The sequence below is a fragment of the Ictidomys tridecemlineatus genome, chromosome 10 (assembly GCF_052094955.1).
Source record: "Ictidomys tridecemlineatus isolate mIctTri1 chromosome 10, mIctTri1.hap1, whole genome shotgun sequence".
In the NCBI taxonomy this organism is placed as follows: Eukaryota; Metazoa; Chordata; class Mammalia; order Rodentia; family Sciuridae; genus Ictidomys; species Ictidomys tridecemlineatus.
The window spans coordinates 89692121-90845553 of NC_135486.1; the positions used below are offsets into that span (position 1 = coordinate 89692121).

The 1153433-nt window shown below is 37.7% G+C and overlaps 2 protein-coding genes, 1 long non-coding RNA gene, 2 other non-coding genes and 2 pseudogenes across 31 annotated transcripts in view; 5 read left to right on the forward strand and 2 right to left on the reverse strand.

The window, feature by feature from the left end:
• Cul2 (cullin 2) overlaps positions 1 to 13297 on the forward strand; it is a 94678-nt gene extending 81381 nt beyond the window's left edge. For all 4 annotated transcript variants that reach the window (XM_078023398.1, XM_005330838.3, XM_005330837.3 and 1 more), the window contains exons 17-21: positions 4823 to 4889; positions 8418 to 8620; positions 9277 to 9378; positions 11083 to 11199; positions 12716 to 13297. In XM_078023398.1, coding sequence (XP_077879524.1) covers positions 4823 to 4889; positions 8418 to 8620; positions 9277 to 9378; positions 11083 to 11199; positions 12716 to 12847 — 621 coding nt within the window. In that variant the 3' untranslated portion in view covers positions 12848 to 13297. The remainder of the gene's footprint in view (positions 1 to 4822; positions 4890 to 8417; positions 8621 to 9276; positions 9379 to 11082; positions 11200 to 12715) is intronic.
• Positions 13298 to 47672: 34375 nt separating this feature from the next.
• LOC144367382 (uncharacterized) lies at positions 47673 to 49862 on the reverse strand. The gene is made up of 2 exons (XR_013426709.1): positions 48860 to 49862; positions 47673 to 48299 (listed from the first exon to the last, which is right to left on the reverse strand). It is a non-coding gene; the product is annotated as an uncharacterized LOC144367382 (long non-coding RNA).
• A 1127-nt stretch (positions 49863 to 50989) lies between these two features.
• LOC101970757 (MAD2L1-binding protein pseudogene) lies at positions 50990 to 52048 on the forward strand (annotated as a pseudogene).
• Positions 52049 to 94321: 42273 nt separating this feature from the next.
• On the forward strand, positions 94322 to 139135 carry LOC144367610 (mitochondrial calcium uniporter regulator 1-like; annotated as a pseudogene).
• Positions 139136 to 176377: 37242 nt separating this feature from the next.
• Positions 176378 to 176448, reverse strand: Trnae-cuc (transfer RNA glutamic acid (anticodon CUC)). The gene has a single exon. It is a non-coding gene; the product is annotated as a tRNA-Glu (tRNA).
• An 18092-nt stretch (positions 176449 to 194540) lies between these two features.
• Pard3 (par-3 family cell polarity regulator) lies at positions 194541 to 864376 on the forward strand. Of its 24 annotated transcripts, none has more exons than XM_078023399.1 (25): positions 194542 to 194958; positions 307873 to 307974; positions 453377 to 453557; positions 498795 to 498973; positions 521139 to 521270; positions 572405 to 572496; positions 574141 to 574224; positions 586202 to 586327; positions 587446 to 587828; positions 592253 to 592392; positions 594631 to 594759; positions 597107 to 597145; positions 608145 to 608333; positions 609069 to 609239; positions 617863 to 618022; positions 624486 to 624675; positions 629623 to 629774; positions 630816 to 630860; positions 635448 to 635675; positions 649966 to 650197; positions 680317 to 680427; positions 694420 to 694662; positions 845707 to 845827; positions 855414 to 855541; positions 862373 to 864376. In XM_078023399.1, exons 1-25 carry the CDS (start codon positions 194839 to 194841, stop codon positions 862764 to 862766), a joined length of 4071 nt encoding a protein of 1356 aa, XP_077879525.1. In that variant the 5' UTR covers positions 194542 to 194838; the 3' UTR covers positions 862767 to 864376. The 24 variants fall into 24 exon arrangements, with proteins under 24 accessions (XP_077879542.1, XP_077879525.1, XP_077879526.1 ...); XM_078023400.1 differs by having other exon boundaries at positions 629623 to 629771; XM_078023408.1 differs by having other exon boundaries at positions 194543 to 194958; positions 629623 to 629684.
• Positions 864377 to 1078974: 214598 nt separating this feature from the next.
• On the forward strand, positions 1078975 to 1079081 carry LOC120887762 (U6 spliceosomal RNA). Its single transcript, XR_005731088.2, has one exon. It is a non-coding gene; the product is annotated as a U6 spliceosomal RNA (small nuclear RNA).
• Positions 1079082 to 1153433: the final 74352 nt, after the last annotated feature.

Genomic DNA, 1153433 nt, shown 5'->3' on the forward strand with positions numbered 1-1153433 from the left:
ACCCACCATATGAATCATATGAAGTGTGGAATTTTTTGCTTGTGGTATCATGTCAGCCTCAAAAAGTTTCAGATTTTGGATCATTTGAAATTTGAGATTTTCAGATTAAGAGTACTTAAACTGCAGAATATCCACAGACTTTGGCTGCCATCATTTTAGAACATTTTCAATACCTAAAAATTGACCCTAAAGAAATCTTCTATTTATTAGTGGTTCCTGTTCATTTTTCCCTTATCTTCTCCTTCCACTCTAGGCAGTTTACTTCCTGTCACTGGATTTGCCTATTTGAATATCTCATGTATGTGGGATTATATCAGATGTAGCCTTTTGTAAGACCATAAGCAATTTAGTAAGACCCTGTCTCAAAATAAAGGAATGTAGCTGAGTGGTAAAGCACCCCTAGGTAAAATCCCCAGTACCAAAAAAAAAAAAAAAAAAAGAGAAAGAAAAAGGCAAGTATTTTATTTTTGTCTTTTTTTTTTTTTTAAATACAGTGTAGACTCTAGAATCGTACTTCCTGATTTCAGATATTTGTTATAAAATTAAATATACTCTAACTTTGGGAAAGTAACTTTTTAATCTTTTGTTAAACCTCAGAATATTGATAGGAGAATGAAATGAGATGATCCGTTAAAGCACTTAGTGTGGTATTTAGTAAATACTCAGTGGCAGCTAATAGTAGAAATAATAGTTACAGCAATTTTATTTGTAGCAGTGGTGGTGATAGTAGAGGAGAGTAGTATTACTGGCTGTAGAGTTGAGGATACCACACACAGGTAGACTTTTAGTAGTCAAGTTTGGGACATTTTACAAGAAATAACATGAAGAAGAGCATCTATCTTTGGATGATCAGAACATTATGTTAGGTTATTAAGTGTTTTGAAGTTGCAAACTAGGTCCCTGGGGTAGCTAGATAAAGCATTTTAATCTATTTGTGACTAGGCAGGAGAAAGAACATTGACACTGTCTCTTTTGACAGTCTTAAAACTTACTTTTCTTTTGGGGGGCCGGGATTGTGGCTCAGCAATAGAGGGCTCGCCTCGTACGTGCGAGACCCTGGGTTTAATCCTCAGCACCACATAAAAATAAATAAGTGAAATAAAAGTATTGTGTCCAACTACAACTAAAAAATAAATAAAATTTACCTCTTTTTAAATTGAAATTTTACTAAAAAGTCATTTGGAATGAATCAGTCTCTTTCTCCATCATTAAAACTTACCTCTTTTTGAAACCCTTCTTCTCCAGTTGAAGTTAAGGGAGAGAGTGGGGGCCACCAAAAATAGTTCTCTTTTAACTTTATGCCCTTTTTCCTTCTCTCTTTAATTATTTTCCAAGAAGGGTTTTTAACCCCTTGAACTTTATTAATTTACAACCATTATCAAGTTTTAGTTTCTTCATTTACAAATAGGAAGTGAGTTTTTCTGACTAAAATTAGGATTTCAAGACTACTTAGTTCCTCTAAGTACCAGTAGAGGGAGTTTATCCATATATTTGGAGTTTTTAAATTTTTTTATTTTTTATTTTTTGCAGTCCTGGAGATTGAACCCAGGGAATTGAGTATGCTAGGCAAGTGTTCTACTACTAAGCTAAGCCTCCAGTTCTTATCCATATATATATAAATATTTTTTTTCTTCCCCTAATGAATCCAAGTTTTTAACTACATAAAATTGAAATCATGTGTGTACTTAAAAGTATACATTTTCACATGTAAATTAATTTATTTTGACTTAGAAATGATTCGTATTTTTTAATCTTAAATATAGCCATTTACCAAAAATCACTTCTCTTTTACACATAATTAAAATCTATTAATTAGCTGTCTTTTGGAGATGAATGTTTATTATCAAATGTCAACTTTTAAGATCTTTTTAGTTTTAATTAATAAATCCTGAAATGATATTTGAAAAATGCTGTCCTTTAGCTTGTTTACTTTTTAAATTGTTTTTCTTTTAGTTGTAGATGGACATAATATCTTTATTTTTATTTATTTATTTTTATGTGGTACTGAGGATTGAACCCAGTGCCTCACATGTGTTAGGTGAGCACTCTGCCACTGAGTTACAGCCCTAGCCCCTAGCTTGTTTACTTTATTTATTTATTTTGGTCCTGGGGATTGAACCCAAAGGTGTTTTACACTGAGCTATATCCACAGCTCTTTTTATTTTTTGAGACAAGTTCTGACTAAGTTGCTTAGGGGCTTACTATGTTGCTGAGGCTTTGAACTTTTGATCCTACTGTCTCAGCCTACTGAGTTGTTGGGATTACAGGTGTGGGCCACCATGCCTGGCTTACTTGTTTACTTTAAAGTGAGAAATTTAGTTATCATATATGTCTTACTAATAAACTTTGATAATACAATTACTTAACAATGTAATTAAGCAAGGTCTTGCAACTTTTGTCTTTGTAGTACCAGGTGAAATAATAATTACATTTATAGCTTAGTCTTTTTTATTCTTGACTAGTTATATGTGTGAGAGTCTTTAATCAGATTTTAATCTTAAGGATGAAGGAATATTTCCTTTTGGCATATATCATCAATATAACCTATTGAGTAGTACTAGTTGCTGGGAGTATAAAAAAGTAAAACATAGTTTCAGAGCTTGCAATATACATTATCTTGAAGCTAGTGCAGCACTTAAATGGTTTGTAAATAACATTTCAAAGGTTGAGTTTCTTATTTCTAAAGATGTTTTGGTTTGCTTTTTGTCCATAAATTGTGTTTTATGGATAAATTATGAGTCGTATATTGTAATTGAATTTTATTGTCACTCTGAAAGGTTATTAATTAGTCAAGCATATTTTCTTCTGGAATCCTCTTCTGACATACTTTGATTAGCTGTCTGAATTAGAATCAGGAGGAAGACAAAATTCTTAAGTATCCCAGGTGCCAGCCATTTCCTATTTATCATGTAAAAGGTTTGGTGGAGGAGGATGCTTTGCCACTGGAGAGAAAGCATGTTCAACAAATTTCAGCTTCCTAGAGCTAGGCAAACTTGGAATAAACTGCAAAAAGAATTTATTGATTCTTTTTTTTTTTTTTTGAATTTTTTAATGTTTTATTTTTTAGTTTTCGGCGGACACAACACCTTGTTTGTATGTGGTGCTGAAGATTGAATCCAGGCCGCAAGCATGCCAGGCGAGCGTGCTACCGCTTGAGCCACATCTCCAGCCCCAATTTATTGATTTCTTTTGGTTAGAGCTTTAAACTTTCATAGTAAGGATGGATCATAGTATAGCTAATAGTCAAAGTGTTGCAATTGCTTTTTTAAAATCTATTTTCAAAATATATTTGATATGTAGCTAAAAGTTTTAGATGTTACATATGGCACTTAATGCTAACCATATATGTACAGTTCTCAACTTTGACTTTTTGGCTACAGTTGTGTATTTTTTTAGCTTTATAAAGAAATAAACTTTTTATCTTTTCATATTTCAGTATTATTTTCCTACTATAAATTATGTACTAGCTCTTTTTCGTTTTTCTTTTCTATTTTTGGTACTGGAGATTGGAACTCTGGGCCTCTTGCACACTAAGCACATGCCCTACCACTGAGCCATACTCCCATCCCCTGTAAAAGATATGAACTCTGTATTTTTGGACTCATGTCCAGTAATTACACATTCAATCCAGGAAAGAAGGTTTTAAGGTTTACTTACATTGAGGCTTTGGCTGTGGCTCAGTGGTAGCACACTTGCCTAGCATGTGTGTGGCACTGGGTTTAATTCTCAGCACCACATATAAATAAATAAAATAAAGGCCTATCAACAACCAAAAAAATATTTAAAAAAAAAAGATTTACCTACATTGACAGAATTTAAAATTTACTCATTCACAATAATATCAACAAAAGAATATCCAAAGAAGAGTTCCCTAAAACTTTCTTTGGATTAGTGTTTAAGTGTAGAAGTTAAATCATATGTAATACTTCATAGCCACACATCTCTTAATTGGTCTGCCACATCAGTAAGAGTATTTTTTGGCAAATATGATATAATAAAATTATGACATTTTTATGCTGAAATGTATGTGATGGTGCATTTGGTCAGTAATTAGAATTTATGAAGTCTAAGTAAATATTGTTCGAAAATAACGAATCATTGACTATGTCATTTCTGAATTTAAACCAGAAGTAAAATTTGCAAATGATGTGGTTTAATAGAAAAACCTTAATAAGGTTGTCCATTAAAAGAGCTTGGATAGATTGGTATCATTTTACTGATAGTAATAACAATTTACTGTACTGCAGAAATGATTCAAGAAGAAAAATAACCTACAGTGAGTGTGGCTGTTTACCTTTGTGCAGGCAATTGGCGAAGTTATTCTGCCCCACCCACCTACTTTTTTTTTTGTTGTTGTTAAAGGAAGGAGAGTCTTGCTATGTTGCCTACAGTGGCCTCAAACCCTGGGCTCAAGTAGTCCTTCGGCCTCAGTCTCTGGAGTAGCTGGGACTACAGACATGCATGATTGTGCTTGGCTACTATGATTTTAATATTGATGCTTTGATGAAGTACTTACGTATGTATAGGAATGTCACAGTATAAGATGCTGCTACCCCAGGCACAAAGTGTTAACATAAAATTATTTTGCAAAGATCAGTGGTTTTATTAAACCTGTTGTAATGTTATACCTCAAAAACAAAACAAAAACTCTGAGATAATGTTTGTATGAGCACAGATATGTTTTCTCATCTGTAAAATAACAAGGTATATCAGATGGGCTATAATGTCTTCTAACGTGAACTTTTAAAACTTTTTTATGTGGGATAACTAAGTAGGACAAGCTATAGTAGCTGAAAATAATTTGATTTTCTTTTCTTTACAGTTTGAATTATTTTATAGCCAGCATTTCAGTGGAAGGAAACTCACATGGTTACATTATCTCTGTACAGGTAAACTGCATTTAATTATAATTAGTTTTTCATAACAATGCTGTTTATAATGTTGCTGCTTTTAAAGGAAGTTTTTAAATTTCATAACAATTTATTACATTTCTATAGCCAACCACTTTTTATAGGCATTGGGAAATTTATTTAGAAACATAGACTTGATGGGTCATACAGATACTCCTAAGAAATCTATTTTGTTAGTATACCAGGATCCTTAGAAATTTCAGTAACTATTCTAGCACCATAAGGAGATCTGGTTATTTACTTGTTAAACTGTAGTGGACTGCAGTAAAAAAATGCTTTTTTGAATGTCTCAATTAATTTTCAATAGATTCCAGTTTAAGAAAACTTTATTCACTATTTAATAATTTTCTTTGCTTCTTTTTGGAACAATAAGGGCTGGCTTATTTATGGTAGGGTTAATATCTGTATGACTGAGCATTTTGTGCAGTTGTGCTAAGTTGCCTAAAGATTTAGCCAAAGCAAACATTCAGAATTTCTTTTTGACAAACTATGCTTTGAAACATGCAACGACTCAACTTTCCCTCTATATGAAAATGGGGAATGTGTTAATCTCTTAAGAAATGGTGCAAGGAAATCTGATCATCTGCCATAATCTTCATTAGAAAACTTTTCTCCTCTTGCCTAAGAGAGATTGCATCTAAGTTACCATGTAACTTACTATTTGTTTGACTAATTTATACCTTGGAATATGATGACTCATTATGTTAGTAACACATATTGCATTATCTACACAATTTTATTGAACAAATTGAACATTCTAAGTTTTTAGTACACTTAAATAAAAAGCTGTTTCTCGATGTTTCTTCATAAGTGGTCACGTGATAGTTGACTATTTTACATATTTTGAATTTTTTTTATTCTCATTTAGTAAACATAATTCATTCTAAAGAAAAATTTTACTTTTACTGTTCTAGATTTTGTTTTCTAAGAAAACTAATATATTTCAATGTAACTGAATTTAGTTTGCTTTTATGTCCCCTGAATATTTGTCTTGTAGAATTGAAGCTCTCTGGTCATTTTGTTTTTATTTTGAATTTATTCATCTAACAAAAGGTATCAAACACCATCCATATTTAGTGCTTTTTCTGGAGTTCCCATATATGACAATAAGGGTCCAAGACTTCTTTAAAATATTGATTTAGATCCTGGACTCATCACTAAGTGTTCTTTTTTGTTAAGAACCTCTTTCACTTAACAAAACACACAGTATAATCAAACTTTTCCTTTTTAACCTATTTCTGTATCCTCCGGTTATTGAAAACCCAAGAAACAGCTTAATTCTTTGTATTATAAATTATAAATTATTTCATTATAAATTATTATAATATCTGTGTATTATAAATTAATTCTTTGTATTTATAAATGATTGGAAATGGGATATAAAATAGTATTTGGAGAAATTTACAGTCAGAAGACCTGAAGTTAAGTGGTTTCTCACCACTTAGTAGCTATGTAACCTACAGCATGTTACTTAACTTCTCCAAACCTATTTCCTCATCTTTATATTTGTAATTCATTTATCAACTCAAAATGTATTCTGTGGTCCAGGTACTTCTAAATGCCAGGTAGACAGATCCTCAGTTCTCAAAACACTTATGTCTAGTAGGAAGGCAGATAAATAGTCATAGTGCAAAGTTTTGAATGTTTTTAATAGAGAGGCAAGGCCCAGGGTATTCCAGTATTATATAGAATGGTGGTGACAAATGGGTACTAAGGAAGTAAAGCTTCTGGGTAAATGATCTAAGTGATTTTCAAGAACTAATCAGACTTAGCCAGGACAAGCAGAGAAGAATGTAGACAGTGTAATACCAACAGAAATAAGAATTTCAAGCAGCAAACAATCTGGGATATCAGATATGACAGAGATACTGAGTGAGAACATGCTGGAAATTGCATTGGATTTATGACTAGGACTTCAGATAGCATCATGATAAGAGAACAACTTGATGAAGAGCTACAAATACTTGTTGGAGAGATATATACAGACAGTGTAAAGAAAATCATTACATAGTCTGGATATAACTATTTTTTATTTATGGCAGGGCAAGGAGTTGCAGGAATTCCAGTTCTGGTGAAAGATAAGTTGAGAAATGATGAACCTTTCTAGTTAGTACAAAGTATCTAACTTTTCTAGTTAGTACAATTTATGAACTGTAAATTGTTATGTACATTGGTAGTTACTATTATTTGTCAAAATGAGGTCTGGCAAAATTGCCAAATTGAAAATCACACCACTAGTTGGGCACTGTGTTGCACATCTGTAATCCTAATAACACAGAGTATGAGGCAGAAGGATCACAAGTTCAAGACCAACCTCAGCAAGTTAGCAAGGCCCTAAGCAACTTAAAAATTAAAGGCCCTAAGCAACTTTCAAAATTAAAAAAAAAAAAAGAAGGAAGGTATATACCATATTGTTGCACATACCTTAAAAGGTAGTGACTCTATTCCAGTTAGGTGTGGTAGCATACTGCTGCAATACCAACAACTTGGAAGGCTGAGACAAGAATTTCAAATTTGAGACAGAGTCTTGCTCAGGTACTTAGGACCTTGCTAAATTAAAATTGCTGAAACTGGCCTCAAACTTGTGATCCTCCTTCTTCAGCCTCCTGAGTAACTGGGATTACAGGCATGTACCACTGTGCCTGGCTGTAGTACACTCTTAATGATAATTTTTAATATATGCCATTTGTAGGAAGTAGATTTCTAACATGTTAAGCTTCCTTTCATAAAAATTCAGAGTAGGGATTTCTCTGAGTGTTCCTGTTCAAATAATTCTGAAACGTATTTCTGAGTGTCACTTCTTTTTGAAATAGGTCTAGGTGTAAAGGATAATACTGATAGTGAAAGTTAAAACAGGCATCTGTGAAGTAACAGTAAGTTGGTGAATGAAGAGCTTTAAAGTCAAAGCTCATTCTGGTTTATTTTATAATTTATAATATCGAACAAATAAAAGAAAGCACAAAGTCTTGATCAGAGTTACTAATTATCCCTGAGCAGGGTATGCAGCCTCTGGAGTAATTTCATGTAAAATATAGCTTAACTTAAAATGAAGAGCTTTAAAGTCAAAGTTCATGCTGGTTTATTTTATAATTCATTACTTTGTGTGTAGTCACTAAACCATGACTTTATGCTTTAGGAAGTTCTTTTGCATGTTATCTTTCCATATTTTTTTACATGTTACAAAGCACATACATGTTTTGATACTCTTTTTTACAAGATTTTCCATGTGCTAATATGCTGCTGCCTCATTGTTAAAACCCATGGGTAAAGTAATGATATCTTAATTGTGATTTATATTACATACACAAAACTAGTAATACCTCCATTCCCTGCAAACAAAGCAAAATGACTGCATTGTTAGCTGGAGTGGCTTTAAAATAATTTAAGAAGTCCTTGGTTCTCTGTTGCAGGGGGAAAATATCTGAAATAAACAATTATTACTCAGATAATTCTGAAATGTTTCTTTGAATGATTAGTTTACTGTCTCAATTTTTGTCTTGATTATAGGTGAAGTTAAAATGAACTATTTGGGCAAACCATATGTAGCCATGGTTACAACATACCAAATGGCAGTTCTTCTTGCCTTTAACAACAGTGAAACTGTCAGCTATAAAGAGCTTCAAGACAGTACTCAGATGAATGAAAAGGAACTGACAAAAACAATCAAATCATTACTTGATGTGAAAATGATTAACCATGATTCAGAAAAGGTATGTGGTAATGTTCCCCAAAACTTTAAAAACTGCAAAGATCCCATAAAAAAGTGTGAATATTGATACTGCTTAAAGTAAGACTATAATTGTCATTCCTCTTTGTTCTCTGAAATGCACTTGAACTAGCTACATTCCTGCAAGCCCAATATAGTTGTTAACTTAGGAGTCAAGGGAATGCTATGTAAGCTGGTGCCTAGGTCTGTTTTCTGATTTGATTTATTTGTCCTGTACTATAATGTTCTATACTGTAATGTTACTGAAAAATTGTAAAAGAATTGCCATCTATGGGATTCTGATTGAATCCTGTAGTCTAAAATTTTTAAACTGTAGACTGTTATAACTCCTTCTGGTTCTCCTTCCCCCTTATGTGTTCAGTTAATTTAATTTCATGGTTTTGAATCGGAAATGACAGCCTATTGATATATATGTTATATATAGCCTTAACTAGTATGATTCTGTCCCAGGTGCGCTAGTGTATCTTAATGTCAAGACTCAGTTAAAGTTAGAATAGAATTGCTTTTTGCTTATTTAACAATTATTTTTCTCTTAATAAATTCAATAATAAATTGAGTTTAGTTCTTCATGCTTGATCATTATTAATTTCAAGTTACTTGCAGTAAACTTATTTTTTATAAATATATCTTTAAATGTAGGAAGACATCGATGCAGAATCTTCATTTTCATTAAATATGAACTTCAGCAGTAAAAGAACAAAATTTAAAATTACTACATCAATGCAGAAAGATACACCACAGGTAAGTGATTTTTAATGGCATATTGTTTTTTAATGATAAAGCATTGTGTTTTTCTTGTGTGTGTGTGTGTGTTTTTTTTTTTTTTTCCTTTTGATACCAGGGATTGGACTCAGGAGTATTTAATCATTGAGCCACATCCCCAGCCCTTTTTTGTTGTTGTTGTTTGCTTGTTTTGAGACAGGGTCTCACTGAGTTCCTTAGTGCCTTCTACGTTGCTGAGGCTGGCTTTGAACTCTCAAATCACTGGGATTATAGGTTGGTGCCACCACACCCAGTTCTAACCTTGGATTTAACAAGTTCAGTTGACCCTGAGATCAAACAAAACTTTGTATCTCAAAACCAATAATAGGATACATCTTTTCTGGTTTATTCTTTGTTCTTTGCATTTATGAATGTACAATCTAACAGAACTCTGTTGGCATTTTTCATTTTTAAAAAGTAGTAATGGTTATCTCGGGGGGCTGAGGCAGAAGGATTGTGAGCTCAAAGCTACCTTTGGCAATTTAGCGAGGTCCTGAGCAACTTATCAAGACCCCTGTCTCTAAATAAAATATTAAAAGGGCTGGAATGTTGCTCAGTGGTGAAGCATCCTCGGTACAAAAAAAAAAAAAAGGTAGTACTAATGGGAAGCTCCAGGGATTAACCACTTATTAACCACTGAGCCACATCCTCAGCCTTTTTTTAAAATTTTGAGATAAGGTCTCACTAAGTTGCTTAGGGCCTAAGTTTCTGAGGTTGGAGGAACTCATTTCTTTCAAAGATATGTTGTCAAGTAGAAAATGTTGCTCAAACTTTGATGCACAATGGGAACTACCTGAGGATCTTGTTAAAATGCAAATTGTGATTGAGTAGGTCTAGAGTGGTGTCCAGATTCCTGGGTGAACCATTGTGAGTAGCTCATGATTGTTTTTTTAAAACTCAGCATTGACTGTTGCTTTCGTCTGGCATAAACTGTTCATATCACTTATTCTCTTGATTGCCTCTTATTTTCAAGCTTTGGACTCAGAATAGGATATAAAGGTCTATAAGATAACAGTCCCTTTGCAGAGAATTCCCATGGTGGAGACACATGATAATTAACGGCCATGAACTTTGAACCTTAAAGTGTTCATGATCCTGTTTTCTTGAAGTCTAATGAATGATTGCCTATGATTCATGGATTGTATTTTATCTTTGCAAGGCTATGATGAGGAGTCTATTGCCGTGTTATGGCCAGCTGCCATGTCTTGCTGCTTCTGTTTCTGTGAACTCCACAGAGATAGCTTCTCTCTGGCCTATCCTTCATGACTGTCCTTGAGCCAAACAGAACCCTACGTAACTCTTTCCCTTGAAACTTGATCCATGTGCACTTGGAGATAATTATTGCATTTGCTACAACTCCATCTGCATTGTGATACAGAGTCTGTAATCGTTGCTAGGACAACATTCTTGAAAAATTATTATTCTTTGTCAGTTAAGTCCTACTTTATTACTTATTGACATTACCATTATAGTTTATAATAATGTAATTTTTTAAATAACCTTCGAATGTGATATATAACCCAGAATAAATGTTTTAGCATTGGTTATGTGATATTGGGCACAGGATATCTGTAATTTGTTACTCATTATTGATTGAAAATTCTTTTAACTTTCTGATAAATTGAATTAAAAACAAGTTCAATGATAGTGGCTCATTTGCTAATTTTTCCTTCTTTGAAACAGGAAATGGAGCAGACTAGAAGTGCTGTGGATGAGGACCGGAAAATGTATCTTCAAGCTGCTATAGTTCGTATCATGAAAGCACGAAAAGTGCTTCGGCACAATGCGCTTATTCAAGAGGTAAGACGGGAAAAGTCCTCAAGACTTCTTAGGTAGAGGATATTGTCAATGTACAGATTAACTCTGCTTCTTCTTAAACATGATACAGACATAACACAATCTCCAAATAGCATAGATTATCAAAGAGATATTGCACTATTTAATGAGAATAGTACTTTCTTAAAATTTTGGTGTTAAATTTGGATTTGCTTTGGCTTGAATTTGGAGATTGAAATTCAAACTCGAAGATCCAGACTTGACAGTTTATTGAGACTTCTTTACAGTTATTAAAGGAAGTTGAATACATCAAATTATCATTCATTTCATGTAAACAACAGTGTTTTACCATGTGATAGAGTGCTGAGCTGGACAATGGGGATGTAGTGCCAAGCAGCTAAGATGTGACAGCACTTATGGAATTCATAATGGAGTAGAAATACATTATTAACAAACAATAAGCAAGTAAATGGAAAACTATATTAATATGCACTGAAAGGAAGACATACAGAACTAGAAGAATTATACAGAGGTCCTGATATATATATATATTATTGTCTCTATTATTGTCTCTATATAAATGGTACACCAGGTACCACTTATATAGAGACATGAAATTCCATTTGCTGGAATTATCATGGTGGCTCACACCTGTAATTCCAGCAACTCAGGAGCTGTGGCAGGAGGATCATAAGTTCAAGACCAGCCTCAGCAATTTAGCAAGACTCTAAATAACTTAGTGAGACCCTGTCTCAAAACAAAAGTAGTTTTGAGCACCCCTTGGTTCAATCCCCAGTACCAAAAAAGTCCTGATATAGGGGATGTTGGAGAAAACTTTCTAGATAAAGTGATGTTTTGAGCAGAAAACAGAAAATGGAGTTAAATGGAAGTGTGAGGATGTGTATGAGTGTTTAGATAGATTACTTAGTTTATGGTTTCATTTAATTATGCATAAACATTATTAAATTTTGTTTTGTTCTATACCATAATTCTTTCACAATGTAAACATTACAGTTTTTTTCCTTACTTTGAATAAAAATTCTTTTCAACTGGCATGTCAAAACTGGCAGATCTGATTACTCTTTCCCTGTACACTGCCTTGCTTTGCTTAAAAAATTTAATATTGAGCATGTGTGTGGTGGTAGATGCCTGTAATCCTAGCTATTCCAGAGACTGAGGCAACAGGATTGCAAGTTCAGGGCTAGCCTCGTCTCAAAATTTAAAAAAAAAATTAAAAGGGCTGGGTATATAGCTCAGTGGTAGAGCACTCCTGGTTTTAATCTATAGTACCACAAAAAAATAAATAGAATTTAATATTGTTCATGCAACTTACTTATTTCCCCTATGAAGTCTATTTTGAATGATTTTATTCAGTTTAATTAATATAAGCTGAATATAATATTGGTTAATATAACCCAAGTTAAGTCTGTTTGTTAAAATCTCAGTAAACTTGAGAAAGCTTACTTCTAATTGTTTAAAAATATTTATTGATAGCTGGTTCATTCGTGGTAGTTTGACTTCCATGTCTCTCTTAACACAGGTGATTAGCCAGTCAAGAGCTAGGTTTAATCCAAGTATCAGCATGATTAAGAAATGTATTGAAGTTCTGATAGACAAACAATACATTGAACGCAGCCAAGCGTCCGCAGATGAATACAGTTACGTCGCGTGATGTTGCTCTCCTCCAGTGTGGGTGTGAGAAGATCATTGCCATCACCATTCGGTGTGTTCCTGTGGGAAAAAGCAGGCCTGTGCCTCCATAATTTGGTCATTTGGCAGCCCCTGTTTTTCTGCTGTTTACAACATCACCAGTGCCACGTCATGAGCGTCAAAAGAAAATGCCTAGAGATATTTCAAGCTCATGTCATTATGACATTTCTTAAAACTTTTAAAAGAATGAGTGAAGTATTGCTGAAATGTGGAAATTTGGTTGGGTACCATGCTTTCTCTCCCCTTCACGTTTGCAGTTGATGTGTTTTTTTTTTTTAATGTATCTTAAAGGACATAAAATAAAAACTTAAATATTGTAATATGACAGATAACATAATAATTGTATCTACATTAAAATGACAAACATGATATTGCTGCTTGTCAAATAAAAAAAATAAAGAAATAGAATGCCTTTTTTTATGTGGTTGGAGTATCAAGATGGCCACAAAATAATATGTATCTATATAAAAATATTGATGAGTGATGCAAGCATCTAAAGCAGCTTTGTGTTTTTATCTCAATGGTTTAATTTACTTTCATTAACTCCTCCATGAAAAATGTCTAAAATTATTGCATTCAGCATTAAAAAAATGCTTTATTTTTATGGATTTAGACCTGCATTGGATATGAACATTTTGAATATGGAAGACATAATTCCATCAGCAGCTTCTAGTGATATGCTTATACCACGGACACATGTATGAGTAGTATGTAGTGACATCAACCTGGTATAAACGGAGCCTTTCATTCACATTTGTCATACTACTGTTTTTATAACACACTAATTATAATATAGAATAATATCTCAGTTTTGCCTTCCCTGAGTTGTAGGAGACCCTCTGATAATAATCTATTCCTTCCATTTCCCTCTACCTGGTATACTATATCCACTCCTGTAAATCACACTTTGCCTTGCAGTGCATAACCTAAATAACCTTTCTTAAAAAACAAATCTATTTGGTACATTATGCCAGGTACATCAGGTACCACTTATATATATATATGAGACATGAAATTCTATTTTGTTTATTATAAATTAGTGGGAATATTAAAATACTTTGGTATATTGTCATATTTAAATTCTATCTGCCCCTGGCCCCCACAACATATAATTTTGTAAAGCTGGACTATTTTAAAGAATATCCCATACAAATCATTTTCACTTTTAATACTTCAGTTTGTATGGCTAACAGATAAGGCAGGTCTTTTAAAAAATAACCACAGTTATATTATTACAAATAAACAGGAATTATTTAGAGTCACCTCACATGTGGTTTGATCATATTTAAATTTCTCTTGTTGAAAAATGACTTTTACAATTGGTTTATTTGATTACACTTTTTCTGACTTGTGTTAAGTGTTTTAAAAATCATCTGGTCATGGTGGCACAGTCCTGTAATCCCAGTGGCTCAGGAGGCTGAGACAGGTGAATCTTGAGTTCAAAGCCAACCTCCACAAAAACAAGGTACTAAGCAACTCAGTGAGACCCTGTCTCTAAATAAAATATAACATAGGGCTTGGGGTATGGCTCAGTGGTTAAGTGGCCCTGAGTTTAATCCCCCTAAAAAAATCAACTGAAAATTACTTATCAAGTGTATTTCTCTTACCTTTCTTCCTAGAGAGGAAATAGTGGCAAACTCTATAATATTGCACATTTACTGTCAAAACCCAAAATGCTTGTTTTGAGAACTTGTAAGTTTTCCAATTGGTTCCTTTTTCTCTTAGACACTTATAAAGGTTAAATTAAGACTTACCCTGGTATCTAATTGTCAAGAAAATATATCATATTTAAAAAATGGACAAAATAGTTGTACTAAGGTCTACATAAAAGACAAAGTTTTCTTCATATTTTCTCCCCTTTTTACTTAAAAAGAAACCTATTACACACATACATGAAGAAGAGGACAAATACATTCAACCAAGTCACTATCCAGAAAGGGAGCAATATTTAGAATTTATTTTTGCACACACTTTCCCTAAGGAGAATGTAGACAGAGTTGCAGTCTCATCACATTAACTCAAGCAACTGAAATATCACTGTAGCTCGGGGTGCAAACCTGGGAGGCCCTGCTGTACAACGCTGAGTGCTTGTGGGAGAAACTGGTAAGCTATGAAAAAAAAAGAGGAGGTAGGAAGAGGGTTTTCTTATGCTTTTTAAAAAATTGTTCTAGTTAGTTATACATGACAATAGAATGCATTTTGAGACTTCATACATAAGTGGACTATAACTTCTCATTCTTCTGGTTGTACATGATGTGGAATCACACCAGTCATGTAATCATATGTGTACATAGGGTAATAATGTTTAATTTATTCTGCTATCCTTCCTACCTCTTTGCCCCCTCTTCTCACTTTACTCTCCTCTCCTAATCCAAAGTGCCTCTGTTTTTCTCTAGTCCCCTGTTGAGAGCCACAGCTGAAGGGGCCCCAGCAAACTTCCAGCTGCCAGCTGATGATTGGCTCACAGCGGCCCCAGCAAACTTCTAGATGCCAACTGATTGGCTCCTCTGCGGTGAAGCTCATTGGGCTGTTTCCCCGCCCTTTCAGACCACGGAGCTGCTCATTGGGGGACTTTTTTTGGCTCTGCCCATGAGACCCAGCCAATCAGCCTCAAGAGCAGGAGGGGTGGGGGAGGTGGAGAGGCTTGTGGGAAGCCGGTGGTGGCAGTTGGGCTCTGAAGGTTTTCCTGAAGAGCTGTGTGGTGCGGTGTGTGTGTTCAAAAAATAAAGTTCGTTTCTTTTGACAAGTGGCACCTGAATTATGCCCAGCCAGACTGCGGCATTCCCCTCCCCCCTTATTATGAATTAGCATCTGCATATCAGAGAAAACATTCAGCCTTTGGCTTATTTCACTTAGCATGAAGTTCTCCAGCTCCATCCATTTACTGACAAATGCCATAATTTGATTCTTCTTTCAGGCTGAGTAATATTCCATTATGTGTATATACCATATTTTCTTCATCCATTCATTTGTTGAAGGGCATGTAGGTTGATTCCAAAGTTTAGCTATTGTGAATTGAACTGCTATAAACATTGACGTGGCTATATCTCTGTAGTATGCTGATTTTAAGTCCTTTGGGTATAAACCAAGGAGTAGGATAGCTGGATCCAATGGTGGGTCCTTTCAAAGTTTTCTGAGGAATCTCCATACTGCTTTCCATAGTGGTTGCACCTATTTGCAGCCCCACCAGCAATGTATGAGTATACATTTTCCGCCACATCCTCGCCAACATTTATTTTGCTTCTTTTCTCTATAATTGTCATTCTGACTGGAGTGAGATGGAATCTCAGTGTAATTTTGATTTGCATTTCTCTAATTGCTAGAGATATTGAACATTTTTTCGTATATTTGTTCATCAATTGTATTTCTTCTTCTATGAACTGTCTCTTCAGTTCCTTAGCCCACTTATTGATTGGGTTATTTGGTTTTTGTGTGTGTGTGTGTGTGTGTTGAGTTTTTTGAGTTCTTTATATATTCTGGAGATGAATGCTGTATTGAAGGTGTATATGGTAAAGATTTTTTCCTATTCTATAGGCTCTCTCTTCAAGTTCTTGATTGTTTCCTTTGTTGTGAAGAAGCTTTTTAATTTGATACCATCCCATTTACTGATTTTACTTCCTGTGCTTTAGGAGTCTTGGTAAGGAAGTTAGTTCCTAAGCTGACATGGTAAGGATTTGGGCCTACCTTTTCTTCTGTTAGGCACAGAGTCTCTCTGTTCTAGTGCTTAAGTCTTTGATCCACTTTGAGTTGAGTTTTGTGCTGGGTGAGAGGGGTTTAATTTCATCTTGTTACATATGTAATTCCAGTTTTCCCAGCACCATTTGTTGAAGAGGCTATCTTTTCTCCAATGAATGTTTTTGGCACCTTTGTCTAGTTTGAGAAATGTATTTATGTGGGTTTGTCTCTGTGTCTTCTATGTACCATTGGTTTTCATGCCTCTTTTGGTGCCCCTACCATGCTGTTTTGTTACTAGTGTTCTGTAGTATAGTTTATGGTCCATTATTGTGATGCCTCCTGCCACACTGTTCTTGCTATGGATCGCTTTGGCTATTCTGGGTCTCTCATTTTTCCAAATGAATTTCACGATTGCTTTTTCTGGTTCTATGAAGAATGTCATTGGGATTTTAATAGGAATTGCATTAAATCTATATAATACTTTTGGTAGTAGGGCCATTTTGACAATGTTAATTCTGCCTATCCAAGAGCATGGGAGATCGTTCCATCTTCTAAATTCTCTGTTTCTTTCTTTTCACCTCTTTTGTTAGATTGATTCCCAAGTATTTTATTTTATTTGAGTCTATTGTGAATGAGGTAGTTTTCCTAATTTCTCTTTCAGTAGATTGATTACTGGTGTATAGGAACGGGTTTGACTTATGGATGTTAATTTTTATCCTGCTACTTTGCTGAATTCATTTATTCTAGAATTTTTCTGGTGGAAATTTTTTTTTTTTTTTTTGTACTGGGGATTGAACCCAGGGGCACTCAACCACTGAGCCATATCCCCAGCCATTTTTTGTATTTTATTTAGAGACAGGGTATCACTGAGTTACTTAGTAGCTCCTCCTGCCTCAGCCTTCCAAGCCTCTAGGATTTCAGGTGTACACCACCGTGTCCAACTCTGGTGGAATTTTTTGAATCTTCTAAATATAGAATCATATTGTCGGCAAATAGTGATAGTTTAGTTCTTCTTTTCCTATTCATATTCCTTTAATTTCTTTCGTCTAATTGCTCTGGCTAATTCTAGGATTATGTTGAATAGATGTGGTGATATGGGCATGCCTGTCTTGTTCCAGTTTTTAGAGGGAATGCTTTTAATTTTTCTCTGTTTAGAATGATGTTGGCCTTGGGTTTAACATAGATAGCCTTTACAATGTTTAAGTATGTTTCTACTTTCTTTAGTTTTTCTAGTGTTTTGAAAATGAAGGGGTGCTGTATTTTGTCAAATGCTTTTTCTGCATGTTTATAGATGATCATATGATTCTTGTCTTTAAGTCTGTTGATGTGATGAATTACATTTATTGATTTCTGTATGTTGAACCAACCTTGCATCCTGGGATGAACTCCGCTTGATCAAGGTACACTATCTTTTAAAAATGTTTTAGTATGCAGTTTGCCAGAATATTATTGAAAATTTTTGCACATCTGTTTATCAGGGATATTGGTCTGAAATTTTCTTGATACATGTCTGTCTGGTTTTGGTATCTGGGTGATATTAGCCTCTTAGAATGAGTTTGGAAGGGTTCCCTCCTTTTCTATTTTATGGAATAATTTGAGGAGTATTAATGTTAATTCCTCTTTGAAGGTCTTGTAGAACTTGGCTGAGAATCTGTCTGGTCCTGGGCTTTTTTTAGTTGGTAGGCTTTTCATGGCATCTTCTATTTCTTTGCTTGAAATTGATCTGTTTAAATTGTGTGTGTCCTCCTGGTTCATTTTGGGTAGGTGATATGTCTCTAGAAATTTGTCCATGTCTAAAAGATTTTCTATTTTATTGAAGTAAAATTTTTGCTGTAGTCCATCTGGGCAAAATAACCGAGAGGTGACAAGCAACTTGAAGGTTGAAGTGGGAACTACTTTATTTCGAGTGAACTCAGCGGGAACTGAGTGAGAACTCAAAGTAGTGGGCACCCAAGGTAGCAGGAGCTGCTTCTCTGTGGGACAGCAGAGGTACATATACCCAACTAATTACACACAGCTTAACTTAATTAACACCATCTAGATACAGCAGTCAGTCATTAAGGAATCCTCATCATCTTTTTTTTTTTTTTAAGATAGAGAGAGGAGAGAGAGAATTTTTTAATTTTAATTTTTTAGTTTTTTTTTGGCGGACACAACATCTTTGTTTGTATGTGGTACTGAGGATCGAACCCGGGCCGCAAGCATGCCAGGCGAGCGTGCTACCGCTTGAGCCACATCCCCAGCCCAATCATCATCTTAATGGCTTACTGGCTTTGCTTCATAATCCACTCCTCCCGGCAACGTGCCAGGCGCCATCTTGACTTGATTTGCATCCCCAACAAATTTTCAAAACAGTTTCTAATTGTCTTCTGTATTTCAGTAGTGTCTGTTGTGATATTTCCTTTTTCATCATGAATTTTAATAACTTGAGTTTTCTCTTTTTCTTCATTAGTGTGGCTTAAGTGTTTATCAATTTTACTTATTTTTTTCCAAGAACCAACTTTTTGTTTGTCGATATTTTTGAATTGTTTTTTTTTGTTTTTATTTTTGTTTTCATTTCATTGATTTCAGCTCTGATTTTATTATTTCCTGTCTTCTGCTTTTGGTGTTGATTTTTCTTTTTCTAGGGCTTTGAAATGTAATGTTAGGTCATTTATTCTTTGACTTTGTATTCTTTTTTTTTTTTTTTTGACTTTGTATTCTTTTAATGAATAAGCTTAATGCAGTGAACTTTACTCTTAGGAGTGCCTTCATAGTGTCCCAGAGGTTTTGATATGTTGTTTTGGTGTTCTCATTTACCCTTAAGTATTTTTTTTATTTCATCCCTGATTTCTTATTCAATAGCAGATTATTTAGTCTTCAGGTATTAGAGTAGCTTCTATTTTTTAATTTTATTACTGATTTTTAATTTCATATTACAATGATCTGATAGAATGCAAGGTAGTATCTCTTTTTTTTTGTATTTGCTAAGAGTTGTTTTTATATAAAAATAACATGAACAAAACACTCCAGTTTTTAAAAAGATTATTACTACTGATAATGTGTAAATTAGTAATGCATTTTATAGCCAGACACATACAACCCTTATTGCCATTCTATCATTTCCCTTTGAAGCCAAATATTTTAATTACTACTGTAGGTACAGATTGTATGGTTTAGTATGAAGTGTTATAAAAATTTGGCTTAATATAAACAACAGGGGATTTGGCCTGGGGATTGTTTTATAATCTATATATGATACAATGCTCTTACACTTTTTTAAAAAATATATTTTTAGTTGTAGATGGACACAATGCCTTCATTTTATTTATTTATTTGATGTGGTGCTAAGGATTGAACCTAGTGCCTCATGTGTGCTAGGCAAGTGCTTTACTACTGAGCCACAATCCCAGCTCTGCTCTTATACTTCTGTTCATTTTCTTAACCTTTATTGAGTCAAAACTATGACAAGAGCTTCAACATGTTATTTTGTTTAATCTTCAGATAATCCTGTTAGATAAGCAGTGTTTCTTTCTTATAATAGGAAGCAAAATAAGGAAATTTACCATAAACTACAGCAGAATCTGAAGTTAAAAACCATCCAAAGCTGTGGACCTTAGATAACTGTCTCTTTCTACATTAGAATAGCCTGTAAGATAAATTGAAATAACTACTTTCATACATAAAGAAATTTTCCCAGACTTTTAAGAAAAAAATTCTAGTTAAATAACATGATAAGTAATTCATATTTTAGTTTCTTTTTTATGCAGGGATTTCTTTATTTAATATAAGTTTTAAATAAGAAAAATACCTTTGAATAATGGAATAATAAAACAAGGCATAGGAAGAACATAAAAGGGAATAATGAAATAAAAGTAGAACACAAATATCTTACCATCTACTATACATATTTTATTAAAAAAATAAGTTAATTTGCAAATCGCTTATGCCCTGTTTTACTCTTCTGCACTTAGTATAATAAGAAAACAATTATACATCAGAGTATTTATTAATTAAATAAAACAATAGCCTTTTAGGAAAGTAATGAACAAGTTGTAAATTCATTATTAATAAGAAAACTACAGAAAATGTCACGTATTAATCTAAATATTTACAGTGGTGACTTCAAATGGTGATAAGTATTTAGAGAATGAAAGAGCCATTTATTTGAACATTATAGTAGTGTTTCAAGGGACATGTTGACACACATACAGAATCATATTTTAGTTTCTTTAAATATTTAAGGGGATATAAATATCAATGGTTAAGGGACATATCTTGGCTCACAGCTGATTCATGGCAAAAATACTTGTGAGTTTAGTATTTAACATTTGTAGGGACAGCTTTAAAACATTTCACAATATCTACATCCTTAAGGTTAATATCAAACTGTTAACGATTGATAAAATTTTTGAGCTATTTGACAAAGGATAGTTTATTCAGCTCTAAATTTTTTGTTCCAAGGAAAATTCTTGTTTGAGCAAAGTCAAAGTAAAGATTGTGAACCCTAAAATTATTAACGCTAAAGGCTATTGCACATGAGTTGTAACTAAATGAATGAAAATTAATATGGAGAGACTTTTTAATAAGGTTAAAGATTGCTATGCTTATGAAGTGTGTCAGAGGCCAAAGGTATAAGATAGGATTTATTAAAACCATGCTTCACTAATAGGGACAAAGATTTCCATACTCAAGGGATGTAATTATCTAGGAAACTCTTTAAGAATTTTTTACCCTGACCTTACATCTCATTCACATTCAAGAAATTCCTGTTCCTTTCATTGTCTAGCAAACATTTACAAGGGCCAACATATTATGTTGAGTATAATGGCTACAGAGAACCAAAAAGATACGATCTATGCCCACATGGAGCTTCTAGTCTTGTATTTTTTCATAAATCTATCATTATAGATGTAAGGGCTTACGAAGGAAAATACTGGGTATTATGAGGAGTACTTCTGGGAGGATGTAAGATAAAGGTGGAGGATTTATTCTGCATAGAGGTAGCAAAGATCCTGAGGTAAGAAGCAGCAGCTAGCACTCATGAATCTGAAAACCAGTATGCTGAGTTAAGGGGATTTTAATCAGGGAAGTAATTCCATTATATGTGCATTTAAAAAATGATGATATGTTGCTGGGGTTGTGGCTCAGTGGTAGCGTGCTCGCCTAGCATGCATGAGACACTGGGTTCGATCCTCAGTACCACATAAAAATAAAGTTAAGTCCATCAATAACTAAAAAAATATTTTTAAAAAAATGATAATATTTTCATAGCCTGTGTAGTAAATGTGAGAATATTAATTTCGTTATATTTTACAGTTTCTATATAGTTTTTGCTTTGATGTTTGTGACTGTCTCATGATATTTGCAATTTTAGTGGAAAATGAATAATCTGGACTAGTATGAAGAATGAATAGTGTGGAATTAGTTAGACCTCATCAGGAATATAAAGCAAGCAGTAATAGTAATGGTGGTGATTATTTCCAAAGGAATAAGTAGGTAAAATTGACATGATATGAATGGGGAAAGGTAATTCATGGCTGACATCTAGGGCTGGGGCTATAGCTCATTGGTAGAGCACTTCCCTAGCATGTGTGAGGCCCTGGGTTCCACCCCTAGTATTGCAATTTTTTTTTTTTTAACAAGGTTATGGGAGGGGACACCTACACTTTCAGCTTTCACAACTAACACCATTTTACAACTTACATGAATGGTGGACCAGGATGGAGAAGGAAGATTATAGGCTTGGTTGTAAGCACTTTGGACACTTTTGATATACCCAAGTGAAACAGACAGTTGGTTATGAAGTTCTGAAACTACTGCATAGATCTTCTGCTTCTGAGCCTTGGAAACTTATTGAAAGAAGCTTTTTGACCCATTCTTATTTCTCTGATGCTTTAACCTATAGGAATTAACAATGTCCTGGTTCAGTGTGACCAAAAAATAACAAACATTTATTTCTTTTCTTTTTTTTATTATTAGTTGTTCAAAACATTACAAAGCTCTTGACATATACAAACATTTATTATCACATGAGTACATTTTAAATGAGAAACGCAGAAATGAAAAGAAATGAGAATTTTTATTGAGTCCTTAATGTACATTCTAGGATTTGTCTCCCTGTATTTCAGTGAATGGCCTCATCATCTCACTTTGAGGAGGACACATGTACAGAAGCAGGGACATTGAGCCAAAAGCACATCTGACACCTGATTGTTACTTACATTCACAAATATTTACCAACTACGGATTATACATTGTCCTTAAGGATTTTACATTCCCTTACTGGAAAGTTTAAAGATATTTATCAGCAAAAGCAGGGAATCTTTGGAAACCAACTTGGAAAGAATTAGAACGAGAAAAGGAAGGTTTTTAATTTTTTACTAATTTCTTTTTCTCCATTGACAATAGCTAACTATTTATAGTTACAAGCAATTGAAAAATCAGCCTGTGTTGAAGTTTGCCACCTTTAGGAGGAAATAAATTTAATCAGTTGCTATTTTTATATTGGATGGCAAAATTGATATTTTCCTGGGAAGAACTTTGGTGTTGCAGGAAAAAAATGAAAACTTTGACTTTTATAGCCAGCCCTGTTTAGCTATTAACTAACTCAAGGGACTACTACTAACAAGCACTCAATCCTTCTATGCTCAGACTCTGGATTCTTTAAATGAGTGGTAATAACTAATTCATTTTGAATCCTGTGAGACCTTCAATGAAGACTGACAGGCTGACTCATAAAAGGCAAGGATATGACTAACTGAAGAATTTCTTGGAAATCACAGAACACAGTATTAGAGTGCTGTGGTTTCTGAAAATACAGCTATATGTGAACAAAAATATACTCTAATACTCTGTTTTATTAGAGTTCTCCAGAGAAATGAATTCAATAGGAGATAAGTACAACATGAGATTTATCCTAAGGAAGTGGCTCATGAAATATAAGGTTTAGAAGTCTGCAGTCTGGAGACCTAGGAAAGCCAATAGTCTGAATTCCAGTCTGAGTATTAAGGCCCAAGAACTAGGAGTCCTGGTGGTCAAACTTTCATTCAGTTTGAACTCTCAAAAGATTGAACTATGCCCACCCTCATTGGGCAGGACATTCTACTCAATTCACTATTGAAATGCAGCTAATCTCTTTCAGAGCATTCTCATAGACACATCAAAGAAATCTTTACCCAGATATCTGGGCAACTTGTGGTCCAGTCAAGTTGATATATAAAATTAAACATCACACCTATATTTGGTCATATACTCATCATAATTTGCTTTTAGTTCCTGTGCTGGGTTGATTGGTGCTCCCCCGCCCACCAAAATAAATCATATCCACTCAGAACCTCTATATGTGATCTTATTTGGAAATAGGGTCTTTGCAGGTATAATAAAGTTTAGAGGAGCCCATAATAAATTAAGGTGGGCCCTAATACAATGACTAAGCACTTCATAAGATGGACATACAAAGAAAACCATCTATCTGAAGACAAAGAGTTTGGAATGATGTAACCATAAGCCAGATAACTCCGATTTCTGGCAATTATCAGAAGTTAGCAAGAGGCAATAAAGGATCTTCTCCTGGAGTCTTCAGAGGTCATGTGGCCCTGTGTCCTCTAGAACTATGAGAATAAATTTCTGTTATCTTAAGCCTCTGTGATTGTTATTGGCAGTCTTGGAAAACTAGTTGAGTTCCCCTTATAAGTGTTTAAAATGGTTTTGCTTAAATTTTTTGAGGTTCTTGATATTTCAGATATTTTATAATTTTAATTAGGAGATCACACTTTGGTATAAAAGTCAACATAAAATTTTCTAAATTTCCCGTAAAAATCTTAGAAAAGATAGTTCCCAAAGAATTAACATTTGGGAATATTTGAAGTATATACACATAACAAAAAGCCACAAGTACAGTTGGTTGTCATATTAGGAGGTAGAAGATTGTCCTTAAACCTCCCATTCAATCTAATGTGAGCCTGTGAATGCTACTGTTCTTTGGGTACAGTCTTCACAGCAGCTGCTGCTACATTTTTCTATAAATGCACACCATTGCTCCCACACCTAAGAAAATGAGGAAGACTTGGAGCAAAACAATCACCTATATTCAACTATTCAGACATCTGCTGTTGGTGAGTATATAATATGTCTGTGAGTCCATGCTAAAGAAATTCACAAAGAGGAAAAACCGTCCTGGATCCTGACATGAATCTACTGTGCTCATGAATTCTAATTGTTTGCTGCTTAAAAAAACAAAACAAAACAAAACAAAACAAAACATGCTTCCTTGCTTGGTTCTTCCTCTCTTCATTGGTCTCTTAATACAAGTTTTCTCTTACAGTCCTTAGATTTTCTTTTTTTCTATGCACATAGACCCTTTAGTGATCTTATCCAGTGCAATACCTTAAATACTGTCTGCATACCATATTAAGCATCCCTCTCCCACCCTAGAGGTATATGCCAGTTGCCATCACAACTTCCACACCTGAATGGCTACTGGACACCTCCTAGTTTAGCATATCCAAAACTGAACTCTTGAACTTTGTTATGGTCTAAATATTTGTGTCCCTTTATGAATTTCATATATTGAAATCTAATTCCTAATACAATGTTATTAAGAGGTGGGGCCTTTAGGAGTTGATTTAGGAAATGAAGGTGGGGCCCTCATAAATGGGATAGGCATCCTTGTGTAGAGGTCTAAGGGAGTTTGTTTGCCCCTTGTATCATGTGACAGTGAGAAGGCAATATCTAAGAAGTAGAATAAAGAAGTCCTCACCAGACACAGAACTTGCGTGATCTTGGACCTTCCAGCTTCTAGAAATGTAAGAAATAAAATTTTGATGTTTATAAATTGCCTAGTCTATGGTATTTTGTTGTAGTAGCCTGAATGGGCTCAGACAATCTTCCTCTGGCAAGCCCATATAGATTCTACTGTCAGCCTTACCCGTCTCAGTGAATAGCAACTCCCTTCCATTTTCCCAATCCAACAAACTTGGACTTTTCCTTTACTCATCTCTTTCTCTTATAGCCCCACATATAATTCATCGGGAAATCTTGCCAGCTCCACTTTCAGGACATATTCAGAACCTCACCGGAGACAATGACAATTGTCCAGCAGAAGAGCAACTGTCTAAAGGAGTAGGTGGCCAGATGAATGGATCAGGATGATTATAGGCCAGGAACACTCAGCCACATGGACACTCAAGTTGCCATCAGGAAAGAAGTCAGCAGAAATCAGAGTTCTACCTACTGAGTCTGGGAAATGAAAGCTAGGCCCAAGATAGGAGAAACCAAACTACCTGGCAAGTTTCCATGACAGAGATCTAAGTATGAGAAAAAGGCCAATCCCCAGTTAATCCAACGAGAGCCCAAAGGTCTCAGAAGTAGGAGGAAGTTCACTCATCAGAATGGACACCAGACCAGCCTGACTTAACAGTCCTGGAAAATATGCCTCTTCCATAGTAGGGTTGGTCTGGAGACTGGAGTGGAGCTACACCTCCAAGGGAGGTCAGGAAGTTCCAGTTTGGGGAGACTAAGAGATAAAATTGTAGAAGTCAAGCTGGCTTGATAATATTCTAACAGGAATTGCCATGGAATCCTGCTTCTGAAACACTGGGATCCCAAACAAGAGGGAGGGAAGACAGGAATGGACATCATGAAGATGCAGGTGTGATAGTTCCTGGGCTTCATGTCTTGTGGCTCCCAAAGGAATCAAGAGATGGATTGGGTCTTCAAGGTCAAACATTTCACACACTGAAAAAGTCACTTCCCAGAAGATTGACTGCTGGTCTCCACACAGACTCCTAATATCACTAGTTCAGGCTGCCTCTTCAGTCTTTCCTCCTTTGGGTCCCCGCACATGCATTCCATTCTCAGGGCCATGTGCACGGTCACACCCTCTCACAGCCAGTACATCCAGATCTTGTGCATCCCGAGCCCCATGAAACAACAAAAACCCATGGTATTCCTATTCCTCTCCCTCCTACTTACCTTTCCCATTCCACTGGCCAAGTCCACCAGGCTGGGCTTTAAGCAAGAGCCTATTCCCTTGGTTTTTGTTCAGCTATCATCTTCCCCCTAAGATTGGGACCTTGCCCATACCTTAAGTGGTCAGGTGGTGAAGGAGCACAGGTATTGTATCTTTTCCCTGTTACATCCTGCCCTCTACCCTCCCTACCACCAGTTGTTATGAACCTGAGGAAAGGCCTTGGAAACCTTCCTAGCATCCCTGCAGTTGTGCCCTGTCTGCTGGACTGGAGTGTCTGTCATGAGCCATCCATGGGCTGCATGTACATCAAAGCCTAGTGGATAGAAACATCTGGTATCTGAGGATGACTAGGGAACATTTTCTCTGGTGAATTTCCCAGAGACATCCTGAATTTCTATCCCACTCTGCCATGAACCACACAGCACCTGAGATGGGTGTAACCTGCCAAGATGCCAATCAACCTGCCGACTGTAAGACATCAAGAAGCAAGACTCCATCCTTGAAGCCTTTGATGTACCCCCTTAAATAAGCCACCAGAGCCATCTTTCCTTTGTCTAGTTCCAGCTCTTGTGTGGACTGGATGTATCAGGGGCTCTGCTTTTATAAATATATTTTTAAATCTTTGTACTTTGTTCTTCACTAATTATTTTAGACTTAGTTTTTAGGTGGCTTACACCTTCCTCAGCAGGAAGAACTACTCCCCAATGAGACCCTGGCCATCACCCCCATTGTGACTGGAGTACCCGCTTCCAACAATTTCCTGAATGGTGCTGAGTTTCCTACATCCTTTGACGTTGGGCTTTGAGCTGCCAGGAAGTCCTTGCTAAAGTCAGACTAGTTACATTGATTGTTGTCCATTCCCTGGTACCACTTCTCCAAAGGTTTCTTCCCTAGCCTCACTCCCCCTATGTCTCATGCCCAAGACTACTGGTTCTAGTTTGGCTTTTTGGAGCAGCAGAGAATATGTCATTCCCCCCACTTTGTAGTAGTTCTTCACGACTTCTTTGCTGCTAACTCAGCATTCCTTATTTATATTGATTTCTAAATACTTTTCTGAAATGGTGCCTGTACTTTTGCTCCCTAAACTCCTGCTGGGCAGTGCCATTTGTTAAAACCAGATCAATTGTTTAAGTGCTCCCTGATCCAGAGGCTCATGAAGTGCCTTTAATGAGTAGGATCAGAAGAAGATGTGGGCTGGGGTAGAGTATACAGGTAGAGCTCAGTGATAGAGTACTTTTCTTAGCACTGCGGGGTATGGTGAGGTGGGAAGTCGCTTTTGAATCTAATCCCTATTTCATTTTGGAATGAAACAAAATATTCTGCTTTGTCTTGTTGGCACCCGCCTGTAATCCTATTGACTCAGGAGGCCGAGGAAGAAGGATCTCAAGTTTGAGGGCAACATTGTGAGACCCTGTCTCAAAATAAAAACATAAAAAGGGTTGGGAATGTAGCTCAGTGATAGAGCACCTTTGGGTTCAGTCCCTGGTACCACAAAGTGGGGGAAAATGAAAGAAAAAAGAAAATAAATAAATTTTTCTTTCACTTGTAGCAGAAATAGTCAAAGAAATACCTTAGTTCTCTGGGTTAGAGTACAAATGTTGTATAGTGGTTCCCCTGTGAGTCAAAAGAATCCCCAGAATTCCCAAAGAAGTTTGTTATGTGAGTCAACAAATGCTACTCCCAAGGTTGAGGGCTGAGGGCACTAGCCTAACATTGCTCAGGTAACTGGAAACCCGTTCTCCAGAATGGAAGGAGGGGTACAGGCCTTGATTCCACTAAGAATCGAAGGGTCTAGAAAAGTCTCAGACCAAAATATCTTCCAAATATTACCCTTTATCTCCGTGTCTAAAATTCCCCTATCTAAACTTCCTTGAGTTTAAAGTTTCAAAGTTCCTGATTCTCTGATTCTCTGATGCTTCTGTTTTTTTTTTTTTTTTTTTTTTAACCAGATGAAGCAGCAAGTCACCTTTCTGTTGTCATGAAGGAGACGGGTCCCAAGCCGTGAACTCTGGTGGGAAGGAAATAGTTTGAAGGGCTCTGCAAGTGGGACGGTCAGGTCAGCCTAGGAAACTGAGAAGAATCCCTGAGTATGTACAAAAGGCAGGGCCACTGGGAGGAAGCCAAATTTGGAACACAAAATGTTTTCCATTTTGCTGGGTTGGGTATCTATGTCTCCCTCTGGTGGTGGTAAATGCGGGCATTATTGATTTAGTAACCTTCAAATACTGGTGTGTGTTTTCACTCTTGGGACATGAAGTTTTCTCCCAACAACTATAGTGAAATATTTTATTATGTTGTCATGGCAACTGGTGCTCCCACAGGCTGCAGGAGCTGAAGCTGGAGAGTCTGGCTTTGGTGGAGGGCGGGGGCTGCGCTTTTGTTCTCAGCCCAATGGTGCAATGCAGACATTTTGAAGATGCTAAATTCTAATCCACAGCTTGTCTGACTTGATCCTGAGAAAATGACTTCATATCTTTTAATATGCACAAATGATAACATCATTGTGAAAAACGAGATGAGATAACCTATTTGAAGTTCCTAGCAGTATGCTGGATGTGCTATTTTTAAGTAGCATTTGCCTTTCCATAGATTCAGGCTAGATAGGCACCAATAAAAAATACTGCTGTAAATATTTCTCTCTCTTCAGCCAAAGAATAATTCTTTCCATGGAAGTTATCCAGGTTGCTTGTCCCTAAATTATACTAATGGGACCCTGAGAAGCTTTCCCTTCTAATTCCTTTTCAAAAGCCAGCCCCCTTTCCTGAGTGCAGCAGAAGTTGAGGCCAGGAGGCAGGTGAAACTTGGAAGCCCCCTTGCTGTGGCAAGGGAAATGACATTGTTCCTGCCCAGGACCATATTCCCATGGGAAGAATAGGAATGAGACCAGTGGTAGGGAGCCCAGGGCAGGGATCAGAAGTTCCTGTCTGGAGGGAGCCGTGCTGGAGATTAGAGCACTTAATGGTTTCCAACGTAGGGGACTGCAAGGACAGAGAGGTAGTGTTCACTGGCATGGGTCTACAAAGGGCCAGCTCTTGCAACTGAGGACAGTTGTTTCCTTTCAGCATGCCAGTTGACATATCACCCACCACAAAAGCAGCCATCTTAGATTTTGTTAGATGACGAAAGTTTTCTTTAGTTCATTCTGAACCCAGAAGGTGCACAGAGTCATGACTGAGCAGAAACTAACAGCCCAATTGAAGGGAAATGATTCAAGGAAGATCAAGAATTAAGAGTCACTCAACAATTGAAGCCAAAAAGTAACAAACATAATAAACTGAAGAGACTCTATTCCAGCATAAAAATACTTCATGGAAATAAGAAACATGATTTTTCATGTTTCAGATTTCAATTGATGAATTGAATGTGATGACTGTAATCTGAATGAGTAGCCCAGACAGTTCAGTGAAAGAAAAATCTCAAAATGAAATCACAAACATGAAAATATTGAAGTAACTAACAAAATACTTGAAGGTTAAATCCAGATGAATTTACATGTGAATAATAAAGTTTCTAGAAAGGAATATAGCAGCCTCTAGAAGCTGGGAAAGGCAAGGAAACTGATTCTTTTCTAGAGCCCCCAAAAGGAACAAAGCCCTGCTGACCTATTCTGGACTTCTGGCCTATATAACTGTAAAATGGAACATTTTATATTGTTATAAGCCAATAATTTTGTGACAATTTGTTACAATGACGATAGGAAAGTATGCAACATACATTGATGATCATTGCCCGAATCAACTATGATTGCAAAATGGTGCTTTTCTAACCCTCTCATTCCTTCTACATTTTAATTGATACTTGGTTAGTCAGCTTTCCACTGCTACATCAAAATAAGTCAGCTAATCAACTTCTAAGGAGAAAAGGTTTGCTTTTGGCTCACGGTGTTGGAGGTTTTAATTCGTGATCAATTAGCGCCATTGATCTGAGTCTGGTGCATGGTAACCCATCATGGCAGGAGTGCATGGCGTAGGAAAATAGCTTACATCATGGTCAGGGAGTGAAAAGAACAAGAAAGGGGCCAGGGTCCCATAATCCCCTTCAAGGGCACATTCCCAGTGATCTCAAGAACTCTCATTAAGCCCCATTCCCAAAGGTTCCTTAGCACCTTCTAATAGTGCCACTCTGAAGACAGCTTTTATCACATGGACTTTTGAGGGACACTTATTGAAACAATAACAGCATTCTACCACATGGATTAAAGTCTGTTGTTTTATTTTGATGTTCCAATTGTCCAAGATTTGTCCACTGGGAAGGCCTTCAAGCTGGCTCCTGTGTCCTTTTGGCATGCCCCAAATCAGCAAGATGACCCAGGATCACATCTATTTGGCTTCCTTCAGCTCTGGAATTAGCCATTTCTCCAAGCAGCCCTGGTTCCTTCAGTGAGGGCAGTGTTTAGAAATCAAGGACTGGGGACTTTGGTGTCATTGCCTCTTGGCCCAGATGAGATCTTACTGTAAGTAGCTGTCATTCTTAAACCTTACTACGTTCATAAATAAATCAAGAGTCAGTAGAGTTGTTACTTGGTTAAGTCACATACACAAAACCAAAATCAAAACTCAAGCCTGTTTAAGTCTGAAGTTTTTTTCCGCACTATCTAGTCTCCTTCAGAATGCAGAGTTAAGATAGTAAGTTTTACAATGAGACTGGTTTAATAGTTTGGGACCCTATAATTTTGCCAGCCTGGGTGAAACTAATTCTGCCCATGCTTGCTCTCAGCATCTTTGGGTGCTGCCTTCACTGTTGGGGCTGTGTGGAAGTGATTAACTCACAGAGCACACATATTCTAGCATCAGCCAGAGCCAATAACTGCCATCAGGGGCTTGTTCCTTGCCTGAATGGCGAAAGCAGGGTGGAAATTCAACCTATGACCTAATGTTTAGTATTTTTGCTCTATTTATTTGTTATAGCATTAAGCTTTCACTAATGCCAGTGATTGATTAAATCTTTAGATTTAAGTAAAGAAATAAGATCTGACTTCTACATGAGTCTGTAGTCCAGTAATACTAGACTTGCTAGTATCAAGTACTCAGTTTTCAATGAGGATGAAACTGACCTTAAGAATATTATTTGATGTCATCTGTATTTTCAGGGATCCAAGTGCTGTGGTTTGGATCTTAGATGTGCCTCCAAAGGCCATGTGTTGAAGGCTTAATCCCCTGCCTGTGATATAATTAGGAGGTGGTAGAACCTTTAGGAGGTGGAGCCCAGTGAAAAGAAAGGCATGCCCTTGAAGAGGATACTGGGATCCTGGCCCCTTCCTGTCTCTCTCTTTATTCACCTATAGTGACCAGGTCTGCATCACATACTCTCAACAAGACCAAGTGACCATGAACTGAAACCTCTGAAACCTTTCCTCCTTTAAAGCTTGATTTTCCTCAGGTATTTAGCCATAGCAACAGAGCTAACTGACACACCAAGAGTTTAAATATAGCTCTTCTTGCTCTTTTTCTTCTCTTAACTGTGAGTAGGCAGAGAAGGAAGAAAAACATATCTCAGGTCAGGTTCCTAGAGAGGCAGGCACTTAGAACTAGTTGGTGTCCCACCAAATAGTTTCTGTCATGATGGTAAGATATTGGTGGGAGGCAGCCTGAAGCAAAATTTGGGGCTAATATCAAGTTGATGTATCTCCTGGCTGGTCCAGGTAACTCTGTACTCAGCCCCTGTCACCTTTGTTTAGAAGGGAAGCTGATACTTAAAGAATGGTGTGTTAGTCAGCTTTTTTTGTTGCTGTGACCAAAATTTTCAACAAGAATAACTTAGAGGAGAGAAAATTTATTTTGTCTTATGGTTTCAGAGGTTTGAGAAGACCATTACTCTAGGCCTGAGTTGGGGGTAGAGCATCATTACGTAAGGGCACGGTGGAGGGGCACTGCCCACCTCATGGTGGCCAAGAAGCAGAGAAGGAAAGAGAAAGGGGCTTCAGGGGTGATGCACCTTCTAGGGCATACCCTTATTGACCCATCTCCTCCAGCCACACCCCACCTGCCTACAGTTACCATCCAGTTAGTCCATTCAAACTAGGATGGACAGCTCCCACAGTCCAATCATTTTACCTCTGAATATTCCTGCATTAAAATAAGAATTTTGGGGGTGGACACCTCTTATCCAAACCATAACAAGGGGGGATGATGAGGATCTCCAGCTGGCAATTTTTTTCTGCTAGTTAGTGAACCAGGGTTCCTGAGAGATGGGAGCTGCTAGATTATTCCTGGAAAAGGCATTTTGTGAATAGACGGCTCTGTGTGGGCAGAGCCATCATCCATGGCGGCAGACTTCCCCCTCTCTCCTGGCTGTCTCAGTCCAAGCACAGTGATCTGTGACCCTTACCACAGGAAGGACCTGTTGTCACTTATCTGTAAGTCCCAACATGTCCTAGATTACGTCCCAAGAGTTAGGGACATTTTTTTTCCCTCCACTCCATCTTTTAATGATCCAATCTTCATTACTGGTTTTATTCCTGTGGGCACTTCTAGAAGGATAAAGTAGGGAAATGACCCTCATTGGTTCCTTTAGTTACCTCTTAACAGCTTTGCTCAAAATGTGAAGTAAATAGAACTATATGTTACATAGGATTTGTGGACTTTTCTTTGCTTTTCATCCCTCTCCCACCTCTTGGTGGTGTGGAGAATTTCACTGTATTTTTCCCAAATATGAATCAGTCTAAAACTTATAGACAATCTAAATACAGTACAAAAACTCTTTTTTTCTGAATGATTTGAGAGTATGTTCCTGACCCGATGCACACACATCCCCTTACTCTTAAATACGTTACATGTTTTCCACAAATGAGGATTTTTTTTCCTGAAAAACTACAATAAGACACTTGAAATCAGCATATTATTTTATAATACTACTATCCAATCCTCAAACTCTATTTAAGAATGACCAGGCTTGGGGCTGGGTTGTGGCTCAGTGGTAGAGCACTTGCCTAGCACCTGTGAGGCATAGAGTTCAATCCTCAGCACCACAGAAAAATAAATAAATTAATTAAAGATATTGTGTCCAAATATATATATATATATTGTTTTAAAAAAATGATCAGAGTGAGGAAGTAGCTCAGTGGTAGATCACATGTTTAGCATTTTACTTTTCTGTGCTTGGGATTGAACCTAGGGTCTTATTTATTTATGCTAGTCATGCCCTTTACCAATGAGCTACATCCCCAGGCCAAAACAAATATTTTATCATTAAAACCCCTTGGGTCTTATTTATTTACCTATTATTTATTTATTTTGTACTGAGGATTGAAGCCAAAGGATTAACCACTGAGCTCCATTTCCAGTCCTTTTTATTGAAAAATAAAAACTTGAAACAGAGTCTTGCCAAGTCTGGCCTCAAATTTGCAATCCTCCTACCTCAGCTGGAATTGCAATTTTCCCAAATAGTTGGGATTACAGTTGTGTGCCACTGCTCCCAGCTTATTTATTTTGAAAATAAACTTTTAATTTGAGGTCAATTTTATATTTGCAGAAGATTTGCAAAGATGATAAGTACAGAGTCTCTGTTTTTTCTAATGTTATCTTGTATTACCTTGGTGCATTATTAAAACCAAGAAGACAAGGTTAATTCTTCACTTTATTTGGATTTTGTCAGTTTTTCCATCAATGTTCTTTTTCTTTCTTTGGTACTAGAGATTTAACTCAGGGGCACTCAACCACTGAGCCACATCCCCAGTCTTATTTTGTATATTATTTAGAGACAGGGTCTCACTGAGTTGCGTAGTGCCTCACCATTGCTGAGGCTGGCCTTGAACTTGTGATCCTTCTGCCTCAGCCTCCTGAGCAGCTGGGATTACAGGCGTGCGCCATGGTGCCAGGCTCCATCAGTGTTATTTTTCTGCTCCAGGATATTATCTAGGAAATCATAATACAGTTAGTTGTCATTCTCCATATCCTCTCTGGTCTATGATAGTTTTATAGTTTTTCTTTGCCTTTCATGGTCGTGACAGTTTTTGAGGAGCCAAGTATTTTGTAGAATGGTCTATGTATTAGTCTTCTGTTAGTGTGACAAAATACCTGAGATAAATAATTTTTAACGGGGAAAATTTATTTTGGCTCACAGATTCAGAGGTTTCTGCTCAAGGTCACTTGGCCCCATTGCTTTGGGTCTGAGGTGGCATAGTACATCATGACAGGAATGCAAGGAGGAGGCCTGCTCACCTCATGGCCACTGGAAAGCAAAAAACAAACAAATAAATTAAAAAAAAAACGAGGAAGAGATGAGGAAGGACTGGGATTCCAATATCACCTTCAAGGACACGTCTCCAGTGATCTAACTTCCTTCCACTAGGCCCCACCTTCTAAAAGTTCTACCCCTTACCAACAGCATCAGACTGGGGAATCAGCCTTCAACTTATGGGCCTTTGAGGAGCACTCAAGATCCAAACTCTAAAATCATTTCTTATTCTGAGGTTAGAAGAAGTCACCTATGTTTTCGTTTAAAAATTAATTTTTTTTTGATATTCAAGTTCTTTAATCCACTGAGGTTTCCTTATTATGGTAGGGATACATGTTCATTATTTTCCAATATGAACCAATCTTTTTTGTCTTCGACAGTTTTGCTTTTCATGAAGCATTTATCATGCCACTGCAGTCATATATTAATGTTCCTCATATGCAGAGTTCTGTTTCTCAGCCCTCTATTTATACCACTGGTCTATATGTCAATAACATAATTGTCTTAATTACTATAGGTTTATCTTAAGCCTCAATATCTGGTACAGCAAGTTTCCTCTCCTTTACTCATATTCTTCAGAAGTATCTTGAATAAAATAAACTAATAGCAACAACAACAACAACAAAAAAAAACCCACATAGAGTGTCTTGGATATTCTTCACTCTTCCTTATACATTTGTCATTTTTTGTTAATATTTATTTTTTAGGTGTAGATGGACACAAAACAATGCCTTTATTTTTATGAGGTGCTGAGGATTGAACCGGGTCCTGCCTGTGCTAGGCGAGTGCTCTACCGTTGAGCCACAATTCCAGTCCCCATTTGTCATGTTTTATAAAAGCAAATGAACACATAAACTCTGTTGTGGATTTTGATTACAGTTGTATTAAATCTATAGACCATTATGTGAACTATTGATACTCTTAGGTTAAGCTTTTCTGCCTATACACATAAGATGTCATTCTCTTTATTTAGGTCTTCTTCAATGATTTTCAAAGAAGTTATATATTTTTCTATGTATATGGATCATATATGTAGACCATTTTTTTTCTCTCTTCTCTAGAGAAGTATGCATAAGATTTGAAATATCTATTCAGGGTACATGACACCTGACTTCAGTCTTGGTTTCTCAGGAGGCTGAGGCAGGAGGATGGCTGGAGTCCAGGAGTCTGAGGCAAGCCTAAACAACATAGCTCACTATGTTGTCTCAAAAAAAAAAAAAAAGAAAAGAAAAAGAAAAAGAAAGAAAGAAAGAAAGAAAAGAAAAGAAAAGAATGATCTAAGGGCTGGGTGTGTAGCTTAGTGGTAGAGCACTGGTCTAGCATGTGCAAAGTTCTGGGTTCCATCCCTAGCACCACAAAAGAAAAATTAGAATAGTTTATTCTTCAAAAGGTAGACCTGCCTGTAGAATTACCTGAGTTTGACATTTTGTTTGTGGAGTAAAAGCCCATTTCTTTTCTTTTCTTTTCTTTTTTTAATTTTTTTTAGATGTTGATAGATCTTTGTTTTATTCATTTATTTATATGTAGTGCTGAGAATCAAACCCAGTGCCTTGCACATGCTAGACAAGCATTCTACCACTGAGCCACAACCCAGTCCCATAAAAGCCCATTTCTGACATTCATCATACTGTTTATCAAGCCACTAATTCCATAAATGAAAACCTTTGTATGACTCACTTTGCTAGGAGAAGCCCCGTCCTTTGATTAACATGTGGAGGGTAAAGGGTTTGGAGTAGCTGATTCTGCTGTTTAAATTTGGGTTGGAGGCTAATGACCATTCTTAAAGAGTGAGTTCCTGGTTTAAGAAATGAACTTCTTGCCAGGCACGGCGGCACAGGCCAATAGTCCTAGCAATTTGTGAGGCTGAGGCGGGAGACGTGCTTGAGCCCAGGAGTCCCAGTTTACCTGGCATACAGAGTGAGAACCAGTCTCAAAAACAAAAAACAAAAGGCTAATTTCTCTTAAAGTACATCTTAAATGAACACACCCCACATTATCCTTGCCAAAGTGTTTTAAAGAAAATGACAGTATTTTAAATGAATTAATCTTTGTGTGTACTTTAAAAATCTATTTTGCGATCCCAGGCTGACTTTTTGACACTGAGTTAATGACTAATTGCTTGCCTTCTAACTTGCTGAAACATGCACACCTGGAAAGAAAAGCTCTCAGTGAAGCAGAGGTTAGCTCCATGAGAAAGAGGAAGAAAAACAGGAGCCCATAGCAAGCCTGAGCAGGTTTCTTAGGTTTAGTTCTTAAGATTCTGTCCTTGAAGAACAGATTGAACTCTTGCTCCCAAAGATAAGATCAGCATTTTGGAGGAAATGTCAAAAACTTAAGAAATCAAAATAAAGCCCTTCTTAACTACTTCACTCAGGTAGACTCATTGAATATCTCTTTAGTGCAAGACATCTGATAGACACCAAGCATGCAAAGAATAATTCTTGCCCTCAAGTAATCACAGTCTAATAGGATTTAATAGAGGTTAAATATGCACAGGGCATTATGAAAGATGAAGATGGGTGTTCTTTTCCTGGGAGAAAATGATACTCCAAAAAAATAAACCAAGCCTAGGATGACCTGCAGAGTATAATTATGACTTTGTTTTTCAGTAAAGAATAAATGATGAATTCTATTCCGAGGTCTGAGTCAAACTATCTAGTCTTCCAATTCTCTTGCTGAAGCCAAAAAAAAAAAGTTAGGTAACTTAAAAAAAAAATCTTCCTAAAAGCATCAGAGAGATAAAAAAGATAGTAAAGAGCTACAAAAGTAAGATCTGGAATCCAGAGAATTAAGTCTGCCACTTGAGAGTGCTTTTTCCTCGGGGATATTTGCTAATCCAAAAGAGATGGCTGAGCAGCTCTCTCAGGGTAAGGAGCAAAAATACTGGACTCTAGAACTGGCTAAGTGAGGGCCTCATATAAATCCCTCTGATAAGGACTGGTATTCTCAGGGGATACCTCTGAGGAATCAAAGAAAACATGAGGCTACCATGACATTAACTGCAGCCTGTTTTCTACTCATCTAGATTATCCAGAAAATCTCAGTGGATGCCAGGTTGAGGAAATATTGGATTGTTAGCATGCTTAAGACCCTAGCAGACACATAAGAAAACCATCTCAAAGTATTAGCAATACTTGAGGGATTTTGGTTGAACAATTTCCAAAACTAATAAAGCCAGTTTTCAGAAAACCAAGACAATTCCAAACAGGATAAGTGAAAAAGAAATCTACACCAAACACTAGAAAAGTCTTCACAACTTCTACAAATAATTGCAAAATTGAAATGATTAATACAAAATCAAATATAAACTTCTATATGAGGGAGTAAGGCCAAATACATGATAACTTATTTTATTGGTGCTGGAAAAAGATTCTAGAAACAGATTCATGGATACTCCAGATAGTGTAATTACTAGAAACAAACTGTAAAATATCCCTGTCTTTTATGTGCATGGAGATAAAAGATAAAATTTTTAGCAAGATAACTATTAAAAGTGACATTTCACATTTGAAATAGTTGTCTGAGTCTAAATACAAGAAAGAAACCCCACAGTAATTTAAACAGGAGAAAATTTAATATAAACAATTTCTTATGATGACAAAGAAAACTAGAGCAATAGGGATCAGCTAATAAGAAGAAAACAGAGTGCTAAATATGATAGGATTAACATATATAATGAACAGTCACTAACTCCAGGGCTGAGAGAGAACACGAGGAATAATCTTATCCTATCCACAGGACTGAGATTCTAACCGTGTTGAAGGTTGTGGTCAGCTGTGGCTTACTAGATGGCAAAGATGTACTGATAGAACTTGATGGAAATCTGCCCATTAGGGTACTGGGAAAAACTGTTCACAGGGAAGGGTGCCACTAGAGATGCTCTACTACAACACAGCCAGGGAGGCAGTGCAGGATGCATTATTAAAGTTGGGTTCTGAGGAAGATATACCTACTTACAGAAGTCTGGTGCTGGAAAAGCCATATACTCTTCGAGAGCTGCCTAGAGCATATACTGTAACCAAAAAACAAAATCCTTTTTCTGCAATGTCTTTCTAGCACTTTCTACTGAGATAGCTTCAGGCCAGCTAGTGTGGTAAAGAAAATCTTAAAAGGGAAAAGGTACCTTTTTTTTTAAATTTTTTAATTTGTTCATTTTAAATACACATTAAAAGATACATTTTGTAAAGCAGACTAAGAGTGAATAAATAAATTGATGACATCTTAGAATTTTAAAATATTAAATAACTAAAATTAAGAACTCAGTGGATGAGTTCAGTAGTAGACCAAACTGAAGAGAGAATTAGGAACTGAAACATAGATCAGAAAGATAGAATATATAGAGGAAAGGATAAGAGACATTTCTGATAGAGTTAGAAGGATCTAGAGCTGAATGGTTCCATATGGTTAGCTACTGGCTAGAAGTGGCTATTTAAATTTATATTACTTACAATTAAATTAAATTTAAAATTCAGTTCTTTGATCATACTAGTTACATTTTAAATGCTCATTAGCTTCAGCACAGATACAAAACATTTCTGTCATTGTGCATGTTCTGCTAATGCTGGTCTAAATATTTGCTTATTTGAGGTCCCATAAATAATGAAGAAAATTATGTAGAAGCAATACTTGAGGGTTTTGATTGAACAATTTCCAAAAATAACAAAGCCAGTTTTCAGAAAACTAAAAGAATTCCAAACAGGATAAGTGAAAAAGAAATCTACACCAAGAACTAGAAAAATCTTCAGAAAAAAACCAGAGGACAAGTATGCCTGCTGTCACCCATTTTATTCAGCATTGCTTAGCATCTTGGAAATCAGAGGCATAATAACTGGAAAGGAAAGGTGAAGTGTTATTGTTTAAATACAATATTATTATGTAATTAGGAAAAATTTTAAATGTACAGATAATTAGAATTAATAAGTTAATTATTAATTATTAAGAATTAATAATGTTAGAATTAATAAATTGCTGAATACAAAGTCAACATGCAAAAATGTACCCATTATTGACTTTTTTTTTTTTTATTGTTGGTCGTTCAAAACATTACACAGTTCTTAATACATCATCTTTCACAGTTTGATTCAAGTGGGTTATGAACTCCCAACTTTACCCCGTATACAAATTGCTATATCACATCAGTTACCCTTCCATTGATTGACATATTGCTTTTCTAGTGTCTGATGTATTCTGCTGTCAGTCCTATTCTCTACTATCCCCCCTCCCCTCCCCTCCCCCATTATTGACTTTTGAAAATTAATTTGAAAAGGATACCACTTATAATGACATAAAAATACAAACTATTAAAAATAAATCTTACAAAAGATAAGTAAAATCTCTATTTTTGCAAGAAACTAAAAATAAAAAAAATTGGAGAGATATTTCATACTTATGAATTGGAAGACTTGATATTATGAAGATATCAGGTGTTCCTGCCAATTTTGTTTTTGTCTCTTGGTGCTGAGAATCAACCAAGGGCCTCACATGTGCCAAGCACACATTCCACCAATTTGCCTCAATTGGACTATATATTTAGTTGGATTCCATCTTGATAGATTCTTTTTGTTCATTTTGTTTTGTTTTGTTTTACAATACAATTGTAAAGTCTATATGAAAATATAGAAAGTCAACAATAATTAAGACTCTCCTTTGAACAAAAGCAAGGTAGGAAAGCTTGCTCTTCTAAGTATCAAGACTTATAAAAGATCATGGAACATTAAGTCAGTGCTGTATTGGTATTACAATGGTAGAATAAAATAGAGAGCCCAGAAACAAATCCTTGAGCATATAGACATTGATTCTTGCAAGAGTATCACTGCAAAGCAATTGGGAAAAGTGAACTTTTAGAATATAATGTAGGACTGGGATGGTAGTTCAGTGGTAGAGTGCTTGTCTAGCATTCATGAGGTCCTGGGTTGGATTCCCACTTAACTTTTAAAAAAAGTATGGATAGATAACCTATGTTAGAATAAAGAATCTTCTGTATTGGGTGTTTAACTCACTGGCTGAATAATTTCCTGACATGTGTGAAGCCCTGGGTTTAAGTCCCAGTACCACACACACACACACACACACAAAGAGCTTTTATTCATGAAAAGACTGTAGAAGCAGAATAAATAAAACTAGCCAAAGGCTAGGAAAAGATATTTGCAGCATGCATCACTGACAAATATCTATAATATGGAAATAGTTGCCATGAATCAAGAGAAGGACAATAAGAGAAGGACAAATAGTACAATAAAAAATTGGCAAGAGATTGAAATTTACAAAAGCAGTAATCCAGATGGTCAAAAAACAAACGACATGATGCTCAACCTCATTACTAATTAGAGAAATGAAAATTAAAAACACAATGAAATACCACTACCCACTCAGCAGAAAAACTAAAATTTTTAAATTGGATGAAAACAAGATTTAAAGCAAATGACAATTTTATGTACCACTGGTGGAAGTAAATTGGAACAAACCCTCTGATAAGCAGGTGGCACTGTCTTCTAAAGTTGGAAATACCCATACCCTGCAACCCAGTAATTTTACTCTGAGATATATAACATTCCAAGTATGCTCATATCAGTGCAAAGAGAGGTATAAGAATATACATGGCAGCAATTTTGAAATAGCAAAATTAACAACCCAAGAGTCCAAGAGTAGAAAGAACTCTTTCCACTTGCCCATCAACGACAGAGGTAAAAAAAATGGTGGTACACTCATGTAAGAAGTATGAGGGACACTGTATTCTTTGAAAGTAATGAAGATAATCTACAATTTTATGTGGCTGCAGGTACGAATAGGCTCAAGTAACAACCAAAGGAACAAGGAGCCTAACGTGAGTTGGAGAAAAACAAATCCACCAAAGAGAGAAGCCCTGGGAGGCAGACACCCTCAATTTTCAGCTCCTAAAACTTCAGTCTTACCTGTTTCTACATCTCCCATTCTTCCTCCTCTTTCTGGCAATAAGTGTGTATGTGGAGGTGTGTTCATCCTCAGGATCCCTTCTTGTTTCTATGCCCTCAGCTTGCCGTCTTGATGAGAGCCCCTTTTCTCCCAGTGTTCTTTATCTTAGCAGTTAGTTGCTTTGCTACGTGTTCCTGCTGGCATGGAAGTAGGTACCTGTTCTGTCTGAACAGAGTAGGTAGGTACCTGTTCTGTCTGAACTACCCCTCATGGTCATGGCCAGGTTCCCAAGGTCACATGGAGGGGGATTGGTGATTACAGTCATCTGATTGGTTAATGGTCTCACCTCTGCCTTGATGGTCAATGTGAGCACCAACAAACTGGTATTATGATTTGCATATGAGGTGCCCCCCCAAAAGCTCCTGTTAATGCAGGAATATTTAGAGATGAAATGATTGAATTGCAGGAGCTGTAACCTAATCAGTCCATTCTAGTTTGGATGAACTAACTAGGTAGTGACTATAGGCTGGTGGGACATGGATGGAGGATGTGGGTCACTGGGGGCATGACTCCAGAGTTGTTCTTCCTGTGGCCCCTCCTCTCTCTCTGCTTGCTGAACCTGCCATTAGTTGAGTAGCTTTCTGCCGCTGGACCTTTCCCCATGATGTGCTGCTTCTCCTTGGGCCCAGAGAAAAATGGAGTCAGCTGGTTATGGATGGAGACCTTTGAAACCATGAGACACAAATAGGGTTTTCCTCCCTAAGTTGTTCTTGCTGAGTTTTTTTGATGAAAAGCTGACTAGAATAGAAATTGACCAAGAAGTGGGGTCATTACTTTAACTAACTTGACCAGGTGGCTCAGAAGTCTTTGGAAATGGTTTGTAGGAGGGATTTTTTTTTTTTTAGGTTAGAGATGTAGAATTTTGTAAGTGGAGCCTTAATGGGAGATTCTGGTAGGAGCTCAGAAAACCAGAATGCCAATAAGTATGTAAAATCCTGAGAATTCAGAGGGAAATGAGGGCTCCATTAAGAATTGGATTAGAGACCATTTTTGGCAAAGGACTTGGCTACATTTTACCTGTGTCCTGAGATTTTTATGTGAGGCTGAATTTAAAAGTGGTGAAACATTTAATCTGGCAGAGGAAAGTTCAAGGCAGTTTAGTATTCAGTCAGCGGCATGGGTATTGCTCGTGACGTTTAGCCAGGTTTACTGTGGGAATTGGAAGCAGAAAACAGAATTAAAGGATTTTATTTTATGTTATTTATTTATTTATTTGCACTGGGGATTGAACCTGGGGTGCTTAACCTCTGAGCCATGTCCCTAGCCCTTTTTATATTTTATTTAGAGATAGGGTTTTGCTGAGTTGCTTAGGGCCTTGCTAAGTTGCTGAGGCTAGCTTTGAACTCACAATCCTCCTACTTCAGCCTCTGGCACTGCTGAGATGACAGGCATGTGCCACCATGCCTGGCTTAAGTTAAAGGAATTTAAAGACTTTCTGTTTGGCCAGAAAAGTGCATGTAAAGCTGAGACTAAGGAAGGTGTATTTATTGAAGAGACTATACCCTCTAAAGAGGTGCTAAGTACTTTGCACAGAGATGTGGGGAAAGACGCCTCAAGAGCATCGCTGGAATGTGCAAAACCATACCCACTGAAAGCTTAATGGTGTAGAAGAGAAAACATCTATGAGAAAAGTTCATGGGGCACTCTTCTTGGACAGGGGGCTAGGACATTATTTCACCATGCTGAGCCACATGGACAGAGGCCACTGCAACCCCAATTCCAGGGGGCCCTGGTGTTGTGTGAGCTGGCAGTAGACCTTGCTGTGTCATCCACATGGTTCTGGTTCTTCAAGACTGCAGGATGTGCACAAAAATCAACTCAAAGTGAATCAAAGACTTAAGCATTAGAACAGAGACCCTACACCTAATTAGAAGAAAAGTAGGCCAAAATCTTCACCATGTCAGCTTAGGAACTGACTTCCTTAACAAGACTCTTAAAGCGAAAAAAGTAAAATCAAGAATCAGTAAGTGGGGGCTGGGATATAGCTCAGTTGGTAGACTGCTAGCCTAGCATGCACAAGAATCAAACTAAAAATCTTCTTCATAGCAAAGGAAACAATAACATAAAGAGAAAGCCTTCAGAATGGGAGAAAATGTTTACCACACACACCTCACATACAGCACTAATCTCCAGGATATGCAAAGAACTCAAAAAACTTAACACCAAAAAAACAAAAAAAACAAAACAAAACAAAACAAAAACCCAATAACCTAATCAACAAATGGGCAAAGGAATTGAACAGACACTTCCTAGAAGAAGAAATACAACTGATCAACAAATATATGAAAAAAATGTTCAACATCTCTAGCAATTTGAGAAATGCAAATCAAAACTACACTGATTTCATCTCAATGCATTCAGAATGATGAGGATGTGAGGGGGAAGTATACTCATACCTTGCTGGTGGGACTACAAATTGGTCTATGGAAAGCAGTATGGAGATTCCTCAGAAAACTTGCAATGGAACTACCATTTGACCCAGTCACCCCACTCCTAGCTAGGTTTATACCCAAAGGATTTAAAATCAGCATACTTACAACCACATCAGTGTTTATAGCAGTTCAATTCACAATAGCTAAACTATGGAATCAACCTAGATGCCCTTCAACAGATGAATGGATAAAGAAACTGTGGTATATATACATAATGGAATATCACTCAGCCTTAAAGAAGAATGAAATTATGGCATTTGCTGGTAAATGGATAGAACTGAAGAATAATTATATATATAAAATAAGCCAATCCCAAAGAATCAAAGGCTCCATGTTTTCTCTGATATGCAGATGCTAATTCACAATAAGGTGAGGGGAAAATAGAGATAATTTGGTCTAGACAGAGGTGAGTAAAGGGAAGGGAGGAGGCATGGGAGTATGAATGGTAGTAGAATGAATCAGACATTAGTACTGTTAGGTGCAGGACAGGCTGAACTAAGTTGTCTGCAGGGCAGGCTGCACAAATATTAGCTGCAAGATAACCCATGTACCCCAACCCCCCTCTGTCTGGTCCTTTATCACCTGTGTGCATCAAGTCTGAACACTCGACACCCCCCCACCCCGCTCAAGGCTTAACACTTAACCCCTCTTGTGCCAACAAGGCAGCTTGCAGACCCCAGAGACCCCATTAGATTTGAGAGGGGCCTGCTGGGCCCCTCTCTCTTGCTCTTGCTCTCTCTGTCTCTCTCTCTCTTGCTCTTGATCTCTCTTTCTTCTCTCTCTCTCTCTCTCTCTCTCTCTCTCTCTCTCTCTCTCTCTCCTCTTTTGCACTGCTGCAATAAAGATCTCTTGGTTGCTCTGAGTGTTGTGGTCACTTTCCTTTCAAGTACCCTGTGTGCATACATGATTACATGACCTGTGTAACTCTATATCATGTACAACCAAAAGAATGAGAAGTTATACTCCGTTTGTATGTGATGCATCAAAATGCATTCTAGTGTCATGTATCACTAATTTGAACAAATAAATATATATGTAAATTAATTTTTTCCAGTCAATAAACATGGGATACCTTCCATTTATTTGTGTCTTCCTCAATTTCTTTCAACAGTGTTTTATAGTTTTCAGTGTACAGGTCTTCTACCTCCTCGGTTAAATTAATTCCTAAGTATTTTTTATAGACATTGTGAATGTCACTGTTCATTTTTTTCCAGATAGTTTGTTGTTAGTATATAGAAATGCTGATTTTTGTATGATGATTTTGTATCTTGCTGTTTTACAAAATTTATTAGTTCCAACAGTTTTGGCAGATTATTCAAGGTTTTTCTACATATATGGCAATTTCCTTGGCAAACAGAAAAATTTGACTTTCTCTTTTGCAACTTAGATGTCTTTTTTTTCTTCCTCTTCATGTATTGTTGGATTTAATTTGCTAGTATTTTGTTGAGGACTTTAAATCTATATTCAACAGAGACATTAGCCTATGTTTTGATATTAGAGTAATTATGGCCTCTTAAGATGGGGTAGAAATTTCTTCTTGAATTTTTGGAGGAACTTGAGAAGGATTGTTATTAGAATTTTAAATGGTAGAATTTAGAAGTGAACCCATCAGGTTTTAGACTTCATTGATAGGAGTTTTATTTATTTTTTATTACTGATTCAATCTCTTTATTCATTATTGATCTGTTTAGATTTTTCTTTTTTTTTGATGAATTGTAACATTCATTGTGATATTCATTGTTACATATTTGTACACTCATATAATGTCACAGTATAATCTGGTCAATTTCATTCCCCAGTATCTTCTCTTTCTCTCCTCTTCTCCCTCTCTTTGATCCTCTTCCTGTATTATACTGGTTTCCCTTCTATTTTCTTTTCTTGTTCTTGTTCTTATTCTTTTTTTTTTTTTGGTAGCAGATATTGAACCCAGGAGAATTTAGCCACTGAGCCACATCTCAGCCTTTATTGTCTTTTATTTTGAGCTAGAGTCTCCCTAAGTTGGCTTAACACCTCACTAAAGTGTTGAGGCTAATCTCAAATTTGCAATCATCTTGCTTCAACCTCCTGAGTCACTGGATTACAGGCATGTGCCACCACATCCAGCTCTGTTATTTGTATTCTTCTTCTTCTTTTTTTTGGACACAATACCTTTTTTATTTTTTATGTGGTGCTGAGGATCGAACCTAGTGCCCCACGCATGCTAGGTGAGCACTCTACCTCTGAGCCCAACACCAGCCCTGTTATTTGTGTTCTTGATGGCTGCTCATAAGCCTTTCAATTATGAAAAGCTCAAGGAAGTCATCCAAGAATGAAAATCCTTCAACATTTTTAGATCACCTGACCAAGACTTTATTACAATATTCTAATCTGGACCCTGAGACTCCAGATGGGAGACAATTACTAATGACAACTACTAATAAGAGATTCAAGTACAGCATTTATAAATAATTTTTCTGACTTGGGAATATTTGCCTGGCATGTGTGAGGCTCTGTGTTCTATCCCCAGTACCACATAAAAAGTTTAAAAAAAATTCTTTTTCAGTTAAAAATTTCAGTAGGGGGTTGGGTTGTGGCTCAGTGGTAAAGCTCTTGCCTTCAACATGTGAGGCACTGGTTTGATTCTCAGCACCACATAAAAAAATAAATAAACAAAATAAAGTGAGAATATCACTCTTGATATTTTTAAAAAATTCAATAGACCTTTTTAATAAACAGGATGGGTGCAATCATACTTCTACAGGCAATAATAATAACATGGCTCAACATAAATCTCACACTGTTATGGTTTGGATGTGAGGTGTCCTCCAAAAGCTCACCTGTGATGCAATGCAAGAAGTTTTAGAGAACTGATTGGTTTATGAGAGCCTTAATCCTTTGAGTTAATCCCCTGATGGAATTAACTGACTGGTATGTGGAGGGGGTCAGTGGAGTTTTGCCTTTAGGGTATATATACTTGGCATTTGGTGAGGACCTTTTTATTTTACATAAGCTGCTTCCCTCTGCCACACTCTTCTGCCATGATTTTCAGCCTCACCTCGAACCCTGAAGAATGGAGCCAGTTGTCTGTGGACTGAGACAGGGAGGGGTTCACCTGTGGCTTTGAAGCTTACACATTTTTTTTCTTTTATCCAATCTTCTTTTCCCTACAAGTCTCCCTGATTGGTTTCCCCTAACATTCTCCTTCCAAGTCTCCTCCCTAATCTTGTCTTTTCTGATCTCTTCCTAATCTCATTTTCTCTGAATCACCTCTATAAAAGCCCCTGTTCCTGCAGAGGAGAATCACAGCCTTTGGGATAGGAGAACCTGGTGTTTCTCTGTTGCTACCAAAGCAATAAACCTTCATTTTCCTTTTTCTCAAAACTGAGTCGATGTTATTGGATTGGTATCAGAGATCAGGACCAAGCTTTCATTGGCGCCATCGCTCAGATGGGACTCCCCTGCCTTTAAGCAGGACCCCCATCCCACCATAGATCACCACCTGAGCAGAGACCAACCCGCGCCCATCTTCTTGTTCGCCTCCTTTGCACCATCAGCCTACGAATCGGTGAGTCTCCCTCTCCAGACCAAATGCCTCCTCTGAAAGGCAAGTGACTCACCCCAGATGGAAATTCAACCAAGAGATTTTATTGGGGGGCTGCCCAAAGGGGAAGAAAAGGAGAGGAAAGGAGCAGCAGCAGCATGAGCCTGCAAGCTTAAGAAGGGTTGCTTTGGTGATGTGGCGGGTGCTGATTGGCAGGGTGACTCAGGAACAGGCAAGCAGACACTGTCCTGCAGGGATTGGTTGAGAAAACTTGACTTTGGCACCCTTGGGAGGGGAGGGGGAGGGGTAAGGGATTTTGTGATCTTCTCAAGAGAAGAAACTTAACTTTGGCGGGGAGAAACCCAACGGGGGAAATAAAACCAAAGGGCAAGGTCTCCCACACACCCAACATTCCTCCCTTTTTGTTTTTGTGTTGGAAGCAGGGTGAGGAGATCCTCTGGCTACTTCCTGTGTGAAGGGAGGGAGGAATGGTCAGGGTGTGGGGACAAGAGAAGCATAGCTGTAAAGGCCAGGGCACTGAAGATGCAAATTTCCTTGGGGCTGAAGTTGATGAAAGTTCCTTGAAGCACTAGGTCAAGGATAGTCTCCATCCAATCCTTGTCCTTGCCAATAGGGGTGGGGAGTCAGCCAGCTGTCCTGTCGGAGGGCCTCCATGAACTCCACGAATCAGGTGTGCCACATCATGAGCCTAAAACACCAAAGATACCCAAAGGCAAGGAGAAGAAGAGGGACGAGGGGACACCTGTTAGACCAGGACGCAAGAAAAGACCACTGACTCCAATTAAAGTCAAATTAAAGCAAGCTTATTATTTCCACTGGCCCGGCTGCCTCTCCCACCCAAAACCCCGGGAACAAAACAGCAGCCGCAGCTTTCCTGCAGCCCAGCTTTATAGCCCAGAAAGTTACACAAAGCGGGGTTACAGATAACAGAACTCTGACGAGCATCACACTAATGGTAGTTTACATTTTTGCTGGCCCCGACATCAGAATTTATGAAGGTCATTAGAGCCTCAGAGAGGGCCGGTATCTGGTCAGGGAAGGCCAAGATTTGTGAGGCGTCACTAAAGTTTCAGAGAGGGCTGCTATCTGGTCAGAGAGCCAGGCATGGGTGAGTTCAAAGCACAGGCAGGCATTCCAAGCAGGTTCAGGATTTGCAGTAATTTATAGTAAAGCCGAAATTAGCTTTTCATGGCTTTGTGGGGAGATGACTCCCAATTTTAAGAAAAGATCAGGTTGGGTCTATCAAACCTCATTAGCTTCTGGCTGGAGGTCCAGTGAGAGGGACTGGCTGAGAAAAGACCAGCAGTCAGGAGGAGGCACACCACAGCAAATGGGCCTAGGAACCCTGAGTGACAGGCTGGTGAAGTTCCCACGTCGTGTTTCCGTTTTGTAACTCCACATCCACGATGGTGCAGTTCCATTAGCAGTTGGTGAAGCCTTCATGTAAGGGACAGGTGTCCTCCGAGGTAATAAGTAGCTGGAAATCCCTGAGGAGAAGCTGGTTAAAGGTCTGATTAGATATTTTGCCTATTTCTTTCGGCAGGAGTTTTATGATTCATGGTAGAAAGGCATAAAACAAGAAAATCCCAATTATCGGGACAATCTGGGATGTCTGACAAAGCAGATGAGTGGATGTGAGGGAAGTGGATGCCAGGAGGGTGGCAAAGAGAAGGGTGGAACTAGAGTGAAGCATGTTGTTGTGAGGGTTTCTCAGGTTGAGGAAGGTCCTCCTTGGAAGGGGGAAGGTGCCCTCAGGTGAGAGATGTGGAGCTTTAAAGGATTCTCAGGAGTGGTGGAGCAGACGTATTTGTGGGAGGAGGACGGTGGACCGTCAGTGTGGGCTCCCTCAGTCGGAGGCAGGGCCAGTTTCAGCCTGGAAATGTGAACCATGCAGTCAGACTCCTGTAGGTGGGCAGCAGTGGAAGTGCACATGATAACCATTAGGGGGCCCTTCCATTTAGGTGTCAGGACAGGCATGTCACCAGAAGGAGGAGAGACATACACTCAGTTGCCAGGGGTTAGGGGAGAGACGTGTGACCTGGAGGGATCAGGTAATAGAGTTTCCTGATGTTTCCAAATCTGTTTGGATAAATCTAAGAAGGGGATGACTGAGAGGTTCTAGAAGAAAGCAGGGTGAAGGGGTCACCTCAAGTGGTAGGGGTGGGCGTTCATAAATCACCTCAAAAGGGGACATTTGAATTGAACTTTTGGGGAGCACCCAAAGGCGACACAAGGCAACTGGGAGACGTTAATCAGGCGTCCATCCACCATAATAGTGACCCTGGGCTCCTGAAGGTGATGGTGGTCATCGGGGAGGGCATCCCAAGGACCACAAGCCAAAGCAATCCTTCTTAAGCTGAAGCTTGCAGGCTAATGCTGCTGCTGCTCTCTTCCTCTCCTTTTCTTCCCCTTTGGGCAGCCCCCCAATAAAATCTCTTGGTTGAATTTCCATCTGGGGTGAGTCACTCAGCTTTCAGGGTCAGCACATCTAAACCATCACACCATCTCAGCTCTGGCTACCAAACATACTCTGCATAGAGGTAGGGTTTATTACATCATTATGCTAATACATACGGATTCTTTGGGTTTACAGACATCTTTGGGGCATTGCTGGGTTGTATGTGTGTGGAAGAATCTGTAATTGGCAGAAGGACTACCCCTTAAGCTGGGCATTATTGCTAACAGTCTTATTCTACATTTCCTGGTTACTTGACAGTATTTTACATGGCAATCTATCATTTTGGGGCTCAGGCACCTCCTGGGTTTAGGACTCCTTCTCAAGCCACATTTTCCTGGTTTGATAGGTATTTCTAATTTTGAATATTCTTTGATAGCTTCTCATGCCTACTAAGTACAATCCCTTCCCTCATTTATTCTCTCAATTTCTGCTTTCTTCCATTTCTTTGATAAAAATTTCTGATTACTGCCAGACACAGTGGCACGTCCCTATGAACCCAGCTACTCTGGAGGATGGTAAACTCAAGGCCAGCCTTTGGCAACTTAGCATGACCTTGTTTTTTTTTTTTTTTAATTATTTTTTTAGCTATAGTTGGACACAATACCTTTATTTTATTTTATTTATTTTGATGTGGTGCTGACGATGGAGCACGTGCTAAGCGGGCGCTCTACGGCTGAGCCACAACCCCAGCCCCATGACCTTGTTTTAAAATAAAATTTTTAAAAAGGGCCGAGAATGTAGCTCAGTGCATGAGGACCTGGGTTTAATCTCCAGTACCAAAAAAAAAGCAAAGCAAAGCAAAAACAAAGAAACGGGAAAAAAACATTATTGGTTACCAATATTTCTAACTACTCGCTGGGAAACCAGAAACAACATTAATGCATGAGTAAGAAATATTTTTGATTCTCAGTGCAGGGAGAAGAAGGAGTAGGTCGTGATGGCGATGCCGGAGCTGGAAGTGCTGTCCCCTGCTGCAGTCCCTGATTTGGAGTGGTATGAGAAGTCAGAAGAAAGGAATGCCACTCAGATAGATCTACTTGAGACGCCCTCTGCCCAGGAATCTTCCTACCCTTCTGAGCTCTTCTGCTCAAGCGACTGTGTGGTACCAGTGGTGTTTCCTGGGCCTGTAAGCCAGGAAGGCTGCTGTCGGTTTACTTGTGAACTTTTAAAGCATGTCCTATACCAACGCCAGCAACTCCCTCTGCCCTATGCGCAGCTTAAGCAATTCTACCCCAAACCTTCTCCCCAGGCAGAGAATGCAGCCAGGAAGACACCTCGAGTCACCACTGAGGCAAGCAGCAGGAAAGGCCAGCACACACTGGCAGAACTGGACAGTGTCCTCAGCCATTTAGAGGACCTCTTTGCCCGGACACTGGTACCACGAGTGCTGATCCTCCTCGGGGGCAATGCCCTAAACCCCAAGGAGTTCTATGAGCTTGACCTGTCCGGGCTGGTCCCCTGCAGCACCGACCAGACCCTGAGCACAGCAGCCTGTTTGCGCAATCTGTTCCGAGCCATTTTCATGGCCGATGCCTTTAGTGAGCTTCAGGCTCCTCCGCTCATGGGCACCATTGTCATGGCACAGGGGCACCGTGACTGCGGAGAAGATTGGTTTCGACCCAAGCTCAACTACCGAGTGCCCAGCCGGGGTCACAAACTCACTGTGACCCTGTCCTGTGGCAGGTCTTCTTTCCCAGCCATGGATTCAGAGGATTACATTTGGTTCCAGGCACCAGTGACACTTAAGGGCTTCCACGATTGAACCGACGAGGGATTTTTCTTGACTGTAAAAACACAGTAGCCTTGTCACGCACCTCTTGCTTGGAGCTGGGATTGCTTCCTGGTAGAAAAGAAGGCTCTGTCCTCCCAGCTATTTGCCTCCCCTCTGACTTCCTGGTGGGCTGATGGTATGTGGCGGTGACTGTAATAATCATTATTGAGGAACAATTCCGAATTAAAGGTTGATTTTTCCCAGAGGATGCTGGGTCAGGTGTTTCTATTTAGGATTGGAAAGCAAAGATAGATTCTCAGACAGACTTTTCTATGGAGGTATCTCTTTTCTGCTTTTTTCAAGTTTCTATCAGAGTAATAAAGTGGGTGTGACTCATGAATTTAAATATAATGTGAATAGAATCATTAAATTTTCCTGAAACTTTTGACTTAGAAAAAAGAAATATTTTCAAACCCTAAAAATAACCCCTTCCAACTTTATCTCATTCCTACCATAAATGTGGGCTGAGGGCTGGTAGTGTAGCTCAATGGTAGAGCACTTGTCTGGTGTGTGAAAGGACCTGGCTCCATCCTAAATGCTGTAGGAAAAACAAGCAAAAAAACAAGTAAGCAAACAAATGGTCTAAAGAACCCCCAAAGCAGGAGAGGAAAATAAACACTCATGCTATTTTTTTTCCAATGTTAAAATTCCACATGCTGCTATAAGAACAAAGAAGGATGAATTGATTTGTAAAGAATAACTGAGTCAATGTTATCGAATTTTATTCCTGCAACTTTGTGAGATAGTAAGGACAAATATTATTGTCCCATTTTACAAAAGAGAAAAGTGAAGGGCAGAAAGACTACAAGACTATCTTAATAGGGAACTAGAACCTTTGCTTTGAGAATGCAAATCCAAAGGTCTTGATTCTCTACCCCACAGCCTTCAAAGTTTATTGCTGAGTCACTATTTCAAAAGTAAGATGAGCATTTGGAGATGACTAAGCAGTAGATCATTTAAATTAGCCTTTTTTTTTCATAATAAAGGTGACAAGTGTCAAGCCATCAATAGACATTCACTCACGTGTTTGCCTTTGGGACAAAGTCTTATAATTATGGGACAGCTCATAACTATAGTGTGAGTTGTTTTCAATATGGAGACAACTGGTCTAAAGGGAGACCCAACTGTGACCTCATTTGTACCCATGTCTAGTTAATGTCTGAGAATTTTTTATTATTATTAGATAAACTCGAATCAAAACAGCTGCTTTGATATTTAGAATCAATATTTTCCCTGCTTTTCCAGAAGACAGGATGAATATTTAAGTGACTAAAGTATCCACAACAATAGATTCATGCATAATGATTCCTGCTGTAGAGCTCTGTGACCAAGATTTTGACCCCTCATATTTGAAAGCATGCTAAATACTCTTACAGCTCAGTCACCGAACACAGAAGAACTCCAAACCAATCTTTTGCATAATTCAATTCTACACTGGTGACAAAAGCATAATTGGTAGATGTGGTTAGCCCAGAACTAGAGCAGTTTCTTTTGACATTGGTAGTAGTACAGCTTGTGCTCAGCTCACTGAACTAATTCTAGCACGTCAAAACGGGAAGGCTGGGCTGGGGATGTGGCTCAAGTGGTAGCGCGCTCACCTGGCATTCGTGCGGCCCGTGTTCGATCCTCAGCACAACATACAAACAAAGATGTTGTGTCCGCCGAAAACTGAAAAATAAATACTAAAAAAATTCTCTCTCTCTCTCTCCCTCCCTCCCTCCCTCTTTAAAAAAATGTTAAAAAAAGGAAAGGCTTCTAATTAGAGTAAACTAACAGCATGAGAAAAGGAAGCTTTGTGGCACCTGTGACATCATCAGACATCATTTAAATGCTTTGGTAATAAAATAAGCAACTTCAACTAGGTGGTCATCAGTTAGTTCCAGCCCTAAAAATTGTTGAGATTCCATAAAATGTAAACTGAATAATGCTGTCTAGATATTGAGGAAAAGAAATAGTAGTGACTCAGAGTGAAAAGCTCCCTAAATTAACATTCCTTCATTCATTGTCCAATCCATTGAATATTTATAAATTACCTAATCTAGAAACCAGTAAGTATTTAAAATAGCTTCATCCCAACTCTACTTGTCTTGAAATATTGCATCAATGCATGATTTTCTCCAGGCAGTTTGAGCTAATATTGCTTTCATACTCTGCCCCCATTTATTCTTCCTCCCTCTGTATTTAATCTAAGGGTTCATATTAAAATGCTGTCTTGCCAAGGAATAAGTCCAGAACTTGAGAGATTCACATTAAGGAAAATAATATGAAATTCCAAATAAAAATATTAGGGCCCGGCATAAAGCCAGGAAAGAAAATTGAAGTTTCATTACATTTATGGTAAATTACCTGTCTCCAACATCTGAAAGAGCTTAAATACATACAGTCCATTAGCTGTACAAAACCAATGTTACTATGAGATAAACACACACACACACACACACACACACACACACACACACACACACACAGAATCCAGAACATAGAGCAAGAGATTATTTGTTCCACTGAGATTAGCCCCTTGTCTGCTTCCCTTTTCTCTCCTTTTTGCCTTCTCACCTGCTTGAATTCGGAACCCCCCAAAGACCACCAGAGGCCAAGATCAATGTGAGCAGCAAAGAGGTGTTTATTGTGAGCTAGCTCAGTCCTCCGAGCACACACACACAGCAACTGGTGACACTGAGAAGCCCTGAGCCCAGGGTTTGCAGCAGTTTTAGACACTCTTTGGGGAAGGCAGGGACCCCACATACATCCTAGCATCTCTTAGAAAATCATCACACATGGCGGGAAAATCATAAAACAACTCTAAAACATGATTAGCACATTCACTGGCGGGTACAAGTTGGGTAGGGGTGATTGGTTAGTACCAGAGGGGGATTTATTTGAACTGATTGGTTTAAGTCAAGAGAGGAGGACTTGCTGAACTACATGGTTTCCCAACATGTTATCAACCACTATAAACTACTGGGAGGGTCATCTGGCATCCCTGGTATTTTCCCTGTCTCATGCTGATCAGTGGTTGCTAGGGGGTTGCTATGGGTCCTCACTTAGCCTGACTGAATCAGGGACACCTGACACAGCACATCTCTCCTGTTATTTGTAGATGAACCACTCAGCAGGGTGGGTATGTGCCTAGGAGTGCTCTGTGGGTCTTTCCAAGGACAAGGGTCACGCCCCCTTCCTAGAACAGGCTTTGCTCTGAGGTAGAGGCTGGTTTTTCACACCTTTTTTTGTTGGTTGGTTTTGGGGATTGAAACTAGGGGCGCTTGACCACTGAGCTATACCCCCAGCCCTTTTACATTTTATTTTGAGATAGGGCCTCCCTAAGTGGCCCAGGCTGGCCTTGAATTTGCAGTCCTCCCGCCTCAGCTCCTGAGTTGCTGGGATTACAGGCATGCACACCATGCCCAGCTCCTTTCAGCCTTTTCTATTCCTCATCTGCTTTGCCCAGAGGGACCTTGATGTAGTGGGAGTTGGAAGGAAAGTGAGGAACCTGGAGACTGGCAAATGAGAAATGAAAGACGGAGATCAGGTCGAGATACACAGGAGAGGTTGTCAGAGGTGACAAACAAAGGCCATCTCTCATAGAGAGAGGCAACACAGGCTTGAGGTTGGAGACTTATGAGGGAGGCTCAGGAATTAAAGCCAGGTGGGTCCTCAGGCAGGTAGTGAAGGGTGGGGTTGGTATGAGGGAGTAATGAGCCTTTCTCAGAAAAGCCCTTGGAAGGGAAAGCAAAATTTTTCTTAAAATGGTGGCTGTCACTTAAGATGGTCATCCAGATGCTAAGCAAAGACTTTATAGTAGTGGTAGAATTTGGGGGCTTCTTTTCCAGTTTTAATGGTATTAAAAATAGGTAAAACATTAGGAAACTATAGTAATGTGCAAATACTAGGCACCCAATAAATCAATGAAAAACTAATTCAATTTATGTAAACCCAGAATCAAAATGCTTAAAGATACATTCAGACTCCAGAAACAGTTGAAACAAACAGTATGACATTTAATAAGAATTAAATGGGACAACTTGGATTTTTTTTCCAAAAAAATTAAATAATTACGTACAACAAAGGCAGTAGTTATGAAAAATAATGAATTTAGCTGGGTGTGGTGGTGCACACCTGTAATCTCATCAACAAATGCTATATAGAAAAAAATTTACAAAAGTGACATGCTGGTGGAGGCTGGGGATGTGGCTCAAGCGGTAGCACGCTCGTCTGGCATGCTTGTGGCCCAGGTTCAATCCTCAGCACCACATACAAACAAAGATGTTGTGTCCGCCAAAATTAAAAAATAAATATTACTTGCAGAAATGTGGGGCTTTAAAAAAAAAGGTGAAATGCTGTAATGGAAGAATGTATTTACACACATAGGTAGCTATAAAAGTCAAGAAAAATACAATAGTTTCTGAAATAAAGGGGGATAAGATTGTAGGATAAATAAGAACATATAAATGCTATAAACTGAAAATCCATGTTCCTCCCCCCATCCCCAGCCTACCCCACCCCATGAATTTATACACTGAAATCTAATCCACAGTGTGATGTCATTTTGGGGTGGGGCTTTGACAGGTGATTAGGTCCTAAAGGTGGATCCAGCCCCCACAAATGGAATTTGTGCATTTTTAAAAGAGATTCTAGCTGGGTGTGGTGGTGCACACCTATAATCCCAGAGATTTGGGAGGCTGAGTGAGGAAGATCATAAATTCAAGGCCAGCCTCAGCAATTTATCAAGGCCCTAAGCAACTTAGTGAGCCCCTGTCTCAAAATAAAAATAAAAAGGGCAGGGGATGTAACTCAGTGGTAGAGCACTTGTCAAGCATGTTTGAAGACCTGGGATCATCCCCAAGAACCACACCAAAAAAAGTAGATAAATAAAGAGATGCTGGAGAGCTCCTTTACCCCTTCTGCCATGTAGGGGACACATTAACATTCCTTCATTCATTGTAGCTATGAAAGTCGAGAAAGATGGACAGCCTTGTATGAACCAGGAAGTGTGTCCTCGCCAGGCACACAATCTAATGGTGGCTTGATCTTGGACACATCAGATTCCAGAACTTTGAGAAATTATATGTGTTGTTTATAAGCCACCAGCCTGAATGGCTTAATATAATGAGTCTGGCGTTATTATAACTTATTTAAGCAATAAAGAAAAAGGATAAATATACTTGCATTGCTTTTAGCTGTTTGGAGAATGGAGTGGTTCTTCTCTGAAAAGGAATTGCAGGTAATGAGTTCCAAAGTAGTCAGATGGCCAAGATTTTATAAACAAGGGTAGATTACTTCAAGTTTGTCCCATAGCTATCAGATGCATAAAGAATTTTCAGAAATATACATTTTTAAGAATTGACAGTAGTTTGGATAAAAATGTGGTAAGAGAGACGGAGAAATGGAAGACTTGAGAGATATATGATGGCTTTGACATTAGAATTGAAGGGCAAAGAAATTACCAAGGATAAATCCTAGTTTGCAGACTTTAGAATGTATTAGCTATCTATTACTATCCAACAAATTACCCCAAAACCTAGTGGGATAAATATTTATGCTGAGAGTTGGGGATGTGTCTCAAGCTGTAGCATGCTCGCCTGGCATGCGTGCGGCCCGGGTTCAATCCTCAGCACCACATACAAACAAAGATGTTGGGTCTGCCAAAAACTAAGAAAAAATAAAAATTAAAAAAAATGTATTTATGCTGAGCATGGAGGCACTTGCTTCTTATCTCAGCTGCTCAGAACTATCAGGCAAGAAAATGGAAAGTTGAAGCCGGACCTAGAAATTTATCTAGATCTCTCAAAATTTACAAAAAGGTCTAGGAATGTAGCTCAGTGGAAGAGTGCTTGCCTATCTAGCATGTATAAGGCCCTATAGTCAATCTCTAGAACTATAAAAATAAATGAATAAATAAATATTTACTTGTTTATTTATTATCCGGGGTACTCTACCACTGAGCTATATTTCCAGTCCTTTTCAAATTTATATTTTTATTTTTGTGGCACTAGGGATTGAACCCAGATCCTTGCAAATTCTAGACAAGTACTCTACTGAAAAACCAGCCTCTACCTCACAGCAAAGCCTGTCCAAGGAAGGGACATCACCTTTGTCCTTGGAAAAACCCACAGAGTACTCCTAAGCACATTCCCACCCTGCTAAGTTGTTTATCTACAAATAACAGGAGAGATCTACTGCACCAGGTGTCCCTGACTCAGTCAGGCTAGGTGAGAACCCATAGCAACCCCCTAGCAGCCACCAATCAGCATGAGACAGGGAAATACCTGGGATGCCAGATGACCCTCCCAGTAGTTTATGGTGGTTGATAATGTGTTGGGAAACCATGTAGTTAAGCACAAACACCCCTTTTGGCTTAAACCAATCAGTTCAAATGAATCCCCCTCTTGTACTAACCAATCACCCCTACCCAACTTTTTCCCGCCAGTGAATGTGCTAATCATGTTTTAGAGTTGTTTTGATTTTCCCGTGGTGTGTGATGATTTGCTAAGACATGCTATGATGTATGGGAAGTCCCTGCCTTCCCCAAAGAATGTATAAAACTGCTGCAAATCGGGGCCTCTCAGCGTCACCAGTTGCTGTCTGCTCGTGGAGGACCGAGCTAGCTCGCAATAAACACCTCTTTGCTGCTTACATCTATCTTGGGTCTCTGGTAGTCTTTTGGGGGTCCCGAATTCAAGCAGAACATATGGGGGCTCATCCGGGATCCCCCTAATAAGCCTACCCAGACACCCAGATCAAGAGGTAATGAAAACTCGGCTGGTAAGTGAAGGCATTGCCAACGTTTAAGTTTCTGTACTCTGGTTGCATGCAGGTTCTGGTTCTGTGTTGTGTGGTTGGCAAAAGGTCCAGGTGGACGCACCGAAGGGCAGCCGAAGGAGTTTGTGGGAGATGTCCCCAGCCCCTTTCTGGGTTCTGAGTGGATTGCCTGTAATAAGTATTTTGTGAAGTATTTGGTAAAGTATTTTGTAGCTGATGGATCCGAGGTCCACCTGAGCCTTTAGTTTCTGGGTAGCAATCCTCGATGGGCTGCGATTTCTGTGGCAGTGCTGCGAATTTTGTGTTATGTGTGTTTGTTTCTGTTGTTCTGTCTGTCTCTACCCCAACATGCTGGCAAGAGAACTAATCTCCCAATCTGGGGTCCTCAGACCCAATCTGAGGGGGATGCTCCCCCAATCCATTTGTCTGAAGGGAAGGCCCAGTTGGCTTGGGGCCAGCACCCACTTTCGTTTTTTTGACAATCTGAAAAGGGAATCTGTGTTTTTGTGTATCTTTTTGTGTCTTTTTGTCTCTGTTAAGTGTGGTGGCATTGTTTTACTTTGGACAGATGCAGAGTCCCAAGTTCCAATCTGCCTTAGATGTGTGGAGGTAACTTTAGCTAAATTTTAGCCTAAGAATGTCCCTAGCATGCCTCTCCTGTAAGGGACCAAATGTCAATAGAACTGCCAGCTTTTCTGTTCTCACCTTTTACACCCCTTTTAGCCGTGTTTTAAAGAACTTTGATAAACTTTACTCCCCTTTGTTAAATGGGATTAGGGAAGCAACATTTTCTTTTCTTCCCGTAGTTGCCTTGAGTGCACCCACTGCAGAGGGAAATGCCTGCTGGGGGTCTAAGAACTTTGATATCTCGATTTTACTTTTTCTCAAAACTCTGTCCTCATTATTAAATTGGCATTAATTGGCTTCGGGGATGGGAACCAAATTTTCAATTACAAATTTTGACACCCCAGGAAGGAGCCTGCCCTCTGCTTTCTTGGGGAGCCTAGCACTCTGAACAACTGCATGCCGAGGATGTAAGATGAACTTTTGGGGAGCTGACTACTGAAAAGTTAGGAGATTTGGAGAGTGCCTGGTGCCTGGGGTCAGACAAAACCAGAGGAACTAATCCTGCAAGTAAAAGGAGGGGCTGAGGGACTCCCAGCAGCTGCCGAAGCCATTTTGCTTTGGGGAACTCGCTCTTTCTTACCTGCACTTTAAGGATTACTCCACCTCTGTCTACTTAAAAAAAAGGCACAATGAATGCAGTAATGTGTTGATATTATAGATTGATTCTTGGGGATGATCTTGGCTGAATGTGTATCTAAAAGATGATTTTTTAAATTGTAACAATCTGGTATCTGAATGGGTTTCTGAAGCATTGCACAATCTTGCAGTTAAAGGTTGGGTTTAGGTAATTGTTTAGTTCATGATTTCAGATAATTCATGCCAGAGAACTTAAATATTTAGGATGGAAAATTAAAGAACTCTACTTCCAAGTTGGCCAGTAACTCCCAATCATTTATTATTTTTTCATCAATTTTTGAACTGGGTAGCCTGGGAAGATTTCACTAGGTGTACCAGTGCATTAATTTGGGCAAGGATAGTAGATTATGATATGATATCTGTTCCCCTCAGTGTGTAGGATTTAGGAAAGGAAAGTGTTGGATTGGGTCGTTGGTCTGGCTTATTGAAATGACATTGAATAGCAACAGTCTTGGGAATTTTTAAAGCTTAATTTTGGATATACATGATAGTGTGTGGTTCTCTTTGGGAATTTTTTTTCAGGTGATTTAATGTAACTCAATACTACTTTAGGAACTTCAGAACAAAGAAAATGACTTAATGATTCTGAAGAAATTTCTTCTGACGGTAGCTTTTATATTATCAAGTAAGATCCTATTTTCAGTTTTGTGTAAGCAAGTTTTTCTAGTGTAGGAAGATGTAAAGATATGAAATTTTGTGAATTGTATCTTAAACTTGTATCATAATTTTCAACATCCAAACCTGAAAATTGTGACTTATGGTTAAAATGCCTTAGGCATGAGGCTTCTCCTCAGAATTCCAGTTTTTCTTGCTCCTTCTAGACCTCAGCCAGGACTTAAGTTGAAATGCAATAGAAGAAGCCTGTGAGCTCAGTAGGAGACTGATCTGAGGCCAAAAAAATAATAATAATAAATAAATAAAGGTGTCTTTTACCTGAACTCAAACTAGATTAAACCAAAAAGTAAATTGTATGGTATTTACTAATTACTGTCCAGTCATTTTTTCTAGGACTCTTGCTTTTTCTTAGATTCTGTATTTTTTTGAACTCATAGTTTTGATCCTACAGACCTAAGTTAATGTTTTTCTGATTTTTGATCAACTGTGGAGTTTTTTGAACATTGCAATGAAGATTTCACCTGAGAAAAGCTACAAGGCCTTTACAATTGTGTTATGTGTGCACCCTTGTGTTATGTGTTGTATGTCTGTATGTGCATATGTCCATATATCATACAATAATATGACAATTGGCAGATATATGAGGAGCCTCATGAAATTAAAAAAAATTGATCCAAATATCTTTGACTTGTGTGATTTAAATGGTTCAATTTAAATTGGGTAAATGGATGAAAGTAAAGATGTCTTTAAAATTAAGCTTATAAGTTTTCTGGGTGTTCAAAAAAAAACCCTAATAAAAAGTTGATGTCTATGAAATAATCTGCCTAAATTCAGAAATTTACAAGGATTATTTCAAAATGTGAACAGAAAAGGAGGTTAACAGATGGAAAAGAGAAATTAGAAGGTTCTAGGTATGGATTTAATAGAGGGAAAATGTGTTTCTGGTTAAGAGAGTCTATGTGATTAAGTAAATAAGAAGGTTTTAGTAAGTGATAAAGAAGGTCTGTGTAAGTTGGTTATATGTGTAAGTTTTTTGAGCAAGTAATCTTAAAGAAATTAAACAGCTGGTTACACAAGAACTGTTGTTTTAGAGAATTGTGCTATGTTATTTCTTTAAAAGCTAAACTTGGCTAATATAAAAACATCAATGTAATTGTGGTGCTATTAATGTGTTCATATCTTCCAGGTATGAAAGTCTGTAAGGTAGAAGCTTTAAAAGAGCATTATATCAAACTGTATGGTAATTTTAGGCTTAAAAGAAAAACATGTTGGAGATTTATTTATATCATTTGTGTTCTATAACTGGACTTGTTATAAATAAGATATGTAAAGTTCTATGTTACTTTTTACACTGAGATACAATTTAAATGTATTTTTAAGTTAATGAGAACCTAATCTGTGTAAAGGTTGATATTGTAAAACACAAAAGTACTTTTCTACTTTTCTACAAGAGGTTAAAAGCTTTCAGCCTTTCTTTAATTCATGTTTTAGATGTGATATTATATTGTGTTAGTTAACATTCATGTGAACTTGAGCAACAATTTATGTAGGCTTTGTAAAATGATGTTTAAGAAGCAAAGATCAGCTTCAGAACTACAGTACTTAAGATTTATGAAGAGCCCTGCCTTACCTGAGATAAGGCTCTGTGTCCCATCTCACAACATGTAAAAACGACTATGAAAGAAGTAGGCCAGATTTCAGTACATTTAAAGTTGTGTCCAAAAGTTGGCTTTTGTCAAGATTACTAGGATCTCAAACAAGGGATTATAATGTATAACTCTGCCAAAATTCAAGGTAGCTATTACATGAACTAAATATGTTTTTACTCTTGTTAATATTATTTTGTCGTTTTCTTATAAATGGTCTAAAGATTGCCTGTTAATGTTTTGCAGAGGTACTGATTTAAGAACACACAACTTGGGTTGATTAAGATAATGAGTTATCACCTACAGGATAGAGAGATAGACATTATGCCCAGTACTCTTAATATAAGGCTGTTGAAATTTATTTGCTGGATGTTTAAGATTAAGTTTTAAAATTAAAGTTAAATTAAAAGGGCCAAGAAAACCAATATTTGGCTCTTGCCCTCTGAGTCAGTCTGAATTCAGGGAACAGGGGACATCTCTAAAGAGCTTTGCAACTCTGGGCCACATAACCTCCCGATCAGGGAGATTAATGAGACCACTGAGAACAGAAAGCCAATCAGTGCATTTGCTATGAAGAGGAGGGTCATCAGAGAAGGGAGACATCCCTGATGCTTTTAAGGGAAGCCACATGGTCAAGCAAGGCCTGGACCCATCCTAACGCAAATGGCACTAGCTGAACTGAGAAGCTGCTGTAAAGTTCCCCCAAGACTCCCTGGGAAACTCAGCTGACTGTTAACAATAGATAGAAACAAAAGTCAGTTTGACTACTTCATCTTAAACACTTAGCAAAGACAGTTAAAACGAAAACACAGCTATTCCTGGGCTGCTGCAGTCTGGCTGGGCACAAAATAACCGAGCCGCCACGAGGCACTTGTAGGTTCAAACAGGAACTAATTTATTGCCCAAACTCTCACCCACACTCCATGCGCACTTCCCAGGAACTCCCTCACCCTCCACCAGGCTCCGTGAGAACTCAACGGGAACTCAACAGGAACTCCGAGAGAACTCAAAAGTAGCGGGCGCCCGAGGCAGCAGGAGCCACCCTATTGCCGGACAGCAAGGGTCTATATACAACTGAATACACAGACTGTTTCAATCCAGCATTATCCAGTCACAGCAATTATATACAGCTTACCTTAATTATCATCATCTTAATGGCTCCCTGGCGTCACCCCTCAACCACTCCTTCTGGCAAAATGCTAGGGGCCACCCGACTTGGCTGTGGCTCTCAACATCTCCCCCCTTCTGTTTAATTAAACAACAAGCATGTGGCTTAGGGACCGTGCCTGTCTTAGGTTGTCTGATACTACATATGGTCCTTACATGTCATCAGATGAACTGACCTCAAGGTGTCAGCCTCCTGTCTTAGGTTGGTACCATTGCAATTGGATCTTACCCATCATTGACTACCGGCCCAGCAGACAGCCATACTTGTGGATAGGCCTTTGTACCAGTGGGGGGTGAGGTTCTTTGCCTCACCTCTGTTGGCCCCCAAATTTTAGCTGAATGATCATCACAAGCAGAAGGAAGGAGGATACAAAATGCCACAACAAGCCAATTGATGGCTCCTTTTGGAAAAATTGTACCACCAATGACACCATCAGCAAAAATACCCGGCACTACCACAAGTCGCTGCACCAACAGATAGTTCACAATGCATACAAGTGATACATAGTCCAGGCAAGTTCTGCAAGCAGTTCAAAGCAGAGGAATCCATCAATATGTCCATTTCCTCCCAAAGCAAATCAACTTCTTGATTGAGCATCACTTGTTGAGTTACATTATTCATTGATGCATCAGTTTATACAGTTTGTTGTGATAGCTATTGCAGAAGCTGTAGTTTGGTTTTATCTTTGTCTTCACCGGCACTGGGATGAGGATAGGAATTCTGGCAATGATGTCTAAAAAAAAAATTATGTAGTATTCCAGCAGGCACTAAGAAAACAATTTTCTGAACAATTTACACAATCCTGAACAGAATTATTAAATATAATGAAAAGGAAAGGTGAACGTAAACAAACAGATCTGTTAACCTCCTTTTTTTGTTCACTTTTTAAAACAATACCCAATTTAAATTAAACCATTTAAATCTTGTGAATAATAAAAAAATATTTGGATACATTTTTTCATGAGCTTTCCTCATATATGATATATGGACATACACACATACAGACATACAACACAAAACACAAGTGTGCACACATAATACATTCAACACATAACATAATAGTAAAGCATTGATGCTTCTTTTAGTAATCTTAGTGCTTCTTCCCCATTGGTGAGTAGCTATAAACTACATTGAGACATCTCTTGTTGCCTTTGCTCCTTTCCTTCAATTTTTCTTCCAGTTGCTCTCCTCCTCCTCATCCTTCTCATAACCCAATACACCATATGCAGAGTAGAAGCTCTAGATTTTGATGTCATGGAGATATAAAGTACCATTTTACAAGCAATTTGAAAGTTCTCCACTTGGTCTATAGATCCTTGGACCCCCAAAGGTGAAAACTTTTGGACTTCTTATGTAGAATGTATTAGCTGGGCGTGGTGGCACACACCTGTAATTCCAGAAGCTCGGAAGGCTGAGGCAGAAGTGTTATAGTTCAAAGTCAGTGTCAGCAACTTAGTAAGGCACTAAGCAACTTAGTAAGACCCTGTCTGAAAATAAAAAAAAGAAAAGGGCTGGGAATGTAGCTCAGTGGTAAAGCACACCTGGGTTCAATTCTGAGGGTCTCAAAAAAAAAGAAAAGTTTAGAATGAATTTTAGAATGTATTTATTCCTAGGAATGAGACTCCCAAGCCTGCCCTTCCCTTTTGTATTTTGAAGAAGATTCTTGGAACTTCTATTTTTCTCCTAGTTGATTCTTTCTTCCTTTGATTGGAAGATAGAATCCGGGCTTGTATTAGTTACTATAACTAAATACCTGAGACAATTAACTTGTAAAGATAAAAGGTTTGATGTATAACTGACGTGATTCTGCAATCTGCATTTGGGGTAAAATTGGGAGTTCATAACCCACTTCAATCTAATGTATGAAATATGATATGTCAAGAGCTTTGTAATGTTGTGAACAACCAATAAAAAAAAAAGATAAAAGGTTTGTTTTGACTTATGATCCTGAGGTTCCAGTCTGTGACTGAGTGTGCCCATTTCTTTGACCAGGCAGCACATTATGTCAAGAGCATGTGGCAGAGAAAAACCTCTCACCTCATGAGCCAGGAAGGAAGTCCAGAGAAGAAGAAGAGGAGACAGTGACCCGTCATTTTCCTTCTAGGGCACATCCTCAATGACTTAAGGACCTCTTGGAAGGTCCTACCTCCTTGAGGTCCATAGCACCAACCAATAGTGCCACCCAGGGGACCAAGATTTAACAGACAGACCCTTGGGGGATATTTAATGTCTGAGTACAGTACAAAGTATACCTTGGTCTTTGTAGACCTACACATAGGGGGGCACCCAGAACATCCACAGGACACCTCCCCCCCACCGTTCTCTCCCTCTCCCCCATCATCCACCTCAACTTTGAAAGAGAAGTGCTCAACTGGAACAAATTGCTTTAGGGCTACAGCCTGGCCTGTGGTCACTGCAGGGTCCTTCATGGTGTGGAAATCGACAGAAATGGCTGAGGGAAGGTAAGAAAAGAAGGAATGATTCCCATTTTGGTGAGGGACTGGCAGGGTTTTTGTTGTTGTTGTTGTTTGTGTTTTTAAGATTTCAGAGTGTTTCAAGAAGCCCTCTGGATTCTCTGACCCCTTGGGTTAGGGTCTGACTTCAGGCACTTCCCCATAAAAGTACCTCGTTCCCTGGTCCTGAGCTGGTCAGGATCCACCAACATCTGGGAACCTCCACTTCTTAGGGGAGGTCTTCACAGTCCTGAGGCCTGCAACCTGCAGCAGGGATGCTCAGATCAGGCCCAGGACTGGGCCCAAGATCATGGCCTTACCACTTACTGTACTCCCAGTCCTTCAGGATCTTCTCGCAGATTTGATGCTATTGACCCAACTAAATCCCCTGTGCCACCTGATTCTCTTGTTTTTTTTTTTTTCCTTCCAATTTGTGCTCATTTCAATTCAACAAGCCTTCCTTGAACTTCCAAGGAAGTTGTGGTCTCTGCCTTCAAGGAGCCTTTAACTTTCTAGTAAAAATAAGACACTTGTACCAAAAGAAAAATGTAAAATGTGGTGGTTCAGCAAATAGAGGAGCAAAGTGCCCCCGGAGCCTAGAAGAGGAGAGTAGTTCCAAACAAGAAAAGGGAGGAAGCAGTCACAGGCCTGGGAAGGCTTAGGGAGGGGGTGGCATTGAGATGGGCTTGGTGGGTGGAAAGTGTTTCAGGAAGCTGAGATGGGTGGAGAAGTTCGGGGACAAAGAGACAGCTTGCTTGGGGAACTGTCTGCATTCCAGTATGGCTCAAGTACAAGCTTGGAAAGAGAGAGTCTCAGTAACATTATGAAGGAAGTTTTCAATGCTGCCATTGAGAGTCTTCATGCTAGATTTAGAAACTAAAACCTTTGTGGACAAAGGGGAGCCAGGGAAGAATTTTGAGTCCAGAAATGCCCAAGCCTCCATCTGGGAGCCATTCTTATCCCCACCAAATTTACCTGTCAGTCACCGAATCTACTAGTCAGTTACCAAATTCACATACACAACCTTTTTAGAATCCACTCTGTCGAATGTCTCCGTCCTGACGGACACCCCCAGTCTTTCTTCACACCACCATCTTCTCTCACCTAGATTTAGGAATCACAGTTTTCTAGACCGCCTCCCCTCCACCATATCCACTCCTAATTTATTTTTCTCTCGCTGCCAGACTTGGTCTTTGTCAAAGTATAACTCCAATGGTGTTGATTTCCTGCTTGGAATCTTTCAAGAGCTTCAGGCCACCCTGGGGATAAAGCCAAAATTCCTTTCATATTACACACCTGCTTCCTGCTACCATACTCAACTATCTTTGATTTTGCAATCCCTTTTGTGGGAATGCCTCTTCTGCCCATCACCTGGCTTAACCCTGCAGGTTGGCCAAGGTCCAGTTCAGGGCACTCTTCCAGGGGACCTTCTCAGACCCCCTCCTCCTGCTTGGTCAGCTCCCCCAGGCTTCCTGCTGTTGGCGGTGTTGAAATGGCCTGCCTATTGATTTTCTCCCTGCTCTTGGCTTTATTTTAGCATGTGTGTTTCCACAAAACAGGTACTTTCCACAAAACAGGGTTCAGCAAAAAGGGTCTTCAAAAGGATAAATATATATGCACTTTCTCTCCAGATTAGTTGACTTCTCCTGGCCCGTATTGCTCCTACCTCCCCAGAACAAATTATTTGCTTCGATTTCTTCTCTTCTTCATATTATCTTTCTGCCCCTAATTCTGCCCAAAGACAAGATTGCGGTGTACTAGAAAGTATACTAGAAAGGACCCACATAAAATATTTCACAAAGCCTGAAGGAAAACCCATGAAACTGTTAACTCTTTGGAAGAACAGGCCAATTTGGAAGACGATATTTTGATTTTTTTTCCCCACATTTTTAGTATTTGCCATATTTACTATATTTTATAAGGGGGAATTATTTATTTATTTATGTTGTGGTGCTGAGAAACACACCCAGGGCCTTGTGAATGCTAGGCAAATGCTGTACCACAGAGCTACTCCCCCAGCAGCTCATTTATTTATTTATTTCTAAGAAAAAAGCATTAGACAAAGATGTAAAGAGCTTGGCTTAAGTCAGAGTAACAAAATAGTTGTGCATGGTAAACTCAGCTCTGTCCCAAAGTAGGAAATCAGAAAAAAAGTGTTTATAAAATCTCTGTGGAAGGACATATAAGAAATAAAGAACATTAATTGCTTGCGTGAAAGTGAGCTAGGAGGCTCAGGCGTGACGAGACCACATTCTCACTATATTCCTGCATACATTTTGAATTTTGAACCGTGCGAGTGTATTATCTATACAAAAAATAAAGTTTGGTTGGACACAGTGCTGCACACTGTGTCCTATAATCCCACTGACTTGGGAGGCTGAGGGAGGAGGATCACAAGTTCAAGGCCAGCCTAGGCAATTTAGCAAGACCTTGTCTCAAAATTATAAAACTAGAAAAATAAAGTGTGTGTGTGTGTGGGGGGTGTAGCTTAATGATAGAACACCCCTGGTTCAATCCTCAGTACCTAAATAAATAAAGTGTAAATAAAAAGAGGGCTGGGGCTGTGGCTCAGTGATAGTGCACTTGCCTGGAATGTGTGAGGCACTGGGTTCGTTTCTCGGCACCGCATATAAATAAATAAATAAATGTTTATTGACAACTAAAAAATTATTAAAAAAAAAAAAGCTGAGCTTGAATTCTTATCCACAAGATAACTTTAGAAATGCTGTTTTGCCATCTGTAAAAAGGAGAAATCAGCTGTTCATAGAGTTGTGGCAAAGAGCTGGTGGCATATAAATGCAGCTGATAAAACTCGGAGGTACCACACAGAGGTAGGGACTTGTCCCCTGGCCTCCTAATCCCCCCTGCCCTCCCTCCTTCTCACCCCTTCCTGTCCTCCAAATGAAGCTGTCAAGGCCAAACTGCACTTCTGCCAACATCTCCCCCACTGGAATCGCCTAAGTTGGCCCTGTGCCTGTTGGAACACAGCTAACAGTGTGTAGGAAAAGCCACACTTCGGAGGTCTGGGCATTTCAAAGAAGCCAAACAGTTCTTTCTGTTTTCTCAGGCTCTCGGTTTGCCAGCTAGTTCCACACATTAAAAATATTTGGGGTCAGCACTACGGTTTTCAACCATAGTGGATTCATTTTGTTTCATGATGACTTCCTTATAATAGCTCTGGGAAAAACTGCTTCGGGCCTTGTCCCAAACCATATTCTGGCACTGCAGCTGCATTCAATACGGTGTCTTTGGGTAGTAATTATGAAAAACGTCGAAATATCCTCAACTTACTAGGGTTTGGTCTGGAGATGAGGAACTGTTGGGGTTGAGTCTCTAATGGCTGTCATCACCATGACCTTCAAACTGTGTGAGGCAGGAAGAGAAGGTTAATTTACCATGTTTCTTCCTGTTCTGATAACCCTGCTTTTCTCTGCAGACCTGTGTTTTTTTTTTTAAGGCCTTTATGTGCATATTTTTTGAGTGTTGACAAAAAGGATGAAGTTGAAGTAGGTACAGGCACTTCTTTTGCTGCCTGGGAGAGAGTTACCCAATTTGGCAAAAAAAAAAAAAAAAAAAAAAAAAAATACAGGACACCAAGTTAGATGAAAATTCCAGGCACAGTAGAATACATACCTGTGGCTCAGGAAGCTGAGGCAGGAGTATCGCAAGTTCAGAGACAGCATCAGCAACTTATCGAGGCCCTATGCAACTTAGCAAGACCCTGTCTCAAAATAAAAATTGAAAAGAGCTGGGGATGTGGCTCAGTGCTTAAGTGCCCCTGGGTTCAATCCCTGGGACCAAAAACAAATTAAAATTTAAAAAGGGCTGGAGATGTAGCCTCATGATAAAGCACTCCTGGGTTCAATCTCTAGTACCCTCTACCCAGCAAAAAAAAAAAAAAAAAAAAAAAAAAAAAAAATCCAATTAATTCATCACTTTTAAGTTTAAGTATGTCCCATGCAGTATTTGTGCATACTTATATTGTAAATTTTTCATTGTTTATCTGAAATTCAGATTTAACTGCATGAGGACACCCAGGAGTATTGATCTGGCTGCCCAACCAGTGAGGGAATCTAATACAGGCCTCTTTAGCTCTACAGAGCAGACAAGAGGCCCATTTCTCTTGCTGTTTGGCCTGATGTTACTTCTTTCAACCAACCTTCCACGTCTGGACCACAAGATCTGAAACCTGAAGGGGCAAGGTTTCAGCCCACTTGCTTGGTTACACATTTACTCCAGATCACTGTACCTTCGAGTAGCTGGCCTCCCGCTTCCAAAACAGCATCTGCATTCCTGGTTCCTGCCCTCCATCCACATTCACCTGTAAGTTCCTAAGGACCACCCCACTGAGCTCTCTGGGGCTGCCTTCCTCCCTCTCCAGCAAAGACCCACGGATTCCTCTTGAGTTTCTTCTGCATCCACTCAAAGGAATAATTCAGCCTGAGTACAGCCCATAGAAACCCTATTATCTGAAACCGGGAATGATTTTGAGAACAAGAGTAACAGTGCAACCATCCTGAATTTATTCCACCCTCTCTGGTGAGCTCAATCTGTTTGGGGGAGGTGGAGGTTGGGGTGGACTTCCTACAGTCTCAGTCTAGCTCGGTTGGTAAATCCCCAATAGAATCTGGGCCAGTGTCCTCAGAAAGAGTTGTGTCTCCTGAGAAAACAGAATTCAGACTCACTTCCAAGTCACTTCATAGTGCCTGGTGTCCTTCTAGCCTGTGGTGTGCCCACTCGCTCAATGCTTTTCTGTCCTGGGAACTTCCTTTCAATCACAGGCTGTGTGAGTAGGGAGATCTTATCAGCAGGTGGCCACCAACATGGTGTGCAAAGATGACCCCTATGACTCAGTGATGTTTAGTATTCACATATTTGGTTTAGGCCAAAGGGTATAAAATGCCCAAATCTGTGTTCATTTGCTAGGACTGCCATAACTAAGTACCTTGAACAGAGTGGCTTTAAAACAACAGAAATTTATTTATTTATTTATTTATTTTTTTGTGGTTCTAGAGACTAAGAGTTGAAAATCAAGATGTTGGTTCCTTCTGAAACCTGAAGAGGAAAATTCCTTCCTTCTTTCTTCCTAGCTTCTGGTGGTTTGCTGGTCATCTTTGGCATTCCTTGGCTTGCATGGACACATCACGCTTATCCTCCATCTTCACAGGACACATATTGCCTGTGGGCCAAATATTCTCTGTGGCTATGCATTTTAACAAAAAAAGATAAAAATCAGAAAAGTTCACACAGAAATCTAGATTCCTTAGGCTGTTGTAATGATGACCACCTTTGTAATTGTGACATCTGCTAGGAAGCAAGTGATGGTCTTACCACACAGAGAGCAGGTTGTTTTCCAAGAATAAGTACAGAAAAATGGTGAGGGAACCAGGTCTGAGTAGGGAGGTGAGAACTGGGAGCACTATACCCTCTGTGGAACCAGGGTTAGGGCAGGGCCAGGAGAAGTGAAAGGCAGAGTCCTGCAAAGTGTGCCTCTAACACCAGCAAAGCTAGCGGTGACGTTTTCCACTAGCAGGGGAGGGGTGAGGTTTGTTTGACAAGTACCTTTTGCTTTTTGGAATTGGGGGCAGAGCTGGATGTCTGAAACCCATCCTGACATAGCCTTGCCACTATGCAGCAATCCTAATGTTCAAATCAACTGTCCTCATGTCCCTGGTTCTCTGCAGAAGCACCAACACAAACTCTCAAAGATTTCCTACTTGTCTGATAATTTCCTCAATCACCAGAAAAGGATTTTCCAGGGATACTTTGGAGGTGTTTAAAATCCATACGAGTTTTGGCTAAGGAAGCGTTTGTTGTGGTTCCTGGCTGTGCATATTTCCATCTGGCTTCATATGGTTCCTAGGACTGTCCTCACCACACAAGCTAATTAGAGTTGTAATTTTCAGTAATATTTCTTACATGTGTAATTTTTGTGCTACTTAAAGCTTTTGCCGAGAAAAGTCCCACAAATTGTCATCTTTGTTTACTTTTCAGTTTATAAATCAGAGTGTGCAGTCATTTGTTCACACCCTTGCTCCAAGGCAACACCACTTCCACTGCTTAGTTTACCCGAAGCTTCCATTTTCCTGGGTAAGAACTGTGTCTTTTTTTTTTTTTTTTTCTTTCTTCTTCCATCTGTAAAAAGCATTTGGCTTTTTAGGGCTATTTCCTACAAAGCTATTAACCCTTTAAAAAACTCTTTAATTAGGACTGGGAATGTGGCTCAGTGGTGGAACACTAACCTACCATGAATAAAGTCCTGGGTTCAATCCTTAGCACCAGAAAACAAATGAGGAAAGAAAGAAAGATAGAAAGGAAGGAAGGAAGGAAGGAAGAAATGAATGAAGGAAGGAGAAAGAAAGAAAAAAGGATTTAAAATATAATATATAATATACTACTGAGCTATATCCCAAGCTAATACACACTCAATTTGTAAGCTTTCAATCTCTCTGTAAGAGTTGGTGCGTATGGGAGGACCCAGAATGGTGAGAGTAGGATGAGTTTCAACTGCTGGGTGGTCATTGAGGCCAGGTTACTGGGAGTCCCCTTGTTGGCAAGGGGCTTTACCTAATGACTGTATGCGGTAGACCTCATAATCATCCATGTGCTACCAATAGGATTGCCCGTCTCTGAATCTAAAGAACTTGCCCAATGTCACTAAGCTACCAAATGACACAGTAAGAGTGTGAACTCTGGTTTCTCTCATAGCAGGGCTCAATTCTTAACAACTTTACTCTCCTTCCATCTGTCAAGGTGATTTTCTGCCCACTACCTGGGAAATCCTGGAAGGAAACACACCCTTTTGTGGGAAGGAGGAAAGGCAGTAGTGGTGAGGTAAGACATATTTTTGGCCAGGTCATAGCTCAGTGGTAGAGCATGTGCTTAGCATGTGCAAGGCCCTGGGTTCAATCTCCAAAACCACACACAAAAAAGACAGAGAGACATATACACACATACTTTTCATTTTATTTGCTCATGTGTTATTTGACTCTGATACATTGCTAATTTATTACTTGGTAATTTTAAAGAAACAATACAATATTAAAATTAATTAACGAATAAATAAATATTTGAAATGGAAAGATCGACAAACTGCCTTATTGTATGTTGTTGACTTTTATAGCTGCCATTGTAAGTCAGTGGATGTTGAAAGTTTGTGAAGTTACTTTACCTGCATCATTTTTGAACAAAATTCATTTCTAGACTTTGCCTCAGCTTATATTATAGCTTACTTTATGACACATCTTATTTATGTCACTGTGTGTGTGTGTGTGTGTGTGTGTGTGTATGTGTGTGCATGTGTTGTGTACGTGTGCGCATGATGTTGTAGCAAGCCCCTTCGGGACACTGAAACTCACTTCTCATTGCACCTTGTGCCATCCACTCTTAGTGGTATCCTGAGCAAATTGAGTAAAGATTCTGATTCTGGTAGGTTTTGCTCGATCAGTTGGAACGTATGGAAATAAGAGCAAGAAATATTTTGTTTTTGTTTTTTAATTTGAAAAACTCAGTAAATGAACAACGTCAAAAGACAAAATTGTAACAATTTAGCTTAACAATCTTAATTGGCTTTATTTTTTTTTAGAATCAGCAGCAAATAAATTAGTAAAACAATTTTTTTTCTTATGTGATAGCAGAAGAAAGCTATATAGAGAAGAAAGGACTGAAGGAAGCAGAAAAAAAAAGGCATATTGGTCATTTCAAAGTCACTTTCCTTGTAAGTCTGGGACAGGGAGACTGAACGATAGAAAAATAACTAACTCTTTAACACTGGGTTACTCTAGTTTATCTGTTCTGTAAACAGATTAGGCAAAGGAAACTTCATTATCATGCTGATTGAAGTTGGCCTCTTTGAGGGGGGTTAAGGGAGTAGTTCAGAGATGGAGTAGTTGCTTAGCCCGTAGGAGACCCTGAGTTAGATGCCCAGCACTGAGAGAAAAGGGAAAAAAAAAGAATTAGGGGTTTTATACCATCTTAATATTTTAATAAGGGAAAATAAGGTAGAGAAAGCTCTGCGTATAGGAAGACAATCAATTTCTAGGAAAGATAAATGGAACTTAGAATGGATGGGATATTTGGTAGTTTCCAGACAATGTCTGTAGGTGTAGTGAGGACTTCTCATTGTCTCCAAGGATGAGAGTTAATTTTCCCTGGTTGTTCCTTGGGAGGGGATTTATGATAATTGAATCATTTGGGAGGATCCCCTTTTAAGTAGAAAAGGAATTTCAGGGAAACTCAAACAATTTCTGCTCAAGATGATATTTTATGCCACATAGTAGTGTATTTGAACCCCATCAGGAATCATATCAAGTTCACAAAATCCTGTTGAAACTTTGCATGTATAGTTAATACATATCAGAAGTATAGCTAAAATGGCTCCGTGTTGCTTCTGAAAATAGGGCTTAGGAAAAGCATGAGACTACTGTCTTTCATTACAAATCCATAATTCTTTATTATCAGCATTCTTCGTGAGACAACAGAACCCACTCCAGCTTTTTTCTTATGAAGAGTTTATTAAAGAATAAACTCCAAGAATACTGGGGAGATCTGAAGAGAAAAACTTTCTATAGTGGTTCCCCAAAGTACTGCAGAAATGACCCCCACGGGAGTGATGGTCTCTACCTTGACTAGGGGCCACCATGTCAGATGCCCACTACTCCAGCTGTCAACAGCAGGACAGGGCTTCCCACCACCCCTGCAAAATGCAAACCTCACACCTCACCTCTTTCCCCACTCAGTGTCAAATCATGGTGTACAAAGGTCTCTGTGATGGACAGAACCCACCTGTATGTTATTGACACATGCTGGGGATGATGATGATTTCAATTACCTTACTGGTTGGGGCTACAGGTGTAGCTCTGTGGTCAAAAGCATGCTTAGCATTCATGAGACCCTGGGTTCTACCACCAGCACCAAATAAATAAATAAATAAAATGCTGTGTTGGAAAGATGGGTTTATCTTACATGGAACGAAAGAATTTTGTTTTTTAAAACCGTGCACACATATTGATAAAAATAATTTTTTAAAAAAAGACCATTATGATCTTCAAATAGAACCAATTTCCAGCACTTTTGTTTTATAGGATGAGTTGGCATTTTCAGGTGGGTGGATAGAAAGTTATTTGATGATTTGGTCTTTTCTCATACCTTCATTTGAGGAAACTTTCTGGCTACAGTTAAATAGGAAGTAAATAAGGAGCTATGTCTTTAATTAGGACAGACGGGCATTGAGAGAGCCAAGGCCTTCTTGCCAGGGTCTTGTTACAGGCTCACACTCTGACCTTCCCCCTTCCCTGATCCCCTTAAGATCCAGATCCGTATTAATGTTTGAAACTTGATTATCTTAAAAGCAGGCTCCTGAAATCCTATCATGTCTTTGGTCAGACAGCAGATGGAGGATCCCCCCAGAGAGATATGTCTGTGAAAAAGGAAGAAGTTGTATATGCTAAGTGGAATATTTATAGCAGTTGGCGACTTAAGGAATCCTGGGCTGGGAGTGTAGCCTGGGGTAGAATGCTTGCCTAGCCTGTTGGAGGCCCTACGTTTGGTCCCCAGCCCACAACAAACAAAAACAAAAACAACCAATCTAATTCTAAAACTCTGTGTTTGGTATGAGGACCTCCGTGATGGCCATAACAGAAGATCTGGGTGTGAGTGGACATTCGACTCTTCCCCTAAACTCTATGCACTTCCTCACATTGAGCGCTACTATGTCCAGGTTGTGGCTTCAGGCTTTGCCCTGGGGAATTGGACAAGCACTGCTCTGAGGGTTCAAAAAATGGGAAGAGAGCGCTGGGGACACAGCTCAGTGGCAGAACATGTGCTTAGAGTGCCTAAAGTCCGGTTCAATCCCAGCAACTCAAAACAAAACAAAACACAATCATGAAGAATTGTAGCCAGGGATGGTGGTGCACTCTTGTAATCCCAGAGGCTCAGGAGGCTGAGACAGGAGGATCAAGGGTTCAAAGCCAGCCTCAGCAAAGGTGAGACGCTAAGCAAATCAGTAAGGCCCTGTCTCTAAATAAAATACAGAATAGGGCTGGGATGTGGCTCAGTGGTCGAGTGCCCCTGAGTTCAATCTCCAGTATACCTCCCCCCACAAAAAAAGAAGAAGAATTGTAACCATGGGTAGCTTTAGATGGATAAAGGAAAAGCCATAAGAAGATTCCCCTCCTTGAGTGGACAACAGACTAGAAAAAATCATGATCAGACTTCATGACTAGAGGTAGAATCTTGTCCTTTTCCCCTTTCTTCCTATCCCACCCCAACCTTGCCCACGACCCTAAAGCAAAATTCTTTCTGGGGTCTTGTTCCAGGCTCACTTTGTGAGTGGCAACAGTGGCTATCTTAGAGATACAGAGCTATGAAAAAAAAATTCAAACTTGATTTTCAAGTCCTCCTGGATACCCAGCCTTGTTTAGCTACTTCCCAAGTGGTTAAACCAATGATTCCCAAGTTCTGGTTTTAGGATACCTTCAGGTCTCTTTAATTATTCCAAGGAAGATTACGAAATCCTAAAAATAAAATCATCTTAATTTTCTGCACTTTAAAATAAGAACACACCTTGTACTCTGGAAAAAATCACACACTGTGAGAGGAGAAAGATTATGAAATGCAGTTCAATTCCAACAGATTGGCCACAGCAATCAAAATTCCACTTTATATTTGGGTAATGCTTTGTGGTTTCGAGAGCACTTTCTGATTATTGGGTTAGTGATGAAATATGTAAATTAATACAAAAGATGCCTGTTCTAGCCTCAACATTGCACTAGAGGTAGAAATATTCTCTTGGTATACAGCTCTCATAGGTAGAAGCTCCCATGTAACAGTTCAGCTTCTCAATAGCTGTATTGGTGAAGAGACTCAGGCCCGGGTCTCAGTTGCTTGTTTGTACAAGGGGACTGGTTGGTGAGGATTTCGGGTCACTGTCACAGAGACAGAAGGGGAGGCACCTTTGGGCTGACTTTTCCTCAGAGACAGGGCTAGTGGGGTAGTGGAAGCCCAAGGTTGCAGCACTCCAGCCTTTTCCCTGGCTGTCAACATCAATTTGGATGAACAGCATTCTTGGTTTTACAATGGGAAAAGGAAGTCATCCAATCCCATTGAATTCACGTCTTTGGCAAGCACTCTGTGACTGCCAAACTACTTTCTCCATGGTTGTTTGTTCAAGTGTGTCTCCCCTTTACAATGTTCCTAGGGTGCTAGGGAGGTCTGGGGGGTGAGGATCTTCTTGGGTACCCCAAGGAGGGACTTGAACCAGCATAGAGGGATGACACCCCAGAGCTTGCTGAGCTGGGAGAGCCAAGGCTACAATGCTCAGACAGGAACAAGGAGTGTGGACTCCTCGAAGACCTGCTTTTCTTAAAATGCCGCTCTGAGTCTTCCCTTCGATGTGTGCAGGGCCCTCTATATTCCTTGAACTCACAAGTATGATGACATCTGCCATTTTTGCAGATCAAGATACAGCCCCAGGCTCTCAGTTGGGAAGGCAAAGGGACCTGTTCTTCCACCTGCTGTTCCCAGGCTGCTCCCCTCCTGGACAGCAGCAGTTACCTTTCTAAGGTTGGCAGGGATTTCCTGGAAGAAAACAAGGCACTTGTGGACTTTGGATGCTCAATTTACCTTTTCTAGCTTCTTCTATTGCATGGCCTTCCCAGCAACCTAAACAAGTTGCTAATACAAAGTTCTTACTGTACTTTAAAGTTTATAGCCAGTCCTTCAGACCACCCTGGGAGGCAATAGGGGTTGGCAAACAGTTCATTTCCTTGGTTATTCCTCTAGAAGTTTTGGTTTTCTGTTTTGAAGATGAAGAAATGTGAGGTCAAGTAAGTAATGGAGTGAGATCCAGATCTGTTTTTATCTCAAAGCTCACGATCCTAACTAATCTATGTTCCTAACTAATTTATGATTAGAACAGGGTTTTGTTCAGAGCTTCGAGGGTTTGCTCCCATGGAGGTTTCTGAATCCATAAGAGGTGATATTTATTCACTTCTTTATTTTTTGCAATGTTAGTGCTGGGGATAAAATCCAGGGTCTCGCATAGGTTAGTCAAATGCTCTATCACTGAGCTGCATCCCAACCCACAAACTTGTTTTAAGAAAAATAAACACAAGACACAAAGGAGAAAAACAAAAACAAAAATAAGCCCACATCTGGTGGGAACAAAATGTGGAGCGGTTCAGGAAGGATTTCTTCTTGAGCAAGCAAAGTTCTTTCCCACTTCTTGCCTCTGGCTTCACCCTGCTTAGCACCCACCCACCTGGTTGACTCCCATCTGCAGGGCAGAATTGGGATTTCTACTGGTGTTTTTGATATTGCAGTGAACAGGATGGCTCAGAGGAGATAAATGACTGACTGAGTGAATAACCAATGGTGGAGAAGCTGCTCAAATGACCAATAAGACCAGCTAGAAAAAGTTAGCAAAGAGTAAAATTAATGAGGTTTTGGGTATGTGTCTCCCGAAATCTAGTTCAAAAGGTATATTGAGAATCTAATGAGCAAATTAAAGTTTGAAACATAAAAGGTAAACTATAAAATTGTATCAATAATTCACATAACTCATGTTTGATATTCATATGTAGTATGTATAATGATTACTTTTGGATGTGGGAGTAGAACTCAGGTTCACATGCATGCTAGATATGAGCTCTACTACTGAGCTAAGCGAAATAAGCCAGTCCCCCCAAAATAAAGATATGAGCTGGGTGTAGGAGTAGAAGTCAGGTTAGTTAGTTGGGTGTGGGAGTAGAACTCAGGTTCTCATGCATGCTAGATATGAGCTCTACTACTCATGCTAAGCGAAATAAGTCAATCCCGCCAAATAAAGGCTGAATGTTTTCTCTAATATGCGAATGCTAATTCACAATAAGGGGGGCAGTGCACTAGAGAATAGAGTTACTCTAGATTAGGTAGAGGGAAGTGAAGGAAGGGGAGGGGAGGAGATGTGGGGATTTGAAGGATAGTAGAATGAAACAGACATTATTATTGTATGTATATATGTGACTGCATGACCAATGGGATTTTACAACATGTACACTCAGAAAAATGAGAAATTATTTCCCATCTATGTATGATATACTAAAGCGCATAAATGCATTCTACTGTCATGTATAATTAATTAAAACAAATAAAAGTTTTTAGAAAAGTAAAATTCTTAGTCTTGAGAATAGAAAAACATATCTCAGAAAAATCTTTATTATTTCTTCTTTTAATCAGCCACATCTGATTGTATGCTTTTAATTTGTTCAATACTTTTGCTGTGTGAAGTTAGATTGAATTTAAAAAATTGTCATCCTCTAGGGTATGATATGCATTACAGAAAATTACTGTCGTCATTCTGCATTTACAGAGACAATTACAAAAGGGAAAATTTGAGATCTTGATTCTACTTCATTTTCTGCAATTATAAAAAGCAAATGTCTATTTTCATTTGGGAAATGGAATATATTTTATTAAAAATTAGATTAAAAGATATGGATAGTTGTCACTGTTCATACGTAGCTTCAAACAGTGAAAATTCTTTTTTTTTTTTTTTGTTTTTTTGGTGGTATGGACCTCACACATGCTAAGAACATGCTGTAACACTGAGTTCAGAGAATGTTCTTAATGTGATATTTTACTCTTACTCATTTATTAACTTTCATTAACAGGCTTGGGTAGAAGGGAAGGGAAGTTTCTGAAAATTACTTCTTTTTTAAAAAAATTTTTGTTGTTGTTGCTAGGGATTTAATACAGGGACATTTTACCACTGAGCTACATCCCCAGACCTTTTCATTTTTTATTTTGAGACAGGGTCTTACTAAGTTGCTTAGGGCCTCACTAAACTGCTGAGGCAGCCTTAATCCTCCTGTCTCAGTCTCCCCAGTGGCTCAGATTACAGGCATGTGCCACTATGTCTAGCCAGAAATTACTTCTTTAAGAATCCTTCCTGGGTATGGTGGCATACACTTGTAATCCCAGTGGCTCTGGAAGCTGAGACAGGAGGATAAGGAGTTCAAAGCCAGCCTCAACTATTTAGCAAGGTGCTAAGCAACTCAGTGAGACCCTATCTCTGAATAAAATTTACACGAAAGACTGGGGATGTGGCTCAGTGGTAAAGAAAAACAAACAAACAAACAAAAAAGAATCCTATATTACGCATTTCATATATATATATAAGTATATACATATATATATATATATACTGAGAGAGAGATAAATATAGGTATAGATATAGATAATTATAGTGGTTATATATATATAATAATGCACATGTATGCATTATGAAATATATGTAAAAAAGGTTTATTTTGGCTGGGTGTGGTGGTACACATTTGTAATTCCAACTCCACAGGAGGAGTGAGATAGGAGAATTGCAAATTTGAGGGCAGTCTGTCTCAAAAAAAAAAAAAAAGATGTAGTTCAATGGTAAAAATACTTCTATGTTCAATCTCCAGTATCACAAACAAACAAACAAAAAAAAACCCTCTAGATCCAATTTTTCTGCTTAAGCCCTCATGGTTTGCTATATGAATGTGATATTGGCTCATATAGAATATATCACTTTAAAATGATTCATATAGCTAAGTGTCTTTAGCAGGCTTGCCTCCTTTTGTTATTGAAGAGTATAGACAATTCTACATTAGTACTTTCTGACACTACTGTTAGTCTAACTGAGGGCAACCACCATTCTTCCAATTGCTCAGGCCAAAAGTTTTGGAATTTAGTAATGTTCTATAGGAAGTGCTTTTGGCTCAGCCTTTGGAATATATCCAGAAGTGCCACCCTGGGGTGAGTGAGGCACTGGGTTTGTGCATTGGTCTATTCCCTCAATCTGCCTTGGTCCTTTTTTCAATCTCACTTCCTTTCAGAATATGAGTCAGATCAGGTCCCTGTCCCCATTCAGAGCCCTTCTCACTCTAAGCGGAAGCCAAGGTGCCGAGGAAGTGTTGCCATGCCCACACTCAGCCTCCCACCACTCCCTCTGTGTGTTCTATTATCACTCTGCTCTGCCAATATAACCTTCTTTGTCCTCAAACATTCTGGGCATGCTTCTCTCTCAGGATCTTTCTCCAGCCATTCCCTTAGCCTAAAATGTTCCTCTTCAGGATATTTGTTGTGTTAATTCATTTCAACTCCTTTGGGTCTTTGCTCAAATCTCACTTCTCAGTAAGACCTATTCTGAACTCTCCTATTAAAGGCAGCAAATCACCCTGTGCACAAACCCTCTCCCTCCAACAGTGCCAGGCTCCCTTAGCTCAGAAGCCTTCTCTCTCTCTCTCTCTCTCTCTCTCTCTCTCTCTCTCTCTCTCTCTCTCTCTCTCTCTCTTTTGGTGCTGGGAAGAAACCCTAGCCATGGACCTGCAGCTGCTCACTTTCAGGAGGGCAGAAAACCCTTTGCCCAAGAAGCCAAAGGTTGAGTGAACTACAAGTGCTGGGCCAGAGAGGCTGAGTGTGAAACAGGTATCATTTGTTATCAGATCTGAGATCTCACCTGACATACAGGTGATGCTGTGGGCTGAATATCCTCAGAAGTGTCGGATCCTGTGTTGACCAATAACTTTATAAATGACACCTTGCTGCCTGATGGAACCAATTCTCTCCATTTTTACAGGTTGTTCTTATCCACTGAGAGATGGATCCCATGAGACGCTATGGCCTGCAGGCCTTGGCTAGGGCCCGAAGTCTCAGAGATTTACTTGCATAATTTACATTTGGGGATTTAAAAAGCTAGTCCTTTCCCAGAGGTAATGTTTCCGAGCCCTTGTCTGGAGATGTGCAGATTCTGTTAAAAAGTGTACCCAATGCAAAATAGGCCATGTGTTGTGACATGTTTAGAATGCAACTAGGGAAGGAAAACTGAATCACAGCTGTGAAAATGTGGTCACAGAGGAGAAGGCATCAGGGTAAGAGTTTGCCAGGTGACTCGAGCAATGTGTTGGAACAGTTAGCCCAGCAGGCTGACTCAAGTCCTCCCGCAGGCTTGGCAGGGGAGGCTGCTGTTTCACAGGCTATCTACTTGATAAGAGTATTCTTTAAGCATATCAGATTTCCTTTGTTCTGTTTTTATATTCACTAAGTAACTTTCTCATCTTCATTTGCATTTCCAAGTGAAGTTTTCCCACTGGAAAGAAACTGTGATAACTGGTTAAAACAAGCACGGTCATTGGGCATGACTTCCATGGAAATGAATGCATTAGCACTTGGCCATGCCCATCTTCAGTCTTGAGCTTGGACTTAGAAAGTTGCTATAGTTTGGATCTGAAAAGCCCCCTAAAGATTCGTGGGTTGAAAGCTTGGCCTTCAATGCAGCAATATTCAGGGGTGGGGCTTTGGTGCCTTAGAGAAGCACGCTGAGGCAAGCATATGAAGCAGGGTTTATTTTAAAAAGGGGTAACTTAGACTTCTCCCGGGAGGGAGAAGGGGGCCATAGCGGTATCCTGGTATCCTAAGAAGTGAGGTGTGAATCCTTTTTATATGTCCTAGGCTTCCTTTGTTCTCCTGTCTTTCCCCCATATCTTTCTCCTTTCTGTATATGTTTTTTTATTGGTTGTTCAAAACATTACAAAGCTCTTGACATATCATATTTCATACATTAGTTTCAAGTGGGTTATAAACTCCCATTTTTACCCCAAATACAGATTGCAGAATCACATTGGTTACACATCCACATTTTTGCATGATGCCATATTAGTGACTGCTGTATTCTGCTACCTTTCCTATCCTCTATTATTCCCCCTCCCCTCCCCTCCCATCTTCTCTCTCTACCCCATCTATTACAATTCATTTCTCTCCTTGTTTTTTTCCCCATTCCCCTCACGACCTCTTACATGTAATTTTGTATAACAATGAGGGTCTCCTTCCATTTCCATGCAATTTCCCTTTTCTCTTCCTTTCCCTCCCACCTCATGTCTCTGTTTAATGTTAGTCTCTTCCTCCTGCTATTTCTCCCTGCTCTGTTCTTAGTTGCTCTCTGTATATCAAAGAAGACATTTGGCATTTGTTTTTTAGGGATTGGCTAGCTTCACTTAGCATAATCTGCTCTAATGCCATCCATTTCCCTGCAAATTCCATGATTTTGTCATTTTTTATTGCTGCGTAATACTCCATGGTGTATAAATGCCACAGTTTTTTTATCCATTCATCTATTGAAGGGCATCTGGGTTGGTTCCACAGTCTAGCTATCGTGAATTGTGCTGCTATGAACATCGATGTGGCAGTATCCCTGTAGTATGCTCTTTTAAGGTCTTCAGGGAATAGTCTGAGAAGGGCAATAGCTGGGTCAAATGGTGGTTCCATTCCCAGCTTTCCCAGGAATCTCCATACTGCTCTCTAAATTGGCCGCACCAATTTGCAGTCTCACCAGCAATATACAAGAGTACCCTTTTCCCCACATCCTCGCCAGCACTTGTTGTTGTTTGACTTCGTAATGGCTGCCAATCTTACTGGAGTGAGGTGGTATCTTAGGGTGGTTTGATTTGCATTTCTCTGACTGCTAGAGATGGTGAGCATTTTTTCATGTACTTGTTGATTGATTGTATGTCCTCCTCTGAGAAGTGTCTGTTCAGATCCTTGGCCCATTTGTTGATTGGGTTATTTGTTATCTTGTTGTTTAATATTTTGAGTTATTTGTATACTCTGGATATTAGACTCTATCTGAAGTGTGAGGAGTAAAGATTTTTCCCAGGATGTAGGCTCCCTATTTACCTCTCTTATTGTTTCTCTTGCTGAGAAAAAACTTCTTAGTTTGAGTAAGTCCCATTTGTTGATTCTAGTTATTAACTCTTGGGCTATGGGTGTCCTTTCTGTATATGTGACTAGGCCCAGGAATGCTCCGTGGGACAGCCAAAATGTGGGAAACAGGTGGGCTGAAGGGGGAAAGGCAGGACGGTGCAGATTAATTCACAACCTTATAGCTCCCTGTAGGGAGGGACAATTCCTGGGGCAGCTCACCTGAGCAACAGTTTGGAGCACTGCAGGTTCTTGATGAGGGTGATGAAGGAAGGGTTCTGAAAGAATTAACGTTCCAATCCCTCAGGGGACAGTCTCCAACTTCCTGGGATTCACTCAAGATTGGCCTAACTCGATTTACCCATCTATAGGGTCTGCCTGCCTAATTCTGTCTTCAATTGGGTCATCAGGGCTCTGACCTCTTCAGTGAATTAATTCATTGATGGATTCAAAGCTGAGTGAGCTTTTTGGTAAGTGGTGAAAACTGGAGAAGGTGGGACCTAGGTGGGTTCTTGTGAAGTGTGCTCTTGGGGGCCCTATTTCTTGTTCTCAATGCTCCCACCACCCCATCCCTGTTTCCTGGGTGCCATGAGCTTTTTTTCTGCCATGCCTTTCTACCCTGAATTCTGGCTCACCTCATGCACCTGGCTAAGGAGCAGATGCCCATGGACTGAAACCTCCGAAACTGTGAGCCAAAATAAATTCTTCCTCAAGTTGTATTTCCCAGGTATTTTGTCACACTGATGGAAAACTGTCTAATCTGTGGGCTTCGTCATGTGGTGGAGTCAACCCAGGCTTGGAGTGAGTGAAATCTTAGTCTCATTCTCAGTTCCCCTATTCACTAATATATGATCTTAACCTTTTTACTTCGCCTCTGAGCCTCACTTCTTTCCCGTGTAAGACAGAGATAACACAACTTTGCAGAGCTGGGATGAAAATCAAGAAAAATCTAGGCAAAACACTCAAGATAAAGTAATGTGGTAGACATCTGATAAATGGTGCCATCCATGGTGATACCAGAGTTCTTTCAGCGAGCCGCAGGAGCAAAGCCACACCTGGAGTGAGCCCAGCTATAGGCAACAACCTGGCCAGTCAAGTTTGTTTTGGTTTGGAACATCAGAAAAAGCTCTGAAGACAGAAATCTTTAGGAACCTAGGTCTGGTTCCACCACTAGTTGGTTTAGTGACTAAAGCAAGTGACATAATTTTCTTGGCCTCAAGAGCTCTCATCTGTTACATGATAGAGAATTGGGCCAGATTGAATTTTAGTGTTTACTTAGACGGTACCACATTTCATGAAAGATTTGAGAGAGCTGATTGAACCAGATGATTTCGAAACATTTTATGCTTTAAGATTACATGGCAGAAGTGTTCAAATGTGCACACTTCATATATCTATGCAAGACACCTGGCACAGATTTGGGAAAGAGGAGCAAGACTTAGAAGAACCAGGCAGCTCCCCATTCGCTGCTTCTGGAGATGGAATGGCCGCAGGTGGGCTAGCCTACTTTTTACTTCTCCTCAGGCACAGTCTAGACCACTGGTTTCAGTTTTCTTTGAAGAAAGCTTTCTTGGTATTAGAATCACCGAGGGTGAGAATTGAGATGCTAGTCCTTGCCCCTTCCATTCTGATTCTGTCATCATGGGCTGGGGGCCAGGAATAGGCCTTGGGAGTCAGCCTGAGCCATTCTGAGGTAGATCTATGACCACCTGGCCCCGGATATTTGTTTCCTCCCATGGTTCTTTCTGCTGATCCTGTCCTGATTCTGGTGCATAAGAGGGCAAGGAAAAAGAGGCCCTGCTCACTGAGGAGGAATGAAACTCTGCTCGCTGCAGAGGGCTGGATGGCGTCCGAATCAATGCCAACAAATGTTTCATGATTTTGTCAACTGGAATCCTGGGAGAGAGAGAGAGAGGTCAGCATCACAAACCACCATGAACAGAATACAGAAGTAATAGCAGAGGAAGAAGTATCAAGTCAAAGGCACTAAAATGATGGCTACTTTCACAATATGACCTATCTTCTCCTGGAACCCTGTTGGCCTGGATGCGGACTGACAACATCGGCACCCGTGTGCCAACCTTTGGTGGTGGCTTCAGAGCAAGTGCCCTTGGTGGGAGAGGGAAAAGCCTCTTCAAGGCTGTGTGGTGAGCCTGTGATCAGGGCAGGTGTGTGCCTGGCTGCCTGTGCCTCTGAAGTCACCCAAATAAGGGGCATCTTTTCAAGTTCTGCTGGGGTGTTTTAAAATGCTTTATCCTGAAGGAAAGATAGGCCTTTCAGGGAAAATATTTCCTTGTATTTGGTGAAATTTTTATAACTGAAGTTTTGTATCAGAAGCAAGATATGAATAGTATGGGATCATAAGGGAAAGACTAAATTTAGTTTTCCTCATTCATAGATCACATAGGGAAGAGACTGCAGTGATAAAGGCTCAGAACGATTTGGATCTTCTGGTTAAAAAAGAGTAGGCAACAAGGACATTTCTGAATAAAGAGCAGTCATATCAGTATGTAGTATATCACTATGTAGTATATCAGTCATATCAGTATGTAGTATATCACTATGTAGTATATCAGTCATATCAGTATGTAGTATATCACTATGTAGTATATCAGTCATATCAGTATGTAGTATATCAGTCATATCAGCATGTAGCCCTGATATCAAAGTACTACTGGGAGACACTAACATATGCTGATCCTGTGACAAGGATGGAGGGGCTTGAAAGACAGGTGGAAGAAGCAAATAGCAATTTGGAACATGAATACCTGAAAAATAAAAGCCATTTCTTCCCTGAGTCAATGATGATTAAGACAATGAATTTCAGAAACTAACTTACTTGAGCTGTTTCAGGTCTTTCTGTATGAACTTGGACAATTACCTAAACTGCTCTCAGCTTCTGCACCCATAATGTAAAGACAATAATATGATATATTTTGCTGGGTTGTTTTGAGGATTAAGTCAGTTAATAGATGTAGAGCATTCAGAAGGGTCCCTGGCAGATAAAACTCCATGAAAGTTAACCATCATTCAAAAGGAGTGGAAGGAAAGTTATACTTAGGATGAAGATGTTAGTTGCCAAGTTCTGTCTTAAACAAGTTTCAGTATTTTAAGTGAAACTTTTAGGCTGTGGGTGTAGTTCAGTGATATAGCACTTAGCTAGCAAGCATGAGGTCCAGGGTTTAATCACCAGCAAGACACACACACACATACACACACACACACACACACACACACACACACACACACACACACATGAGTTAATGAGCTAGAAAAAAAAATCAGAAATTGTAAATTATCAATATCATTCTTCCCTCTTTTTATTTACCCCCATGTAAACATGTTGTGTTTTTTTCTTCACCAAAAAAATTCCTCCTTGGCACATGAATTGTTATGATTTGGATACAGTGTGTCCCCAGAAAAGCTCATGTGATGTGTTAGGTAATGCAGGAATGTTTGGAGGTGAAGTGATTAGATTATGAGAGCTGTAACCTCATCAGTGGATTAATCCATTTGAATTAATAATTTGAATGGACTACTGTGTGGTAACCTTAGGCAAGTGGGGCATGGCTGGAGGAGGTAGGTCACTGGGGATGTGCCCCTGTAGATTATGTCTTGTTCCTGGTTCCTTTCTCTCCCCCACGCTGCCCCTTCTCTTCTTCCTGGCTGAGAATAAGCTGACATAAGCTGAGAAACTTTCCTTCACCATCCTCTTCCATCATCAGGCCCAGAGCAATGGAATTAACCAACCATGCACTGAACCTCTGAAGCCATGAGCCCAAAATAAACTTTTCCTTCTTTAAGTTGTTCTTGTCAGATATTTTAGTCACAGTAATGAGACATCACACAAGCTCATTCAGTGACTGCATCGTTTCTCTCCTTCACTTGTAGCACAACTCTGAAAATGTTGACATAGACTCCATTTCCAACGAACCTCATACCATTCTCTCCAGAGCCTTCTCCAGTCAGGCTTTACCCCCGATGAGATTACCATTTTCAAGTTGCCCAGTGACCTTTAGGAGCAGTATATACACACAATAGTTTGGATTTTGAGTGTCCCCCAAAGGTTCTGTGGTGCTATCGGGACATAGTGAAACCTGTAAGAGGTGCGCCTAGTGGAAGGAGGTTAGGTTATTGGGGGTGTGCCTTTAAAGAGGGTCCTGGGACACTGAACCTTTCCGGTCTCTCTTTGCTTCCTGGCTTCCATGAGGGCGAACATCTTCCTCTGTTACATACTCCTACCATGATGTTCTTCCTTGCTGCAGGCCCAGAGGCAACAAGGGCCACATGGCCATGGACTGAAACCTCTGAAACTATGAGCCAAAACAAAACCATCTGTCTATTAAGTTGACTCTCTCAGGTATTTTGCCACCGTGATGATAGTTTGAGACTCACTTCTCAATCCTCTTTCTTGACCCATCTAAACCCCTTGGCACAATCAATCAGCCCCTCTTCCTTACACAATTATCAGAAATTGGCTTCTGGGTCAGGCATGGTGGTGGCACATGCCTGTAATCCCAGCGGCTCAGGAGGCTAAGGCAGGAGAACTGCGAGTTCAAAGCCAGCCTCAGCAATGGTAAGGCGCTAAGCAACTCAGTGAGACCCTGACTCTAAACAAAATACAAAATAGGGCTGGGGATGTGGCTCAGTGGTTGAATGCCTCTGAGTTCAATCCCTGGTAATGCTCTCCCCACCCCCTAAAAAAAGCAATTGGCTTCTGGGAGGCTGCACACCCCTAGTTGTTTTTCTACATCCCTGGTTGCTCCTTTCAAGTCCACTGGGTTGTTCCTCCTCACTCCAAAACTGCCTGTGGTCTGCTTCAGGGCTGGCCATTGGTCCTCTTCTCTTCACTAGGTGATCTCATCTAGTCTCCTTGCTACCAATGAGCTGATGTCTCTCAGTTTTACATTTCCAGGCACGAAAAGCAAAACTGTTGCTTTCGTTCCAAATTTTCTGGTCAACTGTCTTGTTGAACAAGTATCTTCAACCTCATGTGTCCGGCATGGAACTCCTGCTCTTTCTCCCTAAACTCACTTCTCACATAACTTCTCATTGAGTTGCTGTTATAGACTGAATGATGTGTTCCTTCAACACACAGAGATGCATATGTTGAAGTCCTAACCTCCCCCAAGTGACCTTATTTAGAGATAAGGCCTTTAAAGAGATGATTAAGTTAAAAAAGAAGTCATCATAGTGGAGACTTGATCTGATAAAAGTGGTACTGGTATCCTTTATAAAGTAGGAAGAGACCTCAGAGCTCTCTCTTATCACATGAGGATACAAGAGGATCATTCTCTGCACATCAGAAAGAGAAAGCTCACCAGAAATAGACCCTGCTGGCTGGCACCTTGATGTTGGACTTCCCAGCATCCAGAACAGTGCAAAATAAACTTTTGTTGTTTAAATCATGGAGTCAATGGTCTTTTGTTATGGCAGTTCAAGCTAATACAGTCCACCCAACATCTAGCATCATCTTTGACTCCGTTTTCTTTCACATCTTACATTCAATCTCAGCAAATCCTGTTGACTCTGTCTTCAAAATACACCCAGATTTTATCTATTACTTATCACCAACATGATTCAAGCTGCTGTGATCTTTCTTAGCTTGTTGAAATAACCTTCAGGCTGCTCTCCCTGCTTTGGATTATACCACTCCCAACACCAGTTTATTCTCAAAACAGCAGCCAGAGCAGTGTTTTTTCATGCTAAAACAGATTGTGTGTCATTTCTGTGCTAGAACAATTTGAACTGGCTTCCCATTTTGCTCAGAGAAAAGTCATCGTCCTTATGAAATGCACTTCAGGGTCCTGTACACCCTGTCTATGCTGCCCTGTCCCCACATTACCACCTGTCGTCACCACCTTGACGGCTCTGTCTTCCCGTGTTCTATTCTTATCACGTTGGCCTTCCCATAGTTCCTTGTATAGATTTGCACATGCCCGTGTTCCTCCCAGTTTCAGGTCTTGGCTCAAATGTCATGCTCTCAGCGATGCCTTCGTGACTACCCTATTTGGAATTGCAACCTCCCCACTCACCACCACACATAACCTCTTTCCCTGCTTTGTTTTCTTCCACAGCTCTGTTATCATTGAACATTGTGCAATTGTGTATAGTTTTCTTGAATGTTTGTTAACTATCTTCTGTCACTGGAATATGAAAACAGGCTGGGGGTGTAGCTCAGTGGTAGAGTGCTTGCCTAGAAAGTGGGAGACTCTGGGTTGCACCTCCAGCACTGAAAAAAAAAAAAGAAAGAAAGAAAAAAGAAAAGAAAGCAAGCATAGGTTCTGTACAGTATTCCCAGGCTGAAAAAAGCATCTGCCACAGAGTGGTGCCCTATAAGTATTTGTTGAATGAATGACTCTTTCTTTACATTTTTGAGAAAACATGATCTTTTTTACTAAAGTGTTCTTTGATATTGGTTGGCATAACTCTCTTTAAGTGAATACTTTTGCTCTTAAAAGAATAATCTCTCTTTTAAGAAGCCCCACAGCTCACTAAATCCAGACAGCTTAAATCATAGGGTCACCCTGAACTGCATAGTCCTCATTGTAGGAAAAAAAAATCTATCAAGAAAAAAACATTTTGAATTCTGCATTTATAAACCTCAAGGAAAAAGTAACATTATAATAGTATTTTTAAAAAGTAAAGGTTGGCATAGTAAAGGATGCTTTTAAAGACAAATTAGGCTGGGCGTGGTGGTGCACACCTGTAATCCCAGCAGCTTAGGAGGCTGAGGCAGGAAGATGGTGATTTCAAAGCCAGCCTCAGCAAAGGCGAGGCACCAAGCAATTCAGTGAGACCCTGTCTCTAAATAAAATACAAAATAGGGCTGGGGATGTGGCTCAGTGGTTGAGTACTCCTGAGTTCAATTCTCAGTATCCAAAAAATAAAAAAGACAAATTAATTGAGATACTTGAGTCCTTTTGGAAAACAAAAACTCAACCTTTACCTTCCACTTGGTGACTGAAAAGGCTTCCAAAGGAGCCTGAGAAGTATCTATTCTTCTGCTGTTGGAATAGCCCTTGAAGAAACAATGTATGGGGGCTGGGGTTGTGGCTCACAGGTAGAGTGCTTGTCTAGCATGTGCTAGGCCCTCAGCACCACATAAAAATAAATAAATAAAATAAAGGTATTGTGTCCAACTATAACTAAAAAATAAATATTTAAAAAATTATCCAAAAAAAGAAAGAAAGAAAGAACATATGGGTTTCTAACAGTCTCAGTAGTCTCCCATGGATTCACCTGTAGAAAAAGGAAAATTATAGCTGCAGGTATGATGTCTTCCCAGTGCCCCTCTTGGGTGTGCGGCGAGCACTTTCCCTGGATACCTGCAGCAAGCAATGTCCTTTCAGGGCTTCTTCCTCTGTTCAGGAACTTCACCCTGAGCCCCAGGAGGATGCCTGACAGCTCACAGGCTGCAGCCAAAAATTGTTATTAGAACACTGTGTCCTAACGTCTCCTGCAGAGACTTCTGACATTTTTGCTTTAGAATCCCCTCTCCAGGAAAAGCCTTCTACAAAACAAATCTAAAATGATCTAAGGTCATAAAAAGTATTCTTAAAAAAAAAAAAAAAGTATTCTAACAAAGAGGGGGGTGACTACCCAACTGTCCACAAGAGGCACCTTGACCAGGCAAGCTGAACTGAGTCTGCCCTGAACCTGCTTGCTTCCACATAGGAATTATTCCTGGTTTCTTCATCCTGTGAGGCCAAAAAATAAGTGCCGGTTGTGACAAATCTACACTACCCCCATACCCCTATTTGGTGGAGAACTCGTTATGGAGAGCCTGGTCACTGAACTTGGCTCCTGCCAGCCCTTGACTACAAGGTCTGATTCTGAGTGATTTCAGTTTACCCTTCAGAAGTGCTTCTCTTGATAACTATACCTTGCCTTAGAACTTTCTGAGACAGGTTGGTAAATAGCTAATTATTTAAACTTTAAATAGCAGGAAAGGATTAAGAAAAACGTATAATCAATGCTTATATGGCACCTTCAAATACAATCCCTTATATGCTAAAAGCCAGTGTTGCTCTCTGTCCTTTGCCACTGAACTCTGGGGGTCAGAAATGATTTGTAAATGTCTTTTAGTATGTACCTAATCTTGTTGCATACAACCTGGTTAAAATATCAAACAGCTCAGAAGGCCTCTGTGAAACAAAACAGGACCTTGTTCCATCTCTCTCTACCTCTCTCTGCCTCTCCTTTCCCTCGAAGGGTACGTTCAACTTTACATAGTCATAGTTAACATTCATGTTTCTCAGTGCTCTATCTATAGATTCATTCCAAACTTTCAAAACAATCTTGTGTAAATGTCAGAGCCTGTTAAGATCTTTTGGTTCTAACTCTCTAGGGCTGTGTCCATGTGAGATCACAAAACTCTGGCATGGCCCATCCAGTTATCTTCCAATCATCCCCTTTGGGGTGGCAGGAGTCTATGCAGGCAGTGGCAGATCCCATCATGTCAAGACTCTTCACTCTGCACGTACCTATATATCTGGAGACTGGGCTTGCGAGGCACCACACAAGAGTTGAGCAATTACCTGGGAGGTAATTACTGTCTGAATCTTGCTCAATGCCTTGCTTTAAAAATCAGTTCACCCATGTTCAGGCCTCCAGAAGGCCCGTTAGAGACTTCAGGCTTTAGGACAAGAGAGTTGGCAGAGATGGAAACGTAGGATTCAGTTTAGTAGTTAGTGCCTATTGACATCACCCTGTACAAACTGCACAAAAATAAAAACTGTAGATAGAAAAAGTACTTGAAAAAAGTTACAGAAATCCTTTACAGCAAATTATTATTGTGATTACTGAGGACCCACATTCAGGTCATAGCACAGTACACACCAATAAGGTAAGGATTATATAGCTTTTAGTTTTAGACTGGACTCAAATGCACCAAGGTTTGATTCTTGGCTTTGTGCCTTATGAGCAATTGATTCTTTTCAACTTAACCTCTATGCATCTGTTTCCTAAGACATAAAGGATACCTATTTTATAGATCTTGTGGGATAATGAACCTAACATGCCCAGCATGCTCTGTCAAATGGTACAGATCAAATAGATGGCTGTCCCTTCTTGGCTCCTTCCCTCTTTTCTGACCCTATTCCTAAAGGATTTTCATGCTCTGCACTCTAGCTGATCCTATTTCCGGCAAGGCTGGTCTAACAGCTGCAGACTGACCTTGTCTTCAAGTGTGTTTTTTTTTTTTTTCCAACTACAGTTTCTGGAAAAAAAATTCCAGCTGTCTCCCCAATCCTGTTTCTGCTGGCTGGATTTTTATTTATTTATTTATTTATTTATTTTTTTATTTATTTTTGGTGGTGGTGTTGGAGATTGAACTCAGGGTCTTGTGCTGGCATACTATCTATCTATCTATTTATTTATTTACAGTGCTAGGGATTGAACCCAGTGGTCCTTAACCATTGACATCCCCAGTCCTTTTTGTTTTTTATTTTGAGACAGGATCTTGCTAAGTTGTTTAGGGCCTAGCTGAGTTGCTGAGGCTGATCTTGAACTTGCAGTCCTCCTGCCTCAGCCTTCCAAGTCGCTCAGATTATAGGCATGTGCTACTGTGCCCAACTGCTGGCTAGAATTTTTAAGTTTTGAAATATTGTACCTTTTCAAGGTAGAATAAAAGTAATATTTTCCTTTTTTTATTTCTTTATGTGCATTACTACAAGCCTTTAGAGATATGGTCAGTCTTCATCATTGTAAGTCTAGAGAGTTGGGGAGAGACTAAAATGATAAAAATTCTAGTGTTTTGTGATTATTGAATGAATTAAGATCCCCAAATCTGTGAGTCCTTGTGTCCTGGTTTCACACAATGAGGCACAATACGCATATGTACCTCATTATACTGTTAGTGTTATTTTCCTTGGCCAAATTTTGAAAAGGTACCATAGTGAGAAAACCTTCATACAATCCCTCCAGTTTCCATTGAGTGTGCATAGAAATGTTATGAGAGGCAATGTGCTATTTTATCCATTAAAATTTTGTGTGTGCACATTTCCATTTAAAGCCTACTGACAATAATTATAAAAGAAATAAAAGAACATGATTGATAGGCATAAACATTGATGGAAAGTACACTGGGATATACCATTATCACCAAGCAACCCGTGCATCAGAATTAATGAGCAATGCAATTGAATTCCATGGCTACATTTTATAAAATCACTGAAATACTCCTTGGAAACTTTCAAGGCATCGTCAATCTTCTTCAGGCTTGTCTTAGTTACAAAAATGAAATAAAAGATAACAGCCAGTTGCTCCAAGTTTGAACATTCAAGCACTGGATTATCCTGACCTTCTGGGTAAGTTTTCTTTTATGGCAACAGCTATAAGCCTCTTTTCTCCCTCTCAATGAACTTTTTATTTAGATGAAATTTAGATTTCATCTAAATAACAAAATTATTATGGTGACAAACAGAAAGTTCCATATAATTCATACCCAATTTCCTCTAATATTCCATCTTATTTCAGGATGGGATACTTGTCAGAAATGATGAACCAATATTGACATATTATTATCAACTAAAGTCCATACTCAGATTTCCTCTTATTTGTTTGTTTGTGGTGAGAGGAATTGAACCCAGGGCTTCATGCATGCTAAGCATGTTCTCAGCCACTGAGCTACACCTCCAGCTCCTGAGTCTTTTATTTTTGAACTAGAGTCCTTTTTCTATCCCAGAATCCCATCAGGATACCACCACATATCGCCTCATGTCTCTTTAGACTCCTCTCGGCTGTGACAGTTGTTCAGACTTTCCTTTTTTTTTTTTTTAATGATCTGAAAGGTTTCTACAGCCAGGTGTCTGTAGAATGCCCTTCTACTGTGATTTGTGTGTTTTTCTCATGATTAAGCTAGGGTTATGGATTTTCGGAGGAAGGTCAGTGCTGTTCTCATCACATCACATCAAGTGTACAAACTATCCACAGGCATTATCACTGCTGATGTTGACTTTGACCCTTTGGCTTTGGAAGGTGTTTATCAGGTAAAGGTACTTTCCCCACTTCCTCTTCATCCTCCTTTTAAAATGTTTATCAGAAGAAAACATCTCTTCTCACTAAACTCTTTCAGAGCACTGGCTTTCTATCAATGAGTGTTTATTATGTTGAAGTTGTCTTATGAATTAAGAACATTGTCTCTGAAAATAATGCTTCCTAAATCCTGATATCATGTCTACTAGCATCTCCTGAATGGTTTGAGGGGAGAGAGTGGTCATATATTGGTTAGAAATGCAGTGAGAAAAAAATTTCTCAACAGAAATATTCAGCATGCTTAGGAGCCATTTTTATGGATATTTAAAATTATATTTATTATTTTAATTTTCTTCCTATGCTCCAAATTAATTTTCCTGTTTTTTTTTTTTTTGGTACCCAGGATTGAACTCAGGGGCACTCAACCACTGAGCCATATCCAGAAACCTATTTAATATTTTATTTAGAAACAGGGTCTCACTGAGTTGCCTGGCACCTCGCTTTTGCTGAGGCTGGCTTTAACTCGCAATCCTCCTGCCTCAGCCTCCAGAGCCACTGGGATTACAAGCGTGTGCTACTGCATCCAGCAGTTTTCCCATTTTTAAAAGAAACAATTCTCTGAAGTAATCAAAATAAGTCACTTAAATAGCCATCTGTATTCTTCTATATTCAGATATATATATATGATAAGTCTTCAGTAGCTAGAGATAAATTTAATATAGAAGAATATATATATTTGTATTTGTATATGGTGTTTGGAAGATGTCTATACACTTTACCTTTATAAGAACATCATAAATGTAAAACAGAATACATATATATCTATATCTATATCTATATCTATATCTATATCTATATCTATATCTATATCTATATCTATATATTGCAGTGTACCTTCTAGGCAAATGCTCTATTACTGAGCCATCCCCATATTTTGTTTTTTATTTATTGAATACTAGATTATCTGGTGTGGATCAGCATTTTTAGACTTTGCAGGTCAACAGATTAGTAAGAGTGGGGCGATATCAGATGGAAGAAATCAATGGCCAATGGACAGGTTGTTGGGAAGTGTCCCAGGACTGCAACCTGCATCCACCACTTTTAATTGTGGTATCAGCTGAAAGTGGTTTATGACAGGATATTGGATGGATGAAGGAAAGGTTTGAGGATGGAAGAAGCAGACTCTATGCTAAGATTCCAGCCCCTAAGGCCACAATCAAGCAGTGGGTGCCAGGGGTGCATCAGCATGCCATCTGCTGAACTGGCAGAACTGCTGGTGCAGAAGCACCCTGACTCAACCACAGTGCACCCCCACAAGTTGGAACCCTCACGCCCCGCCTTTCCTCCTACTGAACTCATTTCTAAATCCAAGTCTTGCATGTTCATCTAATTAGCAGAATCTAACTCTCATGCAGAACCTTAGCTACTTGGGAGCTTGTGAAATGTCCTTTCCTATTCTAGCTTCAGAAAGGGAGGCACATTAGAATAGGGCTGAAATATAAAGAAAATGAGCAAACCGCCACTGTCTGGCATGCCACACAGACTCAACAATATTGCTCCTCCAATGGATAGGGCAACAAGAAAACAATACTTCCTAGGACCAGAGAGAGGAGAGAAATGAGGTTCTAGACTCAAGCCCAGATGATACCTCTTGATAAATTAACTGGTTGGAGCTGGTAGATGAATTGAGTTGTCATCAAGGTCTGAGTCCCAATCACAAAGGGAAAGGCACTTAATGAGGACTGTCTGTGACACCATGCAGTGGGTATCTAAACCAAATGAAGGGTGGACAATAAATTTTCATTTTCATGTTCCTGATAATTAATTTATAATGGCTTCCCTGGAACACTAAATGAAAAAACTTTCTAGGTTCACTGGAGGAGAAAGATTTATTAGTAATATCCACCATAGGCACAAGTCAGGCTGACTTGAATATTTATCACCTTTTTCATGATAGCCTCCGGACACCAGTAACAGGAATAGAGTTTTCCTCAAGTTCCTTGTCTGTGTTGAAGAATAAAGAGAATGGGGTGGTCCAATGAACTGGGAGATAGAGGTACTTAGAGATGACTCAGAGTCGAGAGAGAAAGAGGGCAACACGAGGTCACTCCTGAAGGGAGAAAAGTGGTGGTGTTTGGGAGATGCCTGTACACTTTACCTTTACAAGAACACCATAAATGTAACACAGAAAGCCAACAAGTCAAGGCACTTTCTTTTTGGCAATGGGACAACTGAACTATTTATTTATTTAAACACACACAAAAAGGGGGGAGTGGTAATTGACTTAAATAATGGAAATATCCAGTCTGACTTGATTCATAGTCTCAAATGACTTGAGCAAACGATGAATCTCTGTTGGCTTCATTTGTAAACTCCAGATGGCAGCAAGATGGCTGCCAGCAGCGCTAGTGCTACATGCTCCTGAGCAGTTTTAGACTCTGATTCAATGAGCACAGAATTACACATACACCAGTGTTACTTTTCAGTCCAATTAAGTCTCAAAATATGAGTTACATATTTCTTTAAACATTTGCCAGAATGACTAAAACTAAAGTGGCCTGTATGTGATTCTGTAGAAGTTGGTTCTAAATCATTGATTGTTAAGGACATTTTATAACTGAATTTTCAAATTGTTGTAGAATTCTTCTAAATGTTCTCCAAAGTTGCTCAAACACTCCACAATCAACCTTATTTTTACTTTAGATTCTTTTTTCCTCACTTTTCTTTATTTCTTTTGTCTTCCAATCCTTTATCAAATGATCTCAATTTAAAAGATAAATATAAAATGCCACTTTTGAAATCTCATGATTGCTGGGCATAGTGGTGCATGCCTGTAATCCCAGAGGCTCTGGAGGCTGAGGCAGGAGGATTGAGAGTTCAAAGTCAGACTCACCAATTTAGTGAGGCCCTCCCTAAAGCAATTTAGCAAGACCTCATCTTTAAATAAAATATAAAAAAGGGCTGGGAATGTGGCTCAGTTGTTAGGTGCCTCTGGGTTCCCTCCCAAGTACACACACAAAAAATCATTATTTCAAAATATACAGCATCTTTTAAAAATAGGGGCTAGGATAAAAATAATAAAACTTTAGAAGTATATAAAGAAAAACATGGAGCCTCATTTTAATACTCCTTACCAGAAGAGAGAGAGAGAGAGAGAGAGAGAGGGAGAGTATATGTGTGTGTGTGTGTGTGTGTGTGTGTGTGTGTGTGTGTGTGTGTGTGTGTAAATCTTGTCTGTGATGGACAAAGTTTTATATTCCTTAACTTGGATATTCAGAATTTACATTTTTTCACTCAAAGAAACATGTCCTCAATCTGCTATATTAACCCAGTGACAGACAACTTTTTAAAAATTAGGTTTACATTCATCTTTTTCTCCTCATATAAATATACACAAACATATAAATATATCTAATCTAAATTTTAAATTATTTTATTTAAATCTTTTTAATGAAAAGATAAATTATTCAATTGGAGCCTTATTATTACAACTACTGTTACCAGTTATGCCAATACTCTTCATGCATATGGCTGCCATCACTCATGTCCCTAAATAAACATATGTCAGCTGAGCTACTGAAAAGGTCTTATCATATTTCTTCATGACATTGTTATTGCTACCTACCTCTTAATAAAGTGTTTATTACTTAAACACTTTAAATGATTTAAATTAGATGAAAAATTATCTCTAGAATTACATTTTAAAGAAGACTCTGGTGTGTGGCTGACGATGTAATAAGTCTTACTAAATGCATTGTCTGGGACAAGCCCCAAAGCATCTGAGAGGCCATTAGGAATAATTATCCCGAGTGGTATCACTCATAGCCTGGAGTCATCTTGTCTGTTTTCTGTAAAAAATGCTGAGCACATTTTCAAAGTCCTGAAAATGGAAAACAGCACAGAGCTCAAGTTTTCAAAAGAGGCTCTCTAGATCACAGTGCTACTGAGCCCAGGTCTTCACCATGCTGCCCGCATCCCTCTATGGGCAGTTCACAGGCAGCCCTGCTTCTGGAGCACAGGACATCAGCACTCCATGAGCAGCCCCTGAGGCTGGGAATGTAACTCAGTGGTAGAGCGCTTTCCTGGCACATGTCAAGCCTTGAGTTGCATCCCGAGCCCTGGAAAGAAAGAAAAAGAGCAGAACATTTTGAAAATTTAAAGACTAATTACTTTGTCATAGAAATGGATCTGTTATTTAAATATTGGTTTCCATTCAACATATTTTGTTAAGAGAAGGATCCTCTTTTCACCACAATGTTTAATTTGCAGCCAATCCCCCTAGGTGAAGTGAACTGTCATCTTTGGCCTGGGTAACTCTTTTACTTCACTGCCTGCTGGGTGAAACCGTGGGGGAACTTAGCTCTTTTTCTTGACAACTAACTATCTAGAGTCAGCCGGTCAGTTCTCATGAAGAACAAAGTGACAAACAGATGTCAGAAGCCTCGGGAATGGAATCATCTCTCTTCTCTCTCTGTTCATTTTTAATATTTGGTGTGAAAGAAAAACAAAATAGGACATGGGTATATAAACAAGAGGGAGGATCTGGAAAAATGGGAAGAAATGCAGATTTTTAATCTGAAAGTTTCAATAATCTAGGTCTCAACCTCTCTCTCTCCCTCTGTCACTCTTTCTCAACAGATATTCCAACAGTCAGGGTCCCACTTTCTCCTTGAAATCTTATAAGAAGCCAAGATTCTTGTGGGATATACTTTTCCTAATGAGCTAAGTTAGTTTTTATTGCTGTTGTTTGCTTTCAACCATAAAGATTTACCAGCTGTTATTTGGATCTTAAATGTAATGCAAAGACCCATATGCTAAAAGTCTGGTCACCAGCTCGAGATGGAACTCTCAGGAGGTGGGACCTGGTGGGAAAAAGTTAAGTCACTCGGGGCATACCTTCAAGGGAATATTGGGACCCAAACCTCTTTTTTTTTTCCCTCTTACTTTGTTTCCCAGTCACCATGAGGTCAGCAGCTTTTTACCACCACATATTCCTCACCATGATGTTCTGCTTCACAACAGGCTCCAAAGCAAGAGAGTCAACCAGCCATGGTTTGAATGAAACCTCTGAAACGGTGAGCCAAAGTAAATCTTTTCTTCTTTTAAGTTGATTTCTCAGTTGATTTCTGACCCACCAACAGAACGCTGACTAACACGCTAGTTTTTTTTCCTGTTGGCAGTAGATAATGCATATATTTCAGCTGAATTCAGGATTTCTATATTAGTGTCTTACCACTTTTACAAATGGGGAAATTTAGTCAAAAGGATGTGCCTCTCATTGCTATACTGGTGAGGTGATTAGAGCTGAGCTTTAGATGCAGGAAACGTGCCTGCTTGGAGAGAAATTAGAGGCCTCCTAGAGACCTGTGGAGGCTTTTACATTACCCAGGCTTAAGATGACAGCAGGGAACCAGGGGGATAGGGAATGTGCTTTTGATGAGACACATTGAAAATGGGAATTGTGCCAGGCACAGTGGCACATGCCTGTAATCCCAGTGGCTTATGAGGCAGAGCAGGAGGATCATGAGTTCAAAGCCAGCCTCAGCAGAAGCAAGGTCCTAAGCCACTCAGTGAAGCTCTGTCTCTAAATAAAATACAAATTAGGGCTGGAGATGTGGCTCAGTGGTTGAATGCCCCTGAGTTCAATCCTGGGTACCCACCCCACTCTCCAAAAAAAAAAAAAAAGAAAATGGGAAATGGGAATTGGCAGCTGAGAGGGCAGGGGATGAGGGGGAAGTACAAGTCAAATGTGAGGTTAAGGCCTCGGTGACCAGTGCACCTGCCACAGCACTATGCCCCAGTACCGCGGCACTTTAATCAGATTCCATCTCCTTGGCCAGGATATCACATCCGTTAGTGACAGGGCTGGGATTAGAGCAGGCTCTCACAGATAAGTCAAGCCCTCATCCTGGGCTTAAGTGCATCCTTGACAACTTCCCTCAGCATTCCAAATGCCCTGTATTATCTTCCATCTTTAAAAGACTCTCCTTCCAGCTTCAGCCCTCCCCTTCACAAACAAATGGAGGCTACTGCCACCATTTCCCCCTTCTGTATAGGATTTCCACACCAGCCACGTCACAGCCACTGTCCCAAATTGGATGGACTCTTCTCCACTCTCCTCTTAAATGTCCTTCTCTTAAATGTCCATCGGCAGAGGTGTTCCCTCCTTGTTCACCCCTCCTTCCCTTCAGCCTCCCTCCCTCTGTTTCCATGGAGACAGCCTTCTACCTCTTGGCTGCTCCTCCTGGTCTGTGTGTTGGCAGCTTCCTCCAAGGCTGACTTCTCTTCTCCTAGCTCCCTCATTCCCAGGTCTACTTCATCATTTTCAGATGCTATTGGCATAATGTCAAGAGTCAAATATATGCTCCCAGGTCCCTTCTTGAACTCGAGGCTCACACAACTGCCTCCTGGACTTGCATGTCTCCTGCACATTCCGTCGTAACAGGTCCCACATTCTGCTCCTTATCTCTCCTCCCCAACCTGCCCTCTGTGTCATCCTATTGTTCTCATGGTGTCATGGTAGGAGTTGTTCTGAACATTTTCCTCTCCCTCTTTTCCAGTTCATTAACCAGTCCTACTGGTCCCACTTCCCAAATCCATGTCACACCCGTCTGCTTGCTGTACTACAGTTCCCCAGCCACAGCCAAAATTTGAGTCCAAGAAATCATCTCTCGCCTGCAGTATCCCATTAGCATGCTAACTGGGCTGCCATTTGGCCTCTCCCCTCCACTCCACCCCATCTACTCTATAAGTGGTTTTCAAAACTATTCAAGAGTAAATCTAATCATGAAAATCTCCTCAAAACAACAGATTCCCCTCGTGTAAAATGCAATCCCAAACCCTTTACCAATTACCAAGGCCCTAATGTCTTGTCTTCCTACATATGCAGTGTCCTCTTGAGCCACTCTCTGTCTGTTAATCATACTAGAGCCACTGCAGTCTCCTCCTGGTTCCTCAACTTACCATGCCCTCCCCACCTCAGGGTCTTTGCACATCCCGTTCCCCCATGCCTAGGACTCTCTTTCCCCACATTCTTTGCCTGGCCAGCTGTTTCACATCCTTCAGGTCTCAGTTTAAATGTCAGAAATTTGTCCCTACCCACTCTCATCCAATCCCCAGACAGGCTTTACTTTATTGAGATAGCCTTTATCACGTGTTGTAATCATATTCATTTATGTGATTGTTTAATATCTGTTTTCCTCATCACTCTGTAGGCTTTGCTTATTTATTCATTTGGAAAAAAAATTATTTCCTATTAGAAGTTAATTAATTAACAAATGGAGCCAATGTGATCAGAGAGGTGGTTGGGAACAGAGGCCACAGAAGGCCCTGGAGATGAGGATAGAGCCTGTTTACCTTGGACACCGATGGCTGGTGGTCCCCTCTCTGGGAGCCATTAAGAGGGCTTAATTGTTAGTCATCATTGTCATCACCACCATCTACCTCAGGTCCCTTCATGGTAAAATGAAGATAGTAGATCTACTTCATTCCTTGGTTGCATATTCCTAAGACACATGAGCCATAACACTGCTTTTGATATATCTTCAAATGAGGTGTCCCTGGTACTAAAACTGTAGCAGGATTCAATGGCAGGACAAGTAGAGGGGCAAAGCTGGCCTTGAATATTCCTGAACATTGGAATTACCCTTGCTGCTCTAGGTTACTCAGAACTTAGACAACCACCACATGGGCCAAGTCAGGAAAATGGTAACATTTGCTCTTTGCTTTCTTTATGCACATGCAACCAAAAAATAGCCACAGTTAGTTGAATTCAAATCTGCTTCATGCCACACACATGGCCACAAATAGGCCAGCAGAATTGCTCCATTATTCAGCTTATTCCTGATCAAGAATTATGAAAAGTGGGGTTGCCACAACTTTGTGCCTACAATGCATGTATTCAAAAGAGGGCATGTTGCAAATCTATTAAACTTGGAAAGTTTGCTCAAAGAATGTGTTCAGGCCAGGCGAGGTGGCGCAGGCCTGTAATCCCAGCTGCTCGATGCAGTAGTGGGGAAGTCCTTTGTGTCTCAAAGAGAGAAAGCAACATTTGTGACCATAGCCATAATTATGCATTATTTTCTATAGACAAGCAGTCTGAGTCTCAGAAGGAGACACCATTGTTTTATTTATTTTATTTTCCTTTTTTCAGTGCTGGGGATGGAACCCAGGACCTGGAGCATGCTAGACCAAGACTTTATCACTGAGCCACACCCCGGGCCCCTCCCTGAGAGAGGACACTGAAGAGCAAAATAGTTCAGCCTTAGCCCTCATCCCCCTCCCACACCACAGCACAGGGGTAAGCAGGGTGTGCTGGTCAAGAACTGGTTACAAACTCTCTGGGGAAAAACCGTTTTTGTATATGTGGTTTATTATAAACCTTACTGAAAAGAAGGGTATGTAGCACACAATTTACTATTAATAGTGAAATATACAAATTTTTTCAATATTTACCATTTTTACTATAAATTCCAAATCACTAATTCTTGCAGAAGCCTTTCATTGATTTCTGTCAAACCACTGTGTTGATAGGTTACAACTGATAAATAGGTGTGGGACCATCAAAAGTGCTACTTTTCCTTTAAAAGCCAGATGAAAGTGAAACAATGGAGACACATGCCAGAACTTCAGTCATTCATTCAACGACTTGAGCAACCTATTTGCTGAAATGGATAATGGCTTTTGAAAACTGGAAAAAAAAATTTTTGATATTGACATTGCTTTTTATTCCTATCACTTTCTTTTCTTTTTTTTTAAGAGAGAGAGAGAGAGAGAGAGAGAGAGAGAGAGAGAGAGAGAGAGAGAGAGAGAGAGAGAGAATTTTCTTTTAATATTTATTTTTCAGTTTTCGGTGTTCACAACATCTTTATTTTATTTTTATGTGGTGCTGAGGATCGAACCCAGAGCCCCACGCATGCCAGGCGAGCACGTTAATGCTTGAGCACATTAATGCTTGAGCACATCCCCAGCCCTCCTATCACTTTCTTAAACATCGACAATAAATCAAATAAAACTCTGATTTGCAGTATTGGCCAATTTTCATGGTATAAATGCTGCCACCACTATGATGATTTCAACCTATAAAGTGTACTCACATACTATTACATATATTTCCATAATATGGATATAAGAAAATATAACAACATCAAAGCATAGAAAATAGAATAATTAGGAAGTGATGAGTTTTTTTTTATTGGTTATTCAAAACATTACAAAGATTGCAGAATCACATTGGTTACACATCCACATTTTTACATAATGCCATAATAGTAACCATTGTATTCTGCTACCTTTCCTATCCTCTACTATCCCCCCTCCCTTCCCCTCCCATCTTCTCTCTCTACCCCATCTACTGTAATTCATGTCTCTCCTTATTTTTTCCCATTACCCTCACAACCTCTTATATGTAATTTTGTATAACAATGAGGGTCTCCTTCCATTTCCATGCAATTTCCCTTTTCTCTCCCTTTCCCTTCCACCTCATGACTCTGTTTAATGTTAATCTTTTCTTCCTGCTCTTCCTCCCTGCTCTGTTCTTAGTTGCTCTCATTATATCAAAGAAGACATTTGGCATTTGTTTTTTAGGGATTGGCTAGCTTCAGGAAGTGATGAGTTTTGATTATTACCTTTGTTTTAAATATAATTCATATAATTAAAAATTTTAAATTTGTGGTAAAATACATATAACATAAAATATAACACAAGTAATTTTTAAGTTTACAGTTCAGTGGGGTTAAGTACATTCCCATTGTTGTGCAAGTAATCTCCAGAACTTTTCAGCTTGCAAAACTAAAACTCTACAGCCATTAACAACTTCTGGTTTTCCTTTCTTTCATCCCCTTGCTATTCCCATTTTACTTCTGTTTCTGTAGTTGACTACTGGAAGTGGTTTTCTTTGATTCCTAGTTTGTTGAGTGTTGTTATTATGAAATGATGTTGGATTTTTTCCCCAAGTGTTTTTTAGGCATCAATGGAATTTATCATAAGTTCTTTTCCCTTCATTTGGCTTATAAGTGCATGAGCGTATGTAAAAATATGTATATGGATTTTCATATGTTGAACCATACTTGCATTCCAGGAAAATATCCCACCTGGCTATTTTGTACAATTCTTTAAATGTGCTGTTGAATTCGGTTTGCTGGAGTTTTGTTAAGGATTTTTGTATAAATAGTCATCAGGCGTATTGGCAGTAGTATTTTCGTAATGTCTTTGGCTTTCATAACAAGAGTTTTGGTTGCCTCATCAAATGAGTTTGGAAGTCATCTCTCCTCTTTTATTTATTTTTTGGATTTAACTAAAATTTTCCTAAATCAACTTTTCACATGATCTGTGTGCTTTTCAATCAATTGACAAATTCCTTCAAACTTAACAATGGTCTTTCCTGAACCAGTATGAATGGACTTCAGCACAACTCTGGAAGTGATCATGCCTGAATTATTTGTCTGTTTTGACCAGGAGCCTGAATGGAAAAAGGAAAAGCATCTACTTTTTTTCAGGGAGAACTCTCTGATATTGGCTGGGAAGAAATATTTTTCCTAATGAGCCCAACAAAGACATACATAGGAATGTTTATTGCAATTATCCTTATAAATGCCCCCTGACTTATAATGATATTTGACTTATGACTTTTTGACCCTAGGATGGTGCAAAAGAGATACTCATTCAGTAGAAACCATACTTCAAGTTTTAAAATTTGATCTTTTTCCTTGTTAGCAATATGCAGTACAGTTCTCTCTCATGGTGCTGGACAGCAGCAATGATCTGCAGCTCCCAGGCAAGGGTAAACAACTGATACATGGACAGTGTTGCCAAGCTATGGTGGTCAGTAGGTTATGTATATTGGAAGCATTTTTGACTAAGGATATGTTCATCTTATCATGGGCTTATCAGGGTGTAACTCCATTATAAGTGAAAGGACATCAGTACATTCATAATAGTTTAATATGAAAGCAACACAAATCTCCATGTGGAAAATAGATTTTGATCTATTTACATAATGAAATAATAACTCAGCCATGAAAATGGATGAACTTCAGCTGCATGCAGCAACATGGATGATTCTCATACACATAATGATTGAGTGAAAAAAGTGAAATATACACCAAAAGTAACATACCACTTAATTCCATTTACATGAAGTTCAAGTATAAATAAAAGCAATCTGTGGTGCTGGAGTCAATAGTGGTTACCTTTGGGGAGCTGTTGTTTGGGCTGGGGCATGAGAGAATCTTCTGGTGTAATGTAAAAGTTACATTTCTCCACTTGGCTGGTGGTTACATGAATGTGTACAGAGGCAAAACTCATTTGTTGTACATTTAAGTTTTGTGAACTGAAAATATGTGCTTCACTGAAAGCACATTATACTTCAACGAAAAAGCTAACAAAGAAGATAATGCTAAGTGAAGTTAGCCAATCCCAAAAAACAAATGCCGAATGTTTTCTCTGATATAAGGAAGCTGATTCACAGTGGGGTAGGGAGGGGGAGCATAGGAGGAATAGATGAATTCTAGATAGGGCAGAGGGATAGGAAGTGAAGGGAAGGGGCATGGGGCTAGAAATGATGGTGGAATGTGATGGACATCATTATCCAAAGTACATGTATGAAGACATGAATTGGTGTGAATATACTTTGTATACTACCAGAGATACGAAAAATTGTGCTCTATATATGTAATAAGGATTGTAATGCATTCTGCTGTCATATATAAATAAAAAATAACTAAACTGATAAAAAATAAATGGTTCTTTAAGAACTATATATTCTTAATAAAAAAGCTAACAAAATGCCTTTATATTCTTTTTAAATCATACTTATGAATTTCAAAAACTACAGGCATGTTTCAAGGAGCTAAAAACCAGAATATTAAACAAAAAACCTTCTATACATCCAACTTCTCTTCTTTTTTCCAGTGTTCAAAATTTTGTATGTTTTTTCCATTCATGCTTTTTTTTTAAAGATACAAGCTATTTTTTAATGAATTTAACCTTTATTTTATTTATTTGTTTTTATGTGGTGCTGAGGATCGAACCCTGTGCCTCACCCATGCTAGGCAAGTGTTTACCACTGAGCTACAAGCCCAGCCCTCCATTCATTCTTGATGTCATGAAATCTGAAACAAACTTAATTCCATCTCATTGGATCTTCGGAAAAAGGGCCAAAGTCCAGCTCCTCACTATCTCCTTTGGTGTGTCATGGTCATCTCTTCCTGGGATTTTTCTGTTATGGACTGAATTGTATCCTTCCAAAATTCAACTGTTATGCCCCTAATCCATAGTGATTGTTTGGAAATGGGGGTCTGTAAGGAGGCCTTTAAAGGTTATAAGGATGGAGCCACAATCCAGTAGGACTGTTGTCCTTATAGAAAGAGGAAGAGACACAAAGAGTGAGAACACACAGAGGAAAGGCCACATGAGGACACAGAAAGAAGGTGGCCCTCTACATGCCAAGGAGAATGGCCTTGGGGAGACAAAACTTGCTAAGACCTTGATATTGGACTTTCAGTCTTCAGAACTCAAAGGAAATACATTTCTGTTGTTTAAGTTACCAGTCTTGGTATCTTATTGTGGCACCTGAGCAGACTTATATACCTCCTGACAGCTCTTCCCATTTTTGCCCTTTCTCCCAATAGTCTATTCACAGCACAGAAGCTGAGCAAGCCCATTAAAACCTAATTAGGAAACGTCTCTCTTCTGCTTAAAACACGATTGGCTTCTCATTCAGCGCAGCAATAGCCCACACCCTAGTGTTGGCTACAAGACCCAAGTCATTTGGCTCCTGATCTTTCTCTGAACTTTTCTCTTATAATCTTCCCTTCCTTGCGTCTCCAACTACCAGCATCTTTGCTGTTTCTCAAACATTCCAAGCATGTTCCTGTCTTTGGACCCCTGGGATTGTCTTTTTTGATGGAACACTTCCTCCAAGTATCACTGTGGCTAGTTCTACATCCCACCTTCTCCTCAGTGTCTCATATCAGCCAGACAACATGCAAGCAACATGCTTCAACAGTCTTTTTTTAAAAAGTTTTTTAAAAATTTTTTTGTGCTGTGATTGAACCCTGTCCCTTATACATATACTGACCATTGATCCACATCTCTAGTCTCCAATATTCCTTTGACCAAAATTAATTTCTTTTCATGATTCTTTTTTTTTTCTAAATTTTTAGATGGACACAATATCTTTATTTTATTTATTTATGTGGTGCTGAGGATCAAAACCAGTGCCCTACACGTGGAAGGCAAGTGTTTTACCACTGAGCCATAACTCCAGCCCCCTTCATGATTCTTTTTTTAATCAGTGCATATTAATTGTACAGAATAGAAGGTTTCGTTGTGTCACATTCATACATGAATATTACATATTTGGATCATTTCTACTCTTCATTACTCATCTGTCACCTCCTTTTCCCTTTGCCCCTGATCTCCTCCTCTCTCTTCACTAGTAATTTCCCTTTTACATTCATGTCATTTTTTTTTTTCACCCTGCTAGATTCTAGAGACGAGAGAAAGCATGCAATCTTTGTCTGAGTCTGGCTTGATAATTTCTGGTTCTATCCATTTATCTACAAATAACATGATTTCATTCCTTTTAGTTTTTTTTTTTTTTTGGGGGGGGGTACTGTGGATTAAACCAGGATGCCACTGAGTTACATCTCTAGACGTTTCTCTCTCTCTTTTTTTCCCCTATTTTTATTTTGAGACAGGGTCTCTCTACATTGCTGACTCTGGTCTCAAACATATGATCCTCTTGCCTCAATCTTCTGGTCACTGGGATTATAAGCACGCACTACCATGTCCCTGGCTCATTCTTCTTTATGGGTGTCTCTTCATGATTCTTATCGCCTTAAGATATTCCTCAACTTTGTTTCTTTATTATTACTTGAATTATTTCCTTTCTTTCTTTCTTTCTTTCTTTCTTTTTTTCTCTGGGGGTGGGGGTGAGGTTGCTGGGGATTAAACCCAGAGCCTTGCACATGCTAGGTAAGTGCTTCACCACTGAGTTCCATCCCTAGCCCTATTATCTGAATTTTTATTGAATGGATAGTGAATGAATGAAATCTCTTCATATTCTACCTGTAAGTATCTTGCCATAGTTTGATTCATGGTTTGATTCCAAAGGACATACAAGTGTAAGAAGTCTGTTTGTGAAAGTATTAGTAGTAAAGTTCTGGACTCTTCTCAGAAGCTTAGGCTCCCTGAGGTTCCATGGGGCTTTATAAGTCTGTAGGGCTTTTAGGACCTGGGAAGTAGCAAAGGATAGTAGATGGTGACAACTGGGCCCTTGCTATTGCCTTGCTAATGTTTAAATCAGACAAACACAAGCCAAATGACTACTGTACTCCTATCCTTCAATAGGGATTAAATATATGCGAATTGCTTATCATTAACAAAAAGTTGGTGCTGTGCATTGGGGTGCCAGCTGCCATTGGCTGTGATTAAAATGGAGTGTTATGGCATTATAATTCTGTTAAATGTAAAACCATCTTGCAGTGAGTGGGAACAAATGAAGAATGAATCTCATTAAATTCAAGTACTTACTCTGACTGTTCCATCAAACTCCCTCAAATGCCACTTACAGTGCATCTGGGGGACTCGGGTGGCAACGCACCTCCTTCTATGTGTCACGGAAAGGCAGCTGTGCAGAGTGAACAAAGCCTCTACTCCATCACGTTCTGGGGGCTGATGGACAATGCTGAGGATGCCCAGATGACACAGCTGTACTGCTGTGCAGTGGGCATTTAGTGACATCTAAGGGGACAAAGAAGCCTCTTAAATACATTAGTATCTTGATAAGATGGATGATGCGATGATTGGGGAGTGGATCTGACTTCTCAGCAAAACGGAATGAGGAGGAAGCGTGTGTGGGGTCCTTTCTGGAGCAGCTGGGGAGTTCTCTCAGGAGGCTACAAACACTGGAGAACAACTGAGAACACAAAAGGACAGCAGCTGAAATGGGAACCTCTTGGGGGTCACCGTCCCACATAGCCACAACCTGGCAGGCCCAGAAAGGCAGGGCTCCCTGAGTAGAGCTGCCAGGTGACAGCTGCAGCCTCAGCCCCAGAAGACCCCCTACAGAGCTGTTTTTTCCCAGGTCCGGAAGCTGGAGTGTGGCCGGCAGCCCCGATTCAGCTGTTTGGGTAGAGCTGAGCATTTGGCATCACATCTGGTGTCAGTGATTTGGTTACTGTTTTACATATTTCATGTCACGTTGGGTATTAAGGGATGAAGCCAGTCGCCCACAGAAGCAGGGAGTGTGGGGGAGGGAGCACACTTCTGAGCTGGTCATGGGGTCACAAGGTTAATATGCTTCTACGGCGCCTGTAAAAACTCTTGCTAATTGAGGCAAGGTTCAAGTCCAGGAATGTAGGAAAGCTTCCTTCCTCCAAGAGTTGCTGTACTATTGTGGACATTTCATTTCACCTACTCCTTCTGAGGGTGCCTTTCCAGGGAGGCCACCATATACCAGACAGTTTTCCCCAGAAGTGGCTCTCTGTTAGAACCTCAAGGTTTTCATATCAGTCACCCATAATTAAGCTCCATAATTAGCTCCATGGAAAGATAAAATCCCTGAACTTGAGTCAGAGAATTTTGATCAATGCTGGAGAACATACACTTAGATGAAAGTCAATAAATATAGGATATGGTGGGTTTTTTTCTTTCTTTTTTTTTTTTTTTTGTAGTTGTAGATGGACAGCATGGCTTTATTTTATTTATTTATTTTTATGTGGTGCTGAAGATGGAACCCAGTGCCTCACACATGCAAGGCAAGCACTCTGCCCCTGAGCTATATAGCCCCAGCCCTAAGATATGGTGGTGTCATTTCCAGACTACGAATGGGCAAGGGAGCTGTCAGACAAGGACTATCAGGTCTCTAAGCAGTGGGTCTTACGCAGAGAGTGTGGGATTTGGAGTCAGACCTGGGTCTGAGCCTACACAGGCTCTGCCTCTTAAAAGCTGTGTGATTATGAACAAGCTAAGTGTCCTTGCCTGTCCATGGGGACAGCAAAGGCCCTCGGGTGGTTGTGGTGAGGTCAGAGTTTTGTTTTTTTTTTTTAAAGCTAGGGGAAGGTGCTCTGAGAGATGCACAATACAAATGCAGACATCCATCTTGTCCTGCAGGAAGGACCTCAAGACTCTCCCTGGCAAAGGCCCATGTTGACGTGTCCCTGTTCTCAACCCCACTGCTCCCCAACACAGATGTTTCTCTCCCATCTCATCTCTTTCCTGCTTCCACACCCTGCCTCATGTTCCTCCATCACCCTTTTCTGACCACCTTCCAGATCCTTCTCTGCTTATGCTTTTACCAAATACTGTTCTACCGGAAGCAGCCTCGCTGATCTCCCTCTCAGAATCATTGTACACACAAGTTCATATTCAGGAGTGGCATGCACCCTTGTCTACCTGCCCCTGAGTGGATCCCAAAGTCCCCAAGGGTAGAAGCCATGCTGTATTTGTTGTACCTTGGTATTCAAATGGGAGGCTCAACAAATATCTGATCACAAGACTGAAATACCATTGTAATTATGTAATCGATGTACAATGTTTTTCTGTCATTCTTATCCAAGGTGGTATTAAATTTACTTCCTTTGTTAAAAGTGGTGGGAGGGTCATTGCCTTGCGAAAAATGGCTGGCTGGGTGCAGGCTGTCTTCAGGGGTGGGGGGTGGGGATGGGGATGTAACAGCTCCTTCCCATGGCTCTGCCAGCCCTGGTCAGAGCTGTTTGGATCTGGGCGTTTGCAGAGCTGATCAAAGGTTGGGAGGGAGGACAGCAAAAGCCAGAGAGCTCTTTTGTTTTCCAGAAACAAGAGACTTATTGTGACTTTTCTTCTAATTCTAAAATATTTATTAAGCGTCCACAATGAGCCAATTACTATTTATAGGATATCTAATAAGATAGTGCTTGATCTCAAGTCTGTTTAAGTATGATAATCACAGTTTTTTAGAGAGTAAAAAAATTTTTTCTCCTAAGTTATTCAGACTGAGCCCCAGCTCTGCTGCAGAGTCCAGCTGAGCACAACTCAAAGGGTGCCTTTGGCAAAGCAAGACCCAACAATACTGGTCATCACCATCTCTGATCTGGCTGTCAGACAGCCTCCTGTCTTGGGGTTAGTGACAACTAGGTCCTGAACAAACCCTTTTCCTCTAAGACCCCTTGGTGGGTTAGATTCTAAATGGTGCAGGGTTTAACCACTAGGATGAATCATACTCCCCAAAAAGGGCAAAAAAATAGTCAAATATCAAGAATCTCATATAGTTTGCCTAATAGATGCAGATTAAAAGAACTAGATATACTTATTTTACTCAAGGGAGCTTAGAAGTAATTGAGAGTCCAGAATCAGGAGTTAGATGAGCCTGAGTTCCAATTCTCATGCTGCCACTCCTTGTCTATCAAACAAAAGTTGTGTGAGGATTAACATTCATGACAGAGAAAGACAGTTGCAATGACTGATGGGGGACATTTATTCTTTATAGGTCTTGGTGGTGTGCTGGAGCAGAGATTATGCTGTGTGTCTTCCTTAGTTTGGAAAACATGCTGAATGTTTTCAAAATGTGCCCTGCACTGTCCTTAGTACTGTCTTGTACCACAGGATGACTTTTTGACTAATAATGGACTGCATATGTGACAGTGGTCCTGTGGGATTATCATGGAGCTGAAAAATTCCTTCCATCTAGCCGCATTGAAGCCATAATAATGTCACAGTGAAGCACATTCTCACATTTGTGGCAATGGTGGTGTAAACAAATCTCCTGTCCTGCCCATCCTGGAGAAGTATATAGCACATTCAATTATATATAGACATAATATTTTATAATGACAATAAGTGACTGTTATTGCCTTATGTATCCACTATACTATACTTGATCATTATTTTAAAGTGTGCTTTCTTGGCTTAATAAAAATAAAACTTTACTGTAAAACAGCATGTTGTGTGACATGGACTTCATGTAACCTGGTATGCACTGTGTTTCTCCACTGCAGCAAGAGGCCACACCAAGACCATCTAGGTTTGTGCAAGGATGCTGTAGAATGTTCACACAGCAAAGTATTTGCCTAATGATATATTCTCAATCTTTAAATAATGCATGATTGTCACTGACATTTATCAGTGTGTGTATAGATGAGGAAATGGAAACACAGAGGAGCAAGGTAACTTGTCCAAGACACATAGATGGAAAGGGATGGTGCTGGGATTTGAATTGTGTACATCTGGGCTTGGGATTGAGTTCAGTGGTAGAGTGCTTACCTAGCACGTACAAGGCCCTGGGTTCAATCCCCAAGGGGAAAAACGTTGAGGATGTTTGCTTCCACAATCCATACACATATCTTCCCTGCACCTTGCTTCTCTTTGACACCAAGAATCTACTGGGATAAGAACTGGACTTTAAAGGACTGTTACGAGAGATAAAGAAACCTTTGGACTAACCCTACCTTTAAGACCCTTTAGGATTAAATTTAAACATTCAGAATATGAAAGATCCCCAACATTAACTCAGAGCTCACCATACAAACATAACACCTTGCCAGAGCTATTTGCAAATCACTAAGAGAGAATTCCATATTAACATACGATGGTGGAACTAAGGTAAAGAGAAAGACTCTCTTTTCTAGAATAGTCAAAGAGTTTCTTGGTAATCTAGTCCCAGGTTTTCAGGTCAGGGCTCAGTTGATTAGGTCTTTGACATATTTCTGAGCAAATGGTGTGTGGGCTTATGTCAGGCAACCACGTGGAATGAGTCAGAAGCACTTGAAACAATCCAAGCTGTTACTGAAATCAAGAAATTCAACATTCAGAAACACCAACACTGTGCCATCAGAGGCAATCTTTAGACATATCTGACATGGAACTAATAAACTCAGATGCTCATTACTTAAAAGTCATTCTGTCCTTGTTTTCTTTCTTATATTACAGTATCCAAACTCAGAATATGTCAATCTGCTCTGTAAGTAGATTTTGACTCATAGTTGTAGGGTACGAAGAAAACAAGGCCAAGCTTAAAAAATCTCAGATTGGGCTGGGGCTGCAGCTCAGTGGCAGAGCGCTTGCCTAGCATGTGCAAGGCACTGGGCTCCATCCTTAGCACCACATAAAAATAAACAAATAAAATAAAGGCATGCTATCCATCTACAACTACAAAAAAAAAATCCACTAACTCATAGAGTAATAATAAAACATTATTTTAAAAAACTCTGAGATTTAAGTGAAAATCAAAAAATCCTACTTGTCTTCATTTGTGTACAATTTGTCAAAATGCATTTCACTGCCATGTGTAACTAATTAGAACAAATTTAAAAAGAAATAGAAGAGAGACCAGTAGAATAGAAGAATAGGACCAAGGGGAGGGAGGAAAGTGAAAGGGGAGGTATTGGGGAATAAAATTGATCAAATTATACTGTGCATATATGAATATTATAACAAATCCCACTGTTATGTATAATTATAATGTGCCAATAAAAAAGAAAAAGAATCCTGCAACACCTACCCCTGCTGCCAAAAAAAAAAAAAAAAAAAAGAATCTGGAACTATTGCCTGGTAGGTAAATTTGCTGAGTAAAAGGTCTTTGTTGTCTGTGCAGGAATCCTGGTATTCATTTGTGACAGGGGATAACTTGTTTTATTATCCTCTGAGTTTCAATTTTCTTTAAAGGCTATTTCTTCCAAATTCTTCTCTCCTTGTAAGATGGTCAGATGTTGATATAGAAATGAATTCACCACCCAAGGACCCACTTTTCCAGGAGCAAGACAAATAGAGCACCCCCAAAATTCTGAGGTCTTTTTCATGGTTTTGACAACTAATTTAGATGTAAATCATGTGAAGTTCAGCTTTTGCTTCTATTATCATTCACCTTTTACTGCACAGTTTTCCGTGCTGTATGTTTAATGTTCCCTAAGGACCAGTTATATCCTGTTTCCATGAATAATTAGTTTTTGGAATGGAAAAAGAATGTGTAGAGACAGCTCATATTCTTTTGTATTCTTCAGAAAGCATTAATTATGATAGTTAATAACAATATATTGTACACTTGAAAATTGCTGAGAGTAGATTTTGAATGTCTCACCACATTGAAAAAAAATGGTAATGATGTAAGGCAATGGATGTTAATTAGCTTGATTTAATCATTCTACAATATATATGGCTACTAAAACATCATGTTATGTACCATAAATATATACAATTCCTATTTTTCAATTTATAAAAAACAATGTAGCTAGGTGTGGTGGTGCATGCCAATAATCTCAGCAACTGGGGAGAATGAGGCTGGAGAATTGCAGGTTTGAGGCCAGCCTCAGCAGTTCGGTGAGACCTGTCTCAGAATAAAAGAAAATAAAAGGACTGGGAATGTAGCACAGTAGAGCATCCATGAGATCAATTCCCAGTGCCAAGAAAGAGAGGAGGAAGAAGAGGAGGAGGAGGAGGAAGAGGAGGTTGGAGGAGGAGGAGGAGGAAGAGGAGGAGAAGAAGAAGAAAAAAGAAAAAGTAAAAGAATGTAATGGAAAAAGCACTGATTATGTGAAATTTGCCTCTGGAACAGGAAGTTGTTTGCATCTCATAGGTTCATGGAAAGCTGGGCAGAAAAAAAAAATCTCTTAAGTAATAAGGAAGATTTTTCCCATATGTTTTCATCAAGAAAAGTAAAACAAGTTTTCATCCTGGCATTAAGACATCATTAGGGGCTGGAGTTGTGGCTCAGTGGTAGAGCACTTGCCTAGCATGTGTGAGGCCCTGGGTTTGAGTCTCAGCACCATATATAAATAAATGAATAAAATAAAGGTTCATCAACATCTAAAAAATTTTTTAAAAAAGACATCATTAGTAGGTGACTTTTCTGAAAATGTTGGTACTCTTTGTACATAGTACATTAATTTATGAAGAGATGCTCAGGGGAAATGTTGCCATTTGACCTACTTGATCATTTATTCAATATGGTAAACAAAATTGATTTTTTAAGAAGCCAGGTAATTTTTCCCTGTGCATTTCTTTATCATGCTAGAATAATTTGGACATATGGAGGCTAATTTGAAAATACATTAAAGTAGAAACTATGAGATGATCACCTTTAATGAACAAGGAAAATGTATTCTCTTTTTCACTCTTCCAAATTATTCTTGGAGCCAACCCTTCACAGAGGACAGGTGGTCAGCCATCAGAGATGAGGCTCTACTAATGAGAAGCCGAGCTTCCGGATCTCCAGGCTACGGTTAATGAAGACAGCACCTGAACACTGTCCCCGTGAATTCCATCTGAGGAGTTAGTTAAATGTCAGCCAAACAGCTTCAGTCGGTAGGTGGGATACAGTTTGGGAACTGAGGGATCAGAACAGTGTTCTCATCTGTTCCTTTTACTAGAAGGCGGTAAGTGTGATGTCCCTCTGCTAGGGCCCATATCCAGACATCGTGTCGATCTAGCACTTTGTAGCACAGGGCAGCGCTTCCAGAGTCCTTTCTGGCTAGAACAGGCCTGGAGTGTGGGCCTGGGGATCTAGTGGTGAGCGGACAGCAGAGAGGTCAGGCAGCTGGCAGGGATAGAAAGGGCAGGAGGGCCTCCCTCTGTGGGCTCTGGATGCCTTATTCAGCTAGGTGTGGCTGTTCTTGACATGCTATCTCTACTCATTCTCATTCTCTAAACATTCCACTCTCCCAGAATGTCTTCTTCACATTGCAATATTTCACATTATTTTTGAGTGATCATTTGTTTGTTTTGGTGCTAGGGATTGAAGTCAGTGCCTATGTGTGTTAAGCACACACTAAACCACTGAGCTATGGCCCCAGATCCCTGTGCTGTTGGCATGAAATCAGCAAACACTGATTTCTGTTCAAGGTGGTGTGGTAGACCCTCTCTTCTGCTCAACTATCTACATTTCCAGAGATGATATTTAGAGAGCAAGTGTTGGACACTTGATAGATGCTCAGTGAACACTGATTAATTGACTGATTGCTTGATTGGTTGTAGTCTCCCTGCTCTTTTTTTAAGTTACTACAGTCGACCTAAGAATAAATAAATCCATCTAAAGAGGGGATGGTGTGTAATGTGAATTTGAGGAATGGACTATGCTGAGACGGCTTTGAGGTCTAGAAAACCACTTTCTCCAAGAGGTCTAGTTTCCAGAGACTGACAGTTGCATTATTGAATCGAGAGGGGCATCGAATAGCTCCAAACCTCGGGATTAAAAAGTCATGGGGGGAGAGAAAGTTCATTTGTAGCAGTTCCCAGGCCACTCTGCAATTTTCCATGGCTTGGGGCCACAGGCAACCAAACAAAAACAAGTGTTATGAGCCTGCTGGCTTCTGGCTGCATTAACTATTCAAGAAGATGGCCAGTTTCCCTTGACCTTATGAGCCTCATAGTTTCCTATTATAAAGACACTAGAAAATATATTCATTTGAACAACAAAGAGAAAATATAACTTCATTGATATTTCTGAAATTACAATTTTAAGTTTAATGTTGAACATTGAGGACATGAATTTCATTATAGGTCACAGACATTTTTAGCTATTGTCCCTGTATTTGAAGCTGATTTGGCAAATGTATGTTTTTGATTTTTTGTATTTATTGTGCCTGGCCAAAAAAAAAAAAACCTGTATAATGAACTGTTCTTTATTATAAATTTTTATTATAAAACGAAAGACAATTTGGTTAGACTAATTGTTAAATTAAGATTGTCCCAAATCAACCTCACTTGAACAATTTTAAAGATTATTGACATTGTCATTTTTAGGTGTGTTTAACCTTGATACACTTGATATAGAAACTGTATGATAACAACACTCTAAGTCTGATTAGTAAAAATATGCAATGTAAAGCCCTACTCATTATCCACAAAAGCAAAAATTATAGACTACATGCACGTGCATACACATACAAATTTCCTTTTAGCTGAAATCCTATAATTCATGGTATATGATTATAAAATAAGAACAAGTAAGTAAATGGTTTAGACTCTGATGAGATTTTTAGCAGTAAAATACATTTGAATGGACTATAGCATATTTAAATCAAGTTTAAAATGCTCCTGCCCTGATAGGTTATAAATGTATATTTATAATCCATTTTAAAATTCAGATGCATAGGACTTTACCTCTAATAGCTAAGTCCTTCTTCAGCTATAAAAAAAAAAATATGGTTCTTTTGCTAGAGATTTCAAAATCCATGTCTCATATACCTGAAAAAAAAATAAATGTTTAATTGGCTGGTTTTCTTCCATGATAATAACACGATCTATGTTTCCTAACCTCTCATTTTTATCCTTGGCAGGAATGTAACTGTACTGTGACCAAAAAGACATCTGTTAGCAATTTGCAGTCTCTGAGTGGCCCACAGTTTTATAGAAGCTTCATCTGAAACTCTGATTCATTTTTTAAAAAGTTAGTTGGATGGAGGCAGCTGTCTCCCGGCTGGGGATCTGTGCAGGAGTGGTTTCTTCTCCTGGCCTGGGTTAGGGTTCTGTCCTCTTCCTCACGCATCTGTGGTAATGAGCTCAGGGTTTCTGGGATGCTGGAGAGTGGGTGGTGGTAGGTGGTAGAGCTGTTCATGTTGGGCCAAAGATTTGGCGATGAGAATTTGGTCTCTGCTTTGTCATCCTATTTTTTTTTTTAACAAAAAACTATTTTCTTATACTCCATATTCTGACTTGACACAAGAATGTTTCCAAAGTCATGAAATTGGAAAACACACATATGTGCGCACACAAGTGCACGCACTCATGCAAGTGTAAATATGGGCCCTTAAGTATGCACATGTGCACACTAAAATTAAATGGAAAGCCCAAGCCTTAGATCCACAGACAAGGGGACTTCAAATTCAAGTTCAGGTACACTATGACTTTAGGGAAATGAACTCTCTCATTTCCTTACTTATGAACTGAATATAATAAAGCCTGCCCTTGATAGAGATAACATGATATGTGTAATGTTCCTGGAACAGAGGAGAGTATTATTTTATAAAGCCAGGGTACTTCCCACCCTTTCCCATCATGCTGTTATTTATCAGATTTATTTTAGGTCCTGCTGTTTGCACAAACCCATTCGGGGGACAGATTTGGGAATTAGGCCTGAGATTACTAGCTATTTCTTTTTCATGTTGCCTGGGGGAAAAGAAAGCAAAAACAAAAATGATAAGCCTGTTTTAATTTTATTACTTTCCCAGTTTTCTCTATTCGAAATATCTTCACAGTGTTTATAGGAGAACTAGACAGTCAGGTCTAGACTGGTTACTGACTGGGTGAACTTGAGAGCTGATTAATATTTTTGAACTTGAGTTTGTTCATATATAAACCATAGAGACTGACATCAGACTTACAGGATCATTTAAACATATTAAATAATATAGGTAACAAAAGCAGTTGCTACTTTTTACCCTCATTTTGCTTAATATTTCCAATAGCAATCAATAATGCCTTAGTGGATGTCCTCTGGAGGAAAAGAGATGGCTCAGCAGCAGAGCGCTCATCTAGCATATGCAAGGCTGTGGGCTCAATCCTTAGCACCACCTAAAAATAAGTAAATAAAATAAAGGTATTGTGCTCAACTACAACTAAAAAATAAATATTAAAAAAATACAATTTTGCTGAACACAGTGGCACATGCCTTTAATCTCAGCAACTCTGTAGCTGGAGGCAAGAGAATCACAAATTCAGGCTCAGCCTCAACAATTAGCAAGAACTCTCACAAACTTAGTAAAACTCTGTCTCAAAATAAAAAGGAGTAGGGGGGCTGGGGATGTGGCTTAGTAGTAGAGCACATGCCTGGCGTGTATGAAGCCCTAGATTTGATCCTCAGCACCACAAAAACTAACTAACTAAATAAACAACAGCAGATTAAAAAAAAAAAAAGTGTTAAAAAAGGAGTGGGGCTGGGTGCGATGGCGCACACCTGTAAACCCCAGCGGCTCAGGAGGCCAAGACAGAAGGATCTCGAGCTCAAAGCCAGCTTCAGAAAAAGGGAAGTATTAAGCAACTCTGTGAAACCCTGTCTCTAAATAAAATACAAAATAGGGCTGGGAATATGGTTCAGTGCTTGAGTGATCCTGAGTTCAATCCCCAGTACCCCTGTTCCCATAAAAGGAGTAGGGATAAAATTCAGTGTAAAATGCCCCCTGGGTTCAATTCCAAAACAAAACAAATCTATTCTTTGGGTGGATAGGTGAATTTAAATTCAGATCCGTATCCCTCATCCAGAATCAGCTGTATTCTCAAAAAATACAAACACAGTTCAATGAGCAGATCATTGCATTAATTAACAAAGGCCATATCTTTCTTTTAGGTTATGGAAATTTGTTGACTATGGTTTTACCATCCTCTCTTCTAGTTCATAGCTTCATGTTTCTAAATGGTGTATTTATCCTATTGTTAAATCTAATCAAGTTTGGACATTTTCTGTTGCCTTCTGGTTCTGATAGCTGAGTATTTAACTATAAAACACACTCCTCTTTCTTCTTCCCATTGTGTTAACTAGCTTTTCATTACTCCAACAAATACCTAAGCAATCAACTTATAAAGAGGCAAGATTTATTTTGGCTTACAGTTTGGGAAGTTTGGGCCCATGATTCCTGGCACTGTTACTTTTAAGCCTTTGGTGAAGCAGCTCACCACGCAGAATCCACTGGGGGAGCAAACCCACTCACTTTATGGCTAGGAAACAAAAGAGCAAGAAGAATTGTTTAGGGTCCCTCTATGCTTGTCCAGGGCACACCTCCAATAACCTAAAGATCTCCTATTAGGACCCACCTATAAGGTTCTAAGCTTTTAACACAGAGGCCTTTGGGAGACAATCTACATCCAAACTATAGCACCCATGTAGTTTTAGCTTAAGAGAGAGTTATATTAATAGGGTTAGCATCATTAGGACTTAAAAATATGGTTTGATGCTGAGTCATGTAATGTGCTATAACTAGGCTTATAGATTTTCCATTTTTTTCCCCTGGAAAGAAAAATCACTTTTCTTTTTGTCTCTTTTCTGCTATGTTTTAAAAAATAAACTTAATTTTAATTTGATCCACAAGCTTTGCTATGGTTTGGATGTGGCTCACGCCTGAAAGCTTCACATGTTGGAAGCTTGCTCCTCCCCAGTGTGGGTCGTGGGGAGGTGGTGTAACTTTGAAAGTGAGGCCTAGCAGGAGGTAATTAGGTCATGAGAGCTCCACCTTCACGAATGGATTAAAGTTGTCTCCCTGGAGTGGGTCAGATCTGGATTAATCCCAGGAGCAGATTAGCTCCCCTGAGTGGGTTGTTAGAAAAAGAATGAACCTGGTCCCTCCACAGTCTTTTGCCTCCTGGTTCACACATGTGCACCTTCTGCCTAAAGCCAATTTTCTTCCTGCTTCTCCACTATTTGGAGATGGAACCAAATTACACTCACCAGAGACTGAACAGATGGCACTTGGACTTTCAGCTTCCAAAACCATACACCAAATAAACTTCTTTTCTGGCCCGATATGATAGTGCGTGCCAAAATCCCAGCTACTCAGTGGCCGAGGCGGGAGGATCACAACTTTGAGACTAGCTTGGGAAACCTAGCTGCTTCTAAATAAATAAATGAATAAACAAATAAACAAATAAAAGAGCTGGGGCTGTAGCTCTGTAGAAGAGTGCTTGCTGGGTTCAACTCCTACAACCATATGCCAAACAAAACCCTCTTTTCTACAAAAGTATCCAGTCAGGCATTTTGTTATAGAAATATAAAAAGGCCCATGACATTTCCTTTTTAAAATATTTTTTAGTTGTAGTTGACACAATATCTTTATTTTATTTATTTATTTTTTTATGTGGTGCTGAGGATCGAACCCAGGGCCTCACACGTGCTAGGCGAGTGCTCTACTGCTGAGCCACAACCCCAGCCCTGGCCCATGACATTTCATCTAAGATGTTATAAACATTTCAGTATTATTTTCCACATGGTCAGGTAAATCGTTAATCTGTTTATTCCATTCCTTCCACGCTTTTCATCCCAACCACAGTAGGAAATCTCCCTCCCAGAACCTTTCAACCTCCTATTTCAGACTGTACTGGCCTGGACAAAGCTGACCTCACAGAAATTAAATTGACTTCTTACAGCCTTCTTATGTTGGATCCTATTCCCTGGGTCACATGTCATTTTTCTTTTTCATTTATTCTATTGATCTGGGAAGAAAATCCTTAATTCTTAAGAAATACTGCACATAGTAGGTAAATTTAAATCCTTAAAAAACTCACATGGGGGCTGGGGATGTGGCTCAAGCGGTAGCGTGCTCGCCTGGCATGCGTGCAGCCTGGGTTTGATCCTCAGCACCACATACAAACAAAGATGTTGTGTCTGCCGAGAACTAAAAAATAAATAAATAAATATTAAAAAAAATTCTCTCTCTTTCTTTCTTTCTCTCTCTCTCTCTCTCTCTCTCTCTCTCTCTCTCTCTCTCTCTCTCTCTCTCTCCCCATCACTCTCTCTTAAAAAAAAATAACTCACATGGGAGATTTAGATGTTCTCATGCTCCTTGCCGATCCATCCATTTATACTAAAGAGTGAGGGACTCAAAAGTAATTTAGAAGCTCTTTGTATGGTGGTGAAGCTTGTCAACTGATGATCAGGTGGTTTCTTCATTGGAGACACTCCCCAATTCAGCACCTAGAGTTTGTTCAGTTTATCAGGAGAAGAATACTTCAGCCCCTTGCCACCCCGGAATATGTTGCTGGTATTCTGAAAGCAGATTAAGAAATAAAGGAGTCAACTTAAAAGAATTTCACTTAACATTCCTGTGTTCAAATCCAAGGTCCACCTTTGCTTTTTCTCTAATTATCTTCTCCAACAAATAGAGTTCCATTTCCTTGACACTTAGGGAGATGAGGATAGTGAGTGGGTGAGAATCACATAAGTTTGAATCTGATTCCTCCTCCCATCTTATGGTCTTCAGGTCTTGAGCTTTTCAGAGGTCCCATGAGAAGAACTGGTACTCTCTTCAGTGTCCTCCTGCAAACCAAACTGTTAACCAGACATAACTTCTTTCTCAGCCATATTAGCAATCAGTCCTGCATCAGCTTTTGCCTAGCTCTCAAATAGGTGTTCAAATCTTTTATCCACTCATGTCTCCTCCAAAACCTTGTGACTTCATGTATATTTTTAAAATATATTTTTTAGTTGTTGATAGACCTTTATTTTATTTATTTTTATGTGGTGCTGAGAATCGAACCCAGTGCCTCACATATGCCAGGCAAGTGCGCTACTGCTGAGCCCCAGCCCCAGCCCCTTCATATATATTTTTTTATTCTAAAGGAAAATGTAAGGATCTGCCATATATAACCAAAAGTGTTTGACCTGTCAGAAGTTCTGCTAGCACTGGCAACAGGAGGGAAGGGGCAGTGATGGTTCTGCTTTGGCTCTCTAGGGAAATGAATGATTTATTCTCCCAATGATGCAGAACAAAATTTTGTTACTGAAACCCCCTTTTATTGTGGAGATCTTCCCTAATTTGATCAGCTGCATTCACAACCTGGGGCAAAGGTGATATTACAAACATATCAGCATTATTTTCCAATAGGGCCATGGGGGCTCTACCCTCATGTGTGGATTAATGCTATCTTGCTAAAATGGAAGGACAAGACAGGAAGGCAGAAAAAAAGTCTTTAGACTCACAGAGGTTCTTCACCTAAGGGTCTGTGGCATGCTTGGGAAGTGCTGTGGTCCATATTTCTCTACTACAAATTCATTTAATGATCAATGTGGTAGCATTAAGTGAGCTGATTAGTGACCTTATAAAAGGACATGAGGCAAGTAGCCCCTTTTGTCACTTTTGTCACATAAGAACACAGCATTCTTCCCCTCTGGAGGAAGCTATGTTTGAAGTGCCACCTTGAACGCAGCCTTAATTACAACCAAAATACAGAGTTTGAACTTGCCAACCTCCATAACTGTTGATCAGTAAATATATACTGTTTATAAATAGCCCAGTCTAAGGCACTTTGTTATAGCAGCAAGAATGGACTAAGAAGGTCTATGGATAGAAATTAAGGAGGCCATAAAGTTGGATGGAAAAAATCTCCTATTTTTATTTTCAATAGCTTCCAACTAAAATTTAACTTTTGCTTCAATTATGAATACGGACAGCAAACCACAGTGGTAATGGCAATATCTGTGACCTTATTACCAAAAGAAATCCCAAGTGTTTTCATAGCAAGTGGCAGTTGTTGTAGATATACCTAATTGCCATTTACACTCATTGGAAATTATGGTAGTCATTAAGCCTATGGTTAGATCTTATTATTTATAACAACTCAAATATTTTCATAAATGTATTTCCACATATTGGGCTTATTTTGTAACACTATACTTTTATTTTAAGCTGCCCAACCTTAACTTCTGGTCTCAAGTGATCCTCCCACTTCAGCCGCCCAAGTAGTTGGGACTACAGAGGAGTGCTACACACCAGGCTTGTAATCCAATGCTTTTTGTTTTTACACTTGAAAACACTGAGAAAGGAGTCCATAGGCTTCACTAGACTTCCAAAATGCGTAGGAACCCTGCTTCCAAGCTTCAAAGGCTTAGCATTTGCAGCTGCAGGAGCCTGGATCCTGAAGCAACTAAGAGCACAGAGATGAGTTAAAGGTATAAGAGGAATGAGGGTGTCGGTCAGAAACTATTTGATTATAGAAATAAGACATTAGTTGGTGTGGTGGTGCACTCCAATGGCAATATGATTAACAATGTTGGTTAAAACTACGCAAGCTTTTTTAAAAAATTGATTTTATTTTTTAAATACATGATAGTGGAATGAATTACAATTCTTATTACACATATAGAGCACAATTTTTCATATCTCTGTTATTATATAAAGTATGTTCACACCAAGACTGGGATTGTGGCTCAGTGGCAGAGTGCTTGCCTAGCATGTGTGAGGCACTGGGTTTGATTCTCACCACCACATATAAATAAATAAAGGTCTATCAACACCTAATAAAATATTTAAATAAAGAAGCAAATTCTTAAAAAAATAGTATGTTCACACCAATTCATGTTTTCATACATGTACTTTGGAATATGATGTCCACCACATTCCACCATCATTTCTAACCCCATGCCCCCTCCCATCCCGTCCCACCCCTCAGCCCTATCTAGAGTTCATCTATCCCTCCCATGCTCCCCCTCCCAACACCACTATGAATCAGCCTCCTTATATCAGAGAAAACATTTGGCATTTGGTTTTGGGGGATTGGCTAACTTCACTTAGCATTATCTTCTCCAACTCCATTCATTTACCTGCAAATGCCATGATTTTATTCTCTTTTATTGCTGAGTAATATTTCATTGTGTAATGTGTACCACATTTTAAAAATTCATTCATCTACTGAAGGGCATCTAGGTTGGTTCCACAGTTTAGCTATTGTGAATTGTGCTGCTCTAAACACTGATGTGGCTGTGTCCCTATAATATGCTGTTTTTAAGTCCTTTGAGTATAGTCCGAGAAGAGGAACAGCTGCGTCAAATGGTAGTTCCATTCCCAGATTTCCAAGGAATCTCCATACTGCTTTCCATATTGACTGCACCAATTTGCAGTCCCACTAGCAATGTGAGTGTGCCTTTTTCCCCACATCCTCGCCAACACTTATTGTTAAAACTACACAAGCTTAAAAAAACAAAACAACAACAATAACAGGCTTAATACATCCAAAATATAGATAGGGGGACCAACAAAAATAGAGATTTTTTTTTCCTCCTGAAGGATTTGCTTTATTTTGACTCTTTAAAAAAAATTTTCAGCAAATGAAATGAACAAGAATACCAGATTGACATTAGAAGACCTAGGTTCTGTCTCTAAAAACTGGACCAAGGGCTGGGGATATAGCTCAGTTGGCAGAGTGCTTGCCTCACATGCACAAGGCCCTGGGTTCAATCCCTAGCACCATTAAACAAATAAATAAATACTGGGCCAAGACAAGGATGCCCTCTTTCACCACTTCTATTTAACATAAGCCCTTGTCTGGGACACCCAAAATAATGTTGAATAAGGGTAATAGTGAACATTTCTTCAGTATTTCATTAATAAATACAGTGATGTCTAGTAATTTCAGAAAACTATTCTTGATCATATTAAAATATGTAAACAATGTAAAAGAAAAAAAACTAATCAGATAAATACATTAATATCATGAGTTGTCACTGAAGGGTAATGATCAAGGAAGTGTAACTCAACATCATGTACAACCGGAAGAAAGAATAATTATATTCCATTTATGTATGATGTACCAAAATGCTTTCTACTGTCATGTAGAACTAATTAGAACAAATAAAGATAAATAAATAAATAAAAAGAAAGCTTTACCTAACAACAACAACAACAGCAAAACCATAGTCTTTGAAATTCTAGCCAGAGCAATTAGACCAAAGAAAGAAATTAAACGTATACAAATAGGAAAAGAAGAATTCAAACTATCCTTATTTGCCAATGACATGATTCTATATTTAGAAGACCTCCCCCAAAAAAACTCCACCAGAAAACTTGTAGAACTCATAAATAAATTCAGCAAAGTAGCAGGATATAAAATTAACACCCATAAACCAATTGGGTTCCTATGCATCAGTGATGAATCAACTGAAAAAGAAATTAGAAAAACTATCCAATTCCCAATAGCCTCAAAAAAAAATTGGGGAGTCAACCTAACAAAAGAGGCAAAAGACCTCTACAATGAAAATTATAGAACACTAAAGAAAGACTTTAGAATTTGGAAAGATCTCCCATGGTCTTGGATAGGCAGAATTAATATTGTCAAAATGGCCCCATTAATAAAAGTTCTACATAGATTTAATGTAACTCATATTAAAATTCCAGTGATGTTCTTCATTGAAATAGAAAAAGCAGTCATAAAATTCAATTGGAAAAATAGGAGGCCCAGAATAGCCAAAGTAATACTCAGTGAGAAAAGTGAAGCAGGAAGCATCACAATACCAGACCTTTAGTTATACTACAGAACCATAGTAACAAAAAACGGCATGGTAGTGACACAAAAAACAGAAATGAAGACCAATGATATAGAATAGAAGACACAGAGACAAGCCCACATAAATACAGTTATCTCATACTAGACAAAGTTGTCATAAACACACACTGGAGAAAAAAATAGCCTCTTCAACAATGGTTCTGGGAAAACTGGAAATCTATATGTAATAAAATGAAATTAGACCCCTATCTCTCACCCTGTACAAAACTCAACTTTAAGTGGATCAAGGACCTAGGCATTAGATCAGAGACCTTGCGCCTACTAGAAGAAAAAGTAGGCCCAAATCTCCATCATATCAGTTTAGGAACTGAATTCCTTAACAAGACTCCTACAGCACAAGAAGTAAAATCAAGAATCAATAAATGGGATGGTATCAGACTAAAAAGTTTCCTCACAGCAAAGGAAACAATAATGTGAAGAGAGAGCCTATAGAATGGGAGGAAAATCTTTGCATTAATCTCTAGGATATATGAAAAACTCAAAAAAAAATAACACCAAATAAAACCAAATAACCCAATCATAAATGGGCAAAGGAACTGAACAGACACTTCATAGAAGAAGAAATATGAATGGTCAACAAATATATGAAAAAATATTCAACATTTGTAGCAATTAGAGAAATGAAAATTAAAACTACACTGAAATTCCATCTCACTCCAGTCAGAATAGCAATTATCAAGAATATATGTAACAATAAATGTTGGTGAGGATGTGCGGGGAAAAGGTATACTCATCCTTTGCTGATGGGACTGCATATTGGTGCAACCACTCTGGAAAGCAGTGTAGAGATTCCTCAGAAACCTTGGAATGGAACCACTATTTGACCCAGTTATCCCACTCCTTAGCACATACCCAAAGGACTTGAAATCAGCACATTATAGTGATACAGCTACATCAATGTTTATAGCAGCTCAATTTACAATAGCTAACCTATGGAATCAACCTAAATGCCCTTCAACGGATTAATGGATAAAAACGGTGATATATATACACAATGTAATATTACTCAGCCTTAAAGAAGAATGAAATTATGGCATTTGCAGCTAAATTGATGGAACTGGAGACTATCATGCTAAGTCAAATAAGCCAATCCCCCAAAACAAAGGCCAAATGTTCTCTCTGAAATGTGGAATGCTAAAACACAATAAGGTAGGGGAGGGGGTAGAACAGAAGTTCCTTGGTTTAGACAAAGGGAAATGAAGGGAAGGGAGGGGGATGGAATAGGAAAGACAGTAGAATGAATCAGACATAAGTTTCCAGTTTTCATATATGAATACATGAACAGTATATTCTACATCATGTAAAACCATAAGAAGTTATATTCTATATGTGTCTAATATGTCAAAATACATTTTACTGTCATGTGTAACTAAAAAGAACAAATTAAAAAAAAAAGATCTAGGTTCTGGTTCTAAGTTAGATGATCTTGTGGAATTGATCCACATAAGTGAACAGTTGGAATGGTGATTTCAAGATGCCTTCTATTTTTCTGGACTGTAAGGTTTTATTTGTTACTTTATTTATTTATTTGTTTACTGATATGTTTGTGGTGCTGGGAATTGAAGTTGGGGCCTTATTCACTCTAAGCATGTGCTTTAGCACTGGGCTGCACTCCCACCCTCTAGGACTTGTAAGATGCTAAAACAATTTCCCTGCTTGGGTTTCAGGATGTGAGAAATAGACAGAAAACCTTTAAATAAACTATGAGAGCCCTGTGAACCTTGAAGTTCCTTGATTCTTTCTGTGTATTGGTGCTGAAAACAATGGGAAAAACATCTTTTCAGAGGGAATAATTCTTGTTTTGCTGTTGCCTTGCAGCCTGTATGTTGACTATTTGACCAATAGAGAGCTATTGATTGATTGACAAGGAAAAATCTTCTGAGAAGGTATTTATCCTATTCATGCTTATTTATACTTGATTCTGTAGGAGACATCTCTGAAAGAGGTAAAAAAAAGTTCAGTGAATATCAGGCTTACATTTCCCATGATAATGGACTAAAACATCTATGTAAGAAGTTGTGGGGCTGGGGTTGTGGCTCAGTGGTAGAGTGCTCGCCTACCATCGATCCTCAGAACCACATAAAAATAAATAAAGATATTATGTCCAACTACAACTAAAAAATATTTAAAAAAAGAAGTTTGGACTATTACCTGTATTACAAATGTTTCTGCAAAGATGCCTCCTCCCTTTCTCATTCTCCCTTCCTCCCTCCTTCCTCCCTTCCTTCCTTTCCCTTTCCTATCTTTATGCATCAGTTTATGATGGTTTTGGATGCAAGTAAGAGAAATCCTCAATCTAACCATCTAAAACAATTAGGGAGTCTGCTCCCCACCTACCAAGAGGAGGATAGCCTTGGGTTTGTCTATTCAGTAGCTCTGCATGACCATCAGGGGCCCTGTACTTTCCATTTTCTTCTCTTTCAGCCTCATGGCAAATGAATTTTTCCTCATCTATACAAGATAGTGTTTGTTGTAGGTCCAAACTTCACATCCAGATATGGCAACACTGGTAGGGAAAAAAAAGGAAAAAAAATATTCCTTCACTTTTTATGAACAAGAAAATGTTTCTTAGAGTTCACTTTCCTTCCCCATGGACAGACTTGGCCATCGGGATACCCCTAGATAAATCACTGCCCAGGGGAATGAAACATCAGTATTGGCTTCAAAAAATGAGATTTACTCATGGGTCCTAGAGGAAATGTGTAGACACTGTGGCAAAATCAGTGCCCTCCTGGTTCAGAAGAATGAGAAGTAGGTAGCCATGCAGAGACTAACACTTCTGCAGTTGGCTTTGGTGGCCTTACTGTCTACTTTATACTATCAGTGGACTTTACCTGTTCCACTTCCACACAAAGACCCTGGATCCTATGGTACAGCGGATTGAACCCAGGGGCACTCAAACACTGAGCTACATCCCCAGCCCATTTTATTTTTTATTTTGAGAAAGGGTCTCACTAAGCTGCTGGGGGCTGTCCTTGAACTTACCTGTCCCTTGAACTGTGACCTGCCTTAGCTTATTTAGTTCCTGGGATTACAGTGTTTGTCACTGTACTTGGCCCCCAGTCCCTTTTATTCCACATCTCAGTCCCTTTAATTTCACCAGTCTCCCAGGAGCCTGCTGAGGCTTCTGATTCTATCTTAGATCTGCCTTTGAGGGCTCCCTCACCCCCACAGGCTGTATCATCTGACATGCCTTGACCTCCGCAACTGACTTTGTCATGGTTTGGAACCTCTGCTTCTGCCCGACTTCAGAGGGCAGGCTCTCATGCCCATCAGAGTAGGGAGCCTCAACACCAGCGTTTGTTAAGATGAAGAATCATTCACAAATCAGGCCGAGGATGCCACCTCTTCATAAACATTTCTATGGAGATAAGTTTTATCCCTCAGAAAACCCTTGTGTTTGTGAATCGGACCTGCAATATTCCAATGGCATGAAATCCATTTTAGTCATATTTGTTCTTATGACTTAAGTTCTGATAAACAATCAATGTATTGATGAGATGTGGACGAGTAGAGCATATACCTCAAGGTCCAACCTTAAGGTATCTTTGGATTTTGTTACAAAAGTGATTTGAGCCTTGACTATATAGAACTCAGAAACAAAGCAAGTCTCCTGTTATTTTAAAAATGAAATATGCCTCCAGCATAGCCCTAGATATTTCTATCATAACTCTAGTTTATGCCTAGCTCAGATTTTGAAAAATTGGACTTCTAGGATCATCTCCTGTTTCTTTAAATTTTGTATGCCTCTCTCCTTCTGTCCAAGTAGCAGTAACTGCTGTGACCTGCCAAGCCCAGGCAAGGGAAGCCATGCAGGTCTGAGCATGCCCTCTGTGAGCCATCTGAAGTGATTGAGATCACACCCTCTCTCCTTTAATCCTGGTGAAGCTGGCTTCTAGGGAGAGGTCAGAGTCAGCTGTATAACAAAACCTCCCAATTCCTTGCTTCCTACTTTGTTTCTATCTATAAAGCAATTTTTTTTCCTCTGAAATTTCCCCAGGAAATTATGCCCTTCCAATTACCCCTTCCTGCTTTTAATGCAAGTTACCCTTTGCCTCTGAGCTATATTATAACAGGCCACAGACCTGGTGAGAGGGAAGATGAGCAAGATAATTTGTAATCAACCAGTGAAAAATCCAGATATCCTCTGGTGGTGAGCATCCAAACACTTTCCATACTTGTCCCTGGAAGACAGAACTCTGAGACTATCTGGAGGAGCTGACCAGGTGCCTGAGAATTCAGTGGTCAGGTACTCAGAGGTCAGGAATGACAGCACTTTCATGAAGCTAAGACTCAGCCTGAGAACAAAAGTAGCCTGAAACAGAACTGCTTGAGGAAGTTTCTCCAAAGCAGTGATTGTCTGCTGTACCTTCTGGGTTCCATTTATCACCCATGGGACACCTTATACAGAGGTGTAGGGCAGTGAGAGGGCTGTGGGGTACACAGTAATTCCTAGCACTGAGACGAAGGATCACAAGAGCTTGCTCAATCAGGTATAGCTGAAAGGGGGAGAAATCCTTGAAATACTGGATGGGCAAGTATGATCTGGGAACCTGGTAGTCACGATTCAGATGAGGTGCTTCTAAGAATATGCTGATATTACAAATAGCACAACTAACTAGTGGCAGAAAGGCCAGAGACTGAATGGATCTGAGTCCCAGTGTTGACAGGCTAGATTGCCTGTTAAAGTTGGAGAAGTCACTTATGCTTGTGTAATTCAAGAGACATCAAATGCTTACTAACCCCTTAAATGTCCTCCCTTTTATTAGGTCATAATACCCCAAACATCTGAATCATTTAATAGAGTTGAAAGCCAAACTAAGCCAGGAACAGTGGCCTACGCCTGTAATACCAGCCGCTCTGGAGGCTGAGGCAAGATGATCCCGAGTTCAAAGCCGGCCTTAGCAAAAGCGAGCGCTAAGCAATTCAGTGAGATCCTGTCTCTAATAAAATACAAAAATAGAGTTGGGGATGTGGTTTAGTGGTTGAGTGCCCCTGAGTTCAATCCCTGGTAATCCTCCCCCGCCCCCCCCCCCAAAAAAAAACTAAGGGAACTCTCAATTAAAATACAAATATGTTACCTTGGAATGGTTTCACAGGATGTTTGTTATAGTGTGGATCTGTGCCCTTGAAGGAAATTGTCAGTCTCCAGCCCACCTCCTCTTTCTCTTTTTGCTCCCTAGTTCATGATGAAGTGAATGGTTTTATTCCAGCTGTGGTGTGCTTCTTTAACACAGGTCCCCAAACAATGGGGCCAATCAATCTTGGTCTGAAACCTCCCAAACTGTAAGCCAAAATAAACCCCAAGTGATTATCTCAGGCATGATGGTATAGTAACAGAAAGCCAAAATCACCTATGATAGAAAATTGGGAATTTAGTTTGTCCAAGTAGGCTGTCAGAGAAGAGAACCGATGAATGAGGACTAGAAATCACCCAGTTTTGTGAGAAGATGCCAGAACTATCTTGAGTTATCTGATACCTGAGAAGAAGAGGCAATAGGAGGATTGAGGGACTTTGTGATGCCTGGTGAAGAATCAATCTATAAGGGAATGCACTCCCTGAGCAGTTTCATTAAGGGCTTGGTGGTAGGTCACTCACTTGGTAGAGAAATGTGACCATCAATTATATCTGGACCCAGTGCCCAGGGTTCACTTAAGGTAACTGGCCCAGAATCAAAATTTTATATGAGGCTGCATTTTATAAACAGTGACAACAAAAGCATCCCCAAATAGTTCACATTTAATTTTTTGAGTTTTTTAAAAATGATTTTTGCATTAATAAATGAGATTGATTTGTAATTTTCATTGTTAAAGTATACCATCTCAGGTTTGGAAATCAATATTATAGTTCAGAAAATAATTCCAGGCTAGCCCTCTTTTCTAAGCTTTGGAACAATTTAAGCAGAATTGCATACTACCTGCTTTTTAAAGATTTCTTAGAATTTCCCTGTGAAATCAGATGGACATATCTCAGGGGACTCAGACAACTTTTCCTCTTTTTATGTATGAAAATCAGTCTGTTTTGTTTTTCTTTCTTTTCTGGAGGTAAAGTTTGATGTTATATTTTCTAAGAAAATTATCTGTTTCATCCAAGTTCTCAAATTTACTTTAATGAAGTTAAGCAAAACATTTATTATGATTTTTGTGTGTGTGTGGTGTTGGGGATTGAATCCAGGCCCTTAAGCATGTGAGGAAGTACTCTACCAACTGAACTATACCCCCAGCCCATGATTATTTTAATCTAATATAACTTTGTGGTTATTTTATTCTGTTTTTTTTTTAAATTTTATATATTTGCATTTTCTACTTTTTTTACTTTATCATTAGGTTAGCTAATTCTTTTCTATTTCCTTGTTTTGTACTCAAATATCCAGCTTACTTACTTCCTTATTTTTTTCTAACTCAATAAGCTAGAAATTTCTGTTTTTGTTTTCATTAACTTAGTCTTTCTACTCTCCTTCAGTTTGTTTTCTTGTTCCTTTTTTACGCTAGATGCTTGCTTGATTTTTTCTTATTTAAATATTGAAACCTATGAACTTTTCACTGAGTATTATTTTAGTACTGTCTCATAGATTATGATATGCAGATGTTTACTGTTTTTGTTATTGTCACTTTTAGAAATGCTATAATTTAGGTTTTTTTTTTTTTTTTTTTTTTTTTTTGGTACCAGGGTTTGAACCCAGGGGCAATTAACCACTGAAGCACATCCCCAGCCTTTTGTAATACTTTATCTAGAGACAGGGTCTCATTGAATTGCTCAGTGCCTCACTAAACTGCTGAGGCTGAATTTTGAATTCACAATCCTCCTGCATCAACCTCCCAAGGTGGGGTTACAGGCATGTGCCACCATGCCCAGCTAATATTATTTTTCGATCTAGGGGTTAAGGGACTTCTAAAAAATTAAAATTCAAGGACCAGAGATGTAGCTTAGTGGTAAATTACTTGTCTAGCATGCCCAAGGCTCTATGTTTGATCCCCAGCACTGAAAAAAAAAAAAAAAAGAAAAGAAAAAGTTTTAAAAAATCACTTAATATAATTTTTTAAACTTTCAGGTGGAAGAGAATTTTTATTTGATTTTAAAAGTTAATTTATCATCTTATTGCAGAGGGATCAGAGAATGTTGCCTATGCTATATCTACTATTTTGCAATTTACCGAGGTTTTCTTTGTGATTTAAAGTATGATTGTGTTAATAAGGTTTTCATCCCTGTGACCAAAATACCTGATAAGAATAGCTTAGAGGAGGGCTGGGGATGTGGCTCAAGCAGTAGCGCGCTCACCTGGCATGCGAGCGGCCCGGGTTCGACCCTCAGAACCACATACCAACAAAGATGTTGTGTCCGCCAAAAAAAAATAAATAAATATTAAAAAATTTTCTCTCTCTCTCTCTCTCTCTCTCTCTCTCTCTCTCTCTCTCTCTCTCTTTAAAAAAAAAAAAAAAGAATAGCTTAGAGGAAAAAAAATTATTTCGAACCACAGTTTCAGAGTTTTTAGTCCACAGTGGGACAACTACATAGTCCAAGGCCCAAGATAAGGCAGAACATCATGGCAGTAGGGCATGGTAGAGGCTCATGGCTCTGTTGTACATGGCTGCCAGATATAATAAAGAAACCATTGACCAGGCATGGTGGCACACACTGATAATCCCAGATGCTGGGGAGACCAAGGAAGGAGAATCACAAGTTTGAGATGAGCCAGGGCAACTTAGTGAGATCCTGTCTCAAAATAAAATTTAAGAAAGAGCTGAGGGTCGGGTGCATTGGTACATTCCTGTAATCCCAGTGGCTCAGGACGCTGAGACAAGAGGATCATGAGTTCAAAGCCAGCCTCAGCAAAAGTGAGGTGCTAAGCAACTCAGTGAGACCTTGTCTCTAAATTAAATACAAAAATAGGGCTGGGGATGTGGCTCAGTGGTTGAGTGCCCCTGAGTTTAATCCCCGGTATGGGGGGAAATAAAAGGGCAGGGGGCAGCTGGGGAGGCAGTTTAGAGGTAGAGCATACTTGCCTAGCATGTACAAGGTTCTTAGTTTGATCTCCAGTAGAGGGAGGTGTGTGTGTGTGTGTGTGTGTGTGTGTGTGTGTGTGTGGAGAGAGAGAGAGAGAGAGAGAGAGAGAGAGAGAGAGAGAGAGAGAGAGAGAGAGACTATTTTCCTATCTTCAATGCAGGTTTCATAGACTGAATCAAAATGCTGAGGGAGGAGAGAAAGCTTTTAACTGAATGATCTGTTGCAGGTTTATTTTGTTTTCCATTCTTCTGTAGATTGTAACATAAAAAATTATTTACATATAAAACATCCATTTTAAGAACTTGGGGGCTGGGGTTGTGGCTCAGTGGTAGAGCACTCTCCTAGCACATGTGAGGCACTGGGTTCGATCTTTACCATCATATAAAAATAAATTTTAAAAATAAAGGAATTGTGTCCATATACAACTGAAAAAAATTTAAAAAGGAACTTGGTCTAATGAATTTCATTAATTATATACAAACTTAAAATCTTAATCACAATTAAAATATAGAATGATTCATTCTAAAAATGTTTCCTCCTGTCCATTTGTAGTTGTTCCTTTCTGCTCACCTCTGGGCATCAGCAACTACTGCTGTCACATTGGATTCAGTGTTGAAAATTTTGTCTTTCAACCCTTTAAAGAGGTTCATCCATTTTCCCCTAATCTCCATAGTTTCTAATGAGAAGTCAGCAGTTAATTTCCTCCTTGGTGCTTTCAAAATACTCTTTAAAATATTTTTTTTTTTCAGCCAGGTGTGGTGTTGCACACCTATAATCCCAGGATCTTGTGAGGCTGAGGCAAGTGGATCAAAAGCTCAAAGCCAGGCTCAGTAACTTAGCAAGGCCCTTAGCAACTTAGTGAGACCATGTCTTAAAATATTAAGTAAAAATTATTGGGAATATGGCTCAGCAGAAAAGAAACCCTGGGTTTGATATCCAGTCCAAATAAGTAAATAAATAGTTTTTTCAACAATGTGCATCGGATATATCTTTTTGTGTTAGTGTTTGCTTATCATTTTGTATCTGCAAAGTTCTATCTTCAACCAAAGTTTGGAAAAATTTGGCCTTTATTTTAACTTTTCTTCTACTCATCATCTTCTTCTTTTTCTGAATTCCATAAATTGCATAAATGTTGGCTTATTTGAAATCCTGTAATAAGTTCTGAAGTTTCTGCTCAAAGCTTAATTTTTTTTTGTATTATCCATCATTGAAAATTTGTATTGATTTAACTTGCATTTAATTTAATCTTCCTCTGTTGTGTTCATTTGTGGTCTATCATGTGAAATTTTTATTTCAGAAATTGTATTTTTATTCCAAAATTCCCATTTAGTTTGTTAAAAAAATTTTTCTATGTTTTTGATAAGATTCCCTGTTTGTCTGCTGAAGTTTTTATTGTTGAAAACTGGTTTCTTGTTTTGAAATTGACAATAATTGTACTATCCAGTTTGAAATCCTGCCTGTGAGTTCTAACTTAGGTTCCTAATATCCTTAACTGATTTTATTTTTTCTTGAGAATGAGTTCCATTGTCTTGATTCTTCATCTGACAGGGAAGTTTGGATTGGTCACCAACATTAGCATGTTAAATTGTAGAGATTCTGGATTCTGTTATTTTTCTCCTATGAGGCTCCCCCGACCTTTGAAAGCAGGAAAGAACAATATGAAAACTTTTTCATGAATGGTAGCTTTGGTTTCAGATTAGATTTTATATATTTTTTTAGATGAGCTGCTTTAAACCTTTCTCATATACCTGTGCCCAGGGGTCTGTCAGAGATATGAGTAGACTGAATAGCCATTTCTGCATTTCTCCTTTCTGGAAACTTCCCACTCTCCTCAGCTTTCATGATATCCTGGCTTCACTTTTTTCTTCCTCACTGGTTTTATTTTATTTTATTTTTATTCCCCAGGCTAGAAAACTTGTGGGTTTTTCCACACATGCCATTACTAATGCTCTTCATGCTACATGGACTGCACATAACCCCAGGCAAAAAGCCACAGAAATGGGAATCTATCTGTACCTCTCACTAGGTCTGTCAACTTCTGTTTCTTCTCTTGTATATCCAGGTAGTTGCTTTTTGGATTATGTTCAGGTTTTATAGATGTCTTTTGTAGGAGGGCTTATCTCTTTGCATCCAAGTCCATCATACTGAGAAGCAAAATCTAGATTGAAGTTTTGATATCAAAATGGACAAGATTCGACTTTTCTTTTGATACTGGGGTGCTTTACCACTGAGCTATATCACCAGTCCTTTTTAGATATTTTGAGAACAAAAAATAAAATTGCTAAGGGGTCTTATTAAATTGCTAAGAGTCTCACTAAGTTGCTAAGGCAGGCCTTGAACTTGCAATCCTAATGTCTCAGCCTCCTGGGTCTCTGAAATTATAGGCATTCACCACCACACCTGGCAAGATTAGACATTTGTGTGTGTGTGTGGTGCTGGGTATTGAACCCAGGGGTGCTTAATCACTGAGTCACATCCCCAGGCTCACTTTGAACCTGTGATCCTCCCGCCTCTGCCTCCCAAGCTGCTGGGATGACAAGAGTGTGCCTGACTCTAGATTTTCTTTTGTTGAATTTTGGCTTGGTTCTGAGTGAATATGTTGTATTTGTCTGCAAGTACCACTTTCTTGGGGAATCGCCTCTCTCCCATTTCTTTTGGATCTGGTTAGTCACAGTGTCTGACCACAGGGATGGGCAGGGACTCTGATTAATAGATCCTGAGAGTGGAAACGCCTTTTGTGCTGCCTATCTTCTGTCTGCTTCTATAGATATGCTCTTGCCCTGTATTGCTTTGTGCCTTGGGAGGGCTCCCTTGTCTTGCAGCTTCCTACTGAGCTGAATCAATGGGAGTTCTTCCAGGAGATAAGTGAGAGTGCAGGCAAGGCTACTTGGGCTCACTGTGGCCCTCTACCAAATGTCACCACTCTCCTATCAGAAAGCTGTCTTCATACATTCCAGTCTGGTAGTCCCCCCTTATCCATAGAGGATGTGTTCCAAGACCCAGTGGATGCCTGAAACCAGAGATAGCACTGAAGTACTAACCCAGTATCTGTGGGAGATTGGCTCCCAGACACCAGGAAATACAGAAACTTCATGCTCAAGATGCCTGAATTTGTAGAATATCAAAACCCTATAGGTTTAATCATCCCTCAGTATTCATGAGAGATTTTTTTTGTTTGTTTGTTTGCTTGTTTTTGGTAAAGGGAATTAAACACAGGGCTGCTTTACCACTGAGCCACAATTCTAGGCATTTTAATGTTTTATTTTGAGACAGGGTCTTGCTAAATTGCTTAGGGCCTCCTAAGTTGCCGAAGCTGCTTTTGAACTTGCAATCCTCCAGTCTCAGCCTCTGGAGCCTCTGAGATTATAGGCGTATGCCATCATGCTCAGCAAGAGATTGGATTTTAGAACCTCCTGTGGCTACCAAAACTTGTGGATACTTAAGTGCCCTATACAAAATGGCATCGTATTTGCATATAATCCATGCACATCCTTCCATATACTTTAAATTATCTCTAGATTATGTATAATGCCTGGTACAGTGTAAATGCTATGTAATAGCTCTTCTACTGTAGTCTTTAGGGAATACTGACAAGAAAGTCTGCACAGGCTGCTACCCTGAGTCCGACTGCTCCTATCCCTTCCCTACTTGTTAGGAGTAAGCCTGTCTGCTGGTTTCCTGCAGCTGGGGCACAAAAGGAGAGATCTCATCTCTTCTTGGGAAAAGGAATCTCTTCTTTGATACTCATGCCATAGAGTGCTTTCTCAAAGAAAATGGGTTTACTTCTCAACAGGAAAAAAAATCATGGTGTCTGCATTGGGCAGGATCATGGAAGCCAATATGGATATTTTCTGAAAAGACATGGTCACCAAATTGTGACAGATCACTCCTCAGCAAATAATGTCTAAGACTGCTAATGTGAAGAAGGATATTGTTATGGTTTAGCTCTGAGGTGTCCCCCAAAAGCCCATGTGTGAGACAATGCAAGAAATCTTAGAGGTAAAATGATTGGGTTATGAGAGTTTTACCCATTATAAACAGTGCATTAATCCCCTGGTAGGGATTAACTGGGTGGTAACTGTAGATAGGTTAGGGTATGGCTAAAGGAAGTGGGTCATTGGGGCTTTGGGGTTTTATATTTTGTCTGTGGTGAAGAGAGGTCTCTGCTTCCTGATGCCATGTCCTGGTCCACTTTCCTCCACCAAACGCTTCTGCCATGACATTCTGCCTTACCTCAGACCCCAAAGAAAGGAGTTTGCTGTCTAAAAGGACTAAGACCTCTGAAACTACAAGCCCCAAAATAAACTTTTTCTCCTCTAATTTTTCTTGTCAGGTCTTTTGGCCACAGAAGCAAATAAGCTGATAAGTCAGATATCATCGTTTTGGAGAAGAGTGAACTTCAAACCCTCTCAGCAGAAAATGAGAAAATAAACTTGAATTACACCATTAAATCAACAAGTAATGGATGGAATGATCAAATTCTGAACAAAAACCAAATTGGCCTTCTATCTAGAAAGGAGCAGAATGAAAGAATTGCATTCATTGAACAAAAAGAAGCCGATGAAATTAAGGACAAAAATAGTGGAATTACAAATCTCACCCAGACAGATAGGAAGATAGAAAGTGAGGCTGCTAGTTTCAAAACCAAGCTATAAATGCACAAATGATACTATTAAATATTTAACAGTCTGTATTTACCTGCCTTGTAGTAACTCTGGGACTGTATTTCCCGTGGATCTGATAAAGTATCTATTAAAATATTTCAACTGACATGGTAATGGTAAAAAGTACACAAAAAGATGCTCAATATCATTAATCACCAGAAATGCAAATTAAAGCACAATGAAAACTATATACCCACTATAATGGCTAAAATTAAAAAGACAAACAGAATCAAAAGTTGACAAGTGCTGGGCATGGGGGCGGCATAACTGTAATCTTCAGCTGGGGAGGCTGAGACAGGAGGATCACCAGTCCAAAGATGGCCTCATCAAAAGCGAGGTGCTAAGAAACTCAGTGAGACACTGTCTTTAAATAAAACACAAAAGTAGGGCTGGGGATGTGGCTCGTGGCCAAGTGCATCTGAGTTCAATCCCTAGTACCTTACCCTCCCCAAAAAAGTTAACAAGTGTGGGGAGTGTCTCCTTGAAATGCTGATGGGGACACAAAATATGATATGAGCAATTTGGAGAATAGTTCATCAGTTTCTGATAAAGAATGACCTAGTAATTCCACTCCTAGTAATTCACCCAAGAATAATAACATGTCCACAGAGACTTTCACACTGGCGACTTTATTTGTAATAACTCCAAAAGGGAAACAACTGAAATTTACTCCTGTGAATGGGTACGTACGCATACAATGAAATACTACTCAGTAATACCATGTGAAAAACCAGTGCACAAACAGCATGGATCTATCCTAAAAATGTGGTAATAGTAATGAGACAGGAAAGGGTATACACTGTACAATTACAGTTATGAGAAATTCTAGAAGAGGCAAAACTAATCTGTCACTGCTGCCTATGTATGTGGGGGAGTGAGATTTTTAGCAAAAAAGATTATGAGGAAACTTTCTGAAGTAATAGAAATATTCTACATGTGTTGATTGTGGTAGTGGATACACAGATGCATTAGCTTGTCAAAACGCATCTGTCTGGGGCTAGGGCTGGGGCTGGGGCTCAGTGGTAGAATACTTGCCTTGCACGCATGAGGCACTGGGTTCGATCCTCAGCACCACATACAAATAAACAAAATAAAGGCATTGTGTCCAACTACAACTAAAATAAATAAATATATAAATCTATCTGTACACTTTAAAAGGGTTAATTTTGTTGAAAGCTGATTTAGGAAAAGACAACCAGGTCTGGTTTTCCTTCTGCTATAGGGTTAATTATAGGAACATCTACCCCTAAAGCAATAGGGATTGTGGGGGTTTATAATGGGCTGTGACTGATTTCATTGGGGGAAATAGGAAGATTGTCTTGCCTGCAGATGGAAGCCGTGTTCTAAAGTACCATATAACTTACTAATTTAAAGATTTATTTTTGTTTAAATGTTGTTTCCCCCTTAGGCTCATGGGGATACATCAAAGGGATTACCACAGAGAACTGGCCTGATAAAATCTACTTTCTAAAGGCAGATTACAAAAAAAAAAAAAAAAAAAAAAGGAAAAGAAATCTGCCCAGGCTCTTGTGAGGAAAATGGACTAGAGTGACATTTATCTAAACATTTAAACAGAAGCATTTATTTCTATTTAAATGTTTATCCCTTTCCCTCTTTACTCATGTTAAAATATAAGCTATGCGAGAGCAAGGTTTTTCATCTGCTTTTGTTCATAGTACACAGTAGGTATCAATAAAATATTATAGATGACCATCTGTTATCATCTGTGTCTTATTCCTCATTTGGTTCCAAGCTCATAGGGAAAGATGGGGTTCTTATTTGCTTTCTAAAATACCCACAGCCACCTCCTCTTACAGACAATAATGATAACAATAGCATAACAATAAACCATGAATCAGCCAACATTTATGGGGTATTTACTAGGTGTCAGGTTTACACCGTGTATAAAAATGCATTTAAATCATATCTTCCAAGTCTCATAAAAACTGAACCAAATGAGCACTACTACTGTTTCTACTTTGGAAATGGTGAAACCAAACCAACGCATAGAGAGTATAAGTGACTTGCCCATGATTACACAGTTATTAGGTGGCAGAACTGGATTTTGAATCTAAGTAACTGGATCACAATATGATGGCCTTACTCATTATTGCTTCCAATTTTTAAAAATTGTTTTTATTGACACATAATAATTATACATATTCATGGAATACAATTGGAAGATTCTACACATGTGTAAGTTATGTCATGAACAAATGAGGGTAATTAACAATATTCATTGCTTTATACGTTTGTCATTTCTTGGTGGTAAGAGCCTTCAAAAAGCTTTCTTTTAGTTATTTTGGAATATATAATACATTTCATGCCAGAAACTGATGAACTATTCTCCAAATTGTTAACTAGTCACCTTGCTGTGCAATTAGAACTCTTTTGATTTCCTGGTAACTTCGTACCTTTTGACCACCGTCTCCCTGTTCTTTCCTCTCCCTTTCCTCTTCAGGTCTGTCTGGCTCCAGTTCATTTTCTTCACAAGAGCTCAGGTGAAATCTTTTTTTTTTTTTTTTTTCAATCTACCTTTAAAGGGTAGTTTTGAGGCTGGGGATGTAGCTCAGTGTAGAGCACTTACCTAGCATGCACAAGGCCCTGGCTTCAATCTCCGGTACTGGGGTGGAGGGGGAGCAGCTAAAGGGTAGAGGTAGATTTTATCAGGCCGGTTCTCTTCAATAATTCCTTCAATGTATCCCCATAACCAGGAGTGAAAAAACAAAATTCCAGACCCTTGATACTGCCCACAAGGTCCTCCCCAGTCTCATCAGAACCATTTTCCTTCTCACATACTATTCTGGGATCATCCTGAATTTATTTATTTATTTTTATTTGTTTGCTTGTTCATTTGTTTTGATACAGAGTCATACTGTGTTGCCCAGACTGGTCTCCAAATTAAAGGCTCAAATGATCCTCCTGCCTCATCCTCCAAAGCAGCTGGAACCATAGGCATACTGACTAGCAAGGTTCTATTTTGAGTATTTGAAATGTTTTTCTGCCTCTGGGTCTTTGCCCATATTGTTTCTTTGCACCCCCATCAAGTGGGTTCCTCAGTCTCTGCAAAAATACCGTAGTTTTAGACCAGCTTCCCTGACCCCTTCTTTTCCCAAATCCACACAGCTTGCCCTGATACTCTCTCACTGTAACCTGGGCTTTCTAGTCATAGCACTTATCACAATTTGAAATAATCTTCCTATTTCTGCTTGTAACTAGAATGACCTGCTACACCAGCTTGGGGTGAAAATGAGTGGAGAACACTTTATTCTTCAAGTTAGAACTGGCTCTAGTGTTCATCTGCCAGATTTCCAGGATGCTCTTGTCTTAGGTTTTCTCCTTCTATCAAACTGCCCAAACACTTCAGGCATTTATTTATCTCCAAGAAGCCAGTATTGATTCCAAATTTTTGATAAGAGTCAGAGCCTCTGATCAGAATCAAGTATTGATTCTATTTTTAAACAGTTATTTCTTCCCATGTGGTTAAAACTAGCCCTTTATACCGTGATAGGTCTTTGTCCACTGTCCCAGATCACCTTGGTTAGTCCAGAACTCACCATTTGGAGCTTCCAGTTCTATTAGGCAAAATGAGGACCTAAACAATGGTGGTTTCCAAAGAGGACTCACCACGCCAAGATGGTAGGTCACGGTGACTTGGCTCTAGGTTGGTCTGAGACACTCCCAGGCCCACTTCCTATACCTACCCCAGGTCATGACCCTCAGGAGCTCTCCACTGACTCACCATCCTGCATTTTTGTTGTTGTTGTTGTTGCATTTGATAATGGGGTTCTGCTGAGATCCATTAGGATTCCCTTATACCAGTTTTGTGGTCCTTTTCTCTCTGACTTCAAAGTGCTGACAAATCCGGGGTGTGACACACAGGTCAGAGTTCCCCCATCAAATCGGGCTGAAGGTACTCTCTGGGAACTTTCCTGAAAACAAATCCTTGCTTGGCTTCCCTACTCCTTTAGCTGACTCTCCTTGAACTAGATTAACAAGCCACTTGCTGATGAATGCTTGCTCTTCTTAGGGTTGGCTTCTGAGGTAGGCCTGAGACACCTTCATTCATTATGGTTTCCCCTTCAAGAACCTCGGCACTGTATCAGCAGATTCCTTAAAGCCATTTCAATTTTAAAGACTAAAGATCTCCTTCCATTTCTTCCCAGAAATGTCGCTGGCTCCTACCCAATTAGCCTATCTCTTCTCCCTACCTCTGATTATCAAGAGAAAATTAGGAAGAGAATCCAATTGTGAGCCACATTATACAAATGCCTCTTTATTTCCTTGCCCTAAAATAACACCCCACTCACCTTCCCATTACCAAAAGGGCCACCCAAATAATTCTTCCCAGCAAAAGACAATGAGGGTGGGGCTGGGGTAGTAGCTCAGTGGTAGAGCGCTTGCCTTGCATGTGTGAGGCACTGGGTTCGATCCTTAGCACTACCTAAAAATAAATAAAATAAAGATTATGTAAAAAAAAAAAAGATTATGTTCATCTACAACTAAAAAAAATTTAAAACAACAACAACAGTGGGGGTGTGGGGGGCTGGTGATATGGCTCAGTGGTAGAGTGCTTGCCTAGCATGTACCAAGGCCTGGGTTTTGATCCCCAGCATTGTAAAAGATAATAATGATAATTTAATGATTGAAGGCAATTTGTTCCCAAATAATTGAGGATTTTTCTGGATAGAAGCTGTGAGAAAGCTTAGAAGCTCCTTTTGAATTTAAAAAAGGGGAAAAAAAGAATTCCATCTATGAAAAATTTACCAACTGCATCGCTATCTGCCTGCTTTAAACCTTCAGCTTCTCTGCTTTTTCCTGTAAACCCAGGACTTCTCACCACTCCTGGCAGATGGTGGGTATTCAATAAGTATCTATTGAATACACGAATGAGTCATCAATTCCTGTTCGAAACTGTTGATCAGTAAACCAGGGCAAGAATTCAAGAACCAAAGGATTACCATAGAATAATCCTAATATCTAACAATCCTATTAGAAGCCAATTGTTGGTGGATGTGTGCATGTTTATATCCATGTAATTGCATAGGGATTTTCTTTCTTTTAATTGAAAAAAGAGCACCTTCTTTTTATTTTAGAAAAAAAAATTTAAGGAAGGCCTAAGACATTCAAAACGGCATAAAAAGAAATATAACACCAGGAAAATCTCCATAAAGTTTAAGAAATAAAAACAAAAGCAGTGGACGCCACCTGTTTGTTCCTTTCCCCTTTCCTTCCCACCAGAGGTAACCATTGTCCTGAATGTAAAGAAACCCCTGCAGTCCAAGAGGGAAGCCCACACCTGCAGGATCCTGCCTCACCCTTTCCCTCCCCTCACAGGTGATTAACAAAGGTGGACGCCCTAGTCACCAGCACCGATTTCTTCTTCCCAGGAATTTGGAATTGAAAGCCTGATAATTGCTTGTAATCCCAGTGGGTGGGTAGACTGAAGCAGGAGGATTACCAGGTAGTCAAGGCCAACCTGGGCAATTTAGGGAGATCCTATCTCAAATTATAAAATAAAAAGGGCCAGGGAGGTAGAACACCTGGATTCACTCCCCAGGAAGGTAGCAGGAGGGGGAATAAGAAAGAAAAACAAAAATCACTAACTTGAGCTAATTCGCTGTGATGAATGGACAGGTCATGCCAATTTTAGGGCTTAGACATATTGGAGTTTGGACATTATGAGCCCAATGCAAGGAAGTTGTATAGAGATTGAAGGGACAAATAGAGCAGATGTAAAGAGAAAGGCAAATCAAAGGGGAGGGGTAGAGAGAGGGAGGAAGAGAAGAAGAGGTAGGAAGATTTTTTGGGGGGGGGTGGGGTGGCAGATTAAACCCAGGGGAGCTTAGCCACTGAGCCACACCCCCAGTCCTTTAGGACCTCACTAAATTGCTGAGGCTGGCTTTAAATTTGTGGTCCTTCTGTCTCAGCCTCAGCTGGGATTACAGGCATGGGCTGCCGTTCCTAACTGGGAGAGAAGCTTTTTATGTTTTTAATTTATTATTTTAAAAATTCTTTCATTTGTTCTTTTTAGATATACATGACATTGGAGTGAGTTTTGACATATTATACATACAGGGAGTATAACATTCTAATTAGGGTCCCATTCTTGTGGTTGTACATGATGAGGAGTTTCACTGTTTTTGTGTTCATATATGAACATAGGAAAGTTATATCTGATTCATAAACAGTTTCCTGCTCTAGTCCTCTAAGGCTTGCCTATTTCTCTCTCTTTGCCTTTTTTTCCCTCTCTCTCTCTCTTTGTACTAGAGATTAAACCCAGGGCCAATTTACCACAGAACTACATTCTCAGTCCTATTTATTTTTATTTTTTTATTATTATTTTTTTAATTTTGAGACAGGATGTCCCTGGGTTGCTGTGGGTCTTGCTGAATTGTTGGGGTTGGTGTTGAAGTTGGTGTCCTCATGCCTCAGCCACTCGAGTCACTGGGATAACAGTTGAGTGCCACTTTGGCTACTATTTTTGATTTGTGAGAATTCTTTGTAACCTTTGCATGGTCTCGACTTGAACCAGTTTAAATGGGTTCTATTAATTTTAACTAATTATCCTTAAGGTTAAATCTCCACCTTCCACAAAAACAAAACAAAACAAAACAAAAAAAAACTTTATTCACAAAGTAAAAGTGGGTAAAGTTCCTAGAATCATAGAATTTGACTCATTCAGTCATTCAAAAGATGTTTATTGAGCACCTACTATATACTAGGCTTTGCTCAAGTCTTTGGATCAAGTTTCCAACGAGGATGACTCATTTGGCTTAGTTTTCTGGGGCTTTCCCAGCTTTAGCACTGAAAGTCCCACATCCAGGTAAACCAGGACCCTTGGTCATCCTACTTCTAATCAAAATAGAACTCTACTACAAAGTCCTTTATTGATTCTCTAGCTATTGATATTGCACAAGCATTTGGCCAAGCTGTAACTGCTAGAGAGTTCTTTATGCTGAGTTTAATTCTGTCTTCATATAGTTTCTACTAGCATATCCTGTTTCTAGCTGTTCTACATTTTTGCAGTATTTAAAATTTGTTTCTAGCCAGGTGCAGTGGCACAGGCCTGAAATCCTAGCTACTCTGGAGGCCAAGGATTACAAGTACAAGGCCAGTCTGGGCAACTTAGTGAGATCCTGTCTCAAAATTAAAAAGGGCTAGGAATGTAGCTCATTGGTAGAGAAGTCTTGTGTTCAATCCCCCAATACTGAAAATAAGTAAGTAAATAATGAATTTAAAATTTGTTTCTGATTGTGTTCTATGATTTAGGCCAGAATTGACCTAGCATCGGCCCCCCTCCCCCCAGAGCAGATACAAATTGGGCTATTTCCAGGCTCCAACAACACCCAGGAGTTGTACCTATAATAATTTCTTACCAAACAAAACAACAAAACAAAAAACAAACACACAAAAAAAGTTTCTTGCTTGGGAGGAACTTTTGAGAGCCTCTTTCTCTGGCCAAGTGATCCCAAAGAGGCCATTGATACAAACTCCAATAAATATAATGCAATGTTGATGCTAAATTCTATTAGAGAAATAGGATCGAGGGGCTGGGGTTGTGGCTCAGCGGTAGAGCGCTCACCTAGCACGTGCAGGGTACTGGGTTCTATCCTCAGCACTACATAAAAATAAAATAAAGGTATTGTGTCCAACTAAAACTAAAACAAAATATTTAAAAAGAAAGATTGAAAGAAATAGGATTGAAAGAATGATCACAGGCAGCTGTGGGAATCAGGATTTACCTTAGTCTAAAGTCCTTCCAGTAAACTGCTAGGGCCAGGCACAGTGGTTTGCTCCTATAATTCCAGGAATTCTGGAGGCTGAGTCAGGAGGATCATGAATTTGAAGGTCAGCCTCAGTAATTTAGCAAGGCCCTAAGCAACTCAGTGAGACCCTGTCTCTAAATAAAAGGCTGCAGATGTGGCTCAGTGGTTACTCATGGATTCTAGGAAGGAAGGAAGGAAGGATCGGAGAAGAGCAACTGCTAAATTGCCATCCTGGAAACAAACCTGCAGACCACACATATTGACATATTCATCATCATGCCAGATGCTCTCATGAGATTTCTAAGGGGGACCTCCACACAAATCCCAAGGAAGTGAGGCACAACCTGCTCCCCACCCCGTCTTCCCCATCTTAATCCATAGCACTTCCATCATCAGTGGAATTCAGCAGTGGCTGCACATTGGAAACACCTGGAAAGCTTCACTAATTCTGCCACCTCTGGATTCCTAATTCACAGCTGTGTGGTGAGGGTGTCAGAGAGCTGGGTCTCTCCCAGGTGGTTCCACTGTGCTATTAAGGCTGCACTGATGTTCCCAGCAGCATGGATACTCTGCCAAGAATTCCTGGACTCCCTTTTCTCTCACACCCCACCTCCAATCCAGTGTAAGTCCCATTGGCTTTACCTTCCAAATCAACACTTGTCCTACCAGCTCTCCCTCCCTCCAGCAACACCCCCCAACTTCAGTGTCCTGCTCTCCCACCCTGGCCTATTTCAACACCCCCTAACTGTATCCACTTCAGCCCAGCCACCAGAGAGATCTCACTGAAGCACAGGCTAGGCACTGCTGTCTGATCAAAACTCTCCTGCTTATCTTCTCAAGAAAAAAAATACAATAAAGTTTTTAATCAAGCTTTAGGGCCTAGGGACAGATTTCTGGTTACCTTTTTGAATTCATCCTTTGCCACCCATCCCCCATCACTTCTTGGCCTTAAAAACCTTGCTAAATTCCAGAACACCTTCAGGGTTTTTGCATTTAGAGACCTCTGCTTGGATTGCCCTTCCTACCCCACCGCCCACCCCCAGTAGTTGATTGATTTGCAACATTATGCAGATCTCTACTTAAATACCACCACCAAGGAATGGGGAATATAACAAGGCCCCGAATTTAATTCCTAGCACCGCAAATAAATACACGCATAATGGGTATATTCCTTGACCACCCCACCTAAAATAGTATTTTAGGGTGGAGGTGTAGTAAAGTTCATGCTTAGCGTGTAGAGAGCCTTGGTTCAATCCTCAACACCAAAACAAACAAACAAACTTCTTCATGTTGGTGTGCTGACAAGTACTTGTAGTCCCAGCTACCCAGGAGCCTGAGGCTGGAGGATCACTTGAGCCTGGGAATTTGGGATCAGGAGCAACATAGGGAGATTCCCCATCTCCAAAAATAGAAAACCACCAATCATCATTCTTGTTCTCCTAACCCTAATTCTGCTCTATGTTTTTCTTTTCGGTATTTATCATCAATCACCTGTCTTATATATTTATACATATACACACACACATAGTATCTGTTTGTTTAGTTCCCCCTCATTAAAATGTAAACTCTATGAGAACATGAACATTATCTGTTTTATCTATTTTATTCTATGCTATATCTGTAGTGCCCAGGAAAATAGAAGATGCTCAATAAATATCTGTGGAACAAAGAAAACAGGTAAATTTTAATAGGAGAGGAAAGGCCTGGGGTTGATGAGATAGAATAGATAGAGCAAGTCCCTGGAGGGCCTCTTAGATCTGCCACTTACTGCCTGAGTGACCCTGAACAAGCTGTTGAACTTCTCCCAACCTCAGTGTCCTGCTCCAGGAGGGAGAACAATAGTATCTGTGGGCTATGAAAAGTTGTTGGGACGATTCAATGGAGTCCTGTCTAAACAGCTTAGCAGAGTTCCTGGGAGTGGGAGAAAGCACTCAGTAAATAGTACTTATGATGATGAGGTATAGTGATCCATGGGCAGGGGAAGGAGCCGATGTCCAGAACCCCATATGCTCTGGGAAAGACAGTCGTGCCAGAGGGCAAGGGGTGTCCTGAGCACAGTGTAGACCAGGGAGGCAGGGGGTCCCCGCTGGACTCAGGCTGTGGTGGATGATGGGTGTTGACCTAGGTCAAATTTTTCTCTGAAAATCAGTTTTTTGTACCTCCCCACCTCATAGTGATTCTTTGAGGATCAAAAGAAATATTGCATATAAAGAAGTTCTCTTTAAACCATGAAGGGCTGCATAAAGCCTTCTATTATGATTTCCCAATGTTGCCCACGGCTGGCTATATAAATACATGTCTGTCTGTCCTTATTCTCCAGAAGCTGCTGTCCTCAGGGGCTGGGCAAGTAGGAACGTTGCTGACTATCTGCATCTGCCTCTGCTCAAAAGACCTGGTTTCTCCCAAGTTTATTTTGTATTATTTTAGTCTGTTTTATTTTATTTATTTGCAGTGCAGGGGATGGTAAGCCAGAGCTTATGCTTGCTAGGGAAGCGCTCTCCCAGTGAGCTATATCTCTAGCCCCTTAGCCTATTTTATATGAGCTCATAGCAGGAAAAAAAAAAAAGAATACACTTTTTAATATTCTTTTAAAATATTATCATTCCTTTAGAAAATATTTACTTTTGAAGAATGTCTAGTTTTTTTTTTTCCCAATAGAAACATTATCCTGATCTTTACTCTTGTGTAATTTATCCTGTCTGTATTAGTCTGGCTCATTTTTGCTCCTGTAATCCTCTCTCTTTCCTAACCGCTAGAGCATGATCATGAAAGAAGTTTTAGGAATATGTTTCCTTGAAGCATCATTATGCATGCATTCATTCAATCATGTATTAGCCTGACAACTCTCTACACAGTACCCACTATGTGGAAAGTGCCGTTGTAAAGGGGATAAATCAAATGGATTTAAAAACAAGAACTATGGAGGAAAATAAAGCAGGGGACAGGGGTGAGGAAATTAAGTATAGGTAGTCTCAACATTAACTAAGAATGGCCTGGCAAGGCTAACTGAGAAGGTGACATTTTTTAAAAGACTTGAGGGAGTTACAGGATAGTTCTTGTATTTTACAGAGGAATGCTTCAGGAAGTGGAAATCGCATGTGCAAAGGCCTTAGGAATGAGCTGGATGAGAAACAAGAAAGGGAGCAGAATGAGGAGTTGAAGTGTCATGGGAGAATATGTGCAGGGCCTTGGGGTCACGGTCAAGACCGACTTTTTCTCTGAGTAAGAAGAGCCACATAATCAGATATGCACTGTAATGGGGTCATACTGGAAGCTCTATTGGCAATAGTCTAAAGGGGAGTAGTTCTTCAGCCAGGAGGTGCTAGAACCTGGCATATGTTCTTACAAATTTTTAGAACACCTTGGTCTGAAGGAAACACAGGGAAGTCAGTCAGGGGGCTAGAACAACAATCTAGGTGAGAAATGCAGGTGGCTTGGATCAGGGAGGTGGCAGCAGTAGTGATGAGAAGTGGATTCTGGATTGTGATTGTCAATTAATTATGCTGAAGATGTGATTGCATTAGTATGACATCAACTGGGTTTAAATAAATCCTTTCATACTGAAGGACTGGGAGGTTAGTATTCCCTGTGGATCTTCTTCTCCCTTGGTGTCTCAACCCAAATTCCACTTGACTAGTTTATCTAAATTCCTTTCTCTATGCTTATTTTCATTGGTTGTCCTACCCAGCTTCTCTGAGATACCTTTCCTTTGTCAAAAACCTGGGCAGGGATCCTGCTTCTCCAATGGATTCTCTTTCCACAGTTTGGGTTCTGTTCAGTCTAAGGCTCTCCCACCTTCTGGACTTCATTTGCATTATAAGTGCATAGGCTTTGACTTGAAAATGAAATGAAAATACTTTTCTTTTTTTCTCCAAAAGTTCATCTTGTTAAAGCTAGTCAAGTTTGCAAATGGCATTTAAAAAAAAAGTCACGGACCTAAGTAGGTAACCTAAATCATGCCATCTGCTACATTAAGTGGGATTTAATGTTAGCATCCGAGATGTTGTCTCCCCAGGACTGCAGCCCGAGGACACCACCTGGCATTTTGTTCTCAGTAGCTCTAAAGATCCTTGGGGATTGGTCTGTTCTATCCCCATAGGAATAGCATTTGCTGCTTTCTTTTGTAATTCTTAATAAGAGGAGTGCTTTTTTTTTCTCCTAACAACAAATGCATACTCTTATCTTGCCTCTCTGTTTATGAGATGGTATATATTATATATTGTCGTGTTTCGTCTTTTATAAACACTTTAAAAAAATAATAAAGAGGCCAACAGATTGTACAAATGTGGCTATAAAACTACCCCTTTCTTATCCTGAGGGTGGATAACAATAATTGATTAAATGTCACTGACTGTTGTCCACTTCCTGATTTTCATTTTCTGGTTTTTAAAAATATTTTTCTTTCATTGTAGGTGGACACAGTGACTTTTTTTGTTGTTATTGTTTATTTACTTTTTGTTTATTTACTTTTATGTGGTACTGAGGATCAGACCCAGTGCCCCACACATGCTAGGTCAGCACTCTACCACTGAGCCACAACCCCAGCTCCATTTTCTGATTTTATGATTTTCACCCCAGCCTGTTCCTTGGGTAGAACCCAGGGATTGTAAAAATCTAATTAAACAACATTCACTTTCTGACCCAAACCAAACTGAGTCTACTTTTCCTTTTGCCCAGAAAATATAAAGCAATACAGTCTCATTGCCATGGAGTCGGTATGATTTTAAAAGTTTGAAGCCAGAGGAAAAAAACTCAACACATTTTTATCCTTTTCAGTCTTGTCTCACACTCTTTATAAACTTCTATTGGGTTTTTGTTTTGTTTTGTTCTATTTTGTTTTTGTGTGTGTGGTTCGCAAAAATTATAATGGTAGTAACAAAAATAGAAGAGGTGACCACCCACAATGCCCTTCTGGTTGACCTTGAGTGTGGGTGAGGTGGGGAGGAGGAGGGAATACAGTGCCCCCTCTGCTCTACTCTATCACCAACTTTTGACCTTGACCAAATCACAGGAACTCTCTGAGCCTCAGTTTCTTCTTCCACAATATCTATTGTTTCTCTCTCACACACTTTAAGAGCCAGTGTCCCCAGCAGACCGAGCAAGGACTGGAATCCCTCTCTGAGTGCCAGGGACTTTCCTCATGGCAGTGCCTCTACATATACTGCGCCCTGCTACAGTATCTTCCCATTCTGCTTCTGGTCACCAAACTCCTTTTCATAATTTAGGAAATATTACCTCCTTGAGAAACTCTGTGCAAACTACAAAATGAAATAGTGTCAGAATTAATGAACGTTATTTTTTTATTCTTTCTCTAATCTTAATTGCTAATATAATTATTGTAATCCTTGGAACTTTTTCTAGATAAAAATCTCCTAGTTTTCATATTTCTCAATTTGTATCTTGACAATCATTAATTATCTTATTAATTTCACTGAAATTAGGAACAATGGTGAAGGAGAGCATTTAGGACAAGACATACATATATCATTCTCCCCACTCCATGTCAGGGATGGAATCCAGAGCATCATGCGTGGTAGGCAAGTGTTCTACCTCTGAGCTACATACCCAGGCCCCCATATGCTTGTATTTCAAAATTCCTTTTAAGTGTTTAACTTGAAGGGAGGATCAAACACAGTTAGATAACTATCTTAAATTGTAATAAACTTTGTTTTTTGTTTTTTTGGCACCAGGAATTGAACTCAAGGGCACTCAACCACTGAGCCACATCCTCAGCCCTATTTTGTACTTTATTTAGAGACAGGGTCTCACTGAATTGCTTATCACCTTGTCATTGCTAGGGCTGGCTTTGAGCTCACGATCCTCCTGCCTTAGCCTCCCAAGCAGCTGGGATTACAAGAGTTCGCATCCACGCCTGGCTAAATTTTTTTTCTAATTATTATTATTTTTAACATCATGCTATCCTATGGGAGACTCGAAATTCTCCTGTGGAGTACTTCTTTCAGCAAAAAATCTAAATGAGAGCTGGGTATGGTGGCACACACCTGTAATCCCAGCAGTTCAGGAGGCTGAGGCAGGAGGATCTCAAATTCAAAGCCAGCCCCAGCAAAAGCAAGGTGCTTAGCAACTCAGTAAGACCCTGTCTCTTAAAAAAAAAAAAAAAAAAAAAAAAAAAAATATATATATATATATATATATATATATATATACACACAAAAAAAAAATAGGACTGTGGATGTGGTTCAGTGGTTGAGTGGTCCTGAGTTCAATTCCTAGTATCTCCCCTGCCCCCCCCAAAAAAAGACTGAATGATACTGAATTAATGCTCCCTTCTCAATACCCTACCTGTTCTCTGTTCCACATTTCTTCAATACTCAAGATCATGCAGCATTTAGTTATTAAGAATGTCCACCACATCAGTGAATTCTTGGCAGTACAGAAATTAGTCTTGAAAATGAAGGCTTCTACTGGGCTTTATGTAACTGTGGATTTAACTCATGAGTTTTTGTTGTTGTTGTATTTTCACTAACCCGTTTTGGATTGGCTTCCAGAATGACAGATGCTTGTCCTCTACCTTTTACCAAGTGCCACTTAGACAAGGTGAGATTTTCACAGTGTGACACTTAACATAGATTCCTATTGTGTGGCTTTTTGGTGGGCAGCTGTCACTGTTTTATTGATAGTTCCTGACAGAGATTGGATTTATTTCCAGATGTAGAGAGAAGATATGCCAGGATACACCATTCATTATATTTACAAGTACAGTTTTTCAAAGAAACTATTTATTTATATGACAATATGTGAGCCATCTTCTTAGTAATGCTTAACCTACCCTGTTAAAGTAAATGTTGATAGAAAAGGAAACACCAATGAACCATTTACTACAGTACCTTATAGCTCACATTTGTTGAGCTCTTTCTTCCACCTACAGACTATCCCAGGTTATTTTTATGGTTTGAATCCATCTGTTCTGACCTGTACTCTGCTGCTATTCAGAATACGGATGTTAATTACCTTTTTAACATTTCCCTGCTCCTTGCTTACAGCCTCAAATGCCCCCAAGCAGCTCTTAGATTCACAGCATTCATACTTTTTCTCTAGTTTTCCATGACACTCAAGCACCTACTGTCTCAACAGTCTTTGTAAGAGGGACACTGATCTGCCCAGTTAGGACAGAAATGATGCTTCATCTGTCGACACTTAATTCCCAACTAAGACAGACCTGCTCCTTCTGAGTTGAATTCAACAATCTGGATTCTCACCATCTCTTTAGCAGGATGGGTTTAAACATGTCAGCAGAGAGGTTCCTTCCCACCCCAAGCCCTGTCCTGTTCTTCCTTTGGAAACCACACTTTATCTCCATGATATTCAAGGCTAGATACTTTCTTCTCACTAGAAATCTATCAGTGAAGCTTTTATCAGTACAGTGCTTCATTGTCATTTATTTTCATTTATGTGTCCTTTTACCTTTTTTCTCAGATTGTGAATTCCCCCAAGGGATTCCTAAAATTGACTCTGCAATTGTTAATGATTTGTCAGCTGATTTTTTCCCCCTTGTTTCTTGTTTAAGGCTTCATCAAGCTTCTATTGTAACACATGAAGTAGCATTTCCAAAGTGTCTTTAAGCCCCATTTAAAATGAAAACATCGTTTTCCATGGTTGTTGAGGATGACTGAGTTCTACTCTCTGAAACAATTCATTTTAACAGAAGTGAAGTACTTGCTATTCGATAAAGTCATAGAACTTCTTGCTAACTATAAATTCCTCATATTACAAAAAGCTGCAGAAGGAAGAGTATCTCACGGATGAAAAGAATGGACTTTTGTTCAACTGAGGAAATTATTGGATTTTAGGATTTTACTCACTCCTGGTAGCTAAAAATTGAGTTACAAAGAAAATAAGTCAGAAAACTGAAAAAAGAATACAGCATACAGTGCCAAGAGAGAATAGATTTTCATCAAATGTTTGCTCAGTAAGTAAGAGGAAAAATAGAACCCTGAAAACTTAAAAACAGGGTTATGATGGGCAGGATTCCAGAACTTCTAGGATCAAATTCAATTAAAAAACATCAGACCCCTCCATTTTGAGTCTGAGTATGATTTTTGTCAAGGGGAAGAAAAGTATTTCTTTGATTGAGTGTTCTGGAGGGTAAAACAAAACAAAACAAAACAAAAAAACCAAAAAAAAAAAACTTCAAGAGATGAATGAGATAAGGAAGAAGAAAAGAGAACAGATTACAGCCTATTAAAATAAAGTGTTTGAGGTGCAAGTTCCCTCACTTTTCTTTGCATCGTTTTTCTCTCATATTCCTTTTTCTTCTTCCTTCTATTTAAACTTAGAGTTCCAAAGGGAAGTTTAAGAGCAATTTGGAAAAATGTTAAGTAAGACCACACCAGGTGGCAAATAGCAATTTAATTCTCCTTGCCAACAGAGAGCTAAAGACTCAGAATGCTTTTTATTAAAAGAGCCGGGTGGAGAGGAAGAGCGGAGGAAAAGGGCCATTAAGTCTGTTTTGTGATCAAGGCAACACAGCAATTGTTGGGCTCTTATAAGAAATTCTTTTAATGCAAGCATTAATTCTCCAATTCATCTCACCGCCTGCTAGAAAATTGGTTGTGCAGGCATTGAAGACATTTTCTCAGGAGCAAATATTTGCACAGGAGTACTGTGTTGACATTGTGTGGCTTTGGATTTCAGTGAGCAGGCCGAAGCCTCTTGGGACATGTAAGTGCAGAAGGCAAAGCCTGCCACACCCGTGAGAAGGAAGCCAGTTCCAGAGGCAGCTCCAAACCAAGTTAAGTGTGGTTCTTTTAGCTCTGACAGTGCAAGGGGTGGTGGTGGGGCGCAGGGCTGGGGATGTAGCTCAGTGGCAGAGTGCTTGCCCAGCTTGTCTAAGGCCCTGAGTTCCATCCCCAGCACTGAAAAAAAAAAAAAAAAAAAGGAGAAAAATGTGATTAAGGATCTGTGCTTTTCATGCATTAATATCCTCTTTGGGCTTTATCCAAAGGGAAAAATTGGATCTGGGTGGAACCCCCAAAACTCTTTAGATTGCATTAAAATTGAGAGGATGGAGCTGTTGATGCTCTTATTATTTAAGCTCCTAAATCCATTAGCATCCTTTGCCCCTTCTTGCACAAAACTCAGGTTTTGTCTTCATCTTTGCTTGTATGAATTCTTAGTCCCTTATGAGGACTCTTAAGTCCAAACCTGATTCTACTAATCTGAATCATTGTAGGGAATGTTTCTTTTTTTCTTTTCTTTCTTTTTGCAAAGGTCAGTGGAGGTGTGAATTGAAGAATCAGGTAGAAAGTTTTTTTCCCCAAAGGAAAGAATGTAAAGATGCAATGTACGTATGTTGTACGACTTGGACAGCGGGCATTCTGGTGCTCTCTAAGCAGACCCTCTGGCGTGGAACAGGCAATTTATTTATTTAAATTGAAATTTACACAAGTTTGCACAGTTTATTGTTTATTTTTATGTGGTGCTGAGGATCAAACATAGTGCCTTACATGTCCGAGGCAAGCGCTCTGCCACCGAGCTACAACCCTAGCCCAGAAAAGGCAATTTAGGGAGATCCACCCTTGCAGTGGTCTTCCCAGACTGGCCCTCAGACAAATCTGGAAATACTAGAGACTGGCCTTTACCTTCCCACCTGCTTTATTGAAAAATGGAGCTGCATTTTTCTGGATACTAAAGACACCACAGAGGTCTTGGAATGATTTGTCTATTCTCACAGATGCCCATCTCCCTGTGTGTTTTTGTGGGAAGTCAGTCTTGTCAAAATTTAGGCTCTCAGACTGTATTTCTGAAGACTTCATGCTATTTGGATTTTTTAGGTTAGAAGCTGGGACTGAATGGGATCAAATCCTGTGCCAGTGACTCAGTTCATCCAAAATAATATAATAGAATTTACGTCTTATGTCATCATCATTGTTAGGGATTCATGAATTAATGCATATAAAGCACTTAGCACAATGCTTGCCTCACTCTAAGGATTAAATACATTTGATATTAATATTCTTCATTGGTGTTGGAAGTTCAAAACCTCTTTCTCTGGATTTTCTTACTTTGTTGAAGAAAGGCCACAGTTAAAAAGTATTCTGCACACTTCCCCCAGAGGTTTGTTTTAAGGCCTTAGTTAGGTTCATTACAGTTGTAAACCAGTGAGTTGGCCCAGCAGTGTAGAATCATGTTATAGAATGATCTGCCAAGACTCCAAAGTAGCTGGTCCCCTAACACAAATTCTGATAGAGAACTACAGAAAGTTTGTGATCATTCGGTTTACCAGAGTTAGATTTGCCTGGGAAATTGTTTTATATCTCTGGGAATTTGTACTTTGGAAAAGTACTCTTTTCTACTTCCTCAGAATGCTAGATCTTGGCTCTGTGACTATCCATAAGGAGAAGAAAAACAAAAACATCTAGCTTTTATCATTTCATTTAGTCATCAAATATTTGTTGAGAACTCACTTTAGCATTCACTATGAACTGGGCATAAAACAATAAACAAGATTACTAATTTTGAGACCCTAAGTTAGGGGAGAAATTGTACAAATATCAGTGATGTTCTAGAAAGACGGTATAATGTGTACAGTTGGGTGTGGTAGTATGCACCTGTAATCCCAACTATTTAGGAGGCTGAGACAAAAGGATTGAAAGTTCCAGGCTATCTGGACAACTTAGTGGGATCCTGTCCCAAAATAAAAAATAAAAATGTCTAGGAATGTAGCTCAGTGGTAAAATATCCCTGGGTTTAATCCCCAGTACCAGGATTGATGGTGGGGTGGGGAACATGTACAAAGAATTAATAGTCAACAAAGATTCTGGATTACTGAGCCAATTGTTGAGAAGTTTGGGGTGACCAGAGCATGATATCTTCCATCTCTCTGCTGGGTAGTGCCAGCCCCCAAACCAGGTCTCTAAGAGCTGAATAGAAGGTTGATTTCTCACAGCACTGGTATTCAACTTAGAAAGAGATTATTAATTTCCAAGTGAAACCACCAAAGGTCCGTCCCCAAAGCTTATGAAATCACTCACAAACTGCATAGCTGGGGTATTGGTGAGCCAGAGGAAGGTTTCTGCAGGAGAGGTGGTTTATTTAAAGGCAGTGCAGAACACAGAAGCAAGGAGCCCTGCGGCAGAGAGGTGCAAGGTGAGTCTGGAGGTTCAAGTTTGGGGATTATAAAGTGCCTTTCATGTCTTTCCAAGGTGTTGTGTTTTTGCATTTTCCTGCAGGCAAGAGTGACTGGTAGACTGTCTTTACACCTCTGCAGTGTGGAAGAATGCTAGTTGGGATGCTGCTATAATGTTTTCAGGGACCCTGTTAAGGTCTGAAGGAAGACAACAATGGAAGAGATGGAAAAGAGGACAAGAAGTGGCAGGATATAGCAAGAAGTGGCAGGATATGGTGATAGTGATAAAAACAAGAAAAGAAGGACAATTTTGCAGAGAATGGTACTGGAGGGACATCTATTTTAAGTTGCTCCCTTGGTTGTGGGAATCTTGGTGAGAAAGCAACAATAAATAAAACAACAGTGGTAAGAGTATGCTGCCCACTTTATTTCACTCAATCCTTCCTACAACCCTGTAAGGGAGTATAATTAGCCCCACTTAAAGCGGGGTGGGGCGGGGCGGGGGGGGGATGAGGCGCAGAAAGATGAAGTAGCTGTTCAAATTGACACAACCCCACAAAGGCAAGCTAGATCTGGGCCCACTTGTCCACCTCACTCTTCACCACTGTGGATCTTTGCTACCTTCCCCCAATACTGAGGTGTGATCCCAGCTTGGAAATCTGAACCACCCAGGGCTTTGGAGGGCAGGTTGGGTAGATCCATCAGGAGCTATTTGCATAAGGACTGAGAAACCCCAGGGAAATAAGTCATTAGAGGGAAGACAAAAGAAAAGGTCCTCAGACAGGAGGAGAGGTGAGCTTATAACGTCTAGCCCATGTCCTTTCCCAGAGTCTTGTGCTGGATCCCTGAATAGAACAGATGTTGAAAGTGAAAGGCCCGATTTACCTGTGTCTGCTTAAGACACCACATGGCAGGCAGATGGAGGAAAGAACATACTGGTGGCCTCAGGAGGACCTGAAGGCCAGAGAAGCAAGCTGAGCAGCTTTGCCCCAGGTTGGAGAAGGAGGGTCATGTACGTCCACTGTTGGAGTGTCAGTGGGAGTCATCTGAGATAGTTTCAGGGACCAGAAAAAGGAAATGATGGCTCCCTTGTAGCAGGCAAGAGGACTCTCTTCTCCAACAGTCCTGTGACATCCCTGGAGGGTTCTGTGAACCATTGGGCGTCACTGACAAGAGGCTAAAGATTTTTGTAACAATATAGTGGGCAGATCATAGACATAATACTATTTTCCCTTTCAGTGAGTATCCTAGGCTACACAATAAATAATAGCAATAATAGCTAGCATCTCTTGAAAGTTGACTCTGTTCTGAGTGTAGTATTTAATATCCACATACATTTTATTTATTATTTGTTTGTTTGTTTAATTTGGCACTCCTGGGGATCATATCCAGGGCCGCATGCATGCTGGGCAAGTGCTCTAGCAATGAGCTGCACCCCTAACCCACATTATCTTATTTAAATCCAAAATATTACCAAGAGACAAATGCTATTACTGTCCCTTCTTGCATATGAGAGAGTGGGACACGAAAAGATAACTTCCGTCTAGAGATAAAAATATATAAGCCAGGTGTGGTGGCTCACGCCTGTAATCCCAGCAGCTCAGGAGGCTGAGGCAGGGTGATGGAGAATTCAAAGCCAAGCCTCAGCTGGTGAGGCACTAAGCAACTCAGTGAGGCCCTGTCTCTAAATAAAATACAAAATAGATCTGGGGATGTGACTCAGTGGTCGAGTGCCTCTGAGTTCAATCCCCAGTATCCCCCACCTCCAATATATATATATATGAACCAATGATCCTTATAGTTAACTGTGTTCATCACCTTTTCTTATAAGTCAGAAAGCTCAGGTTAAAGATAACTCACTGAATCCTGAGGCTACTTTGAAGATGGTCAACATATTCTTTTCTTCTTTACTAAGTCCTAATTTTGAAGTTTGTTTTCTCAGCTGACTGGATTTGTCTCGAGCACCCTGGAGGTGTGAAGTGACATCACCATCTGATCAGCATCTAAAAACATTTTGGCTAATTAAAAAAAAAGTAGGCATTTTGAAAGTGCCCTCTTCATTATATCTGACCATCTGAGCATGCTGCGTGAAAGCCCTGGGTAGACAGCCTGTTCTGCAATTTGTTTTTAAAACAAGCTTTTCAGTCTTGCAGGCTGAGAGGATTCTGTTTAAAGGGTGTACACTGTGAATCACAGTTTCAAAGGAAGACGACAAATACAAATCTCAGCCAAGCAATTTGTAAAGCTGGATTGCTGACAGAAATCCAGGAAACAGCAGAAAAACAACCAAACACAAAAACATAGTCAAGTGGCTGGATGTAACCTGAAGTAACACGGAATGAGTCCCAGGATGAGGCAAATGATATCAAGGGCAGAGATTCAAAGAGGCAGACTTAAGATGAGAAACCCAGGGCTGGGGTTGTGGCTCAGCAGTAGAGCGCTCCACTTGTGCGCATGCGACCCTGGGTTCGATCTTCGGCACCCCACATAAAAATAAATACATAAAATAAAGATGTTGTGTATCCAACTACAACTAAAAAATAAATATTAAAAAAAAAGATGAAGCACCCAGGTGATCTGAGCCTTGATCTGAGCCTTGAGGACCCTCCAGGAGGGCTCAAGGTGGTGGGATTTCCTGCATTTCAGCAAACTGTCCTCATCAGCTCCCAGTGTGTTCCGTTTGTTGCAGAAATGGGAACTGAATGCATCTCCAATTCAATTCAGATGCTTTGTGATTTTCACCACATCAGTACAAATACCAGTGCATGGTCACTTTCATGTATTTCATGCTCTTTTCTCATTTATAATAATAATAGCAACTGGCCCCTTCTGAGTTTCTACCTTCAAAATGCATCCAGAATCCCTTCACTGAGTGTAAATTCCCCTGGGTAAGGATTTTTTTTTTTTTTTCCTCAAATCTATTCTGTTCACTGATGTTATTGATAGTACCTAAAACAGTGCTGAACACATATAGATGCTCATTAAATGTCTGGCGAGTGGATGAAGTATGGACAATCACGTGCTGGCACTTTGCCAGGAAATTTTCTCCGTGTTTTGTTGATCCATTTACTCTTCATCACGATCCTGTGAGGTAGGCACTTATTATTGTTCCTGTTTTACAGATGAGCAAACCGAGTCCCAGCAAAGTTAATTAGCTTGCCCAAGGTCACATGGTTGTGAGTAGAAGTCTGGCTTCAGAATCCACTTCTCAATACTCAAGTTCTTCATAATTAGACTTCAGACTTCACAAGTTCACTTTTTGATCACTCTACTTTTAATTTCCCATAATACTCTTTCAGCAGGTAAACTATTTCATATTGAAGCAAAAGAAAACCATTACTTTCTCTTTTTAAAACACATTATTTAATAACCCTATTGTTTTGTGCCAAAGGACCTTGAATTAGTTTTGATGTGGACAAAATTTAAGATTAAAGGAGGGTTGTAGAGGGGGCATAGGGGCAGGAAAAATGGCGGAATGAGATGGACATCATTACCCTAGGTGCATGTATGACTTCACATATGGTGAGATGCTACATCATGTACATCCAGAGAAATGAAAAGTTTGCTGCAATGAATCAAAATGCATTCTGTTGTCATATATACCTAATTTTAATTAATTAGCTAATTAATTAAAAAATTTAAAAAAGTTAAAACTAGAGAATGGATATATTGCCTTCAGGAGTTCATTAAATTTACATTTTCTTTTACAAGGCCATATAAGCAATTATGATATTTTTCATTGATAACATGTTTATGCTCAAGTTTTCATCATTATATAATACAAAGTATCAATTTTTAAGTAATAGCTTTTATGAAGCAAAATCTCCTAGGCCAAAAAATTATAAATATAAGTCTTAACCCTTAATTTTATGTAGGCTTAATGATTCTTCAGGGCTATTTTATCTCTTTAGAACAATTAGATATTTGTAAATAATGCTGTGTTTCCAGGAATACAGGCTTAACAGTACAGACATGGATAAGAACATATTGTTTTGGTGCAAATTGCAACCTATGCTGTGCTGTTGTTTATTTCAAGATACTGCTGATAAATTGAATGCATTGAAGTTTGCTTCTAAGGCCAAGGAAGATCAGAGACATCTTGTTTTGCCGCTGCTTTCTGTTGAATTGGGTTATGAATGTTTTTCAGTTAAATGTGAGCACAGGATTACTTTACATATTGAGGCCTCCTGTGTGCTATCTCCTCCATCATCATCTCCTAACCCTAATGCCTACCCCAGTTAATTAAAATCAAACTTCTGCTGTCACCAGTCTCCAAAATTAGCTATTCCTTTTGTAGAGGATGGCAGCAGGAGGCAGTAAAACTTTGCTGAGAATATGACCATCTTTATATATTCAGGGTCTTCTGCCTACAGACCAGTGGCACTTGGAAGTGAGGGAAGACATAGCATTAAAGCAAATATAGATAGCAGTAATTTTTGTAAGTTACACTAATTTCTCACACATACAAAACAAACAAACAAAAACTTATAAAGTCAGGCACAGTGGAGCATGCCTATAATTTCAGTTTTGGGAGGCTGAGGCAGAAGGATGCCAAGTTCAAATTCAGACTGGGCAACTTAGCAAAACCCTGTCTTGAAATAAAAATATAAAATAAAATAAAAAGTGCTGGGGATATATGTCAGTGGTAAAGCCCTGGATCAAATACCCAGTACCAAAAAAGAAAAAAGAAAAGAAAAAAACCTGATAATTTTAGAGTCATAGAGTTCCCTTGTGTAATTCAGAGATTGTGTATTTGTTAAACCATTTCTGAATTATATTAGTAAAAAACAGTTACAATTGCATTGTTAAGCTCTTTTTTAAATGTTTTTTCTTTTGAAAAATGTTTTCCATGATTAGCATGGAAAATGCAGCATTATAATTTGCCTTATTCTCTATTGTTTAGAAACAATCCTCAAGGAATTAGACGAAGCCTCTTTTCTTTTAGATGATCTCTCCATTTGACTAGGCTTCTCACACAATGAAAATGTGAAATCTGAATCTGATTTGAATATGTGGAAAAACACACCATGAGGGCTGCAGTTGTAGCTCAGTGGTAGAGCAATTGCCTTGCGTGCATGGGGCACTGGATTCGATCCTCAGCACCACATAAAAACAAATAAATAAAAATAGAGACATGTCCATCTAAACTAAAAAAATATTTTAAAAAAATACACCATGAAATTGTCATCTCCCCAAACCCAGTGTTACCCTACATACTCATACTAATTTAGAAGGATCTCTCCCAGGAGAAATCAGTTCATCTTCTGCTCAACTTTTTCAACAATAATCACAATGTCTGGTTGCATATTTATATCTAACTTTAGGGGGAATTTCTTCAGCAGTTTCTATGTGCAACTGTAGAAAGTTCTCTTTTTGTAAATGTTGCAAATACAGATATCTTTCTTTTTGCTTGTCATAGTGCTAGGGATGGGACTCAGGGTTTTGCATATGCTAGGCAAGCACTGTACCTCTGAAGTATACTCCTAAAAATATGCCTATAGCCCAAGATATTTTAGGGGAAGGAGATATTTTTATATATTCTTACCAACATCCATAAGTTTTAGTTACATTAAATTTTCTTGTTGAACTATTACAGTTTAATCTTTAATTTATTATTATTATTATTATTATTATTATTATTATTATTATTATTATTATTTTCGTACCAGAATAGAACTCAGGAGCACTTGAACACTGAGCCCTGTTTTGTATTTTATTTAGAGACAGGGTCTCACTCTATTGCTTAGTGCCTCACTTTTGCTGAGGCTGGCTTTGAACTCACCATCCTCCTGTCTCAGCCTCCAGAGGTACTGGGATTACAGGTGTGCACCACCATGCCTGCTTCAGCTTCTCCTTTTTGAGGGGCTCATTTTTGATCATTAAAAATTAAATATCTCCATGGGCTAGGGTGGTGGCTTAGCTGTAGAGCACTCGCCTAGTGCTATGAGGCGCTGGGTTCCATCCTCAGCACCACATAAGAATAAATAAACAAAATAAAGGTATCATGTCCATAAAACAAACAAACAAATAAATAAATAAATAAATACCTCAAAATATATATAACCTTAATTATATATATTTGTACTGGGCATTGAACTCAAGGACACTGACACTGAACTATATCCCCAGCCCTTTTTTTCACTTAATTCCTGAGGCTAGCCTTGAACTTGTAACTTTCCTGCCTCAGCCTCCCAAGTCACTGAGATTATAGGTGTTTGCCACAGCACCCAGCAGTAGTATATATTTTTAACACCATAATTCACAAGTTTTAAGCTGACTGAAATAATTTAGTAAAGTTCTTAAAAGGGATTCATGGTAATATGATCACAGTACTTCTCATTTATTTTCAAAAACTCCTGGGAAAATGAATCTATATGGTTATGTTGAATAGATATTATATTTTACAAACTTAAAATATGAAGTATTGACACCATTAAGATTACTCAAAAGAAAACATGATGATAAAAGTTAAGGAAGGCCTTCCATTCTGTACAAATGGTTACTTCTATGTAGATGAAAACAAATTTAATTTATTGTGTATATTATTTGTTTTTATTTAATTTAAGGTGTTTTTGCCTTAGTAGTTTTCAGGTGTGGACACTGTCTGCCATCATATGTAGAATCAGAGGGAATGTCTTTGACTCTTCCACATCTCACTAAAAGAAAACACTGTTTGTACGTTATCAATACTTCTGATAAATGTGTCCATTTTTTAAAAAAATCAACAACAAATTCTCCAACTCTCTAGACTACAACTTGGTGACCTAGAATTTGTTTCAATTAAATTCTGACACTGTCTACCTGGAGCAGTCAACAGAACCCACAGGTGAAGGATTCAGTTCCATAAGATTGCCCCCATTTCAAACTTCAAGTTCAGGATGTCAGATACTTCTGATCCACTTGATGCAAATCAGATATAATCACGCTGTCTCTTCATGTTTGATAATTTGCTAAAATGGCTCACAGAACTCAGGGAAACATTCTACCCACCATTACTAGTTTATTATAAAGGATGTTATGAAGAACCCAAAAGAATAGCCATATGAATAGGTACATAGAGCGAGGTCCAGAGGGTTATAAGTGTAGAAGCTTCCATCCCTGAGAAGTTAGGCTGTGCCACCCCTTTGGCACCTGGGTGGATTTACCAAACTGGAAGCTCTCTGAATTCTATTATTTAGTATTTTTATGGTGGCTCCATTACATAGGCGTGCTTGATTAAATCATTGGCCATTGGTGATTGAACTCAATCTCCAGCTCCTCTCCCCTCTCTGGAGGGGAGCTGAGTGTCATAATCCTCTAATCATAGTGTTAGGTTGCTCCAGCAACCAGCTCCATCTTGAAGTTATGAGGGGACCTCAGCCACCATTTAATCTCATTAACATACAAAAAGATAATCATCACTCTGGAGATTCCAAAGGTCTTAGAAGCCCTTGTATCAAGCACTGGGGACTAAGACCAAATATTACAACAAAGGATGTTTCTGTCAATCCTTCACCAGGGAAATTACAAGGATTTTAGGGGCTCTGTGTTAAGAATCAGGAATATTGGGTCTGACGCTTAGCTCAGTGGTAAAGTGCTTGCCTCATATGTTGAGGCGCTGGGTTCAATCCTCAGCACCATATAAAAATAAATAAAGGTACTGAGTGTTCATCTACAACTAAAAAAAAATTTAAAAAACAAGAAATCAGGAGTAGAAACTCATTGTATATTTCTTATTATGTCACATCACACTCTTAAAAAAATTTAGTTGTAAATGGACACAATACCTTTATTATTTATTTATTTATTTTTATGTGGTGCTGAGGATTAAACCCAGTGCCTCACATGTGCCAGGCAAGTGCTCTACCACCGAGCCACAACCCAGCCCCCACACTTTTTTTAACCCAATAAATCTTTTTTAAAATTTTTAAAAAATATTTTATTATTTAGTTGTAGTTGGACAGAATACCTTTATTTTATTTTATTTATTTATTATTTATGTATGACAACAAAATGCATTACAGTTATTACATATATAGAACACAATTTTTCTTATCTTTGATTTTATACATAGTATATTCACGCCAATTCATGTCTTCATACCTGTATTTTGGATAATAATGAACATCACATTCCACCATTACCCCATCCTCCCTACCTTCCCCCTTTATTTTATTTTTGTGTGGAGCTGAGGATCGAATCCAGGGCCTCACACATACTAGATCAGCGTTTTACCGCTGAGCCACAACTCCAGCCCAAACCCAATAAATCTTAAGCCTTCCTTATTACAATTCCCAAGTACTTTTCTTCTATGTTCCCCCACATATCTGCCCTATAATCTTATGTTACTAGACTTTTATGGACTCTTTCCTGGCATATGGAACAACCTCTGAAGTGCTGTTCATCCTTCCACTGTTGTCTTCTTTCTGATTTCTTAAAATCTCAACTTGACTCATTATGTGACTGCTGAAAAGCTTTCACTAACTCCATGCCACCACGAGAGGAAGTCCAAGCTACTTCACGTGGCATAGGAGTTGGAGTATGGTTGCTGCGATTTCAGTCTCACCTCTCACAACACCTATAGAGATAGATACTTAGAGGCATGTACTTCATTTGTGTTGTGCACCTTATCTCACCTGGCCATAATCTGTTTGATAGATTTCTAATAGTATTCTCTCAGCCAGGAATGCATTATTAGTTCAAGAGAAAGTGGGGCCATTTTGCCCACGTTTGCTCCTGAGCTAACTCGAACTGTGCGGAGACCATGTACCGAAGTGGGAAGTGTTAGCAAAGAAAGACAAATGAAGAGAGAGGAGACACCTTCTTTCCAGCATTTAAGGAAAACATAAATCTTCTATTTACTTATTTTTTGGTACTGGCCATTGAACCCAAGGTGTTTTATTACTGAGCTACATCCTCAGTCCTTTTTATTTTTTTATTTTTATTTTTAATATTTATTTATTTTTTTAGTTGTAGTTGGACACAATAACTTTTTATTTATTCATTTTTATGTGGGTGCTGAAGATAAAACCCAGGGCCTTGCATGTGCTAGGCAAGCGCTCTACTGCTGAGCCACAACCCCAGTCCCTGTTTTGTATTTTGATACAGGGTCTCACTAAGTTGTGGAGGCTGGCTTCAAACTTGTGATCTCCCTGTCTCCCACACTGCTAGGATTACAAGAATGTGTCACTATACCAAGCTAAGGAAGAGATAACTTTAATTTTACAGTGTTCTTTTCTAGAGAAAAGAGAAAATAGGAACTCTCTCTGATTAATTTGTTGATATCAAAACTAGAAAGAAAAAATATGAAACAGGAAAATTGCTCATATTACTCTAACTGGATGCAAGACTCCCAAATGAAAAATGAGCAAGTTGATTTTTCCCTAAGGGTGGTTTAATACTAGAAAGTTTATTAATGTATTCACCACATTAACAGATTAAAGGATAAAAAACATAAGGTCATCTGCATAGATGCAGAAAATACATTTTTAAAATTCAAAATACATTCATGATAAAAAATACTTGGTAAACCAGGAGTAGCAAGGAACTTGCTTCTAGAAAAAATTCCTAATTTTGAAAGGTTTAAAACATTTTCTCCAAGATCAGGGTCAAAACAAACAAGTCCATCATCACTCCTTCTATTCCATATTTGCCTGATGTTGCTAGTGAGAGAGGAAAAGAAATAATAGCCACATGGATTAGAAAGGAAGAAATAAACATATTACTTATTGATGTTATGATTGTGCACATGTAAAATTCAAAAGAATCTATAAAAATTATGAAAATCAATCAGAGATTGGCAAGGTTGCTGCATACAAAATCAATACACAAATACCAATTTCACTTTTATGCATCAGCAGAAGTAGTTAGAAAAAGTAATTTTGAAAAAGATACCATTTGTAGTAGCAGCAAAAATGCAGACTAACCAGGGGAAAATCTTCCATAATGAGCAAGCTTGTTATGAAAACATTTTAAAACATTGTAGATTGACAAAAAGAAAGGACTAGATAAATGGAGAGATGCATAATGTTCATGGATGAAAAGACTCAATATAATTGTTTCTAGTCTGATCAATTTGTTTTTAATTGAAGTCCAAAAAAAGTATCTCCTACCCTTTCCTGTCTGGAAATAAACAAATTTATCCTAAAATGTATGAAGAAGAGCAAAATGTGCAGACTGTTTTAACATTACTGAAGATTATTGTTATATCAAAACGTAGTCCAAAGGTATTGAAATAAAGACAGCTAGCTGGTATAGGCACAATTGGTATTAGGCCCATCAATGGGAGAGAACAGAAAACCCAACAGCAGATCAATGAAAAGATGAAACATGTATTCATGGCTTAGCAGTCAGTGAAAAAGTAATGGAAAATTTGATAAATGCTATTTAACAAATTTCCCACCCATAAGGAGAAAAAAATGAATTGGACTGCTCCTTCACATTTTTAAAATCTATTCTAAATGGGGCTGTGGCTGTGGCTGTGGCTGTGTCTCAGTGGTAGAGCACTTGTCTCGCACATGTGAGGCACTGGTTTGATACTCAACACCACATAAAAATAAATAAATAAAATAAAGATATTGTGTCTATTTACAACTAAAAATATTTTTATTTTTTATTTTTAAAGTGAGAGAGGGAGAGAGAGAGAGAGAATTTTTTAATATTTATTTTTTAGTTTTTCAGTAGACACAACATCTTTATTTTTATGTGGTGCTGAGGATCCAACCCAGTGGCCCCTTGCATGCCAGGCAAGCATGCTACCACTTGAGCCACATCCCCAGCCCAAAATATTTTTTAAAAAATCTGTTCTAAATGAATTAAAGGCTTAAATTAAAGAGGGAAACAATGAAAAAAAAATAGAAGACAACTAGGAGAATGTAGTTATGACCTTGGGGTAGGTACAGACTTTTTAAACAAGAAATAGAAAGCACTAAATTTAAAAAATAATGATAATAAATTCAACTACATTGAAAATAAAAAAAATCTGCTAGTTAGAAGATGACTTAAAAGAGAAAAAAACAGTGCTGGGGATGTGGTTCAGCAGTTGAGTGCTTGCCTAGCACATGTGAGACCCTGGGTTTCATCCTCAGCACCACATAAAAATAAATAAAATAAGGGTATCGTGTGCAACTACAGCCCAAAAAATAAAGTATTAAAAAAAGAGAGAAAAATACTAACAAACAAATACCATAAACTGTGAGAAGACATTTGCAATATATATATCATTAATGATTGATTAATTTACAAAATACTTTTATTAATGAAACAAATCAATTAGAAAGCAACACAATAGAAAAATGAGAAAAAGCCTGATACTTCACAGAAAAGGAAAAACAAGTGGCCTATGAATACATAAAAAGGTGTACAATCTCATTCAGTAATCTAAGCAATAAACTTTAAAGCCACTCATGAGATATTATCCCACACTAACCAAAAACTTTAAAGTCTAATAAGATTGTTGGAGAGAATGTAGAGAAATGGAAGTTTTCAGTTTAAAAGATAATTTGTCAGTGACTAATGGAGTGATGTATGGTCAAGAATCTCAATTCCTAAGAAATGTATTCTAGAGTAATTCTAGCACTTGTCCCCCCAGAGACATGAACAAGAGGTTTATTACAGCTTTGTTCATAACAGGAACAGATAGATGGCAAGATAGTCCTACAGTGATCATGCATATAACCCATCAGGAAAATGAACAGAAAAACGCATCTACATACTTGAATCTCAATAGTACAATGTTTGGTGAAGAGTTTAATCATGGCATGGGAAAAATGGAGGAAATGTGATTGGGAAAAGGGGATAGGGAGGGAAGGAAGGAGGCACAGGAGCAGGAAAGATGGTGGAATGAGATGAACATCATTACCCTAAGTACATGTATGATTGCACATATGGTGCAATGCTACATTGTGTACAACCAGAGAAATGAAAAGTTGTGCTACAATTGCATACAATGAATCAAAATGCATTCTGCTGTCATATATACCTAATTAGAATAAATAAAGAGTCAAATCATGTGCTATATACTATACAGTTTAATTTCTATGAAATAAAAGAAGCAAAACTATGTTGCTTGGGTTATGCTCTTACCTGGTAAAATAAAAGAAAAAGAAGGGCTGGCTGTAGAGGTGCATGCCTGTAATCCCAGTGACTTGGGAGACTGAAACAGGAGAATTACAAGTTTGAGGTCAGCCTCAGCAAAGTAAAATCCTGCCTCAAAATAAAAATAATAAGGCCTGACTGGGAATGTAACTCAGTGGTAGAGTGCCCCAGGTTCAATCCTCAGTATCAAAATTTAAAAAAAAAAAAAAAAAGACTATTGTCATGAAATTCAGGAAAGAGGAGGAGTGGAAGCCCTTGAAAGAAAAGGCTTACTTAGAGATACAGTGTTTCTTAGTTTACTTAGTATTTTAAAGAAACAGTGTATCTAAGCCACTAGAAGTATCTGTTTCTTAGAGAGGAGTTACACAAATGGCTATAATTATGATTATTTTTTTGTTTGTTGCTTTTTTTTTTTTTTTTTTTTTTTAAGGCAAGTTCTCCCTATGTTGCCTGGGCTGGCCCTGATCCTGGGCTCAAGCAATCCGCATTGCAGCCTCCCAAGGTCCCATAGAATATAAGCATGAGCCACTATGCCCAGCTTTCACTGTTATGATTCTTTAAATTTATATATATATATATATATATATATCACATAAAAGAAAGAAGCAGATCTTTCTTTCATCCAGTGCTGAGAATGAACCAGGGCCTTATACATACTAGGTAAGTTTTCTACCACTGGTTTGGAGAGGGAGACAGACAAGCAGAGTCAATGAGATAGTCACTTTTCACATGCTCAGCTGCATTCTTGCTATGTAGCATCCTGGTATCTTTATATTAAATTTCATTTTTATGTTTACTAATGTTATAAACTGAACTGGATCCCCCACAAAGTTCATATGTTGAAATCCTAAACCTCAATAGCCCAGAATATGACTATTTGGAGATGGTGTCTTTAAAACGTAATTAAGGTGTGGGTCCTGGTGTAATACGACCAGTGCCCTTATAAAGAAAGGTGACTAGTAGGAAAGACCATGTGGAGACACAGGGAGAAGGCCACTTATCAGCCAAAGTTAGAGGCCTCACAAGGAATCTTGGACTTTCATCCTCGGAACTATGAGACAACAAAGTTCTGTTGTTTAATCCATCTAGACTGTGGTGTTTTCTTATGGCAACTCTAGCAAATGCATGCAAACAGTTCAGGTTGTTTTCTGTTACTTGTAGAGTTCTATTTATCCACCTCCTATGGACTTTAATCTACACTGTTTGCACTGGAACAGCTCCTGTTGTCCCCCGCATGGCATGCCCCCCCTTCCCAGCTTCCTCGGGACATCCTCTGTTCACCTTGCCTGGTTCTGCCTGCAGAGGCAACCTTTTAATCCCTCCAAGGAGGCTTTCTGAAACCTCTCAGACTGAGTTGGATATTCCATCCCTTACCTGGGACTTCAGAGTTATCCTGTCCTCTTTCTAGTACTACAAGGACTACTGTGGAGTAAAACTAGTCTCTCTGTTTTTGCATCATTTTATTTATTAAAGAATGAGCTCTTTGAGGGCAAGCAGTTTTACCTTTGTCTTTACTTTTTCAGTAGGTCAATGCCTGGTATACAGTAGATACACAATGGTTGCTTGTGGGTGCATACAATAGAACAGTTCTCTGTCTTTTCCAGAGTAGACAGTTTGAGCCAGGCATGGTGGTGCACACTCGTAATCCCAGTGGCTTGGGAGGCTGAGACAGGAGACTCACCAGCTGAAAGCCAGCCTTAGCAATGGTGAGGCACTAAGAAACTCAGTGAGACCCTGTATCTAAATAAAATACAAAATAGGGCTGGGGATGTGGCTCAATGGTTGGGTGCCCCTGAGTTCAATCCCCAAGAGGACAAAAGAAGATAGTTTTGGGGAAAAAAAAAACAATAAGGATTATCCCAAAAAAAAAAAAAAAGTTAACCCCTGTGCTCTCCATTGTATTTATATTTATTTGATTTTGTAGTTAAATAGTCTTCAAATCTTGGAGAAGGAAGGAAGATAGAAAAATAATACAAAAATTACTCTGCATTTGTAGTGAGTCCTCCCTTAAAATGAAAAGTAATTATTACCAACACTTCTTTCTTCCTATCCCAAAAGAAATACAGATTTCAAATGTGAGAGCTGATCATCTCTAAAGGATTTAACCTGACACAGATTCTTAACAACTTACTGTTATAGGACTCTTCTATTGAACAAACATGATATTGAATGTCTACTTGGTGCTGGGCATGGGAGATGGTGAACAAAACATTTCCAGTGGGCCCCTTATTCTTGTTAAGAGGAGACAATGAACAAGAATATGTCAAATATTAATATGTATGTACAAAGCATATAATTCACACAGGTTATCACAGAGTAGTGAGGGCTCCTTTAGACTGAATGATCAGGGGAGTCATGACTGAGTTGTGACATCTGAGCTGAGACCTGCTGATGGTAAACAGACACATGAAAATCATTAGTAAGAACATTCCAGGGCTGGGGATGTGTGGCTCAAGCGGTAGCACGCTCGCCTGGCATGCGCAGGGTGCTGGGTTCGATCCTCAGCACCACATAAAAATAAAATAAAGATATTGTGTCCACCGAAAACTAAAAAATAAATATTAAAAAATTCTCTCTCTCTCTCTCTTAAAAAAAAAAAAAGAACATTCCAGATGGATGGAATAGAAAGTGCAGGGGCCCAAGGAAGGCCAGGGGAAGAGAAAAGAGGCCATTGTGGCAGGGAGTGAAGGTTGGGGAGAAGAGCATTCGGGGTCAATGTGGAAGGCAGGACCAGAGCATACGGGGTCTCATAGGATCCAAGCAAGTTTTTATTCTAAGTGTTGTGGGCAGTCATCTAAGGGTCTTAAACAGAGGAGCAACACAATCTACTGAAGACAAAAATGGTGCTCGCAAAGAATGGGGAGAACTGAGCAGATATAGGGTAAGTTTTACAAATGGAGTGTATAATCCAAGGGTGAGGGGACTGAAGGACTCGGAGAAATTGGGTAGACAGTGGTTCCATTTACTGACATTCAGAAGCCTCTGAGAGGAATGAATCTGGAGTGAAAGTTAGGGTAACATATCAGGGTTCTGTTAGGTGTGTGAGATTTCAAATACCTTTCCTGCATCCAGGAGACTGGGTCTTGTGAGCAAGTAGAAATGGGAATCTGAGATTCAGAGGAAAGATAGAGGCTGTGCCACTATGCCCTTCAGCCTATCACCTATCCGGCTCTCTCACAGTGATGGAGACATGTATGGTGTTTAAGGCCAGGTAGCTGGTTGGAGTGATCTAGGCAACCAGGAAAGATAAAGCAGAAAATGGGGCCGATCCTTGTGATACTCTCCAAAATGTACTGATTTTAGATTACAGACACTCAGCCAAGGTGATGAGTTGCCAGAGAGATTTAAAAAAAAAAAAAAAAAAAAGCAATGGAGAAATGGAAGGAGATGTAGGAATAAGGGAAGGTATTTTGTTCTTGTTTTTGGTTCAAGATATAAGATTCTGGAACTTGTTTGTATGCTAACAGAGAGGAAGCTACTGACAAAAATTTGGCAGTCAACTTTGTGGAGTAAAGACCAGGAGATAAGAAAGATAGAATTTGATTTATTGTCAACAAATCATTATTAAAATTTTGAATTTGAAAAAATCAAGGTCATTTTATAAAATAAATACAATGATAGAGATACTGACAATGATGAAACAGCCACATTTTATTAACTACTTTGTATAATTTAGGTATTCATATATTCATCACTGAGATAACATGCAGGTACAAATTTCTTTTTATAAATGAAGAAGTTGAGGTTTTGAGAGTGCAATTTTGAGTTTAATTATCAAAACTCAAAGATTTTTAACTGTCAGAATTGCTAAGTGACAGTTGGTAGAATCCAAATCCAGACTGGCCAATGATAAATTGTTTCATTTGCCCAGTGATGATCAGACTCGGGGTTTGACAAGCCCTTATTCCAATGCCTCTCCACCCTGGGCTCTTACCAGAGAATACTTTGGCTTAATTATATATTGATGGTTGATAAGATATTTGGGACCTGTCATACTATCCTATTTAGAAGTTGCTTTACTTATTTCCTGTTTGGAATTATTTAATTTTTTTATTCCATGACTGAAATAGTTACTATTGCTAATGTAAGTGCTATTTTTATATATCAGCCATTGCCTGAAAACAAAAAGTCCTTTGAGAATAAATCTAATCTGTTCAGGACAAGTTCTAGCAAGCTGTGTTTAAGGTTATTTATATTTTCTCAAGACTCTCTTTTTGGAGTTCACAAAAAACTGGGTGTGTTTGTATTATGATCTGCTTGGGAACATGGATTTTTTTAAATTTATTTTTTTACTATTTTATATTTGCTTTATAATTCTCTAAGACCGGTGTGCAGAAAAGATGCTCAATAATAGTACTGCTGCATGGGTAATGAAAAGGGTTTGAGGAAAGCAAAGATTCTTTTTTTAAAAAAAAATATGTTACATATATTTTTAAATTAATTTTTTAAAATTTATATATGACAGCAGAATGCATTACAATTCTTATTACACATATAGAGCACAATTTTTCATATCTTTGGTTTTATACAAAGTATATTCATACCAATTCATGTGTTCATGCATGTACTTTGGATAATAATATCCACCACATTCCACCATCATTTCTAACCCCATGCCCCCAACCCTCCCATCCCTATGTCCTATCTAGAGTTCATCTATTCCTCTCATACTCCCTGTCCCAACCCTACTACGAATTAGCCTCCTTATATCAGAGAAAACATTTGGCATTTGTTTTTATGGATTGGCTGACTTCACTTAGCTTTATCTCCTCCAACTCCATCCATTTACCACGCCATGATTTTACTCTCTTTTATTGCTGAGTAATATTCCATCATGTTTATATGCCACATTTTTCATTCATTAATCTATTGAAGGGCATCTAGGTGGTTCCACAGTTTAGTAATTGTGAATTGTGCTGCTATAAACATTGATGTGGCTGTGTCTCTGTAGTATGTTGTTTTTAAGTCCTTTGAGTATAGAGTGAGGAGAGGGATAGCTGGGTCAAATGGTGGTTCCATTCCCAATTTTCCAAGAAATCTCCATACTGCTTTCCATATTGGCTGCACCAATTTCCAGTCCCACCAGCAATGTATGAGTGTACCTTTTTCATACAGCAGTGTATGAGTGTACCTTTTTCCCCACATCTTCACCAATATTTATTGTTGTTTATATGCATAATAGCTGCCATTCTGACAAGAGTGAGATGAAATCTTAGAGTAGTTTTGATTTGCATTTCTCTAATTACTAGAGATGATGAACATTTTTTCATATATTTGTTGATTGATTGTATATCCTCTTCTGAGAAGTGTCTGTTGGCCCATTTATTGATTGGGTTATTTGGTTTTTTTTTTTTTTTTTGTGCTTAGGTTTTTGAGCTCTTTATATACCCTAGAGATTAGTGCTCTATCTGCTATATGTAAAGTGTAAAGATTTTCTCCCAAGGCTCTCTATTCACCTCACAGATTGTTTCTTTTGCTGAGAAGAGACTTTTGAATTTAAATCCATCCCATTTATTGATTCTTGATTTTAATTCTTGTACTATAGGAGTCTTATTAAGGAAGCTGGGGCCTAATCCCACATGATGGAGATTAAAGCCTACTTTTTCTTCTATTAGTTGCAGGGTCTCTGGTTTTATTCCTAGGCCCTTGATCCATTCTGAGTTGAGTTTTGTGCATGGTGAGAGATAGGGGTTTAGTTTCATTGTTTTGCATATGGATTTCCAGTTTTCCCAGCACCATTTGTGGAAGAGGCTATCCTTTCTCCAATGCATGTTTTTGGCACCTTTGTCTAATATAAGATAATTGTAGCCTTTATGATGTTGAAGTATGTTCCTGTTATCCTTAATTTTTCTAGTATTTTAAACATAAAGGGGTGCTGTATTTTGTCAAATGCTTTTTCTACATCTATTGAGATGATCATATGATTCTTATCTTTAAATCTATTGATGTGATGAATTGCATTTATCGATTTCTATATGTTGAACCAACCTTGCATCCCTGGAATGAATCCCACTTGATCATGGTGAAAGCAAAGATTCTGTGGAGCTTCTTCTGATCTGGGTAATGAAGAATTCCAAGGAGTGAGAACATAATTGGCCTGCACACTTGGTTGAAAAAGGCTTTCTTCCTTCTTCTTTTTTTTTTTTTTTTTTTTTTTTTTGGAGGGGTGTGTGTGTTCCAGGGATTGAATTCAGAGGCACCTTACCACTGATCCACATCCCCAGCCCTATTTTGTATTTTATTTAGAGACAGGGTCTCACTGAGTTGTTTAACACCTCACTTTTGCTGAGGCTGGCTTTAAACTCATGATCCTCCTGCCTCAGCCTTGCTCAACTTAAAAAATATGCTTTTCTTTCTTTCTTTCTTTCTTTTTTTTTTTTTTTTTTTGGTGGTACTGGGGATTGAACCCAGGGCCTTGTGCATGAGAGGCAAACACTTTACCAACTGAGTTATATCCTCAGCCCATGTGGTTTTCTCTTTTTTACCTGTATGCCATATAAGAGACCCTCATGGCCTGAAAATAAAAAGTGATTTTACTGGAATTGACCTCCAATAGGAAATAAAATTTTGTGTTAATTAATTATTTTAAATATTTGGACTTTATCTGGAAAAATGAAACTAAAAAATATAAAAAAACTTAAAAATTTTTAATTTATGTTTAAGAAGAATTAGGTTATATTACACTATAAATACGGACAAAGTCTTAGAATAAGCCAAAAATACACAAATTATTTATTTGGGAAGGTAGTGAACTTTACTGACAAAACTATACCATATAGTTTTTGTTTTATGATTGATTTTGCTTTATGGTTGACTTGACAGTGTAATCATAAAAGGAATTGTGTTTTTGAAGTATCCCCTAACTTGAACAGTTTTCCCAGGGGCTTTCTTAATCTTTTGATGTTCAAATCATTGAAGCACCCATCTCATATATCTCACTTTTATGTTTTCTCATCTTCTTTATTTTAAAGTATGTATTATGTATGTATTAATGTATGTATGTATTGCTGGGGATCAAACTCAGGGCCTTGTGCATGCAAATCCAGTACCCCTACCCAATTCTGTTCTAGTTTAAATAGTCTAATGCTGACAGGTTTTGCCTGTCCAATGTCTCTGCAACAAGATCAGATCCCCAACATTGGCCCCATGAAAACCAATCTATTTTGTGAGATACCAATTGAATTTTGTGCATATTTGCAGTAGATTTTGTAACCCCTGACAATGAGATTGTTAATGAATTATTAGCACATCAATGAGCTGCACAGGATAGAGAATGAACACAATGCAGGAAATTATGCTATAATGATCATGAATGGTACTTCATCAGTGGCCTTTAAATTATTTATATATATATATAACTTTCCCAAGCAATATAATTTTGAACTTGATAGTAATTTTTGTTTACCCTAACTGGAAATAATGGAGTAGAGATAGAGGAGGAAAGATTAATTTAAAAAAATTTTTTTAGTTGTAGATGGACACACTATCTTCATTTATTTCATTTATTTATTTTCATGTGATGCTAAGGATCAAACCCAGTACCTCACATGTGAGAGGTAAGTGCTCTACCACTGAGTCACAACCCCCGAAATTAAAATGATTAAAAAAAAACTTTTTTTGGAGGTGTAGATGGACAAAATACCTTTATGTTATTTCTTTATTTTTATGTGGTGCTGAGGATCAAACCCAATATCTCATGCATGCTAGGCAAGCGCCCTGTCATTGAGACCCAGCCCCAGCCCTAGAATAATTTTGAAAGAAAGTATTTCTTCTTGCTTCCTTTCCCATTTCACCCCATTTAGGTCTCTTGATGTTTCATATTTCTCTTGAATACTACCCTCCCTTCTCTTCCAGCACTAACCCCCATTATTGTCTTTTCCACACCATCCTCTTTCTCAACCCCAAGCATTGAAATGGGAAGAAAGGAAATTGAAAGGGCCTAAAGAAGAAAAGGGCTTTTCCAAGATGTATTGGTTCCATTAAATAATAATGAGAAGGATTTAGGACCCGAGGAAAGGTAAGAGGATTACATCTTTAGTCTCCATCCCATAATTAAGTTCAGAGTACACCTCAAGGATGAAGGCGTAGCTGTGTGGGGCAGCTCTTGTAATCATAGCCCTTAAGAGAATGCTGTCATGCTACCTCCAATCTCCCTTTCCACCACTGCTCCCCCACTGAATCATGTCTTCTGGCTTTTTGTTGTTGTTGTTGTTTTAATAGTTGTTGATAGACCTTTAATTTATTTATTTATATGTGGTGCTGAGAATTGAACCCAGTGCCTCACCCATGCTAGGCAAGCGCTGTGCCACTGAGCCACAATTCCAGCCTCTTCTGTCTTTAAATCCCATATTTTCCATTCTGAAAAACAGTGCAGTGCCACAAAGATATTTAGTTGTTAGGAAATATTCTCCTAGACCACTCCTAATGAACACACAGCTCCCTAGCCCAGGCCTGTAGCCACCATCTTCATTGCTACTATTAAGCCCAAAAACTAGGTTAGAAGAATGTTCTGTTCTAGGAGCAGTCTTAAAATACAACAGAATTCCTTTACCTCCATAGGTTATGTGTTATCTAGGTGAATTATCACAATTTGTATTTATTATATAAATCTGTTTGTACTGATAAGAAAAGACGTCCAATACACATTAAGTTTTAAAAAAAGAATTTTAAAGCTACATACCCATAATATAGCATTTTGTTTGAAACTCCTATTTACAAATGTAGTTTTTTTTTTTTAATGTAGGTATATTTTTGGTCAGAAATTCTTTCAAATGCACTAACTATGATTAAAAGTTTAAAGTTGGCCTGGGGTTGTAGTGCAGTGGTAGAACACTTGCTTAGCACATGTGAGGCACTGAATTTGATCCTCAGCACCACATAAAAATAAATAAATAAAAATAAAGGTATTATGTCCATCTACAACTAAAAAAGATTTTTTAAAAAGTTTAAAGTTACATGGCTCTTATAATGCACATCTCTCTCTCTCTCTCTCTTTTTTTTTTTCCTTTTTCTTTCAGTACTGGGTATCAAACTTAGGTTGGGCTTCATGCATGCTAGGCAAGCACTCTACCATTAAGCCATTTCCCCAACCCCAGAATTCACATATCTTAATACATGGAGTTGGCCATCAAAACTTAAGTTTCAACTGTAACAAGATATGAGAGATATCAGATACCAAATGGAGGGTAACACAAGCAATGGTAGAGTGATCCTCACAGTAAATACTAAAAACTGGCCCTGGACCTTGTAATCTTCTTACTCTGTCTCATACTGGAGACAGAGGGCTTTTTGAGGAAGTTTACACAAAGAGTTATGCTGACGAGAAGGAGGGGCCAAGAAGTCATGAGTCTGAGACAGGGTGAGCATTGACACATACTTACAGAGCTTTGCTAGAAGGTCCATGGACTGGTACCTGGTTCACACCTGAGAGAGCTAAAAAGACTCTGGAAGGGCAATGTGGAGGGTTGCATTTGAGAGCTATGCCCTCATTGATGACCACATTCATGGATAAGGAGTGCATGACTGTTTCTCATAGATCCTGGGCCAAGAGGTAGGGACAGCCAGTCTTTAGTCACTGCAAGCCCCTTTTAAGTCCAAAAGGATTCCTAGGGAGTACCTGGGGCCTTCTTCGGTGAGAGTCTTAGGAGTGGATCCTTGGAGACCCAAGGCCTGAAGTGAGCTGTCTCTGGGTGAAAAAGAGGCATAAGCCAGGACTTGGGGTCTAGCAGGGACCCTCCAAGATGCCTCAGAAACATTTTGGAGAGGATGTGTTGACTGTAAGCATTTGTTATTCTAGAAGTTGACAGTCAGTAGCCAAGTAAGGATGCCACCCTCTCTGCCCTCACTTCTCTTCTCCATTCCCCTTGACTTTGCCAAATGAGCAAGTGGGAAAGAGGATTAAAGAGACAAACAGTGCAGTACTACAAGGATATTTAGTTGTTGGGGAATATTCTCCTAGACCACTCCTAATGAACACACAGCTCTCTAGCCCAGGCCTATAGCCACCATCAAGGAAGGAAAACATCTTTGCTTTGAACGAAACTGGATTGATGAAATAAAATCTTGGGCCTAATTTCTGTTTTGACGCGGTATTTTGTGAATGCAGGACAGTCTCCAGAGCAAAAATATCAAGAGGACTGTCATGTTTTTCAGCTAGCAGCAGAGGAAAATTCCTCCACTGAATATAGTGTAAAGGGGTGGAGGGAAACAAAAATAAAGTTTCTAGTACATCTTTTGTTATGCTTTGTGGAAAGACTCAATTTATATACAAAGTACAATATGCAGAAAGAGGAGGCACCAAACAGTGGATCTCTCTAAAGGGAGGGGACATGGGTGTTGTTCACTTTTTCTCTTATCTGTTTCCATTATGTTTGAATTATGTAAACAGAACATGGCTACTTTTGTAATCAGAAAAACCAGGCTGATAAATGTGCCCATCTAAAATACTGGGGAAAAAAGCCATAATCTTTGATGGTTCAAAAGTAGAAGTAAAATCTTATAAAGAGAGCAAGCTGAAAAACAAATTAGCAATTATCATAGCTAATATTTGTAGAGTGCATTACGCTGCATAAAACATTTTCATGTTAATTATCTCATTTGATTGTTACAGCAATCTGAGAGTGATGCATTTGAACTGTTCACACTGTGCAGATGTAGAAATAGAACATCATAATTGTTGGTTACTTAACTTGGCTAACAACTCTTCCAGCAGAGAGAAGGCTCAAATTCAGGTCTTCTGGCTTTAAATCTCATTCATTTCCATTTCACAACACAAAGTACTGTACTGCAAGGGTATTTAGCTGTCAAAAACTACACATGGTACTCTAGTGAACAAGACATAAGAAAGCCATATGAACAGTCTACATTAAAAGTACTCTTCTGGCCCCGTGCAGTGATGCATGCCTGTAATCCCAGCAGCTCTGGAGGTTGAGACAGGAGAATTGTGAGTCAAAAGTCAGCTTCAGCAAAAGTGAGGTGTTAAGCAACTCAGTGAGACCCTGTCTCTAAATAAAGTACAAAATAGGGCTGGGGATGTGGCTCAGTGGTTGAGTGCCCCTGAGTTCAACCCCTGGTATCCCCCCAAAAATTACCCTTCTGAACTGTACTCCACCTTACTCTCCAAACCTAGGAATATTTATGTGTTTAACACCTTTGTCTCACCTTCAAACTAATATATTTTTAAAATTATTTGTTTTTATTGGTGCATGATAGTTGTATATACTGATGGGATTTGTTGTTACATATTTGTAAAACTGACGTTTGGTTTCTACTGAATGCATATCACTTTCACACCAAAGATCCCTTCATTTTTCCAATGTTATAATCATGAGCTGTAGTTACCTTTGAATTCTTTTTCTTATATTACTCCATAGCTGGTCATTTTAAAGCCTTTTTGATTCTTAGAGAAATTCACAGATCTGTCCATAATCCATTTCCATTGCACCCTCTTTACTCACCTTAGTTTAGGCATATAATTTCCTAAGTGGCTGGCTGCCAATCATCCATTTAAAAAATTACCCTTATCTGGAAGCTTTCTCCGACCACCTCTGACCTCAGAGTTTTCTAGCCTTTGTGTTCCCAAGGCAAATATAATGGCTTTTGACATCAATCTCTTACCCTTTTCCCTTCCCTTCTTCTTATTAAAAAGAAAATAGTTTGGAGGGAAGAGACTATATCTTATCTTTTTATCACTATAGTGTAACATAGTGCTTAGCAAAATACTAATTGTCCAATAAAAGTTGAATGAATGGATGGATGTTTCCCCCCCACCCCCAAAGATTCAAAGATCTACAAGCAATTCTTCAAAGCATGTGAAATCTGGTTGTACAGAAGTGGAAAAGAGGTGCTTGGAGATGGCTGAGGTACCAGGATATAGGGTTATGATCCAGGTATCTGAAGAGAGTGCAGAGAAAGGAGGAGGACCATGATTGGCAAGGGGCAGCCAACAAACAAACCCCTGCTGGTTTCAGTGCTGCAGCCTACACATCTCCACTCACTGCTGACACTGGGCAGCTTTAGGCCCATTGGAAATCTTCTGAGTGACTTGGGAGATTGCATGGCCATTCGGATCTTTGGCTATGGCAAGGGAGTTAGTGAGCCTGTCCTGGACTCTCCCTAGGGCTTGGGGAGCAGGATATCCCAGGCAGATCCTAGAGGGGCAAGAGGCAGCATTGCAGTAGAAATGCTGTGGCAGTAGCCAGGGCAGGGAGGGGCAGGAGCATGAATCTGAGGCCCAGGTGGTACAGTTCCTCAGAGGGGTGGATGGGTAGGAAGCAGCTCTCCACTCAGGCTAGAGCCCTGATATTTCAAGCTCCAGATGCAGGGTATGACCCCTTCCATCTCTGCTAGTTCCCATTTGCCAGGATGGTGAGGAGGGAGGCAGACACTAGACATTTCACCATCCCAGTTTTGTGGCTTTCATACTTGTTCAGCATAAGATGTTTTGGATTTACCATGGTGTGAAAGTGATATGCATTCAGTGGAAACCGAACGTCCAATTTTGAATTTGGATCTTTCCCCAAGCTAGTAATATGTGGTGCAATCCTCTCTCAGATGTTGGACATCAGCAGCAGCAAGCCCTGGCTCCCAATCAATCATGCAATCACAAGGGGAAACAAATGATACCCTGCAGTATGTTTTACAGTATTTAGCAAATTACAGGAGAAAATCAATCCTTTATTAGAATGTGGGGTTTTTCTCCTCCTCTTCCTCCTCTTCCTCTTCTTCCTCCTCCTTCTTCTTCCAGTGTTGGAGCTTGAACCTAGATCTTCTCACTTGCTAGGCAAATACTCTACTGCTGAGCTATATCCCCAGTCCTAAAACAGGCTTTGTGTTAGATGATTTGCTGGAGGATAATGTATGTTGTCTGAGCAAGTTTAAGGTAGGCAAGACTAAGCTAGGATTTTAAGTAGGGTAGGTTATTAAAATGCAATTCTAACTCGTGATATTTTCAACTTAGGAGAGGTTTATTGGGACATAACCCCACTGTAAGTCAAGGAACATTTGTACTTCAAAGACTTTTCACTGACTACTTAATAAAAAGGGAATTTTTTTGCCTGAAAATGTCTACCATCATCAGGTTCCATAAAATACATTTCACTCTTTATCTCCACAACTGACTTCCAAGGATGCTCCACTTCTACAAGGCCTGTCTGGTTGTTACTGCTTTGCAAAAAGACTAGGTTATTGTGTTCCTGTTGCCAGCTCTCGCTGGGTGAAATGAATTTTGCCCAAATTCCCTCAGAATCCCCCTTGGATATAGGGAAGAAAGACAGCTGTTCTTGGTTCCACATGGGAGGGACACAGGATGCAAGCAGAGCTGAGCATATGCACACAGGTGTGGACTGTCAGAGTCATTGGTAAATCCTAAGCCAGGAGGTTGGCACTCCCCATCTCCCACAGCCACTTCTCAGGTTTTAGTCAATGTTCACTTTGAGGCCTTTGAGACACTTTATTCAGTGTCAAGTGTTCTCTAGACATTCATTTTAACCTGATTTCAATTACATAAAACTAGAGGAGCCATGTAATTTATTTTGGGTTTGCTTTCCAGTACTCCGGGCCCCACATTACACTAAGAATGACCCCAAGTTCAACCTTCCATTACATAATTTATTCAACACATGGATTAAAAACTTTTAAAATACTGTTTTTTAGGGGTGAGTGTTGAGTTAAAAATATCTTGGGTCCCATTAGGAGCATGTCTGTTAAGTAGTGTTTCTCATTCTTTAGGGTGTGTTAGAATCACCAGGAAGACTTCTGAGGGCTGGGTCTGAGCTGCAGAGTTTCTGATCTGGTAGATGTGGAGTGCCCTGAAAAATTTGCATTTTCAACAAGTTCCTGGCTGATGTCAGTGCTGCTGGTGCAGGGGGCCACTACTATAAACCAACACTCATTATAAGAACCTGGTTCAAGACACTACAACATAAGCTAAGTAAAGGAAGGGATTGCTTATTCATTTTGTTCATGGCTTTATCCTGAGGGCTTAGAACACACCTGGCACATAATAGATACTCAATAAATATTTGTTGAAGAAATGATAGAATTGCATGAACAAATACAACAGTGGGAGAAGTATCTCTGCAATGTTGATGACAGTTTCACAGAGGAAGTAATGTCAGAGAATTAACAGATATTTGTAATTAGGGAAGAGTATTCTAACCAGAGAACACAGCTTGAGTCCTGGCATGGAGGCCTGAGAGCAGGATGATATGTTTGATACAAAAATATCTTCCCTCTGGCTAGGCATGTGGCTCAAGTGGTAGCCTGCTCGCCTGGCCTGGCACACATGGCCCTGGGTTCGATCCTCAGCACCATATAAAAGCAAAATAAAGATGTTGGTGTCCACCAAAAACTAAAAAATAAATATTAAAAAATTCTCTCTCTCTCTCTTTAAAAAAATAAAAAGTATCTTCCCTCATGGTCCACTTTCTAGTTACTCCACTGTTGTTTGGGAGTCGAACCACATGCTGGGTGAGTGCTCTCCTGCTGAGGTACACCTCCAAATCTTTTCATTTTATTTTGAGACAGAGTCTTGCTCAGTTGTTCAGGTTGGCCTCAAACTTATAATCCTCCTGACTTGGCCTCCTGAGTGGCTGAGATTACAGGTGTGCACCACTGTACCTGGTTTGGTCACTTCACTTCTGACCACTTTAGTCCATGGTGACTTTCTCTCCTCCCCTTTTTTGACAACAAAGTCAGTGTGTTTTCTGAATTTGCCTGGTGATAATAAGAATCATGCTGGATGCCGGTTTAAAATTCAGATTTCAAACAAACAAACAAAAATGCAAAACCAACAAACACCCTCAAATTTTAGGTCCCAAATTTTAGGTCAGAAGCACAAAGGGAATCTGTATTGGTAATAAGCATCCTAGGTGACTTTAATCATCAGTCCATATTGTTTAAAGAGAAATCTTAGAATTTCAATGTACTTAAAAATTTAGTTCAAGTACTTTGTTGTACATACGGATTCTTTTTCTACTGTTATATAACACATGACCACGAGTTTAGTGGCTTAAAACAATACCCACTTAATAGTTCAGTTTCTGTGGGTTAGGAGCCTGAGCACTGCTTAGCTGTGTCCTATGCTTAGGGTATCACAGGCTGCCTTCAAAGTATTTGTAGGGCTGTGCTATTATCTGGAGGCTCAATTAGGGAAGAAGTTCTTGCCAAGCTGATTTGTTGTGGGCAGAATTCATTTCCCAAGGGCCGTATGGCACAGGGTCCTGGTTTTTCACTTGCAATCAGAGAAAGCTGCCCTCAGGTCCCATAGGCACCCACAGTTCCCTGTCACATGCCTCTCTCCATAGACAGTTTTCAACTTTGCACTTTGATTCTTCAAGGCCAGTTGCAGAGTCTCTCTCTAGTTTATTGGGGCAGAGTCTTGTGGAATGAAATACAAAAGAGTGACATCCTGTCACACATATGCTATGTTCTATTGATGAGGAGCCAGCACAGGTTCTGCCTGCACACGAGGTGAGGGGGTAACACAAGACTGAAATTCACTGGGAATTGCTTTGCGATATATCAACTACAATAGATCAAGAAATGGGAGCTCTGAGCCATTAGCCTGTAAAGTTCCCAGGAGAATGAGAGGCAAATGTGCAAGGACAAGACATACTTTTTATTTCCAAGAATAGAAAGAAATATTTCTTTTCTACACTGCTTATCACCTTTTAACCATCATGCATTTCTCTAAAGCAGGAGCCAGAGAACTTCTGCTGTAAATAGTCAGATTGTAAATATTTTAGATTTTGTGGTCTATATAGCAACTGCATATCTGCTGATAAAGCACAAAAGCAGCTGCAGACAATTTGCAGTGAATGAGCATGCCTGTGTTCCAATAAATCTTTATTTATGGACACCGAAGTGTGAATTTCATGTAACTTCTACATCACAAAATATTATTCTGGCTGCATTTTTTTCATAAGAATTCAAAAATGTTGAGAAAAATTTCAAAGTTCACAGGCCATATAAAAACAAGTGGTAGGAACCCAGTGTGGTGGCAAACACCTGCAACCCCAACCATTTGGGAGACTGAGATAGGAGGATCTCAAGTTTGAAGCTATCCTTGGCAACTTATTAAGACCTCACCTCAGAATTAAAAAAAAAAAATCTAAAAAAGAGCTGTGGATGTAGCTCAGTGGTAGAATGTGCCTGGGTTCAATCCCCAGAACCAAACCAAACTAAAACAAAAACAATAAAATAAACCAAGCAGTAGACATGATTTGACCTGTAGTCCATATTTGGCTAGTCCAACCTCTGCATGAAATGGACAATTGCTGGGGCTGGGGATGTGGCTCAAGCAGTAGCACACTCGCCTGGCATGAGTGTGGCGCTGGGTTCGATCCTCAGACCACATAAAATAAAGATGTTGTGTCCACCGAAAACTGAAGAATAAATATTTAAAAAATTCTGCCTCTCTCTCTCTCTTTAAAAAAAGAGAAATAAATGGACAATTGCTATGCACGCGCACACAGACACACACACACCACACACAGTTGGCATTCAAAACTATTCAACAAGGAAAAATAACTTCAGAAATTTCTACCTCAAAGGCTACTACTCCAAGTGACAAATATTTTATAGGTTATTAATGATCAAAATTTATTTAACAAATACGTACTGATCACCTATTATGGACTAAGCACTATCATGGACACTGAAGTAATAGTGATAAATGAAATAAAAGTCTCTGCTGCCAGGAGGTTTACATTCTTTGGGGATAGAGGCAACTATTGATCAATAAGTATATAGTATATCAATAGTTGCCGCAGTCTGGTTGGGCACAAATCACGAGCTGCCACAAAGCACTTGTATGTTCAAACAGGAAACTTTATTGCCCGAACTCTACCAGCACTCCACACACACGGGAACTCTCCCAGCTCTCCCCCGGGCTCTGCGCCCACTCTCTTCGAACCCCAGAGAACTCAATGGGAACTCCAAAGTAGCGGGCGCCCGAGCCGCCCTATTGCCGAACAGCAAAGGTCTAATACACAACTGAATACACCATCTCAATGGCTCGCTGGTGTCATCTTTCAACCATTCCCTCTGGCAAAATGCCAGGTGTCATTCCCACTCGGCTGTGGCCCTCAACAAATAGTGATAAGTGTCATGGAGAATAATAAAGCAAAGGGCATAGTGAGGAACAGGGAGAAATTATTATTATTCTATGTTGGGTGGTTAGGAAATGCAAAAGTGACATTTGGCAGGGCCTGAAAGAAGTGAGGGGAAAAGCCAAGCAGAGAAAGAAAGAAGAGCATTCTAGGATAAAGAGCAGCAAGTGCAAAAGCCCTGAGGTGAAATTCCATGCAGCCTATTTAAGGATCAGCAGAAAGACTAGGGCTGCTGAGACCGAGTGAATAAGAGAGAAGAGTAGAAGAGTTTTGGAAGTGAAGGGTGGATCACATGGGTCCTTGTAAATCATTACGACTTGGTTTTTCTTTCTCTGAATGGGACGAGGAGCATCTCGGGACTCTTGAGCAGAGAAATGACATGGTCTGGACCACAAAATAACCCATGGGAGAGGAGGTCTGGGCCAGGAAAGGGAGACGTGTTGTTATTGTTTTGTGGTTACATGACTTCTTGCTTCTATGGGTTCTGTATCCAGGACTGGAGCCCCACTCCATCATGCTCCACCCGAGTAAACCTCCACAGCCCAAACAATTCATTGCCTCTGCTTAGGCACTGAAATTCCAAAGTACCAGAGAGAGATTTTGAGCTTGAACTCCTAGCTTAACAGATTAACTTGACGGAGGAAGGAAGGATGTGTCAGTCATTTAAAATCAGGTATGGGGGATCAGCAGGGTTGGATGTGCACTGGTTCAGCGTATCAGAATTATTACACAGAATGTCAGCGGCCTGGACTTTATTAGAAAGCAGACTCACAGCCATGTGCTTCCTCTGACACCAGCAGACCTGGCTCTCGAGAACTCTAGCTATAGGCAAAAGGACATTCCTGTATCAGGTGGGCTGGAGGTAGGGTAGGGCATGTTGTATTGGGGAGGTCTTGCAGGCTGGTAACTCCTGTGGCTCCAAGGCTTGGACTTTGTTTAATTCTACCACTCTGACTCTAATTAAAGCCTTCCCTTTGCTCATCCTGATTTTTCAGGGTTTAAAATTTTCCTCCATTTAATCTCAACAGGGTCAAACACAAAAGTATGTTTTTGTGATTATCAACCTCAATACCTTTTTTTCTTTTTCTCATTACTGAATGAAACTGTTTGGCTACATTCGTTAAATGGTCTTTCAAAGATTATTCATATCTCTCTCCTTATCAGAGACCTTTAGAGCTGAGATTCATCTAAGCATTAGTATGAAGCTTTATGTGAATTCATTTCATCCTTTTTCTTTTAATCATGCAATAAGAGTCCCTGGGTGAGAAGTTAATTTCTTTATGCATTTAGAAATACTTAAAATTATTTCCTTCACCTGTTCCCATTTCCACCTCATTTTCACCCTTTTTGTTTTCTTTCTTTCTTTCTAGACTTTCAGTTATTTATATTCCTGGGAGAACCATGCCCACTTTTGAGAGAAGGAAAAATGCCTTTCTCCCCAGCAGAGCATGTTGGTTCAAACTCTGAAATTCCTTAAATCACAGCAATCTCACTGTCTACATACACCTCTGTTTCCCCTGAAATATAAAAGGCCAGTGCTCTAGGCCTTGTCAGAGAACTTGACTCTGAACTTTGTGCTCAAAGATTAGCCTGAAAGAACTAACATTTACTTTAGTTTTTTTGATAGTGGGGATTGAAACCAGTGATGCTTTAATCACTGATCTACATCTCCAGCCCTTTTAATTTATTTTAAAGTTTTGAGATAAGGTCTCCCTGCTGAGAACCTTGCTTAGTTGCTAAGGCTGGCCTCAGACTTGGTCTTCCTGCCTCAGTCTCTGGAGTTGCTGAGTGCTACTGCATCTGATAAGAACTGAAATCAGAAGCACTGACTATAAGGGGAAAAGGAGATGGGCTGAGGGAGTCTGGCAGGGAATTTGTGGTCCTAGATGATTTACTTCTGTTTTTATTTTATTTTTTATTTTTGTAGATGAACAGAATACCTTTATTTTATTTGTTTATTTTTATGTGGTGCTGAGGATCAAACCCAGTGCCTCACACATGCTAGGCAAGTGCTCTACCACCAAGCTCAAGCCTTAGTTCTGTGGGTTTTTTTTTTAAGAGAGAGAGAGAGAGAGAGAGAGAGAGAGAGAGAGAGAGAGAGAGAGAGAGAGAGAGAGAGAGAGAATTTTTTTGATATTTATTTTTTAGTTTTTTGGTGGACACAACATCTTTATTTTCATGTGGTGCTGAGGATCGAACCCAGCACCCGGCACATGCCAGGCGAACGCGCTACCGCTTGAGCCACATCCCCAGCCCCTTACTTCTGTTTTTAATCAAGCCATTCCCTGTACTTTTCAGTCTATTGACTGCTTTCAGCAGGTTGGGGATTATTAAGGGTCCTCCTCTCTTTTATTCTCTTCCTTTCTTGTTTGTTTCCTTTTCCTTTGTTGATCATTACTCTCAACATGCAATTCACATGAGCTCATGCCTGATTTGTGTTTAATGTTTCTCAACAACAGGGAAGCTGCACTGAGCCTAAATGCAGTTCTTTCGTCCCTCAATCTTTGCATTTTATGCCAGACACAGCTGTAGTAGTGTACCATGCACGTCTGTGTCAAGAAGCCATCTTTCTTTGCACCCTCTGCATTCATTCACTCATGCACTCACTCTTTCATCCATTCACCAAATGCTTAATGAGTCCAATGTTGTGATAACTTCTGCTGAAGGGCTGTGACTAACACAGTCTCTGTCTTCAAAGAGCTCAATCCACTTGTGAGTCAGTTCCTTGACAGTGTGTATAGCTTCAAGTCATCAGCAATCCCATTCTTCAGAGCTACTCGGTCCAATATGTTAGCCAGATGCCACATGTAGCTATTGAGCTTTGGAAATGGGTCTGGTTCAAATTGAGATGTGCTGTGATATCAACCACACAGGATCGTGAGGACTTATGTGAAAAAAAAAATGAATATAAAAGACCCATTAATATTTTTTAAAAATTGATTACATACTGAGATAATAATTTGTGGTATCTATTGAGTTAAATCAACTATATTATTGAAATTAATTTCACCTGTGGCTATGAGAATATTAAATCATAAATGTGGTTCACATTATATTTCTCTTGGACAATGTTAGATTTCCTCCTCTTCCTTTCCTCTTTACCAGAAGAAATAAATACTTTCTCTGGGTATCACCAGGATCTCTAATATGTAACACTGTACTCTCAGTTGCTGCCTGTTCACTTCTGAAATCTTTTCCAGATTGGGGACCTCTTCAGGGAGGGACTTAGCCAACCCAATGTGTGGTACAGGATTTGACATAAAATAAGTGGACGTAAGTATTTATTAAATGAGTTACCCACTTCTCCTATTAGACTATGTGTGAGGCTAGGCATATGAGATCGTTAACATGATCTTAAATCTAAGAGTAGGCATTGATAGGTGTGTGAAATGCCCCAGAGATAAATATAATCTTCAATGTATGACTGAATTTCAAATATTTGTCTGCATGTATTCTTTGTATTTAGTATTAACTTTCTAAGGGTGAAATTCTGGTAATGCAATCCTGTCCCTAACACACATTGAGTGTGTATTTATTTGAAGGTGCCCATGAGTATGGCTGGATATAGTTTAAATTATAGTCTATGTGATCATACCTGTCCATTTGCAGACAGACCCAAAGCCCAGCTAAACCCTAATTAATTCTCAGAACTCTCTGAGGTCTTGAAAACCAACTGAACCAATCAATTGTAAAACAGAAGTATAAGGAAGAGAAGAGTAATAATTTTTTTTCTTTCCAGAAATATGCAGAATTTAGGAAAGTAAACACATTATAAAATATTTACATAACATTTGATCCTTGACTTTGATAATTTTGTTTCTCATTGGGACTGGGCTTGCTTTTATGCTTACCTCAGGCCAGGGGCAATTCGGTCAAGCTGAACATTTCATAGACATAAAGGTGGCCTGGCCCTAATCCAACTTTATGGGCAGATATTAGTTGAGGGATGTATTGGTAAAAGTGGATTCATTATTTGTCATGAAGTTTTATGAAACTGACTCAAGACACAAAAGGGTCTGGCATCTTAAATTACAGAACAGCAGTTTTTCATCAATTATTAATATCAAGGGGGATGCTTTCATTAGCTTAACTAGGTAGATTTAAATAAAGCCATAAGGCTTTATCTGGTTTACTGAATACCTGCTATTATTATCAATCTTAGGGATCATATGTTTGGAAAACTGTCCAAATCCTTATTAATGAATAGTGAGAGGAACTGATGTAAATAAAATGATATACTTTCACCTCATTTATTCAGGCATGCCTCCCTTCCCAGAAGTGTCATAGACACTTTGCTGCCACTTACTATTTAATGTCTTGAAATACAGTTATTGGAGTAATTATCTTATTTTGACATCTAGTCTGTCTTTTTTGGGGGGGAGGGGTGTCAATTTTGGGGGATTGAACTCAGGGGCACATCCCCAGCCCTGTTTTGTATTTTATTTAGAGACAGGGTCTCACTAAGTTGTTTAGCACCTCATGGTTGGTGAGGTTGGCTTTGAACTCATGATTCTCCTGCCTCAGGCTCTCAAGAGGCTGGGATTATAGACATGTGCCACTGCACCGGTGTAAGCTGTCTTTTTGGACTCATCTTTATGTAATATTTTCAATGTTTTCCATATGGAAGTACTTCACTAACTATAGGTGAAACTGAATTAGTGTGAATAAGTACAGAGCTGAGAGTCATGAGCTCTGGTCTTTATCTGTCCAGGAATTTCTCCAAGCCTTGGGTTTCTCATTCCCCTGTCTATCCCTAGTTTCCCCTGTCTATCCCTAGTTTCCCCTGTCTATCCCTAGTCCCATCATCATCTGCTATTCTGTCCTGGACTTTGTTACCCTTTAACTACTTTATGATAACTAGACTCTGTTATACTATACCCTCCCATGTGATAGACTGTATTTTAATGTTATCTAATCCTTATAATTTATTTTTTTATTTTTTATTTTTTAAAGAGAGAGAGAGAGAGAGAGAGAGAGAGGGGGGGGGACAGAGAGAGAGAATTTTAACATTTATTTATTTTTTCTTAGTTCTCGGCGGACACAACATCTTTGTTGGTATGTGGTGCTGCTGAGGATCGAACCCGGGCCGCACGCATGCTAGGCGAGCGCGCTACCTAATCCTTATAATTTATGAGATGGAGCTCATCAGGTTCACTTAATTGGTAAAACTGAGACTGGAATGAGAATGAACACCATGTCTAAGGCACAAGTAAATGGATGGAGTAAGAGCTGAATTTAGCTATGTGCTGATGTACTATGGCTATTACTGAAACTTGACTTTTCTATTAGAATTTTTTTTTGAGAAGGCCCACTGTATATCCCCTCCCATGCATGAAAACAGAAACAGCCCCCATAATTGTTGTTGCTGACCCAATTATTAATTTAAAACGATCTCAGCAGGAATCACTGTCATAGTTGTTACAAACTTGAGTAGAAATAAGGAGTAGGGAGGATAGGAAGGGCAGCAGAATAAAGTAGACAATATGATTGATGTATGTACATTCCATGTATGTATTATATATCAAAATGCATTCTACTGTCATGTATGACTAAAAAAATAAATAAAAATTAAAAAAACATAACATAACATACACACACACACACACACACACACATACACACACACAAAAAGAAATATTGAATGTTGCAGTCAAATAAGAGAATGATGAATATTTCCCAGGACAGTGTGGAAGAGAAACCTGGATTGTCTTGGACTGCCTCAAGCTTTCTCAGTGGCCTCGGGAAAAGTGATTTCTTGGTTAGTATCCTGGAGGAAGATGGGGATGATGGTTTACAGCACCTATTCATTGCACTGATTTGCTAGGATACTTGATAAGAGTGAGATGAGAGAGGAAGTACAATATTTTATATGACAGTGTGTGCTCTATCTAGGGCAGTGTGGGATAGTGGAAAATGCAGGAATTCTGGAAAGCAGACTAACCTCTTTGTCTTGTTTCCTTACTTTAAAGTGGGAGGTGGAGTGGGAGGAATGAATGATCACCAGCTGTAAGTGATGAAGTTCTCGAGCTCATGGGGAGATTTGTTGTGATCACACATCCCAGAAACAACTAGCACAAATGAATTTATTTAAAAAAAATTACAAACTTGAGTCGACAATAAATCTTTACTGATAATTGTCAATTGTCATTTTTTTTAAAAAAAACATGGACACCATACCTTCATTTTATTTGTTTTTGAAATGTGGTGCTGAGGGAAGCACACTGCCACTGAGCTACGACCCCAGCCCCTCAATTGTCATTCTTAAACACAGTGACATATGGTTATTTAGGAATCAACAGCTCATAATTAAGACAGCAATGAACTTCTTTTCTTAACTTGGTCTATGTTCTTTTCTCATATTCTGCAAGTAACCAACTCTATACGGAGTTGCGGGTTTAAGTGCTTGCGTTAAGCGCCTGCACATCGTGGGGATTCCCTTGCACAACGATCCCCCAGCACATTTGAAGCATATATATATATTTTTTCAGATTTGCGTTAGGGTTGCCTATGTCGCAGACTTTAAAAAAATTTATATGAATTGCTGATGGAAAAGTTCTACATATTTAAACGATGTTTCACTCAGGGGTCAACAGGAAACTTCAAGGTAAATGATGGCCTCAGGAGAAAGGCCGGGATCGTCGAAGCCTCACCAACCTCTCCCCAGAAGAAACGATTAATTTCTGCTTTTAACGCAGAACAACCGCTGCCTGGCCTTGCAGCCAAGTAAGCAAGCCAGTGCAAAAACCCTGCCAAGCTGCGGGCTGGGAAGAGACACGCAGGCCGGTGGAGAGAGATCTCAGCGGAACGTCCCTACCCAGCCCCATCCCTATCCTCCCGGGGGCGACTTGGTGGCTGCTGAGCTTTAAAGCCCACACCTTTAAAGGTGTTGGCTCATTTGGTCTGCTACGCCGAGTACAAACTGCTTTTTCCAGATGCGATTGTACTCGAAACCCCCCAGTCCGAGGACGGGGATTAAAAGTGACAAAGAAAGGCTGGGGGCGGGAGCTCAGTAGAGACCTCAGGGACTTTGAGAGGGCATCCCCAAGGCGGAGCTCAGTGGGACAAGCACAGCCCCTCAGCGTGCTGGGCAGAGTGAGGGGGGCTGGGGAGACCGCAGTGCCAGAACTCAGGGGTCGGGGTGGAGGAAGGAGGCGCCCCAGCCTCGCACCTCTGCGGCGGCGCCCCGGAAAAGGGACGGTAGAGGCGAAAGGCCGCCAGCAGGAGTGACTGCAGGGTTAAGGGGTCTATCGGCCGTCGGCTGCGGGAAGGGAGGTGGCTGGTGGGGGCAGTGGGCGGCCGTGCGCCCCGCCCCGCGCCGGGAGCGGGCCGCGCCTCCCCCTGCCGCATGTGCGCGGTGTTGTGTGCCCAGCCCTGCTCCTCCTCCTCCCCTCCCCTCGCCGCCGTCCCCTCCCCCCTCGGCCCGAGTGAGCGCGAGCGCCACACAGCCCCGGGCCGCCGCCGCCGCCGCCGAGCGCGCCGAGACGCCGAACAGGTGGCCGGAGACTGAGGGCGCCCGGGCGGGCAGAGGCGAGGGGAGCCTCCGGCTAGGCGAGGGCGGTCGGGCCGGGCCGGGCATGGTAGCCGAGCGGCCCCCCGGCGCAGCCGCCTGCCCGCGCCCCTAGCAGCCCGCGCGCCGGTGTAGCGGCCCCACCGCGCCCAGTGTCCAGGCGCTCCGGCTCAGGGCCGCTCCCGCCGGGGTCAGCGAGGGGCGCGGGCCAGCCCGCGGCGGCGGCGGCATGAAAGTGACCGTGTGCTTCGGGAGGACCCGGGTGGTCGTGCCGTGCGGAGACGGCCACATGAAAGTTTTCAGCCTCATCCAGCAAGCGGTGACCCGCTACCGGAAGGCCATCGCCAAGGTGAGGGGCCGGGGGCGCACGGGCACGGGGGGGGGGCGGGGGAAGCCGGGAGGAGGAGGGCAGCTGGGGGCAGGAGGAGGAGGAGGAGGAGGAGGAGGGGGAAGGCGCCGGGATCAATATGGCGCTTCCTGGAAACGGGAGGAGGGAGACAGAAGGGAGGCGGGGAAAGGGAAAGTGCGGCGGCCGGGCCGGGCCTCGCTGGCGCCCCCCGCCCCGGGCTGCGGGCGGTAAAGTTCTCCGTGCCTGCTGGGTCGGCTGAGTGACCACGCCAGACCCGGCGTCGCGACCCGCTGTCCCCACCGAACGAAGTCCCCGGTCCCCTCGGAGCTCCGGCCGTGGGACCGCGGGGCGAGGAGGGCAGTGCCGTGCAGGCGGGCCACAGGCGCCCCGGAGCCTGCAGGGAGTGAAGCCCGAACCCCGTGCGCGGGGGTCGCGGGGAGAGCCTGGCCAGAAGCCTCCGCCCCGGCTCTGCCGCGGTCCCTTGAAATCCAGCCCCAGGCCTCTCCCGCTCCCAGGCCCCGTAGGCAAAGGCTGGGGAAAGGGAACTTTTTTTGGGTGTAAGAGGAGTTTAATTATTCCACACACGGCGGTGCGTGGCTTCGTGCCTTCTTTACCCTCCTTTCCTCCGGGCGGAGTAAAGAACTGTAGTGAACCTTTCTTTTCCTTCTAGCCCATCCCGCTCTGGGGAGGCCGGGTGCGATTTGGGGGCTGCAGGGGTAAGAGAAAGTCGCCCGTTCCGGGTGGGGATGCGGCCCCGAAAGGGACACTCGGACGCACAAGCTCATAGGGCGATTGTTAGCAGAGTCTTGGTGATGAACAGACCCCCGTGCAGGGCTCCGTAAAAAAGCTCAAGCCTGGAATCAGTCACTGAATTAAAAGTTTTCCTGCCAGGAACTCGGCTTTTTACCTATCTAGAACTACTTCCATATGGTGCCGGGGCTGCGGAGCCAGGGCCTGATTTCGGAGCCCAGTAGATTTCCATTTTTCTTGGTGGGGTGATAACATTGTCTCCACTTAACTGCATTCTTGTACAATGTGTCAGAAGTGAAAAGGCATTTTGTTAAATTGTTTTATCGACTGTCTGTGTTTGACAACAGCCCACGCTGAAGTTTCTCTCAAGCACCTGAGGATATTTCTTTTGTGATAGTGATATTTAGTAGAAAGCATATTCATTTTGCTATTTCCTGTCTATTATAGTGGAGTGGCCTGGTTCCTATGGGATTTGGGGCATCGGGTCAGGGAAATATGGCCCTGTCTGCCTAATCGAGTGTATGCAAGATGCTCAGGGTGGCATCCTCCAAATTTCTTTTAAGGAAAAAAAAATTACACTATCGTTTTTGTAATCTGTTGGGAAAATAGCATGACTTTTGCATTTTAAAGAGAACTTTAAGGGATGTTTAGGAACCTGACACAAAGTGGAAGATGTTGATTTAAAAAAAAAAACAGTTGTAAAATATTTCTTACAGTTGGTTGAGCTCTTTCTGACAATCAAACAAAATTAATGGAAATTGGGCACTTGTTTATCTTGTAAAGCAGATAAGGGGGCAAATCCCCTGCCAACCTTACCTTTGGCATTTTTAAGGATTGTTTGTGACAGTTTATAATCTAAAATCTAAATGTTCTAAATGAATAAGGAAAGCAACATTTTAAGTTATGAAAGAAAAGAGAAATGCAGTAACATGCTCTGCCTGTGTCTGGGTCCTGAACAGAGAGAAAGTGACAGGCATTTCCTTTTGCTTTGATAATTTTACGTGCTTAAAGTTAGTCATATTTCATCATGTACATAGTGTACATTGGTTGAATTGCTTGTTTGGGGGATACAAATGTAGTTGATTGATTGAATCATTAGTTTGTTCTGCCCACATAAATTAAGCATTTACCACGTCTAAAATCCTGTTTTGGGTGGTGGACATTTAGTGGGGAATCTACTGGCTGCTGTGTGGAAAATGGACTATTAAAGGTTAGGGCAAGAGACTCCATGGTCCTCCAGGAGAAGAGAGACAGTGGTGTGGATTGTCAGGCTGTGGTGTATCACAGAAGAAGAGGATGCCTTTGGGATGTTGAGAGGCCTTGATGTTAGATCTGGATCTTGCTCTTTAATATTAGAAGAGGTTGTTTCATAGGGAGTCTGGGGAAGAGGCACTAAGAGAAAAGGGGTACAAGTAAAGGGTAAGTCTGAGATGACCAGGTAGAGAAGAGAAGGAAGGAAGGTGATTGTGACATTGCAGTTGGAGACAAAAGAGAGGGAGAGTCAGAGATTATTCAGGGGTTTCCAAAATTATTTTAAAACTCTTTAAATGTGGGGCTGGGGTTGTAGCTCAGTGGTAATGCGCTTGCCTATCATGTGTGAGGCACTGGGTTTGATTCTCAGCACCACATAAAAACAAATAAAGGTCCATCAATAACTAATAAAAATAATTTTAAAAACTCTTTAAATATAACTCAGGAGGTGAATTTTAAGATGGGCTTTACTATACAAGGTTCAGTCATTGGATCATGAGCGTTTTGACTCTTAAATGTTACAAGGGTCTGAGTATCTTCTAAGTTCATTTGTATTTTTTCCTCTTGGATTGTTAGACTAAAGATCTTAATCTTCTCACTTTCCCCATCCTTTATAAGGCAACAATGAAGCAAAAGCATATTAACTGTGTTTTAGCTTTTATTCTCTATCTATTCTGTTTAATAGAACAAGACAAATCCTGTGTGAAGAAGTGAGTAACTGGGTTGTTGTAAAGTAGTGTTTAGATTGCTAGATGGCATGTGGTAGTGAGATTAACTTCTGTCTGGGGTGGGGGGGATTGTGGGCAGATCATGTTTATTGTGTATAACCTCCCTCCCCCAAAGATCCCAATTCACCAAGCCTTTCTCTGAAGTAAGCATTTTGTGTTATGCTTCAGCTAATTTTTTTTTGGCATTATATACGTACATATGAGCTGTTTCTCTTCAAGTTAAACAAATCAATTTTTTTTTTTTCTGGGCAGTAAAGTGGCATGACTTAGTCCAAGAGTTGTCCTCAATAAGCAGTTTTTTGAAGCCTTACACTTAGTCATAAGTAACATTTTCCCCGCCTCTGGTAAAAAGAAATATATTTTTGTGGTCATGATAACTGATGGGTGAAAATGTTTCTCTGTCCTCATTCACCAACCTTCATTCAGACCCTCTGTGCAGGGTGCTGTCTAGGCATTAAGAACATGTTACATGGATATTTCATGTGAGTGCTTTGGGTCAGGGTACTGACTATTTACATATCTGTTCTTGTGCATATGGTCTCACATTTATGATTCCTGGTATACACAGGGTGCAAGAGTTCCAACTCTAAAGTGTGGAATTTGCTGAAGTGCTGCTATGTATAAAACATCATGCTATATGAATTTTAAGACTAAACTTTTGCACTCAAAAGGAAGAGACAAGAAGAATGTATAAAATCATAAATAACAGAGTTGTAGGATCAGTTGGCCCAGGGTGGAATGGGATAGTTGTTTTGCTTCTGGATTTTAGCAGTTGGAGTCACCTTTCTGGAGTGAGAGGGTGTGTCATTCAATCACTAGGGTTTGGTTTGCTTTGGGTTTGGTGGGCAGGAAGGTTGTCCTTGATTTGGGGAAGTGTTTTCTAATTGAGCAGTGGAGCAACCTCAGAGAGCACCTGCTTAGTGGGTTTTGGTTTTGTAGGTCTGCAGTGGGGCCGGGTGTATGAATCTGGAGTGTTGCTGCCATACTGAGAATAGAAGTGGAGGCATTCTAGGAAGGGGAACAGTGTGAACCAAGGGCATGGAGGGCAGTTTGGCTCCTTGGAGAGTTTTTGTTAGACAGTTGGTCATGATCAGAGGACTGTGAATCAATCCCAGGGCAAGACTAGGACTTTATACAATTGTTAGTACGGAAATGACTCTGGTATTTGGAATAACTGAGGTATTTGGGCAGGGTAGCAAGTAGTTTCCAGGACAACTTGAGCAACTGTTGGTTGAGTACAAAGACATGGTGCTAACTGGCTGCTGAGTTACTGAGAAAGGGGAACAAGAGACTATGTTACATGGATATTTCATGTAAGTGAGGGGCAAAAGTGAGAGAAGGGAGTTTCTGGGACCTGCTTGTTCACTGTTTTCCCCTTCTCCCCTCATCTTTCTTAAGGAAAAGGTGTTGGATATCTAAATTTTTTTAAAAATTGATTTTAGTTTTTTTAAATACACGACAGCAGAATGCATTACAATTCTTATTACACATATACAGCACAGTTTTTCATATCTTTATACAGGCATCCATTGGCGTGAACATACTTCATATACAAAGATATGAAAAATTGTGTTTTTTTGGTATTACAATTCTTATTACACATATATACCACAATTTTTCATATCTCTGTATATAAAGTATGTTGTATATCCACATTTATTAGCCATTTAACCTAGGGCAAGCTTGCCCTGTAGAGCCTCATTTTCCTCATCTCAAAAGTGGGATGCTCCCTTGCAGGGTTAATGTGAATATTGAGCAGCATGAAGAATGTGAAATTCTTCAATACTGTGTTCTGGCCCCTAGTAGCTATTTAGTAAAGGCTAATTGAATCACTAATATGTTTCATCTACTAAATGGCTTTACTCCTGCAAAACATTCCCAAGTGTCCTACTATTCCTGCTTGAGTTTTCCTCTTTGCTTAAAAAGACAGTGTGTAATTTAATTGAAGAACACGTACAATATTATTTGCCTACACAATACCTCAATCAAAAGAATGGATTGTGACCACAGGGAAGAGGACGTAAAAGTTGCCATTAATGGCTTTATTACCTGTTGATTATATGTGCCTCTGATTTCTGTGCCACTGCTTCTGTCCCTCAAACATGTCTCTTTAAAATTATTTTAGAGCAGTTTGTTGTTATTTTAAAAAATAACTCTGCTTATGGAAAGAAACTTTTGAAAATGCGCTTTCTTTTTTGGGGGATTATTAATTACTACAATCACATAAGTTGATTTTTATGAAAAATCTGGTGGTTGGTATGGAATTTTTCTATGAATAAATGTATGACCATATGTTGTTAACATTTACAAGGTTCTTGAAACCTTTAGGAAAATAGTTCCACTGCAGTAGAGATTGAGGGGAAATAGAGGCAATCATAAAAATAGCAAATTGAAAGAAATTTTATTATTAACAGTTTCTGTCCTCTCAGAAAGGAATGAGAAACTGAATATGGTCAAAGGACTGATCTTTCAAAAATTTAAACCTTGTTTTCTTATGTTTTAGTGCCTTGTGTTGCCTCCTGCCATTGGCTAGGTTCTTAGCACAGCCTGTCTTTTGTAGTGGGCCCCTCTTGCTTTCCATTCTCTCCTTCACCAGAATCCATGTACTCCACACTCCACCCACCGGGGCTTGCATGCACTTTTCCTGCCTCTACTCTAGCATTTTCTGTTCTTCTTGGGATGCTTGCTCTCTCTTTACATGCATCCATTGAGGCTTAGTGCAGGCCAGCCGTCTCTGGAGGCTGTTTCTGCATCTCAAGCTGTTTGAGGCTCTCCCTCTTCCGTGTATCTCCTGGGGACATCCCAGAGCTCCTGTGCTGGCCCAGATGACCATGCTTTATGGCTTGTACTCCTTCCAGGTGAAATGGTTGATGTGATGGTTCCACTTCAGTCTAGCCAATGTCTGTCACTTAGTAATCATAAACTGTAAGTAAATATGAAGTTCAAAATAAACACATCATACATGCTCCCATATAGAAAGTACACTTCTACTAAGGAAACTGTCATCTGCACCTGCTCATTTTAAGGACTTCAGTATTTGGTATTTTTGGCATACTGGCACAACTTGTAATTGGAACTAAGATTTAGTGAGATTTGGAATACCTGGAAGGTACTCTTTTGTGTCAGCTATTTTGAAGGAGTTCAGTTTGTTTTTCAGACCAAGCAGAACATAGTCCTGGGGTTTGCACTAGGCTAGATTCAAGGCAAATGGCCAGGGCAGTGTGGGAATCTGGCCCTGCAACATACCTATACTTGATTGTGCACCTCAAATTCTGTCAGTTGGGATCCTTGGGTTAGGACCAAAAGTAAATAGAAATGTTTAGGATCTGAGAATCACAGAGAGAAACTGGCTGATGTGAGGCACATTTTGGCTCACAGTGGAGGAATTGGTTGTTGGAGGTAATGTTTAAAGTCCCATATGGGTCACTAACCCACAGACAGATCCTCCATCTGTCCTGGGAAGTTTCTATCTCCTGTCGAGTTGGATCCAGGTTGGTAATGGCTAACATTCAAAGAGATGATGACAGCGCTCTCTCGTGCGCTCGCGCTCTCTCTCTCTCTCTTTCCCCAAAGATGGAAATAAAAAGGTAAAATTGGGCCAGAAAGTACTTTCCATAGATCTTTTTCCATCAGGTGGGAGTGGCCTATTAGGCCCACACAGCATTCTTTCCTCGTGTTCCACCTCTTACTCAACATTCCTAGCTGAAACCAGGGTCAGTGGCAGTGGAACAAGAGGAAATTTATATGATTTTTACCTATTTTTGGTACCTCTTCTGGCTTATATGGAAAATAGGAAAGCATACCTATATGAAAAGAAATGCAAAGTTCAGTGGAAAGAAGTGGAAAACTAATTTTGTCTTTTAATTATTATCTTATTTAAAAAATTCTCCATTTGGAAATATTATTTAAAAATGACTTCCTTTTATGAATCTGTCTTGGGTTTGGAGTGCCAACTTAAGGTGGTTTATGCCATTAAAGAAATACGACTCTCACTTATTTCCCTTTCTCCATCAATTGCTTTTGGGATTTACAAATTAAAATTTAAGCTTCATATCTAAGTGACTTAAAATGTAAGTTATTTCATTTTTTTCTTCTTAAACCATAACTTTAACATAAACACAAGAGAAGTGAAAATATGTTTATGCACAAACTTGTACATGTACTGTGTTCATAGCATCGTTCACAATGTCACAAAACTGTCTAAGTGTTCATCAAGTGTCAGATGTCTAGACAAAATGTGATATACCACTCAGCCTTAAAAAAGAATGAAGTACTAATACGTGCTGCCACATGGGTGAACTTTGAAAACATTATGCTGTGTTAACAAGGCCAGTCCCAAGAACCTACATGTTGTAGGGGTCCATTAATAAATGACCAGAGTGGGCAAATCTATAGAGACAGTAGAGTAGTATTTGCTAATAGTGGCTTGGGTGATAGAAAGTGACTGCTAATGTTTCTTTTAGGGGCGAAGAAAATGTTCTAAATTTAGGTAGTAGTCATAGTTGCATAGGTCAGTGAATATACTAAAAAATCATTCATATTTTAAAAGGGTGAATTTTAGTATATGATTATATCACAATAAATATAGATTACATAAGCCACTGTGAATTAAAGTCCATTTTTAGATATTTTATTGTTCTGAGAATCCCATAAAACAACATGTGTTTGTGTGTCAGAGATACTTAAACACCCCCAATAAAACTAGCTATTTTTAGGAATTTTCCATATAATGTATAAACCCTGCTTTCTTGTGCCTGCATAGTCAGTCCATCCTGTTGCTGTCTCAGCCTCTGTGTCTCCCTGCCTCCCACCCCCACATGGAAAGACTTCACCAGTCAGTCACCTGTTCCCCTTCCTACTCAGACCCATTGCTGCCATTACTGATTATAGAATGTTGATTAAAATGCTACAAAGATGTATATAATGGAAGAGATTTTCTGGTGTTTCCTTTTGGCCTTCAGTAGATTTGAGCATTGGTAAAGCTCTGTGAACCTCCATTTCCCCCATCTTCATCTTATGTTCAGAGCTGCTGGGCTGTGCTTCCACTATCAATCTCCTGAGCTATACCAGCATATTTGATCTTCATTGTTGGTTAAGGTGCTCTGAGATCACGAGGCATGCATGACGTGCAATGGTTTTTCAAAGGAGTAAAAGCAGGGCACTGAATCTCTTACTTTGCTTACCCATACTGTGAGAATATTTTGCTTCTCTTAGTATGAAATGAGGGGATTTGCTTCCCATCAATTGCATGCTGTTGAGAGGGTAAATTTTGCCTAGGGTGTCCTTTGGAATTCCTTAATGTTTCAAGGTAGTTTCTTTTAAGATAGATCACATGCTCAGAAATGATAGACTATTTGTGAATTATGACTAATGTTTGGTACTGTATGATATTCTATGTATGATGCATGTGTACATATACATACACATTTGTGACGTTGGGATTTTTATGGTGTATAACTTGAAGTGGTTTTAGAGACAAGTCAATATTATCCCTCTCTTGGTGTTCTTTAATAATTCATACACTGCTATTATATTTTTTGAACTCAGATAGATTTTCTGTGTATGTGGATTTTCTATGTTTGTTATTGCACTGTATCTCTTTAGATTAGAAAACCATATCACAGGGGCTGGGGATGTGGCTCAAGAGGTAGCGCGCTCGCCTGGCATGCCTGCGACCAGGTTCTATTTTCAGCACCACATACAAAGATGTTGTGTCCGCCAAAAACTAAAAAAAAAAAATATTAAAACATTCTCTCTCTCTCTCTCTCTAAAAAAAAAAAAAGAAAGAAAACCATATCATAGGGATTATATTTTTGCAAAGGCCTCTGAGATAGCTTAAACTAAAAAAAATCAATGTTCCCTCTTCCAACACTAAGAAAATCACTCACTGTATTTCCCCCCACCCAATGAAAATGGCTAATTAAAATTTGTCGTATTAAAAAATTTGTTGTATTAACATATTAGAAACAAAGTGTTATTTTTGTGTAGGTGGTTGATGTAAGAATGTTTTTTTTTTTTTTTGGTCTATTCCTTTTATGTATAAATAAAAAATGGAAAAGTCTTTTCATGTTTGTGCTTTAATTTTCATTTTTAAAACCAGTAGTAGAATCCAAAATTTTAAAAATAGAGCCTTCCAGGAAATTTTTTTTTCATACAACAAAAATCTTTAAAATGTGTAATTTATAATAATTCTGAAACCTAATATGCAAAGTCATGTGTGAATGATGGTTGGCCAGGTTCCTGCCCTTCAGGGTTATACTCTAAACTGAAATTTCTGGGGGCTGGGGATGTGGCTCAAGCGGTAGCGCGCTCGCCTGGCATGCGTGCGGCCCGGGTTCGATCCTCAGCACCACATACCAACAAGAATGTTGTGTCCGCCGAGAACTAAAGAATAAATATTGAAAATTCTCTGTCTCTCTCTCTCTCTCTCTCTCTCTCTCTCTCTCTCTCTCTCTCTCTCTCTCTCTCTCTCCTCTCTCACTCTCTCTTTAAAAAAAAATAAAAAAAATAAACTGAAATTTCTGTTATTAGAGTAAGAAGGAGAAGGTAAAATGTACAGGATATTGGTTCATTGTGTACTATCACACAGGATATGACTAATCACTAAATCCATTAAAGTTAAATATAGGATTTGGTACCTTGATTGGAGCTCAGAAAAAAACCAAAAAACAAAAAACCTTTTTGACTCATCAAGAGGATCCATGAGTGCAAGTGCATCATTTGGATTGATAACTATTTGAACAGTCATGTCTGGAAGATGGTGGCACTTCAACATTTTTACCACTGAAGAATGCAAAAAGAGTTTATATTAAGTTATAAAGGCACATCGTATTATGATTTTTTTTTCAAGGAAACCTGAAATGCTAATAAACTTTCAGTGATGGGGTCAGTTTTATGTTTTCTTTTTTTGTTGTTTTTTATGACCCACTGCTTAAAACACAAATGTTTGTTAAAAAAAAAAAATGAAAGTGGAAAGTTCAGTGATGGGTGTTTTTCGTCTAGGGGCCAGGTACACCTGAGTGCATAATAGACTAGGATTCAGAAGGAGCCTTGGCCTCTTATGCCACCTACCCCGTGGGCATACTGTCAGGGTTCAGAGAGAACAAGAGGAGGCATTGTAGGAAATCAGATGGAGTAGATGTTAGCTGTACTGTGTTTTTTTCTTTTTGTCAAGCATGGTTACCAGAGAGTGAGGATCACTTGAATAAGCTTTCCTGAATTGTTTCCTCTCATCCACGTTAGAATGGCAGAAACTGTGGGAAATTGTCTGGCAAAAACTGTCTTCCTTAGAAAATCACTCAGACTTCCTTCTACAACTTTATAAAATCCTGGTGACATTGACTTAGATGCTTCAAAGATGTTCATAAAGGAAGAGCTTTTTCCATTTTTGGTTTTGACCTCTGGTGTTTTGAGTTTTGGAAGATCTCACAAGCTTGTGAGCCATAGTTTTCCCTGATATAATTGGGGAGGTTATTTTTCCTTTGCTGTTATTTTTCCTTTCCATGAAGATTGTGACTTTTTTTTTTTTCTTTTTTGCAGTGCTAAGGATGGAATCCTAGGACCTTATGTGTGTTAGACAAGTGCTCCATCACTGAGCCACACACACAGGTCCAGATTAAGAGATATAATGTAGACAGTGCAGTGCTCATGTTATAAAACATATTCTCAGTCAGCGTCTCTTTCTCTTTAAGTTTTAAATACAAATTATGCACAATTAAGGCTAATTTATAAGTTAACCTAGTTCTTACTTGATTTATGATATCAAATGGTATTTTTCTAGATGATCTGTTAAAGGGTCACTTTTTTTTTTTTCTTTAAGCAGGGATTGAACCCAGGTTTGCTTAACCACTGATCTTCATCCCCAGCCCTTTTAAATTTTTGTTTTGAGATAGGGTTTCAGTAAGTTGCCAAGCAAGGCTGGCTTTGAACTTGTGATCCTTCTGTCTCAGCCTTCTGAGCTGCTGTGATTACAGACATGTGCAACTGCACCCAGCTGAAGGATCATTTTTTTTCTTGTTTAAGTACTGTAGGAATTCCAGTGGTATTAATAGATCATTTGGAAAAAAGAAAATTCTAGGTCCAAGAATGTTAGATCACTTAATATTTAAGCCTGCTGCTTTCACAGATTAAGAATTATATTTGCCCTTCCATTTTGGCTGTTTAGGTTTTCCTTGTATTTGTGGGGCTAGGGATGGAACCCAGTGGCCTGTACATGCTAGGCAAGCGCTATACCACTGAGCTGTCATACTTTATGTGGGGTTTTCCGTTTAGTCCTATTACTTTCTAAAATAACTGCAGCTGCTATACTCCAAGAACCTTAAACATCTTAAAATAATAAAGATGCAAGGGAATTAATATTTGTTGTATTTGAAGTATTTTTAAAAGCATTGATTTCACATTTTCCATTAAAAAATCCTTTAAAATGAGGAAAGAATAAAACTAGGAACTGTAAATACAATGTATTTATAATATGCACAGGGTTTTAAAGACCTTTAGCATTTATTTACTGGTAGTAGTACTGAGATTACTGTGTAGCTTAGGGAGACCATCTGAGTTATAAAATGGGGAAGCAGACACTTTTGTGACTTCTGTAATCCTTTATTATATAGTCCTCTATAATTTATGTGCCCATAACCCTTTTTTACTTTTTCTCTACATCCTAAGCTGGTGATTTTAGGCAGCTAAATCAGCAGTACAGGAACACAGAATGTCTTTTGCCAAGGTACTTAGTTGTAAGGGCTGACAGATTGATACACTTTTAATACTTTAGTCCAGCTAAATGCACCCGTTGCCAGTCACCTGAATACTTCACCCAAAAGTTGACCTATTTATCATACTAAATAGGGAGTGGTATCTTGAAGGCCTGTTCAGGTTCTGGGCTGGCAGGCAGTGTTGTTATGTTATGCTTGCGAAATTATCAACATTCTGGCTTCATATTCAAGAGGACCACCTCTTTTCATTCATCTTTTTCATACCACAATATGGAAAGTTGTTTTTCTCTCTCCAAGGACCTTAAACATCTTATTAATTAACATAATACTTCCTCTCTCTCCCCAGATGTATTTTGGAAAGTTGCTAAGTAGTGATTAAAATAATAAAGTTTATCCAGTTGTGCAATGTTCATATTTTGACTCTGATCCTGTCTAGTGTGTGTTTGTAAACATTGATTCATAGGAGTGCATTTGAAACTCTCAGCTTCAGTTTCATACAGGACATGAAAGAGAGGGGGAGAGAGCATAGCACAGGAGATTGGAATTTATGTATATTCCATCCCTTTACAACTTCCTCTTTGTTTTTGTGCTTTGCTAATGAAAGTGATGAATGGCTTTCAAAAACTTTCAGAATACTGAAGCATTTTGTAACAAAACTGTGGGTGAAGGGATATTAGACAGATCTTAATCTCTTCTGATAGGTGGGATTTTGGTTCTGGGTGGTCCTTTTCACCCACGGGAAGGGAAACTGCTGTCTTTATGGGTTCAGGATCTTTGTGTTACCAACTCAGTCTTTGTTCTTGGTGTTGGAAAGATTTTTAGGTCAGGATTGATAATGGATAATCAAAAACTCTTGCACCAAAGATGCTGTATCAGGGACATTATTTATCATCCAATCAACTTGGGGTGCTATTGAGAAAGTGCACTTAACAGTGATACCTATCATATTTTCTCAGCCCCAGTTTTTGAAAAGGAGTTTCAGAGAGGTAGGAGGAGAACATGAAGACAGTGGTGTTAGGAAATTGTAATACCATCACTATTAAAGCAGTGGTTTGGTTATCATAATAACCAAAAAATAACCATAATAACCAAAAAAGCTACATGTTGTGGCTCAGTACTTTATGTGTGTGTGTGTGTTCATCTGATGGAGTGTTGGTAATGATGCAGTTCTGAGTTCACAGATGAGGAATCTTGGGCATCTGATGTACGGCTTGACCTTCACATGAAGACTCCTGGGACTACCGAGCCTGCACTGTGAATTATGATATTGTGACACACTGATGTGGTCCTTGCAGTTCCACAAGAAAGAGTGCATAGTACCCATAGAAGAAGAACAGGTTTTTTTCTGACTTGGGTTTACTTGAATGGCTTATGGGTTTAGGGAAGAAGTGTTCTTTGGGATGACCTTTACGTCGGTGGGTGTTGAGGAGACTCAGCCAGCTGTCAGAACACCTTGTTACTTAGATGCAGTCTGTGGAGCAACAGAATTGACATTTCTGTAAAACTTGTTAGAAATTTGGGATCTAAATTTTGGACCCCATCCTAGATCCTATGTATCAGAATCTGTATTTTTAGTTAGATCTGTAAATGTTACCAGAGCAGCTGGTGGCTACCACTCTGGAAATCTCTTGTGTCATCTAGTTCTCCTTCCCTGGGTGCTTCCGCAGTGTTGTGTGTACTTAGCAAGTGGAGAACCTAGCACGGAGCTCAAGGTATTTGTGGCATGACTGCTGAGAGGTGATTAAAACAGGACATAATTTCCTTACGAGTACTTTCAGAGCTGCAAAGTGCAGTTTAAAAATATTATCTTCAAATATACTGTAGCTATAAGAATATGCTAGTATGGAATTTTAAAGAACTGGTGGAAACTACTTTAGTTAAATGGATAATGTGTCAGTAATGCCCACATAAAAATTTTTTTCTTCTCTTTCAGTTTCAAACAGAACTTAACTGTAAATTGATTAGTAAAAATGTTGTTTAAAATTAATGTGTATTTAGATATTGTTGAATAATAAATCCACAAGTTAATAGCTTGAATCAACACCTGTTTAATAAGATCTCCTGGTTTTGTGGGTTAGGCATTTGGGCATGGCTCAACTTGGTTTTTCTTTTGCTGAACTTGGAGTTACTTGGTACTATGCTGACAGATGACTTGGTCTGGAGGGTCCAAGATGACCAGATTCACATATCTGATGTTGGTGGGGTGACCAGAGTTGGGGCTCAGCTGGGGACTGTTGACTGGAGCATCTGCATGTGGTGGCTACAACATGCAGGTCTCAGGGTAGTCGAATGTCTTCATGTTTAGGATTTCTTACATCCTCAGAGTCAGGCTGTGAAAATTGCTGCTCTCATAGGACTTAGATCTGGAAGCATTATTGTCCTTGTATTCTGTTTACCAAATTAGCTTTTATTTTTTAAAGTGCTGGGGAATAGAACCCTGGGGCTTCACACATGCTAGGCAAGCACTCTACCACTGAACTATAGTCTCAGCTGCTGTTTACCATTTCAGTCATCAGGTGTGCCCATATTCAAGGAGATGGGGCATGAACCTTACTTTTCAATGTCAGGATTGTAAAAGAACTTGTGGCCCTTATTTTGATAGGGTGTGTGTATGCATACGTTTGTCCATGGGCATATACTGCATGTAACATTGGACATCGTTATGTATCATGTTATAAAATTTTACTTTTCTTGATCCAAGGAGGGGAAATAAAATATATATCCTGAACTTTTGAAGTTGACAAACCAAAGAAGTAATTTGTGCTCCTATTTCATGAGCCCAAGGATCTGACAACTTTCCCAGGCTATATGGTGGAGAGAGATAATGATAATAACACCTTAGGTTTATGTGGCATCTTCTTCCAAGAGGTTCAAAGTGGTTGAGCCACTCATGGTTCCTTTATGGGAATGTCCTGCGAGGTAAGTAAGCCATAGTATCCCTGAGTTCACACACACAGGAGGGGGTGCAGTGATTCCACCAGTCCACTAATGAGCGGTGTTTAGAAGGCAGCTCTCGCAACACTGTCAAACTGATTAGAATTACGGTATGAATCTGCCTTTCTCAGATATGATTCTGAAAAATAGTGAACATTGACTTTGATCTGATAACATTTTACATTGTTTACCATTTACCCAAAGTTGTGTCATGTCCCCTGGTCCCCTTGCCTTTGTACTTGTTCGCAGGCCTGGTGTATGCTTTGTTTTCCCTCTCATTTTGGTTCTTACATTTGTTCATCTGCGCTGCTGTCTGAGCTATGCTTTTTGATCAGAAAGCTTCAGAGACTCCTGGTTGCCTCCAGGACAGGTGCCCCTTCTCTGCCCCTGACAGAAGTGCATTACAGCCAGTCTGTCCTGACCCCAGGCTTCTCTAAGCAACTGCACCAAGTGCTGTTGCTGGAGCCTACACCAGCCTATCCTTGCTATGGCTCCAGGCAGAGCCCAGATGGAGCCTTCCCTGACTCTCCACCCACAGCCTAGAGAGATTCAAAAATAGATATGAATTAAAGGGATATAAAGAATCATTCAGCAAATGTGTACTTTTTGAAAGGAAGTTGCCTCAGTAGTTTGAACTGTGTTATTACATGTTACATTAGTTGTAAATAATGAACACTGGATGAACTTTTAAGGGAGAATAAGCTGATACCATCAAGAAGGATTTCTTAAATGATTCTCTTTTGGTGGGGGTGCTCATCCTAGCAGCCCATCTTCATTAAAAAAATCCAAAGAGTACTCTAGATCGTACTGCTGACAACCATGGCTTGACTTGCTGGATTTACAGGGCTCACATGTCACCATAAATATTATGGGTGAATATGCAAGTTATAGGTGCTGATGACTTGTCCATAAATAGATAAAAGCAGATGAACTGTATCCTTTGTGCAAAAACAGGGTACTTAAAAATTCCAGAGTTTATGACTAATGCTGTAGTTAATTCATTAAGAAATATTCCTCTGACTTTGTGGAGCCAAAACCCAAACACACACACATTCTGTGTGTGTGTGTGTGTGTGTGTGTGTCTCTCTCTCTCTCACTCTCTCTCTCTCTCTCTCTCTCTATATATATATATATATGAACTTTGATAATATTTTACATAATTTTATATATATTTTGTCTTTTATTTATTTTAAATTTTTTATTCTAATTTGTTATAAATGACAGCAGAATGCATTACAATTCATATTACACATATAGAGCACTATTTTTCATATCTCTGGTTATACACAAAGTATATTCACACCATTTGTGTCTTCATACTTGTACTTAGGGTAATGATATCCATCTCATTTCACCATCTTTTTTACCCCCATGCCCTCTCCCTTCCCCTCCCACCCCTTTGCCCTTTCTAGAGTTTATCTAATCCTCCCATGTTCCCCCTCAGCCCCATTATGAGTCAGCCTCCTTGTATCAGATAAAACATTCGGCATTGGTTTTTTGGGATTGGCTAACGTCACTTAGCATTATATTCTCCAACTCCATCTATTTACCTGCAAATGCCATGATTTTATTCTCTTTTATTGCTGTGTAATATTCCATTATGTATATATACCACATTTTCTTTACCCATTCATTTACTGAAGGGCATATAGGTTGGTTCCACAGTTAAGCTATTTTAAGCTATTGTGAATTGTGCTACTATAAACATTAATGTGGCTGTGACCCTGTAGTCTGCTGTTTTTAAGTCCTTTGGGTATAGACCAAGAAGTGGGATAGCTGGGTCAAATGGTGGTTCCATTCCCAGCTTTCCAAGGAATCTCCATACTGCTTTCCGTATTGGCTGCACCAATTTGCAGTCCCACCAGCAATGTACAAGTGTAAACTTTTCCCCACATCCTCGCCAGCACTTACTGTTGTTTGTATTCATACTAGCTGCAATTCTGACTGGTTTGAGATGAAATCTTAGAGTGTTTTTTAAAAAATGTTTATTTTATAGTTATAGGTGAACACAAAATCTTTGTGTGTATGTGGTGCTGAGGATCGAACCCAGGCCGCATGCATGCCAGGCGAGCGTGCTACCGCTTGAGCCACATCCCCAGCCCTGGACACAATATCTTTATTTTATATTTATGTGGTGCTGAGGATTGAACCCAGTGCCCCACATATGCTAGGCGAGTGTTCTACCTCTGAGCCGCAACCTCAGCCCCTTAGCGTAGTTTTGATTTGCATTTCTCTAACTGCTAGAGATGATGAACATTTTTCATATATTTGTTAATTGATTGTATATCATCTTCTGAGAAGTGTCTGTTCAGGTCCTTGGCCCATTTATTGATTGCGCTTTTTTTTTGGGGGGGTGTTTAACTTTTTGAGCTCTTTATATACCCTAGAGATTAGTATAATCTCTATCTAATAGATATCTGATAGATAGATATCTGATAGATAGTGCTCTATGTGATAGATAGCGTGTGAGGGGTAAAAATTCGCTCCCAAGATGTAGGCTCTCAATTCACCTCATTGTTTCTTTTGCTGAGAAGGAGTTTTTAGTTTGAATTCATCCCATTTATTGATTCTTGATTTTAATTCTTTTTTTTTCTTTTTTTTTTAAGAGAGAGTGATAGAGGAGAAAGAGAGAGAGAGAGAGAGAGAGAGAGAGAGAGAGAGAGAGAGAGAGAATTTTTAATATTTATTATTAGTTCTTGGCGGACACAACATCTTTGTTGGTATGTGGTGGTGAGGATCGAACCTGGGCCGCACGCATGCCAGGTGAGCGCGCTACCGCTTGAGCCACATCCCCAGCCCCTCTTGATTTTAATTCTTGCACTATAGGAGTCTTAATAAGAAAGTTGGGGCCTAATCCAAAATGATGGAGATTTGGGCCTACTTTTATATATATATGGACTTTGATTTGATAATATTTTATATAATTATATATATATTTTGTCTTTTGTAGTTAAACCTGAATGAATGTTAAGGTTTGAGGTTGTGCTGCCGGGGTAGATATACTCTGCAGAGTGGACCCTGTGATGTGTTGATTATGGAAGGACAGGTTCTGCTATATTCATGAAAAGAATATTTGAATTGAGCTGGGTGCTTGAAGTATTGATCTTTGTGCCACTTTCTTGTAAAAACTGGGAAGACACCATGGAGTCAATTCTGTCATCACTGGCTTTGTGACTCCAAGTATCAGGTGGAGCAAGAAATCTGTGCCCAGTAGTTGAGCATATTTATAACTTTCTGTAACTTCATCTTGGGGAACATCCGAAGAGAAGTTCAAGAAAAATTAGAGTGAAGTTCTAATAGCAGGAATCATAGAAAGAAGTCCATATGTAGCCCTGGGGACAGCATTTGAGAGCTTACAGGTTCTTGATTTAGACCATATAACCTAACCCTTCTGGTTCCTTGAGAAGGTGCAGGGTTTAGGGATGGGCATTAGTCGTGTGCTGACTCAGGTCTTTAGCTTTCCTTCCTCCACGTGTTTCCCTCATTATTATCTCTTCCCAAGAAGGCTGAAGCAGTTTTTTTTTTTTTTTTTTTTTTTTTTTTTTTTTTTTTACTTGCTGTTTAAATCAGAGCTCAGCATTGCAGCATTGGCTTAGACCACAGCTTCCTGAGGAAGAGTGCCTGACCCAGACTGTGTGGTGATGCTTCGCCTGTAGTGGGCTTGGATGGATCCTTTGTGGTGCTGCTGTCCTGAGGGCTTAATGCTGTCACTGGCAGTAGGCTTAGAGTCTTGGGAGCTGTGTAAACCTAGGATTGCCAATTGCCCACAATGCAGTGGAGCCTGCAGGGGTATTCAGGCCAGCTGGTTCTGCCTGTGACTCTTGGGGTTGCTCTGATTTAGTGGGTGGTTTGAGTAGGCTGATGACTTCCTCTGTAGCTGCTGCTCTGTGGTGACAGGTAGCAATTTCTGTGCTTCTCACTCAGGTGGCATAGGACATTACACAATGCTTACGTCTGTCTGGCTAGATTTAGGAGTGATTGTAATAGGGAAAAAAAATTATTTTGCATTGCCTAACTAAACAGAGAAATAAGCATTTTAGAAAAGGGTTAGCTTTGGCTTGCATTGTTTTCTCCAAGTGAAGTTATAAGAATTTTGTGATGCTTTCAGGTTATCAATCAAAGTCTGTCTGTCTATGTGTGTATCCGAGTGTGTGCATGTCCTTATCTGTGTGTCCATGTGTATGTACATCTGTGCATCTGTCCATGTATGTACATCCATGTATGTTTGTGCTTGTGGGAGTTTGGGATAGAAGGGATAATTATTACCAAACTGATGCCAGGTTTTGATGAAAGGCTTGGAATTTATTTTGTGGTTACAGGTTGTCTTTCAGGTACTTTTCTGTAATGCCATGGATTAAAGAAATGCAGTCAGTTTTTGTATGGGTCAGTAAATCTTTAAAAAATTCATATTGGTGGGGCTGAGGTTGTGGCTCAGCAGTAGAGTGCTCGCCTGGCACGTGCGAGGCTCTGTGTTCAATTCTCAGCACCACATGAAAATAAATAAATAAAATAAAGGTATTGTGTCTAACTACAACTAAAAATATTTAAACAATAATTCGTATTGGGATTTATTTACTGCAGTATTTTAAAAACATTGTTAGAAATTTTCTAGTTTTTCACTCTCTTTGAGTAACTCAGTTGTAACTTGATTTTTCTTGCTTCATTTTTTATCGGCTATGTACTCTTTTTCTTTTTTTGGTCTCCAACTCATTTGCCAGCAATCATTGCATTCATTGCATGAATGCTGGTTCTTCTGCAGGTTTGGCTGTGATGGTCAGTGTACCAAGGTCAGTGGTCAGTATACCAAGGGTGAGATATTAAATCAGGACAATGTCAGGCTTGCTAGCCTTATCAAGAGGGAAGACAAAGCTACTAAGTTTCCATTCTATGTCACTTTTAGTTAGTACTCTGTGTTATTGCCAGTGAAATAATTTCAGCATCTTTATTCCACCTTGTTTGTGCATCAGCATCATTACTGTGCATGCCTCTGTAGGGATCTGACTGGTAAATTAGTGCTGGTGGAGAAGTGGAAGACAATGTGTGAACATGTTTTATTTAAACAAATACACTCTACAATTTAGTTTATTGCATTTTGTCTTTTGAATGAGAGTACCAAAAGTAATTCCATTGCAGTGTAGAAAGTGCACACACAGGGTACAGGCTGTATGTGTTGTTGTTGCCTATGAAAACACATAGTCTTTAATAAAGGAGGCAATTTCCAGGTTTATCAATAATTAAGCAGGAATATGACAAGTTTTCTGCCAACTCAAAGCTGCACAGTGTTTCAGACAGTGTGCTCCTGCAGATGGAATGTCTTTATAGTTTCCGATTCAGTGTCCTGGAGCTCAGGATTGTGCTACAAAGACACTGGTTCAAGTGAGTATACTGGATGTTTTGGGGAAAATGTTAAATATTAATTATATGTAATAGGACATATATTTTGTAGGAAATTTTGGAAATATATATTATTTTAAAGAAGCTGATAAATGACTGATAATCTTAACACTCATAATAATATAAGATGTAAGAGTACTGTGTCTTTTCTTTTTTTTTTGATACCAGTGATTGAACCCAAGGATGCTTAACTATTGAGCCACATGCCTAGTATTTTTTTAAAAAATATTTTTTGTAGTTATAAATGGACACAATACCTTCATTTTATTTATTTATCTTTATGAGGTGCTGAGGATCGAACCCAGGACCTCAAATGAGCTACAGCCTCAGCCCCCACCACTACTTTTTATTTTTTATTTTTTTATTTTGAGACAGGGTCTCACTAAGTTGCTGAGGCTGGTGTTGAACTTGGGGTCTTCCTGCTTCAGCCTCTTCAGCCACTGGGATCACAGCCAAGTGCCCCACACCCAGCCTGTTTCTTTTTAAGCTTATCTTTTTGTAGGTTTTTGTGTAGATGCATTTCTTAGTCTTGCACATGCTAAGCACACACTGTACCCCTGAACTATACCCTCAAGCCACAAATGCTTTTTCAGATAGTTAAAATCAGGGTGAATGAATATACATTTCTTTCCTCCTTATCACTTAATAATTAGCATTTTCCTATCTCCTCAAAAACTTTTTGTAATGATTTTAAAAGGCAGTGTGTTACATTGCATTAAATGGACATACAAATATTTACCTATTGGGCTATTACATGAAATTCAGTTTATTTTCTCATTTTTCATCATTTAAAAATGTTATCATGATTTTTATATAAATTTGTTTTAGAGAGAGAGAGAGAGAATTTTTAATATTTATTTTTTTTAGTTTTCGGCGGACACAACATCTTTGTATGTGGTGCTGAGGATCGAACCCTGGCCACACGCATGCCAGGCGAGCGTGCTACCGCTTGAGCCACATCCCCAGCCCTTTTATATAAAATTTGGTCCACAATTTTGATTGCTTACTTTAAATTAGGTTTTCTGAAATAAAATATTTGGGAAGTCATGAACGTTTTAAGATTCTCTGTTTACACATCCATGTTGTTTGCTTGTAGCGGGGCTGCACCAGTGTATACTGAGTCTGCACTTGGGGAGATTGTACCCCGGGGGGTTGCACTCTGCCTTTGCAGGAAATTTTCCTGCATTTATGGTAACAGTGCTGTTGCTGCTTTGAAGGTGTGAGTTCCTGGGCTTGGGATGTGAGGTCCCCAGCCTTGTTTTGATCCTCTGTTAGTGAGGCTGCTTGTATTTAAAGATTGAATGAGGATGTACAGTTGTTCCTCATCCAAGGTTTTACTTTCCACATTTTCTGTTACCTGGGGTCAAATGTGATACAAAATATCACATGGAAAAATTCCAGCAATAAGCAAGGTATAAGTTTTAAATTGCATACTGTTCTGAAAAGTGTGATGAGATCTTATGCAATTCTGCTGTGTCCTAATCAAGGGTGTAAATCATTCCTTTGTCCACCATATGCATACTATTGTATATGCTGCTTACCTGTCTGTCACTTAGTACCCAGCAGGGTTATCAGATCAACTGTCATGTTTTCATGGAGTTTGTAACCCTTATTTTACTTATTAATGGTGCCAAAACACAAGAGTAGTGATACAAAGGAGGCATCAGGGCATAAAACATGGAAGGGCAGATTAACTCTGGAACTCTGTGGCAATACTGCAGAACATATAGGAAAAAACATAGAATTTGTGGGGTTTGGTACCATGCTCAGTTTTACCCATCCACTGGTGGGTAAGAGGTTACTGCAGTGTATTTAAAGGACCTCAACTAGAGTTTGGTTCAGGGTTGGCAGTTCATGCCTGATGGACGTGTGCTGGCTGATCTTATGTCTGATGTTTAGATTCTACCATGTTCATGGAGCAGAGTGATGGATTGGTAGGTACAGGCGACTATATCAATTTATCCTACAATTTCAGGGTGACACACAAAGTGCTGTTTTGCACTTGGTTTGTATGTAAAAATTTTTGAAATCAGTGTTTAATATTAAAGACAAATTTCTTCCCTGAGAATGTTACTTGGAATTCAAGGGTTTCCTGACATTGAGATAAGTTCCTATCTGTTTTCATGGCTGCCCATGTCTTCTGAAATCTTTAGTTCTGTCTTCCCCAATTGTGCTTGTAAATGAGTATTTTTGGTGTCTGTGCCTTGGGTGTTAGGTGGCATTTTTCGACACTGATTGATGGCTATAAAATATATTTTCTTTAGCTACAAAAATATGTATTTCATATAACTCTTAGGTCTTAAAGAATTTTTTCCTTTTTTTTTTGTTTGTTTTTTGTGTTGCTGGGGATTGAACCCAGGGCCTTGGGCAAGCAAGGCAAGCACTCTACCAACTGAGCTGTATCCCCAGCTTGATTTCTTCCATTTTTAATGAGATATAAAAATGCTAGGTTTTGCTCTCCAACATTGCTCTTTAAATGTTCTTAACTGTCATTAAGACCAGGGTAAAAAACATTTGCTATTAGCACTTTCTTTGGCAAATCTTATTTGGCTACTCGTCTTTTTGCTGAGGTAAGTAGCACCAGCAGGTTATCTGATCAGTTCTTTATCTTTCCTTAATTATCTGCATTTTGGAATAAAATTTTCTCACCCTTTTCTTTTGGGTGTTTTGAAATTCTGTTATATGTGAAGAATGTATCTGGTAACTATTGTTTGCATTAGTCTGTCTTTGTTCAATATTGTTCATATGAACTGGATTTTATCTTTGAATTCTTGAGATGCACCACAGATTTGCAGGGATTTTTGATAAATCTTCAGGGATTGAAAAAGGATGGAAAGACCTAGTACTTTTCTATGTATGTGACTATGAGCTAGATGTGGTGTTAATCTTTTGACTACTTGGTTTAGAGAATTTTTTTCTTTTTCTTTTTTTTTTTAAGAGAGAGTGAGAGAGAGGAGAGAGAGAGAGAGAGAGAGAGAGAGAGAGAGAGAGAGAGAGAGAGAGAGAGAATTTTTTTTTAATATTTATTTTTTAGTTCTTGGCAGACACAACATCTTTGTTGGTATGTGGTGCTGAGGATCGAACCCGGGCTGCACACATGCCAGGCGAGCGCGCTACCGCTTGAGCCACATCCCCAGCCCCGAGTTTTTTTTCTTTTTTGTAATATTTATTTTTTAGTTGGACACAGTACCTTTATTTTACTTATTTATTTTTATGTGGTGCTGAGGATCGAACCCAGGACCTTATGCATGCAGGTGAGTGCTCTACCTACCACTGAGCCACAACCCCAGAGTTTTTTTTTCTTAAAGCATTACAACGGTGTGTAATAGTTTTTGGTGTTTGATCTATCTAAAATAATGATGTATTAGTTGCTTTTTCGTTGAGTTCCACATACTATTTCTAGAGTTCTAAAAACAAATCTATATGTACATATTGAAGAAGAAATATGCAGGATCCTAAAATGAAATTGAGTTTCTAAAAGGCCTGTACCAAGCAGTATCAGGAATGGATAGAAAAAAAAAATAGAAAAAAAAAAAGGAATGGATAGATATTAAGTGGTTGTTTAGTGATTGGATCAATGTAGATCTCATGGAAATCTATTCTCTGTCATAGAGTGGCAGGCATGCTCCATTCCTTTGTAATACCCAGGTGTAATGAGATGTTTCTGACTATAGTTAGTTACATCTGCCATTCATAAAATTCTTGGCCAGTCCTCCTCGGTGGCAGTGATGTTTATAACACCTTTCAGGATGTTAGGAGACTTTTCTCCTTCCCTAGTAACCTGCTTGTCATTTCCCTTGTAGGATCTATGCTGCTGTAAATCTTATTTTCACAAACCAGTGGAATATCTTTCTTCATTTATTTGGACTAGCATAATATCATCACTTGGTCACTTATAGAATGGTTATGGGTCAGAGCTTTGGTCAGAACACAGAATGATTGACAAAGTCATCTTTAGAGTAAAATAACTTGTGGATATTCTAGGAGCATACATTGGCAGTAGGCTCTTTAGTTGAGAATCTTTGCAATATAAACTTTCACAAAATCCCAGGCAAAGCTTGGAGAGATGAATTGGCCAGGTGAACTTTTCCTTTTGCTTAGAATATCCTTAGGGTTCTGTATTTCAAATGTGGTTTTACTGCTACATCTATCTCTGTCTAATGAAATCACTTCACTGCATACTACGTACAATACTGAATACCAACGCAAATGATAATAAAGAGGAGGAGAATGTTCAGGGAGGAGAAAATGCAGGAAAGACACTTTTTTTTTCCTTTAAAAAACATGTATGATGTATAAAATACTTTCACTTGAAGATTATCCTTCTGTGAGACTATGAATTTCCAAGTGCAAAATTAAGGAGATAGGGGCTGGGGTTGTAGCTCAGTGGTAAAGCGCTTGCTTCACACTTGTGAGACACTGGGTTTGATCCTCAGTACCACGTAAAATAAATAAATAAAATAAAGATATTGTGCCCATCTTTAACTGAAAATATACATATTAAGAAAATTAAGGAGATAAAGAGAAAATCATGAATTTATATATCTGGGGTCGCATAAAACCTAACTATGTGAAACATGCAGGTTTTTAGAGATGGAGTTCATTTGAGACTTGAAAAAAACCATGCATTTTCAAAAGGATAAAATCATTCATTTGTATGTTTAGATAAAGATATAGTCTAACATCCCAGATAGCTTTGCTATGTGTACTGAAAGATTAACAGGCATTCCTAAAGGAAGCACTAGCCATTATTTCCCCTGTGTAGTATTCAGTGTATATAATTTTTTCTGTAGCATCTGGAGTCAGGCAGTCAGTTTCATATTTGTTCCTATAAATTAGTTTAAACAAATTCCAATGTCCACTTTAACCATTTCCAATAGTTCTAAGGCAAGATGAAACTTAGGTGGTGATTGGATTTCTGGTACTTACTTTTTAAAAAGTATGTTAAGGGGTGAAAATAGAAATGAATGCTAGAAATATTACTTTAGTAAAGCTTCTAAAAAAGACTTTGTGCCAAATAACAGTTATGTTCTCACTTGACAGCCTAGGAAAATTTAATTTGCTTTCCTAAAATTTCACAAGATTAGAAGAAATAAAGAGATGGGAAAAGAACAGAGGAGAAAATTAAAAAAAAAATATGTTTGAAAGTACCAGGAGAAAGCTCATCTTCATGAGCTGTACTCTTTTGTTAGTATTCCATTTTCACTGGGTAAAAGGAAAATCCTAAAATACTCAGGGCCTTTTTCTCCTGCCATTACACAGAGAGTGGGCTTCAGTTACCTTTCTTATAAAATATTGCCATTTATATTGTATAGCTTAAAGTACTATTGAGTTTTTTTTGAGGAATAGAATCATAGTTGTAAAAATGTAGCAGTTTCCAAAATTAGTTGTAAGATGTATGTGTTATATGCAGCATGTTTCCAAATAGTTAAAGGAATGAATTAAATGATTTGAAAACATGCTAAACCGATAGTGATGGAATTATGGGTGGTTCTCCCCTTTTTTACCTCTCTAAACTTTTTATAATGTGATTGGTAATATTTTTGTGATGAATTAAAATTATATAATCATTCATTTTTATTTTAAATATGCTAGAAGAGTTATGCTTAAATAATAAAATATATTGTGAGGCAAAAATATTCCAAATAATAAAAGTCAAATCAGAAATATTTAAAAATTAAATGTGCTTCAGAGAGATTATTTAGACACCAAATTTCTAGATGGAATTTGCATCATTCAGTATGTTATACTCCCAAATGAATGCTTTTTATCTATTATACCCTGGATTAAAATAAATTAAAATAAATTCAACTTCATTCAACAAATGACACAAAGGTGTCTTAAAGTGTTTTAAATTGCAAAAGGTTTAGAACCTTTCCTAGCTAGTCAGGCATTATGGCTTATGCTTCCAATTCCAGCAACTCCAGGGGCTAAGGCAGGAGGATTGTAAGTTCAAGGCCAGCCTGAGGTACTTAGCAATACCATGTGTCAAAATAAAAGAAAAGAGGCTGGGGTTGTAGCTCAGTATAGCTCTGGGTTTAATCCCCAATACCATAAAAACAACAGAAACAACAACAAAAAACTTTTCCTAGTATTTGATTGTGTATGCTTACTTTAAGTAAACCTGGTGTTTAGAGGGGGAAAAATTAACCTTTGTAAATTGCTGGGTAAAGGCAGTAAGGTTTTATGTGTAGAGGAAATAATTCCTAGCATTGCAAGTCTTCTTGTCTGCCTAATTGGATAGCTCTTAAAATGTTTAAATGGCATTGTGAGAATGTAAGTTATTTAAAAAGAATGGATGCAGAGTTGATTTCAATATTTTGAGATTATGAAAGATGGAGAGTCCTTCAATGAAGATTTTTGTATGCCCCAAGTTTGGTTGAGCACATCTGGCTCCCTCCAAGTGTGTTTTAGTTCTTCATCCAGATTCTATAGGTAACCTTTCTTAAACTGTATTCTGACAGCCAATGGAGAAGACTGAGTTCTCCTGCTGCTCTTTTAAAAGTTAAAATTTTAGAATTCTTGAGCCCAAGTGCAGCTCTTCTCACATCGCATGATCAAAATGTGCTTATGTTACACGTTCTCCGTAAGTATGCCTATAATTCATTGGTAATTCTCTTTTTAAATTAAATTAATTTGTTATACACGACAGTAGAATGCATTTCAATTCATAGTACACATTAGAGCACAATTTTTCATTTCTCTGGTTGTACACAAAGTAGAGTAATACCATTCGTGTCTTCATACATGTACTTAGGGTAATGATGTCCATCTCATTCCACCATCTTTCCTACTCCATGCCTCCTCCTTTCCCCTCCCTCCCCTTTGCCTATCCAAAGTTCCTCCATTCCTCCCATGCTCTCCCGTTATCTGATATCCACATATCAGAGAAGACATTCAGCCTTTGTTTTTTTTGGGACTGGCTTACTTCACTTAGCATAATATTGTTCATTCACCTGCAAATGCTACATTTTATTCTGTTTTAATGCTGAGTAATATTCCATTGTGTATATATACCACAATTTCTTTATCCATTTATCTATTGAAGGGCATCTAGGTTGGTTGTCACAAGTTAGGTGTTGTGAATTGTGCTACTATATTGATGTGTCTGTGTCACTGTAGTATGCTGTTTTTAAGTCCTTTGGGTATAAACCAAGGAGTGGGATAACTGGGTCAAATGGTGGTTCCATACTGCTTTCCAGATTGGTTGGTGACTTCTCTTGTCCTGATATCAGCAGTTGGATCCAGAAGCCAGTTAGCATGGGAAATGTTAAATATAAGGGGAAAAAAAATACTTACAGTTAACTGAATTAAGGAGCATTTCCCCCACTCTGTTCTATTTATAGATACACAAATATCTAAAAAGCATAGCAATCAACTGTATCACAATTTCTTAGTGGTTACCAGATTTAGGTACTAGCTTTTCAGAACACTACTTTCAGTCTGAAGGGAAATTTTCATTAATTATATTTACAGTTTTGTCTAAAAAGTTCAAAAACATCTCCATGGCTGTCTCCATGTTTGAGATTGCCTGGTCCATGAAGCTCAGTTCTGGATTATCTAATAGAGCACAGTGTTCTTTCATTGGTTTGGATGTTTGGCTTTTTTTTTTTCCTTCACCCCACAGAACTGTGAATTTTAGGTCAGGGGTGATGTTTCATATCTTTTACATTTTATGTATAGTACATTTAGTGCTGAGAGCTATACAGTTGAAATTGTTAACTTATTTCTCTTTCAGAATCCTCACCTGAATTCAAGAACAGATAATTGAAGTTAAATGTCTTATGGGAAAAAGCACTGTGTATTTGGAGAATCAGATCCAACTCTCTTTTAACACTGTTATACAGTTATACTAACCTTTTCCTAAAAGCCTAGGAAACTGTTGGTTTTATAAGTTTTTTTTTTCAAGTTTAATTGTGATTTTAAATCAAGCATTGACTGTTAAAAAAGCTGAAATCTAGTAGATGTCTTTATTGTGCTTTATTTTCCCATATGCAGAACCACCAGAAACTAATAAAAAAGAATGGGAAGTAACTGAAGAGTAGACAGGAAATACCAGTTCCCCTAGCAAGCACTATAGCTCATCGGAGGACTGCATGGGTCCGGGTCAGAGGGGCAAGTGAAATACCACAGCTGCCTTCCACATAGGGACATGTCTTTTACCCCGAGAGCAACATCTGCAGCCTCAGAGGCTCAGGGAAATGCTGTACGTCATCCAGATTCCTTGATTTATGTCCACATGAGCATCTACACATGTGGGTACTCCAGCAGGCTTGGGGGAGGGATGTCCCAAGTCCCCAAAGATGCAGAGCTTTATTTGGATACTAAGCCTAAACTGAGAAGTGTGGGGTGGGAGTGTGATCTCCTACCCCAAGTTCAAGAAAAGTACAAAGTTAATGGAAATACATCCCTTCAAATATAGGAAATCCCAAGTTGCTTTTCTGTTTCCTGTTATAGCTATGTGAAATAATATCTTGCAATTTAGTCTTAACATTGAGTTTCAGCTCTTTTTTTATGTGTGATCCTGTGAGTGGTACTTTTCAGTATTTCCTTATTACAGTGTATTGTATCGTACATCTGCACTGATTATTGTTCTTTGTTAGTTTAGAAGTCTTGTTTTACCAAGAGAAGCAGAACAGGAAAATAACAGCAATTTGGGATGATAGCTCTCCCTCCTTTTATTTTCTTAAAAGTACAATTTCTGTAAAATCTCTGGCAGGAGAAAAGAAGGGGCGTGCTGTTGTCCCTGGGGATAAAATAGGCATGAGACCAAAGACTTAAGTTTCTACTTCACAATGATTTTATTAATGAATCCCAGTAGAGTTTTAACAGCAGAGAAGGATTTCCTCCTATTGTGAGTCCTGATGACCTCCAAGAAATAATTCCTTAGTGGAGTACTCATATGACATCTTTCTGATTATAGACTTGTAACAATTAGATGTTTATCCTCAGAAAATATTGCCAAAAAGTTTATTAATAGTTCAAGAGAAGTGTTTATGCACCTTATTATGTAAATTGTTATTTTATATTTCTCATCATTCCAGAAATGTTTTGAGAGGACTGTTGAACTAAATTCCCAAAAGATTTGCTGTAAACCAGTACTTGGACTTATGCCAAATACTCTCAAAGTACCTCACAAATTGTAGCCCCAACTCCATTATTAAAAGCAGTCAGGTTTGGGGGAAGATATGAAAAATCAGGAAAGTATTTGGTGATTGATTTTCAAGGTTAGTTTCATCAAGGGCAAAATAATATATTTCATAAAATAAGTCTCAGTAACTTTGAAACTATTTGTACAAAAGATGAAGAATTACAGTGAGCTTCATAATAGTTTCCATGGGTATTACCAACAGGTGTAAGGCAACTTCTGGGGACAGAAGATGATGGAAGAAGCAAGTGGGAGAGTGTAATGGTAATGGGAGAGTGTCACAGTTGATTTTAGATCCAACTCGGAGGCATTGATGTCATCCTTTGTTCATTTCTGAGCATCTCCATGCCTGTGTGTAGAACTTTCTCTGAAGTGAACACATCTCCCTGAAATACACAGCAAGAGAGCCATGTTGATTTTCTCTGTGCACTTGGAGTTTTCCATCACATGGTATTGAAATATTATAGAGCATGTCTTTTCCTACCTGTTCCATCCAGGTTAGTTCATAATACATCTCATTTCATAAAAGCTGGAAATTTAGTTCCTGTAGAAAATTCAGAAGCTGGAGATATCTTGGTGTATAATTGCTTAATCTTATATGAATGGTAACTATAACTTTATACATATTAAAGTGAATTAAATATACTGTGCATGCTGTAGCATACCAGATTTTTCTAAGTTGGAAATGGACAACTTTTCAGTTAGCTGCTATTTATCATTCCTTTGTGAACAAAAATGCTACCTTATTTTAAGGAAATAAAATAGACGAAATGACATGTATTTAAAACACATACATACTAAGAGAAAACCCAGTCACACCAATTCTTTTAAACAATAAGCTCTGTCATTTAAAACATGACTTGTTGTTTACATCAGTTCAGCTTACAGTCTCATAGCCCATATAATCGATAAAATAGAATTTAGAGTTGAAAACAACTCGAGTTAACTTTTAAACGTGTAGACTTTCTGAACAGTGTGAAAGTATTTTCACTGCCCTATCTTTGCTGAGGGCAATATCTATGGACACATACTCTGCACTTCTCAAAGTAGCTAGCTCTAAGGATTAACACTTATTATTAGAAAATGCTCTCTTGGTCTGACTTTTGCTGCATTTTTACCTGGGCTAATTCAGGTTGTTTGCCATTTAGCAACACAGACCAAGTCTGTTCCCCTTCATTCATGATATCCAACTCTTGAAGCTAAGCACCAAAGATGAGGTTGAGCTTTACATTGCAGCTTCTTTTTTCCTTGCTCCAAATTATTTATAACATTTACCACTTAAGTGGATTTGAGCCTTATATCTGTCCTTGGCTTGGTCAACAGATTGAGAATCAGATTTAGAAATCACTGGTCTTTTTTCTTGTTTCTTCCTAATTCCCCTATTTACCGATGAACACCTTGAGACAGCACAAGCTTAAATATATTGCTCAAAGCCATACACATAGACTTTGAGTTGAGTGAGCTTTATTTCATGTAGGGGTTTATAATGAAGGTACTTTCATCTTCAAGTTGAAAAGTTGCTTTATTAATTTTTTTTTAAAGTTTTTGAGTTTGGCTTTGATTAGTAGAACACACAAGGATATTTGCCATCTAGTTCACTGTTCTACCACCTAATATTGCATTTTGAGAAACTGTTGAAAATACTTGGTTGACATTTGGTAGTCATATTAAAAGACATGAATAAAAGACATATTAAAAGTCATATTAAAAGTTCATGAAGGCTAGATTCATGAACCTGGTCCTAGTGATCCCAAGGCAGGTAGCAGGGGCTCTCTCTGTTGCTGTTCATCACAGATTTCACTGGGATCTCTTTCTTTTCTTCCTTTTCTCCCTGCCTGATTTTCCTTCCTCCAGCTTGGTAAGATGGAGAAGGAGTAAGCTTTGCAGGCTTGTAAACACCGGGTGTGCAACTATTTCTTACCCCTGGGACCTCAAATTACACAGGAGCTGAGTTGTGCATGATTTTCTCTCTCTCTCTCTCTCTCTCTCTCTCTCTCTCTCTCTCTCTCTCTCTCTCTCACACACACACACACACACACACACACACACACACACACACACACATTAAAGGTGTGTTGGTGTATAGAACTCAAACTCCAAGCCATGTATGTTGTGATCACTCAGCACAGCTCTCTTTCCAACCCACATCTTTGGGCGAGAGAGTGCAGTCTTAATTTTCTAGCTTCCTATTTTTAGGATCATTCCTTAGGGACTCAGTCACTAGTTGATTAGTTAACCAGTGCTTAATGAGCATCTCCTGATGTATTCCTGGTGGCAGGGATGAAGGGTGCCCTAGCCCCAGTTTGAGAGAGATCCATGTAGATAATGTTAGCACAAGTGGAAACTGGGCTAGAAGATGCATGCATGATGTGACTTGGGGACACAGGGAAGGCCTTCTTAACTCTTCCAAGGTTGATGGCAATTGGCAGACCATCCAGAGAAATTTTTCTTTTGGGGTAGATTTGGAAGAGTCTTGCGGGAAAAGAGGGATGAGATGGTGGAATGAAGAGGGTTAAGGGACTGACTGTGTAGGGGCTTATTGATGCACAGAGAGGAATTCCTGTTTCCTTGGACAATAGGGAGTCTTCAGAGGTTTGAAAGTGGGGGGATGACACAAGATTACTGAGAGCATTTGGAAAACTTTTTCTTGATTATTTATTTTTTTTTTTGTGGGGGTGGAGGTTTTAAATTTTCTGCTCACATAATTGTTCCTTCTCTAGCTGAAAGATTCTTCTACTGTAAGAGAGCAAGAAAAACTGATATAATAGTAGCAACATTCTCCACACTGCAGCTTATCTCTTCCTCACTCCAAATATAGCTCAAAACTTTCTTTTACTCCTCTACTTACTAAAAACAACAATAACAAAAAATTGTTGGTGAGCTTTGGCTAATTCTAGGGTTTATCTTCCTGGCAAAGTTCTTGTGGATCTACCCATTTTGTTTCCTCCTTGGCCATGTGCCTGCCTCTCATGTTCTCAGATCTATTGGTTTAAAAACTGAATTCCCCAGTCAGATTAATTGCCTTGAATGATGCTGTCTTTTTCTTTCTCAGATAGTTGTATTTCAGTGTCTCCAGAGCCACAGAAGCAGCCAGTAACTTCTTGTAGGTACATAGTATTTTTTTCCCTTAAACTTCTCAAAATAAGTTCTTTGGAGTTCAGAGATGGTGTCTTGTTGGCTTTATTATTCCCTTGTCTTGTTAGTACTAGTTCTGAAATTATATTCTCACCTTCTTTCAGGGTTTTCAACTACCTGACTGATCAATGCTTTTTTTGGTCAGCATCATGGATGAGATTTATTTGCTTCATGCTTCTCCAAAATGTCTACAGTGAGCCTATCTTGCTTTTGTGAAAGAACAAAATGATTAATTAAAAAAGAATGTAGTTGAGGATGGTAGAGAATCCTATTGCTACTTTAGAGGCAGATCAAGAGTTCTCATGACATGCTATTTAAATTTTAGAATAATGCATCCTCACATTTTGGTTTTGTGTAAAATTCCCTCCATATTTTGGTTTCTCTGGACAGTAAGTAGCAGACTCTTATGGCATAGCTGCTTCTATATCACTTCCCTCTTATTTGCACCCAGATTTCTTCCTGCTCTCACATGCATGTACAACTTCTCTTTTTTTGAACAAAGCGTACCTTACCTTCTTCTTGCCTGCCCAGTCTTGGTCCTGTAAAGAGTTTTGTTCTTTTTAGCAGTGAATCTTGGTTTAGTGGTATATAAATTTAGAGAATGTTGTGTATTGAGCAATTTCTCTGTCATAGATCATTGACAGATGCTCCTTTTCATGTTGTACAAATCTCCAAATCAAATGTATTTGGGATTTTGCTAAGATTCCCATTTTTCCATGAAGATTTTCAAGATTCCTTTATCCAATTGACACTTGTCTTTAAAGCACAATTACTGAGAATCCTGAAGTGCTGCGGCAAATTGCCTCTAGGTTTCTTCTCTTTCATACACACTTCATTGAACAAAGAAACAAAAAACTAAGTAAAATACTGAGTTATTGAAATTTGGTGCCTGTAAAGGAAAAAATGAGTGTGTTGTTACATTATATTGATGATTTTGATTCAGTATTCTGAAGTAAAATGCTACTTAGTACTTGGCGAGGTTGCAAAGCAATGGCAGATACATACTTGCAGGTGGTTTTAATTCAGATAAACTGTGAGAAGGATGTTTTGTCAGGGCACAGTGTGGTCTTGAGATGGTTGTGGTTTTTGATTGCTGCCCTTGTTTTGCTTTTAAATTATAAATTCTTTTGACTTTATCAGTTTGCAGTTACACTATGTCTTGTGCATTTAACTCATGCTGATTCACCTATAAATGATTTAACTCATGCTAATTCAACTATAAATGTTTTCTTAAAATAAGTAGCTGTGTGTGTGTGTGTGTGTGTGTGTGTGTGTGTGTGTGTGTGTGTGTATCCATTCCCTCCCCCAACAATCCTGGAACACAGGCCAGGCTCATTTCTTGTATCCACCCCCCTCAACCCCCAAATTATTTAACCCAGATCACACTTCTTCACAGTAATCTCGTCCAACACTGCAGGGAAACTGGTAGTATTGGGTTCTGTGAAAGAGTATAGTACTTGAAAAACCACATGTACTTACTGTCTGGGCCACTTAGTTAATTTTCAAGGATAATTTTATCTCAATCTTTGCCTTCATTTTAGAAGTGAAGCCTTGTGTAAGAGGTGACTCTGCAGTTTGTAGCTCCTTGGTAAAGGGCATATTATTATCAATAGGGTTTTGGGGTTATACTTTTTTTAATATCTATTTTTTAGTTGTAGTTGGACACAATACCTTTGTTTTATTTATTTATTTATTTTAATGTGGTGCTGAGGATCGAACCCACGGCCTCGCACGTGCTAGGCAAGTGCTGTACCTCTGAGCCACAATCTAGCCCCCAGGGTTATACTTCTAATAATAAGAATTGAAGCCAGCTTCCCTTTGCTGTTCACATATGAGCTGTCTGTGATCCTGTTTTTAAACACATGTATTTCTCCTATTTATATGATGACCATCCATTTTTATTACTGGGGTTTCTCCATTGGAAAGTAGTAATGGGTAAGAAGTATGATCTGTGTTAAATAATTTGGAGAACCACAGGTTTAAAGTGAAGGATATTTCCAGAGATGGGAGTAGCAGTTGGTTTACTTCTGAACATTTATTCAGCTGGTTAGTGATAAAATTAAGTCTGTGTTATTATTCTAATATGAAAACTTCTAATTGAAAATGCAGAGCACTTGGTCTCAATCAAATTTATGAGAAGAACATTAAGAGCCCAATGGATGCTTGCCCAAAGGATTCAAATAGGCAATTTACAAAGAACATTAACTAGAGAAAACCACAGAAAAAATGTGAAATAAACCTAGTATGTCTAAAAATGAAAATATTTTCCTTTATTAAATTGGCAAAAGCAAAAATGATTCACATACCCCAATGCTGCAAAGTCACAGTGACCTGGTGCATTTGGACATTGCTGGCAACATTGTGTAGAACTGTACATCTCCTTTGAAAAGCAATTTGGCAAGATTATTAAACTATAGAAATGTTCATGCCCTTTGTTTCAGTCCTTCGTCATGATGTTCTTTGGGATAGTCTTTATCCCTAGGAAATTGAAATTATGGGTAAGGATATTCACTTAAGCATTATCTAATTTCTGAAACAATCAAAAGAACTTCAAGATCCCAAAACCAGAACATGGTTAAGCAAGTCATAGCTTATCCATTAGAAGAAATAACATACAGCCATTAAATGGATGTAAAGGCTATAGCTGAGTGAAAAAAGGTATAAAATTAAATGAGCACTATGATCAGAACAGTGTTAAAACATGTTATAACTAATACCCAAAATGTTATTCATTGAGGGGAAGAGAGCTTATAGATGTATTTTCTGTTTCTTATTATCCATAATTAAAATCTCCATCAAGGTAAAGAGAACATTAAAGAATTAGATACGGCTATGGAAGGATGAAAATGAGATGCTGGGATGACTGTTTTTAATCCAAGGGGATGTGTCAGCTTTTGTTGTGCCGCTGGTTCTGCTAACCGTCCGTTTGCTGTGTAAATGGATATAGCTTTCCTAGATGCCTTGGAATAAATGAGAACTAATCTTGGTAAAGTAACATGTTAAAGCCATATTTTAAAGCTCAGATTCCATCTGCTGAGTATATCTGTGTTTACAAAGGTATTGATTTGCAGCCTTGCTTGCTCTATTGAGAAACACAAGCTGTAGAACCATGTAGAAATAGATTTTTTTTCCTTAAGAGCTTTGGAATAAATATTTTAATCATTTTAAAAAATCTGTTCATATTTTCCTCCTTAGAGAAAACTTCAATGTACTTTATAGAGAAAATTCTTTTGATTAAAAAAATATTTGGAGACTATTGATAGCTTCCTTCCCCTTTTCTCTTTGATTGAAGCACCACAGTATGAAACATCAGTCAGTAGTGCATTTTCCTTTGTGTTTGAGGTGTTATTGGAGTGGGCAGGCATGCTGGTCATTCCTAGTGTAGTGACACTTTTTTCATTTAAGTTTACTTCTACTAAAGATTCTCATTAGTGAATGAAATGTACTTTTTGAGGAATTGGAAAAGAAATGGAGGAAGAGCTAAGTTCTGCTTAGAGTTGATTCTTCCCATTTTTTTTGGGGGGGCATGGATTCTTACTGTAGTCCTTCTGTATGGCAAATGAAAGAATGGAAACTCATTCTTACATTCAGCAAATATTTGTTGATCATTTACTAGGTACCAGGCACTTTGTGGAGTACTTAGAGATATGCAATGACCCTAGCATTTGTGTATTTCAGAGGAATTTTAGAAAATCACATTAACAAAGGTTGCTTATAGACTGCAATAATTGTCATAAGACAAAAGTTTTAAAATTAGTGAGGGGTACACTCACCTTGTAAATATGCCACTTGATAGAAAAAAGATTGCCAGTGAGGAATCTTTTCTTTTCCCTCTTCATCAAGAAAAGAAATAGTTAAGCAATCTTTAGTTGATTTGGGTGGGTTTTGGTACTAATTCAGAAGAAATTCTTTTTCTTGCAGGCTCAACCTCTCACTGTTTACTCCCAATGTTTTTATTGATCTCTTACTGGAACTGTCATTATAAAAGGATTCAAAATATAGCTCTTGTGCTGGGATCTTTCCTCATTGTAGGGACTGTCTTCAGCTAACCTGAGACCTTAGCTGTGTTTTTGTCTCTAGCATTTCCCATTCTTTTTTGTGCAAGGGATGGAACTTGTTGCCTTCCTCCTGTTAGGCAAGCTCTGTGCCACCGAATTATACCCTTAGACCCTCCCCAACCCCATTTTCCCCTTCCTGAGAAAAGGGCACAAAATCCCTTAAGATTTTTTTTTTTTAAAAAATGTATTATTATTATTGTTTGTGGTGCTGGGCTCGGAACCCAGAATCTTGTGCAAGCTGGGCAATAACTGCCCTACACTGTGCTCCACCTCCAACCCAACCCTAAAGATTTTAAGCCATTCAAAGTTCCTTTGAATCATGTTCAATCATGATCAATGTTCCTTTGAAAAATCATGATCAATGTTCCTTTGAAAAATCACCATACAGTGATGGACAGATCTGTGATCTAGTAAGAATCTGAGCTTCATTTTTGTTGCAAAGAATTAGTCGTAACACAAAATTCCAGTTCAGCAATCATCCTTGTAACTTTGCACATCTATTTCCTTATCTGTAATTGTGGACTTAACCTGCAAGTTCCCTGAAACTTAAAAGTGTTATATTATGTTATCATACTTTTTATGGTAATCCCATGTCTTAATTTTCTAAAGACAGCCCTAATTTGAAATCAGAAGGCAAATTCAGTTTTTGGTGTGCAGACTTTGTCATTTGAATATTGTAGTAAAGATGTTGATGTTTTATCACTGCCACATTGGGCAGGCATGGTTATTAACTGTTTTTCTGTTAATATTTCATTTGGATTTTCTGTATGTTTTGTTTATGCTATACTGTCCTAGAGCAGTGCTTCTTAAAGTACCCTGGGGATACTGCAAAAAATGTAGATTCTGATTCAGCAGGCCTTGGATGGGGTCCTGAAGGTACAGATTTCAAGTAGGTTCCCAGGTGATTGCTCTGCCCTTGTACTGTTAAACACCTTAGAGCAGCAAGGCTCTGGAGGAGGTATTTCTCTACTTGCGTTACATACTTTGAAATCCGTGTTCTTGGTTTTCAGTGTAATTTTCATTCTGCTGTGACAGCAGATTGTGTTTGCTCTGTGTTTTCCATATTGCTGAAATATCAAAAGTAAGACCTCTCCCAAACTTGAGTTTGCACTATAGAAATATTATTATTATTTTTTTGCAAGTTTTACTTATCAAAATAAGAATCTTGGGGCTGGGGTCGTGGCTCAGAAGCAGAGCACTTGCCTATCATTTGTGAGGCACTGGCTTCAATTCTCAGCACCACATATAAATAAATAAAGGTACATTGACAGCTAAAAAATATTTAAAAAAATAAGAATCTTTGCTCCATTTGCATACTGATACTTTCTAACATTCAGGAACACATGCTACTTAATATTGGCTGTAAAATACAGTGTGTTTCCAAGTGACTTTCAGCAAACCAAGATTCAGAGTAGCCCCTATAAAATTAGCAAGCTTTATTTTAAGAGTTAAAAAAAAAAAGATGGCCTCCTTTTAGTTTGAATCATATTAGCACAGTGGAATACAATATCCTGTGAGAAATATTGGGATTAGTTTAGTGAAATTTTAATCATAAATATGTATCATTTTTTGGTGCCAAATGACTTGAAACAAAAGTCATTATAGCTTCTTAAGAGGGTAAACATGGGTAAAGAATGAAATTTTCTCTCTTTTGGAGGTTGGCTCCTGATTATATCTTGTTAAGATTAATTTTTTTGAGTTTTAAATTTACTTTTATTTTTTTTGAGGTGCTGGGAATTGAACCCAGGGCTTCCCCTATGCTAGGCAAGTGCTTTACCACTGAGCTTTAATCCCAGTCCTTTTTAAATTTTATTATGAGGCAGGATCTCACTAAGTAGTCCCAGGCTTGCTTGCTTGGAACTTGTGATCCTCCTGCCTCAACCTCCCTAGTAGCTGGGATTATGGTGTGTACCACCACACCTTTTTTTTTTTTTTGATACTGGGGATTGCACTCAGGGGTACTCATCCACTGAGTCACATCCGCAGCCCTATTTTGTATTTTATTTAGAGAGAGGGTCTCACTGAGTTGCTAAGCACCTTGCTTTTTGAACTCAGGATTCTCTTGTCTCAGCCTCCTGAGCCACTGGGATTACAGGCATGTGTCACTGAGCCTGGTACCTTTCTGTTTTTGAGAAATGTTTATAAATAGAAATTTTAAGTAAAAGGAGAAATAGAGAATTGATTTCAGAAAACAGGTCAACTAAGCATTAAATTAGTCTCCTTTCCACGATCTATTTTTGTGTTGCCTGTGCTTTTTGAAAAGTCTCGCTCTGTTTATTGCTATTTTTTAAGGCAATTTAACACTTAAAGTATTGGTAGTCTGCCTTAAAAAAGGCTAGTCTTATTAACTCAATTGATTTCTGCTTTTTACTATATTGAGCATTCTTATGGATATATATATTTTGAAATGAGCTATGTCTCTGATATGAGGAGTTGTTAGGTCCATTTATGAACATCAAAACAAATGTTTTAAGTTCTAAAATTATTTCCTGTTCCTTTTTTAACATCACAGTCTCTCAGGAAATGGCTTTTATTGTTGCCAACTTTCATGTGATTTCCTTTGCTTAAAGATCTAGAGTAGTGGGCTGGGACTATAGCTTACTGGCAGAACACTTGCCATGCAAGTCTGAGGCACTGGGTTTGATCCTTGCACCACATAAAAATGAACAAATTAAATAAAGACATTCTGTCCATCTACAACTACAAAAAAAATTTAAAAAGAAAAAGGATCTAGTGTAGTTATGTTAGTCTTGGCTGTTTTGCATAGATACTTGCTCAAGTCATGTGTGTCTACCCTTAACAACAACAAAACCATATACATACATATGTGTATCCATTGTTCAGTGTAGTGAAAATATTCCCTGCACCCCAGTTCTATCAGCATCAATAGCTGCAGATTGACACAGATGGCCCAGCCTTAGCCCACTGACTACGAAATGCTTCAATTGCAAATGTGAAAAATTTACCACAACACTGTAGGGTTTCACAGAGATTAGATACCTTGGGAATGCGGGCTTCAAACATGGTCTTGTGCACTTGTGCAAGGTCTGTTGGTGGTTACATCCAACTGTACTTACTCAGCTTAGATGGGACTGTTTTGTGCCAAGGCATTATAATTTGCAATGTGAGTTGAGCATGGATTTTTAGTATATATTTTTTGCAGAACAAACCAAGCATTATGGAGTTGTTACATTTAAAAATGTACACTCCTTTAATATGTATCCTTGTATTTTGTTAGTCAATTGGGTTGAATATGGTCAGTCCTGCCTTCCACTTGGAAGAACTTCCATGGCATTTCCCTTTCTTAAAGGGAACCATGACTTCTGACCATTGCAGAGGACTTATTTGAAGTTATTTCCACGTGTGTCCAACCCTCATTGGCTTATCCTGGTGGGCTGTTAGGAAATAATATTTTAATTTGCTGTCTTCCTGGGACATTCCATAAAACAAGATCTGAGCTCACTCTGTTAAAAACTCCTTTGTTTCTACCTAAAAGGACAGGTTGTTCATTTCTACCAGATGGGTTCTTTCAGATGCACTGGCCTGAACATGTGTGTGCCTTTGCCTAAGCATCTATTTCTTAATGAGATGCACTCCAAAAATTAAAAAGAGTAAAAAATGATTTCTTGTCTGGCCTCAAAAGCAGACACTGAAAAAAAGCCTGCAAGTGATTGATTGCAGGACTTAACATGGGCAGGACCGACTGATGCTATTTTTCTTTCTCAGTTTTGTGTATTTTCTGTTTTAAAAACATTGTGTTTTTTTTTTTTTTGTACTAACAACATGCCAACAGAAATACTCTGCTAATTACATAGTAATCTTGATAATGGTGATAATAATAGTGGTAATTTAATTGTGCACATCCCATGTGCCAGGCACTGTGTTAGTCATACGACTCCTTTAATCTCATAGCAGTCCTGTCTGGTAGGTCTGATTATTATTGTTCTCAGAAGATGCAATGGGGAGGCTGATCAATGTGGAGTCCAAAAGCTGGGATGGGCAGAGCCATCTTCTAGGCTGTGTCAGCTACTTTCATGCTGTAACCACTGTGTCAAGCAGACTTGGGATGGGCACTCTTCCATGTTTGCTTTCAAAGGCCGGAACATTTTAATCAAAGGAGTGTACGTTTTTAAAAAACATGACTAGTTTAATTTTGGTGTAGTTTCCTAGTGGAAATCATGAATGCTTACATGTTTTTAAAATGATGACTTTTAATATTAGGTCAATGCCTCCCTCTTCCTCCTCTTTTTCCTCCTAGTGGTGCCCTTCAGCTCCACTGCAGAACAATCTCATAGATTTCTAGGGCTTTATTTCCCAGAGGAGCATCACTAGAACCTTATCACATACAATGATGTTATACCTTAAAGAACACAGGGTCCAGGTATGGCATGTGTGGGGCCGCAGGAGTCACACGGTATACTGAGAAAGCATGTCACAAGTTCTCTTCCTGCAGTCGCTCTGCCATGGCTTATGATCACCACTAGGAGATTGGAACTGGAACTTGAGAAGCAATTTATTTGCCATTACTAATTGACTCCTCAAAGTAGCAATTGTATATTAGATTCCTGGGTCCCTGGTGGGTGAATCATCTGCCTGAAGCTCTTGCCTTCAAGACCCTCCATTACATGATGCCAGTCATTTTCCATTCTTATTTCCCATCTGCTGCCTACATCATTCAGCCAAGTGCCCCCTGCACCTCAGACTTACAAGTCATCCCTTCCTCTTTGCAAGCTCTTCTGGAAAGTCGCAGGCAAATCTTGACAACAAGCCTTCTGCTTTCTACTCTGCCAGGTCACTCGATTCTCTTACAGTGTAGCGCCAGTCACATGATTTGCCTGCTCAAAACTGTCCATGGCTCCCTTTTCCCTATTGCCTCTTCCTTTGAAAACTCAAGGAAAAAATCATAGTGAAATTTTCTTAATCCCATCCAGGTAGTTCTTTATGTGCAGGAAGGTTAGTGGAGGATGCTGAGAAGAGTCAGGTCTCAAAGTTCTGTTTTCAAGGGGTTATCAGGACAGCTAAGGGCTAGAGGTATAATAATGGTGTAGGGATGCTAAGAATGTCAGCAGAAAGGGATAATTTTCATTAGAGATAGAAAATGTTTTTGCATTTCAAAGGTATGGGAAATGCTCACAGATTGGCCGTAACCAGGAAAGACTTTGGGAGATGTCATAGAGTAGATCTTCAGAGAATAACAGATGTGTGGGCATGTTGACTGCAATAGTATAGGGAGATGTAGAGAGGAGAAGACTTGTGTTTGAGGAGCAGGAAGTATTTGATTGGATGATATAGGTGGCAGGTGGAAGATAAGGCTGGAAAATGACAGGCATCATGTAATAGAGATTCTTGAATATAGGGCCATTAGCAAAGACTTAATTTATAAATTAATTGGAGCCATTGAAAATTTTTGAGCAGGAGGATTAAGTGATTGGGGTTGTATTTTAACAAGATAAAGCTGGTTTGGTGGTAAGGGTGGAATAGAGTTGGGGATACCCCTCCTGACATTTTGAATTAATATCACTTAGGAATTCCTGAGAGCCTCAGAAACTGAGCAGCTGGAAGATGCCGTAAAAAGGCACTTAGGACTCACAATCAATTTCAAATGTAAATGATGTTGTCAATCTAGGAAGTGGATGTACTAGGGCAAGTGGGACATACTAGTGCTTTTTGAAAATAAATGGTAGCAATTGTGACTGTTAAAGCAAGCATCTACAGGTTAATTAGAAGACAAGTGAAAGAAAATTATCATTCTCTCAAGTGTGGAATGGGTATAATTGTGTGTGCATGTGTGTGTTTGAATTTGATTACAATGTAGAAGTGAATAACACTGTGGTTTTACACACACAAAAAAATATACTAAAGATTTTTTGTGTGATGTACTTCTTTAGAATTTTCAATAATCAGTCTGCCAGAGTTAATGACTCTGAATGCATAACCTATTTTTTTTTAAAAGCAATCTTTGAGTTGATTTTTCATGGTGTGCAAGTGCTAAAAGTATTGTTCTATTTTTAATACGAGACAACTGACAAAAAAATTGAGGCCAGTTCATTTGTATAATTTTCTTAGAGTTGAGATAATTTAATGGAGAAGCGACCAATTTTATATTCTGTATTGCTGTTTTTTTTTTCAGTTGATTTCCCTAATTACTGGTTAAGAAGCCTTTTCTACTTAACCCGCTCTCCCCCAATCCCTCCTTTTCTCCTTCCCTTTCTTTATGTACATGCCTGTTCTTTTTCTCACTTAGCTGGCTCTATTATTCTTTAGTGGTCCCCTAGCCTTTCCCATGTACTTACACTGTAATGTGTTATTATAAATACTTTTAATAATTTGTATTGTTGTCAGACCAAGAACTCCATAGAGCAAGGCTTCTATTCATCTTGTACCCCAGTGGTACATGTTCAGTATCTATTAAAAAATGGATTCTCTCTCTCCCCCCCCCATCTCCCCCTCCCTTCCTCTTACATACACACCCACATACCCCCCTCCCCCACATCACTTTTTAAAAAGTGGTTGGGAGTGGGTTTTTGTGGATTAAAATGAAAACTCTTGTAATTGCTGTAATTAATTGCAAACAAACTACTCTTTGAGAGAGGTAGATAACTGTTGTGCATCTCTGTCCTCCCCCCACTATGTTATATTTGAGAAGGAAAGGTGAAGTAATTGGTGGAGAACAAGAGAAAGGACATTGATGACCTGCTTACTTCCATCCCTTAATACTTGGAGAAAGCCTTAGGTCATTATTCCAGAGCGCTTATACAGTGTTGTGAAGAGCATTCAGGTGCTCAGTAAAGATTAGTCGTGCGATGGACTCGGGCTGTCATTGAAACAGCAGCAGAATACATGAATGCAGAACCCATAGTAATTATGAAGGTGACTGTTGAGGTAAGGTCTGATTGAAAAGTAGTTGATGTTTTGGAGGGTAGGAAGAGGTGGACCATGTTGGTCTCCCGTTTAAAGAAGACAGGCTTGTATAGAACTGAAGCTATGAATTTGAGTATGGTGGGAAGGGAGCAGAATGAATGCTGGCTTGGCTGCATTGTTAGGTGATGCTAAATTTGGCATGCAGTCTTCTAAGGCTTTCAGTTAAGCCCCTTGAAGGCAGTATCATGGTGAGAACTTGGTTTTAGGGGTGGGTAACTGAGTTATAACAAATTTGGTGAGCAAGCTGAGGCCATGATGGCAGATGGACCTAGGAAGGGTCTGTTTTGGTGGCATTCAGTGTCATTGAAGTCCACCAGCATCCAGCTTCCAGAACTACTGAGATTCATCAGTGCCCTCAACTTCTGTACACAAAGCTGCAAAGCGTGATGTGGACCAGCTTGATCATGTGGAAAGTGAAGATTTGCTGAGGGTCATCTCAGTTTGAGGTTGAAATGGGGTGGGTTAATGGAATTTAGTTTTGGCAGGAGGCAGCAGTCAGGAGAATTTATGGAAAGGGGAGGCGATGATTAGAGTGCTCTCAGGTGTGTGGAACAGTAACGTGGGCACATTCAGGAGCATGACAATGAATCGGAGTTCAGCGCTGGGAACTAGATATTTACCTGTTTGTACTTAGGGAATCACACCCTATCAGACTGCTGTCACCATGCCCAGGGTGGAGCCACACCCTGATTATGTTCAGCAGGTGGTGGCATGTGTGTAGGGCTTACACCAGGGCTGGGAGCCAGGGACCCAGCCATGTGCCTGGCTCCACCATCCAGCGTTGAGAGAATAAAAGTGAGCCAGGGCAAGTCAGGTTTTCTTTCCCCTTTTCGCTGTGCCTGAAACGCTGACTGTTGAGTCACTGTTCTAGGGCTTAGGTATGGAAAATTTGGACCTTACATTAGCCTTAGAGTACTTAAATTCAGTTAAGTGATAAAACTACATAAGGAAACTAGATTGATAGTTTCAGAGAAGAAAAAATTTTAAAAGTGCATGTTTTTAAAAACGAATTAATGCATTTTATAGAGATTGGTCTTATCTTTTGACATTATATTTTCATCTATTAACAATCTATTCTTATGAATTTGGAGATCACATTAAGTACAATAATTTCCTGCTTTCTAAAAACATAAATGTTTCCTTATTTTATATATAGATAGATATTTTTTTGGTGATGGTGGGGATGGGCTTTCGGCATGTTAGGCAAGTGCTATCTATATCACTGAGCCACACCCTTGGCACCTGGTTAATATTATCTTTGACATTCTTAATGGCTACATATTTCTTTGTATAGATATAGTGGATATATTTATATAAAGTTTATTTCATTTGTTCTTAAAACAACACTATAGGTAACTTATTTATATTTAAGTACCTATCTGAGTATCTAATTGTATGTTTAGATTCCAAAAGAGGAATTATTGTGTCAGAAGAAACAATGTTGCCATATTGCTTTTTAGAAAGGCTGTGATATTATAGTCTAAATGGCATATCAACATTGCATAAAAAGTACAGGATTCATTCTACCTTTATCTACTTGATATTTTAAAGTTTTTGCTTATAAATTGTAATGAATATGTCATTTGCAAGAAAATGGATAGAACTAGAGACTATTATGTTAAGTGAAATAAGCCAACCTCAGGTGGTCAAGGGCCATATTTTTTCTCTCATGTGTTGAAGCTAAGGAGGAAAAGGGGAAATAAAGGTGGAGGGGGTGTGGGAACAATGAAAGGGAGATAAGTGGAGGAAAGGGACCTTGGAACAGGAGGAGGAGAGGGAGGGGGGAAATAATATTGGCCAAATTACATTGTTATATTGTGTGCATATAGAAATCTGTAACAACAAATTCCATCATTATGTGCAACTATGATGCACCTATAAAATAATGTGGAAAGAGAAAAAAAATGTAAGTAAAAGAAGCCTCCTGTTGATTTCTGCTTCCTGGAGCTTTGCTGGGGGTGGGATTCTGGGATATATTGCTGTATTGGCATTCAGCAGCATTTTGCGTTGCAACAGAAACAGAATGGGGACCTGTTTGTCACCCCAAACCCAAGGAGAACTGCAAGATCTTTCTGCTCCTTGTGTCAACAAGGGATCATTTTGTAAGTAGACTCTTTTTGGCACAGTCAATGGGCCTGAATTAAAAACAAACGAACAAACAAAAAAAACTGAGATCAGAGTCGTGTATGTTGCTTGGTGTTCTGGAGCCCTCTTCCAGGGCCTGTCTAATTACTTATGCCTCCATAGCTATGTTCCTCTCCCTGACCCTGTCCTGAACACACCTTTCAAAAGAAAAAAAGATTAGTTAATGAAGGAGCAGCATTAACCATCTGCTGTGCTAGCTAAGGTAGTGATCCACCTGTCCCTCTCTGGCTCTTTATCTTGTTTTCTTTGTTGTGCTTCTCACTAACTGAAATTATCTCACAAGTTTGATTCTTCCTTTCTGCTAGAATTCAAGCTTGATGATAAGCACTCTGTTGGTTTTTCTAGTTTATCCCCAGTCCCCAAGGATCCGGCTCATGCCAAGTTCTGACTATATATGTTCCTTGGGTGAGCTCCATGGGACACAACTGCAGACATTTGTTTGACCCTGTCTTCATTGTGCCCTATGCTGCTTTCTCCGAGCATCTCTGAGTTAATACTGTAAGCACACCCCAGGTCTTACTGCTTCTTGGTTAGGGATTTGCTGCGGGGCCTCCTTTCACACCTGAGGAAATATAGGTCTTTAAGACCCAACTCAATTGCTAGTGTCCTTCACAAAACCTTTCCTGGCTCTAGTGCATGATCTTTTGAATCTGTGGAAGTCATTTTAAAGAATGTTATATATTCTTGCATTTTAGCCTAGTGTGTAGTTGTCTTTTACTGTAGGCCACTTTGGATCCCACTGTTTTCACTCACCACAGTCCCTGGCCCAGTGTTGATGCTTAGGCACCTGAAAAGCCACTGAATCTTTTACTCAAAGGTCTTTGTTTCCCACACTTCTATTTTTTCCCTTCTGAAAATCTTTTTGACATCTCTCATCTTACATCTCAATTTTTTTAAAGAGAGAGAGAGAGAGAGAGATAGAGAGAGAGAGAGAGAGAGAGAGAGAGATAGAGATTTTTTAATATTTATTTTTTAGTTTTCGGCGGACACAAAATCTTTGTTTGTATGTGGTGCTAAGGATCGAACCCAGGCCTCACGAATGCCAGGCGAGCGCGCTACCGCTTGAGCCACATCCCCAGCCCTTACATCTCAATTTTTTAAAAAAATAAATATATAAGATATTACAACTGGTAGGAATCTTGGCCAATAACCAGTCTCATTAGAATGAGTACCTGTACTGTGATTTTTCCATTAACTTTTGCCCCAGGAGTTTCTAATCAGCTTTGGGGCTGGTAGCAAATGTAGGTAATTGTTTCCTGTTTAGGAGTCAGATTTGACACTTCCTATTGAAATGTTTTGCTGTCTGGGATATGAAGCAGATGGTTGCTTATGGCAGAACAGATGTCCTTGTTGGATCAGAGCATTTTAAATCTGCTCTTGTACCTTGAAGTGTTTCCCTTGGCAAATACCCACTCCTGACCTGCTTGTTTTAGCTTTGGGTGATTCCCCCCTCCCGAATATGTAACTACAAAGACTCTTACAAAGAAATCTGATAAAATATGACTAATAAAACACAATTCTGTATTGGTTAATCCATAATGCTTTATTCTGATTCAAATACAATATCTCAGTTGACTAGGTAACTGGTGATTCATTACTAATACAGCATTAACATAATATATTGACATCAATTGTTAACAAATTATTATAAGAAAAGGGTGATTTTGATGAAAGATAATTTGATTCTTCAGATTGTCTGTTGATTGGTGTCATTGGTAGAGTGATTCACAGCACACAGGCTGCCTGGGTCTGAAATTCAGCTGTGCCACTTGGACCCTGTGTAACCTTCAAGCACATTTCCTAAATTGTGTGTGTGTGTGTGTGTGTGTGTGTGTGTGTGTGTGTGTGAGAGAGAGAGAGAGAGAGAGAGAGAGAGAGAGAGAGAGAGAGAGAGAGAGAGATAAAATGGTACTTTTAAGTTTGAGTGAGGGTTATACGAGTTAGTAGATGAAGAGTTCTGATAATGCTTCCTGTTTTGTAATCACTATAAAAATGTTATCTGCTTTTATTAATATTGTTAAGATATCTTCTTTTGAGGAATAAGGGCTGGTCCTTTGAGGAATAAGGCTCTCACTACTGGAAAAAATCCTGATCTTAAGAAGTGCTCTGCTCAAACCCATGTGTTGTTGACTGGTTTGGCTTGCTTTCTCTTGGACTTGCTGCTACCTGGGATGTAGCTAACGCTGACATGGGGACATATTGTTTAGATTTGAGATTTCACTCTTAAACGGTATTGGAAAACCAGTGCCTTGAATTTGAGCCCCCACTCCGGGCAGATGTGTTTTTTTTTTCCTTTGATAATATATATTAATTTTGTGTGTGTTGTCCTGCGGATTAACCCAGGACCTTCTGTATGCTAAGCAAGTGCTCTACTACTGAGCTATATCCTAAGCCTTCCATACACATGTTTTACTTTTAGCCTTATCGTACCAAAGGTATAGAGGATGTTAAAGCCTAACAACTGGCGAATGTGTAGTTTTCCTGCTGTGGTGGTACTAAGAACTGTGAGACCTAACCCAGCTCTTCTAAACTCAGCAATTTATTGGAAGGTGACGTGTACCGTTATTGACAATGAAGGCTATTTATGAAGATAAATGAGTTTTCATCACATAGCACTTTGAGTACTGTGTGCTAGGCTAACGAGAAGCACAAGACAGCAAGGTACTCATCTAGAAGTGCCCTGTTTCAGAAAAGTGTGGTAAAGAGCCAGCACTCGGGAGGGAATTCTGCTCCCACTCCCAACCTGTTTTGCCTCATTTTCTTTCCATCAGCAGCACCATTTAGCTCTTAACCTGTTGCCTTTCACACACACTGAGCTATTTTTTTTAGGGGGGAGGGGTAACTTTTCATTATGGAAATATTTAAACAGGGATAACTAGAGAATACAATGAGCCCTCTGGTACTTATCACTTAGCTTTAGCTTTAGCAATATCACCAGAAATACATGGCTAGTTTTTTTTTTTTTTTAAATCTGTCTCTCTCTACCCTTTGCCCCAGCTGTATTATTTTAAAGTAAGTCCCAGAAAAGCTATCATATTTTCCTCCTACAAATTCTTCTGTATCAGTTAAAGATAAGGATGCTTATAAAGCTTTTACTTTATATTTTTCAACCACTATTTTTCACTGAAGGAGATTGCATTTGCTGGCTGAAGTAGATAGGTTGGCTGTAACATATCCCATGATTATACATTAGGAAATTTTGTATTTAATGAGCAACCTGGGTTTAGATGGATTTCACACATTTCAGAGGAATTCTAGGTTGCTTGTTTCTTGAAGGTCTTGCTGACAGACTTTTATTGATAAAGGCATTTCTGGTAGGTTTCTTGAGACTTTTGAACCTGGGATGCTATATGGCTAATTTTAGGGTAGCTCATAGCTTCCTCAAAAGCATGCAGGATGATGATCCTCCTTAGTCCTCAGTGAGGCCAGGTCTGAATAGTCCCAGGGTGCTGTGCTGTATATATTTCATTTTCTTTATGTACCATAGAATGAAAAGGGGGTAGGAACCAAAGTCTAGTTATTGCTGATGGCCATGTGAATTGAAAGTGAAAATTTAGTGAGGTTTTTCTTTTGAGATATGTAGATCTTATAAATATATGGTTAGGAGTAGATGAAGTCAGAGGAATTTATTTAAATTTTGAAAAGAATGTTCTCTCTTAAAACTGTAGTCTAGGAATAGTTCACAGTAAACAGGGAGGTAGAGGAGCATTCAATCTGTATTCTGGTGGAAGTGTTGACTTGGGAGTCAGGAGATGGGTGTTCTCATATAGATCTCATCTCCTGAATATGTAGGTGGCCTTTGGCTAGACACAGCTCTGTTTTGTGTGGATTGGATTAGGGATGGGCTATTGGTTATAAGATTACTTTGATCTTGGTGAATTGGAATGAATAGGGGCCAGCAGTGTTAGACATTTTAAGGCTGATAAAAGGTCAGGGTCAGACTCAAATGTCTCTTTTAACTTTTTACTTTTAAATTTGAGATATAATTTCGCAGGAAGTTGCAATAATTGTGAGAGCGCAAAACCTTCTGGTGGCTTCCCACAGTGGTCGTAGGAATAGGATGCTTCACTGATGGCATGTGGCATTGGCTGCTCAGTATCACCAGTGGCACTACTGTAGTCATGGGTCCCTCCAAAACTGCAGCCATCTCTTAGGAGGTTCCAGGCAGTCTTCTGTCAATTTACACAGAGACTGCATTCTTGAAATATTTAGTGTGATTAAGACTGTGCAAATATACTTTGTGTTTATGTATTCACAGATCAGAAAATGATAAACAAATTACTTACTGAGGGTTTGGAACTCTCTGACTCTCAGAAGTTGAAGACAATTTCTTCCATTGCAGAATGTCTAGCATTTCCTCATCTCTGCCTCTAAATGGAGAGGTGTCCTCTAACCATTGTGATGCAAAGTTTCCAAAATGCTTTTGAGAGACTGATACCATCCTCTTTGAGAACTGATTGGTATGGGGGGGATAAATAAATATCCTGATGAAATCTGTTCCTTAGTGCTCATGTTGGAGATTTTTTTTAAACCATGTGATAACATTGATATTCTAATGTACATGATTTCTTATTCTTAAAAATGTAATACGCCTCATGTATAGATTGTATTTGCAAAGTAACAGGTAGTAGGAGTAGCTGATTGGTTGGCTGTTTTTTTTTGCATGTGAAAACTCTAGAAGTCATCTTTATTGCTTGTCTCTGCTGCAAAGTGCAAATTCTTGCCAGCTTCAGCATGAACAACTAGGGTTTATCATCAACAACAAAATCATTTTTTCTCTGCCCCCAGTCTCTCATATTTCAGGAGCTGTTTTGTGGAACATAAGAGTTTCTATCAACAATGGCAGATTACGTAGATGAAAAGAATCCCTTAAAAAGTAAAAAGTTCAGTAAAATAGGGTGATAAGTGTTCAAGAATTTTGGGAATGGAACCTGTTATAGGGGTGAACAGGGTAACTTTCAGTTTTGAAGCATTAGAAATTTCCAGTCTAATTTTTTTTTCCAAGGACATACTTGTTTCAATATTAGTAGAAGTATGGGTGTAAATTGGTAAGTCAGAATAGCCTTAAGTGAAATTGAATGCTCTTTTGTGGGTGTGTACATGTCATGTATATGTTAATAGGAATACAAGTCATTGGTTCTTATATAGTGTATATGAAGCTGCTGAGTGTGGAAGTACTTCAGGACTCATCCTGGAGACATCTTCTTCGATAGTTTGTTATCATGTTGTGTGTAATTCTTCCCATGGCAGCCCTTTGTTCCTTCAGGTGTCATTGTGTTTTTTAAATAGAAAGTCATCGACCTTTCTTGGGAGAAGAACATAAAATATTACAAAGAGATAAGCGAAGGAAGGCATTTGTCTTCATTTAACATGATTCTCCAGGGTGATGTTCTCATTTCAGGTGTCCAGGGATGGATGCTGAAACATTTCATTGTGTTAGTAGAAGAAACATGCCATTATTTGCCATTGGAAGTCTCTCAGGAATTTTATAATTTGGCTATATTTCTTTGGTGTTTCACTGATAATTTCTTAGATTTGTAAAGCTAACAAATCCATTTTATTGTTTTAGAAAACTAAACTAGATATCAGAATATGTGTAATATTTCTGGGGTTCTTTTTGTTTTTAATGAGTATAGATAATTGAATACATCTGCGCTTTATCCTTTTTTTGTTTTGTTGTTGTTGAAACTTCTGCCCAAATAATCTTATGTCTTCTATGACAGGCTCATATATAAAGATCAGCAGCAAATTGTTTATCTCTTTTTCTAATTCATATAATTTATCAGTTGTGGTATAACAACCCCAAACTTGGTGGTTTAATAATATAAACCCCGGACTTTTATTGACTCATAGTTTCTGTGGTCCAGGACTTCAGGTGTGGCTGAGTGGAATCTCCCTGGCTCAGTACATCTTGGGAGGTTGTAGTTGTTCCAGGCTTCAGTGAACTTGGGGAATTTGCTTCCAAGCTCACTCAGTGACAGTTGGCAGGAGACCTCAGCCCCTAACCATATGAAGCTGGTATTTGAGAGAGAGCCAGTGAGCACCTAAAACGAATCTACATGCATTTTATAACCTAATTTGGGAGCAACATCTCATCATTTTCGTTGTTATATAGCAGAGTATATAAAAATTGGAATTAATTTATTGAAAACCACGATTCTAATAGCAATGTGAAGATTTTGATGAGTACAGTTATGTTTACAAAAATGAATAAAGAAATTCCACCTGAAGGAAAATAGTTTTTTTTTTAAATTTATAAATGTTCTAATCTGATCTTTATTTTTTTTTTGCCTTTTAATTTTTTTCTGATTTGAATTGGATTTTTTTGCAGGTTTTTCTACATTTTTAAAAATTGGTGCATTATAGTTATACACAGTGATGGGATTTGTTGTTATATATTCGTACATGCACACAATATAACAATATAGTTGACCAATATCACTTCCCAGCACTTCCCTCTCCCTACCCATCTCCCACTGCCTGGTCCCTTTCCTCTACTGATTTCTCTTTGATTTCCATGACATCTGTTCCTACCTTTCTGTTACTTTTTCCTCTTTAGCTTTTGCATATGAGAGGAAACATATAACCCTTGAACTTCTGAGTTTGGCTTATTTCCTTTAACATAATGGTCTCTAGTTCCATCCATTTTCCTGCAAATGACATAATTTTATTTTTCTTTATAAAACTCCATTGTTTATATACACCACATTTTCTTTATCCTTTCATCCATTGATGGACATCTAGGTTGGCTCCATAGTTTGGCTATTGTGAATTGTCTAACCTGATCTTTAAAGTAGAGGGAAAACAGAAGTTCAGCTGTATAATTTAGAGCTTTTTACTATATTCAAAATTGAGCTCTAAGATTCAGTTTTCTCTTTTATTTCATGTGTGAAATAAAGTGACTTGTGAATTGCTATTAGGTTCACTTAATCATTAATCTTTAATATTAGTTTTCACCTTAAAACATTATACTGGCTGAAATCTTTAAGCTTAACATGTTGTTTTGCTAATTTTTTTTTTTTTTTTTTGCCTTGGTCTTGGGTGAGGCGCTGTTGAATTGGCTGCCCTAAATAAACTCTCAGTTCTCTTTGTTAGATTATTAATTTTTGTTTGTCCTCTTCCACTTATTTTAAATTGGAAGGTTTGATTGCTACATGAGATGTTCAAAGTGGAAGTTCTAGAAGTTTCTTTTCCCCTTTGCTGAGACTAGATGACACTTGCTGGCATAACTATTGTGGTTGATGTATAATCAAGATGTGATAGTCTACTGTAGTGGGGCCACCTGTGAAACAGTTTTGAAGAGTACATTGTATCTAGTAGACACTTAGCATTTGTTGCTTCAATTTATCACCTCCGTTCCCCGAAAGGTGATAGGACTATTTAAGTCTCAGTTTAGAGATTTAAAAATCGAACTAAAATCTGCCAAATCTGTTCTGTGCTAGTTTTCTATGATGTTGTATATTTCTTTGGATCCCTATTTAAAATGAATAGTTGTCTTTGATAGTCAATGCTCAGTTATATCTAGTCTCAGCATTGGGGTTTTGATTAATGGACACAGTCATAATTATTGCCTCTTTTTCATGCATGTTAGTTTTCATTTATCTTCAGTGATTATGATTGTATACTCCTCCCCCCTTATTTTTTTTTTTTTTTGAGCAGCATTAGGTATCAAAAATCAGCCTCTGGTTAGCTTTTGTTTTCATAACCTATTCTGACACAACCTTCTATCATGACTCCTCTTAGCTGTTTCTGTCACACCCTTAAGAATTTGTACAGTGGGAAATTTCCAGTGTAGTTAAGCCTTCCTTGTCACCCATTATCAGCTTAAATTTTAGGAGCTTCAAGGTGTGCCCTTTAAGGGGAAGGGCTGGGATTCCTCTAGTTCTTGTGTTGTAGGTAGGAGCTGTTCTTGGGAATTTTCTTTTCTCCTATATATGAGCCACAGTGAAGTTAATACAAACTAATGCTTCAGGATTTGGACGCATTTACCTATCACACTGTGAGTTAAAGGTCTGCAGTATTGGAGTGCTTGAACTAGATAATGACTCATTATTAGGTGCAGTTCTAAGAAAGCATGACATGATAGAGGAAGAAGGAAATAGAAGGTGAAACAGTGACTCCTCGAATCACAATTCACTTGCTTGTCTGTGAATATCCTGCATTTCAAAGCTACTCTCCTGCAGTTTGTCATGGAGTGCAGCATGGTGAAGCGGGAACTTGCTGAACTGTGGAGAAATTATTTAAATCTCTGCAAACCTGGGTTTCCCAGTCTGTGAATCGGGAAGAGTACTACTTTTCTTGAAGTTGTTGAAGGTTAATAAGAATATAGGAAAGAACCTCTGGCATGGTGTGTGGAAATGGATAGATTCTCCAAAAAAATTGGTGTGATTTTAAAACTCTCTCTTTCTCAGCTGATACTTGCTAGCCTGGAAATGTCAACATTGAGCCCTGATTGTGTAAGGTCCTGTTGGAATGGCTCATATAGAAAATTGTAGCATTTTCTAGCATTTCATGGTTTAGGCAGATATTGGAGAACACAATAAAAACATGGAGTGCTTACAAAGGGGTCAGGACTGTACTATAGGAGTAAAGATCAAAGGTTGGTAGTAAGGAAGTTGGTTTTGGAAATTAAATTTTATATCTAAAAGTTTCATGTCTAAAAACCAGATTTGTTTTAGAAGAGGGGACAGTTTTAGAATAGAATAGTGAAGTTCCATCAGCAAAAATTTTCCAGTGCAAGGACAAAATGAGGCATCATTTACCCTGTATTTTAGAATAGTTGTCAGAAAAAATGTGTTGCTTAAACGTTAACAGGATCATTATTAGGTACAGTGAGCCACCATGCCCAGCTTGAAGTTTAGTCCTGATCACTGTATTTGAGTCTGTCATGCAGATATCCTGGAAACATTTATTTTAGATAGGTGAAGGCTGATAATAAAGGATTCAAAATGGCAACACAGGCTTCAAAATCAACTTTGGATAAAAAACCATTGTACATGCAAAATGAATTAAATAATTTTTCTTCCACAGATATTCACAACATTATGTCATTTGTCTTTTTCAGAACCCTCTTTTTAGGGGACTAACAGTACCTTTTATAATAGAAGTCTAAAATTTAAACTGAAATTTATAAATTTATAACCAGATGCAGAGGTGCTTACCTGTAATCCCAGCGACTAGGGAAGCTGAGACAGGAGGATTGTAATTTCGAGGATAAAAAGGACTAGGGGTGTAGCTCAGTGGCAAAGTGCCCCTGGGTTCAATCCCCAGTACAAAGACCAAACATAACTAAGAAAGACAAGAAGAATAAAATGTTAGGAGCAGAAAGCAATATATGAGGATCTGTTAACAGTGTTTCCATTTATCTTTTTAGACTGACTTTACCAGAAGTTAGAAGTTTTTGCACTGTACACATTTTTTATTCCAGTGGACACCAAGTGTCTTAAAAAACATTTTTTTTTTTTGAGAGAGAAAAGGTTAAGCAAGGAGAACTGCTTACCTGTATAGTGATTCTAATCCAGGTGAGTACCCCAGTTCCTATGCTGGTTTTGCTTATTAACATCTTGTGAGTTAGGTGCTTCCACTTGAATCAGATAAGGAACCTTGATTATCTCCAAGATTGTAGGGAAACCTCGGTTTCCCAGAAGAGAACAAGAGGGCCTGTGAATACATTTCCCAGTTACTGTCATATTTGAGGTTGGACAGCACAGCTGTGGTGAGCTTTGAGATTAGTAATTCTCCTGTAGTCTTTAAATTTTTTTTTTTAAGTTGCGGTTGAACACAATACCTTTATCTTACTTATTTATTTTTATGTGGTGCTGAGGATTGAACCCAGTGCCTTGCATGTGTTAGGTGAGTGCTCTACCACTGAGCCACAACCCCAGCCCCTGTTGGCTTGTTTGTAACATTATTTTAGTTCTTTCATTAGTTGATCAGGAAAATATAAAAGAGTGTGTTGTACGTTTTTAGGATGTGATATTTTCTTTTACCCATCCCTCTCTCAATTCTAGTGTTAATGTCAGTTCTTTGCTTGCCCAAATCCTCAACCATAAACTGTTTTTGGAAATCATTTCATTAAAAAAAGAAACCACCAAGAAACAGATGCTGTCTTCAGAGTCCATTTTAGGTTGTTATCTCCAAAGACATAGGTCCACATCTCAGTAGCACCATGCACAGACCAACTCCTCAGTGATGACCTCACATGTTACCAGGTGAGCCAGCTACCTCAGACTCCAACTACCTTAATAAGATTCCTGTAGCACAAAAGTTAAAATCAAGAATCAATAAATGTGATGGATTCAAACTAAAAAGTTTCTTCTTGGCAAAAGAAACAATCTGAGAGGTGAATAGAGAGCCTATACCTTGGGAGAAAATTTTTATCCCTTACATAGCAGATAGAGCACTAATCTCTAGGGTATATAAAGTACTCAAAAAGCTAAACACCAAAAAAAAAAAAAAACAAAAAAAAACAAATAACCTAATCAATAAATGGGCCAAGGAACTGAATAAACACTTCTCAGAATATGATATATAATCAATCAACAAGTACATGAAAAAATAGCAATTAGAGAAATGCAAATCAAAACTACTCTAAGGGTTTCTGGTATATTGTCCTTGTCTTTGAAGTCAGAAGTATAGGTCTTTGCTGTTAAGTTTAACTCTTATTCTTATTTCTGCCACCTTTGATATAAGAATTATTATTATTTTTTGTTTAAAAATATTTTTTTTAGTTGTCAATGGATCTTTATTTTATTTATTTATATGTGATACTGAGAATAGAACCCAGTGCCTCACACATGCTGGACAAGCACTCTACCACTGAGCTATCACCCCGGCCCCTATTAGAGTTATTTTTGATGGGTTATTTGTGTCTGGGAACTATAATCTAATACAGTCTCAACTAGTTTTTGGAAGTTAGTATGATTTGAGCTCAGCCTGTCCATTTTGTTTAGAGAAGTCTAGAATTTATAGATGTTAGAAGATAGAGAATCATTGACTTTGAACAAGTGGATGTGTAATATGAAAAGGACAGCCTTATTGCAACAGAATATTCTTTACTAATAAAGCATTTGAGTCAGTCATGTGTGGACACATTGCTATATACATAATAGGTAAATATAAATTATGGTTCTTGTTTTCAAGGAACTTGCTATTTTAGAAAGTAAGGGACAAGATAGGTAAAAGCTGTTACTTGAAGTAGGAGTTGTAGAAAAAAGCCACTTAATACTTGGAAGAGTTTTTACTGTTACTATAAACATATGCTTTTATATTTCTCAATAAATCAATGATCTAGTAGCATAATAAATTCCATATGCTGACAGACCTGTGATGACTTTTTTCTGCTTTTTCCATATATAAATGTTATTCAGGGAAGCCACTGCTCAAAGTTTTCTTTGTATGTGTGACTGTTTTCATTTTGTTAGCATGCTCTTGGCCTCACAAGCACTCCTGTTGTCAGGTAAATTTTACAGTATATTAGACCAGAACCATTTGCTTCAATTTTAGTTTATTTCTTCTGCCTTGTACTCTTTCTGCTGTTTTTTCTCTGCCCTAGGCACTTCGAGATGGCTTTCTTGGTCCTGCTTTTCCATGACTGGCTCTCTTCCTGTAATGAGTCTCTTCTTTTCTTTGTGGGATGGATTTACTGGTCTAGAGACAGAAGAGGATTTGATGCAAATGTCCTCTTGGATTTTTTTTTTAAAAATTTTTATTGTTGGTTGTTCAAAACATTACATAGTTCTTTGACATATCATATTTCACACTTTGATTCAAGTGGGTCATGAACTCCCATTTTTACCCCGTATACAGATTGCAGAATTACATCGGTTACACATCCACTGTTTTACATATTGCCATACTAGTGTCTGTTGTATTTGGCTGCCTTTCCTATCCTCTTGGATTTTATTGCCAAACTTCTGAATGCCCAGAATACACACAACCCTCTGCCATATCCTACAGAGATGGGTTGCTGGGAGAATATTCTAACTGATAAATAGCTAAATATTTACTTTTATCCTAGCAGGTGATTTGAGAGGTAACAATAAATTATAAAATGGCTTTACTCACTAGGGCACCAGTTACTTTTTGTAATTGTTAACCATGTGGTAAGGTCTTCAGAAATATTTGTGCCTTTGACTTTAAATGACTACATTCCAAGACTGCTTTTGTGGTGATCTGATCTCACTTTGGACTTTAAAGGTAAAGTTAACTGGTGTGTTCAGTCAGTCAGATGTGTGTCACTTGATGGGGTCACGGTTGGCACCAGTTTGCCTGTTCTTAGAGGTTGCCTAGAAGCTTCTGTCAGCTTCTCCAAGGGTATCTTGGGCTCTTGGTTTATTTATCTTGGTTGTGAATAGGGTGCTATCTAGTTCCGTTCCTCATTAGGTCCATTGTGAAGGGGGGAGACTGTACAAATGCAGCCTGAGTTAGAGAACCATAGTGCTTTGCGGATACTGTGAGGATCTGTGAGGACTGATTCTGATCCTTTGGGGCTGGAAACAGCCACAGGCATAGAGGTTCCTGAAGTGCATTGAGGTCTTTACCTGATGCTCTTGCTTTTTTTTTCCATTATAAAACATCTCATGATTGAAAATTAGGTAGTTGTGGAAAAAGAAAAGGATTTTCACTCTGATTTGAGACCATCTATGAAATGTTTGGTCTAGTAAAGAGGCTTTTATTTTTAATTTTTTAATTTTTTATTTTTGGAAACAAAAGCTTTTGACAGAGGTGTTCTCAGGCAATCCCTGGCTCTGCAAATGGAGATAATAACCACAAAGCCTGCCACAGCCTCTGGAGATCATCGGATTCCAGTGTTTTCAGTTTGGTGGTATGGCAGACAATAGCATCCCATTTCTTAAGGTCAAGTGTAAGTCCATTCTAAGTCGTAGTGTGTAGAGTCTGGCACTTGCATTATGTTCCAGCATTTCATAAAGAGATTCTCACTGAATTGAGATAGTGTTTCAGGTGGGCAATTTTATTTGACCACATCAAACTCTTAAAATGTCATGACTGTTGGGGCTGGGGTTGTGGCTCAGTGGTAGAGCACTTGCCTAGCACGCATGAGGCACTGGGTTCGATCCTCAGCACCACATACAAATGAATAAATAAAATAAAGATCTACAACTAAAAAATATTTTAAAAAATGTCATATTACTGTTATTATCAGTCAGCTCTGACTTAGCTTCACCTTTTTATTTTTTAACAAGAACATTAGGTTTTGCTATGGCTAAATGACGTTTTAAAAAAACTCATAAATAATACATAGGACTGACTTCTGTTAGTGATATAGCAGGGTCTGCTTACTGCCAAATTGATGATGGTGTCTGCATAGCATGTGGACTTGAATAAGTTATTTTCAAGTTTTCTTGCTAAGGTTTGACCTGGGAATAGAAAAAAGTTTCTTGATCACCCACTTCTTTTATTGAGACTACAAGGTGAGTTGTTCTCCTTGCTCGGCTTGATCCACTAGTACATGATGTTTTTTATAAGCAAATTAAGCACTGGGTTTTTCTCATCCCACAGAAAAATCTCCTATAAAAATAAGCTGTTATTCTGCAAGAAAATATGAATGAAATAACATTTACTGGGAAAAGCATTAGATTAACACATTAGAAAAACCACATGTCTCAGATGTATAACTAGTGTTACCTTCCTGTCTTGTTGTAAGTACAGAGTACCTTGCAAATGTGGGATATTACTGTGATTTTGATCATAGTTGGCATCAGTACAGCAACTACTTCCATTTATTAGGTAATTCTAGGCCAGGTTTTGGGCTATTTTTTACTGTATTTGACACTTATAACAACTCAGTGAGAGGGTATAACTCTCATTTTGGAAGTGAAGGGGTAGATTGAGTCAAGATAGCAGTTTCCCTGATATCAGATAAATGGTGCATATAAGCTTTGGGTTTTGAACTTGATTTTGTCTGATTGCAAAATGTGTGCTTCTCTGCATGCCCTCCAGACCCATTTACAGTGTAAAAGAACATAAATGCCTATAATCTCAGAAGCTTGGGAGACTGCTGAGGCAGGAGGATCGAAATTTCAAAGCCAGCCTCAGCAATTTAGTGAGTCCTTAAGCATCTTAGCGAGACCTTGTCTCAAAAAAAAAAAAAAAAAAAAAAGAAAAATAAATAAATAAATAAATAAATAAATAAATAAAAGGGCTAGGGAGGTGGTTCAGTGGTAAAATACTCCTAGGTTCAATCCCTAGCACCCCTTATCCTACCCCACCCCTGCAAAAAAAAAAAAAAAAAAGAAATAGAAAAAGTAAAATGATTACTATGTCACGACCAAGAATAATTCAAATTGACTTTATAAGTGTATAAACAGAAACCTTACTCAATTCAGAGAAGAAATAAGACTCCTTGCCCTAATTTTTTTCCTGAATATATGCCATGTTAATTGGGACTTCTATAGCTTCCCAGTTTTCTATGCTTTTAGGGGCGCATGTGAAGAGAGAACAAGAGAGGGGGAGGGGCAGAGGCAGATACTGATAGAAAGAAGATATAATCTTAATGTTCATGCCACTATAAGTATGTCTGTAGCTTTCTAGAAACAAAATTTCTAGGCCATTTTATTTTAAAGTAATCACTCCTGGGCTAGGGTTGTAGCTCAGTGGTAGAGCACTTGCCTTGCATGGGTGAGGCCCTGGGTTCGATCCTTGGCACCACATAAAAATAAAATAAAGGCATTATGTCCAACTAGAACTAAAACAAAAAAATTTTTTTAAATAAATAAGTATAAATAAAGATTGTGTCCATCTATAACTAAAAAAAATTTTAAAAAGAGTAATTATTCCTTTCTTATTTTGCTTGAAATTCCATATTTTCCATAAATTAAAGTATGTTTGCCACTATAGTACTTCTATGTTCCACTTTTTCTCCTCTCAATTCTGAATGATTTTTAGTTCAGATAAAGCTTCTCTGTATTGCTTTTTGTTTCCATATTTTTTTCAAATTTTCTGTTTTTAATTTTTAGAATTATAACTCTTAGACCCATTTTGCTATGAAAATAAAATAGAGATCCTGCACAATTAATTGGGCATGCGTTGTATTTATGCATTATTTTAGGAGACAATTGACTATTAAATTGTTAATTCTGACTGTCCAAGAAAAAAATTCATATATCCAAGAATACAGATTGAGTCTTCCTACTCCAAAATTATCTAGAGCCTGAGGCCTTTTGAGTGCTGATTATGATACCATGGTGGAAGGTTCTGCATCTAAACTCATGTGATAGATCCCAGTCAAAAAACAAGTGCACCGGGGCTGGCATTGTAGCTCAGTGGGTAAGAATGTTTTCCTTGTGCATGTGAGGCCCCGGATTCGATTCTCAGCACCCGAGACACACAAGTAAATAAATAAATAAAATGAAAATATTGTGTTTATTTACAACTAAAAAAATATTTAAAAAAAACAGGTTTATGTAAGATTACCTTCTGGTTAAGTGTGGAAGGTATATAAGGAACATAAATGAATTTCCTGTGTGACCTTTGGTCTCATCCCTGAGAAACTTCATTATGTATATGCAAATATTAGAAAATAAAATATTTATCATCCCAAGCATTTTGGATTAGGAATAATCAACCCATATATGTTAACCTTTCTTTTACTTAGCCTTTTTTTTTTTTTTTTTTTGAGGAGTGTTACTCTTTGGAATTTTAAAGTGTTACTCATCATGTAAGTTCTGTACATTTTTTCCCCCGGGCATCTAACCTTTTGATCATTATTGTCAAGTTTTTCTCATTATGTATATATATTTTTATATTTATTTTTTAAGTTTTAGGTGGACATAATATATTTATTTTACATTCATGTGGTGCTGAGGATCGAACCCAGTGCCTCATGCATGCTAAGCGAGCACTCTACCACTTAGCCACAACTCCAGCCCCTCTCATTATATTTTTAAATTAGTTATAGCTTATAGAAAACAACTACTTTTATAACTTTCATTTTGTAAAATTTAAAACTAAGAATTCCTTAGTTATGTAAAAATTCAAGTTAACATCTTGGGTTTTCCAGGTATGTAATTTTATTATGTAAAAATAATAACAACTTTGTCTCCTCTCTGTATTTAAACAGTTTCTTCTCTGTTGAATTGCATTGGCTAGCCATTTCAGAATAATGATATAAAATAGTAGTGTTAGTAAGCATCCAGTTGACTGTATGCCATGTTATATTATAATGTATTTGGTGTAAGATGGGGTATACCATAAGAATACAGAACTATTATATGTATGATTTTGGAAATAAAGAGAATATAAATTAAAAGTACAAGGGAGTAGGTAAGAGAATAGTTTATTTTATTTTGAAGAGTATATAAAAATCTAATAAAGCAAATTAAAGTGAGTCCTGATGGATAGGTTACACTTAATGCCATGGTGTTATCTGTTGAGTCAGTTAGTATTTAATAACTAATTATACATCAGGCTGTGTTCTATGAAGATAAGGAATATAACATCCTTTTGTGAAATGCCTGTAACATAGGAGGTTTATGTATATAAATAAAGGGAAAATTCTTAGTGATTACTGTAGTAGAATCCTGAATGTTATCTTGTGCTGTGAATCACTAATATTGTTATTGCAACATCATCTGCCTTCATTGCTCTGGTCCCTGCACCTAAAACAGGGCCAGGAACAGAGTAGGTGCTCAGGTCTATATTAATAATAATGAATGGAATTTCTGCTCATTGTGATTTTTCAGCTAGAGTTGTGAAGGAGGTGAGCTAGATTTTTGATGGTAGAGAGAGTGGGAAGAGGGGAAAATGTTATTGCCTGAAGAATTTGATACAGGTGAACGATCACACACAGGGTTTAGGGCAAATCTGTACTATTTGAGGTGTGGAGTATTGCATAGGAGAGAGAGATGGGAGGAAAGGGTGGGGATATGGCTGAGGGCAGGGCTTTCTAAGTATTGCAACACGGAGGGGTGCTGGTGGCTGAGAGGTGTGGATTCTAGCCTTCATGTAGCTGACCCACTGATCCCGTGTCCCATATTTTCTATGATATCATTTTCCATGATGTACAGTACAGGAGAGAGGATGTTTGTGGCACCCTTTATTAATTCCTGTGCTCCATCCCTGCTCTATAGCTGACTTTGCTGTTGGTCTCATTGGTCAGGAAACTGTTATGTGGCCATGCCCAGCCACAAAGGGAGCCTGGAACAGAGAGTAGGAGATTTTTGCTTTTCCAGCCACGTTAGGCAAGGACACCCAGGGACAGAGAGAGTTGGGAAAGGATATTGAGTTAGTTAGTTGCAGTGTCTGCCATAGAGCCATCCTGTAAAATCTGTTTTTGTAACTTGTGTTCTCTCACTCACTATATTGTGAACATGTTTCAACACCTTTCACAAGTGGTTTTTAAATCATTGTTAGTCATGGAACCTTTGACTAATTGAACGCTTGAAAAGGAGGTCAGTATGATGAACAAACCATAATGCTGCCTCTCTGGGTGTCAAACTGAGGCAATTGGACTTGGCATTGTGGAAATCCCTTGAAGCTCAGTGAGTATTTCAAAATGAAAAATTTCATTTTTAGTTGAGATATTCATAAGGTGGCACTAAAAATTACTATAATGAGGATTCAACTTTGCATTCTCAGCTCCAAATTTTCTCCTCCCCTCCCCCTCTCCCCTCCTCCTCCCCCACCCTCCTCCCCCTCCCCCCTCCTCCTCCCCCTCCTCCCCTCCTCTTCCTCCTCCTCTTCTTCTTCAGAGAGTGTCTTGAACATTTAATAAAGAAATGGTAAATGTTTGGAGAGATGGATATGCTATTTACACTGACTTGATTATTACACATCATTACACATCGTATATATGTATCAAACCATTACATTGTACCCATAAAATATATAACTATTATGTGTCAGTAAAAAGTGGCCTTCCATATTAAAATACAAAGCCCTGTACCTTTTCGGCTGGTAGATTCTAAAGAAGAATTTCCAAGTGGAAAAGGAATTATCACATTAATCTTCACCAGAGATACTGCCTTTCTCTAGGATCTTCTCTTGGCTTTCTGTAGCCATGGTCATCCTAGCTGCTTTAGAATCAGTTTTTAGATGATATTCCTAGTTATCTTTCCTGATTTTTTTTTAAGTTAAGGAAAAACAAAACTGAAAACCCCAGTAAACTGCCTAAATAGAAACATTTCCAGTAAGAAATTTCTATGCTTTATAATCTTAACAATAGTAGAAGCCCCAAATTCTCTTCTGTTGAAGATATGTGGTTTCTGTGATAAGGAAAGTTTCAACAAAGTGGCATATAGGAGTATGCTGTAGTTTGGATCCTGGAGGTCCTCCAAAGGCCTATATTGCAGGCTTAGTCACAGCCTGGGTGTTATTGAAAAGGGGAAGACACTTTAGAAGGGGGGCCTAGAGGGAGTAATTGAGGTAATTTGGGGCATGCCCTTCCTGTCTCTCCCTTTGCTTCACAGTCATTATGAGGTAAACAGGTCTCCTCTATTACACTTTTCCTAGCATGGTGTACTGGATTGCCACAAACCCGAAACAACAGGGCCAAGCCATCATGAACTGACTGAAACCCCAGAACCATGAGTCCAAATAAATTTTTCCTCCATAGTTGATTATCTTAGGTATTTTACAACAGTGGCAGAGAGCTAACACAGAGCAGAAACCAGGGTTACTTTTTTACCTTCAATCCCTGCACAAAGGGCCCACAGATCAAAACATTGGCCCCGAGTCACAATACCCTAGGCATCAAGTAGAAGTTGAAGTGTCCTGCCTGGATACCGCTAAAAGATTATTCATCTCTTTAGAAGACATGGCTCCCTTTTAGTATAAGTGTCATAGAAATTTATTAGTCTTTTAGAAATTAATTTCCAGTTGACATGTTAGAGACCAATTCCTGTTTCTTAGAGAAGATTCCTAGAAACTTAACATAGAAAATTCATTTCAGTTCCTTTTATTTATTACTATTATTTTTGCAACTAAAAATGGTTAAATTAACTGGAGTATTGGTGCATGCCTGTAATCCCAGCTACCTGGGGATGTGGTTCAAGGGTAAAGGGCCCGGAGTTCAATGTTTGGGACACTCCACCTCCCCAACAAAAGAAAAGATTAAATCAGTGAAGTTGACAGTTTTTATTAGAAATGCTTTTAATTGCTTTTTTTCTACACTAAATGAAGCTTGCTAAACTTTGGGGCTACTTATGGGCATATTTGCACAAGTACTTAGGAAACTAAACTTGGGATATTTGACTTCCATTTTGGGAGTTCAAAACCCAATTGAGTCAAATGTATGAAAGATGATATATCATGAGCTCTGTAATGTTTTGAACAATCAATTAAAAAAAAAAAGAAATTAGGCAGTAGAGTTATTCTTAGAGGTGCCCTTGTTTCTTGGTGGTTTTCTAAGAACTATTACACTGCTTCTTTTGCTTAATATGAGCTCAGTAAGTTTACCCATATTAGTTAGATCATTTTGTCTGTGTGGGGAAGATAAAAGCCTTCCTCTAGTCTGTGAAAGGAATATTATGATCTTTTTCCATGAAGTTTATTAATGTAAGTACAGAGTGTTTATGACTCCTTAATTTTACAGTATTATACAAAGTTTATGTACCTGTGTTTTGTCTCATTTCTTGTGAATGTTTAGCACAGAGATACTTGGAGAAGTGCGTTGTATAAGCACGTTTTTGACAGGCTGTTACAGGATTGACACCCTTTATTGTCCAACTGTATCACAGTGTATAGGTTTTCTATGCTTGATTTGATTTTACATTGCCCCTATGAAGTGGGTGATATCGAATGCATTTTGCTAGAAGGCTGCTGAGGTTAAGTAGTTTGCACACTTGAAGCCTGCTGAGGTTAAGTAATTTGCACAGTTGCTTAGAGCATGTAAGTGAGAGAGGCAGGGTTGCTGCCTGGGAGGGAAGGATGTAGTTTCTGGCTGTGAGGTAAGGGGACCACCTATTGGAGATAATAGTTTTTAGGGAGAGAGGACCTGTGATTTCTCTTAATTCTGAGAATTCAGGTTCTATTACCTGTCCCCCTATGAGAGATGTTGTATGCTAAAGGTAAGTTTATTAGAGGAATAATAGATCACACAAGATCACTCAACCTAAAAGACTTTAGCAAAGGCCTTGGATTGGCAATTGTAAATCTTTATAAAATGGGACTATCAATTGCATCATATCATTTTTTTTTTAAAAAAGTACTTCATTTCCATTTATTTTTTATAATGGGAAATTGTAAAAAAGGAAAAATTTTGGAATTTGAAGAAATGTATTGGTCACTTTAAAGCCATATTGGCACAAGAAGAGTATTTGTACCATTGGTAATAAGTACCCCAAATTGCAAGTGTTAGGTATGGAAGGAAAAGAAGGAGAAGAAGGAGGAAGATTATTTCGTTGTCTATTATTATTATTTTTTTCCCTTTTGGTGGAGGTGGGAATTGAGCCGAGATCCTGCACATGCTAAGCAAGGGCTTTATACCACACCACAGACTATACCCCAGTTCTAGTTATCTAGTTTTTAAAATTGTATTGTGACATGGTCATTTACCATGATTTATGGCGGTTAAAATACTTTATTATTGTTTTTTAAATGCATGCATGAAGTTTTCAAGGCTATTTTTTCTAGAAGAGGACAAATAATACTGTTAGAAATCCTTTACAGTGAAGAGTATTACTTTTGTTGTTGCTCTTGTTTTGATTTCTAAAGAATTAAAATCCTGAGGGGACAAATGAGACGGACATATTACAAAGAAATTGTTAATGGCTAGTAACTATCACACAATTGCATAACTAAAAATTTTTAAAAGTAGAAATAGAAGGCAAGTCCATATTACATGTCCCCTTTTTTGACTGTTCACCAGAGGATTGCTGTCCACGTTTACAACTCTAGGGTAGGATATCTGAGATATTGTCCTGGCCTTTACACAAATAATTGGTGGGCCCAAAGTGTTTGTATTCATTTCTTAAATTTGCCTTTTTAGTCTTGTTTTTCTCACTTGTAAAACAATGAGAATTTCTCATTGTAAAACAATGAGACTGTTAATTTTCTAGGGTTAGGCCACAAACTGGGTGCCTGGAAGTTTCTCTAGCTCTTTCTGCATCTGGAGGTGAAAGACAGAAGTGAGGGTAGTGCTCCCTTGGGAGACTGGATGAGACCCTATTCAAAAGGTGGAGATCAAGAGGCAGGGTCAGGGGTAGCTGGGTCTCTAGTCTGAGGCTCCTGAGCACGAAGTGAACACTAGTCTAAAGTCCATAGAAGCTCTTTAGGTCTCTGGGGAGCTTTGTGGCTTGTGATTATGATGAATATTGAGAAAGAAGCTTTCTCATTACTCCTCTTATTAGAGCACTCAAATCATCTGGTTTTTATTTAAAAATATGACAATTTCTTTATCTAGGAATTTTTTCATTAATTTTTTTCCAATTATTGTATTAAACTCTCATGATTACTCAAAAATTTGGCACCTCATTAAATTTTGGGCCCTGCAGTTGCTGCCTTGTACATGCTAACATTGTTTGCAATTTGCCATTATAAAGTAGTTAATCAAAGCCAAGAAATCTGGATGTTTAAATGAGATATTTCAGTGACAATGCTGGTAAGTGGATGCCTATTTATGCTCATTTTATTGGTGGCTGTGTGATGGCAGTTGTAAAAACCTAACATAAAAACAGAGCTGTTAGGGCTGGGGATGTAGTTCAGTGCCTGAGTGCTTGCCTAGCTGTGCAAGACCCTGGGTTCCAAAGTATCCACTTTAGAACCCCCCCTCCCCCAACCCCCACCACCTCCCGCCCACCCCACCCCCACAAAAAAAAAGAAAGAAAGAAAGAAAGAAAGAAAGAACAGAATAGAACTTTAAGACTGACCAAGAAAATGAGCAGAGTCTCTTCCCTTGGGGTAAAAAGATTCCTTTTAGTTTTTTTAGCCCTGAATGTTAGATCATAAATAGCCAAGTATTGAATTAACTTTAAAAAAATCTTATTACTTTTGAGATAGTAAATTAATATCCTAGCTATTGAATTCCTCTTTTTTAATATTTGTCTTTTAGTTGTAGTTGGACACAATACCTTTATTTTATTCATTTATTTTTATGTGGTGCTGAGAATCGAACCCAAGGTCTCGCATGTTTGAGGCGAGCGCTCTACCGCTGAGCCACAACTCCAGCCCTTGAATTCCTCTTAATGGTGACTGTGTTTTATTTATTTTTATATTTTATTTAAAAACCAACAGCATTGTACATCGTGGAATGTTAAATCTAGCTGATTAACAAATGTGTTTTCCCATGTAATTTTTGTGGCTTTAGCATATACTATCCATTCTCTTTATGTTTTTCAAGGATACAGTATGTTGTCATTTGCTGTATCAAATTGCTGTACAATAGCCCTCTTCAAGTGTATTTCTTCTATCTAACTGTAGTTATCTTCTGACCAGCATTTTCTTCCTGCCCCTCCTGCTTAACCACCCCAACCTCTGCTACCCACCATTCTGTTCTCTATTGGTAAATGTGTTTTAAAATTGGAATATATCAGAGTAAATATGCCAAGATTTGCAAATCTTCCCCTATTATAAGTAATGTTAGGAGACAAAGCTGACTGGCTTATTGACTTTTAACTATAAAATTAAGTTGTTATACTATTTATTATTATTATTTCTAAGTGATATCATGGAGAATAATTAGACCCGAGTGAGATGCAGGAATGAGGTTTGCATTGAGTAGTCTGAACAGCTGCGGTTTCTGCTGTTCTGTCAGTCATCTGGATTGGCCAGGCTCGGCTGTTTGTTGCTTCTTGGATGGGTTCAGAGTGTCTGGGGATCCCTTCAACTAGCAGAGACATGCTGTTACTCTGAACAATTTTACAGGCAGCCATGCGCGCCAAGGGATTCTATGCCAGCGCTCCAGCACTGCTATATATGGCAGGGAAAGGACAGCAGTGGGAGGGGCTGCCATGCTCTACCTGGGCACAATGGCCGAGAGCAGTCCAGGGGCATTCACGTGGCTTGCACAGCCTCCCAGTTTCCCTTTCTCCTCCTGATACTTTGGCACTGATTCTAGACAGCTGATATGCAGTTTGACTCTTCATGTAAATGGAGCAATCAGTTCAACTTCTGATGCCCAATAACAGTCAGTGCTGTATGTAAAAATCTGTCAAAGCTCATTAGGTTATCTATGTGGCTCAGAGAAAGTGAATTTTTGATACAGGGAGAGTTTGACTACTTGATTTTTGTGGTTCTTTGCTCTACATTAATTGGCAGGAGATTGTAGGGCCTGAAATTTCATGTAGGTTTCAATTCATTTTGACAGATGAGTGTGAAGTATGGGCCTCTGTGTCAGGCGCTGATTTAAGTTGGAGTCTTATTAGGATAGATTTATTTTATATTCAGTTGTGTATTCTTCATATGTATCCAGGAAGCTGGTCTAAAGCAGACAAGAAGAGTAGTGGTGTGGGCTCATTCTGTGTACCTGGTTCCTTAGAAAACTGTTCATGTGGAAGTGAAGACAGCAGCAGCCAAGCACTGTGGCCTAGTAAGGAATTCTGCCGGGACTTTGGTGCTTTCTATGCACATGTTGTCATGGGACCTAGACATTCACAGGGATTTTCTGATTGGGGGAAGATATAATGGAAAAGTTAGTAATGAGAAGATGATGATAACATTTAATCAAATATCTAATTGGTCTAACACATAATCCTGGTCCTTCATCATACAACTTTATAACCCAGTCAATTGGATCTTATCTTCATTACTTACAAAAAGAAATTGAAACATGTGATATTATTAAATAATTGAGGGAGACTTGGCACCCAAGACTACAGGACTCTAAAGCTCCTGCTTTCAGTGAAGGATACTTTTTCTGATGATTGTAGTTTGCTGTTCCTTATTGCGGGTTTAGGGTCTTCACTGAAGACACAGAGGGGCCAGCCTGTATTGTTTCCTTTCTTCCTCTGAAAAATTGATTTTAAAAAGTAATAGTAAATTTGTAAGTAGTAGGAAAGGCAGAAATGCAGTCTGTTCTTTCCAGTTCCCCTTCTAGTGGTAAGCAGTGTTGAAACTTTGTACATGTCCTGTGATCTCCTCTGTATACTCAGTGATGGAGTGATGTGGTTGGACCACTCTGCATTAGATAGAGGAAAGGCAGCTCATTATTACATCATCTATGAAATCTCTGTTTTTTTTTTTTTTAGGTCAAAGTGATAATCTTTGATCTTATGATATAGCATTACTACCAAGAAATTTTATGAACATGGTAACTGAAAAGAAATAAAGAAATTGAACCGTAGGATCTATGAGATGGAGACCACTCATGGGAGTAATGTTGTTTAGAGTTAATCACACCTAAAAATTGGGGATCAGGAGAAGATCTGCTGTAGTAGTAGATCCAGTTAGTCTCTTGGATTCTCTCCCTGTCCATCAATAAAATGCAGATAACACATGAGTTTTTATCCTCCAAGGTTTGTTAGGGAAGATATGATGGAAATATTTAATTGCTACTCTTGTTATTGAACCTGCTTGTTATGACTTTGCCTCACTGTGATATTGTACATTCTAGTGCTTTCAAAAACTTATGAGTCATCCTGTTAGTTCACAAACAAAAAGCAGTATCTTTTTTTTTTTTTTGGGAATTGAAGTGTTTTGGCCAACTTATGCTAACTTCTCTGTATTGTATGTGCTTCATTGGCTTCTGCTAGAATATGAGAAATTTCTCAGTTAAATGGAGAGCCTATTGAATACATTCATGATAAGGAGTAATTATGATTCCAGAATCTCCTGACCCAAGGAAATGGGTATCCAAGAGGCACTGACCAGCATGGAAAGGGATTCTATGCTGACATTTGTGTGTGTGTGTTTTTTTTTTTTTTTGATTGCAGGTGCTTGTGCCCATTTTTACAGGTTGCTGCCACTTTTTTTTTGGTAGGTTTGCAGGCATATTTGGGACTATCTGAAACTTTTAGAATTGTTGGTGTCCATAAACTCCAACAGGAATTAACCATTCCCTTAATTAAAGGTTTTCTTTTAAAATTTAAAAAATAAAAATAAATATTTGCCCTATAAAAACCTAGTTTTTTTTTTGTTGTTGTTGTTGTTGTTTTGTCCTATAAAAACCTATGGCCTTTCCATAGGCAATAATAACTTATTTCTAAGTTTAGCATTGTATTGTATATGGGAAATGTAGTATTGACCTGTTGATCTGCTTATATGGAAATAGACCAGTTCAGTTAAGCCATTATATTCTTTTAAGAGGCTTTAAAAACAATAATAATAATTGGGGGTAAATAAATTCCAGGTATATTAAGAAAGTTGAACTTGGGCTGGGGTTGTAGCTCAGTGGTAGAGTGCTTGCCTAGCACATGTGAGGCCTGGGTTTGATTCTCAGCACCACATAAATAAATAAATAAATGTTATTGTGTACATATAGAAGTAAAAAATATTGAAAAAATGGAAAGTTGCGCTTCAGTTAATGATTTTGAGAAACAATGTCATGTGCCCAACATATTGTTGATGCAAAGATATTTGAAAGTCAAGTTTCACATTAAAAAATATTTTAGACCACTGTTTATCCTACTTGCTATAATTAATTAGTAGACTTAATTGATTTTTTTTTTTTATTCTGTGAAGTCTGGGTCTGAAATTTTCTTCTTCTTTTTTTTGTTTCAAATAAAGATTGAATCTTTGAATCACAAGAAGAGGGGAGGAAACATAATTAGTTGTTCCTACAGTATGAAGAGGCTGGGGGTGTGTGTGTGCATTTTGAAACATACTGGCATGAAAATGGAGGAGACCTGGCAGGTAGAAGAAGCAGTGGGGAGGTGTGAGATTGGGAGGTGGGCAGGATCTAAAAGAACAACTCAGTTCTGAACAGGCTTTTTGCAGTCCCGTCAGTGATAAATGACAGAAATCATTTTGCTGTAACTGGCAAATTGACAAAGAAAGTTGTCTTTGGCTACTTTCAGTGATTCAAAAGGTTGGGTAGCTCTGAGTACTGAAGTCATGAAAGGGGCTGATCCTAAGGATGAATGTTTTACTGGGAGACCAGATCCACTGCTGCATTTTTTTAAAAAAAACTTTTGCTTTCAGGGTATCTTTGTGTCCTTGAATGAACTCCTATCTCAGAATCTAGGAGTGCTCTTAGATCCATCTCAGCTGGTAGCTGTCTCCTTCTCTGACTCCTAGCCCTGACTTGCACTGGTAGTAGCCTGGGAAGAGGCAGGGCGGTGGGAACCCATCTCTTCCCTCTTGAAGGGTTTCATGTTTTCTTTCTTCTCCCCTTAGGGGTGGGTCTGGTTTTGGAGGCAGCTCTTACCAGCTGACTTGTGTTTTCTTTCTCTAAAGTCATCTGATATCTTTCATCCTTTCTAAGTTGCTTCTCTGGGAACTTACCAGAGTTTCTTCCTGGGCAAGTATAAGAGGCCAAACCCTGTGGTTCTCATTGTCTCCCAACTCCTGTCCCTCTTTCTTTGTGACTTATCATTTTCTGTTTCTCTGAAAAAAGGTAGAGTATTTCCCACTGTCCTTCAAGAAGCATCCTGTACTGTGTGTACAGAGATGCTGTAGGTGTATAATCTTAAATGGGATTTAAGTAACGAGAACAATCCCTTCCCCCACTGCATTAAACATTGTGTTAAATCAGTGGTTTAAGATGCATTCCTAACTTCAGGGAAAGCTGCCAGGATTTTCTGAGTTAGAACCTCTCAGGAGCATCACTGAGGTTGGATGTGGTGATTGGTGGCAGTGGAAGAAGATGCCTGTAAGGCAGTCTCTGGTGGCTGTGGTACAGAATAGTGTTTATCAAGGGCATCCTGAGTTTCTGAGGTCAAAGAGAGCTTCAGAAGCCTTGTGCAGCTCTACAGCACAAGTTCTGGTGAGTTTCTCCCCTCCTCTCTCTTTCCCATTACTCAAGGGATTTCAGCATATGAATTAGTGGAAATCCAGTGGACATGTATTGTACTAGATCCTTTGTCTGTATATGTTTTTTTTTTTTTGAGGCAGGCTCTGGTTGTTGTCTAAGCTACCCCTGAACTCCTTGTCTCGGTGATCCTCCTGCCTCAGCATCCAAGTAACTGGGACTAGGACTACAGGTAGTCCTAGTAGTACTTGAAATTATTGATCCATTTCTCCTTCTTTGAATAATCTTTGATGTAGTATTTATTAACTGCATTTAAAAAATAAACTTTACTTTGGAATAATTTTAGATTCATGGAAAAGTTGTAAAGGTATCAGGGAGAGAGTATCCCCTTGCCCAGTTCTCCATGTTCATATCTCACATTGTTATGGTATATTTGCCAAAGAAGGAACCAGTCTTGGTGAGTTACTTTAAACTGCAGACTGTATTTGTTTTTTACCACTTTTCCCATTAATATTCTCTTTGTATTGCAGATTTCAGTCAAAGGTACGATATTACATTTAGTTGTCAATTTTAATGAAATCTTTACATACATTCCCATATTTGGTAATTTTGTTTAAGGGAGTGACAGGGGAGGTCAGTTATCTTCTCCTAGCTGTAGTGTTTCTTCATTTCCATTTGTAAATATTTCATTCAAGCATATGAATTAACAGTTAATTCACTGAGTATCCTTACTTGTACTTCTTTGATTTCATGTTTTATACTACTGTGTAGTTTAAACACTTCACAAATAAAGTTAGCAATACTTTGTATAAAGTGGCAATAGGCTTTCTTCCGTTTTAATGAGATATTGAATACATAGCAGTTTCAAGAGCTTGTTAAAAATGGGATTATTTATTCAATTTGGTCAGATGGGTCTAATACTAGCTTTCTCAGGATCAGTGGTACTTATAATAGCCTGGTCATTCCCTCCAGCTAACAATTAAAAGTATTTTCCTTAAAATTTAGATTTATGTATCACTTAGGGTGGTTAGGGGTGTGTGTGTGTGTGTGTGTGTGTGTGTGTGTGTGTGTGTTGGGGGTGGGGAGTGAGGCAAGAGCAGGGAAAGAAGAGGTTGTGTTCCTTACTGGGTTAAAACTGGCACTAAAAGGGCTGGGGATGTGGCTCAAGTGGTAGCGCACTCGCCTGGCATGCATGCGGCCCGGGTTCGATCCTCAGCACCACATACAAAGATGTTGTGTCCGCCAAAAGAAAAAAAAAAAAAACTAAAACAAACTAAAAAAAAAAAAAAAAGATATATTGAGACATCATGGTGCAATTTAAAAAAAAAGATATATTGAGACATCATGGTGCAATTTTTTGGGTGCAGTTTTTATGTAAAACGTTTTACAGGACATAGAATAGGAAATACTTGAATTCATTGGCTGTAGTAAGATCCATGGCTTTTAGGATAAAGTTCAGAGTCCTGGCCTATCCATCAAGACATCTATGTCCTGTCTCACCTTCTTTCTGAGCCTTTGCCTAATACATCCCCAGCTCTAGGCAGTCCATCTTAGTTGCTGTTCTGTGAACGTCCCTTTGTCCCAGGCCCTGCTGTGGCCCATCATGTCCTTCTCTTCCCAGATGTGTATCATGCTGCTTTATTGTGTGTCTCAGGCCATTTACGCAGCTATAACAAAATATTGGAGACTACATAATTTATAAACAATAGAAACTTCTCATAGTTCTGGAAGCTAGAAGTCCAAGGTGAGGGCTTTGGTGGATAGTTGCTGCCTCCTCACATGGTGAAAGGTAGAAGAGCAAAAGGGTTTAGTTTTGGTGGCAACTTTTATAAGGCATAGATCCCTTCCTGAAGGCCCTTAATACTATTGCATTGGGGATGACATTTTAACCTAAACCTTGAAGAGGATGCAAACATTTAAACTATAGTATCCTGGTTGTGCCTCCTCCAAATATACACTTTTTGAGAGAGTGATGTGATTTTCACCTCTGTGGTCCTAGGACAAGTGCTCCTTAGTAATGTATGGCAGTCATCTTTCCCATTGCAGGGCGGGGGGGGGGGGGGTGGTGGGAACCTTTGATGCAGTATGTGTCCAGGAACCTCGAAAAGAGTTTTTAGCTTTGGACAGAGGTTAGTGCACAAGTGGGCAATCCTCCTTGCCTGACCACATAATCACAGAATAAACTTTGGCTTCTGTTAAAATATGAAAGGCAAGTTGTATGAGTGAGATACCTTTGACCTCATAATTGTTAGCTTAACCACAAAAATAAACACACACGTGTAATGAATTCTTGAGACCAGGTCAATGCCATCTACCCCTTCTCTCTCTCTTTCCCCTTCCCCACCATTTATATTTTTGTGGCTAGATCTTCATGATGATCTACCTGGAATTATGGATAGTCTAAACAGGGAGAGACCAGTGAGATTGTTTTTTCCCACCTTTTGGAACTTCTGAAGTAAATCTTTCTTCTGAGTGCTTTGTCACTATTTTGTAAATATAGAAAACTGGGCAGAATTACTTATCTAAGCAGTCTGTTTCTCCTTTCTGTTATAACTTGCTCTGTTAATGACCAACAAAACAAAAAACCCCAAACAAAAACCAAACAAACTTTTAAACTGAATTTAACCAAATATATTTTATGAGTATTTGGGGGTTCAGAAAATTGAAGTTATCTTTCAAAGGACACTATTTCTCTATTTATTTCACAAACATACAGTTTGTGCTAGCCCCAGTTATGTGTGCTGGGCTACTGTGTTGAATAGGAAACCCAGGTCTTTCATCTCAGAGTTGGCCTAAGTCTGGCTGCATGGATGTGGATATGGTGTGGTATCTCAGCAGGACAGGACTGTTCAAGGAGGCTTCTACTTGGTCATGTTGAGTCTGAAACACCAGCAGGATATTTTTTGTAAAGGCTGGAATTCTTTTTTTTTTTTTTTTTTTTGAGAGAGAGAGAGAGAGGAAATTTTAACACCTATTAGTTTTTGGTGGACACAACACCTCTATTCTATTTTTATGTGGTGCTGAGGATCGAACCCAGTGCCCCATGCATGCCAGGCAAGCGCGGTACCCCTTGAGCCACATCCCCAGCCCCAAAAAGGCTGGAATTCTATACTCATTATCTAGTGACTAAAGAAAAATCATCATAGCTTCCTATTTCTCTGTTTAGTAAGTTTTTAAAAAATTGTCTTTTGTTGCAGTTATTAATAGTCATCTTTTTTTTCTTCAATCATCATATATGTGTTAATTAAAATGAATGTCTTATTTTGATCATTTCCTTTTTACCCTGTTGGTATTATGGGGATGGCTGAACACATGACACCTGACACCAGAGAGAAGAACTTGACAGTTTATCTGTCAGGTGTATTCACAGCCTGGGAGGAGACAAATGTATGCCTCGTGGGCCTACCATGCACCCAGAAACAGAGTGAGCAAGCAGGATGTGAGAAGCAGTTTTTGCAGTGTGACAAGGTTGGAGTAACCCTTAGTTCCTTCAAGAGGGTGTGATTAGTTTGTTTAAATAATTCTGTGGGATATCAGGGAACTAAAGGGTGCTACTGGAGGACAAACAGGAGCTGTGCTGGTTACAGTAACAAGGAGGGCTTTCTGGTTTGGGGACCTTATCAGAATGGGTAGGGGAAACTTGCATTTTAGGTAATTTCCCAGGTATCAGGGCAACACACAAATTGGGCCTTAATTTTAAGGCTTATTATTGAATTAAAACAATTCTTTATGCTTTAATACTGTAGAGAATGGTCCCTACAGTTTAGAAGGTAGCAACCTTCTTGAGAAGATAACACATACACACCGAAAATTATAATATTAAATTATGTAAGTGTCACGGGAATGATGAAAGCTAATGATGGGCAAGATGTGGTCCATCTAACATCTTGGTGTGCCATGCCCTGGTGGGGACCCTTGCACTGATTGTTTGCTAGCAGGTCCATGTGGCTGGATGAGAGGTTGGGGGCTGAGATGGCCTCTGGGGAGCAGCTCCTCTGTGTGAGAAGTTGTTGACCCAGGGTATCCAAGGACAGCAGCTTGTTTTGGTTTTTCCCATGGAGAGTGTGTTCTAGTGGGGAGGGCTTTTTTTTTTTTTTTTTTTTAAAATAAAATTTTAACTCTGGTTATGATTAAAAGGAAGAAAACATGCCTGAACAAAAACACAAGTGTTTCAAATATTGATCTCTCATTAATGTTGTGTGTGCTGAAGGGATTTAGGGGTAAAGTGCAACTCACTTTGAAATGTATCAAAAAATAGGATGGGGGGGCTGGGGTTGTGGCTCAGTGGTAGAGCGCTCGCTTTGCACATGTGAGGCCTTGCATTTGATCCTCAGCACCCTATAAAAATAAATAAATAAATAAATAAAATAAAGGTATTGTGTCCAACTACAACTAAAAACTAAATATTAAAAAAAATGGAATAGTGAGTGGAGAGAGATTGACGAATAGACCTTATGATAAAGCATGTGGCAAACTGTAGTGTAGAATCTAGATAGTGGATACATGGGTGTTAATAGTATAGGGCTTTTCTGTATAATTCAATAGTTTTATAACAAAGCAATGGGAGAAAAATGTTTCAAGTAAATGGAATATTTCCTTAGTGAAGAAAGCTGATATTAGGGAAAAGAATTGAAAATATTTCAATGTACATGTAGTAGAACTGTTGGATAGAATTTTTTTCCCTTTGAAAATTGTATTTTTTTTTTTTAAGAGAAGGAAGGAAAAGATAAAAGTGATTTTCCTGGATTCCTCATTTTCTAGGCCTTTCTTCTCAAAAGGACTCAATTTGGGGTATGATTTTTTTAAAGTCTTAATTGCTCTTTCAAATACTTGGAAAAACACACATAGATTTTATCACTGAAATATTTATCACTCCAGAAAAAGTGCTTATTACACAGTTGGATTGTAAACCATTCATAAAATATTTCTTTTAAAATTTGATGTTAATCTAGCAATTGCCTTGCTAGATGCTTATAGGAAGGCTGAAGATGTAGCTCAGTGGTAGAGTACTTGCCTTTTATAAGCATGACTATGATTTTGATCCACAGCACCACAAAAGAAGGAAAGGAAAAAAATTGTGGGCAAAAGTGCTCTTCAACATAGCAATTTTTAAAAGGGATTAATTGCTTTAATTTTTCTATTATAAAAGGTGTGATGAAAATTTTTCTGAATACATAATTCCATATGTTTATATTCTTATTAGAATCTTTGAAACTTCTCTTAAGACTATATAGCACTTTGATGGGCATTTTTGATGAAGTCAGGGATTTGGAATGCTTAAAGCATAAGCCAATTTACCGGGCTGGCAAACAGATTTATTGTGTTGCAACAGATCATTTGAGGAGGAAGAATGAGAGATAAGGCAGAGAATTTAGATTGTGGTTAGTTATGCTGGAATTCAATGACAGACTGAGTCTGGATTTCAGTTTGCATCTCGTGAGAAGTCTTGTCATCATCACTCTATATCCCATAATACAGCACTTCCCCATCCCCAGGGGAATCATTCTGAGACCCTGGTGGATGTCTGAAACGACAGATAACACTGAGCCCTGTATGTACAGTTGTCCCTCTGTATCCAGGGCCTCCGTGTCTGTGAATTCAGCCAGTCATGGATGAAAAAAATATTTGAAAAATACATTGCATATGCATGGAGGTGATAAGCAAGTACCGTGCCAATTCATATAAGGACTGGAGCACCTACAGATTTGGGTATCCGTAGGGAGTCCTGGAACATATCCCTGAGAATACTGAGGAATGACTATGCTATGTTTTTTTCTTATACATACATACCTATGATGATATTTAACTTTTAAATTAGGCACAGTAAAAAAATAATGGAATAAAATGATTATAACCATATATTGTAATAAACATTTTGTGAATGTGGTTTGTCTCTTGAAAGACTCAAGACAAATATTAATATTATTGGGCTGTGATTGACCTTAGTGCCTGAAATTATAGAAAGCAAAACTGTAGTTAAGGGGAGACTACTATGTCTCATGGTATAAGTATCTTAACTTATATAACAACTGCTCTAATGATAGTGGTTACTATTTTTTCTAATATTCTACTAAAAATAACTGATGCTACAGCATCTTTATCCAGATCTATTCATGTACTTGGAAATTTATAGAGTATAGATGAGTAGCTTAGGGCAAAGGAAATATACATCTTGTATTTTATTAGATGCAAATTGCACTGAAAAAGAGAAGTTATCTCTTTGCTTTCTGTGAATACTAGGTTATTATTATTATTATTATTATTTTGGTCAATTGCATAAGATAAAAAAATTTCATCATTAGTTTAATTTCCCTTAGCATACTGGTGAACTTTGCCATTTTCTCATATCTGTTTTATAAAAATTTCTATTCACATTTTCTTTTGGTTTGTTTTTCTTTTAAGCTTTTTCTAATAATAACTTTGTAACACATGTTGATTAGTCATATATGCCATATTCCATTTAGACATTTTGAACTTTCTGGCTTTTGGGTTTTAACTAATAAAGTCTTCCCTCAGATTGCAAAAATATTCTCTGATTTTAAATCTAACACTTAAATGGAAATGAACATTAAGAATCTATTTTTGCCAGGCATGGTGGCTCATGCCTGTAATCCCAGTGTCTCAGGAGGCTGAGGCAGGAGGATCACAAGTTTGAGGCCTGCCTCAGCAACTTAGGACTTAAACAACTTAGTAAGACCCTGTCTCAAAATTAAAAATAAAAAGAGCAGAAGATGTAGCTCAATGGCAAAGTGTCCTTGGGTTCAATTCCCAGTAACAAAATACACACATCACACATCACACACACACACACACTCACTCTCTCTCTCTTTCTCTCTCTCTCTCTCTCTCTCTCTCTCTCTCTCCCTCTCGCCCCCCACCCCCCAAATTCATCTGTAATTGGTTTTGTATTTGGTAAGGTAGGAATCTGATCCCCCCCCCACTTCCCTTCTGTCTCTCAAATGGAGAGCCAATTACTTTTAACATAGCATTTGAAGCTTTTGTTTTGTGTTTGTTTTTGTAATGGAGGTGCCCCATAAATTTCTTACATGGGCAACTCTTCACTGGTGGGAGTTTGACAGATCTTTAAATACAGAAGTGCATTATCCTGCAGGGTGACTTCATAAAGTACCTTGATTAATATACTGTGTTTACTTTGGGGGAATTTGAAAATAAGATGTTTTTTGTTTTGAAAAAAAAGTTTTTGAAAGGATTTTCTTTGAACCCTAAAAAAATTGTAACTTTCTAAAACATAGAGATTAGAAAACATTTTGTTGTATAGTTCATTTTCTGTGACTTTATTTTATTTAAAAAATTGTTCTAGAAAATCTATTTTTATTTCATCTATTTTCGCATTTCCTAATTTATTTTTAACCAGTACATAACAAATGGTACATATTAATGGGATACTGTGTTATGTTTCCATATAGCATGCTCCATTTCTTTTAAAGAAAAATATATGATTTACTTTCACTTTACACATTTTTGAATGAATACATGATTATTTTGTTATTTATGGGGCTCATTATGTTAGTGGGGAATAAGAAAACAGCTTTAATTTACAGAGCCATCATTTATTCTTTTTGTTAGCTTTATAGTAGGAATTTTGAGAAAGGTGGTTTATATTATGTTTGAGTTTGTTTATAGGGACAAAGTCCTGATAAAAATCTCTGATCATGCTTGTCACTATTTTGTTTTGGACCTAAGTTATTTTTCTTATTAATGAGAGCATGGAAATATGTTTGCATTAATCTTAGGATTTTGGTGGCTGGGCCCTCTGGTACACATACCTGTAAGCCTGGTGGATTGGGAGGCTGTGACAGGAGGATGGCAAATTGAGAGTCAGTCTCAGCAAATTAGTGAAGCCCTAAGCAACTTAGTGAGACCCTGTCTCAAAATAAAAAATAAAAAGGACTGGGGATGGGATTTGGTGGTTAAGTACCCCTGGATTCAATTCCCAGTAACTGCCTCCCACAAAATAAACAAACAAAAAACTTAGATAATGAGTCGTAAAGAAAATTTTATATTTCTACCCTAAATTTTATCTTAATAAGAAAGAGTCCTTTAAAAAGTGATTGTAATGGGATTTTCAGTATTAATAGTCCCTGTCAGTGGTATTGGAAAAATTCAGCTCCCTGTATCCATTGAGGAAATGACCGGTTAGTCATGACCTAGTTAGTCATTCTTTTGTGCATGGTGATTAATGGTGTTATCTTTGAACTTTGGTATAAAGTTTGAGAGAAGCAAATGTTTCGTTTTAATAGTGAAACTTCTGTGTTTGCAGTTGATGGAGGTATATTACCCAGCCTCTGTGTTTTTCTTGAGACATTTCATGTTTGGTTGCCTGACCTTGGCCCAGACTCCATTCTTGTAGTGTCACCTCCTTTCCTCTAGAGAGCAGGAGATAGGAAGAAGTGGGAGGAGCCACTGGATCAGGGTTTTCATGGAGAAACTGCTCCTTCTCTGCCTGGTGCTGAAAGTTGCTGGTCTCAGGCACATTGTCTATATCTGTAGTAGCCATTAATGATGTGCCTCCCACTGGGTATGAGGACTGCAGGGGGAGCTGTGGGATTTTCAAGGATGGTTGCCCATTGATCTGAAGGCTTAGCTTCATTGTTGTTGTTGTATGTGGGATTTGGACCTGGGCCCTTTATCACTGGGCCATATCCCCAGCCCTTTTGATGATGATTATGATGATAATAATAACTCTTTTTATTTTGAGACTGAGATTCACTAAGTTGCTGAGGGTCTTGCTGAGTTGCCGAGGTTGGCCTCGAACTTGCCATTCTCCTGCCTCAACCTCCAGTGTCAATGAGTTACAAACATATGTCACTGTGCCCAGCTCAGGTTTGGTTTAATAAGACAAATATTATGGATTAAAATGTGGATTTTTATATGCATTATAAAAACAGAATTAAGGGCTAGGGTTGTGGCTCAGTGGTAGAGCGCAGGTTTGATTTAATAAGGCGAATATTATGGATTAAAATGTAGATTTTTATATGCATTTAAAAAACAGAATCAAGGGCTGGGGTTGTGGCTCAGCTCATGCTAGCGCTTGCCTAGCATGTGTGAGGCACTGGGTTTACTCCAGGGTTATAACACAAGTGATTGTGTTCATCTACAACTAAAATAAAAAACAGAATCAAGATACTCCAAGAGACTTCAAAGACATTTTGTCCTGGGGGAGGTAAAGAGGGTTGTGCAACCTAGAATGCACTCTATTTTACTACTTGTGCATTTGTTTGAGAAGATAAGCATGGACTATATTGCAGGCTGGACTATAATTTTGTTAATGTTATTGTGACAGTTCTGTAGTTGTAACATTTTCAAAGATTGCGTATCTTAACAATGGTATGTAATGTTTCCCATAATAGCTCTTCTGCAGGAGGTCTTTTAAAATTAGAGACAGGAAAAATACCCTGCTGTCTTATATTTTTCAAGGAAAGATTAGTGTGATCAATTTTGTGAATAACTATTTTTTTTTGTTGTTGTTCATGCAAAGTTATTTTTCTTCTTCTTTTTACTCTTGACTCGTCAATTCTAAGATGCTGAAAAAACTGAGCCTTCTGGTCGTTTTCCATTATCCTGTCTCAATGAATTTAATAGGCTTACTTCTTTGCTCCCTTCTTGCAAATATTTGCAAATTCATTACAGTGTTTACTTTTCTTGTAGTTTAACTTAAGAAAAGCTTTGGACAAGATGTGCATGGAATGCTGAGAAAAAAATATTTGAACTTGGAGATAGGAGATGGAAACTTTGGGTCTTGATATCCAACTGCAATTTGATTTTGAAAAGAATTACTATTTGATTTTTGAGCCTTAATTTTTTTCAGCTGTTAGTGATGATCTCTAGCATCTTCACAGTCTCTTTTAAGTGATTTTGATGGCAGATTATTATGTTATATTCTTTCATGTTCTAAAAGGTGGTGTTATCTTGTGAAGAACCTTAATTTTGTAGAACATACAGGTTTTTCTTGCTTATAAACAGACAGGGAACAGTAGTTCAGGCAAACGTGACATCTGCTCAGCACCTCCTTCAGTTGTCACTAGAGCAGTAAGTGTACTTTTGGCAGCTGTCATGTCAATGATTAGTATGAAAGACTAATATAAAAGACTGTCAAAGAACAGCTCTCCAAACAAGAGTTGACTGAAGTTCATAGGGCAACTGAGGATCTCATACCAGAATACGTTTTCTTCACATACATTTTCCACATTGCAATTTAAAATGCAGACCTGCTTTGTAGGAGGATTCTGAAGAGATGATCAGTCATAATTTCATATTTTGACATTTTTTCTGAGTCAAAAGACCATGTTAAGCAGAGACAAAACATAAATAGCCTAAAGCGTATTCTGTAGATGCTTGTAATGATGACTTAATAATCATGTATACATCCATGGTGATACAAATATCTTTAACATGTGGAGACTGCCTATTTTTGAAAACTTATAGTTGCAAAATTCTTAACTTTGGGGAACAAAGTTATGTAATTTACACTAATGAAGGTGTATAACCAGACCAGATCTTGGGTTGCTTCTCCTGCCTCCACTGCTATTGGCAGTAAGCCACTTCTTTTTAATTGAGAGACCTTAAAATAAGTATACCTTTTAAACTCAAAGCTGGATTTATTAAAGAACAGCTTTGAGGCCAGGCACAATGGGCACCCTCCTGTAATCCCAGCTACTTGGGAGGCTGAGGCAAGAGGATCATGAGTTCCAGGTCAGTCTGGACAACATAATGAGACCCTGTCTCAAAAGAAAATAAAAAGGACTGGTAGAACACCCCTGGGTTCAATTCCCTACACCACAAAAATAAATATATAAAATATAAATAATAACTAAATTGATTAAAAATTTTTAAAAAAGAACAGCTTTGAGGAGAAGGTGTACTGTGCCTCACCCAGCATTCTCCTTGAGAATGCACAGGAGAAATTTCTTTTTGGTAATAGAAATAGTTGTGGCTTTCTTGTTATTTGTGTATGTTCATTAAAAGGAATCCCCTCCTCCTTGAGGCTGCCAGAATTTTCACAGCATCTGTGATTTACATCTGCCCACAGTGAAAGACCTCATGGTGTCTTCTTGTGTATTTAGAATACTGCCTTTGGCTTCATCTTATTTTTAAAATTAATTTTTGCACTCCTGACCTAGATTATTATTAAAAAATAATCCTGCATTATGAAAATTTGCAGTTGTATAGCACAGTAGTATAAAGTAATGAAAACTTTTCAGTCTACAAACTCAGTTAATGTAATTTGCAGATAGTTAATTTATTCTTCCTCTCTTCCCTCCCTCTACCCCCCTCTCCCTCCACCCCCCTCTCCCTCCCTTCTTCTCTCCCACATTCCTTCTCTCCCTCCCACCCTCCCTCTCTCCTCCCTCCTCCCTTTCCTCCCTTTCTTCCAGGGATTAAACCCAAGAGCACTTAACCACTGAGTCACATCCCTAGCCCTTTTTATTTTTACCTTTTTTTTTTTTTTTTTTTTGAGACAGGGTCTCGCTAGATTGCTTAGAGCCTCACTAAGTTGCTGAGGCCAGTTTCCAAGCAACCTGGGATCCTCCTTCCCCAGTCTCCTGCCGGGATTATAGGCATGCACCACTGCACCTGGTTTAATTTATTCTTTTGGATTTTGAGAGGGAGAGTTTTGGTTGTAGACAGGATGCTTTTTAATGCCCATTGCTTCTTTTTATATATTGCTGGATTTAATTTTATAATATATTGTTAAGGATTTTGTGCTTGTGTTCACAAGGGACCAACTAACCATCAGGTTTGTGCTGTCCATTTAAAATAAGTTAAGGATTCCCTCCTAGTTCATGTAAAATTGGTGTTAGTTCTTTGTAACAACAAAGCCATCTTACCTGGAATTTTCTTGGTGAAAAAGTTTTAAGTTACAAGTGTATATTTAAAAATAGGCGGGGGTCATTCAGATTTTCTATATCATCACCTACCTATTGATTTTAGTAATTTCTGCCTTCCAAGGAATTGGTTCATTTCATTTAAGTTGTCAGATTTTTTTCAGCATAAACTTTTATGTAGTGTCCCATTATTATCCTTTTAATATCTAATTTGTACTGATGTCCCTATTGCATTCTTCATGTTACAGTTTGTGAGTTTTCTTCTTTCTTAATTAGTTTAGCAAAGAGGCTTATCAATTTTCAAGGACCCAGCTTTTGGCTTGTTTATGTTTTTTTTTTTTTTTTGGTACTGGGAATTGAACCCAGGGCGTTTTACCACTAAACTACGTCCCCCAATCTTTTTAATTTTGTTATAAAATAAAACAGGGTCTCACTAGCTTGCTGAAGCTATCCTTGAACTTGTGATCCTCCTGCCTCAGCCTCCTGATTCACTGGGCTTATAGGCCTGAGCCACTGTACCCAGCTTGTTTGATATCCTTTATTTATTCATTTTGTTTGATTTATTTCCCACTTAAGCTTATTATTTTCCTGTTTCTACTTACTTTGGTTTATTTTGCTTGCCTTTATGGGCGGGGGTGCTAGATAATTGTTTTGTCCCCCTTTTCTAATATAGAGCTACAAATTTCCCATCTGACTTTAGCTGCAATCCATAAATTATGATATATAGAGATTTTATTGTCAGTTCAAAATGTTTCTAATCCCTTGTGAGTTATTTTACTGATGGGTTATTTAGAAGTAAATTCTTTATTTTTCAAATATCCAAACACTTGGATATTTACCCAGCCTTTTTATTATCAAAGTATGATTTGATTCTGTGGTCCAGGAACTTACACTGTTTTTTTCCTACCTTTCAAAATTTATTGATACTTGCTTTATGGCCTAGTGTATGATTTATTTTGGTGAATGTTCAATTGAGAACAAGATGGCATCTCTTGCCAGGCTGAGTTATGGGAGTGATATAGGCTTTGCTTGTGCTTTTTATGTGGAAGGGGTTCTGTGGTGCCCCCTCCCAGGTGTAATTGATTGCAAAGTCTGAATAGTGCAACAGGGAGGTGTCTGTAGTTTCTGAAAGGAAGGTTACTAATTGGTTCCTTTCTCAAATTGTCAACTCACTAGCATGCTTTGGGCGGCTCCAAAAATGATGGGAATATGATTTCTTACTAAAATTAAAATTTCCAGCATTAGTTTTTTTTAACATATACAGATTCTGGAGATGATAATTTCACTGTCTGATAAACTCAGACAGTTTTGTGAAATGACGATTTATCCACAGCACATTTTCCTATGAAAACAAATACTAAAATTTGATGCCTTGAGCCTGTTTATTTTAACATATAAAATTGCTTTATATGTTAAAAAAAGTAGACTGTTGTCAGCATCTTAACATTTTATAGCTGGAGGGAGGCTTGTGGTTTGAAACACCCTGGCATAGTTAGGACCCAAGTTATCATCGTGTTCTCTTACAGAATTTAGACCAGCCAGGGACTCTACCAAATCAATACAACTACTTGGCAACATGAATTACGTTTTGTTTTATGAGACTATTGACTAACCACATTTCACTCATCTCTAGATGTTGGATTTAAAACAACAGACACAAAACACTTTCCTTGTAGTAGATTGTGATAGATTTAAGATCATGTCAAATCATACTATAACCAAAATTAACAATTAACAATTAATCAAATCTTATTTAGCACACATTAGGATGAAAAAAAGACAAAAAAGAAGCATTTCTGTGAAAACTGAATTTCAGGGCTGGGGCTATAGCTCAGTGGCACAGCACTTGCCTAGCCTGTGTGAGGCACTGCGCGCGCGCACACACACACACACACACACACACACACACACACAGGCATTCTATCCATCTACAACTACAAACATTTTTTAAAAATTGAATTTCAATTAGTCTTTGAATTATTTAACTGCATAGTTGAAAGTCTTAAAATATTTCCTATATTTTGGGGAAAATTTGGTCACCTAAAATTTTCTTTGGCTTTTGATGTAGTTGCATATATTTTTCCAGGCTCAGAAGTTCTCAGTTTGAATAGTCTAGGATTTCTACATCTGCATATTTATTTATCCAGAAGGGCATGATTTCTAAAAGATTCAAGCTGGTACAGCTGTCAGAAGGATCTTAAAAGTATTTGTAATATAACTATAGTTTTGTTCTGAGATATTCTATCAGTGATAACTTATCTTAGGTCAGGATATAGCCCTAAGAAATTACTTTATTGATCATTCTAAGGAACACACTAAAATTCTTTATGAATTACTCTTTAGTTCTTATTCAGGCTATAAAACATATTAATATTCTCCAAAACATATATTGGACAGCCTCTAGTTCTGGTAGGAGAAGGGGCTAGGGGGATTGATTCTTGGATGTGGTTTTTATTGGAAGGATTTTTCCTTCTTTCCCCCATCCTTTTACATTTAATCTGTCCCTGGGGATGGATCTCAGGGAGTACATAGCAGCCAGGAGTGAAGCACAATGAGCTACTTGGACTGCTGTCAGATTACTTTCCGGCTTCTCTAGGAGTTGTCCACTACATAATAAAGTTAATTTGTTGTGTGTAACTTCCTTAGTGTATTTTTAATTAAGTGGAAACTTTTTGGGCACTTAGTTGTTAGGAGGGTTTGCCACAATAAACTAATCTATGTTAAGTTATAATATTTAGAGATGTTTAGCTTCCATTTTCCATGTTGAATACATGAGATTCTCATAATAATTTAAAAATTGCTTTATATGTTAAAAAAAGTAGACTGTTGTCAGCATTTTAAGGATTGTGTATGAGGATAATTCGAGAATTTTGCCTGATGTGAAAAACCAGGATGTTGCATTAAATATGGCAAGCTATTTCTGAAATTAATGTACTCATGAAATTTTGGATTTTGAAATTGTTACCTCCAGGTAATAAAAAAGAAAAGACAAGCATAGAAATGGTTCTATTCTGATGGGCAATAAAAACTGTTTACTTGAGTTCGCAATTGATATCACCTTAATGGAGAATACTTAGGAATAGGTAACAATGAGCCATATTTACTGTAAGCTGATCAGTAGCATTAGGACAAATGGAAGCATGTCATTTTAAGGTGGATAGGTACTTGGTCCAAATTTCTGTGCTTTCATTGCTCATCCGTTAGGACACATTTCAGGATTGAAGAGAAGTTTGCTGCTTTTTCTAAAGTACTACTTTGTCATTGCAGTCTGTGGAAAGATTTAGGATGTGGGTATTAGGTGGCTGATAATGACTATTTTTCTAGTTTATGAAAATATTCAGAAATGATATTTATTTAGTGTCAGAATCTTTAGACATTTTATTTGCTGTTAAATGGTCAGGTTTTCTGAGGCATGTTTATATGTATTTGAAGCACTATGTAATTTCATTAAATATTCAAGAGCCTAAACTTGAGAGTGTTTTCTAAAAATTGTTTTATTATAAGTTCTTCACTGAGAAAAATGGAGAAGGAAGGGCTTTTACTTTGTACTTTTCTTACCTATAGATGCATTCTACATACTACTCAGTGTTGAAATGCTTAGGATCTAATGGAGCAGACATTGGTCTTTGATCCAGAAAGCATTGCAAGGGTCTTGTGTTGTTTCATGGCTAACATTGTTGAACTTCCCATTTCAGATTTTAGGTGCCACAAGGGCCTGTGCCCAGTAAGAATGATAATGCACATGGCTGGAGAGATTAGAAGGTGTGTGTGTGTGTGTGTGTGTGTGTGTGTGTGTGTGTGTGTGTGTGTGTTGGGTTGAAAACTTTTGTCCCAAGTCAAATTCTCAAACAGGAGAGGGTTTCACAACAGGGTTGGAAGCATTGTATTCTGGTAACAGTATATGTAGGATTGGGCATACAGAGAGGAAAGGCAGGGGCAGAAAGAAAATCTTAAAGGCTTCAAAGTACTCGTAAACCATCATGTATAGAAATTTTGATTTTTATTAATTAAGAAAAGCACAGCAATCTCTCTTGTTGTTGTGTTCAGACTTGCCTAATTTAAATGAACTTCGGTCCCTTTCCAAAATATGAGGTGATAGTTCTTTTTTGTGTTTAAGCAGTCTGGAAGGACTGATTGACCTAGGGTCTTGTAAGGATTGCCATGCCTTCCCAGAGATGGGTTGCACAGCATTGTCTTTATGTTGTCTGTCATGGCCAGCCTGAGGAACTGACAAGATGCTGCAGAAGACATTCGAACATACAGACAGCCCTTCCCAAGGTCTGGGGAGCTCAGGCAAGAGCAGGCTCACGCCTGCATGCCCATAGCAGCTGCTCTCCTTAGATGTGGTTTGTGCTCTTCAGTTTGCAGGAACCCACCCATCATCCTGCCCCTTTCATTTTCTCCTTTGGCTCCTATAGGATTATGAGCTTGTGACTCTGGTGCCAAGGTATTTACTTATGCTTCTTAGAATGATGGAGTAACCCACCCTGCACACTGTGTGAAGTGGAATAGGTGGTGTGAGTTTTGTGCTCTCAAAGGACAGTATAATATTAAGAGTGCAGGGCTCCCCTTTACTTCACAGGGGAAGGGACCAGGACAATTCATTGCTCAAGCTCACCCAACTCATTAGTGGCAGGGTGGAAGCTAGAGTTGATTCCCAGTCCGAAGAAAAGTGGGGAAGTTCTGGCAACAGGGGGACTGTGAGACAGTGTGGCTTGAGAAGTCCCTGGCAGGTCCGTGTTCAGGGAGGAAAATATAAAGAGGTGATACTGGCCTTCGCTAAACAAAGGGGAGAGAAGAGTTATTGTTTTTGGAAATCATTAACTCTGCTCTCATCTAAGAGTAAAAATAGTCATAGTTGAAAGCTTGAGGAAGTCAAATGGTATGTGTTGGTGATTAAGATATTTTAGGCAGAAATCCACGAGGTGCTAATTGATTACCTATCCAGAGTCTTAAGGCTAGAAGGAATTGCAACCAAATTCCAATCTAGAGAATTTTATGCTTAGTACTACATTTATTTGCTACTTGAGCATATAGGTTTTTTAAAAAATTTTTTTTTTAACCACAAGTGCACTCACAAGATAGTAGAATTCGTCCATATCAAGCAAATACTGCTGAGCTCACTAAAGAATTTGCCTACATGCACAGAAACTTGTTATTCAGTTATAATCCTAGGTTAGACAGTGGAACTCCCAAGGCTGGTTGCCCATTAGCCTTACCTGAATTTCTAATTAAGTGAGTCTGGGTGGTGTGGTTGGTAGCTAGTTAATAAGCTTCCTAGGTGTTTCCAATGCAGCCAGGATTGAGATCTATCAGTGCATACCCTCAGTGCCTTTGAAAGAGATTGGAACTTGGTATTCATGTGCTCCTGTGTCCCCCGATACCTCCCCCAAAGAGAGAATTTTACAATCTGTTATACTAGTCCACACAGGTGAGGAGTAGAGACTTCTTTCTTTTTAAATTCTGGCTCATATAATAGCAACCAGTACTTTTTGAGCAGTGACTAAATGCCATGAATTATTTGAAATACTTTTAAAGATTTTTGGTTCATCTAATACTTTTAACAACTGTGAGTTAAGTACTCCTGTATTTCTCAGATATGGAAACTAAGGCAGAAAAGGGGTCAAGTAATTTGTTCCAGCTGGTTCAGAGCTTGCACTCTTCTTTTGGATTTATTGCTTGTGTTGAATGAGCTAATACTTCCTTTATACTCATGGTTAACGGAAGCCACGTAGCTCATGAAGCTGATTATAGAAGCTCTGGCATTTCTACTGCTTTGGATATTTTTTCCACAGCCTGTCTTTGTCTCTTGGATTATATCATCCAGTAGGCTCTGTGATGTGAGGGAGTTGTTATGGAAAGTATCTCAAGGTCAATTCTCTTATTTTAGTTTTAACTGGCAAATAATACTTATACAAATTTACAGGGTGATAAGCCAGTTTTTAAAAAAATATTTTTCTTGTTTTTTGGTTTTCAACGGACTTCTATTTTATTTATTTATATGTGGTGCTGAGATTCGAACCCAGTGCCTCACACATGCTAGGTAAGCTCTCTACCACTGAGCCACACCCCTAACCCCTGATGGCCAGTTTTTTGATTCCTGGGTTTAGAATTAACTGGCTATTTAACTAATAAATATATACTCTGACTATAGTATTTTTTCTGTGGTTCTATATACTGTTTATAGTGATGATAATCAAATTATTTCAAATATTTTTTACGGGGATTAGGAATACGGCAGCCCATAATATATATAATTTAATTTTTTTTCTGGCAAGTTTAGAAATTTACTAGCAAATTTATGACTTTGTTTTTACTACCAACCTTAGAAGTTTATGAGCCTTAAAAAAACAAGAGCAGGGGGAGTGTAGCTCAGTGGCAGAACACTTGCCCCATATGCAGGAGGCCCCGTGTTTAGTCCCTGGCACTGCAAAACAATTCTTTTCCCCACCCAAACAAACAAAACTTTGATCATATAAGAGAACTGAAGGCAAATAAGCAACAGTGCTATCTCCATTGTTACAAGACAGTGGATGCTGGTACACACTTTTAAAAATAAGCATGATTAGAAAGGCTGTTTTAATTGCAGGGAGAAGGTCATAGATCATGATACAGTTTGTATTGTACTGAGTTGAGTTTTTTCCCACCCTTTAAAAAGTCAGTATATGCATTTGGCAAATGGTAATATTAAACATCCTGCTCTCAGCCACAGTTTTGTACAGGCTGGAGTTGTGCTCTGTGGTCGATGGCTTGCCTGGCATGTGAGACAGTGGGTTCTATTCTCAGCACCATAAATAAATAAATAAATAAAAGATCCATTGACAACTAATATGTGTGTATGCATAAAATTTTTAAAAATATTAACTAGGAAAATATTTAAAACCATATCAGATTCATTTTGTATCATCCTCAGAGCCTGTTTGTTTTCTTGTGTTTATTCATATTTTTAACTACACTCTTCCAGCGATGGACGTGGAGTTTCCATTAAGAGTGCTGTTTTTGCCTTGATGCAGTGAGGAACTCCCATTTCCCATTGCAGAATTGGGAGCTGTGTGCTTGTGCTGGCAGAGTGCACTCTGCTGGCAGCTCTGTGTTTTAACAGCAGCGAGAGACCTGTCACCAAAGTACTTAAGTGGGAGTGAACTTAGAGGGAGCTCTGCCTCCTAACTCCAGTCCAGGGGCTTTCTTCTGCCTGGCCCAGTGTGGGAGGAGCCTGCCTGAGAGCTGTAGATAGTCCCTGAGGAAGCTGCCCGTCCTTGTCTTGTGTCCCTGCAGGGTGGTCAAGCCTGCAGACCTGCAGTCCTCTGCTGCATCACTAAGATCGATATTTGAGCTTATTTTAAACACGATGTACTAGGATGATGCAAAATTTATGAGGTGGTTGGGTTTTATTTTTTCGCCCAAGATGTGGGATATAGAAAGTTTTTAAACTTTTCTGACATCATAAAGCCAAGATTAATTACTATGATATAATTGGTATCTAATACATTTTGATTTGTAAAACATTGTTTGAAATAATGAGTAATCTGAGCAGAAGGAAGTTTATGAACTTACCTGAGACTGGCACAGACTTTAAAACTTGGAGAGTCAGTAATAGAAGCCAAAGGTTCCATGTTCCTTTACAGGCAAAAAAGCAACCAGAAAGCACAGTAAGCATAATGATTTCACTGGTGTGTGTGTACGCATGTGTTCAATTTTCAGTGATGATTTTTTTCTTTTAAAAGGTTTTTAATTTTTAGTTTTTGAATTATTTTAAGTTATACACGACAGTATAATGTATTTGGACATATCATATGTACATGGAGTATAACTTCCCATTTTTTTGGTTCTACATGATGTGGAGTTATACTGGTCATATATGAATATAGGAAAGTAATATTCAATTCATTCTACTGTCTTTCCCATTCCCATTCTCCTCCTTTCCCCCCAACTCAGTCCTGTCCAATTCAGTGAACCTCCACTTCCCCCTTTTAAAGTTTTATTGGATATATTTAAACCAAAGGTGCCCTCTACCCCGCCAAGTCAGTATATGCATTTGGCAAGTGAGAATATCCTGCTCTCAGCCACACTTGGTACAGAAGATTGTCTTGGAAAGTGGTTTAAAAATGCTTTGTGATTTTCCATCTGCAGGAGGCAAAGGATATGAAGTTAAAAGTTTTTGAGTTTGAGGCCTCAAGTAGCTTTTAAAGCATACAAGACCTGTGGGGCTCCTTTGCACAGGAAGTGAGAGGCTGATGAGTTCCACCCTAAAGCTTTAGATGAGCTGAGCAGAGGGAACACCCTGTTGAATATCAAGTCTCTCATTAACCCACTCTCACTTGATGTGATTGGCTAGGCCTGGCCTTCAGTCCTCACTGCCCTAACATCTTCATGGATATTTATTGTCAGTCTGGCAGGGGGTGCAAACAAAAGTCAACATTTTCTGAAGGATACTGATATTTATTTGGGCAAAGCAGAGCGTTGCAAGGGATTACACATGGCATAGTTACCTGTAGGTGTATTCAAAGAAGTTGGGGCAGGGGGAAATTTTTAAAGACAAAAACAATGAAGACTGTATCAATTAATTTGAAATAATAGTATTTGTCCACAGTGATTAATATTAAGGGTAGCGTCAGTCTCAGCTGAACAGCAGTTTCTGGGCAGATTTTCTTGTAGTACTTTTTGTAAAAGATTGCAGTAACCTTGCATAAGGCTGTATTATTTCAGTCTTTTTTTTTTTTAATACCAGAGTCTAAACCCAGGATGCTATACCACTGAGCCACACCTCCACTCCTTTTTATTTTGAGACAGGGTCTCGCTAAGTTTCTTATGGCCTTGCCTAGTTACTGAGGAGAGCTTTGAGCTTGCGACCCTCCTGCCTTAGTCTCCTGAGCCACTGGGATTACAGGCAAGTGTCACCATATCCGGCTTTTTTTCAGTTTTACCATCAAGCAATCATGCACATGAACTCTTCCTTTATAACCTCTTGGCTATTTTACTTTATTTTATTTTTTTATTTTTTATTTTTTATTTTTTTTTTTTAGCTAGGCTTGACTTGAGTGACTCCATTTTGATTTTGACAACTTTCACATTCTTTTAATTTTATATGACTGTGTTTTCAGTGACCCTGTGCAGAAGCTTTGAGCCAGTTTACTACTAAACCTTGCAGTAGGTAAATGGTACTTCGTTTTCTGTATTGATGATGTCTGGCAGAAACTGTAAGGGTGAATGACTGGATAGCTGTGGGTGAATTCCTGCTTACTACTATTCAAAAACCATTAAAGCCACTCTTCTTCTAGAGTTGGAATTGACATATTTAGAATTTATTATATACTTGATTGAAGATATTGGTATAATCCCCAAATATATTCTTTTCATAGGACTCAGATTTATAGTGATACTTACTGCTTGATTTGTATCTTTTACCAGACATCTAAACTACTCACTTATTAGAAGTCTGGCTTTCTTCTCTAGTTTTATCGTAACTGCCAAAAGCTTGGAATCCAACAGCTATCGGCTTGTGATTTGAGATGTGGGATTGTAGGGCTATCCCTGAATATCCTATGGGGACCTTGATATTGCTGGTCACTTAGCTCATCACTCATGGATGGCAGGTACCTTGAAGGAGTATCTTGATGCCCTCCCCACAGACCTGGTCCAGCTCAAAGCATTCTCTTGGGGGTGGGGAGGGAGGGTGCCCATCTGCTGCTGGGGCATTGGAGAAGGGTCATTTTCCTTCACAGTCCTCACAAGCTGCCCAAGTAGGCCCCTTGTGAAGTTTAAACATTCCTGAGGGGTAAGGCTCTATTGTTTCTCTTCTTTTCACATCGTTTCCCTTATACTCTGTTCTTTCTGGAATTGTTGAATTCTTTTGTAACACAGGATGGGGTTGTAGGGAAGGAACAACTTGAAGAGTAGAATTCTGCTATTTTTAGAATGCACTCTCCTCAACTCTGAAATTGATTTATTTTGGTTGCCATGGGTCTCTGTAGAGTGTGGTATTGCCTAATATCATATTCCTTTAAGTAAGCTTTTTCAAGGGTATATTGTTTTTGTTTTGTTTCATTTCTGTTTTTTTCTTTTTCTTTTTCTTTTTTCTTTTTTTTTGGTGCTGGGAATCTGATCTGTAGCCCCCTGCATGCTGGGCAAGTGCTCTATCACTGAGCTACACTTCCATTCCCTCAAGGGCACTTTGAATATGTGGTACAGATTTAGAATAAACTAATCAGCATTCTCAAGGTATATCTATTGCTTCTCTGGTATAATACAGCATAAACTTCTTCCGGGTGCCCTCTCATTAGCCTGAAAAGTGTTTTCTTCAATTTTGTCATAGCATTGTGGCTTTTTATTGGGAAGAATAGTTCTTTTTTTAATATTTATTTTTTAGTTTTAGGTGGTTACAATATTTTTATTTTATTTTTATGCGGTGCTGAGGATTGAACTCAGTGTCTCACACGTGCTAGGCGAATACTCTATCACTTGAGCCACAACCCCAGCCCGGGAAGAATAGTTCTTAAAGGCAACTGTTTTATTTTAATTATGGTGGACTTAGATTTATTAAATAATTTGGGAATGTTTTCCTGATTTCAGTGATATATGCCCTGGCATGTATCTTTATCATAATTTTATTTTAGATGAGTCTAGAAAGTCTTGATGCGCAAAGCAAGATGGCATTATTTCCAAGGCAGAGTTTTTTAAAGTAAGAAAAAGCAGAACATAACAACAGTAAAGGAGTGTCAGGAATATGCATTAGGCTTATTTACTTGAGGGAGAAGTTGTTTCCTAACATGCCATGAGCTGAAATATTGGTGCCAATCCCGTTCCTTGTGTTCCCAATCAAAAAAAAAGAGAGACAAGTTTTTGCAGGAATGTCAGGTGACTGTGGGGCAGGTCCCCACCAGAACAGGCTGGAAGCTTTGCATCAAAACAAATACTCATCTCAGCTCCAATGGATTTGTGCTGTCAGTGGTTTGGCATCATAGATTTTCAGTAGGAATGGGCTCTAGTATTGTATCTCATGCTGATTTCATGGTAATTAAATCATACGCATAATGTACATTACTCAGCTGTGATATGAAAGCTGAAAGTCTTGAACTTAATGAATTCATGGTTCAAATTCCAAGTTGGTTTCAAATATTTTTGCTTTGTCGGGAAAGGCTGTGGGGCGGGGATGCAGGGTTGCATGGGAAGCCCTGCATGGACCTGAGCAGGTCTAACAAAAAGGTGGGTGGTGATTTCTCTTGCACTCATAGGAACATACTTGTGGCCGCAGTTGTCAAACAAGTTTTATGTTTTCCTTGTCTAGTCTTGTTGACCTGCCATTTCTTTTAGTCTTTTGATAAACAGGAAGAGCTTCTGCACTACACTAAGGGAATGTTTTAAGGAACTATTAACAAATTTGAGGGATGAGAATTTTAACCTGAAAGATTTAACTTAAAAAAAAAAAAAAGGAGTGGGGAGAATGCAAACCTAAGACAATCAAGCAATCTTTAAATTTTTAGAATTACAGAAAAGTTTGATTTTGGGTCTCTTTTCAGACCACAGATTTTGGGTTCACATTAGCTGCTTTTGTTGCTGGCAAATTACCTTGTGTAGTATTTGTTTAGGACAGATGTGGCGCTTAGTGATGGTATCAAGGTCAGACCTTGAGCATCAGCCATGGTTACATAGGCCTGAGAAGGGCTTTGCCCTAGTCTACCTCTGGCAGGGATCCTGTCGTCTACCAGCTCAGTGCAACATGTCACCTTGGGGCAGGGAGCAGGGATAGGGTGGGGAGAGGGAAGGAAAGAGATTAATGTGCTGAGAATAAAGTTCATGTGCTGAGGATGTGCATTGTGTATAGCTTTTAGGTTCGATTCCTGGTCGTTCAAGCATGCCATAAATATATTTAACCTCCTCACCTTTGTCCTGAGATTCCCCTGGATTAAAATGAAATGATAATTCCTTTATGAAGTGTTCTTTGTCTTCAGTGTTTTCCAAAGTTTTCTAATTCTTGTACCACTCGACTGGTATTTAAATTTTATAATGGGGTATTGTTAGTGAACTTTCACATACATATGGCTTGCTTCCCAAAATTGATTTTAAAATCTTAGAGAACAGGAGCATCATTATTGACTTGATTATATTCCCCATATCTCCCTGTATTTACAATGCAGTTACTTTCAGACTGGTGTGTGTGTGTGTGTGTGTGTGTGTGTGTGTGTGTGTGTGTGAGAGAGAGAGAGAGAGAGAGAGAGAGAGAGAGAGAGAGAGAGAGATACAGTGCTGGAGCTGTGACCCAGGGCCTTGTGTGTGCTAAAGAGGTGCTCTACCACTGAGCTATACCCCCTTCCCCATGAGTATTGAGTTCTTGATTGACCAGTGCTGTGTACGTGCCATCCTGTTATTTCCAGTTGTTGTTCAGGGCATAGTAAGTGCTATAGAAATGTGTTCTGTCATTAGTAGCCTTCGTGTGGCTCTTCTGTATGTTTGTCTGTTCTTGCTAGGAGGCATCTTTTCCAGCCATGTGAATGGGCCTCAGCCCTGCTCCCTAGTGTGCTATTCCATTTTGGCAGCACCTAACTCTCAGATTTGGAGAGCTGTTCCAGGCAGGTGGTCTGTACACAGCTTAGAATTCTGCTGTTGCAAGGACATGGATGTTTAATAGAATGTTAAAGGGAAAGTTAGGGTAGTTTTAATTTTGTTTTATGAGTTGTTTTCAGGATCAAATTATGTGTTGGAAGGAATTTTGTCTTTTTTTTTTTTTTGTATTGGGGATTGAATCCAGTGGTGCTTAACCACTGAGACATATCCCTAGTCCCTTTTATTTTTTTAAATTTTAGATAGAGTCTTGCTAAGTTGCTTAGTGTCTTGCTAAGTTGCTTAGTGTCTTGCTAAGTTGCTTAGTGTCTCACTAAGTTTTGAGGCTAGCCTCAAACCTATAATCCTCCTGCCTCAGCCTTCTGAGCCAGGAAATCAGAAGTACATGCAAAGTTCTCTGTCCAAATTTTCTTCTTCTTAATTACAGGTGTGTGCTATTGCACCTGGCTGGAATTCTTATCTTATTTATCCTTAGGGGAAAAGCTGCCTGGAGTGTGTTTAATTTTCACACTGTAGCATCATAGAGTGGTAGAACAATATAAGGATATCAGAGCTAATCCAATCCCTTCATTTTTACACAAAAGGCTTTGAATGCCCAGAGAGGAAATGACTTGTGCAATGTCATTAATCATGTAGAGTCATTTTATTGCTTTTTTTTTTTTTTTTTGGTGGCTACTGATAGGACAGCCGCCCACAAGATGTTCTTGTCATCAAAGCCTGAGTTTCTTGTTGCATCCACTCCTTGTGTTTGTGAAGCTTCACAAACTAGTTTTGCTCCTCTTTTGTCCCCTCCCCATCTGATAATTTTATAGTTACAAGTTTTATTGTTGTTTGAGCTAGTCCATTTCCCTAATTACTAGTTGTGTAATTATATTTTTCTTGAGTTTCCATATAGCTAATTTGTTTCTTCTTTGCTTCCATGCAGGGATTTTATCAGAAACTTTATTTTTTAGTATCCTATGGAATTTTAATAGTGCAGCAAGTTGTGTTTGTGCTGTGTTTTCTGTTTGCTTAGATTGTGTTGCTTCATGTCTTTTTTTTTGAGATACTACATAGCATAATTTCTTTGAAGGAATAAATTGAAGGTGTTGGTAACTAAATTTCAACTAGCTTATGAGGGAAAATTTTATAGGAACAGAACTAGTCATGTCATTAAGGAATTAGGAATTTAACATATATAAACTTTATGTAGATTTTGTAAAGTATCTTAGAATCCCTACTTAAAAAAATTCTCATTTCAAATGAATATCCTGTTGGAATCTGACCAGGTGGGACCAGAAAAAGTTTGAGTCACATTAAGTCTTTCAAGAGTATCTAAGCACCAACAAATCTGGAAACAAATAATTAGTAAAGGAATTTGAATTGATCTTTGGCTTGAGATAACCAGTAACATCTACCAGTGAATGCTGTGGGGTGTGTGGGCCTTGTTTAAGATAAGAGTTCCTACTGTTCCGTATGCTAGACTGGAGACTCCAGAGGCTGGGGATCATAGCTGCTGTGAACCCTCATCCAGTCCAGCAACTGCTGAACCATGGATGTTCCATAAATATTTGCTGAATGAGTGAATATTGTTACCTACAGACTTGTCATGGTGACAAATTATAAAATGTGCACATTTTCAAGACATTATTTGAAATGCTGTGGAGAGATTAGGAATGAGATAAAGTGCGATTGAAGACTGATGTCAGAAGAGAGAGAGAGGTGTGCTGGAATTGGAATGTGGGAGAATCCTGCAAGTGAAGAGGTGAGGCTGGCTATAACCAGCAAGTGGATTTGTGTAACAGGAAAAGCCCATGGACCGAGTGAGTAGCTCATGTCTTGGTGTATATATATAGGGATATACACACCCATTGAAACTTTATCACTCTGCCCCTGCTGAAAATCTGTCCCCAAAGCTGATGAATGGTCCTTGCCTGTAAGATATCCAAGGTAATCAGATTCCAGAGCTCTCTCTGGTCTTAGGCAAATCTTTTGAAGATACCATCATGGATTCCTCCCTTGAATCCGGGTAGGAGTATCCTGGGAGGAGAAGGGAGCCCCACCTCTGGCAAAAGCAATCTGAGGAGACATTGGGCCTAGGCCCCCTCCACCCTTCTAAGTGGCTGTGGTCTAAGCCACTCTTGGAACACTGCTGTCTGGTGTCCTGATGATGTGGTGCTGTGGGACTCTATCCCGGAACCCTCCCAGCGTGGGCTGCGCTGGGTTTCAGTACAGGGGTCACAAGGTACAACTGGATGACTGTTTGCCCAGACTTACAAAGAGGAAGTCAGAGGTAGGTGAAAAGATCTCTGTCCAAATTTTCTTCTTAATTGGCTTAGAAATATTTCTTCTGATTCAGTCATGTTTAGTATAGCCAAGTATAAGGAATTATTCCTGTATGGTTAAGTAATTTGAGAGAATTTTTTTTAAATAGGAAAAAATCAAGAGGTGGTTTTTGGATTAAGTAATGTCAGTGGGTGATGGGAGCTGCTTTGAAGCCAAATTTTTGTTTTAGAATTCAAAGCCATTTAGAATTTATTATATTTCAGTGAGGTTTTCTTTACAGGTCAGAAGAATTACTTTTGGTGTCAGCTTCTCTTTCTTGTTTGCTAGTTGGAGAGTAAATATGTGAGGGTAGGTTTTTCTTATGTTACATTGGATGAGTAACTTTAAGGATCTCCTTGTATTATTTCATGTATATATGTACAGATATGGGTATATATACACACATACACACACGTATACATATGAAACAGTTAACATTTTAGTTAGCTTTAAAATGTGTCATGCAATATAGGAGTTATTATCTTGACTGCATGGATACTGTTGGTTCCAAAGGTACAGATGAGTTTCTACTTTGAGGTTTCCCTGCTCCTATTTTATGTTTATGATTGTTTTTTCTACAACTGTGAATCCATTGCTGCCTGGAACGTGACCGGAATTAATGTTTCTTCAATCTATTTATCTTTGACAGGTGTAAAGCATTCCTTTCCCATATTGAAGTTAGTCAAGTATATTACCTGCTGGGTGGGACTATTTTCATTCTCCTTTTTGTTCTGTTCTCATTTTTAAGTCTTTTATCTTGGTTGATGCTTCAGTTTCTCCCTTCCACATGGCAAACTGCTTAGATGGTCCTGGAAGAGGCCGTAGCACATTTTAAAGATATTGGCAGGGATTTCCACATTGCAGTAACATCGGAGCCTAAGCACCCCTTGTTTTGCTCTTCAGCTTTAGTTACAGCTCAGAGAATTCAAGTTTCCTCCATGTACAAAATGGAGCTAAAGGCATTTACCTTACAGGATTGTTGGGAAGAAAAAAAAAAAAGGTCACTTGTGAAAGGAGTGGCACAGAAGTGTTTGATACTTGGTAGCACCACTGCTGGACTTCATAGAGTACATATGAAGGAATGCATTGGGGTGGGAGGGAGCACATTGCCAGCTGTCTTCTTTCAAGGTACTGATGGTTGCAAAGCTTACAGAGAGAAATTTTGAGCTCTGGAGTAGGCCAACCTTTAGGTCCACTTTTTTTTTTTTTTTTTTTTTTTTTAACAGGACTATGCTTGGTACATTGCATATCTAGTACCTCAGGTATTTCCTTCCTTCAGTGAAGGCTTTGATTCACTCAGGCTGCCTCCTACACCCTTGCATCTTATTCCATTTGGCAGGACTAGAGGAGGGGAGCTTGCTTGGCTAAGGTGGGATGGTTTTTCTTGTTCTTCTCCAGGGATATGGGCACATTTCAGGTGTCAACTCACATCTGCTTGGAGCTCCCGGCCACTCAGGCTGGGACTCACCTCTGTGGGTGAGAATGAAGGTGTTCCCACTGCAGTCTCCATTCCTGACTGCAATGGGAAGATATCTGGATGTTTTCTTTCCTTTCATCTTAACTGTTTTCTGGAATGTCAGCTAGAACAATCACACAACATTTCCTGAGCCAGCTTGAGAGGCAGAGTATGAAGGGGGAATGGGGAGGCATTGATCTTGACACAGCACGGCATGTCCATGTCGTTTCTTTTGGCAGTTAGGAGAGTACAAGCCTGTGTTTGTTGATTAAGTTCTCTGAGAAGAGCTTGTGTAGTAAATTCTTTCCTTTGCCCAATAGGGTGATTATTTTTATATATTTTTTTGTAGCACACACTATTTATACAACATAGTGTTTTGTTCTTTGTTCTGTGCTATTTAAAAAAAAAAAAAAGAACAAACTAAAGATGGCCCCTGCCTTTGGGGATTTTTTATGTGTGTGTGTGTTTGTGTGTGTGTTGGGAAATGAGAAAAAACGACCACACAAATACAAGGAAATAGACTATTCAGTGACAGATCTGTGGTCTAGATAAGCAGGTTAGCACTAGGGCACATTTTACTAAGGGAGTAGGTTTTTTTTGAACTAAACTTAGAAAAAATGCATATAATTGGGATAGCTTTAAGATGTGAGAATGAAATCATTGTAGATGTGTGGAAGAGAATGAATAAGAAACATAAGAATTAATCACTTTGGGGCTGGGGATGTGGCTCAAGCGGTAACGCGCTCATCTGGTATGCGTGCCGCCCAGGTTTGATCCTCAGCACCACATACAAACAAAGATATTGTGTCCGCTGAAAACTAAAAAATAAATATTAAAAAAATTCTCTCTCTCTCTCTCTCTCTCACTCTTTTTTAAAAAAGAATTAATCACTTAGCTGATATTTATTAAGCATCTACTTTTCTTAAACACTATTCTGGGTGCTTGGGGTTTATCAGTAACAGAACAAAGATTCATATATGACAGGGTAACAACTGAGGCCTGACTGGGAGGGTGGAGAGACTGATTTTGGGAACCCTGAAAGGCAGGCTTGGAAAGCGTTTTTTGAGTGCTTGGGTATGGACATTGGACTTTGACCTTTAGAATGTAGTGAGTCACTGGAAATGACCCATATTACAGGACAGTGACATGATAAAAGGGTATTTTGTGACAATTTATATGGTAACTAGATGCAGGCCAGGATTAAAGGATAGGATTCTTGAAGTGGGAAGATGAGTTGGAGAGTAATTATATTATCGAGAACAAAAGATGAAGGAATGAGTTATTTAAGGTGACCAAAAATCATATAAATTTAATATGGAAAGTCAGAAAATACAGACAAGCACTTCCAATCCATAGTACACTTTCTTTGAACTAAAAATGAGATGATGCCTTATATAGTATCCCATGAATGCCATTTTTTGAATTGCTGTTTAGTGTTTCATTGATTGAATGTGCTCAACCCATTTCTCATTTTTACATGTATAGCTGTTTTCCTATTATATATTATATATCAAAACATCTGATATACTGATCTTTTACCTTTCTCTACATTTTAAATTACTAGGTTAATAGATATGTATAATTTTAGGCTTTTTTAAAAAAAAATTGCATGATACCAGATCTCCCCTCCCTGGCAATGGGCTCAGTGCATAGAGTACTTGTCTGTTGTGCACAAAGCCCTGGGTTCAATCCACAGCACTGCAAAAAGAAGAAAAAAATCATTCTTCCCACCACCCTCACCCCAATGTGTGTGATAATTAGTGCCCAAGAGCAGTATGTGGGAATGCTGTCTTCCTGTGTTCTCATGGATGTTGGTTATTTACTTTGTTTAAAATTAATCTGCTTTCCAATTTCTTATGAAAACTCAGTAGTAGCTGAGAGAATCGTACAAGGTTCAGCTGTGTGCCCTCTGGGTCAGTTTCTGCTGTGGCACCCTGGCCCTGGACTCTACTGCCACCTCCCTTTAGCCCTGCAGGATAGGGGTGGTAGTGGCTTCCTGCTACTGCTTATCTGTTTGGAGTCTCCTGTTTTCTTCCATCTTAGTCACTAATTCCTTATATTTGCTTTCCTCTGTTTAAAACACTTGGAATTCTTTGCATTTTCCTGGTTGTACTTCATATGATATTTATTCATATGTTTTTATGTATATATGTATGTGTATGTGTGGGTGCATATAGAAAGAGAGACTGTGAGTTATTTTAAAATAAGTAGAGATACCATCATACGTCATCAATAGAATTTATCTCCTAAGAGTAGAATAGAATGTATTCCTTAAGTATCCACAAAACTATTATCACAACTGGGAAAATTAAGAATGATTTCCTAGAATCACCTAATATTGATTCCATATTAAAAATATCCACACTGTCCCCAAGATGTCTTTTATATTGACTTTTTTTTAATATGACCCCAATAAGGATCCAGTCAAGACTCATACCTTGACTTTTGTCACACCTCTTTCATCTCTTTGATCCATAATAGTTCTCCAGTTTTTTTAGTTGTTTATTATTATTATTATTATTATTATTATTATTATTATTATTATATTTTTAAATAGCAAATGAGGACATTTAAAAAATTTTTTTATTTTTATTATTTTTTTATGTGGTTCTGAGGATCAAACCCAGGGCCTCACATGTACGAGGCAAGCGCTCAGTCACTGAGCCACAATCCCAGCCCCATATTATTAACATTAATATCAGTACCAGGGATTGAACCCAGGGCACTTAACTACTACATGTACGAGGCAAGCGCTCAGTCACTGAGCCACAATCCCAGCCCCATATTATTAACATTAATATCAGTACCAGGGATTGAACCCAGGGCACTTAACTACTGAGTCACATCCCCAGCCCTTTTTATTTTTTATTTTGAGATAGGGTCTCACTAAGTTACTAAGAGCCTCGTTTAGTTACTGAGGCTGGCTTTGAACTTGTGATGCTCCTGAGCCGCTGAGATTATAAGCATGCACGACTACATTTGCCCTTCCAGTTATTTTTAAATAGTAGACTTTTCTTTTGAGAATTTTCAAGTCTAGAAACTAGAAAATGAACTAACTTTTAACATCTTAGGACATCAACTTCCTTCCTATCTATGTAAACACATAAACATGCATTATTAATAGTGATACTACTTGCTTTTTTTTGTATGTGATGGACCATTTGAGACCAATTTAGATATCAGGACATTTCTCACCACCTAAATACTTCAGTGTATATTTTCTCCATTTAAGAGTATTCTTTTTATATAATCTGAGCATAATGATCACATTCAGGAATTTTCCAGTTATGATTCTGTTACTTAATATGACAAATGTCTTAAGTTATCCTTTTTCACAACTTTTGTTCTCTCTAGATGCAGGATCTGTTCTAGGATCCTTTATTTTATTTAGCTATCAGATGAAGTAGACTCTGTTGTTTTAAAAAGACCATGTTACTTTTATCGTAAAAACAAAACCCCAAAACCTTTCGTTCTTGATTTTGTCTGACTGTTTCCCTGTGGTGTCATTTACCTTGGTTTCCTATTCCTTTGTGTGTCTATATATTGTCAGTAGTTTTTGCCTAATTAGTTTAGAGTAGAGGAGGATTCCTGTGGCTGCCAGGAGGAATAAAGATGACATTGGAAGGAGGAAAAAGAAAATGAAGACATTGGAAGCTGGTTTTAGAGGGAAAATAAGGAAGACTAGGATCTAGCTTAATAAATTTGGAGTAAAATTGGATTTGATAAAAATATTGTTCAGTTGTAAGTTATTTCTAAATGGGCGTCCTTTCCTTCATTGTAGAAAGATTTCCTGGCAGGCTTTTAAAAGAAGCTACTGAGGTCTTAGGCAGCTCTCAAAGTGAGGCGCCATGGGAAGTGAGTAGATATTTGAGATAGAATGTTGGGAGGGCCCTGGTCTAAAAATGTGGATTTTTACAATCCTTTGTCTGGGGTTTAGGATTGAAACAACTATGAAAAAGACTATCTGGCATGGATACTGAAATTTCTGTGTTTATTACAGGAGATAAATATATATTTGTGTGTTCATGGTAACCATTTTTAAGACGTAATAGCTAACATCTGTTTGATTTTAAAAGTCTGGGTAATAACATGTATCTATGGACTAAAACATAATATGTAGAAGAAACACAAAGTGATGCTCCCTTCCCAGTTCTGTATAACTGGACTTCACCTTTTAGCATGCATCAGAATCACTGGGAAGTCTTGTTTAAATGCAGATTTCTGAGTCCTGCCTCAAGAAATTTTGACTCAGGTTGGAGCCCCAGCTTTGGGATTTCTGAGGGTCTCAGGTAATGCTGATGCACAGAACTGGACTCCTACTTTGAGCACCACTGCTTTAAATCATGGATGAGATTAGAACATGAAATAGAATATTTAGGAGTGTGATTTTTCAAACTTGATTTTTTAAAAAAATAGCACAGACATTTTTATTAAAATAAATATTTTATAGCGCTCCTCTTTGTGTACTCTATTAAAATGTAAAGAAGTTGGTGGAGAGAATTCAATTAACTCTGATCCTATGGATTGAAAATCCTCATTGTCAGTGTGAGAAAGTGCTGAGAAATAAATCAACCCATATAGATTGGAGCACTTATTGGTTGTGACCTCTTGTCAGTATCATATTCTCCAAGTCTTCAGTTTCTTATCTGAAAATAGGGATTATAAACCCTCCCCCGATTTGGAGAGTGAACATGAATGTATTTTAAAAATTGTACAACACATGCAGATAGTCTTACTGGTGGTTACTGTGTCTCTTTCCTGCTTTGGCTCCATTCCAAACTAACCCTGTGATCTGGGCTGTTCCCTCCATTTATATATAAAGAAGGGATTTGAGGGCATTTGTGAATTTTCTGTGTTGTTGTGGAAGTTATGTGAGCACCAGAAGTCGACAATGGCTTGATTTCACTTACTCCTAGGATCCTGTGTGACTCTGTGAGAGATTGTGAGCTAGTTTTAATGGAATAAAACACCAGAAAGTTATTTCCTTGAACTTGGACTTCACCTTTGGTTTCCTGTTGCCTTTTCTCTTTTTGATTGGCATACTAAATGAAGGCATCCACCCTTCAGTGGAGGCAGCAGGTTTGTGGTTTGCTGTGTGCTGTGTTGTGGTGGTGAGGTGTTGGCGTTGGGTGTGGCTTGGGGTAGAGAAGTGGGGGCCAGGCATGCATGTATTCTATATTAGTCACTCCCTGGTGCTGATCCAGGTTGTTTTGTTATACTTGGATATCAGATATGACATCCGATCACCTGTGTTTTCTACCTTTATGGAGAAGACAACAAAAGTGTGTTCACTGTTGAACAGTGTTATTGCAACAAAGTTGGAAATGAGTCGTATGTCTGAGTTTGTATTAAAAGACTTTTCTTTTTCTTTTTTAAACGGAGCTGATTAAATCAGGCAAAGTCACGTGGATCCTGTCTGCCTTGTAATGCCAATGTTTCATTCGTTTAAAAAACAACTTTGGAACATGTTTGAACTGTTTTATTTTTGGTTTACACAAATTGAAGTGTGAGTTACTGGGAGAATCTAGAATGAAGTATAATTCCTTTTGATTGTGCTCTTCCATTGTCTTTTTAATAATGAAATGTTGTCTGTTCTATTATTAACAGAAATTACTTCAACATAATTATGTAATGTAAAAGGATTGATGGATGCTAACCCCTTAGCTGTGTGCCATCGTTATTTATAATTTAATGGAATTTTCCAAACTCTTTCCTGTAGAGTTTTCTTTCCTTTTTTTGGTTCTCAGCATCATGTAGGTATGTAGTACCTTGGTGCTGCTAGGATTGTCATGAGAAAGAACTCTGCCTTTGCCACCAGAGGTTGCTTTTCCAGCGGGTTCTTTTGATAACCACTGCCACATTTCTATATAAATGGCTTGTTTTGTTTCTTTGTTTTTGTTTTTGTCTGCATCTGTTGATTAGAAGTCTTAACCCTGTTATACTGCCCCATGTGTGTGCTTTGTCTCCACTCTCTCACAAAAAGCTACTTCTTGGATACTTCTCTATTCTGTCATACACACTTATTATTCCACTTTCTTCCAAATGTAGTTATGATCTCGATGAGATAAAATATTCAGTATTCACATGATTTTTCATTATTTGAAGCTGCTTATGGCCGAGCTATGCCATAATTACTCTTCCTTGATTACTTTTTCGTCACAAATTTTGTTTTTCATGAAAAGAATGATGTTTATTCCTTTGGTTAGTCTTCTGTAAATGTACAACAAACCCAACCCCAGTGCTACAAGCTGTTGTGTAGCAGTTGGTATGCTTAGTTACTTTGGGGTCTCTTTCCACGCAATGTTGGAGTCTTCACACCTGGAGCTTCTGGCCTGCTCTGGTCTAGACTGGTCACTTTTTCTACTCCTGGTTCACAGCTGACATTTTGGGTCAGCTTCACCAGCTGGCACCACTGTACTGGGAGTTCTCTTCTGTCTTATGCCTTCTGTTTCATAGGCTAGGCCATTCTATTTGTGGTTTATTTCTTGTTTTGTTGGAACACGTTTTCTAGTACTTTCCAGAGAAATTTACAAAGAAGGTAAAATTTTCTTAGACATTGCATTTCTAAAAATACCCCTCTATCTTCATACTTTACTGATAGTTGGATAAGAACGATTTCTTTTAGGAATTTTGAAGTCAGTGGAACCTTATCATCTGGATTCCAGTGTTGTTCTTGAGAAATTCCAACCCATTTGATTCTTTATCCCTTCAATGTAACTGTTTTCCCCTTTGTCTACTGTGTTCTGATGTACGTTGGTATATGTATGTTTTCATAAGTTGTATGAGGTTTTCTGTGGAACTTTTCAATGAGGAAACACATCATTCTGGGTAATGATGATTTTTGTTGTTGTTATTGTTATTTTTCTGTTTTCCCAGTTTTCTTTTTCTACGACTTATTGAGCTGTTTGATTTACTTGATAGGTATTCTGGGTTATTATCCTTTGTTTTCTTTTTGAATTCATTCTGTGGGAAATATTTTCAAGTCCTCTCAGCTCTCCTGTTTAGTTTTTCATTTTTAGTATTGAGTTTTCAGATGCTTTTCTTTTTTTGTTTTTAGTTCTCAGAATACTTTCTCCTTCCTTCTTTCCCTCTCTCCCTTCCCTCCCTCCCTCCCTCTCTCCCTCTCTCTCTCCCTCTCTCCTCCTCCTGCTCTGCAACCTAGATGCACTCCTGTCTGAACTCAGGGGACCATCAGAGGAGCATCTTCTCAGTATCATCTTCTGCTTATGTAGTCTCTGGTTGCCAAGTTCTCTTTCCTGTTTGTTTTGGCCTCTCTTCCATCCATGGGCCTTCACTCAGAAGTCTGTGTCTTGGGTGTTGGCTCTGATATAAGGGACACTAGTGTAACTTGGGTACACTGAGTTCAGTCAAGGGCTCACACTGGGAGTTTCATAGCAGAGTCACTGGGCTAGGCCACATCCTCTGACTTTTCTTCTTTGGATGGTTAGGAGTCCAGGAAGGCTCTACCAACCTCTTGCTTGAGTAGCATCAGCTCAGCTGCCAGCATTCTGGGGACAAGTGGAAGCAGAAGGCTAGATTTTCAGCCTTTGGTACATAAGCCTTTAGTTATCTCCTCCCATCTTCATTATGGAACCTCTATAATCACTCTGCCTTGAATTTCCCAGTCCCCACCAACTGTTTGAACCTCCAGAAAATTAGCCTTCAGTGATCTGCCAGGAGAAGGGGAGTGGGGAACAGCTACGGTGCTGAGTGGAGTCTCAGGGTAACTGGGGCTTAAATTGCAGCTCAAACACACTTTTAGCCAGTTCTGTTTCTCCTCCTGTCTTCTTTGCTGTGTTCTGGTGCATTTGGTTCTCCCAATTTCAGTTCATTGAAAATCGGCAGGGGAGGAGGTCATATTACCTCCTGGTTTTCCCCAGAACCATGTTCAGATTCACTTTGTCACTTCTGCTAAGGATGTTACCACTGGGCTACCTGCTTGCTTCCTGGCTTCCAAAAACTGTTGTGCTTGTTTTCTTTTGTTCTCTTTGTCTTCGTAGGATTATGACTTGAAAAATAACCCCCAACAACCTCCTCCCCCTGTAGTTTCAGTGGGTGATTGGGAGGAAATCAAAATAACTGTGCACTATATGATGTGATATTTTCACTTTTCATTTTTGCCTCTTAGCTGGTTTCTGTGTCCTCAGTTTTCTGATAAACTCTGCCTCTCCTCCAGGCCTGGTTTTGCTCTTCATCCTCCTCAGAATGTCTTAGGTTCGCCTTCCTTCAACCTCCTCATCTGTCAGAATTCAGTTCTGCTGCAGAAACACCCCTCACAAGTCTTTTCTAACCCTTTCCCCCTTGGAGGTTATGAAGCATCTGTGGGTCTGTTTTTCTTGTGACACATCATGATCTACTTGTTTATGTTTTATCTGATAACTGTTTATTTCTGACAACTTTTACTGGCTGGCACCAGTACTGTTTGGGAGGTGGGGAGGTGCATGATAGTCTACAATACTTGTTGCTCCAGAAATATTTGAAATAAAATTGATAGGAGAATATGTTTTATTCAAGGCCAACTTTGAAGGAAGATAGAAGAAACTTACTGTTTCAAAAGTCCCATCTTCAAAATCTATGATGGAGAACAAAGCTTTTGAAGGAGAAGAGGCAGTAAAGTGAGGAGAATATTTCTCTTGAAATGTTTTCAAGCATTAGATGCGAAGGAGCTATTTCTTTTACCAGTCATAGCTCACAAAGCTCATTAACTTGCTGTATAACAGGATGATGCTCTTAAAAAAATTTTTTTTTTTAAGTTGTAGATGGACACAATACCTTTATTTATCCATTTTTATGTAGTGCTGAGGATAGAATCCAGTGCCTCACACATGCCAGGCAAGTGCTTTACCACTGAGCTATAACCCCACCCCGATGATGCTCTTAATAGAATTTGAGAGATTTCTGGAAGGCCGAATAGGAATCAGTCTTTCGTTAGGGTTTTGCCTGTGTTGTCTTCTCTTACCATGTACCAAAATAGAATAAGCATCTATATTTCTTGGAGCTTGCATTTTTTAAAAGTTACCTCTGCTTATATTCTAGCTGAGACTTAGAGGTATTCCCTCACACCCGTGTTTCTCAAGGACTAGGCCAGGTCTTGGCTATGTTCTTTATCCGGATAAGAAGCAGTAATTCTTCATATGGCTTCATCTCCAGACTTCTCCAGGCTTCCACCCATCTTTGGGTCAAATGTGCCTCACTGAGATTGGGTCTTTCTGTGTATCCAGGATCACCCCTGGAGTTCTGGGCTCAAGCAATCCTGCCAGAGCCTCTTGAATCGCTGGGACTGCTTCCTGTGCTACCTCTCCCTGCTTTATTGTTAGAGTTTAAATCTTTCATTATTTAAATGAACATATCATAACCAAGATACTGGGTTGTTTTTTATTTTTTTAAATCCACAGTTATGTCACATTTCTTTATTTTTTTTAATCAAGTGACCTGTATAATTAGTGTTTTTAGTAGTATATAAAGTGCTGTATCATTTTTTTGTTCAATCACATTTCTAATTTTCTGTAGACAGGACACCAATGAGTTTTTACTTTTTTTTTTTTTTTTAAATTGGTATCAGGCATTGAACTCGGGGACACTCAACCACTGAGCCACATCTCCAATCTTATTTTTTATTTTATTTAGAGACAGGGTCTCACCGAGTTGTTTAGCGCCTTGCTTCTGCTGAGGCTGGTTTTGAACCTGTGATTCTTCTGTCTCAGCCTCTCCAGCTGCTGGAATTACAGGCACACACCACCACGTCTGGCCTGATTTTTATTATTAATCTTCAAACTTTTTAATGTAAACTGCTGCAAAGTAGAATAAATAGATGAAATTCAGTTTTTCTCCACATGGGTGCTTGACTGTTTCCTTGAATATGCTGCAAGTCCTCTGTTTATTGAAGAGAAATGTGTTGATGAAAGCTGCCACTTAAAATCTCCCAAGAGATTAAAACTTTCCAGGGAGTTATTTTTCAGTGGCAAAAATATCCTTCCTGGTTTTTATACTCTGGTAGGAGGAAATCATTTTTGTATAGCCCGCTCACATCTGCTTTTCTTAATGTAGTATGATTTGTTAGGATTACTGATGCTCTCCTCATTCCCTCTCAGCAAAAAGTCACTTCCCTTGAGTGTGTATTTATGGAGTGGCATTTAGTTAGCATCAGCCTGAGAGAGCTTGGTGTGATGCTGTCAGTGTCATCTGGCCTAGCTGGCTGTTGAATCAGGACCCCTGCAGGGGCAGGAGTCAACAGTTAAATCTCAAAATTAAAAAGCCTTGATTAGCTAGTAGGAGCATTATAAACCAAATTTATAGGGTATTTCAAAGAGTAGGAGATAATCTCTGATATTAAATTCTGCTTATAAAGTATAATCAGGATTGAGAAAGGTTCATTGCAATTTAGCAATGTGGAGACTATTGGTGACTTGGATAGTTTTGTGAGTGTGGTGGGCAGGAAGCCTGATTAAATGGGATTTGGGGAGGGGATAAATCTGAGACAAGGATAGACAGTTCTTTAACACATGTTGCAGTCAAGAGAATCAGAGAATTGGTATAGTAACAAGAGTTTCAGCAGAAATTTTCTACTGTTATTTTAGAATGCATAAAAATAAAGCATTAAAGAGCTTTTAAAGGTTTAAAGTTGACATCTGACAACTGTTTTGCAGACTGTTAAGATTTTTGGAAACATTAATAGTGGGCTGGAGCTAAACTTCTAGTCTGTCCAAGGAGTGGGATAGTCAGGAACAGCTCTTGGAGAATAGGATGCCTGAGGAAACTGGGTGGATGAGACTTGTGGGCCAGCCTAGAGGATCAGGTAGGACCCAGACATTGGAGGTCCTGGGTACTGTGTAGAGATCACAGTCCCGCAGGGCTTAATGCAGCCTGTGAAAGGGGAGATGCTGGAGTGCAGCAGGTTCTGAAGGATAAAGTTGTGGGACTGAGAAACTCTTTAGGTGGGAATTTATACTGAAGGGGTAGCTACAAACATTATAGAAAGCCTGCAGGTAATAATTTCAGATGGAGAGTAAGGTGGTTTAGGAAGCTAAAAAAACCAGTTTTCTTACTGTATAGAAATGAAAATTGATATTCAAGTTAGTTAGTGCCCCAAAAAGCTTGCTTGGTGGGATGTAGGGAGACCTGTTCAGAATGGCCAGGGAATGATGGCTAAGAGACACCATTTCCTTGTTCACTCCCAGGATATTAGTTACTTCCAGTGTTCCCTTTGGAAAGTTAATACCATTTGGTGTGGAAAACTAGGAACTAGGAATATAGTTTGTTTTGGGGCTTCTTCTCCTCCTCCTCCTCCTTCCTCTCCTCTACTCCCCTCTCTCCTCCTCCTCCTCCCTCAGTTCAACAAATACAGAAATGATGAATTCTGGAGCAAGAATAGTAGTGGGTTCCTAAGGACTTCCTGTGTGATATTGAAATCAGGGAATACATGTGCAGTTAAAGAAGCCCCACAGATGAAGAGGATGACTGACTGTGTGTGTGTGTGTGTGTGTGTGTGTGTGTGTGTGCGTGTTACTCTTGGTGTTGTGGATGATTGATTCCTTTTATAGGGGTCCAGATAAGTGAGGGTGTAGTAACTGAAGGTTATTTGCATAGTACTTTTTATGGTATTACATTTGAGCTGTTTGCTGTGCTGGTTAAAAAGTGACAAGGATTGGTAATTCTGCATTTTAAAAGTAAGAAGTGTTCCATTTTAGTGGTTCTTAGGCACGCCTTCATTAGAGGTTCACTAGAAGAGGATCTTAAGAATCTGAATTTAGTGGCATCACCCCTGGAGGGTCTTAATCCATAGATCTGGGAGGAATCTATATTTTGACTATCATTAATGTTTTATCTTTTTCTCACTTTTTATTCAAGAAAGAGCTGTAACAAATTTGCCTTCTTAGATTTGGAAAAACAAAACAAAACAGTGTTGATAGAACTTTTTGATAGCAATCCTATGTTGCCAGGAAAGCAGTAGCTAGCGGCAGAACACAATTTAGTGTATTTCCAGTTGAGTATATAAATAAGAATGGTTGTGGAAGTTTAAAGCCAACTATGTTTCTTCCTCAAATAATTTGAAAAGAAGAGCGTTATGGTTTTAAAAATATTTACCATGTAGGAGTTTATAAAATTTAAAATGTTCCTTTTTGCCAAATCCTACTTCTTAGTGATAACCACTGCACATTTTGGGGTGGGTGTGTTAAGTATTTTAACCTGCACATATACATGTGTATATAATTTTACCTTTATCAACATAGTCTCCAACCATGCATTGTTCTGAGACTGCTTTGTTCACAGCTCCTCTCCTCAGTATCTTCAGACAAGTTTGTAAGGGGAACTTTGAGGCACCAGGATGTGTGAACTATTTTATGCAGATTAGCAAATATGAGAGTTTTTCAGACAAATAATATATGCTGCTGGTTATTATATAGTTTTGTAGGTTGCATTGAGTGGATTAATAAGTAATGCATATACTGGAAAATGGGAAACCTAATCTACTTTAGAGAAGCAATATTTCCTATGCAGCAAATTTTGCTGTTTTTTTTAAATTTTTTTGCCATTTAAGTAGTAAATCAACATCTGAGCCAAGAGGAAAAGAATGCATGAGTGACCATAATAAAATAAAAGAAAAATTAACTCAATATGAAACATAGGGAACTACCTTAATTTTTATTCAGTTACAGTTTTGTTGATATAATTGGCTTCCTTTAGTGGGCAGGCAGTTATCACAGTTTAAATTGTTGAATTCCCTTTTGGTTTTGCTAACTTGTTACTTCAATATTTATGTTCTTTTGTCTAGGATCCAAACTACTGGATACAGGTGCATCGTTTGGAACATGGAGATGGAGGAATTCTAGACCTGGATGACATCCTCTGTGATGTAGCAGATGATAAAGACAGAGTGAGTTCAAGTCCAGGGAAATCTGCACAGAATGTATTGTTTGGGGACTGGGGAGAGTGTGGGTAGTTGAGAGCACTTTCCTTTCTGTTTTAAATACATTTTTTTTTTTGGTTTAAATATCATTTGTCTCATCCCACTCTAGTATATTTTGCTGTATAATTATCTTCCACAATCTTCACTACCGTGAATGCCAGGATGTAATGATTTTCTCAATATCCAGGACTTCAGTTCGGAATTTATGAAATATAATTTTTAAAATTGAAATATTATCAAAAAGGTTGCTGTGCTAGTACATCTATCAGGCATTAACCTCAGTACCTCTTCCTTGTCAACTTGGGCTTATCATTATGACTGTGTTTCAGTGCAGGATATACAAAACCTTAGACTTCTGTCCCAGTGTTGGCCCAGAGATGGTCCATCCCAATAGCTAGCCTGAGCAAGCACATCTTGGGCACCTTCCCTTGTGGCGTGATGGCTCTCAGAAAGCTACCCCTTTTTCCATCATTGCTCAGGTTTTTCTCTGTACTGGAACACTATCTTCATGTATTTTCTATTTTGGTATCATGAATTTAGATGCCCATTGCTCCTTAGCACTAACTCGCATGCCTCCTCCCTCACTTTTTCCCCCCTCCTGTGCTCTTGGAAGGAGTGAGAAGGAGGAATGACAACTTTCAAGGTTTTAATAATTTGTTCAGGATGTCTGGCTCTGCATATAGAAGTCAGCAAATTCTTTTTTTTGTAATGAGGTGATGAGACTTGGGCAGGCTTGTAGGGTTCTTTAGCCATATCATCTTTCATGTTTGACTTGAACTGAGATTGCAGAAGGGCTCACGGCCACATAAACAGTTGTATTATGACAGCTGTATTGAGGTTGCTGCCTGATAGATGTGCTTCCTCATGAAACATCACTGTCATAGCATGGGATGTTACACCAGCCAGGTTATGTAAGGAGGTGGGAAGATGGCAAAATCCTCAGGATGCTCATTCTGATTCCTTCCAGGACACTTTCTAATCACCATCCCTCTATTTTCATCTTCTCTTCGTCCATTTGTTCACTGGTCTGTGAGTAGGTGAGCCCAGCTATTGGATCTTGCTCACCTGCGTTTCTAACAATTAGCAACATGCCTGCTCAGAGTCTGCAGAAATCTTACATGCTTTCCTGAAATCTCAAAGAAAACGAAAGATTTCAGATAGAGATATTACATAAATTCAGGAATATTTGATTCACTAGCACCTGCCATAGAGGAATTTGTCCCATTACAGCTATTGTGGGCCAGGACACTGTGTCAAAAACTGCAGAACTGTTTGCATATGTATGATGGATACTGTTTTTCTTTTTTCGGTGCCTTTTCTCCTTTTGAGGCTTTTCATTTAGTCAGTGATAGGGTAACTCTCCAATGTTTCTGTGAGCCACATGAAGAGCACCATCTAGAGACTTAAATTATAGTCAACTTTGTTGTGGTTCTGTTCTAAAGCTTACAGTAATTACAGGGATTTTTGATGAATTTATACAGTTGCCCTTTCCCAACCATCATGTTTGAAAGAGGTGAGCTGATGTCGTATTGCTCTTTCCTTTATTATCCTCTTCTTCTCCCTCTGACTTTTCTTTCCTCTCCCTCTCCTCTTCTTTCCTGCTTCTTCCCTCCTTTTTGCCTTCTCCTTTCCCTTTTGTTATTTCTTATATATAAAGAGTTCAGCAGCAGTGCACATCTGTAATCCCAGCTGCTTAGGAGGCTGAGGCAGGTGGATTGCAATTTTCAGGCCAGCCTGCGACTGTCTCAAAGTAAAATGGGCCAGGGATGTACCTCAGTGGTGGAGTGCCCTTGTGTTCCATCTCTAGTACTACAAAAATAAACAAAACAAAATGAAGAACAACAACAAAGCGCTTTAACCTGAGGGGAAAAATGGTTTTAACCATTGATAAGTGATGTACTTTTTTGGACAATTTTATATCATGCTGATGGAAATCAGTTTCTATATCAAAAATGCCAGAGTACAATGTACAAAAGGCTGAAGTAGCTTTTAAATTGGCATTTTATTCTGAAATACTTAGGTGAAAGTAATTTCAATTTTTTCAATGATTTCCTAGGTTAAGGATTCATCTTAAATTGTAACTGTAAAATACATATGTAAATAACATTAACAGTTCAAAATCAGAGTGCCAAGATTGACAGTATTGTTGGATGCATTATTCAAACCCAGAGATTGTGTGATGTGGTATGCTATATGCTTGTTTTATGTGGCTCTGAAATTTGATTCTGTTTAATCATCCTGGAGTGTTTTCAATTATTTTTGGCAGCTACTGTGAGTAAAAATCTTGACACCTGTTTTGCTTTTCATCAAAACAAAAACATTATACTTCTTCTACATAATACAGTTCCTCAAAAAATGCACCATATTTTGAGCCCTCTGGATGTATGTTTAAAATGAAGATACCCAGCCTGGGGAGGTAGGATCTCTGGCAGCTGCATTTTGCAATTCTTCCCATCTCATATATAGGGTCACTGAACTCTGAAATCATGTCTTTTGTGGGGAAAATTCTCCTAATGGTGCCAATTTCATGTCTGATCACCATGAATTTGTAATATGAAAAGTTCTTTTTTACAGGGGACACATTAGGATCAAGAAATGACATTTCAAATGATAGCAAAGGAAAATTGAAGAATTTAGTCATAATTTTCTGCATTATCCTTTCACTATTAGAGGTCAGTACAGAGAGCCTTGAGAAAGTGCTTTTTGTGCCCATACAATTTCATTTTCTAGGTTGTATTTAGATTTGTTGAACATGGTATTAGTTGAACATGGGTTGTCTTGGGTTCTTGGAATAGGTTTGATTTTCTAAGGCAGAGAATTTTCTTCATCTACTTTGGCCATAGCTGAGTACCTTGTTTTGTTTGTCCCTTCTCCACAATGCTGCTTTCCCACGGGGACCTCAGAGCAGGAGAGTATTCGGACTTTCATGGTGTCTTTTTCACCTCTAATGTCCAATTCTCTTTTTTCTCAATTGACATTTTGCCAGATTATGAAAAACTAAAGAGTTTTGTGCTGTCCTCAGCACCATTTAGGCCAACTGTGATGCTTTTGTTACGAGAGAGAGAGCTACTTTTTGAATTGTTTTTGTCTGATTTTCTTTCTGGTTTGGTTTTCACTATTATTTCAGAACCTGTCTTATATTGTCATGAATGGGTCCAGGCCACTCCTTTTGTTCCCTCTGTGACAGTAAATTCAGGAATTTCTAAATACATCATCAACTATACATTTGAGAATCAGTTCTTTCTGCATGACAATTGCTTGAGACCGATTGTAAGGGGCATAATCAAAGACTTCAGGTGTAATTGGCTATGTGCTTAGATTTGAGGGAAGTGTACTTTTGTGTGGGCAAGAAGAAAGTCTTTCTCTTGTACATATTATTGTCTCCTCTTTTGTATCTTTGGTGCTGAAGGTGATTTAAGATGTTTGATCAAGCATTCCTTTCGTCATACTTGGATGTAATTTTGTTGTGACCAAGGATGATGTCAGGTGTGTTCTGGTTTGGTGGTGACCTTGTGCAATGTCTTCCACTGCCTGTTTTTGTGCTTGGTGAAAGAAGGATTGAATTGAGTGGCAATTAAACCCACTTTGAAGAGCATGTGCATTTGTATTGGGGTCCAGACAGGGCAAAAAGTTGTGATGGAGATCATTGTCTATTGCTTGTGGGTGTTTGTCAAGAGTCCAGGCTCTTCCGGGAAGTCTGGCTGTTTCTTTAGAAGACTGTTAAGAGGTATGTGCGTGAGCAATGGTTTCCAAGGGTTGGGGAAAAGTTCAAGCAGAGGTGTTTTAACCCCGCCCCCGCCATAGCTTTTTAACCTATAAACTGATGTAGTTTTGGTGCGTTATGTATTAATAAAATTACCTCAGTGTTAAAAATAAAACAAAAAGGAAAACAGATTAACCCTCCAGACATATATATTGAAATTTCCAAAATGTGTTATGATAAATTTTGCTTTTGAAGTAGACAAATGGCAGAACTTTCAGGTAAGGAACATGTTTTAATTTGAAGAATTTGTAAATGCTATTTTTTTATTCCATATATAAATCATAATTTTGCTTGTTTTGTCATCATTCATTAAAAAAAAGTGTTCAACAAGGTGATGGTTGGAGGTACCCTTATTATAGGTGGAAAACATCTCTATATGCATACTATAAAAAGCTTAATAGATTCTGTCCCTAATTATTGATATTGCTAATGTGGATGGATGGAAGCCCTCTGTTGTTTGTATGCTGAGGACAGAGTCTGTACAATTTGTAGAAGAGAATGCAGAACTTTTTTTTTTTTTTTTTTTTTTTTTTAAAGTTACTGAAAATTTAACCCTGGGGCTTTACCACTGAGCCATATCTCTAGCCTTTTTTTTCACCCAGTTGCTGAGGTTGGCCTTGAACTTGCAGTTCTCCTGCCTCAACCTCTCAAGTCAATAGTATCACAGGCATGTGCAAATGTGCCCGGCCAGAACATATTTTTTGTATCTCTATTAAGGACTATTAAAATGAACTTATTTGGGGATGATGAAATGAGATCTAAGAATCTTAATAAATGACTTTGTTATGGAATGGATTGCTGCATAAATGATAGTGAGATTTAACTGTTTATAGTGACACTACTGTTAATTTCTTTGAAGGCTCTCCTTTTCTACTTTTTAATACCTTCCTCAGAACTGCCAAGCTGTAAAATAAAGCAAAGCACATGCTTGAATGAGGGAGAACTTCTGGTTACAAATGTATAATAATTATGTTCACAATTATTATACATTTGTATAATAACACAAGTAAATTCTGTGTTTAATGTAAAGCAGTCATAACCCAAATAACTAAGGTGTCCTCATTTTAGTTAAATGGATTATTTTAGTTGTTACTAAACATGTGAAATTAATTTGCATGTGAAAAAGGCATGGTTGTACTGCTAAACGGGGCTCCCAGAGAAATGTATAATTTCTGTTAGGATGTGGCATCAGATGCTTGTTGTTTTGAAATATAAAATGATGGTAGAAATCACATGCATCAGGTTGTGATCTGCCTTAGAATGTTTTAGTATAAATAATTTAGACCAAGTGCTTTTTCTTTATGCAAGTTCTAGCCTCATTTCTATAAATTTCTATGAATTATGATGTCTGCCTAGCATATTACTTAAGACCAGCACATTATCTTTTGCTGTTTAGGTAGATCAGGCATGGTCTAATATCAAGGAATCCCTATGCCTTGTTTTCCCTTAAATGAAGTAAATGCAGACATCTTTATCTTTTGGTTTTGGGAAAATGTACATTTTAAAGCAACAGTGTTTTCTGTAGGCATGTCTCATCATGAACCTTCCCTATTTACAGAAAACACTATAGGGAAATACTTACACATGTGTTTTTTGTTTTCTTAAACAAAAGGAGTAATTTATTTATGCATACATATATAGTCTCTTGCCGCCTGATGAATATTTGAGATTAAATAGACAAAAACCTAGTTTCAGCCAGGTGTTATGGGGCATGCCTGTCAATCCCAGATGCTTGGAAGGCTGAGGCAGGAGGATCAAAAATCAAAGGGTAGCCTCAGCAACTTAGTAAGACCCTGTCTCAAAATGAGAATGAAAAACAGCTGGCGTGTAGCTCAGTGGTAAAGTGTCCCTGAGTTCCATCCCCAACACCCCTCTAAGATAAGATAAGATAAAATAAAATAAAACCTAGCTTCATTGTTGAATCAAAGCTAAGTGTTGGCTGGGCTTGGTGGTATAATCCTGTAATCCCAGCAGTTTGGGAGGCTGAGGTAGAAGGATTGCAAGTTCAAAGCCAGCCTCAGCAATTTAGTGAGGCCCTAAGCAACTTAGCAAGACCCTGTCTTCAAATAAAATATAAGAAGGGATGGGGATGTGGCTCAGTGGTTAAGTATCCCTGGGTTCAATACCTGGTATCAAACAAAAACAAAACAATACAAAATAAAATGAAAAACTAAATGTCAACTCTTTCTTGAAAAAGATTGAGAATTTTTTAAAACCAGAGTGCTTCAACAATAACAATTAAGACATAATAATTGTTATATAACACTAGTTAATTTTTAGTTAATTCAACCAGTTTAATAATCATCTGTTACATACCATGCATTGTGTGAAATGCTGCTATACAAAGTCAAATAAAAGTACATGTGGTTCCTGTTTTCTTGGGCATAGTTATCTATTGGGAAAGGAAGAATTGAATAGTTTCAAAAATTAAATGCATAATTATAATCAGATAATGATTTTGAACAAAAGGAATGGTCCTATGAAAGATATAGCAAAGTACCCTGACCAAACACAGGTTAAAGCAAGGTTGGCCTTTGGGGTGGGATGGAGAAATGATCAAGTGGCAAGTGGACATGTTAAGGATAGATGAGTGGAGATGTAAGTAGTGTCATGTGATCAGATTAACTTTTTTGGAGGGTGGTGATGGTGGTGCTAGGGATTGAACCTAGGGCTGTGTGCATTCGAGGCAAGATTCTACCAACTGAGCTATAACCCTAGCCCTCAGATTATCATTTGAGAAACATGTTCCTAGCAGCCCTGTGAAGAATGAGTTACAGTGGATGGGGAGGCAAGAGGCCATGGAGGTTGGATTGTGGGGTTAAGTTGACTGTGTTGGGGTGGTCGGTCAGGGTTAAGTGTTAACTTTCATGAGTTTGAATGCCTTGGAAGTGTCAGGTGGGGATTGAAGCATAGATAATTTAGAGAATCAGATGCAAATCTATTAAAACAGCATAAAGACACAGACTAATTTTAGTAGAAATAATTATGTATCAAAAAGTTTGAAGAGACAGAACAAAAAATATCAGTAGTCATCTTCTCTGAGGGTAGGGTATATGACTAACTGAGGATTTTTTTTTTTACTTCTAATTTTAAAAAATTTAAATATTTTTGCTTCTGCCTAATCTCAATATGAAGAAAGCATTAGATAATTCTAAATATAGCTTATAATAGAAACTTTAAAAATTTTAACTTTAGTTTGAAATTGGCATAGGGAAGGAATGATTTTAAAAGTTTGATAACTTGGAATTGAAATAATTTGTATAAATAGAGTTCAGTAACTAGATGACTTAATTAATTTTCTTCTAAGTGAATTTATTATTTTAGTGAGACTCTCAAGAAGAGAATGTTTAAATTAACTGTCAAGTGGAATATTGAATAGCTAATTAACTTAAAAAATATTATCTCCCAACATTTAAACATTTATGGGTACTGGTTTGTCCACGGTTGTTCGTTTTGTGCAGGTGGTAGTGATAGAGAATCTGGTAGGCGGCCAAGTGGCAAGAAGGGTAAAGATCCCTCATAAGCAGTATGGGCTCTGCAGTTGGGCACAGCCTGTGCAGTATTGACTGGCCCTTAGCCTGCCTAGGAAAGTGGTAAGCATTGCTTGTCTAGGATGCCCAGTCAGTCAGGTAAAGTAAGGGACAGAGTCTCTCTTGCATTTTCAGTTATATTAATCATAGGTGTGGTAACTTGGTTTGCTGCACTTGGCTTTGGTGTAGCTTCATAAGCCATGAGCTTCTTGTGCTGTGGAATCTGGAGCCTCATTGTCTGCATTTGAATTCTGGTTCTATGATTTCTTTACTTAATGAGCCTGGGAAGATGACTGAACCTCTCTAGCCTTAATTTTCCCATATGTCAATGGGAAATGATTGTAACTACCTTGTGATGTTGTTTTAAATTGAAGATTAATCCTGTTAATGTTTTAGCATCGTCTCTGCAAAATTAAGGGCCCAGGAAAGGTTAATTGCCGTTGTCATTGGGAGTCACTCTCACTGTCACTGCCACCGCCAGTGTCAAATGAGGATATTCATTCCTGGAATACCAACTTGTAAGACATTGAAAACTAGCAAATAAATGACTAAACCAGATTATCTAAAGTATTTGTTTTATATAGATAATCGGTTTCATTTGCTTATTTTCCCATTTCTATCAATTTGAAAGGAGCTTGGTGTACAATTGGTGCTCAGCAATAGTTGTTGGAAGAAATACTTCATTTATTTTTTTCATTCTTAGAATTTGAGGGTTCCTAGTATTACCATCAGTATGCTTGTTCTTCTGAAACAGAAAAAAGCAGAGCCAGACATGGTGGTTCATACATATATCCTAGCAACTCAGGAGGCTGAGGCAGGAGGATTCAAAGTTTCAGGCAAGCCTTAGTAACCTAGCAAAACCTTGTCTCAAAATAAAAATAGAAAAGGGCTGGAGTTTATAGTTCAGTGGTAGAGTCCCCTGAGTTCAATTCTTAGTAACAAACAAACAAATAATAAAAAAAAGAGTGCCTAGTTTTATATTTTGAGTATTTGGGAACTACACAAAGACTGTATCATCATCTCCCAGTATCCCTACTTCCTCAAAAGTCATAGTAACATCCCACCCCTATCCCGCCACCAAGAAGGGGAGAGAGGGGTGGGGGGACAGATGGATGGATGACTGTTAATTTTTCTTCTCCTTCTCCTTGGGTACTGGGGATAAACTCAGGGGGCACCTGACCACTGAGCCCCATCCCCAGCCCTATTTTATGTTTTATTTAGAGACAGGGTTTCACTGAGTTGCTTAGCATCTTGCTTTTGCTGAGGCTAAGGCTGGCTTTGAACTTGTGATCCTCCTGTCTCAGCATCCTGAGCCACTAGTGCTATAGGTGTGCACCACTGTACCCAGCTTCTTCTTCTTAATAACCATTTTCTGGACAATTCAGGGGAACTAATTTTAAGTTATAAACAAGATCACATCATTTACAGAAGAATAGAAAGCATAGTACAATGTAACAGATTTTTCCTCCCTTCTTGGATTTTACAGAAAAAGAAGAGGAAAATTACAACTTGGACCCTTTGGTTCTACTGTAAATTCAGAATAAGTCAACTTATAAATAAGAATGTTTTAACATCATGTGCTACCTCCTGTAGTAGGTTATGCTCATACCTTATATTAAGGTAATACAGATTGTAGTGACCCCATTTAAAAAAATGTGTTTCCCAGGTTTTCAGGTCTATTTCCACTTCTTTGGGTTTTTTCCTGGCCCTAAATAATAAACATTCTAATTATTGAGTAAGGTTGGAGAAAGAAGCTAGCTTGGCTAGTAAAAAAGTGTATTTTTAGCTATATATTTCTATGTCTTTTTATATGACATTTGTTAAAATGTCAAGAGCTTAATGTCATGTATAATTGTAGGACAAGTTACATTTACTGGTGCCTATTATGTGCTTCACCACTGAGCCACATCCCCAGCCTTTTTTATTACAGAGTTTGAGCAAAGATTAAGCAGGGCTTTCAAATTTGGTCTTTCCTTCTATTCTTCCAACATTCACTTAATAAAAACTTACTCAGTCCTTAATATATTTGAGAAATATTGAGAGGTGCTAAGGATGAGCTAGTGAGCAGCATCAGATTCACAGTTTTTTGTACTAGGAATGAAGTGAGAGTGGGATGTGATAGACGATAGAGGGGCAGGTGACACGTTGTGGTAGTTGGAAAGGACCCATCACAGGAGTAGACAGGTGGGCTGGAGTTTGGAATGGAAGGAGCCAGATCTGGTAACAGCTGGGGCAGAGCTCTATGGGCAGAGGGAACAGCAGGTATGAAACCCTGAAGTGGAAGAAGGGTTGAAGTGTTTATGGGTCATAAGGAAATCAGTGTGACTGGATGCAGTGAGCAATGGGAGAGAGGAAGGAGGCAGGGTGGAGAGTAGGCAGAATTTACAGTTGGGAAGACATCAGAGACTATTTTGAGGATTTTGATGATTTTTATAGTAAATTCAATAAAAAGCCACCGAGCCATCAAACTGTGGGGTGATATCATCAATGACATTTTCAGAAGCTTGTTGTGAGATGATGGGCAAGAGAAGAGAACAAGACTTGTAAAGACATGATGGTGGCTGAGACCAGAGTAGAGTTTGGGGAAGAATGTGTGGAGTTGAGATATGTTTTGAATTGAAATTTCCAGAATTTCAGACTGTGAGGAATGAGAGAAGTCAAGGGATTAAAGATGACTTTTTCGAGTCTGAAGCAGAAGAAATGGAGAAGGGAATTTAGAGGTTTCATTGACTTGAATGAAGAAAATTGAAGGAGGAGAGAAAGGATTCAAAGTCAGGTCAAGCCTTCTATTGGTACATTTAGCTGGTTTTGAAATACTGATGAGACACCTGATAGAGATGTCAAGTAGGTAATTGGACATATGAATCTGATGACCAAGGGAGAGATTAGAGTTGGAGACAAGAGTTTGGAAATCACAACTATATAAAATACATGGTATTTATAGGCATGTGACTAATAGCATTTCCATGTGGCAAAAAATCACAGTCATTCCAATTTAATAATCTTTTTTGGTTCTTCTGATGGTCCACACCCTTGATTAGCCCTTGACTGTGAAGGAAATATGAATGAATACATTTTAATTAGGAAATATAAATAAAATATTCTCCTATCTCAAAATGTATGAATGAGAGTAAGATGAATTGAGATTTTTTGGAAACAAAACAAATTTGAAATACTGTGAAGAAATAATTAAGAGAGGCTATGCCTCAGACTTGACAGTAGCAATGGTATTTTTAAACTATGTTCTGAAAATCACATTCAGTAAAGCCACTAGAAATTTATGACTTAAAAACCAGTTAATGTTAGAGTGGCAAGCACTTGACCAGCAGTCAGGAAGAGTTCATTTAGTATATTAAAAGCACACTGTGTGTGTGTACACATACATACCTACTTTTTGCGGGGGGAGGAGGGTACTGGGGATTGAACTCAAGGGTGCTTTACCACTGAGCCACATCATAATGTAAGCCTTTTTTATTTTGAGATGGGGTCTCACTAAGTTGCGTAGGCCCTTGCTAAGTTAAAAGCACATAGTTTAAATGTGGAAATTGACCTAGAGTGGGGGAATCATAGAGTCCATAACCCTGTATTTCAGAATCCTGAAGTTCTTTGTATCTCAGTGTGTCGCTTACAGCTTGACTTATTTTCTTGCAAAACATTTCTAAGAGATACTTCCTTCCAAATGGCCAGTCAGATGATGAACATGTATGCTCAGGTATTTGTTATTTAGCACTAATGTGTGGTGCCAGCGATATCTCAGTTGCCAGGAACATGAGATATAAAGAAAATGATGCTGCTATGGAATTGAAGCTGCATTTGCATTTCCATAGCAGCATCATTTTCTTTAACTTAGCTGGTGCCTGTTTATTGAGCATATATTCCATTCCAAGCAGGCCTTGTAATATGGATGTGACTAGAGAACATTTACCTTTAGGGATTCATTGTAAAACAGGAAGATGACGTTACTGACAAAATATTTTCAGCTACAACAGTTTTGTCCCTTAATGATGTGGCTATGTCTTGCTTCTATTTTTTCATAGCATAATTTAATTCCAAGTGCTTTTAGAGCAAGAAATGTTCCATATTTAGTTGGGAATATTCAGACTGGGAATATCAGGAGGTATGTTCTGGTCAGCTTTCAGAAGAAAAATTCTTTCTATTCACCACAACTAGGTCTGCGATCCCTTCCTCCCAGAAAGTCAGTCTTAAATGTTCTGCCTTCAAAGAAAACAACAGACAACTACATCTTTCACCACCTTTGTGAAAGTTTAGCTTTGTTTCCTTTTTCCAATCTTTGGCATAGCAATACTGTTCTTAAATACAATGCAAAAGAATTACTCGGAAAAGTTGGCTTGTGTTTCGCATACTTTTATTGCATCTATTATTAGAATCAACAGACATAATATTACTCTGTCAAATTGCTGTGTTTCCAAAAGCTTACTGTTTCTGTACTTCCTTGTAGACAGGGACCACACTTGGAGCAGTGCTGTAGTATATACCTCTTTGTTAAACACGGTCATCTTTAAATATTCTATGTTTGTATTACCCATCAGTTTTGTATTTCTGGTACAAGCTAATGTTTGGTTATGTAGTTTTTTCAGTTATATGGTTTCTTTAATGATTGATATGTGTTTTTAAAATAATTGTATATCTCTTGTTGACGACTGAATACTCAGGATTAGTAGCTAAATTAAGAAAATGTTACCTTGAATGTATTTCCTTTCAATCTTTGGATTAGACCTGAATGTTTCCTAAAGTATTGAGTTTTATGTGGCTGTATTATGAATAGAATTAATTGTACTGTAAATATTCATAAAATCCAATATTTTGTTGTGATGTATTTCTACATTTTCTTCCCCTACCCCCACCCCCAGCCCCGCCACCTTGGGATAAGGTCTTATAGGTCTTGCTAAGCTGCTGAGATTAGTCTGGAACTTGTGATCTTCCTGTCTCAGCCTTGTGAGTCACTGCGATGACTGGCATGGCCCACAGCTCCTGGCTTTCTCATGACTTTTAAACAAACAAAACCAAAACAAAATAAAGCAAAAAAAAAAATTATTTTTTATTTTTTGGTGGTGCTGGGATGGCACTCAGCCCTCACATGTGGGAGGCAAGCACTCTACCACTGTGCTGTACTCCCAGCCTTCAAGTCTTATTTGTTAAATATTCTTCACTTACTCAGCATCAGTTCATCTAGATCTGAGATAAGGTATTCTTGTTGCTTTTGGAAAGGGCGTAACAACACCCTTCCTCCCATTTCTGATACAGATGAAGGGTATCCTAGATTCCTAATGAATAATGCTTAGTACTTTGTTTTTTTTTCTGAGTAAAACCTGTGTGTTTGAGTATCTGATCATCCAATTTCTCATTAGCTGGAGGAAGATAGCGTACACACAGCTCGGAGGATTGCAAGTTCAAAGCCAGCCTCAGCAACTTAGCAAGACCCTGTCTCAAAATAACAAACAAACAAACAAAGAAGAATTGGGAAAGTAACTCAGTGGTAGAGGGCTCCTGGGATCCCTAGCACCCGCTCCCCCGCATGCCCCTCAAAATTGTACACAGAGCTTAACTTAATAGCCATGCTAAGAGGACTACTGTTTTCAAGTAGTTGCGATTGGATCTATCTTGGAAACTACTGGCCTGCTCTCTGTTTTGACAAGGAATGAGTTAAAGAAACCTCTTTGAACCTGATGTATTTATTCACACCCCACTGACTAGAAGGCGTGTTGCTACACCCTGTTTTACTCTTGACAAACTACTCCAGGCCTGTTTAACTGGTGAAGGTTGTTTTAATTTGGTGCCGAAGAGCCTGAACCTGGTCTCTGTAGAGAGCCTGGAGCTGATGTTGCCATATGCAAAGGCTATGTTGTCCATTTAGAATTACTTCTGTGGAATGGGCTCTGTCTTCTATTTCCTGCCTATTCTTAAGTTGTTATCCTTATCTGAGGACGGGGCAAAACATAGGCTGTATAGTTTGAGGAGGGGATTATTTTACTTTTTAGTTACTTTTGGAATCTGGGACATTGTGGATGTCACCTTTCTGATGGGTCAAGATGGCAGACAGGGTGAAGAGGAAGCCTGCAGGAAGGTATTACTCTTTCTCTGGTGTCTCTAGGAAGGACTCCGTGAAGGCACTGAGGTTTTCAAGGTCCTTGAATCTCAAAAGAGCCACTTCAGAAATCAGCAAAAGGCAGGTTGGTAACAGAAATTTCTGACCGCTTTAAAGTTGAATGTAATACTGTTCTTCATATTTATTATATAATACTCTTTTGAAAAAGTTTCTTGAAATTTGAACATGTTATAGCTTTAAAATCATATTTTCTGTGCTACTAATCTGTAGAAATTCAGTATTCATTTGTGTAAATATATTTAATCATTATCACAAGGATGTTATACATTTCTCAGTATTAGCATCTGTCATGTTAGAAGATTTTGATTACTAGTATACAGTGTTCTAATAAAACACGGTTTTAATGAAGAACTTTGTTATCCAGACTAAAAGGTTAAGCTTGACTTTTAGGCAGAAACAAAGTGTTGGAATAAAAGCAAATTAGTGTTTATATACATTTAACAAGAATATTGTTCCCTAGGATTGGAGTTTATATTTCCTAAAGAATTCTTTGAAGCTATTGAATGAAAATGGTAGAAAGTGAATGTGGCTATGCTTTCTTGCTATTTGCTTTATTTATGTGCAGAATATATAAATTTTAGGCTGTTCAGACAATCTAAAGTTTATCTTTTAAAAATTATATTTCTTTTCTTAATGTTACTTTGGATTTACTTTGTAGTTATTAAGCACAAATAGTAGGTTATAATAAAAATAATCTCACACACAAATGTGATTCACCCCCCTCCTCCACCCCCCCCCTGTTTATTTTTGGGTAAGTGCCATGGTTTATGTATGCCCCCCAGTGGTCTTTTGATAGAATAGAATTGTGTTTTCAATATTATAGATAAATGATTCTGAACTGTCTTCTTCTAGTAATTAAAATTCAGCTCAAACAAGTGATATGGATTTTAGCTAGTTTATGAATGATATTTGTTTTGGGAATATCTATCTCTTAATGTTATAGAGAAGTAGCCACAACATGACTATGTATCAATGCTACATTTATTTTGGTTCTAGCATGTCAGCTACATCTTCAGTAGTTTTAGTCTTTTCCCCCTCATTTTCCTTATTATCACAGAGAACCTTGACATGTTTATTGGAAATAAAGTCTGAGATAGACCAAATATCTGATCACTTTATAAATGATGTATTTCCTCTAGGAAAAATCACAACCATAAATAAAATGCTTGCTGCTTAAAATTCTTCAACAATCCTGATTTTATTTATTTATTTATTTTTATTTTTGGTACTAGGAATTTAACTCAGAAACAATTTACCATTGAACTACATCCCTAATCCTTTCTTTTTTTTTTTTTTTGAGACCGGGCCTCACTAAGTTGCTTAGGGCCTTGCTAAGTTGCTGAGGCTACTCTTCTGTCTTAGCCTCTGAAGCTGTTAGGATTGTAGGCATGTGCCACCATACCTGCCAGCAATTCTGATATATTTCAGTGTGAAAATGTTGTGTTCAGATTAGTGTAACTTGAACAAAAGAATGTAGTAAAACCTGCTTTTATGAAATCCAAACTTCTATGTAGAGTTCTAGAAAGTAATATCAGAGATGAATAAGGAAATTAAGATAATGCCTGAATGCATTGTTGTTGATTCAGTTGGCAAAATCTTTTCCCTTTTGAAAAAGCAACAAGTTCAAAACTATACTTGAAGCTGAAGGTGGAGGCCTTTTGTGTGTTGGTATTTGACACATGAGAGTTTAAATATGAGTGCCTTGTTTGTCCTTAAGGAGTCTGTGGCATTGTTTTTAAAAGAGGTCGTTGAACTGCAATTCTGTGCCAAAATCCAATTTGTTTAATTAAATTCTGTGAAGCATTTCTAACTTCCTACCCTAAACTACTTTTAATTGCTTTTAATTCTATTGGTGGTAATAATGATGATGGTGTTCAGCTCTTGTAAACATGCTTTTAAATTTTCGCGTTCCAAGCTCTTCTTTAAAGTGTTATCAGTTTTTCACCTTAAAATGAGATGTGGCTTTTGGGGGGATGCATGGGGATATTGGTGGTATAGGTGAAGAGCTTGTCCTGTGCAAAGTTCCTAGGTCACTTACTTTATGGCAGAATATAACGCTGATGAAAAAGATAAACGTCATCTTTTTTCCTCAAGTAGGAATCACCCCCTTTTTAGATCATTGTTCTCTCCTACAAGCCAGCGCATGTGTCATTTAAGCAACATATAATTTCAGTTTTGTGCATCACTTTGAGGAAAAATTTCCATAGAAACCATAAGTTCAAAATCATTGTTTTGTATACTTTCCCTGGGGGAAGGAGATGTAGTTAGAACCAGTGTATAATCAACCCTCAGAGACTTGTCAAGAGAAATGAGATCATGTATTAAAATGGAGCAGGGGGAGGGGAAAGGGAAACTAAGGAAACTGAAATATCATCTATTTGGCAGTTTGTTGGACTCTTTAAGTAGGGAATTCAGTTATAGTGAGTAGGATTGAAATTCCTACCTCAGCAAAACCAGAACATGACTCTTCTGAAATAAATGGTTTAAATTCATACATCAGGATATATGCATGAGCCAGAACTCAAGGCATTTGATACTTAGATTGCAATTCCTTATCTGTGTATAGATACACAGATCTGTATGTGTGCTGACTTCTACATCTCCATTATACAGGAAATCACAGTCTAGATGTAGAAGCCTGCATAGTCATATATGCTGACAAGGTTTCTTCACAGTGGAACAACAGTGCAGTGACACACACTTGTAATCCCAGATACATGGTAGGTTGAGGCAGGAGGATTGCAAATTTGAGGCCAGCCTCAGAAATTTAGTGAGACCCTCATCAACTTAGCAAGACCTTGTCTCAAAATAAAAAAATATAAAGGGCTGGAATGTAGTTCAGTAGTAGATCCCTGTTGGATTTCATCCTTAGTACCAAAACAAAATAAAATAACAGTGGAATAACAGTGTTAACTCAGAAAGTTAGATGCTTAAAAAAAAAAGATTTTAAACACTGTAAGTTAGAAGTATAGTTTTTCTGTTAAAATCTTGCTTTTAAAGGAAGTGTACATAGAACTCACAGATCTCAAAATAATACTACCTTTATCTTGCAGGGCCTTAAGGTAATAGTTTTAAACCCCACTGAGACAAAAGGTAAGAAGTAAAGGAAATTGGATGGATTTTACATTTAAGTAATATTTAAATAATCTAGAGGTTTGTCATTTCTGTTACATGTGAAGATAACAGTTAGGTGTTCTATTTTATAATCATCCATGTATAATGAAAAATGGCATGCAAAAATTATAGTTAATTGGGATTTATTTTTGTATACACAGAGTTATATTTTTATACCAGTCATTTTCTCCACAGTTGACAATGCCACTCTTGTTAATGAGCAAATGCAGATATGTCTAGGATAATTTGAAGTGCAATTTTATCATAAATACTAAAACACATATGTTCTGTTTAATACGCTGTGTTAGAAAATTACTTGTTAAGAATATCTAATGAGTTAGGAATATACACCTTCTGTTTCATAAAGTGGTTGTAATCTAGGCTCACACCCTGCCCCCATAAAAAGAGAGAGTATATTAGATTCCTAAATAAAAAGCAGAACGTGTAAGTGTAGGTAACCAGCAAAAGTGATTCCTACCCCTCCTTCATTATCAGAGTAGTTTCCTAATCATAATAGAAAAGGCAGTGTTGGCTACTAATGCCACACAGACCTAAAGGAGAAACATGGTTTTATCCCCTCACACCCAAAATGCTCTTGGTTAAGTTTTGCAAAGTCATCTAACTTTGTGACAAGAGGAATTAATAAAATTAGAAAAAGATTTATATTGTATCTTGGAGAGAATAGTATTAAATATTTATCAGTTTAGAAGCCAACAAGATGAAAGACTAACTGATATCACATACATCACCACTCACCTAATAGGATGGAGTATCCAAGATGTGTTTCACAAATATCTTAATAAAGGATTGAACAAAGTTAGACTTCCTGATTAGGGAACATGTTAGAGCTTAAGGGGGTTCCATGAGAAAAAAAGAGGTGCAGTTTTTCTAAAACTTATTTGACCAGTGGCCACTGACTTCACAGGCCATCTGGGGGCTGGTATTTCATGAACAATCCTTTGGGAGGTGTGGAAGAGATGGTGTAAGTAAATGCACAAGGGCATGAAGTTGCCTGGCCAGCCTGGGGACCAGCTGGCACTCATGGTGAAATGTGTTCTCTATAAGTTTAATACTAAAATATAGACCTTAATTTCTTGTTACTCTTGTTAACAAGAGTACTCAAGTTTTGAGGTTTTTTTTTTAGCAATTAGCGAGAAGTTCCTAAATTTAAATGCAGTTCATATTTTCAAGGATAGCTTCTGATTTGTTAAATATTTAGCTTGACCTTATGTAATCAGATGAAAATGTATATATCACAGTACTCAAAATATTAGTTTAAGGCACAAACTAGAAACATACTGTAGGTTTTCAGTTTGGAGTGAAGTAGGCTCACTTATTATTTTTAGGGAAATATTGTGTAGTGTGTCGGGCATTAATTGAGCTTCCAGTTCTCCACTGACATTTCTTTATTTAAGATGGTTTGGTCTGAAATGAAAACCATGTTAAAGGCTGAGATAACTTGAGGTTTAAGAAAAGAATATTCCAGAGCATTGACGATGTAGATATTAATGGAAAATGAAAATATGTATAGGTGAGAGAGAGGATAAAATTAAACAAAACTATGAGTGTTGAGCACAGTTTAATCAAGCAAGAAGGTCTTCCAGCTCTACTCTTATTCCATATCTGTTACTCCAGATAGAAATTTTGCCACATCCTAATACTAACTAAAGCAAGCTTCCTGGTTTCCAAAGTTTAGGAGGACCAATATGGAATCTTTGATGTTTTTAATTAAGAAAAACAAAACAAAACAAAATTATCTTAGGTCTTGTAGTTTTGAGGATCAGAATAATTTTTTGAAAGGCTGTGGTTCTTCTGCAAGCTACAAGGAATGTGCTTATTAAAACAAAAGTTTTCGGCATTTGGTTTTTTGGTATTGGCAGAGGGGTTAGAGGGGAAGGGAGGGGGCATAAGGTTACAAATGATGGTGAAATGTGATGATCAGTATTATCCAAAGTACATGTATGAAGACACGAATTGGTGTGAATATGCTTTGTATACAACCAGAGATATGAAAAATTGTGCTCTATATCTGTATAAGAATTATAATGCATTCTGCTGTCATCTATAAATTAAAAAAAGTTGTTTTTTCCCTAAAGCTACTGAGCTACATCCCAGCCTTTTTTATTTGTCATTTTGAGGCAGGTTCTCACTGAGTTGCTGAGGATCTCCTTTAGTTTTTGAGGCTGAACTCCAATTTGTATTTCTCCCATGTCACTGGGATAACAGGTGTGTGACACCACACCCGGTTTTAAAACAAAGTGGACTTCATGCAGTTGATTGAATAGGGAATACGACATATGTGATGAAGAGCTGGCAAACCATGATTGCAATGAGGAACTGTTTTTATAAAATAAAAAATGTTTGAGCATGCCACACGGTTACATGTAGTGCTTGGTTAGCATGAATGAGTGCTCAGCTGGTGGTAAATTTTTTGTTTACCTTTTTTTGGTTGTGAACTAACTGCACTGCAATTTATGTTAATTTGTGCTTTAGAGTCTTCAGTTTGGTACTTGATTGTAAGGGCAGGTAAGAGAGAAAACTATGCATAGATAATATGTAACCAAATTCAGGATTTATCCCTGATATGTAGATTTTAGACTTGTATGTTTAAGAGTTGTGAAATATGTTTTTGAAATTCTTGATGTTCTTTTTCACCTTAAGAATACCACTTCTGAATTCTTACAGAAGTGCAGACTATGCAGTAAATGCCAATCTTTGTAATAGACGGGACAGTGACATTAACTCTTCAGAGAGTCAGTTCTCTGGGTTTTGAAAATATATATAATCTTATTCTGGGAAGCATTTAAACATAAAATGAGTGTTGAACACAGTTTAATCAAGCTCTTTCAGCTTGTTTTAGTTTCTACTTACCCCAATGTTTAAGTTGATTTTATAACATTATATGGTAACAATAGGTCCATAGCATTTTTCTTGATTTTAATTTTCTTCTAGAGTTTGAAATATGCCTTACTGGAATTCATATGGTAAAGATTTTTATTCTGCTATATTTTATTTAGTCTTTGAGATGGAATCTCACTGTTTCCCAGGCTGCTCTTGAATTCCTGAGCTTAAGTGATCACCCTACCTCAACCTTCCAAGTACTGGAACTACAGGAGTACCACACCACACCCAGATTTGAAGTCAAACAACCTTAAAACTATTATTATTTTTTTAAATTAAGCTCTGAACATTGTAGAAGAGATTAATATATTACTTAAGGAAGGAAGCTTTAAGTTTATCCTCTTTAAAGTTTTACTCACATGTATGCTTTTATTTTCCCTACCCAAATTGGCATTTTAGATAGTTTGAATATCTGTATATGCTTTTGAGTTCTCAAAACTATTCCTTGGGGTATGTGCACAGTGGCACATGCCTATAGGAGGAGCACAAGTTCAAGGCCAGCCTCAGCAATTTAACAAGGACCCAAGCAACTTAGTGAGACCCCTGTCTTAAAATAAAAAGGGCTGGAGATGTGATTCATTGTTAAGTGCCTATGAGATAAGTCCCTAGTACCACAAAAACAAATGAAACAAAAACAATATTATAAATTGGGGGGTTTTCTTTTTTCTTCTTTTTTTGGGGGGAGAGGGTACCAGGGATTGAATTTAGGAATACTTGGTCACTAAGCCACATCCTCAGCCTTATTTTTGTATTTTATTTAGAGACAGGGTCTCACTGAGTTGCTTAGCGCCTCGCTTCTGCTGAGTCTGGCTTTGAACTCCCGATCCTCCTGCCTCAGCTGCATGTACTCCTGCACCTGCTGATTTTTTTTCCCTTCTTTTAAAGATAGAGTCTTGCTGACCTTAGAACTCAAGATCCTTCTGCCTTATATTCAGCATAGGTGGATTATAGGGATGTTTCACTCGGCCTATAAAACTATTTTTATTTTTATTACTTTTTCCTTTATGGGGATGAGTTCTTGCTATATTGTCCAATCTGGTCTCCAGCTCCTGAACTCAAGGGAACTTGAGTGTTAGGACCACAGACACCTGCCATCATGCCTGTCTAAAACTACTATTTTTTTTTTTTGGTTACTAAGGATTGAACACAAGGGAGCTACACTTCAGCTCTTTTTATTTTTTATATGAGACGGGGTCTTGCTAAGTTATCTAGGCTGGCCTTAAACTCAAGTCCCTCCTGCCTCAATCTCTTTAGTAACCGGGACTATAGGGATACACCATCACTCCTGGTCACATTCTTGTCTTTTTTTGTGAGGTTGAGATACTCAGAACTTTAGGTTGTTAGTGTTCTCTGTTTTCTCACTGTTTTTCTCTGTTAAAAATAAAGTTAAAAAGTATAAACCCAACAAACACTGAACAAAGTTCTTTGATCAAGGGTAGGGATTGAGCTTGTTCATGTGGTGTTGCATCAGATTTTTTTTGTAGCTTAATTTTGGTTTTTGATGTCATTTAATCTAGGGAATTTTTTTAAAGGTTTCTTTTCCATTATTTTGGTAATGGGAATCAACCCCAGGACCTTGTGCATGCTAAGCATGTACTCTACCATTGAGCTACACGCACCCTCAGTTCTGATCTAGGAATTCTTAACTATTAGCTGAGCCACAGGCTTACAGACACTCAGCTGTGCACACAGATGCCCTACCACCCAGATTCCCAAAGAAGATTGAGGGCTTGCTGAATCAGAATCTTTTCTATTGATGGAAAGGGCAGCTGGGGTCGGTGTAGTCAAAGACCTCTAAGTGAGTCTGGCCTAAACCACTGAACATTGCCAGGTAAAAAACAGCCTGGAGAAGTCAGGTGATACTTGATGCTGATGCTTGGCTTGTTGAAGATAATAGAACTATTTAGTGATCTATTCATGAAACAAACAAACAACAACAACAACAACAACAACAAAACCCCCCAAAAACCTACAGTGGCAATTAAGCATATTTTCTATGTTCACTCCTGGGAATAACAAGCATATGGAGCTAAGACCTGTGAATATCACCTCCTGGAAGCCAGTGGTGTTTGGTGAGCCCTTTGTGAGTTGGCTGGTGTTTCTGTGTTAGCTGTTATTAAGGCTTCTTTGTGCTTTGAGGCAAGTGAAGAAGCATCTACAGGGTGTAGGGGAGATGGGAGACTAGCCATTCACTCCTTGCTCTTTAGGGTCCATGCCAAAAATGGACTTTATTGACCGTCATTATTATTATTAGCACAGGCAAGCTACTTTCCTTTGGGTTGAAATTAAAAAGTCATTGTTGAAGTCTGTAACCTGGTGCCTAATTAGGAATCTCTTAGCCCCTCTGACATAAAGCATTACTTTGTTAATGGTAGTCAGTCTCTGGTTATATGACTTTGGATGACTCTTCAGTATATTTCTTCAAGGTGGATATATGTGTCACTTTGTCATATAGCATCTATTTTTTAATTCTTGATTGTGAGATTTTACTTTTGTCATCAGATTAAAAACCGACTTTTCATAAATGGTTTTGGGGTATGTTTTGTATCTAAGTTGGAAGACCACCTGAGGTGTCAGATACCTTAGATAAAATTTTGTTTAGAAATCACATTTTGATCCCGATACTTGGAACTTCCAAAGCACCTAAATGTAGGAAAATGGGTGTGTGTGAAGTTCTTTTTTATTAGTTGCAAGCTACTTATCATCTCCTCCTCTGTTGCAATGTGTAATTTTTTAGCAGTTACAGGCTTTCACTGTATTTTCTGTCTTCTGTTTTCATCTGCTGTAGTCCCTGCTCTATTCCCACCACCTCCAACAATGCCTGGCACAGAGGAAGCACTCAGGTATTAGGGGAATGAGTGGATGAAATATGTGGAAATGAGTCAGTATTTGCTTGAAGAAAGGTCCTAATTTGTTTTTCCTTGGCATATTCATGAAAATTAATTATAAGTTTACTAAGAAGGTTTTAGAGTGCTCTCTTCTAGTTATCTTGAAGGTTTTTAGATCATGGAAGTCAGAATAATGAAATCCTATAAAGCCAGGTTTGGAGGAAGAGAATTGTCTGTTTTTCATCTCCCTCTCTCTCAGCTGTTCCTGGCATTTGAAATCTCTTTAACCTATTCAAATGGATGTGAGCTGTGATAGACACTGGCCTAGTTCAAATCTTCCTCCTAACAGTGATGGAGTTACTTATGTGAAGCAGGCTACATCAATCAGGTAGTGAGCACCTACAAAATCCCCTTAGAGACAGTACTGTAATGGAAAGAGAAAGGTTTTATAGGGAAAGGTATTTTTATACTGGTAGAAAATGAGTTTTTCTGATGAGGTTTGTTGAGATACTGTTCTCAAATCTACATGGTTTCATTTGTAGTTCTTGTAGGTGAGGAATCAAATACTGTGGCTGAGCTGTTTTACTGCATTTTATCTGCAACAAGTAGCTGTTGGTTACTCTTTTGCTCATCTTTCCATTTTAGGCATTGCAAGCCACCTGAAAAATCCATATCTCTCTTCAGGCCCTCCTGGAAATTAAAGGATGAGGAAGAGACTTGGTACTATTAGTGTATATTGAAGCTCCTTCCTTGTTTGGTTTTCAGAAAATTCCCTCCTCCTCACTCTGTTTTATATGATGTTAGAATATCAAAACATCAAGTATTTTCTCCCTCAGCCCTCATAAATGATTATAGTGCTTATGATTATGTGTTAATTTTAACAAAATTAATCAGTGTCATTAGTATTTCCTGAGGAATTTTAAAATGAGCAAATGTTAGCTATAGTAGCTGGTCTTTACATGCCTATTTGAGCTGGCATTTGAGTGTCAATCTGGAGTTGTTCCATTGGACTGGATTGGAAGGATAAGTTTATCCTGTGCTACCCTAGATGAATACTTGAATGCTTAGAATCATCTGCTGCAAATAGTTCTCAAATATGGTCAGAAACAAAATTGTCTTAAATCAGTATGCATTTTCAGTGCCAAAAGCACTGAAATGAAAATGAATAAAAATATCTTTTGTTTGCAAAGTGTTCTCCTGGCTCAGTGATGAATAAAGTGACAGCATTGTAGCCTCAAATGACTGTCTGACTCTTGGTCTAGCCATAGTGAATATCAGTGCAGGGCTCCATTTGTTGATCTTATCACCACCAGCCTCTGAGTTGCTTTCAGTTTTGATAAATGTGTTTTATGAAGCACTGTGGAATGTCACTTGGAGTTTAGAAGTAGAATTCTTATTTTTGACCTCTCAGCATTATTTTAATTTTAATATTGCTTCTATCAGCTCCCTAGATTTCTCCATGACGATTTGTTCATTTTGGTGTTTTAATTTCCAAATCAAATTTTCTACCTATGTGACAATGGTCATTTTATGGGCTAACCTACAAATTAGGTTTAGAATGGTTTCAAAAAGTCTGGAATAGCTGGGGGTGGACAGAGGGGAAATAGAGAGTTCAGAGTACAAATCAAGGGCTGGTTCCAAATTAGGTCCACATGGCCATGTTTAAAACTTTAGTCTTCAGCTTTTGGAGATTTTTGCTGAGTAATTCCTATAGTGCCACCTAGAGTCTAATGGAAATACTGAGTTTTGAGTTTATATTTAGAAAAACTGAGATTCTTAGATATTTTGGTATTGTATCAGGAAGTGAATGTATACTAGCAGGAATAAGCCTTTTCTTGCTACTTGATTAACCACATAGTGAGTCTGTATTGTATACTATGTATACTATCCATTCTAGAATTTTACTACATCATTAATGCCCATTGTTCCTTCTATAGTTAAAGTGAGATTTTTTTTTGAAGGATTGACTTTTATTTAGCAATTGAAATTTATGTGGTTCATGAGAATCTCTTTTGCAGTATAATTATCTCTTAGCTTGTTTGAATTGCTATACCTCGTTTGATAAGCAGATTCTGGAAATCTCAGTCATCAATAAGTCTTACAGAATATTTTAGGCACAGGAAAGTTTTTTTTTAATAATTTAGGAAAAAAGCCATTTTCCTTAAAACTATTACCCTTAGTAGGACTTCTTTCCTAAAAATGTGCTCATTTTAAATTTTGGGCATTCATATTTTCTCCCTTAGTGAGTGTGTGTATATATATGCACATATACATGTATTGCACACATACACATATATACACTTATATAATTCATGAAGCAGTTCTGTATGTCTACAAATTCTGTGTAGGTTATTGCAGAGGAGTAGGTTGGAGTGTTGAGGAACTCAGAAGGGAATTAGAGGAAGGTGTTGAACTTAGAGGAACTTGTTTGCTTGGGTCTGAAATGACAGCAGCCACCACTAATTTGGTTAAGTAAAAGCTTTCAATTGCATTTTGTATTGATACAGACATTGATAATCCCAAATGTATTAAAAGGAAGAGCTCTTTTTGGAAGGCATGTGGAAATTGGGAAGTTTATGATTGTGTGGAAGAATGAAGAACTTGTGGAACTCTCAGGCATGGGAGGGTATCAGTAGAGAGTCATCTGCTGCGTTCAGTGTGCTTCTGTGTCATCAATCTGTCCTCATATCAGATGCTTGGAAATAGAGAAAGGGAGCCATTTGAGAGTGAGGAAAACTGATTCAAGGGCCAACAGTTTGTTTCTGCCACTGTGGGATGCCAGCTGAGGCACTTTTTGAGTCCCCCTTTTGAAGAAAGTGAGCCTAGACAAAGTTTCTATTCCCCTGACAAACACAACTCCAGTAAAGTGTGGAAACGTCTCTCTGCCCCTCAGAGGCCTTCAAATAAACCTGATACAATGCTATTTGGACAAAATGCCCCACCTTCCACTCTGAAGGGTTTATCTGAAGTTGAAGCTGCTTTTCTGTGTTATCTCACTTCACTGTCCTGGAGACCCTCCCAGAAAGGTTGTTTTCTTAAGCTGTGATACACAACTTTGGTCTCTGTCGTTATGTTTCATTCTAGATCATTGAATAGGGATGAAGGTTTATCAATCATAATCTGGGCCAGATTTTGCCTGTAGATGAATAAATAGATCATATTCATTGTTTCTTCTTTCCCCCTTGGTGCAAAGAAGATCATGATATTGTAATAGCGTGCTGCTTGATTATGAAGTGCAAAAAAAAATTGTATTTGCTGGTTGGGATGTAGCTCAGCAGTAGAGTGATGATACACACACGCATACACATGCACTCACTCCTATTTCTGTGCTAGCATTTTTCTTTATATTGACTAACTTCTTGAGGCCACAAAAGTGGTGGTTAGCCAACCCAGTTTCCTACCATAAAAAGCCCATTTGAGTGGGAGTAGAGGACCTGTTCAGTTAAAGAGTTTGGCATTTGCACTCTATGAAAATCTCAGGTCCCTAACTTTGTTGCAGGATATTTGAAAGTAGGTCTTTTTGCATACTCAACTGTTCTATATTAGTTACAGATTAGTTTTGTCAGCATGTTTGGTACATGAAATACATCTTGTTTCTCAGGTGGAGTAATTATAGTTTCAATTAAAAAGAAAGCTTTTTACTTGAGATTCCCACTATGTCCCGAAGGGCTATGTTATGTAAAAAGCTGAAAAGCCTCTCTGTTACAGAACGTGCTCATGTTATCTCAACCAGTCCAATTAATCATGATCTTAGCTTTTTTGTTGTTGCATGTAAATGGCAAATTTAATGTGAGAAAGGATGTCTGTCATCAGTTCAATTTTTTAAAGTTAGTTTATTAGCTCAATAGATCCTACCCCTTAATGCAAGCATCAGATATGAGGGACAAATTGGTGGTACATGACCAAAAAAATGTTTAAAAATTTGTAATAAAGCACACTTTTTATTTGTCATATATTTATTTTCCAGCATGGAAACAGCTGAGCCCAGCTTCTCTTGAGTTACTTTCCTACCAAATGCCTTGCTTTATAGGAATTGCTATCATATTTGGCTCTGATTGGGTTTGGTGTTGGCAATTTCAGTCAAGAAATGCTGAATGGTTGCTGAACCCACATTTTATATCCCTGAGGATTATCTGTCCATGGTGTAGATTGGTGTGCGTTTGAGTCAGTGAGCAGATGACAAACACATTTTATTCTTAAATGCATCTTCATTTAGCTCAGTTTTGTAATGTGTTCAACAGCAGCATATTCGGGTCTGCTGTATATATGACCACCAGGTTGTGACCTCACCAGGTTCAGGGGTGCCACTCCCTTAAATCTCCGTGGGTTCAGCAGCCCTGTGCATGGTTATGTACATCTATTTAAGCTTCTTGGAAAATATTTTATGTTCTAAAATGTTATTCTAGGTTTTACATTCCTCCTGTTTGTGGTTAATGTAAATAATCTTTGAATGTTGCTTGTTTGTGGCTGGCATAAATAATCTTTGAATGGACACTTTCCAGGGAAAAACATGCCCGTGTTGAAGCAATATGGTTGTGCTGATTTTAATATAATATCTACCTAAAGCCCTTGAGTTTGCATTTTATAGCCTGTAGGTGGCATGACTCTGTTATTAAGATTCTAACTAGACACATATTTATATTTTAGAGACTACATGGAGAAGAAAAGTAAGTTAAAGCTTTACTGAGTCATGCAGTGACATATGAATTAAAAATTTAACAGTGTTATTCTGAGTGGAGCTTGGTAAATGAGAGTCATTTTTACCATACTTTTAAGTTAAAATTGTAGATTGACTCATAGGGGGGACTCAAAAGTGATTCAGACTTACCCGTTAAACAAAAGTATTAGTAATGTGCCTTTACTCTTAAACTATTATATGTTGATTTAAATGTTACTATGTATCATCTAGCTTAATGTGTGAGTAGTTAAGAAAAGGCTTTTTGAGGGGCGAGGTGTCTCAAGCCTATCTTTCTGGAGATATGGGAGGCTAAGGCAGGAGGATCACAAGTTCAAGGTCAGCCCAGGAACTTAGTGAGACTCTCAGCAATTTAGTGAGACCTGTTTCAAAAAAAAAAAAAAAAAAAAAAAAAGAAAGAAAGGAACCATGAAAGTAGCTTTGTGGTAAAGTGCCCTTGTATTCAATCCCTAGTAACCCTCCCCCTCACCCCCACCATGAATGGGCCTCTGAGTGCTATAGCATAGTAAGTGGTACTTTAAAATATACCAATTTTCCCACCAAAAAGTAAAGGAATGAAATAATATTGGCAAAATATTGGTAATTATTGCAGCTGGATGAGAGATACATAGGAATTCATTAAACAATCTCTACATTTGTGCAAGCTTAGAAAATTACAGCATAAAAAACTAAAAAGAATTTTCATAATCATAATTATTATTTTAAAGAGTAGCAGGAACTTCAGGAATAATTTCATCTGGCCCCCCTTTTTAGAAGAAGCAGCTCAGGGCCAGATGACTTGTGTGATATGCTCTGACTCCCAAAGCTTGTTGGAGGTTAAGCCTGGCAGGGGGTGCAGGTCTGGGTCCTTTGCTTTTAGAATCAGGTTCCTTAGTGTGAACACCATGCCAGCCAGTGTGTGTGTGTGCTCTTTTAGTGAATTAATTTTACCTGTAAGATGGACTTTGTAGGTAAATTCTAACCAACAAAATTGTAGGAATTAAGTAACAAATACTTGGAAAAATATCTATATTATAAAATTCCAGAGGTGCCACTCCCTTAAACCTCTGTGGGTTCAGCAGCCCTGTGCATGGTTATATACATCTTTTTAAGCCTCTTTGAGAATACTTTGTTCTAAAATGTTATTCTAGATTTTACATTGCTTATGTTTTGTGGCAGGCACCATTATCAAATTATGTGGATTTTAAAATTACACAATTTAATGCACTTGAGGTTCACCACTCTGGGATATGTTCTGTTGTTTCTTGTGTTGTTTGGATGAGGACATTGAGACCCAGTGATAATGCAGCAGGATGAAGTTGTTACTTCTCGGCACAGCCAGCCTTCTGTGCTGTGCTTCCCAAGGACATCTGTGTTGTCAGTTATCCCCATCAGGGGGCACTAGAGGGAGTCTGGAAGCAGGAAAGAGGGCATGGCACTTCTTATTTGCTTGCTATTCATTTCAGCACTACCCAGCAATGACTGGGAAGTGCCAGCTGATTCTAGTTGTCAATCGTTTTTTTTTCTGGCAGCCTCCTCAGGTCCCCTTTGGAAGAGTTGACACCTACCCTCCCTGAGTGATACCCCAGCTCCATCAAATTCTGCTAGGCTCCCCACACAGCTCAGCATGCAGCACCATCTCCAAGGACCTGACCAGGCTTCTAGGTTCTGATAACTCAGCCTTTACTTGGGTCTAGGGGTGTAGCTCCTCCACAATTCACCTGTTTACCCTGTTCCTTAGATTAATTTCTCAGTTGTGTTTTCAATTTTCCCTATACTAGAACTTCTGGTGTATATTAAATGATACTCAGGTTTGAGAAAATTAGATTATAAAATAATTTTGATAAATATTTTCTAAGTAATATTGTAATTTAAAAATACTTCGTGTAAGTGTACTAGTACTTATTTTCATGTTTTTATCCCAAACAGTATAAAACCTAAAAAGTCTTTAAAATTTTTGATAATGCCTCTGCTTGTTTTGAGCTCCAGAAAAGTTAAAATGCAGTCTGAAAAGCAAGTAGGAGCAGCGATGTGTTAATTAGTAAAATCTTGTGGCTTTGGGGGCAGATGCAGATCCAATTAGAATAAATGGCTATCAGTTGATTTTAATGAGATCCAAGTGGACTGTTTTTTTTGACAAAGATTCATAACCAAATGATTTTCAGACTCCCATAGACATCTTTGTCTCAGTTCCTATTTTTCTGTCATCTTTTTTTTTTCACCCTAATTTAAGGTACTGAAATGGTGTTTGTAGATTGTGTGTGTGTGTGTGTGTGTGTGTGTGTGTGTGTGTGTGTGTGTGTGTGTGTGTTGTTTTCCTTTGGTGCTGGGAATTGAACCCAGGTGTGCTCTGCTTTTGACCTACCTTCTCTGTCATTTTAATTTTTTCTTGAGAGAGGTTTTTGCTAAGTTGCCCAGGCTGGTCTGGAACTTGAAATTCTCCTGCCTCAGCCTCCTGAGTCCCTGGGATTATAGGTCTGTACAGCTATGTCCCTGAAAGTATATGTGTACTTAATCTGGCCTTTTCTTATTTGTGCTCTTGCCAAGTCTGTACTAGATCTGGCCATTACTACGAAAGTTTTGGGTCAAAGTTTGCATACAAATAATTCTGTACAGAAATGTAGAAAATGTGACAGCTTGCCACCCCCACCAAACAGTTTTGAATGTTTAATAAAAGGCTTCTTCTTTCCAACATGTTTACATTGAGCTTGCATGCATGCCTTAGCTTAGTGCTTTTGCAATTTTTATATAGCATCTGTTCCCAGATCCAAGTGTGCTAACAAGGCCCTAATACAGATAGCTGTGGGGACAGCAGGGAGTGGCTCCTGTCGGTTTCTGACTTCTCCTGTGGTCTTGAGTTATTATTCATAATGTAAATTCTCTCTCAATTCCCAGCATGTACATAATTAATGGAAAAGACTATCCAAGGAAGTTAGGCAGCCACAAGTAGGTCACCATTACCAGATGTTTAATTATTGTCATTAGGAAGCATTTGGAAATACCTGGTGAGCTCTCTAAAAGCATAACAATAAGCAAATCCCTTTGGATTTTGATGGATTGGTTCTTTTGTATTGAAGGATGATTAAAGTGATTACATGCACAGCGCTCGTGCCTTCTTCCCGACATCTTTATCAAAAAGAGGTAATAATTATGCTACACTCAATATGAAATACACGTCATCCTCCTTTTCATTTGTCCCCTGATTTCCTTCCCCTGTGCCAAGTTTTAATTAATGTGCTTCAATAGTATGAAAACTTGAGCATCTATAATTACATCTTTACTAGCAATATTTAAAATCTTTACTGACAATATATTTATCATATAACATTTCCTGGAATTAAGGTCAGTTATCTGGAGTCTCAAGAAAATATTGGAATGGAATGTGTTCCAGATGGTTCTCTCATCTTGAAGGTTGAAAATAAAATACAAAGTAGGAGAATCTGAGAAGAATCCCATGTAGAGAACAGAGAATGGATTAATCGTCACCGTGTTAATGTTGTGATTCTTGTAGCTTCTGAAAGGCAGTGGTGGTAAATAAATTTGATAAAGGAAGGGAATTTTTAAAATTTATGCTTGTATTATACTTTTTTCTTCAACCTCCAATTTGTATACCAGAAAAAAAAATTTTGACATTCTGCTGATATGTCAGAGTTCTGTTTCCAAGCCATCCTTCTCAAATATTAGATTCTGAGTTCACATTGAAGGCTATAATTAAAAAATCTGTTTTTAAAAATCAGTTCTGAGGAGCATAAGAAATTTCTATTTCTCTCCCTCTTTTATGATCTTCTCACTGTATCGCTTGTTGTTCCTAACCGTGGTTCATTCCTGTTCTTGTGGATTGTCTTTATGGAATTTTAAGTTCTAAAACCCAAATTTCTAGTCTTTCCAACTAATCTGGACCATTTAAGATGGTCCCAGTGGCTCCTCCTTGTGTCTGCACTCTGTATTGTCATTCATAGGCTCTTGGTTAAACAGCTTATAGTTTAACTTGATCACTGCCCTCAAAAAAGTGAAAAGGGCCACATTTTTTTCAGAGTTCTACTTTTGTTTACTCTCATTCTGCGTTCTGTTCTTTTCTGCCGACTGGTGGTGACATTGTGTACATGCTCCGTCCCCACCTCCCATGTGATCTTGAGAAACACAAACTAGAGCAATTCCTAATGTCTTTTACAAATATGACACACGAAGAAATCAATGTGAACTCATAAGCTACAAATATATATGAATAAACACTGTGCATTGTAAAAAAGTCTATGATTTAGCCCTATAAAAGATGTGTGTGTGTGTGCGCACATGCATGTATGTATTTCTTATGTACAATTCCGACTTCATGTTTTAGAAATTTATAAGGGTTGAATATGGGGCTAAGTTTACTTGTCTTTTGAACACCCCCATCTTCAAATCACCATTGTAATACAGGTGAGACTGCAGAGTGAGCATGTTAAAGCACATAAAAATTCCTTAGTTGTGTAAGGGAAATGGCTGTTTTCTTAATGGGTTTGGATCTCAAATATTCTTGATCCTCTGTACCTCTGGATTCTATGTTCACAGAGTCAACCATGGATCAAAAGTATTCTGGAAAAAAAATTGCATCTGCCTGAACATATAGGAACTTTCCTTTCTTGTTATTGTCATTTAAGCTATACTGTACAACAACTATTTATCTAACATTTACATTGTCTTATAAGGTATTCCAGGTAATGTAGTACAATTTAAAGTATAGGGGAGGGAGTTGGGCATTATCACTTACTGGTAGAATGCTTGCATAGCATGCATGATCCCCAGTACTACATAAAATAAGTTAAAGTATACGGGAGAATGTGTGTAGGTTCTATGCAAATACTATGCTATTTTATATGTGGGACTTGAGCACTGGTCAATTTTGATACTGTAAGGGGTCCTGGAATTAGTCTCCCAGAGATTCTGAGGGATGGTAAAAGTTGTTAATATGCTCATCAAATGTTGAGGAGAGTTTCAGTCTCTAGAAAAAGAATTTATACTGTGCTCTTCTGTTTTTGTAATAGGAAAGAATACAAGATAATTTTTTTTCAAAGTAGACAGATATAATACCTTTATTTCATTTATTTTTATGTGGTGCCGAGGCTCGAACCCAGTGCCTCGTACATGCTAGGCAAGCACTCTACACTGAGCTACAACCCTGGCCCAGGAGGTAATTTTTAAGTGCTTGATTTAATGGTTCTTATTATAGGGTAATACTCATATACAACAGAGTATCTTTATTAGAAAATGGGTTGGGAAGAGCCATAAAAATGGAAACTCTTGAAAGCCAGGCATTAGACTTGAGTTTTAGAGTACCATGTGCCGATAGGGCCAGTGGGGTAAGGGAAACAGAGAAATAAGAAAGAAGTTGATTGGATTTGGTATGGACTTTGCTGTGACTCAGCAATAAAGGAGTTGTTCTGGGACCCGGCTGCTGTTTTTGTGTTCATTGGTTGATCTTATGCTTTACCGGAGAAAGTCATAGATATTTTTTCCATAGAAAGGCAGGCAGTGCATTATGGACCCTGGAGCACAGAGTTTGAATTCATTTGTTTGAGTTCAGTATCTAGCCTTGCTGTTTATTGATTGTGTGGTGGAAAAGTTATTCAGCTTCTCAGCGCATTTGTAAAATGGTGATAATAATGCATGTAGCATGGGGCTGGGGTCGGGTGAAATCATTGTTTGGAATATGATATTACTCCATACATGTTAGGAATTTGAATCATCAATTTTTGTATTTGCAAGATATTTTCCCAGAAGCCAGCAATGAAGTTATCTTTATGTTATTTCTTTGAACTATTTTTCACAAGTATACGGGCACCAAATGTGTTTATCCTCACCTAATCCCCATTAGAGCCATGCATTCACATCCATATTTTTATAAAACTTGTCAGTTTAATATTAAAGCAATTAATAAAGACAAGGTGTGAATTGTTCTGTTAACTCATGCCTCTGTGTTAATGTGAAGAAATTTCTAATCACCATGCTGTAATTGGGCTTATGTGTCTGTGCACATGGGCAATGTTTCTCTTCTAGATTTCACTTCTTTTTGCTTCCTATATATAATTGCATCTCCAGGTAATGTAAGCCAGAGCAACAGAATCTTCTTTACGGACTAGGCATCTCATGGACACAAGGCTGTCTCATGGTCCTCTGGAATGGCCCAGGTCAGAAACCCAGTGTTCCAATGCATTTTTCTTAAAGTCATGTTGATCTGAGTCCCTTCCTTCTTACTTTCCCAAAACTTCTATTCATCAGGATTAGGTAATGTCTCAGGCACAAGGAAAATTTTCATATTTCTTTGTGGGAGCATTTTCAAAGGAGGGAAAATTTTGTTTAAACAAGGAAGAAAAAAAAAAAGATTTCCCAGTTCTTTTTTTCTTTCTTTCTTTTTTTGTACTGGGGATTTAACCCAGGGGTGGTTTACCACCAAACTATATCCCAGCCCTTTTTATTTTGAGACAGAGCCTTGCTAAGTTGCTGAGGCTGGCCTTCAACTTGTGATTCTCCTGCCTCAGCTTCCTGAATATTTGGGATTACAGGATTGTGCCACCATATTCAGCTGATTTTCCATTTCTTAAATATGGTGATCACATCTCTGCTTGGGACTGAGGAAGGCGTATTATTGGATGTGGAGGAAGAAGCCTCTGAGGTTCATCTTTGTTGAGTAAAAGGTCATCAAGTGGAATAAATGACCTCAGAAGGATATTAACTATTTCACATCAAAACATCTGAAACCAAGATGTTTTTGTTTAGTACTACTACCAATATTGCCTTCATTTCCGTATTTGAGCACAATTTTTTCCCCCTTAAAGAAATCCTTACTTATAATAGCAACAAATGCCATTTTTTATTGATGACTAATATTTATATAAACCCTTCTAAATCTTTCTGTTTTTTTAAAATAATATGAGTTAACACAGTACATTTTCTCTTAACTGTGTGATTTTTTTGGGGGCGGGGAGAGAAGGGCACAATTCTTACTTCCTTTACAGCTCTGAGGTTGGCCACTTAAATGAACATTTCTGTTTCAATGCTTCCTCACTTCATCTTTTTCCTTTGCTTTAGCTACCAACTTTAATTTGAAATACAAATTTCTGTGTCTAACTCACTAATGCTATTTGTTACTTTTATATATATGCTCCTCCTAGTAACTGAAGATTTGCATGGTTGTTGGATTATGGTTATAGTAAGATTTCATTGACATATTTGCGTTCTCTGGAGTTTGTCTGCCGTCTTTCCATTTGGGTTCTTTTAGGGAGACTCTTGGTGCACTTGGATCCAACGTCTCCTTGCTCCATGTGAGTGAGGCACAAACTAGTCCTTAGACATGCATTTTAGTATGTGTATAGTTATGTGAGGCTTGACTCATCTGTTTTGAAACTTCTGTTACTAGAACACTGACCATTTTTGCGACACAATATTTCTGTTGTGTCTCTTGCAGTGGCTTTAACATCCATGTGGTCGTTCAGCAAAACTTATCAGTGTTGTGTGTTCCTGGTTTTCCAGGATCTAGTGCTCACCTTTGAAAGAATGTGAAAACCAACCCCTTAGGGAAACAGGATGCTGAACACAGAAAGGCATTAAGCTTTTGGAGCATTACTTTGTTCTTCCAGCTATGAGTCTGAAGTCATTCACTCTGTTGGCATGTTCCTTGGTGGCCAGTAAGGGACCAGCAAAGTAGACTGTCTCAAAATCATGCATGAGGGAGGTGAGTGTTTGCACAAGTCACAGCCAGCTTGTGTGGGGACCTAATGAGAACGGGGGGAAAAATGCCAGTCCTGCATGTTGGGCACTGTTGTAGACAGGATTGATTGGTAGCAAGAACTGATACTGTATCTGCTCTGTGGAAGTCCTTAGTAGTTAGGGATGGCCATTAATCAGTGATGTGATTGCATTCTGAAATTTTCAAGGAGGGTGACTGCATGGTGCAATAAAAATGAGAGGATTTCACTTAGACTTTTCTGAGGAAGAAAAAAAGTTATGCTGAAATCTAAAAGGCCAACAGGAAACAAGAGCCCAGTCTGTGCACTTTGTTTTGCCCTCTTCCCTAAATCCTGATTATCCAGAACAAAAAGAGCCTCAAGTAACTAACCGTGCACAGTTTTTCTAAAACCCAGGTCTCCTATCAGCACACCATTAACATTGTTCACAGAAGTCAACCTGTTGGCTGTGCCTTCAGTGGTCTCCCATCAGTGTTAGGGTACTAGTTGTTGAAGGTCAGTCTTCAGGGGAGTGTGATGGCTCTAGACAACATGTTCTTTGGCTTTGTTATGTCACATGTTCCTATCCAGAATGGTGATCTCAATTAAGTGCCAGCCCCAGAATCTGGAGAGTCAGATGCCCAAGGTGAGGAGTCCCATGTGATACCTCAGCTTTGTAGAGCAGGTAGATACTGAGGAAGAATTAGGAATTAGTTGCACCCAGATGGTTTTCAATGGCACCTTGAAGACTCATCATGCTGAGTGTGGCTGAGTCAGCCTCCAGTTGGGCAGTGCCCTGCCTGAGGTTGGTGGACCACCCCTACTTCTGTCTTTACCAATCACTACTCTTAGTCTCTTTCCAATTTCTTTCCGTGCATGCGGGCTACTTTTCTCTCAGTAGTTCCCTAAAGTGTGGGTGGTAGAACTGTTTGTGAGGAGAATTCCTCTGGGCAGAGCTGGTTATGGGCCCCTTTTTTTTTTTGGGAGGAGTATCAGGGGATATTAGTGCTCAGGATTAAGGGAAAGACCCTGGTCTTAATGGCACATGACCTTAGATCAACAAGAAAGAACACATGGGAAGTATTTGCCTACATTATTTTTTTTCTATATGCAGCAAAAGTCTGATTTTTGTGAAAGTGAGGTCAGGAACATGTTATCCATATATATATATATATTCCATGATCTCTTGCATTCCTATACACACATAATTCCTCACAGGCTCGGTGGGTGTGCAGTTGGAGCTACTTAGCCACCACAAGGTCAAGTACATCCAAGGTAATCAAGCGGGCTTATCCTCTACACTTTTCTGTTTTAGCTTTTTTTTTTTTTTTTTTTTTTTTGGCCTACTGACTAATACATTCCATAATAACTAGTAACATACACCATAATGAATTGACTCTATGGATGATTTCTAAGAGTAAAACCTAAAGACTCAGCTTTTTTTCTCTAACCATTGTGGCAACTTGAAAATCAAAGGCCATCTTTACAGTTCTCTCCTGCTCAGGCATGGAGCTCCTGCTGCACATTCCCATTCATCACCTCACAAGATACACTTGGTATTTTCAACCTTGCAATTCATGTGCAAATACAAATATATGTTCATGCAGTGCCTGGCTTTTCATTAGTACTTGTATTGTTTCTATTGGATGTGACTTGTTGGGGACTGTAAATCACTTGAAGTATAAAAGTCTTCTGAACTTGGTCCATTTAATGCTTAGCATACATAGCTCTGCATCCATATTTAAAACTGATGTTGATGGTTTCTTACTTTTGGAGGATTTTTTTGTGACAATAATAAGTATGCTCTGGCCATTCCCCAAAGAGCAGCAGGAAATCTTGGTCCATCTAGGAAATGCTAAATGATAGGCCATCTGGAATAGTTGGGTGTCTTCAAAAGTATCACTTGTGGGGACATTTATTTCCACATTTGTTTGATATTGTTTAGATCTCACAGTGTCACAAGGTGTTTTTTGGTCTTATCAAAGACTCCTGACAGCATCACCAACATGAAAAGAGGAACCATTCACAACAGCTCTTGGCATTGGTTTTAAGATGAAATACATCAATATTAAAAATAAACTATAAAACATTCATGAAAGTTTTTGGAGTTTCTTTCAAGAATTTCTTTGAAGCTGACTTAATGTTGTTGCATTTATTACAGTCACTCTGCAGTTCAACTTGACTTTATAGGTTTTAATCTTGGGTTCACATATGCGTTTTAAGATGATATAGCATTACATGAAGTAGTGGTCTGTTTATATAAATCAAATGCAGTCCTCAGACCCATGTGTCTGCCACATGGCAACATTAGGCTCAAGAAAGTATTTCTGTTTATAAACAGATGTATTCATGAGTATTTTACATATAATTTGCATATTGGGTTTCTATCTGGAACTGGCACATACCTACATGTACAGAGAATAATAGTGAAAGATCAGGAATCCCACTGAACCAGACTGTTTGACACCAGTCTTTGAGGTTTTATTTTAGGCCCATGAACCAGTGCTTACATGCAACCCACCCCACCCCACCCCACCCGGATACTACAAAGCAGACTTCCAAATGTGTTTATCATTTCTTGACCAAATATTTACAAAAACTGACTCATCCTAGGATTTATCTTAGGTCTTAGCAACAGTTGATATTGATTAGAAGATAGAAAAGAAAACTCTTCATTTTCATGGGACAATAAGGTAATTAGGGCTACCAGTTCAGTCTGGTTTGTTGACTGCATCAAGAAAAAAACGACCTTTTAGAATACATTTCCTAGCAGAATTTTTAATGTTTTTGTCAGTATAGATCTGCTTTTGTGGGCTTGATGAAAAAATTCTTTAAAGTTTGCATTTTTACTTCCCTATACTATTTATGTGTTAAAATGCAAAAATAATTTAGGGTTTTGGTGACTATTTGTAGGATGGCTGACTTGGCTAAAGCTTCACCTGACAGGCATTTCCTTACAAAATTCACCTATTCTTTATTTTACTTTTTGGTACCAGGGATTGAACTCAGGGGGCACTCAACCACTGAGCCACATCCCCAACCCTATTTTGTATTTTATTTAGAGACAGGGTCTCTCTGAGTTGCTTAATGCCTTGCTTTTGCTGAGGCTGGCTTTGATCCTCTGGAATTTCAGGTGTGTACCACTGTGCCAGGCTTCACCCATTCTTCTTTCAGTTAATGCACATTGAATGCTTGCAGCCATGCTCTTCCAAATGTGAGGTACAACAGTGAATGACAAGCCAGTGCCTCATGGGATGCACACCCCAGCTTCCTATTGTTAGAGTAACTGACCATGTGAGGTTATTCACAGGAGGGAGGAATAATGAATTGTTCTTCAGAATGTCAGAATGCGGTATTTAGGTACAGACAAAATGAAGTTTTAGGAGTCAGAAGCCTTCTTGTCATATTGTAAACAATTTAGTGTCCCTTTCTTCTTCTTAGCACTAGCCATCAAGTAACTAGGGCTGGGCATGTAGCTCCGTGGTAGAGTACATGCTTGGCAATAGTGATCCCCTGGGTTTTATCCCAGTGTTTCTCCCTCCCCTGGTTCCCTGTAAAAGATGAAAGAGTAACTAATTACTAAAGCTTGCTGCTGAGTTGAGAGCAAATATCTTCACATGTCTGAAAAATGAATACCCAAGTATGAGTTGTATGGCTCTCATGTTGAAGAGGACCGCAAGAGGTGTATGGAAATTTTGGGGAAAATAATTATATAAAATTATGAAATTATTGAATTAGAGATGTGATAGGGGGAAGCGTTCCAATCTAAATAATGACCAGAGTATGCTCATGTGAAGAATATGCCATCATAGAAATGAAGTCTTAGCAGGACATCTCTCTCAGGTTATTAGTGGATGATGATCGTACTTTGTTTTATTGCCAAATTACTGTTCTGCTCTCTGAGGTATGAAGTGATATTAATGACTGTTTTCAATGGGAAGAAATAACACTTTATAGCATCACTATCATTTAAACATATTAAAATATGTTGTAACGCAGAGGAACACCCTAGGGGACAAGATGAAAACTTAAGAGTTTAATTTGAAATGCAGTTGGGAAATTATTTGGACAGCAGAGAAAGCTGTAGGGCAAAATTTCAATAGTAAAGTGTATTATTTTCTAAACTATTCATGAGGGAGAAGAGTCTGTTTTTCATGTACCTGGACTTAATTATGGTTACAAAAGAAAAAAAAGAAAAATAAATGTTTAGCTAATTGTAGTCACCCATCTGTACTAACCTAAAAACAAATTATTGATGATTTTTGTTTAGGAAAAAATATATTTAGTTTTTGCCTGTAAGCATATAGATATTATAACCACATATTTAGTATTTCTAACTTGCCTCTTTCATGAAAAATGATGTTTTGGCCCTGTTGCGGGGTGGTGGGTAAGTTCTAGTTACCCTAACGTAAACTTTTATCAAAGTTCAGTATGGTTCTAGTACTTCTCCAGAGAGCAATCAATTTAAAGAGGTTTTCTTTTCTGTTTTGATGTTTTAAACCTAAAGTTTTATTCTTATTAATAAAGTAGTATCAAAATATAAAACAGGGAACAATTAGAACACATCAATAATAATAATAATGATTTTTGTTTATTAGCTGGTAACCTCCCCTATCTACCTGCATTTTTACTTTCCCTTAAACTTAGTTTTTTAATGCCCCAGAAAAAGCATATGCCCATGGAAGATTACTTACTTGCTTTTAGCAGTAGTGTTGAGTCTAGAATCCTAAGATCTCGTTCCTCATTTCATGTCATTTATTTATAAACCCTTTTAGTCTATTGGACTGACCATATTAGGTGCCTCTTTTGGAAATTAGGTGAGTATCCTGGTGCCATAAGAAACTTAGTGTGATGTGCAAGCTTTCGTTTGCTCATTTAAATGCAGTTTTACCCTCAGTTTAGTCAGCAAATAAATTCCTTAAAATTCACAAACTGCATAAGGAATTGAATTCTAATGTCCCCATCACTGAGAATTTGTATGCTGAATGAATGTCTAAGCACCCATCATCACTCAAGAAAAGATTTAATGTGACCCAATGTAAGGACTCTGCATAGTTGTTATACCCCTAAACGACAGCCTGGAGAAGCTCAAGTCCAATTGTCAAGGGGCAGAGCGTTTGCCCTTATTCTGTAGATTTGTTCTTAAATAGGCTGCCAGAAAGAATTCCAGGATTCCATGTGTACTGGTGGTGCCTGATGCACTTTACATGCCTGGAACCTTGCGACTGACTCCCCTCTTCTGCTGCCTTGCCCCACGTGGGCCACGTCAGCCAGCGCCAGCTGCACTGGGGCACCCTAGACGAAGCCTGCACACTTGTCATAGCAGTCAGAGAATTGCTGAAGTGCAGAGCTGGCCCTTGGGATTTAGCTGCTGCTTGTGTGAAGCAGTTTTAAAATATTAAGCTTGGAAAAATCCCACTGAGCTGGGTAAAGACTTTATGTCCTTTGGGTCCCTCTCGGTTATATCAGTTTCCGGCTGCAGGGCAGATGTCTCCCCTGGGCTGAAGTCTTAGGCACAAGGATGTGGGTATCTGGCAGCTTTGACTCTCGAAGACCCAAAAGACAAGGAGAAATGGTTTTGAATTGTTTATTGTCTTTTCTTTGTTATTTTGTTTTCAGCGTTCAGTAGCCACTCAACCATGCATGGTTTTACAGTAAGTTTTGCAGTCTAAAAAAATTATTCAGGCAGTAAATGCAATAGAAATCCAAAAAGTATGTGTTTCTGTACATACATGCACACACACATGCCCCTCTATGGAGCCTTTTACTTTGTGTGTTTCATAATTCTCTTTTAGATTTACTCGAGAAATTATGCTATTATAAAATGTGGTGCCATGAATTAAAGGAATTCCAGTGGTACTCTATCTGTAAATGTCAAAAATATTAACAGAATTAGAGAAGGCCTTTGTGCCTATTTTATTCATTTATTTTGAATTTTTTTCAGTAATGGATGCTTTGGTGTATTTAGACCCTATAGGCACTGTGCTATACACACACTTTTACTGGACATGTGTTTCTAGAGCTCCTTTTCTGCATGAGATGTGGGTGGGAGTAAACACCAGCACTCAGGACCCCTGACGGCATTCACATGGTGAACATCACTAAATCTTGGAATTTGGAGCTGAAGTCAAACTATCAGGGCACATACAAGGACACTTGATTTTATCTTGTGGGTAGTGGAGGATGGTCAGGTAAGACTTCCCAGTGCTGAAATTTATTTATTTGGTACTGGGGATTGAACCCAGGGTTGCTTAACCACTGAGCCACATCTCCAGCCCCTTTTTCAATTTTTAAATTAGGAGACAATTAAGTTACTTAGGGGTCTTGTGAAGTTGCTGAGACTGGCTTTGAACTCATGACCTCCTGCCTCAGCCTCCTGAGCTGCTGGGATTATAGGCATGTAATAGGGGTGCTGTGTGGCCACTGTGCCTGGCCCCAGTGGTAACTTTTAAGCCAAAGAAATGGAAGGAGTTTGCCAAGTAAAGGACAATAAAGGAAGCCTGTGAGGGGTACTTAGCCGAGGGGAAGTGGGGGCCAGTCCTGCAGCAGAGGAGAAGGCCAGAAGTGTTGGAGAAAGAAGAGAGGGCTCAAGGTACGACATCTGACATTTGAGAGACTGCCAGGCCTATCCAACTGAGCACGTTTGTGCTTTTGGATTTTGTGGTGGATGGTCCACAGAGGTAGATGCATAGTTTGTCAGGCAGGAATGTGTGACCATATGTGTCACAGGGCAGGACAGAGTGACTGGAGATGTGGAGTATGGCCTTAGAGAGGCAGAGGGAGTCTGTTTTCTGATGAGGTAAAATTTCAGCAGAGGCCCTTCTAGGCCTTTGAAGGGTTCACAATCAGTCATAAGAGCAATGGGAAGCCATTGAGGGACTTACTGGAGAATGATCAGATTTGTGTTCTGATTAGGTAATGTGGCTCTCTGGGGTCCTGGAGTCATTGAAGACACTTTTGCAGAATGTGGGAGGGACATGAAGGTCACTGTGACTGGCAGTGGGAAGAGGGAAGAGCGGGTGGATTTGAGAGATGATGTTCAGGAGGTGGATTTGGCGTCCTACAGAGAGCTCACTGCAGGAGATGTGGGAGAGGAGGGTGTCAAAGCTGTTTTCCAGGTTTCTAGCTGGGACAGCAGAGAAGGAGAACGAGGTTTGTGCAGGAGGAGGCAATCACAGGCCAAATTTTGGGCATACTAAAAGTAGTGGGGGTGCTGTGTGGCATTTGACCTACAATGTTGCATAGGTCATCAGATTTGGTGCTCATTGCTGGACGTGGGAAGGGGAAGAGAACTGGAAGTCCTCAGCTTGTGGGTGAATGAGAGCTTCATGGAGAACCATATCGTTAAGCTGGAGTGGGACGGGATATGGCGAGGGGTGCTGAGCAAGTGGGAGGTGAGGAATTCAATATCTTGAATTCACAAGAGTAGAATTTGGCTATGAAAGTGAGGAGCCCACGTAATCCCACAGCCCTGTGAGAGAGGTGTTGTGTGTACTTGACAGCCAAGGAAGTCGCTGCTCCTGGAGGTGTCTGCCCAGCCACGGTTGGTAGGCGAGACCTCCTGTATCCCGTTTCATCGAAGCATTCGGCCAGTCCGGCTTCTCCTCACTCCCCTCTCAACCCCTCACATACATTTATTTAATAGTACACAGGGTTGGTGTTCAGTTGGTCATTGAGCTGTGCTGTGAGGCACATGCCTCCCAGTAAGTGGTGTGTCACCTTCCTTTGTAGACCAAGGGACAGGCTTCCAGGCAAGGGACTATACATCCATGCTTATCTAGCCCTGTGTGTGGCCACTCGACCTGTGTGGGGAAGGATGTGGATACCCGAGGGACCTGACTATGCCAGGCTGTGGGTCTTTGGAGTGTAGTGTGTTGGAGAAGATTGGCGAGAGGTTTGGGGAGGCAGGAATCTTGTGCTTAGTGGCCATCAGGTGTCTCGGACTAGGTGTGCTCCTGATTCCTAAGCACACCCTAAGGAGAGCCGGAGGCCCAGAGGTTTCCATATACAGAGTGTTATTATAATATTCCGGTAAAGGCAATTGTTAAGGGAAAGATTAAAGTGGAATGCAGAGCTCAAAATAGTTTTAGATTCCACCCTTGCAGAAGGTAGTGCAGGAAGAATTGTGCCTTTCTGCTGAAGAACCAAAGAAAGGCCACAAATAAACCCCCCCATCAGCCTCTACAAGCTTTCTCCTGGGTCTCAGTGCCATGTGCCTGGAAAAAGACCTGGCTAAATTTCAGTTGCTCATTGACCTCGTTGGATGTGTGTTTAACACTGTTAGATTTTATGATTGGAGTTATTTTTTAATAATAAAGCATGTTAATGGTAAAGAAGTCATAGATTACAGAAGAATGTAAGGAATAAATTAGAGGTGCTCTACTATCTTCCATCATTTCACTCCTCGGAATTCATCACAACTACTATTTTTTAGTGTGTATTTTTCCAGAAATTTTAATGGTATAGAGAAGCTGTATGTTTAGTCTTAGATCATTTTTCCTTCTTAAATGTAGCATATAATTTGGGTCTCTCTCAATGAGCTTTTGTTAGACCCATTCCATTCTTTTTAATGATCAAAAAGTATTCCATGTTCATTTATTTATTGGTACCTGGGATTGAGCCCCAGGGGGCGCTTAACCACTGAGCCATATCCCCAGACCTTTTTAAATATTTTATTTAGAGACAGGTCTCACCAAGTTTCGTAGTAGAGCCTCACTAAGTTGATGTGGCTGGCTTTAAACTCTTGATCCTCCTGCCTCAGCCTCCCAAGCCACAGGCTTGCAGGCATGCACACTGGGTCCACCTTCCATGTTCATTGATATTCCACATTCCTTCCCTCTCTTTCCATAAAAAATAGTACTGCACTTAAGCTTGTTTGAATATATGCCACAAATTCCTAACTGGTCGTGAAATTGATGAGTCCAAAGGAGTATGCATTTTAAATTTGGACAGATGTTGTCAAATTGTCCTTCCTAAAAATACCTTTTTAAAGGTGTCTATGATGTTGAGTTCCAAGTTTCATGGAATACTGAAATCTTCCACCGAGGACATCTGTGGGCACTTAGGTTCTTTCCTCTTATAGGGATGATCTCTGCAACCTTCCAGTCCTGGGGTGAGGCAGAAATGCTGCTCAGGTTCTGTGGGACCCTCATTGTCTCAAGAAGCCATCTACCTTAGTTGCTATAGCCTGCTTGTTCTTTCTTAAATTGTACTGAGGAATGCTGAGGCTGCCCGTCCAAGAGGTTGGGATTTACGTCTGCTCTTAGTATAGAAACTTGGAAGGTTTTATAGAGGCAATGTCCACATCTATGTGAATGTATGCACAAAACATATTATTATTATTTATTTATATATGGGCATAATACCTTTATTTGATTTGTTTTTATATGGTGCTGAGGATCGAACCCAGTGCCTCATGCTAGGCAAGTGCTCTACCACTGAGCTACAACCTCAGCCCCCAAAACGTGTTTATTGAGCATAAACTATGAGCTGGATGCATTATATAAGTATATAGCAACTCTACTTAAGTACATGCTAACTCTACTTATCCGTTTCATAGGTAAGTAAGTTGAGGCCTAAGACTACTACCAAGGGTAAAACTGAGAGCTGATTCTTACCTCAGCACTCAACCTATTGGGGATATGCTCCAAGTGCATGAAATACTCTATTCCTTTTTGTTTGAAAACAAGTGTTATGTATATTTTTTTCTTATGTTTTGTTTGGTTTTTCTTTTTTGGTACTTGGGATTGAATCCAAGGCACTTTACTATTAAGCTATATCCCTGGCCCATTTTACGTTTTATTTTGAGACAGGGTCTTACTAAGTTGCTTAGAAACTCCTGAGTTGCTGGGATTACAGGCATGTGCTACTGCCCCCTGCTTCTTCTTTTACACAGTGTGGTGGCTAAAATACATACCATATTTCTCATGCTATCATTTTTGTCCATCTGCATTCCTTGCTTTATAGATTAGGGTGAATTTGAGAGAAGAGAACATTTGAGATATTATGCTAATGTCATGAGGATCCCAGGCCTAATTAGAAATAACCTTTGAAATAACCTCATCTAACCATACTTTATGTTTTATATTTCTCAGAATTGTAAAAGAACTTAATTTTATTTTCCCTTGAGCGAGAACTGTATATCTTATAAGTAGTAACAGAGACAAAAGATGTTTGTGGATGATTGAACACAATTCATAACTGATTTCCAAATCAAAGCAAACCACCCAAGAGCATCCGCATTCATGTGGTTTTTCTAACACGTGGAGGAGACTATACTAAGGATTAATAGTTGAGCTGTTTTCTTTTACCAGAATGGACAGCAACTGTCTTCTTGTTGTAAGAGGGTGATTTGTGGACTGTCCAGCAGAGGTCACTGCGAGTTTGTGATTAAGTGCTGCTGCTGGCTAATGCCTGCATACTTTCCAGAGAAAATTAGTCTGTGTGATGTGAAAATGGATTTTAGTTTAGAATGTTGCCATTAAAGTTATTACAGGTGTCAAAATAGCATTTGTCAGGTATCTTAAAAGTTACCACCCTTTCTTGCTGCCTAGATGTACTGAATAGCTCCTTAGTGTAGTTTATCCTAATGTGGGGACTATTATTAGAGCATGGCTTGATTCCCTACTGTGCTCCTTTCCATGGATTTGGTTTGAGTTTTCTAAAGGAAATCTTAACTATTTATGACTGTGTTTTGTGTGTGTGTGTGGGGGGGGAGACTTAAATTTTAGATATGAGGTTAATGTGTAACTTAAAGGAAAGCCAGGTAGTTCCTTATTGGTATCTTCATGTTGGATTTTTTTTTTCTGAAATTCCAGATATTTCTTTACCTTCTCTGAAACCTGGAAAATGGTTGTATTTTAAATGGAGACTCACACAACCTAATTAGGTCCACTCTCCCTTTTTATGCTCCCCACAATGTCCAAATTATCTTTCTGTGTTCTTTGTCTACCAGACTAACACAGCTGCTGTATTCTGTGGACTTTGAATTGTCACTGTTTTCTTGAGTGAAAGTGTGGTGGGGTGCAATTAGCTTGTATATGCATATATGTACATTTATAGATACAGATGCAGTTTTGCCTCAGCTTTTCTTTATGTAAAAATTATAAGGAGAGTGCAGATGTTTTTATACATACGTGATGTTTGCCTGTATTTCATGCCTGCAGATTTGATTATTTAATGCCCACGAAATACCAGAATACCATTGAATTTTTAGAAGGGATCGCTTTGTTTTTTCTTCCTCAGGTTAACTTCTGTTTAAGTATTTTTTTTTCTTCCTCCTCTTCTTACACTCTTGTCAGATATCTTGTCTCCTTCCTGTTTTGTACCCACCCACTGTGTTCTTCTTTAGAGATACTCTCAGAAGCTGCCACTAGGGGGCAGCATGATTGCATACCATCCCACAAGACTGCCCTTGGCTTTCCTTTTAGTTGGCAGGTGTGGGGGCCACTTTTGAGAACAAAGCACATTATTACTGAACGCCTAAACCCCCAGTGACAAAGCATTGTAGTGAATTCAAATATACAATCTGGGAAATTCTCAGCGCCCCCGTGACTGGTCTCCAAGGCAAGGCCTGATACGCGGATCACTTGTAATTAAAACTAACACTTGTGGATGGGTTGAGCTATAATGTAAATGGACGTTTCTCATTGTAGAACTTTCAAAATATGTGTGGCAGGCCTTTGATACAGGGGAGCTTTTAAAAAATTTTTATATCCCTTGAAGGCGTAGACATTTGAAGAGTTAGTTGGGAGAGACCTTACGTTTTGGCTTCATCTTTGTTTTTGAAAAGAATGAAAAATAATTGCAAATAAAGACATATGGATTATTTTATCCATCCTGCAAGAACCTGTATTCATAGCAGCTGATTGAGTCCTGGCTAACAGGTTTATTTTACCTATTGATTTCTGGAAATAAAGCAGGCACAAAACTGGACATTTAATTATTGATGTTGCAAATCCGTACTACAGTATGTAACTATATTCTTAGACTTATTTTTGTATCAGTTGTGTGGCTGGTGTCTCAGATAATCTTCTAGATTTTAAGTTCCTTTCTTTTATGCTCCATGCCTTATTTTCAACTTTCTTACTGCTTAGTAAGGAGTTTTGCATGGATAAGGCAAAGTAGACATTTGTCTACTAGGTTTTTATATTATGAGCAACTGCAAAATTCCTTGCCCTTCTTAGTTTTCTTGTTTAGCTTAGTTTCCACCAAACATGCACTTATGCTCCTGCTGCATTGTGCCCCTCCTGCCTTGTCCCTCACAGCAGTCAGATCTTTCATATCAGCCACATCACCCTGCTCCACCTTTTTATGTACAGATCCTCATCTCTAGAAAACAGGCAAATTAACACAGAGACAAAACCCATTAGGAAGTAAATTGATTCATTTTACTAATTGGCTGACAACATTAGACTTGATGGGAACTGGCACATTATTATCTTCAACATCACTATGACTTTGACTTGGGGTATTTTTGATACTTTTTTTTTGATATTTTTCAGGCTCCTGTGTGACACAGACTCTTATATAGTGACTGTCACAGTTAACTTGTCTTATACTTTCATAGCCTCTCATCAGCTTATGCTACCAGTGAATGAATGCCAGAGACTGGCATCATGGTGGCCAGTAGGAGGAGAGGTGTTGGCCACCAGCCTTGATGGAGAAGTGGGGCACACGTGGAGTCTTGTCTGGGCCAGCGTGGGTTTGGATAACTTGTGGTGATGTAGAGGTTAAGGCAGAAGAGTGTTTTAAAAAAAATGGAGTTGCCAAGTCTTGTTGGAGTGGAGTACAGGGTTTGTATATAAATGTTCAGGGAGCTGGGGCTGATTGTGGGTTTGACTGAAACCAATGCAGGCTTTCAACAAAAGCAAAGGCATGCATTTATTCCTCAGGTAGGGGAAGGAAAACAGCTGGAGGTTTTTCTTTCTTTCCTTTTAAGAAGGAAAATAAAATTAGAAAGAGTGATTCTGATCACTATTAGAACCAAATTCCCCCCAGGGGATGTGGTGTGGTTAGGTGTGCATAGGTTCAGTGTCTGTATACTTCAGCTATGTGTTTTTGGATGGTGCCAGAATCTTCTCAGACTCTGCCTGCTAATCTGTGTACTGTCAACTCAGTGAATGTGCAAATTAGATGCTGTTGTATGTATCAAAGATCAGCACAATATCCGATACATCATCCTGTAGGATTGAATTGATAGAAAGAATAAGAATTTTAAAAATTTCCATATGTTAGTTGACTGACATAAAGGATATTGAAGTGTTCAGAATTATAGGTGACATAACTTTTGAGTTTACCAGTTGTTATTCTCCATTATCTCACTCAGTTCTCTTCACCATATCAAATAGGGACTGTCTACCACTGTGACTGTTGTTTTACCTTTGAGGTGACTCAGGACATGTAGAAAGGTTAAACAAATTTCTCATGCTGGGAAAAAGAGGAATTAAAATACAAAAATGCCTGACCCTCAACTGTGGGTCATATCTGGCACCTTTCCCTCCGAAAGGGGGCCAGAATTCATCTTAGCAGAAGTGGACTTACTAATACTTTCTGGCTTCCACAATTTGCAGTACTCTATAGGTTTTCTGTGTAAACATAATCCCAGTACAGGCTATATGGTCTTGTGAAAGCAGCTATAAGGGAGAAGGCTTTAATTAGTCCACAGTGCCTAAGCTTGAGCGATCATGTCTCTTCCTTGGGCCTCAGTTCTTCTGTTTTGAGCAGTGTTTCATTTCTTTCTTTTTTTTTTAAAAAAAATTTTTTTTAGTTGTAGATGGATACAATACCTTTATTTAATTTATTTTTTTCTTATGTGGTCCTAAAACCCAGTGCTTTGCATGTGCTAGGTGAGTGCTACAACCCCAACTCCCCCTAAGCAGTGTTTTCAGTGGTTACATTGTGAAAGCGTCCAGGCTTGCCCTGAGACTGCAGTTACTGTTTGGGGATCTGGTGGAGAAACACCTTCTTCAAATGGACATTAGACATTAAAGTACCATTGTTTTCCAGGCCTCAGTCTTTGCCTTTAGTCATACCATCCTAGCTTTCCCTCACCTCATTCTTATTCAGGATGTCACCTCTTTGCTTTTTGATGGCTTCTGTTTGCGGCAGTACAGCTTTAGTCTTAACTAGAACTCACCCAATAAATTGAAAAGGCTCCCAATTCAGGAAATGGTACTGGGTGGCTTCCATTCAATCCATGGTAGATTTGAAAGACCAATTTTTTAGGGTGCCTGCAAAGCGAAAGTCTGTCTTCATGTTTTGTTTGGAGGTGTTTTTGCCCTCAATTATGCATTGTGCATGTTCGAGCACTTTTGGCCCTATTTTTCTTTCTTTCTTTCCTCCTTATTAAACAGAACAACTCGTAAAAACCTTGCATATGCCCCCACTCTCAATTCTTCTGTTCCTTTACAGTCTGTGTATTTCTTCTTTAATTGTAACAGTGGTATATGCTTACGGAAAAAGAAACTAGAAAAACTTTGTTAAGTGGAAAATAAATAAAACTGCCCTGAATACTACTCCCATTCCCTCCCCTAAAAGCAAAACACAATTATCTTTTTTCCCCCTCCATCCTTCCAGAAATTTTCTGCACATATATGAGCATTTTAAGCACACCCACACACAAATGGCTTCCTGCTATACATACTGTTCTGCCAATATATCTTGGATATGTTTCCGCATCAGCAAATATAGATTGACTTCATCTGTTAACAGCTCCTTAGTAATTAGGGGATAATTTCTCACAACTCCCCTATTTTTTTTTTTTTTTGGTTCCAAAACAAGCTGCTTTGGAGATATTCCCAGGGACTCCCCATTCCACTTCCTATTTTCGGTGCTTGGTGCAGTCTGCATCCTTTAGGGAAAGAGTTTCATCTTCTAACATCACCTGTTCCTCATATTTTGTAGCTTTTGAGTGTCTGAGCTTGTCACCTACTGCCTTTTTAATAAGAAGGGGTCTAGTCAGAGGGTCCGAGCTGAGAGTAGAGAGGCAGAAGCAGCTGAAGATGGAGTTAAAAGTTAAAGATAGGCAGTGACGCCTGCTCTTCAAAAATGTCAAACCTGAGCTTCAAATCAGGAGAACTTGGGGGAGTGAAAGTACTCTTTTATAGGGCAAGCAACCTGGCCTGTGCCCTAAACCTCCACCTGGCCTCCCCCATCAGTGGCCAATGGTGTTTTCACCTTACCATTTTGACTTAATGGAAGTAAAAACAAGCAATGCATTAGAAGTATCACTATGAAAATTATAGTTGATTCTTTATATTTGAATCAATAGGAGTATTATAAATGCTGTTATAAAATTATAACTTACTAGGTCTATTTCCTAACACTTTATGCTGACAGCAATTTGTTTATAATCAGTTTAATTAGCTTTCGACTGCGTAAGATTTTCATTTTCAAAATATACATTTTCTTTCAGTGAACCGCTTTCTAAATTTGTCTAAAAGCAGCATTTCTGAATTTTATCTACCTGGTGTAAAAGGCACAGAAGTGCGCGTGGGCAGTTGGATCTGTGATTATCTATGTTAAACTATTCATACCCCCGCTTTATTTACTTTTGTTTGCTGCCAACCCCTTAAAAATCAAGGCTGATTCCTTTGTTCTTAATGGGCCTAAAGCATTTTGGAGAAAGACAGGCCCCTTATTCCGTGTTTTGATGTGATGTGACGGTGGTGAGAACCCTGTTAGCATGGTGGATGGAATCTGGGGATGGTCCACAGAAGGGGGCACGAGGGTACCTGGTCTTAATAGAGGAATTAGTTCGTTCGTTCATTCCTTCTTTCCTTCCTTTCTTCCTCCCTCCCTTCCTTCTTTCTTTTGAGTACTGTGGATTTTTAGGTCTCTCATGTTGATGCTAATATAATTGTCTGATTATTTTAAGCCAAATACCAGCCTTGTTATATGAAATCAGAACAATAGGATTGTTCTCTGCATTTTGGCAGTTCCCGTGATGCTCTAGGCGTGGCATAAGCAGTGAGTGAGAAAGTGAGGTCAGGACCTTCACAACCACAATGGTGAAAAATGAGGCTCTCCCCCCCTCACCTCCAATCACTGTTCCCTTCTCCCAAGAGCAAAGTTTGAGAATGGTTTTTCTACACTTGCCCCTTGCCCAATTGATACATTACCTTGACATCAGATACCTTTTCAGGCCATGTGTGATTATGTTTTTATACCAAACTTAGAGGGAAAATGTTGGATTTATGGTTGTAGGACGGGAAAGAAGTGGCTGAGAGGGTAGAATTGGTAAGTTGATCACATGAACATTTTGCCTCAGTGATCACTTGAGCAGCTATGATGACTTGTGGATTTGTAATGTTGGAAAATAAACGTCTCCATTCACAGATTCATGCTGTGTGTGTGCGCGTGCACATCCAAGGGCAGAGGATGAATGTGGAGTGGGATATCCAGGCCTATTCTTGTGGCCATGGTTGGCCATGATCATTTGTAGGTTGAAAACCTGGATGTGAATTAGGTGTCTTCTTATAATAGGGCATTTGCCACATGTGGGGAGGGTGTTTTGACTGTAGTTCAGACTTCCATGAAATCACATATGGCTGGTGATGTAGGCAGAGGTAATCTATTTCCCCAGTTTTGGTGAGCAAGGGACCAGTTCCATGTTGAAGAAACCAAGGTCTACATGCAGTTGAAACATTTGTACAATCCTGGAGTATCAGTGCTTATCCAACTTTAAGAACTCCTCTCCCACTTCAAGTTTAGGTAACTTATGTAAGAGCCGGTCATTGATGTGAGTAGTATAGGACAAGTTCAACTGACCACATTGAGGGATAGCTGCACGCATTCTCAGGTTTTATTTTGTTATGTTAAACATTAGTGTTTGTCTAAATATCCATATATGCTAAGTATATTCCATATCTAAATATACTCTAGCTATAGTATCTGCTTGGTGAATAAAGAAGCACTGTGAACCACTGACCTCATGAAGATGACAAATTATTCAAAAAATTATTTCAACATCTAATAAAGTTCAGGTTCTTGAATATTTGGGTACTTATTGTTTTAAACAAGACACTAAACAGAGGGTTATGACAATGGGATAAAGTGTTTCATCAGAAGCATTTGAACTGCCTGGGTGGTCTCTTTTTAATGAGTCCCAAATAATGCAGTGAATATTAATTTCAGACAATCTGTGTACATACATACAGAATGTGTGGCTGAAGTTCCCTCTGTGAGTTTTCCATTCATCAAATTGGAAGAGATCTTTTTGGCTTTGTTGTAGGTGATATTCTGATCAACAGAACCCGTTTCCCAATCTGTTTGTTGACCTTAATGTGTGTGTGTGTGTGTGTGTGTGTGCGCGTGCGTGCGTGTTTGTGTGTGTGTGTGTGTGTGTGTGTGTATGTACACATTTATAAATTAAGAGGGGAAATGCCCTTTGTGCCTTTGGATGACTACTTTTATACACACAGACTGAGAGAACTCCCCTGTCCTTTGGCAAGGGCTATAAAGAGAGATCACATTAGTGTAACCTTTGCCTCCTAAGGTGTGGATGAGTGAATTGTGGTTGGAATTTAATTTTAACAGGTTTTATCAAACTGCTAAAAGATATTGAAAATGTTTAATATGAGAGTCATGGGCAGTAAATCACCCTCGGGCTTGTTAAATAGATGTCCACAGTGTACTGGTGGATGGAGCGTGTGTTTCTGCCCAGGGACTTTTCATTCCTGCACCAGTCGGGCACATTATTCTCACCTCATAACTCTGCAATATTAGATGACTGGTAGAGCTCGTGGTGAAGGTGGGATTTAGCACTCTCCCCTATCCCTTTTGGGGGATGGTTTAAAGACCTATTCTTTTACCTACATGTATGCCATTTGGCTTTTCACGGGGATTTTTTTTTTTAAATCATATTTGAAGGATGTAGTCAAGTTTTATATTTGTGTCACCTGTAACATTCGTGTCATCTGTAACATTGACAGATATCTTGTGAACCACTCCTGTCTGGGATTCATTTTTTTCTTTCTTGTGCTTTATTTTCTCCTTGCTCACTCCCTCCTTCCTTCCCTCCCTCCCTCCCTCCATTCCTTCCTTCCTTCCTTCCTTCCTTGGTGGAAATTGTTCTCCAGCTTTTCATTGTTTCACTTCCTCAAATTGTGTTGGCTTAGAACACAGGTGCACTCATTTCTCTCTTCTTGGTGACACCCATTGGTTCTGTCAAAGCCCTTTGCTTTCTGATTCCTGTGTCTCCTAGGTGAAGACTAGATGAAACTGTGGATGGGTAGGGCTGCCTCATCTCCCTATCTTCTAAATTGGGGGCAGAAACAGCTCTGGTATTGGAGCACAGCCTCACTCATTCATTTGTGGGTTGTTAGTGGCTGCTTCTCGCTAGCACAACACTGGGCATTGTTCACTAGTTAGAGGGGAGGCTACATGGCTCTCACAGTCCAAAAGACCTACTATCTGGCTCTTTAGAATTTTTTTTTTTTAACCAACCCTTGATCTAGTTCAAACATAACAGATATTTAATAAATGTTGCATAAAAGAACATATTTACATAGAGTTTTCCCAATCTAGTTTTGTTTAATATGGAAACAAATTTCCCAGTCCCTAGTGTTTGGTGACTTGTACACTCTAGAATAAAGAGACAATAGACTATGTGCTTGAATGTCGCACACATCAATGTGTCATTCCATCCCATCACCAGTGAATGAAAACTGTGTGTGTCTTCTGGGCAGAACTTTCAACAGGAAAATGAGAGTTGGGAACAAAAGTTGCTGGACCTTGGACAATGTTCCTGAGAAGTGTGGATGAATGTCCTGCTTTTGTTGTGCATCACCTCCTCTGAATTAACCATGCAAGTCCCAGGAGACAAGGGCAGATCTGTCCCATTCCCCTCCCTAGCTTCTGGTTGCCCAGCCTTGTAGATACTTAGCCAGGTTCCAGGTTCACTTTAACATTCTCCCCGTGTGTCTTCACATCATTTCCTGCCTGTCTTTGTGTTCAATTTTTCCTTTCTCATATGGACATCAGGCATATTGCATTCAGGTTCACTCTAATGACTTCATTTTAATTTAATTACCCATGTTAAGGTTCTGTCTGCAAATAAGATTGTATTCTGACATACTGGGGATTAGGACTTCTCTGTCTCTTTTGTTTTAGAGGAGGGGGCACATTTCACTCCACAGTAGATGGATATCTCAGTATAATTCAGAAGGATGCTTGGCTTCAAAAGTGGAGTCTTTTCTTATAAAAATATGGCCAAGAGAAGGCAACCTGTTGTTCTGAGCCTAGAAATTCTGGAACTTGATTGCCTTGGCTTTAGAAAAGGGCAAAGGTGTGGATTTTAGTGGTTTTAACCCTGCACTTTGGATGTACACAGTTTCATTTTTTGGATGTGGTCAGAAAGAAGGGACTGCTTTTGAAAGGTTACCTTGAAGTTATGCACATGTGTTAGACCTGAAGATCACATCCATGTTCTGCTTGTGTGTTTTGTCATTTACTTGACTAATTGCCAGATGTTTGTATCCAAATACAAGGGAGGGCCCTCAAACCAGTCTGAATTTCACTCTTAATTTTGCATGTTAGTCATAACAGATTAACTACATGCCCGGTGAGTGCTTTTACACTGTGTACTGCCAAAATTAGTTGTGGAGTTAATCTCAGAACTAGATCTAATTACATTTTCATTGTTGTTGTTTCTGTACCTGTTCCTCGTCCTCCCCAAAAAGAGAGATTTGAGAGAACAAACTTTATTCTGACAGAGAGGGAGAAAAGAATCAGAAAGAAGAATGGGCTACAGACAGACAAAGGATCTTTATACACACACACACACACACACACACACACACAGAGAGACATGGGAAGGTATACATATATAAAGATAGCAAGTTATTTCCAAAGGATTACCAGTACACCCACCATTTCACTCAATTAATTAATGTACTTAAGAATGAATATTGAATATCAGTATCAAGTTAAATCCTCCACTCAGATTTCATTAATGGGAAATAGCTAAACTTGCATTTTCCCACCTCTGTTTTGTCAACTTGGGTGCTTTGACTAAGACCATCTGTGTATGACTCTCTAGGACACCAGCACAGGTATCTATGAGGGGTCTGTACCCAGTAGGGGGTCACAGTGAAAGACTCATGCTGAGTTGGGGGAAACTTACCAGCAACACATGCCCACCAAGAAGTGTGCGGGGTACGTAGTTGATGCTCAGTACATGTTTGGTGTAAGCTCCTTTCTGATCTCCGTTATCTGGGCTTATTGTCTGATGAAAGTAATTCCTGCCTGCCTTGCTCATAAGATCTGCGTGTGCCTCCAAGAGGACTCACTGTACACTATCACTTGCCTATGGGTGGTGTTTTTCAAAGCTCTCTCTTCTATAGTCAGAACATGTATGAGACTAGGCTGTGGTCTGAGAATCCACAAGGCATACTCAGAGATTTTTTCTCTTTTTATGTTTTGGACTCTGAGAACATCAGGGACCATGGACCAAATTCCATAATAGGCAATAAGGCCCCCTGGAATCTTAATGGCTGAGCATGCCCAGGGCTGAGGATGATTCTGCGAGAAAGTTACCTTTCATAGGTCTCTTGTGTTTTCAGCTCAGAACTCTGGGCACATGCTTGTTGACCCTGCCACAGGCCTGAGCCCTGGGAAGCCTTTCTTTAGAAGTACAGCCCAGGTTGTTTCTGGGAAACTGCCTCCCAGGAGGGATCTCTATCTGCATGTGCCTTGGAGCATTGCCTGGCTTCCCTGGGACATGGTGCTGTGGACAGCAGCACTGCTTAGCCTTCACCTGGGTGACAGACAGCCAGCTAAGACGCTCGCCAACATCTGGCCTGCAGGGAGGCTGGAGGAGGGAGTGTGAGAAGTCTGCCTAAGTCTGCTAAGTCTACCTGTCTGAGGTGGGACCTTCTGGGCTCAGTGCCTGTCATGGGACCTTGGTGGCTACACTGGTGCACCAAGGATCTGTGACATCTCAGATGCCTCACCTGATACTGTGCTGACATAGCTCCCTCTGTCACTGCTTTAGACCCATGACAGTAACTATCTGATTAAGTGGCTTTGAACAGAAATAAATCTGCCTGAGAAGACTCTGTTCCTAGCCACAACAGTTCCTTTTCTTTGTGGTTTCTACTCAGTTTCCTTTCAAAAAGTTCTTCCTTCACAGCTGTGGGACGAGATTCAGAGTATTATGCTTAATATGTACAAGCTGCAGCTTATATGCCAACTTCCACTTTCCTAACAAAAAGGGCCTTTAAACTCTTCACACACATTTCCTCAGAACTAGAAGGAAAAAACATTGCTGTTGGAGATATAAATACTCACGGAACAGTTATTTGCCACAGGACTGCATAGTCTCTTTGGGAGATGAAAGAAAAGCTGACAAAAGTGTTGTTCTGTACGCACTGCTATCATCATCATCATCATCATCATCATCATCATCATCATCATCATCATCATCCATTTGCAAGTTCAGTGGTTCAGATAGCATACATTGAGGGCCCAGTGCAACAGGACAGATGAGTTTGGGCTGAGATTGTTAAACAGACCTGTCTAAAGGTAAAGTGTGGATTTTGGGAGTTGATGAGTGGATTGGATTATTACTTTTGTTAAGATGAACTGAGCTAAAAAAATTTTATTTAAGGTTTGGTGATTTAGCTCAGTGGCAGAGTGCTTGCCTAGCATGTGCAAAGCCCTGACTTGGGTCCTTGGCCCTGGGCCTGGGTGGGGTAGTGGGGTGTGGTGGATTAAAAAACAAACAAACAAAACACCTAATTTTGATTAACTCTGGAAAGTGCCTCATAGTCTTCCTTTTAACCACTTATTTCGTTAAGACGAGAAAACGCACTGGTTTTGAAGAAATTCAAAAGCCTTATTTTCAATTAACATTGAAGATTAAATTATATACAACTGAACATGAGCATTTTGTGGGGAAAGAGTTTGGCCTATTAAAAGATGTGTAGAAGATTCCCATTTCGATTGAGCAGTGTGCTAAGTAATGCACATCTAATGTGCATAAATAACCGAGCCTGGAGAAGACAGGTCTGCTATCAATGGATGTTGTCAGACGGTGAACCGTGTGCATTTCCTTCACACGTGGGAACAGCCTTTGGTTGTGTTCGTGGGCTTCTACTCTATGTGTTAACGACACAGTCGTGTGAAAAGTATCAATTTTCACTTTCAGGCTGTTGAAACCCAATTTATATTTCCATATGCTTTTGTGTGTCTTTGTAGCACACTCTCAGGATGCATTTTTGCTATTTCATCACTTTTGTTACTGTGCCTTCAGGGGCCAGAAGCACTGAAGTTTCATGTGTGACCTGCAAACTTAAACCTCTCACGCATGGCTGCAGAGCCCAGAAGAGGGGAAAACACCACCACAGTCCATTTGTCAGGAAGAACAGAAATGCCTGAAAAGGCCCTGTTCACACTCACCACAGTGATCATTTCAGGGGGATTATAAGCAATAATATTAACATGGGTTGTGTCTATGCACTAAAAAAGAAAGCCCAGGCTATGTTTGTCAAACTGCTTGATTACGTTAGACACCTCCCATACTATTCTCTCTACATTTTGTCCTAGAAATAGATTGGTTGTCCCCAAACCTTCTGATTTTTTTTGGAAAGAAACTGAAAGCAACTGACTGAAGTTTGTCCAATAAATTCATTCAACCCTAATGTATTCAGCATGTTTGTGTACCCTGATCAGCCTACTTGTAATTGATACTTTGCTTACAAATAAAAACTCATTTTGAGCTCTGAAGTAACTGTTTTTTCCTTACCCTAGCATAAAGGGAAGAAAAGGTTATCTTATGACAAGCATTACCTAATTTATTCTCTTACGACAATGGAAATGGCTATATTTTAAGGCAAAATTCTAAGTATTTTCAGAAACTTTAAAAGAAGGGAACACTTAATTTCAGATGTGTAATTTGCTTATTTGATATTCTTTTCTTTCTTAATCCATGATATCTTTTTTTGTATCAGGGATTGAACTCAGGGGTACCCAACCACTAAGTCACATCCCCAGCCCTATTTTGTAATTTATTTAGAGGCAGGGTCTCACTGAGTTGTTTAGTGCCTCACTGTTGTTGAATGGCTTTGAACTCAACGATCCTCCTGCCCTAGCCTCTTGAGCTGGTGGGATTGCAGGCAGGCACCACTGTGCCCAGCAATAAAACCATGATATCTTTAGGCTTTGGGTTTTAATTTAAACCAGCATCAGTCTGTAATTCAAAATTAATATTTATGTAAAATTTATGTGAAATGTAAAAATTGGCTAAAGTAACCTTATGTCTTAGACTGATGATCGTTTCCTAGAATATTTTCCAAATTAAGTTCTGTAACTGTTCCTTTCTTTCTATATGTGTCTAATAGACGTGGAATATTGCCTTGTTTAGAAGAGTTCTGTTTTCTATCCAGGTACGTGTGTGGTGCATGCCTATAATCTCAGCAACTTGGGAGGCTAAGCAGGAGGCCTGCAAGTTCCAGGCCATCCTGGGCCACGTAGCAATACCCTGTCTCAAAATTCAAAAATAAAATGGGCTGAGAAGGTAGTTCAGTGGCAGAGCTTCTCTGGGCTCAGTCCCCATGACTGCCTCAAACAAAACAAAATGAAAAAATGTTCTATTTTCTGTTTAAGCAAGGAATGTGGTCAGATGTAATGTATTCTTGATTTGGTTTCTATAAAATTCTCTGTTGGAAAGCAAGTTTCAGAATGGCCTTGCTGTGTGAACTGGGATGTACAGCATGGGTGGGTATCTGAATGTATTTTCTACTTATTTTTAATTCCATGAGAATGGGGCCAGCTAAGGGGGAAGGGCTTGTGGGGTATGTGATCTTTATATTCCTAGTGCCTGCTGTAGGGGTAGTGGTTCACAGTGGGTGTTCAGAAAGTTTTTGTTAAACATACCTGAAGGGAGAGAGGTGAACCTAAGAGTTCATTCTGATATTGTCCAGAAACAGAAGTAGATCTGCCCTTCACAGTGCAGGAAGTTCTTCTACCAAATTTTAAGAAATGTGGGAAAATTAAATACTTATTAAATAAATGCCTGATATTCATGTAGTGTTTAAGTCTTTTTCTTCAACTTGCATAGAATGTGATATTACTTGAGCTATTTGAGTACTTATTTTATCAGCATGCATTATAAATGAAAATATGTTCAGATACACAGTTTTTTTTTCAGTTATAATACTGAGGTCAAAATTAAGAGAAAATCTGATGTTTAAAAAATATTTTAAAATCTCTCTGTAATATGATGGTCTTTGTGTTCATTAGGATAGTTTCTCATGAAAACTACTAGAGAATAATGTACATGCTTCTTTAGAAAAGTGTAGTGTTTAAATAATGAATGTATTGATTGTTATAAAAGTTGTGAAGGGGAAGGTCCTATTCATTTCTATTCATGTCTTAGGATTTTCAAGAATGTTCTTGAAATGCTAGGATTATACAAATGTGTCATCTTCTCATGTTAAATGTTGGGAAATACTTATTCATTCATATGTCCTGTCAGATTAAATCTATTTCTGTGTGAACCTTAGAATAGCACAGGCTTCTCCTGCCATCTCTGTTCAAGGGTTTCTGTTTGATCAGTGCTGAACGTGGCTGAGGCTCTATCCTGGCCCAGTGTGGTAAATATTTACCGTTCTGTACAATAAGCTCAGGTATCTGTGATCAAAGTTTCAGGTGCTCCAGTTGTGTGGCAAGATGTTGATGTTGATGGGTGTTTATGTTTTTTGTTTGTTTATTTTGTTTTGATTTTTGTCCTCCAACTACCCCCCACCCCACCTTTAAGGGATGGGTTCTTGTCATAGGCAGTTTTCATAAGGAATTAAAACTGGCTCCTTGTTAGTAATTCAACTTTGAATCCAGAATTCCCTACCTTGGAATCAGTGTAGTTATTGCAAGGTGAACTTTTCTATAGGAGGGTTTAAACTGATTGTGTGTAAGCAGATCAGAAGTACAGAACCTAATTGGACTTAAGGTTGATGTGATACTTGGTCCCAGTTTGGGTTATTGTTTTATTCACTAAACTCCCTCATTATTTTCTTCAACTCTTTTTTAATAAGAAATGCCATATGTTGCCAGGCTCAGTGGTGCATGTCTGTAATTCCAGTGACTTGGGAGGCTGAGGCAGGGGAATCACCAAGTTCAAAGCCAGCCTCAGCAACTTAGCGAGGCCTTAAGCAATTTAGGGAGATCCTGTTTTAAAATAAAAAAATAAAATGGGCTGGGAATGTGGGTCAGTGGTTAAGCACACACGGGTTCAATCCCTGGTCCCATACCTCTGCCCACCCCAAAGGCAGACATTCCAAATTAAAGGATAAGGATTTAAAAAAAAAAACACAACATTATAGTTCTATGAAATATTTTGTTTGCACAATTTGTTCTCCTTCTGGTTCACATGAGGAGTGTAGGAAGAGATAATTTCTACATCATGAAAACTTGCTTTCCATTGACAGTGAGTTTGGGCCTACTGGGAAAAAAGCATGAAAATATGAGCGGAATCTGGTATCACAGATGGCCATGAGTTCAACTGCTTTGGCTTTGAATGGAATGAGATTCAGATCTGGGTTGTTAGGGAGGCAGGTGATGTTTTCTTGAATAAATTGGAGGCATTTGGGAGCAGAAAGCCAGATGACCGTGGGGAGGCAAGGACATATCTTATGTTATTGCTGTGTGAGCTGGGATGTACAGCATGGGTGGGTATCTGAACGTATTTTCTACTTATTTTTAATTCCATGAGAATGGGGCCAGCTAAGGGGGAAGGGCTTGTGGGGTATGTGATCTTTATATTCCTAGTGCCTGCTGTAGGGGTAGTGGTTCACAGTGGGTGTTCAGAAAGTTTTTGTTAAACATACCTGAAGGGAGAGAAGTGAACCTAAGAGTTCATTCTGATATTGTCCAGAAACAGAAGTAGATCTGCCCTTCACAGTGCTGGGGGTCCAGTGTCAGGAAGAACTTGGTAAAGTCAGAGTACGGGTGGTGGGAATATTGTAGAGAGTGTTCAAAGTTTTTAATGGGTAGTTAAATCAGAAGATTCTCAAATGCTCTTTATGTTTTAAGACTCCATGACTTGAGCATCTTCAGTTTTCCTAACTATGTGTGAGTCACAGGGGAGGGATTCAGCAGTGTGTAAGAGGAGATGCCTGCTTGCTCTCGGGTATTCTCAATGTTGTGGTGGTGGTTAAAGAAAAATTTAAAAAAAAAAAAAGTTGGCAAATATGTTATAAACCTATACAATAAAATTCAGGTACTTAAATCATTCATTCATTCATTCAATATTCAAGTGTCAATAAACATGTTTGTAGTTGGAGAGAACAGCATAGCTTTCTAGGAGGTGGTGGAGTTGAGTTGAATACATTCTAGGAATGTATTGGCGGACTAGAACATTCAGTGAGGGGCTGTGGAGGGGGTGGGAGTGAATGCAAAGTCATAGGAATGATGAAGTGTGCTTGGTAACAATGAGGAAGCCTTAGGGAAATGGTAGCAGTGAAACCATAAAGGAGGCTGGGATCACACTGTAGTTGACCTTAATCATGACCCTAGCACTGAGGTGCGAATGGTGTCACTGATTCTGGAGGTGCGTAGGTTCCAGTGGGTGAGAGAAACAGATGCTTCTACCAAATACAGACATGGAGTAGGTGAAAATGGATATAATCTTAGATGTGTTGAGTTTGATATTGTGGAGATCCAGTTGAAAACAGTAAATTAGGAAGGATGTCATTGTTAAAAAGACAAAGGAGGTTTTGTAAGTGTTTCATCTATTTGCTGATTTAAAAACCCATTGGTTCATTTTAGATCTACTCTTTTTTGGGGTGGTGGTGGTGGTGGGGGGATGGATCTATTTTCTTTTACAATCATCCATAGACATTTACCAGAATGCTTTTGACACTTTCTCATTTTAACACTAATTGTGACTTTGCTTTGTCACTGTTATGGAAGTTTCCTAACATGCTGGCTTCACTGGTGCAAAATGTGACTGAGAGTTGAGAAAAGCTATTTTAAGTGGCATGAAAGGGATATATTTCTGGTTTTACAGGAGACAATTTCAAGTAAAGGTAAGAAATTTCTAAGGAGTTGGAAACCTGTGTATCTTCTGATGTGGGAAGGTCTTAGGTAAACATACATCCTGATTCTTTATTGATAGGCATTGTTAGTTGAACATCATTGGATGCTTAATAAAAGTTTGTGTTAACTTCTGAAATATTTTAAATAAAGATTAGGAAACTTAAGTTTTAGAGGACGTAGCAGAGAATTTGGGCTCATTTATTTATTTAGCTCTGAGTTTTAGTCTAGAAGGTAGAGTTTTGTAGGGTCTTTGGTTGTAATAATGTAATATTATTACAACCAAATATAGCGAATATAGTATAGGGGATATGGCTAATACTTTAAAATGTTTTCCTTTAAAAATTTTTAGACCAATTTTCATTTCTTATTTTCTCTCTTAGTTTTACTAAGAAACTTATAGACTTACTAACCTAAAAAGATTAAGAACTTCTTAACAAAACAGTTAAAATCTATAACCTTGATTTTCTCTGAGTCCCTGGAGTTTGGTCCTTTATTTGTTGAAGGTGGCTGTCCCTTTTGTGAATTGGGTTTTCAAAACCTCTTCTGTGAAAGCTGGCCACTCCCCTCCACAGCGCAATGTGCTTTGCTTTCTGTTTGAGAAGCTAAATGATCTTGTGGAACAAATTGATAAGTTATTTATAGACACATTGACATATACTTTAAAAGGCATTTTTTTTTAAATTTAGGAAGTTAAGGAAAACATCAACCAGTGTTAAAAGTATTTTAAATATATGTTAGAAATGTAGAGTATGATTTAAAGAAAGAAATGCCCTAGATAACTTGTTAATAAACTCTATTATTCCTAATCAGTTTTGTTACCCTTACATAGGATACTTTTTTTTTTTTGTCTTACCATGATTTTGTTTTAAATTTGTATTTTTTATTCCCTTTTTCTTCTGCCTTCGGACTGTTCATTGTTAGAGAGCTTCTTGGCATTCCCAAATTTGGGGACTCCAGATCCTCAGCTGTTCTTCAGAACCAGCTTTGAAATAATTTCCTAGAGGTTCTCATTCCTGCCTCTGAGAGAATTATTCTTCTGTTCCATGTAGTGGGATGAAAGGAGAGAGGTCACAGATGCAAATGACTTAAAATATCATGATCCGTCTTTTCAAGGAGGATTTTTTTTTTAAAACAGGAAAATATTTCTTTTTTCCTTTCCTTGAACTTTGCTATTTTCCCTTGAAAACTACATCTGGCAGAGAAACACATGTGCAAGGGTATACATGTCATTGTGTTTTTGTGTTTATAAGCTTCACCTATAAGGACAGCTGAGCATTATAGTTTTAGTGATTGCTATAGTTTTAGTAACTTGAATAAGTTAGTTCATGAAAGGATCTAATGACTAGTAGAGGTTGGCATTATAAATTCACAGCTTGTAATATTGTATCATTTTAAAAATCAAATTTAAAATACTAATTAACAACGTGGTCCGAAAAAGATGCAAAGTGGTTTTTGCACGTTGTCCCTAAATGGTTTCCTTCATACACTCAGAAGCTTGGAAGGTGACCTTCAGAGAATATTGGACAGAAACTTTATCTTTTAAACCCTTTTTTAATTCAACAGGAAATGAATTTGTTTGCCCTTTTCCTGTGGTGCCATATTGTCTGAATTTTCTTTCTGCTCTTACAATAGGTAGAAAGAATAGGGAGGCCACACATTTGCTAATCCTCTTGATGCTGTGTGGTGCTATGCTGTGTGATTGGATAATTATGATTCATTGTAAGTCGGACCATGTGCATTTCAGAGAGTGGATGGTAATTAGATAAAACTTAATGATTTTAACATTGTGCTGCTGGTATGTATTTATGATACATAGCTCTATTATTTCTAGAAGATATATTTTGTAATTGCATAGATGTTGTTGAGCTCAAATTTCAAGTCATAGAAATGTTTGGGGCTGCTTTCTAATGAAAATAAGATTTATATATCCATGCATTTCACAAATTACACCTAAAAAAGGTGAAACTGAGAGCGGAACCTAAAAGAAAGCAGTAGTCAATAGCCTGTGCACACACACATTAATCAGGAGGCCAGAGTTTGCTTTCTTGATTTATTGTTCACTTCATTATGTCTTTATAAAAGTGTAAAAATACACTTATGTTAATACTTTAAAATAACTTGAAATGATTGAGCAATTGTAGGCTGGTTCTGAGCTTGCCTTTAAATTTAGGGGAAAATTTTATTTTGTATGTTGGACTTTAAGTAGAAATGATCATTTATTAATATTTGTGCAGTTAGTAGATTTGCTTAATTCATGTTCATGTATGTTGGTTTAGATTTTATGTAGCAGCTTAACTAATTACCAAAAAAATTACTTAAACTTGGCTTTTAATAAGTATTAACTCTTATACTTGATAGGCTATTCAAGTACTTTATCATCTGTTTCATCTGTTTTGCAGTCCACAGTTGTTCAGTCATTTCACAGACAAATCCCTTCAAGTTCTCATATTCTCATTTTCCCCAGAATGAGAATAGTAACCCACTTGGCTTTATTGCTATGATGTCTAGCAATAACAGTTTCGGTTTATTGTCTAGTACCACTCACACAGCATTAAGAAGCCTTCTCCCTTCCTTATTGCATGAAACCTCACTGCTGCCCTCTAGGGGAGAAGTTGTTGCTTCACATTTCCAATGAAGGAAATTAATCATCAAAGTTTCACCTGCCCTCTCCAAGATTGTATAAAACACCTAAGGATTGTATAAAACACCTAAGGTGACAGTACATGGACAACTTTCATCCTAGAGGTTCTCATTTATTGTCATTGTCATAGATCCATAATCACCATTTTATAGATCCATGATGATCATTTTTAAAAGGGAGCCAGAAACAAGAGGTTTGCCCTTCATTGTGGCAGGCTTTTTAATTTTTAAAAAATTATGACTGTACTCTTTTATGGGGCAAATTTATGTTTAATGGAGAATCATGTGTATTTAAGAATTTTGGATATACATGGAAAATGATGTACTTGTTAATGATGTACTTATTTTATTTATATATATATATATATATATATATATATATATATATATATATATAATACACACACACACACACACACACACCTTAAACCCAGATTTAGACCACTTGGGCATATAAATACAGTTTTCTTCACATATTTCTAGCCTATAGTTATATTTGTGTATGGATTATATACTATGTTTAAAGATTTATACTATATTTGAACTATTTGATTCTAAACACATTAGGTTTGTTTTTCTGTCTCCATGTACAGAAATTAAAATAAATGTATCAGTTTCTAGTTTTTTAAAAAAACCTACTTCAGGGGCTGGGTTTGTAGAGTGATAGAGTGCTTGCCTAGCAAGTGTGAGGCACTGGGTTCAGTCCTCAGCATCTCATAAAATGAATAAATAAATAAAAGGTATTATACCAATCTACAACTAAAAAATATTTATAAAAGACAACCCATTTCATTGTGAAAAATTGTGTATGGGTACTTAAGAGTGGTGGAATTCATGTGCTTACTCAAAAATTCAGAGTTTTTCTTTAATTATATTCTGATATGCCTTATTAGAAGGAAGGAATTCTAAAATTAGTTGCTGAGTTAGCTTTTATGGCTATATTTGAAATTAAATTTGAAAAGGTGTTAGGAAACCCTGAAATTACTTCCTCAAGTTTCTTTTTTTCTTGTTTTTCTCTGTACATGAGTAGACTGTATTCCTTTTAATGTTTGTTCTTTCATCTGTTCTGTCTTCTGGTTTTGTTCGGATAATGTGTGAGTAGGTAATGCCTTATAAGGTTATGTTTCCCTGTAAAATGTTTTGTATTTCTAGAAAAACTTCACCTTTGGCTGACTTATTTCCTCTCTATTTTTAGATTGAGGGTTACCATTGTTTTAAAAGTAAATGAATTTAGTAGTTAGGGAAGGGTATGTAATGTCTTACTACAGGTACAAAATTGTAATGGAAAACATTTATTCATATGTGTTTATAAATAACTACCTAGTATAAAATACCTCTGATAGCTATAATTAATATAGCCACCACAGGGTTTTGCTTTATGCAAGCATTGAGACATTAATGAATGTCAGGGTAAACCAGCTCTTATTCTGCCTGATTTTAGGTATGTGATTTCTTTTCTTTTTTTTTTTTTTTTTTTTTTTGGTTTTGGGGATTGAGTTGGCAAGCATCATGAAAATGGACAGATTTCAGCTCTCTTAAATTGACCGGACTAGAATATTTTCAGCAACGAGAGATCTTTTTAAAAAAGAAAAGAATGCCTCCAATTTTCATTGACACTGAATGTATTCTTCTTGGTGTTACTTTGCTTATACAATTATGCACATAAAATTCGAAACTTTGTCATCAATACAAGCACATACATCTGCATGTGCACACAACCCTGGCCAATTCAGTTTGCATTGTATATTTTCCATAATCAAAAGCTATGGATAGTTTTCCTTTTTTTGTTGGGGGGGACATGCTTTGTAAAATGTACAGTGTGTCTGCTAGTCAGTCAGTCATATATAGTATTCAGCAGTTTAATTTTGCTCATAACTAATAAAGATTATGAATCAAAATAAAATGAAGCACCACTAGTGACATTACTTAAAAAAAACATCAACCCACTGCTAACATGCCTAATATATTCTAGTATGAATAGAGTTTACCCATGATCATATTGGTTCCTAAGAATTTTATTTGTACTTGTTCTTTGCACCAGCATGGTTGTTTTTTCTTTCCTTGATAATTAATACAACTCCACATGTAACAGTTTCTGGCTTATTTGATCATCCTCTTAGTGTCCTCTAAGGCTAGGTTTCTGTTAATGTTTTCTGCATAATGATTTAGCTGTTTGAAGAGTGTTCTGTTTCCATATTGCCTGACCAATTTTTGATGAGGCTTCCTATTTCTGTCACTTCTTTTGAACATAATTAGTAGTAGCATAGTTGACTGACAATTTCTGTTAGTAAGTATTATCAGAGCACTTGTTAGGATAAGGAAAGAGTTGTAATAGTCACAACCATGGCTTCCTAACTGAGAAGAGACAGTAATTTTCACATTCCCTGATAGTTTGGAAGATGCCTGGATTATTTTTTTGGGATTTAGGGTAGTTTAATACCTCATGCTTCTTGCCATATGCCCTCATTGATATATTTAATACTATTTCCAGTTGTTGCCAAGAGAATGCACTTTGGAAAGTATAGGAATGTACTATTAGAGATTGGAAAGATTTTGGTGAATTGGTCATATGTAATCAGTGTCAATCAGAGGACCTTTTGGATAAGGTTCTGTTTTATAAAACCATTAATTGGCAGCCTCTGCATTTTCAGGATTCTACGAGTTTGGTGTATTTCCACTACATAGAAACTTCACTACTCTTAATAAAAATAATAATAATTCTGAAGAAGGTTGTCTGGCTTTTTGAAAGGGAATGTCAAATGAATTTTCTACTCTCATAGTCCATTGCCAAGCACTTCATAACTTTCTGATAATACTCATACTTTTAGAAACACTGTGGAGAGAGAGAAAATAGTGTTCAAGTCCTTGATCTCTTCTCATGCTCCTTCACTAACTGGTTCATTTTTTTTTTTTTTTTAGGACTCTTGTATGATCTTAGGAGCGTGTTTTAGTGTTTATAAGGTCCTGACAGTATTCAGAAATGTGTCATTTGCCTTGCATTGCTTGAATTTTCCATTTGTTGAAGATCACCATGCAAACTGCTGTGCTCATTTGTTCTTGGGGCCTTTCAAAGTTTGTCATGTTCAATCCATAAAGCTTATCTTTATGTATTGGCTACTGCTATTAGTATATGAAGCTTTTATTTTTATTTTTTTAAATTTGATAGTACTGGGTTTGAAAACAGTGGCTCTTTACCACTGAGCTGCATCCCCAGCCCTTGTTATTTTTTATTTTGAGACAGTCTTGCTAAATTGCTCAGGCTGGCCTCAACTTGCCATCCTCAAACTTACACTTCTGAGTAACTGGGATTACAAGAGTGCTCTACCATGCTCAGTGGAATCTTGTTTCAATATTGTGTGATTCTATTGATTCATTAGAATTCAATAGAATCAATGCTGGATTTTTATATTAATTGACCAAAAATAACCATAGAGTTGAAAATGTGCCCAGCATTCCAAATTTGAACCAAAATGGTTAGTTTTGGAAATATTTTCTCTATCATTTTAAAATACTACCTTGAGTCCAAACTTAGTTTCCTTATGAGTCATTTATTCACCTGGCATCTCTGGGGTTTTTACAGGTTGAGTGGCACAGATTTTATTTATTTACTTTTTTATTTTTACATTTTAAGGTGCTTTTGGTGCAGTAATTGATCAGGGTTGTCAAGTATATTCAAAGAGAATCAACAGACATCAGAATTGATTCAATTTTCTTCCATGTACAACAGATATCGGCTGAAGGAGAACAGTGTTCATGTTTATTTATTTATTTTTAATGGTGGAAAAGACAATGATTTCAATTTCCCCAAGTTTTTATGTTATCTTTTATTACTATAAAAATTTTTGGAGGGAGGTCTGAGTATTGGGGCAAATCAGGGGGAATAGTAGAGCAATGAATGTGGGAAACTGTGTATTTAAAATTCTACTATGTTTTATTAGCATGGAAATAAGAGCAACTTGAAATCTCCTGCTCTGATTACTACAGGAGCTGGTGCTGGCTGTGTACTGTAGAGAGGCTCCATACCTCAGTTTATGGTAGATCCTGATTAGTGCCCAAGGAGACGAGTGAGTGATAAGAACAAATGAGGCTCTTACTCAGGCCCAGCTGCATGATTTGTGGGCATGATACCCAATGAATGTGCAGGGCACTTGGTTCAAAACTGAAGAATGTCAAGACATTGGCAGCAGAGCTTTAAAAAGCATACCTGGGGCTCCGTGCTAGTGAGGTCCTGGGTATCTAACCTCCCAAAACCCTGTGCTCTTAATGTCAAATAAATGAAAGAAAAGTACCTAAATGTTCCCCACAGAGCTGTGGTTCTTAATTCTGATGCTAGAGAGCAGACTTTAGAGAGACTGACTTTGATTATAATTGTTCTAGGTCTTTGAGTCATAACTTTCCTTGGTGTTTATTCCGTGGCCCTCCTCAGACAGCAGAATGAGCTCTGAGGAGTGTCACATGACACATAGAAATGTCTGGCAGTTGCCAAAAAATGGACTTAACCTTCTACTTTTCCCCATACGTTTGGATCATAAAAAACAGATATTGCCAAGGGTAACTGTCATCTGGAATTTGTGTTCAAAATTTATACAAAACACAGAATATCCCTTTCATTAGTCTATTAATTCTCCACTCACATTATTTCCCCTCCCACTCTCCCAAGAAGTTTCTTAATTATTCAACTGTTCTTCTAGCTGTTACATATTAAGAATTCCTATTGTTGGCACGAAACTCATCGCTTCAGCCTCATCTTGGAAATGCTGTCATCTTTTTATTTTGATATGACTATGAAATGTTGCTGTTTTTAGCACATTTGTGCATACCCTGGAGGGTTGTTTGCAAATACAGCTTGCATGTGTTGTGCATTTATCTATAAAATAGTGTAAGTTTTAATGGTTTAAATGTAATGACTTTCTGGGTGGGACTGGGTAAAGCTCTGCCAGTTTTGAAATCTGTAAAATGAAGGAAAATGGATACTACTTTTCTAGGAACTGAGATGGGCCTCCAAAGGTTAGGATTGGGGCTGAACTACAATTCTTAGCTTCACCTCTCACCACAAACACAGTGCAGCTAACTACAAATCCAAACAAGCCCTTACATGCCAGAGTTGTGTTAGGTCTTGGCCAGGGCTTACACTTCTATGCTTCTATGTCTCCTAAGACCCATGAGAAATCAACCAACATCAAGAAATCCTGGGACATCATTCTCCACGGCATGCTAACTAGATGAAGTGAATTGAATCAGGTGTGATTTTTCCTGGCTACCGGACTCATTGTTCTCCTCCTCATTTTCTGCTCCACTGCCTAAGTTTAAGTTCTTGGCCTACCTCCTCCCTGTACCGTGATCACATACCTTTACATACCCACATGCAGATGTAGATTTCTTTCTCCTATGGAAACTGGAAACAAGAAATTACTTGAGTATTACAGTTTGATAATCCTTTTCACAAATATATTTAATTTGGACATTTGTTCTTTGCTTGGAATCCCTTTAGTGAAATACAGAGGATCCAATTATTAGAATTTTTAAGGTTGTACATTTCTGGAAAGATTCTAAGGAGCATGACCTAAAATAATGACTCTGCATTAATGGGAATATGAAAATAGTTGAGCCAGATGTTAGTGACAGTGGCTTGGGAACACAGATTCAAGTTACACCAAATGACATGTTCTGCCCTGGAAGAGGTTATATGAACTGTAACCTATCAAACAGAGAAAATCATAAATCAGTGCATTAAATAATTACATTAGTAGAGTCATTAGGTAGGTATTGATGGCAAAATGGGTAAATCTTGCTCATTGGTTTCAGATATTATTCTATTGCATCCTTAGCTGTAGGGTTGGTGAAGTCTAGAGGTGGGCTAAACTTAGCCATAACATTCTGAGACTTGCCTAATTAGAGAATATTAGGTCAGATACACAGGCTTAAAGTAAATGGCCATGAAAGAACCTCAGACAGTTCAAGGTAACTTTTACCCTTGAGCTCCAACATTCATTTCTACTCTCCACAGTCAAGATGTTCTACTCAGCCAAGGTCAGTCTTCAGGATCTTAAATATAGATGTGGCTTCTTAACAGAACTTGAGTTTACAATGAATTTCTTTTTCTTGAAGGCATTTGGGACTAAAGTCACCTTTGACCATCAACACTATTTCCTAGGATTTGGTTATAGAGGGACTGGCCTAGAAGTTGGATAGTTCCTTATGTAACATCCCCCTTGGTTGGGTGAGCCCTAGGGTTAGAGAGTCCTTGTCTCCCATGTAAACCAGTAGAAACTTCCAGAGAGGTTTCGAGTCTAGCAGAAAGGAACTTTATTGAGTCGCACAAGTCAGGACCTTTTGTGGGCTCCTGATGAAAATTCCCAGGTTCCCCAGGGATGAAGAATTGTTGGCTTGTTTGGGGTCTTGGGTTATTCAGGATATGGGAAACCTGAGAAAAGGAGCAGGAGTGAACTTTGGGGTGGAACTTATGGCATGTTTTTTTTCTGGATCATGTGCCCTGTACTGAGGACTGTTTTTTTTTTTTTTTTTTTTTTAAATACCACAGATTGAACCCAGGGATGCTTAACCACTGAGCCACATGCCCAGCCTTTTAAAAATATTTTATTTTGAGACAAGGGCTCCCTGAGTTGCTAAGTGCCTCACTAAGTTGCTGAGGTTGGCTTTGAACTCTTGATCCTCCTGCCTCAGCTTCCCAAGCTGCTGGGATTATAGGCACTTGCCACCACGCCCAGCTGGGGGCTGCTTTTTACTGTGTTGTGCATGCTCCTTATTCTAGTTTCCACCAAATTGGGGGTTATGGTCACTTTTGCTATACTGTGCATACTCTTCATTCTGGTTTCTATTTAGATTGGGGGGTCATCTTCCTCCTTTTTAGTGTCCTATTGAGCATATGTTGTTAGGTTAAGGAGCGTCTGTACTCTCCCCACCTCCCCCCAGGTTAATGGCCAGAAATACTTGTGATGATGACTTTTGGGGCTCCTCCATGCTCCCCACCCCCGTCTTTCATTATATTTAGGGCAGTGGCCCAAACTAACCTACCATCTGCCCACCTTTTTTTCTCTTTTCCCCGTGACTGCCCTACATATGCATTATGTTGTCTGGTATGTTTTGTCTATTTTCCTATATCCTCTGCTCCTTCTAACTAAATACTTGATATGCTATAATGAATATTGCAGCCTCTCATGGCTACAAAGGTGGTGGCAAAGAAGTGAGTTGTTTCAGTCCCCCTCTTTGCTAATTGCTTTGCTAATTAAGGTTCCATTCTGTGTTTTGAACTCTGATTGACTGGGAGCCTCTTTTCCCAAACCTAGGGTGAAACCCTTCATTCTGAATGGAGTAGCTGCTATTCAGTGTGTTCATTTACCATTTGCCTTCTTTTTGTATTATTTTGGAGGAAATTGGGCAGAAGAGACCATATCTGCAGATTAAACCCAGGCAAGTTAATATTGTCATGGGGCAAAGACTGGGGCTCTTGGAATGTGTTGGGTCTTCTCTGCCAAGGGCACCATGCCATCGAGGACAAAGAAGAGCTCTTTAGGGGAAACAAGGATGTAACTTTATTAACACCAGAGCTGCAGAGCACTAGGCAGGTGGTCCTTTCTAATTTAAACTTGCAGCCCACCAAGGCACTATTGCTTCGTTCTGGGATCAATCTTGAGAACCTGCCAGCAATGAATGATTTTCAAAGCACAGCATTTATTTGTCTGATGTACTCCCTCAGGTTCCATATAATGTACTTAATTTTAATAGCCACTCACTACTCTTAATACTTGACTGTACTTCTTTCCACTCATCTCTCTCAAACAAGCCATCGCTTTAAAGGAGAATATAATCACATTTTGAAATTTAAAATCTCCAGCTCTATTTGTCAGCTACTCTTAAGTATATCTAACTTTTTTTTTTAAAGTTCTAATGGTCTTGGAGACATATTTTACATTTTTTGAACCCCATTGCTGCTTTCTGTTAATAATGAGCATATGTAGTTAGTTGAGAAGGTCTTTTAAATAATTCACATCTAAGACTTGGTAATAATTCCAAGTGAAGACTTGGGAAAATTTGTATATATCTATAAACCCGTATAGCTGTCACTCAGATTTTAAGATATAGAACATTTCCTGTGTCTGGGAAGGCTTACTTGTGTGCCTCCCATCTTTCAATTCATTGCTGTGGATTAAGTCTACTTTTTTGTTTTTGTTCTTGAACTTCATATAAGTAGAACCATACATTATGTACTATTATTATTGAATTTTTTTACTCATCATTATGTCTGGAAGATTCATCTGTGTTGTTGGGTGTAGCAGTAATTCTTTTTGTTTAGTATTCTGTTATATTATTATGCCACAATTTAACTAATCCATTTTAGTGCTAATGGATGTACATTGCTTTGAATCTGGGGGTTATTTCACATCAGAGGCTTACTTGATGTATTTGACACTCAGTGTAGATTATTTTTATACCACTCTACTATATAACAAAATTATTTTTATTAATAATGATGACAGGAAGCACATATTTATAATTACCAGAAATTACATATTTGCAATTACCAGAAAATGGATTCAATGAAAGTTTTCCTTTAATGAATCTCAATATTTAATCTTGTCAGTTAAAAAATAAAATAAATTTTATAGTACAAAGAAGGAAAAAAGAAGTGGAATGCTAATTTTTAGTTACATTTATTTTCTCTTTTTACTAAAGTGAAAAGTGTAAACCTGTATATTATTCTGTCACAGAAATGAACAATTACATTTTGCTTTCTGTTTCTGAGCCTTCTCCAAATTTATCATTGACTTTGCCATACATTCATGTCCAGTGGACATTGAAGCCAGATTGGCCAATTTGTTTAAAATTAACAAAGAACACTGCTTTTTTCCCCCTCTAATTTAAAAATTTGTTCTAATTAGTTATACTGACAGTAGGAACAATGCTTTTTTTTCCTATCACTTTCAAAAGTTAAAAAAAAACATTATGATTGCTGTATGTATATAGGTTACTCTATGACCAGTGTGATTCTGCAATCTGTATAATTAGAAAAATGAGAAATTATACCCCAGTGATTCAAATGTATAAATTGCCAAGATCATTGTAATGTAATGTCTTGTGTAGCTAATAAAAAAAAATATATATAAAAGAATTTCAAAAGTTTTCTTTCACATAAAGGAACAATTTCTAAATAATTTCTTTTCTTTTTCTTTTTTCTTTTTTTGGAGGGGGGATACTTTTAGTGAGTTTTAAATGATGTCTTCATAGTAGAAAAAATGTAAGTCTAAGTCAACAAATGGTCCACATAGAGTGACATAATGGAAATAAGTTATTTCTTTATTCTTATAATCATCTTATTTTAAAATTCAAGTCTACTATAAGACTGAAGGACTAGGTATACCACAGGAATGGGAGAAGGAAACTGTGCAGGGAAAGTTTGATTACGAATGGTTAGGAACTTTCTCCAAATGAATCTGTGTAGCTGTAGTAGTGGCCCATGGTGGGGTAGCCTAACTCTGTAGTTGGATTTTTCTGAAATAACTTCCATGTGAAAAAGAGTGTTCAATAAAGTGCAAGACAATAAAACATGCTGAGTTGTATTTTATTTTTTTAATGTTTTTTTTTTAAATTGTAGATGGACACAATACCTTTATTTTATTTGTTTAATTTTTTTTATGTGGTGCCGGGGTCCCAGTGCCTCATGCATGCTAGGCAAGTGCTCTACCAATGAGCCACAACCCTGGCCTGCTGAGTTGTATTTTAAACACAACTGAAATTAAAACTTAACAGGAGAGCCATAATAATAATTTTGAATTTAGACCAATGAAAACATTCTTTTTGGGAGGAGTCCTCCTCCCCTCACCTTAAATCATTGACATTGTTTGTAATTGTTAGTGCATGGTGATAATAAAAGAATAATTTTCCTGTCTTTTCAAATTGTTCTAAAATCCTCTTCAGTATGTCACTTTTGCCTGTATCTGGGGCAGCCTCTCCCTTTTTCCTAGTCTTTAGTTTCATCTCCTCTCCTGAATATATCTCCTATATATATATTCTGCTCCAGTATTCTGATTGATACATGAGTATTCCTTTTTTCACAGCATGCCTAACACTGGATATTACTGATTCCACCCTCCCTTCCCATTTTAGACCTTCTCCATGTTTCCTTCTTCCTTTTTAATCTTTATCAATTTTATTTCTTCTTTATACCATATCCCACTGGTTAGGAGCTTAGTGTAATGTTATACACTGTGATGATAGCATTTGTGTCTTTGTCTTATTCATGAACCTAGGAGAGAGCATTCAGTTTCCCACCATTAAAAGAATCCAGGCTTTTTGGGCTGGATGTATAGCTCCGTGGTAGACTGCTTGCCTGGCATCCGTGAAACCCTGGATTTGATCCTCAGTGTCCATTAAAAACAAAAAACACACAGATGTCTTTGTAGATACTGTCTACCAGATTTTAAAAGTTCCAAGAAGGGCTTTATTTTAAAAGAAAAATTAAGTTATGCTATAGTAAAGTCAAAGCATGATTTTAATTGTGTTTTCATAAATACATTATAATGAAAAGAATGCATTTTGAAGGTTTATAGACCTCAGCTGAATTTTGGCCTTACTATCTGTGATTTTAAGTTCTAGACCTACATTAGAAAAGTAATACCACATAAGGTTATTAAGATTATTAAAGTAAAATGAGATAATCTGTGCAAAGTGCCTAGTATTGGGCTTGATGCATATGCTTAGCATGTGTACATGTACATGCCTTCAATATTGCAGTAAATATTTTCTGTCTTTCAATTGCTAGCTCTTTTTTTTCTAATATTAATTTACAGAGGCCATAGGATAAGTTTCAAAGTTTAGTTTTATGTAGACTTGGTTCATGCAGAGACTTAAGGATAACAATTAATATTCCCAGTTTGACATGTCTCTTGAGACTTAGGAGGGGTTAGGTTTTCAGTTTCGTGCTGAAAATCTAGATTCTAGTCATTAATGCCTGTTCAGGCGTAACCTTCCAACAATTGTTTGGGTACTTGCTGTCCAAACACACACACACACACACACACACACACACACACACACACACACATATTGAGGGGGGATGGTACTGGGGATTTAACCTAGAGAGGCTTAACTACTGACCTACATCCCCAGCCCTTGTTATATTTTATTTTGAGAGAGGGTCTTGATTAGTTGCTTAGAGCCTTGATAAGTGCTGAAGCTGGCTTTGAACTTGGGATCTGCCTGCCTCAGCTTTCCATCTGCTGGGATTACAGGCAGGCACCACCATGTCCAGCCTCCATATATGTATAATTGATTTATTTCAGTTAAAATGTTTTAAAAAAGAATCAAACCCAGGGCTTCAAACATGAATTTTGGGGTTGGGGGTAGGGATTGAACCCAGGGCCTCCAGCATGTGAGCGTGTGGTCTTCCACTGAGTTGTATCTTCTGCCTTTATGTCAATATTTTATGCTGAATGATTTAATCATTTTGGATCCCAGAATGACCAATGGGATCAGATCTGGCTCAAGTGAAGGTTAGTTATCTGTTAAATCCTAATGTGTCAGTCACTGTGCTCAAACCTGGGTGCATAGTGTCAAGTAAGACAGTTTTAGCATCTGGGAGGGGATTAGGGTACCTTGATGATAATTCCAAGTCATACTCACTCTAAGAGTTATGATGGAGTTGTCCCTAGGATGTAATATTGATGGCAGAAACACATCTTCTGTGTTTTTGTGTGTGGGTTTTGTTTTGTCTGGAAGAGTGTGGGAGGGAGGGATGCTCATGATGGTGGTGAGTTGGGGAAGCTTTCAGCCTTGACTTTTTTATTGATGGAGTCAGTGTAGCTGCCAGAGGAGGACTGAGATAGTCCTGGTAGAGGAAGTGCTACCTGCTTTGCAGAGGCTATGCCATACTTCTGGGTCAGTGACTGTCAAGTTAGTAAGCAGCTCTGGATTACAAAAGTGAAGGTGGATAGGGGGCCGAATCAAGCTGGATCTTAGAAGGTCTTTCTTTAATGCCTTGTGAAGGAGCTTTGGCTTCCAGTGTGTTGTGCCCTGGGAAGTGTTCACATTTGTAATTTAAAATCCTTATCCAGTAGCGTGTGGCAGTGTACACCTGTAATCCCAGAGACTTCTGGAGGCCGAGCCAGGAGGATTGCAAGTTCGAGGCCAGTCTCAGCAATTTTGCAAGACTCTAAGCAACTTAGTGAGACCCTATCTCAAAATAAAATATTAAAAAAAGGATTGGGGATATAACTCATTGGTAAAGTGCCTCTGGATTCAATTCTCCAAGGGGGAAAGTTATGTCATCAGTTGTTGCCTAAATTAGATGCTGTTCATAACTCTTTGCTGTTGATACCTGCAGTACTTATTGATGGCCTCTACTGTCTCTGCAAGTTAGTTTCACAGTTTTCAAGTATATTTGGTGATGGGCAGGCACAGGTTACTCCTGAGGACAAGTCCATGTATAAATTGAAACATGTCTGATAATACTTCAGTTTAACAAATGTCTTGGAAAAACCTTATTTATAAACATTCTCTCCTTCCTTCCTTAAAAAAAAAAAATAAGGTAGGGAGAGGAGGATGGGTGACGGTTCATCAGTGGGCTCTAAGTTACAGTAAGATAGAAGTAAGAAGCTCTGGTGTGCTACAGTAGGGAGACTGTATATAACAATGATGTATGGTACATTTCAAAAAGCTAGAAAAGGGATTTTAAATGTTTTAATCATAAGGAAATGATAAATGTTTACAGAAATAGATATGTTCCATTTGATTTAAACATGCATCAAAACATCTCATAGTAAGTACTCCATTAATCCTTTTATAGTATCAGTTTAAATATTAATAAAAAATGTTTAAAAAGCAAAGTAAATATGTTTAATTCTCAAGAAAGTGCTCTGAAAACTTACAATGTCACATAAATTGAATATTCTATTTTTAGCTTTGAATATGAGACTATATTATTTTAGGGTGAACAATTCCTTGTGATGAAGCTGAAATTTGAAACTGACATCTGGCTGATTCTATATTTCAGTATTTTATTTATATTTAAAAGTACTCGTTCCCCATATTTATAATCTATTTTTTGTAATTGTATCTTTGTGTTCTTTTTGGTAGGTGTTATTTATCAAGTGTCACTTTTATTCAGTGTTAACTTCAGAAATCCTTCTAGCTCTTCAGAACCTATTAGAATTTCTTCTGGTTTTCACTAAATTAAGTTGATAATATGAATGTTTGCAAAAATAAATGCATTCTGCATTTCTTCAATTTGTAGAGATAGACATTTATGAGTAATAATTATTACTTATGAACTTTAGAAGAATGTCTGAATTTTCAGGGGAAAAGTGATCTCCATTCTCTTGGGTTGTGATTTGATAGTTGTTTGAGGAGATGGGCATACTACTTTGGAGTCATTACCGAGCAAATAATAGTTGGTACCCAGTGATACCCAGAAATTAGATAGGTGTTTTTTCCCCCAAGAGCAGATATTTAAGATTGAATCATTTAGTTGAAGTAAAGTCTGGTCTCATGTTTCTGGAGAAAGCAGTGCCCAGCCCAACTCACCAAAGAAAAAATAAGGGGTAGTGGGACTTTGGAGAGACAGGTACTTCCTGTTCCCCACTCCCACAGGCTTTGTCTTCTCTTTTTTTTCTCTATGTGCACACAGATCACTCGCACTTCATCTTCCCACTCATAGAGAATTAGGATAATTCTAAGACTTGTTTTCCCTCAGAAACAATGTTTTTAACTGATGGAAATGTGAACTTTGTTTTTCTAAAAAAGATTTGTCTCCATAAAACTTACTGGGGACAATTATAAACAAAAATGCTAAGTATAAATATATGAACACGTTATATGTTTCAGTGTGATGCATCATTTAAATATAAACAGAAGGGCTGGGGGTATCCTTGAGTGGTACAGTGCTTGTTTAGCATGTGGAGGCCCTGGATTCCATTCCCATTGCTGCCAGCCCCCACTGTAGAAAACGCACACACCCCATACAGGCCAAAAGAAAAAAAATTACAAAAAATCAGTAGTAGTGTAGGTACATAGTAGATAGGGGAAGTTGTGCCTTTTAGGATATTGGGTTCTAATCAGCTTTTGTCACCCATGTCCACATGTCACCACAAATCCAGGCTGTGGAGAACACCAGATCTTTCCCAGCTGTTCTTGTTCTCATGTTCGCCTGATAATACCCAACAGCTACTGACTTGTTCCTTGCTCCACCTTAACACCCCAGGACCTGTTCCTTTACCCTACTGTTATGATCCTAGAGCTTTCTTGGGGTTTTCACTGTCTTTGATAGAACAGATCCTTGGAATGTCTTTGGCTCTGGGACGGTAAAATTTCCCCTCCCTTTATTTAAACTCTACAGCTGGGAGCAATTTCCTATTTATAGTCTAAAGCTGGTTAGACCCCTAGTCTCTTCAGCAATCTCTCTCCAGATTTATTTAAGATTTAGATAATATATTAAAAATTGCTAGTGCAACCCCTGCTGCTCTCTGCGATTGCTTCATAAGAAATCCACAAGCCCTTACCTTCCTCTTCCCTTTATCATATGCCCAACTTTTAGAGACCTGCTTATTTTAAAGCCCCTTTTCTCTTCATTATCCCATCTGCTTTCAAAAGGACTTCATGGGAGGATAATCCTGTCTTTGTAACTCCTGGGATCACTCACTCACTCACTCACTCATTCTTGAGTTTTTCTGGTCTCCTGCAAAGTCCAGGGAGAAAGAGGAAGAGCTTTTTCTATAGACATTGTTGATGTGGATATTTGTGTAAGTGGATCGTAGAGCTAAGGAAAAACTCTGGAGAAGCCCAATTAGTTCACTTCTTTATCACAGAAATGACTGTATACATTTTTACTTAGGTTTTCTAGAAGATGGAGATACAAGCTTGAAAGTAATTTTTATTAAATTAAGTGTAAATTGTGAGTTGCTTCAAAATACTGTTTTTACAAATTGATGACATGCATGCTGGGTCCTTCCAGTAGCATGGTTTGATTGAGTAGAAAGTTTCTACTAGCATAACATGTCCTCTGTGCTCTGTATTGTCCTTAGGGCATGCAATTGACTGTTAAAGTAATAAACCTTTTCTTTGCTCTCTGAGGTGCAAAAGGAAGCTATCATTTGAGCATTTGGAAAAGGCATAAGTCATAATTGTAGGCTCTAATAAATGTAAATCCATGAAGAATGGTTTAGCTTTAAATAGCTGAGTAGCAGGGGCTTGTAAAACCATGTGCCAATAATGTTCCTCTCTGGAGTCCAGATCATACAAGCATTATCCATCTTTTTAACCGTGAGATTTCTGAGGCTTCTCAAAACTCTCTGGTTTCTTGGTTTCTAGCAAGAGAACACTATCAAGTCGTAACTGACAGAAATGAATTCGTAAATAAGTTAAACTTTTTCAAGTTTTTACCACTACATTTAAATAATAATGCTCGGAGGAATGGTAGCTCAGGTCTTCACTTACTCAGTGGTACTGAACTAACATTCTAAATTCGAAATGGCAGGCTCTCTGTTCCCTTGTCTGGGTAATCTCTGATAAAACATTAATCATCTCAAGGTTCTATTCAAGTCCATTGATGGAAATTGTGAAATGTAATTTAGCTTGAGGAATTGAATTAATGTTTTCTAATAGCTCTGAGATACTCAGTGATTTATGGGTTGTAGTACTGGCAGGTGTGTGTGTGTGTGCACACACCTACCCACCCACCCACACGATAGTTAATCTAAATAGGTGATTAGAAATGATACACATTCCCCATTATAAAATATATATTAACTCTATGGATGGTGAATATTAGTATGGTTTATTTGTGTCTGTCATTTTAGCTCATTTGTTGTTTTATGTACCTAGTTTAAAGTAGTACTTAAGAAATATTTTTTGAAATTTTAAAAACCTTTAGATAGTAGCTGGGAGTTTAGGTCACTGTTAGTTTCTGCTTAGCATCTTTGAGGCCCTAGGTTCAACCTCATCATCCCTCACCCCTTGTTTTATTGTCAAGCATTTTCAGAATTGTGCTTTGGAGTACTTGTACCATGAACTTGTCTCATGCAAATATTAATTTCCTCCTTTGTAAGTCTCCTATTATCTCCAAATGTCTACCCCATAGCCTTTCTGCCTCTAACTCACATTGATAACATAACCTGTGCTGTTTTCACTATTTTTTTTTTAAATTACAATACTGTGAAACTTCCCTTTGTCTTTCACTTTGTTTACATTTGCATCAGTGGGGTCTGAGCAGTGCCAGGCACAGGGGAGACAGTGATTGAATTGTGAGAGTTAGATCAAATCAGTGAAATTCTAAGCCTAGAAGAGAGTGGGCTTTCAGAGCATTGGTTCCTCCTTGTCAAGGCAGTGTTCTGCACGAGGTGTGTGTGGAGCAGTCTGATGGGACGCTAGTGAAATAGAAGGCATTCTAGCATTATTCTTTACCCATGTCCTAACTTATAACATCAAACTTCCGGGTGACTCAGAGTAGGGAAGTTTCATCTCCTATTGTAGTAGAATTTATTATATCAATAAGAGTTTTCCAGGTAAGTTTTGGGTACTGTTAACAATAATGAGTGTATCATACATTGGAATGCACCGATGAGTCTGGAAATGAAAGTTGGGCCACTATTGTGAAGGGCTTTTTGAATTTACCATAAATAATTTCTTCTTAATTCGATGGATGGTTTGAAGTTTGAGTCTGAGGTAGGACTAAAGGCTGGGAAGGGAAGTTTTGGAATCTGGGAGTGAAGAACTTTAGAATGATGGTGTTCTCTGGAGTACATTGTCAACCTCAACCTGTCTGTGTCCTGAGTCTTCACAAATCTCTCCCCTGGTACAGTGATGCAGAGGCTTCTCTGCTGGCTCTTACCATTCATCGTAGCTTACTTGGATCTGCAGTTGTGTGTAGGACAGTATTTGGTTATCATGACAATATTATCTTATCCCTGAAGCAGACACGTTAAGGTTTTAAGCTTGGTAACAAAGAATACAGAAACTCAGGCTGGGGTTGTGGCTTGGCGGTACAGCGCTGGCCTAGTGCGTACGAGGCCCTAGGTTTGATCCTCAGTACCACATAAAAATAAATTAATAAAATAAAGGTATTGTGTCCAACTACAACTAAAAAATAAATACTACAGAAACTCCTGCTCTGTCCTCTCCCACCAGCTGATCTTGCACCAATAATACCTTACCCACCAACACTTTAGCCACGTGGAGTATCTTTTTGTTCTTTGACCCCACTAACTTTATTTCCAGGTTAGGGCCTTTCCCTTTTTTTGTGTCCCTGCTGGGACTGCTCTTCTCCCAAATTTAAAATGGTGAGCTGTCCTGGTGTTGAGCTTGTCTTCAGTCTTTGACTCCCAGAGAAGTGTTCCTTGATCAAGGAGACACTCCCCGTCATGTTGTCATGTTTTAATTCTTATTTTACTGTCTGTGATGCTTTATTATATAGCACGAGCTCAGGAGAATAGGGTATTTTTCTGATCACTGGTGTGTGCCCTGTATGTAGAATGATGTTTGACATACGGTGGACAATCAAATGTTGGTCCAGAGAGAGAACAAATCAATGAATGAAAAGGTAACTCTGCTCCATTTCCTCATCTCCTTTCACTATCCCACCCCCCTGTTTAATAGAAAAACAGAAGGACCACATTTGGTAATTACAAACACTGGCTGAGTGCTGGATATGGAGAGCCTTTGATCCGACACACATAAAGTAAGATGATTTATTGTTCAGAAGAAAGAGCAGGCTCAAAAAATGGCTATTCTACCACAGGAGGTGGTTGATAGCTGTGGAGTGTGGTGAGGAGGGAGCAGTAGGGATTTGGGAGCAAACTGGTCCTTGTGACTAGGGATGGGGGCTCTGGGTAGGGACAGAATTGTGTGTGGGGAATTATTTTCTCTTGTTCCTTCCTGGCCCTGCCTACACAGACCCATCTCTGGACCAGAGGCAATAGTTTCCAGGTGTTGATTAGGTTTGTTGGGGCAGATGGTGGAAGATGGGGGATATAATGAATGATCACAATTTCTAGAGGCTGAGTTTTTGAAATTATTCTCTTTTATTAGTGGTACTGGAGTGTTAACCCAGTGGTGCTCTACCAATGAGCTATATCCCCCATCTCTTTTTATTTTTATTTTGAGGCACAGTCTCACTAAGTTGCTGAGACTGGTGTGGAACTTGTGATCCTCTTTGCCTCAGCTTCCTGAATTGCTAGTATGACAGGTGTGCACGACCACACTTGGCTACTTTCATACATTTTAAGGAATCAGGATTTTCATAGGAAATGTTGTAAGAAGCACAGCTAGACTTTTTGGATATGTCCATCGATAGTGTCTGCTTTCAGGAACCATTTTGGGTGTGAGTCTCTTTGCAAACCAGTAAGGGTGTTCTAAACTTGACCCTCACTGGATAGCTGATGGCAAGAGAAAAAGGCAGTCATGAATGCAGCTTCTCCTTTGCACACAAAAAATAAGAGCTAGTGTTTTCCTTGCTCTTCCTTAAAAGGGTTTCCAATTCCCCCTCCTACCCCCAATTTAAAAATAATAAGTAGCAGAACTGCACTCTGAAGCAGTGAATATGCAATCAAATGTTTTTGTTCACTACTGGAATTTTCAAGTAAACGCTGGTGTGTTTTTTTCCCTCTCCTTTCTCTCTAAGGGGAACAATCGGAAAATAGGAGAAAACAAAAGAAGAATCAGTCAGGCAGAACACCACATATATTCTGAAAAGCAAATAAATGCAAAGTCACATTTGTCATAATTTCTAGGATTTATTGAGTTGACATTCTGAGTCTTGCTCTTCCTTTAGCACTGATTTTAAATTAGATTTGCAGAGTGATTGGTGAATAGTCCTCAGTTACCACTCACAGATGTGCCCCTGGCTCATGTTGCTCACTGACCAGTGTAGTGACAGAGAAGAGACTTGAGAATGGACTCTGTTGAGATCAATTTTCATACAGGTCTAATTGTATCCGTGTTAGTGAAACACCCAGAGTAAGAATGGGATTTGGCATTTATGAAATGATTCTGGCTCACTGATATTTACCATCTTTGTACAAGTAGTAGAAATAGGAGTCAGGTCAGTCTTGGGTCATGACAAGATGATTACCTTGTTATTCTCCTTCATCCTTTTAACTTGCAAATTCTATTGTGTGTAGCCATGGGAATTATGAATAAGTGCTATATATTATTCAACATGTATTCTATTCATAGAATCACTTGAGTATTTGGATGTAAGGCCAATTGGAGAATTTTTTAAAAGGAACATTTAATTATTTCCTTTCCCCACCACTAATAGAATTGTGAATCGAATGCTGTCAGAAAGAGGAAGAAGCTGTGTTTTTGATGTACGTTGCTTGTTTTGGAAATGTATCTGTATTAGTTAGGTCAGAGCATTCTTTTTTTTTTTTTTTTTTTTTTAAACCTTCTTCAGGTCAGGACTTCTATGACAAAATACCATAGACTAGACAACTTAAACAAAAGAAATGTATTTTCTCACAATTCGGGAGGCTGGAAGTTCAAGGTCATGGTGTTGGCAGGATTGGTTTCTTCTGAGGCCTGTCTCTTTGTCTTGGAATTGGCTATCTTCTTCCTGTGTTCTCACATGGTCTTCTCTTTGTACCTGTCTCTGTCCAAATTTCTTGTTTTCTTTCTTTATTTTTTTTTTGTTTATTTGTTTTTGGTACTGTGATGAACTCAGGATGCTCTATCACTAAGCTATATCCCCAGTCCTTTTTCTTTTTCTTTTTCTTTTTCTTTTGAGACAGGGTCTTTCTAAGTTGCTTTGGGCCTTGCTCATTTGCTGAGGCTAGCACCAAACTTGAGATCCACCTGCCTTAGCCTTTGGAGTGGCTGGGATCACAAGCATGCACTACTGTGCAGGTCAAATGCCTTCTTAAAAGGAGACTAGTCGTATTGGATCACGACTGACTTAATTTTAACTTAATTATCTTTTTAAACGTTCTATTTCCAAATATATCACATTCTGAGGTACTGGGGATTAGCAAGCCCTTCAACATATAAATATGGGTTGCATAGTTCAGCTCATGACAGTGCTACTCATCTTTTAAAGTGATTATGAAGCTCTTGAAGCATGAGTTTAAGGGAAGGGTAGCAGCCTTGTTTAACCAAAGTTCTCATGCTGATTTCTATAAAGTGGAATTCTTCACTTATGTTAGTTATTTTTAATTTCACTTGCTTGATTTTTGCACCATTTGTCATGTATCTCAACAGCATGTTTTTTAAAGGAATTTTATAATTTAATGTAGAATTATTTCCAGTAAAACAATGTTTCTCTGAATTTATAATGTATGGTAGTATCCTAGGGATCTTATTAAGATTTCAATTCTGTAAGTCTTGGGTGGAGCCTGAGAACCTGTATTTCTAACATATTCCCAGTTGATACTGATATTGCTGATCCTTAGACCGCACCTTGAGAAGAAGGGCCAATTTGTAAGTCCCAGTGCAGAATGAAAATGTGGGTTTCTAGCTTGAAATGATTAAGAACTTTGAGGCAGGAACAGCAGAGCTCTAAATGAAGCACACTGGTGATGTTGCCCATAGAGCCAACCCTGAGCTAAGTGTCAGAGTGCTAATGGAAATGATCTCAGGGACTTACTCACACTGATTTGTAAGAAGATTACTTTTATTGCCAGTGATAACATCCTTTTACTTCTAACTAGTCATGGTCTTGCATTGTGTTAGATCATCTACAAAACTCTTAGAATGTGGGGATGCAGGAAGTGTTGCTAAAGCAAGTTCTCTCTGATACTATTCTAAGTATCATTGTGTATAAAACACAGAATATTACCAGCAACACCAGTGATTATGTTACTTGTCTTTCCTTTGGAAAGGTTCAAAGGAGTTTAGGCCCTGACACATAAATTCTTCGGCCCAATGATGATTATTTTCTTTTGTCCTTGATATAACATTATGCCTTGCCTACTTTTTTTATTTTTTATTTTTTATTTTTTATTTTTTTTACTTTTTGGTGCCAGGAATTGAACCCAGTGATGTTTAACCACTGAGCCACAACCCAATCCCTTTTTATGTTTTTTTTGAGTCAGGGTCTTGCTAAGTTGCTGAGGCTGACTTTGAGCTTGTGATCCTCTTTCCTTACTCTCCAGAGTAAGGGCATGGGCAAGCATAATTGAGCAGTGTTGGTCAAACGATGATCTGGTTAATTGTTGTCTTAGGTCTGGTTCTATTGGGTTCTGGAGAAGTCATTATCACTTGAGGGGTAATTTGGTTCTCATTTCCCCTGCTTACGGGAAGTGGTCAGTTTCCATCATGGTAATTGTTCATGCTTAGGGGGTAGGCATTCAGGTGATCTGCCTACTGGGCTTTCTGGACTTAGAAGGTTAAGGGAAATGATTGGTAATGTCTGGGTGTCACTGAGGGTATCTGGGACAGGGTCCTGTAAAAGCAGTTGACTTATCTGTTTATTTTATGTCCCTGCAGATCTTGAAAATACTTTAGTTGCTCTTATCTGGTGCCTTCAGCCTTGAAGGGGAATGAGAAGGGGAAGTTAAATTTAGGGTTAATCAACCTTATATTACCAGAATTTAGGCAGACATTCATCAAGTCATTAACATGTCTACATGTAGAGCCCAACAGGAGTCTGACTCAGAATCTGAGGTAGTAGAGGACACAGATATAAAATAAAGGCAGATATACCAAGCTTTTAACCAGCTTTTAGTTACCCATGGGGTACCTGCAGCCCAAGTGCAGAGTCAGTGCTTTTAGCAAAAGCAGCTTCCAATTCCCTGTTATACACTGATGTACTGAGTGTACATCTTCAGAGTTGCCTTTCATTCCTCTGCTTTCTGCTACTTGACTCCACTGCAGCCCCCTTTACATTAAGGGAACTATGCAGATATGTAATTCTGCGAGCCAAGAAAATGATTTTTCATATAAGGTTAGCCCCAGAACTGAGGTACGATGAAAGTGGCCCTGAGGTCTATTCCTACTTATCCTACCAGATTGCCTCTTGGTCCTTTTCCAAATCCTTGATACTAAGTTCCTTTAATCAAGTAATCATTCAAAGAAAATGATCAGGTTTCCATAGGGTCATTACTTCTTTTAGATTCTTGGTGTTATAGAGCTGGGGCCTTCCCACAAACTACAAACCCTGATTCTTGTCATCAAGTCAGAAAGATTCCAGCATCTCACTCAGAGGAATAGGAATGAGTTTATTGAAGGGATAGGGAGAAGGGAAATGAGAAACTCTCAAGGGAGAGAGTGGGTCCTCTCAGAGAGGAGAGGGACAACTTGCCTCTCCTGCACTCCAGTTTCATTGAGGATACCAGAGAAGTTTCCAGAGAGTCCACCCAGGTCCACCTCTTGACTTACGAGTGACAGCAGGGTGACATCAGACTTTCAAGTCCCCATTATCATGGCAACTATAGGTCACTTTGACCCATGCTGACTAGTTCTAATTGGACTCATAACCATACATTATTACAGATTTTATGATTAGGAGGAACTATTCTTATCTCCCAGAGTCCCAGGATCTGGTCACAAAAGTCTCCTCTTTCAGGGTAACTTGGGTTTCTCTCATCAATATTATTTTGGGCCTGCATTTCTCCTGCAGTTAATAGGAAGTTTGCTGAGGAATGTGACATATCTTGTCTACTTAGGTCAGGCAGGGCTGCAGGTAAATTGCTTCTTGGAAAAGAAAGCATGTGGGGATCAGCACAGTGGGCCCATTTTATAGAATTATTCTCTTAACCTTATATTTCCACCATTCACATCTGTCTGTTCCCAACGTTGGTACTTTTTACATTATTTCCCATATTCTTGTTTTCCAGGTGTCCTATTTCTATAGCCTTCTGTTGAGGCTATGAAGTAATTTGCAGTACTTTGTGACTAATCTATTTTCCTCTCATAGATATTCAAATATGGGAGTCTTAGGGAGATAGTTTTGAAAAAATCAATGAAAATATTTCGAAACTCTAGGTCTGGAATTTCAACCTGCATTTTGAATAAGTACTGTTCACATGGTTCAAAATTTAAATGGTATAAGTGACAACAGTATTTTATTGTCATTTGGTTTCTTTCCTTGGAAGCAATCAATATTGTAAGTTTTTGTATGTGTGTGTGTGTCTCTCTAAAGTTGGTTTATGCAAATATAAGCACCTCTCTGCCATTTTATACAAGCTGCAAACTTAGCTGTTTTATACCTTTTACAAATTCATACAAATTGTAACATGGAATTTATAAAAAGCAAAAGCCTTCCGGACTGAGGGTAGAACCATTTCATAGGCAGAATGTGTGCCCAGTACTTCTGAAATCATACCCACCTACCATGCTCATCTTCTGTCTTCTAATAGAGTTGGTACTGTCTGTTGACTTCCAGAGTTTTGCCAAAAAAAGAAAAATGATAAAAATTGGCGGCCCTTAGTATAGAAATAGTAAAGAATCGACAGGCGAAAGTTAGTAGGTTGTTTTTTTTCAAAGATAAAATTAGCATCTAGTCTATTAGTTTAATTCCTAATAGACTGATGAAATAAACATTAACAAGAATGTGTAAACATCTATAAGATAATGGAAGCAGGACTAAAGACTTTAAAGTACTAATCATCATACAAAAACCTGATTGCTTTTCTTGATAGGTTTATAGAATTACTTGATTAAAAAAACGCAATAGTGGTTAGATATCATGATTTTGAGACAGCAGTATTTTTGAAATCTTATGTGCCAAATTAACTGAGTTGTATTAAAAAATGGTAAATGAGTAATAAACTGTCCAAGAGATAGTGATTATTGAAAGCATATCAAATTGAAGAAAACCACAGGATAATGTGTATATTTTCTTTAATGATCTGCAAGAATTAGCTAAGCTGTATATTAATGAGATTACAGATAATGGTAATCTTTTGTTTTTCATGAGTGTTAGAAGGAAGCAATGGGGTCATACGTGCTAGTTTACTATATTAAAAAAAATAAAAAAGGAAAAGATGTCTTTGCAAAAAGATTACTAATGTATCCAGGGAGAAATCAAATCAGTGGGATGGGGGGGGGAATCTAATGAGCAGGTAACTGTTTTGGGAGATGGTAGTAAAATGACATTTGGTTATTTCATGAATTAGATATGAACCTGGAAGTACAATTAGCCTAAAGATTTTCAGTTCATATAATGAAAGAATATCAAGAAGTCATTTTGGGATACTATTATACATCTTATCTGTTCAATTATTTCAATTACCAGCCATTATTAGATGGAATTAGGATTGAGCAAACCAAGAACTTCTACTGCTGTAATGAAACTCTTTGAAAGATACATGTCTTTCAATTGACAAAAATAAAGAAAAAATAGGCATGTTGTAGGGACGCGTGAAAAATTAGTTGAGTCAGGTGATATTTATTTTCATGTGAATTATTAGGAGACTCAGCCTTTTGATTAATTGAATGCCACTTATCTCTTTTCCTCAAGGGACTGACCATAGCTGCTTGAGTAGAGATGAAGTGGGGCCATGGAACTAGCATCTGGATGTACTTCATCAGAGTTATTGTCCCTGTTTACTTGTGCAGTGTTCTAACAGATGTTCTAGATTGTAAGCAGATGAAGTGGAATCAAACCCATGGGTCTTGGCTCCATGCCAGAGCTCTTTCTTCCTTAATATATTAGAAAGATCTTTGCATTGAGGTATTATAAGACAATATCACAATCAGTGAATCAGTGTTCATTCTTCATTTTAGATATCTGTAAGGGATACGCCTGTGTGAACAAAGAAGAAGATAAGGTTTCAGTCTCCAAAGCAGTAATGATGGAATGCCCTTTTGACTCAAGAGTCACACATGGGTACATCGTTTTGCTTGGGTTTAGACCAAGAAGAAAAAATAGCTTTAAAAAACCAGTAGAACATGCCAGGGTTTTATAATGAGTGCTACTAAGAACTTTTGATACTGTGATTTTTGTATACCAAAGATTCCAAATGAGTAATATCTGGCAATTATAGCATTATTGATATGAGTCAAATAGGTGGAGATGAAGAAATCAAACTTAGTACCTAATTTACTTTGATTTTTTTTTTTCTAGTAGACATCAGTTTTGTAGAAGATTTTGGAACATTAAAGAGACAGAAAATTATGAAGCATATCCTGCTTCTGGGAGAGAAAATGGTCTGTTTTCCTATCTTGATTATTTTAATATAGAATCAATACTAATATCATTTGTATTGCACTTTCGTATTTACAAAGTGGATTCACATATATTCTCATATTTCATCTATGTGATGACCTCTGGAAGATAAGCTTTCCTAATTATGTTTTTTAATATCTATTTCTTAGCTCTAAAAGCAGATTGATTGAGTTCCACTTCCTCAATTTAGAAGGTTGAACTAATTAACTGTTTGGTGGAATATTTGAGAAGGTGGGAAAAGAAGAAGCAAGAATTCTAAATAATAAAAATCACACCTGAAGTGATGAGAGTAGTAATCTCCCTCCCTCATTTCCCCAAAGGTTTCGAAAAGCAAAACAAACAAAACAAAAACCCAAAAAACAAACAAACAAACAAAGAACCCTAAAGATAACAATGAAAGCAGGGAGCATGTGTGTATCTGATTCTGTTACTTAGAGTAGCTGCTTTCATGAATGTCTATTTTTTTCCGACAGAACACCTGGATATCCGCTTTGTAAGGACAAATTTATTTTTTCTTCTCAGTGATTCATTGTTTTCCTGGGCTATGCTAAAACTGTATTTAAGTTTCTTAGCATTAGAAACTAAGATGTGCATATCTTTCTTGTCATAGTTATATTTATCATTTATATGGGAATTTTGGTAAATTTTTCACTTTATTCATTAAGATTAAATAAGATGGTGTACCACCCCGCAGTCCCCAACTCATCATCAGAGCAGTAGCTTAAACATGTTAGAAGTTAATTTTTCTCTATTATAAAAGAAGTCAAGCAGTTGGCAGTCCAGGGCTATTATGTGTCATAGCCCCAGTGTCAGAGAACTCAATACCTGTCTCACTGCAGTGTCAGCCTTCGCACATTATCTCATGGTCCAAGGTGGCACCTCAGCTTCCGCCATCATGTTCACATTCCAGGCAGCAGAAAAGAAGGGTGAAGGTCATGTGTTTTCCCTTTTAAGATGCTTTTATGAAGTACTACATAGCACTCCAGCTTTTATCTTATTTTAGTTTTAGGACTAATGAGAAGACTGCTTGCTTCAAGGTAAACATGTGATTGTTCATGTAAAAATCAGGTCCTTACCAAAACAGAAGAGCAGAATGGATGTTGCTGTAGGCACTTCTCCATCTGTCACACAGTGCATTTCACATCAGATGAGCAGTGATGATGCTTTATATCTTTTTGTGCTCTACTACCAATCAGTTACAATGGTTAGGATCTTGTGACCTATTATCCCTCTTTCTCTGTAAATTTACAACTTTCTCTTTCTTTTTTTTTTTTGTATTTGTGTGTGTGCATGTTTATAGGACTCTACACATGTGTGTATGTATGCGTGTATATAAACCCCCCATTCATTTAGATAACAAGGTATTGGAGAGCATGATGGTTCTCCAAAAAAAAAAAAAAAAAAAATCATTTTCTGACCAGTAATCCTCACACCAGGTTTCTGTTCTGTTTCTAATTTCCAATATTACCTTCAAGTTTTCAGGAGGAAATACATGTAGTTTTGCAGCTAGAACTCTTTTTTTTTTTTTTTTTTAATGTGGACCCCTTGCCCCATTCTTCAGTGGAATTAATAGTTGCTTAGAGCTGGGTGGAATGGTGCATACCTGCAATCCTAGTGACTCAGGAGGCTTAGATAGGAGGACTGCAAGTTTAAGGCCAGCCACATCAAATTAGAAAGCCTGTGTCCAAAAAGGCCTGGGGTGTGGGGGGGGGGGGTGGCATGGCTGGGGCTTGCAATGTAGCTCAGTGATAAAGCACTCTGGTTACATCTCCAGTACCCACCCCCTCCAACGAAAAAGAAACTTGCTTGGAGAACAATGGGCAGGCTTCCAATTCACCATTTCTTTAAGGGACTCAGATTTGGCTTTAGAAAGTGCAAGAACATTCCAGCAACCATCTTAAGAAAGTTATTGTTTCTTTCAAATGTTATTGGGAACAGCAAAGGACAATATGTTTTATAGCACAACTTTTAAGACGACTGAATTGGCAATAAATTCACATAATGAAACTTCTATCAAGTCTTTATATTTCTACCGGGGAATTCCTTGGTTCTTGGTGTAAATTTTTAAATAGTTGATATCAGCTTTCTATTCTTTCTATTCTTTTAGTTGCAGAGCTAATGTGAAAACAGCTTGCTGTGATATAAAGAATGCCTTTAGTTAGCCGCTGAATCAACTCATGCATGTCTCAGTTGTCAGGCATGCTAAATAGTAGTTTCCAGGCACGGTAGGGATTGCCAGTAAGATTGTTATTGTGAGATTTTGTTTCTTATCCATATCTGGCAAAATTCCTCCCTTATACCACTGCCTCTCACAGTTCCTCCAGCAAGGGTGGTGGTTCAAGTCTATTCCAGGTGATAACGAGTTCTGGTTTCCCACAGAACCCAGGCTTAATTCGAGATTTGTGATGTTTGAAATTGGACGAATTGCTGTGTCTTTGAAGTAATTTCTTGCTGTCTTTTTTTTTTTTTTTTTTTTTGCAGTGCTGGGGATGGAACTCATGGTTTCCCACATGCCAGACAAGCACTGTACTGCTGAGCCACCCCCAGCCCTGCTGTGTCTTTCTCAGCATCTTGACATTTAAAACAAAGGGTTGAATTAAAATTCTGTTTTCTTCTATTACCCAAATCCACCCACCCCTAACCCCGGGGATTAAACCAAAGGGTGCTGGACCACTAAGCTATGTCACCGGGTCTTTTTACTTTGAAACAGAGTCTCCTTAAGTTGCTCGGAGTGACCTTGAACTTGTGATCCTCCTGCATCAGCCACCCAAGTCACTGGGATTATAGTAGTATGCCACCATACCAGTGTTTACTTCCAAAATTCTATAATTCTGTATAATGACTTCTTTTTCTAATAATCTAAAAAAAAAAAAATTCTAAGACCTACTTTCCTCAGAATCTCAAATAATTATTAATTTATGTTTAAAATGCTGTATTTTATTAAAAGAATGCAACATCACCATCATTATTATCATTATCATTATTATTATTATGCTGGGGATGGAATCCAGGGCCTGGTGCTTCCTGTATAAGAGCTGTGCCACTGAGCTACATCCCCAGCCCAATTAGCTTTAAAAAGAACTTAAATCAGAAATGTTTGGCATTGGATGTTTATTATGAGTTCAGGCATGTGTAAGCCAATTTCTGTTATGATACCTATATTTTCTGAGGGAAAAAGAAGCGGAAACAAAAAAAATATTACTCCATACCCTAACCATGTTATACATTTTCTGTTAGAAATCAAATGATAAATGTGTTAGGTCACTGAAGTCAGACAAGGAGGGTTGAAGGAGATAGTTTGTGAGTTCAGCAAATAATTCTATCAACCTTCTGGGTAACATTAAATTTTATTTGTATTCAAATGGGGCACGTTTCATTTCACTGGTAGCCTTCACTATTCTGAAGCAGTGGGACCTGTCCTGAGCATGTTGTGCAGTCTTTGTGTGCTCTTTGAATTCTGGTGTGCATCATTATAGACCCTGTGTTGATCACATTTTCAAGTTTATGAACATAATGCTTTAGTGAGCTTTTCCACCCTCTGATCATAATACCTGAGAACAACAACTTAGAGGGTGCAAAGTTTATTTTGGCTCACAGTTTCAGAGGTCCAGTTAATGTTTAGCAGACTCCTGACCTCTGGATCCAGGGTGAGGCAGAACATCATGACAGAAGAAGGGCTTGGCAGAGGAGACAGCTCAGAACATAACAGCCAGAAAGTAAAGAGGTAGGGAGAGCTCTCTGCCCACTAGAGAAAATATAAACCCCAAAGACACACCTCCAGGGACCTACTTCATCCAGCCACTCCCTACCTGTCCATAGCCACACCTATTTAATCGATTCAAGTGGGTTAATCTATCCTTCAGATTATACCTCTCATAATCTGATCATTTTGCCTCTGAAAAAAAATTGCATTGTCTTGCACATGAGCTTTTAGGGGATAACTTTATATCCATCCAAACCATGACAATATGGGAGATAACCAAGTGATGGGAATATGTTTTAGAGATGATGACCAAGGTTAGTTAAAAGTTGGGGGAACATGCACAATCTTTAATAATAAAAGAAATCTCATTTTATGGTTCTCCACAGATTAAAGTGCTTTGTGAGATTCTATTAAGAATGTTTTAATTACAGCATTAAAATGTATTTTCTGTAGAGTAAATGGTAGATATTTAGTGCCGTTTGCCGAAGAATTCCTTATGTATATGTTTCCATGTTATCTTTGAAAAATCTCCTGTGCAGATCACCCATTTCACAGAGGTGGAAACCAAGGTCATGTAGGGTGTGTGGTACAGGTGGTAGGGGGAGACAAAATTGCAGAAGGACTCACCTGATGTCAGGACTGGAGTACCCACCCTTTTGAGAGAGGATGACTGGAGTTACTAGAGTTCACTGAGAAGGATGTTGCTGTAGTTGTTGAACAAGCAGATCTCCTAACATTTTATCTGAGCCTGTCTTATCCCTTACCTTTCTCTCTACACAAATATGTAAGTTCAACCTAAACTGATTTAGGGGAAATTTTTATAACTTTATCCACATAAACATCTGGTTAGTGTGTGTGATCAGGGGACTTGTAATACAGTTTGTCTTAGAAATGTAGGCTGTATGAGTTATCTCTGAGATCCATCATTTTTTTGAGAAGTTAGAAACCTTGAGTGGGGTTGGTAAGGGCACAGGCTGTCTAGATAATCTGAGTTTGAATCCTGGCTCCACAAAGTGTTCTGTGTGGCTGCCTTGAGCCCTAGTTTCCTCATGTTAAGTGAGCTTATAGAATTTACCTTGGAAATATCAGTTTAAATGAGATAATGTGTGTAAACAATAAGCATAGTATGTATATTATGAACATTGTGTGTTCTTGATGAGCTTCAATTGCTCCTGCTATTTTAAAAATTATTCTTCAGTAATTTCATTATTCCTTAACGTGGGGACACCTTATCATTTGTTTTAAGAAAACTGGCATGTTTTAAGAATTTTTATAATAAGAAATAAAGATTTACCCAGGTAATGCTTGGGGTATTTTTGAAGCTTGTTTAAAAAAACAAAAAACAAAACCCCACAATTTTCAGTGGACTCAGGATATGATTCAGTTAAGGAAGTTTCCCAGAATAAGATTTTTGGAAATCTTCTTATTCTTGTAGCATTTTATTGAACAGTAGTTGAAGTTGTCTGAGATGATGTTGTATTTTTTTTTAATTTGTTTTAGTTAGTTATAGGTGACAGTAGAATGCATTTTGACACATCATACATAAATGGTGTATAAATTCTCATTCTTCTGGTTGTACATGATGTAGAATCATCCCAATTGTGTAATCATATATGCACACAGGGTAATAATATCTGATTCATTCTACTACTCTTCCTACCTCCATGCCCCTTTCACTCCCCTCTGCGTAAAAGCATCTCTGTTTTTCCCCAGTGCCCCTGCCCCTTATTATGAATTAGCATTTGCATATCAGAGAAAACATTCAGCCTTTGTTTTTTTTTTTGGGGGGGGGTTGGCTTATTTCACTTAGCATAAGTTTATTCAGCTATCAATCCATACATTAGATAAATAAATGTTTTCTATCTATAAATAACTTAAAGATCTGAGTTAAAATTTAAAGAAAAATATTATTTTTTAGTAGTCCTGTGGAGTTTTTATTGGAAAAAAAACATTTTTCATTTTCATTTTACAAAGGAGTCCTGATACTCCTCTTACTAGAATGATGTATTTGTGTCAGAAGGACAGGGATGTGAAGAGAGAGGCATTCTTGATTCTCATTCAAATTGGATTCACTGGACTGTGCTGTGTTGCCTTCAGAGGTGTGCCCAGCCCTTTGAAAGGTTCAATTTGATTGGGGTTGTTGAGTAGTTCAGTGCAAGGTCTCTTGGGCAGAGATGCTAATTTAAGAATGTTGTCAGTCTAAATGTGCTTAAGAGGATTAAACAAATTCCACAGCAAATAAATGGACATGTTTGGAAGATTTTTTTCCTCCCCTCCCAGGTAATTTCCAGAAAACACACATGAATCTTTTGCTAAACTAACTATACAGATGTATTAATGAGCTCATCTCACACGAATGGACAGTACTAAAGGAATTCCATATGAAGGATTAGGTCCAGATGTATGAACTGCATACCAAGTTTTAATTAGAATTTATTTACAGCTAGAAGCTGCTCTTGGTTCCTCTCCTCGAAGTCAGTAATGAACCATTCCTCTTTGCCTCATCATTAGTATTCAAAGCTCCATCAGCCTGCAGTTCAAACTCTTTCCCTTGTTTTTGTCAGGGAAGATGATGGAGCAAGGTTGCTTAGAAACACTTAGCCACATTCTCAACGGGAATTATCAATCTGTTCTGTACGTTTACCTCCACACGCAGGGGAGAAAATTGAGTTTTGCTGCTGACAACATTAATTGATTGCAAGTTGTTTTAGTAGAAGTATGAGGTTGAGAACTAGATTTCCTTTCATTTTTATGCATTAGATGCAGAAGAACTGTACAGTGACATATTCCACTGTAACTAAAAATATCATAGCAGTATCTAAATTTGGAATGGTGTGTTTTAGTATTCAGATCTTGACACTGGTCAGCCTACAGGATTATCTTTGGGTTTTGGAGGCTATTGCTGTAGAGATTTGTTTGGTTTCTGGTAAATTCACACAGCTATCTCCTTTAGTAGAGTTCTGATTAGTGCAGTCAGTGGGGTGACACACTAAATTAGGGGCCAGGAGAGGGGTGACATGAAAACCAGCTGCCATCTGGTTATCTATAATTTTATATTGTCAAAAAAGTGCCCCCCCATTCTTGTCAAATTGTCCTCTTTAAAATTTTCTTTCTCTAAAATGCAAAGAAATGAATATAAAGTGTTTCTAAGGATGACTTAACTGGACTTGAATTCATTTTTAAAGATTTGATTTGGCTGTCAGTAGCTCTTAAAGGCTGAAAGAAATGGAGAACACTGTTGATGAGATAAAATTACTCACACCCAATACTTCTTGGAGGTAGTGATAAGTAGAATTGGGGGTGAGGAAGAAAGGCCAGAGGCAAGCAAACTATATTAAAACTATATTATTTTGTTTTGCATCTTAATTTGGTCTTCTACAGACCCCTAAGCACACTGGCTTTAGTCATATTTTATAAATGCCCCCATTGAAATCGATGGGTTGAAAGTCCAAGGAATCCTTACCTTTAGCTCCTATGTCAAACACTTGTAATACTTGTTTTTACTTATTCAGTACTATGCATAAAAATAATCTGCAGAGACTGAAAAAGCAATGTACATTCCCTGGCTTGCTCTTTTCATATTTCTATTGAGTAGAAGACAAAGATAGTGAGTTAGTAAGCCTTGGGTCACTATAGCAAATACCTTGACACAGACTATATATAAAGTAAAGAGAGTTTTCTGTAGACTCCTGGTTCTCATTCCCCATTCTATAATACTTAAGACATATTATAAGAAGCCTTATACTATGTCTTAAATATTACAGAATATGAAATATGATTTAGTAAGAATTTGTGCATCCTCAGAATTTTGTTTTATTTAATTTCTCTTAACATGCATTTAGACAGTCTTTTCCATTTTATGAATGTTTGTGTGTAAAGAAGTCTATTCTAGAGACTGTTTTGGATATTATCAGCAGGCAGGTGGCTCTGAAAGGCTTTCTAGGAACTTGGCTATTATGGCATTTGTTGCTGACAATGTTTGAAAATGTTTCCTATTCCAAATTGTGTAGAGGTACTCCAGGGGTATCGCTGTTCTTTCCTAAGAGTATTTGTTCTGAGGTGAGAGAAGGAGTTGTTAAGACTTTATTCTGTGATTCCCTGCCTAAAGATAGGACTGACATAAACGCTTCATTCATGGGGCCACCATTTAATAAAGCCCAAGAAAGTCTTGGGGCTATTTGGGCTCAACTGTTTCATTTTTCTCTCTAGGAAACAAAATGTCTTGAATGATGCCTGAATACTGTTTTTGATGAGCTTTTGGTTCTATTGCACTCCTTTTTCACCAGAGTGTGTTCCTATGTTGGAGTCACATGAGTTTGAAATTTGAATTTGTCTTTGATTCCTAGGCGATGAGGATTTCCAGGCTTCTTGTAGTAGGAACACTGATGAGCAGGTCGGGCTGCATTGTAAGGCCAAAGGCCCAGAGGACTTACAAGGAATTGTGGAGGATGGTCTCCATCTGGTGATAGTCAGTTCAGGGTCTTGGAAGACTGTGCATCTCTATGAATAAAATTGTGAATTTGGGGCAGAAATGTAGGAAGCTCTCATACAATTAAGATAATTAAGAACTTTTGCCTTTTTTAAGTAGCAAATTTTAACACTTAGGTCCAATAATCCCTTTTGGCAATAAATATCTCGTAACCCTTCTTTTAGGTGTTGTGAAATAAAATTCATACAACATATAATCTGCCTATAAATATAATAAATTGTTATGTAAACAGAAAATTAAACTGTCTGGATTCTTATAGAATATATTAGTATATAACATTAACATTATAGGATGTGTTAGATTATACCCAAATACCCAAATGCTCAGATATGACTAAACTAGAAAATAAATGCCCTGACCATGCCAAAATACTACCTATAGGCAAAAAAAAAAAAAAAAAAAAGACTTGAATTTGTGACTTCCTTCTGAGCCACTTATGATATATCCTTGAGATTCTTGATATTAAGTACAGAGAATAATTTAAATCTCCAAAATTTGGAATACCAGGGTATTATGTAATGTTCCCCCCTTGTCTCAATGTTATTTAATATAGATGATGTTAAATGACCTCTTTACACACACACACACACATACACACACACACATTTAAATTCTGTCACCAGAGGACACTTAATATTATATTGCCTCATTTTATATATTAGACAACTTCCATTATTATTTCCTTTTTTGGGGGGATGATATTAGGGATTGAACTCTCAGGGGAACTAAACCACTGAGCCACATCACCAGCCCTTTTTTGTATTTTATTTAGAGATAAGGTGTCTCTCATTGAGTTGCTTAGTGCATTGCTTTTTGCTGAGGCTTTTTTTAAAATTCATGATCTTCCTGCCTCAGCCTCCCGAGCTGCTGGGATTACAGGTTTGCACGATCATTTCCTTTTTTTTTGAAATAGGATTTCTTTATGTTGTCCAGGCTGGCCTGGTGTTAAACTTCCAATTTTCCTGCCTTAGCCTCCTTGGGACCTGGTATTTTACTTCACTTGGCTTTATCATCTTTTACTTTTAATACTGCAACTAGTAGTTAGATTTTATTTATCTCTTTCTCACTCTTTTAAAAGAGGGAAAAAATCAGTTCATGAAGTCTTGTGTAAAAGCAGAGAGTGAAAAACCAACTCTGTCACTGCCAAATCAATTATCTTAACTCATTGTGCTGTTTTTAAGTCACGTTCCTGGAATAATTCCTGGAATTATTAGTCTTATTAGTAATCTACCTGTTTCTTATGTACAGCAGTGAGTAATATTTTTTAGATATCAAAAAAATTGCAGGAAGCATTTAAAGTTAGCAGTTGTTTGCTCTAGTAATTCAGAATTCCAAATGTTCATATTTATCATAATTTGAGAATTGTTTTTTTCTTTGCGGAAATTGTAGTTGCTTGGGCAACTCTAGCAAATAATTTCTCACTGGATAGAGTATAATAACATTGTTTGCATTCTCTCACTAAATCTGGACTCGTAACATTTTTTTTTTCTGTTAGGTAACTTTTTTTTAAAAAAATATTTTTGCTTACCTAACTAGTTAACTTCATGCAAGTGAAACACATCAAATTGGTATATATATGAATTCCTGCATTTAAGTGAGTGAGTAATTTCACTACCTAGTGTACTAAAAACTTGAATTGTTGGTTGAACCCTATGAGTACCATCAGCATTCTTAATTGAATCAGTCATTGCTTTCTTCATCAGAAATTTACATTTCATCTGTTTGGCTTATTGTTTTGGGTGTGTCACTTGCTTTATTTCCCACATGTATAAGATTTTTGCTTTTGCTAATTAGAATTATTGCTACTTTTCTCCCTTGTGCTGAATAGGAAGCTTTGTGACCGTTTATGTTATAGTAGCTGATTTATAATGCTTACTCCTACCTCACAGTGTTATGAAGAAGAAATGAATTATATATGTAAAAGGTTTAGAACAATGCTTGACCTATAATGAGTGTGATATGGAAAGTTAGTTGCTGTTTGTCATTGTCACCATCATCTTATTAGTACCGTACATCATCCTATTTGTATCATTAAATGAGTGTTATGCTAGTCACTCAAGAAGAGGAAATTTGTGCTGCCAATGTCACTCAGTGGTAGAATGCTTGCATAGGGTAGTTCATGGCTCTAGGTTTAATCCCCAGCATCACACACACATGCACACACAGAGGAAGTTTATTATTCTAATTATAAGTCTTTGCCAAAATTAGAATATTTTATTTTAACCCTGTTATAAATAGGACTGTAGGTACTTCTGCTGCTGATTGATGTAGGAAAGTCTTTTTTTTTTTTTTTTTAATAGCTAATGGTCACTGCACTGTGGTTTTCTTGGTGAGGTCTGGGGTCATCTGGGGGTTCTCAGTACCCTTTTAGGTATTCTTGAGGTGACAGCTATTTTCATAATATTGCCAAGATATTATTGGTCTTTTCCCTTTTGTTCTCTCTAGAGCTCAGCTCACAGTGAATTTTTCTAGAATTTACCTGTTGTATGGTGGTATCTGTCTAACAGTGTGCTTATGACAATGCGTGTTTCTCTATTTTCATGCTTTAAATTTTCCCCAGTTTAATTTCTAATATGTCAGTAATATTGATGGATACAACCCACATAAACACTGTGGAGTTCTCAGTGTCAGGATTCCCAGATGATCAAAATTTCAGTCTAAACTGGAAAGAATAACCCCAACTCTTGGTTCCCAGGTGGCAGGCTGAGCTCAGCAATGTCCTTTGCTCATTGAGGCATTAGGATGAAACATTAAAAACCTCTCCTGTGTTGCTAACTTTCACTGAATCCCAGAGATGAGCATTTTGATATCAAAAGAAAAGTGCCAATTTGAATTCACATTTCCCTGGTGTAAGAACACATTAGTATGCCTTCTCACAAACAGGAATGCAATAATTATTTAAATGTTGAAAAAAATAACATGACATCTTCATTTTTACTGGTTTGTCCTTTGTATACCACCTTCATTACTAAGAAGAGAGACATTGCCAAGAAGTGTTTAAAACAATATATTTATTGTGTTTACAAAATAACAGGTACAAAATTGAATATGCTTTTTAGTATTTTGGCAGTAACTAGGAGAATAAACAAATTTTGGAATTCACAACTTAAAATTTTTACTATAGGACTAGATACATGTGCTTTCTATTTAAAACAGAAAAATTCATCTAAGCTTATTATTTGTGTTTGCTTTGTGGAAATAAGAAAAATCTGTTGGTATCATTGGAATTACCTACTCCTATTTTTTTTTTTCTGTTACTGATGATTGAACACAGGGGTGCTTAACCACTGAGCCACATCCCAGCCTTTTTTTTTTTTTAATTATTTTATTTAGAGACAGGATCTCACTGAGTTGCTAAGCACCTCGCTAAGTTGTTGAGGCTGTCTTTGAACTTATGATCCTCCTGCCTCAGCCTCCTGAGCTCCTAGGATCACAGGCATGCACCACCATGCCAGGCACCTACTCCTATTTTTATTTAGCAATATATAAAGCCTTTAGTGATCAACTGGGAAATATTTGTAATCTAATCTATTGTTTCTAGTTGCCTGAGTGAGAGGGAAAGACTTGTTTAACTAATGGTCACTTAATCCTCAGACAACTATAGATACCTTAGTTTTATCATTTTTTTCTGATGGGGTAAAATTTTTCAAAAAGATTTGGTTCCATTTAGTCATTGTGACTTATATTGAGGGACCCCATGGCCTTATGCATTTGAGGAAGGTGCTCTACTGGTGAACTATATATCCCCAGTCCTTTTCATCTTTTATTTTGAGACAGGGTCTTGCTAAGGTGCTCAGAATGGTCTTAGTGATCCTCCTGTCTCAGTCTCCTGACATAAGCCAGAATATAGGTGTATGTCACCATGCCTCGTTGTGGACTTTTTTTTTTTTTTAAATACTGTGACTTAACATCAAAACACATTTCAACTTTATTTTGTGAAAATTTATCTTATAATTTAAAAATATTTAAAAATTGCAGTCAAATTAAATATCCTGTGTAAATCTTCTTGTTGTAATAAGATCAGTTCCTCTCTGAGCTGCCATTATTCTACAGAATAATTTTTTCCTTTCTCTGCAGCTTCTGTATGTTTGTTTAAATATTAGCCCAGTACCTTTTTTTTTTGTTGTTGTTGTTATTTTGTAATTGGCTAATTTTGTGTTACTATCTTTGCTTACTCTGAAGGGCTTTATAGTGGTTTTCTTATGAGGTAAACTATAGCTATTCTTTAGATAATTCTTTATTAAATACTGTTTATCTGACATTAAAATTATTTTAGAGGCTGAAGGCATAGCTTGATGGTGGAGCAGGTGTTTAACATGCACAAGGAACTGGGTTCAATCCCCTGCACCATAAACAAAACAAAATATGCATACCCACACTTTTTAAAGTAGAAAGTTGAAAATGGAAAATGTGAGGAGTATATTTGAATATTAATACCCTCAGTCACTTTTTGTTTTTGAATGCTTTCCTTAACATTTTTTTTTGGGTATAATAATGTATATTGTAAATGTAATTTAGTCTGTATTGGTTGTAATAGTTTTTATTCAATAGTTTTACAGAAAAACTTTAGGAAAAGGAATTGGGCAATTGACATTTGAGGGTATCCTTTTACAGTTGAGGGAATTGAAGTGCAAAGAGGTTAATTTATCAAACAGTGAACAAGCTCCTAGACCAGAATTTTAGTTGTTGGCAGTTTGACTCCTGTGTTCTTGAACTTAAAATTGCTGCTTCTGAGAACAGAATGGGTCACCTCGCTAGCCCTGCCAGTCTTAGCTGCACGGCTCTATGTAAATCATTATACTTAGAATTCAATTTTGTTATTTTTGGAAATAAAAAGTATCTTTTTTAAAAAAATAAAATCCACATGATTTTATTTTTATGAATTCTTTTTATTTATTTGTATATGACAGCAGAATGCATTACAATTCTTATTACACATACAGAGCACAATTTTTCATATCTCTGGTTGTATACAAAGTATATTCACACCCATTCATGTCTTCATACCTGTACTTCCACTAATAATGATCATCACATTCCACCATCATTTCTAACCCCATGCCCCTTCCCTTCCCCTTCAACCTCTCTACCCTATCTAAGTTCGTCTATTCTTTTAAAATATGATTTGTTGGGTGTAGGATATGATTATCAGACAGACAAGTTTTCTTTCTTTTCTCTTTACAAAATGACCAAGGTTTGATTTATAACAAACATATTTAAGATCATAATGAATTAAGGAGTCGTAAAGGGTAAAGGTCTCATTTGCCAATAGTGACGCTATAGTTTGGATCAGAATGTTCCAAAAAGGTGCATGTGTTAAAGGATTGGTGCCCAGCTTGGCAACATTGGAAGGTTGTGGGACCTTTAAGAGGTGGGAAGTAATGAGAAGAAGTTAGGTTATTGGGGGTGTATCCTCAATGGTGATATTGGGTCACTAGCCCATCCTGTCTCTTTTTGTTTCCCAGCTGCCTGAGCATGAGCAGCTTGCTCCACCAATTGCTCCGTCTAGTGATATTTGAGAGTATCCTCCCATGGGTTGAAAAGCAATGGGTTCCCCTGGCTTTCCACTGAAATCTCTTGAGACTGTGATCAGAAAATAAACATTTCTTCTTTTTAAATTGATTCTCTCAGATACTTTGTTATAGTAATGCAAAACAAAAGGATATATTCCTACAAGGCTGGTTGAGTGCTGGATCCCTGGGTTGGAGAACATCATTCACATTTGTAATAATCACTTCATTTGAGTGAATTGTGATAAAACTTTTAAAAAGATCTATGATATTCTCAGCAGCATAAAAAATGCATTTTTTTGAAGCGGTTACTAAAACTCCTTTACTGTTCACTACAAATATGATGGTTATCGCTGGTTATTGGCAGGGAGAGATGAGACAGCAGTATATTTTGATGACCCCATAGGAAGAGCAGTCCAGAATGACAAGAAGACAGTGGTTTTCTTTCTTCATAACCCGCCTGTCAGTAGTTCCTAAGTAGATAAACTTGATTATATTTTTGTTGGATAAAGAACTCTGTAACATGTGCCTTATGGTAAACTGATTGTGTTTGGTAGCTAGAGTCTACAATAATTACACATATCACGTGATTTAGAGGACAGATGGCTGGGGCATAAATTTGAAAATGTTAATGTCAAATCTATTGTACAAGGCTTCTTGGTAAAATAGTGATAGCTTAATGTCCAGCTGTAGCTGCTGGTTTCTGATCTTCCTATTTTTATCTTATTGTTTAAATGAATAATACCATTACTACTTTAAAAGCCACTGAAAATTTTAAAATTAGATTAAATTGTCAAAGTGCATAACTGATGTTTGTATCTCTTTGTTCTTGTTAACTAATGATTTGTAAAACTCTGGGTGGAAATTCTGAATAGACCGGCTCGTCTAATGTTAAATCAAACCAATGTAAAAAGAAAATGTTGGCCAAGAACAGATTTTTTTCTAAGCTCTGTATCTAAGAAATGACTTGGTGATTGAAATTTTTTATAATATTGATAAAACATTATTTATACTCTAGCAAACCTTCATGTATATATGTAGATAACATTTTTATTTGAAATGGTCTCAGTTCTTCAGCATTATTTTTGAAATGAATGTGCTGACATTTAAAAAATTCTGTCATGGATTAGTATTTAATTTTTAGAACATTTACTATTGTACAATATAGTAGAAGTATACGTGTTGATATCAACACTTCATTGAAAATCTTTTCCTCTAATGCAAATTACCTAGCAATTCTGTCAGGAAAGGTTGGCTCTCAATAAGATCTCATTAACCTCGTGTTTTTCTTTTTTCTTTCTTTCTTTCTTTTTTCTTTTTTTTTTGTAGTGCACTCTACTAAGAGCTATAAATTACATTTCCTGTTATTAGTTTCCTGTGTAGCAATCTTTCTTAACTAGTCAATACTACTCTTTATGCCTGAGATTTGATGGAGAAAGTGACTATTTAGAAAAGTTAAATTGTTTCTTAAGATATATATTTACGAAATCCTGTAAGTATTTTAACAGTTTTAGAATTTTTTTTAAAAAATTTTGCCCCTCAAAATAGTACATTCAAAAAAGTTTTAATAAAAGGAAATTTAAGTATCTATTCTTATCTTAAAGTAGCATTGGCTTTAAAAGCAATCAGATCATCATCCTGTGATGGATTTGGCTTGCTGCAGAAACCAATGGTGCCAATTGTAAAAATACTGTGATTAATTGTTTAATTAATACCTACATAGAATACTTTAAGATGCTATCGTGGGACTTTTATTTATATTTTATATTGTAAAAGCAAATAAATATGTTTGTCAAGTGTATTGTTACGACTTAGATTCAAAGTCTGCTTTTGTGGGGTGCAATACAGATGAAATGTCTCAATCCTTTTTGCACCACTTTCTTTACCATTGTTGGTCAGATGTTCTTGGATAATGTATTTACCATACACCTGATCATTGCTCCTCTGAGTGTCCACCTGGCTTCCTTCCCCTCAGGATATCTTTGCACTTACAGGTCAGAAAGGACCAAGTCACGATTGTGATCTAGTTCTTAAGTATTTTAATCTGTTTTTGGAATTAGTCAAAACCTGTGTTTCACTGGAAGATTAAGCCTCTAAAGGGATGCATGCCTGTCTTTACAGATGCTTTTAGTGACCCATATGGAAATGTCTCACAGAGGTGCTTCATGTTTTCTCATCACTTACAAGAATACATATGCTATTAGGTCTTTCAACCTCTGGGAAAAAGACTAGTTGAAGGTATTTTGCAAAATAGATTTCATTGTGCATTGTAATGGTAATGGGGCCTCTCATTCTTCAGCCCCATCAAAAAGCATAGTTAACTTATCCCCAGCCCCTACATGGTAAGAAGAACCTCTCTCTGCAATATCATAGAGATAACTTTAGAATATATTGTAACTTTGGAATATATTGAGTCGGATTGCCATAGATCAGTTCATTAGACTGAAAAAAAGGGCATATTTTTCCTTTTGATAAGATAGAAAAACAGTTGAATTATGACTTTTTGTTTGTTTCTTGAGTTTTGAAACTGTGACAAATTAGGACTAATTGGAACTCTTCATTTTTTGGGGAACTCCCCACCACACCAAATAAAAGCTTGGTGAGCTGATTGAAGTTGTAAGTTTCCACAGAATCAAAGGAAAGGCCACCATTCTTACTGGTTTGAAAAGTGAATGCTACAAAGTAACAGCCTGTTATATGAAGAAATTGTTTCTAGTCATCCTGCAAATTAAAATCACTTTTTTAAAATTTGATTTTAAGAATTGGAAATAAATGACCTAAAGCATATAGTTGTTAAAGAGCAAGTTGTTTATTAAGTTTGCTTTATTCTTTTAATATTATGCATTTTATCTGTCCATATGGTCTTTAGTAGTGACCAGATGAAGAACTGTCTCAATATAATTAAACTAGCTTTCGTAATTGGGTATAATTGGACAATAAATTATCTTGGAATTTTGGACAGCAATTAATATCACTGATCGTCGAAACCACACTTGTTAGACAATATTGCTTAACATCATGTGTGGGCTTTAAGACAGCCTGCCTGAGCTCAATCTTGGCTCTGTAACTGAATAGTTCTTTGCACTTGGGCAAGTTCCTTGGCTTTTCTGAGCCTCAATTTACCCATCTCTAATTTGAGGGTAAGAGAGATATCTAACAAAGTTCTAAGAATTGAGTTACAGTGAATTTTAGAAAAGCAATGGTTATTTTATTCTTTAAATACATTAAAATGACATTGACTTGCAAATATAGACTGAGAAAATAAAAAATGTTTATGTATTCTTACAGAAAAAGAACATCTTATTTGTCTACTATGTCAACCTACATGCAAGTATCAGAAACCTCATCTAAAAGTCATTCAAATAACAGGCTATGCATTTTTCATAATCAGAAAATAGGGTGACGCTGGGGCTGTGTGTTAATTGTGTAAGTCAACAATGTTATCAATGGCTAGACTCTGTTTCTCTTTCCTCTCTATCATCCTCAGCATCTAGGCTAGCGTTTCTCAGAATCATGAAAGTTGTACCAGCTCATCATGTATTCCCCAGCCACTCTAGAAACCTGTCTCCTTGGCTTAAAGAATTGTGGGCTACAGTGGAGTCTCTTGTTTTTTTTCTTAGAGAATCCTGAAAATGGAATAAAATGTGTCACATGGTCAGGCAGGGCAAAATAGACACCTGAAAAAAGTTAGAGTATATTAGTGAGGAAGGAAGGTGGAATGGATACAGAGATAACTAAAATTATCTGTTGTATCATTTACATGTATATTTTTGCAGATTAGTTTTATATATATCTCAACCTTTGTGTACATACAACCTTCATTCCAGGTAATAGTTGATATTTTTTGAAACAAAAATTATGTATGTATAATTTCTACTCATAAAACCCTTCAGGGGCAGAAATCATAAACTTCATTTCATGGGTAGAGAGAGTCATTAGCACAAAGTGATAGAATAAGTAACCGTTGACAGATATGTCATCCTCCAATGTCCTGCTTTTCTCATTATAGCACACAATTTCTTATTCCCATTAAGCACCAGGATATTAGATGATACTCTTAATCTTATGTTATTGAAGCACTGATACATACCTTAGTTATTTTTGTGGATTAGAATTTTTATGTGTGAATAGATTCTATATCCAAGATACAGTGTTCCATATTGTCATTATCAACATTTTTCCTAATGAATTAACTTGTTTATTAAATATAAATGGGATGTAGGATTTGTGAAATGCTTCATTAGATCTTTTGCATTAATATGGAAGAACTTCAATTTAGCCCCGTGCTTCCATCAGCTCATTCTAAAACACATTTGAAATAATAATTTCAAGATATTAAACTAGATACCAGAAAAGTTCTCTAGTTTTATCTATATTTAAAATATTATTGCCTTTATAACTTAGGTGACTTGAAGAATGATGACATAAAATATGGTTGTCTTTAAAAGAAGAATGATTGATATGTATTGAAATGAGTTAACTGTTTTTCATAGATTTAAAAAAAGAGATTTTTTTTTGAGTTGACACTTTTGAAAATATTTATCTTTTGCATGGTAAAAAATTAGTTTTAATGCTTCTAGAAATGATAGCAACTTTAAAAACATAAACATAGGAATTCCTCCATACAATTCTGACATGAAACTTGGAAAACAGATAACATTAATGAATTTATAAAATAAAAGTTTGCATGGGCTTGCTGCTGCCGATGCCATGCAAGGGGTGAGACCACAGATGCCTGTCCTAAGGGAGAAAATGCAGGACTCAAGTTCATCATTCTAGTTGTGCTTCACTAGTAAAAATCTGCTGTAGGAAATGACTTAACATGACTTCCATATGTTGTTAGCTTTCTGTTACCTATCACAAATACCTGAGATTACCAACTTAATAAGGAAAAAGATACATTCTGGCTCATGATTTCAGTGGTTTCATTCCATGATTGATAGGCTCTATTGCTTTGAGCATTTCACCAGGCAGTACATTATGGCAGAATGCAAGGTGGAGTTAGCTGCTCACTTCATGGGTGAGGTGTGTAAAAGAGAAGAAGCAGGAAACCTGTCTCATAATTATCTTTAAGAGTACACTCCCAATAATGACCTGAAGACCTCCTCCTAGACCCCACCTCTTAAAAGTTCTACCACCTTACAGTAGCACCTAGCTGATGACCAAGCCTTTAACACCTGGGCCTTTGAGGGATACTCCAAATGCAAATTATAGCACGCTTCTTATTTGGTTTTACTCAATAGTTTTATGTAAGGAAACTGAAACTGACAAATCAAATATTGGGATTGAGAAGAAAAATGCAGTGCAATTGATAAACCTCTAGCAAGATAAGATTGCTATTGCCACCATGAAGACTGTATTATAAGATTGGAGTAAGTTAATTTCTACAGAATAAAAAAGTTTGGGATTATGATCGTAAAGGGATTGCAAAGAACTTCTGATTTTCTTGCTATTCTTCCTTACACCTCATCTGGCTATATACATATATATAGTTTTTTAAAAAAATCTTTATTTTTTTTTAGTTTTAAGTGGACACTCTCTCTCTATATATATTTTATTTTTATGTGGTGCTAAGGATGAACCCAGTGCTTCATGCATGGTAGGCGAGCACTCTACCATGAGCCACAACCCCATCCCCAATATATATAGTTTTGTATTTAGAATTGTGTATAGTTAGGAGTGCAGTTACAGTTAGGGTTAGGGGTAATTTTAGGGTTAGTCTGAAGGTTAAAAGATAAGTATCAATGCACATTAATATATATATATATATAATAATGAAAATATATATTAAAACCTATATGGATTTATCAATTTAGGTATTAGTTATATTTAAAATTTGGATTATTTTACATTTTACATTTAGATTTAGTGGTTTTTTTAAGAGTTAGGTTTAGAATTAGGGTTAAAATCAGGGTTTAGTGTTATAAGACAAATTTCAACGCACATTAATATACATATGAAAAGCTATATTGATATAAATTTTTTGATATATAAATATATTTAGGGTTAGGGGTATGGCTACCGTTAGGGTCAGGATTCATTTTAGCAGTAGATTTATGGTTAGGGTTAGGGTTAATGTTGAAAGTTATATATCACATGCTTAAATATACATATGAATATATATATGAAAATATACATATGAAAACCTATGGATATGTAAGTTTTGGTTTATAAATATATTTAGGGTTAGAAAGATGCTACTTGTAGATTTAGTGTTAAAAAATAATCAAACAGTAACAACAACAAAATCATTCTGCAGCCACTGACTCATTTTTAGTGCCTGGCCCTGTGTAAAAGGAGCAATCTCAGTTCAGGTGCTAGGATCATCTTAAATATTGCCCATTGTCATCTTCACTTGACAAGTGATTGCAGAGTAAGCCTCTGAAGTGCCTTTTTGTTGCTATGGCCACTTCTATTCTCATTCAGTTGGTAAGGTCAAGTTATAGCACTGTCCAGGGAGCCATTCTTTTTATTATTTATTGTGTGTCTTTCTGTTGAGTGAGTAACTCTATTTATTAAAGTTTGAAATAATGATTTACAGAGGAAGAAGCTGTGGCATTGTTGAGTGGGCATTCACATAAGAAAGCTCTGTTTGCTGGAATTTTAAAAGGTAGCAATCTTGGTTTCTCTTTTGTTGGTGTTACTGTTCTTCTGTCTGCTAACTTAACTAAGGCAACTCGGGTGGAATTCTCGTCTCAATATTTCATCGTTGTTTTCAAAGATATCATGAAAGAGCTAGGTGCTTACTGTTTAAAATTAAATTGAACTTTTAAAAACAAAACATCACTGGCTACTTTTGCAGTGTTTATTAATGACCTTTACCTAAAAATGCATGAGTAATTCCAGGTCCTTAGTAGTTACAAGTAAGAAGCCAAGACATTCCACCGAAGGCATGAGTTTTAGAAACTATAACAATTTTATATCAATTATCTGACAAGTCTTTTTAAAAACCTTAGATCAATGAAAACTACTACTTTGCCAATAAGATCAATTCAGTGAAATTGAGCTCTTGTAAGATGTGTGTACAATTAGCTAAAATATATTGCAGAATGTGATACCAATGTTAAAAAGACATGCAGAAGTACAGTGGAATTAAAAAGAGGGAATTTTCTTAAAGGGGCTTAAAAACATTAAAAAGAAGGTGGATTTAAAGCTATTTTTTTTGGGGGGGGGGGACGAGGGAAGAGTATAGCTTTCAATTCTAAGAGTGTGTATCCCAGGTAGAAAAAATGGCAAATATATTGGTTTGAAAGAATTATATGGGTTAGGGATATAGCTAAGTTTTAGGGGGCCTAAAGTGTATGCAAAAGGTGCTGGATGTCTTCTGTAGTGTACATGCACACACAAGCAAGCATTATACATTTTGAGAAGGGGGTCATTATGAAATGGAAGCTAAGACACTGAGATTCTCTGAGGAATAGAGTACATTCAGCCTCTTGCAAATTTAGCATGTAGGAGGCAAAGGGGTAGTCAGAAAGGAGATGGAATTCATTCCCATGTTATGAATGACTTGAGGATTTTAGTTGAAATGATATTAGTTGAAAGTTATTCTAAAGAGTAAAGCAATTATGTTAGTTGACTGTAATTCTTTCTTGTCATTCTATTGTTAATGCATTGGGTAATCCAACAGAGCAGAATTTCTACTAAAGACTATAGCTACCAGAAACTTTCTTAAGGCATCTACTCAAATTAGTTTTGGAATAAGGTAAATCATAAATAAGCCTCTAAAATAGCAATGCTAGTAGAGTCATTGGAATTTAGCAAGGGGGGATATCACGACAGTATTTTAATCAAAGGAGCTGAGAGGTGTTTGGCATCTTCTACAGAGGAGTGTGTTTGTAGTTATTGCATATGCAACCAGTAACATCAAAAGCATCTTTTATTTGTCAAAATAATTATAGTAATCATAATAAAAGTAAAATTAATACTATCACATGTTCTATATTTTCAAGTTACTATTTAATAATTATTTTGGGGGTATATACCATATTCTATATGATGTGTTAAGCACTGAGCTTACTAAAATAAATAAAGCACAGTCCTTTATAAGTAGTTTAGTTGGTTATAATTTGTTTTTGTCTCCTGCAACCAATACACTCAGAGAGAAACACACATAGTAACAGAGAACTTCTTTGGCAAGGGTGTAGAAAAGTGGACCCTAGAGTTGATATTGTCTGGCAAGAAGCCCCGTGTGTAATTGCCAGTTTTACTTTCCTTTACCACATAGGGGCATTTAAAGGAAGAAGCGCCACCTAGTTTGATAGGATTAGGTGGATCCGTGTGTCCAGGAAGTTTCAGTGTGAGAATGTGCACAGTCTGTGAACCAGGAACACCTTTTTATAGATAATTACGGTGTTGGATTTAGCACAGTGAAGGACCATGGACTAGGGGAAGGAAAAGGATTTTGAGGGAGGACTAGTTAACCCTGAGGTTCATGATTGAGTCAGGCACAGACCAAAAAAAAAAAAAGACTTTTCCCACTTTATTCATCTTGCTTCTCTTAAAGGGATCTAAGTGAAGCAACACAGTTGTTTACATTAAATCCTTGCCGCACACAGGATGTTAGAGAATATTCGGTTAATTGTTTTTGTGTTCCACATTACAAAGCCAAATCAACTTAGCTTCAGAACAAAAAGGAAAAAAAATGTTGTAATGGTACTATAGGGTTTTTTTTTTCCTCTCAATCAGTCTAGGAAGTTAACAGAATCCTCTTGAAGACATTAGAAACTCTGAGACCACAAATATTCTACAAATAGCAGTCTGTCATTCAGTTCCACTTCCAAGTTATCTGGAGAGAGAATCCAGTTGGTCTAGCTTAAAACAAGTGACCCTAATATCATCAGTGGTGGCTAGGAGGGGTGGTGACAGTGATGATGACTATGGCTCATAGACGAAGGGGCTAGAGCTATATAGAAAACCTGTCTATCCGGGGGCCCACTCCTTGGATTGGTTCTAGGTCTGTAGGTGTGTGTGTGTGTGTGTGTGTGAGTGTGTGTGTGTGTGTGTGTGTGTGAGTGTGTGTGTGTGTGTGTGCGTGTGTGTGTGCGCTCGCAGGTATTTGCCAGAAAATGGGAGAGAGTTGCAAAACCTGAATGAACTGAGTGACCTTTGAGAAAATTATAAGACTAAAATATTAAAGGAACAAGAAAGAGTAAGGAGAATAAAATAACAACATAAGATAAGCATCCATATAGGGAAGTTACACGATCCACTTGGTTCCATGCTTTCTAACCATTAAAGCAAAGATGAAAATATTTATGATTCTATGTCCTATAAATTTTCTCCTTTTTTTCTCAATTATTTCTGATTTACATTCTTTGAGGGGATCATTTTCCCATGCATGCAGTATCAAAGATTTTTTCTTCTAACAAAATTTTAAAATGAAAGAAAAACTTTTAATCATTTTTTCCAAGTAGAAAAGTAGCAGCACAGAATGGGAACACATAGTTCATGTCTTAAAGCTAACATTTGAATTATTGTTCTATTTGTTGTTCTTTTGAATAGATTTTCTTTTTGGACTAATTTTAGGTGCACAGCAAAACTGAGCAGAAACTACAGATTTCTCATATATTCTTTGCAGCCACCTGTGCACAGCCTTCCCCATCATCCATATCCCATTGGATACAGTGGATACACCTACATTGACTCATCATTTTCACCCAGCCCATAGTTTATGTTAGGGTTCAGTTTTGGTGTTGTGCATTCAGTGGATTTGGACATATTTAAAAGGACACAATTATAATATCATACAGTAGAGCTCTGTGGCTTCTACAATCCTCTGTGTTCTGACTACTCTCTTCCCAGCCCTGGAATCACTACTATTTAAAAACTAAATCTCTTTACTTTCAACCAGTTAATACATTCTTAAACATTGGACTGAATGTCATCTAAATATCTTACCGTCAGTTTCATAGGTTTCTTTCCATGATTGAATGCTATTAGCTACTTTTCTCATTAATTCCTCTTATTAATAATTTTTGTTCCAATTTTAAAGGTCAGTATTTAAAAAACTATACCCCAATGTGAGATTCCGATTCCCAATGAAAGGCTATTGTGTTTCCATTGCCTTAATTGTAACTTGTGTCCAATTTCTTTCAGTTTGTATTAGTTCCATTTTAGCCATTAGGGTTAAGGAAATCCAGCCTTTATGTTATACTCTCCCCTTTAGATTAAGAATAAAACTTGCTTTAAAGCCATATGTTGGACACTCTAAACTTTCCTATTGCTTCAAAAAGGCAGTCATTAAAAGTTAGTACAAAGAATTCAATCTTTCAAGTTCTTAGTACACTGAAAGCGTTTGTCAACACTTCATTAGTAACTTGGAGTATAAGTTAATGATGCACCAAGTTTAAAACCTCTTATATTCAATTAGAGGACCTATTAGCTCTGAAAGCAGTAAATAATAATTGGCTTTTACTGAATTTTAAATAGGATTTTACATGTTGTATTTTTATTTTAGAATGCATATGCCGTTCTGTGTTATGCTGTGAAAACTCAGGGTTTTGAGAATGCAGCTACCTTTTAGCATTTAACCTAAAGTCTCTTCCTGATTTTAATGTGGAATATTTCCTCTCTTTAATTGCTAACATGTTTTTCAAATATTTACACACAATTTTTTAAGGTGCTAATTGGCACTAGAATGGTTGATGGATGGTAAACCGTTGGAATCAACATTAACTTAAAGCACATCCACAGTAAATTTTTGTATCCTGGCCTGGAATTGCTGGCATTTGTGTATAAAATGCATCACCAGTCAAGTAGTAAAATACATAAAACAGCAGTACACACTTTTAGTATTTACCTTACGAGAATCTTAGGATGTGAACCACTCAGTTAGCCACAGCAGATTTGATAGAGTCTTATTGTTCTTTTGAAGAAAATTTGGCTTACTTATGTTTTGCAGCTCATTTGGTCTGTGAAGTTAAACAACAAAATAAAACCTTTTCTTCGAAGACCCCAATATTTGATTAACGTCAGCTTTTGTATCTTGCTTTTATTTTCTTCATGCCTTTATCTTCGTTCTGGTTTTTCTTTCCTTACACTAAGTTATTCTTAGCATGTTCCATCAAAATTGCATGTCAACACATTGAGCATGCTCCACTAACCAAGCTCCCCTTTATATTCATCTGTTTATCTAGCCTCCCTTCCTCTTTGTGGTTTTCCTGAGATTTGTCATTTGTCCAGTACACCATTTTTATAGTTATTCCTCCACTTGGTTGTACTACTTCCATTGTGATTGAAAGACTTTGAAATGCCTCATATTCTCTCTATGTAAGACAATTCACAGGACATTTTCTTGTATGTCTTCTTGAGTTTCCTCTCTGAGCACTCAAGTTCAGTAAATCGTGGAAAAAGTCTTTTTAACAAGTCCCTTCAGTGGTTCTGATCCAGGAGTTATCTTTGGAAATCACTGTAGCCCCAGCCTGGGCATTTTAATGGCTGTGAATCTGGCTCCTGAGAACTGAAGTCGCGAAGACCATTTCCCAGGTTCTTTAGGTTGACACTGATTTGCTGCCATTTTCCTGAATCCTTACCAGGATGTCACACAGAATGCATTTGAATCCACTGTACAATACAATTATGTAGTACAATTGTTGGCCTGTATCATGTATATTGTTTTATGGAGTGTTTGAGTGAAGTGGGCTGCTTTATCTAATGGCATAGTGGCTTCAAGTCAGCATTGACATTGACCTTCGATAGATTTTACCGTTATATTTTAATGCTAGTTAAAATAATATTTTAAATGCTTCCTTTAAGATTTATTTTTTAGTTGTAGTAAACAATACCTTTATTTTTTTAATGTGGTGCTGAGGATCGAACCCAGGGCCTCACACATGCCAGGCAAGTGCTCTACTGCTGAGCTATAACCCAATCCCTTAAATGACTTTTATTTTTTAGTTCATTTACTACTAAAAATCAGACCCTGGTAATTGTTAAAATATTTGATTCTTTGGAATTAAAGTTATATTTATGTAATTATTTTCTTTGAAATTTGATATAGCTTTTGAAACACTTGAGTCTGGAATGTGGTTATTGATGTTTTAGAAACAGTGCTGCCCAAAACTCAGTTTGAATATATATTATTATACAGTATTTTTCCCCCTAAAGCCTGGATCAATTATTTTTTTTTGTGTGTGGCAGGGTCAAAACATATAAACTAAGCGTGACAGTAAAAGCTTACTGTTACATAGTTGACTCTTGCCTCTTCAAAACATTTTGGCTGATCCTGGCAGCTTTTGCTGTGAGGCCATAGTTCCTTGTGCCTGTGGTATTGGTGGCTCAGCTTGGTGGAGTCTTTGCAAAGCAAACTGGATTGACCTCTCTTTACACATGGCTATACCCAAGGGTCCATCTTGTGCTGACATTTCATCTGTCAACAAAATTCTCTAGAAAAGAATTCAAGATGAGGGGAGGTTTTAGTTTTTTTTAAAAAAGCTTGTAAATTAGAAAGAGAGGTAGCCTTTGGTACAAAAGTGGGTAAAAATCAAAAGTGCACTCGGGAAGGAAAAAGAGGTTGTTTTACAGTCCCTCCAGATTCCCATTCCAGGCTGCTTAAGGAGATGAGGGTTAAAAGTGTGGTCAGTTTTATGTAAATGAGGGATACCACTATGCCCATTCCTGATTGGTTGACATTTTACATATGGTTGTAGGTTGAAAGTTTATTGGTTAGGTCCAGGCAGTAAAGTGAGACTTACTGGGGCTGTTTTTCTTGGCTGCTGAAACAGGAATATGCCCTTGCAAGTGCCATATGGGTCAGTTTGTGGGTCTTATAGAAACACCAAGGATGTGTGTGATCCTACAGCACATGGGTACTGGGCTCCAGTCTCAATTTTAGGCCCAGTTAGCTACCAGAGGTTCTATGTTCACATATCCTTGCATGACCAAAGCCTCAGATAGAACATTTGCTTACTTCTGCCTCAGAACGCAGGCATTTCTTACCCTCTTTGCCATTGCTTTCAGGCTCATCCACTATCCTTCAGTTACTTGCTGCAGGAGGCTCTCACCCACCTTAACTGCTATTGTTCCTCCTACATGGATAATTTTGCCTTGATGTTTGTGTTTGGTCATTGTCAGGAGTAGAGGGGAAGGAGGAGGAGGCCTCCCACACCAACAGAACATTGCTCCCAGAAATTCCCTCTCTGTAATGTTTTGTTTTAAAAATATGTGTGCAAATGTAGTAGCACAGTTGCTCAGATCTTTTGATATGCCTCAAGTTTAGGGTTGGAGCAATAGAAAATGAAGGTGGGACGATGAACTTCTAGTCTCTTTAGCACTGAGAGAGCCTACTAAATGCTGTTATTTGTGTCCCTTTGAGTGAATGAATATGCTCAGTGGGTTGAGTGACTATTTTTATACATATTATGTGCAACTGTCAAGGTATTTTTATTGGCTATGCCATCATGTTTTTTACAAAATTATTGAGCTTTTAGGGGAAGAAAAGTTAGATCCCTTTCTTTCCCATCATTAGGGTCATGGCTGACACTCATGTAACAAAAGAAGTTAACCAGAGAAGAGTGTAACAGATTTATTTAATCAAACTTTTATGTGATTTGGGAACCTTTAGAAATGAAGACTCAAAGACTTGGGGGAAGAGTGTCCATTTCCATATTTATGTGCAAAGAAGAATGGACAGTCATATAGAAATCTGACAGGACAAAAAAGAAATGGTAGTAGAACTGAATGTGGAAACTCAGCAAGTGTCATCTGCCCATGTTCTTCTTGGTCTCATTGTATCATCCTTTCTTCCTGGGATAGGGCAGGCCCCTTGTGGAATGAGGTTCTTATGATCTGCTATCTGACTAGGGAGGTGAGAGAATTTCTTTGTGGCCAGCTCTTACACAGAAAGGGTGAGGAAAGAGGAATATTTCTTGGATTATGGCTGGCCTTGCTGGTGGGGGGGGTACTTCAAATTTCTATAACCCACCTTGGGGAAAAAGAAATTCTGGTTTCTATGTCTGCCCTTGGGAAAAAAAGTAGAGCAGGAGAAAGAAAGGCAGGAGAAGGTCAGAGAGAGATACTTCTTCTGAGGTTTACCTAGTATCCTTCAGTTTGAAGCACTCACCATGCTGAAGTGCCTGAGTTTGAAGTTTTCATTTTCTGAGCATCAACAAGTTCCATGGGAAGGATCCTGTGGGGGTACTGTTGATATTGGTGTCTGTTTCTCCTGTCATCCCATCATGCTCTCTGGAAGAACCAAACTCGTTAGCTGTGTGTAGCACATGGACATTTCTTCTTGCCCTCTTTGATATGTCTGTGTGCAAAGTTTTGTGACTTTGAAATTTCACATCCAATTATTAATCGTGAAGCCATATGTCATAATTTATATGGGTTTTCATTTACAATTCTATCTTATTCAGGGTCCATCTTTTTTTGCATGCATTTTGAAGAAGATAATTCTAACATATTTCTGTAGCTGGGGCTCAGGAGAGTTAGGTAAACATGATACAATTTCCCTAGTATTTATGACATTAAATTGACATGCAGCAGTGGAATCCTTATTGGCATTCTAAAGTGAAGGGCATGTGTAATGCAGGACATTGTCCATGAGATGTTTTAGATTGGGATTGTGCAGACATGTTGTCTTTAAGAATAATAAATAAGTGAAGAGTGAGTAGATTGTTTAAATAATGAAAAACATCCTGTTTTTGAAGTGAAGACTTTTAATATCATACTCCTGCTGTTTTATTTTTAAACTAATAGTTCAAAGAGCATAACAAAGTTTCTTTCTTGTCTTGGGTAAAAAACAAATCCTAATTATCTCCAAATATGGAGTGCCTGTAAAATATCATAAACCCCCAGGAGGGAGATTTGTTTTTCTTAAGCTTCTGTGAACATGATTTCCTTGAAATGTATATTGCACTGTAATATAGGTATTTTTTTTTTTTTGAAAGGTAGGCTTCCGTTTTTGTAGGTGGATTTGGTCCAAGTACATCAAAGGTGATGAGTATTGGCAATATATGCTTGCTGGGTGATGGGCAAGGACTGGTTTTTTCAGAGCGCTCCTATGCGTCCAACTATACTCAGAACGTGCAGCTGCTGCAGCTGTTTGTTTAAGTTATCAAGAAATGAACCATGAGTCATTTCACAGAACCTGTGGGATTTTCTTTTAACCACGTTGGCCTACATGTAAGAGAGTCCAGGAGAGCTCTCACCTTATTATTAGGTTAATGGCAACATGAATTATTGATAATGTAATTCTTATTGATTGGGGTATGCTTATGTAATCATGGATGGTTGAGGCCCAGCTAGCTTGTGGAGCTTTCTGGATATGGTCAGAGACAAGAAGCCTAACTGTGGACTGGCTTGGGACTTAGTTCTGTTCTATCCAGTCTCTGCATGAGAATCTTTTATAGGCCTGGGGTTAGTGAGAGAGTGCTTGCCTAGGGTGCATGAAGACCCTGGGTTTAAGCTTCAGCACTGAAAAACAAACAAACAAAAAATAGAATTTTTAACAGAGGAGAGGTCAGAGAACCTTAGCTCACCTTATCTACAGAGAGAGAAAGTAGAGGAGCATGCCTGATCAAAAGAAAGATACACAGTGATTTTTACTTTTTTGAAATTAAATTTCAAAGAACTTTATATTTCTTTGAGGACAGTAGAATCTTTTAAAAAACAATAACAAAGTTCCTTAAATACAACTGCAACCAATGTGTAAGTTTAGTGATAAGGACCCTGGGTTCCTCATCATTTATAATAAAATGTTATAAATATCTTGTTGATATTATTAACAACTGTGAGGAAAGAGCAAAGTTGCATGGGTAGGGTGAAGGATTGACTTGCTTTTGACAATATTTGGCAACTAATTTTATCATATATCTTTCTTAACTTATATTGTGAGCTATTTTGTAGGCCTCAGAAGATAAGAGATTCTCACCTCTGCAAAGTGAAGATAAAAGCTATGTGTTTAAGACAATATTTTATTAATTATTGACTTTAGACTCTGAGGGCTATCATGAAATTTAACATCTTCAGTGAAGAATATTATTTAAAATGTAGATTGTTGTCTGTTCTTTAATAAGATTATATAAGGTCAGGTCCCTCAAGTTAGATAGCCACCTAGGTTCTATTAAAACAAACATCAACATCCCAACAGGATTTCTGATTTGGAGTATCTCCCATGTGGGGAAAAGCACCCTTTCAAGCAATTTCCAAAGTATCTGTATTTAAAAGATATCACAGGTAGTCTGTGGAGGAAACACACACACACACACACACACACACACACACACACACACACACACACACACACATACATTATCTAAAGTTTTCTATTGTTGGAGAATATCAGCTAAAACACACAAAAAAATGTAACCCTGCTGTGATTTACTTGATGGTTGCAGTTGAGCTTTCTTGCTCCTGCTCATCCTCTTTGGAGATGCTTGGCAGTCACTGTTTGATTATTTGAACTAGCTGAAACAAGGTCTAAGAACAAGTGTACCTGGATCATTTCTCTTCTAGTAATAGAAAGTTTCCTAGTTTTGAGAGTGATGAGCAGGGTTTGGGTTTGGGATGTGACAGAGACCAAAGGAAAACTTGTAGGAGGTGATTGACATTTTTGTTCAAAATATTCACCTAAGTAATGTCAGTCAAAGGCTGCCTCATTAGTGGCTTACTCTAGTTCTTGCCATTGGTCTCTTGGAGTCTGAAGAATGGCATTCTCTGTGTTAAAAAAAAAAAAAAGTATCGAGGAAGGAGTTCATAAACCACACTCGTGAAGTGACTACTTCTTCAGGAATAATTTTAATGCTATTTGGGTAGTGAATTTCATTCTGTTTTCAATAGTGGAGAAATTTCTATAGGAATAAGATGGACAAATGAGGAAAAAGACTACTTACGGCATATAGAAAACTTAGTTACTAGGGTTAGTAAATATTCTTGGCTCTATGTAAGTTTTTAAAAGTACAATCCGAACAACTGCCATAACCTAAATATGAAATGGAAGGACTGTGTGCTTGATCAGTAGAAATTTAGTTGCTTAAAGATGCCAGCACCATTGTGTATCTTGTTTGTCACCATCTGGTTATCTTTTAAAGCTCAGAGAAGCACAACAACATTTATGAAATCATGGCAGATTTTTTTTTTAATGTTGAGAACTTATGTGGGCTAAAAAAATATATTTTTCAGTGGTTACTAGAACTGATGATCAAAATGTTCTGTTAATTAGCTATTTTTAATAATCAGTACGCCAAATAGGTTTTTCCAGTCTGCACAGTATATTTCTTCTATTATCATTGATCAATATTTTAATTTGAGTTGCTACTTGGTATTTAAAGAAGAGGGAAGCTCTCAGTAATGGGAACACACCCCATCTCTTCTGTTCTTTCTCTCAATCTTTGGTTATTATTTCTATGTAATGTTAAGAGCTAAACATGTGATTTCCTTATAGAGCTTAAAAGCTATATTTCTCAATGTAATAAATCTCTGGATGATTTTTTTTGGTAATCCCTATGTTTTATATGTGCACTGTCATAATTATTTAATATAAATGGTACATGTAACATTTACAGTCCTCCCAAAGGGGAAAATGATGTGGCATAATTGTGGAAGTTTATTTATATTATGTTTAAAATGTATTGTAAAAAATTTTGTGATTTGGACTTTAAATTTGTACTATTCTCTTTTTAAATGGTGGTGTTTTAATAAATAAAATAAATATTCTATTATTCTACATGTTATAAATCATGTTTTTAAATATTTCCTCTTCTAAATTACTGTTCATTTGGTTGACTTGATAATGGGAATAGGCTGACAATGGAGCCTCCCCTTGAGTTTTTTCTGAATTGTTCAATAATATCACACATTCCATTAATATCCATGAGGATTTAAAAGTTTCATTAGCCATTGTGGGCTCGAAAATTTTTGTTGTTATTATCAAATATTGAAAAACTGAATTTTATGAAAATAACTTGTTAGCGTAAGCTAAACATTTAAATAGTTCCTGCTCTTGTATGTTGAAAGCTGGACAATGGACTAACAATTCCTTGTTTTTTTAGATTATTTCATTTGTGTTCTGACAGTAATAGCGATGTTTATCTGGCTGTCAAGGGTCCCTTTAGGTTGATCTGAGCAGCTAATTTGCTTGTTCATTGTATTGAGCCCAAAGAACACATTAAATATCTAAAGCAACGTGAAAGAAGACTAAAGACAGCCCAGTTAATTCCAATGAAAAGAAAAACTTGAAACTTGTTGATGAGGTGGATATTGGTAATTACTGTGACCTACATAGTGATTATTTTTCTGTGTACATAAATATATTCAACTAGTATAGTCAGTGTTCTTCAGTAGTTCCATCAGGATGTGTCATATTTAAATTGTTACTAGAAAATGTAACATCAAACTTTAAAACAACTTTTCATCATTACTTTAGTATCAACATTTATTATATGTTGATAATTTGCTAGGTCTTCAAACAATGTTTTACTGTATTTTTCTGATTTCATTATAAATATACCTTTATACAAAAACAAAACAAAACATGTTATAATGTGAAGAATTGAAAATCAGAAAAAAATGCAAAGGAGAAACTGTACCTGCTGAAATCAAAGTATTTCATATGCTATTATTTTCCTGCTTATCTGATTTAGTCAGCTTTTTTTACTGCCAAGACCAAAAGACCTGAGAAGAACAATTAGAAGAGGAAACATTTCTTTTGGGGGCTCATGATTTGAGAGGCCTCAGTCCATATAGATGGCCAACTCCATTCCCTGGGGCACGAGGTGAGGCAAGCCATCATGGTGGAAGCGTGTGGCCGAGGAAAGCACCCTAGGATATTACATCAGGAAGCAGGGACAGTGTTCCCCTCACAGACAAATATAAACTTCAAGGGTACAACCCTATATATATTATTTATCTCTTTTGTTAAATGAGTTGGGCACTGGTGGTGTTTGGCCCTAACACCTCTGATTTCCATGAATTTTAAGAGATGCCACTTTAAAAACCCTAAACCCAGAAAGCTGAAGTTCTCCTTCTCCTGCCTGGACCCTTGGGTTGTGGGTATTGAGTTTTAGGTTTGGGATGAATCAATTGTGGAAAATTTTCCTTTATTTTTGCACCAGGTGGTCAGATTGCAAGGATGGCACGGTGAGCTATACATAAGTTATTTTTAGTCAGATAATTATTTAAATAAAGACCTAGTGAAAGAGGGATCAAATGACCATTAGCACCCTGCCTATTTCTGAAAGGGGGATAGCATCAGTGCTTGTGGGTTGCTGATGCACATGTAATAGAGGTCGGAAGCTATGTCCTAACAAAACCCATCATTTCCTAAAATCTCTGGTGATGTAATGCATGCATGGACTCAATAGTATGAGAACACAGTGTATGGGAAATGCTTCTTGCCTGTGGGCATGGAATTGTGGTTACTTGTGAACTTGGGCTTTACCCTGCCTCTTAGTGTGTTTGGGCTTAGGTACTTAATATCGCTGAGCCAGAATTGCTGCACTGCAAATGAGAAAAGTAGATCCTACATCATAGCAATATTATAATAACTAAATTAGATAAAGTGTAGATTGTTGCTCAATACAGTAAGTCTTTAAAAGAATTCTTGTTATTCTTTGTTCTGATCCTTTTCATCTTCATGTTGTTATCCAAAAAAGTTAAGGGCACTGTTCTCCAAACTTGAGTTTGCATTACAGATTTTAGACCCCAGTTCCAGATTTTTGTCTGATGCAGCAAGGTCTTGAATGGGATATGAATATTTGCATTTCTAACAAATATCCAGGTAATACTAGTGTTACTGGCCTATTTTGAATCAGGAAGTTACATAACCCTTTTCTTTCAGTTGCTGGAGTGGGTAACATTTAAGATGGTCAAACTTGATACCAGGTGGTAGGTAAACTTGATATCCTGTAGTGCCATTTTCCTCTAGCAGTCAAGGCTGAATATTTTGAGTAAAAGAGATGTAGAACTAGAATTACTTAGTTATTTTATGGCTAGAATGATCTATATTTTTGAAAAATTTGACTATACATACATAGAATTTGTTGCACATACATAGACTTTTGGATTAATTCTAATGACAATTATTAAATGAAAGTTGTTTTCCTCGGACATGGACATTCTGTATGTTTCTAGTGCACCTAGTTCACTTCAATTCATTTTTTCCCTCAGAATTAAAAAAATATTAGACTATGAACTTTAGTTAATTATTTTTTAGTTCCCTGTGAAAGACTTGCAGGGACTATGCTATTTTTAATGGCACCATTTCTACCAGATGTTTAAAACATCCAAGTATTGTTGTGAAATGCTAGGGATCTGCTATCTGTGAGAATTGAGCTTCATGTAATTTTCTTGATGAGTGCAAGACAGGGGCAGATAGTGAATATATGGTGTTGACACACTTAATTTAGTACTCTTTCCACAAAGCTATTAAATTGACTATTAATTGGCCTTCTGATAAAACTTCTATTTAATGCAAATGATGAGCAAAAAAAATGTATCCTAGGATACTAGCTGCTGCTTCTGAAATAATTCACATGCCTGAAATCTCATTAGGGACAATGTGCATCTCCACTTTTCTTTGGCAAGCAATTAGACTTCTTTTAAATATAATGACTAAAATTTATCAGACTGTGATTAAAAATATTTTTGACAACACTCTTAACTTACAACTTCATATTTTGTGCTACTATTGGGTATTTTTTTTAACAGTTTGGAAAACAAAGATAAGCTTATTGATGGTTAAGCCTTCACCACTTTGTGGTTTTCTATCAGAGTGGCCTTGCCTTGAACAGGGTGCACACTGGTTTAGCTGACTCAGAACTTTGTTACATTGTGGTTTGAATATACATTTGTGATGAATCATAAGTAGGTTTGTGTCTTTTCCTTGTTTGGTGGTTTCTTCTTTCTGGTCTTCTCTTTTTAATTTATCAGCTTAAATTTTAGGATGTTCTTGAATTAATTCTAATTCAAGAATTAATTATGCTTATTAATTATGCTCTGATGAGAAAAGTGAGAGTCCTATTATTCATGTTATTCAAAAGTTGTGAAGTCTAAAGAACTTTGAAAATCGGAATGTATGATCCCAGGAATTTATCACTTTCTGGCAAAAGATTTACAAATGATTGTACCATTCTCCTTCCTATATAATAAAATGCTTTATTTCTTTATTTTTTTATTTCACAATTCTCTGACATCAGCATCCATTATTTTTATAATTAGGAAAAAATATTTTACAATAGTTTTAGCATTTTCCATAGAGAACCTGTTATTTACTTTTTAAATATTAGTATACTCTACTTAAGATAATCTACTTCAAATTCATATGGAATGACAAGTAGGTAGAAGTATGGGGTTAGTTTCTGCAGTAAGGAGATTTGGGCTGGGTGATTGTTTGTTGTCTGAGACCATCATGTACAATGTAGAATGTTTTGCAGCTTGCCTGACATGTACCAATGAGATGTCAGTCCTCCTCCAATTCTGACAGCTAAATGTGTCTTGGTCCATTGTAAAAGCTATCTATGCTAAGCCTCAGGCTAGCATCATTCTGAATGGAGAAAAATTGAAGGCATTCCCTCTAAAATCTGGAACAAGACAGGGATGCCCTCTATCACCACTTCTATTCATTATAGTTCTCCAAACACTGGCCAGAGCAATTAGACAGACGAAAGAAATTAAAGGCATAAAAATAGGAAAAGAAGAACTTAAATTATCACTATTTGCAGATGACATGATTCTATACCTAGAAGATCCAAAAGGGTCTATAAAAAAACTACTAGAACTAATAAATGAATTCAGCAAAGTGGAAGGATATAAAATCAACACACATAAATTAAAGGCATTTCTTTATATCAGCGACAAAACTTCTGAAATGGAAATGAGGAAAAACACTCCATTCACAATATCCTCAAAAAAATAAAATACTTGGGAATCAACCTAACAAAAGAAGTGAAAGATTTATACAATGAAAACTACAGAACCCTAAAAAGAGAAGTAGAAGAAGATCTTAGAAGATGGAAAAATATACCCTGTTCATGGATAGGCAGAACTAACATCATCAAAATGGTGATATTACCAAAAGCTCTCTATAGGTTTAAGGCAATGCCAATCAAAATCCCAACGGCATTTCTTGTAGAAATAGATAAAGCAATCATGAAATTCATATGGAAAAATAAAAGACCCAGAATAGCAAAAGCAATTCTAATCAGGAAGTGTGAATCAGGCGGTGTAGCGATACCAGATTTCAAACTATATTACAGAGCAATAGCAACAAAAACAGCATGGTACTGGTACCAAAACAGGCGGGTGGACCAATGGTACAGAATAGAGGACACAGAGACTAATACACAAAGCTACAACTATCTTATATTTGATAAAGGAGCTAAAAGCATGCAATGGAGGAAGGATAGCATCTTCAACAAATGGTGTTGGGAAAACTGGAAATCCATATGCAACAAAATGAAACTGAATCCCCTCCTCTCGCCATGCACAAAAGTTAACTCAAAGTGGATCAAGGAGCTAGACATCAAATCAGAGACTCTGCGTCTGATAGAAGAAAAAGTTGGCTCCGATCTACATATTGTGGGGTCGGGCTCCAAATTCCTTAATAGGACACCCATAGCACAAGAGTTAATAACAAGAATCAACAAATGGGACTTAATTAAACTGAAAAGTTTTTTCTCAGCAAGCGAAACAATAAGAGAGGTAAATAGGGAGCCTACATCCTGGGAACAAATTTTTACTCCTCACACTTCAGATAGAGCCCTAATATCCAGAGTATACAAAGAACTCAAAAAATTGGACAATAAGATAACATAATAACCCAATCAACAAATGGGCCAAGGACCTGAACAGACACTTCTCAGAGGAGGACATACAATCAATCAACAAGTACATGAAAAAATGCTCAACATCTCTAGCAGTCAGAGAAATGCAAATCAAAACCACCCTATGATACCATCTCACTCCAGTAAGATTGGCAGCCATTATGAAGTCAAACAACAAGAAGTGCTGGTGAGGATGTGGGGAAAAGGGTACTCTTGTACATTGCTGGTGGGACTGCAAACTGGTGTGGCCAATTTGGAAAGCAGTATGGAGATTCCTGGGAAAGCTGGGAATGGAACCACCATTTGACCCAGCTATTGCCCTTCTCGGACTATTCCCTGAAGACCTTAAAAGAGCGTACTACAGGGATACTGCCACATCGATGTTCATAGCAGCACAATTCACAATAGCTAGACTGTGGAACCAGCCCAGATGCCCTTCAATAGATGAATGGATAAAAAAAATGTGGCATTTATACACCATGGAGTATTACGCAGCACTAAAAAATGACAAAATCATGGAATTTGCAGGGAAATGGATGGCACTAGAGCAGATTATGCTTAGTGAAGCTAGCCAATCCCTAAAATACATATGCTAAATGTCTTCTTTGATATAATGAGAGCAACTAAGAACAGAGCAGGGAGGAAGAGCAGGAAGAAAAGATTAACATTAAACAGAGACATGAGGTGGGAGGGAAAGGGAGAGAAAAGGGAAATTGCATGGAAATGGAGGGAGACCCTCATTGTTATACAAAATCACATATAAGAGGTTGTGAGGGGAATGGAAAAATAAACAAGGAGAGAAATGAATTACAGTAAATGGGGTAGATGGGAGGGGAAGATGGGAGGGGAGAGGAGGGGGGATAGTAGAGGATAGGAAAGGCAGCAGAATACAACAGTCACTAATATGGCAATATGTAAAATTGTGGATGTGTAACCGACGTGATTCTGCAATCTGTATTTGGGGTAAAAATGGGGGTTCATAACCCACTTGAAACTAATGTATGAAATATATGTCAAGAGCTTTGTAATGTTGTGAACATCCAATAAAAAAAAAATAAATGTGTCTTGGTCATTGTTAATGTCCCCTTGGGGAAATACCTCCTCACTGAGAGCCACTGCCCTGGACTAAATGCCTGTGCTTGTACAGTCCTCCCTCCAACGAGTAGCCACCCTACTTAAAAACGTACATTGATGTTTTCTATTTTATTTTGTTCCATTTTGTCTATCCAGTGTCATTTTATTTAAAAATCATCCCAAGAATATATTTCTGGACAGGGTGGCCCCCATGGCACTTGGTATTTATTTAAGGTTGCTGTGGGGTAGAGATTCCTGGTTCAATCTATCTGGATTTTGTTAAAGTGAGGCATGCCAGAATGGCAGGATATTACTTCTGTGCTTACCAGAGATGCCTCACACAAGTAGTGATGATTCTGAAACACAGCTGGGTGGAGGCCCAGAACTGCTTGGTGCCCTTTTCCCTGTGATCCGAAGTGTAACACTCAAGACGTATTGTCACTGGTGTGGCAGACACATGTGGCTGCCTCTGTTTAGGAGCTGGAGGTTATGCTGTCAGCATGAAGAGGTGTGGCCTCTCTGGCTTCGGGGATTTGTTCAAGATTCAGGTTGGAGTTTTCTGTGAATTCTGAATCTATCTGTAAAGCGCTCATAGAGTGAGAGAATTTTGTTGTCCTTTAGGAATATAGATTGGATGTTGGTGCAGATGGTTTTGGAATCCTATATTGCAGATTAGGGAGATTTAAATTTTCATTTTTATAAAGGAAGCATTTATAGTGTTAGAAGCTTAAGTGCTGGAAGCCCTGGCTTTCTCTTTGCATTTGTGTTTCTTATATAAATACCATGTGTGAAATGTCCATTATACCATAGTTATGTACAGGATAAAGGGGCTTCCTTAGCCAGTAGATAAGAAATCCTCCACATGCCTCATTAAATAATGTGTTGGAAAAATAAACATTAATTTTATTTTCTTAAAATCATGTCCACTTTTTACATTGGCATGGGATGTTAGGATTACTTAATTTTTTTAATGAAATTTTTAATTTTAAAATTGTGTGTCAAAATTTTACAATTGACACCAGGGATTCAACCCAGGGGTGCTTAACCATAGCACCACATCTGCATCCCTTTTCAAATATTTTATTTTGAGATAGTGACTTGCTAAGTTGCCTAAGGCATCACCACGTTGCTGAGGCTGACTTTGAACTTGAAATCCTCCTGCCTCAACCTCCTGAGCTTTTGGTATTACAGATGCGCACCACCCAGCCCAGCTAAAATCGTACTTATATTTTAATTTAAGGCTATGTGATCTTAGCTAGAAAAAGTAGCTATGGTGACTCTATGTTTAAGCTTAATGTTTCCAATTTAGGAATGGGTTTGTACTCTAGTGTGAGTTGGAGTTGGGCAACACATCATCATGTACTATATATATACTATATATAATACGTAAATATATAATATTTCTGCCATACAGATACAATAGGCACACATAAATTCAAGACCATATATCATAGTAAAATGAAATAAAGTAATAAGGAAGTGTTGACTTTTAAATATTTGTCACCTTTGATTTTAATTCATTTAATTGTAAATTTATATAATTTAACCTATAATAATTAGTCTATTAAAAACTAGTGTCAGAATTTCTGAAAATTTAACTCTGAGTTCTTGCAAGCTAGACCTCACTAGCTGAAGTATACAATCAAGAGCACTGTAACACCTTACCTAAAATCACTATGGTCAGATGTCAGAGTCCAAACTGTTCAGATTTCAGAAAGATAAAATGGAATATGTGTCATAAAATATAACACCTCTTGTGATGGACATCTGAGGCAGATCTCTTTAATCAAAACATTGATATTTCTGCAGCAACACATGTGATTATTCACTGAGTAAGTACATATAAATAATCTAGCATCAGTGCAGGCTTGGTTCTGCCTCCAAATGTTTATTTTATAAACGTATGAGGGTGGGGGGAAACCCTGGTTTTTACAGATATTTGACTTTGGAATTGTTATCGTCCTTTATCACTGTTTACAAATCAAGTTTATATTCTATGTCTAGAGAATCTCTGTGTTTGCTTTTTCATTATGGAGAAGAATAGAAACTTAGCGTGCCCTCCTACCTGTAGCAAAGGTAGGAGATCCCTGCAGGAAAAGTGCTCACCCCTGAATTTGTACAGGTTCTTCCTCTTGGGAAACTCCACTCCTTTGACTTCCTTCACCTTCAAAACTCAGCCCGAGTTGCTTTCTTTCTGCCAAGCCTGCCTGGTGCCCCTCCAGTGCTCCACTCCAGTTCATTCAGTTCTTCCCTTCTCACTACAGCCTTTCTATAGCTTCTGTGTTTGATGTATGCTGCCAACCCCTGACGATACAGGGGCCATGAAATCACAGGTTGAGCTCCTGAGCTCACAGGAGAGAGTGGCATGAAGCTTAGCACTACTCTGAATAATAAAACCCAGCCGTAGAAATACATTTCTTAAACTACTTGGCATATTGGCTTCTATGTCTTTAAAAGCTTCTTTCAGTTACTGTGATTGAGAGAGCTTCTGATAGGTTCTCACCAGTCATTACCCTCATCTTTATACTCCTCTCTTGTTTGTCATCTCTGAAGGACTTTAGCTGCTTGTGGCGTCCAGAAAGGAAGCAAAATGTTAGGGGGTGGGAGCAATTGAACGGGTTCTTCCCAAGGTGCGCATCTGTGCTAGGTGATTTCTTTATTCTCTTGTGTGTTTTTTTAGGCTCCAAAGGGAATATTTCACAAATTCTCACTTAATTTTTTTGGGGGGTTTTCATTGATATTTTGTTTTTATAAAAGGAAAGTAATTACCAAATATTTTAACCACATTACATCCAAGTCTAATTCAGCCTTAGGCATTTCTTGGTGAAAAGTATTACGTATAAAGGTTTCACACTCTCGTTGTGCAGGATCCTGTTTTGTGCATTTGTTACACTTAGAATGAGGTGTCACAGTTTGTGATGAGTGTTTCCCCTTCTCGTTTGCCACTTACCTAAGTGGACTTCACTGCCTGACAGAATTGAATCAGGTCAGTTTTTAGGTGGCAGCAATTTATAAATAATGTTCTTTTCACACAAGGAAAGGCAGCCGCTTATTAATGGTTTGTTTACATGAGATTGTTTACGGGACAATTGATGTTAATTGTCTAATCAGACAATTTTTGTGTTTCTATTTCCTTTATTTTTATGTCAGTATTTAAACACATAAAAAATTTTAAAATGTCTCAGCATTGACTTTTGTTTATATTTGTTATCATTCCTCTTTACTTGTGTGGAAGAGCAATTTTATTGTCTCAGTAGTTCCCAGCTTCTGGGTCATTATCTGCATTTTCTACGGTTTCAAAGATAGTATTATTGATGAGAAGTGTGGACCCTGATCCAGGCATAGACTGGGTTGGTTGACTTTGGTTCTGTGAACACCCCGTGTCTCCTCCTTGGCTTTGGGAGGGGGCTCTTTGTTTCTGTTCTTCTACCACCATGGTTACTCACTTCTCATCATTGTCTTCCTTGTCTTTGGAATCTTTTTTTTTTTTTTTTTTTTTTGCATTTTTGCCTTATTTAGATTATATATTACATAATTCAGGATCGACTAGGTTTTGAAGTAATAGGAGGAATGAAAAAGTAGTTCCTTTTGTTTTTAGTTCTGACTTAGACCCTTTTTTGCTCAGATTCTGGGTCAGTCAGCTTTCCATCATGATACTATATTTCTGTGACAATTGGCTAATAAAGACAAAAGGCTAATAGTTTTGGAGGTTGCAGTCCATGGTTCTGTTGCTTTGGGGCCTGTGGCATGGCAGTATATCATGGCGGTAGAGAGTGACAGAGTAAAATCTCTCAACCTCTTGGCCAGGACATGTGAGGATGGGGGCGTGGAGGAAACCAGGGTCCCACAAGCCATTTCTAGGGCATATCGCCAATGACTTAAAGCTTCCCACAGGGCTCCTTTCCTTAATGGTTCCGCTACCTCCCAATAGCACCACCTGGGGACCCAGCCTGTTCACATGGCCTTTGGGGAACATTCACTGTTCAAACCACAACACAAGGGGTACCTTAGTCTCTGCCGGCCTGCCTATAAGGTAGCACCTGGAATATTAGACCTGTGCTCAGATGAGGAAGATTCCCAGGACACCCCCTCACCATAGTTCTCTCCCTCTCCACCTCAACTTTGAAAGAGAAGCGCTCATCCAAAAAGAGGTGCTTCGTGACTTTCATGGCTATTTGATCGTTTCTGGTGGATATAGGTGTTTTGGGAATACCGGAGTTAATCAGAGGAGTGACAGTGTATTTTGGGGGAGATTATCTCCCTATCTCATTCCTTGTTCTTTTTAGATCTTGCTTTGTATGAAAACTTGACTTTTCTGGGACACACCCATCCTAAACAGTCATCCTGTTGACCTTGTTGTGGTTCTGTGCTAGACATTGTTGACAGCGTTACATGGTGGTTATGTGCAGAACTTTTGGCAGAGGTGCACTAGGGCACTTCTGACCTTGGGGTGGTAGAATACCATGGTGAACTAACTTAGACTTTCAAGTTTTCAGTTTTCTTTGGTATAAAATAGGTAAGATAGTAGCCATCTTTATTTTGAGAATAAAATAATATATAAAAGGCCTAACCATAGCAGTTGGAAGAAGTGTTAGCTACAGCAATTAATATGGTCATGATTGTTACTATTGCTACTATTGCTCTTGTTATTTTAATCACATTTAAAGTATTCAGATATCTAATATTGATGAGTCTCTTCTAAATGTTGTAGACTGCTTGAATATTGCTTAATTATGAGATTTGCCTTTGGATGTTTACTTAGTAAAATGAGAAGATGGAGTAGAAAATCTAGAAGAGACACTTCAGTGAGAAAATAGATTTATAGTTTATTTTGGAGAGATTTATGCTCTAATATGCAATATTGTGATGTTACAATGATATAATAAAATAAGAAAAGTTTATTGGTATTTACTGAATGTTAGAAAATATAGTTTTTATTCTTAAAAGATGGGATCTTGAATCTGCTGGCAGTATATCTAGATTTAAATACCTCTGTGCATTTATATCTTTTAAAAACTATCAATGTGGTCTATTCCAGCATTTTCATAGTTCCTGGCACAAGGCATGAATAAAGGAATAAATGGAATAGGTAATGAATCATTGTCTTATAAACTTGTGCAAAGTTTGGTGATCAGAAATGAGAATTAGAGGAAAGGTGGAATCACAGGAAAGAGAGGGGGGAGTTGCAAGAACATGAGCTGTCTGTTTTGCATTTGTCTATGGTTTCCTGAGAGTGTAGGCTTAGCCTCTTTCATACCTACTTTGGTGACAGAGAGTAATAAGAGCTGAAGTTTTACTTAGAGTGTTGAAAAATAGAGGACTATGTTGTGTTTGGTTGTTGTCATTCCTTGGACTATGGTGCATTCTACAATTCTCTTTTCCTGCAGCTTTGAAAAGAGCTTGATTTCCTGAGTCTCCCTTTGGAGGGGTGAGGTAAGGGAGTGATGTCCAGAGGATTTGTAGTACATTATTTGCTTATATTTACTTGCTTTCACCTTTCAAAGGGATTGCAAAGTAGATATGATAAGTGATCTTAATCAAGTATTTATTTATTGGGGCTTCTGTGGGACAGGAATGCAGGTCAGAATACCAAGATGAATGAAATAAAGTCTTTCACAAGAAAATCAAGAACTGTTTACAGAATTTTCATCCATTAAGACAAGAATATTGTAAAGATGAATTTGTCTCCTCAGTGTTACTTGAACAAATATTTGAATGTTTATTTTTTATACATTGTTGGACAAAATTTTTTATTTTTGTTGCTTTTATATTCATCTGCTATGATTAAAATTATTTTAGCACTGCTGTGAAATCTGAAGTGGAGCCAGTGCTAAAATAATTATATATATGGAGACACACACACACACACACAATCTCTCATGAGAAAGTGCTAATGTACCTTCTTGGGTATTTATTTATTTACTCATAACTGTACCCATGATACTTTCCTTTTTCTAGTCTCTGTGAAATCATATTTCCTTGACTTATATTCTTTTTCTGGTTTTCAGATTTCTTTGATAGTGGAATTGAAGGAAGAGAAACCTGAAATCTTAGCTTTATTCAAACTTTGGTCCTAATTTCTATACATGCTCCACCTCAGATTAATTAAATCTATACTGTCAACCACACCTAACTACAGACATTGGGCAGTTATGTGTATTTGCCTTGAATTAGGCTGCACCCTAGGGTGTTAAATAATATTTGTTAAATAATAATAGCTATCATTTATTAAGTACTTGAAAGAAATATTTGGAAAAACTTGTTATCCTTAAATGAACAACATAGGCAGCATTTCTACAGAACTGACCCCAGAGAGTTGAAGCAACTGTCTAGGGTCACGCAGCTGGTGAGTCAACTCTCAGCCTTAGGGTGATTTTTTGGGTAGAATGTACTGGTAATCACAGGATGAAATGGTTTCACTTCCTGTTCAGGTCACCTGTCTGGATATTTTGTGTGAGAAACTTTGAATAGAGACTTCCACTTTCCTCAGAATATATTTCCTTTAAAATTCAAAGTTTCCAAATTCTTGTGTTTAGCTACATGCATTAGATGGCACTGATATTTACCTTTCAAAAAATTTGCATTAAATTTCAGTATTTAAAGTGTTCTTTGGTTTGGGGGAAATGTTTAACTTTTGAGGGTTTCTCTCTTTTCTTTTAAACCTATCAAATGTGGTCAGGGAGGGGATTGATAACACAATTAGGATTTGTTCTGTGTTCACTTTTAGAAACATTGCTAAACAGGTTATACTAATGAAGAGTTGATAAAAGAGTTTTATTATTTATTTAATTTTTGAATAAACCTGCCAGCTGATTAAAATGAGCTTAATTTAATCAGTATTGAATTGCATGCTGAAGATAATTTAGGCTAATGTCAAGGACACTGTTGTTTCTCCTTTGTAGAAGGTATTGGAATAATGAGTATAGTAAAAAAGGAGCCAGAATATGTTTGAAGTTTTTTATCTGTGCCCCTGGTGGATATTTAAAAATCACACTCTTTTTGCATGCAAATTACACTGAAAGTCATTTTGTAATGTTGGGTTTATATTTTACAAAACAAATTGATTGAACTTTGATCTTTTGCTAGTATTGGATTGTGGTTGTCAGAATGAATACTGACTTTATTATGCATCATTTAAAACTGAACTGCCAGTCAGAACTTTAAGTGAACAAAACTAGTGGCTTTGATGCATCTTAATTTGAAAATAAATTACTGTTTAAGTAGCAACACTCAGCTCTACTTTTTTCATCTTATGTTACTTTTTTCTTTTAACCCCCAGCATCCTCCACCCCCATGTCTTAACAGAGTCCTTTGAATTCTTTTTTTCTGTTAAATCAGTTAAACTCATTTTTCTGTTGATGCTTTTAGATGGAAACTAGTTACCAGTGGGGTTCTTGTTCAAATTGTGAAGTCAACAGTTAAAGGGATTAATGACTCTCAAGTGAGTCCCCTATACACGTGGCAGGTTGCCTTGGAAACACGCCTAGTTCTTTGGATTGGAAATATTATCTTGTCTTTAAATGCCAGAGATAATGATTTGCTTACCTCTATTGCATCCTCTGTAGTACTAACATTGTGTGGAGTTGTTTTTTTGTGGCTGGGTGCAAATTGCTTAGCAACTTTCTTGATTGATTGAAGCCATAGCCAAGTTTTCTTAATTTTAAACATAATTTGCAAAATTTAGAATTAAGGAAATGATCCTTCAAATTTCTAATTTCTATTTTAAGAAGGGAAGTTTTTTTTTTTTTTACAACTGATTGCCAATAAATAAAGTATTTTAGTTCACCAAATTTAACTGGTAATAAACTTTAGAGATGCCTTTTTCTTTCTTTCCTTTTTCTTTTTAAAAACATGATCAACAGTGAAGTTGGTGATGGAAATATTAAGGACAACATGAAAGTGTCTAACTCCTCAGAGATGGTGTTATGTCATGAATCTTTTAGGCTAATTTTACTTGTGTTTCTAAAGATACCTGATAAAAACTGTAGCACAGAGCTCCATGGTACAGGTTGGAATAAGAAGGAGGTTTTTCCTTAAATAGAAGTCCTACTAGCTTCCATTGAAACATCTTACTGCTACCTGCGGTGGCCCAGGAGTCTCCTGTCTCATGGCTCTTGTGTTCTTTCAGGAAAAATTTTCAAGCAAGATAAAATGTAGTAAAAGTATAGCAAACCTTATTGGAAGAGAAAGGAAAACATCCTCAAGAGAGAGGGTAGGTCTTCTCAATTCAGGAGAGAGACATTGTGCCGTGTGTGTTTCTTAGTTGTATTGAGGTGTCTTAGGGAAGTTTCCAGAGAGTTCTGCCCAGGTACTAACTCTTTAACTCTTGACTGTTAGTAGGATTGTATCAGAATTTTAAGTCCTTGCTTGGTAAGATTTTTACCCACAGGTACACAACCAAAACCCACGAGAGGGATTTTATAGTGAGATTTAAATCACATGGTACAGATCTAAAGGCAACTCTTTGTCATTTTGGCCTACGTTGACTGGTTCCAATTTGAAACTTGGTTTTACAAAGTTTATTATTAGTGGGCTTTGCTTTTAGTTATCTTGCCTTCCATAATCTTGAAATATTTGGTCTGCATCAAGGTAAAAAAAAAAAAGGTCCCCTTACAGGGTAATTTGTGTTCTTATTGACAGAGACAACAGGGAAGAGTCTTAAATTTCTTGACCTAGAAAGAATAGCCCTGTGTACAACAGGTTGTTAAGAAATGTTGCATACCTATTAACTTAAGCCAAAACATGACCTTGGGTAAATTACTTTTTAAAAAATTACTTAAAAACCAGCATGCAGGCCCACTTTATAGAATTATCCCTTGAACTTCATGTCCCTACTGATCATGTCTGTCTGCTACCTACCATTGCTGGTTTCATAGAAGTATTTGAGGGTGACATGAGGGTATCAAGACAAAAGTATCACCATAAGGTGTCTGAGGAAGTTTCTCCATAATCAGAGGAGATCTGTACTCTTATAGGCTCTTGACTATGTCGCAGAAAAGTATTTAAGGATGTAGTAGGTTTTAGCAAAGAGAAAAGAGCTTTATTGGAGAGTCAAAGAAAAAGGTGCGCATGTTCAAAGCAGAATGTGGACTCTCTTCAGGGTTAACATCAGATTTTTTTTTTATTATAGTACAAAAATTAGTCAATTATGTGTTACCCAAAGGGGCTGGAATTCCTTTGGAATTGGAAAATACTGAACAAGATCATATTTCCCCATTAGGAGTCTAGTCTGACATGTAGGTTTCAGCATATATCCGTGTCTGTGGCAGTGTAGGGGGCGTCAGGTGATCTTGGGTTGATTAGGTGATCTGGCTAGAGGTTCACAGACCCATCAGATGTTAGCCCCTCTTCTTATGAGGTAAATGCTCTCTATTGACGTTGTGTTCGTGCCTTGCTACATTTCAGAAAACTTACAGGAAACAGAAAGTTACAAAATAATTTATGGGTATTTGAATACTGCTAAACATTTTTTGCTCTTACCCTTTTTGGCTCCTCTGTGTGACTCACAGGCTGACCACAAGCTGCACATTCCCTGTTCCAACATGGACATTTTTTCCTTTGGAGACTCAGTTTTCTCTCTACATTTCTAAAGTTTCGTCTCAAAGGTTTCTAGGACAGTGAAACAGGTCATCACTTCAGATTTTCAGCTTTGCTTAAAATATAAAGAGACTAAAAAAGGCCTTCCTTACTAAGGAGTTCAAATTTAATTTGGTGAACTCAACAGATGTTGGCAGAAATCTCATGAGCAAGAAAGATATCAGGTTGTGTTCCTGCATGGTGGTAACTGTAGGACTGTTTCTGGATAGAGTAATCCCATCAACAGCTTCTCATCCCTTGGTTCTGCTGGTCAGGGATGGGAGAGAATTTAGGATGTTGACAGGGGCCTGTGATAAAGTGAGCAGGTGACTCATTCAATTTAGGAACAAGGTGCAAGTATTACTTCACTTGTACTTGCTTCTTGAAGTTCAGGTAACATCATGATTGGTGCTGAAGATTTTGGTTGTGTGTTTGTATGTTTTCCATACTGGGAATTGAACTCAGAGCCAAACATATGGAAGATAACTGCACTACCACTGCGCTGTATCTCTAGCATTGGTATTGTGTCTTTTGGTTGCAGTTTAGAATAAGACATTGAGAAGGCAGGTGGGGCGACAGGCATGTGTGTGTGTGTGTGTACATATATCTGTGGTTTTGGCTTGTTGGACTTTAATAGATTTTTTTTTCTTTTAACCAAAGGAGTTAGTCTTCAGGAATTTTCTTATCTACCATTTATTATTGCGGCTATTCCCCAATACACGTAACACATTATTAATTGTCAAGCAAAATTGTCTATAGGTTTTAAACAACATGTTGTTGGCTTGTAGTTCCAGGTGCTACTTGCTCTTAGATGGGATATATGTTGGAAGGTTTCTTGGGTGTCCAGGAGCAGAGGAGCTGCTGCCTCCAAAATCTGAAAGCATGGAACTGAGATGGAGGCAGGAAAGGGTGAGGTCTCATGATGCAGTTCAGGGAAAAGATTCCTAACTCGTTACTACTCTGCTATATCTTAGCTAGTAGGAAAAGTGCTATTTTAGTGTGCTTTTGCTTTTTTTTTTTTTTTAGTTCTTTTCTATGTTCTATTTTTTAAAAAAATCAGCTAAAATGTACTTAATTCTTAACATGCTGATGAAGCACAGAGTTAATCTTCCATGTGTAGCATTGAAGTTTTTCAATGGCAAGCTTGAGACTCTCCTTTTGTGAGTTAGATTTTATTGGCATAACTTGTATTCCTACTATTACAGAACATCATTGGCTCAAGTATATTCTTTTACTATTGTTTTGCTTACTCGTCCACTAAAACGCTAATTCTCTTTAAATGAGTTTTTAATGAACCATGATAGCAAGTAAGGCTCAGAGAATGATTAAGGATTTAGCATTGTCTCTATGTCATTAAAGTAGGCTCAGTCATCAGAAAGCTTACAAATTGATTTTATAGTTCCTTTTTTCATGTCTATAAAATAATTAGTTATTATATCATTACATTTACTTTTGAGGTTCATGTGCTTATTTCCTATTCTTGTAGTCCCTGAGGGAAATATGCATGTGTTCCTGATAAAAAAATTACAATCATTATCATCTTCTCCAATTTGGAGTCTACCTTTCTATATATTATTAGTCAATTTCAAAATAATTTTTCTCTATCTTTCTATATTATCCTGCTTTTTATTATCACTTAAACAGTAGTATAATCTAGTTATAACCTCATACATAGGTACAAATGGAATAGTGGCCCTTGTAAGATGGGTTTACATTATATATGGCAAGTGGGTCAGCTAGCTTATGGCTGTATTCATTTGCATATTTTCATTGTGGTTTGTGGTTGACATACTCAAGGCTATTAGTTGAACATAACTCTTAAATTGGGAATCTAATTAGTCTGAAGGCTCAGTGGGTGATAGTGTGAGTCACCCTGAGGGATAGCAGAATTAAATCTCAACTCTGAAATGTATAAGCATCAGGGCTGGGAAGTATCATAGGTGAATATCTTTCACTGTAATTTGAAGATAGAGAAGAATATCTTTTCAGGCATCTGTGATGAAGAAATATACTACCTTCTTAAAGGATGCTCTTAGCTCTGTGGATGGTGACTTTTGATCATTTACAGTTAGTTTTCATGGTGGTCTCCTGAGTTTATCAGGAAGAAATGGAAATGTCTTGCCCTTTCCTACATGATATGTATTGTTTAAAATGGCACAGTTAAAGATTTATTTCTCATTACATTCCTTCCTTGCATTGAATAACACAGTGCTAACTAATGTAAGCATTTTAATGCCTGCTGAGTTTTCCTTTAGGGCCACAGGTTATCAAGCATGCTTTATGGGAGATGGCTATAAATGAAAAAAGTTTAAAACTAAAATATTGGTAAAGGGGAGCCCAAATATTGATCTGATTTTTCATTTAAAAAAAATCCCTCAGTGCAAAGGCAGAAAATTTTAAAGTTACTCATATGGGTGATTCTAATTATAGTAATCCATAGATTATCCTGTGGGAAGGAAAAACAACTTCTGGAATATTGATATTTCAGAATTATTCATTATGGAACAGTTTCACTTCAAATTTAAAATACATGTACCTCCATGATTTCTATTCTTAATTTTTAACAACTTGTTGCAATGTGCTATAGCTCTCCCATTCCTGTTGGATTTTCTTTGTGTTGTTATCTCATTTCGAGATCTGCCCATGAAATCTGCCTGCCACTACCCAGAGGGGCACTTTCTGTTTTATGTTCCTTTTTGACTTTGTTATAATAAAAATAATTTGCTTTACATATTGAGGTTGCATGTCTTCCTCAGATGAAGAGAAGGCTTTAGGGCATCTTCAAGCTCCTTCTGAGTTTTAATATTGTTCCACATAATTTGGTCCTAAGAGTCTTTCTGACTCTTAGTTTTTCTGTAAAGTGAAATTGAAGGCACTTAGGAGGGGGCATGTGCAAAAGAATTCTGTTCCAGGGTTAGATGTTGCATAAAGCATTTTCTGGCACTTATCCTTCACTTTTCAAATTTATTAGTGTGATGCCTTAAAAAGGAAAACTAATTATTGGTGACATTGTGTTCAGACAGTTGATATGCCTTGTCTCTTTGTCACGGTAGGCATGGCCACTATTAGTTTTCATTTTTTTTGCTACACGGAATTATCACAAACAAATGTCTTAAGACAATGTAAGTTTATTAACTAACTAACTAGATGGCAGAAGTCTGACATGGGTCTCACTGGGGGAAAATCATATTAGCAGAGCCATGTACCTTTCTGGAGGAGAAGCTATATTGTTTGCATGCTTTGACTCCTGGGTCCCTTCATTGATCTTGAAAGCCAGCAATGCAGCATTTCCCTGATTACCATCACATCTCTCCTTGGCCACAGCCAGGGAAGGCTCACCAATTTCACACTTATGTGATTAGATGGGGCTCACCAGGTTATCCAGGATAAACTATCTCTCCATTTTAAGGTCCTTAATCTGAATCCCATCCATAATGCCCATTTCAACATGGAAGGTAACATTAACTGATTCTAGCAATTTGGACATGGCTACCTTTGGTGGAAAACCATTGTTCTGCCCTAGGACAACTGCCACTCTTTTTCCAGATAAGGAAAGGCTTGGAGATATTACAGAGACCAGTGGATTCACGAACAGCCATTTAATAAACAAGGGCAGAGCTGGTAAAAACACAGCTGACTCCAAATTCTCTACTTTTATCCACTTTGATATATCCAATTGTGGGCTTTCAGGTTATAATTTTATACACTAAAGGGGCCACATTATAGCCAAATTGTTTGTAAGCATTTATGTGTGATGCTTATATAACAGGTCAGGTTTTCTGTTGGAAAGTTTTGATGTTTCAGAGTAAAAATGACTTGTCCTGAAGTAAGGAGGATATGTGTGTCAACTTTAATGTTGAAGTTATTGCAGGTATTATCCAAATTCATCTTGTCTTTTTCTCATGGAGACTTAATGGATGAATAGAAGAGAAGGGAGACTTAAGTAATAACTATTGAAAATTTAAAAATGAACTTTCAAAAATGATCTATTTCATGGACAGCAGTGAAGATTCCATCTGTTAAAAGTGGAGTTGGGTTGTGTTTCAGAAATTTAAAAGACATTTCCTTTACTTTTTGAAGGACATAATAGATACTTTTAATATGTGATGTTTTTGTGAAGGTCCCGTTTTCTTTTGCTGCATTACTATATGTATTCTTATAGAGTAGATTTTCTAAAATTATACATCCTTCCTAATTTAACACAAAATTACTTCATATCTGCACCTGGCACTTAAATTTTGGTTTAAAAGAAAACTGTAAAATTGTCTGTTATTGGCATATTGCAAATCACCAACTGTGATTCTGCCACTGAAATTCAAGCAGCATTTGTTCATGACATAGTCCAGATTTCATAATCCTTGTGTTTTCTAAAAATGCTGGAGATAATTATTGAAATTAATATACATGTATAAGCTCTTCCATCATGTTTGGCATTTAAAGACTTGTTCTTTGTAATTTTCCTTTTCCATTTTCAGTTTGCAAAAAGGACTTGATTCTTGAGAGAAGATATCATTGTGGAAAGTTAATAACAAACTTGAATTTCATTTGCTTTCTATTATGCACCAAAATGTCAAAACTTAATATCTTCAAAATGCATATTAAGCCAAACACCTTGTGAAGAATATAATAATATTAAAATCATGCATAGAAATCGTAAAACCTGTTGAAGAGTCTGAAGTAGATATTGTTAGCTTATCTGGATTGCAAAGGTACTTGGTTTAAAGTTGAGTGTTCCTAGAAAAATAGACAATCTAGCGGAGGGTCAACAAGTTGTAGTCTGTAATCTTTTTTATTTTTTTTAAATTTGTCAATGGACCTTTATTTTATTTATTTATTTATACATGGTACTGAGTATTGAACCCAGTGCCTCACACAGGCCAGGCAAGCACTCCACCAGTGAGCCACAACCCCAGCACCTTGTGTCCTACAATCTTGTTTTGCTGTCAAACTTTATGAATAAAGTTTTATTTAAACATATCCACATTCATTTGTTTGTTGTTTCTGACTGCTTTTATGCTATCATGGAAAACTAGAATTGTTCTGGTAGAGATGATAGAGACCACATGTCTGAAAATATTTGCTCTCTGACCTTTTTCAGGAAGAAATTGCTGATCCCAGATCTAATGGAAAGTCTGGGCTTCTACTACAGAAAGACAACTGCCAGTCAATGTCACATTGATTTTATTAGTGTATAAGGAAACTGGTATATGCATACAAACATCTTTCCATTTTTTTAAAAATAACTTATGGATTTCTTTTCCCACTTATGTTGCTCATTATAAGGTTGGGTAGCCAAGTAGTCATTCTGCTGTGCTTTTTCCTTACCACTTAACCTCCTGCTGAATTGTTTAATCAGCTAATTATATATTGTACTGCAGAAGGGTTCTGAACTTCCTATTTGTCTACATGTCTCTATGACGTTATAATGGCTTTCTTTGTTTCATGAATTGATTAATAATATGTAAGCATTCATGGAAATAGGATTTGTTCAAAGTGACAAAACTATGTAATGAGGTTTGTAATTATAATTACTGTTCATATTTTATAAATTTACTATGCTTTAGAGAGAAAAATAGTCAGGGCTATTGGCATTAAAAAAAAAAAAGCTTGAATTCAAGACAGAAATGGGTGGTTCATTTTGGCTGTCACTGGTTTACTTTTCTTTGGAATGTTAAGCTTCTCCATTACTAGAACCAGGATTGTAGGTCAATGACCAATGTGATGGCTATTGTTGATCCTTTTAAGAAATTCATTATTCTTTTGAGAACTGTATTTGTCATAAGATGAAAAAGAATATATTTTATTTTCATAATTTTTTTGGCCACCAAAATTTTTATTTTGAGATCAACGTACAGAGTTACATTTAAAAATTTTATTTTGAAATCATTTTAAATTTCAGAAGAGTAGGAAAAATAGTTAGAGTATTTCCATACAAGTTGCTTCATTTACCTCTAAAATTTTCATCTTATATGATAATCAAAACAGTAAAATAACATTGCATCAATACTGTCACCTAATCTGTGGAGTTAATTTAAATAATTTTGCCATTTTTTTAGAATTGACATCCTTTTCCTACTTCTGGATCCATTCAAGGATAGGATCATACTGCATGTAGTTCTCATTTTTCCTGTCTCCAAATTAAATAATTTTATCATTCTTTGACTGTTATGACTTACAATCTGAAAGCATTTTATTTATTTTGTGGAATGTCCTTTAACTTGGTTTTGTCTAATGTTTCATGATTAAATTGAAGGTAAACATTTTTGGCAGAAATAGGAACTTCAAAAGTCATTATCCTTCCTAGTGCATGTTATCCGATAGAACATGATACTGACATCTCTTATATCTTCAAGTGCTATTGCTAAGTTTCTCCACTGAAAAGATTTCCCCCCTTTTAGTTAACATATATCTGATGGGGAGGCATTCTGAGATATGCAAATATCTTTTTTCTCATCATTTTCTTACCCATTAACTTTAGCATCCATTTGTAGATCTTACATAAAACAATTATTGCTATGGAAATTGCCTAATGATGACTTCTCTTTCCATTATTCCATTATCTTTACTATTTGGAATATTATATAGAGATCATATGTTCATTCTCTGCCATTTGTTTCGTAAGTCATTATGGAATCATGCATGTTTAGTTTACTTCTTTGGATTCTTTAATCAGTGTGAACATAGGCATTTATAATAAGTTGTGTCAGCTTTGATCACCTTTAGGTTGTCACCTCTTTTCTTTTTTGTGCCTCCATCACTTTGAATACTTCTTTACTCTCAATATCACAGGGTGTTCCAGTTCATCATGTATTATCCTTGCCTTCAGTCATAAAATCAGCCATTTTTCCAAGAAGCCCTGGTTAATTTATTGGAGAATAATATCAGATACAAAGATCTGGGTATTAAATATATTTGTTGGTACTGTGAAGTCATTGCTTTCAGGACCTTTGAGTGAACAGTCAGGAAATATGTATTTGTATACTCAAACATGCATTCAATATTTGCCTATACTTATCTATGCATGTCTCTACCTAACTATAGTCCTGCTTCTCATTATGACATCTCAGTCAACAAGGGAGTACATAGATGATGGTGGTTCCATTAGATGACAGTGGAGCTGAAAATTTCTGATTGCCTGGTGATGTTGTAGCACAAGTCATTATTCACATGTTTATGATGATGCTTATGTAAACAACCCTCCTGTACTGCCTGTTGTGTAAAAGTGTACATACAATTATTTATAGCATGTGATACTTGATAGTAAGCAACTTATAAGTTTGGACATATGTGATTTTTTATCTTTATTTTAGAGTATACTCCTTATTAAAAATAAAGTTTCTTGTAAAGCAGTATGCCCTGTAGCATCAGCCTTTACTTCTAGGGTTTACCATCTCTCTTGATAGCATCAGAAGCCATTTGGATACATTGGTCTATACCATGCTAGGCCTTATGTATGTACATTCCAGGATGTTTGCACAATGACAGTCATTCAGTGATGCATTGCTTGGAATGTGCCCTTTGTAAGTGACAAATGACTGCACCTATTTGTAAAAACCATGAGTTTGAGCTAAATATTGTAGTGCACACCTATAATTCCAGCTACTCAGAAGACTGAAGCATGAGGATTACACATTTGAGGCCCCTCTAGGTAACTTATATGAAACAATATCTCAAAATTAAAAAAAAAAAGGACTGGGGCTGTAGCCTAGCATGCACAAAGTTTTGGGTTCAATCCCCATAACACCAGGAAAAAGAAAAAAAAGACACCCCCTGTCCCCAACCACCACTACCTCCATGGGCTTCTGCTTCCAAATAATACCACGAAGTTAACTTTTGCTTATTTGTAACTTTGGTTTCTGATCATCAAAATGTTGGTTTTTGTTTCCCAAAATATATTCATTCATTCATGGTAGGTGTGTTTGTGTACAGTAGCAAAATCTCTAAATCATATCCTTGTCAGAAGCAAATTTACTAGCAAGAATATAGTATTTGTGTGACAGTTCTTTTCGTCTTAGCTTTACATTAAACAATGCAAATAGTTTTCCTACATTTAGCTAGTTGTTCTTTTCTTTCCTGTCCCACTTAATGTATGATCATTTGTACGTGGTTGGTTTCATTTGTTTGTGAGACATTTTCAATTCTCCCTGTTCTCCTCACCTCACATTGGCATCCTGGTTTGTTTAAAATTTTCACTTCTGTTGTAAGTAATTGAATCATTATCATGGTTCCGAGCTTCAGTGGTCTACAGAAAAAAGACCCAGAAAAATAAAAATATCACTTCCTCATTGTTGCCATCGCCTATTCCCATGTTTCCTTTCTTTCTACCATATCCCTACTTACTGCTTGTAGGTAACTCATTTTATTAATTTCTCTTTTATCTTACATTTTTTAGCATAGAAATGAGCAGTCATGCATAGTTTTTAAGTTCCCTTCTTGCTGTGTATACACATTTATACACACACACACTCTCATATACACATACATTTTTCCTTTCCATGTAACAGTATAAGCTGTGTTAAAACAAACAAACAAACAAACAAACTACTAAATCCATCCTTGAGTTAGGATTCTCTGATACCAACCTGTTTTCATATATTTGATCCATAGAAATTTGGATATGAAATGTACAAATTGGAACTGTAGAAGTAAAACTGTAAGCTTAAGGAAAACACTATTTTTGAGGGGTTTTGCTTTCTAAAACATAACTTCCCCGGGTGCATTAATGTCAGTATTTTTCCACTGTGAATTTATGTTAAAATAAGATAACATTTTGGCAGTAATTTAAATGCCTTTATTTATACATGCAAATTTGCCTTTCTTTTCTAGCTGGTAGCTGTGTTTGATGAACAAGATCCACATCATGGAGGTGACGGCACCAGTGCTAGTTCCACAGGTACCCAGAGTCCAGAGGTGTTTGGTAGTGAGCTTGGTACCAACAGTGTTTCAGCCTTTCAGCCTTATCAAGCAACAAGTGAAATTGAGGTCACACCTTCAGTCCTCCGAGCAAGTAAGTGAAACTTCTTCGTTCTCTCTACACATTTCATCTTAATTTACAGGGATGCCAACTTTTGTTATCCATCCATGCTCCCATGAATGGAATTCATTATCTGTTTTTATCAACAGTTGATTAAGTTTAGAACCTAGGCCAATGTCTTTTGCAAGATCAGCAAGCAACTCTTTATATTTTAATAGACTGGGATTACTTTACTTTAGACTAGTAAACTTTTTATTGCTCACAAAAGCTAAATAAGGATAATGGAAGAAATAAAATTACCTGGATTTTTCTTTCTATATGTATGTCATCTGAATTAACTAGTATGGATAGAAGTCATTGAAGGGTTTCTTACTGAAATAAAACACAGCACCATTGATTCACAATCAGCTTGGTTACAACTCTTACTTGTGATACTTGAACTTTACGTGATGAACTAGGGAAGAAGAGACCAAAGTTATCTTTAGAAGTCTGGAACTTAGAATTTCCAGGGTGCTGCAATTGGAGCACACCTCAAGGAAAGGAAGGTTAGGAACAGAGAACTTGTGCTATGAATCCTGTGACCTAGAGTATTCCACTTCCAGACATTTGTTTGGAAAATTCTGTTAACCATTTCTAGAAGGTATACTCAGGAGGCTTTTTCTAGAAATAGCATTTCATGTTTCTTATTGTAAAATCTTATAGTTGAGGAGTTATAAAGTATAGGAAGGCCCATTTCAAGACATTTATAATTTTGAAGCTCATTTATCTTTTAGATACCTCTGTATGTAAACACTTCAGTTTTTTAAGTGGAACATTTTGGTCTTGCATGTGTTTACTGATAGTCTTCAGTGAATCTTCATTTAGGTGGAATGAATACACACACACACACACACACACACACACATACACACATACATACATATACACTATGTTGCTTGCATAGAGAATATAAGTAAATAATACTTAGGATACTTGATTTAATCTCCTGAATTTCAACCTTATTCTCACTTTTGCATTGATGTCGGGTTATACCATTTTAGCAATTACTTCTAGATGTTTGTAAACTACTTTTGCTTCCATTGTTCCTTGAGGGTATACATGAGGATTTGGAGTGTAACTCAGGAGTAGAGTGTGTGCCTAACATGGAACTGGGCTCTGGGGTTCAATACTTAGGACTGAAAAAAAAATGTATATTGGGATAATAGGACTATCAATTTCTGATAGTCCATCAGAAATTATGAAAAAATATGCTGTGATTACCATAAAGAGATGTAGGGATCCAGAAGTATATTGCAAGATGATGAATCTAATTGATGCACTATAGGGTTCTGTCTGGATGCAGATTCATGTTAACCACTTTCTATAATTTCTTCATATTTTCTGTAACAGATGAGACCCTGGCACAATTAGTGTTTGTAAGGGACCTTGAAGTAGAACAGCTGTTGTTAGTTAAGTTGGTTTAGTTAACTTTTCTTTCCTTCCCTTCCCAAGTTCCTTCCCATTCTTCTCTTCCCCCTCCCCCTCCCCTCCTCCTCCCCCTTCCCCTCCCTCTCTCCCTCCCCCTCTCTCTCTCCCTCTTCCCCCTCCTCCTCTCCCATTGCCTAGGCTGGTCTCAAACTCAGGAGTTCAAACTATCCTCATTTCTCATCCTCCTGAGTAGCTGGGATTATAGATATATACCACCACACCCATCTTGAATATTTTTTTTATATGCAGAAGATTTTGGTTTGTTTGTGCACATGTATAAGCGAGTATGTTTTAAACTAATTTTGTGGAAATGACATTTGATTACTCTAAGGATATACACTTAAAAAGAAATCATGTTGGATTTACTTCAGGCATTGTTATAGGCAAGGAAAATGTCATGCATAGTATCCAAAGTGATGTGAGGTGGTTCCCAGGCTCTTTAAGATTTTTCAAATTAGAAACTAGCTCAGTATTAAGTGGATATCTGCTTGGAATTAACTTTTGTATAAAAAGTAGATTTTCTAGATGTGATTAAAAATATTTTTTTTTCTCATTAAATAATACTACCAGTATTGAGGTACCTAAATTTTGGAAAACAGTGTCCTAATTTGAGCAATTGTACCTTAATATATATAATTAAATATAGGACTTTTTGTTGGATTATGTTTGTAGTTTTGTATGTATGTGTTTTCTAAAGCAACATGCACCTTTTATTTAGCTGCATTGTAAAGAGAATGTTGGCAGAATGGTAAATTTATATTCATGTTAAAAATGTGAATGGTTTACTTTCTATCAACTTTTATCTTTTGTCTTCTCTGGACTCGTCAACATTTCTCACAAACACCTGCATTTGGCTGGCCCTGTGAGTTAAAATTTAAACACTATTTTTGACTGAAATATCTCTTTTATCTTGTTTTTATTGGGAAAAAGAAGTTATGTTTCAAACATATGTGTTGTCTTCCAGCCATCAGTGGGAGAATATGCAGATCTCATTTTCTGGCTCTGATTTTTATTTTTTTTTATGCTAAGGTTGTTTAGATTTTATGGCCTTGGCTGGCACCGGGTATGTATATGTTAAGCATGTACCATATACAAGGCTCATGACTATGTAAAAGTTACCCGTGACACATGTCATCTATTTATTAAGATGATTTCTCATACCATATATTGAGATTCAAACAGGAAGCATGATTTTGTCTGTATGCTTGCCAGGCATTGTGTTATGCTGAAAGTGGCCAGAGTTGAGTTAATGAAGCGTAGGGCTTTCCATCAAGGAAATATGTTGGCTTTCTTATTTACGGATTTGAAAATAAAGAAGCCAACAACAGTAAAAATCTGTTTGAGGAAAAATTAACTGGGGGCATGATTAATAAAAGCTTTTTTTTTTTTTTTTTTTTTTTTGCCTTAAAGAAAGAGTGATAACTATTCTGTATCATCCAGTGAGCGAATTCAGTCATCCCTTTGTTTCACAAAGAATCACTGGATGCTGCAGAGGGCATGTAGGGTATAATTCTTCCTCCATAAAATAGTGAATATTAAGTTTGGGTTTAATAAACAGGATTATTATCTCTGTTTTCTTTGAAATTGCTATTAATTTGCCCTTGAGTTTTTTTTTTTTAAACAAGAATTCTGGTTTAGTTAAATCAGTGGTTCTCAACTGGTAGCAGCTTTTGAAACTCCAAGGAATATTGGACAGTATTCAGAGATATTTTTTCATCTTCACAGTTGGTTGAGGAGGGGATGCTACTGACAGCTAGTAGAGGACAAGAGTGCTGCTAAACATCCTACAAACACAGAACAGTCATCAGGCAAAAAACCACCCAACCCAAATGTTAGTATAGATTACAGCTTAGAAACCTCAAATTAAATGAATCATCTTAATAACTGAAATTGCAGTTACCTGAAATTTTATTGAAAAACTATTGAATCCAGTATATTGAAATCCAGTATACTGAATGTGCTTTACTATTCTGTAAAGTACTGTATAAGTGTAGGACAATGATGTGATTTTTTTTTAGCCAATACCAGTACTGCTGTTAGTGAATAACTAATAGACAATTTTAAAAAATAGCCTGTGGTAGTGTCATACAAAAATATTAGTATACATGTGATAAATCATAACAAAAATATAAATTTCCTAAATGCAAAAAAATTGTATTTTAGCAAATGAGAGAGTAAATAAAACAAGCCATAATGAAAAGACTGTTGATATAAAAATGATACATAGCCAGGAACAGTTGTGCACCCTGAAAGTCAAGCTACTCTGGAGGCTGACGCAGGAGGATCTTGAGTTCAAGAGGAGCTTCTGCAGCTATTCAAGATCTGTCTCACCATAAAATCAAAAGGGGATGGAGATGTAAATCAGTGGTTAAGCACCCCTGGGTTTAATCCCTAAGGGTACTTAGGATACAATAAAGTTGAGTAAAAAATACATACCTTTGGACAAAGGAGAGAATAGGATGGAAGAGATGAAATGCAACCTAGAGTTATACTACCTTGTTTTATACTTCTGATTTTGAAACCACATTATATCTTACATAGTTATGAATTGATCACATTTTAAGTTTTACAACAATAATTAATATTAGTCATTATTCATAATAATATTTTAATAAGGAATGATTCTTAAAATGAGAATCAAATGTGAAACATCCCAACATAAATATGTTTCCAGTTGGCGACCCAAACATACAGGAATAACTATTTTTAATCACTTTATAATACAGTAATTTGTATAACTAAAGAAAGATGTATATCAAGGGGTGGTGGTAAAGAACTACTAAACAAACAGGAACTCTAAAACTGGTTGTTGTTGATTATGTAGGCATTGTTAATTTGATTGATAGGTGGATATTATGGGATAAAGTAAATAAGGGATTTAGTATAAATTGAGTATACCTTATCTGAAATGCTTGCGATCACAAGTGTTTTGCATAGGATTTTTTTAAATTTTGGAATATTTGCATGTACATAATGAGATATCTTTATGATGTGACTCAATTCCAAACATGACCTTTTTTTTATGTTGCATATGCACCTTTTGTACATAGCCTGAAGGAAATTTTATACAGAATTTTTTCGTGCACCTTTATTATTTAATTTATTCTAATTAGTTATATATGACAGCAGAATGCAATTCAATTCATATTACACAAATAGAGCACGTCTCTGGTTGAACACAATGTAGAGTCACACCCTTTGTGTTTTCATATATGTACTTAGGGTAATGATGTCTGTCTCATTCCACCATCTTTCCTACTCCCATCCTTAACCTTCCCTTCCCTCCCCTTTGCCCTATCCCATGCTCCCCATCCTCCCAACCCTCATCGACATTATGAATCAGCATCCTTATATCAGAGAAGACATTCTGCATTTCGTTTTTTGGGATTGGTTTACTTCACTTACCATTATATTCTCCAACTCCACCCACTTACTTGTAAATACCGATTTTATTCTCTTTTAATGGTGAGCAGTATTCCATTGTGTACATATAGCACATTTTCTTTATCCATTCATCTACTGAAGGGTATCTAGGTTAGATCCACAATTTAGCAATTGTGAATTGAGTGCACCTTTATTTTGACTGGGGCCCATCACATGATGTCAAGTATGAAATTGTACCTTTCTGGCATCATGTTGGCATTGAAAAATTTTCAAAGTTTGGAGCATTTGGGATTTTCAGGTTAGGGATTCTTAACTTGTATTCTAATTCTGTCATTTCTAATAATAATGTGGACACAGGATCCTTAGTATAGATGAAAGAGGAGAATGAACAAAAATCTAGTAGTCCTCAGTTTCGATAGGGCATATTGTAATGAATTCATGCTGTGTTTTATTTCTAAAAACAAGGAAGGTGGAAGGAAGGATCATTTTGGCATGTGTTCACTAAAACATTCTAGAATTGAAGATCAGCCCAGTACCTAAGCCTTTTTCATTTTCTTTCAGTGCTCTGGAAATAGCATTTGCCATTTTCAGAGATCAGAGCTCTTTGGAGAAATAGCTGAATTTAGTTCTGGACAGAAAAGGTATGAGATGATATGAGATAATCCCATCATATCAGAAAATAATGAAGTTATGGAATATTACTGGGGTTGTCTCAGAGGACCTAGGAGCCTACTTTAAGTGTCTGCTGGCCAAAGATGGGACAATTAGAACATCAGTAAGGATAGTAATAGAAATAAATTTACCCGTTTATAATGTTGATAAATATGCAAGCAAGCCAGGTAAAGCATGCTAGTGAATCAAATTTTTAAGAAAACAGATAAAAGAATCAGTTATCTATTCTGCATTTCCAATATGAATGATATCACTGAATAACAAAATAGTATCTAAGAAGGAATTTATTTTTATATGAGTGTTCCAGGTAATAAATGAAGAAGTAATGGTAAAATTTGAATATTACTATTTTGCAACTGCTTCATGAAATCATGACTCTAGGTATTGATTGTTGATGGGGTTTGAACGTGCCTTTCCAATATTAGAAACTTATCACCAATGCAACAGTGTTAGCATGTGGGATCTAAAGGGAAGTCTTTAAATCATAAGGAATCTGAATTCATGAATGGCTTATTGTCAGTATAAAAAGGACTCAGAGGTAAGATCTGTCTTTTTCACTCTGCCAAGTGAAGATATGACCTCTGTCCTCTCTTGCTCTTCTGCCTTCTACCATGTGAGGATATGGTAAGAAGACCCACATCAGAAGCTGTCATCTAGATCTTGGACTTCCCAGCCTCCAGACCCAAGAGGAAAATTTCTGTCCTTTATTAAACTAACAATTCTCAGGTATTGCTGTGGTAGCACAAAGTGGACTAAGACCCATCAATTGCTGCTACCATTAAAACAAAACAAAACAAAACAACCTAGATGGAAAGACAACCAATCCTTGCATGCCTCCTGATGGAAGAACACAATGCCTCCTATGTAGTAGTCCTGACAAAGAAATTAATCATGAATCTGATCAAACAGCCAGACGCAACTGTCAATTTATGGGAAATACAGAGTCCTGAAAACATGTTAACCAGCCACGTCCAGACTGTGGGAAACCATTTGAGACAAATGACCCAGGTTCTTGAATAAATCAGTGGTGAAGGGGAAGGACATAGAGAGGGAACTTAAAAATTTATAGGGACCTTAAAGAGACATCACATATAATCATAATGTGTGGGTCTTATTTAAATTCTGATTAAAATGAAACAAAAAAAATGGCACTTATGTGCGAATTAGTTGAATGCTAATTTGGCATTTGTTATTAAGGACTTATTATTTCTTTGAGTATAATAATGTTGATGGAATTTATATATATAAATTTATATATATATATTTGAGAGAGAAAGATAATTTTTTAATATTTATTTTTTAGTTTTCGGTGGATACAACATCTTTATTTTATTTTTATGTGGTGCCAAGGATTGAACCCAGCACCCCACGCATGCCAGGCGAGTGCACTACCGCTTGAGCCACATCCCCAGCCCCTGGAATTATATTTTTAAAGAACTATCTTTTAGCAAATATATTGAGCTCTTTATGGTTGAAACAATGTATCTGGAATTTTCTAAATAATAGCCTAGATATGGAATTAGTTCCATTGAATTAGTATACCATTCTGTCTACTTTTGAATGTGTTTAAAATCATCTTTATATAGTTATTTTTTTAAGAATGCACACTTATATATGGCACTTCTTTAATATTTTGAAAGTTTAGTTATTACTTTTCTTCTTCAAAGTTTTTTCTTCCTTTTTCTATAATCCCAAACTTTAACCCAGTATATCTCAGGCTTGAATATCTTTTATTGATGATCTGTTCATATTCCTTTTAAAACATAATTAAAATTTAGCTCAAATTTTATATAAAATTGAATGTAATATGTGAGCATAATTATTAGTATATGATCAAATATCAGCATAAGAATATGCAATAAGTTTTGCTTTTTTGATGTGTAAATAAATGAAGACCTTCCAAATGAGGCCATGTAAAGGCTATGTACTGAGAGCTTGCTAAGGTAAGGAGGCCAGATCCCAGGGATGGGGAAAAAAAGCAAAGGGTTCCACAATTGGAAACTGTTGGTGTGAGTGAGTTAGGTGAGCAAACCAGAAGAGGGGCACGGTGGTTAGCTGTATCTGGCTTTCCCTTATGCTTCTTAAACTGGGAGCAGGTCAAAAATTAGGTATTAAATGGAGTGTTATTAGCAGTATTACCCAATTCTTCTAATTCTCTCCAAGTTAAATGTTAAATAACAACTGGAATCCTTCATCAGAAAATTATTATTGTTGATGTATTAATGGGCAAACGACTTGGCTTATGATGTCCTTTATTTTTATTGAAAAGAATGAATGATTCAAGTTAAGTGTCCGAAGGTTTGCTATTATACTCACCTTTCTGCTTCAAGGCAATTATATCAAAATATGCTTTGTTCATCATTCTGTTAGTTGTTATGGTTTTACTCTTCATTAGTTGCACCATTTGGGAGAGGTGATGCCTACTTTGTTGTTTTATAATTATAAGATTCCCTCCCACCCATTTTATAAAGTAGGGTAAGGCCTGTCCAGGACATCATATGACTTTCTTGGTCTAGTCTGGGCACTTTGGCTCTCATGGATGTCTCCCGCCATAATAATACCAGTAATAAAATTCTATTCAGTATGACTTTATTTCATTATTTTATTTAACAAATTATCGTAGGCTCTCAAATTATTTTCTTCTGAGGTGAGAAAAAAATGAAGACTTTGTTTTTAATTTTAAAAGTTCCTTTTCTTCTGATTTTAAAAGGAATTAAAACTTTGCTGTGTGCACTTAAAAAATATTGTGGGCTTTGGGCACATGCAGAGTAGACATGTTGCCCGTGGAAACATGAATTTATAGGAAAAAAATAGGCTTATACCTCATCGCCTTTTCTTCAGGTCAGTAGACACTTGATTGGGAATGGTGCAATTTTTAGCCACTTGTGGAATGTTTGTATTTTCAATATTAAACCATTTGAGCTGGGGAAACCTAATGTATCAGGAGTACAGAGTTTGTGTGTAAATCTATGAGTCTGACTCAAGTAATTTTTTTCACTTTAAGATTCCCTCCTTTCCTCCCCCCTCTCCCTTCCCGTCCCTCCCCCCTTCCCCCTTCCCTTCCCTCCCCTTCCCTCCTTACCTCCCTCCCTTCCCTCCCCCCTCCCCCCTTCCCTTCCCTCCCCTTCCCTCCTTACCTCCCTCCCTTCCCGTCCCTCCCCCCTTCCCCCTTCCCTTCCCTCCCCTTCCCTCCTTACCTCCCTCCCTTCCCTCCCCCCTCCCCCCTTCCCTTCCCTCCCCTTCCCTCCTTACCTCCCTCCCTTCCCTCCCCCCTCCCTCCTCTTCCCTCCCCTTCCCTCCCTCCCTCCCCTTCCCTCCCACTCCTTCCCCCCTCCCCTTCCCTCCCCCTTCCCCTTCCCTTCCCTCCCCCCTCCCCCTTCCCTTCCCTCCTCTTCCCTTCCCCTCCCTCCCCCTCCCCTTCCCTCCCCCCTCCTTCCTCCCTCCCTCCCTCCCTCCTTTCCTTCCTCCTCTTTTTATTTTTCTTTTTTTAATTCTCCATGACTTTACCAAAAGGTCAGATTTGGGGGGGATAGGTGGCCTAATTTTAGTCTTCTGGAAGGATTCTTTTTCATCTTAGAATTCTGGTCTTTTAATATCAGCTCCAGAAGATCCAGTGGAAGATTCAAGTTTGTTTGGAAGTGTCATATGCCCTATTGATGGCAAAATTTCTGGAAATAGTATAGCTAAAATTTTTTGGGCTATGTATTTGATTATTATATTTCATTTTGTTACCATTTAAGTGTTTTAATATTTTAGTCATTTATAAGCTTTATTAATTTTAAAAATAATTTTTATCCATCACTTGCAATACATTTCTAATTTGTAATTTTTCTGACTTCCTATCTATTAGAATTTAAAGCTACCCCAATGATTGTTATAAAAGTATTGTATCATAAATTCACATCTCTTTTACTTTTTGGTCTTATAATTTCTTTTTTTTTTTTCTGCTCAAGAACATATGGATTGATTTCATCTTTCAAGAAGATCTGAGACCTTTGGTTTGTAGTTCTGTTCCTTCAACATTAACTGGTATTAGAATATTAATTTTTAGTTCTCATTTAAGTATATATTGAAAATAAAAATAATATTCCTATTGTATTTCCTTTTAAGTTGTGAAGTAGAGCATGGCATACAAATGGTATTCTCAGTATTTCAAATAATTACCTTCTTACTGTGCAAGTTCTATTCAGCATATAAAACCCATTCAGTTTTGTTGTAGATGCAATCTGATTATTACATGTTGACAAGGTCATATATCTATTAATTGGATTGGAGATGGGATACAAAATTGCTGTAATTATTGTAATTTTCTAGCTAATTGCAGGGTTGGTGGTGAATATTTTACTTCTGCAAAATGAAAAACAGTATTCTATCAGAAGTTGTTTTATGGGGTTGCAGACATTTTGTTTTATATCTTTGGTGCTTTTTGCCCACCAAGTATCTCTTTTTTTGTATTGATCTGCCTCTGAATGTCACAGTGCTCATTGGCAGGGATCTGGGAATGTAGAGGGGGCAGGCAGCTGAGTAGTACTCTCAGCTTCCTCTTTGTTCTGGTTGCCATGCTACTTCTATTGTTTATTTATAAATTGGAGTACTCTCCTTTCAGACCTGTAACAAAGGTTGGATGGGTCAGATCCAGTTGGAAGAGGAATTCTCTCTGCTCTCTTGTCACCTGTGTTCTACTTACAATAGTCTCTGAAATGAGCACTTAAAAAAAATTAATTCATATGATTTACATGTTCCTTTTTTTGAGTAAAAAATTAAGTAAATCCTTGGTCAGCCAATTTAGTACTGTAATATAGATCATCCTTTGCATATTCTGTCTTGCATTTCTGCTTTATTTAAGCTAGCTTCTAAAGCTGGAAGCTGAATTGACATTTTAAAAATAATGGCATGAACACAAGGTGAGTGCGGTTGGAGGATTGCGGTGCAGGGGTGCCGTGCTGGTGTGAGGGTGTTGGAGGCTCACTGCAGAAGATGGTAAAAGCAGACTGATGTTTATTCCCTGCTGAAATATAAACTGGAGGCGCAGGTGAAAATTGCTAAACCTAATGAGCAATTTGGCAGATAAGACAGCCTGTCAGGTGACGGCAGTTTAGCCGAGGAAGTGCTGCCTGTGAACATAGTTGTTTGTTCCAGAGCACTACATTTAAATACCACAAATAAAATCTTTTTTCACTGATGTTTGATATCACAAGTATGTATATTTTATTCTTCAGATTTCCATTTAAATAAGCAGCAGTCAATATATGGTGGTTTAGATGGTAAAATTATTTTTAAACTTGCCTTTTCAAATGTTTCATCAATAAAAAATGAATAGGACATATTTTCTCCACATCAGAACATAAGTGATATTGGACTTTAACACACACTAATAAAATATAAGTGATCACTTGCTTCAGTGGACTGCAACGTTTCATCTGTGGTCTTTACATTCGAACACTCCAAAGTAACATTATTGTCTTTTCAATGTACTGTGTCAAATATGCTCACTTCACCCAGGAGTCCTTTCTTCCCATTGAACACATGAAAATTTAGACATGTGCATGGCTTTTCCTCGTTGAGGCCATCAGTATATTCTCTGGTTTAAACGACATTTGTAAAAGATTTTCATTACTTTGGTTAATGTTCATGATCCCTTAGGAACCTTCCCAGTTCACCTTCTCTGTTTGTATCATTTGAAAATTGAGGCTCAATGATGTGAAATAATGATACGCTTAAGGCATAGCCACAGTTCCAATCTTCAGTCAAGTTGAGCAAGTAATACAAAAAAATGTATGAACGCTCAATGTATATACATCAGAACCCCTTTATGACTTATTTGTGGCATTTCCAAAACTCATGGTCAAAATACATTTGTACTTTCTGCCTGGCATCAGTATTTCCTGATTTCTTTAAATATAATAAACATTTGGCCCAGGACACTCTTCTACTGAGCTACATCCCCAACCTCAACCTCAAAGCACTTACATTTTTAAAAGAAATCTAAACACATATGTAAAAGATATTTTATACTTAATAGTGACTGACAATTCGTTTGCCTGAGGAAATGATGTTTTAGAGAATTTCTGCACCATATAATCAGGCATAGACATGGCCTCGAGGTAACAAGGGATCCCTGGACAGCACCCTGGCACTCTTCTAGAACGGTTTTCCTGGTGGGTGTTTAGTGCTGACAGTGGTCTATCTCCACACCCTTGATTTGTGACACAGGGACAAATGGAGCTATAGACTTCACTAGAAGTGGCTTTTGCATGGGACCCAAACCATGTTGAACTGGATAATTGTGCAAAAAGCTCTCTACATCTTTTAAAACCTGACAAAATCTTAGGTTTCTTAAGAACAGTTTCATAGCTTTACTCTTTCTGTCCAGTGATTTCCCCACTGCCTGATCAAAGTTTCCTTTCTCACTTTTTATCCTTGATGATTACACAGTTTACTTGACTCTGAGATCTTGCCTTGTACCCTTGCCTTTGTGTGGTTATCTGCCTGATATGCCCAGGTACCTCATCTTGTCCACCAAATGAAGAAAATTGTAATGGCTGTATAGCTGTGACTGCGTTAAAAAAGTACAATTTAAATCAAAGCCAGGAAGCTCATTTCCAAATGGTGAAAAGAAGTATCTTGTTATATAGAGAAAATACGTTTTTGAAAATATTTGTTTCAATAGAGTTTATATGATGGTCAACAAACAAGGTTTCTTTTTGTTTTCCGCTTCTATTCCATCCAAGTACTTAGGTCCTTTTTTCTGTCAGTGCATGTCACAGAGAGACTCATATTGCGGATTATTGTGTCAGCATGAAAACCTGACAGATAAAATCCTTTCTTCTTGTCTTGCTGCACTTGATATAGATCTCTTGTTTACTTCTTGAGACTATGTTTGCTTATTTATTTCTTCATTGGTTTTAATGTCAGCAGTGGCTTTGCACTCTCAGTTCTGTTTGGCAGCTGGACTGGCTGTAGATGTGCTTTGTATCTCAGAATCATTCTCTCAGTCCCAGTGATGAAGGACTGAAAACAACACAAAAGGCAACAAGGTGTGGGTGAATCTGCCTTTGATGTTTTAACCTCCTCTGGCTTTTCTATGGAATATACAAGTAGCCATCTCTGTAAGGGCTATATTTTACCACTGAGCTACAACCCAGCCTGTAACGGCTGTATTTTAAAGGGGGGAAAACAACAACTTTTTCAATCACTGTATTATTTTGTATTTACTCAAAATCATTTATATTGATTTGTAAATTAGCAATTAATCAATTGTTATTTATCACTTTGTTGCAAGGTATGTTAGTCAGTTTTCCATCACTGTGCCGACTACCTGAGAAAGTCATCTTATAAGAGGAAAGTTTTATTTTGACTCATGATTTCAGAGATTTTAGTTCAGTCATTTGGGTGTTTGTTAGCTTGGTACGTTATGGCTGCAGAGTTGCTCTCCTCATGACCACTGGAAAGCAAAGAGAGGAATCAGAAAGGGCCCAAATATTAAGAGTATTCATGATCTCAGTTTCCTCTTCTGGCCTACCTCCTCAAGGTTCTAATAGCACCACATTCAGGCAACCAAATCTTTAATACATGGGCATTTGTGGGATATTCCACATAAGAACTGAGCAGCTACATATCAGAAGGTTATTATTTTTAGGAAGGTGTCTTAAAGACTCTGCTGTGTGCTCACACTCTTTGCCTTGTGAATGCAGAGGTGCATGTGTGCTCGAGGAACATGCTTCATCACAGTTCATGAAAATACCTTCTCAGAAACATAGGTCCGTGTGTGTGTGTGTGTGTGTGTGTGTGTGTGTGTATGTGCGCGCACGTGCACGTGTGTGTGGTTTTAGATTTGATGCTTCCTTTCAACATTTCCCCCATATTGACATATGCAAGCATCTAAACTTAATGAAAATCTGGAATTTTCATAAAACTGTTAAAAAAGGACTATGACTTGATTACCTCATCTGCTATTTCGTTCTCTTCATCTCATAAATATAAGCCACGGGTCTTACAAAAGTACTATCATACCATATATGTACTTCATAAACTTCCTTTCTTTTTAATTTCTCTTCACAGTTATAGAATGTTTTCTGCACCCTACACCTTCTCTCTATTCCAGGGATTCAGCTGCTGCCATTCTTTATTTTTCCACCTTATCTTACAGAGTAAAGGACAAATACAGTAATCACAAGAGTGTGTTGAAGCCTCTAAGTTTGTGATTTATTTGTTACAGCATCAATACACTAATATATATTTAAACACATACATAGACATACAACATTATATGCACTCTGCTCTTCACAAGATGTCTTTTTGTCTTTACAGTCATTTCCTGTAATTGTTAGGCATACATGTATATACATAGATACACACATACATACAGTGTGTTTTTGTATGGATGTACCCATGAAGCTGATATTTAGTGAGGTTATGTGTGGAAGGATTATGAAAGCAGCATATAACTTTAGGAAAATAAATAATTTTTAAAAGATTATTCTCATGTTTAAAGATGGAAAACTACATTCAGGTCAGTCACAGAAGCCTCAGAACAACCATAATATGGGAGAAAACAGTAACTAAAGGGCATTTTAGAGTAGCTCTAGGTTATGCAATTTATCCTCACATTTAATTAAAATGTCAGTTGGGGCCATGGCTGATCCATGGGTTAATTTGTTATTTAAATCAGCTTAAGAAGTATTTATTTTAAATATAGAATTTGTGTTAATGAATTGGAAAAGAATATCCTCTTGCTTGGCAGAGACATTGCAGCCTGAAGATTTATGACTTAGAATAAGAAAACCAGCTGGTGATTAGTTTGCCTAAGTTGTATATGAAAATCTACCCTAATAATGTTTTGATAATACTCATTCTTTTTTAACCAGAATGAGAGGGTTGGGAATGGGAAGCAGAAACAAGGTCCTCAATTAATTAAAAATCTTGGGACAGATCAGCATTGAATTCTGAATATGGATCTCTGATCCTTGGATGAGGCTTGAGAGGATCATGAATCTTTATAAGGCGGTCAGGGAGAGCAGGTGGGCAGAAATGTCATGGGCTTGTTATCTGTGCTCCAACAAGAAAAGGTGCTGGTTCAACCCTAGCATTTCTTCAATATTCTTAGCCAACTTATTGTAACTTAATTTATCTGCCCCAATTTTGACTAGCAGAGTGCATAAATTCTGAAGGTATGTATCTGTTTATATATAAGCATTAGCCTATTGATGCTCTAACAAATTACCACAAATGTAATGGCTTAAAACTACATGAATTTATTATAGCTCTATAAGTCAGTGTCTGGTATGAATCTCACTGGGCTAAAATCTAGGTTCCTTCAGGGTTACCTTATTCATGTATTAACTCATTCATTGCTTTGAGAAAATCCATATCTTTCCTTTTCTGGATTCTAGAAGCTTCCACTTACATTTCTTCATTCATGATCCTTCCATCTCCAACATCAGCTACCTTGCATCTCTTAGACTCTTCTGTGGTCATTTCTCTCTCTCTAGTTCTTTTCTTCTGCTCTTCTAATTTTCAGGACTCTTGGTTACTTTGTGTCCAATTAGATAATCTGATTGTCTAGGTCTGTTCAGGCTGCTTAGACTTGGTAGCTCATTAGTAGCGGAAATTTATTTCTCACAGTTTCGGAGTCTTGGAAGCATAAGAACAAAGTGCTGGCAATTTTGGAGTCTGATAAAATCCTGTTTTTCATTGATATATCCTTTTTGTTGTCTCTTTACCTGGTGGAAGGTGTAAATAAGATCTCTGGTTTAAATCATGAAGGTAGTGCCTCCTGAAAGGCCAGCTCCCAATACCATCATCATGGGAATTATGATTTCAACAAAAGATTTTGAGGGGATGTAAAATTTCTATCTATAGCATAAGAATAATCTCATGTTTAGGTTTTTGCCTTAGTTTATCTCCACTGTATCTACTTTGTATATGATATTCACTCATTAGTCAGTTTGTGGTCATCTCAGTTACCTGGTTGACTTCTGTTATTGCAATCAACCTTATTTTACTTGATAAGCCTTATTTTACTTAATAATGGCCCCCAAATGCCAGAGTAGTGATTCTGGTAATTTGGATTTGCATGTGTGAGGTCCTGGATTCCATCTTGATATGTAAGTTGACAAGCTCTATGGATTAGGATGTGGACATCCTTAAGCGGGGCCATTATTTTGCCTTCCACAATAATCTCTAGCACCCTCTTATCCATGAAAGATCCATTCTGTGATTCCTCAGAAGATGCCTGAAACTGTGGATATTATCAAACCTGTATATATGATATAGTATGGAACACATATATCTATATACGTATATATGTGCATGTGTGTATGTATATATAAAGAGAGTTTAATTTATAAATTAAGCATGGTAAGAATTTATAGTAATAATAATGAAAAAGAACTATTATAAGATATATTTTAATAACATTTTATTAATGTAGTCTATCTAAAAATAGAGTGAGAAGTCTGGCATTTGGGGGTCATTATTAAGAAAAAGAAGATTATTTGAATAAAAGCACTGCAATAACAGAACAGTCAACCAAACTCCTAAATGACTTAATGAGTGAGTAGCATATACCATGTGGATACACTGGGTAAAAGGATGATTCACATTCTGGTGGAACAGAGAGAGAAGGCATAACAGATTTTATCATGTTATTCAGAATTATATGCATTTTAAAGTTATAGATTTGTTATTTCTGGAATTTTCCATTTTATATTTTGTGGTCCATAGTTGACTGCAAGTAACTGAAACTGTGGAAAGCAAAACTGCAGGTGGGGATAGGCCTACTTTACCTAAAATTTAATATTTTAGAGTAGTATGATAAAATATCTCTTTCATTGCTTTATATTCTTTTATTCTTGTGTCATAATGGGTTTGGACCCCATGTTCTCATATATGCTGGGCAGGCACTCCAACATTGACCTCTAGCCCCTGCTAGAACTTTCTGAGTGAAGTCATTGTCTTCCCAGGTCAGTGGACTCTGGTATAAGCATGAACCTTTGACCCAATCACATTCATGGAGTGACTGTTTTAAGTATGCTGGAAAGGGAAGTAATGAGCAGCAAGGGCAAACTGCTTCATTAATATTTTTTAATATATATTTTTATATATTGATAGAGCTTTATTTTATTCATATATTTATATGTGGTGATGAGAATTGAACCCAGTGCCTCACACATGCTAAACAATCGCTCTACCATTGAGCCACAACCCCAGCCCTTCATTAGTATTTTTTGAGATCTTGTTTTATGTAGGTGAGTGCAATGGGGCAGTATTTCTAAAATTAAAACTCTAGCCATTGTTTGATTCTGTTTGCTTGGTAAAAATAACCTGTGGTAACAACATTGATTGATTTTTTTAAAGCCTCTTTGCATAGTTAAGAAGAATTTTCATAATCATTACTGACTTTCATGCTGTGTGAAATTTTGATTAAAAAAATCATGTACAAGTTGTGAATACTGAATATGTTGGGCAGTTTCGTTCTCTTACAAGTTTTTTCTTATTTACACTTTCTATCTTTCCTTTCTTGTGATTCGTTTTACTTCTAAGCATTAATATTTAATTAATAATTTAAGTTATTTTGTGGTGATGTAACTTATATTATTGTAACTAAACTAAGTTGTGTATTGGATGTAATTTTCATTCATGAATCTCTATAACAATTGCTATTCTCATGCTATTTTAGAAGTTTCTAATAATTCTGCTTTGAATGGGCTTTAGAAATGACTGAAGAGTAGTTCTAGTGGGCCTTGTGAACACAGTCGCTTCAAGGTCTTTATGTATTACTCTGTTTTGTCCTTTTGATTGGGAAAAAGTGTTTTCTTGGGCATATCCTGATCTTTTAAAGGGTTAAAGTTGTCTTACACATAGCACCCTTTTCTAGTTTGTTATATCCTATATCTTGCTTTATTTTATAGCTACTTATTTATGTAAGTTTTTGTATAATCAAGCTAGGTTTGGTGGCACAAGCCTGTAGTCCCAGTTATTTGGGAAGGTGAGGTGGGAGGATTGCTTAAGACCAGAAGTTTCAGATAGGCCTGGGCAATAGTGAGACTCTATTTAAACACAAAGAAAGGAAGGAGAGAATTGTTTCTTCATCATCGCTGTGCCAACTGGCTCAATGCTTTCCCTCTGAGACTACAGTTCCCTTCCCTTCCAGTCCCATTGGCTGGCAACGGCATCAAGAGTAATGGCATAAAGAATGGCCTGGTCAGAGTTGATTAGGTGGGTAGACAGTGTATTCCATTAAATTCAGGTTCTAGGTAATGCAGCATGATAAAAGACTATTTATCTATGTTGAATAAAATAACAACAGATCCAGGTTCAAAGGTAGACTTGATCTTTTAATTTAGTTTACCAAATTCCTTTAATAAATGGAAGAATTTTTTTTTCTTTTATAGTAGAAAAATGTTTCACAATATTTTTCACTGGACACACTTTTATAAATTTTATTTTTTATACATTCTCCAAGGTTATATGTATCTGTGGAAAGCACATTTCATATAATTGCTCTTCATGTTCTTCTTTTCTTATCAAGGTGTAGTAAGTCGCTGCACTTTTGTGAAGATCTCAATATAGGTATTATTGCTTCAGAAATGAAGTTTGGTTTATCTAGTTTTAAAGTTGGGGGATATTCTTCAACGACTTTAAAGAAAGAATATGTACTTAGAAAAGTAAAGGTATTTTTTTTTAAAAAACAAGTTGAATAGTTTCTAGGGACTGATTTTATTTTCCGAAATTTAAGCTGTTACAGACCTTTATTCTTTTTCACTCACCTGCAGTAGATGATGTTTTGTCCTCATTGGTAACAAAATTGGTGATATATGTCTCATACAAGTGTAGGACAGTGGTGTTCTAACAGAGTCTGCAAAAGGGGTGTGTGTGTGTGTGTGTGTGTGTGTGTGTGTGTGTGTATGCTCATGCACGCGTTAGTTTTGTATATTCCTGCCTAAATAATTATCCTTATGTATTGACTGAAAATTGATTATCCATGTAGGCTTTTCAACTTCACATTTTCAAAACATGAATACATGAATGGCATATATGAAGGAAAAATGTTTATAAAACCCATGGGACTCGTGGTGGTGGTTGTTTTCTTGTTCCCTCAATGGGATTAATGTGTATGCAATATTCTCAGGATTTTTTTTTCTTGATATACTTTTATGAATTCTGTTCTTGAAATACATATTACACATACACCTTTTGCCCCAGACCAACTTTTAAGGAGGTTATTAATCACATGAAGCTAATAAATACTGAAGTTTATCTATATCTGACTACTTTTTATAATTTTCTGTCAATTCCTATGGTTTTGAGCTTCTTTCTATTTTTTATGCTCACATTGGAAAATTTTTGTTTTTTTCTGTCTACATATCTGTTAATCTCACTGATAAGCATTATCTTTTTAAACATGTGTTTATACTATAAAATTTTTTTCACATTTCTTTACAATTACTTAGAGTAAGTAATTCATTGCTTCATTGCCCTTTAAATTACTTTTCAAAAAGTTCTACCAAAATGCAACTGTTTTTTATTCATAAGTTGATTATCATCAAATGTTCTTAATCTTTCTTAAAATCATCAAGGTGCATCTAATTAGTGTACATATTTTAACATATGACAATAAATCCAGCCATTAATGTATAACTATATCACAAAAAATATAGAAAAAAATCTTAAGTAAACAAAGTTCAAATTTCATCTGCACATGTTAATCATGTTGTTCAATTTAATGTTTCATCTCAGTTATTTTACTCATTTTTAGTATTTTAGGAAGCTTGATTTAATACGTCTTTTCAGTAACACCAAACCTCACTGGCATGAGTAATGTATAAATTCGGCACAGTGAAACAGAAAATATTGAATATATCATTATGGTGAATATGTGGCTTTAAAAAATTATTTTTAGTTGTAGATGTACACAGTACCTTTGTTTGTTTGTTTGTTTGTTTATACCGAGGATTGAACTCGGGCACTGTGACACACCCACAGCCCTATTTTCTATTCTTATTTAGAGACCAATAGCCCTATTTCTATTTTTATTTAAACAACTCACTGAGTTGTTTAGCTGAAGCTGGTTTTGAACTTGAGATCCTCCTGTCTTAGTCTCCTGAGCCTCTGGGATTACAGGTGTGAGCCATCACACCTGGCTTATTTATTTATTTTTATGTAGTGCCAAGGATCAAACTCAGGGCTTGATACTTGCTGGGTGAGCACTCTGCCACTCAGCCACAACCCGAGTCCAATATGTGACTTTTGACAGCTTTCTGTTTGAAAAATTCAATACTAACAGGGGAAAAGACTATTATTTGATATCATTACATATTTTCTACTCTTCTTTATAATTTTCTACATTGCTGGGTCATTGTAGGTTTTGTTTGTTTTGTTGCTGGAATGGAATCTAGAACCGCATATGTGCTAGGCAAGTGCTCTACCACTAAGCTACATCTCTAGGCCAATTTTTATTAATTATAGAAAAAATGTAAATATATACGAAGCTGAAAAAAGTACTATAATAAAACCCTCTATCCAATTGTCAGTTCGAACTACTGTCAATTTTTTGTCTATTTTAACTCCATCTGTAGTCTCATAAATTTCTTCAAATTGATTTTTTGAAGCAAATTTCATACTGGTATTACTGATGGTTTAACCCAGGGGAATTCTAACACTTAGCTATGTCCCTGGCCCGTTTTATTTTGTTTTATGACTGGGTGTCTCTTAGTTGCTGAAACTTGTAATCAAACTTGTAATCCTCTTGCCTCAGTTTCCTTGAGTTTCTCAGAATACAGGCATATGTGCCAGACTTGGAATGTTTTAATATACATTTTTGAAAGATCAAACTTTATATCGTCCAATGCTGCTTAACAAAATGCAATGCTTAATGCTATGTAATATTATTATTAAACTATTTCTGATGTCTTTTTTATTGTGGTTTTGTATTTGGCTTTGTTTTTGTTGACATGTCTCTTAAGTTTCTTTTATTCTATAATTTCTTCCTTCTTTAAATCTCCCTCACACAGGCCCACATATTGGTGTGTGTCTGTGTGTGTATGTATGAGAAGAGAGAAATTTTGTTGCTTTTTGAAGTTCCTTCATTGAAATTGTCCCTCCATCCCCAGCTCCCACTGTATTGTTTTACCCCAATTGGATTTTGTTGAACCCACCCTGTAGAGCCTACCATGATCCCCTCCTCCCCCTTAGTGTTAGGCATTGAAGCCAGAGTTTCATGCATGCTAAGCACACCCTCTACTACTGACTGAGCTGTATCTTCAGCCCTGCCACTTTCTTATATCCTCTGTGTTTCTTAAAAACCCGTCCTTGGCTTGGTACAATTTTGATTTTAATTTTTTCTATCATAGTGTCTCTAGGTAGGGTTTGTTCAGGAGGTGCACAAAGTGTGGTTTCTTATTATTTTATGAGCATCCATTGGTCATTATTATGTGGATCTTTCATATGATTTTAACATCATGATATTTTATATTTTATTTACTAATTGGAGTATTTTTTACAAAGAGAAACTTTCATTATTAACTATTTTGTTACTTAGAAGTACAGTTTGTACAGAAAAGTTCAGATGCATAATTTCAGTTCCTTATTCAGAATAAGAAGTTGTTTTTCTAGGCCTATATTTCTCCCCTGAGTTTTTCACTTTTCTTTTTTTTTTTCATTAAATAAAGTTCTCATTAAGTTTTCATAAATATGAATATAGTTATTGTTTCAAAGTTTTGTGTTATTCTTCTTGACGCTCAGGTTGTCATTTTCACACTCAAGTTGGAGTACTGAGATCTCTCCAGGTTGGCTCCTGAGGGCTGTTGGTAATAGTGTCTTTGCTTTTTGTCATGACAGTGTAGTCTGTGGCTCATCTTGCATATTTGATGCCCTGTATCCAGAATTATTTTTTCAAATAGTCTTGTCTCATTAAGAGGGTAGAGTAGCCAGGTATAGTGGTGCACACCTGTAATCCCATCGTCTTGGGAGGCTAAGGCAGGAGGATTGCGAGCTCAAAGCCAGCCTCAGAAACTTAGTAAGGCACTTAGCAAATCAATGAGACCCTGTCTCTAAATAAAATACAACAAAGAGCTGGAGATGTGGCTCAGTGGTTAAGCAACACCCTTGGGTTCAATTCTTAGAGAATATTCAGACCACTGTTTGGATACATTATTCTTATTTTGCTCGAGCCTAAATATAACTTAAAATTATGAGCATTCTGGATTCTTAATTTCAGTTTTTAAACTGATGTCTGGAAGTATAGCAAGTCTACCTTTGGTAATTTGGAGATGAATTTTTCCAAGGGTACTGATAAACATGTGTTGTTCATAACAATTACATTTTTCCTTTATTTGGACTCTGATGAACATTTTAAGTCAATTAAAGACCAGTGCTTCTGTGGGCACTATATTTGCATTTGATAAGAAGCATTGTTGGGCAGTTCTGTTGGGCTCAAGTAAAATGCCAGAACACAAGAGATGCCACTGTGATTTATTTTTAAAACTCATACAATGAAGAAGAAATGGCATCTCAATTTTTTTTTTTTTTTTTTTTTTTTTGCTTAACATTCTATATTTGCCACTGGTAAAACTGAGTGCCAGAAAAATTTTCCAGACCATTGTGATATCATCAGTGGGCAAACTGTGAGTGAATATGGGGCATAGTCAGGATTGCCACGTTTTGAAGAACTTTTTCCTGATTTCCTTTTCCCTTAGAGTTTGGCTTCAAGTCCATGTAATCTTCATCAATTCCTGTTGAATTTATGTTCTATATTTCATCTCTCAAAGCTGTGCTCACCAGGGGTATGTGAGGTGGGCTGGAGAACAATTGAAATGTGGGGAAAAAAATTAGAAATTCATATGTCTTTATTATCTCCTATTTTAAAATTTCCCATTCCTTGTATATGTTTAATGACATTTATATTAGTAGAGTTGAACATGCATTTAAATAAATATGAATGCTTTGTGTTACATACGTAAATCTATGCTGGGTTTGATAAGTATGTGCACAATCTTGGTTCAGTTCCTAGCACTTTAAAAAATAATAACTTCAAATTTTTCAGGAAAATTTGGAGTCCCTGGCCTGCCTCCTTGGTCAGTCTTTCTGCATCCTGTTATAAATGAAGCTTCATCTCATTTTCTATCTTAGTCAAGAGAGATTAATAATTCACATTGCTTCCTTGTATCTTAGTGGTTGCAAACCCTTAGTAGACTTCCAGTGTTTTTAGTAGAGTTGATATTAGCATGAATGTTAAAGTTTGGGAGAATTATCTTGGGTCTGTCTTTTGAGCATTATCTATTTCTACTACCAACTGGCACCTGAGGCTTTTTTTTTAGTTTCTTGGCTGAGCATTGTTCCTACTTAGCTGTAATTGCCTAGTTTCCCTTTGCCTGTTAAACTTCTCTGTCTTAATTGCCTACCTGGCTGACCTTTCTTATCAATTAGGCCACTTCTCAGGTAATAGTTTCTCTAGTAGATGTTTCCTGGTTCCAGGAGTTTGCTATGTAGTAGTTCCATGGTGTCTAATATTATGACTTCAGGTGCATATAGAATTTGGGTTTTGTAGATCCATTGGTGTGCTGGTAAATGTTTAACAACTATCTCTCTGAAGTTCACAATGACCTGCTTGATAGCATTTGGCCTTTCTACAGTGTAAACATCCTTATCATGGCCAGTTTCAAGCTACTAAGGTAATGTTACTAAATGCAGAATAGTAGCACACCATTACATGGTATTTCAACCATAAAGATGCTGTAGATGCATCATGAACATAGGTTATTGTTTTAATTAGCTTTTGTGCCACTGTAACTAAAATACATGACAAGAATAATTTAGAGGAGAAAAAGAGTGTTTGGGCACATCAGAGGTCTCAGTCCATAGATGGCCTACTCCATTGCTTTTGGCCCAAGGTGAGGCAGAATATCATTGGAGAAAGGTATGAAAGAGGGATGTAGCTTCCCTGATGGCAGCATGAAAGAGGGTGTTGTGGAGGCATAGGGAAGATACACCCTGTCAGGGCACACCTACAGTGACCTACCTCCTCCAGGAACACCCCATCTGATTACAGTTACCACTCAGTATGTCCAAAGTAGGATGGACCAGTTAGATTATCCTCTCATAATCTATTTATTTCACCTTTGATTATTCTTGCATTAACAGGAGTTTTGGGGGACACCTCATATCCAAACTGTATAAATATAATAAAATACAGTAAAATAATTAGAAAGTGAGGATTTCAAGTATCATTTTAATATAATTTACTTAGCTAGAAGTTTATATAGTTTAAAAAAATCTTACTATATTTTGTGGTAATGGGAATTGAAGCCAGGTTCTTGTGCATGCTAGATAAGTGCTGTATCAGTGAGCTACTCCCCTCTCCTGTTTAATTATTTTTAAATTCTGAGACAGGGTTTTGCTAAATTGCTGAGGCTGGCCTCAAACTTGCAATTCTCTGTCTCCCAGTAGCCAGGTTGCAGGCCTGTGCCACCTGCAGTTTAATTTTTAAAAATGAGTTTGTTTAATCATCATTTTTCAAAAATTCCTGCAGATTTAATAATCTGCTTGCATGTAGTGGTACAGCTCAGTCTAGAAATCCCTTGTGTTAAATAGATGGATTGTACTTTTGAGTTAATTGAAAACACTGAATAGTTGGTTACCACAGATAATCCAATGGTGTGGTTCCTGAAACAATTTTTGGATGATTCAGTGAAGGAGGAAGATGGGAAATTTTTAAGGTAGATCTATTGAAACATTGTCTGGAATGGGTAAAGAAGAAAGGAAAAGGGAATATTCTAATAGATTTGACTATGACTTTATTAAAGTTTGTAGATTCTACCATTCCATCAAGCTTTTTAAAATTTCACCTTCTTCTTGACATGGTATACCTGTAGACATTTAGGATTTCAAAGATAGGCATGGATTGAGGCATTCTATCTGCCCAACCCTTTTTGATGGTTTCCCCTTCAGGAATCTGCTGTAGAATAACTGACAGGGCATGTACTCTTGCTCTCCAAGTGGTATACTCGCCTCTGTGAGTTTCACAGTGATGGGAAGTGAAAGAAGGGTTCTTTCTTGGTGTTTGCTCTTTTCTAGTGATTTAGCTGTCATATCAAAATATTTAATGTGTTTTTTTTTAGTATTTTAATTCAGTAGATATGTTTTGACATGAAGCCAATCCTTCGAATAGCCAGTTTGTTCTTAATGATTCTTATGATTAATTTATACAGATATTGAATACTACTACTTCCCAGTAGGAATTTCAGTTTTCTCCTTTTAGAAATGCAAGCACAAAAAGAGTGTGGTTTGTCAAAACATTGTTTAATCTTTTGTAAAAATACTCCCTTTGGGTCATGATAATTTTTACCCATCATTTGCTTTAGAGTGTATGAGATGTTTTTGAAATCTGAGATTTCAAAGGTTTAAAATTTTTTGAGATTTTTTTTCCTTATAAAAGAAGAGCAGTATTTAGTTCCTGGCCTGTTGTGAATTGTGCAAAGTATAACTGGAAGATTATTGTTTGGAATAAATTAATTCTAATTAACGTACTTTTTTGAGCACTAAATTCTTGACATGCTAAAGTAAATCAGTTGTGTGTATCCCACTGATTTTGACACATCAAAGCTTACAATCCTTTGTTAAATATGCAGTTAATGCTGTATAGAACCAATAATGTATGTGCTTTCATTTGGTGAAATAAAAGTCAAAACAATTAGTAGGAAATAATGAAATAGGAAAACATAAACTGGAGTGGAAAACTAAGACAAGTGAGAAGAAACTCTTATTTTTATCTAACCTATCTGCAAACCATCTATTGCATATTATTTAGATTCCCAAAGCTTTGCATTTGCTTCCTGGCACATAATATGAAATGGGGGTAAAAAGATCAGTCTTCTAACATTTCTCCTATTCTCTGCCTTCCTGACCAAACACATGCCTTGTCAGAATCCTGGCAGATACACGTGTAATTTTATTTCATCTTATCAGTCAAGTGAGATTCTTAGGATTTAATCCTCATTTTAATGTCCATATTGTTTATATTTTCTTTGGGCTGATTTTGCATTATGTACAAGTTTTCTTATCCTATCAAATTGCATTAATGTGCTCTGTTCTGAGTAATAACTACTAATGCAAATATAAGGAGTAAGATAAATATAGAGAGTAAGATAAATACAGAGATAGGATAATACAGAGTAAGATAAAAACAAAATGAGAATACAACTGAATTGAAATTAATTTTCAAGAATGCATTTACAAACATATATGCTATTAATTCTTGGAATTCACTTTGTTGTGAATTATCAGCCTCTTCTGGCATACTTGCATGTTTTGAATTGCACGAGCTTTTATATGAGAAGAAGTTGTATCCAAACGGAAGTATATAAAAATGCAGCCAACATACCCTAGGCCACTCCAGTCATGCTGTTGATTCACTCAGGCATTAACATTGATCTCTGACGTTCCGAGGCAGGTGATTGCCTGGGAAATGAATTTTAATATATTAATGTTGCTCTGTTGGATATACATAGTAGAAAAAAACAGTATACAGTTTATTTCTTGGACTCTCTATTTTGCAGTTCATTCCCTTAATTTGTCAATTATTGAGAGGTGAATTATCAAAAGAACGCTTTTGCAATATTTGCCTGCAGCTATTAAATAGGTAGTTCTGAATGAATTACTCGATCAATTCGACTTAAGTTCCTAAATTGACTAAGTGTTTGGCTGAAAAGGTTCTTTGAGTGAAAATATAGACTATTTCACAGGTTTCTGGTAGCATATTGTGTGAAAGTACAGATTAAAGGCACCCAGCACATTTGTGTTGATCCAAGTAATATGTCCTCACATAGCTATAAGAACAAATGCCATCGTGGTTACAAAAGTTGGTATAAAATTTAGAAATTTTACTAGCCATATAGTAGGACATTTCCAGTGTTACATTAGAAAGGTTAACTATCAAAATTAGGTCCTATATTGAAAAAGTTTATGAATTACTTGAAATATTTCCAGGTTTCTGTTCTCACGACTAAAAGGCTCAGGGGTCACTCTATTTAAACTGGGCTAACTGGGCTGCACGAAATAACCACACAAGAGACATAAATACCTTTTTCTTTGGGGTCGATGTGAGGGCTCCTCTGACCTTAAAGGTCCGCAGAAAGAGAGAGAGCTCAAGAGCATATGCTGACCCCTTTTATTGAGGAGAAGCTATTCAAATGAGGCAAGGGGTCAGGTTTCAGGGGGCTGAGTCTGTCTTCATGTCTCCACCATCAGCAGGTTGACTGACACCTAGGAAGGCCATACCCAAGGGCACAATAAGAGAAGGGGACACACACAAGGCACTTCCATGGAAGATTCTATCCTAAACAGGGTAAGGGATTATATTACAAAGGAACAGGTGAGCATAGCTTCACTCATGGGGCTGTAGCAAGACACACTCATGCAGGAGACACCGACCCTAGAACCCAAGAAGGGTGGGGAAAGCTCTGCCACATTTCTGTGACTGAGCGCCTCAGCACCCAGCCAGGAGTGTGACTTAGTCACGTGTAAGGTTGTTCTCCCACAGAATATAGCATTTATTTTATTAGCAATATTTATAAACTAAAGATGGTAGAATGAATTAGACATAACTTTCCTATGTTCATATATGAATACATGACCAGTGACATTCCATATCAAGTACAACTGCAAGAATGGGATTCTAATTAGAATAAATTATACTCTATAATATGTCAAAATACACTCTAAAGTCATGTACATTTAAAAAGAACAAATTTAAAAAAACAGCACTTTCATACTTTATTGCTAAAAATGAAATGTTGAAAGAATTTTTAAGATTAAATCCAAGCCTTTCTTGTTATAGATGAAGAAACTGGAGCCAAGCAAGAATATGGACAGCAAAGCCCTGTTTTAAATCTGTTTTTTTTTTTTTTTTGAAATGTGCCATTTACCATGTGAATTAAGACCTAAATGTGCTTGAACTTGTCATTGCACCCTATGACTGCCAGCCATATTATCTTGTGCTGTCCTGTATCCTGGATGACGCTTCTTTTTATGTTGAGTTAATGTGTGGTCACATTTGCAGGAGGAAAAAAGAGGCATATTAGAAATCTGCATTAATAGATACTTTTTTAAAAATCAAATAAGATTGATGACTGCCCCTACTTAATTCAGAGCAAAGGAAAGGAGTCTAATTTTTCTATTTTTCCATACCTTGTTTGCTATAATGAAAATGGCATTCTGCTTTGAATCATTTCCAATGAAATGATTTTCAATATTGTTGTCTTTGTGACATTTGGACAATTAGAATGTGTTTCTTAAGCCTACTGGAAATGCTGAAATGCTTTTTCTTGATTTCATTTTTTCCAGTGGCCCTGTCTGTGCTTGTTGCCTAGGAAACCATTATTGGGTTGAATTTTGTTTGCTTGGTTGTCAGACTGGCAGAGTTATGGGAAAAGTTCTTGGCTTTAGAATTGTAAAAGTGCTACTTAAATATTAGAAATGTTTTATCAATATTAAAGTACTTTATCTCCTCAATTGAAAAGCAGCCAAGCATTTGTTTGGTTTCCTTAAATACTGAATAGTGGGGTTATTATTTTTCTTGATTATTATTGGGATTTTGTTTTGTGTACAAATTTGCAATTGGATTTGCGTTGTCACAGTGGATTAGTTCCAAATATAGTACTTTAATAAAAAAATCCTTACATAGATATTTGTTTACTTCCTTAGGGGATTCTGGACATGTATTATGATTTCCCAAACATACAAATATAAACAAAATATTTCACAACATACTAAGTGAGATGTTAGGAAATGCAGGATGTTTTACCCTATATTAGATAAACAGAGACACTATTCCCTTTAGAAAACTCTTTTCAAGTTGAAGTTTTAGGTAATAAAAGTGACTTAGATCTTTTCCTTTTTGAGTAAAAGTGAATGAAATTGATAGTAAACATTTATGTTTGTTTAATCTCACTACAATGTAGCAGAGTTCAGTGTTCTACAAAATTCTTTAATACTTAAAACATTTAAGAGATGTGTATTTGTATAATACATTAATTGCTAAACCTATGTATCTGTTAAGGCTTAAAATGTGGTGAAGGAGAGTGAGAACCTGAATGTGGTGGGGAGGTGCTGGGGATTGAACCCACTGGTGCTTTACCACTGACTCTTCCCCACCTATTTTATTTTTATTTTGGGACAGGTTCTGGTTAAGTCGCTTAGGTTCTGGCTAAGTTGCTGAGGCTATCTTTGAACCTGTGATACTCTGGCTTCAGCCTCATGAGTCACATGGATTACAGGCTTGTGCCACTGCACCCAGCTAGAGCCTGAATTTTAATAGCCAGCATGGATAGTGGCTACTGTATGGGACAGTACTGCTTGGAGTCTTGCTACTATAGGGTAGTCTTGGTGGCTAGTTAGAAATGCAGAATCTGAGGCTCCACTCTGGACCTACTGAATCAGAATCTGTGTTCTTGTCAAGATCCCCTGTGAAGTGTCTTGCAGTGCTCTTCTCCAGAGCATAATTCCTAGTCTTGGCTGCATATTGGAACCACCTAGGGAGCTTGTAAAAATAATGCCTGGGCCTCAGCTGAGGCCAGATCTTTAGTATTTCTTGGTGAGAGCCTTAGGGTTAGTCTTTTATGAAATATTTCCAGCTCACTTTAATGACTAGTGAATATTTAGAACCATTGGTGTCGATCAAAGAGTGAACACACAAGCATGTAACTGAGAAGGGGAGATCTGTAATGCTGACCTGAGTCTCTCACCTTTGGTTAAGATCAAATAGGAGGGGTGTAGGTCAGAGAGAATCTTTCCTGAGTCTTAGTGTATGATGGCATTCTTACCCTGAACTGGCTAATCATTTACAGAAAAGATTCTTTGGGTGGAAACAAGCCTACTCTACAGGATTATAGTGAAAAGTATAGATTATGGGTATCTATCACATTTCTGCTAATCCAAGTCAGTGTTCTTGCCATAGTTATGAAGTATGAAGCTTTTAGTTTTACACATACATACAATGAGGTCTCCTTGCTTCAATGTGTCACTCCCCTGTCCCTTATAAAAGTCCCTTAATAAGTGTGATAAATTATGATGAAAGTAGAAACCTCTTTTGTGTGCCAGTCTTATCTAGAGGGAAGTTGTCTGATTCTTAATTTTTTTCTTGGGTTTCTTTAAACATGCGGAATGATCACAAAGGTTCAAGCACAGGTAAGTCACTGGCTCAGGGGCAGTGAATTTCTTTTCTCCTCTGAATTTCAGAGTGAGTTCAACTCATTTGCATTTATGGCATTGCTGGGGTACACTGACCATGAAGGCAGATACTGGTGAGAAAGGAGTGAACCAGTTAGAGTTCTTCTCTGTAAGTTCTTGGAATTCCAGGATTCCTTCTCTATGACTCATCTACTGAGGCTTAGATTTTTGTCTTTACCAGCTACTAATAGGTTAACTTTAGCCATACTGTCTTATTCCTGTAACACTGTTTCCCTACCTATAAAATGGGAATAGTAATATGACCTACTTTGTAGCCTTGTTCTGAGGATTTATCAGTGCATTAAAGTTCTTAGCGCATATATGACCATAGTAAATGCTCAATAAATGTTAGTGATTACAGACTTAATTGGTTTATTATAAATGACCTAATATTTTTACTTGCCCATTACTCTTCCCTTAAGGAGAATGAATGGATTAAATTAGCTATGAAAGATCTCTGCACTTTAAAGGTAACATAAACAGACATGTAGCCATATGTTTCAGAAGCATGAAATCTTATTGCTGCCTTAGAGCAACCAGTTGGTGCCAAATGGTATTATTAATAGCTAGTATGTACGTGGCCCAATAGTAAGGAATTAATCTGTAACTAGAACACTCAAGACAGAAAAATGGATAATGAGCTATTTGAATGCTTTTAAAGTGCTTCTGTCACAAAATAAATATATAAAATAGCATTTCTCCAACTTCCAGTGATATACTCGAGTTCGGGACCCCTAAAAGACCACCAGAGACCAAGATTGATGTAAGCAGCAAAGAGGCATTTATTGCGAGCTAGCTCCATCCTCCATGCACACACAGCAACTAGTGATGCTGAGAGGCCCCGAGCCCAGAGTTTGCAGCAGTTTTTTACACTCTTTGGGGAAGGCAGGGACTTCACATACATCATAGGATCTCTTAGCAAATCATCACACATGCCGGGAAAATCATAAAACAACTCTAAAACATGATTAGCACATTCACTGGCAGGAACAAGTTGGGTAGGGGTGATTGGCTAGTACAATCCTTTGAACTGATTGGTTTAAGCCACGAGAGGAGTACGTGCTGAACTACATGGTTTCCCAACATGTTGTCAACCACCATAAACTACTGGGAAGTGGCATCCCAGGTATTTTCCCTGTCTCATGCTGATTGGTGGTTGCTAGGGGGTTGCTATGTGTCCTCACCTAGCCTGTCTGAGTCAGGGACACCTGGCACAGCACACCTCTCCTGTTATTTGTAGATAAACAACTCAGCAGGGTGGGTATGTGCCTAGGAGTGCTCTGTGGGTTTTTCCAAGGACGAGGGTCACGCCCCCTTCCTTGGACAGGCTTTGCTCTGAGGTAGAGGCTGGTTTCTCAAAAAAATGGAGTCACATAAGTTTCTCACCAGCAGCCCTTGATTCTTTAATCTATTTCACTTTTTCTTTATAGTACTCATTGCTTCTGACAGACTGTGCTTATTTGTTTATCCTTTTTTTTCTCTCCTCTCAGAATCTAAAATCCTTGAGGGATTCTTGAATGCTAGCAACAGAAGAGTGCCTAGCACATACTTAAATATCAGTAGATAATTGTCTTGAACAGATTACTTCATGCTTTCTCATAACTTTAGTAGTAAATGAAGATTCATGTTCGAGAAACAAATGCCCATGCATGACCAAAATAAAATATAGAGACTTGGGCTTGGGTATAGCTCAGTGGTAGAGCACTTGTCCAGCATGTGCAAGCACTGGAAAAAATAAACAAAAGTCAAAAAGAAAAGAGCAACTTTCTCTTTGAGTAATTATAAAATCAAGTAGTGGAGTTTGGAATGAGCATTGTTTTTTCTTAAATTTTTTTTATTTAATTAGTTACACATGACAGTACAATGACCTTGACATATCATACGTTTGAATCAGATGGAACATAATTTCTCATTTTTCTGAATGTACAAGTTGCAGAATCACATTGGTCATGCAGTCACATATATACCCAGAGCAATAATAATGTCTATTTTATTCTGCTGTCCTTCCTTTCCCCCCCTCCCCTCCCCTCCCCTCCCCTCTCTTCTCTCTACCCAATCTAAGGTGACACAATCCTTTTTTTTTTTCTCACATCATCATACATATATTTTGTATAATGATGAGGGTCTCCTTCCATCTTCCATGTAATTCCCCTTCTCCCTCCCTTTCTCTCCCACCTCTCTTCCCTATCTAGAGGTAATAGAATGAGCATTGTTAAATCAAAGAAAACCAGCTAATGAAATAAGTGAATTGCTGCTTAGGAAAGGGAATAATATTACACTTATATAGTGGTATGGAATAAAGGTTGTAATAATAAAGGAATCTGAAAATAATGCTTATTGAAAATTAACTTGGCAGTTAGTGAAGTACTTGAATCCTTAATAACATAATAGAAGGCAAATGTCAAAGGAGAGGGCATTGAGCATTTAGAGAATATCTTCAGTGAAATCAATAGTTAATATCAGTTTTTGAAAGACAAATGGCTTGTCAGATGAAATTGATAATTTAAAAATTTAATTATATGATTGTTGAACTGAACTGGTAAAGTGGAAGTGATTTGAGGGATTTGTACAGATATATAAAGCTGTACATGGAAAATTAGTTTAGAGTGACTTTTACTCAAGTATTCTCATAGGGGGGTCATTATTTCATGAAAGACAATAGTGAAAAAGTAATGGTTTAAAAAAAAAAAGAAAGAAGACTTTGTTAGGATTTCTGGCTAGAGAGTTCAACAGCATTTGAGGCAGCAATTCTTTGTCCTTTCTCAGAAGATCTTCCCTCTTTCTCTCCCTCCCTCCCTGTTCCTTCCTCCCCCTCCCTCCCTCCCTCCCTCCCTCCCTCCCTCCCTCCCTCCCTTCCTTCCTTCCTTCCTTCCTTCGTTCCTTCCTTCCTTTCCCCTGAGCCATCCAATATCTGTAATTGTTTCTTCTTTGCTAAAGGGATTGCTCTTATAGTATTAGTGAGATAATCAATGTGAAAAGGATGGAGATAGATTAAAGTCACATTCTTCTCTATTTATACAACAACACTTTGACAAACATTTCAAACTGCTATTTCCTGGGCTGGAGATAGATTTTAATAAGGGAGACAGACAAGAAAGAACCAGTTCCAACCAGTGAAATTAGCACATACATGACTTCACTGCTGCCGCTGGAACCTCTTGGACTTAGGGTGGGGTCCACCAAGCTGTCCTTGAGATGAAGCAGGGTGACGTGGCCAATGTGTAGGGATGCCTGGGAGTCCTTTGTCTCCTGGTTGCTTTAAAGCATTCCATTTGGATCTGAGCATATGGGGTAGAGGTGTTCTTCAGGGCTTAATCTAATGGCACTGTGACCCATTCAGACCAAAAATTCTTAGAACATTTTCAATCTGTGGTTTAAAAAGGTATTGTGTGTACTTCCTAGAGGATGAGTTGGAGAGATCCAAGGCTGGAGTCAATCAAGCTGAAAAATGATAAGAGCTCATGACCTGCAGTATGAAGTCCTGTTCCTTTATTTCAGCAAGAAACATTTTTCAACACTATGAGCCCTGCTCAGACCACCCTTGACATTACTGGGATGTTGAAACTCTGAATTTCAGGTCTTCTTTGCCGAAGACCAAGTGAAACACTGGAAACTGATCATTTGGTGGTTCATATACACATCAGAATTTGAGAATCTTAAATTCACAGGACCCTGAGTTGCATTACTCAGGGCTATTTCCATTTTTTTAAAAAAAATCATTCTCCCATCATGTTTTAACTCCACACTCTAACCATACTGAATTTCCTGTGTGTCCTTTAATTCTCTTAGATTTATCTTTCTGTTACCCTTCCACTTTCTTCTAACTGCATGTTCTCACTCTTTTTCCCAATCTTACTGGCCTAGAATCTATCATCAGCACCCATAACAAAACCAAAATTACACAAACTTGAACATTTCACTTTCTTGACTCACTTTTTCCCTGGTGCAGCATGTGTTGGTTAAGGGCACAGTTAAGGACAATGGAAAGCAAAATGTTCTCTAGGAGTTGCATGCTAAATTCTTTGATGTATGTGGCAGTTGTCATGATAGGAATAGGCAGCCTGTGGGGGAAGAGCTCATGTGGAAGTAATCCGAAGCTCACATAGGGGACAGAGTGGAGAGTGTGAAGGATAATAGGTAAATTGTAGCTGTCACCTCTGTCTTGAATCTTTGCTAATGATCTTCAAGAAGATGCCACTCTTGGCTCTTGGGTGCTCTTGGCTTTTGTAAGGTCCTTGCACCTTACACACTGTACTTCTAGAGCACCATCCTCACATTGTGAAGGGCTGCATCATCTGTCTGCCTGCTCCAGGGCACTGAAAACCCCGTGATCACAGAGACCAGGTCTGTATTGTATCTTCTAAGAAATGTGGGGACATGGTGCCCAAAAACATGGATTGATAAAGAGTGGTAAGTTTGTAGTACTCTTGTTAAAAACAAACAAACAAACAATGATCTTTTATTAGACAAAGGTTCCAAAAACATGCATTTGAGAAAAGATAACCTCTTCAACAAATGGTGCTGGGAAAACTGGAAATCCATGTACAACAAAATGAAATTAAACCCTTATCTCTCACCATGCACAAAATGGATTAAGGATTTAGGAATAAAACCAGAGACCCTGCGTCTAATAGAAGAAAAAGTAGGCCCTAATCTCCATCATGTGGGGTTAGGCCCCAACTTCCTTAATAAGACTTCTTTGATGTAACTAGATAAAAGAGAGAAGCTCATCTTTGTGAACCCTTGCTTTCTTTGTGTTCTTCTGGCTGCCAGAGTGTTCCCTGATGAACCAGGCAGGTAGGTGCTCAGGATTCTGACATAATTGTTTCTTCTGAGCTTTGGCTAACTTTGCAAAAGATTTGGGAACACAAGTTTATTATGTACATAACTCATTAGTGTATACATTTTTTAAAGCAACTGGATATTTGCATATACACATTTACCCAGGAAGCAGGAAAAGAAATAAGACTTTTCATCCCAGATGCCTCTTCCTTCACCTTATCCACTGTTTGCTTGATTTTTTTTTTCTTTTTTTAAAGACAGGGATTTGATTCTTCTCCCTCAGCCTCCTGAGTAGCTGAGATTACAGGTGTGTGCCACTGCACCCCACTCTTTAACAATGGTGAAGTTTCTTGTTACTGATGGATGTGTTTTAGTCACTTCAAAAAATGTTCCTGCTTTGCCAGGGTGTGTGTGTGTTGAGGTGGGGAAAACTGGGCCATTTTAAAGCATAATTTCTAGCCTTCTAGCGGAATGACTGGCTGATGCTATTAAAAAAGTAGAAACAAAGTGCAGTGGGAGAAAGATGTAGAGGAATTGCACTAGCATCTTTGAGGTGGATGGTTCATTTTTGATTCTTCCAAAACCACTCTTCTCTGACCCATGTACCCCAGAAGCTGCTCTTGTACTGCCTGCCTCAGGCCAGGGAATGCACCAGCAGAGGGCACTGAGGGAGAGCCCAGGGAGAAAGGCGGTTCTTCTTATTGCTGGGCTCCAACCCTGGCTGTGGTTTGTGGGCGGTTGTGAACCTCCAGGGACAGCCACAGCTCCCCTGGCCTTCTGTGAGCAGAGGAGAGTCATCCCTGATGTCTATCCTTAGTCCTGCCATATATTTATAAACAACCCTTCCTTTAAACTTTCTTCACTCATTCCTTTCCCAGCTGGCCAGCTTGTGGCTGCTGGCATGGTAACACTAGATCTCACCTGCAGGGCACAGGTCACACTGTTCCCTGAAGTGGCTGTGAAGGGCACTTAGGTTCTTGACAACAGGAGTGTTCTGTGTTGGGAAGTCCTGGGTCTTCCCATGCTGAAACCTGGTGAGGGAGCTATCATTGTGGGGAGGCTGCCAGGCACCACTATGTGTAGGGGCTGAGCATTGGTCTATGAGAAAAACAGTACAGAAAACAGTGTTAGAAAGCAACCTGAGGTTTGGACTGCTGCAGCTCTTCATGATGAAGTTCTCACTTGGGATTTTCTCTTAATCTCTTTTTTTTTAATTTAAAATAAATATCACATGTTTACAAGCTGTTGTAAGAAATTACACAGAGAATTTATTTTTTATGTTTCATTTAATGTGAGGATTTTGAGAAATGGTAGTATTTAATCACAGTCCCAATATTAATATTGATAGAAGCCACTGATCTTATTTAGGTTTCCCCATTTTTATTCGTAATCAATGAACATTTAAAAGGTTCGTCAAGGTGGTTATATTGTTAATTTCAAAATTAGAATCTTAATGCTACAAGTTTAGTATGTCTCAAAAAATCCGACCCCCCCCCCACCAGAAGCATCAATATGACATTAGAACACTTGTTTCTATTTTTTCTTCTTCACTTACTCTCACCTCCTTATATGTGTCCAGGCTTAGTGGAACCACTGAAACTATCCTCTTATGTATAAAAATGTGCTTTAAGCTTCATGAGCTACCACCTGTTATCTCAAGTGGAGGGTCGGCATCTTGTCAATTGGTAACATCTGTTCTTCCTGGAGAGCACTGTGATCTAATCCAAATTGTACTGGACAAGGAATCAATTAACAAAGGTGCCAGATGCAACTAGGACATCCTAAAACAGAGTCTCCTTTGACCCAGCCCCTAAGCTATTTCTCTAGGCCTTGGTGTACTCATCTGTAAAGGTGACTTATCAATTTATCTCCAAGGCACCTTCTGACCATAGTGTTCTGTATTTATTGCTTGCTCATAAGAAAAATCAATGATAGGGTGATAAAACTCATATTCTCCCTTGTTGCTTTTCTCTTTTTTTTCCTTACTTTTATCCTCCCCCATCCCCAAATGGTGGGATGGAACTTTGGGTCTCATACATGTTGAGGAAGCTTTTTACCATTGAGCTTCATTTCCAGCCCTCATTCATTGCTTTTCAAAGAATATTTTCTACCATGGCTGCCACAGATTTCTTCCAAGGAATGTACTCAAATCAGTCAAATACTTTTAAGGGACAACATATATTGGAAGGCCAGTTTTATAATCCTGATGACAGGTTTTAATCCCCATGGCGTGTTTTAATAACTTGATTCTTCCCATGGTGAGATGTGTCTTCAGGAAATGTATAATTGCCCTGAAGATGGGGTAGACAGTCTTAAATTTGCATGAAGAGTAATTATGCTGTTTGCACCATAAGTTCTAATCGAACACGTGTAACTGCATATTATTTTTAGATTTGATTAAACACCTTGACGGCTTATGCCTGTCTTCTTGGAAAAGGTTTGTTCATTGCCTTGAGAGCTTAAATAATTTAAAAATCACCTGAAGTATGAAAGAAGAGAAGCATTGGGCCAGACAGTGGTCAGTAGAGGTAGGATATTTAACACTTAAAAATGTATATGTCTGCTTTTTAGTATTTGCTCTAATTCATTATTAGATTTACCCTTTCTTCCACTTATTTAAAAAGCATGTTATCTAGAGAGTCAAATCAATATTTACAGTGCATTAGTGCCACAGAGAATTTCAAATCTTGTGATGAGGGTTTATTGCTGTTTTATCCACTCTTCAAAGCTGTGTAGACATCAAACAGCATCCACTGTTGTCCCAGGCCCAGTGACATCGTACAGGTCCCTCTGAGCTTCATCCAGCAGCTTAATTATTGAAGATCTTCATCTTTGAATTTTCTTTTTAATATTTCAGAAGATATACTTTGAACATCTATATATTAAATAAATCAGAAGATTGCAAAGTTAGAAAGTTTTATTATCATATTGTTAAATGAATCAATTTTCCTAAAATTGTGGTTGAAGAATTTCAACAATAGTGACCAAATTGCCTTAAGGGAGAAGCTCCTATTATTTCTAATTACTGTAACGGACACAAATGACATCAGATTATTAGTAGTGTTAAAACAGTCCACAGGGCCCAGAATCATCTAGCAAATCACAGGGGAGAATATTGTATTTGTATTTTATTCCTCTGAGGCCACAGTAAAATTTCATTCTTTATGCAATATTGTATTTTTTCAGGATGGTGAGAGATGGAAACCCTTTCAGATGAACAGACAGTTGTGTTTTTTAATTTAATTTGTTGATAAGATGTTCATTGTGATCTCTTTCCTTAAAATCAGATTCAGCTTGTCCAAAGACCACATGCTGTTTGTGGCTGCTTCTGTGCCCTTCCTACAAACCTTATGTAATTTTTTTTTTGTAATAAAAGGCGTTTTATGCTTAAAGTTTAGTAAAATGAACAGAACCACTTAAAAAAATTAAAGGCTGAGTGTTGATTTTCATCCATCATAGGTAAAATACAGCTTCATTGTAATCTGAAGTGTAGACCAGATATCCTCTATAATTATCTCTGATATATAGTTCTACTTAAATGAATCATTCATGGTCTTATGCATCTACTCATGATAATTATTTAGGGTCATACTAAGTATTAAACAGTAATTAAAACTTCTCAGGTATCCCCGATGCCTAATCCACATGCTGTGTGAATTGGCTTTTATTCTCCTCTGGATGTTAAAAAGGCCCATGTTAGATGCAGAGATGGACATTTTATATTGGCTTCTTCTACATCTGATTGTACATGCAAGTTTCAAAAATCATAACGTGCTCTTCCTTTAAAACGGTCATTCAAAAAGACTTTTTAAAAATTATTTACTTATTCTAATTAGTTATATATGACAGAAGGATGCAATTCAGTTCATATAGACATACAGAGCACAATTTTTTAAGTCTCTGGTTGTACGAAAAGTAGATAGACACAATTCATGTCTTCATACATGTACTAATGATGTCCATCTCATTCCACTATCTTCCCTACACCCATACCCCCTCCTTGTGTATTTTTATTCTCCTCCATTGCTAATGATATTTTAACCTTTAAGGATATTTGATAATGGCTGCTGGTACTGCTTCAAAATGCTTTTAAAATTTTTTTCAAATATATTGTTCACAAATAGTTAGTTCTGTTAAGGTGATGCTTGGTGGATGGTCCTGGTGAGGAGTGTATAAACATACATGGAAATGCACATTTTTATATTAAAAGCATCTACTAAACCTGTTAGTGAAGCCTCTTGATTTTATAAATTAGGACTAAGGCCTGGAGAGGTGAACTGATGTGCCTGGATCACAAGTCTACGATAGCGATTCTTAGTGTGTCCTGTGGGCCATTAGGGATCACGGAAATCACTTCAGTGAGGCTTTGAGGGCAAAACTGTTTTTCAGAGTATCATTAAAACATGTTCTGGGGTCCAGGAGTATAGTATAACTCAGTGTTAGAGCACTTGCCTAACATGCACAAGGCCTTTGATTTAATCCTTAGTGGGGGTGGGGTGGGATGGGGGTGGGGATGGGTGGTGGAGGATGGAGGGGGAGAGAACCTCTGTTATTGATTAGGTTCATATCTGTACCAGTGTTGCCTAGACTCTGAGTGGTAAATTGCAGGCTGCGTGGTACCAATAAAGGCAGTGGCAGTAAATGTATTATTCACGCGCCCACACTCACAGTTTAACAAAAGAAAAAATGTCCATTCACTGTTCTTGATGAAACAACAGAAATGGTTCTCCACATGAGTCTGGAGTACACAGGTTTTTAGCCTTTTATGTTACGAAGTGGGGAGTAGGCATCCAGTACTTCTGCTGCTTGTTCAAGATCAGGAGTTGTCCTAAAGAATTTATTGTGCTGGTTTGTGTTACATTTTGAGGTAGCTTTTTTCTCATGAATACTTTTATTTATTTATTTATTTATTTTGGTACTGGGCTTTGTTTGAAAGGAAGTCAGAAAAACTGGTTATTTAGGCACAGAGGGTCTGGCAGAAGATTTCTCGAAAATGAATGACATGAGCCTGTCAAACAAGGCAAACAACTAACATTCTTTGTTTCCAAAGATAAAATTAGAACTTTCTACTGAAAAGCAGATTTTGGAAACCTGTATTTTATTGTGAGCGTGACAGTTTCCCAATACTTAACACTCTTCTGATGAGATTGGGATAGAGATATTAGCATTTGTGATTTTCTGGTATAAAGAAATATATCAACATTTAGAAGAGTGGCATAACTCAATACATAATATTTTCCAAATGTATAATGTTGCAGAATTTTTCATGAGTATATGATCCAGTTAGTGTGTGAGACAGATAAGTAGATTTTAATATAACAAAAAGGTCATGTACATATTGCAACTGACCTCTGAGAAACTATTCTTCGTCATTTTGATATCAAAGAATATCTATGATTATCTAAAGATATTAAAATTACTATTCCCTCTTGTACATATTTGTGAAGTATATTTTTACTGATGTACTTTACCATACTGCAGCAGATTGAATGTGAAAGCAGATACAAGATTCCAGATGTCTTCTATTAACCAAAATGCAGAACAGTGGCATACTCCCTATTAAATATGCTTTGTTTTGTAAAATAGTTTTCACAAACTCATGTTGTTTATGTTAACATGTAATGGGTTTATAATTGTTACTTTAAAATGAGTGAATAAATAAATACTCATTTTTCCCTCATTTTTATTTACAAAATGTGATCAATACCACTAGCTATAACTTACATAGTCAAAACCTTTTTGAGGTCTTCAATGTTTACAGTGTGTAAAGGTCCTGAGATAAAAGTTTGAGAATCATTAATCTAGGTCTGTTCTTTTTGGGGCATGTTTTATTATTTTACATTATCTGACAATCTATGTATGTAGTTAATGTACTATTTCTTCAACTCCTCAGGATGAAATGGTACTGAGTTGAATCAGTGTATGATTTTGCAGTGCATGAAATTCTGCTTTGAAGACTATAAAATTCTTTCCAACTGTAAAACCGAGACTTGCATTTATTTCATAGATGGTTACAAATTTTGTTTTCTAATACATTGCAGAATAATAGAAATGACTTCATGATTGGTATTGTGACTGAACAGTGACTCAGGTGCCTGGAATATTGGCTAGGAAAATTGTTCTGTGACTCTGGGCCACTCAGATTATTTATTTATTTTTTTTGAGACCCAGCTTTCTTATCTGTGAAGCTAATCACATATTTTTTCCATTGTGACTAATGCAGAGACTAATTTAAATAAATTATTTTAAAAAAGTTGAAATCCCTCCAGGTAATTGGTTCTAATACAGTGTTGCTAAATGTGTGTGTGTATGTATAAGTAAACTGGATAAAAATGCCTTATATAACGTTCATGGGATCATAAAACCAAGAAGAAATTATAAACCAATATGATTCCAAATGGGTACTATCACAGGAGACAATGATGTCTTGCTGAGTTGAAATTTTTGGCAGCATGAACATAAATCCATGCTGGGACCTGTTGCTTTTTAAAAATTATATTTAATTGAAACACAGTAGTTGTACATATTTAGAGGGTACAGTGTGATATTAGCTACCTTACTATATTATCAAATAGTAGAACGTTTTCCTTACTGTAACAGTATTCTTTTTTATTTTTTTTTGCAATTTGTTATATATGACAGCAGAATTCATTATAATTCATATTACACATATAGAGCACAATTTTTCATATCTCTGGTTGTATATAAAGTATATTCACACCATTTGTGTCTTCATAATAAGTATCATATATGTAGTTACGGTAATGATGTCCATCTCATTCCACCATCTTTTTTACTCCCTTTTCCCCTTCCTTTCCCTCCCATTCACCAACCTTTCCCTAGTGTGTCTCACTGCCATGGGCCACTACCTCTCCATATCCCTAAGGCTCTTTGCAGGCCCAGACTCTGGTACCCATTATTCTATTTTCTGCCCCAGTGAGACTGGCTTACTTAGTGTCCACCTATCAGCGAGATCCTATGCCATTTCTCTTTCTGTTCCTGGCTTCTTTCACTTAACATAATATTGGAGTCTTTCTGTGTGAAGTGGCTTAGGCTGCTTATGACTCAGTTCTTGCAGCCCCGGGTACCAGCGTCATTATGATGTTTCTTGGCATTCCTCTGGAAAGAACACATTGTTTACTTCTTTCATTGAGTCCTGTCCTTTTCTCATCTGCTTGGCAATCAATCTAAGACACCTTCCTGAATTTGATAGTGGAAGCAAACCTAAGAGTGGGTCCTGAAATTGCACAGGAATTTCAGTTACAAGACAGTGCAAAAATAAAGACCCAGACTATATTCTTATTAATTTTTTTTTAACAATTTCACTGAAATGAAAACATGGTTTAATGCATGAAGCACTCAAAGAAAGGATTGCATAATTGAATATCTCCTGGGGCATCCTTCCCATTGCAGTTTATGTAAATGCTGTCCTGGCACTGTGCCCCATCATCCACCTGGCAGAAATAGCTCATAGGGTCTGCTGCCTCTGTTCTAACTTCCCTCCTTTCTGAGACCCCCTCTTTCCCCAAGCCACATTTTTTTTGAAATTTAAAAATATATAGAGGGGAAGACATAAGAATGATTTTTACCTATATCAGATTAACAGATTAACACAGAATTCTGCCTGTTCAGAGGATGAGATGGTCCTCATTATTCATCTAATTGAAATCATGTATGCAATGTATTCTCCTGAAGACATTTATAAACACAAGTGGAATAAGCTGTTTTATTGTGGCCAAGTTCATTGAAATTGTATAGCCCCTCAATTTATTTTGGGGTTGGAATGTATTTTTATGTGGTCCTTATGTCTGTACCTATTTTTGTTTTTAAACTTCTCTTTTGGTACTAGGGATGGAACCCAGGGGTGCTTAACCACTGAGCCACATCCCCAGTCCCTTAAAAAAAAAAAAAATCTTTTTTTTTTTTTTTTTTGAGGCAGGGACTTCCTAAGTTGCTGATGCTGCCTTTCAACTTGTGATCCTCCTGCCTCAGTATCCTAGCCACTGGGATAATAGATATGCACTGTTCCCCTCCAACCCTTTGCCCTGTCTAGCGTTTGTCTATTCCTCCCATGCTCCTGATCCCTATCCCACTGTGAATCAGCCTCCTTATATCAAAGAAAACATTCAACATGTGGTTTTGTGGGATTGACTAACTTCACTTAGCATTATCTTTTCTAACTCCATCCATTTACCTGCAAATGCCATGATTTTATTCTCTTTTATTCTGAGTAATATTCCATTGTGTATATATGCTACATTTTTTTATCCAATCATCTATTGAAGGGCATCTACGTTGGTTCTAGAGATTAGCTATTGTGAATTGTACTACTATAAACATTGATGTGGCTGTGTTCCTGTAGTATGCTGTTTTTAAATCCTTTGGGTATAGACCAAGGAGACGGACAGCTGGGTCAAATGGTGGTTTCATTCCCAGTTTTCCAAGAAATCTCCATACTACTTTCCATATTGGCTGCACTAATTTGCAGTCCACCAGAAATATATGAGTGTACCTTTTCCCCCACATCCTTGTTAACACTTATTGTTGTTTGTATGCATAATAGCTGCCATTCTGACTGGAGTGAAATGAAATCTTAGAGTGGTTTTGATTTGCATTTTTCTCTTTATCATTTTTAAAAGCCTTTTCTTGTGAACTGATAGTGCATCTTTTAGGCATAAACACCAGAAATAAGAAAGAAGGGGAAAGGGGAGGGAGAGTAGTATACTGAGTTGCTTAATAACTAAATAACAACCATATAACTGGAAAACAACAGAGCACATATCTAAATAACTATTGTGATTGTTGAGAGTATTTTAGTCCTCTGCCCTGTTTGATTACTTTTTAGCTTATACATTCATTTGGTGATCCTGGGAATAATTTTTGTTTCCTTCTCGCAGAGAACTTTCCTTGTAAGAGTATTATAATATTAACACACCTAGATTCTTAGATGCATATGATTGTGAATTTGTTTTGATAGTTATTATAATAATATAGTTCTTATTGGTGTATGTATGTATAAATGTATGCATGTAATTTGGTGCAAATTATAAGCAGTGGTGGCTGTCATAGGTCAGACATACTTAAAGCCCCAAAACTTTCCTCTATAATTTTCATGTGTGTATTTCTCCTAGTACATTAAGATAACTACCAACAATTTTTAATTCAGTGATATTCATTTTTTTCTTCTGGTAATGTTGCTTAGGCTATATTATTTTTATCAAATCCTCCTGATGTAGAAGCAAATGTTAAATGCAGTATGAGTATAATATCCTTCTGTTTTTTTTCTGATCATTTCTAATTTGGAGATTCTTGGATTTACAGTGACTGAAATGTAACCTATAAATATATATATAGTCTGATCTTCAAGGATCTTTTTGTCCACACCATTGTTTGTGTCCACACCAATGTTTCCAAAATGTTTTCTCATAGAGTAAATGATGAGCTTACTGCTTTGTCGTTAAAACTATTTTGTTAGTTCATTTTAAAAAAATAAATATTGGACTTGAATTTTATTTTTTGGATATAGATGAAACATAATTTAATGTGAATTTTGTGTCTTATGTTTATTATGTTTTTGAGTGATCTCACTCAGATGACAAATAGGACTTTTGGCTCTGATTCTACCTGCATGAGACTCATTTGCTTTATTCTTCTCTCTCCTGTTTGTAGTTCTGTTCCTGCTCTGCTCTATCGGTGATCCTATCTGCCAAGATGTTCTCAGAGCTACTAATACATGTTTGCCTGAATTTGTTATTGATTTTGTTATAGCAGTTGCAAGTGAACTTTTGTATGTGAATACAGTTGCTCACATACTATCTTTCATGTAACTGTGTATGCTAGTAGTAGAAAACACTTCCTGCATATTAACATAGTACTTTCAGGATTTTGTTTACCTTAAGGTAAACAAGTATTTTTATGTTGTACACTGTCTGATACTATGCTATTAAAAAAAGGAAGCATTTTATTTAATAAAATTATTCAATAGAATAGCTAAATATTATCTAGATTTTGTATTTTTTATTTAGGAGATACAGGTAGGTTATATGCAATTTGTTTTGTTGCTTAGATTTGATTTTTAAATAATTTATATAATATGTTATTTAGAAATATATAAAAACAATAATCATTGTTGGCCCTCTCTGTTGGGTATGCATGCACTGTTAGCTCATTTAGTCCTTGAAGTACCTTTAGGATAAAGTATATTATTTCATTGTTAGTACAGTAAAGAGAAATGAGAAGCAGAGGAGAACGGGGTATCCTACCAACAGCCACACAGATAATGATGGAGAAGCCCACATACACGTTCTGGCAGATCTCAGAACTGACCCTGTATCACATCTTCTTCACCATAAACTGTTTTATTGGAACAAGGGAGCTGAGTGTGGTGGCACATTTCTGTAATCCCAGTGACTCAGAAGGCTGAGGCAGGATGACAGCAAGTTCAAAGCCAGCCTGAGCAATTTAGTGAGACCCTAAGAATTTAGCAAGACTCCTAAACCACTTTGGCTCAGTGGTTAAATCCCTGGCACCAAAATAAATAAATAAATAAATAAATAAATAAAAGAAATCAATAAAATAAAGGAACGAGTGGAATTTGTATTTAGCATTCTGAGCTATTTAAGAAGCCACCTTCTATTCTTCAATCTTTGAGATTTAATTACCTTTATCTTAACATACAGTTTTAGACATCAGCATCCACATTTTAAACATAATGCTTTTTTTTTTTATTTGTGTTTTTAGATATGCCTCTTCATGTCCGACGAAGCAGTGACCCAGCTTTAATTGGCCTCTCCACTTCTGTCAGTGATAATAATTTTTCTTCCGAAGAGCCCTCAAGGAAAAACCCTACACGCTGGTCAACAACAGCTGGCTTCCTCAAGCAGAACACTGCTGGTAGTCCCAAAGCCTGTGACAGGAAGGTAACCACCTCTCCTTTTTTGCTGCCACCTTTGCATCTCTTGTCTTCTTGGTGTCCATGATAAGTGTCCTGTTGGGTAGACTTTTTGCTCCTAGGGCTTGCTTCCTCTGGCCATTTGTGGATATATTATTGACTTTCACATCAAAGTTCAGACAACCTATTTTGTATCATGCTTGAATTTTCTGATAAAATTCAGTGATAGGTGTAGTATATACTTTTTATTTAGGAGAGTGCTCTCCCAGTTAGCTACATCCCCAGCCTTGTATCCATATTTTGCCTTGATATTGTGTTCTTATGGTTAAAAAGGAAAAGTTTTGGCCAGGTGCTTTGGTGCAGACCTGTAATCCCAGCTTCTGGGGAGATGGAGGCAGGAGGAATGGCAAGTTCAAGGCCAGACTCAACAACTTAGCAAGTTCCTGTCTGAAAAAGGGGGGGGGCAGTGGGTGAGGTGGGATGGGATGGGGCATTAGGGATATAGCTCATTGGTTAAGTGTCTTTAAGTTCAATCCCCAGCACCAAATAATATAAAAGAAATAAAAAATTAAAGAATAGAAAAAGGAAAAATTTCAGCATGAAATGTGTACCATGTAAAATCCTTTTCCTCTTTTTGCCTTTGGTCACGTTTCTCTACATAGGTAGCTCCTTTATTTGTTTTTTTTATAAGTTTGTCCTTACAAGGACATTTTACACTCATATAAGGAAATATTCACATTGGCTCATAAGGTACATTAAAACAGTTTTAGCATTATGGACTTTAAGGATGAAAGTGGACTTCGTGGTACTTTATTCTGAATCAATCATTTTTCCCCATATCCCTTTTAGATGGAAGTGAGCTGTCCAGGCAATGTAATTTGCTTCCTTGACCTAATTTACTTGAGTCTTTGACCTAATTTATTTAGTCCAAATAAATATACTTTAGTCTATGTGATCTACTTTTTTAAAATATTTTTTTTTAGTTGTAGATGGACACAATATCTTTATTTTAGTTACTTATTTTTTATGAGGTGCTGAAGATTGAATTTAGTGCCTCATGCATGCAAGGAAAGTGCTCTACCAGTGAGCTACAACCCCAGACCTGTGGTCTACTATTAAAAGTTTATTTTTTATTCCTACAGAAGCATGTCTGTAGCCTTTTTCTTTACCCAGTGAGGTTTAAGTTAGGTTTATTGTTTTCACTGCTGAATCTCTTGAATGGATGCTCCATGAATATCTGTTGAATGATTTAATAAATATTTTTCAATGTTGTCAGTAATTTAACATAATTGTGAGAAATATGGAAATCGTATTAATCACATTAATATCAAAATGGATATAGTTTGAGATTTGCTTCATTTATCCTTTACATCTGTGTAAAAATACCTATTAAATATATTTTCTTTAATTTTGTTTTGTGTTTCAACAGATTCTTTTCTATTAGTTCAAGTAAAAAAAAAAAAAAAAAAGAAAAAACACCTGGAATATATAAGTTGAAACTGAGAAGAATGTTCTAGGAAAAATAATGTGTACTTTAGTTTCTGATTTTTTGTATTAAGAATTTTACTGTTAAGGTCAGTCTCCCAAAATATTTTGTTCTTACAGATTCTATGAGGATCCACTTTGAATTGTTTTCTTTTTAAGATCAGCTAGAAATTTTAGCTGACTCTGTCATGCAGTTGACTATCCAAAGAAGGGGAATCCAATTTCTGAATTGGTTTCATAATACTAATTTTTGTTTAGAATAGATCCAATTTACATGTGATTCACAAATGTACAAAAAAATCAAGTTTGCAATTAAAAAAAATAATTTTAATATTGTTTCCATGAGTTGAAGGATGACATTATAGTAAATATGGTTTTATTTATTTTTTCATTCAACATTTTTGGTATATGAGCAATTTCAGTTATAGCAAACAGACCAATTTTTTTCAACTTCCCACATTTTTTTTAAATTTATGCATGATAGTTGAACATAATAATGGGATTTGTTGCTTCATATTTGTACATGCACACAATATGACAGCATAATTTGGCCAGTATTGCTCCCCAGGTGCCTGGTCTCTTGTCCCTCTCCTCTACTGATCTCCCTTTGATTTTCATGAGATCCCTGTCCCCACCTTTCTTTTCCTTTTTCCTCTCTAGTTTCCACATAAGAGAAAAACTTAGAACCTTTGACCTTCTGAGTCTGGCTCATTTTTCTTAACATAATGGTGTATAGTTTCATTCATTTTCCTGTAAATGACACAATTTCTTTTTTCTTTGTGGCTGAATAAAACTTCATTGTGTGTATAGCATTTTCTTTACCCATTCATCTGTTTATGAACCCCTAGGCTGGTTGCATAGTTTGACTATTGTGAATTGTGCTGATATATACATACGTACACAGTGTAAATACTGATGGGTGATACAGCTGTGTTATATGATGGTTCCATATCTAGTCGTTTGAGAAATCTCCATATTGACTTATGTAGTGGTTGTGTTAATTTACAATACCACCAATAGTGTATAAGTGTAGACCAATTTTTAACATAAAACATTTTGATCATGCATGGAATTAATACTTAATTATTATTATTATTATTATTATTTTTAACAAAACACTGGAGAGATCACAGACAAAGAAAACTGGAGCAATGCACATTTGGCCTGCCTCTATGAAGAGGCAGGGCTTCAGCCCTCCTCTGGTCTACATGCTGTCTCCAGGTGTGCTAACATTGCCTTTCCTTACCTGGCAAACTGGAGACTGAACCTAGAAAAGCTGTCATCTAAGAAACTTTCTTTTTATGGCTGCCATTAAATCTCATACTTCTGAATCTGAGGAGGTAGAGTGCAGTTTGTGTCCAGACCTTCACTTGCAGGAAAGTCTAAAGATAGAGCTTTGCCTTCCAGCTTCTGAGCAGAGGAAAGTGAGAGGAGGGTTTAGATGCTCACTTTCAATTATCCACATCCACCTCACTGGTTGGGCTTTAAGTAATGTGAGTCTGTCATTGTAAAACACTGGAAAGTAGTCAAGATGAACCAAATGAAATTATCGATGACTGTAAACCCCAGCAACAAGCAGTATTAAATGTTAGTGAATTTTGTGTGTCTGTATGTGAGAGAAAGGGAGAAAGGGAAGGAAGAAAGGAGAGAGGGAGATTGAGAAAGAGGAGAAGGGAATGGGCATAGCAAAAAGATATATTCTTCCAAGGAATGTCCTCTGAGGCCTATTTTCTCCAACTAGGCTCTAACTCCTGCAGTTTCCACCACCTCAAAATAATGCTGCCAAATTATTATTCTATTACTGGATTAATCCACTGATGAGGTCAGAGTCCTCATCTTCTAATCACCTCCCAAGAGCCCTGCCTCTGAACACTGTTGCACTGGGGACTAAGCCTTCAACACAGGCGCCTTTAGGGAACACTTCGTATCCAAACCATAACACTTATTTTCAGTTATAAAAAGACTTTCCATCTTCTTAATATTCAGAAAAGAGGTTGGAGGAAAGCATACTTGCTGATTAGGCACAAAGTATTAAGTATATTTATTTCTGTAGAGTCCAGGAGAGCTTACTTATGCTGGGTAATTTGAAGATGTTATAAATTCTCGTCAATTGGTAGTGGTTTAGGTTTTCATACACATAAATTAGTTAAATGTTTTTAGTCTTGTGATTTGTTGATCCTTAATGGTTAAAATCAGTGAAAATTCTCGAATGTTCAGTGTAGAACTTGTCTACATTGTAATGTGGTTTATATTCTTCCACATTGTGTAAGCACAACAAATAATTCCAGAACAACGCACCCATCTCATAAAATTTCTTATTCATGAGCAGGAAAGTTCCATTCTGATATGTTTGAACAGCTATTGTGTCTAACCCCCTCTTATGATTCCACCCCACAAAATGAGAAGTAGAATCTTTCTAGTTGAAACAGTGACAATATTTTACTTCACTAAAAAATTGAAAGGCGATATAAACAGACTTTGATGATGGATGGGGCTAAGCCTGCCGCAAGCTTGGAGAGGCTAAGGGTTGTTCTCTGGGCTTGTGGATTTGATAAACTTTTTCATGCTTTTATTTGGGGGCAAGATATAGAGTCCAAGTAGTTTGCTTTCCTTATAGTTCTTTGGGATATTTGCTCATTCCTGTTTCCAGCATTTTGGAGTGGACTACCTTTTCCATTGCTCATTGCTGTTTCCTTTCATTTTGTGGAAAATATCTTGCTAGAAAGCTGTATTTTCATTTGAGATTTTATGTGTGCTTAATATTTTGTCTTTGGAAACAAAGTTTAGTATTTTTTTAAATTGTAGATGGCCCTTTTATTTTATTTATTAATTTATTTATATATGGTGCTGAGAATTGAACCCAGTGCCTCACACATGCTACGTAAGCACTCTATCACTGAGCTGCAACCCCAGTCCAAGATTTATTATTTTAGTCATTGTGAATACTTAAATCATTTTGTCACCTCTTTGGTCTTCCTTAGTCAGTGTCACAGTGACTGAAGAGGCCAAATCGTGTGTGGAGGAGTCTTTGATTTGTCTCATCAAAAAAGACATAATGAGGCACTTAGCAGAACCAGCTCACCGGGAAGTTCCAAGGATAAAGACTCTGTATTATTTTTACTGATCATTTGTCACAAGCCATTGTTTCTTTCCCCTAAATAATGACAGATGTTGCTTTTCTAAATTATATATCCTCTTTCCTTAAAAAAAAAAAAAAAAAACCTAAGTAGATTTAGATTCTACTTAAAAACTGTGTTGACAACTTTCCAAGAGAGATTCTTACCTGATTAAGAGGAAGAAAGAAAACATATTGCATTGACATTACGAGCTTCTTTTTTTTTTTCCTTTTTCCAATTTCTCAATGAGAGAACTTGGAATATTTTTGTTCCCTCAGGTTTATTATTTTTGTTTGCTTTAGTTGCTTGGTGTATTTGGTGTTTCCAATATCTCCTGATACCTGCACCCTCTTGGAAAAGATACTTTCTTAATTACATCTCTGTAATCTTTTCTTTCCTCTCTTTTAGAAAAGTGGGCTCTACGTTTAGAAAAAAAAAACAATTGGTGCGGCTGGGGATTTGAACACAGTAGCCTCACACATGTTAGACAAGTGCTCTGGACTAGAAATTATTTTTATAAACATTTCTTACAGTACATTTTAAGGTTCCCCAGTAAATTTTCTTTCTGGTAATAATAAAACTTGCACTTCTTGTTTACCAAATAATGAAAGGTAAAGAGAAGCAAATAAGTCATTCAAAATCTTGAAGAAGACTGGTGTTGGCATTATGATGTCCTAACTTCAGCACTTCTGTGGTACCCAGCCCTGTAAGTCCACACAGATATTCGCAGTCCTTAACTGCCAATGAGGAATTACCCAGTAGTATGGTTAGACTTTCAGCTTATTTTCCTAATTTTTTTTGAGAGAATTTTCCTATGTCTCATAAAAATTGGTAGCTAGAATAGTATTCTATCATGTACTGAGCTTTTTATAGTTGCTGTTTATTAACTTTATTTGGTGGGTTTTCTTTTGTTTGACATTTATATTTTTGCCAATTTTGTTTGCTCTTATAAGTAACCTTTAGAAGTGCCCTTCAGAGGATATCCTTATATATCAATTTCTGTTGACATCTCTGACTATTTTCTTAGACTAGATTCTTGGAGTAGACTTATTTGATCAAGGAGAGGAACATTTTAAAAAAGCCATTGGTAATTATTTCATATAAATTCATGAATAATAAAATATAAACTAGTCATGAGGTATAAAGCATTATTAGAAGTCCTGACATTTTGGAGGTGGGGCTTCAGAGATGTGTGTGAAGAAAACAAAGCAGAAACCAGTACCATTCCTGTTCCAGAACCTTCTTTCTTACTAAATAGCTTGATGGCTGTATTTGAATGTGCATTAGAATTATCTATGGATTTTTATGAGAGGGAAACACACACATACACACACACACACACGAACAGATTCCATTACCCAGTTTAGGAAATGCGTCCACATTTCCTTGAAGCTTCTTTGTTGATTCCATGGCTCATTTTTGTGATAACCTCAGGTATAGCTAAAATGGAAGTGTGCTTGCAAATAGGAGTAAAATGAGTATTTTGATTCATTTTCAGGGCATTTTTTTTTAATCATAGCAGAACAGAATCTAGAGCATTTATTTGGTTTTGTGACATTGCTCTTTTTCTTGTACTTGCATTGCACAAATTTATCATTTTCAGGTGAAAATCAAATAAAATTAAGTTATTCTTAATTTTTGTTAAAAGACAGCTCTTTAAAATAGTGAATATTCCCATCCATGCAAAACTAGAATTGGACATATTATTTTTGAGGTAGAAGGTGTGATATAAACAGTGCTTTTGTATGCTGTTACTTTGCACTTCCTATCCCACCAGCCCACTTCCTGTCTTACTTAGTTCCATGTGTGCTTCAATACAAAAGGTCAAGATGCTCCATTCTCAGTATCATGTCGGAGATCACCAATGATAATTCATACACATAACATCTCCAGAAAATGCCTACTCTGTTTTACTGAGGGTGAGAAAAAGTTTGCTCTTGATATGCACACAATAGACTAACAAATAACATGGAATCCAATTGCATGTTGCTTGTAAATAGCTTCTTACTTGTTTGCTTATTTAGTAAAAAATAATTCTTCATTTTACCTTTTTTCTCCCTTTCCCCTTTGAAAATTCCTTGGCTTCCTGGTCTCTGCATAGTATTTATTTGTCTAGTGTATATTACCAGTTGTCATGTTGGTTTGTTTGAGAATACAATTTTGGTTTTAAACTCATACCCTTGACCCCTTGTCTATTGAGAAAAATATTCTCTATCTTTTGGTTATTTGTGAGCCGAGCATTGCTGCCAGTGTTACAGTAACCATCCAAAATCCCAAAGGATGAGCTGAGATAGTTCTTTAAAACCACATGTTCCCTCTGTGACAGACCTATAGCTGTGTTTAATTTTCTGCGGCATTAGCTTCAAGGGAGATCCAGCTGAGACCTAGATCTTAGACTACTCTGCTGTAACATTTGTATTTCCTGTTAGAGGTCTCTAAAACTATAAATTTTATCCTTCTGTTTTGCATATTAAAAGACTTTAAATTGAACACAGTAAGTTTTTGGACTTTCAGTCAGTGGTGATTATAATCATTATAACAATAGGCCTACTTCAAGTGCTAGGCTCACCTAGCCTGATTTGTTAATAACCTAGTCTTATCTATTTTTGGGCCACATTTAGGAATATAACTTGCCTTCCTGTACTTTAAATATTATAATTTGTGTTCAAAATTTTAAAATCCTAACATTCTATTGAGAAACATTTTATTTGAAACCTGGATGTGATATCTTTAGAGTTCACACGTCATCCCAGGAATATAAATCCAAAATAAAGTCAGAATCTTTATTGAGCCTCCTCAAAGTTACATATAGTACAAAAGGAAATTGAATATGCTGTACCTGTTTTTCTTAAAGATGAGGACAAGGACATAGCATTGACTATTTTGATCAAAAATTCACATGGTTTTATACACTTAAAAATACTTTGGCCTTATTTCACCTTTAAGAATTTATTTCTCTTTTTAATTTTTGATAATTTAGCTTATAATCAGTTCCCTTCTGAATCATGAAGTGAGATATAGACACTTAAGTTCCTGCCATGAACAAGAAAAGTATCAGATGGTATTGCTTGATACTGAAGCACCTGGTGTTTCCATCATAGCTGTTCTAGTTTTGAGCGTCCTTCATTTTAATTTGCATGTATTCCCAGTGCCTGGACTTCCTTTGGAGGAATACATTCCAATCAATGTATTTTGCAAGTTAGAGGTTGCAAATGTTTTCCATTTATACCAGTTAGTATTATATTACTCAAATGAAATACCTTAGGCAGTTATTAAAGTGCTAATATTGGGATCAGGATGTAGCTCAGTAGTGGCACACTTGCCTTGCTTGCTCAAGGCCCTGGATTCAATCCCCATTACCACAAAAAGAAAGAACTAAGATTTACGTGCGCTGTGGTTCTGAAGTTGACAGTACAAGTTCAGGTGGCCCCATTGCTTTGAGTGTCTAGTGAGGATAGTGTATTGTGGAGGAGGATGTGGTGGAGCAAACCACATAACCATGTGCTTGGAAGTGGGGAGACAAGAAGAGTCCAGGGTCCCAAAGACCTCAGGACTTCCCATTAGGTCCAACTCTTTGAGGTACACAGAACCTCCAAACCTTGGGGACAAATCTTTTAGAAGTACATGGACCTCAGCTGAGATATAGTGCCAAATTCAAGTCATAGCAGCAACTCTCCTCTCTCCAAACTACATCTGCTTTTGAGGCTTTGATATTTTCATGGAATGTTAGCCACATGGTCTTGAGTACTTGCCGTTTCCAGCTTGCTATGTTGATGTGTTACATATTACATTTCATTTAGCCACTCTCCAAAAGCATAGGTACTGTTGATATTCCTGTTATATTGTTTATTGATGATTAGAACCTTAGGGAATTTAAATAACTCACCTAATAGTCCAGTTGTTATATGATAAAAGTTATAATATGAACCTAGATTGTCCAATTTTACATTTTGTGTTCTTGGAGCTGGGGGTTTATGTTAGTAGTAAAGCACTTGCCGAGTATGTGTGAGTCCCTGGGTATGATTCATAACACTAAAATAAATAGATAAATTATGTTACCTCTCAGTATATTTACAGAGTTTGTATATGGCCAAATGTCTATTTGGTTGAATATTTTAAAATAAGAGATACATAAAATACCTTGTCAAGCTTTAAAACCCCTAAAACTTTCTGTTAAGAAAATTAAAAATATGAGTAGAACAGTAAAGAACATTTATTTATTTTTAAATCTGACATGTTTTGAAAACCTTTGCAAGTCTGTATTGTATTTGAAATCTTATTCTTAAATAGAAATATTTGAATTTCATTAATATCAATACTAATAATTATTATTGTAATTTTATCATTATTGAGAAATGACATGTTCAGCCGACTTCTTGATAACCTATGCATGATGCTAGCAACAACTTAGAAATAACAAAATAGTGATACCATTGAATTATAACCCAAGGACTAATGTGAGCTGATGATTGATTAGAAAATCAATGGAGTGAAGGGACACATTTCTTTATAGAAGAATTTCAGGTAATATGTGCACCACTTTTGCCTCCAGAAGCTGGAGCTTTGTTCTCTGCGTTAGGATTGGCTTTGCTTACTGATTCATTTCCAAAGAATAGAAAATGCAAAGTGAAAAATACTGACCTGGTCCTGGAGAAGAACGGTAGGATCACCATGACCAGATGAACAACACAAGATCACCAGTGAGGAGTTGTGTTGGTATCAGGTACCCCTGGTAGGAAGTGATGAGGTGGGCACTTCACCTCAATGTCCCCCTCCCTCAAAACCCCACAACATAGTTTAATCTTGAGGAATTATCAGACAGATCAAAATGGAGGGGCATCCTAATACCTGACTAGTTTTCTCTGAGAGTGTCATGGTCATAGAAAAACGAGGGAAGACTGAGAAGCTGATTAGGGCCAGAGAAGGGCTAGGAGAACTTGGTGACTAAATGCAGTTTGGAATCCAGGATTGGCTTCTGGTATAAAACAAGAGCATTCGTGAATGAAATGAGGAAAAAGTATTATACCAATGTTAATTTCTTGGTGTTTAGAAATAACCCATAGGTTATGAAAGGAAGTTGGGTAAAGAGTTTACAGGAGCTCTCTGTACAATCTTTGTAAATTTTTCTGTAAATCTAAACTTTTTCTTCTAAATTAAGTTGTTTCAGACTCTAACATTATACACTAGTTTGTATCACTTCCATTTTGTGCTAATAATCAGAGATTCTAATACACAGGTAATTGGAATGTCTGGAACCAGGATTCAGCTGCTGGTCTCTGCAAGCCTTCTAACACACCTCATCATTCCCTTGTATGTGTATTTCCTTCTTTGGAAATGAGATATGTTTTTCAGCTGATTTATTAATTATTGATTTGTGGTTGGTACCTTTCCTGTTATAAGACTGAATCTAAGAAATGGTCACTTGATTTGTTTTCTATGTAATTAGCTATGTTGGTCCTGGAACTCAGCACCTTGTGCATGCTAAACAAGTGCTCTACCACTGAGCTCCATGCCGAGCCCTTGTCCACTGGTTTTAAACATGCTGCATTCTCCTGGCTTTCAATTTTCTTGTGGGTCATCCTGATGCTGCAGCTGTTATGGTTCTGCTTTAATCAGATTAAGCTTCCCAGAGAGGGCAGGGTTTCAACAGGATCTACTAAAAAATTCTCTGAATCACATTTTCTAAAATTCTAATTTTTAGTTATAATTTAGGGCAAAAATAATTTCCTGCTCAGAAAATATGCTTTGTCTTCTGATGGAATTGGAGGGGGGAGAGGTTTTTTGTTTTGTTTTGTTTTGTTTTTGGTTGTTTTTTTTTTTTTTTTTTTTTTTTTTTGCTGAGAGTCCAGAGCCCTTTTGAGCCCAGGACTCTGTGTATGTCAGGTAAACATTTTACAACTGACTTGTACCCTGCACCCCCAAGCGTCATAATTTTTTAGAAGTTTGTGCTTTCTGTTTCTTAACACTAGATACTTCCTAAGGAGAGTTGCAATTCTCTAGAAAAGTCATTATTTTTGTTCAACAGGCAATGTCCAAAATACATCTACAGAGATGGTTTACCTGAGGAGGCAGTTTTGCAATTATGGGGAAAGGTATCTTATCTTTGTGCCTTACATTGAGTTTAGGAATTTCCATAGAAATTCCCAATAGTTCTGTGAATCCATCTGATTCACTGAAGTCTTGGCGTGGTAAGCTTGAAAATATTAAGAAGAAAGTGCGAATATTTTATATTATCTGACTAGTTACATATGACGCAGATATTTTGACTTAGAAATTTTAGTAACTTCTTGAAAAATATTTATACGTACACACTCACCTACATATGCATATAGAGATACATTCTTTTTCAGATTTAGTTGAAAAATAGGTAGATAGATATAAAAAACTTATGATTGTGTTAGTCAGCTTTTCATCATTATGACCAAAATACCTGCTAAGAACAAGAGGAGGAAAGATTTGTTCTGGCATGTAGTTTTGGAGGTCTCAGTTCCTGGTCAGCCAGCTCCCTTGCTCTGGGCCTAAAGTGAAGCAGGACACCATGGCAGTGGGAAAGCAGGGAGAGGCAGAGAAAGAGGTAGAGACAAAATTATGAATGAGCCAGAGACAAGATGTTATGTACAAGCGCACACCCCCAGTGACCTCCTTCCTCCAAACATGCCCTAACTTCCTGCAGTTTCCACCTGCTCTCCTAGTCCATTCAGCTATCAATGGATGAATTCATAGCCCTTATTACTCCTAAAAGTTCTACCTCTGATCCTTGTTGCATTGGGAACTAAACTTTCAGCACATTAATGTGCTTTTGGGGAGGGACCTTCCAGATCCAAAACATAACAATGATGCACATTTAGATAAGGCATAAGACTGTAAGTATCATGGAATAAGAAGATGGCTATTTTACTTTCTCTCCCTCATTCCCTAGAATCTCTTCTTCTCTTGGTGTTGTGCAAAGCAGTCTTGGTGAAAATGCTGTTGTTACTTATAATTTTAGTTTTGAGATCAACAGGGCTATGTGTTTTTGAAAGAAAATGAAATGTGTGTATATTTCAAGGTCAGAAATTATTTCTAAAATGATTTTAAATTGTTTCAGATTTTATTTTGGTTTTCAGAGTCAAGCAATATTAGTAAAATGGTACTCTTCATGTTATTTGTGCTTTAAGAAATTGAGTCAGGTACTGGAAATGAACTCAGTAGTAGAGCCCTTGCCTCGCCTCTTAAGGTCCTGGGTTCAATTTCTAGCACCACAGGGCGATAAAAATGATGCCAGGTGAGGTGACTTCTGCCTGTAGTCAGATGCTTGGGAGGCGTAAGCCAGTGAATCCTTTGAGCCCATGAGTTTGAGACTGGCCTGGGTAACATAGTGAGATCTCATCTCAAAAAAAAGAAAAGAAAAAGAAAAGAAAAATTTAAATTAAAAAATTAAAAATGGAGGAATAAGAAAGAGAAATGAGAGATCAGGCTTCCCAAAATTTAATCCTACCTGAAATAATGTTTTGTGTGTATGTGTGTGTGTTTATCTCCTAAATGTAGCTAAAGGAGTATAGGTCAAAATGGAGGACTTCTTTTTCTCTATTCCTGACATTGGCTGATTATGGGATGCTTTTGGCTCTAGGAAAATTGAATAGCCATGTTGGTTTTTATGAAGGACTATGCCAGAAATAAAATGAAAGCTTCCATTGTCCCAGTTTTCTTGTTGGTCATGTTCTTTGGTTCCTCAGCATCAATGGGGAGAAGACATTTTTTGTAGAGTTTGGAAAAGAATTAAACTTCTCTTCTCCTCACCTACTTCTGCATGTTTTCATAAAAGCAAACATGCAGTTTTCCAGTTATACCTGGAAAAATATCATTGTAATTTACCAGAATTTTAAAGCAGACCCTTTACTTTAAAAATATATACATATAGATGTATACAATATCTTTATTTATTTATTTTTATATGGTGTTGAGGATCAAACCCAGTATCTCACACAGGCAAGGCAAGTGCTCTACCATTGAGTCACAACCCCAGCCCCTTTACATTTAATGATTTTTTTCTTAAGATTATGTAGTGTTTCTCAGTGAGCCAACATCTGTACTAAAAATATAATATGTGATTGAAGATTATTCAGTTGCTGTGCCTTACTTTATATAAGAGAATTCAGGAGATACTTTCTGTGGGAGGGTTCAATCTCTACAAATGGATGAATACCAGAAATTACTATCATTACCCTTGAGAGGGAAGAGATGGCATATCTCATTACTCAGGAATTGACTAGCAATTGGGCATGGAGGTGGATAGGCACATCCATGCTGATTTGTGCAGAGCATCTGGTCTTCTTTGGATTCCTATTTCTCCTTTGAGACAGCAACAGGTTAAGTTAGATATTCTTTGCCTTCTTTATTCCAGATTCAGGATACTTCATCTAGGGCTTGGGTGCATAGCTCAGAGGTCGAGGATGTGCCTATTATGTACAAGGGCCAAACTTAATTCCCTGTACTAGGGGGAAAAAATTCTGCATGTAAACTTTTTCATTGTATTCTGAGTTCTTGAAGTGGATTAGGAAAATTTGTTCAAACAAATAGCCTGAATATTCTGTCCATCAACAAGCGAATACACTTTTTTTCTCAGCAGCACATGGATCCTTCTTCAAAATAGATCATATGTTATGCCACAAAGCAAGTCTTAGCAAATACAACAAAAATAGAGACACTACCGTTCATTCTATCTGACCATAATGGAATGAAATTAGAAATCAATGATGAAATTAAAAAAATAGAAGCTACTCCAATACCTGGAGACTACATAATATGCTATTGAATGATGCATGGATAACAGAAAACATCAGGGAGGAGATAAATTCTTAAAGTTAAATGAGAACTCCAATATAACATATCAAAATCTCTGGGATACTATGAAGGCAGTGCCAAGAGTAAAGTTCATTGCCATTAAGCTCATACGTTAAAAGAAGAATAAGTTAACAAATAAATGAGCTGATATTACATCTCAAAGTCCTAGAAAAAGAAGAACAAATCAACACCAAAAGTAGTAGAAGATGGGAAATAATTAAAATCAGGGTTGAAACCATTGAAATTGGAACAAAGGAAACAATTAAAAAATTGACAAAACAAAAAGATGGTTCTTTGAAAAAAGAACACCAACAAATTTCTAGAGGCACATGATGTACCCAAACTGAACCAGGAGTACATACACAATTTAAGCAGATCAATTTGAATCAAAGAAATAGAAGAAGCCATCAAAACCTACCAATCAAGAAAAGCCCAGGACCATTATGGATTCTCAGCCGAGTTCTACAAGACCTACAAAGAAGAATTAATAACAATACTCCTCAAATTATTCCATGAAATAGAAATGGAGATACCCCTTCCAAACTCATGCTATGAGTCTGGTGTCATCCTGATACCAAAACCAGAGACACATCAAAGAAAGAAAGTTTCAGACCAATATCCCTGATGAACATAGATGCAAAAATTCTTAACAAAATTTTGGCAAATCGCATACAAAAACGTATTTAAATATATGCACCGTGATCAAGTGGGGTTCACCCCAGGGATGCAAGGTTAGTTCAACATAAAAATCAATAAACGTAATTCATCACATTAATAGACTTAAAGAATCATGTGATTATATCAATTAATGCAGAGAAAACATTTGACAAAATACAGCACCCTAGATAAAGTAGGCTCTTTTGCTGTTCTTTCTCTTCTTTCACATTTTTCTGCTCTATGAACAGACCTAGAAGCTTTAGAGACAGTTGTCTCCTTTTTATGTTTATTTGACTTGAATCTCCATGAGAGATTTTGACCAACCTTTTAGCACACTGGATCTCTTTATACGGATAGCCTGATGCAGATTCATCTTTTTGGTGTTATTTTTCTTGAGTGATCTGGCAGTTGTTAACAAGCTGCTGGCCAATTGTACATTGTAAGTTAAAGCCAAAAATGTGTCTGGTTTTGTTAGAGTATTAACCTGAAGAGTTTCCTGTGCCTCTGGAAACTTGTTTGCAAGCTTCAATGTAATTCTCAAACATGTACTTCCATTTTTGTACATAAATTTCTGTTTGTGTACCTTTGTCATTTGTGAGTTTCTCTCTCAGATTAACAGTGTAATCTGTAAGTTATTGAGCATGCGTCATATCACACGTAGGGAGCCAATAGGTCAGAATTTTCTGGCCAGAATGAGTTTTAACAACTATGGATGATATCTTTAAAATTTTAAAGGAAAAATTATAAAATTTGATGTGTATAAGCTGAGAGGTTTTATTTTTTTACATTTTAATTTGGTTAGGTAATTAGTTTACTTGGATAATTATTTTCAGTTTTTGTTACTAATTCCTATTTAAAATGTAAGCTCAGTTAAAAAGTTAAAACAGACATTTAAAAATAAGATATTTATTACTTAAAATTTGAGCATTTGACAAAGGTTTACCTTCAGAATTTCTGAATTTTGACCATTTCGTGTTTTAAATTTTTGAAAAGTTAAAGCCATTGTTGTCTCTTGTTGCACACGCTACTGAAGTTTAGCAAAGTATCTATTCCTCACAATTTTGTCATTTTGACAAAAATGTGTGGGTGTCTGGGCTTCCTGTTTGTCTCATCATGGTTTCGTTGGCACAAGTTTTATAAACACTATTATTTCCCTTCTTTCTTCCCTGACTATCATTAGTAGTTATTAAGAATAGGAGGGCAACCTGTTATCAAAAAGGAAAATAGGATGTACTTTTGTACTAATGTTTATTCTCATTTATGTTCTGGATATTGTTTAAGGGATTACAGATAATGGAGAAAAAAACTGACCTCAGATCAACAACATTAGGCGTTTCACATAGTATATTAGCAACCAGGGATGTCAAATAATGCTTTTTTGTGGGGGTTTATTATAGATTCCCTTTATCCATAGGAGCATACTTCAAGACTCCCAGTGGATACCTAAAATTTTATGTAGTAGTGAACCTTTAAATTTAATGGTTTTTTTTTCTATCTTAACTAAGCACTTAGCATATAACTTTTGTAGTTTCAAGTGCAAGAACAAAACAACCTCAGCATACAATTTTCTTTCTTAGTATGTTGAGAACTTGTACTTTAAAAAAAAAATATATATATATATATATATATATATATATATGATGGGCACTTCAAAGCTTTTCTTTGCATATTACTACTACTTTGGCATTTTGGGGACTTTATTAAGTAAAATAAGAATTAATACCTGAATATAAGCACTGTGATACTCCTGCTGTTGATTTGATAATCATGATGACTACTGAGTAATGGGCCTGGATACTCTAGACAAATGTTTGATTCACTTCTGGTTAGAAAGAGCAAGAGAGTCGGGAGGGCACAGTTTCATCACATTCTTGTGAATGTTGTACAGTTCAAAGCTTATGAATTTTTCCTGTAATTTTCCATTTCACAATTTTGAACCATGGTGACTGGTAGCTAAAACCTCAGAAAGCCAAGCCACAGATGAGGGGGTACTAGTATGCTTCAAAATAGCCATGTATCTATCATAAGCGATGATGAATACAGGTCAAGAATCCCTAATCTGAAAATTCACAATCTGAAATACTTCAAAATCTAAACTTTTTTGAGCATCAACCCAATGTAACAGTTGATAAATTCCACACCATGAAACTGTTTTTCCTTGCGCACGCTTAAATATTTATAAAATTACCTTCATACTACATGTAGATGTTGTATATTAATGAATTTTGGTTTTAGATGTGTGTCTGATACCCAAGATATATCTTCTTCTGTATATGCAAATATTTCCAAATCTGAAAAACAATCTGAAATTTGAAAACAATTCTTATCCCAAAGCATTGTGGATATAATCTAAACCTATGCTGTGTTTGGAAGAAAATTCTTAGTTTCTATGTTTTAAAAAATGTCTTGTGGGGGGAGCTGGGATTTAGCTTAGTGGTAGAGTGCTTGCCTCGAACATGTGAGGCACTGGGTTTGATTCTCAGCACCACATGAAAACATAAATATATATAAAAAAAAGTTAAGGTATTTTGTTCATCTTAAAAAAAATGTCTGTGATTTGTACTGGTGCACACTTTTAATCACAATGAATCAGGAGGCCAAGGCATGAGGACCACAAATTCAAGGCCAGCTTAAGCAACCTAGTGAGACCCTGTCACAAAATAAAAATTCAAAGGAGTGGGGACATAGTGATAAAGCCACATGGTTTCAGTGCCCAGTACCCCCCCCAAAAAAAGTAAAAATAAAGTCTTAATAGATATGTTATTAGCTGCAGAACTTTCTGCCTTCATTTACAAGTTGGTAATTGAACCTGTTTCTTTGGTGTGTAAATCAGTTTATTCATCTTTCCCTTTCTCTCTTCCATCCCTTCTCTCTACTCCCCCATCTTTCTCATTGTTTTTGAGGATGACTTGAAAGTCAGAAACAATTTTATTTACAGAACATTTTATAGTTGTCTTCTTATATGCTTTATCCCTAGTGTTGTTTACTAGGTTGTACTCTGGAGTACCTATCAGGAGGCACAAAAGATAAACTCTGTCCATGAAGAGAGGAAAGAGTCTGCTACATTGAATCAACAGTGTGATTACTGATGATTTTAGCAAGCTTTATGTAATTGTTTTAGAAAAAAATTATCCAAAGCCATAATTACTAATTTTACTTTAGTCTCATAATTTCAGGTTACATATCCTGAAAATAGTTTCCTTTGTTCTTTGTGTATCATTTCCTGAAGAAATGATAAAGTGGAAAATTGAATTCTTTTTTTTTTACCACAATTGCAGGATTGAAAACATGTTTTAAATTTAAAATCTTAACATCACATAGGAATATTTGAAACCATATGATGCACAGAGGGTGCAAAAGTGAAATTTATATGCATTGAATGTTTTGTGTTTGAAAATATGGTGTGATTCCTCATGATTTTTAGAAAGGTGTCTGGAATTTTTGCACTGAAGCAAAGTGGAAATGTAGTTGGGTTTCCTGCATAGTAAGATAGAAATGTCCATTACTTCTTCAAAAATCATGAAATAGTTCTGATTTTGCAACATTGGCATGTAGACTTGCCAAGAAATCTGACCATCAGCTAAATAGCTGTTTCTGGGAGATAAAGCCTTGAAGTCTCAGCTGAGCATGCCAGGAATAAGCTTCTATCTCAAGGCATTGGTCGGATTCTATGTGATTTCTTTTTATTGAATTGTAATTGGCTTGGGGAGAAGTGTGGGGGAGAAAGCACACTTACTTTCAATACCCTGGTCCAGATTTACTCTATAACCAGGAAACTGCTACCAGGGAGCAACACATTAATATGCATTTCCCAGCTTGCTGGCTTTTTGACACCTGATGATGTGGCAGTACATTTTAGATGATAAGGAAAATCCCTGATCACAGCAGGAACATCTGTTTTTTTCTGGCAAGAGGGAAAGTCTTCCCCCATCCAGCACACAGCTGAATGGATGCTTGGGGCAGCCTCTTAAATGGAAGATTAAAATAATTTAAAACATAAAAATAAACAAGGAGAGTAATTCCTTATAGTTATTTTTCTTATAAAATCTTTAAAGTACAGGCTTTAGTGGAATAAATTATGTCTTGTCATTAGCAATTTTAATCATTAGTATTTTTCACATTGATATTACTGAGTTTTTTTAAGTCTAAAGATTGCTGTTTTTGTTTTGATGTTTACTACTGTACAGAAATGAGACATTAATTTATTCAAGTTATGAAATTGATTTAAAATACATTCTATAGTTAAATTTTCTAATTCTATTATTTATTCTACTATAATTTGATGAACTTTTAGTACACATGAATTAATGTATGGATTCATTAATGACTTCCCCATTATAAAAATTATAAAAAATTTTATTATGAGGAGTTAATGTCAGCTTTACTTTTCTTATCCATTAACTCTTCAAAGTTGATATATAATTATAAAATTAAATAATTTTTCAAGTGTAGTGAAAAAAAGGTCCTGGCTGGGGTTGTGGCTCATGGTAGAGCACTTGCCTAGCATGTGTGAGACCCTGGGTTCTTTTCTCGGTACCACATATAAATAAGTAAAATAAAGGTCCATCAACAACTGGAAAAAAAAAAAAACCTCAAAAAATAGGTCCTTTAATCTTTAGCCATAATCTCCATACTTTGATTATTCTATGGTACCCTGCTGTATGAGCTACATGGCATAATGGACTTAAATGGAGAAATAACACTATTTTCATATGCAATTAGGAATAATCACATTTTCCAAGGACATTGTATACTGTAGGTGTGACATTAAATTGAAATATGCATACATCAATGGTACACATTTTTTAGTATAAATCTCAAAATACAATTATTACATTTCAGTGGAAGTACTTTTCATCCATGTTTATATTGATACATCTTTAAAGTGCTCCCTTAATAATTTTTGAAATAATTTATGAGAGTGTTCTTTTAAAATTCCAATTTTCTGAAAACATGTAAAATAGGAAACCTTAGAAATAATAAAGAAGCTGTCTCATTGGTGTAGGCCACTGTGTTAAATGCTTAGGTTTAAAGGTGAATGGTGATCTCTGTCCAGCCTTCACTGTAATAGTGGAAATAGCAATTTTTAAAATTAGCTAAATTATAAGTTAGAACTATAATTAAAGTAAAATTAGAATATAGAGGTAACAAGAAGCATGACATGATTAGTTCTGTTGAGAACCGGGGAATGCTCTTTAGTGAAAGTAGCATTTGAACCTGGGGTTTGAAGAATGTGAACTATTTGGGTAGAAGAAATGTTGTTGGATGTCTTAGCTCATAAACAGGGTGAGTGAAGGTGAAGAGGAGAGTGTGGGAGTGTAAGCACAGTCACCTGAAAGTTCCTCTGTCTCTGTACAGTGTTTGCCACAAAGGCCACGTGTTCCAACATATATTTGAGAAAAATTCTCAGCCAGGAAGCAGCCTAGAACATTATTTTTTAGGGCTAGAGACCGCGTCCTTTTGGAAGGCCACTGTTGTCATTTCACATGAATGATACATTGATCCTGAAGTGCAGTTATGGTCAAGAAATAAAATCTAAAAAAAGAATATTGAAACCACAAGATTTATGAACTATGGTGATTATAAAGGAAGGAGTTGAGTTTGATTCCGAATATGTTTGGGAAGGGTGCATGAGTTGACCTAGGAGGTGAGTTTCATTTTGGATCTGTCGTGTTTGATGTTTCTTTGAGGCTTCCAATTGTAAATTTATACTGAGAATTTAGGAAGATATTTAGTATTTGTGACCAGTGCCGTGTTATCAGGATAGATGGTTTTGAAATTATGCAATTTTTTTTGAGCTTGTCCAGGGAGACAGTAGTGATCAGTCCATAAAAAGAGACCTTGAGGACCCGTTTTAGGAATAAGAACAGGGATGGGGACTCAGAAGGAGCAAAGGAGTACCAGCTGCAGACAGAATTCCAAAAGGGGAAAAAATTGAGATGGTAGTAGAACCAGATCTATTATTTTAAAGATGTATATATCCCTTTTCACGTGATATTTTATCACTATGCAAACATCCAATTCCCTATCAACTTTTCACCTAACGTTTAACAATAATTAATTGAATTAATTATTCTCTTAGGAATTAAAAATAGTTGATTTTTCTAATTCTATTATTTATTCTACTCCATTACTTGGCACATTTCTGAAAAGAAAAAACTTTCCCTTGTCACTTGGCACTGTTGGTTTTTATGAAACCTTTCCTACTGAAAAGACAGGATAGGTTTTTCAGACCTTCTGTTAATGATTTAATTTCTAAGCAAGGAGTTGGTGTTATAATCATCTTAAATGGGAAATGAATAAAAGAAGGTTCCTAGTGAATGGAAACTCTAATATCCCTTACATAAAAATTGCATTTCACCCTATTTCTAATTGTTCTTCTCTTTGTAGACATTTAAGTTTCTATCACTGATTATCTATCCTTTGTGGCTTATTTGAAGTTCTTGTCAGTGTATTTATGGAATATGCTGCAAAATAATTTTTCCTTTGCTTCATTCTGAAGCACACATTTTTAGGAAAGGCTCTTAGTATTTTGACATGTGGTGAGTCTCAGTTTCTTTGTTTGCTCCATTCCTTTCCTTAGACTTGGGCATGTTTGCTCCTTATCATTTCCATGCCTGTAAGCAAGGTCAGCTCTAATCCCTGAGCATGGACCAGCATCCTTAATCTTATCAGCATTTTCTTGTGCTTGTGTTTATGTCCCATTACAGTCCCTTTACAAGCTGCACTGACCAGAAATGTATTGACTTTTACTAGTAAACTTTTTTATAGATTTTTTTTCTAATAAAAACTACTTGCTGCAAATGTTGGACTATCACAATCTAAAAATGATTTTAGCTTTTTCAGTTTAATTCTTCAAAAAAAAATCCAAAAGTTTCACATCAAAGTTTATATTGGTAAATGTATATTTATTGTTTCTTTATTTTCAAGTGTTATAGTATTGACATAGGTCCAAGACTACTCATTTGTACTTGTTTTATTCTCTGGTAGAACTAATAAAGAGAAAAGAGTAACCTGGTCTACAGCTAAGAGTTATACAATTCGATCATATTATTGCACTTAAAAAAATTGATAGTATGTGGTGCTTATATAGTTTAAGGAATGAGGAATAAGAATCAATTACATATATAATATTTATAGCCAGACTGCTCTTAGCAAAATTAAGAAGAATATTATATATCTCTTACTTTGACTAGATAGGCTAAGCAAAAGATAACATTTTAAATTTGTTCTTATGGAAGATAATTTAGATTTAGTTATTGAACTCAAAATTCAATTTCTCTACTTCGTCTTAGATTTGTCATTTCTTTTCTGAATATTAAAATTAAGTTTTAAAGCTCAAAAGTCAAAATAAGTTCTTATAATTTACTCTTGGAGTCATCCAGTAGCACTTGATTATTCTGAGGAATATTAAAACTTAGTTAATAAATATTTATTTATGTTAAGATATAGCTTATCATAACCATGTCAGAGTGAGTGATTATGTGTCTGTTAAAATGTCAGGTTTGTGATAGCTTTCACCTTATCTTGATATTTTAGTTAATCCTGACAGTTTCTGAAATAGATAACACAATAGCCCTGAGAATCTAAAATCTCTTACCCAAAGTTACAAAACTACAAGGATCCCAAAAGTAGCAAATCTATTAGCCTTCCTTATTGTCAACATTTTGGGTAAATTGTAGAAGACACCCCACGATGTAATTATGATGTTAGAAAGAAGAGTAAAAAGAGAAGATGGCACTATTAACAAATAATCAATGTCTCGCTTACAGATTTTTTTCCTTTTTAACTTTTTAAATATACTTGCTCAGCCTGGGGAAATTGAGTAAGGTGGGAGTATGAAGTATACCTAAGTGTTTTGTGTGTGTTGTGTGTGTGTGTGTGTGTGTGAGAGAGAGAGAGGGGGGGAGAGAGAGAGAGAGAGAGAGAGAGAGATTAGACTTCCCTGACCTAAGCACATTACATCATTTTTGAGGTCTAATGTGGGTGTAATGTTCTCATTCAGCTACTTTGTATAGACTTGGAAAAATATTTTAAATATGTGGAATCATTCTCCTACTACTTCTGGTCTGGTGTTTCACAAGATGCCTTTTTGTTTTTCATTTTGAATAGAAAGATGAAAACTACAGAAGCCTCCCACGGGATACTAGTAACTGGTCTAATCAATTCCAGAGAGACAATGCTCGCTCATCTCTCAGTGCCAGTCACCCAATGGTGGACAAGTGGTTGGAGAAGCAAGAACAGGTAACATAAAAGCCTCCTTGTACATGCATCCTTGGTGCAACATCCTATTTCATTCATACTTAAAACAAAGTTTCAAGTAGTAGGTTCTATGTCTGAGTCCATCTAAAACTAAATGCAGAATATTCTTGTGCTACTCAAAGGTTTCTTCTGAGTAGCTGTGAATATTTGCAGGAGATTTTCTGAAGTACTGCAGCTGGTAATGTTGCAGCAGCCCAGATATTTGGCATTGAATAATGCAGTTAGTGAGGACAATTTCAAGGCTCTTCTCTTTTTCATTAGACAGAAAGTCAAGGAATCTGAAAGGCAAATTAAAACTTTTCATTATTCCTGACTTCACTTTATGAGAGGAATATATGCCATGGTGTTGTTTTAGAATCTAGTTATCTAGTTTATTTTTGTCAGGCAGGTTTAGGCACTTATACTTTTGGTTTAGTCAGCTTTTTTTTTTTTTTTTTTTTTCCTGCTGTGACTAAAAGGACCCAACCAGAACACCTGTAGAGGAGCAAAAGTTTATTTGAGAGCTCATGATTTCAGAGGTCTTAATCCATAGATAGCAGACTCCATTCTTCATGGTTCAAGCTGAAGCTGAACATCATGGCAGAAGAGTGTGGCAAAGGGTATCAGCTCACATGATCGTTAGGAAGCAGAGTATCCACTTGCCAGATATAAATATATACCCCAAATATATATATATATATATATATATATATATATATACACCCCCTCCAGCCATACCCCGCCTGCCTTTACTTCCCACTCAGTTAATCTCGTCAAGGGATTAATACACTGATTGGGTTAAGACTCTCACAATGCAGTCACTTCTCTGAACTTTCTTGCAGTCTCACAAGTGAGCTTTTGGGGAACATCTCATATCCAAGCCAACACACCCTTCATAAATGTCAATGACTTATTTTAAGTATTCAGATTTTTAGAGTTTGGCTAGTTTACTTTGTGAAACAACCACCTAATGATTCATGAAGTCTGAATTGTTTACCATTTGCTAAAAAAAAAAGGGCTACAAATTCTGCTTGGTGGTAAAGTGCATGTTTACCACATGCAAAGTCCTGGGTTTCATCCCTAGCACCAAAGGTGGGAGGAGAAATAGCTGGACCAAGACAGTGTTATATCACTATTTGAAAAGTGCTGCTTCCTAGAAAGACTAAGAATTTACCTAGTAAGCTAATTCTTCCAATTAATTGTTTTTAATGTCTTGGATTCTTATTGAGTCATAATATTTTTCTTCCATTCCCCTTTCTCTTGCCCTTTTCTTTTGTCTTCCCGCCCCCTCCTTTCCTCTCTCCTTCATAGTGGGGAATCCCAGTGTTTTCCTTGTCATTGTAATAGTTTTTTAAAAAAGTCTCTGCCATCCATTATTGAGGCATAATTGACAAAACTGTATATATTTAAGGTGTACAAAGTGATGTTTTGATATATGCATACAATGTGAAGTCATTATCACAATCAAGACGATTAATAAATCTGTTACCTCTCATGGATAGCGTTGTGTATGTGTGAAATGAGAACATTTCATTTAATGTATTCTTTTAAAGAATTTCAACTCTGTAATGCCTTATTATTTACTGTACTCACCATGCTTTATATTGGTCTTATAACTAAAAGTTTGTACCCTTTGACCAATATTTCACATTTTCCTCCATGCCCAGCTCCTGGTAATATGAGTTCTATTTCACTTTTAAATATCAGTTAGACTATGTGGTATTTGTCTTTCTGTATATAACTTATTTCACTGAGTATAATGTTCTCTATGTTCATCCTTGTCACAAATTACAGGATTTCTTCTTTATTAAGGTTGAATAATATTCCTGTGTGTACCTCTGATTTTCTTTATCCATTTTTCTGCTGATGAATCCTTAAATTGTTTCTATATCCTGGCTATTATGAATAATTCTTTTATGAAATGGAAGGACAAATATGCTTTTAATGAGGTAATTTTATTTCTTTTAGAACATATCCATAAAGTGGAATTGCTGGATTAGATTGTGGTTCAGCTTTTACCTTTGAGCATCCATGCTGTTTGCCCCAGTGTCTGTACTAATTTACATTCCTAATGGCAGAGTGCAAGGGTTGCCTTTTCTTCATATCATCATTAACACTTTGTATCTTTTGACTGTTTGATAACAGTAGTCCTAACCAGGTAGGAGGTGACAACTCATGGTTTTGATTGACAATTCCATGATATTCAGTGATGTTGAACATGCTTTCATAGTTTTTACACTAAATACAAACATTTGTAATTCTTTGATTAATTAGTTATTTTTTTTAAAAAGTTCATATGGGTATAAAACTGTGTGAGCACTCAGTGGGAGAATGTTTTATTGTTTAAATATTTCAATAATTTTATATAATTAATAATTGTGTTGCCTAAATATTAGAATAGCAGTTTTCAGTTTAGATTAATGACATCAGTTGAAAGAAATTCTAAGCATTTTACATATTTTATCTCAGTTTGTGTTTCATATAGTACAAACCACCTAAAATAATTTTGTGAAATATTCAAATATGAACCAGCAAAAAAGGATAATTTTCCTTGTACACCACTTTTTGGTATTGCAAAGGTATTCATTTCTATCATATAGTAAGTATTAACATATCAATATTGAGATGGAAATAATTTTAAACAATTTTTTTTTAAAAAAATGGAGATTCTTCTTAGGAAACACTGATTTCTCAAAATTTCACATTTTTAAATGAATTGTTATTACAGTATTACTTTAAAATAAATGTTTTTAAGATTTGGATAGTTGAATTTGCTAGTTCCTGATACTGTTATTTGTTCAACAGTAAGTCTGGAGGGAGGGAAAGCCCTCCTAAGACTATATTTAAAACTCAGCAACCTCAAGGAAGGTCTGAATTCTCCTTCCAGGGTTCCCCTCCCCAATCCACCTTGACTGTCTTTTATTACTGGAGCCCTAACTATCACATCTTTCAAAAAGGATGGGGAACAAGGCCTTTGTCCTCTTTGTGGCTCTTTTTGAATGCAAGAAAGCCTTTCCCACAGCCTCCCAACAGATGCCCCTTAGTGTTTTGTTAGCCAAAATTGCATTACTTCTCTGCTCACTTTTAAATCAAAAGGAGTAAAATACCAGTGTTGGTTTAGACTATTGGAGCTTAACCCCCTGGAGTTAAGGGAAGAGGCTTTGTCATCACTGAATATTATCAAGGGGCTGTTAAATCAAGAAGGGAGGGCAGTATAGGCACACTGAATGACAATCTGCATTAGCTAAATATGCTAAATATGACATTTTAATTGAAATATTTGGATACAAAGATTGACAGCTCAGGGTTTTCTAAAAATGATACTACATTTAATTATATTATAAGGATATAACTAATTTTTTTTGAGAGAGAAAATTTTTAAATTATTTATTTTTTAGTTTTCGGTGGACATAACATCTTTATTTTTATTTTTTATTTTTTGTGATGCTGAAGATTGAACCCAGGGCCCCCGCGCATGCTAGGCAAGCGTGCTACCCCTTGAGCCACATCCCCAGCCCCATAAGGATATAACTTCTATCTACTGTTACAATTGTAGATTTGTTGTAAGGAAGTGGTACAGTTTCTTTTTGTAATTATAGTATAAAATGGTTGTTTTGGAGTATAAAAGATTGTTTTGAGAAAATGCCCCCCTAAGACTTAGTCTTGATTTGTTTCTGTTGACATTATTTGATATATTTGTTTCACGATAGGCAGGTTTTGGAAAAATAGGCACTCCTCATTCTATGTAGATGACATCAGCTAGTTGATTCCTAGGCCTAAACCATCTCCTTTGACTTAAGTTTAGAAAAAGATGATGCATTCATTAAATACGGTATGAATGAGACAGTATACCTAGAAAAGTAGAAGCAGTTGGTGATTTCTCTTCAGCAGAATTAGAGTGAAATTTATTTACAGAACAAGAATCCCCCCCCCCCACACACACACAGACACACACAAAATAAAACAAAGCTCAGAGTAAATTTCTTTATCAGAAGTAAGCACTATTGTTTGGACAGAAGAAGAGTTATTGGTTCCACTTTATATACTGTCAGTGCAATTTGCTTATTTTGTTAAGTATTCCCTATGAGTCATCTGACTTTAATGGCCCCATATCTATTTTGAGGCTTTTTTTCCTCCACAGTTCTTGCCATCCCAAGTAAAAAAAGTTTGCATCCCACAGAAGAAATAATGTTTTGTATTCTTAGAAATTTAAAAAAAAAAAAAAGAATAATGATCAACCCTCAGACTTTACAATTTGGGATTGCCAGGGCAGAACTCATGGCTGCCCTCCTTTCGTTATGCCTCTACACTGGAGAGGTCAAGAGAGTTCTAGGTTTTGTATGCCTTCAGTGCTTTTGTTTTTTGCTCTATTTCCTACCAGAGTGCTTGTCTCTCATTATCTCTGTTGTTGAAGGCAGTTGTTATCACATCAGCTTTGCCAATGGGAATAAACAGCTGAGAGAAAAGGACAATGGGTGCTTTGGAATGCTGAGCCAAAGGCACTTCCAGAAACCCAGAGTGTCTTGTTTTGGGCATGGACCTGATCCTACATAAGGGGATATTGAAGCTTCTTTCCTTCTGTCATGTTATTGGTAGTTTCACTTCTATAACAAAAAGGAGATGGTGTGTCTTCGTAGAACTCTGTATTGGGAAGCACTTGGGGTCAAGATGGCATGGTTTCCAGAAACAGTACTGCTTTCCAGAGACAAACTCACCTTGCTCAGAATCACCTGTAGATCAGTCCTACATCAGATTCATCTCAAAAGGCAGAGGGCTGTTTATCTTTCAAAGGACATCCTTTTGGTTTGTCAATCTGTGACTTCCGTTCTCTGAAAGATCTCAGAGGAAACACTGAGGATCTGAAAAACTAAATGGATTGTTGAAAAAGTTTTTCATGCTTCTGAAATTTTGATTCTGAGACTCAGAGGAAACAAAGAAAAAAAGCTATAGAACCCTTAGTTTTGATGTGGTAGTAGGTTTTAAGAAGTTTGAATTCTTTTAACCATTACCATTTCCCTGACTCTGCATGGACTGTAATTTAATATTGGCAGATATGGATCATAAGCTGACTTTGTTTTGTATCCTCACACTTTATTGAAACTAATGAATTCTACAAAAGAGGAGGCAGAAACTTTATAATACATGATTGGAAGTATTTAGGACCTGAGAATGAATGATCTTAAGGAAAATATAGGCTAATTGGGAGCCTGCCATTTTACTACTTTCTCTTGGTGAACAGTCCTGAACCCAATTAGCAGAAATAGCAAGGAAGTATAAGGGATCCTCTAACTGCCACTTAAGCTTAGTGAGAAGAATGACTGCCCTGACCTTTAGTGAAAAATATGTTCTAGGGTTCTTTCCATCAAGAAAAACCTCATCTAACTGGCAGATTATTCAGAAGGTGGAAAAATATCTTGAATATTTGATGAGGACACTGTTCCACTGGAAACTTAGATGTTCAATACTTTCACATTTGTCCCCTTGCCAGCCAAATAGAAATTCCACTATCCAGGGTTGTATCTTAAGGTCTCAAAGCCAGGAGTTGAGAGCAATGACAAGAGGGTGCAGGGATTGCAACCCAGGAACTGTGCATGCTAAGCATGCTCTACCACTGAGCTACAGCCCCAGTCCCCACAATGCCTTTTTTTTCCCTTGTTATTTTATATACCTTTGTTACTTGTTCAAATTATGACACATTGACTTTATATTTTTCATGCAGAGTATTTACATATCTGACCTTTGATCATATAGTCCTTTTGAAATGATAATGACTCAGATGGGAATAGTGTCTGTTTTTATGTTAGCCTGAACTTGTAGAGTCCTAGATATTACAAAAAGAATACAACCAATTTTTTTTAAGAGAGAGAGAGGGGGAGAGAGACAGTTTTTTAATATTTATTTTTTAGTTTTTGGTGGACACAACATCTTTATTTTATTTTTATATGGTGCTTAGGATTGAACCCAGAGCCCCACGCATGCTAGGTGAGCACGCTACTGCTAGAGCCACATCCCTAGCCCACAACCAAATCTTAAATATAAGATATTTGTATATGGAGAAGAATGCTAGAGAATACTTATCTTTTTTATTGTCAGAATAACCTACTTACAGATGTTTATTCTGATGCTTCTTAAACCTTCAAAAATATTTTGATGTTGTCATTAATATTGACATGATACATAATGGTTATATTCCTATATCATGCTACTCTAAATTTGTTTTATTTTTGCTTTTTATTGTATTTTTATTTACACCAAATTTTTAAATATTTAGGGCAAAAGTAAATTTAAAACATAGTGAAAAAGCATTTTTTAGTGTATTCAGGTTTTATGGAAGCATTTAAAAAATGTATTTCCTTCCATGCCCAGTCAATAAGTAATTGTGGCCCTTGGTTTTACCTATTTTCACTTTGTCTTATGAACTTGTGAGTGTTGGTGACAGACAGACTGTGGCTCCTGTTTTCATGTGATTCATCACACTTGAATTTTTTTTTTCCCTATATAGGAACATCCTGTTTCTTTCCCTAGTACTTACTAGAGTTTCTGGAATAAGGGGGTCGGGTGGGAAATCTCCCTTTCCTCAGATCTAGAACTATGTAGATGATATAAAAGAAGTTGATTTCTGTATTATAAAGTGATCATACTTTATTAATTATAGAACCAGGAGATGGCTTATTTAGAAATCTGATTACAGTAGCTGCAGACTGGCCAGTAAAATAACTCAATGGTCACAGCATTAAACAGAGAGCAATCAAAATGCAGATTTAGAAACAGAACGTCATAGTGTCTACTGTTATTTGTGGGAAACAAGGTCAGGTTCTGGTTATGCCAAAGGGTAATTGAAATGTGTTTTTATTTTAGTTCATTTTATGATTATTCTTTAATTCATGGGCACTGAGTAAGCAATGACTCTTCTGATTATTTGGTTTAAAATAACCTAAGCCCTCTCATTCTAAATTCATATAGTTGTATATTTATAGGAAGGAGATTTCTTAATATTATTTGAAAACCTTTGCAAAATTTGTTTAGAACAAACATAATTGTGTTTTTCTCTAGAAAGCACCAAATGTAGAAACTAAAAATCTCCAAGATTATATTAAAATTAAACTTAATTTTAATGATTAAAGCTAGAGGTTTTATAACAGAAAGTTGTTCTCACAATAACACCAAAAATAAAACCAAAACCATCCTTTTGAAAGAATTGTCTTCTTACCTGGATATATTAATGCAAAAGCAGATTATTTTATTGTGCTTCCATGATAGGGTGACTACTGTTACAATATATGTAAAGACTAAAGGATGTAGCATGTATTTTCCATGAGCCTTACATATATCCTACTTTTATTATCAAGTATTGTGGAGTCCTCAGTATCAATGGAGAACAGATCTGGAGTGTAGGGTCCCCTGTTGACAATCTTTTTAGAAATGATCCCTTGACTTCCTAGGGAAGTCTTTCAGGTCACAGGGAGGGCCACTTTAGTTGGCATTTTCTCCTGAGAAAGACAAGAAACATTCTGCCCTTACACATATTTACAGACAAAAAGACACTGGAGTCTGGGAAGCATGTGTCAGTATTAGAAACTTGCCCTCCAATGAGTGGGTCTTGCTTTCTGGCCCTCACATCAATGGCTATATGGCTGTATCCAAGGAAAATAAACTCCCCAACCTTCATTTTCATTGTGTACAAAATGGAAAAAATAAATTTGGCAGATATGGATTTATTACAGGTTGAAATGCAGACCAAGTTTCTGTAGAGACTTCTAAGAATCTGTTTTTCTTCCTGTCTTTCATTTTAGGTAAAAATCTGTTTAATGGTTTTACCTTAGCAACTCTGTTTTGTGTTGAGTAATTGTGTGTGTGTGTGTGTGTGTGTGTTGTGTGTGTGTGTCTGCACACGCGCGTTTTGCTGGGGATTGAACTCCTTACAGCCTCACACATGCTAGACAAGAGCTCTACCACTGAGTTCCATCCCATCCCTGACTGATTTGATTCTCTTAAATGTTATTTTCTCCTTGCATATTGGAAGGACCATTTGGTATGCTGTGCTGGTTCATTTTCATCCCTGGCGTATTTCTAATGCCCTCATCATCCTTTCAGAATTGGATTCTTGATTCTGTGGCATCTTATCAGAATTAGAATAAAATTTAATCTTTTTAAATCATCTCTGGTTCATTTCTGAAGAACATAATCTGACACCAAAATGACATTAGTGTTAATCTCTGTGTCTGCATCCATTTTAAAATATTTCCTTTTGTTTTTGGCAACCATGTGTAGTTTTAATAGGATTAAATGTAAGGATACTATTCAAGAATTCTAAGTGTCTTATGAAGGCTTCCACTTGGCCACTGGTTATGCATATGGATTCCTTTGCCATATAAGTGAGGAGAGGAGTTAGGAGGTCCAGTGTCACTCATTTTCTTTTGGAACGGATTATGCAGTTGAAGGGTTGCATATCTATTTTTTCCTTTCCCTTGATTGCTGACCATATTTATTGCTTTGTTGGCCTATGGTCCTAGAAGCCTGCAAGCAGCAATGAAGTGAGGCAGAAATTCTACTGAGTGAAAAAAAATCTTGGGAGGTGCGTGGATTAACCTTCATGGGGAATCTGTTAGTAGCTGATGATTCCCTTGCCTGTGAGTACTGCTGCTAGAATCAGACATTTGAGAGCCTGTTCAATGGATTAAGATGCATTTTCATTTTTAGCTCTGACCTTCAGGTGCCTTTTCATATTTTCACTGCAGGCAGTCTTAAAGATTTTTGTTGTGAGTTGTGTGATTAAATATGATGGTAGAAAGAATACTTGCTTTATATTATATTCCCACCCATCTGTATGTCATTTGCTTTTGAAATTTTGGGTTTTATTTCTATATTTCATGAACAGTAGAACTGCTGTTCTTTAAAAAATGCTGGTAAAGAACTTGCATTAACATTTTTAGCCTACAATATGTTGTTTTCACTACCTATTTCCTACAGCCTGCTTGTAGAAATTGAATCATTCATAAGCCATTTTTAATTTGCAGATTTTATGATCGAGGTATATATACTTTTCTTCAGTGCTACACAGACTTTTCCCACCTACCTTGAACATGGACATGAAGTGGTCCTAAAATGTTCCTATTTTAAGGGATAAAACATTTTGTTCATTGGTTTTATGTCTTTATCTCCACTGTGGTCTATGTGAGTGTGCCCTGTAACATTTTTCATTGGTTCTGTATATCAACAAGTCTTTTTGTTTTTTTCTTCTGTTTTTCATGTTTTTCTCAAATGTTATGGCTAAGAATGTAGATCACTTTTCCTTTTTTTTTTTTTTTTTTTGTTCCCTTACCCCTATGTTAGGGATGGGACCAAAGGCTGTGCATATTAGTTAAACTCTCTACAACTGAGCTACACACTCAGCCCGAGATGAGTTTTTTGAAATACCTGAACAAATTATAAAGAGGTTAAAGTACTGGGAATAAATGTTGTTTCTACAACACACACGTGCTGGTATTGGGGAAAAATTAGAATGGGCCTTTGGGTTTCATTTCACAAGTGAATATTGGTTCTACTCCTTTACAGTACATGTTATTTTTGAAATCTTTTTTATTTATTTATTTTTAGTACATCAAACTATACAAGATTGTGAGCATGAGCATTTTTTTCTCTTTTTCTTCAAGAAGTATAATTTCCATATTGTGAGATGGGATTGCATTGTTGATATTTATTGGAATTAAGTTAAACTCTTGGAGAAGCACTGGTAATCCCTTGAATTGTTAAAAATCATTCATTACCTGGGCCTTTATGACTTAGCTTCCTATTCCACTGAGAAGATAGAAGCAGAGGGTATAAACATCCCTGTATTCCCACCATCAAGTCCACCTCTTGGTGCTGGGACTCTACTTAATCATTCCAGGAGGAGGCTTCCTTCACCTCTCACCTGCCAGTGTCCTCACTTCTGTGCTGTCTCCCATTCTTCTCAGACTTTGGACTCTGTTCTTATATTGAACTCATAGACAACTACCTAGTCATGAGTATCTTTGTCTCTCTCTGCTAGATCTTTCCAATCAGCAAAATATGGATTCAACTAACTCCGCCCCTTTCCCTCTCCTAGCCTTTCTCCTACTGTTGCCTCAGCCTGGCTTGCTGTCCTCATAATTCTCAGATTTGGTTCCTTCTTATCTTTCATATAAAGGATCACATGAAAGAACCTTCCTTAATCCTCACATTTGAAAGAGGATGATATCCTTGCTGCCTTCCATTATTGTGTCTTTGCTCACTATCCTCTTCTTTATAACATTCATGAATTCCAATGTGTCTTTGTTTCTATCCATTTGTTGCTCTAAAATAGTCTTTGTTGTTAGATGTTTGTAAATACTAAGCCCTTCTTTTCTATTCTCCTCCCTTCCCCCCTCTCTCTTTCTTCCTTTCTTTCATAAATGTTTGAATAAATTGAAAAGAAAAAGTCCCTATAATGATTCCACTTTTTCTTTCTTTCCTTTTTTAATTATTATTATTATTATTGTTGTTGTTGTTTGTTTATTTGCAGTTCTAGAGACTGAACATAGGTCCTCATATATGCTAGGCAAGTTTTCTACCACTGACGTATACCCCTAGACCTCCTTTTATTTTGAGATACAATCTCTTTAAGTTACCCTGGCTGATCTTAAACGTGGGATTGCGGGTGTGTACTTCCTGGCTGACATCACTTTTTCTGATACTATGTATTATTGGTTGATTCTTTATGGAGTTAGCTAAATTGACTATTTCAAAATACTGTATGATAGTGTGACTTTCATTAATTATGAGCTAAAGAGTTCAGATTATAGGTAAATGAACAAAAACTTGCTACATGTTAAGACATGGACATTGTCAGACCTATTAATGCAGTAGTATTATTGCATTGTTGGTACTTGATCACAAAATTGCTGTTTCTCAGCATCTATATATGATGAAAAAGAAGATTGAGAAATTATTACAGATTAAAGGACCAACAAATGATGGGTAAATGTAAGTTCTTTCAAGGAAAAGCAATGTTCCTACTTTGAAAAACTAGATGGCATTGGCAGGGGAGGTTGCTTAGTGGTAGAACATTTGCCAGTCTGTTTGTGCCCTAGGTTTAATTCCCAGCACTGCCATAAAAAAAAAAAAAAAAAAAGCTTGATGTGATAGAAGAGCACAGCATTTCATATCCATAAGGGTGATCACTTGTGAATTCTCTTTGAGAATGTCTTACAAAAGTGAGCATGGATTAAGTGTTAAAAGATGACTGAGCACAATCAGTCTTCTCCCTGCCTCACAATGAGGTCTGCTGCATTATAGTTGATCACAATGGATCTGGGAAACCTGTCTCTAAGGGCTTTCCAGAGCAGGTGATGGGAGTAGTGGGCAAGAGTTGCTCCTACTTAAATTAGGTTTTTATGGGACACAAGAAAGGATAAAAGGCCAAAACATATTATTATAAACCCAAGATTGTTGTCAGTTTTATAAGCTCTAAAACATTTAATTAAATATTTAAATGTTTAATTATCAGAAAACAAAGTTTCTATGTAACTAGAAAAAATATTTGAGCAAACTGTTTGATTATGATAAATAATATAAAAACAATTGAATTGAATGTAATATAGTTAATAGTCTCCTGAAAATGCCATATCATTTTACTGTGAGTTTTTTTTTCCAGAATTTGGAGGCCTTTTCATATAATAGGATGGAAATGAATTATACTATCAGTTTAGGACTCCAAAATGGCAAAAATTTCCTTTTAGATATGATTTTTTTTCTCTTTTTATGGAAACAACAGATTACTGGCCCTTGAATGTTCAATTTATAAAATATAAATATAAATTCTAATATACCTTTAATGTTGTATATAGTGTATATCTTTTTTTAGTTTGTTTTTTCTTATCTGATTCCTTGAGTATAGCTTCTTTTTATGTATGCTTTTTTTATATATGATATTTTGATATGGAAATTATTTTGAGTTTTATAAATTGCTTCAGAGAGAAACTATTCATTATTTATTATGGTATTGTACAAAAAGTTTCTTAGTTAATGGAATTGATTCTGTTATGAAGATGATCTCATACAGGCTATAAAGAGTGTTTATTTATTTATCTATTTATTTATTCATTTATTTTACTGTGGATTGAACCCACTGAGCCCCATCTACAGCCTTGTTTTTTATACTGTGTGACAGAGTTTCACTAAGTTGCATAGGGCCTTGCTCATTTGCTGAGGCTGGCCTTGAACTTGTGATCTTCCTGCCTCAGCCTCCCAAGTTGCTGGTATTATAGGCATGCACCACCAACAGCATTTTATTTTTTAAGTGGTAATATGTATGTATTTGTTCATTATTGTTCTGAGTGGTAATTAGGCACCTATGGGATATGAGTAATTAGAATCAGAGGTCTTTCCTGTGACAATGGAATATTGAGTTACATTGAACTGTATGGTGATTAATTCATCACATTATTATTTTTAAGATTGTGTTTGATTTTTGCATAGGAAATAAATACACAGTTCCCAAAGCAAACATTATACATATATATATATATACAAAACAATAGTTTCTCTCCCACAGCTCTTTCAGCCACTCTTTTTCCCATATGTGAATCCTTTCAAAATGGTACCATAATTTTTAGAAGAAATACAAAATATATTGTCTTTCTACATTCGGATATAGATAACATTTATAATTTTCTGTGCTGTTGCTATTATTTGTTTAATATAGCTTGGTAATATTTTGTAATGAACACATAAAAAGTGTCCATTTTTGAAATAGTTTTATAATTTTCCTTTGTGTAGATAGGCTGTTATCTGCAGATGGAGATTTAGGTTGTTTACTGTCATTTGCTGTTTCAAAGAATACTGCAATAGATAATCCTTCTTTGTATCCTTTTGTATTATATCTGAGATAAATGTATAAAAATGTACTTGTACAAAGAATGCATTGTATAAGAATGTATACATTTATAACTGATAGATGTTTCCAGACTGACCTCATAGACACTGGACCAAGTTACATTCCCTAGTAATGCCCAAGAGATCCCATCCTCTCTATCAAATCACCTTACCACAGGATTATCTATGCAGTATTGATCAGTATCACTCAACTGACCAAATCAGATAGCCTTCTAAAGTATTTCCCTAATATAGGAGGCTATTGACAACTTATAGGCTGTAAATGGGCTTTCTCTATTGTTTTAGTCAGTCTTTTTTTTTTTTTTCTGCTGTGACTAAAAGACCTGACAAGAACAATTTTAGAAGGAAAAGTTTATTTGGGGACTCACAGTTTCAGAGGTCTCATACATAGACATGTGGCTTCATTGCTCAGGGCTCAAGGGGAAGCTGAACATCACGGTGGAAGAGTGTGGTAGAAGACAGCAGCTTAAGACATCACACTATGAAACAGAGAGAGCAACTCATTAAGAACAAAATATATACCCAAAGGCACCCCCCCAAACCAGAGACCCACCTCTTCCAGGTACACAATAGCAGCCTATAGTTACCACTCAGTCAATCCCTATGGGGAATTAATTAACTGATTGATTAACTAACTGATTAAGGCTCTCATAACCCAATCATTTCAACCTCTAAACCTTGCATTGCCTCACAGGTAAGGTTTTGGGAGAAAGCTAATATCCAAATCATAACATCTACGGTGATGAGCCCAGGCTGTTCAAATCTATTCCCTTCTCCGGATTAAATAAACAACACTTAAAGAAAATCAAGAGTTTGGGACAGGCTTTTGAGTTTTGCTCATTAGCTGACTCATTAGCTCATTAAATACTTCTTTTTAAAAACATTTTTTTTTTTTAAAGGAAGGGGTGTTGGGTCTTGAACCCTAGCTAGGCCTCTTGCATGCTAAGCTCATATTGTACCACTGAAGTATACTTCATATGTTAGGTTTCTATTTGCTGCTTATAATTCTTACAATAACTTGGATACATGAATTCGATAGGAACAAAACCAATAATTTTCTTGTACCTTGGTATACACAAAGATGACATGCTATTGTAATTTATTTCTATGTTAACACCTTTTTCCATTATGCCTTGGATTGTATGTTACACAATAATATAGAAACCACCGTATGAACGATTTCAAATTGTGGGAATTAATGCAGTCTTCTTGTCATCTTAAATATGCTATAATGTTCTTGATTGTTGGGATTCGTTGAAGATAATTTATCTTGAAAATGAGATGGGTATTGATGGAATGTGCTATTGGGGGCTTGAAATTTTTGATAAATAGATATTAGTAGTATTTAACTTCTGGCCACCCTCAATCAATGAAGGATTGCTGACAGTTTATTTTCTGTTATAGTTTATGACCTATTAGGACCAGGTGTTCTGTTCTTTTTTCCATTGTTCCATCACTTGTTAGCTTAGTTGAAGTGTCCTGGATGATAAGAATCCTGTCTCTAAATGTACTGATTGGTTTACTTGGGAAACCCCTTATTTTAGATTTTTTTTGATATTTAAAATTTTTTTCCCTTTTTGATGTATATGGTAAGATGTTGGCATTTGTGGTTAAAAAAAAAAAGAAAATATCAGAAATGGCCATAAGTACAGTGCTTTTTCTCCTTAGATTTTTTCCCCTGTTATTTATAACATTGAAATATAGATGTGTAATGAGAGTGTTATGTAAAATATGAATAACATGTGGAATTTCTAAAGATGCATTTAAGTATCTAGGATAATGCAATCTGTGTTTCCTTTTAAAGACTTTTTACCATTCCGTAACCCATGTTTTCAGACATCTTTATCTGTAATTTATTAAATGCTGTGCCTCATAAAAACAGAAAAATAATTTGAATAGCTTAGGGTAAAGCCCCTGTGAACATGAGTAAGCACTCACATGTGAACTTGTTATTTTATCTTGAGGCTTTTAAAATTTATTTTTCTTTACTAAAGACAACATCACTTGGGATTCTAACACTTCCATCTTTTTGCAGCACTGATTGTTAATCTTTACTTTTCTTATTCCTTTTCTCTGTACTTCTATCCCTGGTGATTCTTTTCCTTGTCCATTCATCCCTCGCCATCCCCATTTCTCCTTTCCATATTCAGACTGCCATCAGCTTTCATGTAATAGCCTGCAGTCCCTGTCATCTGACTGTCCATGGCAGTCCTTGATGTGTGATAAAGAACACTACTTTATACTCCAGGGCTTTGTCCATTTTTAGGAGCACCAAGAACTAATGTGCTTAATTTCTGCTTGAAGTCACAGTGACTTGGATTGAAATAGCATGTTATGTTAAGAAAGTTCCTGAAATTCCTAAGCCTTTAGAGCAAGCTTCCTGGCTTTCTGCAACATATTTCAGAGGATTGTGAGGACCTCCTTCTTTTCTTCTCTCCTCCAGCCATCCATTATTTCTGACACCAGTCTCCTTAAGCTCCTAAGGCTTAGCCACATGCTGTCTTTGCTAAAACCAAAACACACAGTAGAGTCTTAGTATTTTTCCCATCATGGCCCTTACCAGATTTCATTTGAATTACATGTCTTTCTCTTTGAGGGCAGGACCCATTTGTATTCCCCAGGATGCCTTCATTTGTTTCTTTCCTTTTTGAGGGATGAATGAACACCTAGACTTCTGGTGGCATTGGATCTCCTTCATATACTTGAGCTTCTCAGCCTAACCATAGTTTTATTGAATACATTTGTTATTGTAAATGACTATCTGCTTGTAATTTGTATATCGGAAGATATTTTTTTTCTTAAACATTTGAATAGTAAACATTTTGATAAGAAATATCTTATTCCATAGACAGTATATGTTTTTCTACATTAAATGTTTAAGACTCCCCTCTAGCTCAAGCTAGAGAAAGTTTGAGGGGAGAGCAAGGAATGTTAGTTTGATTATATCAGCAGAAATCTAGGCTTTTGGACTTATTCCTGTTTTAAAGTCCTTGGAGGGAACTAATTTTCCTGAGAACTTTGTATTTTAATCATAAACAGACCCAATGCAATAATACTTTCATAAACCTTTGGCTGAGACTTTGGTATTAATGTCCTGAACTTTTAAAAAGAGAAACATATTTTTGTGCATTTGCCAAGAAAAATAGATCTCAATTCAAATAAGAATAATGTATTTATTATTTTAAAGAGATTTTTCCAGTGAGCAGTGTGTTAAACTTTTTTTGCTAAATTAGTTGTCTAGTGTTGGACATGATACAGGCAGGGAGTTGATGTATTTTCTGTTGCTCAGTATAATGACTTTGAATTTAAAAGTTTTGGCTTTTGACATGCCAGTAAGTTATGGTGGATTGTATGTTATTACTTAAGTATTAACTTTTATTTCTTTTGTTTATTTTTTTATTAATGGATGAATCCTATGTTTTATTTCTTAAATACCTTTGTAACGGCAAAATATGCAGAACAAATGTTGAAGATAGAATTATTTTCTTTTAAACAGTTTTATTTTAATGTTTTTCTTTTAAGATATATCAGCAGTTTATCTTTGCTATTAGTAAGTAGCTGAAACCTCTCTTTGACTCTGTGACATCCTTCTGTGGCTTCTTTGACATTTTCTTTCTAAGCTCACTTGTATTATTGCCAAAAAGTCTTTTTGTTCTATTTGCCCAAATATGAGTCCTTTCTTTAGATGTGATGTCTTATGCATTTCATTGGTGAATTTCTGTTCTGCTGGTTTCTCTTCCCATCCATTTAGTCTTGTGTGTACCCTCAAGTACTGGCTAGTCCTATCTCAGAGTACTAGCTCAGTTTCAGCATGAGTGAATGTTTTACATGAAGTTGTGCAATATATATCAGCCTTGGTATGCAGAAATATCTCATCATTTGTGAAATTATAAGTTATTTTCAAATGTTTTCCAGACCTAGAAAATTCCACGATGGTCCATGATTTTCTTATTTCTTTCAATTCCGCCATGTGTCTCCTCAGTTTCAAATATATATTTTCTTCTTCTTCATATTTCTTCTACTGCCAGGTGCCATATATTTTGCCTTCATTCTTGCATATGTACATATCTTTCAACTTTCATAGCACCTGTTCTCATTTTAGCCATATTCCTTATGACTGAACTGATGTAATTGTCTCTCTGTACCGTATGTTCCTTTTAAAAATCAATTCTACATATTCTTATTCACTTGATCTTACAAACCACCATTTGGTTACCTTAACCAAGTTTTAAAGCATGAAGGAATTCACCATTGTACCCTGATTCATTAGCTTGATATTCTGTGTTCTCTGTGATCTACGTTCCAACTTTACTTTTTTAGACATCATCTTCTACATTGATCTCATGTATTCCATGATATAAGTGGACCACTGTACCTTCGGTTAAAGGCTGTTCCTCTTCCTCAGATATACCTGGAATGATAGACTCCCCCCACCATTTGAATTGGCCTTGTGTCATTTGTTGTTTAAATTAGTCTTTTATCATACTGTATTAGAACTTGATCTGAAACAGCACTCAGCTTGAAAAGTGGAAGGAGTGGAAGGATCAAGGTTGTTTGTCATGCAGAACAAAGTTGGATCTTGGCATGCTACTTATGAACAGGAATTCTGAGTAAGCTATTAACCTCTAGATTCTGTAGGAACTGGAACCTGAAATTAAATGGTCACTTAAGGAGACAAACATTCCAAAAATCTGCCTTAACAACAACCAAAATAGTGTCGTAAAAATTTAAGGAAACCCAAGCAGCTCATTTCTATTAATAATCTTTTCACAAAATATCAATTCCTTATAATCCTAAGAACAATTGCTAGATAGTTTTTTGTTTGTTTGTTTGTTTGTGTGTGTGTGTGTGTGTGTGTGTGTGTGTGTATGTGTGTGGTTGTTGTGGAGTAAAGGATGTTCTGGTGCTTCCTGTAAGTGTAGCATCCTAGGAGCAAGTGATGTAATGTGCTCATGACCTAAAGGCTTTGGTTTGATTTCCTGCCTGAGGCATTTATTATCTTGACCTCTTTAGCCACCTTTTCTTCACTTGGGTAATTGGGAAAATTCCCTCTTTCTTCCTAATACACTTTTTACAAGCTTTAATGATCCTACCATAGTGGTAACAGCTTATGCTCTTGACTCCAAAAAATGATTTTTGCATTCCTTAGCTGTGTGACCTTGGCAATGGTGATTGAGTCTTTTCCTGTTACCATTTTCTTCTTTATAAATGATAGGTGATAGAATCTGTCTCATAAATTTGGGAAGGATTAGGTAAATAACATAGCTCAATTGTTAATAAATGTTAGTAGTTTAATTACCATAATGTGCTAATTTAAGCTTAATGTAAAATTTATTGTTCTCAGTCATTTACTCTGTTCCTAGTGGTTGCTCCATGTTTTCAATCATTACATAGAAAACTTGCTGCTTATCTTTGAATGTAAGACCTTATTGGATTGTATGATAAGCAAATTTTATATAAGACTCTATTCTTTCATTAAAGATTCTAGGTTATGATTTGCTGTATCTAAAAGAAAGTTTTAGTATATGATCATCATTATCTTTTTAATTTCCATGTTGTAGATGATTAAGGTTTTCATATAGTCATACATAAGGCTAAAATCCATTGATGAAAAAATTTAGCCAAGACTATGCCACACAGCATATTGTCTTACTCTTCTGGAAATGTAAAAACTTAAATGTCTCTTTTTAGCTTTTTCTTTTTCGTTTTAAACTTGTGGCGCTAAGCTTCTCATCTAGGCTGATCTTTTATTTAAATTCCCAGAGTTATCTATATTGAAGTAAACTTAAAACTGGCATCTCAATTCTATGACTGTATTTGCTATCTCAGGTCGTAAGTGTTTCAGTTAGCATTCTTGAGACTTAAATGTTTACTCCCAATTTCTGAGATTTCGCTGTTTTTTTTTTCCCTCTTTGATTCAGAGTAACAGTCCTTTTCAAGTTCTATGCTAAAACTCCTTTGGGTGTTAAAATATATGTTTTATTGTGATTTGAAAATTAACACTAGAATTTATAAAACTCAGTGTCCAAAAAATTATAAAATTAAAAAAAATATATTGTCTACTGTTACTCTTTAACTTTCTACTTTCAGCCTAGGCTGGAGGCCTTTCTTGGGTGCACCATTTTGCATTGCTTGCAAATTTTCATTGATATTTTGCATAGTTAATTTAATATTTTTTGGTTTGTGTGTGTTTGTGCCAAATTACATAAAATCATTTAGTTTCAGTATTTTTGTGTGGCTTCCTTTAGTTTATAATATAGACTACAACTAGTTCTTGCCTTCTTTAACCCTATCAGTAGTTTGAATTTGCAAAATCACTGGCTGTAAAATCCTCTCCTGGTCCTTTTTTCCACATTGGCTGGCTCTGACCTCTTTTCCTAGAAGATTGCAGAAGAAAATATTGCAGTCTTCTTTCATCCAAACAGTGAAAGGCAATGTCAATTTCATCCGTATTTTGAATAATTAATTTGTACTGTAATGTGAGTTTTTAATCCTTCAGTTCTAAACTTTAATAATCCAAATATAAGCAATTTGTAGGCTTTTAAGTATTTTTAACAGTAAAGCAATCAGAAGATGAGGTTTTGTATTCATCTCTTGATATTGTATAGTAATTGTGGTCAGGGTTGCCAGCAAAGTGTCTTCTTCAATTTGGCTTCCTATCTTAAAGGTTGTGACAATGGTAGAAAGAAACTAGGGGGTGGTTTTTTACTTGAAACCATTTTTTGGGGAGCTGCCCACCTTGCAGGATCCCCAATCTACCTGCTTTCCCCGTTTTGTAGCATTTTCTGGTTGACATAACATATCTCCACTCTTCTCCTTTGGTTCAACATGATGACTGGGGGATTTGTGTCTTCTTACTTTGCCACAGAATTCCCATTTCATCTGGACCCCTTCCATAACTCTACACATCTTGACTAGCTCTCATTTTACTCTTCTTCACAATAAGGAATTTTAATTGAATTCTTTGAGAGTCAGCTATATTCTCAACATTGAGAGCGGGGAAAATTTACAAAGAAGAACATTCTTTTGAATAGTGTGAATATTTTACCATTAAATTTTAGGGCTTCAGCTTCCAGCATTATGAGTAATTTTAGGTTTCAACTTAACGTGTATTGTTATTGAGAAATGATTTTAAATTAAACTTTTAAAATCAATCAGAGAGGTTTGATTTCTAAGTTGTCTTTTCAATTTGAAGAAGTAGATTTGGTAGCACTGTAATACTTTTGTTCTTGTTTCCTTATCTCTTTCTACATAAGAACAACTTTCTCCACAAGGATATTGCATTGAAAGTAAGCAAATAAACACATGCAAAGCATGGAGCTCATTTAATTTTTAAAAACTGTATATGTAAAATGTTATAAATAAAGAAGAAACCTAATATTCTGATTGTTTACTTTGTGCCGGGGTTTGTGCTACACACCAATATTTATTATCTGAAGTAAGTGATGTAAGTATTTTTAGTCTCATTTGAAGATGGGGGAACTCATCTTCTACTGAACTGCTTGTATAATGGTATCTTCCTAGTAATTCATCATTTAAAACCAATTGAGTCTGGTTCCAAGCCTTGTTTATTCGTTTTTAGTATTGACTGCAAGTATTTTTGTTTGGTAAAGTAATGCTATCTCTTTTCTAAAACACGTGACAGTCTTTTTGGCTAGCAGAGGACTGGAATCCTTTGTGCCTACAATGAAGTGGTAGAATTAGATGTAGGGCATTTGTGAATATTCCAGTGAATGTCACAGACAGACATTTGAGGACTCTGCCATAAACTTCAGGGCTTCCTTGGATAAATTGATGGTGTTCACTTTGAGACTTGAAGCACTAGTAGGATCCTGGAGAAAGAGCCATGAAAATAGATGGATTTTTCTTTGAGGGTAATCATATGTTGAGAGTGTAGTATGCATGAGTGAACAATACGGATTGTAGATTTTAGAACTGGGTTCAGATTGTAAAAGTATATTTATAACATTAAGAGACAATGTTGGTGAACGAATAAAAAGGGTCAAATCTGTTTCATTGGTACTGAAGGAATTAATGATTTCATTACGATTAAAGCATGTGAAAATTAGTTTAAGAAGAGTAGGTCAAAAAGGGAGAAAGTCAAATTAATAGGATTAGAAATAATGTCCTTAACTCAGGCTGCTGCATTGGAGATTGAAGAAGAAATTTGGTAGAAATTAGAAGGTAGACTCGACTGGTCTTGAACATAATTGAGATGTGGTTTTCTGTGAATAAGACACTGAAAAGGCTTATGGCAATTTCAGTAGAATGGAAGGATATGCACCATGTTTCTAAAGGGCTGAGGAGAAGGTTGAGGCAAAAAGCATGGAATGCTAAGATAAATAGACCAATGTGTGTGTTTTGTTTTTTTTTAAATGTCAGGGCAATTGTTGCTCAGTTGCCCACTCTTGGTAAGAAGCCATTGCTCACTTGATAGGGTTGTTTGCTCATTTAAAGTTAGAACCTTAATTACTTACAATAATGAGTCAAACCTCATCATGCTTCATATTTGATTAGTTCCTTCTGGAGTCTTTCAAAGACCCTTCTGGTTTGTAGTGACCTAAATAGTTTTGTGTTACTGGAATACATTTTATTGTCTATTTCTTTCCACAGTTTATTATGAATATATAAAATAACATTGGTCTTGATTTTTATCCCAAGACATTAAAATTTCTGGTAAGAAACATTTTATTTTTGTTTTATAGAATATATGAAATGGCTGGGTAATTTTATTTCTTATCCTTTACATGCATGGCTCTGTGTAATGAGATGGAGGAACTCTACATCATCCATGTTTAGTTTCTCTTATTATTTTCCTAGTTTATTGGTGCTGTTAGGTAAAATGTTAATGTATAAGTGATCGTACTTTATGGTATATGACACTTGCAAATATAGAAATACATATGACCTTCAAAAGAGCCGGGAATTTAAGGGTTAATCTTCAATCTGTGGTGAGTTGCTTTTTGCTGGAATAATATTGCCTAGGGACTTGCTATGAATAAGGAGATAAAAATTGAACAGAGTTCACTGGTTTCTTTTCAATTCCCTATGTGATTATAAATTTAACAGGTTGTTAATATTTGAACTTTAATAATGGTTGTGTGAGTTGAAAAACGCCACTGTGATTTTTAAGGTGGTCTAGAAAACCTGGGTAATTATTACATAATTCAACTTAACTTCTTGAAACTCCAATTCTCATAAAAGCAATTTTGATTATAGTAAAAGCATGCCTGGCTTTTTTTTTTATTAACCCCAACATTCAGTTGTGTATGTGTTTATATGTGAATTTTGGAACTTATATGTGTAATTTTTGCTCATTAAGAACAACTAGTTCTTTTTTATGTTTTCTTTTTAATTAATTAATTTATTTATGTTTTAAATATACCTGACAGTAGAATATAGTTTGACATATTATACATACGTAGAGAATAACCTCCTATTCTTGTGATTATACATGATGGGGAGTTACACTGGTTGTGTGTTTGTATATTAACACAGGAAAGTTATGTCTGATTCATTCCACTGCATTTTCTATACCCATCTCATCTCCCTTCCCTTCACTCCCCTTTGTCTAATCCAGTGAATTTCTATTCTTCCTTTCCAAACCTTCCTTTCCATAGCATCCACATATCAGAGAGATCATATGGCCTTTGTTTTGGGGGGGGGGATTGGATTATTTCACACAACATGGTAGTCTCCAGTTCATCCATTTGATGACAAATGCCATTATTTCATTCTTCTTTAAGTCTGAATAATATTTCACTGTATATGTAAACCGCATTTTCTTTATCCATTCATCTGTTGAAGGATACCTAGATTGGTTCCATAGCTTAGCTATTATGAATTGTGCTGCTGTAAACATGGATGTGGCTGCATCACTACAGTATGCTGATTTCAAGTCCTTTGGGTATATGCCTAGGACTGGGATAACTGGGTCAAATGGTGGTTCCTTTCCAAGTTTTCTGAGGAATCTCCATACTGCTTTCTAGAGTGGTCGCACCAATTTGCAGTCCTACAACCAATGTAGGAGTGTACTACTTCTCCACATCCTGGCCAACACTTATTGGCACTGTATTCTTTTTCTAATTAATTAATTAATTAGTTTGTTTGTTTGAACTTGTTTTATAAAACAATGGAATGCATTTCAATTCATAGCATTTATAGAAAAATGGAGCACAATTTTTCATTTCTTTTGTTGTATACAAAATAGGGTCACACCATTTATGTCTTCATTCAGGTACCTAGGGTAATTATTTCCATCTCATTTCACCATCTTTCCTACCCCCATGTCCCTTCCTTCTCCCTCCCCTTTGCCCTATCCAAAATTCCTTCACTCCTTCCATGCCCCCCTCCACTTTCCCTGGCGTCCACTTATCAGGGAAAACATAAAGCCTTTGATTTTTTGGGATTGACTTATTTCACTTAACATGAATTTCTCCAACTCCATCCATTTACCTGCAAATGCCATGATTTTATTCTCTTTTAATACTGAGTAATATTCCATTGTGTATATAAATCCCAGTTTCTTTATCCATTCATCTATTGAAGGGCATCTAGGTTGGCTCTACAATTTAGCTATTGTGAATTGTACTGCTATAAACAATGATGTGCTGCATCCCTGTAGTATGCTGTTTTTAAGTCCATTGGGTATAAACCAAGGGGTGGGGTAGCTGGGTCAAATGGTGGTTCCATTCCATGTTTTCTAAGGAATATCATTACTGCTTTCCAGATTGGTTGCAACAATTTGCAGTTCCACCAGCAATGTAAGAATATGACTTTCCCCCTACATCCTTGCCAACACTTATTATTACTGTATTCTTAATAACTGCCATTCTGACTGGAGTGAGATGAAATCTTTGAGTAATTTTGATTTACTCTCTCTAATTGCTAGAAATGTTGAACATTTTTTCACATATTTGTTGCTTAATTGTATGTTTTCTTCTGTGAAGTGTTTGTTCAGTTCCATATCCCATTTAATGATTGGGTTATTTGGTTTAATTTTTTTTTTAAGTTTCTTTATAAATCTTGGAGATTAGTGCTCTATCTGATGTGTGTGTGTGACAAAAATTTGCTCCCAGTTGGGCTGGGTTGTGGCTCAGAGGTAGAGCGCTTGCCTAGCACATGCAAGGCTCTGGGTTTTCAATCCTCAGCACCACATAAAAATAAATAAATAAAATAAAGGTAAAAATTTTTTTTCTCTCATTCTGTAGGCTCTTTATTCATATCACTGATTGTTTCTTTTGCTGAGAAGAAGCTTTTTAGTTAGAGTCCATCCCATTTATTGATTTTTGATTTTATTTCTTGCGCTTTAGAGTCTTCTTAAGGAAGTAGGGGCCTAATCCGACATGATAGAGATTTGGGCCAACTGTTTCTTTAGGTACAGGGTATCTGGTGTAATTCCTAGGTCTTTGATCCCTTTGAGTTGAGTTTTGTGCATAGTGAGGTAGGGGCTTAATTTCATTTTGCTGCATATGGATTTTCAATTTTTCCAGCATGGTTTGTAGAAGAGGCTATCTTTTCTCCAATGTATGTTTTTGGCGCCTTTGTCTAGTATGAGATAAATGTGTTTATGAGAATTTGTCTCTGTGTCCCCTATTCTGTACCATTGGTCTACATGTCTATTTGGTGCCAAAACCATGCTGTTTTTATTACTGTTCGTCTGTAGAATAGTTTAAGGTTGGGTATAGTGATGCCACCTACTTCACTCTTCTTGCTAAGAATTGCTTTAGCTATTCTGGGTCTCTAATTTTTCCAAGTGAATTTCATGTTTGCTTTTTCTATTTCTATGAGGAATGTTATTGGTATTTTTGATTGGAATTGCATTAAATCTATATAGTGCATGCTCAATTTGACAATATTAATCCTGCCTATCCAAGAACAGGGGAGATCTTTCCATCTTCTAAGGTCTTCTTTAATTCTTTAGTGTTCTGTATAGTTTTCATTGTAGAGGATTTTCGCCTCTTTTGTTGATTCCCAAGTATTTTTTTTGAGGCTATTGTAAATGGCCTAATTTATCTAATTTATCTTTCAAAAGATTCATCACTGAGGTACAGAAATGCCTTTGATTTATGGGTATTAGTTTTATATCTTGCTACTTTACTGAATTCGATTATTAGTTCTAGAAGTTTTTCGGTGGAATTTTTAGATCCTTCATGTATAGAATCAAGTCACTGGAAAATATTAATAGTTTGAGTTCTTCCTTTCCTATTCATATCCCTTTAATTTCTTTCATCTGTCTCATTACTCTAACTAAAAAGTTTCAAGGACTGTGTTAAATAGAAGTGATGAAAGAGGGCATACTTGTCTTATTCCAGTTTTTAGGCAGAATGGTTTCAAGTTTTCTCCATTTAGAATGAAAGATGTTGGCCTTGGGCTTAGCATAAGTAGCTTTTACCATGTTGAGATATGTTACTATTATTCCTAGTTTGTTAATGTTTTGAAAATGAAGGGGTGCTGTGTTTTGTTGAATGCTTTTTCTGCATCTATTGAGATGATCATATGATTCTTTAAGTCTATTGATAGATTAATTTATTGATTTCCATATGTTGAACTAACCTGGCATCCCTGGGATGAACCCCACTTGATCGTGGTGTACTATCTTTTAAATATGTTTTTATATTCAGTTTTCCAGAATTTTTTTGAGAATTTTTGAATCAATGTTCATTAGAGTTATTTGTCTGAAGTTTTTTTTTCCTTGATGTGTCTTTGTCTGGTTTTGGAATCAGGGTGATATTGGCCTCATAGAATGAGTTAGGAAATGTTCCCCCTTTTTCTACTTCATGGAATAATTGAAGAGTATTGGTATTAGTTCTTCTTTGAAGGTCTTGTAGAACTCAGCTGTGAATCCGTCTGGTCCTGGGCTTTTCTTGGTTGGTAGGCTTTTGATGGCATCTTCTAATTCTTTTTTTGAAATTTATCTGATTAAATTGTGTATGTCATCCTGATTCAGTTTGGGTAAATCATATGTCTCTAGAAATTTGTTGTTGTCTTCAAGATTTTCTATTTTACTGGAGTACAAATTTTCAAAATAGTTTCTAATTGTCTGCTGTATTTCTGTATTGTTCATCATGATTTTTTCCTTTTTCATCATGGATTTAAGTAATTTGAGTTTTCTTTCTCCTTTTCTTTGTTACTGTGGCTAAAGTTTTATTTATTCATTCATTCAAAGAACCATCTTTTCTTTTTGTCAATTTTTAAAATTCTTTCTTTTGTTTCAATTTCAATGATTTCAGCTCCAATTATACCCTATTTTCTACTACTTTTGGTGTTGATTTGTTCTTTTTTTTTCTAGGGTTTTGAGATGTAATGTTAGGTCGTTTCTTTGTTGACTTTTTCTTCTTTTAAGGAATGAACTCCATGGGATGAACTTTCCTCTTACTTAGTACTGCCTTCAGAGTGTTCTAGGGGTTTTGATATGTTGTATCATTCTTCTCCTTTACCTCTAAGAATATTTTAATCTCCTCTCTGATGTCTTCTGCAATATTGTTCTTACAATAGCATAATATTTAGTCTCCAGGTGTTGGAGTAGCTTCTATTTTGAATTTTAACATTGATTTCTAATTTCATCACATTATGATCAGATAGAATGCAGGGTAGTTCTCTACGTTTTTGTATTTGCTGAGAGTTGTTTTTTGGCATAATATGTGGTCTATTTTAGAGAAGGATCCGTGTGCTGCATGGATGAAATATTCTACATATGTCTGTTAAGTTATTGATCGTATTATTGAGTTCTATAATTTATTTGTTTAGTTTTGTTTGCAAGATCTATCCAGTGGTGAAACAGGTGTGTTACATTCACCCAGTATTATTGTGTTTTTGTCTATTTGACTCTTGAAATTAGAAGAGTTTGTTTGATGAATGTAGATACTCCAGTGTTTGGGGTGTATATACTTAATGATTGTTATGTCTTGTTGATGTTTGGTTCTATTAAGTGGTATAAAATGTCCTTCTTTATCCCTTTTGATTAACTTTGGCTTGAAGTGTACTTTATTTGGTATGAAGATGGAAACCCCTGCTTGTTTATGCAGTTCATGTGAGTAGAATGTTTTTTTCCCAACCTTTCACCTTCAGTCTATGGATATCTTTTCCTATGAAATGAATCTCTTAAAGACAGCAATATTGTTGGGTCTTTTTTTGAAAATCTAGTCTACCAGTCTATATCTTTTGATTGATGAGTTTAGGCCATGAATGGGATTCCAGGTCAATTTTTTTTTATTTTTGGTTTTTCACTTTGTTTGGTTTCTCCTGGTTTTTCCTTTAGTGTAATAATTCCCTTTGCTGATTTTCATTGTTTTTCATGTCCTCCTCATGGAATATTTTGCTAAGAATGTTTTGTAGTGCAGGCTTCCTATTTGTAAATTCTTTTAACTTTTGTTTATTATGGAAGCTTAATTTTGCTGGATATAAGATTTTTGGTTGGCATCCATTTTCTTTCAGAGCTTGGTATACGTTATTCCATGGTTTTCTAGATTTGAGGGTCTAAATTGTGGAATATGTGGAGATCCTATTGGTTTCCCCCTATATGTAATTTGATTCCTTTCTTTACTGACTTTTAAAATTCTTTTCTTATTCTGTATGGTAGACATTTTCATTATAATGTACCTTGGTGTAGTTTTGTTGAGATTTTGTACATTTGGTGTCTTGTAAGCCTCTTACATTTGATTTTCCAATTCATTCTTTAGGTTCAGAAAATTTTATGTGATTATTTCATTGAATAAATTGAACCACTTGTTCATTCCTTTATTGCAATAATTATTACAATAATTCTTAAATTTCATCTTTTCATGTTATCCCATCTTTCTTGGATGTTCTGCTCATGGTTTTTTTTATCATCTTCACTGTGTGGTCAACTTTATTTTCAAGATTATATATTTTGTCTTCATTGTCTAAAGGTCTGTCTTCCAAATGATCCTAATCTGTTGGTGATGCTTTCTATTGAGTTTTTAATTTGTTTTATTTATTTCAAGGATTTCCTTTTTTTTCAGAATCTCTATCTTCTTTTTGAATCATCTTTTGCTTCCAGTATTTGCTTATGAAGTCATCTTTTGCTTCCAGTATTTGCTCTTTATGAAAATGTTCTTTTTGCTGCTTCTGTTTGCTCTCTTATGTCATCCTTTAATTCACAGAACATTTTAGTTATGTACATCCTGAACTCCTTCTTTGACATTTCTTCTGCTATGCTGGCCATGGATTCCAATAATGTTGTATCTTGGTTTGTTCGGGGGCACTTTTGTCCCTTATATTTTTCATGTTGTTCCAGTGTGTTCTCTTCCATCAGTATGGATCCAAGTTGTTACAGTTGTTACCCTCTAGGCTTGTAGTGTCCCTGCAGGGTTCTAATAATTCTCCTTTATGGGGGAGATCAATTTTAACAGATCCCAATACAAACAATATACAGCCTTAAACCAAATAGCTCCTATTAAGATGTTTATTGTCTTGTCACAATAGACAGAAATGGTGAGTTCAGTTATTATCTAGAATATAAACAGCAGGTTTGCAAAAGAGTCTACAGTTTCTAATGGTTGACAAAGACAGAACAGGGGCAGGGGCTGTAGGATGAGATGTAAGGAGGTAAGAATTGAGGATATACAGTTATTAGATCTTAGGAAGCATGAAAGAAGTATCAAAAGAAGTTGGGTAGTGCCAGGAGAAAAGAGAGAAAGAAATTTGGGGGAGACAAGTAAGTGGGAAGACAATAGAGACAGTATAAAAAACAAACATAAAAATTAAGAAAAAAGAAACTGTAAAAAATAAAAAAAAAAATACACAACACAACTGTAATATCCTGTTCAGACATCCCTGTCCTCAGTAACTGATTGCAGCAAAAGTACTTGGTTTCACAAATGTTGGGGATGTGCCCACAGGAAAAGAGAGAAAGAAAAAAGAAAAAAAGGAAAAGAAATATCTTGAAGAAAAATGAAAGGATGGTTTTGGTTGGAGTTCAGTATCTTTCCTGCTTCCCTTCTCATCCAATAGGCGGAGTTCTCTATTGTTTGCTGGTATATCCACCCTCAGGATGGTGAAGGCTATTAGCGTGGGAAGTTTGGTCATGGAGGTGAAACTCCTAGAGGGATAGCACTTGCATGTCCCGTTGGAACTCTGCACCCTAAGAATCTCTTTTGGGTCCTGCTTGTTTGATGTGGGCACCAGGTCTTATCTTCTTATTTCACCTGTAGACCTTGCAAGTTCCTGGTCTCTAATTTAGTCTCTAAACTGTATCTCACTCACCCCCTCCCTTTCTACTTCCCAATCGGGAACCTGTGTTTCCAGAGGTCGAGTGGGCTGCACTCTGGGGCCTGTGCACCTATCCTGGAGAGCTGTTTTGTTTTGGGCAGATCAGGACCAGGCTTTGTTAGCTACAGATGGGCCACTTAGCTACAAACCCTGTGCTGGGTTAGTGGTGATGGGGGAGAGATGAGGAGTTGGGGGACCTCAGGTACCTTGATGTTGCTTCTAGGTACCAGCCAGTATCCTAGGCTGGGAGTTTCCTCAACTAAAGATGGTGATGGTGGTAGTGAGATCAACCCAAGGTGGCGAGAAAGGTGTCCCAAGATTGAGGTGGCCACTTGCAGAGTTGGGGTGTTGGGGCAGGCGGATAGTGACTGGGTAGCATGCTCAGAGATCCAGCTCAGTGGTTTTCAGTGCTGTGGCCGCCAGCTGCATCCAGACCCTGGTGTCTCCAGGTGCAGGGTACCATGTGGAGGGGACTATGGCAGCAGTTGCAGTGTCCCAAGGTGGAGGCAACTGGGGGAGCCCACAGAAGCTGGTAGATGGGGTCCCTCACAGGAGCACAGCCTGGGTATACTGTGTGTATTGGTGGCTGGGGGTCCTGCCAGATGCTGAGACCAGGGGATCTGGGTAGACACAGTGGCCAGGATTCTTGCACTGGGGTCTTCTTAATAACTTGTGAGAAACAGTATTCCCACTGCTTGAATCCCAGGTCGCTGAACCACAAGAAATGCAGCCTCCCTCTAGCCTACCATCTTGGATCTTGGTACTTGTATTCCCCCACCCCTTTTTTAAAGATTTGTTGTTGTTGTTGTTGATAGACTTTTATTTTATTGATTTATATGTGTTGCTGAGAATTGAACCCAGTGCCTCACACATGCCAGGCAAATGTGCTATTGCTGAGCCACAACTCCAGCCCGGTACTTGTATTCTTTATAATTGCTGTTCTGACTGGAGTGATAAGGAATCTCAGTGTAGTTTTAATTTGCATTTCTCTAATTCCTAGGGATGTTGAACATTTTTTCATATATTTGTTGACTGATTGATCAACTACTATTTCTTTTGGACTTTTTTCGTATTTTTATTTAATGGATAAATAAAATTTGTTTAAATTTGTCACAAATACATGTAATTTTGAAATATGTCTATAGTATAAAATGGATAAATTGAGTGAATTAACATAGTATTACATCATGTCGGTTTTTCATATTGTTAATTTATTTTCTTAACAGTTTTAATAGTATAACATTATTGTTAACTATAATCTTTATATTGTATAATAGCTTTTGAGATGTTCCTCCTGACTAAAATTTTAATCCTTTGTTTAATACCTTCTAAACTATCCCCTCCTTCAGTGTCTTCTCTACTTTTTTGGGTCTATTTTATATTCCACAGTGAGATCCTGGCATATTTGTCTTTTTATGCCTGGCTTATTTCACTTAATTCAGTGTCTTCCAGGTTTATCTATGTTGTTGCAAATGAAAAATTTCCTTCACTATTGGGGCTGATCAGTAGTGTACTTATATTTGTGTACACCACATTTTTGTTTTTCATTCATCTGTTTATAGACATTTAGGTTGCCTGCATAGCTTGGTTATTGCAAATAATGTTTCAGTGAACATGGGAGTGCAGATATCTCTTTGACATACTGATTTCATTTCTTTCAGAAATATATCCAGTAATGGGATTGCAAGAGCATATGGGAGTTCTATTTTTAATTTTTTTCAGGAACCTCTTTATGGTTTTCTGTAATGGCTATGCTAATTTACATTTTCACCAACTGTGTAAGGTTATTGTTATTCCACATCCTTTCCAATATTAGTTATCTTTTGTCTTTTTGAAAATAGCCATTCTAACTGGTGGGAGGTGATATTTCACTGTGGTTTTAATTTGTATTTCTCAGATGATTAGGAATATTGATTTAAATTATTTACACACACACACACACACACACACAGGCACCTGTTGGCCATTTATTATATCTTCTTTTGGGAGATGCCTATCAGGCCCTTGCTTTTGAAAACTGGATTATTCCTTTTCTTTCTATTAAGTTGTCTGAGTTTTTTTTTTTTTTAACTATGTTTTGGATATTACCTCCTTATCAGATTGTATGGTTTGCTAGTATTTTCCCTTTCCTCAGTTTGTCTCTTCACTCTTATTTTTTGTGCAAAAGCTTTAATTGTTTACAATCTTATCTAATTTTGCTTTTGTTCTCTATGCTTTTGAGTTCATATCCAACAGAATTATCATTTTTTACATTTTACTCTATTATACTCCTGTTATCTTTAAAAAGAATCTATTAGTATATCTTAGCATTACTTCACTCATTTTCTAGATGAGAAACTTCAGGCTTCCAAAAGTGATATAACTGTCTAAAGGTTACACAGTAAGTTCAACTTGGCTTCAGATCTAAGACTTTCTACCTCTACAACCCATGGTGTTATCCTCTGTACTCTGTGTAGGCGAAGATGGATTATTCATAACCTGAAATCCTTTGGGAAACCTGTTCTTTTAAGATGAGATCTTTTCTTTGAATATGAGTAACATGCTCACTTGTTCCTTAGGATGTCTGCTCTGGTCCTCTGCCAGGGGTGTGCTTTCTATGAGGCAACCCCTTGCTGAAGTTTCTTGAGCACGTGAGATCGTTGCTCCTCACTGAGATGAGACCTTCCTTAACCTCTATTCATAACTATCTTCCTACCTCAGCTATAGCTCTGATTTTGCTACCTTCAGTATTCCTATTTTTCTTTTCTCATTTTAATAGTTCTTTCTTAATTTTATGTAATTTTCTTACTTATTATTACAATTATTGTATATTTTCTCTTCCTGTCTTTTAAAAGGAAAGTTCAGGAGGGCATAAGTCTTTTCTGTTTTGTTCATTCACCATCCTAAGCACCTGGGATGTGCTTGGCACATTGCAGGCATTCAGTAATTGAATAAAGAAGTGAATGGATAGGTGAGAACTCCTTAAATTTGTATGTAAGATTTATTGTTTTATGAGTTTGCTGCTAGGAAAAAGGTTCATGACTTTGATCATATTTTTCACTTTATCAGACTGGACCCAATGTTTACCCTAAAAGGGGTTGTGATTCATATGCCTTTAAATTGAATCAAGAAAACCATAAATGTCTGTTTTTTAATTATCATTGACATTTGTGATATCAAGATCTAGTTCAGTTTAAACTTTTTCTTGGGATCATTTTGGAAAGATTGTGTTACACTACTTAAAATTATAGATTAATAATTATCAACATTCACATTAAAAATGCTATCAGGTATATATTTTTGAACATTATTGTTGAAGACAGCAGACCAAATTATGGGACTTATGCTACTTGTTATAAATACACCTAAATTACCATTGTGTTCTGTGTCTTTTTATGCACACATATATCTCCATTCAGTTACACAGGAATTGTTGTATATATCCAACATCTACCAAACTGGGGACAGCCAATGACCATCTTGTGTCCAAAATAAAGAATTGCTGTGCTCAGTTATGTAATTGCCCACAGTGCTACATAATAAGTAAAGCCAAAAAGAAAGAGGATCATGCACATGGATGTAGACATCCAGTTAAGCTCACTGAGCTCTGGTCTCATGGTGTCTGAGCTATCTGGTCATTATTTCATCCCGTTAAATGTTAGATACCTTTGTGTTTCCATCAGCCATTTCCCATCCATGAACTGTTTGTAAGTTTGAATTCTATTGATTAGAGTCAATCATCAATGAAACAAAGTAGGAATAAAAGTTTGTCTTCACTTTAATATATTGGTTTAATGACACCTGTTTTTTAAACCAAAAAAAGTTCTTTAATTTGTTTCAAAGAAAATGAAAGAGTTATCATTTTCTTATAAATATATGTTCACCCTTATCAGGACTAATGAGAAGGTACATTAAACTTTTTTCTATAGTTTAACAATAATTAAAAATACCTTTAATATAAAGTGTTTCCAAGGACATAGCCTAGTAGATATTGAGAAATTTGTAAGACATGTTATTATTAAGTGAAAAGAACAAGTTTTACATAATTGGTATAATATGCTTAAATTCTTGTAAAACTTACACCTGAGTAAATGAAAGGAAATTGGAGGGATATTTTCCAAATTGTCATCATGATTAATTTCAAAGAGGGGACTTAAAATACAATTATAGGTGTAAAATATTTTATTCTATATACTTTAGCTCTAGTTAAATCTTTTAGAAACAACTTTATGATGGGGAAATACTCCCTATAATTTTTTTAATTCTTAAATGGACTTGCATGCCTTCTAGAACTGAGGTGGATTGGTTTCTTTTGCCTCTGGTAAAGTTAAATAAGTTTTTCTTTTTCTTTTACTTTTCCCATTCCCTTTAGAACCCCTAGATTTTATGGTGTACCGGATGACCAATTTTAAAATCTTAATATGCCTTTAATTTTATAGAATATAGTGGGGTTTTTTTTCCCCCTACAAATTTCAGTACACCCTTAAGGGTCAAGGTAGGAATTGTTGTCCTCTGACAGTGGAACATAACTAGACAGAGGTATCTGTGTCAAGTGCAGTGGTTTTGAAGGTAGTCACTCATAAAAACTATTGTACTAAACTTTTATATAACAATAATTTTCTGAAGATCAATAATCATGGAAAATAGTCTTTTAATTTATTTGCTCATATTTATGAGATGAAAGATCAAATCTAGCACTTTAAAAGTTTTTTCATATTTCCATCAGGAACATGGATAATGTATAAAATTTTAAAAATGTATATTAAATATCATCCATGTCACTTAATTGTCTTGAGTTTCATGGTAGAGATTTAAAATTTTACTTGAGTTTCACCACTCATGCCTGTAGCATGTAGAATTATGGCTTTTTTCAGTATTACCAAATTAAAATCTTTGAAAAGTAATAACTATGGAAAATATTTATTTTTATAAATGTAAAAACACTTTTTAAAATATGCTTTTAGTAGAAAACAGTTATATATTTGCTAAAATTTTACTTTGAAATTGTCTTGATATGGCACTAGACGTTTTCTCTTCTGGACTGGTCATTGGTCATTTCTCTGGGTAGAAATTTATATGAAATCACAATGTAATCTATTCAGCCAAACTGATTTTCATTTCTTCAGTATTGAAAAGTACCTGTGGAATTTCTGGGTCTAAATTTCTAAATTCTTGCTATTTCACCCTATTTCTTTTTTTCTATTGCTGAAAAATCAGAAAAAAAAACTGAACATGAATACATGAAGTCAATAATTTAAAGCCATTAAGACAACTCTACCCACCATTTCCTTAGAACAGATTTCCCAGAATAAAAATAAACTCAAACAATTTAGCTTCTGTTTTCCATTTTTGAAAATAATTCTTTCCCTTTACCTTTAGGAATTTCTATGGCAATTTAATCTCAATGGTTCCAAACTGGAATATGCAGGAAAGAAGAGACAAAATGTCAGCAATTTAGCAATAATCATAAGTGAAGTGTGTATGGTTTTGAGTATGCTGGTTCAACTTTCATTTGGTTTCAAGTTTTTTAAAATAAAGATTTTAAGAATATACTGTGGCATAGCTCTGTTGTAGAGTAATACGCTGAGGAGGAGGATGATGATGATGATGCCAATGATTTTGATAAAAAGCAATTCTATGTAATCCACGTTCTTTTCAGTTTTCTTTCAAAACTGCAAAAATGATTCATTCTTATGTGAATGGGGCTATTTCAGCTCTTGATTTAAAACATTCATAATTCCAATTTATCATCTTTATTTAAGGAACCTATTATCACAAAACTCAAATGTTATTTATGTGTAGTCAATTTCATTTGTTTATAGTTCCACCTTCTATATTCTGTACTTAAAAAAATGGATATTGGTGCTAATATTTGTCATTGTCTGCTCAGGTTTTCATTTTCATCTTACATTAGCTTATTACCTTAATTATTCAGCACATTCTGGAGAATTATTCTTCTGACTATAGCACTGGAGTCAGAATCTAAGTTAGATGTTGTAGGTTCAAAGATGCCCAAAGGAAAGTCCAGCCCCAGGTAAATGCTTCATAAAGAGCTAAGTTTGTTCACTGGAAGAGCCTCTCTCTTCTGCAGGCTACCTCCTAACATGGCTATATTTTGTCCAGAAAGCTTGTTTAAGTGGTATTCTTTACAACTTCTCCCTTTGTGCTCCTTATTAATGTGTTAAATGCCATGGAAGTGGGTCTCTCTTCTGGACTGCTTTCCATGGTGCATCTAGTCTAGCTGAGTCTATTCAAAGGTGACCTGTGGGACTTAATAAGATTTGGGCTATTATAGGGTGTTTCATTCCTTCCTTTTCTCAGAGATCATCCCTAGTAAGCTCTGTTTTCTGTTTATACTTCATGGTGTGGGAGTGTGTATGTTTGCCCTCTCTCTTTACATACTGTATTCTCAAATCAGTGTGGGCATTGGGTTTAGTAGACCTATATATAGGTGTTTGACAAAGAATGGGTTACTCAATGTTCTGAGCTGTATCTCTCTGTTTTTTATTTCTTGGTGCAGAAATAGCACATATATAGTACCTGGTTCTTTCAAGAAGACTTTTAATATATTATTACTCTTAATAAATGTTTTCTGTCTTCTATCCATCTTTATTCTCTGAGGTAATTGATCCATATTTATTTCTTGTAAGTATTTAACCTAAATATTTATAAGATAATATAAAATGCTTTCTCCAGAATGTATGCATTTACCAGGTATAATCATACACCAAAAAGCAATTCTGTGCTCTCAGCTACCTTACTGATTAACTGTGTTGGGATGAAATACAGGCCATGCTCTGTACCCAATGCTATGTCCTATAAGGCACACCTTTCTTTGATCCTGCCAATGTGCCCCAGCAGTGAGCAGAGGCACTAATGTCTTTCTACTTGGGCTTTATACAATTATAGTTTATTTTTAGTTTAAGAGTAATATGTACCATTTTTCAGTTCAAAGAACGTTTAAACATCTCAGATGTGAATAACTTGTGATATAGAGCACAACTAAGCCATAATCTGGCCAACAGTGCATACACACTTATATTGTTGATTTAATTTATTTATTGGTCTTCTCAGAATGCTTTTTTTCTAATGGTACTCAAGTACCACTTTAGTCATCATTTATGAGAGCTGATTGTGCATGTCTTCCAGCTTGGAAGACATCGTATAGGTAGCGTGAACTCCACCAGGATGGAAATAGTTGTGCCATGGTATTAGCAAACACTATAAATAGGAATTTTCACTTTTTTTCGGTGAGTCTGTTAGATATTTATTAGTATATTCCTATTTTATCACATCTTCTCATCAATTACTAGAAGCTGTTGCTTTGTGTTCCAGAAGGTGGTGGTTATTCCCCTAGGTCACCACTTTGACAGTAGATTTTTGTCTTTCACCTGTCTGATGGATCATACATTTGAATTACTACAAATGCATGTGCATGTTCATGTCTGCCTACCTTGGTTAATTGCATTCAAACTTCTCAGCATGAGACCTGGAAGAGTTGGGATGTGGATTGGTGATTGGGTAAAAGTCTTTTAAGGTGACTTTCCCCAATGCTTTCTTAGTTTTTGCTTTTCTAGAGACATTAGGATTTTAACCTGAAGATATGGTTTAAAATTGCTCTTTTCTAACTTTTCTATCAGCTTTTCTGCTTTGTGCTATCAGGAAGGCAGGGCTGAGTCATTTGGAGACTTTTTTATTGCTAGTAGTATCTTGGAGTTTTAAGTGAGTTGAGAAGAAACCTGCCACTTTAGCACTACTCTTCTTGGACCCAATAAAGTCCTTCTATTCTAAATGTGTTTAGTATCTTAATGGTACTTCTTTTGAGTTGTCAGAAGAAAATGAGATCTGAAGCTTCAAGTCTTCTTCAACCTAGTCAAATGTTTGCCTTCACTACTTTGACCTTGACAATGTAATTACTAGTCTCACATATTTTCATATGGTTTAATGATTCTTTTAAGTTGGAATTTTCTTAATACCTGACTTTCTATCCTAAAGAATATTTATAGTCAGAAACTTTTCCTCCTTTTGCAATAACATTTCTGTAAAGAATCTATTTGTAGAGTGGATATTCAACATGAGGGAGGACAGAGCCCAAATGCTATGGCCATAGAAGGTCTCTGTTTTACATTTAATGTCCAAGGGACCTGCCAAAGCCCAAGAAACCCAACAATCTGATAGAGATCTGTGAAGCAGGCAACTGGGGACTATTAGAGATAAAGGAGAATCAGGATGAAAGAGCTATGAGACTTATTTTAGAAATTGCCTAATGACAAATTCAGGGTTTTGAATAGGAAATAGTATTTAGTATTCAAAAGGTTTCTCAAATAAGGGGAAAAAAAGGTAGTTCTGGCCCTTGAAAAGCTAATCTGAATAACAAAGACCACGCTGACTTTACAGGAAAAGTGTGAAAGGCTTCTGAATGTACTTTCCTTTCCTTTGTCTTCACATGAAGATACCCCACATTGTTCATACACAATTACACATGTCCATGCTCTGGAGTTGGGATAGATGTTAAGGGTTTAAAAAATATTCTCTCATACGTTAAAATTCATTTTCAATGGTTATCAGTTACAGAGTCGTCTTCTTTTTTTTTTTTTAACCTAAGGTAAGTAAGGTTATATTCCTGTTACTAGTAACTAGTCCAGTTCAACCTGATCTCTCATTTGGAAAACAAGTAAGCAGACATCTGAATCCTCCTTTATTTGAATATTTTAAGAGTAAATATTTCAAGAATTAAACATCTGATCCCTAAGTGTAACCTAAATAAATATTTCACAACTTTTACTTTTATAAATGAAAGTAGCTGATGTCTGTTTTATTTTCTATATATAATTTGTCCCATATCCATTTATTTAATCGTTTGCTACTAAAAATTATAATGAGTCTCCTTCTCTGAAGGCATCTCTTTCTGGTTAATATTGATAAGAAAACCTTTTATATAAAAGGAGCTGTAGTTTTTTGGTCTGTTTGCAAATTGTAAATTCTAGATTTAATTATATCCCTAGGGAAAAACCCAAGGAAACCTAAAGTACTAACATAATTAGGCCAAATTGTATAATCAAAAGCAAATGATATGGTTATTAAAATTAATGAAATGATTTCCCAACATTTAATTCATTTTTTTTCTGATTCAAGAATTCTAGGAATACATAAGGCAGGTATGGTGGTACATGTTTAAATCCAGCCCTTCCGGAGGCTGAGGCAGGAGGATCGATCACAAGTTGTAGGCCAGCCCTGGTTTACTTAGCAAGGCCCTAAGCAATTTATTGAGACCCTGTCTCAAAACAAAAAATGAAAGAGATGGGGATGAAACTCAGTGGTTATGTGTCTCTGAGTTCAGTTCCTGAAACTAAAAAACATACAAGCAAGCAAACAACAATAACAAAAAGAAACCAAAAACCCAAACAACTAAGCAAACAGACCAACCAAGGATGAGTGGCAAGGGGTGGACATTCTAGCTGTTACTCCTTCTGCTGGACAGTCTTTTCCCCTAGACTGGTTTTTGTTTGTTTCTTTAGAAAGATCTCTGCACTTTAAAGCAGATAGTTGAAGGCTGTAGGGGGAATGTGTCGGGGTGAAGGTGGCAGGAGGTACTGTTTTTGAAAGTTCTATCTGTCTTCTTGGTGCCAATCCAACAGTGAGGCCACTGTTCTGAGGAAGATGTGAGGGGGTCATTTTTATTGCTTTGCTAGCAAAGGGAGAAACACAGGGATGCCAGTTTGAGAGCCTGTGATTCTGCCCCTTACAGGGAACAGGGGTTTTTAAAAAGGTGAATCCAAGACTATATACCAACTGTTCTCTGTCCAGAGTTGTAATTCACTTGTCAATTTGGAAGATAGTCATTTCTTAGATTTTCTGGTGCTGTTCTCAAAGTCTGAATTACTTAGTTCCTGTGGTGGGCTTGTGCCCAAGTTCAGATAACTCTGCCTAGGATGGAGAAGAAAGGAAGCCCTGTTTTCCCTGATATTAGAGAAGGGGAGAGATTAGGAAGAAGAAGGGAGAGAGGAAGAGAAAAAAAAAACATGTTTATTTAAAATAAGTTGCAGGGGCAGAGCCGCAATATATTCAAAGCATAAATGGACCACTGGTCATTTATTTATATGTGAGCTTAGGAAATTTATGTCTGATTCACTCTACTGTCTTTTCTATTCCCATCCTCCTTCCCTCCCTTTCATTCCTCTTTGTCTCAATCCATTGAACTTCTATTCTTCCTTCCCCCCTTATTGTGTAGTACTTTTTATTCTTTACCATTTATAAATGAGTAAAGTGAGGCACAAACAAGTTAACTTTTCAAAATTCTACATGCAAAGTCCTTATTTACATCCACCATGTGAAGCTGCCACAACAAATATATTATGTGGTTAAAACTTTAAATTATTGTTTTTATGCAATATTTTAATTTTTGTTTGGCAATGATATCAAATTCTGGGAATTATGAACAAGGCAATAATATATAACTAATTAGTTTTAGTAATGTTAATCACTAATATTATGATAAACTTTTGAAACCATAATTTAAAAATGAAAATTGAAAGAAATCCTCATTGCTATATATCTTGTATCCTACAGACAATGGTTGTATTTTATTAGAGATTATATAATCCCTTGGAAATCTACCAACTAGCTTTTGCATGATTGAATTCAACTACAACAAAGAGTTAAAGCAAGGTTTTTATTTATTTTTTATTTATTTTATTTATTTCTTATTGGTTGTTCACAACATTACAAAGCTCTTGACATATCATATTTCATACATTAGATTGAAGTGGGTTATGAACTCCCAATTTTACCTCAAATGAAGATTGCAGAATCACGTTGGTTACACATCCACAATTTTACATAATGCCCTATTAGTAATTGTTGTATTCTGCTACCTTTCCTATCCCCTACTATCCTCCCTCCCCTTCCCTCACATCTTCTCTCTCTACCCCATCTACTGTAATTCATTTCTCTCCTTGTTTATTTTCCCATTCCCCTCACAACCTCTTATATGTAATTTTGTATAGCAATGAGGGTCTCCCTTTCCAAGCAAGGTTTTAAATTTTTGTTTCTTTTAATCTGGTTACTTCACCCAAGACATTTATTGATTTCAAGTAAGTTAATGACTATACAGCCTTTGTGAAATTAAGATACTGCATTGGAAAATAATAAGCCAATGCAAATTCTAATATATGTTTACATTAATAAATTTTGATACAGGACCCATGTGTTGCTCTTTATTTGGTTATTAACAATTCAAAATAATGAAATGTAGGGCTTCTGGGACAAAGAAAATTCTCCTTGTTTTCTTAATGAGCCCTTCATAATTAGTAATGACAATATACATATTTATTGTCAAGGAAAATAGCATAAAAACAAGTACCTTGGTTTCTGTTGGACACCTTGTTAGGTTCTGTGGACTACACAGTCTGGTGGTAAACTTGCCTTGTAGTGACTCTTCTCTCACTTCCATTCTTTCTTCCATTCTGTTTAATTGAAATTTCTTCTAGTTATCTAATTAATTGACAAGGCATCTTACCAGTCTGCCTGTCTTTTCTCTTTATAAACTTTTCTCCTATTCAGAATACTAGACTGAAACAATTAATCATTTAAAAATCTCTGTGCTGAATTTTTAGGTCCAACTAAATATAACACACAGGTAGCACTAATAATCCCAAAGTTGTACTTCCCTGTAATGTCCTCTTTTTCTTTCTACGTTCTCAATTGTTAGCAAAGTCACTTCAGAGAAATTATAACAGTGATACATATGTGTAAAGTACTTTGTAAGAATGCAGCAGGCTTTTTACTTAAAAAAAAAAAAGAACAATAAAAATGGGTGGGCATAGCCACACATACTTGTAGTCCTAGCTACTTAGGATACTGAGATAGGAGAATTGTAATTTCGAAGCCAGCCTGAACAATTTAGCATGACCTTGTCACAAAATAAAAAAATAAAATGGGCCAGAGATGTGGTCAGTGGTAGAGCACCCTGCGTTCAATCTGTAATACTATAAACAAAATAAAGAAATACCATAAAGGAACAATAAAAAGGCACTTTATTTCTAAAAGATTTTATGTTGAATGTAAAAATGCTTTAAGTTACAAAGATATAGTAAATGTCACTTGTAGTCCTGCCATGTCCCTTTAAATACCTCTTGCCAGGTGTGGTGCCATACACCTATAATCTCAGAGGCTTGGGAGGCTGAGACAGGAGGATTTGAGCTCAAAGCCAGCCTCAGCACAAATCGAGACACTAAGCAACTCAGTGAGACCCTGTTTCTAAATAAAATATGAAATAGGGCTGGGGATGTGGCTCAGTGGTCAAGTAGCCCTTCCTGGTACCAAAAAAGAAAGAAAGGAAAAAAAAAGAAATACCTCTTGGTGCTTATTATTTACAATTTTTTAAAAATGAAAATTCCCAGACATTTAATAGGAATTCTCATGTTATGTGTCAGTACATTTACTGTATATTTAGAATTTAAATTTTTCTTTTACAACATAAATTTTATTTTATCACAGATCATTGCCCTGATACCAGCTAGTTGGCTTGGATCACATTTAATATTTAATAATTCTTGGTTATTCTTCCATGGGTAAATAAGGTAAAAAAACCTTAATTCAGTTTTCAAAATCTCAGCTTTGTCACTGCAGAGAAATAGGGACATTTTTCCAAGTCTATTTTTTCTCCCTGAAAGAATTCCTGTTGTGAAAATTGTGGAGGAACAAGGTAGTGTATCCAGTTTGTGATGGATAGTTAGAAAGAGAGATCTTCTTCTTTTCCTTAAAAATTTTAATTTTTATGTAAGGTGCTTTTACATAGTGAAATTCATGTGTCCATCACAACAAGCTTAAGAGATAAGGTTCTTTTCACCTGTATTCAGAGTAAGGAATTAGCGCTCAGTGATATGAATAGGGCATAGCAGATATGAATAGGGCCTGTTGTCCATGGGTCCACAGGCTCATGAGTCTGGTACATTTATGAACACAATTTCACGTAGAGTGTTCAGTAGTTGTTATTAAGGAATATTGTAAATGATCAAAAACACTGCTCTATTATCCAAACTGTAATATACTACAGTCATCAAAAGCTTGTCATATGGCTACATGGGTCAGTCATATTTGGACACACCTAACTCTTTAAAAGTTCTACATGTTCTGTTTATTGATCTTTTTTTTTTTTTTTTTTTTTGGTGCCCCGGATTGAACTCAGGGATACTCAACCACTGAGCAACATCCCCAGCCCTGTTTTGTATTTTATTTAGAGACAGAGTCTCACTGAGTTGCTTAGTGTCTCGATTTGTGCTGAGGCTGGCTTTGAACTCATAATTGTCCTGTCTCAGCCTCTGGGATTACAGGCATGCGCCACGGCACTTGGCTATTGAAATATTTTTAAGAGTTGTGTTGAGAATTAAATTGAGGTTAAATTGAGGACCAAAGAACTAATTGGCACCTGGTAAATCCTCAATACAATCCAGCAGTTGTTTTTATTTTTTGTTTAATATGTGTGTATTTATATTTGGTGCTGGGATTGATTATATAAGATTTTGCCCTTTTAAGAAGTGATTTGTTCTTAGTAGTAGGAAAAAAAAACTCAGATATTTTATTATTATTTAAAAGGAACTTTAAGTTATTTTAGTTCCAGCCTTAGTAAGTAAAATTTAATTAAAAAATTCAAACCAAGCACAAATTGATATTTTGCATGAAAATAGTTATATATATTCTCTTTATAGACCTCTGAATAGGGTAAGTATAGTTTACTTATCCTTCTATTAATTATCTCACCCCTAAAATAAACTTCACATCAATAAGGATCAGAATGTTATTATCTGAAAGGCAAGTCTGGTCATATTACAACATCCATACATTTCAACAATTTGAATCAGAGTATTTTTTCATAAATGTTCAAAGAAAACCAATAAGTCTTATTCTGATAAGCAAACCACAGCTGAAATTAAGCAGATTAGTCTGATTTAAATCACTTTACCTAAACAATAGCCACTTGACCATTAGTATGTGGTGGAGGAATCCTTAAGGGTGCATAAGCAAATCTTCCTTCATGTATTATTGGGCACAGGCAAAAATGGAAGAAGAATGTGAATAAATTGATTATAGTACCCAAGTAAATATCCATTAGATATCATTCTATAAGATTCTTCCAGGCCCTTGAGTCCTAATAATCAACGAGTAGCAGGCTTTCATTTTGGAACTTAATTTTGAGATTCCATTCTGCATATAATCGGTAAAAATATACATGGTTTTTGTTGTTCTCTGTGGTTAGATAGCTTTAAAAAATCAGCACCATCTGTTCTTTTAAAAGACTTCACTTGCCTTTGGTTGTGTGGAGTCATGTTGTTTATGTTTCAAGACAGGAAACATTTCATTTTTCTGGGAAATGAAAATTTCATGGACTGTGTTAAACACTACATTTGATCAATATTAGCTTGAGAATGTTAGGAATCTAGATGCAAGGATGAAGCTCACAACATTATCATCATAGGTGCTGAATAATTCTTCACATAATCCTAAATGATTTGGTGCCAGGCTGTGTTCAGTAGAGCACAGTTTATATTACACCAACTGGACTGTGTCTAAAAGCATAACAACTATTAATTAACTTCTACTAGAAGATATATTTATTTTAAAACATTGTATTATCTAGTATTGTCTATTCTTAAAAAGTATTTAAATTAGGGTTTTTTTAATGAATATCTCTACTCATGGAATGTAGTGATCATGAAATAAAATTGTATTACACATTTCCTCATTGTATACCTTTGGAAGGTTGCTATAGATTTTTCATTTTCAATTGTGAAGGACCACGCGCCCCATATGTTTTCAATTGTTTCCTAAGAATGATGGGAAATTACTTTCCCTGGTGATTTGGCCAATTAATCAAGTAGTTCCAACATTAACACAAACACCTTCTGGAATTCTATTTGTGATACTTGAGAGACTTGGAAAGAGATTCCCTCTGGAATTATTTTCTACCCAATATAATCAAAAGGAAAAATGGCTTAATTCATGTGTCAGCTCCAAATAAATATTTTCTCTAGGATACTATGGCTTATGAATAGTTAATATGTCTCTCATTCAGTTAGGAAAATCTTGAAGGTACTCTCAAAGTGTGCAAAAGACCAGTTAGTAAATCATTTTTGGAGCAATATAATGGAAACAATTAAAATATTTTATTGTCTTAATAGTAATAAAACCACTTGAGGAAAAATAAATTTGTAAATTTGTTGACGAGAGTACCACAAGAGTTTTCATTTCCTTTTGTACTACCTAAGCATAAAAATGAAAGATAAAAGCCTGGCGCAGTGGCACATGCCTCTAATCCCAGTGGCTCATGAGACCCACAAGGGAGGATCGCACATTCAACCTGCTTCAGAAAAAGAGGATGCTCAGCAACTCAGTGAGACTCTGTCTCTAATAAAATACAAAATAGGGCTGATGATATGGCTTAGTGTTTGAGTGCTCGTGAGTTCAATCCCTGGTGCCCCACCTCCCCCCCCAAAAAAAAATCAAAGATAAATAGAAAACTAAGGTTCATAACTTTATTTTTTTATAAAACACTTTAAAAATGATGTTATTTCTTAAAATAACAGGCTTTTCTTTCAGCAGAATTATTCAAAATATTTAGTTCCCTGAAACTATGAATTTGAATGTGGATATGCAGATGATTACTTTCTGGATTAGGTTTCCTTATGTTTCTCGGAGGTAGACAGTGTGGTTTTGTTTTCTTTGTTTTGTAAACATTTGTAATTTTTATATGGTGAATGATGAAGGAGGAATTTACATCTTAACTGTTCTAATTTTAACTTGTACAACTTTGGATGGCATCTACTTAGTTTTTTTTTTTTAATATGAGGTGGGCAAATATCTAGAACTCAAACAGGGGAGAACATGATAGAACCAGAAAAAATTCCAAATTTAAATTATAATTAGCAGGTTAGCCAAAATTAATTTTATTTACTTATAATTTCAAAAATGTATTATCCATTGGCACTATAAATGTTTTTCAGTTGAGGTTTAGCCTTTATATTATTAGCATAAAGAAAGAAATGTTAATTTTTACTAGAAGCCTATAACAAATAGTGTCACATAACACTTTTATCTCTCCTTGTCTACCAGGCATATCTAACCTGATCTAAAACTTACCCTTCTGATCTAGGCTCATCAAGTGTTCATTTTCTCTCTGTTAAAAGAAAAATAGGCTAGGTGGTACCATTCCCTCAAAAAAGTCCTAGAACCACCTGTGGCAGCATAAGTTTCTAGATAGAATATTTAAAATGCCCTACTGGTGAGCTATTTTTTTATAATAAGAAATAGAAAAACAGAGTATAGACCTATAGAGGTTATCTGATTAGTGTAGTTCTCTTTGCAGCCTTTAGGCATAATTTGGCAGTGTTCAGTGATTGGCTGAGGCTCAGTGGCTTAGTTATCAGGGTATGCTCTCTAGGTTTAGTTGCAGCATGCTTTTCACAGCAAGCCAGGCTGCTGTTCAGTACATTTGGAGGGCCCTTTGGCCATATGTTATCACCTAAGTATAGGAACAGACTTAGGTCAAACATTTTAACATTTCATACTTTTCTCTTCTTTGGCTACTTGGACTCCTCCTTCTTTGTTGTATTATGCATGAGAATTTAAATTTGGCTATTTCAGCTTCCCTTTTTCTGGAAATCTAATAAAGGTTTAATAGCTGTTTTTATGCTACAAGTGATTTCTGATTAGTAAATTGAGTCTGTATCTGAGCAGCTCTGATTGTGATGGTGTTACAAGAGATACAGGTTTTTCTGCAGTATGAGATGTCTAAGCCAGGATAACTCTTGGAAATACATAGAGTGAGTTCCTTTCCCTGCACTTGAGCTCTGTCAACTGGGGGATCTATACCAGCATGACTGCTGAACAGCTCTGAGAGATTCTGGGAGCACTTACCTCCCTAGGACAGGAGCAGGGTGCTGCCTTGATGGCAAGTTGTTTCATAACTTATATCCTTCAAAGTAAATCTGATGTCAGGTGCCTGTGAGAGTCTCCAGAACTTGGATGTTTAGTTGGAACCAAAAGTCCCTCCACTCCTTGGCAGGCATTTCAAATGTGCCCTCAGAATAAAAATAGAGAAATCATACTAAAAAGCTTAGTATAAAAACTAGCAACTCCTCTATGTTCCACAATCTTGTAGACTTCTCCCCAGACCTGTTCTGATCCCTCCTTCCATGTAACAAACAAAATAATATAGGTATGTCATTCTTTTTCTGATTTACTGACATTTGTTACCTTGCCCTGTTGGAGATGAAGATTGGTCCTTTAATGCCACTTTCACTTTTCTGGTTCCATTCTCTCAATATTGCTGAAGCAAAAGTCTAAGTTTAGGGTTGGGTGTATAGCTCAGTGGTGAAGCACATGCTTTATATATGTTGTGCAAGGTCTGGGGTTCAATCACCAACACACACACACACACACACACACACATACACAGTCCCTTCACTAGCCAGCGTCATGTTGCCATGGCAGTGTAAGAATTGCTCGCTACATAACCTAGTAGTTTGATTAAACTTATTGTTTTCCACATTTTCTTTTGTGGTGCTTCAAGTTAATTTATTTGACTTTTAAATTTTGTTTTGTTTTCTTGATAAGAATTTTTAATTTTTTTCTTACAGTTTTCTATGGCTACTGTAAGTTTTCTATCATTTCCAAAATATTCAAGAATATTATTCAATTATTAATTTCTTTTTTCTGATAAAGAAGGACCTCCCTAATATCTCCATCTTCTGCTCTAATCTGAACTAGTTGCTGCTTCTTTGGGCTGTCCCTTCATCCGTATGGTAAATAAAGAGATTACATTTCTGAAACTTTACTTTTTCAACTTTCACATTACTATGTTCTGTTTGAGAAATTTAATTCTACACTGAATAATCATTTCTCCTTAGTATAGAAGGTATGCTCTTTCATCTAGTAGAATTTGTTCCTTCCTATTAATAAGGTATTGTTATCCTAGAGCATTCATTAGTGATATTCCTTGTTTTATAAAACTTAGTAGTCATCTGAGTGTTGTCATTTGTCAGTGTTTAGATTAAATGTTGTTGGGAAATAATTCTCCATAGTTTTCTTGTGTTCTGTATAACTTGGTAACACACATCTTGTTTCATTGATTTTTGTATAGCACCCAACCTTGAAACACAGGCATAGCATCTCTTTCACAGTGAGCAAGCATCTTTAGTGTTTGTTTAAAAGATTGGAGATCTATAAGCTCTAGGTTCTTCTGTGTGTGCCAGAGTCCTGAGGCCCACTTCCCCTTGCCTTTTGAAAAATTTTGCTTGAAGAAATGCTGCCTGTAAGGATGGTACTCTGGGCCAAAGGAATAATAGCAATCAGCTTTTTGTCTGTGTTCTAAGAGTCTTGTATCTCCTGTCAGCATTCATAAAGATATATCAGGCTAACTTATGAGCTTGCAAAGAGGCTAAAATTTTGTATCTTCATAATTCTTTTTCTATTCATATTTTTAAACGGTGCACAGTAATTGTACATATTTTGGAGGTGCTTTACAGTTCTTAAATCTTAATTTCTCTTTAAAAATTTCCTCAACCACTAACCTGTAGTTTTTTTTCTCCTCTTGCCATTCACTTGCTTATATAAGCATTTATTTATCTTTTTCTTATTTTCCTATTCCAAAGACATTTTACAACGTAAATATTTCATATATAGCAAAGTGCAAAATGTATTAGTTTGTTATGCAAATTTCAACTTTAGAAAAAACTTCTAATTGAATTGATTATTCGGTATGTTTCTATTAAATTCTTTTGCAAGGCACAGTATATAGGGGTGGATATGCATATTAAATGTAAAACATTATATGTTTAATTGTACTGTATACATTATAACATAATGTATTAATGGTAACACTTATAGACAGATGTTTTGCCTGAAAAGAGGGAGATCATCTTTTGTTTGTGTATAATTACCCTAAGATATTTATCAAGGTATATTTTATGTATCAAATCATTTCTGTTTTCAGTGGCATTTATAAATTGCCATTCATTTGAGTAGTTACTGTGTCTCAGACACCATGTCATACTTTTGACTTGGATTTACCTAGTTCTTTTAGTAGTCCCAAGAGACATAAGTTTTTATTGTTCCCATTTTTCAGAAAAAGAGATAGACAAAGAAAAGGCATATAACTTGCCCAAGGCTATAAAATTGGGAAGTACTACCCCACTGTTGATGATCGAACTTAGGGCCTTGCACATGCTAGATAAGTGCTCTACCACTGAGTGGGCCATATTGCCAACTCTTTTCTAAAATAATTATTATTTTTTAAATTTTGAAACAAAGGACTCCCTAAGTTGCCCAGGCTGGGCTGGAACTTGTGATCCTCCTGTCTCAATCTTCTAAGTAGCACAGGTGTCTTCCATTGAGCCTGACTCTGAACTCTAGGCTCAAAAAATTGTATACTATTTCATATGGAAGTTCTTTAACACTGTCTAGTTTAAATTAATAGTGTGGTGCTTAAATATTGATTTAAGGTATATAACAACTGAGCTTCATTTGCTGTGGTTACAGTGGAATTCAATGCATAAATCTTGCAAAAAGTTACTGTGTTCAGTTACAGCTTTAAGAAAGTACCAGACAACAAAATAAAACCATATAGGAGCTGATATTTACACATCTAAAAGTTGAGAAATTCTAAGCTGTGGTTCCCACAGCAACCGCAGCTCAGCCTCAGGGCAGTCAATGTTGCAATCCAAACTGAACACCATGTGCAGCCACATGATATAATATTCTACATGCTCTGGGGGGTCTGGTAATGGCCACTGTGGGAACAATGAATGCGTAAATTATCAGTTACTGGTTTATCACTGTAGTTGGGGGCTTTTCATTTATGTGGTGATTTCATTGCAACATAGGTGTTTCAGTTGGTGATGCATCTTGGTGGCATTTCAGTGCGGCTTAAATTATTAATGAGTCCCGAAACAAAATGTCTTGTAAGATTATTTTATGTCTTACATCTGGTTTATAAACAATCATGTTAGCTCTCTTCCCCTCCCCCACTCCCAGTGGAAAAGCATCATTTTGGGAGTTTGTGTTTACATTCAAAGTGCTGTTCCTAGGCAGGTTCAAGATGCTGTTAACCTTTGAGATGTAGTATGTGCTGGTGCTTAAGAGAGATAGATGACTAAGAAGTACATATTAGAGCCTCTCAAAACGCAAGATCATCAATCTTCAAGTAGCCTGGCTCCATGCAGCACACCACCATCCGGGATGCATGGAGCACTTCTACAGCTCACCGACAAGCTCAGTACATTCTGCTGCTTATTTTGGTATATTCTCAGTAGAATTGGCAATAGGACATTATGAATTGTTCTGCTCAAATTTAGTATATTTTCTGCATTGTGTCTTGACCCCTAGCGCTTATCATTTTATTGATGGATCTCTCTCTTGATGGAATATGCATTTCTACTAGGAAACTCTCAAATACCTGGGTAAATTTAACATTTTTCTCAGTGGTAGACTCTTTTATAATATAAGTGATTTCATAAGTTTATAGTAAAATCATTGTTGCCGAATTTGTACAGTAGGAAAAGGAAACCCTAACAAATTGTAACATCAATTTTAGTTGTAAACATCCAAGAAATAAATAAATAAATTTTATGTACTTACCTTGGGGCATCCCTAGAGATTCCTGGGGATGCTTTTGCCTTAATTAGGAAAATATTTACAGAGTGTCTAACAGATGCCAGATAGTGTGGATTCTAAGTAAAATACACATGGGCCTCTTAACCATTGTGTTTGGAGATCTGAATATTTTTAAACTATTATAATTTGGTAAACAAGACCATGATATCAAATATTATAATTTGGTAAACAAGACCATGATATCAGGCATGTTATCAACTTGAAAAACCAACTTAAGTATTTGTGAAACTCCCTAATGAAGAGGCAAAGGCTAACATTATAAATTAAGGAATATTTTTAGGTGGTATTTCATTCATTTTTTTTAACTACCACATTTATTCCACATGCACCTTTTTCAGTTTCAGCATACCTTATCCAATGTCTACAACACACTGGAACCTATTTTTACACAACGTTTTTGAAGGAGGAATAAAAATGGTGGGGGTGGATGCTGATTGTTTTTGCTTGATATGTAGATGTAAACAAACATGATCCTTCATGGCTAAGACATTAATGTCTTTATGAACACCTCTAGGATAGTCCATTGGCTAAGGTAACTTCTTGTGAAATTTCTCAGGATGAAGTATTTTATGTCTGGGATTCTGCTTACGACATGTTCCAGTTGACATGCTGAGTTAGGAGAGGAGGGACTCTCAAATAGTGACTTCAAAGATTTTTATGTCTTACGTCTGGTTTATAAACAATCGTGTTAGCTCTCTTCCCCACCCCCACTCCCAATGGAAAGCATCATTTTGGGAGTTTGTGTTGACATTCAAAATGCTGTTCCTAGGCAGGTTCAAGATGCTGTTAACCTTTGTGGATTATAATGTCTTAAATGTTTTGATCTGTAAACAATTTTAAACATGCATCCCCAGTGTCACTCACATTTATTTATTTATACCATAACATTGTAGTAATATATAATTATTTCCTCAAACATATGTCAAAAGAAGAGAAGTTAAAATAATGAGATAAGTGGCATTAAAGTTCAGTTTTATTTCCTTATCCCAGCAGTATAGTTTTTTTTATATATATATTTATTTTTTAGGTGTAGATGGACACAACACAATACCTTTTATTTTTATGTGGTGCTAAGGATCGAACCCAGTTCCCGCCCCAGCTAGGCAAGCGCTCTACCGCTGAGCCACAATCCCAGCCCAAGTATAGTTTTTAACTTCTGGGACATGCTAACTTCAGATGCTGTTGCTTTAAAATTCAACTCATATTCACTCACACCCATCTTACTGAAGGTCATTCTCCCTAGAGGAAAGACCTAGTTAACTTGATCATACTGACTATGAGACTAGGGTTTTATCCTGCTTCCTTTCACATTTTGGAAATAAACCTAACGGTGTGCTTTTCTTGTGTCTTGCTGCCTCTAGGACGAGGATGGGACGGAAGAAGACAGTAGCCGTGTGGAACCAGTTGGACATGCTGACACTGGTTTGGAGAATATACCCAGCTTTTCTCTGGAGTAAGTTACTGATGGTTTTAACTATATTTGTTATATACATGTAGCATCATTAATTGCAGCAAGTATTCCAAAAGCATATGGCATGCGGAATGTTTGTGCTTAGTTAAGAAACATGCCCTGCTTTGATTTGTTTTTCCCAAGAACATCTTTCATCTGTTGAGTTAATTACGTAATGTAAGCAGTGTAGCATGGAAGTTCTTATGTACCTGTCCTGAGTTTCATGCCGTGGCAAATACTATTAAGTTAGAACATTAAAATAGTATTTGATTGAAAATGTTCATCATGTTAACAGCACTGTAAACGCTCTGTTTTCAGATTGCTTTGTCAGTGTTTTGGTTACTCGTTCTTCAACTTTGTTAACTTAAAAAAAAAAATTGGCTATACTTTACATGAAAAACTAGTTGGATCACATCAGCATTAGTCACTATTGTGTGTGTATGTATATATATATGTATATGTGTACATATGCATATATACACATATATATATGTATTTTTAATTTGAAGAAATAGAATGTCTCAAGACATTTGATTAAAGATCATAGATCAGGGACTTTAAACATGATTTTAAATACAAAAGAACAAAATATTTTCCAGTAGTATTATAACACTGTAATCATTGTAATTATTGACATGTTAAAAATGGAAGATATTCTCAGAACCTCAATATCTTAGAGCAGGTAAGATAGTCATGTAGGTTTCTTTCTTTCAATGTGGGTGAAGTTGGTGATGTAGACATTAATATTATATCTTAATTCTGTTTTCTCTTGGTTTTCCAAGGTAGAGCTCTAAGATAATAGTGATATTAAACAGTCTCTAGGATCAGGTTATGATTAAGCAAGGTTATGATTAAGCGTACATCAATTGGCACTTAGAGTATTTGCATTGGAGACATACTTGCTGTGCCATAGTTCTTTTTAGAACAAATAATAAATTGAAATAAATTAAATTTATTTAAGTTGTACCATTCTTATTTGCTTAGCCATTTATTAAACAGGTGCTGAAATTGTTAGCAGTCTCTGAGAGAGAGAGTATCAGTAGATAAAACCCACACTTGAAAGCTCTCTCATAACAAATTTAAGAAATGGTGACTGAAATTTCATAGAATAGTGGGCAGTAAGGACAATTGGACTGTCCTCTGGATGGTCACCCACAGGGGCAAACTCTTTGACCTCACTGGATCAAAGATGAGACAAATGTCAGAGTACTTGGTAAATTATCATGTGCTGTATGGATACAGCAGGTTTATTCAGCTAATCCTCAGAGTCTATGACATAGATATGCAGATGGAAAATTTTCAGTGGAAGTCTCAAGATTTGATTTGCAAAGCATGAGTTTATATTATATGGAAGAGCATGGTCCAAGAGAAATGGTTCTGTGTTGTTTTTAATGTAGTTATCTCTGATGATTGCTCTCCCTCCATGCCATCAGACTAGTGTTCAGGTATGTGCTGTTTGACGTGGCCTTCATCACCATGCTTATATCCTCAATTATGTGTGTATATGCTTGTTTACTTGGCGGGATTTTTGTTTTGTTTTCTGTTGTTGTTTATTGTGTGTCTGTGTTGTGGCGGTTTTTTTGTTTTGTGTTGTTTGGTTTGTTTACAGTACACGTTCATGCTCCCTCATTCATCATTGTCTCACAGTGATATGGTAAAGCTCGTACAAGTCCCCAACGATGGAGGGCCTCTGGGAATCCATGTAGTGCCTTTCAGTGCTCGAGGAGGCAGGTAATGTATCTTGGAGGTTTTTAATTGAATCATAATGTGAAGTGTTGTTTTTTTCTTCATTTATGCTCAGATATGGAGTGGTGTTGACTTCACATATGCTTAATAGAAAACATTTTCACTTGGGGGCAACTGCTGCTCCATTCATACGTATGTATCCTAATCACAGAAAGCTCTTAGCCTAATGAAGAGAGGTTTTACAGGCACAAAAAGAAATTGTGCATTTAAATTATCATAATAAGTTTATTGTTCATCGCATCTAAGCTAACATTTGACTTTGCTGTGAATTGATGGCATTAGTTAGAATTCCACCTGGAGTTGCAAAGTGTGGGAGATCTTAAAGCATTTACCTGGAAAAATTCATGCAGTAAAAATTATCTGGATAAATTGAGTGATGATTAATTTAAAATTTGCCTTTATGATTATTTAGTTCTACAGTTTTACTGACTTTGATAATTTTAAAATACCCTGTGAGTTTGAAATTTTAGAAAATGAAGCATGCTGGAGATTTATCCCTTTCTTGTGGTTTCTAACTCCTTCATTCACTTTAATCTCCAAATATTCAGAATATCAAAATGGTTCAGTGTTTGTTAATCCAGACTTCATTATGGTACAGAAGACACATCCTTAAAGGCTGCATGTGTCCCATGAGATTCCTTAATTCTGATCCTTTTTCTTTTCCCCTGATTAAACCTTGTGTAATCTTGGTTTTAATATATTCAAATGTGTGAATTGATTTTGGCAATAATGCCTGGTGGGCATCCATCCTGGACAAGTGAAATGCATGGCATTCTTCCCCAGGAACTTAATCCCATGCATGTGTAACTTAGCAGTTTTATTGCAGTCTCTCTTATTTGCCTGTCTATTGATTACCTTGTTAATTTTTGGCATCTTAATTTTTAATTCCTTATTTCTTTTAACCTTATTTTTTTGTTTTTCATCTACCCTTTCTTTTCATGGGGAGAGAAAAGGGGAAGTTGGAAAGTAGCCTGAGACCAGTAACTGAACATTGAGACCAGTGTCTGAGAACCTAGACAAGTGACTGAGTGACCAAGAGCTTAGACTGCCAACTCCGAGCCTTAGATACAATCAAATCCATGATCGAGGAATTATACATATCTAGTGTCTTTTAAAAGACAGACGAAGTATGATTAAATATGTACTTTATGTTTTTAATGTAAGTAGCTGAGCAATCGTACCACCTTTCTTTTAAGTTAGTAATTTTGGCAAGACCATATTTCAGTCCTTTGGTAAAGCACCTGATTTATGGAATACCTCAAAGCTGAAACTGTTTTTCTTAGAACTATGCTGGAGTACAATGAATCTTGAATGTTACTGCTTTATACTAGTACCTGAAATTCACCTTGAATTTTTGAGTGTTATTACATTCAGAGTTGTGATTGCTTTCATTTTTTTCCTCCTTTCTTTTATTTTTATTTTTGAACTCTAAAGGAGCATAAAATGTCTTCAAAGAACTTTCAGTTAAACAGCATTAGTTTTCAAAGTAGACCTTGTATTTCCTTTAAAAAATATGTTTAAAAAACTCAAGAATTTCTTGAAAAATATTTCATGAATAGGAAACAAAAAGGTAAGCAGGTAAAATGGATTATGGCTTCCCAATAGTAATGTGCCTTAAACTGTCTGTGAAACTTAACTCATAACAAATGAAATTAAAAGTGTTCATATACCACCTTCAAACCAGTATTTCCTTTACAAACATGTCATTTTTTAAATCATTTTAAACATATTTACTACCTCAACATTAAATGATATTAGGATGAAATAAATATATGAAAAACTTAAAGCAAAAGGGGAATAAGATAGGAAAATACACCTATTAGATTAATTCATAGGAAGACTTTAACAGAACCCAAGATGGCCTTTAGTTGCTGATTACCATGGTGTTCAGTTTTGGTTCAGTGAACATATTCAAGTGGTAGAATATCTCTTTGTAGAACTAAATTTTTTTCTGTAGCTGAGTCCTTTTTAAATTACTATTAATTTGGCACTTAATGAAGAAAATCTTGTGCAGATTCCCTATATATATAGACAAAAACTTATTTAAGAAAAACACATTCTTTATATGCCCTTTTTAGGCATCACCAATTTTTATATGGAAACAGAGAAGAATTTTTTTTTTTCAAGTCTTGTGTTGCATCTTTAAACTTCCACCATGATAGTCATGGTTCTTCAGAGATGGGTAGACAATGGGGAAGGAGAAGCAGGTAGGCCGCTCATACTCCCAGACACTGATCTTCTTGATCCCAAATGCACCCAGAAATGCTTCAAAGTGCGTTCCTCAAGTTCAGCTGGAATCGTTTCCAAGCATTCAAATTGTGATAATTCCTGTATTAGGTGCTAGGAGACAAAGATGAATAGGAAATAGTTTTCCTCTGGGAATTTGCAGTCTAGATGGAGTGATAGCCGAGAAATCACACAATTATAATTATGTGATAAATGTTGATACAGTTATATAATAGTGATCTGTGAGCTGAGAGAGGAAGAATTGTCTGTGTTTGGTAACTGAAGCTGGCTTGTTGAGGATGACAATTTTAAATGTGATGACAGCTTATAAAGGGAGCTGCATCAACTCCATGGTGGCTGCAAGGGCAAATTAAGCAGTATGGACTAGCAGAAAGGAAGAAATTAAGTGGAACTCATGAAGAAATTGCATATACCTCTAGTGGGAATACAAGGATACATATTCATGGTACGTAAGTGGAAATTTCCATGAATACCTTCCATGGTGCAATATTCTAATCTTTCTTGGGCCTTCTCAATTTTGGAGACATAACTAATTGAGTAACTCTTACTGAATACTTATTTTTATACATGTGATAAATACACATCAGTGTTGCTTTCCCATTTAGACTTTCAAAGTCAAGGAGTATAGGGTACAATTCAGAATTGGAATTTTGTGTCTTAAGCAAAATGGAAACCCTCCAGACTACCTCGAATGTCACACCTAATTAAGGAAAATAGTAATTTAAAATTGTGAACTCAAGATTTGAGAAAATTTTTAAGACACTTAGCTATTATTTTGGAAAATGTATAATCAAGTTTTTCTAAAGAAGGATCTTGCCAGGCCTATTTGATCTGGGACATTAATGACAATCAATCCTTCCTTGGATGACCGCCTCTTGATACTTATAGATGGTGACAGTACCATATTCCCCTTGATGATGTTTTTCTTTAGTTATCTTCCTTCACATTATTAAAAACAATTAACTCATCTCCCTCCAGAACTCCTTAGTCACAGTTTCACATCCTTGAAATCAAGTTTCCTTCCATACCTAACATTTCATTTCACCCTGATTTAAGTGGCAAAGGTAACCTCATTTAAATAACAAATACTTCTATATTCAGAAAATTTAAAACACATGATTGTGACTTCCTTTAGTAGAAGACCATGCTTTATTTTATATACTTTTATGCTTCTAGGACCTATTCATAGATATTGGACCTTGGATTTTCGGTAGTACTTTTACTTGGCAAAGAAATGAATGAACCCATGAATGAATTAATCCATTTTAGCTTTGACATTACTAGATTAAAAATAAAGCCGCAGTGACATATCCTGGCCTCAATAATATTTAGTGAGTTTTCTTGAGACTTTCTAATGATATTGAAATATGATTATGATATATCATTAAATCTATAAAAAGTAAGAGAAAATTGCTTGCTGAAATAGAAGTTGACCTATTAAAATTATAAAATTTTGTAGTTGGTTTCAAGGGACTTAATTGAGAGAGATGTATATAAAAAAAAAGATACATGCTAAGTGTCATTGGGATTTAGAGAAAGTAGAACTATTGAATATAGCACACTGTGCAAGCCCTCCGAGAAGCAATTGAACTTGACCTATTCCAGGGACATTGTTCTGGAAAAAGTCATTCCAAAAATACGTTATGAGGAAGATGCTGTATACAAGTATACATGATTAGGTGGGAAATAGTAAATTATGTGAATCATAATGTATTAGAAGATAACCCTGCAGAGACTTTTATTCATCTTACTTGGACTCCAATCTAACTAATAGTACATATTCTAAATCTTTTCCCATATGGAAACAAATATGTTTACAACATATTTAGATACAGTATAGACTACTTCTCTGAATCTCTTCTGTAGTGGGTATTTGTATACATTCATCTTGATATTTAAATCTGTGGCACTTAGAATCTCTTTGGTATTACTTTTTCCTTAAGGAAATAGTAATTATGTGTTTGTGTTTATTAATTTTATTTAAGCAGATTTTTTTTAAAAAAAAAAAATCTAGTATCTACCAATTACAATTTCTGGTGCAGAGGATATCCCAGATCAGGAATTCACAAATTTTCTATAAAGAGACCCTCAGGGGCACGAGTCCCTGAGGTTCTGTTGCAACTACTCATACTCATTGTAGTTTGAACACTATCATTGACAGAATATAAACAAATGACCAGGAGTAATCACATACACCTGTAATTCCACTCCTGGGGAGGCTGAGGCAGGAGGTTCATCAGGTTTGAGGGCAGCCTGGGCAACTCAGGCCTGACTCAAAATAAAAAATAATAAAAATAAAAAGGGCTGGGAATGTAATTAAGTGACAGTGAACTTGCATAGCATTTGCGAGTTCCTGGTTTTTATTCCCGTGTATTGCAAAAACAAGCAAAACAAACTAACAAAGGAGTGTGGCTGTGTTTCAGGAAAGCTTCTCTTACAAAATCATGTGCTGGCTGGTTTGACTCATGGACTGTAGTTTGCCAGCCTTTTGCCCGAGGGAATCAAATAAACAAAAATGCCTGATGGCCTGGAGTTTATAGTCTACTATTTGTCGTGTTTAAAACTCCCTTATCTGTTTTCTATTTATATTTGGGGGAAGCAACCATCCATAATTCTTTTCAGTTTCACTTAACTGGTTGACAAGAAAGCCTTTTGTGGCAATGGGGTGTTATTTTGCACATTTTTCCCTTCCCCCGCCTGTTCTCAGGAATTCACAAGAAAAAAGGAAAAAAAGAAACAAACAAACCCATCCACCATCTCCCAGTTAGTAAAATGTGCTCACATAATTCTTTCTAGGATCCAATTCTCATGTAGGGAGAAAATCCGGGCCTGGTGAGATGGTGCATCCTTGTGGGTATAAATATGCCTGGGTGGGTCTGGGTGTGTTTCTGACTTTCTGCAATTGGCCTGTGTTGGCAACTGGTCTAATTTCTCATTACTTCTCTTCTTATGATGATTATTTTTTCACCTATGTACTCTTTTGATTTGTCTGGTTTTGACTTTTTTTTCTCCAAGTAAGTTTTTTTTCAACTTAATATTCAGAGTATCTGATGAAGCATTCACATCCTTAAGAAAAGCTTCTTTAACTGATGTGCTAAGGTTTCTTTTATGACTTCTCCCTTTTACACCTACCTATTGCCTACTTACATTATTGTCTATAAATTCTCCTATCTCTTAAGCCCCCCTAAATTCATATACCTAAGAGAATATTTGTAATATTTGGGAGTTTTGTGTTGAAATAAAAATGACCCTGTTGGAAAATGTGCATTCTGTATGTATTACTATTTTTGTTCTATAAAATGTATTCTATATTAATGTAAGTGCACATTAATTATCTAGTAAGTTACTGAAATATGTTTGTTTAGGGTATATTGGACATATGAAATGATTAAGTTTCCCTCAAGCTACTGTTCTTTTTTTTTTTTTAACCTGTGTTGCTAGGGCTTTGTATGAATGCTCTGCAAGTGACCTACCACTGAGCTATATCCCCAGCCCAAATGTTCTTCTTTTTGTAAGAGTAGGACAAACAATTTTTTGAAAGATCTTGAGATTCATTTATTTAATTATTTCAGCAAAATATGAGTTTGGCTCTCTAGATTATAATTTACCTGATTGTTATTCAATTGTTATTTGCAGAGAGGTTGTTAGGAACAGCTGGAATACCTGGATGTAACCTAGCTCTTTCTTTATACTATGATAAGGTTAACTTCACTTAGCCTCAGTCTCTATGTGAAGTGATGGGAATCATGACTTCTGTGTGGTTTAAATAAGACAATAAATGTAATTCATTTTACAAAGGTATGTGGCATTGGCAGCTAATAAAAATGATTAAGTCGTGAGAATATATTTTATCTTCAACTTAACATTCCATTATATGCCTTAGAATTCTTTCCAATGTTGCTTGGTATTCTGGTTGTCTGGGGAGGTAGTGATTTGTCTACACAATTGTGGAAAATGATTTTTTCCCCCCGTATCATTAACCTAAGAGAAAATTTATTGTTCCATTTTAAATTTGAGAATCTGAATACACATTTGTTTAGTTAATTGGGTACATATGTTAATAAGACTTAGAGTCAATGTGAACCTTATGGAATTAGCACAGAATAAATATGCTCTTGAACTTTGAGTACTTAATTTCATTGCTTTTGAAGAAATACAATTTAAATTTATTCAGTTGGTCAATAGTCTTTTGTCAGAATGTTTGTGCATAATAACAGACAATAATCTGTTGGTTCAGAAAGAAAAGTTTTTATTTTATATTCAGATAAATTACGTTTTTTTGAATGTTGTGTGATAGTATCTATCATTTCTGCCTGAATCTGTAGAATTCTCCACCTCCCCTCTCCCCCTTCCTGTTGTTGTTTGTATTGGTACTTGGGGATTGAACACAGAAAACCTTAGTGGTAACTGAGCTATATCTCCAGCCCTTTTTAAGACAGGGTCTCACTATGTTGCCCAGCCTTGCCTGGAACTTGTAATCTCTTGCCTTTGGAGTTGCCGAGATTTACAGAACTTATATAAATTTACAGATTTATGTGCCACCATGTCCAGCTAGAAATTCTACATTTTTATTTACCTTTTTTTTTTTTTTTTGGTACTACCTTTTCTCATCCATTAAGCTTATCTCTCTTCTCCTCCCTCCTCCCCTCTGCCAACCTCCCCTCAGCTGCATTAATAAATACACAATTAATTTCCTTCCTTTCTCCCCTCCTTCTCCTCTTTCCTTTCTCCCTTCCTCTCTTCTCTCCCAGGGCGTCCTCATGAGTGCTAGACAAATACTCTGTGTAACCACAGAGTTACACCCTCAGTCCAAAGATTTTTTATTTGTTTGTTTAATTTTAGTTGTCTTTAAACTTTCTTGAGTTGCAGTGGGCTCTGTCATTGGCTGTGGTTTCAGGGATCATGTAGGTAATGCTGCCCACCCTCCCCCACCCCAGCACTCTGGGAGGTGACAGATTTCTTTTGATGGGATCCTGTTCTGCCCATTCATACTCTGCCTTCACTACAGTTGTGGTGTTTATACTGTGTCAGCTTTTATTAAGATGAATTATGATCATTTCCATACAGCTGGGTAGCAGTTGTGGGAGTTTATATTATCAAAGCAAAACTCAGACTTACTCAGCCAATTTAGATGTCAATAAAACATTTGTTACTTATTTTCAGTTTTATCATTGGTTGTAATTTATACTTAGATTTGAAAATGTTACCATGTGTGACTGAGTTTATTTTAATTAAGTGTATAATTAGGCTAATGAACCTTGTAAAAATGTAGTGGTGCAATCCTTAATATAATCTAAGCAGTTAAATTTCTAATTATGCATCCAAAATCATGTACAAAGAGGCAGCCTTTCAATGCTTGCTTTCTGTGACTGTAGTTTTACTTTGACTTTTTAAAGAGAATTGTTCAAGAACTGTGAGGAAAGACTTGAAAGAGATGCCTATACAATTGCTTATTTTTGTTTGTTTGCTTAGGAAAAGTATTTGGAATGGAAAAGGATGTAGGAAACAGTAGAAGATGAGGAATGTTTGAGACTAACCAGAAAAAAAAAAAAATCCATTTGCTTGAAAAGCATATAAACTGAGTAGGGTTTACATTGGACTTATAGGGGAATTGTGGTAGGATTTTTTTTTAAACTATCCCTAATCTCTATAGTTATTTCTTTATGAAAGTGACCAGCTGCATTAGTAAATACACAATTAATTTCCTTCCTTCCTTCCTTCCTTTCTTCCTTCCTTCCTTCCTTCCTTCCTTCCTTCCTTCCTTCCTTCCTTCCTTCCTTCCTTCCTTCTGCCAGGGAATGCACCCTGGGGCACTTAACCACTGAGCCACATCCCAGCTCTTTTTATTTTTTTGTTTTGAGACAAGGTCTCCCTAAGTCACTGAAACTGGCTTTGAACTTTCAATCCTCCTACCTCAGCCTTCTGAGCTATATAGGCATACGCCTCATGCCCAGTCCTTTTTACTTTTTATACAGTAGTCTCTTCTTTTGATGGAACATGGTTGCCCCCACAAGGAACTCTGGCACTACCTGCCAATAGCAAAAATAAGGCTCTCTACCAGTGCTCAGACATGCCCAAAGGTTTAGAACCTGGCTGACTTCAGGGACTCTCTATGAAAAAAGTGTTGTGGGAGCTGCTGTACCATAGATGATAAATATTCTCTGCTTTAGAACACATACCAGTTGCTGGGTTGATTTTGCAGAATACATATCTAAAATTTGCTTTTAATGTACCTTTGATATAGCTTTAAGTTTAAAGTGATAGGTATAGAAGTAGAAATATTATATGCTTGCCCCCACACATTTTATGGGAAGCTGAATGTGTGTTATTGCTACTTCCATTTGATTTCCCCTTAGAAGTTCTTTTCCTTCTCAGTCTAGCTGTTATCTGTTCAATTTTCTTGTGAGTTTTTTTTTAATCATCATTCATTTCTATTCCTTTTGTAATCATTTTCACCTATTGGAGCAAATGAGATAATTTTGCAGATTGTACCACTTTACTTTTTAAATTAATTCATTCTTTTTGAGAGAATGATTCTAATAGTGTGGTCAAGTACTTAGAAATCAGCAGGCTACTAACTTCACCTTAATTCAGTCTGTTCCTTGATTCCCTGATCATTTGCTGTCACTCAGGGTGAAGTTCTTTGTCCTGTGCCACCTCCCCACTCCATCATGTCTATGAAGCCCAGTGATGAGTGAAAGGATTCTGAGTTATTTGCAACTATTATAGTAATGTTGGCTTCTAAAGTCTTGGTTAATAAATTTCCATTATATTTCCTGGAAATGTGCTAGTGTATTTATTTATGATTTTTAACACTTTTCTATATTTGGATTAGTGATGCATTTGGCCATATAAGAAAAGAGTCAGTATATACACAAAACATGGCATGCTTTTTTACTTTAGGATTATTATTTTAGAGTGACTAATAGGAAAACAATATCTAGATAAACACAAACCATTGACCTATTTATTTGAAAAGAACATTGATGTCACTTGTAGAAATAAAATACAGATTTCTAAGTTTCCTGGTTTTATTTATTTAGTTTGTTATTTAGGGATTTTTATCTTGCCATATTTTCCATGCTGGCCTGGGATGCCTAGGTGCAAGTAAGTCTCCTACTTAAACCTCCCATGTACCTGGGACTGAGGACATGTACCAGTGCACCAGGCATTCACACTGTTTTAAAGTGTTATAAATACTGAAAGGATCTATTGAATATAAATTCACAAATTTTAGGAAATTCGTAGTTAACTACTAAACAAGTGTCATTAAATATAGTCAAAATATATTTCCCTAGAAATTTTATGTGAGTTATTTTGGGTTACTCAAAATATTTTGGAGTACTTAAAAACATATTTATTAGTAGTCACTTTTGATTATAGAAATGGAAACATATAAGAAAATTACTTATGATTTTTCTCAATTAAAACTAATCAACTGGAGTCAATCTTGGTGTGGTATATTTTTATTTCAGGGACTGTATTCCTGCTCTTTAAAAGGTGTTCTAAGTCTGTAGAGGTGGCTTTTAGCAACAGGTGTGCTGCATCACATGTGTGGCTATGTTATGATTACCTATAGAGAGTTGAGGCCTCTTTACCTTTAAGATGTTCTTTTCATGTCTGCTTTGAAAGTCAAGAGGCCAAGTGAGTTTTTCATGTTCCAGTGGTATCAGTATCTGATTTAATTTGATTTCTTACATAGATCTTTTCCATTCATCAAAATTATAGATATATGTTATTGATTTCTTTGATTCCTCTGTGAGAACACTGCAATTGAAGATAGAAACAAGTTAAAAAATAGGGATGACTAGATTGTGGAATGATGATATTTTAATATCTTAATTATTGGTGTCCTATGGTATGGAATCTCACTTTTCCTTATATGGACTGAGACAGTTAAGTTGCTCATGCAGGTAAATCATTGTACTTTATTCTTACCTTTGAGTTGTGATAATTTTTACAATTTTAAATCCAATGTAGTAGAAGGTAACTAAAATCACCTACATGATTTATTTATTTATTTTTATTAGTCATTAATATTTTTAGATTCTAACACAAATAAATGCTAATCCTTCACTGGTGAATTACAAAAGAGAATTTGAGGATTACCTCTTTTGAATATTCTTGTAATTTGGTAGAATTGATCTTAGTATAATGGCTTTTATTATCTTTAATGATAAGCACTAGAATGGACTTGATGATTTTATAAATACTCATGAAAAAAACAAGGTTAAACTACAGAATAACAAGTGAAATGAGACTTTTGCTTCAATTGCTTTCCATTCTGTGGCATCTGTAGTATAAGTGAAAACAGCACTGAATCTGAATTCTGATCACTAACATTCTATTTTACAAAAAGCTTGTTAGAAATATGTGACTTGTTTGCCTCTGCTAAACTCAATCATCCATTCATTCAGTTGTCATTTATCAGACCTTACTACCAGCTAAGTGCTTGAGTGCATATTACTGAATCCCATCTCTTGATCTTCTTGTAGCTTGCAATGCAATAGTAGAGATAACTTGTATATATAAGAGGAGAATGAGATAAAGGGCCATAGGAAAGATATCCCTGTTGCTTAAATATAGAAGAAGGAGGTAACTATTTGGGTATATTTCTAGTGGGAAGCCTATACGTAATCCTGCAAATTGTTATTCTGTTGATAAGTATATAGAAGTTACTGGAAATTATGACGTCTTAACTTTAAAATATATGGATTCTGAATTCTAATATCATTTTTTTGCTCCTCAATGAGGATTATGAAAGAAAATGCAAACTTAGAAAGTCTCAAAAATAAGTTCACCTAAAAATCTGTATTTAATCATGATACAGAATTTATGCCAATTACCAAATAAAAAATAGCAATCATACTAGTTTAAAATTCTTGTTGCTTCTGCATCTTAGGCATTTATTGTTTATTCTGAGATATATTGAGTAGTCCTGTAATTTAAGAAGTTAGTTGTCCTAGAGCAAGCATATTAATAATTTTTATTTTTTTCTCCATTGCATCTTGGAAAGTTCATTCAAACTTTTCTTTTAATCTGAAGTTTTAGTGCACATTTGAGAACATCAAATAGTGACTGACATTATTTGAAACTCTTACTGACTTTTTTCTGTTTCTCTTTAAGTGGAAATACTAGCAACAAATTACTTCCTTTACTGGGTAATCCTAACCAGGTCTGATACTCACAATATTAGATTCTATTAAATTCAAGTGACATGCATGGAGAATCTATTATTTCTAAAGTCTTTCCTATTACCTTCTGAAACCTTTAGTGCCATGAGGTTAGCTGTTCCTGGTTATCTTTTCTTTAACAGAAAGGCAGAGGTTGCCATCAGCAGTGTATCAGCTGACTTAAAACAGAAAACTACGAAAGCCATGCACAAATGTGGGCTCATCTAGCTCCACATTGTGGTACCCTCCAACCCATTAGGCAAGCTGTGTTTGAAGCAGTTTTCAACATACACTATAAAGATTATATTGTATGAAGCTTGTTTCAGAAATATAAGCCATAAAACGATTTCTTGTATTTATTGAAATGGTGCATTTCTACACATCATTTAGACTGTTTTGATTTTTGTGTTTGTATTAATTATGTCTTAGTGCAACCCTTTATAAGGGAGTTTTTCTAAACACGATATCGGCATTAAAGTAATATGACATTGTGCGTGGTGGAAATATTACATGTGTAATAATTTGCATCCTTAATGTTCCAGAACCCTGGGTTTATTAGTAAAACGATTGGAGAAAGGTGGTAAAGCTGAACAAGAAAACCTTTTTCATGAGAATGATTGCATTGTCAGGATTAATGATGGTGATCTACGGAATAGAAGATTTGAACAGTAAGTGTGTGGTGGCTGCACTGTGTTCCTTTTCTGCTTTAGGCATGATGGAGTATAGTGGGTTGAAAAGCTCCAAACATGTCTGAGATTCTCTGTGTACTGCACCTGTTTTCTGCCACCATCTAACTTTTAACAATTTAACCAAACTCAAGGTAATTAACACCATTAGACTGTATTTCAGAATGACCTCTGACCAATAGAGCTGGTCTTGGAATAATCTGAGCCCAGTTTAGGTTATACAGTGATACAGTTCTGTTGCTTCTTCACCTTTTGAGAAACTCAGCAATGTGCTCATCTGTATTATCCTTTAATTCACATTTTCAATGGTTGCACATAATATGCCTTACTATATATATATATAAAAAAAAAAAGCTTCCTTGAACCACAATATTGTGTCTTCATTTCCTTTTTCCTGACTGAGGACCTTATTCAATTAAAAACAAAAAGTTGGCCAGTTCCTGTTAAAGGGGCATGTGTGAGCAGAAGAATAGTGAAGAAGAACCATGGCTTTGAACATTTTAGACGAGGACTCTATCACTGAGCTATACATCCCCCCCACTTTTTCGGGGGTGGTGGTGGTGGTAATTCTTGTTCTTGAGATTTTCTTGCATAAACAATCTTGAATTAATTTTGCTGATAACTGATGAATAGGTAGTTGCTCTCTATGGTTTCCCAAGTTTATTTATAAATTTATTTCTCTGAAAACTCAAAGGGCTTCTTTGTTAGGGAAATATTTAATAAATTTTACAATTTGTATAGATTGTCTCCTAGGGAGAAGGCTGCATTTGATTTCTATTAATATTAAAATTAGAATGTCCCTGTTGTTCTTAAAACTTGTTTAATAATTTACAGTTGAGAGCATTCTATTGTATTTTATCCATGATCATAGATAATTTTGCCATTTTTATTTAGAGAATGACAAATTTATATTTGGAGACATAGCTCTGCTTATATCAGAGCTTGCAAACTTGGTTAATAAATGGGTTATCAGAATTTTGCTTTTCAGGTTTAACACTCTGTCAGTTCTTATTGCTTAATTAGTATACTTAATTAAGCTCATAATATCTTCTAGTCTGCTGGTCTTAATTTGCTAATCTTCCATTCTTTCTCAAACCCAGAGCACAACATATGTTTCGCCAAGCCATGCGTACACCCATCATTTGGTTCCATGTGGTTCCTGCAGCAAATAAAGAGCAGTATGAACAACTTTCCCAAAGTGAGAAGAACAATTACTATTCAAGCCGATTCAGTCCCGACAGCCAGTATATTGATAACAGGAGTGTGAACAGTGCTGGACCTCATGCACTGCAGAGAGCACCCAGACTGAGCCACCCACCTGAGCAGATAGAAGCTCACCCACGACTACCTCATAGTGCACACCCCTCCGCAAAACCACCGTCAGCCCCGGCTCCGGCCCCACAGAATGTATTTAGCTCAAGTGCAAGCAGTGGTTATAACACCAAAAAAGTAGGCAAGAGGCTCAATATCCAGCTGAAGAAAGGTACGAGCTATCTAATTTTTCTTTGAAATTGCTTTTAAAAGTCAACTGACTAATCCAAATATCTTGAGTTGATTGATTATTTTTGTCCAATGCTGCGGGTAGAACCCAAGGCCTTGCATATGCTGGGAAAATGTTATAACAAGGAGCTACATCCCCAGCCTAGCACCTTGAATTTGATTAAAGATTAAAAACAAAACAAAAACCTTATTTTTTAAAATGGATTAAAAGCTGTATTTTTGTGCTTTTCATATTCGTATGCTATATAGAAATTAAAAGTAAAATTTAAAAAATTAAGACTTCATGATGTAAGTTTATGAGAAGAAGGTATCAGGTACTGTTGCAGTAAAATTTTTGATAATGAGTGGAAAATGTTTCAGGGCATGACCCCCCAAACAAAACCAAAGTGAGAATTTGATTGTTTTGGCAAATATGGCCCTCAAAGAGGCCTCTAGAGATTGTCTACTTCAGTTCCAGATGGGGAGTGACTGGTTTGTGGCTGTTAGTTGTTTGTGGTAGGTTGTCAAGAAGTCAGGTCTTGTCTCTTGTCTCTTGCTTTTCCAGAATACTACATTGCTTTCCCTCTCTTCCCCTTCCTTCCTTTGTTCTTTCCTTCCTTCCTTCTTGGGAATTAAACTCAGGCTCTTGCATGCTAGGTAAGTGATCAACCACTGAACTATATCCCCAACCCTTTTTTTGAGTCAGGATCTGTCTTAGGTGCCCAACTGGTTTGGAGCTTGCAGTCCTGTGCCACAAAGCCCACTCATTGCTTCCCTTTCCTAAGGTGAAAGGTATTGCTAATTGTGTTTGTACACTGTCATTTAAGTCTCCCTTTCCCATAGATGGTGGATCCATGTATATAGGGAATGTGCTGTTCCAGTTTGCTGCCTCTACAGCTCAGAGCAGACTGCTGGACTCCACTTTCTGGTTTTCAACTGGTAAACAGAGCACTGAGATACTTTGGCTGTTCATGTTCCATTATATTAGAGGATTTTGATATATTTTAAAAGCATGTCTTTTGAAATAGTGTCATTATAAAAAATATTTTTATGAGCTCACCCAACTCCTGAACTTTGATGGAAATTAATCCATAGAGTAATTTCCTCATGTCATATGGCTGTTGGCAGAAGATTCCTACTCGAATGTTTTCCATATCCTGACATTCAGACAATCTTCTTTCTATTTGGGGTAGCATTTACAAGGTTTTAAGCTCTGCAACTGCTATTTCCTTTCTAAGTCATATTCTTTCTTTGAACTTTTTGTGAACCACAAGTTCCTTATTTCTGGTTACTGATTTTCAAGCTCCAAATACTTGGTTGACAAGATCAGGAGTTGACAGCTTGCCTGCACCACTTGCAAATACAGAGCCTATCAGCAGAAACCCTCTCTAACTGTTAATTCCCAAATGAAAGAAATATCAGATCCTCTTTCCTCATTTTTTCTCTACTTAAATCACAGGCACTAGTTTTTAACCAAGAACTTATCAAGAACTACAAATAGAGTTGTATAAAAATAAAAGTCTACCTGAAATCTCTCCACAAAGGTAGAGTATCTTAGTTGGCCATTGCCATAAAGGTATTAGTTTAATAAATATGGTTTTTCTTTTAGATTGATGGAGGAATATTCATTTAGTTAATTATAGTTTTCCCACAATCAGTAGGCTTAACAAATTGTGGTTATAATATGCACTTTATTAATGAAGTGAAATTTTATTTGCTAGTAAGAGAACTATTTGGCTGGAATTAGTAGTTTTATTTTAATAGCGTTTAGAAAGATATGATTGCATCTACACAGCTAATTTAGAAATGGTATGCTTAATCAATATAAGAGAAATGGAAATGGTGGTTTACTTTTAAATATTTTTCTGACCTTGAGTAATCTAAATGATATAGAGCCTCATAGATTTCTCCTGATTTTAATTTACTGTGAGAACGTATAACAAAAAGTGCATACTGCCTATGCAACTGCCAATTCTTAAAATATTCTACATAAACATAAGTTATGTTTACCATACATAAATAGGAAGAAGGATACTGATTGCCTTTGATTAGGACTAAATAAAGACAATTTAATTATAGTGATTTTATGAGAATTTAACAAGATTTTATTGTCGTTAATAATGTTTTTATCAGTTACAGTTAACATTTTAAACATTTTTAAGAAAGTATATTAAAATATACATTTTTAACATTTTAACATATTATTGTTACAGTTAACATTTTAAACATTTTTAAGAAAGTATATTAAAATATACATTGTATGCATTAGTTTGAAACTTTAATATCAGTTCAATTGTGAATTAGTATGCTTCATGTGACAGTGATTATTCAAAAACTGGTATTCTTAGTTCTACAAAGAGGAGCCTTCAGGATGATGTCTCTTTGGCATAATTTTGGAACTATGTCATTTAACATGACAAAATATAATAGCCCCAATGTACTTGCTTCCATAATTATGATTTCTTAATATTTATTGCCATTTGGCATTCTCAAATACCCTGCTCTTTTGGAGAAATTAGCTTTTTAATAAAGTCAAAGGAGAAGGTCAGTAATCTGTTTCAGTCAGTTCAAAATGTTTTGTTGGCTTTGCTAAATGAAAATTGATATCTATTTATCTTTCTTTTAAAGGTCATTGTGTGAACTTTTAGCTTACAGATTTAGGGGTTATTGCTGATATTTTAATAGTATTGAGGTTCATATAACAGTCAGTCTTTATAGTTCATACAAATTAATATTGCAAAAGGAGAATAATTTAGAATTCTTTCTTAATAAATGTTACTGCATGTCATTAAGAGTTCTATGAAAGCGCAGGGACATATGGAAACGTCCCAACAGAATAATTAGGAAAATTTCTTATAGACAATATGCCATTCAAATCTTCTGCACTGAAGACTTAAAACATTAACAGTCTAGGCACATTAATGTGGTTTCAGATTAGAAGTAAATGAATATTTTGTTTTAACTATAGAATACTTATGATGGGTATTGTTACTGGTATAATCAAGTATTTATTGATGCTTTGGTTCTTCTTTAACTCACATTTCTATTTGCTCATCGTTATAACAGTTAATGTTATATGTTTTATTATAATTTTGTACTGAATGTTGCATTAAATTAATGTACTCTAGATTTTTTAAGTTTACTGAGCACTGTACTCTCATAATGAGCAAGTATTTTTCTCTAATATTATGAAAATGAAACTAATATCCTATGAATTAAGGTTTTAAAAATACTTAGATATTACTCATTTTTATTATATAAAAAATTTTATTATAATAAATTCTGATTGATTAGAAGTTTGTCATTATGTTCAAGGATTTTTTTCTTGCCACATTTTGGCTTATTGCATGGTCATTCTTGTGACATACAGTGTTTTTAGACCCTGTATGGAACTTATATAAGATCGTTTGTCAAGACACTAGTATTGCTGTATGTATATACATGACTGTATGACCAATGTGATTCTGCAACCTATATACTCAGAATAATGAGAAATTATACCCCATTTGATTCAAATGTCTGATATGTCAAAATCATTGTACTGTCATGTTAAATTAAAACCAAAAAATTAAAAAAAAGAAGTCTGCTAAAGAAGTGAGAATTATAGAAATCAAGAAACTAAATTATAAATGCCTCATTAATTTTAGTACCCTTCAGCATTATAGGGTGAACTTTAGATTTGGTGGCCATGGTCTGAGGTGAATTATGCAGTGAATAATTTGCCTTTGGTGGCCAGGAGTGGGAGAGCAGGGAATATATGTGGTAACTATATAATCTTTTGTTAAGTTCTCTTCCAATTGACAAAAGTAATACAGTTCATTCTCTTAGTAAATAGCTGTTCTTGTGGTTGTTCTTGGAATTTGAGGAGAATCTGTTACATGTATCTAGAAATATTTCTCATTTCGTTATTCTCATCTCACTGAACATTTTCTTTTTCTCCTTTGCTTCTATCTTTTACTTTTCAAATCTTAATATCATTCTTGCACAATAATATTTGATTATTTAGCTACCATGGGTTTTCACAGAAGTTTTTTTTTCTTTGTTCTTGTAAAGCAATTTAATTTATTTGATACTTAAAGACTTAAGATAGACTTGAAAGCTTTCAGCAAGCATATTTGTACGCTAAAACCTTCCTCTGTTTTTGAGAAGATTGCCATGTCTTTTTAGATGAGTGACTTTTGATAGGTAAAGCATTTAAACCTTAATGTCATTTAACGTGACAAAATATAATAGTAGTCTACCTCCAAAAAATTATTAAACCTTTTTAAGTATTAGAAAAAATGTTGGGCATTCATTGTGAAAATTACAAATCTTTAAGATGAGGTAGAGAATAATAAAACTCCTTATGTAAATATGTGTACATGAGTGTGTACATGTGTAACATTCAAGGTACTTCATTTCAGTTTTAAAATTTTCTTTCATGTGTAGGTACAGAAGGTTTGGGATTCAGCATCACTTCACGAGACGTCACAATAGGTGGCTCAGCTCCAATTTATGTGAAAAACATCCTCCCCAGAGGGGCTGCCATTCAGGATGGTAGACTGAAGGCAGGAGATAGACTCATAGAGGTGAGTGATATTTTCTAGGTACTGTGTTCCATCATTTCTGAAAAATTATGTTTACAAGAGTCAACTTGTAAAGTATTTTCATAAAATGGATATTATGTATTTGTGCAGAAGTATGCATCCCCAAACCACGTATTTCTCTTCTACTTCAGGTTTTCTCAGTTTATCTAACAGAGTTATACATACATTTTGTTTATGAAATAAAGTGGTATTTTATTATGTATAAGTACCATATCAATAAGTTTGTATTTCTAGAGGGCTTTATAGTTCTGTCTGGCATAGCTGTGCTTTTTTTTTAAAATCTACTTTTTAATCAGAGCAGAGATACATAAATAAAATCAGTGTGTCTTGAAGAAAGGAACAAGTTTGAAATGCAGTGTGGAGAATGAAGTGAGATGCAAAAGTCCAATAATAAAACAGTTTCTGAGAATTTTCTTCCTGTACTTCATGTTTTTTTTGGTTCATTGGTTTTTGAAGCCATCCTAGAAATATATACATGTATATAATTTCTGTCTGTGGAAATATTTGTTCATGTAGGAAAAAAAAGAAGACACAAATGAAGAAACAGGATACTTTTTTGGCTGTTTTTCCTAGTGTTTTCTGTAGAAAACATATTCTAATGTTCTTTCTTCGTGTGTGTGTGTGTGTGTGTGTGTGTGTGTGTGTGTGTGTGTGTGTTGCTGGAGATGGAATCTGGGGCCTGCTGCATGCTAGGCAAGAGCACTTCCACTGAGCTGCACCCCAGCTTCTGTGCTTTTCCTTCTTCCTCCTCTTCTCTCTTGCAATCTTGCTCCTTGTCTTTCTTGATAATCACTTTATTTTTAAGTCTCTCTTTTTCACAATTTCTTCATCTTTACAACATTACAAAAGTTTTTGCTTATCTTTTTGAGCAATTGGAATGGCCTGGAAGCTGTATATGTTCTGAGTTAGACTTGATTTTCTATTAGCTGTCAGCTTTGCCTTAAATCTGAAACTTCATATTTGCATGTTTCACACCCGACTGGTATGAAATCTGATATCTAATAGTTGCATTCATGTAATGGTGAAAATTTGGCAGACTCAGTTTTTTCTGAGTATCTGAATATTTGGAATCTTTCAAAGAAAAAATATTAATGGATTTATTTTTTTTCTCTTTTATCTAGATTAGATTTTTTTCCATTTTTCTTGGAATCTATTATCATCTGTTTCCAGCAATTCCTTAAAATTAGTCCTATTGAGCTGTAGACAATGGTTTTAGTAGGAAGGGCCAAGTTTTAAAACATATTTTAACAACAGGAAAAATTTGATATTAAAATTTAAGTAATATATTTATTTGCCATAAATAATATTATTTTGGGGCAAAATAAATAATATGAAAGTATTTTAAAAGAAACTTATGTTCTTATTTTGTCGAGTATAAAGTGCTTTCTAATACTGATGTTATACTTCTTGTGAGATAAATCAATGAGATTCTAGGAGAATGGGTTATTCCAATTCACTTTTTCCTACTTGAATTTTCTTATAACATGGGAAACAATTGAGATGAAATATTACTTCATTTCAAAATTATCATTATCTTGTAGTGATTCTTCTGTAATATTTGATGTTTTACATTTTAAGCATAATGTTTTTTCTTCATTGTTACTTTCCTGAAACTTAAAATATTTATGCCAAATTATTTCCTATTTTTTATTTTTTCTACTTATCAGAGTAATACTGTTTTATTTTAATACGAGAAAACCAGTGATACACAAGATCATTAAAATATCAGTTCAGGGGCTGAGGATGTGGCTCAAGCAGTATCGTGCTCGCCTGGCATGCGAGCGACCCGGGTTCGATCCTCAGCACCACATACAAACAAAAATATGTGACCGCCGAAAAATAAATAAATAGAATTTAAAAAAAAAACAACAACCACTGCTATTCTTTAAAAAAAAATCAGTTCAAAGTCAAGATTTTTATTGACTTGGCATTTTAGTTGTTTTCGTTTATTACTTGTTACTTGTTAATTCCTAGTGCTTGTAGCTTTTGTTTTATTGATGTGCACTAAAAGATTTATTACTTCCTAGCATTCTTCTAGATATCTGGTCTAGGTTGCTTTGTTTTGTTTTCAATCATAGAAGCTTAGTGGTAACCAGGTCATGGCAGAATTTAGCATAAAATGAGTTATATTTTATACCAAATATGGTCAATTCTAGAACATGTGTCTTCTGTTAACAATCTGTACAGAATTGCAACTGAAAATTTTTTATTTGTTTTTAGGTAAATGGAGTAGATTTAGCAGGCAAATCCCAAGAGGAAGTTGTTTCCCTGTTAAGAAGCACCAAGATGGAAGGGACTGTGAGCCTTCTGGTCTTTCGCCAGGAAGACGCCTTTCACCCAAGGGAACTGGTGTGTAAATTTAGAACACATGAAAGATTTCTGATGTACATGAGCCAGGGATCTGGGTTAGCTACCTGATGGTGAATGTTTATGGAGACAGTTTCTAAGGAATTTCTTTATTTTATATTTCTTTCTATCCTAACTTAATATAAGCATTTTGTTGCCTTCCCTAATCTGACTTGGAAATGGATATCCACAATAGTGAACATTAGGATATTTAAAAACACATTGTAGGGGTATTTTCTAGGACATCAAATATTTATCATTATTCACTTTCAGATGAACCATTTGAATAAAGACATCAGTGATCTCATAACTGTCACTCCAAAGGCTGTCATCAAAAGCTTGCCATCTTCTCCCCAGCACATGACAAAATTTCATATTTTCTTAGTAGCTTAGCCAAATGTAGATGGTCACATACGAAAAGGAGTTTCTTGAAAAAAATTACTGAAAATAAGAAGACCTAGCTGTCAATAAGTTCCAGGGCTATTATTGACCAAAAAGATCACATTGTTTGGAATGACATAAATGAAATAAAAAGTCATTTGTTTGGAACAAATCAACTTTACTTTTCACTGCTTACATCAAGAAGTTCAACTATTAGAAACATTTACATGGCATTGGTATGAATGAAATACATATATTAAATATACATTGTTCTGAATGTTTCTTCTTCAAAAAGTACAATGTTTCAGTTATATATAAAATGACATAATTGGAGAAACTGCCTTTTCTTTTTATGTGGTGAGAAAATTGCTTTATTTCAAACATAAGTGGTATTTTAAATGTTTCAAAACAGTTTGTACCTGGTAAGAATATTTGACATCTTTTTCAGCTAGCTTGTTATTTCATCTAAAGGTAAATTACTATGTATAAATTTGGCAAGGTTTTAAGGTACAGTTCCCAAATTGATCATATAATTCTCTTAGATAATAACTCATGTATGGTTGCATCATTGTTGACAAAATTTTTCTTTGCTTATCAATAAATATTTTTGTTTTCCATATGAATTACATATATTCATATAAATAGTTATTTAAAATAGAGTTTCTTTTCAGTCATTAATTTAGCATCCCTTGATCCTAACACTCTCTGTGATTTTTGTGGAAATTTCATATGGTGATAGGGGTTGAAAAGTGAACACTTGTGTTTTAGGTTGATTTTGAATAAATTATGAAAGCTTCTTTATATTTAAAAATGTTTAATGCATTATTCCTCAATTTAAATTCAGTTTTCCATTTTCCCCCCACTGTTATCCAATTTTGTGCTTAAAATGCCACCTGATCCTAAATCTGGAGATGTCTCTATTAAATTGTAAATGAGCACTTACCAAAACAACAACTAAGCTTTCCATGTGATTTGATGAAGCTTTAATTCTTCCTGGGTGTATCCAAGCCATGATAGTTAGCATCATTAGATTGCCAAAGCTTCCACACTGCTCTTCAGCAGCCTTCTCAGAGTGAGTGCCAACGTATAGACAGCCCAAGGTTATTTAGGTTCTTCTGGTCCAATTTTGATCTTTCAGGCTTCTGTTTTTCCCGTCTGCTGCCTCTTCTTGTTTTTTTTCCCCCCTTGGTTATTTAATTTATTGCTTGTGAGCTTTTCATTAAGGAACGAGCCAGTAGGCCGTCAGTCAGTCCATTATGTATGTTGCAGCTGCCTTTCACGATTTAAAAGAATAAAATTCTGAAAACTTAAGTTAAAGGGTGGGTGGGTGCATTTAATGCTCATCTTTGAATCCAATTAGTGCAACTCTTTTCCTCTGTTGAGGATTTCTGTGTTTCACTTCTGCGGGTCTTATGCTGAATACTTTTATTAGTTTTGCCCTTAAAAAATAAATAAATGAAAACATTACCCCAAGAACCAACCTTGTAAGTACTCTATATTAGATGAAAAGAATAGTGTGTTTATTCCCTGTGTAATATTTTAAAATATGAAGTTGTGGTTCAGACTGTGATTCAGACTGATTTATCTATCTAGTTATGAAATGATCCAATACCTTAAAACCTAGATTTGGTTGAAAAAATTTAAAAACCAAAATTAGAAACGGTGCCATGATTAGGAAAGAACTTTGGTGAGATTTGTTTTCCTGCAAGTAATACATTTATGATGTTCTATGAATGACCAAGTAAAAGTTATATTTAGAAAAGTTTCTGAAAACCCCCACACAAACACCACACACATCAATGAAAGTTTGGGAGACAGAGAAATCCATCAACCATAATATAATCACCCTTCATCTAGTTGGTAGATTTTAAGAACCAGCAAAATTTCCATTAAAATAAAGCTTTGTGTCCCTGTGTGTTGAAGATGGCTTTGGTCAGTCTGTATTTATATTTTTCTTCGATTCTTCTAGAATGCAGAGCCAAGCCAGATGCAGATTCCAAAAGAAACGGTAAGAGCTTTGTCTTTTGCAGGATGCAGAGATGTTGGAAAGATAAATGGAACTAACTTCTTACTAATTAAACATGGAGTAACTTGTCCTGCCTTTTTCCCAAAGTGGTCTTATTTTTAAATGATTCATGGTTACTACCCTATATAGAGGATACTTTAGATTATTTTTGGTCAGATAGGAATAAAAAAGAGAGATTACTTTCCTGTTACTCATTACGACTTGGTGAGGTTATTAGTTGGATAGATATGCAAAGTATTTCACTAGTTGTGAAATACTCTGTTGCTATCAAATGGGAAAAAAGGTAAAAAACTTGAAAAAAAATAAGCTAGAGTAAAGCTAAGTGAATAAAATAAAAATGTATTTTAAAGAGTAAAATTTGAAATGATATGTCAGCAATTGGGCTAAACACAGTTGTCATAATAACTATAAAGGGGGAAATTTCTCTTAATAAAATTCAAGTACTGGCAACTCAGATTAAAATTAAAATGTAGTTGTGTCATGTTTAGAAGATGGATTCTGATTCAGGCTGGCAGGAAGCACTAGCACAGAAATGCTGGGATTGTCCTGTCAAGTCTCTGCCATAACGTACATGGGGCAAATAGAGAGGAAGTATTATATTGAGATATAATATTATTGTGTAGAAATTCTAACAATCAGGACCTTTTGTATATCAAACAACATAGCATAACCATATATCATTGTCAAACTGTTATATATATAAAATTGAACAAAACCTTATCAATAGAGGGTAACGTATCTTTCCAAAAGTTGTCATGTTAAATAAGGCAAAAAAAGTGAGACTTTAAAAGAATTTGAGTAATGTAATTAATAGGTTTGACATTTTTTATAAATTTATAAGCAGGGAACTTTGAATTAATAAACAAATGGAATGTTATTTTTGAATATTTAATTATTCTAAAAATGGATGACAATCAACCTTCAGAGTTAAATCACTAAAGCACGTTGAGAACATTACACATTGATAAATTTGGGCTGTAAAAGTAATAGACTTACATTTTTGTTTGTGAAACAAATAGGTCAAAACCATAGTGGTAATTGCCTATTGGGAATGTAGGCTAGGGATGAGAGGAAATTGAACAGATTGCTTATAAAGACTAAAATGGAGTATGAGAATAATTTATATTATTTGAAAAGACAGAAATTGTGGCAGAGTATAATATAAAGCCAAGGATTTAAATCAGCTTTGTATCACTATAGGAATATACAAGTAGATCATTTCAAACAGATTGGCAATTATGAAAACAAACATGGTATGTATATGTATGTGCATGTATCTTAAAGATGGCATTTCATCTTTTAGTGGTAAAATATGTGTTACTTAGTGTTTATAACAGTTGGCCAGTCACTTTGTAAAATTAAATATTTTCTTTTTTGGTGCTGGAAATTGAACCCAGAGCCTTGTATCTGCTAAGCACGTGCTCTACCACTTAGCTACACCTCCAGCTTGCCTTTCACTTTGAAAAGTTAGATTTCTTCCTCTTGGTGTACATGAAAGTAAATCCCAGTTCCATATAAATTTTAACCTAAAAAAGTATTAGACTTTTTTTTGGAAGAAAGTATATGAAAATTTCTTTGTGTAATGAATGCCTGTCTAAGGATGATGAATTGACAAATTACACACACACACACACACACACACACACACACACACACACACACACACCACCAATGAGAGTTCTTAGTATTTTTCAATTTAACAATCGTGCAAAAAACATACCTGTGCCAATGATTCATTTTTTCACTTTCAGCATATTATTCAATAAGTTACAGGAGTATTCAGCACATTTTATGTAATAGGTCTTGTGTTAAAGATGATTTTGCCCAAATATTGGGTATTGTAAATATTTTGAACACATTTAAAGTAGGCTAGAATAAGTTATGATGTGTAGTAGATTAGGTGTATTAATTGCATTTTTTGACTGATGATATTTTAAATTAGAATGAGTTTATCAGGATGTGATTATATGTGTGTCAAGAGAAAATGATCTATCTATCTATCTATGTATATAGATAGATATATGCACTTTTTTTTCTGTATATCAATAACTTCATCCTAAAACAGTTGCAAGCTAAAGACGTAAGTATTTCCATTGTGATCCTTGTGTGAAGTGCCATTCCTTTGTGGTTCTGTCTTAGCAGCATAGAACTTTTTGGGAAATAGAATGACTTCCCACATAATCAACATATTTTAACATCTCTAACATTCTAAGATAGGAAATAATGGTGTAAAACATGTAGTCAGTCCTGTTGAGGAAACTGATGATTTGCCATATGATATTGAAAATTTGGCAGACTCAGGTTTTTCTGAGTATCTGAATATTTGGAATCCTACAAAGATCCTCCCTGTGATCCTTCCTTAAAATATGAGGACCACCAGGTATGGTTGCAAAGAATCCTGTAATCCCAATGAATCAGGAGTCTGAGGCAGGAGGATCATAAGTTTAAGGCCAGCCTTAGTAATTTAGGGAGACACTCAGCAATTTAGACCCTGCCTGAAAATGACAAAATGAAAAGGGCTGGGAATGTAGTTCAATGGTAAGGTGCTTACGGGTTCAATCTCTGGTACCAAAAAGAAAAAAAGAAATTCAAGGGCCAGTTCAATCCACCAGCCTTTGTGTTCTTAATAGCATGTCAGAGTTACAGAGAGTTGTGATAAAGAAATAAGTAGGGTGCACATGTGTGTGTATCTGGCTTCTGATTGTAAATAGAAACCTCTTTTTTTCCTAATAGAAGTTTTCCAAACTAAATCAAAAGCATAGTTTTAAATTATAACAAAGAGTTTTGCTTCTTAATTTATATGTCCTTTTATATTTGTGTCTCTCTTTAAACTCTGGCTATACACAAACATTTTGAATTATAAAATATTTAATGTTGGTGGAGGCTGAATCTTTGCCTTTCTTTGTACCTTTTTCTGGCAAAAGTCTTTTTCATGAACTTAAAATATTGCCAATGCTTGACACATAGTGGAACTCAAGAAAAACTCCATGTTAAGACTTTACTCTTTTTATTGGTTTTCTTTTATTTTGGAGGCTAGGTTAGTGAAATCCTAAACTATACCCCTCCAACCTAGCGAGAGGGGCAAATATATCAATGATTTTACAATAAATCTGTGTCTTAATTCCCAATTCTCATTCCTTGGGGTTGATTTTGGAAGAAAACATGGTTTATCCTCTTTAAACCACAGGAAAGTTACCTGTGGTGGATTTGTTATCTTTTTTTTCTCTCTTTTTCTTGAAAGAGGTATATTATTGCTGTCTAGAGTAACATATGATTTATTCAGGATCATAGAAGTTAGTTACCCCTTGCATGTTTGGAACATTGCTTGTAACATTACAGTGCCGTTAATGACTGACATTCATTTATCTGTTGTGATTTTCCCTTTTGTGCTAAGCTCTTTATGTACATTATGTTATTTTATCTTTATTATGTCTGTGACTTAGTATTATTATCCTCTGTAAAACAGGAGAAAAAGAATTAAATTTAGGATGCTCTAAATCTTGGAGCAGGAATAAACTCATGTTGTCTTACTCTAGAATCTGCAAGGCAAATTTTACTTCTCCTCAGTATTGGTTGTTGTGAAACAATTTGGTATGTGGAATTAAAAAAAATAAGTAAATACTTATATCTAAGGTAATAAGTTTCACATGTTATGTCAACAAATGCAATTGAATTTTGTTAAAATAAAATAATCCCATGCTTATACGACATCTTATTAGTCATTATGTTGAGAAGAGATCTCTTTTAATTTTTTTATATTAGGAATGGATTATATGTAGACTCTATTGAGACATGGGCTCCATATTGGTGATTTCTGTTCACTGATCCACAGTCACTTTTGTCCTTTCCCACTTTGTTGACTGACCTTGCAGATACCCTCTCCTTACTTGTGCTCCTCTTTCCTTTGCCTGTCCATATGGACCATGGGAACTTGAAAGTCCTGTTGTTTCATATGGCTTTTCCAGACCAGATGTAGAGTTCTCTGCCTTTTTGATTCTTTATCATATTTGTTTCTATTATTTTTATTTGTAGAATGATTTTGTCTTGCTTTAACCTTTATACTTCCTTGTGATTTCAAACACCTCAAGAATAGATGCCCTATAATACCTAGCTCCAGCATTTATGCCAAGTAAAAGTTCAGTGAATTTATCAGTTATGTTAGTTACTTGCAACTGATTTAGTTTGAGAAGTAAAACATTATTAAGATTTGATGAATAGGGACAATGTCTGGTAGACCTTTGAATTTCCAAGATAAAAATTTCCTGAATATCTTCCTAGCAATGGACAAGTTACTGAGGGTAGAAGATTAGAATCTTGTTAAGGTTACCCATTCAAATTGGATAGAAAGCTGAATTCTTTAGCAAAGGCCCAAAGCCTCATGCTCCATGTCTTGGATGAGTTCCTTTGCTTTTGAAAGTCTATGAAATTTATTCACTTGGTAGGGAATATATTTTTCACTTGGTATGGAATTCATATGGATATCTGGGTTGGACTTGGTATTATTTGGGAGTTTTAGGGTCAAGGAGGGAGGTAGGGAGAGAGAGAGAGAGAGAGAGAGAGAGAGAGAGAGAGAGAGAGAGAAAGAGAGAGAGAGAGAGAGAGAGAGTGTGTGTGTGTGTGTGTGTGTGTGTGTGAGTGATTATATGAAATTGGCTCATGCCATTATGGAGGCTGGCAAGTTCACATTTGCAGAGTGGGCTGAGTGGCTGAAAACTTGAGAGGAGATGATATAATTCCACTCTTAAGGCAGGCAAGGGAGACAATGGTAAGATGAAGAATAAAGACAGTCTGCTGAAGAATTCTTGCTCAGGGAAGCTGGTATTTCTGTTCCTTTCAGGCCTTCAGCTGACTCGATGATGCCCAATCCCATTATGGAGGGCAGTCTACTCAGATTTAATTGCTTTAAATGTTACTCTCATCCAAAACACCATTTACATTATCACCTAAAATTAACCATCGCAATAATGTGAATTTATTGGCTATGAGGCCTTAACTTACCAAAATGTCAGATTCTTTCCCATGCTTCAAATAGATTAATACATACTTCCTTTGACCCCTTTCAAGAAACTAACATACACAAATTATATTGACTTCAATGATTTGGTTTTGTGCATCAGTGTTGCTGTTTATAAAATGTGTGACCCCATGAACTCTTAATGATGACCCTAAAATCTTACAGTTGTATGCTAAGTAGATTGAGTGATGTTGGGTAAAAGTAGAACTTTAAAACATAATACAGTTTAGAGACGATACTAGGCCATAAAAATAAGGTGTGACACACTTGAATTTCAAGAATTCAAAATGCATTCTAAAATGAGTAATTGGGCTTTTTCTACAAAAACCTCAGGAATATATTAGGGATTCCTTGGGACCTTCTTTGAAGATCAGAGGACACCTTCATAGGGTAACATCAGAAAGTTTATAGCCTCAATTTTGAAATCTAATGAGCTTGGAGTCAGTAAGCATGGTCATTAATAGGTTCATTTAACAATAGTTACAGTAGATCAAGTATAGGCCACCATGTTTTATCCTACCATAAGTTAACAGTTGAGCCAGGCAAAAGGAATGCTCATTAGGGAATCAATTTGTTAGTCAATTCCTCTTCATCCAAAACTCTTCAGGTTTATAAACTAAACAATTTTTAGGCTTATAATATGAATTAGTTTTAATAATAGTTAATGTATATGGAAATATTCAAAACTCTAATTTTATTTATTTTTTACTTTTTTTTTTAGTTATAGATGGCCACAATACCTTAATTTTGTTTATTTATTTTTATGTGGTGCTGAGGATTGAACCCAGTACCTACATGTGCGCTGCAAGCGTTCTACCACTGAGCCAGAACCCTAGCCCCTTAATTCTGTTGAAGAAACTAACATACACAAATCATGTTGACCTTAATGATTTGATTTTGTGCATCAGTATTGTTGCTTATAAAATGTGTGCTATCTCAAGTCCTTAAAATCTTGATGCAACCTTATTTTAAAACAATCTTATTTCAAAATTAAAGTAGAGACCCTCATCTTATACAAAATACAGTATGATGATGTGAGGGGAAGAAAAAAGAAATGTGTCATATTAGATTGGGTAGAGAGAAGTGATGGGAGGGGAGGGGAGGAGAAGAGGGAATAGGAAGGACAGCAGAATAAAATAGACACTAGTATGTACACTGTATGTACATACGTGTCTGTATAACCAATGTGATTCTGCAACCTGTACACTCAGAAAAATGAGAAATTATACCTCATTTGATTCAAATGTGTGATATGTCAAGATCATTGTATTGTCATGTGCAACTAATAAAAAAAATAAAGTAGAATGATATTTTTATGATTTTAAGGAAATCATAATGATTATGTGTAGTGCATGTCCTAAGAAAAAGGACTTTTCAAAAATATATATATACTTTTTTAAAGTTGTTGATAGAACCTTTATTTATTTATATGAGATGTTGAGAAACAAACCCAGTGCCTCACACATGCCAGGCAAGTGCCCTACCACTGAGCCCCAGCCCTAGCCCCAAAGGACTTTTTTTATATAACTATATTATATATGCATTTAGTTTTCATGTCACTTAAGTCTCTAATACAAAAAATTTGTTCAGTTTGTTTTTGTGTTTCATTTTTAAGAGCAAATTACTTTAAGTAAAATTTAAATTTTAAAGAGAAAATTACCTTAAGAAAGCCTCTCAGCTTGTGTTTATCTGATATTTCTTTAGATAAATACTTTATTGGGTAAACATTTGAGATTAATAACTGAATATATTTTCCCCATCAGTATAGTGATGTCTTGGATATTATGAATACTCAAAGTATAAAACAAAATTTCTTAGCCATAAATATCATTTAATTTCCCTAAATATGTTTGTAAGATAGTTTAATGGTTGATTGATATTCTACTGTGTAGTTATATCTGAATTTGCTTAGTGCCATATATGTAAGTTGTCTATTTAGTTTTTAGCTATGATAATTTCATCATCCTCATTGATAAATCTTTGTAGATGATCAGTTTTTTAGGCTATATTATTAATAGTAACCTTTTGGGGGGTTAGGTAACATATAAACTTAGAGAGGCTTTTATTATCAAATTGGCTTCCACAGTGTACCTTTTACACATTCATCAGCACATCACGTTACGTGCCCACTTCAGCACACTTTCTACATTGTTGGATACCATATTTTACATATAAACTTCCACAATGGAGAAGGGCTAATGTTGAGAGAGAGATCAAGGAATTATAGAAGAGAGAGAAATTATTTGCTGAGTCATTTATTTCTTTGCAGAGCCTCAAATCAAATTCTGTGGTCACTTCTGTAATTTTATGGTCTTATGGCATTTGGAACATATTTCTTTGCCTCCTGTCATGGTAATCAAAATCCTTGTGTATCAAGCAAGATCATGTGATTGATTATTTTTGTGATTGTTATTATTTCATGTGATTATTTTTCTGTCTCTTTACACAATTGACTATCATTTCATTTTCTTTAGATGGGCTTGTGCTGTGGGTTGAGTATACACTCTGAGCCACTTCTGGGCAGCTATGTCCCCATTGATATTAGGTCTGTTGTTGGTGAAAGAAGGAACACTGGGCCATGGTGGAGGCCAGTTGTGATTATTTTTCAGTCTCACTGTGGGTATGAATGTACATTTTTCTTCTTTTCTGACTATAGTGGGAAAGTAAATAACATTCATAATGTCCACCCAGGAGAGTCCCTGTTTCTTACATGCTTAGCAAAAATGCCCTTTGTTTGCTGGTAATTAAAAGGCAAAAATGTCAGTGAATAAGTGGGCAAAAGAAGAACTGACAGAACTAAAACAAACAAACAAAAAACCCCCACAAATTTTCAAGATATACTTACATGTATGTACATGAGAGATACCCATGACACATGTGCTTGATTTATATGACCACACACAAAAACTGAAGGGCAAATTAGGGAAAACACATATATTGCATGTCTGTAGAAAGAACTTGGCTTAAGAAACTGTTGGTAATGTACGTAATGTGGATGGAAATAACAAAGTGATAGAAAATTAGGTTCTACTTTATTTTGGAAGGTAGAGATCCCTATAGTAGTATGACATTGTGAAAGTTCTCAGTAGCGTAGCATTTCAGATGGCTTTTGCAGAGCAGATTTTTAGTGTTTTGCTGCCAGAGAATTAAGTTCTAAAAGCTGGCATTAATTTCAGTCTTATGTCAGTAGCCAAATGGATTAATAATGAAATATCAAATGAAACATACAGTGTCTCACTTTAACATTTTTAATGATAATAATGACTTAAGACTTGATAAAGAGGGCTGAAAAAGAAGATTATTCTCATATTGCAGTTTTCATAATAAATGAAACTACTCCATGCATTATGTGGTCATCTTTTAAAAGGGTTCAGAGTAAGGCAGTTGGGAAATAATTCCAACTTGATTAAAATTTTCCTTCATATATTTAGTCAGCTCCTTGTCTTTATTTTTAAAGTACAAGAAAATAAGAATTTTAAGCCTCTGTAAAATGTTAAGGAAATGTCAAAATCAGTAAATGTGGGGAAAAAAGAACAAAAGATCCACATATGTAAGTGATAATTAAAAACCTTTTAGATTTGAGGCAAGTAAACATAAATGATGAGCCTTGAGTGTGTTCATCTAAGGACTCTCTGTCTTTTCAATTTCAGCTTTTTTTCAGAAACAAAAATACTGATTTACAAAGTAAATTTATGTTCCAGTTACTTCTGAATTTCAAGTAGAAGGGGACAGTGTTGTGTTTGAAGCTATTAATGCTATTTTGTGTTTCAAATACAAAATTTACCTTTGTGGTATATTTTACTCTTAAACATTTTTATGTATTTATGTATTTTGCATGTGTGTCGGGGGATGGAACCCATGCTTGCACATGATTTGTTTCCTTCCTCCTTTTCCCTCCCTCCCTTCCCTTGTCAAGCTGTCTACCACTAAGCTTCACCACCAGTCCCATTTGGTGTGTTTTTATAGTAGATTTTAACTTGAAGTATTGCTATTCATTCACACAAATTCATTATTTAGTACTGTTTCATGGTTTTGAACTGTATGGTTAGAAATAAAAAGTAAATTGTGCCTTTGTGATTATAGAGCAAAACATGTTTATAAAGCTACTTCTGTATAATAAACGTTTGATAGGTTATCGATATTTTCATGTGAGTATTTGATCTTTGTTTCTAATACATTGATTTTATTTGAGTTACAGTTGTTCTCAGGGAATATTTTAAAGCTACAAAAGCTTTTCTAATGAGCAGGTTATGCTTGCTTTGGATTTTGATGCTGAAATGTGGTTCTTCTGCATAGGTAGTATTGCTATTGTCCTGTATCTTTTCAACTTGTTCTTCATTCTTAATTACATAGTACTCATGTTTTCAAAACAATAGTGCATATTGTATTGAAAACTCTCTTCCCCTTACTGTCAGGCAATCCTTTGAGATGGCACAAGGACTGTACTACTGGGGTCTGGGAATGTGGCTCAGTGATAGATCACTTGTCTGTTGTGTGAGGTTTGATTCCCCAGTACCAGAAAAGAAAAGAAAAAGGCCTACTATAAAATATTAACATCAAACATTAATAAATTAGAAACATTACTTTTCAAATGACGTTATTAAGGATTTGGAGATTTAAAAATAGCATATTGCTTATTATAATATAAACATCTTTACAGATAAGTACTGCACATCCAAAAATTATTTAATCTAATCAACGAATCTGAAGTTACATGTGAAATCTCCAAATTCCCATTAAAGATAATTTTGTCATTATTAGATTGATCCTAATTCTTAGAAAATTTAAAAAATCTGGTAAGATGTAAAGAAGAGTGATAGCAATTCATTTTCCATTCTCTCTAACAACTTTTATTGTATAGTTGAAAACTGTTTAAAAGATCAGTCTTTCTAAATGATACTACGTACCATCATAGGCCTACTGTTTTTCTATTATAATTTGGCAAATCTGGTTTGATTGACTAATTGGATACTAAAGAAATGTTTCAAAATTGGGAATAGAGGAGGAGGAGTTATATGAAGAAAGAACTTGGCTCAAGTCTTTTGTACTTGGTGACTATGATTATGAAATTCATACTTAATATATTACTAATTAAACAATAATCAATTAAACAATGTTTCCTGATAATATTCATCATCTGTATTCATAATATAGTATTGTGCAAACTTTTTCCCATGGTGCAAACTTTGTCTCATGAGTGTCAAAGGTTAAAACTCTGTAGTGTCTCTAAACCTGAATTCTTTTTTCTGCTGACTTTGTGTCATCAGGATTTATTATAGTTGTGAATAAAAAAGATACACCATTGTGGACATGGAGCTATTAATCACACTGCAAATTACTATTATGAAGATAAAAGTGGCTGGGCACAATATCGCATGCTTATAATCCCAGCAGCTCTGAAGGCTGAGGCAGGAGGATCATGAGTTCAAAGCCAGATTCAGCAAAGCCAGGTGCCAAGCAACTCAGTGAGACCCTGTCTCTAAATAAAATACGAAAAGAGGGATGTGGCTCTATGGTTGAGTGCACCCGAATTCAATCCCTGATACTGGTCCCCCTTCCCCGCCAAAAAAGAGAAAAGGGGCAAATGAACTATATTTATTTATTTTTACTTCTGTTTTGCTGTTTTTCTCTTGAGGTTTAGAGTATATAAACAGGCTAATGAAGTAAATTTAAAACACTAGGAAACTCCATGCCTCCAGTCTTTCCACAGCCCCCCGACTTCCTTTTCTCAGAATCTGCTTTAGGTTTGTTTTAATATTGTAATAAGTGTTTCTGAAAATATTAGCAGCTGGTTTCAGGAATCATCTGGAGGGGGTGCAGATGCACTGCTATCATGAATCTTGTCATGGAGCTTTAGTGGAAATATTGGGCCTGCAGTTAAAGAACTGCTCATTAGCAATCTTTAAAACAATAATGGTGAGAAAGAGACACTTGAATATAATGCTATGCAATTTTGTCTCCTATTAGAAAGCAGAAGATGAAGATATTGTTCTCACACCTGATGGCACCAGGGAATTTCTTACATTTGAAGTTCCACTTAATGATTCAGGATCTGCTGGTCTTGGTGTCAGTGTCAAAGGTAACCGGTCCAAAGAGAACCATGCAGATTTGGGGATCTTCGTCAAGTCCATTATTAATGGTGGAGCAGCATCTAAAGTAAGCACATGTTAACTTTATCAAGTATATGTTCACTAACAAAAATGTTTCATTCCTATCCTGTGTGGGAAGTATATTCAGTTAACAGATGTTTTTGAATGATTTTAAAATTTTTTTTAACAATAACCCATTCCTGATCAAATAACGAATAAGAGAAATCTTAATGCTATATCAACTCTGCATTTTTAATCTCACAGAACCTACAACCCATAATCATGCTGCTTAAGTGATGATAATCTATGCAAAGACTTACCATAGGTCCTGGCATATAGTAAAGGTTAATCTTTTCGCCTTCCCCCTCCTGCTTGTGGGTCACTTGTTCTATTTCTCAGCGCAGAGAAAATTTCCTGGCTGTTTGGTAAGGGGGCACTTCTCTGCAATTGTCTAATCGCCTGGAGCTTTTACATGTCTTGGGTTGTAAATAATCTCTATGGGTGTTTCTGGAAGCAAGAAAGTAATCACTTTGTGTCTTTTGAATTAGTATGCTATTTTGGTAAACAGATTATGATAATGACTTGATTTACAAATGTATAAATGATTGAAATAGACCCAGGCTACAATGGCTGCTTAGACTTCATTATGCTAGTGTTCAATTGGGCATAATCCACTAGGATTAAAGCCCCCACCCCCACTATTTTTAGTTTAGTTTTAATTTTTTTTTTTTAACTAAAGGGAAAGCAATTTCTTTTATAGCAGACTATTTAACCACACTTATTTTACCTGTTTTCTTCCCAGGATGGAAGGCTGCGGGTGAATGACCAACTGATAGCAGTAAATGGAGAATCCCTGTTGGGCAAGACAAACCAAGATGCCATGGAAACCCTAAGAAGGTCGATGTCCACTGAAGGAAATAAACGAGGAATGATCCAGCTTATTGTGGCGAGGCGAATAAGCAAGTGCAATGAGGTAAAAAATATAAAACACCAAAGGCGCTAGTATCTGAAACTGCAATAAGGCTCATTTCTTTCCTAACATTGGACAAAGAATGGCAGGTTCCAGGACCTTACCTCAAAAGACGGTACATTATCTTGGCTTGCTATCATTGTATTGTTTTGTTATTAGAATGGGATTAGTTTTCTTAATTGTGATCAAAATATTTCTAAGTGTAATGTTCCTGTTTCTATCTCACCCGATGACACTATCTCTGAGGCATCTAGAGACAGCAGAGTTCTCTTCTGGAAAACAGGGCCACACCTTACTCCTCCAAGCCCACAGTTTCTGCTCTCTGAAGCTGAGTTCTACCAGGTGGCGATACAACTGCTTTCTCTGAAGGGAAATAACTGCTTATTCACTTGTTTATCTTACATGGGATGCCTCTTATGAAATAAGATAGTCTGGTTTTCTCCCATGTTGTTTCTCTGTCAGCGGAGGGAGCCCCTTCCCTATCCCGGCTTCCCCCTTTCACCTGAGTGGCTGCTTTTTCAGAGATTTGTGAGTTTTTTTTGTTTTGTTTTTTGAGAGAGAGAGAATTTTTTAATATTTATTTTTTAGTTTTTGGTGGACACAACACCTTTATTTTATTTTTATGTGGTGCTGAGGATCGAAACCAGCACCCGGCGCATGCCAGGCGAGCGCACTACCGCTTGAGCCACATCCCCGGCCCAAGATTTGTGCTTCTTAATACCAATTTTTGTTCTAAATATGTTACCTGATGATATCAATACTACCCTGAGTGAAAGAGACTTGGCTACAGTGTGCTCTGAGCTCCAGAAATATTGGAGTCGAAATGGTAGAAAATTAGGTTTAATTGAAAGTCAGTTTTGAAGGAAAATAGGAGAAATCTATGGCTCCAAAAGTTCCCTCTTTGCAATCCCTGAAGGTGAGCAGAACTGTTAAAGAAGAGACAGTGAAGTGAGGCCAGAAATTGGAAATGCACATGTGGATATTTAATTGTCTGTGGCTATACAGGTTTGAGGAAGTGGGGGTTGTAGCTCTTCATTCTCCATTCTCAGCAGGAAGAATTTGTTCCCAATTCAGAAAAGGAACCCCCAGATTTAGTCTGTTCAATGTTTGCTGCAAGTGTGCCTGGCATCCTGGGTTTGATCTCCACCAATGGGAGGGAAAAAAGTGCTGCAGTATAGAATTAGGAGTGAGTACAAAGACATAGGCACTTCTCTGGAAGGGCCTGACCATCTGCTTCCCCAAATAAGCCAACATGTACTATATGTGTTATTTTAATATATAAATATATATTTATTTTTCAGTGCTGCTGTTCTAGGATCTCACACATGACAGATAAGCACTTTTCCACTGAACAACATCCCAGCCTCCTGAAATGTTATTTTTTTAAAAAAAGACATATATTTCTTTTAGTTGTAAATGGACCTTTATTTTATTTATTTATATGTGGTGCTGAGAATCGAACCTAGGACCTCACACATGCTAGGCAAACATTTTACCACTGAGCTACAACCCTAGCCCTTTTGAACTATTATTCTTGAATAACAGTTTTTAATGTTTCCCAAATCATTAACAAAGTGGTACATGAAAAATTGTCAATAGTATGTTTATAAGACACAATTTGGCTTATTAGATCTTTTTCCTTTCACATTCCAGAGAAAAGCATTCATTCAACAGCTATTTATTGAGCATCTAGTATAGTTCAGAAAATGTAATAGATCCTAGAAACAACAGCAGTAAATAAAATAGACAGTGTCTTTTCTTAACGAACATGTATTTTCTGGCTAGTATATCAACTTTTTAGGTTCTTTAAAAACATATTAAAATGGGTGACACATCAAAATTTTCTTTCACAGACAACATTGAATGTTATGGGAGGACTTAAGTCAGAAATGAACCGGAGATCATCATTCTACTTTCATCTCATTTAGATTATTCCCTATTGTTCCCCAACAGTAGTGAAGCAAACCTGCACCAGCCTGAAAATGTTTTGATAAAAGCACTGATTTTATTCCCTGTTGCCCTGTAAAACACATGAAATTGGAATCCCATTGAAATATCTGTGTGTTGCATTTACTTCTGCGTGTGAATTTATGTGAATGAAAATGATTTAAGTAAGGGAACAGCTGCAATAGACAGTAATAGAGTTTAATATTCAATATTCCTTATGGTATCATTTTCGTACATTGCTGGTTATTACTATTTCTTAGGACAGTGTAAGCTTATAAAGCAATTATATCAAAAAAATCTTATCATGAGTGCTGTGCTTTCTTTGTAATACTAGCAAGAAGCCTTTTGTACTGACAGGGTTTAACTAAAGAATTATATGAAGACAGAAGAGCTCAATTCAGCTTCCCATAAGGCGTAAGACATGATTTTGCTGCTGTTGTGCTTATATTACATTAGGAAAACCTTCTCCCTGAACCACTGGAGGAGTATGTGTAAATTATGTTACTATAAATATTGATATAAGCATAGGACATCTTGATGTCACAAATAAACCTTGAGCCAAAATAACGTGTTTGAGTTCTCCCCTTCCGGGTATATTTGTCGCCCATGTAGTCCAGTCTGCAAGAATATCACAGAAAGATATTTTATTGTTTCTTCTTTAAGGGTTTATATACTTTCAGGTACATAAGATGAGAATTTGCAAAAGAAAACCTTATGTACTTTGGGCATCTTTCTTTCCCTTAGACATGAAAGTGTTGCACATTATTTTAATGTTTTCTTTAAATTTATTTGTTGACTTTCCTTTCTGGGTTTCATTTTAAAACCCTGCATTCCACTAACATTAGTCCCAATGCAGCACTTCTATCATGCTAGATGCTACTTCTCAATCTGTTTTGTTGACCTTTCAGGAATATCACTTTTTATTCTCAGAATGTTTCTTTACCTGCACTCTCTATTTTTCTACTACTCGAGTCTGTCTGTTCTCTTTCCTTTAAGGGTTCTTCTTTTATCCTGCTTCTTGTTTTTTTGTTTCTCACAGCTTTACCTGCTCTCTTGCTAATCTCCACTCCGTGATCATCTGTTACCGCCTACACAGTTGGCCCTCCCTCTTCATAGGTTTCACATCTAGGGATTCAACCAACTGTCTCTGCAGTGGTCATGTACAGACTTTTTTTTTTTGTCATTATTCCCTAACAATATAGTATAACAACTCTTCATGTAACATTTATATTGTTTTCATTATCATAAATAGTGAATTATTATAAATAGAAAGGATTTAAAGTGTATGGGAGAATGTTCTAGACAAATATTATGCCATTTTATGCAAAAGGACTTGAGCATCCTTAGAGTTTGGTGTGTGCAAGGGTCATGTATCCCTGTGGGTATCAAGGGATTATGACGAGTGGTGATTGGTGATGAATCCCCTAAAACTCTCTTGGAGCACCAGATTCCTCCATCCAATTGCCCACAGATACATTCACTGGTATGTCTCTCAGGTTCCTTATTCCAAAGGCATGGCCATTGCTTCAACAATAGAAGCCAGAGAGCTGGGGTCTCTCTCGTGCTCTCGGGTGCCTTCACTGTGTCTCTAACTTTGGCCTTGGGAATCTTTCTCTACCCAGCCCACTCTTCTCCATTTGTACTGCCATCGTTTGGATTCAGAGCCCATCATCTTCCCAAGCTCACTGATGTATTTCCCTGAAAGTTTCTGTACAGTCAGGCTGTCTCCCTCAGTTCGTGCTCTGCACTGCAGTAAGGGACATGTTTCTAGGAAAGCAAGATACTCTTGCCAGTCCCTACAGAAATCCCTTCAGGAACTCCCGCATCTCCAGGAGAGATGTGAGCCCATCACACGCCCATAGGATGTGAGTGATCTAGAATCTGTACCCTTCCATTCCCTGTGTGCAGTCTGCTGCAGCTCCTCTGTGCTCCTTTCTCAAACTCACGTAGCCTTTCGATTTTGGTTTTCTCTCCCCAAATATTTCCATAGCCCTGTGTACTCACCTTCGCCCAGCAACCCTATCACTTATCATGGTTTCTTTCACTGGAACTGTTAATACTGAGACTGCCAGGAAGTTGTCCATCTACTGTGTTCCGATCTATCTGTCATGGATATCAGTCTAGGGCCCAACAAGTCAATGAATGATGATGGTAACAGCCCAGGAACGTTGCATTTTTCAAAAAGAGAGAGAGAGAGACAGACAGACAGACAGACAGACAACATAATTAGTATTAGAGACTAAAGTTCTAAAATAACCATTGAACAAGGTAAGAAAATGAATTTTTGGCAGATTCTACATTTTCTTTGTTTTTTTTCTTAGATCTTATGCTCTTCCTTAACTACCTTTAAACACATTTTATACCAGTGTGGTGGCCTATGCCTATAATTCCAGCAATTGTGAAGGCTGAATCAAGGTTAGCTTGGACAACTTAGGGAGACCCTGTCTCAAAATACAATTAAAAAGGGCTGTAGATGTAGCTCAGTGGCAAAACCACTTTTTTAGCATGTGTAAGGCCCTAGGTTCAATTCCTTGTACTGAGAAAAAAAAATCATAAAGCAATCATTATTTATTTTCAAAGAAATAGAAATGACTTCCCTGTGTTGTATGCTCCTGGAGGATGCTGTAATTTTTTAGAAATGAATTTTTAAGTCTTGACATTCTTTTCCATTGTTTCAGCTTTGGAATGTACAAAGCAAAAAAAGAAAAATTGTATAGTTTACCCCAAAGGAAAAATTTGTTGAAGAATGAAATAAAATTGGGAGGTTGGGAATAAATGCCTGACATCATTCCTTTAATATTGAAAATAAATTGTATATGAGAATTAAATTATGCAGATTTTAAATAGCTTAAGGATATTAATATTTGTAGAAATTACTGTAATTTAACATAGCTTCCAGTTATTTTATTGTTTCTGTTAGAAGTGATTTTATGTAAACCTTCTCTAAGTTCTGGTAGGGAATATTACCATGTGAGTTTTTGAGTTAGACCCCATATTGAGGGATTTAGTCATCAAGGAATAAGAATGAATTAGAAGGAATTCTTTCTCTAGATTGGATCCTTTTAGAATTAGAAATCTGTATTAGAATAGAAAAAGGCCTAAGGTATCATTTATGGTTCTCTTCATTGTATGAATTAGGAATAGATGCTGAGAGGTCAAATGATTTGCTTAATGGTTTCGAGGCCAACACACTGACAGTAATTTAGAAGCAAGTTATCCATGCCTCTTACATAGGTGAGCAGATCTAATCAATCATGTTGTTCAGGCAATCTATATCCCAGTTTTATTGGGAAGTAGCATACAAGGAAAGCATGGGCTTTAGTGCCAGACCAAATCAGTTAAATTTTTGTTCGACAACATACAGGCACAATGACTTGGGGAGTTTCACCTTTCTTGCTGTTGCCAGTAGGAATGTGGAGGAAGTTAAATGTTGTCCTACATGAAAGCAGAACCTGAAACTGTGTCTTAAAACTCCCTCCACTCCCCAAAAGTAAAACCTATCTTTTTATTTTTTGCTTTTTGTTTACCTGTCCTTTGGATGCTGGAATTTTCTAGCACATATAATTGTAATCTAGGTTAAATGTCATTTGATTTCAACATTGTGCTATGTCCTCAATTTTAAAGGCCTTCTTTCATGTAACCTAGTATATCATTTTAAGGAAAATCTGAGTCATACACTTTTCTGAGGAATGAATTTATTAAGTAAATTATTTAGCCAGTGCCTGATCTCTACCAGGCATTGGGGATAAAATGGAAAAGAATATGCTCATAAAGTCTGAATATCAAATAATAAGATCTTGCCAATTGCAAACTAGGATCCAGTTTTAGGTTGGCTGAAGGGGATTAGGGCTATACCTATGCCAGCTTTTCAGTGTTTATAATGGAGATGGTAGGATACATTTTCTTTATGTGAAAAATGTCATTTACCCACTAATGTATAATTAGATCAAAATGAGATTTTACTAAACCCTACAGAAATTGTATTAGTTTCTTTAGAATAAATCAAGATTTCTCCTTTTTTTAAGAAAAGGAGAATATGCCAAGTATATAATGAAAAGCATAGTCACTGGACAATATCCAGTTTTTTGTTATTAAAAAGCATTTATTATTTTCTGATTATATAAGTAATATGATTTGAATATATTTTCAAAAGCATACCATAGTTACATTATTTTTAAATTTCAAGGTTATTCTCAATTTTTATACCTTTGTAAATAATATTATGATAAATATTGATTTTTGCCCTGTTGGGATAGTGACTACAAAGTGAAATAAATGCCTAGTCAAACAGCCAAAAAAATATGATACTTTTTGACCTACCTTTTTAATTTCTAAATTACTTTAGCAAAACATTATCACTCTACCCTCCTACCAATATGGGTTATCTTGTTGCAACCTAGAGCTACAAGATATTCTTTAACAGAATCTTGCTAAGGATGGAGGTGAAGGTTAAAACAACTACTGGTATTACTTGGGACTGAATTAGAGTGGAGAAAAAGTGTACAGTTTAAGCAGCAAAGAGATAATGTCATGAAAAGTGCTGTTCTGTTTACTATGGGTTCTTCTCATTAAGCTTAAATTTAATATGAGGATTTTAGGGCATGGGAGACCAAGCTTGGAGGGTGGTTATTCTGCCCTTACCTCTTCTGTGCTGCTGCTGAACGTCATTTTTTTGCAGGGGAAAAAATCATCAGAAGATTTAAAACAACACTGTGTACCCCAATCAGTTTTTTTTTTAACTGCAGAAATTAAAAGGCATTGTATGTTCTGTTAAATATTTATGTAGTAGACTATTGATGTCTTCATTTAAATCTGTCTTTTCAGATGCAAATTAGACATGGGTTGAGGTAGGGAGGTGTAAGATCTTTCCCATGAAAATGTTCAAGTGCATGATTCTTTGGAACAGCCATCTGACTGTTTTTGTCTAGAAATCCTGGATTCACTATTTTTAGTAGATTATTATTTTGCTTTATAAAATTTTTTAATACCTTCTTTGAATATTTTGATATTTCTTAAATGAAGGAGGTTTTAAAAGATTTTATCTTTTAGAAAGTAATATGTAGTTGAGTTAAATTTATTTTTTAAGTAAATTGAGGATATATTTATGTCGTGTTAAACTATGTCTTTAATGTATGTGCTCATTTAAAACCTCACACTTTCCAAAAAAACACACTTGTCCTCAAATTTATAGAATATTAGTTTTATTTGTTGTTTGTTTTTATCTCTCTAGAGTATCTTGGAATTTAGGCATTGGTTTTTTTTGGTTTTTTTTGCATAAAATGTTCTTTTATTTCTTTACATCAGAGAACTTGAATATTTAATTTACTTTTCAGTAAAGCTGTCAGTTGTAATCTGCAATTTAAAAAAAAAAAGAACCTAATAGAACAAATCCTCATTTCACAATTTAAACCTTATTGAATTTAATTCACTAGCACTGCAAGTTTATTATTCTCCTGCAGTTTGACGTGCCTCCAATTGTAATTGTGTTGACCCTTCAATGTGTTAAATCTCCCCAGTGCTTATCAAACTGGGAGAGATAGATCTACAATTTGGAACTTCATTAAATATCTCATTTATATTAAACACACCGTAGCTTCTAACAGAAATAATAATTTGTTCAGACAAAGCAAGACAGTTTCAGTTTCATCCATTTCGAATGTATGGGCTTCTCATACTTGGCCTTGGTGCCCTGTTCCTGCCTGTGCCTTGCATCTACCCTCCTTGGTCTCACTGGCACCAAAGCCTCATAAGAAGTTAGTCCATGAAATTAACCTCAGAGCATGACTAGTGACAGTTGTATTTAAGTGTACTTTGCTTTTCCTTGAAGCAGAGTTGTTTCAAGGTCTTATTAACCTAAATGTCTTATTTATGTGGAGATTTGGACTTGTAAGACAAAGCAGTTTTAAGGAATGCCACATACTATTTTAATGTGTAATCATAGAAATTGACCTGCATTTTTTTGCTCATTTAGTAGACTTCGTATTTTTTAAACATTCTTATCTGTGTATTTTACCAGAATATTTGGTCTTTATTTCCGTATTATTCTGTATGCTGTTAAAGTGCTTATTTCAATTATTACTACTTCATATTTAAATATTATTCTAAGATGATACAATGGTTATTCTGAGTTTCTACTAGAAGAAATTTAGATTCATTATATTATTGAAAACACTTAAGCTGAAAAATGGAAGAGCTCATAATTCTACCAGCAGACAGGCAAAGAGGTGTGCTAATTGTTAGAAATATTTACATACTGTATGTAATAAAACTATATCCCAACTCCAGCTTCTATTCTGATAAAGCATGTCTTTTACAGAAAAACATTTAGTAAGGAATTATGAATTAAACTATAACTTAAATTGACTTCAACAGATACTAACAGTGAAATTGAAAAAAATAAGCAACCAGATAAGATTTTTTTAAAAAAAGCTTTTAATATACATATTTTTTCTCTGGTGGTTACAATCTGACAGAACTTCATGGGAGGCATTGTCTAAAGTGGCACAGAAAGTTGGTCATTAGGCAGAGCTGTCATCACAAATTATTTTGGTACAGGGTGAAAAGTTCTAGTTCATTTGGTACCCAGTTGGATACAGGCCTTGGGCAAGTTGTTATAATTCCCCCATGCTGCTAATGGGCCTCCAGGACTGATTCTCCCTTGCCCCCGCTTTCTGTATAGCTAAAGTCACCTGGGAGCCCCCCTGGATCTGAGCTGCCCATTGAAACAGTGTTGGATGATAGAGAACGAAGAATTTCCCATTCCCTCTACAGTGGGATCGAGGGACTTGATGAATCACCCACAAGAAATGCTGCACTCAGTAGGATAATGGGTGAGTCAGGTAAAACTCTGTTTATCTCATCTTATGTTTATGCTTTCATTGGTTCACTGAGAGGTTATTAATGTAATATTAATGTAAAGGAGACCCATGTTTCCAAGAGGAAAGAGAACAGGTTCATTATAATCATTCAGGAAGCATTAATGTGAAAAGAGTAAATCAATACATCGATTTGTTAAGTGAGTTTCAGAGCCCATAATATGTGGAAAGAAGAAAAAAGAAAAGGATCATAAAGAAATGTTTTTTTTTTTTTGTTGATGTTGTTCTTCAGGGATCAAGATATTCTTAGCTTGTTGAGATAACCAGTGAAGTTCTATTTTTAAAAATGTCAAAATTTAGTGGTGTATGGCAACAGGATTTAAAAGTTATATGTCATTCACTGCTTAGAGGAAGAGGAAAAAATATGTATACATATGGTTATGCACCTTTATTAAATATTCATATTTATTTTGTTTATACTAATTAGGATAGTCATATCTTTTAATTGTATTTCTACATTTTCAAAGCTTCATTCTCAAAATTCTATAACTAGTCTTCTGCATCCTTTGTTTGAATTCAACACCATACTGTCTGCATGGCCCCCAGTGGGTAATGAGGTTATTAGCACTTGCTCTTCAGCAGTTCAGCTTTCTACTAACAGATCCAGTTAATAAAGACTTTCTCTGCCACAGGAGTGGTTGGATATGCAGAATTGCTCATCTTGGGATTGGTTTTCTGAGATTTTTCAAATTTAAAACATAAGTGATGGTTTGATTAAAACAACAGCTGACAGAAAACACTGGTTTTACTGGTATATTTTGCAAGGCTCTCATTTAAAATGAAAACCTAAATTTAACACCATTTTGAGTACATTTAATGCAGATTGAATACACTTTAAGTTTCCATTATGAGACTTCATTGAAACAAGAATTTGTGGAGTTCATCAGTGGGAGTTTATGGAAAGCCTGCTATTGGGAAGACTTTGTGAATTTGCTTTTTGCTGTAGATACAAAGATGAGTAAGAAACAATCTCTAACTTTGGAGAACTTTCTACTGGGCATAATAGAAAAGATTATTGATATATGACTAGTAGAATTTTCTGTTGTTCTTTCTCTAATCTTCTAGCTTTCTCATTTGGAAAAATTGCTAATAAACTCTGGATTTCTTATCTTGGTACATGTAGAGCTAACACATGCCAGGTCTCTGGTTTTACTCTGTTGGCATTTTCTTTTTATCTGCCTGTCAAAAGAGAAATTTAGGGCAGGATGCTTTGCCTGTTGGTTTGAACACCAGTTGGGTGAAAGGCCTTGTGCGTAGTTTATCACACGTATTCTTTGCTTATTAATTATCACTCTCTTCACTGCAGTTGGATTTTTCCATACTTTCTTGGCTTTGGTGTAAAACTTTATCCGTGTTGAATTCTTTTCCATTGATGAAATTTTAGATCCCTTGAGAAAGAGTGTGTGTGCATGTATCCCTGGATCTGTGTGCATACAAAGTGATATGCTGTAATTTCCCCTTTGTTATAGGAACATAGGACTTGCCATACTGAATCAGACCATTGGTCCACCAGTTCCTGTAACCTGCATCCTGCCTCCAATCCCTGATGCTTCAGAGGAAGGCGAAAAACTAAAACTTTTTAAAAATCAAACAAATATCCCAAAATTTTTACCTAGTCACTTGTGGAAATGCTGTATATATGGGTTGAGGATTTTTTGTTTTCTCCATAGTCTGTCACCCTGATTTTTTTTTTTTTTTTTAGCTGTGACTGTGTTAGTCCTCTTCATCCTGCATTCTAGTTGACATTGTTTCCCCTTCCCTCAGCTAGATATGTAATGAGTTCTTATATTCTAGATGCCTTCCTATGGCAAGAATTAACAGCCTAGTTCTGTATCTGGTGATATATTGTACATATCCTTTGGCTGGGGAGTGACAGATTTATTATTGTTTGATGGTAGGCCAAATTGATGTGTGATATACGTGTTTCTTTAAGACAATTTGTTTACATGTTATACTAGAAAGTGGGGATCCTGTGCAGTTTTACCCTGAAGAATGTATATGCTTAATTTGATTTATCTTACATTTTGTGTATTCGAGACTTAGGCAGACTTTTACCTGTTCTTGTTCTAGTGTCATCGGCTCTAGATTCAGATGCTATTCATAAAGTTGCTTAACACACGAAGTTAGAAATCTTGTAAAAGATGTTACTTTGCAACCAAATACCAAAATACAGGATACCATATATAAATATGAGAGCACTGACCTTCCATTAGCCTACATTAATAACAGTGGTATTTACTAGTTTGCACAGTGTCGAGGAACATAGAAATTTCTCACACAGATCCTGTTTAATTAATGGTTGTTTTCTGTGCATTTAGAATCACTCCTGTGTGATCATTGTGGACATGATGCCATTTACTGCATTTTCTGGTATGCTAGGAAGAGACCGTTATATGGAAATTCCAGAGGATTACATTAAGAACTGATTATTTTATGTGAACAGGGCAAATTTTCACACACAATATTCCCTAAGTAAGACTGGACCAGAGTTTTGAGGCCTTGTGATCTATTTCTTTGGTAACACATCCCAGAAGAGAAGCTTCTACAAAATAACACCAAAAAAAAAAAAAAAAAAAGGAGCAGACTTTCCACTTGGAGGGATGTCAGATGTCATCAGTCACACTCTTTCTCACTTTCCAGATAAAGGAACTAAGTCCCAACATCCCATGATGATTTTTGTTTTATTTGGTTTTTGGCTATTTCTGCTTTCTAAAACTAGCCATCTCGGGGGGGAATGCTGAGATCACACAGTAACTGTGAGTGACATTCATGTCATTCATTCCTTATTCACATCAATTTAAAAGTGTCCAGTCCTTGAGTAAAAGCATTAGTTTTTAGAATCTATTTCATCCCACATCCATTGTGATCTAAAAGTTAAAGAAGTTCATGTTTGAAATAACCTTAGAAACTATGTAATCCATCCTTCATATCCTCTAACTCAAGGAAGTTATGGACCAAAGAAATTAAGTGACTTAACTAAAACTGTACAGTTTCTGTGTTTCTGAATCAAAATTTGGATTTATACTTTTCTGGATCATGGGTCCCATATTTGTCACAAATGAATTGTGACCAAAGGCTAGATTTCTCCAAATGTCATCTGTTTTTACCGAATTCCTGCTGTCATGGATTTTAAAAGCAAAACTTGCATATCTATCAAAAGAAGTAACCTGTAGTGATCCCACATAGGATTTCTTCCTTTGAGGAGGCTTGAAAATGTTTTCTAATTTTTGGACCGTCTTAATTAATAACAGTAATGAATAATAGGCATAGCTAATTTAACCAATACGTTTACTCCAAAAAATACAGTACAAGTTGATATTTGAGGACATCAAAACTTAAATTTTCCCTCAACATTTTTATCTGAACAAATTTTGTTTAAAGCACAGCAGCAATTTGTTATATCTATTTTAGAAGTTATCTCAGTTGTGTCTGTATTCATACATTTGTGGTGAGTTGAAATTTTGTTCAAACATTTTCACCTTGTTAGAAATTTGACATAGAAAAATGGGATATTGATGTTATCAGTCATATCACTGGCATAATTTTCCTCATCTCATTTGTTTCTAGTCTCATTCATGATATTACATTCCTTGTAAATTTACCAATGAATAAATGTTTAGTAAACAATAATTTTGTATCTCATTGTTTCACTCTTCTATAAGATATTGACTGGTTTACTTCTTTTTTTGTCCATGGTGATTAACTAGCTGAGGACGAAGGATGTTTGTTTGTTTGTTTTTTCCATCAAAAAACAGATAGAATTCTTCTCAAGTCACTCTTATAAGATTTCAATCTCAGGATGTGCCAAGTACTAGTAAACATAATTAAGAGATTTTGGTGTTATCTTGGTGGAGCTTGGTGGAAAGTATAGTTAAGTGGGTTAGTTGTTTACTACTCCAATTGATTCTTGGAGCCAAATCCCAAATCTATTCCCAGCCAACATGCTAAGAAGTGAAAAATTAATGGAAAATATGAGTAATCAAATCTTGTTAAGTATTAATCTCCACAATCATGGGTGAGAGAAAAACTTCAATTTTTTTATATAGTTCTTGACATTTATGTATGTCAAAAATCTTGGATCATTTAAGGTATAATATTCCCATTCCAAACAACATTAGAAAATAGGATTATCACATGAACCAATCAATGTTTCATATCAATTATTAGATATCACTCAGGATATATTGTGTCTTTGCAAGAATTTTAGTTTTTGTGTTTAAAACTATGTGCATTATTATTACTCTGTCATATTTTCTTCAGTAAAATATGCTTGAGTGAAGACATGGTATTTAATGTTGTGGATAATGCCTCATTCATGTTAATTGTAGGTCAAGGTTAAACCTCATTTTATAATTCTGTATACTTTTGGGAGAGAAAAACAGATCTTGAGGAGGATACAGTCTTTTGCTAATTTGCTAATAGTGCTAGAATGCCCTACCTAACATACATACAAATGGTATTTTGGTGAACAGGTTTCTATACTTATATTCCAAATCTTGTGTAGGAAGAAATAAATTATTTGAAATCAAAAAAGGGAAATGATTACATGTTATATTTGATGTATGTTTGTATCATGAGCATTCATATAAAGCTGCCAGTTTTTATAGTAATACAAACTGGTGCTTTTGAAATCAAAGTAGAAAGTTTTTCTTGATAAGATGCCCAAGTAGAGGTTTCAATGAACATGTAGTGTTTCTATACTAGAGTAGTCAATGCTAAATAATGAATGCATTTGAAATTTTTAGCAAGTTTTCTTTTGTGGGTTGTCCTGGAAAAATACAGCTTAATTTTTTTATTTGTTTGTTTCTTTGCAGAAATGTCCTGAAAAATATATTCTGTACTCAAAAAAAAAAAAAAATCCTTTAAGCCTATCTAGAATACACCCTACATTCCTGTGGATGTTTTCTTTCTTTGTATTTTATTTATTTATATGCAGTACCCAGTGCCTCATATATGCCCGGCAAGTGTGCTAGTGCTGAGCCACAGCCCCAGCCCTAGATGTTTTCTTTTAAAGTTACTGAACTCTCTATACATTTGCTGTAGTGTTATGTAAAAACAATAATTTTTAATGAAAGGAAAGTTCTCCCAGTGTAAAATGGTGGTGGATTTTACTTGGATAGGAACCCAAATATAGCTGATTTGGAAATCGAACTTAAAATGAGAGCTTTTCTATGCTATGAGTTGGACAGAGTAACTGTCAGAGCTGTTTCCTTTGTTGGGAACTCAGGTTGTGAACTTCATGCCATGAGGATATTACTGTGAATATAGCCTCTCGCACGGTATCCACGTGGATCAAAAGCCTTGGCAATATATTCTTGTTGAGAAGAAGCGTGGTGTAAGATTTTGGGAAGAACCTACAAGAACTGTAGGTGATTTTTTGGGGAAAAAGATGACATCATTTGGACCCCAGCTTTATCATTCCAGAGTCAGACCCTTGTAACATAATTCTGTCCTTATAAAGACTGTGACATGTAAATGACTGTTAATGCTTATCCATGAACCTGAGCAAATTGTACTATGAGAAACTAGGCAGTATTATAGAAAATTATAGGTCTTTCCTTACCAAGAACATTGTATCCTAACTGAATAAATAAAAATTTACCAGTTCTATAGTCAAGGCCTTAAAACCTCAAAGGCAGTCAGAGTCTTCAGATCCTTTTTTTTTTTTTAATTCCAACTTTAACATCAATCTGTCACCTCCCTTCTCACAAGCCTTGATTCTATGCTTACTCCCTTTGAAGCATCACCTGAGTGTACTATGAGCTTAAAGACAAATGCCATCATTTCTTCTGACAGAAAAGATAATATTCATTATTAAAAACCCAACTCTGATGCTTACTTTTGTTGAGGTCACCAGCATTCCCTATGCCCAGCTACCAAGGCAATTACCAACGCCATGTGAATGCCACAGAACCTTTGACATGACACACACACCAGTTTCTGCTGAGTGCCTTCCTCCTTATTTGCCTGTGAACTCTTTGGAAAGAGATTATGTCTTATAGTACCTCCCCAGGGTACTTGTCCAATGAATGAATGGATGAATGATTGATGTACATTAATAGGGCTTTCCTCTAAATTTCCTGGTAAAAATTTTCAAAGAGCTTTTCATAGCTTAGTATAGGCATAGCAGTTTCATATTAGAAGACATTTTGATGATTATCTTTGGCTGTAGGTAACTTAAAACCAGATAAATTGTATACTGTGCCCAGAGCTACATAGCTGAGGTGTCTGAAGTAATAACAGACTTGAGGCTTCTGTTTGACGATCATTGATGAGGAATAAATGTGCTAAATTCTATTTTGTTCTACCAGGTTTAACAGATATGTGGAAGTTTAGGCATTTTCTAATTTAGCAAAGTATTAAAATGAATAGGCATAGCAGTTAAATAGATGTCTAGAATTTTTCTTTTTCTTTTTCCATTGGACAGGTAAATACCAGTTGTCCCCTACTGTGAATATGCCCCAAGATGACACTATCATTATAGAAGATGACAGGTTGCCCATGCTTCCTCCACATCTTTCTGACCAGTCCTCTTCCAGCTCCCATGATGATGTGGGATTCACGATGACAGATGCTGGCACCTGGGTTAAGGCTGCAATCAGTGATTCAGCTGACTGGTAAGTTCGTAGTACAGAGTTGAAAAACATTAGTTAATTGTGGTTGCATTTTATTTTATATTTTCTATGGCTTATCAATGAGCCCAATTCATTTATTTTTTATAGCTTTTTTTTTCAATTTTCATGTTCTTAATGATTATATAGTGCTAACCTGTAAACTTGCTGAGGTATTCAAATACTATAGTTAGTAATTTAGCTAAAACAACAGCAGAACTAACCCTATTCATCTGCTTTCTTTTTTTTTTTTTTAAAGAGAGAGAGAGGAGAGAGAGAGAGAGAGAGAGAGAATTTTTTAATATTTATTTTTTAGTTCTCGGTGTACACAACATCTTTGTATGTGGTGCTGAGGATCGAACCCGGGCTGCATGCATGCCAGGCGAGCGCGCTACCACTTGAGCCACATCCCTAGCCCATATTCATCTGCTTTCAATGTTTTGTTACATATTTTAGATTTCTGTTAAGTTGGCATTGTATTTTTTATACAATAAATAAATTGTATTCAAATCCCCAATTTATTTGCTGAAATTAGATGCAAAACTAATAGTTAATGTATACCAGAGATGAGGGGGAGAGAGTTACAACACTGTTTAAAATATTTTGCCTTTGTTTTTAGCAGGAATTTTTGAGAAATTCTAGTTCCATTTTTTTTCTGTCATATCCTTAAGAGTAGGAGAAAGCACTTGATATTTTTGAGCCAGTGTGTGGCTCACAAATGTGGATGGGTACCTTAATCCACATCCCTAGTAGTTAAGTACATCAATAATGCAAAAGTAAAGTCCCTCTTAGAGATAACTCATAAGATGGAGAGACCATTAGCATGAACCTGTGAAGTATTAAACCAGAATTTTCCTATTTCCATTTCTCTAGGATCTTTCATAAGCACATAAGTAAAACTGTATTTAAATGTTGTGTCATTGTTCCCTCACTACTTATCAGTTTCTACTTCCTACTCTTTCCCTGACTTGAGTCAACATTAAATGTCAGATTCAAGGTATTCAGAGGACTGATTATTTGTGTTTACATTTTAGCAATGATTTTAACAAGGCAAACCACTCCGTCTTCTCCCACTCACCAGATGAAATCATAAAAACCTAGTTCATTCATCTGTCAGTTCTGCAGATGTTCTCTTGGAATAACTTCACCTGTTAGTTGGGCCCTTGAAAAGTTCATCTCTGGCTTTTTATTTTCTTTTTTAATTCTCTTTTTGAAAATACAGTATATAAAAATAGATCTCTGCTAAGCCTACATAATAGCTTAGCTTTGAATGAGTTTTTTTGGTTGAATATAGCGGGGGTGACTACAATATACAGTAAAAACCCATTTGAACTGTGCAGATGCTGTTACATTGCTGCAGTTTATGTCGCTTTCTGAAAGCGAGAGCAGTAGCAGAGAGAGTTAAGGTTTAGATCTGTGCGGTATTCATCTTGGGGACAAAAGCCTTTGAATCTCCACCATGATGAGAAATTGTGGGGGTGGTCATAGGAATAGATCTATTTGGGGCTTTATAAAGCACTGCGTTGATGAACAGAAATAAATAACGTGTGGGGATAGATTGTGTTATTGATTTCCCTAAGGGGGATTTGCAAAAATGGTAAGGACTGGTGTGATTTTGCTGTGGGGAATGTGGGGCAAAGGAAAGAATATGAATGAAGGGTTATCCAAACAAGAATGGCAGCTGTTCTGCATCACAGCAGAAAATGTAAGCTTCTCCAGTCTGACAATATCTCCCTAATCTTTGATGAAAATGTTAGGAAAACAAAAGGGCAATAAGACAGGATTAATAACTGGAATTTTAATAACACTGGGGGTCAGGATATGGTTACATTCTTCAAAGAATCATCTGTCAGTCCTGCAGTCTAACTATTTAAATATTCCAGTATACTGTTTATTTGTCTGAAATTAGTTTAATGGATATATTGATAGGGAACAATTAATTATGTTATGGTTTGAGAATATTTAGTTATTTTAAGACTCTTGTTAACTCACAAACTCATTTGACATTTTGAATTGTGTATATTTACAGTTCATTTCACAATTGTAGAAGGCTAAATATGTCAAATGGCTAAACTTCTAATTTGTAACCTAATAAAATATGCTTTTCCCAATCCATCAATTAATTCAGGGAACAGTAATAGTTTTTTTTAAGGGGGGAAAAGGCTTAGCAGCAATTCTAATTTTAATTACAACATAAACTTTGAGGATATAAAATTAGTTGTAAATATACTTTATGGGGACATTAGGCTACATGGGCAGCTATAATTTATAATTCTTTGAAACATCTTTGCCAATAATTTCTTTTAAAATTCTATTTCAAATTCATTCCATCTACAAGCTTGATGCCTTCTTGGTGTTCAGGTTTTGAAGTGTTCTGAATATTACCCTTCCCCACTCAGTGATTTGCTAAACATGTACAGGATGATTGAAGAGATCTACTTTCAGTATATAAAAGAATATAAAAGAGCTACTATTATTGGAAATACATTATTTCCAATTTGATGCTACAAAATTGAGGGATAGTGAGTTTTAATTTTCCATTTCTAAAACTGTGTTTCTTGAGTAAATTCTTTGTACTCTGGATATTATGAGCCATCTATCCCAGAGCAGAATATATAGATGTAAAGGGGCACTCGGGACTTCAAAATAAACGACCCTACTTCTTCTTGGAGCATCAAATTTATTGAGAGTTTTTTTTGGGGGGAAATGTGATATTGTATTTAAAATGGAATTTTTTAGAGGAGAATGACAACAAAATGACATTTCTTGAGTATGGTATTTTGCAAAACTATGAAACAAAACTGTTTTTGCCTTGGACTAAACTCCTAGTCTCTCTGGGATTTATTTTCTCTTTTCTGTATACCTTCACCCGAGGTAGGATGAGGCAAGAAGGTGCTCTGGAGGCAAAATTTAAGGAAGGCTCACTGTCAGATGTTAATGCTATACTTCTATGACCTTAAAAGTGAATACTTCCTTAAATTCTGGGTCCCATATACCTGGTATTTCACCCTTGGGTCCTCTCTGTGTTTGGTGGAAAAGATTGTCCAATTCTTTTATGTGAGTTTTTTGAACACCATCATTTGCATTACTTTATAATTTGAGATTGATAATCATCATTGGATAATAGTAACTTATTTTCTTCAGTGCTCAGTAGTATACAAAGGGCTTTCATCTTAAGTCCCAATTATCTCATTAGATGGTTAGGAAACTGTTCTCCTGTTGAGCATATTAAGGCATATTGGTTCAAAACTTCATGGTCCCTCACCCAGTGGTAGAGATTTTTCTCTGGTACCCTACTTTTCACATCTTTAAGTTTAGCTATCCTTTAAAAGCTAACTCATTTTATGCACAGCAAATATGTTTTTGATTCCAGCCAAACCAGATCACACTGTCCTTTCACCAGTATGAATGACAATTCTTGTAAAGCTATAAAGGCTTAGAGAAGCTTGCTTCCATCAGAAACATATAGAAGTCTATCATAAATTCAGCTGACTTAATGGAAGTGGTCCCCTCCCATCCTCAGTATGTTCAGTTGGCTCTATTGGAGTGGTCTCTGGCCAGATAGGTAAGGTGGCTCTACCCTGATAAAGGAGAGTTGGTATATTTATTTACTGAGCATGTCCACACAAGGGGAAAAACATTCCCATGGTATGAACTGTGCTCAGAACACCTGGTGATGCTTTTTAAAATGTTCACAGATTTTTACACATGAGAGTGATTCTATGTCATCTCCAGCCACTTCCGCTGGAAGAACACTTTGGAATATATCCTGCTACCAGTGATTTGCCATATGCTTTCCTATCATCTACATTTGAGCCACTGAGTTGGTGCCACCCAAATCAAATGTCATCTAAACTTAGTTATGCTTTTCCTGACTCCTTCATATACTGTTAATTCTCTCATCTGTGCATCCACAGCATCTGTTTCATGCTTTAAGTTTATACAGTATTTTTCTTATGAACTTGTAGAACTTATGAACTTAGCTTCTTATTTTGACCCTTGTCTACCCAATCCAACACTTTAATCAGGATATGTTTTGATAGAGGTCTGTTGAATTTTTAGTTGATTAACTATTTCAGATGAGCAATAGCCTCATAAAACCACCCATAAAGGTGGGGGTTTTTTCCCTTTCTTTTATCCCCCTTTCCTGAAATACATGATAAAGACAGAAAAGAGTATGAGGACACATCTTTTTTGGAACTTCTATCCAGTTACAGTTTATATGGCCACTTTTTTGTGTGTCAGTCTATGTATGTAGTATATGGCAGGTTTTCTCAAATATTGAATCCTTCCAATATCGGACTCATTTTTACTTTTATTTATTTTTTCAGTCCTGGGGAATTGAACCAAAGGCATCTTGCTTCTTAGGCAAGTGCTCTACCACTGACCTACCCCTTAGTCTTTTTTAAAATTTTTTTTGGTTCTGGGTATCAGACCCAGGGTTGCTTTACCACTGAGCTACAACAACTCCGGCCCTTTCAATTTTATTTTAAGACAGTCTTTTACTAAATTGCCATATTTGTTTTGAACTGGCAATCCTCCTGCCCAGCCTGTAAGATTATAGGTATGTACCACCATGCCTGCACTTATCCCTTCTTTGTTAATAATCACTTAGAAATAATGATTTGTCAAACAGAGTGAAGAAACAGAGAGGTAAAGGAGAAAATTGACAGATAGACTCTGGATGTTAAATTAATTTTGTGTATTTCCATCACCACCTATTCAGACAAAGTTTTATTAATAAACTTCATTTGTGTCATTCATCTTAAATTGTTTTGATAAATTTTATATATATATATATATATATATACACACACACACAAACACAAACACACACACAATTACATGCATATACCTGCATGTACACACATAAAGTATGTATACATTTTTCTTCAATTGGATGTCTTCTATTTTTAGTAAATACTTTTATGTTTATCTTTCTTTTCATACCAGCTCTTTGAGTCCAGATGTTGATCCAGTACTTGCTTTTCAACGGGAAGGATTTGGACGCCAGAGTATGTCAGAAAAACGCACAAAGCAATTTTCAGATGCCAGTCAATTGGATTTCGTTAAAACGCGAAAATCAAAAAGCATGGATTTAGGTAGTGAGTACAATCTCCATGAATCTTTATCTAAATAAGGTTTAGATGCTTTCAGGATAAAATTGGTAGTCCCAAACACATGTCTGTTTACTTTTGAGCAATAGAGAAAATAAATGTGAAATGTGGCAATTTGGCAAAAATTAGTTTTCCTCTGAGTTTGAGATAACTGTATTACTCATAAGTGGCATGTTTTCATAATATGCAATATGTTAATATGTTTTCTTATGAGAAAGGAAACAAGCACATGTGCATATCATGCTATATTCATATATCTTTATTTTTAAATCTGAAATGTTTTTAACACTTTTGGCTATTTAAAAAACAATTTCATTGAAATTATATTTGGTTTGTTGTGGAATTTTTAACCAGAAGACTAAAATTTTGGAGAGAAACCATTATCTCAATCCATGTCTGGAATTTGGTACTCTATGATATCTTCCTTTCATTGCTATTCTTTAAGGTTTACTTAATAGAACCTCTTTGTGTTTTGAGAATTAAGACATTTAATCAAATTAATAAAAATAATTTTAGAGGATATTTATTGTAAAAAGTAATAGGAGCAAATGAGAGGAGGAAAATAACAATAATTGTTCAATCAGACACCAATCAGGTAGTGTCTCTTTTTAAATCCAAATCCACAAAAAATAATAATAATAATTAAATTTGTAAAGTGAATGATTAAAAAAATTGTTAATCAAATGTGCCTTATACCATTCTCTGACTGTTTGCACTTCAAGACTAAAAGCATTAATTTATCAGATGTATATAAGAAAAATTTGGCGATGCATTGCCTTGGCTAATTATGATATGCTAACATATAAATAACACACGTCTGTGAAATGAAATGACTGGCATATTGCATGGAGACACTGCTTTTTTTTCTCCTTTAATTTTTGATTATGAATGTTTGCTTGATGTTTTATATTATTTGCATGAAATATTACCTAAGAATTGTCACCTAACTGTAAAGATCTGGGAATGGTTGAAGCATGTTGGGCTGTGGGGACTAACTGGGCTAACCATTATACATTTACCTTTTAACAGTAGCTGACGAGACTAAACTCAATACAGTGGATGACCAGAAAGCAGGTAAGAATGGACAGTTAGGCTGTTGCCATAGAAACAGTGGTCCAAGGAGCTTATCACAATTATAGAGCTGCCAATCATATTGCATGTAAACATAAGTATTCCAGTCTTGCACAGATGTTTTCATTGTGGGAAATCAAATTGTATAATAAAGGAAAAATTTTCTCTTAAGACAGATTCATCAGTGGTAGACATACTAAATGGAAATGCAATGTAGTGCATTTACAATGTTAGAAACAATCTAGATTTTCTTCATTTTTTGAGATGGGGTCCACAGTCTGTTGAACTCCTGGGCTCAATCAAACTTCATCCTTAACCTCTTCAGTAGCTGGGGCTTATATTCATATGCCGCCACACCCAGTTCCTAGATTTTTCTAATTATTGTGTAGGAATGTTTTATCCTCATTTAAGAAAAAGCAAAATCCTGAAAAGTTGTTCTCTATGGTAGACTCTGTTACGTTTTTAAGTAATTTACATGATGTCTAGGTTACATCCAAGTTTCAAAGTGTTGATTTTGATTTGAAAGATAACATTACAATATAAACATTTTTTACTACATGAAACTGTACATGGTTGCTGTCTTTGATCACTAAGAAAACCTTGGTTCTTTTTTGGGTGTTTGGATTAACTTACAGTTAACTTGCATTGGAGTAGACAATATAATGCATATTGGCTCCATATCTTTGTGAACTTGTTCTAAATTCATTGCTTATAAAAAACACTGCTAGACCATTTCATAGAAATAGTGGATTATACTGACCTGGGTTTTATGTTGTACATTTTATGTTGTTATATGAAAAAAAAAGTGGAGAAAAGTCTTTAAATATAGTTTAAGGAATGTGCTTTGTTCAATTGAGCACTTGTGTTTCATTATTATAAGTTGGAATCATGTTTTAATTATTCTAGATCCAGGATAATTGAGTTACATCGCTTAGCACTAATTAGCTTTAATTCACCTTTTAACCTGCAGTAGTAATTAGTTTTAGCCTGCTTGAAAAAATGTGTATCCCACATACATATGTAAAGATTACTGTGGACGTAGTTGGAGTTATCATGTTCTGTAGAGTAAAAGATAGATTATAAAAATTACATTCAATAAATCATAAGATTAACTGTATTACAAGGCAATTAATTATAAACTCAGCCCTTACTAACTAGTTATTTTTCTTATCAAGTATAAAATTTACTGAAATTTTAAAGCAGGACTAAAGAAAAATATTATTTGATAGCTTACATATGTAAAATGGGAAATTAGTTTTTAAAGTTGTTAGGTTTTTAAAGAAGTAGCCCTTGTCTACGTTAATGTTACTAAGAGACCCTTTTGAACTGCTCCAGCTAAAGGACATGATTTTGCAAACTATGCCAATTAAGTAAAATAGGGAAAATATTTAATGTAACCAGGTCAAAGCTACTACAAGGAAAAGAACAATTTATTGTTATTTTTAAAATAATGATATCCAGACTTTAACTGAAAGCATTATGTAACTTTCCCAGTGAATAGGCAAATTTTATAATCTGATCAAAGCATGTTTTTCTTGTCTTTTAAAATGTTATATACTAGATGAAAAGAACATTTTTCTGTACTATCTGCAATCTTTTCTACCAAAGTAAATTGGAAAATCTTGACAAGAAATTGATATTAAAGTGCCTTTTGAGCTATTGGTTTTAGATCTACATTAATAAAACTTTTAACCTGGATTCTTTCTACCCAATTTTAGTAACATGTTTTCAGTTATTTTTCTTTCTTCATTTCATTTGAATTTTCAAGATTATCATGATTTTTATTCTTGTCCAAGGGTTTTGGGGAGAGTTGTAATTGCATTTTAGCATAGATCATCTGTCTTGTTCTAAGCCTTTCCTAATGAAAACTGAATTCAATTTTCCTTTGACCCTTGCAAAAGACATTAGTCACTGTTTTTGAGTTTTTGTTTCATTGATTTTTTGGCAAGAGGGGTAGTAATAAGTAGAAATAGAGAAACAGATCTAAGGCTAGGATATAACTCGTGGTATAGTGTTTGCCTAGCATGTGCAAGGCCCTGAGTTAGATCCACAGGAATGCAAACAAAACAAAACAAAACAGATCTAGAGAAGAAAATATGCTTGTGATCTTTATTCCCAGATCAAGGGTATGAAAGTAGTTGTAGACAGTGAAATAATGAATGGGTGTGCGCATGCATTCCAGTGAAATTTTTCAGGATTGTCCCTTGATTTGCCAGTCCCTGTCATAGAATGACACTTTATAGAGTTGATCTTTTATGTAACTGTTTATTTTAAAGAATATCAATCATATATAAATGCAGAGAGGGTAGTTGATTGACCTCCCTTCCACAAACTCAGTATCAACCATCTACTATTATCAACACTTTGCTAAAATTTTGTATCATAGCGTTATGAGTTTAAGGAAAAAATTAAATAGGTAAAACTCTGAGTCACACTGATAAATTTTTGGGGGGAGGGGGTACTAGGGATTAAACCCAGGGCCTCATGCATCCTAAGCACATGCTATACCATGGATCTTTACTCCTAATCCCACTTAAAAATTTTTATTGCTTATTTAATTTTACTTTCACCATTATTTTTCTTTGCAGATTTTCCTGTGTTTATGCTGAGGGACACTCAATTTTAATACATATTCATACCAGTTATTATGTTCATTATTATAGTTTTGTTGCTTTGAGTACATTCACTGCAACCTCATAAGCTTAATATATTTAGTAAATGATATTTTTGTGATAATCCTTGCCTATAACATGAAATCTTAGAGCTCTAAATACACACATATGCATTCATATATACACATCTTTGATGAACCCAAGAAAACATCAAATATTTGCCTAATACATGTTTTATAGAACCCAAATACAGACAGAAAATTATGAAAATTTAAAGGCATAATTTATTTTTAAAAAATTTTCCAAATACTAATTCTAGGAAATATAAAGGTAAATATTTCTGGCAGATATGATTCACCCCTTTATTATATTTCTTGATTTCTTACCTTTTGTTTAGTTCTTTGGAAGAAAATTCATTTTCTTTGCTGTGATGTAACTGTTATGATTAACTTAGAAAATGTATTTGCCAAAAATTATAATGCTATGAAGATAAAAAGTAAGATTGATCTCCTTGAAATATTCATGTGAAACATACAAAGATGCATGGGGAAAGCTAAACATATCGTCATTTTCTCCCAAGCATGATAACATATAGAATATAATTTCATCATTAGAGTCATGTCTGCCTTTCTGTATATAATTACATTTTCAACAATCTGTTCTTACTTGAAACAACTAATACCATTGTGAAAATGAAGTAAAAGATAAAACAAATGAAGATAAAAAAGAGAATTCTCAATTTAATTCTCTCAATTTTCATTTTGTATTATACTCTGAGCTATGAAAAGCACATGTCGCAACTATTTGTCTTCGAAGTAATAACATGACAAGGCTACTCCTTAATTATTGATCAACATATGGTCTGATGACCCCATGTAGAGATAAACTATTTATTTCTCCTCCCCTCCCCTTTTTTTTCATCTGTCTTTTTAACAGGATAAGTGAAGAACCAGTTCTGTAACCTGGATTGCCCAGGTGGTGGTGCAGAGCTGGTGTTTCAGCCATGTAGAGGCTAAATTAGTCTACCTTTGAGTGCCAGGTCAGGCAGTGATGGATGAGGCTGTCTTACCTGGTTAAAGAAATCAGTTCTGATTGCCTTCTAAGCCTGGGTACTATTGGTATTATCTCAGGCCTTTCTGCCCTGGATCTTCAAGAAATAGAGCCAAATTGTTAATTCCCTGAATTCTCCTCTGCTATCCTGCTGAAATTTTCTTGGTAATTGCTAAGTCCTCTTCCTTCTGTCCCTCACATGTTTTTCAAACAGGTAGTATTCCCAGGCCTGGAGATGTAAGCACTCACTTCCAACCCTCTGATCTCATTTCTTTTCCCTATTTTTGAGAGAGAGCCCTCACACCATTTGTTTCTTTTACAATCTTGGGCTGCTCTTTCACTAGAACATTCTTGTTTTCTTGTATTAGGAAAATTCTAATAAATTCTACCTGGTGCTAGATTGTTCTAATTGTATTGGTGACGGGTTGTATATCTGCATTTATCCATGGGAAGGGGTCTCAGTGAAGTTCATTGGTATAAATGTCTTAGCTTCTGCTGTAAATGACTTTATATTTCCAGAAAATGATTTCAGTTGAGTTTAAAAGCTTACTCTCAGTTTCTTGACCTTTTTGTAACCTCTGAATTTTAAAATGAGATTCTTGGTTATTCTAGTTCATTTAGATTATTTATATTATCCGGAGCAAAATGATTTGACAAAAATTTCATCTGTTCAGATAAAAATGGAAACTTGAAACTTAGATTGTTCCCTAGTGGAAATACAGGAAAAAAACCACAATTGAATATATAAACTTGATAAAAATGAAAATTAGTAATGATTACTTTATTTAACTATTTTATCATTCACATTCTAGTGCTCACCATTGAGCAAATGACCTATATCCCAGAAGTTTTCTAGAATGCATAGGTATTTGGGTATGTAATATTCCCCTACCTCTAACTAACATTTTGGTTTTTTTGAATCTTCAAGGCTCCCCCAACAGGGACGTGGGACCTTCCCTGGGTCTGAAGAAGTCAAGCTCACTGGAGAGTCTGCAGACAGCGGTAGCTGAGGTGACTTTGAATGGGGATATTCCTTTCCATCGCCCACGGCCGCGCATAATCCGAGGAAGGGGATGCAATGAGAGCTTCAGAGCTGCTATTGACAAGTCTTATGATAAACCTGCCATCGATGATGATGATGAAGGCATGGAGACATGTAAGTTTATAATGGCTAAAGAATACCAGTTACAATTGGCTCCTTAGAGCTCTGGATCTTAAAGTGTGCTTCAGGCAACTCTTGGGGCTTCCTAACATTCTTCAAGGTGACCTCCCTGATCTAAACTATTTTCATAATAAACAAAAAATGATTATTTTCCCCTTTTACCCTCATTCTTTCTCAAGTATAGAGTGGGGTTTTCTAGGGACATATGTCATGTGATATTGCATTAGACTGAATGTAGTGTCAGATACGATCATTTCTCTTCAGTTGGTGATAAAATGAAAATTTTGAAGAAAAATATAGAATGGCATTGTTCTCAGGTTCCTTTTAAATAACATAGTTATTTTTGTGAAAATGTAATTTTGATTACTATGAATTGATTTCTTGTTTTTTAATATTTTTATTTTTTGGCTTTATCCCCAGTCCGTTTTATGTCTTAATTTTGAGGCAGGATTTTACTAAGTTGCCAAGTCTGGCCTAAAACTTTATGATCCTCCTGCCTCAGCTTCCCAAGAAGCTGGATTTATAGGTTTTCCCCACTGTACCCAACTTTTTAAAAATTTATATTCTAAAGCTGTCTCATTTTTACACCAATACATATTGATAGGTATAAATCACGTACAGAAAAAATTGGAGTTCTTAATGATTTTTAGGGGTCTGAAGTTATCTCCAGACCCAAATGTTTGACAATCACTGCTGTATAGTGTCTATAAGGTAATAGTACCAGTGAATACGTATAATAATGATCTTGAAAGCACATTTTTGTTACTATTGCTTTACTTGAACTAAACTAGCAAAATTTATTTGTATATGTGTTTGTATTTCCAAATGACAAGATAGTTTAAGCCAAGTTGATTGAGATGGTTTTCTACTGAGGAAAAAAAAAATGCTTATTTTTTTTTAAATGTTTCATGCAAGTTATACTTATCCTTCAACGTTTATTTTAAAAACATAACCATTTCATTTAAAGTGATGGGTTAACTCTACTAATGTATTTACTTAGAAGGGAAAGGTCTTAGACATTTTTAACGGTAAAAGTTATTGATTAATTGATATTGTTCATACTAATAATTTACATTTCACTTTTCTTAAAGTTAAATGTGATTTTATCCATCTAACTCTTTCTTAGAGAAAAGTTGGAGGCCCTGAAGCCCAAAAGTATTCCAGAGAGTAAGAGATAATTTTTATGGATTGTAAATCACTTTCTTTTTAACATTTGTGTAAACCATTTCTTATCACACATGTCCAAGTAAGACTGTAGTGGGGAAAAAGAATTTTAAATTAAAAAGAACACATTCTTAGGAGATTGAAAGTAAAATTATATAATTTTGCCTGTAACATACAAAGTGTTTGGGAAGATGAATATTTCTGCCATACTGTTACATGCAAATAAAACTTAGGAAAAGGATTGCTGCATTTTCCCCCACCTCTGCCTAATTCTTCATCTAAATCTGGACATTTTTTTTCAATATAATCAGCCAATGGTTTCATATATATGCTGCCTATTCTTGCCAAATGAAGAACATATTTACTATTTTAGCTGCCAATTCTGGTCTCCAAGATCCTGAGTCATAAGAGCTTTTGACCCTGTTGAGTTTTCTCTTTTTCTAATGATTTCTTGCCATATTAATCTGTATTACTTGACACTTAAAGATTTTACTTGTCTTTTCTGGGTTTAAACTTAATAAAAAATATAGTACTTTGGCTATATTTTAGCATGTATAGTTTATGTGGTTTTGAACTTTTTTCTTGTTCTGACTAAAATGTTATTTAAGATCCCTAATAAAGTTCAGTTTTCTCCTAAGTCACTCATTTTAAATAGGAGATTGAATACATGCTACATTTTGGTGTTAGCCAGCTTCATATTACTGTGATGAAACACCTGATGCATTTAACTCATACAAAGAAAAGGGTCATGTAATTCTCATTTTTGGAGGTTTCAGTCTGAGATTAGGTAGCCCTAGTGCTGTGAGCCTCTGGTGAGGATGCTGCAAGTCAATGGTGGGGAGTGTGTAGTGGAGCAAACTGCTCACATCACGATTGTTGAAGCTGAAAGATACCAAGAGATTAGTTCACAATTGCCCTTGATGGCACACCCTCATACAGTCCCATATCTCAAAGGTTCTACTACCTCCCAATAGCACCACCTTGGGGACCATGCCATTAATAAATGAACCTTTGGAGGATATTCATGCAAAGCAGTTCTTCATTCTACAGGGACAGCTTCCAGAGTTTTCCACTAAGATGGACAACTGCTTTTATCAGCATATATACTTTTCTTTTAAAATGCTAAATAGCATTTGTTTTGTTTTTTTATCATGGGGATTGAATTCAGGGTTATTTAACTACCAAGCCGCATCTACATCCATTTTCAATTTTTTTTGTTCTAAGACAGGGCCTCTGTAGTTGCTTAGAGCCTACTAGGTTGCTGAGGTTAGCCTTAAACTTGTGATTCTCCTGCCTCTGGCTTCTGAGTTGCCAGAATTACAGGTGTGCTCCGCCACACCTTGATTAAATAACATATTCTTAATGGAAATAACATTCATTTACTTATCTCCAAATGAAAAACCAAAGAGGAAATAGACAAACATGCACTTCTGGATAAGAACTAGAAAAACACCTGTGGCAGATGCTCTAAAACACGCCACAAAATACTATATTTTTCACAAGTCCTGTCGTTAATATTAATTCTCAGATCAGTCTGCTGCTGTTTAGATATGGCAAGCAAAAAGCAACTATTATAAATTTCATTTACAGCTAATAATGTTGATATATTAATAGGTGGAATGAGGAATTTCAAAGAGGAATCCTATGCTAGTCTACAGTCTCCTAAAAAGGTTGAGATTTGGGTCAAACTACTTAAACCCTTGAGCTTTAATTTCCTCATTTGTAAAACCGAAGATTTGGACAACAAGGTCACTGATTTTCAAACTGTGTGATGTGATCTCTGGTCAGGAGAGGTACTTCCTAATTTGGGGGCGTGGAGGAGGCCTTGAGCTTTATCCCACTACCTACCATTACCTCTCCTCTGCCTTAACAGTTGCTTTTTTTTTTACTTACTTTTATGTGGTGCTGAGGATCTAACCTAGCACCTCTCACATGCTAGGCGAGTGCTCTACTGCTGAGCCACAACCCCAGCCCTAACAGTTGCTTTTGGTTTGCTTTTATGCATTAGAGTTCTTTGTAAATTTTAGATTTTAAAATCTGTGGTTTGCAGTTTTTAGGAGAAAATTTAACCAGTTCTTACTTAGGCAGTTTAGATTGTTTTTGAGGTTGCTTCTAGATTTAACGTTCCCTGATTATCTATACCCATTTTCTTGCCTACATATATCTTACCTGATAACCCCTCATACCTTCTGTGAGATCTGTTATAATCCTGCAATCTCTGGCCCAGGGCTGGTCAAATCAGAGGGTTTCATGAATGTCTGTCAAATCAGTGAGCAAGCTCTGGGCTAACTGCTGCTGGTGTGCAAGAAATGTGGGGGACAGAAAAAGACTTTCAATATGTTGTAATAGGTTATCAGTGACATTTCACTATACCTGTTGTATCCTACACTGGGCCTTGCATGTACAAGACCTTCACCATCTTAACAAACTTTCTTAAAAACACACAAGCTGGGACTGCAGTTGTGGCTCAGTGGTGGAGCACTTGCCTCGCACGTGTGAGGTACTGGGTTCCATCCTCAAAACCACATAAAAATAAATAAAGGTTTAAAAAAAAAAACAGACAAGCAAACAAATAACCAAGTGTGCCCTCAGTGCTGGTGGTCATGATGATGAGAGACAAAAATGCTTTTTATGCCTCAGGGTTGTGAGCAAGGCCAGCTGGCTCCATTAGCTCCTCCTCTGTTTTCCCAAGTGTCATTATTTTCTTGTCTGTTCAGGCTTTTGCCACCTGCTCTGTACCCTTTCCATCACTGGACCCTGCTCTTGCAGTCTCACTTTTTCAGTCCTATGCCTCAGCAACGGGCCCTCCACTTTTTGCCCTCTGTGAGATACTGGGCCAGAAGGTTCTTGTTCTGTGCTATGATTCAGTTCTGGTCACCTGTTGAAATTAAAATGCCAAATCACCACTGCTCTGAAAAGAGGACCATTGTCTGAGGAGTCTTTTGGTTAGACAGACATCTTCAAGGACACAGTGCACCCTGCAAAATCTGTCGTGGAGAGTGGGCTGTTGTCGAAAAGCTACTAACAGGTAATGGAGGACAGTTGGTGAGGAGCAGAAAGTCCCAGACTGATCCAGTCTCTTGTTTTCTACTGGTATGTTTCGTCTTTACTAGAGAGATGCACACAGAGGCATGGTTGATTGTTCTTGTCAACTGGGTCGAGCACATCCCCAGTGACTGCATTTCATGGCTCTGAACAGGCTTGCCTCTTCTCCACAGTGTTGAAATCATGGCAGAGGCACTACACTGGGGGCCAAGAGACTGGGGCGGGATCCATGTGATATCTGGTATCTGTCATCTTCTGTAGCACTTACGTTCTTCCTGCAGAGATGGCAGAAGCCAGCGTTTGTGTCTCTCATTTAATCCATCTGGCCTCTCCATGTTGTGTGTGTCTGTCTGGATCAAGATGGAGCTTTGTATTCTGGGACCCATTATCTCTGAGGCCCTACCTGTGTTTGACAGGTCAGGGCATCTACAATCTGCTCCTTCTTCTATGCAAATTATACGCCCAGCCTGGCTCTCAGCAAGCAGCTTCTGTATCCCCTACAATAAATCAGTTCTGTTGCTACCAAGAAAATGCATGCAGTAACATTGCTTTGTTTCCTTTTTTTTATAAAAAAAAAATAATCTCTTTATTCATAATTAAAAATTGCCAGAAACTATAAGCCCTGTTATTAACTTAGTAACAGCTTTTTGGATTTGAGTTGATGAAACAGAACCAAATATCTCCTATTAATTGCAACTAGTGATTTTAAGATATGTCATATTCAGAACTTTAAATATGAAAAACTTTGTCTTGCAAAGATGGACATACTGCTTTCTAGTAGCTTGCCTTGTTTTCATGTAGTTCTCTTAGGAGGTAGAAAAGCATTTCTCTAAAACATGCATAATTTATTCTTACAATATGAGATTGGAAGAAACTAAATTTACATTATTAAATCAGGTAATATGAGAACTACTAGGGGAATTTTGTTGTTTTATTAGCTACATAATAGCACATTGCATTTGATAACTTAAGATTTTTTTTTTTACTTCTCAGTATGCTGCCCCTTTTGTCATCAAATATTTGAAAAAAAATACAAACTAAGTCTAATTTTATCAAAAGCAGAATCCATTTAGATTAAAATTACTATGAAAGAATTCAGGATATACATTCCAAAGTCAAAGCACTTTATGAATTACTCCCTTCAGTTAATCCATTTAGCAGTTAGTTGAATGTTCTGAAATGCTAAAAAAAAGAAAAGAAAGAAAGAAAGAAAAAGTAATATAGGGCCGGGTACAGTGGCACATGCTTGTAATCCCAGCGGCTCAGGAGGCTGTGACAGGAGAATCACAAGTTCAAAGCGAGCCTCAGCAACAGGGAGGCACTAAGCAACTCAGTGAGAATCTGTCTTTAAATAAAATACAAAATAGGGCTGGGATGTGTCTCAGTGGTCCACTACCCCTGCGTTCAATCTCTAGTACCAAAACAAACAAACAAAAAAAAAGAATAATATATACTATCATTTTATGCTAACTTGTATTTTTAAACATTACCTTCCATTTAAGAAAAGGAGCTTTGATTTTGTTTTTAGGAAGTTTCTGAATGCAGCCTGCGTGTGTGTATATGAAGTAGTGAAAGCTCTTCCTTAATTTTTTTTCCAGATTAAAAGTAATTTAAGCTAAAATGCAGTGAAAAATTATATCTAAGGTGTGTGAATTATAGAATCTTCATTTATAGCCTTTTTTATTTAGAGGAAAATATTTAAATATTTGACCAAAATCACAGTTAGAATGCATCTTTTTTTGGTTTACTTTGCTGTGGTTTTCTAGAATATCTGAGCAATCTTCCAAATGGGATATCCCATTATACTAAAACTACTTAAGTATTTAAGGATGTATTAATGAGACAGGGCACCTAGAGTCTGATATTTTGGCTGTAAGTTCCTGAGGGTCCAGGAGCAATCCAACCCAGTGGTAACCAACTCTTGATAAGCTGTGTGGTTGAATGTAATGGTTGTTATGGCATCAAAGGGTGGGCCACCCACCCAGCCTTTGTGGAAATCAGGTGGAGGAGGAAGTAGATGCAGATGTGGAGAAGGTTTCCCAGAGAGATATTGCTTCAGTACAGCACTACTGTTTGAGAGTCTTCAACTGGGTAAAGAGAGGCTATATGGAACATGTGGAATGGAGACCATCTCTAGATTTCTGTAGTTCCAAGCTCTCTTAGGATGGTGTATATGGTACCTGTGAGATCATAGTGAGGAATGAGATTTAAGATGTATGTAGACATCGGATCATAGCCTAATATAAATTGTTTACATTTTATCCTGAAAACCTTTAAAAGCTTTTGAAGAATTTAAAGTAAAAGAATATGACTTGGTGACCATGGATTTGAGGATGGATTATTGGGGGAAGGGAAAGCAAGTAGCAATGTTGGTGGCAAGAAGATCACTTATATAATAGTAATGGAATAATCTAGGTAAGTAATGATACTTGCCAGTGGAAGGGAAAAAGAAGAAACTGCATTTAAACACTTAGCATCATCGTACACATAAAGATGGATGATGCTGACGTGATTTCTTTCATTATCACTTCCAGGCTCAGAAAATCGAAATTATTATCTCACTGTGTAACTACTCCATTACCAAGCATTCTTAATTTTTTCTCATGAAATCTAATTTTACTCCTTCTTTTCAATCTAGCCTGAACCCTCATTATTTAATATCTGAAGTTATTGTTAGGATTTCCTGACTGGTCCTCCTGCCTGTGTATTTGCTCAGGAAGCTCTGTAATTGCACACTTATTCTCACCATCCCTCCAGCAGGCTGGCTCCTTCTTGCTCACATCACACACTCTCCCTAAGTAGATCTTCTCACAGTCCCATGTGCATGGCCTCAGCACCTCTGTGTGCATTTTACACTGTTTACACTATCCCTTAACGCTGTGCATTTTACATTTTTTCCTGAACAATCTCGTTTCCCCTTGACTTTCTAAAACCCTGGATTACCTAAAGTGGCATCTGAGACTATTTAAATAGAGATTTTGTTTGTTTTGGGGGGTTGGGATCAAACCCAGGGCCTTCTTCATGCACAGCCAGTTCTCTACCACTGAGCTATGCCCCAGCTAAAGTATTTTAACATAAAGAAATGTCTGGAGATCCTCCAATATGAATTCTATTTCATGGTAATTAAAAAGTACTGGGGATTTGGGGAGACAGGAATTCTGATTTCTCAAAAAGGAAAAAAACAAAAGTAAGAGTATTGATAGCTGTTCACTTTTGTATTATATCTGTATGTGTTTATATTGTTGGTTTCTAATCAGTGGACCTGAATCTCTTTAACACAATAAATAATGTTTTGTGTCTTGTTGACATTAAGCCCACTCCTTGCATAGAATAAAATTTTAAATGACAATTGCAGTAGAGTTATGGGTGTCACCATTTTCATTATTATGAACATCCCATTTGGTCTCAACTGTTGAAAGGAAAGCTTTCAAATACCACTATACATTGTCCCACTGGGCAGAAAACATCCTCAGTGTACCATCATTTAAATGTAAAAATCATTTGGGAACCAAAAGCAAATATGCAAGCATTCATAAAACTAAGGGTGTGACCTCCTTGTTCCTGTTCTGCAGCATTGTGTTGGAAGTGGGGAATGATACAGGTTACATCCTACCATTACCTTTAGGAGCTTTCTACCTAATTTATATGGGAGACAGGAATAGAGAGAAGTTTAGAATGCAGAGTGAAAGTGAACAAAAGTGACTTAGTAATAAGTCTTAAACCCTTTGGAAGAACAATCCTAGTGTTTTTGTTCCTCTACCCATATGAATTGAGAGATTATTTTAAAATTCAAGTCTAGAGCTGGGATTGTGGCTCAGTGACGGAGCACTTGCCTCGCAAATGTGAGGCACTGGGTTCAATCCTCAGCACCACATAAAAATAAATAAACAAAATAAAGATATTGTGCCCATGTATAACTAAAAAAAAGTTAAAAATAAAATGTAACAAGTCTAAATTAGAGTGGACCATCTTAGGGGTCATGAATTTGAATTTTTCTCCTATTTTGAAACTCCTTCTGTAGTACCCTACTAAATATCAACTGATTTTTTTCTTCTCTATCTCCTTTCATGGTTATACACTTGGTTCTTCATCATATTAATTATTATTCCCACCCCATAATATTAGTATAAAAGATTCTCAAGTTTTCATGTTTCATGCTTCTTCTTCTTCTTCTTCTTCTTCTTATTATTATTATTATTATTATTATTATTATCATCATTATTACATTTGGCGTTCAGAAAAACCTGTTTCCCTTGCCAAGAGCTCAACATTCTGTGTTAAAAGTCAGAGTCCAGAACAGCAGATCCTGTTATTCGACACCATCTGTATCACTAGCTGTTCATTTCCTACTTCTTTCTTCCTTTTCCAAAGTCAAAATAATCAACTAAAATAAGAAACAGAAATAATATTTATGTACCCAACATGCTCAGTTACTATGTAGGACTTTTGCAGTGTACTCTTATTGATTTTTATTACATTGTTATTTACCTATCATTAGTGGATAGAAGTTGGTGATGCTCAGGAGGTTTGCTGAGTTCACTGAAATCTTCATTGTTGATGTCTTATTAATTTAATCCACTTTGAATTTTATTTTAAAATGGTACCCTGTGAGGACTATGAGTAATCCTGTGCAGAGTCTTCACACTTGGTTTTTAGTGTTCCAATGTAAATTGTTAATTACTAAAGAATCTGTTTCTACCATTACAGTTTTAAAATTCGTAGGGTAATTCTTTATAAAGGTAATTCTTTATAAATAGAGAGCAAAAAAGATAGCTTTTCATATTTTCAGCTCTTTGTTCATATGGTCATTTACTCAACAAATATTTACTGATGCTTCCTTATTCCTTGTCCTCGGAGGAAAGTACCTGTTGAGTAGTATGTAAAAAATAACGTTAGATTATCATTTTAATTTTGTATTTCTTTTGTTTATGCCTATTGAACATTTCACTTCCATCTAGAAAAGTTATCAGAACTGCCTAAAATGACATTAATTTCTAAATCTTACACTCATGATAAATAACTGTCGATACTGCACAATTGCTTTAAAGTTTGATTTAGACAGCGTACGTATTAGGATGCTTCCAGCTGCACTGAGTAGCACAGCTAACTCAGGTGAACTTAAACTGTAAGGAAATGCATTGTCTTCTGAGTTTTAGAGTTGGGCATATCAGGGTTTATATTCCAGCAGTATCATCAAAGACCCAATATTTTTGTGCCCCTCTGTTCTGCTATTCCTAATTTAACCCATGTGCCTGGTAATTTCAGCAGTCAAGAACTTTTTACTTTCATGTCCAATTGAGGAAGTAAGTTGTGGCAGCTAGCATAGAATATGTTCATTTAGTTTGCTGGGATCAATCTTGTTCTAATACCCTTGGACTAACAAGTTCATAGGAGGATGACATCCATTGGTTAGTTTAAATTTAATGAATTTACCCCTGGAGCTATGTCACAGTCCTGAACTCAATCAGACTTCCACTGGGAAGAAGAAAGGGAGAAATGCATTTGGATAAGCAACAGAGATCATTACAGTATCAAGGATAGCATCACTTCTCAATGGGGGGAACTCACTAATGTCCCTATGGCTTGGAGTCAACTTTTTGACAGTAAAATATTTGGAATGACTAGATAAATGTATTCTATTGATGGAAGAAACTGTCGAACTTCACTTGAAACCCAATACCATTTTTTGCATAATCATTAATACCTAAGTGCCCAATCTTCCAAATTTCTTGGAGGCCCAGTCCTAACATGATACCTTTCAGAATTGAGTAGCTTAATTTGTAACATGGACTAGAATTTTAATTGAGCTAGATTTGCATCTGTTGAAAACATGATAATTAGGTATGTCTTAATTGCAGAATGACTGCACTGCATGAAAGAGAAATAAGCAGCTTCACACTTTACCTTCTTTAAAAAAAGAAACTTGAAAATATCTGTCTTTATAGGTAATCACATGGGAAAGTAGCTGAGAGTTCAGTGCACAGAGCAGGTTAAAACAGGCAGAAATGTTGTCAAAAATAGACATTTCTATTTGTTTGGAAGGAGATAATCATCTTTCTTTGTTCATGGTGTCTGCAAAAGGAAAGCAAATAATCTGTAAAGATGAACAAAATTAAAGTGGAAAACATCAAAATTTATATATAGCATTTAAAATAGTAAATTATCCAAATGTAAGTTTATGATTAGTTCTTGCATTGTAATTTAATGTATGAACACAATAGATCAAGTCATTTACTGCTGATATATTACTGGTACTTTTCTTAGTTGAAAAATTGTTTACATGAATATTTTTTTTTACTTAAGGGAATAAGAATATTTTATGGCCCTCATTATAAAGATAGTATTAAATGTACAAAGATTGGTTTTGAAACTTAGATTCTGACTAGCTTATTAGTGACTTTAAAAGTATATATATATATTTATTAAACACATGTAACCAATTTATTTGAGCTTTTAAAAAGCCAGAGCAGTTTTACGTAAATGATTCTTATTTTTCTCTATCAAATAATTTCTGAGTTTGAAGCATATATAATGTGATAGTATAAAAGAACATCTTATGTTTGTACATATGAAACTCCATATTGCTAAATATTTTTAATTAGTTGGCATTCATAGGAATTAGTTAGATCAGTACATGCCCCCCCCAGTAGAGTTTCTGTGATAATGTATTATCTAAATTAGAACAAGCATAAAGAATCCTCAAATGTGCAAGTATCATTTTAAACAGTCCACTTGCTTCAGGCAGTAAAGTGAGGTAGGAGTTTTCATTTAAAATGTGGTTACAAAACACAAAGTTAATAAATGATTTAATACTTTTTCTATTTCACCCAATTTAGAAAATAAGTTGCATTACATATACTAGAAAATTATTGTGAATATGAAAAGAATTGGCAACAAACATGACTTCAGCATATAGTGAGTTGTGAAGGCACTGCATTTATTCTGTTAGGGAGCCAAGAGCAGACATATGCCCCTTGAACTCCTGCCAAAACTATTAGGCAGAAAACTAACAGAATCGCTACTGATACTTCCATTCATGATTTATGATAATGGTTGCTGTGGAAGACTAAGTCATTTACATTTATTGAGCTCGTTTTTTTGTTTATAGTTTCAGACATTGTAGAGGATTGTAAAATCCATTAGAGGATATGTATAGTACTAACAATAGTAGCATAAAAATATACCAGAAACCAATTGGAATTTCACTGCCTACAATGGATGTTCCTGGTGTTGCTGTAGTTGGGTTGAGGTAGCCTTGTTAGGCTTGATTATGGGAGAGGGGGCATTTTCCTGAAGATAGAGAAATGATGATATTCAGAAATCTGACAAAACTTTGGTTGGGAAAGGGCACTGTCCAGATTTTACTAGTCACTTTTTAGTTCTGTGGGCATTTATTTGCAGCTGCTGTCCACCTATTAGATCTCATTTCTAGAGTCTGGAGAATAGGAAACAGACATAGATGAGAAGTGCAATAATAAAAAAATTGTACAAAGAGCTCTAGGAATATAAGCAAAAGGTGGCTTCTCTGTAGGAGTTATAGAACATTGACTGACACACATTTAGCTCACTTGAGTATAGTAATAGGCCTCAGTTTTTCAGCTTTATAGTGATTTGGTCAATTATTTTGAATTTGGGGATACCCAAATAGGATTGAAGTAGTGGACAGTAGGCAAATAGAACACAGCCAAGCTTGAGGGTATTAGGCAGGATGCTGCAACCCTGCTTAAAGTATATTTGAATTTTCTTGGGGGAACTCTCCTTTGAAAAGACTACACATAATTGGCAAGCCCTTGGGTCAATTGGTCCAGATTTTCTTTGCCTACTCTGTGTATACCAGAAATAATTACTGCCTTAATTCAGTGTATGTATTTTCACTGGGTCCATCTGAAAGTAGTAACTGCCTTCCTCTGCCAAACTTGCACAATTACTTTTTATATATTAATTGATAGAAAGGAAAAGAAGCAAATTTTCCAACAGCCATCATGCCCTTTGGAGGAGGGTGACTCATATTAGATCCCCCAGTATAAGGGAAGACCAAAGTCATCAATATGGGTTAGATAGCTGGCCTATAGTCCTGTGCTCATTAGATCTAGCTTCCTGAATAAGTTCGTGAATAGAGCCACAAGTCACAGCATTAAATGTCCACATGGGATTGGCAACAGGTTTTTGAAATGCAGTGCTGACTCCTGGAATTATCTTTTGGGCAGACTGTCTAGTGACTGGATGATAGATCACCCAAATACATGCTGTATGAAGCATGGAATTGAGCAGGCACACACAGAGTTGATCTAAGAAATGCATGAAGGTCTTGCACTGTACAAATGTACAGTGATATCATAGTAGATACAGTAGTCCCAGACTGTGAAAGTGCTGCTGCCAAATGAAAGAGGTTGGTTTAAATGACCTCCAAAGAACCTTCCAGATTTAGACACAGTGATGTTTTTACTCTTTGGCTGTACACAGGGCATGACCTGCTGGGATAGAAAATATGTTGGCTCATGTTTTTAACCAAATGTGTCAAGCAAAAGAATAGTACACCTTTGTTTTTTATGTTATTCTAAAGTAGCGCACATCTTTTTAAAAAAAACAAAACTATACTACTTGGCCATGACTGTGCTATCAGCTGATAATCTTAGATTTGTGAGGGTTTAATAGCAGAAAACAAAAATATTGGATCTATGTTAGCTAGTTCGATTCCCTTAATACTTTGTTTTGGTAATTCAAGTGCTCCTCGGTTGGTTGAAAGGCAAGACCAAATTTCACTTGATGAGATATTAAGGTTAGGTCCTTGCAAAAGTTTGAGATAAAGTCCTCACTGTCCTATTTGATTCTGTGTTATTAGAAACTCAAAGTGAGTTGTGATTTATTTGTTGATGCTGCAAAAAAAATGACCTTGGAATTCAAGAAGTAATGAAGATGCCATAGTTCTTAATGTATTTAGAAAATAATCTTAGGCAGCCAATCTCAGAAAAGATTGCTGAGAATGACTGTTACTATATGCATCTATGCTTTTCACATATTTCATACTTGTATGGGTGCATTATAATTATATATATATGTATATGTACATAATGGTGGTATTCATTCATACATACTCATACATATACACAATAAAACAATATGATTTAGGCAATATCGTTTCCCAAATCATATTGGTAGAGAAATTCTTAAAGTTCCTTCAGTAGGTAGGAACCTACTTCAGTTATTTGCCACTTTTTTCAAATGTAAAAAGTTTGAACTGCCCTTGTTTCATATGTTTAAAATATGGGCTAAAGAGAAGAACATTGTTATCACTATAGCTTTTATCTGCAAAATATGAAGAAGTGAGGGATATTGATTTATTGATTTTCATGGCTTCATCCCCTTCTTTTTAGCTGCCCTTATGCAGATAACCATGCAAAATTATTGAGAATTAGAACCTGTAGTACATATAGTAGCATTTACTAATGATGTTAGCAATAACAATATAAAGAAATGTTACAGAGGCCTTGAGGATCTGTGGTTGTTATGAACCAAAAAATTCACTGCTTGGTGTCTAGAAATCATAAATGGAACTGTTTGGAAGCCTGAGGAAAGAAATCCTGTGCTAACAATAGTGTGCTTTTCCAAATTAATGAAGGACCAGGATGTGTCTACACTGCTTTAATTGAGAAGAAAGGAAGCACTTGGGGAAGGAAACTTTCTTTCTTTCTTTCTTTTCATCTTGCCACTATTAGTGCAAAGACCCTGAGAGGTCTGTGCTGTGTAAGGAGGGTTGAAGTCCTCCCCTGCTACATGCTGTGTAGCAACCAGGGTGTTACTGTGCATACAGAACCATCTAGCTATCTAGCCAGGAAGCTGCTTCTGTCTTGCTATTGGTGCGTCCTCTATATGTAACAGACATGTGTGCATGGGACTAATCCATATTTCATTCTAATTCTACTCAACATTAAATAGTGTTGCAATCTAAGTTGAGGGCTGAAACCATTTTGCTGTAGAAAATGTGGGAAAGTAAAGTTCTCAAACATTTTTGCCTACTTATTTTTGTGGCTGTGATTCACCATATTCCTTATCTTTATTTTATTTTTCTGTCCAGTGGAAGAAGACACAGAAGAAAGTTCACGATCAGGGAGAGAATCGGTTTCCACAGCCAGTGATCAGCCTTCGCACTCTCTGGAAAGACAAATGAATGGGAACCAAGAAAAAGGGGACAAGACTGATAGGAAAAAGGACAAAACTGGAAAAGAGAAGAAAAAAGATAGAGAAAAGGAAAAGGATAAAATGAAAGCCAAGAAGGGAATGCTGAAGGGTTTGGGAGACATGTTCAGGTAAGTCTTTACCACCATCAACCAGAGCACCCTTAGATATACAGTCATGTGCCACTTAACAGTAAGGATACCTTCTGAGAAATGCATCTCAGAAGTGGTGGTTTCATCATTGTGCAAACATCTTGGAACTTATGTGGTATAGCCTACCGCATGCTCGGCTATGTGGTATATGCTGTTATATGTGTGGTCCGTGGTTTACCAAAATGTTAGGTGTCACATGACTGTATATGACTGTGAAGTTTAAATAAAAAACACAAGAAGCACAGATTTGAAAACAGTATCTTTGAAGTCAACCGAAATTCTTTTATCATTTCCAGTCTTAGCTGCTGCGTTTCTATTTTTTTTTTAAGGATTTTGCTTTAGTTATTTCAGCAGCCTTCAACATTGATATCTTGCCAACCATGTAAATAACCCTGGAGAAGAAAGAGGGAGTCCTCTGTGTCTTCACTCTGTACAAGAGGAAGAGGCCCATTGAAACAAAGGGCTATTAAAGCAGTGTTTGTTCTTTTTTTGTGTGTGGGAACAATGGTTCATTATTTAAATTTAACACAGAGCTCAAGTTAGTGGTAGCATTTAAAGGTTCATTAATAACAAGTGTAATAAAAAACGTTACAGATAGAGCTTCAATTAAGCTGTGTTGATTAATTTAATACTTATTACTTTAGTCTGTAAAGATTTCATTAAATGTAGTTTCTGCCTGTTTCTTGACAGTTGTTTTTGTGTCCCTAAATTATACTCTGGGATTACTTAGCATATCATTTTTTACAAATCATTGCTATACAATAAAAGTGACAAGTTGTTCAGAAGTTTCACTGAAACTCCCCCATAAATGTTCATCTAAGGTGATTTATAATATTCAGGCATTTAATGTTAAATATAAAGATTGCTTGATTGTTCCATAAATTAAAGCCCTAAACATATCAAGATGATGGTTTAAAATTGAAAACATACAACACAGCCTCTTGACTTCTCAAAAAGTAGATATCCTACATTCTTTTAACTTGTGTTTAATTGCAAAATGTGAACAAGAGTTTTTATTTTCATGGAATTCTCTGATTTACGATCCTTAGGTTGACCTCAATAACTCAGGGTGTTATAGATAGGTCAGGTCTGGAAAGTTGAGGAATCAGGGCTCAGCTGAAAGGTTACGCAACACAGCAGTTGTGTTCTGTAGATGTATTTAAGTCAAGTGCATGGAAGAAGGAAACTATAGATTCACATTAAACAAAAATCTAGCCTGTTCACAGTATTATCTTTAGTTTAAAATAGGATTCATTTCTCTCCCCGAAGATTCAGAGCAGTGGTATCTTCATCGTTCTTCATTAGACTTTTTCTTGTTTATATACTGCTCCTTCCAAATCCATTTTCAGTCAAATCATCTTTCTTCATTATATTCCATGTCCAAAAATATTTACAGAATGAAATAGCTCTTACTACCACTTTGTTTCAGCTCCTGTGTTAGCCAGGGGGCTTTTCTTTCCATATATGCAATCTGACAGCTCAGAAACTAGTACCTACACAATGCACAGACATAAGGCTGCTGTCCATTAATTAAAATTTAAGGAATTTGTGCTACTGTCTTCTTTAAATTAGAGAATAATAGATGGAAGGGAACCTCCTGTAAGAATGCAGCATAGTCACATTTCCAGGGCTCTCTTGAAGGCATATTGAAAACTAATGGCTTGTTAGTTTTCATTCATCAACCAACATTTATCTGGACTTGATATGATGTAATGGGTAAACAAACTTCCAGTCTTTTGGGATTACATTAATTATAAATCATCTTTGTCTGCAATTTGCAACTTCAATGGTAGACTTACAATTTGGGGCCAGAGGAGTAGGCTGTGGGCAAAATGTATATTGTTTTAAAGGGATGGTGAACACTTCCTGACCCTCTTTTTCTTAAATGGCCAGCAGAACATTATATGATATTTTCTCTAGGTCTAAATCCGTAAACTTTACCTATAATCTGTAAAGAAATCCAGCCTTGTAGTAAAAAAAAAATTGACCCATTCATAACTTCAAAAACCTGTTTACTCTTGGGCTGGCGTTGTGGCTCAGAGGTAGAGTGTTTGCCTAGTATGCATGAGGCTAATATTTTTCCAGTATTTAACAATGGCTGGTAAGAAACTCATAGATATCTAAACTTCTCTGGATACTTGGAATCAGTGGTTTGCTAAAGTCAGCCCACATTTATTTATGAGAGCAGTTTTTATAAATTTTGCAAATCATTGTTAAGCCTAACCCTTATTTAAAATGAAGTAGATCGTATAAAAATCAGAAATAATTAATATTCAAAATTCATCATTTCCTAATTACTTTTACCATACTATGATCCCAGCTTCTGAGATGATCTACACCTGCTGTATGGCCATATATTAATACTGCACACTGGTGATTACTGTCCTGCTCTTCCCAGCACTGTGTCCAGTGATGACATACTGGTAGCTTAAAATCAGCCATGGAGAAAGGATTTACACCAGGGAAGTCTATGAATTCTAGGAAACAGAACTTATCTCTCAGGAGAACAGCATGCTGCCACATGGTGGGGAATGGAAGAACTGAGCAGAGTCCCAGTGTCTTGTCTAGAACCCTTGCTGGTGACTGCATTCTATCTGATCACAAGCCTCAGCCCTGTAGGACTAAAGTTTGCCAAACTATGCTCCTTGAAAATGAATTGAGCATTATCTATTAAACATAAAAGAAGTTTTTTTCTTTCTTTCTTTCTTTCTTTTTTTTTTTTTGGCTTGCAGTTCTGGCTTCCTAGCGTTATTATATGTCATTACTATTTAAGTGTTGTTAGATTTTTAAAAACATTTTTAAACAGTCTTTCATACCTATTGAATCTGATTATTTGAGACCACCCCTCTAGTTGATTCTTTTTATGTTTTGTTCTTTTTAAAACAACATAGTCGAAGATAGTAAAATTTTAAAATTAGTTTCTTCCTTTTCTCTTTGTTCTTTTGAAGAGAATAGGATGTGATTTTCCTACAGTGGTGCTTTGAAATAGCTCAATCAAAAGGTGTATATGCATGAACGTTTCTTTCTATAGTTCATAAGAGGTGCTGCTATGATGGGCTGGGCAGGGACTAGGCAGTGGTGTGTCTGTGATTATTGTTTTTCTTTTGTGGTTCACATAACAAAAAGAAAAGTGTTAGGTGCTTTAGATTTTGGGAGTCTAGCTTTCTAGATAAATGTGTCAGCGTATAAGCCTTTTCTCTTTAGTCGGCTTGACAAAGTCGTGTTTTCCTTCAAAACCAGGCTCACTCCTCCACTGTCCATCCTGTTTCTCTCATCATGTGCATGTACACACAGATGCATGCATGCACACGTACACACACACACACACACACACACACACACACTCTCACCCTCACCCTGTTCCTACTTCTGCAGGTTATCTGACATTTTTTGTTAAATACAATGAGGGCCAAACAGAAAGACAATGTTTTAAAAAACTTACTAAAGGAAGTTAATGGTCCATTGAGGAGGTATTTTTAGTCATTGGCATATACAGATGGCATGGTTTTCTATTTCACACACTGAATGGTAGTCACAAAAATAACTTAATTATTGATAAATAGCTCTAGGAAAGAATGTTGAGACTCCTATGAATCCTTCTTCTGTGTATAAATTATGGAGTATATGAAGGGCAAAAGCTGCCTTAATGCAAGTTTTAAATCGCAAATTTAAATATATAAGGAATCAAATAACAAATGCAAAGGGACGCATGTTTGTATTAATTTATCCTTGTACATATTGCATCTTCTTTGGCACACAAGGAACTCCCATTGCCTTAATTAAACTGGCTTTGTATCTAAGAAACCTGAGTGTGCTTACAAACGGGTAAACATAACTTGTGAATGCAACCAGTCTGCAAGTGAACCGTAGAGCAGGGGAAGGTCTGGAATTTTGAGTCTTTGTGCATATTTGAGGCTCAGATGTGTGGCTATTCAAATTTCATACTATAAAATATTTCTGAGAATTCTGCTATTGTATGAGGTTGTCTGTGAAGAGGTAACTCAATATTTATTTTAGATGAGGGAGATAGGTATAATGATTTAAATGTACATTTTTAAAGGAAAGCTAGAGCATTTTTAAGCACATGTTTTGGTCTTAGTTTCCATCGCCAAATAGAAATGATCAACATGATCATAAAATCCTGCCTTCTCAGATATTAAGAGATATTAAAAATTATGAGCTTTTCTTTTTTTTAAAGCTTTGGAGTAAGTGCAATTTGAAATTGCTTTGGTATAAAATTGGAACTATTATCATTTGAATGTCAGAGAATTGCATGTACCCTGAAACTGAAGGTTCTGAGAAGTAACCTGTCTATGTTACAGGTTTATTCCTTGCTATAGTCTGTATGTAGTAGTTAAGAACTGATTGCTGGGGGAAGCTAAAGCAAGAGTAATCTTGCAATATTACCATTAAAACAGAATCTTCCAGTTACACATTCAAAATAATTCCCCTGGCCCCTGCCACATTGTTTTATTAAGTTCTGTTAAGAGGAAATAGATAACTTGGTCTGAAACCTCATTTGGTTGAAATCAGATATACCTCTTTTAAAGATGTAATCATTTTCAGAATATAAGGAACATGCTCAGGTATTATAACTTCACTACTATTTGGGTGGCACATCTCAGGTTTGAGAGAATAGTAAACACGTGTTATTTTTGCTTCCTTACTCGTGCTTACTAACTGTGTCTGTACCGTGTTTCTCGTTTAGCCTTGCCAAACTGAAGCCTGAGAAGAGATGAACAACAAACCAGATTCAAAAATGTCATGAGCAGCACGTGTTACACAGTTGTTTTTTTTTTAAAACAAACAATAAATTTACTTTCAATGAATTTTGTTGACGAATTTTGTTTACGACATCAGCAGTTTTGATGGTTTGGTAATTTCCATATTAATCAATTTGGAACTTTTTTATCATGATTTCAAGCTTGGGGGTTTAAATGACTGCTTCAAAAGGCAGAGACAAGTTTTTTTCCTATGTATTTTAAGTCAGCCCCTTAAAATCATATCTTAGTGGAAAACCATAGTCCTGGCTGCTGGCGTATTCAGAAATCATCAGCATACACCATTTGGATGTCAGAACCAGTGCTTTCAAGATTATTCAAAGTATCACCACTGGTTTGGTTTCCTGTGTAACATGGTGGCTTGGGAACACAGGCAGGCAGAGAATGAGCAGGATAGAGGCAATGAGATATGTGGGTTGCAGAGGTCACCCATCCAGGTTGAAAGGCAAGAGAACACAGATCAGTGACCAAATGGTCCAGTCTAAAGGCACCTTTTTTGACCAAATTTATTCCCTCTGTGCATTATAAAGTTTAGACAAAAAACAAGGGGTTGAGAAAATAAATTTCTTTGTTCTGGGATGGCTGAACCATCAACTTCTGCCAGTGCATAAAAGTAGAGCTACTTTGGCAAATAGTAATCCCAAGGTCTGCTGAGACTGTAAGTCATGAAGTGCACCCTCTTTTATGGATATTTCTGGAAAGAGTCTGCCTGACCAAGTGTTTCAATTTCACATCCAAAGGCTAGTTACTGTAGGTGGAGTTTAGACTACCCTGCTTGGAAGAAGCCGTAATTCACAATCCCTCCATTATTCGTGGCCCCTTGGGATTTCAAAGACTTTCTAGTTAGCTCTGTTTCCTGAGAATGTTAGCATCCTAATTAAAAATAAATGTGAAAAAGAAAACCATTTAATAAAGGGTCTTATGGAATTGGGCTGAGTGTGTGTGAGAAGGATTTAACTCGGTTCAGACTGGGCCGTGGTTTGCAGTCCCACCCTCATCCCACTCCATTGTGGGGAAAATCCTCACCTCACCTGTATTCAAAGGAGATACACATGAATCTGCTCATTTGCTCATGTCAGAAATATCAGGACCTGGAATTCTTTATGACTTGGATTTAATTTCCATGTAGGTTAATGTGGCCAGTTTCACATTGGTAAGATTGAATGGCATCCTATGCAATCTGCTGGGGATATCAGGAATGCAGTTAAAATAAGCATGTAGAAGACTATGCCTCTCTAAATGAAACCAAAGGGCAGTACTTTGTAATGAAGAAAGAACTCTAAGTAAATTTTGCATAATTTCATTTGTCTTCTTATTTGTTACCTGGACAAAGCATAGCTCTGTTTGATAAATGCCCATCCTGGGAGGTTTCCTTGGACTATGTTTTGAATTTGTAAATCCCAAGGGCTTAATGTATGCATCTTTTGATTTGAATCGAAACGGAGGTCCCCCCCCACACACACACACCCTTTTTTCTAACACTGGAAAATAAGTGTCAGACTGACCTGATAGCAAAGACAAGTTCTGGGATAGCTGATATCATATTTTCAAGTATGCTCTTCCTTGTTAGCACTTTTAAATAGAGACCCCCTGACATCTAGAGCACCGAAGCTGACTGCAAAGGATGCCAGAGGAGGCACAGAGCATGACGGCTGCGCCTTTCTAAGACCTTTCCTGACGTTCTTTAACGTTTCTTTTCCTCGGCCCTGTGGCGTGAATATAGAAGGCAAGTGTCAAGGATGACACTTGCTTTATAGTCTCTGTAAAGCAAACCTTTTCGTAAAAGAAATTTTTGACAGTTCCGAGATGCTAAGTCAATTTCAATTCCAGATTGTGTAGAAATGGAATCTTTTTTATTTCCCTGCAATTGATGTGAAAATTGAAGGCTAGTGACTATTCAGTTTCTAATAACATAGGGTAAATAAATACTATCACACCGTTGAAAAAATGTACTAGAAGACAGGCTTAGCTAGTGACACTCACCATGACATATAATGGAGATACTCTTCCTAAATGTTTTTATTTGTTACCATTATAGGCCCTCTCTTTTTTACATTAAATATGACGGATCAAATACACATTATTCCAAAATATATTTTTAGCATGCCACAAATTATTATATAAAGGTAATCATTTTACCCTTTCAGTCTTTTTCAGAATTCCCTGGGGGAGTGACTTCTGACATAATTGAATGTTGGGTGGTTTTCTTCTGACCTATGTTTAATAATAGCCAATTTAGAAACAAGAGAGTAAAATCAGATTAAATTTCAGATCATAGTGACATAACCATGTCTGCTGTTGACCTTTCCTCTTGTATTTTGTTTTATTTTTAATCCATGTTCTGAGCTAATGCCAGGCCCCTGAAAGCCCTGCTGATCCTCTTCTGTATTCCTACCTCAGCAATCCCCCTTCTTCACTCTCCTGCATCATCAGTGATTGCTCTTTGCTACTGGATCAACCATAGCATCCTACACCCCACCATTATTTTCCCCCTTGTAGAGAAAAAAAAAGATTCCCCTTCCAATTATGATCTCATTTTCTCTCCTCCATTTTGCAGCAAACCCTTGGGTGCCTTTCTGTTGGCTCTATTTTCTTATTCACTCTTGAACTCCCTTCAGTGAGTCCTTCATCCTGTCTCTGCTCCACAAAGCCTGCTCCTGTCCAGGTCTCTGATGGCCTCTGCATTGGCAAATCTGTGTCTGTCCTTCTCCCTCATTTCATCGACAGACATGCTCCTTATGTTGATCATTCTTCTTCTCTGGGATACCTCTGCTGGGGATTCCTTTCCTTCCCTGCCCACTCCATTTGGGTCTTCCTGAGTAATTCTGTTTCATGTTCTGCTCAATCTTTAGTTCCCTCCTTCCTCTTCTTTGCTCAATAGCACAATTTTGATATGCTCAGAAACAGAACCTTAAGGCTCTAAATACAGACTATAGGCAGATGACTCCCACGTTCTCATCTCCTGCCTGTGTATCTTCTTCAAGCTCTAGATCTCTGAAACTAGTCATCTTCTTGACATTCTCATGAATGTTGACCGGATAGCTGAAACATTATGCACACCCACCTCAGTCCTGGATAGTCCCTGAGATTTTCTCTTTCATCTTTCCTGTCTCAGATAATAGCAGACTTGCTTATTCAGTTGGTTAAACCTTAGAATAATTCTTGACTGTTGTTTTTTCCTTATACCATATATTTGATTTGTCAATGTACAAAAGCAAAACTCATTTGGTCTGTTTTCAACCACTGTCTATAATCCTAGGATGTTTTACTCTCCACCTTGCTGACATAGTGACTGCTAATGACCAACATTATCCAACAAAGATCAGAAATGTGGGCCAAGAAATGACAATGGACAACCCTCTATATTAACTGGAAGAGGGGGAATGGAGAACCCCTAATACAGCAAGTAGGAATATTTTAGTCCAAGCCCCCAGCCTGTTCTCTTCCCAGTTTGGTCAGTAGCCCTTCAACTGTGCTCCCTGCTGCCACTGCTCCCCTCCCCCAGCCCCAGCTATTTCTTAACACTATAGCCCAAAGTCATACTGTGTCCCTCCTCTCTCCAACCCCCACTCCCCAAAGCCTTCCAAGTCACTCAGATTAAAAGTGAAAACCTTAAGTCATCTGCTGCAAGCCACAGGATCCCCCTACCACACCCTTTCGGACCCCATTCCCACTGCGCTCTAATTTGCTGCCTTTCTCTGGCAACACTGGCCTCCTCTTCCCTGAACCTGCCCAGTCCACTAGAGCCTTTGCCCTTGCTCACACCTCTACCTGGAGTATTCTTTTCTAAGATATCCCTGGGTTCACTGTCATTTTTTAACATCTTTATTCAAGTATCAGCTTATCAGGGGGATCAATCCAGAATTGCAAATTGCACTCCCTGCCACCATTGTGTTCACACTTTGGGACATTATTTTTCTCATTTACCCTTAGTAAGAGATGATGTGTCCACTTACTTGGTTTACTACTAAATTGACAACTGCAGCAAGTGGTATCCCTTTTCTTTTTCCTAGCTCTGTCCCTCGCAGACTGGTGCATAATTAGTACCCAGTAAATGCAGCAGATGCTGGTGGTTTGAACTTATTCATTGGCCTCTCTGGAGTCTTAGAAAGCAGCTCTGCTCCTCTGACTGGGCTTCTTAGAAATGCCTGCAAATAACCCCACCTCAGAGTATCTGTCAGCCAGTGGTTGACATGAAAGCCAGTGTAAATGTATCCCAGTCCTCATGGCCCTTAAAGAGCCAGGCCATGAATTCTACATCCTTAGCCTAGAAAAGGATCATCCTCAGACCAGGAGCATGACAGAACCCGGGAGCCTGGCAAAAAGCAGAATCAGGGCTGGGGTTGTAGCTCAGTGGTAAAGCGCTTGCCTAGCACGTGTGAGGCCCTAGGTTTGATTCTCAGCACTGCATATAAGTAAATCAATAAAATAAAAGTTCATCGACAACCAAATAAATTAAATAAATGAAAGAATCCAGGCCCTACCCCAGACTTGCCGATTCAGTGCCAAGTAACATTGCCCTATGAGTGTTTTCCATGGACTCAGCATATCAGGGTCTAGGAGATGAGGTCAGCTGGGGTAAGATTCCGTCTCTAAAAGAAGTCAGAATGCTGCTCTTACTCCTGTGTGAGTTGGTAAAAGTGTGAGTTGGTATAAGGCCTCCTCTGCTCTGAAGCCATAGGCATGGGCAGCTCACCTGCCACCTCTGCCTTACCAACAGGGGGCACTCGACAGCTTTCTCTTTCTCCTGCTGGCCTGGGATCCACAGTCTGCTGAGGCATGTGGGGCCAGCCCCCTCCTGCGGCTTGGAATCTTCTGACGCACTCCTAAATGAAGTGTGGACTGACAGGGTGATGACAACCTCACCTCCTTAGTTTCTCCTTCCATAACATTTATGATATTTATATTGTAACATACATTCTCTTTCTCTCATAACAGTTTTAGTCTTTAGAAAAGAGAAACTTTACTTTCTCTATTCGTACACAGTAACAGAGATTTTGAAATAATCTGATTTAACTACTGACTGTATTCCAGCCTTCCAGTTAATTTTATAGCTCTGTCCATTGTCACTCTGTAGCCCACGCTTCTGATTTTGTTGGGTGACGTGGCGATCATAATGACTCCTAAGAAGAAAAAGCATTCCTCATGTAGCTTACTACATCTGACAGTAAGCATTCATTGCATGTTGATACCGGTAGACACTCTGCTAAGAACATTATTTTTCATAATCCATTTAATCCTCCAAAGTCCTATTTTTAGCCTTATTTTATGGATAAAGAATCTAAAAAAGCGTGAACTAACTTACCAAGGTCATACCATAATTGAAGGGTAGAGCTACATTGAATTTGAATACTGGTCAAACTCTGGGGCTGGGTTCCTGAGCACTATGCAGAACCCGCTGAGCCTTCTTGGTCCCTTCCCCCAAATCTACAGGAGCCAAGACTGTTATGAAAGTCACCAGGGAATGTGGCACTGCTGTTGTGCAAGCTGTGATAAAACAGATTCTTATTGTTACCTTAGACATGTGAAGTTAGTATTTTTTGTTCCTACTTTGATTCTGAAGCCTTCTCTTTCTGTGGTTCTTTCTCGCCCCCAAATTATTCTTATTTATTTATTTATTTATTTATTTATTTATTTATTTATTTATTTATTTATTTATTTATTTTTGCAGAGCTGGGGTGGAACCCAGAGCATCATGCATTCTACACAAGTGCTCTACCACTGAACTACACTCTAGCCCTTCTTCCAGATTATTGTTTTTTGGTATCGGGGATTGAACTCAGGGACATTTAACCACTGATTTACATCTCCAGCTCTTTTTTGTATTTTAGAGACAGGGTTTCACTGAGTTGCTTAGACCTTGCTAAATTGCTGAGGCTGGCTTTGAACTCGCCATCTTCCTGTCTCTGCTTCCCAAGCTGTTGGCATTATAGCTGTGTGCCATGGAGCCCAGCTGGAAACTATTCTTAAGGATTTTATTACTAGTTCAGAAATTATCAATTGCCATATCCCTCCTCCCCTTAACTTACCGTACTATATATGATAGCAGAGGTCCTACTCCGGAATACTAATGATGATGATTAAAAAAAAAAAAAAAGCCTCTCTTCCCACTCTTTCAAGGTGGCCTTATTCAGTCCTATAACTGCTCTTTTCCTGTTTTCATATCTCACTTAGCCTTTTCTTACTCTGTGTCTTCTTGAATCTAGATTTTGCACCACCACTGCCCTCTCTTTTATTTTTCCCTATTAAATAAGTGTGAGGTCACTTCCTGAGAACGTTTCTAGTCATGACCTGCTTGACAATTGCCTTGGAGGTTTCCAGCGTCTTCCCCTCCACCTTTAACATGTCCTGGCAGTGCTGCCCAGACCCCAACACTGCGTGATCCTTGACCACCCACAAGTCACAGCTTTGCTCCTCAGCTGTTGGGATGAGAGTCTCTTGCCTCAGATCTGTCTGGCATCCTCAAACTAGCCTTTTTCAAGTTTTCGCTAACTTGCTTTGTGCAGGGAAAATAAACTTTTAAGCGAATTTCTTTTTTTCCTCATTGATGTTCACCATTAGGAAAGCATCCCAAGTTGAACTTTAGATTCCCTACCATTTCAAGTTTGTTTTCTTTCTTTCTTTAAAGTTTTTATTTTAGTTTTGTATGTAGTGCTAAAAAACATTTCTTTGAGAAAACGAAAATGATGATGTCTAATTTAGCTCATAGGCTGATTCTGGAAGAGTTAGTTTTAAGACATTAAACTTTAGACCAAGTGTGAGGGACTGATGATTTTCCTTTGATACTCTCTCAAGAGCGCAGCAGCACCAGCTGCCTGTTGTTGCTTGAAGCAGTGGCAAAGCATTGATGATCATTTATGCAGAATACTCTGCTGCCACCTGAGCTGTCCTAGCCACAGCAGGGGAAAGGTGATTGCCCTTTAATAAAGTTGGCTTGAAGTGCCTCCCCATTCAGGTTATATATGTTTGCAAACGAGCAGTACATCTACTGATGGACAATCAAATTTCAGCCCTTGATGAGTGTCTTATTAAAGACTAACTTTGACTGCTCCTTTGCAAGTTTGCAGAGACAAGCTGCAGATGGGGAGTTGAGGCAGCCTTTAGCTTGTGAAATGTTGTCTGATTCAGTGTATAACCCAGATACATGCTTCTGGCAGGAAAGGCCCAGCTACCTGTTACAGGGCTAAGTTTGGGCTTTCAGCTCTGATTGCTTCTTAAGAGATCAGCTTCATTGTACATCCACTCCTTGCTTCTCTGTCCCACCCTGTCAGCTGTAGTGCTGTGTGACTCTGAAATAAGTATAGCAGATAGATGTATCCACAGAACATTTTGCCTGCCTTGCACAAAAAAAAAAAAAAAAAATCACCTGGCCAGTAAAATATATTCTGAGCATTTTACCACTCACTTGGCAAAAACTGTTTTTAATGATGAGCAGGTGGATTTATTGTTGTTTTCTTTAAGCCTGGATTTAGAGTGTGTGTGATGTTTTTGGTAAGTGGGAAGTAAAACCACTTCTTACATTCAACAGATATCTACAAGTAGACCCACTGCATCCTGGGCACTGTGGCATGGGTCAGGGATTTAGTTAGAGGTGACAGGCACTGGTCTATTGATAAGCATGCCCTGCTCCAGGGAGACTTGGGAAAGGTGGATGTGGAAATTCTTCTGAGTACTTACAGCAAGTGGACCTAGATCAGGCTAGAGAGACTATTCCTTTCCAGAAAATGACTTTAAAACTGAGATTCCCAAAGATGTTTTGAATTCTCTCTCTGAAGGAAATATTGAAAGAAAGGAGTATTTTACATCAGTGAGATTCAAGTTTTTTAAAAAAAATATTATGCGGAGTAAGAAAAATGTTCTTACCTTGCAACCTAGTGAATGTGCAACACACACCAGTAACTAAAATAAAAATTTCACAGAATACTTGCTCTTCTGTATGTAAGGCACTATGTTGTATTTTGTTAACAGGCAGTGTAGCATAGTGGTTAAGAGCTTGCACTCTGAAGTTAGATTGCTTGAGTTAAAATCCCAGCTATATGCTTACCCTTGAATCTTGGACACATTGATTAACCTCTTTGTGCTTTACTCATCTCAGTAGAATATGCATACCAACTACCTCTGAGAGTTGTTTTGAACCTAGAATTAGCATAGAAAATCATTTTAGGACTGCTGCTGGTACTGAGCAATCATTAGGTAGATACGACCTACTTTTGCTGCTGTTATTCTTTATTCATTTAAAAATGCTAGGCAAGTACCAACAAATCAACTTTTACGTCTTAGCATGTTCCACGAGACAATTTGAAAAAAAAAAAAAGTTTGATGGTGGAAATCATCTAGTGACCTTGGAGAGGCAGAATGGCATTTCATAAATAACCCCAGGAATATATCCTAAGGACCATGGTTAAACATTCAAGAGAATGGCTTGATAAAATAATAAATTTTTAGAAAATTCAGAGATGCCCCTCACCACACCGCGTAGTGTGAACTAAAGGGCAGGAATCTGGTGAGGCTGGGAATTCTGTTAGGTAGCTGTTGCAAGTTGTGGCCACACATGGTGGCCATAGGGACAGAGTGGAATTCAGGAGACTTGGTTGTTTAATTAAATGTAGGAAGAGAAACAAGGGAGAAGAACAGTAAGAAATCTCACAGTTTTGGCCTGACCAACTGGGTGGATAGTCACACACTGACTGAAAGACACTGGAGGCTGATCAGTGTGAAACAAAGGTGACGGGGTGAGTCTTGTGGCTGTGATAGGTCTAAATGGAGTTGCCTGATGAGTCGATGAGAGACTCCAGACAGATAAAGCGATTCTTGAAATCATAGCAGTATGCATGGAGGGGACCTGCCTGGGAAGTAGGGAGGAATAGCAGGTGAAGCCCATGAATATGAGGCCCCTACAAATATGGGGGCCAGTACAGGTCAGGTATTGGGACTGTGGAGGGAGGCAATGGTGACAGGAATGGATGTTGCAGAGAGAGGAGGAAAACCAGGAGTGTGGTCATAACAGCCATTAGAACAAGAGTACTGGTTTTGGGGGTTTTTTGGGGTTTTTTTTACTAGGATGATGTAGTCAATAGTACTCCTGCTGAGAGCGCAAAACCTGCTCCTGGCCTTGGCTGTGTGGGAGTGATTAGTCAGTGGTGCCACTGAGCCTGCTTTGAGTGGTTGCCCACTGCTGAGTAATAGTGTCAGTGTTTCTCTGCAGTGCCAGTGTAGGCCTATGTTTGTTCCAAGTTAAGAACATCTTATACTAGTTAATTAATTTAAGAAGTAAAGTTTTTTTCCCCCCAACATTTCCTACACAAACAGACACAAAATCAGGGCCAAATTTCTATTACTGTTTGAGCAATAGAAATGAGATTTTTAAATGGCATATTAATTCCAATGCAGATTTTGATGAAGGATTGTAGAATTTAGGTTATAAAGAATATATTTCAAGTGAACTATTACCAAAATACACCTTGTTAGCAAAAATAAATGTAATGACTTGTTTTGTTGACTGTGGATCATGTCTTACTTTCAGGGGTGAGGTAATTTATCCTTTTGCTTTGTTTTCTTTTCTCTTTTATGTCTGCAGTTGTGCTATTGTCCAGCATGTGACCTTCCCTTCCCCATTGGCAGGTGTAAGTTAAGGGCCCTGATGTCATTAGACTCTAAATCAGCTGCATTGTTCTGAACTTCCCTCATGTTTATACAACAAAAATAGTTAGATCAGATAAATACCTTGCTTCATCAAAGTGTCAATATTAGATTTTATCTTTTTTGAAAGCCATTTCTGAAAAAGTGTGCCATGATGGTGGCATAAACCTGTGATCCCGGCAACTTGGAAGACTGAGGCAGGAGAATTGCAAATTCCAGGCCAGCCTCAGCAACTTAGTGAGACTCTTAGAAACTTAATGAGACCCTATCTAAAAATGAAAAATAAAAAGGATTGGGGATTTGGGGATGTAGCTAAGTGGTAGAGCTCCCCTGGGTTCAATTCCTAGTACTAAAAAAAAAAAAAAAAAAAAAAAGAGGAAAATCGTGATAGTTAAGCACTATGTAATCAGAGTTCTGGGAGTGGGAGTGTGGCTCAGTGGTAGAGCACTTACCTAGCATGCACAAGGCCCAGAGTTTGATCCTTGGTGCTATAATAAATAAAAATACAAATCAGTACTTACATTCTTAGACTATTTTCTCTGGATTCATGAATGCTTCTTTTCATTGGACCTCAAAAAGTCATAATAAACTATGATTTGCAGATATCTTTCTTTTTCATGGCCACAGTGTTTATGTTTTGTATCCTGCCCAAGGGAATAGTAGAGTTCTTGCTATATTCAAAATATTGATGCTTTATATACTGTTCAAATTGGTATATTGAACATGTTCATGATTTTAGCTTGTTGGCTTTTTCTAAAGGGCTCCATGGGTGTGTTCTTCCTACATGAAACTTTTTAAACACCTTTAATTATTTTCTACTTGCATTTTTAATTTCACAAATCATCCTCTGTATATGTACTTTATGGTTGATACATTGGAAATCTTCATAGTTTTCTGTCCGGAAATGTGTTTTCCATACAAGTAATAGAGTTCTTATGTATTTCTTTTTCTGACACAATTTTGATTTCTTTTTTTTTCCAGTAGTAAAATATTATGAACTACTGCATTATTTTTGAAAAGTTATAAAGTGTAACTATCTTGTTTGGTAATAGATAACATTGTAGTCTTTAAATGGGTTTCTACTAAGGTTTTCGATCTTTCTTCTCAATTTTAATAAACAAGTAGAAAACATAATATGTTTTTTCCTATGCAACTCTTCTGAAAAGTTTCTACCTTCTAATATGATTTTATCTATTCAGATGTTACTGTCTTATATTCTCAAAGTTCTTTTACTCACCAAGCTGTCTATTTAGAATGACAGCTTGAACTCCTTTGAACATTATTTTTCTTGTGACATGTAAGTCCTGTAAGTCACTAATGCAGAATTTTCATATCATTTCCATTTAGTATAGTCAGCATTGGAAAAGGACGTTTTCTTTTAGAACTATATTCCACCATTGTGTATCCATGCAGCTGATGGGGTGCCTAATTAGAGAGAAAACACTTATTAACAACCAAGATAATAGAAGGGTGGGCAGTGGTCTGTACTCATCAAATGGTGAGTACCCAAATAGCATCAGCAACAATGAGGAGAAAATGAAAATCACTTCTGACTCATGGCCTGTTGTCTTCAATACTGAGAGTGCTCGTCAGCTGGAAGGGCAGCTCTGGGCTGAATAGATGGGGTTTCACAGTGGTGGTTATTTTCAGTTGTTTCAATTAATTCCGCTCTTACACCCTTGGAAGGCTATTGGCTCTTCCCTGCCCTCTGTTTGCCACCCTAGGTTGACTTTTAGGGCAACATCTTGAGGAGAAAATTAGTTGCCAGGAACTATGGGACTGAGCCAGTGAGGTAGTGACCTGAAAATAGGATCATTTACAGAGATGCTATGAAGAAACGCTCTCTTTTACTGGGAGGCTGAATATGTGAAAAGAGACACTCCTCCTTGTCTCCTTATCTCCATGACTGTATCTGTGAGCATTTCAGTTGTAGCACCAACAGGCAAAACTGCAACTTAAGCAGACTAGGATTTCTCTTATTTTGGATTGTTATCAGTGTCGCTACCTCCTTTTTATTCAACCATCATTAATATATATTTCAATATTTGTTATTGTAGTAAAATACACTTGGCATAATATTTGTCATCTTAATCGTTTTAAAATGTGTATGTTCACATTGTTGTACTCTTTCATCTAGCAAAAGTGATACTCTGTACCCATAAAACTGACCCCCCTTTTCCCTCTTCTCCAACCCCTGGAGACCACCATTTTACTTTCTGTCCCTATGAATTTGACTACTCTAGCTGCCTCATGAAAGGGAAATCAAACAGTATTTATCTTTTTGTCACTGGTTGATTTCATTTAGTATGATATCTTATATTTATCACATTAGAATGTCCTTTTAAGGTTGAAGAATAATCTGTGGTATGTATACACCACATTTTGTTTCTCAGTTCATCCATCTTTGGACACTAGGTTATTACAAATAATGCTGCTTTAACTATGACTGTCTTAACACATTTCTGTCTTCAGTATCACTTCATGGTTATAACTCTAGCCATCTTGTCAGTATTCTCAGCAGGAAGGAGGAGGAATGGGAAAAAAAAAAGTCAGCCTCATTCTGTAAATCCTTCTTATCAATTTCTGTGAACAAGAAATTTAAGAGTAATAGTCATAATAAAATTGATACTATTTATTAAGTGCTTGTATGTGCCAGCATACAGTGATGTATAGTTAATTTAATCCTCACAATACACCTGTAAGGATAGTTGCATTTGACCAAAGAGTAAACTGAGGCTGAAAGAGATTAAACCAGTGAGTCACAAAGCTGTTTTGTCATGGAGCTGCCAAGAGGTGAGGTAAAGATGTGAACCCAGGATTCTGGCTAAATAAAGTCTATGCTCTTGACAAATGTCTTCCATCTTTTGCTCCTGTTTCCAGTGGGGCCTGGAAAATGTCATTTTATCTCAATGAGATGTATGTTCTTGCCCAACCAAATCAAGATTCTGATGGAAGGAGGAAGAGGAGATTAAATATTGGCTAGCACTAAGAGAATCTGCTGTGGATCACCTACTGCTAAGAACTTGTCTTTTTACCTCATGGTTCCTATAGCATGGCTTCAGGCCTCTGAAGCCACAGCTACCTCATAGCTCCAGTTTGCCATCCACCCTTACTCCATTGTGTTAGGCAAAACTAACCACTGCTGCACAGATCATTTTGGTTTAAACAAAGGACAGGGAAAAGACCACACATGGTGGCAAACATTATATCTATCACATACATGGTCATGATCTACCAAATGTAGGGGGCCTGGAGTAGCTACCTGGAAATGGAGACAGGATGGATATATAAATACTATTGTTAGAGAATACTGTCCATTATGTATGGTTTCAAACATAATAGCTTTTAATCATTGTTAGTACTTTTTAAAGAATAGATAGTATTTTTATTATTATTTAGTAGTGCTATTTATAACCCATGTTTTTCTGATTTGGGGTGGCAGGGTCTTAATCATGGTATTTTGATTGTTCTGACTGACTTTGGTACCTTATGGATACTTCTCATAATATTTCATATTCTAGCATGCTAGATCATGTTTTTGTGTTTCAGTGCCAAATCTTGTCTTCTCAGATTTAGATGGTCATCTGCATTCAACTCTAAGAATTTCAATACAAAGAGACTTTCGTCCTTAGTATTTAGCAGTAATCATGAAATATATGCATCTTTTAGGGGTAAAAATCTATATGTCTACTACTGTCTCTTCACTCCTTTTAGCTTATTCTATGTAAATAATGAACGTGTTGTCTTAAATCCTAGTCAAGTCGTTCTCAGTTTCCAGAATTTTGCACCCTATGGGTGTTTGTCAATGTCTAGTGACTTCTTTGGTTGTCATAAATAGGGAAGGGGTGCTATTGGAATCTAGTAGCTATGGATGCTGCTAAATTTTTTTGATGTATAAGAGAGTCTGCCTTTGCTTGGGATTATCTTGCCCCAAATTACAGTAGTGCAAATGTTGACAAACTACTGCTGCCCAATCTCAGCTGATATGGATAACTTGGAACTGAGTTGTGGATCTTCAGATGTTACCCCAATGCTTTGGTATTTTTATGTCTGATCATTTCACACATATTTATTAGCAGTATGAACTGTTATTCTGTGTTGAGGAATAGCATACCAAGCATTTTGATGGATGTTTGGAGGTCAGAATTTTATTTACCACTTTCAAAGTTATTTACAGTCTAGTTTGTTGTAGATCACTTAATTTCTTTGGAAGAGATTGGAATTCCAGGCCAGTGCACAGATCAACAAGTTCTATATTTGAACACTTGTTAAACAATTTAGTCAAATAAGGAAGAAGGTGGTAGTTTGACATTTTGTCGAATATCACATTCCCTTTCACATGAGGGGCATGTTAGTGGGAGATGAGGCAGTAAACACATCTCCTTCTTCTTACCCCTTGTTGCTCCATCCCTGGAACCATGCCAGGATTCTGGATCTTAGTTCCCAGCTGGGTTCTTAACCCCAGCTGAGTCATTGGTAACAACCAGGATTATGCATCCTGGTAAAGAGAAAGCACAGACCAGGACAGTGTAGAAACTTGCTTGGGGAAGAACTGCTGCTCTCATCAGGTGTCCCAAGACCAGGATATGCTGCAAGGACATAGGTTTCTCAGCCAAATATTCCCTTGCTCTTTAAGAGGGTGGTGTGATTTGAGTAGACAGTGGGCATCTGCACCTGGGTTTGGGGACCTGTTCTTGCCAATTTGCCACAGCATTGGCCTTTGGGGCCTTGGAAAGCCCATCAGCTCCTGAAAGTAGAATCTGAGTATGCAAATCAAGTTAACTATAAAAAACAAAAATCTTCACCTCTTAATTTACTCTGTAGAGAGCCTTCTCTAAGAAATGTGAATCAACAGAAATTGTTTCCTATAATCGACAGAAAAAAAGTGCTGACTGACATCTTAACTTTATAGATAATGAGATCTTTGGGGAAGTTTTCATCTTTCGAAGTTTCCAGGAGCTATATGAAAAGTCTGAGACTTTTTTTTTTTCTGTTGAAACTTCAATGGCCATATTATCTTTCTTTGTGACTTTCGCCTGCTCTGTAAACATATAAGAGTAAGAAGCCATTTGAAAGTGTTTCAGCTTCAACTAACATATCTTTTTGTATCAGCAGTTCAAACACGTAATTTGATTCACAGTGCCTATTTAACTGAGGGTGAATATTCCTAACTAGAAAATTTTAAAAAGATACTCTTACCTTGTGCATATATTTGTGAAGTGTCATGAGCCTTTTGAACCTGGATACCGGTTTGAGTATCAGATAGGCAGATGGCAATGGGAATTATTAGGATTATCTTTGTTACTAAATACTCCTTATTCTTTGTCGTACAGAAAAAGGTGTGTAGTAAAATATCAGTCTACCTTTTTTATTATTACTATTAATTTTTTTTTGCTTTCAAGTGCCCTTTTAAATGGATGTGTTTTTGTGACTTGGGTCTCATTAGCATTTCTTGTGGGGACTGCCTTCAGGGCAGGACCACTTACTAAATTGTTCTGATGTCTTAGGAGAAGGAAAACCATGGAAACCAGATGTAGGGTATGATTATTTGCCTCTGACCTGGCAAAGTGTTGGGTTTAACAAAAGAAGCTTAATAGAAATGCTCAAATTGACCCTTCTCATCACTTGTGCTGCTTCGAGCTCAATCAATCTCTCATTATTATCAGAGTTATTCGAGCAAAGGCAGCAGCGATAGTATTTTTCATAATCACTCCTTGAGCCAAATGTAATTTGCAATTTGTAGTATTGTATTATGAAACAATAATGCATTAAAATGAACAGAGCAAGAATTAGGAGTATGGTGGTAAAGTAAAGGATCCAGAGAAGGAGTCGCATGAAAGGCACTCTCCAAATCATTTTAAGTGGACATGGCTGATTTCATTTCCAAATTAAGCATTTAAAAAAAATCAGAATCATGTGTTGTTTTTGCTGTGTGTAAGTACACATGAATGTATATGTGTGTGTGTATCTGTTTGTATGTATATATTGTAATAAAGTCAGTGTAGTTAGGGAAGAAAGAAAATATAATTTGCATGTTATTTGCATTCAGATGTTAGGGGTTATGGGGTTAGTGTGGTTTGATTACCTGTGTGGATATAATTTGGAAAAAATGGTAAGGTATGGCAAGCCTTATAAAAACCTGGTATAGAACAGTAATTAGTAATTGACCTCTTTTCACAAAGAGGGAATTTATTTGCCCCAGAAATCATGTCATGTGATCTGTAAACGGATACCTGAAAAGCTTCAACATCATAATTAAAGTACGCTTCTACTCATTTTACTAGGATGCTTCCAAGTATAGATTGCAAATATTATTTCAGTCATTTGTGTATTTGTCTTTGTGTTTGGAAGGATTACTGTGCGTGATCTTCCCCTTTTAAGTTTTTCTGATTCTCTGACTTCTTGGTTTTTTCCTTCTTTTAGATATTTAGATATTTACAATGATTCTTAGAAAGTCAAAGTTGATTCTGTGCTGAATTTCCTTTGCCCTCTCTATTTTCAATTTCTCAATTATTGTTTTAATATTCCTTGTTCCATATACTTCTGGGATTTCCGAAGTGTCAGGTTACGAAGTATATTAGCACATGGTTGATTGGGGTAACAAAGGTTATGCCAGGGTAAGAGCACGCTTAAAGGGACATTTAATGGAACTCCTGAAAAGGATATGTTATCCATTAAGGGTACATTGCACATCTAAGGCTTGGATAAGTAGAAGATTTTTTTTTCCTTTAAAAAAAGAAAAAGTCATTTCTTTTTCCCTCCATGCCAAGCAACACAAATTTGGTTTATTAAATCTAATCAGACTAGCAGTGATGAAAATTACACAAATAATGATCCTCAAGTTTGTGAATTCCCTTTTAAAGGGAACCCCTGCTAAACTCTACCAGCTCAAAACTGCACCCCATCTTACAAAAAGCACTATCAAGTTGTCATGTCCCCTTTTTCCTCTGGCTCCCTTCTCATCATTGTTGATTACCAAGACTTTTTTTTTTTTTTTTGCCTAAATAGGAGCTTTCTGCTTTTCATAATCAGCCTCCTCTTCCCTGATACATCCAGCGTTGCCACAATCTACTGCTGAGCAAATCAGTGCGCTTTCATGGCAGCGATTTCTTAAAATGTCACTAAAATATGTAAGATCTTGCACAGGAAGGACATATTAGAAGTGACTTATTTTTCCCCTTTATTTCATTTGTAAAATGGAGAGTGAAGTATTAAAAACTATGGCCAGAAACCAGGAGCACAGCGTTACAAAAGACAAATGGCTGAAGTGCGCTCCTTGCTGTTTTACTCTCTGGGTGTGGGCAGTTTGATATGCTTCTACCACTGCCTGACAGCATTTGCATATACCAGGACAAGTGATTTGAACATTTGGAGGGTCCTTGCATTTAGAAATGTTGACAATGTCTTGTGAATGGGTGTGTGGGCAGTATTATGGTCCTTTCTAAGGATTAGGAGCAGTTCTTCAAATGCCTGGTATTTATAGACAAATTCCATTCAGGAGCAGTGTCCTCTTGACTGAAATGCTACAGGCAATGTGAAACTTACCACATTTATTTAAACAAAGATTTTATTAAACAGCGGCTCTGAGCATAAAAGCATAGTGTATCTTTGGTTCATAAGCTTCTTAAGTGAGTAGGTAGGGTAAAAATCTTAAGTCTGAATTCTGGCTTTACTACTTACTTGTTCTGTGATCTAACAGATCAATAGATTTTCATGTGCTTCTTGACCCAGGCTTCCCCTGCTCGACAGGAGGATTACAACACCTCCCTCGTATTCTGATTGGTAATTAATGATATAAAGAACATAATAGGAATTCAATAAATTTTAGTTAAATGTAATTGAGTAATCAAAAGAGCATTCATTAGTTACTCACTTATATGTCTTATGTAGGAATTGCACAAAGTAAGCTTCATAGATCTTGGAATTTCGATTTCTTGTAGGAGTATTCAAGCTTAGATTCACCTGTGAGGAGACCTAAACTCAAGTCTGAGCTTGTATTATGACTGGGAAGCTCCTAGTACCTCTGTGGCCTCAGTTTCTTCTGTCAAATAATGCATTATTCTAGAAGACTAATTTCTAATTTTTGATTTCCAGGACCATTCAGTGCATATAGACAAGAATACAAGGGAATTTATAAAGATATATGGCAAGATTTTTTTTCTTGAGAGAAAAATCTTGAGCAGTTCACGATTGTGTTAGACTAGAGTGATAAGTTGAGGGAAGTTAAAACACCAAGAATGTGGGGAAAGATATTACTTTAATCAATTGAAGAAAGGTTTCTAGAGAAACTTGCGTCACAAGCTGTTTAATTTTGAAAAGTATGGCTTAAAGGACAACAGAGGAATGGTTTAACGCTCATGCTCTTGCTTTTCTTTTTCTGGTGCTGGGGATGGAACCCAGGGCTAGACAAATGCTCTACCACTGAGCTGCATCCCCAGCCCTCATGGTTTTACTTTGACTTGGATTGGGATTTAAGAAAGGCATAGTGCAGGGTACATAATTTGGCTGTAGTGGATCTTGAGACTGGTTCACGGGGCAGCTATTATCTCTCGAGGACCTTTAGGGCAAATGGAAGAATTATCACTGAAGGCAATGGTCAGAGACAGGTTATTCAATGGCTATACAGCACATGCATCCACCAGAAATAACTGGAAGATTCCGGAAAGAGAAAATGAATTCTTGGAGAGAAAAGGTGATAGAATAAATCATGTGGTATTGCAAATACTTAGAAAAGACAGGCATAGGAGCTGGGGTTGTGGCTCAGCAGTAGAACACTCGCCTAGCATGTGTGAGGCCCTGGGTTCGATCCTCAGCACCACATAAAAATAAATAAAAAAGGTATTGCGTCCAACTACAACTAAAAAATAAATATACATTTTTTAAAAAAAGACAGGCAAAATACAGGACACAATATTGAATTCCATTCCTCCATTAACTCCTCCAGTTTGGGAGTCTGGCCTTGAGGAGTACAAGTGGCTTTTGATAGCTGACACTGAATTCATATTCCATCCATTTTAAGTTCTCTTTCCCAGAGAAGTAGTGTCACTTAACTTACAGATTTCTTAGGGTAAATAGTGAGACAACCAATGTAGTAAAGTCTACCTTGGACTTGAAGACTGTGATAATTAGCAGTGGGGAATACCAGATTTCAGTGACATCTCAGTGGGATTTTTTTTTTAAGAAAATCTTGTGTTTAAAATTATTCTTCAAATCCTACAAGATTTGGTTCTAGATATCTTGTCTATCCATTTTTAAGCATGGCCAAAAATATATATTTTTTACCACATTATATATTTTTTTACCACATTATATTTTCGAATGTTGTATTTGGAAAAAGCCCCTTCATTACAAAAACAATTATGGTTTTTTAATTCCATTTATAGCAGGATGCTAAGTGTCATCATTCACTGCAATTTTTTTCTAAAGACCTCTAATTTTATCAGCAGTAAAAATATTACAATTTAAATGGTATAATATGTCAGCAGTGTTTATACTGCAGAGAGAATTATGTTACTTCACTAAAAACCAAAATAATGGTTTAGTAGCCATGAAACTCTTAACAGTAGTTAATTTTTCATGACACAACCTCCCATGGTGGTTTTGTTTGTTTGCTGTTCCCACTGGTCAGAAGTGGGCTTCGTGCCTGTCATTTTTGACTGTGATGACACATGGCTGCTCTCACAGACAGCAATGAGTTCATCTATAATCTGTCATAGTGAAACCCATTTAGCAGATTACTTTGAGATCACTTCAGCGGAGTGTAAATGTTGCTGAATCCTTTATGAGGAAAGTCCAGTGTGGCTCACCCACTATCTTCCTGTGAAGGAGACTTCAATGTTACTTTGGCTTGTGTTTTTCTATGTATTTTCCTCAGGGTGCCAACTCTAAAGCAAATTTTCTCCTATCAACTTTTTTTGTTTTTCCAAGCTCTATATTTCTCTTTCATATTTCTCTCTCTCTCTCTCTCTCTCTCTCTTTTTTAAAGGCATTTTCCCATGTTAACATGACTAGCAGATTCCCTGAGGCACTGGAGGCGGTGGCCACTCTACCTCTTAACCTCACATCTGTTGGGTGGCAGCATTTTTTCCTGGGGATATCTGAGTGGGTCCATCAGGGGGCAGTTAGTAAAACACCCATTCTCTGTTCAGAATGGGTTTGTTTCCTGGACCTACCATGAGCTCAGTATATTTCCAGATCTGCTTTTCTATTAAAAAAAAAAAAAACAGCTGACTTTCATTCATCATGGCTTTTAAAAAGATATTAGTATCCAAGTAATTGATACTTTCCAAGCTGTTAAGCGTCTTGCTGTTGAATGCTGATCTTGGGAGGTTGATGACTGATTTCAGCTGGGAAGCCAACTTGGCAAGCATCTGTGCAGCTGACATTTTTTTCAGTGACCACTCTCTGCCTTTTCAGGAAGAATTAAACGACCACTGATTACAAAGGAACAGTAAACTGGGCGCCCTGGTGCACACCTACAATCCCAACAACTCAGGATTTCAAGTTTGAAGCCAGCCTGAGCAACTGAGGGAGACGCTTTTGTAAAATAAAGTAAAAAGGGCTAATGATGTAGCTCAGGGGTAAAGCACCCCTGGGGTTAATCCGCAGTACCAAAACAACAAAACAAAACAAAAACCTGTAGAATATGCTGGCAAGTACAGATACTTTAATTTTTGTTTTTTGCACTCTAGAATGATTAGTAGATATATTTTTTACTTATAGTCTTTATTTCATCCCATCAAGAAAATTAGAACTGAGGGATCCATTTTTGTCCCAATCATAAATGGTATGATTTTATGGTATGCCTTAAAGAAATCTCATAATTTATTAAGTAAAGCAGGTATTAAGGGAGATGTCCAAATGTTAATCTATAAACATTTTATCGATACTTTTTTTAACTTTTTCATATATTAATGTTGAATCTAATATTTAAAAAAAACAGGAAATTATTCTATAGTAGTTTGATTACAAATTTACAAATAACGTAGTAGTTATTCTCATTATTAGGAGGTGATATAGGAAATTAATATTTTGCTACCAAACACAATAAGAAAAAAAAGTGCATTCTTAAATGTAAATCAGGATTTCCCTCTTTTTTTGTCCTTTTGTTTGTTTGTATATAAAATAAAAAGCTGAAAGTTAAGAGAGTGAATTTATATACATGAGATTTGGTGAACAAACTGAAACTTCTTTCATAAAACAGGACCAAAAACATTTTTAAAAATTATTTTGATACGGTTAATTGAACTCAATGTTTGGACTGAAAATATCTAAGCTATTTTAAAACATGCAAAAATGTGCTGTGGGTATATTTCAGTGGAAGAGCGCTTATATACCTACCAATGCACGAGGCCCTGGATTCAACCCCCAAGCACTGCAAAAATAAATAAATAAGTACTATTTTAAAAATGCAAAAATCCGTCTGTCTCAATTTCCCCCCAGTATTAGTAACTCAACAGATGTGCATTATCTTCTTATAAAACTGTGCCTTTTGTCACAGAGTGAATACTGTATCATTATGTGTTGTTGCATAGTATTTCTCAAATATGATGCAGGGTTGAATTTATATGATTTACAGTGTGAACCAACACAATGTTGTAAAAAAATGAGTTAATATAGACACACTGTATCATTTGAAGGACATTCATGAATGGGAAAATTAAATGGTTAAAATGATTAACCTTTGGAAGTATATAATCATAAGTAAATATATTAAAATTTAAACTTATACTTTTCTAGAAGTTAGAAATTAATCTACTTTATACATCCAGATGCTTCAGCATTGCAGAATTGAAAGGATTAAAAACTGAATCCCATGGCTTTTCATGCCATGTACAGACTGATGTCACTCAAGTAATTGGTCCAGTTCGGCACTGTCCTTTGAATCTTTGCTATGACATTACCTGTGCCTCTGGGCCACCAAATCTTCTCTTTCTCAGGCCCCATATATCTCACTGAATATTAACTCCCTTCTTCCAGTTCCTCGGATAAACCAGGCTTCATTCCTGACTTCCCTCTACCTCACACCCGTGGCCTCCCCATCAGCAAATTCTGTTAGTGCTATTGTTGAAATATATCCAGAAGCTAACCACTTCTCCAAGTGTCCTCCACTGTCACCCGACTGACAACCTTAGCCTCCTAACTCTTTTTCCCTCCTAACTATTCTTTTTTACTTACAATGTGTTCTTCCCACTGCTTCCAGTATCACTAATATGTCACCCATGTCACTCCAGTATTTGGAAATCTTCAGTGCCTTTTGGTCTCACCTCCTATGTGGTCTTCAAAGTCCTGTGTGCTCTGGGCCCTACTTCATTTCCTCTCATCTCTTTTTCTCTTTAGCTTTTACTATGTTCTTTTTTTTTTTTTCCATACATGACAATAGTGGAATGTATTATACTCATTATTACCCATTTACAGCACAAGTTTTCTTAACTCTGTATATAAAGTATGTTCATGCCAAATTATGCCATTATATATGTACTCTTTTTTTGCATTACAATTCTTAATACACATATATACCACAATTTTTCATATCTGTGTTTGTATATAAGGTATGTTGACATCAACTTCAAATCTTCTTCATGTATTTTGTATAATGATGACTATCACATTCCCCTATTCTTGCTATTCCCCTTCCCCCTCCCTTTCCTCCCACCCCTCTTCCCTATCTAGAAGTAATCTTCCTCCCATGCTCTCCCTCCCTACCCCACTTTGAATCTCTCCCCTTATATCAGAGAAAACATTCAGCATTTGTTTTTTTGGAATTGGCTGACTTCACTTAGCATAATCTTCTCTAACACCATCCACTTACCTGCAAATGCCATGATTTTGTTCATTTGTTAGTGCTGAGTAATATTCCATTGTGTATAAATGCCACATTTTTTTATCCATTCATCTACCAAAGGACATCTAGGTTGCCACCACAGTTTAGCTATTATGAATTGTGCTTCTATAAACTTTGATGTGGTTGTGTCCCTGTAGTATGCTGTTTTTAGATCCTTTGGGTACAGTACAAGAAGAGGAATAGCTGGGTCAAATGGTGGTTCCATTCCCAGATTTCCAAGGAATCTCCATACTGCTTTCCATATTGGCTACACTGATTTGCAGTCCCACCAGCAGTGTATGAGTGTGCCTTTTCCCCCACATCCTCTCCAACACTTGTTGTTTGTATGCATAACAGCTGCCATTCTTACTGGAGTGAGATGGTATCTTAGAGTAGTTTTGATTTGCATTTCTCTGATTTAGAGATGTTGAGCATTTTTTCATATATTTGTTGATTGATTGTGTATCCTCTTCTGAGAAGCGTCTGTTCAGGTCCTTGGCCCATTTATTGATTAAATTATTTGTAGGTTTTTTTTTTTTTCTCCTGGTGCTTAGCTTGTTGAGTTCTTTATATACTCTGCAGATTAGTGCTCTATCTGATGTATGAGGGATAAAAATTTGCTCCCAGGATGTAGGCTCCTTGTTCACCTCAGATTATTTCTTTTGCTGAAAAAAAACTTTTTAATTTGACTCCATCCCATTTGTTATATGTTCTTTATTTGTAGTTCCTCAAAGAAACTCATGTGATTTGAAGCCTTTGCATTTGGTCTCTTGCTGTCTTCTCTCTCCCAATATGGCTGGTTCCCTTACTTCACTCAGATCTTTGCTGAAATATTATCTTGTCAGAAAGGTCATTTTTGAACACTCTATCTGAAATGAATTAGCCTACGCACTGTGATTTGCTTTCCTCCACAGTACTGTGTACCCACATACTCCCTCATCTATTACATCCTAATTTGTTACCTAAGGTAAACTGCAATATAAGCTTTATCACAGTTGCTAGGACTTAATGTATTTTGTTACTGCTTATAGCATAAGTGCCTTAAATATTAGTCCTTACAACATAGTAGATGCTCAATAAATTTTTGTCAAATGAATGAAAATTGTGTTTTAGTTATTGGCTTCTACTGAGATGTGTAGGTTTTTTTATGTTTGTTTGCTCATTATTCCTCAATTATTCATGAATGAATGAATGAATGTTACTCATTCATGTCATAAAGCCCATCATTTTGCTTAAATCTGAGACATTATTGATATATGGATAAAAAAACAAAGCCTTTTATTTTTTAATGCTGTGTATTAATTAGCTTTAAAAGCACAGCATATATTTTATCCCTTGTGGGTAGTGGTTACATTCTAGATTTAAGTTCTTGGGGATTTTTTTTCTTTCTTCTTTTCTTTTTTGTAATTAATGATTTTCTAGTTTCCAAACAAAATTAAATGTTAAGGATAGGTTTGCTTTATAGAGTTAATTGGATGCCTGTTTGTTTGTTTTTTTAATAGTATAGTGTTCAACTTAAAAGGAATAGTAGTGGGTGTATTTTAACTTTTTTTTAAATTTTAGCATTTTAAGAGTGTTTCCTTCCTTGTTTATAAACCTCTTTGCAAACACAGTGGAGACTTAATTACCATGTAAGTTACTCTCATGGATACTTCATGTGTAATGAAGTATTTAAACTCAGATTGATATTGATAAGAAAATGATCTATACCATTAACCAAGTTGTTAATTGAAATATTTTTTTTCTTCTTTATCTCAACTTTTGGTACATCCCTTTCTTCTTCTCTTTTATGATATTTTATTGTCCCCATTAAGTTAGATTCCTAGTTCCTCCTTAGATAGAAATATGCAATATATTTTATTTATAAATGCTTAGTTGCATAATTCTAAAAGATTTCTGGTTTGAAATATCAGGTGGCCTGTAGCTCTCTACACATGACTAGGACTTTTAGGACATAGAGAACGTGCGTCACAGGCTGCATGGTCTCTTATAGGGAAAAATGACAGCAGGAAAAAGAATTGATATCAAGCTTCACGTTTCTGGGAACTTTGCATGCCAGAATAGAATAATGTTAGTGTTTGCTTAAGGAGTCTTGAGGTCAGCATCCATCCGTAGCACCTTGTGAGCCATTTTTCAATCATGTGTTTGTTCTTTATATTTGTTTTTGATCAAATCTAGATTTCCAAGTCAAAGATGCCACATTCAGCAATCGCTTTTCATCAGACTTAGGAGAGCATTTGATGAGAATGCCTGAAAGCTTTCAATTTAATAAGCTCAAAGTATTATAGCAGTGTAAATTATCCTTTCTGCTTTAAACCTTGCAAACATGGCCTTGTTTGTCAGTTTTTAAACTGTGATGAATGTTTCCAATAAACCAGGCTGAGAAAATAAAGAGGAATAGTTGTTTATGGAAAGATTATTAAATAGATGATTGTGGATTATCATTCTTTATTCCTGAGAGAAATTAATAAGCTCACAATTTTTAGGACAGAGGATAGAATTCCAGTGCAGATCTTTTTCTCTTCTGCCATCTGAGGTACTCAAGCACTCCGTCCTCTAGGGTTATTGTTTGTTGTGTGAGGCAAAACTGCACGTCTTATTGCTCATTTTTGGTTTTGTTTTGCCAAAAACAATAAGGATACTGAGGCCATTTTCCAAAAGAGCTTTCTCTGGAATGTTCTAACTGAAAAAGAATAAGATATCCTGATTGAAAATTATTAATACTGATGGCAAAAGACATTTGGGGCCGTCATTTTGAAGAAGGGGCTATTTCTCTAAATATGTGTCTTTATTTACAAGGGAAAGAAAACTCATTTTGTATATATTGACAAGTTAGAATTTTTTGTTACCAACAGGTTTGGCAAACATCGGAAAGATGACAAGATTGAGAAAACGGGTAAAATAAAAATACAGGACTCCTTTACGTCAGAAGAGGAGAGAATACGAATGAAGCAGGAACAGGAGAGGTAGACTTTAGTTATTTTGTTTAACGTCATTAGAAAGAGGTTCTGTTTCTTTCTTTCTGCTTTCTTTTTATAATGTTAATATTTTGCATTTAATTTTATTTTCTGTGTCAATCTAAATACTGATGGTTATGAGGTGACTGTATTGTAATGAAGGTTTTGTTGTTGTTTTTTAAAGAGAGAGAAAGAAAACCTTATTTGAGCCAAAGTGGATGTCAGTGGTTTTAGTTCAGAACTTTTACCTGGGAGGTAGGAGAATACATTAATACTGAATTTATCATTGCTTTAAATATACAAAAAAATGTTTAAAATCCTGCCTCAACGAATTGTGAGAATGCATTATATGAAAGTAATACTTAAGAAATACTCATTTGAAAATAATTTGAATTTTTATATCTCCTTTTGAATCTCTTAATTCATAATAAGAATTCAGAGCTGTTAGTTTTTCACATTTTTTTCTTTCCAATGTGACATTTGTTTCCTAATTCTTCTATTTCACTATCTTCATATTTTGTGCTGTTTTTCCACTTATGTTTTCTTCCATCTTCCAGAAAGATGGTTGTTTATTGTTAGATCATTCCATGTTGAGAACCCAAAGACCAGTAAAATGAATTAAGAGTTACTTTAAACAGCCACTTGAAAACTACTTTTATAAACTGATAAGGATTTCCTTATTAAAATTCCAGGGAATGAGAAAGCAATGTTACATTTTTGTTATTGGAGTTTACAAGGCTCACAGTGAACTCCTCTTTGTACTATTGTATTTGATTGATGTTCATAGTGGCCAAAGCAAGGGACACTATGTCTATTTTACTTTGAATAATCTGGGGTTTAAGTGAGTTTATGGTACCTTGATCAACTTTATAAAGCTAAATCTTGTCCGGAACTAGGATTTTAAACCCACAATCTTGAGGTCAAATTCAATGTTTTCTCACAATTCTAGAGGTAGGGTGCTTTTAGTCTTATAGCAATGAATGAAACAAACTCAAAATGTTATCCCAGGATGGTTTTCTTTAAAGGAGATTAGTGTTTGGATATTTTTATCCATCTTTTCAACACACTTAAGGCTTTTTGGTTCCCATTTTTTTGTGCATGTGTGTTTTTGTTTCATTGTTGTCTGAGTGGAATGATGACTCTGATTCTCTGTAACTTTTCAAAATACATACATAGGAAAAACATGGAGTTTTATGATGTAAGTCTGGGTTTGTTCTGCTGGTTCATTCCACAATTTTATTTTTAGTTATTTTTGGTTTTGGCAGTGCTGAGAATGAAATGCAAGGATTCCTGTGTGCTATACAAGTATTCTTGCTGAGTTATACATCTCAGTCCCCAATTTTAGGGTTTTTTTATTTTAAATATTTATTTTTAGATTTTTAGGTGGGCACAATATCTTTATTTTATTTTTTATGTGTTGTTGAGGATCAAACCTAGCTCCTCACGCTTGCTAGGCGAGCACTCTACCACTGAGCTACAACCCCAGCCCAAGTTTTAAAAATCATGTTGCCTTATTTATCAGGACTTCCATCAGTTCTCATGAATTTTGAGATTTCCAAACTTATTAGTAAGCTCACAATTTTTAGGATAGTGGATAGCATTGCTTTGCATGCACAGTATGACATTTAATTGCTCAGAAGATAAACTTTTCTCCTAAAGAGTTTCCTGTGCCTAAAAAGAGAACATACCAGGTAAACGTATGTGCTCAGATTCAGCCACAGGCAAGCATGGCATTTAGTTAGAGCAATCAGAGCAATAGAAAGAACCATTCTACTTTTTCCATCTCTTAAAACCTGCCAAAGGGGATAGGTTCATTAATCCTGTACCATTTTTCATATCTAAATATTCCTGCTTTGCAGTTTAAGGTGACTTATGGTTTCAATGCACAATTCTATCAACATTTCCCAAAATGCTTTTATAATGCATCGTCAGATATTTCCAGCCAAACAATGATTTTTACATAATGGTTTCACTTGTATTATTAATTTGCCTAAGGCACCATTCACTTCTCAGTTTTGCTTTTAATCTCCATCTCTGTACCTCTAATGATGCAATACTTCTGGGAACTAGGTTGGTCATAATGAATTTACAGTGTACAGGGGGCTTAGAGTAAAAATCTTTTAGGGTCAAGGAACAAGTGACTAGTCCATTAAAAAAAATCAATTAGGATCATAATTTAAGAGAATTATTGCACTTTGACTTTGTACTTTAACAACAATTTTTACAAGTGTGTTTTGTTTAAACTCATGGATTTTGAAATAGAGCAAGTGAATGCATGAGACTTGTCGGGGTACACTAAATGGAGTGTGTTTGTCATTTTGGTATGGTGTCTCTTCTTTGTATGCCATCTCTTCTGTTCCTTCTGTTGACATTGGCAATGGAGTGCTCCTTTTGAGAATGGAAACTGCAGCTTCTTTAGGAAACATTTGATTAGAGGAATAGATGAAAATAAATCAACCTCTGCTTATGTTCTCATCACAGCTTTTCCCTCTGCTTACTGGCAGTGAAATATTTCCTATAACATTATTTTCCACTGTAACTATTGGAGTTCCAAAAATCATTTTGGCTGATTCCATATAAAAATAGAAAACCTGACATTCCTTAGTTATGAGTTATGACATGTCCACAAACAAATATTTTTTCACCCACATACATCTGTGCAGCCTGAATATTACTTAAGATATAAATATTGAAAAATTGAAAGGATGGTGAGTGTGATTTAAAATGTTTTTCCTACAATGTTAAGATTTATTCTGATGGTGCAAGTAAACTAGATTCTTCTCAGCCTGGATCTAAGATTAAATTTGATTTCATTCTTACTAACTTCTTCCTCTTCCTTCCACTTGCTGCCAACCCTGGTTTTTGAGTAAATGCTGTCCAAATGGAAGCAATGGATGAGAAACATCCCCGAGTGGGTCTGTCTGCTGGCTCTGCTAGGGCTGCCTGCCACAAGCTTGAGCTCCCACAACCCAGTTCTCTTCTTTAGAAGAGAGAATCTGGGTGATGCCAAGGGTGAAGTTAAGTAGTCTTGAGTTTTGCTATTTTGATTTACTGTTGAGAGCCCTGAACCTGGGTACCTAGCCTTTCAGAGATGCTATTGGGCCCACTGAGCATAGGCTAGCACATGGGAAGCAAGGCCGGAATGCAGTGCTCAGTCTTTTTCTAGTTGATCTTTCAGGCATGCCTAGAGATAGCAGCATCCCGGTTTGAGCTTCAAAACCAAATAATAGAACACGTTCAATTAAATGATCTCTGTAACTTCAAGTCTACTTAGCTTCCTTTATGAAACACAATGGTAGATTCCTCTGTTGACCAAGTATCAGTAGTAATGCTTTGGCCTTCTGTTTTGCTACAATGATATCTCCACTGATGGTAAATGGTAGTATATATACCATTAGATATATACATTGTGACAAAGGGCATCCCCAACAGTATTTAGCAGGAGAAAAAAGGGTTAAGCAGTAGTGTTTAGTGTGTACAGATATGTTTCAGAAATACTCAGTTAAACCAATTTACTCATGTTTCTTTATTTCATTATTTCTCAAATCCTCATTAAGTTGATATGTATTGTAAAGCCCCAAACCAATCATAGAGAATCATTCTCCCAACTTAGAGAAGACATCAACCCAATAGAGAAGATATCCACCCATTCCACCCCTTTTTGTTCTTCTTGGACACTAACATCATTCAGAATTCCTAGATTCCTGGGGAAATACTGATGTGAAGTAAAGATATGGCTCCTGGTTCAACCTATCCAGCTCAACTCTACTAACTGGCTCTAGAAACTGGAGGTGATTTTTTTGTAGAGCTATGGTACAGTTTAAAGCTAGGGTTGGGACACCCCTCTACTTTATGGATTTTATTTTGTGCATTCATGAATCTAATACTGTTCGTCTTTCTTTTTCAGTTTTCTCTTTTCCAAGTACTTCTCCCCTGCTTAAAGCTCTTGGTACTAAGATAATATAATTCTAAAACTACAAAAACTGTGGGGGGAAACTTATAAATTTAAAATAGGAAAACAAAAAATTTATCTGTATTCATACCACTAGTTAAATATTTGTGTATGCTACTCTGATTTCTTCTTATAAAATACATATGTCCATATACATATACTTTAAAAAGTTGGCATCTATTTGCTGTTTGATTTATTTTGTGTTTTTATGTATTTTTAGATAATCATGTTGAATATTTTCTGGAACAGGGTAATGTGTATGTGAATAGATAGATAAGGACAGAAAGAATTAAAGACAGTCTGAAAGATGAAATTGTAGCGTATATTTCTGGCCAAATTCCTTAACTCTCATATAATATTTATGTCATATGTTATTCATTCTTTTAAGTGAGTATTATAATGGTAGCTGGCTCACATTTTATATTTATTTGGCAAAGTTATAGTTGTTACAATATTATTATCTATATCTATATAGTAAGTTGTGCTTGGAAATATTTCCAAGAATTCTGATGCTTGTAGTGGAGATATGAAAAAGTTAATGAATTTCTTATAAAATCCTCCCAGTCATGAGAAGTATTTTCAAATCCATTATTCAATGTTATAATCATCATTTGAAGCCTTGGGTTTTTAGCCTTAGACTGTTGAGCTATCTGTGTCTTTAACACTTTTAGTTCTTGGTTTGTCATTTGGCAAGTTTTTCTGGCATTCTGCATACAGCTCCCATTCATTAGAATTCTCTCTTCCTAATTTTACCAACATTTATTTCATTTTGACATTGTTTCCTTACCTTCATTAAGAGAAAACATGTAATGTGTTAACATTTTAAAAATTGACCAAAAGGCTGGGGTTGTAGCTCGTGGCACAGTGCTGCCTTGCATGCACAAGGCCCTCACTTCTAGCCCAGCAGTGCCAAAAGAAAATATGTAAGACAGTGAGTTGTGAATCTATGACTGCAGAGCTTTGCAAAGGGCAGACCAGTGGGCCCAGAGTTAACAGTGAATGTTCCCTAAAGATGACAGTTTGGGGGCTAGGTCTAGTTTCCAACAATATGTCCGATTTAGCAAAATTATAGTAGGTGGGGGGACAAGTGAAATTGCATCTCATTAATACTAATGAGATGATATCAGTTTTAAAATATACAATGGTGAAAGTTGAGAAACAGATAAAAGAAGGTATTCACAGTGTTACTTACTAGTAACACAATCATAATTTTTAAAGAATTCAAGCACTTAAAAGACTATCCATCCCTTTCTGGGTATGGTGGTGGACACCTATAATCTCAGTGGCTTTCGTGGCTGAGGAAGAATGATCACAAGATCAAAGCCAGCCTCAGCAACTTGGCAAGGCCCCAAGCAATTTAGTTACAGCCTGTCTCAAAATAAAAAATAAAAAAGGACTGGGGATGTAGCTCAGTGGTTAAGCTCCCCTGGGTTCAATCCCTGGTACCAAAACAACAACAAAAAAGACTGCCTAGACACCATGGTATAGGGATTGAATATGGGAAGAGTTCAGTCTACATCACCCCAAAAATATAAATAAAATAAATTAAAGGCCAATTTCTATGTGTTCTAGTCTTTATTTCTTTTTTAAATGTACCTTTTATTGAAGAAGCTTCCTATCTTTGGAGGTAGAGGCATTTTGTGATCTAACTGAGTAATTTTAGTACAGCAGTGATTTTTCTATCCTGAAGAGTTGATCAGGCAGTTGTGATTCCCATGCATCCTACCTTTCCTGGATATGTAAAGACTATACTTCGTAGTCATAAAAAAGTTCTTTTCATTTTGGTCTACTGCAATTAGTGCTAAAAGCCATTTATTGTAAAAAGCAAAAATACTAATGAATAGAAATGTTACAAGAACAGAAGTCTTGTGTGTTTTATCTTCATCATGCATCATCCATTTTAATTAGAGAAAAGGGTGGTGAGCACTGTGACAAGAGACTAGAATTAAAATCATTAATTGATGTCAAGCTGAAGAGAGACTGTTAGCATGAATTTAGTGACAGCAGGAAAGAAATTAACCTTATTACTTTATTTAGTATATTACATTATTTTGTGTATTATTTTCTATGCAGGTTCAAGGCAATTTCATTATCATAATGGAAAAGACTTTTTTTTTACAAAAAGGAAAGGTGTGAATATTTATGTTTCAACATAACAAACTGAAATAATAAGTTCTTCACTATTTTTTAAGTCTTGATAAAACGTTTTAATTGTTGTTTCAATTTTTTTCTTCAGATTTCAAGGATAGGGAAATAGTATATGCTATTGTCCATCAATGTCAGTTCTTACAGCTGCTTGCACTAATTTAAACCTCAGAATAGTTCTTTTGTTTGTAATTGGGAAGGACTCTCTGGGATGCATAAAGCAATAGACATTTATTTCTTTGGCTAAGTTTTGGACTAATCCATTTCTTCTGTCATTGCTGAGGGTTGGTCTGAGATAAATGGAATGGATAATGCTGAGCAACAACCTGACTGTTGAGGAAAACTAATGACTCCTACATCTTAGAGATAATTTGTGACCTTGGGGTCACAATAAAAGAATGGAGGGGGTGTCCTTTTATAGCATTGACCATCTGGAACCATTAGGAGCTCAACTGCAAGATACTATCTCTTTTTAAAGTTTCCTTAAGAAACTATGGTATTTTTATTAGGACACTGAAAATATTTTTTCCCCTGAGCCAAATATTATTTTTTTTGAACTAAGTTTCTCCACAAAGAATGAAATATATAATATAGATTTGAATGTTCTCTTTTTTTTTCAAATTACACAGAAAAATATTTGTGGGGGGGGTCAACTTCTAACAAATCACTATGAGAAGAAGTGCTGGTAGTCTTACAAAGTCTACTTTGTAATAAATAAGACATTCAACTATAGAAGAGTATAATAAAGAAAATCAGTGACTTTTATTAACTTTGCTCCCAAAACCTACAGTACACTTCTAGTTTTTAAAATTGGATTTTCTCTGTCATTTGCTTAGCAAATTTTTTTTAGCATTCATTTTTAGAATGAACTTTGAAGTGCACTGTAGTTCAGGCTGGTAACTGGGTTGATTAGCCTTTGCAGTAGCAATCCTCCCTTGGTGGATCATAGGGATGCTACAGTTTTATGCTAAGGTTTTCATGACCAGCATAAACTGTCACCCGGTTAGTTAAAAGGAATGTTGTGATCAGCCTTCAAAACTTGGGGATAAAATACATTGTTGATGACAAGGTAAGCAATAAAAATATGATTTCTTGTATTATTGAAGCTTAAAGAGAAAAAAAATCAGTGTTTTTAGGAGGTAGTATAGGTGGGACTGTGATGTTCATTGGATTCAATTTGGGTAAAAGAAAGCAATTAAGAGCTGTGCTTTGTGAATAATACCTCAGGCTGATGAGTGTTTCTTTGGAGATAATGACCTCTTAGAAACTGACCCTCAGTGAATGTGTGTGTGTGTGTGTGTGTGTGTGTGTGTGTGTAGTTTGGAAAAAGAAGAGCATTCAAATCCAGGACCATCAGTATATAATTAAACTGGGGTACAAGAAGTTTGGGGAGATTATTTGGGAATGTGCTTACTTTGAGAAGACTATGTTCCCATTCTCTTTTTATGATAACTTCCTAGGAGTACTGTACTTCCAAATGGATTATTTCCACTTTTTGTTTGTATGTGGTGCTGAGAATAGAACCCAGTGCCTCATACATGCTAGGCAAGCGTTCTACCACTGAGCCACAATCCCAGCCCACTCCTTTGGTTTGGAAGGTTCTCCAAATTTAAAAATTTGGACTTTATATTTATATAATGATGTTTATATCTATTTTTCCATCAAAATTCATCATGTTCTCAAACTTCAAGACTTATGTGAATGCTGAGGACCACTGGATATTTCCTATGATTATTTGATTCTCTGATAATGACCAAATACAGTCGTAAAGTGGGTTGTTGGATAAGTGAGAATTGAGCTTCAAGTTAATATCCTGTTGTGTTAAAGAAAGAACTAATTTCCTTCTTTCTGCTAGCTATTTTTTTTCTCCCCTGACTGAATCCAGTCAAAAAGACAGTGTGTTGCAAACAATAAAACTATCTCTCAACTTAATGTAGACTTTCCATCATGGATGTTTAGAATTTAGTGATAACTGGCTTTTATAATAACATAACTTTTATAAAAGCATTTCTATCAAAATTGCTCTTAAATAGGTAAGTAGTGTATAATAAAAAAGCTCTGATAATTTTAGCTAAATTTGACATTAGACTTTGAATTGCTATTTCTCTTGTGTATTCTGTCCGTGGGACTTATGTTTATTTGGATCTGGGATCTCCTGATAAAAATTCCTCGTTTTCCAGTATTCTCTTGATCTAAGGAAGTCATTAGTTCTCAACTCAGGAAATAAGGTTCTTCTCCAAAGTTCTGGGAATATGAAAAACACTTTTGATTGTCCCCATTGCTCAGGGACACTGCTTAATTGCGTGTGCCTGGAATCCCTGTTGTGCTAGGTATCCTGTACAACCACAAATAGCTCCTTCTTAAATGTCACTAGATGCCTGCTGAGTAAAACTGGGCTAGGTGAATTTAAGTATTTTCATTTTATAGCTGCAAAATAAGAAAAACTAGGGAAATCTGACCCTCAGAGTCCAACATTTTGAAAATCAAGACTGAAGTAATGGTGATAGCTAGGCGTAAGGAGATAAGTAGCATGTGACACTTTTCTAGAATTAAAAAACTATTTTAAAATTATTTTAGATTCATAGAAGTTGCAAAGATAGTACAGTGAGGTGTTATGTACTTTCATCTAGGAACTCCAGTGGTTACAACTGATTTAACTGAAGGATACATCAGAGCCAGGAAATTGACATTGAGTGATATTCTGTGATACAGATGAACCCCAGTTTTCTTTTTTTTTTTTTCTTGCCTGTTGTGCAATATCTCTGTTATTTCTGATTTTGAAGTAAATGGCTATGAACAATTGTGTGCAGATTTTTTCTTGGACGTAAATTTTCTTTCTTTGGGATAAATACCCAGAAGTTCAATTGCTGGGTAGTATGTTAAGTGTGTTTAATTTTTAAGAAGCTACCAAACTGCTTTCCAGGGTGGCTGTACTATCTAATATTTAATGGCAGTGTGTAAGAGACCTAGTTTCCTTTTATCCTTGCCCATCTTTGATATTGTCACTATTTATTATTTTTTAAAATTTTTATTTATTTTTTATTTTTTTATTAGTTGCTCAAAACATTACAATGATCTTGACATATCATACATTTGATTCAAATGGGGTACATAATCTTATTTTTCCACATGTACAGATTGCAGGATCACATTGGTTATATAGCCACGTTTATATAGAGAGCCATACTAGTGTCTATTGTATTGTGCTACCCTTCCTATCCCCCCGCCTCCCCTCCCCTCCCATCACCTCTTTCTACCCAATCTACTGTGACACATATCTCTCTCTCTTTTTTCTTCCTCCTCACACTATCTTATATGTAATTTTGCATAACAATGAGGGTCTCCTACCATCTTCCATGCAATTCCCCTTCTCTCTCCCATTCTCATGCACCTCTCATCCCTATTTAATGGCAATATTTGTCTCATGCTCTTTCTCCCTGCTTTGTTTTGAGTCCCCCCCCCCTTATATCAAAGAAGACATTCTGCATTTGTTTATTAGGGTTTGGCTAGCTTCACTTAGCATAATGTGCTCTAATGCCATCCATTTCCCTGCAAATGCCATGATTTTGTTATTTTTTAGTGCTGAGTAATATTCCATTGTGTATAAATGCCACATTTTTTGTTATCCATTCATCTATTGAAGGGCATCTGGGTTACTTCCACAGTCTAGCTATTGTGAATTGTGCTGCTATGAACATTGATGTAGCTGTGTCCCTGTTATATGCTCTTTTAAGGTCTTTTGGCTATAGTCCGAGAAGGGGAATAGTTGGGTCAAATGGTGGTTCCATTCCCAGCTTACTATTTTTTATTTTAACTGATCTACTAGGTATCTAATGTAGCTCATGGTAGTCTTAATTTGCATTTCCCTAATGGCAGGTGATGGTGAACATTCTTCTGTGTCTTTATTTGTCAGCTATATATCCTCTTCAGTGAAATCTTCCTTTGTATTTTTGGCCTATGGATTGTTTTCCTATTGTTGCATTATGAATATTTTTTAGACTTTGTGAGATAAGTGATTTGTGGATATTTTCTCCCCATTTGCACCTCTCTCTTTATCTTCTAAATAGAACTTTTCACAGAAGAAGAGTTTGTAATTTTTGTGATGTTGAATTTATATATTTTCTTATTTTATGGGTAGCAGTTTTGGTATCATTTCTACGAACTCTTCACCAAAAACTAGATCCTAAAGATATTATTCTATATTTCCTGATTAATTTTTGTAGTTTTACATTTAAACCTATGATCTATTTTTATTTTATTTATTTTTTTACCAAACTAATATAAAGTCTTTATTTATAAGTAATTAATTTTTTAAATTCTTTTTTATTTTTTATTTATATATGACAGTGGAATGCATTACAATTCTTATTACACATACAGAGCACAATTTTTCATATCTCTGGTTGTATACACAGTATATTCACACCAATTCGTGTCTTAATACCTGTACTTTGGATAATAATGATCATCACATTCCACCATCATTAATAACTCCATGCCCCCTCCTTACCCCTCCCACCCCTCTGCCCTATCTAGAGTTCGTCTATTTCTCCCATGTTCCCTCTCCCTATCCCATTATGAATCAACCTCCTTATATCAAAGAAAACATTCAGTATTTGGTTTTCTGGGATTGGCTAACTTCACTTAGCATTATCTTCTCTAACTCCATCCATTTACCTGCAAATGCCATGATTTTATTCTCTTTTATTGCTGAGTAATATTCCATTGTGTATGTATGCTACATTTTTTTTTATCCATTCATCTACTGAAGGGCACCTAGGTTGGTTCCACAGTTTAGCTATTGTGAATTGTGTTGCTATAAACATTGAAGTGGTTGTGTCCCTGTAGTATGCTGTTTTTAAGTCCTTTGGGTATAGACGGAGGAGAGGGATAGCTGGGTCAAATGGTGGTTCCATTCCCAATTTTCCATGAAATCTCCTTACTGCTTTCCATATTGCCTGCACCAATTTGTAGTTTCACCAGCAGTGTATAAGTGCACCTTTTCCCCCACATCTTCGCCAACACTTCTTGTTTGTCTTCATAATAGCTGCCATTCTGACTGGAGTGAGATGAAATCTTAGAGTGGTTTTGATTTGCATTTCTCTAATTGCTAGAGATGATGAACCTTTCTCATTTTTTTGTTGATTGATTGTACATCATCTTCTGAGAAGTGTCTCTTCAGGTTCTTGGCCCATTTATTGATTGGATTACTTGTTGTTTTGGTGCTTAGCTTTTTGAATTCTTTATATACCCTAGAGATTAGTGCTCTATCTGATGTGTGAGGGGTAAAGATTTGCTCCCAAGATGTAGGCTTTCTATTCACCTCATAGATTGTTTCTTTTGCTGAGAAGAAACTTTTTAGTTTGAATCCATCCCATTTATTGATTCTTGATTTAAATTCTTGTGCCACAGGAGTCTTATTTAGGAAGTTGGAGCCTAATCCCACATGATGGAGATTAGGGCCTACTTTTTCTTCTATTAGACGAAGGATCTCTGTAAATCTATGATCTATTTTGAATTAATTTTTGCATAAGGTGTGAAACTTAATTTCAGGATTTCCCCCCTCCCTATTGGTATCCAATTGCTTCATTACTATTTGTTGAAAAATCCATTTATTCTAATGAATTGTTTTTGCACGGTGGTGAGAAATTAGTTGACCATAGTTGTCAACTTCTGGGTTCTTTATTCTGTTCCACTGATCTATGCATCTGTCTTTCTAAAAGTATTATACAGTCTATATTAGAGTAGCTGTATTTTATCTCTTACATTCTAGAGGCGTGATTTCTTTTTCTTTGTTCTTTTTCACAATTGTTTTACTATTCTATCTTTTGTCCTTCCATATTAATTTTATCTCATTTTTATTGTTTTTTTTTTTGTGGTGCTGAGACTCAAAACCAGGTTCTCGTGTACACTAAGCACACACACTATCACTAAGCAACACCCCAACCCAGTATAGATTTTAAAATAATATTGTCAATATCTACAAAAATATTGCTTGGATTTTTATAGGATCTTCATTAAACCTTTATCAGTTTCAGGCACATTGACTTACACATAGAATCTTTCCATCCATGAACAAAGTTACAAGTCTTTTTTGTTGTTGTTGTTTTAAGAAATTCTTTGATTTCCTTCAGCAGCACATTATATAGTAATGGGATACAATGTAATGTTTTGATACAAGTAAATATTGTGTAAAGCTTAAAGAAGGATTAACTATGATTTCCATTTCCTCAAACAATTGTCATTTCTTTATGGTGGGAACATCTATTTTGAGATATACAATATGTCATTGTTAACTGTAGTCACTCTAGTAGTCAACAGAATACTAAAATGTTTTTTCCCTTTCTAATTATAACTTCAAATTATTGACTGACCTCTATCCCTCCTTTTCCTTCCTAGTTTCTGGTAAACACTATTTTATTCATTACTTCTTTGAGATTAACTTCTCATTTCCACATATGAGTGAGATTATGCAGTATTTTTCTATCATTTAACATAATGTTCTCCAGGTTCATCCATGTTGCTGCAAATGACAGAATTTCATTCATTTTTGTGGTTGAATAGTATTCCACTGGGAATATATGCACTATTTTATTTATCAGTTCATCCATTGTTGAATACTTAGGTCAATTCCTTATTATGGCCCTTGTGAATAGAACTGCAATAAACATTTAAGTACAGATGTCTTTATGATATACTGATTTCATTTCCTTTGGATATATACCTAGCAGTGGGATTGCTGAACTATATGTTAGTTCTAATTTTAGAGTTCTGAAGACCATTCATAATATTTTTCATGATAATTGGATAAATTTACATTCCCAGCAATAGCATGTAAAGGTTCCCTTTTCCCCACGTCTTCTCCAAGACTTTACTGTTTTTGAAATAATTATTTCAATTTGTAAGCGTGCAACAAAAATATTTTTCCATCAAAAATCATCAAAATTCTACTGATAGCTAATTATTTTTAGGTAACTAACATTAATATATGGCATAAATTATATCAATATATTGTAAATACTTTAATAAATAATTTAATAAAACCTTAGTAAATTGAATATATGTTCAGTAAAAGTGGTCAGATAAGGCCTACTTTTATTTATTTATTTAGGTACCAGGGATTGAACCCAAGGGTGCCAGACCACTGAGCCACATCCCAAGCCCTGTTTATTTTGAGACAGTGAGAACTAAGTTGTTTTGAGCCTTGCTAAGTTGCTGAGGCTGGCTTTCAACTTGCAATCCTCCTGCCTCAGCCTCCTGAGCCACTAGCATTATATGCATGTCCCACTGCATCTGGCTGCTTGTTAATTTTAATGCAGTCAAATTTATTTCAGAATTTGACTGGATGTGTATTTCTTGTCCTTAAACTCAGAATTCTCTAGTTCTGTATATATCACATGAAATCAACACCACTTTCATTAAGGTGGAATCACTTTTTGCTATTAATGACATGAACAGTGTGAATTCATGTTTAAACTGTAGTATGTTTAATGTTTATGCTTATTTAAAATACACACACACTCATATAGCGTATATGTGTAACTTTTAAAAAAATCAATTCTTGCCTTAATCATGTCATGCCTCACACTATGCAGGTAGATGCCAGAGTCCCTTTGTTCACGATGATTTTTTAATGCTAGTTAATACATGAAAATGTAAACCTAAGATTTAAATTATGAGTGTTTCTTATTGACGTGAATAAAAAGTATCTGAAATTATTTTTTAGCATACATGGCATTACTTGACAATATAAAATATATATAACTTAGCATTTAATACCTCTGCTCTTCCGGTAGCTGCACAGGATAAAATGTATTTTACAACATGTTTTGGTGAATGCTTCTGTATGTAGGTTTTCGAGATGGAATAGTTTCTCTTATTTCATCTTTGTTATAATTTTACAGGATTCAAGCCAAAACTCGAGAATTTAGGGAGCGACAAGCTCGAGAACGTGACTATGCTGAAATCCAAGATTTTCATCGCACATTCGGCTGTGACGACGAGTTGATGTATGGGGGAATGTCTTCTTATGAAGGTTCTCTGGCTCTCAACACCAGGCCCCAGAGCCCAAGAGAAGGGCACATGATGGATGCTTTGTATGCTCAAGTGAAGAAGCCGCGGAATTCCAAACCTTCACCTGTAGACAGGTAGGCTCCAGGGGCGATCCTGGTATTGCTTTCAAATCAGCTTTTATATAGTTTTTGACAAGGGAGTAGATTGTTCATCAATCCTCAAACCTGAACTGCCTGTTATTAATGGCTTTTTAAAAGCTGTTGTGTCTAAAGTATTGAATTTACACAAATCGAAGCCTAATGGAGAGAGCAGCAAGAGGTTTTGATAGCTTTTCTAATGATTCCAACATATTTCATCCTGTTCTTCAAACAGTTTTAGGCCTAAGAACCAACCTTTAGTTTATAACTCAAATAAAAAGCAAACTTGAAATTATGGCCCTTCTACTTAAGCAATATTTGCTTTTATTGCTAGGAGAGGCTCCAGTTAGGGTAATTAACTAGGTGAAGAATGACATGATTTGTTCCAGTTATGATTTAGAAGGGCCACCTTTTTGGGTAACATAATTTTATATTATGAAAGAATTAGTAAATGAGAAATACAGCAGAGCCAGTTTTGAAATTGGTAATTAACAGTCACATAGCACAGGTCTGATTTATATTTACCAATAAAACATACAGGAGTACAATGTTGACTGTATTTGATTTCTATAGTTATTTAAAAATTTAACTGACTCTATGGAGATGTGTGTGTGTGTGTGTGTGTGTGTGTGTGTGTGTGTGTGTTGGTTATGTAATTACAAATATCTGTATGTTTTGGGCAGTTATTTATTGGTTATATCCTTACTAATGTCTATATACTGTTGGCTGTATGTTTATTTCAGATGGATACATGTGTATTTCAAGTTTTAACTGACATAATTTTAAACAGATCTTTTTCCATTCTTCCATTTGTATAATCAAGCACCAGATGGATTTTAGCTCATGAAGAAAATAATACTCATTTCTTTTATGTCAAACATATGCATAGTATTATCATAAACACTTCACTCACCATGTTATTATTGTTGCTGTGTGTGGGAGCTGGGCTCCGTACATTATACATGGTTTCACTTAAAAATCAGTGATTCCCAAGCCTTCATGAGCTTTAGGGTCACCTGAAGGTTTCTTAAAGCACTGATTGGTTGACTGTCTTCTAGCATTTTGTCTGGAGTGGAGCCCAGGGATTGACATTTCTTATAAATTCTAAGTTTGATGTTAGCACCACTGGTCCTGGGGATATACTTTAAGATCCCTTGCAAGACAAAAGATGGCACTGGAATTATTTTATCTGTGGCATGTGTGTAATTTGTTTGATACAGTTTTGTAAGAAGTCTATTTCAGTGCCTGCAAAGTAGGAGAACCAGCGACCCACAGGCAGGTCAGGCCCAGCAATCTGCGAAGAGACAGAGCTGACACACGCGCCTGCAGGGAACAGGGTCCTGCGACCCACCAGCGGCCTTCTGTGGGGCAGGCCCGTCCCCTCCCCCAGTGCCTGCAAGGTAGGAGGGACTGTGACCACCGGCAGAGCAGGCCCAGCGGCTGGTTGGGGACGGAGCCGGCCCCACCCCCAGTGCCTGCAAGGTAGGAGAACCGGCGACCTACGGGCAGGCCAGGCCCAGCAATCTGCGGACAGACAGAGCTGACACACGCGCCTGCAGGGAACAGGGTCCTGCGACCCACCAGCGGCCTTCTGTGGGGCAGGCCCGTCCCCTCCCCCAGAGCCTGCAAGGTAGGCGGGACTGTCACCTCTAGCAGATCAGGCTTAGTGGCCTGCTGAGGGGCAGGACAGTCCCCTCCCCCAGTGCCTGCAAGGTAGGCGGGACTGCGACCAGCGGCAGATCAGGCCCAGCGGCTGGTTGTGGGCCGGAGCCGGCCCCACCCCCAGTGCCTGCAAAGTAGGAGAACCGGCGACCCACAGGCAGGTCAGGCCCAGCAATCTGCGAAGAGACAGAGCTGACACAAGCGCCTGCAGGGAACAGGGTCCTGCGACCCACCAGCGGCCTTCTGTGGGGCAGGCCCGTCCCCTCCCCCAGTGCCTGCAAGGTAGGAGGGACTGTGACCACCGGCAGAGCAGGCCCAGCGGCTGGTTGGGGACGGAGCCGGCCCCACCCCCAGTGCCTGCAAGGTAGGAGAACCGGCGACCTACGGGCAGGCCAGGCCCAGCAATCTGCGGACAGACAGAGCTGACACACGCGCCTGCAGGGAACAGGGTCCTGCGACCCACCAGCGGCCTTCTGTGGGGCAGGCCCGTCCCCTCCCCCAGAGCCTGCAAGGTAGGCGGGACTGTCACCTCTAGCAGATCAGGCTTAGTGGCCTGCTGAGGGGCAGGACAGTCCCCTCCCCCAGTGCCTGCAAGGTAGGCGGGACTGCGACCAGCGACAGATCAGGCCCAGCGGCTGGTTGTGGGCCGGAGCCGGCCCCACCCCCAGTGCCTGCAAAGTAGGAGAACCGGCGACCCACAGGCAGGTCAGGCCCAGCAATCTGCGAAGAGACAGAGCTGACACACGCGCCTGCAGGGAACAGGGTCCTGCGACCCACCAGCGGCCTTCTGTGGGGCAGGCCCGTCCCCTCCCCCAGTGCCTGCAAGGTAGGCGGGACTGCGACCAACGGCAGATCAGGCCCAGCGGCTTGTTGCGGCCGGAGCCAGCGCCACCCCCAGTGCCTGCAAGGTAGGCATACCAGGGACCCATCGGGAGGTTAGGCCCAGCAACCTACGGAGAGACAGAGGTGCCCCTCGCGCCTGCTGGGTAGGCGGACCTTCGACCGGCCAGCAGAGCAGACCTAGGGCCCGCCAGCGTGGTAGACAGATCGCACCAATTGGTGGAGGATCACAGCCACCATCTGTCCTGCAAGGGAGACTTTTCAACTATACAAGAGCAATATAAATAAATAGAGGGAAAATCTCAAAAACACAACAGCTTCACCAAGCAGTAAGAAACGCCAGCAGTATGAAAAGACAAGGAAAGAAAGGACCACAGGCAATGCAGGTCAACTCAACTCTAGAAGAGGTAATAGCTGCAACAGATGGAATGTCAGACAGAGAGGTCAGGATATACATGCTTCAGATGATCTGGAGTCTCAAGGAAGACATGAGACAGCAAAATCAGACAATGAAAGATCACATTGACAAGGAACTTCATAAACAAATCCAGGAAGTAAAAGATCAATTTCACAGGGAGATAGAGGAAATAAAAAACAAACAAATACAAATCCTAGAAATGCAGGAAGCAATAAACCAACTTAAAAACTCAATCGAGAAAACTACCAGCAGAGTGGATCACTTAGAAGATAGAACATCAGACAATGAAGACAGAGTATTTCAACTTGAAAAGAGCATAGACAGCTCAGCAAGTCTGCTAAGAAACCATGAGCAGAACATCCAAGAAATATGGGATAATATCAAAAGACCAAACTTAAGAGTCATTGGGATACAGGAAGGCACAGAGCTCCAAACCAAAGGAATAGACAACTTATTCAGTGAAATAATACGAGAAAACTTCCCAGACTTGAAGAATGAGACAGAACCCCAAATCCTAGAAGCCTACAGGACGCCGAATGTGCAAAATCATAAGAGATCCACACCTAGACACATTATAATGAAGATGTCCAACATACAGAATAAGGAGAGAATTTTAAAAGCTACAAGAGAAAGGAAGCAGATTACATTTAGGGGTAAACCAATCAGGATAACAGCTGATCTCTCAACACAGACTCTAAAAGCTAGAAGATCCTGGAATAACATATTTCAAACGCTAAAAGAAAATGGGTTCCAACCAAGAATCGTGTATCCAGCAAAATTAAGCTTCAGGATGGAAGATGAAATTAAAACATTCCATGATAAACAAAAGTTAAAAGAATTTGCAGCTAGAAAACCATCTCTTCAAAAAATCCTTGGCAAAACACTACAGGAAGAGGAAATGGAAAACAACAATGAAAACCAACAGTGGGAGGTAGGACAGTAAAGGGGGGGAAAAATCAAAGAGAAAAACAAATCAGGTTTAACAGCATTAATAAACAAATATGGCTGGAAGAACAAACCATATCTCAATAATAACCCTAAATGTTAATGGCTTAAACTCACCAATTAAGAGACACAGGCTAGTTGAATGGATCACAAAACAAGATCCAACAATATGCTGCCTTCAGGAGACGCATTTGATAGGAAAGGATATACATAGACTGAAGGTGAAAGGTTGGGAAAAATCATATCACTCATATGGACTGCGGAAACAAGCAGGAGTGTCCATACTCATATCAAATAAAATAGATTTCAAACCAAAGTTAATCAAAAGGGATAAAGAAGGACACTACATACTGCTCAAGGGAACCATACACCAACAAGACATAACAATCATAAATATATATGCCCCAAACAACGGTGCTGCTGCGTTCATCAAGCAAACTCTTCTCAAGTTCAAGAGTCTAATAGACCACCATACAATAATCATGGGAGACTTCAACACACCTCTCTCACCACTGGACAGATCTTCCAAACAAAAGTTGAATAAGGAAACTATAGAACTCAATAACACAATTAACAACCTAGACTTAATTGACATATATAGAATATACCACCCAACATCAAGCAGCTACACTTTTTTCTCAGCAGCACATGGATCCTTCTCAAAAATAGATCATATATTATGTCACAGGGCAACTCTTAGACAATATAAAGGAGCGGAGATAATACCATGCATCTTATCTGATCATAATGGAATGAAACTAAAAATCAACCATAAAAGAAGCAAGGAAAAATCATGCATCACTTGGAGAATGAACAATAGGTTACTGAATGATCAATGGGTTTTAGAAGACATCAAGGAGGAAATTAAAAAATTCTTAGAGTATAATGAAAACACAGACACAACATATCGGAATCTATGGGACACATTGAAAGCAGTTCTAAGAGGAAAATTCATTGCTTGGAGTTCATTCCTTAAAAAAAGAAAAAACCAACAAATAAATGATCTCATACTTCATCTCAAAATTCTAGAAAAAGAAGAGCAAAACAACAGCAAAAGAAGTAGAAGGCAAGAAATAATTAAAATCAGAGCTGAAATTAATGAAATCGAAACAAAAGAAACAATTGAAAAAATTGACAAAACGAAAAGTTGGTTCTTCGAAAAGATAAATAAAATTGACAGACCCTTAGCCATGCTAGTGAAGAGAAGAAGAGAGAGAACTCAAATTACTAGCATAAGGAATGAAAAAGGCAAGATCACGACAGACACTTCAGAAATACAGAAGATAATCAGAAATTATTTTGAATCCTTATACTCCAATAAAATAGAAGATAGTGAAGGCATCGATAAATTTCTTAAGTCATATAATCTGCCCAGATTGAGTCAGGAGGATATAGACAACCTAAACAGACCAATATCAATTGAGGAAATAGAAGAAACCATCAAAAGATTACCATCTAAGAAAAGCCCAGGACCTGATGGGTTTACAGCAGAGTTTTACAAAACCTTTAAAGAGGAACTAATACCAATACTTTTCAAGCTATTTCAGGAAATAGAAAAAGAGGGAGAACTTCCAAATTCATTCTACGAGGCCAACATCACCCTGATTCCGAAACCAGACAAAGACACTTCAAAGAAAGAAAACTACAGACCAATATCTCTAATGAACCTAGATGCAAAAATCCTCAATAAAATTCTGGCAAATCGGATACAAAAACATATCAAAAAAATTGTGCACCATGATCAAGTAGGATTCATCCCTGGTATGCAAGGGTGGTTCAATATACGGAAATCAATAAATGTTATTCACCACATCAATAGACTTAAAAATAAGAACCATATGATCATCTCGATAGATGCAGAAAAAGCATTCGACAAAGTACAGCATCCGTTTATGTTCAAAACTCTTGAAAAACTAGGGATAACAGGAACATACCTCAACATTGTAAAAGCAATTTATGCTAAGCCTCAGGCTAGCATCATTCTGAATGGAGAAAAATTGAAGGCATTCCCTCTAAAATCTGGAACAAGACAGGGATGCCCTCTCTCACCACTCCTGTTCAACATAGTTCTCGAAACACTGGCCAGAGCAATTAGACAGACGAAAGAAATTAAAGGCATAAAAATAGGAAAAGAAGAACTTAAGTTATCACTATTTGCAGATGACATGATTCTATACCTAGCAGACCCAATATGGTCTACAAAGAAACTGTTAGAGCTAATAAATGAATTCAGCAAAGTGGCAGGTTATAAAATCAACACGCATAAATCAAAGGCATTCCTGTATATCAGCGACAAATCCTCTGAAATGGACACGAGGACAACCACCCCGTTCACAATATCCTCAAAAAGAATAAAATACTTGGGAATCAACCTAACAAAAGAGGTGAAAGACTTATACAATGAAAACTACAGAACCCTAAAGAGAGAAATTGAAGAAGACCTTAGAAGATGGAAAAATATACCCTGTTCATGGATAGGCAGAACTAACATCATCAAAATGGCGATATTACCAAAAGTTCTCTATAGGTTTAATGCAATGCCAATCAAAATCCCAACGGCATTTCTTATAGAAATGGAGAAAGCAATCATGAAATTCATATGGAAGAATAAAAGACCCAGAATTGCAAAAACAATACTAAGCAGGAAAGGTGAATCAGGTGGTATAACGATTCCAGATTTCAAACTATACTACAGAGCAATAGTAACAAAAACAGCATGGTACTGGTACCAAAACAGGCGGGTGGACCAATGGTACAGAATAGAGGACACAGAAACCAACCCACAAAACTACAACTTTCTTATATTTGATAAAGGGGCTAAAAGCATGCAATGGAGGAAGGATAGCATCTTCAACAAATGGTGCTGGGAAAATTGGAAATCCATATGCAACAAAATGAAATTGAATCCCTTTCTCTCGCCATGCACAAAAGTTAACTCAAAATGGATCAAGGAGCTTGATATCAAATCAGAGACACGGCATCTGATAGAAGAGAAAGTTGGCTACGACCTACATGCTGTGGGGTCGGGCTCCAAATTCCTCAATAGGACACCCATAGCACAAGAGTTAACATCTAGAATCAACAAATGGGACTTACTCAAACTAAAAAGTTTTTTCTCAGCAAAAGAAACAATAAGAGAGGTAAATAGGGAGCCTACATCATGGGAACAAATCTTTACTCCTCACACTTCAGATAGAGCCCTAATATCCAGAGTATATAAAGAACTCAGAAAATTAGACAATAAGATAACAAATAATCCCATCAACAAATGGGCCAAGGACTTGAACAGACACTTCTCAGAGGAGGACATACAATCAATCAACAAGTACATGAAAAAATGCTCACCATCTCTAGCAGTCAGAGAAATGCAAATCAAAACCACCCTAAGATACCATCTCACTCCAGTAAGATTGGCAGCCATTACGAAGTCAAACAACAATAAGTGCTGGCGAGGATGTGGGGAAAAGGGTACACTTGTACATTGTTGGTGGGACTGCAAATTGGTGCAGCCAATTTGGAAAGCAGTATGGAGATTTCTTGGAAAGCTGGGAATGGAACCACCATTTGACCCAGCTATCCCCCTTCTGGGTCTATTCCCTAAAGACCTAAAAAGAGCATGCTACAGGGACACTGCTACATCGATGTTCATAGCAGCACAATTCACAATAGGAAGACTGTGGAACCAACCTAGATGCCCTTCAATAGACGAATGGATAAAAAAATTGTGGCATTTATACACAATGGAGTATTACTCTGCATTAAGAAATGACAAAATCATAGAATTTGGAGGGAAATGGATGGCATTAGAGCAGATTATGCTAAGCGAAGCTAGCCAAGCCCTAAAAAACAAATGCCAAATGTCTTCTTTGATATAAGGAGAGTAATTAAGAACAGACTAGGGAAGAAGAGCACAAGAAGAAGACCATCATTAAACAGGGTTGAGAGGTGGGAGGGAAAGGGAGAGAGAAGGGAAATAGCATGGAAATGGAACGAGACCCTCGGGTTTATACAAAATTACATACAAGAGGAAGTGAGGGGAAAGGGAAAAATAATACAAAGGGGAGGAATGAATTGCAGTAGTGGGGGTAGAGAGAGAAGAGGGGAGGGGAGGGGAGGGGAGGGGGGATAGTAGAGGATAGGAAAGGCAGCAGAATACAACAGACACTAGGATGGCAATATGTAAAGCAATGGAAGTGAAACTGATGTGATTCTGCAAGCTGTATAAGGGGCAATATGGGAGTGCATAACCCACTTGAATCAAAATGTGAAATATGATATATCAAGAACTATGTAATGGAGGGGTAAGACAAGATAATACAAATGGAAGAAATGATTTACAGTAGAAGGGGTAGAGAGAAAAGGGGAGGGGAGGGGAGGGGAGGGGGGATAGTAGAGAATAGGACTGACAGCAGAATACATCAGACACTAGAAAGGCAATATGTCAATCAATGGAAGGGTAACTGATGTGATACAGCAATCTGTATACGGGGTAAAGTTGGGAGTTCATAACCCGCTTGAATCAAACTGTGAAATATGATGTATTAAGAACTGTGTAAGGTTTTGAACGACCAACAATAAAAAAAAAAAAAAAAAAAAAAAAAAAAAAAAAAAAAAAAAAAAAGAAGTCTATTTCAGTTATTTGTTTCCAGCTTTTTTTTTTTTAATAGAGGTGTGCAAATGCAACATATAAACCTTGGGCAAACCCAGAAGGAAGCATTTAAAAAAAAATAGCAAATGGAAAAACAAAACAAAACAAGCAACAGTAAGTGAAGAAGCAGATATTAATGTGAAATTTTGATCAGATTATTGTTCTGATGTTTCCTTTTTATGTTGTAATTTCAATATTTATTTTTTCTTAGAAAATCTATTTTATGTAGAAGATAATGAGTGAATAAGGAGGCTTCTAGTTTATTTAAACCCCTCTACCAGGATGACCTAGAAGGTTCACCTGCTTATTAACTAACACAGATGTGCCAGGACTCAAAGAATGAAGTTATTATCAGTGACAGTGACATTTCCTTCAAAAGCTTTTTAACTTGTTTCTGCCATATTTGTGAAAGCTGCTTATAGAAGGTCAAACAGCATTTGAAGGCGGTTTTAATGTCTCATTGAAAGTGTTTTCCTGGGAGAAAGGACACTAGTAACAGTAACATTGCCAGTTTGTAACTTTGGGAGGAACTTCAAAATCATTAATCGATGTATTATTGTTCATTGATGAAGCATTCATCATTTCCACATCTAGTTAAAAAGAGTGGATGTGCTTGAGCAGTTACATAGCTCAGGAGTCCCACATGACCAGAGCCAGAGTCAGAAAGGATCTCCCAACAACTCATAATCAGAAGTGGGTGCTTTAAACCCCAGTGTTCTAAAAGACTCTGAATCCTGCCAGAAGATTTCTGCACATTTTCTAAAGGGCTTCCATGTTCAGAACCCCTCTACTCTGGGCTACAACATCCCTTCCCATGACTTCTGCTGTGCACCACACTAACCCAAAACTGAAGCAGCCTCCTAACTAATTGCTATCAAAAGTCTACTCAGGAAAACATCTCAGAAAAAAAGGATTAGTCACACCTGTGAATAATTCAAAATCACACCTTAGACATCGCTATAATCCAATCCTCACCAGCTTTACTCAGAGAGATTATTTTTTCAAAAAAGAATTACAGAAACCTAGGTTTGGCTTTCTGATTTTTTTTCAGAGAATAAGATACCCATTAGATAATGAGTGACTGATCACTAATTCAAAAGGTTGATAACTACTCTACCTGTACAATACTTCTTCACTGACCTGTTCCTGAGTATGAACTTGGTATGGAAAAAATGGTATCATCCCCATCATCTTTTTCTGTCAGACAGCCAGCTGTAGAAGAGTGCTTCTCAATTTTGAGTAGTACAGAAACTCCTTTTTAAAGGAAAGATAAGCTCTTTATACTGCAGCATTGGTTTAAAATGTTTTCATTATAATGCTATTTAAATATGTATAAAAATATAATAAGACCCAAATTCCTTCTGTTTATAACCATTATACAACTATAAAACCAAACGTCTTTACAAAATTAAATACAAACAAAATGGCAGAGCCATTATGTTCAAATGAACAGCATTAATGGGACCATACTATTTTTTTAAAATAATCTAAATTCTTGCACAAATCATAAATAAGGTGGTTGTGGCTACATGGTTAGTTCATTTGAGTGTGTTTATGTACCACTATGAACTAAGTACTAACTAAGCGTTCATCATATCATCAAAAGAACTGCAAAATTCTGGGTTCTTTTGAGTGTTCATGTTCAAATATCTTTGGTCTGCACATCACAGAGATGAATCGTTTATATGTGAAGTTAGCTTGCCTCTATTATCATTAAGTTGAGATAGTGAAAGTAGTATAATTCTTGGTGCCTTCATATTTGTAAACTTAAAATTCAGACAATAAAATAACATGCCCGTAAATATCTAGAAGACACTTACATTAACTTATCATCCTAATGGAAATACAAAACTTGAAACTTCTCAGAGATTATTTCTGGTATGAACAATGTACAAGCTCTTATCATCACTAAATGTCACCAAAATTTGTAATCAGTATCTGATCAACTTTACTATTCAGATTTTTGGGTTTTGTGGGAGAGTAGGCAGTGTAAAGAGTTGACAGTCGTGAAGTGTAGCCTGCATCTCTTCTTGGATTTTCTTTGTTCAGTAAGAAAGCAGAATTCAGAATTTTTCTTTCTTAATCATTTTCTTGGATCTTATAGTCAGAAATGTGAATTTGGTAGCTCTACATGGAAGCAACCAAAGATAATTGATTAAATGCTATGAATTTGATGTCAAAATGGGGGTATCTTTTTCAATTTCCATGTATTATTTATGAAGCTTTTTATAGGATAGCATTACATTATGTCTAGAAATATTTTCGTGCTGTTTATTGACATGTCAACTAGTATATAACCATATGCTTTAATCATGATGCCCTGGTTACTTTTTATTGGTGTCCTTGGCAACATTTTGGTTTTTCATGATGGATAAAGAGAAGCTAAAGAGAAGCAGACCCTCTCCTGTGTTTTGTATGAATACTAGACTTACACTCACACACACAAAAAAGCTGACATATTTTTCTTTATCCTGATTATTAATCAGAGACCTCAAAATTTTATCATTGGAAATGATTCATAATCCTGTATTTCTTAGACATGAGTGCCTTTCCTATTTGTTACTGCATCTCACTGCTGTTTCCATACTCTCTATGCATTGAGGAAGGAACTGCCAATTGCCTGCCTGCTATCTTCTTATCCCCTTCTTCCTTGCTTAATAAATTCCAATTTTGTTCAAGATAGCAAAAGATACCTATCCAAAATTTTCAATTTCTCCAGGTTCCCTTTCAGCCACGGGTGGCATAGTTTGGACAAATAAAAGTTAGAAGCAGATCTAGAGGTGGAACTTCCAACAAAGCTAGTTTTTTCCCTGACTAGAATGGGGCTGAGCTTGGGGGTTTAGTGCAGCAGTAGAGTGCTTGGCTAGCACATCCAAGGCCCATGGTACATTCCCTCGCACTGCAAAAAAAAAAAAAAAAAAAAAAACAGCGTAGGGCTGGGGATGTGGCTCAAGCAGTAGCGGGCTCGCCTGGCATGTGTGCGGCCCGGGTTCGATCCTCAGCACCACATACAAACAAAGATGTTGTGTCCGCCGAAAACTGAAAAATAAATATTAAAAAAAATTTTCTCTCTCTCTCTCTCTCTCTCTCTCTTTCTCTCTCTCTTAAAAAAATTTTTTTTTTTAAAAGCATAAAGGTGTTGAGTCGGTTCTTACTCTTTAACATTTCGCTTCTCTGTTTGGATCCTGGGTGGGTGCTGCAAGTGAGGGTTTACAACCCTGAAGGGGAAGGCTGCATGGAAGAAGAATGGGGCAGCCTGGTCCCTTGAGCATGCATTCCTGGCATGGTCACTCTGGACTTGTCACCTGTACCTTGTGTATGTTAACCTGCCATCAGGTTTCTGTTTCATGAAGCCAAATGCCATTCTGAATATAATAAGTTGTGCACAGAAGAGCCCCCCAAAAGGAATCATTATATTTTGATCAAGATTGTTTGCAGATTGGAAAATTATCCCCTGGTCAAATGATTTTAATATTTTGTGAAATTAAATAATGGGCAAAATTCTTCAATGTTGCTCAGTTAGCTATTCTGCCCTTTATTTTGTTAAGCCTCTACCTAAAGATATTTTATCAATGAAAGGTATTCTAGAAAATATGCTCCTTAACTTTTGAAGACCTTTATCCCCTGCCAGCTCCTACCTCCATGGACAATTCTGCTATAAAGTCAGAGGCAGTTACCTGTTATATACTAGCATGAACTATAGAGCCAACTTGCCTGAGTTTTGAGCCATTGGTTGTATAAACTGTGCTTCCCTTGCCTCATCTGTAAGATGGGGATAATGGTCCTTGCCTTGTTAGGCTTGGGCAGGATTAACCCTGTTAATAGCATATAAAGCACTCAGCACTGTGCCTTGTTCATAATAAGCACTATTCCAAGGTCTGCTGTTGCACTTGTTACTTAGCAAATGGTCTTTTACTCTCAGGAAAGTACAGTATCCATAGATGCAGAAAACAAGTAAAGCATGAAATTGAAATTAATCAAGTGAGGTTTGATTCTTTATTACTTAACATAAAAGTATGGGGATACAATTCTAGATATCACTTCATTTATTAAATAGCTTGGTCTCTACATATTATCCCAGAATCTCATCATATCATAAAAATTTCCCTTTCTTTTAGGACTTACTGCATATAGCATGAGGCATGACAGATTACTTCTACAGCTTTAGTATGGATATTAAAATTGAATGCTGGGTGTTTATGCTGGGTATTATAGAATGCCTTATCTGAGCGTAAGGGATGGTGGTGTTGAGAACAGGGCCTCTCAGTCCGTTTCAACCTGTCCTTTAGCAATGTAAAGGTCTTCATTTTGTATTTTCACAGAATTTTGAAGTTCTTCATGTTTTACTTTCATGGAATTCTTACTAATTCTTACTGATTCTAGGATGGTTCGTTTTCTTTTCTTTTTTCCCCTCAATGTTGGAGATTGAAATTGGAACTTCATGCAAGCTAGGCAAACACTCTACCTTTGAACTCTATCCCCACCCCAGAATTCTTACTGATTCTAAGCTTGTGAGCACCCAGAAAAAGGGGAGACTTGAATCACTGCAAACCTCATATAAACTTTTGGCATTTCTTATATGTCAGGTTAGCTCCTGGTGGGACTGGCAAGCAGGAATTGTGATCTTAAGAATTGTAAGACTGTGCTATAGTTTGAATATATTGAAGGCCTGGTCCCAACCTGTGGCACTGTTGGGAAGTGGTGGAACCTTTAGAGTTGGGGCCTAGTAGAAGGTCTTAAATCTTTGGGGACATGCTGTCCAAGGGATTGAGGGACTCTGGTCTCTTCTCTCTTTTTGATTCCTGGCTACCGTGAGGTGAACAGCTTTGTTCCACCAGTTGTCTGTGAATTAAACTTCCCAAAGTGAACCAAAACAAACTTTTTTTTCTTTATAAGCTTATTATCTCAGGTATTTGTTATAATAATAGAAAGCTTAGGCTGCATTCTCAAACAGTGCATTTTCAAATTTTAGTGTGTATAAAAGAACCTAGAGTTCTTCTACCAAATTACTCAAAATGCTTCTCACAGATGTTAGATATTTTGATTCAGTTGATGTGGTTAAGAACTGTGAGCTCACATTTAAACAAGCACCCCAGTTGACACTGATGCTGCTGATCCATCCAACTTGGAAAAGCATGATTCTTGGGGTAATGGGAGAGAAAAAAATCTGGAGCTCCAATAAGAGTTAGTTTATTAAGGTCCGTTAACAGTGAAGCTGTGAAATCAGTGATAACCCTCATAGATACAACTTTATCCTGGCATTCATGATTGTCAATTGTTCACCTGTGATTCAGTCATCATTTTATTTAAAGGATTATCTTGCAAGTGTGATATTATCACTAAACTTTTTTCAGTGTGTCTCAATACCAAAGAATTTCTTTTCATACAAGTTACCACAGTTCCAATTTAGAAAGTTTAGTATGCTTTGAATTCTAACAAAGGCATGATGAAATTCTGGTCAATATGTTTTTTATTTACTTGAGGACACCATGCAATTTGTATTTTTATATCCAGATACCAGAATCTGTAGTTTAAAATTGCACAAAAAGACAGCTCTAATGGACATTTGCTGACTGTCACCATGCAATCATTTGCCTACAGGAGTGCATTGTCCTCAAATATAATTGAAATAAAATAAGAACTGTGCTGCTATAAATCTAAATAGCAGGAAAATAGTAGGCTATACTCCCCTAGCTTGCTGAGGACACCTTAATGGAAACATAAATACCATAATCATATGCTTTTTGCATGCATTTTACCACTACAGAGAAAATGCCAATTTTAAAAGAAAAGACCTTTGTGAACTTGTTTTTCCCCCTATTAAAACTGGAATCCAGTTGTGTCAAAAAGTAAGTCTGGAAAATACAGAACAAAACTAATTTTCTTAGGTACAGGCAATTATTAAACATCTGCTCTTTTAAAAATGGTGGGTCATATAACAAAGTTGCATTTGCTATTCAAAAAGTCAAATGCCACTTTACTTCCATTTACTTAATATTATTTATCTCTGCTTTTCTTGAAACGTGAGAAAGTAATTTTCAAAGGTAGTAAATGTCATTGTAATGTACGTTTTACAGGTTAGCGCCATTGTTAATTCATGTGCTCCATCCAGCTGGGGCTGATCTCAGTGCCCTTTGCCATCTGTATGTTTCTGACCTTGGCTAACTCAGCAAATGTTCCCAACTTTGTCACTTTCTTCAACATGCTCTAGAGCTATAACCCAACTACATTTGCACCTGATATTTCTCATTCCTCATTGCTGAAGATCAGTGGCCCTCCTTCCAGGCCAGGTCTGTGAGCAATGTCCTGGATGCCAGTCCTACCCTTCCAAGGAGGGTATTGCATCAGTACCTCTCATCAGCTGCTGTATTTAGCTTTGGTCTCTCCAGTGAAGTTTTCATGAAGCTAATAAATATGCTAACGTCAATCATAATTTATTTTTTTAAATCACTTTTTACTATCAAGTTGTTTTCTACCCAAGTTTCCCTCTTTACTTCTAAGGCAAACTTCTTTGAAAGAATAAATCTAGTTTGATACAGACTGCTATTATCTTCTTTCCCATATCTCATGTGTTCTGTGTGGTAGGCATACTACTGCTCCCCAAAGCTGCCCGCTCCCCAAAGCTGCCCACACCCCAATCTCCTGAACCTGTGAATATGCTATATGCTATTTCATAGGGCAAAAAGGATGTTGCAGATTAGATTAAGTTCAGGATTTTTTTTTTTTTTTTTGGTATCAGGATTGAACCCAGGGATGCTTAACCATTGAGTCACATCCTCAGTCCTTTTTATTTTTTATTTTGAGACAGGGTCTTGCTTAATTGCTGATGGCCTCGCTAAGTTGCTGAGGCTCACTTTGAACCTGCAGTCCCCTGTCTCAGTCTCCCAAGCCTCTATGATTATTGGAGTGCTGCCACTATGGCTGGCTAAGTTCAGGATCTTAAAATGGGGACATTTCCCATATGTATTTCCGTATTTGCCCAATGTAATCACAATAGATGTGATAAGTAAGAGAGAGATAGGAGAGTCCAAACCAGAGAGGATTTGATGATGCTACACTGCTGGCTTTGAAGTAAAAATTCCAAGACAAGGGATTCAGATGGCTTCCAGAAGCTGGAATAAAGGAAGCATTGGCTTGGGGGCTCCAGAAAGAACACACACCTCCACCCCAACCACCACCTCGATTTTAGTCAAGTGAAACCCATTTCAGACTTCTGGCCTTCAGAACTCTAAGATAATCCATTTGTGTCATCCCCAAGCAGTAAGTTTGTAATTTGTCACAGCACCCACAGCATCTCAGCTTCTCGTGGCCTCCTAAATTCCTGATGCAGTGAATACTTGAGTCCTTTCCATTCTGGGTTAGCCTGGCATTCCTGGAAGTCATTCCTGAAACTGTCATCTCAGTTTCCACTGCTAGTTTCTTTTGCTTCCATCTTCCTTTCTGACTTTTTTTTTTTAAATCAAGCTTATAATCAACAGAAATTTATTTCTCACAGTTGTGGAAGCTGGCAAGTTTAAGGTTAATATGCTGGCAGATTAGTTGTCTGTTAAAGACCCAATTTCTGATCCATGGATTACTGTCTATGAAAATTGCATTCTTGTTCTGAGTGTTCTTTAACAGTCTCTGTAGAGGCTCTAGTCTACCTGTTCCCTTAAATTTTGGCTTTCCTAAGGAAATAGCTATCGATCTCTGCTACTTTGTTCATGTGGTTCTTGGTTAAGGTTCTACCCAGCAGGAAGCTCTGGCCATGCCTCATCTGCACTTAGCCCAGTGCTTTCTTTCCAGATTTCCTTAGCACCATCAGCTGGGAATACATCTTCCTGTGCCTTGCAGGTACTCAAACTCAACCTGTCTAGACCTACATTTCTTATTTTTTATCCTAAACCCCCTCTCATTTCATCAGGCTAATCTCAGTGAATGCTTTCATCACTCATACTTCCACTCAGGCCAGAACCCTTCTTCAGAAGTCTACCCCTACCTGTGATGGTCCAAGATAAAAGTATTTCATTTTAAATAATTTCCAATTCTTTTCTTTCCTTCTATAGCACTGCTCATGGATCCTAATAGGAGTCTCCTAACTTCTTTTCTGTCTCCATTCTTGTTTTCTACAAATCCCTACTTCACCCAAGACCTGGAGTTTTGTAAGATAAGACATGATCACGTCAGTCCCTTGTTTAAAAATTATTTTGTGGCTTATTGTCTCCAAGATGCAGTCTAAACCTTCAGTGTAGGGTGTCTAGACCCCTAAGACTTCATTCTTCAGGCTTATCTTCAGTTATAGCAGACTATGCCATATTGATTCACATGCTGCTTTGCTAACAGAGAATCAGTTTAAAAATATAAACCCAATTTCACCAAATACATGGGTGAATTAAATAGCTTTCTGGTGTTATAAGTTCTGCAAATGTTAGGTTTTGGTGAGGAAAAACAAGCAACCACCATTCATTAAGCTATTCTAATATAGTTAGAGATGCAGCAATTAAATTAAAGGCCGAGGTGACATAACAACCCAACAAATGAAATCGTGAAAGTAATGAAGCTATAAATAAGGTCATGGCTAATTTTAAAGACTTCTTGTTTAATTCTTTTTGTTGATTAACATTGCCTGAAACCACAATTTGTTTGTAGAAGTAATGTGTAATGGGGATTGTTTATTTATATATTTATTTTAGCCTTAGGGAAAGTTTAAATATTCTACAGAAATATGGGTCTAAACAACAACAAAAAAAACAACACAAAACTATTTTAGACTTTGGTGGTTATCAGATAAACAGTCCCCCAGCAGAGTATGTTCATTTTTGTTTTAATGTCCTTGCCTTCACGGGGCACTGAACTTTTAGGTCTTTGACAATGAGCTGGCCACACTGTGGCCCAAATCTTATTGAGCTGCTTGATATTTCATTTGATTTTGACCTCTAACAGAAGCTCCGAGATCCTGCTTGATATGCAGTTTGGCACAATGTCTCATCTTTTTTATTTTGTCCTAACCATCTTGTTTTCCTGTCCCTTTGGCAGTTCAAACCCATGGCTCCAAGTGCCAATCTTACTGGTATTTAGTGATCTTATGTTGGTGTTATTTTCTTTTTTGCTCCCGCATAAGGATGGAATATCAGTGAAATATTAATATAAATTCATGAGGATTTATACAGAGCCCTGTTGTGAGATGCATTTTCGACATCTTGGGAAAATTTATCAAGCCTTGAATCCACAATCCATTTTTAAATTAACTTCCCAGATATTCTAGAGCTTTTCCTTGGGCACCCTAAGTCCTTGGTGTGGATAACTATTTGTTTATTCTCTGTTTTTTCCCCTTCATCTCTTCTTCCATCTTTACCCCATAGGTTGATTTTGTATAAGTGAAGGAAAAACAGTAGTTGATTTAAAAAGATATTTGTTTTCTTTTCCAGTCAAGGGAGTGGTTATGATATCCTTAGGGTTCCCCCCCCCCCGACTCAAGTAAGTATATGGAAATGGGAAAAAAATTATGAACTTTTTCTAACATGTTACAGAGCAGAAAATAACTAAATAATTCATGTATTCTATATATAGATAGTAATTATTTGAAGATGCATTTAAAATTACATAAAATGGACTCAAATGTTAGAATAAATGAAGGTATATTATGTAGAAATGTACATTTCTGTAAAATAAATATTTTTAAAATCAATTCTGTATTAGTTTGTGTCTTACATTATTATTAGTTTCACACCCCTTAGACTCCCTTGATGTAATGATGAATGCTAAATTTAGGAAGTTTAGCAGTTCAAAGGGTTTCCTGGATGTGCATGAATTCAGACCAAAACTTTGTTATTTAAATCCCAGAGAATTATGTAATTCTGATGCAGAAGAAGATGGGGGGTTGGGGATCTTATTTTATTTTTTGCAACCTATTAGCATAGCTTTAAAAAATTACCTACTTTGTAATAGAAACTAAAGCTTATTGAAGATAAATAAAGATCATTTCTAATTATTCTTTTCCTCCATTCTCCTCTTCCTCCTCCTTGTCCTCTTTCTTTGTATGTTTAAGCTCTGTGGAATATTCAGGTTCTTAAACTCTTTGAACAATCTGCCAGAATATTGTGTTTAATGCGGCTTCATTTAAGGGATATAAGGAATTTAACAGTTTACATCTGTTAGTGTGTTCGGCAGCCTCTGTGGTCACCTCACTGGCAGTTTTTCAGTTGGTATCCAGGTACCAAGAGTTGTGATAGGTGCTAGGGTTAGAAATGAATAAGACTTGTTCACCTTCCAAGTTTCTCCCACTCCGTGTCACGTGTTAGGTTACATGCAATATATTGCATATATAGTTGTATGAATCAAATAGGATACTAAGAAGGTTGACTCAGGTTGGTGACAGGTGGATTTCTAAGAGCTGGTATGCTTGAGTTGCATCCTAAATGGGTAAGAGTTATATGATATATGCAGGGGACAGCGAGGGACCACAGTACGTAGTTTTGACTGATAGGTCATGCAGTATGCTGGATTTATGTACTCTTAGTGTCAGCTTTTGGTAACTGTAACCAATACCTGAAGTTATCAACTTATGAAGAAAAAGGTTTATTTTGGCTCACAGTTCTAGAGGTTTTAGTCCATGATTGGGTGAACTTATTGCTTTTAGACCTCTGAGTGGGAGTAGAACCTCATGGTAGAAGTTGATGGCATAGCAAAACTATTCACCTCGTGGTTAGATACTAGAGGAAGAGAAAGGTACTGGGTTCCTAATATCTCCTTAATGGACATGCCCCAGTGCCTGGAACATCTCCACCACCTCTTAATAGCTCCATGGTCTGGGTACTGAGCCTTTAACACATAGGCCTTTGGGGGACATTGATCCAAACCATAGCATCTGAATATTAAATATGGCAAACTCTTAACTGTGAAAATTTCTAGATGCTTTCTACCCCTGAAAGTCACTATGCAACTTCTGTGGCTTTTCTCTGAGTAGTATGATTCTTTGAAAACAATTGTGGGATTTCATCCACTAAAGGCTACCCAGCCAAAAATGCTCATGCTATCTTGAACCTTTAGGTGAGTGGAGCTTTGAAGCCTACAGGATGATGAGATAGAGTCAGGCCATGGAAGGATGCTGCAGACCCAGTAAAGTAGCCACCTACTTCTAGGCCTCAGGTGCCATGAGTCATAGCTGAGGGTGGTGATTACAACCTTGTGCAAGAGTTCCAAAGTCAATCTGATAGAATATTGTGTTTAATGTGGCTTCATTTAAGGGATATAAGGAATTTAACATTCTTATTTTTGCCCTTCATGACTATGAATGACATGCCATTTGCTGAAGGCTTTGCTGGAGCATCAGGAGAGATGGAGCTAACTGCATGAGTCAGTTACAGAATCTGTTGAGCATCAACAAAACACAGACTACCTCACTAGACCATTTTAGCTGTCAAAGCTGTGCTTTCATCAGCATCTTCCTTCTAATATTATTTCTAAGGAATTTTATTTGCATCTGGGAGATTCCCATGAATCCCTCTTGAATGGACCAATCTAAAACATTTAACCCCAGTTTTTCTTAAACAATAGCACATCTTTGGATTGTCTTTTCCCCCCACCCCCTACATGATCTCCAGCTTTTATATGAGATCAAGGAGAACTGGATGTACGCATACTGTGACCCTTCCTGATGAATAGCCATAGCATCCAGCATCCCATCTTCTTTATAACTGAAACAGTATTTCAGTTGATTTTTTAAAAGAGCAGATTGTTCTCTGCTTGTTTACTGCAACTTCCTTTACAGCAGTTGCATAAGAGCACCATTTCCCAACTTTGATATTTAGTACATTCTTGGAAATATTTGAAAGTCAAGGGACTATGCCAATGCCACACACATATGTGTACACATGGTTGGATGAGACTCTGTCCCCAGAGAGTGGAAATAATGGTAAAATTAATGAGGATACTTCCTGCAGGCACTGGTGATCAACCCTGCTGTGCTGGAAGATCCAGGGCTGAGGCAGATGCAAGCAAGGGCCCTGCCATCTCCTCATCACAGTAAGGAGAAGCATATGGAACCAGGCAGCACCCTTTCTCAGGGACTGATGTCCCTCTTGACCCTTTCTGGACTCTGCCAGTGCTTGCACGTGGCCATGAGGGTGACTTTTCCTGTGTGGCTCCCTCTTGAAATCCTTCCTGCCCATAGTGGGAAGGGGGGCAGCTGGTAAGGGTTTGTTTTTGTTTTTTTTTTTCAGGGAGAATAAGGTAGGGGCAGGTGACAAGTTGGTTGGCATTGCACATCTGGGGGTCACAGGAGCTCAGCCCTTGGGAAAGAGTAAGTTACAGTTGCTTCGACATGAAACTGTTTTTTCTCAGGGGCACTCACCTGAATCAAGCTTGGCTGCCTCTCGGGAGGTGGGGGGGACTGCTTCTGTCCCCGCAGAACAGCAGGCGCAGGCAGGCACTGCCACCTTGTAGTGAATGACATTAGCTGAAATTAAAAGATGCAAATAATTTGAAATTGCAACTGCCTCCTCCTGGGCCTCCGTATCTACCTTCCCTGCTTTCTTTTTCCGCTAGTGTTTGACATTATGAGATGGTATATAACAACACATTTGAATATTTTTTTTCATCCATATTCTCCAATTACAATGAAATTTTAAAGGGGATTTTTGTCTATTTTGTTCACTGCTACATTCCATTTATTTATATTTGTATGTGTAAATAAATTAAGAAATGAAAAAATCAAATTCCTTTTCAGCATAGCAAGGATAGTTTAGGGGTAGAGTGTGTGGTAAGAAGACTACAAGCTGTTTATAAGTAGAGAAGTCCTGTTTTAGAAAAAGAATATGGTATTTCTATTAGCAAAATGTAAACTTTTAATTGGTAAGGTCTCTTTTGTGGATGTGATAGCACAAGCCTGTGATCCCAGCTGCTTGGAGGCTGAGGCAGGAAGATCACTGGGCCACAGAAGTTTTAGGCCAGTCTGGGCAACCTAAAAAAGATAAATAAAGAGTCCCTTTTGCTTATTTTAAGTAAAATTCATAATTTTTATAGGTCCATAAAGCTCACGTAATTGAGGGGAGATTTGATATAATGTTATACCATATGCTGAGATATGCTATAGGTATTGTTAAAAGCACAGGCTCTGCAGCCAGCCTGAGCTCACATCCCACTCTGTTTTAGTCAGTGTTTTTGCTGCTGTGACTAAAAGACCTGACAAGAACAATTTTAAGGTGGAAAAATTTATTTGGGGTCTCATGGGTTTCAGAAATATCAGTCCATAGAGAGCTGGCTCTCTTTCTTGGGGCTTGAGGGGAGGCAGAACATCATGGCAGAAGAGTGTGGCTGAGGAAGGAAGCTCATATAATGATCAGGAAGCAGAGGAGAGACTAAGCTCAGCTTACCAAATGTATACCCCAAAGGCACACCCCTAGTGACCCGTCTCTTCCAGGCACATCCTACCTACCTTTAGTTACCACTCAGTTAATCTCTATCAGGGAATTGATTCACTGATTATGTTAAGGTTCTCATAACCCAGTCATTTCACCTCAGAATGTTCTTGCATTGTCTCACATGTGAGCTCTTGGGGGACACCACCTCACATCCAAACCATAACCCCATTCACTCATCTGTAAAGTGGGGATAATAATAGTACCTATCCCAGTGGGATGTTTTTGTAAGAAATAAATGAATGATTATATATAAGGCACTTTAAATATTATTGACACACAGGAGAAGGTCAGTACGTTTTAATTGTTTTATAGTTTGGATCTAGAATGTTCCTCAAAGGTCCATGTGTTGAAGGCCTGGTCACCAGCCTGTTCTGCCACTAGGAGGTAGTGGAACCTTAGAAGGAAGATAGTGCCCTTGAAGGTGCTATGGGGACCCTAGTCTCTTCCTGTCTGTCTCCTTGCCACCTGGAAGCCATGAGGTAAGTAGGCCTCCTCCTTTACTACACTCTCACCATGACGTGTTGAGGCACCACAGGCCCAGAACAAAAGGAAAAAGTTACTATGGATAGAAACCTCTGAAACCATGAGCCCAAACCATTCCCTTCACATTGGTAATCTCAGGTATTTTGTCATAGTGACAGAAAGTTGGCTAATATAAGTTGTTGTTATCATTATTGCGCTACCACCACTACCGCCACCACCATCATCTATATCTGGGGTTCTCAAGACATTTAGAAGCTAAAGAGTTTTCTGTGTTGTTTTCTATGTATGTGATATGTGCTGATTCTATATCTTATTTTTAGTGTCTTTCACAGGTAAAAATTGCTTTTAGATTTCTCAGCTTATTTTGGTGCTTATTTTATTTTGATGCTGCAGTTAATGCATGCAGCTCTTTGTCTTAGTTATTGGTGCTCGAATGTGCATTGCTGTGGATATTTGATTAATTTCTGTAATTAGGAAGCAACTTAATCCTTGTAATTTGGTATAGGATTTAACTTTAATAGCCTAATATCAATTCCCAAAACAGGAGACTAAGGTGAATGAGGGTTATGATATTAGAGAATGTGTGTGGAAATGCTGCAAGTCTGAATGCTGGGGTTGGATTCTCCCACGGCCTATGATGCTACCTGTGGATAATTCCCATCTTTTGAGAAACTGTTTATTGCTTCCTTCCTAGAAGTGTAGGGTGGGGATGATAGGCCATTTTTAAATAGCTCTATGAGATATTTAAATTAAAACTACCATATAAGTACATAATATTAGTATTTTAAATGCCATACATCCATTATATGATAATCAATTAAAATAAAGCTGAATGTTAATAAATATTTAGTACATGATTATTGATGCTTTTTGTAGCTAAATAGGAAACATTCTAATTTTTTAAAAAAAATTCCCAGTTTGGAAATGATGCATAAAATATGAAGATAGGCTAGATTTTCTCTTTTATGTGTGTGTCTTTTTTCAGCACACTCTGTCCACTTGCCTGGGTTGGACTACCTACATGCTTCATAGGTGAAATCTCATTATACTCAAGGATAGCTAAATGCCCGTCAAGGAATAAATGAATGCGTTTGAGTTGTTTTAATTAGCTAGGTGTGATTTAAAGGTTGCTGAAATCAAAAAGGCTTATTCATTTTTCATCAATAATCACTTACCTTAATATTTCATTAGAACCTGCTGATTTGCAGACCTCCTTCTGGGCTTTGATTCATTACAACTGCAGACATAATTTAACTTTTCTTCTTTTTCTCATTCTGTGTTATGCTCTTTCATCGCTGAGACACTGTTAAGATGTTTCCAACATTCACAGGGCTGCTAATTGATCCAACTTTTTTTTTTTTAACTGTACTTAAAGCTAAGTATTTTAGGCTATAGAAAACTCGTGTGTATATGCGCATGTGTGTACATCTATGTTTTGGAAGTTTCCTTTCATCATGTGAGCAGTCAATAATAATATGTAAATTTTCGGTTTCCTAAGTTCTGAGAGTCAAGGCTGATTGCTCCTTATACAAGTCGGGAAGTAAATAGTTGGGAGACATTCTTAGACGATGCCATCAACAGGGAAGAACAAAGCATCTTGTGTGTGGCATACTCAGCAGCTGAGCTGAGCTCACTCTCTGTGTGTATACCTTATTTTCAGAATGCTCCTCTTGTTGCTGAGAGGCAGCCTGCCTGCCTGAGCTCAGGTGGTGGCTGTCTTCCCAGGCTGCGGTGCTGCCACCTAGGGAGCGTTATGCTGTTACAGAAAAGCTAGGGGGTGGGCCTCAAGAGTATGAAGACACTTGTGCAGAAAATAGCCCTTCTCTTTCAGCTCTCCATTGATTATTTATGAGTGATCAAATCAGAACCAGTGACAGCCATACAGATGGGAAAATCTGGCTGGGACTGCTTAGAACACAAAGTTCCAACTACTTCTCTTTGAAAGCATAGATATATTTTAGTTGTTGGGAGTAACTAATCTTAAACCTAGAAACACATCAGCATAGGTTGAAATTCTGATTAGCTAATGCTGACACTGGGAAAAAAGAAAATGGATGAATAAACAGGTATTTTTTTACTTTCTCCAGATTAACTAGGAAATGCTATAAGCCTGTCTTTTACAGCCATGTTGAGCAGTTTGCATAAAGTATGAATTAGTAACTATCACTAGTTGTACTTGTTTTGATGCTATATAGAAATTGCTAAATGCTAAGTAAGAATCTGTGAGCTTAAAAATTTAATATATATATTCAGAAGACTAAATATATTCATCAGTCTGGACCCTTTTTAATATTTCCTAGAAAACTTGATACTAATCTCCCTCGTGTCCCAGATTTCTGTTCCAGAAGCATGTCTTAAAAATTAAGGAGCCATCAATAGAAATATAAATATCTACCTATGGAGAATTAAAAGGATGCTTTATTTATTGTTATTGCTTTCTGTAAAATAAACACTTCATCCTTACATATTAAAATTATCTTGCTTTGTGTGGGTTTGTTTGTTTTACAAATTTTATTTATTTTGTTTATGATAATCCGTAGGGTTTCTGAAAGAAGTTTTAAGATACAGTATAAAAAATGTTTCTTTATTAGACTTGTCCTTCAACTTTGTGACCTTCCCAACTGCCTTTCCTTTCCTTCTAGACTTTGTTCTATGTGTGTGTAAGTAGTAGGAACTAGTGCAGCCATTGTAGCTTTGGATTCAGATCCTGGCACTGCCACTCAACTTGGATGTTTGGCAAGTTGATTGACCTCTGTAAGCCTTGTTATAGTCATCTGTATTTTCCATTTTTTTTCTTGGCCCATTGTTAGACCATATGTCCGCTAAGTCCTGATTTTTTATTTAGAAAATATGTTCTTTATAACCATGCATCATGATCTGTGCTAGAAGCTAGTGGGGCTGAAAGAGAAGTACAGATACGATCTCTGATGGCAGTGTTCTTCCAGTCTTTTGGGAGAATAACAGACGGACTTAAATAACACAACCAGTTTTATTGACCATGCTGTTTATTTTAATAGCTAGGCCAGAATGGTTTGATTGACTTTTTAAAAATCTGGTATGTTTTTTACCATATGGACAAGGCCATATCTAGAGTGCCAAGCTAATAAGCCTTCTTTTCTCTGCCAGTGAACCATGAAAGTTGTTAGCAAAATGTTTTATCTTGAATTGATCCATTTTCCAAGCTCTTGGTAATATAAACACCCATCTTAAGGGATAAAGTGCGGATTATCTTTCATCAGTCATTGGAAATTTGTAGCATCAAAGAACTGTAGGCAACCAGTTTGTGAAATGATCTAGAAAGGAATGTACATGGTGTAGTTGGGGATGCCTGAAATGTTATAAACTACCCAAATCAGTTAATTGTGGGAACACAGTGTAGGTTACATTACACTAAGTTGTAATTCTTGAAGAATGTAAAAAAAAAAATGGGAACTTAGTAATATTTATTAGTAACATTAAAAAAAACAGTTAATATTTAAAGGACGGAGACTATTTTCCCATTTTTATGCAGGACCCAAAGTACAAACTATTGTGAGCTGAAATATCACCGATGCCTGTGTATTGTAATGAAATAGTGTAATGGTCTTAACTATTTTTTTAAAATATTCTTTTTAATTGTGGATGGACACAATGTATATATATATATATATATATATTTTTTTTTTTTGTAATGTGGTACTAAGAATGGAACCCAGTGCCTCACACGTGCTAGGCAAATGCTTTACCACTGAGCTACAACCCCAGTACCCATCTTTTGATTTAATCAATTCCTTTTGGGTTTTTTTTTTTTGGTTTATTTTTTAATCAGTATATAATGATACCTATTTATGTGGTACAGTGTAGTGCTTTGGTACATATATTCAATGTGTGATGATCAATTCTAAGTAATTAGCATATCTGTTACCTCAAACACTGATCATTTCTTTGAATGAAAGAACTTTCAAAATCTTCTATGGATTTTTAGGTATTAATTCCATCCCAAGCCTCCTTGTTACCATGATATTTGTATCTTCCTTTCCTCTTTCCATTCATTTTTCTTTTATATCCTATTTTAGTTTTCTATTACTGAAATATCACAGAGGTTTATTTCAGCTCACAGTTGTAGAAGTCCAAGGTTGAGGGGATGCATCTGGTGATGGCATCCTGTTGGCAGAGGCCTGAGGTAGTACAGGGCATCACATGGCAAGAGACAGGGAGAACACCCATGGGTGTCTGTGTCTGTGTGTGTGTGTGTGTGTGTGTGTGTGTGTGTGTCTTCTGGTCTTTATCCTTTTGTTGTTGTTGTTGTTGTTTAATTTTTATTTTATTGGTTCTTCTTAATTATACATGACAGTAGAATTCATTTTTATAAAATCATACAAGCACAGGTATGTATCTTATTCTAATTAGGACCTCATTCTTGCAGATGGGTATCATAATAGGTCTCACTTAAGTATTTTCATATATGTACTTAGGAAAATTATGTTAGATTCATTCTACTGTCTTTCCTATTTCTGTCCTCCCCCCTTCCTTTTGTTCTCCTTTGTCTAATCTACCCAACTTCTCTTTTTCCCCTTCCCCACTGTTATTGTGTTTTAGGTTCCACATACTGGTGAAAACACTCACTGGTCTTTCTTTTCTTACAAAGCCATCAGGGTTCAATCATGGGAGCTTATCTGATGACCTTACCTAATTCTAATGATCTCATAAAGGCCCTCCTCTGAAAATCTCAATTGGATTGAGATTTCACTGTCTTAATACCTTACGACAGTGATTAAACTCAAATATGAATTTTGGAGGGAGCAAACCACATTCATACCAATACCATAGCATATTCATTAGCATATACTGTGTATTTGAAGTTGTTTTGTTTTGGTTTTTTTTTTGAGCCACACCCCAACCTTTTTTTTTTTTTTTTTTTTTTTGCATTTTATTTAGTGACTGGCTCTTACTGAGTTGCTTAGGGCCTTGCTAAGTTGCTGAGGCTGACTTTGAATTCACGATCCTCCTGCCTCAGCACCCCCAAGCTGCTGGGATTACAGGTGTGCACCACCACGCCTGTCTTGAAGAATATTTTTTAGAGCCCTTTTCCTCTGTTTGCATCATCACAGTACTTTCCCTTCCCTATGTCCCTCCCTCCTCCTCCTCTCCCTCCTTTCTTCCTTTCTTTCCCGGGGCTTGTGCATATTAAGCTATTCCTCTACCACTGAGCTGCATTCCTAGCTCTCACTATACTTTCTGAATCTATTCCTAGTGACTGGTTTTTCTCCTGTATGGGAGTCTCATTTTCCTCCTTCTTCTTATGTCAAATAATTTTTTATTGGATATCAACAACAAATTTTCTGTTGTTGAAGGCAGGTTAGTTAATTGTTGAGTGTTTCTTATTTTTAGACTGTGTTTTAATTTCTTTCAGGTCAGACCCAGAATAGACTTCATTCTAAGGCCTAATTAGTCCCATTTCCAAGATGAGGCCTTTCTTTACTGAATACCAGTGTATTCAGCTGGTATATAATGAAGTCTCTTACTCCAGTTGGGTACTGTAAGCATGCCCACAATTGTTCATCTTACTGCTGGCTCCTAATTATTCTTTCCATGGGAAGCACTCTTCCCTGGGCCTGTGGGATTTTTTCCTTATTCATGCCTAAATTAGTTTTTAAGGACTGAAGAGGACCCATGTAGAGTTACAGAGCTCTTTCTCTGTGTAGATGCTTCCTCTCAAATTATTTGTCTGAAAATGCTAACCACCTTAGCACCCCCAAATTCAAAATTTGGTCTCTTCAGCTCATTGTGACAGCAGTGAGGTTTGCTATTCCCCTTCTTGTATTGAGGTGCTAGACAGCCCAGGTGATGGTACCTGTCACCTCATTTGTTTGCCTTTTCAGAGGTTATGGTTTTAGTCTTCCTGGACCCTAGTGTCTGAAAATATTTGTTTCCTATGTTTTATCTGGTTTTCTAGTTGCCTACAGTGGGAAGTTAATTCAAGACTCCCTTGTCCTCGTTGCCAGAAGTAGAAATTGTTCATAATACTTATGAATAATTGTTGTACTAAAGACTTCTTCCATCAATTACCTGATTCTTACCCTTAATCCCCTTACAATTGGTTTCCATCCATCTCTGTTAAAAGCCTTTTGTCAGTCAGCTGATTGTCAGATCTGGATACCATCTTGAAAATTGTGTCCACGTTTGAAATATAAGTTCCCCTTCTTCCTCGGTCCCTTATGCTCTCTGTCTTCATTGCAGACTACCAACTTTTGTGTGGGTTCTTTTGTCCCTTACAGGTTGCAGGATCTCAAGTGCTTACTCTCTCTTGTTTAGTTTTCTTCCTATCATGTCTTCAATTATCAATTATATGCAAACTGATTTCCAAGGTCATTGTTGTCAAGCTGAAGTCCTAAGTTCCCAGCCCAACTTCCTGTGTATCTCTCTGAGAATCCTGACAAATTCAGCAGGAACAGATCTGGTGTGATCTTATTATTAAGGCCATGGCTGTCACTATGTGCCCTCTCTGCTGTTCTTGCCAGCATCCTCCCTAGTTTTTTTTTTTTTTTCCTCATCCTTCCTTAATCCCTAGATCTGATTGTAAGGTTTTATGGATTCTGTTTCTATGCTGTTTCTTCTATCAGTTCTTCTCCATCTATTTTACATTTTCTGATTCAGAAATGTATCACCCCTTGCCAGATATAATACAGTAGCAGCACTCACATTTCCACACTCCTCCCAACCTAAGGTGCTGCTGACAGGGCTGTGTGAGATGGGTCACAGGTGGTTGGGAGGAGTGTGGAAATGTGAGTGCCGCTACTGTATTATATCTGGCAAGGGGTGAGTGCTGCTACTGTATCTTGTCAAGGTGCAAAATCAAGTCCAAAACCTCTAGTGTGGCACACTCATCCTAGTGAACTACCATGGGCTTAATGCTCTGTATCTCTTCTCATCATAGAGAGAGAAGATGAGAGGGGAGGGGTGGGGGGATAGTAGAGGATAGGAAAGGTAGCAGAATAACAACAGTCACTAGTATGGCATTATGTAAAAACGTGGATGTGTAACCGATGTGATTCTGCAATCTGTATACGGGGTAAAAATGGGAGTTCATAACCCACTTGAATCAAATGTATGAAATATGATATGTCAAGAGCTTTGTAATGTTTTGAACAACCAATAAGAAAAAAAAAAAAAACTCTAGTCACTGCAGGCTGCTTCCTATCCTAGAATCTGTCAAGTGTTTTCCTGCCTTCTCACTGGTGTGGAATGCCCTGCAGCAGCTCTCTTTATCCTATTGTTAAAATGCTAATTCTCCAAATGATATCTCTTCTGTACCAAGTTGCAATGAAAGTTTCTTCTTCCTTGGATACAAAAACATTTTGTATGTTACTAGGACTCCCTTAAGTGTCTACATGTGATAGTTACATACTATCTGTATATCTGTGTCCCCTCCACATTTTGTACAACTTGGACTTTTCCCCCATGTTCTTCTGGACATCTTCAGTAATGTTGGAAAATCATCCAGGCATTCTTTGAGAGTTGTTTTTAGGACCTACACTGCTGCTAGAATGTAGCCTCATGCATAGGGCTCACTCTATAACAGATGAGTTCTCCTAAGAGGAGATAAGGACTAAAGGAGATAAGCATAATGACCATGCCCTATATCCTCCAAATGCTTTTGTACATTTTGGAGCATTTAAAGGTAGGTATGCAAGATTAATGAATTTAAAAAAAAATAGTATTTAGTGTCTTGACATATTTATTTAAGAAGATCCCTTTCCATAGCATATAACCTCAGCATGTAAAGATGATTCAATTAAAAATTTGGCATATAGAACTTTGCAGTAATATGTCAATGACATGGAACAGAAGAGTCACTTTACAAATTTATTAATACACTGTAATTGTTTGGTAGGACTTCTTGCCTTAAAAATAACTGTAATACAGAATTGATAAAGTTGTGGGGGTGTTGGTTGTGGGGAACTTTTTTGTTATTGTTGTTTTATTTTGGTTTTTTGGCTTTGAGTAAATTTCTTGAGCCAGTAACCATGATGTATTATTCTCCTGATACTTCTGTGTTCAAGAACAGGTTTTAAAAGGAAACAAAGAATGTAGATTATTTTGCAACCCTTCAGTGCTCTCTCCCCTTGTCTATATTTTCTTCCTGTGTAGATATTCAGGCACTACTGGGCATTATGTTTAACTAGACACAACATTTTGCTGATTTCCTTTAAATGTTTCCTGAGTAAGAAACATGTTATCCCTTAATCAGCTTCTTTTGAGATGTCTGTTTATACTAAACAAAGTCCTATTCCAATTAGTTTGAAATTCTAAGCAAAAGCACTGGTAATTAAACATTGTCTGAAGGAGCATCCTGTTACTGTACTGTAATATTGAAGTTGAGGTGTAGTAGAAACAAATATTAAGCTTATTAGCATGTCTATCAATTTATTGGTCTTAACCAATCAACCACATACAACTCGCAATTCACTGACATAAGAAATTCCTTCTCCTTAAACTGAAATACTATGTGAATGTGATAAATAAGTATCTCTCTTCCTACATTTGTAAATTAGATAATTGTATGAAAATTAATAATTAGAATCACTATCTCTTTAGGGTTATAGTGTGGAATGAATGAGATAATATAAGTAAAACATTTGTTATAGTAACTGCTGGCAGTTTTAGAAATATATTTAATTGCATTGCAGCTAAAATCCTAATAAGTAAATCCAGAACTTAGTGGGTAGTTTCTTCTTTGAAGAAGCATTCAGTTTTAACACATAAAATTTTGGATGACCTCTCAGAGTTGCTAATTATTGTTATTTTGGTGCTAGGGATGGAACTTAGGGTCTTGCATATGCCAAGTAAGTGCTCTTATTTACTACACTGAGCTACACCCCTAGCTCTGGAGTTCATTTTGAATGTAATGTAATGAAATTATGGACTACACAAAAGGAGGTAATTCCTGAATCTGACATATTAGACAATATACTTAATATGTATTGCACAAGCTTAATAATGATTTGTGTCTATCTGGTATCTTCTGGGTATTATATTGTGAATGTGGGTATCAGCTGGTAAGAACATTTCAAAGTTGGACTGTCAGTAGATGAACCACTGTTACATTAATTGGCGATAGAATTTATTTCATAATGTGTGTGATCTGTTGCAGTGGTAAAATAGATTATTTTTAGATTCTTAATATAAAATTGTTTTCTCACTAGATAATTATAATTGGCTCCATGTGTAACACAAATTTTAAATATTTTATGTTATTAGTAACACCAGCATAACACAGGAATTAACAAGATAGAAATGCAAATGGATTTTTCTGTTTCTTAAACTGTGGCTGCAAATGGAGAATTGATTCTGTAAATTATTTTTAATGTGCATACTTTTTAACAAGGTCCTGAAAGTGGTAATCATTTCTCAGTTTCCAGCATCGAGGAGTAGTGATGGTTTGACAGGTGCAGTGTTGCTTTTGTTATCTATGAAATATTTGTTTTCATTAAATTTGGTTAATAAAAATTTACTTAGAATTATAGTTTTCTACTATGTGGTAGAGCTGGAAGGAATCTGATTTTGTAGTCCCTCAAGTTACAGAAGTAGCACCTTGGTGGGAGGAAGCAGCTGCTATGTGCCCTCATGTTTTTTTCTTTTGAAGGATGTCATGGTGGTATCTGACATGGAGCTGGAGACTGTGGGTCTGTGGGTCCAGTACCCTTGACTTTATCAGAAGCCTTTTTACAAATTTGTAAACAGGGATCATCAAACTGGGTTTGCCAATTACAGAAGGAAAATACACAGATCAAATAAAGCGTATATGTGAAAGTGTATTGTCTTAGATCCCTCTTATAATTATGCCTGCATGTTGACCTTTTCCTTGGCCTCTAGAATTACATTAAGTGAGCTAATTCAAGTGAGAAGATGTATACGACAGTCATTTTGAAAAACCAGGGATACCTTGCCATGCCAGCTGGTTATTAGAGTACTCCTGGATTTAGGAATCTGTATTATAAATGGCATCTAGTTAAGGGTCTTATGTGGGCTTAAAAATTAGATTTTTTTTTCCTGAAAACACTCAGTAGGTATCATTTAGATAGTTGTAACCAGATATACCTGAAAGTTAAACAGGTCCAACTACTTGTGATTAAGCAATGCAAGTATGATTTGAATGTTCAACTGCCAATCCCTTCTAATTGAGAACGCGGTAAGGGTGCTCAGGCCTGGGATGTCTAGGTGCCTCGGCCCATTTCCAGTGGCCTTGAGGTTGAGACCTCTCCTCCTCCTGAATTCCATGTCCTTATTTCTCTCACTGACCAACTGCTGCCCTTGGCTGCCTCCGTGACTCTTTTGTAGTTTGTTTCAGATTCTTGATAAACATCTTGATGTTCTTTGCAGTTATGACTTAGACACGCTGACCTTGCTCCCTGTTGCTGAGTACGCACTATTTGCTTGCTCCCTTCTTCCCCTATTTCAGAGCTTCTTTCTGTTCTCTTTGGTTCTTTTTTTTTTTTTTCTCTCTTGTCATTGGCCTACCCTTGCCTTTTCCCTTCCCTGCACTCGGGGGCCCCCTGTGCTACTCCTCTTGTGAGGCCTGTCTCCCTGATATGCTCTGGACTCAATCATGCTTCCAGGTGTTTGTCCCAGCCAGCCATATGCACACCTCCCCAAAGCTCCTGGGCCAGGCCAAGGGAGTCTTCCCATCATGGTTGCCTTTGCTCTTGTCATTGGTCTGCCTGAGGCCCTGCCCTGGGTCTTGACTTGGGTGGCTTCCTTCCATCATCCAGACTCCCTTGAAGTTGCTTCCTCAGTGTGGCCTTCCCTGAGATCCAGCCTGAAGCAGAATGTCCATCCCCCTTCACCACACCTTCTCTACCATAATCATCCTTCCTTAATTCTTTGCATACGAGTATGCCTGCCTCCAATTGCCTTTTTCATTCATGTTTTATTTCTCACTTTTCCCTCTAACGTCTGTGAGAGCAGGGACCCCAGGGGTCCTGATGAAGCTCCTGAATATTCCTACAAGCAGCAGAGGCTTCACGGATACTCTAGCGTGTGTGGATGCTTGTGGGACACGGGCTCTGTTTCTCCTCATCCCATCAGTGCTGTACCCTCAAGGATGTGCTTGCTCCTGTTGCCTGCTCTGGTTCCTTCTGTATGTGGTTTTGAACTCTGACTGATTGAAGGGATTATTTACCTTTCCTCAGAAAGCCCTGCTCTGGGGGCCAGGCACAGAGGATTGACTTGTGGGTCTGCCACCATGAAGATGTCCCTATCCAGAACCAAAAACGAGCTCTGTCCTCACTGTGCTGGTGCTCTCTGGTTTTTGTTAAAGCGCCTCCTTTCTCCAAATCCAAAAATTGCACCTTGCCTCAAGGCAGTTATATTGAAAGACTCTCAGATTTTGCTATTATCCCCCTTTTTTTTTTTTTGCATACATTCAGGAAAATTCCTCTTTCTTAATATGTAAAGGAGATACTTCTAGAAACCATGAGCCCTGAATTAAGACCTTTTGACTAAACATTAAAATTGTCTTTACAGGAAAGTAATACTTTTTTGCACAAGAATTATAAAACAGAAAAGGAAAGGATCATCCGACTCCAAAATAATAATTATTAACATTTTGGGGATATAATTATTAGTCAAACACACACAAATCTTCATGTGTCTGTACTTATTGAAAAGCAAAAACAGAATATACATCAGTCTTTAGTAACCATGTCCTTTTACTTAATCTGACAGTAACATCTTTCCATGCTCTTCAGTATTCTCTTCTAAAAGAATCATTTTTTAGAAATGGCTGCCTGATGTTTCATTTTATGGATTTATTTTCTCAATTTTCTGGTCTGTAAAAGTGAACAATTATGCTGTCTATGCAGTCTACTGGAATTATATGGGATTGCATGACAAAGTATAGGAGTTGGCCTGTCACAGAGATATGCTCAGTGACTAGCAGCTGTTATTGATATTTTTTCAATTTCCTTCCATCTGTTAACAACTTCAAATGTACTATGAACAATGTCTATGACCTGTCCTATTTCCTACAAATTCAAATATTTAATTTTATCTTATCCATAAAATTATAACTTATTACTTTTTTTTCATTTTTGCGTAATTTTATTGAAAATGGTAGAGTATTTCTACCTAAGACGAACCCCTCCTTAAAAACCTTCAGGTTTTTGCCTTTTTAGTTTTAAAAGAGATCTCTGAGGGTCTCATAGAAGTTCACCCCTCAGTCTTACTTTTGCTACTCCTTCCCCTTAATTCTCCAGGAACAGTTAATTGTCCGTTTTTGGTGTTGATCTCCACCAGGCTGTTTCAGAAGCACCTTCGACACTGCTAGACATGCTGAATGATGGTAGACCAAAGAAGTTGTTGAGTTGATAATTCAACAATATTCTTTAAGGATACACATGACCTTAAATAAAACACATTGATTTAATTTAAAATAGATGTTATTTTGACTCTTTGTCTCATTATATTAAGAGAATGTTGAACTTTTTTTTCTAAGCTTGGGTTTTTTTTAATACTTATATTTCCAATGAAAGTTTATTCTTCTTTTAAAATGTGCCAAGGTTAAGTTTCTGTTCTGAAGTTATATATATTAAAAGGCATGTATATTCATGGTTGTGCAGTACATTGAAGAGCTCTAGACAACATGCTTTTGAGGCTTTAGTCAAGTTGACAGAGTGTATCTATTATATTTTCCCTCCATTTTAGGAATTGCCCCAAACTTTTTGTACAGAAGGAGGTGGGTGGGTTAGAAGAGAATATTTACTTTCAAAGTGAATGCAGCTTCACAGTGGCCATGTCTTCAGTTACCACTGTTTCTCAGAGAATATTTTAAGGTGTTCAGAACTGTATGAACAACCCTTTTTTTTTTTTAAGGAAAAAAATCATTTTTTTTTTAAAGAGAGAGGGAGAGAGAGAAAATTTTTTTAATATTTATTTTTCAGTTTTTGGTGGAGACAACATCTTTAATTTTTATTTTTATGTGGTGCTGAGGATAGAACCCAGCGCCCCGGGCGCGCATGCCAGGCAAGCACGTTACTGCTTGAGCCACATCTCCAGCCTGAGGAAAAGAAATCATTTAAAAAATTATTTTGAAACTATTTTCTCACTTTTTTTTTTTTTTACCTTAAAATGACATATCATTTTCCCCCATATATTTCTTTCTTAGTCTAAACCAATTGTTGGCCTTCAGTTTTTTTGTCCTGGTCACATGTGTGTGGGAAAGGTTTGGGACAGGAGTTTGTTAGCCCTTCTGACCTTTGTATTGTTCAAGTAGAACTGGTTATTGAGAAATGTGAACACAAAACCTCAGCCATTTCTTTCTAAATGTATGAAAGATCCTGACCAAATTAAAAAACCAGGAGAGCCTTGTTGAGCCTGAATGTGTTAGGCTATGAAATGCACCCTGGGTTTTGAGGAAGAAGTGAGCACATTTATGGCTTTAATTACTCATTTGGGATTTTACAGTCTGTTGCCAAAGCCAGTTATCATCAGCTTTGATTAGAAATCAGGAAAGACAGCTGCTGAAATGCAGAGTGAAAAGAATTGTATTGGATTAGAGAGGCATTCTTTTGAATCTGAAAGAGAAGGAAAGCATCTTTGGGAAACATCTGAATATGCATTTATTTTAATAATTCAATGGCTAGAGGTATAGCACAGTACCCTGTAAGTTGGAGTGGTTTTCATTATTAAATTAAATGCCTTTGTTCAGTTCATCTAGATTTGCCTATTGGCTGCTGCCTGCTTTCTCCTCGTTTAGTTCCATTTTGATGCAGTGTTACATCCCTATTTGTGGGTTGAAATGTGTCAGTATTCATAAACTAAATTCATGAACCATCCTTCCAATCATTTGGGCTGATGAAACACCATTTACCAGTGTGAAGCCAAGCCAGGAGAAGCATATAAAATAATGCATTCAAATGCTAAGTTTAAAAAGACAGCGTTCTGTATTTCCGATCCTATATGCATGGAGAAGTACTACTTTGAGCCTTATTATTTTAACAATGTAATTTTGGGATTATAACATATATCAGAATAATGTCATAACTTGATGGCTTGAGTCTATCAGAATTTCAGAGTTAAATTCACTTGTACGTGTTCATCGTTTGTAGAGTTGAAAGATGTGTCAGGAAGATTTACTTTCTGCCTTTTGAAAGCTGTTTTAGATATTGTATGGAAACTTACACATGGCAACCTCTCCCCATCTTGAGTTAAACTTTGTTAAGCAGCAACATTTCTACAAAAGATTATCATGATTATTTATGTTTATTATGTTCATAGAAGTATGCCAACCCATAAATAACTATTTAATACTAAGAATAGTTGTATTTATATTCATATTTGCAAGAGAGTAAACATTTATGCAAATACAGTAAGAAAAATTATCAAACACTTTGTCTCAGTGTGCTCTGGCTTCAAAGTTGAAGCTGAAAATTTTCACCCAATTATTTAACTCTAGGCAGTGTAATGCTTAAACAAAACAAAGATAACATTCTGTACCTACACAATGGATCAAAACAACTTCCTTCATCCTCACTTTGGACCATCTGTTTAAAAGAAACTAAAAACCCTCAGGAAGCAAGCCTCTAATCTGTGGTTAAGAGTTTAAAGACACATGCTCATTCTCACAACCCAGCAATGTGCACAGAGAGCTGTAATAGGTTTTGTATTAACTGTAAGAGGGTAGATGGCTTGACCTCAGCATCTGTCGGTTACAGCTTCTCTGTTCTTAGTAGGAATTTAAAAATTCTTTTTGCACAGGATTTAATTCTATGTTATTTTTATATCAACCTTAATAAATATTGGGAATAGTATTTTCCAGGAGCTTAATTATTCTTGGTTATCAAATGCTTTTAAGAACCTTAATTCTTGCCCTGACCTAACATAATCTTGATGAAAGGAATCAGACACATGCTAGTAATATTTTGCATTGTGGAAGTCACTACTGGAGAGCAGATTTGACTGGTGATAAGAGAATAGTGAAGGTCATTAGCCCTATGTTATTGCTTATTGAATCCCACTAAAACATTTTTTAAATTTGCATTGCTTTAAAAGACTTGGACAACTGTTAACATTTACAGTCTTGGAGTGCCGGCAGGGATTTATGTCCATCCCCTCCAGGGATCTATGGTTGTAAGACAGTCAGGGTCCATTTTTCACAATACCAAACAGAAAAAAACAATAGTATCAAATACTAATTCTAATAGTATCAAATTCTATGTGATCTAATTCTCTTAAAGTGAAAGAATCTTTTTCATAATTAAAGCATGTTGTTACTTATTATACACTCATTATAGAAAAATATACTGTTATGTGTAGTCTTCTATCTGATAGAGTTGAATGAATTACCTATTCTTTATCATAATAGTGGAAAACCTTTTATTAAAAGTGATGTTAAAGTGGTCCCGATCAGGCAACCCTGGAAATTGAAATGGGGAGGAAATGGAGAATCAAAACAAGTTGAAACTTAATGGGCTTGTATGCAACTTATAGGAAACATATATAAATATTCATATTTTGGTGTTCACTAAATATGTATATATATTTATATTTATATGAAACGTAAATATATACACACACACATAAGAGTGTGTGTGTGTGTGTGTGTGTGTGTGTGATCTGTGATAATTTGTTTTCTATTACTATAACAAATACCTGAGATAATCAACTTATAATGAAAACAGGTATTTTTTGGCTCACAGTTTTGCAGATTTGGCCCCATTGTTTTGGGGCCTGTGGTGAGGCAACATAAGGTGACAGGGAACATGTGGAGGAGCAAAGCAGCTTACCTTATAGCAGGGACATGATAAAATAAAAGAAGAAAAGGGGGCTGAGGACTCACTATCCTCTTCAAGGACATGCCCTCAGTGATTTAAGACCTCCTACCACTTTGAAGTTTCTACTACTTCCCTGTAGCGCCAAGCTCAGGGTCAAGCCCTTAACACACTGGCCATTGGAGGACACTCCATATCCAAACTCCAGCAATATCTATTATTAGAGATGTGGTTTTCTGTGATTGATATAGTGGCACTGGACAGCAGGCTCTGTAGATTGTGGAATTAGTCATCAACCTTTCAATAAGTGCTCTCTGTTTCCTTGGATTGCTCAAATGATAGTCATCACAGACCCACACTGGCCTTATACTTCAATAGGTGGGTAAATTGGGTGTCATCTCCCACATCTTTTCTGACTCTGCTTCCAGCATTTGGTGTTCACCAGCGGCAGAAGTGATGCAAGTGCCTTGGTGATACCCTTCAGTTGTGCAGGGTTTTCTTGGTATCTTCTCTCTTCATTGATACTTACGAGTTTGTGTGTGTTCTTACATAGATGAGGACTTTTCCTATTTATTTGTTTGTTTGTTATTTTTAGTTTTTTGAATCAAACCCAGGGCCTTGCATATCCCAAGCACATACTCTATCACTGAGTTACTCCCTCAGCTGTATGTTTGGATACTTTCAAAGGGAGGTATTATGATTGGAAGCAATTCACCTGGAAAATTTATTGAACTGGATATTGTCAGACTTTTATTTTTAAAACAAATCAAATCATTTAATACTATAGAAAATGCAAAGACATGTAGAAGCAATTATTGCAACCTTCATTCCTGTAAATATGCATCACTGACTCCTATTCAGACCAATAAGACCACAAGCGGATATCATAAGTGAGAACTCTGCAAGATCTGATTTCATGCCAGTCACACCCACATAGACACATTTGTTTGTTTATGTCAGTCATTAGACTTCAGTAACTAAACAGCAGTGGTAGTTAATGTGGAGCTTTATAGAAGAATTGGGGAGGGGGAACTATCCTGGATAGTGACCACTTGTAAATAATGTCATATCCATTGCAAAAATATCTGTGCCTAGGAGAGAATATGAAAAAGGCAAATGATTTGAATGAAGTTATACAAAACGTCAAGCAATGGACTGTGGGAGAATGCTGGTGTCTTGCCGCCCTTCAGCCAGTTCTTCATGCTCAGCACGCTGAGCTCGCTGCACATCTCTCAACTGCTCCTTCCCAGGCTCAGCACACAGTAGCTTTTATATTTTCAGGAAAATTCATTTTGAAATCCAACCTAGGAATTAAAGGAATTTTTATAGTTCTATAGATTAGTAATCTTACCTTTTAGGGGGAAAGATGGAGAAAATGTGGTAAAACTTAATATATTCATATTAAGTAGGAGAAAAACCTAACTCAATTAGTGGTCTGAATTATACAATCTATGAAAAATTAATAGTAATTTAATTACCTTCGGATTCATGGAGTTCCTTAGAGAAATTACTGGGTTGAATAGATAACAACCAAAAAAACCTTTCACAAATAGTACAAAGGTTGGTAAATAAAATAATGTTTCCAAAGAATTCACAATGGGCGAGTATTTTAAATTTTTCTCCGAGCAGTGTATGTATGCTGTCAATTTGTCTTGTGAATCTTTCTTTATGAGAAATAAAGGGACTATTTGTGATTTTTTTTTTATTTGTGGTACTTAAAAGGTATTCGTTTTCTTCAGTGGGGGTGCAGCTCAGTGGCCAGGCACTTGCCTAGCATTTATGAGGCCCTAGGTGTGATTTCTTCATCCTCATGAAAAAGAAGCCATTCATTTACACATATACTATATCATTCCTTTACTCATTCATTTATTGGATAAACATTATATATATATATATTTTTATTTTTTATATATAATATATATACACACACACACACACACACACACACACACACACACTCCTTTCTTCTTTCTTTCTTTCTGGTCTGGTGAACTCACAAGACCAAGTTATTCTCCCACTTCAGCTTCTCAAGTGTTGTGACTACAGCAACTTGAGAGTAATGAGTTCAACCACTCCTTGCCTTTATAGTACAGGGGATGGGAGTTAACTAAAAAATCAAATCAATAAATATTTACTTTTAAATTATGATAAGAGCATAATTAGGGTATTGAAATAATTTAGGGAAAAAGATTTTTTGAAAAATGACAGTTGGACTGAGTACTGAAGATGCAAAGAAGTCAGTCATGCAAGGAATGAAAGAAAAAGCCATCCAGGCAGAAAAAGCTATATGAAGTAAGAAAAGGCAGGGGAAAGTTTATCATGTTCCAGAAACTAGGAGGCCAGTCTGGCTACAATGTGTTTAGTGGTGTGGAATGAAATCAGAGACATATGTGAAAGTAAAACCTACCTAGGCAAAGCTAACAAGATGAAATTTTATTCAAGGTGTCATGGGGAGGCATAACAGTGTTTTTTTAAGATAGTGAGCATAGTTTGATTTATCATTCTGAAACATCCCAATTGCTGCTGCATAGAAATAGATTATAAGGTAGGTATGTCAGCCAGGAAAACAGAAACCACCCTAGGTATTTCAAACAGGTGGGTTTTTATATAGGGGCTCTGTTACCAAGTGTTGGTATAATAAAAAGATACCACAGAAGTAACTTAGAGATAAAAACTTCAGAAAGCAGCTCCCGCAACACAAGGCATAAAAGGGCAACTTTGGATTTGAGAGATAGTAGATAAAACCCCCAACACTGTGGGAAATAGCAAATGCAGAAAAAACTGTGAAAGAGCTGTGACAGCAGTTCAGAAATGAGATAATGGAAGTTGGGACCAGGGGTGGATTAGAGATAGAAACAGACATGCATAGATTTAGGAGAGATTTAGAACCTAGAGCCAAAAGGGCCTGCTGATGGATTGATTGTATTGAGTAGGAAATTTTTAAAAAATTAGCTCAGAGCTTCTGGCTTGAACAACAGAATAGTGGCATAGTTTATTAAGAATGGGAAGTTAAGAGGAATGGGCTTGGAAAATATCTAAGTGTTGAACTTCAATCATGTTGAGTCTGAGATGTCAAGCAAATGGTCAGGTGAGTGAGTCTGATAGACACGGGAGAAGTGTAGACAGGAGGTATCAATGTGGAAATCATCCGCATTCAGATGGCAGTTAAAACTGTGGAAAGGCCTGGGTGTGGTGGTGCATGCCTATAATCCCAGCAACTTGGGAAGCTGAGGCAGAAGGGTCGTGAGTTCAAAGGTAGCCTCAGCAACAGTGAGACGTTAAGTAGCTCAGTGAGACCCTGTCTATAAATAAAATACAAAATAGGCTGGGGATGGGGCTCAGTGGTCGAGTGCCCCTGAGTTCAATCCCTGGTACCCCAAACAAACAATAACAAAAATTTGTGGAAAGGGAGGATATTGTCTATGGGGAGAATGAAAAAGAGAGATGGGATTGTCCCCAGTGTTGGAGATCTTGAGATATCGGTACAAGAGTGAGAAAGAGCCAAGGAAACCGAGATGAGCGAGCAGGAATGGAGGAGGGGGAGTCAGAGTGGTCCTGTGGGAAGCAAGGCAGGAAGGAGGCGAATGGTCTGTGTATCCAGTGTTGCCAAGAGACCAAGAGACTCTTCAGTAAGACGTAGGCAGGTGATGTTCAAGGGTTTAGGCACCTGAAGATATTTGGCTACCTGTCTTGGGGTAGAAGGCTGAAGAGTTCATAAGAGGCAAGGGCTTTACATTCTGACACAAAGAGTCCAAAGGAGACATAAGGGCAAAATTGTTTCCTTAGCCAGGGCCTTACCTAGAGCTCAGGGGAAAAAGTATGTGTTTGTGTGTGGAGAATAAATATTTGACACAAATCTATTTGAGTTCTGATAGTTTTTTTTTTCAGTGTTCACTCTGTACCTGCTAGGACAGTTTGGTTAAGTGTCCCCCAGAGGCCCACATGCTATAGGCTTGGCCACCAGCTGTGGTGCTATTGGGATGTGGTAGAACTTTTAGGAGGTTGGGCCTGTGGGAGGCAGTTAGGTCACCTAGAAGGTGATTTAGGAACGCCAGCCCCTTCCTATCTGTCTCTTTTTGCCTCCTGGCCACTAGGAAGTGAAAGTCTCCTCCTCTACATGCTCCTGCATGATGTTTGAGCTGCCACAGGCCCAGAGCAATAGGGCCAAGCAATCATGGGCTGAAACCTCTAAAATAATATAGCAGAATAAACCTTTCTTCCTTTTATTTTGATTATCCCAGCTATTTTGTCACAGTAATGAAAAACTGTCCAACATACCTGCCACAAATCAGTGTTCCCATCTACTCTTCTAAGTCATTTTCTTTACCAGGTTTTTGTTTACATTTCACAGTATTCATTATTTGACAGCTTTTTATTCATCCATCTTTCTTCAGTCACACTGCTTTATAAATGAGGAGAACTCCACTCAAGTCTAAAAGTCATTTTGTGTGAAAAATCTCAGATGATAACAACCATTATTTCTGTTGAGTCCTGATAAGTAGTTTGCCTTTTTTAGGTACTGAAGTGAAGCCCACAGGGCAGCATTTTAGTAGATTTCCTAGACTTTGCAGGTCTGCTCTGTGATGCCAAAGTTCAGAAGTGTTTCTATGACCTTTTCAAGCTGTCTTTTCTGTCTGTCATATTCAGGGCAGACATCTTGACTGACGAGGGTGATAAAATTGCAAGTGATTGGAGTCCTTAGAAGCCTTTGCCAGTCTTCTTGTATCTCATCTTGACTAAAGCATAATTCAGATATTACTGTATACCCCCAAGATATTTTCTCTAGTAATATCTCTGTTGAAGTTACACCTGTCTCTGCTTGGGCCAGGCATGGGAATGGGACTGTTTGCTAAATTATCAGTTAGTATTTGGACTTTTAGAAAAGTTCTGTAAAATGCCTAACATAGCACTGAACATTTGGACTATTATCTCTTGGTATATAAGTTATCTTTCAGTTTGCTTTGCTACCATAATTAGAGAGATAAGAGCAGAAATCCTATTTCTTGGTGAAAGTACTCTTTTTAATAGCAGGACAAAGCATGTATTGTTTTACTTTACTTATCAACAGACCACACTGCTGTTGACTAAGGTTGTGTTTAATAAGTATGTTCTCTTGGGCCAAAATGTCAAATATATCCCTAATGAGTTCAATGACATCACCGAGTGTGCTCATATTCCTTGCCAATAGTCGGCATTGTTGGAGCAGATCACATTAGCTGTCTTCTGCACACAGATGCAGGGTCAGGGCATTAACAAGCCAAAGAGCTTCAGGAAAATGATGAAGATTTAAAGCAAAGTCTGTCCATGTCAGGAAACAATGGGTGGCTGTTCAGTGTGGATGGTGGAGACTTTCAAGAGGAGGCTTTTGCCTCTGACCAGTTTTCTGTGCATCTCTGCCCTGTGAGAACTGTGTAAGTCAGTGAATGGCCTGAAAGATGATCATCTTTAAGCCAGACTGCCACTTTGAATGTTGAGCTTTGGAATATGCCACAGACGGCCCTGACATTCTAAAATTGATTGAAATTTTATGACCTTCTAAAGTAACAAATAGATTCCCAGCTTGAGTGAATTCTGGAAATAATATAGTTCAGGAACCCAAAGTTGGCCCTTCGTATAGTTCACGAATAAGTTCTTTGGTTGTCTTTTAGGATTTAATGCTGAAGTGTGTATCAAGCAAAAGGAACACAATTCATGGAACACACATGTCTGTGTGCGTGTATATATACAGATGTGTGTGTGTGTGTGTGTGTGTGTATTTCCTATAAGTGCAAAGTATATGGTTTCATTTATTTCAAGTTATTTTGTCAGGTATTTGTATACATATCTGAATCTAATTTGAGAAACTTCAGCATATGAGCTTCCCCTTTTGAATGCGGCCGGAATAACCAAAGGATGGAAGGCAGCCTTGGAGGATATTTTATTTTACTCATTTATTCACTCACTCATTCATTTGTTCCTTCACTTTTGCAGCACTGGAGATTGGATCCAGGGCCACACACGTGCTAGGCAAGTGCTGTACCACTGATCACACCCTAGCTCATGTTTTTATTTTTTAAAGTTGTGCTTCTACATTTTTCCTCTTCACTTTCTAATCTTGTTGTTTTAGAGAGAAGAGAAAAGGGTTCCTGCTTTCCAGGTGACTGGTGTGCATTGAGTAGTAAAAATCCCAAAGAGAACATCTTCAGTGTTAGGTCGACTAGAGGAAAAATAACTTGGAGACAACGGAGCTGGTGTAGGGTTATGTTCTGTGTCTAGCTGGGGTTGCCAGGCATAGAAAACCGACCTCTTTCAGCAAACACCCTCCATACTGGCTACATTGAAAAGTCTTTTTACTTTTGCTTTTTGACAAATGTAAACAAAATGCTTGGACTTACCAATGTGAATTTAGAAAGAAACTGGCTTTGTGTGGCAGTCCGGGGTGGGGACAGAAGGGAAGGGAGAAACAGACAGGGATTGCGTCTGGTGCCAGCTGGTGCTGAGGTCTGGCCTGCGCCCTGGTGTATTTCTCTCCGTTCAGGGAATCGACATGCTGAGGCTTTCCTGGTTTCTGTGGCTGGGTTGGTTTATGTTCCTCTTATTGTATGTGTTTACTTGTTGGTTACAGTCTTTGATTTGTGGTTGCTCTATGTATTTAATAGAGCCAAAAGGCCACATTGATTCCTTAGCTCAGGTCCTACCCAGAGCTGGGCAAGGAAAGGTTGTTTGTATTTGACACTGATGTATTTCAGTGTTGGGTGTCACCTCCTATCTGACCAAGTGCATAACTATGAACTAAAGCCATGGTGTCCCATATGCAAATAGGAGTTCAGATGATTGCCAATGACAAATAAGGGCTAGCAGATCAGTAGGTCCTACTTAAACTTTTATGTTTGATAGTTTATTAAAATGTGCAGATTGGATGTATAAAACAAAGGGAATATTCCTTTATTGCACCAGCACTTCATTCATTCTTTCCTTTGGTCATTTATTTGTTTATTCATTGCCCAATAAAAATAGTAGCAACGATTGATAAGGTACATGGAAAGCCTAAGAAATGTAGGGCAGAGCATAGTTTGTGCACTCAGGTTTCTAATCTAGTCGAGCTCAAACACACTGTCTCCCACAAATATAGAAGAATCACAAAGGGATACACAAATAGGAGCAAAAACGATGTCATGAAAGAGGCACATTTGGGCTTCCTAGTTCTGGGGTATTTTTAAAAAGAAGAGCTTTCAGCCATATTAGGAAAAGACATAAACTGCTACACAGAACTAAGCAGCCGCCTATGTGTAGAAACAGTCATGGAGCTGATGCAGAGAAGCCGTGGCTGGGGAGCCCACTAACCATGGGTGTTTGTGGAAATGGAGTCACTGCTTTGGAGATTGAGGCAAAAGATACAGGGAGCTAATTACGGGAGGTTTTGAGGAAAATGTTAAGGGCACAGTGCTAGTAGACCGCGTCAGTCACCCAGTCATGAGAAACAGAGACCAGGGGACTTGGGTAATTTAGATATAAGTACAATCACGGGCAAATTAAGGTGGCTGTAGAAATAAAAAGCAGAAAGGAAGAGAATTCAGAGTCATCCTAGAGTTCTCTCCTGCCACAAAAACAGACATGAATGGCAAAGAGCAAGGAAAAGAGTTGAAATGCTTGAGGACAGTTATCAGCATATGTTTGGGGGGCATGGGTCTGTTCATTCTTTCAGTTATTTATCCATTCGCTTAAACAATTTTATTGAGTACCAGGCTATTTAATATTGTGCTGCCTAAAAATCCTTCTTTCCTCCCTGTTTACATCCCCACCAATATTTTATTTAAAATATGTTTTTAGTTGTAGTTGGACATGGTGCCATTTATTTATTTATTTATCTATTTATTTATTTATATGTGGTGCTGAGGATCGAACCCAGCACCTTGCACATGCTAGGCAAGCATTCTACCCATGAGCCCCAGCCCCAGCCCCCCAACCAATATTTTAAAAATTAGATTTGTTGAAGTATAACTTAGGTAGCATCCACGTCATTTCTTAGTTTTAGTCCGTTTCACAAGATTTCTATCATCCCCAGGAGGTCCCTGACCTTGCCCTAGCCCCACCACTTACCTACCTTCTGTGGATTTACCTTTACTGGATGGACCATTTTTAGAAATGGTAACATCAGAATGTATGATTTTTTTTTTGCATTTGAATTCTTTAACTTAGCCTAAGATTTTTATGATTCATTCATGTTGTAGATCTAACAATAATACCCTCCTTTATACTGCTTCATTGTATTCTATTATGGGATATGCTGTATTTTCTTTATTTATTCATGATGGATATTTGGATTTTTTTTTTCCAGTTTGGGGCTCTTATGACTAATACTGTTATGAACTTGTGCCTACAAGTTTTTGTGTGAACACACATTTCATTGTCCAGGAGTGGGTTGCCAGATGATATGTTTAATTTATATTCAACTTTTTCAGAAACTGCTCTACCTTTTCCCAAAGTGGTTGCACAACATTACAATCCCACCAGGAGTATGTGAGAGCTCCGATTTATTCACATCCTTACCAGTACTAGTTATTGTCGTTTGTTTGTTGGCTTTTTGTTTTTTGAGATGGGAATCTGCTATGTTGGCTTTTTGTTTTTGAGTTGGGAATCTGCTATGTTGGCCAGCCTGGTCTTGAACTCCTGGGCTCAAGCAAGCCTCCTGCCTCAGCCTGCTGAGTAGCTAGGACTACAGGTGTGTACCATATGCCCAGTTTGTTGTCTGTCTTTTCGATTTTAGGTATCTGAGTGGGTATAAAGTGGTGTCTCATGATTTACATTCCCCCAGGGACTAATGATATTTTGATTTGCTTTGTGGCCACTTGCATATCTTTTTAGTTTTTGTTTCTTGGTAAACTATCTTTTGCCTGTATTTTTATAAGGTTACTTATGTTCTTATTATTGAATTGTAAGAGTCCTTTACATATTAGGGATACAAGTCCTTTAACACACATGTGATTAACCAATATTTTCCCAGTCTGTGGCTTGCTTAATTTCCTTCCTCCCTCCCTGATTTCTTCCCTTCACTTCCCTTCCCTGTTTTTTTCTTTTCTTTCTTTCTTTTTTTTTTTTCCCAAAACTGGGAATTTAACCTACTGCCTCACACATGCTAGGCAAGCATTCTAATTCAGAGCTATATCCCTTCCTTTAATATTTTTTTTTTGGGGGGGGAGCGGGTATCTCACTAGGTTTCTCAGACAGGCCTTGAACTTGTAATTCTCCTGACTTGGCCATTTAAGTGGCCAGGATTACAGGTGTGCACCAACATGCCCAGCTTGTTTGTTAATTTTTAAAATGAAGTTGTTTGAAGTGTAAACATTTTTTTCATAAATCCAGTTTAGCAATTATTTTTTCTTGATTATGGTTTTGGTGTCATATCTAAGAATTCTTTCCCTTACCTAAGGTCTTGAGAATTTTTCTCTTATATCCTGTGGCCCACTTTGAGATCATTTTTGTGTGAGGTTTGAGGTCAGGGTCTCAAGTTATCCCCTCTACATATCTTAACCCATAAGTTGATGTCTTAACCCATAATTAAATCAAAATGGGCAAAACTCCTGGGAATACATTTGCCCCTCAAAACTGGTCTTGGGTATTTAAACCCATAAGATCTCTGTGAGGTTCTCAGATCCTCTGTGCTAGAAATTGCTCCTGTACTTTCTTTGTACATTTGTCTATCCTAGCGTGTGAAATCCTGTACTGTAGTGATATGCATTTTTCTGTGTCCCTTCTTGGAATATGAGCTTATTAATCCTTGAATTCTCAGCAGCTGAAATATAGTAGGACCTAAAATAATTCTGGTTGCATGTAATTAAATATCAACCTCTGTGAACGTTAAAGATCACTCTTCCTTGCTCTCCTTTTTTTGGTTTTTCTTCCTCAGTATTTAAAACACACTAACATTTGCAATAACAATAAATGATGAAAATAGTCCAGGGAACCAGCTTGTTCAGGCAAAGGAATAAATCATTCCAGCTGACAGTACCCAGATTTCTACAGAACTGCTGTGTCGCTTTCTGAGATAGACACAAAAAGAGACAGTGATTTGATGGGATATGAGCACGGTGATGGATAGCTGCTCCAGTCCTAATGAAATAGCATATCTAAGAAAACCTGCAAACCCTCAGACAACAGCAGACATGCAACCTGCTCCATCTCCATTATTCACTCCCAGTCATTCTGTACTTTGTCCTGCCACAGGTCTCATTGTTCCCAATTGATCACAGAGATGTGCCTTTTTTCATCTCTTGCCCTATGCACTTCCTGTTGTGGCACCTGAGTCACAAGTTTTTTGACCCCACAGGTGCAACAACAACCAGTGGGTTAGGGATTTATTTTAAGTTTTTTTGCACCGGAGTTTGCTTCTTTCTTTTCATATTTAGGTGGGAGAGGACTGGTCTATTTTCTGCAGATATTTATTGAGGATTTTATATGTATAAAGCTCTGTGCCCTGTACCTTGTGGAAGACACACACACACACACATACACACACACACACACACACACTTCTTTTCCTCCTCTCTCTTTCCCCCATTCAATACCTGACCCTTCCGGAGGGGGGGGGGAATTTCAATACGTTTAAAATATTGATGAAAGAAGAAGAAATATTGCCCCAATTCCCCCATGTATCTGTGCAAAAAATCTTGTGAGATTTTCCTAAATCCAGCTGAGAAATAATCTTTCCATATTGTCACCTTGAGCAGGATTCAGTGGGCAATGTATTTGATTATTGATCTTCTTAACTATGTCTCATGAAAAGCTCTTAAGTCAATCTCTTAATGTTAGTTGTTTTGAGACAGAAAGATAAGGGCAGTGATGATTATAGGATTTGGCAGGGGCTTTCAGAATGAGACTTGTCCCCTCAGAGACTGACCTGCTCAGAAGTTTGAATTATATCAAAAGTAGGGATCAAGCACCTGCTTAAGGTTTAAGAACAAGCTTTTTAATATCCACCTTTATCACCTCACCTTTCATGTAGTTTAAAATATACACTTTAGAAAAATGATTAGGCTGGGATTTGGATCCCAAACCTGGTTAGGAATCCTGTACCTAATACACCAGCTGTGTGTCCTTGTATATATTGCACAGTTTCTCTGCACCCCATAGCAGTGGTGCTTCACACCTGTCTCACCGAGAGAGCAGTTATAAAGTTTGAACAAGAAATATAAGGAAGCTGTATGGACTTACCTAGTGCAGAAGTTGGTGATAGATGGCTGTCATTACTACTGTCTTTGTAACTATTTCTGTGCTGACATGATTTTACTGATTATGTTGTATCCATATGATTTCTCCCTGGACCTCATATGGTGTCACTTGCTGTGACTTTATATACTTTAAATTTCTCATTCAATCACATATTATGGATACAGTTGAGTTTTATCTCAAGTTCCACTCACCTCTTCTCTTCAACATGTCAGTAGTCTCTTGAAACCCTTCTGTGTCCTCTTGTTTTAGAAAAAATTCACCCAACCATAGATTGATATCAACTCATCAGCATCTAACTTATAATCCATATTCAAGTTCCCCTAATTGTGTAGTTTGTTTTTGACCCAGGATCCACTTGAATTTATGCATTGCATTTGGTGTTATCTTTTTCAGTTTCTTCTTATCTAGAATGTTCTTTCTCCCACCTGTCCCCCTTTTATATGTCTTGACAGTGTCATCTGAAAACACTGTGTTCCAGATCCACTTGGTTGTCTCCCCTGGCCCATGATACTGAGTGGGTGGGAAAGCATGGGCTGCAGTCCCCATGTGCTTCTGGCTGGTCCTGCTCTTTGACTTCCCATGATCCTACTTGTTCTCTCAGAACTTGCTTCTCCTCTGAAGCACAGAAGACAATTTTGAGTTCCTCGTGAGATGATTTATTTAAAGGCCCCAGCAGACTCCAGGCATGTGCTAGAAACCAAGAGCGTTCAGAGAGGTTTGAGGATAGCTGGGCAGAACGGAACAGGATGGAGTGGAGAGCATCCCAGCTACGGGTAGCTAAAGGCAGCAGGGGTTAGGAACCTTGCTTTAGTTCATCTTCCTTTCTTGCATTTATTGTGCTGTGATTCAGAATACAGAAGGAGCAGTGCGATTCTAGAGGCTGATGCAGCTGACACAGAAGGGCTGCTGGAGCAGAAATGCTCCTCTAAAAAGTAGAAATTTAATTACATTCTAGTTCAGTCCTGAGGCCCTGGCAAGCCCTTTCTGCACCTGGGCATACTTGCAGCCTTAGGGCAGCCTTTAGGTAGGTGGGAACCACAGTCTCCCTTCACCACCACCAGATGGATCTCTCCCTCTCTCAATGTGTTATCAGCCTGTTGATGCCTGGAGGCTGCTGCTGTTGCTGTATTTTCTCATTTATTACAACAGCAGCAGGGCACATACACTGAGGGCCCCTGAATCTTGAAAGTGTATTCCATTTGAGGTCTAAGCTTTCAGTTCTTAGTAAGAGGACCCTAAAGGACACAAATGCTAATTCTTCTGGGGAATGCCTCAGTTTTCCTAAGATCATACCAGAGACAAAGACTTCCATTCAGATAACTGGCCTATGGTCAGTGCCAGCTATAAGTATTTGGAGGCTTAGTGCAAACTGAAAGTGCTGGGCTCTTGTTTAAAGCACAAGAAGAAAAGTGCCATTAAATGTACCAAAATTAAAACCTTATTCCTTTCTTCTATGTTTTTTTTTTCTGAATTGCCATGATGTCTTCAATTTGCAATCAAATGTTATTCTATGGGAAAAAAAACATTAAAAATGTAAACTGTTATCATGCATTTTACCATTGATCTTTATATAGTGCAAGGCCAAATTTGTTTGTTTTTGTAGTAAAAACCACATAACAAAATTTACCATCTTATCCATCTTTAAGTGTACAATTTAGTGGTGTTAAGTGCGTTGTGATCCATGCTGATGCCAGCTTTAAAAGCAAGAGTAAAAACACTGAACTCATGTGGACTCACTGAAATATAATTTGTATTTCATAGTTCACACATGCATATTTTTTTCCATTGTCAACAGGACGGTGAAACTCTACACACAACTAACTCAGCTGTTTTTGTCTCTCATGTGTGCACCGTATCCATACTCCCTACTTTGGGCTTACTGATGAGTCATGAAGAATTAAAAGAAAAAGAACTATAGGTAGACTGATATATCTATTTCTCTCTCTCTCTCTCTCTCTCTCTCTCTCTCTCTCTCTCTCTCTCTCTCTCTGCCATTGTATTTAACATAAGTGACTGGTGAATTTAAGGATGTAACATTCTTGTGAAGAAAGGATATGATAGGTTTCTGGGCTCCTTGGCCACTCAAGCTTCTTAAGATGTCATTGCCTGCTTTGTGCATTCAAAGCATGTGGATTTCTAAGAGTATAGATTTTTCAGGATTCTCACCAGACAAAATGACAAAAGTATGTAAGGTAATGCACATGTTGAAAACCCGATTTAGTCATTTCATAGTGAAACATATCAGAGCATCTAGTTGTATACTATAAATATATGTAAATTTTACTTGTCAGTTAAAAAGCAAAACAAGGTCTGGTTTGAATGGAAAGAGGGGCTTCTCTGATCTCTTGGCACTTCCCACTGAACCCCTGTGCTTCCTGGGTCTGCCAGAATCTTGTGCTGGTGGGGTTTCAAGGATGGTAAAATACAGATGGGGTACCAGAGGAGGGTTGTGGGCTAGTTCTTCACCTGGATACCCTCTATTTAGATATTACTCCAAAGATCCATCAAACTTCACTTACACAAGTTCCAGGATAAATTAGTGAGCCTGTCAAGGCAGAAGCTGCAGAATCCTTCTGAACATGGGACCCTATGTGAACTGGCCCTGCTCAGGGTAATATTTCCAATATCACTGCAGGAAGAGAAGATACTTGAGATGGCACTGCTTTGGCAGCCCTTCCACCAGATCCTTTGGAACCATCCAGTTTGTCTCTCAAAGGCTCTGCTTCTGCTCCCATCCCTTTCCTCACTTTAAGTAGCTCCCCTCCAGGTGTCAGTGTGACAGTCTAGGAGGTAGGATAAGTAATTTAAACTCTTTTGTGAATCAGAGTACCATAATTTTGTGAACCATTTTGTAAATCTTATAAAGCATGAGTCACCCAATGAATATTTAATTCAACCAACTTCGTTCAGTTATGACCGAAGAAGGTATCATCAGTCCATTCTGCAGCTGAGGAGATGGAGGCCCAAATGGGGAAGGTGGAATTTGGCATTCCTTCCCCCATTACATTATAGGTCTCTATTCTAATTTCAGACCTTTGTTATTCAACCTCTAATCAGAGGACTGAAAGAAAACTTCATTCTCTAAGAGTCACCAGCCCCCTTTGAAGCAGTTCACTTTTGCATAAAACCCTCCAGGTAAGAAGCACTTTGGGTGCTGAGCACCAGGTGTGATCCCAGCAGAGAAAACACTCATTATTTTGAAGGTTGCAAATGGATTTCAAAAGTGGGATTGTTCCTTCTGGTTACTTCTGGAGATGAAAGTGCATAATTTTCACAACATCTTTTTTTTAAAAAAAAGATATCAGAAGCTTCATATATATATGAATTTAAGTACAGGATGTCACTCCTGTAGTCTCTGTAGTTCCCTGTGGTTGAACATTTTAATCAGCTGTTTTTGTGCTTTAAAGATTTTTCGTTTGATTTACAACTTGTAGGAGTGGAGTTGCAGTGAGTAATCAGGAACAATGCCATAGAGAGGACAAAAAGAAGGTGAAACACAGCGTTAATAATTTAGTTTCAATAACCTTAAAAGGTTTACTGTTCACTTTTAACCTTGTATCCCAAAAAGCAAGCTACTGCAGTGAATCATAAAAATGTTTCTTTTAATTTGCAAGTCATTTATCTAACTACGCTTACAGGGACTGATGCATTCGTTAAACAAAAAGGTCAAGATGCGACAGCTGCTGTTCCATTCGATTCTGGCCATTGGAGGTCGCCTTGCCTTTGATTGGAAAGATCTTAGGGTTGAAACTCTGTAGAGGCTTGCTTTCAAATTTTATAGATCATTATAGTGTCAAATTATTAATTTAATAATGTTTTAGTTAGTACTGAGCAAATCAGAAGAGACTTAAAGTGGCATAGAGGCATGAAGAAACTCAAAGTGATTTTTGATGGGGACAAATTGACTAAGAAACTTAGAGGTGATATTTAAAACCAACTGTCAAAACTAGGGGGCAGGCTGGGGTCATGCTTGGTGAGGAACTTTAAAACACCTGCAGACTAGAATTTTAACATCTCAGGAGGCCTGCTAAATTAACAGGGAGTTTTTTTTTTCCACCCAGATCCCATTACCAGCCCGATTAAAACAATCCCTGTTGAACACTATTCTGTGCCATTGCATAGGAAATCACCAGGTGCAATGAAGGTGTGCTTTGTTTCATAATTAGGAGGGGTGCCTCTTCCAGATAAAGGGAGGGAGCCAGGGGCATTTTTCTTTGGGGGTCCTTCCTTGTCTTTAATTAAGAATATATGTCACAATAAATTGAATCATTTTCCCCCTAGAATTTGTATTTTATTTCTGTTAATGGAGTTGGCTGGTATTTTGTTTCTGGGGAAGTATCCTTGAAGATTTTCTCCTGCTGTGCCCCTCCACCTCATCTGGGCCCTGGGTCTCCTAGGATCACCTCCTGTGATTGACCTTGAAGAACAAGGGAGGATGAAGTTTTTAGAAATCCAGAAGAAAGGCAACTAGACTCTTTCATTTTTGATTTTCATGTTTTATATGGACAGACCCAACTGAAAAGGGAACTATAACTTTGTAAACCTTCAGTGGACTTTGATTTTTTTTTTTTAATGGGGTCATTTAAACTGGGGTCTCCTTTTTTCCCTGAACCTGTGAATGCCGTCACTACTTTTGGCCCATCCCTACAATCCTGTGACGATTTGAACTGCTCATTCAGTATTGGCTGATGATGGACCTCAGTGTGTACTCCCTGAGATTCAAGGTACAATGAGAATCTGGGAAATAACCCTAGCTTCCCCATCTAAAGAACCCTAGCTCCCCCATCTATCCCTGGGTTTGTTTTGAATCTTCAGAATTAGATAGACTATAGTCAGGGCCTCCACTGGTCAATATGGCACTATTGTACTAATTAGAAAAGGAACCACCTTTTCCAGAAAATGTCAATTCCTCTCTGCTGCATTGTATTAGAAAAGGATATTTATGCTGTTTGCCACAAAATTGTTACTGTGATTACAGATTGACACTGTGATTCCTACACTTAGTCATGACATTATACAGTGTGTAACTTAGGCAACTGTATCAGAAAAACCTAAAGCTGCTGTAGGAAAGCCTTCAGAATAAGAATCAGAATCTTGTCTCTGTCACTTGCTAGTCTTGTGACTTTGAGCTAATTACCAACTTCTGAGCCTGTTGCTAGAGGGTACAAGGACCCGTTGTGCTCATGTAGTTTCTATTGTCAGGTTCTTGGCCTGAGTTTTCTAGTCTTACTTCATGAATCTTCCTACTAATGTACTCTTGAGCGGAAAGAAGAATCACTTGAGGTTGTGATGGTCTACTCAAAACGACCATTTCTTTTTCATGCTTTAGTTTTTGCTATCTCTAGTGTCTTATATTCCATGTTATCGTGAGTGCTTACTGTTAGGTAGAAAAATGTGTCATTGTTAATTCTTGCCACCATATTGGTTAGATAAAAAAAAAAGTGAGATTAAACATGAGATTTTTGTTAAGGATCTCTTTAGAATAGTGAAATCCAGACTCCCATCAATTAAATTAAACAAAACTCGGGAGGAGTTTCATCATTTAATGAGTTGTTTTTTTCCCCAGCCAGCTGTCTCCTGTATCGGTATAAGCTATAGGACAAGGTCCTGAAGCCTAGGATTAGGGAACTAACTGATAGGTTTCTAATCAAAGATTAGAAGTAGATTGGAAAATTGACATCCCTTTCTTCACCCCCGTTTTCCCTTTGCAGTTCACACTGTGGACCTCAGTGCACTGTTCTTAAATCCCATGAACAACACTAATTATTATTTCTCTCTTCTCCAAGTACTGAGCACCAACTTGGTTTCCTCCAGTTGGACTGTCCAGTCTTCAGCTTGCCAATTCCCTGGATGCTTCTCCTCTTCTGTGAACTCTCCTTTCTGACCCTATAGGCTGTGACTTCTTCACGGTCCTGCCTTAAAAAGTGTTCCTATCGTTTAGAGTCAACAGAGGAGCCCTCATTTCATTTCCAAAAGCAGATATTGTCTTAAAATATCCTGACGGTCTATCATCGTCCCGTGCCCCTGATTAGAGAAAGAGTCGGTGTTTCATCCTCCCTCTGTTCTGCATCTCCTATCCTTTGTGTCCTCTGCTCATCCTCATCTTCACTCCATGTCTACCCCACTTGAGCCTCTCTCTCAACTTAGCTCTTCTCCCTTTGTACCTTCTCCAAAGTTTCCCATGATATTTTCACTTCTATTCCGTAATTTATCCACTCAACAAACAGTGATGGCCAGGCTCAGTGGCACACACCTGTAATCCCAGCAGCTCAGGAGACTGAGGCAGGAGGACCCCAAGTTCAAAGGCAGCGTCATCAACTCAGCAAGGCACTGGGTAACTCAGCAAGACCCCGTCTCTAGAAAAAAAATATTTTAAAAGGGCTGGGATGTGGCTCAGGGGTTAAGTGCTCCTGGGTTCAATCCCTGGTTCCAAAAGGAAAAAAAAAAAAAAAACAATGATGGAACACCTGTGTATACTTAATGCTAACTCCTGGACCAAGAATAAAAAGACAAACAAGTCATTTCTGTTCCATAGAATTTTCCAGATTAGATTCTAATGGGATATTATTTATTTACCTGTTTGTTTTCGACCTCTCTCTTTATACAATTGTGGGTTCTAGATGGAAGAACAGTAATGGTTGCATTCCTTGAATCTAGAACAAAGCCTGACCTAAAGTAGGAACCCAATGAACATGACATCAATATCCCACAATCAAAAGATCCAAGTGTCTTGCCCTCAGACCACTCTCATGTGTGCTAGAGTCCAAATCCTCATTGCATAGGGCTTTATGGTTGCAAAGCTTTTGTTCAGGCACTGCCTCGTCTGAGTTTACAACAATAGTATGGTCTTATACCTATCCCACCCCTGGTCTGATATGTGATCCTCGGTGCCCCACTTAGCAGACCTGGCCCTGTGTCTTTGCCCATAAAAGATCTTGCTTCACCTGGCACACGTCTGTGGAAGTCATTGTAAGGATGACAGTGATTATGACTTGTCCTTTGCAAAGGCTGTGGAAGTGTGGAGACTTGTAGACATGGAGTGTTTTTACAAGTGTGGAAAGTGATATGATCCCCTTCCTTTTTCGATAACTGAAGGACAACTTGCACTGATACTGGGAGCAATATCAGGTACTTAACACTCACTGTCTTCCAAGTGATGATGAGTAGTATCAAGTTCTGCTGCAAAAGAGAGGGAGAGAGAGAGCAATCATGAGAGCACAGTGAGGTGGGCTCATCCCCACCCAAGATGGTGATATCTTAGGAAGGGCAGCATTATGGATCTCAGCCTGTAATCTTCCATGCCAACCCACTATTTCTTATTTCCCACAATATCTAAGGAAGAATGATGCTTTTAAGGGTAATCATTTTAGGTTTCATAACTATAGAAGTTATTTGTCCAATATATAGTTAAAGAAGAGAAATAATGAGAGCAACTCTGAACAGAGCAGGGAGGAAGAGCAGGAAGAAAAGATTAACATTAAACAGAGACATGAGATAGGAGGGAAAGGGAGAGAAAAGGGAAATTGCATGGAAATGAAGGGAGACCCTCATTGCTATACAAAATTACATATAAGAGGTTGTGAGGGGAATGGGAAAATAAATAAGGAGAGAAATGAATTACAGTAGATGGGGTAGAGAAAGAAGATGGGAGGGAAGGGGAGGGGGGATAGTAGGGGATGGAAAGGTAGCAGAATACAACGATTACTAATAGGGCATTATGTAAAATTGTGGATGTGTAACCGACGTGATTCTGCAATCTGCATTTGGGGTAAAAATTGGGAGTTCATAACCCACTTCAATCTAATGTATGAAATATGATATGTCAAGAGCTTTGTAATGTTGTGAACAACCAATAAAAAAAAAAGAAAAAGAAAAAGAGTTCCTTTTTCTTAGATGGACACCATTGGGTGAGAATAGAGTTTAAAGATACCTTTAGCTCAGGACATGTGGACCAAAGCAGAGTTCTCTAAAGTGTAATTGGCTGTTGTGTTAATCTCTATGTCCTTGGTCAAGGAAATCACCATTATAGTTTTCACATGTGGGGGAAATCAGACGTGCTTTGTTTACATTACTGCCATTTATAAAGCATTTAAAGCAGCTATTCTGCTGAATAAACATTCAAGAGGTTGAAGGATAAGCATATCACTTAAACTTCTTAAGACTAAACTTTCCAAACCATTTCCTGCCAGAGGGACCCAACAGCAAAATTGCAAACTCTGTGCCCTGAGATGAGATAGGCTGAATTAGATTAAGCAGCTTACTGTTGACATGTCTATTGATCTGGGTTCCGTGCAGTTTCCTGTCTCTGCCAGCAGTCAGATGGCTGTATACAATAACACAGTGGCCTGGTTTATGTGAAATTGGGGACTCCAAGCATCAATTACTCCAGGAAGGCAGTGGCACTCGGAGATAAGGGTAAGCTGCTTGCAGTGTTTAAGACCACTAAAATCCAGGCAACATATTTGCTGTCTAAAATGTTGCTTATAAATTTGACAGTGTTCCATTTATGAAATTTCCAAAGAGATCAATTCAGTGTTATTCTCTGCAGGTAGTCATACAAATAGCATTATGAATGCTTATTGTTAAAGTAGTGTATCCCACTTGCTCAATTTCATGCATGTTTCTTAAATACTTGCATACAAATATTGAGTCGGGTGGCAGGATATCAAGAATGTGTGGAGCCATCTCAGACTATCAGCTGCGCCCAAACCAGGGAATGAAGTTGATGTAAGAAAAAAGTCAAATATTTGACTTGGATATTTGTATTCTTTTTTTTGGTGGGACCAATCAAGTAAATTAACTCAACTACCTTTTCTTGTCTATCTAATACTCTAAGATTTGTTTGTATAAGGCAATTATCTTTAAGAATACTAAATATATCTTTAATGCAAAAAGAATGGCAAATACAGAAAAACAAATGAAAAACACAAATATCACCACCTGGGACAATTATTTTGAATTTTTGGATACAAGTATTTCAGTATTTTTCAAAATATATTTCCCTTCTATGCCTACTCACACACTTCTTTACTAGACACCCATTTAATTTTCTAAGTAATTTTTTTCTTTCTTTTTTCTTTTTTTTAGTTACTTTCTTAGGTAAAGGAAATATAGTTTCCCTTTGAAGAGTCTTACCTCTTAACTTCAAACATTTTAGAAAAGATCGAAGTTGAGCCTATGTTTATACACTTCTGAAGGGGGTAACCAAGAGGCATTTTTATAATCCATAGAGTTCGATGTTTCAAAATTCTTGATGGGTCAGCTCTTTGGGTCCGTTCATACAAGTTATTCTTAAGTTTCATGCTTAAAATGCAGCTCCTTATTCCCATAAGATGTTCACAGAGCAAATTCCATGCTTTCGGGTGAAACATATGTGCTAAGAATTGGATAAAAGGATAGATTTTTGAAAGTGACATTTCAGCTTGCCTGTCATGACATTTTATGTATTTTTCAATACGAATTTATCTCAGAAATATCTCCCTTACTTTATTATAGTAGAAACAGAGTTTCACATAAAACTTAGGAAATCCCTTAAATACAGTAGTGATGGAAACCAGATCTGGAAATTTGACAAGTCTGGGCACATTTTACTAATTTAATTGTATTTTGCAGGTTAACCTCCTGAGATTGGTACCGCCCTCAATCTGGCTTTGCAATAGTCACAGCATTCTTTTCCACTTTATACCTTCCAAATGTGATGCAAAATGGATGTATTTAAAGTGTGTTTAGCATTTACTGGCATAGTTTTAGGTTTTATCTTTTAATGAGATTTTAATTGGTTTTATTGTAGGATTTATGCAAGGTGCCTGGAATGCCAATAGAGGAGGAGGACCTAATAAGTAAAACGGACCATTACAGTTAATGCTAGCATGACATCCCCTCCGCAAAACTAGCACAGGAAGTTCCCCACTGGGTCTAACCCTTAAAGGAAACCAGACCTGTTCATTTGAGATTTTTCAGTTGGCCTAGACTTTTTGAGGTGCTGAAAAAAATTCTTCTCATAGTCTTCTTTTACTGAAAAGTCCTGACTCTGTAAAATTTTAATTACCTTCAAATGTTACCTTCTGATGTTATACTTTTCTGAGTTGTTAAAGCCCCCTCCCTTTGAAACTTTAAGGCGAGGAAAATCCAAAGAACAGAGTGCCTGGGATCCCAATTGCCAACTGTGGGACCCCGGAGATCCAGGCCCACTGATTCCTGCGGCCTGCCCTGCGGCTACAGAAGGCGTGGCGCCCCAGGGAAGCCATTAATTAGCAAGCAGGGAGAGGCTCGGCTGCGACCAGGTGGAATCCCACCAGCCAAGCCCGCACTGACCCCCCGGGCTGAGTACGGGAGTTTAGACAGGGAAGGAAGCGGTACAGTCCCATCCCCCGCAGCGGACACTCCACCAAGGGAATCAGCAGTCAGCATCTTGAGCAGCTGATATATCCACCCATTCTCCGACAGATCTCAACAACAAAACAGGTGTGTGGCACTCAGCCCATCCCCCATACATCGGGAACTCGCATAAACTCTCTCCTAGGCTTGCTGGGGGAGGGAGAATCAGAGTGAGCCTGCATAAAGACTAGGGGGGAACTAGAGGCACCTGACTTGCAACCCCCCCTACCCATCTGCAGCCAAAAGGAAACCTGTCTGGCTAGAGCTGGGGGTGGGGCAAGCAGGAAAATCCAAAGAACAGAGTGCCTGGGATCCCAATTGCCAACTGTGGGACCCCGGAGATCCAGGCCCACTGATTCCTGCGGCCTGCCCTGCGGCTACAGAAGGCGTGGCGCCCCAGGGAAGCCATTAATTAGCAAGCAGGGAGAGGCTCGGCTGCGACCAGGTGGAATCCCACCAGCCAAGCCCGCACTGACCCCCCGGGCTGAGTACGGGAGTTTAGACAGGGAAGGAAGCGGTACAGTCCCATCCCCCGCAGCGGACACTCCACCAAGGGAATCAGCAGTCAGCATCTTGAGCAGCTGATATATCCACCCATTCTCCGACAGATCTCAACAACAAAACAGGTGTGTGGCACTCAGCCCATCCCCCATACATCGGGAACTCGCATAAATTCTCTCCTAGGCTTGCCGGGGGAGGGAGAATCAGAGTGAGCCTGCATAAAGACTAGGGGGTAACTAGAGGCACCTGACCTGCAACCCCCCCTACCCATCTGCAGCCAAAAGGAAACCTGTCTGGCTAGAGCTGGGGGTGGGGCAAGCAGGAAAATCCAAAGGACAGAGTGCCTGGGATCCCAATTGCCAACTGTGGGACCCCGGAGATTCAGGCCCACTGATTCCTGCGGCCTGCCCTGCGGCTACAGAAGGCGTGGCGCCCCAGGGAAGCCATTAATTAGCAAGCAGGGAGAGGCTCGGCTGCGACCAGGTGGAATCCCACCAGCCAAGCCCGCACTGACCCCCCAGGCTGAGTAAGGGAGTTTAGACGGGGAAGGAAGGGGTACAGTCCCATCCCCCGCATCGGACACTCCACCAAGGGAATCAGCAGTCAGCATCTTGAGCAGCTGATATATCCACCCATTCTCCGACAGATCTCAACAACAAAACAGGTGTGTGGCACTCAGCCCATCCCCCATACATCGGGAACTCGCATAAACTCTCTCCTAGGCTTGCCGGGGGAGGGAGAATCAGAGTGAGCCTGCATAAAGACTAGGGGGGAACTAGAGGCACCTGACCTGCAACCCCCCCACCCATCTGCAGCCAAAAGGAAACCTGTCTGGCTAGAGCTGGGGGTGGGGCAAGCAGGAAAATCCAAAGGACAGAGTGCCTGGGATCCCAATTGCCAACTGTGGGACCCCGGAGATCCAGGCCCACTGATTCCTGCGGCCTACCCTGCGGCTACAGAAGGCGTGGCGCCCCAGGGAAGCCATTAATTAGCAAGCAGGGAGAGGCTCGGCTGCGACCAGGTGGAATCCCACCAGCCAAGCCCGCACTGACCCCCCGGGCTGAGTACGGGAGTTTAGACGGGGAAGGAAGCGGTACAGTCCCATCCCCCGCAGCGGACACTCCACCAAGGGAATCAGCAGTCAGCATCTTGAGCAGCTGATATATCCACCCATTCTCCGACAGATCTCAACAACAAAACAGGTGTGTGGCACTCAGCCCATCCCCCATACATCGGGAACTCGCATAAACTCTCTCCTAGGCTTGCCGGGGGAGGGAGAATCAGAGTGAGCCTGCATAAAGACTAGGGGGGAACTAGAGGCACCTGACCTGCAACCCCCCCACCCATCTGCAGCCAAAAGGAAACCTGTCTGGCTAGAGCTGGGGGTGGGGCAAGCAGGAAAATCCAAAGGACAGAGTGCCTGGGATCCCAATTGCCAACTGTGGGACCCCGGAGATCCAGGCCCACTGATTCATGCGGCCTGCCCTGCGGCTACAGAAGGCTAGCAGGAGAAACCAGGAAGCTAGAGGCAAGGCCCTCAAGACTGGGCAGCTGGAAATTGCAGGCCCGCCGGCGACAGTTCACCCACTGCCCGCATAGCTGGGTGGTAGGAGAACACCCGGCCACAGGTGACCGATCACCCGCCCGCGGCCTGTGATACTGGGCGGCTAGAGACCGCCTGCCTGCCGCGACTGGGAGCTGAAATCAAACAGAGACAGTGCAGTCACACCACCTCATCAGGACACCCAGGCAAGGAACTGGGGCCAGTCATAGCAAAGTAGTGTCGTCACTGGAGCTGGGACGTCGGATCTTCCTTCACAGTGGAATCCACGTCAGCAGGCATAGTTTAACAACACTAAGGAGAGGCATCAGAGTAAAACAGAACCAAAACAAATCTATAGAAGAGAACAGAAACACGACAATCAAATAGAGCTGGAAAGCAACGGGGACAACATGAGAAAACAAGGGAAAAAAGGAGTACAAACAATGCAAGACAACTTAATTCTACAAGAGGACATAGAAACATCAGAAGCAGGGATAGGGAAAGAACTCAAGGCATTCCTAACTCAAATGGAAAGGAATATTAGAGAAGACATGAGACAGCAACTCCAAGCAATAAAAATATATTTTGAAAATGAATTAAACAAACAAATTCAAATGGCAAAGAACGAGCTCTACCAGGAGATAGAGATCTTAAAAAAGAATCAAACTATAATCCTAGAATTGCAGGAAACTATAAACCAAATTAAAAACTCAAACGAGAATATTACAAATAGACTTGATCAAGTAGAAGTCAGAACATCAGATAATGAAGACAAGGTTTATCAACTTGAAAAGAGTATAGTCAACACAGAAAAGATGCTTAAATCCCATGAGCAATCTATTCAAGAGATATGGGATGTCATTAAAAAACCAAATTTGAGAGTCATCGGGATAGAAGAAGGCACAGAGATTCAAACCAAAGGAATGGACAGCATATTAAATGAAATAATTGTAGAAAACTTCCCAGAGATGAAAGATGGAATGGATTGCCAAATCCTGGAAGCCTACAGGACCCCAAACATTCAAAACTATAATAGACCAACTCCAAGACACATAATTATGAAGATAGCCAACATACAGGACAAGGAGAGAATATTAAAAGCTACCAGAGAAAAGAGACAGATTACATTCAGGGGTAAACCAATTAGGTTAACGACTGATTTCTCAGCACAGACTTTGAAAGCGAGAAGATCCTGGAACAATGTATTTCAAACGCTGAAAAATAATGGATTTCAACCAAGAATACTGTATCCAGCAAAATTGAGCTTCAGATTTGACAACGAAATTAAAATCTTTCACGATAAACAAAAGCTAAAAGAATTTGCAGCAAGAAAACCAGCACTGCAAAGCATTCTGAGCAATATACTACAAGAAGAGGAATTGAAAAATAGTGCCCAAAACTAACAACAAGAGGTATCCCAGTAAAGGAGGAGGAAAATAACCAAAAAAAGTAAAACTAGCCAAACTAAAATAAATAAATAAAGAAGCATGACTGGAAGTACAAATCATATCTCAATTGTGACTTTAAATGTTAATGGCCTAAACTCACCAATCAAGAGACATAGGCTAGCAACCTGGATCAAAAAAACAAATCCAACAATATGCTGCCTTCAGGAGACTCATATGATAGGAAAAGACATACACAGGCTGAAGGTAAAAGGTTGGGAAAAATCATACCACTCACATGGCCCTCGGAAGCAAGCAGGAGTGGCCATACTCATATCAAATAAAATCAACTTCAAACCTAAGTTAATTAAGAAGGATAAAGAAGGACACTATATACTGTTAAAAGGGACCATCCACCAACAAGACATAACAATTATCAATTTGTATGCACCAAACAATGGAGCTGCAATCTACATAAAACAAACGCTCCTCAAGTTCAAGAGTCAAATAGACCATAACACAATAATTACGGGTGACTTCAACACACCGCTCTCGCCATTAGACAGATCCTCTAGACAAAAACTGAATAAAGAAACTATAGAACTCAACAGCACAATCAATAACCTAGACCTAACTGACATATATAGAATATACCAATCATCATCAAGTGGATACACGTTCTTCTCAGCAGCACATGGATCCTACTCAAAAATAGACCATATATTATGCCATAAGGCAAATCTTAGTAAATATAAAAGTGTGGAGATAATACCATGCACCATATCTGACCATAATGGAATGAAATTGGAAATCAATGATAAAAAAAGGAAGGAGAAATCCTACACCACATGGAAAATGAACAATATGTTATTGAATGATCAATGGGTTACAGAAGACATAAAGGAAGAGATAAAAAAATTCTTAGAGTCAAATGATAATACAGACACAACATACCGGAATCTATGGGACACAATGAAAGCAGTTTTAAGAGGGAAATTCATATCCTGGAGTTCTTTCATCAAAAAAAGAAAAAACCAACAAATAAATGAACTCACACTACACCTCAAAAACCTAGAAAAGGAAGAACAAAACAACAGCAATTGTAGTAGAAGACAAGAAATAATTAAAATTAGAGCAGAAATAAACGAAATTGAAACAAAAAAAACCATTGAAAAAATTGATAAAACTAAAAGTTGGTTCTTTGAAAAAATAAATAAGATAGACAAGCCCTTAGCTATGCTAACAAAAAGAAGAAGAGAGAGAACTCAAATTACTAATATACGGGATGAAAAAGGCAATATCACAACCGACACTACAGAAACACAGAAGATAATTAGAAAGTATTTTGAAACCCTATATTCTAATAAAATAGAAGATAGCGAGGATATCGATAAATTTCTTAAGGCATATGATTTGCCCAGATTGAGACAGGAAGACACACACAGTTTAAACAGACCAATAACAAAGGAAGAAATAGAAGAAGCCATCAAAAGACTACCAACCAAGAAAAGCCCTGGACCTGATGGGTATACAGCGGAGTTCTACAAAACCTTCAAAGAAGAACTAATACCAATACTTTTCAAACTATTTCAAGAAATAGAAAAAGAAGGAGCTCTTCCAAATTCATTCTATGAGGCCAACATCACCCTGATCCCAAAACCAGACAAAGACACTTCAAAGAAAGAAAACTACAGACCAATATCTCTAATGAACTTGGATGCAAAAATTCTCAATAAAATTCTGGCGAATCGAATACAAAAACATATCAGAAAACTTGTGCACCATGATCAAGTAGGATTCATCCCTGGGATGCAAGGCTGGTTCAATATACGGAAATCAATACATGCTATTCACCACATCAATAGGCTTAAAGACAAGAACCATATGATCATCTCGATAGATGCAGAAAAAGCATTTGACAAAATACAACATCCCTTTATGTTCAAAACATTAGAAAAACTAGGGATATCAGGAACTTACCTCAACATTGTAAAAGCTATATATGCTAAACCTCAGGCTAGCATCATCCTAAACGGAGAAAAACTGAAGGCATTCCCTCTAAAATCTGGAACAAGACAGGGATGTCCTCTATCACCACTTCTATTCAATTTAGTTCTCGAAGTACTAGCCAGAGCAATTAGACAGACAAAAGAAATTAAAGGCATAAAAATAGGAAAAGAAGAAATTAAATTATCGCTATTTGCAGATGACATGATAATCTACTTAACAGACCCAAAAGGATCTACAAAGAAGCTACTAGAGTTAATAAATGAATTCAGCAAAGTGGCAGGATATAAAATCAACACGCACAAATCAAAGGCATTCCTGTATATCAGCAACAAAACCTCTGAAATGGAAATAAGGAAAACCACTCCATTCACAATATCCTCAAAGAAAATAAGATACTTGGGAATCAACCTAACAAAAGAGGTGAAAGATTTATACAATGAAAACTACAGAACCTTAAAGAGAGAGATAGAAGAAGATCTCAGAAGATGGAAAAATGTACCCTGTTCATGGATAGGCAGAACTAACATCATCAAAATGGCGATATTACCCAAAGTTCTCTACAGGTTTAATGCGATGCCAATCAGAATCCCAAAGACATTTCTTGTAGAAATAGATAAAGCAATCATGAAATTCATATGGAAAAACAAAAGACCCAGAATAGCAAAAGCAATTCTAAGCAGGAAGTGTGAATCTGGAGGTATAGCGATACCAGAGCTCAAACTGTACTACAAAGCAATAGTAACAAAAACAGCATGGTACTGGTACCAAAACAGGCAGGTGGACCAATGGTACAGAATAGAGGACACAGAGACTAATCCACAAAGTTACAACTATCTTATATTTGATAAAGGGGCTAAAAACATGCAATGGAGGAAGGATAGCATCTTCAACAAATGGTGCTGGGAAAATTGGAAATCCATATGCAACAAAATGAAATTGAATCCCTTTCTCTCGCCAGCCACAAAAGTTAACTCAAAATGGATCAAGGAGCTAGATATAAAAACAGAGACACTGCGTCTGATAGAAGGAAAAGTTGGCTACGATCTACATATTGTGGGGTCGGGCTCCAAATTCCTTAATAGAACGCCCGTAGCCCAAGAGTTAATGACAAGAATAAATAAATGGGACCTACTTAAACTAAAAAGTTTTTTCTCAGCAAGAGAAACAGTAAAAGAGGTAAATAGAGAGCCTACATCCTGGGAACAAATTTTTACCCCTCACACCTCAGATAGAGCCCTAATATCCAGAATGTACAAAGAACTCAAAAAATTAAACAATAAGATAACAAATAATCCAATCAACAAATGGGCCAAGGACCTGAACAGACACTTCTCAGAGGAGGACATACAATCAATCCACAAGCACATGAGAAAATGCTCACCATCTCTAGCAATCAGAGAAATGCAAATCAAAACCACCCTAAGATACCATTTCACTCCTGTAAGATTGGCAGCCATTATGAAGTCAAACAACAATAAGTGTTGGCGAGGATGTGGGGAAAAGGGCACACTTGTTCACTGCTGGTGGGACTGCAAAATGGTGAGGCCAATCTGGAAAGCAGTATGGAGATTTCTGGGAAAGCTGGGAATGGATCCACCATTTGACCCAGCTATTGCCCTTCTTGGACTATTCCCTGAGGACCTTAAAAGAGCACACTATACGGATACGGCCACATCAATGATTATAGCAGCACAATTCACAATAGCTAGACTGTGGAACCAACCTAGATGCCCTTCAATAGATGAGTGGATAAAAAAATTGTGGCAGCTATACACAATGGAGTATTATGCAGCACTAAGAAACGACAAAATCATAGAATTTGCAGGGAAATGGATGGCATTAGAGCAGATTATGCTAAGTGAAGCTAGCCAAGCCCTAAAAAACAAATGTCAAATGTCTTCTTTGATATAAAGAGAGCCACTAAGAATAGAACAGGAAGGAAGAGCATGAGGAAAAGACTAACAGTAAACTAAGACGAATGGGGGGAGAGAAAGCAAGAGAGAAGGGAAAACATATGGAAATGGTAGGAGACCTTCAGTGATACACAAAATTATAAGAGGTTATGAGGGGCAAGGGGGTGGGGGGAAAAAAAAAAGGGGAAAGAATTGAACAACAGCAGAGGAGGTAGAGAGGGAAGATGGGAGGGGAGGGGAGGGGAGGGGGGATAGTAGGGGATAGGAAAGGTAGCAGAATACAACAGTCACTAATAAGCCATTATGTAAAAATGTGAGTATGTAACAGAAGTGAGTCTGTATTATGTATTTGGGGAGTACAAAACCCAATTGAGTCAAATGTATGAAAGATGATATGTCTTGAGCTCTGTAATGTTTTGAACAATCAATAAAAAAAAAAAAAAAAAAAAAAAAAAAAAAAAAAAAAGATCCTACCTAATAAAACATTGATGCTATTAATAGAAAAAAAAAAAAAAAAAAAAAAAGATGTTGTGTCCACCGAAAACTGAAAAATAAATATTAAAAAAATGTATTTCTAAAGGAAAAAAAAAAAAAAAAAAAAAAAAAAAAAAAAAAAAAGAAACTTTAAGGCATTTGTTATAAAATGAAGAACTCAATATGAACAGCCACACTTTCTTTCCCACTTTATCTAGTAGTGGTAGCATCTGGAAGGAAGACCAAATGGAAAAGTTAAAAACTATTTTTTCTCTCCTATCTACTCAGAAAACAGGCATTGCCACGTAACTTAAAACCATAAAGGCCTTTGTAGTCAGTTTAACTTGTCATCAATGGTGAGGAAAGAATGCATTCTTTGATAAGAATGGCACATATAGCTAGATTAATAATGGCAGTAACTTCATATGGCTCTCTGAAATCACACACATGCCCCCACTCTGAGTTTGTGGACCCTGAAGAGCTATACATTTAGGCACTCTACTTATCAAAGGAGTCCACCTACAGGAATTAAAATATAAAAAGTCACCTTGTTAAAAAAAAAATGGAAATAAATTGAAAAAGTTAATGGTTTGTCCTCATTGAATGAAAAGTCATAAAAGATGGAATACATTGTTAGCATTCCTTGTACCTAGAACAAAGCCTGACCTAAAGTAGGAACCCAATGAACATGACATGAATATCCCACAATCAAAAGATCCAAGCTAGTATGGCATTATGTAAAAACGTGGATGTGTAACCGATGTGATTCTGCAATCTGTATACGAGGTAAAAATGGGAGTTCATAACCCACTTGAATCAAATGTATGAAATATGATATGTCAAGAGCTTTGTAATGTTTTGAACAACCAATAAAAAAAAAAAAAGATCCAAGTGTCTTGCCCTCAGACCACTCTCATGTGTGCCAGAGTCCAAATCCTCATTGCATAGGGCTTTATGGTTGCAAAGCTTTTGTTCAGGCACTGCCTTGTCTGAGTTTACAACAATAATATGGTCCCATACCTGTCCCACCCCTGGTCTGATATGTGATCCTCGGTGCCCCACTTAGCAGACCTGACTCTTGTGTCTTTGCCCATAAATGATCTTGCTTCACCTGGCTCATCTCCGTGGATGTTATTGTAAGGATGACAGTGATTATGACTTGTCCTCTGAGTGGCCTGCACAGTCATTTATACTTCCCTTTATTCCTGTGATTTATGTATCCATCATATCTCTACAACAGGATTTGAACTCTTTGAGAGCCTCTCTTTTATCTTTGCCTCCTCTACACAAGCAAAGGGTGCGCTATAGACCTAGAATCCTCAGTAAATGTTGATTTAATCACTAACTTGAATCAGGTTCGACCAATAGGTCTTCCAGGCACAAGTGGAATGTAAGGAGTTAGAATGGTTGTCAGGTTGACTTCATGTGCTACAAGACCTGGGAGGGTTTTGTAAAGGCCCGTGGTAGTGGGAGGAAGAGAGATGCCAGGGAAGTTTTAGATTTACTTGAGATGATTTGAAGAGAGCCACAGAGACGTGTTGAAAGGAAGGGGCTTCCAAGCCCTTTCCCACACTGTTGCCTCCAAGCTCGAGGATTAGCCAAGTGTTGGTGAAGGGCCAACATCCTTTCCTGATCTTTAATCACGAATATCTTCAGTATGAGAATCTCTGACCAGGTCACTCTGGATTCGTTAATCACGTTTCCTATTGACCTTACCTCCCCACACTGCTGTCATTGGATGCAGGGTCATATCCAGGCATTTCATAATCTTACAGTATGAGGCCAGTCCAGAGCTTTCTCATCCCGCAGCTTGGCCTTATTTCTAGTAGTCTCCACCCAGCACTTCCTCCGAACTCTCCTACCAACTGTCTCATTGTTTCTTGCCCCAGCGGGGAACTAAGGACACACCAGACAAGGTGTTGGTCTTGTCTGCCTTTTAACATACATGGGAGTTACTTTCACTAAGTGAATCCCTTTTCTAGTGATCTCTACAGCATCAAAACCTGGCAGAGTTTTTCAGATTTTTGAATAATTGAAACAAAACTGGTGGGGATAAAAGGAGCAAAAAAAACCAAAATAATAATGCTCATTTGGGCTAGAAGAGATTACCAGCAGGGATCAGGTTAGAGAACTGTGAAGGACAGAAGCCTGTCTAGGGAGGTGTTGATACCACAAGGTCCAGAAGAATGAACTTGTTATAACAAGACCTCAATTTAGCAAATGTTTTTATTAGAGGTATTTTTAAATATATATATGGGAATATATAAGTTGTGAGAAAATAAGGAAATGAAGGCCAGGGGGTAGGTAAAGGAGTAATAATAAGTGTTGATTTCCTCAACATGACTCATCTGATAATAAATTTAGAATAATACTGATTTGACCATGTTTTAGTTAAAAGATATAAGAATAAAGACTGGAGGAGTGGGCAGAAATACCCGCGGGAGTGAAATATAGAGCTAAGATTTACAGGAAGAGAGAAGAGTCAAGAGAGTCTTGAACAATGTCAGTTTCTTGTGTTTCCCCGCCCCCCTCTTTGTTGTGCTGGGGATCACACCCAGGGCCCTCATGCATGCCAGGCAAGTGCTCTACCCCTGAGCCATGCCCCCAGCCCAGCTTCTAAAGTAACGTTTTGCAGATATGCCCACAAGCAGCAGTGCAGCATCCCCATAGAGAGCATTGGGGTGATCAAGGAGAGATGCTAATGTACTAACAGACAAGGAAACCCTTGGAGAAACAGACAGCTGTACTCCATTTTCTAACTAGAACTTTGGATCCTGTTCTTTTGTCCCATTTTTACCTGTCTTCTGTTTTGCCTTTGTCGCCCTCTGCTCAGAACACACACTTTCCCAGATACTGAGCATTTTAAGTACACATCTTTTCCCTGGGTTGTGACTGTGATCCTAAAGAGGAGGCACGCACTTTGAAAAAGGTGACTCAGCAGAGAGGAAAGGGCCCACTTGGGCCTTGGGACCCCATAGACTAGAACCAGGCCTGAGCCATTCTCAGTCCATGTCTATGACCTGAGACACGTTTCCCCATCTCTTGGTTGGGGGTGATGACTCTGACCTCACAGAAATTTAAGACTTAAGGGTCAAGGGAGGAGAATGAACATTTATCTGTGCCAATAATGTGCCAGCACAGGCTGATGGTTGTGTATTTATCTGTTCTCAATTCTTCTGATAATTCAGTGAAGTAGGTGTGATTAACTGAGATAATGCTCAGAAATACCTAAAGGTGCCTCACACACATCGAGCCCATAGAAATGTAACTTCTCTTCCTTTACTTTGGTAGTTGTCACCTGGACTGACAGGAAAGAATATTCTGTCACCTTCTCCTAATATTGGGGGGGGGGGGAAATGAGAGCCATACCAGATCACTACCAAACCTCTTACCATCACACTGCTGAAACCTGAAGTCAGGAAGAACTTGTCCCTGTTCTCAAATGGCCAGGGTTCCCTGAAGTCTAGCCGTCTCAGAAGTCGAGTGCTTGGGGTCATCCCAGACCACTGCATTTCCTGAGAAATGGGTCTAGGCGGTGGCTGTGACCACAATGATGTGGTGCATGTCTTCCAGGTGGAGCAAAGAGGTGCAGTCACTCCTGTTTCAAAAGGCATCTTTGCAGGTAGCAAGTTTGTGGCAATTAATATCTATAAAGTTAGTCAAGAGAAAGTAATATGTTTTTTTCACTTTGTTTTGCTGTGTATCCTTCTCCTTCTTGTGTGTACAAGGGTAGAAACAATGGAGCTGTGTCTGGATCTACAGGAGGGATCAGGCTCCAGGGCAGAGGACAGAATCCTACTAGATAGACTTCCCATCCATGGGTCCCCTCCAATGCCTCGTCCAGGATTCATGAGAAAACTACAAGGGGCAATTTACCCATGCAAGAGCAGTTCCTGATTTGTGTTAACATGTCACAAAGGAATTAAATCATAGCCTTAATGAGTAGAGGAAAGAAATGAAACCCAACTATTTCTCATCTTTTCTAATTCCACTTCTTTTCACCACCTAAAACACATAAGAACATCTAGCCTGGGTGCATGCATGACCCATTTTTACATTTTTTATGGTAACTGAAGTATGTTTGTATATGTTGGGAAATTCTTAGTCCTGGTCTCACAGTGAACACACATTGCACAAAGACAATGTCATTTAGATATTTGAGAATTCTGGAATACCTTTGTTCCCTTGCAATATGGAGCTAATTTTAGAAAAATATGTGTTGGAAATTCAGTGAATCTAATCTCTGCTAGAGAGGATTTTTGGTAACTGAGGTAAAGTCTATATATGAATGATAATCAAACTGAGTGCCTATTTTAGATTTCGATCCATAAATATCTTACACAGTTTTATCATCCCTACAATTTTGTGATAAAAGTAATAATGTTAATGATAACTAATAATAGGTAACATTTATTAAATACTTTTCTTGCAAGAATTTGCATGCGTTTTCTCAGTTTTCACAGCATCCTTGTGAGGTGCACACTTTTTTTTTTTTTAAATACCACTTGAAGTACTCAGAACATATAGAGAAGCAATTGAGCAAATCCCCTTACTACTATATGTTGGAACCAGGATTTGAGTCTGTGTCTTTCTGACTCTAGTTTCTTCACTCTTGTTTAGGAAATCTCAGCTGAGGAATATTTTCCCTTTTCATAAATGCTGTTAATTTTCTACTTTCCCCACAACACGTTAAAATTGATATCAGTTACCTCACGGAGAACAGGATAGTGCTTTGCTTCTCAGAGCAATGGTCTACCTCGCTCAAACTCCAGTACTGTCACTGATGACATCTCTATGTCAACCTTGCCTCTATCATTCTAGAATATTTAAGAACATGATATTAATGCAAGTTAAATAATATGGAGTCCTCTGGACTCCTGATAAGCAAATAATCCTCCAATTAAATATTCTGTTAGACTTTTGAGGATGAAATATTTCCTGTGAAATGAAGTTTATTTCTCATTAGAACAGCTAGTGCATTCCTATGTCATTTACCTTTTGACCCAAGAAATGGGTTTTAAAGGGATATGATTTTGAGGTTATTGAAATAGAAAGAAAGAAAAATCTGAAGTCTCCCCCTCCCCAACCCCAGCTAATTTTAAGTGACAGGATTAAATTTGTTTTGTTTTACTTTTTTTTCTGTCCAAAATACCATATGTAAAAATGTAGTTCACTCTCAAATAACATTACTCTCCATATTAACCATAATTTTGTGCATGTGTGTGAATACACACAAGTTTATTCCTTAAACTTTAAAGAATTGGTGTGTAAATTCTTGGTGATATGTGTTTTTTTTTAATTTAATTTATTTTAATTAGTTACACATGACAGTAGACATTTATACACTTTGATATACATAAAGGGGGTATAATTTCTCATTTTTCTGATTGTATGTGTCATAGAATCACACTGGTCATGCAGTCATTTACATACATAAAGTAATAATGTCTGTTTCATTCTATTATCTTTCCTATCCCCATATCCCCTCCCCTCCCTTCACTCCCCTCTACCTAATCTAAGGTAGCTCTATTCTGCCCTAGTGCCCCTCCTTATTGTGAATTCACACTGTTATCCACAAATTAGAGAAAACATTTGGACTTTGGTTTTATTGGGATTGGCTTATTTCGCTTAGCATGAAATTCTCCAACTCCATCCATTTACTGGCAAATGCCATAATTTCATTGTTCTTTAAAGCCGAATAATATTCCATTGAATATATATACCACATTTTCTTTATCCCTTTGTCTATTGAAGGACACCCAGGTTGGTTCCATAGTTTATTATCTATTGTGAATTGAGCTGCTGTAAACATTGACATGGCTGCATCACTATGCTGATTTTCTAATATGTGTTTTTATGGAGATTTCAAACATCTCATATTGGGGACTCCTTTTATTGTTATTATTTTTGAATATATCAAAAGCTATGACTGCAAATGTCTGAAAGGTACTCAGAGAGCTTGTCTCCACCTGATTGCTACAGAGCAGCCTATTGGCTCCTTGAAGTTTTTTTTCTGTTGGCTCCTTGAGGTTTGTATATGAAGCTCTAAAGTTAAAAAGTCACTGTTGAAGCATCCTGGTGTCACAGAGAACCAATGGCTGGCCACACAGCTCCCATTCCAGAGAAGTGCCTTCATGTATCCACTGTCCCACGGGCGTCTTTGCTCCTCACTTCCCTGGGTTACCTATGGTTTTTAACCCTGTGGAAAATGAAACTCGCGTGAATTGGGCTATAGATGTGCCTTTGTGGTAAGTGTGATTTATTAGTAAACAGTCTTGTTAAAAATGCACTGAAAGCCTCACATTCCCCTGGAGGTGCTGGCAAGCCTTTTGAAGGTGGAAGACAGAAGAATATCATTAGTAACATTAGCTGAGAAGCCACTCATATGGCTGTTCTCTTATTGAACAACTGAATAAATAGTCATGCAAAACCTCTGTAATTTGGTTCTGCTTCCCACATCCAGGCCACCTGCAGACAATCTTCACTTATGCGTCATCTTTATTGTCAATTACTTTTCTTTGCTAAAATACTTCTTCTTTAATGAATGCTATTATTTGCACTTTAGAGAGTGGCTCATTATTCCTGATTTGACTTGTACCCATGACAGAAACTAATTTTTTTAAAAAATAAGAGACATAGAAGAAAAAAAAGTAAATCATGTGTTCATGGTTATATCTCAAAAAAAAAAAAGGCAATCCTGCTGATTTATGGCTTAAAGCTGCTCATTTTTTTAGCAAAAGTACTTTCAATTGTTTTACACCATAGAGAATATTCAACCTTTGAAGATTTAGAAAGGTGTGTTCTTTGTATGAGACTCTCAGGTATATTTTGTCCAGAGACAGTTCATTACTTTTTTCTCTTACAAAAAGTTAGATAACAGTCTCTTTTGATATAAAAATTTCTGCTTTCTGAAAAAGGACAGGAGGCACTTTAAAAAATCAGCGATTTTAAGTTTTCTATAAAACATCAATGTCTATTCTTAAAGGGAATTTGTATCGCCTTAAAAACTAAATTCATACTGGCTATCTTTAAAGTTAGAATAAAGGAATTTAAAATAAACTCTTTGGGTGCATATCAGTTGGGACTTTCCATAAAGTTTACTATGTCTCTTTATTGGTGTGTGTTTTAGGAATTTATAAAGGGAGGGGGATGTCTCAGTGAAAGAAAAGGGTTGTGTGTGTAGTGTGTGTATTTAACCCTTCACTGACTCTATGCCTTATTTATGTGACTTCCTTTGTCCTGAAGTCAGTGAAACTTGATCCATAGTGTCCCAGCCTGCAGTGACCTCAGGAGGACAGAGCAGTCGTTCTACCTCACCCTTGCAAATGCTTTCACCAGGAACACCCCACCCCCACTTGAGTTTTACTTTCTCTGTCCTGGCTTATGTACACTAAATTAACTTACTAGGAGATTCACCCTCTCAGCACGCAGCATAAGGGTTGCTTATTGAAAGCACTTGACACTGTCCTCATTTTTAAAGTTTATTTTATACTTTTCCTCCATTCCCCACCCAAGAGTTGCAAAACAAACTATTTGAATGGGAAAGAATCAGGAAAGTGAGTCTTAACTAACCACGAGCCCCTGCACAAAGAAAAGGGGGAAATGTGTTTTAGGAGCTTAGTAAAATTGTAGACAGGGAGACCACACCCCAACTCACCACATACACAAACTCGCATCCCCTCCCCCAGCAGTCAGGGACTGAAAGCTGGGCACAGGGTAAGAGTCAGGTGCCTACTGTTTGATGAAACTAGGTAATCCAGAGTCCAGTGCTGATTCTTTTGAATTGTGAGGGATACTGTTTTCCTTTGACCATCTGAGACAAGACCCATGTCTAGTAGGAGCCTAACAAATCTCAGGAGCAGCAGGAGATACATTAAAAAAAAAAAAAAAAAAAGGAGGGGAGCTTGCTTAAGGCAAATAAGGCAAATGCCACTTGTTTCCTGGTAGTGCTGCATTGGCTGAAACTCTCCCAATAACCAGTGACATCTGGGACTTGTATCTTAGCTTCCTACCCCAAGATGATAAAGATATGAAATGAATTGACAGGGGCCCTCAAGCAGCCAGCTCACTGTTCTTTTTCACTCCCAGTCTGAGTGCAGGGACTCAGCATGGTTCTTGCCCCTCCTTGCCTACAGCTACCTTTGGTACCTGCTTCTAGACCCTCCCCTTCTCCTCCTTTTCCTCCTCTCCCAGGGGAGGTTGGGTTCATTGCAATCATATATGTGATTGATTCAAGTTTCAAACATGTGGAAAGGCTTTTAAAATCATCAATTCTTCAGTCTGACCCTACTGCCACATTGTGGTTGCCTCTCTCCCCCGCCTCAGATTTAGTCTTCATCCCCTAGCTGCTGGACTTTGATGGCAGCAGTTCTCAGATGCCCAATTCCAGGGGAAAGGGTGACTCTATCTAGAGCACACACCTTAGCCGTGGTGTGTTGCCTACCACCAGCTGAGGTAGCTGTGGTGGAAACAGGTCAGACAATCCCTGTCTGTTGCTTTAACTAGACTCCAGAGGTGGTTAGAAAAGTGAGGAGCTGTCAGGACCAGCATCAGGAGGTGAGGTGAGTCCTTGCACTTCCTCCAGGCCTGTCTCTGCTGCCCTCCTTTTCTTGTCCTTCTTCATACCCCAGCTTTGACCTGGCACATCTTTACTTCTGAACACGATAATATGAATACAGTTGGGGTAGTATTCTTCTTCTTAAAAAAAAAATAGTACAGAAGGATTTGAATACTTTACAAATTTGTTTTCTAGTATGTTAAAATGTTTTCCTCATTACACCTGGTCCGTGTTGCATTTTATGAGAATTAGGCCCGTGTAGGAATACTTTTTAACTGAGATCAGATATCAGTGCAACAGACTAAATATAGTCAGAATAGGCAAGTTCAACAAGCAGGTGTTAAAGATCTCACTCAGTTCCTGCTAATTCACACCTAAAAATTCCAATGACTTCAGCATCAGATGTTAAGAAATACAAAATCAAAGATTTTTTTTCCATTGTTTAGTATAATTGATTTCACTAGAGCCCTGAGGCTGCTGTTGATGAAATGTGCTTATGATGCAAAGGTTTGCAGAGTGTTGTTTTCCAATTTTTTGAAGATGATTGTCCCCAGACTCAAATTACAGCTTACATTTGCCATAATGATGCACGTACAATCGTTTTGCTTAATTATGGTTGACTATCTAAAACTACCTTTCCCTTGAGTCACTGAAAGTTTTATTGGAGTTCTTTAATATGATTATAAAAATTAATGGGCTTGTAATTAGATATAAGAGAAGCAAATCCAAAGTTTGCCAAATAACAATTGTTCTACTTCTGAAGTTACACATTTTTTTGCATATGAGGCCATATGACATGAGCTCAAAATCTTGGGCTGGTTCATGTCCACATTAATTTGAAAATTAATTCATATCTTCTTTTAACTTTCTTTGGGAATGTAATATGTTTTACTTTTAAAGGGGTTTATTGTCATTAAAATCAATACTATCAATAAATGTTGCTATGATTAACTTTCCATATACCTTCAATATTCTAAATAAGATCTAGGCTTAGTCAACACATTTTCTATTCAGAAACCTTGAAGCAAGTGATAGAATAGGCCTCTCATTTACAAATATTAACTATACTCTAGCTGCTTTTGGTCTTTAATCATAAGATAAAAGGCATCTTTGAGGCATTTAGAACCTTCTTCAAGAGAGACCAGATATTTTCCAAACTGTTCTAGCATATGAACAAAATGTTTTCATGTTATTCCTATTTCATAACTGAGGTATAGTTTCTTCAGTAGCAAAGCTGGTCGTTGGTACATCAGCAGAACCCAAACATGTAGATTCCAAGAAGTTCTCATCTCTTGCTTCAGTATTTGGATCTGTTTGCATCAGAAGCTTTGTAAAACAATGCAGAGGGCTAAGAGTTGCTGGTAGCTTTACCGACTTCAGAACAGACATTCATTTGGTCTGTGTCTAGAGGCAGAATTTCTCTGTATGAGCTGCTGGTGATTAATCCATTTTTGCCTCTATTCTTCAGTTGTTGGTGTTCAGATTGAAGTGTTTTGCTTTTCCATGTGTTGGTGGAAGTAAGTAGACACAGAGCTCTCTTGTAGTATACTCACACTCCAGAGTGCTATTAAATGACCTTTGAAATTGAACTATCATGTTTCTTGGCATAGGCAGGGGGAAGAACTGAGGCTGCAGCTGGCATTGGGCCTGGGCAGAGGGACACTTGTTAACAAAAGTTAGCTGTGCCCACTTGGTTGTATTCACATGCAGGGCTCAGTGGATCCAAGCTATGGCCTCTCAGAATGCCAGGCTTTATGTTTACCTCTCAGTCACAACCAGCTCAGGTATGACCATTGTCACCGAATGAGGTTAACATTTTACTTTTTTCTGAATCTAAACCACTTGTCTTTCAAGTGAATCACAGTAGAGGGAATAGATCATGAATCATACCTCAAATATTGCCCTGAGAATATTTGTGTGCACCTGGGTGCACCTACAGACACACAATGTGAAACACATAGTTAGTCCCATTTTCTTCTGATTTTTTTTTTAAATTGGAGATAAACTCATAAAGAATGGGTTCTTCCACGTAATTTGTCACATCAATGCAAATAAGTGGTGCTATAGATGAAAAAACTTCATTTGGAATAGAAGAAAATTTGTCTTACTGAGTTTTCAGAGATGTTGAGGAAATAGTTTTGATCACCTGCTATGGCTTTGGATCCTGTGTGTAATGTGGTAAAGTTACTTAGCTCTATCTCTTTTTTCTTCTTTATTTAAGCAATGTGATATTTGGACTAGAAGTGCTGCTTTTTCCTTCCAATGAGTGTCTCTCAATCACAGTAGGCTCTTTCTCATTTCTCATGTGAAGATATGTGTAAAGCATATGGTCGAAGCGCCTTTCAAATATTTTGGAAGTTTTTCTGACAATTTTCTCCAAGAGCCATGGTGCTCTAGAGTGGGGATTTTGCCATTCAGCACTGTCTCCCTGGGACCCAGCTCAGTGATTAGCAGAAATAAGTGCTCAGTGAGTGCTTGTGAAACAGAACCTTGCTCTGCCCTTTGGTTATTCAGGGTGCTTGTGATGGAAGATGTGTGTCTGTTGCTGTAGTTGTTACAGAAATGTCTTGAGAGGTGAAAAATCATTTTTTTTAAACTACAGTAAGGTGGCCCTCTTTGGTGGATGGCTCTGTGAATTTTAGCCCACAGAACTCTGAACCACAATAAGTCGATTTCAATGTATGTTAATTTAAAACTAAAATTTCAAAACATGTCCCCTCTTATAAAAGATGTCACTGTCGGCACTCTGAAAAGATGAACTTCTTTCTCCAAATCATTCTAGGCTCCTTTCCTAGGAGTGCCTTTTCATTTGTTTGAAATTTGTAAGTGTGTTCCTTCTTGGTTTTTGAACATTTAAGTAAACTCTTATTTATGCTAAGGATCTACCTCATTACAAAATCTTATTTTTAAATAATGGGAGAAGGGGCTGGAGTTGTAGCTCAGCAGCAGAGCGCTTGCCTAGCATGTATGAGGCACTGGGTTCGATTCCCAGCACCACATGCAAATAAGCAAATAAAATAAATCAACAATTTAAAAAATCTTTTAAAAAATAATGGGAGAATACCTGTTTTCTTTCAAGAAGGTTCTTACTGTGGAAACTGAACCATAGCTCAGTATTTTATGAGGAGCAGCTAACAGTTGTATTAGTGAATAGCACTCATCTAGTGCAGCTTTCCATGCAGGCTCCATTGTCCTTCATCCTCAGAACTCCCCAAAGTAGGAGTCCACATTCTTTTTTGATAGATGAGAAGTTAAAAGACTCAACACGGACACAGAGGAATTGGAACTCAGTTGTCTCTCTAAGTCTCATACCTTTTCAGTTCCAAGCAAAATGTTCCTGGTAGTCAATACCATTTATGAAGGTGATCTGGCAGGTGTGTGCACCTGGGTGCACCTACAGGCACACACATTATGTGCACACATACACACACACACACACACACACACACACACACACACACACAACACATCAGAGGGAGAAAAGAGAATAGGGGACAGGGAGCCTGCCAAGGAACTGCCAAAGAATTTGTTCAGCAGCTACCCTATTTCTGAAATGGCAGAGGCTGATGTAGGAATAGCCACATTCATACAGATGCCTGTGTTGGCCATCACAGTCAGGTGAAAAGCCATCTGCTATATTTTTCCGTCCCAGCATCTGTGTGTGAGTTTTGTTTCATAATGCAGCAGCATCCTTAATGGGGAAGGATCCAGTGGCCTAGTAACTCATGCTTTGTCTCTTCTTTCCCTTGTCACTACTCTGGGTTCCCAGCTCGTCCTTATTCATCGTTGTATGTCTAGCTGAGTGGTTGGACTCACACCAAGGTGCTGTTGATGCCTTCTCAGGGTTCAGTAAGTACTAAGCCATGGGTTGGAAGTGCAGCATACTCATAACAGTGTATTTTTTTCTGATTTGGATGAAGACCCCTTAAGTAGAGATCAGGCAAACAGGCAGATAGACCTCATCTGCTGCCACCAGTTCAGTTTCTGACTTGAATTTCTTGCCTCTCCGAGGATTTCTTAACTCTTCAGTCTTTGTGGCAATAGCCACCAATATTGCCTATCTCTAAAATAAGTTAACCATCTGTGGGAAGTTCAAGATGCTCATTTTTTTGTGTGGTTGATTGAGACACTGGGAGTCAGCACTCTTGGGGGTTTTCTCTTCCTGCCTCTAATTAGCTGGGTGACATTAGATCAGATACTTTTCCTCTCTAAGCTCATCCTATCATTTCCTATCTTATGGGGTCGTTTTCAGGATTAACTGAGATAGTGAATACAAAGCTGCTTAATGTGACCAATTATCATTATGATCATGATTTGTAACAAAGATCCACATGATCATAGCTCTCAAAGATAATTCATTTATAAAAATCCACCTTTGACAATGGCCTTCACTCACCAGTCTCATTCATGGCTGTCTAGAGATTTTCTTGACTCTACCAAATCCAGAATATTAACACAATTTTCGGAAATCATTAGACCACTTTTTGTGAACATGTTATCATGCTATTGGGCTGGTAGTGGCTGCTCACATTGGAACAATAGTCTTTGTTGTCAAAAACCTAGGAGAAAGCCTTAACTCACTAAGGTTGGACGTGCAGCTCAGTAGGACACTTGCCTATTATCCACAAGGCCCCGGGTTCTATCCCCAGCACTGCAAAATAAAAGGAATTACTCTAATTAGGATCCAGTTACTCCTGATTAACCAGAAGGGAAAACTTCTATGCTTGAAAATAGGAGGGCTGTTCTTTTGCTACCCATCTAGTAGGAAGTGAATGTTTAAAACACCAATTTCTCTATTCTATTTATGTTTTTATTCAGGTTGCCTTAACACAGCAGGCTGGTCCTTGCTAACAGGTAACTTGGGTTGAGGTGTTGTCAATGGCTACAGGGTAGTACAAAGCTCCTGGTCACCTGAGTGAAACCATGACCTTAGCCTTGTTGACTCTGGGCTCTGCCTGCATTAGCCAGCTACTGGGATCAGCTTAGAGCACTCATTCCTACCTCTTGGTCCTCAGGCCACTGTTTCTGGCAAGGACCTTTCTTCAGTTCCCTGTGCAATATGTCTATGACTTCTTCAGGCTTAAGACAGTCCTTTCTTTGAACATTCCCATCCACTGTGGAGCAGGGACCTGCACATCAGCCATCAGCCTTCTCATCCCTGTCCCGATTAAACGTGAGGCCTGGGGTTAAATTGACTACGTGTCCCTCTGTATTTGCCTATTTTATGGCACCTTTTGAAGGGATTATCTTGCACGATTTTATCACGTATAAAGGGATAGAAAGGTGCATTTGTGGTTCAGTTGGATGGTAGTGAAAATTTTCTGTCAAAATAGAATAATTTTAACTTTTAAGCGATTAAAAGAACAGTGTTCATTATAGAAATTTAAAAGTGCAGAAAAGCATAAGGGACAAAAGAAAAATGACCCCACATTCCACTGACAGCCTTCGAGGCCTGTCCTTCCAATATCTCCTTATGCATATATTCATATGCCAGCAATTTCGAATGGGCATTTTTTCTGGATTCTTCATTAATTTGAGTTAAAGTGCTACCCAAGTGGAACTTATTGAAATATAGCTAATCTTTTACTGAGTCACTAATTAAATGTTGACTATTTGCAGAGGAAAAAAAGAAAAAAAAAATGTGAAAGTCATAATCACCAGGATTATGTTTGATTTTCCTTTTCTTCTTTATTAGTTACATTATCTGAATTTAATGTAATTCCTTAAGACTCAAAAATGGAAGTGATTTTAAAATTGACTAGAAATAATACATTTGTCTGGCTTGTAGAATTTTTTTTTAAAAAAAGAGTTTTAATTTCTGCACCATCTTCTAGAATACTGCTGCTATCAGAGTTCTCTTGGGAGCTGAGTCATAAATGCCAAGGTCCAAAAGTACTTCTCACTTCTATTCTTTTTATTCAACAACAGCAGATTCACATCCTAGTAGGAGCTAAAGTAGCCCGGTGAAATAGAATGGAGAATCCAAGCACATATCTTGTTAACTCATTAAAACTACTGTCATGTGACCTGGAGGCCTGAAGTTGCTAGGTTACTCAGTATGCACCTAGTGTAAGCAAAGGAGAAGAGCTAGAGCCATTTGCATGTCCCAGAGTAATTAAATGTAAACTGATGATGTAGATTGTTGAAGGACCGACATGCTCCAAACATGTGCTAAAAACTTGGAGGTTGTTTTTCATGGGAGGTTTGTTTGGGGGAGTGGGCAGGTGGTCTGAGAGGAAAACAACATACAGTCCCGAGTGTTCAGTCTGAACTGAGAACTGATGGGACAAAAACCAGAAGGTTGAAGGTTGAATTCCAGGTCTGGTCCAATCAGTTCCTCAGACTGAGTAATTAAAACATTATGACCATCTGTTTATACTCAGAAGCCAACTGAATCTTGAAAAACAAGAATAGATGATATTTGGTCACTGTAATAAACTATTTTAAATGATGAGTTCAATGTATGTATGTGTGTGTGTGTGGGGGGGGTGTGTGTGTGCACATGCCTGCAGAACCACACATGTACGCATTGTTTAAAAATTATTATTGTCATTATTATAACCTAGGGGCCACATCCTCAGCACACCCCCACCCTTCTTTTCTTTTTTTTGAGACAGGGTGTTGCTATGTTGCTTAGGCCTTGCAAAGTTGCAAAGGCTAGTTTTGAACTTGTGATCTTTCTGCCTCAGCCTCCCAAACCACTGGGATTAGCTTCATGCGCCACTGAGCCTGACGGAAAAAATTAATTTTTAAGTGATACTTTCTCAAAAATAAAATTTTTATACATATTATTGGGGAACCGTTTTATATTTTGATGCATATGTACATTGTGTAATTTTTAAATCAGGTTAGACAAATTTATCTCCTCAAGCATTTATGGTTTCTTTATGGTGAAAATATTTTAAATGTTTTCTTCTAGCTCTTTGAAATGTTCAGAACATTATTGCTATCCCTAGTCACCCCCACTGTGCAATAGCATGTCAGAACTTCTTGTTCCTGTGACTTAGGACCCATTGGTCAACCTTTCTACATTCCACACTACCCACTGCTCTTTCCAGCCTCTGAAAGCCACCATTCTGCTTCAGATTCTGAGAACAACTTTTTTAGATTTCATATTTTTGTATTCTCTCTGTGTTTGACTTATACTTAACACAGTGATCTCCAGTTCTATTCATGTTGTCACAAATGGCAGGATTTCCTTCTTTTTCAAGGCTAACAAGAATAACATTCCATGGTGTATGTACCACATTTTCTTTATTCATTCATAATTTCTGGACACTTAGGTTGTTTCCATTTCTTGGCTATTGTGAATGTGCACACACACTTTAATTAGGAATAGAACACAGTGTTTCAAGATACTGCACTCTCCAAATTAATTTGATTTGGGGCTGAATGTTTCCTCATCTCCTGAGTTTAGTTGGAAAAGGTAATAAAGTATTATGTGGTCCTACCTTAAGACACACCCTATCATTCTATAAGATGGACAAGCAAAGTTCACGCTGCACAGTAACATCAATAACAAGAATTTGTTTTGGGCAACACCTTGGGAAATGACTCAGATATGGGTTTTAGGTCTGGCTTTCCTCTCAAGTGCATTAATAGTCAGAACAAAAAGAATAAAAAATATTTGTTACTCAAAGTTGCTACAAAAGTCAAAAGCAAGTAAAAGAAAGGCTGCTATCATGCGAATCAATGTAAAAGAAAGATTTCTAAACTTCCGTAGAAAACTAGTTTATTTTACGATTAGAGGTAGGGCGTCCCTGCGTTGTATTAAAAGTTATCATCACCACAAGAACCACAGCATTATATGAGGAGCTTTCAAGATATTAATAAAGTTGATTTTAAAAATCAACTCTCCAATGATAGTGCCCTTTAATTAGATTTGTTATGGTATTAAGTAAGTACAATTTAATACACTCTATTTAAAGGTATTATGTCACAAAGCTGAGATGTAGTTAGTCATTGCATATTGCATAACCCTGTAGAGCATGGAAACACTTTGAATTCTGTCTGGGTCACTTCTAGAAAGCTGTAGACAAGGAGGCTCACAGGCCAGCAAAAACAAAAACAAAAAACCTGATTCAGGGGATAGAAAAAGTCATTATGAGAACATTAAATGACACAAGTGAATCATTGGGCTAAAAGAGAGGGAATAATAACTAATATTTATCATACACATATTCCATGTTCCGGGCACTGTGTAAGCCCTTTAACTGGCTTCAGTTTCACATTTCCCTCAGCAGCTCTGTGGTTACTAATGTTGTCCACATTGGATACATCAGGAAGCTAAGGTGTGAACAGGTGGTTAATGAGCTTGCCCAAGTTTTCTTACCTACCTAGAGGCTGGGTTTTATGGCATGGGGTGATGTAAATGTATGTTTGTGTGTATACATGGAACCTGTCCCATTCTATGTGATGATATCATATACCTCTTATGAAAATTTGGTTTGGGATATTTGTACCCATTCACATGACTCCAAGCTTGCCTTTCCTCTTTTCCTCTTTTCCCTTTCCTTCTTTGAACTGGGATTGAACCCAGGGGCACTTTACTACAGACCCACATCCCCAGCTCTTTTTACTTTTTATTTTGAGACAGGGTCTCACTAGTTGCTTAGGGCCTGGCTAAATTGCTGAGGCTGGCTTTGAACTTGTGATCATCCTGCCTCAGCCTCCCAAGTCGCTGGGATTGCAGGCAGGTGTGTGCCGCCACACCCAGCTCAACTCCATGCATTTTTAAATGTCTCCTCTCATATTCTGTCCCTTCTCATTTCTCATGAAATGCATGATGCCATATACTCTTAGTTACGTAAATATATCTTGTCTCCTAATCTATAGTTCCTTTCTTATTAAGGATAGTGAATGTGTCTCCTGTTGATACAGTCCAATATAATAAACCTTATAAATGTCTTTAATTAATTAATTTATTTTAATTAGGTGTATATGACAATGATATGCATTTTGATTCATTGTACACAATTTCAGCACAACTTTTCATTTCTCTGTTTATACATGATGTAGCATCTCACCATATGTGCAGTCATACATGTACCTAGGATAATGATGTCCATCTCACTCCACCATCTTTCCTGCTCTCAGTACACCTTCCCCATCCCTTCCTCCTCTTTACCCAATCAAAGCTCCTCCATTTTTCCCATTCTCTTCCCTCCACCCCCATTTATGGATCAGCATCCACTTAAGAGAGACCTTTTGACCTTTGGATTTGGGGGATTGGCTTACTTGATTTAGCATGATATTCTCTAACTCCTTCCATTTACCTGCAAATGCCATAATTTTATTCTCTTTTAATGCTGAGTAATATTCCACTGTGTGTGTGTGTGTGTGTATATATATGTGTGTGTGTGTGTGTGTGTGTGTATACCCGCACACATATATATCACAGTTTCTTTATCCATTCCTCTACTGAAGAGCATCTAGGTTACTTCCACAGTTTAGCTATTGTGAATTGAGCTGCTCTTTACATTGATTTGGCTGTGTTACTATAGTATGCTGATTTTAAGTTCTTTAGATATAGACTGAGAAGTGGGATAGTTGGGTTAAATGATGGTTCCATTCCAAGTTTTCTAAGGAATCTTCATACTGCTTTCCAGATGGGTTGCACCACTTTTCAGTCCCTCCAGCAATGTCTGAGTATGCCTTTTCCCCCACATCCTCACCAACATTTTTTGTCATCTGTATTCTTGATAACTGCCATTCTGACTGGAGTGAAATGAAATCTTAGAGTGTTTTGATTTGCATTTCTCTAACTAGAGATGTTCAACATTTTTTCATCTACTTGTTGATCAAATGTACGTCGTCTTCTGAGAAGTATCTGTTCAGCTCCTTAGCCAGTTTATTGATTGAGTTGTCTGGTTTTTTTCGTGTTAAGTTTTTTTAGTTTTTTATATATTCTGGAGATTAGTGCTGTATCTGACATGTATGTGGCAAAAATTTGCTCCCAAAATGTAGGCTCTCTGTTTACCTCATTGATTATTTCTTTTGCTGAGAAGAAGCTTTTTAGTTTGAATCCATTCCATTTATTAATTCTTAATTTTATTTCCTGTGCTTTAGGAGTCTTGTTAAGGAAGTCAGGGCCTAATCCAACAAGGTGAAGATTGGGCCTACTTTTTCTTCTATCAGGTGCAGGGTCTCTGAACTAATTTCTAGGTCCTTGATCCACTTTGAGTGGAGTTTTTTGCATGGTGAAAGATAGATGTTTATTTTCATTTTGCTGCAAATGAATTTCCAGTTCTCCCAGCGCCATTTGTAACTCCAATGTATGTTTCTGGCACCTTTGTCTAATATGAGATAACTGTATTTATGTGGGTTTGTCTCCTCTATTCTGTACCATTGATCTACATGTCTATTTTGGTGCCAATACCATGCTGTTGTTTGTTTTTGTTTTTCTTGAGGCTATTGTGAATGAAGTAGTTTTTCTAATTTCTCTTTCAGAGGATTTCTCACTGATGTATAGAAATGCATTTGATTTATGGGTAATGATTTTATATCCTGCTACTTTGCTGAATTCGTTAATTAATTTTAGATGTTTTCTGGTGGATTTTTTTTGATCTTCTCAGTATAGAATCATATCATCAGCAGATAATGATAGTTTGAAATATCCTTTTCCTATTTGTATTCCTTTAATTTTTTTCATCAGTCTAATTGCTCTGGCTAGAGTTTCAAGGACTATGTTGATTAAAAGTGGTAAAAGAGGGCATCCTTGTCTTGGTGGTGGTTTTATAGGCAATGCTTCTAATTTTTCACCATTTAGAATGATATTGGCCTTGGGTTTAGCATAGATAGCTTTTACAATGTTGAGGTATGTTCCTACTATCCCTAGTTTTTCTAGTGTTTTGAATATGAAAGAGTGTTGTATTTTGTCAAATGCTTTCTCTACATCAATGGACATAATCATATAGTTCTTTAAGCTATTGATGTGATTAATTATATTTATTGATTTCTGTATTTGAACCAACCTTGCAAGCCTACAATGAATCCCACTTGATCATGGTGCACTATTTTTTTTAATATGTTTCTGTATGTGATTTTTCAGAATTTTATTGAGAATTTTTGTATCAATGTTCATCAGAGATATTCTTGTAAATGTTTTTGATATGTATTCTTTATGTCTGTCTTGAAGGATTTTTTCCTGAGAAACAACTAACATGTTGCTCTATGCTCTCAGTAAATAGCACTTTTGTTTGCATTTTCTTAGCAGGTATTCTAATAAATGTGCATATTATACATTATATTCAGAGAAATTCTAGTTATAAGTGTCAGTCACTGCTTGAACAATGAATAAAAGAGCAAGCCCATGGCTCAGAGTGGTGAAGTGAACCCATTGTCAGTGCTGAGGATCCTATTATCTGTCCAAGTCCAAAAATGGTCACACACAAAAATAAAGTTTAAGGTTACAATTAGATAAGATAAAATTTTAAGTAAGAGAGCATAAATATAGAATTAATTGTATCCAGCTGTTTTGCTCCTTATTCTAAGTGATAAGTGTAAGTGTTTTATATATATATATATATATATATATATATATATACACACACACACACACACACACACACACACACACATACACACACACACACACACACACACATATATACATATACATACACCCACACACCCCACACACATATATTGTGTTTTTCCTTAAGAAATATAGTTTGGCCTATTTGTGAAATACAGCAATTTATTTTCCTGTTAACTTCACATGGAGAAATTTCTTCAGGATATCTTGAGATTTTTAAAAACATTTTAGGATGGTACAAAATCAGGGTTGAGGATTATTTTGCTTGACCAAATTTAGCAAATCTGATTGATATGTAAGCATATGATGAAATTTTAAGTAAAAGGTAAGTTTGTTAGTGTTTACTTTCCCTAATATATGCAGTCACATCTGTTATAAAAATAAATTCACGATGACAGTAAAATAGTGTCTTAATAAACACATTATTTAATAATCTGTGTCTAATAAACTGTAAACACTCTTAAGCATTTATTTTATTTTTATATTTTGTGGTGCTGGGGATTGAATCCAGAGCCTTCCGTGTGCTGGGCAAGTGTTCTACCATGGAGCTACATCCCTAACCCATTCATTTAAGCATTTAAATAAAAATGGTATTCCCCCTACAATCCTATTGGTCCCCTTCAGGGATCACAGATAATAATTTAGATGTATTTCATTTTCAATCCACAGTCCTTCTCCTCATTATTCACCTAACATTATTCTTCCCTGACAATGGAAGAAAAGGAGTTGACTTGAAAAAAAAGTAGAAAAAAAAATCTCAGGGATATTGCAGAATATTCGTAGCAATTCCTTGAATTATTTTAGGTAACTCAGTTCTAACTGATGTCCAGAGACCAGAGTTAAACTATGAATTCCCTAATTTGTTTACCTTGGAAGATCATCTCCAGTGCAGCATCTGTTTTTGCTTTCTCTGTGAGATCTTGGTTTTTCCATCAAGGGGACTGAGGCAAAGGGGGAAGGCAGGTGACTGGAGTGGACCACACAAGCAGCTCCAGGAACCTGCTGGGTCAGGACTCCCTTCACCAGTGGTGCCTGTACCTCCCCTTGCTGCTCTGGATGGGCACCTTCCACTTCTGGCTTTTCATCTATTTTTCAGGGATAAACTCCATCTGCCAGATAACATTCCTCTCTAGCTAGGAGAATGTCAAAACTCAAATTTTGCTTAGTATGTCTTATTTTGGACAATCAGCTTTCTTCTACAAAGCTCAGAGAGCAGAAACTGAAAATTACTTTCAATATGCAGAGGGAAGAGCCTTCTGGAAGTACAGGGATTATTTATGAAGCCTGGGTGGTGGAGCTCCCTGCCATGTCCCAATGAAATCAGGGAGATAAAATTTTAACGTTGAAGGCACTTACATTTTAAGAGTTTTCCACTATTTTGCTCCTTCCCTGCAATCCCTGCATCCATAGCTGCAGCAAGAAATCTATTTCCAGAGCTTTCTGTGAGCTCGGACCAAGGTCACAGGAAGAGGAACACCCTGGATTTTGTGATATTAGTAGAAATAAAAGCATTAAAAACCAGGGAAGTATCAATTCCTTCTATCTTTGAAAAATAGCCAACTGAATTTTCTCACATAAAGAGTAGCCCAAACTAGTCTTCCAGCTTTACTTTTGAGCTCTTGTAAAGATGGGCCAGAATTACTCTGAATATAAATTCAAGCTCAAGAGAAGAGAAGAGAAGGATGTGGAGAAAATCCAATTAACTGGAGTGAAAGTCATACAGAATAAACTACCCATCACTAAAAGAAATAGGTTTTAAATCGAATAAATCTTAAGAGCAGAATTGATCAAATATGTCCTTATTGTATGAGAAGATGCACTTTTCAAATAATATTTTTCAGGAGGCATCATCTGCTTGAGGATGTTTCATCTTCTTATTAAGGAAGCAGTTAGAAGTTTGGAACCTTTTTCATCCTCGTTATTAACTTGCAGGGGAAAATCTTCCTATTCCAGCATTCATTAAATGGATCTCTTTGTGTATACAAATATTAAAAGTAGTCTTGAAAGTACTATAGGTAAGCAAGGGGGAAAAAAAATCCACTGTTTGTTTCCGCATAGAATTGACATTTTTATTTAGGGAAAAATCCATGAATTTACAATCTCTGCCTTTCTAGGTTTTTCAACATTTCTTGCAAATTGTATGTAAATGAATGCAAATAAGCAATCCTCACAAGCAAGCTGCTTAGAAGTGTAAAATGCATAAAATTAAGATGCTGAGAGAAACATGCATCTAATTAAGGTAGCATGTAAAGAAATATTTAAATTCAAATTAGATACTTCAGTGGAAAGAATCACTTGTTTAATTCAAAAGGTGTTTTGTATAATTCAGGGAAGACTTGTCCTTAGCGATGTTCCCATTTCCTTCAAAAATCAGTTTTAGGAGCTTTGCACTGGCTCAGTTAAACTTTAAAATTGGGTTCAACCTAAGAAGTAGCTGCCATAAAAATGCATTCTTGTTTCAATGGCTTTACCTTCAACACAGACTTGAGAGACAGACATGATCATTTGAGAGTAAGGGGGAGTTGGGTATAGGGATCACAATTTCTATCCCATTCATACAAACTCCAAGTGGTAATCTCCTTTCATGAGTTTTGCAACACCTGGAGATACACAGATCCTAGCCAACTTGTTTTCCCTGGACTCTAAGAAGATGTTGTGGCACTACAGAAAGAACACCAACCTATGGCTCACTGTCACACTGGACACCTTCTTTATTCCAATGGGCAATATTTGTCATCTTCCAGGTCTGCCAGGGACAGAAGAGGAAAAGCATTTGATCTTAGAAGACTTCAGTTTAAATAGATAGAAGGACTTCTGCAAATCATAGAGCAACAGGCAAATTAGTGAAAAAAATATAACTTCTGTGTTCAAAAGATATAAACTATCTTATAAAATTGGTGCTGTTTCTGCCTTGGAACACAGCAACCTCAAGAACAGACAGAAAAACAAGCAGGAAAATCACTTATTCTAGTTTTCAAAAATACTTGCTCCAGGAGAGGTGGGGGTATAATTTTTTAATTACATATTTTAATTGTTACATATAAATGGAGTTTAGTGTATATTCCCTCACATTTACACAACATGCATGCACTGATCAAATCTACCCTCCCTTTTTATACCCCTCTTCCTCCAGTATCCTTCTCAGTCTCTAGTTATCATTATTCTACTTTCAGGTTGACTTTAATTAGCTTTTACTTTAAGAGAGAAAACATTAGGCACTTATCTTTCTGAGTCTGGCTTATTTTGCTTAACAAAGGATCTCTAGTTCTATTCATTTTGCTGAAAATGACAGAATGTCATTTTTCTTTATGGCTGAATAGTATTCCTTTAGGCCATAGTATTTATTTCATGTCTTTGGAGATTAAAAGTAGTTCATTATTATAAAACCACTTTGATCATATGTAACACACACAACTCCCTTTTAGATTTGAGTCCCCTCATCTGAAATTCCCATGTCTGGCTTAGGAAATTAGAAAGTGAAGCTGATTTAAAAAGAAAGAAAGTGAAGCTGAATGTGTCATTCTTCTGTGGGAGGGTTGGACCCACTTTCTCTTCAACAGGACCAGCAATCCTTTTGAATCCATGCCAGTCTTCTTTCATTCTTTTCTCCCTTTCTGCCCCAGTTCCCTCCTCCCCCAGGCCCAAGGCTGAAGTGCATATGAACCAAGTAGCATCATGAATTGAAAAGTGCGTTCTGGTTGGAGATCTGGAGGGTCACAGCTGGTGTTTCCTTGGTCCAGGAGAGTCTTGTCATTTGGAACCTGAGTACTTTCCTGTCCGTTAGAGCCCTTTCCCCACTCTGATTCCATGATACCTTCAGGGGCCAGCTTTCGACCCATTATTGGTTGGTTCAGTGATTGCTGTATTCAAAGAACAAAGTCCATCTCACCGCCCACCCGGCCGTCTTTTTTCTGGAAGTCCTGCAGTCAACATTATCCCATTATTCACTTTCATCTGAACTGCAAGAAACTGGACCATTCCCAGTCTTCCCTCTTCTCCTTCCAAATATCCAACATCATAGTGTAGACCTCTTTTCTCAACTAAATGTATTGCAATAGTTTCTAAAACACAATCTCCATCCCATTCCTGATAAAAGACTTTCTGATGCCACATCGTTAAAATGTTTTTAAAATATTAAATGACCTGGTCACACACACACACACACACACACACACACACACACACACACACACATACTCTCTGTCTCTCTGTCTCTCTGTCTCTCTCTCTCTCTCTCTCTCTCTCTCTCCCCCTCCCTCTTCCTCCCTACATCCTATGCAATATCCTGAGCAATAGGACCTGTAAGATGCTGGTTCATTTCTGGTTTTATGCCTGTGCACACACTGTTTTCTCTGCCTGAAGTACTCCTTCCCCACTTGTATCTTCTACCTCTGCCTAGAAAATTCCTGCTTATCTTACTCCTGGAGAGTTTCTCCTTCTCTCACCCTCCTGGGCTGAATTTGTCATGTTCTCTTTGTTGCGCTGGAGGCCTCTGTTTGTAGCATTCCTCACAGGGTTCTCTAAAGTGCTCTTTCCTGCTAAGTCCCCCAGTAAGCCATGATCCCATTCAGGCAGGATGGTGTTAGGTGAGCAAGTGACCAGAGAGAGCGACACAAGGTTCTCAAGACATTTTGTTCTCAGGATCCCTTTATACTCTTAAGAATTACCCAGAGCTTTTTGTTTATTATTTGGGAAAATACCTCTGAATATTTACCATATTTGAAATGGAACTGAGAAATTTTTAAAAAGTATTTATTCTTTCAAAATCAGCAATACTAAACTCATGTAGTACTATCAGTGATATGGTTTTTGTATAAATAACTTCTGAATTTTAAAACATTACAGTGGGAAGAGGAACACTGCTTTATGCTTTTAGAGATCTTGTTGATGTCTGGCTTATTAACCGAAGACAGCCAGATTCTCATATCGGCTTCAGCAGTCGATCTGGCTCATTGCATGATTTTGTTTAAAGAATACAAAGACAATGTACACAAATGGTGGATTTTTTTAAAACACTAAAACTTGAAAAATTGTAGTTGCTGACATCCTGTTATGAGGTGAAACCTGACATCGTAGGGATGAACTTTTTATAGTTCTGTTAGTCAGCTTCTTGTCACTATGATAAAATACCTGAGGAAACTATTTATAAAGAAGAAGGGCATTTAGGTTCACATTTTTGAAGGTTCCAGTCCTTAATCGATGGCCCCCTTGCTTTGGGCCTGTGCTGAGGCAACACATTATGGAGAGAACACATGGTAAGCAAAACCACTTACATCTCAAGCAAAGAGGAAGAGGAGGGGACAGGAGTTGCACGGTCCCCTTTTGGGGCATGCCCCCAAATAGGAACACTCTTCAGACCAAACCTTTAACCCATGGGCCTATGGACTCAAAGACCTCTCAAATCATAGAAATGCTATTACCTTAAAACCATTGAATGACTTCTTTTTGCACCTTGCACAGTTATTTTACCCCTTCAGGATTTAGTTATGCCATGCATCCGTCACTTGGAAAACATGTTTTCACTGAGTTAAGCAAATCTTCCAGACAATGATACATTCTGTTATATAGTAAGCAACAACAGTAGAATTCTTTGTTAGGAAGCTATCAGACTCACAGTGGTAGATACAAGTTTTTCACAGTTCTAATTTTCACTCGGAAGCTTAAATTTTGTCATTGGTAACAAATATTACCAGTAGTTTTCCTCAAGGGGAAAGTCTCACTTTGTCCATTTTCAAAACAATACCTTTGGAATATCCATGTCTGAATAACAGGTTTTTTTTTTTTTTAACAATTCTTTTTTTCAGTAAAAAATGTATTCTGAGAATAAAGTAGCTACTTCAGCTTTTAACCTGATTATACCAGTGCTTTTCCAAGACAAGCATCACACCTGAGAAACAAGAATTATATTCTTGTACATTATTGTCCTTAGTAAACAGGGCCAAATTTATAAAAATTAATGTTGACTGCTTCATCCAAGACGTGCCTATATGAAACTGGCATTTATTTTCCTCTAGTATTCAGAGGGGATGAATGGACTGGCCACCAGTATTGTCTGGTGCCTCTCACTGTCCTGATTAGTGCCACATTGCCAGCTGCACCACTCTTCCTCCGTGCCTTTGCACCTCAGTGCAAGTGTCAATCCAGTGAAGAAGGCAAGTGATGCCTTAGAACTATTATAAAATACTTTGGATCTCATGGACCCTCAGAACAGATATTGGAGATCCCTAGGAGTCCATAGATCACACACCCCAAGTGCTTTAGGATGGACTGGAGAGACATGCAGAAGCCCCTCATACCAGGTTGCAGAATCTGCCAAGAAGTGTGTGAGGGGAGGAGGGGCATGGTCAGTTTTGTACCTTAGAGTGACCCTGGTGGCCAGAGAGTAAAGCATGTTCTGGGGATTTGAGGAATTTTAACTTTAACTGGTCATCACTCTTTGGTAGTTGGTACCAAATGCATGTATAAGATGGAGTCCCAAACTCTTGAACTCTTTTGGTTTGGTGTGTTTATTCAAAATAACATTCAATTGAATGAACAAACCAGGTGCCGTATTTTCTGGGTGCTCTTATTTCTCTCTGCAAGTACATCTTGGGCACATGTACACATGTCACTGTGTCTATAAAATGTGTGTGTGCTCACAGGCATCATTGGCTCGTTGGCCCTTAGGGCCTGGTTTGTATTTTGTCAACAGCAGTACATTTCTTGGACTGTACACATTATCTTGTATCATATGTGGAAAGCATTTGTTTACCACGAAGACCTCCCACTGTGCGGAAGCATGGGAGACTCATTACTCAGTTAAAAGGTCTAGGTCAATACAATATCCTGAAGTCATTGCATGTCATCCTAACTAGGCCAGCACTGCCACTCAGGAGTCTTGCTTCTTTGTTGATCTCTCTCTAAAAATACTAAGCAAAAGACAATGAATCTTCAAACTCAGCTGATTCTATTGTGATTGATCTGAGCCAATTTTAAGGTAATTGATGATATTGCCTTAGTTGAGTCTGTTAGTGCAAATAATTATTAATCAATATGCTCTCAGCTCTTACTTCAGAAGATAATTCTAACACATGATTTATTCTGAACATTTCAATTGAGCAACCAAAATCAATTGGCGAGTGGTCTAAAGCACTTTAATTATCTGCAGCTCCATATTCCTTTCTCAGCCATGTTTACCCAGCCAACTTGTTGTCTCATTCTGGCAAGGGCGACAGGAAGTTTTTCATTGCCATAGTAGAGAGAAAATGTATTGTGCACCTTTGATTGACTAAGTTGATTTAAAGTGACTTAGTTAAATGCCTTAAAAACAAAGCATGGTGCCTTTCCTTTGGAGAGTATAATTAACCTTGCCCTGCAAAAAAGAAGGAATACTTATTAATTTCCATTCAGTTGGAAAACAGTTTGCTAATGTGTAGTGAATGTTCCTCAGTCAATTTACCCTTAAAGCATGGGTAGACCAGAATCAAGGAAAGGAGATGAAACTGTAAAGCATTTTAGGGGCTGAGTTTGGATGCTCCCCAAATGATTGCTGTTGTAGTACATGCTCTGAGACTTCCTTGTGCTAAGGTTTTCCAGCATGAGTTTTGTTATTATGTCCTCTTAGGCAATATCTCAATGAATATTGTGGTTTGACTTTGTCTTTTCTCCTATAAGAGAAGATACTGAAGAAAATAATCCCTACCAAGAATGAGCCTGTCTTTGTTCCAAAGCAGGGCTTCCAAGCATCTGTTTTTGTTGTACTTGTGGAGGGGACAGGAATGTGTGGGTCTTGGGCTGGGGCTTTAGATGTGATTATAACAGATGGAATTTTCAAATGACTGTTCCCTGAATTGTCATTGTGGAAGCTCTTTCAGCTAGCATTGAGATGTTTTGTTACCCTTCTCACCTAGTATTGCTCCTTGTGCTGCTATCAAAGCATATCTAAATAGTAAAATGTTAAGTGACTTTCAGGATCAGTTCTTTTTTTTTAATATTTTCTTAGTTGTTGATGGTCCTTTATTTCATTTTGCTCATTTATATGTGGTGCTGGGAATTGAACACAGTGCCTCACGTGTACACGGCGAGCGCTCTACAGCTAAGCTACAACTACAGCCCCTCAAGATCAGTTTTTTAACTCTCTCCACTCCTACCATGCACTGCTGGAACACCCAAAGCTTGGACCCAAAACTTCACATAGCCAGAAGCTGAAACTCTTAACTCATTGTTAACAGCTGGCCCAGGGTTATGCTTCCAGAAGGTGATATTCTTAAGCATTGAGTAGCTTCATACTATCCATTAAACAGTGGGAGAGAGGAAAGGTGGATTCTAACTCAGGATTCTGCAGGAGCTAATTTCAGTAGGCATTTTTGGAAGGTCTGGCTCTACACGGAAGACCAAGAAAAATGAAGCCCTGCTGCTGTGCAGAGGAAGTCACAGCTCTGCAGGGAGGATTGGGGTGGGGAAGTAGGATCACAGCCATTAAGAAGTCAGGAGAGAGTCGCTGACAGGGGGGGGGGGGTTGCAGATTGGTAGGCCCTTGGTGTCCAGGGAAGGAGGAGAGGTAGTCAAGTCACAATTGGTATCTCAAGTGGGCCTTTGAGGTTGCCATTGCTTATATTCTCACTCTTCGTCTGTTCTGCCTTCATCTGTTCTGTCGCCTGCCATCTGGGAGCAGTGGCTCACTCTGGGCTCATCTGGGAACCTAGAAGACATAAAATCCAAGACTGGCCACCGTTCTTCCAAAATGGTGCTTTTGGAGAGAGAAAGTAATGTGGTCTAGGGGATCTTATCATAGTGAAGTAAGTCGGAATGTCAGACAGTTAGGGGACAACTCCTATTCTTTTTTTAAAAAAAATTTTTTTTTTTTAGTTGTTGATGGACCTTTATTTTATTCATTTATTTATGTGCAATGCTGAGAATCAAACCCAGTGTCTCACATGTATGAATCAAGTGCTCTACCCGTGAGCCACAACCCCAGCCCAACAACTCCTATTCTAACCTTTGTATGTGAATCATAGTGGAGGCAGATCTTTCTGATGGAACATTCTAGACTCTGGTTAGATTTTGAGAAAGTTGTATCATAGTTTCTTGAACATCCCCTCCTTCCTACTGCTTCTGTATTTCTTTTCTCCTTTCATTGCCCCACATCTTGCTCATCATTTGAGTTGATGAGAGAGAACCCTCCTCCAAGTTCTGCCTGCTACGTGGGCCCAAGTTTGGGCTGTGCCTCTTGGGTGGCTGGGTGATTTGAACATGTCACTCATTTGAAGAAAAGTTTTCCTATCTATTAATAAACATAATTTGTATGTATTCTTGGGGGTGGTCATGAGTATTAAATGAGGCAAAACTTAAAGCATGCCTTAAACTGTAAAACTCCACAATATGATATTTAATGTATGTAATAGACAATATAAAATGTTATTTTACTTTTCTGATTTTGAGATTCCTCCTTAGCTCGCTGTGTACTCTGGGGTCGGTCATTGTTGCTCGTAGCTATACTGATTGAGAGATGAAGCTCTGGTTAAGAGTTTTAGTTATTGTCTGTCCTGTTCTCTTTCTACCAAAGTTACTAAGTGTCCATGAACTGAAATAGGAGAGGTAAAATATCTTAAAGATAAATGCCAAGTTTGTGTTGCGTATAGCAATTCAATAAGCATCCAGTAATTAAAGGAAGTCCTTAAAATATTTCTTCTTTTCTTTTCTTTTCATCTTTTATTCTAATCTCTGTTTTTAATATACACGAAGACAAATTTAACCCATTTAGGTATGTTTGAAGATCTGTATGACAAATAAGTTTGCTTCTAGCATCGTATAATACTAATGACATACGAAAGACAGTGTTCTTTAGTACGAAGGAATGGAGTTCTCAATGGCTGCAGTTACCCCCCACATATTTTCAGATCCAGACCTAAAATAATGCTTACGTAAGCTCCTAGCTGCTTTCCTGGGTTTAAAGTGAAAAATAACAGATAAAGGCAGAAAAGACCGTGTAAACATGATATATTAATAGCTCATCCAATCTACATAACAACATAAACCAGGGGTCCAGGTCCTGAAAGTGATAGTCCCTGTCTCTGCTCCTCCTTTATTCCCTTCCCAAGAAAGGGTCTGTGGCAGGTGAAACAGCATTTGTTTAAACAGAAAAGGAAAGACTGCGGAACCTTCAAGTGCAGGAAGTGGCAGTAAATACTCCATGCAGTGAAGCAGCAGGAGACCTGGAGGTGAGCTGAGTGTGATCACTCAGAGTGGAATTCAGTGGAATTCCCAGCCTCCTGGGTCCCACCAAGGTACAAGGTGAACTTTCTAAAAAAAATTCAAGACTTCTGTCTTGCCTCCTCCAAAAGTTGAGAAAGTGAGATGTGAAGCTCCTTTCTGGACATGAGATTTGTCTTTACTGGTAGGGTCTGGGTCTGATCTCTTTTGCAGGCCTTGAACTTAAGAAGAAAGAATACCGAAATAGCTTCTTAAGGGAAAAATCTAGTGGCTCAGAAAAGAAAAAAAAAAAAGAAAAAGAAAAAGAAAGCTCCAGAGGCCCCGAACATAGGCTGATGTGCAGGCATTGGTGACCTGGGATTGTAAATCGACTATCCCTCTAACAGAGGAAGACCTAGTTAAAGAGACTTTGGTTTTTCTTATAAGGCGTGAATAAGTGCTCTGGGCAGTCTGCCCCACTGCAAAACAGAATAATGCTAATAATTTGCATTTATATAATACCCCTTGGCTTGTGGATCTACAAGCACTTTGCAAACATTAATTAATTCTCTGAACCCCCATGAGCCAGGGGGTGCCATTGGTAACTAATCGCGAAGGAGGGCCAATGATTCTTGCCAGAGTGGATATGCAAGTTAGAGAACACTGCAGGCCTGGGAGCTGAGGGGGTGGAGTGGAATTTTTATGAGAAAGAACAACAAAGGTAGAATGTTGATCAGCCTGTGTGGGAAATAAACCTGGATATTATGGCTGTGGATGGAGGCTTATCAGCTAACAATTTCGTTTCTTTTTGGTGATTCCAGGCATTTGTTATGAGATATTTGTTTGCCTATTGTTTGCTTTTTTATTTCCAAAGCTCTGCTTGAAATTGGTCTGAAACCCCAGAGTAAAGATTTGAGTGCAATTCACTTGTTCTCACGATATGAGGACACGCAGCAGCCAAACCACACTGGAAATCAGTATTTCTTTTGCTGTTTTAATAGTTAATTCAAAGATTCATTCATTCACTGATTTATTAATCAATCACTATTCTATTGATAAGTACAGGGTTTTGAATTCCTGTTTCCTGTCAGACTTCAGGGTTGTCCTCAAAGACCTATACATGAGAAAAGCAATTCCCTGCTTATGGTCTAGTGGCTCAGGTCTGTTCTTTCTTCTTTCTATGTCATATGAGTATTTTCATTTCTCTCATCTGCTTATGTGACATAAGTGTTATGGTTACTGATTGTTTTTGCAAAGTTGATGTAATTTACCAGTAAATGTTATGCATTTGTGTTTCTTATGATGAGAAAGATGCACTATACATAGAGAATAATAATGACCCAGCATAGAAGAACCATTTACACAAAGTTAAATCAAACTAATTCTGACCTGTTAATCAATGGACTATAGGAATTCATGATTCTTTTTTCTCCTCTCTCTCTCTCTCTCTCTCTCTCTCTCTCTCTCTCTCTCTCTCTGTCTCTCTCTCTCCCTCCCTCCCTCCTCTCTGTCTCTCTAAGAAATGTAATTTAAAGCTAGACCAACAAAGTGCTACTTGTTATTGGTATTGAGGGAGTTAGCTTTTACTGAATAGATAAGATTTGCTCATGATCTTCTGGCCAGTATCAAACTGGAGCAGATGAGTTACTTTTGCAGCAATCGAAAGTTGGTTATAGCCAGTTGTTTCCCTAAATAGATTCCCATTACTTCCAGTTTTCCAAAAATTCGAGTAATTTGGACAACCCTTTCTAAGTTGGTTCAAAAGCTAACTTCAGTCTGGCCCTTTCCAAGTCATAGGAATTTATGGCACATGAACTCCTGAGATGTATTTTATATTCATACACATATATGTCTTTACTGCAAAGTCAGATGCAGTGGTTACATATTTTTTTGTTAAATGATTTTCGTGTTACTTTCATGTTTACTAATATATAGGAAGAGATCTATTTGGGGAAAAAAATGTGCATTTCAGTTTTGAACTGTAGGGAAAAAAATGAGATGATCCTGTTGCCGCTAAAAGTTTTTGCTTGAACTGGCTGTGTGGACAGGGACAGGCATGGCCTCGGGAAGGGCAGAGCTCTGGTGTGTGTGACAGATCAAACAAGCCAGGGCTGCAGACTCCTCCCAGAGAGACACACACTTTCTTTCAGGCTGTTGCCAGCTGGTTTTGCTGTGCACTAGTGTTAAGCTTTACAGATTGAAAACATCTGGCTTTTCATCAGCCCTGTGTCCTCAGAAGGAGAGCAGTGCTAGCTGAAGTAAATTCACCAAATTCTTATCTGACACATTTAGTTGACCCCTAATGCCACAAATTGGGGGCATCTCTGAGGACTAATCTTGTTTCCAACTGTGCAGCTTTTCACTTCTCTACTTATCCTGCCTTCGGTATTGATGTTAAAAAGTGGAGGTATGCCTTCAGTGGGGAGCTTTCAAAGGCACCCTTGGTAGCAAATTCTGAGAGGAGAGTCATTTGCATAGAGGTCAAATACAATGTTTCCTGCAGGAACTTCCTGAATTAGGAAGTTTCAGAACAATGCCATGTAACCAGATGTCAGCAGGTTCCAAAAAGAAGGGTGGGTTACCTGTTGTTGTATGAGTAATAGTAAACTGCTATATTAACTGATTTTTGATGAAACAAATTTTGCAAACATTAGAAAATTGTAATTTCTAACCACATTTTGATAAGCCATTAGAAATTATAGTGATGTGACTCTTGGTTGGGTTTGCCTTTTGTTTTGAAATCAGTATTTAAGATTTTATAGCTCATTTTTCTCTACAGCACTTGACAAGGCTTGGAGAAATTTTGAAATGAAAATGTCCCTCTGAATTTTAACATATGAATGTTTTTTTTAACTTGCAAAGTGGACATTATACAGATAAGTATTTTTGAACGGCAACATACAAACCAAACTTTTGCTAATTGGATCATAGCTTCCCACTGAGTTAAGAGCTCAGAGCTGGCTGATCAGTGTTTATAATTGGTCTGATGTTGTCATTGGTTTTAGCACTTGAGCTTGAAGTACCTCAAGAAGTTAATGAATGACCTGTTAAAACAAAATCTACTCAAGAAAGTGCCCTTTCAAAGAAACTGGTAGAAGCCAGGGGTGTTTATAATGTGTAGCAATAATGTTACACACCTGTTTTTTTTGTTTTTTGTTTTTTGGTTTTTTTTTTGTGTGTGTGTGTGTGTGCATCAGCACAGTAATCAACATGTTAGTAATTATCCTTATTTTACACTTAGGTTCAGAGAGGTGAAGTCACTTACCTCTGGTCACACAGCTAATAAGTACCTTTGTTAGTTGCTTTCCTGATTGGGAAAAAAAAAACTATGTAGGAACCTAGGTGATACTCATGGGTTACTTAGCCTAGCTCTTCCTTCAATTCTAAAGAACTCAGAAGATGGGAAGGAAGTGACTTTTAAGTAGCCAGTGTAGTATACCAAGCAGGGAGCTAGATATTCTTCCCATTGCTAACAATGCTTTAGCCACTGAGGCTTTCCTTCTGTTCTACAGGCACCTTGGTAGTTGCCTCAGGGCCTTTGCATTGGCTGTTTCTTCTTGCTAGGTTGTGTTTTCTCATAGTGGGTCTTGTGTCACTTGGGACTCAGCTCCCTTCTCTTTAGAGAGCCCTTCTTCCCATTCTACCTCAGCAAAGGTACATCTCCACCCCCACAGGTACTGGGGACCAACCCCTCACATGTTTCTAGCTGCGTGAGTTCCTGCTGCCCTGTATTAATAGAGAGCTGTAACCAAAGTCTGGTCTGCAGCCTACCTGCTACCCTGCCTGAGGGCCCTTCCTCCTCTTTTATGTGTTGAAAACCAGACTCTTTTGAAAGTGTAATGCGTGTTTCAGTTTGATGTATGTTGTGATTATTTTAATTGCTTTTTACCTTGGACTTAACTCTTCTTCTCTTCTAAGCCTGAATTTGTGTTTTGTGTAGACGTGCTGGAAGCTCAGATAACTTTGTTGCAGACAGATACAGCCAAACACATGGTATTGGGCATGAATTATGTGAGCAAAGTCAAGTTAGGTTATGAACAAATGAGTGCTGAGCTTCTTTTTAGGAAGGGACATTTATTTATCTTGGATTGTTACAGAGATTTTTCCGGACTGTTTTTCTATAATTACTTTGATTAATACTTAAGTGGTATGTTTACATGTTGAGTTGATTTATATGAAGCTTTGCTTTTCCTCCACTGAAATGCTCAGGTATCTCCTGTCACATGGTGATGGAAACCATTTTCTGCGCTCCGAGCTCTGCTCATGCAGAGGTTTTCTCCAGCTGAGGAATGGCAATGCACCACATGTCTTTGGAGAAGGGGCAGCAATCACACAGCCGAAATGTTCCACCAGAGGGCTATCTTGCCAGACCCCCCGAGCTATTTATAGATACTTCCACTTTGGGCTCCTGTGACCTACAATAAATTTTAAAGCAGTCTCTAAACTTTCTGCTGTGTGTCGGTGCTTGCTGTCAATGATTCCCTGCGTATTGTTTCTGTTCTGGAAGAGCTGGCAGCAACGTGGACATCGCCTCTCCCTGCCTTAGTGTTTTCCCCTTGCATTTCTCTCTTCCTTCCTCAGTTCCTGGGGGGAAACTGAGGCCTTTTCAGCAGAGACAGTGTGTTTGCCTGAACTTCAGGATAAGATTGCAGATACCTTTAGCCACTGCCCAGCTTCAGGAAGCTGCCCTTCAATTCTGATGCTAATGCTTGTTTTCTCTCATATCCTAACCATGTCCATTTATTTATATCTTTGAATCACAATTCCATCATCAGTAATGTACTGGGTTCTTGTTATAATTATGAAAGCATTCTGCAACTTATGAGAAGTTTAAATTATTATATTTTTTAAGCACCGCATTTCCGCACCCCACCCCACCCCCCCATTCCACTCAAGGCTTTCATTTTAGAGTTGGCAAATGCTCATCCCTTTAGATCCCAACCTCTGTGCCTACAGGTTCAGTGTTTTCATGACGAGTGTAGGTGGAGGCAGAACCCGTCTATTTTGTACTGGGATTGCAAGTCAAGACAGTATAAGCCATTTCATGAGAAGCATCTGTGAGGTTTACTTTCTTATCCCACTTTTTTCTTAGGAGAAATTTTTAATGACATAGATCAGTGGTAGAGATGCCATCCCCATGAGTTTCTCTTTTATTCAAAGGCATTAAAAGTTACCATCATGTCTTAAAAAGAAGAAGAAGAAGAAAAAAAAGAGTCCAGGCACGGTGATGCACACCTGTAATCTCAGCAGCTTGGGAGGCTGAGGCAAGAGGATGGTAAGTTCAAAGCCAGCCTTAGCAACTTAGCGAAGGCCCTAAGCAACTTAGTGACACCGTGTCTACAAATAAAAAATAAAAAAGGTCCAGACATGTAGTTCAGTGGTAGAGCACCCCTGAGTTCAATCCCTAATACCAAAAAGAAAAAGGAAAGAAAGAAAAAGAAAACTGGCACCCATATCTTTGTGGTCTAGTGCAAAGTGGGTTGTGGGCTGAGCTGACTTAGTCCCAGAACGTCTTGACTTATTTTAATCACCCTTTTGCTGCTGAAATTTGAGGATTTCCACTTGCTGAGCTTAGATTTATGAATAAAAGAAACCAACTTGGCTGTAGGTAATTATATTAGAGGAAAGTTTATTGGTGTCAGTGTTCATTTTATTGGAGAAGGCTCAGCTTATTCATGATGCATCTTTTATCTCCTTTGTCTCCATAAATGCACGGTTTTCAGAGATTTGCAGCCACAAATGTGTTGTTCCCTTTTGTCAAATGTAAAACTTTTCACATGTGTTTTATTTTTTTTAATGGTAAAATATATCTGCAGGCACTGCTGTGTGTACTTTATGCTCTATTCTAAGAGTAGGTCTCGGGACTTTGTGCAAATAACTCTGTAAAGTCAGAAACATTTGAAGAAATTAGAGTGGCTGAGGGATACAAGTCCCCAGCAGAGAAGGAAAGACTGTGTGCAGCAGAATCCTTGGAGAGGGCCAAGGAAAGCAAAGACCCTCACTTGCTGGTGTTGCTCTGGTAACTGGAGGGGCGGATGTGTGTGGTGCAGACATCAGTGTATAAAGTGACTCTGATGTGCCCTGACTGGCAGGGCTTCTTGCCCTTTCAAGGGAAGGCCTTGATCTTGTATTCTGCTAAAACGAGGTGGTCGGAAAGTGGGTCTTACGTTCTAATTGCCCAGTGGGTTGAGGTTTGGGGACAATAAGTAGATATCAAGGAAAGGTCAGGCTTAAAAGAAGGCAACCCACTGAGCAGACCAAATCAGAGAGAATGAAGGATGACTTTTTTTTTTCCTTCTTTTTTCTTTTTTAAATTACTTTGTCTAAGGTAGAGAAATACTTTCTTAAACATTTTGAAATCTAATTGAGGCATACTTGTCAAATTGATTTGGGAAGTATTTCTCTAATCTTTTATGTTATTTCCTCCGATAATGAATGAAAATCTCATCTCCAAAAGAGGTTTAGACCAAGTGTATTACCAAGGCAGAGAATAATAGCACAGGAGCAGTGTCGGGAGGTGAGGAGGGATGGGTCAGGGCAGCATGCATGCAGGGCTTGTGCTATTTTCTGCTACCTTCAGTGTCAGCTGGGCTATGGTGCTATTTGAAATGTATTTTAAATATATATCATTTTGCTAGGTTCTTGCCTTCGGTGCTTGTGTGTGCGTGCACACACATACACCAGCCTTATTTTTTATTTTTATTTTTGCTGTGCTAGAGGTAGAACACAGAGCCTTCTGCATGCCAGACAAGTCTTCTATCACCAATCTATACCCCTAGCCCCTTAGATTTTAATATTTATAATAAAAGCAAAACAGTAGCATAAGTTCCTTTAATGAGAGGGTAAATCATGCAGTTCAAACGCCCAAGCACACTTTCACACATGCACACTCACACATTAAGGAAGGATTTAAAAGAGAGGAAAAAAAAATGCACGATTGCAAATCACTCACCTCCCAGGGACAATCCTGTAATCAGGGAAAGCCTTGTGAATTCAGTTGCTTGGCCATCTAGGATTTTTATGATAAACTGGCCCCTTCCCCATAGCACAGCTTACCCTTGGCAAGCTAGCTTTTCTTTGTCTTTTTCTAATTGCAGTCATTTTCTGATCTGATTGCACCAGCCTTTGTCACACCTAAGTCCCTTACCCTAGAAGTTGTGGCTTCTTCCAAAGTCTCCAATGGTGCTAAAAAGGATGATTGGCAAGCCTGGGATCAGGGAGTGGGGATGTGGTTGATGGTACAGGTGGCAGGAGCTGCCCCAGAGACAACAGTGATACCAATGGGGCCATTATTTTGGTTGGAAATACGTAAGAAAATCTTTCCTCAAAGTGGAAACAATAAACAAATTATCCACTTCTACCATCGGCTAATTGCCACTGTCTCTCAATAAACAAGTGGATTTTTCACTAACAAGCATTTCCATCAATCTAATCTCCTCTGCTCTCTGCTCTCTCTCCATTTCATTTATGCTGTCTTCAATTTTTCTTAATAACAGTGCACTTAAAGTCCCATTTTTGTATCCTTTTGGCTTAGAAGTCTATGAGTGTCATTTGATTGCAGCACAGGTATTTTTAATTAGAATTAAAATTACATTGGGTTCAACTCTTTATTTTCTTGGTTCTCATAAATCAAAGAAAGGATACAACAGTCACAGCAGCCCATAAGCATACAAGATTTTAGTAGCACAATAATAGCCTCCTTTTTAGAAATAATAGCACCTTATTTTAAAATTAAGTCAAATTACAATGATAACTATAGTCAGTCCAAAAATATTAAATTAAATTTTAGAGTAACACTAGCTAAATATTTTATTTTATTTTATTTAGATATACATGACAGAGAATGCATTTTGACATACATACATAGAGTATAACTTCCCATTCTTGTGGTTGTACATGATGTGGACTTACACTGGTCGTGTATTCATATATGAACATATGAAAGTTATGTCTGATTCATTCTACTCTCTTTCCCATTCCCCCTCCCTTCCCTTTATTTCCCTTTAAATATTTTAATGATCTTCTATTTCTATGTATTTGTGGACAGTTCTCAACCAGTATATGAAGAATGCTCAGTGTCAAAAATGATCTTTTGGAAACTGTCTTAATACAGTAACAGGAACAATGTGGTTCGAGTATGATGAAATGATATAAGAACTTAAACACCTGCTTTGTTTAGCAATATGAGGGTTGAGCACATCACATTTGGGGACCTAACAGTTAAATTGTTAATACAATTTTACTTCAAGATTCCCAATCATCCCATAAAATAGATTGTTTTAAACTCCTTTTTCTTTATCTCTCATATTATTCACTCTATATTCCTTTTAATACAAGTAAATTAATGGCTTAATTAGGCTTCTTAGAGATCAGAATTATAAACTGTTTGATCCTTGAATGTCTAAATAAAATATCCTACGTTTGCTTAAGGAATATTTCCCCCATGTGAAAATATATTTTATTTTATGTGATTGTGATGATGAAATTGCTTACTACATTTTTTGAATCAAAAATTCATGTAGACAATTTAAGTGTGCAAGTTTACGATCAAGTCTCTGGAGCCCCTGCATTGGCTTATGGAAGCATATTTAAGTTTATTTTTAATTTCCTTTATGGCTGCTGTGGTTTCTTTTGATTTAGATATAAGTATAAGCACACACACAAGCAGAAAGTATACACAGGGCTTTCCCAAGTTATCAAGGCAATTTTCTGAATGAGCTGTAAAACTGAAATTAATATCTTTCCTTAGAGTCATCAAGGACAAACGCACATTATCTGCTGTCCCTGCTTGATGCTTAACTATCCACTGAGTTAATGTGGATTTTGTGTATATAAGGATGCATGATTAGGGGAAACTAAGCAATTCTTTTTTACCATGTGCAGTTAAATCCCATAATGGTACATGTTCCGATTTAATTAGTTCTCATCATATTACAAGATGCAGCCAGATTGATATAATTAATAATGATGATGCTAGTAATAACTTCCACATTATACATACCAGGAACTCCAAGTGTCAAATTAAGCATTTGTATTGTTTTTAAAATACAATGAATTTTACATTAATTTTAAAGTGAATATTTATTATAAATAAAATTCTTTGATGCTGTCCTTCCTATAATAATTTAAAAAGTAGTTCACATTTTCAATGTCATTCTTTTTCCCTAATAAAATCCTATATAGAAACTTAGTATGCATCATTTCTCAGCTTTTTGGCTAAAATCAAGTGAAACATATTACACCAATAAAAACAATTTTCTTTCACTAGTATGTATTATTTTTAAGGTCGAAGTGACTACATTTATTCATTCTTAACATCAATTGTTGAGATATTGAGGCATGTCTGTGGAGTCTTAGGATTATGTAAAGCATTATTTGATAAATCCCCACTTGCTGCTTAGCATCCGGGGTGTCTGATATGATTTCCTCACTTATCCACAAACCTAAGTTTTTATCTGAAATTGTTCTTTCTACACCAGCAACCAGGTTGACCTGCTGTATCCTAAACATCAGGATTTCTTGACTTCACATCCTTGATTCAGAAATTCATTCCCCTTCTCTTTCTTTATACATTTAATTAATTTACCATGTCACCCAAGCATCTCTTTCTTTTAGTAGGTACCATTTCATAACATTTCTCTTCTCTCTCTTCTCATTTCATTTCTCTCTCTCTCTCTCTCTCTCTCTCTCTCTCTCTCTCTCTCTCTCTCTCTCTCTCTCTCTCATTTTGGTGTTGGGGATTGAATCCTATGGACCTTGTGCATGCTAGGCAAGAGCTCTATCACTAAGCTACACCCCCCAACCCTACTTCATAACTTTTCTCATGTTAACATCCTTGGCTCTGCAAACTACTTAACAGCTTATACGTATGCATCTTTTTTCGTATCTAGAATGCAAATTTATTTTGTAAAATTAAGGAAAAACATTTTCACCATCCTGAAACTCAGCCTAGCATAGGACTAATCCATATAGTTAATAATTCTTCCGAAACAGATTTGTGAGAATAACATCTTTTAAAAATCTGCTTTGAGTTGCCCCAGTAGGAAAAAAAAATGGCATTTAAGTTTGTTTCCAATTGGCCCTATGTGAGCTGGAGCACATTTTGCTAGGAAAGAATCTTTAGGTTTGATGGCATACTTGAAGCCGAAATTGCTTTTGTGACCAATTGGATACCTCACTGATGTGAGGAAATGCTTTCTATCCTTTAGTGAGGGGAGCCGCTCCCTTGGGCTATGGTCTTGGCGCTTCAGCTGGGGGAAAACTCAATGCAGGGATAGGAGATGATAGCATCGATTCTTGCAGCCACATCATCATGTGGACCTTCTCTCTTTGCCTGTGAAAAAGAGGATCTTTATGTTAGGTTTGGCCAGGTGCTCTGACATGGAACATAACAGCAGTGACAGGGTGGCCTCTTCAGTGGCAGAGTGTGTGAATTGGTTTCCCAGAAGCTGGAAGTGAACTGCCCTTAGAAAGGCAGACAAACATGTCTCCCTGTTAAAAAAAAGTGAGAGTGATGGTTTGGAAGTTGGAGAATTTGATAAACACTTGCTCTTGTTTTACCATCATGGTGTATGTGTGTGTGTGTGTGGGGGGGTGACTCATAAAAGTAAGTTGCTTTTGTAGTTTATCGAAGAAGAAAGTAATAGCATTCTTCATGATAATAAGATTTCTGTAAAGTTGCATATATGAATAATGGACCCATTCAATCCCTGTGGGGGAGGAAAGGAGTTATAAGCTTTTTATCAGACCTTGTGGATAAGTAATGAATATTTTCTTAGAATGTTAGATGTTTCCTTACTCAGTTCCGACATCTGTCCCCTTCCTTCACCCCGTAACCCCAGTTCACAAATATAACTAGATTTATCACAACCTGAACAGCAGGAGACCTAACACTGTAGAAATGGGTTTGGCTGTAGGGCCTTAAAATATTAGAAGCTGAGGTTTGTAAGTAGTCTCTATGATTATATGGGGTATGCACTTTATTTCAGAGCATGGTGAGGGACTTTGGGGTATTGGAAAGGAAGAAGACTCCATCCACACTCTCACAGAGATTAAGATCTATTTGTGAAAGCCAGGCATCCATATGTGCAGAATTAATGCATGCAACAGGACTAGACGATTCATAACTAATTAGTCATGTGGTAAACAAAGAAGTGCTTGAATTCAAAACAGGCAATAACTCTGATGTCTGAAGTGATTTGGAAGATTTCGTGAAAGGATTCCCAGTTGGAGTAAAATATAAAGTAGTAGCAGAGCTAGTAGTGATGAATATTTACTGTTTCTTATTTGTTTTCTCATTGTTCATATGTAATAATGAATGCATTACTCATTACTTCTAATCAGTGGATATTGTTATGTAAATTTCACAGCAATTATCTATACCTTTTTAGCAGGAAATTTTAATTCCTTTTTGTGTAATTTTGCTTGGAATTTTTTGGTCATCAAACAAATAGGAATCTCAGGAAACTTGAAGCTATATAGCATAGTATAGAGGGACTTGTGCAGTAAACTGTGACATGTGACGTGGGTGACCTAAGTCCTTGCTACTGAAAGTGTGGTCCATGAACCAGCAGTATCAGTACCACTTGGGAGCTTTTTATAAATACAGGATCTGAGATCCTATCCAGGCCTGTAGAATCAGAATCTGCTTTTTCATAAGATCCCTAAATAACACATGTGCTCATTCCACTATAGGAATCACTTGTCTCTGTTAGGCACACTAAGTATCAGTGTACTGTTCTCATCTTGTTCTGTTGGAACTTTTCACAAAATTGTGAAGGTGGGTGTTTAATCTCTGTATGTGCAGTTTTGTCTGAGCATGACACATGATTTCATAGGGTGAAGTTTTATCATATCACAGATGAGTGATTCTGCCCATAGTTAAAAATTACGTGAATACCTAGGCCATTTTCCCAGCACTTGAAGGTTTTCAAAACTCAAGCCATATTTTGGAAAACGCTATTTTCTCTTTTATATCAAAGCCCATATGAATTCAATTTTGTGGGAAATTTAAGCCACATGTTTCTGATTCATTTACACTTAACCCTTGAGAAGGTTGTGTTACAACAGCAATTGCCTGTCCAAAAATATCTTAGTCTTTTAGTAAATCCTTCGTAAGGGCAGAGAGAGTGGAGAGAAGTAGATGGACAGACTGTAGAAAGCTGGGGTCTGAGTTTAGGACCCTGAATCTGGAGTCAGGTCTGGGCAGATGCTATGTGCAATCCACTTCTTTTTTAAACATCTTTGGCAGAGGTGAGGTGGGATGATGATATAGATTCCTGTATTGAAAAGAAACAGGGGCATTTGTAAATCATGTAGCATTGTCAAAAGCCATAGTTTTAGTAAGCATGTGTTACCATTTTCCTCTCCCTTTCTTGTACAAATTGTACTCATATCACTTTGAAATTTTTGGGTTTGGGCCCTTGTTAGACCTTGTCCAGATTTAGTGTTAGCTAGCCTCTGAGCACTGTTGACAAAGGATGAGAGGCTTATCTGCTGCTCACAATCCTGGGAAAGCCTGAATGGGTGATGAATTAAAATAACCTTGATTATTTTTACTTTGAGTGTTTCAGTTTGAGCTGGTACATAACTATAGAATTTAAAAAAAGAAATCATTAAGCTTCTTTTTGCTTTTTGGTAAAGCTTGAATTCTTGTTTGTCAAATCAAGGCATTCAACCTGACAACTTTTCTTGATTGATGGATAGTATGTATAAATGTATGTTTATACATATGAGAATATATGTCATGGATAAAGAGTGAGTGTTTATGGTGGAAGAAAACAATGATCAAATTAATCCTGTTTTCTGTTTAGACATCAATCCCTAAATATAGTGAGTTTGTTTAAATAAGACGACATGGCTTGATTGCAGCTTTTAGTAGCCATTGGTAAATGAAAGGGCAATTGAATTCCATGTCTAACACATTATTCCAGGGAGTCAGCAAATACATATTCATATGACAGATGCACTAATCAAGGCTGAAGGTCTTACTTAAATATTTTAAAAGGCAACCTTGGCACTAGAAGGCAAATACAACTCCAGCCTAGATTGTGATTTTGCCAGTTTTCCCCCTTGTTATCAGGCTTTCTCATGCTTCTTTTGTGTTGTGCCATGCAGTGCCCTTAACATGCCATACCCTTTATCTGGAAGGAAAGTTTTTCTCCTCCTCCATCATCAGCTGCCTGTTCCCGGAGCCTTCCCTGAACCCCTTGGTCCAAGATCAGTGTCCACCATCTGTGCTTCCCACACATTCCAGGCTCACCTCTATCCTAACACTCATCACTCTGGTATATAATGAACTGTTTACGTGCCTGCCTCCCCCAGGGTAGCCACTCTGTTTTGTGCCACTTTATCCCTACTGCATAACTCAAGATTAGACACTCAATAAAGTCGTTGAATGAATAAACCCATGACTTTTAAAGTATCCCAAAACAGCTCTGAAAAGCTAAACATCTCCCGATGCCAAACTTGAGCTTGTGGATTCAGTTTCTTAGGGTTTTTTGCAAACGCATCTCATGTGGTAGGTTCACATCCCATAATAGCCGAACCTTGCTTCTCTGATGCATAGCCTGGGCTCCTTCCTCTTCGCTGGCCATGGAAAGCTGTGTGTGAGAGAGTATGGTAGCTCGCTGTGAATCCCCAGCAGATGGATCCAAAGAAGCCTTCTGCAGTTGCTGGAACTTAATGTGGTGTGGTTTCTATGAGGCCAGCGTGCTCCATCCCTCACTCCATGCTTCAAGCTGTTGAAAATACATCCCGGATTTAAAGAGTTTCACAGATGATGTTCTCATAGCTTCCTTCTGTAACCTGTTTCATTATTTGTTTAATAAGTCTTGCTGTCAAATGTATTCTTTTTCTTTAATCTAAATCCCCAAATGCTCATTTTTCTGCATTTGGTCCCCAGTTGAGAAAAGGAACAGCTGGCCACCTCAGAGGGTTGTTTTTTTTTTTTTTTTCCCCCTCTATCCACCCCTTGGATCATGTATCATCTCCTCGGGGTTTTCACAAGTTTCTCATTATATTTGTGAGTAAAACTAAGACTTGAACTTTCAACCCAAGTTTGTCACCAGACTATCCAGCTTCCGTTGTCACCCCTGCTCTCCTGCTCCCCACCCTCCCAAGCTATTTTCTGTTTCTTTTTTTGTCACCATGATGGGAAACTGAACTTATTCCTATATATTTGGTCTACCTCTGCAATTGCCAGCTTCTTGAAAGTAAGGACTGTAGGACTCCCCTTTGTATTGCCTGCAGTACGTAGCCCATAAAATTGCCTAGCAGCCGGGCTTGCCTGTACATACCTAGCCCAAGTTTTTAACTGATCAAGAAATGTAACCAGTAAACTTAATTCCTACTGAAGGGAACATCTGTATGCAGATAGAAGAAACATTTTAGAAGAAAAAAGGTCAGCACCAAAATACAAAAGCCTAATGTGGGCCGGAGAGGACTCTGTAGTGTGCCTTTGAGAGCTCTCTGTGTACCAAGAAGGCAGTGGATATTCCTGGGTAGCGGTAAAGCATGTTCCATTAAGCCCATTTCCGTGGTGCAATCCAATATAGGAAGTGGATTTGTTGGTATTACAGATAATTAGGATAACAGTTACATCAGTAATTACTGTGAAAGGATTTTGTATGGCATAATTAATGTCCTCAAACTATTTAGATATTCTTGGATGAAAGAAAATACAGAAGTGGGAATTTTGGTGTTGAAAAGACAAAAGCAAACTGTTTGAAATATGTTACCAAACATGATGTTTTATGAGCACAGATTGGCAAAACATCAGGACACAGCTGTTGATTATAGATGCTCTTTTCAGTAACTACCTCAGAGCCAGTGAACCCTGCGCAGGGAGAGCCTGTCAGGACAAATCAGAGCCAGGCTTATCATCCTCGGAATGACTTACCAAGTGCGTGGCTGTCCTGGAGCTTCCCCAGTGTCTTAGGAAGGATATGGCCAAAAGGAACCACTTAGCAATGTGTGGGCTTGAAGGTTTAACGTCAAAACCAAGCTTTGCTAAGATGTGTTGATTTTGCCCACAAACATGTTCTCAGTTCTCTAGATGAGAGGAAAAAAAATTTAAAAATTAGTTATTTTATAATTAGTATTTACTATGACATTTTATGTTAATATAATTTTGCAGGGAAAAAGCACCCTTTAAGTATGCAGCAAGGTGCTTATGTATTAAGCTTTCATATCAGATACAAAAATATTACCAAATAACCATTCCCGAAACTTAGTGTCAAGTTTATCATATTTTAAATTATTAACATTTCTGTTGGAGGAGGCATTTTTTAATAAAATATTTAAGCTACAAATCTCAGAACTCTTTGGCTACCAACACCAAAACTATAAAACAAAGTTAGCTTACATGTTACACTTCTATCAAACATTCAGGCTTTTCATTAAGAAAAAGAAAGAAGAGAAGAAACACTCCCCCCGCCCCCCACATCAATCCATGACTAGTGACATGACCTTTGCTCAGAAAGATCCATGTTTCAACATAACACTCCTGCACCCCTGGGAGCAGCAGAGGCCAGAGGGCAACCCTTTCCATTAATGGTAGTACATGATTTGGGGACACGAGGTCAGTGGACATTTCAATTAGTACCAAGAGTCAATCATTTTACCAAAGGACATAAATAAGTAGCTATAAAAATAATTAAATTATGAACAAATTAGAAATAAATAAGTCTTATAAAACTACCTTTCAATATTGGAGACACAATGAAGCATAAATAAGTTATTCGGCATGAAGGTGGTAGACTAGTTTACAATACATGAAAGAAAAGTTACCCTTAAAAGACACTTCGTACCTGTGTCTTTTAATTTTTGATGTTCTTTATATTTACATGAACATTGCTGGTTTTGCATTTTGTGCTACTAACCATGGCGGAATAGTTTCCTGACTCTAATATTTTTGTCTTAATGTATAGAATTTCTTTAGAGAATGAAAAAGTCTTGTCATTTGTGGAGCACCTTTTCATGAGCAGCACTCAGCACTGTTCCTAGTGTAGACTGTTACTTATGAGAAGGCATCTCTGGGAGCCTCACTGTGCATGGTACAGCATGCATTGGCTCATCCCACACCCATCCCACACCAGTCTTAGCCCATCATTCTGCTGGCAGAATCGGGTGATGATGGTTGATGCTCAGTAGTGTCCCTGGGGTGGTCAGCATGATTTTGGACTGAACATGTTTTATTATAGTTAAACCTTTTGGAGGTAAGTCCAGATATAGGAGGTAAGTCCTACATAAAGAATTTTTGGTGAACAATATAAAATTGGCCATTGTGGGTAAGTGAGAGATTTTCTTGGCAGGTATAGCTTCAGACAGACAGACAGACACAGGCCTTTAAGCAGCAGATTTAAAGACAACAGAAAAACTGAGCCTGACACCAGAGCAGGTGTAAATCTTTAGTGATATGCCAGGTTTACATCATTACTGCCCGGACAAATTGGTCATGCTTATTTTATTTGTACTCACAAATCACTCTCTTAATTAGTGTGATAGTTTTGTTTTGCAAACAGAGGCTCCAACAGAGTGTATGGTTTCAGATGGAATATTCAGAATGTTAATATTGAATTATACCAGCCATCCTTCTTTAACTAGAAATGAAGTGGAAGCCCAGCTTAGAAATATCTTTAAGGTTGAGTTTTAGTTTATATTCTTAAAAAATAAATATTTAAGGAAGATTATAGATTGGGTACTGTGTGTGTTGTGTGGGGTGTTTGCATAGTGTTTTTCGATTGGACTTTCTCCCTAGAGGAAGGACGGGCCTCAGGCTGTCCCAGCCAAGGCTTAGAGTCCTTGAGGCTTTCTAAGCTCTTTTTAATGCAAGCAAGAATTCTAGTGTTTCCATCTGTTGGAGTCAGATGTAATTTTGCTTTAAAACTCAGGGAAAAATCAACATCCATCAACACTTAAGAAAGAACGTAGTCCATACTTTGGAACACAAGGTTTACTGCTGAAATTCTTTTTTTTTCCAATTAATTTTCCTCAATATAACCACTTTTTCAAAACTTACTATTTTATCATCAATAGAGTGAGATCGCTTATTCCTACTTCATACTTTGAAATTCATCAAATTTGAGAGCGGGATTAGGTAAAGAATTAAAAAAACAGGATGGCAATATCATTAACCACTAAAGGGATAATGAAAGTAGAGGAAGGTTTGGAAAAAAAAGACTCTTCATTTTTGTATATGTGTGTGTCCAAAATAAATTGTCAGCATATTCAGTTGAAAATGTCCAGAAGGCAATTTGAATAATGGAGTTGTGTTTTTAGGAGACCTGGGGATGATGATTACTCTCTATAAAAATGGTCATTGGCTTGATAGGCTGGACTAGCCTATGGGTAGAGCAATCAGAGAAAGAAAAGATGAGCAATAATTTTGGGAACCGCTTATAAACATGGACAAATAATATTTTAGTTGGAAAGAACCAGCAGAGTCTTTTTTGCTGCTGTTGTTCAAAAATATAGGAAGACCAAGAAGTCACTCACTGTCTTAAGCTGTTAGGAAATCATCTGAGAATGCAAGAGAGCGTCGGAAGGCAATTTTCTGGGTATTGAGAAGGTAGCATGAGGTGAGGGAGGCAGCGTAATTGACTCTGCATGCTGGTATAGAAGAGTGGGGATGGAATTTGGTATTTATAACTTGATTGACTAGGAAGGCCCAGGAAAGGTTATTAAGTTGAGATAAATCAACGGTAATGGAGGGGGGCATTGGTAATCCAAGAGGAGAATAACTCAGGAAGCAAAGTCCTCATTGAACATCCAAAATGGGTAGGAGTGGAGAGGAGGGAATGCTGGCAGGTAGTAGTGGAGGTTGTGATAATAGACACACACACAAAAAATGATGTTATCCTTGTGAAAGAACAATAGCAGTTTTTCTTTGGGGGTACTTTAAAGCTTGTCTCCCCACAGTACCTTGCAAAATGCTAGAATTCAGTAAATTTTAGTTAACATTTCTAACTGCCTCGGTTTTAACATAAGAATATTCTGGCTTGCTGAATATATGACGGAAGACCACAGTAAAATGTGTCATCTGCATTACAAAAGGAAGTGGAAAAGATGGAAAGTTTGACAGTACTAAAAGGATGAATGAGAGGCTCCCTGTGAAGGTTAAAGAAGAATTGAAATTTAGTGAGCTTATGGAAGAGAAGACTGGATATAGAGTCCTGGACTGGATAGTTCATATTCTCAGAAACAGAGTCTTAGGAGAATGAGTATGAAAAAATTTTCCTCATTACTTTAAAGGCTCAAATTAGGAGAAATGTGTTTAAATTTTTAAAAAGGGATACATATACATATATATATGCATATATATACATAAAATTGTATATAATATATCTGTATATATAATACATAATAACATACCTGTAATATATAATAATATATCTGTAATATATGTGATACATTATATATATCTGTAATATATATAATATATATAATGTACATATGCCCAGCCTATATCTTAGAAGGAACTTAGTGAAATATTTAAGATGGACTTTTAATAGGCCATAGAGAATCTTTAGGGGGAAAAAGTCTATTATCTGTTTTAAATATCTTTTCTTAGTTGACTAAGGTCAAGGGTCAAGGCGGGTTGAATTCTTGAGACCCTTTCCAGTAAATAACTTTGTAACTACTATGAATGAATTCAGAAATGCTACTGCTTGACTTTTTAATTTTAAAAGAAGTTCTATGAATATACAGAACACTGTGTACTCATAAAAATGTGTGAGTGCACAATCATGCAAGAAAACTGAAAACAGACCCACTTCATATACAATATAGTTTTGGATTCTTTATGCAGAATAGAACTACAAATCACTTTTTTACCATAGCTCTAAAATTTGTCTATGAATGTTGTCATTGGAATTTGCTTCAGTATTTCCAGAGTAGAAAAAGAAATTGCTGGTCGGGTTCACACAGACCTCTTCTGATGACCTTGCTTCTGCTGTCTGGCATTTTCAGATATTGCAGAGAATAATTCAACAAGTGCTATTCTTTATTGACAGCTTTAGAATATTCTTTTCTAGAATATTTAGAAATATTATACCATGTATTTGTTATAAGTGTATTCTTATGATACTGATTATCTTGAAATTGCCCATTTTGGGTTAATTCCTAGAGATTACAAGAATGGTGAGGGAGGTTGCATTCAGAAGTTACGTGCAATTGCTCATTGCTAAAGTACCTGGTGACGGGCTTCAGTGTATTTAATAATGTTAGCAGCTCAATGAAGAGAGCCAACCTTTGAGATGAACAAAAGTTTTCTCATTAATATTTCAAAGTAGATCCAAAACCATAGAAAAGTTTTTCATGGACCCTTCCTTTTCTTCTTTTTTTGGTGTCTCTTCGTTTTCAATTTCCAGTCCTCTACATAACAACTATTTGTTTTTCTGCTTTTGGCAAAAGATATAGTACTGATTTGCTGTTCATTGTATCCCAAAGTGACCTACATGTGTGGTATTTTAATTCATCATCATTTTGTCCATGGTTATTCTTGGTGAATTAATGATAACCATTTCTTAAACTAAAAAAAAAAAAATGGAATATTAACCAGTTTGGTTACATTGTTCCTGGTTGCCAGTTTCCCATAGGTGTTTACTCTCTTCAAGCCCTTTGATATGAGTAATAAGAATCCATGACTTCAGAGTATTGATGGTTCTCATTGGGTTCCTTTCTCCACAATCTCTGCTGCCAAGCGTCCATGATTCTCCTTCTGCCATTCCAGTCACCCACCCACAGTGGTGCTGAAGCAGATCAGATCTTACTGAAATCCTCTAATAAGGGGGTTTACAAGCTATGGCCAAGGACCAGATACCCCACAGTGTCTGTTTATTCCTACTTTGCCTGTGGCTGCTTTTGCACTGTGAAAGGTAGGGTTGAATAGTTGAAAAATAGACAGGCTCACAAAGCTGAAACTAAAAAAAAAAAAATTTGCAAGCAGTTCCCAATTCCATTGTAAATTATTTTATCCCTGTGTCTTTCTAATATAACCCCCTCTGCCACTTTTCTCATTCTTCTTCACTAGTTGACTAGTTGGGCATGCCCTGTCCTAGCCAAACTGACATTCCTTTTTTATCTAACCACTTCTTGCCTGTGCTTTTTTTTTTTTTTAATATTATGCCCCTTTTTCATATTTTTTGAATTCTACTTTCAATATGTATACTACCTCACCCAAGAAGTCTTAATCTGGTTCCTTATCTAGTCTGTAAAGCAGGTAGGGGTACAGGCCTCTCCCCCAGGCTTACCACCCTAGCTGAAGATGCACCCTCTCTCAGGGCTATGAGCACTGTAAATCCCAACAAGGGTGTTGGTCTTGCAAAAGATAAAGTAACAGCAAATTTAGTTGTAGATCTAATTGGCTTGGATTTGTGATTTATGAATCCCAGTCTCCATTCTCCACAATAGAATGAGAGCTCCCCATGGGGCGATAGCAGAACAATGGGCTTGGTGAAAGGGGAACAAGGAAACAGTAATGGGGAAAAAAATTAATTGGTTAACATCAGGTTACTTTAGGTTACCTTTTTGCAAGGTTGAGGCAGAAGGGATTGCCTTATTATACTGACTCAGGTGGACTAGAATCTCTTATTTTCAGAAAAAAATAACTGGTCTGTTTTGAGATCTATTTGCTTTCTTTTTCTTTTCTTTTCTTTCCTTTTTTTTTTTTTTTTTTTTTTGGTAGTTGTGTATGGAGAGCATACCTTTATTTTAACTGTTTATTTTTATGTGGTGCTAAGGATCGAACCCAGTGCCTCACACATGCTAGGCAGGCACTCTGCCACTGAGCCACAGTCCCAGGCCCAGAGATCTATTTACTTTCTTGAAGTTGCAGTTTGACAAACATATGAAAAAAATGTTCAACTCTAGCAAGTAGAGAAATGCAAATCAAAACTACATTGAGATTCCATCTCACTCCACTCAGAATGGCCGTTACTGAGAATACAAGCAACAATAAAGTTGACAAGGATGTGGGGGAAAAAGGTATACATTGTTGGCAGGACTGCAAATTGGTAAAACCATTATGGAAAACAGTGTGGAGATTGCTCAGAAAACTTGGACTAGAACCACCATTTGACCCAGTCATTCCACTCCTAGGTTTGTACCCAAAGGTCTTAAAATCAGCATACTACAGTAACATACCACATCAATGTTTGTAGCAACTCAACACAACAATAGCTAAACTATGGAACCAACCTAGGAGTCCTTCAACATGGATAAAATAATTATGGTATATATATACAATGAAATATTACACAGCCTTAAAGAAGAATGAAATTATGGCATTTGCTGGTAAATGCTAAGTGAAATAAGCCAATCCTGAAGAATCAAAGCCAAATATTCTTTCTGATATGTGAATGCTAACACACAATAAGGGTTTGGGGCTAGGGAAGAATAGAGTTACTTTGGATTAGATAGAGAGGAGTGAAGGGAGAGAAGGGGATCTGGGGGTAGGAATGATAGTAGAATGAATCGGACATTAATTCCCTCTGTGCATATGTGATTACACGACTTGCATCAATCTACATCATATACAACTAGAAGAATGAGAAGTTATGCTCCATTTATATGTTGTGTCAAATGCATTCTACTCTCATAGAATTAGAACAAATTAACAAAAAGTAAAAAGGAAAAATAAAAAGTTGCTGTTTGATATTATAGCATTTAGCATGAGTGACTTGGTCTGGTCTGCTGGGGCTTTCCACAGGAGTTTGGTCCAGAAGCAGGGACTTCCATAATTTTTGATTAGCAGACCTAATCCCCTATCTTTAGCCTAGTGGGTGACAAGTCAGTTTTTTTTTCCTTTCTGAATTTAAAAACAGCCAATTGAATTATCTGATAGTCACAAAAGCATTTGAATTAATTTATGGAAATGAGAAAAGCACACCCCTTACTTGTTATCAGGAGGGATATGAAATCATTCCTGAGCCATATAAGCTAGTTCTTGGCTTACATATGTTGAGATTTCACCCAGAACCCACTTGCTGTTTGGGGGAAGTATTTCTAGCTCTGAGAGTGTGGGATTTCAGATTCCCCTGTCGTGGTGGCTTTTATCTTAGCAGCTTCTCCCAGAGTTGGGATAATGAATCTGACTTTTCATATTCTTGTCAAGTATGTGGCACTGTCCTTGCTTATGGGGCTTCTTTAGCCCGTGGAGTCAACTTTTAATGGAGTTGTTTCATGAAGTCACTCACAATTCAAGAAAGGACTTCAAGCTGAACTCCTCAGGTCACACCCTGTTTTTCTTTCATATAACACAATTTTAATTAATTTCGTATTGGCACAATTGCTCTGTAAGGGCAGGAATTCGAGCTTCTATTGTAGTGATCACTTTATGCCCTGCACGTGGAAGAAAAGACACTGCCAAAAGCAGTGCAAATAGCACTGTATGTGTATACGTACACATGCACACATACACATGTTTAAAATCTCATGTGTTTCCTACTCCTGTAAGATGTCTCATGCATCTTCTCATTCCCCGGAGCCATACATTGTTGACATGTTTGAAGGCCTCCATGCCTTACCCAGTTGGCACTGAATTTCAGTTGACATGGCTCCCTAATTCATGCTAACTGAATTCTCTCTCATAGCTGTGATGCTTCTCCCTAGTTCGCGCTGGCCTAAAAATTAACCTGCCACATGATGATTAAGTTTCCTCCCAGGTCCTTGCTCAGTTGAGCTTGCGTACTAGAAATAAGTCTCACGGGGTTTCACTCCTTTTCAGATGAGTGTGGCAGTAAGTTAATGGCCACACTTTCCTTTATTCTAGCTGGTCAATAACTGCACGCTGTGAATGGTCAAAGTTTACCTGTTGGCAAGAAGTCCGGTGTATGCGCCATTGTTCTCTTGCTTTTCCCATTGGAAAGCAACTGTTTTGAACATACCAACAAAACCAATCACAGAAGATTATACCTCTTAAAGGCAATCTTTGCATCTTACTCAGTCTGAGAACAGCCTGTAAAAATGTAGTGCTGCTTGCTCAGCAATTATTCACCTTGTTAGATCTAATCTCAGAATGCCTCAATTGCCCATTATTTTAGCACTTAAATAAATGTATCCAAAAGCAGTGTTGAAACTGCAGTTCTTTTGAATTCTGTTGTGCTGGTGCCTACTGATTGCACTAAGCTGTATACTGTGTTTTGAGGATAAACCCTCAGAAGACACTGTGATCAACCTCCCAATTACTCATGAAAGTCTCTGCATGACAATGCGAATGTGATCAATATAGCAAATCTTCTAAGAAACCAAAGCTTACTCCCTTTAGGAATCAAAGTCTTTCCCTATATGAAATTTAGCACTTAATGAGCCCCTACCCTCTTCAGCAGCATATTCAAATGATAGCCGAACCATACTTTGTGGTTCTAGGCCATTTATTTGCACTGAGTATTTCTTTGGCATAATAAGATATGAAGAATTGATTGCCCCTATATTAAATAACTCCAGATTGTTAAAATATCTTGATCTGTTTTTTCAAGATTCTATCTACTTTCTCCCTGGGCATCTATGATTTTTCATTTCTACTAATGTACCCTTGATGATATTGAATATGCTATATCATTTTAAGCACAGATTCCTCAGTGAACATGGTAGGATAACTACTCTGTATAAATCCACTTCTCATACAGAGGCATTATTGTGTAATGATTAAAAGTGGGCACTCTCCTGACACAATTTTAGCTCTGCTTTCTATCTGATAATCTTGGACAAGTCACTTAGCCTTTCCATTTCTTTCACTCTACCTATAAAATGGACATAATAAGACTCACCTTTCAAAACTGTTATAAGAAATAGGAGCTAAATTGCTGTGTTAGCTCTTTTTGTTGTAAATACACAAATGAATAAGGATCTTGTTGAAACTGTCTTATAGCTCAGAAACCTTTTGATTTTGTTCAACCATAGTCTGGCTTTTGAGATTTACTAGTTGCCTAGGTTTAAGAAATTGGGAAATTTACTGTTCTAATTATTCTGTTTCCCACAATTTTTTATTACCTCATTCTTTTCTAGGAATTACACAGATGTAAAGGAATAAAGCCAGCCCTGTATAGACCTATGTTATTTAGTTGGTAGTTATCCTAAGCTAGAGTGAGAGAGTTATTTGCACATCTGCCTGGATGCATACACAACTGAGTGGTGTGAATAACTACCGTGTGCACCTACCATCAACCACAGCACCAAGTGCTTCTCTTCCTTATGCCAGTTCATTTATTATTCAGAATAACTTTTGAATCACTGTGGAAGCTCAAAAGAATGTTTGTAACTTGCTCTAGTTCTTACAGCCAATAAGTGATATAGTAGAATAAAAACTTAGGACTTTCCAAAACCTTACCATGAACTATATTCTTGCCTCCTCTCCCCCGGAAAGAATACACAGCTCTTTACAATACTGTTGACCACAGGTTGAAATGTATTGCTTACTACCAATTAAAAAAACAAAAACTTAAACAGTTTTGTTTTAAATTCCATTGTTCTTGAATGGAATAAAAATGTCACAATTCAATACTTATTCTTGGAGATATCTCATGAAAAGATATAGCCAGCATCCATATCTCCACATTTCCACCTCCCCCAAAGTCTTTGACCTCAACTTTCCTACTCATCTTGCGTAGATTTAAGGGCCATGCCATCCAATATGGAAGCCACTAGCTACACATAGCTCTTTAACTTTCAATTCATTAAATATTAAATTAAAAATTCAGTTCCTCAATTGAAATAGCCACATGTCAAGATCTCAGTAGCCACTTAGAGCAACCAGAATGAATCATTCTAGTGTGGAACACTTCAGTAGTGGCAGAAAGTCATGTTGAATAGTGTTTTTGAAAGAGGGTCCAATTGGCACATACACACTCTTTACCTCTTGGTCAGCGTGGGACCTGTTCTCCTAGTTGATACAATGTGGTACACAGAACAGGGTCTCAGCGAACACTGAGGCCTCCTCTGCCCTTTTGGAATGAAGCCTGAACTGACCAAGGTACGACCTAAGCCCGGGCTAGTTTATTGTTTCTCTGGGATCTGTCTGCCTCATGGTTGGGCTTCACCCCTGTCTTAACTAGGTGGGAAATGGGAGAGAGTAGAGAATCAAACCACAGAAGGTACCTTAGAAAACCACAGAATGGAGATGCTAAAGAAAGAAGAAATCCAAGAGAGATTTTTTTTCCCAGAATATTTTGTGTTCTTTAACTTCTTCCATAAAAGTTGTTTTCTACATTATTGGTTTCCATAGTCTCTTTTGCTTTTGCATCATGTCAGTTCTTTGTTGAAATTAAGTGAGAGAGAGGCAACTTTTAGGTGGCAGCAAATTTTAAGTCGGGGGTTACTGCCCATTGTCAGGTTTTGAAATGATCTTAAATTGGCATCAGCAATTTTTAAAGGGGATGTGGAGACTGGGGGTATAACTCAGTGGTAGAACATGTGCTTAATATGTGTGAGGCCCTAGCTTCAATACCCAGCACCCAAGAAAGAGAAAAGAGGGGAGAATATAGTAGAAGAATAGACTAGAAAATATTAAGTTGGATATATAGTTTTGATTTCATAATCTGCTTCAGTTTTATTTATACGTATGTGCAAGTGCTTCATTTGAGTGTGTGTGATTATAGTGGGGAATCCTCTATAGGATTTTAAATGTGAATTATGAACTTAGAATAATTACAAAACAGTCTTGTTGTGAAATGTGCAGATTCGAGTATAGCGAATCCTTTCTGGCTGGTGTTATGGGGAACATATTGCACATGTCCTCTTGATGTTCTGTGTTGGGAGTGTGGACACAGACCATAAATACTCATACAAGAAAGTAAAAGAAAACAGGAGAAAAGACATCACTGGACAGCATGGATCCTGGGTTCTCATTCATTCAACAAGTTCATCAACTATTTATCTGGCATTGGCATCAGATGACTATCAACAGGCTCCCTTCCCTCAAAAAGCTGACTTCCTGATGAGAGAGAGAGAGAGAGAGAGAGAGAGAGAGAGAGAGAGAGAGAGAGAGAGGGAGGGAGGGAGGGAGAGAAGTGCAGCAGACATATAGCCACAAGGCACCATGCAGGGAGGACAGTTGAGCTCCAGGGCTGGTGCAGGTAGTAGATGCCTCTGACTCAGCCAGGGCGAGGCTGTGGGTGATCTGACCTTCTCTTATCCAAACTAGAATCTTCTGCTCCATACTACCCTTATCTTCCCCACTAAGTTTGAAAATCTCTGCACGTTCTTGTGTAAATTTGCTGAGATTCAGGCACAACTATTCACAGGATTTATAAGTAGCTGTAATATGAGATTTTAAAATTCATTTTGAATCTTTTCATATAATAATCATGTTCATGATTCAGCACAGGGTTTTTCATGTTGCATTCAGACTCAAGGGCTGGTATTTTTTTTTTCTTCCCTCCTTTTTTTTTCCTCTGAAAGAATGCCAACAAGAATAAATTGAGTGGGATGCGCCTTCATCGTCACCTTTTTTCCTCACATAGGTATTTATAGTAAGGAGATTAAATATGCAGAAGCTATTCTTCCCATTCATGTAAAGCAAAGATATACGAAATTTAATAAGTGCCTGGGTGGTGGTTTGGTCTAACGAGAAGAGCATGGAGACAACAGGGGCGCTGTCGAGCTCTGCCATTGCTATGGGAGGCCACTTCTCCATGTGGAGTCGGCCAGGGCCAGCCAGTAGCTGCGCTCCTCACCATGACCTGAGTGGGGGCCAGTAGTAAAAACCTTCTCATGCAGAACCTTGAACAGAAGCTCTCATGCATCACCTGTGAGTTTTCTTGTGAGAGCATTTACAACAAAGCCCTTCCTTCTGAACTCCTTACCCAAGTGAAGATCATTTTGTACCAACTAAAGAACCAAAAATTACTCATTTGCTTTGACCATGAGCAGCCTGCTCATGAACAGAGATGATTTGAAATTAAGGGTGTTCTGCAAAAACCAGGACACATACCTGCTTTAGAAAATTATGAAATTTATTCATTCAATTTAATACTTACCTATAGCCTCTAGGTCATGTGTGTTTCAGAGCCCTGATCTTCTCCCACTGAAACTACTGCCTCAAAGTTACAAGAGCAGGGAGCAACTGCCAGGTCTGGGTGAAGCTTTGGTGTATGCTTAATAGTTATGTATATCATGCTGCTTTAGGAATCAACTGAAGACACAGCTTGTACATTTTGAATGGGCAATGCCTCCTCCTGAGTATAATGTCCAGAATGCTGACATGTCACAGAGTCTCTGTTTACCCACCAGTGGCCACCACTCCTTCACTCAGCTGCTCTCATTGGCTCTGTTGCTGCTGCCATGGGAACTAAAAAAAAAATATATATATATAATATACAAATATATATACATGCATTTTTATGTTTTTTATTGGTTGTTCAAAACATTACATAACTCATGACATATCATCTTTCATACATTTGATTCAAGTGGGTTATGAACTCCTATTTTTACCCCAAATACAAGTTGCAGAATCACATCAGTTACACATCCACATTTTTCCATAATGCCATATTAGTGACTGTTGTATTCTGCTACCTTTCCTATCCCCTCCTATACCCCCTCCCCTTCCCTCCCATCTTCCCTCTCTACCCCATCAGCTGTTGTTCAATTCTCTCCCTTGTTTTTTTCCCCTTTCCCCTCACCATCTCTTATATGTAATTATGTGTAACAATGAGGGTCTCCTTCCATTTCCCTACAGTTTCCCTTCTCTCTCCCTTTCCCTCCCACCACTCGTCTCTGTATAATGTTAGTCTTTTCCTCATGCTCTTCCTCCCTGCTCTGTTCTTAGTTGCTCTCCTTATATCAAAGAAGACATTTGGCATTTGTTTTTTAAGGATTGGCTAGCTTCACTTAGCATAATCTGCTCTAATGTCATCCATTTCCCTGCAAATTCCATGATTTTGTTGTTTTTTAGTGCTGCGTAATACTCCATTGTGTATAAATGCCACATTTTTTTATACATGCATTTTTAAAGGATTTGAGGCTTTTGAAGATGAAAAGGTGTGTGTGGTGGGGGGGGGACTGTGAAAAGCAAAATTGCCAAAGATAGATTTTTTCTGAGAGCTACCACCATCTTCAGTGACCTGGAGCTTTCCGCTCCCAAGTCATTCTGGGGTATTGCAGAAGCAGCAGTTTGCCTTTTAGTGTATTCCACATGTAAGCTAGGCTTTCCCCAGTTTCCAACATGCTCTCTCATCCATTAGCCCTCTGGCTTCTAAAATCTTATCTTTCACTTGCTATGGTCTCCTCGGTTATTATTCACTTTGTTCTTGTGATTTTTAAGACCTTTTATTCTTTGTGGTCATTTTAGCTGGGCTGTAGAAGAGAGTTGAGGCTATGTATATATGCTCCATCTGTCATCTAGAGTCAGACACCTCAGCCCAGTGTCCCCTGACCACATGCTGCCTCTCAGTCCTGCCCTACTTCACATGGACTGACCTCCATGGCCTGAAAAATTCCAATTCTGCTCTTCAAGCCCAGCCCAAATTTAAAGAATCTATGAAAATGCATCTGGTCTGGTCTCCACCATTCCCCTAAGAAATGGTCCCCACCCTCCTCCTCCTCCTCCTCCTTCTTCTTTCTCTCTCTCTCTCTCTCTCTCTCTCTCTCTCTCTCACACACACACACACACACACACACACACACGTATCCATTATCTTTTAAGACTTTATCTCATATTATGTTTTCTGACCATTGAGTACAGGAAACATTTTCTCATCTCTGTAGAGATTTGCATAGTGCTTGGCATTTAATAGGTACATAATACATCACAATTACCAAATTGTTGCTGCAAATTACAGAAATATGTTGTAGCATTTTTTAGTCTCAGTCTCCCAAAATTAACTAGGAAAAAAAACATTCTCAGCCAAATCCCACAAGTATCAACACCTGGAGGTTGTTACTACAATGGCAAGCATATTGCTTGTGGGCAGAGGATGGGGGCGGGTGTAAAGAAATAATCCATTCTTCCTCCCATTAAAAATGACAGGCGATGTGTGGAAGATGAGGCCACTGTCTGGAAAGAAACAAAATCTTGTGTGAATGTGCTTTAGTTTCCTACCAGGCAAGTGTGATGAGCAATTGGATACTTGTAGTCCCTCACCCATTTAGCTGTGTCCTTTGTATATGGGGAACAACAGGTGATGCCTACCCGAGATTGTAGCACCCTTTGCTCGGAGTCCAAGCAGGCCAGGAACACTTATAACATGGGTGCTAAGAGAAATTACCATGATGATAAAATTTTTCAGTTTTTCTTTTCACTTGAATTCTTTGAGGAGATAGGTTTGCTTACCTTTCCCCAACACACGTTGTTATTATTTTACATTACTGCCCAGTTTTTCATGGAAATATCACATTATACTTTCACATCTTCTAGGTCATCTCCATCACCAGACGCACCATCATTTCAGCGGCCAGTCTGTTCATCAGAAAATTCTAATTGCTTTATGTGTGAGAACATTAAACTGCAATAAATTTATGAATAAAGCTGCTCCATTACTGGAGAACAAGTTTTATCTCCTAATAAATTGATGTTTCTTTTTAGTGTCAACTAAAACCAAAATTTACACCCGAGGAAGTGAACCTTAACATTAAATAATTACTTCAATGTCACTGGTGGTATGAAAGGGTACTCACTACCCAATTTTAAGAGGGCTGGAACAAGAGAAATGGTTTTTCCTCTGTTAATTGTTTCTTGAAAGCATAATTGCACAATGACTTTAATTGAAATAGGAATAGGAGCTATGCCCTTTTAAAGCAGATACTGTAAATAGTGTCATCATTTGGTATACCATAAGTGTTATACCGTAACATGCAAAAGTCTTATTTATGTTGATGGGTGAGGGGGGAAAAGAAATTTGCTTTGGTGGTTTTTCTGGAGTCACATGCAAGAGAATGGAATAGATGTTATAAATTCTTTAGACTTAGATGAATATTTAATTTCTCTTTCCTGAAAAAAATTAAACTAACTACTGATAAAAGATATGTTTGAACAATGAAATTACTTGGTTTTAGGGATTTTAATTAAAATGGCCAAAGTCAGTTTTTCTTTTTACGTGTGTGTGTGTGTGTGTGTGTGTGTGTGTGTGTTAGGGAGATTTCCCCTAATCCAAGTGTGACACTGTTGAGAAATTTACCTCCCCAAGTTCTATGCATCAGGAAGACAGAAAGACATTAGCATAGAGTGTTAGTGTGAAACAAACTGGAGTAGCTCTGGGCAGGGACCTGCATTGTGTCACCTCTGCCATTGCCCAGTTAGTTAGCTATGTAATGTCACTTGCTCTTTCTGGGCCTCAGTTTCCTCACCATCAAAGTAAAGGGTATTGGTCCTGATGATCACATAGCTGCCTTATACTTGGTCTTTAATTCTAAAAGCAGTGGTCCTATAATCATGGAGTATACTTTTTAGGCTCAACTTCTGTTTGAGTCATGAGTCAACTATTTCACACCATGTAATTAACACCTCCGTCTTACATTTTCCTCCCTTTAAACCTCTGAGCAGTACTATTCACAGCCACTGACTGAACTAGAAGACAGAAAAGCAAATAGGTGTTAGGTTCTCCTCACTGTGTCCAAAATACCTGAAAAGAAATGTTAGAGGAAGAACAGTTTATTTTGGTTCACCATTTCAGAGGTTTTAGTCCATGGTGGGCTGACTCCATTGCTCAGCATCCAAGCTGAGGCGGATCATCATGGTGGAAGAGCATAATGGAAGAGCACAGCTCTGTTGTTCATGGAAGACAGGAAACAGAGAGAGAGAAAGGGGAAAGGCTGCTGGGTCAAGGAATCCTTCCAGGGCATTCCCTGAGTGACCCACTTCCTTCCATCCATAGCTCACCTGCCTTCTGTTACCATCCAGAGAGTCCATTCAAACTAGGATGGGCTGATTAGGTTATAGCTCTCACAGTTCAATCACTTAACCTCTGAATTTCCCTACATTTATACAGGAGCTTTGGGGAAACACTGTATATCCAAACCATAACAGTGCAAGTACAGGTTGAACCAGCTTTTTTTTTTTTTTAATTATCTGAGACATAGTTGAATATTCCTTTTTTAAAAGCTGAATTACAAAAAAAAAATGAGATTTTAATAAAGGACTGAAATGCCATAATAGAGATCAACACACACTCAGGCACTTGGTTGAACAATCTGTGATTTCCTGGCTCTGTCACTTCAGATTAGTTCTAAAGTTGATGGGATGATATTTTGAAAATCTCTACTATCTATAAGAAAAGTTTTCCAAAGTAAAATTAAAATCCTATGAAAAATTACACAAAAAAGTACTTTGGGTCTCCAAGGTAAAATTGTACCTAGAAAATATCCTCCTTTTTTAAGAAATCTGATCTAAGTTCTCTGCAAAGCCACGTTAGGTTAAAAAAAGTTCCAAAAGTTTTAAAGTATTATATTTGGTTATTAGCATGTTCATTTCATGCCAAATTTCTAAAAGTTCTTAATACTGTATATACATATGTAAATAGATACATATAAGTATATTCTTTATATACTGTAAAACCTTGAATTCTCCTGTTTAAGTAATAAAGAGAATATATTTAAGCCCACTTTATGGTACTTGAAGTTAACTTTTACTATTAAAATTACTATAAAAATGTAGAGTTAATAGATCTTTGCTATGTGATCCATGGCTGCTGTATCAGAGAGCCAATTCCTTGGTGAGAAATACAACCTCCAATTATAATCTTGCTCCTATGGGAAAATTTAATATGCACTTTATGATGTGGTTTCTAGGAATACATTGTGGTGAAAAGTAGAAAATGCCTGTATTTTTCTAAATTTAAGCATTTCAACCTTTTATAACATCAGCTGTGACTTGGCAAGATGTGAACAATATGTCTTACATCAAAGGCCATTTATGGATTGCATTTGAACCACAAGACTATCTCCTAAATGAATATATATGCTCCTAAATGCATAGAAAAATGTATATCTTAAATTCAAGTTTTAAGTGGAAAATTTGGAGGTATACATAAATGCGTAAGCTTTTGAATAAGGTTTTATAAAGAGTGTGATAAAAGATTGATCTTTGTAATGCCAAATATCTTGATCTTCCAAACATAGATTAAATTGTAAAGTAGGGGAAAAGGAGATTATCAAGATGCTACTTTATTTATTTTTTGCAAAGTAGTTAAATAAATTGAAGGTCTGCAATTAGGTTTTTTTAAATGATATTTTTATAATAATGTCAGTGATCCTTAGAAACTACATAAATTTCATTTACACAGATACTGAGAATATAGTGACCTGTAATCCTTGTCAAAAGAGGGGTGCTACCTGTACTATTCCATTTATTGTTTTCAGGAGAAAAATTAGCCAAGCCATAGAGCCGATGAAGAGCATAGTTGATAACAGGTCTAAATCTAACAAAGAAATAAGAAATTAATCATAGACTTGGACTTGGAAAGGATAATCATGACAATGAAACACCACAGCTGTCATATTTAGTTTAAACAAATTTTTAATTTTACTTTAAAGTTTATTTTAACTAGTAAAGTCTTAGTGCTCATGAAAGGAATTAGATTCACAGATCCTGAGTAGATTCTTCTTGCTACAGCAAGGTAGGTACCACCTGCCAGCATCCAAGGTGTCACAGCCCTGCCACCCAGCCTGCAGGGGATAGGGAGGTTTGTGCCCAGACCTTCCAGTTATCCCCTGACATGAACTTCTCATGACAGAGCCCCACAGTCACCTTATACACTCCTCTCAACCCCAGTGCATCTTACGACCCATGGCATCCTCACTTCATGAGCAATTTAGTCTTCCTTTTTCTGTCTCTATTACTGGAACAACCACTATTGAAAGAAGAAAACAGATCTTTCTGTAGAAGAATGTTGGTCGGGTTTATGGTATAGTCCCTCCCATATCTACTTTTTCCCTCTCTGTGAGCTCACCCATTTCTATGGCTTAAATTATACACACACACACACACACACACACACACACACACACACACACACACACGTACACACACGCACACACACGCACACACACTCTGAACTATACTTCAGAGTCAGTTATATCCTGGGTCTATAACAACCCCCTTTCTGCTTCTACCTAGATGTCATTATCTTCATGGTATTCAGTGTTCATGAAGACCTGCTCTGTGCTCAGCACTGGATTACATAATACCTCATCTAATATTGTTCACATACACATGAAGCCAACTTTTTTTTTTTTTTTTTTTAGAAAAAAGAAAAAGGTGGTTTATTGCTTTGCTCCTGTCCCAGAGGCTCTGATTGTACCCATTATGGGTAGCAGGGAGCTTTGAAGGAGGTGACTCAAAGGCTGCATTTCACTTGTTCTCTGTCCTGAGTTGTAATTCACTAGTTAATTTGGGAGATGATTTCTGAGATCTTCTGGTACTTTCCCCAAATATGAATTACTTCATTCCTGTGGTCAGTATGTGCTCAAGGACAGATAACTCTGCCTAGGATGCAGAAGAAAGGTAATCCTGTTTCCCCTGAGATTACGAAGGAAGAGAGATTAGGGAGGTGCTTGTAGAGAGAGAAACAAATATGTCCTTTTAAAAATAAGTCACAGGGCTGGGGATGTGGCTCAAGCGGTAGCGCGCTCGCCTGGCATGCGTGCGACCCGGGTTCGATCCTCAGCACCACATACCAACAAAGATGTTGTGTCCGCCGAGAACTGAAAAATAAATGTTAAAAATTCTCTCTCTCTCACTCTCTCTCTCCTCTCTCACTCTCTCTTTAAAAAAAAAAAATAAGTCACAGTGGCAGAGCCATAAGGACTATATTCAAAGCATAAGTGAACCACTGTTACACTTCTCTACTGTCAATTTCTACTTTCCATTTCTATGGAAAATGGGCAATGACATTTCCAAGCTGCTTCCTACTGAGAGAGGGCAAAGTTGGAGGAAGTGTCCCCAAGTCCGTGTTTTCTATTAGGCAGGGCATGGACAGTTTTTTGGTCCTAGCATGATCCCTGCCCTATGTGTGCCTTGTCCAACCACATGCCAACTGCCACCATGGACCTGTGGACTGCACTGATGCCAGCTCTTATTTCTACTAGAAGAATCACAACAAATAACTCAAAGCAGGAAAAGCAATTCTATAGACTTTATATTCCATACTCAACAGAATGGCATTGTGACCCTCAAGCAATGAGAGCCAGCCTCAGCAAACTCTGGCGCTAAGCAACTCAGTGAGACCCTGTCTCTAAATAAAATACAAAATAGGGCTGGAGATGTGGCTCAGTGATTGAATGTCCCTGAGTTCAATCCCTGGTACAAAAAACAAACAAACAAACAAAACCCTGTTAAAATGATATTAAAAGGATACAAAAATTGTAGGGAAAAAAAACTATAATATTGGGCATTAAACTTATTCAGAGTTTCCTAGAAGCCAAGTCAAAAAGGACTCAATAAAATCCTTAATCTGTGATAAAAGAAAATATATGAGCTCATATAGTAATGTTTTTACTGCCAGGAAATTGTAGGAATATTTTTAGCGCTTTTACCTGAACAGAGAGATTTTATAACCATTTTCAAATGAAGGGTTGTGCAAGATTCATGAATCTTCTTAGCATCAATTCTTTGTGTGATAAATGGAAATATTTTCCCTGGCATTAAATTTTAGGAGCATTGTTTACATATAGATTTCTAGAAGAAAAATTATATAACAAATGGAATAACATTTTAAAATATAGGGTTACAAACCAAAACAGAATGGTTCACATTATGATGATAATATTGGGGTTTTTTTCCTTGTCAAAGTTAAATATATACCATTGTATTGTAAAAATATTTTTCTGAGGATTTAAACTAATACAAAATAGAAGTATGCAGCCTCAAGAGTCAGTATTCTTGACCTTATTATGAATAGAAAATGTTCATAGAGAATTTTGTAAATACAAAAGAGAAAGGTGTCTACCAGGAAAGGAAGAATTCTGTTTTGAATCCTTCTCAAGATATTTACCAAGTAATTTCTACCTAAAACTGCAAAATTCAGTTTAGGATTCATATTTTTATAAGATTCACTTTTTTCATAATTTGGAATTTCTGGTTTTGAGGTGCTTCTAATAATCAACATCATTTGAATTAGTGACGTTTTCTTTCCTTCTTACAGATACACAAAATGTGTCATAAGCAATGGTTTCTTCAGTAATAATTGTAGAAAGTTGTAATTATTAACTTCAAAACTACTTCTTTCAGTTTTACAACACACACACAAAAAATCATATCACGTTAATTTTTAAAATAACTTAATTCTGACAACAGAGAGGGGTGGAGGATTACTTCTCTGAAGTTTTTGAGTGCTTACTGGAGAGATGGAGAATTAACACCTTAACTCAATCCACATTGGGGTGAAATGGACTTGATGGAAACAATTTTGCCAATCCAACCTTATGTTTCATTTAAATTTGTGCTTATCAAACACATTTTCAAATTTATTAAATGCTCTGCATGATGCCATTTTGCCCATCTATTCCATGGGCCACATAACCTCCACATAAAGCTCCCTACACAATGTCGAGGCAAGACCATGGTGATGGCATTTTAATGTCAAAACAAAATAATGTAGCAGAAACCTATAGAAACCGTGTTACAGTGACAAAATGAAATGTCAGTGGAGGTCTATTGTAACATAATGTCAAAACAAAATGTCAGCCAAAATCCAGGGAGACACTATTATGATATCAAAATGAAACAATATCAGTGCCAGTCTGTAGAGACATTACAATATGAGAAAAGACAAAACAAAACGGTCTCTGCAGAGACTTGTGACTTCTGAGTCTCAGTGTAGCTTTGTGTCAGGAGGCTGGCTTGTGGCAAACATAGATTCTACTTCATTATATTTTCCAAGTCTTCTTTTTGCAACTCACAACGTCCCAAAGTCATTCTTTAGTGTCAGTGCCTAGCGTGGAAAACTGGTGATATTTACATCTAAATCTCTGCTATGACTATATTTATGTCAGTGTCTTCCATGTTCATTCTAGGCTTCTGATGCTACTGAACACATAATTAGTTCCATTTGGTCTTGGCATAACTCCCCGCTCACCAGTACTTGGACATCAGTTGAAAGTATAAAATATAGGAGAGGCAGAATTATAATCTGCCGGTGAAGGATCATACTGAGTTTCAGCAGATGCCTTGCCCCATTCTTTTCTCCTCTGTCCTCAGGTGGAAGCTGGCACTGCCCCAGCATTACTGAGCCTTCAGGCACAATGGCTCCTTTTGAAATGTGCACCTGAATTCCAGTGACCTTTGACCTTCCTGCCCATGATTCCCTAAGCACTTTGGCTGAGTAGTTATTTTACCTGTTTCCCCAGCCCTTTCCTACTAATAGAAAGATCAAAAATTCTATGTGTAAATAGAAAAACAAATCTTTATTAAAAACTGTAATGATGTTAAATTGAGAATTATTCTTTAAAAAGGAAATCATCAAAGACTTTGAACAACATTTTAGACAAAGAGAAATGTCTATTATTTGCTGAATAAAATAAATTATAAAGGTCAAAGGAATCTTATCCGTATTTTACATAATTTGTGTCTAGAAGTCAATATCAATTTATTATTGTTTTAGAAATTTGAAAAAAAAAATCCCTGAACTTGGGAGAGGAAAAAGTCAAATTAAAGGGGGAAATCAAAAAATTATTCACCAATTCCATGCCTACAAAAGAAGCAAAGATTTATTTTCTTTATTTTAATTAGCTGCAATATAATTTTAAAATCACATATTAAGCAACAATTCAATAAAATCTCACGGAACCAGGAACCAAGCAAACCCTCAATAAGCATTACGTTTGCAAATTATAGTTGTAGAAGAGAGAAGTAGATGCATGTAAAAATGTTGCTCGTGGGAGTTTGTCTGAAAAATAGTGAGAAAGTAAAAGAGATTCTGGACATCACCCTGTGACTGCAGTAGAGTGAGGTTCAGCTCAGTTCTTGTTTTCCACTCAGAGTACTCAATAACAAAAGGTCATGAGAACCTCAAAATGTTTTTCTAAAATGCAATAATGTTCATTATTCCCCTTTTCAAGATTGAAGAGACATTTATTGCTTTCTAGAGATATTTTCAAACTCAAACAAAAAAGATTGTAAATTTTTAGATTATCAACTGGTTGTTGGAAGACCATGGTTATTCAGGATTTTCTATGGGGTTCAATTTGCTCATGTCAGTTCTCATGTATTAGCCATGAAAGCTGGCATCTGCTGGGAAAATGGCATCAGTTTTATGTTTTGTGGGATGTGCTGGAGTCTGGATTGTAACCTCAAAGCCTGCGTCTGTGGCTGTGGAGGGACTGCATTGTGGGAAGAACAGCGAAACATTGTCACCACTATCATCAGTGGGATAATTTAAGACATCGAAATAGGAGCTGGTCATTGTTTGGCAGGAGAATTAAGAGTGAAGGCCAGCAAACTCTGAAACAGAGGATTAAAAATTGGAGTAAACTTATATAGTGAACATTGAAGGACACACTGTAAGTTTCATCACATGTCAAAGAAGGGAAAACTATTTTGAGTATAGTGCCAGAACATGTGCTTAGGAGAAAAAGTTTGAAGAACTTGGCTAAATCTTAAAAATAATATTTATATTTGGAACTTTGAAAATTACAAATTCAATATTTTAAAAATTTAATCCTCAAGTTAACTAAATATGTTCTATGAAAGTAATATGAAAGTCATCCCTAAGTGTTTTGGGTAGTTGGGACATTATCCTGTTACTGTGGGTTGTTTTGTTTTTTTTTTTTACATTATCCTGTTATTATAACCAACAATTATCATCATTTTGTTTACATCTATGTATTTCATATACTTAAAAATTTTGAAAGTACCCATGTTCTAAGTTTGTTCTTGAGATGATGTCTGATTTATAAATCTAAAATAATTGAAAATTAAGAATAACACAAACTAAAAAGTCCAATGATAATGTAGGCCAAAAATATTTTGTTCTCTTTTTTTCTTGAAATTCAAGCCAAAGCAACAAAGAGAATGAGAAACAGAAATATAGTATTATTTTTTTTTTACAAAAATGGGTATATTTCTTTACTCAATATGTGATGTCGGAATGATCTCAACAATGTCAAGAACCAAGTATATATACCCAAGACCACAGATTGTGGGAAGAAACTGAAGAGCCCCTAAGAAGGAACCTCATACTCTGACATGAACTGAACAGATAACTTCACAGAAGAAGAAATACCATCGATCAACAAATATATGAAAAATTATTCAACATCTCTAGCAATTAGGGAAATGCAAATCAAAACTACTCTAAAATTTCACCTCACTCCAGTCAGAATGGCAATTATCAGGTATCCAAGCAATAATAATGTTGGCAAGGGGGGTCAGGAAAAGAGGCACACTCATACATTGCTGGTGGGACTACAAATTGGTGCAACCATCGTGGAAAGTAGTATGGAGATTCCTCAGAAAACTTGGAATGGAATCACCATTTGATCTAGCTATCCCACTCAGTTTATACACAAAGGACTTAAAATCATCACACTACAGTGACAAAGCCACACCAATGTTTATAGCAGCTCAACTCACAATAGCTAAGCTATGGAACCAATCTAGGTAGATATCCTTCAATAGGTGTATGGATAAAGAAAATGTGGTATATATGCACAATTGAATATTACTCAGCCTTAAAGAAGAATGAAATTATAGCATTTGCTGGTAAATGGATGGAGCTGGAGAATAATATGCTAAGCAAAATAAGCCAATTCCCCCCCAAAACCAAAGGCTGAATGTTTTCTCTTATATGAGGATGCTAATTCACAATTAGGGGGTAGGGCTAGGGAAGAATAGAATCACTTTAGGTAGAGAAGAGTGAAGGGAGAGGAGGAGGGGGTATGGGGGTAGGAAAGATAGGAGAATGAGTCAGATATTATTACCCTATGTACGGAAACGACTGTAAGACTGGTGTGGTTCTATATTATGTACAATCAGAATAATGAGAAATTGTACTCCATTTAGGTATGATGTGTCAACGTGTGTTCTATTGTCATGTACAACTAATTAGAACAAACTAAAAAAAAAAAAAAGTGTTTCTTCAGCCACCTTCCTGCAGCAATGAATACCATTCCAGGAGGCCCATTCATGCACAATGACTAATCTGGTTTTTTTGTGCTTTACTTTTAAATATACAAGGGCAGGCAAGCAAATTAAACATTTGAGGCAAGTCTTAATAATATGGAAGACAGAATCCAAAACAATGAACTTTTAAAAAATAAAAGGAACTTGAAAGAAATATAAAACATGGGGAAAAGAAAACAAAGAACTAAAAAAACAATATCCAGTGTAAAATAAGAAATGGTATTGCAGTTACCAAATATGACTAGGTAGCTATATGAAAAGATTATTAAAAAATGTGAATGAACTCTCAAAAATATTAAATACAATAACAGGATTAAAAAAAACAATAGAAATCTTGAAAGATAAGGTTGAAAAATTTTCCCAAAAGTAATACATGAGACATAGAATAAAGCACATTATATTAGGCAGGAAAAGAAAAGAAAATCAAAAGTTAATTCTAGGAAGTCCAGCATATTATTAATATGCTTTCTAAGAAAAGAGATCAGAGATTATGATGTATTAAAAAAAATAGCACAAGAAAAATTTCCAGAACTGGATAACATAAGATTCCAGATTGATGACCTACATTGCACCCAGCAAAATCAGTGTTTTAAAAAGGAAAGGCATTGTAAATTTTCAAAATAGCAAAAAAGAGGCAATCCTATAAAAAGTATGTAATAAAAAGTTGGGAATCAAAATATTATCAAGTTTCTCCATAGTAATATTGGAAGCAAAAAGACAGTGGAGCAATACCTTTCACCTGCAGCCAAATTATCAATGAATATTGATGGTAAAATAAATGTATCTTAAGGATAATAAGCACATTAAATGTGTTACTATGAATTGGTCTATGTTAGGAAGCTACAAAATGTTTCCTCTAATAATCTCCAGGATAATAATGAAGGGAGTTGCCAGGACTTCTGTTCTATAGAGAACCAGGGAGCAACCAATCCATGTTGGACTGTGTATGAAGAGTGCTTGAGGCCAGAGGCCTCCATGAAAAAATTGAGAAATGATCAACTAATTGTAATAGATATGTTCTATCTTGTTGGAATTTGTATTAAAAGGCTACAGAGTATGGAAAAAAATGAGATAGAGTTTAAGAAAACTAAACAAAAAATTCAAGAACATTATAGAAGAAAAGTAATCATAGTACTCCACTTGAATTAATAGTGAAGAATATTTATATAAATAATATAAACACTGCAAAATCATATTCAGATAAGTTATGCTGTAATTACATGAGAGGATGTGGGAGGTGGGGATTGGGATTGCTAATGCTTCATCCACCTTAATAGGAAGTCAACAGATGCATCTGAATAAGGCAGATAATGGTATGAACATTTTTCAGAAATATTTAGTTAAATACAGAGGAATTCAGTTAGATGCAGATTATTTTGAATTCCCTAGCATTTCTTTGTGTGAAAGATTCATATTGATGCTGCAGAAGAATCATTGATGAGAGTGTATCACAAACCAGGAATTATGATTGATCCATTCTGAGTATCTCAGGTTGAGGTCAAAAGAAATACCACAGAAAAAAAGCTGAAAGTCTTAAACATTTTTTATGGATTTGGGCAGTAATAGAGACAAGATATAACAAAGCAAGAGATTCTTTTATTTTAAACCTCTTATCATTTAAAAACACAGACTATATACCTATAGTATTTTGAAAAAATGTAAGACCTTTTATAGTTTTCAGAATATATCAGTAATTTTAAACCATTCTGGTCACGTGGTTTGTGTTTTTTCATCTAATAACTTAACTAAGCCTGAAATGAGAGATTGAACTGATAGAGATTTCTATTTCATTTATCCTTTCTATCCAGATAAATAACTTGTAAGTTGGGACATGGACAAATTGGAAATAGAAATAAAATATATAAAGTTATTAACTGATAATAATGAAGTTAATCAAGAGCATAAGATAAATAGAAGTTAAAGAAAGTATTCTAATGAACCTCAAAATGTTTAAATACCATAATACATACAAATTTGTCATTTAGGTACATCCATTTTGGTTATTTTAGAAAACTAGTTAATGAATAGATGTTTCATTACTTTTATTTTTGTTCTCAAAGTGTTAGCCTATTATGAAACACATAGGCAGATTATCGCCTGTTACATTATTTTTCATTTTGAGTCATTTCAGAAAAACTGCATAGAATTTAGCCACGGTTTAGAACTAAGCCCTGCATTGCATTGGAATTTTATCTTATGCCAAAAAATATTGTTTAGGATTGTATAGCATTTTGCAATTATGCTGTCATTAAAGACAGAGAATGCAAAAACAAAGAAAATGTTAGCCTTGAATTCTATGTAATCATTTCATGATCAAAGAATTAAAATAATGGTTCTATAATTAGTTTCTATGCTTGTATGATAAAACCTCTCTAATATGAAAAATAATGTGATAATCATTTTGTCATCAAAATCCATCAGGTTTTGCAATTTAATTTCCATTGCTTTTTTTAGTTCAAAGTTTTATAATGTATTCCTGATTTTTTACTCCTTTTTTAGTTCATCGTGTTTTTTACTTATAATTTTGAATATCATTTGCTTTGTTCAGACTCCTAAATGTATATTTAGTTTGAAGCACAGGCTTTTCACTGTGGGTCACAACCGGTAACCTTTGTAATCCCAGTGTTTTATTCAAGGAATAATCTCCAAACTTTCTTCAGTTCTCTAACCCATTGGAATACCTTACATGTCCTTGCCATTTATTAGAGAATTTAAGAAAATCACACATGTATGAAAAGTGTACTTTTCATTGTACAGAGAAAAATGGCATCCATGATTTCTGGTAGGCAACATTTTACAGGTATTTTCTAAAATACATTTAAATTCAATGGTATACCTAAAAAAACATTTTCTTTCTCATCATGTACTTGCTTAAAGCTATGCAGGGTTGCCTGCTAGGGAGTCAGGAAGACACCAGAGACTCAGAACTCTGCTTCTGGCTATTATCTTGTGCCTATTTCCCTCAGAGGGACCTGACAAGGAAGTTCAGTCTAGCTCCTTCTACAGTCTCTGGGATTTTAGGCTTTAGCATGCACTGTCATGATTTTCAAAGATCATTTGTCTAAAATGTTTTATTAGAGTATCGTTTCTTTAACAAACACTAGGACAATTAGTTTTGCATTGATAATTTTCTAAAATATTATCAGTTTGCAAGTCCTGGCTTACTGGAGAGGCTGAGGCAGAAGGATCCCTTGAGCCTTGGGAGTGAGTTTAAGGCCAGCCCAGGAAACATAGTGAGATCTCTTAAAACAGACAAACAAAAACAACAAAACATTCTGTCTGAGAAATGTAACTTGTACGCCAAGTTTTAAGCAAAGCCTTATTGGAGGTGTGACTGCATGTAGATTTAGCAATCCTTGTAGGTAGGAACTAGCTTGGATTAGTTCTATGAAACCAGCCAGGAAAAGCTGCCTCGGTTCACAATAGAAAGCCCTTCTCCATGTATTTATTGTGGGTTCTGAAATTATGTGTGTCTGTGCATGTATGTGCTCTGTAGCTAGAGGAATTCTCCTCGAAAAGTAAAGCTAAATTTTTCTCACTTCTGCCTGAGACCACTGACAAGCTAATAAGGAAGAGTGATGATAGTAATAAAATAGGGTGAGGGGTACATTCCTGAGATTTCGTTGCTTATAAAGTGATAGGCCTGTTACCAAATGACCACAGAGGGACTTGGAGCAAGATCTAGTCCTGAGGCCTTCTGATGGAGAGGTGACCTCCCTGTGATCCATAAAGCATCCCGAGAGCTGGAGCTATCACATCAGAAGCAAATGCAGGATTAACAGCTTTGGCAACCACCTTTTTAACCCAGAGAACATAGCTGTATGTTTTTAATTTGTTATGATTTATTACACTGAAATTGGTGTGAAATGGACAACAAATCATGGGTGTCAGAATCTGGAAATGAATTTTATCAGCTGAGCAAAGTGAGTGCCTTTGGGATTTGCATAAGTTTCTCATAATTCTTTTCATATTACACAAGATGAGTAAAACTGTGAAAATAAACTGAAAATGACATGATATTTCCTAAGTAGCTAATTTCACATCTACACATAGACACATATAAATTTAGCCACTTAGCCTCAGTTTAGGCTTTCTCTATAATTCAAGGTGATTTGTACATATCTAGAGATACATTTGTCTTAAAACCTTTAAGTCAACATTAAGAGAATTTGTTCCATATCATAAATGTCTTGGATTATTTACAGAAATTACAAACATTATAACAAGATATTTACCAATTATGAATTCTGTTTTAACGCTCAAATTTGGAAAAGGGAATTTAGACTCACATACCAGTGTAAAAGTGCGAAGATGGAAGAAGATCTATCCCAAAATATCAGATGTTATAAATACCCTTCAGCATCACAAAAAAGCTGCCCTTGTTAGAAACTAACTTTGCATGCATAATTAATCTGAGCATCACATTCCTAGTTCACAAACAGAAGAGAAATTGAATTCAGGTGTTTGGTGAACATATGGGGGATTTACTGTGAATTTATGACCTGTGGTTTGAGTGTAAAACCCCAAGATACTTGCTGATAAAATTTAATGAACCTTGTGTAGAGGAGCTATTTTTATTTGTAGTTTGGTAATTGATCCATTTCTTCATTTAACCCTCCCACATTTTCTCCCATTCCTCATAAACCTTCCAAGCCTGATAGAAGGAACCATAGTGGAGACCCTGGTCTTCCTGGCCAGCTTGGTCTAACCTTCACCTAATTTGAAAAGTTCAGAGTTTGCTTTTCCGCATCGTTTTAGTCTGTTCCTTCCCTTCCCTTTTAATTTAGGCTTCTTCACTATACAGGTGACAGGAGGCAAACCCATATGCTTTGAGCAGGCACCTGGAAGGAAGTGATTCTTCCTTCCAAAAGAAGCAAAAGTTTTCAGAGAGGGGTGACATCGCTTTACAGTTTCTTAAGGAAGCAAAGATGTGGAGACACAATACAGATCATCATTAAAATTTAGGCAATGAATTCACTGCTGTCTCCTCCAGAATAAGCACACCATCAAGGGACAGGAACCTGCCGCACATAACCCTTGCCATCTCTCTCTGCCTCACCATTTATACGTACCTGATTCAAGTGCCTGGAGGGAAAACAAATGACAGTGTTCCATTTTAACATACGGGGTGTAATGGGTTTAATGAGAAACCTGTGTTTGCTCACTAATTTACAGCAATTAAGAACTTAGTTCTGACATCTGTAGATGAGAACTATTTATCTGGCGATTACAAGATCAGGAATATTTTATGGAATTGCTCATCAGCATAGAAAAATATCTAATGGCAAGAAGGTTGTTTACCTCTGCTCTCAGAATGATGTCAATTCCTGGTGGTTCTGCTTGGATCCCTCTTTAGTTCAGTGACATTTCTCCCCCCGACACTTTAGTCATCCCTGTTCAAGAACTTGTTTGTATCCACTTTATCATGCTGACAATCTGTCTGTTTTGAAAGGCTTACAACTCTGTACATGCGTGCATGACATCACAGTAAGACATTGCTTAATGATGTGAGACGCTGGTGGTCATTGCTGGCTGCCTGTTACTGAGGCTGCTTGACAGGTCTGCCCTACATCTGTTTCTCCCAGGGTCGCTTTTTTGCCGACTCCAGTTCCCATGTTGGCTTTCAATGCCCATGAAATAGCTGAATTTTAGTCGTACTATTGAGACAAAGGATGGAACAGTTTGACCCAAGAAGAACTAGTGAATAGGCAAGGAAGGAAAATTTGCTCTAAAGTTTCTCCAATGAACATGTTTCAAAAATGGCACTCTTGTAATGGTGTTTTCTACTTATTTATTTATTTTTTAACATAATAGTCAGGGTCTTTAATCCTTCCATTTATGTAACTACAAAAGAAGCCAATGAAGAAATATGTTTCCATTAAACAAGTAGACTAAAACACAGCACCCTCATATAACAATAGAATCATCATCTAAGGATGATTTCAAGTCCTGAAAATGTCAAGGTTCAAGAAAATAGAATCATAGTGGGTAAATGAATCAAGTTTTGGGAGCTTTGACCTACAATATTCTTTCTCAGTGTGCCATGGCATGGACCATAATGATTTGTTTCACAAGTCATAGGACTTTGAAGCTTTGGCGTTTGGAGGAGGAAAAAAAAAATCTCTTATGTAATGAGGTTAACAGTTAACATGGCTCTAGCATGATTTGTCCCTCAAGTGTGTGCATGGAATACCTGTCAGAGTGATAGAAATCTATCAATAGAAAAATGCTTTTTGAATGTGGTATCACATTATTTTTCAGGATCTTACATAAAATGTAGATATTGACTTTTGCATTTTTTAATTGAAAAAAGAATAGTGCCTCTTCGACATCTTCAGTAATTGAATGCCAAGTGCAGGTGTGAAATTCTCTAGCATTTAGAATAAAATTTTGTATGTCGTCCAAAGAGTAAATTGTTAGGCCTGGGAAGTATATAGCAAAACTGTAATTTGAAGGGCATCTGTTAAGTCCTAGACCCTTCCAGACTAAGGAAAACAAATTTTTAACTTGGACTAATTTCTTTTAGGTTATGTATTTGATGCAGATCCCAACAGGTCTTCAATCTCCTTCAGAAAGAGAAAGTAGGAGTGAGCCATTGAGTTCTGTTTTACAAAAAAAATAAAAAATAAAAAAAAAAAACCTAGTCATCAGGTATATTTTCATCACACTGCAGGAAAATACCCATACTCTTACCTGAGCCTCCTGAGAGCTGATTGGTCTCATCAGGGACAATGAGTTCAGTTTTACCAAAGAACCTGGTCAACAGGCTGTGGTCAGCCAGGTTGGGTTCTCAAGTAGATGCTACACTAAGGAAGTGCCAGTCTTCTTGCTCCTATGAATGTTGGCAGAATTCTATTCCTTGCAGCTGTCCTCAGAAGCAACAAGGGGACAGAGACGTGCAAGGTGGATGCCATGTTCTTCTGTGATTTCATAAATGTAATCACATCCAGTCCATAATTATTGCCCCTTGTCATTGTTTAGAAGGAAACAGGAGTTCTGTGCACACTGAAAGGTAGGGGATTACAGAAAGTTGGAATAGCAGAAAACAAACACCTGGGTGCCACCTTAAAGTCTACCCACCCCAGATAATTGCTGAACAATTTACTCTGCCGTAAGCAAGGGGGAGATAAACTTTATACGTGTTAGTGGTTAGGATGATGGCACACACTTGAGGAAACTACTCCCACATGCAAAGTGTCATATACACTGTGAGACACTATTTGGACCAGAGAACAATTGCAGAAGAATGATTAGGAAAATATGAATGTGGGCTGGAGTGATCAAGAAAGTCTGCCAGGAAGTGGAATTTGATTTCTTTTACTAATAGAATTTGGAAGAATGGGGAAAAAAAGAGAGGGTATGAAAGAAGGCAAAATATGAGCAGATTTATCTTCCTCTCTCCTTTGGCAGCTTTTCTTCTTTTGTACCAGACATTATAATCATCTCCCTCTTCTGAGCAGCATGGAAAACCAGCCTCAATTCATTTCCTCCCTTCTGTTTACCCTCTCACTTTCTTTCATTTTTTCCCCCCATGGAAAGGAAAGTGTACCAAGATGGTACCTCCTTATTTATAAAATGAGTGGTTGATTCTCCCTTCCTTTGATTTCTGGGTCTTAAAGCTCTGCCCTCGATTCCAGGTTTCCAGATTTCTTTTGCATAATTAAAAATGCAAATGTTGAAGTATTTTTAATCCATAATGAATTAATCAGTCACATCACAAACTCCTCTCTCTTAGCTTATGCTCCTCTGAAAAATAGGCCAGAACTCAAGCCCACAAGAAAGTGTATCCAAGTTCATTTTAGACAAATTGGAGGGAGAGGACAGTTTAGGAGCTGCAAGTCTATAAGGCAATGCTCAGTTGTCAGGTTTTTTATATACTAGTTCTTCAGTATCCACAGGTTCCAGGACCCCCTCAAATATCAGTCTTTGGATGATGAAATTCCTTACATAAAATGGTGTGGTGTTTGTATATAACTTCAAAATACTTTCCCATGTACTTTAAATCATCTGTATACTACTTCTAATACCTAACAGAATGAAAATACTGTGTAAATAGTTGTTACATTATATTACCTAGGGAATAATGATACCAAAAATGGCTGTACACATTCAGCACACAACACAATGTGTTTTCAAATATTTTTTCCTTCCTAGGGTGGTTGAATCCAAGGATGCAGAACCTGTGGATGTTGAGGGCCAATCTATTTGATTTGGGGGGTTGTTACTAGGGGACCACAAGCCTTATCTTGATGCAATGGAAGTAAATAGCCTGGAAAAGCAACATATGAAACAGACAGCATCTGCCTAATATAAAGCAGAGAGGTTGCAGGCTAGCTGCCAAGAGAACAATTTTGTTTGCCTTACCTAGCATTAAAAAATAAAATAAATCCAATTTTAAATTTGGGGAAAACCTATATTTCTCACTTCTCTTTTTAAAAAATTGGAAAGCAACACCAAGCCCACATCCCTCCAGTTTCTCTCTATGGGAACGAAGGACCTCCCTCTCTAAACCAGGCATATCACCCCCATTTGTCATAGAATGTACATGGGTGTTTCCAGTGCTATAGATTCTCCTTCATTCTTTAGTTAACTAGTTACCATGAAGATACTGGAATTTTTGTTAACTACGAAGTCTCCAGGCATCATTTTTCACAGTATTGTCCTTATACCTGCAGTATTTTCTGAATATATGCAGGACCCTGAGCTCTGTATTAAACTGACTAAAACAGAATATCTAAAGGTGAGCCTCAGCAATCAGTTATTTTTTTTTTTTTACAAGCTCCCTGAATGATCCTCAGACACACAGTGTGTATGCATGAGAACCCCTGTTGTGCATTTTCAGTTCTCACCATACCTGGGAGGTTTTGAATTAGTATGCCTGTGGAACAAGGTGTAGGACTGATCCAGTGCTTACTTGCAAATAGTTCATTGCTACATTTAGCATGAATGGGTATTTTCAACTGCCTTTAGGAAGCACATTACATCACATCTGAAGGTGATGAAGCCTCATACACTGTGGTCTGCCTCTGAGAGGGCAAGGTGCAATCCCTGTGGCAATTATGGATGGGAAAGATCTGAGCTCCATATTGTTCAAGGTCATATTGTGCTGTGAATGCTTGGTTAGAAATCTCTGTAGTGTGGGATCCTTGATTAACCTCATCCGGAAAAAAAAAAAAAAAAACCCAGATCATTACTGAACCAAAACCAGTCTTAACTTCTTCTTAAGCTTGCATGCTTCTTTCTCTCTCTCTCTCTCCACCACCCCCCCCAAAACACACACACACACACACACACACACACACACACACAGTTTCAGTTCAGCTACAAAAACCAATGTGTAAGAGGAGGCTAAGTGCTTTGTATTGGACTAATACTGTCTCTTTTATCTCTTTGCCCCAAAAGCATCTGTATAGGCCCCCTCATCATTTCTGTTCAGATCCTGATCATGCATGCTATCTGGAAATAATGATTTAGTGACTCTTCATTAAGAGTTTTATTGTCTTACTCATCCATCTGATCAACTTAGGTGGTATTTTTTATTATATTGCTCATACAAAAAATAGCATTTTTAAATTGGCATTGAACCTAAATCTAAGTTGATCGGGATGTGGGGGATCAGTCTCTGTTGCTAATGAATATTTAAAATTTCCTTTGGCTTTCTTGGCAGAAAAGCTCACCAGGAGATTTAGAAGGCCACATTTGAATTATTGGCCCTTTATAGACTGGCCTGAGAAACAGAACTGAACCATTGCAAAGGTTTCATCTCTTGAAGCCAGGATTTCACCTTCAGACTGCCAACTGCTGATCCCCAAGGATGCTTGACAGTCTTCCAGTCTTTGGAAATCATCATCAATCATGAACGATTGCAGCCTGTTTTCCAACTTCAATCCTGAAAGTGGCTTTGCTAGTCTGAGGCCAGCCACTCAGCTTTCTCTAGAGCATAGGAAGAAAGAGAGCAAAGGCAAAGGAGGGGACAAGCCTCATTAGCTTCCCAGATTTGGAAATCAGGGCGAAAGTGACTTCCAGAGCTTGTCTTTTACTCTGAAAACCACTGAGGCCACCATAATTTAAAATTGAGGACACTGGGTCAACTTCCTTTGTTGGGAGATTGAATTTTCACTAATTACAAATAGTAGGAGGTCAGTTTTCATCAATGGCTTAGACTTCATGAACCTAATAAATTGTAGAATTAAGACTTTGCTGCATGGTGATAATAATAGAGAAATATTTCTGGTTAGAATTGTAAAATACTTTGTCAGTTAAGCCTCCTGCCATCCTCCCATTAAGAGCTATGATGTATGCTAGGAACAAAAAAAGACACAGCTGGGAAGGTGACAGTGGCATTAATGGATGCTCACTTTCTCCTCTCTTTGTCTTATGAATTTAACCATCCTGATGCCCCCACCACCACAGTTTCTTATAGAGAGCAAGGAGCTCTATAGATTGGACATTATATTGGGTAGCCATTACTGAAAATTTATGTGGAACAGCATAAGATGTTGCACATATTTTTACAAAGCCAGTGCCTGCCACCTGCCTGCCTCCAAATTGTGGAGGACAGTTTGAAGCTATACCCAGTGTGGGCCGAAGCCTTCCTCAGTCAAACCACACATTTTCAGACTTATTTCAATGTTTAACATTTTCAGGCTGATCATCTCAAGCTATTTGCCGAGGAGGACAAGCTTTCATTGACTGAGAAAATAATCAAATTGAATAAATTGAAAGGATATTCCAGAAGTACTAATGAAATCGCTGCAAATCATGAAGGAGACTGGGACCTTCAGTGATTCAGTGATGAAAGACCATCTCATAGTCTTGAATAATGTTAACATTCTAGTCCTACATGTGTGTATTTTCTATTTGATATATATTTTTTAATTTTGTTTTTTTAGTTTTAGATGGACACAATACCTTTATTATATTTATTTATTTTTATGTGGTGCTGATAATTGAACCTAGTGCCTCACACATGCTAGACCAGTGCTCTACCACTGAGCCAGCCACCAACCCCAGCCTTCTATTTGAGATTTTTAAACCTTCAAAATATGTGGAGTTATTTGTAGGTATAAGTCTCTCTGAGAATTTTATAAACTGTACCATGACAGACTTTGTCTTTCTAAGCTACCTCTCACAAATTGACATCACCAAGGCGGGTATGCTGCTCATAGATCTTTAACACTAAGTAACCAGGGCAATGTATTTTCTTTTCTGTACTCCACTGATCTTCCTTCAATTTTTGTGAGATTCTTCCAATTTTCTTTTCCTTTTTTCTCTCTAGCTTTCACATATGAGAGAAAATGTATGACTCTTGACCTTCTGAGTTTGGCTTATTTCATGTAACATAATGTTCTCAAGTGCTATTCACTTTCCCCTAAATGACATAATTTCATTTTTCTTTATGGCTGAATAAAACTTCATTGTGTATATATACCACATTTTCTTTATCCATTCATCCATTGATGGACACCTACACTGGTCCCATAGTTTGACTATTGTGAATTGTGCTGCTGTAAACCTGAGTATGCATGTATCACTGTAGTAACATGACTTTAATTCTCTAGGATAAATACTGAGGCATAATATAGCTGGATCACATGGTGGCTCCATGTCATCATGTTTTTGAGGACTCTCCATTCTGACTTCTACAGTGATTGTACTAATTTACAATCCCACTAACACACTAACAGTGTATGAGTGTTCCTTTTTCTTTATATCCTTTCTGGCTTTTTTTTTTTTTTAACCAAGGATTAAACTCAGAGGTGCTTAATCACTAATGTGAGCCACATCCCAGCCTGTTTTATTTTGAGACAGAACCTCCCTAACTTGCTGAGGCTGGCTTTGAACTTTGGATCTTCCTGGCTCAACCTTTTGATGTACTGGGATTACATACAGGCATGCACTACCACACTGGGCTCTGGCATTTATTTTTGTTTGTATTATTTTTTTAAAAAATTATTTATTTATTTGTTCTAATTTGTTATACATGACAGAAGAATGCATTTCAGTTCATAGTACACAAATGGAGCACAATTTTTCATTTCTCTGGTTGTACACAAAGTAGAATTACACCATTCATGTTTTCATACATGTACCTAGGGTAATGATTTCCATCTCATTCCACTGTCTTTCCTATCCCCATGCCCCCTCCCCTATTTTCCCTCTCCTTTGCCTGATCCAAAGTTCCTCCACTCATTCCATGCCCCCACCCCCCACATTATGGATTAGCGTCGACTTATCAGAGAAAACATTCAGCCTTTTTTGCGGGGGTTGGCTTATTTCACTTAACATGATATTCTCCAACTCCATCCATTTATCTTCAAATGCCATGACTTTTTTCTCTCTTAATACTGAGTAATATTCTGCCATTTATTTATACCACAGTTTCTTTTTTGTTTGTTTTTTTGATGACTGCCATTCTGTGTGAGAAAATCTCAGGGTAGTTTTGATTTGCATTTTCCTAATTACTAGAGTTGTTGAGCATTTTTTATAATATTTGTAAGCCATTTGTATTTTCTCTTTTTTATTAATTTTAAAAAGTGACAGCAGAATGCATTACAATTCTTATTACACATATATACCACAATTTTTCATATCTCTGTATATAAAGTATTTTGATACCCAATTCGTGTCTTCATACATGTACTTTGGATAATGATGTCTATCACATTCCACCATTGTATTTTTTATTTTGTGAAGCATCTGTTTAATTCATTTGCCCATTTATTAATTGGGTTTGTCGAGGGGGGGCTTAAGTTTTTTGCATTCTTTATATATTCTAGATATTAATCCTCTCTCAGAAGTATGGATGCCATAAATTTTCTTTCATTTTGTAGGTTTTTTCTTCACATTCTTAAATGTTTCTTTTGCTGTGCAAAAGATTTTAATTTGATGCCATCCTATTTATTAACTCTTGGCATTATTTTCTGAACTTTAGGGGTCCTATTGAGAAAGTTGTGGGAAATATGTTTTTAGTGAAGAGCCTCTGATCATCCTAATAGCTTGCAGCTTCCAATTCTTCCAGCAGTTTGGAAGATATATGACTTTTTTATTGACCTCAAGGAGTATGAAGTTTTCATACTTCATAGTATGAAGTATGAAATATACCGGAATATACCTGGTGTGCTTTCATAGCATTCATGACAGGGTGTGACTAGTGTCTCAGTGAATGGAATAGGCAAGAAGTATTGTGAGATTTAAGATTGACTTAATTTTGGTCATTGAGCTGTGTTTTTTTTAATACAAAAATACTGTTTTAAAGACTTATATAATTTTGCAAAGGGGGTCTTTGGAATCTGACATTTGTTTTACTAAGTAATACATGTGGCATAGTGATGTGGGAACTACACTAGGAGCCAGAAAATCTGGATTGTAGTCCCACTTTCTCTATTGGCCAAATGAGAGACCTCAATCAAGCAAGCTACCTGCTATCAGTTTCCACATTTGCAAATGTGTGTGGGTGTGTGCGTGTGTGTATGTGTAATACTACCTTCTATATTACTCTTACAAGCTAAACTCTTTGTAGGTATAAAACAAAATTCAATGTTGTACGAACAGAAAGTGTAATTGTTAACTAAATGGTTAAATTAAACTACCACTTGAACTCATCTTTTAAATATTTTTTTTTTATTTATGCTGTGAGAGTAGTGTTTTTTCATAGACCTCTGATGACTCATAAATAAGAACTTTATATAAAGGCATTATGAAAAAAGAGTGCTGCACATTTGTGAGGAAACCTTTTATGGTGTCATTTCACTTGATTATTATGATAACTATGATATCTAGAACAAAATTATCTCCATTTCACATCAAGAAACTCTTATCAGAAGGGAGGAGCTAGAGCAGGACCCTGGTATCTCTGCTGCCTAATGCCATGTCCTTTCCCAAAACACTTCACTGCCAGTACCTCACCAGATTACAGAAAGGAGATGAGGCTTTTAAAGATCAATGGGGCGGGGGATATCTAAAAATACCATATATCCTCTTTGATATCTGTCTGAAATAACTGTGCAATAAGCACCAACATATTTTAAATGTCCAGATACTGTTTTAAAAACTCACTTCCTCTTAAATAACATCCTTTCACAGCAAGTTGCCATTTTCCCTAGCAACTGCAGCTCACAGATCATATTTCTGACGGGTGTTCATTGTTGCCCCTTGTCTCTTCCAGCAACCGATCAACTCCTAGCAACCATGATCGGATACAGCGTCTGCGGCAAGAGTTTCAGCAGGCGAAGCAAGATGAAGATGTGGAAGATCGGCGACGCACCTATAGCTTTGAACAACCATGGGTTAGTATGTGGTTCTTCAGCACAGTGAAGGTCCTACAGCTTCCCTGCAGTTAAGGACCCAAAGCTATGACTTCAGTCCTTTAAGAAATGAGACAAGATGGAGCCAAATTCCTTTGACCTTTAACATATTGACCTTTTCCTCATTTCCATCTGGGTTTCATCATTGCTAATTTCATTTTATATCTTGTTCCACCATCTGTCCATTGCATAATAGGTTTAATTAGCCTTATGACAAGACATAGAAAAAATATTCATGCCCTCAACTGTGTATTTTTATTAACTTTAGTAAATATTTTTCTATAGAAACATCAGAATTAGAGCCAAACTAAGTTAAACACATTTATCTCTATTTGTGTCTGTGAGGCACAAAGTACAGTGTTTAATAATGATTCTTGAGTCTTTATTCTCCCTCATCCCCCTTGAGTATTGTCAAATCACTCTCATTTATCCGTCTACATCTCTATTCCAGTCTCTCCTCTGCACAGCCTCCAGAGAGATCTTTCTAGAACAAAATTTCAAATGTTTTTCTCAATACCAGACCTGTGTCCTTTTCTTGTGTTTTATTCTAGAAATGATGGCATCTTTGTGAATAGATGTGTTGGAGCAGACTTGAGTTTGAGATAATGAGGATTTTTGAGAGTGAGTCAGAGACAAATAAGTAAGCTGATTCAGGTAGAAAAATTCAGGTCTGGATATTCTACAGTCCAATCAACCTAGTAAGAGAACCATGACTAAAAATGCTTAGAGGAATGGGAGTAAAGAAAAATAAATTTATAGATTAATTCTCTGATAGAGAGTGGTAAGATAGGCATGGCAGAAAGTAAAGGAAGGCATTCTGGAGTCCCGGTGAGATACTGGTGCAGCATCACCTAATCTGGGCAGGGTGACAAGGAAGGATTGTCTGAGAGCTTGGGAGTATGAAAGAGTGATCGGAAATTTAGGAATTTTCAAATCTAGGAGGTTATAGTCAAAACACTGTGTATTTTTGGATTCCAAGATCTTGAAGGTGCCAAAGTTCTGGATAATGTTGAAATCTAATGTTGTGCATGAATGTTACAGAAACAGAGGTTAGTGCCAATAAATTTGATGAGTCCAGTTTGGATAAAGTGTCAGGAGTAGAATTAATTACACTAAGTTTTTGAGAAGCTAGGGGCAAAAGATTTGAAGTAAAAACAAATGATCCTATTTTATTTGTAGAAGGATAAACCATCCAACTGAAGCAGAATTGAAGGTTAGGTATTTTGAAGGGAAGTAGAGATTAAAGGTAGAAAAGTAGTAGGAGGCTTTGATGCTAGATTAAAAGTTGGAAAAGGGATGGTACCAGAGCAGAACACTGATCCACTAGCCCTCCAGGCTTCAGTTTTCTTATTTGTTAAGTCAGGAAGATTAGAGCAGGGATAGTTACTAAACCCTGTGATCATATGAAAAAAGGCAACTGGGTGTGCAAAGCAGATACAGAGTTCCGCTAGTTGAATGCAGAGCCGCTGCAGAGCTAGTTAATTGCTGTCAGGATCAGATCTTCTTGAAGTGTGCTCCATAGGTCAGATCTTCAGTTGTTACCTGGAAACCCATTGGAAACACACATTCTCGCACCCTGGTTCAGACCCATTAGATGAGCACCTCTGTGGGTGGGGCCCAGGAAACTGCATGTTAGCAAGCCTCCAACATTAAGAAGCACAGTGTTCTAGAGTCTGGATGGTCCTTGAGATCCTTTTGGTCCTAACCTGAAATAACCAATAAATTACATAAAGCAAGAAACCCATAAAGTTTCCTGATTAAGGGATTTAATAATTATAGTGGAGTTGAGGAAGATTAATTTCGAGGTGAAAGGAGAAGAAGGAAAGTAGTTCTACATTGAAAGAATTCACTTTAGTTTAGGTAAGGAAAAAGGGACCTTGAAATAGGCCACTGGCAATATGGAAACAGCATCCTGGAGTAAAAATAACTCATGAAATCAATCCTTTGCCTTATTTGGGGAGGTTATAAAACAAGTTTAGCAAGCCTAATATCAATGAAAATATCGAATTGTCTTCTTCAACAATAGTGCTATTTGTGGTATTTTTTTCCTAAGGCATTTAGTTTATTTTTCTAGATGATTAAGTAAATCAAGTCATTTCCATGGTAGCAACAGGACAGAATTGTTTTCATCTCCTCCTGTCATTTGATATAATCCACTCCAACTACTCCCACTATGTTTTTTAAAGCAGAATTTTTTTTAATGATATATGGTAAATATGTTCTTAATGATGTATATTTGCACAAAGGAACTGAGAAGAATGAAGAGCATATTGTCAACCTGAAGAAAACAGCAACTGCAGGTGGAAACAGATGTCACACACACACACACAATGGCTTATCATTCCCATACTCTACCAAGGGGAGCAGCATTAGGCCATTTTACTCTACTGGAGAGTGTGGATTTCTAACCAGCATCTTTATAACATTTGTTTTTTTAAACAAATTATTTAATTCATCGAGTTTATTAGGGTTTACTATGGTTCAGTATTATGCTTAATAAGAAGAACAAGAACAGGAAAGAAAGATTGTCCTTAGAACACCACAGTAGAGCTGATACAAAGAAGGACACTGTACAGTATCGAAGGAGCATGTTGCATAAGCATGGGACAGACACACAGGAGAGAGGCCCAAACCAGTTTTAGGTAGACAGGAAAAGTTTGAAAGAAACCTTCTTGGAATATATCTTGAATACCTAAGTTTGAGAAGTAGAATGACATATCTTTGGAAACCAAGGTTCATGAATTTGTATCTGATTGGTGACATTGTATCACATACAAAACCTCCAAGTTCCAGGCTAAATGAGGGTTTCCTACTTCTTAGCATTGCTGAAATGCTTTTCATTAAGAGAAGTCAAAGTCATTCAAAATCTGTGTTTTGGAAGTTTTTAAATAAGATTCTTTTCAATAAGAGCAGTGAATATATTGACACATATATTTTATGTTATCTATTTAATATGAGCAGTTGTTCTAGGGAAAACATTTGAGATAATCTTGTACATTTGGAAACTCAACTACTGAAGGTCATAGGCCAAATTTTTGTATATCAAAATACCATTGGAACTTTTAGACAGACAACTTGGCTTATATTATTGTTTCCTGTAATGAGTGAGCAGGGAATTATTACTTGGATGACAGGCTTATTACCTTAGGAAAGGAATAATTTCCTAAATTGTGGGTCGGAAGTTGACCTTTTCTTTTTCTTTTCTTTTTTTCATATCTAAACAATTGGGATCTTGCTGTGGACTTTCCGTTCTACTGATCATGTAAATGAGCTTAAAGTGACTATAATTCTGCTTAGTGTATTAATTTTCATACCAATTCTTATTGTTACCTTAGTAAGAGCTGCTCAGTTCCAAATGTAATTTGGTATATGGTTTTTATTAGCCATTTTACAAAATGAGCTTTGAGTATCTTGGACTCCTTTCTCCTCTTCCCGTATGTCTTCTGACCTTGCAAGGTCACTCTGTTTGGAAAGGATGAGAGCATGATCTCACCCATTGGAATGGTTTGTAATCATTTTAGCCTTATGGAGCCACAAACTCATCTTCAAGCTGTGTGTACAACTTAGACCATATTAGTAGAAATTGTCATGCTTGTTAGAAATGCCCACACACAAAGTGCAACCAGATGTGTCACACAGAAAAATATCCAAGCCAATTACTTTACATACAGGGTAGGATGCTGCAGAAAATTTATCCAAGTAGCCCTTTTCAATTCATCTATTTTGAAAAAGGGCTGTACAAACTCTAGCAGTATGGAATGCACCTGCTCATGGGCCTTTGTTCAAAAATAATGTTTGGGCCTGAGGGAGCTGATCCGTGGCACAAAAAGTCTTTAGATGAGCATGGGCCCAGAAAATTTCCTCAGCTCCATAATTGAAGTCAGTTCTCCCCCAAGTTGAGTAAGAAGAAGGAAAAGCAACTTCTACCTCACATAGTGCCAGGTGCAATCTAAATAAAGCAGCAAGTCGCTTTCAATCTGTCTTAAGATAATGGAACAATAGCTGAGGTTAGGGCTATTATTACATAGCTCAGATATGGACAGGACTTAGCATTGCTTTTAAAAGAATTAAATTGCAGGCTACACACATAAGTACAGTATGCTGTTAAAACTTTGCAGATATGAGTGTTGCCCACCAGAAAACTTGCTGGCTGAGACGATTGATAGATGGGATAATGGATCCTTTAATAGCTATATTGCTAAATCCTTTCCATCCCAGGTTGGTAGTGAAAGTAGTTTAGTCCTTCAGGTAGAAAATTGACACTCTGCACTATGAATATCCTCTTCTCCCTCAAGCTTGCTTTCTTCCTTGTTTTAAACAAATAACAAAATCTGCACTTTCCTCCATTTTCCTGGACCTTAATAGCTCTTCTTACCCCTTTTAGGGTTTTGCCTCTTTTAATTGGCAAGCCAATTACAGTGAACAGCCACTCTATGCTCCTAGATTGCCTTTCTATGCCTAGGGATTTGAGAAAATTGTGGTCTTCCTTTTGTTTTCCTCTTTTTTAAGATTTGAAAGGTAGCTGCTGTCATTTCTTCATAGTGGCTTCCATACTGTGACTCAAAAAAATTCTGCTTTCATGATCCCAGCTCAAACTGGGTGGCAATCACCTACCTTAGAAACAGACCTGGAAGAAACCATTCTTTTAGCAAAGGAGTACCCTTTGCCCATAGAGAGAGCCTCTATGCTTCTACAAAGTAGACCCCTTTATTTTTAGCACCATGACTTCTTTCCCCAGCCAAACCCCCCATGACCCATAGGCCATTTCACCACAGAAGGTTAGGGTGGCAGAAGCTCGTGAAGGAGCCTTTGGCTGCCATTAGCACCTGACCTAGAGTGCCTGGCTTGTTCTGTAGAGTTTTTCTTTGATTTTAAACATACTTGTTAATTAAGGTGAGGAAATCAAATAGACCCAAGCACTAATGAGAAAGATGAGAAAAAGACAAAAACGGTGTCAAAAACCCAAATGTGCAAATATAAAATCTCTACGAGGGAAATAGGTATGCTCTGCAGATTTTTAAGCCAAGGCTCAGGTTCTCCATAGCAATTAAGATTTTCAACATTCAGAACCCACAACAATTTAATTGCTGTGATGGGGCAGAGGGCTAAGAAGCCAGGGCAGATAGACACAATTGGATATTGTTTTGATTAAACGTTATAAGAAGTCTACCATAGAAAATAATTGCCACTATTATTAATGATCACTTTTAAGGAAATAGTTTATACTCTTTACATGATTTGGTGCATAAATATTATTTCTACCCTGTACCAAATCTTTAAATTGACATTTTATCAGATTATGAAATTCATAGTAGAGTCACAAAACATTGGGATTGCTAAAATAAGGATTCTCCATCTTAAAGGGATATCATTGATGATTTATTATTATTTTCATCATCAACTATTCTCATCATAATCATTCATGATAGGTTTACATCCAAAGCACAGTAACTTTTTTGTATTTTATCATTTATTTATTTATTGGATGGGTACTAGGGATTGAACTCAGGGGCACTCGACCACTGAGCCACATCCCCAGCCCTATTTTGTATTTTATTAGAGACAGGTTCTCACTGAGTTGCTTAGTGCCTCTCTAAATTGCTGAGGCTGGCTTTGAACTTTCGATCCTCCTGCCTCCACCTCCCAAGCCGCTGGGATTACAGGTGTGCACCACTGTGCCGGCCTATAATTTTGTTTTGTATATATGCCCTGAGTCATATGTGTGAATTTGGACATTTGTTGTTATTCATAATTTTATAGAAAATCAACTCCAAGTGATCATTTATATTTGTGTATCTATATAGACAGATGCACATATGTATACACTATTTTTCTTGATGAAGAAAATTGGCTATTTTAAAGATTATTGAATATTTTATGTAAATGTTAGTAAACAAGTAATGATTTTATTATGAACACGTACTTCTATAGCAAGCTGTAAAAAAGAGTTTTACAGTGTTACCTACATATAATTAGTACTGAAACTTTGCACTGTTATATTTATTTTTATTCGTTAGTGTATTAACTATTTTGTTTTGTATTTTTATTTTTATATTTTCCATTTTTATTTTGGAAAAATAAGAATGATTTTAATTCTTTGAGAGATGCTTAGTTAGTGACTTAACTCGATGAAACTCTACATGGAAGATATTTATTACACAAAGTTATACCAAAATTATCTAGTCTTCTCAAATTTCAAATATTGTCTCTTTATAATCATAGTGAAAAACTTTATAGCTCCCTTATTTCAAAGGCAACATGAATATTTTTTTACTTGTGGTTTTAAAAATAAGGCATGAAGAGATTCCAGAGTACTATATAATAATCATATTTCTTTCTGTTTTAAACCTTCCACTGTTATTCTGGAATTGGCATTCTTAATATTTTTTTTTCTTATTTATAAGATTATTTTTGTAACCCATCCCATCACAAACAAGGTCTGGGTTATTTGTAATTTGTACTTCTGAAACAGAGCCTCATCTCATTGTCTGAAGAATCCCCAGGATTATCACAATTGTGTCTACACATGCATTTCCGTGTTCAATTATTACGTTAGTGTTATAGTCATCAATAGTGCTTTCTTTGAAAATATGCAGTTTGTAAGGTTTATTTCTTTAATTTTGTGATTTTTGCACTCAGATGTATGATTTTTGTCTCTGCCATAGGAACTGAAGTCATTGTATTTAAAGTAGGATTATCAGTTGTAAAACTTCTCGTAATTTACATGCTTATGAGGTCTTCATTGAAATTGTGAATAGAGAGGTCTCTCTTTTTTTTTTAATTCAGGCCAAGTGTAAAACTTGCCAGAATGATTTTATTGAGTTGCTGCTATGGGATAGTTGTGAATGCAATCTTCCTTGAAATGTGTGGCCTATTAGAGTTTCATCTTAAAGATAACAGTAATTATCTTAACTAACCTACCCTTTGCATGCTTTGGAAAGAAAAATGGAATAAGATTACTAATGATGAAACTGATATTCATATTTCATGATATCAAGCATGGTAGCATGAAATATGTCATTTTGCTAATACCAGATTCATTCACTCAATTAAAGTTTATGGGCCCCAAATGCTGATATTTCATTACTAGAATTCATCAGGATCCAAGAAGATGCTTGCAGCTGGCTTTGAGCTGAACAGTGTCAGAAAACACACAGTTGAGGAAACAAAAACCCTTCAACTTCTTTTTTTTTTTTCTGTGTCAGAACAAAAATTTCAGGCTACTTGAAGAAACAGCTTAAAAATACACCTGAAATTTCTACAAGACCTTGCATTTTCTTTTCACATCTCTGCAAGCAGTGTGTCACAGAACAGCATGAGCTTAAAAAACTGGTTACTAAATCCTGCTGCAGAATGCCATATCCTTCAAGTCTGCTTGACACATGTAGATGGCTTACGCTGAGTGAAAAGGAAAGGAAAATGTGATTCTTTGTGAAGGTGTAATGGGAACTGTGTAGTGCCTTCTTGCTTTGCTTTCCCTCTGTCCAGTGGCTTCCCTCAAGCTTCCCTTGGCTCCCCATGTACAGCAAAGCAGTTCAGTAGCCTATTTGGTGAGTCTCAGCAATTGTAATGGAAGTAAATGTCTGTCTCCTTTAATGGAGTTGATGAACAACTGGTTGATGCTTTGTTTGCATAAGCAGAATCTCACTCAGAGAAGTGTTTTTTCTTGCTGAAGGCACCACTGATGTGTTATTTGAACGGAGTTGTGGAGTGAGTCTCTGAACACACATTTGTCCCAATGAGTGTGGTTATAAACATTGACTAGTAGAGACCAGGGTATTATAAAGCCTAATCTTTACACACATTATTTTTGTATCAGGATATTTTTAATATGCTCACTGACTATACCCATATGCTTGGAAATTTTTGTCCTGGATATTGCCTCATTATTGCTTACCAACAAATAAGATAATGCTGGCCTGGCAGGAAGAGAACAATAGATGCTGTTTGATTTCTGTTTAGACAAAAGCCAACCCAGAAGAGACATGTTATCTTAACCACTGTCCAAATGAATACTAAGATTTTGTCATTTTAGAAAATTATTATTGAGTCAAAGTCTGCCACTGGCTTTCAACTCCAAAAGAAAATCAATAACATGTTCTTAGCAGACATTCTTCATGTAGATATGCCTGTTGCACGATGTTGCTCAACACAAGGGGGAACAGAGGTTAGCAAGTGCCGGGAAGGAGGACTTAAGGGCACTGGCCCTGGATGCAATGATAAACCGTTGCTGGGTGTTTTGTTATCTTAGAGGTATCGCCTTCGATTTCGAGCAGAGCTACTTTAATTTCCAAAGGCCAGATCTGGAGGGTAAACTAACAACTGTCAGTGAGAACTGGAAACATTCTCAGGGCCTCCATTTATACAACACAGTGCAAATTGAATAATCCAGTTTTGGTGAGAAGTACCAATCAAAAGATGACCTGATGACCAAACTAACCAAACCAGGAGAATTGAAAATCTCTCTTTAGGTCCTAGCCTCTGGTAGTGAAGAGAGAATGATTTATATGGCTTTCTACCGCTAGACTGAATATACATAAATACCCCCCAAATTCACCAGCACAATTGTACTAGTTAGCCTTTGTGTTGCTGTGACCAAAAGACCCGGGCAGAAACAACTTAGAAAAGGAAAAGTTTATTTTGGCTCATAGTTTCAAAGGTTCAGTCCACAGTTGGGCAGCTGACTCCATAGATTTGGGCTTGAGGTGAGGCAGAGCATCATGGAAGAAGGGTGTGGAAGAGGGAAGCAGTTTAGAACATGGCAACCAGGAAAGGCAGGGGGAGATGAGCAAGCGAATGTGTGTGCAGGATCACTCTGCTCCCTAGGCATAAAATATAAACCCTAAAGGCACACTCCAAGTGACCTACTTCCTCCAGCCATGCCCCATCTGCCTATAGTTACCACCAGGTTAATCCATCAACGGACTAATCCACTGATTAGATATTGGCTCTTATAGTCCAATCATTTCACCTCTGAACATTCTTGCATTGTCTCACACACAAACTTTTGGGGCACAGCCCATATCTAAACCATAACAACAGCCAACTTTCAAATGTGGACTTTCCCACTTTTGTGAATTACTGCAGCAAATTATTATTTTTTGACATTATCATCTTCTAGTCTTCTGAGCAACTTACTTTTCTGTACTTGCTGTATCCACAAGGGATGTAAACTAGTATCTCATGTCTGTATTTCACAAATCTGATTGAGAAGATTAGCAGGATTGATTCCTCCAGTTTAAACCTGTACTGAAGCCAAAATCACAATTTAAGATGAAGTACTGGGGGCTCTGAAGGGAAATTACATGCCCCTTTTCTCAAAGAAACTTCATTTGAGGGGGAAGAAATATTCCCAGAATTTACAAAATATTTCTTAACGCAATTTTTAAGAATTGAAATTGGGGGCTAGTGTGCGGTTCAGTGATAGAATGCTTGCTGGCATAGGCATAATCTGGGTTTTCATACCCACCAATGCCAAAAAAGAAAAAAAAAGTGCAATTGAATAAACAGTCACTTGATGTGTGTTGTAGTTTCGGTCTTGGTAAGGAACTGTGCTTTTCTCCTGCAGCCCAGCTCCCGGCCAGCAGCACAGAGTGGCAGGCACTCTGTGTCCGTAGAAGTGCAGGCGCAGCGGCAGCGGCAAGAGGAACGTGAGAGCTTCCAGCAGGCCCAGCGCCAGTACAGTTCCCTGCCTCGGTAAGCATTGGTGGCTAGGTCTTCAGGTCTGACCAGGCATTGTAAAAAACATTCCTTTCCAAATTGCACTGGCTTCTCCAACTTGCCTCTGCAGTCACAGAAGAATTGTAAATGGATGGTTGCTTAGCTCAGGGAGAGCATATCTTAGCATATGACAAGAGTAGAAAGAAACGCATTTCAGAAGATGCCTACATTTTTACCCAACAACTCCATAACCAAAAGGGAAGCAGCATGATACATGGAACACTGGGCTGGGGGCGGGGGGGCCTGACCTGGATTCTAGTGTTGACTCTGCCATTTTCCCTGTGGCTGCAGAAAAAAATGTCTAACATCTGAAAAATGTTAAGATAACTCTTCTTTTGCTTGGCTCATAGGTAACTCGAATGAATAACGGATTATATAGCTAGAGCTTGGTAAAAAGAGAGAAGGGGATGAATGCTCTGTTCACTTAACTTTTGTGTGATCAGTAGACTCATAGAAGGTTTTTTGTTTAATATTCTGTTTCTTAGCTCCTTGAAACATGCCTTTAGTTTTTGAAATTCAAAAATATGATTAAAAAAGAATATAAAGGCATTTTGTTAGCTTTTTAATTGAAGAGTAATGTGCTTTCAGTGAAGTACATATTTTCAATGCATCGATCTTAAATGTACAGCAAATGAGCTTTGCCTCTCTACACATTCATGTAACCACCAACCAGGGGGAGAAATGTAACATTTACAGTGCAGCAGAAGATTCCCTCATGTCCCAGACCCCTTATGGTCCTGCTGTTCCTGCTTTTGCTCAGTGTGGAAACACAGAGTCCTGTGTGGGGGTGTTCCACTCCTTAGCCTATGACAACCAAGAAAGGTTGTGTACTGAGCTCCCCAGGAAAGACACCCATGTTCTAGCTGTTCTCGGTGAAATAACTGGAAAGCTCTCAGGTGACTTCTCCCTAAGATTGACTTCTACTGATTACTTCCACTTAGAGCTATGGAAGTATTTCTTCTAGGCAATACATAGTTAATAATAAAAGTGTGGAAAAACATTCAACTTCTCAAACTTCCCCAAACAAGTCATTAGTGTAGTCACAATGGTTATACACATTTGGTGTCCTATTTTAAAACCAGGAGACGAATCATTTTGAGTATCAAAAGATCCGGTTGCCATATTGATGTCAAGTAGCCTTTTATGAATTTGAAGAAAACAATTTTGAAAGGAGGCAGATGTTTATCTGTGTGTACTTGACTGACCGTGTAAAAGTCATTTTCCGATTTCTACTATGATGAGTCTCCTTAAATATTCAACAGTCACCATAACAACCATGGGGGACTTCACATTGACAGGGGTCAGCCAAGGGAGCATGGGTATGAATGGAAGTGTCCACCAGGACAAGTGTCATCCACCAAGAACTGACTTGTTTAGTTGTTCTTTTTCAATCCGTAAGGCTCTATCTCCTTTGAGCAATAAATTGTTTTTTAAGTAGGAAGATTACCAACCAGCAGTCACTTAGGCTACTCTAGGTAAGAGTTATTGAAGTTCAGTTCTGTAGAGGTCTTTGGAAATCATCTTATTTTGTAAGGAAAAAGCTCAGAGAAATGTAGTAACTTCCCCCAAGTTCACACAGCTAACTAACTTCTTTTGCCATAAACCCAAACTTGCTCATGCCCTAAATCATTATTTTATAAGGCCCACCTTGCTACCAAGAGCTTTTGTTCCCAAGTACAGGGTGTTATTAGGTATAAAGTTCCCCTGGGTATTTTGCTGAGCTTAGAATATAGAGGAAGGGGCCACTGTATCAAATGCTAAACACCATGCACAAGGTTTTCCTTCTCCCAACTTGTTTGGCTTATATTCAAGAGAAAAGGTGGGCACGATATTGTGGATGAACTGGCATACTTGGTGTGGCCCTGACTCTATAGCCACATAAGTGAGCCATGGCACATGGCTTGTGTGAATGGAGTTGCAGGGCCCTTGCTCTTGTTTGGATTGGTAAAATGTTGGCTTCGTATAGTTCAGGTGTGTTTAGGAGTATTCATTCATAAGAAGGAAGGAGAACTAGAAAAATGTAAAGAACTAAGGAAAGGAGATAGGAGAGAATGCTGGTGGGGAGGGCCTGGAAAGCAGGCCCTGTAGGAGGGAAGAGAGATATTAGGATCTAAGGACTGGGAAGAGGAAGAATGTCAGTGAGGTGATCCCACAGAGCTTGCCCTGACCCCATTCCAAAGTAGCTCTTATAGTCTAAAACTGAGCCTGTTATTCAAGTCTTCTTCTTCCCCCGTCACTGTTTTTTTTTAAATTAATTAACATTTTTAATTACCACATTGTAATTGTACATATTTATGGTGTACAAGGTGACATTTGATGCATGTATGTAACGTGCAATGATCAGAGCAGTGTAACTGGCCTGTGTATCATCTCAGATGTACATACATCATTTATGTTTGAAACATTCACAATCCTATTAGCTACTCTGAAATATCCAGTTAATGATTGTCAACCATAGTTACACTGCTGTGCCCCTCTTCACCCCTCCTTTACTACCCATGTACCCCACTCTTCCACACACCTCTTCCTTCTTGCCTTGTCCCTCACCCCCCCACACACACACACTCCCAGCACTAGTAGGAGTGCTCACATGTACAAACACATGTACATGTGAGGTGCTTCTGTGATTACTAGTACTACTGCTTTTTAGAGTTTCACACAATAAAAAAGAAACTTTCCCTCTGGGCTAATTGTAGCTCCCTATTTTTAGTCATTGTATTCTATTTAGAAATGAGAAAAGCAGACATCCCCAAAATAGTTACGTGAGTTTTGGCAAAAGGGGCTGGGAGCCCTTCTGCATCATGTTTTCTCGATTCTCTTCTTTTAGAGAATAACTTCTCAGTGTGAATCCTGGTATTTGTGAGGAAGGTAAGAAATGGGCAGCCCCCTACCCCAGCTTCATTCCTTGCAGAACAGTACCCCTCAAAGCAGGCTGCGTGTGGCGCAGCCATCTGAAGGAAGGCAAAGGACTCAACCAGCAGGTCAGAGGGGGACTTGGAGCAACCTACATGAGTTTGGGTCAAGTCCAAGTTTCTGACATGTGCTATTCTTCAGAGACACTTGACCTCTGCCTTTCGGATGTTGACAATTAGCAGAGTTTTGTCTAAACAAGTTGGTATGGCATTTGAAACCAAAAAGATTTCACGCACACACACACACACACACACACACACGCGCGCGCACACACACAAACATGCAGTTACAAAGTGGAACATAAAGTAAAACAAATGGTCAAGTCTTGGTATCAGTTGCATTAGATAAGGTGGTTTGAATTAGAGGAATGTATATGGGCCTGACTAGTTTGTAAATTCTAACTGTAATTAAGGAAATCCATGGGCAGAATTCAAGTCACATTTTGAAATGTCAATGAGAAACACTAGCCAGGTGGTAACACTAGTTTGGGAGGAAAGGGGACCTGAGTGGCCCCACACTTAATTCTCAATCAGGCTAGGATGTTTTCCTTTTTTTTGATTCCTAAATTAGTTCCTTACCTTAGTACCCAGAAGGCAGCTGTCACAGTGAGCAGAGGTGCATGCAGGCAAGGTCGATGATAGAAGGGCACTTATGATCCTTGATTCAATACTTCTCCTGTTTTCTTTTCCTGCTCACCGTTTCCTTTTCTTTCTCCCTTACCTCGGCTGCATGTCTGCCGAACGCCTCTGCTGTGCATGCCTCCCCACCAGCTGCCTCTCTGAGCCCTCACGTGTCTCCCCCACCACCACCCCCGGCCCATTTGTTACATCTACAGCCTGCTTGTCAAGCTTTTCAGCTTTGTTCTTTTTCTCTCTTCATCCTTCTTGTCCTCCTAAGTCCTTTCCTAAAGTCTCTAGATCTTTGGTTTATGTCCTCTCCATGACAATGGGCTTCAGGCCTTATGGGAGGTCACTGTAAACATGCGGAGGTAATTATTGCCAAACCAGGATATGTGTGTTAAGTGGATTCTAAAATCTCCAGTGAGCTCTTTGTGGGACCCAAGAAACCTAGGTGTTGGTTGTAAAGAAATCTGGTGAAAGGAGATGGGTGCTTTTTGCTTTTTGCACTCGTGACCCCTTTGGCTGAGGGATCCTGGGGCAGCAGGGATAACCTCAGTCTCCAAGCAAGGACTTCTTCTGATCTCTGTGGAAGTGGTGTGGAGTTGTCCTTCCTTACTACAGGCTCATTACTTATTCTCCAGTAACTTTCTCTGCTCCATGATCTTTACCCAACACTTCTGACCAAGGAAGGGAAAATCAATAGTGTTTTTTAGCTTTTTACTGTGGTACAAAAGATGCCCCCTAAAACTGAGAGCCACCTCTTGAAAGGAAAAGTAACTTTGGGTTCAAATTGCTTCTCCAGTACTAAAGGCACATTATTCACTTTTCTAAGCACTTTACATGGGTGCTACATCATTTATTTCCCTCCACGACTTTATAAGGTCAGATATGCCCATTTAACAGGGGAGCTAACTTGGATCCAGGGAGCATAACTTCCCCTGCGTCACGTGGCTGACACAGGGCAGTTTTAGGATCTGAACCCATTTTGTCTGTTCCTCAGCCACTCTCCCCCTGTGCCCTGGTGCCTGAATGTCTAGTTTTCTAATGTTGGAACTCCTAGTGTCTGCTTCCTTTTTTAAAAAAATATTTTTTAGTTGTTGATAGACCTTTATTTATTTTTATTTATTTATATGAGGTGCTGAGAATAGAACCCAGTGCCTCACACATGCCAGGCAAGTGTGCTACTGCTGAGCCCCAGCCCCAGGCCCTGCTTTCTTTTCTTGATCTCTTCAATCAACTCATTGTTCATCCTTTCCTTAATCAAGAGCTTATTGATAATAGTAGCTTCCCTACTGAGAGAGTTTGGGTGTATGTTTGTGTGGGTGTTGTGTGTGCACATGTGCACACATGTGAGTCTATGCATTTCCCCCGTATACTTACTTTCAAACCTCAGGGCAGTTTGCTTCCTTCTCTATACTGATTAATTTGAAGAAAAATTTTAGCTATGAGAAATTCATTCTCCCACATCATCATAATTTCTACCCCTAACAAACCTTAGTGAATTCTCAATGCATTTAAATATAGCAAGACTGTATGTTTCTGGGATGATCCAAAATTGAACTCAGTGGTGCACAGCCACCCTAAAGTGACGCCCCAGGCCTTAGGAGTTGGGAAGGAAGGGCATTCTTGAGTCTGAGTAGGACAAGAATGAAAAAGAGGTGAAATTTCTACAGTCTATTTCTGATTATCTCTAAATTGATAACCAACTCATAAAGGAATCCCCCCTTGTTGCTCAGATATCAGTAACAAGTTCGTTGTTTTAATTAAAGTTTCATGATTAATGTCAAATCCCTGGTTTCTTGCTGACACTTTCCATCATTCATGTCTCTAGGTAGATTAATTTATGACTTTTTAAGTGAAGATAATCAGTGCTTCAGGCAAGTAAACTCTTCCATCGAATCTAAGGATTCTTGCCTGGGCTGATTGTACAAATGGCCTGACTCCCACAAAAAGAGGGCCAGATAGTTCTCCTGTAGACTCTCTAATTAATCATAGTTAGATCCAGAGGTGGTACTGGACATTAAGTTCATTTTCCATTTTGAAAACATCCCCAGCTACATTTTAGGCCATATGGAAAATGGGCAGATTCCATCCCAAACCATATTGCTGGCAGTTTGAAATGTTCAAAAATGCAAATTGTTCCATTCCTGTGGGAAACCCGGTGGCTTCCCAGACCTTATTTTCCTTCCACAGGCAGGAGTCTTTTTGAACATTCAGCCGTGTTGTGTGTGTTGATGCAGAAGGCTGAGCCGTGCATACTGTCGCCAAATGATTTTCTTATTGATAAATGGAGCAATATATTTTGGTTTAGTACTCAATCGTCTCTTCCCCCATCTTCCATTTTCAAGACAAAAAATTAGGGCATGTCTTCCTTTCTGGCGCAAAATTGTTTCACTTTATCATAGCCAATCTTATTGTAAATTCATAAAAGCATCTTGGGACTTGATAGTAAATTAAAGATGTTTCGAAACAATAATGTTTCCTGAAAATCATGTGCAACTTTATTGTAGAAGTGATTCAAACTTGAAATTTCTGGATGAATGATTTATTTCTCAATCCTGGGGTGACAAAGTGAGTTAAGTCAGTTGCCCTGGCCCTTGGTGAAGGCAAAGTGTGCAAGAAAATAGTGCTTACCCTTCAGGCTCTCCCTGGGCTTATGCTCTGAAGAGTGCCAGTTGCTGACATATAGAACTTGAAAGTGGGCCTTTAAGGGCTGCCTGTTGCATTTTTAATCACAAAGGAATTTAGACTTAAATATTACATAACTGAACTCATATGGTAATCCATTACATGCACTTCATATTAGCTAGCATTTCTGGCACTATGGTGGCAGCTGTGTAAAATATTTGTTTTGCTTGTTTAGAATTGAATTGTAACGTTCTAAAGCAAGCAGCAATTATTGCTATAGTTGATGCTGCCAAATCTCTAATACTCCCATCCTTGCCAATGTGTCTAAATTGCAGGAGATATTGTTACCCTAAGCAGAGCAGATAGTATCTCGCCAGACGCAGGAGGAGAGCCCTTTTTCCAAATAGCTGCCGAATCTGTTTTTCTCTCTCTTGTCCTGTGTTTGTTGACTCTTTGGAGACTCTGAGCTTGCTGAGGACAGTCGTCTTGGAATTCTCCAGCTCCTATCATGGTGTCTAGTGCGCAATTCATACAGGGTAAAATTTGTCAAAACATGGAAATAATTGATTCCACCCATTCCTTCCTCTTTCTTTCCTCTCCTCACTTCTTTCAACCTGCACACTAACCTGTAGTCTTTGCTTTCTAGGCAAAGCAGGAAGAATGCTAGTTCTGTTTCTCAGGATTCCTGGGAGCAGAACTACCCACCTGGTGAAGGTTTCCAGAGTGCCAAGGAGAACCCCAGGTACTCCAGCTACCAAGGCTCCAGAAACGGCTACTTGGGAGGGCACGGTTTCAACGCCAGGGTCATGCTGGAGACCCAGGAGCTCCTCCGCCAGGAGCAGCGGCGGAAAGAACAGCAGATGAAGAAGCAGCCTCCTCCTGAGGGACCCAGCAACTATGACTCATATAAGAAAGTCCAGGACCCCAACTATGCCCCTCCTAAGGGGCCCTTCCGGCAAGATGTGCCCCCGTCGCCTTCTCAGGTCGCCAGACTGAACAGACTCCAAACTCCTGAGAAGGGGCGGCCCTTCTATTCCTGAGCACGAGGAGAACACATGCTTCATGTCATGCAATAAAAGGACATTTTCATACAAAGACTTGTATTTTGGGAGTTTTTTAAAACCTTGATGGTACTATGGAATATTTCTGTTGTTGGTATCAGTGCCTTTAAGCAGTGTGGGCAAAGAAACGGAAGGCCTTAATGTCTTTGCCGCTATGTCTCAAGTGTTCTTTCATGGAAGGATTTCCCACCATCTGACAATCATCTGTTCGAGGCATCCACACCCTCTGCATCTCTCTGGAGTACCCGGAATTTTGGCCCAATGCATAAGATATCCATGGCTTTGTTGTTACGGTCCCATACAACTTGGGTGACAGATGAAGCTGAAGAAGGTGTTGATTCTTCTTTTTCCCCTCTACATTGTCTTAGCTATGAGGGGACATCTCAGTTTCTAGTGGATGACAGTGGATGACATACACCAGAAACTGGGACTTCACAGCACAGTCATTTATAGAGCTTTGTAATCAGCGTGGGTTTCCCTTCTCTTTCTCAGCAACTTGTATCAGGAAAGTTCCGTCATCGTATTAAAGAAGCTAAGCCATATTCCAGCACCATTTGGTTATCAGGGGGTCCTTGTGTAACTGCCTTATAACTCAACATTACCAGTAAAGTGATGATTCTAGTCTTGTGTTTATAAATACACTTGTTCAGTCATGTCCCTGACACATGTTGAGTCGGCACAGCTCTGCTAAGGGAACGAGGGACACGGGAGTAACCTGGGTGGAGGAAGGACTGGACCTGCCCTGAACCATGTGGAGGGGAGGGGGGGAGCTGAAGAAAGAATTCTCCCAGGAGGAGTATGGGCCAGTACATCCCAATTATTATTTTAGTTAGTTTTTGTTGTGACAGTGTGGAAGGAAGGGCATAGAGTGGGACAAAGATAAATCAGTTGGTCATTTTTGAATTCTAAAAATGGATCTCTCTGTAGTTCTTAAGGTCGGTTGGAACTGATATTTGTCTAGCATATCCACATACTGTATCCCTGCCTGGTGATACCATGTCTCTAAATAATTCTGCCATGAAACATAAAAGACAAATAAGGGAAAAGCCATTCCGCATTACACAGAGAACATTATGGTGTCCCAAAACAGTAACAAAAGATTGCTCTCATGTCAATACTTTATCGCACGTGCAGGTCACAAGGCCCTCGGTTGCTCCCTGTTTTCATCTGTCTGTCTGAACGTTCTGTATTGTAAACCATGGCTGGGTTGCTAAAGTGCCTGCGAATCCTGATGTGAAAAAAGCTTGAGATGAAAGCTCAGCATAACGTGTATTAACAAAAAAGAAGAAGAAAAAAAGACATGTATTGATATGCCTATTCTTTTTTTTTTTTTACTGGCACATTGTATTTTTGCGTCGACTTGTTTTTAGAAAATACGTGAAGTGTCCACACGTCCCTGTGTCTCTTTTGCATTTCTGTGTAATGGTTCTATTTGTTAATAATGTGCAGCGATGTTTCAATGGTGTTACCAATGTAAGCACGGTGACCTTGGATGACAGTGGCTCTTTCTCACAGCCTTCCCTGAGCTGTGAGAAACAGCTTTCCCTGTACATATGAGACTTCTAATAAAAGGCATATTTCTTCCTGTTGTTTGTGGTGTCTATAGTTTTCCTGTAGAACCTCTCCCAGCTGTTTTTTTTTAAAGTATATTAACAGATGTGATTTTTTTTCATATTTAGCGAAAGTAGAAAATTTCTTATGTCTTTTGTGTGCACACATGGAAATGAATGATGGATTACTTATTTGAACACCTGAAGAGAGAGGGATGGAAAAGACAGAAGTTCTTTCTTAATAGACAACTGGGAAGACCCAGGCAACGTAAAGAAGCCTGAAGAATTCTGAACTGAAGGAGCCAACTTGCGAGGACAGAATAAAAGAATAATTATGCAGTAAGCTATGTAATATTTCCATTGCTGCCCTTTGCCCTTTTGGGGTTGTTTTGGCAAGGCAGGTGTTTTCAGTGAGTTCTGGCCTCACATATAGCAAGCCCAGAGAAAGGTCCAAATTCTACTCTCCTTCCTATACTGACGTGGTTCTTATTTTCCAGATCACAAAATAATGTTTTGCTACTTCTTTTAGATGGATGTTCATTAATACTTTGTACAGGGTGTCAAAGGCATAAAGGGCAGTACATCCCTAGGCGTGTCTCTGCACAAACATAGATGTGGTTCCCAGCCTAAGGACACGCTTTGCAAGGACCCATACAAAATGCCCTGTCTGTGGGGGTGTCCCAGCATCAGTTAGTTTTCATGGGAGCCCTCATCTTGTCACTGAATCAAAGTCCTGTCACCTTTAGTAAGGAGAGGTGCGTGGCAAGCCAAGAAAATGTCACCTTTTGGGTTCTGATGTGCATGGCAGGTGTGGGAAAGTGGAAAAGGGAAGATGGACAGATTTGTTAATTTTCTCACTGACCAGGAGGCCCATTGCAAATGCCAAAACTCACAGACTATTTATCTCAACTGACAGTGAGAAGCAGAGCAGGAGAGGTAATAGAGAATGTGGTGGGGACTCAAATCACAAAGGGATTTGTGAATTAAAACTGACAATTTGAGCCGCACTGGGAAGAGAAGTAGGAATAGAGATGAGTCAGTGTAGGAGTGAAAATATACCCTATCAATCAATCAATCTTGTCTAAATGAACTGATTCCTGGGTCCAGAACCCTTCTTTCACAAGGACTTGAGGGGATCACCTAGGAAATCATGTCCCTGAGGAGGACAAGCCAGATGTGCACTGGCCTCTGCCCAGCACCCTCAGAGAGAAGCCCTGATTCCACAAAAGCGGGCAGGTAGGCGGGCCACACTTGGCTAGAGATGGAAGTTGAGCAACTCAGATATTCCTTGGGAAAGATAGTTCCTTTATGACATTATTAGTACTCGTAGCCGATTAAGACCATAAATATTTATATTAAAAGCATAAATTATAAAGTCAGCATTGCCTAACTGTACTAGCATCACAGCCACACAATGAAATACTGAACCCAGGCTCCTTAGGAAGTAAAGAGAGGTTTATTTTGGCTCACGGTACTGGAGATTTAAGTCAAAGATTGGGTGACCCCATTGATTAGGACATCAGAGTGTGAGCATGTGTTGAAGCTGGTGTTCACATCAAGAGCCAGAAAGCAAAGAAAGGGAGGAAGACCAGGATCCACTTCAAGGGCATACCGCTTAGGTTCTGCCTCTCAAAGATTCCACAACTTCCCAATAGCACCGCCCTGGGGACCAGGCCTTCAACACATGAACCTATGGGAGTTACTCATCTAATCCATAACAATAATATAGGTATCATATTTAAACTTCCCCTCATTTCTTTCTTTGTAGTTAGTTAGAACAAAAAGCAATCCCAGCAGCTAGGGAGGCTGAGGCAGGAGGAACAGGAATTTAAAGGCAGCCTCAGCAATTTAGCAAAGTCCTAAGCAGCTCAGCAAGACCTTATCTCTAAATAAACTATATGAAGGGCTGGGGATATGGCTCAGTGATTGGTTCAATCCCCCAGTACCAAAATAAAAGCACAAAGGCAGCCCAGAGATCAAAGCATCCCTCAATTAGCAGAGCGGTCCCACTGGAGGAAACTAGCATGTGGGCTTCTCAATTTGCTACCAAGAAAGTCAAATATATCAAATCATAAAGAGCAAACCAAATAAATGTGGGTTTTTTTTTTGTCAAGTAGGGGCAATAATTCCAAATTCCTTTGATAACCGGTGGAAATTTTAAACAGACGGACTACTTTCTCAGAATGTTCTTTGTAATTGTCCACCAGAATGAGTCTGAGAAAGAGGTGGCCACAAGTGAGAGACCAGGCGTCAACAGTGGATTCTCTGCCCATGTTATTGCTCCACCCAAATATGGTGGTCACTCTCAAGACTGGTCCCCCTCCTCCAGTGTTTTTATTTGAAAGTACACATATTTGTACATACAGCAGGTATCATATGTAAAGAACATCTATAATTCCATATTTGTCTATTTTAATATGTTCCTGTTTTAACTCATGAGTCCTTTAGGCTCAGATGTTGCCCCCAAGTCAAAAACAAACTAAGATTAAACAGAGAATACATGTCTCTGGTTTTGGTTACTAATCACTAATCACGGAAGGATAAGTTAGGAAGGTTATACTAACTACCTATAAGCAATAAATATCCTCCTTTGGATAGCATAGTGTGCTATAAATTTAAATGTCTATTTAATTGCTCTGTTTTTTTTCTTTTCTTTTTCTTTTTTATTTTGAACAAAGATTACTCCAATGATGACATGTCAGGTAAGGAGATAATCTTCTTTTCTTATTTCAGAGACAGGATATCATCTTAATAAGGCAGCTAATAAGAGCGTTCACAGGTCAGAAAGTGAGAGTGACGGAGATGCTTTAATGGAAATCCACCTTCAGCTCTGAGTAATGATTAGATCACAAAAGCTGGTTGAATTAAATTGACTTTTTTTTAAAAAAAAAATGTGTGGGGGATAAAGATTGTAATTCTGAATGTAAGTTTTCTTTTTCCCTTTTTAAAAACAAGAAACTGATATTCTGCTTCAGAGCTCATGGGTAAAAGGGAAGATTGCTGTTGCCTTCCACATAGAAAGAACTTATTTTTCCATTAGATGAGTTCTTATCTCCAATTATCTTCCCAGCTAGCATTTATGCCTCCTCCTCTCCTTCTTTCTCAGCATTCATATCCCATTCCACAAAGTAAAAAATCTATGGGTATCCTTTGTCAGTAGATTTAATTTCTTTTGGCTAAATTCTATAGTAAGGAAGTTCACTTTTAAAGGAGTCCATTGTGAATTCCTTAAGATTAGGCATCCTTTGCTTAAGAACTTTTTCTTTTCCTTTCCCATGTTAAGATTTAAATGTTCAGTTTTGATTTTCTGATTTTTTTTTTCCCCAGTACCAGGGATTGAACCCAGCGGCACTTAACCACTGAGCCACATTCCAGCCCTTTTTGTATTTTATTTTGAGACAGGGTCTCACTGAGTTGCTTAGGGCCTTGCTAGGTTGCTGAGGCTGGCTTTGAACTTTGGATCCTCCTGAGCTGCTGAGATTATTTTCTGATTTTAACATTTTTGAAAGCAAACTTTATGTGCTTTAGCCTGCCCCTCTCCATATGGATCTATCAAATACTGGACATGAGAAAAATGTAAGAAACAAAGTACTTGTCTTCCCACAGTGAGGTAGAACAATTACTCATTTTCTTTCTTAGCACTTATTTGCTCTCAGGATCAATTAAATGTGTGAAAAAAACACTCTCTCTGAATTGCTCAATGAACTGCTGAGTCATCTCAGCAGTTGGCTTAGAAAAGCCATTTGGAGTGTGCTCCTGGACCCTGTGGATGCATCACATGATCTGATTCTCCCTGGGTGTCACAAACCTGGATGGGATCAGCTGCTGGAAGATGGTGCTGTTAGCAGGAACTCTTCTTCTGTCTCTGAAGGCAAGTTCTGCTGCTTGCTAGAAGGCTCCTTCTGAAACTGAAGTTTGGCTTCCGTGAGGGATTTTATGATGCAAATATTTTAAGTACAACTTTGAAGGTTTTGCCATTAAAAACAGTCTCACATGGCTCAGGGCCCAGCCGACTGCAAACTACAAGGGGGGAAAAGTGCCATATATTGCTGGCAAGTGACAGGAAGGAAAACAACACAAATTTCTAAACCAATCGTGACCTTGGCTAATGATCTGGTTTCAGGATTCAGCTCATATCTGACTTGCTTTTATTCAGTTTTAGTTGTCAACAGCAACATACTTATCACGGTTGTTTATGTTGAGATGAAATGGGCAAAAACATCGGGGACAACCAGAGATGGATCAGATTAGGGCTGGCCAATGAATGTGTGGTATTTTGGAATAAAACAACCCTTTGAACTCATCTTGTGAAGCCTCAAAATCAATTTGTCCTGCACGTGTCCTGACTTTGAACTTCATATCCAGACTTTTCTGAATTTTATTTGCTTGCTCCTGGAGCCCATGGAGCTCCCACTATGGTCCACACAACCAAAGCATTCCCACAAAATCTGAAACCACAAACGGAGTCTACAAGCCACCTCTATTTTCTCCCTTTATGTGGTCTCTTTATTTATGTAGCCTTTTATAATTTGCAAAACACGCTCATCTTTCCTTTTTGAGTCCCCAGACACTTGGAAGAAGGTTGAAATCATAGTCTAATTTTACACCTAAAAAAACTGAGATTCCAGGACTTTGTGAGCTAATCAGTCAAAACACAAAACCCTTTCTCCTGTCACCTACCACTGGGATCGATGCAAAGGTTTTATCAAAATCAAAGATTGTGTTGTAACAATTTTAATTTCCTTTTTTTGTTGGTAATCGTGCTTTTTTTTGATGGCGACAAGAAGCACAACAATGTATAAAGAGTTGTGAAATTAGTAATGCCATGAAAATAAATTCTATTCATCACAATACTATTTATATACTCTTGAAAAATTATATATGTGTGTATATATATATACACACATACACATATGATGACTTATTCACACATTAGGCACAGTGTGTCATATATTTAAAATGTCTATTGAAATAGACAATGCCAGGCTTTCATAGGGATTTGCAGACACCACCACAGTCTCTTGGTGACCAGAGCTTCATGTCATACCTCCTTTGCTTCACTGTTTAAGGCTCCGAGAGCAGTAAAGCCAGGTTTTAATGTTGAGAAAATGAAGAGTCTTATGAGATTGAAGATAGCGAACATGTTTTTAAAAATGAGTAGAACTTGAAACATGAAGGATGTAGGATACTGTAGAACACAGAGTGGCCGCAGCAAAAAGCCAATCCCAGCAGTTGAATTTCTGAAGCAGATGCAAACGAGACCCCAAATGCTAATCCAAAATAGAAAAGATCGTTGGGAGATTGTGAAACAATAACAATTTGCATTAAATCATCAGCTGCTTTCAGCACAGATGGGAAAAGCCTGTTACAAAATGTTGTAAGACATTTGCAGCGGGTTTCAAGCTGGACACGCATTAAAAACATTCTTGAGCTTTTCACACTGGGAATAAAAATGTAAATCATTTTTAGCGCAGATTTGTTCTTTACATTTTCCTTGTATTTTATTTTACTTTTGGTAAAGACATGACATAGGAATAGCCAAGGGGAAATGATCCATTTACAGAGTAGGATAGATAGAATTTATCTTCAAAGAGGTAGAATATTAATTATGCATAGAAAGAAACTTTTAGCTCTGAGACATTCCCAATGAAGCGAGTGGCTTATTTCACTCAAGATCCTAATCAAACACAGTTGTGATATCAGAGAGAAATGCTGGCAGTTGCCTAGTGAGTCACTCTGAGCGAGCATGGGGCAGAGTTGGAATGGCTCACTGAGACCCAAGATCCTCCCGGGGAAGTTCTCTGGGGTTCCTTCACCTTCTGTTTCAGCTGGCAGTGAGGGTTGTATCCATCCTCTGCTGGCCAAGGCGATTTCTCTTCCATTGCTCCTTGAAGTGCAGGGGTTGAAGGCAGAAGCCAAGAGCTGATGCTATGGGCCCATCTCCTCTGATCCCACACCCCTAGAGAAGATCCCAGACAGCCACAGACTCTCACCGTCTGGGAGAACTGGCTGACCCAAGGAAACTAGTTTCCAATAACTAATCTGGCTGAATGAGGCACTTCCCCCTCACTCCAGCTCTCCTTCCCGTAAGCCAGGAAATGTGCTCTCCCTGCATTAGGGGGATGGCTCATGAGGGACTTCTAATCTCTGATTGGTGACTTCATATGCTATGTTAGTGTCTTCAGCTGTGTATCTTAGATCCTTTTAGGTGTTCCCTCTGGATTAATTGGAAATCGTGGATATCCTGTTTGTGTGATCTACTCAGGCTAATTGTAAGGCCGTGAAAGGGCCTATATTGATTTTTTTTTTTTAAGAAGAAGCCTCTTTATAGGAACTGAAACTTAAAATGTAGAATTCAGAGTCGCTTCAGGAAAAATCATTATCTCTTATTTATTCATTCATTTGTAGCTCCCGCTCTGTTGGGTGCTGGGTGAAGTGCTGGGAACAGACTAGAGACTAGCATGGCCTTATTCTATGGGTCATCGCTGTATAACATCCAAAGGGTGGCACTCAGCCTGGAGAAAACAGAGCAGGATTCAGGGATAGGCAATGAGAAGGAGCAAGGGAGCTGCCACTCTACGTGGAGTGGACGGGGACACAACTGAGCACAAATCTGAAGGAGGGGACGCATCCACGTGGCTATGTGAAACAAGAGCATGCCTGAAGGAAGGAACAGCTCAGGTGCCCGGGTAACTGTATGCCTGCCACTTTCAGAGAATAAAAATGGGCTCACACCTAGCGTTTATTTTGTCAGGTGAGTATGGCTGAGGAAGAGAGGAACAGAGAGTTTATTACGATAATGATATAAAGTCAAGGGAAAAGGAGAAAAGGAGTCATGTGAGGACCCCAAACAATGTTCATCAAAGAATGCTTGGAGTTGGGGGATTAGAGGTGCAGTTAGTGGGGTGCTCTAAGAAGAGATTCTGGAGGGAATATTGGTGAGAAGGATACTGTCAGGCATGACCTGGCTCATGGTGGTCGACGTGAAGTGGAAGACAAGATCCATGGAGGTGAAGCCGTCCAAGAACCGAGGCTAATATGTCAGGAGGATCTCCCTCATGAGGATCTGAGTTAGCGAGGTTTTCACTGCTGTGACCAAAATAACTACAAGAACAACTTAGAGGAAGGAGGAAAGGTTTATTTTGGCTCACAGTTTCAGACATTTAGTTCATGATGGGCCAAGTCTATTGCTCTGGGCCCAAGAGAGGCAGAACATCACGAAGGAAGGGCATGATGGAGGAAGGAGGGATCCCTTCCAGGACACACCCTCAGTGACCCACCTTCTCCAACAGGGCTCCACCTTCCTCCAGTTACCACCCAGTTAGTCCATTCAAACTGATGATGTTACAGCTCTCATGATCTAACCACTTCACCTCTGAATATTCCCGACATGAACACAGGAGCTGTGAGGGGACGGCCCATATCCAAACCATGACCGTACTGCAATCAACATCAACAACAAATACAGGTGTAAGACAGTGATCCAGGTGCTAGAATCTTCACAGAGTGGAAATCTATAGAGGATTGCAGCAAGGAGTGAAATAACACAGTCTAATTAACAAGCTTCAAAGGAGGAGTGTGGGCGGGCTTATTGAGAAGGCAAAAATAATGTCCCAGAAGTGTCAATAAGAAATAAGACACCTATCCTATTTCCAATCCCAAAATATGCATTGTGTGAGTGAAAAACATCCACCCCGGGAAAAGCTGTGCATGTTATTAGAGCAAGAAGAGGGTGGGGGATATACCAAGCCTTGAGGGAGGGGAGACCACTTTCTGAGAGTGACCTAATGAGGGGAATTCCTTGGGCTTCTTCTGATATCTGAAGGAAACAGGGTTTCAGGGCAAGGTACTGTTCTGTGGTCTCTGAGAGGAGGTTCAGTTCTAACCATTCCCTGCTTCTCAGGTGCCAAGAAGCAGGAATCTTGCAACACAGGCACCTCAGCCCAGGAGCAAGGTGCTGTAACGTCGTCTATCACTGTAGCCCAAATTCCCAAACCTGCTTCCTGCCTTGTGTCTTGATGATTCGCATGTTCATTCATTAATTAATCAAGGGCCTATTACATAACAGATGATATGTTTGTCACTGGGTATCCAGTGGTGACCTAAAGAGACCTTGAGGTTCCCATGAACATGACAGAACAAAGGCAAAGAATAAACATACTAATACACTAAATAGATGCAAGGTGGTAAATTGTGATCAGGACTCTAAAAACAAAGTTGCTATGAGAGAATAATAGGGGGAGAGGACATAATTAACACAGAGGACCATGAAGGTTGGTGGGGAGTGGCATGTAAGCTGATTCTTGAAGGATTCTGAAAACTTAAGAAGAATTTGGAAATATATCAAGACCCCAGAAACCGTATGCCCTATAAAACTGAGGTTTCATTTAGAAGATTTTAGCAAATCAAACCCAAAAGGTGGACAGATTTACACCCAAAGGCATTAAATGATATTGTTTATAAGAGAGAAATTAAAATTAAACACTCTAAAATTGGGAAATGGCTAAGTAAATTATGATATGAAATGTAGCAGTGTATCATAGTTATTAAAATTAATGTTTTTGAATAAATCCACTATCATAGAAATATAATAATCATAATATATGTTTAATAAAAGATACCAACACAAAGTTGTACCCACATTGTGGTTGTATTTATGTGCATGTGCATATATTATTTATGTGCATATATTATATATGTAATATATATTACATATCTATATACACACATATGAATAAAGGGAGGAAATAGCCCCAATTTTAACAAGTTATCACTGAGTGTTTGGATTAGGATATGTAGATACTTGTTTAGCTGTATCTCCATTAAAGTAAACAAAATCAATATACTTTTAAAATTTTGCTTTTAAAGAAAAAGAAAAAACCAAACTTTAGTACCTTTAGTCCTTTCCCTTGCTGCTTGGCTTGAGCTGCGTCACACATGATGACACCATTTAATCATTGCTTGGGCACCCAGCACTTTTGTGGGCAGTGGGAGAATGTCTAACATCAGAACAGGAAAAGGAGGCCACCTGAGTTGGAGTGATTCAGGATGAGTTGGTGGAGGACGGGGGGACTTCAGTTCGTGCCTTCATGACAGGGTGGCTGGTGTTTGGGAGGGGTGAGAAGGGAGCAGCCACAACCGTGAAGAAAACCACAGGGTGAAATGTGCAGAAGTGGAGTTCAGCCAACCATGGAAGCAACCATGTGGAGACAGCTATGGGGGACTTGGGCTGAACCAGGAAGGGAAATGCTTGGCCAGTGGGGTGGAGCCAGCTGCAGAGACATTGAGACAGCAGGTGGGGAACTGCAGGCTCTGGAGCAGTTATTTATTCATCCGTTCACTGTATTTAAGTGTGTCAGGCTCTTTTTTTTTGGACAGGCATGTTTGAGGAGCTTGGGGCACATTAGTGCAGAAGTCGCACAAAGCTTATATTTGAGTGTTTTGCAGGGAAAGGGGGCTTGGGAGGAGATAAGCAATAAACAACAAGGTCAATGGAAAATATAGTGCACTAGCAAGTTGTGTGTCATTGCTCAGAGCAGAGCAGAAATGAGGAAGCACGTGAGTGCACATAGATGCTGGGGCCAATGGCCTGTTCTACAGGGTGACACAGCAGGCCTCCCTGAGGGCTCACTCCTGCAAAGGCTGGGCAGTGAAGCTAGTCAGCAGTGTGGAAACTGAGCTGTGGAAGGGATACAGGTATTGGTAACAACAAGTTCTAGAGTGTGACCTTAGGAGCAAGTGGTTAAGGTACATGGAAGAACAAGTAACAGGAATACAGACACTTAAAGAACAGAGAAGCAAAGATTTGAGGAGTATTGAAGATACATGAACAGTGGGATCATCCTAAATGATTGATAGGAGTAGCACTGGTGACATGACGTTGAACCCATTAAATCAGTGCAAAAATCCCTGAAGAACGGGAGGGGTGATCTGATGGTATCAATAACAAGATGAAGGTGGTGAGTGATATCTTCTGATGACGTGAGATTCACAGAGGAGGTGAGTTTTGACAAGGGCAAAATGGTCAGAAGCTGTAGTGAGGGTAAAGGAAGCTGTCTCCCCTCACTAGAGGCCCAATATGGGTAAGAAAGCCCAAGAGGTACCATTCACGATGACTCAGCAAACTAGGAGGAGGCTGAGAAGGTGGAGACTTTGTGGTTGTAAATCTGGACACTGAATTCCTAAGCCCCCAGGAGGGTTTGAGAATCTGGGGGAAAAGGAGAAATTGAGACCAATTTTATGCTGACCTAATCACTTCCTCTTCACTGGACCACCTTCCCACCTGGTCTAGATATTTAGAACATAATTGGGGGGGTGGCAGGACATAACATAGGTAAGTACTGTCTAACCCAGTGATTTCAGCTGCCTACTCTGTACCTGAAACAGCTTCCCTCACTGTTTCCTCTACCTCCAAGTTATCGACAAAGTCCTTGAATGTTTAGACTGGCTTCTCTGAAGAATAACTTTCTCTTTCTGAGTTATGAGTCAATGGATTCAAAATAACTGATCAAAATTATTTTGATTAGTCTCCAAATCTACTTGCTCAGCAGAAAGTTGTTAGTGTTGGTTAGTGATTTATTTATTTTGATTTGATATATGCATATATTGTGGACTGGTTAAATAACCAAATTAGTTAATGCATCCCCACCCTGCTTACTCAGGAGTGACTCTGTGGGTACCTAGGCGAGCAGGATTGCTCTCAGATCACAGTTGAGAGGGTCTGGAACTGAGTTTCAGGGATATTGTCACTAATCCCTTCTGCATAATTGAGTCTGCTCTAGAAACTCTGTATTGAATTTCTCAGGTATGTCATTGTATTCTTCAGCTCCAGGATTTCTGTTTGGTTCCTTTTTTTTAATGGCATTAACTTTCTTATTAAATTTAGTTTATGCATGAATTGTTTTCCTAATTTCATTTGTTTATGTGTGTGTATGTGTGTGTTTTATCTCACTGAGCTTCTTAACATGATTATTTTGAATTCTTTTCAAACCATTTCTAGAATTCCACTTATTTGAAGATCAGTTACTGGAGCATCATTTGTTTCCTTTGATGGTTATCATGTTTGCCCGATTCTTTCTTTTCCTTATGTCGCCACATTTGTGTCTGTGCATTTAAATTAGTCAATACTACTCCAGTTTCCCCCCACCCCGTGTGTGTGTGTGTGTGTGTGTGTGTGTGTGTGTGTGTGTGTTACTGAGAATAAAACTCAAAGCCTCATCCATGTTAGGCAAGTGCTCTGTCATTGAGCTACATCCCTGCCTTTTAACTTTTTGTTTTGAGGTCTCTTTAGGTTGCTCAGGCTGTCCTTGAATGTGAAATCCTCCTACCTCAACTTCCTGAGTAGTTGGGATTACAGGCATGCACCATCACACATGGCCCATTTCCATAGAAGTGGATGTCCAGGATGGAGACTGGGACTCTAGAGGGCAAGGAGTTTCAGAGATAGAGGCGTGCTTCCAAGGTTGTGGTCAAGTAAGGCTGGAGCCCAGTCATGTGGGCCTGTTACCAGGGGCTTAGTAATATGAATCCTGTCTGTTCCTGGGGTGGGGTGAATGGACTGCTTCCAAGTCCTTCATCATTAGGCTTGGTAATGGGGTGAGGATCTTCTTCAGTTTCTGTTGACTGAGAAACCAGTTCCATTATCATGTGTGTAGATAGGTATTACTTCCTCTGAGTCCCAGGGAAAGTTCTCATTATATAATTGGGTCCGTCTCTCAACAGGTAGTACTGGACTTATACAATGGCTAAAAAGAGGGCTGATACTTTGTCACAGATTCTACAGCTGAGACCTCAGTCTGTAGGAGGTTCTGGACAAGTGTATTGCTTGGCAGGTTCCTGAGCAAGTAAGATTGCTCTCAGATTATAGTTGAATAAGGATGGAACTGAGTTCCAGCACCATATGATGATTTACAGTGGATCAACAGATTTGCCTGCAGGGGCACCAACAGGTGTATCTGCACTCATACTACTAAACCCCGGGTAACAGAACTGCTGTGAGACCCTGGATGTTGAGAGGGTCTGAAACTGAGTTTCAGGCTCATTTCAGCCTCTTCTATGAGACTGAGGACAGCGAGACTGCCCCCAGACAGGTGTAGGAAAGGTAAAAAACTACTTATCATTGAGCATTTCTGAGAGAGGGTTGAGAGAATTCCATTTTTTCTTTTTCTTTTCTTTTCCTTTACAACAAATCCAGGTCCAATAAAAAGGAGGCCAAGGAGTTTTCTAAACTTTTAGATTTGTTCAGAAACAAAAGACTTACATTTCTGTTCATGCCCTTCCTTATCATCAATTCAGTAGCTAGAACAAGTAAAATTTCTCTAATGATGATGAACTCTTGGTCTGATCTTTTCTGACTGGCCTTTATCGAAAGATTTTAAAGTTTAATCAGGAAAAGAAGAATTGCTTAAAAGTTGAACTTTTATAAATTCTAGAAATAAGGGCTCTTACAGTAGCTGCTGATTGATGTCCAGGATGGAGACTGGGACTCTAGTGGGCGAGGAGTATCAGAGCTTTCTCCAGAATACAGATGTTCTCTGGGCTGGAGATGCCCTGAGAGCTCTCTCCTTGTATTGAGCCCACATCACTATTTTTCCAGATGATGTTCATAGGATGACTATTTTTCACTAGAATTCAAGTTGAGGGTGATCCCAAGACACAGCAAACTCATAGAACTTACTGGTAATTTTAGGACATACGTTTCCCAGTTCCTTTTTGGACGTGTAAGATGGGACGAGAAATGGGAGGCTGGGACTTTCTTTGACCTCTGAATCCTGAGATGACAAGAGGAGTCTAGAACCACATGATTACTATTTAATCTTGTTGTCCATTAGGACACCACCAGAGATTCACGTTCCGCTCAGGAGAGCCAACTTTCCTTTTGAGTCTCAAAGAGATCTGGCAAAAATGCTGGTTTTGGCAGATGGCCTCTTGGCACAAGTGTGAGTATTGATCACCCTTTAAGGGTAGGAAATGCTATTCCCTCTCTGATTAAAAGTTTCTTATAAAGGAGAACAAGGGCCGAAGGTGACTGGCATGGTTAATAGCCTACATTAAAGAAATCTCTATGTTAAGGAGTAGCTCTTGCCAGAATGTACATTCTCATGGCTGCCACTGTATAACTTTGACGGATCCTTTACTCTTCTATTTTCCTTTTAGATGCTAGCTCCATTTTAATTTTTCCTTTTTGTGGTGCTGGGGATGGAACCCAAGGCCTGGTGCAAGAGCTCCACCAATGAGCCACAATCCTGGCCCTCTTTTCCTCTGACTTAATCATCATGCATCTGTTCTGAGTCCATTTGCTTCATATTGCTATGACTGTGGTCTTTCTGTGATAATAGAATCATCATCTGTGGGCGGTGAGGGGGGGAGGAGAAACCATGGAAAATAGGATTTTTAGGGACTGTTAAATCTCATTTCTGTGAGTCTGAAGGTCAGATTCCCAAAAAAGGTAGTGGAACACATTACAAAGTGATTCATCCACATACCACAAAACTCAGAGCCATTTAAATCTGGATGAAAATTTGGACCATTGTTTAAAAATAGTTTTTTAAAATAGATAGAGCCTTCCAATACCCCATTAATGCAGACTATGTCCTTCCTCTCAGGTTAGCTTGGAGGCAGGATTAGGATGCTTAGATACTCCATATTGATCTTCTCACCCAGTTAAACTCAAGGATTTGTCTAATCCTAGCCTTATGTTTTAGGCTTATTTCTTGCTTTGGTCTTCTCTCTGTTCTATGTAAGTCTTTCTTAGGTCACCTGTGTTCCAGTGTCCTTTGGTTTCATCAGATACCTCAGCTGCATCTCTCCAGATGCACTCTAGACTTGCTGGAATCACACCTTGCTGTCCCCAGATGGCACCTAGGGCACTACATCCATCACTTCAGATAGGTTGACTTTGCAAAATTAATTGACCATGAAATTAATCTGGCTTCTCCTGGATTTTTCTCATAATAAGTACTCACTCAATAAATGTTTATTGAATGAATGCTTTGCAAGAAATGTTAGAGAAACTTAAAATAAATTTTTTATTCCTCCAGAGTGTTTTTCTAATTTTTTTGTGCTTAAAGCAAACATGTATTGTTTCTTTTTAAAATAGTTGAAGACTTCCCCTGTAGAAATAATAATAAAGAGAAAGCAAATTATAAGAGATATCGAGATGAGTTTGAAGTAGAAAAACTTAAGAAGACAGCTACTGTTAGGCTGTTGATTGATTGACTGTATTGGGGAGTTATCCCAAAATTAGTAAAATTAGGTTGATGGAGTTTTGATCCCTGCCATCTTGGTTTTGATTTTGAGATCTTTTCCCTTATCCCTGAAATGTTGGTGTTCCTGTGGGATCTTTCCTGGGCCTTCTTTTCTTCTCTTGTTCTGTCCTCTTCCTTCATGGTCTCTTCCAAGCCATATGCATGTTGGAGACTCCCAACCCCCAATGTCTCTGGGACCTCTCAGTTCCCTCCTGGTTTTTCACACTGGCCCACATTGTTCCTGTCTACAGACTCTGTTACTGGTGTCCTGTGTGAATTCTCCAATGCCTATGCCAGGACTATGACCACCTGATGTCCTCGTTGCCCCTCTGAGATTCAATTTCCCTCCTATACCCCTTCAGTTGGATACATGGCTCTCAGCCTTGCTTGTGACATTGTTTAGTGCAGCATCTAAGGACATGGAGTCTGCAGTCATCTGCTATGGGTTTAAATCCCAGCCTTTGCCATTTACAGGGAGATCTTGAATGAGTTCCTTAGCCCCTCCAAGCCTCAGTAGCCCCAGCTGTGCAATGAGAACAGTATTAAAATTTACCTCATGGGGAGTTAAGTGGGTTAACTGATAAAGTGTTTCCAAAATGTTGGTTGTTATTTGCCAAAGATCCCTTTATAAAAATTATCTCATCACATTTCCATTTTGTCCACAGAGCTTAGAAGGCTGTTTACAGGGAAGCTCAGAAACTCTAACCTAGATAGACAGTCACTATGTCATTGATCCTCTGTCTACTTGTTTCTCTTCCTTGTCCCTCTTCTCTTCTGCCTGAAGCCTTGTGTATAGACTAACTGTAGGATCCTTTGGTTACCAGTTTATCACTTGCTCAGAGCCTCATACAGCCTGGGACTCCAAACCAAGTAATGGTTCCAGAATTATGGATTTGACTCTTCACTCCACTAGCAGAGCCCTTACTTCCTGTTCCCAAGAGAGCCTACCCACCTCTCCAGATCCATTGATGATCGATAATACTGTTGCATCTTGAGGATTCGTTGAACATAATCAGAATATTTACTTTGATTCCTTTTTAGATTTGTTAAGCTTCTGAGGGAATTTCCCAACATGTTTCTGCGGTTGTTGAATAAATAACTTCAAAGTCATGATTTGTTTTTAAGCTTATTTTCTCTAAGTTCCTTAAATTATTAGGATTTTCTTTTCTTTTTTTCTTTTTTTTTTTTTTTTTGGTTTCTTAGGAAGCCATTGTGTTTTAGAGTAATTTAATTCTATACTCTGGGGAACAGTTGGGGAATGTCTAGGGGGACACACTAAAAAAAACCTATTAAGTTTATTCGTTCTTTAATTTTCCTAATTCTGCAGCTCAGTGAGGATACGGTCCCAGGTAAGAGAATATTTGTCCGTTACAAAGCTTGCACAGATGTTGTAAGAACTCTCCAATGACTCCTTCTTGCTTTTGTTTTTGTTTTGCTTCTTTTGTAATAAGAATGGAAAGTGAAGCCTAGCTACGAGATGGCCATGAGCAGATTGGTACACTGGGACTGAGGAACATAGCGGGGCTGACCTTGGAGAGCTCCTGGTGTCCAGGAACATAGCTGTCTTATGACCGAGAGACTTTTTCGACCATTCAACCATTTAGTGCCAGTCACAGCTGGATTTTCCTCTTTGGGCTGCACACTGAAGCCAGACCAACCTTCCTCAGACTTGATATGGTCAAATCATTCAAGGTTCTCATGGCTTATGACAACTTCCTTAGCTTTGCTTTGAAGCTTTCTATGACCAAATTTATCTTTCCACCTTTTCTCACATTGTGTCCTATCCCTAAATGTCCCCTCCTATCAAAGCATCCTGCATTTCTGTCTGATTCTTCAACATTATTCTGGACTGAAAGTCCTCCCTAGTGCTCACTCTCAGCCATTTTTCTTGCCTGAATCCTATTCATTCCTTAATTTCTATTTCCTTCCTACAAAACCCTCCCTGGCCTCGCTAGCCTGGTGGTGGCTCACCACACAGAGCTCTTTGATGGAGTACTTTTTTTCTGTGCTTACCTCTTGGGTGGCTTCTCTGCAGTGTTCTGGACTTGTTGATTAATTTAAAGCAAGTCCACACTCTTTAGGAATCTGTCAGTTTGTCAGTCCCGTGATTCCCTGCCTAACAGCAGTGCAGAAAGGCAACAAGATCAAATCAATTTCATTCTGATTGAAGAAGGGGAATTTGTTCAAATCAACTCAGCAAGTGTAGGGCTAGTACTATGGGACAAACACAGTGCCAAATGTTTAAAAATACAAAAGATATCTTGGACCCAGTTTCTGCTTTCAAACAGCCAATGTTTAGGAGGATATTCGTTTTCAACATGAAAGAATTAGGAAACAATTAGTCCAAAATAAAAGGCTGTAACTCTAGAGTTGAGATGTGTGGAAAGGTGGTAAGCAGTGTGAGTTTCGAGGTGAGACAAAGAAGAGAGAGAGAGAGAGAGAGAGAGAGAGAGAGAGAGAGAGAGAGAGGTGTCTTGAAGAGGTCTTGAAGGTTTTTAGGGGACTGGGAGAGCCAAAAATTTTAGAAACGAGGACAGGAAGGGCAATGCTTTTTGGCAGAGGGAAAACAAATCTCTCAAAGCCTGAGGTGCTGGAAATGAAATTATTGCATGCTCATTATTGATTAAACATTATGTAGATGTCAACTCATTTTTTTTCTCATAGCCCTTCAGGGCATGCTTTATCTTCATACTGCAGAGGAGGACTCTAGTGGGAGAGGTGAAATAACTTGCCCACTACACAGGCAGTGCCAGACTGCAAAATTCCCAGCTCAGCGCATGTACCTTCTGTCACCAGGCCAGAAGGTTTGCCAGGTATGACAGCTGAACCATGAGGGAAAAGCTATGCTGGGGCAGCTCCCAGGTATCCAGAACTTCTCTTCCCTTCACCTAAGATAGGACCTAGAAGGTGAGAAATGGGCAACTGAAGAAAGATTTGTTATTGGCTACTTCTAAATGGCTTCCCATCATCCCTGCCTCCTGGTACTGGGAATTCTAGGACATTATCTATTATCAGAAATTCTGGAAGGAATCTAGCTCTGCACATGAGGTGACATTTTAGTTTTGGTCTGGATAGTAGTCCCAGTGGTCTTCTCTTATCCTCAAGGGATATTTTCTAACACTTCAGTGGATGCCTGAAACTGCAGAGAGTTCTAAATCTGGAATATACTATGTATTTTTCCTACATTAAGTCATGCCCAACATAACAAGCTTGAATCAACTATACTACGGTGGTCACAAAAAATTATACCACACAGGGCAATGGCAGCCTCCTTAGTTTGTGAAATCCACTGTATGATGGTTGCATGATAATGAAATTGTCTGAGGAGCCACATCTCAGATCTTATCCCTGTATATACACACCCATGATAAAGTTTCACTTATAAATTAGGCACAGTAAGAGATCAACAATAATAACCAATAATATAGCAGAACAATTATAACAATATATTGTAATAAAGGTTACATTGAATGTGATCTCTTTCCCTTGAAAGACTCAAGACAAATATTAACATATTTGTATCATGGTTGAGTAAAAGTAACTGAAACGTCAGAATCTTAACAATAGGTAAGTGGAGACTACTGCAGTGAATAGCAGAGCTGAGATTTGTGTGCTTTCCATATGTACATTATATTTCTTTTTAAAATTTTTTATTCTAATTTGTTATATATGACAGCAGAATGCAATATAATTCATATTACACACATGGAGCACAATTTTTCATATCTCTGGTTGTATACAAAGTATATCACATCATTCGTGTCTTCATACGTGTACTTAGCGTAATGATGACCATCTCATTTCATTCATCTTTTTATCCCCTTGCCCTCTCCCTTCCCTTCCCTCCCCTTTGCCCTATCTAGAGTTTGTCTATTCCTCCCATGCTCCCCCTCCCAACCCACTATGAATCAGCCTCCTTATACCAGAGAAAATATTTGGCATTCGTTTTTTTGGGATTGGCTAACTTCACTTAGCATTATATTCTCTAACTCCATCCATTTACCTGCAAATGCCATGATTTTATTCTCTTTTATTGCTGAGTAATTTTCCATTGTGTATATCGCATTTTTTAATCCATTCATCTACTGAAGGGCATCTACTTTGGTTCCACAGTTGAACTATTGTGAATTGTGCTGCAATAAATATTGATGTGGCTGTGTCCCTGCAGTATACTATTTTTAAGTCCTTTGGGTATAGACCAAGGAGTGGGATAGCTGGGTCAAATGGTGGTTCCATTCCAAGTTTCCCAAGAAATCTCTATACTACTTTCCATATTGGCTGTACCATTTTGCAGTCCCACCAGCAGTGTATGAGTGTGCCTTTTCCCCCACATCCTTGCCAACACTTATTGTTGTTTGTATTCTGTTTAAATGTATATATCATACTGATTCAATTTGAGCAAATCATATGACTCTAGAAATTTGTCAAAGCCTTCATTATTTTCTATTGAAGTTTTCAAAATGATTTCTAATCATCATCTGTATTTCTACAGTGTCTGTTGTGATATTTCCTTTTTCATCACATATGTTAGTAATTTGAGTTTTCTCTCTCCTTCTCTTCATTGGCATGGCTAAGGGTTTGTCAATTTTATTTACTTTTTCAAAGAATCAACTTTTGGTTTTGTCAAATTTTTCAATTGTTTCTTTTGTTTCAATTTTACTGACTTTAGCTCTGATTTTAATTATATCCTGTTTTCTACTGCTGTTGGTGTTGATTTGTTCTTCTTTTTCTAGGACTTTAAGATGTAATGTTAGGTAATTTATTTGTTGACTTTTTTTTCTTTTAAGGAATGAATTCCATGCAATAAACTTTCCTCTTAGTACTGCCTTCATAGTGTCCCAGAAATTTCAATATGTTGTATCTGTGTTCTCATTCACCTCTAAGAATTATTTAATCTCCTCCTTGATGTCTTTTGCAACCCATTGTTTATTCAGTAGCATATTATTTAGTCTCCAGGTGTGGAATGTATTTTATTTTTATTATATCATTGATTTCTAATTTTATTCCTTTATGGTCTGATAGAATGCAGGGTATCTCTACTTTTTTTTTTAATATTTGCCAAGAGTTGCTTTGTGGCATAATATATGGTCTATTTTAGAAAAGGATCCATATGCTGCTGAGAGGAAAGTGTATTTGCTTGTTGATGGATAAAATATTCTATATATGTCAGTTAAATCTAAGACATTGATTGTTTTATTGAGTTCTATAGTCTCTTTGTTCATCTTTTGTTTGGAAGAACTTTCCAATTGTGAAGGAGGTGCGTTAAAGTTACCCATAATTATTGTGTTGTGGTCTGTTTGACTCTTGAACTTGAGAAGAGTTTGTTTGATGAACATAGATGCTCCATTGTTTGGGGCATATAAATTTATTATTGTTATGTCTTGTTGATGAATGATTCCCTTAAGCAGTAGGAAATATTGTTCCTTATCTATTTTGATTAATTTTGGCTAAAAGTCGACTTTATTTTCCATGAGGATGAAAACACCTGCTTGTTTCCACAATCCAATTGAATGGTATGATTTTTTCCAACATTTCACCTTCAGTCTGTGGTTGTCTTTTCCTATGAGATGAGTCTCTTGGAGGAAGCATATTGTTGAGTCTTTTTTAAAAATCCTATCTGCCAGTCTGTGTATTTTGATTGGTGAGTTTAGGTCATTAATATTCAGAGTTATTATTGAGACATGATTTGTATTCCCAGCCATTTTTGTTTAGTTTTGATATTTAACTTGACTTGGTTTCTCCTTTGATTAGTTTCTCTCTTAGTGTAATACCTTCCTTTGCTGATTCTCATTGTTGTTTGTCAATTCTTCTTTATGGAATATTTCACCCAGGATGTTCTGTAATGAAGACTTTCGAGTTGTAAATTCTTTTGACTTTTGTTTATCATGGAAGGTTTGTATTTCATCATCAAATATAAAGCTTAATTTTGCTGGATATAAGATTCTTGGTTGGCATCCATTTTCTTTCAGAGCTTGATATATGTTGTTCCATGATCTTCTAGCTTTCAGGGTCTGGGTTGAAAAATCTGCACATAATTTAATTGGTTCCTTCTATATGTAATCTGATTCTTTTCTCTCATGGCTTTTAAAATTCTCTGTATTCTGTATGTTAGACATTTTCATTATAATATGCCTTGGTGTGAATCTGTTGTGATTTTGTACATTTGGCATCCTGTAAGCCTCTTGAATTTGATTTTCCAATTCATTCTTCATGTTTGGAAAATTTTTCTTATATTATTTTATTAAATAGATTATTCATTCCTTTGGTTTGGAATTATATGCCTTCCTCTATTCCAATAACTCTTAAATTTGGTCTTTTTATGCTAACCCATATTTCTTGAACATTCTGCTCATGTTTTTTTGGTGGGTTTTTTTGTGTTTTTTTTTTAACCATTTTCACTGTGTGGTCTACATTCTTTTCAAGATATATATTTTGTCTTTATTGTCTGATATTTTGTATTCCAAGTGGTCTAATCTGTTGGTGATGCTTTCAATTGAATTTTTAATTTGGTTTATTGTTTCTTTCATTTCAAAGATTTCTGGGGTTTTTGTTGGTTTTTTTTTAGAACCTCTATCTCCTTATTGAAGTAACCTTTTGCTTCCTATATTTATTTTTATAGCTTTTTGTCAATATGATCTTTGGCTACATGTATTTGCTCTCTTATATCATCCATTAATTTGCAGAACAATTTAATTATGTACATTCTGAATTCCTTCACTGTAATTTCTTCTGCTGTGCTGGCCATGGATTCTAATAATGTGGCATCTTGATGTTTGGGGCACTTTCTTCCTTTGTCTTTTTATATTGCTTGTGTGTCTTCCCTTCTAGCACTGTGGATCTGAGGCATTATCATTTTTACCCTATAGGCTTATAGGGACCATGTAGGGATCCAATACTTCTCCTTTGAGGTGAAGGACAATGTTAAAAATCCCAATATAAACAATGTACACCTTAAAAACAAATGTTTGTTATTAAGATGTGTTTGGTCACAGTGTACAGAAATAGTGAATTCAATTATTATCTACAATATATTCAATAGGTTTGTAAAAAGGCTTACAGTTTCTGATGATGGTCAAAGAACCAGGGGTGAGGAGTAGGATAATATACTGAGGAGGTAGGAGTTGAGGATATAGAGTTATTATATCTTAGGAAGTGTGAAAGAGAAATCCAAAGAGGAAGACTAGTAGCAGGAGAAGGGAGAGGAAGTAATTTGGGGTAGACAAATAAGTGGGAAGATAATAGAGTACATAAAACAAACACAGATAGAAAAATAAAAAATGTTAAAATAGTAGAAATTGGTGGGGGTAAAAAAGAGAATATACAACACAATGGTAATATACTTTCAGATGTCCCAGTCCTCAAAATCCTAAATCATGCAAAGTACTTGGTTTCATATATTTTGGGGATTTGAGGGCAGGAGAATGGAGAGGGAAAGGGGGAAAAAAATCTTGAAGGAAGACACAGGGATTATTTTGGTTGCAGATCAGTATCTTTCCTGCTTCCCTTCTCATCCAATAGATGGGGTAGTCTGTTGTTACCTTGTATGTCTGCCCTCAGGATGATAAAGGTAATCGGGGTGTCACTGTGCCAGGGTAGTGGCTGCTGGGGAGAGAGGGGAGTTAAAAACTGGGTATCTGGTCAGCTGGAGTTCCAAACTGGGATTTGCCCCCCAGTGAAGATGGTGATGAAGGTGACTCAAGATGGAGTTGCCTGCTTTCAGCAATGGGGTGTGAGGTCAGGTTGGGGTGTTGGACAATGAGTTCAGAGAGGAGTTCTGTGGTGTGCAGTGTGTGGCTGTGTTGTCTGTATTCAGAGCCTGTGTGAAGTTCTTGGGTGCAGGCAGGCTACTGTGCATAGGGGACTACCTCTGCTGCTGCAGAGTTCCAAGATGGCAGTGACTGGGGGAGCCCCACGTTGTTAGATGGGGGTCCCCACAGGTGTGGCAGCTGGAGTTCCTGCACTTGGGAAGCTGCTGGGCGTCCTGTGTGGGAGTGGCATCAGTGCTTTCTGCTCAGGTGGGTGGCCGAAAATTCTGCACTGGAACTAATGGTCCTTCTCGGATGATTGGTATCCCTGCATCGGTAAGTAGTTAGGAGACCTACTCTGACGCTGAGGCCTGTAGCCCTGGATGGGTGGAATCACAGTGGCCATGATTCCTGCGCAGGAGCAGGAATATCGCTCACAGAGAAGCAGTATTCTCATTACTTGAGTCTCAAGTCACTGAGCGACACAGAATGCTGCCTCCCTCTCTGTACATTATATTTCAATAAAACATTTTTTAAAGAAGAGTGTTCCCAGTTGATGCTAAAATACAACTCATTTGATATCTACAAATCTGCAAAATCTTCACTTACAAAGAATGGATAAGAATAATAGTTGATATTTATGAAGGCATTATTGTACATATTTTATAGATTTATCCAAGGGAAAAAGCTAGTGGTAGAGCCAGTGCCTCAAGTGGAGGCAGTGTGCCTCTTTATAGAGTGAATGCTCTCAACTATGTCAAGATAAGACACTGAACCAAGACAGAAGGAAATCAGCTACATGCAATGGTGGCGTGGTAAAATCCATGGTTCTTTCTGCTAAATTTCCCTCTCCTTTGAGCTTCCCCAACAGGTACTTCCCCCTCTTTTTCAGTCATCTCAACCTTGTTCATAGGCAGAAAGATCCATAAAGAGTTGCAATCCTTTCTCTGGCTCATTGGGCACTTGATTCTGCTTGAGCCTATGTTCTCCTGCCCCTCAGTGCAGCTCTGTGAACCATTTTTGAGGGTGCAGCTCAGTTCCTGCAGGACTGCAGCATACACTTTATCTGCCACCTCCAGCTGGCTTTATGTTCCTTCTGGGGACCAACCCATGATGCCAGTGCTGTCGACTCATATCCCTCAACCTCGGTGAAGTAAAGAATGTATCACTTGGGATAGTTTTCTTCCTGACCATGGGCTGCAGGCTCTTAGACAGTTTATTCCCTCTTCATGGGCATATTCAAAGGGTGGTTCATGAAACTTCAGTTCCAGGGCCCTTCCCTTGGAAGATCCTTTCCAAGTCCTTGTGGCTAATAGCTTAGTCATAATTTTCTATTCCTTTCACTAAAGGAGTGAGCTCCCCTAATGATGTGAGTTCCGCACATTACAACAACTAGATTTGCCCTTTGCCAATAGGACCCTTTTTTTCTCTAAAATTGAATCCTTCAGTCCTCTTCTTTCTTAGTCCAGCAGTTGGGGTCTCTGGGATCTGGCTCTATGTCTCACCTCACTGGGAATGTGCACCCTCTACTGAATTCCCATGCTGCTATGTGTGTCCCCAGAGTTTATGTGTTTGATTCTGAATCTACCATATAACAGTGTTGAGATGCCGGATCTTTAAGAGGTGATTAGGTCATGAGAGTCCTTCCTTTATCAGTAGATTAACATTGTTATTATGGAAATGAGCTATGCATCTACAGAGGGGGTTTGTTATGAAAGGAACTTGGCGGGGATGGGGGCTGGAGTCATGGCCAGCAGTATAGCGGTTAGCTAGCATGTGAGGCTCTGGGTTTGATCTTCAGCACTACATACAAGTGGTATTATGTATTATAAAGGTATTGTGTCCAGCTACAACTAAAAAAAAATATGTATTAAAAAAAAAGGAAAGGGACTTTGGCCCCTTCTTGCGGCCGCACAATCTTTGCCCTTCCACCTTCCTAATTCCACTATGAGATGATGCTAGTAAGGAGGCCCTAACCAGATGCTTAGAAACTTGATCTTGAACTATAACAGCCTCAAAAACTATGAGAAATGTCTGTTGTTTATAAATTGACAAATCTGTGGTACTCTGTTATAGCAGAACAAAAAGGACTAAGGCATAGCCCACTTACACTGGGGTGGAAAAGGGGGTGGGAAGAGAGAGAGAGAGAGAGAGAGAGAGAGAGAGAGAGAGAGAGAGAGAGAATATGAATCAAGTTCCCTTTTACTTTTGGCCTACAAGAGTGGATGAGGCCTGCCTAGTCCTGGTTCTAGAACTTATACAGGGCCATTGACTGGAGCTAGAAGTTCAGATCCCATCCTTCCCACTCCCCACCTTCCAAGGGCCACGTGCTAAAATTCTTAGGAAGCATCCCTGCCCACATAAGGATGCAGGAGGCATAGTTATTACCTTGCAACCAGTTTAACCTTCCAGGTTACACACAAACTATTGGCAATTGTGGAGAAGAGGACTGTATTGTCATTATCTACAACATTAACTGTAGTAGAATCTTATGATAAAAGAGGAAATGCATTTTTTTTCTTGCCCTGGATGTTGGCCAGGACAAGTGTAGAGAAATTCTTTTGTGGATAACCATTCACAAATTTCAACATTTGTTCACCCTTGATTCTAAAAGTCATTTTGCGTGAATAATTTTCTCATCTTTATGCAAAATTTTTCCACATTTTTTTGTTGACTAAAATATTACTAATCTAATTTCCTATTAAAAAACTCATTTCCAGCATTGCCGAGCTGAAAGGTGCTACCAACCATTTAGTCTTCAATTTACATACAACAAATCCTGTAATCTGATGGGGGCTTTTACACAAGGGTGGCTGCAAGCAATTACATGGGTAAAGAAATATTTTAGTCCAGAGCTGTGTGCTGTGTTAATTTCATCTGTTGAACTCCCATTGAGATTTCCTCTATTGTTAAATTGCCTATTGATGTGGATTTAGAGAGGAAAGTCCACCAAATACAGCAATTCAATGATATAATGCTGTTTGTGCTCTAATATTTCCCTTTTAATTATAATTTGGGAAATTGGGGTTTATTAGAAATGAATGCATCAGACTGGAATAATTTATTCCATTTTTTTCCCCACGCATCACCATGACAAAGTAGAACATTCTCCAGGTGAAATGTTCATCTGGGGGGCCTGGAAAACATACTCAACAATATCACAACAGAGATTGAGCTGGGGATCTGGGGTGGACTGCACCTGGGGATGCCTGGAATGGAGGAAGCAAAGAATCTGGGCTGCTGGCCTGGGGCACAGTGGCTTTTGATAAGAGTTTGAGGGCAGTTTTCAGAAACTCATTCTAGGTAAAAGGGAAATGTAGCCTTAGGTATTGAAAGCTCAAGTGTGGTCAGGCAATAGATTCCATCCATCTATGTCCATCCATTCATCCATCCATCCTTCCATCCATTCAACCTTCCTTCATTCACTGTTAAACTTATATATGGCCCTATTAAGAATCTATTAAAATCTATTAAAAGAAAATATTAAGAGATTCAAACTAAACATTTACAAATCTTTCATTTATTCATTCATTCAACAAACACTCTGAGCATCTATGTACCCAACACCATGGTAGGTGTCAAGGACACAACTAAAAGATTGTGTCCTGCTGTGAAATTATACACACAAACACACATGCACACACACACACACGTGTGTGTGTGTGTATGTGTGTGTGTGTGTATTTTATTTATTCCCCACCCCCACAGTTCTTGGCTCATAACTGCTTCTCCAAGGGACAGAAAATAGAATTGTCTTTCCCAAGGTGGAATGACAGAAACTCTAATTTTTCTATGCCATTTTGTCTTGGAGCTGGCAAAAAAAGAAATTTTCTAAACTACCTTGTCCTATAGTAGGTTGTAAGGCCCTTCCTATTTCCGGGGAGTCCTGGTTCTGACTGGTACATTGGAGGAGAAAAGACTTCACAGAGAGACCAATAGAAAACTGAATAGACAGGTCTTGCTGTGTCTCAGTCTATTAGTAATCATGCATATGCGAGGAAGCCTCCACAAAAACCTAAAATGGTATGATAGCATGCATCTATAGTCCCAGCTAGTCAGAGGCTGAGGCAGAAAGATCGATTGAGCCCAGGAATTCAGGGCTAGCCTGGGCAACATAGAGAGTCCTCATCTTAAACAAAACAAAACCCCCAAAGGACATGGTGCAAGAGCTGCCAGACTGCTGAACATGTGGAGGTTCCTGGAGGGTTCCAGAGGATGCATGGAAGCTCCAAGCCCTTCCCCCATACCTCACCCTAAGCATCTCTTCATCCACATCCTTTGTAATAGTTATCACAATAAGCAGGTAAAAATAAGTGTTTGCCTGAGTTTTATGAGGCACTTGAACAAATTAATTGAAACTGGGCTGGTGTGTGTGGGAATCATGATTTACACCTCATTGGGCAGAAGAACAGGTAAGACAAGTTGGGGCTTGTGACTGGAATCTAGAAGTGTCTGTAGGGAACTGAGGTTTCAACCTTTGGGATCTGATGCTGTCACTAGGTAGAAAGTGTCAGAACTGAATTGGGTTAGAGGACACCCAGCTGGTGTCCACCACGATCTAGAATGGTTTGCTTGGTGGTGGAGAAGAGGTACCCACACATTTTGAAGCCACTGAAGTCTTCTGAGTTCATTGGTGTGTGAGATGAGAGGAAAAATACTTGTTTCCAACACATGAACCCTTAGGTACTACAGAAGCTCATGGGTCTCATTAGAGAGGGACAGGTGAGCAACAGAGAGGTCTGAAGAGGGTGTGGGGGGGGAAGGGCGTGATGGGGAAAGTGATGGAAACCTAAGTTGAGTCTTAATAAGTAGGAGGCAATTCCAGGAAGAGTGTAAAAGATACATTCACTTGAAAAACAGCCTTATCGAGAACAAATTGGCATATGATAAACTGCACTTAGTCATTGTTAAGTTTGACATGTGTATAGATCTGTGAAATCATCACCCCCAAGTTTCTTCCCACGCCTTTGTAATCCTTCTTTACTTTCTGCGCCATCTGTAGTTAGCCAATGGTAGACTTTCTGTCAAATCATAATAGTCTTCATTTCCTAGAACTCTGCATAAGGAAAATTATATAGTATGTACAATTTTGGGGGGTTGGGGGGGAGTTTGGCTTCTGTCACTCAGCATATTTGTTTTGAGATTCATTCATATCACTGTGTGTTAGTGGTTGTTCCTTTTTGGCTGAGTACCATTCCATAGTATGGATATACCATAATTTGTTTTTTCATCTGATGATGGACTTTGGGGAGGTGTTAGCTATTACAAATAAAACTGTCATAAACATTCAGCGTAAGTTGCATGAAAGCAGCTTCCTTTTCTCTTGGGTAAATACCCAGGAGTGGAATGGCTGGATCTTATGGTAAGGAACTGCCAAGCTCTTTCCAAAATACTCACACCATCTTCCATCCCCACCAGCAGTGTCTGGAAGTTCCAGTTCCTCTACATCCTCTTAAAAGCCTTATCTTTTGTCTGCCACAGAGAATGAAGGGAATGGAGGTTCCAAGAGCTCAGTGACTTGGTCAGTGGGTCCCAGAAATCTTCAAGTCTCCTCCACTGCTCAGACCACCAGGTCACTTGGCTTTCCTCTCAGTTCAACTTGGATGTGTTCAGAACAAGAGCAACCTGGATGGCAGCTGGGGCAGTGAAGCCACTTGGAGACCGACTGGTGGCAATGCTGCTATTCAGGTCAGAACCCCGGCTGCTGCCTTTGTTAACAATGCTTCCTAGGGATGCCGGCTAACTACACACTCTTCTCCTTTATCATTTTTCCTTGTGAGAGGTGCTGATTCCATCCACATTTCAGGACCCAAATCCTCCTCCAAAGTGTGCATCTCTCAGAAAGAAGCTCTTTGCAAACAGTTCATGTGATGTCCACAGCCTGCGTTATGCATTTTCCCCCTTCAGGCTGGCCAGCCACCCACCTAGCTTTGTCCTGGATTCAACTGCATAATTAAGCTCCAGCAGCCACCAGACCAGACAGGCAAATAAAGCACTCCTGCCATTTCCCTTTGACCAGCTTTTCCTCAGAAACCTTTTTAACCATGCTGGATGTGAGCCTTGTAGTCCCAGCTACTTGGGAGGCTGAGGCAGCAAGATCACCTGAGGCCAGGACATCAAGGGAGATCAAGGTCAGCCTGGGCGACATAGTGAGGTTCTGTCTCAAAAATCAACAAAAAACAAATAAAAAAAAACCCCTCCACATTTCTAACCTAATTTTTTCTGACACTTTGTATTGAAAAACATGGTAATTGAGAGAACCAAGGTGTGCTCCACATCATGCCTCTGAATCAGGGGAGGTTATATTATATCTTATCCCCATCCTTATTTTCAGCCCTGAACAATAGAGCTACAAACACCAGAGAAGATTAAGAACCCAATGAATGTTAGATGGGTCTGTCCAGAAAACATGGTGGTGGACTGATTCAGTGTCAATTTATAGGACCCAAGTTTTCCAAGCGTGGGACCAGGGATGCTATTCTGCTTTCTCTTTTCATAACCATTCGGAACAATTTGTATCACTTTTGTTGGTCTTCTTCCTGCAGATCCCTGGCTCTTTCTGTAGACTTTTAGTTCAATTTGTTCTTGTATTTGTACCTATGTGTCTCCAGGGATTAGGCTTCTGGGAAATAATCTAACAATGGAAATCAGAAAATCAAAAGTTGATGTTTGAAATCACGAAGTCCCATGGTGAGGTATCTTTGGATACCACAGCTCAAGTGGGAGATCTTTGGGAAAGGAGCTCAACCATCCCTTGGCTGGAAGATGACAAGAATATGACAGAAGGGATCAAGACCAGAAGTTGAGTTGGTGGAGGGACTTAGAAAAGGAGCAAAATCGTCCTTTAGAAATTGCCAGGATAACTGTCATTCTAAAAATATTGTTTTTTAAAGATTATGTTTTTTTTCCTAAAGATTATTTAAAGACTTAAAGATTATGTTTTTTTTTTTTTATCAATTTTCCCAGGATTTGCCTCATGGTATGTGTGTGGGGGGGGATCCTCATCATCAGGCAATGTGTTCCTGTATTTCTTCATGTCTGGATACAGAGAGGAAAAAAGACATGGGTGAACATCATGGTGTCACAATATGAGCACTTGAGAAGAGCACAATAAGGTCCTTGTTCAAACCCTTGACCCACAGATCTGAAAACTGAAGCCCAGTGATTGAGTTAGTCATTTTCTTTAGCTGGTTGAATCATGAACTATGTGCATAAGAATTGGGGTGAAAATAATAAATAATAAAAATAATAAATAAGTGGAGTGAAAGCAACCTCCTGTCGAAGGAGAATGTGCCACGCTTGGAGACACCTAAGAGAAGGAGGACAGACCCTGAAGATCTCCTCAAATAGTCTTGAGTAGTGGCGATATCATTCAAGTAAGAGTCTGGCACTTTGAGCTGACTTTTGGGATGGGACCATCATGTTACCCTTCTGATTTATACCTTTTAGTTCGTGCTTCTTTAGAACGAAGCTTCTTTTTGATGTTGCTGTGACTCTACCTCATAGCTCCTTTCATCCTTTTAATCGATATATCATGCTCTCCCTGTTCTGGGAGCATTCTCTTTGCATTCTTTTGAATATTGTTGTTGGTAATATCTTGATTTCCTTTGAAAGTTTGGATTTCTCAAAAAAAATCTAATTAGCAAATTCCATATTTTTTTCAAGATAGATATAATTGATGGATGAGAGATTGACTTTTCTGTGGGTTAATTGTGAATAAGGCAAGAGCAGATCCCCCCAAGCAGGAATTCTGGTCATTTTAATATTAAATCATATGGTCAGTACTGTTACATTGAAAATAAAAATAAGCAGAGGTTGTTTTGAAAGTGTATGAAAGGGATATCTTGCCAAATGTGGGGTTCAGAGAAGAGTCCCAGAGCAAGCACATTTGTCCTATTCTGCCCCTGCTCAAGCGTAGAGGGACAGATGGAGGGAGCGAAATGGGGATGCATTTCAGTTCTTTCTATACCAGCAAAGACTAGCCTGAGCCTCCCCAGTCCTTTTGCAGAAGAACCTCAGCTGGCCATGTGTCTCCTCCTAGAACATCATTCCCAAATTCCCAGCAAATTTTTCCCCAGGGATATGGAGGCTGCCAGCTCACAGGGAGGAGGAATTCAAGCTGTCTAAAGAGCAAAGCTCCGAAGACATCATGTTACACCCACTAAATCAGTAGCAGCAGCACTAAGAGGGAGGGGCTCTCAAAAACAGAAAAAGCATAGGGAGGCCTGGGTCTCTTCTGGGACAATCTGGGCCCTGCAGATTGTGTTGTGGCAGTGAGTGTACTGTGGGTCCTTCTGGGATGGCTCCTTCCAGGGACCTCCTACACCCCCACCTGGTTACTTCCAGGCCTGGAGCTCTTCTGCAGTGCTAGTTCCGGCACCTCACCCAACACCCACCCACCCACAGTGTGGTGCCAGTGATGTAGTGGCCAACAAGGAAAGCCCCTGGCCATGGAGACCTCATTGAGTCAAGGGCAGAGCATGTGTTTGGCTGGAAGTCCTGATTCAGAACTTGGAAGCTGGATTTTCTGTGAATCTGGTGCTTTTCCTCCGGCTGCATGATAATATTGTTTTGGTTGCTAAGAAACCCTTTTTTAATTGAACGTTGGGTAGAGCAGCTATAGTACGATAATATACCATGCAGATGTCAAGAGAATGAAGCACAGTGCCCAAGTGACAATCAGGCCATTTCTCACAACAGGCGTGTCATAATATAGAAGTGTCTTCCTGTATTTTCCTCATGGGGTGCTGGAGCTTTGATATGTGATCGTGAATTCCAGATTCTCTCCCCAGGTCTGTGACATGGCCCAGCAGCCTGCTATCTCTTTCTACAACCAAAGTCGGCTTTGTTTTATAGGCTTATTTCTTGTGGGCTATTAGTCTGAATGAACCACTATCCTAATAATCAGATCATTATAATGGTGCATTAGTTTGATGCAGAGTAATGAAATATTGTTACCTCAATAGGGCTGGCTGTCTATTATAGACCTTATCTCATAATCCCTGCTCAACAGAGGTACCCTTGGTTTCTTTTGTAGTGAAGAGTGAATACCTGATTGAAGTTCTCTTTGGAGAAAGGACTTTAGTGTCATTTAAAAAGCTAAGATTAAAGTTTAATATTCCTAATAGTAATTGCTTTCTATTTTGTTTTTCACAAGCGAGCGACACTGTTTGGCTAAATCTCTAGGGGAAGGTGAGTGAAGCTGGCAAATAATTCCAGTTCTGAATGCTCTGATAAAATTAATGTGTTCTTTTACTTTAGAGACACGAGGCTCATGCATTGTATGCCAGGCAATTTTGTAGCATGCACACATGGTGGGCTGTAAGACTGGGTTCATAACTATTTACTCAGAAATCAGATACAGGCACAGGTTGAGTTGAGGGTGTTGATTAGTACAAGACCTCAGCTAATGTTTTGTTTCTCACCTTGATTGGCTGATTTTAGTGTTAAAAATGCACCATAAGTAACATGAAAGTAGCTCAGGAATTGACTTTAAACAATCTTTTAGCAACAGAATTAAAATTGTGTTTTTTTAAAAAAATGAAAGTTGTAGCCAGCCCCTTTCTTCTTGCCTTTGAGCAGAAGTCACAGGCAGTATCTTGTCTATATAGCCAGGGTTCTTTGATGGCAAGCACAGCAACTCTGCTGATCTTCATCTGAAAAGGATACTATTAGTTGCTTCACATGTCTGGAAAAAAATACCTGAATAAGAAGGACCAGGAGAGCATGTGCTAGGGTACCAAAATAATATAGAAGCCTGAGAACTACAGCTTCAACCATTTCCTGCATTTTTATCACTTTGATTTGAGGTTTGAATATCAGGAAAAAGTGATCTATTCAATTGCTCTAAGAATCAATCCCAGGATTTCTTGGCAGGAGGGACTTACAGGGGATAATTTGGTCAGAGTGAAAGGTGATTTTGTGGGGTAGGGAATGAGGAAACTGATGGAAGGTTTTTGAGTGACTTATAAGTCTTTTGAGTGATCTGAAGTCACTTCTTGATGCCAAAGCTACATGCCCACATCTAGTCCTGATAACTATGATCTTATTTGTTCCTGAAACTCAGTTCTGGTTTTGTATACAAGTTCTGGAAACAGATGTCATCTACTTCCTGGACAAAGTTTCATCTGGGCAACATGGCAGGCAGGTCAGTTCCCCCAAGAGCTTGGAGGGAGAGATGGCATTGCAGGCAGGCTGGTGATGAAAGCTTGGTACTGCCCTTCTTCCCTGGCATTTGCAACTGCTCCCCAGCTTGGACCTCTGAATCTCTCTTGTCCCTATGTTCATTTATGACTATAGAATGAATGAGGATTAGTGGATTAACAGACTCCAAATGCATGCTCATTCTCTCATATACCCAAGTCTTGGAGGTAAGCTGTCCAGACTGCTATGGTGGCTTCACAGAGTCATTGAGGACCTGTGCTCCTGTCTTTCTCTTTGGCTTACTTTAGGATGATTTTCACATTATAAGATGGCTACGGGAACCGTAGCTCTTAATTCCACAGTCTACACAAGAAAAATGGAAATAGCCAGCAGCTATAGAGGGGCTTTCTCCCAAATCCCATCCAATGATTTCTACCTAAATCTCATTTGCCTGCTCCTAGCTGCAACACCGGTAGGAAAGTATGGACTTTTCTCTGTGCACATGGTCATGCTGAATAGGGTTAATGTGCTTTTCAGGGGAGCTGAGGACAAGTGGCTAAGTGTCCTACAGTCTTTGTGGGACACCTCTCTTCTCACCTGTTGAGACTAAAGCTGACTACTGGCTGGAGACCTACCTGTACTTTCTTGCTATAGACTCTGTACCCTATGTTATCCTTCTTTCATTCCTCTCCACCATCCAGCTGCGTAGATGGCCCCCTAAAGCTGCCTTGCTGCATGAGAATACCTAGTTCCAGGGTCCAGTCCTCTCCTAAACTAGCTCTTGAATAGCAGCTACTTGAATTGACTAATTCAGAGCTCAAAGCATCTTTGACCTTAATGGATCCCAATTCTGTATGAATGGCAGCAGGAGGTATTGCTGGGTGTGCTCTTGAGAGTGACATTTAACTGTGCACAGCATGGCCTTGAGACTTGACCTCATAGAAACAGCAAGTGAATCTTAATTGTTTAGCTGTGTAGGTTTGTTTAATTCAGTTGTAGAGCATGTATTTAACATGAATAGGGCCCTGGGTTCAATCCATATCATAAAAAATAAATAAAAATAAAAAATTGATTGTTTAGCTTCCTGGAAAGAATCAAGCAAGAAATCTGAAATGATAGAAGGCCTACCCTTGGTCAAATTGGGAAAGTAAAATTGATGCATTAAACCATCTTGGCAAAGGAGGCTTCCTGTGTTTATCGATACTGTCCATGCATCCCACCCAGATCTAGCATCAACAGATACAAGAGAAGCATGGGCTACAGTTCCTATTCTCACAAAGCTGCTGAAACTTCTTGCAATATTTTAAGTTACTTTTAAAGAGAACTGAGATTGTTTTCCAATATTTGGACTGGAAAATGTGGATCTATTGCAAAAAGGATGAGTTAATTTTTTTGGCTATCTATAGTCAATGTTGGTTTTCTGGTTATTAGGAGTCACAAACTTCCAGCTGAATGAGCCTTGAGGGGACACAGCACCTCACTTCTGAGGAAGTAAGTTTCAGGGGCCACTTGTTCCCTTTTCTGGTTTCCTGGCAAAAAGATAGAAGGCCTAGGCCTATGAGTCACATGGTCTTCCTGGGAATCAACTCCGAGGTAATGACTCCAAGAAAGAATAAGAGTTAAAAGCATCTATGCCTCTGTGGCTTGGAATCCAGCCGTTGTACTCAGTATCTTCTTCTACAGCTGGTCAACCTGGTGCATCCAGTGAGAAGATTCTTAGGGTACTGAAGCATGTCCCCTGCTCTCTATCTTCCAGCCGATTTCCAAAGTTTGCATTTTAGTTTTCATTGTAGAGTCTATGAGCTACATGTTAGCCTTATATTAAATTCCTCTATAGCTTAAATGAACTAAAGTTGGAAGCTCTTCCTTCCAATGAGAAATGTCATGGACATATATTACACTCAGCTTCCTATACTGGGACTGCTTTTCCTCAGCTATTTTCACCATGGACTACTCTCCTTCCCCACTGTGTGTATTTAACCTTTCACTGAGGAAGTGGAAATTGCCCTGGGTCTTGGAGGAGACATAGCAAGTGAGCAGAGCCACCAAGGCAGGAGATGGCCAGGTGTGTAGGTGAGAGAATGAAAAGAACACTGGATTTTAGCAACAGGTATGCACAAGGGGGCAGAGAAAGAAAAGAGGGGGAGGTGTATGGGCCAGGATAAAAGTGGCACCGGAAGCCAGGCAGAGAAGGTAAAATTGAGTTGCTAAGGAAGATTTCTGAATAGGGGCATGACCCAAAGGAAGTAAAGCTAATAAAGATGAAGACAGGAAGGAGGTATTCAAAAACCCACTTCCCAAATCTCAACCTGGGGAACTAGATAACAGCATGACATCTGGTAAGATATCCACTGTGTCACAATGTTGTGGTGGGTCTGGGTGCAGAGTTAATGCAATGGGGAGCAAGTGGGGCATGTTAGCTCCAGACAAAAAGATCTCTCATGCCTTTGACTTCACTGCCACGGAAATGAGCCCCTTCTGATGTTAAGATTTCTGTTACATAGAGTGTTTAAACCAGTCTGGACATCTAGCCTATATACCATGGGTCATTCAAGAGAAAGCCATTCTGGGAGGAAATATGAATTTAACTTCCAAAGTCAATTTAATTTCCATGAAATTCTGAGTCAATGAAATATAGATCCATTCAGATTTGCAAAATATACAATGCAATGCCATTTCTATGTAAAAAAAAAAGATCTGTGCACAAAAAATATTCATTTTGTAAAACTATATACAATTAAACATTAGGAGTGCTTTATGAAAATAAAAGAGAATAAATAAATTAATGAGTTCAGATGGGGAAGAGAAAGATGGGATACAAATACTTTTTTTTTTTTAAATTGGTACTCTTATATAAAGGGCATGAAATAGTTGAATGCCATTTTCTCATTTCTTTGGTAGACTAGAGTTTTCAATAGTTAGCAGTGGGATTCTTCTTTTTAAGCTCTCATTACTTTGAAGAATACTAGACTTGGGTTGCAATTATTTCTTTTATATTGTAACAATATTATTTATGATAGCAATCAAAATAGAAGCATTGCTCCTGATACTGTCATGTCCTATTGGCTCTCTGCATAAGAACTCTATAACTTATATTCTTATAGTCCTGGTTTGTTTTAGCTGGCTATTCATGTTAGTATTGGAGATGAAAATATAGTTGATTTTTAAATTTGTTTTGGTAGTTTTTTTCCGAGGCAATTTTCTCAAGTGGATTTTCACAATTACCTATATCATCATGGAAATGTAATAATCCCTAAAAGACTGTGTGTGCATCATTACACAATGTATTTGATTTTAAAAAGAGAAGGAAAGTCCTTTCTCTCTCTCTCTCTCTCTCTCTCTCTCTCTCTCTCTCTCTCTCTGTCTTGCAGTGGGATTCACTCTTCCTGCCACGTAGATAAAGCTGGGTTGCAAAACTGCTTTAATGAACCACCTCAGCTAACTTGGTTTCACTTGATTTAAAGGGAGATGTGAACCATTCCTGTGTACATCTTGACTCTCATATGCCTTCCTAGCAGGTCCTCACAAGATCACTTTCTTGATTCTATTTCTCTTATCAGAGCCCACCTTCATGGGATCATTTTCTCCTTGTCTAAAGTACATCCTCTAAAATTTTCACTGAGAGTGTGGTACCTGGAGTTTTCAGTCTGCAAACCATTACCAGTCTTCAACAAGACAGGTACAGAGAATGAGAATCTCAACCTTGGGTAGCAATTGGACGTGGCTGATCATTGTATTTGACTTGTTGAAGAACGTGTAAACCAAAAGCCCAAGTCTGGCAGATTGAAATAGAATAAAAAAAATGAAATAAAACCCAAATCTTGGTCCTTTGTTACAGAAAGATTGATAGGTGCTGCTTTAGAATTCCCTTTTGTGGAGGTTAAGCTAGAGATGAGCTCTTTATTTTTATTTTACCCGAATTTTTTGAATATTATTGTATAGGCCACATCATTGAATTTTGATGATAATTTTTTTCAGTACCTGAAAGGTATTTTCCATTGGATTTCAGCTTTTGGTGTTACTTTTGAGAAGTCAGCTGTCTAACTGTACAATTTTTGTCTGTATCTTTTTTATTCTCTCAATGATTTTAGCCTCAGACACTTAAACCAAAGGAAAGGCCTGAGGTAATTAATATGAATAGGTGTGTGTTATGGTTTGGATGTGAGGTGTCTGCCTACAGCTCACATGTGAGACAATACAAGAAGGTTCAGAGGAGAGATGATTGGATTGTGAGAGTCTCAATTCAATCAGTGAATTAATCACCTAATAGGGTGGTAACTGAAGTGGTAGGGTATGGCTGGAGGAGGTGGAATTGGGAGCATGGCTTTAAATATATTTATTTATTTATCTGGCTAGTGGAGTCTCTCTCTCTGCTTTCTCCTCATATGAGCTGCTTCCCTAGGTCATGCTCTTCCGCCATGTTGTTCCCATGTTGTTCTGTCTCATCTGGAGACATGAGGAATAAACCTGGCTGTCTGTGGATTGCTCTAAAACAGCGAGCCCCTAAAATAAGCTTCTCTTTCTTAAAATTGTTTTGGTCAGATCTTTTAGTCACAACAATGAAAAGCTGACTAAAACAGGGTGAAAGTCTTTAAAAAGGCTTGGTTACTTTTCATTTACTGTATCTTTAGAGTGTAGCTCTTTTTGGTGCCAGTTTATTTTGGGGTCACCACATCTTTTATAAACATTGAATTATAAATTGTGTCCTCCACCATGACAAACTGATCATAAAGAAAATTCCCATTTTCCCAGATTGGCAAATGCTTTCAAGACAAAATTGTTTCTGTGTTTGCTTACCTATCTGGGCTACAGATTCCTTTCAGTCTTATTAGATCTTCAAGAAAGTAGTTTATTTTAACCCATAAATCTTAATTTAAAAGTTTAGTTGCTTTTATCAGATTGATTGACTCAAATGTGATTATGTGTTGCTTAACAATAAGAATATACTCTGAGAAATGTGTTATTAGGTGATTGATTTCATCATTGCCTGACCATCACATAGTATACTTACACAAATATAGGTGGTATAGCCTATTACACACTTAGACTATCTGATGTGTGTGTGTGTGTGTGTGTTTGCTGGCCCTATTTCTAAATACACACACACACACGCACACACACACACACACACACACACTTGGTGCTTATTGCTTCTAGGGTCATGATGAACAAACTATAGGTGATTAAATAAAGCACAGGAGAAAATGATACAATCAAGAGCTACAGTAGATACAAGATATATATAGCTGATTCCAGTAAAACACAGCATACTATTTCCCAGTTAACCTTTTTCATAAGCAGGAATAAACTTTAAAATAAGGATAAAAGTACATTATAATAAATACATAAAACAATAGTCATTTATTGTCACTAACAAATACATACTGTACATAATTGTGTGTGCTAAACTTTTATGCAAATAGCAGCACAGTATCTTTACACCTGTGTCACCAAAAACACATGAGTAATGCATGTGCTGCAACATTAAGACAGCCTTGATGTCACTGTATAACAAGAATTTTTCAGCTCCTATGATTTATTTGTATTGGTGCATATTAATTATACAGAAAAGTGGGTTTCATTGTGGCATATTTGTACATGCAAAAAATAATAAAATTTGATCAATTTCACTCCCTAATACCTCCTCCCATTATAACCTCACAGGGACAACAACATACATGTGGTCTGTTGTTGACTGAAACGTCAGCAACCTATGACTGTAACTCCCCTTTACCATTCCTCAAAATAAATTCACTAGCATTCACAGTACAGAGTAGCAGAATTACTAATATGAGAAGAGCTTTAGTTATAGTTAACATGAAGGAAATATGATTGGAACAAGAGACAGTCATGTGGAAAAGGGATTTTTTTTACCCTCATTTGGATAAAAGGTGTCCACAAAAAGCTTCTGTGTTAATGCAGAAATATTTAGAGGTGAAATGATTAGGTTATGAGAGCTGTAAACTAATCAGTCTGTCTTTGTATGAATGGATGGAATGAGTGATTACTGTAGGCAGTTGTCATGGATAGAGAAGTTGGGTAACTGGGATTATGCCCTTGAATTGTTCCTATTCCTTGTGGCTCCTTCACCCCCACTGCCACTTCTTGGCCACTTTGAAGTGAGCCTCTTTCCTTCACCTTGCCCTTTGGCCATGATGTTTTGCCTCAACTTGGGCCCAAAGCAATGGAGTTGGCTATCTATGGACTCATATCTGTAACTGTGAGCCCCAAATAAACTTTTCCTCCTCTAAGTTGTTCTTGTCAGGCATTTTGGTCACAGTAATGCAAAATTGGCTAACATAGAAATTGGTAGCAGAAGTGGAGTTGTTGCTGTGACTAATCCGACTTTGTGTTTCAGAAACCTTTGGAGCTGGTTTGTAGAAGAAATTTGGAAAAGCTTTGGAATATTTTAGTGGAGCTTAAGAGTGAGTCTGGTGAGAACTCAGAAGGACAGTATATCAATTGAGCTTATGATGTTTCAGAGGAAAATAAGGTTTCTATTGGGAATTGGGCTAGAGGCCATTCATGTTACATGTTGGCAAAGAATTTGGCTACATTTTGCTCATGTCCTGAGACTTTGAGTGAGGCTGAATTTAAAGATGATGGACTAATCAAACTAGTAGATGAAATTACAAGGCAGCACAGTATTTAGCTGGTCACATGAATATTGATGGAAGCTTTTGGCCAGGTTTGCCATGAGAAACAGGAGCAGAAAACAATCCTGAAAGATAAAAAAAAAAAAAAAAAGATAAAACTGGGGCCAAGAAAGTCTTCCCTTTTAAAGAGATTACAGCTCCTAAAGAGATGCTAAGTACTTTACACAGAGACAATAGGGAAGCTGGCTTTAAGGCATCTCAGGAATTTGCAAGACCACCATCGCAGTCTCCAGTGTAAAAAAGGAAATATTCCTTTGAGAAAAGATCACAGGAGCACCTGCTTATATGAGGCTCTAGGAAAGTATTTTGCTATGCTGAGCTATGCAGATACCTGGAAGCCACTGCAGCCATAATTCCAGGGGCCCCAAGAACTGTAACATCTGACAGCAGACTTTAGCATCATCCATATATTCCTGTTTCTGCAGGAATGAAGGATGCTATAGTAAAGGGGTCCAGGAGGTGCCCACTAAGTTTTCAAAGGAAGGCTTAGGAGGCCAGGTGAAGTGTAGTAGGATCGTATTTCTTATGGACTGCCTCTGAGAGAGTGATACATAAAATTGTGAAGGTCAATCTGAAGCTTGAATGGAGACCTCAAGAATTAAGAGATGCCAGAAATGTGGACCATCTGATGAGAAAAGCTGCTGACTATGAAGAGAGTAAGACTAAAAGAGAGTTCATGTGTACAACAATCTTTAAGACCAAAGAGTGGAGCTGCCCAAGTTATTTGGAAATCATATTTTGACACTGTTTTCCCCAATGCTGGAGGTAGAGCTACAAAAAATGTTTGCCCAGCTGAGTTTAGATCTTGCTTTGGGTCTCATCCTTTATATATATATATATCCCTGTTTCTTCCTTTTGGAATGGAAATATTTAGTCTGTGCTATTGTATATTGGATATATGTAACCTGTTTTTAGTTTTACATACTCACAGTCAAGGGTTTGTCTGGCGTTTCAAATGAGAGTTTAGGTGTGGACTTTTGGGCAAAGACTTTGGAGACTCTTGGAGATGGTAGACTAAATGCATTTTGCATTGTGAGATGGATATCAACTTTGGGGACCCAGGGGTAGAATGATATGGTTTGATATGAGGTATCCCTTCAAAGCTCAGGTGTTAATGCAGGAATGTTTGGAGTTAAAATGACTGGATTATGAGAGCTGTACCCTAATCAGTCTTCCTAGTTTGAATGGACTGACACTGGTAACTGTAGGCAGGTGGGATGTGACTGCAGGAGGTGAGACACGGGGTTCCCTGAAAGGGCTAACTTTCTCTGTGGCTCCACCCCCCCTCCCTCTTTTTCTCTGACTCCTGACCCCACCATGAGATAAGCAGCTTTCTCCCACTGGGCCCTTCTGCCATAATGTGCTGCCTTACCTTGAGCCCAGAGCAATGGATTCAGCTATCTATGGACTGAGTCCTCTGAAACCGTAGACCTCCAATAAACTCTTTCTTCTCTGAACTGTTCTCGTCAGGCATTTTGATCATAGAGATGGAAAGCTGTCTAAAATGCTCCATGACACAGAACAAAATCCATGCTCTAAATCTTGTGCACAATGCTACAAATATAATATGAAGGAATAAAAATACCCCTTGGCTATGGCTCAGGTAATAGAATTTGTGACTACATTTTAGTCTATCCTAGGAAATGTTTTTAAAGCCAATTGAAAATGTCCATGTACATTAAAACAAACCCTTCATTTTTTTTTTATTTTTTTTCAGGGGGAGGGTACTGGGAATTGAACTCAGGGGCACTTCACCACTGAGCCAATCCCTGTGGGAAGCCATCTGTGAAACACAGGAGGATCTTCTCTTGGCATGGAAGCCAGGGAGAGATAGGCCTGCCACTGGGAACTTTCCATGTGTCACAATGAGCAAAAGATGTGACTTAGTTGAGAGGAAGAAATAAAGAATGTCCACATGCTTCTGCCCTTTTCAATGCTTTATTCTCTCAAATCACTCAATACAATTTCATTCTATAGGTTCTTAATCAAGAAAAACGACAATCCTTAATGCTAGGCACTGCAAATAGACAAAATCAATTCATTGCAAACAATTCTAGATTAATTAATCCACAGCAAACAATTCTAGATTAATTAACTCTAAGCACTGCAAACACACCTAATTATGACAGGTTAATGACAGACATTCCCTCTGCGTGCTAAGTACAAGTGTCAGATCAAAAGTCTCAAGCTTAGGCTTTAAGTCCAGCAGATGCACACTCACTCAGACTGTGGTGCTCAGGTCCTGAACCAAGGCAGGCTTCTCCTGGGGTGGAGCTGACAGCCGGTCAAGGAGAAGGTCATAGGGAGAAGTTGCGGCTCTCACCAGGGTCAAGATGCTGCTGTAGAGTTTGAGAATGGTGAGGACCACGCAGAGGATCAGGCAAACGATGACAAGTGATGAGATGTCAGTCCAGGTCCTCATCAGGCTCTCCAAATTGTGTGCATCAGTATCAACTGGCTGAATGTGTTAATTTTCTCTGTTATTATTCTAAATTTTGAGGCTTTTGACCCCTCTTTAAATCATTATCAGCTGCCACCAGATTTGACATCATTTACCCTGGGGTTAAAACATCTGGTCTGGTGGTTCCCATCCTGATCTTTTTGCCTTTCCCTCTTATCCATGAGGACAGCCTGCCAGAGGCTTCACTCTTGAGTTTATCAGGGTGGAGGAAAGTGACTTGTCTGAGGGCCATACTGGAGGGCTCCATTAGTTGTGCCTGGGGAGATTGAATGTTTCAAACTGGAGTTTTTTTAAATGGAGTTGTTTAGGCTCAGGCCTAAGGCCATCCTCACACATTGGCTCTCCCATGGCAATAGACTGCCCAATGCATGTGACCTTTCCCTCCGCTCTACTAAGAAGGTTCCTCATAATACCTTCAAAAATGGGAGTAACCCATTTGAAACTAAACAGCCCAACTTTAACCTTTTTTTGGAGAAGAACATTATATAGAATCTCTTTGATATTTCCTGATAAAGTAGGCATTGACTCCATTTTGCCAGAAGCTGGATATTTCTGATCAGCTTGCCCGTCCTGCCCCTGCTTTGAAACTACTTTCTGTGTTCTATGGGTTTTTTCGCCATTTTATTTCTCTTAGCTTTTATTTCTCAGTCATCCCTTTTCACTGAGGGGAACTCCATTCTCACCACCCCTGTGGGATGTGTGCGGGACATCCCCAGCCCTATTTTGTATTCTATTTACAGACGGGGTCTCATTGAGTAACTTAGCACCTTGCTGTTGCTGAGACTGGCTTTGAACTCGAGATCCTCCTGCCTTAGCCTCCCTAGATGCTGGGATTACAGGCATTTGCCACAATGCCCAGCTCAAACCCCTGATTTTCTTAAGAAGCACCTATCTGAAAAGACACCTGAATCTTACTTCCCAGGGACTATAGGATGAAATTGCAAGTTATGTGGTCAGTTCATTTTAGTTTTAGGTCTGGATCCTCAAATAAACAAATTTGTCTCAAAGGAGAGGTACCAAAAAGTCATACTACATAAGGGCTAGAACCCTGCAGTAGTGTTTCTCAAAGATTAATGCACTTACAGATTGATAGGAAATCTGTTAAAATGCAGTTTATGATTCAGTAGGTCCAGAATGGAGCCAGAGATTCTGCTTTGGAGTAAGCTCCCAGGTGATCAATCCCAATGCTGCTGGTCCCCAAACTACACTTTGAGAAGCAAGGTTCTATGGCACTCAGAACATTTCATCTTGAGTCTAGATCTGCTTTCTATTCTCATCGAGCTTCCCCACACATGGAAGAATTTTATGGATTTAATAAGAACTGAAATGTCAAGGGAGGAGGCATCTCAACTGGCAGTGCAGTCCTATTTTAACTGCACAACAAGCCCATCTACTCATAGCTAGGATCATTGGGGAAAGCGGATGCCTCATGGTCCTCTATGGGAGTAGAACCTCAAACTAATTTCATGTTGTACTCTTCCATCAAAAATACTAATAAATGATTGTTTTATTATTTTTATTTTTCTACATTTATTTTTAATTTAAGATTAATAATTTAGTTTTTAATTAATCCTCTCTTACTCCTTGCTTTCTCTAAGAAAACACAATTCCTCTATCAGTGTCATCCTTTAGTTAGATAAATAGATGTGGGGAGGAGGACGAGGGTTGTGTCCCTTTCTGTGTAAAGCCTGTAAAGCCAGATCTCTATCATTTTCAGGACTGAGAAAGCAGCAATATGCAGGTCAGTTAGATGTTTTATAACAGGCAGTGCTAAATAGGAATAGGTAGGGTCTCTTCCTTAAAGACCAGCTTGGATGGAGAGTAACCTGAGCAGGTAGTCTATACCAGAAAAATTCCAAAAGTAAGATTACCACAAATAAATTTATACATGGGATAGAATAAAGCCATAGATGGGATTCTCTATCATCTAGCTGCATAAGACTGAGCAATTTTAGCTGGAATTGTTGCTATCTTTCATAAGTGGCTAGAAATGGCCAGGCATACACTAAGTTCTCTATGAAGCAAAGTGCGTTCTCCTCCATGCTGCTCAATCTAATCACTCTGTTCTCCAGCATTACACCCTCTTCCTAACTTGTTTTAGAGTAACTTCTGAGTGAGGTGGTGCCTAATTTCCAGGGTCACCATCATTCCCTTGCTTCTTAAAGTGTGGTCCATGAAGTAGTAGCATCAGCACCCCCAGAGAGCTTCTTAGAAATACATCTTCTCAGGATCTACCCTAGACCTCCTGAATCCAAATCTGAATTTTAACAAGATTTCCTGGTGAATAGGCACTTTAGTGTTTGAGAAATGCTTACCTAGAAAGCAGATGCATTATTCTAACTGAAGACACTCTTCCTCCACCACATTTGGAGATCTGACCTTGTAACCTGGCCTGAAGGCTCTGGATAAAACCAGATGAGGGCTCTTGATACAACTTTTTCCTAACACAGAAGGATCACTCAAGGAAATCCAAGGCTCTGGATTAACAGTATTTATAATGGACTCATTCTCATGCTCCAATTTGTGAGTTTGGAGTTCTTGCAATTTTTTACTCTGATATAATGAGATAAATATATGATTTTGGATTCTTTTACTCCCTCTTCACTAGACTGTTCCAGAAATAAAGAGTCATCTATAAGCCTTAGGGGAGTTGAGATGACAACTTTTGGAACATGAAATTTTGGTCCAAATGGGATTTTTGCTGGTGTTACTAATTAAGATTCTCTTCAAAACTAGGCCAGCGCCATGCTATCCAGTTGGCAGTCTGTTTAGAATCCCTCTGTAAACACGCAGTGGCTTGTACAAATAGGGAGGCTTTACTTTCCCATCATAAAGAGGGCCTGAAATAAATCCCAGACAACTCTAGAAGTTTGTCCTTGCCATAAAAATAGTGGAATTCATTGAGAGCTGCTTCACTACTCTCAGACAGAATACAGGCTGGCCAGCTAATTGGTCCTGGGAACCAGCTGGTGGTGAGTTTCACTCTATTCAAATAGCAAAAGGAAGGCCAGTCTTAGCTTTGCTTTCCAGGGTGTTCAAACTTTCCATTTAGGTGATGCTAGTATTCATACAAAGTAAATGAGACTGCCTGATTTTCAATTAGTAACCCCAAACAACTCCAGAGCTTTACATGACTGGTGTCTGGCATCTCTGTGATCCTCTTTGAGACAGAATTCATGATTGTTAGCTCCTGACTTCTGTATTGATCTAGAGATAAAAAGAAGAGTTTCACACTTTTCTCTGTTGCATACACCAGAGGAGGTGGGCATGGGTGGTAATCCAGCTAAAAAGCTAAGTAGCTGGATGAAGCTGGGCCTGGGAGAACCAGATGTTCTCAATCTGCATCCACTCAGACTTTTGACTGTTGTATGAACAAATCACCATTTGTTGAGTGAATGAGAAATTGATTCTCCACTGGTGCAAACTGGTTGACTTGCCTGACTTCCCATCGGAGCTGATCTTCTTTAAGGAAGGGACTCCACCTGTCCCCTATTGGTTATATTTATCTCTGTATACTCAGAGGCTAGACCAGTGCCTGATACGGAGCAGATTCTTGATAAATATTTGTGGACTGCATGCATAGATCAAAGCATTCATCTCTAGGAAGTGTTTGTCACACCTGAGTTCATTAACTTTGCATTTCTGGCTATTTTCCTCCGCCTACAAAGTCCCTTATATACTACTTACCCCTACTTACTTGATGCTGTCTTCCAATACCTGAGCTTATCTAAGCACTGTTGCTTGTGTGAAGGGCGATTGTTTGTCTATCATATAAGACTATAAGGACAAGGAATGAAATTCAGTTTTAACCAGTTTACATACTTCTAATGATCAGCGTCTATAAGGATTTTCATTTGGAAATTTGCTAAGGCCTAATGAAAATATAGTACAACTCAAAAAATGAAAAACAATTTAATCTAGTTTTCTAGCACTGCTCAGATGTTATAGGAATATTCTATATGCCCAAGCATTAGTTATTAGGATAAAACAGCCATGTGAAGATGAGATACTGAATTTCTACCCAATCTCACTGGCTCTGAATCTGAGGCAATGGCTTCACTAATACCAAGAGTTAGGGAGAAGGTGTCAAGGAGGCAGAGGGCATCTTGCATAGGCAGGTAGGAAAAGTGCATGCATCTCTTTCCAGTGCTCTCAGCCTGGGGGAGCAGGATGACTCAGAATCCCACAGTGCTACGGTAGTCACCGTAATGCTGGTCTTTTCTAGCCACATCCTTGGCAGAAAAATAGGAGATGCCATTAGCAGGGAAAGGAAGAGTACACCCTGTTTCCTTTCCAAGGTGGGATAGTGGCAATGTGTCTTGATATTGCAATGAGTTTGCTCAGTGCAGAGGAGCTCTGATGGGAGAATGGATTTCTTTTTGACCCTTGGGACACTGAAAATCACTGCATATTTTTCGTGAGCCTCAGGTTGACAGGTTATTATCCCTGATGTGGTACTACTAACTCCCGTGGTGGTGAAGCGCAATTGTTGCTGTGAAAATTTGGGACAACATACTTGGAGCACTGAGCACAGCCTCTGGTGTATGGTAATGATAATTGATGCTATTTACTAAGCTCTTGCTAGTCTGCTGACATAACTTTTTGAATTGACCATATAGATTATGAAGGGACTTATCATCCTATGTATTATTCAGGCCACATATCAATATGGTGAGAGACAGCAAATGCCTCACCCAACTTTCTTTAGAACTTTTGCTTGTGTTTTAACAATAGGCCCATGTGACCTCACAACATCTCCTTATTAGAGCCCGCTCAACTAGTGACGGCAGCCACACTGGGGTGATTCTTCATATATGTGTGTGTGTGATTGTAAAAAATACCCTAGAAATTTGTTATGCCTGTGGGCTTAGAATCATAATCCAAGAAGTCTCACTGTTGTATTAATTTGCCCAAATCCTAATTTCTCTAAAAGAACCTTCCCTACAAGTTTCTTTTAGAGAAAAATATGAAACACTCTCAAAATCACAGAAACATTACACATATAAGTACTTCTTTTTATTTGTGGAACCATTTGAGATCAAGTTGTCAATCTCATGCCCCATGATTTTTGAATATTTTGCTTTGTATTTCCTACATAGAAAACATGTCGTTTGTATTGTATTCCATATGTCCCCTATATGTAGCCATAATATACTCCTCCAAGTTATGATATCAAAACAATACATTTATGAAATCTAGACCTCTGACCTCATTCCACTTCCTCCACTTGTCCCAAGAATAGCCTGGATAGCAAAAGGATCTCATCCAGAAGCACTCACTACATTTAGTTGTCACACCACATTTGTCTCAGTCTGGAGGAGTTTCTTGTTCTTTGCTTGAATTTCAGGACTTTGATATTTTTGAAGATTATAGGCCAGTTAAGTGTAGGATATCCTTCAACTTGGCTTTTTCTATGCATTCCCACAATTAGGATTTTGTTATATATTTTTGTCCAGAGTATTACAGAGGTGATATTAGTATTCCTCTCAGTGCATTCTACCAGGAAGTGGACAGCCTCCATTTGTCGCACCAATGGTGAGGTTTACTTTGATAGCTGATGATCCCATCTGCCAGGCTCCTCTACACTGAGTTTATTCTTTTACTCTTAATTGATAAGCATTTTGAGCAGAATAGTTAGAAACTATGTAAATATCTTACTACTATATGAACTTCTATTCATATTTTATCCATATGGATTCATGTTTATTGTTTTTTATCTTGATACGATTCATTTCTAACATTATTTTGATTCCCTGATTGCTCTAGATTTGGCCAGTAGCAGCCTTCAAGCTGTCATTTGTGACTCTTGATATGTCCCAAGTCATTATTTGAAGACTTCATTCTTTTCTGGAATAATTAGATGTTCTCAATTCATGATTACTTTTCTTGTCCTGGCATCATGGAATCATCCATTTCCTCAAGGAGCCCTGTTCCTTTCAGAAGAAGAGTATTAGATGCTAATACCTGGGTGCTAGGTGTCCTCATTGCTCTTGGAATGCAGCTTTCTCAGTGAACAGGGATGTGTGCAGGAGGTAAGTACATGCAGACACAAATACATAAACACATATACACACATGTTTACCTCTGTACTTATTTCTATATCTGTATCTGGCTTTAAAACCTTTTAATCTATTTGTTTTGAAAATCCCAAAGGATCATAGAAATATCTTCAGAATACAAGACCATGAAGTTCTAGTTTCCTCTCCTCTCCTAGTTTGTAACCTCTCTTCTTTGAACAGTGAAAAACACGAATCCCATTGTGCTTAGCATATTTGCTTATTTGATCCATTGCCTATTAAAGCTACGCCCACAGGAACACCCCCTCCCCTCACTCAGGCTCCAACACCCTGGGTTGGACCATGCTGCTGCCACCTCTGTGAGGACACCCACCTTGCCTTGCCTGAGCTCTGACACCCCTAGAAGGTGACCCTTCTGAGCAGATGTCCTCTTTCTCCTTTTTGTCTTCTTCACACTGTGGGCCACAGAAGCTCCCTCTTTCTATCCTTTGTGCTACCACCTAGCAGCTCTAGGACTGAACAGTTTAGGCAAGGAAAGAAAGTTGAAGGGCCATACCAAGTTAGGAAGTTTTGGATTATATGTCTCTTCTTTAGTTTAAAAGATTGTCTCAGCCCTAACCTTGAGCTGGCGTCAACTTCATGCCTAAGATGGACAAGCCCCAGCACAACAAAGGGAGGCTCCTGCTGGCGTCCTGGTGGAACATCCTTTCTGTGACTCCTCTGAGCTGAGCCCCAGGGGCAGAGTTTCCTTCCTCAGCCAAGTTGCTCATCATCGATTGCATTAGTAACTTGCTTCTGTTACTTCCTTTTTCACTTCTGCTTCCCAAACCCAACATCCAATCAGTCTACAAAACGTTCACCACCTTCAATGCCTTCAGCTGACACAGTGGGAAAGGGTTATAACCTTTTGGTTTCAGGACAGAAACAATAAACAAAATAAAACATAGCCCCTTTTCAATCTAGAGGTCACCTAAAAGATTCCCAGGGCTCAGGATGCAGCTCAGTGGTAGAGCATTTGCTTAGTGTGTCTGTGAGACCCTAGATTCCATCTCCAGCATCTCTCTCTCTCTCTCTCTCTCTCTCTCTCACACACACACACACACACACACACACACACACACACACACCAAAACCGTAAAGATGACTATTTGTCTCACAACTTAATGGCACCCTTTCTCAAAATAAAACAATTTTTTTAAAAAAGGGTTAAGGATGTAGTTCAATTGTAAGGTGCCCCCGGGGTTCAATCTCCAGTTTAAAAAAAGAAGGAAAAAAAAAAAAAAGAACCACCTCTTTTCCATCTCTCTGGCTGTTTACCGATGTCTTAATACAACCGTCCGTCTCTAAAAAGGTTATCTGCCTCTATTGTAAATTAAAAATTCCCCACCCTGCTTGGGTGAGTTATTTAAGCATGCCGGCTGCCCCACATGGTGTAGGACCACTTCTCCATCAGTGGGGGACAGCGTCTTACAGAAGTCACTGTCCCAGGTTACCTTTCTCCTTTGCTGCCCATACCCCTTGTTCTTGGCAATGCATTCCATTCGTTTTGGAACAAGGCTCACGCTTCAAAGCCTGGTCATGGCTCCTTGCGTTCATAAGTGTGAAATCAAAGTAGATGTTTGGTAAAAGCTTCCTGAAATAATAGGAACTTTGCACTGTCGTTTTCACATAATGTCTTCAGAGCGTTACCGACGTGTGGGTAAGTGTTGATGTAGGCGAGGCAGCTCAAAGTGGGAGGAATGGTATTTACAAAATCCTCCTAGTTGTTGACGTTAGCTTCCTGGATTCTATATTTTTTTCTTTTAAACAAACCTTAATGGAACAAATGACATGACAAAATACTCTGAAAGCATCTGAAACACGAGATCCACCTCCATACGCCTCCAGATTTCATCTCGAGAAGTCTGAGTGCTTGTTTTCAGTGGGCGTCTCCAGGGCTGACTCACAGCTCCTTGGTGCTCATCTTCCCCACGCACTCCGGCCTCTGGCCCTGATGCAGTCAGCAAAGCAGAGCTAGAGCCCTCTCCACTGTTCTGAACTCCTGGAACTTCACTTAAATGAGTCTGGCTTTTGAATGGTGCCTGGAGGGAAAATTTTCCTGCCACTAGATTTACATTATTTTCCTGCTGTGCTTTAGATATCATTTTTAAAATTCCATTCATGCTCTGAGAGGAAATAGTTTCAACAAAATAAAGAGGTTGAAAATCTACTTCCTCTGTGTACCTGTAATTCCCACTGTCCCACTGTCAATGAATCAAAGAATCAGTCCAGAGTACATCACCCGGGGATGACCTTTCTGGAAGTGTCATAGGAGTCATGAAAAACAAAACAAAACCCCACAGCACTGTGCATCTCAAAATAGTTAAAAGATAGCATTTTGAATGCACTCACCATAAGGGAATGAATGATAAAAGATTAATGATAGATATGCTAATTTTACTGAGTTGATGATTGCCCAATATATACATAAATCAAAGCATCACAGTGTCCGCCATAAATATGTTTATGTGTCAATCAAAAAAATTAAAAAAAAAATTAAAAAATCAGGGGATATGGTTCCTTCAAATGTTTCACTCCTCTGTGTCGACAGGAAATTTGCTCCATACAGTTGCAGGGTGTTGGGTTGGGTATATAATCTTAGCTGTCACTGTGTGCTATTATTGATTGTCAGGGAAAGAAACCTGGGCAGCAAGACAGTATGGATGATGATTGGAAAAAGTGCTGGCAATGCAGTGTTCAACTGGAGAGGAGGGGCAGACTCACCCAGAGCCCTCCTTTAAGCTGGGGAAATATAGGACATCAAGAACATCGATGCTCAGAGTTCCTTAGGGAAGCAAGGTCCTTAATGTCATAATTTTCACAAAGCTAAACTGATAAATCTGTAGATAGCAAAGTGCTTAAATTAAAGTCAGCTCAGTCAACTGTGTCTAGAGAATCCCTTGAAGAGATGCTTGGAGAAGTAATCAATACAGTCTGATCATGATTCTTAACAGGGCTGATTTTCAGAACGGTGTGGAAAGAAAACTACTACTATCTCAAAATTAGACAACCAATGATTAAAGATCTGGTTTTTTTTTTTTTTTGTATAAACATTCTCCCTGTTGGTGGACAGGGTCAGTGGCCAAGCTGGCCTTGTGAACTGGTCCATCAGGAAGGACTAGTCCTTGGTCATATGACATACCTCTATCTCTAGGCTGATAGATTGAAAGGTCTAGGAACATTTTTTGTCCTTATTGTCTACTTATTGGGTGCCACTTCCTAGAGCCTTACCATTCTCAACTGTGATAGTAAAATTATATAAAATGAAGACTTATGGAAAATCAATTAAATATCGCCAGTTCTATTGTTTAACATTAACTATGAGAATGCACCAAATAGTTTATGGTTATTTACAGTCATTGCATTTGGGTTCTTAAATATTTCTCTCCCCGGTTCGCTCTCTGCCCTAAATTTTCTCTCATTAGATAACATTTTTCAAGTTAGGGTATTGAAGGTGTTATGCAACTTTGATCATGTAACTAAATCTTGATATTCTTGTATTACTGCTTTATGATTCAATTGATCCATTAACCAGCCAAGGCAGACCTCAAAAGATTAATACAGAATGTAGGCACTCTTTGGTCTTGGGGGAGGACCTATAGAGATCAGAGGAGGTGAGTCAGGAGTGGTGGCGCATGCCTGTAATCCCAGCGGCTCAGGAGGCTGAGATAGGACGATTGTGAGTTCAAAGTCAGCTTCAGCAATGGTGAGGTGCTAAGCAACTCAGTGAGACCCTGTCTCTAAATAAAATTCAAAAAGAAAAGGGCTAGGGATGTGTCTCAGTGGTTAAGTGCCCCTGAGTTCAATCCCTGGTACCAACAAAGAGAGAGAGAGAGAGAGAGAGAGAGAGATCAGAGGCCATGTTTCCAAGGTAGATGCTCTGGATTCCAGTCATCTTTTGAACAATTATGTTCTTGCTTGCTTATGATGGTCTGGGGCACTACAGCTTGAATCCTCTCCCAAGGTCACATTGTAGCACAGACAAGACTAAGTTGTGAAGTTTGCCTATCTTTTGCCCTATCCATTTCTTTGAATGCTCCTTGGTTTGGGTGTGCATAGCCTTATTAGTGATAGAGTATGTCATGAGAGTGCTTAGAAATAGACATGAACTTGAGGTGTCTAATCTTGAGCAGGAAATGAAAGTTAAACAGAGTGATGAAGGCTCTTTTGGATGGAGTAAATGTTACCGCAGTCATCGTATACTTGCCAAACCAGTGCTGCTCTCTGATGCATATGTGAGAATCGTGGATGACTTTCTGCCCAGCTCCCAGCAGAAAACTCTGTTGTGCATGTAAGAGTAGGAGTTTGGTAACATTTTGCCCTTGGGGGTTTGTGTGAAGGGAAATATCATGCAAAGTCTTTTTTAGCTTTGGCTTCTGTGATTCTATGGAAACAAGGCAGCAGTGGTGAGAATCCAATGAAAGAAAAGCTAAGACAGCGATGCTTTGAGGCTGGAAGGTGGGGGTGAGCAAGAGAAGGAACAATAGGATTTATCTGGGACTGTGCTTGGCTATTGGCTTTTGTCTCTGGGATTTGAAGTAGGAACTTTTTCAATGGGCTGTTGATTTGGATCTAAGAGGGAGAGTTATTGGTTGAGTTTACAGAACAGCTTTGGGCAAGAGAGAGAAAGGGGGTCTGGATGAACTATTGTCTGGGCATCTTCAACCTTGTCTTGCTAATAACTGCTTTGGAGCTTCTCCACCCCACTTAGAACAATGGAACCATAAGACTAGATTTAATTTGAATTGTGTTTTCTGTTTATTGTAATAGTGTGTTGGTAAAACCTCCAAGGCTCAGAAATTTGGTACTGGATTGTCTGCATGCCTGAGTCTAAGCTGGGGCAGAGCTGCACAGCCTTGGCCCTGTCTCCATCTGTGATGCTGACTGCATAGTTGAGATAGGCCCTGCATTTGTGGCAAATGGCCAGACTGCGCTCAGAGTTCAGTGTATGTATATGAATATTTACATATACACAAACATGCCTGGAGCAGCTGTCTGCTTGTGTCTCTCCGGCAAAATGGGAGACATGACCCCCTAGGTCAGCAGCCCCGGGGCCCTTGTCACAGCTTTCCTACCTTTCCTTCTGGCACCGACCTTTAAGGTAGAGTTATCACAAGGTTTGACTTTCTCCATGTTCAAACTTTGCTCTAAGAGTCTAAGAAGCTATCTTTCACCGTTTCTTATTTCCCCCTGTGCTGGGGATTGAATCCGGGACCTTTTGCATATTTGGTAAGTCCTCTACCACTGAGCTACATCTCCAGCCCACTCCTGTTCATGGTAAGTGGCACAGTTGGGGAGACAGATTGGAGATGAAGAGGTCTGGTGAAAAAGGATGGTTATTGATCTCCGAGAATTTGAGCGTCCCAAGACGTAGCCAGATGTCGAGTCCAACACCCTGACTTGAACTTCAGAACACTGAAATTAGCCCGGTCTCTGTTACATTCATCTGCTTTCTTGCATGCCAGTTTGATGTTAAATTATCTGATTAAAAAATAATATGTGACAAGTAGCTGTGGAGGAGAGGGACCTTTATCTAGAATTGAATATAAATGAGACAAATTGACAAGGGTTCCACTTATGAATTTAATAAGTTCTACATAGATCCTGTTACAGGAAAAATTTTAAAAATGTTTAACAAGTTCTTCTTATCAATATCCTCTGCAACCAGCATTCCAAAACCAGGGTGCTCAGCACTCACACATCCCAGCCAGAGTCCTTCTAAGGTATGTGCCACATGGGACCCAGGTATGCATATAAACGTGGCATACTGAAATTTCTTTTCAAACATGAATTTCTGTGGAAATGGCAGAATTTTTTTGACTGTTGGGACTAATGTGATAAACATCGTGTAACTTCTCCAAGTTTAGGCATTTCCCGCCAGTATGTTATATCTAGTCTTTTCCTCTTGAGAAATTCCCATCATCCTCTCTATCTAGGAATCTTGAGGATTTAGTAAGTCCTAAAAGTTCAGCTCTACTTCCAAATAACAGGCAGAGAAAGAATTGGAGAACCTGGTCAATTGCTTAGTACACTGGGAACAAAAGTCCTCACTGTCTACTGGATGCTTCTCCTCTGTGGAGGGGAGAGCAACACCCAGCCTGACTCTCCTAATTATTCCTCAGTAGGTATCCCATATTAACTGAGAACCAAGATTCCTGTCTATTTGGTTCACACTCATATTCCCAGAAATTCATTGCAAAATTCTGTGCTGGTCTAGCCATGCTGGGTCTAGTGAAACCTTGAGATCAGATCTCTCACATAAACCTCAGGCTCTGGACTGAGTTCTGGTCATCAGTGCAGAACCAACCCCTCCCTTTCACGTAAACTTCCTGATGGGGTCCGTGGTATCTTTTTTTTGGCCACAGATTGTCATAGTCAAGAGTCACCTAACTCATGCTAATTGGTTTCTCTGATTTTCTGCACTGAGAAGCCAGGAACTAGGCTGCCTGTAGAAACTGGTATACTCGCTCTCCAGAACTTTTGCACCAAGGGGTCCTTGGGAAGACTTCCTCTGGCTACAAAAATATCTGTTTTGGACTTTCCTCATGCTAATTGAAACCCACTGGCTCTAAAATTGTTTACTAAGAGAAGCAATTTGAGCTATTCCTTTTTTAAAAAAGTATTCTTTTTTTAAAGCTTTATTTAATTTATTTATTTATATGCGGTGCTGAAGATCGACCCCAGTGCCTCACACGTGCTAGGCAAGCACTCTACCCCTGAGCTACAACCCCAGCCCCTGAGCTATTTCTTTTATAAGAGTGAAAAATCAGTGTTATTTTTACTTGTTGGCCATACCTGAGAAAGGGCTGAATGTTAATTTAAACACTTTGCCCTGTTTTGCTCATAAAGAACAAAGCAGAAGTATTCTGATGAGAAATGGCATTTACATTTGAAGTGGATATGAGCTTGTCCAGTGTGTCCCTAAATTCCAGCCGTGACAGACTGCTTGTCCGTGTCTGAGTAGGGCCCCAGATGTTCATGCTCCTTCCTCCTATAACACACTCCTCATCCCTCCACCATCTGTCACCATCCTGCCATCTCTAGGGCCTACTTAAATCCCCGCTTTCTTTGGGAAGCCATATGAAGCCTTTCATCTGTCCGTGAACTGGCCATGGCACCTTGTTTTGTTCCTTTTATGGTTTCTACTTATTTTGCACCATAAATGTCAACTCTGTTCTTGTCTAGACACATTAAAATAGACTTTTCTTGAGGAAGGGACATTATTTTTCTCATCCAAGTCCTTCCTCCCACCCAGTCGGAATTATCCACCATGCATCATGCAGCTGGTGTCCACCAAATGTTTGACTCAATGAACTGAGGGCAGTCTTGGGCAGTCAGATGAACAGAAGGCAATGAGGATCCCTATTTTCCAAGGTAGTCTGGCACACTGGAATGCCATTGTGGAGGAATAGGGGAAACAAAGTTTGATTTTTTTTTCTAAACAATAATACCATACCCTTATGGACTATAGGAAAGTCACTTGTAATCATAATAGCTATACTTTTAATAGCTACCGTGTTAGGGATTTTATTTTGATAGTCTGAGTTCATTCGCACAAGAAGACTAGTTAGTCAGTAAACCTCACTATTTCTAACTTTCAGGTGAATTAACAGCTTAGAATTCATTGCTGGCAATTGAAAAGTTGGGATTTAATTTCAAATGTGACTTTACTATATCAAACTGCCTCCCACTGACCTCTTTGGGCCCCAGTTGAAAAATAATCTCTGTTTTCCCTGGTTCTGTCATTCCATGATGCTTGGGGTGATTTCAGATGGAAGCCAGAAAAGACAGCAAGGCACTGAGTCAAGATTGTGGCCCTGATAGAAGAGAGAGCTGAGGAAGTTCTTCCATCTCAGGTAGTCCGCCTGGACTTCTGTAGAGGTAGGGTTTAGGGCATTCAGATTCACCTCTCTAGCCTATACCAGTTCTTGATAGAATTTGTTCATGCAAAATTTTAGAAAAATACAAAAAATGGAAGTGAGTGAGGAATATGGAAGCTACACTGTGAAACAAGAGCTACAGTTTGGTATCAGATGTACAACCAAACAATTAACATTTACAAGGTTGGCATATTAGTTTCTTGTTGCCTTTTAACAAATTTTCACGATTTTTTTTATTGGTTATAAGTAGTTATACATGACAGTAGAATGCATTTTGACACATCATCTGTAAGTGAAAAATAACTTCTCATTCTTCTGGTTGTACATGATGTAGGTTATGTAATCATATGCACATAGGGTAATAATGTCCAAATCATTCTACTATCATTCCTCTCCCCCATGACTCCTCCTCTCCCTTCCCTCGTCCAAAATACACTATTTCCCTCTTATTGTGAATTAGCATCTGCATATCAGAGAAAACATTTGGCCTCTGGTTCTTTGGGATTGGCTTATTTTTCTTAGCATAACATTCTCCAGTTCCATCCATTTACTAGCAAATGCCATAATTTCATTCTTATTTAAGGCTGAGTAATATTCCATTAAATTTTCACAAACTTAGCGACTTAAAATTCAAACTTATTCTCTTACAGTTCTGGAATCAGAAATCTAAAATCAAGATGTTGTCAGAGTTGGTTCCTTCCGGAGACCTCAGGGAAGGATCAGTTATTTGTCATCTCCTTGGTTTGTGACAGTCTCACTCTAATTCTGCTTCTCCTCATCATATGTTTTTCTTACTCTTTTGATCTTCTTGCCTCCTTCCTTGTGATTACGTGTATTGTTCACTGAGATAATCCATGATGAACATCCCATCCCAAGGTCTTTAATCACATCTTCAAAGTTCCTTTTGCCATAAGTGGTAAATTCATAGATTCTAGGGATTAGAACTTGAACATCTTTGAGTGGCATTTATTTCTCCTGCCATTGTTAGTTTCTGATACTTATTTCTAATTTCTTCTCCATCAAGGAATAAAAAAAAGTCAGATATACTAATGTATCTAGCTAATGTTGGCATAGGACCTGGGAGTGTTCTGGACTGTCTACTGGCTTATATTTCTCCAGTCTTTTAGAATTACTATATGCTTTAAAGTTTTTTAGTTAACAGCTAGTTGGACACTAACTGGTAAATATATCCATTTATTGCAAGGTATAGAATATTGTGTGCTGGAATTTCTTGAAAGAAGAGAACAGAAAGTCATCCTTCTGGGAGTGGGGTGGGGGTAGAATCTGGCAACCCATTGCCAGCTCCTGCGGGTTACTCCTGGGCAGTGTGATGCCCTCAAGTCTGCTAGTGGTGACAAGTGTCTAGTGTGGTTAGACAAGTGATGGTTACTGCCAGCTGGGAGGTAGGAGGTGTGGGAAAGGATATGAGAGGTGAAGAGAGAACAGGAAAAGAAACAGAAAGAAATGTATTTTCCTAACTTTTTATTAAAAATTTAAGTATACAGAAAATCTAGAAGATAAATGTAATAAACACTTTTGATTCACCAATTTTTAGCATTTAGTCACAATTGTTCTCTCTCCTACACAAACATATGTATGTTTATATGTGCATATAGGAACACATATACACTATATATGCATGCTTTTATTCTGAGCCATTTGAAATTAACTTGTTTATATATGTATGTTTATATGAATACATATACACTATATATGCTTTTATTCTGACACATTTGAAAGTAATTTGGAGACATCATTACACTTTCTGTCTTCAGATCACCTAACTCTCAAGACTAAGGATGTTTACATATATAACCACACCACTATCATACCTAACTATAATAACATTTAATATACAGTCTATATTCACTTATCTTCAACTATCCAAAGATGTCTTTTGTTGCTTTTGTTTTTTAATACATAAGAGGAAAGATTTTTAATAATCTTTATCTTTTCCTTGAGAGTAGGGAAATTTGAGGAGCAGGAGAGATGACTGAAGAAGATTATTAGGAATCTATTTGGGGTAAATTATTCTGCAAGAGTTGGGCACTTTCATTATTATGGTATCTGTCCTAAAAGAGTTTCTTCATGGCTTGTGGCATCAGACTGTTGCTTTGAATGCAAGTCTTCATGAAGACAACCTTGAGAGACTACAGTTTGTGAGTGTGTGTGTCTGTGTGTGTGTGCGCGCATGCATGCATATGCATAGAAATCATACATGCTAGGATAGGTAATAAGAGACTACTCTTAATATTTAATCCAGTTGGCTCTCAGACTTTAGACTTCTTGAGGATTAATTCATTAAAAACACAGATCCTTAGCTTCTGCCATCAGACATTCTGATTTTGTAGGTCTGGGATAGAATCCAGAAAGCTGTACTTTTAAATACTATTCCAAAGAATTCTGGTACTTGAAGAAAGAATGATTTAATTAGTTAGGATTGTTAGAAGTTTACTTTATAAAAAAAAAAATCTCTTCAAAAATCAATATATACATAGCTTAGCTTTAATTTCAAGTGAGTGAGTCACTAATAATGAGCTATTAGGCAACAAAAGGGTCTTCATGTGAATGCAGACACACACACACACACACACACACACACACACACAGAAGCACCCACTCATTTGTGCATACAAAATGCTTCTAAGTGACTAAAGGCTTTCCTACCTGTTACCATACCTCATGACCAACTACTCTACTCATATATAATTTTGGAAATAATACTATAAGGTGAAAATCAGGTGTACTAAATGATATTAAGAGATATGGTACTCTTCTTTATTCCAGCCAAGGGAATTAAATAGAACCAGAGTCAAAAGCATCCTTCCCACTCAATTCTGATCACCAGAAATTTTTTTTTAATTAGATGACCAATCAGAATGATAATTTTTCAAAAACATATGTAGTAGACTTAGAAAAACTAGTGTAGACAAGAAACTCCAATAGAGCACTTTACTGTCTTCTCTTTACTCCTGGTAAAGTTCTTTCCAGACTTAGTGAGGCTCCGTGGTTAAGGTCTACCTAAAAATGAAAAAATTCCCCTGCTATGCTTTGAGTATATTTTGAAATAAAACAGTTTTTGTGTTGTTGGTGGGTGGATCATTCTCCTGTTCCAACATTGTGTGTCATGTCATCTAGTAGGACAGAAATAAAATCTTCTAGCATCTTCTCATGGGGCTAAATATGTTGTGTGAGAATATTATAGCATTCAAGAGACCTTACCAACAGGCCTAGTACCTCGGGATGTGGAAAGGGTCTATATCCTTGCAGGGGTGCCTCAGTCCATCATTTCTAATGATGGGACCTCCAGAGTTGGTAGGAGTCCAGAACAGAATTCATGGGAGCAGGCATTCTTGCCAGGAGAGGTGTTATTTAGAACCGAGCAATTTTTTTTTTTTTGTAAGAAATGATTAGAAAGCTTAAGGAGCCTGAAGAGACTATTTAAAAGAGATATGAATATATTTAGAATGGATTAAGATTTAGAGATGAAAGATGAATTGAATTATCTCTGTATCTTGAGTTATTTTTCAAAAAAGAAAAAAAAAAGATGATTTACTAAAATATTTGCTATGCACAATTACTCAGAGTAGTGATGTCATTGGGGAGGAACCAGCCAGCTGGTTGAATGATAGTAATAAAGACGATGAAGTTTTAACTGTATGGCAATATAACTGTATTAATTAAGATTCAGATGGATTTACTAACATATACTGGTTTATTAATACTGGGGCTTTGGTGACTTGGACAAGTTTAAAAGCCCATAGGAAAATATTTGATGAATTTCAAGAATTCTGCATTTCCTGCATGTAATAAATATATTAATAAAACCCAACAGCATTCAAAAATCTTTTTACCATAGCATAATATTTTTGAAATATGATACACATTTTCTCTTGTCTTTCTTTTTTCCATTTTGTCCTTTCCCTCATTAAAGCTGTTGAACTATTCTTGAAGGGGAAAGGGAGTATAAAGCAGAGAAATAGAAAACCACTTTCTGGATATTTTTTAAAAAGTTAATGGGAAAAGGCAACAGCTCAACCTGAGCAGGGCTAGTGAGAGAAGCTCAGGAGTAAGAGGGCTCCCCACCTGAGTCAGCCTCTCACAAAGGCCCAGAGAGAGAGGAGGGGATGGGGTAAGAGGCTGTGCTCAATGAGAAGAGACCCGGCAGGCAGGGATGCAGTCCAGCTTCCCTGATGTGTGTTGTGGCCAGCATCCCCCTCATGGATGCTCAGCTGATGGGGGCTACTGTGTCCCCATCAATTCCTTTTAGTCTGATTAACCCCAGCTGGAGAACTTCTCTTAAAATATCTCTGAAAATGCCTACAGGAACAAGGCAGGGCTGTGGGCCAAAAGGTAGGCAATGAGAGGGAAAGTGACACTCCTCATACCTGTACTTACTGGGCTCAGTAGCAAGCTGAAGGACCCACCCCCTGCCAGCCTTAGTTGTGAAATCATAAGACCCTTTTAATAGGTGCCTCTATGGCACATTAACTTTCCCTGCTATGGTGCCATTTTTGTGTGATTGGCGCTGACGGTGATGGAGCAGATATTCAGTTTCTTATAGTTTATTAACAGTAAGATAATAAACTGTTAGGATTAACTTTTCTAAAGCACAGATGCAATCACATCATTGCCATAGCAAAATCTTTTGAGGGTTCCTACCTGCCTCCAGGGTACCTGCCAAGCATGCTAGGCCATCATCAGGCCCATTGTATCACTTTGGCCCCTGTGGCCACGCCTCAACCTCAACACAAGCTCCTCCAAGGGCAGGCACATTAAGTTTGTCACTGCTTCCCAAGAGCTCATGTGTGTCTTCACCCTTCCATTCCTTGGCTCACAATCTTCTTCTGCCAAGAAAGTCCTTTCTTCCCTACTTTTATCAACCCTGCTTCCCCTAGTCATACCACACATACCTGCTTTTAGACACATCCTAGCTCTCAGAAAAAGCCCAGACCAACATCACCATTTTAGCCAGATTTTTTTTTTCCACTATGATAAAAGGAACTTAAAAGAACAATTTTAGAAGTGGAAAAGTTTGTTTTGGGGCTCACAGTTTCAGAGGACTCAGTCCTAGATGGATGATTCCCTTCCTTGGGGCCTGAGATGAAGCAGAACATCAAGTGGAATTGTGCAGTGGAGGAAAGCAGCTGAGGACTTTGCACAGGAAGCACAGAGAGAGCTCTGTTCAACAGACAAAATACATACCCTAAAGGCACACGCCTAGGGACCCACCTCTTCCAGCCATACCTTACTTGCCTCCAGTTACCAACCAGTTAATGCTTATCAGGGGGTTAATGCTTATCAGGGGATTAATGCATTGATTAGGTTAAGATTCTCATAACTCAATCATATTATCTCTAAACTTTCTTGCATTGTTTCACACACAAGCTTTTGAGGGAAACCTCATATCTAAACCATAATAATTATTTCTAAATTAACCTTCATGTCCTACAAAGAATCATGCTAGTGGGTATTACAGTACTTGGCCTGTCAAAAGAAGAATTTTAAACAACTTTAATATAGTTTGTTTGAGGAAAGAATGATTCATGAACTGGGCAGCACTTAGAACTAGAAGAGGTTCAGAGGGATCTACCAGTAATATGACCAGTAAACTTTTATATATGGAGCACAGAAGCAAGTAGAAAAATCAGCTGATTTGCTACAGCTGGGTATTTACCATAATCAGACATGGTCTTATCAGCTGGCTGTCCACAATTAGCTGGAGTTCAGTTATTTGTTACAAAAATATATTCCAAAGTTAGGTTTTGGTTTATTTACATACCAGGTTAGGTTGTGATTTATTACATAGGAACTAAAAGTAGGAAGATAGTCTCAGGCCAATGGCCTCCTGTTTATATAACTTAACAGGGCTCAGCAAATCTTTATGAGGATAAATTTATTTTTATTGAAATTGAGTTATGTTTCCTGAGAACAAACACTGTGTCCTTCTCATTAGCTCACTTTGATAATGCTGATTCTAAGTGACCTCTTGTCTTTGTGTTTCTTCAAGGAAGATCAACTGCAAGTAGAGGGGAGATTTATCTTGCACAATATCAGAAGTGGGCAGCAAGAGGACGAAGTGAGCTTTCATACACTGTGCTTGGCACAAAGCCTCCAGGAGTGAAAGGCATTCCAGGTTCTTTGCAGTTCTTACAGCTGGCACAGAGGTTTGTGTATAGTAGTAACTCAATTGACATTTGTTGACCTTAATTGAAATAGTGAAGAAAAATTATTTAATAGTCACTTACCTATTTGAATACTTTCTGTGTTCTTATTTATACTTGATGCAAAAGTTATATATCCTGTCTATCTATCTATCAATATGTAGATAGATACAATATCTTTATTTTTATTTATTTATTTTTACATGGCTCTGAGGCTTGAACCCAGGGCCTCACACATGCAAAGCAATCACTCTACCACTGAGCTACAACTCTAGCCCCAAAAGTAATCTTTTAAACAGAAATCTAGGAGGTATCTTATAGAAAAAAATTCTCTAATACTCTTTTTTTAAAATATAAGTGTTTTAGATTTTGATGGAAACAATACCTTTATTTTATTTATTTATATTTATGTGGTACTGAGAATTGAACCCAGTGCCTCACACGTGCTAGGTGAGCACTCTACCACTAAGCTACAACTCCAGCCCCCACCCAATAGTCTTTCACCAATGCTCAAAACTCTTTCATGGGTTATGTTTTTGTATTGAATATTTGGATAACAATTTTCTATGGTTTGAATTGTTTTGTCCTTATCAAAACTCATGTTGAGATGTGGTTCTCAGTATAATGGTATTAAAAACTGGTGGGCACTTGAAGAAGCATTTGGGGTCAGAAAGCTCCATCCTCATGAATGGATCAGTTTTTCTCATGGGAATGGATTAGATATCATGGGAGTTTGACCCTCTTTATTACTTCTCCTCTTCCATTTTCTGATGTGCATGGAGCAGCATGTAGTCATTTTCATAAGATGAGCATATGCTGGCACCAGCTCCAGGATTTATAGAATTGCTAGCTAAAAAAAACAAACAAAATACTCCCTCTTTTTGTAAATAAATGACTCAAACGGCCCAAGACACCATGTTGTAGATAATATGTACCAGATACTGCCCATAACTACCTGGTTCTACTACTCCTGTGCCAAAGGAAGGTTGGGTGGTGGCAAGGGAGTGCAGAAAGAAGTATTGGAAGCTCAGCTATGTTGAGTCCTTCTCGTTGTCATTCCTATCCAGTTCCCAGGGCTCAAAATATTCCAAGGTGAGAGGAAGTTTGGGATGATCTCCAGGGAAAGGGAAGAGATACTATGGTGCAGAAATCTGTGACTGTTGGCAATGCTGTGCCCAAAGTGAGCTAGTGCCTTTGTGTTTCTGCAAAGAAGGTCATCTGCAAGTGGAGGGGAGATTTGTCTTTCACAGTGTCAGAAGTGGGCAGCAAGAGTATGAAGTGAGTTCTTACATCCTGTGCTTGGCATGAAGTCTTCAGAAATGGAAGACATTCCAGGTCTTTTGCTTAAGATCTGATTGAGTCATATTTGGCCAGAGAGAAGCTCTGCAGCAGTGAAAGTTTTGGCAAACTTTCAGGCTCTATTGCCACAGATAGGATTCATATTTTCATAGGTAGAGGACAGTTAAGATTATGAAGTAGGCTCAAAAACAGACCGGAAATGCATTACCTACTCTTAAATTCTCTATATCCCAGGATGCCTGACATCCTGCTTGACACTGTGTGAAAGTTACCATGACCAGAACACAGTCCTTACCTTAAAGAATCTATAAAACTAATGCAGGGGAAAAGGCTGAAAGGCACCTGTAATTAATCCACTACAACAATAAAGAAAGTTAAATGCCCTGCCCCCCCCCAAAAAAAATGGCTGTCCCTTCTCATTCTATTCTTGCTTGGCTTGTGGGATACACTGGACTACAGGCCTAGGTCTAAGGTGAGCAGCATCCAGGGGAGACCTCAATGTCTTTGCTATACTGATCCTTTGTCTGCCCATCAGCCACATGAGCCCTCTGGGCCAGATTGCCAGGGCCATGTCACTGGACACAATCCTATGGGAATATTGCCTCTGCTGGGAGCAAAGCCAGAATGTGGAGGCTGTGAAAATAGGAAGAAGAGAGACAGAATCTAGAGGGACAGTCTGCAGCTCAGCAGCCACATGCCTGATGGGTCTGAACTTCTCCGTGGTCTCTGCTGTGCTCATAGCCATGGATACAATAGGAAAGACAATAAGGAGAAAATCATTGGGAAATATTTCGATAATATTTCTGGCCCTGCCATGATGAACCCAAACTCCAAGTTCAATCATCCATGCCTCTTGTACACTCTAAGGACAGGACTAGAGGTAGATGAATTCTTGCACCTGTAAACTCTACAGGGTTTTTGGCCTGAATGTGTCTGGTGATATAAAACCACCAACTGGTTCTTTCAGAATTCATTCTTCTCTTTCCTCCATCTACCTTGATCTTTTACCAAGTTGCTTACTTCTCCTTTGTTACTTCAGTCCTTTCTAATGTAATTTTCATTCTTACCCCTTTCTAAAAGGGTAGAAATATTTTTCAGGATTTGATACTTACACTTGAGAAAAGAGAATAAGGGGAAGAGATGGTTTTTAATCTATTTATATAGCTCCCCAGGGCAAGGTTGAGATGATCATTGGAACAGAGCCATTTAAATATTTTTCTTTGTTCTAAACCCTAGGGCAGTGATGAGGACTGAAGCTCTAAGGAGACCGAATGGGGACTTGTCCCAGATCAGGGAACAAGTGCCATATTTGAAAGTCTAATAGACAAGGAAGATTTCCCTTTCTGCAGTTTATTTTTTTTCCCCAATTTTATCTGTTTTCTAAGGCTGGTACTGTTTCCAGGGAAGGACCAGCTGGTGCTGATTTTTTTGCCAGAGCCTGGGAATCCCTTCCTAGCAGGGGGACTCATGGTGGTACTCATCTCCTTATTCCCTCCTTCCTTCTCTGCTAGTGGGCATCTCAGCAGGGCAGGCCTCCAAGGGTTCCTGGAGTGAGGCAGGAGAATTAGAACAGATTGCTTTACTGACTCATGTCTACTACAGAGTCCACCACAGCTTTAGCCTGGGGTTAATCCCAGGAACTTGGAAACCAATATGAACTTCCTTCCTGGTAGTTCTTCTCTTTATATAAGTTCTAGGATGTTATTGGCAGTGAGGAGATGGAGAAATGATGTGTTATGTGACTCATCTGTTCTGACAAGGACACTAAAGGATGGAATGATGAGAGTAGGGTACAACTGTGTCCTGGATTACTGTAGAAACTTGGTCTGTATTTGAAAACAACAGATACCATATTTAATTCATGTGTTCATCCACTGACTATTCAGGAAATACATGTTGATGGCCCATCGTGAATAGGGCCATGGTGCTTTGGGTGGGACTGAAGATACTCTCCTGGGGGTTGACAACATTGTCAGATAGACCATGGACAATATCCTGGACCAGATGAATGGAGAATTTCAAGCTCACTGCAGAAAGGCAGTTTGATTACCCAAGAGTAATAGCTAGGTGAACAGTGAGTTCAGTAAAATGGCGCTCACCCACTAGCAATTCTAGGATACTATGTGCCATTTAATTCCCGTAACAACTCACTGAGGTAAGTGATATTCTCTTCATTGGAAGATGAAGCTACTGAAGAAATTAGAAAGGTTGGTTTTCCAGGGCTATATTTATAACTTGAAATGATAGGATCATTTAATCTGAATCTTCTGAATCTAAAACTTTCAACTATGGTCCATATAATGCTCCAAAGTGTGGTTACAGCAGGTGTTAGTGAAGGGTCTCTGATATGATGGGCTATGTGCATGGTCATAGAGGTCAAGGTGAAGGTCAGGGAAATGGTATTAAGGATCTTTTTACTTCATGGCCGGGTCCAACTATACTAAGGTAAGAGAATTTTCAAGAACAGGCAGGATATCAGACAGGTTTGAGGACAGGGTTCCAGTCCCAATAGAAATAATAAAATAACCAGTAAGGGAGCTAAGGAAACATACAGTTGTGGAAACTCATTTGAATTACCTGATCATGTGTATAGGTGAAAAAATATACTCTGGTACTTACAGGCAAGGTTGATTCAAAATATTTAATCATGCATCCATTTCATGTTTGATGAATCAGAATGGATACTTGAAATGGGATTCTAGTGAGCCTTGCTAACTAAGTAAATCTGAAGTTAACCTTTTAGTTTCTGAACAACAGGGCAATGAGGCAATGTTTGGGATGTTAGGATATAAGCGTCAATCTTCCTGGAACTGCCTGACCCTTACCCCCAGGACAGTGGCACTGATTTCCTATCATTTTGCTATGTCCTCTTAGGCACACCTGTGTCCTAATACCAGTTCTCTGAGAGCTGGTATTAGCAGCTCATTTTAGATTCTTCTCAGATTTATTAAACCAAGGCAGTCAGTGTCCTTCATCTCCTGGCAAGAATGAGTTGAAATTTAGACAGGGGTAAATAGCCACCCCAAGGAACTGGGGAAGGACAACCAGACAAAGGCATTGTCAGCCATCTTAATCATCGCGTCTCCAGCATTTATTACAGTTTCAAATTTACACCAGAACCTGAGTGGTCCCAGTCCTCATCTTTAAGAAACTTTAATTCTGAAATGAGTATCTTCACAGATGCGCATTTACATAGTATTTGTAAAAGTAGGGAATGTTATCTAGCTGCTCTAACAAGGAACAATATGAAGAGACTTAAATAAGGTAGAGTATTATTTCTCCCTCTGATGTAATGCTCCAGGGCTAATAAGGTGATGCCAATGTGCTGGGAACACAGACTTTTGCTGTTTAGAGTTCTGCATTCCCTAAAGTATTGGTCTCATCTATACTTTCCAATATGGTGTACAACCCAGTCTACAGAATAGCTATCAAGAGGTATGGAGAAGAAAAGGAGAGCAAGCTTCTCCCTTTTTAGAATATGGCCAAGTGTCCATTCTGCCATATCCCAGTAAGCAGAACTGAGTCAGGTGGCCACTCCTCTTTGCAGCAAGAAGGCTGGAAAATGTACTCTTTATTCTATAGTGGTCCATCTAGCTAAAACTGTGCATTCTACTAAGAAAAAAAGAGAGATTGGGGAAAATTAGCAATTGGTATTATAGTACTCTTGTTATAGATTTGATCTTAAATGTTCCTTGGATCCCTGTGTGTTGAAGGTTTGTTCCCCAGAATGATACCACTGGGAGGTTGTGGAGTCTCTAAGAGGTGGGACCTAGTGGCCCTGGTGGGAAGTCTTCACATCACTGGGGTCTTCCCCTTGAAGAGAATAGTGGGATCTTGGCCCTTGCCTCTTTCTCTGTTTTGCTTCTTGACCAGGGTGAATGGTTTTGCTCTACCATGAGCTCCTGCCTTAATGTGCCAACTCATGGCCAAAGCAACCAGGCCAATCACACATGGACTGCAACTTCAAAACTATGAGCCAGAATAAACCTTTTCTCTATATAAGTTGATTATCTCAGGTATATGTTTTAATGATGGAAAACGAACTAGCACGGCCCTATGTTGGTTATTCGATATGCATTCTTCTTCCCTCAGAGACTCTACCAAGCCCTTCTCTAAGGAAGATCACCCTGAAGTCCCATTGAGTCATTACACCCAGTTCAAAGTCTAGGTTCTCTGGGTGATAGAGTCATCTTGTTCACTTCTAAATGAGTTTCCTCTACACAGGAAAACCAAGTCATATATTTCCTTCTTACACTCTATACACAATGGTAGTGCAGGATTAGATTCATGAGAGTAGAAATGCCCATCCAGAAAAGGAGAGAATTCTGCCTTGCCTAAGGTATTTGTCTCATCTGTACTTGATAGATGTATAGATGTCACTGGTCCATAATGATGAACAAATCCTGCTAAGGAGGAATGGCAACAAGCTCTCATCCTGCTCAGGTAGTAATTTTCTTGGTCAGTACCCCTTGGTACTCATAGGTGAGAGGGAGGCTGAGTGTCTTAAAAATTCACAGGACAGAATGGGAGCTTTGAGGTTTTGCCTGAGTAAGAAACTCTTATTTCAAGTCTCTTTGGTAGCAGAGAAACTTACATCCCAGGTAATATAGTGTTTTTTAAATTTTTTCAAAGACACTTAGGCTCAGAGAAATTCATTCATAGCATTTTCATTCATCAGGACATTTTTGTTTCAAATGAGAGAAGCTCATGTCAAGTAAGCTGAGTGAAAGGCAGGATGTAGTGGTTCGCATGCAGCCCACTGTGGAAGGAGCAAAGTTGGATCTAGGTCTCAGGGGTGATGGCATTGGAGCTGAACAATCACTGAGTTTTCCTATTCTCTCCTTTTTACTGCTTTCCATGTGTCAGGATCTTATTTCTATACTATAGACCTGCCTCTACCATGGCCACTGGTCTCCACTATACTGCACAATGAGCTCTTAGTTATAAGTTTTAAAAAAAAAAAATCCCTTAGGGGAGGGCTCTGATTGGCTGACTTGGGTCATGTTCAGGGTGATCGACATACTCAGGAGCAGAACATGGTTAATGGCAAGGAAGATCATCTCCAGCAAGAAACAGGGAGAAAGGCTGGCCAAACAAAGTACCTGACTCTTACAGAGGTGTGTGCTGACCACTGAGAACTCAATTCTAGTGTTCTGGTTCCTGATCCAGAGTGCTATGTTTCATCCTTTCTTCTGCTGTTGGATTTAGTTTGCTTTTTATTTCCCCATCAGCGATGTCTGATGTAGTTAATTTTGGTTGGATTTGAGCTGTTGCATTCCAAGTTCAGCCAGGATACACAAGTGTCAGGTAATAATCCTTCTCAATCTTGTGAACCAGTTAACACTGCTAAGAGGCAGAACTATTAACATGCTGACACTTCCTAACTACAAAATCTGCTGGCAGCCTGAGCTTGACTGATTGATATTTGACCCAATAAAGCTGATCTGGATAAGCTTCCCTGGTCCCCTAGGACATCATTCTAACTGTAAGGATTTAAAATACATACATGTATATATATATATAAAGTTTAATATCCTTACAGAAGTAAACTTTCCAACCATCTTACTGGGCTTGGCAAGTATGAACGTCCTCTATTACAGATTGTGTGGAAATACACCCCAAAGCCCTAGGACCCTCATAGTCAGCTGGAGACCTTCATGGCAAGGGGCAGTCAGCTCTATCCACCAGCTTGGAAAGATTCAGTGGGTTAATTTAAGCATTCAGGAGGCTAACAAGGAAAGCAAGCAATAAAACTCCAGACAGAAGAAAGGAAGCTTGCTAACAATAAAAAATGGCAGGAAGGTTCCCAAGCCATCTGTAACCCATTAGAATGTTGTGAACCATTTTCCAGGATATTTTTCCGGTGATGTTTTCAGCTTCTGTGCTTGTTAGGAAGAGCCCATTTGGGAACAAGGACATTGCAGTTGAATAAATGAACTTCTTTTAGGCACGACAGGTCCTGGGAGTTTCTTTGAAGGGCCTGTCTGGTATTAGTAGTAAAATGATACATAAGAACAAACGACGACTAATGTGTATGTGCCCTAAAACCAAACTCCATAAAACTGATTTACTGAAGATGAAATCTATTTAAAATTGAAAATAAAGCTTTTGAGGTGACCTAGTGAAAAACCTTTGTTTCCATGTGAAGCTCTCTAATTCTTGTGCCACTGATAGACTGACATTGCTAAATTGTCTACATTTTAGTTAACAGTATGGGGAAAAAGTCTCCAAAAATGTTTACTTATGCAGAGATAACTTGTATTTGTGGGACTTGTAAATTCCACAATTCTTTGTCTAAAATCAGGGGATTAAATATGCTAGCTGAGACCATTTCTGCAAAATTCACCCAAGTCCCTTAGCTATTATAGAATTCAGTTAGAAACATTAAGGAATCTTGAATTAAAATTGCATTTCATAACTAGGAAATTTAAATCATGTTGCCTAAAATTTTAAAATAATGGACTTACACCTCCTTTGAATTAGAAAAAAACTTCCATTTTAGGAAAGAGTAAAATTATGGGAAATGATCATCAAACAAGTTGCTCTTATAGGAATGTGAAAAACTACTTTATATTCTTTTTTAAAAACTATGTGCCCATTTAAATATGTCTTAAGATATGGCTAAGATACATCTCTTCTGGGAGAAAAAGGGTTATATGGGGTCATTTTTAAGATAGAAAAATATGAGAATGACTTTGAAGCCATGTAAAATTTTATATATCTATAACTATATACTTTCTATGTAGATATTATCTATCTGCTGTGTGTGTGTGTGTGTGTGTGTGTGTGTGTGTGTATCTCTTTTCCCTAGTTCATATTCAGCACACTGAGTCCATTACCCTGCTCCCATGTTCCCCACATTCTGGTGTTTGATTGCAGAAGAATATTTTCATAAGCTGCTTAGTAGGAAGGGCACAAAATTTGGAATCTGACGTTCTGATCTTTGGGACAAGAGTGTGACAAGAGTATGTGCTCCTGTTTAAAGTGTGTGAACTGTCACTTACCCAACCATGGTGACCTACCATCTCCTCACCTATAAAATGGGAAATGGTTTAGATGATTAATCAGGGAACTGTACACTAAGTATTGAGCCATGAAGACTTTTCAGTAGGCGTTGTTGAGATCATTATTATCACGCCTATTATTGTGAGTCAGAATTTCAGCTGGATCTGGGACTCTGCTGACTTCAGGGAGCTGGCCACTGATTTTTCTATTGGGTTCTCAGCTGGGAAGACTTCTCCCCACCGAGGTCCAGACCAGCAGCCGCTTCCCATTGCCTGTGGAGAGTTTGAAGTGATGGCATCGAGTTTTTTGTTTTTCATCTTAGCTATTTCCATCCAGCTCTGTTTGATTGGGAACAGGCTCTCCTCCTGCCACCTGTCAGGGGAATGCCTTTGCCAGAGAAGAGGGTCTGCTCCCTTCTCCCACATGTACTGGCCTGTCAGCTGTTTCCCATTTTTCTCACCTGCAGGGCTTTAGGCCAGACTCACCAAGGGTTGGCACAACCAAGGTGAGAAGAGAATAATAGCATCTGGTCTTGGGGAAGTCCGCTGCCTTTGCATCAGAGTTATGTCACTCTCTTGTCCAATTTCCAGCCAGCCTTGTCCTTGCATTCCCTTCTAGGGCTGTGGGCTGCTGGTGCCGTCTGTCTCTCCATGGCCTAACTTGTTCTGCTGTTGTAGTTCCCAACATCCTTTGTCTGAACTCTGAACACCTTCTCTTGTTGAATTTTGTAACTGCCATCTTTAGTGTTGTTTTCTTGTTTGGTCTCTGAACCCTTTTCTGCCTGATTCTCCTTCTCCTACACCTTTCTCTTTCCCTAGGCAGAGAGAGCAAGTTAGAGTGAACCAATTGAAACACAGTAGTGACATAGTGCATTTTATATGAAGAGAGGCTGTCCTTTGCCATCATATAGACCTGAATTTGAATTCAAGCTTAGCCACTTACTTGCCCTGGGGCACTGGATATATTAATTAACCCCTTTAAGCCCAAGTCCTTTCATAGGTAAAGTCACAAAAACCATACATGTTACTTGCTTGTGGTGAGTGGACCAACATAGGACCATGCCTAGCCATGATATCATCTGTCTTTTTACCCATTAGTGCATCTATCTTATTGGACTTGTTTTTCTGGAAAACCAGCCATTGGGCACTAATCCATAGAAAGATGATAGATGAAAAGATAGATTTATTACAAGAAATTGGTTCACATAATTATTGAGACTGAGAAATCCTAAGAATATTAATTTGAAGGCCTGGGAGCCAAGAGAGTCAATGGTATGAATTTAAGTGCAAAGGCAGAAGAAGACCAAAGTCACGGCTTAAAGACTGTCAGGCAGAGAAGGAAAATTCTCTGCTGTTCAGCTTTTGTTCTATTTAGGGTTTCAGTGGATTAGCTGAGACCCACCCACATTATGGAAGGGCAATCGGCTTTACTCAGCCTATTGATTCAAATGTTAATCTCTCCCAGAAATACCCTCACAGACACATCCAAAATAATATTTAATCAAATATCGGGGTATCTCATGACCCAGTCAAGCTGACACATATAATTAACCACCACAGGAGGATTAGATCCATAATCAATAAAATGTCATAACAGGCCTGGATCTGCAAATCTGCTGTGAAATGATAACTGCGTTGTCACCCAAATCAAATTAAGATTGGTATAATAGCCATTTGCCCTCAAGATGGAAGATACAGCTACTTCCTGAATGTTCTATTCAGGGAAAGGGTATGAATCTATTTTGCTTCCTATGAAGCCAGCCTTGAATTACAGGAATGTGTATTGAGCATCATGGTGACAATCAGAGTGGTGACAGATGTGGTGGGTTAGGATAGGCCTGAGGAGAGCTGTTTTTCAAAGCCTGGAAGTCCCATCCAGGAGCTAGCCACAGAGCTCAACAGAAGCAGACACTAAAGCCAAGTATCAGGGAGCTATGAGACACAATTAGCATTTTCTTTACTTTTTAATTCATTCTTTAAAATTGTACCTTGCTGCTTTATATTCTTATAGATTATAAAGTGAGGCAATTAATCTAATTTGAACATTTTGTTCAATAAGATCACTTATATGTGAAAAATGGAATTGCAGTCTCCCCAAACCTTGATTGCTTTAGAAGGCATTTGGAATGAAAATAAAGATTTCCAGCTTCCATAACTAACAGTTCCTTTTACCTAATGATGGTTCACCGAAATACTGATAGAGCTTCATTGGAGATCCAGGGATCTGGGGTCATGCTGAACTAAGTCACCCCTACTTATTAAGGGCAGACTTACCTCCTTTCCTTAGACAGTGACTATGTGAGACTCTTCTATTCTTCTGCCTCTGAATTCCTAGAAACAGAATTCAGAATGTGTAATACAGCTGATTAGAAAACCCCATCCATCCAGGCGTCTAATATTGAGTTATTACCCAAGCCTGACTCTTAGAAATAGACATTGATCCTGTCCCTGAATGTGGTACTCGGAAAAACAGTGGCATTTTCTGTTTGGAGAATAGGCCATGCTTTCCAGTCTTCTGTGCCTTGATGGCACATTGGTGACATCCTCATTAAGCTTCAGGCTGTGCTCCTAGGGAGCCTACCATGCAGTCTTAAGAAACTGAACCCACTTCTTGTGATAATCTCTTTCAAAATTAACACTGATAAAGGTCTCCAAAAGCTATCAAGGCAACTTTATGACAGAGATGAATGTAAGCAATACCCTGTTAAGTATATCCATTAATCATTATTTTTAGATTTTTTTTATAAGTACAACTTTTTTCCTCTTTATTTTTTAGTTATAGTGTGCCTTTGAACAAAGTTATTTGGTTAACTGTTGAAGTGGAAGGAGATGCATTTAACTCTCTCTCTCCCATGAGTTTAGCCTTAGGTGCTAAAGGAATGCAGCACATCTCAGAACACAGGCTGGAAAACCTGCCACCCCTGCACTTATGGTGTGATTCTTGCACCAGATCATTAAAAGGCGTTTACTAGGCAGCCATCTGCATATGGTGCTTCCTATAGTCACTTAGGAAGCAGAGAAGTATTTGCTCTGTTTTAATACTTTTTAAAATCTAGTAGAAGACTAGGCTTATACTCCACTGGGGAGGTTGATTAGAGTAAAATTATTGTTGACAGATAGTGATGTGCAAAAATCTTCTGTTTTTATTTTTCTCCTTTGTGTTTCTGTCAAGCTATGTAGCTCTGAGACATATCTTGGCTTAGAATGACAAAATAAGTGAAAATGTGTGGATGTGGAAGTGTGTGGGTCTGTGAATCTGTGTGTGCATGTATGTACATGGCCACCCATTTGGGCATGTGCATGAACATTGGCCATGATGTACTTATTACATCTCAGCTCAGGAAAGATGCAAAGTAATTGTCTGCCATTGTCCTAACTTAGAATTGGAGACCTTAGAGAACACTTTGAATGACTAGGAATCCCTAAGAAAGACCCCTGAATGGCTGGTGGGGCAGGGCAGGGCAGTTTCCATTACAATGGATCTCAATTGTCCCTGAGCTACCACAATCTCTCTTTTTTTGTCTGTAGGTGTAGTCTCTGACTGCTGGCTACATTTTGCAGTGGATTTGGCTCCTGACCTAACAGGAAGCATAGCTGTAACTCCTGCCTCACTTAGAACTCCTTCCATATGAAGATCACCTCAGGTCTTCTGGATTTTTTGTGCCTCAGGATGATTGTCAAGAATGCTGTTATTCAGGCTCCAAAATGTGCTTTTGTTGGTACTTCCAGTGACCTACCCTTTGCTTGTCTACTGGCTCAGCTCTTCCTGCCTATCTGGTGAGAGACTTGGCTTCCTTCCCCATTCACAGACCACATTCTATTTACAGTTTCTATCCATTACCTCATTCTCCCTGCCTTCTTCACAGCTCACCTAAGTTCCTGGATTCCACTTCTCCAAATCTTAGGCTCCATAAAGGCAGAACAGAGCTCCTACAGGTGAATAATTTGTAGACACAAAACTTAGGAATATAATAATTTAAGATCTCAGTGGTTACTGTTCATGTAGATTACTGGCTAGATTTATCCCAATTCTTTGTGATGTTTTTAGAAGAGAAATATTCCTGGGCACTTTATAGAATTTTGCTGCAAGGATTGAGGTTAAGAAGGCAGTGTTATGAGGTATGATAGGAACATAAGGGATAACTTAACCTACATAATAAACAAACAGTAATTATATGGCTCTAGTATGTCAAGATGCTCGAGTTCATATTGTACATTTCTTTGCTCTAAGGCATTGACATTCTCTGTTAAAATGCAAATATATTATCTGAGAGGGCTTACAGTGTGAAGGAGAGTATGCCTGACCAACTATCAGCAAAATTGGCTTCAGTCCTTCCTGAGTGAACTTTGTAGGAAAGCACAAAAATTAGACATGAGAAGAATCATGTGTGTAAAGTCCACTCAAAACTTCCTGGAGATTTGCAATCACAGGAATCACAAGGTGATCAATCATATTTATTTAATTGTCTTTCCTTTCTTCTTTTTTTCTTTTTAATGACTTCTTAAAACATTTTTTAGTTGTTGATGGATATTTATTTTATTCATTTGTTTATATGCAGTGCTGAGAATGAAACCCAGTGCCTCACATGTAAGGGGCAAGCACTCTACCTACTACTGAGCCACAACTCAGCCATGTCCTTCCCTTTTTGAGTCCAAGTCTGTATTTTTCCTGTGTCTTTCTTGTGATTGCCACCTGTTCTCTTTTCTAATAGACATATTTTAGTCCCCTCAACCTTCCTTTCCATGCTTTTCTATTTGCTTTTCTACCTCACATGTTTAAATGGAAGCCACATGAATGTTCCCTGTGCTCACTCTATGTTCCCTACAAGATAGAAGAAAGCAGAAGCATCACCTCCTTGGATGAATAATGGAACCCATTGCATCTCTATTCCTTCTTAGGTAAAATCAACAAAAGTCTCCAAGTTGTTTTTTGGGGTTCTGCTATTTAAGTCACTCCTCTCCCTCTTTGGAAAACAGCAGATTTTGATCCCCAAAGCAGGAATTTTAACTTATCTTGAATGCCTTCAAACCACTTGATATCAAGTAAGTGACAAATATTTTGGAATTGGTTTTCTCATCTCTAAAGCAATAATGATCTTACCGTCCACCTCCCATTCCCACAGGGAGAGTAAAGAGGTAAGATGCATTGTAGCAGGTGTTTTGTGAAGGACGCAGGCTACTAATATTATGCACACTGAGAAGCTGGCATTGGGCCTGCTTTAGTGCCACTCCACTGTTGGCTTCCAAAATGCTGAATTGAGATCATTTCTGAGGATTTATTTGGACCCGGTCTGAAAAAGAACTGATTCATTTGTGACATCTACCATAGTGCATGTGTGTGTGTGCATGGGTGCACATGACATCATTCTTGGCTCAGATCTGTCATATTCATACCCATGCAGGAAATATTATCCTCATTAATTCATTAACATCTCAACACATCTTAATCATGCAGCTACATTAGAAGGCAGGTACATTTTGATGAGAAAGGAACAGGGCAAAGCACATGGGATGATTTTCCAGCTGGAATCCAAGGGCATTGTTGAGTAAAGGTGAGAACAAGCCCTGTTACTGGAAGGAAGAAAAGTAATGCCAAGATTCAATTCATTTACCCCTCAAATTTGATTCTGGGGATTGTCCTAAGTTAGAATCATGGATCAGCACAAGCTCTGCAGACTGCTCTTAGAAGGATGGTAGACCAGGGGTTTCAAACTCTATTGCCTTCAGGGATCTATCAATGAGGACATAGACTTGAGCTACAAAGCCATATGGAGGACTGTGGAGAGGGGTAACCTGAGGGGTACATTCCTCATCCAAAGGAGGTGAGCAGACTCCAGTTTCAGTCATTTTCTGCCAGAAGTGAGTATGGGCTCCGTGTTGCCAGAACAGTCTCCTTTTATAGAGAAGCTGAAAATCTGGCATTCTGTAAAAAGTATTCCATTTAAAAATGTTGACTCAATTAAAAAAAATAACTGTGGATTCAACAAAATACATCTGTGGGCCAGATTCAGCCTCCAGCTGCTAATTTGGGACCTCTGTTCTAGATGCCACTAGAAAAGGAAAAAAATAACTCTATTAACAAATGCTTACATATGTGTAATGAAATCTCGTTAATTCAGACCAATGGACAATTATTGCCCACCAAAAGCCCCAGGTGAGCAGGCATGTTTACGGCCTACAGGAATCTTGGGTTATAGTAGAAGGTGATAATTCCAGGACACAAATGATTGTAATCCAGACAGAAACAGTGAGTGTCACAAGGGAAGTACAATAAAAATGTCATGAGGATCTTTTCTTGGAGTGGGGGGGAAAGCATAGCATCAGTTGTTGGTGGGGAGTTGGTAATGCAGGAATAGCATTGGAGATAGACATTATATAAGGAAAAGATATCCAGAGAGGAAACCAAATGGACAGATGCTGGGTGGAAAATGTGGGTTTAATTTATTGGAAGGTGAGCAGGCTAGTTTGCTTGGGACTTAGTGAATTGGTAGAGGAACAGTAAACTGGAAAGGTAAGATGTAAAATGTCAAGTTATGGAGGGCTCTGAGGGCACACTGGAGCAGTTTTTAATTCAAAAGGCAATGGAAGGCATTAAACTAAGCCGGAGAATGAATCTCAGATTGAAGGTACAGCATGTTCAAGAGCAGGATATAAAGAGACTGAATAGAAATGTGGTTTAGTGTTAGGAAACAGAGTGATCTAAACTTTAATGGTGAGTGTGTAACAGTAGACAGGGAAAGATGGGAGAATATGGGTCAGATCAGGTAAATGCAATCTCATCAGGTTAAAATGAGTGAAAAATAATCTCCTGTTTTAAAATGGAGAAATGAAGGAATAGAGGAATGGGGAGGTGGGGAGAGGAAAGGTTGGTGGAGATCAGTTGGGTTATCTTGAATTCACCATGTTTTCAACAGATGAAGTTACAGGAGTCCAGCACCCAGGTAACAGTGTGCTTCTGCTATAAAGTGTAGAAGTTAGGGCAGAGAGGGAGAGGGACAGAGGGAGAAGAGTCACAGACAGTCGATAGGAGAGAGATGGAGAGCAAGATAAAGGTGGAAACATGCTTGAGTGTCCGCTGCAGGAGATCAGGCATGGCCAATGGACGTGAAGAAGGTATGAAGATGGGGTTTTAGACGTGGTCAAAGGGAGATGAGAGATAAGAGAGAGAGCAGAGAGAGGCATGGAGCAGTCTGGAGGCTAAAGCTCAGAGTTCTCTTGTTCAGTGGATATGAATAGGAGGAAAGGGTCCAGGAAATCACTTCTCTAGGATGGATGGGCAAGCGGGAAACGCACAGGAAACTAAAAGTTGATGGAACTGGGTGGGAGACATTATAGTCGGGAATGTCCAGTTACTACTGAGAGAGGTCTGGAAGGCGAGCCTTGTAATTTAGCTTTTGTTTTTTTAATATTATATTTTTTAGTTTTGATGGACAAAGTAACTTTATTTTATTTACTTATTTTTACGTGGTGCCAAGGATCAAACCCAGTGCCTCATATGTGTGAGGCAAATGATCTGTCACTGAGCCACCATCCCAACCCATAATTTAGATTTTTAAATTTTTTTTAATTTGTTTTAATTAGATACACATGACAGTACAGTGATCTTGACATATCATACATTTGAATCAGATGGGATATAATTTCTCATTTTTCTGAGTGTGCATGATTTTAATGATTTTTAATCATGATTCTGATGATTTTAATCATCAGTTTTCTAAGTCATTCTCCACAAGGCCCCTGATGACCCAATAGCTTATTTTAGTCATTGCGTATCAGTAGCACTTGGCACCATCCATCTCTTATTTCTTCTTCACACTTAGTCTTCCTTTGCGTTTTGTGAAATCATACACTCGCTAGTTTTCTTTCTGCCTCCTCTGCTCTTCCTCTTTGTCCCCTTTCTCACTCTTTCTTTCAACCATTATTAAATATTACTGTTTGGGCTGGGGATGTGGCTCAAGCGGTAGCATGCTCCCCTGGCATGCGTGTGGCCCGGGTTCGATCCTCAGCACCACATACAAACAAAGATGTTGTGTCCACCGAAAACTAAAATAAATAAATAAATATCAAAAAATTCTCTCTCTCTTTAAAAAAAAATAAAAAATATTACTGCTCATTAGGAGTTTTGTCCCTGTTCTCTCCTCTTAATTTCTTGTTTCTGTCTTCCATAGCTTAATCACCATATATTTGTTAATAACTTCCAGATCCTATGGCCCTGTCAGAGCTCTTGTCTGATCTGTCAGCAAATGTAGCCCAGTGCCAACCAGACATCTCCAACAGAATGTTTCACAAGCATATTGAATCCAACACCATAGAAACTCAGCTTCTAATCTCCTTGCCCTCCCCACTACCCTTCTCTACTAGCCCTACAAAATCATGCCCTCCTCAGTTCCCAGTCACAAAGAATGATGCTATTTACTCATTTCCCCACTGGAAAATCCTAGACATTATCCTTGACCTTACCACCTGCTCAACCCTCATGATCTATCACTGACTCTCATGGATGTTTCCTCAGTGTCTGGGAAGCCTAGCCACATAGCTCTGTCTACATAGTAGACAGAGGCCACCATCTTCTTATGCTCCTAACTTCTATCTGCATGCCAAATCTTGGTGATCTTCCATTTCTTCTCTACCCTACAGTTTCATACCCATTGGACCATTTTATGTCTGTGTCTTAGGAAACATTTATGGACCGTCTCATCACCCAGAACACAAAGTCTAAATTATTTGCTATTGCACACAAAATATTGGCATGATTTTGCCACTGCTCATGTCTCTCTCTAGCCTGTTCTCTCTCCCTCTTTCTGTTTTTTTCTTCTTCCCCTTGTCTCTAACTTTCTTTCTTACCCTAGCCTGTAACTTCACTCATACTCCATCTAGGTCAGCCTAAAATTATTCTGCTAACAATATGTTCCCTTGTGCTTTGTCTCTTTTATATGATTATGTCCTTTAGTCTAAAAAGTTTTTCTGATAGAACTCTCTCTCTGCACCACCTCCTGCCTTTTTATTTTTTTGCAGTGCTAGGAAGAAATTCAGGCCTTGTGCATGCTAGCCAAGCCCACTACCACTGAGCCACAGCTCTGGTCCCCAAACTGTCACATCATGCTTGAAGCTACTATGCCTTCAGGTTTCATCTGGGACAGCTTCTTTTTTGGAAAATTTCCCTAAAACTTGAAGAGTATTCTTCTCTTCTTTATAATGTGCCCATTGAGTCACAGTTGCTTGTGTAATTCTGCCTACCTCTCCTGAACCATAATCCAGTTTTTAATTTTAAAAAATCTAATATGTAGGCCACTGACTGAAATGTAATAGCCTCTCAGCAAATATTTATTGAATTTCCTATGAAAGAGCTAAATTTGGCAAATAATAGGTAAACGGTGACTTGAATAGTTAGTGCAACAAGATACCATGGGCATTTTATACCTGGCAAGGTCTTTTAAATGCTGTGGATTGTGAAGAAATAAGTATGAATGAACCCTGACTTTGCCACTAAGTGAGTGTGTTAAAAATAGTTTCTGTAAATCAAGAATAGAATCATAAATTATAATTTAAAGAAACATAGTTTTATTATTTTTAAGTACCAAAACTCACTGAAATCAATAAATAGAATGGATTTATAATTAACTTACCAATTGCAATCAATAGTATATCTGAAGTGATATAAACAACCCCCCCAAACCCTCACTCAGACATTTTTCCCTGTGGGTTATTTGTCCTACTATATGAGTTATCAGCAAACACCATTTTCTCTCCTTATAGATTGTGCTAAGATAAACATTAATGTCGTAGTTGATTGCCAATTAATGAGTAAAAATCACAGAGTAGTTAGACTCTAACCTAAATTTTTCATTTTGTTGTTGGGTAATGATGTTTCACCTATTTAACAAAATGCCTCTAAAATACATATATTTAACTAACAAATGTTTATTGATTCCTATACAAGGTATTGTGCTAGTTGGCCTGAAGTTTATAGAGATACGTGACATTAATCATGTATGTTATCTCATTTAATGGTTCCTGTGTCAATTACTTTACCAGCCTCTTCAGAAAACATGATAAGTTTACATAAACAGACAGCAACTCTACCAGGTAAAGTACCAAGTGAATGTTAGAGATAAGAGCTAGCAGGAAGGAAGAGAGGAGAGCAATTACTCTGGGTTGGGCTGGTCGGGGGCGGGGGAAAGGCTTGAAAATTATGAGAAGACTTCATTGTACAGGATGTCAGTACCAGAATCAGCCCTCCTTTTTCTTATCTGTTTTCCCTGAACATCGAGTAAACAGTCACATATTCCCAGGAGAGCCTGGAGCAATGCTGAGATAGAATTCAGGTTGAAATAGTCATCAGAAGAAGGTGGTTCACAGTGTTGAACTCTCCGAGGTCCTGAGGTTGAGTCCCCTGTGGGAAGCGAGACTCGTCAAGGTAGGTAGCAGGCAGTCATTAAGATGCTAAGAGAGTAGATCCTTCTATTTAGAACAGAACAGAAAAAGCTTAATTACATTTCTCATTTTGCTTATTAACCCCAGGTCTTTTTTTTTTTTTAAGTTGATTATTCGTATCCTCTGACATGTCAGCACTATCTTTTCGGCTGTTGACCTTTTCTCTCCCACTTTCTGCTCATCAGTGAGAGCTAGAAATACATTCTCAAGGCAAATGATTTAAAGAATCTTCATCAAATCATAATTTCAATTTATCATGGTATGTACGCATCTGGATTTTTCTGTTGCTTTTGCTTCCCAGGGCGACATTCTAAAGATCTATATAATTTGGGAGTAGTGTTCCCCTTAACTTGTTTCTGATCGGAATGTAATCAAACGGCCTAAGATAGAGAGAAGCAGTTGTGTTTGTTTCCCAAAGTCATGCACCTTGATCATAAAGCCAGGAAAAATATCAAAGCTTTTACCTGTAGGTCTGAAGATAGGTGTAACCCTTTAGGGAAACTGTGGTTTTAATTAATGACTTGTTCATAGACACGATGAGTAGATTTCTCAGGCTCAGTTATCGAATTCCTCATACCCATAGCCTCTTTTCCAACATTTTCACTACTTGTATCTTACATTTTTAGGAATGGACTTCTGCAGGTAAATGTTGAGTGGGAGGAGCGTTCGGGATCTCTCCTAACTTTTGTTTTAATGATTGGTCAGTTATGTTCATTAGCTAGCTCAGCCCTTTCCATATTCTCATTTTTTTTAAAAAATGGAATTCAGAATTGTCCCTGGCACTTACCACGGCCTGTCAGGAAGACAGGATCTAAGCATATTTATAGAAAAGGGTTGAAGTCTGAACCCATGGATGATTCTTATCCATCAGCTCTTTGATGCTGCTAGTGGTGAAATAACTTGTTTACCAGGTGCCAACTCACCAAAGTCCTTTTTAGAAGTGACAGCAAATCTCTAATTAGTAGGATGCTAAAACAAAAATGTGAAAAATATGATGAATAAGTTGCTTAAAAATATAGTGCTTATTCATAACCATCCAGTTGTGTATTGTGCCTTAGACTGAGAATGCACTATTAAAACTGTTTTCTCTTGACAGCTCAAGAGCAGAGGGAGGAGGCTGTTAGGTGTTTGAGGAGGAGACCTTTAGGGTGAGAGTTTTAATGAGTGTTGGGAACAGCGACAAGAGACCTCCTATCTTTGGAGGTCTTTTTCTTGTCACATTGTTTTTTTTTTTTACATTGTTCTTGTTTTTCCCATTGGGGTCATTTTTTATTTGTCTCTTAGATTTTTTTAAAATATATATGTTATGAGAGAACATCTCTTCTTAAAACAATCATCCTTCTGGCTTTGAATTCCCAACTATTTCTTCTCTGATCTCTTTGACAACAAAATGCAAAAATTGGATCATTTTCTTATCCTTTTGTATTCTGGATAGACAAGACTCTATCAGGTGTTTGTCTTTCAGGGGTTATACTAATTAGGCATAATTCAGCAGAGAGAAATTATCTTTTGAACTGATATTCTAGAATAGTGTATGGGTTTTGGTGAAGTCTTGGTGCTGGGTCTCCATTTAACCAGAAAAAAAAATTGTTTTTGAAGCCACCCTAGCTGTGGAATATCATTTCTCCTGCTCCAAAGACAATGAGCCCATATGGGGTTTGACCCTGCAACCCTGACATCATTAGCATTGTTTTTGAAACAACTAAGCTAACCCAGTCACAGCATTTGTGATTTTGTTATGCTAGTTCAACTGCCCCAGAGAGGAAATAATTTCTGCTCAATTGCTTGTGAATTGCAATTCCTCTGCCCAGCAAAAAGGATCACAGAGTCTACTGGGGTCAGTGACCTGCCTTGTAGGTCATCTGTAACATCATAACTTTTTGGCTGGTCTTGCACCTGGTTTACAGGATCTTGACTGATCAGATTTGGAAGTTTTCATCTGCTTTTGTGTCAGCTAATTCACTCATTATAGGATTGAATTCCATTTACTTTTTACAAATTGAATTTATTATTTTTATTTTATGAATGTGAGAATGCTTTTGTGTTTTATCTCAGAAATGAGGGCATATGTGTCTTGTTCTATTTGGTAGAATTGAATTTCTTTGTGTAACGGTTTTTCTTAATGAGACCATTCAAATGATTTTGTTTAAAAATTATATTATATAGCACTGTTGGAAATTAGCAAAGCAGTTGGATACTGGGATGCTCCTGTGAGAAAGGAAGTTGTCTATTTACTCTTCTTCTCTCATGGGAAGCTTTCTATACAAGACACAAATGGTCCACATCAGAATGGAGACCAAAGCCGGGCAAGGAAAAGGGAAGGATTGAAAATCAAGAATGCTGGAGGGGCCCCTGTCCTTGCAAGACTTTCTATGTGATTTACAAACTGTTAAGCAGCAGAAATAGTCTTTGTTTCAATGTCATGGTGGGAAAGGCTCACTTGAGCCTTAAGAGGCCAGTGCACGTAGTTCAGCTCAATTAAAATGCTCTGGCACCATAAAATATGGCTTTAGGAGAGAACACTTTAATGCAAAGCCTCCCTAACTTCTCAAGGACAATGGATGGCATCCACTTGGCTGTAGTTGGGAGCCACTTCTGCAAAGAACTTTGGGCCTTCTGACCTTGTGTGGCTTGGCTCCCTTCATCTTTAGGGGGGTCACTGAGCTCGGTGATGAATCATTCCCTGCCACATTACAGATGATCCTGACACTTCTGCCAAGCCCAGTTGATTTTTCCGGCTGGCCACATTCTCTTTATCTTGCCTGCTGATCAGAGTGGCAGCAATGTTCCCGTTTATCATATACTGTTCTGTGCTGTCATTTAGAAATACTCATACACTCGCCCAGTGAATATTGATAAGATACCTTTGGAATGAGATAAAATGTGGCAAAGGAAGCATATCTTTCTAATGTGATAAAAAACTTTAGAATATGTGATAAAATGTGATAAAAGCACATAGCAAGGCCATTATTGAGAGGAACAGTCTGTGATGTGCCCTGTACTCTGGAGGTGGGGGACAAGGGAGGATGCTTATTGTTTGGATCAGCTCTTTCAAAGGTTTGGGGCTTTTCATTTGTGTTTCCAAGGGAAAAAAAAAACTCTTTGAAGGTCATGTTTGAATTAAAAGCTGTATTTATTATCTGTTTTTCCATGTTATCTATATTACAATTGCATATCGAATTTGGAAGCCCAGTATCTCCTGAAGGTAGTTATTTTCTAATTCCACTTTTATCCTACCCTCTGGTGCAGTATTTGTCAGTGCATGTTTGCATCTGCTGGGGCTGATAAGGTAGGAAACGCTACCTGACTAACATTATTATAGTTCCCTGGTTCTCCTTCTCCTGGCTAGTTTGAAATGATTATCGCCTCTGGACTGCAGTCATCTGCTAAAAGATAACATAGCTTTCAGATGAAGCATCTCCTTCATCACTGTGAAGTAATGGTGGGTCCGGGTGCTACCAGCCACTGGGACATCCTAGTCACTGTGTGAACAAGAAAGGGAAAGGATGTGGGAGGGCAGGGGCGGGGGGGGGTGTCAGTGGAATTAAAATGAAGAGGGTGAATATCATTTTTATAACCAAATTCTAGGAGCTCACTTCTTGTTTGGAATTCAGAACAGGCAATTAATCTCTCTCATTTGAATATAGCTGCTCCACGATAGGGCTTCCGCTATGGTAGGTACAGAAATAAGTAGGCATGGGGCCAAGGCAGCATCCTTGAATTGACCTCATTATAGAAGCATCATCTAAGTGCTTAAAGCTAACTTTTGGAATTTGAGAGAAAAGCAATAATATTAATATACAACAGGTAATATTTATTGAAAGTCTGCCTTTTGCCAAGCATTAGACTAAAACAACCAATGACGTATATCATGCTAAAATCACCATTTCCAGATGAAGAAGCAGAGTCTTACTTAAAGAGACAAAGCTGCACACTCAAGGTCACACAGCTGCAGAGTGCAGAGGCCGAATGCATGCAATCCTGATTCTTTCCCAGGTAGGTTCCCCTGCTTTAGTCAGGAATATCCAGAGGGACAGATACAACAGCATATTTTCTTAGTCTGATTGGGCTGCTAAAGCAAAAACACCACACATTACAGACAACCATCATTTATGTCACACAGTTCTAGAGGTTGAAAAGTCCAAGGTCATGGCTCTTGCAGAATCAATATCTGATGAGGGTCTCATTCCTGATTCCTAGATGACTCTTTATCCTGTTACCTCACATGGTAGAAGCAGTTAGGGATCTCTTCCAGGTTTCTTTAAAAAGGGTACTAATTTTATTTATGTAGACCACTCTCTTGGCCTATTTACATTCCAAAGCCCCCATTTCCTTGTACCATCAGGGATAGGATTTCCACAAATGAACTGGATGGGGTTGTGGGGACAATATTCAAACCATATCAGACGTAGAAAGACATATAGAAAGAGACTTATTCTGAGGGAATTGGGTTGCATGATCTGCATTCTGCAAGCTGCAGGCCTAGGAAAGACAGTGAGGTGGTTCTAGTGTGAACCTGCTAGGGCAGCTGGTGGTGTGAAGCCTGGTCTGAGCTTGATGGCTTGAGAGCCAGGAGAGTGTATGACTGAGGTCAGGAGAAGATGAATGTCCCAGCTCAAGCTGTGACCGCAAATTTGCCCTTCTCTTGCTTTTGTTTTCTATTTGGGCCCTCCACAGGTTGGAAGAAGCCCACCCACAATGGGGAGTATGTTAGTTGGCTTTTCATCACCATGACAAATACCTGGAAAAAAATCATTTAGAGGAAGAAAGATTTATTTGGGTTGGCAGTTTCAGGGGTTTCAGTAAATGGTCATCTGAGTCCATGGCTTTGGGCCTGAGGTGGAGCAGGACATCATGGCAGATGGCATGATGAATGAAAGCTTCTTACCTCATGACAACCTGGAAGCAGAAAGAGGAAATAAAGAGGGAGAAAGAGGGAGGAGATGGAAGCAAGATATGGTCCCCCAGGCTGTCCCCCCATGGACCCACTCCCTCCAACTAGGTTCCACCTCCTACAATTTCTGCCCCCCCCCCAATAATTCATTCAGGTATGAATTCTTCAATGGATTAATCCACTGATGAGGTCAAAGCACTGGTGATCCATACCTTCCCCAAATCCCCATCTCAGAACATTGCTGCACAGGGAACTAAGTCTTTGCCACACGAGTCACTGGAGGACACTTCACATCCAAACCAGAAAAGCTATGGTGAGCTTTACTCAGTGAAGCAATTCAAATGCTAATGTCTTTCAGAAACAACCTCACAGATACAACAAGAAATAATATTTTTTTCAGCTTCCTGGGTATCCCTTAGCTCAGGTAAGTTGATGCATAAAATCAACCCACAGGGATCCTTCTATCTGGAAGGAAACTGTTGCTTCCATGGGCGTCAGAGAAATCTGAGGAATGGACTCAAAGGTTCTTGAGAGTCTAAGAGGAATTCATAATGGGGCCAAGAATGTGCTGACCTATCTCATATCTCTATATCCCTTCTACTTGATTGCAGTAGAATGATCATATTTAGCCTCTTCTTGAGTTGAGGAATATTAATTGCTCATTATAAAATTTAAACATTTTATAAATTAAAAATCATTTTTGAAAAAAAAAAGTTTGCCTCTTTATTACTAATATATCCTTTTCTCCTCCCTTGTTTTAATGATAACTGGCTAGAATTAAGCAGTAGTGCAGAGCTGTTGTTAAGCACTATGTGCCAAGCCAAATTATCTAATTTAATTTCCATTTTACAGATGAGGAAGTTGAGGCCTATAGAAGTTGAGTGATTTCCCAAGCCAGCAAATGAGAAGTCTGCCTCTTAAGTCTGCCACAGTGTTTTGCCCGGTATCAACTCCATCACATCAGGCTCAGGAAGCAAAAAAAGACACAGTGATGGAGAGTGGATGTGCAGTAATATGGTCAAAATGGTCAAAATAGCAGTTGCTTTTGTTCTGATAACTGTTCAATATTTTCCTTTCTTTTAAAGGTACATACATCCAGAAGAATAGATAATATTTCTATAATCTTGGTGATGATTATGAGATTAAAATAAAAAATAGATTCCCTTTTTTTTTAAAGGTACAGTTAAGATTCTTTTAGAATTTCTAGTCTGTAGGAAAAATATATCTGCAAATACATGCCTTGGTACAGATAGAGAAAACATCATGCAAAGCCCAGATTCTTGTAGAGCTACCACTTGGAATAACTGGTCTGTAGTTTCCAGGTCCCTCGTCCTTATCAGATGAACCTTTATTGGAATGGGGTTAAGCCATGAAGTTCCCAGAGGACATTTAGCTGGATTCAAGTGATTTTAATTCCTGCCTTCACATTCAGTGTCTATCCTCCACTCAGAAATACTGTAGCAAGAATAAAAGTGAAGCAGAGCAGAAAGGCGAGTGTTTCTTCCAAAACATACTCATTTCTGTCTTGGCCCCAACGCAACAAACTATCGTGCTCTATGCTCCAAGAGAGCTCACGAAGTATAGGAAATCCACTGAGAGAAAATGTCTTCAAAGAAAACTCAGTTCTCAGAAGAATGTTCAAGAGTCAAGAGTGAAGCAGAAAAAAAAAATTCCTAAATTTTTATTTTCCTTTTGCATTCTACTTCCTTTTGCTGAAGGTTATAGGGACTGCTCTAGTCCTTTGCCTTTTATCCCAGGTATTATAATTATCTATAAATTCGCCTTTGATTTTTAGGGTTTCTAGCTATAATATATTTTAGACCTATTTTTAGGGTTTCTAGCTATAATATATTTTAGACCTTGCTATTAGTGTTTATCGTTACTTTAAAAAAATTCTTTAAAGTATTCATCTTCACCCTGTTTACATATTTTCTTGCATTAACTCATTTCAACTTTAATGGTAATTTTGTCTCATAATTCTCTGATCTTTTACTATTGAATGGGTTACTTTAATGAAAAATGGAAATAATTACTGCTTCAACTCAAGAAATTGTCTTTATTTCACTCAGACCTGTCAGACTTACTTGTAAGATTAGATTATTTCTGATGGATTGAAATTCTGCAGAGATGTCTGCACTAAGAAATACTGACATGCGGTGATGAGACGAATCCTTCATTTCTGATTGAAATCAAAACATTGAGCATATACTTTTCAGGCCTTGAAAATAATTTTTTAAAAGTAACACTATAAAATTCTTATTCTCTCCTCTCTTTCCTGGGACTTATTTAGTCATTTAACCTAACACAATGGTGAAAAATATAACAAAAGAATATCAATAGAATGCTATCTTATGTTTCCTATGATTATATATAATATACATACCATTATATAATTACCACATATATATCATTATATATACCATATATGTGTGTATCTAATATGTATATATAATATATATATACTATATATTATTGTGTATATGTGTGTGTGTGTATATATATATATATAAAATAAAACTCTGAAATGTATTAATGTCTGTTGTTGACCAAATAAGTCAACTCACTTTTTTAAAAAAAATTTTTTGCCCAATTAATTTTTTGTTTGTTCTAATTAGTTATACATGACACTAAGTTGACATATCACACATAAATGGAGTGTAACTTCTCATTCTTCTGGTTGTACATGATGTAGAATCACACCAGTAGTGAAATCATATATGCACATAGGATAGTAATGTCTGATTCATTTTACTATTTTTCCTACTCGGGTACTCCCTCCCCTCCTCTCGCTCCCCTCTGTCTAGTCCAAAGTACCTCTATTGTTCCCTAGCCCCCACCTTACTGTGAATTAGCATCAGCATATCAGAAAAAAACATTTGGCTTTTTGTTCTTTGGGATTGGCTTCTTCACATGGCAAAATATTCTCCAGTTTCATCCATTTACCAGCAAATGCCATAATTTCATTCTTCTTTAAATTTGAAGAATATTCCATTGTGTATATATATACACTATATTTTCTTTATCCATTCATCAGTTGATGGGCACCTTGGTTGATTCCATAGTTTAACTATTGAGAATTGAGCTGCTACAAACTTTGATTGCATCGCTGTTATACGCTGACCTTAAATCCTTTGGGTATAGACTGAGGAGTAGGATAACTGGGTCAAATGGTGGCTCCATTCCAAGTTTTCTGAGGATCTCCATACTGCTTTCCATAGTGGTTGCATCAACACACAGTTTTAGAGGGAAGTTACTCTACTTAAACTGGTGTAAGGCAAGATAAAAGGGAAAAAATGTTTACCTAAAAAGCTAAATTGATCATTCAAAAGATGCTATTGATAAGCAGAGTAATGATATATATTTGAAAGAGAAGAATAAAGATTCATTGGGAGGGGTGATGAAGTCCAATGATATCCTAGATCTTTTAAAGATTTTGTAATTTAATTTGGCATGTTTTGTATCTCTCTTTATAATGAAAATTAAGGAACATAGCTTTTAATTATGTAAACTCCCTTGTGTTGGCCTTCTTGCCTCCACACATCCTTTACTCTCTCCTATGTAATTCTTACTATCCTGCTATTCCGTTGAGACATACTGTCTGTTGATTGAAGAAGGAGTGAGAACCAATTTAGGAATGAGCACACACATAATTGAAGGTATGTTTTAGTCAGCTTTTTTGCTACTGTGACCAAAAGACCTGACAAGAGCAATTTTAGAGAATAAAAGTTTATTTGGCACTCACAATTGTAGAGATCTCAGTTCAGAGACAGCCAGCTCCATTGCTCTGAGGCCAAGGTTTTGGCAGAACACTGTGGCAGAAGAGTGTGGTAGAGGAAAGAGGCTCAGGAAGCAGAGAGAGTGTAGTGCTCTCCAGAGACAAAATGCCCCAAGGCACACCCACAATGAATGATCTCCTCCAGGCACACCTTACCTGCCTATAGTTACCACCCATTTAATTCTTATCAGGAAATCGATTTACTGATTAGGTTAAGGCTGTTTTAACCTGATCATTTCACCTTTAAACTTTCCTGCATTGTCTCACATATGAATTTTGGGGGACACCTCGTATATAAACCATAACCAGGTATGACAAAGTTTTTTACTCCCAAGATGAGGCTTTCTGCATAAGAGCAAGATGGCTCCCAGGCAAGTCTGTAACTGGCATAACAATTTTTTTTAACATACATATGTATAGAAGAACCATACAAAATATGAAACTCAAAGAAAGGGCAAGATGGTCAAAACTCAAATAAGCATTTTTATAGCAGAGAGGGAAATGGAAAGGCTACGGGCAATTTTAGGGGACAGTAAATGATTTTTAGAGAAAATGAAATAACATGGAGAACACACAAAGGCTAAGTTCACCTGGGCTCTAGGCCTGGTGCTTGATTTTCCTTCTTTTACTCTGTGACATGAGTTTAATCTTCTCTGATAAGTGAATTTTCAGTAAGAGGATTGAAAGCAATGTACCCTTCTTTGGTGAATCTGGTCCTGGGGTAAATAAAGGAATTTTAGGGAAAAGCTTTGCCTGAATTTCAGGAGAGAAAAAAAAAAAAAAACCAAAGAGGATCAAGAGACAGGGGCCCTAACCTTGTTTCTGAGACGGTTTCTCTAGCATGTCAAGTGCCGCACTTTGGGGTATTATTCTGTGAGCCCCAATGATGGCATGAGAGTAGAGAGTACCTTTGTAGGCTGAATCTGGTTGGTAGAGGAGTGTTTTAGTTAACTAACACCAGAGGGTCCAATGGAGGAGATGGGAGTTTTGATTTGGTTGAACAAGTTCTAGATACTAAAGCCTAAGTGGTGGGATGGGGATGGACCATGGGAAGCACAGTGGGGCCAGGCCAGGGAGTGGTAGGGTTTTCAAAACTTGTTTACAGAGTTTGTTCCGTTAACATTTATTGACTATCTAGTTAATATGTTCCATGGCTAATAATAATAGGATTATGAAAACTACCATTTATTTCCATGCTTTGCATAAGCCAGATATGATGTCATATAGCGCCTTATTTAATTCTCCTTGGAATCTCAGCAGGGACAAGTATTGTAGCCCATTTTAGAGGAAAATGGACTAAGATTTAGATGAACTAAGCCACCTGCTCAGGACCACACAGCTGAAAATAAACCAGTTCCAAGTAACTCCAAGTACATTTGCTTACTCCTCAGATGGCTTTGCTTTGCATGAATTATTAGCAAGGGAACAATGGTGAAGATGACAATTTCTATCTTAAAGAACACCATCTTGCATGCTTGAGGGTTGACTCTTTTTACATTTGTCATGGACTTCAGCATGTGTGGGAATAGTTTGAGCAATATTTGCCTTGATATGATTAGCCCTTTAAAATTTTTATTCCTTAACTAATGGAATTCTGAAATATCCTTTTGTCTCTGGTGTTTGAAAATCCAATTCACTCTGTAGTCTGACTATAAACGCAAATAAGAGCATTGATTTCCTCGTTTCATCACCTCTAGAGAACAATTCATAAAGCACGGAAGTTCTAACTAGTCAATCAATAGTCACTACTTAAATCAGAGACTCAAAGAGTAGTCTATTATTAAAAAGTGTTCATCTGAAGATGATGTTAAATAAAAACAAAGGAACTGATCCAGCCCCTGATCCTTATGCAGCTTCAGGAAATAGTCTGGAGGAAAGAGTTCTGTTAACCATATTTAGAGCTTTTCCTGTTTTTGGTTCCTGCCCGAGGAGAAATAGAGAAAATCCAATTTCTCAAAATCCACTTAACTGCTATTAGGCAATTCATGGAAATAAGACTAAGCAGTGTAATTGACAGGGCTTTCCCCCCATGATAATTGTACAAACCCAAATTGGTGTTCAGCTGTCTTATTTTGGCCTATGTTTGACTACCGAATAAATACAGATCTGTATGAAATGTCAACTGCATAGACCAAGACAAAAAGACTCATTAATTATTGGAAATGCTATTATCTTGCCCATTCTGTAATCCTATTTCTGGAGTTAGTTACGTAATTTCACCCAATACAGAAAAGGCAACTTTGACCTGAATAGCATTAAAAAAAAATGGACCTTTCACTAAACCAGAAAGAAAGATTTTTCTCTTCTTAATGAATCATAATTGGAAGGCTGTAATAGACACAAGTGCGAATACGGATGTGGAAGAGGAAATAAGAATGCCATTCATTATTTCAAGTAATTCAAATATTTAAAATTGTACTTTATCACTCCAAGTTGGGTTTCGAATTAGACCATTATTCATACTGCATTCTTCAGTTCAAGATGTTTTTAGTGGTGGCAGGGATTTTTTACATCTCATTCTCCATTTCTGTATGACTCTAAAACTCAAAAAGATGTGATTTGCTCAAGGTCTCCAAGTGCCCAGTCTGTGATTTAGACTTGGAACTAGGTTCTAATATTCTATTCTGTGCTCTTCTTTCTCCAGGAATGATTCTGAAAACAGAGGGCTGACTTGGCAATCATGTTCTTGGAAACCTTTTTTTTTTGTTCTTTCTCATCAATAAAATATCATAGATAAAGAGACTAGTGAGATTGTCTGAAGTCTACAGAATTTTCTCTCTTCTCTACATCAGAGAAATATCTTGCAGGTAAACAAAGAACAAAATGTGTTGTGTCTTGCTCTCTGTAGTTTGAAAAATCACAGGGAGCAGGAACTCTTCATTCATAGCTGGATTGCAAAGTGCTAGCCTATAATGTGGAATTGAATACTTAATATAAACTTATAAGTGATGGTTATATTAATGCTCAAGATTTATCTTTTTTGCTGTTTTTATTTTATTTTATTATTTATTTATTTATTCTGGTACTGGAGATTGAACCCAAGGGCTTTTCACATGCTAAATACATGCTCTACCACTGGAGCTACATTGCAGCTCCTGTTTTTATACATCAACCTCCACATTGACAGGGTACGTGGACGCCCATATGATTGATGATAAAGAGTGCAGCATAGAGGTCTTCTAAACTAAGCACTGCTATGGCTGGCTATTAGGATTTGAGATCTCAAAATTAGAGAATCACTCCCCACCCCTCACTGGAATATTGAGAGTTCCTTATTATGGCACAGATACCGCTGGAAGAAGAAAGACTGAATATTTTGCTGCATTAGCTATAAACACCTGAGTAAGTATAGGTCTAGTTCTTCCCACCAGGGGAATTTCTACTGAGGGGGAAGGCACCAAAGATAAGTTTTGCCTATTTAACAATTTTGCCTACAGCCGAACCTGAGTATTACCATGAATAATAAGTGAAAATAGCTTAAATTCCATTAGTAACATGACTCTAGCCAATAGATTCTGGACCAGGAGGGGATGCTATTATAAATCATTATTATTTTATGTTCTGAAAATGAGTATACCGATGTTTACAGCAAGGGAAAATGCAAGCCAGCTTTCGCCTTTCCTCCCGAGAAAAGTGATGAACTGGTATGCATTTAGAAAGTGCTGAATGTCTTCTGAGTCTAACCAAGTCTATCCCCTCCTAAAACGTCCATATGTGAATTAGTCACTTTGCAGATTTTTTAAAAACTCAGCATTTACTGATCTTCAAATGAATTGCTAGTATAAAAATATACCTTACCTTTGAAAGAAACCTGTTATAAGGAAAGGTGTGAACATGATGCATTATGTTTGTCTGATATATTGGAAGTGGCTTATTTCATTCAAAGCTATTTATTTCTCTTTTTTTTTTGTCCATTTCCCCTCCCTCTCCTCCTCCCTCTTCTTTTTAGGTAAGGTATAATGCAATTAAATACTCACTTTCTATGAATTACTTCTTAACATTTCCTTCCCTAAAAGGATCCTCGCTTTAGCTAATTATACTTTGGAAAAGGGAAGAGTCACTCCTTAGCCATTTCTAGTGTGAGATCTCTGTTAAGCAAAGGGGACACTAGTTCTTTTTCCCACCTTCAATGCTGGAGATTGAACACAGAACCTTGAACATGCAAGGTAATTTCTAGGTAAGTGCTCTACCACCGAACTACACACCTAGCCCAGTATTTCTTCTTTTATACACATTTCTTGATGTTCTTAATATTTATAAAATGGATAATTAATCTGATAATCTAGTTCTCAAAAACCCAATACATGATACATTCCTGAATTTTTAAAAATATGGATCTATTGACATAAAGACTAAAAAGATTAATATTATTTTGGTATTTCATGCATATTTATAAAACAAATCAATCTATTGTATATAGGAAGACCAATAGAAACCCGTGACACAGTATAAATAAACTTTTGCAATGATCCATCTTTCCAAATAGGCAAGAGTTGAAAACCTCAAAATGAGATCTCTAAGCTCATTAAGAAGGAGGAAAGTAGTGAACTCCTATGTTCCTTATTCAAGTAAATCAACTTACTTGATAAAATTAGGAAAGAAATCCAAAGACAGAGAATATTTCATTAAGTTATTTTTTTATGTCCCAAATACTTAGGTAGCGTATCACTTTTTTCTTCTAAACAACACTAACGATTTGTCTTTGTGTCATTTAGGCTCTTCCCAGGATGCATGAAATAAATGAATAATGTATGATGTCACGCCTCAGTGATTCACATAGTTAAACAGAGTAAACATTCAATGCAAAGATTTGATTTTTTTTTTTTTTACATCATAGGGTCTAAGTGGCCAGATTCTTTATGGGAGTGTTTTATTGTAAGACATTTGAGCAAAGACACAGTGTATGCATTGGCTTAGAGAAGTAAAAATTAGAAGAGACAATCTTGATTCATCTCCTGTGTTAAGGTGGCAGGCTAACACAGGGCAGTTAATGCTGAGAGTGTTTGTAAGCCCACAACCAGACAACCAGACTCTAGAGGGAGTGCCAAGTGGGAGAGCTGTTTATTGATCTTTGATGAAAATAGCTGATAAACCAATTTGGTGTTTATTATCCATGCAAAGCAACCAGATTCTGTTCTTCTTATAAATCATTACCGTAATGCGCCAGATATCAGAACACCTCATACCCAAGAGATCCAGAAACTCAACTGGAGAAGAATAACATACTCTTTATGAACATTTTCTTTCATGGCAGGGTAAGTGGAATCAAGAATAGATACTGCATTCCTTGAAAGAGGTGGCATTCTGAAGTGAAAAACATACCTTTATTGTGTGACTTGGGAAGACAGAAGTTTCTTATCAGAGAAATATTTACTCAACCAACATTACCTGAGATGGTTTTAAGCCAGTTTGTAGGACAAGGCTGTTTGTTATTCCACCAGAGCCCACACAGGAGGTAAAACCGTGATAGCCCGAGGGCAACTTTGGGAACACAGGCCAAACACGCAGCTGAAAATTGGATGCACCTTTCCCCTCCAGCTCTCTCTCTGGAGCTGTGGCTTTCCTCCCCTGTGCTCAGGCCCAGTCTTGGCAGCAATGGGCTCTAGCCTCCAGGGCTAGTAATCCGTCACTCTCCAGGACAACTCTATTTCTGAGGGATTGTCCAGTGGCCAGGGAGGCAGCAAGGTGACCCACTGTGGCCTGATGTCCAGTCTTGACAGGACCCCTCCCTCTTGGCCAGGCACTTCCCTTAAGGCAATCTTCAAAGACAGCCAGAATGATCGGCTTCTTGTTTTGCTCTATTTCATTGTAGTCTGCTAAGCATGAGGTGGTTATGTGAGAACTGGAGGAAGAAAAGAACTGGGCATTAGGTGGATAACAGAGCACTTTGTTTAAAACATAAAGGACAAAAATTTATGGATACTGTCTAATTCAATTACTGTTATTTTTTTGTGTGGTGTTAGGGATCAAACCCACAACTTTGTGCATCCGCTGAGCCACATTCCTAACCCCAATATTTTCATTTTAAAAGTGTCTAATATTCTTTGGCTTTGTGATATCTTCATGTTATTCTTTTTCTACAGGTGCTTTGTAAAATATATACACACACACACACACACATACACACATACACACACATATATGAATTAAAATTAATTTTGCCTCTGAAGTGTGGGATAATCACAAAATTAGATTAGAGCCAATGACGTCTTCGTTTAGTTTTGTGCTTTTTCAAGTTGGTGTTTGATTGATTTTGAGGAACATTTTCTGCCACAAAGTAAACATCAAGAGAAATGTTTCTCCTTCATTGGAGATTTTAATGCCAAACCCACTTTTCTTGGTTCCATTTAATACAAAAACTTTCGTTCTAGAGAATTTTCTAGAAAAACTTTTCTATGAAAAAATTTTCTATGAAAATTTAATCTGTGGGATCGTCCTGGTATCCAGGAATTTTGCTGACAATGAGTTGTTTGGAAGAAGTTGGCAATGGGTTATCTTGTGACTGGGAAAGAGATGAAGAGGTGGCTCATACCATGGAGAGTGGACTGCATTTGTTGGGACCTAAGAAATGCAGACTTGGGTTAAGAAGTCAAACTGCGTACATCAGCTTTTAAATAAAATACCATCTTTCAGTGGGAAGGAGGAAATGGGATGAGTTTTTCAGAGTTGAATCAAATTAAATGGTTTCTGGGAAAGAGTCTTTTTGACTTAAAAAGATAAAAAAGACATTTATTTTACTATAAAAGCACAAGTTTTATTCCCTATTTTTTTTTTTAGTTAATTACAGGCTCTACCCTTTATCAAAACGGATTAAACTGCAATGTTACAAGGAAGCAAGATGCATTTCTGTCACTGGTATGGTAAAGATGGCTCAGATAATAAATTGCAGACTAGCATAATGCAAAACACTACTTACCACAATTTAAGATTGGTTGATTTCATTGCTCTTAATCAGATCTCAGGAACCAGGAATAAACATAAAAATGAAGTTTCCAGGAAAAAAAAAATCTGCCGATTAAACTCAGTGAGGTGAAAATTGTCTCCATTGAAAACTATCTTCACTTATGTATCACATTTCCAAAAAGACTACTTGGATTTTCATTCTCATTTCCCAGAGGCCTCCCCAAACTACTTTGAACCATATTTTAATCATTGGTTCCTACCCCTAATCTTCTTCATTTGCTTTAACTGCCTTCTGAGAGTGGTTAAGCTAACACATGTTACTTGTTCTGTCCCTGTGGAATTCCTGGATACAGTCTCCAAAACCTGCTTCCCTTCTATAGTTCATACATCTTTCCTCCAACTGTTCCTACATACTAGCCAGTGCTTTTTAGCTAAAGTGTCTTTAGAACATTTCTTCTATCCTCAACAGATGGTTATAGGACTATTGCCTAAGCTGTCTCAAAACGCCCTCTGTGGTTGGTGAGGGGGATGCATTTGTAGAAGAAGTAGGAGTTGATGGAGGGCAGAAGGTTTTAGAGTCAACAGAAACAAGTGTGGGGATTTCTGAATGTGAGGGAAAGTGAGAAGGAGGTAAATTTGGAGAGAAAATGGAAAGCTGAGTACATATCTAATTAGGCATTTAATTTCAAGTGAAAGACTTACTCAGGATAGATGTCAATTAGAATCAAAACTATGGACATAGAGATAGGCAAAGAACCTTATTACAATCTCTTTGGCCTTTTAAGATCTGTGCAATTTCTCTGTTCTGCTGAATCTTCTTTCCTCCATTCCACTATCAATACAAACTGTCCATTCTCTTTATTTCCAGTCTAAATCCCAGAAATCCACTTTTGTTGTAAAAATTTACCATTGACTCTATTGTCCAGGAATGAATGTTCATGACACAAAATCGGGCCTCAGATAGACCATCTTTGAGAGCCCTCTGTTTGTCCTAATACTAGTCCCCCCCCCCCAAAAAAAAAAAAAAACAACAACAAAAAAAACAGCACAGGTGGTGTGCTGCTGAGCCTGGCCAAGGGCAGGGTATCTGGCTACAATTGAAATATAGCTATGACTGGTTCTAGCAACACTTCAGCACTGTTGGATTCAGAGTGGATGTGCAACACATTCAGCAAAACAAAGAATGGAGAGAACACAAGCTGTATAGTATTTTTGTCAAAGGTGCAAACACTGAAAATTTTGGCAATGAAAGAAATGAGAAATCTGTTGAGGCATGTTTTGAAAGAGGTAAAGATAGTTGGATGGAATGGTTGAATTATGTTCCAGATTAGGGAAAGGAGAGTTTAGATAATTATGGAGGGTGGAGAATTTGAAGAATATTTTAGATGTCAAGAAAAGTAGAAGCATTTAGAAGAAGAAAGCTCAGAGACTAGGAGCAAAAGAGATGCGTACATTTTCTCTACTTTCTGTTTGGGGTGCATATGGAGAATTGGGTCCATAGTGAATTCTTTGCCATGAGACTCTACAAGGTTAGGTGTGTTCGTCAGCTTACAGTTGCCATAAAAAATATCTGAGATAAGTCAACTTAAGAGGAGGAAAGGTTTATTTAGACTCACAGTTCCAGAGGTTGTCCATGGTTGCTTATTATTATTATTTTGGCATGTGGTGGCACAGTACATCATAACTACAAATATGTGGTGAAGGAGGTCTGTTCATCTCATGGTGGCTGGGAAATAAAAGAGAGAGAAAGGAGATAGGCTCCCAGTATCCACTTTGAGGGGACACCCACAATGACCTAACTTCTTCCAAGTAGGCTCCACCTCCTTAAAGTAACATCACCTCCCAAGGCATCACAGGCTGGAGATCAAACTTTCAACCACGAGTTGGACACTGCAGTTCAAACTATAGCAGCAGGCGAGTTCATCTTGCCAAATAACACATTCCACAGATATTGGAGAGAGGGTATCTCAAGAGCCTGGATCTGCATAAAGCAGTTGGGAAATGGATGGGAGAGGTTTTTCATGAGTGGAAGATTTTTATCATTTTCCTTTGTGTTGGAAATTGAGTCATTCCTGTGAACTTTCACCTTGTTGGGCCCTCCTTGAGGTTAGGACCATACTTCACCCTTAATTACATTGACTTGTTCCTAAATGAGAACATAATCTTTCATAATAAAGAAGGATTAAAGCTTTCACCAGCCCATCATTTTTAACCAGAGGCATCACTGTACTCACAGTGATTTTATTAATATAAAAGCCTAAGTTATTAATATAGAAGTAAAACTTGAACTGGAAAAAAAACAGATTTGAGTCTGAATATTATATACCTTTTTGTCTCTTAAGAATATTCTGGGAATGATATTTTGGTAGAAAAAAGAAAAATATTTCATTAAAAATTTAGTTTGCACATGAAAACTGAATTCCATGTGAACAAAATATGATCTTTACACAGTATATTATTGCAGGCATTGACATTTCTGTTTTCTCAGAAAACAGGTGATCTTTGTTCAGCACTCTATAGAACCATATGTGCAGGTGGATTCTTAATAGATGTTCTTTGGTGAGCAACTCTCGATAAATGTGTGACTATGTGGACTTACTTCCTCTATATTAAAATGCAGAGTTGTAATATGTGCATTTTTCTTCTCCGGCTAAACCAAGTGATAAGTTCTTTTATATGGTCACATGTGTAATAATTTTCTGGGCACCTTAAGATGACAGGTGTGCAATCTGGATCTAATCACATATATGGGAATTAGAGGTAGAATTGGCACCCAGGAATAAATGTGTTTGCATTATTTTATTTTTCTATTTTGCATTTTTAAAATTCAGTGCAAACTGTTATAAGACCTATTTTTGTCTTATATGAAGCCAATTAAATGTTAAGCCAGACCAATTCAATAAAAATGAATTTGGAAAATATAATCAGCACAGAAAAGGAGAAGCTAAATGTGCATTCAGTTAAAAAAAATTACACATTTTTCTTGCTCTGCTGAGAGAGGCTATTGGGATGGGATATTCTTGGCATTTGTTCATTTAAAGATAAGGATAACTCCCTTCATGCAGCTCTGAGAGCAGGATGCAATGAGAATTTCATCAAAGGCTGTGTAATTCTGTAAACATGTTCTCAGGAGTTATAGAAATTCTTACCCATTCTCACGTAATTTTGCATGCAACCTCCATGGAAGAGTCTCCTAATTTTGTTGGATGAATGATGTCTTTTTTTCTAATTAGGCAGATGCTTTCGTTTTTGCTGAGAACTAGAAGACAATGTCTAATTGAGCTTTTTTTTTTTTTTTCATTGTTGTTTTTGTTTTGGGACAGTGCTAGAATTAGCCTTGGAATTTAGTTTCCTGATTGACTTGTATTCTAATTAAAACCCAATTTGATTGATCCTGCTTATGCCTTTCCATAGGAAACACAGAATGACTTCCCAGATTCACAACATGTTGAATTTGCTCACTCCTTCTGATTCCCCTGATGCATTCTGACATCCACAAGCACTCCACACAGGTCCCCATCTGCAAAGTAATGCATCTTCTCCTTAGTTCCAGTGCTGACACATCATCTATGTTCCCTTTCATTATTCTTTTGTAATAATATGTATCAAATATGATTCCAAAACAAAATCTTATGAAGTAAATATGGTGATTTTGATAGGTTCCAGTATCTTAATAGTTTACAGAAGAGAGAAAAATCATTTTCAGTATCCAAGTAAGCCTGCAGTGGCCTTTTCTTTCTTTTGCCTGTAGCTTTGAAGACTTGGAAAGCCCTATTATCCTAAAAATTAAATTGGCTTGTCTAATGCATACAGATGGCAATGCCTTGTGCTAGGTACAGCTGTCATTTTCATCCTCAAAAGAAAGGAGCAGAAAGTATCATTGGCTCACCTGTGTGCATAACTAAGAAAGGTGAGCATTAGCTGATGTAACTGCAACTGCAGAAAATAAGATCTCCTCTTCTTTTGTGAAAAAAAATTTTTTTTTCAGTAGAACTAGTCACATAGGTTATTCCCAATGCACTTTAAATTTTAGGGAAAATATCCAAATTTATATCTCTGCTAAAGATACCACCATTTTAAAGCTTTTGTGTTTGAGTAAGGAAGGCATTATGTGTACAAAGTCACCTGGTTAGATTCTCTCCCCAACTTTTTATGTACAGTATATTGAGAGTGTATTCTTCTAACGAAGAGTGAATAACTCTCCGGAAGACCCACCCATTTCTTTTTGAACATGTCCAATTCTCCATACTGTGTGGAATTTATCTTTTTTTTTTTAACCAAATGATAAGGTTGGTATCTTACCTTCTTACTGTTTGTTCAGTGTTTATAGAATAAATGCTTGTACTTTTATAACTTGATAAAACATTTCCTTAATGCCTTCCAATCACGAAATGCTATGCTGTTTCACTTAATCTGCAATAAAGATGTCCAGACTGGGCCTAGCTTCTTATTGCAAAGGTCTAATAAATTTGTAGTTTCAGATATAGTCCAAGGTTGTGCATTTTTCATTAGATAATGCAAATGAGGTGAACAGAGAAATGATCACACTTCAGCTTAAGGAGGGGAGAGATGCTCACTTAGCAAGCACCTCCACCAGCAGATTGCTGAACATTCTCTGAGTTTATTTTGCAGTATGCGTAGGCCCACTTTGCTGGAGAGAGGCAATTGAGATGAGCTTTGCCAGAAATCTGGAATAAGGCTTACATTGATGCCATGGAGGCAAACTTTCTTTTTTAGGGCATCATGTCGATCTATTTGGGCTGTTTTTTCAAGACTACATTTATAGCTGGGTCAATAATAGGGAAAAAATCTGTTATTAATTACTATAATTTGAAAGGAAGTTAATATGGACCTCGAGCAATCTGACTTGGCAGCATAAAGACTTTTACCACTCAAATTTTTGCAACTTGTTTTAGCACAAATATTATCTGCTGATCATAGTAAGAAGTTTGTCTTCCTGTTTCCTTCCTTCCTTCTTTCCTTCCTTCCTTCCTTCCTTCCTTCCTTCCTTCCTGAGAAACATCCAGCCCTAGAAAATAATCATGATACAGAAAAGTGGTATTAAATTTTGTAAATAGAATCCTATTTTTAAAGTGCTTAATAAATGTTCCTCTGTAAAGGAGTCAAGCCCTATGGTTTAGTAACAATTCATAAACTCGGATTTCTAAGTATCGACTTTACCTTGAGGTGACTTGTTCTTGTACTTGAAGATAAATAACTGTTTGATTACAGACAGCAGAATTAAGTAATTTCAGGAAATGAATTACCATATTGACCTTGTGTAGACCAGGCATGACAGCTTGCCAGGTTGGGGCCACAGCCAAGTTCCTGTCTCACTTATGTAATTTTGACTCCACCTACTCTTCTGATTTATGATCAATTTGCTTTAATAGAACAGATTGTTTGAGTTCTATATAATTGAATATTCACTTCTCCTACTTTTTCTTTAAGTGTATGTAACTTCAAAAGTCAAGGGTCTGCAGAAGGTTGGGAACTGCAGGATTCTTGCCCTGAAACCTGGATGCAGACTCAGGGGTTGAAATACCGACACATACACAGTGACACACAGAGTGGGAGGTTGAAATAGGTGGTTTTCCGGTTCCTTTCTTGAACTGTGTATTGATCCTATATATTTCAGAAGACATCGAAAGTCCATCCACACCCAGGTCTCGCCCTGCACATTCATAGGCATAGCTCCCGTAGCCACCAGCCGCCCATCTCTGTGGGCAGAGTTGGGTATGCTTTATGGGTGCACAGATACTCAAATCTGTTTGCAAAGCTGTTGCTGCCTAAGTTGCCAGACACACAGGCATGAACAGAACCCCCTAAAAGAACACGATGCTCTCCTACATTCCTGCCCTCCCCTGAACTCGCCCTCCCCTGAACTCTCAGCATCCCTGTTTGAACCTCCGTTACAGCATTTGCTCATGTCTGCTTGAATTAGAATTATCTGGATATGTGCATCCACCTCCGTCTCTCAGCCAGCTCCTGTGCTTTTGCAGGGCAGAAGCCAGGACTCACTCTTTCTTTAGTCATCACAGATTCTGGGACAGGGTGTCCCCTGCAGAAGTTACTCTATAAATCTCAAATAGGTTTTAATTTGGCTAATGCTTTCTTACTCTTCTTTCAGCCTTCTTAAAAGTTGTTTGAAGTATATTTTCTTTATAATCGAATTTCTAAAAAGATAAGCCTGTCAAGAACACAAGCAGATTTAAGTTTTCTCAAGAAATATTTATTCCTTATTTCAGTGGCATGGTAGGGCATGATGGCAAGGATTTCGCTCTTCTCACCTCTATATTCTCCAGCATGTTGCGTGGTTTCTGGCACATGGTAGCTGCTCAAGACATATTGGCTGAATAATTAAAACAATTAAGATGTGCTATGTGCCAGGCATTGTGCCAGGTGCCTGAGATGGGCATGGAATGGGGTATACACGGAATCATATGCCTTAGAGGAAGTCAGATGATAACAAGGGCATCGATATCTGAGGTTTGTTTGGAGTTTTAAGTTTTATTTCTATAGTGCTTTCAATAAAGGATGCTTTTAATTATATGGTTCCAACCGATATCACAAACACCAGGGAAGGTGTTTGTGTGCTTATTCTTTTTGTTTGTCAAAGTTTAAGCTCATTTTCTTCTTTTTTGTTTATTTCCACATAGTTTTATAGAAAGTGTGAGATATGGGGGGAAAGGCAGGATACATATCTACAGATCTGTGTGTAAAGAATGACAGGTGGAATGGAATGGACATAAGGGGAGGAAACATTAAATTTTTATACGAGTGCAGTGGAATAATTCTGATGCTAACAAGAAAGGCGAGGCGATGAGGGTTGATGGTAACTTATGCATCCAGAGGAGCAGGACAAGACGGCCCACAAGGATTGGGATGAACTTGAGACAGAAGAAGGACACTGGTTCCAACAAGTTAGCAAGGGAAGGGAAAAGGAGAGCCCTGATCAACAGGGGCTGAGGGGTTAAGCACAGGGAACTACTGGAATGAGCAGAGAGCAGCAGGCTCAGCTGATGTTGGAACATAACTGAACCCAGTCTGTGTGGCTGGGGACCACCTCAGTGGAACTTAGCAGCCTGGGAGTAAAATTGGAGAATTCTGAAAATTGGGTCAGTCTAAGGCTCAGAGCTTCATAGGACAAGAAGGAAGGAGGACAAAGGGTCCAGAAAACTGAAGAAATACAGAGAATGAAGGCTATGTCACCCTGGCGGAGAAGTGTGAGGGCAGAAGGAATTGGTTAGGGTGTGCAATAAGTGACCAAGGGACCTGAGGTGGAAATAAATGTAAAGAATAGGTGTGGAGGGAGGAAGAGTGTGGGAGAACTATAATCGTGTCAGTACATGGGATACCAAATTTTAACACTCAAAAGACAGAAAAATTCTGGTTAATAAGATTCAGAGGGATCATAGAAGTAGGTTGCTAGGTAAGATGGAGGGTCATTGTAAATCAAGATCTGTAGACCAGGTTTGGGTGGTACATTGTTCCTGCATAGAAATGTAGTGATTCTGGTGCAAAACTGTCCCATAAATGTGAGAGAATAACTGAAATATCAGCAGGTAACAGATTAGAAGGACAGAGTGGGTCTGGTTTTATGCCATCTGGGTATGCAATTTTTTCCTCCTGATAGTATAAACATTTTACTTGTTATTATCTATTTTATAAATGTAACTTTTATAACTCATAGTGACATCTATGGTTGTAACAATCTATGTATTCTCTGCTGCATTTAAATTGTTTCCAGTTTTTTCACTGTTAAATATAATTTAGTCCCATTTCTATTTGCATATATGTTTGCAAACAAAACTGAAGGCGCTTTTTGAATTCAGACAATTGCTTTGTTTTTTATTTAACAACTCATCAAATTCAGTCAAATCACTTTGTGACTGGGTAAATTAATTTAATTTTAAGCATTCAAAAATGAGGCTCTGCCCTTTTTACAGTTTCTGACTTCCAGTCCATGAAGAGAAAGTGATTCATAGATAGATAGGTTGATGTGTCCTCACTACATTGAAAAGGGTAATTAGGTATTTTTTTGATTTTCAAATTGATAGGAAGCCCCCTCCTCCTCCTCCTCCTCCTCCTCCTCCTCCTCCTCCTCTTCTTCTTCTTCTTCTTCTTCTTCTTCTTCTTCTTCTCCTTCTTCTCCTTCTTCTCCTTCTTCTTCTTCTTCTTCTTCTTCTTCTTCTTCTTCTTCTTCTTCTTCTTCTTCTTCTTCTTCTTCTTCTTCTTCTTCTTCTTCTTCTTCTTCTTCTTCTTCTCCCCCCCCTCTCTCTCTCTCTCTCTCTCCCTCTGTCTCTGTCTCTTTCTCTAACCACCTCCCCCACTTTCTTCTGTGATTTGAATTGAATCCAGGAGCACTCTACCTCTGGGATAAGCTGTATCCTTAGAACTTTTACTTATTTACTTATTTTTTATATTTTATTTTGAGGCAGGGTCTTGCCACGTTGCTGAGACTGGCCTCAAAATTGCTATCCTTCTCCTGCAATCTCCATAGGAGCTGGGATTACAGATGTGCACCACTGGCACTTGGCTGCAAAAGGGGTCTTCTGTCTGGAGATCAGGGAGTCTGCCAGATCTGATCAGTAAAATAATACAAACTGTAAATTAAGACTTCAGGCTCAGGTATGTGTGAGTGTGTGATAGCTACTTAGAGTAATGAATGATGAACAATATTTCTTTATGATAAATATTATGAGTACATTTGTAAGTTAAGTATTAGGAAAATCAGAATTGATTTTGGTCCCTGAGAAGGCGTGTGAGCTTAGAAATCCCAGGAAATCCATGGAAACTCAAGCTTCAGTGTGGGGAGCAGAAAGCAGTGAAAGAGGGAACAATTTATCACTGGCAGATAAACTGCTGAGATTAGTGGGAGAAAATCCTGAACTGGAAGTCAGAGGAGGAGGACTTTTGTGGTTTCACAGTAGAGGTCAAAAGGACAATCAAGAGAAGGTCAGCTGAAGGTTAACATGTTTTGAGGATAAAAACTGGATATCATTGTTTAAAGTAGAACCTAATTCTTATGAGATACTGCCATATGCCAAGTATATTAATAAATTATTTTATCTTCACAACAACTATGCAATAAGGATTTTTTTCATCACTTAAAATTGTTTGGCTGCCTATAGGAGAAAACTCAAAATAATGGTGGCTTAACACCACAGGATTTATTCTTTCAATTAAATGCAGTGTGAATGGATAAGTCTCTGGCAGATGTGGCAGCTGCATGGTATCACGAAGTTCTCATGCATCAGCTTTTCTCTTTCAATATTCTTGGAGTATGGCTTCATTTTACTCCAAGATGACTGCTGGAGTTCCAGCCATCACATTTGCATTCCAAGCATGAGCAGGAAGAAAATGCAATGGGATTTTCTGTGATTTTAAGAAAAAAAAATCTCACAACCATTTTTTTCTTACATCTTATGACTAAGTGTTAATACAGAAGGCCACAGCTAGCTGAAAGCAGCTGATTTTTTTCATAAATTTACTAGGTACAATACCTGTCCAAACAGGGTAAACAAAACAAAACAAAACAAAAAACACTTTTAATAGCAAAGAAGGAGAGAACAAATTGACAGTTTCGAGTAGTCAGTTAGCACTCTTTGACAAAGGCAGTTGTCTTTCTTTGATTGCATATTTGTTGAAAATAGGGGTCAATATATTAGCTAAGGGTACATGGCTAATAAATGGAGGTACCAGCATTAGAACACAGACCTTTCTGGCTTTTGAGCCAAATCTCCTTTCATTAATGTGGCATTGACCCAAAAGAAGACTGTCTTCTATTAGGTCTGGGAAGAGAGTAAGTCTATGAACCAAAATACCAAGGTTGAAGGTTTGTTCCTAGAAACTAAGAGATTGTTACCTGGTTCTCATCTCTTCAAATGGAATAAGTTAGTTCCTTGGCCTGCAGATCATTTTTCATCTTCAAAATAGTTTTGCTTTTTAGGGTTTGAGCAATTTCATTTGTAGGAATTTCACATATGGAAATGATTAAAATGGGTGCAAAGATTTATGTACTAGGATGTTCACTGAAGCTTTATTTATAATAGTAGAAAATTGAAAATAACCAAAATACCCAACAAAGGAAATTGGTTAAATTACAGAATGCTGGAACATCCATATGGCGGAACACATTGCAACCATTAGAAATCATGTTCTTCAAGAATATTTAAGGACATGCATGACAAAGCTAATAAGTTATGCTAAAAAGATTAAAAATAGTAATCACTATGATCCCAATTTTTTAATATATGTATATAGAAGTATGCCGTACGTAGAAACCTTGAGGAATATGCATCAAAATGTTAACCATAATTCTTTTGTAGATGATGGGATTATTAATTATTGTACTTTTTATTTATGCTTTTCTGAATTTTCCAAATTTCTATAATGAATATGCATTACTTTCGTAATCAGAAAAAGCTCACAAGTGTCATTGGAAAATATGCTTTCTCCTTAGGAAAACAGTTTTTGTTATTCTCAAGATGACTGGCTTGGCGGTTTCACACTGTCAAAGTGCTAGCATGAAGAAGGTTACAGCAGATTGACTTCCATAAATATTTATGGAGTATCAGTTGCATAGAAGCCCCTGTTCTGCGGATTGGAGGAGTGGCTTGGGGGAAGATAATGAGGCACAGAGATGAGCAAGCCATGACCCCTACCCCCAAAGAGGTCTTTCTCTAAGAAGACCTCTGCTTGGGAGGTGAAGGTCATAAGAAAGGGCTTCAGACCCTTGTGGGGTGACAACTGAGGCAGAAAGGTCATACTCTATACTGTGTTTAGAAATGCAGCAGAGGTATACCTAGTTATTAAAGGTGCACATTTCCCCTATGACTGGATGTCAGGCGTGACACATGCGGGCCGTGGTCACCTTGGGGTCATTGAAACTTGATTGTTCATAGAACCCACAAATAAAATATCCATCTTAACTCCAGACAGCAAAAAATGATTAACAAACCATTGTACCCACTACTGGGATGAGAATTACGTGTCGTTTCATTGTAAAATTTCATTCATGTAACAATTGAATTGATCTGTGTTCCATTCCTGGTACTACCATTGATCAGGGCTTTGGAAGGATGAAATCCAAGTTCCTCTTGGTTGGGGAGGGTGAAAATCTGAGCCTAGTTTGAGGACAGTAACAGATTCTGTGAGAATCCAGGCCATATTTCTCTTCTGTTGAGCTCACTGGATTGGCTCTCCCCCAGACTTTGCCCACTTCTGCCCCAGCCCTGGAGTGTGCACACTCCGAGTGGCTGGGCCTTTAGCACCAAGCCGGAGGCAGTCCCCACCCTCTGTTTCTGAGCCTGTTCCAAGTTCACAGTTAGGATCAAACCTTTAACAACACTCTGAGGGAGGCTTGCCTCCTCCCACATACTCCTCACTTCAGTGACAACGGCCTGGGAATATCTTCTCTTATTTGCTTGGTTCTGTAGCTTTTTCTTTCTGAGTATTTGCCAGTTTCAAAGTCATTTCTCACTATCCATGGGAGTTTGATTCTAAAGTTTCTCTTAAATATCAGAATCTGAGGATTCTCAAGTCCCCTATAGAAAAATAGGATAGTATTTGTATATAACCTACGAACACCAATTTGTGTACTTTAAATCATCTTTAGATTACCTTAAACATTGAATACAATGCAAATTGTACGTAAATGTTTCTTACATTGTATTGATTAGAAGAAAAGTCAATACATGTTCAGTAGATGCCATTTTTTAAAAAATGTTTTCTATTTTATCAAATCAGTTGATACAGAGAAACAACTGCACTTGCCCTCAGCTTTTGGTTGACACATTATTTGGAGGGTGGGGGGTAATGGGAAGGATTTGAAGGCTCCTTTGGCTGTTTGAATCAATTCCTAACTGGGTCAGAGTGGAGAGGTTTCAACCCATGGAGACAGGCATCACTCATCTGAGTCCTGCCCGGCTGCAGAAGTGGGGAGGTGGGGTAAATGGTGCACCTTATTGCTTCCAAGGTGAAGGAGATGACTTCCTGACACAAACTCCCTTTTAGAGATTTTTTTTTTTCTTAAAATGTGATCTGGATTTAGGAAACACCACCCCTGGTCTAGCACACCTGTCTTTTAAAGTTATTCTTTAAAACCATTTAGTTAACTTACTACCCTGTTCAATAACTTTTTCCTCTAAAAATAAATCGAGCACCCTTTGAACCTTTTCCTCCCATTTTGCCCTTCAGGAAATTAGACCATATGTTTTCTTGGTTCGGAGTAAATATCCTTGAGTTCTCTTTCATGACAGATGAGTGGCTTCTGACTAACTATGACATGTAGAAAAGGTCCAGGCACATACAAGAGGCTAGGGCAGGGAGACAATATGGTGAGAAGTGAGGTGTAAATGTGATGCATGTTTCTGGGGAGAGGGCTCAGCACAAGGCGCTTGCTTACTGCATTCCAGGGCTTTGGGGATCTACAGTCATATATATATATATATATATATATATATATATATATATATGTTGTATATGGACACAATATCTTTATTTTATTTTTATGTGGTGTCCGGTATGAAACCCAATGCCTCAGGCATGCTAGGCAAGTGCTCTACCATTGAGCTACAACCCCGGGGGTCCCAGGGGCCATCTTTACAGAATGCTCATTTACAGTAAATGTTTCCAAGTTGCAGGGCATTCAAATGAGTGGCCTGAGCTGGGTGCAGTGGAGCATGTCTGTAATCCCAGTGGCTCAGATGGCTGAGGCAGGAGGATTGCAAGTTCAAAGTCAGCCTCAGCAATTAGTGAGGTCCTAGGCAATGAGCAATACCCTGTCTCTAAATAAAAAATATAAAAAATAGGGCTAGAGATGTGGCTCTGTGGTTAAGTGCTGGGTTCAATCCCTGATTACTGCACCCCACCAAATAAATAGACTTTTCATCTAGGACATAGGGGAAATACCTTATGGTGCTGTCATGATGGTCCACATTAGGAGGCCCTACTAGAAAGAGTCAAACTCTAAAGCTTTGTTCAAGTCAAGGAAAATACAGAGTATGTATTTTTTAAGCAAAACACTGCATTTAAAACAGTTAAAAATATTGAACATTTGACATTTCAATGAAATGAATATTTTATTGTTTTGTGGTTGAAAGATACCCTTTTTCTTTTGCTAAAGTAAAACCTTCATGTAAGCAATCCGTCAGAGGCCAAGTGGTAGGACAAGAGTTTGAGCTTTGGCATCTGTTAGTCTTCAGTCTTACATTTTCTTTCACATCTTAGGAGCTATGGGATTCTGGACAAGTTAAATAAACTTCATGTCTTGTTTTTTTTTTTTTTTTTTTTTTCTCCTATGTGAAATGTGTTTTCATCATGTCACTTCCTCATAGCCTGGGGTTGTACAATGCTAAAATGTGTTTCAGGTGAGAATCCTGGGGGATCCCCATTTCTGAATCTTCATGCAACCCTCTGAGCTCTGCTAAAGCATAAACAACTGAGGACCGAGAACCTAAACCAAAACCAGAGGAAGTCACTCACGTGGGCGAAGACTCCCCCTAAAAATTAACTCAAGTATAATTGTGGCTGGGAGTTCGGTGAGTCTTTATTTGAACAGGTAAAACATAATCTTGATAGCTTGTGGATTAAAAAGCAGAACAACTCACTTTAGGGGTTAAAGGAACATTTGGTCAGAGTTATTTTGTGTTGTCCTTTATCCAAGTTTCTTGTAATGTGTTCAAAATCAGAGATGGAGAAGGCAATGGGAGAGGGGGGCCCACAGGAGGAAATGTTCCAACTTAATTTTGGTAGAAAAGGCAGCACATGGCATCCCAGAGTACCATGTGGCTCCAATCAGAGCATGGTGGCTGTTAGCACTTTGTTTTTCTAAGCCGGGTTGCCTTTCTGTTTGTGTGGGTACATTTGGCATGACACTGTTCCAAAGCATTTGTTTGAGACATTTCAAACACAGCAATTTAATGAGTGGAAATAAAAATATCTTTATCCAAGCAATGTCTCTGGTTATTGTTATAGAATCGAGATATATTCATATTTTTGTGGGTTTCTGGATGTGAAATGATTTGAGTTCCTAGTGTAACTGAAGGAACATGTACCATGGGGAAGTCACTAGGAAAAAAAGACAAGGACTACTGTTATAACATTGCTACAGATGGCTGATGCCTTAAAAAGCATACTCCTTCGTGGTTGTAGATTACATTTTTGAGGCACTGTGGACAAGCAAGTCCAGACAGCTAACCAGTAGGTTTCTTCATCAGGCAGCAATGGAGGTATGCATGTTTCTCTTAAAACATCCATCCAACTGATGTCACACTTTGTACCGTGAACTGTTTGCTTTGATATAAGATTTTTTTTAAAATGGTAGAAGGATGATAATGTATTTAGTTTAATTATAAAAGAGTACTTTAATTTTGGAGAAAATTGTTATATATACCAAGACTTCACTGGAATTGTGACATCACTAAAAAAAACTAATATTATTATTCTGACCTATGAAGCCTTATTTTATTTTTTAAATTTTCTACCACACATTCAGTCTTAGTCATGTATCAAGTAGCTGGAGAATTCTAGAGGCATAGTCACTGGTTAAAATGGAGGGTAAGTAACTTATTCCTTAGTTTTAAAGTGAGTCCACCTCTTTGGGGTTATCCAGGTACAAATCAGGCCATCCATTGGAGACTTTTCTAGAGATTGTTGTGTCCCTCACCTATCCACTGTGGGAGGAGATAGATGATTTGCCTGATGGCTTGAATTTTCAGACTTTAAAACACTACCTTATACTTGTTCCTTCTCCTCTTTGGGATGGGCTGACAGGATTCATGAAGGTAGGGCTTATCTAGTCCCTGGAGATGGGACTAGATAGTCTAGTCCCAAGAATGTGGGACTAAGACTAGGAAAACTTGTTGGAATGGTCCTTTCTTACAACCAAAGAGGGAAACAACAGTAATATAGTTTGGCAGCATTTTCCAAATTTGCATCTCCAAATAGGAGACTTAAAAGATATGGAAAAGATAAAAGAATTAGGGGTCTATAGGTTCAAATCAAGTCTGTGCACGAGATTTTTATGGGGACACTGAAGATGAACTTGTGAAGAAATCAGTGTTGCCTTGTTCAAGCTGATGTTTCCCCAAAGTATTTAACTCTGTAATCCTTTCTTTTTGTAGCCTGTATTAGAATGGTTTGGAATGTTACTTGGAAAGAACCACACTGGTGTTCTTAAAACCTGGAATAAGGCCGTAATACTTGTTATTGTCTGTGAAATTTCTTACTAATGCAGTCAGTGGTGAAGGAAGTTAGCGGAGGGCAGGATATCCTTTGAAAAGGAGAAATTCGGTGATTACCATTTGCAGAAAACCCAAGAGAATCAATTAGGGAAAAATTAGGTGTAATAGTGAATACTGTCTTAAGGTGGTGAGTTACAATATAATTACCAAAGCCCAGGGCTTTCTTATATACCAGATACAGTGATAATTAAATAAAAAACAGAGTGTACAAAAGATTATATTGCATAACAAGAAAACACCACACCTAAAATTCAGCCTTACAAGAAATCTATGTGATTTACAGGAAGCAGACAAATATTACTAAGGGGGCATAAACAAAGGTGTGAATAAATGAAAAAAAAAAAAAAAAAGCCCTGTTCCTGGTTGAACAGCATAAATATTGTGCAAAACATCAACTGTCCACAAATCTATTTATAGATTCACTCAGTCCTAATCAAGAGCACAATAGATTTTGGATTCCAAACCAACCAGGGGGAAATTCCATGAATTATCAATTGGCTTTGACCTTCTAAATGTTTTCTGTGTCTCTAAGATATAACTGGTCTCCTTTTTCAGCTCATGCCCATCATAGCCTCAATTCCTTTTTTTTTTTTTTTTTATTAAACAACAATAAGAAGGGGTTTACTTCCTGATCTTGTAACTGTACCAACTAAAGGTCCTTTCATTGTTTCTTATTACTGTTTAAGTAAAAGCTTGATCCTCCCTGTGGTTTACAAGGTTCCCTGTCACACGGCTCCCATTGTTCTAACTGCTGCCTCTCAGGCTCCTTTTCCCTATCTGCTCTGTGATCTGGGTAGGATGGTTTTACTTTCCTGCATATTTAGTAAGTTTGTACTTCAAAACCTTTAAGATTCCTCTGCTTGAATTTTTTTTTTCCTCTTCCTTGTATCTTATTTATTTCTCCCTTGTCCTTGAAGAACCAGTTCAAAATCATCGAATTGAAGGAAGACTTAGGCATATTCTTACTAACTCAATTTTGTGGCTCTATATTTCTTTATAGATTGTATAGAAATTCTAAGTAATAATTCGTGTAATTAATTATTCAAACAACTACAAGTTCCAATAGAATAAATCCCTAAATATGTAGAGACCCAGTCTTCCCTGTGCCTACTTGGTGATTTGCTTATCATAATTTCTTGCACTAGCAGGTACTCTATTTTTTCATGGAATGTTGGTTAGAAATAAAGAAGAAAATTGTCAAAGAATAGGAAAGTATGTGCAGTGATGGATAAAGAAACATGATAAAACCATAATGATGAAAACAATGTAATGCTTGTACTAGAACCAAAGGAACAATGAACGAAATATAAGCTAAACCTCAGAAATAATCCCTAGAATAGATATTAAAAACTGGCATCTGATAAAAATAACACATCAAACTGCCAGGCAAAGTAAAATTTATTTACTGTGTAGAGCTAGGAAAATATACTTTTTGGATTAGAACTGTAGAACTCTATGTCCTGGAAAATAAAATGAATGCCAATTCAGAGAAAATAGTATTTCTTAAATGTGTTCCAAGGAACACTTAACTTGTGGGCTATTAATAAGGTTAACATGAAAAAAAATAATTTTATGGCTAAATAAGTACGGGAAACTCCAAATTAAACTAAACTGCTTCCTTTACTTCACAAATTCTAAAAATGTTGTTAATGTGAACTCACAAACTGCATGATATTGCAGCATTTGGCATAATTATATGCAACTATTTTTATTTTCAAAGTATAACATCAATTCGGAAAATTGGGATTAAAATGCTAAACAAACTACTGAGCAATTTCAAGAAACATTTGTATAATTTTAGTGTTAGGAAGACCTTTCTAAACATAATATCAAAGGTAGAACTCTAGAGGAAATTTGTGCTAATAATGCTATTTCCAAAAGGAAACTTGTACCATTAAAGTTATAAGCAGTAGGAAACTGAGGAACTAACTATAGTGGACTCTAATATTATTTCCAAATGTTTGCTGTATGTCCTTGGGGAAGGGGTCATACTTCCCTTTCTCTGTATCATCTGGCTTGGCCATGTGACCTGCTTGGACCAATGAAAAGTAAACAGAAGTCACTTCAGACCAGAACATTTTAGAGATTTAACCTTCCTTTCCCTACCTCTAGAACTGTGGCAGCAGGTATAAATTTTAAAGTTCTGTCAGCAGGTATCCTCAGTGACCCTGAGGAGCACAAGAGTTCTGATAGCACTGAGGAAGAGTGAGAAATGAGCTTTGGTGAGATTTCTGTTTTTTAATTTTTGTTTATATTTTTTTTAATGTTGGAATTGTCTAGTTTATACTGATTCATTAAGGAAAAGGTAGCCATTGAACTAATATCAGGAGCTCAGCAAATTAATATGAATGCTTGGACATGAAGGCTTGGAGAATGGGAATTACCATGAAAACGTGGGAGACTAAGAAGCCAAAACTATAGAAATGATTTTATAGCAGGAAACAGTATTGTCAAGACATTTCAACTGAAGTTGCATGAACTCTAACATTTTTCTGTGTCAGGAGCCATCCGTGGGCTGTGTGTGGACTATGTAGCTCATAGTAGCCTAATGAGGGGATAAATCTGGCACTGGGGACCTCCCATGGCACTCCCACAGGGATTGATCCCCTGATGCAGGTGAACATCCCCCTCAAGCTCTGCCAGAGATCCTACACAGCACCTGAGATGGGCGTTACCTGCCAAGGTGTCAGTCAACTTGCTGACTGCTCACAAAGCAAGACTCCACCCTTGAAACCTAATCCCTGCCTTTGATGTACCCCCTTAAATAAACTATCTTTTCTTTGTCTAGTTCTAGAGCCCATATGGAATAAATCTATCAGGGGCTTCGCGTATGTAAATATATTTCTGAATATTTGTGTTTTGTTATTCACTAACAAATAAGTTTCAGGGTGGCTTACCTTCTCTTGGGCAGGAAGAAGAATCCCCCAATGAAACACTGGCCATTCTTCCCATTATTTCTGTTTCTTTCTTCCTCAACTAAAAATTAATATTTCATAAAAGGTATGTGGTGTGGACCTAGTTATACCCATACTCTATTCCTAATCCTAACCCTAACCCTAGATAGAAATAGAGAAAGTAAATTGGAGCTCTATTAAGAAAAGAAATGAGAAGCCAAGAACCAAAATAAAAATGTCCATTTTTAAAATCTAAAAACCAAAAAATTCAAGCATTTACAAAAAATATAAAAATAAGTTTTTAAAAGTCATCTTTTAATACAATTAAGAGAAAAAAGTAAAAATATTTATATCATGTGAGGGCAAGTGACTAATGTTCTTAATTTATAAATGTAGAAATGAAAATCTTATTTATAGAAAGAAGACCACACCGAAGCAAAAGATGTAACCAGGAATTTTCAAAATATAAACTATAAACAACCAGAAAAGTTGAAAAGATTTCAACATACCATGATCCAAAGTAATGCAAATTTAAACAAGATATTTTTCATCTGTCAAATTTACAAAATATGATAATATTCTCTTTTTAAAGGAGGAGAAAACTTCCCCAGACTAATATCAGATTAGAGGGAAAATAGTAGTTTTCTAATGCTTTGTGATGAATGTAAATGACTCAAGCCTTGTATAGAATTGCTTTCAATATGTATGCAAAGTCCTAATATGCTTAAGCTTTTTGACTAAATAATTCTTTGATGAATTTAACCTGAGGAAACATCCTAAGTTTGAGTAATTTGTATTTTAGCATTCCTTATTAACAGTGAAAAATGAGAAGTAACATTTAATCACCAACAATAGAGAATATGTAAAATAAATTATCGTACCTTTATACCGTTGCATCCATTGGAAATGATGTTTTAGAAAACTAATGACCTGGAAGACCATTGATATCATATTATTAATTACATCAAAAACCACGTTATAAAGTAGGTACTATAAAATGCCAACTACACAGAAAATATTTATTGCATTAATGTAATAAAATGTTAGCAATTAATTTATTGGGGAGATGGACTTAAGAAAATTTAAACTTCTTTTGTGTGTTTCTGTATTTCTTAGCTGTTCTATAATGACTGCAATTTCCATTAACAGAGTAAAACCTAGCAAATGTTTGTGAAATATATCACTTTTACTACATTTAAAAAAGTTATTGATTAATGTAGTGTTTTACACTGTGTAATTTATTACTACAAATGTTGCTTTCACATGTAAAATTACTCTCCAGTAATTAAGAACTATAATTCATAAAAATATTTTTTATCACTGGAAGATTCCTCCATGAAAATTAAGTTTTACAAGTATATTTCAAATGCCTTTATATGCCTGATAACATAATATAATATAATACAGTATAAGACTTTCTCTTGAAAGATACTTTGCAGCAAGGTAAAGCAGGGAGAATCAATCTTAGATGAGAAAGAAGAGTGGATACAAATTATACCTGACTATGCTACAATGATGAGAATCTTTATGTCAACTCACAATGTGAGATTACACTTAACTTTTTATTATTAGCAAATATGGCAGCTATGGTCTCTACCTGAGGTTTACAGTAGAAGACTGGTAATTCTAGCAATTTTATTTTCAGATGGTATTTTGCTCAGGAAACATTTTTTGCACAATTTTTAAAAGATAAATATTCTTTTAAAGATGATCTGATATTAGCTTTAGAAAGTTGCCTCATCCTTTGAAGGATAGGTCCAAAGTCCAGGAAAGTTGGGTCTCCATGGACTTATGCTTATTATTTATTTTCTACTTAGGTTGAAACTGAAATATGGCAATGGATGTTTTTCCAGTAATTTCCAAGTTTTGTTTGTTTTCAAGATACTGCTTAAGTCACCATGAGTTATGCAGAAATATAAACAAATATGGACCACATTCTACAAGTAGTTATAATAGGTTCATGGATGTGTATTTTAACACACATCGAACATATAAGAAATAACAACATAAGGTTTCAGTTGATTAAATGTTAAATAAATGATTTCTATGATGGGGACAATAGATATTCAGAAAAGATGAAGAGTAATCAAAAGAGTACTTCAGACTGTTTCTTCATAATATTGAAAGATAATTCAGATATGGAATATTATCACAGATTTCTGTTATAAAGAGCATAAGCTATATGATAAATCTATATTTAAGAGTCTATTCTCAAAAATCAGTGTTCCATGCCTGGTTCCAAAAGTGAGTTATATTGTTAAGGAGTAATTTACTTCAGGCAATAGATGTGTTCCTAAAAAGGCAAGTGAATTAGAATTATCACCATAACATCTGCAATTTTACAATAATAAATCCAGGGCTGTTATGGTAATTAAAATGAGAATTTAAGGAAGAAGTCAATCTATTTTCAACATTAGAAGAGTGAAAAGAAATAACCACTTGATTAAACTTGCCCATTTCTCTTTCATCTTCATTGCTAAAGATTACAGAGGAACTCTTCCTATCTGTAGCCAAAGCTCTGCCCCATTTGTTCATTAGATCATTTCCTCTCTCAAACCAGAAAATTGTTCTGGAAATTCTTCTCATTCTCCTGTAGATTATTCTCATCAGCACACAGATATGTTATCATTTCTCTCATTTTGGGGCAGAGGGGTGGAAGGGAGGGGAAGGAGCAGGGGGTTAGCAATGATGGTGGAATGTGGTGGACATCATTATCCAGGACATGTCGGAAGACATGAATTGGTGTTGATGTGAACATACTTTACATAAGCCAGAGATATGAAAAATTGTGCTCTATATGTGTAATAAGAATTGTAATGCATTCCACTGTCATTTATTTAGAAAAAATCAGTCAACATTTTTTAAAAAGAAAAAATAAACAACAAAAAAAACCACAAACCTTCTCTCAAGTCTACTTCTTATTTGCTACCATCCCGATTCTCTCCATTTCTTTTTATAAAGTTATTTTTAGTTATAAATGGACACAATGCCTCTATTTTATTTGTTTTATTTTTTATGTGGTGCTGAGGATCGAACCCAGTGCCTCACACATGCTAGGCAAGTGCTCTACCACTGAGCCACAATCCCAGCCCCTCTCCATTTCTTTTTAATAAACACGGATTGGGAGTTCATTATGCATGTTATCTCTAATTTCCTTCCACTCATTCTCTTTTGTATCCTTCCCATCAGGCTTTTCAGTCCATCAGATTTTCCTTTATCAAGTCACCAATTGATCTCCCTGTTGCTAATGACCATGGTCCATTTTTCAACATTGTACTGACCTCCTGGCAGCGCTTGAGGGTTCATCCTCTCCCTGGGTGTTGTGTGTGATTGGCTTCTATGATCCATGCTCCATGTTTTCCTGGTTTGCCTGCTTCCTCACCAGCCAATCCTTTGTAGTCTCTTGCTGGTTTCTCTTTAACTATCCACCTCTAAACATTCAAGGAACCTCATACTCAGTCATTGGACCACACTCTTGTCTATAAATACACACTGCCTTTATGATCCCATTCAGTTTCACAGTTTTAAATACCATGTATTTGCTGATCCTTGACAGTAAGCTTGAACTCCAGACTCTGTGTCTAACTGTCTCTTTAGCGTTCTACTCACAGTTCTACAATGCACCTCACATCAAACAGGTTAAAAAAAAATAGAGCCCCTAATATTTCCCTTCAAGCCTCTTTATCCCACAGTCTTGACATCTCCACCAATGGAAATGGCTTCCTTTCAGTTGCTCACTTTTGATTCCTCTCTTTCCCTCCTATTCCACACCTTATTAAAGATAATCCTGAGACATTACTTTCAACCATGTATCCTGGATGTGACCAGTTGTCATCAGTTCTGTTATGATGAACCAATCACCATTTATCTCTTCTCTGTTTAAAAGGCAATAAACTCCCAATGAACATTCTTTTTTCCTCCTTCTCCAGACTAATCTCTCAACACAGCAGCCAAAGAAATCCACTTAAAAAAAAAAATCAAGTCATATCACCTCTTCGTTCAAACTCCAGAGTTGTTTCCATGCATTCCAAGTAAAAGCTGAAGCCTGGAAAGGTCCTGTAAGACCCCCCATGCTCTGTCCCGCCTTCCCTCTTCTTCTTGGACTGCGCCTCCTACTACCCTCCTTTCTGCTCCCTCCATTTTACCACAAATTTCTACTTGTTCCTCCAACACACTAATCAGATTCATAGATGAGAGCCTTTGCACCCATTTTCCTTACTTCTGGAATGTTCTCTCAGGTATCAAAGGAACTCGCTCACTCACATTCTCATCTTTCTTCAAATGCCATATCCTTAGTGAGGCCTTCTTTGGCCATTCCAACCAAAATTGTAAAATTTGGTCCTGGATTTCTTTTACCCCTTTCATAGCTTATTTTTCTTTAGATTCCCAACATTCAACTGTCTTCTCCACAAAAGCAGAGATTTCCACGCACCCCCCCCTCCCCGGGATTGACCCAGGGGCCTTGTGCATGGGAGGTGCATACTCTGCCACTGACTCACAGTTCTAGTCCCAAAGGCAACAATTTTAGGCTGTTAGTTCCAATCATGAAAACCTTCTTTCATTTCAATGTTTTTAAGTCACTCAATGAGCTGACATTGGGATTACAAAGTCAAACAAGACAGAACTGCTGCCTCTCAAAACATTATGTTCTGCTGGGAAAGAAGAACCATTAAATACCGCCGAGGGACACAATCTTAACTCCTATACTATCCTTAACATCACATCTTTACCTTACACAAGATCTTTAAAGTATAGATTAATATTCTTCATGAAAGAAATGGCATTTTTATTTAAATGCCATTTAATTTATTTAATGGCATTTAAATAAGATCAGACCTCCAGAATGCCATTTATTTAAATCTTTTTGTAAGGAAATATTTTGTAAGGTATAACTACCCCCCCCTCCAGTTCAGTCATAGACTATTATATTTAGGTGGGCCCTTAGATATTGTCTCATCCAGTTATCTTCTAGAGTTGAAGAATGTAAAGCTCTAATAGTAATAATGATATCTATTATTTATTGGAAGTGTACTATCTACCAGATATGCTAGGCACTTTGCATGAATTCTTGCATGTAATATTTACAACTTAATGAGTTGGATATTATTATTATATCACTTTTATGGATGAAGAAAACTGAGGCTCAAGGAATATTTTGCTCAAGGTCACATGGATATAAGTGGTGGAGCTTTTGGTCAAACCAACATTTGTCTTATTTATAATGCTCAGGCTTTTAGTAAATGGGCATGCTGTACTTGCCCAGAGTGTGCAGAAAAAAAGTGACAGATTGGGATCTGAAACCCATTTTCCACAGTAAAGAGATATTTTTGTTTCCATAGTGTTTTTTAGGGTGGTTTTATTTTCTGGTATGTTCCACATACCATATATGCACAGAGATACCAAATCCTACATGATGACAATTATATTAGAAGTTCTACTGTGGCCAAGCTTTCTCATCTATTTTTCAGTGATTTTAGGAAGAAGTGAGAAAATTGAGATGGAGTCACATCTCTATAACAATTTCAATTGCCTCTTTTGTTGATGTAGCGTAAAACCAATATTCTGTGGGAGAGCAAGACATCTTCAGCAGTTCAACAGTACAAGAGCTGTGTGGTAGCTCTATCACACCAATGTATATTGCTCATGACTGTTTACATATAAACACATACTGTAATCTTAGAACAGTTTACTATAGCTAGGGAAAATGATCATAAAAGTTTTTCTTGCATCACTCAAAAAATCATTTACTCTTCTTAATGACAGAACAATCTGTGTATTTTTGCAATTGCAGTAAATAGCTGTAGAAAGCATTGTGATAATATCAATAGAAGCACAGTATGGTAATGTAAAATTAATGAGCAAGATGGCAATCTCCTTTTTAGGCAAACTGTGCTTTGTGATACAACACACCCTCTCAATTAGTCTCTTCTCAGGAGCTAGAGAATGTGGGTATTGTGGTGAAGTGCATATTTGAAGATGTGGGACTAAGGAAGATCCCTGCAATTGATTGATAGATGATGTATAATGGCTACATAAGGGATACAAAGAATCCTTTGCAGTCTCTTGAAAAAATATACATTTACTTGTTTTGTTTATTTTCTCCCAGTGGTCAGCATGTGGTTGAAACTTAACTGATTTTCATTTAGCAAAATAAATACAGTGACTCAGTAAGCAAGTGTGTAAACAAAAATCACCATGGACCTACCCCAAGCGTTTCTGATTCCCAAAAGTGGTGTATTCAATGACTGGGCAGGCCAGCAAAATGCATAAAAATCCAGCCTTACTTACCATAGTAATTATCATTTTCATTACTGAGACTGAGATTCAGATTTCTCTGCCTACTGTAGAGATCCAAATCTCTTAATGAGTACAGAACTGGAATCTTGACAAGAAGGGCTATACTGTGTACTTAGACTCACTGTTTCAGAGTTTAGGAGCTGCAGGAAATCAGAGGTTAGAAGGAATCTTTGAAATGCAAACTTTGGATAAACTGTGTACAAATTGTGTGTTGCTTAAAAATAGTTCTGGAGGTCTGATCTTATTGGAGTATTGCTATGGTTTGAATGTTTATGCCCTCCCAAACTCATGCTGAAATTTAATTGCTATTGTAACAGTATTAAGAGGTAAGACTGTTAAAGTGATGAGGTGAAGAGGGCTCTGTCCTCATGAATAGATTAATGTCACTATCATGGGAGCAGGTTCATTATAAAAAGGAGAGCCCCCCCTCCACGCCTTCTCTTGCCCTTCAGCCTTCCACCATGAGATGACATAGCAAGGAGGTCCTTGCCATATGCGGGCATCTTGATCTTAGACTTCCAGAACTGTGAAAAGATAAATTCTTTATATATTACCCATTCTCAGGCATTCTTGTGAAAACAGCACAGAACAGACGAAGGAAAAACATAGAAAAGTATGATATGATATTCTATTCAGTTTTGGTGTGATTTCAAAGAAAACAATGTTTCCGTAGGGTTTTTCTTAATTATGACTTAATATTCTTCTTTAAATTATGGTTTCCTTTAATAGGCTTGTAGACTAACAGAGAAATATGTTGAAAATTGTTAGTGAATATAGTCAATGAGCTTTAAAATGGTTATTCTTTTTAAATATTAATATGACAATTGCAGGAAATGGGAAAAAAGTGTGTGTATATATATAAATACAATAGACAATTAATTTAATTGTTAACTGCCCATAGAAAAATTTGTCTTGCTATTTTGGTATACAAATATCCTAGTCATTTCACAAGGCATTTGTATTCATGATAATGAGAGATTTTCTTCCTTCTTATGGCACACTCAATGATACATAGCAAAATAATAATAATAATAATAACTTTGATAAGACTGAAAAAAATGAGATAGTGAGTTGTACAACAGATGGTCCACTTTGCAATAGAACCTCATCCCCAACCCTAAGACTTGAAGTGGGGATAGGGAATACCCAGACCAACCTGGGGAATGATAAAGGATTTAAATGACCAAGGGTTTACAGGAGGTGGGAGAAGAGAGGGAAGATTGGTTTGTGGTCACATCCTCTGTCCCTAAGAATTCTCTGAAGACCCTCATGGGTCCTGAGGGAAAGTCAACCCTTCTGTTGCATTATTCTCTGAACTATGCTTTGTGTTGCAGACACTAATCATCAGACCTTTCTTTCCATGGGTAATATCTTCAATGTATCTAAATAGTAAGGGTTTAACAAGGGAATATACATGTACTTCTTACAAAATTAATTGATTCTTGGGCTGGAGATGTGGCTCAAGCGGTAGCTCGATTGCCTGGCATGTGCGGGGCACTGGGTTTGATCCTCAGCACCACATAAAAATAAATATATTGTGTCCCCCTAAAAAACCTAAAAAATAATATTTTTAAAAAATTAGTTGATTCATCAAATCATATTCATCCACTGCTTACTCTATGACAGTCACTGGTTCAACGTTGATACACAGACAAGATCTCTGCACATGTGGATGATACTGGCAATTGGCAGGAGGCAGAGAGAAGGAAGAGATGGCATGACTAATAGAAGTCTTACACTAGGTAGACATTCATGAACTTATTTTTCTTTAATTTAGCATGAGATAATGAACATTTTTCCTTACTTTGAAACAAAATTATTATATGACCAAGAAGTTTAAAATGCCTCTGAAGTCTAAGATAAACAATTCTACAAATAGACAAAAATGTAAATGAGACAAGACCTCCAGTATCAACTCTAACCAACGTTCCTGTAAGATTTCCATGTGCTTGAAAGACTTATTCTTTTTTGTTCTCATCTGCTAAAAGAGGGAAATAGTTGCCAGCTCAGAATTTACTAATCTTCTATTTCAAAAACCTGGAAGTTTATCCAATGCGATAATATCAGTTTGAAAGGAGATTTCATTAATTTTATTAGAAGCTACTTATGGACACAGAACCATCTATCCAACATCAAAGCTGGTATATTCAAAATGCCAAAGTGTTTTTGTGTATTTGAGACATAAATGATATGCTATTCATAAGCACTATTTTAAATGACTGCATAATGCTTTATTTTATGGAATCTTCAGAATTTATACATCATAATTGAAGTGTCAGGCCACAAGTTTCCTCCTGATTATGTTTTTTATCATGGCATTGGGGATTGAATTCAGGACCTCCCACTTGCCAGGCAAGTGCTTTACAACTGAGCTGCATCCACAGTCTTCCTGATTTTTCTTATATTATTTTGTCATAACAAATTATTCTTCACTGATAATTTTGTGGAATTGTTAGGCCACAGTTTGAATCATTTTTGAGTCTAGAAGTGGATTAGTGGTCAAAGGAAATGAATAAATGTTTCTGATGCAGACTGCCAGGTTTCTTTATTGAGAGGCTGTATCAAGGTATGTTCTTTGCAGTGGTATTAAGGGTGACTAATGCTACAACAGTTGCTTCTCCCTAGGGTCAAGCACAGTCAAGGTCAGTTCTCTGCAAAATAGGCATGGCCTCTCAACATCTCTGTCGACAGAGCTTTCAATTAACTCACTCACAGTGTCTCTTCTCTGTGGTATGAGGATATTTGTTCACCTCCTCAGAAGTATCCTTAGCTCCTCTGTATCTGAATAAAGAAGGTCATTTTGGTGACTTGCCAGGTTAAAGGAACTATATGCTTCAATAGTGAATCTATGTCTTCATAGAAATACTGTCAGAGTTTTCTGCAAAACAAAATACAATGAAAAAATATTTCCTCATTCTCAAAATATCACTACTTAAGATATTCTAAACTTCTAAATAAAGTGCAATTAATTCAATGTTTCAATTATACTAAACAAAATTTAAGTTTAAAAGATTTAGAAGGTGCATGTTAAAACATTTTCTAGTTCATTTTTGCCTTAGGCAAATTAGTCACTCTACCAGTAACAGTCTTACTTTAATGTGATTAAGATCTACTTATTTTTCACATCTGTATGCTCCTTTCTAGGGGAAGCAATCTCTTTCCCCCTCCCTCCTCCCTCCTCCTCCCCCTCCTCCTCCTCCTTCCTCCTCCCCTCCTCCTCCCCCTCCTCCTCTTCCTTCTCCCCCTCCTCCTCCCCCTCCTCCTCCTCCTTCCTCCTCCCCTCCTCCTCCCCCTCCTCCTCTTCCTTCTCCCCCTCCTCCTCCCCCTCCTCCTCCTCCTTCCTCCTCCCCTCCTCCTCCCCCTCCTCCTCTTCCTCCCTCCTCCCCCTCTCCCTCCTCCTCCTCTTCCTCCTCTTCCTTCTCCCCCTTCTCCTCCCCCTCCTCCTCCTCCTTCCTCCTCCCCCTCCTCCTCTTCCTCCCTCCTCCCCCTCTCCCTCCTCCTCCTCTTCCTCCTCTTCCTTCTCCCCCTTATCCTCCCCCTCCTCCTCCTCCTCCCTCTCCTCCTTCTCCCCCTCCCCCTCCTCCTCCTCCTCCTCTCTCCCTGCTTTCCTGGCAGAGTTTGGGGCCACCTCTTGTTATTACATCTGTGTCGTACCTCTCTGTTAAAGCACATACCTCATCTTATGCTAACTTACACGTCTGTTTTTCAGCCTAGAATAAGAGTTCCTTTAGGGCTATATCTTGCTCATCTTTTTATTCCTAAAACTTAACATGATGTCTGGAAGTTATCAAAGGCTTGAACAAATAACTATCATCATACTATAGATGCTGGAAGTGCAAAGGCTTAGCCGAATTGCTGCTGGATGGCATTTACCCACATGGTTATTCTAAAAACTCAAGTAATATCATTGGTTTTTATGTCATTTTGGTTTCAAATATGTGGATGCATTTTTTTTAATATACCTGCTTTGATGCTAAATGGATGGTTCTGTACTTATGAGTAACACCTAATAAAATCTCCTTTCAAATTGACATTGTCACATTGGATAAACTTTCATGTTTCTGAAACAGGCAACTAGTAAATTCTCAGCCTCCTTTTATCAGGATATGAAAGTAAAGAGAATAAATCTCTTGAGCCTGGTGAAATCTTACAGAAACATTGATTAGATTTGATTGTGGAGGACTCATCTCATTTATATTGTGTTTCTGTGTGAGTTGTTTATCATGCTCTTAAGTGGCAATATAAAATTAGTAGTCATATAATTTTATTTCAGGATTGTTTGTTAATTTCAATAATCAACAATAGGATTATATATTTGCAGCTATTTTATTTTTTTAAATTTGTATTTGTTTTAATTAGTTATACATGACAGTAGAATGCACATATATACTTTGATATATCATACATAGATGGGATATAATTTCTCATTTTTCTGAGTATACATATTGTAGAATCACATTGGTCATACAGTCACATACATACATACAGTAATAATGTCTGTTTTATTCCACTATCTTTCTTATCCCCACATCCCCTGCCTTCCCCTCCTTTCGATTCCTTCTACCTAATCTAAGGTAATGCTATTATTTTTTTGCATTACAATTCTTAATACACATATATACCACAATTTTTGTATCTCTGATTATATATAAAGTATGTTGACACCCAATTCAAGTCTTCATACATGTACTTTGGATAATGATGTTCATCACATTCCACCATCCTTGCTAATCCCCTGCCCCCTCCCTTCCCCTCCCACCCCTCTTCCCTATCTAGAATTCATCTATTCCTCCCATGCTCTCCCTCCCAATCCCACCATGAGTCAACTTCCTTATATCAGAGAAAACACTTGGTATTTGTTTTTTGGGGGATTGGCTGACTTCATTTAGAATTATCTTCTCCAAAACCATCCATTTACCTGCAAATGCCATGGATTTGTTCTTATTTAATGCTGAGTAAAATTCCATTGTGTATATACGTAGCATTTTTAATCCATTCATCCACTGAAGGGCATCTGGGTTGACTCCATAGTTTAGCTATTGTGAATTGTGCTGCTATAAACATTGATGTGGCTGTGTCCCAGGAGTATGCTGCTTTTAAGTTCTTTGGGTATAGTCTGTATTAAATCTGTATAGTGCTTTTGGTAGTATGATCATTTTGATAATATTAATTCTGCCTATCCAAGAACAATGTAGATCTTTCCATCTTCTGAGGTCTTCTTTATTTCTCTCTTTAGGGTTCTGTAGTTTTCATTGTATAGATCTTTCACCTCTTTCGTTAAGTTGATTCCCAAATATCTTATTTTTTTTTTGAAGATATTGTGAATGGGGTAGTTTTCCTCATTTCCTTCTCCAAGGATTTGTCACTGATATACAGAAATGCCTTTGATTTATGGGTGTTGATTTTATATCCTGCTACTTTTATGAATTCATTTACTAGTTCTAGAAGTTTTCTGGTGGAATTTTTTGGGGGGTCTTCTAGGTATAGAATCATGTTGTCAGCAAATAGAGCTAATTTAAGTTCTTTTTTTCCTATACATATCCCTTTAATTTCTTTCTTTTGTCTAACTGCTCTGGCCAGTGTTTCAACAACTATGTTGAATAGAAGTGGTGAAAGAGGGCATCCTTGTCTTGTTCCAGATTTTAGAGGGAATGCCTTCAATTTTTCTCTGTTTAAAATGATGTTGGTCTGAAGCTTAGTGTAGATAGTCTTTATGATGTTGAGATATGTTCCTGTTTTCCCTAGTTTTTCTAGTGTTTTGAACATAAAGGGGTGCTGCATTTTGTCAAATTCTTTTTCTATGCAGCTATTTTAGTAACTCTAGGTAATTGTGAATGGGCTTCTCTGAAGAGAACCTTGCTTTCAAGTTTCCTATCACCCACTCTACCAAAGCACTATCTTTATCACAGAGAGCAAATAACATTCATTATAGTTTGATTCCCAACTCTTTATTTATTTATTTGTAGTTTGAAATCAAAGTTCTTGCCTCTCTTAAGGAATATCAACAAGGCAACATTTAGAATTAAGAAAACAGAGTTGAAGACTCATTGCTAGGAAAGATTTATTCATTCATTTAGTTACTTAGCCAGTGGGAAATTTAAATGCTTACCGTATATGACACACTGTATTTAAAACTTATATAAAGAAATATTAGAGCTCCAGGAAGTGAACTAGTAGAAAAACTAAGATGTGTGCAAAAACTACAACAACTTGTAATACTTTGGGCACAAGAAGCCATCAACTACTTCATGTTCAATCTTAGAGAATAAAAACGAGGAGAGAACATCTATTACTGAAATTTGGGGGAGAAGTTTAAACAATAAGGATATGTTTAGTTGGATCTTTAAGAATGAATAGAATCTTGATAACTGGAAACAGCCAGAGATCTTCAGTTCGAGGGAGGGATGCTAGCCCAGATGAAGAGTGAGTAAAATACAGTGATCAGAAAACAGGAGAGAAATTTGTCTAGCAGAAGGGGTGTTGGGGAAGAGAAATTGAAGTTATTCTGGGAGGCTTTTTAATTATAAGACAAGGTTTTGGACTCTAATTCCATGGAAAAGAGAACATATTAACATGTTTCTGAGGAAGAGACTAATACAAATAACTGTTTCATGAAGATTACTCTGGCATAACTGTACACCAGTGTGAGGATTTCGAGAGTCTGAAAGGCAGTTACAATGTCCTAAACATGAGGTCCTGGGAGGTGATGTCAAATGGAACCTGACGTAGGGTCTAAGGAAAGGGTCCCAACCAGTACAGTGAAAACATGCTCCTTCTTTTCCTCTAAGAAGCAAAAATGGGTCCATTTAAGTAGGTGAGAAATTTTTGGATAGTAAAGGAAACATGGAGATTGAGGGGTTTTGGAGGGCTGAGGTGGGGTGCGGAGGGGAATAAACTTAACAAGTCAAACTCTGCTCATCTGGGAGGGAGAGTCTAGAGATGGCAGAGAGTCCAGCAGCCTGCCCTGAAGACAGAGCAGCACCCTGGGAAGTGAGGAGTGGCTGTGGGCCCACCTCACCCTTGTTTTCCTCCCTGTCCTGGGTCCTGTCTTTCATTGCTTGTATTATTCAAGCTTTCTCCTCTGAGAGTATTTACCTGCTGGCAATGCAAAATTGCTACTGAGGTTCTGGCTCCAGATTCATCCCAGATTCAACTCAAGGACATTGGTTATATCAGTTTAATTTTGCTGCCAGAAGCAATGGGAATAGATAGTGGAGAAGAGCAAGCAAAGCTATAGGAGAGAACCTATGGTGACTATGGAGATAGGAAAGAAAAGCAAAAGAGAGGGTAACAATGACTCCATTATTTTGAGTCTGAATGACCAGGGAAATTTTGAAAAGAGAAACTGGTTGGGGAAAAAGTAATAATTTCTATAATCTTGTGGATGGGACCAAAAATAAAGTTCTTTGAGTCCAGCCCCACATCCAATGTTCAGATCCCTCTGGCTCCTCTTGCCGAAGGAGAGTTTGGCCTAGGGTTAGACATCTCCAATAACAGGGAACATTCTCTCTCTTTAAACGCTGTAGTCTCCCTTTGGAGTTTTGTTTGAGTTTTCTTGAACTCACTGTTTCAAGGAGATATTCAGATTATTGGGAAAAACAGGATTTTAAACCAATAGACTAAAAAAAAAAAAAAAAGAAAGAAAAGAAAAAAAGAAAAAGAAAAAAGATTTGGGACCAAGGTGATGACTTGACATTGTGACAAGTAGCTCTAAGAAATAGCCTCTTTAGAGACAAATAAGGGATGAGGAAAGAACCAGGATTGGCCTTTGGAGGACAAGGGAGAGGAAAAGGAACCACAAAAGGAGAAAGAGACTAGAGGAGAAAAGGATTAATTTCCGTTTTGTGTCATGGAGGTCAGAGAAGTCCAAAACAGGCAGACAATGGAAAAGGCTGCCGAAAATAAGCAGAAAGAACAAATCAGGAAACTCCTTTGCATTCTTCTGAATAAGATCTTCATAGCATGACTTAGTTTCCTTGTTTGAAGTTATTACTTAGACTATCACACACAACCAAGTACTCATTCAAGGACAAGACCATATTCTGAAGCCAAGTACAAATGGCATGATTTGCAAATAATTCAAAGCTTTTCATGTACCAGGATCAACATATAATCTGGCTTTTTTCTTGTCACATATGAATATTGGAATATTAAAATCAGGGAACCCTGAGATAAAACTATGTTGTGTCCAATTAGGACAACATTGAAGTTGTGTTCTGTGTGTGCTGTGCTTTGTGAATGCTTCCCCAAGTACTCTCACCCTTGTTTTCTGGACTCCACAGAGAGGTGGTGAGCTATGAATGTACTTTTTGGAAGCCATGGTCCCAGTCTGTCATCAGTAGTCAGTGGAAGGCCGTTGATGATTTCATTTTAATCTATACTGGACATTTCTTCATATCACAGAATCACTGACCATGAAATTTAGCAGAAGTGGCAATTTTGTCCATTGCAGGGCCAGCACTAACAGGATACAGGATATTAGAGACCCGACAGAAAGTGTTTTATTGCTGCTATCTGTGAAAGCTCTGTGGTACCTCAGGTTATTTCCTACAACCCGTTATCTAACCTATACATCTGACAATCATGCCTAAGTCCTAAATCCTTTATTTTATTTTATATGGATAAAAATGCTGTTGACACAGAGGCTTAAGGTGAGCTAGATGGTATAATTTGAGGGGTTCAGAAAAGAATCTTCCAGAAATAGCATTGATCTTGCTATGAAGCCCAGAAATTCATATATTATTTATACTTTTGGGTGAAGTTAAAGTATCTACTTATGAACATGTTGATCTAATGCGTTCACTTGTCAGACGGCACTCCTTTCCATGAGTGGCATGTAAGATGGGAACATTTTGATAGAAAGAAGTTTTGGGATGTCATCTAGAAGGGCATGTTATGAGCATAAGGATGGAAGAGGCAGTGGAACTCAAATACAGTAAGGCACAGGAATCCTGGAAAGAGGGTGAATGCACAAGAGGCTCAGGTCACAGGGCTGAGGAAGCTTAGTTGTACTCTTTTAATGAACATACCATCATCCGTAGGTATCCACAGGGTACTGGTTCCAGGACCATAAAACCTATGAATGCTCAAGTTCCTTGTATAAAATTGCAAAGCATTTGTATATAACCTAAGCACATTCTTTTACATTCTCTAAATCTGTATTATCTGATACAATGTAAATACTATGTAAATAGTTGTTTTACTGTATTGTTTAGGAAATAATGACCAAAAAATGCCTGTATTTGTTCAATACAGGCACAATTTTATATTTGATTTTTTTTTTTTTTTTGTACTGGGAATTGAACTCAAGGACACTCAACCACTGAGCCACATCTCCAGCCTTATTTTGTATTTTATTTAGGGACAAGGTCTGGATGAGTTGTTCAGTGCCTTGCTTTTGCTGATGCTGGCTTTGAACTCGAGGTCCTCCTGCCTCAGTCTCCTGAGCCACTGGGATTATAAGCATGCACCACCACACCCGGCTTGAATATTTTTGATCTGCAGTTGGTTGAATCCAAGAATGCATAATCCATGCATAATGGAAGGACACCTGTATTTATTGATTCATTTGTTTACCTTTTCCTGTACTGAATAGACTTTCCCAATGGTAAGGGCAGGTTTTCCCTGATCCTTCAGAGGACAACTACTGGAAGAAACTTGACAGGGATTGAAATATAGTCTTTATCACTTATAAATTGTAAAATTTGCAAACATTGCTAACACACTTGGAGTTTTTTCATCTGTTAAGTTTACTTATGTTATGGTTTAGACCTTAAATATCTTCTCAAGGCCTCTATATAGGCTAAAAGTTTGGTCCCTTGACTGTGGCAAGACTGGGGTATAGTGGGATCTTTAGGAGATGGGGCCAAGTGGGAGGAAGTTAGGTCATTGGGGAGTGTCCTTGAAGGGGATATTGAGACCCAGTCCCATTCTCCAGCTCTCTTTGCTTCCTTTGCTGCCAAAAGGCGAGTAGCTTTGCTCCTCTGCATGCTCCCCACTGTGGTGTACTGTGGAGCCATAGGCCCAAGGTGACAAGGCAGGTGACTATGGACTAAAGTGTCAAAATAAATGCTGATTTTTATAAGTTGATTTTTCAGGTATTTTTGTCCCCACATTAGAAACTCAGAATGTTCTTCCAAGGATTAAATGCAATCGTAGGTATTAAATATAACCATCTGTGCAATGCCTGACACTGATGAGTGTTCTTTTCCTTTCCTTCCTGCCCCAAACTGCCTCTCCGACTAACTGAGAGGAGCACATGTGGAAGCTGAGGGAGAGCAGCAGTCGTCTGTTCCAGCTGAAGATACTCTCCTTGGCAGTTCTGCCTGTGTGCTTTTGAGATTCCAGCTCCATCTGAGAGAGGGTCTCTCTGCCAGAGGCAGCTTGAGACCTGTACTATCGCCTAGGGCCTTGCTCTTAGAAGAGCCCAAACTTAGTTTTATATTCTACTTTTGTCATCAGGAAATTCTTAATAATATTTGAAGTTGGGTCCTTGTATTTTTATTTTGGTTTGGCCCCTACAAATGATAGAGTTGGTCTCAGCCAGACGACATTCACTGGATTCACAGCCGAGTCCTGTAGGTAAACACGGGCATTTTGCCTCCATTTTTCCAAAGGCCTCTGGGAAGTGATGACCAGGCCAGCTGCCTGCTGTTGGGTGGAAGCAGGAGAATGGGAAAGACTCCTGGGAAATCCTTTTCCTGGTATGAAGGAGTCAGGAAAAGAATGAGAGGAACGTGCTTTCTGCTATGTTTTCCTTGGTCAGTGAAAGCATTGTGGGAATATGCTTCAGGAATATTGACGTATATTCTGTCTCTACATTACATATTTGGAGCCTTAAAATATACATATTCACATATCCTTCAACACAAACCAAATAATACAGCTGCCAAAGGATTGAGATATTTTAGGCCACATTTGTTTCTCTTACATTTTGTTGATATCTAAACACAGTCCTTTGAAGCGAACATTCCCTCATCTCAGTTAATTTATTCACATCTTTACATTGACTATCTGGGTGGTTTTTTTATGATGAATTGTGCTGAAGTTTGTTTCCAACCTCTAAAAGCAAAGTCTGAGGCCCTGTGAAGTACTTTTACAGTAGAGACAAGACAGGGGATTTTAATAAACTTGGTGATTTATTCTGTCTATCCTGAGCCCAGCCTCCTAAGAAATTGTTCACCAACATGAATTTGCAAGTAGAAATCAATGTGCTTAGGAAGTCTGTGACACCTGACACTGGTACCGTGATTTGGGAGTCCACCTGGAAGCCAATAGGAAGCCGATAGGAAGTGAGAGCTGTTCAAGGACAGAGTCAAACCTAAGACCCACAAACCATTTAACAAATCTGATGTGGGTCCTAGTGACATTTAAAGCAATCATGTTAAGAAATGTAAAGAGGTGCTCTGCCACAGAGGCTCTGCCTTTGGTCTGGGGAAGTTTTCAAAGACTTTGAATAGGGAGAAAAAGGCATCAAGATAACTGTGAGCCCGAGGCCTCCTCAGGGATATGGCTCTCTGTGTCTCCTCTCAGAGAGGCTGGGACCCAGGGAGAGAAACCAGCTATGCATTGTTTAACACCACTGACCAAGGCTGATCACCCGGACAATGGAACTCAGTTTTGGAAAAAAAAGAAAAGAAAAGAAAAGAAAAGAAAGAACAGATGAAAGACTTTGTTTACCTTTTCCTCTAGATTTCTGACCATCTGAGGAGTGGAAATGCCAAATTACCATGTGAAAGCCCCCTTGTAGATACTGTCTCCTAATTTAAAACAAAACAACAAAAATCAACATCACAAACCTCTTTACCAAAGTTCAAAAATTTTTGGAGCATGGTATCCTACACCAGAGAAGTTTGCATATGCATCTAAAATTTTAATTAAATGAATTAGTGGACATGAAAGGATGGTGTAAAGTATGAAGTGCCACTTAATTGCCTGGTGTTATTATTATTAATTAAAATCCATTAAACATCCATGTGAGGCTTGTGTCCTTTTGTGATAAATATGCAAATTGTTCTTAGATATAATACTTAATTGGAAGATAAAAGAAGTTTTTGCCAGGGAAGGAAAACAAATTGGGACTGACTGAGAATGAGGATGACTGTGAGATTCAGAAAAAAAAAAAAAAGTGATTTTTAAAGTCAACTCTCTGAAAATTGAAAAACAAAAATTCATTCCTAATTTAAAAAGGGGAAAAGAAGTTTTTACATTGGAATGCTGACAAACCAACAGGAGGCTATCAACTGGTTTGGAAAATGGAGAGAAAAGTTAGTTCAGCGTTGCTAGGCAACAGATTTCTGAGCAGAGTTCTCCTCATTTCTTAAAGGACTGGAGCAATGTTTTCGTTCTGCAAATACTAGCTATTTATTTACTTATTCATTGTGAATTAGAATGACTGTTCTCAGACTAAGGCTGGCTAAGCCAGAAAGAGCACAAATTCAGGCAATTAGAATATGATTAGGAAGCCAAAAGTTGGTTTCATAATAAGGCATTTGCTCTATGGGGTGAAATAATGACTTGCCTAATGCCACTCAGAGAAAAGTGGATTCTTATATGACCAAGATTATTTCCAATTAGAGCTTCAAACCCAGGAACATGATAGATGACCAATAAAAAATTATTGTGAAAGATAAAATGACTCACTGAAGACAAATGGCTGAGAGGCTTGACAGCAACCAAAGGGAAGAGCTGTTCTCTGGAAGAGGATCCCGGATGTGTGTGCAAGGGTCATGCCCCACAGGAGGCTGTCCCTTGTAGGTCACCACTTCACAAACACACACAAGGTTGGTTGCTGCCAGTTCTCAGGTGTTGACTCCAACTCCAGGAGGAAGGGGGCTCCGAGGGGTCACCTAAGATGCAGCCTGATGGTTTAGTAAACGAATCTGACCCAACGGAGATGGAATCTGTGGCCTTTGAGATGAAAGCCCCCTGGGTGTCTGTCACAGCAGAGCCACTTCATCAACTTTCCTAATGTAGAAGCAGACGTAAAGCTTAGAGGGAGGGAAGGAAAACACGTTTGGTGCTTGAGAAAAAGGGGAGGATTTGATTAATGTACAGCTAGGGAGTGAACCAGTTCTCAGAGAAAGGAATCTTTGATCAATGAGATGAAGAAGCATCTTTCCAACCCCCCAGATTCCAGCCACTTGAAAAGGAACAAAAAGGCGCTGATTCAGAGCACAGCTGTTGTTATTTAAAAACAACACCAAAGAAAAAGAAAGACAAGAAAAACTGCAAAATATCATCTCAAATGGATTACCTGGAAAGGTAACAAATGAGCACAGGCTCTTATTAGGATTCCTCTCAAACCGGAGGGATGATGTTTAGGCCACTGTTTTGGAATTAATACAGGTCTTCTGGGAGGTGCTAAAGGAGAGTTTGTTACAGTTCATCTTTCCCTACAGAGCTGTGCATGTGTCTGTGCTAGACGGACATCCTCTGAAACCAGTGGTCCTGTTAAACGTGAGGACGGAAACTAGCTTTTATTAGAGGTCTACTGTATGCAGAACCCTCTCACATGGGTTATCTGATTTTAATAGTATTTTTTTTCCTTCCTAGGAATTTATACTCTATGGAATTGCTAAGAGAAAAACATGTTCCTACATCATAACAACTGATGGACACATGTGTTAGAGGGAATCATCATTTCATCTCATGTGCTCCAAGTGCAAGTTTTATCCAAATGGAAACTTTTGAACTCAAATGTCAGTTTTTCATGTCAGCTTTTTCTAGAAACACATGTTGCCCCTTAATTTTTTTTCTTTCTGTTTAATAGCCAGACATTAACTTAAAAGTTGTGGATGTTTCCTTTATCTCTTCCAATCTTCTCTATGAAGTGTTGCATGTATAGGTACAATTTTTAGTTTGTTTGTTTTAACCACTTGTGGCCTTTTTAAAAAGGTACAAAGATGTAAAGTCCAAGGAACCCAGATTCCTTGCACTCTGTAGACCTGGGCATGTTATCCACAACTAGCTGCTAAAATATTCTCTATGAAGTGTTGCACATATAGGTAGAATTTTAATTTTAACCATTTATGTTTTTTTCTTAAAAAAAAAATACAAAGACGTAAAGTCCAGGAATACAGATTCTTTACACTCTGAGGCCCTGGGCATGTTATTCATGACTAGCTGCTAAAATGTTACTTACCAATGATTTTCTATTCATGTTTTCACTGTTGCTTGCTACATATCTGGTTGAATTATTACTGCCACTCTCAAAACTTTTAACGAGCTTCGAAGTTCTCCAGTAAAAAATTGTACGATATTTGGAAAACCTGTTCTACTTTGCTATTCAGATGAGGGAATTGTGTCTTCAGTGCTACATACCTATCTAGCCAAGTGAATCTGAGTCTCAACCAGCTGAATTGTCATAGTGGAGGACTGCCTGTGATAGGATTTTGCCATGGCTAATTCTCTCTTGTTCCCTCTTCTTCTAGGTGTTTGATCTATCTATAAGGTGTCTTGGGCTGTGTCCAAATGCTTGGAAGGATGTGCTTGCAGTAACTATTCCAATCACAGCTGCCAGTCAAAGGAAGCTGTAGAGTGTGAATGAAGAGGTGCCGTGAGAGCAGCCTACTTGATTAGCACTTCCATGACCCTCATTTCAGAAGCAGACTCCTCAGCCTGAGTCCAAGAGAGTCCCTGGGGTTCATAGAACTGCTCTGACATAGAATACGTAGACAGAGTCCAGATTTCACATTAAGTACCATGTGCTACACCAGGTCTCAATTCTGTTGACTTTTAGATATGATTCCTGGTCCATGCTGGTCAGCATTTCCCCAAGGACCGATTGGCTACCTTCATATGGTTTTCTACTCTGTTTCCTGGGGCATCACTTGTCAGTGCACTGCTGAGAGAGCATCAATCACCGAGGGCTCTCAGTCCTTTATCTCCAGTGCAGATCTTTGACTGCATGAAGGACTTCTGGTTCATAACCAAATGTATTGATCAGAGACTGCTGGAGTCTGGCCTTAATGTGTATGCTGAAATGGAGTTTGCCATTAAGTGTGGAGCTAAATAGTTCATTTTCTTCTGTAAGACAGAGTAAAATGGCTCCAAGGAGTGTTTGAAATTGAAGATCACAATAGCTGAAAAACGATGGAAGAAAAAAAAATTAAGTTTTGCAAAATTGATTACAATATTTCTAAAGATATTCTTTATCTTTTCACAAAATCAAACTTTCCATTTGGACTTGTCAGAGTTAGCTTTTAGTGAAACCTATTTTTTATGGTTCTTTTTGATTAATGGAAAGGAGTCGTTTTATTTTTCTTCACTGTAATAAAAATCAAGCTGTCTCATGGTGCCCTTCGAAACAGAAATCAAGGGATGATTTGAACAGAATATTAATACTGCTCTTTTAAACTTCTAGGTTTTATCCTGTTTTAATAAACTAAATTTTAAGCTGATCTTTCTAGAATGCAATCTACATTTTGTGAAAATATGAGCATTTATCACAGAACTCAATAGGAATCTTTCCTACATTCCTTCCTATTTACAGATAGCAGAGAGAAGAAAAGCTGTGACTACATTCTTTTGTGCGCTGTGTGTGCTTGAATGGCCCAGACAGAATGTGTGATTAGATGAATTTGGGCATCTCAATCATTTTATTGTAGCTATTGTTATAGTTTAGAATTCATGGGGCATAATTTTTAATTCAAGAATACAGAGTGGATTTCTCTCTTTTAAAAAAATTATTTCTCAGTGTTCAGCAATAAGCCTTTTTAGAATCAGGCCATGTTCTAAGCACATAATATATTTTACTATACATTGATTTGGTTTAACCCCATCCTATAGGAAATCTTGAAACTTTTGCCAATTAAGATTTCTTCCAGCATCCTAAGTCCCCCTGAGAATATTCAGTGGATATAAAAATTGTTTTAATGCCTATGCCTTAAAATCTCTTTAATCTAGGCACCCTGAACTTTTTATGCCACTGTCTTTGCATCCATTTATTCCACTAACACATTATTTCTCAATCTTTTTTTTCAATGTTCCCTACTCATGCACATAGGAGCCTTTTGGATATTTTTAAATCCTAATTATTCCATTTTCCGGTAATGTTTTAATACCTTAGACACACTGTATATCTTTTTACATACTATTGCCCTCTTTATGACCATAAAGCATCATAATTGCTAAGATCTTTTTTTTGCCTTCCAAGAACCAATTCTCAACCCCTTGGGGCAACATTACACCCCTCCCCGCAAATGCATGTAGTAAAATATGCATAAAATACTCTACTACCAAGTAAATATTACATTTTGTTTCCTTAAGGCACAATACATGACTGAAGCTTTTTGAAATGATGCTACTGATAAAAATATATTTAATGTGTCTTTGCACATAAAGATGATATAGCTGATGATATTCAGATATTTTTTGTACATTTCCTCTTGGTAACATCTGCTTTGCAGCTGCTGAGCTGATAGAGGAAGTTGGGTACTAACAAACTCAAGCTGGACATTAGAAAGAGTCCTTGGTCTACAGGTGCATCCTTAGAATTCAGCCTGTTTTACTATGGAAATGAAAGGGCTTTCAGCTAAGCCACTATGCACACTGTAGAGCATTTTGGGAGGTTTCTACCCTAGCTTCAAGGTAACAATAGTATTTCCCATCTTGATCTTGACACCTTCAACTATAAAGATGTTGTTTTTCTTTTCCCACCTCAATTCTGCACTGTTGCATTTTGGTATCAAAGAGGGCAAACACAAAAGAATAGAAACCAAAAAGGCGGTGAAGAAAGGAAAACAGAGAGAAGTAGGAGGAGATATTATGAAAGGCATTGTGATGTATCTGGTAAGAGGTGAATGGGAATAAAGACAGTGCTTCTCTTTCTTTGCAGATTAATGTAAAGACCTTATTGGGACTCACAAAATCATCCCAACACACTGTGGCTGACTGACATCCTTGTTTTACAACAGGACATAGAGATTATGAAGAAGGTGCTTATAGGAGGTAAAATGACCTGCCCAGTGTTATGTGAGACAGTGAGTAACCCAATGAGCCTAGACTTGAGTCCAGGGAAACTGGTCCTGGAGGGCAAGGTCACCTTCATGCACCTTCTGCCTATGAACAAAGAACCCACTGAATTTTCCCAAATAGCTCCCTTTCTCTATTCCATCCTCTCCAAATTCTGCTTATGGGGCTGTTGGGTGATATTGGTCCCTTTTAGTGTTTTAAAGAATTCCCCAAGAAACTCATTTAAAAATGCAGATTTCCATGCTCAAGGCTTTGAGAGGCAGTTTTGGAAGTTCTAAGTAGAGCCCTCAAATCTGTTATTCCAACAAACTCTCCCAGAGACCATCCTTCAGGTGACCTCTGCTTGTTCTCTCCTGGGGCTCAAAATTCTTGCTTTCACTCTGAGTAGCTCCATTTTGTATCTGTTGCTGTTGGATTTCCACCTAAGAGTTCCCTCAAGGAGAAGATTCTTTTTAAGTTGATGCTATCCCATTTATTTATTTTTGATTTTATTTCGTGTGCTTTAGGAGTCTTGTTGAGGTAGTCAGTTTCCAAGCTGACATAATAGAAAGTAGGCCTACATTTTCTTCTAGTAGGTGCAGGGTTCCTGGCCTAATACCTAGATCTTTGATCCACTTTGAGTTGAGGGGGAGAGAGAGATAGGGGTTAAATTTTATTCTACTACATATGGATTTCCAGTTTTCTCGGCATCATTTGTCAAAGAAGCTATCTTTTCTTCAATGTATGTTTTTGGCACCTTCGTCTAGTATGAGATAACTGTATTTATGTGGCTTCTTCATAGCAAAGGAAACAATCAAGAGCATGAAGACAGAAGCTACAGAAGGGCAGAAAATCTTTGCCACTGCACCTCAGGTAAGGCATTAATTTCCAGGATATAGAAAGAACTCAAAAAGCTTCACACCAAAAAACCAAATAACTCCACCAATAATTGGGCAAAGGAACTAAACAGACACTTCTCAAAAGAAGAAATATGAATGGTCAACAAATATATGAAAAAGTGTTCCATATCTCTAGCAATTACAGAAATGCAAACTAAAACTACACTGAGATTTTACCTCACTCCAGTCAGAATGGCAACTATCAAGAATACAAGTAAAAATTGATGTTGGTGATAGTACGGGGAAGACGGTGCTCTCATACGTAGTTGATGGGACTGCAAATTAGTGCAACCACTCTGGAAAACAATATGGAGGAGTCCTCAGAAAACTAGGAATGGAACCACCATTTGACCCAGTTATAACATTCCTCCGTATATGTCAAAAGGAGCTAAAATTAGCATACTACGGTAACACAACCACATCAATATTTATAGCAGCACAACTCACAATAACTAAACTGTGGAACCAATCTAGATGCCCACAAGCAGATGAATGGATAAAGAAATTGTGGTGAATATGCACAATGGAATATTACTCCTCCATAAAGAAGAAGAACTTTATGACATTCGAAGTAAATAAATGAATCTGGAGACTATTGTGCTAAGTGAAATAAGCCAATCCCCCCAAAAAACAAAGGTTGGAGGTTCTTTCTGATTTGTGAATGTTAACACACAACAAGGGAAGGAGGAAAAATAGTGGATTAGACAAATGTAAATGAAGGAAAGGGAGAAGAATAGGAATAGGAGTGACAGTGGGATGTATCGGACATAATTTTGCTACATACATATATGAATACACCACAGTGAATCTCAATATCATATACATCTACAAGACTGGGATCCTAATAGAATATATTCCATGCTTGTCTAAATATATCAAAGAGATTCTACTGTCATATATAACTAAAAAGAACAAATAAAAATTTAAAATAAAGAAGAGAATATTTTTCAGCCACAACAGATTTGAAGGCCACTTTCACTAGTTATGTATCTGGAAATCAAAGCACTCTTTTTTGGGAAATATTGTGCAACTTACTTTCTGATTAATGAATTGCCAGCAATCTTCTTAATTCTCTTCTTCTCCTCCTCTTTTCTTCCTCTCCTTCTTGTTCTTCTCCTTCTTCTTTTTCTTCATACTAGGGATTGAACCCAGGGCTGCTTAACCACTGAGCCACATTGCCATCCAACTGCCCTGTTTTTTATATTTTATTTTGAGACAGGGTCTCGTTAAGTTGCTCAGAGCCTTGCTAAGTTACTGAGGCTGGTTTTGAACTTGCAATCCTCTTGCCTCAGACTCCTGATCCACTAGGATTACAGGTATGCACCACCATGCCCAGGTTGATTGCCAACAATCTGCAGTACAGATATATGAGCATAATGTATATATTTTATTTGTATTATTTTATTTGAACCTTGGCTTATTCAGCTAAATTACAAAGTACATTCAATAAAATAATGTCTTAACAGTGAAGAATGCATTATAAATGGAAAATAAATAAATAAGATAGAAGTGGGGAGTGTATTTACCCAAAATATATATTGTGCAATCTAATACACTTGTGAACTTTGAGCAAATTTGCCTGTGAACTTCTGCAACTCAAGCAAAAAGGGAAAGTGATCAATGGTATGATTCTTTGTGATAAGCCATTTGCTCAGGAGGAAAACCATTTCTGTGATCCGAACCTAAGAGAAATTATCTACACTACAATGCAATGTATGATGCTTTTGGGGCATCTTCATAATAAATCCAATTGTGACACTCACCTGTTGCTACTTACACTTCCTTTTGTGGGATCAGTGGTATGGTGACAAAGCCAATTTGGTAAATGTAATTTCAGGAAGGATAAAAATGAGGAAGTCCAAGTATTTAATTACCCAATGGCCAAGGATGAGTTTTTAAAGCATGTAGGCCTTAGGATAGGGTTTGGCCACTGGGTCAATTTTTTTTTTTTAATTTATAAGGGATTAGGAAAAAGTAAAGAAAAAGGAAAAAGTATATATAAAATTCAAATTTTAGTGTACATAAATAAAATTTCATTGGGGCTAATCGCACTTATTTATGTGTGACCTAATGTTTTTATACCATAACAGCAAAGTTGAATAGTTGTGGCAGAAACCATACAGTCCACAAAGCCTAAAATCTCTACTTTCTGGTTTTTACAGATGAAGTTCACTCTTGCTTCAGATTATTGAGCAGTAATGGACTACACTTTCTTTAGTCTTGTTTTTCTCACCTGACCTTTACTTGTGGTAGAGAGGCAGAATTAACAGTTATAGTCGCTGGCAAGGTTTTGAGGATGAGTATGCTTTTTTTTTTTTCCTATTAGACACATATTTAAAAATAATCACTGAGCGGTGTGTAGAGACATTCCTCCTCTTCTGAAAGTTGAAGGCCTAATGAGAACGTGTTATGTGTTTATGATATAAAACCACAAACATGAACACACATGGAAAAAGAAACAAACCATTGAACCAACAGGATCAGCTGTGACGAAGTTTTCTTCCATTTGTTATTTGTTCAGATGGGTTGACCTCTGTCAATGAATGCCAATGGACACATGGGGAATAAGCATTGAGAGTTCAAGAAAAATATCTGTGAGAAAACCTGCTTGTCAGTCATTAACTCAATCTTTTCCTTAGCAATTTTTTTTGTGTCTGAGATGATTAGATTTTACTTGTGGAATATTCGGGCCCAATTCATGAAGCACTGCTGTTTTGTGGGAACAATTGGAGGATGACTAGTTTATAACAGAAGTGGACTTTTCCTTGATTGTAAGGCCTGGGTTCAACATTTTACAGGGACAGAAGTCTAGAAGTGACTCAGTTATCAACAAATATCTGTATAATCTTATCATGATAATGAATCTTACACTGTCTCACTGTCTGCACGCCTGCATATATGTATTGCTAGAAGTGCAAAATGTAAACATCACTAACAAGCCTGTTTTTGTTCACTCGAGTAAGCATATACCAGTCTCTCAAGCATAGGTGTCAGTGTGACAACAAAAATCTTAGGTTGCTTTTTTTTTTTAATAAAAAATAATATAGCAGATAAGAAAAATTGGGCAGAGTATTTGCTCCCTAATAACATTCCAAAGGTGTAGAAAAGGCTGTCCTGGCTTCGGTTGTCAATCTGTGTTTAGAAATGTCACCAATAATTTGTAGCTTGGAAGTGCTTGACTTGTGGACCCCTGGTGCTAATTGGATCCACTGATTTCTGCAAAATCCCTGCCTGTCATCAGCTCAGCAGTAGGTACCACATCGAAGCTCTAATGAATCCAGGGATAACTTTAAATAGCCAGTCCGATATCTTTCCATTTTATTCCCAGGCAAAATTTTTGTATTTTTAGGGAGGGAACATTTTCTTTTATAGTTTCTGTGTAATCTTTCTTTAGGATCCAAGCTGTTTTAGAAGGAGGTCAAGTTTTATCCTGGAAGGCATCCCATTTTTTTTTTGTGGAAAAGGTTGTTAGAATTTCACAACTCCATCAGGTGGAACTTGGTCAGAAACTGCAGGGAAAAATGATTTCTGAATTCTTGTTAACTAGGAACTAAATTGTTTCACACCAGCAATAGAAATGTATTTCAGGCATGGGGAAATCCATTCTGGAAATCCATTTCAGGAATCCAGTAAGGAGACTGGGAAGCCTGGGGCTCTGGTTTGCTGCCTGCTGAATTGTTTTGCTTTGGTGTCTATTTTCTTTGGTGCTTCTGTTTCAGAGCAGGGCTGACTTGCAAATCTGTTTTATATCACAGTGGGAGACCCCTGTTTCTCAAAGCAGAGACTGTCCTATGACAGGGAACTGTCCACCGGGAGAAACAGGAATACATTTGGATGAACTCCAGCACACATCACTTGCTCTTTGGTAGCAGGAATGAAGCCACCAGTGTGCTCTTCTTAGCAGGACATGTGAGGAGCCATTTACAATTCAAGGGACTCTGGCTACCCTAGCCCGTGGTGGTCTGTTACCACCTCCAATTGGGTTGACGTGGCCTGTGGAAGCAGATGAGGTCTCTGTCAGAGTATTCTTCTCTTGCAATCTAGGTCAGAAGATTTTTGTTACATTCTCATGTTTAGCTAGGTGGATAGAATACAAAATGTTTCCTTTCCCCCCAAACACCTTCTCATCCTTCTCATCTCAGAAAAATCCCACAAGGACTCAGGAATTGTTACGAAATTCGCGATTATTGTTAGGAGGAATTTTGGGTTATGGCAATAAAAAACTTGGGTGCTAGCAGCAAAACACACCCATATTCTATAACACCTTTGCCCAAACTGGCAATTTATTACCCTCGTCCCTTAAATCAAGGTTCAATCATTATCAACTGGAACAGTTTCACTAATGTTATTCTTGTTTTTTGGAGCCCTTGGGGCCTCTTGCTGCAGCTTTCACCCACACACCAAAATAGACAAGTGAGGAAGGACTTGTTAAGTCACGTAGCACAGCCGTCTGAGCCTGGTGGATATTCTCTGAGGTGCATCTTTCTGGTGTTCTGACTCGTAGGGATTTAAATAATGCTAGCGATGGGACTTCAACTTCTTCCCATGGGAGTCGGTAATATTTTTTTTTTTTAAAGAAATTCAATCATTTCTGGGAGTTTTCTGCAATTGATTCAACAGGAAGATGTGGTACATCTTGTATCTCTGCTGCTTTAGGCCTCATTTTGCTTAACTCTGCTTAGGATTCCTTTGTGAAGGGGACTCTCATATTTCTCATGCTGTTGCCTATCTATAATTTTTATTCATGGTTTCTCAGCCCCTTCACTCTTCATGCTACTTAATCTGCTAATGTGAAAGAAAAGGAACATATAAAGCAAGAGGGAGTCGGGGCCAGGGAGAGCCCCTCACTAGGGGCACTGAGTGGACGTTGGGTCTCAGAGATGACATAGAATCAGAAGGTGCCACAGTGGAGAGAAGACTGTGGAAATGTTGCGTTTTCAAAGTCTGAGATGTAAAGAGCAGAATAGAATATCAGGTTCTGTAAATCCTACCACACTCTTTGCCATTTTTTTTAAATCAAATTTCTGAGCTAGATGTTAGCTTGAATTTTTCTTTCTTTCTTTCTTTCTTTCTTTCTTTCTTTCTTTCTTTCTTTCTTTCTTTCTTTCTTTCTCTCTTTCTCTCTCCCCCTCTCCCCCCCCCCTCTCTCTCTTTCTCTCTCTCTTTCTCCTGCTCTCATCATGGTGACATTTCTTTCCTATCTGGGCTGGAGGATACCCTTGAGATCATCTCACACAACCTCCTTCAATTAAATGTGAAGAATCTGGTCCCAAAAAGGCGTTTTGTTCTTCAAGGTTACACAGTAAGCTCTAGAGGAGCTGAAATTAGAAGCTCATCTCCTGAATCCCAGGCCAACACTGTGTTCTTTCATGGATAGCTGGGTAAGTCTGTGGAATTCAGCAAAAGGTGACTTCTGCTGTGGTGGCTGCCTTTAAGTGTGTTAAGAAAGTCAGGGTGTGCATCAATTTGCCAGAGAAAAACGGCAAGGGAAAGAACTCACAGCCCTGAGAGAAGAAATGTCAGATAAACCTTCAATTAGCCTTCCTCTTCTGCAGGAAAACTGAAATTAACATAGCACATAACACCAAATTAAGTGATTTGACTTGGAAGCTACAGTCATTAACATCTTCTGAGATCTCTCCCCTTCAGAGTTTAAGGTATTTTTCTCCCTTTTCTAAGAGAAAATGGAAGTATTTAAGTAATAAAAAGTGAGATTTTTGAGGCAGGTATTCTAGGTATTATTTAATCTTTCAAAGTTTCTTTATCTATAATTCCCTGACCCAAGTCATAATTAGCTAATTATAATTTGTAATTTGGAATAAAGCATTTTGAAAAGATCCTACAGTGGGTAGTAACACCTGTGACTAATAACAAGGTGAATGCCTCTGGTTGTAAATTCCCATGCCTATGTTACTGTTTATAATTTGCCCTTGAGCTGTCCTGGGGTATATTACTGAGTCCTTGTTTCTTTCGTTGACATGCGTATGTGAGAATAGATTGTTAAAAAAAAATGATGTCCTACGCAATGAGACTACTCTCGACCATAAATGAGCTTTTTTCAAATATTAATTATAAAATTTTGGGGGCTGGGGATGTGGCTCAAGCGGTAGTGCGCTTGCCTGGCATGTGTGCAGCCCAGGTTCGATCCTCAGCACCACATACAAACAAAGATGTTGTGTCCGCTGAGAACTAAAAATAAATATTAAAAAAATTCTCTCTATCTAAAAAAAAAATTATAAAATTTACTAATTATTAACCCTAAAGTGTGATCTTCTAATTGCAGTGAGTCAAAATAAAGGTGAGGAAAGGTGCATATTTTCTATTTTGTTTCTAAATACTTGAGAGTCAGACCTTCATCTGTTTCTCATGTTGTTCAATGTAAAAAGAAATGAGAGAATGCAATTAAAATTGTCCCCAAAGACCTACGTGGCTTCCTACTCTAGTTTTACTCCCTGTAACATTTAAAATACTACTTCCAAAGTAGTGACGTATTGTCATTGTCCTCTTCCTGGAAAAGCAGAGCATTATGAAATATCTATCTCAGCATCCACAAGAGAGGTTTTCTGTGGTTGTGGTGTGATGCTTAGCAAATAGGATGGCATGAGGCAAGTCCGTTTTAGAGACTGCACATGATAGGATGTACCTAGAGATGTGTGTCATTTTAGACCTTCATCTGTTTTCATATCCAAGCAGGTATATGTATTCTCATGGAGCCTCTGCTTTAGTTGTACCCTCCCTGGAGAAACTATATCTTTTAATAGTATCACTGAACATAACCTCTTGGACACTTCTGAGTAGATGAGCAATATATGTCGTACTATCCCAGACACACACATACCTGTATGTTCTTCTAAATGCAGTCGTTTAGCATTTTATTAAACAAAGAGGCATATGTTGCTAAGTCTATGGATTGATTATAAACACGAGGGATTTGGCAAGCAGTCCTGGTCTTTTGAAGGTCTGTTTCCTTAAGATTCTCTATTTATTGGGTATTTTTCTGTTTGGGGTGTTCCTCCTTTGCAGTGTGGTGTGTCTGGGTTTTAGGCACTATCACTGGGAATAGAGTTGCTCATCCCCTGGAAGACTGCTCTTGGATAGAAACCCAGCACTTAGGGACATCATTGGCTCCCTCCTTCCCAAGGGACATTGTACCAGTTTTACTTTACTGATTGTGAACTCCTTTATAGTGCCACCACTTAACCCTTCTAGAATGGAACACCAAGCTTCCACTTACCTTTCTTAAAGCCAACCCCATTTTCTCATAACTGATCTGGTTTGGTACTAGGTGATTCCGTGGGCAACCATCTGAGCAATGCCTTCTGTTTCGCAGTGGTAGAAATATCCTTTTCTGTGACCTTCAGAAGAGAAGCCCAGAGTCTCAGGCCAGGCCACCCACAAGCTACATGAGGATATTGACATATCCTCACTCTGAAATCTACTCAGCCCGTTCCATGAACTCAACCTCTAACAAATTTCATTCTTAAACTGAAAGGAAATTGTGGCAAAGCCTTCTCCATTCCTTTTCATCTGTGTTTGGCTTTCTTCTCTCCCATCTGAGAATCTTTATCCAACTTACCTCCCCAGAGCTTGCCAGCATGAATCAGAATTTGACGTGCACTTTTGTGTGGCAAACCCATGAATATTCCAGGCTGACCCAAAAAAGAAGAAAATATTTATAGCATAAAATAAATTTAAATTGACTGAGCCATAAACTTGTGCTTGCAGGTCCTGAAATAATAATATAGTATTTTAGAACATTTTCCTAATAATGAATGAGCTCATAAAACAGATTTGCATTAAAAATCCATCTTTACTGTATAAATAAGCTTAGATAAGTACTTAACTTTCTTACACCTTACTTATATCATCTATATAATGGGAATAATAATAAATAGTACATAACTCATGAAGCTACAAAAATTACATAAAATGATTTTTATAAAAATTAGCACACTACTAAAAATAGTAAGTGCTCAATAAATACAATAGTCTATTATTAGACTATTACAGTTACTATGTCAAGAAATATAAAATACAGCATCAGACTCTACTGACTCTTCAAATTTAGCCCAAGACTATAATCTGCCACTAAAGAGAGGTAGATTCTGAAATGGCATATTCAGAAAGGCATTTTTTAAAAAAAAATCCTAAAATATTAATACTAGATAAATTTTTTACTCGTTCCTTTCACTATTCAAGAATGAAATATATGCTTCCTTTTGAGAAAAATTGTCTCTCATGGTATCTTATGCATCCATACATCTTGCTGGGTGTACCTAGAATGCAAGGTCCAGGTAACTCTTCACCTGGACCAGTTCTCAGGTTTGTGTTTTAAGCTAACCACCTTTAGACATAAGGTTAAATCTCTCCTAAAGATAAGTTTGCTTATTATTTAAAAATGGTGCGTTCTCCAAACTTAGTGCTCCTCAGCTGTGATGCAAACCCAGTGTGTATACATTGGGCCCAATTTGGGCTCACATTGCTGTATACTCATGAGACTTAATGCTGGGGCAAGGGAGCCAAGAGAAACAGGCTGTGCTAATGCTTCTTGCTGTGCTTTCAGTAATAAAGTACATTGTTTCTATCTCAGGAATCTCCTGTTTCCTATCAAAATCCATCAGTTCCATTAACACTTCAAAGGTGGCTCAGAGCAAGAGAACATTGTCCCTTACCTTAGCTCAATTATGGCAACTTCTTGATAGGGTAAAGTTCTGTGTTTGCTGAGACCATCCTGCTTTTCAAACCTGATATATATTAGGAATCTATAAAACAGTGACTGCACCTTGGAAGACACTTTCTAAAAAATGTATTTGTTTTATTTAGATATAAATGACACCAGATTGTATTTGGACATATTATATATACATGAAGTATAATTTATTTTAATTAGGATTCCATTCTTGTGGTTGTACATGATGTTGAGTTTCACTGGTTGTGTATTCATAGGATTCATTCTACTGTTTTTCCTCTTCCCACCCCCTTTCCTCTCATTCCCCTTTGTCTAATCCAAAGAACTTCTATTCTTCCTTCCCCATGTGTTAGCATCCATACATCAGAGAAAACATTCTGCCTTTGTTTTTTGGGGGACTGGCTTATTTCACTTAGCATGATAGTCTCCAATTTCATCCATTTACTGGAAAATGCCATAATTTCATTTTTTTTAACGCCGAGTGAGTAATATTTCATTGTGTATATAGACCACATTTCTTTACTCATTCATCTGTTGAAGGGCACCTGAGTTGTTTCCATAGCTTAGCTATTGTGAATTGAGCTGCTATAAATATTGATGTGGCCTCATCACTGTAGTATGTATGCTGATTTTAAGTCCTTTGGGTATACACTGAAGAGTGGGATAACTGGGTCAAATGGTGGTTCTATTCCAAGTTTTCTGAGGAACCTCCATACTGCTAAGAAGACATTTTTAGATGCTATGATAATGGACCAAATTATTAATGACTGAATGGTATTTTAGTAACATGGAAATATCTTTTGACTTTTATGACTCTTTTGCATGTTCAAAGACTGGCTTATGAACTGTAATATTGTGGTTTATAATAAGAACAGTACATTTGGCCTTAATCCCTCTTTTCCTGGTACAATACTTGGAATCCCTAAAGCATAAGTGTCTTTTTGAATGCTAGTGAGATGACTCCTAGCTCTCTGCTGGACAACTTGTCTGGGGAACCCACTTGTGATTAGAGGGTTGGAACCTTCAATCCCCTCTCCACCGTTACCCCATTGTCCCCCACCTTTGTTCTCTCATCTACAGCAAATGGAGAGGAGCTAAAATTTGAGTTGATCACCAGTGGTCAATGACTTAATCCATAATGTTTAATAATGAAGCTTCTATAAAAATCCAAAATAAGTGGGTTGGGAGAACTTCTGGTTGCTGAATCTGCAGGGGTTCTGCAATTGTAGTGGCTTTCAGTGCCTTGCTACCATCGTTTGGATTTGGAATGTGCCCTAAAGGCATATGTGTTAGAGGTTTGGTCCTCAGCTTGGTGCTTTCGGTGGAAATTTCAAAAGGCAAGGCCAAGGAAAGGTAAGAGATATGACAGGAAAACTTTAGGGATATGCCCTCAAAGGGGATTATGGGACCCCAGGCTCTTCCTCTTTGTCTCTATTGTTGCCTGGCTATGAGGTGAGTTGTTTTGTTCACCACACTCCACTGCCAGGATGTGCTACCTTGCCCAAGGCAACAGGGCCAATTGATCATTTACTGAAACCTCTAAGACTATGAACCATGATAAACCTTTTTTTTTTTTAATTGATTATCTTAGGCATTTGTGATGGAAAATGAACGCACTTGTTTTGGTTGTAAAATTTACATCCTTTATAATATGCTTTATAAAATTAACTGGCAATAGTAAACAAACAGCAAATCCCAATGTGTCACAGATCTATGAACGATTACTTTGCTAGGAACCCATGCTCATTTTTGGTCACACGGTATATAGATTCATAGAGTTATACAACCACAAGGCTGAGCGAGCATTTTGAGAGATCATTTCTAACTCTCCATGTCACAGATGAAGAATTTCCTACTTGAATTGTAGAACACAGTACAGATATCTGTTGCCCACTGCAGAGAATCTTGTGAGTAGAAATAACAGTTAACTGAAGTCAGAGGCCATACTTCAGTTCAGCAGTTTTGTCTAATAGCCCTTCCGTAGCATAGGCAGGAACTTCAGGTGAAGATGGATTGTGTGGAAGTTTTAAGCCCACCTTGTTGGGCTTCAGCATCACAACTGAGAGGTCTAGAACATTTTCTCAGCCGTGAACTTGATGTGATTTATACCTGATTCATCTTCTGTCTCACCGCCCCATTTGGATAGAGATATTCAGTAAATGGCCGTAAGATAGATGAGGAGAATCCTGAAGATTTGGAGAAAGTGCCTGAGATATATTCAAATGGAAAGAAATGGCAGAAGGCTGGTTTTTATTAGGTAAACGGAGGTGTGGCTTGAGGTCTGTGGGACACAGAGAAGCTGTCCTGGTTGGGGTGGGCAGGAAGGAAAGGAATTTGTTTCTCTACAGGAAATGAACTTTCAAAATCTTCTGATGTTCCCCACTCCTTTCATTATCTCTTGGTTTTCCTTTTCTTCTCTCTTTGGGTTTCTTCCATAGACATTGCTGTCTGTCTTTGGCATGAGTTCAGTGCTTTAAAGTGGGGCCACCTGTGAGTGTTAAGGAACATATGCTTTTAATCTTCTCATAAATTGTAGTTAGAGTCAGTAAAGTTCTACCAGAGTGGAATCTGCTCCCCCACAAAAAAAGCATCCAGCAACTTGTGTCATAGGATTAAAGGTTGATGAAGGCAATCATTTGAGCTAAGAAGTGACTTTTCCAACAGATAATTCATGATCAGGCCAATTTGATATTTGAAGCATGTCCTCAACATGGTGACTTGGTTCTTTAGCTGAAGGCTATTGTCCTCATGAGAGTCTTTCCCCCAACTAGCGGATCGTTGTTAAAAATAACTTTCAGCTTCTCTTAAAATCTGGGCCTGACAGAATGGTGAGAAGAAGAAAGGCGTTCTGCCATTAACTAGGTGTCATCCAAGTATACATCCTTTGACATCTACAAGTGCATTCATGGAGTGGGATTAACGGAGGGCACGCCTTCAGCTCCAAAAAGCCATGGAGAGATGTCACAAAGGAGATGGGGACTTCAGAAGTAGGTATCAGAATCAGCAAGGTTGTTGAGGCAAAAGAATAAGGAATGTCCCATATGGTATCCATGTGCCATTGTCCAGGAAAACAATGAGGATGAAGATTCACTGAACAAGCGCTAGAACTTGGTGACCAATGTCCCCATTAGGACTTTCAAAAGTCCAAGTCAATGTAGATGACCACTCTACATTGTTAATTGCAATGTAATTAACTACTCATTGTCAAATAAAGTGGTCAAAGCCACCAAAATAATTACAACAGCCACAAAACAATTTTTTAAAAAAACTATTTTAAGACAAATTGAGAAAACAAAAAACTAGTCCTTTATAAATGTCTAATTAAAAAATACTAGCTAGATGCATAAAATCATTACAAACTAATTGTCAAAATAGAAAGTCAAGTATCATCAAAGTACTTGTTATTTAGAGATGCAAAACAGTAGCTATTGGTTCAGATTTTATAACTTCAAACAAACTTCTCAGAGGTTCTCATGTGGCAACAAAGCTTTATAGATGCTCAGGTATTACCCACCTGAGATGTGATCTATTTTATTATCCATTCACTCAGATGCTATGTATGTACTTCCATCAATTTATAAGTTATGCACAATGAAGGTCATTTTTTTTTGTTTTTCATATTGGGTATGGAACTCAGGGGCACTCCACCACTGAGCCACATCCCCAGCCCTATTTTGTATTTTTATTTAGAAACAGGATCTCACTGAGTTGCTTAACACCTTGCTTTGGCTGAGGCTGGCTTTGAACTCATGATCCTCCTGTCTCAGCTGCCCTAGCCACTGGGAATATAGGCATGTGCCACTATGCCTGGCTGAAGGTCATTTTTGAGAGATAAATATTTATAATTCATCACATAAAAATTTGACAAATAAAATATTTTTGCTGCTGAGTGGTAAAAGGAACTATTTTCACTACAAATCCAGTAAACAGGCTCCTTTGTTTGTGTACAGTTTCATTTCAAATAATTTCTTTTCTTATTTCCTGGATTCTCTTCCCTCGTTGGCCAGACCTACCTGTTTATTTATAATAAAAAAGCTTAATAAATGCTGGGTAACTGCAGGGTCTGAGATATTAAGAGAAGGAGGAGACAAGAGAAGAACTAAGTGACTTTTGAGGATTGTCTGCTGTTCAGGAAAGCTATCATGATTTTCCTCTTAGAATTCAAAGCTAATGTGTCAAGCAAGGAAATCATCCTAACTCCTTTGTGTCTGTATTTCTGACTTCTTTGGATGATCATTAGTTTTATCTGAAATTTCTAATTTCCTTTAAATATGCAATTTTAACAGGATTTGATACATTCTTAAGTATCTCTACTCCATCTTCCAGTCAAATATTTTTTTCTTGAAGCCATGTCAAAATTTATAATGGAGTTTGATATAATTTTAATATTTGATAGATTTTTTTAATTTTTAATTTTTGAAGAGATTATATATTACATAGTAAAATATTCAAAGGATATATATGAAAAGAACACCCTTCCCATTTTCTGCATCTTCTTTTCACATTATTGATTCTTCCCAGAGACAACCATGACTATTTGACTCTTATGAATCCTTTCAGAGACAAACATATGCTGTGTATACATAATGTTTATACTGATCCCTCCTCCTTTAAACAAATTTATGTTACACACTTCTGTGTCTTGTTTTCCTCACATCTCTACATATCTCAGAAAGCGTTCCAAATCAGTTTATATAAAAGTGCTCATTATTTTTACAAATGTACTGTATTTCATTATATGGCAATACCAATTCCACCATTTCACTAGGGATGAATATTTAGGTTATTTCCAATATTTTTCTAGGACTCTCAATTCTGAACCAGTTATCTTTATCCATATATCTTTGTGCACAAATGTGAAACTACCTGTAGAATAAAGCATTAGTGTCAAATTTCTGGATCAAATGAAAGATAATCAAATTTTAATTTTGATATATATTGCTAAATTTACCTCCGGAGATGTTTCCCCAATTTATACTTTCAACCACATGGTTTGAGGATATGGATTTCTTTTTTCAATATGCACTGTCTACAAAGAGGGGTAAACCTGTTCAATATTTGCCACTATGTCTTGCAATCAGTGACTAAATGAATCTTCCAGACACCAAATATAATTAAGAGTGCATTAGAATTGCTGTTGAAATTAGTCAGTGTGATGCACCTTCTCACCTTTCCCCAGCTGATTAAGTGTATACTTAATATCCATACCTCCACTTACAATCCAGAGTGTTTTGTGGCTGCACACAGAGCATTTGACAGCTAAGCTTATTGACAGGAGAGAGTTCTGTGTGTTTTAGACAAATAAAGGTCAATGTCTTAAGCCCGATGATGTTTTGTTAGACAAGTATTTAAGCTGTGGTCTTGTTTCTCAAAATTCAGCACAATATTAAACATGATGGTGAGTTCAGCAGGTGTTTGCTATCGCTGCCTAAAACTGTCTACACTTTTGATGTTGGCTCATAATCAGGTCGTTTAGACTCAGCCTGGAACAATTCTGCCGGCTTCTAAAAAGTCCATAGAAAATAAAAATGGTTTCAACTGATGATTTTAAAGTTAGGCATTCTGAAGTTATTATTAATGGAGCAAATATTGTATAATGAATTGCTTGCAAGTAATTACTTTTATATATTTGAAAATTCTCATCTTATACCATGAGGCTCTTTTTATTCTCTCTGACTATTCCCTTCCAAGCCCATCATCTTCTCTGAATGCTGAGGTGAGTTCTTATGGCTTGCTTTGTCTGTCTGGCTCAGTGCTTTGACTTCTCTGGACATAGGTTTTCATCTACATTAGTGATCATTGTTTTCTTTATAGGATGTGACAGTACAAATGAATTCTCAAATATTTGAAAAATAAATCCTACATGATACATATCTATTCCATTAATAAAAATTCTCAACATTTTTGACTCTAAAATAAAAAATTGAAGCCATTGTTATTTTATAGACATGGTGAAAGCAGTCCACATGGCATTGAATTGAAGCGTCATGTTTCTAAATGTCAAATGAGTACTCCTTCCAAGGAAAGTAATAATCCACCCATGACATTCCACAGTAGGGCATGATCACGTTTTTTTTTTTTCACTATTCTTTTTTAAGATTTGCTTCTAATTTCATCTTTTAAAGTTACTCTCATTACATAAACATTTGGACCTTCAAAATCAAGTTGGATATATCCCATCCTGAGCCCATCTCACCCCAAACCAGTGCCTCCTCCAGAGAATCCCGTGTCAGTGCATAGCATAGCCACACCTCCAGGGGCATATGTCAACACTTTCTTCTCCCTTCTATTCTCCTCCTGAATAGTCCACCCGTCACCGAATCCTGTTGATTCTACTTCATACGTAGCTCTGACATCTACCACTTCCACCTCTCTGCTCTGGCTACCTGGTCTCATGAGGATGCAAATGCAAAGCTTACTAACAGGTGCTTCTTCATTGATTCTTGTTCCTTCCAGGTCCCCAAAAAATAGGAGTCATATTTTCATTGCAGGCCCAAATAAATGAATAGATATTAAATTTACGCTGTCATTCCAGAAACAAAAGACTACCAAAATTTTTATGAAACAGCAGCCACCGGATGATGAAGTCCAAAGATAACAGAGGCGAGGAGACAAACAAGGTGAGCCCCATGATTGACTTAATTTATTGTGAAGAAAGTTTTCAGGCCATGATGCAGGAAACAGAAGCCCTATAGCGTTTAGTAGGCTTGGTTAAGGGGAGGAGAGCTGGTAGAACAAAGAGATCAAGATTGTGAGACTTCACAGGATGGAGTGTCAGAGAAGAAAGAGCTGCAAAGAGGTAACTCTGGATATCTGCTCAGTGTCCATTCTCTCTAAGTATTTATCAGGTATCAGTGAGGAAACTACCCATGCTTGAGGAAGAACCAGTCAAAAGAATTGTAGGGAAAAAGATTCAGAACTCTCTCAGGGTTTACAATAAAGCCTATCCCCAGCAGTCAGAGTGGAAAACTTAATAGTTTATGGTTCATCAAATACAATGCTTATGGGATTTTGCATAAGTAAGGAGAAAAGTTGTTCCTAGACCTGATGGTTCACTAGTCCTGCCCTACAATGTTTAAAAGCAAAATCCAAAATAATTAAACTGTGTCTAAGTAATTTGATTGTATCTCAGGGAAAAAAAACTCAAGAAGCCTCACAGGAATACAAAAATATTCAGCAGCCAACCACATAACAATCACGATGTCTGATTTCTAACAAAAAATAACCAGACATACAAAAAAACAAGAAAAGATTACAATTACAACAACAAGAATAACAACAAAACCAATTAAAATCAACTCCAAATCAACAAAGATGATAGACTTAGTAGACAAGGACATTAAAATAGACATTATAACTATTCCTATGATCAAAAGCTAGAAGAAAGATTAAATGTGTTAAGTGGAAACATTGAAAAGATAGAACTAAGCCAGACTTTAAAAGATGAAGCTTAAAAGGTCCGATATGTAAAACATACTCAATGTGGTAAACAAATGATTTGATATTATGGAAGCCAAGATTTAATGAAATTGAAGAGATAGTAGTAGGAACCCTCCAAAATAAAATAAAGAGAAAATAGACTGAAAAATATAAGAGAGTATCAGTGAGTTATGGGACAACTTTAGGCCTAAAATATGTGTAAATGGAGTAGGAAAGAAATCTTATTTGAATAAATAATGGCCCAAATACTTCCAAAGTTAATTCAATGTATAAATCAACAAATCCAATAAGATTAGAAAAACCAAAGTGAAAGAATCATGAAGATAACTGGGAGATATATCATAATCACATTGTTTAAAATCAGCAATAAAGAGAATATAGTGAAAACAACCAGAGAAAAAGGACATAGTAAATACAGAAGAAAAGTAGTTTTCTTAGAAACAATGCAAGTGAGAAGATAGTGACCTCACATCTTAAAAGTTCTCAACGACAAAGATGGTTGACTTAAATTCTTTGCTGGCAAATACATAATCTTTTAAAGATCATGCACAATAAAGACTTCTTCAGACAGACAAAGTTGGAAAAAAATTTTGGCAACCTACCTGGACCACAGAAATGTTAAGGGAAGTCCTTGGAGCTGAGGAAAGTGATTCCAGATGGAGATTCATATCTACACAAAGGAAAGAGGAGCCCAGGAAATGGGAATGAGGAGACGATAATATAAAGAGTTTTTCTTATTTAAATCACTTGACACTGTAATCAACTCCTTAAGGCAGTAACACTGCATTGTGGAGTAGGAGTCCAGGAACTTGAGACCAACCTGGGCAACATGGTGAAACACTGGCAAAAAGAAAAAAAAAAAAGAAAGAAAAAGAAAAGAAACAAGCAGACAAATACCTCGGGGACTTCCACCCAGGTAAAATGGTGTGGTTGCATTTCTCCCTATTAAGTACAAATGTGAGCCCTGGAAGGTAACGTAAGAGACAGCTGAAGGAGAAGTCTGAAGGATGGAGAAAACAGGATAAATGCTTAAGCACCTCAGGACCAGAGGAAAAACCAGCAACAGTTGTTGTTACAATGCCCCCATTGCAAAGTGACTCAGTCCCTCTACTAATCAACTGCAGGTAGCTTCGGGTGAGCTCATTTCTTCATCAGGTTGAAGGCGAGGGCTGTCCGCAACTGAAAGATGAGCAGCATCGGCCAAAGGGACAGATTGAGAGTCCTGTTTATGATAGGGTGCACAGAAGTTCTCTCCCCAGCCCTGCACTAGTGCTGAGACACCCTTAAATAGCTCAGGCACCCATCCACAGCCACTAGGAAAGGAGATCCCACTGCAGCAAGCACCTGGCCTAGAAAGCATGCTTCAGATTTCCTTCTTCCATCCAAAGACACTAAGTGGCTAGGCAGCACTAACAGAGGAAATCTCATGACTATAGAAACCTGGTTCTCTTGGTCCCTTTTATGGTTTGAATCCTAAGTGTACCACAAAGGATCAAATGTTAAAGACTCGATTGCTGGCCTGTGGTGTTATTGGGAGGTGTGGTACCTTTAGGAGGTGAGGCCTAGTGGAAGGGATAAGATTATGGGGGGGAGACCTTGCAGGAGATATGGGAACCCATGCCCTTCTTGTCTCTTTGCTCCCCAGGTGCCATGAGGTAAGTATTTTCTTCCACCTTGCACTTCTGCCATGATGTTTTGCCTCTCCACAGACCCCAAAGCAATGAAGCCCACCAACTATGGACTGAAGCCTCTGAAACTGTAAGCCAAAATAAACTTTTCCTCCTTAAAAATTGTTTATCTCAGGCTATTTTGTTGCAGAGTTGGAAAACTAACAGTCACAATGCCCTTGGTTCAAGGAATCCTTTTCCCCTCTTAGAGGCACTAGACACCCTGGCCTGGAGAAACTATACCCTTACCCCACCAGCAGAACCAACAGGGACTAGTGAGAACCCCCAGTGGCACCAGAGAAAGCAAGCAGAAAAGTGGCACCGGATGGCTCTGAAAATTAGATGTTATTGGAATCACAGCCCATACAAGCAGGCCAGGACCTCTGTGCTAAACCTAAATAGATTGACTGTCTGCTATCACAAAAGATCTAAATAGAGCCCAGAATCTCCTAACATAAAAGCTAAAATGTCCGGGATATAATATTATATCACCTGCACACTAAGAATCAGGATTTGAAAGCAGTCATCATAAAAAAGATCCCTCAATAAGGAAGGTATTATTAATTCTTTTGAAAGAAATTTTAAAAATAGAAGGTATCAACAAGAAATAAAAGGAGGAAAAAGGAACCAGGTGGAAATTATAGGGCTAATAAAATTCAATAAGAGAAACAAAAAGTTTCTGGGTGAGCTCAATAGTAGAGTGGGTATGACAGAGAATAGAATCAGCAAAGTTGAGGACAAGAAATAGAATTTATCTAATATGAACAATGGAGGGAAATAGATTGGAGAAAAAAATGAAGAGAACATCAGGAAACTCTGGGACAAGAACAAAAGACCTGATATTTATATCGATGGAGTTTCAAAAGGCAAAGAGAAAAAAGTGGGGCTAAATGCGTATTCAAGGAAATAATGGCTAAGTTTTCACTTTTTGTGAATGACACATACCTCAGAGCGAAGAAGCTGAGCAAACTCCAAATAAAAATCCCCGAAATATCCATGTTAAGACACATTGTAATTAAACTTTTGAAAACTGAAAGCAAAGAGAAAAATATTTAAAGGCACCAGAGAAAAACCTGTTACCTACCGGGAACACCAACTGAAATCACAGTGAATTTCTTATCTGAAATAATGGAGGCCAGAAAGAAATAGCACACCATTTTTCTAACACTAAAAGAAAAAACAATATATATTAACCCTGACTTCTGCTCTTGAAACTTTCAGGTATGAAGAGGGCATAAAGACATTTTCAGGTGAAAAACTAAAAACAAAACAGCTAAAGGAATTCACCACCAGCCAGTCTACCCTCAGATGATGACTAAACAAAATTGTTCCAAAAGGAAAGAAATTATAAAAGAAAATATTTTGGAGCATCATTAAGTAAGAACAATAGGAAGGGTAAAATAGGTGTACATATAGTAGACTATCCATCTCTGGATGAATTTTGTAGATCCTATCGGAGGACTCAAGCAAAAAAATATGCAATTAAGTGATGCTCAAGATAATGACATTTAAGGTATGGAAGGGAAAGTCATTGAAATGAATTAAGGCTTTGGGGTTATAGGTATGAATAGATGAACATAAGATAAATATGTCATATGTGTATATGTAGTAATACTCAGAACAACTAATGGGAAAGCTACATATATAATATATATAGTTTTATACATATACTATATATACATATACTAATTATAGTATATGTATATACTATACCTGTGTATATTATATATGACATATAACATATCACTCACATGTAATAACTGAACTCCTGAAATCAATTTGGGTAAGAATCCAAAAGAATTGTTCATGATGCAGCTACAATATGAAAATACCTTGTCTATTTCAGAAAATCTGAGGACTTTATTAATGGAAGATAATTTAGCTTAGTATTTCTCAATTATCGACAAGTGTAATAATCTCATGGGGATCTTGTTAAAATGCAAATTCTGATTGAGTAGGTCTAGGGTGGCAACTAGTATTCTGCCTTTTAGGATTCTGCACACTACTGATCTGAGACACTTTGAACAGTAAGGATTTATTTCAGTAACTTTCTCCAACAAATGAGGACTAGATGGTCCTTCCTTCTCCAGGTTTCCACTGGCTTTTTAGGGCATTGCAATGTAAAGCCATTGAGCTGAGTTTTATTAATGGCAATTCCTCAGCTCTTATCATGAAGGTCTCTGGTTTGGCCTTGGTTTCTGGCAGCCCCTCTGTCACATGGTTTCCAATAGTGCTTCAATTCTGTAAAAAAATTTTTCTAAAGTAATTTTCTCATTTTACTTTAGTTATCCAGAGTCAGTACCTGTTGTACACAATCAAAAGGACTTTGATTAATGCAGATTGTGTTGGGCTTGGAGTACAGAGAGCTATACCATATTTGTGTTATAAGAAAATAAATTATTCTCCTGGAGTTAGCAATTGGGATATTTTCTTAAAAGTTTACATAAGTCCATTGTTCATTCCTAAATCTCTATCTCCAGCATGACCTCTCCCCTCATCTTCTAGGCTCCTATCCAACTTTCTAATTAATATTTGAATATCTAATAAGGATCTCAAACTTAAGGTATCTAAAACTTAACCTTCTACAACAGATAGCATCAACTTTCATGTAACTGCTCACATAAAAATGAGGTTGATTTTTCTTTTTCCATTCCATATCTCATCTATCAGTTGTTTTGTTAATCTACCTTAAAAATACAGCCAGACTCCAAACACTATCTTCATTGCTTCATTTTAATCTAAACCACCATTCTCCTTCCTTGGAGAACAGCACACCCTCCTAATTGCATTTTCTGCTTCTACCAGAGCTTTATCACATGGCAGCCAGACTGATTCTTTAAAAATGTAAAGCAGATCATGTTGACTTTCATGCTCAGAAGCTACCAGTAGTTTCCTATCACATAGACAATAAAATCCAAACACCCTAGCATGATCTACAAGGTTTCATGTAATCAATGGCCTCTTACCTGAGTTTCTTCCATTCTCCTTACATACCTGCTCCAGCCATCTGATCTCTTTGGTATTTTCCATTGGGAATATAAGTCTCAAAAGGCAAGATCGTGTCTATTTTACTCACAGTTATATTTCCACTGCCTACAACAATGCCTGACATTAAGTAGATGTCAATAATGTCTAAAATAAAAAAACAAATTTTAACAATATCCAACCAAAAGGAAGATGGAGAAAAAGGAAGAACAGGACATAGATGGGACAAACACAAATAAATAATGAGATGGGGGTACAATTTAATCATATCTATAATTACCTTAAATTATAAAAGACTAATATTTAAATTAAAAGGAAGAAACTATCAGGTGGGAAAAAAAAACAGAAACAAAAACAAACCCAAGAATATGCTGCCTGCAAGAAGCGAATTTAAGTGTAAGGATAAAATTAGTTTCAAAGTAAAAATTTGGAACAAGATACATCATGCTAACCTTAATTACAAATAAGCTACAGTGGCTATATTAATATCAAACAAAGTAGTTTTCAGAGCAAAGGATATTAGCATGCTAAAGAAGGTCATTTCATAATGATAAAAGGGTCAATTCATTATAGCACAACCACGGAATATGTTAATATACCTAATAACAGAGCTTCAAAATAGAGGAAAGAAAAGTAGATAGAACCACAAGGATAAATAGTCACAAATAGAGTAGGGTATCCATAAACAGACCCATACATATTTGTTAAGTGAGTTTTTTAAAAAGTTGTCTAGGCAAATTAGTGGGGAAGGAAAATATTTCCATTATATTGCACTGGGACAACTGTATGGTAGTACCTACAAAAATGAACATTGCTCTACACCTTATATCACATACAAAATTTAAATGGATCATAGATCTAAAAATAAAACATAAAATTATAACCTCTTAGAAGAAAAAAATAGGAGAAAAAATCTTTGTTATGTTTGATAACCAAGACATTTTATTAACATCAAAAGCACAATCTAGAAAAGTAAAAAGTTTGATAAATTACATTTCATCAAAATTAAGAACCCTGCTCTTTAAAAGACACTATGAGGAAAATAAAAAGACAGATACAGGGAGAAAATATTTACAAATCACATATCAACTAAGGAACGTGTAAATTCATACTATGTAAAGAAACTTCTAAGACTCAGTAATAAGAAGACAAACAGCCAAAAACAAAATAGGCATAAGATTTGAGTATAAATTTCACTGAAGAAAATATATGCATGGAAGATAAACCCAGGGAAAGATACTATCAATAATCACCTGTGAAATGCAAATTAAATCCACAGTGACATATCTCTACCCTTTGATTAGAATATCTAAAATGAAAAGGACCAATGATATTAATGTTGGCAAGGATATAGAGCAACTGGAACTCTTACACACTATTGGTGGTAATATATAAGGGTACATCTCCTTTGGAAAATAGTCTGTCAGTTTCTTTAGAAGTTAAAGACAAACTTACTGTGTGATCCAGCTACTCCATTTCGAGAAATCAAAATGTATGTGCAGACAAAGATTCATACACAAATGTTCATAACAGCATTATATTTCCCAAACTGAAAACATCCCTAATGTCCATAAACATGTGAATGACAAACTTTGGTAATCCCAGACAGAAGAATACATCTCAGTAATAAAAAGAAACAAATTATCAATATTCACAAACACATGGGTGAATCTCAAAATAATCATACTGAGTGAAAGAAGCCAGACTACCAAAAAAAAAGAATTCACATATAAAATTCTGTTCATATGAAATCCTAGGAAATACAAACAAATTTTATGGTAAAATAAAGCAGATAGGTGGTTGCCCCGGGATTGGAATGGAGTCTGGGGAGGAGAAACAAGAAGCAGGAATTACAAAGGGACATGAGGAACTTACCTGGGTGACAGAAATGTTCCTTATCTTGAATGTAGCAGTGATACATAAATCAAACTTACTCAATTGTATACTTCCATTATGCAGATTATTATATGTCAATTATACATCTATCTATATATATGTAAATACATATATATACATTTTTAAATTGACAGAATGCCTTTATTTTATTTGTTTATTTTTATGTGGTGCTAAGGATAGAACCCAGTGCCTCGCGCATGCTAGGCAAGCACTCTGCCGCTAAGCTACAGCCCCAGCCCATCAGTATATATTTAAAAAAAAAAATAGGATTTGGACTATTTGTCTAATATACTGCCATTTGGCCCACAGAATATGAACAATTTTAAGGGTGTGTGTAATTATACATTCCTGAAAGCATCAGTGGATTAAATTCATAATGTTTTGAACTATATGATCAAAGAGATTTTAAGGTTTCTGGTAAATTGACAGGACCCAAATTATGTAAGAATACAGTGTGTCTAAACTAAAAACCAAAAGCTTTGGTTTCCTGCCACCCATAAAGCTATTACAGTGCAATTTAATAAATAGTCGATAATGTTAGTCCACGTGGCAACTTGACTGCTTGCTGGTAAATCCACTGGTTGAAAAGTTCAAATAACTTCTTTAATTGTTGCTGAGTAGACAACCAGAGGATAATTTCACCTGACCACAGATCTCTATCAGAATATTTTGGTGTATTCTATAGGCCATATTAATGTTTTAAAATGAAATTCGCTTAATACATTTAATATTTGCTTCTATGTCAAAATATGCTGTTGTCATAATGTGCTGTTTGGGGCACAAAATTGTCACAATATACTGTTTGGGGGCTTAAGATTAAAATACTTAATCTCATCTGCTGGAGAATGGCTTAAATAAATACACAAATCTAACATTTCTCCAAGTATAAATAGCACCCTACAGAGTTTTGCCATGGTTGATGCCCTAGATGGGCATTTGTTAGAAAAGAGAATGTGTCACTAACTTATTGAAGGTATAACTGCTATAATTTCAAACAAGTCACTAATACATTATTAACTCAGAAACCTCAATTCTCCTTAATTGGTAAGCAGAATGTATTTTCAAACCAATATACATAAGTAACTTTTAACTTTATTTACAATGAATTTTTTTGACATTTGTGAGTTAGAGACAAGATTTTATTCTCAGTCTTCAGAGAGAAGCCCTTTGAACCTTATCTTTGATGAGGTGAATGTATATAAACAAGCTAAATTATATTTTAGAAAAAAAAATGCAGTAATATTCTTTCTAGCTTAAGATGACTAAGAATGAGGTAATGGTGGCTTTGCAACATGTTTTAGTTAGGACTGCACTCAAGAGAATTTGGTTTGCTTCCCAGCTCCACAGTTGGGCCAAGAAAAGTAATTATAGTGATTAATAATAATATTTGATTTTCGAGTCCCTGAGCCCACTCCTCAGAGCTGGTATTATCTGGGGGCAGAGAAACAAATTGCAGGGAGGAAATGAGAAGTATGTCCTATCATTTGAATTCATAAGCATTATGCGATCTCAAAGCTGCTGTTGCAAACCTGCCTGTGCACCCACCCACCCCCATGAATTATTGCACAGGGGATTGGCAGCATCTTGTTTTCCTGGTTACCCTAGAACTGAGGGCAGAGAAGAGGTGATGTTTTTATTCTTTAGAGACAAATTTTAATTAATACCACTTAAAGGGCACCTCTTCATGTTCACACATGCTGTTGAGAGAGTCGTATGTGATGATGGAGAGGGTAGATTTAAATGTAAAATCAGGACCTCTAGTTTGAAAACCATAAAAGACAAAAACACAAGTAGCATATCTTTTGTCCTTAAAAGGGTCTCATGTTCTTATCGCCAGCAGATTTTTCTTATTTCCAATGATCAGTGCAAGAGGAATTGATACCCCAGATTTAATATATACAAGTAAATGGAGGGGTGGGGAGAGAAAGGAAAAAAAAAAAAAAACCTGCCCAGGGCAGGGCTGGGTTTCAAGATACAGTAGCCTTCAGCTGTACCACTACTAGGAGGAGTTGCTATGGGAACCATTGCAAAAGATTAAATATATCAAGAGTACATGATTGTGAGAAATGGGTGGGAAAGAGAATTATATTAATGTGAAATGATGGTTCTTCTGTTTGTGGGGTTTTCATATTTTTTTCCTTCCATCATATGCAAAAACTCCTTTTAATTTCATTACAATATAATTCATTAATCAGTAAGTCTTTATTGTATACTAAACAGAGAAAACAAAATGTTCATTTTCCACAGTAGAAATTAAATGGTTATGATTTTTGACAGTGCTTGTTTGTTTATTTTCTGACCCAAGAATTTCTTCTGGGATACACTGTGTCATCTCCTCTTGGCTGGTAAAATAACCTTATGGGGTATGTTGGCAAAAGGGTCTGCAGCAGGTCAACTTGGGGTTTCTTGATTTTTCTTTCATCCTGCCATACATCTCTCATACCATATTTGTATTGGCTCCAGGATCTGGAAAAAATGATTTGTTATGTTTTTTAACCCTGCTGTCTTCTGTTGTAATTCTCCTTAGGAAAATTTTACTAAGAGAGCCAAAGCTAGAAAGATGAGTCCCTTAAGAAAGTTCTTTAAAATAGTGTACATGCTGTGATTTCAATTAAGTATTCACGAATCTTTCCACAGAAGCTTTATTTTTATTGTTATTGGTCAATTTTTCTCAATACATGAGATTATTGAATTTCACTTTGCAGAAGGTAGGGTGGGGGAAGCTGGCTCAAAAAGATGCAGTAACTGACCTGGTCACCCAGAGACAGGATTGGGTCTCTGCCCTGCCAGTCAATGTGGTTTTGTCCTTATTCACGGTGATCCTGTGCCCTGTTGGAAGAATTTATTTCTATTAAGAAGTAAAATGAAAACCAGAGAAGTCCATTGTTTCTTGGTTTTAAGTCAACTGTTCAGATAAAGTAGGTTTCTGATGACTTATGGGAAAGAATCCTCTTCCTTTGCAATTATTATTGGTCATGTTTCAAAGCAAGTCTCTGTGAGGAACATATTGCACTTTTTGTTTGCTTTGCCTTTTCCCACAGCAGAGAACTACACCCTTTATTATTGCTGTCACAGTTGGCTGAAGAAGCTCTGTATGTCCAATAAGATGAGGCTCTCCAAAGATTTATTCTATACTACATGCTGTTCTAGTGAAACCATCTAAGACAAGAAATTTCTTTTTAAGCCATAGAGTATCTGCTACGTGTGGATGTATTTCACTTGAAGTTGATAAAACTAAGAAGTAGATTATATGATAATTATTTTAAAAAGATGGCTTCATGCTATTTGAAGTCTACACATCTCTTTAAAAATTATTAGCCACTAAGAGAAGGAAAAAGGAACATTGTAGCCAGGAGGGGGAAGTGGAATTTACTTCCGGGTCAGGTCTCCAGAACAGACTTGACTCCTGTTGCACCCCCAAAGATCCTACAGACTCCTTCCTTAGCTCAGCACGGTTCTTCAGTCGTTTAGAAAGTGTGATGAGGGAAGGGAGGAAGATAAAAAACTTTGGGATAAAAGGCTTGAGGTGGTGGTCCCCTGGATTATATATAAGAGGTAGTCCTCTTGGAAAGTTCGAATTGAAAACATGAATAAAGATTTTATTTTTCTTTTTTGGATAGGAAAGTAGTGATCTTCAAGTTTTCTTCTGTAAATAAATAACAATAGACAAAAATGTTTTAATATCAAATCTGACATGAAGTGAAAGGCCACTAGTTACCATTGCCTCTCAAATAAAAAGCATGTTGACTCTTTTCAAAAGCAACTTGATAATATAAACTTTCATTTGCATGAGAACTATTTTGTATATATAGACTACATGGCTGGCTGGTTAACATCACTCTAAATAAATGCCTCCACCTTACCTACAGTTTTGGGAGATGGCAAGAAGCAGTTATGCTAAACATCTAACAATTCCTTTATTTAACAATTAAGGATCTTGAGGACTCTGTCCAGTGACACAGTACCATTCTTCAGGTCAAGTGTCACTAACTGGTCTCCCACCCCTTTTCCATAAAGCACGTTCTGTTATTTTTTCAGCACTAGAAACATGCCCATACTAATTTCAAAGACATGACAGTTTGGTAATTAAATTAATCCTACCACCACCCTTTGCTGTAGGGCTCTGGTAAGAGCATATTAAAAGTATACACCTTGTTCCTTTTATAGATCTGTTCTGAAATGATCTCACTGTAGAAAGAAATCAAACATAAAGTCGTATTTCAGTGCCTTTAAGACTAGAGGTTTACATTCAACCTGCTTCTGTTTCATTTGTGGGTATTTTCCTCCTGAAGTGCTGTCAATTGCCACTTCGTTTGATTCTTTTCAAATGCAGCTTGGCAGTAATGCTGACCACATCAATTTCATATTCTCTTTCGTCTGACTCAAGGATATCAGACACTGTTTCATCTTAATGAGGTCTAGTTCTACTCCTATTACCAGACTATTTTCTTCTGATAAATTACAGTGTCCTGTGGTGTCATTGCACCCATAATAGCAGCAGGAAAAGAGCAAATGAGGCTCCTGAGCCCCCATACTTCTTTCTTAACTAAGCTATTGCTCTTCTGCCTGGTCTTGAGATCTTGTGCAGGTGTGTAACCCATAGACTTCTCTCGGTCATGCCTGAACTTGCCCTTCACAGATCCTCTTATTCAAGGTCTCCTTGAGAGTTTAGAACATGTGGCCCACTTGAAGGTTTTCTGCTTCCTGTAAAGGGTCACATAGGAAACCTTTTTCTCTTTGGTTATGAAAGATTGCCAAGGAATGTTTCTTTCCCCCAAAAGAACAGACTCAAATAAATGAGAAATAATATAAACAAATCTTATTTCCCTGGATAATGTGGTCAAGATAAAATTCTGATATGAATAACTGATTCACTTATTTATTCACTCATTCATTCAATATTAGTTGAACCCCAACTTTGGAAAGATATTAAATCTAATTGATGTTTGGGATCCATAGTTGAAGACTTGGTGGGATTTAGAACTCAGAGGAGTGAGAGGGGAGTGACATCCCAACTGGAGGAAACACTATGCATCTTGGCACAGAATGGGAAAGAGTTCCCCTTAAATAAGAAATCACGCTTGAATGGATATGGGGTAAAGATGTTTGGAAAGGCAGCTGATATCTGAAGACACAGCAACTTATTCTGTAAGTAAAAGGTGACACTTTGAAGGTCAGGGGAATCTAAAATTGAATCCTACCAAACTATTCCAACTTTTCCTTGAGTGTCTAGACTGAAAAATATTATAGAGTCTAATAGTTGCAGGTGATTTGCCATGATGATCCAATATAGGGCAGTGACAGAAGACAGTGAGAGACTTACATATGAGATTGACATTTTAGAAATACCATTAAAAGGAGCTGGCAATTGAGTGAAAATGGTGATAAGGCCAGGAGAGAAAGGATACTGACTTTGAGGTTTCAATTGCATAACTGGAAAGGTAGTAGTGGTAATGGAGTTAATTAAAAAGAAGAGATGATCAACTGAGATGGGCCTTGGTTTAAAACTCTTGATAAGAGATTTACATAAAGATCCCTGGTAGGCAGTTGGCAATGTTGTACTCTGACCAGGGAACGATAGTTTGGGGGAGGGACACTTTTGGTAGGATGGTTGAATAGAAATGTCTGTTTGTGCTACTAAATTTGAGACTGAAGAGAAAAAGTAAAAGGGAAGAAAAGAAAGAGGTAGAATTGGAGAAACAGCCCTAAGAAATGACCTGGGTGATGCCCAAGAATAGGCATTTTTAAAAACCTGAAGTGATAGGCATGATTGTGGATCACTGTTTGATATGTTTTAAAGGGATGGTTTCAAGAGAAGAATATCTAGAAAAGATTGTCTAAGATACATGAATGTTCTCCTTGGATTAAGATGGCCTCCGGTTCAGTTGATTTTCTAGAATACGTATTTCTGCTCCTTCATGGTGTTTCTCTAATTGTGCTCTCCCTTCAGAGTTAAACCGTTGGCTTTTGTTGAAGGGTGTATTGACTGCAATCTTTTTATTTTTGGGGGGACGGGTAGGGTACCAGGGATTAAACTCAGGGGCACTCGACCACTGAGCCACATCCCCAGCCCTATCTTGTATTTTATTTAGAGACAGGGCCTCACTGAGTTGCTTAGCACCTTGTTTTTTGCTAAGGCTGACTTTGACATAAGAGCCTCCTACCTCAGCCTCCCAAGCCCCTGAGAATACAGGCATTCCCCACCGTTCCTGGCTGACCTCAGTCTTTTTAAAGTCATTATTATACAATGTAAGAAAGCCATTCAGAATATTATCAACTTATTCATGTAAAATTTTCACTCAGTTCTTAACACCAGGACTAGTTATACCTCTCTTGAGCAATTTTTTCCCCCTAAAAGTTTCAAAAAGAGTCTTTCCTTTTCCCAATTGGCTACTCTACTAGAAAATTCAGGTCCCAATATGCAGTCAAACTGTTGTGAAATATAATTATGGCAATTATTTTTTTTCTTTTTCCCCACTTTCTTGGCTTGTTATTAAAGTATTGTATGGTCTATTGTAAGTCACATCAAATCATTTTCAGGGTAAGAAGTGACATAAATGATAACTAAAATATGAATTACAGAAAACATTTAGTCTTTCAAAATATTCTAGACAAAACCCTAAACTTTCTTCCCTTTTTTCCCAAGGGTAGAAGCTCTGAGTCACAGCATCATTTATTACTGGAATTTGAGGGGGAAAAAAAACAACAATGTTTGGGAAAATTTCTAGATTTGAAGAGGGCCAGATATGTTCCCAGTTCATATTGTCTTTTGGCATTGTCTTATGTGTCCAGCTTCCAGACAGTTATTTAAAGAAAGTTCTCAAGCATAAATATGAAACAGGAAAGAAAGGATTTGGCAACTTTGGAACTCAGGAATTCCAAACAAAAATGAGAATAGAACATTAAGTTCTTAAATCTTCTCATGCAGAATTTCAGATATCAAGAACTATAAACAATACAAATTTTGGGGAGAGATTATCTCTTTTCTCTAGACCTAATGAAAAAGACACATACTGCATACAGGAAACAGTTCCATTATATAGATGTAAGCTAATTTTCCTCTCTTGGGCAAATTTGGTCAAAACTTTGCATACAAAATTTCTCCTGGAAAATGTATGCATTAGTCCCAGAGTCAGAGACATCTGTAAATAGTTGAAAATCAAACAGTTCATGCCACTTACATTGCCAAAGTGACACCCCATTTAAATTTTTCATAAATGTTTTCCAGATTTGCAAATCCTCTTTGATGTTTTAAATTTAATGAAGAAGTGCTGAAATGGTTTTGCAGTGGAAGTGAGGCTTTTCAACAAATACTAAAGTGGTTGTCTTGCTCACATCACCTGGGGACACAATTTTAGGTGGCCAAGCAGAATATACCTGACTGGGAGTCATTGAGTTTTTTAGTTAAAAGTGTTGTGTATATTCCTGCAATTTCCCTTTGAGAGGGCCTGATCCCATCACCACCAAATCAAGTTCAACACCAATGTGTTTGACAATCTCAGCTCTCATTCCAGAACCAATGTGAGTCTCAGTTCTCTTAACAGGTGTTCAGAAATCTCCAAGGACTTTTAAAAGTGCAAGAAACAAACCATTGCTTGTGAAGAAAGGGGAGCAAAGAAGTCCTGGTATATTAAGTAGGGCTATCTTGAGTGGAGCCTTCAAGACTGGAAATAAGAAGTGCAAGAGCAGAATAAGTCTTTCCATTAAAGTAAAGAAGGGTTCCAAAAGCTATGTGTATATTGGAACCATTTTCCTACTTTTCCCAATGTGACCCTCGCCAGAGATAACTCTGTCACAAACATCCCATACTCAGCAATGCACTTCCTCCCTGATTCTTGGGAACATTGGACTTGATGGACACACTGATGCTCCTCATTTGCAAGTAGGTCAACACCCTGTTCTCTAAGAGGCCTCACAGATGATGCAACTGTATCATCTAATAAAAGAAAACAGAGACTGAGTTTCCCATAAGATTCCAGTCTCTTGAATGTTAGCTAAACTTCCCTGGAGAACAGTGCCTGTCCTCAGAAAAAGCAGCACTGACAATACCTGGAGTTTATTAGCTATGCAAATTTACTGCCCATCCCCCTACTGAAGCAGCATCTCAGGAGCTTTGCCCAGTGCCCTGTGCATAACTAATGGTCATTAAATATGGCGAGAGGCCACCTGCTGCTCCCTGGGCTCTTTAGACCTTTGATGTTAGCTAACAGGCATTTTGTTCTCACCATCCTCTATATGAAACCTTCACTCTCAGACTGTCCTCGGAGATGACATCTAGCTATTTTCTTCTAACTGGTGTATTTTCTCCAAACTCAATCCAATATATCCTCTACTGTTTCTTCCAACACAGGGGCCTTTTTACTCTTCCCTTCTTCCTTCTGAGGGGAAAACAAGTACCACTGATTCTTGTTAGAAGCAGAAAGTAAAATCCTCTTAAAAAAAAAGAAAAAAAAAACTATCCATGCAGGTATGAGTTCCTTGGGACAAATCTGCCTACTATGTATAAAACTCTAATGAAAAAATAAATAAATAAAATACAGGAAAACAAAAAGAAAAAGCCATTTTCTTATCATTTCTCAACTGTCAATACCATGTACTCCACTGACTTTTTCTCACTCATTTTGTTCTTATTTATGAAACTTGAATAACTCACTTCCTAAGAGACGGAGGAGAATTTATGACCTAGTTCGAAAACGGCATGAAAAAAATCAAGTAAGCGTCAACATTCAACGTGTTTGTACTAGTAACCATTTCAACAGGGACCAGGGTCACTCTTCCTCCTGTAGTCTAGGGTTGTCCCCAGGTGATAGCTTAGTGAGGGAGAACTGGCTGAACACACGTCTCTGTTTTCTATTCTGAGCTCCCAAGTGACTGGTGTGTTTGTCACCTCTGCTCATTGTAGATGTACCTCATTGTTCTGTTTCTGCCAAAATTCCTGGTGGAGTTAGAGTGTCCACCTGTGTGCCTTCATGTATAAAGGTTCGATAACAAAATGAAGAAGGGAATAGAAAACCTAACAATATCCTCAAAAAGACTTCCTGAAGTACATGCTGATGCTAGCAGTCGAGTCTTCAAAAGAAAATTCTGTGGGTAGCGTGGGATGCAACTCAGCATTTGGAAGTCAAGATTGTTTCCTGGTCTTTTCATTAGAACCTCAAGTTTGTCATGGCTATGTAGAATGATCCCAAGCATCTTTTTTTTTTTTTTTTTAGGATCTTAAGAAATGTACCTTCCAAAGGAAAATTTGAAGTATGGTCAAAGGGCTTACTGCATTCCCCCCTTTGAATATACAAATGAAAGAATTTATTTCTCAAGAGCTGGCTTTAATTATTAGTCATATGGAAGATTTGGGATGCTAACTCGGGAATCAGGATGTTACGTCTTCTTTCTATCAGACTGTTTTGAGCCTTAACAGACTGATCCAATTAATTGCTCTTTCCCACTTATTGCTGCCTTTTGTGAGCTATTAGTCTATCTCTTTTGAACTCCACTTCCTGCTCACCACTCAACCTTCACAATCCCACACAGATATTCTTCCCCTCCCTTCCCTTTATCTGGAACTCTTTTGGTTTAAATATCTTTCCAGATCCCAAAGAAGCACTTGAATTGCATAAGGATGACACTGGTGTGCTGCATTTCACAGAAAAAAAAAAAGCATTGTTCATTGCAATCCCAGTGTTAACTTTCTCTGACCATAATTATTAGTTCATTTGGCAAGTGCAATCAAAATTGTCATCTTGGTGGAGTCACAGAGCAGCTCAGTAGCTGAACTTACCTACTTTTCGATGAAACATGCTCAGCCCTGTTTATCTCTCCCAATATAATGTTTCCATCTGCCTGGAAGACAAGCAAAGGCTTGCTGGTTAAGTCCCAACCCAACAGCTTTGTCCTAACACCTCTTGCCGAGAACCCAGGAGCAATGAGAATACTGGTGCCACGTGGATGTGCTTCCTTCCCTAATACCACAGACATTCCATGCTCCATGTACTCCTCCAGCCCCACCCTTGCTTCTGCTGTCCAAGTACTTTGGACTCCCACTCATCAATGGTCAAAGCCTCAGAGACTCCATTGCTCTCCATTCTCAGACATTTGCATTTTCACAGAGAGAATGTTTCCATCTGGAAGCTCCACAAAGGCAAGAGGCTGATCCACAATGGATGACAGGAAGTATGTATGGACTGATTTTGATACTGACTTGAAAGGTTGCTCTTCAGTTGACATGATAGGCCACCAAGAGAATTAAGTGTAATACTGCAAGATAGATGGGGCAGAAGGAAAAACTTTGGGATGTACTTTGGCTCACAACTTGAAAGACAGAAAGCTGATCCTCTTGAGTCTTGAGTGGTAAGCTGCCCTCCAGTAAGCTATCCTGAGGAAGGGAATTAACTTTTGGGAATCAGGTGAAGACTAGATAGTGCCTAGGTAGAAGGAGGCAGGGAATACCTGCAGAACTCAAGCTTTGCCTCCTGCTTTGTGCGTTTTGTATTTTGTCATTATATTAAGTGGTGGGTTAGAAATAGACTGGGGTGGGGTGGATGGTCTCAGAGATGAAACTATATTTCTTCCTATACATTTCTTTCCTAAGTTTAGCCACCAATCTAGCCATTCTTTAAATCTCTCTGGCATGCAATTTACAGCTCAATCCCACTGGGTCACCTTCACTTCTCTCCTGTCCCACATTGGTGAAGCCATTGTCATGCTACAGTAGAAGCCCACAAAGTGACAGCAGCAGAAACAATGGGCCAAAAGAGTCCTGCCTTTGGAAAAGTCAGTACTTCTGTTGCCATCGAGAAAGAGAGCATCAACCTGGGCTTGTGAGAGGCAAGACGAGGTTTCCCAGCTGCTGGAGTACCATGAGTAGCTGTCACCTGTTCCTTCTTTGTATTTTGTGCTACCTTGTTTGCTTCTGGTGGCTGAACATTGCTTTGTGTTTTGTGTATGATATACCACATTGTAACACTACAGGCCTTCTATGTCTTTTTTTTTATTAAACACTAAAATTAAACACTAAAAGAACAACATGACGATTAAACTATTTATGTGAATTTTAGAGCATTGTGTGAGAATTGGTCACATTATGAAATACCTCTTCACAAAGATTTCCAAAGATTAAGCCTGTTTAAAAGATAAGTTGATTTTTTTTTCTAATTCATTTCAGTTCAATCCTTACTGAATGTCTTTGTTATCATCTGTCTTTGGAATATAATGAAAAATGTTGTCTCTGGTCCTTTTATGTGAAGGAGAATAAATTGTTTTGCATAATTATAGCTTAAATTTTTTATTGTGGCTGTTTTTTTTAAACATAAATTGTGTAGTTTCTATTGGGTGAACACATCTGAAAGCGATCCTCATCTATGGTTTGAGTATTAGTTGAGAGCAGCACTGTCCAATAGATATTTTTGCAAAGATGAAAATAAATGTTCTGTGATGTTTAATATGATGGCTACCGACCAGGTGTAACTACTTAGCCCTTGAAATATGGCTAGTTTGCTTGAGACTCTGAATTTTGAATGTCGTGTTATTTTACTTAATTTGAAACTTACTTATTTTTAGTGTTATTTTTTGCAGGGTCTTTAGTATGCTAGACAAGCCCTCTGCCACGGAGCCGTACCTTTAGTCCAGTTAATTTAATCAGTCACATGTAGTTTACACAGTGTTTTAGTCAACCTTTTTCATCACTGTGACCAAAAGACCTAACAAGAAGAGTTAGAGGAGGAAAATTTTATTTTGGCTCATGGTTTTGGAGGTCTCAGTCCACAGATGGCTTACTCTTTAGTTCTGGGCCCAAGATGAGGAAGAACATCATGGTGGAAGTTTGTGGCAGGGAAAAGCAGCTTGGAACATAGCAACAAGAAGACTGAGAGAGAGCTACATAAACCAGGGCAAAATATTAATCTCAAAGGCACACCCCCAGTGACCTGTCTCCTCCTGCCACACCCTACCTGCCTATGATTACTGCCCAGTTAATCCACATCAGTGAATTAATGTACTGATTAGGGTAAACTTCTCATAATTTAATCATTTCACCTCTGAAAATTCTTGCATTGTCTCACACATGAACTTTCGTGGGATACCTCATAATAAATAGCATGTGTTTATGTCAATGGAATGATTTCAGAGGTTATCAGGAAGGGCCCTCTGCTCCATAATTACTGCTCTGCTCACCAGGTCATAATGCTTGAGATAGCTGGAGCAGCCAGAACGCTTTAAGGGCGAGTATCACTGGGATTTAAATCCTCAAGTTTGAGGTGACATAGTTGCTTAAATGTAAGGGAGGACAGGGCTTTGCATAAGTCATGCAGGAAAATCAGCTTCCTTATTTTAGCAACTGTCTCTTGTTTCAGGAACTCAGCTGTAATCTGAAAGAAAAAGCACACACCTGTTCTTGTTCATTGAATGACTTTAGACCCTTTCCGGGAGAGAGAGGTGTTGGGGCGTGGGATGTGAAACACACGACTATGCTTCTGAAGTGGGTCAGGGATGAAGGGTGGAGGGCAGGAAGGAGCCCTGTGAAAAAGAGAGGAGTGGATAGATGGGAGTGGAGGGGCCAAAGCAAACTCCATCAGCACAGTTTTAACCTGTCACTTCTCCTAGGCTGAGAAGGGGACCTAGTAGGGGAGTTGGTAGTGCAAAGGTTCATTGGCCACGCTTCCTTCAAGAGTGGTATGGAATGGGGATGTCTGTAATTCGTCCCTTGATCTATTCTTTTGTGGGCAGGACTTGGATTTTATTTTTACATCCCTCTCATGACTGGTTCCTATGAACCTCTTCACGAATATTTAAGGATTAAATGGATGGGTACACGGGCTGTGTTTATCCACCTTCTTACTCTCCTTTCTGCTCCGATCCTCTGTGCAGAAATTATTTGGTTAGTGTGGGAGGCAGAGCTGCTGGTCCTCTCTCCCCCTTTTCCTTGGGGTTTTGGTGGCAGTGAGCAAAGGACAGTGCTGAGAGGTATTTTAAATGCCGCAGCTGCCAACTTGTTTGAGGACCACACAAAAGAATGCTAGAGTTGAAAGGTGCCCAGGCTCTTAACAAATGATTTATGAATTCCATTAGCCAGAACTCATTTTACCTTATCCTTGGCAGCTGGTTTGAAAAACGGAAAAAAAAAAAAAAAAAAAAAAGGTGAGGAGTAATGTGGAAATTTCTGGACTCCACTGACAGAGCTGAAATGTCCTTTGTACAATTTTTCTTAACATATATAGTTAAAAGATGAATTTTACATATGGAAGTGCCTCGGTACAACTCTATTCTCCACTTAGCTCACTCCATATCTACCATTACTCAGAAGGGTAACATTATTTTCTTTGAAAATGAGGCGCCGTGATTCTTAAAATTATTAATCCTGCTTAGCTCTGCAGCCAAGGGCACTTTAGTGAGAATCATTTTGGATGATATATTCACTATGGAGGTTTAGAAGGAACTGACCGTTCATGAAAAGAGGACTCAGATTTAAGAGTTGACATCTTAATAATATTCTTTATTGGTGGAGTAGAGAAAGTTTTATTGACCAAGCTAAAAAAAAAAATCTATAACATGAATACCATCATATTTTCCATGTATACTGGTGTAATGAAATAGTTCTAAAACTATTCTAAGCTCTTTCAAGTAAGGATGCTCTAGAAATACAAACTGGGGTCTGAGGTTGTGGCTCAGCAGTAAAGCACTCGCCTAGCACGTACGTGTAAGGCGCTGGGTTCGATCCTCAGCACCACATAAAAATAAGTAACTGAATAAAATAAAGGTATTGTGTCCAACTACAACAAAAAAAAAATTTAAAAAAAAAAGAACTACAAATTGGTCATATTATAACACTTTCCAATCTCTTTTTGGCCGCTGACAATTTCTTGGACAAGGATTCATATTTATCTTCCACTAGCACCCAAACTCTTAAGAAGTGAGAGAGAGAAAAAAAAATCAAAGGACAGTGGGGAAATGGCCATGGTCTATAACTTTGCTGCCATAATAGGCTGCTTAGTTACAGGATGGGAAACAGAATAAAAAACAGAACAATTTACAGCAGTTGATGAACTGAAGCATTCTACTCAATGAGAGACTCACACCGCTGGACATCCACGTAATGAGCCACTTCTGGCAGCATGGTTCCTTGATTCTTGAGTTCAGAAATTCCTCTACTTTAGAATAATGCCATGGGTTTATTTTGATTACATAATTTATTGAGCAAAGCAGTACCCTCGGTACTTTAAAAAACATTTCCCGGATTTTGCGAGTGGTTGTTATACTTCATTAATGAAAGTTATGTTGTATGATACAATTACATCATGGTATGCCTATATTATTAAGTCAAAGCTAGATGGCAGGAATGGTTTCAATTTGAGCTTTCCAAGAGCACCTGCTTCATCAGGTCTTGTCAACTTCTCAGCCTTTATTTGTATCTGAATTTCATTGCATTCCACCTTTGTTGATAAGTGGAGATAAGGAATATACTCTCAGATTTTTCTCCCCCTCTGTACTGTCACTCATTTACTTAATGCTTACTAAGTGACTATTAAGTAAGCAGCACTGTGTAATTGCCTTGGGGGTCCTACCTTACGTGGACCTCCCTACTCACCATTCACCAGTGTTTCTGGCTCTTAGCTCCTTTCTATCTTCTGTCTTCAAGGCTGGACCAGGAAACCCATCTAAGGCAGATTCCCTCTGTCCATCCTTGGTAACTCAGTGCTCCTGGTCACTTCTGCATGGAACCCCAAAGTGACTTCATAGTTTCTTCCTCCATCCACTCAGGTCCAATTCCCTTCTAAGCCTTTCTTCCATCCTTTGTTCTGTTTCTCACATCTGTCCCAGACTTCCAGCTGCACTATCACCTGTGACTCAGATACAGCCACAGCTTCCTAGCTGCTCTCTGCTTCCTATCCTTTTATTCTCCAGGTCAACCCACTGGCATGGCCAGGTTCATCTTCTGAAGAATACTGCTCTTATTAAGACAATTCCTTACTTGGAACCTTCGATGGCTCCTTTTGTCTAAAGAATACCTTAACTCCTTTGGTATAGAAATCAGAGTTCCCCAGGTAGAATACTAGGCTGCTTTTCCAGCTTCTCTCCTACCTCTCTTCCAACCACCAACTCCCATTCTTGCCTGTTTACCTTCATAGGCACTTTTTCTTCCATTCTACATGTTATTTTCTCGCTCCCCTGCATGATGGGTCCACATTCTGTCTCATCTCCAGTCTCAAGTTCAGTACTGACTTCTTCATAAAGCTCTTCCAAATTTTCTAGCCAGAAGTAACTTTTCTCCTCTGGGTTTCCATAAAACATAATATTGAATAAGTTGAATTTACTTAACACATTAGTATTTGGCCAAGAAAGACCTAATATAACTGCATGGTTTCTCAAACTAGTACTCCCTAGCTTTGTCCAAAACCAAAACTTACTTCACGCCAAATTGTGAGGTTCACTGACAGGCAAATTTTGACAAGAATACGTGCCATTTCTTGGATTTCCCCTCTGTGTCCTAGGGTCGATGCTTGCTTTTTGATGATTAACCACCGTGTCATGGCCATGTGCTTTCATCATCATTATGAAGTAGTTATGAGGCGACCATTCTCTGGTATGCTGCCGGGTGAGGCTTGGCCATATGCAGAACAGACTTTGGGTTGGTGACTTGGGGTGGGAAGATCAGAGGCAGCCCGAGGAGACTGATGAGGGAGAAAGTCATGCTTTCAAGCCTTTAAGCAGAAGATAAAAGAGGTAGCTAGGCAGAGTAGTAGTCAGGTGCCACAGAAAGGGTTTATCTTGGGCAGATGAGCTTTACTGCCAAGTGTCCTTAAACCAGTTTCCTCTCTTGATGGGATGACTCAGATATTCCCTTTCAGTTCCATATAAGGGTTTAGAGATCATATCTTGGGATAAAGGAGACTCTCTGTCATTTTATGAAGAACACATGTGTTCTTCTGTAGTTACTGTAACAAGGTAAAATATATTTCCAAATGATTACAACTCTGGTAATTGAGTGATGCCTGAGTATTCAGAAAAAGATGGTCTCTCACAAGTGATCTGCATGCATTACAATATAGAATGCCTAGTCCTATATGCAATTCATTCGAATTGAAACATTCATCTTTGGCCAAGACCTATGTCACTGCATTGTTCTCAAACCAGTACTTCCTAGGTTTGTCCTAAACCAAACATACCTCACATTTATCTGCAAGGTCCATTGACAGGTGAATTTTGACAAGAAAAACAAAACCTTAGAAATATGGATTTAATTTTCCTAATAGGTTTAACAATAGGCTTAAAGTATTCTTTTGGTTTATGAATAGTAACATGAACTAAGTTAATTTACCAAAGAAAGTCACAGATGTTGTGCTTCTGAAAAGGCCACCATGAGTTGCTTATAGATTATTTATTTTCATAGAACTATGATTTCAATTTGCATTAGTCTTCTTCAAATTAAACAAGCTTTAGCAACTTTTATTGATATGAAGATTGAATTTTCCAGCTGGTTTCCTAGTTTGAAACATTTACTTCTTTGGCCTCTGTGTCAGTCAGCTTTCTGTCATCATAACAAATACGGAGATGCTCAACTTGCAAAGAGAAAGGTTTATTTTGGCTCAGATTTCAGAGTTTCTGGTCCATAGTCAGTTGGCCCTGTTGATATCATGGTGGGGTCCGTGGGGCCAAGCAGACTCTTGACTCATGGTAGAGAAGAAGAGAAGAGGAAACTGGGAACCTACCATCCTCTCAAATGCCATGTCTCAATGACCTTCACAGGGCTCCACCTTGTGAAGATGCTCCCACCTTCCAACAGCACCCAGCAGGGAACCAAGCCTTTGGCACATGGGCCTTTGGGGACCATTCTAGATCCAAACTCTAGTAACCTCGTAGCTTCCTATGGGCAACTAATTTATCTACAGATATTTCTGATGATTTTTAAAGTTTTGCTCTAAAGAAAACTTTTTAAAAGATGGAAGCTTTTTTTGGAGAGGAGGCCATGTACTTACTCTTCTACTTTTTGGAGTGGAATAAAGCTAAGTTTTCTTGTTTAAAAACTGAGTAAGCATTTGGGCACTTCAAACCTCATCAACTGCATTTGATCCCAGATATTAGCTAGGCTTATCTCGGATAGGGAAATGCCAAAGGCTCAAGTGCTCTACAACTCGGAGAACATTTTCACTCATCAGGAGGCTGATTAAACTTCTTATTTGCTGTCCAAAAAGCTTCAGGTGCTTATTGACCTGTACTAAACTTGAAAACAGTCAAGGGAGGAAAGGAATGTGCCCCTAATTGAAAGCCCCAAGGAAACCAGGTCAAGAGAGCAGAGGTGGACACTTGTCCCTCAGTGTGCTGGGGAGCGGAGGTTTACTGCCAAGAATCTGTGGCTGGGGAAGCCTCATTTCCCATCACCCCTTGAGACCCGTGATACCCAACACCGCAGCTACAGAAGCCCAGCCATGTTTTCACACCTGGTGAAGTGTCCATATTTTCTAGCATCCAAACAAGAATTGAGTTTTATACATATCTTTTTAGTCAAATATTTGAACCCTCAGGAGAACCATTTAGCAGTCTGGTTCTAGAGTTGCTTGGCTTCGAAGATGGAGTTTATTCAGTACCCACAAAGGATCCTGATGTCTGCCAAGAAAAACAGCACAGCAGCTGCATCCTTGCTAGTGTGGTGCAAATTCTAAAATATTATTTTAAAATAACAATATGGTAAGGTAGGAAATCTTAGGCCATATTGATATTTTTAATTATGGGTAGTGAAGTTAAGGACCTATATCCCTACCTCCATCCCTTGTAGATTGTCGTTTTTCTTTGCTCCATTGGCCATGGTTTTCCCCAATTTAGGAAACCTCTCAAATTCTCTTTCCCACAAACCACTTTAATTTTCCTCCAGAAATGACAAAAATCTGTCATTTCTGAATCGGAAAAAAAAATATGGATGAGAGAATTATTTCTCAGAGTCACTTCTATGATAAGATACTCTGCTATTTGTTTATTTACAACTGTGTATTAACGGTGAAAATTATAGTTGACTTAGTATTTTGATTAGGAAAAGAAAAAAAAAACTTTTTATTTAGGAAAAAAGAGGGATGGAGAAGTAGTTCAGTGGAAGAACACTTGTTTATTGTATATAGGGATCTGGGTTTCATCCCCCCCCCCCCACACACACACAAATACGTCCTAAATGGTCTAATGCTATTTTTATTCTTCGGTCTTACTAAAATCTGTTTCTGGGGTGGAAAGGGTGGTGGGGAAGATCATAGATAGGAGAATTTAAGAATATCTGTGTTTTACCCATTGTATAAAGTATCTGATGTGTCAAAATGTTTTTATTCCAAAAGCATGTTTTCTTATCTCTTCTGCAAATTCAGAATCTGATTCAACCCAAGGGAAGGTAGGAGATGACATGTGGAATTTTAGCAGCCAAGATAAACAATCTTCTGGAAAGCCAAAAATACTTTGTAGCAATGGCAGGGCTCCTCAACTTACTGGGAGGTTTGCTAAGGGATGGTGGGAATGATGAATTAAGTCAACCAGGAATTTCTAATTTGAAATTTTGTCAGTGTTTCTATTGTATCAAACAATTACAAGGAGTTTTCAACCAACTACAGTCTTTTCACCTAAATTATGCCATTATTCAGCCTAGCTCACATACGACATGATTTACTGTTATTTTTCTTAGCTTGGTTTTGTACTATTGTCTCTTGGCAGGAAGGAAGTTGCCCAACAATTGCTCTTTTGCACATGTCACCTCAAGGTTCTTCACTTTTGTTGATATGGAATCATGCCTTTATATAATTTCCTTGTATTTGTTCTCTGCTCTTTCTCAGTAGGACTAGAATAGCCAGCATAAACCCAGAGGGTTCACTTGCATATAGTTGTTTTTTTTTTTTTGTTTTGTTTTTCAGGGTACTTAGATCTCCATACAACACACATATAAACAAGCTGGAGAATCCCAAGGATGAAGGAAAATTTTGGAAGAGCAGAGATCTCACTTGCAGCCAGGATACGAACTCTGTGCATGATGATTATGCAGCCCATATTAAGAAAGGTAGAAAGCAAAGAGAATGGAAATTCAAGCTTTCTTTAGATATTTGAGTCCCGGTATGTAGAGGTCTATGGGGGAAATTGCCAATGATTGGTATTCCAGGCAAACAAAACTTCTTGGCTTGTCCCATCCAACAATTCTAAGTTAAGAAGGGCAGGAAAGCCACCATTACTTTTGTCCTTTGGAGCACGTTAGGACAGATGGGAGGTCTCTGCCAGTCTCTGTGCAGCCCCACTGCACCACTTTTCTAAAACTCCAGATCATAGAACATTCTGGGTTCTTCCTCTTCTAGTTTTGACACACCTATGTTTCCTTCTCTGCTCATTGTGGAATTGTTGGAAATGTCCTGAGGAGCCATTCTTTGTTCTCTCTCTCTCTTTCTAAATTTCACCCCCCTGCACACTGCTCCTCTTTTGAGGAGCTCAGGACCACATGCCGCAATTAGAAGACTTAATCTGAAGCTCAGTTATGCCTTGCTGGGTCAGTGGTCTGCGAGCCGGATTACTGAGACCTGCTGATGACCTGACAAGGACAAAGTCAACCTGAGCAATTGGAAACAGTGAGAAGGGAAAAGGAAACGTGGAAACGTTAAAGCAAGTTTGTGAGAGAAGGATTTGCAAAGAACCAAAGGGTCACCGGGAGGTCAAAACAGTCAGGGGGCCTATTAAAAAGTTACTGGAGGAAAAGAACCCAGAAAGTTTGGGAAAAGTCACTAAGGAGGTGCAATTTAGTTGAGAGGGAGGAGAAAGAATTTTCCCCGCTGCTAAACTATTTAAAGCCAGGCCGAGATGCACATAACATGCCCCGCTTCTGAATGTTCACCAACTTGGCTTTATTTGAATGCCTTTATACTCTGATTGGGCAGACGATCTGTGTGGTGATCACCACAGTAAAAACTAGCTAAGCAGTGATCATGTGTTAATAACAACAGTCAAGCATTTAGAACTACTGAACACTGTGGTGGACTGAACACACATGAATGCTCTTACTCCCTCCCAAATGCTTCAAAGCTCACACTAAATAGTTTTAAAAGGTTTAAAGACAAAGAGACTAAGAGGGAACACAGTGGACTAGAAGTTTCACTGAAAATTCAGATGGAAAGCAGAAGGGGAATTAGCAACAGACTTATCTGAATGTATGTGCCTTCCGTGAGAGGTGACAATGAAAAGTCCTTTATTTCACAAACTCTGGGCCTAGAGCAGGTTCCAGAAGAGTTACCTGAGAAGGTTGGAAACTGCTTGTGGAGTAGTTAGACTTCTATATTCTTTTCCTTCTACCCACTACTATTTTGCTTTTTAAATTATGTACAAATATTGATTTGATAAAAACAGACCATCTAGCACTCTGCTATGCATTAGGCACTCTTTTTTTAATAACTTTACATGAATTATTGCTCTGAATTCTCACATAATTATTGCATGAGGCGTGTACCTTATTTTTCTCATTGAAAGCTTTAAGACAGATACCTTTTAAAGTCTTGGACATGAAGTTAAGAAACTTGCTCAAGGTTACACCTCTAGTTGCCGTCAGAGAGGGGATATGAACCCAAAAGTTGATTCCAAAGGCTATCGTGTCAATGACAATACAGTATTCAGTAAATGATATTCAATTTTGCTGGCCATATTTATGCATTGACTAGGTAGCTTGAAATTGTTTGCTTTAGTGTGTCCATGTTTCCCAAAAGCACAGTTCTAGTAGATGCAATAAAACTCTTTAATGACAAAAGTTAAAGAACTTCAGAGCAGAACTGATGGGAATATAGTTTTACAGGAGTCAGAAATAAACCAAGACAAAAGTATGGATCACTGCAAATTGGCCCAATTTCAGTTGGGGACAGGAGGTAGTAGAGCTTGAGCCCCTCGCCAGGTCTCTTGACTTTAAATGAGGTGCTTATTCTGTGTCAATGAGCCACCTGTCTGGAGACTAGGCAAAACCTGTCAAGCAAAGCACCCGAAGTAAGCAATTCTCTGATTTAGGCATCTGTGCTTTGGGATGAACCTAGAAAGTAATGTGACTTCTTTGTAGTCAGGACCATGAAATTGCCCCTAGAAAGCATTCCAGGCCTTTCTGGATGATATTGAATAGTTAGGAATAAAATAAATGTAAAGTAAGGTATTAATTCTAGTGGTATTTTTATACCTCAGTGTATATTAAGGATATTAAGAAATAATACCTCATTCATTTATATAAACAAATAGTTCTACATTATTTGTGGGGGAATCAGTGATGAAGTTGATCTTTTTTTTTTTTTTTGGCTACATTTTCTTTCTTTATTTTTTTTCAGGAATAAAAGCAAAATGAAAGAATCTTGCCTTGGTATGGCAATGCCCTGGCTTATCTCTTAAGGACCAATGCTGATTTTGATATTGAGTTTTTTCAGGCTGAAAGTAATTACCCAGTATAAACTTTTTAACCCCTGGGCCCTGAGCAAGTCTGGACTCGCCCTCTGCATTTGGTATCTTTTATTCTGCATTCTCAACATGATGGAAATTTAAACAGCCAGGGTCATGTTGTAGAAATCAGATTATAAAACTTTATATACTGTCGGTGCCTTTGACTCTATAAAAATTGGCTTTCATGCCCGGCTTGGATTTGGCATCAACGAGGAAGGGCTAAACCCCCCGTTCCAGGGGAGTCCTTCTAACTTCTCAACCACAAACCATGTCAACTGAAACCTTAGAAGTGGCCACAAGCAGTCTGGTTTCGATACCTGCCAACATTTTCCTCAGGCAAACCCTTAACCGCTTTCATAATTCACTTTTAAAACTACCCAGTCCTTGTAAGTCAATGAGACTAAACAGTGTCAGCTGCTGGCTTCGAGTGGTTTCTCTGATGGCTGTATTAGTATTTCTGTGTTCTCACCTCCTTCCCCCTGAGGCATCAGCTTGCGTGACTGGAGCTATTAGTTCCACCCAAGATTTTAGTCTAAGGCAGGCCATAGACGGATGATGTGGAAGACAGATGTTTCTGAATCCGTGGTCACAAGATTCAGACTATCTCAAACACTCAAGGAAAGAGTTATTATTCTATCTCACTTATACATTCAGAATTTGGGTTCAGTTGAAATGTGAGACACAGACAAGCTACCTGCCCATGATAACAGAATATTCTGGCTTCTTTAGCTCCCCTGGATTCCTCTGTTTCTGCTTACTGCTCCATTTTTCTTTCTCTCCCTAGGGAAGAATAGCTCAAAACCTTGACATTTTCATTGTGTTAACTTTTCTTTTTCTTAGGAGAGCTCAGTTATGAGCTGAGCTTTTAGGTTTTTGTTTTAAATTACTTTACCTTTGATCAGGATTGTGTTAGCTTTCCATCACTATAACAAAATACCTGAGATAATCAACTTAGAAAGAGAAAAGGTTGATTTTTGCTTACAGTTTTGCAGGTTTCAGCCCATGATTGATTGTCCCTGCTTTTTTAAAGCACATCATGGTGGGAATGTGTGGCAGAGCAAAACTGGTCAGGCAGGCAAAGAGGGAAATGGGAAGGTGCAGTAGTACCACCATCCTTTTCAATGGCACACCCCAAGTAACCTAAAGACCTCCCACTATGTCACACTTCTTTTTTTTTAAGAGAGAGGAGAGAGAGAGAGAGAGAGAGAGAGAGAGAGAGAGAGAGAATTTTTAATATTTATTTATTTATTTATTTTAGTTCTCAGCGGACACAACATCTTTGTTTGTATGTGGTGCTGAGGATCGAACCCGGGCCGCATGCATGCCAGGCGAGCGCACTACCACTTGAGCCACATCCCCAGCCCTGTCACACTTCTTAAAGGTTCCATTTCCTCCCAATAATATCACCCTGGGGACAAAGAGAAGAAGAACAGAGAGAAGTTTAAGATCCAAACTATTGTAAGGATTCTGATTTCATTCAAAGGAGCAGCTTTAGAAGAGTAACCCAACTCCTGTTTGAGGATTTTTGTGCCCTTAAACAAGAATTTGATACAAAGATACTTCTGCATACTCCTTGGTATCATCTTGGATTAAGCTTAATTTCTAGATCTAAATAATGACCTCTGCTACATATTTTCCACCAGTGAGTACCTTTCCAACATACTGATCTGGATTTTAGAGAATGTACTGCTGAGTATGGGTGAGTGAGACTCCTGGATACTCTGTCTTCTGATTTGGGTGCAAATAGCTTGATCAATCAGGCCCAATGCAGGGAAAAAAAAAAAAAAAAAGAAGTTTGTTCCTGCCCTTCTTTGATTACTCTTCTACCTATCTTCAGAAACACCAGTAAAAGAGCTGCAAGAAGCTGTGTGGAGAACTGGTTGACCTCTTGGCCAATATCCATTTAATATACATTTAAATTGACCTTCTCCATATTGCGATTTTTTTTTTCAATAACTGTCCTGTTTTGAAAACTTGTTGGATGGAGGAGAAATGCCTTTAAGTTGTCCCCCAGCACAGTTTACTTTGTGTGTGGTTACTCTTAAAGATAATGATCTTTGTTATCAAAGGTTTGGTTTTTCTCTCACTTATCTACTTCCTCTATTTAGAGAAACCTCACTTCTTCTTAGTGCAAGTATGTTCACTTAAACGGGCTTGGGGAGAAATTTGTGGTTTTTTAAGGATCTATCTCTTGACCTATTACCACTAAATGTTTTTATTAAATCTTTCCGCTGGTCTCTGTACCTTCACGTTTCACAAGTTGAACTAGCATTGACGCACTTTGGATGAGAGGTGAGGCTGGTTACAATGTGCAGAAGAAGAACCACCTTTCCTCTGTTATGTAATCCTTCTTTCCCACTGCCTTGAGTGACATTATGACTCTAAAGAAGCCAGGGAGGAGATCTGCAATCTCAGGACATGGTTATATGACAGGTGGGACAGCAAACATTCCATCATTTGGTGTGTCTTAGGGGCGTGGACCAACCTCATCATCAGAGAGAGAGGGCCCAAACCAACCTTGATATTTATTTACAAGTGAGACCAGTTTGAGTGAACTTTACATGCAGTCTTAGGTGGAGAGTGAAGTTATTCTGGGGCAGTCTGGAAGAGCCAAGTTGGAAAGAATCTGCATGACTTCCTCCTTTGATGAAATTGCATGCATTTCTGTTGACACAGTGCAAGAGCAGGGGTATACCAGCAGACCGCAAACACTGTGTGTGTACTTGTATCTCACTTTCTTTCCCTGATGGGAAATGATATTCGTAAAAGGGAACAAGGTTGACAAATAAAGGAACAGGGCCGAAGAGTTTGTTCTCAGCTATTGAAACCCATGGGAAGGTCTCACTTCTTTTTTTCTCACGTTTATTCCCACATCTCCCACAATCCCTCTCTGCCCCTTTCTGGTTGCTGCCTTGGCATCCCGTTTATACAACAGGGTCCCAGCAGGCACAAGTCCTTTTCTGATGTGGCTATTTCTCATCTCCAGCTTTATCAGTCCATTATCCCCATGTTGCACTCTGAGTCCAGTCATTCCCTGTTGTGGTTTAGATACGAGGTTTTCCCCAGGAGTCCCTGTGTGAGACAATGCAACAAAGTGCAGAGTGGAAACAATTGGGTTTTGAGAGTTTTAACCTGATCTTTGCATTAGTTCCCTTGAGTGCATTAACTGAGCAGTAACTGCAGGCAGGTAGGGTGTGGCTGGAGGACTTGCGTTGTTGGGGGCATTCCTTTGTGCTATATATCTTGTCTGCTGTGAGGGGATCTCTCTCTGTTTCCTCGTGCCAGGTGTCCACCTGCTTTCCTCTGCCGCACACTTCTGCCAAGATATTCTGCCTCATCTCAGGCCTGGAGGAATGGAGTCAGCTGTCTGTGGACTGAGAGTTCTGAAACCATGAGCCCCCAAATAAACTTTTCCTCCTTAAAATTGTTCTTGTCAGGTCTTTTGGTTACAGCAAAAGAAAAAAGTGACAGAAAAAAATTGACTAAAAGATGCCCAGTTGTTTTCCATTCTTTCTCCAATGTGCTCTTTCTCATCTCCAGGATCCCAAACACCCTTGATTTTCCTTCTCTTTCCAGAGCCCAGCATGAGGCCAGGGCTTCAGTTCAAGCCTGGGAAGCTTGTGAAGATGCAGTCTTTTCTTATGCAGATTCTGAACTCCAAAGATCCAGAGGGAGATCCTAGAATAAGTTTCAAAGTCTTTCCTGGAAATTCTGAAAGTAGTTGAGTTTAGGGATTAGGTGTAGACATCACCTTTAGAGCTTTCCTGACCTGATCTCCACCACGCCCCCTCCATGCCCCAACTCCCTAAATTTCTCTCCCAATTGGACTACAGATGTCTTTAATTGCATGTATCCCCAGTGAATGTCCACTTCCCAAAGTCAGGAACTCTGTCTGGCTTAGAAGGGATTCACAAAATGTTGCCTGAATTAAAGTGAAGCAAAGCTAGAGGATATTTCCCATCTCTGTTTTCCTTTTTAGTTTTTGCTAAAACAAAAGCAAAACCAAATTTGTCTTTGGCCAAATTTTAATCAGGACTTAAAACAAATGAGACAATATTTTCAAAAGTACAAAAATAAATTTTTAGAGACTGGTAATATTGGTCTTTAGTTGTTTTACAAATGTGAATGATGCTAAGTCCCTGTTTGCTTAAACTTCTGTGTGTGTGTGCATGTTTTCTTTTCTTTTCTTTTTAGTAAAGATTTACTGCAGTAAAATCTCTGCTTCTCATTTTATCAGTCTTTTATACCAAGATGTGGAAGACATTATGTTTCTCTTAAGACGACTCAGATGCTTGGTTTGTTTCCTTGTCTCCTCCAATATATCCGTCTTCTGTGGATGCCTTTTTTTTTTTTCTCTCCTTGCTTATGCACACACACAGTTTTCCAGTAGATTCTGCTAGGACTGAGAAACAATAACTGATCTTCGTGTGGTTCTCAAGTTTGCAAGATCCCATAATCTTCCTTTGCTCCCAAGCTGTTCCTTTCTTGGCATGCAATTGCTTCTAGAAGCCTCCTAAGGTCAATTTCATGGCATGATGCTGAGTGAATCAGTGCTGGAAGCTGACCCTTGCTTCTCCATAAGAGTTTTTAGTTCTTTCAATATTTTTAAAAGTACAAAAAAGAAATTTTTAGAGACGGGTAATATTGGTCTTTGGTTGTTTTTCAAATGTGAATGATGCTCTAAGATGTTATTTTGATGTCTGATTTAAACATTTGAAGACATGATTTTATTTATTTATTTATTTTTGTGCCTTGAAGGCTCAAAAAAAAAAAAAAAGGAAAAAGAAAAAGAAAAAAGCCATACCATTTCGAAAAGGAAAGCATCCAATAATTAAATATACTTTCCCAGAGATGAGATGAGGAGCAGATGTTTTGTCTCTTCTTAGAGTGGGAGGGTGTGGATACCTAGGGGAGCTGAACCCAGAGCACATTTCATAATCTTAAAAAAGTCAAGAGGTTTGAGAAAGTCCCTAAACATGGGAGGTCTGGTTAGGATAGATTTATACTTGTGTAGCAACAAAAAAGGGACTTCACATAGTTTGGTCATCATATAATTTTGAACTCCGCCCCCTCCCCCAAACTCTAGTTGTGAAAAAGATTGTTGTCCCCACAAATTGATAGGGTTTAGAAAAATTGAGAGGAAAGAAAGCTGTTTTACTTGGCCAAGACAGTTTTATTGAGCAAATTGTTAGCCACGATATCTCTGTTACAGTTAACCATGCCTAAGAGAAGTCAGAGCGTATGAAAAACAAAGTCAACTTTGGAGGAAGAATCATTAAGAAGTGGAAAAGAATCACGTGAGGAGCTTTCTCAAACCCTCCTGCTTGATCATCCCTCTCCATCCTTATCATCCACCCCCACTTCCCTTCCCAATCCCTACCTACTATGCCTCTTAAAGACTCTTGCAGTTGATTCCAATATTTTCTCTCCACCTCATGGAAGTACACTCTTTTTCAGTTTTAGAACCAGTGCTATAAAATACAAACTCCCAAAGAAAGTGCAACTTCTTATAATTAATTTAGGGTGGATGACTTGATTTCCCTCATATACCCTCTGAAATTGCTCCATGATCTGGGTCCTTTCTGTACAGATCAGCCTCTAAAATGTGGAGGCAACTTCTCTTTATTTCCTAAGACATTTCCTTTAGAGTATCAGCTGCTTGCTATGTGCACTGTATCCACGATTAAATTCCTTCTGTGTTCTTTATGATGTTATTCTTTTCTGATGTCTCTTTCAATGAACTTGAAATATCTGTATATCTGAAATCTTTGGGGAGTGAAATAAACCTTCAGAGTGATACAATTTTTGAAGAAAGAACATGAGAGATGATCTCCCACAATTTTGCAGGAATTCAGTTTACAGCGTTCTAGTTAATTGCTACAATATATTTTACAAAATTAGGTACTTGCTACCTCCCAGGGAAGTCTTTTATTTTTGGAGAGTGTACTAGTGAGCCAAAAGAAATGCATTTCCCTTCTTAAGATCTTCCAGTAATGTGAATATTAGAGACAGACACCATGTCTTCCCTCAGGAATTTTTCTTGAGTCCCAGATCAGACTGTCACATTGATTAGGAATAGAATACATTCATATTTTGGAGTCATTGAATTCTTTCAGCAGAATGTGATTTTTTCAGCACATCCACAATTCTGGTATGGAGCAGTCTTCTTGGTGCAGTTCATATGACCCTCCTGTAGAAGTCACAGCAAAGAAGGACAACAGAGAGCCTTCTGCAGACTTCAGCAGGTCAAGGTAAAAATTCATACTACCTGTGCTGAATATGGGTCTGTTCACCCTATGGAACAGCCCAGAGGTCATGGCTGCAGCTCTAACTTCTCATTACACTCTGCATGATATTTGGTCAAACTGTTGATTCTGCAGGAAAAAACAACAGTTGGACATTTGGTATAAGATAGACTATTTGTTTACTGAATTTGTATACTATCATCTGCTTGTTTGGCATTACAGGAATGCAATTTTTGGTTTTCTGTTTTCTATTTATTGTGTGTGGTGTGCGTGTGTGTGTGTGTGTGTGTGTGTGTGTGTGTGTGTGTGTGTGTGTAGGGAATAACCAGCCACTTGCTGTCTGGGTTTCTGAGGTCATTTGTTATATATCTTCTTTGAAATTTACACCCTTTATAAATATATTTTTACTGGTAAGTTTAATTTACTTACTTTTCTCTTAAAAGGTTTTGTACCCATTGCTTTTCTAAAATCCTAGCTTTCTTAAAAATACTAATGTGTTTCTCTGTCCTTACTGTTTACAACTTTTTATCATTTTAATACTTGGTGTCCTGTTTAGCCTCTTCCCTGACACATCATATATATTTTAGTGTTTCTCTTGACTGTACTTCCAAAATTCAATATGAGGTTGATGAACTTCTTGATTAGAGGATGTCATGGGAGGACTCCTTTGCCTGTGTCCCTGGGAACACTGTGTAGCCTGGATTCAAGACCAAGTCAGAAGAACTGGTTTATTCTTAAAGTGACCCCCACATACTCTTTGTGACTGACTAAATGAACACTTTGTTATGGATTCCAAAAGGAATCTTGAAGTCCTAAACCCTGTGGATGTGAAAGTGACCTTATTTGGAAATGAGGTCTTTGCAGATGTAATGAAGTTAAGATGAAGTCATGCTGGATCAGGATGGGCCTTAAACCCAAGGACAGATGTCTTTGTAAGAAGAGAAGAGGAAACATGGACACACCTGGGAGAATGGCAGGTGGTGATGGAGGAGATAGGAGCTATGGGTTCAAGCTAAGGGATTGCTGGCAACCATCAGAAAGAAGAAGGAGCTAGGAAGTATTCTTCCCCAGAACCTTCAGAGGAAGCATGTTCTTGCCCACATGTTAATTTCGTTCTTCTGGCCACTAGAATTATGAGGTGAATAATTTTTTTTTCTGTTTTAAGCCACAGTTGTGGTGCTTTGTTATTGCAGTACTAGTCATCTAAACAGAATTGTTCAAAAGAACTTTCAGTTTTCTTGGATTTAAAGGAAAGTGAGTTGGAACTCTCATTTGCCAATATCTTGGAATTACAGATAGTGCCTGAAAGAAGGAGGAGTCAAAATATCCAGGTCCTGGGGCTTCAAGCAAGTCACTTACCCAACAAGCCTCAGGTCTGTTGACTCATACACACTAGTAACTGTGGCATTCGTCTGAGCCAGGGTCTAGCTCTGGCCCTCACCGAGTTTGCACTCTAGTAGGGGATGTAGACGATAATCATGGAAAATGAAAGAATGAAAAAAATAAATTAATTAATCAAGAAATCAACAAACAAATAAGTGATATCACGGAAAATAGTGTTCAGAGCCAGGGAGAAAAATAGAGTGAACAGGAGGATCATGGATAAAAGAGTGTGAGAGGATCAGGCAATTTGGAAAGGCATCTTCGAGAAGTGAGTCATATAAAATTCTAGTGGAGGAGTGAGTTAGGCAGATGGAACATGTTGTACTGCAAAAGCCCTGAGGTGGGAAGTTGTTTGCTGTGAGTCAGGGTAAAAAGAAGTCCAAGTAGCTGAAATGAAAGGATCTGGAATAAAATGAGCAAATAGGAGGAGCAAGGATGAGGGATGGGCTCAGGTAGCTGGGCCCTAAGGCTCAGATCCTGGGTGAGGATGTGAGGGGCCTTATCAGTTGTAATGAGGAGTTTGCATTTTTAAAAGTCTGATGGGAAGCCTTTGATAAGTGGGGTGTGTGTGGGTGTGAATTTGAGGATCTAATCCACTAACTGCAGAATCAAAATATGTGTCTGCTTTTCTCACATCGAGTTCAAAGCTTCAAGATAAAGGAAGGATGATCCAAAATATAATTCTAGAACTTTAAGATGATTAGCAGATAGACCCTTTTCCTGACTGTCCCCATAATTGTGAGAATCCTGAGCAATGGGGAGGGTTTCCCCTCTTCCAGATGAGTCCTTTGCTGTGAGGAGGGCTCAGTTCCAGGGACTAAGGGCTTCCCCCTACACCTGTCGTGGAGAGGAAAAGAGTCTGCAATGCTCAGAAGGGGCATCATCCAAAACGCTCTGAAGCTTAATATTCATCATGTGCCCTGGGCCAGGCAGAATGCTTGCTGCCAAGAACATGACAATGAAATCAGAATTGGGCCCTGCCCTTAAGGAATGCCCAGCCTGATAAGGGTGTCAGAAAAGTCCCCATGAGGTGTGGTGGTAGACAAGAGCCAGATGTAGCGAGTGCTTGGGAGGCTTATAAAGAAGGGGCACAGGTCTAGGAGAGAGGCATCACTTTTCCTAAACAGAAATGCCTTCAGAGCAACATGACATATTCTAATCCACTTTACAGTCTGTCCCCACAGAGAGGTCTTTGACATGAGATGAAAAGCTCAGTTATTCAGGTTGGAAAGGGAGACTGGTTACCGAGGGTGTATTCCACCATCTTTTGATGCCTTTGTTTTGGAAATGAGCAAAAGATTTCCGTCAATCTTTTGAACCTCTGGGTTTCATCGAAATATGATTTGCTTTTGCCATGCAAACGATTCTATGGCTCTATCATCATTTGAGGGCAGAATGGTGAAAAATGTATTCTATTCCACCATTATCATGTAAATCCTATATTTGAATATTTCAGTGTCACTATATTTTTTTTTCCCCATATTTCAGGCCTGTGGGAGAGAGTTGGTTCTGATATCACCAATTGAACTCTTCTCTCTTTCCTTTTTTTTTTTTTTTTTAAGCTTTAGGTTAATAAATCAAGAGTTTGCAGAAAGCTGTATTTTGAGATTCTATTCTTATGTCTGTACAGATGGAAGATGAGACTCCTAAGCCAGTACTGATTCTGTAGCCTCTTCACTGCAGAGGGGCACCAGGAAGAAACCCCAAACAGCAATGACTGAGCTCAGACAGTCCCGTTGTTCCCTAAGTTGGTCTGTGTTTCAAATTGCCTGTTATGGATTGAGAAGTGGCCCAGTCAAGGAAGACTGGGGGATGGAGCATGAATAACTGCTGTCTCAACAGAAATAATTCCTGGAAGTGGGGGCAGAAGAAGAGTTAGGTGGAGAAATGGATGACTAAGTGTATGTTTCCCCAAATGGATAGGCTGCCTCGTCTCTATTACTGTCTGATGGGCTAGTGATCTCATTTGAATTTATGAGAGCGTATGTTCAGGTAGGAAGGGGATAAAAGAAAAAGAGCTGGGTTTCCAAACAAAAGGACTGGACTTTTAAAGTGAACTTTTTTCCTTTGTAGAGGTGCACAGGGCTCAGATCTCCTGTCAAGAGTTTCTGCAAAGTGTTTGGCAGGTATACAAGCAGCTGTAGTTGGAGCTGGCTCCATCTTGCAGTGGAGGTTCTGTTCCACCATTATCATGTAAATAAAGAACAGGACATTGGAAAAAATGTTGGTCTGTGGGGATCTGTGGTTGGTATGTTGTTGCGTAAATATACAAATTTCTTAAAAGTTTGTAAGATATTCTAGATTCACATATCAGCCATACAGGATAAGTTAAACTATATGAAAAAGCAACTCCTAAATCTCATAATATGTTTTTTTGGGTTGTTTGTATTTTTGTCTGTTTTTAGATGAGGTAGTGCAATGTTGCTGAGGCTGGTCTCCAACTGCTGAGCTCAAAGGATCCTCCTGCTCCAGCCTCTAAGTAGCTGGGTCTCCAGGTGTTCATCAACTTAACTCTCAGCAGTTTTAAAAGACAAGGTTTATTTCTTTCATTTATTTATGTATGTATTTATTTATTTTTGCCTTACAATTCTTAATACACCTTTATACTACAATTTATCATATCTCTGATTGTATATAAGGTATGTTGACACCAAATTCACATCTTCATACATGTATTTTGTATAATGATGAGGATCTCCTTTCACCATCCATGCTATTCCCCTTCTCCATCCCTTTCCCTCCACCCCTATTCCCTATCTAGAGGTAATCTTCCTCCCTTGCTCTCCCTCCCAACCCCATTTTGAGTCACCCTCCTTTATATCAGGGAAGACATTCGGCATTTGTTTTTTTGGGATTGGCTAACTTCACTTAGCATAATCTTCTCTTCTGCAAATGCCATGATCTTATTCTTTTTTATTGCTGAGTAATATTCCATTTGTATAAATGCCACTTTTTTTTAATCCATTCATCCACTGAAGAACATCTAGGTTGGCTCCACAGTTTAGCTATTATGAATCGTGCTGCTATAAACATTGATGTGGCTGTGTCCCTGTAGTATGCTGTTTTTAGGTCCTTTGGGTATAGTCCAAGAAGAGGAATAGTGGTCAAATGGTGGTTCCACTCCCAGTTTTCCAAGGAATCTCCATACTGCTTTCCAAATTGGCTGCAACACAAAGTGTATTTCTTGTTTGTGCACTTGGGCATTTTCTTTTCTCTTTTTTTTCAGTGTCTCAGACCCAATCTAAAAGAACAAGTACAAGCTAAAACTGTGGCAGAAGGAAGGAAGTGAGAGAGCGGCAATTTGCTTGCTGGTTCCACGGCTTCAACCTGGAAGGGGTGTTTCTCTCCCTCCCTTCATTGGTCAGAGCCAATCACAACTTTAAAAGATCAAGAAATTGCAATTCTACCATGTGCTCAGAAGAAAATCCAGAAAAATATGCTAAACGATACTAACGTCTTTTAAAACTATAAATATTGCATATCAGCAGCTAGTTGGGATGAAGGCAAAACCCCCAGTGGCCTTTTCTAATTTCTCATGAGTGGTGTATGCCAGCACAAAGGTGCATGTGTGCACACAAAAGGGAAAATGCAGCTAAGGTTGACTATAGACAACTGTAAGGACAGAAATTTCTTACTTTCCCCAGCCTCATTCTTCTGATAAACCTCTATGTATCTGGGTGCCTACCTATAATACAAACTGTCATCTGTGTTCTCAGAACCTCTTCCCTGGCCTGGAAATGAGCTGTGGACAGCTTCTGGTTAAGACCCTAGAATGTTCCTGAGCCAGAGAGATACAGGAATGGTACTGTCATTCAGGATTTGGGGAGGTAGCTGCCTGCTCAGCTCAGGACACAACCAGGAAACATGGTGGCTTGTGGAGAATTGAAAAGTCTTTCTGGTAGGGAAAGTCCACCCACTGGACTTCTAATCTTGTGTTATGATTTTATCTGACGCAAAAGGAATTGAGGAAAAGGAGTATGTATTTTCTTCATTTTTTTTTTTCCGCAGAGAGTAATTCTTAGAGAGTGGCTACTTTTTAATACATCTTTGCAGATCTACCAAACTTTTGCATGATTATTGCTTTATCGAGATTGCAAACTGCTCTTGAATCAGGGCAGACACATCAGCTGCTGCCTCCCATGCAGCCAGGAAGAAATTGACAGTTTGCACATCCTTGGGTTAGCTTCACATTAATTAAAGCTTCACACTGCATTGGCCTCTTCCTTTTGTTATTCACATGGATTTTTGTGAATCATGCTGTTTACAAATAAGGCTAAATCTAAATGCCACACTTGCATCTGAATGTCCAGAACCAGGCCCATTCTTAATTGCTGGGTGCAATGAAAGAGGGAATTGGTGGGCAGAGATGGCAAGTGTAATTAGATAGAAGAGCTCAACAATTCAGTTTCCCATAAAATAGCTCCAAGAGCTATATAAACTTTCTTTTGCTCACTGAAGGTTCTGGAAGCCAAATGTCTGAAATATATTAACTGTGAGTCTGCCTGTGTTCATAGCCATTTCCTCAATTTAAGTTTTCACATCCACAATATCAACACAAGCAGATTATCTGGTGCAAAATCTGAGATTTGTTACTTGAGTTTATGAAGATGGTGAGAAATAAAGAAACAGCACAAAACGAAACAAACAATAAAATCATTTCTAAACATTAGGCTGATAGGATCTCTTTTAAATCTGTTGATCAGATGTTTTTATGTCCAAAGAACAATGCTACTCTATTGTTTCTTTTTACCCATGCAATTTCTTTGTTAAAAGTGAATTATATTTGTGAAGTCTACTTATATCAAATTTTAATGATTTCTCATTAAACATATTTGAATGTGATTAATGTCAAGTTCAAATATATATGAATCAAACCCTAAAAGATCCCCTACTAATTAGGAAAATGTTTCAGAGTTAACTGGTTATAATCTAAATTATTCAGACTTATGAAACTTTCAAGATGGTTTTATGTGGTTATATCCACAAATTTATCAGCAAATTTGAATCACATATGGTCCTGCTTCGTGGACTTATGTAAAACCCCAGATCTAGGAATGATTATAGCTTTTTTTTTTTTTTGACATCTCATCATTATATACGTGGTACCTAGCACTTCTTTTGGCCCGAGTAGTTTTTCAATAAATATTTATTGATTGACTAGCTGGCGGATTGGAAAGGATGACTTTCCAGCAGTGTAGAAGAGATGTGAATGCTCTTGGGCAGGACAGCAGCATAACAGACTGAAGGGTAACTATCCAGCAATTAGTGACTCTAGGAGGAAAGGGAGAAGGGGAAAAAAAAAGAAATTAAAAGAAAAGGAGAAAATATGTATAAAGAATCCAAGATCTTGGAGAAGGGCAGGGCCCCAATATCTTTTGCCTCGATACCTGTAAGCTTTGGATGTCACACCACCAGACACTGTCTACCAGCCTGACCATGGAGGTAAAGCCTTGGACTCTGAGCCTCAGACCAGTCCTCCCAGAGTCCTCACAGCCCCCTGTTCCATTTCTCATTAACTAGCCATATCTAAGACCTGCCTTGACAACAGCATTGCTAGAAGTATGCTCATGGAATTCATCAACTCAACAGTGTGGTTTTTGAAAGTGTAAGCAAGTGTTCTTAATAATTACTGTAGGACATCAGGTACAAATCAGGATTTTCCAGGAATACTAGGAGTTAGGACTACCCTACTAATAGCACATTCTACCAGCAGATAATTTCTTGCTTTGGTCTTGAAATATATATAATACTGATATGTGCATTGGGCCAATAAAGACATCACATAGTACTAAATTTTTTGAGTTGGTTGCAAGTATGAACCAGCAGTCTCAGCTACTTGCAAGGCTAAGATAGGAGGATTGCTTAAGCCCAGGAGTGCAGGGCCAGCCTAGTCAACATAGCTAGACTCTGTCTCAGGAAAAAAAAATTACTAGATGCTTAAATTTCTAATTTTTTACTTCACATATGCAAGATACTTTATATGTAATCACGGAGCAATTTCTTTCTCAACGCCCCTGAGTTTGAGATATGTTTTCTGTTCTTTTCTTTTTTCTCTCTCTTCTACTTCATACTAGAGTTATGTGTACTCCCTGTCCTTCCTTTCCCTGAAGAATTATATGGTTGAAGGCAAAGAACACAATCTCTTAAGAAAAATCTTTAAATCTATTAGAAGTACTAATGAGAATGTGATTTTTGATAAACATGAAAAGTAAAGAGACGAATCTAAGGAAATAAGGATTTGGGAATAAGAAATTTTATTTACATTGACCTTGTAGCAGGGGAAGGCATTTTGAAACACTTTCTTTTCTGCTGAAACTTTGAATGCCAATTTTTGTTAAGCACATTTACATCTAAAATTTAGTTCTGTTGACAGTTAACTCAAGGGTCTTTTATCTATGCTTAATGTCACCGCTATATCCTGCCATCGATCTAAGAGAAAAACACCCTATTGAAATCAATGGGGAGTTCTCTGTAAAAAAATCAATGGCAGGATATGGCCTGTAAGAATGGTGGTTACTGTAAGCTTTCAGCTGTGAGGGCCACCATAAATGTGACTTCAGGGTAACCCTTTAGACCATGTTCAAAAACAACAATGAAAAAAATTGCCATTCTCTAAGAGGAGGATAAAATGGAAGGAAGGAAATGGCATATGTTTGTACAGGATAATCTATCATGTTCCCACAGCTTAGCAGCAACCTTGCATTGTCCTTTCACGATTCTCAAAGAAAAATTCATGGAAAAAAGACAAACGCCTTTTAAAAAAAAGGTCTATATTCCCTGAATACAAAATAAGTGCATATTACCATACAGAATAACACAAATCAGCTCAGTTAAGTGGAACCAACTGCTCCCTCCTCATTACACGGTAGCCTGTGGCTCACAATTACATACCCTGGTTGCAAAGGAGCAACCAGCCTATCAAGGATGAGAGAAAGAAGGAAAAACAGCCGAGAGGACAATCACTTCCATTATTAGGGAGCTTGCATTTTCCAGGGAGTGAAAATACCTGAGAATTAAATCCTAGAATATTTTGAGAAAAGATGTATAGGTTGTATAGAATGAAATATGCACTTTGCATAGAGTGAAATATTGCAAGCTTTCCATTTCTGTTTGGCTATTTTGTTTAAAAAATGCCTCCTGGATGCATATGGACAATCTCTTGTACAAACTGAATATAGCAATTGTTACTGTCCACATCTGGACATTCTAGCTTTACCCACAGAGGAACCACTGGTATCACGGTGTCATAGTACTTTTAGAAACAAAGAGGATGTGGGATGATTGGTTTGCAGGGTTGTCACTCTCAGACCGGGCAGTCTGCACACCCCATCACATTGTCAGCCTCACACAGGACAGGAAGAACAGGTTCCAATCATACCAGGTTTTAGGGGGCTTTGGGAGATGGCCTCACAAATTTGGATTTAATTCTTCAGGATTTAATTCTTCACCTCTCCCCCAATTATTATGAACAATGGTCTCAATTCTCTTTTCACACGTTTTATATAATTATTTTCTATTGGGTATAAGAAAATATATTCTATTAAGTTTTCTTTTAGCTAACATGATCATTACTATCAGGAGTCAATATTATGTGTCTTGAAATTGGGGGAAATTAGGAGGGCCTCAAATTGCCTTTCTCACTTTCTCTTCTCTGTCCCTCAGATAAGTTGTCCTAGATAAACAAATCCCCTTGCCGTGGGGCCATGAAAGGTTACTTCTCATCTTTGAGCAGTGGCTTCCTTGTTAGCTGGAGGAATTAATCAAACAATTCAATCACATCGTTTCTCAGGAAACAAGAGTTTATCCCACCCTTTTGATACTACAAAGCACGCCTCTTAGAGCCTTCTACCTGTTTAAGCACAAGTTCTCTGTTCCTTTGTAGCATGCCGTGTTCTCCTTTCTGGGCAGTGATTATATGTGACTGGTGACTTACTGTCAATCACATCTGACCTTGTCAGGTGCCATGTGTTCAGCCATCCCTATAATACTAGGGTAGGAATCTTTCCCTCACCAATGGGGTGAAGAGGAGGTAATTAAAACAATTCCCTAAAAGGTAGGTTTAATGGAGAAGTGGTCCTCTATACCCTGAGACATAATTATCTTAATTAAAATGTAAAGAACGAAGCATGAATATTTTAAAAGACAGAGCCAACTTCACCATGAGTTGTGTTTATAAAGGGAACATGTGTTATGAAAATCTAAAAAGGATATTGCAAATTTATATGGCTTGATAACCAAGTCTTATGAGGGGAAGAGGGTAGAATGACTTTGGAATCAAGAGAATTATAAAGTGAAAAAAGGGTAAGTATACTCTTTTTTTTTCTGAGATTAAAAAAATTAAAAGTCACCAAAGGAGAGTAGGATAAACAAAGAGAAGGTGGAATAACTACGTTTTCAGGATGAGGAAACAGAGGTTTAAGAGTTCTGCCTGAATAGAGATTTTTTTCAGCAGCCAGAGAAAATATCCAGGACTCAGAGGAAATAAAATTTGGCACTAGGTGGAAAAATGGCTTAGTTGTTTCACTATTAACAGTATCATACTGATTCCATGAAACTGTGCTAAATGTCCCGCAATCATATATAATTTGCCTTTTTCCTCAACTCAGATTTTTGAGCTAAGTAATATTTCAATGGTCATGAAACACACAAAAATTTGGTCTAGAAACCTGGGAGAAGTTGTGCGGGGGGCATTCCCAGGTAAATAAAGTTCTTTTAGGTGTCTTATGTAAGAACAGAAGGTAAGGACACAAAACATAGTAGTGGACAGTAACTAAGAAGAACCAAATATCCCTATTCCATCCCATCCCTTCTCCTAAATGCTTCGTCACTCATCCACTCCAAAATACTTGGAGTGTTCATGATGTTCAGACACCATATGAGGCTCCGAGGGTACAGTTTAGAAAGGTCACTGCCATCCCATGGAGCCTGCCAAATAAACAACACAACCATACTGAAAATATTCCTTGTGAAACAAAGAGAGGGCCAAGAAGAGGCACTGCTGTCAGCCTTTGTAAGAAAGGATACCAGAGAGAAGGTCCAGGTTGGCCAGGTGGAGAAGTGCTATGTTTTTTTGTTTGTTTGTTTGTTTTGTTTTGTTTTGTTTTGTTTGTTTTTGGTGTGTTGCAGGGTGACTTCTTTTCCACTTTATTCAGATACAAATGACAACTAAATATATTTATGGTATACAACATGACATTTTGAGATACACACACACACACACACACACATATATATTATACATTATGAAATGATTGAATCAATCTGATTAACAGTCATCACCTCACATACTTAGATTTTGTGTGTTAAGATCATTTAAGACCTTCCTTTATCATTTTCAAGCACATAATACATTATTATTAATTACTGTCACTACTTGGTATAATAGATCTGCAGATCATGTTCATTTTGTCTAACTGAAACTTGGTACTCTCTGGCCAACACTTCTCTATTGTCCTTCCTACCGTAGCTCATGGCAACCACTTTCTTTTCATTTTTTGGAGAGAATTTGAGGAGGATATTAATTTTTTTTAAAGAATTTTTGGTAAAATTCAACCATGAAGCCACCAGTTCTAGGATTTTCTTTGATGGGAGTGTTTTTTTAAAATTCGTTATTAATAATTTAATCTTACTTGTTATTAATCTGTTCAGCTTTTCTGTTTCTTTATAATTCAGTCTTTGCAGGCTGTATATTTCTAGAAATTCATTACTTCTAGGTTATCGAATTTGTTGAGATATAACTATTCACAGTTGTCTCAACAATTCTTTGTCTTCCTACTGATAACAGCTGCAGTGTCTTCTTGTTCATTTCTGATTCTGTTTGAGTCAACTGTCTTCTTAGTCTTAGGATTTGCCAATTTTGTTTATCTTTTCAAAAAACGGATTCTTGTTGATCTTTCCTATTGTTTTTGTAGTCTCTGTTTATTTCTGCTCTTATCTTTGTTATTTCTTTCCTTCTACTAAGTTTGGACTTAGTTTGTTCTTTGCTAGTTCCTTGAGATGCATACAATGTTAGGTTGTTTATTTGAAACCTTTCTTTTTTTCTTAAATGTGGGTGTGTATTGCTATAAGTTTTCTTCTCAGAACTCCTTTTGTTGTGTCCTGTAAGAGTTAGTGTCTTCTGCTTCCACTTTTGTTTGTCTCAATGTATTTTTTTTTATAATTTGCTTTTTGATTTCTTCTTATTGGTTGTTCATAAGTGTGTTTTAAGTTTCCATGTATTTGCATATTTTGCACTTTCCTATTATTGATTTCTAGTTTCTTACCATTAGGATCAGAATAGATACTTGATATGATTTTGATGGTCTTAATTCTGTTAGGATTACTTTGTGTCTTTTAGTCTGTTTTGTATAGCTGCAACAGGATACCTTAGACTGGGTGAGATATAATCAACAGAAATTTATGAATTGTGGTTCTGGAAATTGGGAAGTCCAAGATCAAGGAGTTGGCATCAGGTGAGAGCTTTCTTGTTGCATTATCCCATGGTAGAAGGCAGAAGAGGAACAGAGGGAAGGCGGGAGGGAGAGAGAGAAAGAGAGTGAGGGTGCCACAGTCTCCCTTATACTAACTTATTTCCAAAATAACGACATTAATCCATTCATTCCACCCTTGTGACAGTCATCCTCATTGGATCCCACCTCCTGACACTTATATTAGTGTTTGTTTCCAACACATGCCCTTTGGGGAATACATTCAAGTCACAGCGGTAGCCTAACATGTATATCCTAGAGAGTGTTCCTTTTGTCTTTGAGAAGAATTTGTATTCTGCTGCTTTTGGATAAGAAGTTGACATGTGAAGGAAGTCATGGAAGAGAAGAGATTCAGAGAATTTGATGACCAGTGGGATATGAGAGTGAAGGAAAGAATAGAGTCTAGGATAATTTAGAGAAAAAAAAAACCCTCTTAACTAAACCTTGAGAACATGAAAAAGCATGTGTATCTAGTGTTACAAGTAGTTTTTGGGGTTTGAGGAATTTAGTGTTTGAAAATGGAAGTGATTGAAAAAGAAAGCTGAGTCGTTCAGCAGCAGTTGGGTGAGGAAAAGTCTGGCTGCCAATCTAAAAGCAATGGGGGAAGCGCTGGAACATGTCACATGGGATCCAAGTCACATATCTGACTCTCAATATTCGTGTTATTGTTCTGGAGAGGCGAAGACAGTTTCAAGAGGTATGCTCCCCTTCAGTTCCCCCATGGAACCTGGTCCATTGTGACTGATGCTTTTCTAATCTTTCCCCCACTAGGTGGTGTGATCCCCCAGAGGTGGGCACAGTACTTTCCCATCACTGGTCTCCTCTGTATCCTTCCTCCCAGCATTAGATCCTTTAAGTTTTAGCTGACATTCGATCGACTTTATCACTATAGAGAGATTACAGGAAGGAGAAGAAGCAGTTTAGTGCTGTTACAATTCCACGTGATTATTAAAATGATGGAGTTTGATCACAAGAATGGATTTCTGAAGTACAGCAGAGATTAAACCCAAGCAACTATGTTCTGGCTTCTATCTCACTTCCACTAACCCATTCAGATGTCTCTGATTTAGGTATGTTTTAACACAGTGTTGAAAAGCTGACTAGTCTAATAATAAAATCTGCCAGTGAGTTTTACTTAATTACATGTTCTTGTTATTGGGGACAATAAGCCACATGAATAATTAATACAAACGAAAGATTGGGCAAAATATGAATATAAGGTGACAAATGCGATAATGATCGGCATAAATTTTGGGGTGAAGCAGATAGTACTTTGGTTCTCCACTTGTGGTCTAAGTGCTCTGAGCCTCAGTTTTCCTATCTGTCAGGCAAACACACTACTGTTTTTCATATGTTTGTGGTGAGGACCAAACCTGAGGTGCAGTGAGAAGCATCCAATAGACAGATACAAACATGTAAGCTGGGGTAGCAGTTTGCCATCCTATAGACAGATATAAATTGGTAAGCTAATGGAATTGCAGTTTGCCATTGGGTACAGTATATACTCTGAGAATATTTATATATTTCAGCCTGAGAATATATACTCTTTGAAAAGTCTGCTTATATTACAGACTGAAACATAATGCTTGTATAATTTATAAATGAGCACATCCTCTTATTTTTAATTTATTACTAATAATATTGTGGTGATAATGAAGTTCTAATGATGTAAATATGCAACCCAATTTAAGGCACAGGTCCTCTTCTCGTGCCATTATAGCTCATGTATTTAAAGTGTCTGACAAACAGTAATTGCTCAGGAGATGGTAACTATTATTATTGTAGCTGCTACTTATAATTTGGTGATTTCTTTTTATGGCTGTGTAACATGAATGATGTGAAGAAATTTAACCTTGGAACTAGCATGACATAAAATAGACTCTTTTCTCACTTGAATTTTTATTCTGGGCAAATTTAACCAGAATGGTGTGGTAATAAGTCTTAGGAAGTCTGCTTCCGGAATTGTGTCGATGTCAAACATGTATATAAATGCAAATGGCTTTTGCAGATTAATTTTATTATCATAAAGAATGTTCTCATCTAGTTAAAATAACAATGTTTTTCATATGGGTACTTTAAGGTACAATTGCAGATTTGATTTTATGCCTAACATATAGTTTGTTATTTTAGTTTAGTATTTAAATTAACAGTGTTATGTTCACATAAGCCCATGACTCCTCCTCTTCAAATACTGTTTTTGTAATACATTACGCCGCTAGTGGGTTTTTAGAGCAAATTACAACCTAAGGCTGTCTTTGTGATGTTATTGTCTCGAACCCTCAGAGGAAGTAGGTAGGGCATGTGTAAATAAACAAACACATGCTGTCCAACATCCAAATAAAAATGTAAAAGTATTCAATTTTTTAAATGGGTATTTTATCTATATACTGCCAAAACAACCAGATTTTTGGCTTTCTTTAAATATGGGTGGGCGTTTGGAGTCAAAAAGGCAAAGCCTGCACAGGCTTAATATCTTTCCCTTTTATCTGGATTTGGAATATGATCCAGAGCTGTGTTGTATAAGCAGCAGTGTTAAATATGGGCATAGATGTGCCCTGTTGGGTTTTCTCTCAGTGATTGCTCTCTATTACGGGTTTCCCAGTAATTTTTCTTTGAGGGAAATTTGCTGTCTTGACTTAGAGAGATTTTGAGGGCTTCCCGGAGGCACAAAGATTTCTACTTGTCGCTTTCTGCTGGTTGGGGAGTAGGCTAAGCCACTGGAGAGTTTTGTCTCACAATGGATGTAGGCAAAAGTAACTTGCATTTGAAACTAAATTACTTAAACACATGAGTGCATGCACATACACACACACACAGATTCAGGATCTCTGATCTCTTTAACAACAGGAGAAAAATTTGGGATAACATGAAATCGAAAAAATGATTTAAAATGTTCAGAGTGGTTATAACAGTAATAGCTATCATCCACTGAATGCTTTCTGGGACTAGCTCTTTATACTTTTTTTTCCTCCACATCATTTTTCCTACGAGACAATGACTACTAATTAATTACGTTTTACAAATGCTATAAGTGAGACTCAGAGAGGTTAAATAATTTGTCCAAAATTACACAACTGAAGAATTGAAGAATGGCAGAGTCCAGAATATAAACCTGGGTTTGTCTGATTGCAAATCTGCTTTCTTGACTATTATTAACTACTGTATTATAGTAGAATCTTCAAAAGTTTGCAAATGTGAGCTCTAGTCCCACTGAGGGTTGATTTACATATAGTAGTTTTACATATTTTTTTCAACCATACTCCATTTTGTTAAAATAAAGGAAGACCAAACCCCTTTCACTTTAAAAGTATTTGGTATGTTCATTGAAGAGTATAAACCTTCTGCCTGAGAATCACTTGTGTCCATCAGAAGATTTTATTAAACTTTGCTCTCTTCAGATTGTGTTACTGAAAAGAAAAAGGTTCTCCAAAATAAAAGATTATTTCATAATTTTAAAAATTACTTATAATGCCTCATTTTATGTAGAATTCTGATAAACTATTCTAAACAAAGAAAACTTTTCCCTTCATACCACAATTCATCATGCTCTAGACGCAATGATTTTAAACAAACACATGATGTACAGTTGTGTGCCACATAATGACCTTTTAGTCAACTATGGGTCATGTATATGACAGTGGCTACACTATATAGTATAGGCAGATAGTAGGCTATACCACTTAGGTTTGTGTCAACACCATGAAAAACTCATCTAAGGATGTGTTTCTTAGAAAATGTCCCTGTTGTTACATGGCACAGACTGTATATTGATAATATGAGATAAAAATACAAAATGAGATCATAAAGTTTCTTCTTTTTCACATATCTTACATACAGAAGAGTTTGACCCTGAACCCTAAAACCCAGCCAGCTGAATTTAAGGCAACAAATGGAATGGAATTCAGTCCGTTTGCAAATACCATCACTACCAGCACTGCAAAGCCCAGGCTTTTATTATGGTACATCCAAGGCTCATCTAAATGGAGGTATCTATACCATGCAATTCCAAGGATCACCACAAGGTTGCTTGGGAGACAGATTCTGCAAAGCCCTAGGGGATACCTTTCCCACAGATGTTGTTTGGTGCATAATGTGCCCATCTGTATACAGCAGTCTTGTTTTCACGAATTAGCTCCATCCAGATCATGCTTCTGGGAGTACCTGTGTTTCTGCCCTTTATGATGAAGAGATCTCATATTTCTTATATGACTGTGTACCCTTGGAGGAGAAAACTATTAACTGTTATCCTAGAGCAAATCCTGAGTAATTGAAGTTGGGAACAAGCTCATTTTGCTTTTGAAGGAGGTCAAATCACAGTGAGAAGGAGAAACCTAAATCTGGCACCATGTCAGAGGATCTTCAGCAAACAAAGGATGGCACAAGATTGCTTGAACCTGGGAGGAGAAATAAAAGAAGGGGAAGGACATATTAGCTTGCTGGAATCTAATTGTCTTTCAGAATTTGGCCTGGGTCCCTGTGAGCCAGCCATGTCCAGCTTGTTCTTCTCTACCCTTTCCAAGGGACTGTATCTCATTAGAGTCCCTCAGATGGAATGCCAATAGGGAGATGGGCTGGGAGATTTTTACACCGGTAAGGGAAAAACTCTGGGGCTCTAGAAGTATGTGAAGTGGAAATTATTAAAATATTCCTGGGATACCTACTATGTGACAGGCCCATGAGATATAACATAAAATGACATCATAGTTCTAATATCCAGGGTTTTAAATGTCCTTGCTGGCTTTATTCAATACTCATAGGAGGGCTGACCTTGGGTTGACCTTCTCTGTGACTTACAGGGTGGTGGCAGGACACCTTTGTACTCCTCGCCTGGGTGGGGCTATCTGGAGTTCACTGGGGACTGTGATGGCCAGTCCACAAGGAATTTAGGAGAAGTAGATGCTTTTTCTAGATTAGTTTATCTTCCCAGACATTTTGTAGGACCTGGGGTGTTTGACTTTGGTTTTAGACTTTATTTGCGTCAGAAAGTCAGAAATAACTACACATTAAAATGTTACAGGATTGACATTAAAATAAACAAACAAACAAAAAAGGTAGCTCAAGTGATCTGCTTGTCAGAACATCTCCAAATCAAAATGAAGGGACAAAATGTCAACCTTTTCAAAGTATCAATGAAATCATTACCAAAACTCATTAATACTGATTGAAAAGTTCCTGCTATAGGCTGAAACAAAGGATCTATTAGCTGACACATAAAACCAAAGACTAAGCAGAAATAGAGTATGTTGACAGGTGAGAATGGAAACACCTACCCCCATATGATCCTTGATCCACATTAACTGGACTTTCACTGTGCTCATTAGCAGAACCTCATTAATACAGGAGAATCTTATTCAGTTAAGTCCCTGGATTGTTCACTTGAGGAACAGTTTTCACAACCTATCAGCTCTTTACTAGAAAGCATAAACAGTTTTCCTAGCAAGATTGTTTGAATCCTTTACCTAAAATTTTTTCTCGGTTCTTTCCCACTAATTCTGAATTATTACTTCCTGATCTTCTTCCAGTTCTATCAAGAATTTCCCTCTGCTGTTCCTCATTTGAAAGACTCACCTTAAACCTGAAAGGATCCAGAATACACCATTATAAAAGGATGTTTTTTTGTTTTCTTCCTGAGCTCTCTTTATCTATTAACTGAATTCAACTATTATAAATTCCTTCCCCTGAGAGTTTCACAACCTGAGGAGATTGACTCCTGTCACCAGAAAGATGAAATTGGAATTAGGACAAGAGACCACCCAGACAGTATCATGAAACGATCGTATCTATTATTCTTTCCTAAAAGGCCTTGGTTTCTCCATAAGAACCCTTTTCTTCTCCTTCCTTTTCCTTATTAAGAGGTATATAAACCCTCAGTTCTTTTTTTACACTCCTTCACAATATTCTTATTGGTGCATTATAGTTATACATGATAGTAGGTTCATTGTTACATATTTGTACATGCATACAACAGAACAATATAATTTGGCTAATAATCCCTCCCCAGCACTCCCCCTTCTCTTCCCTCTCCCATCTCTTTCCCCTATTCTACTAATCTCATTTTGCTTTTCATGCAATCACTCCTGCCCCCACTAACCTTTCTTTTCCTTTTCCTCTGTAGCTTCCACAAATGAGAGAAAATATATGCCCCTTGACCTTCTGAGTTTGGCTTATTTCACTTAATATAATGGTCTCAAGTTCCATTCGTTTTCCTGCAAATGACATAATTGCATTTTTCTTATGGCTGAGTAAAACTGCACTGTGACTATATACCATATTTTCTTTATCTGTTCATCTGATGATGGACAATAGGCTTCTTCTATAGTTTGGCTACTGTGAATTGTGCGGCTATGAACATGGGTATGCATGTATCACTGTTGTAAAATGACTTTAATTATTTAGGATAAATATCAAGGAATGTATAGCTAGGTCGTATGGTGCTTCCATGCCTGGAGTTTTGAGGAACTTCCATATTGGTTTCCATAGTGGTTGTACTAATTTACAGTCCCATCAACAATGTAAAAGTGTTTCTGTTTCTTTATATCCTTTCTGGTTTTGTTATTGGTTGTGTTCTTTATGATTGCTCTTCTGACTTATGTGAGATGAAATCTCAGTGTAGTTTTTGATTTGCATTTTGATAATTGCTAGAGATACTGAACATGTTTTCATATATTTGTTGACCATTTGTATTTCTTCTTTTGAGAAGTGTCTGTTTAATTCATTTGCCCTTTAATTAGGTTACTTGTTTGTGTGTGTTTGTGTGTGTGTTTTAAGTTCTTTATATATTCTAGATATTAATCCTCTGTCTGAGGAGTAGCTAACAAAGATTTCCTCTCATTTTGTATGTTCTCTTCACATTCTTTTTTCCTTTGTTATGCAGAAGCTTTTTAATTTTATGTCATCCTATTTATTAACCCTTATTAAGCCCCAAATTAAGCATTTTTGAGTCCCAGTTTTCTGTGAACTCCAGCATACATGTGTGACTAAAAGTCTGCTGATTTCTCATTCTTTTCTTATCTTTCCTTTTAGTGCTGGGGATAGAACCCAGGGCCTCCTGAATGTTAGGCAAGTACTCTACCACTGAGCCACACCCAGAGCCCCTGTCTTTTCTTCTTGCTAATGGTCTTTTATGAGTTTAATTTGCAGGCCCCAGATACTAAACCTAAGAGGGTAGAGGAAGTCTTGCTTCCTGACAGATCAACTACAAAATCTCAATAAAACACAAACTTCCCCTTTCGACTCTAAGATGACACTGGTGCTCTGGGCAACTGTGTATTCCCTCATCTCACTGTGGGAATGAGAGTTCTGATGATATTTGAAAAGTCAGCACTGTTGACACCAGATTTCTAAAAGTGGTGAGAAACCTCTTTTTTTTTCATAATAAAAAGACCTCTGCTCAGTTGGAATATCACTGTTGTACTGAAAATCAGAGAAAAACTTCTTATTAGGAGACTGGTTCTTCAAAATATCTGAGACAGATTTCTTCCAGAAATAAAGGTTAACTTGTGGTATCTGAAACCTATTGGAAGTTGAGTGTGTTGGTTGAAAGGGATAGAATTCTCACATTAGATCCTAAATAGAGCTACAGTCCTGTGCTTTGATTTGCAAGGCACTAAATGCCCTATAAGGTATCAATTCTGCTATTAAACAATTAGCTTAAAGATTGACTGCGGCTAAACCCTCACAAACTCAGATCATAGCATATTGGCTGAATTGAATTCATAAAACACTTGTGGCTATAGCAGAGTTCATTAAATAATTTGCCAAAGCTCAACTGGCTGCTTCATTTGCTTCTCTGAATGCTAATATGGTGGCCGATAATGAAGGTGGCTTGTGTATAATGAGGGGAATCTGCCCTTGTCCCCTTCCCAGGGGCTCATGAGTGCCTAGCAGAAGTTGAAGAGCAAGCCTTTAGCAATTCGTGTGCATTGTGGTTTCCTGGAAACTTGTGACAAAGCAGTACAATCTTCTTCAATTCTGTGACAATCATTTGTTGGACATTTTTCTGCCTTTTAGATTGAGTTAAAATGATAGCCCAGAATCTGTTCTTCCCCGTAATAATAAGGGTGTTATTTCAACATGCAGCCAAGCCAGCCTACTTCTATAGTCACCGATGAGTATTTCCATCAGAGAAATGATACAATGGAAGTAATTATTATTATGCCATTGTAATGAAAACTGGTTACCTAGAACAAAACAGACTGATTTCTCAACTTTAAGGGTGATTACCAAGGAAGGGTCAATACAGAAAACATATAAAGAACAAAGAGGGCGACAGCCTTAGAGTTAGCAAGACTGTATGGAACAATTAACAAAATTAATCGTAAGAATTAAATCAATAAATAAGAAAAATATGATGAATTAGTTAGTATGCTTTGGAAAGGTATGATTGACGTATTATTTAGAAGGGTAAAGCCGACTCTGCTGAAATGACTTTACAGAAATGATTTTTACATCTTCCAGGTATTTTCAATGGTGAAAGTTTTATTAACTTCATTCACAGATATAATCAAGACGATACAAACAATGTTAAGAGCAGTTATGTGGCAAGAAATGATATAATACAGATAAAGAAAATGAAATTATGGCCTTGTAAGATTCGATCTCAGGTACCTTAGAGAATTGGCACTAGGACTGGTTATCAGGCCTAAGATAGGATAAAATTGCTATTAAGGGGTTGTACTGCATGGAAACCAAAATGACATCAAGCTTCAATAATTCAATTATAGGGAAGGCTGAGTATGATGGCTTTGTTTCCAATAGAGCACAAGAGAGTTCTGGTTGGTGTCTTAATTGCTGTTTTAAGATAATGAAGAGAACTAAAAGAAAAATTCAAACAGCCTCTTCATATTTGTCCAAAAAACACAAAGTATTAAAAGACGACCTGGCAAAGTCCAATGCAAGTATTTGACAGTAACACAAAGGGTGCTTTGTTTGGAAAAACATCAGAAGGGAAGCTATTAAGAGCTGGAATAATACTAAGGGGACTATAAAAAGAAAAGAAAAAGGGAAAGCAGGAGAAACAAATAGGCAGAAATGAACAGAGACCAGATAGTAGCAACAAGGTGTGCAGGGCACAGTGATTCTTTCTTTTCCAAGGACATTTGAGATTCTAATGAGGAGAACAACTCCATCCTGCTCACACTGCAGCCAGTTAGAAATGTGATTTTCAGGGAGAATGGACCATGACAGGAAATCGTTTGCAAATGAGTCTAATGGGCAGTCACTTCCACTCCTGATGAAATTCCCAAGATCCATAGTAAGATCTGTTTCTGAACAGGAAAATCTGAGCCTCTAAATGCAATGCTAACGTTGCAGACACCCCTACCCCACCCCTCTACTATTCAGAAGACTGAAGGAAAGGAAGCAAGTCTTGAAGGTCTGTTTCCCAAAGCCATATTGTTAGAAGGCTTAGACATAGTTTCCCTATTAAATATATTGTAACTGATTGGATTTTAGATTGAATTTGACTAAATTGTTTAAGTATCAAGCAGACAGCTCCTCTCTGTCCTTAGAAACACCATGTCTTAGAACTCTTCAATGGTGAATGGTCTTTTCTTATTTATGAGTTAGCCTACACCTAGACCGGGCATTAAAACATTTGATGAAGGAACATGGAGGAGACTATCTTTAACAAGGAGCAAGAAAGTCCACACGAAAGTAACATAGAAGTTAGAAAACAACTCAGAACAAACCAGAAGAGGAAATCCTTCTTGAAGTCGAATAAATGGAGAAGCATGGTTGGGAGGGGGAAGCATATGTATAGAGGGAAAAAGTCTTGTCTTAGGGTTTATAAATTGATTCCAAATAAATTATCTCCAACCCTCCAAATGTTGTATATTGGATTTTAGAAACAGAATCCTACAGCATTATTTTTGTAGGTTCTTAAATGCTATTTACCCCAAATCACTAACAAAGCCTGTTGAAAAGACAAAGCCAAGTTCCATGCTTATTGGAGTAATAAGGAGCCCAGATGTTACCCTTAAAAGGAAAAGGCAAGGTTGGATCCTACTGAGGTTTGAGGTTTAGTTTCAGGTGTATCTTTCAAAGCAGGGGATAGATTATAATGGGGTAAGGATCATGATGTAATATACCAGAATTGGTGATGACAGCTAAAGGAGATTTAGAAGTGAAGAGTTTGTCTTGGGACATAAAAGACATGTTGCTGCTTCATACTGAAGAACTGATGGTAGTTAGGGGAAGTTCAGCTAATGAACAATGAAATGGTTTGTGGGTAGCATCTCCTGGAGTAGTACAGATACTGAGCAAGGGCTCACTGCCCAGTGAACTCAGAAACCAGCATGATGGCATGGGGTTTTGCCAAAAGAAAGAGCTTGTGTTGAGGGTCGATTGTCAAGGAGATGGGAGGTCAACTCAAATCTGTTTGCCAGTGGTAGTGGGGAATTTATAGGAAGGGAGAAGGAGAAGCTGCTTGTTGATTGGATGGTGAGAAGGGGAGTCCATGGTTCTTTGGGGCAAGCTTGGACGGTCTTCACACCTCTTTATGGATTGCATATTTCTTTTCCAGGCTGATTATTATATTCTGTGGTGAGGATTTTGAGCTTGTGACATCAAAAGCAGGCTTATTTTGAGCATATCCATTTTTGAAAAGCTGAACACCAAGTGGAAATGCTTCTAGAATCTACTTGGTGTTCAGCTTTTAAATCACAAAGACACTTTGTGATTTAAGGAATGTATATCTGGGTATGTCCAGGCCTTCACTGGTTTCTATAAACTTATGCTAATGAAGATGATGAAATAGCAAGTTTTTCATGTTTATGTAGATAGTCAGCTGGGTGGATGGACACTGCCCAAACTCTGTCTAGGGATAAATGGCTTTGGTTCTCAAGGTTATAACACCAGAGGAGATATAGGGATTCTGGTGCTTTCAGGAGTATGGAATAATCTGATTTCCTGCTTGGACATACCTTGTTGCATCATTTTTATCATCACTTAATCTGGCTCCTTTTCCTTTGGCAATACACTGTTAATAAGAGTTACCACTTGTTATGCACCAGTGATGTGCTAGGCTCTTCATTTGTCTGTTCCCTTTATTTTCACAAGAACGATTCACAGACGAGGAAACAGGCTCCATGTGGCCTTTGCCACCCAGGCTCAGCCTGCACACTGTGGTCTGGAACCCAAGCTTTTGTGCCTCCATTGACATGGTTTTGCTTTCCCACTACCTTCTTCAACCTGTTGTACTTTCCCAGGGAATCTCTTGCCAGGCAGATGGTTGGGTTGTTCATTACAGGAACTTACCAGCAGATCCATTAACTTATCACTGAAAATTATCATTAGAGTGTGTATGCCCTAAAATTCTTCAACTCCTTGGAGTCCTTACTCAACCTTAATCAAGCCTCTGCTTTGAAAACCTCACCTTAAATCCAACTTCAAATTCTCAGTAAGATTCAACCTTATCTTTTCCCCCAAACTCTATCAGCGATCAATGTGACTTTGACTCACCAAAAGATTGTGTTCTCAAGAGGGAACTTACCTCACACTTAAATGATGTAAGTGTTGAAGCTGGGATCCAACACCAGCTTCAAGGGACTCTAATGCCTACTTTCTTAATGATGATGTATGGTGTTTCTCCTGAAAGGGTGTTGGGACTAAGGCTTCTGGGAAAGATCTGAACAAAATTAAAACTTTGTGACCAAAACAAACACAAAATCCCTAGAGTCAATCCAACACCTGAAAGTTATTCGACCTAGGCAATTTTCTGTTGCATTAGACACAGTCTATGTGATTATGTAACAGAAAATTGACTCTGCAAAATAACTGTAATTGTACCATCTGACAAGTAAACTACATGAGAGAATAGTGAATTCCTTTTAAATGAATACCTTCTAAAGGAATAGAGGGAAGAACTAGATGCACACAGGTCCTACTTCTCTTTTTTTGCTGACAAATACCCTTTGTTAATAATTTCTCACCAGCTATTTATTTAAAAAGGAGTCAATGTTCTTTTCGTTTGTATCCTGTCTGCTGTCTGGTACAATTACAGAGTGAATTAACTTGGGTACCACAATATGCATCACGGTATTCATTCTCCTGTAAGCTGTACTTAGGTTTGTAAGTTTTTCAATTTTAACCCTACCTTCCACTCTATTGGAACTGTCGAAAACATTATCCTTTGGGGTTAAAATTTTCCTTTCTTCTTTTGAAGTCCCCTTTTTGAACATAAGAAAAAGATTGCCTGCAGCTGCTTCTGAGTTATTGGTGAATTAAACCAAAATGGCTGTTTTCATTGTAAAATATTTTATAATCCATTCAAAACTCAACACATAAAGGTTTCCACAACAGATATTTTCCTAATACTTAGAGTTACGTAAAAGGCAAATTTATTATATTCTGATTATTTTGGTTTCTAGGTGAAAACAAACAAACAAAACCAAAAAACCAACCCTATCTCATTATAGTAATAAAGCAAATAATTATTTAGCAAATATAAATGCTTAGACTATGTTAAAAAAGGCAGCCTTCTTCATTTATTGACAAATATTTTTCTAGCGCCTACTTTGTGCCAAACATAGTACATCCTTCACATTGATCTCTCTAACACCCCAGTGAGGTAGGAGCCATTTTGCAGATGTAAAGAGGTTTTGGAACTGGATTGTTTCACAAATGCTCATGTATTGAAGGCTTGGTCTCCAGTGAATCAATGTCCAAAAGGTGTGGTGGCTTTGGGGAAATGATTAGATCATGAGGGCTCTGACTTGTTCAGTGGATTAACCCATCGATAACTGAATGGACCCCTAGGGGGTGGTGGACACTGTGGATTGTGAACTTGGTTGAAGGGAGTGGGTCTTTTTTTTTATTGTTGGTCGTTCAAAACATTACACAGTTCTTAATACATCATATTTCACAGTTTGATTCAAGCGGGTTATGAACTCCCAACTTTACCCCGTATACAGATTGCTGTATCACATCAGTTACCCTTCCATTGATTGACATATTGTTTTTCTAGTGTCTGATGTATTCTGCTGTCAGTCCTATTCTCTACTATCCCCCCTCCCCTCCCCTCCCCTCGGGAGTGGGTCTTTAGGAGTGTGGCCTTGGGTACTGTATGTTGCCACCAGCCTCTTGCTCTTTCTTTACCACTTGCCAGTAGTTGAGCACTTTTCCTCTGCCACACCCTTCAGCTTTGAGGTTCCACCTCTCCCCAGGCCAAAGCAATAGAGCCAGCTGACCATGTCTGAAACCTTTGAGACTGAGACAAATCTTTTGTTTTTTCCCTCTTTGGGTTGTATTTTCCTGGGCATTAGAAAGAGTAATGAAAAGCTAACAAAAAATATTAAATCACAAAATGACACAAATTAGAAAAGCAACTAGATAAAAATAACATTTTTTAGTAAATCAATGCAAATTGTTCAGTTTTATGAATTCAATGACACTTATTGAGCACCTAATACATGCCATTGGAACTATAAAGTCCAGGAAGAGAGATATGGTTTCTACCCTCACAAACCCTACGAGCATTTCAGCTGCAGAGGATCAAGTATCTACAACCTGAAGAATGTATGTGATGCCTATTTCTATGCTTTGTTCTGTGAAAGATATAGATTGGAGAAAGTCAGGAGACAGGACATCTTCCATGATACTGTGAATGAGCAACTAATATTGCATAAAACTTAGATTTTAAATATCTTGCAATATCAGGAGTGGAAAGATATGATTGTTGCAAGTCTGTGGCTAACCTAGAAAACATATTACTTTTAAAGCTAATATAATCTTATCATCTTCAAAATCTAATTTCAGGTGTCCACAGGTGCCCTTCTAGGTGTCCTACAGGATGTGGAAGGAATGTAGAATGGGGAAAAGAAACAAACCTGTAATCTATTTCATACACTAATTTCTAATATTACTGGAGTCAAGGATTCTGCTGTGAAAAAAAAAGAATGACATTTCAAGATCACTTATCTCATCGAAATCCTTCCTATCAAATCTCTTATATTCACTGTATCATTTCTGTCTGTATTGAGTTGAAAATTGTAAAATGGGAATAATTAAATTAGTGAATGGTCAAGACAAGAATTTCAGATGTGATCAGAATTAATGCAGATTGTCATCCTAGAGATTTGCCCAAGAATTAATTTCATTGTGGAAGAAGCCAAGAGGATCATACAGTTCAAGAAGCACAACTTTATCCACTTCATTAACAAGGGATTTCACATCAGAGATGGATGTATGAGATGAAACATCATTTAGGGGAAGACCTTGGAAGTAAGAAACTACTTACTGTAAGAAACTACTATAAAAGGAAGACCTCTTATATACATGAGTCACTGGATCCAGGAAAATCATTTTTCTGGCTCAAAAGCATGAAAGGAAATCAACCAGATCACATTCATTTTCTAGAAAAAAATCATCAACTGTGTGAATGGAAGTCCTTCTGGATCAGAAGACCTCCTACTGTCAGATTAAAAAGACACGGTATTAAATCCATGTAAGAATATCCAGGACCAAGAAGCAATTTATCAGATTAGAAAAGTTCTTTAATCAAGAAAACACATGTGCTGGCTTCGGCAGCACATATACTAAAATTGGAACGATTACAGAGAAGATTAGCATGGCCCTGCGCAAGGATGACACACAAATTCATGAAGCATTCCATATTTTTTTGTGCTGTGAATGGATAATTATAAATGTAATGCATTCCGCTATTGTCATGTATGTAATAAATAAGTAAATAAATAAATAATAGAAAAGAAAACACAGATATGTAGAAGAGACCACATACTTCAAGAGACAGTGGACCTTCTTACAGCAGGGAAAGTATTATTTTCAGTAATAATTTGCAGTTTTGGAAATAACTACTCTTTATCAATACCTACAACCTCTAAACCTACATCCACGACTATGAGGAATGGGGACTGAACAGGGTGGGTTTGAATACTATGCTCCAACTCAGAACTGGACCCTCCCAACAGTCAGAAAAAAGCAGTATGAACCCTTCAGGGCAGGACCAGGTTGTGTCATTATCATTGGCTTTGTCCCTGGTATCTAAAATTATGCTAGTACTCAGTAGAACCTTAATAAATATTTATTGAATGAATTAGTAAATGCACAGGGGCAACTCTGGAAAGCATGATAAACTCAGCCAGCACTTCCAAAAGATAAAGGTTATGGTGGGATAATTGGATAGAGTCAACAGTCAGAGGAATAAAAGCTTATACTATGCACAAACCACAAGGAACTGAAAAATGAGATAAAGCTTACATTCCTTGAGAAATTTCTCATACACTGCACATATCAGGAAAATCCATAGATGACTTTTCTGGTCATAGCCAACACAGGCTGGAAGAATTGCAGAACAGCAATTCCCAACATTGCCAAATTGGCCCCAAACAGGAAATAAATTCCAAGTTTGAGCCACATGAGTTACATAAACTTCTACCCTATTTAGTGATGATTCCTAAATTTGTCTTTTATTGAAGGATATGAAGAAACATACAGTTTTAAAGAATGTACTTGGGTTTATACAACAATATGAAAGCAGGCTGAGCAATACTTTGGGAAATTTTTGCTTTAGAGTCAGTCTCATGATTTCTCATTCATGTGATGGGGTTAAAGGTGTATTATGAGACCTTTTAAAAAACTCTGCCCTCCATCATCTGCCATATCATCTGAAAGCTCATCACTAAGCAATGGTGATATGCAATAAGCACTGGATTTGTCTTCAAACATAATTCCAAGTCACAGATCTTCTGGCAACTTGTTTGACCTTAGACGAATTCCTCACCTCTTTAAATCTTAATTCAGAATATTTGAGAACAATTCCTATTTAGTAGAGTGATCTCGAAGTTTAAGCGAGATAACATTTAAAGTCTCTGAGTCATGATAGTTGTTCAACACATACTGTTATTATTATGAATTCATTCCTTGAGATATGATGACAGCTTGATCCACAAAGGCCTCTATGAAAAGGTTTGAGAGGTCAATGCGTAAGCCTCGGTTATGATCATAGCCAGAATTAGTCCTCAGTAGCTAGGAAAAAGATGCATCATCAAACCAGGAATGGAAACCAAGAGCCAGGCAAGACATTCCTATGGCTGATTCTGTATTTTCCCTGTTAATTTCTTTCACTTTTCAGAGCCAGCCCCTTCTCTATGTGAATTTGCTTCTTTCTAAGCAACAAAGAATTACATAAATTACATGAGAAGCCACTGCCTAAGACTCTCAGACTGCCCTTCCTTCTGCTTAGTGTGTTCCTAGGAAAATGTGACTCCTATTTTGGCTTTAATCTCTGGGGCTGCTATTCTAGTTCATCGGGGTCTTTTAAATGTGAGACAGGACAGGACCTCCTAGGGTTTCTTCTTCCTCAGGACATTTTGTCCAGTGAACCAAACCGTGGCTGGATAAGTGACACTCATCCTTTTGTTTCAATTTTATTGTTTACAAAACCTAATCAAAACTTATCAATCTAATAGAACTCAAGTACATAAGTCTTCGTTAATTAAAGTGAATAAATAAAAATAAGGTTGTTATATGCTTCCATTGAAATAATCACAGGAAAAGTCTGTTTTGCCCTTTATTCCTCTAATACAAAAATATTGTCAAAACTTCCTTTTCTGTGAAAGAGATATGAATGCTATAAACCACCTTGGGAGTCATGCCAGTTCTCTAAATCTGTAAACATGCTCCGAGAGCACACTTCCCAATAATACTATTCTATAGCAAGATCATAATTGATAGGACTCCTGAAAGTGTTGGTCAATGTTTCTGCATTTGTACGTGATGTGGATTGCTTATACGTGCCATTAGATGCTATCCCAGGAATCTTCTACTAATAATTAAGAACAAGGAGTCAAATGCTACCAAAAAATGATTTTGCTTATATGCTTTATATCAGAAAAAAAATTTCTGCAATAAAAAAGTATGAATTTCCATGCATGAACCCCTGCCCAAAGAGTTTTGGTGCTGTTTTAAGAACTGTTTGAAGTATAGTGTAACTCTTAAACCTAAAGAGAAGGTAAAATTTTACCTTATATAAGATGTAATGCATCTCAAATGTAATTTATAGCCTTCTGTTATGCAAAAAAATGTAAAATAGGGTGATCTTAAAGTGAAAATATTTTGGATGACTATTAGAGGGTGGTATTTGAAGAAGTATGCATAAATAGCATCACAGATAAGTCATATCTTTTTAGAATGTTTTAATATATAAATGACATTTACAAAATTCCATAAGAGTAATATACAAAAAATAGTCTACCCTTTAATTGCACTTAAGAAATATTGTATATGAAGGTTATTTGCAAGTCAAACCTGTAGGAAGTCTTCCTTGCTAGTTTGATTCCTGCATTTGCACTTTCATAATGCATTGTGCACAATGGAAAAATATGAATACATTTATTTATATGTGAATCTTCATTTTAATGGTTTTTATATTTGTTTATTATTCTCATCTGAAATTATTATAATAAGAATGGTTGTGATGAATTGAGACTGAACATTAAAAATGACCATTTGGTTTTCTACATTCCATTTTATGATGGTATTGAATACCTGTTCATTATTTAATTATAGATAGACCAAGAATAATGGTGCATCATTTTATTGTGTGCTTTTGAACTTACATCTGTTTGATTTCAGATATGATCTTTTCTACAAAGCTATTCTTTGAGCAGGTGTTCATTTCAGAGGGCTTCATTGTGGGTGGCTTTTTCTTTTTGCATAAAATTAAACTACTAAAGCAATAGACTAAAAATATTTGGCTTTAACATCCTAACTATTTTAATTATATCTTTTAAATAAGTTTAAATGCAGTTAACTCAAATTTTACCAAAACAAATTTTTCAAGAATAGACATAAACCAAAATTCCAAAAATCCCCACACCAATTGCTGTTGGAAATTAAAAGTATCCCAAACGGGGGGAGGGGGGGATACATACATCTGAAGAAAGGGGGGGAAAAAAGTCATTTCCTGTTATATGGTGAGAGTAACTATTTCTTTTAACTGTAATGTCTAACTAGTCTCCTTCTGTGGTTTGTTTGCTAACATTGATATATTTTTAAGTTTATATTTAAAGGACCTTTAAAGGGCTTCTTTGTTTTAGACTTCGAGTCCCAATGCCGTATTCACGTAGCCTGACTTCAGTATCTTGAATCATGTTATAATGATGTCTTCAAACCTTCACAGTGAAGTTAGAAACTCGGGATGTGTGCTTAATCCTTGTTGGCCTTCTAAATCCATTTTCTCTCCTGCATGTACTTCCAGAGCCTGCAAATCCCTTGACTAATCCATACATTAGACTGCCTATAAATACAAAACTTGGGTCTCAGAGAAGTCTGATTAGCCCAGAAGGTAATTGGGTATTTGCCTGTTGACCTGAGACATAAACTTGCTATTGCCAGTGTATGACCTGTACCTCCTCCATTCCTGGCTAGAGGCCTCCCAGGAATTTTCTTGGTCTGTTTTTGAGAAATGACCCACCTTAAGGGTAGATCTTTAGCTGATAAGAGAACCGGAGGTTCTATTTCAATACCATTTGTCATATTATGCCGGTTTTCCTGACTCTCTAGGATGAACTTGAAGAGCAAGCAGGCAGCTGCTAGTCATTTGGAGCTTAATGCCAGGCCCTGCAAGGCGGCTCTGAAGGAGTGTTCTACAATCAGAGTAGAAATGAGAGAATTAGAACCAGGCCCTTGTAAATCACAATGTCACATAAGTTGCAAAAGCAAGTACATCTCCCATGCTCTGAGAAAAAAAATATGAGTATACACTTTATATGAGTTCAGTCAAGGAATTTCTACTTTGTGTGGATAAAGAATATAGAGAAGACTATTGTAAGCTTTTAGGAAGGAAGTTTCAGGGTTTGTGCTGCGTATTTTGATTCTCATTGTTTTCAGGCAGGTGCTTGGCCCCTTCTTGCCAGGCAGCCTGGCATTTTGTCTTATTCTTTTATTGGGAAACACATTTTAACATCTGCAAGTCATTTGTAACCAAGTGATCAGCATCAGGTTTTCATGTCGCTTCTGCCATTCTTTAACCCATGACAAACACATTGATTTACCATGACAAACTTCCAAAAAGTTTCTCCCATTGGCAGGCACTTACAAGTTCCACTAACAAAAAATTATCTAAATGCTCTCAACCTGACTGAGAAAAAGAAGGTTCTCCTCCATTTTGCTGTCCCATGTCACACCATTAAAATGGGACCCAAAGAGTAATTTTACAGGAATAGCCATTGCCAATTTGTCTAATTAGAGGTCTCTATTTTTTTAAACCAGCCTTTTGCTTTTTTTAAATTTTTTATTCCTCTGTTTAAAAATAAAATTCTAAAATCTTGTTTTATAAATTCTAAGAGCATAAAATTTCTCTCTCCCTCTGTTGTGAGTTTAACTTACTTTGCTGTGTTGGGCGATAGTAAACGAATCAAGTCAGAGAAAAATGGTAGAAATGAGAAGCCTCTTTCATATGAGTCTCTACACTGGAAAGGCCAACAATGAAAGATGAATATCTCACAATGCAGTAGAACAATTTTCTTTGATGCATCCCTTTTTATACAATTTGTATCCCATATGCGTCACAGTTTTTAATGTAGTTAAATGTAATTCAATGTAGTTATAGAATTAAAGGTCACAGCAGACAAGAAAAAGAAAAATGGAAAATAGATACAGAGAACAACACTGACCTATTTATAATTATAGCTAAAGCTGAGTTAAAAATGAAAAGAAAATAAATTTGAGATCTAGAGTAGATGAAGAAGTTTCATTAGATCTTCATCTAATTCAAGTATGTGAGGTGATAAGTCTTTTTGCACAGGTTTTTGAAAAGGTCAAGCTAAGAGGTGAGAAAAGCAAAAAGGGGAGATAGAAGATGTAATCCAAAGGTAGAAGGTGGCCAAAATAAATCATTGGACAATACCTCTAATGAGACTTATCCAAGTGGAAGTGTGATGAGAGATGGGTCTCAGTGCTGGGATAGGATGGTAAGCATCCAAACTGAAACACATAGATCAGAATGTCAAGGATAGAGGGAATCAGGGGTTAAAGATAACATGGATATTTCTTAGGTGAAGTCTTATCCATGCATTAGACAAAGCCCCAAAGCACAAGGTCTTGATTAGTTCAATTTATATATTTAGGTGGCTCCCCTGGTTTGCCCAGGGGAGATTTTATTTTTTGCTAAATGCTTTCTTTCATTGCTTGCAGAGTCTCAAAACTGGATTAGTGTGCTTAACTTCCTTCATCTCCTCTTTCAATTTGACTTTAGATGGAAAAAGGGGAAGTGAAGACAGTAAAAATGGGATTCACAAGCAAGTTAAGAGGGTGGGTAATGAATATCCTTTGAAGTCCCCAATGAAATGGAACATATTTAAGCTTGCAACTAGCTGGCTTACCCTCTTAAATGCTTGACTATGCTGTAACTAAATTTGCCTTGCCTTGAGAGCAATGCGATTAATATCTCACCTTGATTTTTTCCGGTTATCTTAACTACAAACAAACATAGTCATATTGATGATATTAATTTTAAGGTCTTCAGTGATCATAGGTGCACAGTTTCTAAGTGCCCTGAACTAAATAAGAACTTTGCAAATGTTTACGGTGAGAAGTTGTCACTTTTGATTACTCAGCGCATATAATGGCAAAATGTATAATAATGTGCATGTAAAGTCCAAAGTACATGAGCCAAATTACAAAAATCTTCTCTCTGTGTGTTGTGGCATATATGCAAATATATATATAAATGCATATACACATATATGTATATATTTATCTATCTATCTATATATATATACACACACACATATAAAATTAAACTATTCTTTGTTCCAATTCATTGGAGCAACCAATAGCATTATAAAGAATTCTGGCCAAGAAATAGTCAGTCACAGCATTTTTTATAATAATGCCAAATGTTCTTGCCCAAGGGAGGGAAGAATGCTTTCCAGACATCAATCTTTCTACAGTATGGTGAAGCTGAGATTATTCCTTTGTGTCATGATAGTACCAAAAGGAAGAAAGAGCTCATTTTTTTTCCACCTTGATAAAATAAAGGTGCTATTTTTTCACATTTTTGAAATAACCTATTTTAGTTGGTCAGAGCTATTTAATGGGTATGAAAAAATGATATATTCTAGGCAAGATTTCTACTAGTCACATCGACTATTGAAAAAAAATAGAAAAACTCAAGTTTTAGAACTGGATAAATAAGGGCTCTTTAGATATGTCACAGACACTACCTCTCTGCAGTTTCTTAAAGAGAGAAAGAACAAGGATTAGGGTGGATTTATAAACTATAAATTATAGAAACCCATTTGAAGTATTTTATATAAACTTGATAAAACTAGTGAAACATTTTATTTTGGCTCAGATTTTTATTGCATTAACACATATACATCAAAAGTTATTCTGACCATCTCTGATTTCTCAATTCATTTCCAATATCTCTGTTTTGGTGTACAGGAAAGATGGCAGATGGTATTCACTCTTAGTATGTGAAAATTTCTGCAACCAAACCAGTCAAGAATGCCTTCTGTCGATTCCATCAAGAGGTCATTAACCAAATTTCATTCTTACCTGTGCCAGGATTTACTTCTCTTTGCTTATGACTCCAGCCAAACCTAAATTGAGTTGCCCAGGCTCTTGAGAGTTTGAAGCCAAGCTCAAATTCCTGCCCATTGAATAATTAGGGATGAATTTGCCCCTGCCAGGAACCAGAGGACAGAGAAGAAAGAAGATTTGTGAGGAAAAGGAGAAGAGAGAATGGTTATGAAATTTCTTTCAACTTCAAGTTGTCAGAATGTGATTCTGAAAGAAACATTGAGGAGAAAATATAAACATTCCTTTGTAGTAACTGGGTGTGCCAAGGTTGTCTAGGCCAAGGTGGGGTGCCCTCTATCTGTGGGGCAGAGAAGAGAAGATGCCTTTGCATGATTTTCTACCTTCTCTTCTTCTTACCAGGTTTTCTCATTTCAAAACTCAGCAGGACCTCAGGCTTTATGCTCTTATAGCACTTTCTATCATTTTTAGTTTTTCAATTTCTTATCACATGTAAACAGTTAAATTGGAGAAGTCCTTAGTGCTTCGGAAACATGCTTTGTTCAATTCTGTTTCCTGCAGTGCAGAGGACTCTATACATGCTAAGTGCAAAACCAAAAAAATTCCAGAGAAAAAGGTTTTGAGAAATCTTAATGCTATGGTTTAGATTTGAGGTGTTCCCTCAAAACTCATGTGTAAGACAATGCAAGAAAATTTAGAGATGACAGAATTAGGTTACAAGAGCCTTAACCTAATCAGTACATTCATTCATGGATAAGGATTAACTATAGGCAAGTAGGTTGTGGTTGGAGAAGGTGGGTTCCTGGAGACATGCATTTGGGGTTTATATTTAGTCCTTGATACCTCCTAATTTTCAATTCCTGAACTGCTTTTCTCCACCACACTCTTCCACCATGATGTTTTACTTCTCACCTCAGGTCCAGGCAATAGAGCTGTCAGGTCTTTTGGTCACAGTGTTGAAAAAGATGACTAAAACACTTAAGAATGAAAATAATAAGTGAAAGCATATTTTTTTACCAAGGTATGCAAAATTGGTAAAAGGAACAGAGGACCCAAATCACAGCATCTCTATCTGTTTAAGACCAGTTACACATTTTCTTTGCAATACTACACATTTCCTCTCTTCATGCATAGCTTTTCTTAGCCTTTTATTTTGATATCATTTTGAACTCCAAAAAAAGTTGTAAATATGGCTCTAGTAATTTTTGTATACCCTTTTACAAGAATGTCACCTGTCCCTTAGGTTTTTCTCAATTTGCTTTATCATTTACCAACCCTCCCCTTCTATCTCATATGAAGGGGATCGATCATTTGGAAGTGAAGTACAAACATGTCACTATGATCTTAAATATGTAGCAGTGCATTTTGTAAACTCAAGGAAATTCTCTTATATATATTTATAATCTCTGCACACAATACAATGATCAAAACCAGAAAATATACAATTGACAGAGTATATATTATTTTCATCATAATCCATGTACAAGTGATATCAATTGGCTCAATAATGTCCTTTAAAGGACTTTTTTCTCTGTCCTAGATTCAATGTAGGTAATGAATTCCATTTAACTGTCATGTCTTTAGTTTCTTTTCACCCCTGGAACCATTTCTTTGTCTGTCTTTGTTTTATTATGATTTTTACCATTTTTGAAGAGTACAGGCCAGTTACTTTGTAAAACATCCCTCACTGTATGTTTATCTGATGTTTCCTCATGTATAGATTCAAGTAATTTTTAGTAGTAATACCACAGAAAAGATGTTGTATCCTTAGTTCATCACTTAAGGAGACACAGGATGTACATCCTCCCATTACTGCTGATGTTAAATTGGGTCACTTGGTTATGGTGATGGTAGGTGGGTTTCTCCTCCCAGGGAGCTTTTGAGGGGTTTTAATTAGACAATACAAATTAAAAAAATAGAGCCAAAGAAATCAATAATTTGGAAGGACAGTTTGCGAGATAAATATGCTGTTTCATCTTTTTAACTCTAAAATTGGTCCTTGTATTAAGACAGGCTATAAGAAAAAAATATGTAGCTGTGTGCAGTGGTGCACACCTGTCATCCCAGTTACTCAGGAGACTGAGGCAGAAGGATTGCAAATTTGAGGCCAGCCCAGCAAACTTAGTGAGACCTGTTTCAAAAATAAATATTAAAACAGACTGGGGATGTAACTCAAGCCTGCCTAGCATGTGTGAGACCATGGAATCAATCCCCAGTACTGCAACAAACAAACAAAAACCAACCAATTAACCAAACTGAGATAGGCTGGCCATGTGTAGAACTGCTTTACCTGACTGGATTTTGTTTTGTGCTGTTGGGCTTTATACAGAATTTGTCTGGTCTTTGTACAGAATTCCTTGCATAGAACCTCTAACCATCCCCTGGGATTTCCCAAGTAATATGGAATATTATTGTATTCTGATTCTTCGGGTCACTTCTGATTTTATGCTGAGATGGTTCAGGATCTGAGATGGTTACCAGAAAGACAAACCCTATAACCAGAGGACTGGGCTTTGAGGCAACTTGACATCCAACAAAGAAGGGGCCTACAGATCAAGTTACCAATCACATCTACATAATAAAACTTCAATATAAATTCAGGACACTCAGACTCAGTAGGGCTTCCTGGTTGGTGAATATATTGACCAATTTAGGGTGACGCACCTAAATTCCACAGAGGCATGGAAATTCTGCATTCAAGACTCTCTTAGTCTTCGTCCTATGCATTTCATTTTGGGCTTATTCTAACTTTTATAGTTTTATTATATGTATAGTACTTTCCTGAATTCTGTTAGTTGTTGCAGTGAATTATTGAACCTGAGGAGGTCATAGGAGCCCCCTGAATTTTTACCCATTGGGACAAAATGCCTGGGGACACAAATCATTGGTGGCATAAAAAAAGTGAGGGTAGTCTTGTGTACTATACCATTCTATTTATGGGTTTGTATTTAACTCTGGAAAGCTGAAGTCAAAATTAATTGCAATACAGCAGTTGGAGTCAAAATAGGCTCCTTAGGATATTGCATATGGTGTATAATATTTGAATTTGATAATAACATTTCAATTATGAATAGGGTTTACATGTATAGACAATGTATAGAAAATGAATTACGTTTGTATGCCTAGATATGTAAATGTGGGTTATTCATATAACCAATCAATGAAATTTAACAGAAAAAAAAGTTACATTAATAATCTCATTTATCTTTAATCCTTTAGACAAATACTGATCCATGGCTACATTAGAAAATTCTGATCTTCCATGTTTACTTTTTAGTGACCCACTAAACATTTACTTAAATAAAATTTATATTTGGTCTTGCTATTTTTATTTTAAATATTTTTGTTTTGCTATAGATGGACACAATACCTTTATTTTTATTTATTTTTATGTGCTGCTGAGGATGGAACCCCATACCTCGCACGTGCGAGACAAGCGCTCCACCACTGAGCTACAACCCCAGACATGGTCTTGATATTTTTTTTAAGGAAAATGATCAGTGCATGGTAGGAACACTTCTAAGGAGTTTACTCAACCATGGTTGTCTTGGTGGGCTGTATTCACGCATGATAGATAGTAATCTGTGTTCTACTAAATGAAAAGGCTTCTCACTGAAGGAGTGAAGCAGACCCTTCCACACATGAATGTATTTTTTGGGTCAATAGGTGAGTATTATAAAAAGTTGTTCAAAGATTTCCACAGATGGAAACAATTGAAGAAGCCTAAAGTTTGCTGTCATGTCTTTGCAAATGATGATACTCAAACCATCTCAGGAAGATACTGTTTTACACTAAAAATAAAAACCATGGTGAAATCTGTACTTATCCAATATCCCCTTTTTGCTCAGCTTTCATCGTTGACCATGTAAATAAAAATTGGTGCTTTAGACTTCAGACTTCTCTCTGGAACATGAATCGGGGAGGGTTGTGAAGGGCAGCCAAGGTCAGGGGCAGGGCAATGGGCAAGGGTTAGTTCACTGTTGAAGGAGGCAGCCTTCTTTAAAAATATCCCTTCTATAGGGTGGTATTTACAAATTTGTGAGCTAAGGCGATGTGGATGAAGCAGTATCTGATTTTGTAATCTAAGTGTAGATTTTCCTCAGGACCATCAGGGGCCTTATTTGCTGCCCTGACTATTTTCAGTGGACTGATGAAGTAGTAAACAGCATTCTTGGACCTCCAGTCTGTGAAATCTGATGGGAAGACTGGAATAGAGAGAGGCTTCTCTCGCTGGTTTGTGAAGGGAAATGTAGGGCAGACATTGAATACCTACCATGTGCTAGACAGAGTCACCATATTTAATTCTTAACACAAGCTTGTGAAAGAGCTTTCTTTAATTCCTTTTTTTATTATTTAACAAATATTTAGTGAGTACTTTCTATGTGCCAGGGCCTATGCCTTTTTAAACTTTATATAGTTCTCATGTATTTCACCATTTATTCCTTTAATCAAGTTGTAATTAATTTGGAGCAGTGGAATATTTCCACAATAAAACTAGTGTCTGGGAAGGGACTAAAATACATAGGGAGTAGGGTAGAAGGACAAAGATGAAATGATCTTCTTTCTTTGCCTTTTCACCAGGGAAACAAGGGAATGTGGAGGAGAAAGCAAAACCGAGCTGTTCTGACGTTCTAACTGCCCATTGCCTCACAGTCACCTCTGTTACCTGATAATACTTGGCCTCTGAAAGTTGCTCTTAATCACACTCCAGTGAACTTTATTTCAAGATCAGCCTGCTTATTTCATAGGACTGATCTCCTTCCAGACTTGAGATGGAAAATGTCAGCCCTCCTGTCAACATCTCTAACATTTAAATTCTTGGGATACCGGAGACACTTCAAGAGAACGGACAGGAATCGACTGTGTGTACACATCATTCTCACCAACCCCCTGGGAAGGGGTGAAGGGAGTTCTTCTCAACTGTTTTTTAATAGCAAAGTAGGCCAATAAAGAGAATATACATCAGAAGGGCATATTTTCAACAGAAAGAATTATATACTTGGGGGAAAATTCAATTGACTTTTAATTCAAAAGCCTAAGAAAGAAATTCTTATACTCTTGGATTTCAGAAAGGACCCAGTACTCTGGTCTTTGGAGAACTTGGGCTTTAGTTTCTTTAACAAACTGATGCCAAATTTGCTAACACAACCAAGGTGGCATTTGCCCAAATTGAGTATGCTTTAGGACGTCATGAATGTGACACTCAGCAAGGACATTTTTGCAGTTCTGTTGCATCACTGTGCAGACGTCTTTTACAGATTCTTGACTGTACCTGAAAATGCATTTCTGCAGAAATCTCTCCTTTGGCTTGTTGGATGTGGTAGTGAGGGGACGAGTATCACTTTTCATGTTAAATGATCCTGCCTCTGTCATTATGTTTGGATGTGTGATCTTGTCCTGTGATTTCAGACGCCTGAATGCTCCTAAGATGACTCATAAGAAAATTTTGAGGTTGTTTGCTATGCCACAAAGATTCGTCCCACGTCTGGCCAGCATGCAGGGATAAATGCTTTGATCTGATTAGCAGGACTTACAGTAATTTGTGGAGTGCTAAAATTAAGCTTGGCGACATTGTACAGGGATAGAAGGGTTTGTACTGCTGACTTGAGGACTGCCAGAGACATGGACAGGCAGAGAACAGGTGAAGCAGAACTGAGGGAAAGTTGCCATTTCAGAAGTGATATGAAAAATGCCCAGGATGAGCTTACGGAGGACTTGATAGGGGATGGTGGTGATCTTATTGTGCAATGTTATAAAAAGGCTCAGAGAGGGAGGGAGCTGTTTTCTCAGGAGACTGAGACCTAAAGAGATTGCTCAGGAGAGACTGTATTTGTCACAGCAAGAATAATCAGTATGTTGGCATTTGGACTCCAGTGACAGGGATGAAAATGAGATTTTGTGAAAGACATATCAGAGTCAATAGGCAGGAGCTTGACTCTAGCAGGAAAAATGAAGCAACCAAATTGAGACAATTTGCTAAAGAAAGTGAAATTGCCAATAATTGCATCAAATTGTCCCCGCATTGGGTGGGAAGTGGGGTACTCAGCAGAAAGAAGGGTGAGCTCAGTCTTCATTGTGTTAACTTTGAACAGGTGGTGAGGCCTCCTGGTAAGAATGTGGAGAGACAGTTGGATAGATTACTGCCCAGAGGGAGACAATGACTTTGAGATTTGTATGGCCATTGGATCCAGCACACGGACTCACCTTTTCTTTTATAACCTAACATGACTCAATGTGACCTTTTTATCCTGGGCCACTGCTGCATGTGTTCAAGACTGAGCCACGGGTGAGAAAGTTTATGAGGATTGCACTTGGTGATACATTTTGGCAAAGCTCTAATACATAAAAACAGGAGCAGGATACATGGTTTGCTTGAGGCCAACCCGGATGTGACTCCTGAATTCCTATTTATCAAAAGGCTATGGTTTGGCACAGCTGCAACAAATTGGATGCATTATTATTTGCATGCCAAACAGAGAATGCCCTTCTCACACGGGGCCACTGACGAGTGTCAAATCATGATAATACCAATAATTCTTACATTTCCAAGGCAAGCATCTGGGAGAACTCCAAATGCGTCACAGAATCATCCACCAAATGCTCTAATGAGGTAGAAAGGAGAAAGGAGCTCTTTTCCCCTATTATCTTGGGGGTGAAGACACAGGTTAAGTGAATTGCCTAAGGTCAAACAAGAATGACAACTGGACTTCTTCTCACCTATCATGAAAACTAGATTTTCTTAGACTTGATCTTATTTTCTATATGAATAATGTGCATTGAAACCTGCATTTGGAGACCACCTGCTCAATCCAATCTCAGGGAGCTTCTAACAGGCATTAAATGGGAATAGAACGTTTCTCAAAGGCCAGAAAGATCACTTCTTAAAGGAAAATAGATCCTTAATAGGAAACATACCCCGAGGCTGCTGGGGGCCTGGGGAATACAAGGTCTCTGGGTGATGCCTGAGTCAGTTTTCATATACAAACTGTATGCACTCACATACAGTTACACAGTTTTTTTCTCCCTAAAATTGATTTAAAGGCTCATATAGAGCTGTAAGAGTTGAATTCACATGTAGAACCCCAGGATCTCATTTCATATGCTACCTTAAAGGTCGCTTGAGAGTCAAATAAAAAAGCTCCCTACAGGACAGAATATATACAGTGCAGAGCCCTGAGAAGGAAACAGAAGAGTCCATCACCAGATAGACATGTGGATGTGGAGCTAAAAGAGAGGAAAAATGGCAAAGTGCCAGAACTTAGAAGAACAAATGTTGCCTTTTAGGACACAGAGGCCTGGGGCAGCGTTAATGGTTTATAGAAAGGCCACTGTGCCAGTAATGGCCATTGTCAAAATTGGATTCAATTTAGCAGGAAGGCAGTAACTAAATGCTATGATCATTTTTAAACATAAACTTTAATATACATATATTCAAAGACAAGATTGTTATCCCAAAACCTTTTTAGAAAACAGTACTGTGTGATTATAAAGGAAGATAGTATTTTCATTATTTTAAATTAGTTTTCAGATACTGTTTAGGCCTGTCTCTTGGAATCGCTTCCTTTTATCTTCCCCAACTCATGCTTTATCTGCAATTTTATATGAATAGTATGTCTTGAGACCCATATTAAGAGGCTACCTGCCCGATCCAACTCAGAAAAGCTATTGTACATGTTAAGTAGTATTTAGCCCTAATACTATTTCTTTATAGTGACAATAAATTTATTTTTATGGGAAAATAGATCTTTCATTAGAAAAACAAGAAAGCTGGTACTTCCAGTTCTTATTTGATCTCTGGGGAGAAGGATGTCTCCTATTGACTATTACAAAGATGTGCCAGAGGGTAATAAAAACCTTGCACATATTAAAGTTTAGTTTCCAGAGTAAAAGTCTTAAAATTCATTAGTTTTTATTTTTTGTTCCTTTTGGTTGTTTATTTGGGATATTAAAGAAGAATAGAGCCTCCATCACATTGAGTCCACTATTTAAGAGCCTTTTGCTGTGAAATGCCAAACAAGTGTGAGAAGAGTGAAATTAGATCTTCCAGAAGTTTTCAATGCCTTTGGCACAGATGTGGGGTCATTAACATTGTCTTCTAATTTTATACCTCTGTCCCCACCCTCACTGGAAGAGATGCTCTTCTGTGGAAGCACGAAGCTTATGGTGTTTTAGAAATGGCTTGAGCCCAGACTCTCCATATTTGCTCTGATGCCCAGAGGGGACTGGGTTTGAATCTGTGTTGCACCTCTGACTCCCTGTGTGACTGTGGACAACTGACAAGTCTTTCTGCACCTAAGTTTCTTTATCCATCAAACAGGGAGAATATGAACACCCATCTCTATGATTTTGGGGGAGGGTTCAGAGGGGTTCTACGTGTGGCCTAGAGTATTTGTGGCTGTTTGCTGTGATCACTGACATCATCACCATTATTAATGTCTGGCTTAACTACTTCTTTATCGCATCTCTTTCACTAAGTTTCTGGAGCTCTGGAGTCTCTCTGGACTGTGGCTCTCCTTCTTTTCCTTGGGAGTATGTGTTGTGCTGAATCTAACTGTTTTATTAAAATAAAGTAAACCTCAAAGGCTACAAATAGTTGTTTATTTAATACATAGCACTTCAAATGCCAACGAATAGCTGGTCAAAGTTCCCTTGTCAAAGCCATTTTTTTTTCCCTTCAGTATCACACTGAGGAATTCACTGATAAACCATGGCTAAGTCTAATTTTGACATTTGCATAAACACACTCAGGCCCACTCACATGTGGAAGATGCCTTTGAGAGCTGGAAGAAACTCCAAGTAAAATCTCTTGAGCAGTTAGGTCACAAGGCACCAAGAGCGTGCTGGTGTCTTTGTGTCACAGTGCAACCCCCACGCAGGTGCTGTGGTAACCACCTTTTTTCTTGGAAGAGAACAACAACTGTATAAAAAGTGCAATCTATGAATGGATTCTACGCAAATCCATCATCAAAGTATTGGGGAACAGAGCTTCTTCAGAGCCAGCTGAGAAATGGGAGGGTTTGCTTTCCCCTCTCAGGACCCCTGCCCCAGCTTGCCCCCTCTCATTCTCGGTTGCTCAGTGGCCCCCACCCTGATGGCTCCACAGAAAGTACCCAGGGCTCTGCATCTGTTTTGATTTCATTTTCTCATCAAAACCGACTTGCTTTCTGCCCGGCCCCCTAAGGACTCTGCACTCTGCTAGAAATAATCTGATAAACTAAATAGAGTTGTCATGGAATACAGTGTGTGTGTGTGTGTGTGTGTGTGTGTGTGTGTGTGTGTCTAAAAGCACAAGTACAGGGGTCTCAGAGAACGCTAATGAGTGAGTTTGTTAAGCTCCTGGATTTAATTTACTTTTTAGCGAATGACTGTGATGACTTAATACAAAAGAAAGAATAATATGATAATTTAAAAAATCATAGTATCCGGATCAGTAGAAGAAACTTGTTCAATGAGGTTGTTTCTACTCTCTCTCAGGTCCTGTGACAGCTCTCCAGCTGGTTCAAATAGTGTGTTGGTTTTGAAAACAGCATTAGACATCAAATGTCACATATGCCAAGTCGAAAATCCTGGATTGACTTAAGCTTTGTGGCCACTGGTTAAAATTTTTGAAATGTCCTCTTCTTGAAAGAGACATTAAAGATGTCCAAGAGCCAGTGTGAATAGTACCAGAGTTGTGATGATAGACCAGGTGGGAGACTTAGATTCTGAGGAACATGACATGTATTTAGCAGCAACAGAGTGAGTGCTACCCCACATACCCCACCCAATTCCCAGCATTCAGTCAAAGGGGTTTAATGAGATAGTAGGCCTCCTTTCATCTCCTCCAGCTGTAGTTCAGAATCATTTACCTAGACCAACTGGTTTTAAGTCTTAGTTCTGACATTTACTAGTTGAAAGAGTTTGGAGAGGTTATTTAAGCTTATTTTCTATTCTATAAAACGCAGGTAATAATATTGCGGTAGCTTTCGGTCCCTTTAACAAATATTTGAGATGATCGATTCATATAAAGAGAAAGGGTTTATGTTTATTCTGGCCCACAGTTTTGGAGGTTTCAGTCCATGATAAATTGGTCCCATTGTGGTCTGTGATGAGGCAGCCTTTCATGGTGAGCACAAGGCAGAGCAAAATTGCTTTTGTGAAGGCCAGGAAGCAAAAGAGAGGAAGGAACTGGGGTACTACAATCACCTTTTAGGATATCTTCCTAGTGACCTAAGGACTTCCCAGTAGGCCCCACCTCTTAAAGGTTCCCCACCTCCTAATATTTCCACTCTAAGCGAAGCCTTTAACACAAGAGACATTTAAGAGCCAAACTATAACAAATATTTTGCTGGGTGCAGTGGCAAATGCCTGTAATTCTAGCAGCTCTGGAGGCTGAGGCAGGAGGATCCTGAGTTCAAAGCCAGCCTCAGCAACTTAGTCAGGTGCTAAGCAACCCAGTGAGACCCTGTCTCTAAATAAATAAAATGCAAAAAAGGGCTGGGGATGTGGCTCAGTGGTTAAGTGCCCCTGAGTTTAAACCCCCTATACCAAAAACAAAAACAAGGATCTAACTCTGTGTGTCAAGATTAATTGAGATAGCACAGGTAAGCTGACTGGTGCATTGTTAGACGTTTCCAGTAAGTTAATTTCACTTTCTATATAGCCAGTTTCCTCATAGCAGAAATGAGGCCTGGGGAGATTAAATGATGTACGTCAGCTCAACACTTATACATTCCACTGTATCAGTGAACTGCATTTTATAAATTATGGCAGATCAGAAAAAATTAACCCTCAACAAAGTCCATTCTTCATCCATGTACTTTCCAGCAAGACAGAGGACATGATTCATTCCACAACAAGTTCTTCTCAGGTCTCGGGGAGATGTGAGCTCTCAGGCCGTCAACTTCTAACAAATTATGTCCAACACAAGTATGGTAATTTTGTGACAATTGTTCCTCTGCTGGAAGTTGAGATGAGACGACCAAATATATAATTTTCGTGTTTCAACTTTCCTGCACCACATTATTATCTTTAAATAGAAAATAACGTACAAACAAAATGGTTAGGTACCCTCCCCCCACTCCTTTCCTGTTAGGTCTCTTCAAAACTCTTAGTCTTCCTGCTGTCTAGAAAATGCTGCTTTCAAGTATTAAGGGCCAAAGTTTCAGTTGGCCTTCTTTCCCTTTCCTCTTGTTATTTACAGGTGCTGATTCTGAACGCAAAAATTCCAATTTACCAGTGTAATTACCCAATTTATATGCACAAAGGTGGGCTGCCAGTCACAAAAATTAATGCAGCCCCAAATGCTGCAGGTAAGGCCAGTACAAATGTGATTCTCACTTAACACATTCAGACCTGACTGGGAGCTCCACCAGCTGAATTATTTTAGTTATGCCACATATCTTAATTTTATGTTAGTTACGTTTATGGTGCCTCCTAACCTGATTATCCACAGGGGAATCTGGATTACATTTCCTGGGCTGTAGAGAGCTTCAATGGGTTCTTTGGAAGGGTGATACGATGGCTGCTATAATTTTTGCAAAATGAATGATGGGTCAATCCTGAGGTCTGGAGGACATGTGAGGAGGGCTTTGCCATTGAAGCAATGAGCATTCTGGGAACAGGGCCTGGAGATATGGAAGGGAAATGCATCTAGTGGGTGGTGGGTACAAGGACGTTGGTAATTGTTTAATACTCATATTGACAGAGATGACTTAAGAGTCTGAAATTGTATAATAAAACAATTCAGGTGGTTCTTGGCTGGAGAAGGAGGTGATTTAAGAATTCCTTCTAGGCAACAAACATTATGTTTGGTAGGAACATAATCCTTTATGGCAGGGATGACAACTCATTCATTTCTTTGTTTCCGGTAGTATTTTATACAGAATTTTGGCTTTGAGTGCATAAATGGTCAATAAAAAATTTGGTGGATAACTGAATGGAGTTGGTACATTGGAACAATAGAATCATAAGGCAAATCAGGTCTGGAATTGTCTGGGTCAGGATTTTAGTATTGAAGGTTTACAGAGTTGACAACAATATAAGATGGCCAGTCAATAAATAATATGTAAAAGCAGCATGTTCTAAGGAATGTTTTTCTTGGATAAATTTCTAATACTCTCTCTTACTTGATCTGACTGCTGCTCTCCGTGATGCTGGCTCTCTCTCATTCTACTGCTATGCAACAGCAAGAGAATGCAGAGCTGAGTGTCTGTCTTTAACCCTGCATCTGTGCAGCTGTGGTAGGAGGCAGGAGGGAAATCACTGTACCTGGGAACCACATGGGTGAACACTTGTAGAGTTACACTCATGAAGTGCCATTAAAGGAGGACAGTATTTCCCTTGGATGCTATTCTGCATCTGGACTGCACTCACTGGTGCCCAGTGATGACAGAGGTGACCTGACAGTTCATCAAATGACTGTAGAGTGGATGCCATAAGCCTGAAGTTATGCAACACTCCTATCTGCTCCCAGTTTCCATCTATTAAAAGCTGCTTGATACCAGGGTAAGTTTCTATCTTTGTTCCAGGCAAAACTTTTTAAGCTCTTAAAACTACTTACCATTTAGGTAGGCAAGAATCCAAAGAGGGAGGCTTAAAATAACTGTGACTACTGGATTCATGTGTTGAGTGGCCAGCAAAGAGGAAACATCCCCTTTCCTCCTTGTACCTTTCTCTCAACTCTTTTTTTTCCCATTTGGTTCAACACCACGTGGTTCTACTGCCTCTCATTTATTCAACAAACTGTATAAATTTAACATCAAATGATTAATGCTTTCCCTGCCAAATTTCAGGAGACAATTGCACTAAAAATCCTCTAATACCAATAACGTATTTAAAAGTCTAATTTAATGGTAACACGCATGGCTTTTTGATTCCTTTTGATTTGCCTCGTTTTTTATTTATTTTTTTTTGCATCAACTTAGGAGATTTTCCAGCTGCAGCCTTTTTTGATTCTCTTCTGACTCTCCATGTATGGGCATCCTTGACTCCTTTTAGAAGGGAAACATGGTAATAAGAAAGGGTAAAGTACAGAACATTAGAATGTGCCCTTTTTGCTCTGGCAAGACAAAGATGTTAACAGGACTGGCAGTGTTAAAAGCAATCTCACAAACTGGCCTGTTTATCTTCACTGGTCACGTTGCAAGAATTTTCTCTATCCCACTTTCCTGATAGGGAAAGTGAATTCCAAACTTGGTGCCAATACTTTGAAGCTTATGGGAAAATAAATACTTTAGTATCTGCAAATAATCCTTTATTGCTAAAAGGCAAAGATATCTGTTAATAAAATAAAAATTGGTGTACAAATATTTCCTGAAAGTGGGGAAGTAAAAATGACAAAATGCTTCATACAAAGTCTCCCACATCTTTGTAAGTATCCTGAGTCATTTCAAATATTGTATGAACTCCAGAGAAAACTGCTTGTGGGACATGAGCTTATTGGTCATGGACCCTTGGAAGTAGTGACTGAGCAGAAGGATTCACAGTTCTTATAAAAATTTCATCTCACCTTAGTTTGTGAGGCTATTATCAAACAAACGAAACAAAGCAAACATATAACAAATTCTGATGAAGATGTGGAGAAAAGGAGCTCTCATATACTGTTGGTGGGAATTTGTATAGCTATTATGGAAAACAGTATGGAATTCCTTCAAAACAACTAAACAAGGAAGTATCACTACTGGCTACATATCCAAAAGAATTGGAATCGACATACCAAAGAGACACCTGCATGGCCATATTTATGCACCCTATTCACAATAGCTAACATATAGAATCAGCCTGGGTGCCCATCATCTGATGAATGGTTAAAGAAAATATGGTATTTTATACACAATGGAGTTATACACAATTGTTCAGTCATACAGAAGACTAAAATCCTGTCACTTTCAGTAAAATGGGTGGAACAGGAGGGCATTATGTTAATTGAAACAAGCCAGACACCAAAAAACAAATACTGCATGCTCTCTTTCATGTGTGATAGTTAAAAAAAAAAGGGTACTCAAAACTAGAATAGTGATTACTACATATTTGGAAGAGTACATGTGGGTGAGGGGAAGGGATGGAAAAAGGATGGTTGGATTTGAATCAGTGCATGTGTATACATGTATGGAGAACAAATAACAAAAAAATAAAAAATAAAAAAAAAACTAGATTTGATCAGTGAATGTGTATGCATGTATGGAAAACAAATAACAAAAATAAATAAATAAATAAATAAATAAATAAATAAGTAGAGAGAGACAGCACTTTTCAGCACATTTGCTTCTTTCCTTTGGTTCCAAAGTATGGCATAATATGAAATATACCTGTTTGGTTTTTGTCCTTGGTTCCTATCATAGAGTTCCTAAAACCCTTAGATAGGAATACCTTTTGTTTTTCATAGTGAACCCTTTTTGATCAAATCTCAGTTTATGAAAATGAGGGGACTGGGGTGTGAGGGAGGCTGGGTAGCCTCAGACGAGTCTCTTCACCAGAAAGACCAAGTGGTGAGAAGATTTGTACTTTCCAGTCACATCTAGGAAGGGGTTGTGGTCGGGCTGCAGATCCAGCTCTATTTTGCTGAACAGGGAGCTTCTGATTTGCAGATTATATGGAAGTCCTGGGAAGGTGGCGATCCCAGAGAGCACATGGACGCTCTAGCCCCCCATAGTTTGCCCTATCCATCTCTTCATCTGGCTCTTCATTTGCATCTTTCATAATATCCTTTGTAACAGGTCACCAAACACAAGTAAAGTGTTTCCCAGAGTTCTATGAATGAGCTGTCCCAGCAAATTATTGAACCCAATGAGACATTGTGTGAGACCCCAATGGCAACTGAAGTGGGGACAGTCTTGTGGGACTGAGCCCTCAATCTGTTGAACTGACACTCTTTCCAAGTATATAGTGCCAGATCAAATTAAATAGTATACTCTGGAGAATTGGTTGGTGTATTGATGTAAACAAAATAAAACACGTATCTGATTACAGAAGTGCTCTGTGACAGGTGTGAGAGTAGAGAGAAAAAAAGCAAATTTTGCTGGACTTGGTGGCACCCACTGTCCAGTGGCTCAGGAGACTGAGGCAGGAGGATCATGAGTTCAAAGCCGGCCTCAGTAAAAGCAAAGCACTAAGCAAGTCAGTGAGAGTTGCTTCTAAATAAAATACAAAATAGGGCTAGGGATGTTAGCTCAGTGGTTGAGTGCCCCTGAGTTCAATTCCCAGTATCCCCCAACAACAACAATGACAACAAAATAAAAACAAAAACCATGAATTTTTCTTTAGCACAAAGATTCTAAGCGAAGGAAGGAATGGAAACAAATAATTCTGTTTTTCTGTTGCCTGGTATAGATAAAATTCACTGCAGTCAGTAACATTCATTTTTTTTAGACTCTAACAATAAGAAAGATTAAATGTACTTTATTTTTAGGTTTGTAACTGAGAAACTATTAAGTCCTAAATACCCACTCCACTGCTCACTTTGCTTTCTTTTCATCACCTCTTTTATCTCCCCTTCCTTTCTCATCTACTTTTGTTGGAACCTTCTAGGTAGAGATAATCCTCAGAAGACCAAAACCTGGCTCAAGTTGTTGAACATGAACCAAGTCAATCTGGCCCATGGAGTGAAGTAATGAGAATGATGATGCTGAATGACAAGGTTAGGGGTCAGGAGCAGAAACGCCCAGATGTATGACCACCTGGTGGTAAGTTGAGGCAGAATATGATCATGTAACAAAATGAAATAGGTTCTCCCTTGGTGAGTGCAAAGCCGATAAACACAACCAGGAGATAAAAGAGTGAGGAAAGTTTTATTACTTGCAGCCAGTAAAGGCAACTTGGGATAACTCCCAAAGCAACGTCTCTCCCCGAACAAAGAAAGCAAGGGGATTTTTTTATTGAAGAAACTCATATGTATTCATACAGTAAAGGCTCATCAACACATGTAAAGATGAAAAAAACACACAAATTCATAGGAATGTTAACAGTTATTTTAAAAGGCAGCAGCTCTCCTTTTGAGGAAAAGTATCACTCTGCAGTCATACATGATGGTCCCTAAAAGTCCCTGCCTAACCAGTAAAAATAACTGTTATAAACAGTTTGCACATAGACAAAGCTGAGGGTCTTCAGAAAAAAGAAAATACCACATCTTGTAGATTTATTTATTTTTTAACGCTAATACACAATTAGATTGTGGCTGAACATGCTCAGAACTTAAGATTAGTTAGCAGCAGCAGATACTGAGCCAACAAGAAAACAAAACTCCCAGTACCGATTTTTGGCACAATCTTGTTGTTTTAATTTTGCATTTTTGTTTGGGGGATTATTGTTGTTTAGGTCTTGCCCTTAAACAGTAATGGGTATGCATGGTTTTGATTTTTATTACTATTTTCTTGTAGCCAGAAAGGATTACTTGCAAACACAAAAGTATTTATCAATACTGACCTTAGACTTGGACTTCACTTTCTCTAGTCAGGAAAGTAGAATAGAGAAAATTCCTCTTTATTGCTTTTGTTATTGCAAATGTCAACATGACCATAATTAGCATCATCATAATACTAGCAATTTAAAAAATTTGTTCTAATTAGTTATACATGACAGTAGAATGCATTTTGACACATTGTACACAAATGGAGCACAACTTCTCATTCCTCTGCCTGTACATGGTACAGAGTCACATTGGTAGTATAGTCATACATGTGTATAGGGTAATGATGTTCATCTCATTTCACTATTCTTCCTACCCCCATGCCCTTCCCTTTCCCCCACTCCCCTCTGCCCAATCCAAAGTTGATTCATTCTTCCCTACTCTCCCCCATTAAGGATCAGCATCTACTTATCAGAGAAAACATTCAACCTTTGGTTTTGGCTTATTTTGTTTTAACATGAGATTCTCCAGCTCCATCCATTTACCTGCAAATACTATGATTTCATTCTTCTTTAAGGCTGAGTAATATTCCATTGTGTGTGTGTGTGTGTGTGTGTGTGTGTGTCGCATTTTCTTTATCCATTCATCTATTGAAGGGCATCTAGGTTGGTTCCATAGTTTAGCTATTGTGATTTGAGTTGCAATAAACAATGATATGGCTGTGCTACTATAGTATGCTGATCTTAAGTCCTTTTGGTATAAATCCAAGAGTGGAATGGCTGGGTCAAATGGTAATTCCATTCCAAGTTTTCTGAAGAATCTCCATACTGCTTTTCAAAGTAGTTGCTCTAATTTGCAGTCCCACCAGCAATGTGTGAGTTTACCTTTTCCTCCACTTCCTTGTTAACATTGATTGTTACTTGTATTCTAGATTATTGCACTTCTGATTGGAATGAGATAAAATCTTAATTTTGATTTGCATTTCTCTAACTGCTCTAGAAGATGAACATTTTTTCATGTTTGTCGATCGACTGTATTCTCTGAAGTGTCTGTTCAGTTTCTTAGCCCATTTATTGATTAGTTATTAGTTTTTTTTTTTTGGTGTTAAGTTTTTTGAGTTCTTTATATATTTTTGAGTTCTTTATATACATATTGGTGCTCTATCTGAAGTGTGTGTGGTAAAGATTTTATCCCAATCTGTAGGCTCTCTCTTTACATTACTGATTGTTTCCTTTGCTCAGGAAAAGCTTTTTAGTTTGAATCTGTCCCATTTATTGATTCTTGATTTTACTTCTTATGCTTTAGGAGTCTTGTTAAGGAAGTCAGGCCCTGACTTGATGACATGATGAAGATTTGGTCCTACTTTTTCTTCTATTAGGCACAGGGTCTCTGTTCTAGTGCCTAAGACTTTGATCCACTTTGAGTGGATTTTTGTGCAGGTGAGAGATAGAGGTTTAATTTTATTTTGCTACATGTGGATTTCCAGTTTTTCCATCATCATTTGTTTAACAGGTTCTCTTTTCTCCAATGTACGTTTTTGGTGCCTTTGTCTAGTATGAGATAACTGTATTTATGTGGTTTTCTCTGTGTCTTCTTTTCTGTACTATTGGTCTACATGTCTATTTCGGTGCCTGTTAATGCCGTGCTGTTTTTGTTTCTATTGCTCTGATACTAGCCATTTTGATCACTTTTATATGTCAGACCCTTTGATGACAGAATCCTATTTAATCTTCCCATTTTATAGAGGAGCAATCAAAGGCTTGAATAGTTTAATTTGTCCACAGCTCCAAGAGACTTAAACCATGGAAATGAAGCCACCTCTCGTCTCACCACAGCGCTGATAACAAGCACAGCCTCAGCTCACCCTGGCGCTGCCCCCATGCACTGAATGTTCAAGACAACCATTATCTCACCTTCTGTCCCTAACCTTCCCTTAGTCTTCTAGAAACTTTTGCCATCATGGGCTGATTGTTGATTCTCAAACTTGTCTCTCCTCCACTGTACTTAAAGTGAATTTGTTTTATTTTTTTTGGTTTGTTTTTAGTAGTCATTTTTCTGAAAATAAATTGTTGATAAAATTTGAGAGAAAGACATGATGAAGATCCTAGAAGCCTCAAGTGACCAGGGCCAGGGGCACCAATGAGGGCAAAAGAAACGTAGAAACGGAACCCCGAAGGTACAATTTATGCTTCTCAATATTATTGTAGTCAGCTTTGTTTCTGACCAAGGAAATGTTATCTTTTACACCCAGGGTTGAACTTAACAATGGGATTTGGAGCACATAAACAAAGAGAAGGATGAAGAGGAGGAGAAGGAGGAAGAAGAAGAAACCAGAGAACATTTGAGTAAAATATTTGGAAAATTTTTCCCTCAGAAGTTACCAGAATTTTTTTTTTTTTTTACATTTTTCTTTTCGTGTTGGCCTGTAATTTATATATTTATTAAATAATTAATTACTGTTGTATATAAAAAGGCAGTTTAAAATATGCATTACTTCATTTAATTGAACAGCATCTAATAGTTGCAAATATAATTGGTAATCTCTAGGTGCATTTGCAGAAATGCAGAATTTGCAGAGCAATTCCCCATGTTTTGTATTACATCAATATTGAAGCAACTTCTTATGTTTTAAAATGTTCATCTTGGCATTGCAGGTATTTTTGTAAGAAATATAAATTAGCAAACGTAAGTAAAATATTTGAAAACTGGTACCCTCTGATATTGCTATATTGTCCCTGAACTCGAGGAAACAGACTGTTTTTATTTGCTGGCTTTCTAGGTAGAGGGGCATTTAAGACTACTAAATTTATTGAAGGTAGTATTAAGAGATTAGTAAACTAAAAATTTTTAATTCTATGGATCTAGCAGTATCTTTAGATGGAGTCACAAAAGGCTTATTCCAGTTAGAGACAACTGGGGTTTGCACTATTTAAAATAATGCAATTAAGAGTGGAATAAATGTCTTTAGGGGATGCTGAAAGATGAAAATAAATCTTCACCTGTAAGACTAAAAATTTTTAAAAATGCATACTTATTTCCTAACTATAATGTACATTCATTGTGGAAGTGAAAAATAAAGAAGAATATAAAGGTTCTAAGAGAAGCATTCACACTCTTATCAGCTTTAATGATTTTCAGGGGATGCTATTAAAAAACACATCCATCTACACAAAATAACTACATTGGAATTGTGCTAACTATGTAATTTATAATCACTTCTATTTAGTATTTTTTCTTGAGAATTTACCATAATACTATCTATAAATCAGAAATATGAATTTGAAGGCTGAGTGGATTGTTATCTTTTGGATGTACTAAAAATTAATATTACAAATACTTTATTTATGTCACTCTAGTTTTCCAATTTTTATTTATTATAACTAACCCTTAAAGAATAAACAATCTTATTATATTTATTTACCTTTATGTTCACATATGTGTTTGTGTGTAGATAAAAAAATAGATGTTTTCTTGGAACAATGCATTAGAAGAATTACTTTTTCAAAGATTACGAGCATTTTTACAATCCAAGTTTGGATTGTAGGTCACTTTTTCAAAGTCATCCGTGCCAGGAACTGATGATTTGTAGCCAGTCTTCTTTGGCTCTGGTGGACCATCATAATGGGCAATTCCAATTTATGATGGGTATTGTCCCAGTTGGCAAATACAAGCTCTGTGAGTTTGGCAGCAATGGGTTCCACCCAGAGATTATTCTACCTCCACCTGCCCAAGGTTCATTATGGACCCTGGAGGAAGGCCCATCCATCCACAATGAACTCCTAGTGGGCAGAGGAAACAATGGTGGCTATTGAGATGCTGGCTGGATGTGCCAACTTGATGCAGACAACTGTGTCTCTCTTATTCAGTTCTCCAGCTGCCCCTGGATATCCCAAAGAACCACTCTCCTCTCAAACATCCTTATCTGGTGGGGCAGGGGGCCAGGAGAAGGATAATGAATGTCTACTAGATGAAGCAATTAATCTCTAGAAAAATAAGAACGAACTAACGTGGGAAGAGTGTCTGTAGAAGATGCTGTGTTCTATTTTTGGCAAAACGTGAACGTCTATAGATAAATTGCGCTGTCTACAGCACATCCAGATTTTACCACCTGTGAATTTAATTGAGTCAGTACCTAAGTACCAATTTAGGTAATATGCTCATTTATAAAGTTGGTGCCTGTGATTTGTCCTTACAATAAGAGGTATTTAGTTTTCTTTTGATTTTCAAAGTTAGGGGAAAAAAAGTCAACAAAAATTGGTTATCTTGGTTTTTAGGCTTGTTTAAAGTTTAAAGGAGGGCAGTGACCTTGGGTCACTGGTCACTTTGCGCATATAGCTACTTTCCTCTGGGTCATAAGTAAGTGTAGGTTGTCTGTTTTCAATTATTAGGTTTTTTCCAAGACTGGAGGGAGCCAGTGTTCTGGTAGCTGTCGGTTCTCCAGGCTGCCCTCAAATAGCAGCTGATGTGGAATCTGGGTATACCCAGAGCCATGAGCTAAGGAATAGATGTGTTTAGGAGTAAAGCAGTTTGGCAACGTTTATGGTAAAAAATAAAAATCATACATTTCATATTTACAATTGCACTCAAAACTTGCAAAGGAAGGCACTGTTATGCCTAGGAAAGACGGGCCAGACCCGGAAGCACAGTTTATCTCTTCATGGTTTATGTTGGAAGGTAATGGATTCTGGCTATGGACTCCCTGTAGGGACAGCTGGTGTCTCCTTTATCTCTCTCTATCCTTAGAGTCCAGCCCTTGGCCTAGTCTGCACAGTGATTGTAAATTCATGGGAAAGGGCCTAAAAATAACAAATAATTCCCCTGGCACTCAGATTTGTCCTAGGGAAAAAAAAAAAAAAAAAGAAGAATCTGAAAAGAGGTGCCTCCACCAACTGATTTTGATTATCTGCCTACTGAAGAAGGGTACTGACTTCCACAGGCCCCCCCCCCTTTTTTTTTTGCTCCCTCGGATGAGTACGTGTATCAAAATTAAGAGCGTATTTTCTAAACATATACCCGTTCCAGCTCCTCTGTCTATAAAACATCACAGAGAATACTTTTACCCACTGTCACTGAATCAAAGGCATCATGGGAGATCTTTTGTCTTCTTTTGCCTTTCAGTAGTTGAATGACCAAATCATCAGGACAGATGAGATTGCCTCCCTTGTTCTTAAGATCATCTTTGTCATATCAAGTACTGGCCAGCATGGGAGGAAATGGGTTCTCTGAGACACTGTAGACATGAGTGATATTTGCGGTATTGTTTGGAATAGAAAAAATTTAAGTCAGCATAAATATCTATAATCAGGATAGAACAATTAAATGTACTAATTGTATCTGTCTTATATAATACTTTGCAAATGGTAGATCAATCTATACTGATATGGGAAGATTACCAAGATGTATACATTTTGGATGAGAAATTATATATATATATATATATATATATATATATATATATATATATATATAAAATATGTATACTATGATAGCATCTATAGAAATTACTCACCAGATATATGTATTGGTGGTCTGTATACTGGTGATGTGAATGAATGTGCATATGTTTTGAAGAGAAAAAAGTCTAGAAAAGCTCAGAACAAAATGGAGTAGTCTGCTGGGCATTTTAGAAGGAAAATTAGGTGCCCAGGGGAGGGTATGGTGATGGGGGATGGGGCTTCAACTTTATTTTAAATGTATAAAATTTAGGTAACTTACTTATTACGTATACATTCTGTTAATTCATTACCTTTTATTTACTTTATTTACTTTTTCTTGGTACTGGGAATTGAACACAGGCATGTAAAACACAGTTCTCTATCACTGAGCTACATCCTTAGAACCCCAGTTAGTTTTTATATGACTTCCTTTGTTATAGAATATAGCATTTATTACTCATATATTTTTAAAAGATAAAAGGAAAGGTTTTTAGAGCAAGGCATACAGCAAGCACTCAATAGGTACTGTAGATATTATTAGTTGACTGACTGACTCTCCACTCTCAGTGTTTCTTTTCAGGATGGGTTGTATCCTTGATCACAGAATTTCCTATTGTCAGGTTGAAATTTTTCCCATTTTAGCTTGAGTTTATACTTATTTCTTTTCTAGTTTTGCCCCCCTATTGGGCATTTTGAAAATTCAAAGAACGCTGTCAACATTTCCTGCCGATTGCCTGCTCTGGAGTAGAATCGGCCTGCTTTACATTCTGCCTGCTTCCTCTTCTCCCTGCGTGGGGAGGAAGTTCTCAGCTTCCCAATCTTGCTGCTACTGGATCAGAGTTGTACCCACTAGTGATGTGTCCATTGACTCTGCTCAGTTAATTCGAGCACTCATGGACAGAATCTGTCCACATCTTATCAACAGAATATAGGAGTGGTCCCTATCGGCATAGGGGAAAAACTGAAATTTGTTTTTTCTTTTAAAGGTGATTGACCCAAGGGAAAAAAATGTCCACATCAAACATGAGCTGTCAAAGCTATTCTGTGCACAATTAGTTCCCTGCAGGTCGCTGCATATCAATACATATGTGCAAATTTAGAGGTTTAACAACTTGAGCCAAACATACTTACCTACCCGCAGTGGGGGAAAAATGTTCACAGTAGATGATATTAACTGTCGAACCAAGTTCATTTTAACACATGAAAACAGCTGTCTTGGTTTTCTCACAAGTCAGCAGCCTGCAAAATTCTATTACCTGAGTCAAATTTAACACAATTAAAGAAAAAAAAAGTGATGAGCTTTATGATGAGAGACAAATAGAATCAGAAAGATTCCAGCTCTGGAGAAGGCAAGGGAGAACCGGAAGAATCTGTTGGAAACTCTTCATAGAAAAAGTAAGTACCCTCTGTTTTAAATTTCACTATTTGGCCCTGTTCATTTTTGATGTCATCCTAACATGAAATAAGGATGTTAGTCTCACCCCATCCCCACCAACTGAACCCCTGGAGGATGCTGCATTGAGAGTTGGCACCGAGTTCTAGAAACTTTCTCTTCTTGGGCAATTTCCTACCATTTTAAAAAAATGTCTTTCTTAGGTAGTTTTCATCCGCACAAATTGATGAAAAACATATGCTGACTAGAATCTGGTACCAGAGAATAACCGAGGAGACAGCAGCTATTGGGAATCAACACTGACTCTTGGCCCTCCTGCTTCAGGCTTGCTGGAGATCCGCTTTCAGCCCTTGAGCTCTCTCCCAGCTGCAAGTCTTTATGTCTCCAGGTGCAGCGCTACTCTCCTCGTGCCTCCGCTGGATACCATCTCCTCTTCTGGGAGCTGAAAGGCCGCCTCTAACTGACATTGGCCACTATAACTCCTAACTTGGTTCCAGATGGAGGGATTCCCAGAGGACACCCAGCCCCTCTCCCCATGCCTTCCTTCATTCGCAGTGTCCTTGAGGAGTCTCAATTCCACTTCTTCTCCAGTTAGTGTTGTTTCAACTCTAAGGACACATCCTGCCTGTGAGTATTTAGGACCCTAGAATTACTTGGGGGGTCAAATTCCTCTCTCTATTAGTGGTGACAATATTTTACTTTTTCCACATTTTTTTAAAAGATACTGAATCATGAACATGCAGTCAGTTGTAAATTCAATGTGTATATGCATTCTCAATATATATGAGAAGAAAGTTAAGAATGTGAAAACTTTGTATATTGGAAGTAAGAGGAGCAAACTCTTAGGCCCAAACTGTTGACATGGGTTCTGGATGGAATGTTTTGTCTGCAGAGCTCAGAAGCAGAAGAGGTGCTGCTGTGGCTGACTTAGCCCGTACTTTCCATGGCCCTGCCAGGGACATTGCACCAGTCTGTATCTGTTATACCTGTAGTATCCTGGGGCCTCTTGTAAGGTTTCCCTGCTTCTCTTCTTTTGCTATCTCACCCACATCTTTGCCCAGTTCCCTTGTGTTGATCCAGGATAATATCAACATTATATCTCATCTTAATATACAGAGGTCCTTTATGACAATTAGCCTTGCTACCTGAAGTGAGTTGAACTATGACTTGCAAAATATCTGTTGACATTATAATCTCCTACACAAGTGAGAGTAACCTTATTTGGAAATAGGATCATTGCAGATGTAAAGATGAATCATCTTGGTGTGGGATGGGCCAATATGGTGCCTGTTCTTATAAGAGAAAGAGAAACACAGACCCTCACTCAGAGGAAAAAAGCCATGTAACGACAGAACCAACAGCCGAATGATGCAGCCCAAAGCTAAGGACTGCCAACAATTACTTGCAAACACCAGGAGCTAGGAGAAAGGCATGCATGGAGATTCTTTTTCAGACCTTCAGGAGGAATCTTGTCATCTCAATTTTGGACTTTTAAGCCCCAAACTGAGACAATAAAATTGTGCTGTCTTAAGCCACCCAGATTGTGATAATTTGTTAATGTAGCCCTAAAAGACTAATACAACACCCAAGCCCCACTAATACCTTCCACCCATATTAGATGCTCCACTGCCCTCTACATATATCAGGCCTCTCCTCCTTGATTCCGGATGGAGGGATTCCCCAAGGACACCCAGGCCCTCTCCCCATGCCTTCCTCCATTCACAGTGTCTCAACTCCTCAAGGCTGCCACTCTGTAAAACTGGGTATTGTTTAACTCGGGTGCTCCATTGTACATACACCCAATAGTATGGTTCCTAATAACAGACGGTTGTACTTAATGCAGAGCTAAAACTAAGTAATCATAGGTTCTGAAGAGGAAAGTTTCTAGACATTCACTATGTCCCCAGTTTCTGCATCTTCAGGGTCTAGCATTGGGGAACACAGAGGCAGGCAAGGTGTTTGCTTCACACATGGAGAACATGAGCTGATTAGGTAAAAGACATACATTGAAGCTAAGTCCAATAATAAAATAGTCAATACAAATTATCTAATATAACTTTGATGAAGTCTTCTCCCATAGAATTTAAATGTTTGTGATCCATATTGGAACCATGGGACAATTAGTGGGCATGAGTATAGCAAGGTTTTGTGCCCCAGAGGAGGGTATCAGAAGCAACCTGTTTCTGGTCAGGTTTTCTAAGGGTGAGATCTCCAGCATTCAAGTCAGAGAGATTATTCACATTACATGGCTGCTCACCATCCTACCATTATGAACTGTGATGGAGTCCTTGGTCAAATATTAGGGCTTCCAACTTGTAGGTTAAAATTTTCTGTCTATCATGGAGCTTGAGGAAATTGGAATGCATTTCCATTTCTTTCTTTTTTAAATTTTTTATTATTTATTTTTATTAGTTGCACATGACAATACAATGGTCTTGACATATGATACATTTGAATCAAATGGGGTATAATTTCTCATTTCTGCCTTCAGTTTTCATCTTGCTCTCTTCAACTGTCCTTCAACGGTAACCTCCTTCCCTGATGTCTGTTCAAAACCTGGATGTTATAGTGCTAGTGGCACTTTGGCAGTCATCTGTATTCACTTTTAGAAGGAAAAAACTGAATGAAGGAATGAGCAGATGAAGTGAGTAGGGGTAAGCCTTCGAAGCACCCCATCCATTTCTGGAGGTATCTAAACGTGGTATCCTTCCCAGGGGAACAGAGCAGGGAGAGAAGGTGCCTTGTGAAGTGCTGCTCTCTGGGGTCCAAGGAGGACCCATCACTCACCTTTACTGGGTGGACAGCTGGTAATTTTTTTCACTGTTTAGGAAGAAATTCTTTTTAGAAATCATGATGGGTTTTGTGTTCATTAAGTTACAGATTTTCTACATTTGCATACTCCTCATTTTTTTTCCAACTCTAGTCTATATCCATGGGATTTGTGGAACTAATTGGAAACACAATTTTCAATATTTAATCCAGTCAGCCTTCTCCCACATGATTGCTTTTTCAGAGGGATTAGAACTTTCTTCGTTTGTGGACAGTAAAGGCGCTACGTCATTTCAAAATTTGAATTAAATATTGAATTCCCATTTAATCTGGCCAACCCCTAATGTAACTGGGTACACTGACTTTGCATACAGCCTTCTTTATGATTGTCTCATTGTCTGATTCAGAGGCATGTAGAAATGATTGCCCACATGCACACGCATGTGGGTGTGCGCGCACACACACACACACACGTGCACACACAAGCATATATAAACATGGTGCTTCTATATGCAGGAAAATAATAAGTCTCTGGAAGTCATATATATTTTATCACTTAATTCATTTCAGTGAATTACTGTTCTACATGTACCACTGACTCACTTCAAAAGCTGCTTGAACACAGGGAGTGAACTCTGACAGCACAAGGCAGTCGGCAAGGCTGTACAACTGAGCAGCCAAAAGTATTTAGTGATGCATTTGTTGTTGATTTGGAAAACAAACAAATGTGCATTGACGGAAAGTGATCTAAAAATTCAATTCAGGCATACTGACTTTTTCACACTTAGGCATCCCAGAGTAGCTGAGAAATGAAAGATTCAACCAATAATGGATGCATGCCAGCCCATGGTTGTAATGCACATTTGAAGGCTTCTCCTTTCAAGTGTCTATCACAGTTTTTAGCATGAAGAGAACACCCTGGTTGGTGCTTTTAAGGGGAACGGAAGAACAGGCATGCTTGTGTTTCAGTGCAATTTCTTTCTCCTCTAATCCTTTTGCTCCATCAGGATACATACAGAGGGATCTCTCCATCTAAAATCCATCCTACAACCTTTGTATGTCATCAGTCACCGGGCAGGAACAATTGAACAGCAATCCCTAATCCACTGTAACCTATATCTCAGGACAAATCATGAATGATGACAAATTTGAGAAGCCACTAGTCAGTGCAAACCTCACAGATAAAGCAATTTTTTTTTGATGAATGAATTATACTAGGGCTTCTCAATCTTTTGAAATATGCCACACTCCAGGATTAGGGTTACGATCTCCTTGTCTTCCAAAGGCTTATATTTTAGACCCATGAACTAGAATGTCAAGAGAATTAAAATTAGTGTTGTCTCTTAGGTAGTTTATAAAGATGTGTGAATGTTCTGTTGTTATATTGTTGGAATCCTCTCGTCCTGGGACAACATCGGGGTGGCAAGTGCTGATCTGTCATCTTTTTGCAGTGTAGAAAAAGCAGCCACTCTGTAAAACTGGGTATTGTTTAACACAGGTGCTTCATTGTACATACACCAAACAGTATGGTCCCTAAATAACAGACGATTGTATTTAATGCAGAGCTAAAACTGAGTAATTATAGGTTCCGAGGAGACAAACCACTGTGGATTAAAGCTGCCTCCGTTTGGGCTTTCTTTTCATGGAAGTGTTTTAATTACATCTTTAATGGCCAAGAATTCACAAGAAACTAAGAAAGCAATACATTGATATTCTTTCTGGGATAGTATTGGTTGATTGAATTTGTTTCATAAAGCAATAGAAGGAAATGTTGAGAAGTCTATAAATACTTGGAGCTGCATTTCTCCCTTCAAAACTGGCAAATGTCTAATCCCAAACTACACTCTGCTATTTTTTCTTTTTCTTTCTTTTTTTGAGGAATGGGACATCAGAATTTTTTTTTTTTTTTTTTTTTTTTTTTTTTTTTTTTAGTTTTCAGGATCTAGAAAATGATTGTCTTTTGTTAGTATTCTAACAAATATTGATTGTAGTCTTCTTGAAGTAGCTTCCATAACACTAAACTGTAAAATAAAACAAGGGTTCTACTGATGTCAATTCCATAGTGGGAAATAGTTTAAAAGCATTTTATTTCACCCAGATTTTAATTCATTATGGTTTCATAAGCTTAGAAGAATATCATTTTCATTGAAAGGTTATAAACATCCTTCTGATTTCTTGTACCATATGGAATACATGATTAAAGAACAGTGCCTACATTTTCTTTTTCTTTTTGGTATTTGATGCATTAAGAAAAGGAGGATATTTTAAAATTGAGACTGGTGATGACTTCCTTCTGCAGTCTACTCTTGGTGTGTGTTTATCAAATGCCAACCAACCAAGCAAATCTACAAATCAGTCATTTCAGTGGGGAAAAAAAGTGGGTCAAACCAATTGTTTAGCCTTATGTAGCTAAAACGATTCTTTCAATGACTCAATTTTTTACTGGTCAACAAGTTCTCCTAATATTTTATAGCTATGGTCCAAATTATTTTGGAAGCAGAATAGACGAAAGATTGAAAAGACTCTTTATTCTCTTTATCTTTTCTATTTCAGTATTATTTTACTTGTTTTTCTCTCTACTAAGAATCATGTGATTTTTCCAAGCTCAGAAGGAAAGTGTTACCACCCAACTTTCTCCCAAAGTCCCATCCCTGACAAGATGAGAGCAGAGCAAAAAGTAAAAATAATCCCTCTTGACAGATTCACAAGTTCTGCTTTTGCTTGCAAAAATGATGAACATCGACTAAACTTTTTCATTTGTATGTTCAATACTGTTTTATATAAAACTGAAATTCAAGGGAACATAGAAGGAATATTCTTTTCTGTTCAATGGGATCCCAGATTGGCCCTGCAGGTAACCATATCCTGAGAACTCCTGAAGTGATTCTGCTAAAATCTACTATCAGCTGCATGGTAACAAGCAGGGACAAAGCCTATAAGTAAAGCATGTGTTGAAGCTCATGAAGCAACATATTTAAGGGCATCATAATATCTGTTACTCTAATTTCATTCACTCAGGATCCCAGTACCAAACTGCAATCTTAGTGAAAAGGAAGCTGCATTAAAGACTTCAAGTGACAAAAGACAGACTATTTCTCTAAGACATCTACAACGCACAACATGAATTGCAGCCAGCAAGTCTAGATGATAGCACAGGTGGTAATTGCTTTCTTTCTTTAAGTTCATGTTCAGGAAAGAACTCCAGCAAAGATGCCTTTGCTACATCTCTGTAGAAATACATTGTAGGTGGATTCAGATGCGATCCCACTGCAGGTATCACTAAGAGGACTGGAAACTTTTGTGTCTGTAGCATCTGGTGGTGTCTTGGTGAAAAGTCTGAGAGAAGAACAATGCAGTTATTACATTGTAACTTAGAGGGTTCAAATCCAAGAAATAACCTCTAGTGTATGTCTGTCCCCAGCCCCAGAAAAGGACATGAATATATATTTTTTTAATTTTTATTTATTTTTAGTTTTGGGTGAACACAATATCTTTTTTTTTTTTTATGTGGTGTTGAGGATCAAACCCAGTGCCTCACGCATGCCAGGTAAGCGTACTATCACTTAAGCCACATCCCCAGCCCCAGGAACATGAAGATTTGATGGGACAGATGGTCAGAGGTGAATAGGTATAGAAGGACACCGTTGGTCCACAGAGTTATCCTATTAATGTTCCCAGGCTAGTACAGTGTCATGGAACGAACATGAGCCTTGTTTCAAAATTGCCCAGAAAGTCTGTGAATTTCTTGTCTCTCAACCTACAAGCAAGAATTACTTTTTGAAAATTTGAAGAAAAAGCCTTTTAATGTAGAGTTGCTGTCAAAACTGTGTTATCTTGTCAACCAGGGTGTCAATTAAACTGGGCTTGAAGAAGCATGTTTGTAGGTCCCCACCATGTAGGGTCCCTTGGAATTTCAGGCTGCAATCCTCTGCATACAGTGCACACAGCATGTCTGTCACAAAGTGAGAATGGGAATCATATGCTCTGCCTTCCTGAGGGGGAGAAAAAATATCCTTTAATGTTTTCCAGAAATGACACTGTTTTTCATTATCTCGTGCATTTCATGTCTGTCGTTCAGCTCAATACACTGGACTCACATCACAGGTTGTTTCCACCACTGTGGTGGGGTACCCGTGTTTCCCTTTGCTATAACTAAGTGCATATCCATTTGTCTTAAGAAAACAAGACTAAATTCTTCTTTCCGGTCTTCCCACCCTCCCTTCTGCTATCTCATTTACTGTATGACAAGTGTGTTAGCCCCGTCTTGAAAACATATCCTTGGAAATACAAAACTGCCATTGAAATAATGGAGAGAGGTAAGGCATCATAAGCATTTTCTTTGCCATAATTTACTGTTTAGTAATCAACTTGGTTCTTAAAGAGATTTTTCAAAATATAATCTCACAGTACATTTCAAGACAGAAGGAGGCCATATGGTGTATCCAAACCATCCACCTGTCTGTCTAATGTTTGTATCATGGAATTTTTTTTTTCTTCCTTGTCTGGCTCTTCTTTGAATATACTCACAGTTGCATGTTTGATTGTTGCCTTTGGTAGACCACTTCACACATTAATTATTCTCTGCATAAAGAAGTTGGGTACTCCCCCCACACCCCTTCTTCTTTTTTCCTAAAGGCTGAAGGGGAAAAGGCCGACCAGGACTAACTTGAATCTTATAATAGCAGGTGGGCAGTTAATTGGGAAATGAAAGCAACCTAACACTAATTTGCAGGAGTGTTCAGATTTCATGAGTAATTGCCATGTAAAAGGTAACTTGGCGGCGGACTCAGTGAAGCTGAACGACAGACAGCGACTAAATATGGCGATGGCATTTGTGACATATGTTCCTTGCCTAGAGGTATAGCAAAAGAAAAGGGTTGTTCCTGGATGTAAACTTTGAATTAAAAGATAGAGGGGATTTTTCAAAAGAAAGGAAAAGCAAATGGGGCTGTTTTTCCGGTGGAGCCAGAAGCTCTGAGTTGAAGTGACTTTTCTTGTCAGGGAGCTGGGGTGGCCTAGTAGCCTTTGGTAGAATGCAGGTATAATGGCCTGAGGCTAACTTAACTTTCCCTTCAGCCAGGAGAAGCTTGGTGGACTGTAATCCCCAGGAAAGTGTCTCCATTTTATCTTCTGTAGCCTATTCCGGATCTGTGAGAGTGCCTTACACATAACTGGCTCTCAATAAAAGGTATTTGTTTGATGGAAATGTGGAAGGTATGAGGGCTTCCAGGCTGTCTTAGAGGATGCATGTAGACTGAAACTTTTGGGTGGACGGTTGCTGTGACAGTGGTCTGCTTATGTGTTAAATATAACCCTTTGCTGCTCTGCCACTGTGACTTATTTTTAAAATAGACATGTTTCTTTCTCTTCCTCTCTCCCTGCTCCTCCCTAGTCTCTCCCCCTCCCTAATCTCAGGGGAAACAGGATTACCTTTCTTTTCCCTTCTAAACAGAGTTATCTGTCCCTGAGTATACACCCACCACAGGATAGAAGAAATCCAGACTTTGGGGATGGCACCAGAAGATCTCAGAAATGACTATCTCCCAAATTAACTAGTGAATTACAACTCCAACAGAGAATCTGTGAAATTTAGCCTTTGAGTCACCTCTTAAAAAGCCCCCTGTTCCTGATGATGGGTAGAATCACAGCCTTTGAGACAGGAGTCCCTGTGTTTCTCTTTTGCTAGCAAAGCAATAAACCTCCTTTTTCCTTTTTCTCAAAACCATGTCCTTATTATTGGATTGGCACTGGGGACAATGCCCAAGCTTTTGGCAACATTGCTTTAACGCAACCCAAGTTCCAAAGATGACAGGTGAAGAATAAAGTTCACTTTGCATTTCTTCTCCTTTATGTTTCCCCATACCCCACACCCCAGTTTGATCTCCCGATATTCAAGTGGTCTCCCCTGCAAAATGAAAGCGACTCATGTTCCTGGGGAAAATCAGGAACCAGAAAGAGTTTTACTGACTCTTATGCCAAAGGCTGCCTCATGTGCAAAAGAGCTTACAAAATTAGCCTGGGGAAGTGGGATTATAGACTAGGAATGTGAGTCCCTTAGATGGGATATCTACTTGAATGCAATTTGGACTGAACATCCAACAGCTTAGGGGCCCATACTGTCAGCTGGCCCAGAGGCACATTTTATATCCATTGACATCTCCCTGAGGGTGAAGAGATAGAGCCCACAGCTGGTTGTGCCCTATAAACAACTGCTATCTTTGGCTGGTGATATGGCCCTGAATTCTGCCATATGGTGCCAGAGGCTCCTGACCAAGTCATCACCCCAAGAGGACACAGCAACCTCCAGGAAAAGTTTTCCCATGGGGCAGGGAGGTGGTCACTAAGACACAGAGAATGCATGTGGCTGGGAAAATTTGACTCAGATGGGGCATTTAAGGCATATGGGAAATCATTTGAATGAATCATAATTTTCATGACGACTCTCCAAGTCCCTAAGGAAAAAAAATGCAGAAAAGGTCTCTTTTCTCATTGCAAATTGTGAAATAAACACAACTTTGAGGGGTTGCATGAATGTGTGTGTGTACATATTAATATTCCAGGGGTATGGGAAATATTGATGCCAATGAATTTTGAAGTATTTGCAATTCCTACCCAACTCTGACTCATCTGCAATTGGTGTGCTGTATATCCTTAAAGGCTGCCAGGTTCCTCTTGAAAGGAAATGTTTCTTCCCATTACCTTTCAAAGTCAGCTCTCCGGGGTTTAGCCAAGTGCTGTGTTTCACCGTGTTGCTATCGCTAAACAAGGGAAAGAGGAAGTGCTCCTCTCGTCTGAGAGAGGAGGCCAGGAGACTAACTGCAGCCACATTAGTGAGGAAATGTGCCTGATGACTTAGCTGGGTCTCTTGTATCCTCCCCATTTACTAACAATTTACTAAATGCCTTTGCAAAACTGCATTTTTTCCCTGCTCCCATTGTTCTATGCAACTGAAACAAGCTAGCGTAGCATCGTCATTTATGTCAATAATGGTCACAAAAAATCACTTTTCTCCTTCTGCAGCATGCTGCCTGCAAAACATAAAAGAGGGTAGTGATGCACCCAAGCAAATTACCCTCTCAAACTCATTTAAATATGTTTCCCCTCATATATGCAAAACTCAGATGAATATTTACAACATCCAGGAATAGGCACCATAGGAAAGGAAGGGGGGAAAAAAAGAAAAAGAAAAAGAAACCCAACCCAACCCTGCAAGTGTAATCATTCTCAAAATGCTCCCCTAACAAATTGGTCTAGCTGCTGTTGCCCAGCAACAATCCCACTGTAGTATTCTGCCTGGGTACATGTAAAGTGGAGCTGTCTTTTTTTGCTCGGAGTGTGTACGATCATAACAACAGCAGAGATGGAAAGCAAGATGAGATGAGGTTAAAAGTTAGGGTCAGAAGTTCAGGTTGCTGTGACCCTAAAATCAATTTCAAGCACTATTTGTGACATTTTCCTATGTTCCATCGCTTGATTCAAATCTTGCAATGGAATGACTAATCAGACTTCAGGGATCATGGGACCTTGGGGTTTCAACAGCATAAGGTCCATTTCTACCCACCAGTATAACATCACCCATGAAGCAAACCATTATCTAGGCTTTTGAGAACCTCAAAGCAGTGAAGCTCCTAGGGAAAGGGAGGATAAGTTGCTTTGAGCTCCTGTGCCACTGACCAGGTTCTGACATAGCTTGTCCTATGGCTTCAAGCAGATACAAGGTAGCTTTTGGCTCATACAATGGAAAATCTCTTAGAGAATGCCTGCCCTGAGCTATTAGCATCTCTCTCAATGCATTCTTCCAAATCTTTCTTTCAAACAGGTGTAAATATATAAAGAAGAAGGGGCAGAAGAGGATAGAATCATATAAAAAATGCATCTCCATAAGGCACTGGTTATTAATCTTAATAGATTTGTGGAAACTTGTGGGGGTGGATTCTAGTGTACTCAGGTCACAGCAGGGTTGCACTTAAGATTTGGGGTGGTTCCAAAACCACCTTTTGGTAAATTTCTAGATATTTTTTTTCAGATGATATGATGAACCTAAACAATAGAGACATTAATTTTTTTGTTGAGATTTTCTTATTTATCAATTTGGTATAACTTAGGAGTTTTATTGAGTACACAATTATTTGAGGAGGGCAGTTCTCACAATTGTTTTTTTTTTATCAATAATTGACATAAGCAAAATACTAGCAATATATCTGAAAATGGTCACATGAAATTTCCCTAAATATCTTTTGGTATGATGCTTCTCTTGATCAAAACTCTTTGGAGAGTCCCCATTCCTCAGAATGATGTTTAAGTCCCCTAGTTTCCCATCTTTCCAGTATGACCCTGGCTTACCTTTCTGAGGCTTAACTCATGAAGCTCCCCTCTGTGAAACCTGGGTTCAGTCAGACCAGAGGTGCAGCTGGAGACAACAGAAATGGCACAGCAGTGAGTCCTGGTCTCAGCTCTCTCCTAACAAGTTATGGGATTGTTGGCAAGGGTCATAGCTTTTCTTGGTTTTTGTTTCCTAACAAACGCATTGAAGGAGTGAGACCAGGTGATTTCTAAGATCCCACACTTTTGTACTCTGGCTTCTCCAAAGTGTTTTGTGCTGTTGACTACAGTCACATTTTAGAAAGTTTCTTCTCTTGATTTTCATGACATTGTTGTCTCTTGGTTTTCTTTCTGCTCTTCTAATGCTTTCTTTAGTCAGTTCTTCACCTAATGCTTCCTGTGTTCCGCCGCTGAATGTTGATGACATCCATCCTCAGCCATCCTTTCCTTTCATTTCCTGATGATCTCAACCATTTTCACAGCTTCATTTCATGTCCCAAAGCCTATCTCAGAAATTTACATCTCCAGCCCCAAAGGTCCCCTGAGTTTCAGTCACATGGTTCCAACCCCATCGAGGGGTCTTAATCTCCCCCTTCCCAACACTGACAAATTTGAACTCATCATCCTTAACCCAGTTGGTCATCATGCTTTATTCTCATATCTACTTTTAAAGGTATCACCAGTCCTCGTGGGTTCCATCCAGAGACCCATAAGTCAGTCTTCTAATGGGTCTTATCAGGTGAGTCCTCAAAGTCATCAAAGTCCATTTTTATCCCAATTATATATCTCTTGAGTCTGTTCTTTTCTCTCCAACCCTAGTGTCGTCACCATGGTGTAAATCTGACTGATCTCAGAGTCTCCCAGCTCATTTCTCTGCCTGGAGGATGGATGCCCACCACTATGTCCTTCCTTTCTGCTCTCAGTGTAAACTTTGTAAGATGACATGTGGTCTTTTCCAACGTCTTTCCATGCCTTCCCCCAGCCTCCCAAATAAAGTCTGATGTCCTCAGAGTGACATTCAAGGCCCTTGATGATTAGAGCAGTCTCATTTCTCCCGACCTGCCCTGGGTACTAAGAAGATGGAATGATCGAGTTCATGGGCTAGACTGAGCTCTCTGACACCTCTCTATCTTTCCAGTGTGGTTCCCTCTGCCTAAAATAACATCCTTAACTTTTCCCTCACTCTCTGCTTCTGCCATGCCACAGCCATGCCTATGTTTTCTGCATTATATTGCAATTTTCTATGTGTGCACATTTCTCATTATTAGTCTTCAGAGTTACTTAAAGTTGAACACTGCCCTCATTTTTGTATGCTAAGCTCACTACTGGAAAAAAAAAAGCTGGCATTTGTTAATTGTTGAGTAAACCGTTGAATCCATATGGTATATTCACTCTCTGCTAAATGGGCCTTGCATTTTTCTTGCATGGCCTCTCCATTTCTTACTTTCCATATAATATTCGAATGTGAAGCTCTCATTCTTTCCTAAGATTTCCCCAATGATCCTAACCTACAGAAACAACTCCATCTTCAGAAAACAATATATTACAGATTGTGCATTCCATACATTTCATAGTTGAATGATGCCCATATTCTTAATTCTTACCACCTGGTAAGTTATTAGAAGCACTTACTTTGTATTATCTATGATGATTTGGCAACCATTGGGGTTTATAAAGTACTTTTTTCTGTATTGATTGTTACTAATGATCCTGGTTTATGAATTCTAGGCTTGTCTTTTCTATCTAGTGCTATTTTTATACCATCATACAGAGGTTATTTAATGCCTTAGCCATAGAAATAGAGCTGGTGTTATTTCTTTTCTTCGCTAAAAGCCTGCTTCCCTTATTTGTTTGTTTAATATTTAAAGAAATAAAGCAAGATGTCACAGTGACATTATAGAAAATGTCATCACAAACATTTATATTTATGAAAATCTAGTTTAGTCTGTGCTCCCACAGTATGTCCATTTTAATTAGTCTGAGAGGATTTTGGTTTTCCAAGAGGCAATATTAAAAGTCAGGCTCCAAATGGGAATGGTTTCAGAAATTTGGTGGGGAGGAATGGGTGTTCTTAAGACGAACTTGTTGTTTAAGAGCTATTATTATGTGTAATTCTGCTTTAGATGGCTACTAGATGCTTCAGATGACTTCTTTAGAGGCATCGGCAAAGATTATTGCTGCATTTCTGTGGTCATTGGAAAAGCTCAGTGTGAAATTTGAGACTAGCAATAGTAGAGCCTTTTGGAAAAAAATAAGATTTGAGTTGGGATAAGTATCCTACAGTATACTGGAATCTCACAGAACTTATATGAACCCCCTCAGAGCTTCCTGTCAGGTTGCAAATGACAAGAGAATAATAGGGCTTCCTGGTGCTGTTACTGTGCTCTGCTTCTGACTCTGACAAAAAGATAACCATAAATAATTATATGATTGAAAAGCTATTAATCAAATTCCTCCAGGCCAGAACAGAGCCTGCACTGGAGTTTAGATTATATATTTTGTTGAGCACTTAAATTTGTGAGACAAAATTTCAGTCTGGTGAAAATTATAGTCTTAGAAACCCACTGAAAGGAAAATGATTTCTCATCATCTTAATAATCATTGACCATTTATGTCAGTGCCTTTAATGTGGTGAGCAATACTTTATATCAGCCTCAACTTTTAATTATATAAGACCTATCTGATCAAGTACAAATGCAGCCATCACACTGAAAACTATCTTCTGGTCCCCAACTCTTTAGGTTCAGAAAGTTTACTGGAAGGGTGTTGTGGTTTGCACCTGGAATAGCCCCCAAAGCTCATATACTTAAAAGATTGGTCCCCAATACAGTAATGTACAGAGGTGAGGCTTTTAGGAAATGCTTGGGTCATGACTCTAATCTCATCAGTGGATTAATCCAATTGATAGATTAATAATTTGAATGGAGTATGAAGAGGTGGCACCTAGATGGAATAAATAGGTCACTGTTGGTGTCCCCTGGAGGGGTTTATCTTGTCCCCAACCCCCTTTGAGAGTCTCTCTCCCTCTCTACTTCAGGGCTGTCATGAGGTGAGCCGCTTTCCTTGATCATGTCCTTTTGCTGTGTTGTTTGGTCTCACCTGAGGCCCAGAACAATGGCGCTAGTCAACCATAGATTTAAACCTTTGGAACCCTGAGCCAAAATAAACCATTCCTTCTCCAAGTTGTTTGTGTTGGGTATTTTGGTCACAGAATAAACGCTGATGAATATGTAGGATTTAAATGATATATAGGAACACTTTATTGAGTTGAAGTCGTGATACATTCAGGGCTGCAACCAAATCAAGATGGTGCCTGGCAGTTTGCCAGGAGGAGTGGTTTGTGAGGCAACGCCACAGAGCCATTAAGATGATGAGGATTCCTTATTGGCTGACTACTGTATCTAGATGATGCTAATTGAGACAAGCTGTGTGTAATCACTAAGGTATATATACCTCTGCTGTACTGCAATAAAGCGGTTCCTGCTACCTTGGGTGCCTGCTACCTTGAGTCCCCACTCAGTTTCCCCGCAATAAAACAATTCCCGCTTCAACCTTCAAGTTGCTTGTCACCTCCCGGTTATTTGGCCCAGCCGGACTGCGGCAGTGATAGAAACAAATATGGTAAAACAACCATGCTATACTCTGCACTTTGTTGGACTGGTGATATATGTACTAACTTGTTTCATGAAAATTGGGTCTTGGAACTAATTTTTTTTTTTTAACGTGAAATATACCTAACTTTGATTCTACTAGGTGTAACAGTAAAGTTAATAAAATCCTCCTTCTCACCTTCCATCCGATAGCAAGAGAAATATGAACCCAGAAGCTGCAACAGAAGGTGAATAAGATTTTGAAGAAGCAAGTGGCCTGATTGGCTGCAAAGTCCAGGTCCCCAGAATCATGCATGCCACTGCCTCATGCTGACACTGAGATGGACTAGACCATCCATCACCAGGGAAAACAAAATGTTTGACTTGCATTTTAAAAAAAAAAAAAAGACTGAAAAGCAAGCTATTTCTCACAATTTTGTGTGAGACATCTAGGAGGTGTCAAGTTTTACCATGATTGCCGTATGTTGTCTTTGGCTCAGTCATCTACCAGAGAGGACCTGGAGCTATAAGGCCATCCCATGGAAGGCCTTGTCTGAGCAAAAGGCAGTTCTATATTGCAGCTCAGCTGTCTAGGGATCACAACAGTGACCATTCATGCCTCATACTTTCCTCTTTAAATATCCTTTTGTAGATCAGCAATGTTCTGAGATGTCAAGTCATTAACATAAAGTTACTGTGGTTTCCACCTGAAATATTATATCATAAAACCTCAGCTAAAAAAATAAAATAAAATAAATAAAACCCCCAAATAATACTTTAAATTTAAGCCAAATATCTGGCCAGCCTCCTCTATCACTGTTAGTTCTCCTGAAACGTTGGAATGGCTCCCGTGTTTCTCCTGGCAAGGGAACTTAACTTCTTATTCCCAGTTGACCCAATTGACACCCAAATATTCCATATTTTACTAAGTCCAATCCTCCATTTTGGGAAACTTTTCCTACTCTATTGTGCTTTTCAAGTATTCCTTCCTTCCTGTGCCCAGGATTGCCCATCTGTCTTCTTTCCAGTTTCAAATTGCCTAGTTCTGGCTCTACCAATCCTAAGAGCTATCTATCTCTACTTCTGAATCATTTATGTTTTGTTTGGTTGCCAGTAATAGAGACCCATTCTGGGTAGCTCATACAAGAGCAGGAAATGACTGGAAAGATAGTGGGAGACATCTTAGAATTCCAAGAAGAACTGAACAAAATTTTAGAAGGGAAGAAGGAAGATGTTATGATTTGAATCTCAAATGTGCCCCCAAAGCTCTTATGCTAAAGGCTTGGTTGCCAACCTGTAGCACAACTGGGGAAGTCGTAGAAACTTGAAGAAGTAGGACCTACTTGGAAGAAGTTAGATCATGGGGATATGCCCTCAAAGAAGATATTGAGATGCTAGTCTCTCTCTCTTTCTGCTTTCCACCTGTGATGAGGTGAGCAGCTTTGCTCTTCCACAGGATGTTCTGCCTTGTCACAGGCCCAAAGCAATGGAATCAAATGATCACAGACTAAAATATTTGACCCTAAACAAACCTTTCCTTCTTTAAAGTTGATTATCTCACGCACTTTGTTACAGCAACAGAAAGTTATCATAAGGGCAATTCTGGTGACTTCAGCAATAGGACAGTTCAACCTTCTTTCCAGAGCATCAATACTAATGTTATTCAGTTCCTAGGACCCCCTACCCAACAAGAGACTTGATTGGAAATTCTAATTTTCCACACTGATTGACCCACTTTAACTTTAGCTGCCCAACTGTTCAATCCTGCATTAATTACTTTTACAGCCAAGGGGACAGGGCGAGAAGAGACATGCCTTTTATTCTCTAGAGAAAGAACTGGGCATCAGTCATTTCCCTGAGAAGGAGGAAGCATTGAGAGCTGAGAAGTTTCTCTAAGCATAATGAGTTCTTTGTAGAGCTATATCTCACTCACACTTTTTTGGTATCTGTTTTATGTAATGTGCAATTTTAAAAACATCTCTCTCCTTGGTTAAATGTTAAGCTATTATATGGTGAAGTGGTTCTGTGTGTCTTTCCTCTCATCCTTCTTACTTGGGCAGCTTCCAGAAGAGACCAGACAAGCAGAGCCAGAATAACATCGTGCCAATTTATTCTCCACTGGTAAGTTTAACCATACTAATATTCCTTCTGTCAACATAATACTTAATGATATGATACTTCTTTCTCTAACTATTCAAGACAATATTAGAATATCATGTACATTTCTCTACTTTGCTATCAACATTTCCAAGCTGTTTTTATGGGTGTTATTTTAGAGTTGTTATGCTGCTCTGGTAACACGCACACAAATGCTTTTCTATGACTTGGAGCCCTTACTGAGGTTACATGGAAATTGTTAGAAAGAGATTAGAGTACTCCAGACTTATGTTTAAAGCCTGACTTTATAACTTACTATGTTTATGACTTTGAACTTTGAGTCTTGGATTCAGTGTCTGCAAAATGGGATAATAATATCGATTTTACAATTGTTGTGAGAAACAAATGATATCACACATATGAAAGGTCATGGTAATTATAGAAATAAACAGTGTAAATTTCCTTGCCTTTAGGAAAATAAACCACAAGCCTTCTCTGGGACCTCCTCCTCCTCCTCCTCCTCCTCCTCCTCCTCCTCCTTCTCCTCCTCCTTCTCCTTCTTATTCTTTAATCATAGGTGAGCTACTATTTTCTAGCCTTTAAAAACAAGCAATCCAAAGAGGGTGGATAGGTGGATATTCCTGTTTCTTCCAAGATGGACCAAATTGGTATTATCTAGTGATTACTGAGAGTGCATGGCCAGAAGCAGTTCAATGCTGAGTATCCTGGACACAAGTCTAACACCACAAAACAATGTCCCTGTAGCTGCTGGAACAGGTGCATACTCTATAGACGCTTACTATATACTTTATCAGCATGCAGACAAAGATGCTTAATGTAAGGAACTGCCTCAGGTTAATCAATCTATGGCTTCTCTTGTGGTTTCTATTGTTTTAAAACAAGTGGATGAATGAACAAATTTGGCCTTGGGATGCCATTAAGTTCAAAGTTGGTAGCAATTACAAATGGCTTTAATAAATGAAAGAGAGATTTTGGCATAGCCCATTGAGGCCAATGAAGACTAGTGTTCTTGCCAGCATCATAGAGTATATTAGATACTCTACTTCAATTGTTCCTTATGAATGGAAGGGATGTAGGAAATGGAATTTAATTTGTAATCTAAGCCATGCTATTGAAGGAGAAGGTCTCTGTGACCTTATGAATATAAGAAACATACTTTATAAGGCATAGCTGAAATTGGCATAAAAGTTCTGTCTCATGGCTGACATTGCTGCTTGCTGTCAAATCATAGGAAAGCAAGACAAGAATCCCAGAATTATTTCCTGCATGTGCATTTGGTAACAAATAAAGCTGAATCTAGTTGGAACTTTGTGTAACTCAAAAATCATAGAGTCAAATCAGTTTGTGTTCTAACCTGCATTGTGAGTTCTAGGGCTGGCAGTAGCTGTTAACAGTTTTTCTGTCTCCTGCTTGATAATGCGACACAGGCTGCATGTTCTAGAGACTTATTGACATATTTTATGTCAAGCCTTGGGGGCTTCCAGCATGAATTAAGAAGAAAACCCTGGAATAATAATATTGGCATTGCATTTTCAGAAAAGCAGGGAGAAGGCATAAGGGCCTGGTTAGGCTGTAGGCTGGTCAAACTCCTTCCCTTCAGTTCTTTGTCAGCTTCTATAGCCAGGATGCTTTGGCTATAGAAATACATTCTTTGATGATAGAACTTCCTCTTCATTTCAATTCCCTGTGCCTACAACATATTCTAAGGATGTCCTCCTTGCTTTGTACCTCTGAACCACAGGCCTGCTGCATTACATTTCTGTCTCTGCTCACATAATTCCAACCATCTTGGTTACCCAGTGAGAAGCTGCTTGATATATGTATCAAGCCATCTAATCTTGTTTTCATGCCTAATTCCCCAAAATGAGTTCATTCCTCATAGGATATAAATAGATATTTGATATATATCTGACATGTAATATGCCTGAAAAATCTGATGTGCATATATAACAGATCAGAAGCTGGCCACAGTGCAATAAAAAAAAGTGTTTTATGTGTGTGCATGCACCCTCCACCCTCAACATGTACACAAAGCAAACAGATATAGGAATTTGTCCCTAAACTAATTATGTGATCTTGAAGGAATAATGTATTCTCTTTGAACCTCTCATTTCTCATCTTCAAAATCTGTGAACTAGATTTATGAAAATGAAATGAGATAATTTATAAGAATATTTGGAAACTATTAAGACTTATATAAACAAAGGACAATATTTTAGGTCTTGCTTTGTACTGATCCCATTGATGGTCACCATGAAAGATGAAAAAGCGAGAGACACAGTACCTGCCTTCGTGGGATTTATAATTTGCACAGGAAGATCACACAAATATACAGATAGGATAATTAGTCATGCAAGTCATTATATGCTGAAGCATATGATACAGGCAGATGGCATACATCATGATAATAGTTCAAAACAATTAAATCTTATAAACACTAAACTGCTACACAAGCATAAGATATTATTAACAGTAAGTGTGATTATCATTATCTTTACCATTTCTCTAGCATACTGATTATTTTAGAGATGATGATCAATGTCCTTCTATATATCCTAGCTGAGGTTCAAGATAAGTCTACATACCTAATCTTCATTTCTTTAGTGCCTTTATATATCCTGTTTACCACTGTATCTACCATCTAAAACAATGTCCACATAAAGATCAATGGAATAAACAGATGAATCAATTAATCCATGCAAAAAGAATCTGCTTTTCATTTGGGCCCACATATGTATTCTGAAATTTTGGAGAAAAAATAAAAGTGGAAAAGGATAGTTATGAACACACACACACACACACACACACACACACACACACACACACACAAGGCCAATCATATGGAGATATACCAGCATTTAGGAGAGCAAGTATCAGGGGCAGGCAGGTATCTAGACAAAGCTATCTTCTATTGTTAATCTCTCACGGCCATTGAGAACCACTAGTCTAATGTATTTAAGGAAGCTCCATCTCTATCATGGTGCCGTGATAAAATGGAAACTTTTATTTGTAGATTTTTTTCCCCCTTCTATTTTCTCTAATTCTTTTCAGCTGCCTGGACCCTCATTAACACACTTGTTTAAGGTTAGCATGGGAATTCAGGTCTGATTGGATAGTCAAATTCTTCAACCTGAATATTATTCTTAAAGTAGTTGAAGGTATATAAAGCAATAATGTTTACTATTGCTGGTAAAGATCAGTCCAAACAGAGTTGTTTTCTATGAAGATAAACTACACTAATCTGTTTCAATGTAATAGTTAACCCCTCAGGCCAGAGCATATGGTTGTCATTGTGCAGCTGTGCTGATAGAATAGTTTGGATCTTCTGGATGTTTGTCCCATTTTACATAATTGTTGACCACCCATTATCTAAAAGAAATAATATGTTTTTCTTCCTTCTTATGTTATATGGAACATAACACTCCCTTCCTTATTGAAAACAGTTTTGCAAAAAACAAAAGGTAAATAATAAAAGTAGACTGCATTGTCTATTATCTACCTCAGTGCTTGAGCTGCAGCTGTTCCCCCCTCTTCTGCCTGTTCTCAAATATTTCTGAAAAAAAGGCATTTAAAAACACACAAGATGTTGCATACAGAACACTGACAAATCACAACCTCCAAGGATGAGACATTGCAAAATGGCATACCTCTCCAAACGGGAACAGATATGGTTGGAAATTAAAGCAGTATTTTTTTTTTTAAGGGGAAATACTAGCGGATACCACAAGAACCATTTGGAACTTACCACAGACCAACAAAAAATGCTTTTTGTGTGTGGAGAAAGAGCAGAGGGGATGTCCACCTGTGACTGTTAAGGAGAATAATTAACTAGTGTGGGCTGGGAATGCAGGGCAGAGTTTGCTGAGTCCAGTATCTTGCCCTAATAAAACAGCATGAAGAATCTTGACTCAGTAATTTAAGTATTTCTTGTCAGGGAGCTTCAGAATATTATCCATAATTATATTTATTTCACAGTACATCGATCCCAGATACCTCTTAAAATGTGGTCTCTATTGAATTTGTGCTTTGTTGTACGTTCCCTCTTTAAACTTCAGAGTGAAACAGAATAGACAAGCCAGAAAAAAAAAAAGGGGGATATTGACATGTTGTCCACCATGAATCTCCAACTCCAGAGGTCTCCTAGCCCTGTGATAATTTGTTAATTTATTGTTATTGCTTGTCTCTCAAACAAAGAAGGTCTTATTGAACACACAACGTTTTTTCCTGTTTTCCAAATGACCAATGTTATTCTGGTTTAGGTAATTATTTTTTTTTTCTCTCAAAATGGCAGCGATAGAGTCTGTGTTGTCTTGCTCATGTGCCACATGGAATAATGCTGTTATAATACCCAGGGAAGCAACCACAATCTCTCTCCTTAAGTGATATTTTTCCTTCCCAAATAGTTCATTAGGGGCCGTGACAGGAATAAAATGCTTTCCGTATATAAAAGTATTGTTTCTAAAGATGAAAAGCCCTGAAACCCTGACTGGCATTCAAGTTTGAGGGACTGTGAATATGTGGAAAAATGGGATTTTACACAGTGACAACACCAATAAGAGTTCTGAAAGGCAAGCTTATAATGAAAGAGTTCCATTTGGAACAGCCCTGATTGTGGAATAAAATGGTCTCCATGTGGCAGAGTGTATTTGTGAATGAAGTGCCTTTCAATGAGGAGAAATCAATTTTAACAGCTCATTTATTGATGAAACCAAGTCTAGTCTCAGCAGTTAAAGTGCTTTCTTGGAACAAGGACTAGAGGATTTGTCTGTCTCACCTTAACAAATGAAAAAGAAGCTTCTAAAAAAATATGTTATGGGTCCTCTGCTACTGGAGCTTGCATGAGCTAATATGTGATAATTAACAGGAGATTTGGGACATTTAGAATGCCTACTAATTCTCTACTTTTTCATTGTGTGGAATTAATATTATTCAAATATGCTTAAAAATGTATCTATACCCTAGAATCATTTATCTTACTAACTCCACTAAAGCTTCCTTAACTATCCTTTGATTTGATTAGACTGGTTTATTAACCATCTCAACCCTGTGTCTAGCACTTTTCCATCTCCAAATCTGAGCTTACACAGCCTGTGTGAATGGTACCCTTGAAGTAATACAAGGTACAACTGCAAGTGCTGGCCTGAAATAGTTCTTCTTTCTGCTTTGGTCCTGGGCATCTATCTCCAGTCTTCTTTAGTTGAAGTCCTGCTCTTCTCCTCCAGTTCTTCTGTGAAGCATCTCCTAACAAATCTAGCCGGAACACCTCTCTTGTATCTGTGATTATTTGGTCATTACTTTGGAACTGGCTATCTTCTGCTAGTTGTTTGCATGTTTCCATTGAGAATCACAAATTGCTTGAACAGTCCAAGACTGAGTCAAAACACTCTTTTCACTTGCCATAATGCATAAACTTTCTCTACCTTGGTTATTGGCACCAAGCCAAAAGTCTTGATATTGTTCATGGCCTTTCTTTCATAGTTATCTGCATATATCCAACAAGTAAGTCCAGTCAACTCTGACCAAAATACATTTCTCATCTTAACCTCTTTCTACCATCTCAGTGATTGCCTCCCTTGATAAGCCACCATCCTTTCCCATCTTGACAGCTGTCATATTCTTCCACCTGGCTTACTGCTTTTAATCTTTTCCCTCAGTAATCCACCTTCTGTTTAACATATATCCTTTTCTTCCACTCTGTTTAAAAGGTACCAATAGTTTTCCATTACAGTTAATATAAAATCCAAAATTGTGTAGTTTATATTTGATATTTTTTAGCTGCTAAGAATGTGAACCCCTTCTTATTTGGGTGAAAAGCCATCATTGTATGGATCTTAGTGGGAGATAGGCCTATGTATTCTCCACTGAGTTAATCTGAGCACTTGTCATGACTTAAACGCTTCCTCAATTAGATGACTGAACCCATATTCCAACTGTCGACTGTGTTAGCTGAAGTTGAGATAGGGTGATAAAATATAAAGTAAACAGTTCAAATTCTTCATAGCTGGATATGCTAAAGTGAATCTTTTATTGTTATTTGTCTTTTTTCCCCCTCTGAGAAGGTCTTGAATGTCTTTATTTATTAAGATATTAAGAAATACTTTGGTGAAAGGGAACCGGTTAATGCCATTTCCTGTAACCCTGTAGTTAAAATACCTCCCCTCATTTCACTGTTGCTACAAGGACCCTGGATTGGCAGAGATTAAGCAACCCTGACTAATAGTCAAAGGCAAATTGGAGAAATTGACCATGATAGGCTCAGGGCCTGTCTGGTAAGCAGAATGCTCTGACCTACAGAGTATGGAATAGTAGTTATTGATGGGGGAAAGAGTGAAACAGAGACAACTTCAAAGACAGACAGATATGACACACACACACACACACACAAACACACAAACAGGGGAGGGGGACTCCTTTAAAGTCCTACTTTATATTAGAGAACCTATTTCTATTAAGCAGGAGAAAACCCTTTAGGACTCAAGAAGAGAGGTCTTTATTGAGTCACACTAAGAGAGTGAAAGGTCCTCATCCTATTCCCAGAATTGTCTTATTTCTGGAGTCCTTTACATGAACGAAAGCAGAGTCCTTGAGGATCCTGAAATAAAATCACAAGAAGGGACAATGAAATTTCCTTCTTGTGTTCCTGGAAGAAGCATAGGACTGCTAATTAGAGTAAATGTGTAATGAGGCAAAGGGAACACCCAGCCATTCCATGGGTCATTAGACCTTGAATTGAACTAACATTAATTTCTGGTGCCCAAAATAATGCTTCAGGCCCCCAGGCGATGTGCAGAATTGAACAGGGACATAATTCAGCCAACGAATATTTATTGACCAATGGCCATCTGATAACTCTGTTCTAAATGCAGGAAATGAGGAGCAAGAGAGACTCCTTGTGAAGCTTACATAACAGTGGGATGTTGACAATACATAAATAAACAAATACGTTAATTTCAGGAGCTGATAGATGCTGTGAAAAATATAAAGAAGGAAAGTACCAAAGAATGACTTAGGGCATCTGCTGATTCTTGAATTCAGTTGCCTGAAATATGAAGAAAGGATCATCAAGGAAGAGAGTGGCAAAGAAAACAAATGTTCGGGGATCCCCAGATGCAACCAGTGTATTGGAGTCTACAGGGAGAGAAACAAGGCCAGTATAGACTGCAGTCTATAAAATGGGGAAATGGAAAGAGCTGATGAAAGAGGATCTGGCAGGAACAAGAAGGAACTTACAGGTCATGAGAAGGAGTCTGGATTTGCTTCCTGCTGAAATGGAAAGTTGATTGAGAATTTTCGGCATGGGCATGACATGATTTGATTTATGTTTAGAAAAACCATCTTTGATTCTGGGGAAGGTAAAACAGAAGAGGGTGAAATCAGTGAAAATTGTGTAGGAGCTTATTAGTCGGAGAAGAGACGCCAGTGGTGGAGACAGGTGCTACAGGAGTAGTGATTGCATAATATAATCAGACGTGGGGTAAATTTTGTAGCTAGAACTTAGGGATGGATGAAGTGTGAGTCTGGGAATGGAATAAAGGATAATATCAGGATTCGTAGTCTGGGAAACTCAGTAGATGGTAGAAGGCTTATGAGGGAAATAGCAGTTTTGCTGAATGGAGAACAGGAATGAGCTATTTTATTAATTTAAACTGCTTATTAACATCCAAATGGAGATATATAGTCACTAAGAAAATATGTGTGCATACATATTTACATATATAGTCATGCCTTGCTTAACGATGGGAATATGTTCTGGGGAATGCATCACTGGGCGATTTTGTTATTGTGCAAACATCTCAGGGTATACTGAAACCTAGCTGGTATAGCCTACTACAAATCTAGGCTATATGATGTATGTGTGTGTATACATGTAATGGCCTAAAGCCATGAAGAGCAAACCACATGAAATTAAATCAAATGCAAGAGAAATGTAACAAGCAAGAGGTATGGTAAGCATGAGATGTCCGAAGCTGCTACCAGCATGACACAGATACTGTCTTATAGTAAATTTTATATAAGAAGAAGAAATACATTCTAAAATAATGATTGAAAATATACTATAGTAAATACATAAAGCTATAACATAATCATTTATTATCACTTATAAAGTTTTTAAAGTAATGTGCATAATTGTACATGGTATTTTTTGTGCAACTGGCAGTGCAATTAGGTTTGTTTATGCCACCATCACCACAAATTCATGAATAGTGCATTGCACTGTGACACACAGAGGGGCACAAAGTCACTAGGAAACAGGGATTTTTCATCTATATTATCATCTCATGCAACTGTGGTCCTATATGTGGTTCCTTTGACCAAAATGTCATTATGCAACAGATGAGTATATACATATACAAATATATACTCATATATGTATATACATATTTATACACATATGTGTATGTGCCCTATTATATATATGTAGTATTTAGTGTCATAGATCAAGTAAAGAGCCCCATGGAAAAGGGAAGAGAGATAAGCACTGCTCAGAGCCCTGAAACACTCTGTACTCTGATAATTAAAGATCTGAAGGAAAAGATGAAGTCAGCAATGGAGAGTAAACAGAATAGGTCAAGTGACGAATTGAAATTTGACCATGGTCTGCTTTGTTATGACCTAGTGGGACCCTAAATCTGTCCCTCTGTGATTTCTTAATGGTGCTTGGAGAAAAACAGTCTATTATTATTGTTAGAGTAACCAAATGGTGATTTCAATTTTATTTGCTGTTTCAGAAGTCCTTTTTTCACCAAAGCAAATTAGTGGATCCCTGGAACCTTGTATAAGTATTAAGTTGAAAAATATTTTTCTTAATTTCATTAGACAAAGAACACCAGAATTAACTTGCTTTAACTTGGAAGGGATTGCAATATATCTTTAGACATTTGCCTCAGAGTTATTATTCTAACTCTGACTCTAGGTCACGAAACAGTCCAGAAACATTGATCTTCTCTCCAACCCACATAGTATCATACTGCTCTACTCAATTTTAGTGTTTTGATGCTGTGAAAATAATAGATATAGAAACATCAGTAAGATGGATATAAACCTAGGTTCTAAAATAAATTTTATGAAAATAAAGGATACAACCTTCTAGATGACTGCTGAGTTCTATGTTCTTCCAATAAAAAATTGTACTCTATATAGCATGTGACCAAGAAAGGGCCTCCTGATTTGGAGGCAATATATATAACAATTGTATGTAGTATGGTGTCTGACTCACATACAAGGTGAATTGAAAGACTTGAGTAGGAACTAGAGCAAGAGATTGGTCAATGAGAACTAGATGAAGTCAGATCATACAAGTCTTATTCATTATACTATCTGTAGAACTTACAACAATATGAGGCACAAAGTTTAATATTTTTAATGAGTAAACAAATGAAGTATTAATTAGAATGAATAGGAAAAAAAACCAAAAAAGACAAAAATTATTTAACAAACTAGTAACCAGACACCCTTCCCTTTTGATAGGCCGGTCTCCATAAGGAAACTTTACAATCCTAGAAATTTCAATACCTGAATGAAAATTTAAGAATAAACCAAATTTATATTTATTCCCTTAAAGCCCATTATAGCTTGAGCATTAGAATTCACAATGCTCCAAACCCAACACTTTTCGAATGCTGACATGATGCCACAGTGAAAATCCCACATCTGACTTGATATGATGGGTCATAGACAAAACACAGGTGCTCTAATGTATATTTTCAGAGTACTTGCCTAAGGTATATATGAAACACATAGGAATTTTAAGTTTATACTTGAGTCCCATACCTAAGATATCCCATTATTTCTCATCACACACACACACACACACACACACACACACACACACACACACACACACACACACACACTTATTCCAAAATCTGAATGTCTGAAATACAATTCTTGTTCCAAGCATTTTGAATATGGGATACTCAACCTGTTCTTTGCAAATTGCCATGCTAAGTATTTGGGAATGCATTGATGAATATAACATGAATCCTATTCTCAAGGAATTTATAATTGAGCTGAGAAAATACATAAAAAATAATGAATGACAGAAATCAGACACTTGGGAATCGGGTGTATGCTAAGAGGAAGCACATATTTATTCATCAGGGATATGGAAAACAGAAAGATTTGAGTGCCCCAAAAAGCATATAAGCTAGAACTTGAAAAATAAGTGGGATATCAACAGGAAAATATGGGGGGAAAATGTAGGAGATATTCAGGGATCTAGTTGAGCATAATCTCAATTTGGCTGCATGGAGTTTGAGTATTGATAGCACTCCCGTCTTTGTATGTTAGGTAGACATGTGAAGATATGGGATGAAATCTCAGGATAAAAGTCTAGCCTGGTGATTCAACTTCACATTGATATTAAAATACTTAATGGTGTCAAAAAGAGGTGAACATCAACACTTAACAATAAATCAGAAACAGGAAAATAGATATAAAGAATGGATAAGTTTCCCCTTACCCAAATGGCAAAGAGGAACTGCAATTGCTGATCCCAATTCTGCCTGTCTTTTCCCCCAGGGTTCTTACTTCTTTTTTATTTTTTTCTCATCAGTCTTCAACTATAGCCACCTTATTTCTTCCAGGGTGGAAAAAAAAAAAAAGGCCTCAACTTGAATGCAAGCTTTATGGTAGTCTTTTCTCAAAACTCTCAATAATTCACAATTGTCTATATACCAGTTGCCCAAACTCTTTTGAGTATTCAGAATATTCCCTGGTATGGTCACAATCTACCCCCATATTCTATGACCCTCTCTTTCATTCTCACACCCCTGAGCTCCCACTTTTCTGTCTTTACCCCAGTTCCTTTGTGTGACAGTTAATCCCTTCTCTTCTCTATTCCATCACTGGGGGGTCTACACTCACAAAGCTTTTGAAGCCTCCCCAGTTTTTTGAATGCAAATTCTATCACTTTACTCTTTCAGAACGTTGTCTGCACTTCTATTATAGCCTTTACCTCCATATTTTTTTTTTGCTATTTATAAACCTTTGTCTCTCAATAGACTGAGCTTTTGAAGACTGAAACATATTCCTTGAACCTTATACTGACTTTCTCCAAAACTCTGAGCACAGTAGTGATATTAAATGAATATTTTATTGAAATAAGACAGAAGAAAAGATTGAAAAATAATCTCATCATGGCACAGTTTGATTGTATGTTTTCCCTGTCATAGTTGGACTGATCTCATATTATGGTAGGAAACATTATTGAACTCCCATAAACAGGTGGAAAGATCTCTGGTATTGCTTCATTCCTTGGTCAATTACTTTCAGGAAAAAAAGTAAAAGAAAAAGAAAAAAGAAGCCCACAAAATGTATTAGGTCTGGGACTGTAGGGAACTTCATTATTTTTAATGTCTCAGTAAAAGATCTTTTTTTCTCTCTACATTTACCAGACTAATCCCTATAATGTCTTTTAAACAATTAATTCTAGTTTCAAAAGCATTCTACTCTGCAGTTTGTCCAGAATTAAGTGACCATTAGAAAGCATTAGCTTAGAAATGAGTGCCCTAATTACTTCTGAAAGTTAGCAATAAAAGAAAGAAAAAAAAGTTCAAATTTCTGAGACATCAGCATCCTGGCAATCCTGGCTGCTTTTTGTATACCTTTTTGTCTTCCTACCGCACAAAATGTTGGTCAGAGGAAAACACTTGGGTGTTTCGATAACTGTGAATTTAATTTTGTGTTAGGTAAAAGTTAGTTCATCTTACCCCAACTCTGGAAAATAAAGTGTCTGAAAAGGCATTAGAATGTGGACAGTTTACTCTAGACCAATGTTAGAAAGTGCCATAAAACATGAAGGTACAGATGGGCCACCAATGGTGCATGTCTGATTGTGACACCATGGAGTTTTGCTTCTACTCAGAAAGAGTGTTGTAGGCACAATAGTTGTCTGGGTAAGCATGCTTGGTGCTGCAGCAGCTTCGTGTCAATTTGCTGTCTGGGTTCAGACAACACAGCTGTTCACGTAGACCCACTGGATATCCTGATTCTAGGTGTAACAGAGATTCTGAGTTTCTAACACTTTCTCTTTTCAAGGTGGGGATAGTTACCATCATTAACCCTGCACAGGGGATTAGGTGCACAGGACTGTACCTGGATGCCTGATGGATGGAACTCATTTCTCTCAACGGAATCATTTGGAGCATCCTATGTGTAACCCGTTTGCACGTTAGATGGAAATGTTGGCAGAGCTTGTAGCCTTAATGTTTGCTGTATAGGCAATTACGTACAGCTCCCATGTCCGCTTGTGGAAATGCAGGTGTTCTTGGAAAGGGTTCTTGCACTGTGGGGGTGGAAGCTTCTCGTATTTACTGCTTCCCCCTTCCCTTCTGGTGGAGTGTAAGATCATGTTGGTTGTAACCCTTAGGGGACTAATATGGGATTATGAGTGCTTTAGGGAGGGTGGGGCAGGGCTTGGACTCATTTAGACTGCTTTGTAAGGATTCTGAGATTTAGGATCAGAAAAACAGTCATTTTTTTTCTCTCTTTCCAAGATTTTGCTTTAACAGCAGCTGCTGTTTCTGAGATCAGTGCAACTTTTGCACGACTCCTTGCTGATAACAGAGCCCTTGAGGTCATGGACTTGAATGAACTTCCAGGCCATAGTGGTCTGTAGTGGACAGTAGGAAGTTGAAACAGGGAGTCAAGATAACTGAATGAGGCTCTAAATTCCTATGTTCCTGCCTGGGGCTCTGTCAGCTCCCTTTCCTTTCTGTGGGATACTCAACCACTTCCTTATCATTAAGACCCATCTCACAGTCTCAAAGTGACCATAAAATGGGATAAAATATATGAAGAATCTGGCACAGTGCTGAGCACATAATTAACAAAAGCTGGCTATTAATAACAACAGCAACCACACAACAAAAGGAGTTTTGCTGTTTAGTTATCAGAAACTTCACAAAGGAGAGAGATGCTCTAAAGGAGAAAACACAAAGAAGAGTATTGCTGTCTCCATATTGCTATTTTTCTAAGACTCTGGACTTTAATCAAATGAAAGCATATTAACTTCAGAGCATCACTATCGTCAGACAGGACTCTGCACCTGCTGGTCTAATGAAGTCTTTGATGTGGCTTATCCAGGTTGCATAGGTACCCTACCTTTAATCATGGGGAGCCAATGACAGATAGTAACACACAAGACTCCCTTTCATCTCAGAGTATTCTTATAGCATGATTTTAGAAGTAAATACATAGGCATATTATTTTTGCCTTTATATCAAATTAGAAGCAGGTGAAAGGATGGTATTTCGTAGCCTTTGCCAGGAGAAAATGAGTTACCCAGAAAAAAAGAAATATGTATTCTTTGAATTTTATGTATCTCTCTTAACTCCAGTGGTTTAGGGAAGACTTCAGGACTAGAAAACTTAAAAAGTTTGGGAAAACTATAGGTACTATGCCCCAGAAATTGGTTTTTACTCCTTTAGGAAAACTTGTCAAATGCGAGAATGTTATGAATTCATCATACATTAATCATTGAGCCTCACTAGGGAATGTTCTGTTCCTTACTTTATCCATCTTTGGAAAAAAAATTCACAAGACCTACATTATTCCATTTATTTTATGGTTATAAATAATCAAATACAATTTGCAACTCTGTGGTTTGTAATGCATTCAGATTGACTTAGAACATGATGGAAAAGAACAAGCTGGTTTGTACTTGAGGTTTGCTAAGGACTGGAATTCCCTAGGTAGTTCTCTCTCATTATGTAGGGCACAGTTATGTTGCAAAGACCTCTCCGGAAGCCCAGGGGAAGGCCTCCTCTCATTAGGCACGTCCCAATGAGCACCATTCATGGCGGTATCAGATGTACTGTGGACCTACAGGCTGGGATAAAAATGATCAAGATTTCAAATGTGGAAATCTTTTGAGTCATCTTGACGAGAGATGTGTTTTTTAATCTTCAAATCCTTCGATGTAAAAAAGAAATGGAGGGTGATAATTCAAAACTGAAGATTGTTGCTGTGAATTGGTAGTGACAACAATATGGTCAAGGTCTGTTTTTCACAGTTCGGTTCACACTTATTTCAGGGCTGGGGGAAAAAAATGTGTTCTTGAAATAAATCAGAACTCATTCAGAGATTGCGAGCACGAGATCTTAATGGAGATTCTTTTCCTTTGAAATTATGAGCTTTGTGTAGGGGTCCAGCCTCCCTGTCTGTTTGTCCAGGATCTTCCAGCAAATGGGAGGTGGACATTTATTCTCTTGGGTACTTCCCAAGGCCAACTTCCAAATGTGCCTCCCCTTAGCCCCTGTTGGCCAGAGTGCTGGATTCTAATTAAGTCATTATACATTCAGGCTGTCTCCTCTAGTGACAGAGCCATGCCCAGGGAGTTTGCAGAGCCTATTACACAGTTGTATTCCTCAGGCCCCATCCCTGGCATCTGGGCTACTCTGCTCCTGGCAGTCTGCCCCTGCACTGAGCCTATGGGCTTTGTTCAGCTGATGTTCCCATGAACAGGTGAGTGCTCCAAGGAGATCACTGCCCTCATTAAAGCATTAGTGAAGTTCAAGAGCCTCCCTGGACTGTGGGCTGAATCAGGGTTATAGGCACAGCAGTTATATCCTGGCACAGAAAGCACTAATTGCTCTGATCCGATTAAAATCTGAGATGAGAACAGGTGTTCTGACTCTACTAACCTGGTTGATAAGAGGTGAAGAGAGCCCTGGAATCCTGGATCCTTTATTCTGCTATAAGCCTTGAGTTGACTGGTTCCTAAGAGCTTTCATTATTCACGTCAGGGTGTCCTGTCCTAGGATGTATCGGTCCAGTAGAGTCCACCTCTAACCTATCTCTATCAATATCTAGATTAATCTTTACCTATACTGGAGACATAATCTATAAACCCTTAGAAATTCCTGTTTATCTATTCATCTCTTCTTCAATCCGTTCCCCCAAGATCTAACATCATTAGCATGTGACATACCTGCCCCATATCTCACCAGCTTGTGAAGATAAACAAATAATATAAATAACAACATCGTCTCACTCTTGCTTTTACAAAGTCAGTCTCTATTCTCCTGCCTCCCCACCACTCTCCCTTTAAATCTAAAGTGTTCACTACTGGACAGCTACCCTTCTTATCTCTTCTTTGTCTATAACCTGTGATTAGGAACCCATTTGGGGGAACCAAAGGTGCCAATTTATAAGAATGCCCACATTCATGCCCATCTGATCCATGAAGTAGCTGGAATAGTGGGTTCTAAGCCTATTGTTAACTTATTTCTTTACCTTCCTGCATAGGGATTGAAGTTAACCCTGAAAGTTAGCCTGGGCAGAGAGCATTCTACCATGTTCTCCATTAATTCTGTACAACTATTATAAGAAGACAACATCTGCTTTTTTGTTGTTTTTTTTTTAAACAACAAAAATAGATTTTAATTCATGTAAAATCATACCTGAAGTGGTCACCTGTCTCCCAGTTCCAGAAACAGTCAAAATAGAATTCCAGCCTGGGGCTTGGCTAGGACTCTGTTACAACAACAGCAGACCTAGTAGGCAGAGACCATCAGATTGTGTAAAGGAAACACTGCAAACCTGCCGCTCCCTTGGGTGTTTGTTATAGACTGAATTGTCTCCCTCTAAAACTCACATCCTGCAGTTCTGAAAACCCATGTGACTCTATTTGGAGGCAGAGCCTTTAAGGATGTCATTACATTAAAAAAAAAAAAAAAGGGCAAGGTCATAAGGGTGAGGCCCCAATCCCCTAGGACTGGCATCCTTCTAAGAGGAAGAGACACCTGGAATGCATGAGCACAAAGAAAAGCTCACAGGAGGACACAACAAGCGGGTGGACCTCTGCAAGCCAGAAAAGAAAGGCCTTAGTGGAAACTAACTCCAGCAGCACCTTAGTTGCAGACTCCAAGCCTCCAGAACTGTGAGAACATAAATTCCTGTTTTTTCAGCCACCAGGTCTGTGACCTCTTGTTACAGTAGCAGACAACATCAGCGGTCTTGTTTGTGTGCTGACTGGTGGGTGGAAGGAGCTGACCCAGGGATTTTCTCACATTGGTATTAGTATATACCAACAGGTTTATTAAAGGCATAAGGAATCTACCCTCGCCCTCACACAGTGATTTGCCCCTTTCGAATGGCTTCTATGCACATGATTTCATTTGGTTCTCATGATACCTTTCTGAGCCATTGCTGGAGTCAGGTTATTATTATTATTATTAATTATTATTATTATTTTCCATTTTACAGCTGATGAAACTGAGGTACAAAAAGCCTATGTACATTGTGTAATTTGTCTGAAGTCACCAGAGAGTTCGTACTCCAGGCCCACTGAAGCCTGATCCAGTATCTTTTTCATTATACAAGAGAATTTTTCAGAGGATGAAGCCAAAGAATCTGTTAGGCTGGAAAAAACTGAAGTTCTTTTCATTTTTTTTTTTTTTTTTTTTTTTTTTTACCATCTCTGTGATGGCCCATGTGTTCCAACCCCCATCCACAGAACAGCTGGAGAGAAGCTCAGAAAGAGCTCCATGGGGTCACTTTAGGATATGCGGGACAATATGACAGTGGCAGGAAATGTGCAACAATGATGCCAGGGAAGTTGGCCTGTGGCGACCAAATAGAGAGCAAAAGAGAAAATGTGGCTGGCTAAGCCTCTGTTGTATGCCAGCCATGTCCGCTTCCAACCCACCCTGTGCCGGGCTCTTGAAGCTCTCCGCTCTGCGGGTCCCTGTTGTCCTGACTTGAGCTTCTCATTCTTTGAACCTCTTCTTAAAAGGGAATTGCAGGTAACATCCATTAAGGCCTGATGATCTATTCAAATGTGGATATTCTTTTCACCCTCCCTGGCACACTCCCTGCGGTATTTCAACTCCCAGTGGAGTCTCTTTGTAGTCTTGGGAACTCCATTGCATAACCAGGATGCTCTCCTCCTCATGGGACCCTGACAGCAGAGGGACACCTCTGTGAAACCCTCACTTTCAAAACGGCTTTGGCCTAGGTGACCAGAGGTGCGAAGGAGAGCATTTCAAATTCACTTTGACCTCCTCTACATCTTGAGAAGAAAGTCTCCTAGGTACCCTTTATGTCTCCTGGAATAATCATGCATTTTTCAGGCCTTGTTTCCATCCTGTCAAATCCAGTGGTTGGAATCAGAGGCTCTGGAGCCCCAATGCCTGCATTTGAATCAGCTGCAATGTTTTTTTCAGCTTTTGTGACCTTGAGCAGGTTATTTAACCTTTCCAATCCTGACTTGTCCTCATCTGTACAATACCTCTTCTTAGGATTAATGTAACAATTACAGGGCTAGTATGTAAAGTGTTAGCATATTACAGATGACCACTCAGTGTCAAATATTGTTATTATCATCAATATTACTTACCCAATCATTTTGGCGGAGTGGAGTCTTGTTTGATGTACATGGAACATTTTTATGTGACTAAGTTTCCTAGATACATTAGTTACTATTATGGATGAAGAATATTTCCTTGGGCTTCTTTATTTTTTAAATTGACAAGTAAAAAAAAATAGTGTTTATAGTGTGCAACATGATAGATGTAGATTGTAGAAAGGCTAGATGAAGATATTTAACATGGATTACTTCTCAAACTTATTTTTTATAGATGATAATGCACTTTTGTTTGCGTGATAAGAATACTGAAATATCTTCTCTCTCAGCCATTTTCAAGTAGATATTTCAAGAAATATCTACTCTCTTTGCCATTTTCAATATATATGCAACATATTGTTATTAACGGTAGTCATCAGGACGTGTAGATCTCTTGAATTTATATTTCCCATCTAACTGAAGTTTTGAAGTTGTATGTCATTTCGACACCATCTCCTCCACCCCCTCACCTTTGGAAACCACTGTTTTATTCTCTGCTTTCTTGAGTTTGACTTTTTTAGATTCCATGTACAAGTGAGATCAAGACATTATCAGCTTTGGTGTCTCTGGGTGTCTGTGTATGTTGGGGGAGTTTATTTCACTTGGCATAATGTCCTCAAAATTCATCCATGGTATTACCATTGACTAGATTTTCTTTTTTTAAAAAATATATTTTATTTTAGTTGTAGATGGACGCAATACCTTTTTACCTTATTTATTTATTTTTATGTGGCACTTAGGATCAAACCCAGTGCCTCACACATGCTAAGCAAGTGATCTACCACTGAGCCACAACCCCAGCCCCTTCTTTTTCTTTTTTCTAAAATTTATTATTATTTTAAAAAATATTATTGGAGCTTTATACATAGTAGTTAGGTTCATCCTGACAAATTCATGCATGCAAATTGATTCCTTTTTTTAGAGACTTAATAGTAATCCTTTGAGTGTGTATGTGTGTGTGTGTATGAGAGAGAGAGAGAGAGAGAGAGAGAGAGAGAGAGAGAGACTTTAAAAATCCATTTATCTGTTGATGGATACATACTTAGGTCGAGTCGATATCTTGTCTATTGTTAATAATATTTCAATGAACATGGATGTGCAGGTTTCGTTTTGACTACTTTTCATTTCCTTTGGATATATGTACCTAGTGGTGGGATTGCTGAATCATTTGGTAAGACTATTTTTAATTTTTTGAGGGCCCACCACAAAAAAAAAGCCTTTTTTCCATAAAGGCTTATATTAATTTATGTTCTTACAAGAGAGAATACTAGGGTTCCCTTTGCATCCTGGTTAAACCTTGTGATGTTTTGACTTTTTTATTGATTCTTTTTAGTTATATATAACATTAGGATGCATTTAGACATAATCACAAAAGCAAGGAATATAATCTGTTCTAGTTCAATCCCCCCAGCAATTAAGCACTTCCCCCACCTCTCCTCCTTCCCCGGGCTCCCCTCCTTCTACTCTGCTGACCTTTATGCAATTTATTTATAGTTTTTTTTTTAATTAAGTGTTTTGTGGATGTACTTGATGTTGGGATTCACCGTGATATTTTTTGACAATAGCTATTCTAACAAGTGTGAGGTGGTAGATCATTGTGGCTTTAATTTACATTTTCCCGATGAGTAGTGATATTAAGTATGTTTTCGTATTCTTCTTAGCCGTCTTTCTTCTTTTTAAAAATACCTATCTAGGTGTTCTGTCCACTTTTTAATCAGATTTTTATTTTCTGGATATTGTGTCAAATTCCCTATAGACTTTGGATAACAACTTCTTATCACATGTATAGTTTGCAAATATTTTCTCCCCTTACATAGGCTGTCTCTTTGCTCGGTTGGTTGCTTTCTTTCCTTTGGAGAAACTTTTTAGTTTCTTATAGTCACATTTTTCTATTTTTGCCTTTGTTGCCTGTGCTTTTGGGGTCACATCCCAAAAAACCAATGTCATAATGTTTCGCCTGTTTTCTTCTAGTAGTATTAGTTTCAAGTCTTACATATATGCGCTTAATGCATTTTTAGACTTAAAAAAAATAGTATGAAATGAAGATCTAATTCCACTTCACTGTTTTCCCAGCACCATTTTTTTGAAGAGCACATCTTTTCTCCATTCTGTGTTCTTAGACTCTTTCATTGAAAATCAACTGACTAAATGCACTGGGATTATTTTCAAAATTATTTCAATATTACTCTTGGTCCTTCTAAGTTTACTTTGTTGCTTTCCTTCTTGGCTACCCCTCATTGTACATGCGTGTATATATAGATATATACATGTATTTATATATATACATATATGACTCAAAAATTGCTATCTTCATATTCTTTCCTCCTAACCTAGAAAGTTTATAAAAATAAAGTTGTCAACACTTATTCCAGAGACAGCCACCGTGTCAAGTCCTGTATTTTAGACCTTTTCCAAACCTTCAAAATGCTTTGCAGGCCATGAATATTCAGGAGTTATGTGGAACTCATCTGTTCTGATCCTATCTGCTCACTACATTTCCAGTCTAAAATGTTTACCTTTCACAATTGCTAAGTCAATTCTACTGATAGTTAATGTACTTAATATGTGCTTGGTGACAGTGAAACTCACCCACAGAGAGATATTGTCATTGTAACACTTGATTTTTTTGAGGCTGATTTCCAGTTTAACAAAGTTCCTCTCTCTTAAATGGTCTACTCTACCAACATTCCTATTCCTTAACAAGAAGGCCAACTTCATAGGGTCATAAGCTTGTGGGACCCCTGTGCTGTGTTCTTATTGCTCAGAATAATTGGAGTGCTAGACATTGTTGGTTCTCTACCCATCAGCTACTACCTTTGCTTCTTTAACACAATCCTGATTTTGTCTGGTATCTTATAACCTTGTACTTCACTGTCCCATTCATGGCCTAGGGGTGTTTTGTAATCTATCTAAGTCAGTCCTTGTTTTCCTGTTCTTGTCATCAGTGATTAGTTTAGGAATGGGTATGTTATAGGCTTTGCCATAGTTGTTTTTGCTTTTCTAAAGAATGATATGTTTCCTGGAGCTATGGCAGCCATCTTGGCATAATGAGGGAAGCCAGCTCAAGAGTATACAGTAACACACAACTGAAGGCAGAATGAGAAAGTGTGAGACAATATTGTTGCACTATTACTGATTAATCAACTTTGGAATCAACCTATCTGCAGAATCAGAATTCTTATGTGAGATAATGTATTTCCATAATTGTTTAGGCTACTTTTAATTAGGTCTTCATTTGCTGCAACTGAAAGCATCCAGACCCAGGAGGCATGCCATAAATGTTTGTGAACTTATTGACAAATGAAACTGGCCTTAATTCAAACCATACTGGTTAACTAAAGCTCTAAATGTTTAATAAGAAAGACAAAATTCAGCTTATAATTTTTATTTAAACAATCAGGAAAACTGAATAATTTTTTCTTTCTTGTTTTGGGTCTTGACTTTGGTGGTGGGCTTGGTGGGTAAGGAGATTCTGAACTTTAAGAAAATTATATAGCAAGAAAATTCTCAATAAATTCTCACTCTCACTTTTTAGTTGAATTTTAGGATTAAATTTTCCAGTGCTCACAATATTGCCTTTGCTAGGAGGGCCCTGGAAGTTGAACTTTAGCACAGGCTGGTACTGTGGCAAGATGTGGAGCTGTGTACGTGAGCTGCTAAAGTGCCAGTTCCAGAGGAAGGGCCACTGAGGTCCCCACTCACCTCCAGGAACTATGTGGCAGGTGACATTAACACACACTCTATTCCATCATTTGCCTTTGGGGGCCATTTGTGGCCCAGATAAGATTATTTTCTATTTCCGTTCTCAGGTGTTCCTTACCTGCCCACAGAACCTGTCTGAGTTCTGAGAACCACAGCACTGTCCCTGAAGAAATGCAGAATCAGGCATAAGACAAAATATTCACTTCTGTCTGCTCTGGTCAAGTCGTCAGAAGGACTTTTGGTGATTGGTCAGTTTGAAGCTTTGCTTCTTCATCTGGACTATTGCAGTTACTGTTATTTCTTCTCTGCTTCCTAGTTTTGCCTCATTCTTCATACCGGTACTGGAGGTCTACGTTACAAAACACAGGACTGACTGACTTTCATGGCTCCTTATCACTTATGGATATATTGAACCTCCTTAGTCTGTCCTGTGAGGCCTGGCTGGATCTGAACCCAGCCTCACACTCTAGACTCAGATTCCCTCCTCATGTGCCATAAAATTATACCCATATCCAAACTCCCATCACTTGTAGCACATGATGTGTACTAATACCTGCCCAGTGCCTTTCCGGCTGCTCTCTCCTCTCTTGGGCTCCATGCACCCTCCCCCAAGTCTTTGAATCACATCTTCAATGTTCTCTGGGAAGCCTACTCTGATCACCACATGCAGAGCCACCATTTCTCTGTTCTTCTTCCTTCTAATCACCCAACCATTCAAATCACTTGTTTTATGATTGTTTCATTGTCCTCCACTACATCCTGAGAATCTTGTGGACAGAATTTGGTCCTGCTCATCTTTGTATCACCTGCTGGGTCCTATGCAGGGCTTAGCTCACACCAAGTCATGTCACTCCCTTTCTTTTTAAGTTGAAGTGAATCAATTTTTTTTTTTTTAAAGTAAGGATTAAACACCTGCAGTGATTTTGATGCAAGCAGGATGGTTGCCGGCTTTCTGAAATTGTCAGGATCTTTGGAAACTCAGAAGAAGAACCAAACTTACTGTCTTTGCAGGCTAGTGTCTAGGAATAGATAATTGAACAGAGGAAAAGAATCTGGGAGATGGCTTTAGCAAGCATGCATGAGCTCTACTGATGGCCTGCGATCCAGGACTCTGTTATGTTTTTCTGCCATTCAGATGGTCAAATCGTATTTGCAAGCTAATATTTACACACCCAAGCTTAACTAGGCTAATTATTTTCATTTGATTCTCTTTTGACTTCTGAATTTAGAGACAAATCCATAGGGCAATGAAATCAATGAAATTGCAACAAAGTTGAAATTGCACAATGAAATTCTGAGAGTTTTCTTGCTATGTGGTTTTCCTAAGGTTCAGAATCTCCTTACCCACCAAGCTCACCACCAAAGTCAAGACCTGAAACAAGGAAAAATTATTCAGTTTTCCTGATTGTGAAAGAGAGAGAAGTCTTTGACTGCCTGAGAGACCCGAATATTTACTATTAATTTGCCCAGAGTTTCCTTCATCCCCGTTTGAGAAATTCCCATCTACTTCTGAAATCTCTCCCCACCTTCCTTTGTGAACTAAAGGGCAATGTTTTAACTTAGTAATTTCAGCAATATCTACCTCCCTGGTTGATAAATCATTTTCTGCTTTCTTATGGGAACCCCCTATCTTCTTTGCTCACCTATCACTCAAAACATGCTTCTATCCTTTCAGAAACTTTCTCAGGAATGTCATTTGGGTTTATCTTGGACATAGAGCTGCACCTGGTATCCCAAAAGGTGGTCTCCCAAGGATCCTATAAATCAAATTCCTTTCACATTTATTTTTTTCCAATAAATAAACAGAATCGTCCTCATTATTGAATTGCTATTGTAAGAAAAAAGAAAAAAAAAATGCCTTTCCCCCCATGCCTTTGGGGGAAGGGCAAACGCTCAGTTGCTAAGAAATTTGAATGACGTTCATTAGTTTGTATTCTTCTCTTCATGGCAACCGACTATGTTCTCTTCTGTGGTTTTTGTAAACTGGATGAGTCAAGGTGACTTAGAGCAACTTTGTTTTCCTAATCTCTAGAGTTTAGGAAAGTGTGCATTCTCTTTTGCTTGGTGACCATGCCTGAACTCAGAAAGTATAATTAGAATGATGGTATTTTATATCAAAACATTTGCACTGGTGCCTAATGAAGGAGCTGTAGCCAACAGAAGGATAGCAAGATGATGTCTAATTAATGTTTTTGCACTTGGTACACAGAATGTTAGTCTCCCTCTGAGAGAGCTGTGTGCTTAGATAGCTTGGCTAGTGTGGATCTGATTACAAAGGCCGTGGAAGGTCCAGGAACCCTGTGTCCTTCAGCATTTTTAGGAAGGCTACACCCACATGCTTCAGTTTCTTTAATGTTTTACAAAGGAGTTTTACCAGTTTCCTTTCGTGAATCCATTTCCAGATAGTATAAAAAAAGGAAAAGGAGTGGACATGATGAATGGTTGTCATGTGCTTTAGCATGAAATTGGGGCTCAGGCCAGTGGAGTGAGTTTTCTTTGGGTCCAGGCCAGCAAAATGAAACCCTAAGAACTTGGTCTTTGGATATGTCATTATCTAACAAGCCAAAGGAAATGGATGACATGATGCTGACTAAGTGAGACGAATTTTGGTCTATAATTTATGTGAACATCAACCAACAGCTAAAATACCAATCCGTATTAGTATTCTCATTGTCCTGTCAATGAGCGCAGAGACACGATTCTCACAAATCCTGAGCAGTCATAAGGAGTTGGGTCTAGATACCCTGGCAATGATCATTAATTTGGGTATGTTTTGATTTAGTGTTTGTGTTAATGTATTCTAGTATGTCTGAGAATATGAAAGTAACACCTGGTGTGCTCTGTGCAAATGCTTCTCTGCTTCAGGAGGAGAGCCAAAGGGGACACACAGCTGAACCTGAAGCATCATTATAAATAGGCCCCAGGGAATAAACTCCTCTGATTTCTCAGAATAAAACAAAGTCAGAGAAAATATACAAATAAGTGAGTCTTTCCTGCATGCAAGACATATCTTTAAGGAAATACTATGCTCAGAAGTTTGTTTTGGGACAGTTTGTAAACCAAACCAGGTTTTCATTTACATTGCTTTGCTTGCATGCAAATGTCCTCAACACACACACACACACACACGCACACACACACACACACACACACACACACACATACACACACACCACTATAAGCAGAGGCAATGAGGCTAATTTTAAAAAATTGCTTGTGTTCATAGGTTTAATTTTTACTGATGAGATCCTAAGACTGACAAAGGTGAATAATCCTTCTAGAATTTTCCCTGCCCACGCAGGGTATACCATAGGCTGTACTAGACTAGTGCCTGCATGCAGGCAACGGTATTCTTTGAGGAAATTACTTCAGCTCCCAGCACCTTTGAGACCAGCATTTCCTTCCTTTTGTGTAATTGAGATCTGGCAACTATCACTAGTTTAGTATATTATACAAAGAATCTCCAAAAAGAACAGGCAAGAAGAGAAAAAGCCCTCTCCTCGGAAGACCTAAACACGCAATGCACTGAGGGTGAGAAAAGATGCTAGGCTTGTATCAATCCTAATAAAGAAAGATAAATTGACTTTTTGGATTTTCTGGTTCAAAAATATCCAAAAATCCATTTCATCCTTTTATTCCATTTTTTTTTCCTTTTTGCTTAAAGCTTAACAGTTGAGTTTCATTCAAGTCAAGCTTGCCCTTGCCACCTCTGTTAGCAAAGTCATCACTGATGAAGTGATAGCTAATCACACGGTGCCATTTTCATTTCTCTACCCATCTGACAAATATATTGGCAATTCGGGTGGACATTTCTAGGACATAATATGAATAAAAGAGAAGTCACCATTTTCCATCCTTTCAATATCTAGAAGGACAAAATGGCTCTCTATTTGCCATATTCGCAGGGTTGGGGGGTCCTGCAAGCAATCTCAGCCTTCACCTGAGAATGGAAGGTGATAATATGCAATCCCATGAATTCAATATACATTGAAAATACATTTCTGGCTCAATGAGAGTTGGGAGCATTCAACTGGAGTTCTCAGGTGCAGTAGGAAAAGGCAGTGGTCTGTGGAACTCACATTCTCGCTGATTAATACACTGCTAAATGCTCTCTGGATCTCTGCCAGGAGAAATATAAACAGCAAAAAAAACTTACTCTATAAGTATCTGTCTTTTTGCCAAATTGTACGAGGAAAATGTGTTTAAGGGAGAAAAAAATGATAGGAGGATGTATTTTTATTACATGCATGTTCATCAGATCCATGCTCTGTAAAACCCATTAAAAACAACATGAAGTATTTAAAATCAGCAACAATCACCTTTCTTGGTTACTGATTTACAAGATTAAAAACATTCTGAACTGAAGATGAAGGTGCATTAATAAACACGGGTTCCTGAAACTATCCTGGGTGATTACCTGCCAGTCTTTTTGGTGAAGAATTCAATGTCTTAAAGAAAAATGTTAGCACATAAGTGGGAAGGAAGCATTGATACTCCACAATGTCCCTAGGAAACTGAAGTTGTTTAATAATTGTCACTCAGAGCCCTGAGCACCATAGGTACTTGTTTAGAGTTTCTGACATGCCTTGGTCTGGGACATATTTTTAAGTTTTGCACTGTACAGGAAGGTATGCCCTTTATCTCATGCCTGTTGGGTTTTGTGACTTGTAGTTTCTGGAACATGGGTAAGTCCTAGTACCAGCAAGGAGTAGAATCACTAAACCAGCATCTTGAGAGACAAAGGTAGGCACCTCGTGCAATTTGAACATAACTAGGTCTTATCCTTTGGGGAGCTTCACTTGAATCAATCTGTGGTTTGACCTCTTATGATTTTTGTAAGGAAAAAAAAAACCACCTCAAACCCAGAAAGCCTTTGTTTATCTATGTTGTAATTAATACATTAACTACAATACAATACGTAAAAAAAAAAAAAAGGGAAGAGGAAGATGAAAGATGGCAGGCTGTGACCAGCATTAAAGATAGGGCTGTGGCTGGGGTTCAGTGATACAGTGCTTGCCTACTAGCATGCATGAGGACCTGGGGGTTCCATCCCCAGAACTACCCCCCACCCAAAGATGGCAGATTACAAACATATTCATGTGTTGGAAGCTCACCAGGTTCTCAGGGTCAGCAGTTGGGTGTTTCACATGAGGATGCAACTGGAAGGTAGACAAATGTCAAGCAATGATAAAGTAATTGTCGTGCAAGTGTCAAAAGTTGATGTGACCTGGTGCTCATAGCCACAGTGACTCTCCCTGGTGGGGTACAGCAGTGAGGAGAGTCATTACCCATAGGTAGCTCTGACCACCACAGATACCCTGGATTCTTAAGGATCATAAACCATATTAACTTTTTATAGTGCTTTGAAGACACTGCACTTGAACTGGCCCTCCCTGAACCCATCAGGCAAGGGTGATGAACTGCTCGGTGAGAATGAGCTTGATGGGACAAGCTGAGGACATTCCCAGGATTTTGCTCTCCTCTTGGTCTTCAAGTTGCTCTGATGTTCCAGAAACCGCCGGAATATCTGCAAGCCTGTTTGTAAGAGAGCATTCGACTTTCCTTTGTGCTTTTGTTTTATTTTATTTTGGCTTTCTACGTAGGTAGACTTCCAAGTCCAGCAGAGAAAAGAAAAATTCATAGGCAAAGACAAACTGCTTTGTAAAGCAAAGATTTCTTTGTCTCTGGGGTAGCTAGGCATCCTAGTAGCCCCATCCTGTGGGCACTGAAAACCAATCTAGTTGTTGTTTTCCAGTGGCTCAGGTGGTCTTTCCAGATGCCAGCCCTTCCCCCATTATGGATACCTTTCACTTATGCTTTGGATCTCCTTTATGTCCTTTGGCTTCGCACGTGGACCTGCCTCTAACAGCCACTTCAGCCTGATGTCCCTTTTGAACAGCCCAGCTGGCTTTCAGCTGCAGCTGTGTCCTGGATGCCATGTCTGTTTCAATCTTGATGCCCCCTTCCAAAAAGCTATGCTACACACTGAACCTTGAGAATTCCAGCCCAGCAACTGCCGCTCTGGGAGGGAAGTTGGAAAAATGCACATCAGGGTCAGGCTTCATTTTCTTTATATGAACCAAGACACCTGTACTCATCAACAGGAAGAAACTGCTGGAAATATCCCTGGAATCATTGATAAAAGCCTAGGGTATTGTAATAAAGCTATAGCTTGGCTTTCAGTGGCCTCTGCCTGTCACTCACCAGCTCACTGGACAACTCCTGTTGCTGAGCAATTTCTTGATTTTCTCCCTTCACTGGGACCACAGGTACACATCTCATTCAGCTAGATGCTGAGCTCTCCTGCCTGCACTTATTAGCACATAAGGAATGGCAGAGAGCAACCAAAATACCCTACCATGGTTCTCTCCAGACTTCAAATCAATACCCTCATTCAACCCAAAGGTAAGAACTTTTCTAGAACTGAGATATCAGCAAAACCACTTCTATTATGTAAATGGATGA

Bases quoted from the DNA above. Each gene is read 5' to 3' on its own strand.
- Pard3 (XM_078023399.1), top strand. From the start codon at position 194,839: ATGAAAGTGACCGTGTGCTTCGGGAGGACCCGGGTGGTCGTGCCGTGC. The intron at 194,959-307,872 runs GTGAGGGGCCGG...TCTTTTGTCTAG, and splicing joins ACCGGAAGGCCATCGCCAAG to GATCCAAACTACTGGATACA. The intron at 592,393-594,630 runs GTGAGTGATATT...ATTTGTTTTTAG, and splicing joins CAGGAGATAGACTCATAGAG to GTAAATGGAGTAGATTTAGC.